Source organism: Bos javanicus, chromosome 9 (genome assembly GCF_032452875.1).
Source record: "Bos javanicus breed banteng chromosome 9, ARS-OSU_banteng_1.0, whole genome shotgun sequence".
NCBI classification, from domain to species: domain Eukaryota; kingdom Metazoa; phylum Chordata; class Mammalia; order Artiodactyla; family Bovidae; genus Bos; species Bos javanicus.
In genome coordinates, this window is record NC_083876.1 from 8629145 (window position 1) to 9585379 (window position 956235).

Here is a 956235-nt window from a genome sequence, read left to right on the forward strand (position 1 = left end):
TGAATGTTGGCAATTTGATCTCTGGTTCCTCTGTCCCTTCAAAACACAGCTTGTATTAAATACATCTGGAAGTTCTTGGTTCACGTACTGCTGAAGCCTAGCTTGAAGGATTTTGAGCATACACTTGCTAGCATGTGAAATGAGTGCAATTGTACAGTAGTTTGAACATTTTTTGGCATTGCCTTTCTTTGGAATAGGAATGAAAACTGACCTTTTCCAGTCCTGTGGCCACTGCTGAGTTTTCCAAATTAGCTGACATATTGAGTGCAGCACTTTGACAGCATCATCTTAAGGATTTGAAACAGCTCAGCTGAAACTCCATCACACTTTGCTTGTTATAAAGCTTCCTGAGGCCCACTTAACTTCACACTCCAGGATGTCTGGCTCTAGGTGAGTGACCACACTATCGTGGTTATCTGAGTCATTAAGACCTTTTTAATATAGTTATTATGTGTATTCTTGCCAACTCTTTTTAATCTCTTCTGCTTCTGTTATATGCTTACCATTTCTGTCCTTTATTGTGCCCATCCTTGCATGAAATATTCCCTTGATATTCTAATTTTCTTGAAGAGATCTCTAGTCTTTCTCATTCTATCATTTTCCTTTATTTCTTTGCATTGTTCATTTAAGAAGGCCTTCTTTTCTGTCCTTGCTCTTCTCTGGAACTCTGCATCCAGTTGGATATATCTTTTACTTTCTCCCTTGCCTTTTCCTTCTCTTCTTTCCTCAGCTATTTGTAGAGCCTCCCCAGACAACTACTTTGTCTTCTTTCATTTTTTTTTTTTTTTGAGAGGGGATAGTTTTGTTCACTGCCTCCTGTACAATGTTACAAACTTTTATTCATAGTTCTTCATGCACTCTGTCCACCAGGTAAAATCCCATGAATCCATTTGTCACCTCCACTGTGTAATCATTAGGGATTTGTATTATGTCAGACTTGAATGACCTAGCAGTTTTTCCTACTTTCTTCAGTTTAAGTATGAATTTTGCAATAAGAAGCTCATTATCTGAGCCCCAGTCAGTTCCAGGTTTTGTTTCTGCTGACTGTATAGAGCTTCTCCATTTTCAGCTGCAAAGAACATAGTCCATCTGATTTTCGTGCTGATCATCTGGTTATGGCCGTGTGTAGAGTCATTTCTTAGGTTGTTGGAAAAGGATATTTGCTATGAGTAGTGTGTTGTCTTGACAAAATCTGTTATCCTTTTCACTGCTTCATTTTGTTCTCCAAGGCCAAACTTGCCTTTTGTTCTGGATATCTCTTGACTTCCAAATTTTGCATTCCAATCCCTTATGATGAAAAGGATATTCTTTTTGGTGCTAGTTCTAGAAGTTGTTGTAGGTCTTCATAGAACCAGTCAGCTTAAGCTTCTTTGACTTCAGTGGTTTGGGCATAGACTTGGATTACTCTGATGTTTTTTACTACCCTTTAATAAAAAGAATCAGGGATTCTTGAAGAACAACTTATTCTAGAACTTGAACATAAAATATGTAAGATGAGACCAGAGGATATTTGTAGTGCTATGAAGTAAGGAAGTGTTACAAAATGAAAATAGCCCATAATATTGGGGGTACATCAACGGGACACAGGAATCATTTGATAGAATCTCTATGGCCAAAACCAAAACAGTTTGAGCAACAAAATTATAGTGGATTATAATCCACAATATAAAATAAATATCTTTTGAGTTTGTATTGATATAAATGAAAGAAGTTAATAAATGGAGAAGGGACAAATCTCCCATGAAGATTTCTGAATAATTTATGGAGTGACTGCCCTCAAGGATCAGAGCATGCTTATACGGTGGCTTCCTCCCAAAAGGAGAAAACACTTCACAGAGGAGAAGCCTGATGGACATAACCTCAGCCATCTAACCAAGTGATCAGCCAGCAATAAGTCAGGCTGATAATGTGCATTCTTGATGTGATGGGATGAAAATGCCACTCTGTTGTCATCCTCTGAAAAGCCTATGATGCCAGTTTAATCCGTTAATCCCAAACTCCTAATTTACCCCTCCCCACTTTCCCCTTTGGTAAGCATAAGATTGTTTTCCATGTCTGTGGGCCTTTCTTTGTTTTGTCAATTGACTGTATATTCTTTTATATATATATATATATATACACACACACCCTTGATAAGAAAATGCAAAAAAAGAAAAACATCAGACACATTCCAACAGAGGGTCATTTAAAAATATATCTCAGTAGTATTCTTCAGAATATTATATACAATTTACAATTATATACTATATACAGTCTAGTATATAGTATATATATAGTATATAATTTACAATTATATAATTTACAATTATATACTATATAAAAATATATACTATATACAATTATACAATTATAATACTATATACAGTCAAATATACAATTTGTCAATTGACTGTACATTATTTTTATATATATATATATATATATACACCCTTGATAAGAAAATGCAAAATAAGAAAAACATCAGACACATTCCAACAGAGGGTCATTTAAAAATATATGTCACCAGTGTTCTTCAGAACTCTCAAGATCATCAAAAACAATGAAAAATATAATAAACGGTCACAACCAAGAGGAACCTAAGAAGACATGACAACTAAATAATGTGATAACCTAGATGGAATCCTGGAACAGAGAAAGGACATTAGTTAAAACCTAAGTAAATCTGAATAAAATATGAACTTTAGTTAATATTAATGTATCAATATCAGTTCATTAATTTTAACAAATGAACTGCACTAATGTAGGATTTAATAATAGAGGGAACTGGGTATGAGATATACAGGAATTCTCTGTCAATCTAAAACTGTTCTAAAATAAAATTCATCTTTAAAATAATTTCTACCGTAGAATGAGGCAAATGTTTGTGGCACATATTCAGAAAAGAACTTATATATAGAAAATATAAAGAACAAACTTGTATACAGAATATATGAAGAAAAAGAAAAGCTGATGAGGAAAAACAAAAATGGTCAAGTGATTAAATACATCTTTTGCAAAGTAGAACATAGGACTGCCAATAATTATATAAAAATATGTTCAACATCATTAGTCATCAGGAGAAAGTAAATTAAAACTATAATAAGAAACCACCGCAGACACACCTGAATGGCTATAATTTTTAAAACTAATGGCACTAAATGTTGGTGGGATATGTACCAACCAGAAGTTGTAACCACTGCTGTCAGGAAGGCAAACCGGCACAACTGCTTTGGAAAATTGCTGCTGCTAAGTCGCTTCAGCCGTGTCCGACTCTGTGCGACCCCATGGATGGCATTCCTCCTCCAATGCATGAAAGCGAAAAGTGAAAGGGAAGTCGTTCAGTCGTGTCCGACTCTTAGCGACCCCATGGACTGCAGCCTACCAGGCTCCTCCATCCACGGGATTCTCCAGGCAAGAGTACTGGAGTGGGGTGCCATTGCCTTCTCCACTTTGGAAAATTAGTAATCAGCTATTAAAGCTGAATAGGAAATTCCCTGGTGGTTTAGTGGTTAAGACTGGGCCTTCAATACACAGGTTACCTGCTGGATCCCTGGTCAAGGAACTAAGATCCCACGTGGCTCATGGTCAAAACCCAAAACATAAAATGGAAGCAATACGGCGACAAATTCAATAAAGACTTTAAAAATGGTCCACATTAAAAAAAAAAAAAAATCTTTAAAACTAAAGCTGAACATACTTATCTTGTAGCACCAAACTAGAAATAACCCAAATATCATCAACATATAGACTGGGTACATAAATATTAGTATGTTCACCTAATGGGATATTATACAATGAAAGGGTGCATTGTTTTGCTATTTAAGCACATGGATGAATCTCACGGAAAAGAATAAAATGAGCTAGACACAGCAGAGTAATATATTATTTATATCACGTTCAAAAAAGAGGCTCGCACAATGGGGTGATAGAAGCCAGATGAGTGTCACCTTGGGAGAGAATAAGTGACTGAGGGGGGCTTGAGGCAGGCTTCCAGGACAAGGTCAATCTCCCATCTTGGTTTGGGCAGTGAATATACATGCATGTTCACTTTGGAGAAATTAATGGGGCCTTTAGATTTGTGTACTTTACTTCATACGTGTCATACTTCAACAAAAAATTTACAGAGACAACTACACTGAGATAGGCGTATCTCAGTGTTTGTCAGCAATTCCAAAGTTGGGCAGTGTACTCGGTTGGTGAGGCTGTGAAGAAAGGTGTTCTCCAGGCATTGCTGGCGGGATGCTACATGTCACGACCTCACGGAGTAGAATCTGATGCTGTTACAGCTTGAGTTGCATCCTCTCAGAATTCATATGTTGAAGCCCTAGTCTCCAGTACTGCAGAACTTACTGTTTCAGAAACAGAACCTTTAAATGGGCCATTAAGCTAACGTGCGGCCATTAGAGTGCATCCTAATCTAATCCGAGTGGTGTCCTTGAAAGAAGAGGAAGTAGGACACACACATGTGGATACACGGAGGAGAGCCCATGAGGACACAACTGGAGGCAGCCATCTGGAAGTTAAGGGGAGAGACCTCCGGAGATGCCGAACTTGTAGAAACTGTGATCCTGGACTTCCAGCCTCCAGACTGTGAGAAAATAAACTTCTATTGTTTAAACCAACCAACTTGTGGTAATTTGCTTTGGTAAGCCTAGCAAACTAATACACTATTTAGCAGCATTATATGTGTGTCCCAAAATTCTTAGAGCATTTTAAAGCTTTAACTTCAGAGCTATAAATGCTACAAGTTTTTGAAAAAATAATTTGCATGTTTATTTATATTCCTTATATATTCATTTAATATTGTGAATTTTAAATAATTTTATTTACTTTTTAGGTTTTTTATGCTCTCTGAATAAGCCAAACATTGACTGAAAAATTAAAATTAGAAAATAATTGAGCCATAAACTGATATGTTTTTGTAAGTTTCTAACATCTATATTTCTGACATTGTTAAACCTTAAAACACACTGAGCTTGTGGAACACTTTGTATATGCATCTACCCTTTAATCTAGGATTTCCACTTTTGTCTGTCCCCAGGCTAGATTGGCCAATATATGTAAAGATAAATCCACAGAACTTTGAATTTTAGTTCTGTTTGTTACAGATGAAACATGAATAGAAGCTAGATATCTTTGAATTTATCTTCTTTTACATATTTTATTTTGAAACCTTGTATTTTATATATTTAAGTGTTCAAATTAAATGTCAAAAGAGCAATTCCTAAAAACTGAAAGTAACATAAAATATGCTACATATTCAGTTGATGTAATCACCATACAAAGGGGATCTAATCCAAATGAATTTAAAGCATAGTAATTTGACTGTATAGTCTTTATTTCTTTTTAAATTGTAGTTGATTTACAATGTTATGTTAGTGTCACATGTACAGCAAAGTAATTCAAATATATATATGTATATTTATATATTTGAATATATATATATGTGTGCCTGCTCAGTCTCTTCATCCTGTCTGACTCTTTGTGCCCCAATGGACATGTAGTCTGCCAGACCCCTCTGTGGGATATTCCAGGCAAGAATAACAGAGTGAATTGCCATTTCCTGATCCAGGGATTGAACCCACTTCTCCTGAGTATCCTCCATTGACAGGCAATTCTTTTACCACTGAGACACCTTGGAAGCCATATAAATTAGAGATACCAAGGGAACATTTCTTGCAAAGATGGGCACAATAAAGGACAGAAGCAGGATGGACCTAAAGAAGCAGAAGAGATTAAGAAAAGGTGGTGAGAACGCACAGAAGAACTATAAAAAAGAGATCTTAATGACCCAGATAACACTGATGGTGTGATCACTCATCTAGGGCCTGACATCCAGGAGTATGAAGTCAAGTGAGCCTTAGGATATGTCATTATGGACAAAACCAGTGGAGGTGATGGAATTCCAGCTGAGCTATTTCAACTCCTAAAATATGATGCTGTTAAAGAGTTGCACTCAATATGCAGCAAATTTGGAAAACTCAGCAGTGGCCACGGGAATGGAAAAGGTCAGTTTTCATTCCAATCCCCAAGAAAGGCAATGCCAAAGATTGTTCAAACTACCACACAATTACACTCATTTTACACACTAGCAAAGCAATGCTCAAAATTCTCCAAGTGAGGCTTCAACAGGTCAGGAACTGAGAACTTCCAGATGTTCAAGCTGGACTTAGAAAAGGCAGAGGAATCAGAGATCAAACTGTCAACATCCATTGGATTATAGAAAAAGCAAGAGAATTCCAGAAAATCATCTACTTCTGCTTCATTCACCAGGGCTTCCCTGGTGGTTCAGAGGATAAAGCGTCTGCCTGCAATGCAGGAGACCTGGGTTCGATCCCTTGGTCATGAAGATCTCCTAGAGAAGGAAATGGCAACCCACTCCAGTATTCTTGCCTGGAAAATTCCGTGGATGGAGGAGTCTGTTGGGCTACAGTCCATGGGGTCACAAAGAGTCGGACATGACTGAGCAACTTCACTTCACTTCTTCTGCTTCATTCAGTACTCTAAACCCATTGATTGTGTGTATCACAACAAACTGCGAAAAATTCTCACAGGTGGGAATATCAGACCACCTTACTTGCCTCTTGAGAAACCAGTATGCAGGCCAAGGAACAGTTAGAACTGGACATGGAACAACAGACTGGATCCAAATTGGAAAACGAGTACATCAAGGCTGTATATTGTCACCCTGCTTATTTAACTTATATGCAGAGTACATTATGAGAAACACTGGGCTGGATGAAGCAAAAGCTGGAATCAAGATTGTCGGGAGAAATATCAATAACCTCTAATATTCAAGGAGATCCAACCAGTCCATCCTAAAGGAGATCAGTCCTGGGTGTTCATTGGAAGGACTGATGTTGAAGCTGAAACGCCCATATTTGGCCACCTGATGTGAAGAGCTGACTCATAGGAAAACAGCCTGATGCTGGGAAAGATTGAGGGCAGGAGGAGAGGGGATGACAGAGGATGAGATGATGGGATGGCATCATCAACTCGATGGACATGGGTTTGGGTGGACTCCGGGAGTTGGTGATGGACAGGGAGGCCTGGAGTCGGACACGACTGAGCGACTGAACTGAACTCAACTAATATGCAGATGACACCACCTTTTTGGCAGAAAGCAAAGAAGGACTAAAGAGCCTCTTGATGAAAGTGAAAGAGGAGAGTGAAAAAGTTGGCTTTAAACTCAACATTCAGAAAATTAAGATCATGGCATCTAGTCCCATCACTTCATGGAAAGTAGATGGGGAAACAATGGAAACAGTGACAGAATTTATTTTCTTGGGCTCCAAAATCACCACAGATGGTGACTTCAGCCATGAAATTAAAAGACACTTGCTCCTTGGAAGAAAAGCTATGGCAAATCTAGACAGCATAAAAAGGAGAGACACTACTTTGCCAACCAAAGTCCATATAGTCAAAGATAACGGCTTTTCCAGTAATCATGTATGGATGTGAGAGTTGGACCATAAAGAAAGCTGAGTACTGAAAAATTGATGCTTTTGAACTGTGGTGTTGGAGAAGACTCTTGAGAGTCCCTTGGACTGCAAGGAGATCCAACCAGTCCATCCTAAAGGAAATCAACCCTGAATATTCATTGGAAGGACTGATGTTGAAGCTGAAGATCCAATACTTTGGCCACCTTGATGCAAAGAACTGACTCATTTGAAAAAACCCTGATGCTGGGAAAGATTGAGGGGAGAAGGAGAAGGGGACGACAGAGGATGAGATGGCTGGATGGCATCACTGACTCAACGGACAGGAGTCGTGAGTTTATCCAGGAGTTTGGATAAACTCCGAGAGTTGGTGATAGACAGGGAGGCTTGGCATGCTTTGGTCCATGGGGTTGCAAAGAGTCAGACATGACTGAGTGACTGAACTGAATTGAATACATATATACATACGTTTGTGTGTGTGTATTATTTTTAAGATTATTTCCTGTTATAGGTTATTACAAGATATTAAATGTAACTTCCTGTGCTATACAGTAGGACCTTGTTGTTGATCTCTTTTATATTTAGGAGTATGCATCTGCTAATCCCAAACTCCTAATTTACCCCTCCCTCCTTTCCCCTTTTGGTAACCATAAGTTTTCTATGTCTGAGGCCATTTCTGTTTTATCAGTTGACTGTATATTCTTGCATGTAAAGCCTTAAGCACAAAAGGCAAAACAAGTTTACCTGTTATAGTAATATTATTATTTATGCTTTCAGTGCTAGTGTTGGTATCTTATTTTGAATATTATTTCTTGATTTAGACAATGAAAATGAATGATTACGTTGGAGTCCATGAGGTTGGGACATTGGTGTGCAGTAAAGAAAACACAAACGTACGCCAATAAATTAAGTAAAAATGTTATTGTCCTCAGTTTGAATTGGAAACGTCTGAATGGATTCATTGCTAGTTTTAATCATCCACTGAAAATGCCTGTTGTGATATAATATTCAATGGGTGTCTCAGTTTTGTGCATCTTGTGAGCAGAGGCACTGACTGTGCTTTGTTTCCAGCTCTCATTTTAGGGTGTTTATATAGATCAAAGAGGAGGGCATGGTAACCCACTCCAGTATTCTTTGCTGGAGAACCCCATGGACAGAGGAGCCTGGTGGGCTACAGTCCAGGGGTTGGAAAGAGTCTGAGCAACTAAGCATATATAGAGAAAAGCCTTGAAAGATGAAGACAGAGTTTTCCTCCAGAGCTCAGAGCAAGGATGCTTATCGCCCATTTGAAAATATTCATGTTCTCTAAGCTCAGCATCACACATGCAGCTCCTGTGCAGCATCATCTGGCCCACAGGGCAAGAAATGGGAAGGTGGGGATACTGATGCAGAAATGCTGACACTCTGGTTGCTTCTTCTGAGTTGAGTAATAAACTGTTCATCTTTAACCCAGGAATCTCATTTTTTCTACCAATATCCATGAAACTATGAAAAGGCAAATTCTGCAAATTACAATTCTGCAAATCTAAAAACTATGAAGTTTTGAGATTTTACTCAAAACTTCATAGTTCTTAAAGTGCCTAGAAGTAGGATCCTGCCTGGTAGCAAAGAATAGCATCTAGATTGCTATCTCTAAATAGCATTTCCCACTAAAATGATTCAAGGCTCCTTGGAAAAATGACTTATTCCAAGCGTGAGAAAGAAATGTGTTAGAAAGATCCTGGAGCATCTTGGTATACCAGAAAGGAAAACAAAACAAAATGAACTTACCAACGACTATTAGGATCATGTCAAAAAGACTCAGAAGACAATTTGAATAGGCTCCTACTAAAGCAACTTGAACACCAAAGAGGATACTAGGGTAATAGAGTAAAACATGAAATATGTTTAAGTCTGAGTATATAGTGACAAATTTTAAAAAATCTTATTGATCATCTTTGAAGTAGTATACTAAAAAACCTAAACATAATATTAAATATTAAAAACTTGTAAATAAAGTGAAAGAATATAGCATTTTTCTGCTTTCTGTATATGTACTGGGCTTCCCTGGTAGTTCAGACAATACAGAATCTGCCTACAATGCAGAAGACCCAGGTTTGATCCCTGGGTTGGGAAGATCCCCTGAAGAAGCGAGTGGCTACCCACTCCAGTATTCTTGCCTAGAGAATTATATTGGCAGAGGTACTTGGCAGGCTACAGTCCATGGGGTAGCAAAGAGTCAGACATGACTGAGTGAATAACAATTTCACTTATTACTTTTTCCATATGTACTAGGCCTCCCCATAAGCAAATAGTTAATGAGAGGAAGTATCTCCTCATACAATTATCCCATCTATTAAATGAATTTTCACAGCACTATTTTACAGATATCATGGCAGAAACATATATGTCTGACTCTTTGTGACCCTATTGACTGCAGCACACCAGGCCTCCCAGTCCATCGCCAACTCCTGGAGTTTACTCAAACTCATGTCCATTGAGTCAGAGATGCCATCCAACCATCTCATCCTCTGTCGTCCCCTTCCCCTCCTGCCTTCAATCTTTCCGAGCATCAGGGTCTTTTCCAGTGAGTCAGTTCTTCACATCGGTGGCCAAAGTTTTGGAGTTTCAGCTTCAAAATCAGTTCTTCCAATGAATGCCCAGGACTGATCTCCTTTAGGATGGACTGGTTGGATCTCCTTGCAATCCAAGGGACTCTCAAGAGTCTTCTTCAACACCAAGTTCAAAAGAATCAATTCTTCAGTGCTCAGCTTTCTTTATAGTTCAACTCTCATATCCATACATGACCACCGGGAAAACCATAGCCTTAACTAGACAGACCTTTGTTGGCAAAGTAATGTCTCTGCTTTTTAATATGTTGCCTAGGTTGGTCATAGCTTTTCTTCCAAGGAGCAAGCGTCTTTTAATTTCATGGCTACAGTCACCATCTGCAGTGATTAATAATGGCAATATATTGGCTATATTTTAAAAGCGAAATCCTTGCCTTTGAGGTGCATTCTGAAACACACGGGTGAGAGAAGATGTCTCAGATTTACTTTCAAGCCATCCCACGTGGAAGTGAGGAGACGGAGAGAAAGAGAAGACACTGTGCTGATGGCCCAGGGTACCTGGGAGTTTAATATTCTCTGCTTTTGTGGTTGTTTGATATTTTTCCACAATAAATGGTTGTTATAAACAGGAGTGATTTTTTTTTTCAATGAAAATTACAGTGTTGAAACAACCAACAGAAAAGAATTCATAAGGGGAAAATCTATCCTGAGGTATGGATTTCTCAATTGAGTGTTCAACTCTGCCATCTACCACAGACAAAACTTCCCCATCTTCAGATGATGGAAAATATGATATGCTGAAAAGAATTAGACTCTTTAACAGCTTGCTTGCAGCGTTTAATTTTATATTAAAAAAAAAAAAAACTGCTGATGCAAAACATTGCTCTGACATAATTCACTTTACAATTACCCAGGAGCACTTTATAGCCTAAGCTGGTCTAAATTCATAGGAATGAGTTACCCAAGGAATTAATTACCATCCAATTTACGAGTTCCTCATATCATCTAAGCTGCTGAAGAAACTGGTTACCTGGAAAATGATGAATTTTTGGAATACTTGTCAAATTCAATTTAGGTTGGGTTGTAAGGCAGAATTAGTTTTCCTATTTCTTGCACCTAAAGAGCCACAGGTGCTCTTGGACAGGGCGGTTGATTATAATGTTTTGGAGGACTCCTACTCTCCACAGCTGTGCAATCAAAGCTACCAGAATTTAACATCTCAAAGGACATTGCTGCAGACATCTCCACTGAACTTAGCAGCTCTCAACAGCTAATTGCCTGGTAACTACCTGGTTTTTTTTTACATCACAGCAATTGATTTGAGATTTGGACTGGTGCTTGATGTGTTACATCAAGGGTATACACATTCTTAAAAGTAATACCTGGATTAATGCAAAATCAAAGTCTCTTCCATTTGCTTTCTTCACCAGTTTGGTGGGAATAAATTTGGCTGTCCTGATACCAAGAAAGTGATCTCTGGAGGCTCAAAGGGTGCCTTTATGTTTTACGTTAAAATATAAATAATGACATTCAAGTACTATCTTCTGATTTCCCATTAATTTTCCTCTCTCAAGTTTTGCCTTCTCTATGGCTGCCAGACTTAGCAAATAAAAATATAAGACACTCAGTTAAGTTTGAACTTCAGATAAACAATGAATAATTTTTAGTATAATCATGTCCCATGAATATTTAATATAAGTATGTCTCATGCAATATTTGGGACACACTACTGTTGAAAAGGCATTTCTTATTCATCTGACTTTCATATTTAACTGGGTGTCCTGTATTTTATCTGCCAGCCCTAGCCCTCCCCATCATCTGCAACAAAGATGAAGATTCCGAAAGTTACAAAGGAGATAAGACTTCCTTCATCATTTCAGTCGGCCCTCTTCTTGCTGAATGGAAAACTGCAAAAGTCTGGTGCAATGTCTCAAGTGAATCATTGTTAAGTGATAGCCAACAGCATACATTCTTTCAAACTCAATCTCAAAAACAAATTTTCACATGAAAAGCAGAATCCTCAGATCAGCTTGGTTGGTTTCACAATAGATTCACTTGGAAAGAGTTAAATCCATTGTTGGTTAACTTGCCATCCTATGCAAAGTGTATTACTAATGTTCCTCTGCAACTTGGGACAATCACAGTCTTGCTAGGAAATTCCCTGGTGGTCCAATGGTTAGGACTCCATGCTCATCATATCAGGGCCCGGGATTCAGTCCCTGGTCAGGGAACTAAGATGTCACAAGCCAAGTGGCAAACAAAAAGAGAAAACAAACAAAGCAACAACAACACCCACAGCAACAAATCTTGCTAAAGAAATCAACCTTTCTTCAGAGAAAGAGAATTGCTTGTCAAACGTTAAGAGTGTACAAACCATGGGGGAATCTTGTTAAAATGCAGATTTAGTTCAATAGGAATGAATTCTGCTGTTCTAACTGATCCAGTGCTGCTGGTCCATATACCAGTGTTTAGGGGAAAAGTAAATTTACTAAAATAAATTAATCCATGTGAGAGAAGTCATGCACCAAGCGGAGCTGCTAAATGTCAGAGACCCAAGTCACAGAAGGAGCTTGAGAATCAGATTAAGTGAATCGTGCCTAATGCCGGGAATATAGCCAAAATTTGATTAAATAGTGATGGAGAATGTACTGAAGTCATCTCCAATTATATAATACCCTTCGAGTGAGATAAGTAACAGAAATAAGTAACAGAAACTTGGGTCAGAGAATGGATACTAATGGGAAACAAAATGAAGATCATGGCATCCAGTCCATCACATCACAGGAAATAGATGAGGAAAAAGCAGAAACAGCAATACATTTTATTTTCTGGGCTCCAAAAATCACTGCAGACAGTGAGTGCAGCTGTGAAGTTAAAAGATGCTTGCCCCTTGGAAGGAAAGCTATGACAAAACTAGACAGTATATTAAAAAGCAGAGACATCCCTTTGTGGACAAAGGTCCATGTAGTCGAAGCTGTGGTGTTTCCAGTAGTTATGTAAGGATGTGAGAGTTGGAGCATAAAGAAGGTTGAGTGCTGAAGAACTGGTACTTTAGAATCATGGTGCTGGAGAAGACTCTTGAGAGTCCCTTGGACTGCAAGGAGATGAAACCAGTCAATCCTCAAGGAAATCAACCCTGAATATTCACTGGAAGGACTGATGCTGAAGCTGGAGTTCCAATATTTGACCACCTGATGTGAAGAGCCAACTCATTGGAAGATACCATGATACTGGGAAAGACTGAGGGCAGGAGCAGAAGGGGGCAACAGTGGGTGAGATGGCTGGCTGCTATCACTGACAAGAGTTTGAGCAAACTTGGGAGACAATGAAGAACAAGGAAGCCTGGCATGCTGCAGTCCATGGGCTTGCAAAGAGTTGGATAAGACTCAGCAACTGAACAACAGCGGGGGTGTCACGTGGCTCTTTCTGCCACATTCTAGTAGCTAGAACTCAGTCATATGATATGCCTAAGGGAAAGAGGGTCTAAGGATTGTAGTCTGTGTTAGTGCCCAGGAAGAAAAAAAAAATGCATCGGGTGAACAGCTAGCCAATGTAACCCATTTCATTTTGTAAAAGGGAAACCCCGACTCTAAACCAAAAGTATAGGTCTATAGGTGTAGTCACCATATCCTGCAGTTAGAGAACTTCTTAGAGAAAGTAGACTGGAAATGGGGAGAGTGGAGACCCAGAATCCCATAGGCCCTGAGGGCTGCAGCTGTGGTACAAGCCCGCAGGCGGAGGCTTTTGCCAGACATCCAAGAAAGGGAACCCTTACCCCTGGGCTCAGGTGGGGGTGCCTTCTGCAGGCAAGTTGTTACAATAATCTGTGCAGGGGGGCTTATGACTGCAGCAATTCCCTCCTTTTCTTTCCGGGAACCACCTTGTTCACCTCCTATTGTGAACCTATGAAAAGAAAACTACAAAACAAACAAAAACCACTCCTCTCTGCTACAAGGGAACCTAGTCAAGCTTTAAATTAGAAAGCACAAGTTGCCTCTCACGGTTCTGTGTGAGCCTGGTTGCCTACTGATAGGAATGATTCGGGAACTCGGTGCTAAGAAAGAAGGGTCCGGAACAAAAGAAACCGCAGAGATGCAGAAAACACAGCAGGCTGTGAAAAGAAGCCAGGATGAAACAAGAGGAAAGATGTAGGCTGGCTTATGTCACCCATGGAGACGCAGGAGCGAAACTGGCTTTGAAACGACGTGACTGTTTTTAGTTGTTTGCACGTAGATGGCAAATGTCAGGTGAAATGCAGTTTTCCAGTAATAGTTTTGAGAAACAAAGGTGATGTGTTCTTTTCTAAAGCATAGCTTACACATAGTAGGTGCTTAATAAATTATAAATAAAAGAATATCAGAAAAAAAACAGAGGACTATTTAACAAACAAAAGATGGAAAATTGCTACTGCTCATATGACTTCAAGATATTCTTTAACCTCTTGGAAGGATGATGCCAATAATATCTTTTTATGTCAGGAAATCTCATTAACAATGTTTGATATGGGCAAATTTCTTTTAGTACCATTTAGTTCATAAATCAGAGGCTAGACTAGCTTAGATGGTGATTCAAAATTTATAATTAAAGCAGATTTGGCCAGTTATCAAGTAGACTGAATAATCTCCCTTTCTTCACAGAGCTAAAATGAAACCCTTTTGGTCTAGTTTCTATAAAATTTTTGGTGCTTTAATTGGAGCTTACTATTGTTTCTTCTGTTCGTTTTGCTTTGCTATAGTTTCTTACCTGGCCTCAACACTTTACATTGGAATATAAGCCAACCTCAATCTAAAAGAAGAAGAGATACAAAAATTTTGCTCAGCCAACAGGCAGAGGAGACTTACTTTAAGAAATAACACAGTGTTCCAGTCCACAGCTGGTATTATACTAGCACAGACACCCTGGTACCAGAGTAAGCATTGCAGACCAGGTACAGGCCTAGGAAATACCAAAGCTGGTGCCTTCTACCATATTCGCTCATCAAGAAGTACCATGAAAATATGAAGTATTAGGCTTGGATACTAATCCTAAACATAATAATTAACTAACTGCATGTCTCTGGATTGATTAGCTTGCAGCCTCTCAATTCCTCATCTATAAATGAGGTTTGCATGGTTTGAAGTCCCCTCGAGTGAAGGAGTTGACTTAACCCACTTTGTACCTTTGGAAGCTTTGCCTAAAACAGATATATTGCTTCAAGCTTTGACCCAGGAAGCATTTCATTTGTTTGCACAACATACTCACCACCAGATTTGTGGCCTCCAGAGAATAAGGGGTCATTAAAAAGAGATTTGTGAAAAACCATGTAATGAGAAAGGCAAAACACGTGCATTTTCTCTGCTTTGTGACTATAAATTGACAGCATTTGAAAGCTCATATTAAATACTTTCCTGTGAACATAATGTTAATATGTTGCATCATAGAGTGCTTATCTGCTTTCTGCTTTGCCTGTTCATTGTGCCTCCCTCCCTAATGTACATCATTATTGTGGCTATATTCTCCCTGTTATGCACTATGGAGGAGACCAAAAATGATTGGACAAAGGCTCACTTTTCAGATGCTTATAGCTGAGAAGATGTTGTGTGTGTATACATTATGTATTTAAATATATAAGTACAATTTTACTTGTTATGTAACAGTATATATATTTGATATATTTACATGATATGAATGTGTGTATCTGTGTGACACACAGAGATCTATATAAATGTTCTCAACTATAAGCATCTTGGCCTTTCCTGGAGGCTCAGTGGTAAAGAATCAATCCCCCTGCAAATTCAGGAGTCACAGGTTTGATCCCTGGGTTGGGAAGATCCCCTGGAGGAGGAAATGGCAACTCACTTCAGTATTCTTGCCTGGCAAATCCCATGGACAGAGTAGCCTGGTGGGCTATACTCCATGGGGTCACAAGTGTTAGACATGACTTAGCAACCACACACACACACACAGAGGCTTCCCAGGTTGAGTTAGTAGTAAAGAGCAGGCTTGCCAATGCAGGAGACATAAAAGAAGTGGGTTCAATCTCTGGATCAGGAAGATCCCCTGGAGGAGGGTGTGGCAACCCACCCTGGTATTCTTGCCTGGCAAATCCCACGGACAGAGGAGCCTGGTGGGCTAGAGTCCATGGGTCACAAAGAGCTGGACACAGCTGAAATGACTTAGCATGCATGAACACACATGCACATACACACATATGCATCTTATATAAGCAAATATATATATATGTGTGTGTGTATATATATATATACACACACATACATGTGCCTATACATATATATATGTGTGTGTGTGTGTATAAGACAGAGAGAGAAGGTAGGAAGTTATTTTCAGGTAAGGGATAAAAGTGAAAGAGTTAGTCGCTCAGTTGTGTCCGACTCTTTGTGACCCCCAAGGACTGTAGCCTCTGTTCACAGAATTCTCCAGCCAAGAATACTGGAATGGGTTATCATTCTCTTCTCCAGGGCATCTCCCAACCTCTGCATTGTAGGCAGGTTCTTTACTGTCTCCCTGATGGCTCAGATGGTAAAGGTGAGGGATGGAAAGGATCTTAACTTAGCCTAATGACTTATCAGTCGGGGTAGGTCAGCAGATATGAGGACAGACACTACAGCATTTGCTGCTGCTGCTGCTCAGTTGCATCAGTCGTGTCCGACTCTGTGCGACCCCATAGATGGAAGCCCACTAGGCTCCCCCGTCCCTGGGATTCTCCAGGCAAGAACACTGGAGTGGGTTGCCATTTCCTTCTCCAGTGCATGAAAGTAAAAAATGAAAGTGAAGTCGCTCAGTCGTGTCTGACTCTTAGCGACCCCATAGACTGTAGCCTACCAGCCTCCTCCATCCATGGGATTTCCCAGGCAAGAGTACTGGAGTGGGGTGCCATTGCCTTCTCCGCTACAGCATTTGACAACTGACTTAATCTCAAGGGCTTTCCGGTGGCTCAGATGGTAAAGAATCTGCCTCAAATGTGCGAGACCTGGGTTCGATCCTTTAATTGGAAGGATCACCTGGAGGAAGGCATAGCAGCCCACATCAGTATTCTTGCCTGGAGAATCCTATGGACAGAGGAGCCTGGCAGGCTACAGTCCATGGGGTCACAGAGAGACGCTTTCACTTTTCAGTTTAATCCCAAGGGCCAAGTGGGTAACTGATAGGGAAGGACGACTCTTGAGCCCCAGTGCTGGTGAGTGCATGATGGAGTGCCCACCAGCCCTACGGAGGAACATTCTGTTTAGTAGGGTGTGTGATGGTGAGGTCAGGACAGAAGCACAAACAGAGCCGCTTTTCCCTCTGCATCTTCTGGATTATGACAAGATGGAAAGGCATCAAAAGGCAGTGTATGGAAAATTTTACATATATAAATTAATCCTGTTAATAAATGTATTAAATCAGAATCACTATTTGTATAACCATGGGGACAATGTCAAAAAAGTCTACATTTGCAGTGGAAGAGGAAGCCCTTAGCAGCCAAGAATGAAACCCAGTGTGTAAAAGGGGTTGGGGCTGTGAGAAGCAAGAAGGAATCAGAAAGAAGGAACTTGTCTGGTGACTTGACAAAGCTTTACTAATGATTTAAGCGGTTGTTTTCTAAGGATTTAAAACAATTGAGAACTGGCTGAAGAGAGTTGATACTATTGACAAATCTGTTCTTACTTGTATTTTTTAATTAATTTGCTTTTATTTTATTTATGTGAAATTACCTTTTTAACTGAACTACAAATTTTGTCTTAGTTTTGAGTATACAACAAAGTGAGTCATATATATATATATATTCTTTTTCAGACTCTCTTCTATTACAGTTTATTATAAGATATTGAATATCTTGTGTTATACAGTAGGATGTTGTTGGTTATCTGTTTTATATAGTAGTGTGTATCTGTTAACCTCAAACTCCTAATTTGTACCCCCGTTTACACTGTGATAACCAAAGTTTATTTTCTATTGGCTGTGAGCCAGTTTCTGTTTTGTAAATGAAAGTGAAAGTCACTCAGTCTTGTGGAACTCTTTGGGACCCCATGAACTACACAGTCCATGGAATTCTCCAGGCCAGAATGTTGGAGTGGGCAGCCTTTCCCTTCTCCAGGGGATCTTCCCGACCCAAGGATCGAACACAATTTTTAGATTCCATTAAGAGATATGGGTCTTTTATAGCTGAGTAATATCCCACTGTGTGTATGTGTGTATCTGTGTATATATAATATGTATATATTATTTATACACACACAGTCCATTCGTCAGAGAAGGATATGGCAACGCACTCCAGTATTCTTGCCTGGAGAATCCCATGGACAGGGGAGCCTGATGGGCTGCTGTCCACAGGGTCACGCAGAGTCGGACATGACTGAAGTGACTTAGCATGCATGCATGCATTGGAGAAGGAAATGGCAACCCAGTCCAGTGTTCTTGCCTGGAGAATCCCAGGGACAGAGGAGCCTGGTGGGCTGCCATCTATGCGGTCACACAGAGTCGGACACGGCTGAAGCGACTTAGCAGTAGCAGCAGCAGTCCATTCGTATGTCAATAGGAATTTAAATTCCTTCCATGTCTTGGCTATTGTAAATAGTGCTGGTATCAAATTGGGGTATTTGTATCTTTTGATTTATCTTTCATATTTTCTGAATATATACACAATAAATATGTGGTTAATCATATGGTAACTCTATTTTTAGACTTTTGAGGACCCTACATGCTATTCTCCATAGTGGCTGCACTAATTTACATTCCCACCAATAGCATAGGAGAGTCTCCTTTTCTCTATACTCTCTCCATTATTTATTATTTGTAGTATCTTTTTCCATTCCTTCACTTTCAGTCCGTATATGTCTTTAGATATGAAGTGGGTTACTTGGAGGCAATATACATATAAGGGTTTTTATCTTTATATCCACTCAGTCACTCAATGTCTTTTGCTTGGAGCATTTAATCCATTTACATTTTAAATAATTATAAATGTGTATACTCTTATTGCCATTTTGTTCATTGTTTTGAGGTTGTTTTTGTCTTTTTCTCTCATTCTTTTGTTTTCTTCTCTTGTGATTTGATGACTATCTGTAGTGTTATGTTTGAATTCTTTTTACTTTTGTGTGTGTATATATACTATAGATTTTTGGATTGTGATTACCATGACATTTTTGTATAACTGTCTGTATATGTGTGTGTCTATGGCTCTATATATATGTACATCAAGGCTGTATGTAGTCACCCTGCTCATTTAACTTATATGCAGAGTACATCGTGAGAAATGTCAAGCTGGATGAAGCACAAGCTGGAATCAAGATTGCCAGGAAAAATATCATCAACCTCAGGTATGCAAATGACATCACCCTAATGGCAGAAAGTGGAGGATGAAAAAGCTGGCTTAAAACTCAACATTCAAAAACTGAAGATCATAGCATCTGGTCCCATCACTTCATGGCAAATAGATGGGGAAACAATGAAAGCAGTTACAGATTTTATTTTCTTTAGGCTCCAAAATCACTGTGGATGGTGACTGCAGCCATGAAGTTAAAAGACACGTGCTCCTTGGGAGAAAAGCACAAACCTAGACAGTATATTAAAAAGTAGACACATCACTTTGCCAGCAAACCTCCATAAGTCAAAGCTATGGTTTTTCCAATAGCTATGTATGAATGTGACACTTGGACCATAAAGAAAGCTGAGTGCTGAAGAATTGATGCTTTCAAACTATGGTGCTAAAAAAGACTCTTGAGAGTCCCTTGGACTGCAAGGAGATCCAACCAGTCAATCCTAAAGGAAATAGACCCTGAATATTCATTGGAAGGACTGATGCTGAAGCTGAAGTTGAAGCTCTAATACTTTGGCCACCCCAATGTGAAAAGCTGACTCATTTGAAAAGACCCTGATGCTGGGAAAGATTTAAGGCAGGAGAATAAGGCGATGACAGAGGATGAGATGGTTGGATGGCATCACTGACTCAATGGACATGAGTTTGAGCAAACTCTGGGGGATGGTGAAGGACAGGGAGGCCTGGTGTGCTGCGGTCCATGGGGTCACAAGAATTGAACACAACTGTGCAGCTGAACAACAACAGTATATGTGTCTAACTTGCTGATCTCTTAATTTTATATGCATTTTAAATACCTGGTATTTGTACCCTCCTCCCCTCATGATTACTGTTTGATGTCATATTTAACATATTTTTTGTTTATCCCTTAATTGCTTATTGTGGATACAGATGATTTTATGACTTTTGGCTTCTAACCTCTCTAACTAGCTTTGAGCGTGGATGATATCTTTCTGTATGTTTGCTTTTCCTGATGAAATTTTTCATTTCATAATTTTCTTGTTTCTAGTTATGGCCTTTTCTTTTTCACCTAGAACAACTCCTTTAGCTTGTGTTATAAATCTGCTGTAGTGCTATTCAATTTTTTATGCTTTTGTTTGTCTTTAAAGCTTTTGATCTCTCAATCAAATCTGAAAGAAAGCCTTGCTGGGTAGAGTACTCTTGGTTTTAGGTTTTCCCTTTGCATCATTTTAAATATATCATGCCACTCCCTTCTGACCTGCAGGGCTTCTGCTGAAAAAACCAGCTGATAGCCTTAATGGGTTTCCCTTAAATGTTACTTGTTGCTTTCCCTCTATTGCTTTTAATGTTCTCTATCTGTAAATTTGTCATTTTGATTATAATGTTTCTTGGTGTGTTGCTCTTGGGTAATCCTGTTTGGGATTCTCTGTGAATTTGTGTGGCTGCTTCCTTTCCCAGGTTTGGGAAATTGTCAGCTATTATCTAAGTACTTTCTCAGGCCCTTTCTCTATTCTCCTTCTGGGACACCAATAAGGGATTATCAATGTGCTTGATGTTGTCCCAGAGGTCTCCTCCTGCCTGGCTCAGTGTGGTTCCTTCTTTATGCCTTTAGTTGTGGTTATCTTTTGAGCAGTTATCTTTTCTGTGGGTTCTGGGTGTTTTCACTGATGGTTGTTCACAAATAGTTGTGATTTTGGTGAGCTCATGAGAGAGTCTGTCTATTCTGTCTTGGCTGCTCTCTCAAAATTATCTTTATATTATAATACCTACTAATATTCGTAACACTGTACATAAAACATTGTCCCTTGAGATGTGTCTTCTAAAGATGTTTCCTCAAAACAATAATCCCATGGATGCATAATGAGAACTAAGTGATGCTACAGACTTAGAGATCAGACTTATGCTTACCAGGAGGAGGTGGGGGAGGGGTACTTGGGGAGTTTCAGATGGAAATGTATACATTCCTATATCTATTTAAAAATAACCAGCAAGGACCCGGTGTATAGTGCAGGAAACTCTACTCAATATCATATGACGGCCTAAATGGCCAAGGAATTTGAAAAAGAATAGGTACATATATGTGCATAACAGACTCACTTTGTTGTTCACCTGAAACCCAAACAACACTGTTAATCAACTATACCCCAATACAAAAGGAAAAGTTACAAGTAAGTGATGCTGTTGTCCACTGCAGTCAAAAAATACTGAAAATTGTACCTCACACTAAACTGTAGACAACAGTGCACATGGGAATACAGAGGGTCCTGAAATGTCTGCTGCTGCTGCTAAGTCGCTTCAGTCGTGTCTGACTCTGTGCGACCCCATGGACTGCAGCCCACCAGGCTCCTCCATCCATGGGATTTTCCAGGCAAGAGTACTGGAGTGGGGTGCCATTGCCTTCTCCAATGCACGAAAGTGAAAACGGAAAGTGAAGTCGCTCCGTCATGTCCGACTCTTTGTGACCCCATGGACTATAGCCCACCAGGCTCCTCCATCCATGGGATTTTCCAGGCAAGAGTACTGGAGTGGGGTGCCATTGCCTTCTCCAGTCTACCACTTACCAATAACAAAGTGTGAGGCCCACGCTGAGCCCCTTAAACAATCTTACCTGATTGTCAGAACAATCCAGTGCCATGGGTGACGATTATCTCCAGTTACAGGTTACAGATCAGCAAATTGGGGCTTAGAAAAGTCAAGCAATTGTCCAGGTCCCACGGTCATTAAATTGATGTTGAAGTCATTTTCGCCTCTGAGCATCAATTAACTTAAAAACAAACACACTTTGGAAAATGTTGTCCAGGGCAGATTGGTTTCCTGTTTCCAAAGCTTCTCACTTCTACTTGTGTTTGCTGGTGTCCCACTCCGCATAGGTGGCAGTGCTAAACATTTGCTTCTTTGTTTTGGTGGCAGCATGACACAGGCATTCACCAACTACCAACTCAAATTCCAAGCCCCTAGCCCCTCAAAAAGGCAGTGGAAATGTCAACTTTTTTTCCCCCCTCTCTAGTAACAGGCTTTTTCTAGGTTCAGGCTTTTCTGACTACCTTCATAGAGCTCACCACTTTGGATTCACCCACGTTTAGCAATTAGAATGAAAGCTACGTTAAGAGGGTCCACACTTGCACTTAGCTAGCAAACTACAACACATAAAAACAATCGCCACTGCTGGAAATGACCAGACCCTGTGTTCAAAGAAGAGAATTAATGAATTCTCTCTTTATCGGCAAAGCATAGTAAGGCCAAGCAAGACTACCCAAATTCACACTTTCATTTGCAGCTGAGTAATTAGATAACAATAAACTCTGTCCTAAGTCACCACTCTAAAACCCAGCTGAAGCTATCAGCTGGCAAATGAGTCTAATTATTCTGGAGGAAAGGGTACATGTGCTAATACACAATAGAAAATAAAGCCCTGATGGGACCCGAAAAATGCTAACAACTCAGAAAAGCAGATAAGAGCCTTATGATGAAAAGAGGTATAAGGGAAAATGTAGTTTTCTCAAAATCGTCGTGAAAATCAGAGAGCAGCTGCTCGGCAAATGGTAAAACCTGGGTATAGAGGAAACGATGTGACATTAAGCTTTTAATCTCTATCCTCTTTTTTTGTTTGGAATATATCAAAATAAGATCTTGTTTTAGATTATAGGAGAGTAACTTCTTGAAGTTTTAGGAAAAATAATAAAACTCGGGTGTCGAGCAGCTCATTAAAGGGAAACTTTTACTTCCAGACAACAGAATAACTTTTAAAACTGGAACCTGATATTTTTATTGAGGACTCATTGTTTTGTATTTCAGATCTAAAGTAAAAATGTGTCCTATGTAATAAAAATGTATTTTATGTTTTTCTGGGAGTATTTTTTGCACTGTAATTATGTAGAATTAAATGTACTTACTATTTGCATAATCGTGAATTTTGCAAAGAAAATTGAGTCAAATTGTAGGCTGACATTTTAAAATATGTATTATATACAAATTGCAAGTGGGATAACATGTACTTTTGCATTTATTGGCTATGGTCTTTTGTATCTGGGGCAGGGAATGCATCTGTGTGTCGTTAAAATAAATACCATGCACATTGTCAGTTCTGTAGATATATCAAATACTAAGCATATTTTTACTGAAGTTTTACTTGTATTTCACATTTTTTGGTTTCCTAAAGTTTCTCAATTTATTCATGCTATATTTGATACCTTTACTAGATCAACATTTGGTCCTATTTTTGAATTTTAACGATTTTAAACATTGATAGAATTAATTCCATTTGTAAGTCATTAATTTATCTTGGCTTTTCTTCTCATTCTCTGACTTTGAGCCTGGTTTAATCCTGTTTCCTCTCCCACACCCCAGTCTGCTTCTTTGGCCCTGCGTCTCGTTGAGCACACATATTTCTTTGGCCTTGGTGATTACATTCCCCATTGACCCCACACACTATTGCCATTACTCTATGCAGGATGGTTTCTTGGGTTTATCAATAGCTCTAGTCCATGAATCTTTTGAACTGTGGTGTTGAGAAGACTTGAGAGTCCCTTGGACAGCAAGGAGATCCAACCAGTCCATCCTAAAGGAGGTCAGTCCTGGGCGTTCATTGGAAGGACTGATGTTGAAGCTGAAACTCCAATACTTTGGCCACCTGATGTGAAGAACTGACTCATTAGAAAAGACCCTGATGCTGGGAAAGATTGAGGGCAGGAGGAGAAGGGGATGGACAGAGGATGAGATGGTTGGATGGCATCACCGACTCAACGGACATGAGTTTGGATAAACTCCGGGAGTTGGTGATGGACAGGGAGGCCGGGCATGCTGCTGTTCATGGGGTCGCAAAGAGTTGGACACAACTGAGCAATTGAACTGACTGACTGAGTCCATGAATAGATTTCTGAAAAACTTGAACTTAGAGGATAGAGAAGTTTAGGACACTAGAGTTCAGGAGACAAGATGTAGGAAGTGAATTCAGGAAAGCCTCTAAATATTTATGTCAACTAAAAAGGCAAAACTGACACTTTATACAAATGAACAAAAGTTCTATACAATCAATGCTGAATTTGCTATCTATTGTTGGATCCTGATCTTCTGTTTTTTCAATGAAAGGTTAAGTGAAAAGGTATTTTAAGTGGCTGCTGCAGTGTGAACTTATACACATACCCACACATATCAGACTCTGTTGGCATGTTTTTTTTGTTTTTTTTTTTTTCAGTTGATATGCTTGTATGATTAAGAAAAAACTAGATAAACCCAGATCTATGTTCATCACTGGTCTCTGGAACAACATTCTACTGTGACCCACAGATTGCTAGTAAGTTAGTGGATTTGCATTTGCAAGTGTCTCAGGAGAAGGCAATGGCACCCCACTCCAGTACTCTTGCCTGGAAAATCCCATGGATGGAGGAGCCTGGAAGGCTGCAGTCCATGGGGTCACTGAGGGTCAGACACGACTGAGCGACTTCACTTTCACTTTTCTCTTTCATGCATTGGAGAAGGAAACAGCAACCCACTCTAGTGTTCTTGCCTGGAGATTCCCAGGGACAGGGGAGCCTGGTGGGCTGCCATCCATTGGGTCGCACAGAGTTGGATACGACTGAAGCGACTTAGCAGCAGCAGCAGCAGCAGCAGCAGTAGAGGAAACAGAGAAAAGACAGCTTTCATTTCCTTGTGGGGAATGTGGGAAAATGCTCCAGTGGGTCCTAGAGAGCCCTGCTCCTTCCAGGTGTGGATGGAAAAAGAGACCATGGACATGAGTTTCCTGGGAGTACTACTTAATTTAGACGGCATCATCCTCATTAGGATCTTGGAAGAGCCTGAAAATTCTCTCAAGGTGCTGGACTTCCTTGGATTTATCCCAAGACAAATGTTCATTCCATTGGGCCTCAAACAAAATCTTCAAGGTTTTAGAAAGTTACAAGAAATGAGCTTCGAATCTGAAAAGACAGAGCACAGTCCATTAATGATGGAAAATTAAAGGTGATCTTCCAGCCAGTGTTTTATTTGAGGACATTAATTTAAAAAAAAAGAAAAGAAAAGAAAGAGAAACCTCAAACCAGGACCTCAAAAAAAAAAAAAAAAACCTTAGGATATGTTTATCTTAAAGTCCTATACTATAGTCACTGACCTAGCCAACCAATATTTATATCATTTTAGGCTAGTTCTGAGAGCCTAGAGTCTATATCATACCAGGACACTGAAATAAGAGGAAGTTTATCATAAAAGCCAACACATAGTGAATGTCAGGCATTCTTCTAAGCATTTTACACATTAGCTTATTTAAGTTGTTTAATCCTCATGACAAATCTCTCTAATCCCATTTTACCTGTAAGGCAACTGACAAATTCAGTTAGACAACTAGTATGTGAAGGAACCAGCATTCAGACCTGGTTGTCAGCTCCAGGGCCCCAGCTTTTAATCAGGATATGTGGCTTCTCTGGTTCTTGCCAGATACTGGTCATCTCTTCAGAGTTCCTGGCTTTCACTGGTAACTTGGGCAATGGGCGCTGTGCAGGACCTGTCTCAGCTCCTCCAGATCCACTTCACCTTGCTTTATGCCTCCATAGGCTCACTTGCTCTCCTGCTCCAGCCTAGATTCACTACGGAGAGGCATCTCAGGCGACCCAGGAGCAGGGGGGAGACACAGGGAAGAACCTGCCCCACATCCATCCTCATTGCCAGGGCACTGCTCATTGGCTGTGTCCTTCTCAGTGTCTTCATCTCTAGCATGGTGATGCCTCGTGTAGTTATCAGTCTCCCACGGCAACACTCCACCTTTTGTTTCTTCTCTTCTGTGTTGCCCCCACTTTGTAAAGAGTCCCTCTATTATGCCTTTCTCATCAGTTTCCTGCAGAAACCTGGACAGATATGGGTGCTTTTCAATGGACAGGGTGCCAGCTGCAAGTTTTCCTGTTTATCATTTATGGGGCAGCATGTGGAGAGTGTGGCACCAAAGATTCAAATTTCTGTTCATCAAAGGATTGTTTGACCATCAAGGTCATTTGGGTCCCCCAAGGCTTAAGGCCTTGCCCTGGATAAGGTGTTTCTACTTATTAACTTATTTATTCATTCAAAAATATTTACCAAGGACTTACCATGAGCTGGACATGGTGCCAGGTAAACAGGTTAGATTAGGGTCCTGCTCTCATGAATCTTACAATTTAGTGGGCAGAAACAAAAAATAATGAAGCCAATCTAATAATCGTGATAACTGTTCTGAAGACAATAATCAGCAGAGTAGTATAGGAAACACCTGCTGGGTGAAAGGATGCTACTTTCAATAGGCTGGTCAGGGAAGCCTCCTTGAATCCAACTGACCTGATGGAAGGATCCAGTTGTGTGAAGAACTGGAGATGGAGCATTCTAAGCAAACGGGATCACAAGTACAAAGACCAGGAAGGAATGACTTTTTGGAGGAGAGGAAAGAATGAGGTGGAAGAAGTAGGGAGGAACAGAATCACCTAGGGCTTTCTAGTTCTAGAGTAGCTATTGAGTCTCTGTGGGCTTCCCTGGTGGCTTAGATGGTAAAGAATCTGCCTGTGATGTAAGAGACTCAGGTTCAATCCCTGGGTTGGGACGATCCCCTGGAGAAGAGAATTCCATGCACAAGGGAGCCTGGGGGGTTACAGTCCATGGGGTCACAAAGAGTCAGACATGACTGAGCCAATAACACATACATGTTAAGTCTCTATGAAAAACATGAGGTTCCCCTTCCCTCAATTTTAGACAGGAGATGAATGGAAGAGATCCCCCTAGGAAGCATCCAGCTACGGGGAGTGATCCGCAGGAGAGTCTGAGGACTCTGGGCAGAAAGAATCCACGATTTTTTCAAAGGCAGAAAAGATCTTGTTTCTAGATTCTTATAGATGTGACCAATGATGTGGATTTGGAGAACAAGAGCAATGATTTCCCCCATTACTTGCAATGAGTATTTTGAGTATTACTTCTTTGTCCTGAGAGTTTAACACAGGGTTTTGGGCATTTGGGAGGTAGATAAAACCTTACAACCCATATGTTTTTCATCTTTTTCAAACTTTTGGATCTAAGATAGGTAGGAATCCAAATTCGGTAAGATGCATCCTGAGGGATATTTTTCTGTGTCTGGTCCTACATTCAAATTGGCATCCTTTCTGATTAGATGTCTCAGTTGCTAATTCACTTCTTCTGCCCCTCAGCTCATTGTCCAAGATGCAGAAATGCAGTGACTTCTATACTGACCAGAAAGAGGGGAGATTTCGGGCTACAACTCTGGTTGAGAAGAGTAAATATGTTACAAAAACTGAAAATGGTTGACCAAATACTAATGAGCTCAGAAACTAGAAATGGTGATTTGAAACAAAAGCCAGTGGTAAAGGGCTAAAAGGACCTGTGAGATTTCTGCTACTGGCACTGATTTTTATTCGTTTACTGACATCCTTAAGGGGTGGAGAGGGCTTGTTCCAGCAGTCATATATATGGTACCTCTGGGCAATGCACAAGTGGTGGATGATTGGGGTAACATTTTAGATGTTTGGGATATTTGAAGAGTTATTTTTCAAGGATCCTGTCCAAAGCACAAAGGATGTATCTCAGGTTCTCCATGACGATGACCTTCCAATGCTGTTACATTTCAACTCAGTCCTAGGACCTCCAATTTCTCAGGTTCCTTCCTCTTGCCAAGACTGTGTTAAAGAAATCTTTTATCTTCTCTGTCCTTTGCTCCACTTTTATTTTCTATTTCCAAATTTTCATTCCTCTTTGTCAATTCATTCCCAAAGTGTGGTGAACAACAGCCAATACTGTTAAAGAAAGGACATAGTTTAAGAAAGCTACACATACTGGAATTTTGAATAAGAAAACTCATTGCTGTGGGGAAGATGATTTTTAGCTCCTTATGAGTTATAAGGTCAAACTTCCTCTGACAGAGCTTCTTTGTCATTAATTCCATACTTAAAGCCTCCTCAATTTTGTAGATGGGATGGGAAATTCCATCTAAGTTGCCCTTATCAGTATACTTAAGTGCCAGAGGTTTCTTAATGACTTGTGTCTGAGTCTTGATGTCTGAGATATTTCCACATCAGTTTGATGGGGCCTGTTTGCTTGGGCCTAACACAGTGACTCATGAGGTAAGCTCACCTGGGGGTGAGATAGGAGGGCCTGTCTAGGTGTTGTTTTTAATGAACACAATATAAACCACTTTGTTACCGTTCTGAGGCTTTCCACGCTTCTTTATTCGTTTCTTTAGACTTTTCCTGATATTTTTCCTTTGCTCTACATCACATCTTTTAGTAAATATCCTCAAGCTGCCTGTGATGCCTGTCCAACCAGGTGACCTGCTTTGTGTTCTTAGGAGGTAGTGTAACATAGGGGACCTTGTAAGCCTGTATTTCACTGCTTATATAATGTTTCTGGAAGCAAGGAGAGAAGAATCTAAACACCAAAATTGGATCTTGACTAAAAACTTACATAAATGAATTATCGGAATATTGTTTATAGGCACAAACATAACTTTAAAAGGCTTGCTTGCTAACCTTTGAATTACTGTGTTGAAAATTGCTCACTCTGAAGGTTTGACCCCTTTATTCAACAGTGAAGCATATCTAAGAAATTATAAATGCAAACAGCAAAGATGTAATTTTGAACTGTTCTGAACTATTTTTATCAGAATTATTTGACAGCAGAAGGTGGGGCCAAAATCTACCTTATTAACTAACTATGATTGGGAACAGGTAAATATTTTCCTTTATATATTTAGCCAAAGTGAATTTTCACATGTGGAGTTTATTTCCATAGCAAGAACCATCTGTATAACACAAGACCCGGTCATCAATTTCATTTCACATAAGTCACTGGATAGGAATATGCAGCTGTGATTAATTTAGCTTTTATTTTTGCTTCAAGCAAAACACTTCAAAACAGAGTAGTTTAAATGAGCAAATGGAATATTCCTCAAGTGTTATCAGACAAGCAGGAAATCTAATAAAGTAAACCCATGTCTATTTTGAAGAGATGTCAGGGAAGTGGATATTTTGCAGGTTCTGAGCAGTTTTTATTCACGGTACCTTGAGCATCTACTCAGAAAATATAGTTTCCAAAATAAGTTAATCCCCATATTTTGAAGAGGAGCTTTAGAATTAGAATTAAAGTAACAGTGATAATAATAGAACTTGTTGGAAATCATACAATGAACTTGAGATGTAGGGAAGTGGCCCTACCTTATGAAGAGCTGGGTCATTTGAAGGGTAGGCAACAAAAAGAATAGAGTATTGTTTCTTCAGGGGCAATCATCCTTTTCAGACACCTTGCACTATTAATATAAGCTCACAGATTTGCCATGTTATGCAGATATGTATTTCCCAACGGCCAATAGACAAGCAAGCAAGCAAGCAAAAACTATGTAGATAGCTACATCTTAATTCGTATGTATGTGTATGTATATTTGTGTATGTGTATGCATATGCATATGTGTGTGTGTGTATACATGTATGTGTACACATAACCTCTAACAAATAAACTGCCACGTATTTCTCCAGCAAAGATGAGTTTATTTGGAATCAGCAGAGAACTGCTATTCAGGGTCTGCAAACATGGTGAGCCACATACAAGTCTCCTGATGGCAAGGGGGAAAGACCACCTTTTATAAAGGGAAAAGGAAGCTGGGAGGGCTGTACTAAACAAACTGTCCATGGCTTTTCATTGCCTGAGTCTTTCCCAGGAAGGAGTCTTTCTCTTTCTGATGGACTCTGCCCTCATCACAGTGTGTGACAGCTCCCCCTGCTGGTCTCTTGACTCTATTAATTTGAGGTTTCTATTTATTTACTTACACATATATTTGTTTATTAATATAATATATGCATATATTTATACATATTTATTTCAATACATATATAAAATAGTTCACACAAAGGTCATTTTCTGCAGAAACACAAAGCCACATAGGTGAAGGTAGGGTGAGTAAACAGAACAAAAATAATCTGGATCACTGAAAAGCTTTTACAGCACTAAAGTAGAATAAAACTGTGAGAGCTCAGAGATAAACATAACCCCAAAATAGATTTGCTACAAGAAGCTTTTAGAAAAGGGATAAAATCTATTCTCAAAGAGATAAAAAGGGACAGGACATCTATTAAGGAAGAATAATCCAGAATAAAATAAAAAACAAAATGAAATCTGCAATAGACCAAATAAAATCACCGTTGGAAGCATCCAAGAGTTGGTTATTATGAGAGGCTGTTGGGTGATGGACTGGATAGAATGTGAGAGTCCGAGGATCTGGGATTCAAACTTGTTTGGTTATTTGTTCACCATGAGACCAGGAAAAAAATCCCTCACTGTCTCCGAACAGGTCTCTTCATATGTAAATTGAGGTTAATGGTACATCCTAGGCTAGTCAGAAACATCCCATTGTACAACCCAGGGGAATATAACATAAATGGTGCCCCTGGAGCTATATAACATCATGCTAAAGGTCTACTATAAAATAATGTTATTGCATCTATTTCTAGTTCATGGTAAGCAGTTCAAACATGTTAATTTTACTGAAAAGCATAACAAAGCAGGCCTCATGACAAAATGCTGAATCAAGAAAGTAGACGATGAAAGTGATAACCATATCCTGGTCACCAAAGGAATAAATGTAGATATTAAAAAATCAGCAAAAAATATGACAACCAGGGATAATAAATCTACAAATGACAGCATTTTCCAAAGAATAACACAGGATGAATGCATGTTGGCATTGGTAATTTGAAAATGTAAATTAAAAAATTGCAAATATAAATAAAATAGTAATTAAGCTTAGCAATAGGCATCACCCATGTCTCAGGTTTTAAAAAACAATTGGCTGCAAGTAAAAATAGTTTTGCAAACATACAATTTGAAAACATTGTTATATTAAGGAATAGAAAAAATAAAAAGTCAGAGAAACATTTTCCCCTATGGATGAACTGAGGCCAGAAAGTGAAGAAATCTCACTTATAAACAGATGAATGAATCAAGGTGTTGCTTATGTGGAAAATCACCAAAATGACATTCCCAGATATGCAAATATATTAACTTTTTTAGAGTCAGGTGAAGACCTATTCCAGAACCCTAGATACAAAGACAAAATTTTGAATGGAGGTGACCAGTTAAAAAAATGTAAAATTAGTGCTGATATACATTACATTTAATGGGAAAATGGGACATATGAAGAATATTCAAAAGGATTAAAAAATATCCAGGACCCTGGGGATTCCAGGAAGATGATGACCTCCTTTCCTAGCACCAGTTTCAATCATTCTGGCCCACTTGAGTCAAATGGCTACTGGTGGCAACAGGCAACCAGAGCCAAGGAAAGCTGTGGGCTCCTGAAAGACGTGAGGTGAGGCTCTGCCCAGGGCTGGGTCAGCACCCGGACACCAGCACTGGGAAGCCCAGGTGGACAATCACAGCCACAGTGCTATCAGCCTCAGGTGGAAAGGCGTGACCATGTGCCTGCCCCTGAGGAAATCAAGAAGGATCTGGAATAATGGGCGAGTGCTCCTTGGCCTGGGAGCGTGGGAGAGATGAAAGAGACCAGAACGCATGGAAGCTTCTTCCAGGTGTCCTGGTCAGGAGACTGACAGCCTGCCTGTTTCTGCATTTGGACCAGTGGAGGAGACACACATATGCCCCACTGCAGGAGTAATTCCCAATAAGCTGGCAAAGAAAAATAACCTCACGTCAGGCCCAGCACCTAGATAGAGAAAGCATCAGTCAAGGCAGAATGCGCAAAAGTAAAGGAGGCACATGACAAAACGAATAACACAATAATTGGACTGCAAGCAGATCCAAGCAGTCCATTCTGAAGGAGATCAGCCCTGGGATTTCCTTGGAAGGAATGAAGCTAAAGCTGAAACTCCAGTACTTTGGCCACCTCATGCGAAGAGTTGACTCATTGGAAAAGACCGTGATGCTGGGAGGGATTGGGGGCAGGAGGAGAAGGGGACGACAGAGGATGAGATGGCTGGAGGGCATCACTGACTCAATGGACGTGCGTCTGAGTGAACTCCGGGAGTTGGTGATGGACAGGGAGGCCTGGTGTGCTGTGATTCATGGGGTCGCAAAGAGTCGGACACGACTGAGTGACTGAACTGAACTGAACTGAGTCTCTCCCTTGAAGAGACTCAAGAGTGCACAGAAAAGTTGCTGAAGCTACCAAAACACGCTTTTTTTTTTTAACTAAATATTTTAGTAGAAGGACTGAAAGAGAGGCTAATACTTGTGATACTTGAATTAGAGGCATGGACAGTCAATACAAGAAATATCTCAAACCACAATTTAAAGTATAAGAAGATGGTGAATTGATTTCCTACCACTGCTGTTACAAAGTACCACATACCCAATCACTCAGAACAACACAGATTCATCATCTTGCAGTTCTAGAGGTCACAAGCCTAAAGTAGGTCACTGGGGTTGCTTTTCTTCAGGAGGCTCTGGGGGGATGTGTTTCCTCACCTTTCCAGCTTCTAGACTCACATGCACTCTTTGGCTCATGGTCCCTTCCTCTGCCTTCAAGGTCAGCAGCACAGCACCCTCTTTCCTCTCTGACATGCCTTCATGTAAAAAGGAAATCCCTATAAAAACACCTTTATGATTACCTTGGCCCACCAGGATCATCTAGGATAATTTCTGCATGTCAAGATCCTTAACTGTATCTGCAAGCTAACATTATTTATGGGTCCAGGGATTAGAACATGGACATCTCTGAAGGGAGGATTGTTTGGCCTACACCAGGCAGAATGATGAAAAAAGACGAGTTGGGTGATACAGGATAGGTAACATAAACGTACTACATATGAAATGTTACTACATACGCAATGTTACTACATACTACATATAATGTTACTACGTACATTAACATTGTAGTCATTTCCGGTAAGAGATAAAGGGACACGTGGAACAAAGGCAATTGTTTAAACCAGGAAATGAATTACCTAAACAGAAGAAATCTTGAACCTGCAGATGGAAATGACTTGATGAGTTCAGGCAGGGTTAATGCGAAAAGAGAAATCTAGGCATTTTCTAATCTAATTCTCAAGTTCTTAGGACAAAAGGATAAACCTTTAAACAGAAGAGCGAGTTATTTAGATAAAAGAAGACATGTCAATGTTGGGCTTCTCATATATAAACTGGTAGTGGAATAACACAGTGGAATAAATCTAGGCTCTGAGGGTCCACATCTTTCCCGCCACCAGTGTTGCTTATGAAAATCTGATAAGAAACTCAGACTTATTTTTCCCAAATAAAGTATAGAAGACAAGTGGGAGAAAAGTGTTGCAATCCAAGAATTCTATACCCAGCCCAAAATTATTCACCAGCAAGTCAAAAAGATGCAAGAATTAGAGAAATTCTCTAGAAAGGACTTTATTTAAACTAAAAAAAAGGCAGAAAAAATTTTTAAATGGAGCAAAACAGAGCCCTCAAAATGGGTGTCTATGAGGAAGAGAGAAATAATGGAGAACATGGATGAGTCTGAATGGATTTATCTTAGATTTTCTGAGAAAATGCTTTTACTATATGATGTTAGTATAATAGATAATATATATTGCATATATGACATTATATCATAGGATATTATTTTTAATGCTAATATTATTTAATTGTAAAATAAGCACCCTAAAGCAAAATCATTTCTAAAAAGGAAATGCAACGAACATTCTGATCTAGAACTAAAATATTAAATTAACTTAACAAAACCAAAGAATTGATATGGAGGAAAGGATACAGGAAAGTAAAAATTTTCCATATGTCTCATGTAGTTGAGAGTGAAGTAGACAAATAAGAGAGGAGGAAAGTTAAGATGCTGTAAAGGTCCCATCTAATAAGAGGTGGGAGCAGGGAGAGGTCAAAAAATGGGTGGAAAATAGAGCATTTAAAAAAAATTTTTTTATTAAAGTGTTTTTGATTTATAATGTTTCAATTGTTCAGCGAAGTGATTCATATATACATATAATGTATATTTATATATTCTTTTTCAGATTCTTTTACATTATAGATTATTACAAGATATTGATATAGTTCCCTGTGCTATACAGTAGATCTGTTCAGTTCAGTTCTGTTCAGTCACTCAGTCGTGTTCGACTCTTTGCGATCCCATGGACTGCAGCACGCCAGGCTGCCCTGTCCATCACCAACTCCCAGAGTCCACCCAAACCCATGCCCATTGAGTTGGTGATGCCATCCAACCATCTCATCCTCTGTCGTCCCCTTCTCCTCTTGCCTTCAATCTTTCCAAGCATCTGGGTGTTTTCAAATGAGTCAGTTCTTCACATCAGGTTGCCAAAGTATTGGAGTTTCAGCTTCAACATCAGTCCTTCCAATGAACACCAAAGACTGATCTCCTTTAGGATGGACTGGTTGGATCTCCTTGCAGTCCAAGGGACTCTCAAGAGTCTTCTCCAACACCACAGTTCAAAAGTGCTCAGCTTTCTTTATAGTCCAACTCTCACATCCATACATGACTACTGGAAATACCATAGCCTTGACTAGATGGACCTTCGTTGGCAAAGTAATGTCTCTGCTTTTGAATATGCTGTCTAGGTTGGTCATAACTTTCCTTCCAAAGAATAAGTGTCTTTTAATTTCATGGCTGCAGTCATCATCTGCAGTGATTTTGGAGTCCCAAAAAATAATCTGCCACTGTTTTCACTGATCCCCCATCTATGTGTCATGAAGTGATGGGACCAGATACCATGATCTTAGTTTTCTGAATACTGAGCTTTAAGCCAACTTTTTCACTCTCCTTTTTCACTTTCATCAAGAGGCTCTTTAGTTCTTCATTTTCTGCCATAAGGGTGGTGTCATCTGCATATCTGTGGTTATTGATATTTCTCCCGGCAATCTTGATTCCAGCTTGTGCTTCATCCAGCCCAGCATTTTTCATGATGTACTCTGCATATAAGTTAAATAAGCAGGGTGACAATATACAGCCTTGATGTACTCTTTTTCCTATTTGGAACCAGTCTGTTGTTCCATGTCCAGTTCTAACTGTTGCTTCCTGACCTGCATACAGATTTCTCAGGAGGGAGGTCAGGTGGTCTGGTATTGCCGTCTCTTGAAGAATTTTCCACAGTAATTGTGAGCCACAGTCAAAGGCTTTGGCATAGTCAATAAAGCAGAAATAGATGTTTTTCTGGAACTCTTTTGCTTTTTCCATGATCCAGCAGATGTTGGCAATTTGATCTCTGGTTTCTCTGCTTTTTCTAAAACCAGCTTGAACATCTGGAAGTTCACAGCTCACATATTGTTGAAGCCTGGCTTGGAGAATTTTGAGCATTACTTTACTAGCGTGTGAGATGAGTGCAATTGTGGGGTAGTTTGAGCATTCTTTGGCATTGTCTTTCTTTGGGATTGGAATAAAAACTGACCTTTTCCAGTCCTGTGGCCACTGCTGGGTTTTCCAAATTTGCTGGCATACTGAGTGCAGCACTTTCACAGCATCATCTTTCAGGATTTGAAAGAGCTCAACTGGAATTCCATCCACTAGTTTTGTTCGTAGTGATGCTTCATAAGGCCCACTTGACTTCACATTCCAGGATGTCTGGCTCTAGGTGAGTGATCACACCATCGTGAATATCTGGGTCATGAAAATCTTTCTTGTACAGTAGATGTATGCTGTTTATCTATTTTATATACAGTAATGTGTATCTGCTAATCCCAAAGTCCTAATTTAATCCCCCATCCTTCCCTCTTTGGTAACCATAAAGTTGCTTTCAATGTCTATGAGGCTCTTTTTCGCTTTGTAAATGTGTTCATTTGTATCTTTTTTTTTTAGATTCCACATTTAAGGAATAGCATATGATTTATTTATTTTTCTCTGTCTAAATTACTTCACTTAGTCTGATAACCTCTAGTTCCTACTTAGTCTGATAACCTCTAGTTCCAAACATGTTGCTGCAAATGGCATGATTTCATTCTTTTTATTTCATTCTTTTGTGTTTACTTCTTTAGTTGGCTGCAAAGGGTCTTAGTTGCAGTATGTGGCATCTAGCTCCCTGGCCAGAGACTAAATCAGGCCCCCTGCATTGGAAGCACAGAGACTTAGTCCCTGGACCACCAGGGGAGTTCCTCTTTTCTCTTTTCAAAGAACCAGCTTTTAGTTTCATTTGTCTTTTATTTGTCTCTATTTCATTTTTTTCTGTTCTGATCTACATGATTTCTTTCCTTCCACTAGCTTTGGGGTTTTTTTCTTCTTCTTCTTTGTCTAGTTGCTTTAGGTATAAGGTTCAGCTGTTTGAGACTTTTCTTGTTTCCTAAGGTAAGGTTGCGTCACTGTAAATTCCCCTCTTAGAACTGCTTTCACTGCATCCCATAGGTTTTCGGCTGTCGTGTTTGCATTCTTGCTAGTCTCTAGGTAGCTTTTGATCTTCTCTTGATCCATTGGTTGCTTAGTAGCATATTGTTTAGCTTCCACATGTTTATTTTTGCAGTTTTTTTTTTTTTTTTGTCAATTCTTAATCTTATAGCATTGTGGTCTGTCTTTTGCTTGGAGTATTTAGTCCAACTACATTGAAGGTAATTATCAACATGTGTGTTCTTTCTGCCATAATATTAATTGGCCTGGTCACACGGCAGCTGGTTGCAGAATCCTGCTGCTGCTGCTAAGTCACTTCAGTTGTGTCCGACTCTGTGCGACCCCATAGATGGCAGCCCACCAGGCTCCCCCGTCCCTGGGATTCTCCAGGCAAGAACACTGGAGTGGGTTGCCATTTCCTTCTCCAATGCAGGAAAGTGAAAAGTAAAAGTGAAGTCGCTCGGTCATGTCCAGTTCTTAGCGACCCCATGGACTGCAGCCTATCAGGCTCCTCCATCCATGGGATTTTCCAGGCAAGAGTACTGGAGTGGGGTGCCATTACTATACTTCAATTTAAAAAGGCTAAAATAAAGAATATCAAAGAAAAATGTGGGTAAAGAAAAATTATAAACATGGATAAATCTAAATACAAACTAGTATAAAACAATAAATAATTAATACATAATAATAATAATATAATGTTCACTTTGTATAATTTTTTTAAAAGGATACAGATATATGGCCTGGAAACATTTGAATGTAAGCTACAAACCGATGGGGTGACCAGAGATGAAGCATTCTACTTAGTACTTGAAGTATATGAAAGGTTTATGAGCTACATCCTTTGGCTGAACCTCATTTGCCTCATATATATATTTTAAGAGAAATTTATTCTCTCCATTTTGGAGGCTAGAAATCCAAAGTCAAGGAGTTTACAGGACCCCATTTATAGGGGAGAATTCTTTCTTGTTTCTTTTCAGATTCTGATAATTGCTGGCAGCTCTTGGGGCTCCTTGCTGTGCAGATGCATCACTCCAATTTTCGCCTCACTCTTCATGTGGTCATCTTCTGTCTGTGTACCAACTTGTGCCCTCTTGGCCTTCTCAGAAGGGCACTAACCATCAGATTTTAGGATCCATTCTAGTCCACTATGACTTCATCTTGATTATGTTTGCAAAGCCTTTATTTCCAAATAAAGTCATATTCACAGATACTGGGATTAGGACTTCATCATATCCTGTTGTGGGACAACGTTCAACTCACAGCAGTCTGTGGCTTGATATTCTACTCTCTCAGCCTGTGGAATTGGAGAAGGCCCCACACTCTGGACCCTTGGAGACAACTCAGCATCAATTTTTATAAATGCAGTTTTCTTGGAGGACTACTACATCTGTTTCTCTATGTAGTCACTATGGTTGCTTTCATGTTACAATGGCAGAGTGGCAGTTGCAAAAAAACCCAAAGGTTAAAATATTTACTCTCTGGTTTTTACTTTTTTTAAAGTTTACATATCCTTGGTTTAAGGGAAGCATAAGGATACTGACTATATTTAGAATTTAAATTTCCAGAATATGAACTAAAATAATAGAAGCAGAGATTTTTATTCCCAATGCAATACAGACTGGTTAAGTCAAAACAAGGAGAGAAAGAATGAAGGCATAGAGGAAGAAAAAAGAAATAACAACAACAAATCAGGATAAATAAAAAGCTCAATAAATATGCAGGAAAAATCCACATTATGAATAATAACATATATTTAAATGAGCCAAAATTTTAATTAAAAGAGACATATTGTCAGAAATGTTAAGAAATAAACTAAAAATACAGCTATATGCAGATTATATAGGATAGAGAAAGTATGAAATAAATGAATAAAAAATACTAAAACATTTTTTAAAATATAGCTTATAAATTCAAATTAATGTTAGATGAAATAAAAAGCAAAACATAAAGGTCTGTTTTAACAATGCTAATATATGCTATTTTCATGCAAATTAAACTTTATATGTCATAAGCTCATCTGCTAAAGCTGGATACCATTATAGATAAATATTAAAAAATCAGTAACTTTATAAAATTTCTAGACATAAGTACCTATAAATAGAAACAGTAAAAATTTAAATATATCAAACTATAAATCTACTGTAATATTGCAATATAAAATGAGAAGAGGTAGTCTAAAACTGGGTTCCAGAAATATATCTGAGTGTATAAGATAATTTTATATTATAACCTAGTGGGATAAGGATGAATTAGTTAATAAATGGCTATGATATTAATTGAGAATTCATTTGGGATAAAATTAAAATTTGATTTAAATTAAAATTTGGTTTCTCTTATACAATAATCCAAAACTAAATTTCAAATATATTAAAAATTTCAATGTCCAGAGAATTAAGTATTATCAGAAAATATAAAATATGTACAAACTAGTATTTAGGGAATACTTAAAAACCAAGGTCTAGAAGTTTTTAATGAAATTGTACATTAGTCAGAATCCTGTTACAAAATAAAGGAGTACACTAATTATTTCAGGAGAGGGAATTTAGTATAAAATTTTAGTATAAAAACTGGGTTGTTGGAGGGCTTAGCGGGCAAGAAGACACTGAGAAAACCCAGAGATATTAACTGCAGAAGCAGTTGTGAACACACACACACTCATACACACACACTCAAACACACTCACACACACACTCACACTCTTACACACACACACTCACACACACACACCCCTACTCCAGGGTGGGAAGAGCAGAGAGAAGAGGTTGGTGTTATCAAAGCCCAGGAGCTCAGGTTCAAAATTGGGAAAGAAGAGCATCAAGGCTGTATATACTCACCCTGCTTATTAAATTATATGCAGAGTAAATCATGCAAATTCTGGGTTGAATGGATCACAAGCTGGAATAAAGATTGCTGGGAGAAATCTCAACAATCTCAGATAAGCAGATGGTAGAAAGAGAAGAGGAACTAAAGCGGCTCTTGATGAGGGTAAAAGAGCAGAGTGAGAAAACTGGCTTAAAACTCAGCATTCAAAAAAGTAAGAGCGTGGCATCCAGTCCCATCACTTCACGGCAAATAGATGGGGAAAAATGAAAACAGTGCCAGAATTTATTTTCTTGGGCTCCATAATCACTGTGGATAGTGACTGCAGCCATAAAATTAAAAGACGCTTATGCCTTGGAAGAAAAGCTAGGACAAACCTAGACAGCGTAATAAAAAGCAGACACATCACTTCGCCGAAAAAGGTCCGTCTAGTCAAAGCTATGGTTTTTCCAGTAGTCATGTATGAATGTGAGAGTTGGACCATAAAGAAGGCTGACTGCCAAAGAATTGATGCTTTCAAACTGTGGTGTTGGATTTGAGAGTCCTTTGGACTGCAAGGAGATCAAACCAGTCCATCCTAAGGAAATCAACCCTGAATATTCACTGGAAGGACTGATGCTAAAGCTGGAGCTCCAGTACTTTGGTCACCTGATGCAAAGTGCCAACCCATTGGAAAAGACCCTGATGCTGGGAAAATTGAAGGCAGCAGGAGAAAGGGGCAACAGAGGATGAGATGATTGTATGGCATCACTGACTCTGGACATGAGTTTAAGCAAACTCCAAGAGACAGCAAAGGACAGGGAAGCCTGGCATACTGCAGTCCAAGGGGTCGCAAAGAGTCAGACACAACTGAGCCATTGAACAACAACAGGAGCACAGGACCCTGCAAGCTTGGGCCACAGACCCTACATGAGGCTGGCTTCAAGGAGAAAAGCGACCTAAAGATGTCTCAGCTCTGACATTTGGAATGATTTTGGACTTTGGGACTTAAAAACAAAATGTTTAATAACTGGCCCAGATAGATTTAATTGACTACATTAAGTGTTTTGTATGGCAAAGAGATTTTAAACATAGTCAATAGGCAAACAACAGAATCGGAATAGGACAAAGCCATAATATTCTTGGTGATCTATCCAACTTAAAAAAAATCATAACAAAATGGATTTTTTTACATGAGTGTATTTATTGTTATATTCATTATTTGTACTGCCAGAGGGAAAGAGAGAGAGAAAAAAAACATTCCCATCAGTTTGAGAATAATTGAATAAATATATTTACACACCATGGACTGTCATGCAGGGTTTACATATAAAGCTTGAAGATTCATGTTTTGTTAATAGTGGATTAACAGGTACAGAGTCTTCCCTGGTGGCTCAGTGGTAAAGAATCCACCTGCTAATGTAGGAGACAAAGGTTCGATCCTTGGGTTGGGATGAGCCCCTGGAGAAGGAAATGGCAACCCACTCCAGTATTCTTGCCTGGGAAATCTCATGGATAGAGGAGTCTGTTGGGCTAGACAGTCCATGGGGTCCCGAAGAGTCAGACACAACTTCGCAACTAAACAACAAACAGGTATATGAGTAGCCCTCTGTCAAGGGCTGAGGGCAGTCAGATTTTAACTCTCTTGAAGCGAGCAAGTTAAGTCTGTCACAGTTTTCGTAGATGCTGGCACAATAAACCAGACTGGCAGGTCAAAAATGAAGGACTTTTCTTCTCATGGCATAACAGCTCCTGTTTCTATATTCCAAGGTTTTTTCCTATTCAAAAATCAGTATAAAGATTACCTGGGAGAAAAGCTGCCATGAAATGTGTAGAAACATGCCCTTCAACACCCTCCTGCATACAAAATTATAAGTTCTGAACAAAATATAAATATTTTAAAAAACTATTTAAAAACCATGGAGAGTGACCAAAAGCAGGCAAACATTGGAAGGAAATCGATCCTTGGAAGAGTGGACGTGCATAGAGATCCATTTTCAGGCCGTTTTTCCCTGAGGCCCTCTTCAGCCCACATGAGCAGAGATACCAGATCTAAGGCAGAAAATGTCTTACTGACTTGAGGCGTCAAAGGATAGAATTTGGGGCCATCAGAATGGCTGGAGGTTGAGAGGGAAAACCCTGAAAAGGAGGGAGTCATTCATTGGAAGAAGCTCCAAAATCTATGAAAACAGAATAAAGCAAAACTTCTTTTAAATCATTGCCTGACCTCTAAATTGTATTTGCATACTGGAGATGCCAAAGGCAATAAAAAGACATTAAAGGCTTTCATATTGGAAGGGAAGAAATAAAACTGTCTTTGCAGATGGAAGCTACAAAAAATATCTTGGAACAATTAAGTCATTTAAATAAGGTTGAAGAATTGAAGGTCAATATAAAACATCAGTTGTTATAGCAATGAATGGCTAGAAACTGAAATTAAACAATACCATTTACAATTGCATTAAACTATGAAATACTTAGGGATAAGTGAGTCTGGAGATATATAAGACTTGTACTCTGAAACCTACAAAACATTACTGAGAAAAATTAAAGACTTATATAAATGGAAAGACAGTACTGTGTCTATGGATTAGAAGACCCAATATCGTTAAGATAGCAATTGACTTCAAATTAATCTGTAGATTATAGTAAAAGCTCATCAAAACCCCAGTAGATATTTTTGTGAAAATTGACAAGCCAGTTGTAAAATATTTATAAAACACAAAGGGCCAAAAAATTTTTAAAAGAGGATCAAAGTGGAGAGCTTACAATACCTTACTTCAAGACTATTATAAAGTAATGGAGATAGGGTGGTATTGGCAGAAAGATGAACAAATAATTCAGTAGAAATGAATAGAGATTATAGAAATACATCCAAGCATTGAAAGACAACTGATCCTTTGCAAAGGTGCAGAGTGTGCAGATCCTATATCTGGGTTGGGAAGATTCCCTGGAGAAGGAAACAGCACCCCACTCCAGTATTCTTGCCTGGGAAATTCCACACTCAGAGAAGCCTGGCGGGCTACAGTCCATGGGGTCTCAAAAGAGCTGGACACATCTTAACAACGAAACAACAACCACAGTAAAATATTTTAAATTTTATTTATGGCTTCAGAATTGGATCTAAATCTGCTAAATTATATCTTAAGCTTTTCTGACTCTTAACCTAAATATGATGCTTACCTAGAAATACAATGAAATGTCTCCATTTTCTTTCTAGTGTAACAACCAGGTTAAATTGGATCACAGCTTGAGTTTGAGATAGGTTGTATAGAACCAATAGCCACACTTGTTTTTTTTTAATTGAAATATGGTTGATTTACAATGTTGTGTTAATTACTGCTGTACAGCAAAGTGAATGTGTGTTTGTGTGTGTTTTTAAATATTCTTGTCCATTATAGTTTGTCACAGTATCTTGAATATAGTTCTCTGTGCTATACAATAAGACCTTGTTGATACATCCTATATATAAAAGGTTACATCTGCTAAATCCAAACTCCCACTCCGTCCCTCTCCAACCCCTTCTGCCTCAGCAGCCACCAGTCTGTTCTCTACGCCCATGATTCTGTTTCTGTCTCATTAATTTGTGTCATATTTTAGACTCCACATATAAACCCATAGTTGTTTTGGAAAAATAATAAAAGTAAAATCTCAGCCTTCGTTCATAAAAAAGGAATAAAGATATCACACGTATATTACTTCTGCATATATAGGAAATATAAAATAATCTATTAGAACTACTAGCATTAGTAAATATATACATAATGGTTTTAGATTCTTTTCCATTACAGTTGAAAGATATTGAGTATAGTTCCATGTGTGGTACTATAGGACCTTGATGTGTATCTATTTTATATACAGTTATTTGTACCTGCTAATTCCAGACTTCTAATTTATCTTTCTCTCCCTCTCCATTTGTTTTCTATGTCGGCGAGTCTGTTTCTGTTTTGTACTTAAATCCATTTTTGTCATTCATATTCCGCATGTAAATGATATCATACGGTATTTGTCTTTCTCTGACTTACTTCACATAGTATAATTTTTAGGTCCATCCATGTTTCTGCAAGTGACATTATTTCACCTTTTATGGCTGCATAATATTTCATTGTGTATATATACCATATCCTTTTATCCATTCATCTATCGATGGACATTTAGACTGCTTCCAAGTCTTGACTATTGTAAATAGTGCTGTACTGCGATAGTCCTGCACCCATAGGGATGCATGTATCTTTTTCAACTAAAGGTTGTCTCTTTTTCAGATATATGCCCAGGAACAGTATTACTGGATCATATAATAACTCTATTTGTAGTTTTTTAAGAAACCTCCTAGTGTTCTCCATAGCGACTACATCGATTAACATTCCCACCAACAGTGCAGCAGCGTTTCCTTTTCTCCACACCCTCTCCAGCATTTTCTGTTTGTAGACTTTTTGATGATGGCCAGGCAGACAGTGACTGCAGCCATGAAATTAAAATATTCTTTCTCCTTGGCAGAAAAATCATGACAAAACTAGACAGTATATTAAAAAGCAGACACATTACTTTGCCAACAAAGGTCCATATAGTCAAAGCTATGTTTTTTTCCAGTAGTCAAGTATGGATGTGAGAATTAGACAGTAAAGAAGGCTGAGAGCAGAAAAACTGGTGCTTTCGAACTGTGGTGCTGGAGAAGATTCATAAGAGTCTCTTGGAGCAAGGGTATAAAACTTCTCAATCCTAAAGGAAATCACCCCTGCATATTCGTTGGAAGGATTGATGCTGAAGCTGACGCTCTAATACTTAGGCCACCTGATGTGAAGAGCTGACTCATTGGAAAAGACCCTGATGCTGGGAAAGATTGAAGCCAGGGGGATAATAGGGCGACAGAGGATGAGATGGTTGGATGGCATCACCAACTCAATGGATATGAGTTTGGGTAAACTCCGGGAGTTGGTGAAGGACAGGGAAGCCTGGTGTGCTGAAGTCCATGGGGTCACAAAGTGTTGGACACAATTTAGCGACTGAACAACAACAAATTCTGATGGGAATGAGGTGATAACTCGTAGTTTTGATTCATGTTCTAATTCTAATAAGGAATTGTCATCTTGATGTCTAAGACATCTGATGTATCAGAGTTGGTTTCAGGCCTTGTCTCCCTGTTACAAAGTCAAAACTTGGGCTCCACTAGCTTGTATGCAGTAAAACCAGTCTACTGACACTGGGTGGTGGTGAAGGAAAGTGCAGCATTTCCTGCAGGATTGTGGGAACCAGACGAGGAGTCCAGGCAGCTTAATCCTCAAAAAGCCTGAACTCTGATGGGTTTCAGGGAAGCAGTTTTAAAGGCCAGGTGAGGGAGGGGCATCCCAGGGTGTGTGATCAGCTTGTGCACAATTCTCTGGCTGGTTGAGGTGAGGTCACAGGGTTGTGTCATAGGGGTTAAAATCATCAACCCTCAGATTCTAGGAGGTCTGGGGGCTAGATGCTCATGGTCACCAAGTAGTTAATTTCTATTGTTTAAAACTAACTGTGAAACAGCTGAGGAATGTGCATCAGACAATATTATTTAGGTACTTCGTGCGGGGCGGGGAGGGGAAGCAGTGGATGTGGGACAGGGGTCAGTCCAGAAGGCCCTGTAGGGTCCTGCTGGGTTCATTCCCCCAGGACTCAGGCGGTCGGAGTGCCTGTGGTTCTCAGGGCGAGTGTGGGGCTGAATCTGCTGGCTTGCCACCTCTGTCTTTATGAGGACTCGCTGTCTCCTAATCGCCCAGACACTCCCTGCCGACAAGGATGGAGCATCCAAAACAGGGAACGTACCATGAGCAAGCAAGCAAAGCAAAGTCGGAATACACTTAAGAGGATGTGAAACTCGAAAAAAAGTGGAACAAAACATTCCCTTTGAAGAAGTGAAGACACACAAAATTAAATATAAATCTTAAAGAGATGACATTATAGTGAAAAAATAGAGCTTCTGGAGAAAAGGGTGTACATTGTCCAATTAAATGATTGTATTTAATAATTTGCCATGTGACATTTAATTAAAATCATGTAATTATATAAACATACAATAATGTATATCATAGAGTTGTATATACTACTAATTCCATTAATTAATGTAATTATATAATATAATCATGGAATTATATAATAAGTAGTTAAAATGTTAATGGAGAAACTAAAAGAGAAGATGGTCACAGCTGAGAACAGGGTTACTAGTCTGGAAAATAAAAAATAATCCACAATATGAAGGAGAAGCACAGAGTGCTGGAGGGAACAAAGGGGAAGACGGCTCTGGGTGCCAGTGGATATGCCACTGCACCCGAGCTCCCTTCTCTGCCTCTTCTCCTGAGATGTTGCTTCTGTTCTGGGAGCTGAACCTGGAGGAGCACGAAGTTGGAGGGGTCATGTCCCAAACAGCTGCCACAAAGCTGCTCTTCTGCCTTGCAAACGTTAAATCCATTTTTAATAACAGAAACTCCACAAAAGGACCCATATGTAAACCTTTAAATATATTTAAATATATATTAAATTTAATATATATATATATTTTATATATATATTATATATATAATATATATATTTAAATATAAATTAAATATAAAAAAGTAAACCTTTAAATATATTTAAATCGAGTAAAATTATAGGAATAACTTATTTCTCCACGCCAACCAAACTTTACATTTTTCCAAAAGGAAGAGCAGGGTACAGGAAATTTGACCTAAAAGATTGTTATTTAAGCTGGCGAGATTCTTTCTGTCACTTGTTCAGTCAAACACACAATCTAATGCTGATGTGTCTACCAGGCATATCTCCCTAAACAGTTTAAATCCATCAGCAGATGAATGGATAATAAAGCTATGGCACATATACACAATGGAGTATTACTCAGCCATTAAAAAGAATACATTTGAATCAGTTCTAATGAAGTGGATGAAACTGGAGCCTATTATACAGAGTGAAGTAAGCCAGAAGGAAAAACACCAATACAGTATACTAACACATATATATGGAATTTAGAAAGATGGTAACAATAACCCAGTGTATGAGACAGCAAAAGAGACACTGATGTATAGAACAGTCTTATGGACTCTGTGGGAGAGGGAGAGGGTGGGAAGATTTGGGAGAATGGCATTGAAACACGTAAAATATCATATAAGAAACGAGTTGCCAGTCCAGGTTCGATGCACGATACTGGATGCTTGGGGCTAGTGCACTGGGATGACCCAGAGGGATGGTATGGGGAGGGAGGAGGGAGGAGGGTTCAGGATGGGGAACACATGTATACTTGTGGAGGATTCATTTTGATATTTGGCAAAACTAATACAATTATGTAAAGTTTAAAAATAAAATAAATTAAAATAAACATGCAGAGTAGTGTGTTTCTGAAAACTAAGGTATATTTTCCCCACTGACCTTTTTCACTTTTAAATGGAGATGCTTTCCTTTCAAAAATGTTTCCAAGTCTTAATAAGAATGAAAATATAATATTGAACACTTAGGCAAAAAGTATATTTTTGGAAAGTGGATCTGAGTAACACTTTGAGCATTGTTTACAATAAAGTACAAATCACCCTGAACCCAATTCACAAAGCCTTGGGGCTGGAGGAGCAAGAGAGAAAGAGAAACGGAGGTCCCAGCACCGTTTGCATTTTCTACAGGTAAAGGATGGGGCAGCTGCTCCTCTCTGGTATGAAACAATTCATTTGCTGTCTGTAAATATTTATTTTCAAAATCCTAACATCATAAGTCAAAGCCCAGTGTTAATATTTCTTAATCCTTCACTTTTGACATGGTGTTTACCTAGAGTTTTTGAACTTCAAGGGAGCCTCACATCTTCAATTTATTTGTAAAACTCCTGCCTTCTTCCCTGCTTCATTATCACTAAAGTGCAATAAACAGCTACAGTGGATATTTTGGCCAGAAAATAAACATGGTGAGGAGTGCCGACTGCCAGCTTGCTGAGCACAGTTAGGAGTGTAAACAGAGGTGTGCACGCGTGCTTCCCAAGGTGGGTTCTAGAGTGCCTGTTGATTGACAGAAAATGCCATCAAGTGATTCACAATCACATACAGAAATTTTGGCGAGCAAAGCTCATAAATTATTTACGGAGCAGATGCTGAGGAATGTTGGAGACGATGTACACAGCCACCAACCCGAGGCGGGCAGGAGCCTGGGCGATGAGGGCCGTGATGTTATTGGCCTCACATGCTCTGTCAGTGAGAATCGTGCAATCTGCTTTCCTGAAAGTTCTGGAGCAAGCCTGCTTATAACATGAGACTTCCTCAAGGTGTGAAAGGATTCTGTGTTGAAGGCTGTATTTGTCTTTGTAATCTCAGCATCTCCTGGAATCTGGCACACAGTAAACATTCACAATATGTTTCTGATTGAAAGTGCATTGCATTTGTTAAGTCACCATGACTCCTTATAGTAATGTGTGCACTTAGGCAAATAATGTCAAAGAATGCTGCTGTAAATGTGAAGAGAGATGTATCTTGAAATGCTTAAATAGCCACAGCTAGATTACTTCCTTGGTACACGTTAATTGCAGGTTGAACAAGACACTGCCTAAGTGAAGGCCTTATACTCTTAAAAACATAACTCTGAAGACAGTTGCAAACGTTTCTTTTCACAGAAGATACTGCTGTGCCATAATGCTTGGACCTTCCCAACAGTGATGATTTTTATCCAGGAAGGTGGGGGGACATGGATGGATGAAATCAAGTAGCCATTTCCAGCTACTAAGACAGAGAGATGGTTGGATAGACGGAGTTCTGTTGGCGGGAACGTCAGCGTATGAAGTAGTGGCAACTACCTTTCACGGAATGTCTACAAAAGCCAGGTGTCACCTTAGGAATGTTAGGGTTGTTGTGTAAATGGCCATGCAGACTGGAAAGCCCTTGTGTTAGGGAGATGTTCTGAGGCTACATCCAGGGCAAGCCCTCGACCCCAGCTCTTTCTTTTATGGGGTCTTCTGGAAATTTCTACAGACTCTAACTTATTTTTCTTTTCTTTAGTGTTAGTGTTAGTCGCTCAGTCGTGCCCGACTCTTTGCAACCCCATGAACTGCAGTCCACCAGGCTCCTCTGTCCATGAGATTTTCCAGGCAAGGATACTGGAGTGGGTTGCCATTTCCTTCTCCAGTTGCCATTTCTTTAATGATTCTAAAAGTGCTTAATCTTATAAGTATATGATATGTATATCTATTTCAAAAGGACAGTCAGGACAAGACTGTAACCTTGAAGTTCCCGTGATTTTTATGTAGTGAGAGTGAAACCTGGTTTTGTTTGGCTTTTGTTTACTTCATTTTAAAATGTATGATAGTAGGACACATTCACGTCTAGGTCCAAAATGCATTAAATTGTTGAAATGTGTGTTTCAACATTGTTTTAATATAGTTGGAGAGAAAGTCTGGTTCTTTTATATATGAACAACTTGGATCAGGGAAAAAAGCTGCAGTAGTTATAAAAAAAATTCAAGAGGAGAGGATTGACTGTAACTTGGAAAAAGTGAGAAATTGCTTTTACTGAGTAGAAAAGTGGAGTCATGCTGGGAAATGTGGAGCCTCCATGGTTGAAATTTCTTCTTTTTCTGTCAAACCAAAGGGAAGAGAAAGACAGTTTTGAAAGAGCAAAGCACACAATTCTGTGAGGAAATTACTTCCACCGCTAAACAGGGCGACACTGAGATAACACACCCCTGCCAGGTCCAGGAGTGGTCCTGGGGGTCGTTGCCTTTGAGAGTGTGAAACTGCATTCTGACACTGAAAACTGGTGCCTGAAGTAGCACAGATGAAGAATTAGAGCTTTCATTTTTGAAACTTTAGGAGAAAGAGATTAGAATTAAGGCTGAGAAGAGTTAAAGCTAAAACAGAAAATTAATTCTTTATATTCTGGTATTTGTGTGCATTTAAATCTTGCCACACATATTTGATCATAATATATTATGCAATTTTAATCCCAGCTGTTACACAGTCATTGAATGGAAAAGTTCCTTGGATAGGAGTGTCAGAAGGGGGGAATTTCCCCTCTACCTCTCTTGAGCTTTTGTGGCTAGAATAAGAATAAAATTGACACAAGACAGATTAAAAGGAGAAAAATCAATTTAATATTGTGTGCACAGGAGATTATAAAATGATGCTCAGAAACTGACCAAAAGCAGGTAGCTTTTTATAATCTTTAGAAAAAGAAACAATAAATTTATGATGAATTGATAGGACAAAGAAACTCAGGCTTTGTGGGCTTAATTGGTGAAGAACTGACACAGAGTGTGGGTTTGGTGAACAAAATTGAAGCAGCGCAGTTTGGTTGCTTTGCACAGGCTTCTCAGTCCAGATTCCCTGTCTAGGGGTGAGGGTCCCTCTCCCTCCAGATGCAGGTAGATTCCCTTTCACAGGCGAGATTTATTTCCTGCTTTCATGGAGACAAATTGGAGAGTCAGCGTCTGCTTTGCTTTGGCCGTTTCTTAGGTAACTTTAATTCAGAATTATCAACTGCCATTGAGGCACATGTTAGAGCAGGCTGCCCGAGAGGTGCATGCCTTATACGTCTTTGTAGGTCTCCACTTCTGCTCGTCAGCCCACAAGAGTGGTTGTAAAACGGATGGGGAGAGAAACCTGCGCTGTTGGTTTGCTCCTTTGGGAAGCTTGTCCATCTGAACTTGGGACAGAATCCACAGCGAAACTCAGAAGGCTTCTTGAAGCCTGCTTTTGCAAATGTGTGATGCTGTTGGGTTAGCAGTATGGCCGCGTGGAGAATAAACACCCCACCCAAAGCACTCACATCCGTTTCGGTTTGAAACCCTGTGCCTTCCTATGTCTTCCTAAGGCTTATAGATTGGTCTTTGGTGATCATTGGCTGAGTGCCTACTATGTTCAGTGCTTTGATAACAGCATAGGCAGTGCAAGCCCATTTTACAGATGAAGAAATAGGCTTATACAAGTAAAATAACTTGCCTAAATTCACCCAGATACTAAGCATCTCAGGTCAGATTTTGACCCAGGTCAGTCTTTCTACTCTTCTCACACTGTTGACAGAAGCAAGTCTGCCGGAGATGTGAGTATGAAGAAACAGAAGCTTAGGTAATAAACTGCAAGTCCTAGCCATTAAAGGGACGGATGTTTCATTTAATTTCACTTTGTTTTTGAACTCCACAGGGATGTGTACAATGTTTATTCACTCTGAAAGAGAAAAAGGCTCTACAAGTGTAATTTTTTGAATTCACAATGTTTCCAAGAGAAACTGAAGAGAAATTCTCCACTCCGTACACTTAGGCAAACAGAAACACAAAAATCTAGAAGACAAAGACTTCTTTTCATGGAGGTCTTTTCATGGAGACCCAGTGAGGGAGCTGGGCGGGGAAGGGAGCATACAATGCTGGGCTTGGTAATCAGTGCCCTGAGAGGGACTCACTGCTCCTGTGTCTGAAGGAACTGGGATGCTTTATTCTTGCGTTTCATTGTTTGGCATTTTGAAATACAGTTTGAGAAAATAAGATTTCTTAAACAGAAAGAAACAGGCCTCAATAGCGATCATTCATATGACAAAAGTTTAAGTCTCTAGGCTATTTCCTCTCTAGGGTTTCTCCCACTCTGGGCTTTCATAACACAATTAAATGTTTTTGAATCTACTAGGTACTTAAACTAGAGGTGAGGGTACAGGAATATTTCTTGAATATAAAATGGAGTCCTGATTATTAAAAAGCATTATTAAAAACAGGAAAGCATCTTAGAAATAACAGTAAAAGCTAATACATATTGAGAATTCATCACCTAACAGGCATTATACTAAGCATCTTATACTAACTGTGTGCCTGCAATAATCCCATGAAGAGAATAACATCCTTATCCCAATTTTACAAATGAGGAAACTGTGACACAGAGAGAAAAGTCACTAGTGGGGCTACCCTTTCCCATCGCAGGGTCTTACACCCACAGATTCAACCAACCAGGGGTCAAAAATGTTCAGAAAGAAAACATGCCAGAAAGTTCCAAAAAACCAAAACTTGAATTTCCTGTATGCTAGCAACTTTTTACATAGCATTTACATTGTGTTAGGTATTATAAGTAATCCAAAGATGACTTAAAGGATACGGGTGCATATGCAGTAGGTTATATGCAAACACTCTGCCATTTTACATGTGGGACTTGCAAATCCACCAACTTTGGTATCCACTGGAGGTGTCTGGGAAGCAATTCCTGCAGATACCAGAGGGCAACTGTACTCACAACTTTCAATCCTGGTGTCACGTTTATAATTCTCTTTGATCAAAAGAGAGACATAGGACACAAATATTGGAAGCAGAACATAGATCGGACATAATTCTGTCCATTATTTCTCCCATTGGGCTCCATATGAGAAGATTCAGGACAAACAAATACTTGATCAAGTAAGTTCAGAGATCGCTGTGTATTCTATTTATTATTATTTCTCTAGGTCAGTTATAACCTGTGAGTTGTCTGAATTCTTTTACAAGTTCATATCACCTTTAAACTCAAAGTTATGTTTAATCATGAAAAAAATATGAAACAGCATGCTACTAAGCATTTGAAGAAAATTATCTTTCACATAAGTTACCAGTGCCCCTTCTGTATTTTTATTATTATGTCATTAGCCAACTTTTTTGGTTTACTAAAAATGACTTTTTTTTATTGAAGTATAGTTGATTTAAAAAGTTGTGTTAGTTTCAGGTGTACTGCAAAGTAATTAAACATATATACATTTTTTTCAGATTCTTTTCCATTATAGGTTATTATAAGATATTGATACAGTAGGTCTTTGTTGTTTATCCATTTTATACATACGACTGTGTGTCTGTTAATCCCAAACTTCTAATTTATCCCTCCCTACCTCTCTCCCCTTTGATGACCCTAAGTTTGTTTTCTGTTGGTTTATTTCCAATTTGTAAATAAATTCATTTGTATCATTGCTTTAGATTCCACATAGAAGTGATAGCATATGATATTTGTCTTTGTATGAGTTACCTTACTTAATATGATAATCTCTAAATTCATCCGTATTGCTGGAATGGCGTGGCTTCCTTCTTTTTCTGTGGCTGATTAACGTTCTATTGCATATAGGTACCACATCTTCTTTGTTCACTCATCTGTCGACGGAGACTTAGGTAGCTTCCATGTCCTGGCTATTGCAAATAGTGCTGCTATGAACAGTGAAGTGCACGTATCTTTTCAAATTAGACTTTTCACCAGAATATGCCCATGTGTGGGAGTGCTGGATCATACGGTAGCTGTATTTTTAGTTTTCTAAGTAACTTCCATACTGTTCTCCATAGTGGCTGCGCCAGTTTACATTCCCACCAACAGTTCCTTTTTCTTCACATCCTCTCTGGCATTTGTTATTTCTATATTTTTTAATGATGGCCATTCTGACTAGGGTGAGGTGATACTGCATTGTAGTTTTGATTTATACTTCTCTAGTAATAAGTGATATTGAGCATCTTTTCACGTGCCTGTTGGCCATCAATAATCTTTCTTTGGATAAGTGTCTGTTTAGAACTTCTGCCCACTTTTTAATTGGCTTGTTTGCTTTTTGATATTAAGTTATATGAGCTATTTTTATATTTTGAAAATTAATCCCTTTTGGTAGTATCATTTGCAAACATTTTCTCCCATTGTATGAGTTCTCTTTTCATTTTGTTTATGGTTTCCTTTGCTGTGCAAAAAGCTTTTAAGTTAAGGTCCTGTTTCTTTATTTTTGCTTTTATTTTCATTACTCTAGAAGACAGATCCAAAACAAATATTGTTGTGATTTATGTCAAACAATGTTCTACAGTATTGTCTTACAAATGTAATGTCTTTAATCCATGTTGTGTTTATTTTTGTACACAGTGTTAGAGAACACTGTTAATTTCATGTTTTTACATGTAGCTGGCAGGCTTTCCCAGCACGACTTATTGAAGAGACAGTCTTTTCTCCAGTATATATTCTTGCCCCCTTTGTCATAGATTAATTGACCGTACGTGTGTTGCTTTGTTTCTGGGGTTTCTATCCTATTCCATTATCTATGTGTCTGTTGGGTGCTAATACCACACTGAATTTTGATGACTGCAGGTTTATACTGTAGTTTGAAGCCAGCAAGCTTCATTTATCCAGCTCTGTTCTTCTTTTTCAAGATTGTTTTGGTGACTTGGGTTCTTTTGTGCTTCCAAATGATAATTTGTTTTGTTCTAGTTCTGTGAAAAATGCCATTAGTAATTTGATAGGGATTGCATTAAATCTGTAGATTGTCTTAGGTATTATAGTCATTTTAACAATATTGATTCTTGCAGTTCAAGAACACAGTATATCATTCCATCTGCTTGTGTCATCTTCAGTTAGTTTCATCAGCACCTTATAGTTTTCAGAAACAGGTCTTTTGCCTCATTAAGTAGGTTTATTCCTATTTATTTTCTTCTTTTTCATGCAATGGTAAATGGGATTTTTCCCTTATTTTCTCTGACATTTCATTGGCAGTTTATACGGATGCCACAGATTTCTGTAATTTTCTATCCAATATCTTTAACAGGTTCATTGATGTGCTCTAGTATTTATCTGAGCTATTTAAAATTCTAAAAGATGATGCTATTAATGTGCTGCACTCAGCAAATTTGGAAAACTCAGCAGTGGTCACAGGAATGGAAAAGGTCAGTTTTCATTCCAATTCCAAATAAGGGCAATGCCAAAAAATGTTCAAACCACCGTACAATTGTGCTCATTTTGCATACTAGTAAGGCTATGCTCAAAATCTGTCAAGATAGGCTTCCGTAGTACATGAACCAAGAACTTCCAGATATACAAGCTGGATTTAGAAAAGATCAAATAATATTCATTGGATCATAGAGAAAGCAAAGGAATTCTAGGAATACTTCTGCTTCATTGACTACACTAAAGCCTTTGACTGTGTGGATCACAACAAACTGGAAAATTCTTAAGGAGAAGGAAATACCAGAATGCCTTACCTTTTTCTTGAGAAATCTGTATGTGGATAAGTAAGGAAGCAACAGTTAGAAACTTAAAGGGAAAAACTGACTGGTTCAGAATTGGAAAAGGAATAAGACAAAGCTATATATTGTGACTCTGTTTATTTAACTTATATGCAAAATGACTGAAAGTCAAAGTGTTAGTCATTCAACCATGTCCAACTCTTTGCAACCCCGTGGACTGTAGCCTGCTAGGCTCCTCTATCCATGGAATTCTCCTGGTAAGAATACTGGAGTGGGTTGCCTTCTCCAGGGGATCTACCTGACCCAGGGATCGAACCCAGGTCTCCTGAATCATGTGAAATGCTGGGCTGGATGAATCGCAAGCTGCATTCAAGATTGCCAGGAGGAATAGCAACAACCTCAGATATGCAGATGATACCACTCCAATGGTAGAAAGTGAAGATGAACAAAAGAGCCTCTTGAGGGAGACAAAAAAGAGTGAAAAAGCTGGCTTAAAACTCAACATTTAAAAAACTAAGATCATGGCATTCAGTCACATCACTTCATGGGAAATAAAAGGGGAAAAAATAGAAAAAGTGTTAGTCGTTCCAACTCTTTTGCAACCCCGTAACAGCAGCCTGTGAGGCTCCTCTGTCCATGGAATTCTCCAAGCAAGAATGTTGGAATGGGTAGCCATTTCTGGTTCCAGGGGAATCTTCCCAACCCAGGGATAAAACCCAGGTCTCCTGAACTGTAGGCAGATTCTTCACTGTCTGAGCCATGTGACAGATTTTATTTTCTTTGGATCTGAAAATCACTGCTGACTGTGACTGCAGTCATGAAATTAAAAGATACTTGCTCCTTGGAAGGCAGACTATGACAAACCAAGAGCGTGTATTAAAAAGCAGAGACATCACTTTGCCAACAAAGGTGTGTCTAGTCAAAGCTAAGGTTTTTCCTGTATTCATGTACGGACGTGAGAGTTGGACCATAAACAAGGCTGAGCGCCGAAGAATTGATGCCTTTGAACTGTGGTGTTGGAAACTCTTGAGAGTCCCTTGGTCAGCAAGGAGATGAAACTAGTTAATCCTAAAGGAAATCAATCCTGAATATTTACTGGAAGGACTGTTGCTGAAACTGAAGCTGTAATACTTTGGCTACCTGATGTGAAGAGCCAACTCATTGGAAAAGACCCTGATGCTGGGAAAGACTGAAGAAGGAGGAAAAGGAGGCGACAGAGGATGAGATGGTTGGATGGCATCATCAATACAACGGATGTGAGTCTGAGCAAACTCCGAGACAGTGAAGGACAGGGAAGCCTGGCGAACTGCAGTTCATGGGGTCGCAAACAGTCAGAAATGACTGAGCCACTGAACTGAACTGATGTGGTCAATTAGAGAATGTTCCATGTACACTTGAAAAGAATGTGTATACTGTTTCTGGGGGATGTAATGTGTGAAATTATCAGGCCCAGATTTTTATTAGATCATTTAGGATCTATGTTTCTTTACTGATTTTCTGTATAGAAGATCTGTCCATTGATGTGAGTGGAATGTTAAAGTCTCCTATTATTACTGTATTCATGTCAATTTCTCCCTTTATGTCTCTTAGTATTTGTTTTATGTATTTGGGTCCTTCTATCAGTCAGTTCAGTTCAGTCGCTCAGTCATGTCCGACTCTTTGCGACCCCATGAATTGCAGCACACCAGGCCTCCCTGTCCATTACCAACTCCCGGAGCTTACTCAAACTCATATCCATTGAGTCAGTGATGCCATCCAACCATCTCATCCTGTCGTCTCCTTCTCCTCCTGTCTTCAACCTTTCCCAGCATCAGGATCTTTTCTGAGTCAGCTCTTTGCATCAGGTGGCCAAAGTATTGGAGTTTCAGCTTCAACATCAGTCTCCAATGAACACCCAGGACTGATCTCCTTTAGGATGGACTGGTTGGATCTCCTTGCAGTCCAAGGGACTCTCAAGAGTCTTCTCCAACACCACAGTTCAAAAGCATCAATTCTTCGGCACTAAGCTTTCCTTATGGTCCAAATCTCACATATCTCACATCCATACATGACTACTGGAAAAACCATATCCTTGACTAGACAGACCTTTGTTGGCAAAGTAATGTCTTTGCTTTTGAATATGCTATCTAGGTTGGTCATAACTTTTTTTCCAAGGAGTAAGCATCTTTTAATTTCATGGCTGCAATCATCATCTGCAGTGATTTTGGAGCCCCCCAAAAATAAAGTCTGACACTGTTTCCACTGTTCCCCCATCTATTTGCCATGAAGTGATGGGACCCGATACCATGATCTTTGTTTTCTGAATGTTGAGTTTTAAGCCGACTTTTTCACTCTCCTCTTTCACTTTCATCAAGAGGCTCTTTAGTTCCTCTTCACTTTCTGCCATAAGGGTGGTGTCATCTGCATATCTGAGGTTATTGATATTTCTCCCGGCAATCTTGATTCCAGCTTGTGCTTCCTCCAGCCCAGCGTTTCTCATGATGTACTCTGCATAGAAGTCATATAAGCAGGGGGACAATATACAGCCTTGACGTACTCCTTTTCCTATTTGGAACCAATCTGTTGTCCCATGTCCAGTTCTAACTGTTGCTTCCTGACCTGCATACAGATTTCTTAAGAGGCAGGTCATGTGGTCTGGTATTCCCATCTCTTTCAGAATTTTCCAGTTTATTGTGATCCACATAGTCAAAGGCTTTGGCATAGACAATAAAGCAGAAATAGATGTTTTTCTGGAACTCTCCTGCTTTTTCGATGATCCAGTGGATGTTGGCAATTTGATCTCTGGTTCCTCTGCCTTTTCTAAAACCAGCTTGAACATCTTGAAGTTCATGGTTCACATATTGCTGAAGTCTGGTTTGGAGAATTAAGCACTGCTTTACTAGAATGTGAGATGAGTGCAATTGTGGGGTAGTTGAGCATTATTTGGCATTGCCTTTTTTTGGGACTGGAATGAAAACTGACCTTTTCCAGTCCTGTGGCTACTGCTGAGTTTTCAAAATTTGCTGGCATATTGAGTGCAGCACTTTCACAGCATCATCTTTTAGGATTTGAGAGAGCTCAACTGGAATTCCATCACCTCCACTAGCTTTGTTCATTGTGACGGCTAAGCGGTGCTGGAGTGGTGAGTGGCCAGGAGGAGATACCCCACGTCCAAGGTCAGAGAAACCCTAGTTAGACAGTAGGTGCTGAGAGAGGGCATCAGAGGGCAGACAGACTGAAACCACAATCACAGAAAACTAACCATTCTAATCACATGGACCACAGCCTTGTCTAACTCAATGGGTCCCCCTATATGGGTGCATATATATTAGCAAGTATAATATCCTCTTCTTCTATTGATCCTGTTATCATTATATAGTATCCTTTTTTAATCTTTATGGCCTTTGTTTCAAAGTCTGTTTTATCTGATGCGAGTATTGCAACTCTGCTTCCTTGATATCTCCATTGGCATGAAGTATCTTTTTCTATTCTGATACTTTCCATCTATTTGGGCCCTTTGCCCTAAAGTGGGTCACATGTAGGCAGCACATTGTAAGCTCTTGTTTTTTATATCCAATCTGCCACTGACTTTTGATTGTAACATTTAGGCCATTGACATTAAGGTAATTATTGATACATAACCTCTTTTATTTTTTGCCATTTTACATTGTTTGCCATTTGATTTGTATTTCTTCTTGGTTTTTGTTGTTTTTATTGTGATCTGATAATTTTCTTCTGTATTATGCTTCTGTTTTCTTCGTTTTGATTTTTGTGACTGTACTGTTTGATTTTGTAGTTACCCTGTTCTTCAAGTGTGTTAACCCCTTCCTATAGTTACTTGCTTTAGACTGTTAGTCATATAGGCTCAAACATATTTAAAAAAAAAAAAAATCAACATTTGCTTACTTTCCTCCCTGACATGTTTTGATTTAGATATCCTCTTACATCTTCGTGTTTATTCTTTTGCAGTTTATTGTGGTTATCATCACTTTCACAAAAAATACTTTGTTTAAAAAATCTGTTTACTGGCTTAAGTGATTTACTTTGCAATTGTGATTTTCTCTTTCCTATAGATTCCTCTTTTTTTATTTAGAGAAGGCCTTTCGAAAAAATTTTAAGGTTGGTTTAGAATTGCTATATTCTCTTAAGTTTTTGCTTGTCTGAGAAACTCTTTGTCTCTTCTTCTAAATGACAATCTTGCTGGGTAGAGTATCCTAGATTGCATATTTTTCCCGTTTAGGTCTCTGAATATATCATGCCACTCCTTTTTGGCCTGCAAAATTTCTGTAGAGAAATCAGCTCATAGCTTTATGAGGGTTCCTTTGTAATTAACTTTTTGCTTTTCTTTTGCTGCCTTTAGAATCCTGTCTTTCAGTTCAATTCAGTCGCTCAGTCGTGTCCAACTCTTTGCAACCCCATGAATCGCAGCATGCCAGGCCTCCCTGTCCATCACCAACTTCCAGAGTTCACTCAGACTCTCGTCCATCGGGTCAGTGATGCCATCCAGCCATCTCATCCTCTGTCGTCCCCTTCTCCTTCTGCCCCCAATCCCTCCCAGCATCAGAGTCTTTTCCAATTAATCAGCTCTTCGCATGAGGTGGCCAAAGTACTGGAGTTTCAGCTTCAGCATCATTCCCTCCAAAGAACACCCAGGGCTGATCTCCTTCAGAATGGACTGGTTGGATCTCCTTGCAGTCCAAGGGACTCTCAAGAGTCTTCTCCAACACCACAGTTCAAAAGCATTGTCTTAGTGTTTGGGTTCATCTTGTTTGGGACCCTTTGTGTGTTTTGTACGTGGATATGTTTCCTTCTTTAGGTCTGTGAAAATTTCAGCCATAATTTCTTCAAATACACTTTCAAACCCTTTTGTCTTTCTTCTAGGATTACTATTATGTGCATATGGTTCACTTTATTTTATCAGATAGGTCTCCTATATTGCTTTCATTTTTTTTCCATTTGTCTTTCTGCTGTTCTAATTGAGTGATTTCCATTATTCTATATTTCAGATCACTTATTTGTTCTTCTGCATTATTCAATCTACTTCTAAGGGCTTCCCTGTTAGCTCAGCTGGTAAAGAATCTGCCTGCCATGCAGGGGACCCTGGTTCAATTCCCAGGTTGGGAAGATCCCCTGGAGAAGGGAACAGCAACCCATTCCAGTACTCTGGCCTGGAGAATTCCATGAACTGTACAGTCCATGGGGTCACAAAGAGTTGGACACTACTAAGTGACTTTCACTTTCATTCACTGTCTTTTGCTCAGCTTTTGTCTCAGCAAATGAGTTTTATAATTTTTCTCAGCTTCTCTTTACAGTTTCTGGTTCCTGTTTACAGTAATCAGCATTTTCTTAAAGCTTTTTATTTTGTATCAGGGTATAGCTGATTAATGTTGTAATAATTTCAGGTGAACAGTGAAGGGACTCAGCCACACACGTATCCATTCTCCCCCAAGCTCCCCTCCCATCCACACTGGCATAAAAAGTTGCATTTCTATTGATAGCCTTTCTTCCTCTCCTCCCTTCCCCTGAAGTTCAGCATGTCCTGAATGGCTTGATGCCCAGCTCATCAGACAGCCTCTGCTTCCTCCCTCCCTCCCTCCCTTTTCTTTTCTGGCTTGCAGGATCTTATGGTCCATGGAGTCACAAAGAGTTGGACATGACTGAGCAACTTCACTTCACTCATGAGTTCAGAATAAACAGTTATCTCCTGTGTTCTTGAAGGGCTGATTAATGTGGGAGTGTCCCTGTGGAGATGGCACGGTGTTAGGATTTGGGGTTTGAGGGCTGACTGTGTGTGGATGCCATGTCTTTCCTCAGCGTGCTGGCTGTTTCCACCTTGACAGAGGGTACGACGAGTGTGGTGGTGACGAGAGCCTGCACTAGACAGGGAGCAAGCAGGGCCTCCCCTCTGCTCGGTGGCTGTCGGCACCCTGTTGTGGAGCGGCGTCTGCTTGCTAGTTGTTGAAGTACAATACCCCAAACCACTTCTGAGCTGTGGGGTGAATAAGTGAGTTTGGGGCTCTCCCACTGAGGCAGGAGCCCTGAGCATTCCTTTGCTGGAATATCCACTGGGGAGTGCTCTCTGTGGCTCACAAAGGACACTGTTTTGGGCACTGCCATCAGCCCTGCTCCAATCGTGGGAATGCGAGCAACCATCTTTGTCCTTCAGGGGCTTTGTTCACAAGGCCACCAGTGCAAAACCACTGAAGTCAGGTACCAGGACCACAGCAGTCGTATACGTGGGCCCACCAAGGGAATCACAGAGGCAGATCAGACCCCAGCCTGCTTTCATGAGCACGTGCCCAAGCTTCCAGGGCCAGACCTGTCCCAGCTGCGGTGCACCTACAGTCCACTTGGATGTCTCGTAGGTGCCAAGTTTACAAAACTGGTGACAGATTGCCCAGCTGTGTGTGTGGGGGGCTCAGATTCACCCCTACTTCCTAAGCCGCATGACCCCTGGGGGTCAGCTCTGATCTCAGCCCCACCTTGCATGTGGGCAACCTATAGTGCTTGTGCACTGGCAGAGCCTGTGGAGGTGGCACTAGGTCAGATGTAGACAATGGGGACTCAGGGGCAGACCACAACCGCTGTGAGCCCACAGGGTGAGGCCACCCTGGCCCCACCCGTCCCACTGAGCTCACGTCACATCTGTGCTCACCTCTATGGCAGACCTGGGCTTCTTCTGCATACACCCCTGGTTGCAGCCACAGTACACTCCATCCCCTTCAAGCTGTCTCTGTGCAGCCAACAACAGCCCTTTCCTGTCTGTCCCCTGAAATCTTAGTTATAGCACCCAACCGCTCCAATGCAACATGGCTGTAGATGGAAAGCGAGGGTATATGAAATCGTCCAGAAATAAAATGTGAAATAAGGACAGAAGGAAATAGAATCTTGGTGAAGAACATTAAGGGTCACCAAAGGAAGGGTGTGAAGGTTTATCCAGAAAGACAAAGTATCAGAGCAAGGTGGCACAAAAATTAATAGAGAGAAGAACTGAGTGAGAGATGGTTGCTAACTCCTACATCTTTTTCAGAAGCTTAATGGTATTTTGGACTGTGAAGAAAGCTGAGCGCCGAAAAATTAATGCTTTTGAACTGTGGTGTTGGAGAAGACTCTTGAGAGTCCCTTGGACTGCAAGGAGATCCAACCAGTCCATTCTGAAGGAGATCAGCCCTGGGTGTTCTTTGGAAGGAATGATGCTAAAGCTGAAACTCCAGTACTTTGGCCACCTCATGCAAAGAGTTGACTCATTGGAAAAGACTGATGCTGGGAGGGATTGGGGGCAGGAGGAGAAGGGGATGACAGAGGATGAGATGGCTGGAGGGCATCACTGACTCGATGGACGTGAGTCTGAGTGAACTCTGGAAGTTGGTGATGGACAGGGAGGCCTGGTGTGCTGGGATTCACGGGGTGGCAAAGAGTTGGACACGACTGAGCAACTGAACTGAACTGAGTGGTATTTTATTTCAAGAATCAAACTATGTGCCTTTTATGAGTTCTAATTTGCCTATGTTCGTAAACTAGAATATAACTTGTGATGAATTCTCACTATCCAGAATGTGTTCAAAATGCCCTATCAATACTATACAGCTTTCCCTATATCTTTTGCAAATTCTAAATCTTTAGAATGAAAAACTATCTTTAATGCCAAAATATTGTCATATGTTTTAAACTGATCAGTTCACTCATTTTTCAGGATTACTTATTCTTGACAATACTCCCATTTACGCTGGAATACAAATTTTGAGGTTACTTATTTACAACAATGTATGTGCCTTAAATATTGAGAGGTGACAATATACCTAATGGATTACTATATGAACAATATATCTGAGACACCAAGTAGCCTGAAATGTGCTCATGAAATCTATTTCAGTGGCACTAGTAATTTAATCTAGAGACTAGAAGACAAGCTGCATAAAGGAGTAATATTTAGTATTCAGCTATACTGTGAATATTATTTTTTGACAATCAGATATAGACACTTGAAAATTCCACAGTACTCTAGAGACCAAAAGGCACAGGTACAAGTGATTTATTATGTTTTTAAAAAATGATCAAGGGAATATTAACTCTGGAGGGTTTTTAATCAATTCAACACTATTATACACTAGAGGCAAAAAAATCTCCACAAACATTCCCTCACAAAGCCGGTAGTTTTGTGTTTACATAGTTATTATTATAGCAATTTTAAATGTTAATCTATGATACAATAATGTCACTTCAGAAAACATAAAAAATATAGTTTTTTAATAGCCATGCTCCCATTTTTGATGAAAGCTAGTCAGTTCATCCTAATGTTAGTTTGACACTTTGAAATGCACATGAGATGCAGTCCGCTCTGTAAACGCTGCAGGCCAGAGGCCCTCAAACGGAGTAGAGAGAGGGCTCGTCATCACTCAGGTCTGAGTCATCCTCATCTACCCTTTCAAGGACCGACTTCTTCCCTTTACAGCAGGACACGATGAACCCAACGATGAACACCTGCAGAGGTAAACAGGCCGTATGTTATTTCTCAAACTTGAAATCTCCCAGAAAGCACTGACTTTAAAATCCAAACCCATCCATAAATGGGCCACTAATGGTCATGGCATTCCTTGGATGCCTGTACTTACCCCAAGAAAGGCCCAGTTCCCAAAGTAGTAGGCAGCACTGAAGAACCAGAACTTGTGAAGGAACAGGTAGGTCCGGGTGACAGTACACTGATCTATAAAAGCAATAAAGGACCAAGGTGGAGTAGTTTCTCTCTTGAAATAGACTATTAATACTTTACCTAAAAGGTTGTATTAAACAAAACTAAATCAGCTTTAGAGACAGGATGGAAATCTAGATCTATCTCCAAAGCGCACTCTTTCAATCACCTTAATGTAACATGACATTTTTAAAAGCGAGCACAACCAATATTAATTCCTGCTGTTAGGTATAAAAAAGTTGTATTGGCTAGTTCAATGTATTTAAACTAGAAAAAGCATTTTGACCTGGAATGCCAGACATGTCCTAAAACAAAACAGTTTTCCTGATGAAGAATGAAAAAAAGAAATGAACAAAGTAAGCAGATGTGGTTAGCATTAGGCTGCGCTTTTCTAAGAATCCAATTAAGAGATTTTGGGGGGAACTTCCCCCGTGGTCCAGTGGTTAAGAATTTGCATGACAATGCAGGAGACACGGGTTTGATCTCTGGTCTCTGGTTGGGGAATTAAGATCCCACACACCGCAGAGCAACTAAACCCACAAGCCACACGACCGAAGCCCATGGGCTCCAGAGCCCAGGCTCCACCAGACAAGCCCATGCACTGCAGTGAAGGTCCAGCACAGCCACGATATATAGGTAAGCTTTAACTGAATAATTAAAACAATAAAGTGATGACACCTTTAAAAGGAGATCTTTTTGAGCTTAAGAATGCTATTGAAAAGATGGCTGACTTGCGTACTCCCTGAACTTTCAGTTCAGTTCAGTTGCTCAGTCGTGTCCGACTCTTTGTGACCCCATGAATTGCAGCACAGCAGGCCTCCCTGTCCATCACCATCTGCCGGAGTTCACTCAGACTCATGTCCATCGAGTCAGTGATGCCATCCAGCCATCTCATCCTCTGTCGTCCCCTTCTCCTCCTGCCCCTAATCCCTCCCAGCATCAGAGTCTTTTCCAATGAGTCAACTCTTCGCATGAGGTGGCCAAAGTACTGGAGTTTCAGCTTTAGCATCATTCCTTCCAAAGAACACCCAGGGCTGATCTCCTTCAGAATGGACTGGTTGGATCTCCTTGCAGTCCAAGGGACTCTCAAGAGTCTTCTCCAACACCGCAGTTCAAAAGCATCAATTCTTCGGCACTCAGCTTTCTTCACAATTCAACTCTCACATCCATACATGACCACTGGAAAAACTATAGCCTTGACTAGATGGACCTTTGTTGGCAAAATAATGTCTCTGCTTTAGATAATATTTATTATAACTTGAATCTAAAAACAATCATTTATTTTTTTCCTTCAAAAAAACCCAGAACGTAATTCTTAAGGAGAAAGCAGCAGACTGGTTATTTGATATCTTTTTGAGACTCCATATTATCTAAATTATCTGTTTCCATTAGCTTACAAAGTCCTTTAGGTATCTAATACATGACATCTAAGCAAATACTTGTTTATTAAAACCGTCTGTGGCATGGATCTCTGAAAAGCAGCATTTGGTCCTACTTTATCCCAGTCTCCTCCTCCCTTCCCATGAAGCTCAGCATGTCCTTCTGAATGGCTCAAGGCCCAGCTGGACAGACAGCCTCTGCTTCCTACAGGAAAACACGCAGTGTGGCAGGGACGTGCCTTCTCTTCACGGGCAGGGCAGCCAGTCTAATGCCAATCACTGAACCCCGAGGGCCCCCTGCACATTCCTCATTGTCTTTCTCAACAGAAAAGTCTAGAAGGAATAGCCGAAGCTTCCTAAGGAACACCAAGAAGGACTCAAGCAGCAGTGTGGAACCAATGTTTCTCTCCCCTCAGTTCTGCAGTCCCTGGCCCCCAAGGTGACATCTTCACACCAGGCCGTGCAGCTCAGGCAGCAGCAGAGCCTCCTGGGCGGGAAAGCCGCTGGTCAGTCACTCTGCCCACCCCCTGCCCCCACCCCAGGACGACAGAACGGGCTTCACAGGAAGGTAACTTAGGAAATTTGTCACTTTTCCCACTAGGTTGGCCTCCGTATTCCAGAGTATCCCTCGGAGTACCTGGCACTCATATTTAATATGACTGATGAAGTAAACTAAATTGTTCAAAAGGGAGGTATTTTACTTAAAAATCATACTGATAACTAATGCATTTTCTAATTTCTTTTGACTAAAATCTGAGAAGATTCCAAGGATGTCAAAACAAGATACTTGAATCCATGTTGAAAATGAAAGCATAACTGAAATGTCCAACACGGGAAAAGAGGTGCAGACCCTGGTTTCACAGATTTGGTGTCGGCTCTCGTTCGGCCACTTCTCTGCCACGTGAACAGGCACATCTGACTACTGACACTCGTGCGTGTCACCACCTTTCCTTACGGGCTCATCCTGAAGACCAGATGAAGTCTGCAGAGTGGCAGTTCATATTAATTTTCTTCTTTTTTCTTCTTTAAGATATAACCAAGCCCATGATAAAGAATATAGCTTTCAAGAGCTGTTCAAATGGTGCCAATAAAAACTGATCTTAAGATTTTAGAAGGTGACTAGTGTTCCTTAGCACTAAGGAAAATACTTGTTTAGCTATTAGCATCATGACAACTCTGGACATGTGCATTATTGTTCTGTCTCTACAGTCAGAACAGATACAGATGGATTTGGTTTAATTTCAGTTTAGTTCAGTTCAGTCGCTTAGTCATGTCTGACTCTTTGCAACTCCACGAACTGCAGGATGTCAGGCCTCCCTGTCCATCACCAACTCCCAGAGTCCACCCAAACCCATGCCCATTGAGTCGGTGATGCCATCCAACCATCTCAACCTCTGTCATCCCCTTCTCCTCCTGCCTTCAGTCTTTCCCAGAATCAGGGTCTTTTCAAATGAGTCAGCTCTTTGCATCAGGTGGCCAAAGTACTGGAGTTTCAGCTTCAAAATCAGTCCTACCAATGAGCACCCAGGACTGATCTCCTTTAGGATGGACTGGTTGGATCTCCTTGATGTCCAAGGGCTCCCAAGAGTCTTCTCCAACACCACAGTTCAAAAGCATCCATTCTGCGGTGCTCAGCTTTCTGAGCTCAGCGCTCAGTCCAACTCTCACATCCATACATGACCACTGGAAAAACCATAGCCTTGACTAGACGGACCTTTGTTGACAAAGTAATGTCTCTGCTTTTTAATATGCTATCTAGGTTTAATTTAAATGTGTATAATTCAGTAAAAGGATACTTGCTAAACAGTAACATACCTTTAAATAAAAACCAACTTGTAATGAAGAGACGAGCAGACTGTTTAAAAAAAAAATGCCTGTTCACAATTACTTTGAAAACATCAACGGTATCTTTCATGGGTTAAGTACTACGTAAGCTCTGCTGTTCAAGCACAAACCTGTTTTTAAAAAAGTTATTCAACCCTCTCAACACTGCTAATGCTCTAAATTTAAAAAATAAGAGTTCTGTTACTTATTCCCACAGCTAAGGGTATCTGGGGGGGTCAGAACTAAAGTGAACTGGAAGCTTCAGGGCCAGAACAGGAACAAGACAGTGGCTGAACTGGCAGAAGCAGGTGAAATCAAATGACTTTTCCCAGGGCTCTATAACCCACTCAATGACACTTTAAATTGGCTACACCCGCTGATACTTTCTCCTCCACAAAGAGTGTATCTTACTTTTCCTATCACATTATTTCACATGTTTACCACTTCCATTGTTTAAAGATTTGACACAAGCCTTCTAAAATAAGAGAGAGAGAAAAAAAAAGTATGACCATTGTATTCTGCTTTGTTGTTGAAAAGTATCTAACAGCTTTTATCTTTATATGTATTTATCAGTATATTTATATGCACATAAAGGGGCAGATGCCCACAGAGGAATTCTGGTTAATAATCCTCATGCAAATATTTTATGTTCAAGTTACAACTCCACACTGAGTAAATACATGGAGGGGCTTCTCTCCACTCCCCTATCTGCCCTCTCCTAGCTGATTGTCTGCGTCACAGGTATCTAGGAAATCTAGAGAAGTCTTTCTACTGTTATCTGAAACACTAGAATAAGTATTTTGAACTTGGTTTAACCTTCAAAATAAATGTGAATTGCTCAATTTAAGAACTGCATTCTAAAATCACAGGTGTTCAAGAGACTCTGGCTGTTATTCCTCAAAGGGATATATAAACTTCCAGCTAAACCAAAGAGTGGATGTTAACAATTAAAAACTAAAAGTAAGGGTTCAGACAATAGCTTTTTTTTTTTTTCAGACAAGGTGGCCATATGAAAAAGACCAAAATTAAAAGAGCCAAGAAAGGGCACGGAAGTTATCTGAAAAAAAACAATCAAGACTTGACTCCTGCTTCTTTCACTTTCCTCCATCTATTCTCACTTATCAAACTAGATGAATAACCAACAGAAAGTACAATTAAGCCTCTGTCTGTCATATAACAACAGCTTTTACAAATGTACCCCTAAGTTTTATATACTTATTTCCTTTTAGACTGCTGGTTATGTCACTGTTAGTGTGTGCTGACTGCCACCAAGATAACTTTGGTTATTAACTGTAATAAACAGCACCTTCTACTTTAAATATATTTTGAAAAACAACATTTAATGCTGACTTAAGCCAATATTAGGTCATCATCATGTTACACCTTCACTTGAAATCAGCTTAGAATTAAGTCTATATTTGTGCTTTATTTATAAAACGAATCCTTATGATACATATGTTGTAGAGGGAGGGTATCTGGGGAAATTTATGTGCCACAGAGAATTTTAAAGCAATTTCTTTAGTGACAAAAGAACTGGGAGAAGACTGGATTCCTTAGAACAACGCTTCCTTTCTCATGGTTGCGTGTGATTATGCTAACTTTAGGTCTTGCTACTGTTGGATATTTATAATAGACATACAAATCTTAAATGTAAACAGGCTAAGCACCTCGGGCTTTACCGTGATATGATTAGGAATCATTTATCAAATGGTTCTGAGAAAGGGGAAAGCATGCTATTGGGATAGAAGGAAGGCTAGACCTGGGAATCTGAGGAGTTAAAGCCCTAGTTATTCATCACTGTCAAATGGATTTATAGCATATGAAATACACACACAGAGAAAGATTTGAGAAACCAGCAACATATATCCAGTAAGAAGAGGGAGGGCAGAATAAATTTTTTTTAATTTAAATATTTGCATAAAAACCAAAATTGTAGGTTTATCTTGAAATTCAACAAATGGCATATAGTTAAATCATGTTTTGTTAAATCTCACTGCAGGAACTGGGTAAAAGGGAAAGAAAGAGTTGGTGAACATCAAAAGTCATAGAAATTCTAAAGGGAATAGATTATATTTTATGAATATATTAACTGTACCAGGTTAACAAAGCTAGTACTTGGCCACATGCTTTGCACTGAAAAATAAAGTCTCACAGAGACTGTGTTAAGAACCAGTATAATTTGTGTTGAGCTTTGATTACATTTAAGTTCAATGTACTTCAAAAGTGCTAAACTATGTATTGCTCCTTTAAGAAAGAATGTACCTAATTTCATTTGTCCTGACCATATAAAATATAATTGGCCATACATAGCTTATAAAAGATAGTGCCAAAGGTAAGCATTAGCATATAAATGTAGGAACAATCTCAAACTGTATTAGTGAACTCTAAATTAATGAGATTTTCTATTACTCTTAATTGTCCAAGATGGTAAAATATAAAGCAACTGCTTTCTATTACCTTAACTTTTTCATAAAATGACAACAATTTAAGAGGTATGTTAGAAAATATTAGAGACAGAAAATTGAGATTTGGTTCTTGAGTTCGCTGATTACATTTACTGTGAGATTATGGATGGAGTCATTTAACGTCTAAGTCAGTTTCTTTCTAAGTGTCATCGATATAATATCTGCTCATGATGGATTGTGATAAGATAAACTGACCTTCTGAGAATTAAATTTAGAGAGCATTCTAAATATGATTTTTTAAAAAGGTTGATGTTTATGAGTTAGAATCCTTAAACAAGGATCTGTAGAAAGTAGCTGAGAAGTTTCACAAGATCACCTGGGCTGCTTTAGCGTGGACTCCAGAAAACTGAGAAACCTTATACCTAGTTAACTTCACTGTACTGTCCCTGCTGAACTTCATCAACACAATCAAAATGTCACCTGGAAAAAGAACTTCGACAATAAAGAGACTTTCTGTATCTCAAGCAAAATCCAAGAGAAATATGCTTTGATCAATACTTAATTTTTTGGTCTACATGGCTTCCCCAGTGGTTCAGTGGTAAGACTCGTCTGCCAATGCAGGAGACACGAGAGACATGGGTTCAATCCCTGGGTCAGGAAGATCCCCTGGAGGAGGAAATGGCAACCCACTCCAGTACTCTTGCCTGGGAAATTCCCTGGACAGAGGAGCCTGGTGGGCTACAGTCCACAGGGTCGCAAAGAGTTGGACACGACTGAGTGCGCACACACACAGCAACCTCACCTGACTGCAGGCACACTACATCTGGCCCTCTCAGCTGGATGATACCAGCCAACATCAGTGAGACCCTCTCCTGACTCCAGGCCCACCCAGAAACTACGTGACTGTAAAATCAGCTTTCCATACAGATTCCTTCTCTCTGGTGAGAATTCACTAACCGTGAGCCTCTAGCTTCTTTAATGTAATACTTCCTATGGTAAATTAATAAATTGCCATCTGGCTAATACTTTAGTTTACTCTCTCTTTACTTATCTGGAGTCAAATACAGATGCTGGATATCAGGGTACGACAGGATTCTTAAATAATAATTCTGTCTTATCACTCTAACTTCAATACTGCTCTGCCCCTTTGATGGGGAGAATTAAATCAAATGAGACTATTGACACAAAGTTATTATTCAGTTCAGTTCAGTTGCTCAGTCATGTCCGACTCTTTGCGACCCCATGAATCGCAGCACACCAGGCCTCCCTGTCCATCACCATCTCCTGGAGTTCACTCAAACTCATGTCCATTGAGTCGGTGATGCCATCCAGCCATCTGATCCTCTGTTGTCACCTTCTCCTCCTGCCCCCGATCCCTCCCAGCATCAGAGTCTTTTCCAACAAGTCAACTTTTAAGCTTATAGCACTTAACCATGAAGAACTATTTTAATTTGTTGAACACAAGAGGTTTACGAGAACAGTCATTTGCTTCCTGTCCAGTTTCCCAGGACCTCATTAAAGTTACAGAACATGAATAAAGCCAGGAGCAACTGTTAACAGCAAACAGAAAGGGAGGAAGGCCACTCGGTGACAGGAGACCTCAGCAATATTCTGTAAGATGGAAAGCCACATTTAGAAGATCTCCAGTAAAACAGCTGGTTTCCCTTTCATTTATTTAAAAACACAACTTAAGGATCAAGAAACCCCAATCAGAGGCCCCCGTGATGAGGCTTCCTAGTTCCTGATACTTAAACACAAGTTAACATAAATATGAATAAATCATCAGCTATATACAGGAGACTATCAGCATGAAGAACGAGATCAACAGAACTCCAAGATGAACAGCACTGTAATTCTACTTAAATGCAATCATTAAGAAAAATGTTTAGTATCTTCATATACTGACAAGGATATTACATCATAAAACAAAGATACTTGGAAAAAAATCAGAAACATAAAGCACCCCAAGGAAAATACAAATGTGTTATATGAAATAAAAAATTCAGGGTATAGTTTGAAGATAAAACTGAGTACATACCCAAGAATCTAGAGCAAAATGGTAGGCAGAAAATATGAAATATGAGAGGAGACAGATGATCAATCAAAGACATCCAGGAACTAATGAACAAGAGCTCCCCAAAGGGAAAATGGAGAAAAGAGAAACGATCAAGTTAACTTCAAAAGAAGAAATAGATGCACTGGATTTCTCACCTGTCAGAAATGAAACATAGATGGTACTGTACTTTTAAAGTTCTAAAAAAAAATGGTTTTTTGCATAGCACAAACTGCCCATCATATCATCAACTGTGAGGATGTTGATATCCAAGGACTACTCAGATATATATTTTGTACAAAGCATTTCTTTTCTTTCTCTTTTTAAACCCTTGGAAAACTAGCTTTGGGAAGGAAATCCAGAAAGAAGATACGGTTTCTAATGCATCAGAAGTCCAATAAGCAGAAATTGTAACATTAGAGCTAAACAGCACAATTAGAAAGCAATTGATCCAAGTAAGAAAAGGGGTCAGTAGGTACCGAGCAGGAAGTGAATACAATGGATTTCATTCAATAGATAAAGTGGGCAAGAAGAGACAAGATACTAAGTGATGTTAATCTTATGTTACTACAAGAACATTTTTTAACAAGATAAAAAAGGAACAAATTGTAAAAAGTGATTCAATTCTACAAACGCTGGTTGAACAAGACAGAAAAATATACTTCATATATATATATTAATATGTTTTCTTAATTCAAGGAGCTGACATTCCTACAAAAGAGTAGGGTAGACATAAGATACATAAATGACTATAGATTAAGACAGAGTAAAGGTCACACCATAAGAAGTAAAACTGCTAGGGGAATTCAAGTGAAAAAAAAAAAAGAAAAACTGTACACATGTTTGGAGATTCAAAAAAGAGGGTCAGGTTGGAAAGAAACCTTGTAAGATGACCAGGAATCTGACTGATGAAGATGGGAGGAGTTGGGCAGAATCTGGCTGTGACATTTCCAGAACAAACAGTTGCAGAGCAATGATGGAAAAGGAGACCAAGTTCAGGAAAAAGACTAGAAACATGCAGGATGGGTTACAAAGTGGAATCCTTCAATCCCTGGTGGTACAGTGGTATAGGTGGTACAGGGGACGGTTAAGGTTCCCACTGGAGGAATGGCACTGGCAAATCACACTGGCTCTATCTCCAAAATCTACCCAGAATCTAACCACTTCCTGCAATTCTACCACCACAAGCTCTGCCTTGGATTCCTGCAAAAGCCCTATCAATTCGCCTTTGCCCTTGGTTTATTATAGTCTATCTCAGGGGCTAGTACACTATACCCCAGGAGGATTCACTCGGTCCATCACTCATTTTTTAAGTTATGCTGAAACATGACACGCTGTCCACAGCAATCTCTGTGTTTCAGGGGCACAGCTGAGCAGTGTGGACACTACTCCAGGCCCCACAGAGCCTAAAATATTTATTAACTGGTCTCTTACAGAAAAACAGTTCCCATACCCTGGTCTACATGCAATACAGTAGTCAGAGTAACCCCCTGAGGATGTAAGGCCCATCAGGTCATCTGCTCACAGCCTTCTAGACTTCCCGTCTGAGCTTAAAAGCTGAATGAAGTCCTTCTCTTTGATGACTGGCCCGCCCTTCCTCCTCCCTTCCTGGGCCCCCCTGCCCCAAAACCTCTGCACCTGCTGTCACCATGGCCTGCATGGCTTCTCTGCAGGTATCTGCCTTCCTTCCAGGTATCTGATCTCACTTCCCTCAGACCATTTTGCCCAGATGTCAGCTTCTCGGTAAGGATTTCCTTTCTGCCCTACTCAGCATTTCAAACCATCCCTCCTTCCAGGCACCATTACTCTCCTCTGGTACTTTTTCTCCATAATGATTACTGCCTGATATACTTATTTGTCTCCTTCTAAATAAGCCCTGTGGGGACAGCACATCTGAGCTTTGTTCACTAGCTGTGTATCAGTAGAATAGTGCCTACCACATAATAGATACCAATTTAAAAAGTTAACTGAAAAAGCAAGGAAATGAGATGAAAACAATAGATGAGAAAAACAGATGAGAAAATAGATGAGAACAATTAGTCATTTACTTTTCCTTCAACGACTACACCAAAGCCTTTGACTGGATCACAACAAACTGGAAAATTCTTAGAGAGATGGGAATATCAGACCACATTACCTGCCTCCTGAGAAACCTGTATGCAGGTCAAGAAGCAACAGTTAGAATACGGAACAATGCGCTGGTTCAAGATAGGAAAAGGAGTAGATCAAGGCTGTATATTATCACCCTGCTTATTTAACTTCTATGCAGAGTACACCACACAAAATGCTGGGCTGGATGAAGCTCAACTGGAATCAAGATTACAGGGAGAAATATCAATAACTTGAAGATATGCAGATGACACCACCCTAAAGGCAGAAAGTGAAGAGGAAATAAAGAGCCTCTTAATGAAGATGAAGGAGGAAAGTGAAAAAGTTGACTTAAAACTGAACATTCAAAACCACTAAGATTATGGCATCCAGCTACATCCCTTCACAGCAAATAGATGGGGAAAAAATGGAAACAGTTGACAGACTATTTTCTTGGGCTCCAACATCACTGCAGATGGTGACTGCAACCATGAAATTAAAGGACACTTGCTCCTTGGAAGAAAAGCTATGGCAAACTTAGACATCATATTAAAAAGCAGAGACATCACTTTGCTGACAAAGGCCTGTATAGTCAAAGCCATGGTTTTTCCAGTAGTCATGTATGGATGTGAAAGCGGGACCACAAAGAAGGCTGAGCACTGAAGAAATGCTGCTTTTAAACTGTGGTGCTGGAGAAGACTCTCTAGAGTCCCTTGGACAGCATGGAAATCAAACCAGTCAATTCTAAAGGAAATCAACCCTGAATATTCACTGGAAGCACTGATGCTGAAGCTCCAATACTTTGGCTGCTTGATGCAAAGAGGTGATTCATTGGAAAAGACCCTGATGCTGGGAAAGATGGAGGGCAGGAGGAGAAGGAGTCAAAAGAGGATGAGATGGTTGGATGGCATCACTGACTCAATGGACTTGAGTTTGAACAAACTCCGGGAGATAGTGAAGGACAGGGAAGCCTGGTATGCTGCAGTCCATGGGGTCGCAAAGAACTGGACACAACTGACCAACTGTACAACAACACCAAATAGAATCTTGGAAACTTAGACATTTATAAATCTTACATGAATTTTAAGACACACAGGACTGTGATTCTCACTATTATGAAAACTGATATATCAATATCTTCCAAATGTGTTTAAATTGCAAAGGCTGTTATTAATTTTGTATTCCTTAAATAAATAGGATAGCATTCTAAATAAGCCTATCAAAACTATTATAATTCTAGGTGACCTCATTTATCCTCATCTTTAGACTAAATCTAACTGTTCTAAACTATCTTGTTCCCTCCCTCCAAATGTGCAGAGTATAAGACAAAAAGACCACGTAGTATTTTTAAAGGCCACTGCTCCATGTACTTGAGTCAGAGGGAAAGAATGACTTAGATTCTCTCAAATTGGATCTTCTTGTTACAAATCTCCAGAGAGCTAAAATTAATTAGCTTCACTTAATATGAAGTAGGTAGGAGGTATTAAATCTGAAGTCCATATTCAAACCTGTCTTTTAAATCCACAAAGGAAGAGTTTGGTACCATTTTCATTTCAAACTATGTTTATAGATCACCCACTTGGGCACTCAGCACCACAAGAGACATTAACAAATACTGTCATCACAGAGCATCAGTGTCCATTCTTAACCTCAGGCCATATGGCTAAGGTTCTAATGAAACTCCTTGACCAGCTTCATTTCAGCCTGTCAAAACTAGCTTTCCTTAAAATGAACTTTTTATTTAAAACTATACATCAAACATCAAGTGTAAACTAGTATAGTAACTCCTCTAATGAAATTGGTTTTAAACAGAAATAAGTCTTTCCTGCAAAACACATTTTTCTCTTTTTTTGCTTAAAGTATAGATGGAAAAACAAAAAATCACCTGAATCCATTGTTAGTGATAATGTATATTGCTTAGTCACCTGGACTTCTAAACAAAATTTCCTGGAACCAAGTATAAGTAGAAAGAAACATTTCATATTCCAGGAAAAAAATGATACTAAGATTTTGAGAATTACATTTTTTTCAAGTCTCAGAAACTACCCTCTCCACTGCCACTTTTCAACAAACTGGAAGGAAAAAGGTCTTCTCTACAACCAATAGTTACTGGGCAGACAGATGCATGCCACTATCTGGACTGTCATTGTTTTCATTCTTAAAAAGGTTTATTGTTTTTTTTCTTTAATTATATAATAAAAGCCACTTATTAACAACAACAAAAAACAATGAATACTTATTTCTTGTCCTTATTCCACATTTTGTTCTCTGAGGTACAGCCTGACTTTTATATGCTGTTTGTGTGTACATATGTATATATGTATATATTTATGATGTAGAGCTGATTTACATTGCTAATTTCTGCTGTACAGTGAAGTGACTCAGTTATACATATATATATATATATATATATATACATTCTTTTTATATTCTTTTCCATTTTATCATAAGATATTGAATAGAGTTCCCTGTGCTATACAGAAGCTGAAGTTACACTACTTTGGCCACCTGACATGAAGTGCCAACTCAGTGGAAAAGACCCTGATGCTGGGAAAGACTGAGGGCAGGAAGAGGGCAACCAAGGATGAGATGTTTGGATGGCATCACCGACTCAACGAACATGAATCTGAGCAAACTCTAGGAGACAGTGAAGGACAGGGAAGCCTAGTATGCTACAGTCCATGGAGTTGCAAAGAGTAAGACAAAATTTAGCAACTGAACAATAACAAAATACAGCAGAACCTTGTTGTTTATTATTCTGTATATAATAGCTTACATCTGCTAATCCCAACCTCTCAATTCATCCCTCCCCAAACTTCCCCAGCCCGTGGTAACCATGTCCCTGAGTCTGTTTCCGTTTTGTAGACAGGTTCACCTGTGTTATATTTTATACACCAAATCTAAATGATATCATATAGTATTTGCCGTCTTCTTTCTTACTTCACTTAGTATGATAATCTCTAGTTTGCATCAATGTTGCTGCAAATGGCAGTATTTCATTATTTTTATGGCTAGCAGTATTCCATTGTACACGGGCACCACATCTTCTTTATCCATTCCTCTGCTGACGGACATTTAGGTTGTTCCCACGTCTTGGCTGTTGTGAATAGTGCTGCTATGAACGTAGAAGTCCATGTATCTTTTTGAATTATAGTTTCATCTGGATATATCCCCATGACTAGGATTGCTGGATCATATGCTAACTCTAATTTTAGTTTTCTGAGGAACTTACTTACTCTCCTCCATAGCATCTTTACCAACAGTGCAAGAGGGTTCTCTTTTATCCACACTCTCTCCAGCATTTGCTATTTGTAAAATTTTCAATGATGGACATTCTGATAGTTGTGAGGTGATACCTTATTTGTAGTTCTGATTTGCATTTCTCTAATAATTAGCGATGCTGAACATCTTTTCATGTGCATTGGCCATCTGCATGTCTTCTTTGGAGAGATGTGTATTCAGGTCTTCTGCTCACTTTTTAATTGGTTTGTTTAGTTGTTGTTGAACTGTATGAGCTGTTTGTGTATACTGGAAATTAATGCCTTATTGGTCACATTATTTGCAAATATTTTCTATTCTATAGGTTGTCTTTTCATTTTGTTTATGGTTTCCTTTGCTGTGCAAAAGCTTGGAAGTCTGACGAGGTCCCATTTGTCTATTTTTGTTCTTATTTTGATTGCTTGGGAGACTGACCTAAGAAGACACTGGTATGATTTATGTCAGAGAATGTTTTGCTGATGTTTTCTTTTAGGAGTTTTTTGTTGTTATGTCTTATGCTTAAGTCTTTAACTCATTTTGAGTTTATTTTTGTGTATGGTGTGAGGCTGTGTCTAACTTTATTGATTTATATGCAGCTAAACTTAGTGACTGAGCATACACGCACGCCCAACTTTCCCAGCACTGCTTGCTAAAGAGACCATCGTTTTCTCCATTGTAGATCCTTGTCTGTTCTGTCAAAGACTGACTGACTGTACGTGTGTGGGCTTATTTCTGGGCTCTCTGCTCTGATTCATTGATCCACATGCCTGCTTTTGTGCCAGTACCAAGCTATTTGGATTACTGTAGCTTTGTAGTATTTGAAGTCTGGACAGGTTATGCCTCCTGCTTTCTTCTTTTTCTTCTGGATTGCTCTGGCAATTCTGGGTCTTCTATGTTTCCATATAAATTTTAGGATTATTTGTTCTAGCTCTGTGAAAAAAATCCAGGGTAATTTGATAGGGATTGCATTAAATCTGTAGATTGCTCTGGGTAGTATGGTCATTTTAACAATATTAATTCTTCCAAGCCAAAAGCATGGGATATCTTTCCAAACTCTGAATCATCTTCAATTTCCTTTATTAACATTTTTATAGTTCTTGGCATATGTCTTTCACCTTCTTGGTCAGGTTTAACTCTAAGTATTTTATTTCTGAGGATGTGATATTAAAAGGTAATATTTTTCTACATTCCTTTTCTGTTATTTCATTATTAGTGTAAAGAAATGCAACCGACTTCTTTATATTAATCTTGTATCCTGCTACCTTGCTGAATTCATTTATCAGTTCAAGTAGTTTCTGTGTGGAGACTTGAGGGTTTTTTATACATAGTATCATGCCATATGCATATAATGACAATCTTGCCTCTTCCTTTGCAATCTGGATCCCTTTTTTCTTTCTTTCTCTTGTCTGACTGCTGTTAGGATTTCCTAGGATACTATGGATACTATTCAACATAGGATACTATGTTGAATAGAAGAGGTGAGAGTGACTATCCTTGTCTTGCACCAGATTTTAGCACAAAGGCTTTCAGCTTTACCACTGAGTATTGTGTTGGTTGTAAACAGCTTTCATTATGCTGAGATATGTTCCCTCTATGTCCGTTATGCTAAGAATTTTTATCATAAATGGATGCTGAACTTTGTCAAAGGCTTTTTCTGTGTCTACTGAGATGCTCGTGTGATTTCGGCCTTTCCCTAATGTGCTGTGTATCGTATTGATTGATCTGCATATATTGGACCATCCCTGTAAAGTTGCAGCTTGACTTTTACACTATTTATGCACAAAACATAAAATAATATATACACTCTTCCACTATCATCATGTGGTAAATATTTTTCTGTGAAACCATACAAAGCTGTATTATTACACTGTATGTAATGTATTTCAAGTATCCTCACTGATGGGTATAGTTTGCTGTTTCTCATCTAATCTTGGTGGAATGTAGAAAATGGTTAGTATTGGAAAAGTAACAAAATGCAAAAAAGATTTCAAGATTTCTGAGTAAATAAATAGTTGAGGGCACACAAAAGGCACAAGACAACTTTTCCTACCCTATGACATGAGGGTAACACGTGGAAAAGCTGAATGGAAGAGAGGAGGAGAGGAGCTCAGCCTTGGAACTGAGGTTTGACAGGTTGGCAGGACACGCATTTCGTTATATGTAAACCAGATGGTAGTTAGAAAGCAGAAACAGAAACCTAAGATTCTTAATTTACTGATTAAATTATTAAATCCCCCTTAAATTATCCAGCATCACTAGGCTTATTTATTGTCAACTGTCAACACTCCAAAACACGACTTAGAAAACCTCATCCATTTAGTAAAACTATATTTATTAGACTGAATACTGTGAGGGAGAACAAGAAGGGGAAAGGCAAAGAGTATCTACAAGGTTTAAGGGCCTGGGCTGGCCACTTTAATCGAGGTCGTAAAAGGTGGAGAATTACATTTGGGCTACGCTTATGACACAAGCTTTACGTTGGTGGATGCAATGAAATGACAAGTCTCAAAGCAAGCCTTCTGAGGCCACCTGTCTTGGTAAGGAGGCTACTGGAGCTGTTTCAGTCAGGACCGTCTGCCACTTGGTCTGTCCTCAGCGGTGTTTAACCCGAGGGCAGAGGCACGTGTCTGTGTGTCTGCTGAGCATTAGCAACGCGATATTGGTGTCAGTTCCTCACATTTTATGGGATTCAAAAGCTTTTAAAACTTATTAAGCAACATTTGGGAACCATTAAGACTTTAGATGGTCTACTACGAATTGTTACAATAGAATGCTCTGGAATAGATAAAATGTTGGAGTTAGAGTACATATGGAAAATATCCAGAAAGAAAGTGCTAGGTTTCTGACACTATCATAAGAAACAATTTTGATTAGAATATCCTGTTTTAGCTCATAGTTTTCAAAGCAAATGCTTCGCATAAGAAAGTGTGGAAGTTGCTCTATCTTTAAAAATAAGTGAGAGGGGGGGAGGAGCCAAGATGGCGGAGGAGTAGGACGGGGAGAACACTTTCTCCCCCACAAATTCATCAAAAGAGCATTTAAACGTCGAGTAAATTCCACAAAACAACTTCTGAATGCCGGCAGAGGACATCAGGCACCCAGAAAAGCAACCCAACTCTTCGAAAGGAGAGAGAAGAAATACAGCTCCACCCACCAGAACACCGACACAAGCTTCCCTAACCAGGAAACCTTGACAAGCCACCTGTACAAACCCACACACAGTGAGGAAACGCCATAATAAAGAGAACTCCACAAACTGCCAGAATACAGAAAGGACACCCCAAACTCAGCAATTTAAACAAGATGAAGAGACAGAGGAATACTCAGCAGATAAAGGAACAGGATAAATGCCCACCAAACCAAACAAAAGAGGAAGAGATAGGGAATCTACCTGATAAAGAATTCCGAATAATGATAGTGAAATTGATCCAAAATCTTGAAACTAAAATGGAATCACAGATAAATAGCCTGGAGACAAGGATTGAGAAGATGCAAGAAAGGTTTAACAAGGACCTAGAAGAAATAAAAAAGAGTCAATATATAATGAATAATGCAATAAGTGAAATTAAAAACACTCTGGAGGCAACAAATAGTAGAATAACAGAGGCAGAAGACAGGATTAGTGAATTAGAAGATAGAATGGTAGAAATAAATGAATCAGAGAGGATAAAAGAAAAACGAATTAAAAGAAATGAGGACAATCTCAGAGACCTCCAGGACAATATTAAACGCTACAACATTCGAATCATAGGGGTTCCAGAAGAAGAAGACAAAAAGAAAGACCATGAGAAAATACTTGAGGAGATAATAGTGGAAAACTTCCCTAAAATGGGGAAGGAAATAATCACCCAAGTCCAAGAAACCCAGAGAGTACCAAACAGGATAAACCCAAGGAGAAACACCCCAAGACACATATTAATCAAATTAACAAAGATCAAACACAAAGAACAAATATTAAAAGCAGCAAGGGAAAAACAACAAATAACACACAAGGGAATTCCCATAAGGATAACAGCTGATCTTTCAATAGAAACTCTTCAAGCCAGGAGGGAATGGCAAGACATACTTAAAATGATGAAAGAAAATAACCTACAGCCCAGATTATTGTACCCAGCAAGGATCTCATTCAAGTATGAAGGAGAAATCAAAAGCTTTTCAGACAAGCAAAAGCTGAGAGAATTCTGCACCACCAAACCAGCTCTCCAACAAATACTAAAGGATATTCTCTAGACAGGAAACACAAAAACGGTGTATAAACTCGAACCCAAAACAATAAAGTAAATGGCAACGGGAACATACTTATCAGTAATTACCTTAAATGTAAATGGGTTGAATGCCCCAACCAAAAGACAAAGACTGGCTGAATGGATACAAAAACAAGACCCCTACATATGTTGTCTACAAGAGACCCACCTCAAAACAGGGGACACATACAGACTGAAAGTGAAGGGCTGGAAAAAGATTTTCCATGCAAATAGGGACCAAAAGAAAGCAGGAGTAGCAATACTCATATCAGATAAAATAGACTTTAAAACAAAGGCGGTGAAAAGAGACAAAGAAGGTCACTACATAATGATCAAAGGATCAATCCAAGAAGAAGATATAACAATTATAAACATATATGCACCCAACACGGGAGCACCACAGTACGTAAGACAAATGCTAACAAGTATGAAAGGAGAAATTAACAATAACACAATAATAGTGGGAGACTTTAATACCCCACTTACACCTATGGATAGATCAACTAAACAGAAAATTAACAAGGAAACACAAACTTTAAACGATACAATAGACCAGTTAGACCTAATTGATATCTATAGGTCATTTCATCCCAAAACAATGAATTTCACCTTTTTCTCAAGCGCACATGGAACCTTCTCCAGGATAGATCACATCCTGGGCCATAAAGCTAGCCTTGGTAAATTCAAAAAAATAGAAATCATTCCAAGCATTTTTTCTGACCACAATGCAGTAAGATTAGATCTCAATTACAGGAGAAAAACTATTAAAAATTCCAACATATGGAGGCTGAACAACACGCTGCTGAATAACCAACAAATCACAGAAGAAATCAAAAAAGAAATCAAAATTTGCATAGAAACGAATGAAAATGAAAACACAACAACCCAAAACCTGTGGGACACGGTAAAAGCAGTCCTAAGGGGAAAGTTCATAGCAATACAGGCACACCTCAAGAAACAAGAAAAAAGTCAAATAAATAACCTAACTCTACACCTAAAGCAACTAGAAAAGGAAGAAATGAAGAACCCCAGGGTTAGTAGAAGGAAAGAAATCTTAAAAATTAGAGCAGAAATAAATGCAAAAGAAACAAAAGAGACCATAGCAAAAATCAACAAAACCAAAAGCTGGTTCTTTGAAAGGATAAATAAAATTGACAAACCATTAGCCAGACTCATCAAGAAACAAAGGGAGAAAAATCAAATCAACAAAATTAGAAACGAAAATGGAGAGATCACAACAGACAACACAGAAATACAAAGGATCATAAGAGACTACTATCAACAATTATATGCCAATAAAATGGACAACGTGCAAGAAATGGACAAATTCTTAGAAAAGTACAACTTTCCAAAACTGGACCAGGAAGAAATAGAAAATCTTAACAGACCCATCACAAGCATGGAAATTGAAACTGTAATCAAAAATCTTCCAGCAAACAAAAGCCCCGGTCCAGACGGCTTCACAGCTGAATTCTACCAAAAATTTAGAGAAGAGCTAACACCTATCCTGCTCAAACTCTTCCAGAAAATTGCAGGGGAAGGTAAACTTCCAAACTCATTCTATGAGGCCACCATCACCCTAATACCAAAACCTGACAAAGATCCCACAAAAAAAGAAAACTACAGGCCAATATCACTGATGAACATAGATGCAAAAATCCTTAACAAAATTCTAGCAATCAGAATCCAACAACACATTAAAAAGATCATACACCATGATCAAGTGGGCTTTATCCCAGGGATGCAAGGATTCTTCAATATCCGCAAATCAATCAATGTAATACACCACATTAACAAATTGAAAAATAAAAACCATATGATTATCTCAATAGATGCAGAGAAAGCCTTTGACAAAATTCAACATCCATTTATGATAAAAACTCTCCAGAAAGCAGGAATAGAAGGAACATACCTCAACATAATAAAAGCTATATATGACAAACCCACTGCAAACATTATCCTCAATGGTGAAAAATTGAAAGCATTTCCTCTAAAGTCAGGAACAAGACAAGGGTGCCCACTTTCACCATTACTATTCAACATAGTTTTGGAAGTTTTGGCCACAGCAATCAGAGCAGAAAAAGAAATAAAAGGAATCCAAATTGGAAAAGAAGAAGTAAAACTCTCACTATTTGCAGATGACATGATCCTCTACATAGAAAACCCTAAAGAGTCCACCAGAAAATTACTAGAAATAATCAATGACTACAGTAAAGTTGCAGGATATAAAATCAACACACAGAAATCCCTTGCATTCCTATACACTAATAATGAGAAAACAGAAAGAGAAATTAAGGAAACAATTCCATTCACCATTGCAACGGAAAGAATAAAATACTTAGGAATATATCTACCTAAAGAAACTAAAGACCTATATATAGAAAACTATAAAACACTGGTGAAAGAAATCAAAGAGGACACTAATAGATGGAGAAATATACCATGTTCATGGATTGGAAGAATCAATATAGTGAAAATGAGTATACTACCCAAAGCAATTTATAGATTCAACGCAATCCCTATCAAGCTACCAACAGTATTCTTCACAGAGCTAGAACAAATAATTTCACAATTTGTATGGAAATACAAAAAACCTCGAATAGCCAAAGAGATCTTGAGAAAGAAGAATGGAACTGGAGGAATCAACTTACCTGACTTCAGGCTCTACTACAAAGCCACAGTTATCAAGACAGTATGGTACTGGCACAAAGACAGAAATATTGATCAATGGAATAAAATAGAAAGCCCAGAGATAAATCCACGCACATATGGACACCTTATCTTTGACAAAGGAGGCAAGAATATACAATGGATTAAAGACAATCTCTTTAACAAGTGGTGCTGGGAAATCTGGTCAACCACTTGTAAAAGAATGAAACTGGACCACTTTCTAACACCATACACAAAAATAAACTCAAAATGGATTAAAGATCTAAACGTAAGACCAGAAACTATAAAACTCCTAGAGGAGAACATAGGCAAAACACTCTCCGACATACATCACAGCAGGATCCTCTATGACCCACCTCCCAGAATATTGGAAATAAAAGCAAAAATAAACAAATGGGACCTAATTAACCTTAAAAGCTTCTGCACATCAAAGGAAACTATTAGCAAGGTGAAAAGACAGCCTTCAGAATGGGAGAAAATAATAGCAAATGAAGCAACCGACAAACAACTAATCTCAAAAATATACAAGCAACTCCTACAGCTCAACTCCAGAAAAATAAACGACCCAATCAAAAAATGGGCCAAAGAACTAAATAGACATTTCTCCAAAAAAGACATACAGATGGCTAACAAACACATGAAAAGATGCTCAACATCACTCATTATCAGAGAAATGCAAATCAAAACCACTATGAGGTACCATTTCACACCAGTCAGAATGGCTGCGATCCAAAAGTCTACAAATAATAAATGCTGGAGAGGGTGTGGAGAAAAGGGAACCCTCTTACACTGTTGGTGGGAATGCAAACTAGTACAGCCACTATGGAGAACAGTGTGGAGATTCCTTAAAAAACTGGAAATAGAACTGCCTTATGATCCAGCAACCCCACTGCTGGGCATACACACTGAGGAAACCAGAAGGGAAAGAGACACGTGTACCCCAATGTTCATCGCAGCACTGTTTATAATAGCCAAGACGTGGAAGCAACCTAGATGTCCATCAGCAGATGAATGGATAAGAAAGCTGTGGTACATATACACAATGGAGTATTACTCAGCCATTAAAAAGAATACATTTGAATCAGTTCTAATGAGGTGGATGAAACTGGAGCCTATTATACAGAGTGAAGTAAGCCAGAAGGAAAAACATAAATACAGTATACTAATGCATATATATGGAATTTAGAAAGACGGTAACAATAACCCGGTGTACGAGACAGCAAAAGAGACACTGATGTATAGAGCAGTCTTATGGACTCTGTGGGAGAGGGAGAGGGTGGGAAGATGTGGGAGAATGGCAATGAAACATGTAAAATATCATGTAGGAAACGAGTTGCCAGTCCAGGTTCGATGCATGATGCTGGATGCTTGGGGCTGGTGCACTGGGACGGCCCAGAGGGATGGTATGGGGAGGGAGGAGGGAGGAGGGTTCGGGATGGGGAACACATGTATACCTGTGGCGGATTCATTTTGATATTTGGCAAAACTAATACAATTATGTAAAGTTTAAAAATAAAATAAAATTGGAAGAATAAAAAAAAAAAAATAAAATAAAAATAAGTGAGAACTTTATAAGAATATCTTGAATTGTTTAAGTTGAACTGTATCACCAAATACAGAATATCATCTTTATATTTAAATTGGTGGGTTATTTAAAATATGAAAAAATTCAACAAGCTTTAAAGTACTATGCACTTTTAGAGGTTTAATTTCTGAAGAGTTTTTAATATGTTCTTTGTGGATTTCAACTATCTTTTTACAGAACCTCAAACGGAATACATTCTATAAACCAAGTCAAAGAATGACTCATTTTCTACAACTGAATATGTCTATAATTAAATCAAGGTTTATTTGATGCTAACAATTTATATCAGAAATGACAGGAAAATGTGAGAGATGAATGATTTTTAGCAGATTCAAAATTGAAATTACACACAAAAGATCAACTTACTTTCACAAGAAGATATACCTTTTAGTCTAAATTGCTAGGAAGTTACCACATAGCATACATTATATTCACTAATTCTTATGTTCAAAATATGTTCCTGTCATTTTGTGGGACAAAATACATCATGCTGAAACACTCACTGTGCATATAAATTTAAATTTTTGGAATTTAAGAAAAATAACATATATTAATAGAAGTGTAAATTTTTAAAAGGATGTATGCATGAAGTCACTTCAGTCCTGTCTGACTCTATATGACCCTATGGACTGTAGCCAGACAGGCTCACCTGTTCAATGGATTTTCCAAACAAGAATACTGCAGAGGGTTGCCATTTCCTTTTCCATAAAAGGATGTAATTAACATATAATTATATAAATAATATAATTATAATTCTACTAAAAAGGTAATTAGAAGTGGTTATCTTCAGTAATTCCATATCCTGGCCTGCATTTGGTACTGTCAGCTTTTAGAATACTGAAAGGCAAAGGAGAAAACGAAAGCTATACCCCTCTGAAGGCAGAGTTCTAAAGAATATCAAGGAGAGATAAGAAAGCCTTCCTAAGTGAACAATGCAAAGACATAGAGGAAAACAAAAGAATGGGAAAGACTAGAGATCTCTTCAAGAAAATCAGATACCAAGGGAACATTTTATGTGAAATGAGCATAATTAAAGACAGAAACCATATGGACTTAACAGAAGAAGATATTAAGAAGAGGTGGCAAGAATACATAGAAAAACTATACAAAAAAGATCTTAATGACCCAGATAACCACAATGGTGTGATCACTCACCTAGAGCCAGACATCTTAGAGTGCAAACTCAAGTGGGCTTTAGGAAGCATCCTTATGAACAAAGCTAGTGGAGGTGATGGAATTCCAGTTGAGCTACTTCAAGTCCTAAAAGATGATGCTGTGAAAGTGCCACACTCAATAGGCCAGCAAATTTGGAAAACTCAGCAATGGCCACAGAATGGAAAAGGTCAGTTTTCATTCCAATCCCAAAGGAAATGCCAAAGAATGCTCAAACTACTGCATAATTGCACTCTTCTCACACGTTAGCAAAGCAATTCTCAATATTCTCTAAGCTAGGCTTCATTACATGAACCGTGAAGTTCCAGATGTTGAAGTTGGATTTAGAAAAGGCAGAGGAACTAGAGATCAAACTGCCAACATATGTTGGATCACAGAAAAAGCAACAGAGTTCCAGAAAAACATGTATTTCTACTTAATTGATTGACTACACCAAAGCCTTTGACTGTGTGGGTCACAAACACTGTGGAAAATTCTTAAAAAGATGGTAATACCAGACCACCTGACCTGCCTCCTGAGAAATCTGTATGCAGGTCAAGAAGCAACCATTAGAACCAGACATGGAAAAACAGACTGGTTCCAAATTGGGAAAGGAGTATGTCAAGGCTGTATATTATTACCTTGCTTATTAAACTTACATGCAGAGTACATTATGCAAAATGCTGGGCTGGATGAAGCACAAGCTGGAATCAAGATTGCCGGGAGAAATACCAATAACCTCAGACACGCAGATGATACCACCCTTACAGCACAAAGCAAAGAGTAACTAAAGAGCCTCTTGATGAAAGTGAAAGAGGAGAGTGAAAAAGCTGGCTTAAAACTCAACATTCAGAAAACAAAGATCATGGCATCTGGTCCCATCACGTCATGGCAAATAGACAGGGAAACAATGGAAACAGTGAGAGACTTTATCTTCTTGGGCTCCAAAAATCACTGCAGATGGTGACTGCAGCCATGAAATTAAAAGCATTAAATTCTGCTCGGGAAGAAAAGCTATTAAACCTAGACAGCATATTAAAAAGTAGAGACATTACTTTGGTGACACAGCTCTGTCTAGTCAAAGCTGTGCTTTTTCCAGTACTCATGTATGGATGTGAGAGTTGGACTATAAAGAGTGCCAAAGAATTAATGCTTTTGAACTGTGGCATTGGAGAAGACTCTTCAGAGTCCCTTGGACTGCAAGGAGATCAAACTAGTTAATTCCAAAGGAAATCAACCCTGAATATTCATTAGAAGGACTGATGCTGAAGCTGATGCTCCATTACTTTGGCCACCTGAGGGGCCATTAGAAAAGACCCTGATGCTGGGAAAGATTGAAGGCAGGAGGAGAAGGGGACAAAAGAGGATGAGATGGTTAGATGGCACCACCAACCCAATGGACATGAGTTTGAACAACCCCCCAGAGATGGTGAAGGACAGGGAAGCCTGGCATGATGCAGTCCTTGGGGTTGCAAGTAGCACATGACATAGCGACTGAGCAGTAGCAACAGCCATCTGATGGTATATAGTGGGCCTCATTTTTTTCCCCTCTCTTTTATCTTTTTCTCAACATATTTACTTCTGTTTTCTGAACCATACATTATTCAATTTAGCCACTTAACACAGCATTTTTTACAAGATGGACCTTCTCTTACCTAACCAGAGAAGAGCTATTAAATTTAAGACTTTTAATACTGATATTATATTTTTTAAAATTGGCCCTATGGTCCATACTGCAACATGTCATTTATCTGAGTGTATTCTTCCTAGAACATTCATCCCTTAAGGGCAGGACCAAATCCAGGACCACATATCACACTCACTTGAGATGTCTCTTTACTTCCCTGAACCTGTGAGCCCCTCAGCCTCTGGTCTCTGATGACACTGATGGATCTAAAGCACCGCTTTTACATCATGGCTGTCAGCCGTCAGGCTGGGTCTGGGTTCCGTTTCCTCATGATCTGAGCCCCGTTCTCTGATCGTCCCAGGCGGTCATGCCTGGAGGTACAGGCCGTGCTGGACGGTGTCCATCTATTTACCTGGCGGGGCTTGTGCCCATTTTCCTCTGAGATGAGCTACCTCAGCTACCCCTCCTCCTCCCATAGTTAATGAACAGTAAGTGGAGATGCCTTGTTGTGGTTTTACTCTTGTAGTTTGCTACACTGAGTTTAATTTCAATTACTGTATGTTCATTTTCAAACACTGCATTTCGTCCATTTATAAATTTGCTAGGGTTTCATTCATTCTTTCTTTAATACTTTGCTGTCATCTGCGGTATGTTGATCTGATCTTATTTCTTTCATCATAGTTAATTGTTCCATAATCTGTGTTGATAGTTCCAGGATCAGAGCTTGGCAGGTCTTTCTCTGCTGTCTGCTACTTCTGTTCGCTCTCTTATACGCGGTGCTTTGTCTTCTTGTGTGCTTGAATATTTGACTCTGACATCTTCACTTGTGCTCCTTTGTGGGAATTCTGTGAAGCCAAGAATTAAGGTATGTCCTCTCGTGAGGATTGTACTTACTTGCACCATTTACTGCACTGCCAGTCTGAAACTGCAGTGAAACAAATTCACTCTGCTGATGTGCATTTGGCCTGCATACCTGCAAAGTGCTAGTCTGCAACTACGATTTCTTAGGAATCTGGTTCTTTCTCCTTGTTCTTGACACTAAGGTCAACTTTGCTTTTCACTTTTTGCAAGTAATATATTTAACTTTACTTCACGTGATGATGCCATCTTCAGGAGAGGGAGGGGCTCCACTTTGCAAGAAGCTCTGTTTCCTATGAGATGCCAACCAACCATCCAGGCTCTAGACTGTGCTGTCCAACATAACACCCACTGGAAACATGCGACTTTTCAGCACTTGACATATGACTACTGAGACTAGGGAACGAATTTCTAATATTACATACTTTTAATTAGTTTAAACTAAAAACTGAAGCAGTACTTTAGTAGAACTGTATTTCACCTTTAACTTACTTAAATGGTCACATTAACTTACTTAATGAAAATTTAGTGGTTGAATTAAAATGTTCCTTAAGTATAAAATACACACCAGGTATCGAAGGCTTAGTATGAAGAAGGATACAACCTATGATATAGAGAAGGCTCTAGGACACCCCCTTGTTTACCTGCAAAAGAGCCAGACACAAGCCCCTAACATTCTCAGCCTTCGCTTCACGGAAGATTAGCTGAGCTATTTGTCCACACTGATCAATCAGAACAGGTGGCTTGCTGATCTGACTTAAGTAACCCTTAGCTAGATTACCCTCTTTCACCAGGTCTCCGAGGTCTGCCCTCTTCTGAGCCGGCCAGCAGACAGCCCTTCCTGATCCCTGGCTGACCTCAGGGAAAACATGCCATGATCATCCCGCTCTCACAGCTGGTTCTTTACAGCCACAAACTGACATAGTATCTTAGATGATGTAGTATCTCAGAGAAAAGTCTGCAGAAGGATAGGTACCTGAAATTCTGAGAAAACAGGTCTACTTGCTTTTATTAATGACAAAAGCAAAACAGCATGGTAAATACATTTTATTTATATAGAATGTATTTTTTTTTTTTTATAGAATGTATTTTGAGGCTCTCCCTGATAATGGGCTTGTTTACTCCAAAACTTAGCATTCAACTCCTCTCTAAAGTAAGTATTTAGAGTAAAAGTATGCACGTTTTACTTTATTATTTTTCCTCTAACATTATCTTTAGTTATTCAATATCATCTTACTTTTCCCTTTGTAGTTAGTATATGTAATTATAACTCTGTTTTAGCTCTTTCATTTTAAATCTGTTGAACTTTTTGTAATTCATGTAGTTTAGTTTAACACATCAGTTTTTATTTTAGCATCATCAGTTAACTTAAGTCATCTTAACCATTTGTCCTAGTGAAATTATATCCTAATGCTAAAATCTAAAACCACAGATTAATGATTTTTAAGGCTGGCTATATACATTAACAAATATACTTAACCAGAACATCCCACAAAAATCAAGCTTGATTTATACAGATCATCACATTTCTAGGTGTTTTACTGTCCAAATAAGACAAGTTCCCGTCAAGGAAAGGTAAAATAATTAAACAGGACAGCAGAAATTAAACTTGTGGTTCACAGATTTTTTTAAAATGGTCATTTGGAAAGATACAATCTTGCTTCATCCCTCTCTGTATTTCCCAAACATTCAATGCTCCTGCCACAACATACTTTTTCCATATCAGGCCAAATAAATTTGACTTTATGCTTTATTAACACAGGTTCCTTCTCCGCTTGGTACAGCCTCCACTGTTTTGTTTGTTCATTTAGATTCACTTGCGCTTTGAGGCCCAGTTAAAATGTTACACTGTAGGGAAAACCATTACCTCCTTTGCCTTCCCACAGCATTCTGCCTGTAATTTCATTACAGTATGCCATTTACTTTTCTATTACTATTATTTATTTTCATATCCAAATCCATTAGGCTGTTTGCTTTCCAAAGGCATGGGCTGTGTATATGTCTCTGATGCTGTCTCTCTCTCTGAGAACCTACCCAGTACTCTATTCTGCCAGACCACAAAGACACACTGATCATTCATCCTCCTATCCAGACTCAAATATTTCTGCATGTTTGTATTATTTTTCATAATTCTGTGTTTAACTATTTTACTCACATTAGCATGTAAATTGTGCATGTATTAATATATATTAGATTAAGTAGCAATTAACAAACATAAAACTAAGAATGTAAAAGTCCTTTCATCATAATTGCATATAAAATCTAAAAATGGATTTCTAATTTGCTCAGGTGGCTCACTTAGAATTTATAAACAATGCATTATGTGAAAGGATAAATTTGAAAAATTGTTGCTTTAAGAGAACTTTGTAAACATGGTATGATAGGCATTGTTTATAACTCTGCTAAATTATTCTTTCAGAGATCATTTTAAACACAAAAAACCTTAACTATTTTTAGATGACTCTTTTAATTCTCAAACATTATAACATTTGAAAAATGCCAGACAACCTCATATATGAATGCAATATTACTTAAGAAAAAAAGTCTCTAAAATGTACTCAGTATTAGTAAGAGATCAATATATGTGTGTTTTAGAAAAATCACTGCTTTAACATCTTGCTAGGAAGATTATCTTTCAGTTCAGTTTAGTAGCTCATTCGTGTCTGACTCTTTGCGACGCCATGAATCGCAGCACGCCAGGCCTTCCTGTCCATCACCAACTCCCGGAGTTCACTCAGACGCAAGTCCATCGAGTCAGTGATGCCATCCAGCCATCTCATCCTCTGTCGTCCCCTTCTCCTCCTGCCCCCAATCCCTCCCAGCATCAGAGTCTTTTCCAATGAGTCAACTCTTTGCATGAGGTGGCCAAAGTACTGGAGTTTCAGCTTTAGCATCATTCCTTCCAAAGAACACCCAGGACTGATCTCCTTTAGGATGGACTGGTTGGATCTCCTTGCAGTCCAAGAGAAATAATTTTAAGTACAACACAATAAATTATAACTTTTTTGTTTCTAAATTGAAAAACTGTTCTCCAAAACTATTACTTGCAACAGGTGCGTAACAAAGGTGCCACCAAGTGCCTTGTGGGGTATTTTTATTACAGTATCATCTACCTTAGTCAAAGTGCCCACCAAAATGTCACAAGTGACACAGTGCTGATTTTCTTCTTGCAAGCTGAGATTTCCTAGTCCACGGTGAATGGACACCGCGCGATCAGTCTTTCACCACAGACTTTACCCTAGCCCTACCCCACGTGTCAAATCTCATGTGAACTGCTCATTCTTCTCCATTATTACAATTTTTAATGTATAAAACAATGATTTTCATTTGCTTATATGTGAATTAGTAGGGTTAATATCTCCTTTATGAGTGGCAGTACCCAGAGCATGCTTAATTTTGAATCTGGCAGGGAGAGCTCTCCTAACAGTCCATCATTGTTTTTTCTTACTCTCTTAAGAAAACTACCCTGCATCCCAAATATAACAATTGTATTTCTGCCATCCTCTTCCCAGCATGCACAGGCAATTTGACATTTAGAGATTTGGTAGAGAACAAAGACAAAATATTGGGAGAGATAAATCCATAAATCTAAAGGGTATGTTTTATACTGCAAAGTAACATTTCAAAGCATAAATCAACTAAAATGTTTTAGAAAAATATTTAACAATTCAAAGGAGGTCACTTAAACCACTATAAACTAGACTGAAAAAGAAAAATACCAAATGGGATGCATATAAAAGTTATGGCCAAGTGTATCATTTAACTAAAGCTTACTGATCTATAACACACAAATTCATTCAGTTCAGCAATACAGGGGCATTTTAAAGCCCCTTTTACCAGTGCAACTTGATTTTGAAAGTTTGACCTGTTTTTCTGCTAAGGTTTCAATAACGTAAGAATCTAAGAAACAGAACTTATTTAGATCTTCAAGGTCAGAGCCCTCTCAAAAAATTACAAATCAACCCAACAGTAACTTTTCATTCTGTTCTCACTTAGCAAAAAATGACAACCCAAAGCATTTCATGTATCAACCCTACTTGTGATGTGTGTGTGGGGTGGGGGTGGGGCTGTGTGCATTTCAAAGTTAAAAACCTGGGACTAAAGTGTCTTTGTTGTTAGCTACCAAAGCAGACCTGGAAAATTAAGTCAATTAATTTATAACAGAAACATTTCACTATTACTTCTTCTTCACGTTTGCTTTCCCTTGATTTTGGTTTTGACTCATCTCTTGACCTTGTTCTTTCCTCCCAGTTTTGGTCTCTTCCCGTCTTTGCCCTGCACCCTGGACTCTGCGCTTGGTCTCTTCCATTTCTGACTCTCAGCCTGTTCTGTCTCTAACTCTCATCCTCCTCCAGTCCTTCAAATCATCTCCCCAGATAGCCTAGGCTCTGATGGAGAAAGGCACCAGCTGTGCAGACATATCCAGCAAAAATACAGAGAGAGAATTTCATCTCCACCCCTTGGCATATATTCATTTATCACTAACTTATCTCCAGTCAGACGTTCTGTTCACCTAGCAAAACTTGTGCCCCTTTCTTTAGTTTTGTGCCCAGTGGCCCACGTGATTCTCAGCAAATAACTGAAATTACACCTCAAAGCAAGATGAGACAATCACAGAGAACTTCCTGCTCACCCTCACTAAGAAATTACTATCTGAGTTCACACTGTTGACTCCTTCCTTGCAATCTAGAGCAAGAAGGATCCTTCCTTCCACCTAAAGCATTCTTCAATGTTCTAACTACTGTGTCCTCCAGAACAGGGTGACACTGGCTCATCATTCATTCTTTCTCATATTTTTCTTCAATTTTTCCTGCTCCATGAATTCATCCCATCATCCCTAAAGTCTCTCCTCATTCAAAAAGAAAAGAAAAAAAAAGATTCTCTGCTGATGCTGCATACCTTCTCTAGTTTCCATCCAATCCCTCTCAAGCTCCATGAAGAATTTCAGTGCTTTACATTCCCTTTTATTCACTGCACGTAGTTTTTGCCTCCAGCATCCACATCTCTCCTTCTTCTTTCCGCTCACTCCCCCATAGTTCTGTCATCCGCCTGCCTGGGTCTCCAGGCTCCTCACACTCTGCCTTCTGAGTTCATTCTGTAAATATCCAACTCCCCGTGAAATCTCCATCTCAAGTCAGCTAAGCAGTATCTATACTTTTTTCTTTAATCTTAGTATCTATTTTTACCTCACCTTGGTGATACCAAAATTTACCATATTACTCAGAAACTGGAGGCCATTCCAAAATATTCTGCCTCCCCTGCCACTCTTCAGATCCAAGCAAGGAGGTCTTCTCTCAATTCTGTGTTCATTTCACTCTTAAGACCACTGTTTGCTTCAGGCTTTCACCATCTCTCCTGGATTACTGTAAACTGTTCCTCCTGGCACCCTCTCCCAAATGGTTTCTATGCTCTGGTCTCAGTTTCTCAAATCCATTCTCTCTCTTCTGTAATTTAAGTTACTGAAAACAAGCCAGACCACAGTTTCCACTTTCTTGTGTAAAACCATCCATTGGCTCTTTTCCAGACCTTTCTGATTTGACTTCTAACTTGGCAACCCCATTTCCTCTTTCCTCCAACCCCTTACACCTCCACAATTAAAAACAAAACAACAATAATGGTTTTAAACTGTCTGAACACAAAACTGTACGGTCGAAGGGAACTTGATGTGTACGCTGTGTTCCTCCGCCTGGAGCAGCCTTCCCTGGATTCCCCTCTCACCTGGAGAGGCGGCCCTGCCATCCCCCGTCTGAAGCCCTTCTTTCTGACGAGCCCACAGTGACCTCCAGGTAGAGCTCACTGCTGCCTTACCGGGCCATCCAGCGTTCTGTACCTATTCCCGTTACTCCACAACAGTCTAGAGCTGACTCTGCTAAAGCACTCCAAATTTATCTTTTTCATAATGGAACCCCTCAATGACTTATCAAGAAATATATCTAACACATTACTTTACTTTGGAATAAAAGCATTTTGAAGGCAAAAGTAGAAAAAAGTTTTTGCATATCTTGAAAGAATAAATCTGGAATCCTTAATCAGGAAAGAATGCTATAATAGTAACAGGAAAAAAAATCATCTTAGCAAACAGAAGACAGAAAAAAAAAAAAAAAAAGACCCTCTCAAAATTCACAGAGATGAAGAGCACAGGATCTCAGAGCTTTTGTCAGAATACACAGGAAAAACTTATAATGTCTGGCTCACAATTACACATTCTTAAACATTAACTGCTGTCATCATTAACTTTATCATTATTTTATTAACTAAAGTGACCAGAGCTGGATGGGTTAAAAGCTGTTCTAGGTCATAGGCACTTTTGTTCTCAGTCCTAAAAGTGACAGATTCTACCAAAAGTCTCTTGAATTTTTTAAAACAACAACAAAAAAGGCATTTAAGAATGATTTCTTATTATACCAGTAAGTATGGTAAATAATAACCACATTTTGTTCTTCAAGGGTAACTAATTTATAATGATCCTCTCCCTAATGGAAATCATTATATCACCAAGAAGTTCTATTGAAGAGACCAATTTCTTCTTAACAAAGTTCCTTTTGTCACCACATATGAAAACAAAGGTATCAGATGCTTAAGACACCATAATTCAAAACAAATCTTTTCTTACACAGTTATAAATTCTAAGAAAGGTTGAAACAAGCTGCTTTACCTTCAGGGGCATCTGCATCACATCTCTTTGGCACAGAAAGGGATGAATTGCCTCTATGGTCATTGTAAGTCATATTGCTCTAAAAAATGAAGATACAGTTAAAATGTAAATAGTATATTAACATATATATTTTGATTAAAAAGTGACACATTATGAACTTTATACCCTGTTTCCTATTAAACCACATTTGGCTAATATTCTAAAATGTAAATTTTATGTAAAATTTCAATTAGAATAAAAAGATTCATGGTAAACTTGACATTAAGGCTTTCCTGCAACAATGTTTAGGCCCTGTGTTAATCAATGGAGCTTCTGCCCAGAGAAAACAGCCCTTGGTTTTCTACTGTGGAACAAGAAGAGAATACCATTTATCCATGCAAAAGCATGATCTTATTTCATCCATTCATAGAAGAATGTTTCATAACATGAGCCCAAGAACTAGGTGCAGGGGATAAGGCAAGAAGATAATAAAAGGTATAAGAAACGAGAAGAATGACTAAGGTGATCTTTTAGCAGTGTGTTTCCCAAACTTGGGTCACCTGTGTATCTGCTGTGATGTGTGTCCCATCTCTGGTCCACTGACACTACTGATATTTCTCAATGAACTAACTACTAATTACATGTTAAAAAAAGAATGAAGGATGAAAAAGGGATGATCTGGGCAGAATGGGTTAATAATGAAAGATGCCATTAAAGTAAGGCTTGAACTGGGCCCTAAAACACCGATTTGATTCGAACTATTAGAAAGCAGAGCAAGAGATATTTTAGGAAAAGGAAATTAAATAAAGGCCAAATTAGATATCATCAAAATATTTTAAACTTTCAAAATATTCAAACTATCTCTCCAGATACAACTAAGAATCACAGGTGGCTTTTGAAAGATAACACCAAGGAATCAGTGTAACAGGTAAGAGGATCCCCATCAGGATATGAGAAAGCGTAATTACCCACAAATAAAACATTTAAGTCTCTTCTGTGGGATTCATGGTACCAACGAGCAGACATTTTTTGCTCTTTGCTCACCAAAACGTTTTGGGGCGCCATCTTAATAAACTTACTTAAAATATTACTTTAAAGTAAATATTATGAGTTCTAGTAAAGTACTAAGATAAAGCTCAGCAGTTTGGCAGCATGGGATCCATTTAAGGAACAACTATTATGAAATTCAGTGTTATTTTTAAAAAGAATTTATATGAAACAAATGTAAATATGCCCAACAATGGAATGTAAAACTAGTTTTAGCAGTATTAAATTTAATTTGATGAGCTAATATTTTATGCTAGCTTTCACAAATTAGAATTTGGTTCTAGATATTACTATGTTTAAAATGTCAAAATAATGACTTTTTTTAATGTTTGTACTTACCTCTATTAAGTAGTTTTGGCTTCCATACATAACATACTGGGGAGCAAGACTATAAATCATGTAGCTAGTGTGAAGGACAATAAGCAGAAGTATCATGCAGAGAAATAAGAGCGCCTGGGGCCTGGTCCTACCTCTTCTGATTTTGTACAACTGGAAGGAGAAACACAGTGACGCTATTTCAGCAATACATTTTACGTGAAGGCACTGGGTCTTGCTCATTTGTTAGGGGCAATGCATGCAGTTCAACCCACCAATTCTTTTTCCAAAATAAATACTAAGATTTCTTAATCTTTCCAGATAACTATAAGAATAACAAAGACAATTCTTTCCCTGTAAAGCTTTTAGATTCAGATTCATGTTTATTTTAAAAACTCAAGACCTAGAGAAATAAATTAGTATTTTCATGGTTTGTTTCAAAGAATCTTCCAAACTTATTATGTAACAGCATCTGTTAGAAATTCATAGAGCTAAGAATGGTGAACTATGTCTAATTCTATCTACAGGTTAAAAGAGTGAGTTTAAACTCTAAGTATTAGTAATACATTTATAGTTTTCTATATATTATTGCACAAGGACAGACATGTCATGTTTTAAATACTCATTTCTACGAAATACTCATGATAGCCTCATATTGTGTGTGTGTGCACGCGTGTGCATGCGCACATGCACCCACGCGCCTGCTGAGTTGTGTCTGCCAGGCTCCTCTGTCCATGGGATGTCCCAGGCAAGAATACTGCAGTGGACTGCCATTTCCTCCTCCAGGGTACCTTCTTGACCCAGGGATCGAACCTGTGTCTCTTGTGTCTCCTGCATTGGTAGGCGGATTCTTTATCAACTGCACCATCTGGGAAACCCATCCTCATGTTATACTCAACTATAACACTGTCATCTAGTTTATGGTAATTTATGACCATCTGACTATAGCTATTTCCATGTGCATCCTGTATGCATGGATGGAAACTGAAACGTGGGAGCAGATATAAGAAGCTTGGTGACAGGCCTCTCATTTCAATGACAGAGCACACTTTAGCGACCGAGACAGCACCTCCCTGCTTTATTACTCGACTGAATATAATAGTACAATATAGAATAACAGGACTCTAATCCTGGATGGGACACGATCACCTAAAAATGCACACTTCCTGCTTCCCTATGCCCAGTAGTGGCTGGTAGTGATAAAACATTACGCATCAGAAAGAAAGCAGTCTGTGGGAAACTTCTGGGAAAGCCACATCTTCTGTCACCCCTTCTCCTAGCTGCCTCTTCCTCACAGAACACAGACGGGGTAAAGAGGGCTGAAGAAGCCATATCTCAACCATGAGGGAGAAGCCAAGAGGAATATTAGACTTGATGTTTTTGAGTTACTGAAGCAATGTTAGATTTAAAAAATTTTCCACAGCAGGAAGTCTTTCATTAGTTCAAGCCTCTAGTTAATTGCATTTTACACACAGCTGGAAGTATGAAGTGATATATCTCATTTTAATATCAAAATGAGAATAAGAAGAAAATAACCCTTTCTCCAAAGCACAGGAATCTTTCACTGCCAGTCACAGGGCCATATTTCGAACTATAGTGTATCCAGTTGTGCTGCAATGCGGTTGGGCTACAGCCAAACACTAAGGAAACTAACAGAACTTCTAAACCACGGCTTTCAGCCTCAGCACTGCTGACATTTTGGGCTGGATAAGCAAGTCTTTGTTGCGGGGCTGCCTGTGCAACACAGGACGCTGCCCCGATTCCCTGCTCTCCACCCACCAGATGCCAGTAGTGCTTCCTAGTTATAACAACTGAAAACATCTCCAGACTTTGCCAAGTATACCAGGAGGGCAAAACTGCCCCCGTTTAAGAACTGAAGCTTTAGACAAAGGGGCTTCCCAGGTGACCCAGCAGTAAAGAATTCATCTGCCAACGCAAGAGACGCAGGTTCGATCCTTGGGTCAGGAAGATCCCCTGAAAGAGGAAATGGCAACCCACTCCAGTATTCATGGTGGGATAATCCCATGGACCGAGAAGACTTGCAGGCTACAGTACATGAAGTTACAAAGAGCTGAACACAACTGAGCATGCACTCTCTGGACAAAGAGCACTTTTATGTTAACATAAAGTGAAAAGGCCAGCACTTCCACCATTTTGGTATTAAGATATTTATAACTCCTGTATTATAAATCTAAGATAATTTGCAATAATGGAGGATATATACAAAATGATGGAAAAAATAAAAAAATATTATAACATATACTCACTCTAATCCAAAAGAACCATATGCCAATATTTCGAATCCCCGCCATTGAAGTAAAAATAAAGTACATAATAATAATTGTTATAAGAATATAATCCAGAGGGAACACCTGAAAAAGAGAAAATTAAACTTAATACACAAACAATAAGGGCTCCAGGAGTCATGCATTGAATACAATTAAGTCAAACTTCATTATTCATATTTGGCAATGTTTAAAATATCAACCCTGACCAGGCTATTATGATAATACAAAAAAAAAAAAAAAACCAACTCCAAGAAGCAAACTACCAAATTATTACCAAATTGTTCAATATTATCATCCTAACAAAAATCCTACAATAAATTAAACTAAAAATTATATTTATATATGGAATAAAAGACGTCATTAAAAGGCAAAATCAGGAAATGCTTGGAAAAGTTCACCCTAAGTTTAAATATATATCCAATTCAAATAATACATAACTTAAAGAGTTCAGTAATATGTCAATACAATAATTTTTAGGATAACATATCAATGCAGAAATTATACGTAAATAAGAAGCCAAATTAACAGAGAGCACAAGCATATATTGCCAAGCATTAACAGGTTTGTCAACATAATAATTTGACAATGTTTGCTAAAGTATAAAATGACTGATTTTTTTTTTTTTTACTTACAGTTTGTAGTAAAGGCAAAAGCATATTCAGTGGGTTACTCAGGTTAGCTCCAAAAATTATGAAACCAGAATCTATTCCAGCTGAATGAAGAGCTTTATCCAAGCTATAACAAAGTATATAGTGAATTTACACATTATACCATCACATTTTCAGTTAGTTTAGAAAGAATAACATCATAACTTGAGCATGTACATTCAACTGAGTCCAAGAAAACCACGAATAACAAATCAAACATCATTTAAATATCTTACAGATATTGTTCAATTGATACAGACCAAAGAAATACTATTATTGGATCTTTTTAGTCATTCTTTGAGTTAATGCTGTAGAACACTTTAAGTAAAATAGCTACTTAAGATGAATAGGCTACATTAATGGAATTCAGCACGGAAAATGTATAATATCACAGGAGATTTGTCAGTGCTTTAGAAAATGTGTCTACTGTACTTACTTTGACAGGAAGAGAGAAATTACAAACAGCAATGCAACAAAGATGAAAAATATTCCCCAAATGATCTAAAAGCAAAAAAAAAAAAAAATCATTAAAATATACTTCTAAAAGTTGATATTAAAAGTACAAAACCATTATGCTCAATAAGAGTCGGTACCATGTGAAAATGATCTAAAAAACGACCTAAAAATACAATTTAACTTAATCTATAATCCTAGGCATATGTCACTAAATTTTCATTATGAGACTATCTGAGAAAAAAAACACAGAAGAGAAAAAACATTTAAAGTCTTCATTGGTAAGTAAACAAATGAGACTCTTTGCTAGGTCAAATAAAAGTTCATATTGACTTATATTCAAATACAAGAAGTTAACTGAAAACTATATTAAGACTAATACACATACACAGAAAATCAAAACCAAGAAACTCATCAGGTTATATTAACCTGTTGTTAAAATAGAGAACTTGTAACATTTTCTCACAGAAGTAATGAGATACACAGTTGACTCTTGGACAACCCTCTGGATAGTCAAAAATCTGTCTAGAGCTCACTGTCAGCCCTCTGCACACGCAGTTCCTCCATATCCACATAGTCCTCCAACTGTGGGTGCAGAGTGCTGTATCATGGGCTACAGAAAAGTATCCCTGTGTATGTGGACCTGAGCAATTCAAATCACATTGTTCATGGGTCAACAGCTTATATCTTATAAATAAATTATATCACATCTTTAGAAAAGTCTATATTGCTGGTATTATTTTTGAAATAGAGTACCAACAGCACTGAAGAAAATGTCACATAAAACTAACTCTGTGGAAAAATGTGCTAAGTACTGTAATCGATGGGATATACTTACTTATACTCTAAGTATGAACTTGACAGTGTGAAAGGATATGTATGAGACATGAAGGATATGTATGAGCTGTATTCAGGAAAACAATGATTGGAACTGTGTCCCTAAGGAATAAAATTTCAGAGTAAAAATGATGAAATCTATGTTTGGGACTCTCAAGAGTCCCTTGGACTGAAAGGAGATCCAACCAGTCCATCCTAAAGGAAATCAGTCCTGAATATTCATTGGAAAGACTGATACTGAAGCTGAAACTCCAATACTTTTGCCACGTGATGGGAAGAACTGACTCAACGGAAAAGACCCTGATGCTGGGAAAGATTGAGGGCAGGAGGAGAAGGGGATGACAGAGGATGAGATGGCTGGATGGCATCACCGACTCAATGGACATGAGTTTGAGTAATTCCGGCAGTTGGTGATGGACAGGGAGGCCTGGCATGCTGCAATCCATGGGGTCACAAAGAGTCGGACACGACTGAGCTACTGAACTTAACTATTTTGGTTTCTCCTTTGCCTGGAGTTAATAGAAATAGATGGAAAACATTATGAATGCGAGGGAGATTTTTCATCTTATTTCACATGATCATTGAATATTTTAGAATTCTGATATGATAAAAGAAAAGTAGACTAACAACACATTATCTGACCCAGCACGAAAGATAGATCTGGAAATAAATCTTAAAGTTGTGTTCTAGGGAATTCTTTGGTTCTGAAAGAGTACCTTTATTATATCACTCAAAATATACTGCATATATCCATTTTACACACTGGGATTTCACATGAGCATTTACTCTAAAATGTTTCATTGCTAAGTAAGTTGAAGTGACTACTTTATAGTAACAGAAGATTATTAGTAGCAGGTATAAAGGAGCATACACAGTCTTCTTCTACCAGGTTTGAGCACGGTATTTGATACCCAGGAGAACTGAAGCCAATATCCATACACTGAGGAAACATATTATTTCTCAGCAGCATGCTGACAGCAAATAGCTTGTAGCAGGAGACAGTGCCAGCACCAACTGCCAGCGAGCAGTAAAGGAGCATGGCACAGAGAGCGGAAGAAATCAGCACTGCCCTGCCTGGATGCCCGCTGGAGAAGGAAAGAAGAGAAAATCCTTAACTATACCCCAATCTGCTGAGATGAATGAACCAGAGTTATGACGGTTTAACCACAGCTACTTAACAAAACAAAGATTAAAAAGATAAATGTTTTATAAAGACCAAGAAAACTATATATATTTAAATATGAGAACTTAAGTTAGTAGTACTTACAGAATCAAGTCAGGGGTGACCACCTTGGATTGACCTAAATGTTACATATTCCACACCAGCTATTATATCCATTTGGAAAAAATAATTAAGCCAAAGAGATGACACCAGTAAAAGTAACAAAGTAGAAATCTCTGAAAATCCTTTCCCCTTAAAAGCAATTTAACAACCAGCATAAATTGTCAGAACAAATTTTTTCAACATTGAAAATGAACCAGAAGCATGCCACAATCCAGGAGCATTTAAGGAAAAGGGCTGGCTCTCAGTAACAGCACAGAACACTGTGGCATTCTGATTTGCTCTAGTACCAGCCCTTCCTCTCTGTAAGCTGGGCAGCCACCTGAGAAACAGAAGGGGCTGGGGCTCTTTCAGTCTTCTTCCCAGAGGACTGCCATTATCTGACCTGCCTGGACGGTACATGGAAGATCCCACTTGCAAGACTGTGTCTGGCTTGAAATGGAGCTCATACAGTGCAAAAATTCCTTTTTCCCAGGAACCAGTGAACTTCATGGCCATGAGAGCTAGTCAGTATCAGGCAAAAAATAAACTAACCAAAAAGATTAAAATGGAAACGCGAGGAATGCGATGCCCACAGGGGCTCTGAAAAGTTTCTATATATTCCCGGGAATGAAGAAGGCCCTGTGCATGCTCATGAATATAGGAGAGGCCTAACTGTGCATTCTGGTCGACCCTGAGGTTCTGTCTTGCACGAGCAGGATGTGTGGGCTAAGAGTGGTATAAATGCATCCTGAGTGCTGAAGTCACGTCTCCACTCACAGATGGCCCCTCAGCAAGACTGGGAGACTTACAGATTCTAGGTGTTTAAGAAAATCTGTGTCCAATAATTAACTAAACCAACCAAGCAGAAACTTCAGTGACTGCAACAACAAAGAAAACAGACTTCATAGCATGCACACAAGTCACTAAACAAACAACGAAAAGTAATAACAGAAAATCCAGGGGAGAATCTCATCTCCCGAGTTACTGCATTATGCTATTTAAAATTTCTCATGTTTTAACTTAGAAAAAAAAAAAAGAGAGAGAGACATGCAAAGCAGCAAGAAAGTACAGCTAATACAGAGAAAAAAAACAAAATCAATAGGCACTGTACTTGAGGAAGTCCTTGAGGACATTGAACTTATAAGACAAAAACGTTAAAGCTACTACTTTAAATATGTAGCTCAGAACATGAACGCCTTATTGCCAAATTCAGACTTAAATTGAAGAAAGTAGGGAAAACCACTAGACCATTCAGGTATGACCTAAATCAAATCCCTAATGATTATACAGTGAAAGTGACAAATAGATTTAAGGGACTAGATCTGATAGAGTGCCTGATGAACTATGGGCAGAGGTTCATGACATTGTACAGGAGACAGGGAGCAAGACCATCCCTAAGAAAAAGAAATGCAAAAAAGCAAAATGGCTGTCTGAAGAGGCCTTAAAAATAGCTGTGAAAAGAAGAGAAGCATAAAGCAAAGGAGAAAAGGAAAGATATACCCATTTGAATGCAGAGTTCCAAAGAATAACAGGAGAGATAAGAAAGCCTTCCTCAGCGATCAGTACAAAGAAATAGAGAAAAACAACAGAATGGGAAAGACTAGAGATTTCTTCAAGAAAATCAGAGATACCAAGGGAACATTTCATGCAAAAGTGGGCTCAATAAAGGACAGAAATGGTAGGGACCTAACAGAAGCAGAAGATATTAAGAAGGGGTGGCAAGAATACACAGAAGAACTGTACAAAAAAGATCTTCACAACCGAGATAATCGTGATGGTTTGATCACTCACCTAGAGCCAGACATCCTGCAATGTGAAGTCAAGTGAGACTTAGAAAACATCACTACGAACAAAGCTAGTGGAGGTGATGGAATTCCAGTGGAGCTATTTCAAATCCTAAAAGATGATGCTGTGAAAGTGCTGCACTCAATATGCCAGCAAATTTGGAAAACTCAGCAGTGGCCACAGGACTGGAAAAGGTCAGTTTTCATTCCAATCCCAAAGAAATGCAATGCCAAAGAATGCTCAAACTACCGCACAATTGCACTCATCTCACACGCTAGTAAAGCAATGCTCAAAATTCTCCAAGCCAGGCTTCAACAATACATGAACCGTGAACTTCCAGATGTTCCAGCTGGATTTAGAAAAGGCAGAGGAACCAGAGATCAAATTGCCAACATCCACTGGATTACTGAAAAAGCAAGAGAATTCCAGAAAAACCTCTATTTCTGCTTTATTGACTACGCCAAAGCCTTAGACTGTGTAAGTAACAATAAACTGTGGAAAATTCTGAAAAAGACGGGAATACTAGACCTGCCTCTTAAGAAGTCTCTTTGCAGGTCAGGAAGCAACAGTTAAAACTGGACATGGAACAACAGACAGGTTCCAAATAGGAAAAGGAGTATGTCAAGGCTGTATGTTGTCACCCTGCTTATTTAACTTATATGCAGAGTACATCATGAGAAATGCTGGGCTAGATGAAGCACAAGATGGAATCAAGATTCCCGGGAGAAATATCAATAACGTCAGATATGCAGATGACATCACCCTTATGGCAGAAAGTGAAGAAGAACTGAAGAGCCTCGTGATGAAAGTGAAAGAAGAGAGTGAAAAAGTTGGCTTAAAACTCAACATTCAGAAAACGAAGATCACGGCATCCAGTCCCATCACTTCATGGCAAACAGATGGGGAAACAATGGAAACAGTGGCAGATTTTATTTTGGGGGGCTCCAAAATCACTGCAGATGGTGACTGCAGCCATGAAATTAAAAGATACTTACTCCTTGGAGAAAAGTTATGACCAACCTAAACAGCATATTAAAAAGCAGAGACATTACTTTGCCAACAAAGGTCCATCTAGTCAAGGCTATGGTTTTTCCAGTAGTCATGTATGGATGTGAGAGTTGGACTATAAAGAAAGCTGAGCACCGGAGAATTGATGCTTTTGAACTGTAGTATTGGAGAATACTCTTTGAGAATCCCTTGGACTGCAAGGAGATCCAACCAGTCCATCCTAAAGGAAATCAGTCCTGAATATTCATTGGAAGGACTGATGTTGCAGATGAAACTGAAAAACTTTGGCCACCTGATAAGAAGATTGGACTTATTTGAAAAGACCCCGATGATGGGAAAGATCGAAGGTAGGAGAAGAGGACGACAGAGGATGAGATGGTTGAATGGCATCACCAACTTAATGGACATGAGTTTGAGTAAACTCTGGGAATTGGTGATAGACAAGGAGGCCTGGTGTGCGGCAGTCCATGGGGTCACAAAAAGTCGGACACAACTGAGTGACTGAACTGAACTGAAAGAACTAAAGAAAAACGTTTCTTAAGAACCAAAACAAATTGAAAACAATGTCTCCCTGAATACAGAATATCAACAAAGAGACAGAATTTCTCAAGATGGAAAATGCAGTAATTGAAACAAATAGCTCACTAGAAAACAAAATGAAAAGTTCAGCAGATTTAACCGGTCGGGAGATAAGAATCATTAAACTTGAAGATGAATCAACTGAGATGATCAAGTCTGAGGAACAGAATCAAGCTCCTTGAGGGTAAGGGCTGAGACCTTCACCTCTTTGCTGGCTATCGGCTGGGAGCCTCTCAGTCCCCGAGGCTGTGTGCATCCCTCTTCACATTCCCTCCATCGTCAAATTAGTAAGAGCAGCTCAGTTCTAAGTGCTTCTCTCACACTTGACCACGTCTTTCTGACTCTTGCCATGGAGGCTCTCTGTCTTTATTCATCTAGCTGTGCTGGGTCTTCGTTGCAGCACTCGGATCTTTGATCCTGGGTGCGGCATGTGAAGTCTTCAGCTGTGGTATGTGGGAGCTAGTTCCCTGACTAGTTATCAGACCTGTGCCGCCCGCACTGGGAGCACAATCTTAACCACTGGACCAGAGGGAAGTCCCATTCACATTTATTGATATGAGTAACACGAAATTAGAAGACGTTACTCCTTGGAAGGAAAGTTATGACCAACCTAGATAGCATATTCAAAAGCAGAGACATTACTTTGCCAACAAAGGTCCAGCTAGTCAAGGCTATGGTTTTTCCTGTGGTCATGTATGGATGTGAGAGCTGGACTGTGAAGAAGGCTGAGCACAGAAGAATTGATGCTTTTGAACTGTGGTGTTGGAGAAGACTCTTGAGAGTCCCTTGGACTGCAAGGAGATCCAACCAGTCCATTCTGAAGGAGATCAGCCCTGGAATTTCTTTGGAAGGAATGATACTAAAGCTGAAACTCCAGTACTTTGGCCACCTCATGCAAAGAGTTGACTCATTGGAAAAGACTCTGATGCTGGGAGGGACTGGGGGCAGGAGGAGAAGGGGACGACAGAGGATGAAATGGCTGGATGGCATCACCGACTCGATGGACATGAGTTTGAGTAAACTCCGGGAGTTGGTGATGGACAGGGAGGCCTGGCATGCGGTGATTCATGGGGTCGCAGAGAGTTGGACACGACTGAGCGACTGAACTGAACTGAACTGAACACATTTAGTTTAGAAAATATCTCGTTTGATAACTATGTATGTATTTCCTGTGTTTCTTTCTCCAGCTAATATGAATTCCTTGCTCCTGGATTTTTAGTCCTTTTGTGTTAAGAAAGTTTGTATTTTTGTTTGTGTACTTGAATTTTCCAGTGCTCCTAGCCCCCATGTTCTTATTCACTCCTTTACTAAACACTGTATTGGTTCTTATGTGTTCAATTCCTACCTACTGCCTACACAGTAATCTATGAGAAATTCTATTTTCTTTCTCTCTCTTCTTAATTATCTATTCCTCAGCACATATGTTTGTGCTTCACTCTCTGCCCCAGCCCACACTTTTTCTTCATACAATACTAAACGTTCACCATAGTCCTTTTGCTGATGTTCACCTTCACACCTATTAATAGGCCAGAACTTGGCAACCGGGGATTTCTCAGCAAGAGCTCATCAGTACAGAATCCCCTGAGTTCTTAAATGTTTAAAAACTGTTTTTCTAAAGGATATTTTGGCTAAATACAAATTCCTTGGTTCTGCCAACTAAAACTGGGCACTTGCCATCAGTCTCTGCAAGGACTAAGTCACAAACCGCTGCTGCTGCCTACCTTCGACACCCCCTGAGAAGGCTTCAGGGTGGAGACCAGGAGTGAGGCACTCTGTGATCCAGGAAAATGGGCAGAACAGGCCCTCAGGGAGTTAGGCATTTTCAGAAGACAACTGTATGAGCCTGATTCTTGGATCTCTTCAGATCTAGCACTAAAATCATTAATGCCGACTTCTGCTCCTCATGACTGGCCAATAACCTTCTGCCAACATGTGTGCCTGACTGCATGCACCCCTTCACTAAAATCATATACAATACTGACTTTCCCTCACCTCTTCCGAGCAGCTCCTCAGAGCTACCTGAGGAGCTGTCTCCCGGGCTAGTCTTCATTTTGCCCCCAGTAAAACAACTCACAACTCTCACATTGTGCATTGGTTTTTTTTTCAGTAGTTCATACCTTTTCATTGAGATTTTATTTTTTTAATGTTCTTCCATTCCTTCCTAGCTTTGTATGTTTCTTGAGAAGTCTAAGTCTAATAATGTTGCCCTTGTGAGCTGATCCTTTTGCTTGGAAATCTTGAGGATTTTCTTTAAATCTGAAGTCGGTTTTACCAGGAAACTGCACATAAATTTTCCCAGGTACAAAGTGGCTATTTCCTGTCTATTCATGATATAGAATATTCATGACATGTGGATTCATGTCTATTTACTTTAGGATTTTTTTTTTGGGGGGGTATTATACCTTTAAATATTCTGCTAATTTGTTTTGTTTTGCCACTGCATGGAAACCTACACATATGTAGTTTTTCTTTCTTTTCCATTTCAACACTCGTTTTTGGATTTTTTTTTTACTTCATCTTATTTTCCTTCTCTTGGTTATCCTTCTGCCTTTCTTCAAACGCCCCCTCTTACTAAATTTTATTTGATCCTTTTCTCTCTTGGACACACTGTAAATTTGTTTTCATTTCCAAAATTAAGTGTATTTTCCTCCCATTTTCCCCTGAGTTCAACTCTATTTCTATCTGATTTTTTGTCATTTTCTGTTTTCTTGCTTCTTAAATAGTGGTAAAATACAAATAACATAAAATTTACCATCTCAAACATTTTTGAATGTACAGTTTAGTTGTGTTAAATTAACTCACACTGTTCTGCAAACTAATCTCTTTTCATTTTGCAAAACTGGAACTCTGTACCCATTAAAGAACTCCCTAGACTTCCTGCCCCCCGACCCTTGGAGAATCACCAGGGTTCTCCAGGTACCTCTTAAAAGTTGAATTATACAGTATTTGTCTTTTGGTGATTGGCTTATTTCACCTAAGATTGGGGGTTTAAGATCAATCACAGGCTTATCTCCAAATTTCGTCTTCTCTCTACCAAAATTTTCCCAGATTGTCTTTGTTTAATACAAAGTTTTGTAGTAAGAGCTGGCAAGAAAACTTGCTGGATTTGTGAGGTCTTTTGTTGTTGTTTTTCTTATAAGTAGTTGATTCTCATTTGCAGATTCTGCATTTACAAACCTACTGCTCGCTAAAATTTATTTATGGCCTTAAAATCAACACACATGGCTCTTAGCAGTCTTTTGAAGATACACTGTGCATATATGTTCAGTCTCTCAGTTATGTCTGACTCTTTGTGACCCCACAGATTGTAGCCCAACAGACTACTTCTGTCCATTGAATTTTTCAGGCGAGAATGCTGGAGTGACTTGCCATTTCTTATTCCAGGGGATCTTCCTGACAGAGGGCTCGAACCTGCATCTTCTGCATTAGCAGGCAGATTCTTTACTACTCCACCGCCTGGGAAGTCCTCGCAGATACATGCAAAGAGGTAAAAATTCTAAGTTCCTGATGCTCACATTCCGAGCTAAGCATGAACTAGGCAATACTCTGCTTTCTTGTTTCAGCTCTCTTACCATAGACAAGTATCCTGTAAGTGCACTATTTACTGCTATATTCTTTGCATTTTGTACCTTCTGTCAGCAATTTTCTTGTTTAAAATAGCCCCCAAGCATACTGCTGAAGTGCTGTCTAGTTCCTAAGACTAAGAAGTCATTCAGTTCTCCTGGGTCTCTCCAGTGTATACATGTTATCAAATATTTGTTTGAAATTCCCCTGTTGACCTGTCTCATGTCAATTTAATTCTTAGACTAGAGAGAAGAATTGAGAAAGGTAGAAAAACATTTCTTTCTTCCCCACAACAAAACATTGCTGAGAGAAATTTAATGAGACATAAACAAATGTAAAGTCGGCCCATATTTATGGTGTAATATGACTTAATACATTAAAAATGACAATACTACTGAAAGTGTTCTACAGATACAATGCAATCCCTACCAAAATCATAATGACCTTTTTTTTTTTTTTGGCAGGAACAGAAAAAGCCATTCTAAAATTCATATGAATTTCAAGGAAGCCCAAACAGTAAAAACAATCTTGAAAAAGAACAACAAAGTTACAGGACTCACGCTTCTCTATTTCAAAATTTACTACAAAGCCACAGCAACCAAAACAGTATGGTACTGGCATAAAGACAGACACATAGCCAATGGAAAAGACTCCAGAAATGAATGCTCACACATACGCTCAAATGATCTTTGACAAGGGGGCCAAGGTCACTGAAAGGGGAAAGAACAGTCTTTTCAAAGCACGATGCTGGGAAGAAGAAATCTTCATGCAAAAAAATGAAATTAGACTGTTATCCTTCACCATATACAAATACCTCAAAATAGATCAAAGATCTAAACGTAAGAGCTAAAACTATTAAACTCTAAGGGAAAAAAACCTTCATGGCACTGGATCTGGTAATTATTTTTTGGATATGACACAAAACACAGGTAACAAAAGAAAAAAAAATGCATCAGACATCATTAAAATTAAAAATCTGTGTATCAAAAGACACTATCAACAGAGTGAAAACACAAGCCAAGAATAGGAGAATATTTACAAATCATGCATCTGATAAGGAGTAACATTCAGAATATTAAAAATGAAACTTGAATAAGCATTTCTCCAAAGTAAACATATAAAGCCAACAGTCTAATGAAAAGATGCTCAGTGTCACTAATCAAATGAAATGCAAGTGAAAACCATAATGAGATATCACTTCACAAGCATAACGTTGGTTATTATCAAAACAAAGGAAAATAAGTGTTGACAATGATATGGATAGATTAGAACCCTTGTGCATTGCTCGTGGGCATGTAAAATGGTGCAGTCACTGTGGAAAACAGTAGGTTCTTCAAAAGTTATACCAGAACTGATCAAGATCTAACAACTGCATTTCAAGATATATACTCAAAAGAACTGAAAGCAGGGACTCAAACAGGTACTTGTGCACCAATTACCTTGAAAGCACTATTCACAATAACCAGAAGTTGGAAAAAACTCAATGTCCACCAACTGATGGATGGATAAACAAAATGATGGATGGAAAAACAAAATTAATATTATTCAACCTTAAAAAGAAATGAAATTTCTATACATCAAAAACATGAATGAACTTTGAAGAAATTATGTGTCAAATAAACCAGACATAAAAGGATATATAATTCACTTACATAAGGTACCTACAATAGGAAATTCAGAGAGACAGAAAGCAGGATAGAGGTCATTAGGGGATGTGAGCTGGGCAGGTGAATCAGGAAGGAAGGAGTACAACCTTTAAAGGGTACCATCTTTAAAGGAAGTCAGTGTTGGATACGACATAACCTGGGCAGACCCAACTAGGTCTGAGAAGGCAGAAGATTCGACTTCCAGTGGACCTTAAGCCTCATTATATGCTCATTGTAATACATCAGCTAAACGACACCCCACAAGTGCCATGACAATTCCATAAAAGGTCAACAAGTGAACTCCTGGAAATCCCCGCACCTTCCAAGATGGTTAGAATAATCCTCCCACTCATTAACCTATGAAATTACTCAGCCCATAAAAACCACCCACTCCATATTTCAGGGCCTCTCACCTTCTGAGACACCCCACACTGTCTGAGGAGTATATTTCTCCCAGAACCGTTCTCAGCTTTTAAGACAGACCGAATTCTGTCTATGGAATGTTTATCTCTCTAAATAAATTCACTTCTTATCTATCACTTTGTCTCTCACTCAATTTTTTCTGCTATGAGACATCAAGAACCTGAATTTCATTAAGTCCTGAGACCAGGTGTGTGATCTCAGTTAAAAGACAGTGGGTTCAAGCCCCAATCTGAGCTGTATGGTTTCAGGGGGATGGGGGTGGGGTGGAGGTGAGGAATGGAGAATTAGTTACTGTTGAGTGTTCTGTTAGAGATGATGAAGGTTCTGGAAACGGGCAGTGGTGAGCATTGCACAACACTGTGAATGTATGTCATGCCATATCGACAAACAGTTTAAATGGTGTATTATATGCTATATATGTTTTACCATAAAAAAGTCTGAAAAGATAAGTGATATAACTATGGATATGAATTTATTACTTTCTATATGAATATAAGAGGTCTAAGTATAACAAGAGGCGCATCAGGAGCTTCAGGTTATCTAGGCCAATTAGTTGTATACACTAGAAAAATGTGCATCTGTCAGAGAGCAAGTTTAATCAAGTGAGTAATGTAGACTGCATGCTTAGAAATGTGCTCAGTATTGTATATAAACACTATTTTAAGGACCCATTAACTTATTCTAATTAAACGCTTATTTCTGTAAGACTCTTCAACTCAAAACTAATTTTCTTCCTTGAGTTCCATGGCTAATTTGTGTCTTTGTAGGCAGGAACAAACACAACATCGTAAAGCAATTTCCCCCAGGTAAAAATCGATTTTTAAAAAAACTGGAAAAAATGAGGTACAAACAAAAAGAAAAATAAGTCCCTTCGCTGTTGACCTGAAACCATCACAACACTGTTAATCTGCTAACCCCCAATATAAAATAAAAGATTCAAAAGAACAAAATGAAAAATGAAGGAATGTATAAATGTCTACATAAAGATTTGTACACAAATGTTCATATCAGCATATAATCATAACAGCCTCAAACTGGAAACAACTTGAATCCCCATTAGCAGGTGAATGGATAAACAAGCTGTGATACAGACACAGCAGAATGATACTCAGCAAGAAAACAGAATGAACTGCTGAAAAGAAATGCGGTAACACGGGTGAACCTCAAAAGCACTAAGCTGAGCCAAGGCCAGACAAAAGTCTGTACCTTCCACGATTCCATAGAACATGTGAAAGTTAACCTCAGTGACAGAAGGACGTCAGCGACTGTTTGGGGCCCGATGCAATGGGCCTGGGAGGACACCCAGCTTTATGCAGCGATGTGGATCTTCTCTAACCACAGCCTACATTTGGTGAAATCATTCTACACACTTTATAAAGCTGTGAAAGTCCCTCTAAACACAGGTACAGTGAAATGGCACAAAGCATTTAAAACAAGGCAGCTGTTAGTGACCAGATTATAAATATCTATAAAGAAGCTAATATATAAACAATTTAAAATTAAGTTAAGGGTGGGCACAGTTTCTTTATACCTTTGGTGGTATGAAAACAATCACCTTGGGAAAACAGACTAGGGTAAGTCTTTAAAAAGAAACTGATTCTAACCGACAGTTTTAAAATGATATACAGTAGATCTAACTGATTATGTTTTTGAAGAACTCTTTTAGAAAAGAAGCTTTTTAGGGTAAGCAGTCAGGTAATTTCCCCATTTCCTTTTGAATTATGAGAGGAAGACCCGAGTCTGAAGAATTTAAGGCTAGCAAATGATGGTTTAAAAAAAAGGGAAATTAATGGTTTTTCATCTTAATACCTTGTACATATTTTCAGAAACATGCCACCACACAATGAAGCAAATTCTGTTGAAATTTTTAATTTGAATACTGAAATCTATCTGATTGAAAAAGTTCTAATACAGGTCCCAGATCTCCTATAGAAAAGTACAAAGTTGTAAAACTAGAAGCATACTACATTACTTACCTATATTTTAAGTTTCTTCAAGCCTCTAGCACTTACATTACACATGAGTAAATAAAGCTCAGAGAGGTTATGCACCTTACCCAAACTGCCAGGCATCGGAGCTGCAATTTAAAACCAGATGATTTTAACTCTAAAACCCATGCTCCAGGCGCCACACTGCAATGCTTCCACAAGAATCCATCTCTCTGAGGGGTGCTACATAGAGAGACAGCGTAATTCTGTAAAACTCCATTTACCTTCAGGGGACGTAGAGCACCACAGAATTTTGTCCACCAGCTATTTTCAATGAATTCTAAGCGCCTCTCTCTTTTCCGAAGTGTTCGTAACCTTTCTTCAAATTGTTTTAAGGCGCGTCTATCCCTTGCCGGCAAAGGTCGACCATCTTTGCTCTGCAAATAACAGATCAAAATAAAACAGTTTTTTACCATTAAGGTCTTAATAGAGTACACATCAGATTTAGCAGATTCAGACAACAAAAACTTTTTAGGTTGGACTTGACTCCTGAGGCAAATTTACAATCTGAAGGAAAAAAGCAAAACCCAATAACTTCTATGTGAGAATACACATCTCGGAACCAAGGTCAGTGTCAAAATGTGATGAGAACATGTGCACATTTAATGCTAAACTTTTCTTGATCCCTATTTTCCAAATACTCAATATGGTGAAGTTATGTAGAGACATAGTATCTTTTTAAACACCCCTTTTATGAGGCACTTTATGTTCTCTGTTTGATCACTCTCCTTCACCTCCAAATTCCTCACCGCATCCCTTCACATACCCAGCCCTATGTTCCTCCTCCCCTTGGTCAGGAGATTGTGTTCCAGCGTTTACCTGGGCTGATGTTCCTCAGTCCCTGACTCAAACACCAGCAGGGGATGTAGGATTAGGATGTGCTGAGCATAAGATTTTTTTTTCTTTTTAAAAGGCTAATTACTTTACAATATTGTATTGGTTTTGCCATACATCAACATGAATCCGCCACGGGTGTACACGTGTTCCCAATCCTGAACCCCCTCCCACCTCCCTCCTCATACCATCCCTCTGGGTCATCCCAGTGCACCAGCCCCAAGCTTCCTGTATCCTGCATCGAACCTGGACTGGCAATTCGTTTCTCATATGATTTTATAACAATTGCTAAGAACTGGCACTTTCTTACCCTCCAAGTACATTTGCGAAGGAGTCAGGTATCCTTGGGCTGACCTCAGATAATTCTCCTGTACTTTCATATGATATTGACTGTAACCGTGAGCAGTACCCTTCTGTGGTGTCTCAGGGACACGTTCCCTCGTGAACTCCCCCTGCCCCAAAGTGCCTTCAACCAGGTACAGTAATAAACCACAATAATCAGACAACTGCTAAATACTAAGAAGGTGAAATATACATTTGCTTTTACTGGAAGGACCAAGAAAATGTTTACAAGGGACATTTTTATTACTTTTAAATTTGGGTTGGCACCATATGGCGTGTGGGGTCTTAGTTTCCTGACCAGGGATGGAACCCTTGTCCTCAGCAGTGAAAGTGCAGAGTCCTAACCACTGGACTACCAGGAAATTCTCAGCACCATTTTAAAATGTAAAAACATTAGATAATTAGAATGTTAAAGTCCTTTCAAGGTTCAAACAGGATGCTGGAAGAGACAGCACACGGTGGTCTATAACACAGCATGGAGTGCTGTCATGTGAAATAACAGACACATGCAGACAGTGCCCAGATAGCCCTTCATCAAGGGGTGTGCATGGTCACAGTGATCTCCACAGACGCACTGCCACGCTCTTCTGGAACCAGACGTCTCTTCCTTACTATGCTGTTCCCCAAACTTCAACACACCTAACAATCAACAGGACATTTCATTAAGCACAGGTTTCTAGACCCCACACCAAGAGAATATGACTCAGTCAGGCCTTGGGTGAGGCCTATACTTTGCTTTTCTACCAAATTCCCAGGAGGTCCTGATGCTACTGGTCCAGAAACCATACTCTGCATGGAAAGTGGAAAGTATTAGTCGCTCAGTCCTGTCTGGCTCTTTGCAACCCATGGACTGTAGCCCATCAGGCTCCTCTGTCCATGCGATTCTCCAGGCAAGAAGAGTGGAATGGGTTGTCATTCCCTCCTCCAGGGGAGCTTCCTGACCCAGGGATCACATCCAGGTTTCTTGCATTACAGGCAGATTCTTTACTGGCTAAGCCAACAGGGAATTACATGGAATTACAGGGAATTCCATGGGACTATATTTAACTATCTTTACTGCTTTAAGTCAAGTACACTGCTTACTATCAGAGTGCATCCTCAAAGGAACCTTACACAAGACTGTTTTATGAAGACTAGAGGAATGAAACACTTCCCTCCACAGACAGATCCAGACCACACTTCAGTCATGTGGTACTTCACAATTTTTCTCACAACTGTCATTCTAATATCAAAAGGACACCAACAAGGTAGATTTACTTCACTGCTGGCTTTTGCTGCTGCTGCTGCTAAATCGCTTCAGTCGTGTCCGACTCTGTGCAACCCCGTAGACGGCAGCCCACCAGGCTCCTGCGTCCATGGGATTCTCTAGGCAAGAGTACTGGAGTGGGTTGCCATTGGCTTTCGCTAGTTCAGGGAAAACATATTTTTTAGTAAACTAATGTAGAGATCCACTGAAAAACAAGCTCAACTTATCTGCCTATTTGAGTGAGGGATGGAGCCCGCTCTGTTGTGCCAACAGCAAAAACCACTGTGGGAAGAAATGTGCTCAAACACACACCAGGAAAGGCACCCAGCAGTCAACCAATTATTTCCTTTGGGGAAAAAATGTAGTTACATTGTATATAGGCAAAAAAGCTTCCCTTCCCATGGTCCACCAGTGACCACTCCCTCTTTTGAGGTTACCACTGTCACAGAAACTAACAGAGATCAACATCGGACACAAAATTCTGTGTATATACACGTCCCCCTATGCAAACATACTGATGTTTTACATAATAGCTAACATTTCCTATGCCTAAAGTGATCTGTTCTTTTATGGTTATTCTCCTCAAATCTTCAGAAAACTTTGGGCTGGTAATAGTAATTCTATTCATTTATTCAGTCAGTTTAGTCACTCAGTTATATCTGACCGACTCTTTATGACCCCGTGGACTGCAGCACTCCAGGCTTCCCTGTCCATCACCAACTCTCAGAGCTTGCTCAAACTCATGTCCATCAAGTCGGTGATGCCATCCAACCATCTCATCCTCTGTCGTCCCCTTCTACCCCTGCCTTTAATCTTTCCCAGCATCAAGGTCTTTTCTAAGGATTCAGTTCTTAGCATTAGGTGTCCAAAGTATTGGAGTTTCAGCTTTAGCATCAGTGCTTCCAATGAATATTCAGGACTGATTGTTCCTTTGTGCTCCACCATCTCCCAGGGTTTGCTCAAATTCATGTCCATTGAGTCAGTGATGCTCTCTAACCATCTATTCTCTGCTGCCCCCTTCTCCTGTTGCCTTCAATCTTTCCCAGCATCAGACTTTTTCCCCAATGAGTCAGATCTTTGCATCAGGTGGCCAAAGTATTGGAGCTTCAGCTTTAGCATCAGTCCTTCCAATGAATATTCAGGACTGATCTCCTTTAGGATTGACTGGTTCATCTCCTTGCAGTCCAAGGGGCTCTCAAAAGTCTTCTCCAGTACCACAGATTGAAAGCGTCAGTTCTTCAGCGTTCAGCCTTCTTATGGTCCAACTCTCAAATGCATACATAACTACTGGTAAATCATAGTTTTGACTATATGGACCTCTGTTGGCAAGGTGATGTCTCTGTTTCTTAAGTATGCTTTCTAGGTTTGTCATAGCTTTCCTTCCAAGGAGCAAGCCTCTTAATTTCATGGCTGTAGTCACCATCTGCAGTGATTTCAGAGCCTGAGAAAATAAAATCTATCACTGCTTCTACATTTTCCCTTCTATTTCCCATGAAGTGATGGGACCAGGTACCAGGATCTTAATTTTTTTAGTTTCAAGCCAACTTTTTCACTCTCCTCTTTCATCTTCATCAACAGGCTCTTTAGTTCCTCTTCACTTTCTGCCATGAGTGGTATTATCTATATATCTGAGGTTGTTCATATTTCTTCCAGCAATCTTGATTCTGGCTTGTGATTCATCCAGCCTGGTATCTTGCATAATGTACTCTGCATATAAGTTAAATAAGCAGGGTGACAATATACAGCCTTGATGGATTCCTTTTCCAATGTTGAACCAGTCAGTTCCATGTCCAGTTCTGTTTGTTTGTTTTTGTTTTTGAGCTACATACTAGCTTCTCAGAGAGCAGTTTGTAACACGGTCTGGTATTTCCATCTCTTTAAGAATTTTCCAGGTTTGTTGTGATCCACACAGTCAAAGGCTTTAGTGTAGACAATGAAGCAGAAGTAGATGTGTTTCTGGAATTCCTTTGCTTTCTCTGTGATCCAATTAATGTTGGCAATTAGATCTCTGGTTCCTCTGCCTTTTCTAAAACCAATAGTATATCTGGAAGTTATGGACTTCATGTACTGTGGAAACCTAGCTTAAAGGATTTTGAGCATTACTTTGCTAGCATGTGAAATGAGACCAACTGTGTGATAGTCTGAACATACTTTGGCTTTGGCCTTCTTTGGGACTGGAATGAAAATTGACCTTTTCCAGCTCTGTGGCCACTGCTGAGTCTTCCAAATTTGCTGGCATATTGAGTGCAGCACTTTCACAGCATCATCTTTTAGGATTTGAAATAGCTCAGTTGGGATTCCATCACCACCACTAGCTTTGTTCACAGTTATGCTCCCTAAGACCCACTTGACTTCACACTCCAGGATGTCTGATGTTAGGTGAGTGACCACACCACTGTGGTTATCTGGGTCATTAAGACCATTTTAGTACAATTCTGTGTATTCTTGCCACCACTTCTTAATCTCTTCTGCCTCTGTTAGGCCCTTACTGTTTATGTCCTTTATCATGCCCATCTTTGCATGAAGTGTTCCCTGACATCGTCAATTTTCCTGAAAGCATCTGCAGTCTTTCCCATTTTGTTGTTTTCCTCTCTCATTTTTCACTGTTCGTTTAAGAAGACCTCCTTACCTCTCCTTGCTGCTCTCTGGAACTCTGCATTCAGCTGGGTTTACCTTTCCCTTTCTCCTTTTGCTTCTCTTCTTTTCTCAGCTATTTGTAGGGCTTCCTCAGACAACCACTTTGTCTCCTTGAATTTCTTTTTCTTTGGGATAGTTTTGCTCCCTTCCTCCTGTGCAATGTTATGAATCTCTGTCCATAGTTCTTCAGGTACTCTGTCTACCACATCTAATCCCTTGAATACAATCATTTCCTCCACTGTTTAATCATAAGGGATTTGACTGAGGTCATATTTGAATGGCCTAGTGGTCTTCCCTAATTTCTTCAACTTAAGCCTGAATTTTGCATAAGGAGCTCATGATCTGAGCCACAGTTAGCTCCATGTCTTGTTTCTGCTGACTGTATAGAGCTTCTAGCCATCTTTGGCTTCAAAGAATATAATCAGTCTAATTTCAGTATTGACCTTCTGGTGAGGTTCATGCGTAGAGTCATCTCTTCAGTTGTTGGAAAACCATGTTTGCTATGACTGGCATGTTCTCTTGACAAAACTCTGTTGGCCTTTGCCCTGCTTCATTTTGTACTCCAAGGCCAGATTTGCCTGTTATTCCAGGTATCTCTTAATTTTCTACTTTTGCATTCCAGTTCCCAAAGATGAAAATGGTATCTTCCTTAGGTGTTAGTTCTAGAAGGTGTTGTAGGTCTTCATAGAAATCAGTCAACTTCAGCTTCTTTAGCTTCAAGGGGGTGGGGCATTGACTTGGATAACTGTGATATCGAATGGTTTGCCTTGGAAAAGAACTGAGATCATTCTGTTGCTTCTGAGATTTCACCCAAGTACTGCATTTTGGACTGTTTTGTTGACTATGAAGGCTACTCTATTTCTTCTAAGGGATTCTTGCCCACAGTAGTAGATACAATGGTCATATGACTTAAATTCACCCATTCTAGTCCATTTTAGTTCGCTGATTCCTAAGATGTCCATGTTCAATCTTGCCATCTTTTGCTTCACCACATCCAATTTACCTTGATTCACGGACCTAACATTCCAGGTTTCTATGCAATATTGTTCTTTACAGCATCAGACTTTACTTTCAACACCAGACACATCCACAACTAAGCATCATTTCCGCTTTGGCCCATCCACTTCATTCTTTCTGGAGCTATTCACAGTTGCTCTCCACTCTTCCCCAGTAACATACTGGACATCTTCCAATCTGAGGGGCTCATCTTCCAGGATCTTTTCACCTTTGTATACTGTGCATGGGATTCTCCAGGCAAGAATACAGGAATGGTTTGCCACGTCTTCCTTCAGTGGACCACACTTTGTCAGAACTCTACACTGTGACACGTCCATCTTGGGTGGCCCTACACATGCAAGTCCCTTCACTACAACAATGCTGTGATCCACAAACTGGTGCAAACTGTTATGTGAAACTTTAATTATTAAAAGGTACATGTTATGTGTTTGGGCACATGTGACAACATTCAATTTTCTTTAGAAATCTGTGTATTTTATATTCCCACAAACAGTATGCCTATCCCCATATTCTCACATGACAAAGGTAAACTTTTTAAGATTTTCAAAGGATTAAAAAAAAAATACTGAGTTACTTTAATTTCCAGCCATCCTGGACTTTCATTTTAGCACTGAAAGTTCCATGTTCTGGAAAACTCCTCACAACCCATGCAAAGGGGGATCTTAGTGAACTTCATTACTAATGAGCTGAAAGATCATTTCATATTTTCACTGAGCAGGTTAATTTCTCCTTCAGTATACTGTCTATTGATTTAGGTCTTTTATTCATTATTTCTATGTATTGCTTGTCCCTTCTTCTTCTTGACTTACAGATGCTCAGTATATATCACCTATATTGCAGATTATTTCCTCTCAAAATACTGTTAGTTCTTTAAATTCCTTTTGGTGCCACTTTTTTGGGTACATAAATTTAAAAACATAAAAATTTAATATTCAACAATTTCTTAATTTGCACTTGAGTTCTCAGTCTTGTTTAGAAAATTCCTCTGCACAACAAATTACAATTTTACTTTTATTTTCTCCTAATATTTTCTAAATGAATTCGATTTAAATTCTGAATCTGTTTTATTACGTAGTAGGAGGTTTATGACAGAGAAAGCAATGGCACCCCACTCCAGTACTCTTGCCTGGAAAATCCCATGGATGGAGGAGCCGGTAGGCTGCAGTCCATGAGGTCGCTAAGAGTCAGACATGACTGATCGACTTCACTTTCACTTTTCACTTTCGTGCATTGGAGAAGGAAATGGCAACCCACTCCAGTGTTCTTGCCTGGAGAATCCCAGGGATGGGGGAGCCTGGTAGGCTGCCGTCTATGGGGTCACACAGAGTCGGACATGATTGAAGTGACTTAGCAGTAACAGGAGGTTTATGAAAATTTCATTTTTTTATCTTTTATACAGGATACTGAATTTCCACCTAAACTTATGAGAAACTCTCATCTCTACATTACTGAATCTTCCCAATTAGGAACTGATGAAGTTCTTCATTTATTTCAGTCTTCTATTACATTATTTCAATAAATTTTATAATTTTCACTAAGAAGATTCTGACATTTCTTATTATTTTATAGTTCACAGTTACTGTGAATGAGATCATTTTCTATTACATCCTCCACCTGGTTAATGATTTGTACACATGAACGGGCACCTTGATGAACTTTTATTAGTTCTATTAGTTTGTCAGTTCATTCTTTTAGATTTTTTTGGTAGATAAGATCTTCAAATAACACAAGTTACTTCCCTTTTCTTCCCTCTTCCTCCTACATTTCTTATCTGACCAAGACCTCCAGGAACAGGACAGACACTACTGTCCTATATGTGCCTTTAACAAAAACATTCCTTTCCTCATTAGGCACCAAGCTCACGGAGGCTTCTGTTGCCAAATAGTTTCTTCTCTTCCAATTTGGTAAGACTCTTCTCTAAACGTAGTAACTACAAATTGACTCTAAATAAAGATTCATTGGCATCTATTAAGATGTTTATATTTCTCACTTATTCTCAATATATTAAACTACTTTTATTTTCTAACATATCATCTTTGCATTCCTGGGATAAACCTAGTCTGACAATTATGAAATATTTCCTTACTACAGCATCATTTTTGAATTGCTAATATTTTTACTTATATTGAATTATTTGCCTCTACTTTCATAAGAGAGACCAGTCATATAAACAGTTTTCTTTTTTTGTGTGTCATATTACCATCTGGTTTCTGTATCAGGATTATCATAGTTTAACACAATTATTTAGAAAACTTTCCATTTTTTCCTATGTTCTATAAATAAGATTTACATATTAGTTGAAGGTGATAGAGGAAGAAAAACTAGTACATAAAACCTGAACGTAAGTGATACAGTGCACTCTGATACTGCATATGGCATCAGCACACCTGGGAACTAGCAAAGTAATGGCCATATGTAAGTAGAACTTCTGTGTTTCAGTTGTTACACACAGATAAAAATTCTCAAACTGTCAGCGTCCTACATTTTATAGAAGGTAGTTTTTTAAAGATATGCTGCACAAAAATTCAAACAGTATCAAAATATAGGCTCACCAATGTCTAAGTCACAACAGAAAGCAGCTCAAAGACAAAGTACTTTTATGACCCTCAACGGCAATAAAATACCAATTCACCTTTGATTTAATTGTTTGGATGTGCTGCTCTACTTCTTCAATGTCTTCAGTGTTTTCCAGACGCTCATAAGCAGCATTTCGCGTGCCTTTAATCAGATTTAAAGGTAACGCCGACATGCCATAGGCCTGAAAGAAACAAAAGCAAGACTACTGTTAGCAATACTATTTTAAATATATTAATACACAATTTTCAGGTAAAATAAATGTCCTTTGAAGTAATAACAAAGAGTAAGCAGTTGTGAGGGGCACAGTCACTGAAGAATAGAGTAAATGGGAGTGAACCGTGACTATGTGGTCTCATGATTCTGTTTATTACATATTTAGTTACACAGAGTTATATTATGTATATTATACTGTAATACTAACTACCCCTAGAATAGATAATATCTACTTCTCAAAGGACAAGTTACCAAATTAATGTAAATATAATACTTTGTCAAAGTAATAAATCATGACTGCAGGCTAATCAGGGGTTAAGATAGTCTAAATCAGTAAAAACAATTTACAAAATTATTTTCTGTGGAAAAAAACAATTTTATCCAAGTAAATGTAGTAAACTCTTAGTAAAATATATTTTAATATACATTTTATTTGATTAGCATACAAATAATCTGTATGTAGTTTATTTGTAAGTTCTAAATATTTATAATCTTTTTGCTAAGTATTTTAATTCCTATAAGAAATTTTAAAATTTTAATCAGCATTAAGAATAAACATTATTTTATACTATCCAATTCTCTACTAGCCAGTCCCAAATGTGAAGTTTTATTGTAACTATTAGAAACACTTAATAGCAAATGCCATGTGACCATTATTCAAAATCGTTATTGACCTTAAATCCTTAGAAGAAAAACTGACAACCATCATCTCTTTGCTGCGACGATGATCATTCACTCATTGCAGCAACAGGCTCTAAAGTCAATACAAAATTATGTATTTAAATCTTTTACATTTTCTACCTGAGATACTACCAAACTACTTTAGCCAGCAGGGTCATGTTAGGCAGGGTCATGAGACTGAGTTTAAATAATAAATGTGGGCAGAAGTGATCAATGCTCTACTTCTTAGGCTTAACCCCAAACTCTAAAATGTTCTGAGTGACTCTGCAGATTTTCTCTCATGCTCTGCTACCTGGTTTTCAACTCCCAGGATGATCTCAAATATGTTTAGTGTCATTCTGAATCATTTTGATATTCTCACTGGGTCTCCTTTAGACATTGATTAAATATTGATTAAATCACAATTCATATATGAAACCATAAATTCTGACATTTCAGGGTTCTTTTTTAATTAAGAGAGAATGCAAACAAAGAATATGATTACAAGGAATTCAGAAATCACCAGTTCTATCAAGTAAGAGCAACTCTATAGCTTATTGTATTTAGATAAGTAACTAGCTGAAATTATTACCCAATACGCAAATCCTTGCATTTTCTAAAGGAGAAATACTTAAAACCTTGCATTTTAAATATTGTTAAAACATAAGTTAATGTTCTCATGATTTCCACATCAGCCAAAAACAAGAAAAACAAAAAGGAGAGGTTGGGGAAAGGTTCTCTTTGTATTTGAAAAAATACATAATTTGGACAGAGTAGAATAATTTTCTTCTAATTAAATTCTTGTCAAGTTTATACTCCTAATGACCTTGGTAAAATATAAAAAGGAAATACATAATAAGGTTTAAATTATTTTTAACAGTAAATTTTATATCCTCAAAACACTGAAAGTGTAAAGAAAAAAGTCTATGGAAAACAAGGTGCCCAGAGATTGCTGTTGTTGTTGTACAGTCACCCAGTCATGTCCGATTCTCTGTGACCCCATGGACTGCAGCATGCCAGGCCTCCCTGTCCTTCACCATCTCCCAGAGCTTGCTCAAACTCATGTCCATTGAGTCAGAGATGCCATCCAACCATCTCATCCTCTGTCATTCCCGTCTCCTCCTGCCTTCAAATCTTTCCCAGCACCAGGGTCTTTTCCAATGAGTCATCAGGTGGCCAAAGTATTGGAGCTTCAGCATCAGTCCTTCCAGTGAACATTCAGGATTGATTTCCTTTAGGATTGACTGGTTTGATCTCCTTGAGTGTAGTCCACAGAGATTGTTACCATTCCCCTACAGGACTGTCCTATTCCTGTTCTTCTAGTAGCTCCACATCTTTTAAACATTATTGAAAAAAGTAAATACTTTAAGACTTCAATGAGTATTACATGATAATCATTCAGTCATTCTCCAGTCTCACATATCATTTTATCACAAGTCCATATTGCTATTTATAACCAACTGCCAAGGCAAAAAAAACCCAGTTTATGCCCAAGTATATTTCTGTCTTGCCAATCAGTTTCAAACGAGGCTTATTTTATCCCAATGCTTGCTATTCTGTTTGATGGATCTGGATCTCTAAATATACTAACCTCAGAACTCAAGGAATCTGTACCCTACTCAGTATTAAAATGTGACCCCTACTTAGAGTTTACCGTCAAACACAAAGTAATCTAAATTTTCCTAACCAGTTTGCTGGGTCTCCCTTACTACAAATCCATCTTCCAGACTGTTTCTGAAGCAATCTCTCACACTCAAGTTAAATCGTGGCATTCCCCTAGCTAACATCTACTGAGACTCTCCAGGACCCATAAGGGTATTTGCGCCGGTGGGAGTCCCTGGGATTCTGGGTTGGGGCCATCAGAATCAACAGAGCAGGTCAGAGGGCAGGGAGACGAGGGGTAGGCTGCCACTCCAGCCAGAGTGATGCTACTCCGTCCACCTATTTTTATATGTATCAGAATTTCACGAGTGACTGTTTGACAAAGCAGTGTGAACTTCTTTCCAGTGCGAGAATGATCAGCGTCTAATCCTGGCCTGCAAAAGCTCTTCATGACCCAGCCCTCCCACCCCGTCCTCATGCCTCTTGCTCACAGCTCCTCCTCGCTGCAGCTTCCGCCTTCAGCTCTGCCCTGGGGCCACACGCAGAATCTGCAGTGCCTTAGCAAAACGCCTCCCTGCTCACCTCACTTCACTAGCCAAGTCCAATGCCCTTCAGGTCTCAGCTTAATCACACCACATCTGAGAAACGTTCCTTAAATTGTAAATGTGCCTTGCTTACAATTCAATTATAGTGCAGAACACTGGACATGAACATTATTGCTCTGCACATCTGTTTTACACTAAGTCTGCCAAACTTGTAACTTATCAGAATCACGCAGCAAGTTCATGACAAGACGGATTTCTCAGCCAAACGAGTAACAACTGCAGTAAACTGTTTGATATGTAAGGACTAGGTCTGTTTTTCTTTTTCCTACCTTTATTCCAAGAGTGAACATAAAATAACTTCTCTAACAAAATAATACTTAATCAAAAAAGTGTTTTAAAGAGTTCTTTATCCACATGAACTCTCTTCCTTACATGGAACTTACACATTTTTTAGAAGAGTTAAAATTGAATTCCTATAGCTTACATGGGAGAAGGCAATGGCAACCCACTCCAGTACTCTTGCCTGGAAAATCTCATGGATGGAGGAGCCTGGTAGGCTGCAGTCCATGGGGTCGCTAAGAGTCAGACACGACTGAGTGACTTCACTTTCACTTTCCACTTTCATGCATTGGAGTAATGCAAAAATTTGGGGGAAAAAATGTATATCCTTCACAACACCCTGTGGTAATATGAGGCCAGAATACAACATCTTTTTGGGAATTACTGTCTGAAGAGAACAAGTAAAAGAGAGCAATTGCTATTTTGGTTACCTAGCTTGTTTCTGGATTACATGCTTAAGTTTCAGTGACTATCAGGAAATTTAACTATAATATTTAGATTATGATAAATGACATAACACATTATACAAAGTATTTATTCATTACAACTTTAAGATCCTTAAACAACAATCTTTAGATTTTAACCTCAGATTTCTTTGAAAAACTTGTATGAAGACTATCATTTTTCAGAAGCACAAAACTTTCACTGCTTACTACTGCCCTCTAGTGAAATACCAGAAAATCAACAAGGCTAAAGAGATTATATCACCTAAAATGCTTCCAGGTCAGCCATACTTGCCTCTAATATCACTTGTTTCAATTTCCAAAAATAAACCACCATCTGCATTTTAAAACTCAAATGTTTTGAAAGAACATATACAAACTAAAACATTTCTAATATGCTCTTGCCCCATGAAAACACATTTTCCCTGCCATCTCTCTCTACCTTTTGTAGACAATGCTAAGCATTGCCTATAAACCGAACACACGTCCTGAATATACTTATAAAACCTATTACTCAAGGACACAGATGCCGAAACTAGTGAAACTCAACATTTATTCAGTAAATATTTCCAGTCTAAGTGTTCACTGATTCTAAAATACATGTATGTATGTGTGTGTGTGTGTGTGTGTATATGTAGTTGGTAGTTCAGTTGCTAAGTCGTGTCCAACTCCTGCGACCCCATGGACTGTAGTGCACCAGGCTCCTCTCCATGGGACTTCCCAGGTAAGCATACTGGAGTGGGTTGCCCCTGCCTTCTCCAGGGGACATTTCCAACCCAGGGACCAAAACAGGGGCTCCTGCACTGGCGGTGGTCTCTTGCATTACAGGCAGATTCTTTACCAACTGAGCCACCACGGAAGCTGTGTGTGTATTTTTTTTCTCTTATTTAACACCAGCAAAATTTGAATGCATCTTATGAACATAGGCAAGGCAGAAGTCATGGCACAGCGGTCATCATCCAGATATTCACAAATTTGGTCATAGCTGGTTAGATTACACTTACTTCTCTAGTAGAGTTACATGCATTTGTGGTACAACTAGTGAGTTAAACTGCCACTTACAACGTCTTATAAGATAGTACTCTGATTTGACATTAAAGGAAAAAGTTAATGTGTAAGGAAACACAGAGCAAAAGAGCAAGCAGTGAAGCAAAACTTTACTGGAACAATTATGATTCCACATTTCCTAGCAATGCAATAGTCAGAGGCTTTATAAGCTTAAGAAAGAAAGGTACCCAAAGCAGAAGACATTTTTGTATTTTGCTACTCAGGTTACAAGGGAAGAAACAATAACACAACAAAAACAAAAACAGCTTAAATTTACACAGTGGGTGTGTCGGCAGCTTCAAAGACATTCCAAGAGACAAGTTGAGCACTCAAGAAAAGCTGTCTCATCAATTCTTTTGACAGCATAAAAGACACTCTATAGTGAAACATGGACATGAACAGTCAATCCAAAAAAGTGACTGAGAAGAGATGTTCCAAATGTGAAGTTTTAGGAATACCTTTACAACTTATTTCACGTATATTTGCCTTATTTTGCATGAAGAAAATTGATCTGATTTTTTAAGCATGTAAGGCCAAAACACTTGTCACTGATATAAAACAAAGATTATAAATGATAAGACAGCATGGCAGGGACCCTTCCCTTACAGTGGTACCAACTGAGCCATCAGGGAGGCACACAAGGAGAGGCGCATCTTACAATCAGGTCAGAGACTCAGGCAAGCACGCTGCCTGCCACAGGCAAGGCTGAATGACTGAGCATGTAAAGCAGAGTTCTGTCTTCAAAGGTTATTCAGAACCACCGCTTTAGTTCTATGTTAAAATCCTTAATTTATCACTCTAATTTTCTCCAGTATTCTGGCCTGGAAAATCACATGGACAGAGGAGCCTGGAGGGCTAATAGTCCATGGTATCAGAAAAATAGTCAGACATGACTTAGCGACTAAACAACACAATTTTCTTTAATCCATTAGTTTCATTTATAGTAAATTTATACAGGTGGCGCTAGTGGTAAAGAACCCACCTGCCAACGCACGAGACACAAGAGACACAAGTTCAATCCCTGAATCAGGAAGATCCCCTGGAGGAGGAAATGGCAACTCACTCCAGTATTCTTGCCTAGAGAATCCCATGGACAGAGGAGCCTGGTAGATGACAGTCCACAGGGTCGCAAAAGAGTCGGACACGACTGAGCAACTAAGCATAGCACATTTAGCATAAATATATATATATATATACACATACACACACATATGTATATACATAATTCATAAACTCCTGGAAGACATGTTCATTTTTTTTTTTACTGGTAAGTGTACATAATTAAAAGCGCTTTCTAGGTGGCACAAGATTTCCCTGTAGCTCAAATAGTAAAGAGTCTGTCTGTAAGGCAGGAGACCAGGGTTCAATCCCTGGGTTGGGAAGTTTCTCTGGAGGAGGGAATGGCAGTCCACTCCAGTGTTCTTGCCTGGAGAATTCCATGGACAGAGAAGCCTCGCAGGCTACAGTCTGTGGGGTCACAAAGAGTCGGACACGACTGAGTGACTAACACACACACAGTCTAGGTGGCACAGTGGTAAAGAGCCTGCCTACCAGTGCAGGAGATGGAAGAGACGCAGGTTCGATCCCTGGGTCAGGAAGATCCCCTGGGGGTGGGGGGCATGGCAACTCACTCCAGTATTCTTTCCTGAAGAATCCCATGGACACAGGAGCCTATGGTGGGCTACATATTATAGGGTCACAAAGAGTCAGACACAACTTAAAGGACTTAGCATGCATGTACATAATAAAAAGTTCAGTAGTCTCTGTACTTATAGCCATTTCAGTGGTCCATATGATTCATTTTATATGAAAACAGCATTATTCAACATTTCCCCACTTGGTGGCACCAAAAAATTAAAACGTCTGCATAAGTAATTGTGCCTAGAAGTTCGGTTTTTTTTTTTTTTTAATTTAAAAAGTAGCGGATTCTCTTTCAATTTAAGTTGAAAACACTATGTAAGATAACGTGTCATTTGACATTCTTCTAAAATTCGGTGCCCAATTATTTGGCTATTCCTTTAGATGCGGTACAGTGGATATTATCGATAAAATTTAAATAATCAACTAGTTTCTGAACTAAACAACAGTGTGTACCTAAGAAATTCACACTCAACTGACATATAAACTACAAAAGCTTCTGTAGTTTCAATACGAATAACTACAGATTCTAGAACAGACATGATTTTACCTTTAATAATTAATTTCTTGTACTCAGAGTCAAGGGCTTCCCTAGAGGCTCAGCAGTCAAGAACTGCCCTGCAATGCAGGAGACACGAATCAATCTATGGGTCAAGAAGATCCCCTGGAGAAGGAAATGGTAACCCACTTCCAGTGTTGGAAAACCCCATGGACAGAGGAGCCTGGCACGCTATATAGTCCACGGGGTTGCAAGGAGTCGGATATGAATGAAATGACTCAGTACACACGCACAAGGGTATCTTAACCAAGCCAGTGTGATCATTATACTTGATTTGATGGCATACATAATTTTCAGTATCCATTTCAATATAAAATATATGAGTTTGAAATATTTACCTTAACAATAATATTGTTCCTGTAGGGAAGCTCTCTTTCAAAGAGTTCTAATCATTTCCCATATTTTCCCCATTCCCATTCATCAGCTCCACAGCTTAATTCAGACCCATGGAAGCAATACTGTTACAATGTTCAGTTCAGTTCAGTCACTCAGCACTCAGTCCTGTTAACTCTTTGCGACCCCATGAATCACAGCATGCCAGGCCTCCCTATCCATCACCAACTCCCGGAGTTTACTCAAACTCATGCCCATCGAGTCAGTGACACCATCCAGCCATCTCATTCTCTGTTGTCTCCTTCTCCTCCTGCCCCCAATCCCTCCCAGCATCAGGTCTTTTCCAATGAGTCAACTCTTCGAATGAGGTGGCCAAAGTATTGGAGTTTCAGCTTTAGTGTCAGTCCTTCCAATGACCATCCAGGACTGATCTCTTTAGAATGGAATGGTTGGCTCTCCTTGCAGTCCAAGGGACTCTCAAAAGTCTTCTCCAACACCACAGTTCAAAAGCATCAATTCTTTGGTGCTCAGCTTTCTTCACAGTCCAACTCTCACATCCATACATGACCACTGGAAAAACCATACCCGAGTAGATGGATCTTTGTTGGCAAAGTAACGTCTCTGCTTTTGAATATGCTATCTAGGTTGGTCATAACTTTCCTTCCAAGGAGTAAGCCTCTTTTATTTCATGGCTGCAATCACCATCTGCAGTGATTTTGGAGCCCAAAAAATAAAGTCTGACACTGTTTCCACTGTTTCCCCATCTATTTCCCATGAAGTGATGGGACCAGATACCATGATCTTAGTTTTCCAAATGTTGAGCTTTAGGCCAACTTTTTCACTCTCCTCTTTCACTTTCATAAAGAGGTTCTTTTGTTCCTCTTCACTTTCTGCCATAAGGTGGTGTCATCTGCATATCTGAGGTTATTGATATTTCTCCTGGCAATCTTGATTCCAGCTTGTGCTTTATCCAGCCCAGCGTTTCTCATGATGTACTCTGCATAGAAGTTAAATAAGCAGGGTGACAATATACAGCCTTGATGTACTCCTTTTCCTATTTGGAACCAGTCTGTTGTTCCATGTCCAGTTCTAAGTGTTGCTTCCTTACCTGCATATAGGTTTCTCAAGAGGCAGGTCAGGTGGTCTGGTATTCCCATCTCTTTCAGAATTTTCCACAATGTTAGTCAGAATGTATTACTTTTCATAACATTTAGAAACTTCCAGTGGCTTCTCATCTCAGTCGGAATAAAATCCAAAATCCTAGGCACAGCCCACAGGGCACGCAGAGCTGCCCTCTGGCCGTCTCTCTGGGCACTCACTGCCTCCCCCCGACTGCACCTGCTCGGCTGGCCACACCGCACCCCACCCCCCCCCACCCACCCCCGTCTGAGCACAGTGCGGTGCCCTCCCCAGGAGCCTGCATTGCCCTCCCTGCACGGCTCTGTGCGTCCACCTCAATCCAATCTCTGCTCAGATCAGAGAAGCTACTTCCGGCCCTCACTGCCGTCTGCGTGCTGTATCTTCACAGCATCCGCCTCTTGACTGTCGGAAGACAATTCTCCATGGGTCTCTCACTTCCGTACATCTTGCAAGCCAGGCACTCGCTGCCCTTTTTTTTCCTGCACAATCTTTTCAAGAATGTTTTTGCAGCAAAGAGCCTGGGAGACAAAGACAGTATCTTCCTCTGAAGCAAAGACAGGCACGTCTCCAGGACATTGGAAAGATTCAGCCGCCCTGTACCCTGAGGCCCCAGCTCTCTGACAGTCCCGCTGGGTGCTCTTCATGTTTCCCTGTGAGGGTCAGGACTCAGGAAACTGGCGCAGGACAATGTGGTCCCATGGCTGCGGCTCCTGATCGGAAACAAAAAGTTCTTCATCCCCGACAAGCAGTCCTGCCTCTCTGACCAGCACTCATGGAACTGGAGCAGTCAGGGAAAGTCGCAGAGCCTTCTTGGTTTCTGACGAAGATCCTGCTTGTTGGTTTCCTCTTTTTCTGATCATTTCTCTTGACTCATCTTTCACTGACTGCTGCATCATTTCCCTACAGTTTTCAAAGCATTTTACAAAAAAGTATCATTTGACGTAGACCTTCAAAAATCCTTAAGAGGTTATTTTTTATTCTCATCTAATGGCGAAGACATTGACCCACAAAGGGTAAAAGGCAAACCCATGATCAGCGTAACAGATCAGTCACAGATCAGCAAATAGAGTCCAAGTCTAACCCTATTATGTTATTAACTTGTGAATGTTTTCTAAAAGACAATTCTCCTGCTGTACATATATTGTGTCAGATAGGAGGTTAATTACCCACTGATATCTTCCTTGTATAGTAAACATGAAAAAAGCAAAAATGGCAATGAATAAGAAAACTGAGTACTCAAATAAGCACCTGAAAGATACTAAAATGCACGTATTTCAGACTTCTTTTATTACACATTATGACACTTGAATGATTATCTAACAAAACTAAATTCTGCTATCTAATAGCCCATTTATGTTTCAAGGAAGACACTGGAACAAGCCCCAAAATATTTTCTTTATAACCAGTATTTTCCATCTTTGCAACTTGATTAATCTGAAAAAGGTTCTATACAGTTTAAAGCTTCCTGAACAGCTTTCTTTTGGGAGGCAGGCAAGAAGCATTTTTACCAGATTTTCCTCTATAATTTGAGCAAAAAACCGAAAAAGCCGTCTGTACACAAGTTAGTCAGGCTATTATAATTCATGTCATACCATTTCCAGAGAGACTGGAAAAAAAAAAGTTTTTGACAGTATAAGTTTAGATTCTTTATACTAAAGAAATACCAAGTTATGAAAAATACCTGACTTTAAAAGCTCTATATCCCCAAATGGGCTTTCCCAGTGGCTCAGCAGTGAAAGAAACCTGCCTGCAATGCAGGAGACGTGGGTTAGATCCCAAAGTTGGGAAGATCCCCCGGAGGAGGAAACGACAACCCAGTCCAGTATTCTTTCCAGGAAAAACCAATGGACAAAGGAGCCTGGTGATCTACAGTCTGTCCATAGGGCTGCAAAGAGTCGGACACACTGAGCAAGTGAGCACACACACAAGTGACATGCATGCTAAGTCACTTCAGTTGAGTCTGACTCTGTGACCCCACACTCCTCTGTCCATGGGCTTCTCCAGGAAAAAATACTGCCATGTGGGTTGTGCCAGAGTGGGTTGCCATGCCCTCTTCCAGGGGTTCTTCCCTACCCAGGGATTGAACCCCCATCTCTTACGTCTCCTGCATTGGCAGGTGGGTTCTTTACTGCTAGCACCATCCCCAAATAAGATAAATCTACTCGATTCATAGCAGATACTGATCTATGGTTCACAGTTCTATTATGCTTATAAATCACTGAATCTATTATTACATTGTATATAACCACTTAAAGGTTCACAACTTATAAAATTTATTTCTGAACACTAAATTTCACAAATACAGGTAAGTAATTAAAAATGTATCCTCTTCTCAAGAAAAATGAAGAAAGTACTAAATATTAAAGAGGAAAACAGAGCTAAACTGAATATATTAATAAGGCAAAAATTGCTTCATAAAGTGATTCTTTAATTTTAACTCAATTATCACCATTACACTTACTGTGTAGATTATAGCTGCCAACATTCCAACCAAGGTCAGAGAACTAATGGAAAATGACAAGGCAGCTAAACCATCTGCAAAGGAAGAAAAACAATGTTAAAAATATATAGCTATTCAAATGTTTATATTCAACAAATCAATATAAATATAAAAATTGGGTTTCTCACACATTCCAAAGGAATAAACCCCATATGCATTATCCCATTCTTGAAGTGCTAACTTCAAATGGAAAAGTTTTAAAATAGCTCTTCATAAATGGAATTCTTAAAGATCTTTCAGAGTAAGACTTTTTTCCCCTCACACCTCTTAAAATTAAAGGAAATCACTGCCTAATTATTGAGACTAAAAAGAAATCAGCAGAATATCAGATGCTCAAAAGTTGGCCAAAAAATTCCCTGGCCTTTCTCAATGGCAGACCTTGAGAAATAACATGATAGGAATGTCACTGTCCTTGACCCTTTCTTCCCCTTCTGCTCAATCTCAAACTCCTAGTTTCTTTGTTCTTAACTTTCAAGTAAGTTTGAAAAATACAGCTTATACCTAAAATCGTAAAGAGTTTATTTCCCTCTTTAACTTGAAAGGAGCTAAAATTCTCCCTTAGGAAAAAAAAAACGCAAATAAATAGAAAATTGTTTCAAAGATAATACAAAAGCAGAAATACTATGCTGCTGCTGCTAAGTCGCTTCAGTCGTGTCCAACTCTGTGCAACCCCATGGACTGCAGCCCATCAGGCTCCCCCATCCCTGGGATTCTCCAGGCAAGAACACTGGAGTGGGTTGCCATTTCCTTCTCCAATGCATGAGAGTGAAAAGTGAAAGTGAAGTCACTCAGTCGTGTCCAACTCTTACCGACCCCATGGACTGCAGCCTACCAGGCTCCTCCATCCATGGGATTTTCCAGGCAAGAGTACTGGAGTGGGGTGCCATTGCCTTCTCTGGAAATACTATGCTACCAAGTTATATTTAAGAAACCTCTTAAAGGAAGAGGCTTCCCTGGTGGCTCAGACTGTGAAGAGTCTGCCCACAATGTAGGAGACCCTGGTTCAATCCCTGGGTCAGGAAGATCACCTGGAAAAGGAAATGGCAACCCACTCCAGTCTTCTTGCCTGGAAAATCCCATGAGTGGATAAGCCTGGTGGGCTACAGTCTATGGAGTCACACAGAATCAGAGACAACTGAGAACTAACACTTTCACTTTCACTTTAACGGAAGACCAAAGAGTGGGTTGTGAGAGTGACACTTTCAAATAAACATGCCAGATAAGGCAATGAAGTACTATGCAAATTTGAATATTCTTAAATATTAAGAATATTAATATGTATATATCCTTAAATATTCTAATATTAAATATTAGTCTAATATTCAAATTAGAATAATACTAATTGTTCTACTTTTAATACAGGTTTTACTAGACCAGTATTGACCTAGGTTAAATGCAGGTCCTGTGGAACCAAATATAATTATTAAATTAATTCATTTTATCAATATCAAATGATAATAAAAATTAGAATGATCTACCTTATTAAAACTAATATCTTAGTTTTAAAATATAATACTTAGGGAGAACATATTACTGACAAGCTCAGAAACTGCGAGGCAGATTTTTAAGCCTCAGTTTTTGAAACTGTAATACTACATTTTACCAAATCAAAGACACTGATGCTGTTACTTTTTTGATCTTACTAGAAGTATCAACAAGAGAAGGCAATGGCACCCCACTCCAGTCCTCTTGCCTGGAAAATCCCATGGATGGAGGAGCCTGGTGGGCTGCAGTCCATGAGGTTGCTAAGAGTCGGACACGACTGCACGACTAAGTGACTTCACTTTCACTTTTCACTTTCATGCATTGGAGAAGGAAATGGCAACCCACTCCAGTATTCTTGCCTGGAGAATCCCAGGGACGGAGGAGCCTGGTGGGCTGCCGTCTCTGGTGTTGCACAGAGTCGGACACGACTGAAGCGACTTAGCAGCAGCAGCAGCAGCAGAAGTATCAACAAAAAGTATTCATACAACTAGGAGAGGCCAGGCATTTGGCTAATAGCAACTTTAAGGTATTTTCACTTATAAAATGCATCACAAAATCAGAGATATGAAAACATGTAAAAATATGCATCTTAGAATTGATAAAGAGGAGTGTTCTGCTAAGATACCTGGCCAATCAAAAAAATTAATATTACTAACAGTGATAAACAAAATGTACTCTAAAATATAGTGTTTAAGATTTGAGGTTTTTTAAATGTTAATTAAGACTAAAGAGATTACAGCAAGTAATTATATAGGTAGCATACCTGTAGAACAATAATGCTACCTATACAACTACCGATTCAAGTTATGTGTGTGTTATGTAATGGTCACTCACTCGTGTCCGACTCTTTGCGACCCCATTGACTGTAGCCTGCTGGGCTTCTCTGTCCATGGAATTCTCTAGGCAAGAATATTGGGAAGGCCATTCCCTTCTCCAGGGGATCTTCCCAACCAGGGATCGAACCTGGGTCTCCTGCATCGCAGGCAGATTCTTTACTGTCTGAGCCACCAGGGATTCAAGTTATACTAGCACTCAAAGACCAGCAAAACTTAGAGAGAAAAGTGTTCAGGGCAAAAGGGTAGTTACTCAAGAGACCTGAAGGAGTTAACTGCAGGAAAAGAAGCAATTTCTTTCTCAGCAACAGGCTCAGATGCATAAACCCTGACATGCAGTATCATTAGATGCCAGGCCTGCTACCGTCTTCTTGCTGGTATCAGCAAGATGTTAATGGACCACAATTTACAAGACGAAATCTTAAGTGGAAAGCAAGAAAATTAAGAAGTTGTACAGCAAAGATTTTAAGACTTAGTTTAATCATCACTTAATACTGTATCTAGGTAAAGAGAAAGAAGTACTGATCAAAGAATGTGCAGTACCGTAAAAAGAATAAATATAAAAAGCAGTAAGAATTTTCCACGTTTATAAATTTTCTAGGTTTCTTTGAAAATAGAGTTACTATGTTCAAATGTACATGAAATTTTGAATAACAAAATGCCCATTCTTATTTGATAGCAGTTTCTAAAATACTAATTTTTTAATGATAAAAAACTTTCTTAAACTGACTTCCTAAACCTGCTTTCTTTCCCCCTCTAAAAATGTAGGCTATGCTGATTAAGGCAAGAAAAACTTTTGGAAAAGGAACTTCAAAATGTTTTGGTGAGGTAAATTTATAATAAAGTATCATTTCATCCACATAAAACCTCTGTAATTGGGGAATTCTCTGGTGGTCCAGCAGCTAGGACTGGGTGCTTCCATTGCAGGGGACACAGGTTTGATCCCTAGTTGGGAAACTAAGATCCTCAAGAGGCAAATGGCAAAAAGAGCACTAAAAAAAAAACAAAAAACTCTCCAATTTATATTCCACAAAAAATTACCTAATCAGGATCAAAGAGCAATATAAAGTTCTTTCAGTTTAAAGACAAAAAACCAGTATCTAGCATATTTAACATATTACTCTATATATCCTAAGTGAATTAAAGACCACACAGAAATTATAAAACCTTTACTGCTAAAATACTTTGAAGATCACCTTTTCTTTTCAACATGGTACTTTCATAAAGAAGTCAAGAGATTGGCTGTATAACAGCTAGATGGATTCCTCATCTACCTAGCATCCTTTAAACCATGAGTTAAAAGAATTATGAAGGTAAATTCTTAGCAGTGTAAAAACAGACACCTTTCAAAGAAAGTCACAAGTATCGTGAAATATGAATTACTATGGACTTTTTTTTAAAGAATACTTACGACTACTTCCAAGTTCTTCAAACAGGAACTTCACCTTTTCCCATTCTGTAGAATTTTTGTTATCAGGAAGATTCAATGGAACGAAAGCACTACAAAGGAGAAAGTAACTCTGCTTAATGGTTTTAAAGACAAAAGGTTGAATGAAAGGAAATGACCTGAAACTCCATTTCTAGTAGTTTTTTTAAGGCAAGGTCAACTTTCCCCCTCAAAGAATTAGCAAATCCAATCTGCACCATGTACAGAGGGGTGTGAGAAGTTTCTCATTCACGCGTTTAATATATCACACATTTGTTTTCATGATTTAGTTTCTATATTCAGTATAACTAGTTTCCTTTGTAATCCTATGTATTTTATTTTTTGCATTTAAAGCTATTTTGTCCACAGCACAAAAAGGTTAGGAATCTCTTGTTAAATCAGAATAGAAGTCATGCTTTCAGTATATTTAAATGCATAGAAAAGAATGGAAAATACACTAGAATTAACAGTAAATATCTCATTGTAGAACTAGAGGTGATTTTTATTTTTCTGGGTATTTCAAGATTCTATCTAGTATATATAATGAAGTAGTTTCATTTATTTTTCAATCTACAACTGAAAAAAAGAGACAAAGAAAGAAAAGCACTTCATTATCTAGCTCAGAAACAAAACGAGACTGAAAGGCTGAGCACCCCCTTTAGACTGTGCCTGTGAACTCCACCTCCTAATACTACCTCCTATCCAACATAATCTTAATTGTGAGCAAAGTGGTAAGATCTATCTTTTTGTAAAGGGGTAATACTGAATGAGTTCAACAATATATTAAGATGGATATTCTGATAATGTATGCAAGTAAAACAAGAAATCACTCTAATTAAAAAAAATTTTTAGACCGCTGCTTGCAGGCGGATTCTTTACCAGCTGAGCCACAAGGGAAGCCCAAGAATACTGGAGTGGGTAGCCTATCCCTTCTCCGGTGGATCTTCCTGACCCAGGAATCGAACTGGGGTCTCCTGCAGTGCAGGTGGATTCCTTACCAACTGAACTATCAGGGAAGCCCTTACTTGGTAAAACCGATACTTTTTATCCTTATAAAAAGATGAATCAGCAGACACAGCAGGAGGTTATCTAAATTTCTATCTGCACTAACATCAATTTACTATACTCATCTCAATCTTTGAGACTTATTTCTCACTACTTTTACAGAGAAAAGTGATTATCCACAAGGAAAGAGAAATACATGTAAAAAATTCATTGTTTGTTTCCCTGGTTATAAAACCAAAAACAATTAAATACAACCATTAAGATGGATTCAAAAAATAAAGAACAGCTCAAGCATAATATACTTCTATAATGACATTAACTTATGTATTTGCACTTGAATAAAAATATAAATCAAACCAGAAAATCTATGTAACATTCTTCTATTTTATTTGGATGCAGTTTTTTCAGAGATATATATATATATGGAAAAAATTGTACATGTATATTTTTGAAAAGTATGCTTTGAACTTGTTAGTTGGAATACAGGGAAAAATTCTATATTGCACAAAATATCATGTCCAGTACTATTAAGACAGAAATATGTATTACAAATATCTAAAAACAGCATTCCTACTTGGAATATTCAGTATCTATATCAGTTTGATGTAACCAAAGGTTCTGTCCAGTGGGAGAAGAAAGTAATTAACTCTTGCTCTTGACACTTTCATGTTAAAGCTGCTGAATAGGGCTCTTGGAGAAGGCAATGGCATCCCACTCCAGTACTCTTGCCTGGAAAATCCCATGGGCGGAGGAGCCTGGTAGGCTGCAGTCCATGGGGTCGCTAGGAGTCGGACACAACTGAGCGACTTCACTTTCACTTTTCACTTTCATGCACTGGAGAAGGAAATGGCAACCCACTCCAGCGTTCTTGCCTGGAAAATCCCAGGGACAGGGGAGCCTGGTGAGCTGCCGTCTCTGGGGTCGCACAGAGTCGGACATGACTGAAGCAACTTAGCAGCAGGGCTCCTAAACAATTCAAATATTTAGAGAAACTTGAAGTGCTCAAAAACAAAAATCTTAAATGGCCCAAACTATTGTCAGAATGACTTCAGGAAGACACTTACTCTGAGGCAACCAGCAGAGCACTAACATTCCAGCACTATTATCTTAGGTAGAACTAGAGCGAGCAGCTAAAGCATAAACCCTAAGCAGGTTCATCAGCCGCCTTGCCACCAGGACCATGTAATCCAAAAAGATGTAAAATATCTTCTCATAAACTAAGAGCAACATCCATAAGCAGAATCCAAGAGTTATAACTAAATATGTCTATATGTCATGAGCGATAATATTCAAAACATTTAACAATGATTCTCAAGCTTCCCTGGTGGCTCAGAAGGTAAAGAATCTGCCTGCAATGCAGGAGACCCAGGTTTGATCCCTGGGTTGGAAGGTCCCCTGGAGAAGCCTTTGGCTACCCACTCCAGAATTCCATAGACAGAGAAGCCTGGAGGGCTACAGTCTGTGGGATGGCAAAGAGTACGATATAACTAAGAGACTTTCACTCACTTCCCATGGCAAAGGTATTCACATGGCAACATATGCTGTCCTTGGTTCTGAAGACCTTGCTGAACTGGGATTTACCCTCTGACTGGGCCAAGGGTGGGGTAACTCAGGAGTAGCTGATGACCTACATGGAAGCATTTCAACCTTTTAACAACCAGAAGGGGTCAAGCAATGTTCACCAGTCAAATACCAGCCCCGCAGACAAAGACCTAGACAGAGACCTGCCGTGCAAGCGCCTCCTGACAGATGCAGAGGCCACTTCAGTAAGAAGAGCCCAAAACATAGACACGTTCACTCTGATGGGGAGGCACTTACTGACATAGTCATATGACTATCAGGCATTTACTGAATGGTGATGATACTAAAGAAACCAAAAGTGTAGTAAGATTTGTGTGGTTGAAAGCTACAGATATTTTCTTAACCTCAGTCTCTCTCACCAAAAAAAAAAAAAAAAAATGGATGCAGCAAAATGTTTATAGCTATTCTTTAATCAAGCTCTTTTCCCATTTAGGTTATTATGGAATGTTGAGCCAAGTTCGCTGTGCTTTACAGTAGGTCCTTGTTGGTTATCTATTTTAAATATAGTAGTGTATACACTAATTGAATCACTTTGCTGCAAACCTATAACTAACACATCATTGTTAATCAACTATACCCCAACATAAAGAAATGAATACAGAGAACCTCAACTTTCAAAGACACACAATACAACATCAAGGTAAGAACTGAAATCCTCATAAGATTATAAATTTCCTTTCTGCTCTTAACAACAGTAAAACTGCTTAGAAAAAACCGTCAACACCCAATCTGAGTGAATTAGCTTAATACAGATTATCTCTTCAGGAAGGGACAAAGGAAAGGCTAATGAATTTCAGTAGATATGAAATTGAAATCAGGAATTTAGCAAAATTGAAAATAAGATTTTTACCTCCTACACTCAATCACCAAGTCACATTTATCTTCCACATTGCCTACCTGTTTGTTCCTCTCCGCTCTCCATAACTACTCCAGTTCAGACTCTCACCTCCCACCTGAACGACGACAGTGGTAGCTAACTGACTGACTTTCCTACCCACCTTTTGTGTCTCACTGACCAACTCCCAAATGCCCCTTTCCATGCATCCTTCAGTGTTGCAAAAAATTCATATATATTTGCTTTCATGGGTGCAAACACCAGTATATCCACACCTGCACTGCCTTTCAATCGCTCAGCAGGATAAAACTCAATGTCTTCAACACTGTATGTAAGATCCGGAGCCCACCTATGTGGCTAAGCTCATGGTCTGTCACTTGCCAACACAAACACTTGAAATGCCATCTTACAATTTTTTTTTTTCTTTTGTACTGAAGGATCAAGAAGAGATGGAAGGAATACATGGAAGAACTGTACAAAAAAGATCTTAATGAACTGGATAACTATGATGGTGTGGTCAGTCAGCCAGAGCCAGACATTCTGGAAGCATGAAGTCAAGCGGGCCTTAGGAAACTCTGCTGTTAATAAACCTAGTGGATGCAATGTAATTCCAATAGAACTATTCAAAACCCTAAAGGATGAAATTGCTTTTGAAAAGTGCTGCACTCAGTAAGTCAGCAAATCTGGAAGACCCAGTGGTGGTCACAGGACTGAAAATGGTCAATCCTCATCCCAATTCCCAAGAAGGGTAGTACCAAAGAATGTTCTAACCATCGGACAATTGTACTCATCTCCCATGCTAGTAAGGTCATGCTTAAAATCTTGCATACCAGGCTTCAGCATTACATGAACCAAGAACTCCCAGACATCCAAGCTGGGTTTAGAAAAGGCAGAGGAACCAGAGATTAAAATTGCCAACATTTGCTGGATCATAAAGAAAGCAGGAGAATTCCAGAACAACGTCTACCTCTGTTTCATTGACTACGCTAAAGTCTTTAACTGTGTGGATCATAACAAAATGTGGATAGCTCTTACAGATGGGAATACCAAACCATCTTACCTGTCTCCTGAGAAATCTGTATGCAGGTCAAGAAGCATCAGTTTGAACCCTGAATGGAAAAACTGATTGGTCCAGGACTGAGAAAGGAGTACCACACGGCTGTCACCCTGTTTATTTAACCTAGATGCTGAGCACATCACAAGAGATGCCAGGCTGGATGAGTCATAAGTGGGAATCAAGATAGGCAGGAGAACATCAACAACCTCAGATATGTGGATGATACCACTCTAATGGCAGAAAGCAAAGAGGAACTAAAGAACATCTTGATGAGGGTGAAGGAGGAGAGTGAAAGAGCCAGCTTAAAAACTAAATATTAAAAAAAACTAAGATCATGGCATCTGGCCCCATTACTTCATGACAAATAGAAGGGGAAAAGGTTGAAGTAGTGACAGATTTCCTCTTCTTGGGCTTGAAAATCAGTGGATGGTGACTGCAGCCATGAAATCAGAAAATGATTGCTTCTTGGCAGGAAAGCTATGATAAACGTAGACAGTGTGTTGAAAAGCAGAGACATTATTTTGCCAACAAAGGTCCGTATAGTCAAGGCTATGGTCTTCCCAGTGGTCATGTATAGATGTGAGAGTTGGACCATAAAGAAGGCAGAACACCAAAGAATTGATGCCTTTGAACTGTGGAGCTGGAGAAGACTCCTGAGAGTACCTTGGACAGCAAGGAGATCAAACCAGTCAACCTCAAGGGAAACTAACCCTGAATACTCATTGGAAGGACTGATGCTGAAGCTGAAGCTCCAGTATTTTGGTCACCTTATGGAACAGCCAATTCATTGGAAAAGGCCCTGATGCTGAGAAAAATTTGAGGGCAGAAGGAGAAGAGGGCATCAGAGGATGAGATGGCTGGATGGCATCATGCAATGGACGTGAACTTGGGCAAACTTCAGGAAATGGTGAGGGATGGGGAGGCCTGGCGTGCTACGGGGTCGGAGTCAGACACGACTGGAGACTGGACAACAACAACGACAACTGGGGGAGGGAGGATTTAAATTCACATTCCACTTTTTATATCATTCTTTAACTATTCCATGCTAACTTCAGTTTCTCAGTCATCATATGGAATAGACTCAAGTGTGTCCCCTCCGCCTCAAATTACTATGTTGAGGTGCTAAGTCCCCATGTGAATGGTACCTGGATACAGGGTCCCAAGGGTGACTCTCTGACCTGATGGGACTGACGTCCGTTTAGGGAGAGGAACAGACACCAGAGCTCACTGGTGGCCAGCAGAGAGGAAAAGCCGTAGGAAGACACAGTGAGAAGGCGGCCATCTGCAAGCCAAGGAGAGAGCTCCCACCAGACACCAAACCTGCTGACACTTTAATTTTAGACTCTCAGCCTCCAGAACTGTAAGAAGTAAGTGTCCACTGTGGAAGCTAGCAAGCCTGTGGTATTCTGTTAAGACAGCTCAAGTAGGTGGCTAAGTGGTAAACAATCCACCTGCTAAAGCAGGAGATGTAGAAGACATGGGTTCAGACTCCGGGTCAGGAAAATCCCCTGGAGAAGGACATGGCAGCCCACTTCAGTATTCTTGGCTGGAAAATTCCATGGACAGAGGAGCCTGGTGGGCTATATAGTCCATGGGATTGAAAAGAGTTGGACACAACTGAGCACGTATTTACATTATTCCTAGCCCAAGTAGACTAATACAGATTTTGGCACTGTGAAGCAGGTTTCTACTTTGTAACAAATACCTGAACATGTACATGTGACTTTGGAGCTCAGTGACAGGGAAAGACCTAAAGACATGGGAGGTTGCATGCCAGAGAAAGTCCAAACTGCCTTGAACAGACTACTGATAAAAATGTGGATGTTAAAGGCAATTCTGGTGAGAACTCAGGAAGAAAAGAGTGTTTTAGAGAAAGCCTCTATCATCTTAGAGAAGACATACAAGCTGTGAGAATGCTGTTAGAAATATGGACACAAAAGGTCATTCTGAGGAAATCTCAGCTAGAAATGAAGAATATGTTAATGGAAACTGAAAGAAAGGAGATCACTATTAGAAAGTGACGAAGAGCTTGACTGAATAGTTTTATAGTGCTTTATGGAAGGCAGAACTACTCGTAAGAGATAAGACTGGATATTTAGCTGAGGAAAATTCTAAGCAAAGTGCTGGAAGGAGCAAGTTGGTTTCTCCATACCATTTATAGTAAAATGCAAGAGAGAGAGATAAGCAAAAAGGAACCAGCCTTTTGAAAACAGTGAGCACGCACGTTCTAAGAGCTTGGCTGAACAATCACTTGTCAAGGAGATTAGTATGGGTGGAAACCATCGATTTAATCAGCTGTGTCACAGAAGACAGGAAGAGACAGGGTGACACCAGCAGAGACACAGTCAACCTGAACTAAGGTAAGGGAGCACAGATGAGACACAATAAGGGAAGGCACTGAGACTCGAGATTTGTCAGGATGGGGTCACAGAGTTATTTAGCAGAGAATGTGCTTTCATCCTTCAAGAAAGACCCCAAAGGCACTTCAGTTATCATCAGGGCTGCCGCTCCTACTAGACAAGAGGGCAAAGCTGCTTCCTCCTCAATTTCAGAAGACAGGGTCCTCTGCTCAGTTTAGCTGCCAGGGAGCTGATGCAGAGTCAAGGGGGCAGGACCAACACCCAGAATCAGGGGGTGGTACAGGGCAGGGCTGCGGAGGGCCGGGGCAGTGACCCACCCCTCGGTGGGCCTGGAGGGCAAAGCCCCCATCAAAGAAGATGATTATTCCTGAGCCTTAAGATCTAAGGGACTCTGCCTTGCTCTGAACTGGTTTGGCACATTCACATTTCCTGTCTGATGTCTCTCTTTAGGATGGAAGTACCTGTCCTGTGCCTGTCCCACCACTGTGTCTGGAAGCACATAACCTGTCCTGTTGCACAGGTTCACTGCTGGGCAAGGGTTCCGACCAGGAGGAGTCTTCAGATCTCACCCACACCTGATCTAGATGACATTCAGATGAGACCCAAGACTCAGATTCCATGCTGGGTTAAGACTTTTGGGCCTTGCTGGGATGAGGTAAGTGCATTTTGCATATGAGAAGAACATGGATTTTGGGGGAGGCAAAGAACAGAGTGCTATAGACTGAGTTTGTCCCCACAAAATCGATGTTGAAGCCTCAGTCGCCAACAGGATGGTATGTGGATACAGGGCCTGTAGGGACGTTCGGTCAGTTCAGTTGAGAGGTTGTCCTGTCTGACTCTTTGCGACCCCAAGGACTGCAGCACACCATGCTTCGCTGTCTAGCTCCAACACCCAGAGCTTGCTCAAACTCAAGTCCATCGAGTCGGTGATGCCATCCAACCACCTCATCCACTGTCTCCACTGTCGTTCCCTCCTCCTCCTGCCCTCAATCTTTCCTAGCATCAGGGTCTTTTTCAATGAAGACAGTTCTTTGCAGCAGGTGGCCCAAGTACCGGAGATTCAGCTTCAGCATCAGTCCTTCCAATGAATATTCAGGGTTGACTTCCCTTAGGACTGACTGGTTTGATCTCCTTGCAGTCCAAGGGACTCTCAAGAGTCTTCTCCAACACCACAGTTCAAAAGCATCAGTTCTTTGGCTATCAGTTTTCTTTACGGTCCAACTCTTACATTCATACGTGACTACTGGAAAAACCACAGCTTTGACTAGATGGACCTTTGTTGGGAAAGCAATGTCTCTGGTTTTTAATATGCTGTCTAGGTTGGTCATAGCTTTTCTTTTAAGAAGCAAGAGTCTTTTAATGTCATGACTGTAGTCACCATCTTCAGTGATTGTGGAAAAACAAAGTCAGCCACTGTTTCCACTGTTTCCCCATCTATTTGCCATGAAGTGATGGGACCAGATGCCATGATCTTAGTTTTCTGAATGTTGAGTTTTAAGCCAGCTTTTTCACTCTCCTCTTTGACTTTCATCAAGAGGCTCTTCAGTTCCTCTTCACTTTCTGCCATAAGGATGGTGTCATCTGCACATCTGAGGTTACTGATACTTCTCCGTGCAATCTTAATTTCAGCTTGTGCTTCATCCAGTCTGGCATTTCACATGACATACTCTGCATATAAGTTAAATAACCATGGTGACAATATACAGCCTTGATGTACTCCTTTTCCTAATTGGAATCAGTTCCATGTCCGGTTCCAACTGTTGCTTCTTGACCTGAATACAGATTTCTCAAGAGTCAGGTAAGGTGGTCTGGTAGTCCCATCTCTTTCAGAATTTTCCATAGTTTGTTGTGATTCACACAGTCAAAGGCTTTAGCGTAGTCAATAAAGCAGTAGATGTTTTTCTGGAATTCTCTTGTGTTTTCAATGATCCAACAGATGTTGGCAATTTGATCTCGGTTCCTCTGCCTTTTCTAAATCTAAGCTTGAACATCTGGAAGTTCTTGGTTCACATACTGTTGAAGCCTTGCTTGGAGAATTTTGAGCATTACTTTACTAGCATGTGAGATGAGTGCAACTGTGTGGTAGTTTGAACATTCTTTGGCATTGCCTTTCTTTGGGACAGGAATGAAAACTGACCTTTTCCAGGCCTGTGGCCACTGCTGAGTTTTCCAAATTTGTTGGCATGTTGAGTGCAGCATTTTCACAGCATCATCGTTCAGGATTTGAAATAGCTCAACTGGAATTCCATCACCTCCACTAGCTTTGTTCCTAGTGATGCTTTCTAAGGCCCACTTGACTTCACATTCCAGGATGTCAGGCTCTAGGTGAGTGATCACACCATTATGATTATCTTGGTCATGAAGATCTTTTTTGTATAGTACTCTGTATTCCTGCCACCTCTTCTTAATATCTTCTGCTTCTGTTAGGTCCATACTGTTTCTGTCCTTTATTGAGCTCATCTTTGCATGAAATGTTCCCTTGATATCTCTAACTTTCTTGAAGAAATCTCTGGTCTTTCCCATTCTGTTGTTTTCCTCTATTTCTTTGCACTGATCGCTGAGGAAGGCTTTCTTATCTCTCTTTGCTATTCTTTGGAACTCTGCATTGAGATGTGTATATCTTTCCTTTTCTCCTTTGCTTTTTGCTTCTCCTCTTTTCACAGCTATTTGTAAGGCCTCCCCAGACCACCATTTTGCCTTTTTGCATTTCTTTTTCTTGGGGATGGTCTTGATCACCGTCTCCTGTACAGTGTCACGAACCTCCATCCATAGTTCTTCAGGAACTCTGTTTATCAGATCTAATCCCTTGAATCTATTTGTCACTTCCACTATATAATCATAAGGGATTTGATTCAGGTCATGCTTAAATGGTCTAGTAGATCTGCCTGTGGAGGACAGAGTCGCCCTTCCCGTGGAGTAAAGAACCTGGCCTTACCCAAGCGAAGTCTGAATTTTGCCCATGATTTTGGCATGTCATCCAGGTCATATCTGATTGGGCATCTGTTTTCAGGACAGGGGCTGGCCATACCCAGCCTCACGTGATAGGCCAGAAAGACCATCCTGCAATTCAGCATGGAGGTGAGATGGCCATGCAGGCAATTACAGGCCATCAGTCCTGCAGACGTGCTGCAACAGAAACACCACGTGAGCTTCCCTTGTGGGAAATACAAGTAGCCCCCCAGCATTTTGAAAGTTCACTTTATGCCATTTCATTTTTCTGAAAGAATTATATTAGTACCTATTTTCACTAGGTGAAAGAAATCTGAAAAGAAAACGGTCACTTTTATGAAGAAAGGCAAAAGGCAAAGACAATATCAGAGTTGGTTTTGGAGTCAGTTTACAGAGGCAGTGTGCACCCTGAGCAGAGCGTGACACCATCCAGTTCTTCCCCGGGAACCACACTCAGCGTCTCAGCATCCAGCCACCACCACCCTGACCTGGGTCTGTGCGCATCTGTGCTCTATCTGGTTTATTTTGTGCCTCTGTGAGCAAGGTGGGTCCTCAGGAAATTGTTCCTTCCCTTTAGGCCATTTCAGTTTAGGAAAGGTTTCCGGGCAACCCTCTAGTTTGGGATGGCAGGGAATCTGTACTCCACACGTGTTGTCACACATGGAAGCCAGAGGGTAATGTATCCAGAGGACAACAGTCACCTCACATCTGGAATCTTCCCAGACTCTGTCCTATGCATCTCTCAAGAGGCTGATTTTAATCTGTCTTCTTTACCTGTAATAAATGGTAAGTGAAGTGAAGTCACTCAGTCGTGTCTGACTCTTTGTAACCCCACGGACTGTAGCCTACCAGGCTCCTCCATACATGGGATTTCCCAGGTAAGATTACTGGAGTGGGGTGTCATTTCCTTCTCCAGGGGATCTTCCCAACCCACGGAGCGAATCTGGGTCTCCTGCATTGCAGGGAGTCACTTCACATTCTGAGCCACCAGGGGAGCCCTTGGTAGCCATGGATATAATTGCTTTCAGTGAGTTCTGTGAATCCTTCTAGAGAATTACCAAAGCTGAGGGTGGTTTTAGGAACCCTGAAACAGCTTGCGATTGATTTCAGAGGTGAGAGGAGTGCTCCTTGAAGTCTGCAGTTGGGCTAAGTCCAGGAGCATCTATCTTCCTTTCCTTCTCGTCTCATACCCTCTGCGCCTGCCTTGTGAGAAACCCCTGCCAGCTCTTTCTCCAAACCACAGGCAGGATCTCCTCACTGCTGTGACCATACTGTCTGGTCTGGGTGACTGCAAGAGCTCCTAACAGACCTCAAGTTTCTAGCCTGACCACCACAAAGTCAACTCTCAATACACCATCCAGGAATCTCTGTGAAATGTCAGATCACGTCACTCCATGAGCAAATGCCCTCAACAACTCCCCGCTCCCTGAGGATCAATGTCAGAATGCTGCCAATGCCCCAGGCCCTACTCAGGCAGCTCCAAGCACCCCCTCTTCCTGCACCGTGGCTGGGTCCAGCCCCTCCACTCCAGCCCCCGCCCACCCCCCCACCCCCGGTGCCCTCGCTTGGTCCTGAAGGCGCCAGAGGCACTCCCACCCCAGGCTCACCAACCTTTCCTCTGGGTGGAGAACACTGCACTGCCCTCCCCTCACACACGCACACAGCTGGGCTCCCTACCTCCTCCAAGGGTCTCCTCATCCTGCCTTCTCACAGGGTCACACCCCCAACACGGCCTAGTCTTTCCTTTCTTTCTCTGCTCTGCTCTCCTAACCCCCTGCAAAGAACCAATAAATTGCAGAAGAAACTTCAGAATCTGATTTGTGCAGGAAAGATATCCTGGCTACTATGAAGATTTGATTTCACTGACAGTTCTCAGTCATGTTCGAAATAAGGAGCTAGCCAACTACTGAGGGCTCATGTGTGTAAATACAGTTTCACTGGCACTCAGTCATGCCCTTTGGTTTATGCACTGTCTGTGACTTACTGTAGAGCTACAGGAGGAGAACTGAGTACTGCTACATGGACTACTTGGTCCACTAACCTGAAATACTATCTACTCTTTAAGAAAAGTTTGCTGATCTCTATTCTAGGTAATTTAGATTTACAGATAAGGGACCCCCCACACTGACAAAGCAAATTCACTTAACTAGATCTGGCTTGATTTAAAAAGCCAAAAACAACTTTAAAAATATATTTAAGAGCTAAAATAAATAACAATACCACCAGAACACATCCTCTCAACAACTGGAAAATACAGGGCCTCCCCCAGCTGACATGGAAAAGGTCACATCTCTTCCAACAGTGACAATAACTCAGGAACAAGTTGGTAAGGGCTCAGTGTCCAGTATGCAGAGAGGATTACACAGGTGACCAGGAAATCCAACAGTTGCCCGGAAACCACTACTTTGACAGCAGTTATATTGTGTTGTGGTTAGAACTGCATGATGCACGACCTGTATGTAGGAAGAGCTTAAATGGTGAGGACTCTACTCAGCAAATAGAGTTCTGGGGCTTCTGCAAACAACAGATTTAGCAGTGACAGACAGCTACATGACTTTCTGTAGACGGACTCTGTGAAACTAAAGACCACCTCTGAGCCAGAGCTATGGTAGACTTCTTATCACAGCTGTTAATTGTATCACAGCTGGATTTAAGAATCACTTAAGAAAGCCCAACCCATAATATTAATTCATTAAGTGTTTTTCTTCTCTAAATTTAAAGTTAGTATCTACAGATGGAATTGTATCTACAACCCAGTGCCTCTTATTCCTGAATTCAGAGTGATAATTTTGCAAGTGTGAAACTTGTTTTTGTGGGTTTCCCCTGCCAGAATAGAACTGGTTCCTTCAAGTCTACCTAGGGTCCTGCTACCTGTCATGTGACCCTGTGACGGACGTTTTCACCTCTTTCTCTGACCTCCACCCTGTCATCCGTGTAGCTTATAGTAAACACAGTGGAGCCAGAGCCCTAAAGTCCTACTGATATAAAGTCCTTCTGTTCTAATTGTACAAAAGCATCTACCTTGGCCACATCAGCCATGGAGTGAGGTCACATTAATTCAGGAATCTGAGACCAATGATTTTGATTTTTGTTAAATCTTTAGAGAGCAAACCAAAGCAAAATTACAGTGGGAAGGAGAATGTGGCTTCTCATGGTACTCTTTGGTTTTCTTTCATTTTTATTTTTAAAGACTACTTCACAAGATACAGCTTCTGCAGAAACCAACATGACAAATGACATGTCTTAGGAGTCTTAAGTTGGTAGGAATCTGAGTCTTGTTCCTTTTTGAGTATGAGTTGGGCAGCACACAGGCACAAAAAGACAGAAGTTTGAAATCTTCGGTTCTAAGGATTTTTAAATTGACTCCCAACTCACTGTTTATCCTGGGGATCTTAAAATAATTTCCCTCACAGAAATTATTTCATTACTGCTTCTACAGCAAATGCATGCTTTTTATAATTCATTGGTCTTCAGGAACTGAGGTCCTATGCTGTCTCACTTTAATTTTTAAAGCCCATTTATCATCTCTGAAACCTTTCTGTTTGCTTGGTTCTGGCTGTACTTGGAATCATGCTGATCATTGTGATCACGCCCACAACTTGACCTGGAGAGGTAGGCTTTCTTTTTTAGCCTAATAGTGTTCCATGTACATGCACATGCTCTTTGGCACACCTAGGTGTTTGTGTGTATGTGTTAGTCGCTCAGTCATGTCCAACTCTTTGCAACCCCATATACTGTAGCCCACCAGTCTCCTCTGTTCATGGGATTCTCCAGGCAAGGATACTGGAGTGGGTTGCCATTCCCTTCTCCACAGGATCTTCCCAACCCAGGATTCGAACCAGGGTCTCCCACATTGCAGGGAGATTCTTCACCGTCTGAGCCACCAGGAAAGACTGTTAAGTGTTTAAAGTTGAATAAATGAAGAAGCTTAAGAATGCTGCTGGGAAAAAAAAATCAGGATCTATTTTAACAATGATAAATGTCTTCTATTAACAGGGACAAATGTTTTCCAAAATGAAATTTTTTAATGTATTAATAAATACACAAAAACTTACTGTTATAAGTTTATAAAAACGTATGGAAAAAGAATTAAGAACAAATTCATTAGAAATTCCCCAGTGGTCCAATGACTAGTATTCCATGCTCTCACTGCTGAGGGCCTGGGTTCGATCCCTGATCAAGGTACTAAAATGCCACAAGCTGCCCAGCACAGCCAAAAAAGGGAGGGAAAGAGAGACTGAAGGAGGGAAGCAGGAAGAATAAAAGAAGAGAGACAGAGAAATAAAAAACTTGTTGACAAAGATTAATTCAAAGTTTTAAAGACTGATGCATCAAATCTGAAAAGAGGTACAGACAAGGATTTTTCATCAGTGTTGTTTACAAAAACGGAAAAACCACAAACATCATAAATGTCCAAGTAGCCATCACAAGACCAGCCAAATAAATTGTTACAACCTAAGAAGGGAATGCAATACACACAATGATGCATCTATCCTGAAGAGATGCCTGCAATGTATCAACCAGTGATTATCAAAAATCACATAAAAAGTAATCACATCTGTGTAAAATTACAACACGGAGGGTATATGGGAGAAGGGGCTTTCTGCATATATTTGAACACATTAAAAATATCTAGATAGAACAATGTAGTGGTTATTGATTGTTGGTAGTCTGTTCTTTTAAAATTTTCTTGATTTTCTCTCTTGGGTTTTTATTAATGAGCCCTTATTACTATTATCATTATCATTAAAATAATGCTGTTTCCATTTTCAGGAAAAGAAAAATCGAAACTTACCCAACTAAAAGAAGAAGTGCACAAATCACAACAAATCCCAAAGTATACTTGAGTGCCATTTTAACTTGCTAGATGTCAAAGGAGAAAAAACATTCCATTTAGTAAAACTTTTAAAATATAAAGTATTCTTGCTACAGTGTAACAGTACTTTCATGTTCGATATACCAACTGTGCAAAGTTCCTCTTTATTGAAAAACAATGTATATAACATATCTTAAGTATCTTTCACACTATACTAGATTTTTAAAATCTTTTCAATGATTAGATCTCATGAAAAGGCAGTACACCTAAAATACAATGAATTCTTTGTGGGAGACGTAACAGTAATTAGTTTACTTTAATAAATACCAGAATATTTTTATAATATTCCTCAAAATAGGGAGCAATCTAAATCTACAATGCCCATACCTCAATTTATCAAAATAGGTTAAGTAATAATTAAACAACAATTATAATATTTAAATTATATATGTTTGGATATATATAATATATAAAACATATACTTATAAAAATTTATTTTATAAATATGCATACACACATATAAAGCACATACCATGCCAGGACTGTTTCTAAGAACTTTACATATATTAAACTCATTTCAAACTTACAACACCCCTGAGATAGGCATTCCATCCCTGCTTCAGAGATAAGGAAACTGTGGCCCAGAGGTTAATTAATTTACCATATGTCATATAGGTGCCAGGGGATTAAACAAGGACTTGAAACCAAGAACTCAGTTCTTTAAAGCCTGTGCTTTCCTTGGTACGCATAATGTAAGACAAAGTTTAACAAAAACACAAACAAGACACTCTAAATACATGGAAAGAAAAGTTAATCTCAAAGGAAAAGCTACATCAGTGAGAAAACAAAACATGACTTGTCTCTCACCCTAATGAAATCTTTAAAATAATCACCTTTTAAAATATAACTTTATGTTTCATATGATAAATTCTTGTTCACAAAGGAGTTGAGACAGTCTTTAGGAAAACACCTAAGGTAAAGTAAAGTTAAGGAGGGTCAACCATAGGGGATGGGGAAGATGCACTTGAGAAGCAGTGAAGACAGGAAGCACCTGCTCATCCCATTTTCAACAGCAACTCTGTGACTAGCCATTCTACCTTACACACCCTGGGTTTTCAAATACAGAATCACACAGTATCTGCAGATAATAGTTCAACTTTCTTTATGTATATTTAAACACTTTTTCCTCTAACAAACTGCACTGACTACCACTCTGGAATCATTTAAAATATTGCTGATGTACTTTGCTAATGATCTTAATGCAGATGCTGTAAAGTTTTAATAAGCACAGCTATGCCTAATGCTGGCTTTTGAGTGAATATATGTATATATATATATATGTGCATATGTATTTAAATGTTACAAACCAAAAACATGTTATAAAACAAATTCCTGTAACTCAATAAAAAAACAAAATAAATTTATTCTTTTTATGCTGTTTTTCTCTTAAATTAGAAATAAAGTATTCAATTTTGGCAAATACCTTTCAACATACAGTTTCTTCTAGGACCTATTAAATTACCATATATTAATAGAAGTGCTGGTTCTAAACCACCAATGCATTCCAGAGACTGGCCCAACTCAGTTATATACTATATTAATGTGCTTCTAAGATACTCCTGAATTCTACCTGCTAATGTTTCAGTGAAGAGTTTTATACCAAGACTTCAGTGACCTTGGTCTGCAGGTCTGGACACACATATGTGCTCTACTGACCAGGTTTCTGTATCCGTATTACTACGGGAATTAGTAAGGACAACCTGAGAGTCCCCCTTTCCGTCCCAGAACAGGGGTCAGCAAACTGCATCCTGTGGGCCACAAACAGCCCCTCCTACCTCACATCATGCTCACTGTATACTGGCCTTACACAGAAATAAGTTTGCTGACCCAGCTGCCGAACTCGAGAACAACAGTCACAAGTACCCTGTGACTCCTGGGCGCTGGAATATAGTTAGTTTGAGCTGGGGTATGCTGCAGGTGTAAAATGCACTCTAACTTGCACAGAATGTGAAAAAAAGTAATGTCTCATTAATAACGTTTTTGACTATCTGAAATAATATTTCGAACATATAATATTAAATACAATGTGTCATGAAAAATAATTTTAATTGTTCTTTCTACTTATTTTATTATGACTACTAGAAAATTTTAAATTCACATGTGGATTACATTATATTTCTATTAAACAACACTGCTCAAGAATAAAATCAAAAGTCACATTATTTGAAAACAGGAAGAAATAATCCCTTCTCCCCTAAATTGAGACCTCTAAAATAAAGCTACTTACAGTGCATTTACCAGTATCATCATCATCCTTTTCTTCATAGTAGAAGTAGACAAAAGGGATCCAGAAGAACACACAGAATAATATAACAGAATATAAGGCTGCAGAAAGAATGAGATGAGAGATAATAAAAACACACCAACTTAACAAACGTTTAAAACATATAGGTACACACACCCCAAATTCACTCCCCTATCTGATTCCTAGACCTGCAACTTGATATGTATGTGTAATATCCAAATCAACCTTTTCTGAACCCTGTTTCAAGAAGTCAACACCATTATTATCACATAGCAAATCATAATTCAAGTTAACTTTGAGGCAATTTTTAGCAACAATTATGATACTAAATGTTTCAATAAACTGTGCCCTCTAACATCTTAGGTCTTACTATAGTACTAAAAACTTTCTGTGAACGATCTTATGTAAATAAACTTTAACTTTTATATTCTTTACAACTTAATACTGAGTACAGCTGACACATTTGCCAGTCACTCAAGTTAAAGAAACAGCTGTAACTGATACGATCCTTGTTACAAATAATTTCCCCAATCTATGTCTAAAAGGAGAATAGAGGGGCACAGGAGGAGATGGTTAGATGGTACCATCCACTCAATGAGCACGAATCTGAGCAAACTCCAGATGACAAAGAACAGGGAAGCCTGGCATGCTGCAGTCCATGGTGTCACGACGAGTCAGACACGACCCAGAGACTGAGCAACAGAGTTTAAAACATACAATGCTATGAAACTGATCTTATAAAAAAAAGTCAGGATACAGAAAATGTAAGAAACAGTAAAATCAGATTCAAAGTTAACTGATATGAATTTCTATTTATCTGCTTTAAAATAACATTAGATTTGAGATACTTTCAACCAGTAGTCAAAGTATTGTTTTTAATTCAACATAGAACTTGACATTTCAACAGCTATTTTTATTTAAAATAAAAATAACATAAACAATTTTTCAGACTCAAGAAACCTAAGAAATCTGTGTATTTACATTTATTTTCATACACTATATCAAGGGAAATAGTGACTATGCAATTATATAAAGGAACCACAAGATGAGAATCATTATACTCCTTTATCCAAAAAAGTATTATTAAAGGTTATTAATATATAATACTTAAATTACTAACAAATTAAAATAGCTACTTTTAATTACTAACAAATTAAAAGTATTGTTAATAATGTATAATAAAGCTAAATTACTCATTCTCTTGGGAAGAATGCATAAATTACAGAATTTTTAAACATGATCTAAATACTAGCTAGCACTGTTTCATTTTTCTGGAAGTCACTTATGAAACAGCCCCCACTAAATGCAACATAGTTAAAAAAAAAAAACTCAGAACAAACCAGACTCTAAATAACTGATAAAAAGGTCAGAGTTAATTTATACTGCCCAATCACAACATGACTGTCAGCATACTGAATTCTGGCACTACAGATACTTTGTAAAATCTATGCAGCCTATTAATATTGTAAGAAATTAAAAATAACAATAAATATTTAAGGGTAATGAATACTGATGTTTCTACTATAAACCAGAGAGTAGCCAGAATTTACATTTTTATTCCAAATCTAAGAGCCAGTGGAAATAAACAAGTATTCAAAAGAGTACCAAAATACTGGTTGGACCATAAAGAAGGCTGAGCTCTGAAGAACTGATACTTTTGAACTGTGGTGTTGGAGAAGACTCTTGAGAGTCCGGCGGACTGCAAGGAGATCAAAACAGTCAATCCTAAAGGAAATCAGTTCTGAATATTCACTGGAAGGACTGATGTTGAAGCTCCAATATTTGATCACCTGACGCAAAGAGCCAACTCACTGGAAAAGATCCTGATGCTAGGAAAAGACTGCAGGAGGAGAAGGGGACGACAGAGGATGAGACGGTTAGATGGCATCACCAACTCAATGGACATGAGTTTGAGTAAGCTCCTGGAGATGGTAAAGGACAGGGAAGCCTAGCGTGCTGCAGTCCACAGGGTGGCAAAGAGTCAGACAGAACTGACCAACTGAACAACAAAAAGCTTCAAAAAATTAAACATAAAAGGGAAAGTACTATAAATCACCCTAAGCACTATACCAGTATTAGGACTGAAATAATCAAATAATTTGTTAAGACTAGAAAAAAGCCTAAATTATAACAGCATTTATTGGGCTGAGAGCCATATGCCACGCTTGATAAACTGACAGATGCAGTAAGGTCTGGCTTCAGCCTCAGCATATCCATGTGTCTACTGCTTGGTGGCCTTGGCCTTGACAGCCACAGAGCCCAGTGACTATTTCATGAGCATTCCCAATAAGCATGATTATCAAGGTGCTCATCATTATTCCCTGGTGGCTCAGATGGTAAAGCTTCTGTCTACAATGCGGGAGACCTGGGTTCAATCCCTGGGTCAGGAAGATCTCCTGGAGAAGGCAATGGCAACCCACTCCAGTATTTTGCCTGGAAAATCCCATCGATGGAGGAGCCTAGTGGGCTACAGTCCATGGGGTCACAAAGAGTCAGACACGACTGAGCGACTTCACTTTCTTTACTTTCATAATTACTAGTCATTAGGAAGATGCAAACTAAGCCCATGAGAGGCTACAGACCCCAGAATGGCTAAAATTAAGCCAACAGTACCAAGTATTGACAGGAATGCAGAACAACATACTTTCCCATGCTTTTCAAGAGGGACTATAGACAGCACAACCCTGTGGAGAGCTGTCTAGCAGTCTCTCACCAAGTTCACACCTGCCTACCATATAACCAGAAGGTCCCACTCCACCAGCGACGAAGTGCAGTGACACATGCAAAGTCTTTCCGTCCAGACAAGCCTGCCTGAGGGGCAGAGTCCAGGGTTCTTATCGGTGATTTATAATGCAGGCCCAACTGCCTGAGTGACCAGTTAAGATTACCAAAAGTACAGACTCCAAGAAGGACAGCAGCTGTACCACAAGTCACATGCACAAACAATCTAAACAAGCTGGACTGCACGATTCTGTATTCAGTGGTACATATCCACTAATCAATTAGTACTATCAGGTGACAGCCAAGGGCCAGGTTTCCAGGTATTGGTCAAGGGTCTGCCACATAAGCAGGTCCCCCTGAAGATATGTGAGAGGGAAACTATCGAGTCTGATTCACAACGAGAAAGTTGACAGCAATATTATTAACAGTGATCAAAACCTGGAAATAACCTAAATGTCCATCTGCAGGTGAACAGATAAGCTGAGTGGTACAGTCATACAAATGGCAATAAAAAAGAAAAAACTATGAATACCTGTGAGAAGGATGGACCTCACAGACCTTAGGCTGAATAAAAGCACAGACACTGGAAGATGTACACCTTCTGAAAGCCACGCAGTTGCGTCCAACTCTGTGACCCCATGGATATAGTCCATGGAATTCTCCAGGCCAGAATACTGGAGTAGGTAGCCTTTCCCTTCTCCAGGGGATCTTCCCAACCCAGGGATTAAACCCAGGTCTCCCACATTGCAGGCGGATTCTTTACCAGCTGAGCCACAGGGAAGCCTACACCTTCTAATATCTTCTAGTATATCTTAAGGAGAAGGCAATGGCACCCCACTCCAGTACTTTTGCCTGGAGAATCCCATGGACGGAGGAGCCTGGAAGGCTGCAGTCCATGGGGTCGATAAGAGTCGGGCACAACTGAGCGACTTCACTTTCACTTTTCACTTTCATGCATTGGAGAAGGAAATGGCAACCCACTCCAGTGTTCTTGCCGGGGAATCCCAGGGACGGAGGTGCCTGGTGGGCTGCCGTCTATGGGGTCGCACAGAGTCGGACACGACTGAAGCGACTTAGCAGCAGCAGCAGCAGTACATCTTAAAGACGTTCCAGAACTAGCAAAACTGGCTTATTATGACCCAAGTCAAAAAAGTATTTGGGGGCAATTACTGACTATAAAGAGACATGAGGATGTACAGCAACCAAAAATCTCATATGTTGCTGGTAAGAATATCCAGAAAAAGTTTCTAGGAACTGACACCTGAGGAAGAAAGTAGGGAAGAAACACAGTTCTGAAGAGACTCTGGGATACTGGTCTGTGCAGGGCTGCCCTGACACCACATCCTTAGCCATTTGCTTGTAATCGGACTGCTCTTTTTCAGTGTCCTTCAAAAAGATTTCTTCCTTCAGCATGTAAATGTTAAACTGTAAAGAAGGAAACTAAAAATGCATTAACATTTTCATGTGTTTCAGATCAGTTCTAATGCCAAGTTGGTACTATATATCTATAAATGAAAAAAATGCTATCATGAAACAGAGTAACTGATTCTTTTAATTAAGTTATACTTCAAACTGATAGCTATTTTCAAAGGAAAATTATTCTTAACTCCAACAGGAATGACACTCTCAAATCCTAATATCTTTATAAAATACATTTTACCTGTAACAGTTTTTGTTAAAAGATTGCTACTAACAAGTAAAAGATAAACAGACTTTTTGGTTTAATAGTCCCACTAAAATTAAAAAAAAAAAACACACACTAAGAAAGAAATTTTAAACCTCACATCTACAGAAATTGGCAGAAATTAAACTCATAAAACAAGTTATTTTTTTAAAACAAAACTAGCAAGAACAAGTGAACAGAAAGCCATCAACTCTTAAAAAGCCAGACAAAAATTGTGGCAAAAAATACATGATAATTCTTATGATTTCTTAAATACACACAAAGCCAACAATGTATCTTTTGAAAACTGCATTTCTAAACTATAACTCGCATAAGAATTAACTTGGACAAATCAGGCTTCAGAACTTCTAGACATTCTTTATTCCTCCTAACTACCAATGAGAAATCTGAAACACAGAATAGCTCAGTCAATATTGTAATAGTATAATTGATCATTACAAAGCTTTTTATTTTAGAGGGTCAAAGTATTAAGATATTCTGGGAACTCTAAAAGCCTTCTAAAATTATCCCACTGGCCCAGCTGAAGCAATCTGGGGTCAAGACTGCCAGCTGCACACACAACACCCATTTTCCTTTCAGCTCACTCTCCTTTTTGTCTTTCTCTCTTCCTTCGACATTCTGCCTGAATTGTACACATGATAGCTTAGACTCCAGCCACATCTCTGGACTCTGTGGTAGCCTTAAGGTGGAAAACAGGTACTAAGGACGGAGAGCAGAGGGAAGTGAGCGGAGGCCTTGCATAATGCTGCTACACCAGCCCGGGTACCTGCCTCCAGTCTTATTTTAAGTGAGACTGAAAAACCATTCCAGCCATTTATTTCCAACCTGTTCACAGCAGCATAGAATGTTGCAGGAGAAATGGGGTAACCCAAACATTCACCCCTGAGCCGTCACGTCCGTGGTGGTCCTGAGAGTGGTCAGTAGATTAAGCTCAATTAGTCTGTGCCCCTGAACACGGCAGCATCGTGATGGGCAGCCTAGTCCAGGTTCTAAACATATTTCCCCTGATAGTCAGCAGTCCTCTAATAAACACCAGGCCCTCCAGCTAAAATGGGAGGTATTGTTGCCTGATCACTCAATGGAATAAAGAGACCAAAATCTGTTATTGTTGTTCAGTAACAGTGGTGTGCAAATCTTTGCAACCCCAAGGACTGCCGCACGCCAGGGCGCCTTGTCCTTCACCATTTCTTGGAGGTTCCTCAAACTCATGTCCATTGAGTCAGTGATGCCATCCAATCTCATCCTCTATCGTCCCCTTTTCCTCCTGCCTTCTGTCTTTCCCAGCATCAGGGTCTTTTCCAATGAATCAGTTCTTCACATCAGGTGACCAAAGTATTGGAGCTCCAGCTTCAGCATCAGTCCCTCCAATGAATTTTCAGGACTAATCTCCTTTAGGATTGACTGGTTTGATCCCCTTGCAGTCCAAGGGACTCTGAACACCACAATTGTTGGGAGTTTTCTCCAATACTACAGTTCAAAAGTGTCAATTCTTCAGCGCTCAGCCTTCTTTATGGTCCAGTTCTCACACTCATACATGACTACTGGAAAAACCATAGCTTTGACTAAATAGACCTTTGCTGGCAAAGTAATGTCTCTGCTTTTTAATATGCGATCTAGGTTGGTCATAGCTGTTCTTCCAAGGAGCAAGAGTTTTTTAATTTCATGGCTGCAGTCACCATCCACAGTGATTTGGAAGCCCAAGAAAATAAAGTCTCTCGCTGTTTCCATTGTTTCCCCATCTATTTGCCATGAAGTGATGGGACTGGATGCCATGATCTTAGTTTTCTGAACACTGAGTTTTAAGCCAGCTTTTTCACTCTCCTCTTTCACCTTCATCAAGAGGCTCTTTAATTCCTCTTTGCTTTCTGCCATAAGGGTGGTGTCATCTGCTTATCTAAGGCTATTGATATTTCTCCCAGCAATCTTAACTCCAGCTTGAGCTTCATTAAGCCTGGCATTTTGCATGATGTACTCTGCATAGAAGTTAAATATGCAGGGTGACAATACACAGCCTTAACGTACTCCTTTCCCAATTTTGAACCAATCTGTTGTTCCGTGTCCGGTTCTAACTGTTCCTTCTTGGTCTGCATGTAGATTTCTCATGAGGCAGGTCAGGTGGTCTAGTATTCCCATCTCTTGAAGAATTTTCCACACTTTATTGCGATCCACACAGTCAAAGGCTTTGGTATAGTCAATGTAGCAGAATTAGTTTTTCTGGAATTCTGTTGTTTTTTTCTATGATCCAACAGATGTTGGCAATTTAACTCTGGTTTCTCTGCCTTTTCTAAATCCAGCTTGAACATCTGGAAGTTCTCAGTTCACATAGTGCTGAAGCCTCGCTTGGAGAAGTTTGAGCATAACTTTGTTAGCATATAACATGAGTGCAATTGTGCGGTAGTTTGAACATTCTTTGGCACTGCCTTTCTTTGGGATTGGAATGAAAACTGACCTTTTCCAGTCCTAAGGTCACTGCTGAGTTTCTAAATTTGCTGACATATTGAGTGCAACACTTTAACAACATCATCTTTTAGGATCTGAAATAGCTCACCTGGAATTCCATCACTTCCACTAGCTTTGTTTGTAGTGATGCTTCCTAAGGCCCTCTTGACTTTGCTTTGTAGGATGTTTGGCCCTAGGTGAGTGATCACACCATAACAGTTATCTGGGTCACTGAGATCTCTTCTGTAAAGTTCTTCTGTGTATTCTTGCCACCTCTTCTTAATATCTTCTGCTTCTGTTAGGTCCATACCATTTGTGTCCTTTATTGTGCCCATATGTACATGAAATGTTCCCTTGGTATCTCTAATTTTCTTGAGGAGATCTCTAGCCTTGCCCATTCTACTGTTTTCGTGTATTTCTTTGCACTGTCCACTGAGGAAGGCTTTCTGATCTCTCCTCATTATTCTTTGGAACTCTGCATTCAGATGGATACATCTTTCCTTTTCTCCTTTGCCTTTCACTTCTCTTTTCTCAGCTATTTGTAAGGCCTCCTCAGACAACCATTTTGCCTTTTTTGCATCTCTTTTTTTGGGGATGGTCTTGATCCCTGCCTCCTGCACAATGTCACGAACCTCTGTCCATGGTCCTTCAGGCACTCTGTCTATCAGTTCTAATCCCTTGCATCTGTCATTTCCAATGTGTAACCGTTAGAGATTTGATTTAGGTCATACCTGAATGGCCTAGTGGTTTTCCCCAATTTCAGTCTGAATTTGGCAATAAGGAGTTCATGATCTGAGCCACAGTTAGCTCCTGGTCTTGTTTTTGCTGCCTATATAGAGCTTCTCCGTCTTCGGCTGCAGAGAATATAATCAATCTGATTTTGGTGTTGACCATCTAGTGATGTCCACATGTAGAGTCATGCCTTGTGTTATTGGAAGAGGGTGTTTGCTATGACGGTGTGTGCCACTGCATTCTCACCGCAAACTGTTGGCCTTAGCCCTGCTTCATTTTGTACTCCAAGGCCAAACTTGCCTGTTATTGTCAGATATAAATCACGCCTCCTAATTTGATGAAAGGGCTTCTATAGTAGCTCAGTGATAAACAACCTGTGTGCCAACGCAGAAGCAGCAGCTTCAATCCAAAGGTCAGGAAGATCCTCTGGAGAAAATGGCAAGCCGCTGGAGTATTCTTGCCTGGGAAATCCCATGGACAGAAAGAGTTTGGCAGGCTACGGTCCATGAGGTCTAGAAAGAGTTGGACACAACTTACCGGCTTAGTGATTAACAACATCAATTAACAACAATTCGATGAAACCACTGTTTTCATCCTTGCTGGAAGTATTCCCATATGGCTATAAAGAATTCTAAAAACAGCTGCGTTCAGCTGCAGGGTTTGAAGAGTAACAGTTTTGTGAAAGGGTCACAAGGAATACTAGTACAAACCGCCATGCTCACATCCATTCCCTGGTGACCAGTAACACGTAAACAGATCACCGCAGGAAAGAACCACATGGCAGTGCTAGGGGGTTCATGGCACTCTCTAAATATGGAGGGGCACCTCTCAATTCATTTTAGGAAACTAGCAGAGGCTTCATGTTTAAACCTGATGAGAAAACAATAAAGGAAAATCACAGGCCAGTTTCACCTCTAAATCAAGCTTTAAAAGAATCCTAAACAAGATGGCAGCAAATGAAATCTAGCAAAAAAATTAAAAACAAACCCAAAAAGCCACCACCATGACCAATCTAGATTATCCAAGGAATGCAAAGATGGTTTAAGAACAATCTATATTCATGTGACACATCACTTAGAAGAATGGAAATATGAAACAAACTTCACATGATTATCTCCCCCTAACAAATGCATTCAATTCAACAAACTACTACTGAGTATGTTCCAGGCATCATTCTGGGGTCATGGACCAGAGCTCACTTCTTCCCTCCTCTCACATGGCTTACTTCTAGTGGGGAAAAGAAAATATTTAGAATCATTGAATTAAACTACTCAGAGTACATTAACAAAAATCTTAAATCAGTAACAAAAACACATCCCAACTGCCAAAAGGCACTTGAATCAGAAAGCTAAAAAAGCCAATAAATGTTAAAAGATATGCAACTTCATTTCCAAATACGAGAAATGCAGATTAGTGAATGATCACCTCACATTTGCCAAACTGGAAAAACTACAAATACATGGAGATATCAAAGTTCTGGGTCCAGAACAACTAAAAAGAGTACAGCCTCCTAAAAGGACTTAAACTGGTACATTTAGAAAAATGATGGCGCACTATTTAGGGTGTTGAAGCTGCACATGACTTATGACCCATTGATTCCACTGTATGTATGTATTTTTACACACACACAACAGGAAACATGTACAAACACATTCACTGTTTGTCCAAATGTCCAGAATGATCACCATGTAGCACACAGTCACACACAATGATAATAAAGTGCACCTTATGCAGTAACATGTGTGAATCCTAGGGACACATGACTTGAACGAAAACAAGCAAATAATTCCATATACAGTTCAAAAAATGTATAACTAAGGATATAGCATGGTAATACTGTAAGGCAAGTAAGGAATTAACATAGACAGATCACAATAAACTGTAGAAAATTCTGAAAGAGATGGGAATACCAGACCACCTGACCTGCCTCTTGAGAAATCTGTATGCAGGTCAGGAAGCAACAGTTAGAACTGGACATGGAACAAAAGACTGGTTCCAAATAGGAAAAGGAGTACATCAAGGCTGTATATTGTCACCCTGCTTATTTAACTTCTATGCAGAGTACATCATGAGAAACACTGGGCTGGAAGAAGCACAAGCTGGAATCAAGATTGCCAGGAGAAATAGCAATAACCTCAGATATGCAGATGACACTACCCTTACGGCAGAAAGTGAAGAAGAACTAAAAAGCCTCTTGATGACAGTGAAAGAGGAGAGTGAAAAAGTTGGCTTAAAGCTCAACATTCAGAAAACTAAGATCCTGGCATCCGGTCCCATCACTTCATGGGAACTAGATGGGGAAACAGTGGAAACAGTGTCAGACTTTATTTTTTGGGCTCCAAAATCACTGCAGATGGTGACTGCAGCCATGAAATTAAAAGATGCATACTCCTTGGAAGGAAAGTTATGACCAACCTAGATAGCATATTCAAAAGCAGAGATATTACTTTGCCAACAAAGGTCCGTCTAGTCAAGGCTACGGTTTTTCCAGTGGTCATGTATGGATGTGAGAGTTGGACTGTGAAGAAAGCTGAGTGCCAAAGAATTGATGCTTTTGAACTGTGGTGTTGGAGAAGACTCTTGAGAGTCCCTTGGACTAAAAGGAGATCCAACCATTCCATCCTGAAGGAGATCAGCCCTGGGATTTCTTTGGAAAGGATGCTAAAGCTGAAATTCCAGTACTTTGGCCACCTCATGCAAAGAGTTGACTCATTGGAAAAGACTCTGATGCTGGGAGGGATTGGGGGCAGGAGGAGAAGGGAACGACAGAGGATGAGATGGCTGGATGGCATCACTGAGTCAATGGACGTGAGTCTGAGTGAACTCTGGGAGTTGGTGATGGACAGGAAGGCCTGGCATGCTGCGATTCATGGGGTCACAAAGAGTTGGACACGACTGAGCGGCTGAACTGAACTGAATTTAAACAGTGTTTATTTCTAAGGGGTTGGGGAGGAGATGGCATTGGGTAAAGGCACATAGGGGACTGCAAAACGCTGGCTTCAAACCTCATACCTTATCTGCTTAGTAAATACTCTGCAAGTATAAAAGTATTACATGTTGAGTAAATACCACAGCTGTCAATATTTGCAAAACAGCTGTGGCGGGCAGCCTCTAAAGTGGCTAACATCTCTGATACTCATGCCCTGCTTCTGGGTGTGGGCTGGACTAGACTCACTGCTGATAACAGAGTATGACCAAAGAAGGGGACGAGTGACTAAAAATCTCTGGCTCCCATCTTGCTTGCTCCCATGTTATGAGCTGCCCTATGGGAAGTGCATGCGGCAAAAGCTGACTTTGCTGAACACAGACAGCCCAGGCCTGAGGCCGCCTCTGCCCACACCCCGCGATACCACTGTCCCTGCTGACGGCTGCATCTGGACCCCTGACCCACAGGGACGTGAGATAACGTCTGTCTGCAGTGTTAAACTGAGAAGTTTGGGGGCAATTTGTTACACGACAAGAAATCATTTGCACCATTGCTGGTAACACAGCAAAGTGATTAAAACATTCCGATGCATGATCTGACAGTATAGAACTTTCCAAATAAAATCGTTTATAGATTCTGACTTAGAATACATCATCTGACGTAGCCTGAAGAACAATCGTTTCTCTTAAGGACTATTTTGGTTGGTTCTTTCCTCTCTCTTTCAAATTAATTCCAAGGTTTATGCTGCAATGCTATTTTTATAACAAGAAACTGTTAAAACGTTAAATTACAGAGTCAGGGAAAAGGCTAAGCAATTTACAATGTAACGCACGATCGTGTAGAAACTAATGATAACTAGACTGTTGACGCCAAAGCTACTTAGAAACATTAGCTGAAATACCAGCACATAAAATACACATAAACGGTACGTAAATAGACATAATGCAGATTAGCGTTACTAACTGACAATTCTTGGAAGCCATGTTGTGTGATACACAAAGAACCACATTCCAGTTTATAAACCTTGGTAATTCATAACTTTTCAGCCTCATTTTTCACATAAGATTCTAACTTTAGAAAATAGAAATCATAAAAATGCAAGTCCCCTCAAGTTTTAGGTCATAATAATAGCAGCTATCCTGGACTGACAGCCTGTCATATACCCAGCACTGTCCTATACTCTTCACTTATATCTGCTCATTAAATATTTCCCCAACAACTTTGAAATAAAACTGACATATCACAAAATGCACAAATTTTAAGTTCACAATCCAATGATTTTTAGTAAATGTATACACTTGAGTAACTAGCACGTGATCCATTTTTAGAGCATTTCCATTATCTCAAACAAACTGCTTTGTGCCATTCGCAATTAACCCCACTCCAACTCCTAGTTTGAGGCAAGGACTGATCTGCTTTCTGTCTCCAGAGACTTGCCTTTTCTGGACATTTCATACCGAAGTAATTAAACAAGATGTAGTCTTTTGCATCTGGCTTCTTTTACTAAGCATGGGGCTAAGAGAGTTTTTTTCTGTGAAGAGCCAGATATTATCTCAGAAAGTGGCCACAGAAAACAGGAATGCCAGTTTGCTGACCCCTGACTTAAGACTGCACAAACAGAACACATTTCACTTAAACACTCACTGGTTGCTGGACATGTGGATTCTTTCCAGTTCTGTGCTACTACGAAAAAAATTGCTGTGGAATTTGCATATATATCTTCGTGTGGACATTATATCCATTTCTCTCGAGCATAGTCCTTGAAGTGTAACTGCTGGATCACATAGTTTATAAACTAAAAAATTTAACATTTTCAGTTCAGTTCAATTCAGTTCTGTCTGACTATTTGCGACCTCATGGTCACAAAGCCTGCAGGACGCCAGGCCTCCCTGTCCATCACCAACTCCCGGAGCTGGCTCAAACTCATGTCCATCGAGTTGGGGATGCCATCCAACCATCTCATCCTCTGTCATCTGCTTCTCCTGCCTTCAATCTTTCCCAGCATCAGGGTCTTTTCCAATGAGTCAGCTCTTCTCATCTGGTGGCCAAAGTATTGGAGTTTCAGCTTCAACATCAGTCCTTCCAATGAATATTCAGGACTGGTTTCCTTTAGGATGGACTTGTTTGATCTCCCTGCAGTCCAAGGGACTCTCAAGAGTCTTCTCCAACACTGCAGTTCAAAAGCATCAATTCTTTAGCACTCAGCTTTCTTATGATCCAGCTCTCACATCCAAACGTAACCACTAGAAAAATCACAGTTTTCACTATATGGACCGTTGTCAGCAAAGTAATGTCTGCCTTTTAATATGCTGCCTAGGTTGGTCATAGCTTTTCTTCCAAGGAGCGTCTTTTAATTTCATGGCTGCAGTCACCATCTGCAATGATTTTGGAACCCAAGAAAATAAAGTCTGTGACTGTTTCCCCATCTATTTGCCTTGAAGTGATGGGACCTGATGCCATGATCTTACTTCTCTGAATGTTGAGTTTTAAGCCAGCTTTTTCACTCTCCTCTTTCACTTTCATCAAGAGGCTCTTTAGTTCCTCTTCATTTTCTGCCGTAAGGGTGGTGCTATCTGCATATCTGAGGTTATTGATATTTCTCCCTGCAATCTTGATTCCAGCTCAACTTTTTAGGAAAGTTGCAAACTGCTTTTCAACCCAACACACCATCTGACATTTCCAACAGCAGTGTTTGAACTTTCTAGTTTCTCTGGATCTGTCAATACTTGGATAGTATCTGGTTTTTATTACAGCCATTATGAACTGAATGTAGGTCTGCCCCAAAATGCACAGGTTGAAGCCCTAACCTCCAATGTGATGGTATCTGGAGGTGGGACCTTTGGCAAGCAATCAGAATTAGATCAAGTCCTGAGTAGGACTCCATTGCATGATCTGAGTGTTTAGGGTAAAAGGAAAAGAGGGCCGGTCTGTCTTACTCTTGTTCCCCTGGTCCCCACGTGAGGACACAGCAAGAAGGTAGCCCTCTGCAAGTCAAGAGAGGAACCAAATCTGTTGGCACCATGATCTTACGCTTCCCAGCCTCTACAACAGTGAGAAATACATGTTTAAGTCACCCAGTCTGCAGTATTTTGTTACAGAGCCTGAGCTGAGATAATCATTCTAGTGGGTGTGCAGCAGTATCTCACTGGAGATTTAATCTGCATTTCCATAATCATTAACAATGTTGAACATCCTTTTATGTGCTTACAAGCAATTTAGAAATCGTTATTAATGAAAGTATGCTCAAATACTTTGCTCATTTTTAACTGTCTAATTAGTGATTGGTAAAAATTGTTATTATATTCTGTATACAAGCCTTATACGACATACAGTTTGCAAATATTGTGTCTGTGACTTCATTTTTTTAAACTGTCTTTTGAAAGGTCACATTTTTAATTTTGATAAAGTAGAATTTATCAAGTTTTCTCTTACTTGCACCTCGTAAATTTTGATATGCAGTATTTTTATTCTCATTCAGTTCAAGCTGAGGAGGGAAGAAGTGGTTAGAAGGAAGGCAACAGACCTAGTCTAAAATATTATACACTAACCACTGTCCTTAGCAGTCTGCAAGCATAAACCAGTCCATCCTAAAGTAGATCAGTCCTGGGTGTTCACTGGAAGGACTGATGCTGAAGCTGAAACGCCAATACTCTGGCCACCTGATGCAAAGAGCTAACTCATTTGAAAAGACCCTGAGGCTGGAAAAGATTGAAGGCAGGAAGAAAAGGGGACAACAGAAGATGAGATGGCTGGATGGCATCACCAACTCAATGGACATGAGTCTGAGTAAACTCTGGGAGTTGGTGATGGACAGGGAGGCCTGGTGTGCTGCAGTCCATGGGGTCTCAGAGTCAGACATGACTGAGCAACTGAATTGATTGAACTCAGTTGCTATTCACTGACCACCAGGAAATTTATCAAATATTAACAGCTTGAGGATCAGGTGCTCTAGAAATGTTAATTTTGAGATGTGAACTTTTTGGTAGAAACTGTCAAGTGGACCACTGGACACAGATATGAAGTTCAAGAGAGGTCTGCAGGGCAGTGACACCTGCTCAGCACTCACACGTCTCATACTCCTAGCATGGTGCAAAGGCACCACTCCAGCCCCATCACACATGCAGAGAAGTCAGAAAGAAGTGAAGGGACCTCAAGGTACCATGGCATGATTCACACATTAGACAGCATGTTCAGAGTAACTGTATAAACTCCAGCTACAAGTGTTCAGCAACTAACCAACCGGGAGAGAGGTGAAATGTCCTAAAAACTCTCTTGTGTGGTGTGCTAAGTCACTTGAGTCATATCCAACTCTTTGCAATCCTGTGGACTGTAGCCTGCCAGGCTCCTCTGACCATGGGATTCTCCAGGCAAGAATACTGGAGTGGGTTGCCATGCCCTCCTGCAGGGGATCTTCCTGACCCAGGGATCGAACCCGTGTCTCTTACGTCTGCTGCATTGGCAGGCAGGGTCTTTACCACTAGTGCCACATGGCAAACTCTCTTAGGTGCTCCAGAATGCCTGCCACAAGAACAGTTTTGAAACAGGATGGAAGGGGGTAGGGTACAACCTTTAAAAGAATGGCATGGCCTGAGAATACAACATAAAATGATTAGAACTAAACAGGTCAAGATGACAGATGAGTCCACTTCCACTACACCTTGAGTCTCAGTGTATGCTCACTGTAACCCATCAGCAGACTAAGCGACACACCCACAGGCACCGTGACGGTTCTAAGGCTGACCATAGCACTAAAAAATTGGGTGGTGCCTCAATCCTGGAACTCTCTGGCCCTTCCCCAAATAGTTAGACTACCCGTCACACTACTCATTATCCTAGGAAGTTACCCACCCCTATAAAACACCATCCCATGCCCTGGGGCTGCCCTCACCGGCTGAGAGGGCACACACTGTCTGTGGAGTGTGTTTCTCTCGAAATAAATCCACTTCTTACCTGTCACTGTGGCTCTCACTGAGTTCTTTCCATGACGAGACACCAAGACCCTGAGTTTCGTTAAGCCCTGAGACCAGGAATATCATGATCTCAACTAGAAGATCATGGGTACAAGCCCCAGGCTCGGTCTTGGTTGGGTTCAAGCCTGGATGTGTGGGTTCAAGTTCAAATCTGAGGTGCACGGTTTCAGTTTGAAACCTTCTTGGTCAATCTTATTCGTCCCAGTTCTATAATTTAACTCACCTAAATACACATACACTTGGCAAACTCTATTTCCACTACAGAATTCCTTAACAGCAAAAAGTGAAAATTTATTATATAATCTATGTGGGGTTGTTTGAAAAAGAACATCCATAAAATGGAAAACAATGCAGTATACATACACCCACGCCCCACACATATATACACAAGAGCCTCCCAGCAGCACTGGGAATGGCCAAATGCTAAACAAGCCAGCTGATCACCAGTAGCAGCGTGGATAAAACTCGATACACGGTTACAGTGAAGCATTATACAGCAGTGGGAATCAACAAGGCACTGTTACCTGCAACAATGTGGATGATTTTCAAATGTAATGCTGAGCACTGAAGAGGCCAAATAGAAAACGACACACAGGATATGATTCAGTTTTTATGTACACAAAAGAGAGAGCCCGAAAATCATCGTCAAGAGGAGACAGCGTCACCAGAAGCAAGTGACAGGACAACCACAGACAAGCCAGCACAACAGCCCTGAACACCCCGGCTCTTGGTTTGGGCTTTCCCTGTGTCTAAACCGCCCTGCACTCACATCAAAATCAAAACACGCATAAAGACAAATGATTAAGTAAAAGGAAAATTCGCTTAGAAGAAGCTAAAGGGAAGTAGATGGTCAAAGAATTAAAACTAAAAATTTCAACAACAGTCAGAGAAGAGAGAAAAACATTTACAATAAATTATAATAAATAAAAAGAAAGAATTTAAAGATAAAAATTAATTTGATGCCAAACAGAACTCAGATAAAAGGCTAAACATATACAGAGGAGTTAATAAGAGGCTCAAATGTGAAACTAAAACAGAACCGAGAGCCAAAGACTCAGGCAAGAGAAGCTTTAAAAGAAAATATCAAAGAAATTTGAAGGCAAAGATGAATAAACAAAAATACTCAAAAGGAAAAGAAAAATGAGTCAATGTTTCTGGGGTGGGCACAACATCCTCTGACGAGACAGTCTTCTTCTGAGTACAGGGTCACCACGAGTACAGGTTAAAGGGGCAGAAGTAGGCAATTCACCAGCTTCCTGGGTGGCACTAGTGATAAATAACCTGCCTGACAATCAGGAGACATAAGAGACGCAGGATCTTCCCTGGGTCAGGAAGATCCCCTGGAGGAGGGCATGGCAACCCACTCCAGTATCCTTGCCTGGAGAATTCCATGGACAGGGGAGCCTGGCGGGCTACAGTCTACAGGGTTGCAAAGCGTCGGACATGACTCAAGTGACTAAGCATGCATGCATGCACACACACGCGTGCGTGCACACACACACATGCACACAAGCTATTCTACCCTCTCAGCCTTCTGTGAGCTCCAGGAAGCTATGTCTTTGTAGGCAGCTTCAGTTAACACAGCCTGGTAATAACCAATCAGCAGCTGAAGTATCTGCAGCAGGATTCACTTCCACAAAGTTTCCAGAAAAAAAACACCCAAAGTTCTATTAATACAACAGAAGTTTCTTTAAAAATGTGGTTTCAGAACCTCAAGATCAGCACAGATCAGCAGGGTATGTGCACATGAAATCATCTTCATGACAATGTAAGATGCTATTTCCCTTTCCCCTAGCAGTTACTACATTCTTCACCCACTAGCACTCACCAGCGTGGGGCACTTGTAATCAGGAAAGTACCCTTAAGCAGAAATACTTCTGAGATGTCCACCCATGAGTGCTCATCTGTTCCAAGTTCTGTTTAAGGAAGTACACTTTCAGCATTCTTGTGAGAACCACTAGTGCTATTTCAGCTGCGAGCTACACAAATAGCTCACAAATAGTATCATTTTCGCTTGAAAGAACAAAGGACAGAAAAGCAATAGTAATCCAGATTGGAGTATTAGGCGACTCTCTCAGAAATGAACAAAGTGAACCTGTACTTCAAAGAAAGTAAGTGACAGTATTTGTTACTAGTGATACTTGAGGTCTCAAGAGAGAATCAGAAATTCTGGGGAAACTTGAATCCAGCACCTCGAGTCTTCCATCCTTCCCATACATAAGTGCTTCTCTGATAAGAAGAGTGGTGATGTTAACAGAATGCCAACGTAAATCAGAGTCTCTCTGGATGTAATCTAGTATTCCGTATTATTTAAAAGGCCTCTAGGTGATGTTTGAAGCTGCCCCAGAGGTTCCATGCTAAGCTTTCCCATAGGTAACAAACATCCCCAGAAGAGTTTATTAAAAGACAGCTCACTTAACAGTAAGCAGCTCCAGCTTAGGAAACATTATAATAATACTATAATAATGCCCATTCTGGACTAATCATTCACTAACAAGGTGATCTGTAACATCCTGAGGTATCAATTTCTTCACCAGTAAAATGTAGAAAATACCTCCACAAAATGACATTCCTGAAGATCAACGAAAACGTTGAATGTGAAAGCCTTGCACAATACCTGGCAAGGTCAGGCAACGAGAATGTGTTGGTATGTTAGGAGAGATTAGATGAAATACAGAATCTCACAGCAGGGAACGGATAAAATAGCGCTTTGGATTCTCTGGAGTCTGTGTGGCACTCAGGGTGCAGGAGGAGAGAAGTAATGGGCAGTTAGGTACTAGCAAGCATTTATAGGAAACAGCTGGGCTTGAGGACAGTTACCATCTCAGAAGCTATGATTCTTAGTTATAGGTCATCATCCGAGTCAAAGACCTACCAATCATAGCTAAAATGAATTAAGTAACATAATGACAACAACCATTAATATTATTAAATTAAATCCTCTTGCTTCGATTCCACAGTCATCAGGAAATCTTTTTTCTTTCATAATTTGGCTTCTCATGCAAAATTCTTTCCTAGATCAGTGACTCTCCTATCCCAAAGTAGTCTCTCACTACAATCCAAATTATACAGAGAATCAAACCCTAAATCCCTAAGTCATCTTGTTTATAAAGATTAATTTTTCCCCATGCATTTAAAACAGCACTAGAGACACATTATCCTTAGGAGGATTAAGAAAAATTATCACAAATCATTTTCTGTAGACTTAATTCTCTCTATAAAACAAACTGGAAAGATTGCCGAATTAACACTCCAGTGTAGAAGTCTTTGTACCCTTGACTATGATGGATCAACACAGTAGCCTCTAGGTTCAATGATAAGATAGGGTTCATAAACCTGGACTACACCTAGATAAAATCGGGCTGATCTTGTCACATTTTGCAGCACAAATGCACTTTAGTGTTACAAAGAGACAGGCCCCACCCACAGAACTGTTTTGATGAGGGGATTTATATCCTGTCAAACTAGAATCAAGATTGCCAGGAGAAATCTCAACAACCTCTGATATTCAGATGACTGGCAACCCACTCCAGTATTCTTGCCTAGAGAATCCCAGGGATAGAGGAGTCCGGTGGGCTGCCGTCTATGAGGTCGCACAGAGTTGGACACGACTGAAGCGACTTAGCAGCAGCAGCACCCTTATGACAGAAAGCAAAGAGGAACTAAAAAGCCTCTTGATGAAGGTGAAAGAGGAGAGTGAAAAAAGCTGGCTTAAAACTCAATATTCAGAAAACTAAGATCATGTCATCCAGTCCCATTACTTCCTGGCAAACAGATGGGGAAACAATGGAAACAGTGGCTGACTTTATTTTCTTGGGCTCCAAAATCACTGCAGATGGTGACTGCAGCCATGAAATTAAAAGATGCTTGCTCCTTGAAAGAAAAGCCATGACAAACATAGACTATGTATTAAAAAACAGAGATATTACTTTGCTGACAAAGGTCCATATAGTCAAAGTTTTTCCAGTAGTCATGTATGGACATGAGAGTTGGACCATAAAGAAGACTGAAAGCCGAAAAATCGACGCTTTAGAATTTCGGTGCTAGAGAAGACTCTTGAGAGTCCCTTGGACTTAAAGGAGATCAAACCAGTCCATCCTAAAGGAAATCAACCCTGAATATTCACTAGAAGGACTGATGCTGGAGCTGAAACTCCAATAGTACTTTGGCCACCTGATGAGAAGAACTGACTCACTGAAAAAGACCCTGATGCTGGGAAAGACTGAAGGCAGGAGGAGAAGGGGACGAGAGGATGACATGGTTGGATGGCATCACCAACTCAATGGACATGAGTTTGAATAACTCTGGGAGATGGTGAAGGACAGGGAAACCTGGCGTGCTGCAGTCCATGGGGTCGCAAAGAGTCAGACACAACTGAATGACTGAACATGCATGCAGTAAATTTGTAAGGAAAAGCAATAGTCTGCTTAATATACCAGCATTTCAAAAGTGTTCACTTACTAGGTCAAATATGAATTTTATGATACACACTTAATGTATTCATAAGAAATAATGAATTCTTTATTAAAACACCACAAAAATATTTCTAAAATCTATACCAAAGAAATAGAATTTCATAGGTCCTGCAGATTTTAGATAGGTAAAGGACAAAGTTAGAGCCAAGGCAGCTAAATTAAGATCCAACGACATCCTTGAAAAACTCATCCTATCAACAGAAACTTCTACAGATGTTTTTTCAGTATTCTATAAAAATTTTTTTCAACCTCTTGACTCACTGCTGACCGAAAAAAAAAGACATCCCTTTTCTAATTCAGCACTTAAACATTTTTAAAAAGCACATTTATATGTTTTCAAAGAAAAAACTTGGGAAACATTTAAGTGGTTATTATAAATAGGTTCCCTAATCCAACACTACGGAAGGAAGAGAGGAAGCAAAGGAGGAAGGGCCCAGGTCACCATGCTGTGCTGTGCTTAGTCACTCAGTTGCATGGGACTCTTTGTGACCCCATGGACTGCAGCCTGCCAGGCTCCTCTATCCATGAGGATCCTCCAGTCAAGAATACTGGAGTGGGCAGCTGAAATCCCTTCTCCAGGGGATCTTCCTGACCAAGAAATCGGACTGGGGTCCCCTTCATCGCAGGTGGATTCTTAACCAGCTGAGCTACTAGGGAAGCCTCCAAGCCCCCATGACTCCCAGATTAATAGGCTCTGTAGAGTATAGAAAAGGTGATGCTGCAAACTCCCAGACAGTATACTCTACTACTGCAATACTTAGAAGAAATTTCTGGAACACAGATACTCAAAATCCACACTTCAAGTGGGAAAGTGTAAGGAAGGTGAGCAAACAATGGTATCAGAGGCAGAGAGCTGAGACTTAACATGACTAAACGTCTACAGAGAAGGGCAGCAGGTGAATCTTAATGAAGCAAAGTATCTTACAGAAGCTTCAAGATGACAAGGTGAATTCTATACTACTTATTTCTGGTGCTGAAACACTCATCTCAAGTGCAATCTCAAAATTTAAAGTTTATATGTAGCTTTATTCTACACTTTAGTGACCAGCCCAGACAGGAAATGAAATGGAAATTTACTCACTATAGTAACCATACAGTACAGTGTCCTCGATCTGTCTGCTGACGTTCGCGTTGGCCCAGTCCTAGGACAAAAAGGAAACAACAGAAACATTAATGAAACATCTAATTGCTTAACAGTTATACTTAAGTCTTAATATGATCGAGTATCACTTTAAAATGTATTATTGACACCGACAGGTATGGTCTGTGCCTTCAAGAAGTGAGCGACAGATGAGTAAAAAGACAACTGCATTAGCAGGTAAATGTGAGCAAGCGTGAGCAGGTGGTTCTGAGGAAGTTCATGGGATGGAAGTCGACTGACTGTCAGAGGTGGCTTCCCAGGGCAACTAAACAGGGTCTGAAAAACACAACGGTAAGGAGGGAAGACGGTGAAGGCACATACACGGAGAGTCTGAAAAGCCTGCAAAGAAGCAAAATACAGACTCACTAGAGCTTCTGGAAAGGGAAGGGAAAACAGGTGAGCGAGGGAGAGGAGGGGCAGGTGTGAGGGCTTCTGAGTCACTTTAAGTATGCTGGCCTCTGTCGGAGGGCAAGGGGAAGCAGAGGCACACTGCTATACAGAGTGACAGGTGCGAAGTGTAACTTAGAAACAAGATATTCAGCATAACATACATTTTTAAAAATACCTAAAAGAAGAGTAAACTAAACTCCTTTGCATTCAACCCAATTATTTTTTAATTAGTAATTTTAGAAAATTAATTCAAATTAATCTCAAATTTTTTAAAAACTACATTAATTAATTAGAACTGAGATAAATAGCAAGTCTTTTTGAATATCCTAATTTTATGCATATAAAAAATTAAACCTGGAGAGTCTATGTGACTTGCTATTAAGTAACAAGGTTCATTTTAGTATTCAGGTCAATTCTGTTCCATCAATACTTTAAGAATCCCACTTACAAGTCTTTTAAGGCAGAGTGGTAACATTCAATTATCCTAAAATAATTTAGGTTTTTCTTTTTTTTCCCTTTTTCACTTATAAACACCTACAACAAGGATCTATGAATTTCTAATTGAAAAATGGCTAAAAGAACGAAAGTGTGGAAAACTCAAATTTAGCACTACAGACACAAACCTTGGCATACAGTGCACAATAAAAATACTATTTCTCCAATAGCAATGAAGACTGTGAAAAACTTAAGAATAGGCTAAACTTTAAAATTATGTTACCTGAATAAAGAAACAAGTAACTACAGAATATGAAAAAGATCCAAATGAAAAGTCAGTGTTTCCACATGAAAAGGCTGTAAATACCAAATCCATGAAACCGTACACTGCCAATCAAAACCCCAACAGCAGGGACAGTGCTCTGACACGGCGGTTCTGAAAGTCATCTGAAAACAGTCAAAGAGCTAAGAAGATTTTTGTAAAAGACCAACAAGGAGGAATTTAGCCAATTACTAAACCTTATTAATAAACCATGAAAATCTATTATTAATATCATAGTGACCTTCCATTTACCTAAATGGCAAGATTTAAAACATTAAAAATATCCAGCAATGGCAAACGTGGAGGAAAAGCCATCTACACACAGTAATTAGTAAGAAACAGTCCATGATATAGATCATTTTTGCTGGAATCTGTCCTAAAAAGATTCACACAAATCAGGACAGATATGATGCACAGGGATGTTTTGAGACAAGTAGTCCTGCCCACTTAACAACCTCAAGACCTCCGGAGGGATGCCTGGCAGCTTGCAAGCCCAGGCCCCGCACCGCCCACCACCCCACCCCCCCACCCACAGCAGGTGGGCTGTCCTCCCCTCAGTCACTCAGGGGACCAAGGTGCCCAGGGGCATGGGGTGCCCAGCCCCTGCGGTGTCCCGGGCCCGCAGACAGCGGGTATTCCAGCTCATGTTGGGGGGACCCACATCCACGGTGTTGATCTACCTGAGGCTTATCTTCCGCCTGCCCCGCAGGCAGAGGTGCCTCTGCTGAAGCACCCACACTATGGGAAAGCTCACCACTTCACAGAATGGGAAGCACGTAAGAGCGTGTGGACCTGTTGACCTTATTCCCATAAATTACAGCCTCCACCAATCAATGGTGATTGATCTTTCTTCACCCAACAATATTCAGGGTGGTCCAATGGTTAAGAATCTGCTTTGCCATGCAGGGGACAAGGGTTCAATCCCTGATCAGGGAACTAAGATCCGACATGCCTCCACGCAAGTTAGGCCATGCGCCACAACTAGAAAGTCTGTGCACCCCAACAAAAAGATCAATAAACAATAGGATAATGTTGTTTAAAATGCTAAAACACAATAAGAAACCACAAAAAATGAGAGAATCTAATCACCTGAGGAGAAACAATAAAATGTATTATTGTACCTTTATAATGTGGAATACCATATGGACATTAAAATCTCTAAAATGTATATAAACTGGTATATATGGATATCCATGAACTATTTCTGAATGGGGCTAAACAGAACAAGTTGCAATCAATAAGACTCACAATCTTTGACTAAAAAATGTAATCAAAGAAACACCAAATATATACTACAGAAAAATAAAAATAAAGTTAAGCAGTGCTCACTGCACAAGACTGGAAAAAGCACTGTGGTAAATTCTAACCAATGACGAGAAATTTTTTCTTCAGGTATCCAAATGAATGCACACAACCAAAACTTCAGCTCCCCAAAGCTGTGTTTCTTAAGTGATTATTTATATATCAAAACAAATTTTTAAAGATTTTTGAAGCTTGACAATTTTTTGAAACAGAGGATAATTACAGCTATTCCTCTGCAAGATTCCAACCAAGTTAAACTTAAAAACTGAAGAAAACAATAACCTCAGAAGAAGACATAAGTAGAAAGACTGGAGGTAATTTAAAATCAATGGGCTTCCCTGGTAAAGAATCTGCCTGCTAATGCAGGAGATGCAGGTTGGATCCTTGGGTTGGGAAGATCCCCTGAAGAAGGAAATGGCAACTACTCCAGTATTGTTACCTGGGAAATCCCATGGATGGAGGGGCCTGGTGGGCTACAGTCCATGGGGTGGTAAGAGTCAGACACAACCTAGCACTAAACAACGATTTAAACTCAAAGGTTCACTGACATTTAGTGTCTTTTACCCTCAAGGGTTCTTTCCTTTAACCAAATCTTGCAGCAGTTAGAGAATATTACTGTTACTATTTTAAAGCAAAAATATGTGTAAAATATACAACATCACTCAAGTATTATTTGTATATTTGGCTTTTATATACAATCTTGCCTCCAAGGTATCCGATTCACTGTCAAAAGAGCTCCATTTATGAAACTTCTACATTTTGAAAATTGCTTAGTTATGCCCTTGACACATTTTACAAACTTCTGCCTCCCAAAGTAGAGACCAAAAAAAAAAAACTTCAGAAGACCCAAAGGAATGTGAGAGAAAACAAGAACTAATACTAAGTAGAGAATATACAAGAACATTTTAGAGAAAAAAGGAAAAGGAGATACAGTCCATGAAGCGGAAAGGTATTGATTTGTATACATAAAGCTCCTTTTCCATCCTTCCAGGAGACCTTTTAAAATGCTCAGTCCAACCCAAAGCTACACTTAAGTACCCTTAACTTTACCAGATAACCTCCCTTTAGACCTGTGGCTCTCACTCATGGATGACTCTCCCCAAGAGGACATCTGCCAGTGTCTTGGAGACAGTGGGGCTGGGGAGGGGGCTGGGAAGGGACAGCATGCTACTGGCATCTGAAGGTGGAGGTTAGGCTCTGCTAAACGGCTGCAACACACAGGACCACCCCTTACAGGAATGAAGCACTCAGCACAGAAGCCGATGCTTAAGAAACCCAGACTTGAAGTTCTCTAAAATAATCTGAGGACCAAAAACAAGAGCTACTCAGTTCAGTCCCAAATGGAGACCCCGTTCCACCTGTACTCAGATGCTAGCGCTTCCTTCTGCTGAGTGCCCATTCTATTTACAGCCAAGCCTTTCACGCTGAGGCCAACAACCCTCTGCTTCTGCAAGGACACAACACCGGGCCTGCAACGATACTCTCCCCTGACAAACACCTCTCCCACTCTACTGAATCCTACAGTGTATGCACTCCAGTAGTTTCCATCAAATACCACAGTCACCACAAATAAAAACACCCCTCCCTCAACCCACCTCCTACTCCCCTGGAGGACGGAGCTTCCTGAAAAGCTGCCAGCATCCCATCACTACTCCCCCACCTTCCTGCCCACACTTAGCTCACTCCCACCTGACCACCCACTGCTCTGCAGAGATTACTCTTCACCAAAAGCGAGGGGTCACTCCCCTGCCACTCTCCCTCCACTTCTCAGCATTGCTCTTGAAGCACATCTGCTGAGAAGCGCCCCTCTTCCATTTTCCTTCCCCCTACCAGGCTGCAGCCCCGCCCCGTAAGTGGCCTCCACATAATAATACAGCTCTGCCATCCCTGGCCCGGCCCTGGTGTCAAGCCTTCTCTGACCACTCACTCTCCCCAGCTACAGGTCTGTCCACAGCTCTAAATACCATCCACAGGCTGATGACTTCCAGACACCACGAAGGTTTCCCTGGAGCTTAACTCGCCACTTGACTGCACCACCTAAACATATATGACAGGCACTTGGAAGGTAACCTGTCCAGAATGCAGCTCTTTTTCTAACATCCCCTCAGCAGAGACATTACTTTGCCAACAAAGGTCCGTCTAGGCAAGGCTATGCTTTTTCCAGTAGTCATGTATGGATGTGAGAGTTGGACCATAAAGAAAGCTGGGCACCAAAGAATTGATGCTTTTGAACTGTGGTGTTGGAGAAGACTCTTGAGAATCGCTTGGACAGCAAGGAGATCCAACCAGCCCATCCCAAAGGAAATCAGTCCTGACTATTCATTGGAAGGACTGATGCTGAAGCTGAAACTCCAATACTTTGGCCACCTGATGCAAAGAACTGACTCATTAGAAAAGACCCTGATGCTGGGAAAGATTGAAGGCAGGAGGAGTAGGGGACGGCAGAGGATGAGATGGTTGGATGGCATCACTGACTCGATGGACAAGAGTTTGAGCAAGCTCCAGGATTTGTTGATGGACAGGAAGGCCTGGTATATTGCTGTCCTTGGTATTGCAAGGAGTTGGACACGACCGAGCAACTGAACTGAACTCACTTGCCCACGTGCACACACAGGACTTATTATTCCCCAGGCATCCCTATTGCTCTAAAGTGTCCTAGGCATCACTGCTTCAGTTTTCTTTTTCCTTCAACCCCATATCTAATCCATCAGCAAGGCCACACAGTCTACCTCCAAAATACATGCCGACTTTAATCACTTTTCTTCACCAACACCACTCTAATCCCAAGTCAACTTTATTTTTTAAAACCTTAACTTCCCACTGCACTGAGAAGAAAATCTAAACCCATAGACATGACCTAAAGGGAAAAACACTGGGTCCCCACCTTCCTCTTGACCTCAGCTGGTACCACAGCACAACCCAACGCCATCCTGCAGTCCAGCAGACCAGATGCATGTCTCCCCGAGGGCCGCTGTCCTGCTTCGGCGTCTCTGTGAAGGCTGCTTCACTCGGGTCTCACCTTAAGGACCCTCTGCAGCAGTCTGGCCTTCCCCCTCCCACCTCAACACCCACCGCTGAGCGGACGCTCACATTGGTCTGCTCTGCGTCCTCACAGAACTGAGCACTAGGAAGCGAGCTGGTCTGGCCTCAGAGAACGTAGGCGGCCTGAGAGCGGTGGACTCACTGGTTTTCAGCATCTGTCTCTAGCGCCTACAACTGTCAGGTCTGTATTACATACTTAGCAAATACTAAGTGCATGAATACATTTAAGGTGTAGTAAGAACACAAAGTTCTAAGGTCCAATTATCTGCATCTGAGAGGAGGAATGAGGCAATAGGACAGCGTTCAACCCAAACACCTGATAATCTCAGGCCATAAAGAGATTAATCACTGATGGACGGAAGGAAGAAATGAATATTTTAGCTACCAAAACAAGTATTTTTATATTAACTAATTAAAATTAGTTATTAACTAATTTTAATTAGTTAATATAATTAGTTAACACATCTTAACTAATTTTATACACTGTATAAAATAAAGAATAGTTGTTCATGTTAATGGCTATTTCTGATTTTTTTTTTTATTAGTACACTTTAGCTCAGTGGTAAAAAATCTGCCTGCAATGCAGGAAACACAGGAGATGTGGGTTTGATCCCTGGGTCAGGAAGGAAGAGGAGGAAATGGCAACCCACTCCAGTATTCTTGCCTGGAGAAGTCCATGCACAGAGGAACCTGGAGGGCCAAGTCCATGAGGTCACAGAGAGTCAGACGTGACTGAGCATGCACAATTTGTATGTTTCATGAGCCAAAGTTATTGGCCAACTACACAAGGCACTGACTGTAATAGAACACTTTCAGCCATTCTTTACAGTTTTTTTTTTTTTTTTAATCTGTGAAGTTAATTATTACACAGAAAAACTAGAAACAATGAAATTATCTGGCAAAAAACATTCATAGTGCCAGGAGCTGAAAAAGAGGTCAATGGAAATATTTCAGACCTTATCACAATATACCCTTGACCAAAGGAAGGCAGAAATAAGTAGGAAGGTAAAGTAGACAAAACAGAGAACGTATAGTTGACTGCCTGCCTGGTGTCCTCAGCTCCTAAGCCCAATGTCAGCAGGCCTTGAAATCTCGAGTTTCCAAACAACTGTACCTAATAAGCAGGTTCCTAATCAGTTTAGAGGCGTCAACATCCGAGGTGGAAACTGAGAAACTCAGATGACAGACATATTCATTTAGGAATAAGCAATGCACTTTGTAAAACTTAGGCCACAACATAATTCATCATGGAAAACAACAACCTGCACATTTTAATAAGGACGAAAGAGATTAAAAATGCCATGGCACACTTCTACCCTGAGACACCTAAATTCACAGCTCCGGCAGGAAGTCTGAAACTAGTTCTTAAATACTAATGTTTAAATACTCTTGTCTTTTACTAAGCATCTCAAGAGAATTCATTAATAATTTTCTGGAGAAAATACTCTTTACAGTTTACCAGACATAGTTCTTTGAAAGTCTCTTCAGTTCTCGTTTAACTATTAGCACAGGCCAGCTTCAAATGACAACTCTTAGGAAATTCACTAGTCCCCCAGCCAGTGCTCCAAAACAAAGAAAAGACAAAAAGGGAAACAAAGAATATTTTAAAACATCAATATATATACATCAAAGTATTGGGGAAAAACTGGTATTTTATCTAAGCTTTTGGCTGGCTAAAAATAAACATAACTAGACAGAGACAACTGCTGCTGCTGCTGCTGCTGCTAAGTCGCTTCAGTCGTGTCCGACTCTGTTCGACCCCATAGACCCCATAGACGGCAGCCCACCAGGCTCCCCCCGTCCCTGGGATTCTCCAGGCAAGAACACTGGAGTGAGTTGCCATTTCCTTCTCCAATGCATGAAAGTGAAAAGTGAAAGTGAAGTCGCTCAGTCCTGTCCGACCCTCAGCGACCCCATGGACTGCAGCCCACCAGGCTCCTCCATCCATGGGATTTTCCAGGCAAGAGTACTGGAGTGGGGTGCCATTGCCTTCTCCGGACAGAGACAACTATTAATAAGTAAATGAAAAGTAGAAACAAATGAGTCAATTCCTAGGCAGGCTGATAAGAAGTCTGGGGTCCCTGAGGAGGAGAAAGGGGTCTAGGGCTCTCAAAGTGGAAATAGGGGTCTGGAATTCTCAAGGAGGAAGAAAGGACAACTTTTTTTCCCTCTACGTTTCTTAGTCTTAGTCACATAAAACATTTTTTTTTCTTTAAGCCCAGAACTGATGATTACACAACAAACAACTCAGTTTAAACTCTGTACTAAGGATTATAGAACAACAATGTATCCTGCTTAAGGACAGTTTCTCCTTCCTAAAAACCTTCTGACTAATCCTGTTATCTTAAAATGTAAATTGTGGGAGTGGGTCTAGTAAGATCTTTACAACCTTGGACATTCTTTTGATTTACTGTAATAACCAATTAAAAACATATAGCTCCCTTGCTAACACTAGCGAGGGGGGCACTCTCATCCCCCTTCTGAGGTCTGTGTCAGAACCTTTCTCTGTCCCTTTTCATACCTTAATAAAACTCTGCTACACGAAAGCTCTTGAGTGATCAAGCCTGGTCCCTGGTCCCGAAGCTAATTCTTCTTCTTCGTAGATCATGAATCCTACACTGTTCACCATAAGCCATCACCTTGGGGGCTGGTCCAGTATCTTCAGGCCAAAGTAAGAACACTGAGAGCTGTCTCTCTGCTTTCTCAGTAAACAGGTTTTCTGCTTTACTAACTCTACGGTGTGCTTGTATGAATGGATGATACGCCCTGCATGAAGCAAGCATTGAGCCCTGCTCTGCAGTTTCACGACTGAAGGCAGCCCCCCAAAGGGGAATCTTATCAGGGGTTTATATTTATACTGACCTGCCAATGCCAAGAGACACCCAACGTCCTTGCAAGGGGAGCACCAGAAATGGGCAAAGCATGTGGACAGAACTTTCCCTTCAGAGTCACCTTTTCCTGGTGTCTTTGACCATTTCCTAAGTGTGTAGGGAATCGGAGCTACTAACAATCTGTCTGATCATAGACTTTCAAGGGACTTGTGATCCATGCTGCTACTATGTACTTTTACTTAGACCCCAAGTATGGAAGCGCCTAGCCTTGCTAGGAGCCAAAAGTTCCAAGAACACGTTTGGGAGCAAGGTGGAGCTGCAGCTCCAGAAACGTCTCGGTCTAGAGGGCACTCTCTTGGCTGCCGGCCTCAGGAGCCAGCGACCTGAAAGTGAGTCTCTGTCATGGCTGTGTCTCCTATCTACATGGAGAGAAGCCCTGCTGGTGGCCATGAGGCTTTCGAGGACACAGATGGGGAATTGCAAAATGTGGTTAGATTGGAATTACAATGGGCTTCTTTTGGTAGTGCCAGCTCTTAGCAGACCAGTGAAGGCTCTCTGATGACTTTTGTCTCAACTCCCTAGATACTCCTTTTGTGGAATCTGTGGACATGAACTGGAAGGATTAGCCCTAGTGGCTTGAGGACAAAAACCACTTTTTTCTCCCTGGCTGACCCTTTTGCTATCACATATGCTGGCGTGGTGACACTCAGGAGGGACATCTTGGTTGCTGTTTGTCCCTTTATGACTCACTGCTTCTACTGCGGTCAGCACTGTACTCAGGAATGTGCCCGGGCACACACAAGACGGAGGCTTCCCCTGGTAGTACTAGCTTGGGAAACATTCCGGGAACTACTCTGGCAAGTCAAACAAATGTCTTGGTGGTAAGAAACTGGAAATCAGTCTGGGATGCTATCAGGCCTACCTCTGGGGCACCTCCACCCCTCCTCGGTGGTACAACCGGGAGGGACAAGTAAGATGCCCGCGTTGGTAAGAGACGGACTTAAGTCCGACCAGGGAAGGAAAATTTTGGTGGAGAGTCTGTCTACACCCTCATCTAGAGCAGGAAGAGAGACTTCTGATGGGAAGAAGCCACAGCTGTGGATGCCACTTTTTTCTCTCTCACAGATGGGAGCTAACAGTTCCAGAACCACGCCTTTAACAATGTATTTTAAAAAACTGGGACAAGTTTGATACCCAGAGTTTAAAGAGACACGCCTGATCTGTGATACTGAATGGCCATAGTATCCTTTAGAAGATGGGGAAACGCTGGCCTGTTAAAAGGTCTCTCAATTACGATACTGTTTTACAACTAGACCAGTTCGGTAGAAAACAAGAGTAACAGGCAGCAGTGCCATACGTGTTGCTCTTTGTCTCTCTCGAGACATGCCAGACTTATGTCCTAACAGTGCAGACTTGGGTGTGAAACCTTCAGCTCCCTCCTGTCCTCTTATTTTGCCCCTGTATCTGGGGCTCCCGACTGAACTACACTCAAGTCTCAAGGCTGAGAATCAGGGCACCCTTCCAGGAGGGGCTGCCTCAGTCTAGGCAGAATTTCAAACAGCCCCAGTGCGGTTGAGACTATTTAGAGGGTATGTCTTAGGACTGACGCTGACTCCTGACCAGAGAGCTCAAGTTCTGGGGGAAGCTACTGCTTTTGGAGATAAATGGCTTGAACATGAGACAAGGGGGAAAAACGAACATGAAATAGCCGTCCTCCCTACTGGGAGTCAAGCAGTTCCCATAACTCTGCCAGACTGAGGCTATAACATGGATAAAGGAAGGTAGGATCAGAGTCCTTGCAAGAAGTAACCTTCAAGGACTCAAGCGAGCACACACTAAGGCTTTAAACTATGCAAAGTTGGCTGATATAGAACAGGGAAAGAAGGAAACTCCTAGTAATTCCTAGATAGAGTATGGGAGGCGCTCCACAAGTTTACTGACATTGATCCTGAAAGTGCAGAGGGAGGAATGATCTTAAAAGATTTATCACTCATTCAGCTCCAGATATCCACCATAAGTTACAAAAACAGGCATTTGGACCAAATCAGTCTTTAAAAATTTTAAACTGTTGCAGCTGGCTCAGACGGTATATTATGGTAGAGAATATGAGGAAAATACGAGCAAAAAAAAGACCAGGGAAAGACCAAAGCCCCAGCATGACTGTTAGACCTGCTCTCAAACAGCCTGAGAAGAATGCCCAGAGGGATCCAGGTGAAAAGGGATGGGCTTGCTATTACTAGGGAAAGGAGGGGCACCTCAAGCAGGACTGCCCTCAGGCCTCTAAGCCACCCCAGCTCCATGTCCGGTCTGTCTGCAAGGGACCACACTGGAGGAGAGACTGCCCCAGAGGCACAGGTTTCAGGGGTCAGACTCTCAAGATAATCCGGACTGAAGGTGCCCGGGGGTCCCCACACAAGCTCCCGTCCTAATTACACCTGAGGAACCCCAGGTATTAATAACTGTGGGGGCCAACCCATCGACCTCTTTTGGACACTGGGGCAACTTTCTGCTCACTGAAGCCCCTGGTCCACTTTCCTCCTGATCCACTACCATAATGGGGCTGTCTGGACGAGCCAAACGCTATTATTTCAGTCATCCTTTAAGCTGCAACTGGGGCTCTGCTATTTTCTCACACGTTTCTGACCGTGCCAGAGCTCCTCCCACCCCTTCTGGGGAGGGATATACTGAACAAGGTCCAGGCCTCTGTTTTCATGAATATGGAGCCTGCTCTTATAACTGAAGAAAATGTAAATGCTAAAGTGTGGGCTGATGTAAAAACTGTAGGTCAAGCACAAAATGCTATTCCTGTCGCTATCAAACTCAAAGACCCTCACCTACTTCCACATCATAAGCAGTATCCATTAAAACCTGAGGTTAAGGAAGGGTTAAAACCCATCACTGAAAATTTAGAGGAACAAGGACTATTAATCCCCTGTAACAGTCCATGCAGCACTCCTATTTTGGGTGTAAAAAGAAGTCAAACGATAACTGGAGACTTGTTCAAGATATACAAATAGTAAGTGCCTAATCCTGATACTTCACTGTCTGAAATTTCTGACTGAACCAAATATTTTTCAGTCATTGATTTGAAGTTTGCTTTCTAGAATTGAATCTATACTAAATCATCCTCTACCATGACTTTAAGATGATTGAGAGGATTCCTGGGCATTATAGGCTATTGCCTCATTTGGATTCTGGGTTATGGGGAACTTGCCCAGCCTTTATATACACTTACAACTGAGACTCAGCAGACCCAAACCAACAAGCTGGTTTGGTCCCCAGAGACTCAAAGGGCTTTTAAGGCTCTTCAAACTGCTCTCTCGCAGGCTCCCGCTTTGAGTTTGCCCACAGAATCTGAGTTTAGTTTGTTTGTTACTGAAAAAAGGCTATGGCCACATTGCTTAAGGGTAATTGCTACTACTGTTTTGCTAATGCCTAAAGCTCCTAAGTTTATTAATGGGCAAAATCTTAATGTACTGACTTCTCATGATGTAAGTGGGATCTTAGACTCTAAAGTTCAGAGCAACAATGGCTCCATCTTTAAAGCTGCTGTAACTCAAGGAGTGTCGAAAGCTCTAGGAATAGAGCATCACTTACACTGTTCCTGGAGACCCCAATCTTCAGGAAAGGTTGAAAAGACTAATGACGTTATTAAGAGGCATCTTGGTAAGCTAACTCAGGAAACACAAGATAGTTGGTTTAGTTTTACCCATACCTTTAATAATGAGGGTATGAACTGCCCCCCAAAAATGGGATTACCTCAATGACAGACTGGTTTTGCACACAGATATTGTCATAGATACTAAAGCCTTAGAACTAACTATGTGACTCAGCTTTCAGCCTTTTCAACAGACATTACTGGGAGGTTAACTCCTGACCCAGCCTTTGAGTCAAACAAGCCGGTGTTTGAGCCAAGAACGGACATGAGTCTGAGAATCAACGTGGGCTTGCTTCTGCTGACTCCAGAAGTCCTGAGTCTGCCATTTGACCCTTAAGACAACGCCTTCCTGTCCTGGGCTCGATCCTACACTGCATTCCATAATACTGGAATCAAAACTGCTGGGTCTGTGGAGCGTTCCCCCTTCTCATCAATTAAAGACTTCCCAGAGTAGGTTTCTTCACTTCAAGGAAAAGACTTTTTTCAACTCTGTGATGACATCCAGCAATCCTAAGATGGACTGGTGTAACATATTGTACCTTAACTATGGACATAATGTAACTTTTAATTTTGATTATGTTTTAACTTGGTTTAATGACTATTTTGCCTTACATCTGTAACTGTAAAATGTGGTTTGTTTCTAACCGCCTGAAAACTTTTAAGTTACAAATGGTTGACCAGGCTCCTATGAGTGCCACAGCCTCCTCCAACTATTACTTGAGGCCCGGTCATATGAGGGTTTAGCAGATCAGAGACCCTCCATATGAGGGTTTAGCAGAATATGTCATATGAGGGTTTAGCAGATCAGAGACCCTCCATATGAGGGTTTAGCAGAATACGTTGCTTCAACAATTTAGGGACTATGCCCCTCAACAGCAGGAAGTAGTTATGCAATGAAAACAACGCCCCTTTCCCTTGGCACCATAATTCTCCTAAAAGAAAAGGAGGGAATGAACGGACAGAATTCCTAGGCAGGCTGATAAGAAGTCTGGGATCCCCGAGGAGGAGAAAGGAGTCTAGAGATCTCAAAGTGGAAACAGGGGTCTGGAATTCTCAAGAAGGAGGAAAGGACAAACATCTTTTTTTGTCTACACTCCTCAGTCACATAAAACATTTTTTTCTTTAAGCCCAAAACTGATAATTACATAAGAAACAACTCACTTTAAACTCTGTACCAAGGATTATAAAACAACAACGTATCCTGCTTGAAGACAGTTTCTCTTCCTGAAAACCTGGCTAACCTGTTATCTTAAAATGTAAGTTATAGGAGTGGGTCTAGTAAGATCTTTACCACCTTTAAACATTCTTTTTATTGTAATAACCAATTAAAAAAGTATATAACTCCCTTGCTAACACTAGCGAGGGGAGCACTCTCATCCCCCTTCTGAGGTCTGTGTCAGAAGCTTTCTCTGTCCCTTTTTATACTTTAATAAAACTCTGCTACACAAAAGCTCTTGAGTGATCAAGCCTGGTTCCTGGTCCCGAAGCTAAATCTTTGGAGATCACGAATCTAACACCGTTCACCGTAAGCTATCACAAAGGCCATACAATTGCTGAATGAATCCCTCGATAATGAAAAAGTTTTTAAAGAAGAGAGGAAAAACCTTAACATGGAATTTTTCCCTTCTAAATATTGGTGCCACATTTAGATTTTTGTTGTCGTTTAGTCACTAAGTCCTGTCTGACTCTTTATGACTCCATGAACTGCAGCACTGGCTTCCCTGTTCTTCACTCTCTCCCAGAGTTTGCTCAAACTCATGCCCACTGAGGTCAGTGATGCTGTCTAACCGTCTCATCCTCTGTCACCCCCTTCTTTTGCCTTCAATCTTTTCCAGTATCAGGGTCTTTTCCAATGAGTCGACTCTTCACATCAAGTGGCCAAAGTACTGGAGCTTCAATATCAGCATCATCAGTCCTTCTGAATGAAGATTCAGGGTTGATTTTCTTTAGGATTGACTAGTTTGATCTTGCTGTCCAAAGGACTCTCAAGAGTCTTCTCCAGCACCACAATTTGAAACTATCACTTATTTAGTGCTCAGATTTCTTCATGGTCCAACTCTCACATCTGTACATAACTACTGGAAAACCATAGCTTTGACTACAGACCTTTGTCAATAGTGATATCTCTGCGTTTTAATATGCCGTCTAGCTTTGTCCTTCCAAGGAGCAAGTGTCTTTTAATTTTATGGCTGCATTCACTGTCCAAATTGATTTTGGAGCCCAAGAAAATAAAATCTGTCACTATTTTCACTTTTTCCCCATCTATTTGCCAAGAAGTGATGGGACTGGATGCCATGATCTTAGTTTTTTGAATGTTGAGTTTTAAGCCATTTTGTTCACTTTCTTCTTTCACCCTCATAAGAGGCTCTTTAGTTCCTCTTCACTTTCTGCCATTAGAGTGTTATCATCTGCATTATCTGAGGTTGTTGATATTTCTCCTGGCCATCTTTATTCCACCTTGTGGTTCATCCAGCCCAGCATTTCACATAATGTATTCTGCATAGACGTTAAATAAGCAGGGTGACAATATACGTACAGCCTTGTCATACTCCTTTCCCAATTCTGAACCAGTCCATTGTTCCATGTCTGTTCTTAACTGTTGTTTCTTGACCTGCATGCAGGTTTCTCAGGAGACAAGTCGATTTAACAAACATAAAATAAGCACACTAACTACAGCTATACATTTTCTTCTCTAATGAAGCATTTAATAGAATAAATGTCATAAGTCTTAATGGGAAATACTTTTGTTTCTGTAGGCAGGTGAATTCCTAAAGTCTTATTTAAACAAGTATAATGTAATCTCACAAATTAAAAATAAATAAAACAAAAAACTAGTATCCAAAAAGTGATTACTAAACTTAGTATGGTCCCAGAACAACTACATGATCTAAGGGAAAGCTCATAATTTCATTAAAATACTTTAGAAATTTCCAGATGAAAATGTAATTCCACAAAATCTAAACAAACCTAATATTCTAAATTTAAAAATTAAAAAAACTCTCTGCTCAAACAATAATTATACACTGCATATAGGAAATCCCAGTAACAGCATATTCAAACCCCAGACCTGAGATGGGTTATGTCACCTCTCTGAACCTTGGCTTCCTGCCCATCTCTATGAAAACAGAGATAACACTATCTACCTCATTGAGTTGTTGGGACATTAAGATATGTAAACCATTTAGGAGAGGGTCTGGCACACACTAAGTACTCTATGGACACTAGTTTCTATCTCTCTACAGCATTCAGCACATACTAAGACTTCAGTTAATACTTGCTAAATGAATGACTAACCTATAGAAAAGAAATGCAGTTTTCACAGCAACTGGAATCTAGCCAAACCTAACTCAAAAAAATTATGAAATTATTTAAGTCCAGTTGGCCCAATTCAGGAAGTTATTTTGGAACCATGCATTACTGAGATAACTAAAATAACATTTCATTCAAATATTTAAGTACCTACTATGTGTCAGACACTGACCACCTAGAAACAAACAAAATACACTTTCTATCTCAGAGTTTACACTAAATAAGAAATGTAAAAGTAATCTAAATAATTGAAAAGGAACTCAGAAGCCTTCAGTCTAACACCATGCATTTTAAATATAAGGACCATGAAGTCCAAAAAGTTCAGTTTGGCCAAAGACACAACCTAGGTAGTGAGGAGCCAAGACTAGAACTCAGGTCTGATTGTCTGCAGCCTGCATCACAGTGACTCAGGGTCTTCAACATGACATAGAATTGAAGACCATAATCTGCCACTAACAAAGGTCCTTCTAAATTATCTTAATTAGATAATAGAAATCCAGTCAGACTTCAAGGGAGCTACTACAGGCACAAAAATAAAACCTATTGTGATCAGTTGGCAAATTTTTTGATTAACAAAAGGACTTAGATGGTTGTAAAACAGTGAAAAGTCTCTTCCACATTAGTTGTCACATCTTCAGCCTCTGTGTGCATTTCCATTCTCACTTACTCCCAGAGACAACAATAAAACACAACACACACTGCACTGCTACACATTTAATTAAATACTTAATTGCCAAGAATATGAAAGAACAAAATAATTACCTTAAATGTACCATTTTGATTTTTCATGTAAGAAACCAAAAATATATCCACTGGAAGAAGTGCTGATGTGATCAGCGCAATGGCCAGAGAAAAAATGGCGGTTATGGTGGAGACAACTTCACTTTCCCGCTGACTCTGATATTTGCGAACATATATCCAGCAGAATGCCAAAATAGCCTGAAACAGACAGAAAGAAATGTTTTGTTACTGCCCAATCTATGCTCTAATACTGATTTTAGAATGTGTTTTAAAGTTCCTGGTGGGAAACTTTATGCCAAGTAAAGATGCTTTCGGATGTGCATGGAGAAGTCCCCTACCCCTTATAAACTTAGTCAGGATTTATCATTTTCAAAGCCAAGTTCATTAAAGCAGTACATCATCACTGGGGTGCCAAGACACCAAAAAAACAAGCAAAGGTTGTTGATAACAGTGCTCAGTTACATATTTGCTCGCAAACACAGTATGACCATTAACGGTTGATACATTACAGTTATAACTAGCTCTGAATACTTTTCCCTATACATTTTCCCAAGCTAAAGGAGATGTAACTGAAAGCTGTTTCCCATTGTTCATTGCAGCACTATTTACAATAGCCGGAACATGGAAGCAACCTAGATGTCCATCAATTGATGAATGGATAAAGAAGTTGTTGTCCATATACACAATGGAATATTACTCAGCCATAAAAAGGAACGCCTTTGAGTCAGTTCTAATGAAGTGGATGAACTTAGAACCTATTATACAGAGTGAAGTAAGTCAGAAAGAGAAAGATAAATATCATATTCTAACACATATACATGGAATCTAGAAAAATGGTACTGAAGAATTTACTTACAGGGCCACAATGGAGAAACAGACATACAGAATAGATTTGTGGACATAAGGAGAGGGGAGGAGAGGGTGAGATGTATGGAAAGAGTAACATGGAAACTTATATTACAATATAGATTGCCAATGGGAATTTTCTATATGGCTAAGAAACTCAAACAGGGGTTCTGTATCAACCTAGCAGGGTGGGATAGGGAGGGAGATGGGAGAGAGGTTCAAAAGGGAGAGGATATATGTATACCTATGGCTGATTCATGTTGAGGTTTGACAGAAAACAACAAAATCTGTAAAGCAAGTATCCTTCAATTAAAAAAAAAAATTGATTAAAAAAAAAGTTGTTCTATCCTGTTCTTACTACAGAAGCATCACAAAACACCACCCAAACTGAAATTAACTTCTGTCCCTTTGTGACAGTTCAAGAATATCATTCAGCTAAAGGTTAACTGTCAACAATCACCATGCAATCAACATATTATACTGTAATTCACATTTTAAAGGGTATTAAACAAAGAAGACAGAGAAGGCAATGGCATCTCACTCCAGTACTCTTGCCTGGAAAATCCCATGGACAGAGAAGCCTGGTGGGCTGCAGTCCATGGGGCTGCAAAGAGTTGGACACAACTGAGCGACTTCACTTTCTTTCTTTCTATAGTTCCTGCTGGAGAAGGAAATGGCAAGCCACTCCAGTGTTCTTGCCTGGAGAATCCCATGGACGCAGGGGCCTGGTGGGCTGCAGTCTATGGGGTTGCCAAGAGTCAGACACGACTAAGCAACTAACACACACAAACAAAGAAGAATGAACACTGAAAATGGATGCATGTGCATTTCAAGGAACTTTCCAGGGGAAAAAGTACACTCAGAGGTACTGAGGTTGACATCTGTAATCCATCAGGTCTTCTTAATGGACCAACATCTTTCTAGAAATTAACACAGAGTAAAGGACTTTAGCATCAGAATTCAAATTCTGGCATCAGAATTCTCTGAAGGGCCACTATAGCAGTTTCAAATTCAATAGGTCTGGAGAAGGTCCAGAAAACCTGTATTTGTAACAAGTTCCCAGAAAGGCTGATGCTGGTCCAGAGACTACACTTTGAGAATCTCTGCTTTACTCAATCATAGGGGGATGGCAGCCAGATCCTAAATGGGTGATTCTCAACCTTGGCTGTGTTAGAATCCCCCTGGTAAAAACTTAAAATTTCTTTATGCACCCCCTCTCCCCCAAATCACTTTCATCAGAGACTGAGGCTTCTCTAGGCATCGGCACTGAGGATCCCAATCTGAGGCAAACTTGAGAACCAAGGTTTTACGTAAGCTCTATAAAAGCTCTGGGACACAAGCTTTGTTCTGTCCTTTCACGATTTTCAAGATTTAACTTTTGGTGCAGACAAGGTACGGGTTCCCTAGAGAAAGAGATCCAGGCATGGCTTTCTTGACATATGAGAAGCCATTTTTGGCGTAAGCTACTTGGTGATCTAAGCCTGGCCACAATGCTTGCCCTTGTACAGATCTCAGTAATTAAAGATCTAGAGGGAACAAAATGATGCAGAAACAAACGACTCTATCAAGCAAGAGAAGTAACTACAGCAAAGATAGTACATCAGTTGTAAAAACTTCCAGGTCTGTTTTAAAGATTGTGCTGAAGTGTTCAACTACGAGATCAACTGGAACCTGAGGGATGATGCTGATCTCTTCTGACCCTCCTTGGATTCTGTCTACCACCCAAGCCCCATCATGAATATGTATGACCCTTAGCTTTAAACTTCCCCAATCCTGCTGATGAGGACTGGCTTAGCAAAGACCCCCAGTGTTCTCCCTTCTCCTGATCTTTGGTTTGGTTGTGTCTGCTGACTCAACACTCATCAATAGGCAAACCTAATTTTTCATGTAACATTATTTCCCTTTCGGGTATCATACTTCAGGAGCCAGAAATGAACTAAGAACACCACCTAACTAGTTATAGTTTCTAAATTCTCCTGACACAATCAACAGAAAAGAACAGTTCCATCACTTCAGAAAAACCTCCTTTGCCCCTCCATAATTAACCCCTCTCTCCACTTCCCTGGTGGCTCAGTTGGTAACGAATCTGCCTGCAAAACAGAAGACCTGGGTTCGATCCCTGGGTTGGGAAGATCCCCTGAAGGAGGTCATGGCAACCCACTCCAGTATTCTTGCTTGGAGAACCTCCTTGGACAGAGGAGCCTGGTAGGCTATAGTCCATGGGGTCACAAAGAGTCAGCCATGATGGAGTGACTAAGCGCACCACTCCTTAGCCCTTGAGAACCACTACCTATTATCTATGCCCACAGCTTCTGATTCTTCTAGAATGTCAGTGTACTTACATAGTATGTCTTTTGAGTCTGGCTTCTTTTACTTAACTTAATGAATTTGAAATCCATCCAAGTTGTTGCATGTAATTTCTTTACATTATTAACATTTCAGTTGGTGTCAGAACAGCAGGAAAAAATAAAGTGAAAAGAAAAATGTGCACTTCAGAACATGGATGTTGGAAAGAAAGAAATAAAAGAAAACGTAGGGAGGCAAGGAGGAAAAAAGGTCGGAAAAAGACCTTTATTCAAATTCTTAACAATTTACTAATTTCATTTTGTTTTGGAAAATATTCTTTTATAAAATGTTACTTACAATAATATTTCATGTGTTTGTTTCTAAATTGACAAATATAGCTTTCCCCAAATTATTTTGGAAGTCACTGGAAGATGAGCCTTTCTATCCTTAGCAACAGCTAAAACAAAATGCAGAATAAACTTTTTGCTGGACTTGAAGAAGATCTGCACTTATACAAAGTTTGAAGCAGCGGGTACTATTGCAGAGGAAGAAGCTTGCCAATAACAGGCAGTCGAGCACGAAAAGGGCAACCTGGGCAAACAGTTCAGCCAGAGGATCCCAAACTTTTAGGGGTTTGGGGAAACTTTATTAAAACAGACCCCAAAGAGCTTTTTGTTTTCAGGTTAAATCTATCAATAGTTATTACATTATAAAATAAACCAACTGTCCTCATCTGTAAGATAAGAATTTTTGTTTCATAGCAGGTTATAGGAACTGAATGTAAAGAGTTTAGCACCGTGCCTGGGCTAGTAATTGCTCAACAAAGAGCAGCAATTATTATTAAATGTCATATGAAATAACATTTTAGAGAATTTCATGAAAGAAACTAATATATAATTCTGCTAACAGTCATAAGGAAAGATTCAGAGCAGTCCCCAACCCCTCCCAAGTGATTCTGACTTAACTGGTTTGGGCATTAGGGCTTTTAATACTCCCCAGGTGTCTGTAATGAGCAGTCAAGGTGGAGAAGTACCTGGGCAGAGGCAGGAGTGAGAATCAAGGAACACATGCCACTTGAGATCTTGTCAAACTGCAGATTCTGATTCTGCAAGGCTGGGGCCCCATATTTGTATTTCTAACAAGTTCCCAGATGATCCCCTCACTTGGAGTAACAAAAGTAAACTTGCTTTAAAGAAACGGAGACTCAACCTTATACAGTTACAGGAAATGCAATTTGAGAGATGGTGTAAGCCAAATTATTGACAATCCTGTGGAGGTGGGGACTAGAGTAAAGGGCTCAGATTTGATATAGTAAATGTGGACAGTTAAATTATAGGCTTGGAGGAGCCAAGTCCAACCTTTCCTTATGTGACAGAAGAAAATGAAGCCCATCCTGTTTGCCCAAGATTATAAAAGCTGTCAATTTCAGTGTTCTGAATCTTTAACAGGTGATTAGCAGCAGTTCTCAAAGTGTTAAGTCCCCAGACCCCGGGCAGTCCCACAACTCTTTCTGGGGAACTGCAAATTGAAAACTGTTCTCACAATACTACTACACTGATATTTCCACATTGATATTTGCACTCGTGGTACATAAGTTATGGTGGTAAAAGTCACTCTGTCCTGTCAGACTCTTTGCCACCCCATGGACTGAATTCTCCAGGCCAGAATACTGGAGTGGGCAGCCGTTCCCTTCTCCAGGGGATTTTCCCAACAGGGATGGAACCGAGGTCTCCCACATTGCAGGTGGATTCTTTACCAGCAGAGCCACCAGGGAAACCCAATGGTGGGGAAAACTGCTGGCCAATAAAGCACAAATCAAAACAATGGAATCAAACATGCCAGTAGTGACTATTTTTTTAACCACCACACACTCACAGAAGGAAAAAAAGACTATTTAACTTAAAACTACAATCGACAAAGCAGTAAATGTCAACTTCATTAAACTTTAACCCACGCCTTTTTTAATAATCCATGGAGGAAAATGTGAATGTGCTCAAGTAGAGATGGCTGTCTCCAGGAAAAGTATCCTATGTTAAGAGCTGAAAGCCAAAGGAGGCACTATTTCCAAGAAACAGCATTTTCACTTGAAAGCGCAAATGACTATGTATCCAAGACTGTGAGCTTGGCAATTTCTCAATACTTATTTCTGAGACATTTCTTCTGACAAATACAGTGGTGGTACTGATGGATGTGATATCTGATTTATGTAATGAAATATATCCGTATTTCGAAGATCTGCTTAGCTCGGTGAACCAGTTATTTTCTAAATGACCAAATGCATCATGTTATAAAACCACCTATAGGGGAAAGAACAAAAGTTCACTGATAGGGTTTCAAAGCCCATATTTCATACTAAGAAGCTGCTACTTACTGAGTTTTGATGTAATATTATAAAGAACAACGTCACAATGACCTAAAAGATACTCTGCTTCCAACTACGTATCACTAAAATCTCATGGTAACCTCTCTAAAGGTTGGATGCAGAAGCACACAGGAGAATCCAGTTCTCATCTAATAATCCACAAATTAAAAGAGATTTGCAGAAAATTAAACAATGGCCCTCACTGCTAATTTAGTCCTATTCTAACATCTAATTTCAAACCGTTAATTCTATTTTCATTTTATTTTGTTCCTGCTGTAATATCCGGAGAAGGCAATGGCACCCCACTCCAGTACTCCTGCCTGGAAAATCCCATGGACAGAGGATCCTGGTAGGCTGCAGTCCATGGGGTCGCTAAGAGTCAGACACGACTGAGGGACTTCACTTTCACTTTTCATTTTCATGCATTGGAGAAGGAAATGGCAACCCACTCCAGTGTTCTTGCCTGGAGAATCCCAGGGACGGGGGAGCCTGGTGGGCTGCCGTCTATGGGGTCGCACAGAGTCGGACATGACTGAAGCGACTTAGCAGCAGCAGCAGCTGTAATTTCACCAACTTAAAAGCTTTCCCTTCCTTTTCTATCCAAACTTTGCCTCTATTCCACTTTCTCCCAAAATTGTTCTTTATTCTCTCAAGTCCTATTTAATTTATAAAATCATGCTTTGGTTTTCAGTACTTAATAGACCTGTTTCAAGAATTCTTATTTTCCCACCTATCTTCAGACCCTCTTAAAGGTCACATTTTATTTGCATCCTCCTACAATTTATAGCATAACTGCTGTATCTGAAATGTGTATTTGTTGCTAATTGCCAAGTTATTCTCCCTGAACTCTGATACAGGTTATGTGCTCCTTTGTTTTCCTCTAAACTGTCAGGAAGAAAGAAATTTCCTTTTCCTTTTTCTTTTGCCTGGTCTAACAATTAAATTGACATGAGCTAGATCAACAGGAGAAAATCAAATATTTAATAACATGTATCCCATACTCTTGCCTGGAAAATCCCATGGACGGAGGAACCTGGTAGGCTGCAGTCCATGGGGTCGCTAGGAGTCGGACACAACTGAGGGACTTCACTTTCACTTTTCACTTTCATGCATTGGAGAAGGAAATGGCAACCCACTCCAGTGTTCTTGCCTGGAGAATCCCAGGGACGGGGAGCCTGGTGGGCTACTGTCTATGGGGTCACACAGAGTCGGACACAACTGAAGCGACGTAGCACCAGCAGCAGCATACTGTACAGGCCAGGCTTCAGCAATACGTGAACCGTGAACTTCCTGATGTTCAAGCTGGTTTTAGGAAAGGCAGAGGAACCAGATATCAAATTGCCAACATCTGTTGGATCATGGAAAAAGCAAGAGAGTTCCAGAAAAACATTGACTTCTGCTTTATTAACTATGCCAAAGCCTTTGAAAGTGTGGATCATAATAAACTGTGGAAATTCTTCAAGAGATGGGAATACCAGACCACCTGACCTGCCTCTTGAGAAACCGATATGCAGGTCAGGAAGCAACAGTTAGAACTGGACATGGAACAACAGACTGGTTCCAAGTAAGAAAAGGAGTACGTCAAGGCTGTATATGGTCACCCTGTTTATTTAACTTATATGCAGAGTACATCATGAGAAACTCTGGGCTGTAAGAAGCACAAGCTGGAATCAAGACTGCCAGGAGAAATAATAACCACAGATATGCAGATGACACCACCCTTATGGCAGAAAGTGAAGAGGAACTAAAAAGCCTCTTGATGAAAGTGAAAGAGCAGAGTGAAAAAGTTGGCTTAAAGCTCAACATTCTTAAAACTAAGATCATGGCATCTGGTCCCATCACTTCATGGGAAATAGATAGGGAAACAGTGGAAACAGTGGCTGACTATTTTTGGGGGCTCGAAAATCACTGCAGATGATGATTGCAGCCATGAAATTAAAAGACGCTTACTCCTTGGAAGGAAAGTTATGACCAACCTAGATAGCATATTCAAAAGCAGAGATATTACTTTGCCAACAAAGGTCAGTCTAGTCAAGGCTACGGTTTTTCCAGTGGTCATATATGGATGTGAGAGTTGGGACTGTGAAGAAAGCTGAGCGCAGAAGAATTGATGCTTTTGAACTGTAGTGTTGGAGAAGACTCTTGAGAGTCCCTTGGACTGCAAGGAGATCCAACCAGTCCATCCTAAAGGACACCAGTCCTGAGTGTTCATTGGAAGGACTGATTCTGAGGCTGAAACTCCAATACTTTGGCCACCTCATGCAGAGAGTTGACTCATTGGAAAAGACCCTGATGCTGGGAGGGATTGGGGGCAGGAGGAGAAGGGGACAACAGAGTTTGACATGGCTGGATGGCATCACCGACTCAATGCACATGAGTTTGGTTGAACTCCGGGAGTTGGTGATGGACAGGGAGGCCTGGCGTGCTGCGATTCATAGGGTTGCAAAGAGTCGGACACGACTGACCGACTAGACTGAACTGAACTGAACTGATACTGTAAAGGGGAGATACCCAAGAAAACTTAACAAAATGGCCAAAGCCCTCACTCTAAATACCACCTTCAGCTATAGACAGAGGATGCTGGAAGTGATGGCTTGGGACCTGAACTGGGAAGACGGCACTTCACATGCAAGTAGAAAGCTAAAGTTTAGTAAACAAACTTTTTACTTTTGTTGGGCCAGGCAGGGACAAAAGGACACAGAGGTACTCTCTGAGCTCTAGGCCCACCAAACCCAGCCCACATTCTTTACAGGTATCTCTGGTGATAAATCTTATTTTGGAGACAGGGCCCTGATCCAAATTCTTCCAGTGGCTAAGGCAGATGTAAAAAGAAATATTTCTTGAGTCTTCCCTTTCTTACAAATCACCAGTCTAAACTAATCCCCATGCCAGAGAGACATTTTGGGGTGCCAAATTTTGTTCCCCTACAAAGTCAAGTGAATACAATAGTCAAAGCCCAAGTACAGGCTGTGGAAACCAAAGCCAAACTTCAGGTCTTTCCCTTTCTCCAAACAGAAAAAACCATGTTCCAAGGTAAGGGCATTATTACTTTCTGGGCATGTGGTAAAGGCTACAAAAGAAGCCTTTTCAAGATTTCACACACTGCAGGAAGGAGGCAGTTTCTGTTGCAACACCTACAAGAAAAAAACATACTATACAGATTGCAGACACGGTAACAGAATCTAGAAAGTAAAGTAAAATGAGGCAAAATTTGATTTCAACAAGTAAACTGGATTTTTTTGTTTGTTTGATTGATTTTGTTGTTTTCCTACTGCCAAGTGGCATTAATACTTCGGGACACTGAAGAAACAACAGGTTGGGCTGAAGACTACCAGGAAGAGTGAGACTGGGGAGGGGAACGAAGAGAAATAAACTGAACTCCCAATTAAAAGGGTTTTAACATGGGTTACGGAAATAAAAGCTAGGCCACCTGGCCCATGTTTTGCTGCCTGGATAAGCAGGAGTCAGGCGGCTGGGATGGAGGCACCCTGAGGTCAGACAGGTGGGCACACAGACCCTGACCCTGCAAGTAACCAGGGCCCCAACTCCGCAGCACAGGTGTCTCAGCCATCAAAAACCAGGAAGGAAGGCGAAAGCCACCGTCAGAACGCACGTCACCAAGGCAGTACCGTACAATGGGGGAGAGAAGGCTGCGGACCCCACGGCCCTAAAAGCGGGGACACTGTGGAGCCGCTCCGAGCGCAGAGCCGGCTCGTGGGCCGACGACGCGGCGCCCGCGGGACGCGCGCAGGCGGGAGCTGCCTGCCTCCGGGGCCTGTCCTCTAGGCGCCCCGCTCCCCCGTGCGCAGGGGCCTCTGTTCGGGCCCAGGTCTGGGGCACTGGCTGCGCCACGGGGACCACCCCGCGCCCGCAGTCGGCAGCCGGCGCGCCCCTCCCGCGGCCCGCCCCCACCCGGCGCCTCCGCGGCGGGCGCCGGAGCCGGAGGGGCGGGACGAGGAAGTCGGGGCCCCGGCGGCCAGCGGCGGGGCCGCCCCCGTCCCCCGGCCAGACCCCGGGTCATGCCAAGCGCCTCCCCTACCAGGAGGAGGAGGCCGAAGATGCACCAGCCGATCACCAGCTCGGCGGACGCCGCGCCCGCCGCCGCCGCCGCCATCTTCGCTTCCGGCCGGGACAGCCCCGGTGAAGGGGGGACAAGAGAGGGGAGGGAGGGAGGAACCGGCGCAGGACGCGGCGCGCGCGCACCCTAAAGGTTAAAGGGGCGGAGGGGCGGAGCGCTGGTTGCCTAGGAGACCCGCTGGGAGCAGCCCCTGGCGACAGCGGCCGGGGGCGGGGCGCGTCCGGGCGCCGTGACGTCACGCACGGCCGGCAGCAGGGCGGGGCTGGGTTCTGAAGGGCGTGGTCTTCCGGCGACGTCACGTAACTGGCTGCTGACCGGAAACGCCCAGGCGCCCATGGGCTTAGCAGCAGATGTGTCAACAGAGGCAAGTCGCCTCAGGGGCTTCCACTGCCATCGTAAGGGAAGCTCTCTAGTCTCCTTTGAGCCACCAGGGAAGTCCCTTCCTTGGCCAAAGAGCCGCTCAATTAGCAGAAGGCCTCCCCAGGTTGTAGGAATGGCGGACTTTCCCAGCTGCCCAAATGACTTTCTGATTTGCTGGCACCTGGGCCCAGCCTGAGTAGCTGCTGAGGTGGACGCTGCCTTATCATGGGATGTTATGGTCTTTGTATGGTGGCTCAGACGGTAAAGAATCTGTCTGCAATTTGGGAGACCTGGGTTCTATCCCTGGGTTGGGAAGATCCCCTGGAGGAGGGCATAGCAACACACTCCAGTGTTCTTACCTGGAGAATCCAATTCACAGAGAAACCTGGCAGGCTATACAGTCCATGGGGTCGCAAAGAGTCGGATGACTGAGTGACTAAGCACACTTAAATCTCTACATGCCTGTGAATTTCCGTGATAACTTCATACCCTAATGGAACTTGACTTTCTGAACATATTATATGAAATCACAGCTTCTAGTGATGCTTGTCAGAGAAAGCAATGGCACCCCACTCCAGTACTTTTGCCTGGAAAATCCCATGGACGGAGGAGCCTGGTAGGCTGCAGTCCATGGGGTCGCTAAGAGTCCAACACGACTGAGGGACTTCACTTTCACGCATTGGAGAAGGAAATAGCAACCCACTCCAGTGTTCTTGCCTTGAGAATCCCAGGAATGGGGAGCCTGGTGGGCTGGCGTCTATGGGGTTGGACAGAGTCGGACATGACTCAAGCGATTTAGCACAGTGATGTTTGTAAGTGAATGAGATAATCCACACAGACCCAAAGTGAAGCACGGGGAATGGTCCTGAGATGGCCTGCCTGGGTCCACTGGAGTGTAGGTACATTTTTAACCAGTGAAATGAGCAAAACATACTTGTAATTTAACCACAACTCTATGTATGAATCTCACATCTCTTTACAATGTATTATGTGATGATTTTATCCCCTACTCAAGATCTGTTTTGGGCTGGAATCCTGCTGAATGGAAGGAGTGCAGTGTCTCCCTTCCTGGATGATATGAGGGAAGAAGAAAACACAGAAGATAGTTTTACTGTGACATGTAACATCAAAGGTGGCTTCCTGCTCTCTGAACTTGCCCATGTTTGAATGCGACTCTCCTGCGGGCCATTCACTTTTCCAGAGATAGCCCTCGTGGTTTCCTAAAAGTGAATTGTAGAGACATCTCTACTCTAGGAGGCCACTTGGAAATCCCCCCACCAGCTGCAGGAAACACTATGGTCACTTAAAATCTGCCTCTCCCTGCTAAGCTCGCCTATTATTCTACTAAAGGCCCACTAGCTTGGAGGAGAGACTTAAGACAATGCCAGGCCAGATCTCGTCAAGAAATTAGAGATACCAAGGGAATATTTCATGCAAAGATGGGCACAATAAAGGACAGGAATAGTATGGACCTAACAAAAGCAGGAGCCTAGTAGGCTGCAGTCCATGGGGTCGCTAAGAGTCAGACACGACTGAGTGACTTCACTTTCACTTTTCATTTTCATGCATTGAAGAAGGAAATGGCAACCCACTCCAGTGTTCTTGCCTGGAGAATCCCAGGGACGGGGGAGCCTGGTGGGCTGCCGTCTATGGGGTCGCACAGAGTCGGACATGACTGAAGTGACTTAGCAGCAGCAGCAACAGAAGCAGAAGATATTAAGAAGAGGTGGCAAAAATACACAGAAGAACTATACAGAAAAAGATCTTCATGACCCAGATAACCACGATGGTGTGATCACTCACCTAGAACCAGACATCCTGGAGTGTGAAGTCAAGTGGACCTTAGGAAATATCATTACAAACAAAGCTATTGAAAGTGATGGAATTCCAGTTGAGCTCTTTCAAATCATAAAAGATGATGCTATAAAGTGCTGCATTCAATATGCTAGCAAATATGGAAAACTTAGCAGTGGCCACAGAACTGAAAAAGGTCAGTTTTCATTCCAATCCCAAAGAAAGACCAAAGAATGTTCAAACTACCACACAATTGCACTCATTTCACACACTAGCAAAATAATGCTCAAAATTTTCCAAGCCAGGTATCAACAGTATGTGAACTGTGAACTTCCAGATGTTCAAGCTGGATTTAGAAAAGGCAGAGATATCAGAGATCAAATTGCCAACATCAGTTGGATCATCAAAAAAGAAGAGTTTCAGAAAAACATCTACTTCTGCTTTAATTGACTATGCCAAAGCCTTTGTTCGGCTGTGTGGATCGTAATAAACTGTGGAAATTTCTTCAAGAGGTGAGAATACCAGACCACCTTACCTGCCTCCTGAGAAATCTGTATGCCGGTCAAGAAGCTATGGTTAGAACTGGACATGGAACAACAGACTGGTTCCAAATTGGGAAAGGAGTACATCAAGGCTGTATATTTTCACCCTGCTATTTAACTTATATGCGGAGTACATCATGAGAAATGCATTTAAAAATGAGTTTTTTATGGAAGTTCCACACTGTTCTCCACAGTGGCTGTGCAATTTACGTTCCCACCAACAGTTTAGGAAGGTTCCCTTCTCTCCATACCCTCTCCAACATTTAAAGTTTGTAAATTTTTTGATGATGGCTATTCTGACTGGTGGGAAGTGATAGCTCGTTATAGTTTTGATTTGCTACAATTATTTTTCTAATAATTAGTGATGTTGATCATCTTTTCATGTGTCCATTTCAGTATTATTTAAAATAGCCAAGGCATACCTAAATGTCCATTGACAGAGAAATGGATAAAGAAGATGTAGTACATATATACAATGGAATATTACTCAGCCATTAAAAACAATGAAACAATGCCCATTGCAGCAACATGGATGGACCTTGTCATACTGAATGAAGTAAGGCAGAGAAAGACAAATATCATTCTGGCATCGCTTACATGTGGAATCTTACATGTGACAAATTGAGAGAGTAGCATCGATGTATATACACTGTGTGTTCAGTCGTGTCCAACTCTTTTACCATGCATAAAATAGACAGCTGGTGGGAAGCTGCTGCATAGCACAGGGAGTTCAGCTCAATGCTCTATGATGACCTAGAGAGCTGGAATGGAAGGATGGGACATGGGATGGAGTTTCAAGAGGGAGATGTATGATATGTATAGCTGATTCCTAGGCGGTGCTAGTGGTAAAGAACCTGCCTTGCCAGTGCAGGAAGCATAAGAGATCAGAGTTCTGTCACTGGGTCAGGAAGATCCCCTGGAGGAGGGCATGGCAACCCACTCCAGTTTTCTTGCCTGGAGAATCCCATGGATAGAGGAGCCTGGTGGACTCTAGTCGATGGGGTCACAAAGAGTTGGACACGACTGAAGCATCTGAGCTCTGAACACTGTAAGTTATGGTTGCTCAAGAAAGTAGGTTTGCTTAGCAACAAAATCATGCAACAAAAGCCTGAGATAAGCCCCAAAACAAACAAACAAACAAAAAAATCAGTGGTAACATGAAACCTATATCTTGCTCAGTGAGTTAATGATCAGTAACTTAATGATCCTTAGGACATGCTAAAAAAAAAAAAAAAAAAAAAGGACATGCTGTCTGCACACATTAAAAAAATGTAGTTTGTGGACCTACCTTGACCATGTAGGGGCAAGAAAATTCCCCTGCCCAACTTGGAGGAGGAGCTGATGATGGAAGCATGACATCTACTGAAGAGAGACCAAAATATTCTTCTCCCCTCCCTACTTTTCCTTTGATTGTAACACTGTAGGCCAGTAAGTTTTGGGGGCATGTCATTTCTCACCCACCTGTGTGTAAGCCTCACAAGCATCCTGTTGAATCATTTCTTATCTATCAGTTTGCCTCTTACTGAATTCTTTTCTGCACTGAGACATAAAGCATTGTGGTACCAGAGCTCTTTTGGAGCCCTTGAGACTACACCAAATGGTTTCACCACAGAGCCCACATCCCCTCTACACATGACTTGCACCAATAGCCTTTGAGAACTCAAGCCATTCCCAGTGTAGCTGCATTGTCCTAGTTCTACTACTAAAACAATCAGCCCTTCTTGGATATCCTGGAGGGAGTCAGAGTACACTTGAGAGTCCACTGAAGTTTCCCCGTGCCTGAGTTAGGTACCAGTTCGCTTTTAGATGCAAGGACCATACTTCAGATTTTCCAAGTAGGTTTGCTGAGGCCTCCCCTACAAGGCTAGGGACTAGATGGCAACATCTCACTCTTAAATATTCATGCACACACACACGTCATTTCTTGGTGTTAGAGGTGGGAACTCATAGCACCAATTCTCACAGAAGAATTCTCTTCAATTTCTCTTCTCCTACTCAAGTCTATTTGTCAATATTTTATTTGGCTGAAAGGCCCAAGAATTTAGAATAAATTCTTATTATATCCCTTTTTAATTGTGCATGTAAAGCAGAATTTATGGTTGGGAGGGAATCAAAGAATTGAAGATCATAATCTCCCCAACACTTTATGTGAAATTGTTGATTTTTTTCAATTCTGGAATGAATCTTTTTTAATAGCTGATGTACCTTAAGATTGAATGAAGCTTATTTAATGAACTGGGTTCACTCTTTTGCTGACTCTGAACGTCTAGGTATTGGAGTTGTATTGGGAAGTTGTTTGATTTTCAAATTAGAAAAGCCTTATGGACTTGTGATGCTGATGAGAGAGTGATTCGGTACAAGGATAGTAGTGGTTTGAATCAGGAAGATTGGGAGAGAGGAAAAAGAGAAGGTGACACACGAGCAGGTAGAAATATGCACATCAACCCATCTCTACATTCATCCACCTGGTGGGGATGTACTATTAATTCATACGACTAGACCATTAAGGACTGAAAACAGTCTCCTGAATGATGTTCTTAAATCTAGGAAGCCTTTCATTACAAATCAGAGTTCTTTAAAAATAATAATCATCTTTATTGATTACTGAAAATTATAGAAGGAATAGGGCTTCCCAGGTAGCACTAGTGATAAAGAACCGGCCTGCAGATGCAGGAGATGTAAGAGACTTAGGTTGGATCCCTGGATCGGGAAGACCCCCTGGAGAAGGGCACAACAACCCACTCCAGTATTCTTGCCTGGAGAATCCCTTGGACAGAGGAGCCTGGCAGGCTACAGTCCACAGGGTCACAAAGAGCTGGACACGACTGAAGCGACTTAGCATGCAGGCACATAGAAGGAATACATGCTCATTAATAAATTTCCACACATGAACAACTTAGAAACTGAAAATCTCCTCATAAATGAACGCAATCTTCATCACCCCAAGATTCTTATCTTTAAGAGTTTAAAGGCTTTTTGTGTGCTCATTCTAACATATTCCATGAGGATGTAAAAACCCAATAGACAATCCTTTACTGAGGCTATAGAATGAGTATTTGATGTGTGTTCCCAATTCCATATATTAAATTCTAAAGCCCAAGGTGATGGCATTTGGAAGTAGGGCTTGTGAGAGGTGCTCCGGTGATAAGGGCTGAGACCTCAAGATGGTTAATGCCTGATGCCAGAGAGCTCTTAATCCCCGTCTGCTGCATGCAGTTCAATGAGAACATATCCGTGTCTACTCAGACGTTGGGTCTGTCAGCTCTTTGATCTTGGACTTTCCAGCCTCCGGTACTGTGAGAAAAAAATTCTGCTGTCTCTAAACCACCTGTTGTATGGTATTTTTGTTAAAGCAGGCCAAACAGACTAAGACACCTGGAGTTACCATAGAAGTCCTTGACTTACCTGCAAGTCATGAGAAGGAACCAGGATTTCAGTGGACTCTGTTCCATTTTGAGGTCAACAAAATGGCCATGTACAGACCACGCCCAGGGGGTCTGATAAGAGGAGTTGTTGCAGAAAGCTGTAGGCCTATCCAAACCTGGATCTTCTTGACTAAATGAAGAGAGGCAGAGGCCGTTGGAGGAAGGCAGTTTGTGTAAGGGAGCAACTCTCTTCCCCCCATTCCTCTGTCTCTCAGCTTTTGAGTAGTCTTACCCTAAAGCCAATGGGAGGAGGTTACACAAGAGAGTCACCCATCAGGTTGGATGGTGTGACCTAAACTTGGGGAAAGGCCCAGCACGGCTGCAGGTGTGGAGGATGGCTGATTCACAGAGGACCTGGTGCTGAGCTGGCAGAAAGGCTTGCCACGGACTATCTCAGTGCAGAAAGGGCATGGTTTAGTGCCTCCCTGCCGCCCCCGACCCCACACTAGTTCATTAAACTCACCCTGCAGGTTTTAGTGGATGCCCTTGAGATCTACCCTTTCCATGTGCTTATTCCTGTGAAAGGGTGAAGAGAGATGCAATAACATCCCTTGGAGGAAGCCTTCCAGAGGATTCTCTTGGCTGGACCAGGAACATGTGGACAGTGGGAATTTGGGGTGTGATCCAAGTGAGAAACCAGACTGGCAGTGATGACCTATAGAAAGGTTATCTTGACAGCAAAACCAAACAAAGACAGAAGGAAAGAAGAAAAGTACAGGGAATATAGATACCAAAACTCTCAGCAAAAGAGTTCAAGAAGCAAAGACTATCACTCCTCTCCGCCAATCCCAAGGGCACTCAAGAGGCTCCCCTCCAGGAGCTGGCAGTGGTGGGGGAGGGGAGGTTTCTGAAACGGGGGACATGAGAATGTTTTCTCATTCATTCCCCTTATGAAGTCCTTTCAGAAAACCAAAGGTAGGATTAGGGTCAGGTGACAAGTACTGTGAAGGTCCTACTGTACAGCACAGGAAATGATAGTCAATGTTGTATAGTAAACCATAACAAAAGAATCTGAATATAAATATATATATATATGTACGTACAAATGAGTCACTTTGCTTTACACCAGAAACTAAGCATTGTAAATCAACTATATTAAAATTAGAAAAAATTTTAATGGTAAAAACAAAACAAAAACAAGCCCTTCCAAATAAGGCACTTTATGCATGCTCAGTTGCTCAGTCGCGTCCTACTCTTTGTGACCCTTTGGACTGTAGTCCACCAGGCTGCTCTGTCCATGAAATTTTCCAGACAAGATTGGAGTGGGTTGCCATTTTCTTCCCCAGGGGATCCCCTCAGGGATCAAACCTACATCTCTGTGTCTTCTGCGTTAGCAGGCCGATTCTTTACCAGTAGAATCACCTGGGAAACCCATATTTCAAGTAAAAAAAATAATAATGGTAAAAAAACAAAAACAAGTACTGTGATGTAAAATTTACAAAAATAGTCTTACATAGGAACTGGTGGAAAGGAAAAAGAAAATTCAAAGTTTTGTTTAAAAGGAAACAACAAGCTAGAAGAAAATTTTATGTCAATGATACATAACAAAAGAAGTAGGATATAGAGGTTTAAGTGGACCTAGAACTGGAGAGCAGAAGGTGGATGAGTCAGAAACACGTGAGGGTCAGGGCCATGGAGGGGTCAGACATCTAAAAGAGCCCCATAGCAATAACTTCTGAAATGAGGCCCAGAAAACAGTCAATCGACCTGTAAAATGGTAACTGCACAGGTTGCTATGGCTTACACCCTGAAATTACATTTAGATAATAGCAAAATCTAATTATTGATCCAGATTAACTATGTATTATACCACTGGATTTTAGCATGTTATGTTTCAGAAATAGCTGACTTTTATACATCACTTAATTTTTTTTTTAACCTTGACAGAAATTTAAAATATCAGATTGCCCTTCCAAATAAGGCCCTTTCTATGTGTTCAGTTGTGTCCGACTCTTTGCGACCCTTTGGACTGTAGCCCTCCAGGCTGCTTTGTCCATGGAATTTTCCAGGCAAGAAAACCAGAGTGGATTAACCATTTCCTACTACAGGGGCTCTTCCCAACCCAGGTATCAAACCTGTGTCTCTTCCATCTCCTGTATTGGTAGGCAGATTCATTACCACTGGGCCACCTGGGAAGCCCCAAAATAAGACACTTGAAAAGCCTCAAAATTTGTCTTTCTGTCATTTTGTTTGTGCTTCCCTCACCAACTGATAACCCGCCTTCAGATTTACAAATGCTTCTTTAGCAATTTTTATACCTTTAGTCAGGTTACAGTTAAGCCTTGTTGGCCTCTGATCCTAGGGTCTGTCCTGCTCCATTATGTGTTGATTTAGAATTTCTGTCTGTTGTGCTCTGTGTTCTGCTTACACTTAATCTTCTGTCCAAAGGATGTAACAATGATCCGTGGTGAACATTACTGTGTGCCTGAGGAAGTTTGAGCAAGTCTTTTCTTCTGAAATCTACATCATCACCCCACACCCCACCCCCCACTTCCGCCCCAGACACATGCACCAATCCTTCCACTGTCAACCAACTTAATGGGTCTTCACAACCCTAAGAAGTTCTTCTTCTCTTTGTGGAAGAGCTTACAATGTGTTTATAAGGTAATTGGCACATGTGGTTGAGAGCCCATTTGGTTCTGCTAGCACGTTTGCTCATTTGTATGTAACTCAGTGGAGAGGCCAGAAGTTTTTACACAAGAGCCAATCCATGAAAAACTAAATGTCTGAGCACTCCATTTTTTCATTTAAAATCAAAATAGCTTTTATCTGAGTCCCAAAATAGAAGTTATATTAAAAAATGTAGTTCACCTATTTTGTTGTGTAGAAAACTGACAATAAAATGACACTGAAATGTTAATATCTGAGTGTTTTTGACTTGCAAACACAGAAGCAACTTTCCAATTTCTCATCCTAAAATTAAACTGCACACAGTATCATCATGTGAATTGTAAAATTTGCATTTCCATATTCTTGCAATTATCAACTCTTAATGGATACTGTTTATATAATTCTCCTAATGGAACAAATTTCCCACATGAGCTAGTGACACAAGTTAGTTTTCTTCTTAAGCTTTTTCTTCTGGCTATGCCAGAAATGATTTATTCATAGTCTAGACATGTTAAATTATCATTTAAAACCTTCAAGTGTTTTTCATTGTATCAGTTCTTAATCTGGTGTTTATGTACTTCAACATATAAAAAATAAATGTGATTATACAACTTAAACATAAAGTAATGTCGAAATCACTTTATGAGTAGAAATTACAATAAAAACTGATTTTTAAATGTATGATATTTAAAAATGATCCAGAACACTCTCAAGAAAGGAAGCTTTTTTTTTTTTTCATTTGTAACATATGTATTTCTCTTTTTGCTAACAATAGGGCTCCTTTCCTGACTCCAATAGCTATTCTTTTTCATCATTGGAGTCCGTTTGCTTCATTTCTGGGCAGAGGTTCTCAGATTATATTTGAAACCAAAGTATAACTGTTAGTGTTTAATTCCCACATATTAATGATTTATTGGTTATAAGATTTTGCAAGGCCAATTGGTCCTCGTAGTGTTTATGGGGCTAAAGTAGCCTGGATCTACCGTAGACCTAGATCATAAAGTAGATCTAGATCTAACCACACCTGAAGTCTGCATGTGTGCTCCGTTCCTTCCGCTGTGTGCAACTCTTTGTGACTTTATAGACTGTAACCCACTAGACTCCTCTATTCATGGAATTCTCCAGGCAAGAATACTGGAGTGGGTTGTAGTGCCCTCCTCCAGGGGATCTTTCTGGCAGGGATTGAACCCATATCTCCTGTATTTCAGGCAAATTATGAAATTTTTGAGCCCACATCTCCTACATTTCAGGCTCAGCTTATGGCTGAGCCATCTGGAAAGGTCAGTTGAAATATAATGTGAAACAATTTAAAATTGATCTTTAAGTTTTTAAACAATTAATAGACTAAAGAGATTTATCTTTATATTTTCATTTGTTTCCAGATATATATTATATTTTTTCTATTGTCTTTTTAATGATATAGAGAATTTCAACCCTTATAATAAAATTCTCCTTTTAAAAATATTGTGATTAAAATTAAGAAAGGGGAACAAGATGGTGGAGGAATAGGTGGAAGTGGAGTACATCTCTCTCCACAGATACATGAGGTATAAACTTTCAGGCACAGAAGTAGGAGTACCTGAAGACACAGAGTGGACAGGAGTACCTGACCACCAGAAAAAGAATATACAGAACCAGACAAAACTCTGTAGGACAAAGGAACTAGGGGGGAAACAGGAGTGTTAGTAGGAGTGGACCTGAGCTCGCTGGGTGGGGGAACTGAAGCGCAGGGGTCCGATTGCCACATTGGGACAATTGTCTGGGTCAGAGGAAACATTTGAGGCTGAAAGTGAAGCAGCTGATCTTTGACAGCCTAAATGGAATGAAAATCAGACAGTTCTTGCTGCAGCCATACATACCCTAGACAGGGATGCAGGTCCCCTAAAAGACACAGCAGCTGGGAGCTGGAGTGTAGGGTTTGCGGAGCAATCCCAGGATGAGGGCTGCTGTTGACAGAGTCTGAGGGCAGAGAGATGGACCGAGGGGACAGGAGGAGGAGATTGTGGTGGGAAATGCCTGTGGAAAATGCCAGGCAGCCATGGAAGCAAGACGATACTGCTGAGTCATGTGTAGGGGGTGGAGCCATCACCATAGCCTCTCTTTCCCCACAAGCCAGCATTGGCAGCTGAACAATAGAAAGGCTGGCCCATCGAAGCACCTGATGCTTAGAACAGCAGAGTAGGACCCTACCTAGGGTGCCCCTATAAGTACCTGACGCACTGAAAAACAGAGTAGGACCCCAGCCAGAGGAGCACCTTTATGTGCCTGATATGCCCGAAAAACAGAGAAGGCCCCTGGCCAAGGGAGCCCTCTGAATGCCTGACCAGGTGGAATAACAGAGAAAGACAAGCCAAAGAGGCCTTCTGATCACCAGCTGCCAGAGGCTCAAAAAAGACTCTGATAGGGCCATAACTCCTGTGGCAGAGGCAGTCCATGTCCCTGTGACCCAAGCAGCTGCACCACCTTCACTCTCAACCCTCAGTGGGGCAGAGCTGCCACAGGCAATAAAAAGGTCTTGTATCTATGCATGCAGGATTGCTTATTTGTGACCCTGCAGACTGTGGCCTGTCAGGCTTCTCTGTCAGTGGTGTTTTCCAGGCAAGAATTCTGGTAGTGGACTGCTATACCCTTCTAGAGCACCATATTTCCTGCTGCCCTAGCTGCCGACCCCCCTGAGTACCTGGTTCTGCCAGGGCCCCTGCAACCCAAGCAGCTGTACCACCTCTACACCTTCACTGGGGCAGACTCAAGTCCTCCAGGGCAGCCTCAGGAGCAAACCCCAGTGGATGATCCACATGCAGAGGTGGAGCTAAAACCACAATTGAAATCCAGGGGCAGTGTGGCTAAGGAAAAAGACCCAAAACCTTCCCACCAGTCATACAAGCTGCAGCTTAAATCCACATGATCAACTAGTCAGACTGTGTCTATGGAATATCTAAAAGGTCATTGAGAGCTTCCACAAAAGAAAACGCACTGGTTCTGACATCTGTGGACAATGGAGGCAAAAACACACAGGAATAGGACCGGATTAGAGTCTGAGCTGCCCCCACAGCAGGTCCAGAGACCCATACAGGGTTGGAGGGCATTCTACGGAGGCGAAGTGGACTGTGATTCCCAGTGAGGGAAAGGATACTGACAGCAGAGTCTCAAGAAAAAACATTTATTACTCTTATGTTTTGACTTGTTCTGCAGTTTCTTTTGGATATTTTTAGTTTTTCTTTTTCTCTTTTTTTCTCCCCTCTGTTGCAGTAATCTATTTTATTAGCACTACGAAATCTATTTAAACTTTTGAGTTTTTTTTCTCAAACACAAATTTTTATGGCTATTATAAACCTCTGCCTCTATATTGGCCTTTTGCAGGTCTGTAGAGTTTTCCTTTGTTTCTCCTTTCTTTTTTAATTTTAGTTTTTAAATTTTTTAAACTTACTATTACTTTTACTACATTTATTCCTTTGTTTCCTTTCCTACTTTTCTTTCCCCCTTGCAGTTAAATCTCTATTATATGTAAATCTTTGTCTACCTCTATTTAAGTTTGCAATTCCATTCTTTCTTTTCTTTCTTTCCTTCCTTTTTCTCACAATATTTGTTAGTTTTGTTTTCCTTGCTTTATTCCCCAGTTGGCACCTTGCTTTACTTTTTTTTTTTCCACTTTGTGCTTTTGTTATTTTTGTTCTTAACTGGTGGATATCGTTTTTTGTTTCCTTTGTTTGCCAGGTCAATCTATTGTACTTTATTTTTGTTGGACTATTTTGATTATGCTTATGGGTGTACATGTGTATATTCCATTATTTTAATTATTATTTGCCTGATTTTGTCTGCCATTTGTCTTGGCTTTGTCTTTGGTTTCTCATTTGTGGGTATTTGTTTTAACCCCATTTAATGCCATAACAAACCATCTGTGGAATCTCTTTCCTGGCCAGAGATCAAGCCCTGGGCCTTTGAAGTATGAGTGCTGACTCCAAGACCCTAGACTATCAGAGGACTCCTAACCCCTGTGAGTATCCAAATAGTGAGAACTCCCACAAAGGCAAACACTAGAACTCAAGACACAATATCACCCAACCACCAGTAGCACCCTGTGCAGGATGCCTCATCCAAACAACAAAAAGACAAAAGTACAAATTCAGTCATTACAAATTCAGTAAGAAAACAGGCTTACTACCTCACTCAGCCTTGCCCATCAGAGGGGAAAAAAAACTTCAACTCCTCCCACTAGAGCACAACCACAAATCTCACCCTACATGAAGATTACACAAAGCCCTAGACCAACATTACAAGGGCAGGAACCAAAAGGAACAGGGGTCCCAGAAGAAGAAGAGAAAAAGAAAGAGTATGAGAAAATTTTTGAAGAGATTATAGTTGAAAGTTTCCCCAATATGGAAAAGGAAATGATCAATCAAGTCCAAGAGGCACAAAGAGTTCCATACAGGATAAACCCAAGGAGAAACACACCAAGACACAGACTAATCAAACTAACAAAGATTAAACACAAAGACTATTAAAAGCAGCAAGGGAAAAGAAATAAGTAACATACAAGGGAAACCCCACACGTTTAATAGCTGATCTTTTAGCAGAAACTCTGTAGGCCAGAAGGGAATGGCAAGATATATTTAAAGTACTGAAAAGGAAAAATCTACAACCAAGATTACATTACACAGCAAGGATCTCATTCAAAATTGATGGAAAGATCGAAAGCTTTACAGACAAGCAAAAGCTAAGAGAATTCAGTACCACCAAACCAGCTTTACAACAAATGTTAAAGTGAATTATACAATCAGGAAATACAACAGAAGAAAAAGATCTATAAAAATAAACCCAAACAATTAAGAAAATGGAAATAATATGGAGATATATATATATATATATCAATAATTACTTTAAATGTAAATGGATTAATTGCTCCAACCAAAAGACACAGACTGGCTGAATGGATACAAAAACAAGACCCATATGTATGCTGTCTACAAGAAACCCACTTCGTACGTAAAGATACACATAGACCGAAAGTGAGAGGGTGGAAAAATATATTACATGCAAATGGAAAGCAAAAGAAAGCTGGAGTATCAATCCTCATATCAGACAAAATAGACCTTAAAATAAAGAACATTACAAGAGTTAAGGAAAGACACTACATAATGATCAAGGGATCAATCCAAGAGGAAGACAGAACAATTGTAAATATCTATGTACCCAACATGGGAGCACCTCAATACATAAGACAGACACTAACAGACATAAAAGGAGAGATTGACAGTAACACAATAATAGTAGGAGATATAATAATAGTAGGAGTTAAACACCCCACTCACACCAATGGACATATCATCAAAACAGAAATTTCATAAGGAAGCATGAGTCTTAAATGATACATTAGATGAGATGGACCTCATTGATGTCCAAGACATTCCATGAAATGCAGAAGAATACAGCTTCTTCTCAAGTGCACATGCAACATTCTCCAGGATAGGCCGCAGGTTGGGTCACAAATCAAACCTAAGTAAATTTAAGAAAATCAAAACCATATCAAGCATCTTTTCTGACCACAATGCTATGAGACTACATATCAATTACAAGGGAAAAAAAACTGTGAAGAACACAAACACATGGAGATTAAACACTACATTTCTAAATTACTAACAGGTTACTGAAGAAATAAAAAAATTCCTAGAAACAAATGACAATGAAAACACAACAACTCAAAACCTATGGAATGCAGCAAAAGCAGTTCTAAGAGAAACAGAAATATAAGAAGGTAGTTTATAGCAATACAATCCTACCTCGAGAGACAAGAAGAACATCAAATAGACAATGTAAATTTACACCTAAAACAAATGGAAAAAGAATAACAACAACAACAAAAAAACAAACCCTAAAATTAGCAGAAGGAAATAAATCATATACATTAGAGCAGAAATAAATGAAAAAGAAATGAAAGAAATAATAGTAAAGATAAATAAAACTAAAAGCTGGTTCTTTGAGAAGATAAACAAAATTGACAAGCCTTTAGCCAGACTCATCAAATTAAAAAAGGGGAGGGGGGATCAAGTCAACAAAATTAGAAATGAAAAAAATCCTCAACAAAATTCATAACAGAATTCAACAACACATTAAAAAGTTCATACACCGTGATCAACTTGGTTTATTCCAGGGATGCAAGGATTCTTCAATATATGCAAATCAATCAATGTGATACACCAGACTAACAAATTGAATGACAAAGCCATATGATAATCCCAATAGATGAAGAAAAAGTCTTTAACAAAATTCAGCACTCACTGATGATCAAAACTCTTCAAAAAACGGGCATAGAAAGAACCTAATTCAACATTTAAAAGGCCATATATAATAAGAACAAAACAAACATTATTCTCAATGGTAAAAACTGAAAGCATCCCCCCCCAAGATCAGGAACAAGTATATAATAAGAACAAAACAAACATTATTCTCAATGGTGAAAAACTGAAAGCATTCCCCCTAAGATCAGGAACAAGACAAGGGTGTCCACTCTCACTTCTATTATTCAACATAGTTTTGGAAGTACTAGCTATGGCAGTTGGAGAAGGCAATGGCAACCCACTCCAGTACTCTTGCCTGGAAGGTCCCATGGGTGGAGGAGCCTGGTGGGCTGCAGTCCACGGGGTCACAGAGTCAGACACAACTGAGCAACTTCACTTTCACTTTTCACTTTTCACTTTCATGCATTGGAGAAGGAAATGGCAACCCACTCCAGTGTTCTTGCCTGGAGAATCCTAGGGACGGGGGAGCCTGGTGGGCTGCCGTCTATGGGGTCACACAGAGTCGGACATGACTGAAGCGACTTAGCAGCAGCAGCAGCAGCTATGGCAATTAGAGAAGAAAAAGATATAAAAGGAATTCAGATGGGAAAAGAAGATGTAAAGCTCTCAATTTCTGCAGATGACATGTTACTATACATAGAAAACCCTAAAGATACTCTGAGAAGTCTACTAGTGCTAATAAGTGAATTTAGCAAAGTCACAGGATATAAAATCAACACACAGAAATCACTTGCATTCCTATATAATAACAATGAAAAATCAGAAAGAAATTAAGGAATCAATCCAATTCACCATTGCAGTAAAAAGAATAAAATATCTAGGAATAAACCTACCTAAGGAGACAAAAAAGAACTATATACAGAAAATTATAAGACACTGATGAAAGAAATCAAAGGTGATTTAAACAGATGGAGAAATATTCCATGTTCCTGGGTAGGAAGAATCAATATTGTGAAAATGACTGTACTACCAAATGAAATCTACAGATTCAATCCAATACCTTTCAAATTACCAATGGCATTTTTCACAGAATTAGAACAACAAATTTCACAATTTATATGGAAACAAAAAGACCCCGAATAGCCAAAGCAGTCTTGAGAAAGAAGAATGGAGCTGGAGGAATCAACCTTCTTGACTTCAGATTATACTACAAAGCTACAGTCCTCAAGACAGTATGGAACTGGCACATAAACAGAAATATAGACTAATGGAACAAAACAGACAACCTAGAGATAAATCCACACACCTTTGAGTACCTTATTTTTGACAAAGGAGGCAAGAACATACAGTGGGGCAAAGAAATCCTCTTTGATAAGTGGTGCTGGGAAAACTGGACAGTTACATGTAAAAGAATGAAATTAGAACACTTCCTAACAAAATACATGAAGATAAACTCCAAATGGATTAACGACCTAAATAAAAGTCCAGAAACTATAAAGCTCATAGAGGAAAACATAGGCAGAACACTTAGTGACATCAATCAAAGCAAGATCCTTTATGGCCCATCTCCTGGAGTAATGAAAATAAAAGCAAAAGTAAACAAGTGGGACCTTAAAAGCTTTTGCACAGCAATGGAAACTATAAGCAAGGTGAAAAGACAACCCTCAGAATGAGAGGAAATAATAGCAAAGGAAACAACTGACAAAAGATTAACTTCCAAAATATACAAGCAGTTCATACAACTCAACCACAAAAACAATAAACCAAATCAAAAAGTAGGAAAAAGACCTAAACAGACACATGAAAAGATGATCAAAATTACTCATTATTCAGTTCAGTTCAGTCACTCAGTCGTGTCCGACTCTTTGCAACCCCATGAATTGCAGCACGCCAGCCCTCCCTGTCCATCACCAGCTCCCGGAGTTCACTCAAACTCATGTCCATCGAGTCAGTGATGCCATCCAGCCATCTCATCCTCTCTTGTCCCCTTCTCCTCCTGCCCCTGCAAATAAAAATTACAATGAGATATCACCTCACACCAGTCAGAATGTGTTATATGTGTGTTAGTCTCTCAATTATGTCCGGCTCTTTGTGACCCCACAGACTGTAGCCCACCAGACTTCTCTGTCCATGAAATTCTCCAGGCAAGAATACTGGAGTGGATTGCCATTCCCTTCTCCAGAGGAACTTCCAAACCCAGGGCTTGAGCCCTGGTCTCCTACACTGCAGGCAGATTCTTTATCTTTTGAGCTACAGGGAAGTCTGTACTAGTCAGAATGGCCATCATCAAAATGTCTACAAAGAATAAATGCTGCAGAGGGTGTGGAGAAAAGGGAATGCTCTTGCACTGTTGTGGGAATGCAAATTGATACAGCCACTATGGAAGGTGGTACAGAGACTCCATATAAAACTAGGAATAAAACCACTGTTTTATTTATTTATTTTATTTATGACCTAGCAATCCCACTCCTAGGCATATGCCCTGAGCAAACAAAATTGAAAAAGACACATGTACTCCATTGTTCATTGCAGAAATATTTACAATAGCTAGAACATGGAAGCAACCCCGTGTCCACTGACAGATGAATGGATAAAGAAGCTGTGGTACATGTATACAGTGGAGTACTACTCAGCCATAAAAAGGAATGCATTTGAGTCTGTTCTAATGAGGTGGATGAACCTAGAGCCTATTATATAGAGTGAAGTAAGTCAGAAAGAGAAAGATAAATATCATATACTAATGCATAAATAAGGAATCTAGAAAAATGGTACTGAAGAATTTATTTGCAGGTCAGCAATGGAGAAACAGACATAGAGAAATGAATTATGGACATGAGGAGAGGGGAGGAGAGGGTGAACTGTATGGAGTGAGTAACACGGAAACTTACAGTACCGTATGTAAAATAGATAGCCAATGGGAATTTGCTATGTCTCATGGAACTCAAAGAGGTGCTCTGTATCAACCTAGAGGGGTGGGATTGGGAGAGAGATGGGAGGGAGTTTCAAGATGCAGGGGACATATGTATGTCTATGGCTGATTCACGTTTAGGTTTCACTGAAAACAACAGAATTCTATAAAGCAATTGTTCTTCAATTAAAAAATAAATAATTTTTTTAAAAAAGAAAAGTATTCATTTGAGGTTTGGTAAGGATTCCAGAAGGTGGTGATGTTGGGCTAGTATTTTTTTAATTAGTTAATTTTTTAATTGAAGGATAATTTTGCCCCATTGTATATTCTTGCCTCCTTTGTCAAAAATAAGGTGCCTATAGGTGCGTGGATTTATTTCTGGGCTTTCTATCTTGTTCCATTAATCTACATTTCTGTTTTTGTGCCAGCACCATACTGTCCTGAGGACTGTAGCTTTGTAGTATAATCTGAAGTCAAGAAGGTTGATTCCTCCAGTTCCATTCTTCTTTCTCAAGACTGCTTTGGCTATTCAGGGTCTTTTGTGTTTCCATATGAACTGTGAAATTTGTTGTTCTAGTTCCGTGAAAATTACCATTGGTAATTTAATAGGGATCACATTGAATCTGTAGATTTCATTTGGTAGTATAGTCATTTTCACAATATTGATTCTTCCTACCTTTATAAGTCCCTTCACATTTGTTGTAAAGCTGGTTTGATGGTACTGAATTCTCTTAACTTTTGCTTGTCTGTAAAGCTTTTGATCTCTCCATCAGTTTTGAATGAGATCCTTGTTGGGTAGAGTATCTCGGTTGTAGATTTTTCCCTTTTAGTACTTTAAATATATCCTGCCATTCCTTTCTGGCCTGCAGAGTTTCTGCTGAAAGATCAGCTATTAAATATATGGGGTTTCCCTTGTATGTTACTTGTTTCTTTTCCCTTGCTGCTTTTAATATTTTTTTCTCTGTGTTTAATCTTTGTTAGTTTGATTAGTCTATGTCTTGGTATGTTTTTCCTTGGGTTTATACTGTATGGAACTCTTTGTGCCTCTTGGACTTGATTGACCATTTCCTTTTCCATATTGGGGAAATTTTCAACTATAATCTCTTCAAAAATTTTCTCATATCCTTTCTTTTTCTCTTCTTCTGGGACCCCTATAATTCGAATGTTGTTGCGTTCAGTATTGTCCCAGAGGCCTCTGAGATTATCCTCAGTTCTTTTCATTCTTTTTAATTTATTCTGCTCTTCAGCAGTTATTTCCACCATTTTATCTTCCAGCTCACTGATTCATTCTTCTGCTTCAGATATTCTGCTATTGATTCCTTCTAGAGTATTTTTAATTTCAGTAATTGTGTTGTTCATCTCTGTATGTTTATTCTTTAATTTTTCTAGGTCTTTGTTAACTGATTCTTGCATTTTCCATTCTGTTTTCAAGATTTTTGGTCATCTTTACTATTATTTTTCTCAATTCTTTTTCAGGTAGTTTGTCTATTTTCTCTTCATTTATTCTGACTTCTGTGTTTCCAGTTTGTTCCTTCATTTGTGCAGTATTTCTCTGCTTTTCATTATTACTTTTTAACTTATTATGTTTTAAGATCTCCTTTTCCCAGGCTTCAAGGTTGTATTCTTTCTTCTTTTTGGTTTCTGCCCTCCTAAGTTTGGTGCAATGGTTTGTGTAAGCTTTGTATAGGGTGAGATTTATGCTGAGCTTTTTGTTTGTTTTTCCTCTAATGGGCAAGGCTGAGTTGGTAATCCTGTCTGCTGATAATTGGGTTTGTATTTTTGTTTTGTTTGATGTTTGGATGAGGCTTCCTGTACAGGGTGCTACTGGCGGTTGGGTAATGTCAGGTCTTGTATTCAAGTGGTTTCTTATGTGGGAGTTCTCACTATCAGATACTCCCTAGGGTTAGTTCTCTGGTAGTCTAGGGCCATGGAGTCAGTGCTCCCACTCCAAAGACTCGGAATTTGACCTCGAGTTTTGTGTGATTCTATATATTCTTTTCTGTTGTTCAGGTACTCCTGTCTGCTCTCAGCTGGTGTTCTTGAATGAGGAAACAGACAGAACAGGCTCCATCTTGAAAGCAGGACTCCATCTTGTGCCAGACTGTGAACTTTGAGCTATATGCCCAGTATCTATGGAAATGACATACCAACTGGAAAACCAGGCCCCCTGAATGGAAGAGCCCCAGGGCTCATACCTAGACTCTCTGTTGCCTAAAAGAATACCCTAATTATCTGTGCAACCGAATAGAATCATAAATTCTATTATGCTTATTGGGGTATGACCACAGGCCTATTGATAATTGTCCAGTGTTAACTACCTAGGCTTAAGGCATATGAATCATGGGTTAACTTTGATTGTATCTTTCTTTTCCTTTGTTCAGACTAGTTTCAGGGAATTTGGGGAGGTGGGTTTGGGCACATACACTTAGGGTATATAAGGTTTTCAGAAAAACTGGTCAGGGTCCTTGGCTAAGAGGAGACTCTGCCTTGGGCCCGCTGGTGTAATAAACTGCACTCCACTATCTGCATTGTCCTTTTGAGTGAGTTTTTCTCCCCAGAATGCGTGGCAATAACATTTGGTGCATTGGCCGGGAAACTCCTCACTTTGAGGAGACAAGTCCCATTTGGGACTACTCCGAGGCCTTGTGGCTCAAATCTTCTAGAGGGGTGAAGGCACCTTGCTTTTCTGGAAGGATTCTGCTTCTCAATGCCCAGACCTTTCATGTTAGCAGTTAGTGGACGGCAGCTGGGGAATTGAGCGCTCAGGTGAGGAGGAACCCACCCGGTAGGGTGGAAGAGGGGGCCTGATCACTCCCCTGGGAGGGATTAGAAGGAGCACAGACCCACAGGAGCCTGGAATAGGCAGGTGGCAACGATTGCTTGGTACACAGGTTGACAAGCGTGTTAGGGCTTAGGAAGGAAATTTGTGAAGGTCATTTAGGAGGTGGTGTCCATGCTGTCTTGGGGAAAATTATTACCAAGCAATTGCCAGGGGATTTTTAGGAGAAGAAACTTGGTTTCCCATCTGCTATGAAATTCTTGACCCCCTCGGAATTGTCAGGCTAGAAGGAGGGGGATACATAAGTGAGTATGAATTGGCTTTTCTGGAGATGGTCTGGGATGTGGGATTTTAACCCATCTGTATTTTCATCTGCAGCTGATCAAGCCCACCAAGGCAGAATGGACTTTGAAAGTTAAGGGAGAAACAGTCTTGGATCGCGTGGTGTTCTGGTTCAGCTGTGCTGACCAGCAAGTGAAGACATACCGATCCCCATTCTCCCTCTGGGATCTGGCAGGTAAGGCTCTTCTCACCCCAATTAGGAAGGAGACAAAATGGCAATTTAAGTGTCATTGAGTGGAAATATCAGAAGTACATAGGGTACTGAGAACTTCGTAGACAGAACAAAAAGGAAAAGTAGAAGGTCCAATAAGGTAAGCAGATGGGGGAAAGTGAATCTAAGGCAACTGTATTGGAGGGCATGATTAAAAATTTAAAGAAGAGATTTGGAGACAATGGCCTCTTGAGAAATCTGTATGCAGGTCAGGAAGCAACAGTTAGAACTGGACATGGAACAATAGACTGGTTCCAAATAGGAAAAGGAGTACATCAAGGCTGTATATTGTCACCCTGCTTATTTAACTTATATGCAGAGTACATCATGAGAAACGCTGGACTGGGAAGAAACACAAGCTGGAATCAAGATTTCCGGGAGAAATATCAATAACCTCAGATATGCAGATGACACCATCCTTATGGCAGAAAGTGAAGAGGAACTAAAAAGCCTCTTAATGAAAGTGAAAGTGGAGAGTGAAAAAGTTGGCTTAAAGCTCAACATTCAGAAAACAAAGATCCTGGCATCTGGTCCCATCACTTCATGAGAAATAGATGGGGAAACAGTGGAAACAGTGTCAGACTTTATTTTTTTGGGCTCCAAAATCACTACAGATGGTGACTGCAGCCATGAAATTAAAAGACACTTGCTCCTTGGAAGGAAAGTTATGACCAACCTAGATAGCATATTGAAAAGCAGAGACTTTACTTTGCCAACAAAGGTCCATCTAGTCAAGGCTATGGTTTTTCCAGTGGTCATGTATGGATGTGAGCATTGGACTGTGAAGAAGGCTGAGTGCTGAAGAATTGATGCTTTTGAACTGTGGTGTTGGAGAAGACTCTTGAGAGTCCCTTGGACTGCAAGGAGATCCAACTAGCCCTGGGATTTCTTTGGAAGGAATGATGCTAAAGCTGAAACTCCAGTACTTTGGCCACTTCATGCAAAGAGTTGACTCATTGGAAAAGACTCTGATGCTGGGAGGGATTGGGGGCAGGAGGAAAAGGGGACAACAGAGGATGAGATGGCTGGATGGCATCACTGACTCGATGGACGTGAGTCTGAGTGAACTCTGGGAGCTGGTGATGGACAGGGAGGCCTGGCATGCTGCGATTCATGGGGTCGCAAAGAGTCGGACACGACTGAGCAACTGAACTGAACTGAACTGAACTGATGGGGTGAAGATGAATCCAAATCGCCTCCACATACTCTGTGAGGTCCAATGGCCCCCTGTGGGAGTAGGATGGCCACCAGAGAACACCATGAACTTAAAAATAGTGGAAACAGCCTATACAGTAGTCACAGGAGAGCCAGGACACCTGGATCAATATCCATATATTGACTCATGGCTAGGAGAAGGCGATGGCACCCCACTCCAGTACTCTTGCCTGGAAAATCCCACAGACAGAGGAGCCTGGTAGGCTGCAGTCCATGGGGTCGTGAAGAGTCGGACACGACTGAGCAACGTCACTTTAGCTTTTCACTTTCATGCATTGGAGAAGGAAATGGCAACCCACTCCAGTGTTCTTGCCTGGAGAATCCCAGGGACGGGGGAGCCTGGTGGGCTGCCGTCTATGGGGTCGCACAGAGTCGGACACAACTGAAGCGACTTAGCAGCAGCAGCAGCAGCATCAGGGTTAGCTCAAGACCCTCCTACTTGGACAAAGTTCTGTATCCAGAAGGGAAAGGGGAAAATATTAGGAGCACAAAAATTGACAGATGATAAAAAAGGAAATACTACAGGATTTGGACGGGGATGACCTAACCCTTCCCCCATATTGGATAATGACGTGCCTGCCTCCTGGTGCTCCACCAGGACCGGAGGCCGCCTTAATGCCCAATACAAGGCCAGGTGAAGTTCCTGCAGCAGCTATTGCTCTTCCACCAACTCTCCCAGAATTCATAAAGCCGTGGTTTTGGCAGGCTCCAATCCCAGCAATGGAGACCTCTGGTCAATATCCCCAGAATCCCTCCTCAGCTGGACCTCCTAGATTGTATCCACGAGTACTGATGGGAAGGGTGAAGAAAACACAGCAATTAGACAGAGGCTGCACTCCGCCAAGGAACAAGTAGAAAGAACCCCACTACAGATGCCCCTCAGAGAGCTACAACAGCCTCCAGTTCAGGATGCATGGGACAATACCATCAGCCCCTTGTAGCCTGTTATTACCAGCCATTTTCCTCTACGGATATATTAAACTGGCAGAAACATGTTCCACCGTACTTGGCGGAGCCACAAGCCATGATTAGGCTAATGGAGACTATTTTTCAAACCCACCGCCCTACATAGGATGACATAATCCAACTTCTAGTCTCCCTCTTCAGCACTGAGGACAAACACAGGATCCTAACTGAGGCCAGAAAATGGTTAAGAGTAATGGCAACTGAGGGTACTGCAAACCCACAGCGGTGGGCAGAACTAGCCACCTCAGATGAGAGGCCCAATTGGGACTGTAACACAGAGGAAGGGAGGGGCCACCCGGAGAGATATTGGGCAGCTACTTTACAAGGTCTCAAAAGTGGGGCCGGAAAAAGCTATGAGTATCACAAAACCCTCAGAAGTGATTCAAAGGGAAAGTGAATCACCCTCTGAGTTCTGCAAAAGATTGTGTGAGGCCTATAGACTTTATACACCAATAGACCGAGCGAGAGGCTGCTGGGTCTTAGATGGCAATAAATGCAGCCTTTGTGTCTCTAGCCTACCCTGAAAATGTCAGATGGGGGGACACCAAGTGACTCATGAATTTTTATACATCCCTGAATGCCCAGTACCTTTGTTAGGAAGAGACTTGCTGTCTAAATTTGGGGCACAAGTGACCTTTCCCCCCACGAAAGACCCACTGTTCTAGTGGGCTCAACCACCTATTTACCCTTCCTCTCAGTAACCCCTCAAGATGAATGGAGGTTGCACAATCTCCCGGAAAGGAAACCAGACAGGCTAAACAGTCAAGAGAGAGAGTTAACTCAATTCCCTGAGGTCTGGGTGGAAGACACCCCCCACCCCCCCACCCCGCCGCCCAACCACCACCCTCAGGCTTGCAAAACAAGTCCCACTGGTAATAGAACTCAAACCGGGTACAATTACGTCAGCACCCGCCTTGGGCCTGCCAGACCTTGCTAAGCCGTTTACTCTTTACGTGACTGAAAAGGACAAGGTAGCTATGGGAGTGTTGTCCCAGATTATGGGGACATGGGACAGACCAGTGACTTATGTCTAATCAGCTGGACAATGTTGCCACTGGGTGGCTGGGATGCTTATGGGCAGTTGCTGCAGTTGCCTTACTGGTCTGGGAGGCAACCAAGCTGACTTTGGGCCAAGATTTGTTCGTAAAAGTCCCGCATGAGGTCAACACTCTCCTGCGAGGGGACCCCCATAAATGGCTGTCAACATCCCGGATTACTCAGTACCAGGGACTGTTATGTGAGAACCCCCACGTTACTACTGAGCCTTGTCAGGCCCTGAATCTGGCCACTCTCTTTCTTGTGGGAGAAGGTGGGCCCTCACATGATTGCAATATGCCAGCAGACCTGACTTGAGAGACCAGCCAATCCCGCACTCAGATTTGGTCCTGTATGCCAAAGGCACCAGACTGGTGAAACAAGGACAATGACTGTCAGGATATGCAGTCGTCATGGGAGAAAACATCGCTGAGGCTAGCTCTCTGCCATCACACTGGTCTGCTCAACAGGCTGAACTATATGCTCTAATCTAGGCCCTCCAGCTGTCAAAAGGTAAGAAGACAAACATTTGCACAGACTCCAGGTATGCTTTTGCTACACTACAGGGCTCTGTATAAGGAGAGAGGCCTTTGACAGCTAGTGAAAAAGATATTAAAAATAAGGAAGAAATTAAGACCCTATTAGATGCTGCCTGGGAACCAGAAAGAGTTGCAGTCATACACAGCTGAGGACGTCAAAAAGAGGATACCCCCCGGGCTCAGGGAACAGACTGGCAGATAAGATCGCTAAACAAACAGCCGAGGGCTTGGGGGTGACAAGTGAAGCCCCTATTAAAGCTCTCATATTGGCGGAGCTACCTGAGCTAATGCTGCTACTGCTAAGTCGCTTCAGTCATGTCCGACTCTGTGCGACCCCATAGACGGCAGCCCAACAGGCTCCCCCATCCCTGGGATTCTCCAGGCAAGAACACTGGAATGGGTTGCCATTTCCTTCTCCAGTGCATAAAAGTGAAAAGTGAAAGTGAAGTCGCTCAGTCGTGTCCGACTCTTCGCGACCCCGTGGACTGCAGCCTACCAGGCTTCTCAGTCCATGGGATTTTCCAGGCAAGAGTACTGGAGTGGGTTGCCATTGCCTTCTCCGGAGCTAATGCTAGACTCTCCAAAATACACTGAAGCCTAAAATCAACTAGCCAAAGCAGAAGGGGCCATCAAGACTGAAAAGGGATGGTGGAAATTGCCAAGTGGCAAATTATTGGTACCAGAGGAGCTGGCACCCACTCTGGTAAGCCAAACGCACCAAGCAACCCATCTAGGCCATGATAAACTGGAAAAGCTAATTTGAAAATATTTCTTGGTTCCCCGCTTCTCTTCCCTATGCAGGACAAAATCTCAGAACTGCACTGCCTGTTCACAGGTCAATGCTGCCTCTTGGCACAGACAGAAACCTTCAGGGATTCAGGTAAAAGGCACGCTGCCCTTTGAACACCTGGAAGTGGACTTCACTGAAATGAAACCTCACTGACACTACTGTTACCTGCTGGACATGGTATGTACGTTCTCGGAATGGGTAGAAGCTTTTCCTACCCAGACTGAAAGAGCATCAAAAGTAGCCCAGTGCCTGCTTAGGGAGATAGTTCCCAGATTTGGATTTCCTACCAGCATTGGATTGGACAATGGCCCGGCTTTTATAGCTGATTTAGTATAACAAGTAAGCAAAACTTTAACCATCGAGTGGAAATTACATACAGCATATTGGCCCCAGAGTTCTGGGATGGTGGAAGGAACCAACAGGACACTTAAAGAGACACTCTCCAAGTGGATCTTAGAGACTGACTGTTCCTGGGTGGACTTGTTTCTGACGGCTTTGCTCAGACTCAGGATGACCCCACAGTCCCATGGCTCTTCTTCGTAAAAATTGTGTACGGGAGGCCCCCTCCCATAATACAACAGGTGTCAACAAATTTTCCTCAGGTAAGGGGGGTAGGATTTCACAGCAGATGGAACAACTGGGTAAGGTAATAAATCAAGTAACAAAGTTTGTACAAGAAAGGGTGCCATTCCCCCTTGGGGAACAGATTCACGAATTTGTGCCCAGGGATCAGGTGTGGTCAAGGACTGGAAACATGACTCCTTGGACCCACATTGGAAGGGTCCATATACTGTTGTTCTAACCAGCCCTAGTGCAGTTAAAGCTGCAGGTATCACTCCGTGGATCCATCACATGAGGGTAAAGAGAGCATACCACGCAGACCTGGAGGACGCCAAGGGCACCACACAAAAGGACCCCACTGATCCCTGTGAAACCAAGATCATCTTAAAGAATAAAAAGAGGTGAAGCTCTACAATCCACTGCTGCTACAAGGACTTGCTGGTATCATCTTGAGACTAACCATAGTTTCACTACAAAGAGGGACCTGTGCTATAATTAAAGTTGAACCTTGTGTATATATTCCTGATTTATCTGGCTATATATCAGCCACCCTAGATGACATGAAAGGTCAGGTAAACGTTATATCTGGTGATAATCTTCCTTTTTGGACTTTGGTCCTATCTTGGGTGAAGGGTGATTGGTGGAAAACTATATTTACCATTGTTATAGTTGCCTTGTGTTGTTGGAAGAGGGTATTTGCTATGACCAGTGCGTTCTCTTGGCAAAACTCTATTAGTCTTTGCCCTGCTTCATTCCGTATTCCAAGGCCAAATTTGCCTGTTACTCCAGGTGTTTCTTGACTTCCTACTTTTGCATTCCAGTCCCCTATAATGAATAGGACATCTTTTTTGGGTGTTAGTTCTAAAAGGTCTTGTAGGTCTTCACAGAACCATTCAACTTCAGCTTCTTCAGTGTTACTGGTTGGGGCATAGGCTTGGATCACCGTAATACTGAATGGTTTGCCTTGGAAACGAACAGAGATCATTCTGTCATTTTTGAGATTGCATCCAAGTACTGCATTTCAGACTCTTGTAGACCATGATGGCTACTCCATTTCTTCTAAGGGATTCCTGCCCACAGTAGTAGATATAATGGTCATCTGAGTTAAATTCACCCATTCCAGTCCATTTTAGTTCACTGATTCCTAGAATGTCAATGTTTGCTCTTGCCATCTCCCATTTGACCACTTCCAATTTGCCTTGATTCATGGACATAACGTTCCAGGTTCCTATGCAATATTGCTCTTTACAGCAACAACACAAGAGAAGACTCTACACATGGACATCAGCAGATGGTCAACACCGAAATCAGATTGATTATATTATTTGCAGAATATAAAAAAAGGAGAAGCTCTATACAGTTAGCAAAAACAAGACTGGGAACTGACTGTGGTTCAGATCATGAACTCCTTATTGTCAAATTCAGACTTAAATTGAAGAAAGTAGGGAAAACCACTAGACCATTCAGGTATGACCTAAATCAAATCCCTTATGATTATACAGTGGAAGTGAGAAATATATTTAAGGGACTAGATCTGATAGAGTGCCTGATTAACTATGGACTGAGGTTAGTGACATTGTACAGGAGACAGGGATCAAGACCATCCCCATGGAAAAGAAATGCAAAAAAGCAAAATGGCTGTCTGGGGAGGCCTTACAAATAGCTGTGAAAAGAAGAGAAGTGAAAAGCAAAGGAGAAAATGAAAGATATACACACCTGAATGTAGAGTTCCAAAGAATAGCAAAGAGAGATAAGAAAGTCTTCCTCAGCAATCAATGCAAAGAAATAGAGGAAAACAAGAGAATGGGAAAGACTAGAGATCTCTTCAAGAAAATTAGAGATACCAAGGGAACATTTCATGCAAAGATGGGCTCGATAAAGGCCAGAAATGATATGGAAAATGATATGGACCTAACAGAAGCAGAAGATATTAAGAAGAGGTGGCAAGAATACACAGAAGAAATGTACAAAAAAGATCTTCACAACCCAGATAATCATGATGATGTGATCATTCACCTAAGCCAGACATCCTGGAATGTGAAGTCAAGTACGCCTTAGAAAGCATCACTATGAACAAAGCTAGTGGAGGTGATGGAATATCAGTTGAGCTATTTCAAATCCTAAAAGATGATGCTGTGAAAGTGATGCACTCAATATGCCAGCACATTTGGAAAACTCGGCAGTGGCCACAGGACTGGAAAAGGTCAGTTTTCATTCCAATCCCAAAGAAAGGTAATGCCAAAGAATGCTCATACTACTGTACAATTGCACTCATCTCACACACTAGTAAAGTAATGCTCAAAATTCTCCAAGCCAGGCTTCAGCAATACATGAACCATGAACTTCCAGATGTTCAAGCTGGTTTTAGAAAAGGCAGAGGAACCAGAGATCAAATGGCCAACATCCACTGGATCATCGAAAAAGCAAGAGAGTTCCAGAAAAACATCTGCTGCTGCTGCTGCTAAGTCAAGTCAGTCGTGTCCAACTCTGTGCGACCACATAGACGGAAGCCCAACAGGCTCCTCTGTCCCTGGGATTCTCCAGGCAAGAATACTGGAGTGGGGTGCCATTTCCTTCTCCAGTGCATGAAAGTAAAAAGTGAAAGTGAAGTCGCTCAGTCGCGTCCGACTCTTAGCGACCCCATGGACTGTAGCCTACCAGGCTTCTCCGTCCATGGGATTCTCCAGGCAAGAGTACTGGAGTGGGGTGCCATTGCCTTCTCCTGGAAAAACATCTACTTCTGCTTTATTGACTATGCCAAAGCCTTTGACTGTGTGGATCACAATAAACTGTGGAAAATTCTTCAAGAGATGGGAATACCAGAGCACCTGACCTGCCTCTTGAGAAATCTGTATGCAGGTCAGGAAGCAACAGTTAGAACTCGACACGGAACAACAGACTGGTTCCAAGTAGAAAAAGGAGTACATCAAGGCTGTATATTGTCACCCTGCTTATTTAACTTATATGCAGAGTACATCACGAGAAATGCTGGGCTGGAAGAAGCACAAGCTGGAATCAAGATTGCGGGGAGAAATATCTATAACCTCAGATATGCAGATGACACCACCCTTATGGCAGAAAGTGAAAAGGAACTAAAAAGCCTCTTGTTGAAAGTAAAGGAGGAGAGTGAAAAAGTTGGCTTAAAGCTCAACATTCAGAAAACTAAGATCATGGCATCTGGTCCCATCACTTCATGGGAAATAGATGGGGAAACAGTGGAAACAGTGTCAGACTTTATTTTTGGGGGGCTCCAAAATCACTGCAGATGGTGATTGCATCCATAAAATTAAAAGACACTTACTCCTTGGAAGGAAAGTTATGACCAACCTAGATAGCATATTGAAAAGCAGAGTCATTACTTTTCCAACAAAGGTCCATCTAGTCAAGGCTATGGTTTTTCCAGTGATCATGTATGGATGTGAGAGTTGGACTATGAAGAAAGCTGAGCACCGAAGAATTGATGCTTTTGAACTGTGGTGTTGGAGAAGATTCTTGAGAGTCCCTTGGACTGCAAGGAGATCCAACCAGTCCATTCTAAAGGAGATCAGTCCTGGATGTTCATTGGAATGACTGATGCTAAAGCTGAAACTCCAATACTTTGGCCACCTCATGCGAAGAGTTGACTCATTGGAAAAGACTCTGATGCTGGGAGGGATTGGGGGTAGAAGGAGAAGGAGATGACAGGGGATAAGATGGCTGGATGGCATCATCGACTTGATGGACATGAGTTTTAGTGAACTTCGGGAGTTGGTGATGAACAGGGAGGCCTGGTGTCCTGCGATTCATGGGGTCGCAAAGAGTCAGACACGACTGAGCAACTGAACTGAACTGATAGTTGCCTTGATAGTTCTGCTTTGAGGACCCATTATTTTACTATTATGAACTTTGTAACCCAAAGGTTGATGTCATTCTCCCAAATTGGAGGTCGGAGAGTCAAGGTGCAATATATCCCTATGAATGATGCTCATACTATGAGTTAAGAGCCCAGGGGGTTGGGTGGGGGGATGAAGGAGGAAACAGACAGAACAGGCTCCATTTTGAAAGCAAGACTCCATCTTGAGCCGGACTGTGGACTTTGAGCTATATGCCCAGTTTCTATGGAAATGACATAACAACTGGAAAACCAGGCCCCCTGAATGGAAGAGCCCCAGGGCTCGTACCTAGACTCTCTGTTGCCTAAAAGAATACCCTAATTATCTGTGCAACCGAATAGAATCATAAATTCTATTATGCTTATTGGGGTATGACCACAGGCCTATTGATAATTGTCCAGTGTTAACTACCTGAGCTTAAGGCATATGAATCACAGGTTAACTTTGATTGTATCTTTCTTTTCCTTTGTTCAGACTAGTTTCAGGGAATTTGGGGAGGTGGGTTTGGGCACATACACTTAGGGTATATAAGGTTTTCAGAAAAACTGGTCAGGGTCCTTGGCTAAGAGGAGACTCTGCCTTGGGCCCGCCGGTGTAATAAACTGCACTCCACTATCTGCATTGTCCTTCTGAGTGAGTTTGTTTCCCAGAACATGTGGCTACAACATTCTGGCTGGATTTCTGTGTCAGAAGGTGTATTCCTGATGTATCCGTGGAGAGAGGTGCACTTCACATCCACCTACTCCTCTGCCATCTTGTTTTCCAGGCTAGGATTTAAAGAATGAAAAAGAATTTTTTAAACAGCCTACAAGAAGAGTGAGCAAACATTCCATCAAGGGGACAAAATGCATAAAGGTGAGAGCATGAGATACCCTGTTCAGGTTGCTTAAGCAATGGGGAGGGGAGTGAGGAGAATTAGCTTATTTAGAGACTAGGTCTTGAATGGATATATGTTTCCTACTGGGAAGCTTGGGCTTCATCCTGTTCCTGGTGAGAACAGTGAAGTATTATAAGCAGAAAAGACATAGAATAAATCTTGCATTTTAAAAAGTTCCCTTTAGGACAATCTGAATGCTTGGGTTGGAGGGGGAAACCTTGAAGCAGGGATTTATTTCAGTTAAGATGCTATTGCTACACCTCAAAGCAAGAGATGATGAAAGCTAACTAAGGCTGTCAACTTGAAAGGAGGAATTAAATTTATGAGTAAAGATTCATTTTCAAATGTGGTGTCAAAGTGTAGAGTGAGCAGGAAAGGGGAAGACTTATTGCAAGACATTGGTTTATGCAATTGTGAGAGCTGGCCAGGCAAGTCTGAAATGCCATAAAGCAGGCTTCAGAAGGCAGATTGGAAACTCTCAGACAGGAACTGACATTGACAATCTACAGAGAGAATTTCTTCTTTCTCAGGGAAACCTCAATTCTGCTCTTAGTGTTACCCAAAAACTGGCTTCACCTGTTGTTGGGTTCTGAGCTAATAGACGCAATCAAGCCAATGATCAGGAGAGGGGAAGATTTATTACTTGGACCAAGTAAGGAGAACACTGAGGATCTTTCCCAAAGCAATGTCTCCCTGAACTGCAAAATTGGGGGTGTTTTAAGTGAAAGGTACATACATATTCATAAAGGGGTTTAAGTGAAAGGTACATACATATTCATAAAGGGGCTTAAGCAAAAAGAGAATTCAGCATAGGATTGTGGCAAAGATTGACAGAGTCCAAGCTTGACTTGACTGAGGTCAGGAGGGTCAATATCATCCTCCCATCCTCCACCTGGATAGGAGTCTTAGTTCCTGCAGAAGTCAAAGATATATTATTATGTACTATATTCCTTGAGGAGGAACTAGGACTCTGCTTTATGACTGTACTCTTGTTTGGCTTCCTTTTCTCTGTTCCTGTATTCCTCTGTCATTCCTATATTCCCGAAGGTCATTAAACGAATGAGACCTGTTCAAAGGGGAACATTGTCCCTGGCTTAGATCACAAAATGGTTTAGGCCAAAATGATTTCTCTTTGTCAAGAAAATCATTCCTGATTCTCCTTCTCCAGGGATCCCCCAATTTATCTGCTTACATTAGGGCCTTTCAGCTGACTAGATCAGACCTACCCAGATTATAGAAAATAATATCCTCTACTTAGTCAACTGATTTTAGATATTAATCACAAATACAAAATGCCTCCTCAGCAACATCTAGTTAGTATTTGATTGAATAATTAAGGACTCTAGCCTAGATAAGTTGACTCATAAAACTGACCATTATATATCTTTTTTTTTTTTTTTAATTCTGAGTTATAAGATGTGGAGGGTGGCTGTGACACTAATTGAGATACAGAACACATAAGGAAGAGCCCATTGGAAATAACAATGATAGGAAAATTGACAGTGTTTCATAGATTCTAAGATGCACTTTTTCTTCTTTTCATTTTAATGTTTCTGAAATTAGGATATGTTTCATAATGATGAAGTTTTACCACTATAATTGACTTTTTTCTTATAATTTATAATATGATGGTGTGTTCTATAGTTGATAGCTTACAGTTGATAGCTAGTTTTAGCAAGTGAGCTATATACTTTTTTAATTGGTTGTTACAATAAATCAAAAGAATGTTGAGGTGTGACAGAAAAAAAAAAAGCAATTATTCTTCAATAAAAATAGATTAATTAAAAAAAAAGAATGTCTCAAGGTTGTAAAGATCTTACTAGACTCACTCCCACAATTTACATTTTAAGATAACAGGATTAGAACTAACAATTGAAAAATCTTACCAGGCCCACTCCCATAATATACATTTTAAGATAGCTGGATTAGTCAGAAGGTTTTCCAGAAGGAGAAACTGTTCTCAAGCAGGATACATTATTGTTCTATAATCCTTCGTACAGAGTTTAAAGTCACCTATATTCAACTGAATGTTGAAGCAATGGAAATGGATAAAATCCTTAGGGAAAGCAGGTGGAGTGAGAATAGTCGGTGGAACAGTCAATCCTAAAGAACACCCAACCTTAAGGGAGGAACAAAGGGAAGGAAATTAGAGAAAAAGGAAAGAAAGTCACAGAAGCAGAGGGAGCAGACAACTTTAACTACAGGGCAAAGATGACCAATGTCAAATGTAATGAGAGGACCAGGAAGTACCCACTGAGTAACTAATGACTTCCAGTATGACTTCAGTGGGGTGGGAAGAAGGAAGTCAGGTGCACTGGATTGAGGAATCAGAGAGAAGTAGGATGGCAGGGGTCACAGAGGCTGCTGCTGATCAAGATGCTATAGCAACAGTTGCTAATCAGGAAATGGAGAGGATTCAGAGACAAGGAAGGAGCAGCCGAGAAACAGTAAAGCAGCACTGGGGATACAATAGTGCCTCAAGGGATGCACACAGCAATATCTTTGAGCTGTTTTATAGAAATAAAATCCCAAACAAATGGAAGGTGTTAGCATTCTTCATTTCAAAGAAGGTCACTTTGATAATGCCAAGAAACTCATCATTCTTTAAGGAAACTTAGCTAAGGAGGAATGGACTGATAAAAGAAGCTAAATGGAGGGGACAAGGTCAAAGGTGGTTTCCTTGGAAGTGACTCAGACTTTAACCTGTTTCTAGGATCAATAGTAAGGATGTGGCCCTTGGCTAACACATCAAGGTAAGTTTGGTTATCAGATCATTTGATTGACAGCTTGAACTCTAACAAAGTGTGCTCAGAGGTGAGAGGGAGGAAGCCAGTCAATTAGGCAGAGCTCACCCAAGAGAGGTGATTCAACACTTTAATGACTAGACTATTTACAAAGATGTGAGCAGAATACAGGGAAACTAAATATAAGGTTGGCAGAAGCAGTGACTCCTCAAAGAACAAGGACAAGAAGTTACTGGAATCTGGAAAGACTGGTAGACTTTGGAGAGAGATGCCACAGTTCCCTAGGGAGAGAGCTGTGGGTGTGAACTCTCTGACCTCCCCTCCTTCTGCCCTCTTACCTCTCACGGGGCCTCCTTTTGAATGAATTTAGCAGGAAGACAAGGGATGGTCTATTTGATGAAAAGCTTAGTAATCAGCCTCCTGGAGCACAGAGCAGAGTGAAGAAGGGTGATGAGTGGATTTCATGGAGGAAATGGAAGGTACTCAGCAGAAGAGAGCTGTTTCTGAATGGGAGACAACCTGGGTCAGTGTTACTCCCCATGAAGACAAAGAGATTCTGTGATGTATTCTAGCAGTAGTGACGAAAAAGTGCTATTCTAATTTTTGCCTAGTTAATGAGAAACTGATATTTGTATCAGCCCCAATATTCTTGTCTTAATTCAATTCTGTTGCTCATGTGGTATTGTACGTAATGAAAATAACCAATAGCATATGGTTTTGAAAAGATTCTAATTCTCTGCTGCAGAAATAAATTACTGACATAATGTTTTATTTTTATATTAAAATACAGCTTTCGATTGAGAGGATGCTTTTCCTTCCAAAAATCTGAACAAATTTTTGTTTTAAAAAAATTACTGAAACTGGTTAGATTTAGCCCTGAAAAAACAATTCAGTGTTAAAACTTCCTGTAGGTCTTGCAGACCAAGTGACTTCAATAATGTTGATTTCATACCTATTTCATTTTTATTATCATTATAGACAACTTTAGCTAGCAGACAATTTAAGGATTTTATCAGATCAGTTCAGTTCAGTTGCTCAGTTGTGTCCGACTCTTTGCAACCCCATGAACCACAGCATGCCAGGCCTCCCTGTCCATCACCAACTCCCGGAGTTTACCCAAACTGCTGTCCACTGAGTCGGTGACGCAATCCAACCATCTCATGCTCTGTCGTCCCCTTCTCCTCCTGCCTTCAATCTTTCTCAACATCAGGGTCTTTTCAAATGAGTCAGCTCTTTGCATCAGGTGGCCAAAATGTTGGAGTTTCAGCTTCAACATCAGTCCTTCCAGTGAATACCCAGGACTGATTTCATTAAGGATGGACTGGTTGGATCTCCTTGCAGTCCAAGGGGCTCTCAAGAGTCTTCTCCAACACCACAGTTCAAAAGCATCAATTCTTCTGTGCTCAGCTTTCTTTATAGTCCAACTCTCACATCCATACATAACTACTGGAAAAACAATAGCCTTGACTAGACAGACCTTTGTTGACAAAGTAATTTCTCTGCTTTTTAATATGATGTCTAGGTTGGTCATAACTTTCCTTCCAAGGAGTAAGCGTCTTTTAATTTCATGGCTGCAATCACCACCTGCAGTGATTTTGGAGTCCAAAAGAATAAAGTCTGACACTGTTTCCACTGTTTCCCCATCTATTGGCCATGAAGTGATGGAACCAGGTGCCATGATCTTAGTTTTCTGAATGTTGAGCTTTAAGCCAACTTTTTCACCCTCCTCATTCACTTTCATCAAGAGGCTCTTCAGTTCTTCTTCACTTTCTGCCATAAGGGTGGTGTCATTTGCATATTGATATTTCTCCCGGCAATCTTGATTCCAGCTTGTGCGTCTTCCAGCCCAGTGTTTCTCATGATGTACTCTGCATAGAAGTTACATAAGCAGGGTGACAATATACAGCCTTGATGTACTCCTTTTCCTATTTGGAACCAGTCTGTTGTTCCATGTCCAGTTCTAACTGTTGCTTCCTGACCTGTATATAGGTTTCTCAAGAGGCAGGTCAGGTGGTCTGGTATTCCCATCTCTTGAAGAATTTTCCACAGTTTATTGTGATCCACACAGTCAAAGGCTTTGGCATAGTCAATAAAGCAGATGTAGATGTTTTTCTGGAACTCTCTTGCTTTTTCGATGATCCAGCGGATGTTGGCAATTTGATCTCTAGTTCCTCTGCCTTTTCTAAAACCAGATTGAACATGGAAGTTCACAGTTCACATATTGCGGGAGCCTGGCTTGGAGAATTTTGAGCATTACTTTACTAGCGTGTGAGATGAGTGCAATTGTGGGGTAGTTTGAGCATTCTTTGGCATTGCCTTTCTTTGGGATTGGAATGAAAACTGACCTTTTCCAGCCCTGTGGCCACTGCTGAATTTTCCAAATGTGCTGGCATATTGAGTGCAGCACTTTCACAGCATCATCTTTCAGGATTTGAAATAGCTTATCTGGAATTCCACCACCTCCACTAGCTTTGTTCATAGTGATACTTCCGAAGGCCCACTTGACTTTGCATCCCAGGATGTCTGGCTCTAGCTGAGTGATCACATCATCATGATTATCTGGGTCGTGAAGATCTTTTTTGTATAGTTCTTCTGTGTAGTCTTGCCACTTCTTCTTAATATCTTCTGCTTCTGTTAGGTCCATACCATTTCTGTCCTTTATTGAGCCCATCTTTGCATGAAATACTCCCTTGGTATCTCTACTTTTCTTGAAGAGATCTCTAGTCTTTCCTATTTTATTTTATCAGATAAGCCAATGCAGTTTCTACAAATATGAGACCTTAGAGAAACAGTACTTAGAACTAACAGATTTCAAATTTGCATTTTTTAAATTACTTTCATCAACATACATGTCCACATGCACACTTTCTGGATCAATAACTCATTATTATTCAGAGATTTTTCTCATATTAGCATGGAAGGCAAAGTTGGTAATAAATTTGTAGATAATCCTCAGGAAATTTTCCTTTCATAACTTTCAAATGATATGTCAGGGGAGTGTGTAATTTCCTCAGTTCTGTCTCACCATTGCAAAGATTTGAAACGGTGGACTAGTGTTACAGCTGAGTTACAGCTCAGAGTTTTATCTCACAAGCAAAGCAAAGTACACCCTCAAGGCGTGAGGGCAGGCGACCCCAAAGGAAAGGCCTTGGCTTCCTCTTTTTATATATTTTGTCTCCTCCCCCCTGAGCCTGCCCCATGCAGATTGGGCTAGCCAAGAAAAAGGCGTGTTTGTTTCACCCGAAGTTCTCACTCCAGTCCATGGATTTTCTTTTGTTCCATGTTCCAAGGCTTTTCTCTTTCTTTGTCTTTTAGCCACCACCATTTTGGACTCCTTTGTCCTACTCTAACTACCTAACATTCTCCCCCTCAAGAGATGGGAAGCCCAATTCTTTGTGAATAAGGGTGTCGAGGTCTCTCTGGCTACTTCCTGCTGATCTGGGATTGCGAGGGGCATTGGGCCTCCCCTCTTGCTAGTCTCAAGCCTCAGAGTCCTTATAGTGGTGTCCATCTAAGGGCATGTGATATTTTTCATGGTCGGGTGTAGTTTTATATATCCTTGTTGAACTAGCACAGCATTTTGTAGCTTGTTGACTTGGGCAGAGACAAAATGGGTTAAATAATTGATAATACATGAAGCATCATAAGCAGCATCAATATGGTGATAACAGGGGTTAGTTGGGGCATTAGCCAACTATTCCCCTTTGCCAGGAGAAGGAACCCCCAAGGAGAGATTGTAGCCACCCTGAGGACTCTCCACCTCATTCTTTGAGATCCTGTAGAATATGAAAGTTTTTCTTGAGGATCGTGAGACTTTGTTTAACTTAGCTGGAAGTATTTACCCAGAAACAACACATCTCATTCAAGATGGCTCAAGTCCCTCCTTTTTCAGGGATCAGGAGATCTATCTCCTGTCTATTTTGGTATACAACCTCTGCCAAGCTGTGTTGGCTCTTTAGAGCTGTCCTGAGAAATCTTATCCCCAGAAACTTAATTTTGGGGGTGTTCATTAGAATGGCGCTCATTTGTAGTCCTGGCTAGGTATCTGAGATCTCTCAGGGGCTCACAATGTATTGAATGTCCTCTTCTGTTTTCTTCCAGGGCTTGACTCATGAGTAGTGAATCCAGGAATCATGCCCTGGTACCTTAACTGCTGTGGAGGTATAAAGTATTACAGGGTAGGGGCCCTTCCATGTGAGCTGGAGTTGAGCTTTTGGTGACCCATCTTTCCAGACTTTAATTAGGACTTGAGTCCCTGAGGCATATAGTGGTAGCTCTTTAGAATCTTTTGGGTCCTGGTTGACACCCCACAAGCATATTTCTTGTTGGAAATGCCCAACGGCCATGTATAAGACCAAAGGGTCTGAGCCTCTGGATCTAGGAAGAGGTTGTTGACATAAGCAAAGGTCTCGCATATAGCATCTCATAAAGACTAAGACCAACCTGTTCCTCAGGGGCAATATGGGTGTGGAGGAGAGCTATTGGTAAAGCCTCCTTCCATCCCAGGGAGGTCTCCTGGGTTATCTTTTTTTATTGCTGATTTTAAGAATTTGTTGACTGTTCCTAATTTCCTAAAGACTGAGGTCTCCAGGCTCAATGGAGGTAATAAGTAATACCCAGTGCCTGCAGTGCTGGATACCTGGGTTTGATCCCTAGGTTGGAAGGTCCCCTGGAGAAGGGAAATTCTACCCACTCCAGTATTCTGGTGAATTCCATGGACTGTATAGTCCATGGGGTTGCAAAGAATCAGACACAACTGAGCAAACTTCACTTTCACTTTCTTTCAATGCTTTAGAGACCCCTTGGGTGACCTTAGAAATAAATGATATCCCATTATCACTGGGTAATGACCTGGGCAGGCCAAATCTCAGAATGATTTCATGGAGCAGTTTTGTTTTTTGTTTTTTTTAAACCACCTCCTCGACTTTCTCAGTCTGGGTGGGAAAACCTTCAATCCATCCTGTGAATATATCTATCATGACTAGTAGGTGTTTATACCCTTGAGAAACTGGCATCCTGGTGAAGTCCATCTGCCAGTACTCTCCTTGGTAGCTCCCATACCGTTGGATAGACTGGGTGAGCTGGGGTCTTTGAGAGCCTTGGGGGCTGTTTAACTGATAAGTGGGACAAGAGGACACCACTTTCCTTATAGTTGTCTGGAGGCCTGTTCTTCTGAAGGACCTCTCTAGTAATCTTTGGAGGACCTTCTCCCCTAAATGAGTGGTAGCATATAAGGAGTTAACCAACTTTAACTGGAGGTTCCCAGGCAGAAAAAGGAGTCCCTCCTTTTGGAACCTACCCCATATGATCTTCTTGAAAGCCCTCAATCTTAGCTTTAAGAGTCTCACCTTCAGTATATGAAGGAGTTTCTGGCAAATTAGTCTGTGGAACTAAGATGGCAACCCCTATTAGGTCATTGTTCTGTAATGCTGCTCTATTAGCTGCCTGATCAGCTGCTTGGTTCCCTCATGCCACTTCCATGCTCCCTTTTTGGTGTCCTTTACAGTGGGAGACTGAAACCTCAGGGGGCAGATGGACAGCCTCCAAGAGCCTAAGGATTTGATCACCGTACATTATTGGGGACCCTCGGGTGGTCAAGTGGCCTCTTTTTTTCCAAATAGCAGCATGAACATGTAGCATCAGAAAGGCATACTTGGAGTCAGTGTAAATAACTACTCTTTTTCCTTTTCCCAGCTCTAAAGCTCAAGTCAGGGCTATGCGCTCAGCCAATTGGGCTGAAGTACCTGGTGACAAACGCCTAGCCTCAGTGGTCTTGAAATTGAAGACTACTGTACATCTGGCTCTTCTTTTTCCATCTAAGCCAAAGCTGTTTCCATCAGTGTACCAAATTTCCTCAGGATTGGTCAGAGGATCTTCTGACAACCCTCTCTGGATTTTATCCAATGATCCAAAGTTTCTAGGCAAGAATGAAAGGGGAGAGAGCCCTCAGGGGTAGGCAGGATGGTAGCTGGGTTAAGAAAGTCACAAGGGGATATAGTCACATCTGGATTTTCCATCAGCACTGCTTGATATCTGAGGATCCTTTGATCAGACATCCATAAATGGCATCTCACATTCAGGAGTTTTTTCACTTGGTGGCTGGTAAAAATAGTTAGTTTGCCCCCAAAAGAGAGTTTTAAAGCATCTTCTATCAGGACTGCAATAGCTGCAAGATTTCGAAGGCAGGGAAAGATCTCTTCCCAATAAAGGAATAGGGCACTCAGGGATCACCAGAAACTTGTGGGAAAATATTTGACCATCCCAGCAACAAAGAAGTGCTTGGGTGAATCTTTTTGTAATTGTTTTTCCTGTAGCACCCAAAACGTTACAGGTTTAGGAGGAGAAGGCTCTGGAGTAGGAGGTCAGGACAGAGTATGTAGTCCCTGTGTCAACCAAGAAATTCTCGGACCTACCTGCCACATCCAGTTGCACCCTTGGCTCCAGCCCCATGATGGTTATCTGTGACAGGTGGGCTGGATGAAGTGGGCCCCTTTAGTCCTGTTGAACCATCATGAGGGAAGGCTTGGAGCTTGACCTTGAGGCTCTCGGGTCCTGAGGACAGAGTGCTGACCAATGTCCCAAATGATGGCATTTGCAGCAAGCTGTTTTAGGAGACTTGCCAGTTTGGAAACTCTCTAGCCCAATATCCCACCTGTCTACAGGTTAGGCATTTGCCTCGTGCCTGTCCTTTAAGGACTCAGGGTTTGCCATAGGGCTTCCCTGGAGGGTGGCCATAATCTGGGTATGCCTTGTCTCTTTCCTTCTCACCCTTTCCTGGTCCTTGGCTTCCTTCTCCTTTTCTCTTTTATAAAAGATATTGGTGGCTGACTGGACCATGTCATCTAAAGAGGCAGCAGGGTCCTGCTACTGTAGCTGTTGTAACTTTATCCTGATGTCTGATGCACATTGGGACAGGAATTTGTCCTTTAAAGTCACCTGTCCCTCCTAAGAGTTTAAGTCCAGATTGGTTAACTTTTGGAGGGCCTCTTTTAGCCTTTCCAGAAGGGCAATGTGGTTCTCATTGGGCTCCCGGGTTATTGCTGAGACTGGGCACAGTCCCACAATAATAGGTTTCCTTCTATTTCCATGGGTGGACTTCCTTAGGGGTGAGTCTTTCTGAAGCTTATCCTACCCAGTACTGTTGCAACCTGAGAGCTCGGTGTCCCCGGGTCAGGGTGCAGATCACCAGGCAGGTGGAAGTGTCACGCAAGTGTATGTTCCTCGGTTCTTTGTCTTGTCACAACAAAGATTTGGAGCAACAGACATTAAAGCCCTCGGCGCATCACAGCTCTCGGGTCTTGGACAAACCGTGTTACAGCTCTTAGGCAAATCAGTGTTACAGCTCCATTTTATTTAGAAGATAGCAGGAGAATCCAAGAGAGAGAGAGACAGAGAGAAAGAAAAGAGCGCACGCACGCGGGAGAGAGAGTCCGAGAGGAAGCGCTTTGGCTCTTCCTTTTATATGTTTTTTCCTCCATCTGGGCCTGCCCTATGCAAATTGGGCTTAGCCAGGAGTGCTGTTTGTTCTGTTTGTTCTGCCTGAAGTCTTCACTCTGGTCCTCGGACCTTCCTTGTCTTTTAGCCACCGCCATTTAGGACTCCTTTTCCGTATTCTACCTACCTAACAGAAGCATGACAACCTCCTGGAGATCAAATCCCCGGGCAGGTCGAGGCATGTCGACCTCCTGGGACCACTGGACTGGCGGATCAGGTTGAGGAATGACAACCTCCTGAGAACCAGATCCCTAGGCAGGTCGACCTCCTGGGATCCCCAGGCTGGAGTTGGGCATCCCCAAGGTCTCCAGCAGGACTAGTCCTGGGTAGGATTAAGGGGTTTTAATCTTAACTCATTGCTGGTTTTTCCACCACAGATGGGAATAGATACCAGGTTGTAAAGCAATCCAAACCTGTGCCCTGATACTGGGAACCTGGCAAAAAGCCATAAGCCTTATCCTCTTGAGGTAATATAAGTCACTGAGTTCCTCCCCTAGTCCTCCATAAGAGAAGTTTAGGGTATTTCCAATGGTAAACATTTCATTGTCAAAGACCTGCTCTAAGTAATAACAGAAGTAATGACAAAAGAGTGGTCCTGTTAAGTGTCTTTTAATAATAAGCTGGGTGGAGTGATGTTGCCTATAAAGGGGGCAGGGTTGTAGGTTGTAGGAGTTAGTAAGTGGCTTAAGGGAAAAATGATGAGGCCACAGACCAGATGTTCCATAAAAGTGGAATGGAGATTTGATCCAGGGATATGTTTGTAGCTTTAGGATAAGGGTGGTAAGGGCTTTGGTCCAAACGGACTGCAGGGCCAGCTCTCAAAGTGGCAAACATTGTCTCTGGAAGCCCAATTGCCCTTGAAGGGATGCCACCAACAAATGGACTTCTAGCAGGCTTTGTGTGCCTGTCACCCACTCTAGCAGGTCCAATGAGAGGTTCTGTTGTCACACATGTTGTAGAAAACATGGAAGATGAAGGCCTGAATTTCTAGAGGGATTGGATATTATACAGTATTTACCTCCCAAAGGTCAGCTATTTTCTCTTTGTCCCTTCAGAAGATTGTAGATGCAACACTGTGGCCCTGGATGGGGCTCAGGAAAAGAGCATGAAATAGGAGGGAAGGGGGCAGGGCACAAGTTTTGAAAGAATGAGATAGCCCGAGGGCATAACATAAGCCAATTAAAATCAAATGGGTCCAAGATGGCAGACAAATCAGATTCAACAAAACCTTGATCCTCAATCTGCAAGCTAAATGGCACACCCAGAGGCGAGTCAGTGATTCCCCAACTGTTGGAATGATCTTCCCACTTATTAGCATATGAAATTGTCCAACCCATAAAAACTACCAACACCACATTTCATGGCTGCTGTACTCACACTGCTATGGCCTACACTCCTGGAGTATGCTTTTCTCTGAATCTAAACAAATCTACCTCTTACCTATCACTGTGTCTCTCACTGAATTCTTTCTTCAATGAAACATCAAGAACCTGAGCTTTATTAAGTCTTGAAACCAGGCACCATGGATTTTGGCTGGGTTTGAGTCCCTGCCAGACATGACTGAGTAACTAAGCATAGCACAGAGTCCCTGCCACATAGGTTTGAGTCCCAATCTTAGGTAAAGTGTTTCAAACACAACTTTTAGAAATGGAAAGATGATGACCTGCACAATACTTTGTAAACAGTGACAGAGATGGAGAGAGGAGCTGAAGGACGGGAGGAAAAAGCAGTGGGAAGTGTGTGTCAAGGAACCCCTTTCATAACTTGCCAGAAAATCTGCTAAATACCTGACCTGTGCCCATAATTTTCATTGGCCTGATCCTTGGCACAAAGGAGGTTAAGGACAGAACCCTCACCCACTTGGTCAACAGCTACTAAGGCCCAGAGGGTATTGGAGCCTTTGAGATACACTGGGGAGTGGCCCCTGCCAGAGTCCCCCAGTTGTGCCCACTGCCACTTGCCTGTTCGTGGGGGGTTCGAGGAAACGAGAAATGAGAGATTGTAAAGGAATTAAGATTTTGTTAGTCATATGTCCTTCCAGCCATTGGGGTGAGGACCTCCTACCTCAGCCAGAGGTCTTTTGGAATCTGTGACTGAGCCGTGTGAGCTTTCTGCCGAGTTTGTTTTTGCTATCCCAGTGTCAGCATGCTAGGCTTCTTGTCACTTCCACTGTGCTGGGTTTCCTTTGCATTCAGCTTCCACAGTGTGAGCTTTTGCAAAATTGGGCTTCTGTTGGGCTTGGTTTCTGCCTTGCTGGGGCTGAGCTGATGTTGCTTCATCCAGGTTACATCCAGGTCATGGCAGCAGATATGTTGGGGAAGTGTGTAATTTCCTCGGTTCTGTCTAGCCATAGCAAAGATTTGAAATGGTGTACCAGAGTTACAGCTCAGTTTTATTTGGCCAAGCAAAGGAAAGTACACCCTCGAGGCGTGAGGGCAGGCTGACCCCCAAAGGCAAGGCCTCAATCCATCTTGGCTTCCTCTTTTTATACATTTTGTCTCCTCCCCGCTGAGCCTGCCCTATGCAAATTGGGCTAGCCAAGAAGGTGGCATATTTTGTTTCACCCGAAGTTCTCACTCTGGTCCAAGGATTTTCTTTTGTTCCATTTTTGTGGACTTTTCCCTTTCTTTGTCTTTTAGCCACCATCATTTTGGACTCCTTTTTCCTATTCTAGCTACCTAACAAAACTTAAAAAAAAAAAAAAAATCCCACTATCTTTCTTTGCTAAGCCTTAAAAACCAATTAGCATCTGGCCAATTCAAGAATATGCTTAGTTTTAAAGGGAATATGGAGGACTGTAGAATATAAGGAATTGTCACGTTTCCCATTTACAACAAATTTGTTCCTCAAGTAAGATTGCGAATTCAAATTTTCACAACTTTTTTTTTGAGAATCATTGAGTCTTTACCTTTTTTTAATCTACCCATGTCTGTTTGCTGCTAAGTCACCTCAGTCGTGTCCAACTCTGTGCGACCCCATAGACGGCAGCCCACCAGGCTTCCCCGTCCCTGGGATTCTCCAGGCAAGAATACTGGAGTGGGTTGCCATTTCCTTCTCCAATGCATGAAAGTGAAAAGTGAAAGCGAAGTCGCTCAGTCGTGTCCAACTCTAGCAACCCCATGGACTGCAGCCCACCAGGTTCCTCCGTCCATGGGATTTTCCAGGCAAGAGTACTGGAGTGGGGTGCCATTGCCTTCTGTTTATTCTTATCTAATTATCTTGTAACTGAAACTGAACAGGACCCTGTGGGACTCCTAGGCATGGAAGCCTTTCTGTATTCCCTCCCTTATTTCTTTTTGTAGAGAACAGATTCCAGCCTCCATGAATTTCCCTGAGTTCTGAAGGGCAGATTTGAACAGTTGCTAACCAGGAAAGGGAGTGGATGTGGAGACAAAGGAAGAGGACAAAGAAACAACAGTGCAGCTTTGGGGCAGGGTTCTCAGAGGATATACATAATAAAATCTTTGAGTTCTTTTGCAGAGCTATACCCCCCAACAAACAGAAGGTGTCAGCATTCTTCATTCCAGAGAAGATCACAATTTGGTAACTTCAAGAGGCTTATCAGGAGACCACCTGAGGCCAGGTTATAGGATTGTAGGCCCTGCAGACATCCTGATCCTTACACCATTGCTGTAAAACTCCTCACCAAATTCTCCCTGGTTGGGACACACAGTTTTGAGGGGCATGAGCCCACTATGTCCCCCTTTGCCTGGCAAAACAATAAAGTTATTCTTTTCTGCTTCACCCAAAACTCTGTTTCCAAGATTCAATTCAGCACCGAGTTTTTGACATAACCTCTATGATTCCAGGGATACTCATAATCCAGTCTTATGGACTCACCTTTAAAGAATTACCAGTTGGGCATAAAAGTCTAATTAGAAGCAAGTGAAATCTTTACTCAGTCCTTTGACAAATCACCAAAGGATAATTAGGATAATCCTAATTCTTTAACGTCCTCTTTCGACCTTTCTCTCATTTTCAATCACATGTCAGCAGGGAGAGAGTGACAGCAATGCGAATGAAGCTTAAACTTCAATGACCCACTTGCACAGGCATGTCCCACAGTCCCTGAAAGAAGCCTTGGTAGTGGTTCATATGATCTTGGTTTTTCGGTAAAATTTTTGAAAAATGTGTTTTCATTGTCATCTTTTGACACCACTGTCTCTTTCCATCTAGTCTTTCTCGCCATCACACTCACCTTACATGGGTGCGGGTCAAAGGCATTCTGAGGATCCAGTTCCGGGTGAGTGGGGTTAGAGTTCCATTTAGCTTGGGTTTAACAGAATGTATTTGTGTGGTTCATAGTTATTCTTGCACATCATCAAATTATACTAGACATACAAGTGTAGCAATGACTTCCAGGAACCCTCTCATTGCACACAATTCCAAATGTGATGTGATAAGAAATACATTTTTTTTTTGGTCCCTGATTTCTGGCACAGTGCTCCTTTTAAAAACCATTGGAATTTTCTGAGTAATAGGGCTGTCTTTTGTTATTCATAAAGAGCTCCTTTTCATTACTCCTAAGTTGATACTTATGAAGTAACTTTGGGGAGGGTTTCTAGATAGCCCCAGAATGGGATTGGTCACAAAAAGACCCTGAGATTGGAGGGTTAGAACTTTCAGCGCCACTTATAGATTTCTGGAAGATCAGATGGGATTAGAAATTAAGTTCTGAAAAAAGTTCTTAAATCATATTTGTGAGCTTCCTGGTTGGTGAACACATCCAGGTGCTGGGAGGGTGCTGTGCCCAGAGAGGGTGTGGAAGCACTGCGGACTCACCTACCCCTCTTTCATTCAGCTGTTGCTGAGTAGTGTTCATTATTATCAACTGCAAACATAAGTCAAGTGCTAGTCTGAGTTCTATGAGCCATTCTAGAAAATTATGGAGCCTAGCAAATTATCAAGGGAGTTGTCGGAATCCAGACTTAGAGTCAGTCACTCAGAAGTACAGGTGGCCCACTGGCATTGAAGTGGGACTGAGCCCCTTAATTGATGAGATCTGATGCCAATTCTAGGTAGATGGTGTCAAAGTTGAACTGAATTGTTGGACACCTGGTTGAAGTCAGGAGGATTGGAGAGTTGGTTGCAGGTGTTATTAAGTACCACACAAGTTAATGACACAAACACAAAAAGCAAAGACCAGAGTTCTGTGTTGCGATAGGAAAAAACTTCTGCCTAGCACCAGAAGTTTCTGAGTGGTAGGGAAGACACAGTTTTGAAAGTATGAAGCCAGAATTAAGTCTGGGATGTGTTTATTTGTTTGTTTTGGGATTTATTGAACTGTGACATTTGTCAGCTATTAAATTTTCTTTTCCTTTTCCCCCTCATTTTAATGAAAATTAATATTTGGGTCTTTAGGGAGCAAAATTTGCCACCCCAAAATCTATCTCTTTGGCAAGCAGAGCTGAAAACAATCCAGGCTCAAAATATTCAGGAGGAATTTGTGACCTCCCCCAAGTGGCCTGAAGGAATTTGGATAGAGGGCCTGTTCTTAAGTAGAGCTGTCACCAGAGATCTCTGCAAAAACTATGGGCTGGACTCCAAGACCAGAGTCCACTCTGTTACCCACTGTCCATGGTGGCTCAGAAAAAGCACTCGTTTACTAAACATGTGCTTTCCCATCTGCATGTGAGAATTGCCTTCTTCTCCTTTGAAGTCCCAAAGTGGACTCCCATGCCCTGCAACATCCTCCTTTATCTTTAACTGAAGATGGTGTTTAAGAAAAGGGCTTCAGGAGCCTCACTGGTGGCTCAGTAAAGACTCCACCTGCCAATGCAGGAGACTCAGGTTCAACCCCTGGTCCAGGAGGATCCCACATTCTGGGGAGCAACTATGCCTGTGCGCCACAACTATTGAGCCTGTGCTCTGAAGCCTAAGAGTTTGAGCTATTTCCAATCCTAAAAGATGATGATGTGAAAGTGCTGCACTCAATATGCCAGCACATTTGGAAAACTCAGCAGTGGCCACAGGACTGGAAAAGGTCAGTTTTCATTCCAGTCCCTAAGAAAGGCAATGCCAAAAAATATTTAAACTACTGCATAATTGCACTCATCTCACACGCTAGCAAAGTAATGTTCAAAATTCTCCAAGCCAGGCTTCAACAGTACATGAACTGTGAACTTCCAGATGTTCAAGCTGGACTGAGGAAAGGCAGAGGAACCAGGGATCAAATTGCCAATATCCGTTGGATCATCGAAAAAGCAAGAGTTCCAGAAGAACATCAATTCTGCTTTATTGACTATGCCAAAGCTTTTGACTGTGTTGATGATAACAAACTGTGGAAAATTCTTCAAGAGATGGGAATACCAGACCAACTTACCTGCCTCCTCAGAAATCTGTATGCAGTTCAAGAAGCAGCAGTTAGAACTGAACATGGAACAAAAGACTAGTTCCAAATCGGGAAAGGAGTATGTCAAGGCTGAATATTGTCACCCTGCTTATTTAACTCATATGCAGAGTACATCATGAGAAATGCTGGGCTGGATAAAGCACAAGCTGTAATCAAGATTGCCGGGAGAAATATCAATAACCTCAGATATGCAGTTGATACCACCCTTATGGCAGAAAGTGAAGAAGAACTAAAGAGCCTCTTGATGAAAGTGAAAGAAGAGAGTGAAAAAGTTGGCTCAAACAACGTTCAGAAAACTAAGATTATGGCATCTGGTCTCATCACTTCATGGCAAATAGATGGGGAAACAATGGAAACAGTGAGAGACTTTATTTTGGGGGGCTCCAAAATCACTGCAGATGGTAACTGCAGCCATGAAATTAAAAGACGCTTACTCCTTGGAAGAAAAGCTATGACCAACGTAGACAGCACATTAAAAAGCAGAGACACTACTTTACCAACAGAGGTCCATCTAATCAAAGCTATGGTTTTTCCAGTAGCCATGTATGGATATGACTTGGACTAAAAATAAAGCTGAGTATTGAAGTATTGATGCTTTTGGACTGTGGTGTTGGAGAAGACTCTTGAGCGTCCCTTGGACAGCAAGGTGATCCAACCAGTCCATCCAAAAGGAAATCAGTCCTGACTATTCATTGGAAGGACTGATGCTGAAGCTGAAACTACAATACTTTGGCCAGCTGATGGGAAGAACTGACTCATTAGAAAAGACCCTGATGCTGAGGAAGATTGAAGATGAGAGGTGAAGGGGACAACAGAGGATGAGATGGTTGGATGGTTGGATGGCATCACCGACTCAATGCACATGAGTTTGAGTAAGCGCCAGGAGTTGGTGATGGACAGGGAGGCCTGGCGTGCTGCAATTCATGGGGTCACAAAGAGTCAGACACGACTGAGTGACTGAACTGAACTGAACTGAATCTCCATGCATTGTGTTTTTTTCAGTTCTTTTCCTGTAGGTGATATCTGGTCTTATAGCATTGTGGTCAGAGAAGATCCTTGATATGATTTCAGTTTTCTTAAACGTATTCAGTCTTGATTTGTGACGCAAGATGTGGTCTATCCTGAAGAGTGTTCCACATGCACTCGAGAAGAGAGTGCATTCTTCTGTATTTGGATGGAAGGTCCTGAAGATATCAATTGGGTCCGTTTGGTCTAATGTTTCATTTAATGTTTGTGTTTCCTTATTGATTCTCTGAGTTGATGATCTGTCTATTGGTGTAAGTGGAGTTAAAGTCCCCTACAGTTATTATGTTACTATAGATTTCCACTCTTATTCCTGTTAGTGTCTGTCTTATGTATCCTATGCTGGGTGCATAAATATTTACGATTGTTATATTTCCTTCTTAAATTGATCCCTTGATCATTATATAGTGTCCTTCTTTGTCTCTTTTAATATTCTTTATTTTCAAGTCTATGGTGTCTGAAATAAGGCTTGCCACTCTGGCTTTCTTTTGGTTTCCATTTGCATGGAATATCTTTTTCCATCCTTTTACTTTCAGTCTGTATGGGTCTCTAGGTCTGAAGTGGGTATCTTTTAGGCAGCATATATATGGGCCTTGTTTTTGTATCCATTCAGTCAGTCTGTGTCAGTCTGTATCTTTTGGTTGGTGCATTTAATTCTTTTACATTTAAGGTAATTATTAAGATATTTGTTTGTATTGGCATTTTCTTAATTGTTTTGGGTTTGTTTTTGCAGGTCTTTCATTTCTCTTGAGTTTATTGGTTATGTAAGTCCATTTACTGTTTGTTGTAAGGCTGGTTCAGTGGTTCTAAATTCCCTTAACTTTTTCTTGTCTGTAAAGTTTTTGATTTCTCCATCAATTTTGAATATAATCTTTTCAGAGTATAGTAATCTTAGTTGTAGATTTTTCTCTTTCAGTACTTTAAATATATCCTGCCATTCCCTTCTGACCTGCAGAGTTTCAGCTGAAAGATCTGCTGTTAATTGTATGGGTTTTTCCCTTATATGTTACTTGTTGCTTTTCCTTGCTGCTTTTAATATTCTTTCTTTGTGCTTAATCTCTGTTAACTTGCTTAATATACATCTTGATGTGATTCTCCTTGGGTTTATCCTGTAAGGGACTCTCTGTGCTTCTTGGACTTGATTGTTTCCTTTCACATGTTGGGGAAGCTTCCAACTGTATTTTCTTCAAAAATTTTGTCTGTGCCTTTCTTTTTTCCTTCTTCCTCTCAGACCCCTATAATGCAAATGTTGGTGCATTTAATATTGTCCCAAAGGTCTCTGAGGCTATCCTCAATTCTTTTCATTCATTTCCCTTTATTCTGCTCTTCAGCAGTTATTTCCACCATTCTTTCTTCCAGCTCACCTATCCATTCTTCTGCCTCCATTATTCTGCTATTGGTTCCTTCTGCTATTGGTTCCTTCTGCTATTGGTTCCATTATTCTGCTATTGGTTCCTTCCTTTATTTTATTAAAAATAAAAATTTTTAATTTTTAATTTCAGTAATTGTGTTATTCATGTCTGTTTAGTGTAGCAGTGTTAGTCACTCAGTTGTGTCCAACTCTTTGTGACCCCATGGACTGTAGCCTGCCAGGCTCCTCTGTCCATGAAATTCTCCAGGCAAGAATACTGGAGTGGGTTGCCATTTCCTGCTCCATCATCTCTGTTTACTTATTCTTTACTATGTCCTATGTCCTTGGTGATTGTATTAACTGTGTTAAATGTTTCTTGCATTTTCTCCGTTCTATTTTCAAGTCTTTGGAGCATCTTTACTATCATTATTCTGAATTCTCTTTCAGGTAGATTACTTATTTCCTCTTGGTTTATTTAGTCTTGTGAGTTTCAACCTTCTTCTTTCATTTGTGCTGTAGTTCTCTGTCTTTTCATTTGCTCCACTTGAGGTCTCCTTTTCCCAGATTTTAGGGTTGTATTCTTTCTTCATTTTGATTTTTGCCCTTGGAGGGAAAGGTTAGTTGAGTGGTCTGTGTTGACGTCCTGTTAAGGGTGACTTGTGCGTGTGTTCTAGTGGGAGGAGATCAAGCAGATAATTACAGAAATAATGGGAGATATGCACACACTTCCACACCCACCGTTATAACCAAAGTATTGTAAAGAAAAGAATACAAAAATTTATTTGGGAACAAGGGATATCGTAAGTGATAATGACCACTTAAAAGCAGATCTAGCTAATGCTCAGTCTGGAAAACTGAAAAAAAGGGAGAAGAAAAAAGACTAAAAAATAAAGAGGAGAAGGGAGGGAAAAGAGAAAAGGAAGGAGTGGAAAAGAGGATAAAAAAGTGAGAGAGAGAAAAGAAAAAATAGAAAAGCAAAGATAAATAGATTACATGAAAAAACATATCTATTCAGGAATAGATATAACTAGTCAAGAATTATAAGAAAAGCAGTTGAATATGCCAAAAAAAAATTAGAAAAATCATCCCCAAAAAGGATGAAACAAATGAAAAAAAATCTTAAAATGAATTTTTTTTTTTACAAGAAAAACAAAGAGGAAAACTGTATAGCACCACACAAGGCTAATGTGAAAGTAGAAATATGTAGGGGGAGTAAACAGGGGATTTATAAGAAGAAGAAGAAGAAAAGGTTCTCAAGGTCATAGTTCTTGGTTGTAGAGTCTGCCCCTGTGGATGGGGTTGGCTTGGCATCCTGTGATGTTTTCTTGGTTGAGGGAGCTTGTGCCTGTGTTCTGGTTGATGGAGCTGGAGCTCATCTGTCTGAAGGGCAGTGGCGTGTCCAGTAGTAGGTCTTGGGGTGTCTGTGGGTTTGGTGTGTCTTTGGGCAGTCCTTCTGGCTTTGGCAATGTTAGACACATCTATTTCTTCAGTCACTTCAAAGTGGACCTCTCAGCATATTTTCACTGCCACCAGCCCCCTACCTGTCCCTGGAATCATTGCTGGTGCTTCTGTTCCCCAGTCCCACCCTACATTGAAGGCCAAAGTGTGCTAGGTAGGGGCTTGCGTGGATCTTTTCTTGGCTCCCCATCCCTGCCTTCTGTGTCACGGAGACTTGTGTGGACTTCCCTTAGCCCGCTGAGTTCACCCTCTGCCTCACAGGGCTTGTGTGCACTTGCCTCGGCTCCCTGAACCCTCCTTCTGCGTCAAGGGGCTCATGTGTTCTTTTTCTGGCTCCCCAGCTCCTCTGTACCCAGTGTTTTGTGTGCTCTGGAGAGGCTTCTGTGCCCCCCTTCTCTTGGCTCCCCAGGCCTGATCTCTGTGCCACAGGGCTGTGTGCTCTGGAGAAGTTTGTGTGCCACCCCTCTCTTGACACTGCAGGCCCGCCCTCTGAGCTGCAGGGCTTCTTTGGGCTTCTTTCTGTTTCCCGAGCCCACTGTCTGGTCAGAGTCACAGACCATGGCTGAGAAGTGCAGCTTTGTCTGTTTTCTGCCCTCTGAGTCCCTGCTTTGCCCTGCTTTCTGAGATTCTGCAGCTCCTCTTTGGGCCCCACTGTGAGGGAACTTCTCTGTGCATGGGGAACTCCTGTTTCAGGACTCCCTCCCTCCCTTGGGGCATAAGCTCCTGTCCAGAAGTTCTACATCTTTTCCCTTTTTATGTTTCCATCCTCTCTCCTACCTCATTTCAAGGAGCTTAGCCTGTCCCCCTGGAGGCCTGGGGTCTTCTGTTGTTGCCTAGAGGTTTGCTTTGTAGCAGTTGTTCCGTATCTTGATGAGTTTTTGATGTGTTTGTGGGCAGGCTGGTGATCTTTCCATCTTACTCCTCCACCGTCTTCTTCTACTCCTCCTATCATCAAATTCTTATTCCAACCAATGAACCACGTTAATACATTCAGTTTCATGTGTCATTGGAGCTTCACTGGGTACAAATGGGGCAGTAAACATAAACTGCAAAGCAGCACTCAGTTATCAGGGGCTTCAAGTGGTTTGGATTGTTAGATACCTAGTCTGAAATGAGTGGGTACCACCCCATCCTGAATGGTTTGTCTTTCCTTCTCCTACTTCAGTGCAGGAGACCTGGGATCGATCCCTGGGAAGATCCCAGGGAAGATCCCCTGGAACAAAGAATGGCCACCCACTCCAATATTCTTGCCTGGAGAATTCCATGGACAGAGGAGCCTGGTGGGCTGCAGTCGATGGGGTCACAAAGAGTCCTGCACGACTGAGTGACTAACACTTTCAACAATGACACCTACCTGGATACTGGTGACCAAAACATGCCCGGAGAGCCTCCTTCTTGTGGTCAAGAACCACTACTAGGTTTCCAGCCACATTAGGACCAAACAAGATAAAACCGCCAAAACAGGTGGGCGTAGGTCCACCAAGACCTAAAAGGTGACTCAAAGCAAAGTTCACTCTGCTGCATTTGCAATAAATCAGCATTTGGATTTTTGGCCCCTAATGGTTTCGCTTGGGTGCTTGTGAGTAAGCACCTGCACACAAAGAGAAAAGTTTTGTAACCTAAAGCTGTCAGTCAACTTGTTAAATGATTCAGGCTGCAGGGGGGCACTTTCCACCAGTGTAAAAACCGAATCCTACCCCACTGTGGGGCTGTTTCTGGTTTCCATCCTTTTTCAGGAGTGAGCTTTTACTTTGCTAAATAAAACTCTGGCTACTTTAAGCTGCTCTATGCCTCTTGTCTGAATTCTTTCCCTTGAGAAGAGCAAGAACTGAGGAAATCGCCAATCTGCTGGTGACAGGATGGTCCAGCAGATACTCAAATTGCTTTTGTAAGATTTCATGAAAATATAAGCACAGAATGAAAATAATGGACCTACAGAGGTCTCAGTCTGTAGTTGTTATTTTGTTTTACTAATAAAATAATTATTAAAATATTTTAAAGGTTTATTACTAAAATTATGACTCAGTTTAGTCTGTTATGACAGCTACACTTAACTATCTTATAGGCTCCCAGACAATTATTTATATATTTATGAGCGTGTGATCTGTACATAAAACCATAAGGCAGATGAGAGTGCTGGATCAACCAAAAATTATAAGTCTGGAATCACACAGAAATCTGTGGCTTCAAGTCAAGATCTTGGAATCTGCAACATAGAAGTCTCAAAGCTTTTTTAGGCATTACTTTCTAAGGGTATCTTGACACCCTTGTAAAAATTATATTTCCACAGGATTTTGTGATTGGTAATTTGAATGTTGTATAAGTAGTTCATAAATTCTTATAAAAATTGAAATTGATCTGTTAGCATCTGTGCCATGTGCCGTGTGATTCTGGTTCTGTGGTCAGTTGATGATACTGGGGAAGAGGGAGGCAGCCATCTGTCTGTAAACTGGAGAGAAGAAAGGTGGGCTAGGTACATGCCCGACCAAGACAGTGGGATACAGTGAATGTAAACTTAGAAAGTTTTGAAATCAGAGAGCTGGCCAGTTAGCAGAAAGCAGGAGGAGAAAGGCACACGGAAAGAAGGCAGGAGCCTTTACCTGACAATGTAAGTTACAAGACAGAAGAAACGAATTACCAAAACTCAGGAGAAGGTAGAAACACAGCCTATATCTCAGAAAGGAGATAAGAGAAAATTTATTATCAGCAGTGACAAGTAAGGTAAAGGATCAAAAGCTTCCGTAGCAGGGGAACTAATGCTAGGAACTGGCTAGATACTGAATAATTATCTATACTCCTGAAGTCCATGAAATCCAGCCCCACCAAGGAAGATTTCAGTTCTTCCTGTGAGGCCTGGTTTGGAGCACTTCCTGGATTCCCAGGAGATCAGGACACGTGATGGAGATTTCTCTATTTCTTTTTTCCACATGGAGCCTTTTAATAAATTCCACATGACATAAGACATTCTGAGGAAACTTCTGTCTTTGCAACAACAAAGACGCCTAATGAATGCAACCTTTTTATAATTGCACAACACTGTACTCTTCAGTCACATATGCACTTACTTACTTAAAATGATCTATTTATTTATCAATTTCCCCTACTTGAGTCTCTAGGCCTGGGGCCTTTTTATCAACATGCTCAGTGTTGGCACATAGGAAGTCATCCACAAATTCTTACCAAATGAGTGAATGAAACAGCCACTCTCAATAATGACCAACACATAAATTCGTCTTTAATCACCTCTATGTATTGTCTATTTTATTTGTGCAAAATACGGTGGCTGGTATGGCAGCTACATGACACATGCATATAAACAGACACACATTTTAGTAAGAGGAGTCGTGCAGCTTCCGGCAACTTCAGAAAGTCAGGACAGAAAGCAGATGTTTGTCCCACGAGAGTCACTGAGGACAGAGTCACTGAGCCTCTCCCTCACGTATACAACGGGGATGACACACTCACTAGTGAAGGGCCATGGGAAAGGTGCCCCGGAAACGTATATCATTTCTTCAGTATTGCCCGTCTCTGAAGTCTTGGTTACTGGGGAAAAGAACCCAAAGCCTTCTAGAAGGCAAGCAAATCAGCCGCACACTTACCTGCTGAGACATGATGCTGGGAAACTCAACTGTGGTTCCCATTAGATCTGGGGGCTCCAGGAACAGCAAGAAACTTTTGAAGTAAAATCATTTTGGGAAAATTTGGCCCCTGAAATAACGTAACCTAAGTAGGTCCCCAAGCTATATGTGAGGATTTACGTTGACTAGATGGGAAAGGCATCTCCTGACTGCCACAGTGGGTGGCCTTTGGAGAATAAGGGCTGATCAAGGGAAAGTTAATGAAAAGAAGCAGCCACCGTGGTTCCCCATATGAGCATCATTGTTGCCCTATGCACAAACTTGGACCAGAAAAGCATCCTTGAGGCATCTGGCAGGACTCAGGAGCCAGTTCCCACTGCAGGACCCTACTTCAGTCACATGCCCATCTGCTCCGTTTTGCCTTTTCTGGGAATACTCCAGCTGCCAATTTTTTTTTTTTTTTTTAATTCTCTGAGACATATGCTTGGAGTCATAACTTTCAGGCACATTTTCCTGACTTCCATGTTTTTATCCAGTGGCCCTAAGGAACAGGTTGGGAGCATCCAGATGCCAAACTCCAAGGCATTCCAATCATTGCCTTTTATTTGGATATTTCATCAAATCATTCTACTTTTGAGCACAGCACAAGTGATGTGTGCTTCCAAACATGTCCACAAGCAACTGCTTCACATCAAATATTCAGGTTTTCCTTAATAATATGCAATAACAGTCTCCAGTGCTGTGTGATTTTTGCCACAGGAGAGATTTACTATTACCAAGTAACCTTAACATTGGATTTAACACTACATTTCAGAGATCAGTTAGATAGTAATTAAAAATATTATTTTGTAGTTCAATAGCATTTTTTATGAATTAAAGACACTTCCTGCTTCATGACAGCATGATCTCTTCAACAACTGTTTCCATCGAAATACCATTGACATACAGTATTACATGAGTTTCATGTGTATTACACGGTAATTTGATTTTTAAAACCTTTTTATTTTGTACTGGAGTAAAGTTGATGAACAATGTTGTGTTAGTTTCAAGTGTACAACAAAGTGATTCAGTTATACATATACATGTACCTACTTTTTTTTCAAATTCTTTCCCCATTTAGGTTGTTACATAATATTGAGCAGAGTTCCTATGGTATACCGTGGGTCTCTGTTGGTTATCCATCTTAAATACAGCAGTGTGAACAAGTCAATCCAAAACTCCCTAACTATTCCTCCTCCTAATCCTTCCCCCCTAGAAACAATAAGTTAGTCCTCTAAGTCTATGAGTCTATAAGTCTATGAGTAAATAAGCTCGTTTGTGTCATTAAAAATTTTTATTGGAATATAATTGTTTCTTACAGCTTTGTGTTAGTTTCTGCTGTGCCTGCCTGCATAGAGTGGCTCAGTTGTGTCGGACTCTGTGCAACCCTATGGACTGTAGCACCCCCACCCCCGCCAGGCTCCTCTGTCCATAGGATCTTCCAGACAAGAATACTGGAGTGGTTGCCATGCCCTCCAGGGGATCGACCCGACCCAGGGATCAAACCTCATCTCTTACATCTCCTGCATTGGTAGGTGGATTCCTTACCACTGGCACCACTTGGGAAGCCCCCCAAAGTGTCAGTTGCTCAGTCATGTTAGTTGCTTTGTCGTGTCCGATTCTTTGAGACCCCATGGAGTGTAGCCCACCAGGCCCCTCTCTCCATGGAATTCTCCAGCCAAGAATACTGGAGTGGGTAAGCATTCCCTTTTCCAAAACAAGCACATGCATGCATGCTAAGTCACTTCAGTCAAGTTGGACTCTTTGCAACCAGATGGACCATAGCCCACCAGGCCTCGCTCCATGGGATTCTCCAGGCAAGAAAACTGGAGTGGGTTGCCATGCCTTCCTCCAGGGGATCTTCCTGACCCAGTGATAGAACTCTCATCTCTTATGTTTCCTGCATTGTCAGGCAGGTTCTTTACCACTAGCGCTGCCTAGGAATCAGCTGTACATATCATACATCTCCCTCTTGAAACTCCATCCCGTGTCCCACCCTTCCATTCCAGCTCTCTAGGTCATTGTAGAGCACCAAGCTGAACTCCCTGTGCTAAGCAGCAGCTTCCCCCCAGCTGTCTATTTTATGCATGGTAAAAGAGTTGGACACGACTGAACACACACTGTATATACGTCGATGCTACTCTCTCAATTTGTCACACGTAAGATTCCACATGTAAGCGATGCCAGAATGATATTTGTTTTTCTCTAACTTACTTCACTCAGTATGACGGTCGCAAGGTCCATCCATGTTGCTGAAACATTGGCATTGTTTTATTGTTTTTAATGACTGAGTAATATTCCATTGAATATATGTACTACATCTTGTTTATCCATTTCTCTGTCAATGGGCATTTAGGTATGCCTTGGCTATTTTAAATAGTGCTGAAATGAACATTGGGGTGCATGAAAAGATGATCAACATCGATAATTATTAGAAAAACGCAAATCAAAACTACAATGAGCTATCACCTCACACCAGTCACAATGGCTATCATCAACAAATTCACGAACTGTAGCTGTTGGAGAGGGTATGGAGAGAAGGGAACCCTCCTAGACTGTTGGTGGAAATGTAAATTGGACAGCCACTGTGGAGAATGGTATGTAGCTTCCTTAAAAAACTAAAAAGGGAATTCCCAGGTGGCTCAGTGGTTAAGACTCCTCACTTCCAATGCAAGGACGCAGATTTGATCCCTGGTCAGGGAGTTAAAATCCTGACCAAAAAGTCATGGGGCCAAAAAGTTTAAAAAATAAAACTGGGTCTTTAAAAAACTTGTAAAAACAATTGAAAATAGAGTTATCATATGATCTTGCAATCCCACTCCTGGGCATATATCTAGAAAAAAGCATGGTCTGAAAGCATAGTAATCTGACTTTGATTTCATTTGCATATATTATTAAATTATCACGTCTAGTAACCACCTGCCCCATGTAAAGTAATTACAATATAATTGACCTATTCATTATGCTGTATGTTACATCCCCATGGCTTATTTATTTCAAAATCGGAAGTTGGTACCTCTTAATCTGCCCTCACACAATGCTCACTGCCTTACCCTCTGGAAAGCACCCACTTGTTTTGTGTGTTTATGAGTCTGTTTTTATTTTGTTTTGTTCATTTTGGTTTTTAGATTCCACATATAAGTGAGATATATGGTACTTGTCTTACTCTGTCAAACTAATGTCACTTAGAAAAATACCCTCTGGATTCATTCATGTTGTTGCAAATTACAAGATTTCATTTTTTATGACTGAGTAATGTTTTACATATCTGTATCTATCTATCTATCTATAGACCACATTTCTGTATCCATTCATCTTATAGTGGACACTTAGGATGTTACACATTTTGGCTATTCTAAATGATGCTGCTATGATTATATCTTCTCAAATTAGTATTTTTCTTTTCTTCAGGTATATATCCAGAAGTGGAATCATTGAATCATATAGCAGTTTTATTTTTCATTTCTTGAGGAACCTCCATATTGTATTACCTACTGGCTGCACCAAGTTATAGCACCAGGACTCACAGTGCACGTGGGCTCCCTTTTCTCCACATAATTGCCAACACCTGATTTTTCTTATCTTTTTTACAATAGTCATTCTGATGGATGTGAGGTAGTTTATCATTGTGGCTTTGTTTTGCATTTTCCTGATGATTAGTGATGTTGAGCATCTTTTGATGTGTCTGCTGACCATCTGTATGTCTACTTTGGGAAAATGTCTGTTTGGGTTCTTTGACCATTTTTTATTTTTATTTTTTATATATATATATTTTTTAATTTTATTTTTAAACTTTACAATATTGTATTGGTTTTGTCAAATATCGAAATGAATCCTCCACAGGTATACATGTGTTAATTGGGTTGTTTGGGGGTTTGGGGTAATATTTTAGAGATTAACTCCTTTTGGATATATTATTTGCAGATATTTTCTCCCATTCATTAGGTTGCCCTTTCATTTTGTTGTTAGTTTATTTCACTGTGCAAAAGATTTTTTACTTTAATGTAGTTTGTTTCCCTTGCCTGAGGAGACATATCCAAAAAAAATTTTGCTAGGACACATGTCAAATCACATTGCTGATCTTTTTTTCTAAGAGTTTTAGGTTTCAGGTTTCTAAACTTTTTACAAGTTTATTTTTGTAAATAGTGTATGAACGTAGTCCAGTTTGATTTTTTTCCATAATAACTGTGCAGTTTCCCCAGCGCCATTGTTTGAAGAGGCTCTCTTTTCTGCTTTGTACATTCTTGCTTCTTTTGTCATAGATTAATTGACCATGTAAAGGTGGGTTTAGTTCTGGGCTCTCTATTTTGTTTCACTGATTTATTTGTCTGTTTTTTTTGCCAGTATAATAATACTGTTTTGTTTACTATAATTTTGTAATACAGTTCGAAATCAGGGAGTATGATTCCTTCAGCTGTCTTCTTCTCTATCAAAATTGCTTTGGTTATTTAGGATCTTTTGTGTTTCCATATGAATTGTAGAATTATTTTTGCTAGCTCTTTGGAAAATGTCATAGGTATTTTGATAGGAATTGCATTGAATGGACATTGCCTTGGGTAGTATGATCAATTTAACGGTATTAATTCTTCCAATCCATGAGCACAGTATATCTTTCCATTTATTTGAAGTGAAAGTGGCTCAGTCATGACCAACACTTTGTGACACCATGGACTGTAGCCCACCAGGCTCTCTGTCCATGGAATTCTTCAGGCAAGAATACTGAAGTGGTAGCCATTTCCTTCTCCAGCAGATCTTCCTGACCCATGGATCAAACCCAGGTCTCCTGCATTGCAGGCATATTCTTTACTTTCTGAGCCACCAGGGAAACCCCCATTTATTTGGGTCATATTCAGTTTCTTTCATCAATGTCTTATAGTTTTCAGAGTACAAGTCTTTTACCTCCTTGGATAGATTTATTCTGAGGTATTTTAGTCTTTTTGATGAAATTATAAATGGGATTATTTCCTTAATTTCTCTTTCAGAGAGTTATTAGTGTATAGAAATGCAACAGATTTCAGTATACTAATTTACCATCCTACAACTTTACTGAATTCATTTACTAGTTCTAATAGTTTTTTGGTGGCATATTTAAGATTTTCTATGTATAGAGTCCTGTCATCTGTAAACACTAACAATTTTAGTTCTTTCTTTATGATTTGGATTCCTTTTATTTCTTTTTCTTCTCTGATCACTGTAGCTAGAACTTCCAAAATTATGTTGAATGAAAGTGATGAGAGTGGGCCTCCTTGTCTTGTTCCTGATCTTAGAGGAAATGTTCTCAGCTTTCACCATTGAATATGATGTGACTATGGGTTTATCATATATGGCTTTTATTATGTTGAGGTTTTTTTTATCACAGGCACTTTGATGAGAGTTTTTAAAATGTGAATGTTGAGTTTTTAATCACTTTTTCCTGTATCTGTTGAGATAATCATATGCTCTTCATTCTTTAATTTATTAATGTGGTATATTATACTGATTTGCAGATATTTAACAATCCCTGCATCCTTGGATAAATGCTACTTGATTATGGAGTATGGTTCTTTTAATGTATTGTAGAATTTGATTTGCTAATATTTTGCAGAAGATATTTGTATCTAAGGTCACCAGTGATATTGATCTATATATATTTTTTGTTTCTTTCTTCTTTTGCTTTCTTTGCTTGTAATTGAGTGACTATTTTTAATGATAGGTTTGGGTTCTTCTTTTTGTGTGTGTATCTATTATAGGTTTTTGGTTTGAAACTATCATGATATTCTTATATGACAACCTATCAACAGTTGACCCTTGAACAACATTGGTTTGAACTGCACAGGTCCACATATACATAGATTTTTTTTTTTTTAAACAATAAACATACAGTCAACATTCTGTATTTGCAGATGCAGAACCTGTGGATACTGAGGACCAATTGTAAATAACTTGATTATCTGTGAATCTTGGTAATACAGTGGGTCCTGGAACCTATACCCTCATGGTACCTAGGGACGGATATATGCATGTGATTATTTTAAGTTGATGATCTCTTAAGTTTGAAAGCATTCTAGCAATTCTTCACTTTAATCCTTCTTCAAAGTTTAATGTTTTGGCTATCACATTTTACACATTTTTGTTTTGTGTAGCCTTAATTCTTTATTGTGGTTATAGATGATTTAAGTATTTCTGTCTTTCAACCTTTTTATTAGCTTTATACATATTTCGTTAACCTTTACTGGATGTTTTCCCTTACCAGTGAGATTTTTTTTTTTTGTCTCATGATTTTTATGGCCTTTTCTTTTTTGCTTAGAGAAGTCCCTTTAACATTTTGTGTAAAACTTGTTTAGTGGTATTGAATTCTTTTAGCTTTTGCTTTTTTGTAAAACTCTCTTTGCTTAAAATATTTTAATAAATAAATATTCTTAGTTGTAGCTGTTTTCCTTTTATCACTTGGAATATATCACTCCCTTCTGTACTGAAAAATTTCTGCTGAAAATCATCCACTAGTTTTGTGGGAATTCCCTTATACATAACTAGATCCTTTTCTCTTCCTACTTTTAAGAGTTTCTTTAATTTTTTCCATTAGTTATGATGTGTCTTACTGTGGGCCTCTTTGAGTTCATCTTTTTTGAAACTCTCTGTGCTTCCTAGATGTAATCTTTTTCTCCTTTCCCAGGTTCAGTCAGTTCAGTTCAGTCACTCAGTCATGTCCGACTCTTTGTGATCCCATGGACTGCAGCACGCCAGGCTTCCCTGTCCATCACCAACTCCCAGAGCTTGCTCAAACTCATGTCCATCAAGTCAGTGATGCCATCCAGCTATCTCATCCTCTATCATCCCCTTCTCCTCCCGTCTTCAATCTTTCCCAGCATCAGGGTCTTTTCCAGTGAGTCGGTTCTTCACATCAGGTAGCCAAAGTATTGGAGCTTCAGCTTCAGCATCAATTTTTCCAATGAATATTCAGGACTGATTTCCTTTAGGATGGACTGGCTGGATCTCCTTGCTGTCCAAGGGACTCTAAGAGTGTTCTCCAACACTACACTTCAAAAGCATCAATTCCTCGGTGCTCAGCTTTCTTTATAGCCCAAATCTCACATCCATACATGACTACTGGAAAAACCACAGCTTTGACTAGATTGACCTTTGTTGTTAATGTCTCTGCTTTTTAATATGCTATCTAGGTTGGTCATAGCTTTTCTTCCAAGGAGTAAGCATCTTTTAATTTCATGGCTGCAGTCACCATCTGCAGTGATTTTTGACCCACCCCCCAAAAAAGAAAGTGATTTGTAAGTTATACTAATTTCCTTTTTTTTTTTCTTTTTTTCTGCTCAGGTTGGGTGCTTTCCACTACTCTGTCTTCTGGTTCATTGATCAGTTCCTCTGTTATTATCTAATCTACTCTCAGTTCCTCATTGTGCACTTTTTATTTTAGTTATCATGTTTTTCAGCTCTGTTTGGCTCTTAATATTTTCTCTTTGTTGAAATTCTCACTATGTTCATTCATTCTTCTCACATGTTTGCTGATCATTTTTAAGATCATGACTTTTTTTTGCCTATGCCACAAAGCTTGTGGGATCTTAGTTTCCTGACCAGGGTTTGAACCCAGAACCCTGGCAATTAACGTGCCAAGTCTTAACCACTGGACTGCGAGGGGACTCCCAGTGGTCATTACCTTGAACTCTGTATCAGGTAGATTGCTTATCTCTACTTTGTTTGTTTTCTGAGGTTTTTTCCTTGTTCCTTCATTTGGAACATATTCATCTGTCTTCTCATTTTGTCTAATTCTCTGTGTTTATTTTTATGTACTAGGTAAGATCTGCTACTTTTCCCATCTTGGAGAAATGGGCCTTATGTAGGAGAGGTCCCATGGGGCCCAGTCAGCACACTCCCTTCTGGTCACCATCTGTATAAGTTCTAGGGGTTCCCCACATGGGCTGTGTCTCCTCTTATGTTGTGGCAGTGCTGACTACTGTAGATGGCAGGTGGCAGGTGGGGCTGGCCTCTGGCTTGGTTACCTACAAGGATATGCCACATTCCATGACCTTGGGCTTGCTAGAGTGTGGGACTCAATCCCAGCATGGCTGGTTGCATGGGCTGTGGGTCCATAGGGCTCTTGCCTGCCTTTAAGTGGTTGGGACCGGGTCTCCATGTGGCTTCCTCAATGGACTGGTGCTGTCCCAGTAGTGGGGAGGGTAAGCCCTGGTGCTTTTAGTTTAGAGTGAGAATTCCAAAATAATGCTTGCCAGAGCTGCTATTATTGTGGTAGAATGAGCTCCCAACAGTGGTCACTGCCAGTGTCTCTGTCCCCAGAGGGAGTTCCAGCTGTCTCATGACTCTTCAGGAGGCTCTCTGAGCAAGTGGATCTGACCTAGGCTCGTTTCAAACTACTGGGTCTGCACTGGGATTGGAGCTTGTGAGATTTTGCATGCGCCCTATAAAAGCGGAATCTGTTTCCCACAGTCCTCTGACTCTCCTGAACACAAGCTCTGGTTTTCAAAGCCAGATGTTCAAGCGGTTCGTCTCCCAGTCAGGACCTTGGACTGAGGAGAGTGATATGGGGCTCGGACCTCTCCCTCCTTGAGGAGAACCTCTGCATTTGTGATATTCCTCCTATTTATGGTTCCCCAACCCAGGGGTGAGGCCTTACCAGGTGGCCCAGTGGTAAACAATCCACCTGCCAATGCAGGACATGCAAGAGATGTGGGTTTGATCCCTGGGTTGGGAAGATTCCCTGTAGGAAATGGCAACCCACTTCAGTATTCTTGCCTGGAAAATTCTGTGGGTAGAGGAGCCTGGCAGCTACAGTCCATGGGGTAGCAGAGTCGGTCAAGACTGAACACAGATGCACACTCAACTTGGAGTGTGGGTCCTGACTAGATCAAGTCATTGCTCCATTTCATCTTTTACATTTTTAGTTGTGAAAAGTGTTTTCTGCTCATCTTCAAATCATTCTCATAAAGAATTATTCTGTAGTAGCTGTAATTTCCATGTGCCTGTGGAGGGAGGTGAGCTCAGAATCTTCCTGCTCTACCATATTGACCACATCCCTTCAACTCCTAATTAATGATATCAGTTTTAACACATATATTAAGTGTATATTTCAATCATTTCGGAGGGAGTAAGTTCCTTATTACCATTATACTTTGGACTGGTTGCATAATTTTCACGACCCAGGGAAAAATGAAAAGAAAGGATTCCTTGTTCTAAAAGCAGGATAAAAAGTATAGTTAAAGATACCAAAATATGAAGATTTTTATATTTCTTCCACTTCTCTCCTCTCCTAATTCATATGCTTTCATTTCCCCATTGGATGTTACTTTAAAAATTCAAAAATACAATTTTTGAGTTGAACTTCAAACAAATTGAAAGTATTGTGAATAATTTCAAAATAATGACAATAGATCTTTAAACCAAGCATGAGTTCATCCATATGATTACATTCCCATGAATCTGACCCTGATTATATACTTTAGTAGGAGAAGGCAATGGCAACCCACTCCAGTACTCTCGCCTGGTAAATCCCATGGACAGAGGAGCCTGGTAGGCTGCAGTCCATGGGGTCGCTAGGAGTCAGACACGACTGAGTGACACTTTCACTTTTCACTTTCATGCATTGGAGAAGGAAATTGCAACCCACTCCAGTGTTCTTGCCCGGAGAATCCCAGGGACGGAGAAGCCTGATGGGCTGCCGTCTATGGGGTCACACAGAGTCAGACACGACTGAAGCGACTTAGCAGTAGCAGCAGCAGCAGCATTTTGCTTGCCCATTTATCTGCCTGGCAGAAATTACAAGTCTGTCTATATCAAAGATGATTAACAGATAAAATATATTGTAGTTCTCTGGGATCCTGTCCATCCAAACAGAAGTTCAAGGGCAAGTACTTGTCCATGATGGTTTCCCTGTGCCAGCAGTACTTGGGAATCATCCCACTTTCTGCCAGTTATGGTCTGAAGAGCTGTGTCTCTCCACTGTGCACATATTGAAATCTTAATGCCCGCTGTGATAGTGTTAGGAGGAGGCTGCCTTTGGGAGGTGATTAAGTCCTGATGATGGAGCCCTCAAGAATGGAATACGTGATCTTATGAGAGTGATCCCACAGAAAGAAGCCCAGTGCACTGTTGGTGGGATTATAAATTGGTGCAGCCACTAAGGGATATAGTGCAGAGGGTCCTCAGAAAATGATCCTCAGTACCGTATAACCCAGCAGTTCCACTTTTGGGAATATATTAAAAGGAAAGAATACCAGCTCAAAGAGTCATCTGCACCCTCATGTTCATAGCAGCCTTATTCACAGTAGCTAAGACATGGAAGGGAATTCCTGGTGGCTAAGATGGGAAAGAATCCACCTGCTAGTGCAGGAGACCTGTGTCCAGTCCTTCAGTCAGGAAGATTCCCTGGACAAGGGAATGGCAACCCACTCTAGTATTCTTGCCTGGAGAATTCCATAGACAGGTGGCTACAGTCCATGGGGTTTCCAAAAGTCAAACACGACTGAGCAACTAACACACACAAGACATGGAGACAATCTAAGTGTCCGTTGATAGACGAATGGATAAAGAAATTGTGAGATTATACACACACTGACACACACACACAAATGGAAAAATGGAATAGTATTCAGCCATAAAATGAGGAAATTCTATAATTTGTGACAACATGGATGGCCCTTGAAGGCATCATACAAAGTGAAAAAAGACAGAAAAAGACAAATATGGTTTTATTTCACTTATATGTGGAATCTTGAAGAAATAAACTAATAGAAGAAGAAATCAGACACATTACCAGAAGCAGAGGGTGAGAGAGGAAGAGCTGAAGGGAGGTTGTAAAAAGGCACAAATTTCCAGTTATAAGACAATTAAGAGCTAAGATTGTAATGTATAATATGATGACTGTAGTTAATGGTGCTGTATAATCTATAGGTAATTTAAGAGACTAAATCCTAGGAGTTCTCACCACAGGGAAAACATTTTTATTCTTTTTTCTTTTCTCCTTTCTTTTCTTCTTCTTGTATCTATATGAGATGATGGATATCAGCTGAACCTATTGCAATTATCATTTTGCAATATATATATAAGTCGAACCATCATGTTGTATGCCTTAAACTTATAGTGATGTATGTCAACTATTTCTATATAAAAGTAGAAAAATCAAAAGATTTAACTGAGCAACTAATGCTTTCCAGAAACAAAGAGCAGAGATGGCACAGGTGTCTTTCCTGTGTGAGCAACAAGCCGCTGGCTCTCCAGCAGCTTCACTGGTAACATTTTCAACCATATCTCATCTATTTTGCTGCGTAGCGACACAGAGAAGCAATGTGTGCATTCCTCCATGTGTGTGCATGAATGTACACAAAGAAACTGTCTCCATTTTCAGGGCTTCCCCCCCTACTGACGTATAGCAGTCCTGGGTAAAAATTTGAATATAACACAGCATAAACTACACCAGTTTTAGAATCAAATAGCATATAGCCCACTTACAGTGGGCCCTTGCCTATAAAACTAACATCTTCAGAGGCTCAGTTTATTATTTGTGGTCTTGTGTAGTGTTGCCTTTGTTAGGCAGGAATTACATCTTCTAGTATCAGCAACCCACTCCAGTATTCTTGCCTGGGAGAATCCCAAGGACAGAGGAGCTTGGTGGGTTGCCATTTATGGGGTCACACAGAGTCGGACACGACTGAAGCAACTTAGCAGCAGCAGCAGCAGCAGTATCCCATAACTTTCAGAGTTATGCATCAGGCACTTAAGACAGTTTGCATGAGATTTGGAGGGCAGAAGTGCAATAGCGACTATACTTGTCATACTCTAAAATTCAGTGCAGGGCACCAAGCTCTGTGGCAACTGGCACCAATCTTAGGAGATTACATGATGTTCCAGAAATATACTGTGGGTATTCTGTCTGGAGTATCTCCATCTCAAGATTGCATATTTGAATATGAATTCATAATTTTCTCTCAGAGTCTGCTGCTTAATCTATTGAGTTACTATTCATTCATTCACAAAAAAAATTCTATGGTGAATAACCTTGTGCATACTCTGGTATAATTTTGTAGGAGTTAATTTTGCAGTAAATTCTCCAAATAGGAATTTGGGGGTAAGAAAACCCATATTCCATTTTCCTTAAATAATACAAGTTTCTCTCCAGAGGGAATGTATCACCCATTAGCAATGAATGAGTGCTTTCTGAACAGAATGTGTTCAAGCTTTTTTGAATACAGATTGAGAAAAGAAAAGGTAAGAACTAATTCAACTACATAAAATTTTGTAAAATTTACTTGGCCTCAAGTTAAAACAATACAGAAAGAACGCATCCTGCTGACACCCTGAGTTTGGACTTCCAGCCTCCAGAACTGAGACAGTGCATTTCTATTTTGTGAGCCACCCGTTTTGTGCTACTTTTTTACAGCAGTTTTAGCAAACGAATTCAGCCCCCACTGCCCTCCTTCTGCAGGATTATTCTAGATATTCTTGAATATTTAACTTTCTGTATAAACTTAAAAATCAAGAACTTAAAATTGACTTCAGAAAATAAAACTTGTTGGTAATTATAGAGAAATATGATGCTTCTGTGTGTTTAAGTTTCAAATCTACTCGATATTCCAGGAATGTTTAAATTTTCTTATACAGAGTTTTGTCTATTTCTTGTTGAGTTTACTTCTAAGTATTTTTTATCCTTTTTGTCTTGATTGAAATTTGGGTTTTCTCATACCTTGTATATTCTGACTGACTACTGTGTGTGCATTTTAAGGCTACTTGTGAATATTATACCTGTTTCATATAAATAATTTGAATGTTTTCTCTATATTTTCTAAGTTCTATAATAAGTATCCATCAATTATTAATTTCAAAGATTTTATAAAATTTTCTTTTTGAAAAAAAAAACTATATTTTTTGTGGTAGACTTTTTTTTTTTTTTAACAAAAACTTGATTTCAAGGTACATGCATGTCTAGCTAGTAGACACTCCTAAAACAACCTTTCTAAGCCATGGAAAATAGCATGTTAAAGTTTTCTGTATAAACTACTTTCAATGCTGGTCATTTTCATTTCCTAGAAAATTAAATAAAATTAAGTGATTCATACTTCAAAAATTGTTTGGCTTCTGGTTCAAGATGGTAGAATAGAAGGACATGTGCTCATCTCCTGTGAGAGCACGAAAATTGCAACTAGCTGGTGAACAACTATCGACAGGAGGATGCCGGAACACAGCAAAAAGTGATACCCCACTTCAAAAGGCAAAATGAGACGGTAGGAAGGGTGCAATCATGATAAAATCAAATCCCACACCCACTGAGTGGATGACCCACAAACTGGAAAGCAATAACACCAAAGAAGTTCTCCCACTGTTGTGAAGGTTCTGGACCCCCATCAGGCCTCCCAGCCCAGGGACCTGACAAAGGGACTGGGGATCCCCAGGGAATCTGGCCTTGAAGGCCAGCAGGATTTGATTATAGGACTTCCACAGGACTGGGGGAAACAAAGACTCCAATCCTAGAGGCCACAAACAAAATCTTGCATGCACCAAGACCCAGGGGAAAGCAGTGGTGACCCCACAGGAGACTGAACCAAAACAACTAAATGAAGTGGACACAGGCAACCTTTCAGAAAAAGAATTCAGAATAATGATAATGAAGACACTCCATGATCTCGGGAAAAGAACAAAGAAGATGCAAGAAATGTTTGCCAAAAACCTAGAAGAACTGAAGAACAAACAGAGATGACTAATACACTGGAAGGAATCAGTAGCAAAAAACTGAAGCAGAAGAAAGGGTAAATGACCCAGAGGACAGAATAGTGGAAATCACTGCCGCAGAACAGAATGTAGAAAAAAGAATGAAAGAAATGAATACGGCCTAAGAGACCTCTGCGACAACATTAAATGCACCAATATTTGCATTATTGGGGTCCCAGAAGGAGAAGAGAGAGAGAAAGGACCTGAAAAATTATTTATATATATGGCAAAGCCAATACAATATTGTAAAGTTAAAAAATAAAATAAAATAAAGAGATAATAGCTGAAAACTTCCTGAACATGGGAAAGGAAATAGTCAACCAAGTGCAGGAAGCACAGAGCGTTCCAGGCAGGATAAACCCAAGGAGGAACGCACAGAGACACAAAATCAAGCTGACACATAATCAAACTGACTAAAAGTAAAGACAAAGGTAAAATATTAAAAACAACAAGGGGGAAATGACAAATAACACACAAGGAAACTCCCATCAGACTATCTCAGCTATTTCTCAACAGAAACTCTACAAGCCAAAAGGGAATGGCACTATATATTCAAAGTGATGAAAAGAAAGAACCTGCAACCAAGAATACTTTACCCAGCAAGACTGTCCTTCAGATTTGATGGAGAAATCAAAAGCTTTCCAGACAAGCAAAAATTGAGAGAATTCAGCAGCAACAAAGCAGCTTTACAACAAATGCTAAAGGAATTTCTCTAGGCAGGAAACGCAAGCGAAGGAAAAAATCTACAAAAAATAAACCCCAAACAATCAAGAAAATGGTAATAGGATCATACATATTACCTTAAATGTAAGTGGATTAAATGAACCAACCAAAAGACATAGTCTGTCTTTGACACATCATTCTACCACATCAAATTGTGTTTAATTACTTATATTGCTAAATTAATCATGCTCCCATTATGGCTTGCAATTGTAATTACCTTTTGCTTTTTGTCTGGCTATTGATTATGAGAACTGACATACATCTTTTACTTCTGTGAGAAAAAGTTGTTTGCCAAAATTTAGTGTAAATTAGTCTAATTTTAAAAAATAGCCTTTCTTTCAGTGGTTAATGTCTCCTGGTTATTTTTATTTTGTGTTCTTGATATTTGTGTATTTGTTCAGTTTTGAACCAATATTTTATTTGTTTTTCCATTTCATGAATTTCAGCTTTTGTATTTTGATTTTTCTATAATATGTATGAAGATTATAATTTTTGCCTCAAATTGCTGTTTCGATTATACCTTAAAATTATTTTATATAGTATTTTTTATTGTTGTTTTAGGAATTCTGTAATTATATGTACATTTCACCTTTCATTGGAGAGTTTTTTATTTTTATTGTTATCATCCATAATCAGACCAGATCAGTCACTCAGTCGTGTCTGACTCTTTGCGACCCCATGAATTGCAGCACGCCAGGCCTCCCTGTCCAACACCAACTCCCGGAGTTCACTGAGACTCACATCCATCGAGTCAGTGATGCCATCCAGCCATCTCATCCTCTGTCGTCCCCTTCTCCTCCTGCCCTCAATCCCTCCCAGCATCAGAGTCTTTTCCAATGAGTCAACTCTTCCCATGAGGTGGCCAAAGTACTGAAGTTTCAGCTGTAGCATCATTCCTTTCAAAGAAATCCCAGGGCTGATCTCCTTCAGAATGGACTGGTTGGATCTCCTTGCAGTCCAAGGGACTCTCAAGAGTCTTCTCCAACACCACAGTTCAAAAGCATCAATTCTTCTGTGCTCAGCCTTCTTTACAGTCCAACTCTCACATCCATACGTGACCACAGGAAAAACCATATCCTTGACTAGATGGACCTTTGTTGGCAAAGTAATGTCTCTGCTTTTGAATATGCTATCTAGGTTGGTCATAACTTTCTTTCCAAGGAGTAAACGTCTTTTAATTTCATGGCTGCAATCACCATCTGCAGTGATTTTGGAGCCCAGAAAAATAAAGTCTGACACTGTTTCCACTGTTTCCCCATCTAGTTCCCATGAAGTGATGGGACCAGATGCCATGATCTTAGTTTTCTGAATGTTGAGCTTTAAGGCAACTTTTTCACTCTCCACTTTCACTTTCATCAAGAGGCTTTATAGTTCCTCTTCACTTTCTGCCATAAGGGTGGTGTCATCTGCATGTCTGAGGTTATTGATATTTCTCCCGGCAATCTTGATTCCAGCTTGTGTTTCCTCCAGTCCAGCATTTCTCATGATGTACTCTGCATATAAGTTAAATAAGCAGGGTGACAATATACAGCCTTGACGTACTCCTTTTCCTATTTGGAACCAGTCTGTTGTTCCATTTCCAGTCCTAACTGTTGCTTCCTGACCTGCATACAAAGTTCTCAAAAGGCAGATCAGGTGGTCTGGTATTCCCATCTCTTGAAGAATTTTCCATAGTTTATTATGATCCACATAGTCAAAGGCTTTGGCATAGTCAGTAAAGCAGAAATAGATATTTTTCTGGGACTCTCTTGCTTTTTCCATGATCCAGAGGATGTTGGCAATTTGATCTCTGGTTCCTCTGCCTCTTCTAAAACCAGCTTGAACATCAGGAAGTTCACAGTTCACATACTGCTGAAGATTATAATTTTTGCCTCAAATTGCTGTTTCGATTAAACCTTAATAATTATTTTATATAGTATTTTTTATTGTTGTTTTAGGAATTCTGTAATTATATGTACATTTCACCTTTCATTGGAGAGTTTTTTATTTTTATTGCTATCATCTATAATACAGTGCCCAAACTTTAAGTTCTTATGTTGATAATTTTTCACTTGACTACTCCTTGTAACCATCACCCAAATTAGGCTGTAGAACATATATGTTACCTCAAAAAGCTTCCTACAGCCTCTGCCAATCAACAACCATTCATTTCCACATCACTATGGTAATTATTAATCTGGCTTCTGTCACCACAGATTAATCTTGATATTTTTGACCTTAATATATAAAGACCCACATAGTATATATGGCCAATAACATATGAAAGGATGCTCTCAATCTTTAGTAATGATGCAAATACAAATTAACCAATAATTGAGAAACAACTCACACCACCCAATGGGAAGACATTTTAAAGGTTGAAAAATTCAGTGCAACAAGAATGTGAGGCAACTGTTCTAGAGGTATCTTGGGAAACATGACCATTTTGGAAAATAATGCTATTATTATGTAAAGTTGCATGCTTACAAAGTCACTTCAGTCATGGCCCACTCTTTGGGACCCTATGGACTAGACTGCCAGGCTCCTCTGTCCATGGGATTTTCCAGGCAAGAATGCTGGAGTGAGTCGCCATGCCCTCCTCCAGGGGATCTTCCTAACCCAGGGCTTGACCCTGTGTCTCTTATGTCTCCTGCATTGGCAGGCAAGTTCTTGACCACTAGCACCCCCTGGGAAGCTCCATGTAAAGTTAAACCCACACATATCATACAACTGATATTTTAACTTTTAGTTTATACCTAAGAGAAATCCCTGCATGTGTTCACCAGAAGGCACATATCAGAATGTTGTAGCAGCACTATTTAATAATAAAAAAATGATGGAAACAACCCATATGTTTCTTCCCTCTAATAGATAAATAGTAGAGCACTTGAAATGATGAAATAATACAGTTGGTGATTAAAATAAACTACTGTTACACATTACTTTGATAAGATCTCAGAAATTAATGTTGAGCAAAAAAGCAATCAGAAAATACATACAGGTTAATTCTCTTAATATAATTTAAAATGAATAAAATTATGCAGTATATATATTTCAAGGTTACAAACATAGTAAAGCTACCAAGAAAGCTGAAGATTGGTAAATAAAGCTTTATTTACCAATTATTTATTTATTTACCAATTTATTTATTTATTTATTAGGTAAATGGTTTCCTCTGTTGTGGAAAAACAAAAGTGTTGTGGGTGGATAGCACAAGATTTTAAAGCTCTGTTTCATGGTCTCAGTGATGTATGAGTGCTCATTTTGTTATCACTCTTTAAAATGTACTCAGGCATTACACATACTCACCTATGTCTGATGTATTTCATAAATATAAGATAGTTAAAAAAATACACAGTGTCTATTGAAGTAATGCAAACAACAACCTGAACTGTAAGTGACATTACCAGTTATGTTAGAGGAAATGTCATTTGTCAGATAAATGTAATTAAAGTGTCATAAATCTTGGTACTATTTGTGAAGAGAATTAGAAATATTCTTGTAACACTTAGAGAAGTAATATATAATTGTAATATCTAGTAGAATCGTGAAAAGGCAAAAACAGTATACAATTTTCAAACTAGCAGTAAGAAAAAAAAGTAATGCTAAAAATAATTGAAAATAACAAGAGAAAAGAAACACAGAACAGAAAGCAAAAAAAAAAAGCAGAAAATAAGACGGAAGACTAAAGCCCAACTATTCTTTTTGGTGCATAGGCCAAATGCTTCAGTGAAAGATAAATATTGTAGGGTTGGATTTTTTTTTTTTTTTTTTTGCATGCTCCGTGTGATTTGAAGGTTTTTAGTTCCCTGACCATGGATTGATCCTAGGACCACACCAATGAAGGTGCTGCATCCTAACCACCAGGGAATTCCCAGATTGAATTTTAAAAATTCTAGTTAAATTCTCCTTACAACAGATATACATAAAAACTAAAATTACAGAAAGGTTTAAAGTGAAAAATGAAGGAAAAAATCCATCAACAGACACATTTTTAAAGGAAAGATAGGTTACATCTTTAATATGCAAAATATATATTTATATATAATATATTTAGTATAATTGATATTGTATATTAATATAAAATACTAATTCTAAATTATTTACTAAGGAAAGGAGACTAACTTCATAGTGATAAATGTTTACTTTATAAACATGACATCAAATATTAAATGTGTGAGTGTATGTGTGTGCTTAGTTGCTCAGTTATGTCCAATTCTTTGCAACCCTACGGACTGTAGTTTGTCAGGCTCCTCTGTTCATGGGATTCTCCAGGCAAGAATACTAGAGTGGGTTGCCATTCCCTTCTCTAGGGGATCTTCCTGACAGGGATTGAACCTGCGTCTCCTGCACTGCAGACAAATTCTTTACCATCTGATCCAATTAAATGGGTATCTACTTAGTAGAATTTAAAATTTATAAGAATTTGTAGATTCACAAGAAGCTATAAACTGTAAAATCATCAGATCTCTCTAAGCAATTGTTATAAAATGCAAACAAAAAAATTAACCAGGATACAGAATTTTCAAGAATATAGCAAACACAGTTGACCAAATGGACACAAACAGAACATGATGAACAACAAACACAAAATATGTGTTTTTCTAAACACATAGGAAACACATTCACAAAATTGTGTCTTCTGGAACTTCTAGCTTTCCATTCATCTCAAGATATATTCAGTTTTACCTCACTGAAGGGGGTTATAAATGCTACCGTAAAGTTTTGCATGATAATTCCAACATTTAGAGCATCTTGGAGTTTCCATCTGTCAACTGTCTTTTCCCTTGTGGCTCAGAGGGTAAAGAATCTGCCTGCAACGTGAAAGACCTGGGTTTGATCCCCAGGTCACGAAGATTCCCTGGAGAATGAAATGGCAACTCACTCCAGTATTTCTTGCCTGGAGAATTTCATGGACAGAGGAGCCTGATGGGCTACAGTCCATGGGTCACAAAGAGTCAGGTATGACTGAGTGAATACCACTTGGGGCACTAGGACTTTCCCTTGAAAAGGCATCATATTTTTGGTATGTCAAGTAATTTTGCACTTTATCCTGAACATTTTGAACATTATGTATGAAACTCTGGATCCTGTTACAAATCTCTGAAGAATGTTGATTTTGTTTGTTGTTTTCACAGGTGATCGGTTTTGGCTCATCTTCTGTGTTATTTCTGGAGGACATTGAAGGGTGTGATCTGTGGTTGACTCTTGAGTTGGGCCCAGGTGATCAGAGGCTCCTCACCTTTCCTGGGTCCTTAGACTGTGTGTTCCACTCACCATTCCATATTAGACGTCAGTTTAAGGATGCAGGCTTGGGATAGAAATGCGGTATTGAGACTCCCTGTGTGGTATAAATTAAGGACTCTATATAAACTTCTATAATGCTGGCAGGCAGGTGCAGAAATCTACTGGTCTTGCGGTGTCCAGGAGAAGCCTTGGAAGTAAGTTTCTTTGCTCAGTAAACCTACTACCTACCCATCTGGGTTGCTCTACCTGTTTCCTTTGGTCTCTCTTTGCCCTCTGTGTACAGGGGTCAGTTTCAGATGTCACCAGGAAGCTCCCAAGTTTGTGAACCAACACGAATGCGATGTTGGTCCAGTTGCAGAGTTCTGACCCCATGTCTGAGTCACTCAGAGGCTACTCTGGGACGTGAGTGGTGGCTTAGCTTCTAATTGAGCTCTCTAAGCTCTTGCTGCTCTGGCTGTGTTCTGTCATGCTCAGTTTGGGAGGGAGCCTGCAAATGACATCAGCTCCCTACTTTTTGGAATTTGTCCCTTGTTCTCTGGCTCACAGGGATACCTGTTTTTTCTGGCCAAAAAATTTGGATTCTCTCAGAGTTTTAGTCCCCCATGCTGTTGTGCAATCTGTGTGTAGCCTTGGTGCGAGGTTTCAAGAGAACAGAGACAAAAAAATAACCAAGATGTCCACCCTCTATTCTTTGTACAACAGGCACCCTTCCTGCCCTTCTCCCAGACCCTTTATCCAGATTCTCAGGATGTGGGTGCCCGCTGTCACCACAGGTGTGAACTGCACAGTGACAGGAAGTTCTTCATGGTCACAGATTCCTAGTAACGGCAATTCAGTTCTGCAACAAGGGTGGTCTCAGAAGGGCGGGAGGTAAAGAAGAGAGGGGGAAATAAATAGAGTTTTCCCCCATCCTCTGGGCTCACCAGTTTGCTGGCCCTGTGGGTGGAAGGACAGTTTCTCTTAAAGTTTTTGGTTTGGCTTCCACTTGATTCTGCCCATTCCTAGATCAAAAACAAGGAGATAAAAGCGGAAAGAAAGAAAGGGCAAAAGAAAGAAGGAAGGAAGGAAAAGAAGAAGGAAAGAAAGGAAGGAAGAGAGGAAAAAGAAAACAGAAAACTTGTCCACTGCTCCAGCCACTCTTCTCTTTTACCTGTCTTCTCCAAGCTGCTTGCTGTTCAGTAATCAGGTAGCTTCTTTAATTAATTTTGTCCAGCGTCTGGCTCTCATCCACGAGAGTGAGCGTAGTGGCTCCATCTAGGAGGCAGTCACCTGCCGCAGACTCTGCAATGACACCTGTCCTACAGACTGTGCTGAAGAACCCACACTCCCAAGGCCACTGTGCAACCACATCCAGCGTCTCTGGGAGCAGAGGTGGGGTGCAGATAAAATGACACCCAAGAGCCAGGGCAGTGGCTGAGGAGGAGCCACCCTGACTGGCCCTGGGGGCTGATCACCTCCCCCTTAAATGACTTATCAGCCAGCAAGGAGAATTAGTGCAGCTGATGCCAAGGCCTGGGTTCCAAGGTGACCTTGTTCTGCCAAGGCCACCCGCTCAGACAGGAGCCTCGGCTCTTACGTTCTCATGGAAAGGTCCCCTGCCCCCCTGCCCTACAGCTCTGTACAACAGCAGAGAGGAGAGTCTCCTCTGGACTGGTAGGCCTGGTGCCTGCAGGCTGCACTGCCACAATCCTGGGATAAGGAGCTCAGTGGTCTGGGCCCTCCACTATTTCTTGATCACATTTCCCCCTAACAAGCCCAGTTTTATGTCTGCACACATGGTTTGGGTGGTGTATGTTTGTGATCCCTTTTCATAAACCATATTGAAAAGACAGCAATTTTTCCATCTTCTGTGAGGAACCTATACACTTTCTTTTTCCAATTTTGGTGCTCAGACTTTATAAATTAGACTTCAGAATGCTCCAAGTTCCTCCTCACATCTGCCCATCGTTCTTTCTGCTGCAGTTTATTTAATTGTTTCCTGAATTACTCCAGTGGAAATCTTCACTCATTATCAGAGAATACATCTGCATCTTTCCAGAAATAGTCAAATCCCTTGATAGCTTTCTATCTGCAGGCTAAATTTCAGACTCATTTCCCAAAATACTTTAATATAAAATATGAATTTCTTTTGGCATCTTTGCACTTCAGAACTCAATGTAATTAACTTACATGTGTAAATTTCTTTCAAATAAAGCTTTTTCTTTTCTAACATTGCATTGCTGTTGATCATTATGTATATTAAGGAACCACTAGGATCATAAACACATTGAACTATCAAAACACTTCTGAAGAGAACTTAAAAATGTCGTTTCTTCTAATGGAATATTGATTTCCATGTCTCACACTTCACAGTCTTTTATGTTAGTACCACAATGAAGGCCATTAACACTGCAATGTTTAATAAATACTAAATAATTTCAGATTTATTTTTAATATAAATCAAGTATATATGCCCAAATTATTATAGTCAAGGCAGGAAAGCCCAGGATACAAAAGCAAAGCAAAAGTTTAAATATCTATTTACCTCCTTGAAATGCAATGCAATGAATTTGTGACTTTTTGAATGTCACCTATGTGGAAGGACATTGCAAAGCAGCGCAGGGTATAGATAGGAACAGATGTAGGTTTTATTCTTAAGACCCTTAGAGTATAAAGGTGAAAAGACGAGTATATAAATAATATTAGACACATTGCGACAAGCATCAATAGAAGTATAAAAATAAGAATCATCGTTTAGATGGTTAGCATTACTTTCGGGGTCATTTTCTTCTTGCCTTTGAAGAATTGTGACTTAGAGAAGTTGAGGAACTTGCCAAGAAAGAAAGTCATGTATTTGTTGACCTCTAGTAAGTGTATCCATCGATCTGCTCCCCTATCCTGAACCTGGCATGCGGTATGTGTGCTTCTCAAAGAATGGGTAGGATTAGCAGGAAGAGTTTGGAAGGAAGAGGGCATTCAGAGAGGGCGAGGAGCACAGAGAGAGGGGAAGAGGCACAGATGCTCTGTCAGTGTGAACAGTCCATTTAGTCTGAATTTTGGACAACAGTACTAAAACTTTAGAATATATAATAAGATTTTTAAACCTGAAGGCTCCAAGCCTGTAATCCTTGAGATTTACGTTCAGTAAATAGACTGGGCCCCAGAAATACAAATTTTGACAAAACATCCAGAGATTTGGTTGGGCACAAATACTGCAGGGACACCCTCATTCATCTTTGGACTGAATGGTGGAGGATGAGGTCAAGAGGCAAGAAGAGGGGGTCCCCAAAAAACAAAGCATTAATTTGAAAAGATATGTGCACCCCAGTGTTCACTGTAGCACTGTTTACAATAGCCAAGACATGGAAGCAACCTAAGTGTCCACTGAAAGGAACAGATAAAGAAAGCGTGGTGTATACACAATGGTATATTCCGCAGCCATAAAAAAATCATGAAATTTTGCTATTTGCAGCAACATGGATAGACTTGGAGGATATTATGTTAAGTGGAATAAGTCGGACAGAGAAATACAAATATTGTGTGATCTCACTTATATGTGGAATCGAAGAAAACTACAAAAACAAGTGATTGTAATAAAAAGAAACAGACTTACAGATATAGAGAACAAGCTAGTGTTTGTTCTTCCACCAGTGGGGATGGGTTAGGGGTGAAATAGGGACAGGGGATAAGAGGCACAAACTAGTCAGTGCTACAAGGATATATTGTACATGGGGAATGTAGCAAATATTTTATAAACACTGTAAATGGAAAGAACTTTTAAAACTTGTATAAAAAAATTAAAAAAAAATTTAAATGGTAGGCCAAACAGGGCTGTCAAGATGTCAGACAAGATTTTATACTGAATTTGTAAACTGAGAAGACATTCAGAGTTATCGGTAGGAAAGCGACTTGATTAACCCTATGATTTAAGAATCTGTGTTGTAACAATATGTACCATGCCTTCTAGGTGGGAACCTGGTGGAAAACTATTGTAACAGTCTAAGCAAAATGGGTCTGAACTACAGAGTAGCTTTAGAATGAGGAATACGTGTATGTGTGTGTGTGTGTGTGTGTGTGTGTGTGTGTATATATATATATATATATATATATGCTATGCTATGCTATGCTAAGTCACTTCAGTCGTGTCCGACTCTGTGTGACCCCATAGACGGCAGCCCACCAGGCTCCCCCGTCCCTAGGATTCTCCAGGCAAGAACACTGGAGTGGGCTGCCATTTCCTTCTCCAATGCATGAAAGTGAAAAGTGAAAGTGAAGTCGTTCAGTCGTGTCCAACCCTCAGCGACCCCATGGACTGCAGCCTACCAGGCTTCTCCGTCCATGGGATTTTCCAGGCAAGAGTACTGGAGTGGGGTGCCATTGCCTTCTCTGATATATATATATATATATAGATAGATAGATATAGATATAGATATTATATATATATAGATAGATATAGATAGGTATAGATATAGATATATACATACACATAATTTTTAAAGTAAAATGTATTATTGTAGGCAACATAGGAATAAGGAAGTAAAGAAAAAGAGCTGAGCTTTCATGATTAATGAATGGGAATATAGTATTAGTGATGGTACTTCTAACATTTCTTTTTTTAACTGTGAAAGCAAAATTTCTTTCCTTTTTATTTCTGAGAAGTGAGAGCATGGGAGTAAAGAATAATTTTTGGAAGTGTTAAGTTGGATGTTCTGTAAAGCTGACCAGGCAATTCAAACTGTCAATTTGGAGATTAGAAGAGGTCAGGGCTAGAAAAGGGAGATGAGATTCACTCTCACAGAGGAGATGGTGGGAGACATGAGATTAGACAAACTTATCAAAGCAAAGGATTGGCCAGTAGGAAAAATGAGAGTAAAGGGCAGTTTCCTGGGGCAGGCCCACCTTTCAGGAGATTGGAAAGCAAGAGTAACAAAAATTTAGGAAAGCCCCACGCACCAAATGTTCTGCATCCCAGATGTACCTCTCAAGATGAATGCCCAGACATCAAAGCAAGAGGAGAAGCTGGGTCACAAACCATCTGCAGACACAGAGAAGGTGCCATCAAAGTTCATTCTTATCAGAACCTGTAAAAAGAGAAAGCAGATGTCCCCAGGTGGTCCTGTTTTCAGAAGAGGAATTTCAGGGTCTTGGAAAAAGTGTTATCCATTATGTCACATCTAAGAAGAAGAACACGGGGTGCCATGAAATGCAGGCCAAGGCAAGATAAAAATCTCAACTGTATTTGATTCTCCCCCATCAAAGCCTATTGACAGAACTAACTGTGATGAAGAAGTAAAAATGATGAAATGGAAAAATATGAAGCTATTTGATGATCATATATACTTTAAAATTCAGAGCATTAACTCCATCTTAGGCCACCTGATCTAAGTTATATTTCCATTACAATTTTTAAAAATTAGTATCCTTAATATTTAAGGACACTTTATAAACAGAAAAAAGTTTCGTATTCAATGTGTAACCTCTTTCCAAACAAGTCATGCTGTTAATATCTACACTTTTATGTCAATTATCATTTCATTATTTTTTCTGAAGGGCCTATCAAGAAAGGCTTGAATCAAACACTTTGGCTCAATTCCACATTCACTATACATTTGGTTTTAAATCTATCTGCCACCAGCCTAGATACTATTTTTTTCCTGAAGAAAATGTATTATCTTGGCATGTCTTGTCTAACTGACTCACTAACTCATTTAGTATTTACTATACAACTTACCCAAAGTTCATAATTCCTCTATCTAATGAACATTTTTTCCCCTGGCAGCAAGGTCTACCTCTATTTTCTTCCAAGATTTACTTTAAATATCTTTCTTATTACAACTTGTTTTTTTGAGCAGTTCAACAGCAAAATTGAGGGGAAAGTGTAGAGATTTCTCATAAACTGTCCTTCCCAACATGGATAGCCTCTCCCATTATCAACATCAACATCAGGTGATTCATTTTTACAATTTTAGAGTGAAGAATATATATTGATACATTATTATCACTCAAAGTCCACAGTTCACATTTGAGTTCACGCTTGATGTTTTATATCCTATAGATTTGGACAAAGCTGCAATGGCATGTACCCATTACTATGGTATCATGCAGAGAATTTCCACTGCCCTAAAAGTCCTCTGTGTTTTCCTATTCTTCTCTCCCCCAACTCCCCAATTCATGATCTTTTTACTATCTCTATAGTTTTGTCTTTTCCAAAATACCAGATAATTGGAATCGTACAGCTTTTAGCTTTCTGAGATTGGTTTCTGTCACTTAGTCATATGTATTTAAGGTTCCTCCATGTCTGCTCATGACTTGATGCTCACGTCCTTTGAGCTGATACTATTCCATTATCTTGATGTACCACAGTTTACCCATTCACCTTCTGAGGGACATCTTGTTTGATAAAGCAGGTTTTTGTGTGGATAAAATTTTCAACTGCTTTGGGCAAATACAAGGAGGCATAATTTCTGGGTAGTGTATGGTAAGAGGATATTTGTAAGGTTTGTAAGACATTGCCAAAATGTCTTCCTAAGTGATTGTAACATTTGCATTCCTACCAGCAATGAGTAAGAGTTTCTGTTGCCCAACGTCCTTGTCAGCATTTGGTGTTGTTAATATTCTGAGATTTAGTATATTCTAAAGATTGGATGCAGGAGGAGAAGGGGACGACAGAGGGATGAGATGGTTGGATGGCATCACCGACTCAATGGACATGAGTTTGAGTAAACTCTGAGAGTTGGTGATGGATAAGGAGGCCTGGTGTGCTGCAGTCCATGGGGTTGCAGAGAGTCAGACACGACTGAGCGACTGAACTGAACTTATTCTGATCTATGTATAGTGGTATGCATGGTTATTAGAATTTTTATTTCTTTGATGACATATGATGTGAAGCATATTTCCATATGCTTATTTGCCTTCTGTATATCTTCTTTGGTGAGATATCTGTTGAGGACTTTAGCCATTTTAAATTGAGTTCTTTTTTTTTTTTTTCCTGTTGTTGAGCTTTAAGAGCTCTTTCTATATTTTGAATAACGATTCTTTATGAGATATGTCTTTTACAAATATTTTTCTCCCAGTATGTGGCCTGTCTTTCCATTCTCCTGATACCTCTGTTTTAAAATCTACTTTAAAAAATTTAAGTGACTTATCTATTTTTTTTTTTGGAAATTGAGACTATATTTACTCATCTCAGTTTCTTCTCTTCTCTAAAATATGATGATGAACTCTCCAAGCTTTATCTCTGAGGTAGTTTTTTCAAAGCATGTTCTGTTTTCTTTTCTGCAGTCATCTTAATACTACCCAGTTTTAAAAATCAGTATTGATCTATATCCTGAAGAATTAGTTTTTACCTCTGAGGCAGTGACTTTTGTCATTTGGGAGTGTGAAGAGAGCCTTGTTTTCTTTATTAAGTATCTGATTGCACTGCCGTAACTCCTGTGCTATTCCGTGACTGTGCCATCAGTTACCTGTGGTAATATTAAATCTTTATATTCCCTGCTCAGCTTCTGTACAGGTCTAGATTACCAGGCTGGGTCCCAGTCTTCTTTTCTTGTATATTAACCCTTAATTATTTTAGTTCTCTTGTTTTTTTTTAAATAATACAGTCTCTTGAGACATCAGCTTGAACACAGCTAATTACTGTTAAGTCCTCCTACCCTAAGTAACACCACGGGGTGGGATTCTGCTCACTTCTGAATTGGACAAATATGAATATTCAGACTCCTTGCTACTTAACCCTGCGTCTGAAGTTAAATTGTCTGGTGTCTTGCTGGCTGGAGTCTTGCTGGTGCCAATTCTGAACACTTATTCCTCTCACTGGCCTTATCTTGGTTGTTAGATTGGCTTCCTCCAGTGTTCAGATTCTGAATACTCAAATTCAGCTTTCTACTCGCTGCTTGCTCCTAACTGCTCTGTCCCTCCCTGCATTTTCAGGGACTGAAACCTGCCTAACAAATGACTTAATTCACCTGTCTGGGCCTGGATATATAAACACCATAAAGTTTACATGAACTCTTACTTCTTCACCTATGCTTAATTGAATTATCATTTAAAGGTATCATTTAACTTTTCAATGTAAGGAGAAAATAATGCAAAATTCAAGTTAAAGGTTTTGTGAAAGGAGTTGACTTAGATGAATATTAACTTTGTCCATTAACCTTTATCCCACATCCCACTGTGAATTTCCTTGAGAGAAATACATGTCCAGGGGACTAAGTCAGACAAACGCATAAACTTGCTCCATAAATGTGGAGCAGAGTTATCCTTGGCTATCTGCTTTGACCTTGTCATTCTCTTTATGTAAAAACTTTATGGTGCCGTTAGAAATAACTGTCCCTTCCCAGAGTCCTTTAATTCTTTAAGCCCTTCATTCCGCTCCAGAAGATTGACCACTTAATTTCCCAAAGCCTTGTCTTTGGTGGGTATTTTATCACAATAACCTAGTAAATAATTTGATGCTCTGAGTTCCTGAAATTCCATCAATTAATCTAAGCTAGATTTTCACTGCTCTCAACTCCCCCCTCCTAGATTGTGTTCTGCAAACATGCCTCCTCATTCACTCAGTCAATCATTCAGCAAAGGAAACTAACTCAGCTTGATGGAAGCAGAAAATTCCCTTATTAAATAGGTACTGGGTAACTCACCCAGCTTCCTCAAGGCTTTACAACAAGAAATAATGACTATATCACACCACAAAAATAGTCTGGTAAAAATACCCTTATTGTGCACTTAACTGGGAGAGACTAGCTCATATTTTCAGCTTTCACAGTGGGAAGAGGCTTTAGCCTCCTATCGTGGGAATTCCCCAAACATGGAAAAGGAATTCATGTGTTAGATGGCCAAAGAGAATAAAAATGTCCAGTACACTATCTTCAGCTTGTACTGTGGCAGATAAAAGAAACTGTAACTGGGCTAAATTCTTCAAAAGTATACATTCATGCACATATTAATTTTGAATGACATATCCGATTCAGTAATTAATGGGAAGCTCTATCTGTTGTATACATTTATAACAGAACAAAATGAGAAACTGTGGTCTCTAGTTTTTAAATGACAGAGGAATGGATCAAAAATACCATAGAGACAATGTGGAAATTAGCTTGATCTCTTTGCCATTGTTGTTGCTAAGTCGCTTCAGTCCTGTCCGACTCTGTGCAACCCCATAGACAGCAGCTCACCAGGCTCCCCCATCCCTGGGATTCTCCAGGCAAGAACACTGGAGTTGGTTGCCATTTCCTTCTCCAATGCATGAAAGTGAAAAGCGAAAGTGAAGTCGCTCAGTCGTGTCCGACTCTTCGAGACCCAATAGACTGCAGCCTACCAGGGTTTTTCCATGGGATTTTCCAGGCAAGAGTACTGGAGTGGGGTGCCACTGCCTTTGTTAGGTCAGCCTAAATTCTGGAACCACTGAGCATTCCAATAGTTGCAAGAGGAATATAAACCAACGAAGGATTATATTTCACTTGATAGATTTGACTTTGTCCATTAACCTCAGTGTTTTGGGATTATTTTTTATGCTTGATTGAACTGATTTTCATGACAAATATCATAGGGAAAATGTTTGATCGAATACTACAGCTCTATTCTTTCCCAGTGTCTCAGCGGTAAAGAATCCACCTGCAGTGCAGGAAATGCAGGTTCAATCCCTGGGTTGGGAAAATCCCCTGAGAAGAAAATGGCAACCTGCTGCAATATTTTTGCCTGGAAAATCCCATGAACAGAGGAGCCTGGCAGGCTACAGTCCATAGTGTTGCAAAAGAGTCGCACACAACTGAGTGACTAAACAACAATTCTAGGTAAAGAGAAAAAAATAAAGCCAGTAGGAAACTAATACTACAACTACCGGGTTGTTGTACTTCTCAGGAGAGGTGAGCCACATCCTGCCGAGCCAGCACTTTACCCATTCTGTCAGCTCTGTCCTGTTGCTCAGGTTGGCCACTGCATCACATACAATTCTATGTTAGCTATTTCTTTCTTCCCAATTTTACCTCTTCCTCTTCTCACTATCTGGTCACCTTCTGATATCAAATCAACACTAAATGACAAGATTCCATATAATTAAAGACTTGATTGGTGATATCATCATAAAATTCACACACTTATTATGGAACACCCTTAGTTTCATGGTATCATTAGCAATTAATTGAGGTTAAAGCGTCTACCTACAATGCGGAAGACCTGGGTTTGATCCCTGGGTTGGGTAGATCCCCTGGAGAAGGAAATGGCAACCCACTCCAGTATTCTTGCCTGGAGAATCCCATGGAAGGAGGAGCCTTGTGGGCTACAGTCTACAGGGTCGCAAAGAGTCGGACATGACTGAGCGACTTCACTTTCACTTTTCACTTTCACTAACAGATTATTGCTATCCCAGGAGAAATTTTGAATTAGAGAAAGACTCCTTACAGCAATAACCAGGGACATGATCCAACTTACAAAATACAAAGCAAAAGGAAGTTCCCAAAACATAAACCTTGGTTCAGGATTCTTTTTGGTCAGATGATATAAGCTTATGCATCATGGTCCAAGAGAAGCAGTCTTAGGAAACTAACCAAAATCTGTGCCTTTGTGCATTTGGTTCGATTGATGGATCATTACTGTCTTATTACCAACTGCTGTAGTCCTTCCATAAAGGTGAGAATTTTTTTCCAAATTTCTTATATAAGACTTTTTTAAAAAATCATATTTCTGCAGATTCTGAGAAACATACCCCTTTGGAGCACTCATTACGCAGATATACTATAGTGTAGTCCATGTATTATTTTTGAAATTTCTATCTATATGAATAAAATTTTTAATTAATAATTTTTAGGCAGCTAGATGTTCAATGACAGTTCCTGAACTGCAGAAAAACATAAGATGAGAGCAATTCTATTTTGGAGAAAAAATATTTGCAAATTAAATGTTATTTTCAAAAATTGGTTAATTCTTTGCAAAGTAAGCTATATGTCTGTGGTAGCATTAATAAGTGGTTAAAAATACTTTTCAGTTCAGTTCAGTCGCTCAGTCGTGTCCGACTCTTTGCGACCCCATGAATCACAGCACGCCAGGCCTCCCTGTCCATCACCAACTCCCGGAGTTCACCCAGACTCACGTCCATTGAGTCAGTGATGCCATCCAGCCATCTCATCCTCTGTCACCCCCTTCTCCTCCTGCCCCCAATCCCTCCCAGCATCAGAGTCTTTTCCAATGAGTCAACTCTTTGCATGAGGTGGCCAAAGTACTGGAGTTTCAGCTTTAGCATCATTCCTTCCAAAGAAATCCCAGGGCTGATCTCCTTCACAATGGACTGGTTGGATCTCCTTGCAGTCCAAGGGACTCTCAAGAGTCTTCTCCAACACCACAGTTCAAAAGCATCAATTCTTCGGCGCTCAGCCTTCTTCACAGTCCAACTCCTTTAGTCCTTGACATTTCAAATATTTGTGCTGAGTATCAAAAGCAAATTTGAAAATAAAAATGTAACTATCTGCAAACTTCATTCAGAGGTCCGAAACATTCTGGTTTTATTTTGACAAACTTGATGACTCCACATTTTGTCCCTTAATAAACGAGTTTTTGTCTTATTAAGAAAGCCAGTGATTTGGCCATTTTCTTCTTACTTCCCCCCATGACTTTACTGCCTGCTCATCTGATAAGTATAATTTTTTTTTACCCCAAACTGTCTCAGTAATATTTGCTTTGGAAGCCCAGCAATATTTGGGAGAAAATTGGAAATATTTTTTTCCATGGAAACTAAAAATATGATATGATCTTGAAGGGTTGACACTTAATTAAAGGTGATTATTTAAGAAAAACTGACCGAGTGTTGTATCCTCTTTAGAGCAAAGCACAGTTGGCTCAGGAGGCATGAATCCAATTCATTGATGCTGAGAAGCTACTTACCTCTCATCAGAACCAGTTTCAGCTTCTGAGAAGCTTCAAAATTGCATAGCTTGAATACTGGGGCTCCATTTCTCCCAATATCCACTGAATACTAGTGTCAGATAGCTATATACTTTCCTGGTGAAACAAACACGCTTTTAACTACAATAACAAAAACTGAGGTCTAGAGTTTTATTAATTATAGATAGAATAACTGAAGAATAGAAAAGATAAAGTTTAAAGTGGTCTCTCATGTAAAATAAATTGTTTTGTCAGAAAATCAATCCTTTTTCTTTGATGAGTGATTTATTAAACATTGCTTTAAGATACCACAATGCTATATGAATTCAAAATATTATGATTTTGAAGCACTGATTGCTACATTTTTCTTATGTCAATCTTTGTTTTTGAAAGATTTTTGTTAGATTGCAAATGATTATCCTCATTGTAGCTAATGAATAGTTTTAAAGCTTATGTAGAAGTATAGCATGGATATTATGGTGAGTTGTCAACACGAAGGGCATATTTTTATAAATGGAATTCATCTTCACCAAATCAATCTGTGTTCTCCTTTAAAAAAAGAGTCTTTCTTTATAAAAATGTCATTGCATTTCTTTAAATTATTTCCAACTATTTATATATGCACAATAAACCTAACTGGAGGAGCATTTAAGTTGACCTTAAAGGGTAGTATATATTATTAGCTGAAATGAATAATGTAATTTCTAAGCCACAGAAAAATGAAGACACAGCATTCTCTGTTTTAAAATATTTTCAGAGGGACTCAACTTAATTTTCCATTCAAGATTAAAACAAACTTTTGAAATCAAAACTGTTCAGTGAAATCTTTTTCTTTTAATAAAATGTTGATTTTATTAAAAACTTGATTTTTTTCTAAAATATGCTTGAGTTCATTATAAATTACACTCACTGTAAATTAAAGCAACTGACCCATTAGCTCTGGAAAAAAAGCAGTTCATACTGGAAGCGCTGGTGTTGTCTAAAACATATGTCAATCTTTAATATTATGATCTGTTTTGTATCATATTTACCTATGGATCATTTAGTTTTTTGTTAGAAATCATTTATTTTTTAATACATCAATGAAGAGCTACTGCAAGACATGTTTATTCTTCTGAGGCAATAGGGAATTGAAGGCTGTAATTTAGAATTTTAATAATTAAAAGTCAAAACACCAATATGTAAGTTTCTTTGTCCCCACCCCCCAGAGAGAAGACTGTTGAGAGTCCCTTGGACAGCAAGGAGACCAAATTAGTCAATCCTAAATAAAATCAACCCTGAATATTCATTGGAAGGACTGATGCTGAAGCTGAAACTCCAATACTTTGGCCACCTGATGCGAAGAGCCTACTCACTGGAAAAAACCCTGATGTTGGGAAAGATTGAGGATAGGAGGAGAAGCGGCTCAATGGACATGAAGTTGAGCAAACCCAGATGTAGTAAAGAACAGGGAAGCCTGCCATTCTGCAGTTCATGGGGTCGCAGTCAGGCATGACTGAGCCACTGCACAACAACCCACCAGAGAATTTATTTCACACAGCCTTAGGGAATTTGAAAATTCCGTTGCAGTTCTAGTAGCCAATACTAGATGGCGCTCTACAATTATCAGTGCTTCAGATCAATCTCCAGCTGTTTACTGTCATTGGAATCAAGAGTTTCAGGATGAGTTTCAGATTTGACTCTCTCCTTTCCTTCTTCTGGGATTTTTTAAACTTTAATTTTTTTAATCGAAGTGTTGCTGATTTATGATGTGTTAGTTTCGGGTGTTCAGCAAAGTGATTCAGTTATGCATATATATCTTTGTTTTCAGATTCTTTCCTCTTATTGGTTGTACAAAATATTGAGTATAGTTCCCTCTGTACTCAGTCTTACTTAGGGAATAAGAGGCATACTTTACTCCCAGTTATTGACTTAGTTATTCTTTGCCCCACTTCTGAGTCTTAACACCTGTAAAATTATCAGACGTATTAGTATTGATAAAGAAATTAAGCCCTGCAGTAATATTTCAGGGAAAAATTCACATTGCACAGCTAGCCAAACTCTTGGCTAGAATTAACGTTCTTGTCTTTGTCCTCTCAAGACTAGCCACTTCCCTGACAAGCACTGAATTCGTTTATGGGAAGAAGTTAGACAAGCCCAGATGAGATCCATGGTTGCTGTTCCTGCGTCATCATGGTGGTTTTGGCTCCTTTCTCTGAATAACGTCAGGGTCTCCTGTCCTCCTGAGGATCTGTTGGAGAAGGAGCGGAGGAAGAGCAGGAGGAAACGACTAGAAATAGCTCCCGTTTTCTGTGTGCCAGGCAAAAGCTGAGCACTTGACGTGTGTTTCCTTACTTATTTTTTGAAGTAATCAAAGGAGATATGGATGAGTGATCTCTCAGAAATCTGGCACTCGGGTAAACAACTCCCCAAGGTCAACAAATGGCTTGCCAAGGATTATCAATGGGATTTTCTACCACTGTAAATAAGGCATCGAGAAGACTGACCATTGTCTCTTTCCTAGAGTCTGTCTAAAGTCAGTATGCCATAATTCCAGGTCAATACTGTATACTGTACAATCCTATTAGATAATTCAATATAATAGTCAAGTCTATTGGGCTATGAATAGAAAGTGAAATGTCAAAGCTCAGATTGTCAGTCAGTGGTAATGCCAGGTAAGAATACAAGTCCCTTAAAAATTAATTTCTGTATTAAGATCAAATTAAAGCACATGAAAATGATCAACTCATATGTCTTTGCTGTTTGCCTTATTTATTATAATTGCTTCATAAACTATCTTGTTTCACAGTTTTACCAGTCAATGAGCAATCAGTAATCTTTTATGACCATAAAATAATTTCTTAGGCACACAAATAGAACTCTTCATTAATCTTTTTCTTTTTTTATTGAAGTATAGTTGATTTCACTTCAGTTCAGTTCAGTCACTCAGTCGTGTCTGACTCTTTGGGACCCCGTGGACTGCAGCACACCAAGCCTCCTTGTCCATCACCAACTCCCAGAGTTTACTGAAACTCATGTCCATTGCGTCAATGATGCCATCCAAGCACCTCATCCTCTGTCATCCCCTTCTCCTGCCTTCAATCTTTCCCAGCATCAGGGTATTTTCAAATGAGTCAGCTCTTCACATCAGGTGGCCAAAGTATTGGAGTTTATTTACAATTTTGTATTAATTTCAAGTGTATAGCACAGTGAGTCAGTTACACACATACACACATACATATATTCTTATTCAGATTCCTTTTCCTTATAAGTTATTACAAAAGTATTATATATTACTGATACATACTATCAGTAATATATTATATATGTCATCAGTAATGAGTATAGTTCCCTGTGCTATACAGTAGGTCCTTGTTGATCTTCAAACTTTAACAGTTTTTTACAATTATGTTTATTATGCCATATACACTATTGTTGTTCAGTCACTCAGTTTTGTCCCACTCTTTGCGACCCCATGGACTGTAGCACACCAGGCATTCCTGTCCTTCACTATCTCCCAGAGTTTGCTCAAACTCACATCCATTGAGTTCATGATGCCATCCAACCACCTCATCTTTTGTTGTCCCCTTCTCCTCCCACCTTCAATGTTTCCCAGCATCAGGGTCTTTTCAAATGAGTCAGTTCTTCGCATCAGGTGCCAAAGATTAGAGCTTCAGTTTTAGCATCAGTCCTTCCAATGAATAATCAGGGTTGATTTCCTTCAGGACTGACTGGTTATGCACTATAAAAGGTATAAAGAAATAGAAGACATGAATTCTTCCTGTATGTTCTTTAAATTACTGGGTAAAGCATATATAAAGATTTATTCATTACACATTTATTTACTGATGGCTACATCCAAGATGGTCAGAGTCCTTGACAATGAAGACTGTAGGACAGGACCCTTGGACAGGTACCACCACATCCAACCATGGAGGCATTTCTCTGAACACAGTCCTGGGGAAGTCACTTTCCAGGGGGGACAAATGCCACTGGCCTTGGGTAAGACTTTCACTTCCTGCCTGGTTTAGAAGAAACCCATATTTGGAAAGGGGCAATTTTAAGGGTCCCTTTAAATTGCCCCTTTCCAGATGTCAAGCTGTGTTTTCCTTCTTTCCTCAACCTATCAGCCATGTCTGCATGGCATGTCATGATTGCGATGTATTTGGAGACTTGAAGAAAGTGTTTATCATCTAAGTGTAGACTTTCGTTGTTTATGTTACATAATTGAAAGTCTTTACTTTCTCCAGTGATTTATGAATACTCTTCACTTTCTGATTACTCAGAAGTTTAGCAGCTAACCTCCATGTCACCTCAGCTATGCCCAGTGAGACCTTTCTCATGGTTAATTATTGGACGAACTTACTTCCAAGCAACTTTCCTTTCTTACTTGTCAAATTTGACTCACTAAAATTAATTTTACAGTTGACCTTTTGCAGTATTCCACTAGCTTTTCTCAACATTTGATTATCGTCTTATCACACAAGTGGGAATGATGCTCATACTGAAATGAAAAGCTATGGTTACTGTGTAAGACATGAAATGTTTACTGTTTTGATTGTGGGTTAACAAAGGTGCAGCTTTGTTAACCTGATGGATTTGGATCGGTTTTACATTCGTGTGTTACTGGGCTCATCTGGACTTTACTCCCAGAGTCACAGTGGGTGAGCAAGCTGTCTAGGTCGGTCAGCATCGCGTGTGGACATTTGATTTCTGACACCAAAACTCCTCAACTATCCCGGTCAGTTTTTACTCTTACAGATGATGCATTCTATCCCCCCCAAAACTTCAGGACGCCTCTGTGAGACTTTTTTTTTCAATCAAAATTCTGTAAAGCAATTATCCTTCTGTGAGATTTTATTTTATTTTTTTAACCTCCAAATAACACATGAGGAAACCAAAAATCAAATGGATGAATGGACTTTTCCCAGGGCACATGGCCAGTAGATCCCATGGAACTGGTATTCAGAATTATCCCTGACTCTAAATTGAGTACAAAGAGCTCATATTTCTTAGCACATACTATGCCAGGCAGGACTCTAAGTACTTTACATGTATTAACTAATTTGAACCTCACAACAACCCTTTGAGGTAGGTACTATCTTTTTCCCCATTTTACAGATCAATAAACTGAGGCACAGAGAGGGTAAGTGACTTCCCAAATTCCCACAGTCACTAAGTGGTGGGACCTGGCTGCAAACGTGTGCTGAGCTCTTCTCTGCTGACTGTCTGTGTAGAACACAGTAGGTTTGATGACCACTTTGACATCTCACAGAGGTGTTAGGATTGAATAGAATAAACTATCTCACGGCTGTTTGTAAGAAATCGGGGTCAGGAAGGAAGTGTGCTTCTGTTACATTGGTGAAGCACATTCCAGCCAGGTAAAGCTGCGTGTAATGTGGTTGTGTGTTCAAAAGAGTCAGAATATGTGTGTCAGTAGCTTTCCCTTGTTTTACCACCTTCATATTTGGAATTTCCTCTGAGTGGTTAAGAAATCAAGATCAAAAAGTTAAGGTCAGGAAACATAACCTGGTTGTAGATCATAAGTCTACTTCATATTATTATCAGTTTATTCTGCCCCTGGCTTTGTTTTTGAATTATCACCTTCTTATCAAGACTGGCTTTATAAATGGCCTACTTGGAAATTCGAGAGGCTTATAGTGAAACTTAAAAAAATTTTTCCACTCAGATTCCACAAAATTTTACCAAGAGATTCATTTTTCTCTTCGTGTTAAATGTTTTTGGCATCATCTCCACTTGGGTGTCACAACGACTTTTGACAGTACTTTTACATCAAGTTTTTTAAGATATTTAATTATGATTAACTCCATTCTCAGTTCCCAGGTGGGTCCCCCAATGGAAAACTCACTTTTCTTTGCCCTGGGTGAACAGCTTCTGTGCATTTATAACTCAAAGCTGCCTGGGTAACTGGGTGATTACCCAGTGAATCTGGTCAATATAAACAACCAAAGGAGATAAGAAAGGCTGAAGTAACTTTTAAAAATTAAAATTTTATTGCTCAGTCTTTCCAGATCCTTGTCTCTTCAGCCCTGTGGTTCTCTATTGATGGAGCTTCATGGCTTTTAATAAATGACCTCAGAGAAAGTGGGCTTCCCTGGTGGCTCAGCTGGTAAAGAATTGGCCTGCAATGCGGGAGACCTGGGTTCCATCCCTGGGTTGGGAAGGTCCCCTGGAGAAGGGAAAGGCTACCCACTCCAGTATTCTGGACTGGAGAATCCCATGGACTGTATAGTCCATGGGGTTGCAAAGAGTCAGACATGACTGAGCGACTTTCACTCTTTTCAGAGAAAGTGTCCCTCTTTCTCACTGTATTCTTGAAATACTGCTGTGCTGCCTACATATATAACCTGCCGACACAGATGTTGCTTGGCTATCGTGTTTAGGAACACTTCACAAACCCACCAAGTCTCACCAGGCTGGTGAAACCCTCCAGCCCCAAATCATAGCTGACCTCATTTTCTTGCACCCCCTGATGCTATTTGCCCTGAAATACTTAGGGCTGTATCTTGACAATAGGCTTTTAATAGGCTTTAGTTGTTACCGAGACACTGACCATGTATCATGCTTATATGGTGTATTTCCACCATAGAATTTATCCTCCAAATGCTGTAGGAAGGTTGGGCAAACTAGATACAAAGAGTAAAAAGAAAAGAGCCTTAGAAATCTAGGACTATTAAAAAGTATAAATCCTAAGTAGATTTTCTTCCTAATCCGAGGAGTGTACCCTAAAGGATAAAGATTTACAGTCTTTGTAACTTTATCTACAGTCCTTGTAACTGTAACTGCTATTTCTATTCTTAGCTATACAACTGTATTACCATTTTTTCAGTCTCACAAGACTATTTGCTCCAGTATCTTCTAGCTAATAAATTCCACATGTGTCTTGAGATGTAAAAGGCAGGAGAGTTTTTTAAAGTTGGTTTATTTTGCTGACTTTTAGAGTTTTTTCTCTATCAAGGTCATTTAATATTTCTTTTTGTTTATCTTCATTATGGATTTATTTTGAACATTTTCTTATCCCCAGCACAAATCTCAAGCTCCCTTTGGCACGCTAAGTAACTTAGCTGAGAACTTAAAAAGAACTTAGCTGAGAGCTGAAAAGAACTTAACTGAGAGCTTAAAAAGAACATACATGATCAAAAGTATATTCACATTTGAAAAAAATTGCCCTATCTCCCAGGGAAGGTGATATGTAAATATACTTGACACAACCCCCAGGTTGCAAGGTGTCTGTCTCCTCACTGGACAAAAGGTGGATTCTCAAATGGTTCTCAAATCATTAAGTTCTGCCTACTCCAATTATCGGAGAAGGCAATGGCACCTCACTCCAGTACTCTTGCCTCGAAAATCCCATGGACGGAGGAGCCTGGAAGGCTGCAGTCCATGGGGTCACTAAGAGTCGGACACGACTGAGCGACTTCACTTTCACTTTTCACTTTCCTGCATTGGAGAAGGAAATGGCAACCCACTCCAGTGTTCTTGCCTGGAGAATCCCAGGGACGGGGAAGCCTGGTGGGCTGCTGTCTATGGGGTCGCACAGAGTCGGACACAACTGAAGCGACTTAGCAGTAGCAGCAGCAACTCCAATTATGCTGGGTTACATAAACTTTTGCAGTGAAGGGGCAGGGATTCTCTCTCTGAGTACCTCTAGAGACTGCTTACAAGTTAGAGCAAAACCTTAGCTCTCAGTGGTTTTCAAATGCTAGTGTGTATCAGAGTCACCCAAAGAGTTTGTTAAACCACCTAGTGTTGAACCCACACCCCAGAGCATTTGACTCAGTAAGTTTGAGGTGGGACAAGAGAATTTGCATCTCTAATGAGGCCCAGATGGTATTATCACTGCTGCCTTGGGGAACACACTTCAAGAACCACTGCTTTCATACATGCAAAGAAGGCTATTTATTTACCTGTTTGCCCTTGATCAAAATATATATATATATATAAATCACATATATATATGAATTATAAATATATGTTATATATGTTCTTGATTTTTTGCTTTTCTTGATGAGAAATCATGTTAAAAATGATAAAAAACAATTAATAGTGATATCTCATTGTGGTTTTTATTTGCATTTTCCCAATGATTAGTGATACTAACCATCTTTTCATGTATTTGTTGGCCATTTAGACCTGCGGTCCTTTTTCTTTGGAAAGATGTGTGTACAGTTCCCCTCTCCATTTTTTAAAATGTTTGTTTGCTTGTTTGTCTTTGTTATTGAGTTGTATGAGTTCTTTATATATTTTAAATATTAATCATTTATTAAAAAGCAGAGCCATTACTTTGCCGACAGAGGTCTGTCTAGTCAAAGCTATGGTTTTTCCAGTAGTCATGTATGGATGTGAGAGTTGGGCTATAAAGAAAGCTGAGTGCCAAAGAATTGATGCTTTTGAACTGTGGTGTTAGAAGACTCTTGAGAATCCCTTGGACTACAAGGAGATCAAACAAGTCAATCTTAAAGGAAATCAGTCCTGAATACTCACTGGGAGGACTGATGCTGAAGCTGAAACTGCAGTACTTTAGCCACCTGATGCGAAGAACTGACTCCTTGGAAAAGACCTTGATGCTGGGAAAAATTGAAGGCAGGAGGAGAAGGGGATGACAGAGGATGAGATGGCTGGATGGCATCAGCAACTTGATGGACATGAGTTTGAACAAGCTTTAGGAGTTGGTGATTGACATGGAAGCCTGGCGTGCTGCAGTCCATGGGGTAGCAAAGAATCGGACACCACTGAGCGACTAAACTCATTGGGTATATGGTTTGCAAATATTTCCTCCCATTCTACTGGTTACCTTTTAATTTTGTTATTTCTTTTGCTATAGCTTTTCATTTTGATGTAGCCTAACTTATTGATTTCTGCTTTTGTTGCTTGTGTGTTTGGTTCCATATCTAAAAAATTATTGCCAGGACCAATATCAAGGAACTTCTTTAGATTTTCTTCTAGAAGTTTCGCAGTAACAGATCTTAAGTTTTTAGTTGATTTCAAGTTAATTTTTGTGAATGATACAAGACAGAGGTCCAATTTCATTTTTATGCATGTGGTTAACCAGTGTTGCCAATACCACTTGTTGGAGAGAACTTTTCCCCACTGAGTATCTTTGGCTTACTCGTCAAATGTTTGTTGACCATATATGTATGGGCCTTTATTTATTATTTATTAATAGAGTAAATTTATTTATAATAAATAAATTTATATATTATTTAATTATTATTCTTTCTTTCTTTCTTATTTATTATTTCTGGGCCTTTTATTCTGCTCCATGATCTAAATGTCTATTTTTATGCCAGTATTTTACTGCTTTAATTGCTATTATGCTGTACTTTGAAATCAGGAAATGTGACGCCTCTGACTTTATTCTTCTTTCTCAGAATTAGTTTGGCTAATCAAAGTCTTCTGTGATTCCATGTACATTTTAGGATTTTTCCTATTTCTGTGAAAAATACCATTTGGATTTTGACAGGAATTGCACTGAATCTAGAAATGGCTTTGGGTAGATGAACGTTTTAACAATATTATTTCTTCCAATTCACAAACGGGATATCTTTCCATTTGTATATGTCTTCTTTTATTCCTTTCACTAATGTCTTCTGGTTGTCATTGTACAAATCTTTCAGTTCCTTAGTTAAACTTGTCCCTAAGTATTTTATTATTTTTGAAGCTTTTGTGAATGAGATTTTTTAAAAAATTCATTTTATATTTCATTGTTGGTGTGTAGAAACACAACTTCTACGTTGATTTTAAATCATTCAACTTTACTGGATTTATTGATTAGTCCCAGTGAGTTTTTTCACTTGCACATGATCCTCATTATTGCTTTTCTCTTTCATAATCGTTGTGATGGTCACTGTCTTTTCTTTCATGCAGCCTATGGGTGTGGAATGATTGCCATGCACATGTATTTCATAGGTGAAGAAACTGAGGCACAGAAGGATTCAGTAACACACCCAATTCCTACAGCTAGTAAGTGACAGATGTGAGATGTGAACCCAAGTGTCTAACCCTGGTGTTTGTCCTTAAACAATGTATTCTATTACCATCCAATTTTCAAATGGCCTAACAATTAACAAATGGCCTTTGAAATAGCTAGAGATACACATTTAACTGTTGAAATCGCCAATTTTGAAAAATATTTCTGAGATTAATGGTTAGATAAGATTACAGATTATTTGCAAAAAATTTGTAGTTGCAATCAGTTGCCAAAAGAATAAAACATGACAGTTCTTGCAAGGCCCGACCTCTGACAACTTTCCAGACTCATCTGCACTACAATCCACACTCCAGTTGAAGTCAGTCTGCTCATGAGCCCATGGAAAAATTATGTACTTTGTTCCTTCTCAGCTTTTGCTTATGCTGTATTTTAAGGCAGTTTAATACATTTTTCCTAATGCTCTCCAATGGGATAATTAAGCATTTCTTTTTTTTTTTCTTTTTTTTTGAGCATTTCTTTTTTGAAGACTCACAGTGTGTTAGTCAACATATCTTTCTGTTCTGAACCAGAAAACCCTTGTCACATTTGTCTATTCCTCTAGAACCTGGCAACCCATTCCAGTATTTTTGCCTGGGAAATTCCATGGATAGAGGAGCCTGGCGGGCTACAGTCCACAGGGACGTAAGAGTCAGACATGACTTAGCAGCTAAACCACCACCGCTAGAAGCTGAGAGCAAAGTCAGAACTCACTCATACCATGCTCCTCCCCGTCTTGGTTGTGCCTGGCTCAGAACTGAATCAATGCAAGCTGAAGTGTATATCACTGAATGATCCTCAACAATAAATAACTTGCCCGTTGACTTAGCACTCATGCAAGCACATGGTCACTCAGCTATTTCAGTTTGCGGCTGAGACTTCAAAACCAGGCCCTCTGAATTCACATGAGACCTAAGATCTTTCCAACAAGGTCATTTTGGTGACACCGTGCTCTAAAACTCTCTATTGCGTTTCCACCTATTTTTACTAGGATGAATTCTTTCCTGTTTCTTCTGTTTGTTTGTTCTATTTCTGTAATATAAGCAGGCTGCCACATTCAATCTGTCGTCTTCTCTCTCTCTTCCTTTTGCACAAGCCAAGCTCTGAATTACTTACATTTCAACCTGCTATTCACAGAACTACCTCATCTCCAACCTCGGCTTTTAAATATGTTGAAAACATTCTTATCCTTGCACATCCCTGACTTTGAGGTCATGTACTTTGAACTTCTCCACATACCCTGAAAGTTCCTATTTCTCAGTCTTCTCACCACTCTTTTCTCAATTAGTCAATAGCTCCATTAACAGGACATCCTCATAAGTTTTTTTTCCCTCATTTTAATTAAGAACCAGTGTTTAGAGATATTTCAGAATCACTGGCTACTAGTTAACCCAAAATATTTTCACATCTTCTGATTTCTTTGATACATAAAAAAATATATTAAAAAATGAGATAAGGCAATTATTTCCAATAGAAATATTTGCTTAGATTTCTAAGGTTGGGCCTTAGAAATATTTTTTATATTCTTTCTCAGAGAGTCAATTTTTTTCTGTAGTATGTTTCTCTCTTTACTATATGTGTCTTTTTATGTCTTTCAATCTTAAAAGAAAATGAACAATGTTGTATTAATTCTCTCACTTGAATTTCTTCTCACTTTTTTTTCTTGATTTCCTCACTCATTTATAATCATTTTCTATATTGTCATCTGTGAGTAGCAGATGTGTGTAGGCTTAGCTATGCTAAAGCAAGAATTAGGTACCAAAATAGATTATTCATCCTATGTTGTTATATTTGATTTAGGCAAGTAGATAATGATTATTTTCAAGGCTCACGAGTCAGTATTTATCTGCATTTAAATTTAAAAATTTTGTATTACTGATAGATATATGGATTCAGTGTGTAGGATCTGTGAATAGTTGGAATTAGCAATATCAAAGGAAAAAGGAAAAATTAAAAAGGCTAAAAAATTATAAAATAAGCAAGAGAAAAGGTTAAAGTTGATCATTCTTTAATAACTTAGAAACAGGCGTTGAATCCATATCTCCCACAATCACTGTGCATGCATGCTAAGTCACTTCATTTTAGCTCTTAGGGACCTCATGGACTGTAGCCTGCCAGGCTCCTCTGTCCATGAGATTCTTCAGGCAAGAATTACTGGAGTGTCCTCCAGGGGATCTTCCCTACCCAGGAAGTGAACCCGAGTCTCTTACATCTCCTGCATTGGTAGGTGAGTTCTTTACCACTAGTGCAACCAGGGAAGCCCATCTGCAATCAGTAGGGAAGATATAAAAACCTGAATGAGATCTGCCTTCCTAGAGCTTGTTTTTGTTGTTTAATCACTAAGTCATGTCTGACTCTTTGTGACTCCATGGACTGTAGTCTGCCAGGCCCCTCTGCCCATGGAATTTTCCAGGCAAGAATACTGGAGATGCATACCATTTCCTTATCAAGGGGACCTTCCTGACCCAAGGATTGAACTCACATGTTTTGCCTTGCAGGCAGATTCTTTACCACTGAGACACCTGGGAAGCCCATTCCCAGAGCTCACATCATATTAAATTTATTTATTATTGGCATCAGATAGATTTGGAAAACAGATACAGATAAACAGGATAGAAAAGATATTACGTTCAGGAAGTTTTATCCTCATACAGCTATGAGACATTAGAATAGGGTATGCATTTAGGGTTGTTTGCCCCCAAAAATGTTTAGAATGTAGCTCTCTTGGGGAGTCATAGACCTTTAGGTCAGGAAAAGTTCAGATATTATCTAGTTCAACTCCCTATCACTTTACCGTTTAGGAAACTGAGACCCAGGGAGCTGAGATGCCTTATCCAATGTTGGTGATGTGTAAGTGACAGAGGCAAGAATGGAAACTGGGACTCTACATTTTTTGTTTACCTTTCTATGTACCTATTCATTCCTTTGACAAATATTAAAATAAACTTGAGAATATAAAATATTGGGAACACAAAGTAAATAAATTATTTTTGTTCTCAAATTAGTTCGTGTGCAATAAACTAAAAAGGATGGGATAGAGCTGAAGGTGGAACTAGCCAACTGAGAAATAAGTGGTGGAAGGCCGCTCAGAGGCAGTTGGCAAGGCTAAACTTGGTGCCTCTGAGGCTCACGGATCTGGACATTAACAGGCAAGTTCTGTCTCTAGTCTGTATCATGCGTCTGCACAGTCAGTTCAACTTGAAAGCATATATTGAATTATGAAATCAAGACAATCTGGAGAGGAGATAAGATGGCAGAGAAGAAGAACTTGAGCTCCCCTTCTTTCACGAAAACACCAAAATCACAACTGTGAATGCTGTTGTTCAGTCACTAAATCATGTCTGATTTCTTTGTGACTCATAGACTACAGAAAGCTAGGCTTCCCTGTCCTTCATTATCTCTTGGAGTTTTCTCAAAATAATGTCCATTGAGTCAGTGATGCCATGCCACCATCTCATCCTCTGTCGTCCCCTTCTCCTTCTGCCTTCAATCTTTCCCAACATCAGGGTCTTTTCCAATGAGTCAACTCTTCACATCAGGTGGCCGAAGTATTGGAACTTCAGCTTCAGCCTCAGTCCTTCCAAAGAATATTGAGGGTTGATCTTCTTTAGGATTGACTGGTTTGATCTCCTTGCTGTCCAAGGGACTCTCAAGAGTCTTCTCCAGCACCACAATTTGAAAGCATAAATTATTCAGTGCTCAGCCTTTTTTATGGTCCAACTCTCACATCTGTACTTTGTCTATACTGAATAGAAAAGCCATAGTTTTATCTATATTGAATAACCATCGACAAAAAAAAAAAAAAATACGAACCTACCAAAAGGATATTCTACATACATACTAAGAAGTCACAGTGAGCAGGTAGGGGGGAATGCATTTGTAATATAATCATATTTCATATCCCCTGGGTGGGAAATCCACTAATTATATTGCAAACATTCTCCCAGAGGAGTGAGAGTTCTGTGTTTCACATCAGGCTCCCCAATCTGGGGGTGCTGGCATGGGGAGAGGAGCTCCCAGAGAATTTGGCTTTGAAGACTAGTGGGTTTCATCACAGGAGCTCCACAATAGTTGGGAAACAAAGACTCCACTCTTGGATGGCACACACAGGGTTTCACATGCATTGGGCCACAGGGCAAAGCAGTGGTTCCATAGGAGTCTGGGCCATAGACACCTGCAGGTCTTGGAAAGTCTCCTGAGAAGATGGGGGTGAGTTTTGGCTTACTGTGGGAGCAAGGACACTGGTGGTGAAAATATCTGCATGAGCTCTCCTGAGTGTCCTCATTTTCACACCTAATTTTCACACATTGCCCCACCTAATAGCCGGCAGGCTCTAGTGCTGGAACACCTCAGGCTAAACCACCATGAACAGGGTGGGAACACAGCCCCACTTATTAGCACATATGCTGCATAAAGTCATGTTGAGTGTGCAGCTGCCTCTAAACACACCCTTGACATGGCCCTGCCTATCAGAGGGATGAGAACCATTCCCACACACAAGTGGGCAGGCATCAGTCCCCCCAAGCAGGAAGCCTGCACAAGCTTCTGGAACAACAACTTCATCTACCAGAGGGCAGACACCAGAAGCAAGAGAAACTACAAATCTGCAGCCTGAGAAACAGTGACCACACAGAAAGTTAGACAAAGTGAGATGACAGAGAAACATGTTCTAAATGAAGAAATAAGATAAAACTCCAGAACAACTAAGTGAGGTGGAGATAGGCAATCTGCCTGAAAAAATTCGGAGTAATGATCATAAAGATGATCCAAGAACTTGGAAAAAGAATGGAGACACAAACCGAGATGAAGCAAACATTGCTTATTGAAGAACTAGAAGATTTAAAGAACAAAGAGATGAACAATTAGCAGAAGAATGAATAAGTGAGCTGGAAGAGAGATTGCTGGAAATAACTGCTGCAGAACAGAATAAAGAATAATGATCTACCCAGAATGGCTCTCATTCAGCTTTGGTGGAAAAGTCAAAAGCTTTAGAGACAAGCAAATGCTAAAAGAACTCATCATCACCAAACTTTTTTTTAAATAATAAATGCTAAAGGAACTTCTCTAGACAGAAAAGAGAGGGTCACAACTAGAAACAAGAAAATTAAAAATAGGAAAGCTCAGTAGTCAATGCACACATACAGGAAAGGTGAGAAAAGGAGGGTACAAATGCAGAACACTGGAAATGCATTTGAAATTAAAAGACTAGCAATTTAAAACAATCTTATATATAAATATAGACTGCTAAGCCAAAGCTTCACGGTAACTGCAAGTCAAAAATCTATTAATGAAATAGATATATACACACACACAATGAAAAAGCAATCCAAACACTACTCTAAAGATAGTTATCAAATCACAAGAGAGCAAGAGGAAGGGAAGAAAAAAGACCTACAAAAACATATCATAAACAATTAAAAAATGTCAAGAAGAACATACATATTTATAATTACTTCAAATGTAAATGGATTAAATGCTACAACCAAAAGACACAGACTGACTGAATGGATACAAATACAAGACCTATATATATGCTGTCTGCATGAGTCTCACGTCAGACCTAGGGACATATACAGACTGAAAGAGAGGTGATGGGAAAAGGTACTCAATGAAAATGAAAATCAAAAGAAAGTTGAAGGAGCAATACTTATATCAGACGAAATAGACTTTAAATAAAGACTGTTATAAGAGACAAAAAAGGATATTACATAATAATCAAGGAGATCGATCCAAGGAAAGATATAACAATGATAATTACAAATATGTATATACCCAAAATAGGGGCAACCTCAATACATAAGACAAATGATAAGAGCAATAAAAAAGAAATAGACAGTAAAACAATAGTGGGAGACTTTAACACCACACTTACATTAATGGACAGACTATCCAGATAGAAAATCAATAAGGGAAGACAGGCCCTAGATGACACACTAAAGCAGATGTACTTAATTGACACTTGTAGCTCATATGGTAAAGAATCTGCCCACAATGCAGGAGGCCAAGGTTCGATCCTTGGGTCAGGAAGGTCCTCTGGAGACGAGAATGGCAACATACTTCAGTATTCTTGCCTGGAAAATCCCATGGTCAGAGGAGTCTGGTGGGCTACAGTTCATGGGATGACAAAGAGTCAGACGTGACTGAGCAACTAACACTGCTATAGAACATTCCATCTGAAAGCAGCAGAATACACATTCTTCTCAAGTGCATATGCAACATTCTTCAGGATAGATTACAAGCTTTGCTCCAAAGCAAATCTCAATAAATTTAAGAAAATTAAAATCATATCAAGCATCTTTTGACAACACTATGAAATTAGAAATCAAGTGAAATTAGAAATATAGGGGGAAAATCTATAAAAAAAACACAAACATGTGGAGGCTAAAAAATATGCTACAACCCAACCAATGGATCACTGAGGAAAGAAAAAAGAAAAAATATATATCTATAGACAAATGAAAATGAAAACACAATAATCCAAAAACCTTTGGGATGCAGCAAGCTATTCTCAGAAGGAAGTTTATAACAATACAATATTACCTCAAAAATAAGAGAAATATCAAATAAACAATCTAACCTTATACAAAAAGCAACTAAGAAATAACAGACAAAATCCGTAGTTGGTAAAGGGGAAAGAGCTCATACCAATGAAATTAGAAATGAAAAAGAAGAAATTATATGCCAATATGATTGACAACCTAGAAGAAATGGACAAATTCTTAGAAAGCTACTATCTTCTAAGAACCAGGAAGAAATAGAAAATATGAACTGACAAATCACACATACTGAAATTGAAACGTTAATTAACAAAATTCCAACAAACAAAAGCCCAGGACCAGATGGTTTCACAGGTGAATTTTATTGAACATTTAGAAAAGAGTTAACACCTATCCTCCTGCTGCTGCTGCTGCTAAGTTGCTTCAGTCGTGTCCGACCCGTGTGACTCCATAGACGGCAGCCCACCTGGCTCCTCTGTCCCTGAGATTCTCCAGGCAAGAACACTGAAGTGGGTTGCCATTTCCTTCTCCAATGCATGAGAATGAAAAGTGAAAGTGAAGTCTCTCAGTCATGTCCGACTCTTCGAGACCCCATGGACTGTAGCCTACCAGGCTCCTCTGTTCATGGGATTTTCCAGGTAAGAGTACTGCAGTGCATTGCCATTTCCTTCTCCAACTATCCTTCTGAACCTATACCAAAAAATTGCAGAGGAAGGAACACTCTCAAAACTCATCCTATGAAGCCACCATCACCTTGATACCTCACCCAGACAAAGATACATCAAAAAGACAACATTACAGGCCAATATCACTGATGAACATAGATGTAAAAATCCTCAAGAAAATATTAGAAAACCAAATCCAACAATACACTAAATTGATCATATACCATGATCAAATGGGATTTATCTCCGGGATGCAAGAATTTTTCAGTATCTGCAAATCAGTCAATGTGATATACCACATTAACAGATTGAAGTTAAAAACCATATGATCATCTCAATAGATGCATAAAAACCTTTTGACAAAATTCAACACTAATTTATGATAAAAACTCTCCAGGAAGTGGACACAGAGAGAATATACCTCAACGTAAGGCCATATGTGACAAACTCACAACTAATACCATAGTCAACTGTGAAAAACTGAAAGCATTTCCTCTAAGATTGGGAATAGGACAAGGATGACCACATAAATCAGAGAAGAAAAAGAAGTAGGGATGTAAATTGGATAAGGATGAGTAAAAATGTTATTGTTTGTGGATGATATAATACAAGTCATAGAAAACCCTGAAGATGCTACCTGAAAACTACTAGAGCTCACTGATGAATTTGATAAGGCTGCAGAATACAAAATAAATACACAGAAATCCATTGCATTTCTATATACTAACTGTGAAAGATCAGAAGAAAAAAATCTGGAAAACAATCCCATTTACCATTGCAACAAAAACAATAAAACACCTAGGATTAAACCTACTTACCTAAAGATGTAAAAGACCTGTACTCTGAAACCTGTAAGATGGTGATGAAAGAAAAATAATATTACAAAAAGATGGACAGATATACCATGTTCTTAGACTGGAAGAATCAATACTGTCAAAATGATTACACTGTCCAAGGCAATCAACAGATTAAATGAAACCCTTATCAAATTGCTAGTGGCATTCTTCACAGAACTAGAACAAAAAAAATTTTTTTTTTTTATTTTGAGACACAAAAGACCCTGAATTGCCAAAGCAATCTTGAGAAAGAAAAGTGGATCCTGAGGAAACAGGCTCCCTGTCTTCAAATTAAACTACAAAGCTACAATAAATAGAAAAACATGGTACTGGCACAAAAATGGAAATACAGATCAATAGAACAGTATAGAAACCTAAAGATAAACCCATCAACCTATGGTCAAATAATCTATGACAAAGGAGCCAAGAATACACAATGGAGAAAAGACACTCTCTTCAATACATGGCACTGAGAAAATTGGACAGCTACAGGAAAAGAAGGAGATTAGAACATTCTCTAACATGATACACAAAAATAAATTTAAAATGGATTAAAGATCTAAATTTAAGACTAGATACTCTAACACTCTAGAGAAAACATAGGCAGAACACTCTCAGACATAAATTGCAGCAATATCTTTTTGGATCCATCTCCTAGAGTAATGGAAATAAAAACAAAAACAAACCAATGGGACCTAATTAAACTTAGAATCTTTTGCACAGCAAAGTAAACCATAAATAAAATGAAAAGACAACACACAGAATGGGAGAAAATATTTGCAAACAAAGCAACTGACAAAGGATTAGTCTCCAAAATATACAAACTGCTCATGCAGCTTAATATTAAAAACAGAAACAACCCATTTTAAAAGTGGGCAGAAGATCTAAATTGACATATCTCCGAAGAAGATATATAGATGGCCAAGAAACACATGAAAATATGTTTAACATTGTTAATTATTAGTGAAATGCAAATCAAAACTATAAGATATTACCTCACACTGGTCAGGATGACCATAAAAAAAAAATCTACAAATAATAAATGCTGGAGAGGATGTGTATAAAATGGAACCTTCCTATACTGTTGATGGGAATATAAATTGCTACATCCATCATGGAGAACAGTATGGAGGTTCCTTTAAAAACTAAAAATAGGGCTAGCATCTGATCCAGCAATCGCAGTCTTGAGCCTATATCTGGAGAAAAACATGGTACAATAGGACACATGTGCCCCAATATTCATTGTAACACTGTGTACAATAGCTAAGACATGGAAGCAACCTAAATGTCCATCAACAGATGACTGGATAAAGATCTGGTATGTATATACAATCGAATATTACTCAACCATAAAAAAGAATGAAATAGTGTCATTTTCAGCAATATTGATGAACCTGGAGATTATCATACCAATTGAAGTAAGTCAGAGAGAGAAAGTTAAATATCTGATGATATAACCTGTAAGTAGAATCTAAAAAGATGATACAAATGGACTTGTTTATAAAGCAGAGAAGACTCACAGACTTTGAAAACAAACTGATGGTTCAGATCAGATCAGATCAGTCGCTCAGTTGTGTCAGACTCTTTGCGATCCCATGAATCGCAGCACGCCACCCTGTCCATCACCAGCTCCCGGAGTTCACTGAGACTCACATCCATCGAGTCAGTGATGCCATCCAGCCATCTCATCCTCCGTCGTCCCCTTCTCCTCTTGCCCCCAATCCCTCCCAGCATCAGAGTCTTTTCCAATGAGTCAACTCTTCACATGAGGTGGCCAAAGTACTGGAGTTTCAGCTTTAGCATCATTCCTTCTAAAGAAATCCCAGGGCTGATCTCCTTCACAATGGACTGGTTGGATCTCCTTGCAGTCCAAGGGACTCTCAAGAGTCTTCTCCAACACCACAGTTCAAAAGCATCAATTCTTCAGCACTCAGCCTTCTTCACAGTCCAACTCTCACATTCATATATGACCACTGGAAAAACCATAGCCTTGACTAGATGACCTTGTTGGCAAAGTAATGTCTCTGCTTTTGAATATGCTGTCTGTTGGTCATAACTTTCCTTCCAAGGAGTAAGATCTTTTAATTTCGTGGCTGCAATCACCATATTCAGTGAACTTGGAGCCCAGGAAAATAAAGTCTGACACTGTTTCCACTGTTTCCCATCTATTTGCCATGATGGGATGGGACCGGATGCCATGATCTTAGTTTTCTGAATGTTGAGCTTCAAGACAACTTTTTCCTTCTTCTTTCACTTTCATCAGAGGCTCTTTAGTTCTTCTTCACTTTCTGCCATAGGATGGTGTCGTCTGCATATCTGAGGTTATTGATATTTCTCCTGGCAATCTTGATTCCAGCTTGTGCTTCCTCCAGCCCAGCGTTTCTCATGATGTACTCTGCATATAAGTTAAATAAACAGGGTGACAACATACAGCCTTGACGTACTCCTTTTCCTATTTGGAACCAGTCTGATGTTCCATGTCCAGTTCTAACTGTTGCTTCCTGACCTGCATACAGATTTCTCAAGAGGCAGGTCAGGTGGTCTGTACTCCCATCTCTTTCAGAATTTTCCACAGTTGATTGTGATCCACACAGTCAAAGGCTTTGGCATAGAAAGGGTAAATGTGGGAAGGAGGGATAAGTTAGTAGTTTGGAGTTGAAATGTATACACTGCTATGCATTAAGTAGATATGCAATAAGAACATACCTATAACACAGGGAACTCTACTCAATATTCTGTAAAAAAATATTGTTGTTGTTCAGTCGCTAAGTCACATCCAACTCTTTGCAACCCCATGGACTGTAGCACCCAGGCTTCCCTTTCCTTCACTATCTCCCAGAATTTGCTCAAACTCATGTCCATTGAGTCAGTGATGCCATATAACCATCTCATCCTCTGTCCTTCCCCTCCTGTCCTCAATATTTCCCCAGAATCAGGGTCTTTTCCAATGAGTTGGATCTTTGCACCATGTGGCCAAAGTATTGGAGCTTCAGCATCAGTCCTTCTGGTGAGTATTGAGGGCTGATTTAGGATTAATTGGTTTGATCTTCTTGCTGTACAAGGGACCCTCAAGAGTCTTCTCTAGCACCACAGTTCGAAAGCATCAATTCTTCGGTGACTTGCCTTCCCTATGGTCCAATTCTCACATCCATACACGGCTACTGGAAAAATCATAACTTTGACAAAAGGACTTTCTGTCAACAAAGTGATATCTCTGCTTTTGAATATGCTGTCTACGTTTGTCAAAGTTTTTCTTCTAAGGAGTAAGAGTCTTTTCATGGCTACAGTCACTGTCCACAGTGATTTTGGAGCCCAGGAATATAAAATCTGCCACTGTTCCCACTTTTCCCCCATCTATTTCCCGTGAAGTAATGGGAATGAATGTCATGATCTTCATGTTTTCAATGATGAGTTTTAAGTCAGCTTTTTCACTCTCCTCTTTCACCTTCATCAAGAGGCTCTTTTAGTTCCTCTTCACTTTCTGTCATTAGAGTGGTGTCATCTGCATATCTGAGATTATTGATATTTTACCCAGCAATCTTGATTCCAGCTTGTGATTTATCCAGTCTGGCTTTTCGCATGCATATAAATTAAGTAAGCAGGGTGGGAATACACAACCCTGACATACTTTTTTTCCCCATTTTTGAACCAGTTTTCTCCACAGCCAGTCCCTCCCATTAGAAAGCTCTTGCACAAGCCTCTTATCCTTATCCGTCAGAGAGCAGACAGAATAAGCAATAACTAAAATCCCATAGCCTCCAGAATGAAAAACACAATCACAGAAAGCTAACCAAAATGATCACGTGGGTCATAGCATTGTGTAACTCAATGGAGCTATGAGCCATGTGCGGCAGGGTCACCCAAGATGGATGGATCATGGTGGAAAATTCTGACAAAACATGGTCCACTGGAGAAGGGAATGACAAATCATTTCATGTTCTTGCCATAAGAACCCTATGAACTGTATGAAAAGGCAAAAAGATATGACACTGGAAGATGAGCCCCACAGGTGTTCAATATGCTACTGAGGAAAAGCAGAGAAGTAGCTCCAGAAAAAATGAAGGGGCTGGGCCAAAGTGGAAAATTATGCTCAGGTGTGGATGTGTCTGGTGGTGAAAGTAAAGTCTGATGCTATAAAGAACAATATTGCATAAGAATCTGGAATGTTAAGTCCTTGAATCAAGGTAAATTGAACATGGTCAAGCAGGAGATGGCAAGAGTAAACATCAACATTTTAAGGCAATGAACTAAAATGAGTGGGAATGGGCTAGTCTAATTCAAATGACTATTATACTGTGGGCAAGAATCCCTTAGAAGAAATGGAGTAACCCTCATAGTCAAAAAAAGAGTCTGAAATGCAGTTGCTGCTGCTGCTAAGTTGCTTCAGTCGTGTCCGACTCTGTGCAACCCCATAGATGGAAGCCCAACAGGCTCCCCCGTCCCTGGGATTCTCCAGGCAAGAACACTGGAGTGGGTTGCCATTTCCTTCTCCAATGCATGAAAGTGAAAAGTGAAAGTGAAGTCGTTCAGTCGTGTCCGACTCTTCTCGACCCCATGGACTGCAGCCCACCAGGCTCCTCCATCCATGGGATTTTCCAGGCAAGAGTACTGGAGTGGGGTGCCATTGCCTTCTCCACTGAAATGCAGTACTTGGGTGCAATCTCAAAAATGACAGAATGATCTCTGTTTCCAAGACAAACCATTCAAATATCACAATAATCCAAGTCTATGCCCCAACCACTACTGCTGAAGAAGCTGAAGTTAAACTGTTCTATGAAGACCTACAGGACCTTCTAGAACTAAAACCAAAAAAAAAAAGATGTCATTTTCATCATAGGGGAATGGAATGCAAAAGTAGGAAGTCACGAGATACCTGGAGTAATAGGAGAGTTTGGTCTTGGAGTACCAAATGAAGCAGGGCAAATGTTAACAGAGTTTTGCCAAGAAAACGCACTGGTCACAGCAAACACCCTCTTCAAACAACACCAGAGATGACTACACATGGACATCACCAGATGGTCAATACTGAAATCAAATTGATTATATTCTTTGCAGCTGAAGATAGAGAAGCTCTATGCTGCTGCTGTTGCTGCTAAGTTGCTTCAGTCGTGTCCGACTCTGTGCGACCCCATAGACGGCAGCCCACCAGGCTCCTCTGTCCCTGGGCTTCTCCAGGCAAGAACATTGGAGTGGGTTGCCATTTCCTTCTCCAATGCATGAAAGTAAAAAGTGAAAAGGAAGTCGCTCAGTCGTGTCCGACTTTTATTGACCACATGGACTACAGCCTACCAGGCTCCTCCATCCATGGGATTTTCCAGGCAAGAGTACTGGAGTGGGGTGCCGTTGCCTTCTCCGAGAGAAGCTCTATACAGTCAGCAAAAACAAGAATGGAGTTGACTGTGGCTCAGATCATGCCTTATTGCAAAATTCAGGCTTAAATTGAGGAAGTAGAGAAAACAATTAGATCCTCTAGGATAACTTAGATCAAATTCCTTATTATTATACAGTGAAGGGGATGCATAGATTCAAGGGATTCGAGCTGGTAGACTGAGTGCCTGAAGAAGTATGGACAGAGGTTTGTAACATTATTCAGGAGGTAGTGACCAAAACCATCCCAAAGAAAAGTAAATGTAAGAAGGCAAAATGGTGGTGTGAGGAGTCTTTAAAAATAGCTGAGAAAAGAAAAGAAACAAAGGAGAAAGGGAAAGATATACCCAACTGATTGCAGAGTTCCAGAGAACAGCAAGGAGAAATAAGAAAGCCTTCTTTAGTGAACAATGCAAAGAAGTAGAGGAAAACAATAGAAGGGGAAAGACTAGAGATGTCTTCAATAAAATTGGAGATACCAAGGGAAAATTTCATACAAAGATGGTCATAATAAAGGACAGAAATGGTAAGGGACTAACAGAAGCAGAAGAGATTAAGAAGAGGTGTCGTGAATATACAGAACCATACCAAACGGGTCTTAATGACCTGGATAACCACGAAAGTGTGGCCACTCACCTAGAGCCAGATATCCTGGAGTGTGAAGTCGAGTGGGCATTAAGAAGCATTACTATGAACAAATCTAGCAGAGGTGATGGAATTCCAGCTGAACTATTTAAATTCCTATAAGGTGATGTTATTAAAGTGTTGCATTCAATATGTCAGGAAATTTGAAAAAACTCAGCAGTGGCTGCAGGACTGAAAAAGGTCAGTTTTCATTCCAGTCCCAAAGAAGGGCAAGGCCAAAGCATGTTCAGACTACCACGAATTGTGCTCATTTCCAGTATTCTTGCCTGGAAAATCCCATGGACAGAGGAGCCTGTCAGGCTACGGTCCACAGGGCCACAAAGAGTCGACACTGAGCACACGTGCACACGTGCTGGCAAGGTCGTAATCAAAATCCCTCAGGCCAGGCTTCAACATACTCGGACCAAGAACTTCCAGAGATACATGCTGGATTTAGAAAAGGCAGAGGGACCAGATCTCAAATTGCCAACATCCTCCGGATCATAGAAAAAGCATAGAAAGTCCAGAAAAGCATCTACTTCTGCTTCATTGACTATGCTAAAGCCTATGACTGTGTTGCTGCTGCTGCTAAGTCGCCTCAGTTGTGTCCGACTCTGTGCGACCCCATAGACGGCAGCCCTCTAGGCTCCTCTGTCCCTGGGATTCTCCAGGCAAGAACACTGGAGTGGGTTGCCATTTCCTTCTCCAATGCATGAAAGTGAAAAGTGAAAGTGAAGTCGCTCAGTTGTGCCTGACTCTTAGCGACCCCATGGACTGGAGCCTACCAGGCTCCTCCATCCGTGGGATTTTCCAGGCAAGAGTACTGGAGTGGGGTCTCATTGCCTTCTCCTATGACTGTGTGGATCACAACAAATCTATATGAAACAAGAACTTGAAAAAGAGTGAATTTATGTATATGTATAACTGAATCACTTTGTTATATATCTGAAACTAGGACAACCTTGTAAATTAACTATACCTCAAAATAAAATAAAAATAAAATTTGAAATAAATAAATAAATGATGTGATAACATTACAAAAGAAATTAAACATCACATGAAGAATATGAATATGGAAGGCCGTAGTGATATTGGTGAGGGGGGATTTCCAGCTCCCCACTCAATACATTGACAGAGAAAGTCTTGTAATTAAAAGATTACATCCCATTAGGAAAATTTCTGTATACAAAAATTCTGTCACCATCTTAGACAAATAGATAATATTTTCACTTTACATTTCTGCTATGAGTGCAGCCAAACAAACAAACATTGCTTGAACTGTTTAGTTTCATTTAACATTTTGGCTTGGATATAAACCAATTAGGTAGATTTCTTTTTATTAAAAGTTTCAAGATAGTGTTTAAAACACACAGAAAAGTCCAATAAAAACAAAATGCTATATTTTATTATATTTTCTTTTTTTTGTTAATTTCTTAACTTTTTTTTAAAATTTTATTTTATTTTTAAACTTTACAATATTGTATTGGTTTTGCCAAATATCGAAATGAATCTGCCACAGGTATACATGTGTTTTCTAAATTTTTCTTTTAAAGCTTAAAATTTGAGGTAGTAGTAATTTTGCTGCATCAATGGATTATAATTTGTTAATAACAAAGTGGTTTATATCAGTTCAGTTCAGTTCAGTCGCTCAGTTGTGTCAGACTCTTTGCGATCCCATGAATCGCAGCACGCCACCCTGTCCATCACCAGCTCCCGGAGTTCACTGAGACTCACATCCATCGAGTCAGTGATGCCATCCAGCCATCTCATCCTCCGTCGTCCCCTTCTCCTCTTGCCCCCAATCCCTCCCAGCATCAGAGTCTTTTCCAATGAGTCAACTCTTCACATGAGGTGGCCAAAGTACTGGAGTTTCAGCTTTAGCATCATTCCTTCTAAAGAAATCCCAGGGCTGAGTGTTCTCCTTCACAATGGACTGTTGGATCTCCTTGCAGTCCAAGGGACTCTCAAGAGTCTTCTCCAACACCACAGTTCAAAAGCATCAATTCTTCAGCACTCAGCCTTCTTCACAGTCCAACTCTCACATTCATATATGACCACTGGAAAAACCATAGCCTTGACTAGATGGACCTTTGTTGGCAAAGTAATGTCTCTGCTTTTGAATATGCTGTCTAAGTTGGTCATAACTTTCCTTCCAAGGAGTAAGTATCTTTTAATTTCGTGGCTGCAATCACCATATTCAGTGAACTTGGAGCCCAGGAAAATAAAGTCTGACACTGTTTCCACTGTTTTCCCATCTATTTGCCATGATGGGATGGGACCGGATGCCATGATCTTAGTTTTCTGAATGTTGAGCTTCAAGACAACTTTTTCACTCTCTTCTTTCACTTTCATCAAGAGGCTCTTTAGTTCTTCTTCACTTTCTGCCATAAGGATGGTGTCGTCTGCATATCTGAGGTTATTGATATTTCTCCTGGCAATCTTGATTCCAGCTTGTGCTTCCTCCAGCCCAGCGTTTCTCATGATTATTTATGAAAAGAAAATTTCACGTTTGACAGTTAATTTTTATTAAAGAAAGATATGAAGCTATTTATTGTTGATCACACTTTGCCGATTGAATTGCATGGAGTAAAAAGAAAGCAGTATCTTTCTTTCTTAATGAATTCTGACATTCAATGTTTAGTCCAGATTTTTTTTTCTCCTAATTTATTTATTTATTATTTTACTTGGAGGCTAATTACTTTACAATATTGTGGTGGTTTTTGCCATACATTCACATGAATCAGCCATGCGTGTACAGGTGTCCCCCATCCTGACCCTCCCTCCCACCTCCCTCCCCATCCCATCCCTCAGGGTCGTCCCAGTGCACCAACCCTGAGCACCCTGCCTCATGCCTCAAATATTTCTTGAAATAATAAAAGGCTGAGTTTCAAACTTGGTTTATTTTTATAATTTTACTAGGTTTCTCATATTTAAATTTTGATGATAGCATACTAGTCTCTATTTTATTAACATTTTGACTTATTTTGTTATCTTTTGAAAATATAAATAGCAATAAAGAGCTATGAAAATTTTTCTCTTTGTTCCTAATGAGACTACTCAGAACTGTTTTGCACAAAGCAGACTTTGTAAGGTCAAGCATATCTAATTTTCAAAACAGAGTGGACATGGTTTAATATATTATGTACCTTTTACAATTACATGGTGAATGTGAAAAAAATTTGTAATGATATACTATATCCCTACCCTACTCTCCACCCCCAAAAGCAATCCCCAAAGGTAGGGAACATGGTCTGTTTTTAAAATAGGTATAATTATTTCTGAACCCTAACATTTTGCTGGTAGTTACACCTATGATCTTGATGTCCCACATGTCTTTATGATGGCTTATTGAAATGAAAATCTTGACTTTTACAGAATTTATGGAAACTCTAATCTAGACAAAGGTCATTTTTAAAATAATGGTTAAATGTTGTTGCTTCTGTTAAAAGTTAATAAGCTGGCCCATAATATTCTAGGAATATATAAAAATTCTCTAGAATAATATTTAAAATAATTTGCAAGCAAATATTACTTGAAATAAGACTTTCAAGTCATCTGTCATATTTTAAACGTAACTTACATTTTACCATCATATTTGAAATATTGTAGTAAACTATTCCTGTTAATGTTGTAATTTCTATCCCTAGACTTTCATTTACATTTGAGGTAGCAAAAATATTGACTTTTGGCACTTGAAATGACATGACTGGCAGAGGTTAATTTGTAATTTCTGGTGAAATTGTTGTTGCTTGCTTTTTGTTTGTAATAGTTATACATGCACAATTTGCAAGGCACTATTTTCCACAAAATTACGAGAGTATTTCTTGAGAGATAGTAAACAGGGACTCTATTTTTCTTACATGGATCAATGCATATAAGGTATTTCCTCATAAGTATAAACCCCAAAGCTTTTAACCATTGGACATAAAAAGCATGAGGAAAGAAAAATGTATTTTTATAGGTAATTAAAAATCTACAAACCTAATTATATACATAAAGATAGACAGATAGATGAAGATATACATTAACATATATAAATCAGAATTATTCCTTGCTTCTGGAGGTTTTACTTTTTTCCTCTTTGGTACTTTTACTAACACTGTGAGAAAGTATTCAGTATCTTCCCCACCAGTCCATAACCCACCTGCCAATGAGTAATGAGTGTTTAAAGATTTTATGCAATTTGAAATGGGGCTAGGTTCTTCATGTACTATGAACAGATTTTAAAATACAATTGTACATATTACACATACACAGTTACACATACAGAAGACAGGCCAGAACATCTTTTATTTGTCTAGTAACTTAACATACGGTTTCCAGAATTGGGATAAATGTTCTTGCTTTATTTTTCATAAATTATTTTTTGAATGACAGTTCAGGGAGTGGATGTTGTATTTGCCTTAAAAAAAAAACCCCGCAGGAAAGCAAAGTTATTTCAGAAATCTCATTTTACAGCCATAGCCTGAAGCTGATATATTTTTATCGCAAGGATGAGAAAGGAAAAGCCCAGAAAGAATTTAATAGGATAAACAAACTAAAAGAGAGTCGCGCAGTCTCTTCTAAATTATCCGCTCTTCTTCAGATGAGTGACTTTTTATTGCCAGTGTATCTTTCCCACATGACCATATCCAGCAATTAAAGGCGGTCCAACTCTCAGCACTGTTCTCTCACCCCACTTCCCATCATCTGGACCATCATCAGCACTTGTGGTTTCCTTGAATACATTAAATATGTTCCAAACTCAAGACTTTTGCTCAAACTTTCCCTTCTGCCTCAATATCTCCAGTTTACCGATGCATCTCCACGATTCACTCCAGCCTTCTTTCAGGTTTCTGTTCAAATGTTACCTTTCCAGTGAGCCCTCTGACCCCTCTTTTTAAAATGTAACTCCTTCCTTGCCTTATTTTCCTCCATCACATATATCACCATTTGACTTTCCATTCATTAGTCATAAATTTCTGAAGTAACTATCCATCACTTCCTTAGGGATAGAAGTTGTATGAAAGAAGAAAAATCATTTTGTTCATTTTTGTGTCTCGATAGTGCCTAGGACATGGTAGCACTCTGTAAATATTTGTTGAATCGATGAATGTTGAATACACAATAAGGAAGCATATTCAAAGGCTTTCAGTTTTTTTAAACCATTAGGAGATAATAATTCTCAGACATTAAATTCAGTTTTCCAGTTGGAACATAGCATTGGCACATGAAAAACTGTTATGTGTTCATCTCACCTAGAAGAATCGTTAAACACATCTGCAGCTGTTAAACCAGGAGTACTGATGGAAATATTTGGAGCTGTCTCCATCTCAATTAACTTTCCCATCACAATTCATCTTACCTGCCCTGTTAGTGGTTGTTTCCCAAGAGGTAAAAACAGTGGGAGGAACTTAATAAATATTTACTGTATTAAAACATATATTTATTAGAATATATATGTGTGCCTGAATCCATACACATACATATTATGTATTACCCTACTGTATACAAAGCTTTTGGTCTTTAGAACCTCTTGATTCTTCATGAAGAAATACTCTTTCATCTTCAACTAAAACACAAAGCCAAATGCTCCAACCTTGTAAATTACCAAAGTATTAACCAAAGCCAGCTGCAATTTACAAACACCCCTTTTTGCACAAAGTCGGACAGGACTGAAGCAACTTAGCAGCAGCAGCAGCTTTTTATAAGAAGTCAGTTTGAGTATGTGTTCTCCATAAGTGTTGCATTGCACTTGATCTCTCTAGGTCATGCATCCATTTTTTATAGTTCACAATCTAACTTAATGAGGACTCCTATGGTTCAGTAATGCTTTCAACATTCTCTGAAGCTTGCACACACACACACACACACACACACGTATATTCATTTTAAAAATCCATTATGCTTACACAGCATGAGGTGACATAAAATAGGATTGAAGTTTTTTATTTTATTTATAAAAAAATTACCTGTGATACTAATTAATTCCTTTAAATGGGTGTCAGTATAAAACCGTGAAGAAATGGGACAACACAAACATGGTACGATAGGAGACTCTGATTTTTATTTTTTTTAATTGGGGTATGGTTGCTTTATAATGCTGTGTTAGCCTCTGCTATACAATGAAGGGCATCAGCTATACGTGTACCTATATTCCTCCCTCTTGGACCTTCCTCCCACCTACCCCCATCCCACCCATCTAAGTCATCAGAGAGCTGAGCTCCCTGTGCTCTATGGTAGGTTCCCACTAGCTATCTATTCTAAAGACTCAACTTTGCTTAGAACACAACACAAGTCACTCTCTGGTGAAAGGCGCTTAGAGAAGCACATTAACTTCTGCAAGCATCCCAAGAGTTATTTTAGAACAGGAATATACACAGCTCAGGCCCTGGATATAAGCTGGCCAATTAACGCGGCTCTTAGGAAAACTTACAGTGCTGGAGCAGCGATCAGGGGCCTTCACCGGGCCATAGTTACTTAGGTCCTGGTCTGATTCTTAGAAATCAACCCTAAATATAAATATCTATATATAAAGGCCTGTCCCTCTGTTGATATTTTGTTTTGTGTATTGAGCACATACCAAATCTGTGGCTGTCTCACAGGCATTTATACCCACTGTCCTGTTGTAATAGTCACAGAACCTCCTTTCACTCTTGAAAGTGTGCCTGCTTGGAAAGAAATGATCTGGTCCTCTTATTCAAACCCATCTGCGTCAAGTGAGAAGATTCCTTGTCTCTGGCAGTATCTATTCAGAGCCCCTTTGTAGACCACACCCTCAAGGAGATTCACTAAGAGGAAAGGCAGAGAAAGGCCTACAAACTGATTTATTTTTGATCACCTAAAGAGTACATCTTGCTGTTTGTAAACAATTTCAAAATTATGGTTTCATGTGTGTATATAAATGATTTTAAAATGTGAATAATTTTACCTTAAATTAGACCCTGCTTTATATGAACCAAATGTGACTTCAATACTAAAAAAAAAATAAAAAATTACATGAATACCAGTTTTTTAAACCAGGGTTATTTTTTCCTTCTCTTTTCCCAAAATAAACCCACAGCCTCCAAAATACTGAAGGATTATTAAACAAAGGAGGAAATATCAGGAAATCGAGACCTGCTGTTTTTTTCCCCACTGACCTCAGTGTGCCACAGGAGGGACCACGTCCTTCTAAGATCACTGAGGCTGCTGCTCTGAGCCGTGGCCCAGGCTCGTCCAGTCACACACACAACTTCTCTGCTTTATCAGGTTGCTGTCTGAGTGCATGTGGGCGTTTACACAGCTTAAAAAGAGAGGCCCAAGGCTTAAATCACTGGATTATTAAAATAATGTGTTGCCAAGTCTTGCATTAGGAAACCTAAACGCTAGCTCAACACAGAATTTTAAAGTTTGATTTATTTCACCATGCCCATAAAATGCATAAAATACAGTGTTTAATTTTCCCTTGCACTCTTTATATCTACAAGCATCTCTGCTGTGTGATGATAATTAGGGTCCATGAAATGAAAGCAGTCTGTTTCTGGGGCTATCTCTCTCTCCAGCACACCCTCCTCCTTCTCCCCTTATTCCCTCAGTTTCTCCAAAGAAATTGGACAGGAATCATCCAGGTCGATAGCAACTCCCATCCAGGTTCAAGGAACAAAATGGCTACGAACGTTGTACCTTCTGTGGGAGAAATCTGGTTTCAAGGGCAGAATCTGCTGCTCCCATCTGTTGAATCTTAGAGATGACCACGTGATTCTGGGTCATCCCTTCCCTCTCCTGATCCCCTCTCCCCTGTGACGTGAAGGGGGCTCACTTTGGAGGACTCGTATCTCTGGCACTCAAACACAAACTGCCATGCACGGGGCTCATCTGTCATTTACCAGGAAGTTCTCCCTTCCCTCCTTTTCCTTAAAGAAAACAAGCCAACTTTGTATTTAGTTTGTATTGACTAAAATGAATATCAAAACATGGTTGGCCCAAGCTATGTTTAAAGTCTCTTGTGTTCACCTCTAAAATGTGCCTTGAATTCCTTTAATTCTTTCCTTCTAAAACTAGCCCCATCATCACAGCCACCATCCTCCTTTGCCTGGATACAACAGCTTGAGAACTGGTCTCCTCATTTTTACTCTCACCTTGCTGCACTCCCATTCTCCATGGGTAAGCCAGATACCAACAATCAGGTGACGCTAGTGGTAAAGAATCTGCCTGCCAATGCAGGAGATGCAAGAGACTCAAGTTCAATTCCTGGGTCAGGAAGACCCCCTGGAGAAGGAAATGGCAATCTGCTCCAGTATTCTGGCATGGAAAAATTCCACGGACAGAGGAGCCTGGCCAGTTACAGTTCCTGAGGTCTCAGAGAGTCAGACATGACTGAGCACTTGTCATTGGTCACCAGGGCCTAAAAGGTCCTGCAGGACTTGACCCTAGACCCCGACATTTCTAACCACTCCCTCCTTAGCTCACCCCTTCCAGGCAAGATGCACTGCAGAAGGGATAGGCTACCCACTCCAGTATTCTTGGGCTTCCCTTGTGGCTCAGCTGGTAAAGAATCTGCCTGCAATGCAGGAGACCTGGGTTCGATCCCTGGGTTGGAAGATCCCCTGAAGAAGGAAAAGGCTATCCACTCCAATATTCTGGCCCGGAGAATTCCATGGACTGTATAGTCCGTTGGGTTGCAAAGAGGACTGAGCGAGTTTCACTTTCACTGTATAGTCCATGGGGTCACAAAGAGTCCAACACAACTGAGCGACTTTTCACTTTCTAGGCAAGGAGGCCTTTTTAAGTTCATGAACCAACCCCAGCTCAGCCTGCCCAGAGTCTCTGCAGCAGCTGCTCCTGCCGCTGATCTTTGCAGAGTTGACATTCAGGTCTCAGCTCTAATATCACCCTTTAGGGATGCTTCCAAAGACCATTGTACCTAGAGTTGTCCTTTGTACTCTCCCACAGTAACTTCTTTTTTTTTTTTTTTAATCACATTACCTCCATATTATTATCGAGAGAGTGGAAGTTTTAAAAATATGCCAAATTCCCAAGGCCAGGTACAAAAGGAGAAAGGCCATGGTCCTTAGCTTCCTGAGTCCTTCTCAGTTTGAAGAAGGCTCAGTTGACTTGACAGCTTGTCACCAGCAAAGTCGTGGGAGCTACAGAAGAAAGAGGGTTTCTTCTGGAAGAGGGGGAACAAAGGGCTGACAGACTGTCCTCCTCACTCTGTTGGGGGGCTTGGTCTGTCTCCCTGGAGGTGTAGTCAGATGTTCTGGAGATGATCCCAAGGGAGAGGCCCCTGGGTTGGACAGGGCCTCCTGCAGAGCTGCACGGGCAGCTGGTTAGGGGCACTTCTAGGGGAACAGGGACCCACGGGAGGATGAGGGATGTCTCACTGTGTGCTGAGTGAAGACGCTCTTTGTGCGTCCTCCTAACTATGAAAGATCACCAGTGGCCCCAGGGCTTTACCCTCTTATATTGGTGCTCCTGGAAATGTGACTTGGAAGCTTCTCCCATCAAGGGATGGAAGCTTGACCCTAACTCATTTGGGCCAATAGAATGTGGTTGAAGTGATAAAGGCCAATTCTGGGCTTAAGCTCAAGAGACCCTGTAGTTTCCACTTGGTCCTGAATTCCTGTGACCTCCTGGATCAGCTAGCTCATTGGGGGATGAGAAGGCATGTAGAGAAGAGATGACTTGTGCCAGCTGAATCACCAACTACCAGCAAATCTTCTTCAGATCTGCCTGATAATACCATTTGTGTCAGCTACCATGTGACTGTCATTTTAACAGAAACCACTTGTCATGGTCTTCGTAGACCAGAACCTGGGGACTGGAGTCGATGAGAAGAGGGACACAGGGGACCCAAGTCTTGAGTGAAACAAGGGTACTTTATTTGCATAAATGCATGCTTATATATCTTCAATAAAATGATGACTCAGCCATTAAAAAGAATGAAATTTCACCAGTTGCAACAAAATGGATAGTCCTTTAAGTACAAGGTACCTGAAGAGAGTCACTGAAGGGACTCACTGAAGGGAATCCAAACAGGTGCCCTTTCCCATGATCTCAGTCCTGAGAACTCGTGCAGCTCTGCTCGTTCCTGTTTTCCAGGATCTGATAAGGAACAGAGAGTCCTTGAGAAACAGCACACAAAGGAAGAAAACATATTGGATCCCTTAAAGTTGAACGTCCCCGGACAACCATTGACATGAAACTGACATTGATGGAGAAAACAGACCCTTCCTCTACTTCAGATGGCACCTGCCTCCTGGTGAACCAACATCTCCAGGGTTGGGGTCAAAATGCAGAACCAGCTGAGCCGTGACCTCAGCTAGGGACAAGATTAGAACAAGCACATCTATCTGGCAGCCCATGCAAGCAAGTCTTTAGATAAAAGAGAGTAGGTTTTAATATGGCTATCAAAACACTAAAATTTATTGTGAGGACTTTATAAAAATAAAGAATGGTTCTGCACAGGAAAAGAAAAAAATATTCTGTAGAGTTTAACACCTGAAGTTCTTAAAAATAAGTATGGATTTATGAACTATCATTATTTCCTTCACTAGCTATGTTTTATGACTTCTCATAATTACTTGAAAGGGACTTTATAAACATAGAAGTTTATATTTAAGATGGATAAAAGTGGGTTTATGGTAAAATAATTTGACAGCAAGAATGTTCTTGAGTATCAGAAAAGTAGGTAAATCTGTCACCTTTGATAGAGAACAGAGTCTAGTCAAATTTATCTTACCTTGCCTTAGTTCACTAGTACTTTGCCTAGTTCAGTATCTTGGAATTTCTTTTTCAAGTCAACAGAGATGAAAGTGTGTTGCAACACAGCATCTGAATGCATAAAATAATTTTAGGACCGACTGTTTCGTTCATGGTTTTATCTTAATTGCAATTGATTCCAGTCTTAAAACAGAGACATGTAGGTTTACTTCAAGTCATCTTGTAAGGGGATTATGTTGTCGCCATGTACCTTTGAGGCCCCTGCCTGGTCTTGCATTCCCTGTTAGCCATCTGTTAGGTAGCTCTTTAAGTTTTATAAACAGTTTGGAAAACTAAAATCATGGCATCCGGTCCCATCACTTCATGGCAGGTAGACAGGGAAACAATGGAAACAGTGAGACACTTAGTTTTTTTAGGCTCCAAAATCACTGCAGATGGTGACTGCAGCCATGAAATTAAAAGACACTTGCTCCTTGGAAGAAAAGTTATGACCAACCTAGACAGCATATTAAAAAGAAAAGACATTACTTTGCTGACAAAGGTCTGTCTGGTCAAGGCTATGGTTTTTCCAGTGGTCATGTAGGGATGTGAAAGTTGGACTGTGAAGAAAGCTGAGCACCGAATAATTGATGCTTTTGAACTGTGGTGTTGGAGAAGACTCCTGAGAGTCCCTTGGACTGCAAGGAGATCCAACCAATCCATCCTAAAGGAAATCAGTCCTAAATATTCATTGGAAGGACTGATGCTGAAGCTGAAACTCCAGTACTTTGGCCACCTGATGTGAAGAACTGACTCATTGGAAAGGACCCTGATGCTGGGAAAAATTGAAGGCAGGAGGAGAAGGGGATGACAGTGGATGAGATGGTTGGATGACATTACTGACTCAATGGACATGAGTTTGAGCAGGCTCTGGGAGTTGGTGATGGACAGGGAAACCTGGTGTGCTGCAGTCGATGAGGTCACAAAGAGTCAGGCATGACTGAGCAACCAAACTGGCTGAACTAAACAGGCATTTTCAGAAAAAAAGTTGCCAGAGCACAGAGGCTGAGAGCTTGGGCTGTGGATTGAGACAGACTTAGGTACAAATCCTGGCTCTGTCAGGGCTTGGTTCAGAGTCAGTCCTAAGCTGTAAAAACTGGGCAACAGGATTTTCAAAGGATTTAAAAAAAATAAAATATGTGAATCACTTCCTAGTACATGGTGATATTTTAAGTGATTCCATGCGAATCATAAAATGAGCTAAATAAATTGAGTTGAAAATAAATGTTCTAGAAAGAGGTTACAGTGAAAATAATCACAATTTTATAGATATTAACTTGACATAATGTTCTAGCTAACTAATAATTTTATGATGTACAAAGTTTGATTTTTTTTCAGATGTTGTATATAGGATTGGCTATTTTAAAGCATTCAGGAGTTAGAACAAAGTTTAATTAGAGGTCATTTGCATGTTTTAAGAATAATAATGAGTGTTCTCATTTTCAATAATGAAAATTTCCCTGAGGTGTCGAAAAGGAGCGAAGAGGACATAGGATGAAGACATTTTCAACTAATAAGAACCTGTTGGGTTGATATGTTGCTGTACTCAGAGTCTCTGTGCTTGGAGTCTTTACACATGAAAACAAGTTTTTCTGTAATTATTGCTATTTTTTAAGACATCCATTTTTTAAAAAAATTATTCATTTTTTTAGTTGTTCTGGGTCTTTGTTGCTGCACACGGGCTTTCACTCGTTGCGGGAAGTGGAGGATACTCTTTACTGAAGTTCGTGGGCTTCTTATTGTAGTGGCTTCTCTCGTGCGAAGCGTGGGCTCCAGGTGCACAGGCTCAGCAGTTGCTTCAGTGCACATGAAATCTTCCCAGACCAGGGATTGAACCCATGTTCCCTGCATTGGCAGGCAGCCTCCCAACCACTGTACCACCTGGGAAGTCCCTCCTACAATTATTTGTCAATGTGGTAATTTAATTCTCTTAGACATAAGTACCAAATGAATCACCATTTTCCCATACCAACTTGGAGAGTCAGCCTATATCAATTTTCATTAAAAAATTGTATGCAGATGACACCACCCTTATGGCAGAAAGTAAAGAGGAACTAATAAGCCTCTTGATGAAAGTGAAAGACAAGAGTGAAAAAGTTGCCTTAAAGATCAACATTCAGAAAACTAAGATCATGGCATCTGGTCCCATCACTTCATGGGAAATAGATGGGGAAACAGTGGAAACAGTGTCAGAATTTATTTTGGGGGGCTCCAAAATCACTGCAGATGGTTATTGCAGCCATGAAATTAAAAGACACTTACTCCTTGGAAGGAAAGTTATGACCAACCTAGATAGCATATTAAAAAGCAGAGACACTACTTTGCCAACAAAGGTCCATCTAGTCAAGGCTATGGTTTTTCCAGTGGTCATGTATGGATGTGAGAGTTGGACTGTGAAGAAAGCTGAGCACCGAAGAATTGATGCTTTTGAACTGTGGTGTTGGAGAAGACTCTTGAGAGTCCCTTGGACTGCAAGGAGATCCAACCAGTCCATCCTAAAGGAGATCAATCCTGGGTGTTCATTGGAAGGACTGATGCTAAAGCTGAAACTCCAATACTTTGGCCACCTCACGTGAAGAGTTGACTCAGTGGAAAAGACCCTGATGCTGGGAGGGATTAGGGGAAGGAGGAGAAGGGAATGACAGAGGATGAGATGGCTGGATGGCATCACCGACTCGATGGACATGAGTCTGAGTGAACTCCGGGAGTTGGTGATGGACAGGGAGGCCTGGCGTGCTGTGATTCAAGGGGTCGCAAAGAGTCGGATATGACTGAGCAACTGAACTGAACTGAGGCTTTCAGTTACTTAACCTCCACAGGCCCCATTTCAACAAATAATTGAAGATTATATGAAGGAAAAATAATTTATTGTATTAAATGCTGTAGGTATTAGTAAAAAGAAGACACAGTCCCAGCCCTCAAGGAATTTACAATTAAGTTGGGACCAAATACAGAAAAGTGTGTGAAACGAAGTGTCAAGTAGAGTGTAATTGTGTGTGTGTGTGTGTGTGTTGTTTTTCAGTTGTGTCTGACTCTTTGTGAACCTGTAGCCCACCAGGTTCCTCTGTTCATGGGATTTCTCAGGCAAGAATACCAGAGCAGGTTGCCATTTCCTCCTCCAGGAGATCTTTCTGACCCAGGGATTGATCCCACAGCTCTTCAGTCTCCTGTGTTGGCAGGCAGATTCTTCACCACTGTGCCACCTAGGAAGCCAGGGTGTCTTAAAAAGTGCAAATTGTACTCTGCTGTATAGGGGTAGGGGAGGGTCTGTTTGGTGGGAAGAGGTTAGGGAAGGAACTATATTATAGAACAGCCTCAAATAAGCAGGATTCCAACAGCCCCCTGACGTTTTGGTAGGCTGCCGCAACTAGAGACAATGAGAAAGCATTGGCTATTCATTCTGTGGTCACAGGTCATTGATCAGGTTGGGCATCATGTGCATTTAAGGGAACTGAGGTAAGAAGGTGGAGGTTACACTGTCGATGGCCTTGAATTTCAGGGAAAGTTCAGTAGGAAACAATTCACGTCCTTCATCTGAAAAGGAGAGAAATGAGCTTGTTCTCTGTTGATTCTTTCTACAAATCTTTATTACAGAAATAGTTACATCCTTTCACATATAATTATTTATTACATCCTTTCACATATAATTATTTACTGACAATGCCTCTTCCAGCACTGGGATGCTGGGATGACTTGCCAGTATATTTACTGCGAAGGACAAAAAATGGATGTACAGTTGCCCCTTGAACCACGTGTGTGGGGGTGGAGTGTGGGAGGGTTAGGGGTGCTGAACCTCCTTTCTGCAGAAAATCTGCATATAACTCTACAGTCAGTCCGCCAAATCTCTGGTTCTGTGACCACAAATTCAACCAACTATGGGATTCTGTAGTACTGTAGTATGTATTTGGTGAAAAAAATCCATGTGTAAGTAGACCCATGCAGTTAAAAAACCCCATTGTTCAAGGGTCAACTGTATTTTGTTCACTGAAATCTTTTGACTCTGATGCTTCCACATGTGACCACAGTTTCCCCTTCCTTTAAACTCCCCCACATTTTAGATCTACTTTGCTCATTACATGCTATATTTTTATTTCATATTGTCACTATGTACATATACATCTTCCCTTTCTTACCCAATGTTCAACCCCAGGAAGTGGGGCTCATATCCAACCTATCTTTGTATATTCTACAGTGCTTAGCTTAAGAGGGGTTCAAACATACATGTTGAATGGAGACATGGTTTAATTAATATTTGCTTCCTAGTCAAATCACTAGGCTAAGTGTAAGAAAATTTCTCAGTTCTCTTAACCCCATCACTTTGTTAATTTGTCGGCGATATATAAAACACCACTTTGTTTGTGTTTGTTGTATTTTTTATTACAACAGTAATACAGGTTCACTGTAGAAAATTACAGATAAGCAAAAGGAAGAAATCAGAATCTCCCATAATCCTAACCTAGAAGTAACCACAGCTACTATTTCAGAGGAGTTTGTGAGGCAGAGTTGATGTGCAATTTTTAAAGCATTTAATACAAGTGGCTAATTTGCCCTTTTGAAAGGGCAACTATATTGTGTCCCCACTTTTGGTGTTGAGAATACTAATCCTGTCAAAATGCTGCTGCTAAATCACTTCAGTTGTGTCCGACTCTGTGTGACCCCATAGACGGCAGCCCACCAGGCTCCCCTGTCCCTGGGATTCTCCAGGCAAGAACACTGGAGTGGGTTGCCATTTCCTTCTCCAATGCATGAAAGTGAAAAGTGAAAGTGAAGTGCTCAGTTGTGCCCAACTCTTAGCGACCTCATGTACTACAGCCTACCAGGCTCCTCCGTCTGTGGGATTTTCCAGGCAAGAGTACTGGAGTGGGGTGCCATTGCCTTCTCCGTGTCAAAATGAGGGGAGCAAAAATCACTCCTGTATTGATGTACATTTCTTTTGCATAGTAATTCAGTTGAATAATTTTTCATGTGTTCACTGACCATTTGTATTTCCTTTGTGAATTGTCTCTTCATAATTTTTTTTTTTGCCTATTTTTTTATTGGGATTCCCTCTCTCTCTCTAAAAAAATTTTATTTTGAGAGCCGGGTGTGTATTAATAAACATTTTCTCCAGTCAGGCGTTTGTCTTTTAACATATTTCCTTTCAGCGTCACCGATCCCTAGGAAGAGGGTCTAATAAACCAAGTGAAAGTCAGACCCGTGATCACCTCTTCCTCTCATTTCTAAGTTGAGTCAATGTCAGGAGCTAAACATCTTCCAGGAACGGAAGCAAACATAGCAACCACCAGTGGAATATTATTTTCTCTATGAGGACATTTTCTGAAACAATGATAAAAATAGCATTGAAAAAATTTTAAATGCCCTATATTTTGCTGTTTACTAAAAATTTTGAACTAATCCGACTACTTTCTTTTCACCCTTATTTGTATGATATGAATATCATATATAGTACTGGCTTTAAAAGGAATAGAAAGTACAGACTCTCGGTGACAAGTTAGAGTTGGTAATTACAGCTGACAGTGACGTCTGTCCCTCCTCTACGGACGCATTGAAGAATTCCATGGGGTCGGTAGAGGAGTCATGTATGGCTGGGGCACTCCATTCAATAGAAAATGAACACGCTTATGGTGTGGTAACTAAGAAGTTAGCTGGGGCAATACTGAAATTCTTCTTAGAAAATGGAAACCATAAAAGGGGAGAAAAGCGAAAGAAATTACAAAAGGGAAAAAGCAAAGCAACATGGCTGGGAGTATAGAAGTACACAGAAACGAAGAAAAGGAAAAAGAAATAGCCATGAGAAAACAGAAGTGATTGATAAGCAAGGCTTAGAAAACACATAATCTTTACATTTATTATGGGGCAATCATCAAAATGTAGTTCAGTGTTAAATTGTTTAATTTACGTAGGTGGGGAATTAAAAATATGGAGCTTTAAAAAATGCATTTCAAATGAATTTAGCTCTCTTAAGGCATAAAAATACTGGTTTAAACGTGTCTCCCATGGGCCATAAATGTTGAAAACAGTTTGTTTTTGAAATCTTTAAAAAAGTTTTTGTCACACATGCATACAGCTAAACTGGGGGTTAGAAATCCCGCAAGCTGTTTGCAGGAATTCAAAGTGCTGTCAGATTCTCCTATTAGTTTCAGACGTTCCTTCGCCAGCGGTAGCTTCAGAACCAAATGGGAAAACTCATAGTTTATAACTGTATTGGGGTTAGATAAATAAAAGGTGCCTGGTTAAGGGATCTTTTGACTTGAAGCCACTTTAAAATTCAGTGAAAAGAATTGGATAAAAGACCTAAACCTAGGGATATAATAGTGTGTGATCACAAAATACAGCCCAGAGTCAAACACTTGCCTGAAAAAAAAAAAAAACCTAGGAGGATTTATTGACCTGGGGATGCTGGCATATCTAGGGACAAAGAAAGCAACAGATAATCATTTTTAATTGTATTTATTTTTCACTTTTTTCAAAACTCTTACTTAGTTCAATACTTTGAGTAGGAAAATGAGAAATTTGAGATAGAAGCAAAAATGTAAGTTTGTCTGGCTAGTTTTAAAACCTCTTAAAGGTTATGAAATTATTAAAATATTTATGAAAATAATGCTAACATGAAGATGATTTACTTGTATTAAAGAACAACTTAGAGGCAAATTTTCAAGCTTCCTGTTAAGTAGACTTAAAGCCTTATTTAAAAAATAGTACTAATTAAATGTAAATGTAAAGTTAATAGTCTATGGGAGAAATAAAACCTGGATGCTTTTATTTCAATTAAAAAGTAAAGTACAATTGCTTTGGGAGAAAAAAATAGTCAAAGAGGGGTAATACTATTTAAAAACTTAAGAGACAGGTCACCACAAGTCCAAGGCAGGTCTGGGACTCCTGCGTTTTCGGGTGGCCATCTGAGTAGTGACTCATGCAGCAGCCTCCCTCCTTGGCCTCTTTCCACAGTGAACCAGAAGCCAGTGATGAAAATCACAGGAAAGCAAAACATCAGGAGCTGTCAAGTTCTGACATAGGAACATGGTTTGCATCATTAGGGATGCCAGACTAAAACTTGCAGCAGGGGTTTTGGTCAGGATGAGAGACAGGTTTAAAAACTACTAGCTGACTCTTCATAGTTGCACTTCAATGAAATGGAAAGGAGCTATCTTCTAAAATTTTTTTTAACATTTAATTTTTTTTTCCCCAGCCTGATTTAATTTCCTCACCTGTGGACCCAGACATTTACAAAACCTATTGCTATGGTTTTAAAATAACTTTTAACTTTAATGATTTTCACCATTATGGATCAATACTACAATTTATTCTATTTTGTCAACTGCGGCAATACTGAACATTAAACCAATTTATCTGTTTTCTAATGCCTGACTTTTCTGAATTCGATAGTGGTTTAACTTTTCTTTCAAATACACATATATGTACATACAATACATATGTATACCTACTATATATATATATATATATTCTCTCTCTCTATATATATATATACACACACTCTACATACATGCCCCTACACTGAATATGCTAAAAAGTGTCACCTTCACATGTTATAAGGGGCCCCAAAGAGTTCAGGATTTGTAGCGCCGATCTATAGAAAGATACAATATTTAAAATCACAAAATACTTCTGTGGAGTCTGAGACAAAACCACACAACTCTGTACATCCAAGCATGATTGGAACAGCCTCTCTTGATTAACTTTATCTAAACTGATATAACAGCACAAAATGAAACAGAAATGATGTCCCTTTACAGTCCATCTGTTAAAAAGCCAGTTATCTACCTTCGAATGTCCGCCGAATACCATACTTGGATGACACTTCACAAAGTGAGAAACTCGAAGCCTTTGCAACCAGCCTTCTCTATGTGATGGGAAACAGCGGATAAAGCGGAAACCTGCAAGGCTCTGGGGCGACGTAGCTGTAATTAAGGAAAACCCGGGCCCGAGTTGGCGGAGTCCCGTCTTGCGGAGTCCTCGTCCTCGACGAGTGGGAGGGTCACCCGGGGAGAGACTAATAAGGGCAGCGACGCGCGCCCCGGCCCCACTCGCAGGGCGCTCCGTGCCGCGGTGCTCAGCCTCGCGCTCGCCCGCCCACCGGCCGGCGAGCCCCGCACGCGGCCAAGGTAAGTGCGCGGCGCCGCGACCCCGCGCCCCCCCGCTCCCCGCGCGCACGCTCCCTCGCGGTTCTGCGTCTCCGCCGCACCCGTTTCCCCAGAAAATCTGAAAGCCGGGCTCCGCTCGTCGGTGGGTCAGGGTGCCTACGGAACGCACACCTGCCATTTCGCATTCCCGTAGGTAGCTGTAGCCCGGGAGGCCGCCCTGTGGGCACGACTGGGCCGCCTGAGCGAGCTGCGTAGATGCTGGTGGGTCGTGTTCGTGTGTGCCCACCCTGCAGGCTGCGGGCTTTATACTTTAGTTCTAGGTGCTTCTGCCGGATCTGTTTGTCTGTGGAGCAGAACTGAGAGCCCTGCTGATGCGGTCAAGACACCGAATACAGAAGGGGGAAAAAAAAAAAAATCTCCAGGGAGAAACGCAGAAAACAAATCCACTCAAAAGAAACCCGTGCCGTTAGAGCTTTTTTTGTTTGTTTGTTTGATCTCTGTCTAGAGACGTCCCCCGCCTAGAAAGCGAGGAGACAGTGAAGGGGCGTACACTGTGGGGCGCGGGGCTGCGGCGCCGGCTCCCCGCGCGGTTACCGGTTCTGCCCTGCGGCTGCTTCTCCGAGCGCGGCTCTCAAGGCTGCGGCGCGGCCGGGGGGAGTGGAGGGGGGGCGGTCCCGGGGCTGGGCTCCCCGGGCCCGCTCGTCCCGGAGCGCTGGCCCGGCGCCCCGATGGTCGCGCAGCCCGCGGCTCCGGCCGGCCGCCCGCGCGCTGCGGAGTCGGAGAGAAGTTTGTTGGCTCGGAACCCAGCCGGCCGCGGCCGCGAGCAGCCCAGCTCATCCGGAGCGCTCGGCTTGGAAGCGAAAGCTGCCCCGAGAGGGTTACGGCGAAGGCGACTCAGTGGGCCGACCGGCGCGGGGACGGGCCGGGATGCGGCAGCCCAGGAGGCACCGAGACGCGGGAGGATGCGAGGAGCCGGGTTCCGGAACCCAGCCGCAGGGGACGCGGGCTGCGGGAGACCCCGTATCCTGCAGATGCCTGGAGTGTTAAGGGCGCCATCCCGGGATTGCACCGGCGAGTCCTCTGGGACTGCGAACTGGAGCTTAAAGGAATACATTGCGGTGCCTCCATTCCCGCTCACACCCCCCCGCCTTCCCCCGCCACCCCCATCCCAAGACTACCTGATTCCCTCTTTGGCCTGAAGGAGAAGGCTGCGGAGCAACCAGATGTGAGGATGGTTCGTACGCGGAAAAGGATTTTAAATCTGCCCAATAATAGAGATAGACCCTCTTCATCAGCCCCCTTCCCACCCATCCTTACAAACGCACACACACACACACACACACACACAGGGACCGACCAAAGTTGCTTCTTCTGCCCAAAACGAGCGCCGCTGTTGTTCTTTAAGGGATTTAAATAACCTCTTAACTAAGTGAGTCTTTCAGCATCTCCTTCTGGTCCATAGAGAGACAACGGGACCCTCCCGAAGTAGAGATCTTTGATACGAGCATCCAGAGCTGGAAGGGAGATGTTTAGGTCCTCAGATGCTGTGAAACACCCCTAAAAGTCCCTTCCTCAGGAATATCTCTCTTTGAGTGGGAAAGAAGACAGTGATCCTCAGGGGTGGAAAGTTCATTCTCTCCCTGGGGAGATAGAAAATGGAGAAAGTTAACAGGTAGGTGCTTCTGTGAGAAGTGGCCAGGAATGTAAGTGGGGTTTCCTGAGAAAGGAGGGAGAAGGTGGACCATGGAGCAGGGGAGAGAGCCTGAACCTGGTAAGAAAAGGTCAGAGAAAGAGCAAAAAGGTAACAGAAAACCCAATGTGATTACTCTCACAGTTGGGACATTATCTCTGTGCCTGAATCATCATCATGGAAGGAAACCACCTAAGACAGATGGAAGCCCCTGCTAGTCTCTAGAAATGAAAAATTCCCATCTACTTTCAGGTCCTTCAGTTTAATTTTTTCCTGCTGCAATTTTAGTTCATTTATTTCCCCAGCAGACAGAAAGGCCTGAGGGGTACACAGAATGGACGTCTTAAAGGCAGGAGAAGATAAAGAGATAGAAACCATGGTTGTATGGCCAGTAGGGATCATAAGTACAAATTCAAGTGAAGAATGAAAAATTAGCAGGAGTAGAAACTAAATAGAGCTAGCAAGATGCTCATATAGAACCTGAAGAGGATGCTGGAAAAAAATATTTGGGGTGGGCCACCTTGAGGAGTATATGTTAAAGCAGCAGAGAATATGGAGGCTTAGCAGAATAGAGCAGAGGACATTCCAGTCAGAAGGAAAGGCATGCATGGAGGCTTAGAGGTGGGGGCCAGCCGTCATCTGCCTGGTAAGATGGAGAGTCCAAGCTGGAGCGAAACCTGAGATGAGGACAGCAGAGAGCCCCTGCCCAGGAGAGACTAAAGGGAGGCCGGAGAGGCCAGAGGCACACAGGGTGTGGCTCTGCAGGCCGTGAGTGAGACAACCAGGTGAGGAAGCCGCACACTGCATTTGGAAATGGTACAAAGACGGCAGATGCAACGGTGATACTGAAAAAAAGAACAGAGCGGAACCCCAGGCCTGTCTTATCCTCGCAGGCCTCGGGGCCCAGGCTCCTCTGATCTCTCTCTGGGAGAAATCAAAGATGATCTTGAGAGGCGAGAGTAGTTGATCAGAATGTTGGTAGAGGCTCCCAAATGGAAACATCAAGAAAAGTTGATGGATTAGGCAAAGTTGTGCTCAGCTGCTAGTCATGTCTGACTCTTTGCGACCTATGGATTGTAGTCCCCCAGGCTCTCGTTTCTGTGGAACTCTCCAGACAAGAATACTGGAGTGGGTTCCGGTTTCCTACTCCAGGGGATCTTCCTCAATCAGGGATCCAACCTGCATTTCTGGCATCTCCTGCATTGACAGGTGGATTCTTCACCACTGTACCACCTGGAAAGTCCCCCCCAAACATTAATATATTTATTTAAAATTTGAAGTGGCATTGAGTCACTGATATATAAATACCTGTTTCAGGCAGAGCTAGAGAATTAAAATCTGACAAAATCTAGATTGGTCATGACAGTCAAATTGAGAATAGTATCTAGAAAGTTGATGGCAACAACTGTCGTTCAGAGAAGTGAGTTAATAAAAGAAACAGTTATTGAGGGTGGAGAGAGTTGCTTAAACCTGCTGAAGGCTAACCTAGGCCTGGAGATCCCCTGGAAAGTTGGCACTAGTTTTGAAGTGACAGGAGAAATCACAGAACTTTGAAAAAATGTGATAGAGTTGATCAGCTTTAAGAAATATAAACATTAGGAACCAGGGGCTATGTTTTCAGTAAAGGAAGACAAGTTTAAAGTATTTTTTTTTGTTTCACTGAAATTGTAAAATATCACTGGTTAATAACTGAAATTATGTTCACTGAGCCTTCTTTTTAGTAGTTTTTTCTTTACTTCTCTGTAACTCTTCACTTTATCCATATATTGCTGTAATTGTTAAATCTCTATATGGATATATTTATTACTTGGTTTCAACCTTTCATTTGTTTAGTTTTAGCCCACATGTATTGCCTTAGACTATATTCATCCTACAAACTGATCAAATAAGGATCCATAAAATGCCAAGTTGAAACAAAATGCAGATATCAGATGCAGTCTACTTTCTTCAAGGTATTCAGTACAGAGAGGAGATAGAATGTCCACAAGTTACCACAAAGGAGTGTAGCCCAAGCTGAATCAGGGCTGGGTCCTGAGTTCTGGTTGATTGCAAGGTGATGAGCTCCAGGATGGGACTTGCAGACTTCAGAGAGGACGTAGAGTGTGAAATACATGTGGAAGGCAGAGTAGATGGAGAAAAACTTGGAAGAACATTCCAGCATGTTCAGAAGCCTGGAACGTTTTGGGAACTGGGAATAGTTTGATGGAATAGAGTGCGTTGGAAGGAAGCAGCAGGACATGAGCCTGGTCGGATGAGCTGAGGCCCAGCTGTAACACAGCCCTGGGCGCCTGCCTCCCTGAGAAGTAGGCGTGGAAAGGACTAGGAGACTTTCAGATGGCAGAGCACAAAAGCCAGGTCTTTGCTTTAGAAATAGAAGTCTTGAGCAGTAGGGTGATGGGGCTCCAGGGAAAAGGCCTGGAAGAGAAGAGATTACTGAAGCCTATCATACTTTTCCAGAATCAAAATGGTGAGGATGTGAACTAAAGCAGCTGTTGGGAGGATGGGGAAGTTTGGTATGCATTCAAAAAATGTCTTGAAAGTAGACTTTATAGACTTTGATAGAGATCTGATACAAGGGATGAAGAATTAATTCAAGATGATTTTGAAATTTCTTACTTGAATTCCTAGGTTAAAGATGATGCTTGTAATTAAAAATGTCAAGAGGTTTCCCTCAAATGTAAGAAGGGCAGAAATTTTACCAGGGCTGCAAAAGACCTCTGCAAACTCATTTCAACTTCATGACTACACTCTGCAAACTCACTTCAATTTCATGAGTACATTCTGCAAACTCACTTCAATTTCATGACTACAGTCGATGGCAAAATTATGAAATAAGCTAGAATGAGTCCTAAGCTCTTAAGGATTTTTTGTGTGTATGTATGTGTGCTATTGTGAAATTGGAACTTTAACTGTATTGGCATGACTTGTCAGCCAATTTTGTACAGTAGGTTATAGACTCTACTATAGCTTCACTAAAGATAGAGTCTAAAGATTGGTAAAAGAACAAATGTGTAACACCTGTTGCTTTTGCTTATTTACAAGATGTGTCTCTTCATAACAGTATGGCCAGATTTCCTTGGTGGAGTTATGTATAGGCACACTGGAGGATAGTCAGGAAGGTTTGATTTAAAAATCAACCCACTCCCCACTCACATGGCATTTCTTTTTGTAATGAATGCTTTGAAAACAGGGGTTCTCACAGTCATTTCACAAATCCAGCCATGGTTTCTTTTTCTTTTTTTTGGCTGCTCTACAAGTATGGGCAGAAGGCAGAAATTGAACTCAAGCCTCCTGCAGGAAGTTCCCTTAACCAGTGGACTGCCAGGCAAGTCCAAAGCCTGCTTTTTTATGTCAGAATATTGTGTTGCTCATTTAGCAGCCTATGTAAAATGAATTAGTGTTCCCTTTCTATTTTCTCCTCTGTTTTTTTTTGTTTGTTTCTTTTCTTTCACTTGTCTTTGCTGTATTATTTTCTATTTTGGTGTTAGATCTAATGCTTTAAACCTTTAGCAAAAGCCAAATTTCAGAGATGTAAAACAAGCATCGTTAACTGTTAGATGTAAAAGCATCTAAAATTGGAATTGTGGTGCTGTGGAAAACTCTTGAGAGTCCCTTGAGCTGCAAAGAGAACAAATCAATCAATCCTGAAGGAAATCAACCCTGAATATTCACTGGAAGGACTAATGCTGAAGCTCCAATACTTTGGCTGCCATGTGTGAAGGGCTGACTCATTGGAAAAGGCTCTGATGCTGGGAAAGACTAAAGGCAAAAGGAGAAGGGGGCAGCAGAGGATGAGATGGTTAAGATAGCATCACCAACTCAGTGGACATGAGTTTGAGCAAACTCTGGGAGATGGTGAAGGACAGGAGAGCCTGCTGTGCTGCAGTCCATGAGGTCACAAAGAGTCAGACACGTCTCAGGGACTGAAAAATGACAACAACAGTAAAATTTTCATGTTCCATTGTAGGAAGTTTGGCTTTGGTTTCATGTGGAGCGGTCCTTCACCATCTTATCCAGCAAGGTTCCTTCTGTCACTTTGTCTACTTATTCTGTGTTCCTTTGCTTCCTACTGTCTGTTTCTCAAAGAGGACTTAAGAGTTTGTTTACTTGCAATCTCCCTGATCAGAGTGACCCAGGGACTGTTTGGCTCACTGCTGTATCCCCACAGGCACATAGTATAGGGCCTCATCCTGTTGATGGGATGAAGGATTCAGATATCCCAGTGTTCCTCATATCTTCTTTGTGCTCTCTGTACACAAATATGGATTAATAAGGAAGTTAAAAAAAAATCTATGTCCTAGTTCAAATGTTCTTGGTTTCAATAGTTGCTTTCTAGGATTTCAAGACCTGGATTAAGGAAGTTTAAAGGATAGTGGCTTTTTAAAGTTCCCTAAACCCAACCAATCTCTGCAAATATTTCTGGTTGGCAAAGGAGAGTGAGAACAAGGGATGTGGGTGGAGGTCACAGTCCAGCCTTCAGGCAGCCACCATCTCTCTGCTGTTAAGGCAGTGAGAAATCCACTGCAGGCAGGGCTGTCTGGATGATGTGCGAGGGCTCCTGGTCTCCAAGAGTGTTGTCTGCCCAAGACGCCCTGTGCTAAGCACATGTACAGTGGTGACGTTGGTACTCTGCAGTGCTGGGAAGAAACTGAAGGGTCTGGCTAGAATCTTGATGGAGATGAGCTAAAATCTGAGAAGGAAGCATATAGGGATGTGATAGGTCTGCCTCATATCCTGATAGTAATCATCATGGTATATCAGCAGAGGGTTTCCAGTTAAGCAAACCTAGGCTTGGACTCAGGGAGCCTCACTATGACATTTAAAGTTTCATGTCTGTGCCAGGCAAGAAAATTCCTTCTCTGGACCCTACATTTTAGAAGGCTCTGACATGGCCTTGCTCTGTCTGTGCACCTGCTCTCAGGGGAAAGAGTCCACAGAGATCAGGGACCCCGCCCTTACCCAAAGCCAGAGCTTTTAGACCAGGCTCTAGGTGCCTAAGATCCTGGCATCCCCTGACCAACTGGCCTTCAGTCCTCTTGCAGAATCTTGCAACCTCCTCCTCGGGTTCCCCTTCCCAGAGACAGACTAAGCACTGGTATGAACACTTGTAGGCCAGAGGGGCAGTCAAGGAGAGGCGTCTGCAGGCGCCGTAGACAAAGCTCAGCTTTCTGGCGAGTTCTCACACGTGTGAGTGAAGCCCCTCGTGGTGCAGATGGAGCCAGGTTGTCATTAGTCACTAACTCTTTGTGACCCCATGGACTGCAGCACGCCCGGCTTTCCTCCTTCACTCTCTCCCAGAGCTTGCTCAAACTCATGTCCAATGAGTCAGTGATGCCATTGAACCATCTCATCCTCTGTCGTCCCCTTCTCCTCCTGCCCTTAATCTTTCCCAGCATTAGGGTCTCTTCCAGTGAGTCAGCTCTTCTCATCAGGTGGCCAAAGTATTGGAGCTTTAACTTCAGCACCAGTCCTTGCAATGAATATTCAGTATTGATTTCCTGTAGGATGGACTGGTTTGATCTCCTTGCAGTTCAAGGGGCTCTCAAGAGTCTTCTCCAGTACCAGAGCCCAGCTTTTCTTATAGACCAACCCTCAACATCCGTACACGACTACTGGAAAAACCATAGCTTTGACCATACAGACCTTTGTCGGCAAAGTGATGTCTCTCTTTTTTAATACACTGTGTAGTTTTCTCGTAGCTTTACTTCCAAGGAGCAAGCGTCTTTTACTTTCGTGGCTGCAGTCACCGTCTGCAGTGATTTTGGAGCCCAAGACAAGGAAATCTGACCCTGTTTCCTCATTTTCCCCATCTATTTGCCATGAAGTGAATGGCGTGGAGGCAGGAACAGGGAACAATGTAGCGGGAGCTTTGGTCCAGGCCAGAGGCCAGCGCATCCTTGCAGCATGCTTTGTTCAGTTCTAAACGTGGCCTTGACTTTTAGTCTTCATGAAATATGTGCTAAGAGGAAAGGAGGAAACACACATTTCTTATCAGTTTTATTAGCTTTAGTTTTGACTTTTAAACATTTAGACATATGGAATATAGATTTCTTGCCTTACACCTGCTAATGTTAAGAGCCAGCATGCCTGGCTCTCAACTAATTATGAGTATTAAATAAAATAACATATACAAAAGAAATTCTAAAAAAAAAAAAAAAAGAAATTCTGCTTCAGAAAACAAGACCATGTATCTGACCAGTAATCTCCATATCTTTCTTAAAATGCATCAAAAGCCATCTTTGTACAAGTTTGAAAAAAAGTGATTTGGGGAAATCACTCGATCACTAAAACATTATATTGAAAATTAAAGTTTAAATCTTACCTGGGAAGAGTAACACATTCAACTATGATAACATTGGCCTAAATGCATTTGTGAAACTGTCTTGATAGTCAGCAGGCTGGGGTCTGAGGGGACAGCAGAGAAAATAGGCAAGTTTCAATGAGGAAGGCGACCTTTGGATGGCGGCACAGCCCAGAATTGAGAGATCCAGGAAAGGCCCCACAGGTGGGTGGAGGACAGCAAAGAACAGTCTGAGGAGTGGGGAGGAACTGGGGGAGAGGGCCAGGAAAACCTCAGAGGGGGCTGTGCCCTTGAGAACTGTATTGGAGTCGACCTTGGAATTGCCTGCAGCAAAGGGTTAGGATCTAGGAAAGGTGTGTGTGTGTGTCTAAGTGTACAAGGATTCATTTTGAGACCTTGATAAAAAGTTTCTTCAAATCTTCCTGGCTGAGTGGAGTACATCTCTAATCAAGACTGGAATAACAGAAACCCCCAACAGCAAACACATTAAAAGCATACAAAAAGGAATGATGCACAGTATAATAACCCTTGAAATAGCGTAAGATTCTGAAATGCCTTAATAATTATAAAATATTCAGTTATTGTTAATAGAGATTAAAATGTTAAGTGTAATTCACTGTGTCTCAAGATTTGCAAGTTGGCAGTTTCCAGTACTTTTGAACTCAAGGAATATCTATTGAGGCTCTGCTTTTCCAGGTACTATGCTCGGCACCAAGATATAGTGATGGACAAGACACTTAGTCCCTGCCCTGAAGGAGTTTAGAGTAGAGTGAGGGCAATAAACTTGGGTACAGACAGAAGAGTCTGAGCTCGAGAATAGCAGGGCCAGAGCATCTATTGGTCAGGAAAGGGCTCTTCCGCATAGTAATATTTAAACTGAAAGATGCAGGATGAACAGGACCCAACACATTCCTGCATGAGGAAATAGCACGAGCAAAGGCCCTGAAGTTAGAAAAAGTCAAGGAATTTGAGGTACAGGACATCAGCTGGAGAGGTGGTTAATCAGGGCTTCCTTCTAGGCCATAGGAAGGCTTCTGGATTACATTCCAAGTTTGACCACTATTATTTACTTGCTAAGCCATGTCTGACTCTTTTGAGACCCCCTGAGCTGTCCATGGAATTCTCCAGGCAAGAATACTAGAGTGGGTTGCCATTTCCTTCTCCAGGGGATCTTCCCCATCCGTGGATCAAGCCCACAGCTCCTGCTACATCTCCTGCATTGCAAGTGGATTCTTCACTCCCGAGCCACCAGGGAAGCCCTCCAAATTTGATGGGAAACCATGAAAGAGCTTGAGATGGGCAGTGACGTGATCTGACTTTGATGTTGAGGAATGCTCTCCAGCGCTGTGTAGAGAGCAAACCTGGTCAGGAGCCTGTAGTGGAGGGGAATAGTGAGGAGGCTGGGGAGGAGTCTTCATCAGGGCAATCTGAGCCAGGCAAGCGGCAGAGGCGCAGACAGCAGTGTGTGGCTCTCAGAGGTGTTTGGAGTAGCACTGATGCCCCTTGTTGGATGGGGGTGCGTGAGACGGCAGTAGGGAAGGCAGAAGAATGCTTAGGATTCTCATTGGAGCGTCTTGATGAGGGTGAATTATGGAGGCGAGGAAGAGCATAGTCAAGAAGCAAGCATTTAGTTTCGTGTTAGATATATATAGATGCTTGTGTGATGTCTGAGAGAGACTACTGAGTGGGTGGCTGGATGCACAATCCAAAGTTCAGAGAAGAAGGCTAGACTGGAGCCGTGAATTTTAGATTCATTATCTGACAGATACTGCTTAAAGCAGAGAGAATCAGTAAGATGACCTAAGGAAACATTATAAAGAGAGAGGAGAGCAAGATACCACCATTCAGATACCCTCAGACTCCCACAGATACCATCATTAAGAAATCAGGTAGAAAAAAAAATCTGAGAAGGGGATTTAGATGGAATACCAGCAAAGGCGAGGGAGGGAGGCTGATGAGAAGGGAGGGTTTCAAGGAGGGAGGGGTCAGCTGGTGGAGTTAAGACACCGGGAGAAAAGGATTCTTCTTTCAAGTTTTTGGTGAACTTGGCCAGAAACATTTCAATAGAGTGGTGGAACGGCAATTCTTTAGTAACTACAACATTTAGCCAACTAAATATAACGTCTATTCTTCAAACATTTTGAATAAGTGAGATTGAAATTAAGTACTGTTATCCTCCAAGTGACTCGAATATTTTGGGAAACCCCAAGATTGAACTCATATGCTTACGCCTATAGCTCTCTGCTTCTTTGTTCCTGAAACAGGGACCAAAGCTTCAATGAACATAGATTTTTAGGATGCTTTGGCACTTCTCCATTCTTCAGTTATTGCTGTCAATCTCAGGCTGAATAGATAAATATAATCATAAATTTTCACTTGTTACTTATGCATATGTGGAGTAAAACAATTATAATAGCAGAAACTTTGTTGAACACTTACTGTGTTCAGTGCCCTGTGATATGCTTTCTCCATGTATTAAGTGATATAGTTGTAGAATTATTCTCAGTTTTCAGATGGATAAATGAAGTCTTGATGAAATTACATAGTGTCCATAACCAGGCAGAGCCTAGGCATGAAGTTTTAAACACTGTACTACACTGCTAACTTATCAACTCATAAAAATCACTTTGGTTAAAAATGCAAACAATCAAGCATATCTCTGAAGTTGAGATCAATATTTGTGAGCTCATTTATTTGAAATAAAACTGTTTTAACAGCTACCAACTGACTTGAAATAATAGCTGGGATAAGTTTGTAAAGTCATATGAGGATTATGACTGTAGATGGATGAAAGAGTTCAAAAGAAATAAGCATAAAACCAGCTGTTTGATTTTTAGAACCACACATGTGGTTTTCATATTGAAATTACTGCTTCTAGCTATTCATGCAGAAATATCTAAATCTTGAATTAATTTTAAAATGCTAATCTAGGTATTTGGCACAGGCAGAATATCAAAGATGGTGGCTTTAGTTTTTTTTTTTTTTCCTAGAGAGTGTCTATTGACAACATCTAGCCTTTAGTGTCATGCATTCTTTTCTATTTGACTTGAATAAACTTTGAATTTGGAGAAGGCAGTGGCACCCCACTCCAGTACTCTTGCCTGGAAAACCCACGGATGGAGGAGCCTGGTAGGCTGCAGTCCATGGGGTCAAAAGAGTCGGACACGCCTGAGCGACTTCACTTTCACTTTTCACTTTCCTGCATTGGAGAAGGAAATGGCAACCCACTCCAGTGTTCTTGCCTGGACGGCGGAGCCTGGTGGGCTGCCGTCTATGGGGTCACACAGAGTCGGACACGACTAAAGTGACTTAGCAGCAGCAGCAGCAAACTTTGAATTATGGCAAAAATGGTATAATATGATTTGTATACTTAAAACTCTTACGATAGCTATTCTAATAATACTGCAATTAAATATACTGAGAGGACCATTATATTTTTACTTGCAGTCTGTTTCCATGTTTTTGTTGTTGTTCAGTCACTCTGTCGAGTCTGACTCTTTGAGACCCCTTGGACTAAAGCATGCCAGGATTCCCTGTCCTTCACTATCTCCCAGAGTTTGCTTAAACCCAAGTCCATTGAGTCGGTGATGCCATCCAACCATCTCATCCTCTGTCGTCCCCTTCTCCTGCCTTCAATCTTTCCCAGCATCAGGATCTTTTCCAATGAGTTGGCTCTTCCATCAAGTGGCCAAAGCAGGAGCTTCAGCTTCAGCATCAGTCCTTCCAATGATATTCAGGGTTGATTTCCTTTAGGACTGACTGGTTTGATCTCCTTGCTGTCAAGAGTCTTCTCTAGCACCACAGTTTGAAGGCATCAGTTCTTCGGCGCTCAGCCTTTTTTATTGTCCAGCTCTCACATACCTACATGACTACTAGAAAAACCATAGCTTTGCTTATATGGACCTTTGTAAGCAAAGTAAGAAGAAGGCAATGGCAACCCACTCCAGTGTTCTTGCCTGGAGAATCCAATGGACAGAGGAGCCTGGTGGGCTACAGTCTATGGGGTTTCGAGAGTCAGACACAACTGGGTGACTAGACAATGATGACAAAGCAAAGTGATGTCTCTGCTTTTTAATACGCTGTCTAGGTTTGTCATTGCTTTTCTTCCAGGGAGCAAGTGTATTTTAATTTCATGGCTGCAGTCACCGTCTGCAGTGATTTTGGAGCACAAGAAAATAACATCTGTCACTGTTTCCATTGTTTCCCCTATGCATGAAGGGATGGGATGGGATGCTATGATCTTCATTTTTTGAATGATGAGTTTTAAGTCAGCTTTTTCACTCTCCTCTTTCACTTTCATCAAGAGGCTCTTTATTTCCTCTTCGCTTTCTGCCATGAGAGTGGTGTCATCTGCACATCTGAGGTTATTGATATTTCTCTCTGCAATCTTGATTGCAGCCCGGCATTTCACATGGTGTGCTCTGCATAGAAGTTAAAGAAGAGTGATAATAAGAGGCCCTGATGTATCCCTTTCCCAATTTTGAGCCAGTCTGTTGTTCCATGTCCGGTTCATGTTTCCATGTTAGTTACTTCAATATAAAAAAATAGCTTAAGTAACGTTTATGTTTTTCATTACAGGGATTTGTTTTATTAAAATTTTTATTGTGGTATGTACAAAGTAGTAACCTACATCAGAAAGACAAACAATTTTGAGAGGTAACAACTAAAGTTAAAAATGATGCCAAGTCAGGCTCAGATGAGATAGGCATTACATATATCCTTTGTTTTTCTTTAAATAGAAGGAAAGATTACTATTCAGAAGAGAAAAAAAATTGTGAAAAATATAATTCTACTTTTAAAATATAAATCATATGACCAAAAGGACAGGCCGAGTGAAAATCACTCAGTTATGTCCAACTCTTTGCAACCCCATCGACTGTAGAGTCCGTGGAATTCTCCAGGCCGGAATACTGGAGTGAGTGGCCTTTCCCTTCTCCGGGGGATCTTCCCATCCCAGGGATTGAACCCAGGTCTCCTGCATTGCAGGCAGATTCTTTTCCAGTTGAGCCACAAAGGAAGCCCTAAAGGACAGGCAAGAAAAGAAAAAGAAAAAAAAAAAACAAAACAGATAAATTAAACTACATGAAAAAAAAACCAAAACAACCTTCTCTGTAGCAAAGGACGCAATTAACAGAGTGAAAAGATAATCTACAACATGGAAGAAAATGTTTGAAAATCATTATGACTGATAAGGGGGCTTCTCTGGTGGCAATGCAGGAAATGTGAGTTCAATCCCTCTGTCAGGAAGATCCCCTAGAAAAGGGCATAGCAACCCACTCCAGTATTCTTGCTGGGAAAATCCCATGAGCTGAGGAGCCTGGCTGGCTACAGTCTATGGGGTCACAAAGAGTCGAACATGACTGAAGTGACTGAGCAAACACGCATGTCTGATAAGGGATTAATTTCCAAAATATACAAAGAATTTCTACAATGCAACAAAAACAAAAAAACAAGAAAAACATTAAAAAATGGGCAAAGGGTTTAGGTAGACATTTATCTAAAGAAGATATACAAATATCAGGTAAAAGATGTTCAAATCACTAATCCTTAGGAAAATGAAAATGAAAACCACAATGAGATACCATTTTACACCCATTAGGATGACTGCTATTTAAAGAAATAAAAAAAGAAAAGAAACAAAGCAAAAAACCGAAACTATTAATGTTAGCAAGGACTGGAGAAATTAGACCATGGTTCCCTGTTGGTGGAAATGTAAAATGTTGCAGCTGCTAAGGAAAACAGTATGGGAGTTCCTCAGAAAATTAGAATTATCATATGACCCTTTCTGAGTATGTACCCAAATCGAAAGCAGGGACCTGAACAGATTTTTGCACATTCATGTTCATTGCGGGATTATTCACAATAGCTAAAAGATGGGAGCACCCAGTGTCTCTCAGTGGAGGAATGGATAAACAAACTGTGGTATGTACATAGAGTGGAATGTTATTCAGCCTTAAAAAGGAAGAAAATACTGACACATGCTATGACATGATTGAAATTTGAGGACATTACTCCAGGTGAAATAAAGTCACAAAAAGATAAGTACAGCATGATTCCCCATATATGTGATTTAGGGCAGTCAGATTAGTAGAGACAGAAAACAGAATGGCGGTTGCCAGGGGCTGGGGGTGGGAGAAATGATGAGCTATTGTTTCATAGATACAGAGTTTCAGTTTTGCAAGATGAAAAGTTATAGATGGTGGCGGTGAATATACAATGTGAAGTACTTAATGGCATTGAACTATACTTTTAAAAATGGTTACAATGGTAAATTTCAATATTTGTGTTTTACTAGGATTAAAGGCTCCACTGTCCTGGAATTCTCCAGGCAAGAATATTGGCATGGGTAGCCGTTTCCTTCTCCAGGAGATCTTCCTGACCGAGGGATCAAACCCAGGTCTCCTGCACTGCAGTCAGATTCTTTATCATCTGAGCTGCCAGGGAAGCTCCCCTGCCACCACCCCCAATAAAGATATATATATATATATACACAAATCATTGTATATGTGGTGTGGTTTTAAAAAGATATCAAAAAAGAGAAATAAGAGGGTGTATGGACATTAATAAATAGGAACTAATCTGAAAATATTTTCAGAGCTTTCTCATGCATAATAAAGTCTACATTAATATATAGTGTCTAATTATAAGAAAAACTATGACAAATGTAGACAGCATATTAAAAAGCAGAGACATTACTTTTCCAACAAAGTTCTATCTAGTCAAAGCTAAGGCCTTTTCAGTATCATGTATGGATGTGAGAGCTGGACCTTAAAGAAGGCTGAGCACCGAAGAATTGATGCTTTTGAACCGTGGTGTCGGAGAAGCCTATTGAGAGTCCCTTGGACTGTAGGGAGATCAAACCAGTCAATCTTAAAGGAAATTAACCCTGAATATTCATTGGAAGGACTGATACTGAAGCTGAAGCTTCAATACTTTGGCCACCTGATGCGAAGGGCTGACTCATTAGAAAAGACCCTGATTCTGGGAAAGATTGAAGGCAGGAGGAGAAGGGGACCACAGAGGATGAGATGGTTGGATGGCATCACTGACTCAATGGACATGAGTTTGAACAAGTTCCAGGAGATGGTGGTGAACAGGGAAGCCTGGCATGCTGCAGTCCATGAGGTCTCAAAGAGTCTGACGTGCCTGAGTGACTGAACAGCAACAGCAAATTATATATAATCAGATATCCAATTACATAATTATATATAATGTGAAAATCTCTTGTGTTCTCCTTGGTGCTGAGGATTTTCTGGGGATGATAATGAAAGGAACTGCGTACACTAGCTCAGTTCAGACATTCTGTTCTGTTGCAGATCTGTGGCCACTGGTTCCCATGGTTCAGAGGCGCCATGAGGCTCGTTGGCTCTTGGAGGCTTTGGCTCTGGGCAGCAGCGTTCCTGCTTCCTGCTTCCGCTTCCGTGATGAGCAGAGACAAGCCAGGTATCCAGGTCACCTTTGTGTCCAGTCTTCAAATGTTATTTGTAGTCTTTATTTTTAAAAAATTATGAAAATAAATCTTACGGTTAAAGAGGACATAGATTAAATCTACAAGTAAAAAATAGATAAGAATATTGTTTTCCCCGTTGACCTTCAAGTCACACATTGAGAATGCCTAAATTTACATTTTTCAATGTATGTATTAGTCTAAATAGCTTTTGTTTATCTCATTGATATTTATAAATATAAGTATGCATTTTGCATCCATGTGTCTATTTCTCCCTTTCACCTTTAAATGATGTTACTTAAATTATTCATATTATAATATGGAAACTCATTCCCAGTTAGTATTAAGGGACGTATCTAATGTTAATTAGGGAAAAGTGAAAACAGACTAAAATAGAAAAAGAAATGTAGCTTAATTATATGTCAGTTTTGTAGTGTCTGAGATGAAGTGAACAGGAAAATAACAGTCTTGAAAGCACTTTTTGACCTAAATAGATAATTGTTGTTATTTAGTGGCTGCGTTGTGTCCGATTCTTTAGCAACCACATGGACTGTAGTCCGCCAGGCTCCGCTTCCATGGGATTTCCCAGGCAAAAATACTGGAATGGGTTGCCATTTCCTTCTCCAGGGGATCTTCCTAACCGAGGAATCGAACCCACTACTCCTGCCTTGACAGGTTAATTCTTTACCACTGAGCCATCAGGGAAGCCCTAATATTTACATGCAATTGTTAAATTATCAACCTCATAAATATTTCCAAAGGACTTGAAGGCAATTTGAAATATTTATTTCCATCTCTGATTTTTAAACATGATCAAGTGGCTAATTTGGAAACCTTTTCTTGAACATTGAGTATGTGTAAGTTACTGAACTACATGCATTCTATATTATAAAGTTTAACTAGACCCACTGAAAGGCCATTTGTTAAACAAAAAGAAGCTTTGACTTGCTTTCTGTGCAAATGACCACACATGATGAATTCTGACAATAGTCACATATGATGATATGTCCTGAGAGTGTGAGTTGCCTTGTGCTTATTCTTTTGAATATTTCTTTCAGAATTTTGGCTAACAAGGTATATACAGGTTTATAACACACCCCAGTAGAGACTTTTGAGACTTTTATAATAATCTCTTATAAAGATATAACACATCTGAGTCTCTTGAACATTTTGTAAGTCTTTATGATTTTTCACTAATTTGGCAGGAGGTACATTTCATAAAATAATCTACATGGGAGTTTGAATATGCTAACACCATACCAAAGATATCCTGTGGCTCTCATACGTTTTTGGGGTGGGGGAAACACTTTCTTTTATCAGAAAAATCAGGAATGACTCATGGCAAAAAATAGTACATAGGGCAGGGAGTTTATTCTGATACTGTTGCGACTTTCCTGAATTTTTTTAATGTCTCTTCATTTTAAGAGACATAGCAGGTAATGCAAGTAATTACTTAATCAGAGGGGATAGGACTTTTTTGGCTAGAAAGGAGAGTGCATCAGTTTCCAGGCACATGCTAGTGTGTAATAAGTGTTCCTGATGATGATCTGAAGGATCTACCCAAATGATTTTCCAGTTTTAGTGTGAATAAGGATCATCTGGAGTATTGATTCCCGGGTCCCACTCCAGAGACACCTATGATGCAAGGCAGCCTGGGGCGGAATTCAGTAATTGACATTTTTAACCAGCTTCCCAGGTGAATCTAATGCCCCCTGTTTTAGGGAAATAAAGAAACACTCGCCTTTTTGATAATTGTCTCTTTTTTCCTCAGCTGGTTATCTTGTACCAGGTTCCTTTTATTTTTTATTTGTTTACTTGTTAATTTACACTTCAATAACTCTTTTTGGAGGGGTAAGAACATTTAACTTGAGCTCTACCCTGATAAGACATTTCTTTATTTTTATAGCTGATCTGACCTTCCATTTATTTATTTTTAAAATGTATTATTACTTATTGATTTTTGACTCTGCTGGGTTTTCATTGCTACAAAGGGTTTTTCCTAGTTGTGGCTAGTGGGAACCGTGCCGCAGTTGCAGTGCACGAGCCCCTCATTGCAGAGGTTTCTCTTGCTGCGGAGCTCAGGCTCCAGGGCACACGGGCTTCAGTACTTGTGGCACGCGGGCTCAGTAGCTGCAGCTCATGGGCTCCAGAGCACAAGCTCAGTAGTTGTAGTGCACGGAGCTCTTGCTCGGCGGCATGTGGGATCTTCCTGGATCAGGGGTCGAACCCGTGTCTCCTGCATTGGCAGGCAGATTCTTTACCACTGAACCACCAGGGAGCCCCACACTTCTATGTGTATAATAGAGTACTGTTCGCTGTGGATCTCCAGAAGGTAATCATCTTGCAGAACTGAAGCTCCGCCACCTTGGGATTTCCCTGAATGTGATGCTCCTGTACTTTGCTATCCCAATTCTTTAATCAGGTTTATTGTATATGGGGAAATTGGAATGCATATGTTCTGGCTCAATTTACTCTACCACATTAATCTTTCTGAAAGAGTTTCCTGGATGTGAATTCCAAGTTAATCAAAAGTCTAGTAAGCTTTATGTAACTTGAAGCATGGAGGGAAATGACTAAAGATGAAGAGTTGATTTTATTAGATTGTCTGGTAGGAGGTGCTCGTGAAACAACTCACCCTAAACCTGCCGTCGAAGTTACTTGATTGAAAGTATCATTTGCATTAATTGAAAACGTCAGCACAGCCTGTCATGAGGATTACTGGAGAGGATGACATTCCGAGCCTGGCCTGACAGGGGCTCTTCTCGTGTCTTGTGTGTCTGATTCACACGCAAGATTCCCTTTTTAGTTTCCTCATGTGCAGACCTGTGTGTGTGGTCACTAACCATTTACCGGAGGGAAGTGATTACAGCTAAAAATAAAATATAACAAATCTGAGGGAGAGGCTAGGATTTCAACTCTGGAGTCTGTGAAGTTGTCAACAGTCTGCTGTTAAACTTAAATATACGAAGGATAATTCGAGTCTTTTAATTGCTTTACTGAACTCAGTGGAGTACTTAAAGATTACTTGCAATATTGGCCCAGTTGAGATAGAATCAAGAATAATACAGAGAGATTCAATAACACCTTGAAAATTAAAATCCTGAAGCTATTCAGAATTAGTGGTTTCATATACTTTGGTCAGTGTTACCATTATGTTGAGATTATAAGACATACTTGAGTGTTTTCACACAGCAGATAAACAATTTGAATGTGGCCATTTCAGCTCAGTTGTCAAAAAACGGTGGGGAAGAAACTTGTATTAACAAATATATATTGCATGCATTAGCTCCAGACTGCCTTTAATCACTTTCTTAAAAATTTCCTCTATGATAGAAGCTTATGTATCATATGGTTCCTCTTTATCTTCCACTCTCCTTAATCTAGGAGCTTCTCAGTTGGCTCTGTGATGTGCTGTGCTAAGTGGCTTCATCCGTGTCCAACTCCTTGCAACCTTATGGACTGTAGCCTGCCAGGCTCCTCTGCCCATGGAATTCTCCAGGCAAGGATACTGGAATGGGTAGCTTTTCCCTTCTCCAGGGGATCTTCCCAACCCCAGGATCAAACTTGGGTCTCCCACACTGCAGGCGGATTCTTTACCCTCTGAGCCACCAGGCGCTAGTAGTAAAGAACCCACCCGCCAGGACAGGAGAAGTAGCAGACACTGGTTCTGTCCCTGGGTCAGGAAGATCCCCTGGAGGAGGAAATAGCAACCCACTCCAGTCTTCTTGCCTGGAGAATCCCAGGGACAGAGGAGCCTAGTGGGCTGCTGTCTATGGGGTGACACAATTGGACACGAATGAAGCGACTTAGCAGCAGTAGCAGCAAAATATAGTGTACAGGGGTCCTAAGGACAACTAGTAACAATCAAAAGAAAGGCCTCTGTCAATAGGGAGTCTGTCAGCCTTAAAAAAAAAATGAAAAGCACCTGAAAGTTCTTATTTTGATACATTTTACCCACTTCAGTGTTCTTGCCTGGAGAATCCCAGGGACGGGGAGCCTGGTGGGCTGCCGTCTATGGGGTCACACAGAGTCGGACGCGACTGAAGCGACTTAGCAGCAGCAGGAGCAGGATGAAAAGAATACAAGCTAGTTCTATGTCTGTGGTAAACTGCTGTTCACCTTCTCAATTGTAATCCTGAGACAAATGTCGTGTTGTGAGTTCTGTCAGTAGAGGTAAAGAGAACAATGTTCCTCAACACATGTTAGAAAACAAGAGTAAGGCCTGTCAGAATGGCTGCCCCCAAAGAGACCACAGTTGACGAACACTGGCGAGGGTGTGGGGAAAAGGGACCCTTTGTACACTGTTGGTGGGAATGTAACTTGTTGCAGTTGTTGTGCAAAACTGTGTGGAGCTTCCTCAAAAAACTAAAAACAGAGCTACCGCATGACCCAACAATTCCACACCTGGGTATATATGTGAAAAAAACCTCACTAATTTGAAAAGATACATGCACCTCAATATTCATAGCAGCATTGTTTACAGTAGCCAAGATTTGGAAGTAGCCTAAGTGTCCATCAATGGATAAAGAATAAAGGATAAAGCAGGTACACACACACACAAGCACACACACAGTGGAACACTCAGCCATAAAAAGGAATGAAATTTTGCCATTTGCAGCAACATGGTGGACTTGGAGGGTATTATGCTAAATGATATGCCCCATGGACTGTAGCCTGCCAGGCTCCTCTGTCCATGGGATTCTCCAGGCAGTAATACTGGAGCCGGTTTCCATTTCCTTCTCTGGGGAATCTTCCTGACCCAGGGATCAAACCTGCATCTTCTGCATTGGCAGGCAGATTCTTTACCACTGCGCCACCTGGGAAGCCAGACAGAGAAAGACGGAATCTAGAAAGCAAAATGAACTACTGAATGTAACAAAAAAGAAACGGACCCACAGATGTGGAGAACCAGCTAGCAGTTACCAGTGGAAGAGAGAGGGGGTAATATAGGGGTAGGAGATTAAAAGGTACAAGCTATTATGTATAAAATATGCTACAAGTATAAGCATTGGCACTTGGAATATAGCCAATATTTTATAATAACTATAAATGGAGTATAAGCTTTTAAAATTATACAACTGTGTTGTACACTTGAAACATATAACGTACATCAACTATACCTCAATAAAAAAGAAGAGTGGTAAACAGAACGCCTGTGAAACTAGACAGACTTAACTGTGATTATAGAGGTAGTAATTCCATAATACTGGAGAAGGAAATGGCAACCCACTCCAGTTCTCTTGCCTGGAAAATTCCACGGATGGAGGAGCCTGATAGGCTACAATCCATGGGGTCACAAAGAGTCGGACACGCCTGAGCAACTTCACTTTCTTTCTTTCTATAGTTCCTTTTGAAGAAGGAGGTGGCAACCCACTCCAGTGTTCTTGCCTGGAGAATCCCATGGACAGAGGGGCCTGGTTGGGCTGCGGTCTATGGGGTTGCAAAGAGTCAGACACGACTAAGCAACTAACACACACAATTCCATAACACAGTATTTGTACTCCTGAGGATATGAAGAAATAGAAAAAATAAAGCAGTCAAAACAGACAGGAGAGAGACCTGTTGCAGTTTCTCAGGAGGCAGCTGATGCCCTCCTTCCCTTCTCTCGTCGCACACGTTGCTCCCATGTAATCCCTTCCTTCCCTGTGCTATTTGAGAGGAGAAAGAAGGAATACAAACTGCCTTTCATGAATACCAAACCGACGACTTTTACATATAAGTGGGCGTGGAAAGACCAGAGCAGTGATAGGAAAAATATGTTTCGAAAGGCATGTGATCTAGTTTCTGGACTAGAACGCTTACCAGTTGAATAGGAGGCCAAGTCAGCAGGTGAGAACAAGGAGAAGGATTTAGAGATTAAGGCAACAAGTGATTTTTTTCAAGCACATGTTTCAAACTGAGAGCAAGGACAAAATACATTTCTACTAAATAAAGAGAATATCATAGGTACTGTTTGTTTGGAATGTGATTTTGAGAAGCATGTACAATACAGGGGGAAAAGCAGGACTATGGGAAATGAGTTTTATTTCATCACTGCCGTCAAGTCACTGTGTAATCTGGGGGGAAGTCACATAACTTCTCTTAAATGACTTGTTCTCGGGCCCTCAGGTTTCTAATTTTTAGAGGAAGAGAAGGATAAAAATCTTTTTAAAATATATGTAATTTTTGTAGATAGTCTCGATGAAATCAGATAATCTTTCCCAAATCTGACCTAGCCTTCCTGTCTGGTGCTTTATCCCCTTTCGGTATCCTTCCAACCCTATGAACTGCCCAGGTCCTTCAAGCTAAGTCAGGCGGAAAGGGGGTCTGACAGTCACCGACAGCATCTTAAATCTGACAAGACTTCTGCGTTAATATTTGGAAAGGTCTGTTGATTAAGGGCCCCCAAGTAGTGCATCTTTGTGGTGAATTTTTAGTAATTACTTTTGAAAGGTTACCACGAGCCTTGGAAATGCTGCTGCTGCTGCTGCTGCTGCTGCTAAGTCGCTTCAGTCGTGTCTGACTCTGTGCGACCCCATAGACTGTAGCCCACCAGGTTCCCCCGTCCCTGGGATTCTCCAGGCAAGAACACTGGAGTGGGTTGCCATTTCTTTCTCCAATGCATAAAAGTGAAAAGTGAAAGTGAAGTCGCTCAGTCGTGTCAGACTCCTAGCGACCCCATGGACTGCAGCCTACCAGGTTCCTCTATCCATGGGATTTTCCAGGCAAGAGTACTGGAGTGGGTTGCCATTGCCTTCATTTGAAATGCTACCCCTGCCTAAATTCTCCTATCTGACAGGATGCTTGGATATGTGGGTCTTATAAGTAGTTCTTCAAGATACATGCACATTTACCCCAAAAGTATGATTTACTTTGTATTAAAATGTATCATTGCTTAAAGAAATTAACATATCCAATTTTTTATATCTACTTATATTGTATTGCCTTTTTTATGCAATGAACAATGAGACCCATGCATTCAGCTTATTGTACCTTGAGTCTTACACCCAAGGAATTAACATTTAGTTGTTTTATTTTCAACAGAAATATAGTTGACTTACAATATTATGTTAGTTTCAGGTGTACAGAAAATACATATATATATATATATATAAACATATATATATATATATTCTTTTTCAGATTCTTTTCCATTATAGGTTATTATAAGGTACCGAGTATAGTTCTCTGTGCTATATAGTAGGTCTTTGTTGTTTTTCCATTTTATATATAGTAGTGTGTGTATCCCCACTCCAGTACTCTTGCCTGGAAAATCCCATGGACGGAGGAGCCTGGTGGGCTGCAGTACATGGGGTCGCTAAGAGTCGGACACGACTGAACGACTTCACTTTCACTTTTCCCTTTCATGCATTGGAGAAGGAAATGGCAACCCACTCCAGTGTTTTTGCCTGGAGAATCCCAGGGACGGGGGAGCCTGGTGGGCTGCAGTCTATGGGGCTGCACAGAGTCGCACACGACTGAAGCGACTTAGCAGCAGCAGCAGTGTGTATATATGAATCTGAAACTTCTAATTTATCTCTCCCCAACTTTCCCTGTTGGTAACTGTAGAAGTTTGTTTTCTATGTTTGTGGGTCAATTCTGTTTTGTAAATATGCTCCTTTGTATCATATTTTTAGATTCCACATATGAAGTGATATCATGATATTTGTCTTTGTCTGACTTACTTCACTTAAATTAACATTTAGTTTTCATTTTTTTTGTTTAGCTTTTCATAACAGAGCACATATACTAGAGATATAAAGCTGTATTTGATTTTTATAAACTGAAGACTTTAGTGAAAAGCATTTTCATAAATATTATTGGAAATGTTCAATTTTATTTACTTCAAAGTGACAGGGGTATTATCTTGGCATCATCATATATTCATTAAGTCCGCAGAAGAATTTAAATAAGATATATACTGTTTCCAACTTGGCAATAAGCTGACATACCTTCCAGTCATTACCAATGCATCATAGTAGGAGGTTCCTTCCATAGTCTGGATGTGTGCTTGCCAATCATCTGTTGGAGTCTCCCTATATACATTGTGAAGAATTTAAAATTAACCTCATTTACAACAGTCATACAGTCATTCAAAGTCATTGTAAAAAATTTGATCACAATTTTGGTGTTTTGTTTTATAAAAATTATTTTAGCTTACAGTGCTTTCTCAAAGACAAGCTGTTTTCCTCACTCTGTTGAGGTATTACTCACACAAAGGTCCACAAATCTTAGGTGCACAGTGCAGTGAATTTTTGCATAATGTATTTACACACCTGTGAAACTGCCTCTCAGATCCTATTATAGAACTTTCCAGAACCCCAGAAGACTTTCCTGGATCCCATCCCAGCTGACACCCTACCAAGGTAACCAGTACTCTGATATAGATAAGTCATACAATCTCTTGAACTTCATATAAATGGAATTCTAAAGTTTATATGACCAACCTAGATAGCATACTCAAAAGCAGAGACATTACTTTGCCAACAAAGGTCCGTCTAGTCAAGGCTATGGTTTTTCCAGTGGTCATGTATGGATGTGAAAGTTGGACTGTGAAGAAAGCTGAGTGCCGAAGAATTGATGCTTTTGAACTGTGGTGTTGGAGAAGACTCTTGAGAGTGCCTTGGACTGCAAGGAGATCCAACCAGTCCATTCTAGAGGAGATCAGTCATGGGTGTTCTTTGGAAGGAATGATGCTAAAGCTGAAACTCCAGTACTTTGGCCACCTTATGAGAAGAGTTGACTCATTGGAAAAGACTCGGATACTGGGAGGGATTGGGGGCAGGAGGAGAAGGGGATGACAGAGAATGAGATGGCTGGATGGCATCACGGACTCAATGGATATGAGTTTGGGTGAACTCTGGGAGTTGGTGATGGACAGGGAGGCCTGGCGTGCTGCAATTCATGGGGTCACAAAGAGTTGGACACAACTGAGCAACTGAACTGAACTGAAAGTTTGTATTCTTTGGAGGACAGCATTTTTTTCCACTTATTATATCTATGAAATTCATCCAGGTCATTGCATAGAGCAGTGGTTCATTCCTTTTTATTGCTACACTTTTTCATTGTATATACCACAATTTGTTTATTTATTCTTGTCAATGAACATTTGGTTGTTTCCAGTTTTAGATGCTTATGAGTAATACTCCTTTTTCTTGGGTTATTGATGTTCCAGGTTTTGAGTTCATGATTATTTAGCTTTAAGAAATGCTATGAATTTTCTTAAGTGGTTGTACTGACTTCCACTCCCATGAGCAGCAACATAGGGAATCTCTCCTGCTCCACATCCTCATTAGCACCTGTGCCGTTCTTTAATTTTTAGGCGTTTAGTGGTCTCGCTGTGATTTTGCTTTGCATTTCCCTGATTACTAACGGCATTGAGCACCTTTTCATGGGCAGGTTGGCAATATGAATATTCTCTTTTGTGAACTGCTTAGTTTTCTTTTTTTTTTTTCACATTATCATGATAGGGTTTTCAAACTTTTCCCAGTCAAGTTGTGAAAATTCTTTTTATGTTCTGGATATGATCCTTTGTTGGATATACATATTGTAATAGTCCCTGGATAGCCTTTTCACTCTTTTAACATTGTCTTTTGATTATTAAGATTTCAATGAAGGCCAATTTGTCAACCTTTTGTGCTTTCTGTGTCCCTATCAATGAATATTTTCTACCCTCAGTTCATTAAGATTTTACATGTTTCTGTAGTCCTTTATTGCTTTACCTTTCACATTTATGTCTAAGAGAATCTCTAGTTAATTTCTGTGCATGGTGTGAGGTAAGGGTTCAGTTTTGTTCTACACTGATGTTCCATTGGTCCAGAATCACTGATTGAAAAGACCATCCCTTTCCCATTGGAACTGCACTGGCCCTTTTGTGGTAAATCAGGAGATCACGTGTGCACAGGTCTGTGTCTGGACTCTCTGTTCTACTGATTTGTTTATATGTGCACCAGCACTACATTATAAAAGTCGCTGGTGTACAATGTTGTAGATCCTCTGGCTTCTTCTTCAGTTTTGTCCTAGCTGTTCTAGTTTTTCTGCAGTTCCACTTAAATTTGAGAATCAGCTTGTCAGTTTTCACATACACACTCACATAGGAATACACACACAACCTGCTGGGATTTTAATTGGTACTGAACTACACCTAGAAATAAAATTGAGAATTGACATCTTAACAATATTTAGTCTTTCAGTCTAAATACTTGGCTAGTCCATTAGGTTATTTAGGACTTTAATTTCTCTCTGCAACACCGTCTAGTTTTCAGTCCAGAGATCTTGATGGGATATTTAGTTTTTATAAAAATGATGATGAACTCAGATAAAAATGGATATGACTTTAATTTTCTTTAAAAAAAAATGGGCAGTATTTACAAAATATCCAGTTTTGTTATCATGTTAAGATATCTGAGATAAGAGTTTCCAAAGTAGCTAAATATTCTTTAAAATTATTCAGTACTACATGTTTTAATTGTGTGTGTCACATCTTATACGTCTGATTAAGTGGTAGTACTATTTATAACTTGATTTACCCTTCTGGGTAGGTATATTAAGCTGAGGCCGTGTCACCACCCTTGAAGTCTACGATGCATTTGTTCAGTGAAGGATTGAGAGGCTGAGCAGTTGACCAGGAGAATCAGTAGTTTCCACTTTCCATGGAGCAGGACACAGTTTGATTTTCAGCAGTTCATCTCTGTGTCATAAAATCTTTGAGGTCATTAAACCCAAACCTGAATTTCAGAAAACATGAATTTTTGGAAAAATAAGGTTGTGATTGTAAGATGGCAAAATATTTCATCAATTTAGGTTAAGAATTGTCTAGTTGTACAGTTGGCATATTATAAAAACTGGCTGCAATTATGCCTGAAATGGCTATTAATTTCTTAGAATCTTGTTGTTCAGTTACTAAGTCATGTCTGATTAGAACTGCAGCACACCAAGCATTCCTGTCCTTCACTGTCTCCCAGAGTTTGCTCAGACTCATGTTCATTGTCTTGATGTTGCCGTCCAACCGTCTCATCCTCCGTCATCCCCTTCTCCTCCTGCCTTCAATCTTTCCCAGCATCAGGGTCTTTTCCAATGAGTCTGCTCTTCACATCATATGGACAAAGTACTGGAGCTTCAGCTTCAGCATCAGTCCTAATGAATATTCAGGGTTGATTTCCTTTAGAACTGACTGGTTTGATCTCCTTGCTGCCCAAGGGACTCTCGAGAGTCTTCTCTAGCACCACAGTTTGAAAGCATCAGTTCTTCGGTGCTCACCCTTCTTTACAGTCCAACTCTCACATCCATACATGACTACTGGAAAAACCATAGCTTTGACTATATAGACCTCTGTGGACAAAGTGATGTCTCTGCCTATTACTAAACTGTCTAGGTTTCTCATAACTTTTCTTCCAAGGAGCAAGCGTCTTTTAATATTGTGACTGCAGTCGCCGTCAGTCAGTTCAGTCACTCAGTTGTGTCCGACTCTTTGCGATCTCATGGACCATAGACTGCAGCAGGCCAGGCCTCCCTGCCCATCACCAACTCCCGGAGCTTACTCAAGCTCATGTCCACTGAGTCGGTGATGCCATCCAACCATCTCATCCTCTGTCGTCCCCGTCTCCTCCTGCCCTCAATCTTTCTCAGCATCAGGGTCTTTTCCAGTGAGTCAGTTCTTCACATCAGGTGGCCAAAGTACTGGATTTTCAGCTTCGGCATCAGTCCTTCCAGTGAATATTCAGGAATGATTTCCTTTGGGATTGACTAGTTTGATCAACTTGCAGTCCAAGAGTTTTCTCCAACACCATAGTTCAAAAGCATCAATTCTTCGGCAATCAGCTTTCTTTACAGTCACTTTTGCAGTCATCGTAGTCTGAATTAAATTTAAATATACCCCAGATAATAAGAAATTAGTGTATACATGTATAGTATTATATTAGTATATCGGGATGCAATGAATATGTAAATCCACTGTGAGTGTAAGCAAACTTGATCATTTCTTTGAACATCATTAACTGCCTCAACACATAATTAGTATTTTCTCAATGATTTTTTGGAGAAGGCAGTGGCAACCCACTCCAGTTCTCTTGCCTGGAAAATTCCATGGACAGAGGAGCTTGGTAGGCTGCAATCCATGGGGTGACGAAGAGCCGGACACGACTGAGTGACTTCACTTTCACTTTTCACTTTCATGCATTGGAGAAGGAAATGGCAACCCACTCCAGTGTTCTTGCCTGGAGAATCCCAGGGACAGAGGAGCCTGGTGAGCTGCTGTCTATGGGGCTGCACAGAGTCGGACACGACTGAAGTGACTTAGTGGCAGCAGCAGCAAGGATTTTTATCTCGTTTATTTTTCACTATAGACCACTTTAGTATAGCAGAAGTCTGCTTTTGCTATTTAGTTTTATTTTAATAACTTATTTCAGGCTGCTCTAACAAAAATACCATAGTGTTTGGAACTTAACCTACGGACATTTATTTATCACAGTTCTGGAGACTAAGTCTGAGATCAGTGTGACAACCTGGCTAAGTTCTTGTGAGAACCCTCTTCCTGAATTCCTCACAAGTGGAAAGAACTCCTATTTCTCCAGTTTTTGTAAAGGATATGAATCCCATCATGAGGGCTGCACCCCTATGACCTCATCCAAACTTAATCAAGTCCTAAAGGCCCCACTTCCAAATACCATCACACTGGGGATTAAGACCTCAGCAAAGGAATTTGGGGAGGGACGCATTTAGTCCATTGCAGTCTCCTTCTGCTCTAAAGTTTAATATCACTAATACCAAAACCTGAATACAAGTTATGTTAAAATAGTAGTAGTTCACTTGTTCTAATATTAGAATATACTTTGAATATGAAAATTTAACAATATTAAAGCTAGCTAATTTCCTACTGTCAAGTATATTGTAGCAATTAGAATATTAGAGCAATAAAATTCTAAAAATAGCTAAGACTAACAAGCATTGTCTGTATTCCAGACACTTCATGTATATAACCACATGTAATTCTCATGAACACACAATTAAGTGGGTAATACTCTTATCCTCATTTAAAAGAAATTTAATAAAAGGATTTAATTTCTTTCCATTTTATCTTACATTTCTGGTTGTGTTACATGATTCACATTTATTCAAAGAAAAATAATAGACCCTATACTGAAAATTCTCAATATATTTTTTTTTAATAGAAAACCAGTGTCCTATACTGAGAACAGAGGGACGCCGGTTTAGACAAGACAACAGAGATAAACTTGAAGTTTCAGGTAAGCATGATAAATCTTTCACAAGGAAGCATTTTTGTGTAAAATTATAACCAAACATGTTGTGTATTGTAGGTGACTCCTTGACATTGTAATTTAAGATGATAAGACCAATATCAATAAAATTAACAGCAAAGCAGGCAGATGATATACAAAAATTTCTGAGAGCAGAATTCTACATTGTTTAACCTGATGACCAACAATTCAACCTCTTGGAGAACAAAAGTTATTTGAAATTATATAAGTCGTATCTATTGTGGAAAATGTGAAATAAAGAAAATGTATGAGAAGGAAGATCTCAATACCCCAGTATGGTGACGGCGCTCATTTTGGAACATTCCTACCCTTCTTTCTCTTTCTTTTTACCTTTAATCCTCCGTTTTCTCTCTCCACCCTCCCTCCACTCTGACTCAGGCACGCATAATCATAATCCATACACTGCATTTGAAATCCACGCATTTCTCCACACCAACATATATTTTTCTAAAGCATGATATTTTTAAAAAGGCTGCTTAGATTTCAGTTGGATGGGTATGCTGCTGCTGCTGCTGCTAAGTCGCTTCAGTCGTGTCCGACTCTGTGCGACCGCATAGACGGCAGCCCACCAGGCCCCGTCTATGTGCTTTTTATTTAACTAGTTTTCTGTCTTTAGCTATCAGAGCTGGTACAATAAGCGACTCTGATTATTTATCTAGAATCATTCCTATATCAAAGAAAATTAATATTTGAATCTCTTGAAATATATTTTGTCCTCTTACAGATTCATGTTGATGTATGGCAAAACCAATACAATATTGTAAAGTAATTAACCTCCAATTAAAATAAATAAATTTATATTAAAAAAATAATTTTACAATTTAACCTGAAATAATGAATCTGCAGATAATGACTACAAAAAATCCTATTTAAAAATCAGTATCTCTGGGAGTTTACTATATTTAATAAAACTGCTGGATTAAATCATTTGTTACACTTCACAGGTTTTGACCTAGCAGAGCGATTTTCTCTGAAACATGTGTTTTGTGAAGGTGATAAAACCTGTTTCAAATTGGGAAGTTCACTTCTTATTAGAGACACCATGTAAGTAAAATAATAATTTTTCTTTATGTTTTTTAATACTATATAAACTACTTTCTAAAGAGATTCCAAATAACTTGTTTAAAAATAAAAAGTTATCTTGACAGTATCACAATCATTTGAATGCTGCAGTAAATGTGATGTTTTTATACTGTGGTTTTTAATAATCTGCAAACTGATCTTGTTCTGTGGTGTTATTTACATGTATAGATAGAGGCATGATTATTATAAAATAGTAATTAAATCTATTTTTGAAGAAATATTATTTATGTTTAAACAAACTAATCAAAATTAGATTTTAAAATGTGAATTTGAAACATAAGACCAATGTAGACTTAGAGACAAAAGACTGATATTTATTATATTTATTTCCACATGCTTCATGCATAGGGATAAGCTCTATGATAAATTAAAAGAATTTACCCCTTATTTATTGTATATATTGTATAGAGTAAACAGTAGGATAAAAAAACTTTTTCTTTTTTTTTTGATCTTGATATTTATTTCAAAATGGATTTACCTAAGGCTTTTTTATTGTTTGTTATCTTTATTATACTTCTGATAAATGAGACTAAAAAGAATCACTTTCCACTTGAATATTTCCAGTTGATCAGCAATTATACAAAGCAAGCATTCACTGTATGGCTGACTATAGGTAACTGGAGGATGGATCAACAGTAAATCAGAAAGCCTGAGTCATCAAGAAGGCAGATAGAACATATATGGTTCTGATATTCAGCCTTTGAGTCCAAGGTGAACATTCCAGTGTATGACTACACTGCAATGAATAAAGCATAAAATTCTGCTTGGTTTAATATGCAACACAGATGTTTTTGTGTGAAAACACGCATGGATGTTTCCACTTCCTGATGGGTATTCTAATATTTGAGTTACCAGGTAGAGTTGTTGAGAATCTCAGCTTTGAAATTCTCACAGAGAAATAGCATTAATTATCTCGTTGCCCATCCTCAGAGGTATCATGTAAACCAGGTTCCTAACTCCTTGAGAAAATTTTCTTTTAAATTTTCTATTTTGTGATCCTTTAGATACTTTTAGTTTAATGATATGGTTCCTTAAAAGTAAACTGCTCGTTAATTGGTAAGAAATCAGAGGGCTAAGGAAGAGGGTAATTTGATATCAGGGGATGTAACGGTGATTGTCTGCTGGAGAACTTCAGCAGATGTCACTGTACAGACCTGTGCTATCATGGGTGTCTTAAGCCTGAAAGTGGCTTCACATGCACACATTAACCCTCAGGGCTTGACAGCTCCCTGTTTGGGTATTCATATGCAGTAAAGAAGAGTCCATTTGTGTCTCATATATTTCATATATATTGCTTTAGATGTTTCTTAAACATAAATTTAATTAATGAATTTAAGAAAGGCAATAAATCCTTTTCCAAAAATTAAAATGCATGTTCTCTCTCACCTTCTCCTGATGATTTAAACCCCTCTAATTCTGGCCAGGTGGCCAAAGTATAGGAGTGACAATTTTAAGTAGCTACATTGGAAAACTTGTTGCCACATTTAGACAGTGCCATTCTCTTTTGAGTATGCGTGGTAATAAATACTGTGTATGACTTGAAATTTATTTTTTGATTTTGGGCTCTAAATCACTGTGCAACTGCTGGGCAATCGATGTAAGTTAATTTCCAGCTCTGCACAGGAGAACTCTGGTCCCTCCACTTCAGGAAACTGGAGGGGATCTGGTTAAGCTGACTAGTGAGTGTCAAGTAGCTTGGCTCATCTCCACTTACATTTTGCTCTGTGAGCCAAAGATGCTAGGATGCTTCTCTCACATGATGCCATCTTGATTTTTCAATGAGACTGGAGTAAAGTTGCAGCTATTTATATATTTGTAAATGAGCTGCCTTGCAGAATCAGCATGTGAAAAGGCAGATGCTAATTCACATGGAAATTGGGACTTTTTCTATGCCTGAGCTTTTTTTTTTTTTTTTTTTTTACTGTTGTGGCATCTTCCAGGTTTAGGAGGGGAGATATCTTATGAACTGTTGGTCTCTACCCAATGGACACTTTGTGCCTTTAGCCTAGCTTAACCTGGGGACCCAAAAGCAGCTCTTGCAAGGGTCCTTCAGGAAAACATTGTTGTCCCCAGAAAGGTCGCACGGGTACAGGAACATGTGATGAACTGTTTATGTTTGGTTTTCTTTTCAATTCATGTCCATCTTCAGTATTCCTTCAGATAGGAAATAATAAGTATTTGGGGCTTGCTACTTAGTTTTCTAGAATCATCTTTCTGGAGGAAATTCCCTTAGCATTTTTTTATCTACAAGTTACATATCTGGTTATGTAGAAGAAATAGTGATTTCTATACACATTGAGAGCAATATTCCAGATGATCATGCTCTGATTATCTTTAAATTGTGTTTCAGCAATTATCAGGGAAAGTGGTGAAGTTCTGAGAGAAAATTTCATAAAACATGCATATGGTATGAAGCACCTTATTTATTTGGTTTAATATAATTCTTTCATTAGTTGCTTGTATATAAGCATGTTTTTAAATAAAAATGTCTTAGTAGTTGAATAAGTAAATTTAAAATGTAACAGAAAAAGTGAATTTCCTGATTTATTATTGAATTCAAGGATGGTTAAGAGCCTTATCTCTCGGGTTTTGTGTCCACAGAATAATGTGTTGAAAAGGATTCTGAGGCCCTATTGAGTTCAGTTGGAGTGTTATGGCCCATTAGCAAAAAGAGGGGGGAAGGGAGGGTTCACATATGTCTCAAGTCTGTAGCTTCCCTAATTTAGGATGATACATGTGAGTCGGTGGCTTTTGCTACTGAAACAGTTCCCAAAAGTGGGGGAAAATGAGGCTATGTGTGAAAAAATAATCAGCACGGATTAGTAAGATTTTATGAACTTGGATAGTGTAGCTAGAAACAGTTGGAATAATTGACTGATATGGTCCTCTTTGCTTTTATTATAAACAAATACATCTCCAGTGAAGAGGAGTTGTCTCTCTGTCTCTTTCATTAAACTGGTGGTTACATTCTGGAAGCAAAGGTCTATTTAATTTCATAGCTTTACATGGAAAATATGAGCTGGAGGAAGGTCTTCAAATTTGTGTTTTGTAATACATAATAATCCTCAGCAACTAGGAAACCCCACACTATATACATAGAAAATGTACAGAGTTTTTAAGAAGATTTTCAGTTTTGTTTTTTTTTTTAATTGTTCTGGCATCTTAAGCCTTAGCAGTTCCCTTGGAAATATTCTTAAATATGGGAAAACTGTTATGTGTATTGCAGAGCATCATCAGCCCCCAGTCTTTGCTACTATTGAATGGTTTACACTATGAGCATATCTTTTCTACACAAACCTTCACATTATGCTCAGACTTTTATTACTGTATTATATTAAATAACACTACAATGTACCAGAAGGTTGCTTCCTCTGTTTTTCTAACTATAAGAGGCCAGTTAAGACACACCACTTACTCATCCATTGCCTCTTTGTTTATTCTTCACATATCCATTCATTCAGTAGATGTTTATTGAGCCAAAAAAATCCATAAGATTGATGTTTCGAGTAGAAATCCAAGCTTGTTTTTAGAGATCTTGCTCTATACTTATAATTATGTTCCATCATTTTTTACCCATCTGTTTGCATTTGATATGCAGATATCACCCAATTTCTTCAGTGGCATTAGATTTTTTTGTTATTAAGTTCTGTGTTTTAACTCAAAACTTGTAACAATTATAAATAAAAGTCATAGCTTACTGTAAAAAGTATTTTAGGGGTTCCTGAAATTTTCTTTTTTGCTAAGGGTTGAATAAGAGGGAGCATTCAATAAGTCACTGAAATGAATCCAGTCTAGTCCAGAGCTTATCCTTTCATTTAACATTTACTAGGCACCCCACTCCAGTAGTCTTGCCTGGAAAACCCCATGGACGGAGGAGCCTGGAAGGCTGCAGTCCATGAGGTCACTGACGGTCAGACATGACTGAGCAACTTCACTTTCACCTTTCACTTTCATGCATTGGAGAGGGAAATGGCAACCCACTCCAGTGTTCTTGCCTGGAGAATCCCAGGGACGGGGGAGCCTGGTGGGCTGCCGTCTATGGGGTCGCACAGAGTCAGACACGACTGAAGTGACTTAGCAGCAGCAGCTTCCAGTGGCCTGAGCACTTCCTTAGGCTCTGGGACTGCCCTGGGGAAGGATGCAGGAGTACTCTTGCCTTCCCAGAGCCTGCTGGAAAGACACACAATGCAAAGAAAAGCTGCACTCTGTTCTTGCCTCGACCTGAGAAGAAACTGAGCTGTGTTCTCTCATTTGAGCATAGGCTGCCGGACTCAAAGCCCACAACTCCTCTCGTAAAAGCTACACTTCCTTAAGCATCACACACAGGCTGATTTTCAGTATCTTCATTCCTTCCCTCATAAGAGCCAGTTTTCTAACCATGTTTAATTTTTATTACTCTTTGGGACCTCTCCAAGTTCTCAAAACCAGTTAAATTCTAAATCTCAAAATTACGTTCAAAACTCTGATACTGAAGCTTCTCATTGCTGAAAATTTTGGGAGGATTACTTCATCATTTCATTAAACTATAGAAAATGAATATTTATGCATTCCTTGGATTTCATTTGGGGCATTCTATATAGGAAGTTTCCCATGTAATGAAATGTGACTTAGTAAAAAGCTGTCCAGCTGTTTACATGAGATTGACTGACAGCTGCACGTAAGTCTGTTAACCAGTCCAAGCTCGTACTGCTTGCTGCACCGCAAGCCAATGAGGCGAGAGAAGATGGTGGACTAGTGTCCCAAAGAACCATCTTACCTGAGGTAGAATTCAAGCTTCTTTTCTACTGAAAGGGGAGGGAGTGTTGCTGGTTGTTGCAAACATCTTGGTGTTGGAATCCTTTGTTCTTGCAGCATCCATAGGTCTGGTTTCATAGTGTTCCTATAAACCCTCAACAAGACAAATGCTATTCTCTGTTCTGCAACTTTTTATCTCTGTATGAATGGAAAAACACTATTCCCTTAAAGGTTAGAGTCATGAAAATGGGCTATCGTGTATATTTCAGGCTATAGGTAACATTTTTTTAATAGATTCAGTTCAGTTCAGTTCAGTTCTGTCGCTCAGTTGTGTCCGACTCTTTGCGACCCCATGAATTGCAGCATGCCAGGCCTCACTGTCCATCACCAACTCCCAGAGTCCACCCAAACCCATGTCCATTGAGTCGGTGATGCCATCCAGCCACCTCATCCTCTGTCATCCCCTTCTCCTCCTGCCCCCAATCCCTCCCAGCATCAGAGTCTTTTCCAATGAGTCAACTCTTCGCATGAGGTAGCCAAAGCACTGGAGTTTCAGCTTTAGCATCAGTCCTTCCAAAGAACACCCAGGGCTTATCTCCTTTAGGATAGACTGGTCAGATCTCCTTGTAGTCCAAGGGACTCTCAAGAGTCTTCTCCAACACCACAGTTCAAAAGCATCAATTCTTCGGTGCTCAGCTTTCTTCACAGTCCAACTCTCACATCCATACATGACCACTGGAAAGACCATAGCCTTGACTAGACGGACCTTTTTGTTGGCAAAGTTATATCTCTGCTTTTGAATATGCTATCTAGGTTGGTCTTGACTTTCCTTCCAAGGAGTAGGCGTCTTTTAATTTCATGGCTGCAGTCACCATCTGCAGTGATTTTGGAGCCCAAAAAATAAAGTCTGACACTGTTTCCACTGTTTCCCCATCTATTTCCCATGAAGTGATGGGACCAGATGCCATGATCTTCGTTTTCTGAATGTTGAGCTTTAAGCCAACTTTTTCACTCTCCACTTTCACTTTCATCAAGAGGCTTTTTAGTTCCTCTTCACTTTCTGCCCTAAGGGTGATGTCATCTGCATATCTGAGGTTATTGATATTTCTCCCGGCAATCTTGATTCCAGCTTGTGCTTCTTCCAGTCCAGCGTTTCTCCTGATGTACTCTGCATAGAAGTTAAATAAGCAGGGTGACAATATACAGCCTTGAGGTACTCCTTTTCCTATTTGGAACCAGTCTGTTGTTCCATGTCCAGTTCTAACTGTTGCTTCCTGACCTGCATACAAATTTCTCAAGAGGCAGATTAGGTGGTCTAATATTCCCATCTCTTTCAGAATTTTCCACAGTTTATTGTGATCCACACAGTCAAAGGCTTTGGCATAGTCAATAAAGCAGAAATAGATGTTTTTCTGGAATTCTCTTGCTTTTTCCATGATCCAGCGGATGTTGGCAATTTGATCTCTGGTTCCTCTGCCTTTTCTAAAACCAGCTTGAACATCAGGAAGTTCACGGTTCACATATTGCTGAAGCCTGGCTTGGAGAATTTTGAGCATTACTTTACTAGGGTGTGAGATGACTGCAATTGTGCGGTAGTTTGAACATTCTTTGGCATTGTCTTTCTTTGGGATTGGAATGAAAACTGACCTTTTCCAGTCCTGTGGCCACTGCTGAGTTTTCCAAATTTGCTTACATATTGAGTGCAGCACTTTCACAGCATCATCTTTCAGGATTTGAAATAGCTCAACTGGAATTCCATCACCTCCACTAGCTTTGTTTGTAGTGATACTTTCTAAGGCCCACTTGACTTCACATTCCAGGATGTCTGGCTCTAGGTCAGTGATCACACCATCGTGATTATCTGGGTCATGAAGATCTTTTTTGTTCAGTTCTTCTGTGTATTCTTGCCATCTCTTCTTAATATCTTCTGCTTCTGTTAGGTCCATACCATTTCTGTCCTTTATCGAACCCATCTTTGCATGAAATGTTCCCTTGGTATCTCTAATTTTCTTGAAGAGATCTCTCGTCTTTTCCATTCTGTTGTTTTCCTCTATTTCTTTGCATTGATCACTGAAGAAGGCTTTCTTATCTCTTCTTGCTATTCTTTGGAACTCTGCATTCAGATGCTTATATCTTTCCTTTTCTCCTTTGCTTTTTGCTTCTCTTCCTTTCACAGCTATTTGTAAGGCCTCCCCAGACAGCCATTTTGCATTTCTTTTCCATGGCGATGATCTTGATCCCTGTCTCCTGTACAATGTCACGAACCTCATTCCATAGTTCATTAGGCACTCTATCTATCAGATCTAGTCCCTTAAATCTATTTCTCACTTCCACTGTATAATCATAAGGGATTTGATTTAGGTCATACCTGAATGGTCTAGTGGTTTTCCCTACTTTCTTCTATTTAAGTCTGAATAGATTAACTTATAGAAAAAGCATTAGAACCTTTAACAAAGGTTAAAATAAAAGAAACAGATCCAATATAGAGTCAGATTTGTTCTCTGTTATAATTTTTCTGTCACTGTATTTCCTAAACTATAGTTTGGCATACCAGAAATGTGCAGTGAGTCCTTAAATCATACATTCTTAAGACAAAGGAAAAAGCTGATCGGTTCACAATTAATAAATTTTTTAAAATCATACAACTTACCCAAATTTTATTTTATTTTTTATAATTTCTTTTATTGAACTATAGTTGATTTACAATATTGGGTTAGTTTGTGCTATAAAACAAAATGATTCAGTAATACATATATATTAATAAATTCTTTTTCACATTGTTTTCCTTTATGAGTTGTCACAGGATATTAAATGTAGTTTCCTGTGCTATCTAGCAGGACTTTACCGCTTATCCATTCAATATACTATAGTTTATATCTGTTAATCCCAAACGCCCAGTACATCCCTCCACTACTTCTTCTCCCCCTCTGCAACCACAAGTCTATTCTCTGTGTCTGTGAGCCTGTTTTTCTGTTCATAGATAAGTTCATTTGTGTCATCTTTTAGATTCTACATATAAGTGATATTGTATGGTATTTGTCTTTCTCTGACTTGCTTCATTGTAGTATGATAATCGCTAGGTCCATTCATGTTACTGTAAATGGCATTATTTCATTCTTTTTAATGCAATTTAGGCAAATTTTATATATTAGATAGAAAATAATTTTAAGAGTATTATACATATTTTAAGAATGCATGGAAATATTTACTTCTCTATCACAAAAGCCTCTTATCTTTTTCTAGAAAATTAAAGGGTAATCAGTTCAGTTCAGTTCAGTCGCTCAGTTGTGTCCGACTCTTTGCGACCCCATGAATTGCAGCATGCCAGGCCTCCCTGTCCATTACCAACTCCCAGAGTCCACCCAAACCCATGTCCATTTAGTCGGTGATGCCATCCAGCCACCTCATCCTCTGTCATCGTCTTCTCCTCCTGCCCCTAATCCCTCCCAGCATCAAAGTCTTTTCCAATGAGTCAACTCTTCGCATGAGGCCAAAGTATTGGAGTTTCAGCTTTAGCATCAGTCCTTCCAAAGAACACCCAGGGCTGATCTCCTTTAGAATGGACTGGTCAGATCTCCTTGCAATCCAAGGGACTCTCAAGAGTCTTCTCCAACACCACAGTTCAAAAGCATCAATTCTTCGGTGCTCAGCTTTCTTCACAGTCCAACTCTCACATCCATACATGACCACTGGAAAGACCATAGCCTTGACTAGATGGACCTTTGTTGGCAAAGTAATATCTCTGCTTTTCAATATGCTATCTAGGTTGGTAATAACTTTCCTACCAAGGAGTAAGCGTCTTTTAATTTCATGGCTGCAGTCACCATCTGCAGTGATTTTGGAGCCCCGAAAAATAAAGTCTGACACTGTTTCCACTGTTTCCCCATCTATTTCCCATGAAGTGATGGGACCAGATGCCATGATCTTCGTTTTCTAAATGTTGAGCTTTAAGCCAACTTTTTCACTCTCCACTTTCACTTTCATCAAGAGGCTTTTGAGTTCCTCTTCACTTTCTGCCATAAGGGTGGTGTCATCTGTAAGGGGTATTAGTACATTCCATTAACAGCTTATGTTGAGATGGTTCCTTATTGGTTCACAACCACAGAAATTCCCCAGATGAAATATGAAATTGGCCCCTGTACACAGGGGGCAAGGGGAAACTGCAGAAAAAGGCAGAGCAACCCAGATGGGTAGTTGGCAGGTTTACTGAGCAAGGCAACTTACATGTGAGGCTTTTCTTGCATGCCAGAAGAGCAGTAGATCTCTACAGCCACGGGCCAGAATCACAGTTTATATAGAGCCTTCATGGGGCTCAGTCATGTGCACTGTCCAGATGGTCTCAGCTATAGATTACTCTCTCAAGGCTGCACCCTTGAAAGAACTTCTACCACGGAAACGGCAGGCAGAAAAGTACATTCCAAGGTCAGGGGAGAGGGTTGCCTCTGGCAGTCCCTCTGGTTGCCCAGGACCAGCTCACAGGTCATCTGGTGGGCAAATCCTGTCAATGACCTCTTCCAACACTTCTAAAATATAATGTAATATGAAATATCAGCTTTGTATGTCCATTTAACAGAAACATTTAATATTATCATCAATTTAAGTAAGGATTTTCCTCCTTCAGATTTTATGTAATTATATAAATGAATTTTATATAATTTTATATAATTCAATATATGGGGGTAAAATGAAAAAGTGTCAGTAATTGATCATATCTATATAGATTCTACCTGGGTTGGGAAGGGCAACCTTTCCATGGAGGAGAGCATGGAAACCCACTCCAGTGTTCTTGCCTGGAGAATCCCAAGGACAGAGGAGTCTGGCAAGCACATATAGATTCTACAGCATTCATATCTCACTTATTTTGTTCTATTTTATTTTGGAAACATCATTTACCATATCTACCATCTTGAAAGAAGTGAAAGAAAGTGTTGTTAGTGACTCAGTCATGTCCAGCTCTTTACAACCCCATGGACTGTAGCCCACCAGGCTCCTCTGTGGAATTCTCCAGGCAAGAACGCTGGAGTGGGTAGCCATTCCCTTCTCCAGGGGGTCTTCTCTACCCAGGGACTGAACCCAGGTCTCCTGCATTGCAGGTGGATTCTTTACCATCTGGGCCACCAGGGACCCATCTACTGTATTAATGAATGTTTAAGTGGGACGACGGAGCCTGGTGGGCTGCCGTCTATGGGGTCGCACAGAGTCGGACACGACTGAAGCGACTTAGCATAGCATAGCATAGTATGTCATTGCTGACTAGAGGTGTAATGTTGTACAGCAGATCTCTAGAGTTTATCTTTTCAATTATAGTTAATTACATGTAAAGTATCTTAAATATCCTTATGCCACTTATCTTGAGAATAGTGAAGTACCAGTTAAATCTACTACTTAGGAGTCATAATAATGCAGATATTAGCATACAGTAATAAAATTAAGATGTCCTATTTTGGTAATTACGTGGGCCACTTTGACAGTCATTAATTAAATGTACTTGTATGGTTGGATTATATATTACATTTTTTACTTCACCTGTCTTTTTATCTTACGAATCAAATCTTATAAGGGACAACAGCAAAGAGACTTTGCTTGGGTGCAGGTTATATATATGTATCTGTGGAATGTGCACTGCAGGTTTCCAGAATACACAAAGGAAAGAAAGCATGGAGGCACATCCTTGAGTCATCTTTAATCTTATTTGCCCCATAAAAATGCTATGAAGATTAATCCGCTATTAATCTTTAGTGGTGGCAAATATACTGCTTTTACAATGGCAATAAACCCAAAATTAAGCATGACCTTAAATTTATGAGTTACCCAGAGCACTGATTGTAGTAATATATGATGTTTTGTTATACTAGTGCTTGAGAATAGCTTTAGATTTTTTTTATTGACAGGACTTCCTATTTCATGAAATAGCACTGGATAGTCTAATCCTCATTCTCAGACACAGAATCAGATAGGAAGATACAATTATGATTTCAGTGAGAAACTTTGAAATCTATGTCAATTCAAGAAAAATAATTTTGTCAACTAATGTCATTAATTTATTATCACTTCAGTTCTTTCAACTTAACCATAAAAGCTAATCAGAAAATAAGCATGGAAGTCATAAAGCTTCTCGTGTAATTTTATGTGACTCACACCAGTACGGTAATATCTTGTCTATGCCTTGGTTTAATTAGCACTTACATTTCCTAAAATATATTTTCCAGATTAGGTTAAAGTTTTTATCATTTTAAATGGAAAAGAAATATATTCAAATAATTGGCTAATAATTTCTCTCACACTGGCTCTGTAATTTAGAAGCAATCACAGGTTCAGTGAAATTTTAAACTTATGTGGACACGCGTGATCATGCCATGTAGAATTAACATCTGGTTGGTTGACTATGAGACTGAATTGACCAGATGTTGGGTCAACAATTATTTCTCTTAATTGAACCATCTCAATTTGGGCTTTCCACCTTGGAATTTCTATGCTTCAGCTGTCCTCTTCCAAGGGGAACCTCCGGTTTCCAAGGTTAACCCCCTTCAATTGTGCTCCTAATCTTCTCTTTGTCGACCTCCTTTGAGACCTTGATCCACACATGATCCCCTTTGCTCTTGTTTTTGATACGCTCTTCACAGGATCCTGTCCCCTTAATCTACAAATACATATTTAATTCTTCCTTGTTCTAGAAACATGTTCCCTTGACAGCCCCCTTTCCTCCCAAACTGCCCAAAGGAAGAATGTAACTGACCACTTTCACTTCCTCACACACCCTGTAACCCATTCAGATATGACTAGGACTCCTGAATACTGTGGAAATGTCTCTTTCCGAGTCAGTGGTGACCACTGTCCTGCACCCAATGCCAGTGACCTCAGTGTGGCTCAGACCTGCCTTTGTGGACTCATTTCTCTCTGTCACAGTTGTACACCATTTCTGCACAGTGGAATCCTGCACATTCTAGACAGTTGAGCTTCTACACTGCCCTCACTGATGTTCTCAAGCAAGTCTCCTTAATGCTGAGCTCTCACTCTGGCTCAGATAATCTAAATATTCCCAGGACTCATTACTGTGTGGGTTCAAATCATGTCAGAGTAAGATCAGTGCCTACATTGTTAAGAGTCCTACTTTTTACCCGCACAACTGCAGAACCTCAGCTCCCTCTTAAAGGCTGTGCTTATTATTTCTGAGAGCCTCTTGAGTGTTGCACATACGCTCATGTTCAGAAGGAAGTGTGTCTCTGTTCTTTGTGTATGTGTATGATTTATGGCTTTCTTATAACATCACAGTTAAAATTTTAACCATTTTTCAGTGTACGGTTCAGTGGCATTAAGTAACTTCATGTTGTTGTGTAGGCATCACCACCGCCACTCCCAGAATTTTTTCACCTTCCCAAACTGAAACCGTACCCATAAAACAATAACTCCTCATCATTCTTCCCCTAGCCCCTCACAACCATCATTCTACTTTCTGTCTCTTGACTCCTCTAGGGTTGCGGAATCCTACAGCACTGGTCCTTCGGGGTCTGGCTTATATCACTTAGTGTGCTTCTGTTCCTGTGTCCTAATCTCCTTCTAAGTGCTTGTCACCTCTGGCTTTGCTCTGGTCCCCTCCATGAGAAGGCTTCTCCCTAGGACCCAGTCAACCTCCACTCATGACTGCTTATTATCAGCCTTCAAAGCCAAAGCTGCTCTGCAGTCTGTGGCTAAATGGGGCTTCTGTGTGCTTTGGAGGACAGTGGCATGGGCTCTGTGACCCTTAGCTGTCCTGTGGATCCTAAGGCAGTGATGCTTGCATACAGAGCCTCACAGTGAAATTTTGTTCGGCTGGGTGGCGAGGCTTGTGGGATCTTAGTTCCTGGACTAGGGACTGAACTCAGGCCACAGCAGTGAAAGCGCTGATTTATAACCACTGGACCCCAGGGAACTCCCTCTCACAGTGTATTTAACAAATGTAATTCAACTAACTCTTGGCAACCAACTCTGTGGAGCTCAGAAGCCCATTGATACGGATACTAGGCAATCCTCTCTAATATTTTCATAGACAATAGCTCTCTTCCCATTTATCCATGATAAGAATATGAAATTCCCTTTGCTTAAGAGAGCTGTGTAGGCAAAAGTATTCCATGATATGGTCCCCATTATTTCCAAGTTCATATTTGATGCCAATGAAAGAAGAAATTCTAATGAAGTATTTCACTCAATTCCCAAATAATACTGAATACTCACTATATGCCAAGCACCAAGGATTTAAGAATAAAAGTCCTGGTTATTTCTGTCTGGGAATTACAGAATTGCAACAGTCTTTAGATATTAAGTATAGAGGATGCTGGAAGAACCAGAGAAGCCTTCGGGAAAGCTTCACAGGGGATATGAAAAGTAGAAGCTTGAGGATAAGCACAAATTTACCAAGTGGTAGTTGGAGGAGGTGTTGTGGTGGTTTTAAAGGTCAACATAATTTGCATACTGGTGAGAAATCCCACATGGTTAGTAAACACAGCGGGGGTGAAGGAGGCTGAAGGGCGCCTGAGATGCTGTTCTGAAAGGCCTTCTGGGTCAGGCTAAGGGATTTGAACTTTACTCATATGAAAAAAGGTAAGGAAAGGTGAAAGATGTCTGGACTCTGAAGAGAAATCAATTATACCTCAACAAAGACATTTTTTCAAAACAGTGAAAGGGAAATAATAGTGTTCTATTCTAGAGAAAGCTAAGTATACACCCCTGGGAAAATCACAGCCTCGGTAATGTCCTGGGGCTCCCAGGCTGATTCGAAAGCAGAACCCAAACCTCCAGACTCAGAAGGACACTTCACAATTCAGAGGATCTTTTGAGGGGGTTGTTGGGTTTGACACAGGATTTGTTCTCTATTTTGCGGGGTGGGAGACCCTTAAAAAACACTTTCTGAAAGGTAGGTTCTCTGGTCCATCCTCAGTTTTTGTTATCTGCTGCTGCTACTGCTAAGTCACTTCAGTCGTGTCTGACTCTGTGCAACCCCATAGACGGCAGCCCAGCAGGCTCCCCCGTCCCTGGGATTCTCCAGGCAAGAACACTGGAGTGGGTTGCCATTTCCTTCTCCAATGCATGAAAGTGAAAGGTGAAAGTGAAGTCGCTCAGTTGTGTCCGACCCTCAGCGACCCCATGGACTGCAGCCTTCCAGGCTCCTCCATCCATGGGATTTTCCAGGCAGGAGTACTGAAGTGGGGTGCCATTGCCTTCTCCGTTATCTTTGTTATCTGAATGTCATCTAAAAGGAGGGCTTGTTTTCAAGGGGAAGTCATTTACAATGTCACAGTGAACAAGTGCTAACTGTAACAGCCGTAATATTAGAGAGCCATCCAAGCTTTGTTTTCCCATTAACAACCTATCTGCCTGAATCCCCTCGGCAAACACAAAAAGGCTAAGATTTCAGAGTCTCTGTGGCTCTGGAACTCAAGCATCATCCCCCAGCTTGGAGAGAAGGCATTTCAGACAAACCCTCAGCCTCACAAGCCAAATTGCTTGTAACGTGACAGGTGATGGTGGATGTCAGCTGGACAAGAAATGACTTACTATAAACTCCAAGCATCTCTCACTTCACTCTCAGGAAATGTAACTTGTATCAGATTTCTCTTCCTGGAAGATATTCAGCAAGTCAAAGGCTCCACTGATACTTGTAAATACGGAAGTTCTTCATAAACCCTGCCTCACGCCTATTTAGAATGGAAGAATTAATTTGGAAGCCAGTTCTTGATATTTAAAAATAGACTTTTTTCCATTTAGCCATTTCATTTTTAAAGCAAAAAAAAAAAAAAAAAAGGTTGGTCCTACTAAATATGATCTGGAAAACTAACTTCAGCTCTACCAAAATAGACTTTTTAAAAAAGGGCTTTGCTTCGAGGCTTGTGCTGTGAGCTAGTGGAATTGCCCCTGGAATCATTGCCTAACACTCCTTGTTATTTAGTTAGGTGAAAGAGCAAAAAAGAAACTGGTAGTCATGGGTTTTTCTTTCTCATCTTCTCTTATTCTGTAGTTTGCTTTTGTCCTTTATTTTCCTATACATGAAATAGAGATATTACTTGCCACATGACAAACTGAGATTCATTTAGGAATACTGAACAAATATATCAAATTGAACTTGTACAATGAAATTGCCAGTTACTTAATATTCTAATACGTAAAGAAATTTGTAAGTTTCATTATGGTCTTTATTCTTCTTGACAGAAACCACCAGGGTATACTGAGAAAAAATAAGATCTACTCCCTAGTTCCATCTGTCTGTAAAACAACTTTATCAATAAATACTTACATGTACTTTACAATGGTGCATTATTTAGTATTTTTAAAGATTTTTTTGATGTGGACCATTTTTAAAGTCTTTATTGAATCTGTTACAATATTTCTTCCTCTTTTTTTTTTTTTGGCCATGAGGCATGTGGATCTTAGCTCCCTAACCAGGGATCAAACCCACACCCCCTGCACTGGAAGGTGACCTCTTACCCACTGGACCACCAGGGAACTCCCTAGAATGCATTATTTTTTTAATTTAATGATTTTACTTGGCTTTTGCATGCTTGCAGTGCTCTCCATCTGGAAGGGAGTATGGAAAAGCACTTTATCCTCATAAAACAGTGCTTATTGGTATCTCATGAACTGGACTTCCAGGACCACCCATTACTTGTTCAGTTGACATCCTCCTGTCCCTGAGAGACCAGATGCCTTTCCTTCCCTACAGTAACTTTATGTACAGCTCTGTTAGTCATGGATTCCACAGCTCAAGGGATGAATAGAACGGAAGCTTCCACTGACTCTTGGGCCAGGGAAGCATTAATGGAGGGTCAGTGCTCAGGGTTCTCTTTCTTTCCATAATCTCTTGAAATAGTCACATTAAGGATCATTAATTTTACATCTCAGGGAATTCCATGTCTTTTTAGTTTGGTAACCATTCCAGTGATCGTCTCCCTAAGGTATTAAAATCCCAACATATTGCTTCTCACCAGTAGGATAAACAATGGAGGCAGCTTTTATCAGAATACTTCATGCTTTTCTTCACATTACATGGTTTTTAATATATACACTGTTCTCACATTTTTCAGTCTTTCCCCCAAATTGTACTCATTTTAAAGAAAATGCTTGATGAAAAATCTTATATTTTTCTAATAAACGATCTCTAAGGAATACATTCTTGCCTGGAGAATCCCAGGGACGTTGGAGCCTGGTGGGCTGCCGTCTATGGGGTCCCACAGAGTTGGATACGACTGAAGCGACTTAGCAGCAGTAGCAGCAGCAGCAAGGAATACAGACAGAATATTCCTGATTGGTTATCGTCTTCTGTAACATGCATGTCTTGCTAAAACCCAACAGACACTATCCCTATTTTAAAGATATTACTGTGTGGTTTATGATACTTCCTGATATGTGCTCAAAATATCATTAGAAGAAGGAGCTGTAATAATCTACCCCTCAGGACTACTGGTCACCTAGGATCTGCAACTGTCATGATGAATCCTTGCTCAGAGCCCAAAATATGATTTATTGTTGTTATTTATATTATAGTATGATGGTAAACATTTTAATTACTTACTCATTTCTTGACATTAATATTTTACATTTATTTACACTGACCCTGCCCCCACCCGATATTCAGAAAAATAATTTTTTCTCCCTTATAGTCCTCAAACATTACTTTTAAGTCAGGTCAGTAGCGATGAGGGAAACTTTATCTTTAGCCTAGAGGATGCAAGCAACTTGATATACTGGAAAAATCCGACCTTGGAATTAGGAGTCCCGAGTTCAAGTCCCATCCTGACCTCTGTTATTTAACAGAGGTCGTTATTTCCCTTCTGTGGCTTTAATTTCTCATTTGTTGAGTGAGATGGTTGCTCTAAGTCACTGTTCAGGCCCCTTTCAGCTTGACAAGTGGAGGACTACAGGAAACTGTCATTGTGATTTCTTTTTTAAAAAAACAATTTAAAATAATCGTGTTTCCTTATTTTGGGCAGTGCTGGGTCTTGGTTGCTGCATGGGCTTTTCCCTCGGTGCAGCGAGGGAGTGGGGGCTACTCTCTAGTTGGTGCACAGGCTTCTCATCGTGGAGGCTTCGCTTGTGGGGCTTGGGCTCTGGGTGCGCAGGCTTCAGTAATTGCAGCATGGCAAATGGGCTCAGTAATTGCAGTTTCCAAGCTCTAAAGTGCAGGCACAATAGTTGTGGTGCGTGGGCTTAGTTTCTCTGTGGCCTGTGGGATCTTGCTGGATTAGGGATTGAACCCGTGTCTCCTGGATTAGGGATTGAGCCACCAGGGAAGCCCTCATGTGTGGTTTCTTATTGTGTTTTTTCCGGGAATTGTTTTGTGTCAAATGTTTTTATTAACCTGCTTTAGGATTGCTTAAGGTTTGTTTCTTCTTGCAGTCTTTTTCATGCTGAATGTGACACAGCCCAGTCTTATAAGGCCTTGACTTTTAAGGCATGGTGCAGAGTAACACAGACTTCATACTGAATAAAATGCTTGACACCTGCCAAGACTGGTCATAGGCATCACCATGGATTTTCCGTGATGATAAAAAAAAGCATTTTTATGAATGCTTCCTATATGCTAGGGGCTGGTCTAGATTCTTGATTTAGAGCAACAAGTCTGGCAGAGCCCCAGTTGTCATGAAAATCACATTCTAGTGGGTGGAGACAGGCAATACATATGTAAACTAATACTTAAAAAAAAAAGTTGGATTGTTATAAGCCTATGAAGAAAATAGAACAAAAGTAAGTCTTATATTATATAGACCTTTCAGAGAAGGGACATTAGAGCTGAGACCTGAATAGTGAGGAGAAGCATCTTTGGGATGACTCCTGGGAACAACCATCCTAGGAAGGAATCAGGAAGTACAAAGGCCCAAGACCTCGATGAAAATGATGCGTTCAGGAACAAAATTCAGATCGCTGTCACTGGAGTGCAGGTGCTACCCAGACACTGGACTAGGAGGCAATGTGTCAGAGGAAGGCTAGGGTCAGAGCATTAGGCTTTGTGAGCTATGATCAGTGATGTGCATTTTATTCTAGGAACCATGGGGCCCTGCAGGGAGGTGATAAGGAAGGAAGGGACCTGGTCTGATTTCACTTTAAAAGCTCATTCTAGCTACTCTGTGCTGGCTGTACATCACAGGAGGAAAAAGAGGGAGAGCAATCAAGACATGTAGCAGGAGTCCAGGGCGAGAGGTGGCAGCTTGCAGTGGGGAGTGAAGGTGGAGCTGGAGAGAAGTGGACAGAGTCAGGATCCACTATGTGGTGGAAGCACTTGCTAGTGACATGCATGGGGTGGGGGGCATAAGGGAAAGGCAAAAATCAGGTATTCTTAGGTGTTTGCCTAGAGCCCCTGGGTGCATGGTCATGTGTTTTACTGAGATGGGCAACCCTCATAAAGGGATGTGTTTGGTAGAAAGCAAAGAGTTCATTTCAGTTATTTAATTAGAGATTCTTTTAATATCCAAGTAGAGATGATGTGTAGGAGTTTGGGTGTGTGAGTTCACAGTACAGATAAGGGGAATAGTCAAGGTTTATCTTGGTCGCATCTACTCTTAGGCTTCACTCCTCTCTTTGGAACTTTCCTCCTAAACTCCTTTCACAGGACACTTTTGCTGCCCAGAGCATCTCATCTGGGTCTGGCTAACTTAGGGCATTTCCTGTTCTGGGATTTATTCCTCCTGCCTTGTGCCTGCCTTATTTAAACTTCTGTGCTTTATAACAATTCCTGTGGATCCTGGATCCATGCTTTCCAAGGAGAGAATTAATTATTAGATGGTTTGTTATTAATAGTAAAGTGTCTGGTTTCTGGGGACTGTTTTAATGATAACAGAGCTTCTGTTTATAAAATGCATTTTCCAGAGAGAAAGAAAGCTCCCTCATAGTAGAGTATTAAGTGTTTTGGCTTCTCAGTGAAAGAACTTCACAGTTAGGGAGAATGTCAGTGTCTCTGAGTTCATACCATGTATACAAAAGATAGGGTTTCCCAGGTGGTGCTAGTGGTAAAGAACCTGCCTTCCAATGCAAGAGACAAAAGAAATGAGCGTTTGATCCCTGTGTTGGGAAGATCCCCTGGAGGAGGGCATGGCAATCCACTCCAGTATTCTTACCTGGAGAATCCCCATGGACAGAGGAGCCTAGAAGGCAACAGTCCATAGGATTGCAAAGAATCTGACATGACTAAAGCTACTTATCACAGCACATACAAAAGACAGTGAGTGAAGAATTCCATTGCATATATAATAACAAATACACACACACAGGGACTTCCCAGATGACTCAGTGGTAAAGAATTTGCCTGCCAGTACAGGATGGTTGGATCCTTGTCCAGGGAGATCCCGTGAAGAAGGAAACGGCAACCCACTCCACCTTTCTTGCTTGGAGAACTTCATGGACAGAGGAGCTTGGTGAGCTGCAGTCCAGGGGTCACAAATAGTTGGACACAACTTAGTTACTAAACAACAATATACACACAGAGTAATTAAATGCTTCATCCTGTGCCAATATTGTTCCTGTAATACAAATGCCTTATATATCATCATTTGATTTGTATTTTCTAATGATTTTAAACAACAAACATAGACAGCATATTAAAAAGCAGAGACATTACTTTGCTGACAAAGGTCTGTCTAGTCAAAGCTGTGGTTCTTCCAGTAGTCATGTATGGACGTGAGAGTTGGACCTTATATTAAAAAACTGAGCACTGAAGAATTGATGCTTTTGAACTGTCGTGTTGGAGAAGACTCTTGAGAGTCTCTTGGACTGCAAGGAAATCAAACTGGTCAATCCTAAAGGAAATCATTCCTGAATATTCATTGGAAGGGGACTGATGCTGAAGCTGAAGCTCCAATTCTTTGACCACCTGATGCAAAGAGCTGACTCACTGGAAAAGACCCTGATGCTGGGAAAGATTGAAGGCAGGAGGAGAAGGGGCCGACAGAGGATGAGAAGGCTGGATGGCATCACTGACTTGATGGACATGAGTTTGAGTAAGCTCTGGGAGTTGGTGATGGACAAGGAAGCCTGGCGCGCTGTAGTCCGTGGGGTCATAAAGAGTCGGACATGACTGAGTGACTAAACTGAATGATTTTAAATAAATTCTGAGCAAGAGAGGATTTTTCATTAGTCAAGTGGGAAGGAAGATCTAGAGAATGTAGTGTATGTGTGCTCAGCTGCTCAGTCATGTCCAGTTCTTTGTGACCCTATGGACTGTAGCCTGCCAGGCTCCTCTGTCCATGGGATGTTCCAGGCAAGAAAACTGGAGTGGGAAGAAAACATTTCTTCCTCCAAGGGATCTTCCTGACCCAGGGACTGAAGCCCCATCTCCTCTGTCTCCTGCTTTGCAGGCAGATTCTTTACCACTAAACTTCCTGGGAAGCTCCCTAGAGAATGTAGCTATCATGCTATTTATTTTTTTTTTTTTAATTTTTTAAATTTTATTTTATTTTTAAACTTTACATAATTGTATTAGTTTTGCCAAATATCAAAATGAATCCACCACAGGTATACATGTGTTCCCCATCCTGAACCCTCCTCCCTCCTCCCTCCCCATACCATCCCTCTGTGTCGTCCCAGTGCTCTAGCCCCAAGCATCCAGTATCGTGCATCGAACCTGGACTGGCATCTCGTTTCATACATGATATTTTACATGTTTCAATGCCATTCTCCCAAATCTTTCCACCCTCTCCCTCTCCCACAGAGTCCATAAGACTGTTTTATACATCAGTGTCTCTTTTGCTGTCTCGTACACCGGGTTATTGTTACCATCTTTCTAAATTCCATATATATGCATTAGTATACTGTATTGGTGTTTTTCCTTCTGGCTTACTTCACTCTGTATAATAGGCTCCAGTTTCATCCACTTCATTAGAACTGATTCAAATGTATTCTTTTTAATGGCTGAGTAATACTCCATTGTGTACATGTACCATAGCTTTCTTATCCATTCATCTGCCTGATTAACCTTAAAAGCTTCTGCACATCAAAGGAAACTATTAGCAAAGTGAAAAGACAGCCTTCAGAATGGGAGAAAATAATAGCAAATGAAGCAACTGACAAACAACTAATTGCAAAAATATACAAGCAACACCTACAGCTCAATTCCAGAAAAATAAATGACCCAATCAAAAAATGGGCCAAAGAACTAAATAGACATTTCTCCAAAGAAGACATACAGATGGCTAACAAACACATGAAAAGATGCTCAACATCACTCATTATCAGAGAAATGCAAATCAAAACCACTATGAGGTACCATTTCACGCCAGTCAGAATGGCTGCGATCCAAAAGTCTACAAACAATAAATGCTGGAGAGGGTGTGGAGAAAAGGGAACCCTCTTACACTGTTGGTGGGAATGCAAACTAGTACAGCCACTCTGGAGAACAGTGTGGAGATTCCTTAAAAAACTGGAAATAGAACTGCCTTATGATCCAGCAATCCCACTGCTGGGCATACACACTGAGGAAACCAGAAGGGAAAGAGACATGTGTACCCCAATGTTTATCATGCTATTTAGACAAATATTATCCATTTTTAAAGTCCTATAAGTCCCTTATGATTAATAAGATGATAATTTTTTAATCTAACACCACAAATATGTTACTAGTTCTTTGTAATTAAATATAAAACATATGGAGAAAGTCTTGGAAAAGGTGTATTTTTATTTGCAGTTTCTCACCTTTTATGAATACCTCAGTGACTTACTTATCATGAAAGCTATGAATTAGGATTTGTAGATTTTATGACTCATATTTTACCTCCCATAGTAGCAAAAATAAGGTTTATTAGTGTTAATTCTTCCTCATCTCTATCTTTGAAGAATATAAGGTGAATTTATAGGTCATTTAAGGTTAGGATTATTTTTTCCTAAACTGAAAATAGTAGTATTTTGAAAAACAATGGTCACTCATATAATTCATGCTCATTGCAAAAATTGAGAAAGTAGAGAAGATACAAAGAAGAATAAAAATCTCTTAATTTCAATACCAAGGGAAGCATTTTAGTGTAAATATCTTCATGAAATCAATTTTGAGGTCAAAGTCTCAGATCTGGACATTGCCTTCTGCCATAGCTGGTCATTATAAGGAGTCCCACTTCTGATCTTCCACCACTTCCCCTACAGTTTTATAGCATTTCCTCCAACATTATGATTGAACTGAAGGCTGCTATGCATAGAGAATATCAGAAAGCAGATGAAAACTAAATTTTAGGGTTTTTTTGAACAATCTAATAAATTGTAAGTTCAAAAGAGTCTAAAATATGCAAAATACAAAGGGTTTCAGAGGCACTCCAGATTATATCTAGAACTCTCAGGAGCCGGTGTAAAAAGGACTTCAGAGGCAGTAAGTTTCTTGGGCATCTTTGGGTAATTTGAAATGCCTTTATTTTGGGTCTCTATGACTTTTACTTACTCATATTTTTTAAAAATTGATTTCAGATTGAACATTTCGTTAATTTGGTATACTTCTGCACCTGTCTATGAATATTTAAGTGACTTTCATTTTTGTGAATAAAAGTAGAAAAAAAAAGTAGAAAAGTAAAAATAAAAGATTAACTATATTTAAATTTCACTAGATTTTGGCTCTTTAAAAATAGACCAATATTAATTTCTGTGGATGAATTATTCATTTACAACTTTAAACTAGATCCAATGTGTATAAAATGGAGGGAAGGTAGAAAATATTCCATTGAGAATTTCTAGCCTAATATACTTATGAATGACTTTGGCAAGCAAGGCTCAACAATATTTTTCTTAATGGGCGTATCACTGAATAAGCAATGGATAGGATTTCTTATAGGAAATTACACTCCATTCAGAAATATTCAAGCATGGATATCTTAGACATTGCAAACTGTCATTATATCTCTTTGGTAACAGCCCAGTAATCCAATATGGCCTCATTTATAACAGAAACTTTGGCAAGATGCAGCAGAATTATTCTGTGTCACATTAAGTGTTTGTGCATGTGTGATATAAACAAAAAGCATTGCTTGTAGTCTTTAAGAGTTGTTACATTTTGTAACGTATTATTTTTTAAATGCAAAAATTTTTCTTCAAAAATTACAGTCTTGGCAAGCAAAATCATACTTGGCCTTGAAAGCCAGAAAGGTAAATATAGTAATTATAAAGATTTTCATCCATTATAAACTTAGGCTAAGAAAAAATAAATTTTTCTCTAAACATAACTAAATTTATTTCAATGTATTATTTTAAAACTATATTTACTATAAACACTATTGATACTGTTAATATTATTTTGTTTTATTATTTTTGTCAGAGAAGAAATCTTACATAAAATATAAAACATTTCTAATTTTTGAGTTATATTTTAATTTTTTGAAATAATTATATTTAGTTTTATTTATGAAGTATTAAAGAATCATATCAAAATAGCTGCTTCATTTGCTGGATTGCTCACACCACTTATTTAACAAATGGTTATAGAGTGCCCTGTTGGTATTGTACTTAAGCTTTGTGGGTGATATAAAGATAGATTAAATGCTGTGTTTGCCTTCAAAGAATTGTAATCTCATGATGAAATGTGACAGGTACCTCTGTGACTATAATCCTGAGTAGAAAATGAGGGAAAGGTGTTTTCATTATTTTTCCTTTGTCACAAGCCACTGCAAAACTAAGTGGCTTAAAAGAACAATTTATTATTTCTCGTGGTTTTGTGAGTTAGAAAAGGCCCGGGATTTATCTACGTGGTTCTGCCTCCTGAGCTGTTCACTCAGGTCACTGAGCACCATTAAGCTTGCTGTTGGTCTGCACTGGAAGTGCAAGAAGATTACTGATGATGTCAGCAGGAATGGTAAAGTAAGAAAAGCTTAGAAAATGTACTTATTCATAAAAACAATGAGGACATAGTATAAATGGTCAAAATCAATATTTCAGAACTCTGGAAATTAACCAAGGGCTTGCAACAATTAATGGGTTTTATTTAAGAAAGACACTGACTGTTAATAGAATAGCTTTGTGGCATTTTAAACTTGTCCTGTTCACATGGCTCTCCAACACAATAGTAGGCTTGAAAACCAACAGCTCTATAATCACGAGTGCAACCTAGCAGTTATTGAAGGGAGGAGAATGAGTTTAGAGGTCAATAAAACCCTATTTCTAGAGAGTTGTCATTATTTTACCTGACTAGTTGTTTCTTGGAAACCCTTACTCACAGTGTTTGTCTTTATTTGACCTTACTCAGCTTACACAGCAAGAACAGCCCTTTCCTCCTGACATTTGTTGAAAATAATCAATAGCAATTGTTTAACATTGCAGCTTCCCAAGACAGCAATTACAATTGGGGCAAATGAGAAGATGACCAAAACATTTAAAAGGAAAAGTTGGGGGAAGAGATATCCATAGAAAGCGTTAGAAAGCTTCAGTGTATTTTTTCAAATCTATACCTATGTGTGTGCAGAGGGATTTGTGGAAACCCAGAAAACATCTGAAAAGGCCCTATGTTCATTGCCCTGACCAAGTCTGAAACTCTGCACATGCAAATAAAGAAGGCTGAAGAGGCTTCCATATTAAGGTATGGAAGCAACCTAGGTGTCCATCAGTAGATGAATGGGTAAGCTGCCTGCCTGAGCATTGAAGGCATTCTTCAACATGCACACACAGCACCTCAACAGAGGCTTGAATGCTTATAGATCAAAGTCACTTAATTGTTTGATCATTAGCTCCACTAAACTAACTGAGCAGACTCCAGTGGTCACACATCACGAAGAATGCACAATTTACAAAATTAGTTCAGGAAAGTGACTAAGCAAACAAACAACCACAACCACCACTATGATAAAAATAACAAGTAGCAACAATAGCATAATATGGATGGATGGAGAATAATTTGATTCCCAGAGTTGCCACACTATATTATTTAATATTTCTACTATTCAATAAAAGATATGCAAAGAAAAAAATATGGTCTACACACAGAGAAAAGAGCAGTTAATAGAAACTGTTCCTAAGGAAACCTAGTAATTAGACTTATTAAGTAAAGACTTTAAATCAGCTATTTAAATATATTCAAATAACAAAAGGAAACTGTCTAATGAACTAAAGGAAATTATAAAAATGGAGTCTCATCAAAAGGAGCAAAGGACATACAATGGAGAAAGAATAATCTCTTCAATACTTAATGCTGGGAAAACTGGACAGCCACACGCAAAAGACACACAAAAATCAATTCAAAGTGATTTAAAGACTTGAATATAAGACCTGAAACCATAAAATTCCTGGAAGAAAACATAGGCAGTATGCTCTTTGGCATCAGTATTAGCAATAAGTTTCTGGATGCGTTTCCTCAGGCAAGGGGAACAAAAACAAAAATAAGCAAGTGGGATGGCATCAAACAAAACAAACAAAAAAAGACAAGCTACCAAATTGAAGAAAGTATTTGCAAATCATATATCCAATGAGGGGTTGATATTCAAAAAATATAAAGAATTCATATAATTCAAGAACAAAAAACACAATTTGATTTAAAAATTTGTCAGAGAAGATGAATAGACACATTTCCAATAGCATACAGATGGCCCACAGGCACATGAAAAGATGTTCAACATCACTAATTATTTGGAAAATGCAAATCAAAACCACAGTGAGATGTCACCTTATGCCTGTTAGAATGGCTATTATCAAAAAAGATAAAAAATAATAAGTATTGGTGAGGATGTGGAGAAAAGAGAACCCTTACACACTGTTGGTAGGGATGTAACTTAGCACAGCCACTGTGGAATACAGTAAGGAGATAGCTAAAAGAGTTGATTTATCATATGATCCAGCTATTCCACTTTTGAGTATTTATCTAAAGAAAAAAGAACACTAATTTGAAAAGCTATATGCACTCCTATGTTTATTTTGGAGCATTATTTATGGTAGCCAAGATATGGAAGTAACCTAAGTGCTCATCAATGGATAAAGATGTGGCACATACTTATATATACAATGGAATATTACTCAACCACAAAAAGATGAAATCTGCCATCTGCAACAACATGGATGGATCTAGAGGATATTATGTGAAGAAGTGAAATAAGTAAGATAAAGACAAATACTGTATGATTTCATTCATATGTGTACTATAAAAAACAAACAAAAATAAAATGAACATACCAAACAAACAAAAAAAAACATGTAAATACAGAAAACAGAATAGTGGTTACTAAAGGGGAAGGGGCAGGGGGTGAGTGAAGCAAGTGAGTGAAGGAGGGCAACTGTATGGTAATGGATGAAAACTAAATCTTCATGAATGAAGATGAAGCTAAGATTTTCTAGACGAAAACCTGAGAGAATTCATCATCTGAAAATCTGCCGTACAAGAAATAGTAAAGGAATTACTTCAGACTGAATGAAGGGAAACTAGACAGGAACTCAAATTCACACAAAAAAATAAAGTTAACTGCATCAGATCAGATCAGTCGCTCAGTCATGTCCGACTCTTTGCAACCCCATGAATCGCAGCACGCCAGGCCTCCCTGTCCAGCACCAACTCCCAGAGTTCACTCAGACTCACGTCCATCGAGTCATTGATGCCATCCAGCCATCTCATCCTCTGTCGTCCCCTTCTCCTCCTGCCCCCAGTCCCTCCCAGCATCAGAGTCTTTTCCAATGAGTCAACTCTTCGCATGAGGTGGCCAAAGTACTGGAGTTTCAGCCTTAGCATCATTCCTTCCAAAGAAATCCCAGGGCTGATCTCCTTCAGAATGGACTGGTTGGATCTCCTTGCAGTCCAAGGGACTCTCAAGAGTCTTCTCCAACACCACAGTTCAAAAGCATCAATTCTTCGGCGCTCAGCCTTCTTCACCGTCCAACTCTCACATCCATACATGACCACAGGAAAAAACCATAGCTTTGACTAGACGAACCTTTGTTGGCAAAGTAATGTCTCTGCTTTTGAATATGCTATCTAGGTTGGTCATAACTTTCCTTCCAAGGAGTAAGCGTCTTTTAATTTCATGGCTAGATAGACTTAAAAAACAGTATGCATTTTGTATACAAAACAAAATGTATTTTATTTGTTAACTTTTTCATTCCCAGCAGATTTAAAGTATAGTTGTATAAAAAACAAAAAATAAATAAAACAGTAATTATAAATCTAAGTTGATGGGCATATAAAGTCTAAAGATACAGTTTGTATGACAATAATAGCACAAAAGAAGGAAGAGGAAACCAAATATTAGGAGTAATATTTCTGTATACTATTGAAATTAAGTTAGTTTTCATCTGAACAAGATGGTTGTAAATTTAAAATGTCAGTTGTAATTCTCAGGGCAACCACTGGAGAAATAACTGAAAAAATATATATAGTAAACAATACAAAGGAATAAAAATGGCACACTGGAAAATAATCTACACAAAAGAAGGCAGTAGTAGAAAAACAAAGAAACTAAAAAAAGGCATTAAAGATGTAGAAAACAAATAGGAAAATAACAAACACAAATCCTAGTTTAGCAGCAATTATATTAAATCTAAGTATTAAACACAAAGGCAAAGATTTGCAGGATGGATTAAAACAGAAAACATAGTTTAACTATGTACTATCAAAAAAAGATACACATTAGATTCAAAGTGAAGCTAAAAAGGATTCATTAAAAGTAAATGGAAAAAATCATATATCATGAAAGCAGAAACTGAAAGATCTTTGAGTGGCTACAGTATTTGTTTTTGTCCACTTGGGTTGCCATAACAAAATACTATGGACTAGGTAATTTAAACAATAGAAATATAGTTTTCACAGTTATGGAGGCCAGAAATCCAAGAGTAGGGTACTAGATGGTTGTGTTCTGGTAAAGACTCACTTGATAGCTGCCTTCTCTCTGTGTCTTCACGTGTCACAGAAAGAGAGAGAGAGGCTGAGGGAGAGCTCTCTAGGTGAGGGCAGGAATCCCATCATTAGGACTCCACCTTCATGATCTCTATGAACCAATTACTTCCCCAAGGCCCCATCTCCAAATACAATTTCATCGAGGGTTAGGGCTTCAACATTGTAATTTAGGGGAGACATAATACACTCCATAGCACTAATATCAGACAAAATGAATTTAAGGAGAAAATATTAAAGAGACAAGGAAAGGTGTTTTAATAATGATGAGATGTCACCTCACACCTGTCAGAATGGCCAACCTCAAAAAAAAAAAAAAAAAAAACCCACAAATAAAAAATATTGGCAAGGACATGGAAAAAGTGAACTCCTGTACACTGTTGGTGGAAATGTAAATTGGTACAGCCCTGTGGGTCTGGAGGCTTCTCAAAAAACTATGATACAGCAATTCTACTCCTGGGTATATAGCCAAAGAAACCAAACCACTAATTCAAAAAGATATATGCACCCCAGTGTTCACAGTAACATTATTTACAGTTATTAAGGTATGGAAGCAACCTAGGCGTCCATCAATAGATGAATGGGTAAAGAATATGTGATGTATATATAAAAAGGAATACTACTTAGACATAAAAAGAATGAAATAATGCTATTTGCAACAAAATGGATGGACCTGGAGGGTATTCTGCTAGATTAAATAAGTCAGAGAAAGACAAGTACTGTGTGATATCACTCATGCATTGAATTTAAGTAATACAACAAACTAGTGAATAAAACAAAAAAAGAAGCAGACTCACTGATATAGAGAACAAACTAGCAGTTACCTGTGGAAGAGGGAAGGGGGAAGAGCAACTTTGGGGTGGGGGGTTAAGAGGTACAAACTACTATATATAAAATAAGTTAGCCCACAAAAAGGTTGAAAGCTGACACAACAGAACACACTCACCGCTCTAGCAGAGGTATACTCAGTGGCTCCTCTCATTGTGGGAGCACTCCAGTCATGCATACTCAGTACTGCAGATCAGAAATGCAGCTCAGAAACGCATCTGGGAGCTTCTAGTCCTACAACCAAGGAGCAGACCCTGCCCCTGACAGGGCAGTGATAACCACAGAGCAAAAAGGAGGTCCTGCTCAATATCCAGGGCAGGCTCTGCTCACCGTAACGTAAGTCACACTCCCTATCAAGGATATAATGGTCAGCATACACTGAGGAAAGAGGTGTCAGGCATCCATACTGAAAACAGCTCTCACATCAAAAAATATTAAACTCAGGCAGGCTACACAGAGGTGTTCCCATGTAAAAAAAGATTAAAAGATGAATCCCTCCAAGATTACAGTAGATAATTGTTTCTCCTAATAGATAAGAGAAATATAAGTTAAATGAACCACTCCCAATTAAAGATCAAGAACAATGAAACAGACCTCCTCAGTCTAATAATCACTGAGTTCAAAACGGAGATAATGAAAATGCTGAAAGAATTAAGAAAGGTTATCAATACAAGTGCAGATGACTGTAAAAAGGCAATAGAAAGTATAAGGAGAAGCCCAGAAAAATTAAAGAATTCATTTGAAGAGACAAAAACTGAACTAAAGACTACGAATAATATAACAAATAATACAGAAGGATGAATAAGTGATCTAGAATAATCTTCTAGATCAAGAAGACATAACAATGGAAATCAGCCAATTAGAACAGCAGACAGAAAACCAAACCCAAAAAATTGAGAGCAATATCAGAGACTTATGAGATAATACAGAGCATGCCAATCTATACATAATAAGGATCCCAGAAAGAGAATAAAGAAAAAAGGAACTTGAAAATGTATTTGAAAAAATTGTGGTTGAAAACTTCCCAGACCTAAAGAAGGAAACAGATATCCAGAAACAAGAAGCACAGTGGGTCTTGAACAACATAAATCCAAACAGACCTACATCAAGACATATTACAATAAAAATGCAAAAGTTAAAGAGAGGATTGTAAAGTCAGCAAGAGGAAAAACCAAGAGTCAATTATAAGGGACCCCCCCCCCAAATAAGGCTGTCAGCTGATTTCTCTACAGAAATGCTGCAGACCAGAAGGAAGTGACAAGATACAGTCAAAGTCCTGAAAGGGGAAAATGTGCAATCTAAGATACTCTACTGAGCAAGATTAACATTTAGAATAGAAGGAGAAAAAAAGAATTTCTCAGACAAGCAAAAACTAAAAGAATACAGCAATACTAAATCTACCCTAAAGGAAATATTGAAAAAAGTCTTCTATAAGTAGAAATGAAGTAAGAATACGTAGGGAAGAGAAAATCACAACTATGAACTAAATCACTTAAGGCAGTATACAGATTTAAAAAACAACAAACAGAAACCAAAATAATTCTGGGAAAGTGATGATAACAAGAGTAAACAGTAAAAAGATGAACATGAGGATGCAAAAGAGGACTTCAAAATTATAAAATGTGTGGGAGGAGAGTAAGAAAACATAGATATTTTTTCTAGAACATGTTTGGGCCTATATGACTACCAATCTAAAAGCAAGCAGATGTAAGAAGGGGTTAACATACTTGAAAAACAGGATAGCCGCAAAAAAACAAAACAAAACAATAGATTCACAAAAGACAAAAAGAAGAGAACAAAGCATAATACAAAAGGAAAATCATCAAATCACAAAAGGAAAAAGAGAATAGAAAATAAAGTCAATGGGAAAACAAGGTTTAAAATGGAAATAAATACACTGTTGTTGTTTAGTCACTAAGTCATGTCTGACTCTTTTGTGACCCCATGGATTGTAGTCCCCCAAGCACCTCTGTCCGCAGGATCCTCTCAGGCAAGAATACTAGAGTGGGTTGCCATTTCCTTCTCCAGGAGATTTTCCTGACCCAGGGAGCAGGCTTGCATTTCTTGCCTTGCAGGCAGTTGTTTACTGCTGAGGCACATCTATCAATAATTACCTTAAACGTCAATGGACTAAATGCTCCATTCAAAAGACATGGAGTGGCAAATCAAATTAAAAAAAAAAAAAAGGAAGAAAAAGAGCTTACAACATACTGCCTTACAAGAGACACACGTTATGGAAAAGGACACACATAGATTAAAAGTGAGGGGACGGAAAAAGATATTTCATGCAAACAGGAATAACAAGAAATAGGGGTCACCATACTCATATAGATAAAATATATTACATCTAAAAAATGCAGAATACACATGCTCTTTTCAAGTGCTCATGAAAGATTCTCTAGGATTGACCACATACTAGGGCACAAACAAGCCTGAACAGATTTAAGAGTATAGAAATTATTTCAAGTATCTTTTCTGACCACAATTATATGAAACTGGAAATCAATCATGGAAAAAGAAACAAACAAAAAAACCCAATTACATGTAGATTAAACCACATGCTATTAAAAAACCAATGAGTCAATGATAAAGATCAGAGAAGAAATTTAAAAATACCTTGAGGCAAATGACATTGAAAACACAACTATACAAATTCTATGGGATGCAGTAAAAGCAGTTCTAGAGGGAAGCTCATAAAGATACAGCTCTTCTTTAGGAAACAAGAAAAATCTCAAACAACCTAATCTACCACTTAAAAGAATGAGAAAAAGAAGAACAAGGAAAACATAACATTTGCAGAAAGAAGGAGATAATAAAGATCAGAGAGGAATTAAAGTAGAGATTTAAAAAATAGAAAGTCAATAAAACCAAGAACTGGTTCTTTGAAAGGGCAAATAACATTGACAAACCTCTGGCCATTATCACCAAGAAGAAAAGAGAGAAGACCCAAATAAGAAATGAAAGAGGATAAATCACAACTGATACCTCAGAAATACTAAAAATACCTTAAGAGAATACTATGAACAATTATATGCCAAAAGATTTGACAACCCAGAAGAAATGGGCAACTTTCTAAAAACACAGAGGCCACCAAAGCTGAATCAAAAAGAAATGGATAATTTGAACAAACAAACCAATCAATAGAAATGAAATAGTAACTGTAATAAGCATGGAAATATATACATTACCATATGTCAAATAGAAAGCCAGTAGGAATTTGCTGTATGACTCAGGGAACTCAAACTGGGGCTGTGTGACAACCTAGAGAGATGGGGTGGGTTGGGAGATGAGAAGAAGGTTTAAGAGGGAGGGGACATATGTATACTTATAGCTAAGTCATGCTGATGTATGGAAGAAACCAACCCAATGTTGTAAAGCAATTATTCTTCAATTAAAAATAAATTAAAGAAAAGCTCCTGACAAACAAAATTCCAGGACCAGATGACTTCACTGTGGAATTCTACTAAATATACAAACAATAGCTTATACTTATTATTCTCAAAATGCTCCAAAAAACTGAAGAGGAAGAACACTCCCAAAGACATTCTATGAAGTCACCATCACCCTGATACCAAAACCAGATAAAGACACTACTAAAAAAAAAAGAAAATTATAGACTAATATCTTTGATGAATATAGATGCAAAAATTATTAAGAAAATATTAGCAAACTGAATCTAACAAAAAAGGTCATATACTAAGGCCAAGTTGGATTCATCTGAGTCACAAGGATGGTTAAATATATGCAAATCAATCAATGTGATACACCAATCAACAAGAGAAAGGACAAAAACCACATGATCAAGATGCAGAAGAAGCATTCAATAAAATCCAACACCTATTCATGATAAAACACTTATTAAAGTGGTTATAGAAGTAATGTATTTCAACATAATAAAAGTTATTTATGACAAACCCATAGTCAATATATTACCCAATGGTGAGAATCTGAATGCCTCCCTGCTAAAATCTGAAAGAAGACCAGGATGCCTACTCTCATGACATCTCTTCAACATAGTATTGGAATTCTTAGCCACAGCAATTAGACAAGAAAAAGAAAAGGTATTGAAATTGGTAGGGAAGAGGTAAAATTGTCATTATATACAGTTGACATGATAATATATATAGAAAACCCTAAAGATTCCAAATAAAAGCTGTTAGAACTGATAAATGAATTTAGCAAGGTAGCAAGATACAAGATTAACAGGATTAACAGGATTTGGTTGCATTTCTTTACACTAACAATGAAATATCAGAAAGTGAATGTAAAAAAATAATGCCTTTTAAATCATATCCCTCCCCCAAAATAAAATACTTAGGAATAAACCTCACCAAGGAGGTGAAGAACTTATATGCTGAGAATTACAAAACATTAGTAAAGGAAATTAAAGATGATTTAAAGAAATGAAGACTTCCCTGGTGGCTCAAACGGTAAAGCATCTGTCTACAATGTGGGAGACCCGGGTTTGATCCCTGGGTTGGGAAGGTCCGCTGGAGAAGGAAAAGGCAATCCACTCCAGTACTATTGCCTGGAAAGTCCCATGGACAGAGGAGCCTGGTAGGCTACAGTCTATGGGGTCGCAAAGAGTCGGACATGACTGAGCAACTTCACTTAAAGAAATGAAAAGATATCCCATGCTTTTAGATTGGAAGAATTGATATTGTTTAAATGACCATATTACACAAAGCAATCTACAGATTTAATGTGATCTCTATTAAATTACACATGATATTTTCACAGAAATAGATCAAGTAATTCCAAAATTTACATAGAATCATAAAAGACCAGAATTACCAAAGGAATCCTGAGGAAAAAGAACAAAGCAAGATGCATAACTCTCACAGACTTCAGACTATACTATAAGGTGATGGTAATCAAATAGTATGGTACTGACACAGAAACCAATGTACCTATCAGTGGAACAGAATAGACAGCAAAGAAATAAACCCATACACTTAGAGTCAGTTGATCTTCAACAAAAGAGGCAAGAATATACAATGGTGAAAAGACAGTCTCTCCAGCAAGTGGTTTTGGGAAAGCTGGACAGCCACATGCAAATCAATAATGTTAGAACACCCCCTCACACCATTCACAAAAACTCAAATGGATTAAAGACCTACATATAAGACAAGACACCATAAAACTCATAAATTGTACCAGTGTTTTTTTTAGTTCAATCTCCCAAGGCAAAGGAAATAAAAGCAAAAATAAACAAATGAGATCTAATAAAATGTATAAGCTTTTACACAGCAAAGGAAAGCCCAAAAGGAAACCATAAGCAAAGTCAAAAAGACAACTTACAGACTGGCAGAAAATATTTGCTAATGATGTGACCAACCAGTGATTAATTTACAGTATATATAAACAACTCATACAACTCAACAACAAAAAACAGACCCAATCAAAAAATGAGCAGAAGACCTAAATAGATATTTCTCCAAAGACATACAGATGGCCAACAGACACAAGAAAAATGCTCAACATGCTAATTATTAGAGAAATGCAAATCAAACCTACAATGAAGTGTCACCCAACACTGGTCAGAATGGCCATCATGAAAAGTCTACAAACAACAAATTCTGGAGGGGATGTGGTGAGAATGTAAATTGGTGCAGTCACTATGGAAAACAGTATGGAGGTTCCTTAAAAAACTAAAATAGAGTTGCCATAGGATCCCACAATCCCACACCTGGACATACATCCATACAAATCTATAATTCAAAAGTACAGGCACTCCTATGTTCAAAGCATCGTTAATTACATTAGCCATGTAATTAGAAAGACAAGACATGGAAACATGGACAAGACAACCATGGAAAGACAAGACATGGAAACAACCTAAGTGTCCAAATACAGGTGAATGGATTTCTAAGATGTATCTTCTTTATCCATTCACACACACACACACACACACAATGGAATACTTCTCAGCCATCAGTCCAATTCAGTCGCTCCATCGTGTCCAACTCTTTGCAACCCCATGAACCACAGCACACCAGGCCTCCCTATCCATCACCAACTCCCAGAGTCCACCCAAATCCATGTCGAGTCGGTGATGCCATCCAATCACCTCATCCTCTGTCATCTCCTTCTCCTCCTGCCCTCAATCTTTACCAGCATCAGGGTCTTTTCCAATGAGTCATTTCTTTGCATCAGGTGGCCAAAGTACTGGAGCTTCAGCTTCAACAGCAGTCCTTCCAATGAACACCCAGGATTGATCTCCTTTAGGATGAACTGGTTAGATCTCCTTGCAGTCCAAGGGACTCTCAAGAGTCTTCTCCAACACCACAGTTCAAAAGCATCAATTCTTCGGCACTCAGCTTTCTTCACAGTCCAACTCTCACATCCGTACATGACCACTGGAAAAACCATAGCCTTGACTAGACGGACCTTTGTTGGCAAAGTAATGTCTCTGCTTTTTAATATGCTGTCTAAGTTGGTCATAACTTTCCTTCCAAGGAGTAAGCACCTTTTAATTTCATGACTGCAATCACCATCTGCAGTGATTTTGGAGCCCAGAAAAATAAAGTCAGCCACTGTTTCCACTGTTTCCCCATCTATTTGCCATGAAGTGATGGGACTAAATACCATGATCTTAGTTTTCTGAATGTTGTGCTTTAAGCCAACTTTTTCACTCTCCTCTTTCACTTTCATCAAGAGGCTCTTTAGTTCTTCTTCACTTTCTGCCATAAGGGTGATGTCATCTGCATATCTGAGGTTATTGATATTTCTCCCGGCAATCTTGATTCCAGCTTGTGCTTCCTCCAGCTCAGTGTTTCTCATAATGTACTCTGCATATAAGTTAAATAAACAGGGTGACAGTATACAGCCTTGACATATTCCTTTTCCTATTTGGAACCAGTCTCTTGTTCCATATCCAGTTCTAACTGTTGCTTCCTGACCTGCATACAGGTTTCTCAAGAGGCAGGTCAGGTGGTCTGGTATTCCCATCTCTTTCAGAACTTTCCACAGTTTATTGTGATCCACACAGTCAAAGCCTTTGGGATAGTCAATAAAGCAAAAATAGATGTTTTTCTGGAACTCTCTTTCTTTTTTGATGATCCAACAGATGTTGGCAATTTGATCTCTGATTCCTCAGCCTTTTCTAAAATCAGCTTGAACCAGCTTGAAGTTCATGGTTCATGTATTGCTGAAGCCTGGCTTGGAGAATTTTGAGCATTACTTTACTAGCGTGTGAGATAAGTGCAATTGTGCAGTAGTTTGAGCATTCTTTGGCATTGTCTTTCTTTGGGATTGAATTGAAAACTGACCTTTTCCAGTCCTGTGGCCACTGCTAAGTTTTCCAAATTTGCTTACATATTGAGTGCAGCACTTTCACAGCATTATCTTTCAGGATTTGAAATATTTCAACTGGAATTCCATCACCTCCACTAACTTTGTAGTGATGCTTCCTAAGGCCCACTTGACTTCACATTCCAGGATGTCTGGCTCTAGGTGAGTGTGAGTGATCACACCATCGTGATTATCTGGGTCATGAAGATCTTTTTTGTACAGTTCTTCTGTGTATTCTTGCCACCTGTTCTTAATATCTTCTGCTTCTATTAGGTCCATACCATTTCTGTCCTTTATCGAGCCCATCTTTGCATGAAATGCTCCCTTGGTATCTCGAATTTACTTGAAGAGATCTCTAGTCTTTCCCATTCTCTTGTTTTCCTCTATTTCTTTGCATTGATCGCTGAGGAAGGCTTTCTTATGTCTCCTTGCTATTCTTTGGAACTCTGCATTCAAATGGGTATATCTTCCCTTTCCTCCTTTGCTTTTTGCTTCCCTTCTTTTCACAGCTATTTGTAAGGCCTCCTCAGACAGCCATTTTGCTTTTTTGCATTTCTTTTTCTTGGGGATGGTCTTGATTCCTGTCTCCTGTACAATGTCATGAACCTCCGTCCATAGTTCATCAGGCACTCTGTCTATCAGATCTAATTCCTTAAATCTATTTCTCACTTCCAATGTATAGTCATAAGGGATTTGATTTAGACCTGACTGGTCTAGTGGTTTTCTCCATTTTCTTCAATTTAAGTCTGAATTTGGCAATAAAGAGTTCTGATCTGAGCCACAGTCTGCTCCCGGTCTTGTTTTTGCTGACTGTATAGAGCTTCTCCATCTTTGGCTGCAGAGAATATAATCAATCTGATTTTGGTGTTGACCATCTGGTGATGTCCATGTGTAGAGCTGTCTCTTGTGTTGTTGGAAGAGGGTGTTTGCTATGACCAGTGAGTTCTCTTGGCAGAACTCTATTAGCCTTTGCCCTGCTTCCTTCTGTACTCCAAGGCCAAATTTGCCTGTTACTCCAGGTGTTTCTTGACTTCCTACTTTTGCATTCCTGTCCCCTATAATGAAAAGAACATCTTTTTGGGATATTAGTTCTAGAAGGTCTTGTAGGTCTTCATAGAACTGTTCAACTTCAGCTTCTTTGGCATTACTGGTTGGGGCATAGACTTGGATTACCGTGATATTGAATGGTTTGCCTTGGAAACGAACTGAGATCATTCTGTCGTTTTTGAGATTGTATCCAAATACTGCGTCTCGGACTCTTTTGTTGACTATGATGGCAACTCCGTTTCTTCTAAGAGATTCCTGCCCACAGTAGTAGATATAATGGTCATCTGAGTTAAATTCACCCATTCCAGTCCATCTTAGTTCACTGATTCCTAGAATGTCTACATTCACTCTTGTCATCTCCTGTTTGACCACTTGCAATCTGCCTTGATTCATGGACCTAACATTCCAGGTTCCTATGCAATATTGCTCTTCACAGCATCGAACTCTGCTTCCCTCACCAGTCCCATTTACAACTGGGTGTTGTTTTTGCTTTGGCAGCAACATGGATGGACCTATATAGATTATCACACTAAGTGAAGTAAATCATACTAATTGAGCAAACTCATAAGGTGGGAAAGTAGAAGGACGTGTGCTAATTCTTCATGAAAACTCCAAAATGCAACCAACCACTGAACAACCATCAGCAGGAGAATGTTGGATTCCACCCAAAAAAGATACTCCACATCCTAGGGCAAAGGAGAACCCCCTAACAAGATGTTAGGGGCGGCAAAATCACATTTAGAATCAAACCCCATACCCGCCAGAGACTCTTGGAGGGTTCAAGCAGAACCTTGTGTGCACCAGGACCCAGGGACACCACAGGAGACTGACCCTGACCTGCCTTTGAGTGTTTGAGTGTCTCCTGCGGAGGAACAGGTCAGTAGTGGTCTGCTGCGGAAACAGGAGCTCTGGCTGAGGCAGACTTGAGAGGGGCGGTATGTGAGCCCCACCATAGAGCCACTGAGCAGACAACCCACAAACTAGAAAACAATTATATCAAAGAAGTTCTCGCACTGTTGCAAAAGTTCTAGGGCCCACAACAGAATTCACAACCTGGTGATCCTGCAAAGGGACAGAGAACCCCCAAGGAATTTGACTTTGAAGGCCAGTGCGATTTGATTACAGAACTTCTACAGGACTGGGGAAACAGACTCTTGGAGGGCACAAACAAAACCTTGTGCACACCAGGACCCAGAAGAAAGGAGCAGTGACCCCTCATGAGACTGAGCCAGACTTGCTTGTGACTGTCCAGGAGTCTCTGGCAGAGATGTGGGTCAACAGTGGTCTGCTGTGGGATCAGGGCACTTAATACAACAGTCCTGGCATAAATCCTTTGGAAGGAGTTATGACTCCAAACGTCCTTTTGACTCCATTACCCCCACCATAGTTTGGCCTCAGGCCAAACTACAGGGAGGAAACACAGCCCCACCCATCAATAGAAAATTGGATTAAAGATTTACTGAGCATGGACCCACCCATCAGAGCAAGACCCATATTCCCCCACAGCCAGTCCCTCCCATCAGGAAGCTTCCACAAGCCTTTTACTTTATCCATCAGAGAGTGGACAGAATGGAAACCACAGTTACAGAAAACTAACCAAGCTGATCACATGGACACAGTCTTGTCTAACTCAATGAAACTATGAGCCATGCCATATAGGGCCACCCAGGACGAATGAGTCATGGTGGAGAGTTCTGGCAAAACGTGGTCCACTGGAAAAGGGAATGGCAAACCACTTCGGTACTCTTGCTTGAGAACCCATGAACAGTATGAAAATGCAAAAAGATAGGACACAGAAAGATGAAATCCTCAGGTTGGTAGGTACCCAATAAGCTACAGTGGAGAAATACTTCCAGAAAGAATGAAAAGGCTGAGCCAAAATGAAAACAGCACCCAGTTGTGGATGTGACTGGTGAATGAAGTAAAGTCCAACGCTGTAAGAACAATACTGCATAGGACCCTGGAATGTTAGATTCATGAGTTAAGGTAAATTGGAAGTGGTCAACAGGAGATAGCAAGAGTGAACATCAACATTTTAGGAATCGGCGAACTAAAATGGATGAGAATGGGCAAATTTAATTCAGATGACCATTGTATCTACTACTGGGGGCAAGAACCCCTAACGAGAAATGGAGTAACCCTCAAAGTCAACAAAATAGTCCAAAATGCAGTACCTGGGTGCAGTCTCAAAAACAACAGAATGATCTCTGTTTGTTTTCAAGGCAAACCACTCAGTATCACGGTAATGCAAGTCTATGCCCCAACTACTAATGCTGAAGAAGCTGAAGTTGAACAGTTCTATGAAGACCTACAAGACCTTCTAGAACTAACACCAGAAAAGATGTCCTTCTCATCATCAGGGACTGGAATGCAAAAGTAGGAGGTCAAGAGGTACATGGATTAACAGGCAAGTTTGGTCTTGCCTTGCAAGTTTGGAGCACAAAATGAAGCAGGGCAAAGGCTAACAAAGTTTTGCCAAGAGAATGCACTGGTCATAGCAAACACCCTCTTCCAACAACACAAGAGACAACTCTACACATGGACATCACCAGATGGTCAACACCAAAATCAGATTGATTATATTCTCTGCAGCCAAAGATGGAGAAGCTCTATACAGTCAGCAAAAACAAGACCAGGAGCTGACTGTGGCTCAGATCATGAACTCCTTATTGCCAAATTCAGACTCAAATTGAAGAAAGTGGGGAAAACCACTAGATCATTCAGCTATGACCTAAATCAAATTCCTTATGATTATGTAGTGGAAGTGAGAAATAGATTCAAGGGATTAGAACTGATACACTGATAGACATAGTGCCTGAAGAACTATGGATGGAGGTTCATAACATTGTACAGAAGGCAGTGATCAAAATCATCCCCATGAAAAAGAAATGCGAAAAGGGAAATGGTTGTCTGAGGAGGGTTACAAAGTGTTGAGAAAAGAAGAGAAGCAAAAGGCAAAGGAGAAATGGAAAGATATGAATGCAGAGTTCTGAAGACTATTCAGGAGAGATTAAAAAAAAATTTTTTTAAGGCCTTCCTAAGTAATCAGTACAAGGAAATAGGGGAAAATGATAGAAAGAGAAAGACTAGGGATCTCTTCAAGAAAATTAGAGATACCAAGGGAATAGTTCATGCAAAGATGGGCACAATAATGGACAGAAATGGTATGGACCTAAAAGAAGCATAAGATATTAAGAAGAGTTGGCAAGAATACATAGAAGAACTATACAAAAAGATCTTTATGACCCAGATAATGACAATGGTGTGATTACTCACCTAGAGCCGGACATCCTAGAGTGTGAAGTCAAGTGGGCCTTAGGAAGCATTACTACAAACAAAACTAATGGAGGTGATGGAATTCCAGTTGAGCTCTTTCAAATCCTAAAAGATGATGCTGTGAAAGTGCTGCAGTCAATATGGCCGCAAATTTGGAAAACTCACCTGTGGCCACGAGATTGGAAAAGCTCAGTTTTCATTTCAATCCCAAAGAAAGGCAATGCCAAAGAATATTCTAACTACCACATAATTGCACTCATCTCACACGCTAGCAAAGTAGTGCTCAAAATTGTCCAAGCTAGGCTTCAGCGGTACATGAACTGAGAAGTTATAGATGGTCTAGCTAGATTTAGAAAAGGTAGAAGAACCAGAGATCAAATTGCCAATATCTGCTGGATCACAGAAAAAGCAAGAGCATTCCAGAAAAGCATCTACTTCTGCTTCATTGACTACGTTAAAATCCTTTGAGTTTGTGGATCACAACAAACTGTGGAACATTCTTAAAGAGAATTCTGTATGTAGGTAAAGAAGCTACAGTTTGAACCAGACATGGAACAAGACTGGTTCAAAATTGGGGAAGAAATACATCAAGGCTGTATATTGTCACCCTGCTTATTTAACTTATATGCAGAGTACATCATGAGAAATGCTGAGCTGGAGGAAGCACAAGCTGGAATCAAGATTGTCGGGAGAAATCAATAACCTCAGATATGCAGATGACACCACCCTTATGGCAGAAAGCTAAGAGGAACTAAAGAGCATACTGATGAAAATGAAAGAGGAGACTGAAAAAGCTGGCTTAAAACTCATTCAAAAACGAGGATCATGGCATCTGGTCCCATTACCTATGGCAAATAGATGGGGAACAATAGAAGCAGTGACAGACTTAATTTTTTGGGGCTTCAAAATTCACTGCAGATGGTGACTGCTGCCATGAAATTAAAATACACTTGCTCCTTGGAAGAAAAGCTATGACCAACCTAGACAGTATATTAAAAAGCAGAGTCATTACTTTACCAGCAAAGGTCCGTCTAGTCAAAGCTATGGTTTTTCCAGTAGTCATGTATGGATATGAGAGTTGGACTGTAAAGAAGGTTGACCATCGAAAATCTGATGCTTTTAAACTGTGGTGTTGGAGAAGACTCTTGAGAGTCCCTTTTCTGCAAGAAGATCAAACCAGTCAATCCTAAAGGAAATCAGTCCTGGGTGTTTATTGAAAGGACTGATGCTGAAGCTGAAGCTTCAACTCTTTGGCCACCTGATGTGAAGAACTGACTCATTGGAAAAGACCCTTATGCTGGAAAACATTGAAGGCAGGAGGAAAAGAGGATGATAGAGGATGAGGTGGTTGGATGGCATCATTGACTCGAGGGACATGAGTCTGAGCAAGCTCTGGAAGTTGGTGATGGACAGGGCAGTATGGCGTGCTGCAGTCCATGGTGTTGCAAAGAGTCAGACACGACTGAGTGACTGAACTAAACTGAACTGAAGGGTAGTAATTTAGAAAGAGAGCCACAAATACCTTATGATGTCACTTACATGTAGAATCTAAAATATGACACAAATCAGTATATCTATGAAATAAAAACATAGGCACAGATACAGAGAACAGACTTGTAGTGCCAAGGCAGATGAGTGGTAGGGGAGAGAAAGGTTGGGAGTTTTGGACTAGCAGATGCAACCTATTATATATAGGATGGATAAACAACAAGGTCCTAATGCATACCACAGGAAACTCTATTCAGTATCTCATGACAAACCATAACAGAAAAGAATGTGAAAAAGAATAAATATATGTATAATACACATACATATTGTATCACACACACACATACACACACACACATATATATGTAAGTGTGTCACTTTGCTGTACAGAAGATATTAACACCATATTGTAAATCAAGAATACTTCAATAAAATAAAAAATAAAGATGGCAATGGAAAAAGTAAGCTATTATATAAGAATAAGTATAACACAGAGAATATAACTAATGTTTTATAATAGTAACCATAATAAGATTATAACTTATAAAAATTGGAAATCCCCATATTGCACACCTGTAAGATATACTGTACATCAACTATATAACTTATACTGTACACCAAGTCAACTCACAGAACTGAAGGGAGAAATAAACAATTCAACAGTAATAGTTGGAGACTTTAATACCCCATTTTAAAAATCAATAGAACATTAGACAGGAGATTAGTAAGGAAATAGAAGCCTTGAGCAAATATACAAGCCAATTACACCTAACAGACTGTAGAACATTGCACTCAACAACAGAACAATACACATTTTTCTCAACTGCACATGGAACTTTCTCCAGAGTAGGCCATATATTATGTTATAAAAAGCAAGGCTCAATGATTTAAAAGGACTGAATCCTTCCCACTGTTATAGGATTTTAAAAGCAATCCCATTCCTAATAATACTTTTTCCATTCATAACCTTGAGTTCTAATTTTGTCCAGGCACTGTATTTACCTACTGTCTTCCAATTTATATCATTTCCTTTTATTTTCTGTGAATGTTTTTCCTCTACTGATTTTAAAAACCAATTTGGGCAGGAAATTCCCTTTTACCATCTTTATAAGCCTCCGTGGGTATTCAAGAAACATTTGTGCATATCCAAACTTTGCTAACTAGCAGTCTTGATTTGGTTTTGCACGATGTTGGTCTGGACAGTGTTTATTAAAAATCCGAAATAGTTGCCCAAATTAAAACTCTAAGCTTTTCAGAAAAAAATCTGGGTTTTGGCTTAAAAAAGTGGGCTGAACTGGTAACACTGGACCTGCTTCCCTATATGGTAAGAGCTGGGGAAGCTAATTAGCAGCTGTTCCTGTGACTGGGCTGGGCTCTACATTTCCCTTAGTCTACATGTGTGTCCTCTACATGAGGACAGCTACCAATGCTGTTAGCAACTCACTTGCTCTATTAGCTTTTCCTATAGAATTCTTATGAAAAAAGTGAAAATTTCTTATATGGACACTTTTATTCATGATAGAAAATCTAAAGCTAGACTTAGAAGGGGCCATGTGTTATTTTTCATTTTGTTTTTGTTTTCAGATATTTAAACCTGAATTACATTCATAAACTGATTCCTTTAATAATATTTATTGAGTGCCACCTTGCCTACTATTCTAGATGCTGGTGGATAGGATAAACAAAGAACCTCGGGAAGCTTACATTCTAGTTTCCTGGCTGGGCTCTAAAGCCATGTGGTCGTGACTCTTGGTTTATATCATTGAGGGAAAGGATGTCTTCAGTGTTAAAACCTTCAGAAGGATGGAGGGTAGTGAGGATTGAGAAGAGACCAGTGGGTTAGGTGATTTGGAATGATTTAGTTCATAGGTGGGGGGTGAGGGGGGGTGGTTGACTGATTTTATTAGTTTTACTCAAAGGACATTAAAGACAGATCAGCACAGAGACATCTGCCAACGTGCTGATCAGAAGCTAGTAACAGAAACAAACACTTTCGAAGTCAACATTTTGGGTTCTTAAACATGGTGCCAGGTCTCTCCTTCTGTCCTCCTCACTCTGGTGAGATTTTTCAGATGGGCAGCCATGCTGACCAGAGCTGACCCTATAGAGTGCCCCCTTTTATTCTTCCCACTGTCTTGCAGTCTCTTCAGCAATCTTACTGGCTTACTAACGACAGCCCTGCAGTCTGTGTTGGCATAGGTGATGTGCAGGGAGCTAAAGGTCCCAGCCGCCCTCGGACACCCGTCAGTCACTATGTGGCGAAGGTGACTGGCACCATTAGTTAGATGTGAACAAGGCTACCTGGGCAGCAGCAGCGCACCAGTGACCCACAGAACCACCAGCACATGGCCATGTACACAGAGATTGCATGCTCCTAATGACTTTCCATATCGGAAAGAACTCTGCATGAGAAGTTGCAGGAAATGGCCTGAGGCCCACTCCCTCGCCACTAGCCATCTGGGTGACATTGTCTCTGGGTGAAGAGTGAGGAGTGGAACTCCGGGTCGTCTGGACTCCAGCAGCGGGGGAGTACTCACCGTGGGTCTGCATGGAGGTGGGAGTGGCGGGGGCTGCAGTCCTGCCATGTGGCAGCTTGGGTGGGGAAGGAGGAGCTCAAGGACCATGCCCTGGGACACACTTCTCTGGGGCTGGACTCGGGACAGTGGCTCAGGACACTGTCCCCTGGGGCCGGACCCCACGTCCCAAGCATGCCGGGTCTGGAGTGTGGAAGAAGGAGACAAGCTCCAGGATTGGGTTGCAGGGGCATCCCGCAGAACCACCCTGTGCCCTGTCCCTTGGAACCACTGTGGGCCCTGCCCCTCGGACGGTATGTAGCTCCATTCTGGCCAGTCCTCCCCGAGTGTGGTCTCAGCCCCAGGCAGCTTGGGAAAGACACTGCTCTTCCACTCCCTCGATCAGTGCTCCCTCCTCGGTCTACATCGAGCGTAGAAGGGACTTCTCCGGATATGTCAGCCAGGCCTTCCACCTGGCCTTCAGCTGCCATGGCACCTCCAGCCTCTTCTGTGATGCCAGTGACATCTTCCTGCAGAATTCAGTTCACTGCAGCCACTGTGCTGGCTGGTGGGTCACTTGACTTCTCCTCCATCCAGATAATGGTGACCATGGCCTTGCCCACAGCATTTTCAACTCACCTTCTTCAAGAGTTACCCAAAGAACCCTTCCCAAGGCCAAGATTTGGCCTAAAATCTTTGTCAGATCCCACCTGAAAGCTTTTCCTCAAGTGGCTCAAAGGTGCTCAGGACTCGGGTGTGCAAACAGAGTGCCCAGGGTTGTCAGTTTTCTCATTGGAGGAGATTTAGGCACAGGAATGGTGGAAACTGAAAGAGAAGGAGGTCATCTTTTTAGTGCGATATGGAGTGACAGATGGTGCTTCAATATTCCACATGCTCCAAAATGACCAGCTTGCCAATGTCTGGGTGAGGAGGATTTAATAAAGTTTAAAAGGGGGTTATCGTCTCATTATTTCATTGTTTTCCAACATCCCAATTAAAAGCAGAGACAGAAAATAAAAACGAAACAAAACAAAAAAATCTGGCAAGCTTTCACAGCAGGGATATTCTAGAATTTCAAAGGAGACATTTCTGATGGGTTCTGTGAACAGTACAAATCCCAAAGTTATTCATTATGGATGGAAAATCCATTTAGAGATAAGTGCATCTGGTTCTTATATTAACTTCTTTTTAAAATTAGTTAATTTATTTTAATTGGAGGCTAATTACTTTACAAAATTGTGGTGGTTTCTGCCATACATTGACATGAATCAGCCATGGGTATACACGTGTCCCCCATCCTGAACCCCCCTCCCACCTCCCTCCCCATCCCGTCCCTCAGGGTCGTCCCAGAGCACTGGCCCTGAGCACTCTGTCTCATGCATTGAACCTGGACTGGCGATCTACTTCACATTTCAATGCTATTCTCCCAAATCATCCTACGCTTGCACTCTCCCACAGAGTCCGAAAGTCCGTTCTTTACATCTGTGTCTCTCTTGCTCTCTCGCATATAGGGTCATCATTACCATCTTTATGAATTCCATATATATGTGTTAATGTATTGGTGTTTTTCTTTCTGACTTTCACTCTGTATAATCGGCTCCAGTTTCATCCACCTCATTGGAACTGATTCAAATGCATTCTTTTTAATAGCTGAGTAATACTCCATTGTGTATATGTATCACAGCTTTCTTATCCATTCGTCTGCTGATGGACATCTAGGTTGCTTCCATGTCCTGGCTATTGTAAACAGTGCTATGATGAACACTGGAGTACATGTGTGTCTTTCAGTTCTGGTTTCCTCGGTGTGTATGCCCAGCAGTGGGATCGCTGGGTCGTATGGCAGTCGAATGAACAGGCTGCTCTATCTTTGCCATTGGTGGCTGCAGCAGCTCCCAGCTCGTCTGGAGCTCGCCTCAGGAGGTCGCTGCCACTCGCTGGTCCACTGAGGAGAGTTCTTTGATTTGGCTGGAAAAACAGCAACCTGCTGATTGGGTGAGGCTGTATCACATGATGGTCGTCACGGAAGGAGTGGGCCGAGCATCCTCGTGAGAGCAGAAAGCGATGCTTCCAGATTGCAGGACAGCTGACCACTGAGGCCTATGACAGTGTAGGTGTTCCCAGTACTCGTTTAAGAGGTTTGATGGATATATACAGGTAATATTAATATACTGTTATAGTGAGGATGGAGAGAGCTTTGTCTATTTTACAGCAGGAAGAGGATGAAGATATGTGTATATTTATAAACCAAGGTAAGAGGGGTATTGGTGAGTGAGAGGTGGGAGACATAAATGGAGTCTGAACATATGAAGTACAAAAATGGTTGTAGAATGGGAGATGAAGCAACAGAGAAAGAGATGATACATTCCTGGAAGACAGGAAGCAGTGGAGTCACAAGCACAGAGGAAACTGCTAGGTGGGCGCTGTTGGCACATGGGCCAGGATACTTCCCCAGGCACCAGGAGAGGCTCAACCCAGGAGGAATCAGAGAGTGTCTGTGGAGGCTGGAAAGGGTGTGTGTGTGTGTGTGTGTGTGTGTGCGCGCGCGCACATGTGCATGTGCGCATGCATGTGATGAAAATGAGATCCTGGGTTACTTCCTCATTCATCATCCAGCCAGACAAGAGAGCCAGATAGCCTCCGGGCTGGGGGTGAGCAGATTAGTGAAGAAGGTAAAACCAGAGTTTATATCTGTATCTGTGTATATACAGACCAACCTCCTTTTATTGTGTTTCACTTTCCTGCGCTTCACAGATATTGGTGATTTTTCTTTTTTTCCATATTGAAGGTTTGTGACATATGTGTGTTGTCAAATGATGGCTAGCATTTTTTCTTAGCAATAACATTTTATGTACATTTATAGATATAATAGAGTACAGTATTGTGTAAATACAACTTTTACATACACTAGGCAACCAGAAAACTTGTGTGACTCACTTTACTGCGATATTCACTTCATTCCAGTAATCTGGAACTAAGCCTGCAGTATTCCTGAGGTATGTTGTGTACATGTATGAACATATACATATATGCATAATATGTGTGTACATGTATTTAACCAAGTAAGAACTTTAGGCCAGCATAGCTTTTTCATATTTTTTCCTGATTTCCTTACTACATGTGACTTTGTCTCTAACACAAACTGTAAAACCAAAGTTCCAGAATTCTCCATGAGTTTGGTTGTCAGTTTCAGTGGAGCTTGGTGTGATATTCCCAGTGTCTGACTCTTTGCAACCCCATGGACCGTAGCCCGCCAGGATCGTCTGTCCATGGAATTCTTCAGGCAAGAATACTGGAGTGGGTTGACATTACCTTCTCCAGGGGATTTTCCTGACTCAGGGATCGAACCTAGGTCTCCTGCACTGAAGGCACATTCTTTACTGTCTGAGCCACCAGGGAAGTCCCAGTTAGTAGTTACTATCTCAATATATGATATTTTATCTATATAAACAACCTCTGGCCGTGTAAGCCTCAACAGAATTTGTGTCTGCTACTCATGATTTTTTAAAAGAAAAGCAAGATTCCTGCCTTGCAGAGTGTTTATATACAATGTGGTTAAGTTTATATTTTTGAGATTAGTTGTTTGTCAGTTGCTTCATTTGCTATTATTTTCTCCCATTCTGAAGGCTGTCTTTTCACCTTGCTTACAGTTTCTTTTGTTGTGCAGAAGCTTTTAATTTTAATTAGATCCCATTTGTTTATTTTTGCTTTTATGTCCAATATTCTGGGAGGTGGGTCATAGAGGATCCTGCTATGATTTGCAGCTCAATTCCAGAAAAATAAACGACCCAATCAAAAAATGGGCCAAAGAACTAAATAGACATTTCTCCAAAGAAGACATACAGATGGCTCACAAACACATGAAAAGATGTTCAACATCACTCATTATCAGAGAAATGCAAATCAAAACCACTATGAGGTACCATTTCATGCCAGTCAGAATGGCTGTGATCCAAAAGTCTACAAGCAATAAATGCTGGAGAAGATGTGGAGAAAAGGGAACCCTCTTACACTGTTGGTGGGAATGCAAACTAGTACAGCCACTATGGAGAACAGTGTGGAGATTCCTTAAAAAACTGGAAATAGAACTACCATACAACCCAGGAATCCCACTGCTGGGCATACACACTAAGGAAATCAGAATTGAAAGAGACACGTGTACCCCAATGTTCATTGCAGCACTGTTTATAATAGCCAGGACATGGAAGCAACCTAGATGTCCATCAGCAGATGAATGGATAAGAAAGCTGTGATACATATACACAATGGAGTATTACTCAGCCATTAAAAAGAATACATTTGAATCAGTTCTAATGAAGTGGATGAAACTGGAGCTGATTATACAGAGTGAAGTAAGCCAGAAAGAAAAACACCAATACAGTATACTAATGCATATATATGGAATTTAGAAAGATGATAATGATAACCCTGTATGCGAGACAGCAAGAGACACAGATGTAAAGAACAGTCTTTTGGACTCTGTGGGAGAGGGAGGAGGGGGATGATTTGGGAGAATGGCATTGAAATATGTATAATATCATATAAGAAACGAATCACCAGTCTAGGTTCGATACAGGATATAGGATGCTTGGGGCTGGTGCACTGGGATGACCCAGAGGGATGGTATGGGGAGGGAGGTGGGAGGGGAGTTCAGGATTTGGAACACGTGTACACCCATGGCGGATTCATGTTGATGAATGGCAAAACCAATACAATATTGTAAAGTAATTAGCCTCCAATTAAAAAAATAAAAATAAATAAAAAAATAAAATCCTGACTTTGTAGAGGAAAAAAAAAACAACAACAATGTGGTTAAGTTTAAAAGTCAACATGAAGGAATGTGTTTCTCCGTTTTCCAAGGAAAATCTAAATATAATGTGTGTTCACTGTGTATTTTTTCCCCAAAGTTTCTTCATGGATCCAGTGAGACCAGTATTTTGAAACAAATTGAGGCAAAAGTATACTTGGACTGTCTTTAGGTTTCTCTCTGCTACCTAGGAAGAATTTGAGTATTTTTATTTCCTGTAAGAATGAAAAAATCAGCTAAAATGCCTTTATGGTATTTAGTTTCAGTCTTAAATTGATACCTAGGAAATCAGAATTAGGAATTTATTTTGCAAGAGTTTAAGTGGTAAAACTTCTTTGGAATAATATACATGTAATTGTTAATAGTGCTCTTTAAAATCCCCTGTACGTCTCTCTACTAATAAAACCAGGAGATAGTATCTATTTTCTTTATAACTGTCTGCTGTTTGCAAGACTGCAGTGAATTCCGAGAGTCTGTGGGAATATCTTGTTGAGTAAAGGAATACCAGCCCACAGTACAATAGTCTGAAAGTTGCTCACTTTTACATACCTCAAGCTTTAGCAACACTTTATCAGGAAATTTATAAAAAGGGAAAGAACAGGATAAAAATTCCATAGGTAACTGTAGGTGTGACTGCTTCTGTATTCATTAGGTAGATAACTGTAATGAGTTATAAATTCATTGAGAAAATACAGCTGAGATACTGAGTTGTAGAAACCTTCATACTGAGATACTCTGTCCTTGCCTCCTTCAGTTTCCACACAATGGTTCTTTGTTTTCCTCCCACAGTAAGATATTTCCCAAAGGCCTTCCTGAGGAGTTCGCCATAGCTGCCATGTTTCGGGTGCGAAGGAGCGCAAAGAAGGAACGGTGGTTCCTGTGGCAGGTTTTAAACCAGCGCAACATGCCACAGGTAAGGACGGAACCAGAGAGGGATGCTGATGAGTGTTCTCTCTTGAAACTGTGGGCATAAATTTGGGAGCAGACCTCATATAGGAGTATTCTTTTAGAGGAATCATCCACAGGAAATGCAAGTATTCTTAGCGTTCGGGGTGCCGGGTGGTGTCTCACTGAGATACATAATTGGAGAGCCTGGTGGGTGAGACAAGATTAGAGTTTTGTTTTGTCTTGGTTTTTTTTTCTGGATTCCTGTTTTGTCTGAAGGCACTCAAACTGACTGCCCTTTCTGTACAACTGCTTCATTGACGCCAAGTGCATCTCACTAACAACTTCTTCATCTCCTATCATTTCTGATATCTCCTATTATATATTTAAAAGCTGTTAATTGTTTCATCTGACATCCCTAATGAATTAGGGAATGAGATATAAATATTGATTCCATCAATAGAAAATAATTGGACACATGCTAGATGCTAGTTAGTGACAAAATAAGACATTGGCAAAGCATGATTCCTGTTCTCAGGGAGCCTAAGGTCTGGGGATGCCACACTGGAGCACGATCGCAGGGTAGCGGTGGCCGAAGACAGTTTGGAGTTGGGTGAGAACTGTGGGAGTGTGGAAGAGACAACTCCCCAAGATGGCCCATGAAGGGAGCGGGGATCTAGGAACACTTGTGAGAGAGGTTGGTCAGAAAGGAAGGCAGCAGGTACTCCAGGGAGTGAAGGTAAACATCACGGTTACTGATGGGCATCATCTATCTGTGTTTATTTCTGTACATATCCATCAAAATGTTTTTATTACCATATGTGAAATAGATTGCCACTCCAGGTTCGATGCATGATAAAGGATGCTCACAGCTGGTGCACTGGGATGACCCAGAGGGATGGGATGGGGAGGGAGGAGGGAGGGGGTTCAGGATGGGGAACACATGTACACCCATGGCTGACTCGTGTCAATGTATGGCAAAACCCACTACAATATTGTAAAGTAATTAGTGTCCAATTAAAATTAATTAATTTTTAAAAAATTTTAAAAAATGTTTTTCATTTTACTGATCTTTTATATCTGTTATCATAGTCAGAATTTTATGATGGAAATATGACTTGAACAGGAAGAATATGCACTCTGTGAAAATGTATTTTCTCTGCACCATGCAAATCATCAAAGGTTAAAGAGATTGATCTCAGTTTCCATGCTAAGGGAAGTGATCATCTCTTATTTTTATTATTATTATTATTTTTTTTTACTTTACAATATTGTATTGGTTTTGCCATACATCAACATGCATCCACTATGGGTGTACAAGTGTTCCCCATCCTGAACCCCCTCCCACCTCCCTCCCCATACCATCCCTCTGGATCATCCCAGTGCACCAACCCCAAGCTTCCTGTATCCTGCATTGAACCTGGACTTGCGATTTGTATCTTATATGATATTATACATGTTTCAATGCCATTCTCCCAAATCATCCCCCCCTCCTTCTCCCACAGAGTCCAAAAGACTGTTCTATACATCTGAGTCTCTTTTGCTGTCTCGCATACTGGCTTGTCATTACCATCTCTCTAAATTCCATATATATGTGTTAGTATACTGTATTGGTGTTTTTCTTTCTGGCTTACTTCACTCTGTATAATAGGCTCCAGTTTCATCTACCTCATTAGAACTGATTCAAATGTATTCATCTCTTATTCTTTTTACATTAGTAACATTTAATTCTTGAATTACTTATACAGAGTTTTTTTATACACACACACACACATATACTCCTAGATGTCCTCTCACAAAAGGAGCATACTGCACTCACCAAATACCACATATTTAAATCATTTTTGTAGCTGGATGTTTACTGTTCTTTTATGTTAAGAAATCTAATGGACACAAATGTCATTTAGAACATTTTACTGAGTGCCCCAGATCTACTAACATGAAACTTGAGTTTTTATTTGTATCTTTAATAATTTTTAAAACTGAATTTCAAACATTTAAAGATAATTTGCATTTTTGCAGGTTTCTGTAATAGTTGATGGTGGAAGGAAGGTGGTGGAATTGATGTTCCAAGCTGCCGAGGGAGATGTGTTGAACTACATTTTTAAAAATCAAGAACTCCGTTCTTTGTTTGATCGTCAGTGGCATAAACTGGGCTTTGGTATACAATCCCAGGCCATTGCACTCTATGTGGACTGTAACTTAGTTGCAAGCCGACACACTGACAGAAACGGCACAGTGGACTTCCGTGGGAGGACTGTTATTGCTGCCCGAGCTTCAGATGGCAAACCTGTGGATGTGAGTTGTGGACTAGTAACTTTTATAACTTTAAAGAAAATGTCTTATTAAAACCTTTTTGCCTTTAATAGCTATATATTTCTTTCTCAACACTGCTTAATTTGCTATCGGATGTGTGAAGCATAGCTATGTATTTCCAGTCACATTTTCACATATATTATTTTCTATCTGTTTTCACTTATTTTTCTCTAGCCTGTGAATTTGAAAGAACTAGGTAATGCCTTAAAAATAAAGTTATTAAAGTTAAATTTTAGTAAAAATTGAAAATATTATACAAAACTAAGCTTGATCTAGGCTTCCCAGGTACTTCAGATGGTAAAGAATCTGCCTGCCATGCAGGAGACCTGGGCTCGATCCCTGGGTTGGGAAGATCCCCTGAAGAAGGGAATGGCAATACTCTCCAGTATTCTTGCCTGGAGAATTCCATGGACAGAGGAGCCTGGTAGGCTACAGTCCATGGGGTCGCAAAGAGTCAAACATGACTGAGCGCCTAACACATACATACACGTAAGTTTGATCTAAGTTCATATGCTTTGAATAGAAAGTCTGGAAAAAGATGAAGTTAAATGGTTCCAGATTATCTGAAGTTTACATTCAAGAACAATAGGCTCTTTATTCATCCTCAGATTCACAAGTGTTTGTATTGCAAACTATTTTTCATTAATTCATAACGGTTTTTCAGAGTTTTGTTGGATAAAAGGGGAGGGGAAGTATATCTAAATTTGATGACTTCATGTGTTCTTATGGGTGGAATGATGGAAAAACCCATACAAATAATCTGAGTGCAGACCACCAACAGGAATTGTTAACACAAAGCACTTCACAGTTAGGTTTTATTTCAAAAGTATGATTCTGTGCAAGTACATGTTTGGCTAGCATATTATTTTTAAAAGTTTCTGTGGAAGACATCCGAGATAGATGACAGATAGATATATAGACAGATATTACACAATAGAATGGGACAGACTAGAGATCTCTTCAAGAAAATTAGACATACCAAGGGAACATTTCATGCAAAGATAGGCTCAATAAAGGACAGAAATGGTATGGACCTAATAGAAGCAGAAGATATTAAGAAGAGGTGGCAAGAATACACAAAAGAACTGTACAAAAAGACCTTCATGACCCAGATAATCACAATGGTGTGATCACTGACCTAGAGCCAGACATCCTGGAATGTGAAGTCAAGTAGGCCTTAGGAAGCATCACTACAAACAAAGCTAGTGGAGGTGATGGAATTCCAGTTGAAATATTTCAAATCCTAAAAGATAATGCTGTGAAAGTGCTGCACTCAATATGTCAGCAAATTTGGAAAACTCAGCAGTGGCCACAGGACTGGAAAAGGTCAGTTTTCATTCCAATCCCAAAGAAAGGCAATGCCAAAGAATGCTCAAACTACCGCACAGTTGCACTCATCTCACACGCTAGTAAAGTCATGCTCAAAATTCTCCAAGCCAGGCTTCAGCAATACATGAACCATGAACTTCCAGATATTCAAGCTGGTTTTAGAAAAGGCATAGGAACCAGAGATCAAATTGCCAACATCTGCTGGATCATTGAAAAAGCAAGAGAGTCCTAGAAAAACATCTATTTCTGCTATATTGACTATGCCAAAGCCTTTGACTTGTGTATCACAATAAACTGTGCAAAATTTTAAAAGAGATGGGAATACCAGACCACCTGACCTGCCTCCTGAGAAATCTGTATGCAGGTCAGGAAGCAACAGTTAGAACTGGATATGGAACAAGAGACTGGTTCCAAATAGGAAAAGGAGTATGTCAAGGCTTTATATTGTCACCCTGCTTATTTAACTTATATGTAGAGTACATCATGAGAAATGCTGGGCTGGGGGAAGCGCAAGCTGGAATCAAGATTGCTGGGAGAAATATCAATAACCTCAGATATGCAGAGGACACCACCTTTATGGCAGAAAGTGAAGAAGAACTAAAGAGCTTCTTGATGAAAGTGAAAGAGGAAAGTGAAAAAGTTGGCTTAAAACTCAACATTCAGAAAACTAAGATCATGGTATTTAGTCCCATCACTTCATGGCAAATAGATGGGGAAACTGGCTGTTTATATTTTTATTTTATATTTTATATAGTGGCTGACTATATTTTTCTGGGCTCTAAAATCACTGCAGATGGTGATTGAAGCCATGAAATTAAAAGACACTTACTCCTTGGAAGGAAAGTTATGACTAACCTAGACAGCATATTAAAAAGCAGAGACATTACTTTGCCAACAAGGGTCCATCTAGTCAAGGCTATGATTTTTCCAGTGGTCATGTATGGATGTGAGAGTTGGACCATAAAGAAAGCTGAGCGCTGAAGAATTGATGCTTTTGAACTGTGGTGTTGGAGAAGACTCTTGAGAGTCCCTTGGACTACAAGGAGATCCAACCAGTCCATCCTAAAGGAGATCAGTCCTGGGTGTTCATTGGAAGGACTGATGTTGAAGCTGAAACTCCAACACTTTGGCCACCTGATGCGAAGAGCTGACTCATTTGAAAAGACCCTGATGCTGGGAAAGATTGAAGGCAGGAGGAGAAGGGGACAATAGAGGATGAGATGGTTGGATGGCATCACCGACTCAATAGACATGGGTTTGGGTAAACTCTGGGAGTTGGTGATGCACAGGGAGGCCTGGCATGCTGTGGGACTTGGGGTTTCAAAGAGTCTGACACAACTGAGCAACTGAACTGAACTGAACTGAACTGAATGACAACAGTCCTAGGCAAACCTTTCAGAAAGGTTTCTCCAAAGTCAGAGGAGGAATTGGGTCTTAGCAGCTAAACCTGAGATGTGACTTCCAGCAGTGGGAGCAATGTAGATACATAGGAAATGATCCTCAGGGAATTCTGAGGACAATAGTAGGGAGTGATGGTTGCTCTTGCTGGAAACACTGCTGTTGAGTGGAATCTGCATGGCTGCTGCTGCTGCTGCTAAGTCGCTTCAGTCGTGTCCAACTCTGTGCGACCTCATAGACGGCAGCCCACCAAGCTCCCCGTCCCTGGGATTCTCCAGGCAAGAGTACTGGAGTGGGTTGCCATTGCCTTCTCCGCCTGCATGGCTAGTGAGGGCAAAGTGGGGAACTGTGGGAACCAAAGAGCTTTAGGATTAGGAGGCTGCAATGAGAGAAGAACAAGTTATTGCAAGAGTGGGTTCTGGCTGAGACCTCTGCTCTGGAGATTGAGTATTGTGTCCTGTGTTTCATTAACTTATTACTCAAGGAAACAATCTGAGACTAAAGAATATCTGTGTGTCCTGATAAAAACACACAGTGTGAACATTGTCGCTTTACAATGGTTTTATGGTTTAATGTGGAATCTTAGTTCACTTAAGAATAATATTAAACCATTATCACATGATGGAGCTTTTAAAAGAGATATTCACTATTTAAGTTGGACAAGTAAAATACATTTTATTTTTCAAAGATTGTTAATCCTACTAAAACTCTAAGTAATTATTTTTATCATCTCCATAAAAACTCTGTGATTTATAAGATCTGTTGTAATGTGAAAGTGTTTTGTTTATTCAGAATGTAATTTATTGATAAAAAACTTCTAGTGATTGCATTTTATTGCACATGTACTACCCATGTGCTTTTGTGTAGAGAAATAGGTGACATAACTGATAAAAGTATGTTTTAAAATTCCTTGTGACAGTCAGTGTATTCGTATTCTAAAGCACTGCACTGTGTCAATGAAAGATTCTAATGTAACTAATGAATTAAAAAAGCATAATTAAACTAGTCTGATTGTAGTTTCAGTGTCATAGGTACTTTATTAGGTTCTAATCCATGAAAAATTGGTCATCTATCTTCAGTTAAGTAAAATAATTCATATGAAGGTCCTAAAACAGTGGATGATACATAATAGAATTTCAGTATTTATTGACTATTCAGGTAACAGTGTTGATGATAAATTAGTTTTAGTTAAGGAAAATATTAATAGGAGTCTCCTCATTCTTCATCCTATATAATGGGTATGTTGCTGCCTGATGTTTCATTAGACTGTGTAAGACAGTGTATTTAAACTTTATAAATAAAAGCTTACTTCAGTAACCTTGGGAAAAGTTATAGAGAAGAAATCATTACGTTTCATTTTTCATTTCATCTCAGAATTTTGCATTGACTGCAAATCTTAAGCTGCTCATGAATCCGAAAGGCGTCTGGCATTCTTAATGCTTTCTATGAGCTGAAATGATTCTGTTCATTTCAGTGTAGAGAATAATTACGGCTTTTTTCCTCCTTTCTTGCTTTTTTGGTGTTGGGGTAGAGATTCAGAGCTAACCACAGATATTTGCTTTCTGTTATCATAGAATTAACTGTTATGTTATTACAGTTGGGTCTCACTGTAGAAAATAATGATCTCAAAGAAATACATAATCTACCTCTGTTACATTAGGATACAGAGAAAGAGGGGGAAGAGAAGAGGAGAGAGAGAAAGAGAAAGATGGGGAGGAGGAAGAGAAGGCAAGGGGGAAGATGTTATTTATGGGCTATATTGTATGTCAAATCATCATATGATTAATTATTAATAAATTATTAAATTTGAAACCACAGACTAATTTAAAACAGTGCCTCTGCCCATCTATTATGTTGAAATTTTGTCAATAGTCTGTACCATTTGCTTTCTCTGATGTGGTTATTTGGCCTTGCCTTTACAGGAATGACTGTACTTCCTGAAACTACTTTTAATTTCATATCCAAATGCCAACAAATGTGAATTTGCTGAGCAAAGAGAAGAATCAATTATTTTTGTAAAAAGATTATGCGTCTTGGTCAGGTGTATGCCATATAACATAAAATCCATAGGTATTAAACAGAATCCATGAAAAATAGATAAAACTAAATACCATTTTTTTCCCCACTTTGGGAAGTGAGCATCTGTTTTAGTCTCTCAAGTTGGAGGCCTGGAACTACAGATAAAGGCTTTTCCATCATGAGCTCATACCTTTGACTTTACTTTTTCTCCAGAATTTTTTTACTTTGAAATATTCCTCATTTTGTGAGCATACTTTATTGTAGTGCATTATCTCTAATTAAATACTTCTTTTTTCATGGTTTGAAACAAGGAGCAAAGATTTGCAATTGCTCTTATTATGTGATTTTCTTTACATAGAGATCTGTCTCAAAAACTGGCTCCATTACTGTTTCTCAAATGGTCCATAAAATCATGAATCCTAAATGAAATAAAACCCCAAATATCTGCCAGTGCTTTATTTGTATTAACTTATTTTTTTCTTTCCAGTTAACATCATTCTCAAATGCCCGAATGTGATTTTCAAACAACATTAATGATATGTCTTATTACTAATTTTTTAATAGATTGAACTTCACCAACTTCAGATCTACTGTAACTGGAACTTCATAGCCCAAGAAACATGTTGTGAGATATCAGACATTAAGGTAAGTTCATTTTCTCGTGTGTGAAGACCACAGAAGGCCAGTTGCCTGGGCTGTAGAGTCATATGTAGAGCAGCCCAGAATGTGTGCTGTTGAAATCAGTTGAGCAAATAGTTCTGAGCCAGAGACCCCTCTCAAGGCCTTCCCACCATTTCTTGCCACCATTTTAATCCCAGTGTTTTATCCTGAACTTCAGGAATGATATGGCCTTACTTTGGACTCAACATGAGTAAAAGAGAATCCATCCATGCCTTTATTCCTAAACTATGTTCTGACATGTTCTGATGGAAGGATCATTGTTCTCCAGTTATAGGGATTTTACATCTGTGATCATGTTATTCTTATTCACTTCTCTCTTCTAGCCTGCCACCCATTCTGGGCAGTTTTCCTTTGTGAGAGACTTTTTCCCACTGCATCTTCCCCTGCTCCTGTTTCTGTCTTTACTTCGTGCCTAGACTGTTGCATTGTCATGCCATCAGCCTTTCCCATCCCCAGCACAACCAGAATAAGTCTCCAAATCACTGCTTTGTAGATTCATTTACATTCTTCCACTGAACATCTGTTATTCGAAAGCATTGATCTTTTGGGCATTGTGCTAAGGAACAAGGCTAGCTAACATGAATAAGGCGCATTCCCTGCCCTCTACTCATCCCTCTGTTCAAGCCTTTGGTCACTCTCTGTTCACAACAAGTAATACATTCAGTTTCTTAGCCTCTAATTCTTAATATCCTCCACCTAATTCTGCAACTATTGCTTTCTTGTGGTAACCTTTCATTCAAATAGTACTCAATTCAGTGCTTTAGGTATCTCTCATTGCAATGGCCATGTGGGCACCTTATATCATTAGATATAGTTGTATTTGTTTTTAATTTATTCAGCTACCTTTTAAATTCATTGATGGGATTATACTTTTGTAAGCTTCTTTTATGATTCCTAGTGCTTTGTTTGTAAAAGGGGTCAAAACATTGTTTCTTGACTCTAGTTTGAAAGGGATTAATTCTAAGAAGTCTTTAACAGAAAGAACATATAAAAAGTAAAAGCAAAATGTGAAAATATTATTCTTTGTGTCAGATTTCCCAGAAGTTCCACACTTAAACCATTGAAAATAAAATTTTATTAATAATTTCATAATTAAAAACATTTTAAACTTTTATCACTCACTTTGGGTAGTAGAATAATAATGTGACCAACTGACTCAAAGCATAGCTAAATCTCTAAAAATTGTATATTTTGCTTATGTAACTTGGTTTAATAAATCGTATCTCCAACATAGTTCATGGATCTCATTTCAATGAAAGCCAGCCAAATATCTTTCTATAAATATCTGAAAAGATAATTGAGAATGCCAATATACAGACTTGAAATACCTAGACTTCCTGGAGCCACACATTTAAATCTTAAAGATGTGAATTCTCCAAAAGTTTTTCTTTCATTAATTACGCTTCTTTTATGTGAGAGCTCTTTAAACTAATAATTTTCCTTGATTGAAAAGTAATATAATGATTTTTTAAATTATTGCTTCATTTTCTTTTTAAAAAAATTTTTAATTGAAGGATAATTGCTTTACAGAATTTTGTGGTTTTATGTCATACATCAACAAGAATCAGCCATAGGTATAGCCATGTCCCCTCCCTCCTGGACCGCCCTCCTATCTCCCTCACCATCCCACCCTTCAGCCTGTTGCATAGCCCCACTTGAGTTCCCTGAGTCACACAGCCAATTCCCACTGGCTATTCATTTTACATATGGTATTGTAAATTTCTATGTTACTGTCTCTATACATCTCCCCTTCCCACCATGTCCTTAGATCTGTTCTGTGCCTGTTTCTCCATTGCTGCCCTGAAAATAAATTCATCAGTGCCATCTCTTCAGATTCCATTTATACGTGTCAGTATCAGCTCAGTTCAGTCATTCAGTCCTGTCCGACTCTTTGCGACCCCATGAGCTGCAGCACACCAGGCCTCCCTGTCCATCACCAACTCCCAGAGTCCACCCAAACCCATGTCCATTGAGTCAGTGATGCCATCCAGCCATCTCATCCTCTGTCATCCCCTTCTCTTCCTGCCCCCAATCTTTCCCCGCTTCAGGGTCTTTTCAAATGAGTCATCTCTTTGCATCAGGTGGCCAGAGTATTGGAGTTTCAGCTTTAGCATCACTCCTTCCAATGAACACCCAGGACAGATCTCCTTTAGGATGGACTGGCTGGATCTCCTTGCAGTCCAAGGGACTCTCAAGAGTCTTCTCCAACACACAGTTCAAAAGCATCAGTATACAATATTTATATTTCTCTTTCTGACTTACTTCACTCTGTTTCGTCCACCTCATTAGAACAGGCTCTAGTTTCGTCCACCTCATTAGAACAGATTCAAATGTGCTCCGTTTTATGACTGAGTAGTATTCCATTGAATATATGTACCACAGTTTCTTTATCCATTCATCTGTCAATGAACATCTGGGTTGCTTCCATGTTCTAGCTATTGTAAATAGCACTGCAGTGAACACTGGGGTACATGTGTCTTTTTCAGTTTTTATTTCCTCAGGGTATATGCCTAGGAGTGGGATTGCTGGGTCATATGGTGGTTTTATTCCTAGTTTTGTAAGGAGTCTCTGTACAATCTTTCATAGTGGCTGTATCAATTTACATTCCCACCAGCAATGCAAGAGTGTTCCCTTTTCTCCACACCCTCTCCAGCATTTATTGTTTGTAGACTTTTTGATGATGGACATTCTGACTGGTGTGAAGTCTCATTGTACTTTTGATTTGCATTTCTCTGATAATGAGTGATGTTGAACATCTTTTCATATGTTTGTTAGCCATCTGTATGTCTTCTTTGGAGAAATGTCTCTTGAGGTCCCTTTCCCACTCTTTGATTGGGTTGTTTGCTTTTCTGGTATTGAGTTGTATGAGCTGCATGTATATTTTGGAAATTAATTCTTTATCAGTTGTTTCATTTGCTATTATTTTCTACCATTCTGTGGATTGTCTTTTCACTTTGCATGTAGTTTCCTTTGCTGTGCAAAAGATTTTAAGTTTAATTAGGTCCCACTTGTTTTTATTTTCATTACTCTAGGAGGTGGGTCATAGAAGATCTTGCTTTGATTTTATGTCATCGAGTGTTCTGCCTATGTTATCCTCTATGAGTTTAATAGTTTCTTTTCTTATATTTAGGTCTTCTAATCCATTTTGAGTTTATCTTTGTATATGGTGTTAAGTGGTGTTCTAATTTCATTCTTTTGTATGTAGCTGTCCAGTTTTCCCAGCACCGCTTATTAAAGAGGCTGTCTTTGCCCCATTGTATATTCCTGCCTCCTTTGTCAAAAATAAGGTACCCATAGGTGCATGGGTTTATCTCTGGGTTGTCTATCTTGTTTCATTGGTCTATATTTCTGTTTTTTGTGCCAGTACCATACTGTCTTGATGACTGTAGCTTTGTAGTATAACCTGAAGTCAGGAAGGTTGATTCCTCCAGCTCCATTCTTCTTTCTCAAGACTGCTTTGGCTATTTGGGGTCTTTTGTGTTTCCACATGAATTGTGAATTGTTTTGTTCTAGTTCTATGAAAAATACCAGTGGTAATATGATAGGTATTGCATTGAATCTGTATATTGCATTTGGTAGTATAATCGTTTTCACAATATTGAGTCTTCCTACCCAGGAACATGGAACATCTCTCCATTTGTTTATGTCGTATTTGATTTCTTTCATCAGAGTCTTATAGTTTTCTGTATACAAGTCTTTTGTTTCCTTCAGTAGGTTTATTCCTAGATATTTTATGCTTTTAGTTGCAATGGTGAATGGTATTGATTCCTTAATTTCTCTTTCTGATTTTTCATATAATGATGTTTTGATGTACCTAAATATTATATTCTTGACCAATAGTCACTCCAACTTGAATTATAAGAAAATTGTTTAAGGAAATAGGCAATACATTCAATGGTATGATTTGATAATTAAAAGTAGTGACATGACCCCACACATGAAAAAAATCATGTTTTAAAAAGATTTAGTTTTAAAGAGTAGAAAATAAGGTGGGAATTCATCTCCAAGCTTGGAAAAAATAATACAAGACCTCTTCTTTTCCTGCTCACAAGTATTTATGGGCAACATTACCATTATGTTCATGTTAAACAGGAAATAGAACATTCTACATTTACATTTAATGGAAATGTATGTTTTAGAAAGCTAATTCAGTACATCTGCTATAATTCTGGCATCAACTATATATTTTTTTTAATATTTGAACTTAGGAGATTTTAATGTACTTGCTTAAAAATCTAATTTTGTCCTGTAATTTCAACTCAGACATCCTTTCTGTTATTAATATTTTAAAGCATATTTCAAAAGTGAGATTTATTCAGGATAATCTATAAATATATTTCCTTGCTGCTATTAATTAGATTTTCTAAAGCAGTCAGGTTTCATGACTACAGACCTAGACAGAGAGAATGAAGAATAAATAAGGAGAGAAAGAGAAAATCAGCAACATTTGTTGAAAATAAATGAGAGAGATTAGTAAAATGTTGAGGGCTAATTAACTGAAATCAAAACCAGAGGTTTTATGAAGAAAGGGGACCTTACTTGTATGTCTTATGTTCTATGTTGGCACTTTTTGGAATGTGTGGGCAGCTTTATAGTGAAGCCTGAGACATGTTTTTAAAGTCATTTAAATCCCCAATGTAAAATAGTGAATCAGTTATCCACAGTAAAATTGTGAGCTTTGACTGCATCTCGATTACCTTAACTGAACCCATGGGACACAGGGCAGGACCTGGCTGGAAAACTGTATCAAATCATATAAGATAAATGGACTGTTTTAGTGATAATCCTGTGTATTTAATTCTAATGTAATTTTTAGACTATAGACTTGGAAATTTAATGTCAATAACTAAATAGATAATCATTAAATCTGCAGATAGTAAATTTGATAGAACTAGTGATAAAGACAGGAAACTATTTGTAGTTTTTCTGGGAGCTATTTTTCTTATAGTGTTTACTGTGTTCAAAAGCATTAGAATGCTACCCATTTTTCAAATTTTTTTTTGTTTGAAAAGCAATGTGTGTTTACTATATAAAATTTGGAAAATATAGCCACATTCAAGTAAGAAAGTAAATATCAACTGTGATCTCACAGCTATAAATAACCACGGACAATATTTTAACTTTGTATCCTGACAATACTTTCCCAGGCATATATAACTTGTAGTATATAAAGTAATGTGTGAAGCCTTCCCCATAAACTGCGAATTCAGAGATATGAAATTGTAAATTTATGAAATTGCAGATTCAGAGTTACAAACCATGGTAAGGACTCTTGTAAATGATGTTGAGGGGAAAGGAAACATTTATCTTCTTCAGATGCTCCGATAGAAAAAAAGTTCATTGCTTTGAAACCAAATTTTACTTCCTGTGGCCCCACATGTTATAAACCCAGTGGAGAAGTGATGAAAATCATCACTTTGTTACAGGGAAGATTTTAATAACTTTATAGAACAATGGAATGGAATAAGATATATGTATTTTGAGTAAATATATACCACCTTAGAGCGTAAAAGAGTTTATATTTTACTTTTACATGTCTTTATCATCATCCTGTTGAAGTAAATGTTTTAAAAGTTTGAATTACATTCTTTTTTCCTAAATTTGTTTCCAGAACACACATATCAATGTTATTTGTGTAAAGCATTTTACTGTAACAATTCAGTTCTTATAAATGTTTGATGTTGCTGTACTTGTCATAAATTCACATATAATAGCTTTAGAATTTCTCACCAAACCTGGCATTTTAATACACTTCTAGTGTGTTGTCATTGTAATAGATACTAGGAGGCTAGTGAAAGGGTAAAGTTGTTATGGACTTTCACATGCTGGGTGAGCCTTTGGTTGTTAGAAAGAAGTTCTTGCAGGTAAACCCAACCATGCCTAGTTTGGTGGGAGTCAGTGCTGGGAATGTCATGGTGTTTGGAATTGACTCTGTATCCTAAAGCCTCTTTTTGGATTTCAGTGCCCAGAGCAGCCTGGCTTTGGAGGTACTGCAGCATCACCAGCACCTGCTCATGCCAGCAGAATGTCTGCATTTTTGCCAGCAAAGCAGGAACTCACAGACCAGTGCCAGTGCATGCCACACAAGGTATGCTCGTCTTCACCTGTGCCCAGGGGAAAGGCACTCCACACTGTGAGCCAGGCCTATGTGTGGTCCTGGTGCACAGAACGCAGCTTGCTCTCTAGTGCAAGTTAAATCAGGCACCTGGGCCCCTCAGTCCCTGGGTGAGTTAAAGAGAAAGGCTTGGGTTAGGATTCCCTGGATTTCAATCTGGATAGTTTCGAGGCCATCTGACCTTCTTTCCCGAGTGGGAAGTAGAATGAAAGGAAAATAAAGGGTATGACAAGTACCCTGTATGACAAGTTATGTGTGAGGATGAAACACATGCGAGGAATAGGCTTAAGTCATGGCAATTCTGGAGAAGAAAATGGCAACCACTCCAGTACTCTTGCCTGGAAAATCCTATGGACGGAGGAGCCTGGTAGGCTACAGTCCACGGGGTCGCAAAGAGTCAGATACAACTGAGCAGTTCACTTTCACTTATGGGAATTCACAAGTTGAGGGAAACACAGAGCCTGCCCTTCAACACATACCCAAAGGTATTCCACATACTGTGTTTCTGTCGTGTGGAGACTGTATCTGTCTACTACTCCAAATACCCACTCAGATTTCCCCTCTGCTGTGAGTTGTATAGGGAATGCAGCAGGGCTGTTATTGCCCAAAGAATTTGTTTCACTTGCCCTTCCCTGGCCAGGAAGCCTGAGTCCATTGAGGGACATGAATGTCTTTTGTGGATGTTAATGGCATTGTGGGACCTGTCCTTGAAGTAGGCTGAGTGACCTCTGGACAGCTTCCCTCTATACCAGTACCCAAGGGTAGGAAAACTTGTCCTAACTCCTAGAGGTCCAAAGTGCTGTGACTTCTTGCATGCTCAGGCTCAGGGCTTCCTGTCCTGGCTGGAGGAGTGGGGAGGAGTGTAAGTTAGAAATTTAGAGGAACCTTGCATTTCCTCTACCAACCAGTACTACAGTGTGAGCTCTGTGAGAAAGGCTATACGAGGTACAGGGGGCATGGAGGAGAGCGCGTATCCCAGCCCATGACAGGTCTCCAGGGGGAGATGATGCTGGCAGGTGTTTGGAAGAGGTGGGTAGTGAGCCTTTGATGAGGGCAGAAGAGACTCCCTGCAGAGGGGTCTGCATCAACTCCCAGGAGAGCACAGCTTTGTCTTACTATTGTCAGCTGATTTATAAACTATATGTATTTAGTTCAGTGTGACCGAATATGTGTTAACACACAATTCATTTCTGCTCAGGGAGAAGCAGGCTCACCTGGACAGAAAGGAGAGCAGGTAAGACCCCACCGAATGCTGTCAGGATGAAAGAGAATATGCTCAAAGTTGACTTCAAACTTGTTTCCATCTGATTTTTTCTGTGTCCCACACAAATGTGCATTTCTGTAAAAAGCTATTGAATATATTTAAGTGCTGATTATTGAAATACGGAAGACTGTATCAGCATGTAAATCTGTTTTTGCGTTCCTAATTAGGCTGGTCTGTTCTCCTGCTATGCAGGAGATCTGGGTTTGATCTCTGGGTTGGGAAGATCCCCTGGAGAAGGAAATGGCAACCCACACCAGTACTCTTGCCTGGAAAATCCCATAGATGGAGGAGCCTGGTAGGCTACAGTCCATGTGGTCGCCAAGAGTTGGGGTGATTTCACTTTCAAAATGTACCTGTAAACTACAAGCAAAATTGTGAAGCAAGAAAGTCTGTTTCTTAGCTGGTATTTACCCTTGTTTAGCATTTTCTTCTTCAAATACTTGACAAACTCCTGTTTGCTGACAGGTCTCCACTGGAGATTTTTCATCACTTAATTCAAACAGCTTACCTTTGTTGAACACCTTCTCTGCATGAGGCCTAGTACTAGATGTTATAGGGAATAGAAAGAATAGGATATGTTCCCTGTTGGCGAGGATTTTTACATCTGCAAGGAGATAGAAGACCTTACAAGGCCACACATAATAGGTCCTGTAGAGGATTACAGGGACCCTAAGGGAACAGGCATTGGGAAGATCCCCTGGAGAAGTAAATGGCAGCCCACTCCAGTATTCTTGCCTGGAAAATCCCATGGATGGCGGAGCCTGGTCGTAAAGAGTCACACAAGACTGAGCAAAGGGAAGAAGAAGGGAACAGTCTGGGGACTGGAGAGAGAGTGTGCTGGAGGAGATGGTGACAGCCAGATGGGTGTGGATCTGATTCTAGCCAGGATTCATGCTTAGAGACTTACCTTCCCTTCTCCCCATCCTTCTCAGAATGCAACTGTCCTCTTCCCCACTCTCTGAGTCATGTCTTTTTTTAGCTAACTACTAGATAGTTTAATTCCTGCTAAGGTTAGATATTGATTATGTTCTTACTGTTTTCCAAGGTAAAACAGGTTTAAGTTCTTTTCATGTCTTAACTGGAAAGTCCATGGTTTTAAATTATTTACATAATCTACATGGACTTCTTATTTTAAAAGATAAGAGACTGAAGTCTGCTAAATGACTGATCCATCAAAGTTGCACAGGAAGCTTCAACCAAACTATCCTCACCAGCACCTGTTATATCTTGTCTTTTTGATAACAGCCTTTCTAGCAGTTGTGAGATGTTATCTCATTGTGGTTTTGATTTGCATTTTCCTGATGATTAGTGATGTTGGCCTTCTGTATATCTTCTTTGGAAAAATGTCTATACAGATTTTCTGCCCACTTTGCATAGGATTGTGCGCTTTTTTTCCTGTTAAGTTGTATGTCCTCTTTATGCATTTTGGGTATAAAATTATATATGCCTTACCAGATGTCTGATTTGCAAATAGTATTTCCATTCAGATTTCATGTATAAGCAATATCGTATCATATTTGTCTTTCACTGTCTGGCTTACTTCACTTAGCATGGACCTAATCTCTTGGTCCGTCCCTGTTGCTGCAAATGTCATTATTGCATTCTTTTTTATGACTGAGTAATATTCCATTGTGTACACATACCACATCTGTTTTTTTAACTTATTTTATATTGGAGTATAACTGATTAGCAATATTGTTGTAGTTTCAAGTGGACAGCAACGGGATTCAGCCATACATATACATTTATCCATTCTCCCCGAAACTTTCCATCCACCCAGACTGCTACATAACATTGAGCAGATTTCCCTGTGCTATACAGTAAGACTTTCTTCTTTATCCATTCTTCTGTCAATGGACAAATTAGGTTGTTTCCATGTCTTAGCTGTTGTAAGTAGCCAACACTATATATTTGAAGAGACTGTCCTTTCCTCAGTGTATATTCTTGACTTCTTTGTCATAAATTAATTAACCATACATGTGTGGGTTTGTTTTTGGGTTCGCTGTTCTGTTCCATGGGCTTCCCTGGTGGCTCAGTGGTGAAGAATCTGCCTGCTAATGCAGGACATACAGGTGTGATCCCCGGGTTTGAAAGATCCCTTGGAGAAGGAAATGGCAGCCACTCCAGTATTCTTGCTTGGGAAATCTCATGGACAGAGGAATCTGGCAGGCTGTAGTCCATGTGTTCCCAAAAGAGGTAGACATGACTTAGCAACTAAACAATAACAACATTCTGTTCCATTGATCTATATGTCTATTTTGTGCGAATACCATACTGTTTTAATTACTATAGCTTTATAATATGGTTTGAGAACAAGATCCATCTAAATACTACCTACAGTTCACTCACTTTAGATATAAATACACACACAAATGGAAAGTGAAGGGATGGAAAAAGGTATTCCATGCAAATAGAAATCAAAAGATAGCTGAGGTAGCTATGCTAATCCGACAAAATAGTCCTTAAAGAATGTCAAAAGAGACAAAGATGACTTTTATATAATGATAAAGTGATCATTCCAGCAAGAGGATGTAACATTTGTAAATATTTATGCACCTAATATATATAAAGCTAAATATATTAAGAAAATATTAACATATATAAAGGGAGAAATAATAAGTAATACAATAATAGTAGGGAATTTTAATGCCCCACTACATCAATGGATAGCTCATCCAGACAGAAAATCAATAAGGAAACATTAGCCTTAAATGATAGATGAGCCAGATGAATTTAAGAGATATATATAGAATATTCCCTCTTAAAGCAATAGAATATATTTTTCTCAAGTGTAAATGGAACATTTTCTAGAATAGATTGTATTTTAGGCCATGAAACAAGTCTTAATGAATTAAAAGGATTGAAATTATATCAAGCATATTTTTCTCACCACAGTGGTATGAAACTTGAAATTAATTACACAAAGAAAACTGGAAAATTCATAGATGTTGAGATTAAACAGTATGCTACTGAGTAATCAATGAATGAAAGAAAAAATAAAAAATAAATTAAAAAGTACCTTGAGACAAATAAAACTGGAACTATAACATACCAAAACTTGTGGGATGCAGCAAAAGCAGTTCCAGGAAGGGAGTTCATAGTGATAGATGCTTGCCTCAAGAAACAAAAAGAGGCTTAAATAAATAACCTGACTTTCTACCTTAATAAGCCAGAAAAAGAAAAATGAATGAAGTTGAAGTTAGTATAAGGGAGCAAATAAAAATTAGAACAGAAATAAATGAAATAGAGAATAAAAATACAATCGAGAAAATCAATGAAGCTAAGAGCTGATTTTCTGAAGAGATAAAAAATTGACCTGCCTATTAGCTAGATTCACAAAAGAAAAAGAGAGGACTCAAATAAAATAAAAAATGAAAGAGATCATGTCACAACTGATATCACAGAAATACAAATGATAATTATTAGCAGGTTTATTAAATGCCAAGCCTATAAAATATACAAAACTGTATGAGTTATAATGTATTAAATAATTGTCCATTTATGATACATTTAAAAAATACTAACATTTGTTTTAACTTCCAGACTGCCCAAAAGTCATAATGACAAGAGATTTTTGTGGCAAGGCAAAAACAGCTGGGATAAAATATATTGATAATCTAGAGAACAGGGCAAATAATTAAATGATATACTTACTTTATTGTTTCAGTACATGCACCAGCATTTAATTAAGCCAGCATAACCCTTGCTGTGCAAATATGAACTCAGATGACCATAGCATGAATGTTATCAGCTTTCTTTGCACTTGTAATAAACATAGGTGTATTGTTTTCTTTTGAGGGTTTGATTATGAGTAAATTTCTGTTCTTGTTGTACTTTCTGATTCTGCAGCTTTAATGTACAGTAAATAAAGATGGCTTTCCATCTGTGTTTGAGTCTTGTGTATAATTTTCATTATTAGAGTAGATGCTCAAATTAGTGCCTGCACAGTTTGAAGATCAGAAGTCATTTTTGCTCTTAGGCATTTTGAATAGTCAATTTTGTGAAATGATCAGAAGTAGAGTGTTACTGAGGCAACCAGATAGTATTCTCAAAGTTTTTCTTTTGGTCTGTTAAGACCAAGAAAGGATATTGAGGTTGGTGGGGCAGTGTATTAGCAGGAATACCACTTTGGAGCCTGAATCATTTGGGATTCAATCCTGTCTATCTCTTACTTGCTTTGAAACTGATGCTTTATAATGCTGAGTCAGCAGCTTATTATGAAGAGTAAATACTTAGTACTAGGAGAAGGCAATGGCAACCCACTCCAGTACTCTTACCTGGAAAATCCCATGGACGGAGAAGCCTGGTGGGCTGCAGTGCGTGGGGTCACGAAGAGTCTGACGCGACTGAGCGACTTCACTTTCACTTTTCACTTTCATGCATTGGAGAAGGAAATGGCAACCCACTCCAGCGTTCTTGCCTGGAGAATCCCAGGGATGGTGGAGCCTGGTGGGCTGCCGTCTATGGGGTCGTGCGACGGACACGACTGAAGCGACTTAGCAGCAGTAGCAGCAGCAGGAACTGGCACAGAGTAGATACTTAATAAATGTATGTTTTCTCTGCTTTCCTATCTACAGTGTAATTGCTTACATGTTGAAAGAGAGGTGGAGATAATTCTTTTACATTGAGTTTAGTTTCTTTTACGGCTTGATCCAGAGCAAACAAATCTTTGTGAAAGAGTCCCTTAGAATTTTCAGTTGATTAAATGTTTTAGGTTATAAAATTTTTGAGCTGTTATTATATGGCTACTTATAATAAATAGTAATAATTTAATGATAGTTATTTCTTCAAAAGATCAATGATTTAAGTCATTCATTCAAATCTGTGTTTATTTTGTTCCCAATATTATTTGACAAGACTTTTCTTAAATATAGTGTGCTAGTTTTTCAAGAGATTCCTTACATTGTTATGCTTAGATGATGCTGGTTAGGAACCATCCAGAGGTAACTGTAATTTAACTTTTTTCATTAACTATAAGGTATATATTACTAGTCTTTTGGTGCACTATACTTTTGGCCCAAGGAGATAAAATGGAACAGGTTTTGAGAACACGGTTTCCAAATCTCTTTTCAAATTATGTACTACTCATTACAATGTTCCTAAAGGTGTTAAGTTTTGAGAATCCTTACTGTAATCTGTGTCTGCTTCATAAAGAGCAAATTTTACTTTTATTTATGCCAGTTCACTATGAGTTAGACTGTTCTGAATAGTCCTGTAATTAAATCCTGTTTCACGTGGATCAAAACCCACCAGTGGCTTCCTGTTTCCCTCAAGGTAGTACTGAAGCTCTTTCCAGGGGCCACAGTGTTCCCCACAATGAGTCAAGCCCATCCTAACTGGACTAACCGTCTCTCCTGCACTCCCCCGGTTCATGTCTGTTTCAGGGTCAATGTACCAGGCTACCTATACCTGGAATTTTCTTCTGGATTTTCACTTGGCTCTTTCCATCACATCATTTAGGCTCTGTCTCATAAATCACTTTGAAATAGAAAGGTCTTTATGACATTGCTATGTAAACAGCATCCTTTCATTCTACCTCTATGTTCTTTATCTTCTTAGCACTTTTATTGTTACTTGCCATGTTATTATTATGCCTCTGTTTATTTCCCCACTAGAATATGAGTTCCGCAAGCACCATACACAGAACAGCACATAATAGGAGCTAAAAATATGCTGAATGAATGAATGAACGTTATACCACAAAGAAAGTCTAAGTCATCAACTCAGCTGTTTCTAGAACCTGTGAATTCTGTGTCCCGTTGCCCAGGGGGCCTTGCCAGGCAAGGCGAAGAGTCAGGTTGTAGAGAAAGAACTAGGCAAGCTAAATCATAAAGAACTGTTATATTATTCACTAATGTTCTATTATACTTTTTCCTTTAAAAACCAAAAGCTTTAGAAAAAACTTTTACATAGCCTTAGCTTGATATTGCCAACTAGATAGTGAAGAATCAGAAATATTTGGAAAAAATGCCCCAAGTTTTGGCTTGACTTAATGTTTATCTGTACTGCCTATTTTCTCCTCCACACTGTGAAGCTTCATTAGTCTGATTTACGGCTGCTTTTTTCTTCATAAAGCTGATGACCCGCTCTCATGGAGAAAGGTGATTTGAGATTCAACCACTGCTCATAAGACACGCAGCTGTGGTGAGCATTCTGTGTCAGGTCACCTAATCAAACCATTCTAACCATGCCCTCTCTCCAAGACTAAACTCTGGATGACATTACATGAAATAATAATTAATGGTTTTCTTTCATTTAGACTCAATTATTGTAATTTTATGAAATCTTTTAATTCCCTTTTCTTAGCAAGTATAGTTAGCAACCTAATTACTTAGCAACCGCTTTACTTTCTCAGTTTTTTAAGACCCTTGTTAATACCTTCACCCACTTCAGAGTTGATATGCCCTCCGTTTTATAAAAGAGCAGCTCACTTTCAATGTTCCTGAACCTAAGGGGAAGTATGATCTGAGGTCTATTTGGGGAATAATTTTCCAGTTTATTTTTGTATTATTATCTTCCCTATAAAGTTCATTTCACCCAAAGTATAGGGTTTTTGAAATAATTGCTTTGCTGGTATAGTTTCAGAGAAAATCAAAATAATTTAAGCTGAAATAAGTTAACTTACTTGACTCTATAATGAAAAACTTTAGTACTGATTTTTTTCTACTACCCCTACCCTCTAATCTCAGTCTATGAAAGTTTCCACTCTGACTTCTCTAGTCTGTTGACCCAGAGATTACTAGTGAATTTCCCTTTATTTCCGATCCAGCATTACTTATATGCCCCTTCCAAAGGACACACCACACCAATAATAAATAATTGAATCAAAATATGTTCATAACATTTAAAGAAGGAATATTTCCCCTTAGTAGTAACCTCAGAGAAGTAGAATTTAACATTTATGGTTTTGACTTTTGGTCTATGTCATTATGGAAGTAAAGAATATTTTTTCATCCTTTCTAATCCAATATTGAATGTATTAGATTAATTGACAAGTTCTTTTTTTTTTTTTTTTGGCAACTTTACTGCATCTGATATAATCTCATCTAATCTGTAGGAACTCGAAGGTGACATTTTTTTGTGTACCTTAAATAAACATGTAATATCAGTGTAATAATGGTATTATATACTCATAAAATTCTGATGTATTTATTAATCTCTACTAAGCATTAGTGATAGAGAAATTCAAAGAGTTTACATTAGTTTCCACTGTCTCAAGAATAAGTTTATTAGACTGAATTTGTGAAAGAGCCATCAAAGCAATTAAAGGTAGCTCATCAGCTTCACTGAGCAAATTTTTCCAGGCAGGTGGAAGGCCAGGAAGCAGACAAACAGAGTAACCCAGCTTCAGGGATTTTCCTGGAGGATGCCATGGAAGGTCAGGCACACTAAATATAAAAATATAGGTGACTTGGAGTCTGAAATTTCATAACTTACTTGATTTGAAAGCACCAGGTACTAGTTGAAGGAACAGGAAAGAGTCATTTCCTATCTTTGATAAATGTAAAAGAAATAACAAGCTAAATTGTTTATGTCTGTGTGGAGAATGTTTGAGTTTTGATTAGCACTTTGATAATTATTGCTAACTTTCTATTGGTTTATTGTCAGCAGTGTAATTTAATAATTTGTGAATAATATGAAGAAAGAACTTAAGGTATATTCTTTGGTGCAAGCAAAAGCAACTCATACTCTTTGGTGCACGCAAAAGCAGCTCATCTATGACAACCTGAGCAGTTAGTACACGTTTGAAAAACTCCGAATGACTATTCCTATATTTCAGTGTGCAGTTGGTCTTAAAGGTGAATTGGGTACTCCTAGAATTCCTGGGGAAAAGCTATGCTGATTTGCTACTTGGTTAAACTTTGTGGCTATTTTACTCAGTTGTATCACATAGGAAGGAAAAGTGCCCAGAAAAGTCTGGTATTTGGGAGGAGGTGGAAGTGAGTCAGCAAACTGTGGCCCTGCCAGAGGGCTGCCAAAAAATGCCTGCTGTGCAATTTTGTAAATCAGGTTCTACTGGAACATAGTCATGCTCATGTGTCTTCATAGAGGCTAAGGCTGCTTTTGTGGTACACAACAGCATTTGGTGATTGTAGCAGAGATTCTAAAATGTTTGCTGTCTGGTCCTTTGCAAATAAACAGTTGCTCCAGAACATTGGCCATTATTCTAAGAGACCCAAGGCTTCTTAACTTCACTATTTTATGTTTGGTATAATATCTTTTCTATGATTGTGGTTTTCATTCTGTTTGCCCTCTGATGGATGAGGATAAGAGGTTGATGGAAACTTCCTGATGGGAGAGACTGACTGAGAGGGAAACTGGGTCTTGTTCTGATGGGCGGGGCCAGGCTCAGTTGATTTTCTGTTGATGGGCGGGACTGTGTTCCCTCCCTGTTTTTTGACCCATGGTGAAGGTATTGAAGATAATGGCCACCTCCTTCAAAAGGTCCCATGCACGCACTGCTGCATGCAGTGGCCCAGGCCCTGCAGCAGGCCACCACTGACCCACACCTCTGCCGGAGACTCCTGGATACTCCTGGGCAAGTCTGAGTCAGTCTCCTGTGGGGTCACTGCTCCTTTTTCCTGGGTCCTGGTGTGCACAAGGTTCTGTTTGTGCCCTCCAAGACTCTGTTTCCCCAGTCCTGTGTAAGTTCTGGTGGCTCTATGGCTGGGTTAATGGCGACCTCCTCCAGGAGGGCTTCTGCCATACCTGGATCTGCTGCACCCAGATCCCCTGCCCCTGCAGCAGGCCACTGCTGACCCGGACCTCCACAGGAGACACTCAGACACTCAAAGGCAGGTCTGGCTCAGTGTCTGTGGAGTCTCCTGGTGCACAAAAGATTCTGTTGAGCACTCCGAGTGTCTCTGGCAGGTACGGGGTTTGATTCTAAATTCAATTTTGTCCCTCTTACCGTCTTGCTGTGGCTTTTCCTTTGCCCCTGTTTGTGGCGTATATTTTTTTGGTGGGATCCAACATTCTCCTGTAGATGGTTGTTCAGCAGCGAGGTGTAATTTTGGAGTTCTCGCAGGAGAAGAGCACATGTCCTTTTACTCCACAATGTGCATGGGGAGAGCTCTCTGATGAGATGTAAAACCCTCAGGCCAACTGTGAACTCAAGTGTGTTTCCCAGGTTCCCTGGTCCTGGTTTGGCATCAGCGGCTCCAAGCCCTCAGCCATCCCCGAGCCATGGCCTCTGGTTACACCCCGTCACAGCCACCTGTCAGTCTCTCTGGCCCCGCTGGGTACACGGGGAAGGAGAAGGAGAAGTAGGGAGGGAAGGGGGGAGAAGGAGAGAGGAAGAAAGTGGGGAAAACCTTTAGACCATTCAGCTATGACCTAAATCAAATCCCTTATGATTACACAGTGGAAGTGAGAATTAGATCCAAAGGACTAGATCTGATAGACAGAGTGCCTGATGAACTATGGACAGAGGTTCGTGACACTGTACAGGAGGCAGTGATCAAGACCATCCCAAAGAAAAAGAAATGCAAAAAGGCAAAATGGCTGCCTTGAGGAGGCCTTACAAATAGCTGAGAGAAGAGAAGCTAAAGGCAAAGGAGAAAAGGAAAGACATACCCGTTTGAATGCAGAGTTCCAAAGAATAACAAGGAGAGATAAGAAACCTTCTCCAGTGATCAATGAAAAGAAATAGAGGAAAACAGTATTATGAGAAAGATCTCTTCAAAAACGTCAGAGATACCAAGGGAACACTTCATGCAAAGATGGGCACAATAAAGGACAGAAATGGTATGGACCTAAAAGAAGCAGAAGATATTAAGAAGATGTGGCAAGAACACACAGAAGAACTGTACAAAAAAGATCTTCATGACCCAGATAACCATGATGTTGGGATCAGTCACCTAGAGCCAGACATCCTGGAAGACGAAGTCAAGTGGGCCTTAGGAAGCATCACTACAAACAAAGCTAGTGGAGGTGATGGAATTCCAGTTGAGCTATTTCAAATCCTAAAAGATGATGCTGTGAAAGTGATGCACTCAATATGCCAGCAAATTTGAAAAACTCAGCAGTGGTCACAGGACTGGAAAAGGTCAGTTTTCATTCCAATCCCAAAGAAAGGCAATGCCAAAGAATGCTCAAACTACCGCACAATTGCACTCATCTCACACTAGCAATGGCACCCCACTCTAGTACACTTGCCTGGAAAATCCCATGGACGGAGGAGCTTGGTAGGCTGCAGTCCATGGGGTCACTAAGAGTCGGACACAACTGAGCGACTTTGCTTTCACTTTTTACTTTCATGCGTGGAGAAGGAAATGGCAACCCACTCCAGTGTTCTTGCCTGGAGAATCCCAGGGATGGTGGAGCCTGGTGGGCTGCTGTCTATGGGCTCGCACAGAGTCGGACACGACTGAAGTGACTTAGCAGCAACACTAGCAAAGTTGCCGCAGTTCTGCTTATGGGGCAAGAAATTACAAATTTAAAGATTAAGTTGTCTTTAAGGTGCCATGCTGAATTTAAATGGATGTGCGTTACCCCTCTACAAGTGAATGAGTCCATGCGCTCTTGGGAACGCATTAGGAATCATATTTTAGGCGTCTGGAATCATTCAGATTTTAGTATTGATATTTCTAAGTTACATCAGGATATTCAGAATATGAAGCAGGTGGAGTCTGACTTTTTCTCTCAATGGCTTTCTAATTCCCTCTTTGAAAATCTGGAGGGGTATATTTCCCATGGATCCTTTTCTACAATAATGATTAATATGGCCATGTGCTTATACCTTTAGTTCTAATTTGTGTAATGGCCCCGTGCCTTTTCAGAATACTCAGCTGAAGTGTTTCTGCTCTGTCTACTGAGTTTCATACCTATGTTCTAAAAAATAAAAAAGGGGGAGATGTCAGGAGCCACGTTAGGCATTACTGACAAAATGGAGGCACGGCCCCAGCCCCCTCCCTTCATTCCGCAGGCACAGACATGGGATGAAGGAGTCAGGCCTTGTAATTCTGACTTGTTTTTTCCTGTCCTCAGCTGAGTTGACTGAAAAGGAATATTAAGGTGCTTATTGTTCTTGAGAGGAGCATGAGAAGGCACAAAGCCTTCTGCAGCTGTGCTCAGAATAATTCATAAAGTTAATCATTGACATTTGTTTAAGGACTTTTACAAAAGAGTGTTCAGGATGAGCACAGAGGCCGCAGCTTGAGGCCATGGGAGGGATTGCTATCTGAAGCCTATTTGTGAGGAAAATGTTTATGGCAAAGGAGTTTACTGAATTTAGGGCTTAGAAATAATTAAAATAGTTAGAAGTTAAGGATTTAAGGAATGTTGTAAAGTTAGCATATTTTACTACAGCTTATAGAGGTTAGGAATTTTAGAGATACTACAGCTGCTGCTGCTGCTGCTAAGTCCTTAGGGGCAAACAGGATTTAGAAAGATACGAAATAAACTGAGGAATGTAGCATGAGTTACAATGTAATCACAAGTTAACTATAGGACACATAAGAGAAAGTAGATAGTAAAGCTGATTCAGAGAGAATCGCTGAAGCAAGAACTCTGTTTGAAGAGCAACAGTGATTTATGGAGATAATAAATCTGGGTGAGGGGGAACTGAAAATGTCAAACCTCTGACCTAATGTTTTTGTAAAAGTATAAAAGAGAATCTTAAACTTGAAATAAACAGGCCGTCCAAAAAACTGAGAGGCTGTCTCGTTCACCGACACCGTTCATCTCTTCAGGTTAAATCCCTGGCTGCTGAACTGGACTCTGGCACAAAGTAATGCTCAAAATCTTCCAAGTCAGGCTTCAACAATATGTGAACTGTGAACTTCTAGATGTTCAAGCTGGATTTAAAAAAAGGCATAGGAACCAGAGATCAAATTGCCAACATCTGATGGATCATCAAAAAAAGCAAGAGAATTCCAGAAAAAAAACCCATCTACTTCTGTTTTACTGACTATGCCAAAGCCTTTGACTGTGTGGATCACAACAGACTGGAAAATTCTTAAAGAGATGGGAATACCAGACCATCTGACCTGCCTCCTAAGACATCTGTATGCAGGTCAAGAAGCAACAGTTAGAACTGGACATGGAACAACAGACTGGTTCCAAATTGGGAAAGGAATACGTCAAGGCTGTATATTGTCACCCTGCTTACTTAACTTACATGCAGAGTACATCATGCAAAATGCCAGGCTGGATGAAGCACAGGCTGGAATCAAGATTGCTGGGAGAAATATCAATAACCTCAGAAATGCAGATGACACCAGCCTATGGCAGAAAGCAAAGAACTAAAGAGCCTCTTGATGAAAGTGAAAGCGGAGAGTGAAAAAGCTGGCTTAAAACTCAACATTCAGAAAACTAAGATCATCGCATCTGGTCCCATCACTTCATGGCAAATGGATGGAGTAACCATGAAAACAGTGAGAGACTTTACTTTCTTGGGCTCCAAAATCACTGCTGATGGTGACTGCAGCCATGAAGTTAAAAGACGCTTGCTCCTTGGAAGAAAAGCTATGACCAACCTAGACAGCATATTAAAAAGGAGAGACAACTTTTGCCAACAGAGGTCCGTCTAGTCAAAGCTATGGTTTTTCAAGTGGTCATGTATGGATGTGAGAGTTGGACTATAAAGAAAGCTGAACACCAAAGAATTGATGTTTTTGAACTGTTGTGTTGGAGAAGACTCTCGAGAGTCCCTTGGACAGCAAGGATATCCAGCCAGTCAATCTTAAAGGAAATCAGTCCTGAATATTAATTGGAAGGACTGATGCTAAAGCTGAAACTCCAATACTTTGGCCACCTGATGCGAAGAATTGACTTATTGGAAAAGACCCTGATGCTGGGAAAGATTGAAGAAGGAGAAGGGGGCGACATGGAATGAAATGGTTGTATGGCCATCACCGACTCAATGGACATGAATTTGAGTAGGCTCCTGTGGTTGGTGATGGACAGGGGAGCCTGGCGTGCTGCAGCGCATGGGGTCACAAAGAGTCAGACATGACTAAGGGACTTCACTTTCTTTCTTTTTCTTTGATTTACAAGGTTTTGTTAGTTTCAGGTGTGTAGCAAAATGATTCTGTTACACTGATATGTATCTATATCTACATAGATATATCTGTTTATATAGATAGATACTAATAAAATAAATCTACACTTTTCCAGCTTCTTTTCTCCTACAGGTTATCACAAAATATTGAATATAGCTCCCTCTGCTATATGTGGGCCCTTGTTTATCTGTTTTATGTCTAGTAGTATGTATATGTTAATCCCCAACTTCTTATTTATCCCTCCCCTGCTTTCCTCTTTGGAAACCATAAGTCTGTTTTCTATATCTGTGACTCTATTTCTGTTTTGGAAATAAGTTAATTTATATCCATTTTTTTTTAGAATCCTCAAATAAGCAACCATATGATATAGTATCTTTTAATATGCATTTCACCACAGACATAAACTAAACATTTAAAAATATAGTACCATATGAGACATGATAAACAACAGTACAAGAAATCTATTTCAATCCATGAGTAAAATGGCTTTTACATTGTCTTCCCTGATACTGTAAAGATGATTCTAAATGATGAATCTACTCACAAGAAGTTAGCATGCTTATTCAGCAAACTTGAAAAAAAAATGCCATATTTGTAAATTAAACTTCAATTACCTTGTCTTGTTTTTCACTTAAGTTGTTAAATTATTAGAGTTCGCATGTTTGATGCTAAGAAAATTCTCTTCTTCAGTAAAATAAGTTTAACATAGATCTCCATAGCTGTTCTAGCTGCACTAATTACTGCTTCATTATCTAGATGGTTGTGACCCTGTGGTTATTAACCTAACATTGTCACTAGAGTGAAGCTGAAGTGCTAGGAGGTTCCAAAGGTACTTTCTGAGTCCTTCTTAAGCATGTTTCTGATGTCTGAATGCTTCTTTGTTGCTGCTTTGTTTTTCTTAGGAATTATTCAGTCTAATATCCAAATTATTTACTCTTGTAAATGTCAATATCTGTAAAACCGAACAAACTTTGTCAAACAGTGATATCTTGCTGCAAGGTATTTGGGCTTATTTGTGTTGCTGTCATTAAACGAAGGCTCTTCAATAAGTAAAAGTTCCTTCAGACACCTGTTTAAAGGTCTAATTCCTGCAAAATGCAGTATCCTCCAGAAAACACTATGAAATTTCCTAACTCTTAAAAGAGATTGCTCCATCCACATTTGCTTTGTACATTCATTTCACCAGTCTCTTCCTAAAATAACAATCAGATCGTTAAGATTTCAGATCATTGGGGTTTGAAAAATTACTTGAATATGCAAACTTTTTTTTTAAGCCAAGTAAAGAATCACTGGAGGACTTGGACTATGAAATAGACTATTAGACTTCTTTATTTTGGGGTGTAAAGTAAGATTTATATGTGTTTACATGATGAATGATGGGAAAGCAGATAAAATTTGCCTGTTGTACTCTAAAACATAATTTACTAAGATTGGTATTGAACACTGTTAATTGAATTCTGTGCACCAAGATGACATTTCTTGGATCCTATTTGCAGAAACTCCAAAACATATAAAACTAGGTATAAGGTTGTCTGTGAAGGAAGCTCTCAACTCCCGAGAAGTTGCTCTCAGCAGACAGGGCTCAGTACAAGAGCTTCAGAGGCTCAACCCTGGCAGAAGTTGATCAGATCCATCTTCATCAAGGGCCATGAGAGCAAGAAAGCAGCAGGCAAGGAAGTGAATAATGCAAGTTAAGAAACTCTCCAGAAAAATACAGGGTTTCTTAAAAAAGAGAGGGCATTTTAGGCTGAGTGAAGGAACTGGAGCAAAATGTGGTGTTACAGAGACAAACACGACTCAGAATTCAATATGCTGCTGCTTTTTTTAGAAGCCCAAATTTGTAGAGAACATTTCATGTGGTGATTCATCCTACACTCTACCTATAGTAAGAGTTCAATAGATACAAGAGAACATTCCAGCTGGAGATGATTCGTTTGGACTTGGTATTTCTGGGAACAGGAATATTCAGCCCCAGGGGCCCATTTGGTCAAAAAGATGACAGAAGTGAGTCTCACAAGATCTGAGTGAAGACACCATCTCCGGGAAACTTAAAAGCTAGCGTGGTAGAGGAGTCGTGGCCGTGCTGCAGTTGTCCTGGCAAACCCGGTTTCATGTTTCCCACAGCGGTTTGCTTCGCTCGAACTTACTTGAGTTGCTCTCAAAGAGCCTCACAGATAAGCAGAGAACCTGTGAAGCCTCCTGTGGGGCTAAACATGGTATCGGGCTGTGCTCAGCTCTTGGGTCCTGGTTTCCCGCATCTTCTGGGACCTTTGCAGTGTCTGTAGAATCATCAAGTTGTTGACCATAGCCTTTCTTCAAGGTCCCACTGATGGGGCTAGGTCTGCTTCTAACATGTCATTCATTTAGCTGTTAGAGGGCTATAACATTCATCAGTGAAGAAATGTCACCTCAAGAGTGTTTTTCTCATTTCTGTAATCCACAGGTTACCATTTATTTAAAATATCTCTAATAAATATATGCAAAATGAAAAGAGCAATAAAGCTGCTATGTTATCTGATAGCATGATTCGTAAGTTTTCAATATTTGACTCCAATGAAGATATATCAATTTTTTTTATTTTAGACTTGCAGAAATTTTAAATTATATTGTAAAGATGGGTACTTATGTCTGGGGTAAAATATTTCCATTGTTTTATAACGAAAATAACTTGATTCTAAGTTTCCATAGAAAAATCCTTCCTAAAGTATCATGTAGCCTCAAAGGTGTGCTCCCACAGTCTTAACCCATCACCTGAAGTGACCACACAGCATCTCCAAGCTTATCTTGGACTCTGCTTCTCCGCATTTATGACTCTCTGGGGTTCTTGTTTTAGAAGTGCTTAAGAGTTCTGTTACAAGGCAAAATAAAACAAGGTGAACTGGTTCACTCGGAACAAGAACACATGCAAAGTGCCATAGAACATATATCTCAGGTATCATATTCTCAAAATGAAGTTTCTTTTAAGGTTTAATATTTAAACTAGACTTCCCTGGTGGCTCAGACGGTAAAGCGTCTGTCTACAATGCGGGAGACCTGGGTTCGATCCCTGGGTCGGGAAGATCCCCTGGAGAAGGAAATGGCAATCCACTCCAGCTACTGTTGCCTGGAAAATCCCATGGACAGAGGAGCTTAGTAGGCTACAGTCCATGGGGTCGCAAAGAGTCAGACATGATTGAGCGACTTCACTTTCCTTTCACTTTAGTCATATTAATGAAGGGAAGCCTACCCTCAGCAGCACAGAGTAGAATTTGTATAATAACTGCACTTTACACTTATGTACAATGTGATACATGTATTAAATTCAATGATTTGCATGTAAATCCCATTATCCTAAAATAAACCTATACTTTGAAGTTTGATAGCAGTAAATATTTTTAAATCAAGGCCCTGAACAAAGTATTAGTTTCTTAAGGTGGCATTTTTCTTCTGGGGCCCAGGAGAAAAATAGTATAGTGAACACTATATTATGAAATCAGTTGATGGATTATGGAATCATGAGGACTTTAAAGATAAGAACTATAATATTGTAAAGTAAATAATAATAATTAAAATTTAAATTAAAAAAAATAACTATAATATTTAATTATGCTTTTTTGTAATTATAATATGTATCACCTTGCACAGATTTGCATAGATTTTCTAACCTGATAATATATGTGACCTTACTGCCAACACATGGCAAGAAAATAACTGTTCCCTTTACAATTATTCAGCTTAGCTAGGGTTTTTATAAGAGATTTGGTTAGCTTCCCATTCTGGGTTCATATAAGAAAATATACTCTATGTAGCAAATGTTCTTAGATGTTAGTCACTAAGGACTTCTGGTAAGCTTACTTGGACAGAAACCGCTGTGAGTCAAAACGAGGACTTTGGATGGTCCAGTTTCCAGGAACAGTGAGTGGTTTAATAAGATCACACAAGTGCGTACATACATATATACAGCATGCACACACACATACGTGTACTCACGACTCACATCCTCATGATGTGCAGTGGGAAAATGAGATGTGGACACTGGGAGCAAACCCTGCCCTCTGTGTTACCTCCAGACTTCTCACTCAGAGCGTGCTTGCCTTCATTACTTGCCTTCATTACTTCATTACTGCAGATAAAAAACTGCTTCACTCCCTATTTCATGTATCAGATATGCTTTTTAAGGATAGTTTTTTAAAATATGAATAATTATAATCTTCATCCTAATAATGTGATAGTAAAAAATTGAATAAATATAGAGCCTAATTTATGCTAAAACCAATTTTTTAATCTTCTGAATTATTTGGAATTTGTCTTAAAATGTTTATTTTCGAGGGAAAACTTTTAGAATGTTAATTTTACTTTTCATGGAGCAAGTGTGCAGTAAGTGATAGCCATCACTGGTCTACCATTCAGTTATTAAATACCCAGAGTTAGAAACATCTGGGATTTGAATCCCAGCTCAAAGCCTTGCTCTGTGTAATTTAGGGCACATCGCTTATTGTTTCTAAGTTCTCTTTTTATGAAATAAAAATTATATTGTATCAATTTCCAGTTTTGCCTTAAAGATGAGCTGAAATAATTCATGAGAGTCCCAGCTCAGGACCTGATATATAACTATTTGGTAAACAATAGAAGTAATTTTTAAAAAAAGCAGTTTGATTATTTTGTTATTCTAAACTCTAGCTTACTAAAAGACTAAATAAACTAGAACTCATTTGAGTGAATATATATTATTTATTCAAAATATATCAAGTGGAAAATTTAAAATAAAAGTTGCATATCTTAGATAACTTTGACTTCTTAAAACAAACTGGATATTAGGACTCTAATGAATTTTCAACCTAACTGAAAATTTCATGAGTACAAACTTTTACAATAATAATAGCAGCCATTTACTAAATGATTATTATGTGTTAAATGTTTATTATGTGTCAAGAGACTTCTTTACATTATTTCATTAATTCCCCACTATATCTCGATGAGGTATGATTTATTGTTATTGTTTCATAGATGGAGAAACTTCCCCCAATTTTCACCACTAACTCCGGGACTTGGTGATGGACAGGGAGGCCTGGCGTGCTGTAGTCCATGGGGTTGCAAAGAGTCAGACACGACTGAGTGACTGAACTGAACTGAATAAATAGTGGAATCAGAATCTGAATCTCTACCCACATGAATCCATGGTTTTTGCACCTTTACCATGTTTTCTTCTCTGAAGGGCCCCTGAGCTGCTCACATTTTTTTTTTTTTTTTTTGCAGACAGTTCCAAATTAGATCTTAAATTTGTTTGCCTGCAGCCTAGAGAGGGAACTGCACAGGGGGCTTTCCTCCTTCCTGTTCCAGGGAGAGCAGTGTCCCTTGTCTTGAAGTCTATGGGTTCCTTTTTTTAAAATTCTTTCTTTTTTAAATTATGAAAGTATGATAGCACATTTACAGGAGACTTGGAAAATACAGAACAAAGTTATGTATAGTTCAACTGTATATTGCAATTACTTTTTAAGTAGATAAATTAAGATTTTAATTGGACAATATCAAACTCTCAAAAATTTATAGAATGGACAGAAAAGTAGGAGGATATAGTAGACCTGAAATGCACTATGAACCAATTCAACATAATTAAGATTTATACAATTTTCATACAACAGTAAAATACAAATTCTGTCTAAGTTCCCATAGACTAAGAGACACTGGAATATATTCAGGGGGACAAAGCAAGGTGCAAAAACTTCATGGTCTAAAGGTATTGAAATCACATAGAGTCTGTTCTCTTATTACCGTGGAATTGTTATTATAGAAATTCAATATCAAAAGATATTTGAAAATAGCCCACATAATTTAAGGTGCAATGTGACATTTACCAAGAGAGATCTTTGACTTAGCCATTGAAAGCCTCAGTAAAGTTAAAAGACTGACGAAACACAGAGGGTGATTGCAGAGAAAAAAACATTTAAATGAAAAATTAACATCAAAATGAAAAATTAATATCAAGTATACTTTAGAAACCCCATGTATTTGGAAATTAAATGTGAAATCTATAGACCCTTATTTTAGGCTCAATATTTTGATTTAGTAGGAAAAAATGAAATTTAGTTTGCTTATTTAAAATACATTTGAACCAATAGTACATAAGTGTTCCTTTCTCTGCATCTTTGGCAACAGTTGTTATCTTTTGTCTTTTTTTAGAAAAGTCATTCTAACATGTTAAATGATATTTCCTTGTGGTTTTGATTTGCATTTCTTTAAGTTAATGATCCTGAACACCTTTTCATGTACATGTTGGTCATTTGTACGACTTCTTTTGAGAAATGTCAATAATCTGCCTGTCCTTAGAGATAACCCTCCCAACCTCAGAAAATTATGTCCACCTCTTGAAAATCATCAGCATGTTTTTCACCAAATGAAAAGATTTTGTGTAGCTTTACCTTCTGAAATAAGTACTATGAAAACAATACAGTTTATTTTGTTTGGTTTCCAAATTCAAAATTATATTTGAAATATTCTTTCGAGTTTGCCACACCTGACTCTCTGGAGATCTTGTCTGTCCTGCACATCCACCTCCAGGCAGGCCAGTCACGGGAACACTCTCCAGATTAACCTAATCTCAACATCTAACCAAAAAATTCTCTTTATGCTCTCCACCAAATATGCGTTTGATATCTAAATATGTATATTTTTTATTCACTTAACCAAAAAGATTTAGATATTCATTTGATCAAAAATACAAGTGCTTCACTTAGTGTCATGACTTTATTAAAAAAAAAAAAATCAAACTTCTAGAGGTAAAAAGTCACATGCACTAAGGCGCCAGAGTAGTGTATCTGATAACGTGGAGAGAGTTGCCAAGTTGCACTTAAAAATAGCCAGACTAACTATCCTCATTGTGATCTGTTTTGTGTGACAGGGCTTTTCACCATAAACTCTGAAGCCCCCAGTATTTGTAGCAGGATGAGACTAAACCAGGCAAATCCATTGTTCCCTAACTGTCTTTGTATTTCTTTTCTGTTGGAAAACGAAATGACTCTGATCTTTGCATCTCAATTTTCCCTCAAAAAGACATTTTATGAGAAGACTGCAGCTTCAGGAAAAAAAGGCAGATGCTGTTACAATGTATAAAAGCACAGACAAGGGTGGTAGCTGTTGTGAATTATAATGAACTCTGCAGCAGCCCTGGTCCAGATGTAGCATTAATGTCTGAGAAACTCTGAAACTTACAGGAGTGTTTTGAGAAAACTACAGAATTTTTGTCATTTGGCTTTCTCCCTGTATTATCTGGTTTCACCCAGCTTGCCAGTGAAATTAAGAATTAAGACTAATTTCAGAGTTCTTCCCAAGTTAAAAAAGTTAAAATATCTATTTATACGTGACAACTTATTGTCTGAATTGCAAACTAAATAAGGAGAAAAAAAAGTGCACCACAGCTTTATTCTAAAAATGGGATATTTCCGTTCTGTGAATTGTCAAGATTTATAAAACTGGTACGGGCTCTATGTTAGAGAAAATACCTCTTAACAGAAAATCACATGTATACTCTTGTATTTCAGAGAATTCTGCAGTAAATGAAGGGATAGTTAAATCTGGACATAGGATTGAACTTCTTACCATAAGCAATGTCTATTTATGGAAAAAAAATGACCACAAAAGAGTTTTGTCACACTACTTGTTGGCTTCACTTACTAAAGTTACAAGAATGATACTTGAATTATCAGTGAAAAACGACTGCCTTTACCTAGGGTGAGTCTCATTTAATTGTCTTATCTGCGGGCAGTCTATTGATACAGCTAGCACCAAAATAAACAGAAACCTGAGAAGGACAGAGGTAATAGAAGAACAGGAAAAAGAAAAAGAAACTTGCTCACTCTGCAGTTGATTTTATTTCTTAATGGTTTCTTATTCCCTCCTAATGCCTTCCACTCACACCCCAAGTGGAGCAGTTGGCAGAGAACACAACAGATGGATGACAGGCTCGACACATGCAGTCTCTCTGGCACCCAGGCACTCGACTTTTATTTGCTAAACAGTTAGCCAGATTTTAAGACGCTAGTCTGCTCATGTTCCTGTTTGGTTTAATGCACCGTGAGAATCTAGCACACAAATATTAAAACATTGCCATAAAAAAGATCACATAGTCTCTGTTTCTCTGCATAGTTTAGTGGCTAATTGTTTTATTTCTTTTTTAGAATTTATTTTATTGAAGTATAGTTGATTTGCAATGTTGGGCTAATTGCTGCAAATTGATTCAGTTATACATGTAATATACATATATATATACACATACATACATATATACATACATATACATCGTCTTTCATATTCTTCCACATTATGCTTTATCACAGGTACTGAATTCAGTTCCCTGTGCTGTACAGCAGGACCTGGTTGTGTGGCCCTCCTATATAACAGCTTGCATCTGCTGTCCCAGCCTCCCACCCCACCCCACCCCCTGCCCTCCTGCACCCACGTCTGTTCTCTACATCTGTGAGTCTGTTTCTGTTTTGTAGAGATATTCCCGTGTGTCATTCTTTTAGATCGCACATAAAAGTGACATCACATGATACTTGTCTTCCTCTGTCTGACTTATTTCAATAGTATGATCATCTCTATATTCACCTATGTTGCTGCAAATGACATTATTTCATATTTCAATTTATTTTATAACTGAGGCTTCCCTGGTGCCTCAGTGGTAAAGAATCTGCTTGCCAATTCTTTGAGACTACAAGAGATGTGGGTTCGATTCCTGGGTCAGACAGATCCCCTGGAGAAGGAAGTGGAAACCCACTTCAGTATTCTTGCCTGGGAAATCTCATGGACAGAGGAGCTTTGTGGGCTACAGTCCAAGGGGTTGCAGAAGAGTCGGATAAATCTTAGAGACTAAACAACAACAAACACCAAAATACTCGATTCTATATGGGCGCCACATCTTTATCCATTCACCTGTCAGTGGCCATTTAGCTTGTCTCCATGTCTTGGCTATTGTGGCTAGTGCTGCTTGAACACAGGGATGCATGTGTCTTTTCTAATTGCAGTTTATCCTCATTATTTATTCCTGGTGTAGATTACTGAGATATGCAGTAGTGGGTTTAGAGATGCACTTGGTATTTTCTATAGATGTCTACAAGCCCAGATATTAGGATTTTCTTAATGTGGATGGGTCTACATGAGATTTTAGCAGCTTGGTCAGGGATGTCATAGCGCATGGAAGGTCCTTCCTGAGCCTGCTGGGTAAGAGAAGAAAGTTCTAGAGGATAACCACAGACAGTCAGTATGTTTCTTTCCTCCCACCATCACTGCATTTTCACAGATTACTGAATTCAAAACACAAGAAAAATTGCATCTTTTCCATGACGGCTTCTTGGCCATGAGGCAGAATTAGCAGCCCTGGACTCTGCTCACTAGCACTTTATTTATATTACCCACATAGTCTGTGTTCCAGTCCCCTGTGTGAGCTCCTGGAGAACAAGGGCTAGGGGTGCCCCTCATGCCTGTCACCCCATCACCCGGCCAGCACGTGGCGTCTGCTTGGTTCTGCCTAATGCTTGCTGAGTTGTTCAGAACTCAGGGGGACTTAGCTCCAGAACAATAGATAAGAGAAACACAGGGTGATTGTCAGACAATCATTCTGAGGAGGATTGGAAAGGCCCTCAGATGCTGAAAGGCTTCAGTGAAAGTCTCTTTCACTGTCTGTGGAAGTGGGGTTTGGGGAAGCAGAAACAGAGGGGAGAGTGTGCAGCCCCAGAACTGGCTTCCCATCTCCCCAGGAACAAGCAGGCTGTCCCTTTTCTCTCAAGCAGAAGTCTCCAGGTGATCTTGCTGTCTTGTCCTCTGTGTTAGGTTTGGAAATCTCCTGACTTTCTTACAACATTGCAAAGGTGTGTTCTTCCTCCAGACTTTCACAACCGTTTCCCTCAGGACTAAAGATAAGTAGCTGGTGCCTTCAGCGCCTTCAGTGTGTTGAAGTAACTGATATGGAGTAGAACTATAAATTACCCAACCCGAGCACTATGGACTGCAAGTAGTTTGCAGTTCCGGGTGTCTCACTGTCCCCAACAGGAGCTTACTGATGACACTGTCCCCCTTGTTATGTCTTCAGTTGTCCTCCATGTGTTAGAGTACTTGATTCAGATGTCCGCTCCTCCTCTCCAGATACTTCAGTGGATGATTCGCTTTGGTTGTCTTCTGTTTCCTGGTACTTTTGTGATGCTTCAACATCACCTCAAGACTGCCTTCCAGCTGCTCTCACAAGAAAGTGAACTATCCGCACACTCATTGTTAACAGATCCACTGTAAGAAAGCCATTCCGATGACATAAATCTGGAGCCCAGATTTTGTAATGAGGTCAGCAACATTGGCCAAAACTCAAATCCCTAACTTGGCTATAAATGGAAAGAGATGTTTACTTCCCCAAACTATTTCAAAATTTTTTGTTTTTTATTTGAATAATGTGGCTTAGATGGTACAGAGTCCGGCTGCAGTGCAGGAGACTTGGGATCCCTTGGTCAGGAAGATTCCCTGGAGAAGGGAATAGCTGGCTACCCACTCCAGTATTCTTGCCAGGAGAGTGCCATGGACAGAGAAACCTGGCAGCCTACAGTTCATGGGGTCACAAACAGTTGAATATGACGGAGTGACTTTCACTTTCTTTCTTTCTTTTTTTCCAGTGTAATTTGCACTCCAGTAATTTGAAAAAGGATTGTAAAAATATCCTCTTTGAAAGGAGAACTTAGCAGTTTTAGTTGACCACACATTTACTGTATATACAAGCAATTTAACCTTGAAAAAGCAAGTTATAGTAATGCAAGTATTGTCTAATATCCAGAACAAGATTGTGTGTGTGTGTGTGTGTGAGTGAGTCCTAATCTCTACTCTGTGCACTTGAGATTATGTGTGGAATAAATAATGTGCTGAGTTCTCAGTGTCACATTTTAAAGGAGTGTGTGTGCCCAGGGGACAGTTACTATGACATTAAAGGACTCCAAACACTCATTTGAAAAATGATTGGCTTGCTGAATAAGCTTCATGCTGACAGAAAGGGATGTCGTGTGTAAGACCCATATGATATTTGTCCTGTGTGAAATAAGACCAGTGGGCAGAAATTTGGGGCTCAGAAGACACTGTTTCAGTATCCACACATCCAACTGTGTTGTTTTGTGCTCCACAATACGAATTAAAAGCAAACATGCCTGACTTTAAAGAGCTTTCAGTAGGGTCAGTACCTTAATATTCTTTGGTGAAACTGGTGGACACAAATGTATCAATTTACCCCTGACCCTGTGTTTAAGAATACTTCCCCTGCTTGTTTTCTCCTGTGTTCCTCTGCATATACTGTGCACACACATAGACTCAGGTTAAAAGTTTCTACTAACAGTAGATGTTGAGTTCACCTGTTACTAACTCCCCATGGTTATATTACTGTGATTAAGACATGTATTGACCATGTATTACCTTTGGTGGGCTGGCTTTCTCTTCTTTGAAAGATTCACAAAAATAAGTAATAATAGGATCTCATTCATTTTTTTATTAAGAATATTTTAAATTTGCCTTATTCTGAACATTCATGTGAATATATCCCCATGTGTTAGCTGCATAAAGGATCCAACAAATACAAGAATTAAAAAAGTTTGAAGTTTTCAATCCTATGCAGTATATAGCTTTTTTAATTTAACAATTTAGCTTTTGAAATGAAGTCTTCACACATAGGAGGAAAAAATACTCCTCCCTGAAATAAAAGGACTCTGATTGGATGAAATATCTGAAAAAAACATAGGAGGTGTATGTTTTATTTCCTAAAATATTTAGTTGAGTGGCAGGAATGTAAGAACCATATAAAAATTCAATCATGAAAGATTATGGTCTAAGTACAGCAGGACTGTTGTCAGAAAGGCAGAGGTCAGGCTGCTCCTGCTGCTGCTGCTAAGTCGCTTTAGTCGTGTCCAATTCTGTGAGACCCCATAATCGCCAACCCACCAGGCTCCCCCGTCCATGGGATTCTCCAGGCAAGAACACTGGAGTGGGTTGCCATTTCCTTCTCCAATGCATGAAAGTGAAAAATGAAAATGAAGAAGCTCAGTCGTGTCTGACCCTCAGCGACCCCATGGACTGCAGCCTACCAGGCTCCTCCGTCCATGGGATTCTCCAGGCAAGAGTACTGGAGTGGGTTGCCATTGCCTTCTCCGGAGGTCAGGTTAGTGATACATAAAATCAAAATCAGATTTACTTCTGGCTTCCTCTTTTATTGGTTTTCATGTTAGGATTCTGGCATTTCACTTCAGATATTTATTTCAGCTATTTCACTCAGCACTCAATTTAAGTAAATTTTCTATTAATGAATATCAATTAATTAGTGGGAAAAGGTGATGGGATTCCAGTTGAGCTATTTCAAATCCTAAAAGATGATGCTGTGAAAGTGCTGCACTCGATATGTCTAGTGCTGAAATTTGGAAAACTCAGCAGTGGCCACAGGACTGGAAAAGGTCAGTTTTCATTCCAGTCACAAATAAAGGTAATGCCAAAGAATGCTCAAGCTACCACACAATTGCACTCATCTCACACACTAGTAAAGTAATGCTCAAAATCATCCAAGACAGGCTTCAGCAATATGTGAACTGTGAACTTCCAGATATTCAAGCTGGTTTTAGAAAAGGCAGAGGAACAAGAGATCAAATTGCCAACATCCGCTAGATCATCAAAAAAGAGAGTTTCATAAAAACATCTATTTCTGCTTTATTGACTATGCCAAAGCCTTTGACTGTGTGGATCATAATAAACTGTGGAAAATTCTTCAAGAGATGGGAATACCAGACCATCTGACCTGCCTCTTGAGAAACCTGTATGCAGGTCAGGAAACAACAGTTAGAACTGGACATGGAACAACAGACTGGTTCCAAATAGGAAAAGGAGTACATCAAGGCTGTACATTGTCACCAAGCTTATTTAACTTATAGGCAGAGTACACCATGAGAAACACTGGGCTGGAAGAAGCACAAGCTGGAATCAAGATTGCTGGGAGAAATATCAATAACCTCAGATATGCAGATGACACCACCCTTATGGCAGAAAGCAAAGAAGAACTAAAGAGCCTCTTGATGAAAGTGAAAGAGGAGAGTGAAAAAGTTGGCTTAAAGCTCAACATTCAGAAAACGAAGATCACGGCATCCAGTCCCATCACTTCATGGCAAATAGATGGGGAAACAGTGGAAACAGTGGCTGACTTTATTTTTCTGGGCTCCAAAATCACTGCAGATGGTGATTCAGATCAGATCAGATCATTCGCTCAGTCGTGTCCGACTCTTTGCGACCCCATGAATCCCAGCACGCCAGGCCTCCTTGTCCAACACCAACTCCCGGAGTTCACCCAGACTCACGTCCATCGAGTCAGTGATGCCATCCAGCCATCTCATCCTCTGTCATCCCCTTCTCCTCCTGCCCCCAATCCCTCCCAGCATCAGAGTCTTTTCCAATGAGTCAACTCTTCGCATGAGGTGGCCAAAGTACTGAAGTTTCAGCTTTAGCATCATTCCTTCCAAAGAAATCCCAGGGCTGATCTCCTTCAGAATGGACTGGTTAGATCTCCTTGCAGCCCAAGGGAGTCTCAAGAGTCTTCTCCAACACCACAGTTCAAAAGCATCAATTCTTTGGTGCTCAGTCTTCTTCACAGTCTAACTCTCACATCCATACATGACCACAGGAAAAACCGTAGCCTTGACTAGACGGACCTTTGTTGGCAAAGTAATGTCTCTGCTTTTGAATATGCTATGTAGGTTGGTCATAACTTTCCTTCCAAGGAGTAAGCGTCTTTTAATTTCATGGCTGCAGTCACCATCTGCAGTGATTTTGGAGCCCAGAAAAATAAAGTCTGACACTGTTTCCACTGTTTCCCCATCTATTTCCCATGAAGTGATGGGACCAGATGCCACGATATTTGTTTTCTGAATGTTGAGCTTTAAGCCAACTTTTTCACTCTCCACTTTCACTTTCATCAAGAGGCTTTTCAGTTCCTCTTCACTTTCTGCTGTAAGAGTGGTGTCATCTGCATATCTGAGGTTATTGATATTTCTCCCGGCAATCTTGATTCCAGCTTGTGTTTCTTCCAGTCCAGCGTTTTTCATGATGTACTTTGCATAGAAGTTAAATAAACAGGGTGACAATATACAGCCTTGACATACTCCTTTTCCTATTTGGAACCAGTCTGTTGTTCCATGTCCAGTTCTAACTGTTTCTTCCTGACCTACATACAAATTTCTCAGAGGCAGGTCAGATGGTCTGGTATTCCCATCTCTTTCAGAATTTTCCACAGTTTATTATGATCCACACAGTCAAAGGCTTTGGCATAGTCAGTAAAGCAGAAATAGATGTTTTTCTGGAACTCTCTTGCTTTTTCCATGATCCAGCAGATGTTTGCAATTTGATATCTGGTTCCTCTGCCTTTTCTAAAACCAACTTGACGTCAGGAGGTTCATGGTTCACATATTGCTGAAGCCTGGCTTGGAGAATTTTGAGCATTACTTTACTAGCATGTGAGATGAGTGCAATTGTGCGGTAGTTTGAGCATTCTTTGGCATTGCTTTTCTTTGGGATTGGAATGAAAACTGACCTTTTCCAGTCCTGTGGCCACTGCTGAGTTTTCCAAATTTGCTGACATATTGAGTGCAGCACTTTCACAGCATCCTCTTTCAGAATTTGGAGTAGCTCAACTGGAATTCTATCACCTCCACTAGCTTTGTTCATAGTGATACTTTCTAAGGCCCACTTGACTTCGCATTCCAGGATGTCTGGCTCTAGATCAGTGATGATTGCAGATAGTGATTGCAGCCATGAAATTAAAAGGTGCTTACTCCTTGGAAGGAAAGTTATGACCAACCTAGACAGCATATTAAAAAGCAAAGACATTACTTTGCCAACAAAGGTTCGTCTAGTCAAGGCTATGGTTTTTCCAATAGTCATGTATGGATGTGAGAGTTGGACTATAAAGAAGGCTGAGCACTGAAGAATTGATACTTTTGAACTGTGGTGTTGGAGAAGACTGTTGAGAGTCCCTTGGACTGCAAGGAGATCCAACCAATCCATCCTAAAGGAGATCAGTCCTGAATATTCACTGAAAGGACTGATGTTGAAGCTGAAACTCCAATACTTTGGCCACCTGATGCAAAGAACTGACTCATTGGAAAAGACCCTGATGCTGGGAGGGATTCAAGGCGGGAGGAGAAGGGGACGACAGAGGATGAGATGGCTGGATGGCATCACCGACTCAATGGACATGAGTCTGGGTGAACTCTGAGAGTTGGTGATGGACAGGGAGGCCTGGCGTGCTGCAGTCCATGAGGTCACAAAGAGTCGGACATGACTGAGCGACTGAGCTGACCTGAGCTGTGAAGTTGAAGACTTGCTATGTATTGCAGCAATAACATAGTGACAAGGCTCTCAGCAGCAATGTTAGATTTTTTTTCCCTGCTTTTTATTACTCATATTCATCTGTGGCCCATTTGGACCTTGAATTCCTAATAAGAAAGGAGCACAGGCCCTTTGATGGATAAACCTGAGAGAAGCTACATGCCACAGAAACAAGCTTTGAACATTATAGTAGAGACAAGAAGCATTGATTGTAATTTTCTTTCAATAATGGGCTAAAATACTGATGGGAAGCCAAAGAAACTTCTTAATTCTTCCTGTACTGAGACTAGGAACACCGAGGGACAGCAAGAGTTTAGAAAAAACAGCTAATGTCAGCTCCACCAGTAATTTCAGGCAGGCATTTATTGAATAGAATTCAATTTGATCCCAAGCTGCATGGGCACAAGAGTTTTGAAACTGTGATTCAGAGTTGGGAAGGCTCATTCTATTGACACAACTTAGGTTTTAGATAAAACCTTGACAGGAGAAACATAGTCTGTTAATCTCTTAAACAAAATTTTGCTCTTTAAGACTATTATTTCCTTCAGCTGTTATGCTATGCTGTGCTTAGTCGCTCAGTTGTGGCTGACTCTTTGCGACCCCATGGACTGTAGCCCGCCAGGCACCTCTGTCCGTGGGGACTCTCCAGGCAGGAATACTGGAGTGGGTTCCCATGTGCCATGCAATCCTCCAGGAGATCTTCTCAACCCAGGGATCAAACCAAGGTCTCCCACATTACAGGCGGATTCTTTACTTTCTGAGCCATCAGGGAAGCCCAAGAACAGTGGAGCGGGCAGCTTATCCCTCCTCCAGGGAAATCTTCCTGACCCAGGAATCACATGAGGTCTCCTGCACTGCAGGTGGATTCTTTACCAGCTGGGCCACAAGGGAAGGCCAGTTGTTATGCTACTTAATAATATTTTGGGATAGAGTCGAAAACAGATATGCTAACTTGTCCCTCAGGGACTGGAAAAATGCCAAATGGTTTTAAATGATTATAAGTTTCTATGACAGACCTCTCTGGTAACTTTAAGAAAATCTGTGAGAAGAAAATAAATATGTTTCTGAATACCAGAGTTGCACAGTTTAAGCATCAAAAGTTTCCTGATATCTCAAAATCTTCCACATGTTATTGTGTCCTGTGAAGCCAACTCATTTCCTGGGAGAATGATCAGTGCTGTCAATTGGGGTATCATGGAGTTTTTTTTTTTTTTTTTTAATTTTTAAAGTAGTTTTATTTATATTACCACTTTAATTATTCTATAATTTGTTTTGTGTATAGTGTTCTAATTAACCTAAATTTAAAGGGCTAATCATACTTAAAAAAAATTTTTTTATTATTTTTATTTTTTAACTTTACAATATTGTATTGGTTTTGCCATATATCAACATGTATCTGCCACAGGTATACACGTGTTCCCCATCCTGAATCCACCTCCCTCCTCCCTCCCTGTACCATCCCTCTGGGTCGTCCCAGTGCACCAGCCCCAAGCATCCAGTATTGTGCATTGAACCTGGACTGGTGACTCATTTCATATATGATATTAAACATGTTTCAATGCCATTCTCCCAAATCATCCCACCCTCTCCCTCTCCCACAGAGTCCAAAAGACTGTTCTATACATCAGTGTCTCTTTTGCTGTATCGTATACAGGGTTATTGTTACCATTTTTCTAAATTCCATATATCATGGAGTTTAGAATTATGTTTACAAAACAAATTTTTGGTCAGGAAAGATCAGAGATCAGTTAACACTGGCCATAGGAAAACATTTTAATTATAACAGTCATAAGACCAACGTCCATCAAAAAGAGCTTTCTTCCTCTTAAGGACTTTTGGTACCCAGTTGCCAGATCATCCAGGTGTGACCCTAACCTGACATAACCCCAGAGGCGGGTCTTTAGGTGCCAGTTCTCACAGCACATGGTATAGAAGAGTGAGCCGTGAGCAAAGACAGCAGGGAGCTACTGGTACTCCTCTCCTTTTTCCAAAAAGTATTTTTGGCAATGTGCACTGTGTCAGCGTGCTTTACTGGATTACATACCATATCTTGTTATCATGTGTAACTTGTAAAATGATATAAAACGTTATATTGAACCAACCCATGAAAATAATTGTGTTCCTCATGGACAAATGGACATAGTTCTGTGATGAGTAACAGAAGCTGTTTCCACAGAATGCACCCTGGGGTCAAATCTGAATGTGCTTTGACTATCACTTTATTAAACAAAATGGGAAGTTTCTAATGTAATTGTGGGATGCCTGAGGTCTAAAACTATATACCTTTTTAAGTAATCTAAATATATTTATTACATAGATAAGAACATAGTATTTTATTGCTACTTCAATACTTCTTAAACTTAGCCACAAAGTTTTGCCTTTGGTGTCCAGTATATTCTGTGATAAAAGCAGTTTTACTGTGCAACACAGATAATTTAACTGAAGAAAAGCCTTCATCTTTAAAATTATGTGCACGTATATCGCAGTATGGGGCATCCCAAGTGGTTCAGTGAGGAAAGAATCTGCCTGCCAATGCAGGAGACGCAGGACATGTGAGTTTGGCCCCGAGTCAGGAAGAGCCCCTGGAGGAGGAAATGGCGACCCACTCCATTATTCTTGCCTGGAAAATCCCGTGGACAGAGGAGCCTGTCTGGCTACAGTCCATGGGGTCACAAGGTATTGGACACGAATTAGCAACTGAGCACACACATAGAGCAGTCCGCTGCGGCTAAAAATGATGGAACCTTTCCAGAAATGTACTAACTGATGAAATGATAAAGATCTTTCTAGGCTTAAACAGAATATATTATTGCTATTTTAAAATTTGAAGACATGATTTTTTTCTTCATATATTTGAATTTTATTTTAAAAATTCTAAGAAGTGATATCTAACTTCATTCTAGGTAATACTTTAAAAAAACTATTGTCTTAAAAATGTTTGCCGGAAATAAAGTGGTCAATAGAATTGCTAGTTTGTTTTGAGCTTTCTAAACCTGGAAACTCAGGAGCCCAAGTCACTTCCTTGGAGCAGCTGAATTCCTGAGGCTCCACTGGGAATGTGCACATCCTCCCTGGGTATCTCATTCTAGCTCATGTGCTGTTTGCAAAGCAGGCTTGTCAAAGAGATGGCCCGTGAATTCCAGTAATGGAAACTGATAGGCCTCTGCTGAAAACCTTCAGACCCAGCAAAGGAACCAGATGGACTGGGAAGAACTGAAAATTCTCCCAAGTAACTGTTTCAAGTAAAACAGCATCAGCATGTCTTTAAAACTGATTTAAAGACAATCGACAGGAATGAGCAAGAAAGTATATGCTCTTTATATGTGTGTGTGTGCGCACGTGTGTGTATACACATATGCATATATATGTATATATATATGTATACGTATATCAGTTCAGTTCAGTTCAGTCGCTTAGTCATGTCCGACTCTTTGCGACCCCATGAACTGCAGCACGCCAGGCCTCCCTGTCCATCACCAACTCCCGGAGTCCACCCAAACCCATGTCCATTGAGTCGGTGATGCCATCCAACCATCTCATACTATGTCGTCCCCTTCTCCTCCAACCTTCAATCTTTCCCAGCATCAGGGTCTTTTCAAATGAGTCACCTGTCTGCATCAGGTGGCCAAGTATTGGAGTTTCAGCTTCCACATCAGTCCTTCCAGTGAACACCCAGGACTGATCTCCTTTAGGATGGACTGGTTGGATTTCCTTGCAGTCCAAAGGACTCTCAACAGTCTTCTCCAACACCACAGTTCAAAAGCATCAATTCTTTGGTGCTCAGCTTTCTTTATAGTCCAACTCTCACATCCATACATGACCACTGGAAAAACTATAGCCTTGACTAGATGGACCTTTGTTGGCAAAGTAATGTCTCTGCTTTTTAATATGCTGTCTAGGTTGGTCATAACTTTCCTTCCAAGGAGCAAGCATCTTTTAATTTCATGGCTGCAGTCACCATCTGCAGTGATTTTGGAGCCCAGAAAAATAAAGTCAGCCACTGTTTCCCCATCTATTTGCCATGAAGTGATGGGACCAGATGCCATGATCTTAGTTTTCTGAATGTTGCACTTTAAGCCAACTTTTTCACTCTCCTCTTTCACTTTCACCAAGAGGCTCTTTAGTTCTTCTTCACTTTCTGCCATAAGGGTGGTGTCATCTGCATATCTGAGGTTATACACATACGTATGTGTGTGTGTGTGTATATATATATAGTTGTTGCTGTTGTTAAGTTACTAAGTTGTATCTGACTCTTTGTGACCCCATGGACTGTAGCACGCCAGGCTCCTCTGTCCTCTGCTATCTCTCTGAGTTTGCTCAAATTCATGTCCATTGAGTCGGTGGTGCTATATATATATATATATACACACACAAACATATATATACACACACACACACACACACACACACATAGATACACACACATAAGTTTTTAGATAAGAGGTCACCAGAACAAAATCTTTTCCATGAGACAATGAAGAGGGGCGGTTAGATGCACAGAAGTGAATTATGTGAACTCTAATTCCAGTTCTATCTCCTGATTGTATAATCATCTGTAAGAAGATGGTCATAACTGTGTTGTCAGAACAGTACTTGGCCCATAGAGAACCTGTGTCAGACTAGAACATTATGCCCAGAGATTCGAAAGAGAAAATAAAACGAAGGACACTAAGTAGCAAATGGGAATGCATGGGCTGTGGAATCAGAGAGACCTACGTTCAAATCTTAGGTGATGCTCCTAGTTAGGTGAAACCTGTCAGAGCCTTCGCGTTCTTATTTTCTGAATGAAAGCGCTAGTCCTGGCGCTGGCAGCTGAGGGGTGGATGCAAAGCCCCTGTACTCACTGAACATTCAGCATGAGGCTGCCTTGCCCCACAACTCTAGGACTGATGGTTAGCAATGCAGAATTTCTTCATTTGTTTGTGTTTTGTGACAATGAAATTTATTCTGTGTGTTTCTTTTAGGGTGAAAATGGTTTACATGGCACTCCAGGCTTACCTGGTCAAAAGGTAAACATTTTTTTTTTAATGTTTCATGTTAGTTAAGAACTTTTAACATCTCAAAAGTTGAAGTTGCACATGATATAGTGAAGATTCAGGAAATTTGGTGAGACTGAATTAGTCCCCTGACTTGACCGCCACTTGATCTTTCTTCTCAAAGAGAACCCATGGTAGCAATCCCTTCTCAGAGGAGCTGCTCTAGGGCAGAGCTTTATGAGAGGGGCTTGGCCACATGCTTCTCTGGAGAATGGGTAGTGGTGCTTTCTGGGGCCTGGGAGTGTGACAGCTGCTCTGGGAAGGTTTTCACCAAGAGTCTAAATTTTGGTGGTGTTTAGTCACTCAGTCGTGTCTGACTCTTTGGTGACCCCATGGACTGTAGCCTGCCAAGCTCCTTTGTTCATGGGATTTCCCAGGCAAGAATACTGGAGTGGGTTGCCATTTCCTTCTCCAGGGGATCTTCCTGAACCAGGGGTCAAACCCAGGTCTCCTGCATTGGCAGGTAGATTCTTAACTGCTGAGCCCCCAGGGAAGCTAAATGAAGTCTAGAACAGGATTGACTGCTTTTGACTATTTGTGGTTACTTTTTTTCCTTTTTTGTTATTTCCCAGATTGAGCTAAATGTAATAGTTACAATGGCATAAAATAGTAAATATTGCAAAGATGTTGCAACTGATCTCCTCAAAAAATGTTTCAGAATGATAAACTTGTACATAATAAGGATTTTTGCATTGGCCAGATTCTTTGAGCCTAGAATCTTTCTTTTCACCAAGCTGAACTTCATTTCATCCTTTACTGTCCAAAGGCTGATTTCTTCCCCTGAGGAGAAATATGATTGGATGTGACCAGCATTATTGGAAACACAGAGACTGGCTTATTCCAGTTTTCTGAAGAGATGAGGGGCCACTTTGGGTGGGGCCAGCTGTCATGATACCACCCAGATAACCCACCACAGGGGAGAGCATTATTGATGCAATATTAAATGCCCACCAGTCATGTCATTTCTATGCTCTGAAGATGTTTCACAGACTTTAGCAACCAGAAGTCAGAAGTTACTATAGCATCTAGGTTTTGCTCTGTAGCTAAAAAACTACCTTAAAAAGATAGGCAGTTATCTATAGTTATAACTTTTGAAGAAATCTTCCTTTACTTGCTTGATGAAAACACCAAGATTGATTTGGCAGAGAAGAAATAGCAAGCCTCTGCATTTCTTCCCAGCAGTTCTAGACAAAACCCAGTAATACAGCATGTGCCACATCTGTGAGTCGAGTTGCCAGCCAAGGGATGTGTAGATTTATCTGCTGGGAAACAGTTTTGGACTTTCCAAAAGTTGTTTGTGGTGGCTGCTTCATGCTGGCGTTGTGGCTGGGGTACTGGGCCATGTAGCAGCTTCATGTCAGCTTGAATCAACAGATCAAGTTAAAGTCTATATTTTAGGAAAAATGGAAGAAAAAGATAGACCACACATTCAGTGGCAAATGCACACAAATCTAACTTGCTTTCTTTCCTGGTACCTTTTTTGAGGATAGATGAAGCAGAAAGTGACAGTGTTAATGGCTAAGTCATGTCTGACACTTTGTGATCCCATGGACTGTAGCCCACCAGGCTCCTTTGTCCATGGGATTCTCCAGGCAGGAATACTGGAGTAGGTAGCCATTCCTTCTCCAGGGGACCTTCCCTACCCAGGGCTCGAACCTAGGTCTCCTGCATTGCAGGCAGATTCTTTACCATCTGGGACACCAGATGTAATTATTTAATCATGTATATATGTGTCCATATACACACATACATATGATTTTATATATATAGTATACACAGACTATATATACACATAGGAAAGAGCTGCATTTTGTTTCAACGTATAATGTAAATTGTATTGTGTCACTTTGAAGAATTGCAGAAAAAAACTGGAGATAAAAAGCCCTTCATCCCCTTGTCTTGGTGCACTCAGGAAATGTTTACTGAGCACTTCTTGTAAGTGAAGGGGTGTGTATGACCCTCCCCAACATTTCCTTGCTGGCTATATTGTCATGAGTGCCTGACATACATTTGGCATTCAATGAATAGTTACTGATTTTATGAATGAAACATCAGTGCTCTAAATATCTGTACAGAGTTAAGTGGGAAAATAAGCTTGTCAGATGAGAGAGGTTTAGTTGAAGAATAGGGGCTTCTACCTCTCAGAGTCAATATGGTGCATGAGAGCCCACCGTGTTCTGTGCTGGAGAGGCAGGCCATCTGGGTGGGAAGGAGCCTGGCGCTGGCCTCAGAGCTGGAGCCAGAACTCTCGGCTCGTTCATCACACACCTCTCCCTGGAACAGTCTTCATGGAAGTCAGCTTGAGAAGGACGTTCCTACTGCGTCTAGTGGCATCAACAATGAGAGTAGTAATAGCAATAGTGACTGACAGTCTTTGCCAGGCACACTGTTTGATGCATTCAGTTGTCAAAAAACCTATGAGAAAGGTCTTATGGATGGAGAAATTCAGGCTTGTGAGTATGAAATTGCATTGGAAGTAGTGAAACTAGAGCTTGTACCCTGGAAAATCATTCCTTCAGTGAGTAATTAAAATTTTGTGTAACTTTAATATTGGTTTTCAGCTTATATTTTAGAAACACTTTAATATATACAGTTATTGATTTTTCAAATTTAGAAACTATTACTTTTATTGTAATAATTACATGTGTTAAAAGTAGCGTACCTATTATTATACACGTCGTATTCCTCTTCTGCAGGGAGAGCAAGGTTTTGAAGGCAGCAAAGGAGAAACTGGCGAAAAGGTAAAGATCACTTTTCATACTTAACTGTGAGAACAAGCTGTGTTCTTGAAAATATTCTGGACTAGAATATCTAATTTGATTTTGTGCTTTCCATAAAATCAGTTCAGTGATTTTATAGAAATTCTATAAAATGTTTGTCTCACTCAGAGTAGACTTAGCAAATCAGTGACTGTCAGACATCTTTCTAAACTTGTTTAAGTGGTAGTTATTTCTACACATTTCTAGTGAAATCATTGCACTGATATAGAAATGATTCAAATATTTACGGTGTTTTTGTGCCACAACAGCACTGATGGATGATGACGTGTCCAAGTCTAAATAAATGCTTTATTTATATGCCATCAGCAGAATTTTCCCTGAGGAAATAAATAGGTAGAACTAAATAAATTGCAATAGACAGGATCCAACAGAAAATGGGTGGCACATTCAAAATAAAACAGTGTGAAAGAGTTGAATAAAGGGAATATTTAAAAGGCAGAGGCAATGTTTTGGAACATCAAGACTGTGTGATACCACAGATCGGACATAGGGAACTCCTGAAATCCCCTCAGACTGCTGGTTATCAGACTCAGAGGTAAAGAGAACTCACATGGAAAGGGCTGCAGATTAGAGCCGAGGCAAGTTGTTAACCCCTTTGTTCAAGCAATCATTCTGAATCAATTCAAGCTGAAATCATTTGAATTTCAGTTCAAAGCAATTGGCTTTGAATTGAAAGCACGGAAGATAGAAGTGTCTTATTGTTGTTTAGTTGCCAAGTAGTGTCTGACTCTTTTGTAACTCTATGGACCGTAGCCCACCAGGCTCCTCTGTCCATGGAATTTTCTTTTTTTTTTTTTAATATAAATTTATTTTAATTGGAGGCTAATTACTTTACAATATGGTTTTGGTTTTGCCATACATTGACATGAATCTGCCACGGGTGTACATGTGTTCCCCATCCTGAACCCCCCTCCCACCTCCCTCCCCATCCCATCCCTCTGGGTCATCCCAGTGCACCAGCCCCAAGCACCCTGTATCATGCATCAAACCTGGACTGGTGATCTGTTTCACATATGATAATATACATGTTTCAATGCCATTCTCCCAAATCATCCCACCCTCACCCTCTCCCACAGAGTCCAAAAGACTGTTCTATACATCTGTGTCTCTTTTGCTATCTCTCATACAGGGTTATCCTTACCATCTTTCTAAATTCCATATATATGCGTTAGTATACTGTATTGGTGTTTTTCTTTCTGGCTTACTTATATAATAGGCTCCAGTTTCACCCACCTCATTAGAACTGATTCAAATGGATTCTTTTTAATGGCTGAGTAATACTCCATTGTGTATATGTACCACAGCTTTCTTATCCGTTGGTCTGCTGATGGACATCTAGGTTGCTTCCATGTCCTGGCTATTATAAACAGTGCTGTGATGAACATTGGGGTACACGTGTCTCTTTCAATTCTGGTTTCCTTGGTGTGTATGCCCAGCAGTGGAATTGCTAGGTCATACGGCAGTTCTATTTCCAGTTTTTTAAGGAATCTCCACACTGTTCTGCACAGTGGCTGTACTAGTTAGCATTCCCACCAACAGTGTAAGAGGGGAATTTTCTAGGCAAGAACACTGGAGTGGGTTGTCATTTCCTACTCCAGGGGATCTTCCTGACGCAGGGATTGAAGCTGCATCTCTTGCATTGGCAGGTGGCTTCTTTACCACTGAGCCACTGTATAGGATAGAAGTGTCTTAGTTATCCAGAATTTCCCTTCACACAATCGTTTGCATTCTTCTGCATTTCATATGTCTAGCTTTATCTTCAAATAGAACAAAAACAGCACCATTCTTTTGTTTCATAAAATGCCATGTAATTGGACGGCCAGAACAGAGGCTAGAAGGGGAAAAAGATCATCTCAAATTAGACTGGATGGCCTGTGTTGAGTTTTCTGGGCAGTGGTCAGTAACTTGCTTCTTCATTAGGTATTTATAGAGAGAATGAGCATCTATTATAAGATAAATTATGCATGTTATAAGCTATTTGGTAATTACGTTTCCTCACAGAACAGTGAGAGGGAGTCAGGACAGCCATACAATAAACCTGTAACTGAGTCCATTGAGTGATGATTATTTTTTAAAAGAATCTTCCTTATTAGGAGTCTCTTGAATATTTTTGCTTTAGAATAATGGTCATTGCAAGACCATGGCATTAAATGAATGCTTTATTTACATACATTCCTATTAATGGGACCTTACCTGTAGGAATAAATGAGAATGAGCAAGAAAAACAGATATATTCTCTGTAATTTAAAGTCACCATCTCACTAAAATCTTGGTGGCTATTTTAATATTTTACATATAGAGTTGGTATTGCTCAGTAATAAATAGTTTCTCACAGGTTATGAGTTACAGAAAAACATTCAATACATTTGTCTTCAAAGATTTTCCTTCTAATTCTTTATGTCTGTTAACTGTTGCCTTCAGATAGTCCATCTCACCAAGAGTGAAAATACTTATGGAGAATATGGTTGAGATATCAGAAAGAAAGCAAGCACCAAAGAGAAAATACAATATCTTGAATGATAAGCACAATTCAAGTGGTTAATGGTCAAATGTAAGATTTACATAACAATCTTTACGTTAGAAAATGTGTTCTGTTTTGATTATTATTTACCATTTGTGGGATGTTTTAGTTTTTTCAGTGTTAATGCTGTTTGATTATGATACATGACCACACATATTTTTCCATAAGATAAATGATTGATATCAAGCCTTCATTTCTAGATTAGTAACTTTTTGTTTCTGGATTAAACAGGAAAATTATGTGAGGCACTCACTTCAGTGTGAAGCCAGAATGAGATTTTTGGACTGCTTATGTCCCAATTTGTTTTCTGAACAAAGACAATCTCATTTGAATTTCAGTTCTTTGTGGAAAACTGAGTATGCAGGGAAAATAAGACTCACCTTTATTCCTTAGTTACTTTAATGTGGCCTTTACTGTGTTTATTTTTTTTCTATTTTATTTTATTTTTTTATTTTTTAACTTTACAATACTGTATTGGTTTTGCCATATATCAACATGAATCCGCCACAGGTATACACGTGTTCCCCATCCTGAACCCTCCTCCCTCCTCCCTCCTCCCTCCCTGTACCATCCCTCTGGGTCATCCCAGTGCACCAGCCCTAAGCATCCAGTATTGTGCATCGAATCTAGACTGGTGAATCGTTTCATATATGATATTTAAAATTAGACTGTTATAAATGACATAATTTATTAGTTGCAAAGTGAAATAATTCAGGAAGTTATTGTTAGAGATATCGTATCTATCACAGCCACGTGGCTACTGACCAAAAAAGAAAAGTTTATCAACTAAAAGAAAATGCCACATAAAGGTTTTCAGGTGATATTTCTATAACCCAATATAATAAACCAAGTAGAGAAATCTGCTGCTTTTCTTTATGGCTAGAAAAGGAGCTTTCAGGGTGGCTTAATCCAAACCTGTCACATGGTTCCTCAACGTACTGAAGATGCTGCACTCAGTTCAGACACACACACACACGCGCGCACACACACACACACACACACACACACACACACACACAGTGAAACTTGAACAAGTGTAGAGGACCTCATTTGAAAGTATATTCCTGAGTCTATTGCAGTTTATAACATGAGAGAAACATAAATAATTCATTACCTGGACATGGACCAGACAAGTCAGTCCTGAAGTGAAAATTACTTGAGAGAATCATTCTTCCCCTCAAAGGTTAGTTTATGGTACTGGTAGGACTCTCCCAGAAGACAGCCCTCTTCAGATTCACCATGTTTTGGTTTATCTTAGGAGTGACCTTGACTCACCACCCTGTTCCTGGTTAGAGCATCATCCAGGGATCCCTGGATCTCTGACAGCATGGTCCAGGAGTCAGGAAGGGAGAGGTCTATATTCTGGCTGAGGAACTGACCCCCAGCTGAGGTCCATGTTGGAATTTCTCTGTTTCTGTCAGAGTGGTCATAACCATACCTTCTTTGAGAGATTTTCCTTAGGTTCCTTCAGTATTACCATAGATGTTATGTGGCTACTGCTAGCAATAAACAAAGAGAAGAGTTCACTCTTATTTTTTAAATTCATATTATTAAAGGATAGTTGATTCCCAATGTTGTGTTAATTTCTGCTGTACGGAAAAATGACTCAGATATATATATATATATATATATATATATATATATGTTCTGTTTCCTATGCTTTTCCATCATGGAAAATTCCACAGGACACTGTCGTTCCCTGTGCTATGTGGTAGGGTCTTACTGTTTATTCATCTGTATGTAAAAGCTTGCATCTGCTGATCCCAACTGTTAGTCCACCCCTCCCGCAGCCCCTCCCCTTAGTAGCAACAAGTCTGTTCTCTGTCGGTGACTGTGTCTATTTTGTAGATAGGCTCATTTCTGTCACATTTTACACTCCACGTGCCTTTCTCTTACTCTTATTTGGTTTCCTCTTAGATTTGCTTCACTCCGTATGATAATCTCCAGGTGCATCCATGCTGCTGCAAATGTCATTACTTCATTCTTTTTTATGGCTGAACAATATTCCATTGTATATACGAACCATATCTTCCTTATCCATTCCTCTGTTGATGGAAATTTAGGTTACTTCCAGGCTTCTTGGCTTTTGTAAATAGTGCTGTGGTGAACATAGGGGTGCATATATCTTTTTTGAATTATATGAATAGTCTTCTCTGGATACATGCCCAGGAGCAAGATTGCTTTGCACTTCCCTCATAGCTCAGTCAGTAAAGAATCTGCCTGCAATGCAGGAAACCTGGGTTCGATTCCTGGGTTGGGAAGATCCCCTGGAGAAGGAAATGGCAACCCACTCCAGTATTCTTGCCTGGAGAATCCCATGGACAGAGGAGCCTGGTGGGCTACAGTCCACGGGGTTGCAAAGAGTCAGACATGACTGAGAGACTAAACTACCACCATGGTGGTTCTAGTTGTAATTTTTCGAGGAACCTCTATTCTGTGGTCCCTAGTGGCTGACCAATGTACATTTCCACCAACAGTGCAGGAGGATTCACTTTTCTCCACACCCTCCCTAGCATTTATTGTTTGTAGGTTTTTTTAATGATGAGCTTTCTAACTGGTATGAGGTAGTGAAGAGTCTGCCAACTCATTTGATGTAGCCAAATCATTTCTTGTTATATGGCCAGAAATAAAGGCAATAATAGACTATGAATATTACTTTAGAAAAAGACCATTTGGCAGAGGTTCAGTGAGGTGATATTTATTCCTAAACTTCATCCCAGTGTTTACTTTAGATCTTTGTGAAAATAGGAATATTACTTGGCTGCATTTATGAAAAGAAAGAGTAAATAGAAAAGCAAATGTAAACATCTGCTTTAAAACAGAATTCAATATTTGTAAATAGTTGTTTCAGATCATGTAATTTAGTTTGCTTTTAAAATTATCATTTTTATATTGTCAATCAAGCCTTACTGCTGCTGCTGCTGCTAAGTCGCTTCAGTCGTGTCTGACTCTGTGCAACCCCATAGATGGCAGCCCACCAGGCTCCTCTGTCCATGGGATTCTCCAGGCAAGAACACTGGAGTGGGTTGCCATTTCCTCCTCCAATGCATGAAAGTGAAAAGTCAAAGTGAAGTTGCTCAGTCGTGTCCGACTCTTAGCGACCCCATGGACTGCAGCCTACCAGGCTCCTCCGTCCATGGGATTTTCCAGGCAAGAGTACTGGAGTGGGGTGCCATTGCCTTAAGTTTAAAAACTAATTTCTTCAGCATTAAACTTGATTCTGCTCTACGTTATTGTTAAATATCATTTAATCGTGAAAAACATGCAGTAGCAACTGTTACTCATGTCACAGTGTTTCTGATATTTTCTAGCTAAAATATTGCCCATTTTTGGTTTATTCAACAGTGACATTTAAGATAACATGGGTACATGTGTGCGTGCTAAATCACTTCAGTCATGTCCAACTCTTTGCAACCCTGTGGACTATATAGCCTTCTGGGCTCCTCGGTTCATGGGATTCTTTAGGCAAGATTACTGAAGTGGTTAGCCATGCTCTCCTCCAGAAAATCTTCCCGACCCAGGAGTCAAACCCACATCTCTTATGTCGCCTGCATTGGCAGGCGTGTTGCCGGGGTCCAGCCCCGGCTGATCCAGGGTATTCGAAGCGGGGACAGCGTCGGCGAGGGTCAGGATACAATAGCTTCAATTAGATATTAATTAAAGATATAAAGAGTAATAGAATAAGGATAGCTCAGTAGGAAAATTCAGTGGAGAAAAGAGGCTGAGTGGCTTGGTTTACACGGGAGACCAATAAAACTTCAAGACAAGAAGTTTGCACCACTTACGTAGGCCACAGGCGTCCTTCCGTTCTCCCGAAGGAGAGGAGACACTGAGGCCTCCCCGGTCGGATCTTAGAAGCCCAGGCATAATTAGTAAGCATGGTGGGTTCCGCGCTCCAGATGGAGACTCAGCCAGAGTGAAAGAGAGAGAGACATGGGGAGACCAGTATTTCAAGAAACTGATCCCAATTCTTTATTTTCCAGAGTCTGTTTTTATACACTGAGATGTTATGCAAAAATCATGCGGGGTCAGCAGTCCTGACTTTTATCAAAGTCAGGTGCTTCACACAAATGTATACAGAGGTCTTAGGGGTGTTACATCATCTTCTGGCCAGGGGGCCTGCTGACAATTTACGACACTCTCCTTGTGACAGTGGTCAGTCAACCAGAACACTTTTTTCTCCAAGGGTGATTATTCTTAAAACAGATGCCACCCAAATAAAGTTACATTCCTATAGGGTGAGGGTGTAGTGGGTTTTAGTTAAGGAAAGAATTTACTTAGCCTAAGGTCTAATGTGATTAATATCAAAGGTTAATACTTATTTCTTCTATATATTCATTAATGTGTGTAAGGGCAGGGGATGTGGAGACTTAGCAACAAACATTGGCTCAACAAATGAAAAACCCTTCACCAATACAATTTCTAATCAGCCCATTATCCTTATACTAATAGTTTTCTAACTTTTCTAAGGAACCTGTTTTTAGAAGGTGTAAAGCATCTCGTGCCTCTCACGGTTGGGAGGCTGTGAGCAATCACATGTGGCCGGACAAGCCTGTCAGGCAGGCTAGAGAACCTTCAGAGGAGTTTGTAGGTTAAAACACTCTTGTCACGCCCAGGAGTTTTTATTAACTGGAGCTCTAAGTTAACTCCTTCTCCGAAAGAGGTGGTGGGGGACAGCCCCCTGTAAAGTCAGAGGTGTAGGTGGGAGCACAAAGTAGTAAAGTAGGCAGACTCTGGTTATGGGGGTAGATGCTCGAGGATTTCCAGGGGGAGTCCTGAGGCTCAATCCCGCCTTTGCGTATGTCGAGCCTCCTTTCTCATGACCTTTGTCACGGACGGAGTGCCTCACGCTGGCCCCCAACAGCGTGTTCTTTAGCACTAGCAGCCCTGGGAAGCCCATCATGCGCACACATGGCAGCAGATTCTTACAAGGATCTCAGATGCTTCAGCAAGTGTGAGACTTTCCATTAGATATTAAACTTATTTGATCTCCTCAAGATCTTGTAAGTTTAGTGAAAAGGAAAAGAACCACCAAATTACTTTTGTCCACAGCTCCAGGAGATGTGACAGTGTACAACAGTTGACATATTCTGAAGCCCACATTGCTTGTGATTCAGCAGGTTCTAACTCATTTTAAAAATTACAGGCAGCATCTTGATCAATGATCTTTTCTCTTACTCTGAGTTAAACTAATAACAATAACTGCAAAACTAACAAAAGCATATGATTCCTGCTTTAATTCATCTCTTAAAACTTTGGAAAACAGGTTGCTGTAAATTTCCAGTGACTTACTTGTGATTTTCCTTTTCTTTTTTTTTTTATTTGACATGCAATTTATTTATGATAAATAAAACAAACACAATTTTAGGTTTGTAAAAGTGATACAGAAAATAGAATGTGACCTCTTTTCAGATTAAGACTTCATTGAAAACGTGGTGCTTCAGAACACAGTCTGTTTATCCTTAAAGTGAATATACATCAATTCCCTACAGAAAGCAATTTCATCCTTCTTATCCTGAGAAAGCATTGCTTTTCCTTTAGCAGTATTTTTAGTTCCATCATCACATCTCATTAAATATTAAAGGAGATTACTTCATAGAAGGCTACCTAAGTATCACAGAAAAATGGCCACAAAGCCAAACGTATTTCAAGTTCAAAGAAAGGTAAACAGTTTATACATCAGCACTTCAGTGTCACTCAGTCGTGGCCAACTCTTTGCAACCCCATGGACTACAGCACGCCAGGCTTTCTTGTCCATCACCAATTCCAGGAGCTTACTCAAACTCATGTCCATTGAGTCGGAGATTACAAGAATGTTGTCTAGGTCCTAAAGTACCTTAAAATATATTTGTTTAAACTAGAAAATCACATTTAAATATTTATTACTCTGGTTTTATAGCTGTTGCAAATATTTTATCTGACAGAAATTCACTGGAAAAAGTCTCACTGTTGCCTGTTTTTAGTGAATTTATTTAACACATATTGTTGTATTATATTACCATCATATAAGTAATATAATCTGTAATATTCTTTTGTAGAAAATGTGATATTCAAATAAATAAAATTATTAAAATACCTATTGTAATGTACAGTTAAGTATGCTTTATTAATCCAGAATTTTCTGCATCCAATCATTTGTATTTCTTAATTTTCAGATGACATAGCTCAAATTTTCGTAGGCCAGCCTAGAATAAAGTATGCATTTAGACATAGTATTGATTTTATGTATGATGTTCAGCCTTTTGCCTTTGATGGGTGCTTCTAAAGATGTGCTAGGAGAAATGGAAAATGCTTACTAGAAAATATCCTTCCTATCTATTTTATAACTCATGAACTCTTGGTTTCCACTCAAGTGAATATTGAAGAGCAACAGCACTGAGTCCATTTCCTGTTATTCTGATGCTTTTTATTTTTAATATCAAAAATATATCCATGACACATCATATATTGTCTCGATATATAAATGCTAGGCTAATGAGAAAGATCCAACCAGTCAATCCTAAAGGAAATCAGTCCTGAATATTCATTGGAAGGACTAATGCTGAAGCTGAAACTCCAATACTTTGGCCACCTGATGCGAAGAACTGACTCATTGGAAAAGACCCTGATTCTGGGAAAGATTGAAGGCAGGAGAAGGGGACAACAGAGGATGAGATGGTTGGATGGCATCACGGATGCAACTGACATGAATGTGAGCAAGCTCTGGGAGTTGGTGATGGACAGGGAGGCCTTGCATGCTGCAGTCCATGGGGTCGCAGAGTCGAATACGACTGAGCGACTGGACTGAACTGAATGAGAATGACTGAGGGAAGGAGGAGAAGGAAGAAACAGAGGATGAGATGGTTGGATGGCATCATTGATTCAATGGACATGAGTTTGAGCAAACTTCGGGAGATAGTGAAGGACAGGGAAGCCTAGCATGCTGCAGTGCATGGGGTCGCAAAGTGTCAGACGCAACTGAGTGATTGAACACCAACAATGAGAATGATGGGCATTTCTTTAGTAATATTTCATTGATTTGTTTCTCATAGATTGATTTAAATTTTTTATTTAACAGATAACAAAAGTTAGAAGTTAACTATTTTTATATTCAGTTCAGTTCAGTCACTCAGTCATGTCCAATTCTTTGTGACCCCATGAATTGCAGCACACCAGGCCTCCCTGTCCATCACCAACTCAAGGAGTCCACTCAAACTCATGTGCATTGAGTCAGTGATGCCATCCAGCCATCTCATCCTCTGTCGTCCCCTTCTCCCCCTGCCCCCAATCTCTCCCAGCATCAGGGTCTTTTCCAATGAGTCAACTCTGCGCATGAGGTGGCCAAAGTATTGGAGTTTCAACCTCAGCATCAGTCCTTCCAATGAACATCCAGGATTGATCTCCTTTAAGATGGACTGGTTGGATCTCCTTGCAGTCCAAGGGACTCTCAAGAGTCTTCTCAATAGCATCAATTCAAAAGCATCAATTCTTCGGCACTCAGCTTTCTTCACAGTCCAACTCTCATATCCATACATGACCACTGGAAAAACCATAGCCTTGACTAGACGGACCTTTGTTGGCAAAGTAATGTATCTGCTTTTGAATAATCTATCTAGGTTGGTCATAACTTTCCTTCCAAGGAGTAAATGTCTTTTAATTTTATGGCTGCAATCACCATCTGCAGTGATTTTGGAGCCCCCAAAAATACAGTCTGACACTGTTTCCCCCTCTATTTCCCATGAAGTGATGGGACCAAATTCCATGATCTTAGTTTTTTGAATGTTGCACTTTAAGCCAACTTTTTCACTCTCCTCTTTTACTTTCATCAAGAGGCTTTTTAGTTCCTCTTCACTTTCTGCCATAAGGGTGGTGTCATCTGCATATCTGAGGTTATTGATATATCTCCCTGTAATCTTGATTCCAGCTTGTGCTTCTTCTAGCCCAGCATTTCTCATGATGTACTCTGCATATAAGTTAAATAATCTGGGTGACAATATACAGCCTTGAGGTACTCCTTTTCCTATTTGGAACCAGTCTGTTGTTCCATGTCTTCTAACTGTGGCTTCCTGACCTGCATATAGGTTTCTCAGGAGGCAGGTCAGGTGGTCTGGTATTCCCATCTCTTTTAGAATTTTCCACAGTTTATTGTGATCCACACAGTCAAAGGCTTTGGCATACTCAATAAAGCAGAAATAGATGTTTTTCTGGAACTCTCTTGCTTTTTCCATGATCCAGCAGATGTTGGCAAGTTGATCTCTGGTTCCAATGCCTTTTCTAAAACCATCTTAAACATTTTTATATTAGTACCACAAATAATTGATTTTGCCTGCCTATCAATTCAGTTCAGTTCAGTCTCTCAGTCATGTCCAACTCTCTGTGACCCCATGGACTATAGCACGCCAGGCCTTCCTGTCCAACACCAACTCCCGGAGTTTACTCTAACTCATGACCATTGAGTCGGTGATGCCATCCAACCATCTCATCCTCTGTTGTCCCCTTCTTATCCTGCCTTCAATCTTTCCCAGCATCAGGGTCTTTTCCAATGAGTCAGTTCTTCACATCACGTGGACAAAGTACTGGAGTTTCAGCTTCAGCATCAGTCCTTCCAATGAATATTCAGCACTGATTTCCTTTAGGATGGACTGATTGGATCTCCTTGCAGTCCAAGGGACTCTCAACAGTCTTCTCCAACACCACAGTTCAAAAGCATCATTTTTTCAGTGTTCAGCTTTCTTTATAGTCCAACTCTTACATCCATACATGACTGCCTATAAATAACTAAAATATTGACTTCTGGCATTGAATATCATCCGGTTATAGTCAGTAAGTCAATCAATAGTAATCATTTACTACTAGAAACAACAATTATGTCTTAAACTAAGTCAAGATCTTTTATACTGGAAGATATTTTCACTTTACATTAGTCAATTTTCCATCCAGTTTTTGTTATCATAATTTCACATAGAACTTGAGAATATGAAGGCATAGCTGTAATATTTTTCCCATTTAAAAATTGAGTATGAAAAAGAGTGGAGTATGGAGTATGAAAAAAAAGCCTGAATGAGTAAGCCTATACAATATGCATAAATTAGTCTCCAGAACCTTCCAGGATAGCATCTAGGTCATTTGACAGGGAACAAGTATTTCTAGTGTTCATTGTGGAACTGAAAGTGAGCTGTGGTGGCATAAATGGATTCACATTCCTGTGTCCCATGTTCTAGCCCAGCTTTGCCCTGCCAGCTTTGTGAATATGGACATGTCCCTTGCTGTCTTTACCTTAGTCTCCCTTTCTAGAAAATACAGTTCCTATCTTACAAGATTATTGTGGGAGTAAAGTAAGTAAATAAAAGGTGTTCAAGAAATACTTATATCCCCAATAGCCAAAAATGTGAGAAAAATGTCAATATTGATATTTGAGAAAATAGATTTGATATAATTATGGTCTAATTTTTTATTTGCCTAGTACTATTTCCTATTCTAAGTAAGTAAACAAAAGACAAGAGGATATATTAGCTACCTAATATCCATGTGTAACAAATCACTGCAAACTTTAGTAGCTTAACATGACATTCATTTGTTTAGCTCATGCTCCTTTGGTTTAGCAGTTTAGACTGGCTTAGCTCAGTGAGTTTGTTCCCAGCTGGTCTTGTAGAGGTTTGCTCGTGAGCTCTGCTTGGCTGGCAGGTTGGCTGAGGATGGCTGGTGTAGGTTGGGCTTTGATGGACAACTTGAAACTCCAGATGGTCTCTCATCCTCCAGCAATTATCCTGGTCTTGTTCTCAAGGTTAAGGTGGACCAAAGAGAGCAGGCAGGAGCAGATAAGGCCTCCTGAGGCGCCTGGCTCAGAGACAGCATGCCGTCACCTTTGCCACACTGTGTGGGCCAAAGCAAGTCCCAAAGCCATCCCTGATTCAAGGGGTGGGAAACAGACGCCACCCCTTGAAAGCTGAAAAATCTCATGCAAAGGGTATGGATACTTAGAGTGACGAAAAATGGGGTCATTTTTGTAAGAAATTGAACACAAATAAAACAAAGGTTCTTTGTCTAAGGATAACAGTTGAACTCTACCTCAGTGCAAAATGGGTGAATAGATATTTCCTGACTTCATTCACCCTCTCATTCTCCCCTGACTTGCAGTAGAATTCTTAAGTTATGTTTAGACAGTGGGACTTGGAGACTGTGTCAAAAGATATTTCCGTATTTGAAATCGTACAGATGCTTTATGTATAATAGGAAAATATTATAGAAAATGAATTCGTAATTAGAATGGAAATAGAGAGTTACAATGTATCAGATAACTAAGTAAAGGGATAACTTAGTTCAGATCAGTTCAGTTCAGTCACTCACTCATGTCTGACTCTTGGCGACACCGTGGACTGTGGCACACCAGGCTTCCCTGTCCATTACCAACTCCCAGAGTTTACTCAAACTCATGTCCATTGAGTCGGTGATGCCATCCAGCCATCTCATCCTCTATCGTCCCATTGTCCTCCCACCTTCAATCTTTCCCAGCATCAGGGTCTTTTCCAATAAGTCTGTTGTTCCCATCAGGTGGCCAGAGTATTGGAGTTTCAGCTTCAGCATCAGTCCTTCCAATGAATATTCAGGAATGATTCCTTTAGGATGGACTGGTTGGATCTCCTTGCAGTCCAAGGGACTCTCAAGAGTTTTCTCCAACACCACAGTTCAAAAGCATCAATTCTTCAGTGCTCAGCTTTCTATATAGTCCAACTCTCACATCCATACATGACTGTTTGAAAAGCCGTAGCCTTGACTAGATGGATCTTTGTTGGCAAAGTAATGTCTCTGCTTTTTAATATGCTGTCTAGGTTGGTCATCACTTTTCTTTCAAGGAGAAAGCATCTTTCAATGCAGTCACCATCTGCAGTGATTTTGGAGCCCCCCAAAATAACGTTTGTCACTGTTTCCATTGTTTTGCCATCTATTTGCCATGAAGTGATGGGACCAGATGCCATGATCTTAATTTTCTGGATGTTGAGTTTTAAGCCAACTTTTTCACTCTCCTCTTTCATGTTCATCAGAGGCTCTTTAGTTCTTCTTCGCTTTCTGCCATATCTGAGGTTATTGATATTTCTCCCGGCAATCTTGATTCCAGCTTGTGCTTCATCCAATCCAGCATTTCTCATGATATGCTCTGCATATAAGTTAAATAAGCAGGGTGACAATATACAGCCTTGACGTACTCCTTTCCCAATTTGGAACCAGTCCATTGTTCCATAGCCAGTTCTAACTGTTGCTTCCTGACCTGCATGCAGGTTTCTCAGGAGGCAGGTCAGGTGGTCTGATATTCCCATCTCTTTAAGAATTTCATTCTCTCTAAAAATGACTTAGTACTTTTTTACATAGTCTCATGTGGTTATCAATTTTAGCTAAATACTGAAACCAGAACAACTGGAAAAAGCAGATCAGAGTTGAAATGTATTTGTAACATTTCACCATTAAAGCTTTCTTGGCAATTATGCCTAGTATTCAAACTAGTGCAATAATGTAAAATACTGTTATTAATAAGTATAGTACTTGCTTATCATCACTTTAAACAACTGTCAATGTGTCTTCTCATTTCCTATGAATTTTTTCTTGGTTCCCATTGTAGAATCTAATGAACATGTTGGATGTTGGACAATGGTTTCATTTACCTTGGTAACATGTAACATTTCTGCAACTTTTAGGAAGGGCTTACTTGTTTAATTTGACAGCTGACTTGAAAAATGAGCAGAACAGATGGAGCAGAGTAAAACTATGATTTCAAAATACACAGCAATTTATCTGTGGCCAATGCCAATTGGTATGAGAGCAACCATGCCAATTTTCAATTAGCCGTGGCAGCAGGCAGTGGGGAAGTGTAATGATAATCCCACAGCCAAGCTGGAGGCTTAACATTAGTCTCCACCGATCATGTATCATTTTCTTCATTCTTTACAGGGCCAGTGAATAACTCTAGATTATGTCAAATATGTTGCTGTATATTTTAATAGCAGTTATAGAAAAAGTATAATATCAAAAAAGCAAGATATGAAAAAGAGAAGAATAACCATCTGGGGCTTTCTATTTCATGGCTATTAGTCTTTCAAAACTTTATTTTTAATAACTGCTTAATATTTCACTGTTTGGATATATAATATTTTATTTGACCAATGCCTTGTTGGAAATATATTCTTCCTGTTTGTATTGTTTTAGATTGCTTCAGCTAGTACATGTAATGCAGAATCAGCATACTTTGACAGGCATCTTTAAGTACATCTCTTGTTCTTTCTTTAAATTGGATTTCTGGAATGGGAATTACTGAGTTGATGAATATGCAGAATTTTAAGATTCTTGGTACATGTACTCAAATAACTTTCGCCAGAGTTTTATTCAATCCATTTACAAACTAGCTTTAAGTATTACATTTTTCAATTTTTAATCAACAAACATTATTTCCCTTTAAATTTTTATTTCTTTAATGACATCAAATTAAGCATTTACACATACAATTCTACATCATATATATTATGAATATTGTTTTCATCGTAAGGTTTGCCTTTAGTATTTACTGTTAATTGATATACAGAAATTCTAATTTTTTTGGTTGATGGTGTTTCTTTTCTAATTCTTTAATTCCTTATATGTTTTGATATCCCATGCTTTCAAGAAATTGATTAAATACTCACTCACATTTCCTTCTAGTTTTCCTTTTACACACTGTAACTCTTTCTTCTACCTAAAATGCATTTTGGTGACTTTACTGAGATGAAGATGAAACAAATTTTCCTTCAAAACCTGTCTGATAGTAATTTCCTTACACATTTGTTCATGATGCCTTCTTTTCCATATACTAATTCTTATATACTAAGATCATGTTAGGGATATCTATCTGTTAACTGCTATATTTCTGCCACATTATTTTAACTTTTATGATGCATTTTAACACTGTAAACAAAGGAGCTTCCCATGTAGCCCAAGTGGTAAAGAATCTGCCTGCAGTGCAGGAGACGTGGGTTTGATCCCTGGGTCAGGAAGATCCCCTGGAATAGCGCATAGCAACCCAGTCCAGTATTCTTGCCTGGAGAATCCCCATGGACAGAGGAGCCTGGGCGGCTACAGTCCATGGAGTCATAGAGAGTCAGACACGACTGTGCAACTAACACACACACTGCAAACAGAGTTTCATTACTCTTCTTTTAAAATATTTTATTGTATATTTTCACCCATTTATAGTGCTACTTGCTACATGTTTAAATTTGGGTGGTTACCCACTCTTTGATTTCCTCATCCTTGAACACAGAATGATAATGATACTTATTTTATTGGTGTCAAACTTAAATGATGTTATCATCAAAGGGTCCTAATCAGTGCCTGGCATAGAGTAAGATGTTGAAAAACTGTTTACTTTTATTTTTGTCTTCTTTATGAATTTAATTTTGTTCTCCTAGTTCCAAAATATATCTATTGGTAACTTTATTGGTTTTATTGTAACTATACACATTGCTTTGGGATAGAGCAGAGTGTGCTGAGCCTCAGGGGATTTGGTTGGAGTCAGGAACTAAAGAGCCATTAAGAACCAGGACACTTCTGCTTCCTCCACTTTTTTCTCTGGCTCCACAATCTCTCCTTTTGTGTGAAATTGCTCTGTTCTCCTGCTTGTCTTACAGCCTGACTCTGCTTGCTCGTTGGTACACCTACTATTAGATGGGAGAGTGGCAGCCTTGTTCCCCAGCTTGCACGCCTACATTAGCCCATGCTAATCACGCACTGCCGTCACTGGGTCTCATGCCCATATTCTGAGTATGGAGACTCTAGGTGATGCACCTCTGGTTCCGTCACTTGAGTCTGGAAAGCCCTGCAGCCAACTTAGCCAACTTACAGAGAGCGCACAGAATTTTCAAGAATGAGTGTGAGGTGAGAAGAGGGTAATACGCAGTCATAGGACTGAGTATTGCTGACCTAGGGGAAAGCTCTTGATTTTTGTATCTTTATTTACTCTCTAGTCACTTTACTCAATTCTCTTATTGATTCTAGTTGATAATTTTATCAACTCTATTAATTTTTCCACTGAAAGCAATGGGCTGTATGTGACAGTGTCATAGAGAATATGTATTTTGGCCTCTTTATTCCAATTGTTTTAATTCCCTTCAAGTTTCATGTCTTTCCCTAGATTGGTGAAAAGGGCAGGATGCAAAGAGTACATGTAGGGTGAATACTTAAGAGATTCTGCAGTAGCCAAGCAAGAGTTAATTGCAGCTTGTAATTTTTCCAGAGGTGGAGAGAAGTAGACTGATTTCAAGTATAACTTGGAGAGAGCTCCAGCTGATTTTGGTGACATGGGAATGAGAGAGAAGGTGGTGGTGGTAAGAGATTATTGTCACATTCTGGCCATTGTATGTTGGAAAATGAACAGATTTGGGTGGTGGTTTGTACCATGAGTTTGAGGTGTGTGATGCATCTAATCAAATCTTAGCCTGGCGTTCAGAAAAAAAAAAAAATCTGTACTTCCGTTAAAAATGGGGGGTGATAGGCTGTAGAAATGGGATTGCATAAGGAAAGGAGTTAGAAGTAGAAATCCTATGCTTGTGAACCGAGAAGCTTAAACATCCAGAAGTTGAGTGGAGGGAGAAAAGCATAGGGAAGATTCATCTGGGGAAGTACACGGAAAATCAGTAAACTATGTTACCACATAGAAAAAAAGTGTTTAGATGTTCAAAATGTTGCCTAGCAGTCATATCAGATCACAATACAGCAAGTTCCCAACATACGAACCTTCAAGTTGTACACTTTCAAAGATGTGAACATGCATCCCTTCAGATGTGCGTGAAATTGCAGCTTACCCTCAGTCTCCCATTGCTGAGGGCCCCTCAGCTCTACCCTCATCACATTCTCTCCACCCTCCAGTCAGTATCTCTTCTTACCTGTCCACTCAGTGCCAGCCCTGTATGCCAGCCACTGGGCTGTACTACTATACTTTTCAAGGCACTGTACTGTAAGATTAAAGATGCTTTTTGTGTCTTTTGTTTTTTACATATTATTTGTGTGAAGAGTCTTATAAATCAACTACAGTACAGTACTATATAGCCAGTTGTGTTAGTTGGATACCTAGAATAACTTTGTTGGACTTACAAATGTATTGGACTTATGATCGTGCCCTCAGAATGGAACTCATTCATACATAGGGGACTGTACTGTATCTATAGCTAATATTTATTAAACACTTACTGTACATGGGCATTTTTCTTCCATGAGCTTCATAAGACTTATTGCCTCATTTAATCCTCCCAGCAGCTCTCTGCTGTTATTATCCCCATTCTGCAGATGAGAAAACAGGGGCAGAAAGTAGAGGAAACACCAGAGGTCTAACTCACTGCTACCCTAGATGAGTGTGTGAAATCGTCCCTATACGGCCCTGGTGACTTTGGGGGAAAAATAAGGACTGACTTCAAGCACAGTTTGTTGAAGAATAAGTCACAGGTGGAAAAGTGAAGAGAACATGCAGATAACCCTCTTGAGAATGGTCTGTGAAGGGGGCACAGCAGTAGCTGAGGGATGTGGATTATGGAAGAAGAAACTTTAATGCACCAGGATCGAAAGAAAGCATGAGAACTTGAGAGGAAAATATGCTTGATGAAGATGGAACGCAAAAGAATAGTACGGACCAAGCTCACTCATACTGACAGCTGTAAATGTCTTACATTTCATGAGGAATCGCAGACTTATGCCAATAATAATAAAATATCTAAGAAATTCCCGTAAAAATCAAGAAGAAAAAGGTAACACCACTATTATGTAACAGTGTTCTGAAATCTTCAGCAAATGTCAGTTTCCCTTCCAAATTATAGTTCTTCTCTGTCCATTTCTCTCCATAGCCCCCGATCCCAACAAGCCCTGATCATTTTTTATCAGCCCCTGACTAATCTTCTCTTTTCACTCTGGCTCTCCTCTCATCCATCCTCTGATTATAGAGTCAGATCTTACAAGGCTACTCATGGGCCCTTTGTGCTTGAAATATTTAGTTGCTTCTTATTAAGTTAAAAATCCCAAATTCCTGTGGTTGCCTCTCATCGCCCATTCACTCCTCTTTTCTCCTTCTGCTCCAGCCACTGACCTGGTTTCAGTTCTTTGAACTTGCCAACCTTCCTTCTGCCTCAGAACTGTCCAACACTCTTTTACTTACCACATGTTAAAGTCGTTTTTCTCAGGGGAGGCTGTCTTGATGTTCCAGTGAAAACCAGCTCCTCTTGTTTAATTTTTCATTATACCTTGGATATTACACTTCATCTTTATACCACATAAATTTACTCACGTGGGTTTTTTTTTTTTTTCCTTTCTATTTTCCCCAGTAGAACAGTAGCTTCATAAGAGAAAGACCATGTCTGGTTACATCTTTATCTCAGATAACCAACATAATGCTGAGTACATAGAAGAATTCAGCTGGTTAAGTCAGTGCTGGAGGAGATTAGCGTAGACAAGGCTTAGTGTTTCCTTTCAACCTTCTGAAGTATTTAATAATGGTTATTTTGATTTATTCAGCTCAGTATCAAACCTTACCTCTTCAGATTTCTATTGAATTTGTGAGGTGGATGTAAAAATTAGTTTCATATGTATGAAACTTAAAATTCTTTTTTTATGGTATTTGTCTTTCAAAGATGTCACATACGTGGAGTCTGAAGTATGACACAAATGAACATATTGATGACATTGAAACAGGCTCACAGATGTAGAGAACAGGCTTGTGCTGGCCAAAGCGGTGGGTAGGGGAAGGCTTAGCTAGGAGATGAGGATTAGGCAGCTGCAAACTGTTGTGTGTCAAATAGATAAACAACAAGGTCCTACTGTATAGGACAAATAACTATTTTCTGTGATGAACCATAATGGAAAAGAATATGAAAAAGGGTATGTGACATATATATATGACTGAATCAGTTTGCTATACCCCAGAAACTAACAAAACATTGTAAATCAACTATACTTCAATAAAATAAATTAAAAAAAGAAATTGTGTTTCAAAAAAGACAGTATATAAAACATGGCTATATTTCAGTTCAGTTCAGTTCAGTCGCTCAGTCATGTCCAACTCTTTGGGACCCCATGAATTGCAGCACGCCAGGCCTCCCTGTCCATCACCAACTCCCGGAGTTCACTCAGACTCACGTCCATCGAGTCAGTGATGCCATCCAGCCATCTCATCCTCTGTCGTCCCCTTCTCCTCCTGCTCCCAATCCATCCCAGCATCAGAGTCTTTTCCAATGAGTCAGCTCTTCGCATGAGGTGGCCAAAGTACTGGAGTTTCAGCTTCAGCATCAGTCCTTGCAAAGAAATCCCAGGGCTGATCTCCTTCAGAATGGACTGGTTGGATCTCCTTGCAGTCCAAGGGACTCGCAAGAGTCTTCTCCAACACCACAGTTCAAAAGCATCAATTCTTCAGTGCTCAGCCTTCTTCACAGTCCAACTCTCACATTCATACGTAACCACAGGAAAAACCATAGCCTTGACTAGATGGACCTTTGTTGGCAAAGTAATGTCTCTGCTTTTGAATATGCTATCTAGGTTGGTCATAACTTTCCTTCCAAGGAGTAGGCGTCTTTTAATTTCATGGCTGCAATCACCATCTACAGTGATTTTGGAGCCCAGAAAAATAAAGTCTGACACTGTTTCCACTGTTTCCCCATCTATTTCCCATGAAATGATGGGACCGGATGTCATGATCTTCATTTTCTGAATGTTGAGCTTTAAGCCAACTTTTTCACTCTCCACTTTCACTTTCCTCAAGAGGCTTTTTAGTTCCTCTTCACTTTCTGCCATAAGGGTGGTGTCATCTGCATATCTGAGGTTATTGATATTTCTCCCAGCAATCTTGATTCCAGCTTGTGCTTCTTCCAGCCCAGCGTTTCTCATGATGTACTCTGCATAGAAGTTAAATAAGCAGGGTGACAATATACAACGTTGACGCACTCCTTTTCCTATTTGGAACCAGTCTGTTGTTCCATGTCCACTTTTGCTGTTGCTTCCTGACCTGCATACAGATTTCTCAAGAGGCATATCAGGTGGTCTGGTATTCCCATCTATATTTAGTAGTATACTAAAATGTGCAGAGAAGGAATCAGTTAACATAGGTCCATTTTTCACTCCTTGCCTTTGGCAGCCACTGTTTAGCTCCTTATTCTAAAATGACAAAATAATACAGTTCTTTTAATACTAGTGTCTTTTTAACTTCATTGTGGTGTTAATGGTGGTCTGTTGAGTCTGGTGTCATAATTTTTATTTGCAATTACAGTGGAATTCTGGAACTGTTAATAACAGTGACCTTAGGTTGGTTTTGCAAGGGAATTTATTCAATAACTATTTTGTGTAATTTAAGGACAAAGATATATGGAAATTTGGGGCACATAATGAAAGATAAGTAGACAAGGCACAATCCTCATTTATATGATGATTAAGACAACTTGACTTTGGGTAGTTTTTCGCATTAGGAGGAGCTGAGTATTCTGAAGGGGTGGTTTACTGTTTGAAGTTTGCTTTTGTTTTGACCTTTATTCCAGTTATCCTGTTTCTTCACTCCCAGCTCCGGTGCTGGCTCAGGCGTCCATTCCTCTGCTGTAGCCTTCCCCCTCCCTTGCTCAGGGTCACCCTCTGCATAGATTCAGTCTCCTCCACTCTCCCGGGCTCCTTTTCCCACAACATCTCCATAATCTTGCTGACTCTCGGGCTTTCTTTCCCACCTCTTCTGCTTTCATTTCATCCAAGCCTGAGTCTCTTTTCCAATTCCTTTCTTTCCATTTTTATTTCAGGTAGCTCTGAGAAGGGAAGATAAATTTTATATAAACATATAAATTCATGAACTGGTGACTTGAGTATTTTGTGGATTCAGTAACAAGGAAAAGATCTGCCATGTAGCTCTCCTCTCATATGAGAGCATTCCTTAATCAAACTAGGCGTTAAATTAAGAGGAAGGTAAAGGTAACAGAGATTTTAGTATATAAGAAAGATGTGGTTTTTACAAATTAGAAAAATAAATGGACTTAAAAATTAATCTGGCAATTGCTTCTGCTTAATACAATCATCAAATATTCAAAATGTCTCACTGTTTGCACTGAATCTCAGTTAATAAATATACCTCATTAATTACATCTCTTTGTTGGAGGTGATTCCAGATGGTAGGGAAATAATTAATTCAATGTCACCAAATATTAGATGACAGGTGCATCATTTTTATTTAGAACCCAGTGGCATCTGAGCTTCTCTCACAGTCAATGTAAAAGCAATTTGCTGTATAGTCTTCACTGAACAAGTGTCCTGCCAGCCTGACGTAGCAGAATTCCACTGCGCAGAAAGCAGAGGTTACAAGCAGCTGCTGTCTTAGTAGACATTGTACAAACAACTGCCTATGTGACAAATTATTGCCTGGGCTTATGATCATCTATTGCTTCTGAGTTTAATATCTTAAAGAATTTAGTTTTGGTTTTTATTTTGCTTGCTAATCCTCACAGTCTTTTTGTAAGACATAAAAGTAACTCCCATCACCTGTTCTAATAACAATAGAGGATGAATGAGAGAAGCTACAGAAAGCAATCAATACTGGCTTTGTCTTTTCTGCCTTCTTCCTTGATGTTCTTCATGTTCTGCTGAAAATCATACCGTGAGATCAAAAATAATGACAAAACGGTATAAATTTTAAATAAAAAAAAATAAATAAAAGAATCATGACAAGAAAAAAAAAATAATGACAAAACGGTATAAAGCATGAATGCTTTGGGCAAGCATTTTGTGGAATGCTGTTTTAAGTCCCGCACTTGCCCCATCCTGGGGTGGACTCTGGCAATGCAGATGGCGTCACCCGCTGGCTGGGTTCCAGGGCTCACGGGCAGTGGTCCTTCCTCCTATTTAAGGTTTCCTTGTGTGTATTCATGGAGCTGGGTCCTGGTGAAAACTGAGGGCCAAGTCCCCAAATAGCACTCAGTGGACAGAGGTCAAACCAAGGTCTCTTCCTTCTAGGGGAAACTCAGTAGGTCATCTCCTCTGACCCTCATTCTTTGGATTTTGACAGCTTCCAGGCTCTGCTCACTAATGGTAATAACAGACAATTCTAAGTTCTTTAAGTCAAAGGTATTCCCTGTTATTTTAATCAGTTTGACCAATTTATGCCCTTAGCATTCTCAGATTGTTCTTCAAGAAACTGACAGGCATTTGAAGAGTTGACAGTGGTGTATGCCTTCTCCTGAACACTCTATGTCAAGATTTCAAGTTTTTCTTTCGTACCTCATGGTTCCATAAGCCCTCATAGCCTTCCCCTTGTGTTGCTGTGGCTTATCAGGGTACCGTTGCTGTGATGCTTACAAGTTGACAAGATCTTCCGATGTGTGTGTGGAGTGGGTAATACAGGCTGTAAAACAGAGTGAAGGAACTTGGGTTTAGTGTGGGTGAGTCCTAACCCTGGCTCCAGCTCTAGCTGATTGCATGGCTGTTCCAGAATCTCAACTGCTAAAGAAGAGGAGGAGGCAAGATTACCTCTAAGAACCACAAATGTATAGAGCTAGAATGAACCTCAAAATATAAAAGATCTGTACTATTGTCAGGCAATAGGAATTGTGATACTGTACTATTGCTTGTACCAAAGTGTAAGCATTTATATGTGCTTTTATTTGGGGGTTTCCCCCTGATTTTCCTACTTTTAAACTTTAACTCTTGATTCTGACGTCTATTTCAATAGTCACTTTTCAACTTTGTAATTTTGTAATTTCAGCCATTAATTTTGCATATATAAATTCTGAGTTTTTGAGTAACTGATATAAATATCGAATAAGACGAGGCCTCGTGCACAGCTTGGTACAACTCTCTTGGAGTACTCTTTCTATGACAACTAAACGTAAATGGATATAAAATTAGTTTATTTAAACACTTACCTCACTGCAGTTTAACCCACATTTATCTGACATCCCAAGAAATTTTGTTAAATGTCTTACTGAATGAAATAAACTAATCTTTTTTTTAATTTAAATTTATTTATTTTAATTTGAGGCTAATTATGAATCTGCCATGGGTGTACAAATGTTCCTCATCCTGAACCCGCCTCCCACCTCCCTCCCTGTACCATCCCTCTGGGTCTTCCCAGTGCACCAGCCCCAAGCATCCTGTATCCTGAATTGAACCTGGACTGGCGATTCATTTCACATATGATATTATACGTGTTTCAATGCCATTCTCCCAAATCATCCCACGTGCACCATGAGTGGGGGCAGGCCCAGTGTGGCTTAAGTCCAAATCCTGAAATAAACCAATCTTTTAACATTGAATAATTTTTGTTTCTCAGTTCAGTTCAATTGCTCAGTCATGTCTAACTCTTTGTGACTCCATGAACTGCTGCATGCCAATCTTCCCTATGCTAAGTCACTTCAGTCGTGTCCGACTCTGTGCGACCCCATAGATGGCAGCCCACCAGGCTCCCCCATCCCTGGGATTCTCCAGGCAAGAACACTGGAGTGGGTTGCCATTTCCTTCTCCAATGCATGAAAGTGAAAAGTGAAAGTGAAGTCGCTCAGTTGTGTCTGACTCTTAGCGACCCCATGGACTGCAGCCTACCAGGCTCCTCCGTCCATGGGATTTTCCAAGCAAGAGTACTGGAGTGGGGTGCCATTGCCTTCTCTGCCAGTCTTCCCTGTCCATCACCAACTCCTGGAGTTTATCCAAACTCACGTCCGTTGAGTTGGTGGTGCCATCCAGCCATCTCATCCTCTGTCATCCCCTTCTCCTCCTGCCCCCAATCCTTCCCAGCATCAGGGTCTTTTCCAATGAGTCAGCTCTTCCTATCAGGTGGCCAAAGTATTAGAATTTCAGCTTCAGCATCAGTTCTTCCAGTGAATGTTCAGAACTTTAGGATGGACTGGTTGGATCTCCTTGCAGTCCAAGGGACTCTCAAGAGTCTTCTCCAGCACCATAGTTCAAAAGCATCAATTTTTTGGTGCTCAGCTTTCTTTATAGTCCAACTCTCACATCCATACATGACTACCGGAAAGACCATAGCTTTGACTAGACAGACCTTTGTTGGCAAAGTAATGTCTCTGCTTTTTAATATGCTATCTAGGTTGGTCATAGCTTTTCTTCCAGGAAGCAAGCATCTTTTAATTTCATGGCTGCAGTAACCATCTGCAGTGATTTGGAGTACCCCCCACCCCCCCAAAAAAAAGTCTGTCACTGTTTCCATTGTTTCGCCATCTATTTGCCATGAAGTGATGGGACCAGATGCCATGATCTTAGTTTTCTGAATATTGAGTTTTAAGCCAACTTTTTCACTCTCCTCTTTCACTCTCATCAAGAGTCTCTTTAGTTCTTATTCACTTTCTGCCATAAGGGTGCATCATCTGCATATATGAGGTTATTGATATTTCTCCCAGCAGTCTTGATTCCAGCTTGTGCTTCATCCACCGGCATTTCACATGATGTGCTCTGCATAGAAGTTAAATAAGCAGGGTGACAATATACAACCTTGACATACTCCTTTCCCAATTTGGAACCGGTCTGTTGTTCCATGTCCAGTTCTAACTGTTGCTTCTTGACCCGCATGCAGATTTCTCAGGAGGCAGATCAGGTGGTCTGTTATTCCCATCTCTTGAAGAATTTTCCACAGTTTGTTGTGATCCACACAGTGAAAGGCTTTGGTGTAGTCAATAAAGCAGAAATAGATGTTTTTCTGGAACTCTCTTGCTTTTTTAGTGATTCAGCAGATGTTGGCAATTGATCTTTGGTTCCTCTGCCTTTTCTAAATCCAGCTTGAACATCTGGAAGTTCACGGTTCATGGTTTTTGTTTCTAGATACAATGTATCTTTGGATAATCATCTTATTCTTTACTAAGAGCATAAAACCAATTTTGTTAATAACTAATTCTAGAATTTTTCCAAGAATCAATATTCATCTTACTCATTATTCATGGATATTTTTAAAATGAGGAAATACTGTTAGATCTAGATTTATTCTTTCTTTTTCCCAGATTCTCAGAAATTCATGTCAGTGGCTAATTTCCATGAGCTGTTAATTCTCTGTCCTTAATCTGTCTTTTTGTTCCTTAATGTCTGTCTTGGTCTCAAGGGTAGTTGTCTAGAATCAATGAATTAAAAAGCCTTCAATTTATTTTCAAAGTAATTTGATGGCAACTGGAATCCAATTTGATACTGGTTTCCTTCAAAACACGTGCTAGATTTTAGAACACATTTGTTTGTTCAGTTGTCCATTTACTTGATTGTATATTATCTACTGTATTCTGGACACTGTGTTCAGCACTAGTACAGCAGATAAAAGAGAACACATATTCAGAGAGCATATGTGAAGTGTTGGATGGTCTGTATAGGACGCTGTGGAAGGAAGAGAAAGGAGAGAAAACTCTACCTGGCAGACGGATGTGAGCTGGGGAAGGCTCATTAATGAGTCTTGATGCATAGGTAGGCGTTCTCCAGAACAAGGGAAAGGAAAATGGACTAGTCCACTTATAAAGAATAAGAGTACATCATGAGAAATGCTGGGCTGGAGGAAGCACAAGCTGGAATCAAGATTGCCGGGAGAAATATCAATAACCTCAGATATGCAGATGACACCACCCTTATGGCAGAAAGTGAAGAGGAACTAAAAAGCCTCTTGATGAAAGTGAAAGAGGAGAGTGAAAAAGTTGGCTTAAAGCTCATAAAATGAAGATCATGGCATCTGGTTCCATCACTTCATGGGAAATAGATGGGGAAACAGTGTCAGACTTTATTTTTGAGGCTCCAAAATCACTGCAGATGGTGACTGCAGCCATGAAATTAAAAGATGCTTACTCCTTGGAAGGAAAGTTATGACCAACCTAGACAGCATATTCAAAAGCAGAGACATTACTTTGCCAACAAAGGTCTGTCTAGTCAAGGGGCTATGGTTTTTCCAGTGGTCATGTATGGATGTGAGAATTGGACTATATAGAAAGCTGAGTACTGAAGAATTGATGCTTTTGAACTGTGGTGTTGGAGAAGACTCTTGAGAGTCCCTTGGACTGCAAGGAGATCCAACCAGTCCATCCTAAAGGAGATCAGTTCTGGGTATTCATTGGAAGGACTGATGTTGAAGCTGAAACTCCAATACTTCGCCCACCTGATGCGAAGAGCTGACTCATTGGAAAAGACCTTGATACTGGAAAAGATTGAGGGCAGGAGGAGAATGGTACAACAGAGGATAAGATGACTGGATGGCATCACAGACTCGATGGACATGGGTTTGGGTAGACTCCGGGAGTTGGTAATGGACAGGGAGGCCTGGAGTGCTGCGGTTCATGGGGTTGCAAAGAGTTGGACACAACTGAGCAACTGAACTGAACTGAAGTGAACTGAAAGGGTAAGAGTGGGGCAAATAATATCAGTTGAATGGGGAACCAGACAAAGTGTATTGTTCCAAAAAAAAAAAAAAAAAAGAGAGAGAGAGAGAAGAAAAGCAAGAACCTCCAGTAGGAAAAATAAATAAATAAAAGAGAAGAACTTAAGAAAAAAGAAAAACTGACCAAAGCACAGCTTTAGGCAGAGCACTCAAGCAGGAGAATTGTCAGCAGAAACTAGCAAGAGACTCCCTCTGAGCGGCCAGTTCAGCTCGCTGTCACCTGGTGGGAGCACTGCCTGATCCCAACGCAGGCAGTCAGTACAGTGGGGAGCCTTGCTGTTATGAGAGAACCCTTGCTCCGGAACACCCGTCTGAAGGCCAGCGTCCCTATGAAAGACTCAGGCTGGATTTATTAAGACTAGTTCAGCCTTTTGCTTGGCATGTCCCAAGGATTTCTGAAGCTCTCTAATGTCTTTATTCTTGCCATTTATAGAAACTGGCAGTTTTAGCCTAAGAGGAACAATGGTTTTGACCTGTAGTCTAGGTTTATTCTGCTGTTTGTGGTTTTGAAGCTATTTAATCTAATTTAAGTTAGCTTATCCTTTATTCAATTAAAGAAAGAAAAGGTCATGAAATATAGCCACTTCTTTCATGAATCAAATGAGTTTTTAGCCTTTGAACATAAAGTCTAAGGGGTGAATTCCCATGCTAACAAATAGCCATGGTCATACTTATAGACAAACCCAATTACTGATCTAAATTTCAGTAATTACTAAGCAGATGTCGAGACTTTTCTTGTAATCTCCCTCCTAAAATTGTCACTAGACCCCTCAGGAATTCTCTGCGTGTCACCTCTGATCACTGTGTGAGTCAGCAGTAGGTCTCGCTGCTGCCTTTCCCTCTTTTGGTTCTTGAGAAGAAGAGGAAGAAATTTCAGGTCTAATGTGAGCTGGCTCCTGCAGGTTTCTCTGTGTTTCTGTTCCCTTAGACTGATTGCTGGGAGTGAGAGACAGCCAGAGAGACAAAGGGGGAGAATCAGTTATCCAATAGATGATCATTTTGTATGTTCATAGAATGTTTAGTAAAAATTATGATTCCTTGGGAGAAAAATAAGTTTAAAAGGCAGACATTTTGAAAGATACATTCCTGTATATAAACAATAATGAATTAGGAGATGAAGAAAAACACTCCTAAATATAACCCTTGAGCCAAAGAGTTAGTAAAAAAGATAATTCATAGAAATTAATGAACAAGAAAATACTTTATATCAAAATTATGGAGCATGAAAAAGCTATACTATGGGTGAAAATATACAATGCAAAACATGTTTAAGTATAAAGGAGAAAATATAAAAATAAAGAGAATAAACTTTTATACAATAATGAGAGCAACAAATCAAAATAAAAGAGCAGAAAAGATTAATAAGTATAATCATTAAAATTGATAAAACAGAATTTTCATTGACATATAGCTGATTTAAAATGTTATATTAGTTTCAGGTATACAATATAGTGGTTCAGTATTTTTATACATTATATACCAGTAAAAAAGTTATTAAAAGATAATAATTCCTTGTGCTATACAGTATATCACTGTTGCTTGTCTAATTTATACATAGTAATTTGTGTCTGTTGATCCCATACCCCTAACTTGTCCCTCCCCCTGCCCCTCTCCCTGCTGGTAACAGCCAGCTTGTTTTCTATATCTGTGAGTCTTGTGTTTTGCCATATATATTCATTTATATTATTATTTTTTTTAGATTCCATGTGTAAGTGATATAAAGTATAAGATGCAAATACTTATATCTCTGGCAACTTATTTCACTAAGTATAATGTCTTCTAGAACTGTCCACACTGCTGCAAATGGCAGGATTTAATCCCAACAGGATTTTTTTTTAAATTGCTAAAAGGAAAAATAAATCCAAAATCTGGTTTAATAAAATGACCAATAAAATAAATAAATAAAATTAAGTTAGGAAATAGAAAACTTAAAAAAAGAAATGAGACAAATTGGAAATAAGAAAGAAAATTCATAAATATAAATTTGACAGTAGATACCATGTGGACTAAAAAAATTCTGAGAGACTACTATATGTAATTCTAAAGAGGATTTTTATGACCTGGAAAAATGGATGATTTTCTCCCCAAAATACAAAAAATATATCAAAATAGTTGGAAATTATGACTTCACTAATTATGTAGAAGAAATTGAAGAGATGATTTAAGATCTACCATTGAAATAAGGACAAGGACTAATTTACTTCTTTAGCAGGGTTTATTTAGCTCATGTTATTTAAACTATTTTAAACCAAAGAAAAAGTGGACAGAACTTAAGAGGTCAGCACAATTTTAATAACCAGCCTAATAAAAAATATATAACTGGATATTATTTATGAATATACTATAGATACATATTTTAAAAATAAAATGCTAGAAAATAGAATTCAACAATTCAGTAAAAGAAAGTTCAATACTAGAAAGTCAAGGGTGATTCAATTTAAGGGATTTTATCAACATACTACATGATATCAACCACATAAAGTGTAAAAATTATGTGATCATATAGATAGATAAAGAATCTTTGGATAATACATAATGATGCAATAATCATTTATAATCAAATCTCCAAGTTAAATAGGAATTGATGGAATATTTTTACTAAACTCCAACAGCAAATATTATTCTTTAAAATGGGGAAAACTATATTAGAAATTAAACAAGCAAAGTTAAGATCAAAGGAGTTAAATTGTCATCACCATTGTATCACAAGAAAATAAAATAACTTGTATGCTTTGGAAGGACTCTCCTGGTGGCTCAGATAATAAAAAATCCGCCTGCAATGCAGGAGGCCTTGGTTTGATCCCTAGGTTGGAAAGATTCCCACTCCAGTATTCTTGCCTGGAGAATCCCCATGGACAGAGGAGCTTGGTGGGCTAGAGTCCATGGTGTCGAAAGAGTTGGACATAACTACTAAGCACAGCACAGCACACACGCTTTGGAAAAAAGAGATGAACCTCTACCTTTTTTGCTAAAGTCTGGATTGCATATGTAGAAAGCCCAAGAGACTTTCGTGGGAAAAAAATTTTCGATTTCTTAGAGATTTGGGTAATTGGTTAGATATCAGAGATATATTGAAAAAGCAATAGATTTTCTTTATCTTAGCCACAAACATTCACAAGGGTAAATAGGAAATATTCTATTAATAAAAGTTGTCAAAGCAGTAAGACTTGGGGAATTTTGATTAAGAAAGGAATATGGTGTATACAAAGAAAATCAAAGCATATGAAAAAGATCTAATTTCCTTAAAAGTTTAAATATTAAAAGTCCAGTAATTCAAAGTCAATATGTAAACTTGATGCAATACAAATAAAAATGCTGAGATGTTTTAAAGTTGGATTTGTTTTGAAATTGGATAAGATTGCTTAAAATTTATAGGGCCAAATAAATACCTAGAAATAGTAAAAAAGAAAAAAATATTAAGAACAATATTAAGGGTAGACTTGCTCTGCCAGACATAGTAACATTCTATAAAGTTACCATAATAAAATAAATGTGGTAGGTAACATGTAGTAAAATATAGGTGGAACAAAACTGAGCATTTGGAAATTAACCTCTGATTTTATGAGAATTTAATAAATACTGTATTTCAGTTCAGTAGAAATGGATGGGTTGTTCCACAGATGTGCTGGTACCACTGACTCTACACGTGAAAAATATCTTATACCCCATACAAAAATAAATTCCAAATGGACCAAATTCCAGATGGAACATTTTTATGGAAAAATCAAAACAAAAGAGTAAATATTTTGCATTTGTACAATCTAAGGACAAGGATATATTTACCATGATTTTGAAGCCAAAAACTGTAAAGTAAATGACAAATATATTAGATAAAAATTAATTCAATGGTGAAGGACTGTAGTCAAAATTAATTAGAAAATAATTGTTCTGGTAATATTACAATGTAATTAAAAGGCAACCTGTTAACACATGTAATTTTTCAGAAAGTTTTTAAAAATGGATGAGAATGGATGAACAATTTCATTTTCAAAAGTGAAGAAAATATATGAACAGGTTGTTGAGTAAAGAGAAAACTCAAAATATTAACAAACATATAAAAGGCTCAGATTCACTAGTAGTCAGTATGTAATTTAAAGCAATTTTGAGTTATGACTTTACACGACAGCCTGGCACCTGTTGCTGGATGTGATTCAAAGACAAAGGCATTCCCATACATTGCTAGTGGTATGTTTAGAGCTGCAGACTCTTTTGGAAAGCAATTTGGCAACATCTATTTTAAAAGACATTTAATGCTTAATCTTAAGACTCTGATCTAGGAAAAGTATACTGTATGTATTATGTTTATTGCAGTGTAATTCGTTGTGATAGAAAGGTGGAAACAGAGAATAATCATTAACAAGAAAACACTTGAACAAATTATGGTACATCTATATCAGAGAATATCATGGAACTATTGAAGAGAATATATTAGGACTATACTGGGTAATCTAAATTGATTTATAGAAAGCAATGTTGGGGGAAAAAATAAGATGCAGAAAATGTGTATATTATAACCAATTTTAAGGCAAAAAGAGATATGACATTCATAGTGGGTGTGTAATCCCGTGTGTGTGTGTGTGTGTGTGTGTGTGTGTGTACCCAGCAATGATTATATAAGTTTGGATGGAAAGTTTGGAAGGTTACCTACAAAGTTGATAGTAAAGATCTAGCATTCAGAGAAGGAATAAAAACAAAAAAGTGTGGGAAAAGGAATGTTATTTAGTGTTATACTTCATTATTTACATTATATATGTATACTTTATATTTTAAAATATTTTATATCTGAAACATTTTGTATTTATAAATTTAATATATCATACTTATAAATTTTATACTCATAAAATATATGTATAAATATTTACTTATTATATAAATATACAGATACATATATTTTTGAGAATATGTCAAATATTTTATACAACAACATTTTTAAATCTAAAATATATTTTATGCGATCATGTTTTGGAATTTATGTAAAATTTCCATATGTTTTAGGTTATTTTTAAATTTCTTAAATTTTATTTATTTTTTAATTGAAGATAATTGCTTTAGAGAATTTTGTTGTTTTCTGTCAAGCCTCAACATGAATCAACCATAGGTATACATATGACCCCTCCCTCTTGAACCTCCCTCCCATCTCCCTTCCCATCCCATACCCCTACGTTGATACAGAGCCCTTTTGAATTCCCTGAAACATACAGCAAATTCCCTATCTATTTTACATATGGTAATGTAAGTTTTCATGTTACTCTCTCCATACATGTCACCCTCTCCTCCCCTCTCCCTGTGTCCATAAGTCTGTTTTCTATGTCTGTTTCTCTATTGCTGCCCTGAAAATAAATTATTCAGTACCATCTTTCTAGATTCCATATATATGCATTAGCATATGATGTTTTTCTTTCTCTTTCTGACTTATTTCACTCTGTATGATAGGCTCTAGGTTCATTACCTCATTAGAACTGACTTGAATGTGTTTCTTTTTATGGCTGAGTAATACTCCATTGTGTATATGTACCACAACTTCTTTATCCATTCATCTGTCGATGGACATCTAAGTGGCTTCCATGTTCTAGCTATTGTAAATAGTGCTGCATGAACATTAGGGTACATGTATGTTTTTCCATTTTTATTTCCTCAGGGTATATGACTAGGAGTGAGTTTGCTGGGTCATATGGTGATTTTATTCCTAGTTTTTTAAGGAATCTCCATCAGTTCAATTCAGTTCAGTCACTCAGTCGTGTCCGACTGTTTGCAACCCCATGAATCGCAGCATGCCAGGCCTCCCTGTCCATCACCAACTCCCGGAGTTCACTCAGACTCACGTCCATCGAGTCAGTGATCCCATCCAGCCATCTCATCCTCTGTCATCCCCTTCTTCTCCTGCCCCCAATCCCTCCCAGCATCAAAGTCTTTTCCAATGAGTCAACTCTTCGCATGAGGTGGCCAAAGTACTGGAGTTTCAGCTTTAGCATCATTCCTTCCAAAGAAATCCCAGGGCTGATCTCCTTCAGAATGGACTGGTTGGATCTCCTTGCAGTCCAAGGGACTCTCAAGAGTCTTCTCCAACACCACAGTTCAAAAGTATCAATTCTTCGGCGCTCAGCCTTCTTCACAGTCCAACTCTCACATCCATACATGACCACAGGAAAAACCATAGCCTTGACTAGATGGATCTTTGTTGGCAAAGTAATGTCTCTGCTTTTGAATATGCTATCTAGGTTGGCCATAACTTTCCTTCCAAGGAGTAAGCGTCTTTTAATTTCATGGCTGCAGTCACCATCTACAGTGATTTTGGAGCCCAAAAAAATAAAGTCTGACACCATCTTCCATAGTGGCTGTATCAATTTACATTCCTACCAACAGTATAAGAGCATTCCCTTTTCTCCAAACCCTCTTCAGCATTTATTGTTTGTAGACTGTTTGATAATGGCCATTCTGACTAGGGTCTTCCCTGATAGCTCAGTTGGTAAAGAACCTGCCTGCAATGCAGGAGACCCCAGTTCAATTCCTATGTTGGGAAGATGCCCTGGAGAAGGGAAAGGCTACCCACTCCAGTATTCTGGCCTGGAGAGTTCCAGGAACTATACAGTCCATGGGGTTGCAAAGAGTCAGACATGATTGAGCCACTTTCACTTTGACTTTGACTTGATTCTGACTAGTGTGAAGTGATAATCTTATTGTAGTTTTGATTTGCATTTTTCTAATAATGAGTGATGTTGAGCATCTTTTCATGTGTCTGCTCACCATCTGTATGTCTTCCTCAGAGAAATGTCTGTTTAGGTGTTTTTCCCACTCTTTGATTGGGTTGTTTGTTCTTCTGGTATTGAGTTGTATGAGCTGCTTGTGTAGATTGGAAATTAATCCTTTGTCAATTGTTTCATTTGCTATTATTTTCTCCCATTCTGAGGGTTGTCTTTTCACCTTGCTTATAGTTTCCTGTGCTGTGCAAAAGCTTTTAAGTTTAATTAGGTCCCACTTGTTTACTTTTGTTTTTATTTCCGCTACTCTAGGAGGTGGGTCATAGAGGATCTTGCTTTGGTTTATGTCATTGAGTGTTCTGCCTATGTTTTCCTCTAAGAGTTTTATAGTTTCTGGTCCTACATTTAGGTCTTAATCCATTTTGTGTTTACCCTTGTGTATGGTGTTAGGAAGTGTTCTAATTTCATTCTTTTACATGTAGCTGTCCAGTTTTTCCAGCACCACTTATTGAAATGGATGTCTTTGCCCCACTGTATAGTCTTGCTTTCTTTGTCAAAATTAAAGTACCCATAGGTGTGTGGATTTATTTCTGGACTTCCTATCTTGTTCCACTGGTCTGTATTTCTGTTTTTGTGCCAGTACCATACTGTCTTGATGACCTTAGCTTTGTAGTATAATCTGAAGTCAGGAAGGTTGATTCCTCCAGCTCCATTCTTCTTTCTCAAGACTGCTTTGGCTATTTGGGGTCTTTTATGTTTCCATATGGAAAAGGCAATGGCACTCCACTCCAGTACTCTTGCCTGGAAAATCCCATGGACGGAGGAGCCTGGTAGGCTGCAGTCCATGGGGTCACTAAGAGTCAGACACGACTGAGCGACATCACTTTCACTTTTCACTTTCATGCATTGGAGGAGGAAATGGCAACCCACTCCAGTGTTCTTGCCTGGAGAATCCCAGGGATGGCGGGGCTTGGTGGGCTGCTGTCTATGGGGTTGCACAGAGTCAGACACGACTGAAGCGACTTAGCAGCAGCAGCAGCAGCAGCAGCATGTTTCCATATGAACTGTGAATTTTTTGTTTCACTTCTATGAAAAATGCCATTGGTAATTTGATAGGGATCGCATTGAATCTGTTGATTGCATTTGGTAGTATAATCATTTTCACAATATTGATTCTTCCTGCCCAGGAACATGGAACATCTCTCCATCTGTTTATGTCATCTCTGATGTCTTTCATCGATGTCTTATACTTTTCTGTATACAGTTCTTTTGTGTCCTTAGGTAGGTTTATTCCTAGATATTTTATTCTTTTTGTTGCAACGGTGAATGGGATTGATTCCTTTGTTTCTTTCTCTGATTTTTCATTGTTGGTATATAGGAATGCAAGTGATTTCTGTGTATTGATTTTATATTCTGAGACTTTGCTAAATTAACTGATTATCTCTAGTAATTTTCTGATACTATCTTTATGGTTTTCTGTGCATAGTGTCATGCCATCTGCAAACAGTGCAAAAATGCTGCTGCCATATTATGAGACCACCCTAAAACCTTTTCATAAGACATTGATAATTTTCTTCACTTTAGAGAAGGAGTTATTGCAAATACAATAACCAAATTAAGAGCTTCATTTAAGAGCTGGTTGCACTTGAGGGCAATTGATTGTTTTTTAGACTTAATTTGGACAAGTATCACTACAAAAAGTCTCTCTACCTGAGGAGCTGGGTCAAAATATAAAATATACATCAAACATGCCTTTTAGGGAAGAGATTTTTTCCCCTGGGCATTTTAATACTTGAAAAAGAGTTTATCACTATTGAAATTCTGACAGTACAAGGTTAAAACTTACATTTAACCTGAGTTTTATTGTACAGGATGGTCTTGGATTCTTTAGCTTACCGATTCCATTTGTAACAGGTTCTAACTTTCAGCAGAAGAGACTCCAGGTGAATCAGTGGAGAAGGACTAATGCCAAACATGGAGGCATTACAATCACTTCTTTACTGTTTCCACTGAGAAGAAACACCCATCTGGACATCCAGTTCCATGGTCCAGTGTGAGTTCAGCGCTGTTAGAAAAGATGAGGATGAGAGGAGACACAGAGACTTTGAAGTTAGGTCTGTTGGAGAGAGAGCTTAATCCAAAAAAGCCAGGACCACTGGAAAGTGAGTGAAGACAATGGGAAGTGGAAAGCCACAGGGACCCTGGGACCTGTGTTCCTTTACCATCACTGAGCGTATTCAAAAGTTCCTGAAACATTTCTTTGTCCTCAGAATTATAATAATTAACCTTATTTCAAAAATTTCACTTAAAAATATCTTCTGGGAGTCTTTGAAAGTTCAGGTCATTTAAAATGCATATTATTAATTTTACCGAGTTAATAGCCATTATGGTCTAGCAGTATGTATAGTATATATCAGAGGACATCTTAAATTTATGATACATTATCATAAAATGTATATTTAAGGGCTTTCCACCTACATAAATTGAATTTAATAAATTGTAACAACTACAGTGGGACTATTAGGATCTTTGTAAAAACACAGTTCAGGGTCTTGTTAAAACATATTTTCTCTTGGTGTCATATTCTACTTAGGAAATTTGTTCTAGTAACCAAGAGCTTGAATGTGTTTGTCTTGCTGAGTTAAAAAAAAAATTGAAAAGTAAGAGTTTTTTTTTCAGTGATACAGTCTAAGTCAAGAAGAAAGCAAATTTTGCAAGCAACTGTATTGTTTTTAGTTTCAAATCGTGTACAGAGAAAAGGGTCAATTGAAAATAATAGCTGTCAGTAAAAGTTTTATTATTAATGTATTAAAAAAGTCTTCCTTCTGTGTGTCAGAAATGTGAAGGTACCTGTGTTTCAGTTAATCTGAGATTATTAATTGTTACTTATCATTGGGTATATTTAATGAAATCACTGAGTGATTTTCAGAATGTGATCTTCAGACCACCTATATCAGGGCCTCCTGGGTACTTAACATGCCTGCTTCTGAGTCCCAAGCTAGTCTACTGGATCAAAAGTCTAGGCATATGCCTTGCAATTTACATTTTAATCAGTTCCCTCACAGATTCCTGCACATTAAGAAAAATTTAAGAGCAGCAGTTATTTTAATCTACAAACCTATAATGTAGTCCAATCCTGGAGTCTTATCTGGACTGAACCCTGCTACCTGCACATGCACTCGGACCTCAGAGTATATTCTATCACGCCTTAAACATTCTTCACAGGATACATATCATGTTGATTCTTAAAAATCAAAAGACACCACTCCAGAGGTACCCACTCAAGCCCTAAGGATGTTCAGCGATGGCACTGACTCTCACCTACAGCATACCACTGTAGGTGTCTGACCCACCAGCATCAGACACAACGAGCAAAACCTCTGCTGTGTTGTCTCACTCTGTCATCTGCCTCAGAAATCAAATTATATTAATAACAAATAACCCTATCTCTATATTTTTTCACTATTTTCTCTTATTTTAGAAGTACAAGCAATAGCCTCTCACCAGTGAAAATTGCATTTATCTGTGGCCCAGCTACAGGGCTACATTGAAGGAAAATTCCTCATTTGCTACTGAGATGCATCAACTCTGATGGTAGAAATAAATTCAAAACAAATTTCACACTAATGGTTAAAGTCCTTAAAAGGATGCCCTGGTTACTGGTTTCACTCACAGTAAAGTGGTTGTAACACAGAAAATCATCTAGAGGTACTTATGTGCTTGAGAAGCTTTCTAAAAGCTAGAGTCATAAGCACCACCATCGGTATCAAAGCTCTTCAGTTCATAGGCTTCTAGGACCAGGACCAAACAAAATGCCTCCCGACTGTGCTTAACTGCCTTGGAGGGGAGGTGATGGTTCTTGATTGTGGAGAAGGATTCCCACCTGTGCTTACTTAGGAGCCCTCTGAATAATACTCTTCCTTCCCCTGTGGAGAACCCCTGTCAGAGTTGTTAACACCATAAAATTGCCCCATAAAATCTCGTGAAGTCATGGGCTTTCATAACCCACGGTTGCAATAAATGGAAATGTGAAAAGTTTGAAGTTAAGTATGAACATCAAGTTCTGACATGGGAGGAATAAACCAACTTCAAAAAATATATTATTTGGATCCCTTAAAGCTTTAAGTATCTGACATATAAATTCTGGGAAACATTCAGAAGTGATTTGCTGTTGGCCTTGCTGTTAGAAACAGGCCTTTAATTTAGTTTTTAAAGATTTTAAACTTAAATTAGCCATTATTTAAATGTGCAAAAGCATAGAGTTCTTACAGTTTTCTCTCCTCATTCCTGTAGTTTCATTCTTAGCTAACTGCAGCCTTATTTGTCAGTGGTTTGTTGTGTTAGAGACAGGTGAAAACTTGTATTATTTCCTCTACTTTTCCTACTGGCTAGACTTGACCAGTGGAGAAGGCGATGGCACCCCACTCCAGTATTCTTGCCTGGAAAATCCCATGGACATAGGAGCCTGGTGGGCTGCAGTCCATGGGGTCGCCAAGAGTCGGACACGACTGGGTGACTTCACTTTCACTTTTCACTTTCATGCATTGGAGAAGGAAATGGCAACCCACTCCAGTGTTCTTGCCTGGAGAATCCCAGGGACGGGGGAGCCTGGTGGGCTGCCGTCTATGGGGTCGCACAGAGTCGGACACGACTGAAGCGACTTAGCAGCAGCAGCAGCAGCAGTCTTGATGAGTATTCTTGCCTGGAGAATCCCATAGACAGAGGAACCTGGCAGACCATGGGTCGCAAAGAATTGGACACGACTGAGCAACTACTTGATGATGTGTGAGACTTCACCAACAATTCAGTAGTGAATCCTGACATGATCACTTTTTGAGGAGTAAAGGCCAGAAGATAAAGATGACTCCGTATAGAGTTGTATATCTGAATGATCTGGAAAGGGTTCTTTGTCCTGCACTACAGGTTTGGTTTGGGGATTGGCCTTTTCCTATTAGTTGGTTCCCAGATGAAACAGTAAGGGAAAACAAACAAACAAACAAACACCCTCGCTATTGATAAATAAATGCTGTACTGGCATCATTTGGGAGATTAGAACTCTGCTTAGGAAAAGACTCCTAGCACCTCTCATATCTCCTTATGAATCAAACAAGAGAATTTGCTGAGTCCTATGCTAGATGATTCGGGAGAGTTTTAAAAAATATATGTTATGGAAACCATCTACGTGTCCATCAACAGATGAATGGATAAAGATGTAGTATATATATTACACATATATACCACACACACACACACAACGGAATACTCTTCAGCCATAAAAAACAATGAAGTTTTGCCATTTGCAGCAAGATGGATGGACTTGGAGAGTATTGTGCTTAGTGAAAAAGTCAGACAGAGGAAAGCACTATGTGATTTCACTTATATGTGGATTCTAAAAAAATCAACAAATTAGTGAATAAAAAGGAAGCAGGCACTGATATAGAGAGCAAACTAAGGGTTACCAGTAGGGAGAGGGGAAAGAACCAAAATTCAGGGGTAGGAAAAAATTGTTATGAAATTATATGAAATCATGTGTGTAAAACTTTTGAAAATTGTAAAACGGTGTCGAATTTAAACAGTCTTTCTTTCCATAAAAATTATTGAAGGAAAAACTCTGTGTGTTAGGAAACTCATAACAGTGTTGGAAATTCAAACCAAACTACTTCCCTGCTTCCCTTTGGTAGACCTCAGTTTGTCATATCAGTTCAGCCGTCACCCCTCAGAAGGATGATTCCCAAATCTATGCCCTGCACCTGAGTTCTCTCCTGGAGTTTGGTCCACTTTCCAAACAGACCTGTCCTCCTGGGTATCAGTGCCCCAGACAAAACCCTTCCACGTCCCTCACCATCTGCTTCTCTTCCTGCACTTGCTCTTCTGTGCTTGCAGTAATGACCTCACCATCCTCCTAAGCTTTGTGCAGGCCCAAACCTCTAGTTTTTGTTAACTCTTTTCTCTTTATTCAGTGGCATCTCATTTCTCACAGCTGCCCTGCTTTCCCATTCCTGCACCATTGCAGAAATGTGTCCTACAGGCCTCTCTCATTTCATCTCCATAAAATACAGTGTCCATCTTCTGCTCAGAAAGTCATTGCCTCCACCATGGCTACCCAAGGACATCCTCACTCCCTAACTTACCTTTGCAACTTAATCCTCCCTGTCTTCTGACTTCATTTCATAACACTGATCTTGTACAGAATCCTGTGCTTCACCCAAACCTAGGAACCTACTAGTCTTCAGATCTCTGCCTTACTCTTACTTTGGCCTTGTTTTGAAAGAGCCTTCCCTCTTTTATTGTGATCTGGACCATGCCTAAAACATGCAAACTTTCCCAGAGATTAAGTACAGAGTTGAATATAGACTAAAATTGAAGAGCCTTAGCCCTAGAATGGAATTGCTAGAGTTCAAACCCTAGTTCTCCAAGATATTTTATCTTACTCTACTTCAGTTTCCTTACCTAGAATATGGGGAAAACAATAGTACTTACTGCTCTGGTGAAGATTAGTTACTCGAAGTAAAATCTCTGAGAATAGTGTCTCATGCATATAAGATCTTCTATAAATTCTAGACACCATTTGTGAATGGGTAGCTGTTATCTTCATTTGTAGAACTTTACCTTCTAAGAAAATTCTCATACAGGTATCAGAAAGTTTAATTATGAATATGTATGAGTATATAACTTATCTCTATAGTTGTCCAGTCAGCAATTCGTGTCAAAGTCCCCATTATCCCATGGACTGCCACACGCCAGGCCTCCCTGTCCATCACCATCTCCCAGAGTTCGCCCAAACTCATGTCCACTGAGTCAGTGATGCCATCCAACCATCCCCTCCTCTGTCATCGCCTTCTCCTCCCACCTTCAATCTTTCCCAGCATCAGGGTCTTTTCCAGTGCGTCAGTTCTTCATATCAGGTGACCAAGTTTGGAGTTTCAGCTTCAGCATCAGTCCTTCCAATGAATATTCAGGGTTGATTTTCTTAGGATTGACTAGTTTGATCTCCTTGCTTCTCCAGCACCACAATTCAAAAGCATCAATTCTTTGGCACTCAGCCTTCATTAGGTCCCAACTCTCACATGTGTACATGACTGCTGGAGAAACCATAGCTTTGACTGTACAGATCTTTGTCGGCAAAGTGTTATCTCTTCTTTTTAATACACTGTCTAGGTTTGTCATAGCTTTTCTTCCAAGGGGCAAGCATCTTTTAATTTTGTGGCGGCAGTCACTGTTCGTAAGTGTGAAAAAATACACTTTACATATCTTTATGTAAAATATAGAACCAGTACTCAGGCATGTTAAAGACATTATTAAGGACCATTTCAAACAATCACAAAAGTCAATAGCAGAGGATTATGAATCCCTCTATGTACGTAGATGGCTTTGACTCCTGGCTGATCTTGTCTCAGCTCTTTGTTATTGTGGGACGATCCCTATGTTTCATCTATTAACAGTTCAGTAAGTGTCTTCAAATGAGAGCTTTTAAAAAACATAACCACTATACTACTTTCACACTTAAAAATTTTTTTTCAAAAGTTTTAAATTTTATTTTATTTTTAAACTTTACAATATTGTATTAGTTTTGCCAAATATCGAAATGAATCCGCCACAGGTATACCTGTGTTCCCCATCCTGAACCCTCCTCCCTCCTCCCTCCCCATACCCTCCCTCAATTTCTCAGCATCATTAGGTCATCATTTGTTGTTCAGATCTCCAAGGATGGAATAAAAGTCATAAGGTTTTTAAAAACAGTTTTCTTGCATCGAACCTGGACTGGCGATTCGTTTCTTATATGATATTATACATGGTTCAAAACCAATACAATATTGTAAAATAATTAGCCTCCAATTAAAATAAATAAACTTAAAGTTAAAAAAAATTAAAAATTAAAAAAAAATAAAAACAGTTTTCTTTAGTCAGGATCTAGTTGAAGACTCACACATTCCAGTTGGTTACCATGCTTTAAGGTGTCTATTAATCTGTCATTTCCTCTCTCTGTGTCATTTTGTTTTCATTATATTATTTGTTACAGAAGCAGAGCTGTTTGTACTGAAAAGTTTTCCAATGGGGATTTGGTTACATCTCCGTGGTGTAATTTAATATGTTCCTCTCTCCTGTGTGTCTCCTTTAAATGGAGACTTAGGTCAGCCTTAGGCATGCTGTTTGGGGCAAGACGAATTCAGAAGTGGTGTGGCATTCTCCTATCAGAAGGGACCTAATCTCTGGAAATCCCTCTTTTTGTGGGGATAGCAGCCACTGATCATCAATACCTATGCCATTAATTCATTTAGGGTTGCACGATGGTAATAGTTTAATTTCCTCATCCCCTCCACATTTATTGGCTGGAATATTTCTATAGGGAGGAACTTCCCCTCATCTGCTCTCTGACTTCTCAGGGGTGTGGCTCACACAGGAAAGTCCTGCTAAATGCTTGATTCTTTCCATTCCTATACCATTTTTCAAAATAATGAACTGATTCTCTAGTATCTTCCCATGTTTACCACTTATTTTTTGTTTTGCTTTTCAGTTTTGTGAGCCTGTTTTTCTCTATTGTAGTCATCATGGAATCAGTTTGATTGCTTCATTTTCTCTAGTTACATAGACTTAAAATACATAAGCCTTCGAGAATTTAATGGAAATAATCTTGCTTATTATAGAGTTTGAGAATCTTAAGGATTGGTAGTTTAAGACATCCTGATCTTGTGTGTACAATCTTTCTTCAGTCAAGATTCAATGAGTAAAATTAAATGACAGACTTTCTAAAAATAATATCAGCAAAAGTTATAAACAAAATATATTACAGAAAACACTGATATATTCTTTACCTCATATGGTAGATCATTTGTATTCTTCTTCTCTCTTAATGTCTCTCTCCCTCCCTCTTCATATCTATCAAATACACATATAATATATACATCTATAAAATGCATGTAACATATTTAATATAATATATTACATAATAATATACATAATATATTACATGCGAAATATATATAAGATTGTTTTATAATGTAAATATAATTCTAATATAAAATATTAATATATAAAACATGTTTGTGTATTATACATATTTATGTTATATAATCATGTTTACATATAGTTTTTTCCAAATGATTTGAAAATAAGTTATTTAAATCATGGCCTCTTAGCTCTGAATACTTGATTGTGTATTTTCTAAGAATAGACCTATTCTCTTGTATAACCACAGTACAATTATCAGCTTCATAAGTTTACATTAATTTATTACATGTTTTGATATTTAATGAAAAAGTAACATTTGTGGGCAGGTTGTAAGCACCTTTCACAGGCAGCAGCTCAAGATCAAGCCAAGAGATAGAAGGTATTAGACTAAGTCTGTTCTGATCCCTGATTCTCTTCATTCAATCTACTGCCATAACTATCTAACTTTCCTAATGTCAGGCACCCTCTTCCACTAGTCTCACTCAGTCTTTCATCTCCTTAGGTGTCCTAACACATCTTAGGCCTTCCCAGGTGGCGCTACTGGTAAAGAACCCGCCTGCCAGTGCAGGAGACACAATAGATGAGGGTTCGATCCCTGAGGCGGGAAGATCCCTTGGAGGAGGGCATGGCAACCCGCTCCAATATTCTTGTCTGGCGCATCCCCATGGACAGAGGAGCCTGGTGGGCTACAGTCCATGGGGTTGCACAGAGTCAGACATGACTGAAGTGGCTTAGCACATATGCGCATTTATAAGGAAACAAGCCTACAAAGGCTTGTTTGATTTTACTGAGGTTAAGTTCTTGGCTCTTTACATCTTGCTAACTCTAATTAAAGTGAGACTTCATAGAAAAGTTTATAGAAGGTTTATTTTCAAAACAAGCAAGGAAGAGTTTCATCCTAGTCAGGCCAAGAGCTGGCAGCCGTGGGAAGAGTGAGTCATCGGGCTGGTTGAGATTTGCCCTTGATGACTGTGGAGAGTTTCCTTGTAGATCTGTCATCCTCCCTGGGTTCTCAGGAAGCAGCTGCGGTGGACTGAGCTGTCTCTCCCATTTGAATATAAGGTTTCAGCTCTTTTCCTCATCAGCAAAATGAAATGAAATGGAGAATTTTGCACAGGCCTGAAATATTATTACAGACATTGCTGTGATGTGAACATTTTCACACGAATCCACAGATGATTTGGTAGTTTTGAGAATTCGTTCTACATGTACTCCAAATCAGCCTTCGAGACTGTCATTTAAAACGCCTTTATTTTACTCAGAATTCTTGCTGATGATACTTCATACAGGGGACATTTGGGAAGGCCTACTGTGTGCCTCTGCCTGCAGGCACCTGAGATGAGGCAGACAAACCCAAGCTGCTGAGAGATGAGCACATCTCACATCCTGCCCAACCTCATGCCCTGCCCAGGCTCGGTCAACCTGCTCACACATCACCTTAGGCCTGGTTTCCACAAAGACTCAGGATTATTACTGCTGTTGTGGCTCCCTCCTTTTTAAAGTCTGGTTCATTCATATTCTTTCTCCCTTTCTCTCCCCTCGGTCAGTATAAAAATAACCTGTGTCTTTTTATTTGTCATTCCTAATGTAGTCACCACAATTTTAGGCAAAGGAAGAGGGTGGGCTGTGACATGCCAGCTTGTCAGCCTGGTACACTGGGACCATCTCTGCAGATGCATCAGTTTACTGCCATATATTAGTTTCTGTAGAAGTTGCAGCATCAGTTCTTTGAATGTTTCCTTTGTCCCTGTACTGTAGAATCAGTTTCTAAAAAGCCTGGAAATTCAGAGGCTACATTAGCAAACATAAAACACCACTGCCTAATAGTAGATTTTCCAAAGGCTTAGCTTTCTAGAAGAGAATCTTGACCTCATGCAAATATCAGTTGGGTGTCTTTCTTTTCATAGCAATTAGCCAGCTAACTGGTCAGCCACAGCTAAGGAAGCTTGATAATGGTTGACTTAAGCTTATGTAAAACTATATGTTATGTTTGTTTAACCAGAATTATGCCACTGTTTAGTGAGTAAATCAAAGCATAGACCACTTCTTCCTAATTTGAACTCCAAGGACTATCTAAGTTCTTTAAGTATCCTTACATTTTATGTTTAAAGTTATTTGACAATCCAGTAATGGACTGCCAACTAGACCAGGGGAAATCATTAGTGATACATCAGTAAAAGTGTTTCTTGAAAGGATTTGCTCTTCTTATATGATATATGCAACAAATTAAGTTTACAATCTATAATTATCAATAGATCTGCATTTTTAGTTGTTAAAGGAATTTGATATAAAGTGATTTTTTAAAAGTTATTGTGTTACATTAAGTTCTTTATCCTTCTTGGAGAGATAACATAATTAAGTTTATGTGACAAATGCAATTAGGTGAGCAATCTTGGCTCCTATCCATTTAGATAAAAGAATTTCAAACAATTTGTGACATAACAAATAAGTTTATCAAGACAAACTGTCTTTGAGACTTCAAAGAGCAGGGGTATTTGTCTCTGAATACAAAGTTGTCTCAGGATTTATCTCTATTCATTCTTTGAGTCTTAGGAAGTCATTATTTTAAAAGAACCTTGGGAATGTAACTCATAATGTAGCACTTTACATATAAATTCTTTTGTAAGATCATTGCAAGAACACTGTTCAGGAAGATTGAGAAGTTATTTGCTTCTCTTAGTTAAAGTTGATGCTTTTGAACTGTGGTGTTGGAGAAGACTCTAGAGAGTCCCTTGAACTGCAAAGAGGACTGTCCAAAGAAGGGCAGTGCCAAAGGATGCTCAAACTACCATACAACTGAGTTCATTTCACATGCTAGAAAAGTTATGCTCAAAATCTTTGAAGCTAGGCTTCAGCAGTATGTGAACTGAGAACTTTCAGATGTATAAGCTAGATTTAGAAAAGGCCAAAGAACCAGAGGTCAAATTGCCAACATTCACTATATTGGAAAGCAAGGGGATTCCAGAAAAACATCTATTTTTACTTCATTGACTATGCTAAAGTCTTTGACTGTATGTATCACAACAAGCTGTGGAAAATTCTTAAAGAGATGAGAATACCAGACCACCTTACCTGTCTCTGAGAAACTTTTATGCAGGTCAAGAAACAACATTTAGAACTGAACATGGAACAACAGATTGGTTAAAAATTGGGAAAGGAGTATGTCAAGGCTGTATATTGTCACCCTGCTTATATAACTTGTATAAATATTACACCATACAAAATGCCAGGCTCGATGAATCACTAGCTGGAATCAAGATTGAGGGGAGAAATATGGAGGGAGAAAACAACCTCAGATATGCAGATGATACCACTCTCATGGCAGAAAGCAAAGAAGAACTAAAGAGCCTCTTGGTGAAGGTGAAAGAGGAGAATTCTGGCTTGAGGTCCCATCACTCCATGGCAAATAAAAGGGGAAAAAGTGAAAGCAGTGATAGATTTTATTTTCTTGGGCTCCAAAATCACTGCTGATGGTGACTGTAGCCATGAAATTAAAAGACGCTTGCTCCTTGGAAGGAAAGCTATGGCAAATCTAGAAAGAATATTAAAAAGCAGACGTCACTTTATTGACAAAGGTCTGTATAGTCAAAGCTATGGTTTTTCCAGCAGTATGTACATATGTGAGAGTTAGACCATAAAGAAGCCTCAGTGCTTAGGAATTGATGCTTTTGAATTGTGATGCTGGATAAGACTCTTGAGAGTCCCTTGGACAGCAAAGATATCAAACCAGTCAATCCTAAAGGAAATTCACCCAAATATTCATTGGAGGGGCTGATGTTGATGCTGAATCTCCAATACTTTGGCCACCTGATGCAAACAGCCAACTCGTTAGAAAAGACCCTGATGTTGGGAAAGGTTGAAGGCAAAAAGAGAAGTGGGGGGCAGAGGATGAGATGGTTAGATCACATCACTGACACACTGGACATGAATCTGAGCTGACTCCAGGAGATAGTGAAGGACAGGGAAGCCTAGAATGCTGCAGTTCATGGGGAGGCAAAGAGGAAGACACAACTCAGCGACTGAACGACAACAAGGAGACCCTCGTGATTCGATTCAGGCCTTTGACTTCCTAGCACCAAACTCACTTCACTAGATAACACCTGAAACTTTAAACTCTGGCTCAGCTGTTTTTGTGAATCTATCACGTTTCTAGCTGGAGACATAATTCAGTTCAGTCAGTTCAGTCGCTTAGTCATGTCCGACTCTTTGTGACCCCATGGACTGCAGCACGCCAGGCCTCCCTGTCCATCACCAACTCCCAGAGTTTACCCAAATGCAAGTCCACTGAGAGAGTGATGCCATCCAACCATCTCATCCTCTGTCATCCCCTTCTCCTGCCCTCAATCTTTCCCAGCATCAGGGTCTTTTCAAAGGAGTCAGCTCTTCAGGTGGCCAAAGTACTGGAGTTTCAACCTTAACATCAGTCCTTTCAGTGAACACCCAGGACTGATTTCCTTTAGGATGGACTGGTTGGCTCTCCTTGCATTCCAAGGGACTCTCAAGAGTCTTCTCCAACACCACAGTTCAAAAGCACCAATTCTTCAGCGCTCAGCTTTCTTTACAGTCCAACTGTCACATCCATACATGACCACTGGAAAAACCATAGCCTTGACTAGACGGACCTTTGTTGGCAAAGTAATGTCTCTGCTTTTTAATATGCTGTTGAGACATAATTAGTCACATCTTTATCATCATCATTATCCCTAATAACAAATGACAAAACTGGTACCAATTACAAGCTATATTAAGATGCTAAGTCACAGATATTTTAAGTTAGAAACAAAGTTCTTATTTGGAAAATTAAAGTTCTATTTTGTAACTGATTTTCATTAATCTATGCATATGTGGGTTAGTAACGCAGTTACCTTTAAATTGTGCAGGTTCACTTACATGAGTTTTTTCAACAGTAAATACTACAGTATTACACCATCTTTGGTTGGTTGAATCCATGGAGGTGGAAACTTGAATGTGGAGGATCAGCAGATATGGAGAGCCAACTATAAGTTATATGTGTATTTTCCATTGCTGAGAGGATCAGTGCCCCTGATTCCCTCACTGTTCAATAGTCAACTGTATACTACAGATGTATTCTTTTAGCTTTCAAATTTGAAACATTTAGGCAAAAGAGTTTTGCTTAAAATGGTATTTCTTAACTTACTGATTCTTAATGGTGAATGGAAAACAATATATTTTAATGGTTTAAATTACTTATGGAAAAATTAATTATGTTTCAAACTTATTTGAAAGCTTTAAACCTTAACAAGAAAGGTTGTTAAGGTTTCTTCACAAAAGAAATGTGTTTTAATTGTATTGTTTCTGATCTCCTATATTGAGTAGATTTATCTTCATTCCAATAGGCCAGATAATAATGAATCAGATAGCTCCCATATTAAGTTTATTTTGTTAAAGGTTTAGACTGATGCACACACAGAGTGACCTTTGAATGACTCTAGGTATTAGGGGTGCTGTCTGTGCAGCTGAAAATTCTGGTATAACTTTATAGTCAGTCTTCTGTATATGCAGTTCCTCGGTTACAGATTCAGCCAATCACAGATTTGTAGTACTATATATATTTACCATTGAAAAAAAATTGTCTTTAAGTGGACCCCTGCAGTTCAAACCTTTGCTGTTCAAGGTTATGTTATATGAAACATAAAATTCATATATAGGGTGGAAGGATGGTTGGTAAACTCTATGCATATGTAGGAGAAATCCAAATAAGCCCAATAAAATCCAAAGATGACTTGAAAAAGGACTGCAGCTTTGAATGCATTCTCCAAACCATCTATCAGAAAAGGATGAGAGCCTCATGGGCTTGAGGTGCTAGAATACAATTCTTTTCAGACCACTGAATGATGACTGAGCTATTTGGACAGTGGAGTGATCTCAGTGAGACAAGCCAGTTATGTAAGGAGAATCCCAGAAGGAAGAGAGATGGATAAACAAGCCAGAAGCAAGAGTCAAAAACTTCCCAAGTTTGATGGAAAATATGAAGGTACAGACCCAAGAAGCTCAGTAAATCCAAAGTAGGATAAATACAAAAAGAACCACATCTGGACACATCATAGTCAAACTTTTGAAAAACAAAGATAAGCAGTAAGTCTTGAAAGCACCAAGAAAGAACTCATGTATATGGAACCACAATAAAAACAATGGCTAATACCTCTTCAGAAAAAGTGTAGACCAGAAGGCAATAAAATGACATATTCAAAAATGAAATATCAACCAAGAATTCTATATCCAGTGAAACTATATTTTAAATATGAAAGCAAAAGTAAAGATAACAAATAGCAAAAATTACTTATTTGCTAGCAAACACGACTAGAAGAGTTGCTGAAAAAGTCTTTCAAGTTTAAAATAAATGGTATCAGGACTTCCCTGGTGGCACAGTGGATGAGAATCCACCTGCCAGTACAGGGGACGTGGGTTTGATCCCTGGTCCAGGAAGATTTCACATGCTTCAGAGCAACTAGGCCCACAAGCTGCGATGGCTGAGCCTGTGTGCCCCAGCTACTGCAGCCTGCATGCCCAGAGCCTGTGCTCTGCAACAAGAGAAGCCTCTGCGGTGAGAATCCTGCACATGACAACAAAGCCCACTTGCTGCAACTAGAGAAAGCCTGTGCAAAGCAACAAAGACCCAGCACAGCCGAAAATAAATGAATAAACATTTCTTGAAAAATAAAATAAGTGATACCAGATACCTGTGGACGTAAGTCCATAGAAGGAATGAAAAGGGTTAGAGTTTTAAAATAATTTTAGCAACTGTCTGAGATGCTTTACATCTAAGAAGGTGCATACTGAATCATACTATTCATTTGCTTTAAAGTTTCAGAAGATTTCAAACTTTCAGGAAAAATTGGAATGTCCCTTACCTTTTCTTTCTCAGGATGTTGGGTAAATTCTGCTTTTACAGTTCAGCAGTCTCCTGCAGGGCTTGCTTTCAGGTTCTTTAATAAGAAAGCTGGATTTTCATTCAGCTGCCATGTTGCTTCAACTGAAAATTATAAATATATGGGTAAATATAAAAGATTTTGTGTATAGCTATTTCTACCTATCTGTTTATATACTTTTCTATTAATTTTTAAAAGCATATTTTAAAGCAAAACTATAATACTGCACTGTTAGGTTTATAACATATGGATATAACATATATGACAATAATGGTACACAGAAAGGGGGAGGAAAACGAGCAAATGTGCTATAGTTCACTGAAATTAAGTCAAGATTAGCTAGAATAAATTGTGATAATTTAAATTTGCATATTGGAGAAGGCAATGGCAACCCACTCCAGTACTCTTGCCTGGAAAATCCCAGGGACAGAGGAGTCTGGTGGGCTGCAGTCCATGGGGTCGCAAAGAGTCAGACACGGCTGAGCAACTTCACTTTCACTTTTCACTTTCATGCATTGGAGGAGGAAATGGCAACCCACTCCAGTGTTCTTGCCTGGAGAATCCCAGGGACGGAGGAGCCTGGTAGGCTGCCACCTATGGGGTCACACAGAGTCGGACACGACTGAAGCGACTTAGCAGCAGCAGCAGCAGCAGCAAATTTGCATATTATGTGTTAGAACTTAATTGCTTTACAGAATTTTGCTGTTTTCTGTCAAACCTCAACATGAATCAGCCATAGGTATACATATATCCCCTCCCTTTTGGAACTCCCTCCCATCTCCCTCCCTGTGGTATGCATATAGAATGGAATATTACTCAGCCATAAAAAGGAACACATTTGAGTCAATTCTAATGAGGTGGATGAACCTAGAACCTATCATACGGAGTGAAGTGAGTCAGAAAGAGAAAGATAAACACAATATTCTAACACATATATATGGAATCTAGATAAATGGTACTGAAGACTTTATTTACAAGGCAGCAATGGAGAAACAGCCATAGAGAATAGACTTATGGACATGGGGAGAGGGGAGGAGAGGGTGAGATGTATGGAAAGAGTAACATGGAGACTCACATTACCATATGTAAAATAGAACAATGACTTTTTAAAAAAATCTCAAAAAAACTAAGTACTCATAAAACTAAAATATTATGTTAAAAATGCTTTTTGAGCAAGTTAAGGCAGTAAAGAAAGAACAAAGGAGTGAATAAATGAAATATTGAAGTCAAACACAAAACAGAGTCATTTTCCTAGCCCAGTATCACAAAAGATTTCTTCTGTATTTTATTCTAGAAATTTTATAGTTTTAGATCTTACATTTGAGTCTAAAATCCATTTGAGTTAATTCTCAGTAGGGCATAATATTATGGATTGAAGTTCATTTCTTGCACATGGGTATTCACCATACCAATAATTACATTAAACATGATGTAAAAGTCATACAGAAATACAAGTGACCTGGTATACAAACAACTTGGGGGGGGGGTAGGTGATACAAAACTAAGTGACTACAACTCCCTGGTTTCAACATTTATGATAAAGTAATCAAGAAAGGGTAATGTGAGTGTAATAGCAGGCAAACAGACAAATGCAAAAGTATAGAATCCAGAAATGACCCCAATATATACATACAACTTATTTTGTAACAGGAAAAACTCAGTCAATGGATAGTTTTTCAACAAGACTATTGGAACAATTAGACATTCATGTCAAAAAGGAAGAATTTTAATCCACATCTTCCACATTATCTATTACACTTATCCATTTATTTATAAATAAGTTTGTTTACAAATTCTTAGACAGGACACTAAAAGGACAATCCATTAGAGATAAAGTTGCTTGACCTTATCAAAATTAAAACTGTCTTTGATTAGACTTTGCCAAGAAAATGAAAACAAACCACACACTGGATAAAATCTTTGCAAAGCACAGATAAGGTGAAGAGCATTTATCCAAAATATGTGAATTATGCTAAACAATCCAGTTTTAAAATGAATAAATAATTTGAGTAGACCACTCAAAAAATGGAGATCACAAAAAACATGTGGAAAAATGCTCAACATAGTCACTATGGAAAATGCAAAAATAACAAATTTTAAAAGACCATACAAATGGGTGTTATTTTAATTGTTTTGATGGTTTCATTGTTCTGTACATATGTCAAAACATCAAATTGCATATATTTATTATGTGCAGTTTGTCAGTTTTATCTCAGTGAATATGTTAAATTTTTTTAAAGTTTAAAAAATGCCATTACAAAAATAAAAAACCAAACCACATTCTGGGAGCAAATATTGACTAATCATATCTGGTAAATGACATGCATATGTAATAGCATGTTATTCGCTCAGTTGTGTCCAACACTTTGAGACTCCATGTACTATAGCCCATCAAACTGTTCTGTCCATGGAATTCTCCAGGCAAGAATACTGGAGTGGGTAACCATTCCCTTCTCTAGGGGATCTTCCCAATCCAGAGATTGAACCTGGGTCTCCTGCAATGCAGGCAGATTCTTTACTATCTGAGCCAACAAAATGACCTGGATAACCAAGATGGTGTGGTCACTTTCCTAGAGTCAGACATCTTGGAGTATGAAGCCAAGTAAAGCTAGTGGAGGTGATGAAATTCCAGTTGGGCTATTTAAAATTATAAAACTTGATGCTGTTAAGGTGCTGCACTCAAAATGTTAGCAAATTTGGAAAACTCAGCAGTGGCCACAGGACTAGAAAAGGCCAGTTTTCATTCCAATCCCAAAGAAAGGAAATGCCAAAGAATGTTCAAACTACCATACAATTGCATTCATTTCACATGCTAGCAAAGTTATGTTCAAAATTTTTGAAGCTAGGCTTCAGCAGTATGCAAACTGAGAACTTTCAGATGTACAAGCTAGATTTCTTAGAAAAGGCCGAAGAACCAGAAGTCAAATTGTCAGCATTCATTATATCATAGAGAAAGCAAGGAAATTCCAGACAAACATCTATTTCGGCTTCATTGACTACACTAAAGCCTTTGACTGTGTGGATTACAACAAACTGTGGAAAACTCTTATAGAGATGGGAATACCAGACCAAGTAGCCTGTCTCCTGAGAAACCTTTATGCAGGTCAAGAAGCAGCAGCTAGAACCAGACATGAAACAATGGACTGGTTCAGAACTGGGAAAGGAGTAAGTCAAGGCTGTGTATTATCACCCTGCATATTTAACTTATATGAAGATTACAACATGCAAAATGCCAGGATAGATGAATCACAAGCTGGAATCAAGATTGAGGGGAAAAATATCAACAACCTCAGATATGCAGGTGATACAGCTCTCATGGCAGAAAGCCAAGAGGAATTAAAGAGGGTGAAATGGATAAGGGTGAAAAAGGAGATTGCAAAAAGCTGACTTAAAACTCAACATTAGATCATTGCATCTGATCCCATCACTTCATGACAAACGGATGGGGGAAAATGTGGAAGCAATGACAGATTTTATTTTCTTGGGCTCCAAAATCACTTCGGATGGTGACTGCAGCCACAAAAGTAAAAGATGCCTGCTCCTTGGAAGAAAAGCTATGACAAACCTAGACAGCATATTAAAAAGCAGAGACATCACTTTGCCAACAAAGGTGCATACAGTCGAAGCTGTGGTTTCCAATAGTCATGTACAGATGTGAGAGTTGGGCAATAAAGAAACCTGAGCATTGAAGAATTGATGCCTTTGAATTGTGATGCTGGAGTAGACCCTTGAGAGTCCCTTGGACTGCAAGGAGATAAAGCCAGTCAATCCTAAAGGGAATTCACCCTGAATGTTCATTGGAAAGACTGATGCTAAAGCTGAAGGTCCAATACTTCTGCCTCTTGATGCAAAGAGACAACTCATTGGAAAACACCCTGATGCTGGGAAAGATTGACAGCTGGAAGAAAAGGGGACAACAGAGGGTGAGATGGTTGGATGGCATCACCAATTCAATGGGCATGAGTCTGAGTAAACTCCAGGAGGTGGTGAAGGACAGGAAAGCCTGCATGCTGCAGTCCATGGGGTTGCAAAGAGTCGACAAAACTTAGCAACTGAACAACAGATGTAATATTCAAAAAACTTTTAAAGCTCAATAATAAGAGAAACATTAAAAGCAGGCAAAATATTTGAATGGACACTTCACTGAAAAAGATAATGTGAATGGGTAATAAGCACATGAAAAATCATTAATTATTGAGAAAATGCAATTGAAAACCAGTGAGATACCTCCATGCACTCACTAGAATGACTATAATTAAAAAGACTGAAAATACCAACTACTGGTGAGAAGCAGTAGTAATTTGACACCTTTACATTGATGAATGATACAGGCACTTTGGAAATTGGTTTGGAAATTCCCCAAAAGTTATACGTACACTTATAATGTGATCTGGCTATTACACACCTAGGCATTTTCCCAAGAGAAGTAAATCCATGTCCATACAAAGATTTTTATGCCATTGTACATAGGAGAATTTTTTTTTTAGAATTACTGAAAAATGGGAAACTAGTGAGTGGATAAACTAATGTGATATATGCATACAAAGAACACTACTCAGAAGTAAGAAATGAACTACTTACCCATGTAGCAACAGAATTATACTGCATCAAAGAAGCCAGACTGAAAAAAAAAGACTCCTTGGTGTGTTGTCTATTATATGAAATTTCTAGGAAGCAGGCAAAACTGTAGACTAAAATCAAATTGGTGGTTGCCTCAGCTGCAGCTGTTAGGGGCAACTGACTACAAATGGGGACAAGAGAATTTTTTTACATGAGGGCATTTTAATTCTGAATTGTGGTGAACTATATAAATTGCAGAAATATATAAATTTACAAAAACTCAACCAACTGTACCTATAAAGCATGTCAATATTGTGGTATATAAATTATACCTTAGTAAAACTATTAAAAAGATGTTTAGCCTGTAAGTAGAAATTTGAGGCTCATCAGCATCTAGATGACTCTAGCTATAAAAGTAGAGATGACACAGGAAAGTCTGCTGAAAAGGGAAGCCGAAGAAACTGTTTTCTACAGATCCCTGTAGAATAGCAGTATTTAGACGATGCAGCAAAAAAAGAAAATGTGGCTACAGACATAGAATAACAATGAAAGGAATGTAGTGTCTCACAAGCAAATAAGCTGGTTAAAAATATATCAAATGCTACTGATGGATCAAAGGAGGAAAAAGACTGAAAAGTATTCAGTGGTCAGACAAAACCTTAGCATGAGTGGTTTGTGAGCGGCAGGGAGGTTCCAAATCAGCTTGAGTAGCCTGCAAAGTGAGCGAGAGGTAACAGAATGAAGACAGGAAGTATGGGAGCCTGTTTCCAAGAGTTTATCTGGAAATGGAAGGAGCAGATGAAGCAGAAACTGACAGGAGAGAGGGAATTGAGAGATTTTTGTTTTAACAGAAGATTCAATAGCGTATTTCAATGGAACCAAGAGGATGGAACAGAGGGTGAAAGAATTCTTCCATGCTTTAGAATAGAGGAAAGGACAGTATAGATGTAAGTGAATTCATAGATTTCAAGGCATTAAGGGGACGCTTGTGTGGCAGCCTCTGTAGGAAGCATGGTCATGGAAGAGAAAAAGCAGGAGTCTTCATACCAAGAGTTTGAAGGAAGCAGTAGTTTAAGGACCTAGAATGAGGTTAGTGATCATGGCTTTATGGTGATACTTAACCTGCCCAGTTGTGTGACTCTCTCTAGGATTAGTCAGCAGCCAAAGAACAAGAGCGAAGGTGGATAGTTGGACTCACTGAGGATGGCTCTGGCAGAGGGACAAGAACAAGTGTGTTCAGAGTGGTGGTAACAGCAATTGAAGTGAGAGATCACGGATGTGGGCAAAAATGAAGACATTATGGGCTAATAGACATTTTTCTCACTTGACTTCTTAGAAGCAGGTAGTTTATTTAAGAGGGATCTCAAGAAACAGGAGTAAGGAGATGGGGAGAATAAGTCAGGAAACAAGAAATAGATAATAAAAAAGGCACAACTGGGGCTGAGTCTTGCTGAGGACCCCTGAGAAGTTGACACATTAATATACTGACTCCTATTATGCTTTGGTAGAGGATTACTTCAAAGGGATCTTAAATTCTCCCACCCCCTAAATGTTGACAGCATCTAGAAGTCCATAGGAACTGAAGTCAGCTTCAGCTGAGACCTGAGCCTAGGGCATGTGGTACAAGGTAAATTATAGCGAGTGAATGAAATCCCCATGAAGTTAAAGTAACTAAGCAAATAACTTGGAATGATAGGAGGAGCTCTTCGGCTGTGTGAAAGTTACATTTGTCCTGTTAGCTGTTGATTTGTCATTAGTAAAAGGTGATGAGAACGTGCAACTTGCAGAGTTACTTCTAGAATTAACATGAGCCCTTTCTATGTAAAGTGCTTGGCACAGAGCCTGGCAAATAGTAAAGCACATAGAATGGAAGCTCGTGTAATATTGCTACTATCTATTAAAATATCAGTAACATTAATAACTATCTGCATTGTGGATAATAATAGATTAATTCAAACTCTAAAAGAGCTTCACTACTTACCTGAATGCAATATTTTGGCATTGCACTGCAATTTTGTTTCAAAGTACATTAAGTTTTGGTATAGTTTTTTTAAATTTTTTAATTGAGTTATAATTAATTTACAATATTGTGTTAGTTTCAGATATATAGCAAAGTGATTCAGTTATGGGTGAGTGTGTGTGTGTGTGTGTGTGTGTGTGTGTGTGTATTGAAGTAAAAGTTGCTCAGTTGTGTCCGACTCTTTGCTACCCCCTGATCTATACAGTCCATGGAATTCTCCAGGCCAGAAGCCTTTCCCTTCTCCAGGGGATCTTGCCAACCCAGGGATCGAAACCAGGTCTCCCGCATTGCAGGAGGATTCTTTATCAGCTGAGCCACCAGGAAAGCCCAGTGTGTGTGTTTGTGTGTGTGTGTGTGTGTGTGTGTATGTGTGTGTGTGTGTATACACGTGTGTGTGTGTGGGCGGCGGGGGGGCGGGGGTGTATCTGGAAGCCCTTTGTGTGTGTGTGTATTTGGGTGCCGAAAATGTTCCTTCAGATTTTAAATGAAAATAAAAGACCCATTTTTCATTTTCACCAAGAACTTTATTGATCAGTGTAGTCACTGCTTTGCTCCACTGCCTTCTTCCATTTTTCAGGCAACTTCATAATTCCATCTTCCCAAAACGTTTTATCTTTTTGAGCAGAAATCTGTTATAGATGTTTTACAGAAGCCTTTCCAGGGAATTGAATATTTTCCATAAGAGAATTTTGTAAAGACTGAAATAAATGAACATTCAAAGGTGCAGTGTCTGTTGAATACAGTGGATGAGTCAGAACTTCCGCCAAGCTGTAACCATTTTTACTGCGCATCAAAGAGACATGAGGTCTTGCATAATCCAGATGGAAGATTATGCATTTTATGTTGACTAATTCTGGACGCTTTTTGTCAAGTGCTGCTTTTGGTTGGTTTAATTGGGAGCAGTAATTCTTGGAATTAAGCTTTTAGTTTTCTGGAGGGAACCCATAATAGAGAACTCCCTTCTAATCCCATCTTATACACAACATCACCTTTTTTGGATAAAGACCAGCCTTTAGTGTGGTTGGTAGTGATTTATTTCACTTGCCCCGTAATCTCTTCTGTTCCACGTTATTGTACAGTATCCAGTTTTCATTGCCCATCACAGTTTGTTTTAAAAGTGGAATATTTTCTTTATGTTTCAGCAGAGAACCAAATGGAGAAATATGATCAAGAATGTTTCTTTTCCCCCTTTACTTATGTGGAACCCAAAATGAACAACATAACCAAGCTGGTGTAAATTACTTTCAGCATTTTATTTGGATATCTTGAGTATGCCAACTGTCTCCCACATATGTGTGCATTGATTGTTCTCAAGTCTTGATATGTTCACTATCAGCTGCAATTGGTCTGCCTGACCATGGAGCATCGTCCAGTGGGAAATTGCCAACATGAAACTTCACAAACCACTTTTGACACATTTGTTCAGTCACAGCACCACCTCCATACTGCACAATTTTTTTTTTGCATTTCAGTTGCATTCTTACCTTTCTTGAAATAATAAAACACAGTATGCCAGAATGTTGCTTTTTTCCTTCCATCATCAGTATTAAAATGACTACACAAATATTCACCAATTTTGGTAAGTTATTAAGGCACACTTATATGACAACCGTCACAATACAATCTAACAAAATTGTTTTGAATTAAGTTAAAGACAATTAAGTGCTACTTAGTTCAGTTCCTCAAACGTGTCTGACTCTTTGCGACCCCATGGACTGTAGCATGCCAGGCTTCCCTGTCTTATCACCAACTCACAGAGCTTGCTCAAACTCATGTCCATTGAGTCGGTGATGCCATCCAACCATCTCATCCTCTGTTGTCCACTTCTCATGCCTTCAATCTTTCCCAGCACCAGAGTCTTTTCCAATGAATCAGTTCTTCCCATCAGGTGGCCAAAGTATTGGAGTTTCAGCTTCAGCATCAGTCCTTCCAATGAATATTCAGGACTGATTTCCTTTAGGATGTTGAATCTCCTTGCAGTCCAAGGGACTCTCAAGAGTCTTCTCCAGCACCACAGTTCAAAAGCATCAATTCTTCAACATTCAGCCTTCTTTATAGTCCAACTCTCACATCCATACATGACTACTGGAAAAACCACAGCTTTGACTAGACAGACCTTTGCTGGGAAAGTAATATCTCTGCTTTTTAATATGCTGTCTAGGCTCAGTTGATAAAGAATCCACCTGCAATTCAGGACACCCTGATTCGATTCCTGGGTTGGGAACATCTGCTGGAGAAGGGATAGGCTACCCACTCTAGTATTCTTGGGCTTCCCTTGTGGCTCAGCTGGTAAAGAATCCATCTGCAACGCGGGAGACCTGGGTTTGATCCCTGGGTTGGGAAGATCCCCTGGAGAAGGGAAAGGCTACCCACTCCAGTATTCTGGCCTGGACAATTCCATGGACTATACAGTCCATGGAGTCACAAAGAGTCAGACATGACTGAGCAACTTTCACTTCACTTCACTTTGCTTTCTTCCAAGGAGCAAGTATCTTTTAATTTCATGGCTGCAGTCACCATCTGCAGTGATTTTGGAGCCTAAGAAAATAAAATCTGTCACTGTTTCCATTGCTTCCCCATCTATTTGCAATGAAGTGATGAGACTAGATGCCATGATCTTAGTTTTCTGAATGTTGAGTTTTAAGCCAGCTTTTTCACTCTCCTCTTTCACTTTCATCAAGAGGCTCTTTACTTCCTCTTCACTTTCTGCCATAAGGGTTGTGTTATCTGCATATCTGAGGTTATTGATATTTCTCCTGGAAATCTTGATTCCAGCTTGTGCTTCATCCAGCCCAGCATTTCTTATGATGTACTCTGCATGTAAGTTAAATAAGCAGGGTGACAATATAAAGTCTTATCGTACTCCTTTCCCAATTTGGAGCCAGTCCGTTGTTCCATGTCTGGTTCTAACTGTTGCTTCTTGACCTGCATACAGATTTCTCAGGAGGCATGTCAGATGGTCTGGTATTTCCACCTTTTGAAGAATTTTCCACAGTTTGTTTTCATATACACAGTCAAAGGCTTTGGTGTAATCAATAAAGCAGTAGATTTTTTTTTCTGAAATTCTGTTGCTTTTCTGATGATCCAGCGGATGTTGGAAATTTGATCTCTGGTTCCTCTGCCTTTTCTAAATCCAGTTTGTACCTCTGCAAGTTCACGGTTCACATATTGTTGAAGCCTGGCTTGGAGAATTTTGAGTATTACTTTGCTAGCATGTGAGATGAGTGCAGTTGTGCAGTAGTTTGAACATTATTTGGCATTGCATCTTATGGAAAAACCAAATGAAATCTTTGGCCAACCCAATTTCATTTGGTTATATATATATATATATTACATATTATATATATATTGTATTAGGTGGGCAAAAAGATATATACATATATATGTGTGTGTGTGTTATATATATATATCCTTTTGCAGTCTTTTCCAAGTTTTTACAAGGTATTGAATATCGTTTTCTCTTCTATACAGTAGGTCCTTGCTGTTTGTCTTTTTATATGTAGTGAGTTTGTACATGTTAATCCCAAAGTCCTAATTCATCCCTCCCTGTCCTTTTCATACGTTTATTTTCTATAATAGTGAGTCTATTTCTGTTTTGTACATAAGTTCATTTGCATCATTTTTAAAGATTCCGCACGTAGGTGATATATGATATTTGTCTTTGACTTAATTCACTTAATATGATAATCTCTAGGTCCATCCATGTTGTTGCAAAAGGTATTAGTTCATAAATTTTGGTATAGTTTTGAAAATAGTTTCATCAAAGAGTGGGTATTGGAAAAATTTTCATGAAATCTAATTTTCACTTATCTTGTTTCCTTTGGTTAGGATCACATTTATGATTTGTCAGACTAGAATGATTTATTGTATTTTCAAAGAAATCTCCTGAAAAGTTCTATTGGTTTTGTTCTTTAATCTTTTCTGCTTTTGAACGTATCTAAGCACTGAGAAAAAACATAAATGGAACTACTGTCTAACAACCTCCGGTGTCAAATAAATTTTCTTTAATTCTAGCTTATTAAAGCCATAGTTTTGTTTTCACTCATTTTCTTCTCAATGGAGGAAAAAAGGAACAGCTGGTTACTATTGTCAACTTTCTTTTGTTTGGCATTTATTAAGTATGCAATTCTTGAGTATCTTTTTTTTTTTTCCTGTCTGGATGTAGAACTCCCACTGCTTTCAAAGAATGATAGAATTTACAATAAAGAGCTCTAAATTTACAATAGTGAGCTCTACAGCTCACTTAGTACCTGTTAAAATAGTCACAATTGTCATTTAGCATTTCTTTTGTATTCCTTGTGGGTAGTTGCCTGATGTGTCCTTTGCACAACTTCCGGTTGGTATATCATTGTTTTTCTTATGAATGATAAAACCTCTGTGTACTAATGATGTTAAAATTTAAACCATCATATGATGCTTTTCCCATTTTATCATTTACCCTTTAGTTTATAATATTTTTGCCTTACAAGGTTATAATGAATATTTTGTAAAATATATTATTTTTTATTATGAATGTCTTCTTTTGTCTCTACATTTAGACACCTTACTCACCATGAGCTCTGAGCTATGTTTCACTTATATTTCCTTCTGATCATTTAATATTTTTATTTTTAAGTGGGTTCTCTAACCCATGCAGAATTAACTTTAAAGCAAAATTGCACAGTTACTCCTAATCAAGTCCATGGTGCTTATGATAGCATATTGTTTCAGTCTGCTGTAACATTTCATATCATGAATCTGTATTATATATACATATATATTCATAATACATATCAATAGCTCTGAGGTGGAAACAGTTTCACCATCCATGTGAAATTTGGCAATATCTGGAGACATTTTGTTTGTCAAGACTGAGAACAGAGAGCGTGTAGAAGAGACTGGCTACTGGCTAATAGCGAATAGAGGCCAGAATGATGCTAAACATCCTGTCACGTACAGGACAGCCCTCACAAGGAAGAATTGTCAACAATGCCAAGATTAAGAGCTTGATACGAGAGAGGAGAGGAGAGAGACCTTTGCCAGTTACAAGCTCAGTAGTGATGTTACCTGGCTGATGCCTGTGGGAGGCATTGTCAGAGACTTTGCCTCCTGCTTTGCCGAAATCCCGATTTCTACACTGCATTTTCAGTTTTCCCTGGTCTATTTTAAAACTAATGGGCTTAATAGTTTTAAGAGCGCAGGCTGTGGAGCCTGGGCTAAATTGGCATCCTACCCCTTTTAAGTTATATGACCTTGGGCAAGTTACTTAACCTCTCTGCTTCCATATCTTGGCTACTATAAATAATAATGTGAACATTTGGGTGCATGATACATTCTCAAATTAGTGTTCTTGTTTTCTTTGGATATATGCCCAGTAGTGGAATTTCAGGGTCATATGGTAGTTTTATTTCTAGTTTTTTTAAGAACCTCTATACTGTTTTTCATAGTGACTACACAAATTTGCATTCTCCCCAACAATGTAAAAGGGCTCCTTTTTCTACAAATCCTCACCAACATTTATCATTCAGGGTCTGTTAGATGATAACAATTCTCACAGGTATGAGGTGATGTCTTATTGTATTTTTGACTGGCATTTTTCTGAAGATTACAGTATTAAGCATTTTTTTCCTTGATTGATGTATATCTGTTTGTCTTCTTTGGAAAAACGTTCAGTCTTCTGTCCATTTTCAATTGAATTTTTTTTTTTTTTTTGCTACTGAGTTATATGAACTGTTTATGTATTTTGGATATTAACCCATTATCAGTCATATCATTTGCTAAAATATTTTCCCCATTCATTATGGTGTCTTTTTGTTTTTGTTGCTGTGCAAAACTTTATGTTTAATGAGTACCAATTAGTTCTTTCTCTGCTTTTGTTTCCTTTGCCTTAGGAGACAGATCTGTGCAAACTTTGCTATTATTTATGTCAGTGTTCTATGTTTTCTTCTAGGTATTTCATGGTTTCCAGACTTACATTTAGGCTTTTAACCCATTTTTCTTTTCTTTTTTTTCCTCTTTATTTTATTTTTATTTTCTTTACTTTACAATATTGTATTGGTTTTGCCATACATCAACATGAATCCGCCGCAGGTGTACACGTGTTCCCCATCCGGAACCCCCCTCCCACCTCCCTCCCCATACCATCCCTCTGGGTCATCCCAGTGCACCAGCCCCAAACATCCTGTATCATGCATCAAACTTGGACTGGCGATTTGTTTCTTATATGATATTATACATGTTTCGATGCCATTCTCCCAAATCATCCCACCCTCTCCCTCTCCCACAGAGTCCAAAAGACTGTTCTATACATCTGTGTCTCTTTTGCTGTCTCACATACAGGGTTATCATTACAATCTTTCTAAATTCCATATATATGCATTAGTATACTGTATTGGTGTTTTTCTTTCTGGCTTACTTCACTCTGTATAATAGGCTCCAGTTTTATCCACCTCATTAGAACTAATTCAAATGTATTCTTTTTAATGGCTGAGTAAATACTCCATTGTGTATATGTACCACAGCTTTCTTATCCATTCATCTGCTGATGGACATCTAGGTTGCTTCCATATCCTGGCTATTATAAACAGTGCTGCGATGAACATTGAGGTACATGTGTCTCTTTCAGTTCTGGTTTCCTCGGTATGTATTAACCCATTTTTCTGATAGTTCATTAGTGTATAGAAATGAAGCAGATTTCTGAATATTAATTTTGTATCCTGCAATTTTACTGAATTTATTGTGAGCTCTAGTAGATTTTTGGTGGTGTTTTTAGGATTTTCTTTCTAGAGTATTTTTTTTTAATTTAAATTTATTTATTTTAATTAGAGGCTAATTACTTTACAATATTGTATTGATTTTGCCATACATCAGCATGAATCTGCCACGGGTGTACACGTGTTCCCCATCCTGAACCCCCCTCCCACCTCCCGCCCCATACCATCCCCCTGGGTCATCCCAGTGCACCAGCCCCAAACATCCTATAACCTGCATTGAACCTGGACTGGCGATTCGTTTCTTATATGATATTATACATGTTTCGATGCCATTTTCCCAAATCATCCCACCCTCTCCCTCTCCCACAGAGTCCAAAAGATTCTTCTATACATCTGTCTCTTTTGCTGTCTCGCATACAGGGTTATCATTACCATCTTTCTAAATTCCATATATATGCGTTAGTATACTGTATTGGTGTTTTTCTTTCTGGCTTACTTCACTGTGTATAATAAGCTCCAGTTTCATCCACCTCATTAGAACTGATTCAAATGTGTTCTTTTTAATGGCTGAGTAAATACTCCATTGTGTATATGTACCACAGCTTTCTTATCTATTCATCTGCTGATGGACATCTAGGTTGCTTCCATGTCCTGGCTATTATAAACAGTGCTGCGATGAACATTGGGGTATTTTACTTTGTATAGTGTAGTATTGTACTATACTATACAAAATACTTTGTATAGTATTTTGAGTTTATATAATATGAGAAAATGTCCTAACTTTATCGTTTTACATATCCAGTTTACTGAGCACCACTTATTGAAGATACTGTCTTTTCTCCATTATATATTCCTGCCTCCTTTATCAGAGATTAATTGAGCATAGGTTTATGGATTTATTTCTGGGCTTTTTTTCCTGTTTCATTTCTCTATATGTCTGTTTTTTGTGCCAGTGCCATGCTGTTTTGATTATTGTAGAATTGTAGAATAGTCTGAAGTCAGGGAATGTGATACCTATAACTTTGTTTTGTTTTCAAGATTTCTTTGGCAATTTGGGGTCATTTCAGATTCTATATAGATTTGAGGGTTAGGTCTTCTAGTCTGGAAAATTTGGTCTTCTAATCCTAGGGATTAGTGTATAGAAATGCAGCAGATTTCTGTATATTAATTGTGTATCCTTCGATTTTACTGAATTCATTGATGAGCTCTAATAGATTTTTGGTGGTGTCTTTAGGGTTTTCTATGTATAGTGTCATATCATGTGCAAAAGGGACAGTTTTACTTCTTACTAATTTGGATGATTTTATTTATTTTTCTGTCTGATTGCTATGGGTAGGACTTCTAATACTATTTGACCTTAAGTGTTGATAAAAGACATCCTTGGCATGTTTCTGATCTTGGAGGAAATGTTTTTGGCTTTTCCCTACTGATTATGATGTGAGCTATGGGCCTATTATATATGGCTTTCATTATGTTGAAGTATGTTCCCTCACTACCCACTTTGTGGAGAGTTTTTGTCATAAATGCATGTTGAATTTTGAAAAATCTTTTCTGTATCTATTGTGATGATTATACGACTTCTATTTTTCACTTTGTTAATGTGGTGTATCATACTGACTTACAAATATTGAACTATTCTTGTGTCCCTGGAGTAAATTCCACTTGATCATGATATATGATCCTTTTGATCTATTTTTGGATGCAGTTTGCTATTTTATTAATGATTTTAGCATCAGGGATATTAGTATATAGTTTTTTCTTTTTTGTGATATTTTTGTCTAGTGATGTTAGATTTGTAGAATGAGTTTGGAAGCTTTCCTTCCTCTAATTTTTTTGGAATAGTTTGAGAAGGATAGATATTAACTCTCCTCAAAATGGTTGGTAGAATTCACCTGTGAAGCTACTTGGTCCTAGAGTTGAGTTTTGTTACTGATTCAGTTTTATTACTGGCAGTTAGTCTGTTCATATTTAGTATTTCTTCCTGGTTGAGAGAGTATACATTTCTCAGAATTTGTCCATTTCTTCTAGCTTTTCCATCTTATTGGCATGTAGTTGTTCAGAGAAATCTTTTATTGTCCTTCGTATTTCAGTGGTGTTGATTGTAACCTCTCCTTTTCCATTTCTGATTTTATTGATTCAGACTCCCCTTCCCCGTTTTGTGATGAGTATGGCCAAAGGTTTATCAATTTTGTTTATCTTTTCAAAGAACCAGCTGTGATTTCATTGATATTTTCCATTATTTTGTATTGTTTGTCTTTATTTCATTTATTTGTCCTCTGATCTTTATGTTTGTTTTTTTTTTTTTTCTATTGATTTTGGATTCTGGTCGTTTTTCTTTCTCTAGTTCCTTTAGATATAAGGTTAGATTGGTTATTTGAGATTTTTCTGGTTTCCTGAGGTAGTCTTGCATATCACTATAAACTTCCCTCTTAGAACTGCTTTTGCTTCATCCCATAGGTTTTTGAATTATTGTGTTTTCATTTTTTTTTATTTATTTTTTCATTTATTCTCAGATTTATTCAGGGATTCATTGGTTGTTTAGTAGCATATTGTTTAGCCTCCATGTGTTTGTGGGGATTTTTTGAATTTTTTTCTTGTAGTTGATTTCTAATCTTAGACTACTCTGGTCAGAAAAGATGACTGATAGAATTTCAATCTTCTTAAAAATGAGACTTGTTTTGTGGCCTAGAATGTGATTTATCCTGGAGAATGTTCCATGTGCACTTGAAAATAATGTACATTCCTTTGTTTTTTACTGAAATGTTTATATATTTAACTCAACTGATCTAATATATCACTTAAAGCCTCATTGATTTTCTGTGTGAATGACCTGCCCATTGATGTATGTAGGATGGTAATATCCCCCTACTATTATTGTGTTGGTTACAATTCTTCATTGTCTGTTAACATTTGTTTTATGTATAGAAGTGTTACTGTGTTGAGTTCATATATATTTACAATTGTTATATCTTTTTAGATTGAGCCCTTGGTCATTCTTTGTCTCTTGTTTACAGTTTTAAAATCTATTGTGTCTGAAAAATTATTGCTACTCCATTCCTTTTTGTTAATTTAAGTGTAGTTGACTTACAATATTTTATTAGTTTCAGGTATATAATATAGGGATTCATTATTTTTACAGGTGATATTCTCTCTAAAGCTATCACAAAATAATGGCTGTATTTCCCCATACTGTACACTACATTCATGTTGCTTTTCCATTTTACCCATAGTGATTTGTATCTCTTGCAACTGGCTGGCAGGGCCAGGTCCTGGGGTCTCTAGTGCAGAGCCCAGGGGTTCCAGAGCTGCTTTGGGACCACTAGTAGAAGAGCCTGATTCCTGACATAGCTAGCTGCAAAGTCTGTGGTGTTCTGAAGCTTGTTTCAGCCTGGTGATGAGTGGTGTCAGGTCCCAGGGCAGCTGGCTGAGTGGCCCAAGGTGTCTCAAAGCTGATGTTGGCCATCTGGTGAGTGGAGCTGAATCCCAGGGTGTCCTGTAACTGGCACCTGCCTACTGGTAGGTGAGGCTGGCACTGAGTCTAGAGTAGGCTGGATGGTAGGCCCAGGCCATAGGTCTCTGGCTACAGGGCCCTGGACATCCCAGGTCGAGTGTGTGCACACTAGTGTGTGAACTGGATCCTCAGTCCACTGGTAGGCATGGATGTATCCAGGGGCATCTGTGGGCTCCGGTTAAGACTGGGGAGTCTTATTTTCCTTCTTCATAACCTGTCCCTCTCTACTCTGCCTTTTGACTTTAGTTCCTCACTGCTTCTCTCTTTGGTTCTATAAAAGAACCTGGCATTCAGACCCCAACAGATGGTTATTGTGTGACATTAGTCTGCTGTCTTCTCAGACATTTTTCTGAATCAGGTCTTATTCCTTGCCTTGACAACAACAACAAAATCTAGGGATTCTTAAGGCATCCTGCTTTCTGATGAGCTCTGTCCTCACCCAGTTAGTTCGTTGTTCTAAGACATCCAGCGCTGGCACCTACACATCGTTGAGTTAGTGCAGGTCTGGGCTCTAGGGCTAATAAGCTAGAGAAGATTCCAAAGTTGTACTTGCCAGCACCAGCGTCCACGTGGTAGAATGAGCTCCCCATAATTGCTGCTGCTGGTGTCTGTGTCGCCAGGATGAGGTCTACCTGCCTCCTTATTCTCTGAGAGACTCCCCAAGATCAGCATGTGGGTGTGCTCCAGGCTTCTTTCAAATTACTGCTTCTGTCCTGGGTACTAAATCATGTGAGTCTTTGTGTGTGCCTTTTAAGTGCAGAGCCTCTATTTTCCACAGCTCTCTGGCTCTCCTGAAGGTGATCCCCACTAGCCTTCAAAGCCAAATATTTTAGGGACTCATATTTCCAGGGCAGGATCCCAGAGCTGGGGACCTCAGTGTGAGGCTTGGATCCCTTGCTTCTTGGGGGAACTTCTGCAGTTGTAACTATTCTCCCCTTTGTGGGTTGCCCACCTTGGAGTATAAGATTTGACTGTACCTCGTCTCCATTCTCCATTCCACCTACCTGTCATTGTGGTTCCTTCTTTATATCTTTAGTTGTAGAAGAGCCCTTCTGTTAGTTTTCATTGGTAGATGTTGTATAAATAGTTGTGATTCTGGTGTATCTAGGAAAGCAGGTAAGTTCAGGGTCTTCCTACTTCACCATCTTGGCCCAGGAAGTGCTTGCTTTTCTTTTCTTGCAGATAAAAATAATAATGCTTATTGTCTTAAAAAGCAAAGAGCAAGAGAATATATAAAGAAGAGAATAAAAATCACCCTGGTGGCACAAAGCAGAGATAACTATTAATACTACTGCTGCTACTACTATTACTACTTTACACACAGAGAGTAATGTGCAATGCACTTAGGGCGGAATGAGTTCTTTATACACACAGCATATTCTCTTATTTTTAAACACTTTACAAATTATACACATAATACATGTTTATTTAAAAATTGAAAAACATTGAAGAATATGCTGAAGAAAATAAAATTTCCCATAGTCATAGAATGCATAGATTATTTACTTTTATTTTTCTGATTTGTTTGCTTTCATTAGTTCTTCTGAGACTCATAGGTAGATTTAGACACAGGTAGATAGGTGGATGGTTAAGTAGACAGACTTAAAAAAAATTTTTTTTAAATTATACCATAGATATGCAGCCTGCATACTCAAGTGCTCAGTTGCATCTGACTCTTTGTGGCCCTCTGGACTGTACCCTGCCAGGCTCCTCTGTCCATGGAATTTTCCAGGCAAAAACACTGGAGTGGGTTGCTATTTCCTCCAACAGGCAATTTCCCAACCCAGAGATTGAACCCACATTTCTTGCATCTGCTGCATTGGCAGGCGAGTCCTTAACCACTGTGCCACCTGGAAAGCCCACCATAGATATGCAGGGTATACCAATAAAAGCATATACCTTTCAGATAGTAATCAAACAAAAATACAGGCAACTATGAGATGTGTCATCAACAATGTTGTTAGTGGCCATTATGAACACTTGTAGCTTTACAGTAATAAAAGTGGCCATTATGAACACTTGTAGCTTTACAGTAATAAAAACAGGTATTCATTAACATTTATTCACTAAATTTGTTAAATAATTGTATCTTTTTATATCATAAGAACTTTCCTATAGTATAAACTAAAATTCATAAACATGATTGTAGTGGTTGGAGCACATACCATTATATCTCTATGCTGTAATTTACCCAGTTCCCTATTACTGGACATTGAGAATGTTTCTCTTCTTACTACTATGAATAGCACTGCGCTCTACATCTTAGTGCGTAAAACTTTTCATCTCTGTTTATTTTCTTGGGATTCATTCTTAGCAGTAAAATCACTGGTCCCAATGAAATGAACATATTTAAGACCCTTGTTATATATTAACAAATTGCCCTCCTGAAAGTTCTTTGTTGCTTATAGAAAAAAAAATAATCCTTGTTCTATTTATACATTTTAATCATTTTTATGCAGCTTTTCTTTGAACCTTTAAACTTCTTTTTGGTTTTAGGACTCAGAATTGTTTTTTAATAAATGTTTCTTTCAAGGGATTAGCAAAGTAATCATGTTGTTATAAATACCCAAACAATGTAACTCTTTTATTTTCTCTTAGTAAAGATCTTCAGATTTAACATTTTTCACTGTATAAATTGTTTCTTTCTAGGGTGAACCAGGAGAGAAAGGAGATCCAGGTTTGTCAGGCGTTAATGGACAAGATGTAAGCCTAACTTTCTTTTTTCTAACACAGTGTTTACATTTGGCCACTGAAATATGCTTATTGTCTAATGCTACTAAGACTTGACTATCCTTGGAAGAACTAGCTACAATTATTCAATTATTGCAAAGTAAGAATCAAGGTAGTTTGTGTGTGTGTGTGTGTGTGTGTGTGGCTCAGTAGAGGCCCAGTTTTTCTTGTTTTTTTTTGTTTTGAAGGCCACAGACTTTATTGATTTAAAAAGCTTTACAAGGACAGTGACTGTTCTGCCAAAAAGAGGGAAAATAGCATAAAACAGACCAGGGAATGGGGGGGAGGGCTGCGTGATCGTTGGTCAATTTCTGGTGCTAAAGAAAATTGAAGACCTTTTCCAGGAATGACTGAAGGACACATGCGGTGCCAATGCCAAGCAGGCCCAATATGTTTACTGTTGAAACTACCAGGTAGTTCCCTGGTTTTATATACCTCTTATTATACTCATTCTTCACGGTCCTTTCTTCCTTGATAGTCTGGCTTCCATTTCTTCTCTCTTCCTTTCTCGGTCTTTTTTCTTTTTACATATATGCTGCTGTGACCTGTGTTATGACCCAGGCTATACTTTGCATCTTACCCCCAGTCTTTGTCTGCTGAGGGGTCTATTGAGGTCATATCTCAGGGATGAAAAGAAAAAAAGAAGGGGACCCTCTGTATCCGTGTCACTCCCCCTCCATTGCACCTGTTCCCCAATCTCAGGGCTCCTGTCCTAGGTGTCAAGTCCTCCCACCTGCCCCCTCACCCCAAGGCAGTTGTCCCCCCAGAACTTCACTTGTATTCTCATGATGGAATTTAGAGGGTAGATAAAATCTTGATTTTCCTTTAAATGTAGACTACTCTCCTTTCAGACCATAAGATTCACCATTTACTGTAGATATACTCCTTATTAAGGCAAGTATCCACAATGAGAATTATTTCTTTTCCCATGGTTTCCCTTCTTCACTTCATAAAAATGTTTTAAGAAAGTTCTGAAGGGCCATACTACTTACTTTTTGGACAGAGGAATAGACAATAAGCTAGATAGGGTTCCCTAATGCCCAGATGTTGTAAAATCCATCTGGTCTGCAGCACAGAGGGAAGGGAGGCTGAACACTGTAATCCTGGGGCCTATGAACAAAATAAGACCTGGAGGGTTTGTTGTTGTTGTTCAGTTCCCACTTCGTGTCTGTTCTTTGTGACCCGATGGCCTGCAGCAGGCCAGGCTTCCCTGTCCTTCACTGTCTCCCAGAGTTCGCTCAAGTTCGTGTCTATTGAGTCAGTGATGCCATCCAACCATCTCATCCTCTGTTATCTCCTTCTCCTTTTGCCTTCAGTCTTTCCCAGCATCAGGGTCTTTTCCAATGAGTTGACTCTTCATATAAGATGACCCCAATTGGAACTTCAGCTTCAGCATCAGTCCTTCCAATGAATATTCAAGGTTGATTTCCTTTAAGATTGATTGGTTTAATCTCCCACTGTCCAAGGGACTCTCAAAGAGTCTTCTCCAGCACCACAATTCAAAAGCATCATTTCTTCAGTGTTCAATCTTCTTTATGGTCCAACTCTCACATCCATACATGACTCCTGGAAAAACCATACCTTTGACTAGACAGACCTTTGTCAGCAAAGTGAAGTCTCTGCTTTTTAATCTTCTGTCTAGACTTGTCATAGTTTTCCTTCCCCTGGATGGGGAGGGGTCCAAAGAGAACTATCCCAGAAGCTAACCCGACTAATTGACCCAAGCTTGAGGCTCTGGCCCCCACAGTTTTCTTCTCTTACTTCCTAAGAAGCCCTATTTGCACCTTTAATATGACATGCTTCTTGTTCCTATCTTCTTAAAAGGATTTTTCTCCACCAGGGAGAGGGAGTTAGCACCAGTGTCTTGGAGTTAGGGGAGTCTGCCTCTCTCTGCCTCGTTACAGCACACTAGGGTGCTGGATGGCCATTGGCCGTTGGCACCTGCAGGTAATAGAGCTACTAATTCCCCACTGCCCTGTCACTGGAGATACCTGGTGTAGTGGTCAGAGTTCTACGGTGGGAAGCAGAGCTGAATGTGTGTCCCAGTTCTGTCACCTGTGGAGAAAATCACTTCTCAGAGCCTGTTGGGTTCTGAAGCCCCCATCACTGCAATGTCCTCTCATCTAATACAAAGAGATCATTAAGACTGGTTAGGATTAGAGTCTTGAGAAGTACGATGGAATTTGAAGCCTTCATTCGGGCTTTTGGGACTCCAGTTGCATGTAGGGAAAACACAGTGAGAGTCCATCCAGCTGGAGCCGGGCATGGACTGTGCTCTGTGTGTGGAGGTTTGCCCTCCCTCCTCTGAAGGGGGGCATGTGGATCATGCTGTGTTCACATGAAGATTCCTTTTGCAGTGTGTTCTACAAAATGGACAGAACTGAAGCTTTTGCCTGTGGCTCTGTTCTTTCTATCATGTTCTTTATGAAAACAAAGACCATTTCTTGGAATTGCTCAGTTCAGTTCAGTCACTCAGTCTTATCCGACTCTTTGTGACCCCATGAATCGCAGCACACCAGGCCTCCCTGTCCATCACCAGCTCCCAGAGTTCACTCAGACTCACGTCCATCGAGTCAGTGATGCCATCCAGACATCTCATCCTCTGTCATCCCCTTCTCCTCCTGTTAGTACTTAGTAAATGTTTGGAGTGAAAAAGGAGTAGTTGTTTGCTAAATTTTCATACTAAAAATTAAGATATTATTATAATAGCCTAAAATACAAGTGATTAGAACCTAAACCAGGGAAACAGATGGAAGAGAGGGCACAGTGATATTGCAGAGGTTGAATATATGCAATTTGGTGCTTGGCTGCAGCAAAAAATAGCCCAAGGTTTCGACCATTCATTACGGAAGGATGTTATCTTCTCATAAACATAGGAGTGTTGAGAGAGATTAACTCCACTTGCAAAAGGTAACCAAGCTACATGTATGGCGGCTCCCTGGAATACAGGAGCAAAACAAAGATTTCTAGACGTTTGTTAAGATAGCATTAGAGTAGAAATAGAGAAAGAATTTATCCAAACACTCAAAGCTGAGAGGAGGTTTGAGCGAATGGAGCCTGAAATATATTCATGTTAACTTAAGAGATTTGGAAATTTTTTCTATGGGATCTGAAAGTAAAGTGATTTGACTTTTCAGAATTAATCAGTTGTACACACATATTTGCATGCTTTCTACTTGCTCAGATCTAAAACTGTCTTGCTGAGAGAGCTCCCAGCCTCATGGGCAGTGTGACCTTTCCTCTTTGACAATGATCTGGGAAGAGTCCTTCACATACCCCGACCCACAAGTGCGTTATTCCTTCAGCACTATCACTGCCTCTTATAGGTCATTAGGTACATTATAAAGCACAACAAAGCATATTTGCTCACTTGGTTACTTAATTAACACATAGTTGATATCATTTCCTTAATTTTGCAAAAGGTATTCAGGAGTCATGACTAAGGATGAATAAGAAAAAGTAATGACAGTTCTCTTTTTCCCTTCTATTACAAAAGCACTCTGCTGTTGTTCAATTACTCAGACATGTCCAGCTCTTTGCGATCCCATGGCAAAGAGATCCTATGGCAAAGCACCAGGCTTCCTGTCCTTCACTGTCTCCCAGAGTTTGCTTAAACTCATGTCCATGGAGTTGGTGATGCCATTCAACCATCTCATTCTCTGTAACCCCCTTCTCTTCCTGCCCTCAATCTTTCCCAGCATCAGGGTCTTTTCCAATGTATTGGCCCTTTGCATTAAGTGGCCAAAATATTGAAGCTTCAGCTTCAATACCAGTCTTTCCAATGAATACTCAGGGTTGATTTCCTTTAGGATTGACTGGTTTAATCTCTTTGATATCCAAGAGACACTCAAGAGCCTTTTCCAACTCCACAATTCAAAAGAACCAATTATTCAGTGCTCAGGTTTATAGTCCAACTCTCACATCCATACATGACTACTGGAAAAAGCATAGCTTTGACTATATAGACCTTTGTCAGCAAAGTGGTATCTCTGATATTTAATGTACTATCTAGCTGTGCCATAGCTTTTCTTCCAAGGAGCAAGTGTCCTTTAATTCCATAGCTGCAGTCACCATCCACAGTGATTTTGGAGCCAAAGAAAATAAATTCTGTCACTGTTTCCACTATTTGCCCACCTATTTGCCATGAAGTGGTGGAACTGGTTGCCATGTTTTTAGTTTTTTGAATGTTGAGTAGGGGTAAAGAATCATATGCTGTTATTTATTCCATTGGTGGTGGTGGTGGTTTTAAATATTAAAAAACCATACTTCAAAAACTGGTTTCATGAGGAATTTGAAATTCAATCCTTACCTCAATTTTATGGCTACAAAGTGCAGGAGGTAAGAGTATCCCTATTTTTAGAGTAAAGAAATAGAGCTTAGGAAAGTAAGAAATTTTCTTTTAGAAAATGGTAAAGTCAGTCTTTACCCCTGTTTGACCAAAAAGTCTATTTCCCCACTAAGTCACACCACATTTCTCATTGTCTATTTTTCAATGCTAAAATAAACTGACTCCACAAACCAAAATCACTCAGCATTTATGACAGTTCACTCTGCCTTTCAATAAGTGTAGGTACACATTCTTAGGGAATGAAAGGCAGTATAAGAGCCATCTCAGTCTGTACTGAAGTCAAGCCATGATGGAGATCATAATTTCAGGAATATCCTGTTGGAACACAGACTGAATAACCTCAATACGTCAGCTCACTGCAGCTACTTAATACCTCAGAGAAAATTAAAAGAATTTAACATTCCCATGAAATGAATTCAGAGCCTTTTTATGGTCTTTATTCTTATATATTAAACATATATTGATGTAAATGTACCTTTTGGTAATAATTTCTTCTGTGCCAGCTTTCCCACATAGTGGACAAGCTCACTTTGGAAAATGTAAACCTCCTTTAAAGGGAAGCATGCAGCAGTTCAGCTTGCTTAATGGGACACTCTTGCATGTTGGTCAAGATGGTACTCTGCCTCATGGGACTGTCTTGCAAAAGCAGAATGTATAGAATCCTTCATGCTCAGCAGTAACAACTCTTAGTCATTAGGGCAAAAAAATTGCTTTGATATCTTTCTCAGTGCATTCTTGACTGTGTGTGTGTGAGAGAGAGAGAAAATTTGATTGATCCTCATGGTACTGGGATATTGGGCTCATATTTACCTTATAGTTTAAATAATGCATATCGAACATATTGAAATTGTCAAAATTTTGAGTTGCTAGAATTTAGCCTTCAAAATATAAGACCTTAACTTTTCACACATTCTAGTTTATAATTAAATGATTTTGACTGTGACCTACCATGAGATATGTTCAACATTGGCATCTGAGAACGCACTTGAGGGAGCATCTCATAAAGTTAATGTGATCCTTCTGATGTATAGAACAGTCTTATGGACTCTGTGGGAGAGGGAGAGGGTGGGAAGATTTGGGAGAATGACATAGTAACATGTAAAATATCATGTAAGAAACGAGTTGCCAGTCCAGGTCCGATGCACGATACTGGATGCTTGGGGCTAGTGCACTGGGACGACCCAGAGGGATGGTATGGGGAGGGAGGAGGGAGGAGGGCTCAGGATGGGGAACACATGTATACCTGTGGTGGATTCATTTTGATATTTGGCAAAACTAATACAATTATGTAAAGTTTAAAAATAAAATAAAATTAAAAAAAAAAAAAAAGTTAATGTGATCCTTGAAACCAACGATCTGGGCTCGAATTCCAGCTCTGCCACTGCCCACCTGGTGTACTAATTAGCACATTCTTCATTCTCTATGTGCCTATGTCTTCATTTGCACAATGGAATAATAATATTAAGAGCACTTAACTCAGTCTTTTTTTTAGGATTAAAGGGGTCATCAAACATAAAGCATTTAAGTCAGAGTCTTGCATACAGAAGAGCTATATAAACATTTGCTATTATTAGAAACTGGGTTAGAAAACACATTTTATCTAATAGATATAGAGATAGATAGATCTTTTCATTTATTTTTTGTGGAGTTATATAATCTTGGAAAAGTGAATTTCAATCATTCAGTTTAGTCTCTTCCACTGCAACTTTATTATTGTCTTTCAAACAACTCTTATCAGAATTATAGCATCTGATGTTTCTAAAATTGTCATGTTAATCTCCTTACACCAATGCAATCTGTGTACTGAATACAAAAATGTTGGAATCACAAAGCTGCAATATTGGCTGCCGACAGCTGGTGCCATTGCTAGGGAAAAAGCAGCAGTCAGTAGAGGATGAGGAAAATGATGAATAGATGGGTAAATGTTTTTAACAAATACCATTACTTTGTATCAAATGATCTTTAAAGATGCTACATACTGTTAGTAAGCAGCTCTTGCAATGAAAATTAATTCATAGTCTACCTGCTTTTATAACTCTAGCTGTGATACTGTCCTTCAGCTTTCATTGTGCATTTAAAATTTTTATTGAAATATGGTTGATTTACAATGCTGTCTCAGTTTTAGGTATCCAGTAAAGTGATTCAGATATATATTATTTTTTAGATTCATTTCCACTATAGGTTATCACAAGATACTGAGTGGAGTTCCCCGTGCTATACAGTAGGCCCTTGTTGGTTATCTATTTCATATATTTTAATCCCAAACTTTTAATTCATCCCTCTACCCCTTCTCCTTTGGTAACAATGTTTGTTTTCTATGTCTGTGAGTCTCTGAATCTGTCTCTGTTTTGTAAGTAAGTTCATCTTGCATTTGGATAAGAGTACCTGCCTCTCATAACATATGGAGCCCACTACTGTGCTTTTGAGTATCTTTATTTACAAACATTTTATAGGTAACAGTGGTAATAGATGCCTGTCTTATTCATTATTAAATGTGGACTCTGTTTCATTTGATTCTGTATGCTTTATGGTGAGTGCTATGTCTTTTTTTCTCCAATATTGAATAGCCATTGATAGCAACTCTAGTGTCACATGAGGAGAAAAATTACACTTGAGGAAAGCATGACTGATCTGTTCTTAGAGCCTGTCATGATGCCATGACCTTAACAACATGCTGCGTGAGCTCCATGGACACACTTCAGTGGCCAACGACAAAAGTAGAGGCTTGATGAGGGCTGCTGCTGCTGCTGCTGAGTCACTGCAGTCGTGTCCGACTCTGTGACCCCATAGACGGCAGCCCACCAGGCTCCCCCATCCCTGGGATTCTCCAGGCAAGAACACTGGAGTGGGTTGCCATTTCCTTCTATGTGAGTTAAAGGACAGTTGTTACATGTCCATCAAACTGACTATAAAACTGGACAGAACAATTAAGTATCCCTTGGGATTCAGCTTGAAAAGCACAAGCAACATTTATCAAGTACCTTAGATGTGCCAAGTATTTTTAAACAAATGAGTGTCAGAACAACTTTTCAAGACAGATATTATCTTTTATTGAAGAATAGTTGATTCACAGTGTTCTGTTAATTACTGCTGTACAAAGTGATTCAGTTATATGCATACATACATTCTTTTATATATATATTCTTTTCCGTTATGGTTTATCATAGAAATATAGTTCTCTGTATATATAGTAAAACCTTGTTTTTTATCCATTCTCTATATAAAAAGCTTATATCTGCTAACCCCCCCTCTTCCAGCCGCCTCTCCATTGGCCACCACCAGTCTGTCCTCTATGTCTGTGATTCTGTTTCATGGGTAGGTTTATTTGTGTCATGTTTTAGGTTTCACATATCAGTGACATCATATGGTAGTGGGCTTTCTGTTTTGGACTTAACTACACTCAGTGTGACAATCTCTATGTCCATCCATATTGCTGCACATGGCCTTATTTCATTCTTTTTTATGACTGAGAACTCTTCTACTATATATATGTACCACATCTTATCCATTCATCTGTCGATGGACATTTAGATTGTTTCCATAAAGACAACTATTACTTATACCTATTTTATGGGGCTTCCGTGGTGGCTCAGACGGTAAACCGTCTCCCTGCAGTGCAGGAGACCCGGGTTTTATAGGGAAACTTAAATAACTTACTTGAGAAAAATGCATGAATCCTTTATTGACTCTTCGGAACTCCGCATGTCTGAAGTCATGAGCATCTCCAGGAGAGTTAGGCATCTCCAGGACCTGCCCCCTTCACGCGGGCTGGCACATGTATCGTAGCCCTCAGTGTTTATGTCTCCTGTGGCTGGTTGCTTTATTACCACACCTTGTCCCTGACCATAGACAGCATATTCAAAAGCAGAGACATTACTTTGCCAACAAAGGTCCGTCTAGTCAAGGCTATGGTTTTTCCAGTGGTCATGTATGGATGTGAGAGTTGGACTATAAAGAAAGCTGAGCACCGAAGAATTGATGCTTTTGAACTGTGGTGTTGGAGAAGACTCTTGAGAGTCCCTTGGACTGCAAGGAGATCCAACCAGTCCATTCTGAAGGAGATCAGTCCTGAATATTGATTGGAAGGACTGATGTTGAAGCTGAAGCTCCAATACTTTGGCCACCTGATGCAAAGAACTGACTCATTTGAAAAGACCCTGATGCTGGGAGGGATTGAGGGCAGGAGGAGAAGGGGACAACAGAGGATGAGATGGTTGGGCGGCATCACTGACTCAATGCACATGGGTTTGGGTGGACTCCGGGAGTTGGTGATGGATGGGGAGGCCTGACGTACTGTGGTTCATGGGGTCGTAACTGAACTGTCCCTGACCATAGACGATTGAACCAGAGATAGTTCAAGTACTTCTTGATGCATCGGCAAGTAAGTCCCTTCTCCAGAAATTGCAATTACAGTTGGTCTGTCAGGTAGGAATGTTGAAAATTTTTAATGTATTAGTTTATACTTCAAATAGTATTTTTGTAACGTGTAACATATATGATGATTATGAATTGTAGAATGTACTCAGAAATCAACATAATGCCATGCCCACTCCAGAGTTAATCATTTCCCTGAATATTGTGTTTCATATTCCTTCCCATTATTAAAAATAATTTCTTCCTACTCTGTTCATGGTAATACAGGGTTCTGTCTTGCATGTGTATAGATGTTCCATAATATTTGTTGCAGAAATGAATATTCACTGTCTTTCTCAGCTATTTCTTTCTTCATGTTCCCCCTCCCCCTCCCCGATGATGTTCTACCAGCAGGAAAAGACCCCTCTTTAGTACACTTCTCAGCTTAGTAAATAGCCCAGACTCCTAGCCAGTCCTGAAGCCAAGTACAAACCAGCCTTAGTCCCTCCTTTCCCAGGGCCCACCTCCAGCATTTCTGCAACTCCATTCCCACTTCTGGCCATCTTGTTCTCTTGCCTGCAAAGCTGTGAGAGCCCCTTTCTGCTTTTGCTCTTGCTGCCTGCAGTCTATTTTCATGTTGTAGCCAAAACTCTCTTTTTTGGGAAACACTATCAAACCCTAAATGGCTTCCCCTTGCTCCTAGATCAAAACCCTGCCTTCTCTCCACAGCCTACAGTTCTCTATGTGCCATGACCCCTGACTACCCTTGAGTTCACGTCGCACTCCTCGCCTCCTCACTTGCTCATGACACTCCTTCCATCCGGGGGCTGTTGTGCTTGCTGGTCCCTTACCCCTCCCCCAACACTGTTTCCCAGGATCGGTGCAAGGCTGGATCCTATACAACAACAAACACTCCCTCCACACAGAGCCCATTTCCAGCTGCTACCCTCACTGCCCTGCACTCAGCACATTCAGCCTGTGGACCTGGTCACTGCCAGTCACCCTCCTCGACACCATGAATTCTGCTGCAGCAGGAAATCTGACTTTGCTAAGGGAAAAATTATTCTGACACTTGCTAAAATGGTGAAAAAATAGTGAAAGTGTTAGTCGCTCACTTGTATCTGACTCTTTGCAACCTCATGGACTGTAGCCCGCCAGACTCCTCTGTCCATGGAATTCCCTAAGCAAGAATATTGGAGTAGGTTGCCATTTCCTTTTGCAGGGGATCTTCCCAACCCAAAGATCAAACCTGGGTCTCCTGCATTGCAGGTAGATTGTTTAGGGCTTCTCAGAGCCACCAGAGAAGCCCTAAAATGGTAAAGAAGAGTTTTTAGTCAAGGTTATCACAGTACGAGTATTACAATAGGGAAGAGAGATTGGCCTCAATTCTGAATACAGCAAGGATGAGTGGGAATTTATAGCCAAGGAATAGAGAGAGGTGGTCATTGAATGGAATATTGCCAAGAACAGACATCAAGGCTGGGGGATTTTCTTTAAACTAAGTTAACGAGATTCTTGCTAAAACTGGGCCAGACAGGCCATTGATGGACAGAGGCCAGGGTTGAGGCCTAGTCAAGGAGAGGACTCAGAGGAACCCGACTCAGATTTGCTTAATGAGAGTCTTTTTGAACTTTTTGTTCTTTTTTTTATGTCTCTAAATAACACTATCTAATTTAAATAAAATATATAGTATATAATATTATGTGTATACAATAGATTTTAAATATAATTTCAAGACAAATATAAGTATGCTATACTTTCTCATAGCCACATTTTAGAAAGTGAAAATAATTTTAATAAAATAACTTATTTAATCTCATATGCACATTATCTTTTCAATACATAAAAGTGAAAGTGAAATCACCCAGTCATGTCTGACTCTTTGCGACCCCATGGGCTGTAGCCTACCAGGCTACTCCATCCATGGGATTCTCCAGGCAAGAGTACTGGAGTGGGTTGCCATTTCCTTCTCCAGGGGATCTTCCCGACCCAGGGATCGAACCGAGGTCTCCTGCCTTGCAGGCAGACGCTTTACCCTCTGAGCCACCAGGGAAGCCTTTTCAATACATAACCAACATCAAAATTACTAATGAGCTACTGTACATTCATTTCTTTGTACCAAATGCTGAAAACCCAATGGTATTTTACACTCATGGCATATCTCCCTTCAGACCAGTCACATTTCAAGGATGAAAAGCTACATGTGGCCCGGGGCTACATATTGGGCGGTGGAGAGCTGATGATTGTAGTGGTGACTGTACAAAGAGTATCCAATAAATGTCCGCTGAATAAATGGATGACTGAACTTAGAATAAACTTGATTCACGGAAATGGCCATTTTCTTTCTGCAAGTGTTCAGAATATGTTGGTGCCAAGTTTTACTCGAGGCATGTATAAACAGAGTATGTGTTGCTTGATATGGGGAGGAATGGATATTTCAAATAATAAGAGAATATCACATTTCAATTATAATTTAATTCTTCACTCATCTTTGTTTTATAAATACCCAGAGGTAATAAAGGAAGAAAGCATAGCTATGAATTTTATCCATGAAGGAGTTTATGCAACCACAAAGGTGTTTTGATTTTTTCTTTTTTAACCAATTAGGTATTTTCATCTATTAAATTTTTTTCTTAAAGTATAAGATTGCAGTTTTCACAAGATAACAAATTTTAATAAGATTATTTTAAATATCTGGTTTTCTTTTGTTCCTTTAAATTCATCATCAGCTTCTATATTGGGTAGCTACAAGTGATAGCATTTGGCATTGTTTATTCACTGTAAAATGTCAGAGCAGTAAGAGCTGGATTCCTCAACTGGGAACAGTAAGATGCCTGGATTTACTGTGCATTGTGTGGCTTCAGAATATTTTTTCTGTTATTGTTCTTCCCTCATCCAGTGTGTTAAGAAAAAGAATTTTCCTGTTTACCACATAGGACATGTCTGTCTTTTCTTCCTGTTTACACTGAAAACATTCAGCTGTAGCACTGATCTCCAGTGAAATCTATTGTGGAGTTCCTGACAGCTGTCAAATTCTGAATCAGATCAACCATATACCCACTAAAACACCCAACAGTCCAGAAGACTCATGAATATGTTTATCAGATATGCTATGTCTTATATAGTTTTACTGCTGTCTTTATAAATCCAGGTTAAAAAATGAAATAAGAATTAGAGAAACAAACCAGGCTTTAATACAGGAGAGAGACTGCATTTTACCTCCAACTTTATGAGGGATGGGAAAACAATATATTCTTCATCCCTTTTCCCCTCCAATTAGATTTCTCCATAGAGACAAAAAAAAAAAAAAGTTTTTTATTTAAACCTTGAATTTTAGGGGCAAGCTTTAAAAAAGCCAAATCAATGCTAAATCAGAGGTATTTACAAGATCGACAAATTTAAGCCAAAGTGGATACTTAAAAGCTCATATAGATCTTTAGATGATGCTCTCCCAGATGGTGAATTAATGTAATTTTAGCAGGAAGCAAAGTTGCGCTAATATGCAGTACTGCGGCCTCGCACTGACTTAATGTATCTGTACCCACCACAGCACAGATGTTGTATATCATTTTACTGCCAGTTTTTCTATACCACACACTGAAGAATGGGATATGGGAGTACAGCAAATTATGATTTTAAATTTTGACTAGTGACTTGTTAGAAATTGAAGCTTTCTGTGAACTGTGTATAGAAATCACATCGGGTGTGTTCTTTGTACAGGGTGTGAAAGGCGACTCGGGTCCTCGTGGTCCACCTGGCCCAAAAGGAGACAAGGTACAGTATTTACCCAGTCTTTTCTCAAGAAAACCCCGAGAACCTATGCAGTGACTTTTCACTGATCTGTTTAACAGACAAAATGTAATTTTGTTAAAATTAACCAAAGGCTATTATGTTTAAAAAAAAAAAACTGAACAAGAAAAGCCTTTTGGTTCATTCAATTAGTTTGAAGAGACTAAATGCACAATTGCTAGTCAACAGTAATTTGTGATTATAAGGTTTCCCTTTTCTGTCCCTCGCTCAGCACCATTAGGTGTTCATTCCATCACACATTCGCAGCTATGTGCTGCGCTGGGGACTTTGCCAGTAGCGCTGAGATGCTACCGTGGTGAAGCAGGTGGTCTTTGTGGGGAAAGAGGGTAATTGTGCATCTCAGTCTTAATCTGAATGCCCCTCTTCCTGCCACAAGTTCTCATGTCATTTTATAGTGGCCTATCAGCAGGGACCTTGAAAAGAAACGTACGAGATAGTAAAAGCAAGAGTTGTTTTGAGAAGGTCATTGGGTGATCCTAGTTTGATGACAGTATATATAATACATATGGGCATTTTGCACTGTATTTTGTTCTTCATTCTCAACATATTTAGAAATCTGTATCTGTCTCCAGTATTTACCTTTGCAATAAAGTTGGCTGTAAATTGCTCCCTAATGACTGACTTAAACTTCATCAATGTTCTTTAACAACTATTGGTTATTTTTATTCAGTTGTTCCCAATATAATGATTACACAAGGCTAAGTCTTCACTTTTCAGGTGATTTTGTTAAATGAGAAAAGAGAATGTTGTAGAGATCCTCCCACATGAGAATACAGTATCCAGTGCCCCCTGCCATACAGTGTTGGTTCCATAATGTCCACTTGAAGAGGGGTTATGGCAGCGATACTTGATTTTTTTTTCTTTATGCAATAACTTTATTTAATTCACCATCAGCACTCTGGGGTTCAATATATTTATCTACAAAATGAGGGGATTTGATGAGATGGAGGGTCTCTAATTGTCAATATTAACATTTTAAGACTTACCTTTTAAAAATGTATTCACTTTTTATTGAAAAAGTGAAAATGTTAGTTGCTACCCCATGGACTGTAGCCCATGAGACTCCTCTGTCCATGGGATTCTCCAGGCAAGAATACTTAAGTGGGTTGCCATTGCCTTCTTCAGGGGATCTTCCCAACCCAGAGATTGAACCAGGGTTTCCTGCATTGCAGGAGGATCCTTTACCTTCTGAGCCACCAGGAAAGCCCCCCTTTTTTTATTGAAGTATAGTTTAATTTGCAATATTTTATTAGTTTCATATATACTAATCAGCATAGTGATTCATTTTGAATCACCATGGTAATTCAAAAATTTTATAGCTTATATTCCATTTAAAGCTATTATAAGATATTGGCTATCTTCCCTGTGTTGTACAATATATCCTTGTAGCTTATTTACTTTGTGCATAGTGGTTTGCACCTCTTAATTCCCTACCCCTGTCTTGCCTCTCTCTGTGATGCTTGATCTTAATGACCAAGAGTTCCCATGAAATAAACACATACGGTGACACAATAAAGCATATAGGTGACATATTTATAAATTGAAAAATAATAAACATTTAGATTAACCATATTCTTTAGATTTTGAATAGTTTTTCAATATATCTACCTGGTAATTTGTATTCATGTAATGGTCAGCAAAGCAACGTTAGTATTTAAAATTTCATGACTATAGGCAAAGCCTCTTACAAATGTTCACAAGTGCAAGGCCAGTTTAGCAAAGCTTTAAAAGAGGCAATGGGGCTACTGGAGGTGTGAAATGGGGAGACCCACTTATTATTTTTGCTGACCCACTTATTATTACTGTGCTAACTTTGTCAGAAATATAATCTGTCATTGTTACATTTCCCAGCTGCTCCATTGGCAAGTAACCATATTTGAAGAGATACTCTTTCTAATTTTGGATTAGTAGACAAAAGAATAGAAATTAGATTATTTTAGCTTTTCAAAACAAGTTCTGCTGCTGTAGAAAGCATGGGATGCACAAGGTGATTTTTATATCATGATAGCTAAAAGCATGTAATAAATTTTTCATTGTGAAGACACTTTCATCAAGATAAAATTCTAGTTTTCTTTCCATCCAGATTTATCTAGATATTGCTTTGATCCATTCTTAAAATTTGTAAATATGTGGGCAAGAAGGGACTATTGGTAATTGCAGCTTTTCTTTCATCCTTTAGGGAGATATGGGACCACCGGGACCACCAACCCTAACTGTAAGTATTTTTGAAGTCAAAATTCATAACTGAAATATGTTACCCTGTTTACTGCTCACAGTACATCATGACTATACCAGAATTTAAGCCATTGGATATTTTGAGAACTGAAAGTGACTTCAAAGTAGATCTAAGCAAACCTCCAGATTTTAAAGATGGAGCTTCTACCCACAGCAGTGAAGGGCTTAACCTGAGGTCATGCAGGTAGTCACTGGAAAAGTCTGGAAGCAGTACTTAACCTAAGCAATTTTCTCCACCCTCCATATGGTTCATAATTTTTCCCCTTCAGGGTTTGATTATACATTCTTAACATGACATTTAAAGTTAATGGAAGCAGAGACAGTTCTTCTTACTCTAAAAACTATAAAAGAATAAACTATAATCACCCAATGTGTAAAAATAGCTACCTGTTTAAACTGATTGTTACATTCTCCAAAACCCATTCAAGCCCATTGCTTTTTCCTATGTGAGTTGCTTCTAAGATTTGAAAATGATAAAATAGAGATATTTCAGCGACAGATTTATGAGAAAAGTTTATAATGTCCACATAATGGCATTGCTCTCAATTAAATGGTTCATCATTTATTAAACATTTAGTCATAAATACGTAATGCTTTCATATTTGGATACGATTTGCTGTTATAGATTTTCTTCATAGGCCATTAAGGTTTCTCATTTAAGTTAAAGATTTGGTCTGAGAATGACACTAAGCTTAATGGAAAAGAAGAAAGATGTTTAACTAAGATCATGTGTAGCCTGAGGCCTCTCAAATTTTATGTTGATATTAGCTAATAACATAAATTAAGAATTTAAATCATCAGTTTCCTGAGACCTATGCTGATCATAGAAGACCAAGTTTAAAGAAATCTTCTAGCATCTGGATGAGGATCCTCCCATTTGGGCAGCACAGGACTTGCAAAGGCTATGTGGCTTTGATAACATTTGTATTTATCTTTGTACTTGAAAATATCATTCTGAACACTATATTAATACTGTCTTACACAAATAATCTTTGCAGTGCTCACTTAGAATGCAAATATTTCTTCATAAATGGAAAATCTAAGGAAACAAACAAATGACTTTCTTAGGAATAGCCAAATTCAATTTAGTGTGGAATTCTGTGTTTGAAGCTTTGATTTTCAAGATAGGAATAAAAACTATTTGAAAGGAGGTTTTAACTGCATACTATTCAATTTTTTATAATTTATGGAGTTTATTTCTTAAATTATTTGGCAGCGATTTACTTCCCTTTCACTTTTTACTTTCATGCATTGGAGAAGGAAATGGCAACCCACTCCAGTGTTCTTGCCTGGAAAATCCCAGGGACGGGGGAGCCTGGTGGGCTTCCGTCTATGGGGTCGCACAGAGTCGGACACGACTGAAGCGACTTAGCAGCAGCAGCAGCAGCATTTTATTTAAGTCACATTTATTTTTCTTCAACTGAGTTATGTGCTCAATCATTCCATGTAGTTATCTGATTACACAGTCATTTGCAACTTGTGTTTGAAGACTAAAATGCAATCTGTCTGTATCATTTCGCCTGATAAGCAAATTTGGCCCCTCAGCCAGAATATTATATTGGAATATGTCAATGTCAAGTGACAACTGACATCTTTCTGCCAAGTAACACCCTTTAGATGTCTCTCTGCACTATTCAGCGGCCAGACACTAAAGGAGTACAAACTGATTTTCATACTTATCTAAAGATAGAGAGAGACTCTAAAGTGGGAGGTTAAGAGAGTGAATTAGAAGGATGTGGAGCTTACCATCTTCCAAAACACATCAAAAAGACATCTACATGTGGTCAAATTGTCATTGAAAACTAGCAGAAGACCTCTTAACGCAGCCAAAGCTGCAAGAAAGATCCCCACATAACTGGTAGGATAACAAAAAGACATTGGAACAGGACCAGTGCCCCTGGGAGGGAGCTGTGAAAGAAGAAAAGTCCATACAGATGACCCCTCTCCCTGGAAACCCCCTTCATTGGCTGGGAGGTCCATTTGGCCAGATAGAGGATCTGGAGGGGCGTGGACTCTGCCCATGAGGAGTCTGCATGTGCTGGCTGGTTAGCTGTTGGGACAGAGAGAGACTGGCTCTGATGGCTGCCACCTCAATGCACTTTCCAACCTTATATGTCCTTCAGGTGGAGCTGCTAGTACATTGAGTGGACAGCTGCTGAAACTTGGGCTTCTGTGGATGGACCCTGGGAATGGACTCAGTCTAGATGTGCAGAAGCAGCCCAGAGGGCAGGAGTGTAGTCCAGGCCTAACCTCCAGGCCAGGCTTACATTAGGTCAGGGACAAGCACAACAGAGAAAGGGATGTGACTTGAACTGCTTCTGAGCAGAACCGTGGATGCCTGCATAAATGGTGCATTGGTTCACAGTGACCACGTGGGTCTCTGTTGCTTCGGCACTCACCTCCTTGGGACAGAGCACAAACTTAAGGGCCTTCTCAAATGCAACCTTCAGGGCTTCTACTGCAACAGCTGGGGAGCAGAGCCTGTTGTTGGCACACACATGGCAGGGTGTGGATTTACCATTAGAAAGCCCACTGTTAGTCTGCTCGTGGCAGGGCACAGCTCCACTGGCAGGCTTTGTGAGTACACACACCATGGGGAAGAGGCTGATTTCTGAGCCCATAATCAGCGCTGTCAAAGCAGGGACATGTGGGGTCAGGGGGTCCTGCAGCAGCAGACTTTGTTGGCGTGCACATCAGGTGAGAGACATAATCCACAGAATCACATGTCTCCAGTGGACGGGCCCTAGGGAGAGGCTTGCAGTGGTTCCTTTCCCAGAAGAAGTGCTCCAGTTCCACCCAGCTCACACAAAGCCTGAAGCTAGAATCTAGGGGGACAGGCCCTGGGAAAGCCCTACCACAGAGGCAGCTCAGGTCTCAGGTGGCAGCTCAACCACTTCAATTTCTGCAGCCACAATGCCCTGATCCACAGGGCCAGCCTTACACTAGGTCAGGGACAAACACAACAGAGAAAAGAATGCAGCATGGGCTGCTTCTAAGCAGAACCTTGGATGCCTGCGAGGTGGTGTATACATCGCTGTGACCATATGAGCTTCTCTTGCTTCAGCACTCATCTCCTTGCTACAGAGCACAAACTCAAGAGCAGCAGAGCCTTCTCACACACAAACTTCAGGGCTTCTGCTGCAACAACTGGGAAGTAGACCCAATCCCCAACAAGGCTGTGACAGTCACAGAGAGAAGAGGAGGTGCTGCCCAGCATCCAGTGCAGGATCTCTACACAAAAGCAGTCATAACCTCTATCAAGGGGATAATGACCAGCACACTCTGGGTGAAGATGTGACAGGCGTCCCTAACAGAGACAGCTCTCAAGACAAAGATATTAGACTCACATAGTCTATATAGGGATGCTCCCACATAAAAACAGCCCTCAAGACCACAGTAGTAACTATTTCTTCTAAATTTGTAGAATCACAGAAGTGTAAGTAAAATGAAGAAGCAAAGGAACTACTTTCAACAAACAGAACAAGCAAAATCCCCTAAAAATAATCAATGAAACAGACCTCTTCAGTATACTAGATCCTGAGTTGAAAAAAGTAACAAAAATGTTAAAGAAATCAAGAAAGACTTTCAATAGAAATGCAGGTCACTGTAACGAGGAACTGGAAACTATAAAGAGGAAACAATCAAAATTAGACAACTCAATTGCTGAGAGAAAAACAGAACTGAAAGCAGACTAAATAATGCAGAAGAACAAATAAGTGATCTGGAAGATAGAATAATGGAAATAACACCATCAGAACAACAGACAGAAAGACAAAAGGAAGCAAAAAATGAAAGCAGCATATGAGATTCTGTGGAATCATTTCAAGCATGCCAACCTACACACAATAGGGATCCCAGAAGGGAAAAAAAGAAGAAGATCAAAAAGGTATTTGAAGACATTATGGCTGAACACTTTCCAAACCTAAAGAAGGAAACAGATACCCAGGTATAGGAAGTAGAGAGAGTCTTGAACAAGATGAACCCAGTAGATCCACACCAAAATATACCATAATTAAAATGACAAAAGTTAAAGAGGATTCAAAAGTAAGGAAAAGAAAAGCAAAGAGTCAGTTACAAGGGAACCCCCGCAGGTTGATTTCTCTACAGAAAATTTGCAAACCAGAATATACTTTTTGCAATATATATTCAGAGTTCTGAAAGGGGAAAACTTGCAACCTAGGATACTCCCCCCATTAAGACTATAACTTAGAATAGAATGAGAAAGAAAGAATTTCTCAGACAAGCAAAAACTACAAGAATACAGCATTAAGTCTATCCTAAAAAATAATGAAAGATCTTCTCTAAACAGAAAAGAAGCAAGAATACGTAAGAAAGGCTAAAACCACAATAGGATAGGCCAATTAAAAAAAAAAAGGATTAAACATCTTTTGAAGAAACTAGTACATAGATTTAAAACAATAAATATTTTATTAAAGCAACTAAGACTACAGTTAACAGCAAAAAGAAAAACATCATGCTGTAAAATAGGATATAAAAATCACAAAATGCAGAAGAAGGAAGTAAAGACTGTAGGTTTTTTTTTTTTTTTTTTTAAGAATATGCCTGAACTTATACAACTATCAGTCTAATGCAAGCAGATATAATTCTGGGTTAACGTACTTGAAAGCCAGACTGACCACAAATCAAAAACATTCAACAGATTCACAAAACTCCAAAAGGAAAGAAACTCAAGTTAATTCAAGAGAAAACCATCAAACCACAAAAGGAAAGAAACAAAGAGAACTGCAAAATCAACTAGAAAATAAGGTTTAAAATGACAATAAATACATCTTATAAGTAATTGCTTTAAATGTGAATGGACTAAATGCTCCAATCAAAAGACATTGACTCAAAGGTTATATTAAAAAAAAACGAGTATCTACAATATGTTGCTACAGGAGACTCACTTTAGGGTTAAAGATGCTATACTGATAAATGAGGGGGTGGGAAAAGATATCTCATGAAAATGAAAGCAACAAAAAGCCAAAGATAGCAATACTCATATCAGACAAAATAGACTTTAAATCAAAGTGAATAACAAGGACAAAGAATAACATTAGATACTGATAAAGGGATCCATACAAGAAGATATTAGACTCATTAACATATTTGCCAACAAAGGTCTGTCTAGTCAAAGCTATGGTTTTTCCAGTAGTCATGTATGGATGTGAGAGTTGGACTATAAAGAAAGCTGAGCACCAAAGAATTGGTGCTTTTGAACTGTAGTTTTGGAGAAGACTCTTGAGAGTCCCTTGGACTGCAAGGAGATCCAACCAGTCCATCCTAAAGAAGATCAGCCTTGAATATTCATTGGAAGGACAAATGCTGAAGCTGAAACTCCAATACTTCGGCCACCTGATGCAAAGAACTGAGTCTTTGGAAAAGGCACTGATGCTGGGAAAGATTGAAGGCAGGAGGACAAGGGAACAAAAGAGGATGAGATGGTTGGATGGCACCACCAACTCAATGGATTTGAGTTTGAGGAAGCCTGGGAGTTGGTGATGGACAGAGAGGCCTCGCGTGCTGCAGTCCATGGGGTCACAAAGAGTTGGGCACAACTGAGTGACTGAACTGAACATATATGCCAATGTAGGAGCACCTAAATGTAAATAATGTAATATAAAGCAAATAATGTAATGTAAAGCAAATAATAACAGACATAAAAGGAAAAGGTAACAGGAATGCAATGATAGTGGGATACTTAAACACTGCACTGACCTCAGAGACCTGTCTTCCAGACAGAAAATCAGCTAGGCAACAGAGCTCCTAAATGACACATAGAACAGCTGGACTTAATTGATATCTACAGGAAACGACATCCAAAAAACCCAGAATACACATTCTTTCCAAGTGTATGTGGGACATTCTCTAGAACAGACCACATACTAAGACATAAAGCAAGTTTCAACAAATTTAAAAGGGTAGAAGTTATTTCAAACATCTTTTCTGACCACAGTGGTAGGAAACTAGAAATGAACCACAGAAAGAAAAGAAGAAGAAGAAAAAAAAAAACAGTATGGAGATTAAAAAACACACAATGAAAAAACCAATGGATCAACGATAAAATGAAACAGGAAATCAGTCAAGACAAACAACAGTGAAACCATAGTCTTACAAAATCTAGCGGATGTAGCAAAGCCTGTACTAAAGGGGAAATTCGTAGTGATACAGGCTGTCTTCAAGAAACAAGAAAACCTCAAATAAACAACCTAAACTGTCACCTGAAAGAATTATAAACAGAAGAACAAAAAAAGTCAATAGTAGCAAGGAAATAATAAATATCAGAAGAATAAATAAATAAAATTGAGATAAAAATAATAGAAAACATCAATAAAACTAAGAGCTGGGTGTTTGTTTTAAACAAAATCAACAAATCTCTAGCCACGTTCACCATCAAGAAGAGAGATGGGACCCAAATAATCAAAAAAAGAAATGAAAGAGGAAAAATAACTACAAATACCACAGAAAAACAAACAGAAATAACATTATGCTGTGAACAGTTATATGCCAACAAATTGGACAACCTATAAGAAATAAACAAGTATCTAGAAATATACAACCTTCCAAAACTGTGTTGCTGCTGCTGCTAAGTCACTTCAGTCGTGTCCGACTCTGTGTGACCCCATAGACGGCAGCCCACCAGGCTCCCCCGTCCCTGGGATTCTCCAGGCAAGAACACTGGAGTGGGTTGCCATTTCCTTCTCCAATGCATGAAAGTGAAAAGTGAAAGTGAAGTCGCTCATTCGTGTCTGACTGTTCGCGACCCCATGGACTACAGCCTACCAGGCTTCTCCGTCCATGGGATTTTCCAGGCAAGAGTACTGGAGTGGGGTGCCATTGCCTTCTCCAAAACTGTGTTAAGAAGAAACAAATCTTTGAAAAAGATTGACCACTAGAAATGAAATAGAATTTGTAATGGAAAAAAAAAAGAACTTCCTACAAACAAAAGTCCAGGACCAGATGGGTCTCTGGGGAATTCCACCAAATATACAAATAATAATTTATACACATCCTTCTTAAACTATTGCAAAAAATTAAAGACGAGGGAACACTCTTGTAGTCATTCTATGAAGCCACCATTACTCTGATACCAAAATCAGAGAAAGACACTACAAAAAAAGAAAATTATAGGGGAATACCTTTGATGAAGATAGATGCAAAAATCCTCAACAAAATATTAACAAATTGAATCCAACAATACTTGAAAAGAATCATACACCATGATCAAGTTGGACAAATACCAGAGTCGTAAGAGTGTTTCAACATGCTCAAATCAACCAATGTGATACATCACATTAGAAAAGGAAGAGATGAAAACCACATGATCATCTCAATAGACACAGAAAAGCATCTGATAAAATTCAGCATTGACTTTTGATAAAATCCTCTCACCATAGTGGGTATAAAGGGAACATATCTCAACATAATAAGAGCCATTTATGACAAACCCACAGCCAACACTGTACTTACCAGTGAAAAGAGGAAACTCTTCCTGTTACATTCTAAAACAAGCAAGAGAGCCCCCTCTCACTACTTATATTCACCATTGTTTTGGATGACTCGGTCACAGCAATCAGACAAGAAAAAGAAATAAAGCGTATCCAAATTGGAAGGGAAGAGGTTAAATAGTCATTATGCAGATGACATGATACTCTATATGCTGCTGCTGCTTCTGCTACTAAGTCGCTTCAGTCGTGTCCGACTCTGCGACCCCATAGACGGCAGCCCACCAAAGAGTAGCAAGGACAGATAAGAAAGCCTTCCTCAGTGATCAGTGCAGGGAAATAGAGGAAAACAATAAAATGGGAAAGACTAGAGATCTCTTCAAGAAAATTAGAGATACCAAGGGAACATTTCATGCAAAGATGGGCACAATAAAGGATAGAAATGGTATGAAACTAACAGAAGCAGAAGACTTTAAGAAGAGGTGGCAATAATACACAGAACTATGTAAAAAATATCATAATGACCTAGATTATTATGATGGTGTAATCACTAACCTAGAGCCAGATATGTTCGAGTGCAAAGTCAAGTGGGTCTTAGGAAGCATCACTACAAACAAGCTAGTGGATGTGATGGAATTCCAGCTGAACTATTTCAAATCCTAAAAGATGATGCTGTGAAAGTGCTGCACTCAATATGCCAGCAAATTTGGTAAACTCAGCAGTGGCCACAGGACTGGAAAAGGTCAATTTTCTTTCCATTCCTAAAGAAACGCAATGCCAAATAATGTTCACACTACCACACAATTGCACTCATTTCAGCTGCTGGCAAAGTAATGCTGAAAATCCTCCAAGCCAGGCTTCAACAATACATGAACGGAGAAATTCCAGATGTTCAAGCTGGATTTAGAAAAGGCAGAGGAAGTAGAGATCAAATTGCCAACATCTGTTGGATCATAGAAAAACCAAGAGAATTCCAGAAGAATGTCTATTTCTGCTTCATTGACTAGACTACAGCCTTTGACTGTGTGGATCACAACAAGCTGTGGAAAATTCTTCAAGAGATGGGAATATCAGAGCACCCTACCTGCCTCTGAGAAACTTGTATGAAGGTCAAGAAGCAATAGTTAGAACTGGATATGGAACAAACTTCCAAACTGGGCAAGGAGTATGTCAAGGCTGTGTATTGTCACCCTGCTTATTTAACTTCTATGCGGAGTACATCATGAGAAATGCTGGATTGGATTAAGCACAAGCTGGAATCAAGATTTTCAGGAGAAATATCAATAAACTCAGATATGCAGATGACTCCACCCTTATGGCAGAAAGTGAAGAGGAACTAAAGAGCCTCTTGATCAAAACTAATGAGGAGAGTGAAAAAGCTGGCTTAAAACTCCAGATTCAAAAAACTAAGATCATGGCCTCCAGTCCCATTGCTTCTTGGCAAATAGATGGGGAAACAGTGGAACAGTAGACAGACTTTATTTTCCTGCAGATGGTGACTTCAGTCATGAAATTAAAAGATGCTTACTCCTTGGAAGAAAAGCTATGACCAACCTAGATAGCATATTAAAAAGCAGAGAAATTTCTTTATTGACAAAGGTCCATCTAGTCAAAGCTTTGGTTTTCCCAGTAGTCATGTATGGATGTGAGAGTTGGACCATAAAGATGGCTGAGTGCCAAAGAATTGATGCTTTTAAGCTATGGTGTTGGGAAAGACTCTTGAGATTCCCTTGGACTGCAAGCAGATCAATTCAGTCAATCCTAGAAGAAATCAATCCTGAATATTCATTAGACAGATTAATGCTGAAGCTGAAGCTGCAATACTTTGGCCACCTGATGTAAAGACCCAACTCATTAGAAAAGACCCTGATGCTAGGAAAGATTGAAGGCAGAAGGAGAAGTGGAGGACAGAGGATGAGATGGTTGAATGGCATCACTGACTTGAATGATATGAGTTTGAGCAAACTCCAGTAGTTGGTGAAGGACAGGTAAGTCTGGGGTTCTGCAGTCCATGCGTTCAGAAAGAGTCAGATTTGACTGAGTGACTGAACAACAGCAATAGGAATAAGAGCAATGTGCCTGCTCTTCCCATTTCTATTCAACACAGTACTGGAAGTCTTAGCATGAGAAATTAAGGAAGAAGAATAAATAAAATACATCTAAATTAGAAAGGAAAAATGTAAAACTTTATTTGCAGATTTTATGATCTTTTATATAGAAAATATAAAAAAAAAAAACAGAACTGGACATGGAACAACAGACTGGTTCCAAATAGGAAAAGGAGAATGTCAAGGCTGTATATTGTCACCCTGTTTATTTAACTTCTATGCGGAGTACATCATGAGAAATGCTGGACTGGATGAAACACAAGCTGGAATCAAGATTGCCGGGAGAAATATCAATAACCTCAGATATGCAGATGACACCACCCTTATGGCAGAAAGTAAAGAGGAACTCAAAAGCCTCTTGATGAAGGTGAAAGAGGAGAGTGAAAAAGTTGGCTTAAAGCTCAACATTCAGAAAACGAAGATCATGGCATCCAGTCCCATCACTTCATGCCAAATAGATGGGGGAACAGTGGAAACAGTGTCAGACTTTATTTTTCTGGGCTCCAAAATCACTACAGATGGTGACTGCAGCCATGAAATTAAAAGACGCTTACTCCTTGGAAAGAAAGTTATAACCAACCTAGATAGCATATTGAAAAACAGAGACATTACTTTGCCAACAAAGGTTCGTCTAGTCAAGGCTATGGTTTTTCCTGTGGTTGTGTATGGATGTGAGAGTTGGACTGTGAAGAAGGCTGAGCACCGAAGAATTGATGCTTTTGAACTGTGGTTTTGGAGAAGACTCTTGAGAATCCCTTGGACTGCAAGGAGATCCAACCAGTCCATTCTAAAGGAGATCAGCCCTGGGATTTCTTTGGAAGGAATGATGCTAAAGCTGAAACTCCAGTACTTTGGCCACCACATGTGAAGAGTTGACTCATTGGAAAAGACTCTGATGCTGGGAGGGATTGGGGGCAATAGGAGAAGGGGACAACAGAGGATGAGATGGCTGGATGGCATCACTGACTCAATGGATGTGAGTCTGAGTGAACTCCAGGAGTTGGTGATGGACAGGGAGGCCTGGCGTGCTGCGATTCATGGGGTCGCAAAGAGTCGGACACGACTGAGCGACTGATCTGATCTGATCTGATATAGAAAATTTCAAAGCCTCTAACAACAAACTCTTAGAACTAATAAACACATTCCGGAAAGCTGAAGGATATAACAGTTTCATTTTTGTACACTAACAAAATACTGAAAAAGAAATAAAGCAATCTTGTTAATAATAGCATCAATAACATTCTAGGAATAAATATAAACAAGGAAATAGTAAGATCTGTGTGTTGAAAACTACAGGACTTTGGTAAAAGACATTGAAGAAAACACAAATAAATAAATATATATGCTCTCTTCATGAATTGGAAGAAATAATATTGTTAAAATATTCATACTCCCCAAAGCTATCTATAGATCCAGTGCAATCCCTTTCCGAATTTTAATGGCATTTTTCACAGAAATAGAAAAAAAAACTCCTAGAACTCTTATGGAATCCTGAAATACCCTGAAGAGCCAAAGCAATCCTTATAAAGAAAAACAAGGCTGGAGGCATCACACTTCTTGACTTCTAACTGTATTACAAAGTTGTATTAATCAGAACAGTATGTTAACTGTTGTAAAAAGAGGCACATACACCACTGGAACTTAACTGGGAGCCCAGAAATAAATCCATGCATATACAGTCAACTCATACTTGATAAGGGAGCCAACAATACTCACTGGAGAAAACACAGTCTCTTTAACAGATGGTTTGGGGAAAAACTGGATAATCACATCCCAAAGATTGCATTGGTCCCTATCTTACACCACTCACAAAAATTAGCTTGAAATGATTTAAAGACTTACATATAAGAGCTGAAACTATGAAACTCCTAAAAGAAAACGTAAGGAAAATCTACTTGACATTGGTCTTAGCAATAAATTTTGGCTATGATTCCATAAGTACCAGTAGCAAAAGCAAAAGTAAAAATGTGGGACTACATCAAACTGAAAAGTTTCTGTACTGCAAAAGAAACAATCAACAAAATAAAAAGCCAGCTATGGACTGGCAGAAATATTTCAAACCGTATATCTGACAAAGGCTTAATATACAAAATATATAAGAAACTCAAATAGCAAAATCCCAGATAGTCACATTTTAAAATGAGCAAAGGACCTGAATAGATATTTTTTGCAAAGAAGACATTCAACTGACCAACAAGTACGTGAAAGACGTTTTAGCATCACCAGTCATCAGGGAAATGCAGATCTAAACCGCAATGAAGTATCCCCTCACACTTGTCAGAAGCACTGTTATCACAAAGGCTAGAGATAACAAGTGTTGGCAAGGACATGGAGAAAAGGAAACCCTCGTGCACTGCTGGTGGGAATGCACATCAGTGCAGACAGCATGAAAAACAGTAGGGAGGTTCTTTTAAAAAATTAAAAATAAGACTTATTATATGATTTAGCAGTCTGATTTCTGAGGATACATGCAAAAGAAAAGCAGTCAGTACAGTTGACCCTTGAACAACACAGATTTGAGTTGCACAGCCCCAGTTATATGCAGATTTACTACATGATCCATGGATCAATAATTACCTTGGGGGGGGGAGGAGCCAAGATGGCTGAGGAGTAGGACGGGGAGAACACTTTCTCCCCCACAAATTCATCAAAAGAGCATTTAAACGTCGAGTAAATTCCACAAAACAACTTCTGAATGCCAGCAGAGGACATCAGGCACCCAGAAAAGCAATCCAACTCTTCGAAAGGAGGTAAGAAAAAATATAAAAGACAAAAAAAGAGACAAAAGAGGGAGGGACGGGGTTCCGTCCCGGGAAGGGAGTCTTAAAAGAGAGAAGTTTCCAAACACCAGGAAACCTTCTCACTGCCGAATCTGTGCCGAGCTTTGGAAGCACAGAGGGCAACATAACAGGGAGAAAAAATAAATAAACAATTAAAACTCGCAGATTGCGAGCCCTACGGTAACTCCCCCAGCGGAGAAGCAGCGCAGACGCCTGCACGTGCCATTAGCAAGCGGGGGCTGGGCAGGGAGGCGCAGCGCAGGCTGCATCGCTTAGAGTAAGAATCTGGCCTGAATATCCTGAGCACTATCTGAGCGAAATAATTTGGGCTAGCAAACCAGACTGTGGGATATCTACCACACGAAAAGCCAGCCCTAACCTAAGACCGCCAGCCCCACGCACAGAACAAAGGACTGAACAGAGATAGCCGGCTGCAGACCTTCCCCCTCCAGTGACAGGCAGCCAGAGCCGGAAGGGGGCAATCGCAGCCCCAGAGAGACATTATCTATAAAACTGTAAGCAGGCTTCTTTGCTAACTAAAACTTCTTGGGGGTCTGGATGGTTAACATCTGCCTGAGAAGGTGCGCCGGTTTTATACCCAGATAACCGAGTGGCTGGGAGGCGATAAGTCGCAGCATTGGCGCTCGCCAAACACCTCATCACTTGAGCTGCTCGGACCTGGGAAGAGCACAAAACTCAGGCCCAACTGAGTCTGCGCCTCTGAGGACTATCCGAGTGCCTGAACCTGAGCGGCTTGGACCTGGGAGGTACATGCAACCCAGGGCCAGCCTCGGATTGTTCCCAGCGGAACAACCTAGAGCCCGAGCAGTGTGGGCAGGGAGGCTACACGCGCCGTGAGCGGGGGCAGACCCAGTGTGGCTGAGGCACTGCGAGCGCACGCCAGTGTTATTTGTTTGCAGCATCCCTCCCTCCCTCCCCATAGCGCGACTGATCAAAGAGAAGAAATACAGCTCCACCCATCAGAACACCGACACAAGCTTCCCTAACCAGGAAACCTTGACAAGCCACCTGTACAAACCCACACACAGCGAGGAAAAGCCACAATGAAGAGAATTCCACAAACTGCCAGAATACAGAAAGGACACCCCAAACTCAGCAATTTAAACAAGATGAAGAGACAGAGGAATAGCCAGCAGATAAAGGAACAGGATAAATGCCCACCAAACCAAACAAAAGAGGAAGAGATAGGGAATCTACCTGATAAAGAATTCTGAATAATGATAGTGAAATTGATCCAAAATCTTGAAATTAAAATAGAATCACAGATAAATAGTTTGGAGACAATGATTGAGAAGATGCAAGAAAGGTTTAACAAGGACGTAGAAGAAATAAAAAAGAGTCAATATATAATGAATAATGCAATAAATGAAATTAAAAACACTCTGGAGGCAACAAATAGTAGAATAACAGAGGCAGAAGATAGGATTAGTGAATTAGAAGATAGAATGGTAGAAATAAATGAATCAGAGAAAATAAAAGAAAAACGAATTAAAAGAAATGAGGACAATCTCAGAGACCTCCAGGACAATATTAAACGCTACAACATTCGAATCATAGGGGTTCCAGAAGAAGAAGACAAAAAGAAAGACCATGAGAAAATACTTGAGGAGATAATAGTTGAAAACTTCCCTAAACTGGGGAAGGAAATAATCACCCAAGTCCAAGAAACCCAGAGAATCCCAAACAGGATAAACCCAAGGCGAAACACCCCAAGACACATATTAATCAAATTAACAAAGATCAAACACAAAGAGCAAATATTAAAAGCAGCAAGGGAAAAACAACAAATAACACACAAGGGAATTCCCATAAGGATAACAGCTGATCTTTCAATAGAAACTCTTCAAGCCAGGAGGGAATGGCAAGACATACTTAAAATGATGAAAGAAAATAACCTACAGCCCAGATTATTGTACCCAGCAAGGATTTCATTCAAGTATGAAGGAGAAATCAAGAGCTTCTCAGACAAGCAAAAGCTGAGAGAATTCTGCACCACCAAACCAGCTCTCCAAAAAATACTAAAGGATATTCTCTAGACAGGAAACACAAAAATGGTGTATAAATTCAAACCCCAAACAATAAAGTAAATGGCAACGGGATCATACTTATCAGTAATTACCTTAAACGTAAATGGGTTGAATGCCCCAACCAAAAGACAAAGACTGGCTGAATGGATACAAAAACAAGACCCCTACATATGTTGTCTACAGGAGACCCACCTCAAAACAGGGGACACATACAGACTGAAAGTGAAGGGCTGGAAAAAGATTTTCCATGCAAATAGGGACCAAAAGAAAGCAGGAGTAGCAATACTCATATCAGATAAAATAGACTTTAAAACAAAGGCTGTGAAAAGAGACAAAGAAGGTCACTACATAATGATCAAAGGATCAATCCAAGAAGAAGATATAACAATTATAAATATATATGCACCCAACACGGGAGCACCGCAGTATGTAAGACAAATGCTAACAAGTATGAAAGGAGAAATTAACAATAACACAATAATAGTGGGAGACTTTAATACCCCACTCACACCTATGGATAGATCAACTAAACAGAAAATTAACACGGAAACACAAACTTTAAATGATACAATAGACCAGTTAGACCTAATTGATATCTATAGGACATTTCATCCCAAAACAATGAATTTCACCTTTTTCTCAAGCGCACATGGAACCTTCTCCAGGATAGATCACATCCTGGGCCATAAAGCTAGCCTTGGTAAATTCAAAAAAATAGAAATCATTCCAAGCATCTTTTCTGACCACAATGCAGTAAGATTAGATCTCAATTACAGGAGAAAAACTATTAAAAATTCCAACATATGGAGGATGAACAACACCCTGCTGAATAACCAACAAATCACAGAAGAAATCAAAAAAGAAATCAAAATTTGCATAGAAACGAATGAAAATGAAAACACAACAACCCAAAACCTGTGGGACACGGTAAAAGCAGTCCTAAGGGGAAAGTTCATAGCAATACAGGCACACCTCAAGAAACAAGAAAAAAGTCAAATAAATAACCTAACTCTACACCTAAAGCAACTAGAAAAGGAAGAAATGAAGAACCCCAGGGTTAGTAGAAGGAAAGAAATCTTAAAAATTAGAGCAGAAATAAATGCAAAAGAAACAAAAGAGACCATAGCAAAAATCAACAAAGCCAAAAGCTGGTTCTTTGAAAGGATAAATAAAATTGACAAACCATTAGCCAGACTCATCAAGAAACAAAGGGAGAAAAATCAAATCAATAAAATTAGAAACGAAAATGGAGAGATCACAACAGACAACATAGAAATACAAAGGATCATAAGAGACTATTATCAACAATTATATGCCAATAAAATGGACAACGAGGAAGAAATGGACAAATTCTTAGAAAAGTACAACTTTCCAAACCTCGACCAGGAAGAAATAGAAAACCTTAACAGACCCATCACAAGCACGGAAATTGAAACTGTAATCAAAAATCTTCCAGCAAACAAAAGCCCAGGTCCAGACGGCTTCACAGCTGAATTCTACCAAAAATTTAGAGAAGAGCTAACACCTATCCTGCTCAAACTCTTCCAGAAAATTGCAGAGGAAGGTAAACTTCCAAACTCATTCTATGAGGCCACCATCACCCTAATACCAAAACCTGACAAAGATCCCACAAAAAAAGAAAACTACAGGCCAATATCACTGATGAACATAGATGCAAAAATCCTAAACAAAATTCTAGCAATCAGAATCCAACAACACATTAAAAAGATCATACACCATGACCAAGTGGGCTTTATCCCAGGGATGCAAGGATTCTTCAATATCCGCAAATCAATCAATGTAATACACCACATTAACAAATTGAAAAACAAAAACCATATGATTATCTCAATAGATGCAGAGAAAGCCTTTGACAAAATTCAACACCCATTTATGATAAAAACTCTCCAGAAAGCAGGAATAGAAGGAACATACCTCAACATAATAAAAGCTATATATGACAAACCCACAGCAAACATTATCCTCAATGGTGAAAAATTGAAAGCATTTCCTCTAAAGTCAGGAACAAGACAAGGGTGCCCACTTTCACCATTACTATTCAACATAGTTTTGGAAGTTTTGGCACAGCAATCAGAGCAGAAAAAGAAATAAAAGGAATCCAAATTGGAAAAGAAGAAGTAAAACTCTCACTATTTGCAGATGACATGATCCTCTACATAGAAAACCCTAAAGACTCCACCAGAAAATTACTAGAACTAATCAATGACTATAGTAAAGTTGCAGGATATAAAATCAACACACAGAAATCCCTTGCATTCCTATACACTAATAATGAGAAAACAGAAAGAGAAATTAAGGAAACAATTCCATTCACCATTGCAATGAAAAGAATAAAATACTTAGGAATATATCTACCTAAAGAAACTAAAGACCTATATATAGAAAACTATAAAACACTGGTGAAAGAAATCAAAGAGGACACTAATAGATGGAGAAATATACCATGTTCATGGATTGGAAGAATCAATATAGTGAAAATGAGTATACTACCCAAAGCAATTTATAGATTCAATGCAATCCCTATCAAGCTACCAACAGTATTCTTCACAGAGCTAGAACAAATAATTTCACAATTTGTATGGAAATACAAAAAACCTCGAATAGCCAAAGCGATCTTGAGAAAGAAAAATGGAACTGGAGGGATCAACCTACCTGACTTCAGGCTCTACTACAAAGCCACAGTTATCAAGACAGTATGGTACTGGCACAAAGACAGAAATATAGATCAATGGAACAAACTAGAAAGCCCAGAGATAAATCCACGCACATATGGACACCTTATCTTTGACAAAGGAGGCAAGAATATACAATGGATTAAAGACAATCTCTTTAACAAGTGGTGCTGGGAAATCTGGTCAACCACTTGTAAAAGAATGAAACTAGAACACTTTCTAACACCATATACAAAAATAAACTCAAAATGGATTAAAGATCTCAACGTAAGACCAGAAACTATAAAACTCCTAGAGGAGAACATAGGCAAAACACTCTCTGACATACATCACAGCAGGATCCTCTATGATTCACCTCCCAGAATATTGGAAATAAAAGTAAAAATAAACAAATGGGACCTAATTAAACTTAAAAGCTTCTGCACATTCAAAGGAAACTATAAGCAAGGTGAAAAGACAGCCTTCAGAATGGGAGAAAATAATAGCAAATGAAGCAACGGACAAACAACTAATCTCAAAAATATACAAGCAACTCCTACAGCTCAACTCCAGAAAAATAAATGACCCAATCAAAAAATGGGCCAAAGATCTAAATAGACATTTCTTCAAAGAAGACATACAGATGGCTAACAAACACATGAAAAGATGCTCAACATCACTCATTATCAGAGAAATGCAAATCAAAACCACTATGAGGTACCATTTCACACCAGTCAGAATGGCTGCGATCCAAAAGTCTACAAATAATAAATGCTGGAGAGGGTGTGGAGAAAAGGGAACCCTCTTACACTGTTTGTGGGAATGCAAACTAGTACAGCCACTATGGAGAACAGTGTGGAGATTCCTTAAAAAACTGGAAATAGAACTGCCTTATGACCCAGCAATCCCACTGCTGGGCATACACACTGAGGAAACCAGAAGGGAAAGAGACACGTGTACCCCAGTGTTCATCGCAGCACTGTTTATAATAGCCAGGACATGGAAGCAACCTAGATGCCCATCAGCAGATGAATGGATAAGAAAGCTGTGGTACATATACACAATGGAGTATTACTCAGCCATTAAAAAGAATACATTTGAATCAGTTCTAATGAGGTGGATGAAACTGGAGCCTATTATACAGAGTGAAGTAAGCCAGAAGGAAAAACACCAATACAGTATACTAACGCATATATATGGAATTTAGAAAGATGGTAACGATAACCCTGTATGCGAGACAGCAAAAGAGACACTGATGTATAGAACAGTCTTATGGACTCTGTGGGAGAGGGAGAGGGTGGGAAGATTTGGGAGAATGGCATTGAAACATGTGAAACGTCATGTATGAAACGAGATGCCAGTCCAGGTTCAATGCACGATGCTGGATGCTTGGGGCTGGTGCACTTGGACGACCCAGAGGGATGGTGTGGGGAGGGAGGAGGGAAGAGGGTTCAGGATGGGGAACACATGTATACTAATTAAATAATTTTCTATTAAAGAAAAAAAAAAGAAAAAAAAAGAATTACCTTAAATGTAAATGGATTAAGTGCACCAACCAAAAAATACAGACTGGCTGCATGGGTACAGAAACAAGACCCATATATATGCTGCTTACAGGAGACCTACTTCAGACCTAGAGACACATACAGACTGAAAGTAAAAGGATGGGAAAAAATATTCCATGTGAATGGAAACCAAATAAAGCTGGAGTGGCCATCTTTATTTCAGGCAAAATAGAGTTTAAAATAAAGAATATCATAAGAGAGAAAGAAGGATACTACATAATGATCAAGGGATCAATCCAAGAAGAAGACATAACAATTGGAAATGTCTATGCACCCAACACAGGAGCACATCAATATATAAGACAAACACTAACAGTCATAAGAGGAGAAATTGACAGCAACACAATAATAGTAGTGGACTTTAACACCATACTGTCTTCAATGGACAGATCACCAAAACAGAGAATCAATAAGGAAATACAAACCTTAAATGAAACATTAGACCAAATGGACCTAATTGATATCTTCAGGACTTTCCATCCAAATGCAGAAGAATACACTTTCTTCTCAAGTGCACATGTAATATTTTCCAGGATAGACCACATCTTGGGCCACAAATCAAGGCTCAGTAAATTTAAGAAAACTGAAATTGTATCAATTATCATCTCTGACCACAATGCTGTGGGACTAGATATCAACTACAGGGGAAAAAAAAAAACGGCAAAAAACCACAAACTCATTGAGATTAAACAATACATTACTCAATAACAAAAAAAAGAAAAAAAAAAAATACATGATCCATGGTTGGTGAAATCCAAGGATGTGGAACCATGGATACTGAGGATTGGCTGTAAAGTTGTACGCAGGTTTTTTACTGTACTCCTAACCCATGTGTTGTTAAAGAGTCAACTGTACTTCAGGAGAATATCTACATATCCATACTTATTGCAGTGTTCTTGATAATAGCCAGGACATGGAAACAACCTAACAGTGACTAGTGGATAAAGAACAGGGAGATACACACACATTCCTACACACACACACACACACACACACACACACACACACACACACACCAATTTTTAGCCCTAAAAAGAAGGAAATCCTGCCACTTGTGACAGTATGGATGAGCCATTGGGCTGTTGTACTAAATGAAATAGGTCAGAAACACAAATGCTATACATGCCTACTGGTATGCAGAAGGTGAAAAAGCTGAATTCATAGAAACAGATAGTAGAAGAGTGGTTGGGAGGAATGGAGAGCAGGGGAAATAGGGAAATGGTCAAAATGCACAAACTTCTAATTTTATGATGAGTAAGTTCTGGAAATCCACTTTACAACATGGTGGCTCTAGTTAATAGTGCTGTGTTATATACCCAAAAGTCACTAAAAGACTGGGTCTAAACATTATCACCACACATATAAAAGAAAGGTATCTACGTGAGGTGATGGAGGTGTTAACTAACCTTATTGTGGTAATCATTTCACTATACATATATGTATCTCGAATCAAGTTGTTCACATTAAACTTACATAGTCTTATGTATCAATTATATCCCAATAAATCCAGGAAAAACATGAGTTACTGATAAATTTGCAGTGTCTCTTCTGTTGATATTTATAACTTACAAAGAAGATATTTATTTCTGTAAGCTAAAACTAAAATTCAATAAGGAAAACATTGATAATAACATCCAAATTTGTTTGATCAAAATACAGTTTATTCTGAGATCATAATTTGAATTTATATTTTAAAAGATTCTTAATAATTTTTTCTGGAATCATGAAGATTTTGACCTAATAATCTTTTATTAAAGGTAGATATTTTATGGTTTATTTACATTAGTTGAATTATGGTATTTTACACTAGCTTTTTATGTTTAAATATTAAATAGAAATCCTTTACATTTAAATATTCAGATATGATAAGTAAATTTTCTTTATTCTTTGTCATTTGTTGTTAAAGTCTTAACTTTGTGTAAATGTAGTGTATCTTCATATATATGACTTTTTAAAACTGTTGTGTATGTTTTATTTATTTTTTTTTGTGGTAAATCATCTCAGGTTTCTTTTCTTTTTTTTTTTTATCTTTACTATGAGATTCTCCTCAGCCAGATAATATACTACTCTTTTTCCTTAAAGCCTGGCTAAAATCCCCGACAGGAGCTTTAGAAGCAGGGCAGCGACTGTTCTGCAATAAGGCAGTCAGCTGACGCCCCTCACCCTCCTGCTTTCTTCCTTTGGCCTTTACATCTGTGTCAGGAGTGACAGGCGAAGGAAGGTGGGACAATGCCCTCTCATATACTATATCCACACATTTCAGTTCCCAGGAAAGTGCCTGTGTGGCTCCGGCCTTGTCCCTTTGGGGAGTTACTAAATTCTCACCCAGATGGCAACAAATGTTGACACAGAAGCCAGAGGTTAGGTTAATCAACAGCAGAAATGTCTCAGGCATGCACACTAAATGGCACTTTAAATGCAGTCCTGGAGTCAGATAAATCCAGCTTGTGTGAGTTTTGGTCACAGAGGGGACACAGACTTCACCCTATAACCACCTTAAATACCAAAAGTGACTGAGAGAGGATCTCAGCTGGTCTTTTGTAAATCAAATGACACAAATTAACAGATGGCCCTAGTGTACTAGAGATCATATCGTGTTCACCTAATGAGAGCCTTGAAATAACGCTTTTTTCTACACTAGTGTGCTGCGTTATTTTGCGTGTGTGCTCAGTCATGTCTGATTCTTTGCAACCCCATAGACTGTAGTCCACCAGACTCCTCTGTCCCTGGAACTTTCCAGGGAAAGATCCAGGAGTGGGTTGCCATTTCCTCCTCCATGGGATCTTCCCGACCCAGAGATCAAGCTTGCATCTCCTGTGTCTCCTGCATTGCAGGCAGATTTTTAACCACTGAGCCACCAGGGACCCCCAAAGTAGTGTGTACAAGATACAAATCAGTTTAGGAGGTGATACGGTCCCTTTTCCTCTCCTCCCTCCCTTTTACCTACTTCTACTTATTCGAATGCTAACTATGTAGCAGTTACTATGCTAAATCTTGGGGACACAGAGATAAACATTCACTGTCACTGCCTTCACAGGACCTGTATAGTTTAAGAAAAAGCTACCAGTTAGTTAAAGCTGATCATTTTATAAACTGGTCATTTGCAATTAGAATACAACTAGTGTACAAATATCAGTACAACTATTTTTTCAAAAGAAATTTTTACTAGAATTTTTGTGCTCTAATTTAAAAGTCTTTACTTTGAATACATTTAAATCACAGCCTCAACAACTAAATGATGCTTTCTTATTAACATTCCTAAAGAATTGTAGCTATCTCTTTTTAGGTAAATGAAGTAAAAGTTCTTGTTAAATGTCCATAAAGCATATTTTCTCTTTCTGCTTTTATGAGAATAAATATATGCTCTATACCATTTTACATATTTATATATACCTAAGAAATATGTCCTATAGCATAGTAATTGACAGGCAATTAAATTTCAGATTACTTTGAATTCTTTACATATCAAAATCCTTTATACAGTCTTTCTATGAATTGCCTGAATTTGAATTAACACTATTAGTCTAATAAAGTTGTATAACTCATATTTAATTCTTATTAACTAGCTGATATTGAGATTATTGAGACTTTTAGGGTACTGGTATGTCAGTAGAAAGAAGGCAGTTGAAATATATTTTAAAAATTAATCCTTTTTAAAATTTGTGGGCAAAAGACTTATGTAAATGAATTAGTTAATTAAAATAGAGGATGTTTCCGTATTATATAACTATTTTTATTGACTCTATACAGAAATATAGGGGAGTTGCTGCTTAAGGCCCTAGAAAGATTTATGCTTAGCCTCAGAGAAGATTTATGTTTTACAAAAACTTACCATCAGCTCATTTGATAAGGAGGTGATTTATGTATTTTTCATTAGGTGAATGATTTGAGAATAGCTCCTCTGCCCTTTGTTTATAGTTTGCTTCTACTTCAAGCAACATTTCAAATTGTTTCCATCAACATTCTAAATTATGCCTCTTAAGACTCAGTAGTAAAACTTTCTTTCCTAAAAGTGCTATTCATTGGCAACTTAAGACTTTTATGAAAAAAAGCAATTTTATTTCAGGTTGAGATACTCAGCAACCTAGAAAAATGCATTAAAATGTATATCAAATACCATTAGAAAATTATAAAATGGAGATATCTTTTGAAAAATTGTGTGCAGAAAACATGTACTTAAGTCACAAACCTGAACAGAAATTAGTTAAATTCCATTCTGTTTAAGCATTAGAAAAATTTTCAGTAGAAACTTTATATTGATCTATAAAGTAGAACCTTAAAATGGTCATTCTCTAAAAGGATTCTAATTATATTCATTCCAGTTACCCATTCCGTTGGTTTTGGCAAACCAAAAATTCAGGTGTTACAGCTTAGGAGTTACACAGACCCTTGATCCAGACTGACTGGTAGTGGCTTTGAACCTGGCCATGTTGCCTGACTTTTCTATGCCCACATTTGATCATATAAAAATGGGATTATATTTCTTAATGCATAGTGTTGTAGTGATGATTAAATTAATTAGTACATGTAAAATCTTTTGAATAATGACTGGCTCCTAGTGAGCATAAGTATTGTTCAACTTTTAGCAAGTGTTCTTACCATCATTACATTGCTATTCAGAGGCAAAAATATCAATAAGAATGAGGCCTTTATGAATGAATCACCAGGAAATGGTTTTTTTTGTTTTTGTTTTTGTTTTTATTTTTAAACTTTACAATATTGTATTAGTTTTGCCAAATATCGAAATGAATCCGCCACAGGTATACCTGCGTTCCCCATCCTGAACCCTCCTCCCTCCTCCCTCCCCTCCCCTCCCTTTGGGTCGTCCCAGTGCACCAGCCCCAAGCATCCAGTACCGTACCGTGCATCGAACCTGGACTGGCGACTCATTTCATACATGATATTATACATGTTTCAATGCTATTCTCCCAAATCTCCCCACCCTCTCCCTCTCCCACAGAGTCCATAAGACTGATCTATACATCGGTGTCTCTTTTGCTGTCTCGTACACAGGGTTATTGTTACCATCTTTCTAAATTCCATATATATGCATTAGTATACTGTATTGGTGTTTTTCTTTCTGGCTTACTTCACTCTGTATAATAGGTTCCAGTTTCATCCATCTCATTAGAACTGATTCAAATGTATTCTTTTTAATGGCTGAGTAATACGCCATTGTGTATATGTACCATAGCTTTCTTATCCATTCATCTGCTGATGGGCATCTAGGTTGCTTCCATGTCCTGGCTATTATAAACAGTGCTGCGATGAACATTGGGGTACACGTGTCTCTTTCCCTTCTGGTTTCCTCAGTGTGTATACAAGTGGTGCTGGGAAAACTGGTCAACCACTTGTAAAAGAATGAAACTAGAACACTTTCTAACACCTTACACAAAAATAAACTCAAAATGGATTAAAGATCTAAACGTAAGACCAGAAACTATAAAACTCCTAGAGGAGAAGGCAAAACACTCTCCGACATACACACAGCAGGATCCTCTATGACCCACCTCCCAGAATATTGGAAATCAAAGCAAAAATAAACAAATGGGACCTAATTAAACTTAAAAGCTTCTGCACAACAAAGGAAACTATTAGCAAGGTGAAAAGGCAGCCTTCAGAATGGGAGAAAATAATAGCAAATGAAGCAATGGACAAACAACTAATCTCAAAAATATACAAGCAACTCCTACAGCTCAACTCCAGAAAAATAAATGACCCAATCAAAAAATGGGCCAAAGAACTAAATAGACATTTCTCCAAAGAAGACATACAGATGGCTAACAAACACATGAAAAGATGCTCAACATCACTCATTATCAGAGAAATGCAAATCAAAACCACTGTGAGGTACCATTTCACGCCAGTCAGAATGGCTGCGATCCAAAAGTCTACAAGCAATAAATGCTGGAGAGGGTGTGGAGAAAAGGGAACCCTCTTACACTGTTTGTGGGAATGCAAACTAGTACAGCCACTATGGAGAACAGTGTGGAGATTCCTTAAAAAACTGGAAATAGAACTGCCTTATGATCCAGGAAACGTTTAAAGAGAACTTTGTATAATCGTCCGTGTGGTTAGCATTCTTTTATCTGAGAAAACTAATAAACTTAATTGAGCTATTGTAATTTTTACCTCTAGTATAATCTCCATGAGGGCAGAACCTTGTCTACTTTATATGCAACTATAGCCCCAGAGACCAAAAATACTTGGTGCAGTGTATGGATCCAATAAATATTTCTTATTCATAGGAAAAGGAAACATATTTTTCACTGATGAACATACTATGAAAACAGTTCAGTTCAGTTTAGACACTCAGTCATGTCCGACCCATTATGACCCCATGGACTGCAGCACGCCAGGCCTCCCTGTCCATCGCTAACTCCGGGAGTCCACCCAAACCCATGTCCATTGAGTCAGTGATGCCATCCAAACATCTCATCCTCCGTTGCCCCCTTCTCCTCTCACCTTCAATCTTCCCCAAAATCAGGGTCTTTCAAATGAGTCAGCTCTTCGCATTAGGTAGCCAAAGTATTGGAGTTTTAGCTTCAACATCAGTCCTTCTAACGGACACTCAGGAATGATCTCCTTTAGGATGGACTGGTTGGATCTCCTTAGGATCCAAGGGACTCTCAAAAGTCTTTTTCAACCCCACAGTTCAAAAGCATCAATTCTTCGGCGCTCAGGTTTCTTCACAGTCGAACTCTCACATCCATACATGACCACTGGAAAAACCATAGCCTTGACTAGACAGACCTTTGTTGGCAAAGTAATGTCTCTGCTTTTTAATATGCTATCTAGGTTGGTCATAACTTTACTTCCAAGAAATAACCGACTTTTTATTTCATGGCTGCAGTCAGCATCTGCAGTGATTTTGGAGGCCCCCAAAAATAAAGTCTGTCACTATTTCTACTGTTTCCCCATCTATTTGCCATGAAGTGATGGGACTGGATGCCATGATCTTTGTTTTCTGAATGTTGAGTTTTAAGCCAACTTTTTCACTCTCCTCTTTCACCTTCATCAAGAGGCTTTTTAGTTCTTCTTCACTCTCTGCCATAAGGGTGGTGTCATCTGCATATCTGAGGTTATTGATATTTCTCCCGGCAATCTTGATTCCAGCTTGTGCTTCATCCAGCCCAGCGTTTCTCATGATGTACTCTGCATAGAAGTTAACTAAGCAGGGTGACAATATACAGCCTTGATGTACTCCTTTTCCTGATTTGGAACTAGTCTGTTGTTCCATGTCCAGTTCTAACTGTTGCTTCCTGACGTGCATACAAATTTCTCAAGAGGCAGGTCAGGTGGTCTGGTATTCCCATCTCTTTCAGAATTTTCCACAGTATATTGTGATCCACACAGTCAAAGGCTTTGGCATAGTCAATAAAGCAGAAATAGAAGTTCTTCTGGAACGCTTGCTTTTTTGATGATCCAATGGATGTTGGCAATTTGATCTCTGGTTCCTCTGCCTTTTCTAAATCCAACTTGAACATCTGGAAGTTCATGGTTCATGTACTGTTGAAGCCTGGATTGGAGAATTTTGAGCATTATTTTGCTAGCGTGTGAGGTGAGTGCAATTGTGCAGTGGTTTGAGCATTCTTTGGCATTGCCTTTCTTAGGAATTGGAATGAAAACTGACCTTTTCCAGTCCTGTGGCCACTGCTGAGTTATCCAAATTTTCTGGCATATTGAGTGCATCATGTTCACAGCATCATCTTTCAGGATTTGAAATAGCTTAACTGGAATTCCATCACCTCCAATAACTTTGTTCGTAGTGATGCTTCCTAAGGCCCACTTGACTTCACACTCCAGCATGTCTGGCTCTAGGTGAGTGATCACCTCATCATGATTATCTGGGTCACGAAGACCTTTTTTGTACAGTGCTTCCGTGTTCTTGCCACCTCTTCTTAATATCTTCTGCTTCTGTTAGGTCCATACCATTTCTGTCCTTTATTGAACCCATCTTTACAAGAAATGTTCCCTTGGTATCTCTCATTTTCTTGATGAGATCTCTAGTCTTTCCCATTCTGTTGTTTTCCTCTATTTCTTTGCACTGGTCACTGGGGAAAGCTTTCTTTATCTCTCCTTGCTATTCTTTGGAACTCTGTATTCAAATGGATATATATTTCCTTTTCTCCTTTGTTTTTTTGCTTCTCTTCATTTCATAGCTATTTGTAGGGCCTCCTCAGACAGCCATTTTGCTTTTTGGCATTTCTTTTTTGGGGGGATGGTCTTGCTCCCTGTCTCCTGTATAATGTCAGGAACCCCCGTCCATTGTTCATCTGACACTCTATCAGATCTAGTCCCTTAAATCTATTTCCCACTTCCACTGTATAATAATAAGGGATTTGATTTAATTTTCTACCTGAATGGTCTAGTAGTTTTCCCTACTTTCTTCAATTTAAGTCTGAATTTGGCAATAAGGAGTTCATGATCTGAGCCACAGTTAGCTCCTGGTCTTGGTTTTGCTAACTGTAGAGAATTTCTCCATCTTTGGCTGCAAAGAATATAATCAATCTGATTTCAGCATTGACCATCTGTTGATGTCCATGTGTAGAGTCTTCTCTTGTGTTGTTGGAAGAGGGTGTTTGCTATGACCAGTGCATTCTCTTGGCAAAACTCTACTAGCCTTTGCCCTGCTTCATTTTGTATTCCAAGGCCAAATTTACCTGTTACTTCAGGTGTATCTTGGCTTCCTACTTTTGCATTCCGATCCCCTATAATGAAAAGGACATCTATTTTGGGTGTTAGTTCCAAAAGGTCTTGTAGGTCTTCATAGAACCGTTCAGCTTCTTCAGCATTACTGGTTGGGATATAGACTTGGATTACTATGATATTGAATGGTTTACCTTGGAAACGAACAGAGATCATTCTGTCATTTTTGAGATTGCATCCAAGTACTGCATTTCGGCCTCTTTTGTTGACTATAATGGCTACTCCATTTTTTCTAAGGGATTCTTGCCTACAGTAATAGATATAATGGTCATCTGAGTTAAATTCACCCATTCCAGTCCATTTTAGTTCACTGATTCCTAGAATGTAGATGTTCACTCTTGCCATCTCCTATTTGACCACTTGCAATTTGCCTTGATTCATGGACCTAACATTCCAGTGAAGTCATTCAGTCATGTCCAACTCTTTGAGACCCCATGGACTGTAGCCTACCAGGCTCCTCCCTCTATGGGATTCTCCAGGCAAGAGTACTGGAGTGGGTTGCCATTTCCTTCTCCAGGGGATCTTCCCAACCCAGGGATCAAATCCAGGTCTCCCACATTCCAGGCAGATGCTTTAACCTCTGAGCCACCAGGGAAGCTCAACATTCCAGGTTCCTTTGCAATATTGTTCTGTACAGCATCAGACCTTGCCTCCATCACCAGTCCCATCCACAGCTGGGTGTTGTTTTTGCTTTGGCTCCATCTCTTCACTATTTCTGGAGTTATTTCTCCACTGATCTCCAGTAGCATATTGGGCACCTACTGATCTGGGAAGTTCCTCTTTCAGTGTCCTATCTTTTTACCTTTTCACACTGTTCATGGGGTTCTCAAGGCAAGAAAACTGAAGTGGTTTGCCATTCCCTCTCCAGTGGACCACATTTTGCCACAACTCTCCACCATGATCCATGTGTCTTGGGTGGTCCCACAGGGCATGGCTCATAGTTTCTTTGTTTTAGGCGAGGCTGTGGTTTCTGTCTGTCTGCCCTCTGATGCCCTCTCTCAGTACCTTCTGTCTTACTGGGGTTTCTCTGATCTTGGATGTGGGGTATCTCCTCACAGCCCCCACTTCTGACCTTGGACGTGGGGTATCTCTTTTCAGCTGCTCGCCACTCCAGTGCTGTGCAGCTGAAATGTTATGAAAACAAAATATCACCAAATCCTACAGTTAAAATGTCAATGATGTGCTGTGCTTAGTCGCATCTGACACTTTGCAACCCCATGGACTGTAGCCCACCAGGCTCCTTTGTCCATGGGAATTCTCCAGGCAAGAATACTGGAGTGGGTTGCCATGCCGTCCTCCAGGGGATCTTCCCAACCCAGGGTTTGAACCCAGGTTTCACACATTGAAGGCAGATTCTTTACCATCTGAGCCACTAGAGAAGCCCAAGAATACAGGAGTGTGTAGCCTATTGAACTGGGATCTCCTGCATTGCAGGCAGATTCTTTACCAGCTGAGCTACCAGAGAAGTCCTAAAATGTCAATAGGAGAAATTAAAATCACTGAACTTGAGCATCATAATGAAAAGTAGATGCTCTCCAGCTGAAGCTAATTAACTTGGGGCAGGGATTCTCTTTCTCCCACTTTGAAATTTTTCAACAATGGCAGTCCTGATGTCACTTATTGTCCCTGATTTGTTAAAAATCAGTTTGAGAATCATGTTGTTTGTGGGAAACTGGGATTATCTTCTCAGTTGAAGAATCCTACCTTTTGTTTACTATATTGTAGTCATAAACAGAAGCTTTATATTTTCTAATCCATTATTAAAGGCAGCTTTTGAGAAATAAAGAAACACTGGATATGGAGACTAGAAACCTAATCTATCCTGAAAGGTGGAACTATTTTTATTTATTTGTTTGTTTGTTTATTTTACCTTGGACATGTCACCTACAATATTAGGGGTTTTAAATTTTCCCCACTCTAAAATTCTGTTATTTCCTCTTTTGCATTTCCTAAGGGATGCTAATTTGTCTAACTACACATGATCTAATATCTATCCCTTTGATAATGTTTTTTCTTTAAACTCTATTTTGTCACATTATGTTAAAAGTATAAAGACTAAATATAAATAATACAGTGAGGTATATCACAAGTGTGGAGAAAGGGTTTGACTTACCATTCTCAAGAACTGTGAAGGGTACGAAATTTTACAATTTAGCCAGCCATAGTTTCATGGGTCCTGGAAGAGCACATGAGACTCCTGGGTCAGAAACAAAGTTATTGTTCATAGACTCAGGCAGCACGAGCGTCACGTTTCTGTGGATTACCCTTGCCCAAGCCTCAGGAGTAGATGCTAAACATCCTTAAAGAGATAGTTCAGAACTAAAAGGCAATTTGTACTTCCCTCATGAGATACACAGAATATATACAAGAGCCATGGAAAGACCCACTATCTCCCAACAACACCCCCCTCTCCTATCTCTGCTGTCTGAACTTTAAAAGGGAAATTTTCCCACGAGTGTGCCACTCATTCAGCCTCTCGGATTAGCCTCACCAAAAGAGGCTGGAACCAAACTTTCAACTTGTCTCATCTAGCATTTAACAAGGGCCACTGTTAACGGGATGCCAAGCAACCTGAGGCGAACCATTAGTATTGACCTCACCATGTTCCCCAGAATCCCATACCCAAGCTGCTGAGCAAACCACCTGAAACATCCAACTCTGTTTTAGAAAACCAGATGATTTTATCAAGTTTCTGAATTGACCTTTCCCCTTGACTTGAAACATTAAACCAGGAACATCAGTAAGGACATACAAATTTTTAAGACAACTTACAGAGACCCATCCTGTCTCTCACTTTAGCCAGGTGGGCTGCTATAAGGGTGCTGAGTGAGCCATGTTATAAACCAAATGGCCATTGTCTTTTTGATCTAGGACCACATTCAGCCAACGAGAGCATCCAGGTGACTGAGCTAGAATTCAATCCGAATTCTCTAGGTCGCCTTCTGGTTAGGCTGCCACCTGCAGGGTAAAAAGATAGTTCAGAACATAGAGCAGTTAGTGCTTACTCACAACACAGGCGGAAATGCAAAAGGTTTGTGGAGAATTGTCTCTAAAACAAATCCTAGCAAACAGTTGCTTTTTTGTTTACCACACTACTGCTAACTGCACTGCTGCCTCATTCAGCTTCTAACCAGTTCTAATACTCAAATGTCAGCTTTGCTGTTCTTAACTTCCCTTGAGTCTATGCTATTGGCTTTTAGTTCCACTTTTTAAAATAGAATGTCATCCTGTTTCACAACCACTGTTAGTTTCCCAGTATAATATATTCTGGAAATTTTAATATCTTAATATATCAATAATGGGAAGAGGCAATGGCACCCCACTCCAGTACTGTTGCCCAGAAAATCCCATGGATGGAGGAGCCTGGTAGGCTGCAGTCCATGGGGTTGCTAAGAGTCAGACACGACTGAGCGACTTCACTTTCACTTTTCACTTTCATGCATTGGAGAAGGAAATGGCAACCCACTCCAGTGTTCTTCCCTGGAGAATCCCAGGGATGGAGAAGCCTGGTAGGCTGCAGTCTATGGGGTCGCACAGAGTCGGACACAACTGAAGCAACTTAGCAGCAGCAGCAGCATATCAATAATGTTGAGGATCTTAAATACAAGATTGACCTGAAATGCAATCCATGGTTTAAGACTATGCACATTGAAATAAATCATATGTTCCAAATAATTCTTTGGAAGTGGAAGTAGAATATTATCAAGGTAGAATAGGGCTTGGGGGTCAGACACACTTGAGTTTAGACGTCAGGTCCCTCACTTATTTTCGGTATTATCCTCAGGGAGTTTGTTTTCTCATCTATTAAAAGGGAAAATGATATTTCTTAAAGTTATTAGAATTAAATAAAATCATGTAAGGTGGTTAAGAGGGTTCCTGACATGATAGCAGGTACTCAATAGTGTCAGTTCCTATCTTGTTCCTATTTTGGATTGTGAGTGTGTGAACATCATCAAAGGGTTTGTTGAAATGATGATGAACTGTTGGATTAGAGCAGCAGTCCCCAAGTTTTTGGCACCAGGGACATTCCCTGGAAGACATTATTTTTCCCATGGACCAGGGTGAAGAGGATGGTTTCAGAATGATTCAAACCCATTACATATATTGTGTACTTTATTATTATTACATCCGCTCCACCTCAGGTCTTCGGGTATTAGATCCCAGAGGTTGAGGACCTTTGCACTAGATCATCTGCCTTTTGGTTCTGTGCTGATAGGAGAGTCTTTTTCTTCCCTGTTCACATTGGTTTTTACTCACTGTTGTTTGGTTGCTTGTCACAGCTTCTGTTAGTACACTGACTCAAATTATCCTGATTGGTTCACTTGATACACTAGTTATTGTTTTTCAGAAGCTTGAAAAGAACTTTCTGAATGCTCCATTTCATTGAAATATTAAGAAAACATCAATTATAATTTACTTTCATGCCAACTTTCTAGTGTTTTATTGGTAGCTTGAAAAGGTTTGTTCCTGGCTATCATAGATAACATTTACATAAATAACATTCTGGTTATTTGGAAGATACATCATTTTACCAACCCAGCAGATTGAAAAGTGACACAGGAACAGCATCCTGGAGGGTGTATGTGACACATTGAAACTAATCTTATGGATGTTATGTGCACTGAAGTGGAGGTACACAGACATGGCATTAATTCATTCACTCTATAAAATAAATGTGAGTATGTAGGGTAAGGTTTGACCCCATTTATAAAAGATTGTGTTTAAAACAATACTTACATATAGACTAATTTGTCCATTGAACTTCAATATAATTTCCACAGAAATGGAGTTAAGCTCTCAAATGTATTTAATGAAGTCTCAGGATTCTAATATTTATCCAAGGATTAGTCTTTTTGGTCAATATAAAAAACCATTAGCATGCATTTTCTCATTTAACATTCACAAAAAATCAATAAACAGATAAGGCAACTACTTTACCCATTAGTGCATAAAACACCAAAATGCACCATATAGTTCATTCTTAATTCACAGAGAGTTCTCACTGATTTTGTGAATTAAGAATTATCTGTTCAATATTTAAGCAGCCACCTTGGCATTCTTCAAGTGTTCTACAGAGTTAACTAGGCTTGTGTAATCTATAAAGGCCATTTCTTTTATTCTGCCATCAGTAAGTACAAGGTAATGGCAAACCACTTCAGTATTCTTGCCTTGAGAACCCCATGAACAGTATGAAAAACCAAAAAGATATGACCCTGAAAGACTCCTGAGATTGGTAGGTGCCCAATATGCCACCAGAGAAAAGTGGAGAAATTATTCCAGAGAGAATGAAGAGACAGAGCCAAAGCAAAAACACCCCCCAGTTGTGGAAGTGACTGGTGATGGAAGTAAAGTCTGATGCTGTAGAGAGCAATATTGCATAGGAACCTGGAATGTTAGGTCCACGAGTCAAGGTAAATTGGAAGTGATCAAACAGAAGATGGCAAGAGTGAACATTAACATTTTAGGGATCAGTGGACTAAAGTGGGCTGGAATGGGTGAATTTAATTCAGATGACCATTATATCTACTACTGTGGGCAAGAATCCCTTAGAAGAAATGGAGTAGCCATCATAGTCAACAAAAGAGTCCGAAATGCAGTACTTGGGCACAGTCTCAAAAATGACAGAATGATCTCTCTTCCTTTCCAAGGCAAACCATTCAGTATCACAGTAATCCAAGTTTATGCCCCAATCACTAATGCCAAAGAAGCTGACACTGAGTGGTTCTATGAGGACCTACAAGACCTTCTAGAACTAACCAAAAAAAGATGTCCTTTTCATCATAAGGGACTGGAATAAAAAACTAGCAAGTCAAGAGATACCTGGAGTAACGAGCAAGTTTGACCTTGAAATACAGAATGAAACATGGCAAAAGCTAACAGAGTTTTGCCAAGAGAACGCACTGGTCATAGCAAACACCCTCTTCCAGCAGCACAAAGGATGACTCTACACATGGAGACCACCAGATGGTCAACACCAAAATCAGATTGATTATATTCTTTGCAGTCAAAGATGGAGAAGCTCTCTATAGTCAGCAAAAACAAGATCGGGAGCTGACTGTGGCTCAGATCATGAACTCCCTGTTGCAAAATTCAGACTTAAATTTTAAAAAGTAGGGAAAACCACTAGACCATTCAGCTATTACCTAAATCAAATTGCTTTAGTGCAAGTGACAAATAGATTCAAGGGTTTAGACCTGATAGAGTGCCTGAAGAACTGTAAACAGAAGTTTGTGACACTGTAAAAGGAGGCAGTGATCAAGACCATTCCAAGAAAAAGAAATGCAAAAAGGCAAAATGGGTGTTTGAGGAGGCCTTACTGAGAAAAGAAGAGAAGCTAAAGGCAAAGGAGAAAATGGAAGATATACCCATCAGAATGCACAGTTCCAAAGAATAGGAAGGAGAGATAAGAAAGTCTTCCTCCGTGATCAATACAAAGAAATAGAGGAAAACAATAGAATGGGAAAGACTAGAGATTTATTCAAGAAAATAGAGATACCAAGGGAACATTTCATGCAAAAATGGGCACAATAAAGGACAGAAATTGTATGGCCCTAGAAGGAGCAGAAGATATCAAGAAAAGGTGGCAAAAATACACCAAGGAATTATACAAAAAAAGATCTTAATGACCCAGATAACAACGATGGTGTGATCACTCACCTAAGACAGACATCTTGGAACGCGAAGTTAAGTGGACTTTAGGAAGCATCACTTCGAACAAAGCTGGTAGAGATGGTGGAATTCCAGTTGAGCTCTTTCAAATCCTAAAAGATGATGCTATGAAAGTGCTGCACTCAGTATGCCAGCAAATGTGGAAAACTCAGAAGTGGCCACAGGACTGGAAAAGGTCCATTTTCATTCCAGTCCCAAAGAATGCTCAAAATACCACACAATTGCACTCATCTCACATGCTAGCAAAGTAATGCTCAAAATTCTACAAGCCAGGCTTCATCAGTACATAAACCGAGAATGTCCAGATGTTCAAGCTGGATTTAGAAATGGCAGAGAAATCAGAGATCAAATCGCCAACATCTGTTGGATCATCAAAAAAGCAAGAGAGTTCCAGAAAAATTTCTACTTCTGCTTTATTGACTATGCCAAAGCCTTTGACTGTGTGGATCACAACAAACAGTGAAAAACTCTGAAAGAGATGGGAATACCAGACGACCTGACTTGCCTCCTGAGAAATCTGTATGCAAGTCAGGAAGCAGCAGTTAGAACTGGACATGGAACAGCAAACTGGTTCCAATTTGGGAAAAGGAGTACATCAAGGCTATTTATCATCACCCTACTTATTTAACTTTTATACAGAGTAAATCATGTGAAACGCTGGGCTGGATGAAGCACAAGCTGAATAAAGATCGCCGAGAGAAATATCAATAAGCTCAGATATGTCAATGACACCACCCTTATGTCAGTGTGTGAAGAGGAACTGAAGAGCCTCTTGATGAAAGTGAAAGAGGAGAGTGGAAAAAGCAGGTTTAAAACTCAGTATTCAAAAAGCGAAGATTATAGCATCCTGTCTCATCACTTCATGGCAAATAGATGGGGAAACAACGGAAACAGTGACACACTTTATTTTCTTCGGCTCCAAAATCACTGCAGATGGTGACTTCAGTCATGAAATTAAAAGACACTTGCTCCTTGGAAGAAAAGCTAACAGCATATTAAAAAACAGAGACATTACTTTGCCAACAAAGGTCCATCTAGTCAAAGCTATGGTTTTTCCAGTAGTCATGTATGGATGTGAGAGTTGCACCATAAAGACAGCAGAGTGGTGAAGAATTAATGCTTTTGAAGTGCGGTGTTGGAGAATGACTGTTGATAGTTGGACTGCAAGGAGATCTAACCAGTCTATCCTAAAGAAAATCAGTCCTGAATATTCATTGGAAGGACTGATGTTGATGCTGAAACTCTAATACTTTGGCCACCTGATGCGAAAAACCGACTCATTGGAAAAGACCCTGATGATGGGAAAGATTGAAGGCAGGATGAGAAAGGGAAGACAGTGGATGAGATGGTGGGATGGCATCACTGTCTTGAAGGACATGCTGCTGCTGCTAAGTCTCTTCAGTCATGTCCGACTCTGTGTGACCCCATAGACAGCAGCTAACCAGGCTCCTCTGTCCCTGGGATTCTCCAGGCAACAATACTGGAGTGGGTTGCCATTTCCTTCTCCAATGTATGCCTGCATGCTAAGTCTCTTCAGTCATGTCTGACTCTGTGTGACCCCATAGACAGCAGCCCACCAGGCTCCTCTGTCCACGGGATTCTCTAGGCAAGAATACTGGAGTGGGTTGCCATTTCCTTCTCCGAACAAAGGACATGAGTTTGAGCAATCTCCAGGAGTTGTGATGGACAGGGAAGCCTGGCATGCTGCAGTCCATGGGGTCAAAAAGAGTCAGACATGACTGAGTGACTGAATTGAAGTGAATTGAAATACAAACCTGAATCCTAAGACAAAGTGATGATTTTTAAAAGTGTGTTAACAGATTTCCTAGAAAAGGAAGAATAAGGTCACTCTTCAACATATTAAAAAAACATCTTAATTCACTTATAATAGATCAATGTAAACTAAAAGACTCTGAAATACTAGTTTTCACCTGCAAATTTGGCACTTCTCTCAATTCCTTTGGATATATACTCAGAAGTAGGGTTTCTGATTATATAGTAATTCTATTTTTAGTTTTTCTAGTAACCTTTATACTGTTTTTCATAGCAGCTGTACCATTTTACCTTCCCACCAACAGTGTACAAGTGTTCCAATTTTCCACATTTTTGTTAACATTTTTTTTCAGCAGTAGTCATTCCAGCAGGTGTGAGATGGTATCTCACTGTGGTTTTGGCTTGCATTTCCCTAATGATTAGTAGTGTTGAAGATCTTTTTCTATGTCTGTGCCAAGATATGGAAATAACCTAAATGTCCATGGATGGATAAATGGATAAAAATGTGATGCATATGTGGTGCTGGTGGTTTTAGTCACTAACTCATGTCCAAGTATTTGTGACCATATGAACTGTAGCCTGCCAGGTTCCTCTGTCCATGGGATTTCCCAGGCAAGAATACTGGAGTGGGTTACCATTTCCTTCTCCAGGGGATCCTCCTTATCCGGGGATCAATCCCATGTCTCCTGCTTGGCAGGTGGCACTGAGCCACCTGGGAAGCCAGGTATATATATACAGTGGAATATTATTCAGCCTTAAAAAAGAAGGAAACCCTGCCCTATTCTAAAACATGAATGAACCTGAAAGACATTAACTGACATAAGCCACTCAACAGAAGGACAAAGACTGTCTGATTCCACTTGTATCTGAAATAGTCAAATTCATAGAAACAGAGAGTAAAATGATGCTTGCCAGGAGATGGGAGGAGAGGAGATTAGGGAGCTGCTATAAAAAACAGAAAGTGAACGTTCAGTTCAGTTCAGTTCAGTCACTCAGTTGTGTCCGACTCTTTGCGACCCCATGAATTGCAGCACGCCAGGCCTCCCTGTCCATCACCAACTCCCGGAGTTCACTCAGACTCACGTCCATCGAGTCAGTGACGCCATCCAGCCATCTCATCCTCTGTCGTCCCCTTCTCCTCCTGCCCCCAATCCCTCCCAGCATCAGAGTCTTTTCCAATGAGTCAACTCTTCGCATGAGGTGGCCAAAGTACTGGAGTTTCAGCTTTAGCATCATTCCTTCCAAAGAACACCCAGGGCTGATCTTCTTCAGAATGGACTGGTTGGATCTCCTTGTAGTCCAAGGGAGTCTCAAGAGTCTTCTCCAACACCACAGTTCAAAAACATCAATTCCTCGGCGCTCAGCTTTATTCACAGTCCAACTCTCACATCGATACATGACCACAGGGAAAACCATAGCCTTGACTAGACAGACCTTTGTTGGCAAAGACCATCCCCATGGAAAGGAAATGCAAAAAAGGCAAAATGGCTGTCTGAGGAGGCCTTACAAATAGCTGTGAAAAGAAGAGAAGTGAAAAGCAAAAGAGAAAAGGAAAGATATAAGCATCTGAATGCAGAGTTCCAAAGAATAGCAAGAAGAGATAAGAAAGCCTTCCTTAGCGATCAATGCAAAGAAATAGAGGAAAACAACAGAATGGGAAAGACTAGAGATCACTTCAAGAAAATTAGAGATACCAAGGGAACATTTCATGCAAAAATGGGCTCGATAAAGGACAGAAATGGTATGGACCTAACAGAAGCAAAGATATTAAGAAGATGTGGCAGGAATACACATGAGAACTGAACAGAAAAGATCTTCACGACCAAGATAATCATGATGGTGTGATCAATCACCTAGAGCCAGAAATCCTGGAATGTGAAGTCAAGTGGGCCTTAGAAAGCATCACTACAAACAAAGCTAGTGGAGGTGATGGAATTCCAGTTGAGCTATTTCAAATCCTGAAAGATGATGCTGTGAAAGTGCTGCACTCAATATGCCAGCAAATTTGGAAGACTCAGCAGTGGCCACAGGCCTGGGAAAAGGTCAGTTTTCATTCCAATCCCAAAGAAAGGCAATGCCAAAGTGCATGTTATATAGGATTAATAAGCTCTAGAGATCTGCTGTATGCCTTTGTGCTCAAAGTTAGCAATACTCTGTTGTGCACTTAGAATTTTATTAAGAGGGTAGATCTCATAATAAAAATTCTTACCATAATAAAAAAATTGATCAGTAAAAGTCTAAGAGTTTAATAGTACAGTATATGTACACAAATGTAAAGAAACACACTCATATATTCTGAGATAAGAATACCAGCAGGCAGTCTCTGTGGATGAAGATTTGATTCTGCCTACCATCATTTCAAATTTTCTCTGAACCAGAAAATATAGCTACAGATAGTCTCCCTCATTTATGAAATTAAGCACATACAAGGGTAAAATTTCAGCAGTGTTTGAAATAGTAAAAGAATGGAAACAATCTAGATGCCCACCACAGGAGAAGGGTTAAAGGAGTCATAGTATTATTCTTATTGTAAAAATATAAAATGTTCACATTTTTATGATTGCATGAGTATTTGCAGAGCCAAGTATGTACTTTCCTTTCTTGAATTGTTTTATTGTTGTTTTCTGGTGTTTCTAGTTATCTGTTTCCCCTGCATTTATCTTCCATACTTTGCAAATGCTCTCACCTGAGGGAGTCCCTTTCAGACCTCTTACTTATCCTTAGCTACAAGCTTTCTAGGCCAACTATGAAATTCTATTCTGTGATTCCCTTTATTTTTTTTCCTGAGTTGATTCCAATGTTTCTTTGCCTTGTCATCTCCTATCTTCATTTTATTCTTTCATTAATGTGAACACATCCTTGAGAAAATTATTAAGAAAATGTAAAAAGGAGGTAATTTTTCTGAGTTTTTACACGTCTAAAAATGTTTCTATTCTACTCACATTCTTGGTTGATAATTTGTCTTGGTATATAATTCAAGATTGAGAATTATTTCCATCAAAATTACAAAAGTTTTGCTCCATTGTCTTTTACCATCAGTGATGTTGCTGATAAATCTGATGTTTTATGAATTCTTTTTTCTTCCTAGTTTTCTAAGAAGAGAAAAAGCAAGAATTCTATTTTCTGATTATCTCACCATTCTTCTCCTGAAACTCTTCACTCAGGGAAACAGAGGGGAAACACACTTTTCCATCCCCTTTCCAAATGGATAGAAGTACCCTTGTATCTGCTCCTTCCTCTGTGCCATGTGACTTATGGTTAAACTTTATGATCTATGGGAACATCTCCCAATAGATGGTGATGACATTTAGAAACACTCTTCTGCTGATAGAGTCTAATTTTCAGCCCCCATTTATATCTATGTTGACTCTTCCATTGTTTTTACATTTATACTATTATTATCTTAGTCTTCCTGAGTAAAATTAATGCCTTTGGCAGAAAGGAGGGAGGTCAAAAGAAGCTAAAAAATGGAAAGTCTTCAATGTATATTTTAATATTTAGAATTTTTTCTTTGTTATAGTATAGAACATGTTCCCCATTGGAAGTTTCATTTCACCATCTTACTCAATTGCAGCTTACTTAACCTCATGTTGTATAAACCATCTTCAGTTATCTGATTAAACTCCTAGATCTTTTATATAGTGTATGGATATCTCTGTATACTTATTTCTGTTTTAATCCTAAATTTACTATCTTATTTCCTTCAGGCTAGTCATTTATGTATGCAATGCAGCCCAAATGCAATGCAGTGTATGCAATGCAGCCCAAATGCAATGCAATGTATGTAATGCAGCCCAAATGCAAACATTATTGATACTATTACATTTAGAATTGTATTTCTATTATGATATCTATTCTTCAGAAGACATTGGAAGATATATGAAAATAGCCTATGTACAGACTCTCCCTCTTTCTGCAGTAGAACTATGTCTTCCTGTGGTCACTGAGCTATGCAACGCCAGCCCAAGGTACAGATTGTTATGAGAATCAAACTAATCATTAAAACTAATCAATCACATTCTCCCTCACACAAATCATTAAAGCAGATAATACAAATGGATTTTGTACTTGTAATTTTTTACTTGTAAACAGAGCCTTGAGTTTAACTGAAATCAAGCTGTTTCATGTAAGATTTTCACAGCCAAGAATAATTACAAATATGAAATTACTAAAATATGAAATTGCTTATGACTAATCAATAAAAGTGAGTCAAGAATAATTGCCAAATAGGAAACTACATTATTTTAGATGATAATAAGCATTTAAAGTAACTCAATTGGATCTACTGCTTTGTAATTAATGGTTTATATGGATACTTTAATCTCTGCAGTTCCTGTTGTATTTTCAAAAAGTAAATACTTAATCCTCATCAGTGTGAGATAAATTAAAGAAAGAAGCTTATATTTCTTCTTCTGATGAAGGGCAAACTCCTCCAAATAGAAGTGTAGCATCTACTTTGCAGTACTACCACATAAGAATTTTAAATAACTTGGATTATTTTGGTACCAAGTGGGATTTGAGGATGAAGAATATAGGTTTCTAAATTGGAATTTCTGTAGCTATGGCAATTAATGTCCTCAGTAGAGCAGAAGTACCAGGAGAAGTGCAAAGAATCAGAATCTTAGCAGTCATTCATCCATTCAACACCTTCTAAATACAGTCCATATTGCTAGATAATATGCAGAAGGAAATGGAACTGAGGATATCTATATCTATATCTATCTCTCTCTATATATATAAAACACTTTTGAAATGGAGTGCTTCATCATAGAGGGAAAAGTCACTGTTAGAGAAAAATCTGTGGGACATACAGATTCCCCACAGCATTCCAGAGTCAGAGACTAGGTTCTATTATTTAATTTAGAATATTTCTAGTTTTTATTGATTGAAACAATAGTGACTGAAGAAATGCTATTTCAGAATCTATATAATAATAAGAAATGTGATTTCTGAGTTCAGAAAACATAGAAAAAGATTAGTGTTAAAATTTACCCTGCAATCACAAGGAACAATAATTCATTATAGTTCATGTCTAAACTGCTGCCAAAGCTTTCGAATGAAATAGTTAAGTTTTGAAAGCACAGCGAATGACCTCCATTTTTTAAATTGTTGAAGGTAAGATAAAATTGTCCATCCAATTATGGAACCTGTTTACTGTGACTGAGAATGATTGAAACATTCCTGTTCACACAAATCTGTCATAAAGTTTTCTTTCTGGTGACAGCTCTTATCCTTCTGTTGTCAGTGTTACTGAAAAGGTTTGCAAGGGCTTTTTCAGTATATAGAAAAGGTTCTACTGTTTTTCTTTCAAAAGCATCTGTTTCTTAGTGTGTGACAACTGCTTATGATAAAATGATAGGCTCTTTATGTGTAATATAGAATTCCCTTGCTGAATACTTACACATCCTAAGGGAAATTCTTTCTTGTGTTAGTCCTGATAATTCTGTAAAATAGTATAAAACTGGCTACTCCTTTCTCATCATAAACATTCTTAAATGCTGCTTCTCAGAACTTGTATGAAAATCGCTTCCCATGACTGTGGACTTTATTATACTTTTACTTACTTGTTTTTGTGTTTTGTTCTGATACCTCCAACTTATGAAATTTTTTCCCATTATTCTCATATTAAAGGCATGAAATTTTCTATAAAGACAGATAACTTTGTTTTCCATCTTAATTTTGTACACACTCTTAGAAAGAAAGAAAATGCCCTGGTGGTAGCCAAAGAATTTATATAGATTCTGCTTAATTTTGTGTCTCAAGCCTATGAAGCATATTCTAAAGTAATAATCATAACACTTAAAATACACCTACTGGCATAACATTTTTGTTGAAGTGGGTTTTAGGGATCCTATGTTCTGCAACATTTCTGGCAAGAGAGTACAAAGAATATTTTTAAATGAAACTTCCATTTTTTACTTTAGCTCCTTTTTTTTGATTGAGAAGTTATGAATATATTTTGCCCTCATTTCACAAATGAAAATGTGTTAAAATGCAATTAATCTACCACATTAACTCTAGGAAACATTGTCTGTATTTGTTAAACACTTCAAAATTCTGCTGTGAACCAGTTAATTCTAAGTAATTTCTCAGTTAAATATTTACATGGGCTTTCATGTTGATAAGCTCTCGCCTGTCTTAAATAATCAGCAGATTGTCCAGTGTAGCACACCGTAAAAGCAACTCACTAGGACTTAAAATGGTTTAGCTGGTTGGGACTATTTTTTGCATAGTTTTATCCTAGCTAAAAGAGGTAACAGCTTTAGGAATTCCTTTCCTTGTCTACATTTCTAATGTTCAGAATTCTGTTTTAAAATGAATGCTTGTATGGGGATGTTTACATCATGAATATCCTAAATACAGTCTTAAGTTTCTCTTTCAGAAAGGCAATAAATCTTTATGATTTTAAAATTTTAGGAATAACTAAGTTTAAAGTTATTTTCATAAAGCCTAAGTAGATGGAAAAAGTAAAACAAAAAAAAAGGATAGAAATTATTCTTCACCAAGTTAAACTGAAGAAGAAAATAATGCATAGATTATGCAAAGATTCTATATGCACAAAGATACTTAAGACATGATTCTCCAAATAGGAAAATGGTATAAACATGTAAAACATCAATAGTAGTCAAAGATTTAATAATCATAATAGAGATGATGTCACAAATAGTAGATGATTAATTCTTTTTTTTTAATTTGAGCTTTCACAGACTTCAGAGATTTTTTGTTTGTTTCTTGAAGTATAACATATATACAGAAGAGTATATATAACAAGTTGTAGTTCAAAATATTTTTTAATATATCCACAATTGAATATATCCACATTACCAACATACAGATCAAGAATAAGAGCAGTTGGACATACCCATGATACCAAAATCCATATCAAGAATCAGAGCAAACGCTAATGGTTTTTTGATTCTATTACAATAAGAGTGGATGATTAACTCTTAGATGAATTGTAAGGCAGTTTTACTCTTAGACATCAGAGAGTGGAATGATCACTTCAGATGAGAAATAGAGACAAGACTGAACGTCCTCCAATGTGGTATTTAAGTCCAAGGCAAAGTTTCGAAAATAAATATAATTATATGCAGACCAGGAATCTGTATCCTACCACTGATGCTCAGTATTATTCTATCTCTGTTTAGTTCCTTATGATCTAGTTTTGTAAGTACTTACTAATTCTCTTCTGTAAGTATGGTAAAAGATAGAAAAAAGTGATTTTTTGCCCTCCAAAACTCATAGTCAACTAAGATGATGAGTAAAACATACGTATAATGGCATTTACAATGTTAGAGTAAGAAGGAATTATTGAAGGGTTCTGAGGCAAATGCTGAGCTCTGCCCAAGTTTAATTTGAGGAGCTTCAGCCTTGGTATAAGTTTTGCTAAGTGATAGGTTAATCCATTGTTTGACTTTATGAAATACAAAGAATAGTTAGATGGAGAATTGCAAATAATGTTCAGTTCAGTTCAGTTCAGTTGCTCAGTCCTGTCTGACTCTTTGCGACCCTGTGAACCGCAGCATGCCAGGCCTCCCTGTCCATCAGCAAGTTCCGGAGTTCATCCAAACTCATGTCCATTGAGTCAGTGATGGCATCCAACCATCTCTTCCTCTGTCGTCCCCTTCTCCTCCTGCCCTTAATCTTTCCCAGCATCAGGGTCTTTTCCAATGAGTCAGCTCTTGGCATCAGGTGGCCAAAGTATTGGAGTTTCAGCTTCAGCATCAGTCCTTCCAATAAACACCCAGGACTTATCTCCTTTAAGATGGACTGGTTGGATCATCCTCAAATTTGAATTTCCTAATTCTGGAAAAAATATAATTTTTCCATACTTCGTTGACCTATGTTTTACTAATGATAATATTGATTTTCTTTGTAAATCAACTAATAATATTTAATAAAGTCAGATCAAAAATATTCTGAATATTAATGTAATAGAGCTAGGATTAAAATTTGGTCATGGATAATCCAAATAGAGAATTGGATTAAAAATAGCATTGGAGATGAAAAATAATTCCCCTTTTTCATCAAATTCCTTGCTGAGTCCTAGAGTTAGCAAAGGTCAGGAGTGGGGGAATACTTAGAATCATGACTGTCTGGGAGGCATGTTAGTGGGTTTATCTGTGAGTATACCATAAATTTTTTTAATCCGTTGAATACATTCCAAGTCAAGTTTAATATTTTCATCTTATTTAGGCTTTTGCTTTGTAATTTTTCTTAACTAGTAAAGGGAATGGAAATTTTATTACATGTGGCTCAGAATTAACTGTACTATCTTGATGAATGTTCAGTATGTGTATGTTTTAGCAGCTCACATTTAAAAACACTGAAAGACCTGTCAACATTTGGATGTATATCAAAAATGTTATGTGTAAGTTTGACTATTCATGAAATTATAATAGTTTCCAAGGGTAAAGGGGAAGAGTTTTATCTGAAGCCAAGATTGTGTCAATCTCAAAAAAATGACACAAGCCCTTGTGATTATCTTGTAATTAATCTTTGGTATATTTTGATTTGAAAATTTGGTTTTCTTATCATGTCAGAAATTTACCATCCTAAAGTTGACCTAATTAGGCAGTTTTCTTTCGTTATCTATCATTTGGCAGGTGTTTGTGGTTAAACAAACAAACAAAAAAAGAACTGATCACATTTTTCACTCCCTGATTTTTCAGTTCAGTTCAGTTCAGTCATTCAGTCGTGTCTGACTCTTTGCAACCCCATGAATTTCAGCACACCTCCCTGTCCATCAACAACTCCCAGAGTTCACCCAAACTCATGTCCATCGAGGCGGTGATGCCATCTAGCTATCTCATCCTCTGTCATCCCCTTTTCCTCCTGCCCTCAACCCCTCCCAGCATCAGAGTCTTTTCCAGTGAGTTAACTCTTCGCATGAGGTGGCCAAAGTATTGAAGTTTCAGCTTTAGCATCAGTTCTTCCAAAGAACACCCAGGACTGATCTCCTTTAGAATGGACTGGTTTTATCTCCTTGCAGTCCAAAGACACACTGGTTTTTATTCCTGCCTAAATCAATAAATACCAACCCCAGGTTGGTAGGTGCTCAGTATACTACTGGTGATCAGTGCAGAAATAACTCCAGAAAAAATGAAGGGATTCAGCCAAAGCTAAAACAACACCCAGTTGTGGATGCGAATGGTGATAGAAGCAAGGTTCAATGCTGTAAAGAGCAATATTACATAGGAACATGGAATGTTAGGTCCATGAATCAGGCAAATTGCAAGTGGTCAAACAGGAGATGGCAAGAATGAACATCGACATTCTAGGAATTTGTGAACTAAGATGGATTGGAATAGGTGAATTTAACTCAGATGATCATTATATCTACTACTGTGGGCAGAAATCCCTTAGAAGAAATGGAGTACCATCATAGTCAACAAAAGAGTCCGAAATGCAGGACAAGGATGCAATCTCAAAAATGACAGAATGATCTCTGTTCATTTCCAAGGCAAACCATTCAATATCATAGTAATCCAAGTCTATGCCCCAACCAATAACACTGAAGAAGCTGAAATTGAACACTTCTATGAAGATCTACAAGACCTTCTAGAACTAACACCCCAAAAAGTGTCCTTTTCATCATAGGGGACTGGAATGCAAAAGTAGGAAGTCAAAAAACACCTGGGGTAACAAGCAAATTTGGCCTTGGAGTACAGAATGAAGCAGGGCAAAGGCTAATAGAGTTCTGCCAAGAGAACACACTGGTCATAGCAAACACTCTCTTCCAACAACACAAGAGAAGACTCTACGCATGGATATCACCAGATGGTTGACACTGAAATCAGATTGATTATATTGTTTGCAGTCAAAGATAGAGAAGCTCTATACAGTCAGCATAAACAAGACTGGGAGCTGACTGTGGCTCAGATCATGAACTCCTTATTGCCAAATTCAGACTGAAATTGAAGAAAATGGAGAAAACCACTAGACCATTCAGGTCTGACCTAAATCAAATCCCTTATGACTATACAGTGGAAGTGAGAAATAGATTTAAGGGACTAGATCTGACAGACAGAGTGCCTAATGAACTATGGATGGAGGTTCGTGACATTGAACAGGAGACAGGAATCAAAACAATCCTCCCAAAAAAAATAAATGCAAAAAAGAAAAATGGCTGTCTGAGGAGGCCTTACAAATAGCTGTGAAAACAAGGGAAGTGACAAGCAAAGGAGAAAAGGAAAGATAGACCCATTTGAATACAGAGTTCCAAAGAATAGCAAGGAGAGATAAGAAAGCCTTCCTCAGTGATCAGTGCAAAGAAATAGAGGAAAACAACAGAACGGGAAAGACTAGAGATCTCTTCAAGAAAATTAGAGATGCCAAGGGAACATTTCATGCAAGGATGGGCTCGATAAAGACAGAAATGGTATGGACCTGACAAAAGCAGAAGATATTAAGAAGAGGTGGCAAGAATACACAGAAGAACTGTATAAAAAAGAGCTTCATGACCCAGATAATCATGATGGTGTGATCACTCACCTAGAGCCAGACACCCTGGAATGTGAAGTCAAGTGGACCTTAGGAAGCATCACTATGAACAAAGCTAGTGGAGGTGATGGAATTCCAGTTGAGCTATTCCAAAGCCTGAAAGATGATGCTGTGAAAGTGCTGCACTGAGTATGCCAGCAAATTTGGAAAACTCAGCAGTGGCCACAGGACTGGAAAAGGTCAGTTTTCATTCCAATCCCAAAGAAAGGCAATGCCAAAGAATGCTCAAACTACCGCACAATTGCACTCATCTCACACGCTAGTAAAGTCATGCTCAAAATTCTCCAAGCCAGGCTTCAGCAATACATGAACCGTGAACTTCCAGATGTTCAAGCTGGTTTTAGAAAAGGCAGAGGAACCAGAGATCAAATTGCCAACATCTGCTGGATCATAGAAAAAGCAAGAGAGTTCCAGGAAAACATCTATTTCTGCTTTATTGACTATGCCAAAGCCTTTGACTGTGTGGATCACAATAAACTGTGGAAAATTCTGAAAGAGATGGAAATACCAGACCACCTGACCTGCTTCTTGAGAAACCTATATGCAGGTCAGGAAGCAACAGTTAGAACTGGACATGGAACAACAGACTGGTTCCAAATAGGAAAAGGAGTACGTCAAGTCTGTGTATTGTCACCCTGCTTATTTAACTTCTATGCAGAGTACATCATGAGAAACGCTGGGCTGGAAGAAGCACAAGCTGGAATCAAGATTGCCGGGAGAAATATCAATAACCTCAGATATGCAGATGATACCACCCTTACGGCAGAAAGTGAAGAAGAACTAAAAAGCCTCTTGATGAAAGTGAAAGAGGAGAGTGAAAAAGTTGGCCTAAAGCTCAAAATTTAGAAAACTAAAATCATGGCATCTGGTCACTTCATGCCAAATAGATGGGGAAAGAGTGGAAACAGTGGCTAACTTTATTTTTCTGGGCTCCAAAATCACTGCAGATGGTGATTGCAGCCATGAAATTAAAAGACACTTACTCCTTGGATGGAAGGTTATGACCAACCTAGACAGCATATTAAAAAGCAGAGACATTACTTTGTCAACAAAGGTCCGTCTAACCAGTGGTCATGTATGGATGTGAGAGTTGGACTATAAAAAAAGCTGAGCACCAAAGAATTGATTCTTTTGAACTGTAGTGTTGGAGAAGACTCTTGAGAGTCCCTTGGACTGCAAGGACATCCAACCAGTCCGTCCTAAAGGAGATCAGCCCTGGGTGTTCATTGGAAGGACTGATGCTGAGGCTGAAACTCCAATACTTTGGCCACCTCATGCAAAGAGCTGACACATTGGAAAAGACCTTGATGCTGGGAAAGATTGAAGACAGGAGAAGAAGGGGACGACAGAGGATGAAATGGTTGGATGGCGTCATCGACTCAATAGACATGGGTTTGGGTGGACTCCGGGAGTTGGTGATGGACAAGGATGCCTGGCATGCTGTGGTTCATGGGGTCGCAAAGAGTTGGACACAACTGAGAGACTGAACTGAACTGAAATCAATAAAACATAGGCTCTACGTACCCCTGTAACATTAATTTTTCCAAAAATAGGTAAAAGAATAAATACGTACATTTTATGAATGCTTGCTCGGTTGTTCAGTCGCATCCAGCTCTTTGAGACCCCATGGATGGTAGCCTACCAGATTCCTTTGTCCATGGGAATTTTCCAGGCAAGAATACTGGAGTAGATTGCCATTTCCTTCTCCACATTTTATGAATACTGTGTGGAGGAAGACTCAGGAAGATTTGGGGAACACTGAGCATTGTTGATGGCTTGCCACGTGGATCAACAGTAAAGAATTCACCTGCAGTGCAGGAGGCACAGGAGACATGGATTTGAGCACTGAGTCAGGAAGATCCCATGGAGGAAGACAACAACCCATTCCAGTATTCTTGCCAGGAAAATCCCATGGACAGAGGAGTCTGGCGGGCTACAATCCATAGGGTCACAAAGAATAGAACTTGACTCAGTGATTGATCACACATGCACAAGCATTGGTGATACATGTAGAATTTTTTGTATAAATGCTTTTTCAAAATTAGTTACAGGAATTTATACTAAATTCTGACAGTTTTAATCAAAGAAAAGCTATGAGTGAAAAATTAAAATATATTTGTGATATTTTTATTCTAAATAAAATTGGATGGTATGAAGATTTAAATTCTATGAAAAACCAAAAAATGTATATATAATAATACATAATAAACACATCCTCACAAGCACACCTGATGTTTTACTTTAAATGTAGTTATGACTTTTAAAGAAAATGGTTACATTATAAAAATGAATCTTAATTTTTAAAAATTAGATAATAATGCTTCTCCTAAAGGGATGAAGATGAATTCTTATGTTCAAGTGTGTCTTTACTGGAGTTCTCATATTCCAAAGAGTTTAAGGCATTTAATATATAATAGATTAACCATTCAGTTCAGTTCAGTTCAGTTCAGTTCAATCACTCAGTCGTGTCTGACTCTTGCAACCCCATGAATCACAGCACGCCAGGCCTCCCTGTCCATCACCAACTCCCGGAGTTCACTCACACTCACGTCCATCGAGTTGGTGATGCCATCCAGCCATCTCATCCTCTGTCATCCCCTTCTCCTCCTGCCCCCAATCCCTCCCAGCATCAAAGTCTTTTCCAATGAGTCAACTCTTCGCATGAGGTGGCCAAAGTACTGGAGTTTCAGCTTTAGCATCATTCCTTCCAAAGAAATCCCAGGGCTGAGCTCCTTCAGAGTGGACTGGTTGGATCTCCTTGCAGTCCAAGGGACTCTCAAGAGTCTTCTCCAACACCACAGTTCAAAAGCATCAATTCTTTGGCACCCAGCCTTCTTCACAATTCAACTCTCACATCCATACATGACCACAGGAAAAACCATAGCCTTGACTAGACAGACCTTTGTTGGCAAAGTAATGTCTCTGCTTTTGAATATGCTATCTAGGTTGGTCATAACTTTCCTTCCAAGGAGTAAGCGTCTTTTAATTTCATGGCTGCAGTCACCATCTGCAGTGATTTTGGAGCCCAGAAAAATAAAGTCTGACACTGTTTCCACTGTTTCCCCATCTATTTCCCATGAAGTGATGGGACCAGATGCCATGATCTTTTTTTCTGAATGTTGAGCTTTAAGCCAATTTTTTCACTCTCCTCTTTCACTTTCATCAAGAGGCTTTTTAGTTCCTCTTCACTTTCTGCCATAAGGGTGGTGTCATCTGCATATCTGAGGTTATTGATATTTCTTCTGGCAATCCTGATTCCAGCTTGTGCTTCTTCCAGCCCAGTGTTTCTCATGATGTACTCTGCATAGAAGTTAAATAAGCAGGGTGACAATATACAGCCTTGACGTACTCCTTTTCCTATTTGGAACCAGTCTGTTGTTCCATGTCCAGTTCTAACTGTTGCTTCCTGACCTGCATACAGGTTTCTCAAGAGGCAGGTCAGGTGGTCTGGTATTCCCATCTCTTTCAGAATTTTCCACAGTTTATTGTGATCCACACAGTCAAAGGCTTTGGCATAGTCAATAAAGCAGAAATAGATGTTTTTCTGGAACTCTCTTGCTTTTTCCATGATCCAGCGGATGTTGGCAATTTGATCTCTGGTTCCTCTGCCTTTTCTAAAACTAGCTTGAACATCTGGAAGTTCATGATTCACTTACTGCTGAAAAGCCTGGCTTGGAGAATTTTGAGCATGACTTTACTAGCGTGTGAGATGAGTGCAATTGTGTGGTAGTTTGAGCATTCTTTGGCATTGCCTTTCTTTGGGATTGGAATGATGATTAATCATACATATTCTAAAAACCCTTTGAAAATGCTGGCTCTACCCAAAAGCTTTTTTTTTTTTTTTAAACAGTGGATTGATTTCTCATTATGATTTTTTTTTCAATCATTAACAGGTGCCTGGTATTGAATAAGACAGTGATTCTACCATTGTCCTTACAGCCTGGTGAATCATTTCCTAAATAATTACTTAAATGGAATTATGATAAATAATTTAAAGAACAAGTACAGGCACCTTAAGACTGGTGCAATAAGGCATTCATCTCTTTATGTGGACAATCCAGGGAGGTCAGGCTGGCTTTTCTTGAGGTCAGTTTGTGCTCTGGAGGATGGAGGGGTCTGTGTCTAGTATCACCTGGAAAGCTCTTACAGGTGAGCAAGCAAGCAGGTGGTGGAGCAGAAGGATGGAGGAGAGTAATAGATGGATCAAATCCACCTATTTGGAGCTACATCAGTTGGACTTGGGGACTGGATGTGAAAGAGAAGTGAGAGAGGCAAGTATGGAAGGCGAGTTCTAGGTTCTCAACAAGAGCTCTAGCAGGATGGTGCGTGGGTCTACAGAGTTGGGGTGCTGGAAAAGGCCCCAGTTTTGGTGGGAGGGCCCTAAATGTGCTGTTGCTGTGCTAAATTCACATGCTGGGGAGAGCAGAGTGGGTGTACCAGGCAGGCATTTGGATGTGTGGACCTACAAGCTCAAATATAAATTGAATAAAACTTTTGGCATCATTGGCCTGGAGAATCTAAAGTCCACGGTATAATATGAGATCATGGCAGGAGAACGGGGAGAAAATGGGCCTAAACCCTTGCATTGAAAGGCGTTATAGGGAAGGAGGAAGCAGCCAGAGAGACTGAGAAGCCTCCAGAGGGGTAACAACTAACCATCAATCCCAAAGACTTTAAACAGCAACGGTATCAACATTCTGGTTTTTGTGTTGAGAATTTCTGTGTAATAGTAATTATCTGTGAGAATCGGGAGATTCAGATTAGTGCATCTGGGACTTCCTGCACATTTTGTAGAAGTGAAAAAAAAAAAGGTTATTTTTTCTACCACTTGAAAGAATACTTTTCATGAGAAAGAATTAAATAATGTCTATGAGGCTAAAAATTAAGTGGTATGAATAGATAAATGTTGAAGCTGATGTCATAACCGGGTGTTTTTTCAGAGGAAAACTACAGAGCCACTCTCAACCAAAAATGCTGTTGCATTTATAGAGTTTAAATACATGAAGAGGCATTTTTTTTCTGCCTGTAAATATTGTTACCATTTATTGATGGCAGGTTGATTTAAAAAAAAAAAAAGACATGGTTCCAACCAAATGAGAGTCATCCCTGGGAGTGATCACTGTTTAAGAGTCTTTCTTTTCTTTTGTCTTGTTAACTCTGAAGATAAACCAGTCAAAGAAGGACAGTTCACCATTATTAATGTATTATATAGTCTAAGCTTGGAAGAGCTCAGGTCGCTTTAAAAGTTTTTGTATAATTAATAAAATTAGTATTAATTTTCACAACATTCTTTGTAAGGCAGGCATGCTTGAAGCAATCTACTAATATGTGTCCCCCTTTTTTTTTGTAGGGTTCCCTGGGGATACAAGGCCCCCAAGGTCCACCTGGAAAAGAGGGTCAGAGGGTAAGTAAACTCAGAACAGCTAGCAGGCATTCTAACTCAGAGGTTACTTATTTCTGAACACTTATAAAAATAAATTGGAATACATCAGGCAAATGGGCAGTGGGAGAATATCAACTATCTGAAAGCTGAAATTTGAGATTTTGACAGAGCTTTTACAATCCAGAAAATTCTATATATTTTCCAGATTGGCAGCACAAGTGTGGAGATACTGTTTGGGTGAAATGAATTAACTGTTATTCGATCTGGAACACGTGATCCTATTTTGGGGGTTTTGAGTTAAGCTCATCTTTGCTGATTTAAGTTTAATGACTTATCTTTGCAGAGTTTTAGCCTGTTCATGAATTCTGGAAAGACTGTGGATATTAAGTGCATTCTTTAGCCAAATTAAATTATTGACATTAGTGACTCTTTGTAGTTAACTTTTCCTACCTTTGAGATATGTATGTATCACATGAACACATTGTACTTGCCGAGGGAGTATAGCAGTCACCTTCCAGTTCAGTTAGGCTTACTGGCTCCCAGTAAAAGGAAGCCCTGCGGTGAGACTTGGTCAGTCCTCCATGAACACTCTCTGCAGTGGGGTAGCCCATTCCTGTGGCCAACTGTTATTAACTATTTTCAAATCATGCTAAAGATTCCAAACATTTTGTATGTGCTTTCTTATATGAGTAGTATTTTTAACTTTTGTTACCTTATGGATGAGAATTGTGTGACTCATGCAGTGTAGATGCCTTGCCTAAAGTTATAGAGCTAATGAAAAATCAAGCCAGGACTTGAATTTGGGCTTTCTGGCTTTGGATTTCATGTTCTCTTTTACTGTCTCAGCATGTTAACCCCAGAACTCTTTCTTAGTCATTTAAATTTATTATTCCCTGTTCTGCCCCCTGGCAAATAAGTCTGTTGCCTCAGATATATGAGTCCTTCAAATATTTGAAGACCTATGGTATTTTTACCAAGGTTTGCCTTTTGTCAGATTGATAATAAAATCCACATTCTCTAAGCTCTTCCTCTTGTCTTGATTACTGACTACCTAACATGCCAGTGGTCTTTCCCAGAAAACACTCATGAACCTTCTGAAGGTGTCAGTAATGGAACTGGATGTATATATGGTATTTAGGGCAGAGTTAAGTGTGGCAAATATGCCCTGTGCCTATGACCACAGGCTTCTATTGCAACCTAAGATGAGCCAATGCTCCTGTGAATGGCATCACACTTTGTTTTTCCTAACTCCTTCTACTACAGCAGCTCTCTTTTTTACAATTTGTTTTCCAGAGTTACAATTAAAAGTTTATTAGGAAAAAAAATGAACTAGATGACATTGAAGTTTGTTCAGTTAAAAAATTCTGTGTTCAGTTCTTTTTCCCAGTGGCTATTTCAGTGAACATAATAGGGCTTAATAAGTTTGGATGATGAAAAAAACAGAAGGAAAATTTTGTGAATAATAGCTAACATTTATGGGCTACCTATTTCTAATTTCATTTGTTTCTCACAATAGCTCTGTGAGATAGATTCTACTACAGTGCTCACAGGGAATCGGAGTTTGTTCAGGAGCCTGAATAGAACACATTGCTATTAAGTGGATTATATGGATATTTTAAAACTATTTACAAAGTAGTCACATTTGGGTTCTACTCTCAACACCTATGTGTATAATTATAGTTTCCTCTTTTTAGCTCTCCAGCTCACTATCCAAGAGTTCATTACTCTACCTGATCAAAGTTTTAAGTGGTCTAGAGAAAAAATTGAAGATTACTTCCCTAGATCTGTGCTTTTGAGGCTGTTTTAAGCATTTTACCCACTGGAGGCAGAGGACTAGATGAAATGACCTTGTATAGTTAATGCCTAAGCTTCTTATTTTCTCACAGTCGTGGCCAAGATGATTGTTCCATCTAGGAACATATTTCTTAATTAACTTCTGTCTTCAGCATCCAGGGTACATTTTGCTCATAGTAACTACCCCTTCATGGAAACTGAGTGATCAGTTATACCCCCTAGTTAATATATAAGGAACAAAATAATTGAGGAACACATAACAAAATATGTAAGGAACACATGCAACTCAGTAGCAAAACATGCAATAACCCAGTTTTCAACCGGACAAAGGACCTGAATAGACACTTCTCAGAAGATGACATACAAATGACCAATGAAAAAGTGCTCAATGTAGCTAATCATTAAGGAACACTAATCAAAACCACAGTGAATATCACCCCACATTTGCTAGAATGGCCAGTATCAGAAAGACAAGAGATAAGCATTGACAAAGTTATGAAGAAGAGGGAACCCAGGCTCCCTGCTGGTGGAATGTAAATTGGTGTAGCCACCATGGAGAACAGTATGAAGGTTCCTCCAGAAAGTAGAACTACTTTATGAGCCACCAGTCTCACTAGTGGGTACATGTCTAAAGGAATGAAACCAGTATTTTGAAGAAATATACATACTCCCATGATTTGGAAGCAACCTAAATATCTATTGACAGGTGAATGAATAAAGAAAATACAGTTAAACACACACATACAGTGGAATATTATTTCAGCCTCAATAAAGAAGGAAATCTTGCCATTTGTAACAAAATGGATGAACCTGGAGGACATTATGCTAAATGAAATAAGCCAGTTATGGAAAGACAGATGCTCACTTATATGTGGAATCTGAAAATGTAAAAATCCATAGAAACAGAGAGTAGAGTGGTGATTACTATAGGATGGGGGAGAGGGGAGATGTGGATCACAGGGTACAAAGTTTTAGATATACAAGATGAATAAGTTCTGGGGACCTAATGCACATCAATGAGAGTGTAATTAATACTGTGTTGTATACTTGAAATTTGATGAAAGAGTAGGTCTTAGGGGTTTCCACCACAAAGAGGTAACTATTTGTGAGCAGGTGGATCCGTTAATAAGCTTGATTATTGTAACTATTTCACGATGTGTTAAGTATATCAGATCAAATTGTATACCTTCAATATGCACAGTTTTAATTTTCAACAATGACTCAATAAAGTAGAATGATAATAAAACTAAGAAACAGAGTTTTAATTTCAACTCCAGAAAGTAGCTTATAGTCCCTGGGTGGTTTGAGATGGAAATTATGGAGCTAAGTGGGTGAAGGTAGGCAGAGTGTCTGACTTCCTCCCTCGGTAGCGGCAGTTGTTGTTTTTTTTTTAATTTGTGTGGTAAGAACATTTAACCATGAGGTCTACTGTCTTAACAAATTTCAATATACAATGAAATTGTACTTCTTTTTAAAAATAAAGTATAGTTGATTTGCAATGTCAGGTTAATTATTGCTGTACAGCAAAGTGACTCAGTTATATAGGCATTTCTTTTTAATATTCTTTTCCATTATGGCTTATCATAGAATATTAAATATAGTTCCCTGTGCTATAGCGTAGGAACTTGTGGTTTATCCATTCTATATATAAAAGCTTGCATCTGCTAATCCCAACCTACCTCTCTATAGCTCCCCCAACCCCCTCCCCCTTGCAACCACAAGCCTGTTCTCTATATCCCTGAGTGTGCTTCTGTCTACAGTGAAACTGCACTTCCAACTTGGGCTGACATGTGGTCATTTCAGGGCACGGCCTCCTTTATTTTAATGAAAACTTCTTCCCAGTCAGATCTTTGCCTGTCCTACAACTGTGCAGTGGCCTTTCTGAATCGCAGAGTAAGAACTGATCCTTGTCGTCATTAAATTTCACCTTCTGGGTTTTAGTTTCTAACACCATTCTGTTAGGTGTTTCTCAGTGAAATAGCTCTGCTGCTGCTGCTGCTAAGTCGCTTCAGTCGTGTCTGACTCTGTGTGACCCCATAGATGGCAGCCCACCAGGCTCCCCCGTCCCTGGGATTCTCCAGGCAAGAACACTGGAGTGGGTTGCCATTTCCTTCTCCAATGCATGAAAGTGAAAAGTGAGAGTGAAGTCGCTCAGTCGTGTCTGACTCTTAGCGACCCCATGGACTGCAGTCCACCAGGCTTCTCAGTCCATGGGATTTTCCAGGCAAGAGTACTGGAGTGGGGTGCCATTGCCTTCTCCAATAGCTCTACACCACCTTAAATTTTGATAAGCCTACCCTCTGAGTCTTCATTCACATCACTAATGAATCCTGAGCAGGACAGGCCTGACTCTGTGTAACACCTTGTCTACCATTGATGTTCGTGTGGCGTGATACAAATCATGTACAAATACATTTGACCTCTCCTTCCTTCCCACCCACATTTCTTAATCTGTCTTGTAAGATAATTATGAGAGTCTTTGTCAGACTAGCTGAAATGAAAAATATTCAAATGAGGTTCTTTAAAAATAATGATGCTTCAAATTGAAATTGTACCCTAGCAAAGCTTACATTTCAGAAGAAGGTGAGTTAACCAGTAATTCAAACTTATGTATTCTTCATGATAATTATGAAGGAACATATTCAAATTATAAAGTTCAACCACTATATTATGCAAATTTACTCCATTTATAAATATGTATAGTCCAGGTAATTTTATATTACTTTTTATTCTATCTTATCAAGAGTAACAGTGTCAGAAACTAAAGAATGTAGTAGAATTTTACAGATAATGTTAGGCAAGCTTTATTATTATTACTATTGCTTTTTTACAAATGCCGTATAGTTAAAGGAAGACATTTAGGTCAGGTATTACTGATGTTATTCACATTTACAAATGATTATTTCCAAATGTGCTCAATGATTCATTCTGCTTTTCAGTTACTTGAAGGGGACCCACATTAAAGAAATAAGTATTCTTAAATATTTTCATTTAGGCCCAACTTACTGCCACTATTTCTTCTCTGCTCAAGAGTTAAGCAGCACACAGCTCTTTTGGACACACAAATGTACATGTCTGTGTATGAGTATGTGTGTGTACATACGCACAAACAGATGCACACACTGAAAGCTAAGACCAATAATATTTCATTTCTCTGAAATTTGCAATAGAAAACAACAGAAAAATCTAGGAATTTAACATTCTTTTCTATTAACCTATTCTCAAGCAAATCCATATTTTTTACAGGTGTTTGAGCAGGAAGGAGTTGACTATCACTAAGTTTATTGAAATGAAATATATAATATGTGCAAGTTTATATGCCTTACTCCTAGGTATAATGTCTTTAAGGAAAGTAGAAGAAATCATTGATTTGTTAGTTTTTCTCAATGATTAAAAAGAGAGTATCTTCTATTCTACAATATCAAACATGAGTGTCAAATGTAAACATACCTTAAAAAAATTATGTTTCTATAAAGCATCATAGAAAAATGTTAGTAATACTACTGTTATTTCTATTAAGGCATAAGGACTCTGATTGATAAATTCCTTTTATTTTTCTGTTTAACCCTTTATGTAGTTTTCTATATGCACAGTAAGAACATTATTTTTTCACAAGTACCAGACCAAAAATTCTGTTTAAATTTTCATTCGTTGACTTTATCTTCTTCACTGTCTTAGAAGCTACTAAATTTCAGATTATGTGTTCATTTAATAAAACATAGTAGCAGTGTACTTCTCGTACTTAAAAGCTGCTGTTAACCTTAACAATGTTTGGTGGTGATGTATATCTGAGATTTGTGGTTTTATGTTTTTGTTTAACCTCCTTATTTCTTCTTTGAATCTTTTATAGGCCATTATTTTTTCCCTCTGTTATCTTTTTGAAGTCCTATAAGTAAAACATTTGACTGACACCTGTTTGGGTCTAACATCTTTTATAGATTAACACGGTTTTTAAAATTCAACTAATGTTGAATATTAACCCTAAGCCTCAGATGAGGGTTTATCAGGGAGTAGTAGAGAAGGGCATGCTGGGGACACTTGTCTGGAGACCAAGGAGATGTCCAGCCATGATGACAGAGAAAGCCTAGGAGGGCGACCAGGACACTGAAGGGCCAAGAAGTAAGCAGAAGAGAGTTTAGGGTGCCTAGAGGGTTCAGCAGCATTAAAATGTGGAGCAAAGTTGGGGGAGAGATACTGGTTAAAAGAAAAGGTGACTGGAAGTGGTGCCAACTGAGAGAGAAGGTTTGGTTGAAAACATGGGAGAGCATTGGAAACAAAACTTGCGAGAAAAGATATGAGGGAATTAGGAGGTAGACTGTGAGGAAGGAGAGGCAGCGATGGGGAATCTGGGGTGGCGGGGGGAGAAAAGGATGGGAACTGCATGGGAGCCCAAGGAGATGTCTTAGTGAAAAGGGGAATATTTCAGACGGCTGAGCACATCTGTGAAAGTTTACAGGAAACACCTCAAAAGAACTGGCATTTGTACAAATTCCCTCTATAGATTCCTTATGCTTCCCTGGTGGCTTAGCTGGTAAAGAATCCGCCTGCAATGCGGGAGCCCTGGGTTCGATCCCTGGTTGGGAAGATCCCCTGGAGAAGGGAATGGCTACCCACTCCAGTATTCTGGCCTGGAGAATTCCATGGACTGGATAGTCCAAGGGGTCACAAAGAGTGAGATGCGACTGAGAAACTTTCACTTTTATTTTTCTTAATAACATTTCCAAAAACATAAAAAATAATTATCATTTTATGTGTCCTTGGATTTCTCCTTACAGTCACATTAAGTGCATATCTGAACAACCTCTTGGTTTGAAACAGCCAGGGCCTGTTGTTAGTTAGTTGCTCTAGGTCTCTGAAAGAACATTTATTGGTGAATCAGTTAGGGACTGCCCCAAACACGAGATTGTTTGGAATCTGGATTGCTGGACCTAGGTGACACCACACCCTTACTTTCTCTGCTGCTGGATCCTAATTTCAATCCTGAATAGAGAATTTACATTTTAAATGCCATATAAGTCACCTTCTTGGAGAAGGAAATGCCAACCCACTCCAGTATTCTTGCCTGGAGAATCCCATGGACAGAGGAGCCTGGTGGGCTACAGTCCATGGGGTCACAAAGAGTTGGACACCACTAAGGAGTACGTCAAGGCTGTATCTTGTCACCCTATTATTTAACTTACACACAGAGTACATCATGAAAAACCCTTGGCTGGATGAAGCACAAGCTGGAATCAAGATTGCCGGGAGAAATATCAATAACCTCAGATATGCAGATGACACCACCCTTATGGCAGAAAGTGAAGAACTAAAGAGCCTCTTGATCAAAGTAAAAGAGGAGAGTGAAAAAGTTTGCTATGCTTCTTTCCCCTAAAAGCTTCTGTGAATGCGCAAACTAACATGAGGCACAGAGGGTGGAATCCATCAAATCTCCACACGTCCCAGCACTCCTGTTTGCAGGGCTCCATAGACGACTTTGGGGAACTGTTACTGTTGTTCCAGTACCTAATATTGCCAACTTTGCCTTTATTTGACTTTCTCTCCAGAAACTCACCTTCCTGGAGAAGGAAATAGCAACCCACTCCAGTGTTCTTGCCTACAGAATCCCAGGGACAGAGGAGTCTGGTCGGCTGCTGTCTATGGGGTTGCACAGAGTTGGACACAACTGAAGCACATTAGCAGCAGCAGCAGTTATCCACAGTTTACCTACAAGACTATCAAAATTAACGCTTATAAAAGGTCAACAAATTGAGAAAACATTTATTGAGTTAAATTAATATTGGTGAGAAAATATACTGTGATATGAATTCCACAATATAATAAATCATATGTTGGTTTATTTTGTCTTTTAATTGAAATGTAGTTGGTATTATATCAGTTCCAATTATACAGTGTGGTGATTTGACATTTTAATAGCTCATACTCCATTTAAGTTATTACAGAATAAAGGCTGTATTCCCCTATACTGTACAATATATCCTTATTGCTTATTATTTTATTCATTATAGCTTGTATCCCTTAATCCTATATCCCAGTCTTGTGATTCCTCCCATCCTCCTCCTCACTGGTAACCACTAGTTTTTTCTTTAGTGTGAGTCTGTTTCTGTTTTGTTATATTCATTTGTTTCTTTTATATTTTAGATTCTGCATATAAGTGATAACATACAATATTTGGCTTTCTCTGTACTATTTATTTCACTAGGCATAATACTCTTCATCTACATTGCTGCAAATGGCAGAATTAAATTCATTTTATGGTTATAAATTCCAATTTATGTGTGTAATATATATCACATCTTCTTTATCTATTCATCTGTTGAGGGACACTTAGGTTGCTTCCATATCTTAGCCATTGTAAATAATCCTGCTATGAACATCGCAGTGCACGTATCTTTTCAAATTAGCATTTTCATTTTCTTTAACTATATATCCAGGAGTGAAATTGTGAGATCATATGGTAGTTCTGTTTTTAGTATTTTGAGGAGCCTCAATACTGTTTTCCACAGTGACTGAACCAGTTTACCTACCCGCCATCAGTAGATAAGGCTTCCATTTTCTCTGCATTTTGCCAGCATTTGTTATTTTTTGGCTTTTTGATGATAGCTCTTCCAACAGGTGTGAGGTGATATCTCTTTGATTTTGCCTTTCTGTGATGATTACATCTTTGCATGTGCCTATTTGCCAACTCTATGTCTTCTTTAGAAAAATATCTATTCAGGTCTTCTGCCCATTTTTAAATTGGATTTTGCGGGGGGGTTTTTGACATTTAGTTGTATGAGCTGTATATTTATTTTGGATAGTAACCCGTTATCAGTCATATTATTTGCAAATATTTTCTCCATTCAGTAGGTTGCACTTTTGTTTTGTCAATGGTTTTCTCTGATGTGCAAAAGCTTCTAAGTTTAATTAGGTCACATTTATTTTAGTATTTGTTTCCTTTCCTTAGGAGACAGATCAAAAAATGTATATTGCTATATTATGTCAAAGAGTATTCTACTGTTCTCTTCTAGAAGTTTTATGGTCTTCAGGCCTGAAGACTTACAGTTAGATCTTTAATACATTTTGATTTTATTTTTGTGTACTGTATAAGAATATGTTCTGTGTCATTTTTTACATGTAGATGTTCAGTTTTCCCATCAACACTTACTGAAAAGACAATCTTTTCTCCATTGCATACTCTTGCCTCCTTTGTCATTGATTAATTGACCATGAGGGTGTGGGTTTATTTCTGGGCTGTCTATTCTGTTCTATTGATCTGTGTGTTTGTTTTTGTACCAATACCATGCTGTTTTGATGACTGAAGCTTTGCAGTATAGTGTGAAGTCAGGGAGCTTAGTAATTCGGGTTTGTACTTTTTTCTCAAAAGTGCTATAACAATTAAGGGTCTTTTGTGGGTCCATGTAAATTTTAGGGTTATCTGTTCTACTTCTGTGAAAAATATAATGGATATTTTGATAGGTATTATATTAAATCTGTAGATTTTATAATTTTAACAATATTAACTCTTTCAATTAAAGAACATGAAATATCTTTCCATTTCTTGGTATCATTTTCTGCATCTATTGAGAGGATCATGTGATTTTATTCTTCAGTTTGTTAATATAGTGTGTCACATTGACTGATTGGTGAGTATTGAGCTATCATTGACTCATTGGAATAAATCACACTTGAGCATAGTGTATGATTCTTTTTTATATTTTGTGGAATTGATTTGCCAATGTTTTATTGAGAATTTTTTACATTTATAGTCATCACAGATATTGGCATGTGGTTTTTTTGTAGTGTCTTTGTCTGGTTTTGATATCAGAGTAATGCTGGGCTCATAGAATGAATCTGGGAGTGTTCCCTCCTCTTCAGTTTTCACAATGGTGGAAGGAGATGGCTGTTGCCTCCTCTTTATATGTTTGGTAGAATGCCCCTGTGAAGCCATCCAGTCCTGGACTTTTGTTTGCTGGGAGTTTCTTTTTTATTACAAATTAAGCTTTACTACTAATAACCAGTCTGTGCAGGAGACCCGGGTTTGATCATTGAGTCGGGAAGATCCCCTGGAGGAGGGCATGGCAACTCACTCCAGTATTCTTGCCTAGAGAATCCCATGGACAGAGGAGCCTGGGGTCCATAGGGTCTCAAAGAGTCGGACATGACTGAAGTGACTTAGCACTCAGTGATCAGTCTATTCATATTGTCTATTTCTTTCTTATTCAGTCTTTGAAGGTTGTATTTTTCTAGAAATTTGTCCATTTCCTCTAAGTTGTCCAATTTGCTGGTACATAACTGTTTACAGTATTCTCAAGACTTTTTGTATCTCTATGATATCAGCTGTTTTTCTCTTCTTTTGTTTCATTTGAATCTTTTCTTTTTAATGAACCTGGTTAAAGTTTTATCAATTTTGCTTATCTTTAAAAAAAAAAAAAAACAGTTCTTGGCTTCATAGATCTTTTCTATTGACTGTTGGTCTCTATTTTATTTATTTCCTCTTTGATCTTTGTTCTTTCCAGCTTTCTTCTGACTATGGGTTTTGATTGTTCTTCTTCTAATTCCTTTAGATAGAGGATTAGATTATTTGAGACTTTTCCTATTTATCGAAGTAGGCCTGTATTGCATCCCATAGATTTTGGAGTCTTGTGTTTCCGTTTTCATTTCCCTTGAGGTATTTTCCTATTTTCTCTTTTATTTCTTCATTGACACTTTGGTTTTTTACTAGCATGTGGTTTGTTCTCTACTTGTTTGTATTCCTCCCTTTTTTCCTCCTGTAATTGATTTCTAGTTTCATACCATTGTGGTTGCAAAATTATGCTCGTTGTAATTTCTATGCTTTCAGTTTATTTAGATTTGTTTTGTAGCCTTGCATGTGATCCATCCTAGAGAAGTCTCATGTGCTCTTGAGAAGAATGTTTGCTCATCTGCTTTTGGATAAAATGTCCTCTAGATATCTATAAATCCATTTGGCCTATTGTGCACCAGGGCTGCCATGTTGATTTTCTGTCTGGATGAGCTGCCTATTGATGTAAGCAGGCTATTAAAGTCCTCCACTATTATTGTGTTTTTGTCAGTTTCTTCCTTTATGTCTGTTAATATTTGCTTTATATATTTAGTGCCCCTATTTTGGTTGCTTATATATTGACAAGTGATATCCTCTTTTTGTATTGATCCCTTTATCATTATACAATGTCCTTGTCTTTCATTATAGACTTTGCTCTAAAGTCTATTTTATCTGACATGAATATTGATATCCTTGCTTTCTTGTCATTTCTAATTGCATGAAATATCTTCTCCCATCTCCTCATTTTCAGTCTATATATTTTTAGCTCTGAAGTAAGTCTCTTGTAAGCACCATATAGATGGGTCTTGTTTCCAATCTAACCAGCCACCCTGTGTCTTTACTGGAGTATTTAGTGCATTGACATTTAAAGTGTCTATAATAGGTATGTACTTATTGCCATTCTGTTATTTGTTTTCTCATTTTTTTGTCATTTTCTCTGTTCTTCCTCTAGTTTCTTCTCTTCCGATTTGATAATTGCCTTTAGTGGTATGCCTGTGTTCCAAGTTTTTGTATGTCTATTGTATGTTCCTTTTGTTTGTCTATTTCATGGAGTTTCTAACCCTTGGTCTCACCCTAGAGGGAAAGGAAAGGTAGAGACGATCCTTCCCAAGCTTCACTTACTGTGGGCAGTGTCCTTCAGTGTTTTCCCCTGAGATTCCTCACCTTATGTCTCCCTGGGGCACTGGAGGGCAAGGAGGCCAGAGATGATGCTCCCTAAACTTAGCTAGCTGTGGACAGCTCCTTCCAGCTGGTTTCACAGAATGTCTCACCCAGGTTAGAGATGATGAAAAACACCTTAGTCCACACCTCTTGGGCTTCCCTTGCACCTTCCTTCCCATCCCAGTTCTCAGTAGGACCTGAGAGTGGGATGGCAGGCATGCCGGGGCACTGGGATTTGCCTCCCTGGAACTACAGCAGGTACAGACAGAGACAGTGGTGGAGGACTCAGGCCTGACGTGGATTGTGGGGTGCAGGCCATGGGGTTCAGGGTGCAGGTATATTATAGGTTCTTGATTTGTGGTCACTGTGAGGTTTACATATGTTGACCTATAACTGTATCTATGTATTTTTAACTGATAATCATTTAAGTTTAAACATATTCTAAAAGACATTTTTTAATTCTCCTTTCTCATTTTTTACTTCCCTTTCCCATGTTTGTGTTAGTTACAGTTGACTTTAAGTTTTTGTCTTTTAATGCTCATCAGATCAGATCAGATCAGTCACTCAGTCGTGTCTCATTCTTTGGGACCCCATGAATCCCAGCACGCCAGGCCTCCCTGTCCATCACCAACTCCCGGAGTTCACTCACACGCACGTCCATCGAGTCAGTGATGCCATCCAGCCATCTCATCCTCTGTCATCCCCTTCTCCTCCTGCCCCCAATCCCTCCCAGCATCAGAATCTTTTCCAATGAGTCAACTCTTCGCATGAGGTGGCCAAAGTACTGGAGTTTCAGCTTTAGCATCATTCCTTCCAAAGAAATCCCCAGGCTGATCTCCTTCAGAATGGACTGGCTGGATCTCCTTGCAGTCCAAGGGACTCTCAAGAGTCTTCTCCAGCACCACAGTTCAAAAGCATCAATTATTCGGTGCTCAGCCTTCTTCACAGTCCAACTCTCACATCCATACATGACCACAGGAAAAACCATAGCCTTGACTAGACGAACCTTTGTTGGCAAAGTAATGTCTCTGCTTTTGAATATGCTATCTAGGTTGGACATAACTTTCCTTCCAAGGAGTAAGCGTCTTTTAATTTCATGGCTACAGTCACCATCTACAGTGATTTTGGAGCCCAGAAAAATAAAGTCTGACACTGTTTCCACTGTTTCCCCATCTATTTCCCATGAAGTGGTGGGACCAGATGCCATGATCTTCGTTTTCTGAATGTTGAGCTTTAAGCCAACTTTTTCACTCTCCACTTTCACTTTCATCAAGAGGCTTTTTAGTTCCTCTTCACTTTCTGCCATAAGGGTGGTGTCATCTGCATATCTGGGGTTATTGATATTTCTCCCGGCAATCTTGATTCCAGCTTGTGTTTCATCCAGTCCAGCATTTCTCATGATGTACTCTGCATAGAAGTTAAATAAACAGGGTGACAATATACAGCCTTGACGAACTGCTTTTCTTATTTGGAACCAGTCTGTTGTTCCATGTCCAGTTCCAACTGTTGCTTCCTGACCTGCATACAGATTTCTCAAGAGGCAGATCAGGTGTTCTGATATTCCCATCTCTTTCAGAATTTTCCAGTTTATTGTGATCCACACAGTCAAAGGCTTTGGTATAGTCAATAAAGCAGAAATAGATGTTTTTCTGGAACTCTCTTGCTTTTTCCATGATCCAGCGGATATTGGCAATTTGATCTCTGGTTCCTCTGCCTTTTCTAAAACCAGCTTGATTGCCAGTCCAGGTTCGATGCATGATGCTGGATGCTTGGGGCTGGTGCACTGGGACGGCCCAGAGGGATGGTATGGGGAGGGAGGAGGGAGGAGGGTTCGGGATGGGGAACACATGTATACCTGTGGCGGATTCATTTTGATATTTGGCAAAACTAATACAATTATGTAAAGTTTAAAAATAAAATAAAATTAGAGAAAAAAAATAAATAAATAAAACCAGCTTGAACATCAGGAAGTTCACGGTTCACATATTGCTGAAGCCTGGCTTGGAGAATTTTGAGCATGACTTTACTAGCGTGTGAGATGAGTGCAATTGTGCGGTAGTTTGAGCATTCTTTGGTATTGCCTTTCTTTGGGATTGGAATGCAAACTGACCTTTTCCAGTCCTGTGGCCACTGCTGAGTTTTCCAAATTTGCTGGCATATTGAGTGCAGCACTTTCACAGCATCATCTTTCAGGCTTTGGAATAGCTCAACTGGAATTCCATCACCTCCACTAGCTTTGTTCATAGTGATGCTTTCTAAGGCCCATTTGACTTCACATTCCAGGATGTCTGGCTCTAGGTCAGTGATCACACCATTGTGATTATCTGGGTCGTGAAGATCTTTTTTGTACAGTTCTTCTGTGTATTCTTGCCATCTCTTCTTAATATCTTCTTCTCCTGTTAGGTCCATACCATTTCTGTCCTTTATCGAGCTCATCTTTGCATGAAATGTTCCTTTGGTATCTCTGATTTTCTTGAAGAGATCCCTAGTCTTTCCCATTCTCTTGTTTTCCTCTATTTCTTTGCATTGATCGCTGAAGAAGGCTTTCTTATCTCTTCTTGCTATTCTTTGGAACTGTGCATTCAAATGTTTATTTCTTTCCTTTTCTCCTTTGCTTTTCACTTCTCTTCTTTTCACAGCTATTTGTAAGGCCTCCCCAGACAGCCGTTTTCCTTTTTTGCATTTCTTTTCTATGGGAATGGTCTTGATCCCTGTCTCCTGTACAATGTCACGAACCTCATTCCATAGTTCATCAGGCACTCTATCTATCAGGTCTAGGCCCTTATATCTATTTCTCACTTCCAGTGGTCATACTTACCTACTTAAGTGCTGATCCATGTGTGCTCTGCTCCTTCAGTCATATCTGACCCTTTGTAACCCCATGGACTGTAGCCCACCAGGTTCCTTTGTCCATGGAATTCTCCAGGCAAGAGTGCTGGTATGGGTTGCCCTTTCCTTCTCTAGGGGACCTTCCTGACCCAGGGATCGAACCTGGGTCTCCCACATTGCAGGCAGATTGTTTACCATCTGAGCCACCAGGGAAGCCATAGCATTTACCATATATTTACTAGTGGGATTTTCCTCTCTTCTAAATTCTTACTTCTTGTTGTAGTCTTTTCCACTTAGAGAAGACCTTTTAATGTTTCTTGTACAGTCAGTTAAGTTTTGACGAATTTTTTTTAGTGTTTTGCTCATCTTAGAAGTTTCTCTCTCCTTTAATTCTGAATTTTCCTTTAATTCAGTCCATGGGGTTTCAAAGAGTCAGAAACGACTGAGCAATTGATCAAAAACAACAAAATTCTGAATGATAAACTTGCTGGGTAGGGTATTTTAGATTGTAGATTTTTCCCTTTCAAATCTTCAAATATATCATGCCACTCCCTTCTGGTTGGAAAGTTTCTGAAGAAAAATCAGCTGATAGTCTTAAGATTGCTCCCCATGACTCTTTGTCTCTTTCTTGTTGCCTTTAAAATTCTATTTCTCTGTAACTTTTGCCATTTTAATTGCATAGATTGGTGTGAGTCTCTGGCTTCATCTTGTTTGTGCCTCTCTGTGCTTCCCATATCTAAAAACTCTCTTTCCTTCTTCATCTTTGGGAAGTTTTTAGTCATCATGTCAGCAAATATATTTTTGACCCCTTTTTCTCTCCCTCCTTTCCTTCTGGGACCCCTATAATGTGAATGTTAGTGTGCTTGATGTTGTTACATAGATCTCTTAAACTGTGCTTTTTAAAACATATGTCTCTTTTTGCTCTTCTATTTGAGTGATCTTCATTATTCTGTCTTCCAGATAAGTTCTGTGATCTTCCTTATCACCTAATCTGTTATTCATTCCTTCTAGTGTGTTTTTCATTCAGTTATTGAATTATTTACTTCTGTCTGATTATTTATTGTATTTTCTAGTTCCTTGTTAGAATTCTTACTGTGTTCAATTATTATTTCCTTTAATTTAGTTAGCATTTTTATTGCTAATGCTTTGATTTCTTTATCTGGTAAGTTTTTATTTCTGTTTCATTACATATATGTACATATATGTGTGTGTATGTGTGTGTGTGTATATATGTATATAATATATATATTAGGGGTTTTATCTTCCTCTCTCAATTGAGACAAATCCCTGTAGTTTCTCATTTTGTCTCTCTCTATGAAATTAGGTGAAACAACTACCTATGATGGTCTTGGGGAGATGTCCTTATGTGGGAGTGTCCCTGTGTAGTCTGCAAGTACCCTGTGACTGGTGGGATTGCTGGATTGATGTGAACAAAAGCTGTGTCTTGCCTCAGGGTATGATGACAGTCATTAGCTTGATAGGCGGAGGGGCTTTGGATGGTGGGGCTGGAGTCAGAACCAGGTTTGAACCTGTGTGTCCCCTCTGCTCAGTGATCTTCATTACCCTATCAGGGGTGGAGTCAGGTCTCAAGCTGCTAGAGCAGGAGCCTTGAGGTTTAGGTCCCTTCCAGGGTGTGCTGTCTCCACTCCCAAGAACCAACAGCCTCACCCTAGAGGGAGCTGTGCTGGAAAAAGAGGAGGGGTGGGTACTCAGCATGGGTCAGGGTGGCCCCCCATGGTCAGAGACGCACTTGATTTCACCATCAACTGGTTCACATAATAAGATATGATTAAATATTTGTGAGATTTCTTAATAGTATTTTGGAGTTCTTGTCAGTTAGATGTCCTTCAAGATATAGAATAAGGATTTTAGAGAACTTTGAAAAAGACTGTAAGGAATGACATTGGTAAAATTTGTACTTCACAATTTTCTCCTAGTATCCTGTCACCCAGATGTTCCTGCTCACTATAGCTTGATTTCCCCCAAAACTGCCTCAAATATAGTTGCTGCAGCAATGGAGTAAGGCAGGAAGAAGAATAAGAGGCTAATATATGTTAATGTCAAACAAATGTCTCCAAGGGAATAGTTGTGTGACCAGGAAAAGAATCCTCCACTTTTGCTCATACTTGGACTAGAATGAAAGAGAAATTGAAGGAACAAAATGTTGCGAGACAATGTCTAGCTCAGTCTAATTAGAATCAGGTGGAAAAGAGAGACACAGTAGAGATGTAACCCTGACTTTGTGAGACCAGGCAACCCCTTAGATAAAGTTAAAGATCACATTTGTTAATGACGGTGAGCCTGTGGTCCATTGTGGTGAACTTCACTCTAATTAGGGAGTCTCTGCAGTGCCCTTGAAGCACAAGACCCAAAGTGCCCTAGAAAGGCTGCAACAAGAATGAGATTGTAATCAGTGGTTTTGTTCCAATGATTCTTGTATAGATCATTAAACAACCAGCTTAGGTTCTTATTTATTTAACTTAAGGGTCAGATGACGCTATTGATTGTAGCAGCATGGCTTTATAAGATGTCTCTGTTATTTGGATTGGTAAAGAGGAAAGGTTTCATGTATTCCCAATAGGATCTTGACCCAGAATGGCTTATTTATTTATGTGAGTGCGCCCAAGAGCTGGTCTCTACTGTGGAAGAAGACCACTATCTCAAGGGGACTCCTCCAAACTGGAGGCACTCAGACACTGAGGCATAGAAAAGCTAGGAGCCATTTCAGATAAACAGGTTGGGGGATGCACTTCAGGGACATTAAATTGTCACATTTTAGAGCTACGAGGCAAGTGGTTGTGTCATTCCAATCCACCAATAAGGGAAACTGAGGGTGGGAAATATTTGACAGTTTTGCAAGGCTACAGGACTATTAATCTCATTATTCTGTATGATAAGAAAGTACCCACTGTCTGTTTTGTGGCCTCATGCCAGAATCCAGATTTGCATGTTGAGAATTTAACGAAAGCCACATTATTTCTCTTGATGAAAGTGAAAGAGGAGAGTGAAAAAGTTGGCTTAAAGCTCAACATTCAGAAAACTAAGATCATGGCATCCAGTCCCATCACTTCATGGCAAATAGATGGGGAAACAGTGGAAACAGTGGCTAACTTTATTTTTCTGGGCTCCAAAATCACTGTGGATGGTGATGGCAGCCATAAAATTAAAAGACGCTTACTCCTTGGAAGAAAAGTTATGGCCAACCTAGACAGCATATTAAAAAGCAGAGACATTACTTTGCCAACAAAGGTCCAGCTAGTCAAGGCTATGGTTTTTCCAGTAGTCATGCATGGATGTGAGAGTTGGACTATAAAGAAAGATGAGCGTGGAAGAATGGATGCTTCTGAACTGTGGTGTTGGAGAAGACTCTTGAGAGTCCCTTGGACTGCAAGGAGATCCAACCAGTCCATCCTAAAGGAGATCAGTCCTGGGTGTTCATTGAAAGGACTGATGTTGAAGCTGAAACTCCAATACTTTGGCCACCTGATGCAGAGAGCTGACTCATTGGAAAAGACCCTGATGCTGGGAAAGATTGAGAACAGGAGAAGAAGGGGATGACAGAGGATGAGATGGTTGGATGGCATCACCAACACAATGGACATGGGTTTGAGTGAACTCCGGGAGTTGGTGATGGACAGGGAGGCCTGGCGTGCTGCGGTTCATGGGGTCGCAAAGAGTCGGAGACGACTGAACAACTGAACTGAGCTGAACTGAACATTATTTCTCTAATTAAGGCCACACATTAAAAGGGACAAATGTGAATAGGTACAATTGGTCCTTTTGTGGTCTCCATGCAAATGATGTAAAGCCTGCACTTTCAGATCCAAACCCTGCTTATCCTGCACCAAGAATTGGGACAGCACTGCCTGGCCAGCAAGGGGGTAGGGGTGGGGTGGGAAGATTAGGGTGGAATCAGAGCAGCTCTTTTTCCAGGTGTAGGATTGGATTAATTTGTGACTTCAGGCAAATCACTCAAGATTCTAATCTAGTTCATCATGGTCTAGCCCTCAGGTAGATTATAGGATTAAGCTGGAAGCACTGAGTGAATTCTGGTGACCTGTGTTCTATGACAGTGACTCTTTGCAACTCCATGGACTGTAGCCTACCAGGCTCTGCCATCCATGGAATTTTCCATGCACAAGTACTGGAGTGGGTTGCCATTTCCTTCACCAGGGGATCTTCCCAACCCAGGGATCAAACCCAGGTCTCCCACATTGCAGGCAGATGTTTTACCGTCTGAGCTACTAGGGAAGCCCTGTGTTCTATGAAAGAGTCTTATAAATGTTGCCTGCTCAGCTACAGAAACACTCAAAGAGAATGGAAAAGGAGGACCAGGGGTAGTGGTGACATGCCACCTTTCTGCCAGGGTGGTGACATGCTAGTGCTCGTGTGTACATCAGTGTCTTTATTCAGAGCATCACGCTGAACCCCTTAGCAGCTCTTTATCACTCTTTGTTGGCACAGTGGTAAAGAATCTGCCTGCCAGTGCAGGAAATGCAAGAAGCGTGGTTTCAGTCCTTGGGTTGAGAAGATCCTCTTGATAGGAATTGGGAAATGGCAACCAGCTCCAGTATTCTTGCCTGGAAAATTCTATGGTGAGCTACAGTACATAGGGTTGCAAAGAGTTGGGCATGACTGAGCAACTAAGCTCACACACATTAAAGTAATTTGGGAAATATAAACATGCATGTTTTCAAAAATGCAAAACATTTGGAACATGAAACATTTTTATGGCCTAATGACTTAAAACCCAGCAAATTATGTTTATTTCTAATAAGTGTTACGAGGCTTTGACTTTGTAAAATTCCATAGTATCTTGAGATACTTTAAGTGTTAGTACAGAATTCTCACTGAAAATTTAACTTTCTAGCACTTTAGTCTTTTGAGTATGTTATATTTCAATTCTCAGGGGAGAATAGAGCCATAGCAAAATAAATATAACAATTCTAAGAAAAGTTAGAAATTTCTCTTTTATGGATTGTAAATTTGAAATTACATTCAGAATAGCTCTTGAATTGCACAAAAATAGCTTAGAACCACTTTTCCTAATTTTCCTTTAAAAGTGGTAAACTTTTAATTGGATTTTTTCATGAATCATTGGAGAAGGCAACGGCAACCCACTCCAGTACTCTTGCCTGGAAAATCCCATGGACGGAGGAGCCTGGTAGGCTGCAGTCCATGAGGCTGCAAAGAGTCGGACACGACTGAGGAACTTCACTTTCACCCATTGGAGAAGGAAATGGCAACCCACTCCAGTGTTCTTGCCTGGAGAATCCCAGGGACGGGGGAGCCTGGTGGGCTGCCGTCTATGGGGTCACACAGAGTTGGATACGACTGAAGCAACTTAGCAGCAGCAGCAGCAGCATGAATCATTATAGATACATTTGACACACATTTGACACTTTTTAATATGTTCAGCAGAAGCACATGCTTACATGTATGTGTGTGTGAGTGTTATCTCTGTGCTTTTCAGATTCATAAGTGTATACATGTGCTCAGACCATTACACTATGTTCCTTGTCACTTGTGGTACTAAAGTCACTAAATAGTGGCATACATTGAATGCTAGCAAGAATTGTTACTTGTATTTGTATTGTCAGAGATGTTAGCAGTGTGTCCATGGGATAATGAAAGAGTATCTGAAAGTATATTTCATGTCTTGAATGCACATATAATTTATACACATTCAAGAGTAATAATAATACATTTTAATTCAATAATAATAATGTCTTATTAAAATTAACCCTAAAAATACAATGAAAAGACCTAAACACAAACATTCACACTCCTCTGCAGTACTGAAGTTTCTGCCATTTCAGCTCCCCACTGGCCTCCCTGATGGCTCAGGCAGTAAAGAATCCACCCACAATGCAGGAGGCCTGTGTTTGATCCCTGGGTTGGGAAGATACCCTGGAGGAAGGCATGGCAACCCACTCCAGTATTCTTGCCTGGAGAATTCCCATGGACAGAGGAGCCTGGTAGGCTACAGTTCGTGGGGTTGCAAAGAGTCAGACATGACTGAAGCAACTTAGCACAGCACATATTTAAGAGTGAGTGTGCAGGTGAACAAGAGAGTTAAAAGTATAGATAAATAGAAATAGAGGAAAGTTTTGAAGCGGGAGGAAGGTGGTCACCTGATGGGAAGTGCTTTTGAGGCATGAAGGCAGATGAGAGCTAAGGAAATGCCATTGGTGACCTTGAATGAGGCTGGTCTCTAAGAGTAACTGTGCTGTGCATGCGTAGGCATGACTTTTCATGCCTTGGGAAAAGGTCTTGGGAGTGTAGTGCGTATTGAAAAAGGGAGTATGGACTGAAAAAAAACACATACAACCTAAAAGTTGTGAGTTATGTTTTTTTGGGGTGGTCTTAAAACATAAGAACTCTATATGAGGACTATACCCTGGGAGACAGCTTCTCGGACAACTCTGAGGAACTGTTCCAAGAGATAAGGGAGGAACCAGGATACATAGGAGTCTGGGCTGAAAAAAATTAAAATGTAGTCAAATGTCAAAATATTACTGCTAATTACAAAGAACAGACATCTAAAGTTAATTGGTTTTACTGCTTTTCTATGTATGGGACAATGCAAGAATCTGGGCTCATTAAAATTACTAAGATATGCATCTTAACTGTCTAGGACCAGTATCCAGCACAGAATGTTTCCTATTTTTCTGCATCCTGAAATCCCCTCAGGACACACTGTTGGAAGGGGAAGGGAGTGGCTACAGTGGCTGATGGCTTGATGTCATGCAATGTTGATTGTTTATTGGAATAGAGGCAGCATTCTTTATCCACAGGATTGCTGTGCTTAGTTGCTCAGTCATGTCCAACTCTTTGCTGCTGCTGCTGCTAAGTCACTTCAATTGTGTCCGACTCTGTGTGACCCCATAGACGGCAGCCCACCAGGCTCCCCCAACCCTGGGATTCTCCAGGCAAGAACACTGGAGTGGGTTGCCATTTCCTTCTCCAATGCATGAACATGAAAAATGAAAGGGAAGTCGCTCAGTCATGTCCGACTCTTCACAACCCCATAGACTGCAGCCTACTAGGCTCCTCCATCCATGGGACTTTCCAGGCAAGAGCACTGGAGTGGGGTGCCATCGCCTTCTCCGACTCTTTGTGACTCCATGAACTGTATGTAGCCCAACAGGCTCCTCTGGCCATGGGGATTCTTCAGGCAAGAATACTGGAGTGGTGCTGGTGGATTCTTTACCGACTGAGCTACCAGGGAAGCCCATCCACAGGATTATGGACTATTCTTTTCAGAAGCTGGGCTATAAAGTGAGGTGGTGTAAGATCACATTTGGAGAGGTCAAGGAAAAGATTATTTTTTATTTGAGTCCATTTGCAAACTGAGGCAAGGAAGTCAATAAATAGGGGAAAACTGAAGTTCCAAGCAACGTAGGTTATTATTCATAATAATAAGCAATCTAGAAGTACCAGAGGAGGTTGAAAGATAAGACACAAGGTGAGAACATATGGGAAGAGAGGAGAGGCATGGACACTTTGGGGACAAAGCAGAAATCAAGGCAGTGTGTGTCTCTTACAGAAAGGATTTTCCAGTGTAGATATAATTTCATGAGACTTCTGCTGTAAATAAGAGGCAAGGGTCTCAAGACTGTGCACTGTTTTCAGACCACTAAAATTTACACCTACTACTTTCTTCTTTCATGAAAAGCAAGCCCAATTCAGTCAAGTAAAAGCAGAGAGAAATATAAAAGTTAGAGGAAGGTGAACTGAAAAATAGGATAGGAGGCATAGGGCATTGGGAGAAGGAAACGTCTATTGTAATTTCAGAGTTTTGCTGGATTCCTCAAGTGACTGGTAAAATGCGGGCACCTCATTTTACTCCTATCCCCATCTTTTTTCCTTTGTAAATTACCAGTGGTATCTTAGAAGAGCATTTCTGTTATCAGCCATTGATCTGAATTTATGCATTTTGTTTTATAACTAGAATACATTTGGCTAGAATGCAGTCCTAACTCCTTGGAAAATTTTGCTTTATTGATATAATATAAATGATGACAGTGTAAAACATTACCAAAATTAAATTGTTCTTATCTTTATTGCTTTTGAAAATTTTAGCTTTTTATATCTCTGTACACATTCTGGAGCCTGCCATTCATTTTTTTTTTTCTAAATGATATAAATTTCTGAAACATGCTAATTAAGTATAATTCCCAAGCTAGAATATTTCAAGGGAATGGTTTACCATCTAAGTATTTCTGCCTGTGTCTTTTTGTCAATAAATTCTTGTGGTTATAGTTATAAATTTTTGTATACTATACTGCTAAATTTCTATAGGCTTAAAATCTTTTTTCAGTGGGAGCTGATGGAAATAAACATGGTATATTTCTCTGCAGTCATTTCCATAGCGATAAAACTTTTCCAAAGTAAACCAAGGATGTCATAAAAATTACTAATTCAAAAGAAGTTATGCTTATAATTTAATATTGAAAATGGTGCCCTGCTCACTTTCTTTTTTATTTCATCAAAATTGCAAGGCTAAAATGTGTCCTGTATACTTCTATTAGATAACAGTCCATGGGGTCCCTACGAGTCGGACACGACTAAGTGACTTCACTTTCACTTTTCACTTTCATACATTGGAGAAGGAAATGGCAACCCACTCCAGTGTTCTTGCCTGGAGAATCCCAGTGACGGGGGAGCCTGGTGGGCTGCCGTCTCTGGGGTCCCACAGAGTCGGACACGACTGAAGCAACTTAGCAGCAGCAGCAGTATTAGACAAGCCAGGGCTTCCCAGGTGGCTCCGTGGTAAAGAATCCGTCTCCCAATACAGGAGCCACAGGAGATTCAGGTTTGATCCGTGGGTTGGGAAGATCCCCTGGAGGAGGAAATGACAACTCACTCCAGTGTTCTTGTCTGGAAAATACCATGGTCAGAGGAGCCTGGCAGTCCATGGCATCACAAAAGAGTTAAACATGACTGAGCACACACACATATGAAGAACTAAAAACAAACAAACAAAAAAGAAATAGATGAATTCCCCACAGCATTCAGATAGTTGAAACTTTCATTTTAAATATTTTCTTCTTAAAACTTACACATTCCTAATTATCTGCCTTATGCTGCACCTCCATATTCCTTCTTTATATCTTGCTATTCAATTTTAAATCTAATTACCTATAATGAGTTTTCTCAAAAACAATTGATTTGCTTTCTTTTTCTGCCACATCATTTCCAACAATTAGACATTTTCTAGCAATACCATAATTACAAAGTTGGACAAATCTATGAAACTTTCTCAGATCTTATTGCTATTCATGTTCAGATTTTGAAAGTCTTCCCTTGAAAAATCAAATTAGAACACTCTTGGAAAACATTCTGACTTAGAATTGTTTCACTCAATCATTTGATTCGTTACAAAAATGTCAACATCATCACTTTCTAGAGACATTGGGATGAGCTAAACCAACACTGAGATAGATGGTTAATTTGATGGGGAAGAGTCAATCAATGAAACAACACTCTCGTGGATCGTGTGCCCACAGCATCCCTAGGAGGACTGTGTGATGGAGAAAGAGGAGAGGAGACAAAGTCAGAGAAAATTGACCCTACTTTATCTGTGTGTTCTTCTAACCTGGCCCTGTGTTTGCTTTCTTTTAAAGCATAGACTACTGTCCACCTAGTTAAAAGGATCTAAAAGAAAGCAGAAGAATGGAAACAGTTGCTCTTACACAAGAGATAGGTGTTAATAAACCAGAGGTGCTGTGGAGCACAGCATTGCTCAAGTGTGGTAGCTGAGTGTGACTGGACCATGATAAACAGAGAAGTTGATAATATGTGTTAGAAAGTTTTACAGCAAGTTAACGATCATGTGGCTATTAGGTTTATCCAGTAGAGCAGGCTGTGGATGAGTGCTGTTGAACAAACACTGGGAGTTGTAAGAGTGCTGGCTGGCTGCAAGTCACAAACAGCAGGGCCACACTACCAACACGTGACTTTTTTTTTTTAATATATTTATTTTAATTGGAGGTTAATTACTTTAAATATTGTAACACGTGACATTTTAAAGTTAGCTTGTCAATTGTAATCAAATAAAAATTTGAGAAATTGTAATCATTTACTTTCTGAATTATATTTTTTATTATTTTAAATTTTAACTAAGTTATAGAAGTAGAATTTACATCATTTATTTTTAATCATTAATGAAGATTAATAGTAAAACAAGCTTCATAGGGTTTTTTGAACATATGTTTTCAGTATGGAAAAGAAATGCCTGATGTCCATGGAAGTGATTGCAAATAAATGAAGAGCAAAAGAATTGATACTGATTTTGCTAGGAAGTATGATCACTCATATACTGAATTCAGTTAATTGAAGGTGAAGTATTAAATCATAGCAAGTTATGTGCAGGAGTCAACTGGCTAATGAAACAGTAAGATCATTGAAAGGAAGCAACTTCTTACACAGGAAACATAAGTAAATTCAAAACTAAAACAATTTTGAAAGCATGAACACAGACTTAAAAGGCAATTGAAGCAAGGTTCAGTATTTCCTATTTAAACATTAGTGTTTTGGAGATGTCTTTTAAAGTCATACTTCAGATTTCTGAGGCTAGAAAATAGCATGCCGTTGTGGAGCCAGTAGTGAAAGATGACATCAGAGATATTTGCTTGGAAATATTGAACACACGCATGACACAATTGAGTGAATATGTGGCAAAGATTCCATTGCTTGACCTATTTCAAAAAACGAGCTAATACCAACTCAAAAAACAAACAGAACTAGCAAGGTATTTTTGCTGCATCTTGACAAATGCACTGGCAATGCCCGTGTTGCACTTCTTTTGGTAAATGTGCAATTGTAGATGATAGTAATATTAGGAAGAATTTTTTCTTCTGCTTTGCCAACAAATATAACTAACTCTGAGCTGGGGGAAAAAAAAAAAAAAAAAAAACCTATGAACATAGTCATTGAACTATGTAAAAACCTTGTCAGCAAACATGGTTTGGAGTTCAGTTTTTGTACAGGAACATGTTCTGATGGTGCAGCTGCAATGGTAGGAAACAGTCTAGAGCAGTTTCCCAATTAGGGAGTTTGTGCCAGAATGTGAACTAATACCCTGCTTCCTTCACTGAGAAGTCTTGCTCACAAAGGAATGTCAGCTGAACTAAACAAGAGGCTTAATGACATGGTAAAAATTGTGAATTTGTAAAGGTTAATATGCTAAACATAAGATTTGAAATTTTTGAGATAATATGGAAAATGGTCAAAATGATGATTATTGCATACTGAGGTACTTTGATGGTTATCAAGGAGAAAAACTTAGGAATGTTAACATTAGAGAATCAAATAATTGTTTCTGGCAGTTAAAAAATCAGTCACGAATTACCAAGGAAATGCCATTCATAACCACAACCAAAATGAGATGTCATATCACAGCTGTTAGGATGGCTGTCATCAACAGTTAAAAGCAAACAAGTGTTGGAGAAGATGTAGAGAAAAGGAAACCCTGATTCACTTACGGTGGGACTGTCAATTTGTACAGTCACAATGGAAAACAGAATGGAAGTACTTCAGAAAACTAAAAACAGAAGTACCTTTTGATCCAGAAATTCCACTTTTGGGTGTATATCCAAAGGAAATGAAAGCAGGATCTCAAAGAGATATATGCATGCATGTTCACTGCAGCATATTCACAATAGCCAAGATGTGGAAATAATCTGTGTGTCAATGAATTAAATGGATAAAGATACAGTGGAATATTATTCAGCCATGAGAAAGAAGAAACTTATGCTGTTGAGACCACACAGATGGACTTGAAGGTATTGTGCTAAGTCAAATAGGTCAGACAGAGAAAAACAAATACTGTGTATCAGTTATATGAGAAATCTATAACAGTCAAACTCATAGAAACAGACTAGAATGGTGATTACTGAGGACTGTGAGATGAGGAAAATTGAAAAAAAAAAAAGCAGAAACCAGTTGCTTTTCACCTTTTAAAAAAAATGTAATTAGGACAGTCTGATGGGTAGATGTGCTTGTCTCACATCTTTAGTATTTTTTAATAGTATCAGTGTTGTTTGGTCACTAAGTCATATCCGAATCTTCTGTGACCCCATGGACCATAACCTTCTAGTTTCCTTTCCTTCCAGTTTTCCTGGGACTTCCCAGGCAAGAATACTGGAGTGGGTTGCCATTTCCTTCTCCAGGGGATCTTCTTGATCCAGGGTTGAACCTCCGTCTCCTGCATTGGCAGGCAGATTCCTTACCACTGAGCCACTAGGAAAGCCCAGTAGTATCAGTACTTCCATGCAAAGTAAGAATGCAATGTGTTTTTCAATAACTGAAAAAATTGAAGAGCAAAAACTGAAGTTTCTACAGATTGTCACAATGTTTCCTTAGTTTCACAATAGGTATCAAAGAAATTATGATTTTTATATTCTTCTGGGTTTGTTGAAGCCAGTTTGAAAGGTCTTAGTCCGTTCCTTTCAACATACCTCTGTTAAAGTGATTTCTATACTGAATGTCATTCAAACAAAACAAACTGAACTATAGATAAAAGGTGTGCCCTACAAGTGTTACTGAGCCCAAACCCATACTGCTCACCTCACAACAGGTCAATAAAGTGAGAGATGAGTTGGGGTAAGGAATAACAGCTTTACTCAGAAAGCCAGCAGACCAATATCTTAAACTTAGTGTCCCAAAGAACCATTGTCCCCTACTAAGAATTCAGGCTTCTTTTATACTCAAATGGGAGGGGTATGGTGGGTGCTGTAAATGTCTTAGTGCAGAAATCCTTTGTTCCTGTAGCTGTCCATGTAGGTCTGGTCACCGTGTTCCTGTACACCTCCAAGGAGACAGATGTTATCCTCTGTTCTGCAGTTTTATATCTCTGTATGAATAGGAAAGTGTTATGCCCTTAAAGGTCAGGCCCTTGAGAATGCGCTGTCCTGCACATTTCAGGCAGTAGGCAACATTCTTCACTTGTAACAAAAACAATAGAATACAGAGGTTAAAGTAAAAGAAACAGACCTAATATGGAGTCAGATCTGTTCTTCCCTATTACAGTTCCTCACTATCAGTGATCCATACGACAATCCTGTAAGGAAAGGGGTGATTTATACAAGTAGTCTTGACATGTCAACAAACAAGAAGCAAGCTCATTTTCTTGTGTTAAAAAGTTTAAATCCAACATAATAGTGTTTGTTTGTTCAAACAGTATATATAGACATTTAATATGGGGAATCACTATTTTGCTCATAAATTTTCTTTCTATTGTATTTGCAAAACAACAGAAAGTTCCAAATATAACAGTGAATCTTTTTTATTAGCAAATACACACATTTTCAACAATGTGGACAATTTTGTACTTTGCTCCTTCCTCCATCTGTTGTTGGTTTGATTATATTTACTAAAGTATAATCTTATGTCTATTGAATCCAGTGATAAATGTTGGGACTTACACTCTGTATGTCCTTATTTCTTTTTTCCTAGTAATTTAGATTAACTGTAGTTTATAAAAGTACCAGTCTACAACAAAATGGAAATTTAAAATCCAGTTCTCCACCACAGAGTAGTGAGTTACATTGATTATAGGCTAAAACCATAATAACAAACACTTTATTACCAGCAGAGAGAATTTATTTTATTTAAGTAATGCTAATTAAGCTTTTTAAAATAGTTTAACCTTGTGATAATTAAGAGAAATGTGCACATAGCCTGGTAAACTCTAGGAATTAACTATTAAAATATCCAATGAGTTCTCAGCTATGCAGTATATGCTAGCAGCCGTATTCTATATAAAGTACGGAGGGGTGACATGTTTAACTGTCTGCTCTGCTTTATTCCTGCTGCCTAAGTTAATTCTCCTGGAATCTCTGTGCAGGTCAAGACAACTAGTAGGGCTAAAAGTGATTTAAACGAAGTCTTTTTGTAAATGGAGTCACTGAAAAAGTATTCTAAGAGTGCTTTCCTCTCTTGCTCTTTCTTTTCTGCCTGGGAAGAAGAAAAGGAAGTTGTGGATAAAATATAAACACTTATCTTCCTTAATATATATACATATATATATATATGTGAACATTTATATATTTTTATTTATTTGGCTGTGCCATGTCAGTTGTGGCATGTGAGATATAGTTCCCTAATCAGGAATCAAATCCAGGCCTCCAACATTAGGAGACAGGAGTCTTAGCCACTGGGCCACCAGGGAAGGCCCTGACTTACCTTTTTAATATCTGAGGATCATTTACACAATGTGATGGATATAGGTGTATAGATAGGCAAACAAGAAGATATAGTTGAAGGTATCCAAGTAAGAGTCTGTGAAGAGAACCAATTTTCATGCCCATCTTAGGCTCAGGCTGACCACCTTCTTTGCGTAAGACAGTGCCTAAGTTTGACAAGGCTAAAGATGGCTTGGTCCCCAAACTGCCAGATTTTGGACCATCTTATCAGCTGTGGGTACTATATTACAGTGATAACAATAATATATGCAGTATTGTAGCAGTAAAAATAATATGTATGGTAATTCTATATTACCCTGATTACTCACAACATCCTTCTGTGTTAAGGATTAATCTCTCCACTTCTCAGATGAAGACACTGAGGCTTCGCGAAGTTAAAGTGATTTGTTCAGGGCCACAGAGCAAAACGTTTTTAGAGTCGTTTCAACCAGAGTCTGATGCCAAACTCTGGTCCCACAATAGCTGTTTTTTCAGATTGTATTTTCAAATTGTATCCATTAACAGTTCGGAAATCAGCTTCATGGATCACATTCGGTCTTTTTGTTTGTTTTCCAGAATTAGACAGATGCTATAGAATATACAAAACAGTTTACTCACTCTCAGGGAAAATGGGTGATGTCTGAAGCTTGTCTGCCTGTTTCCTCTGCCCAGCACCAGCCCCCTCCATCTGGGCTGGCCTGATTCCCTCTCTCCCTACCCTGTCGCTGCTCCTGCTTTCCCCGACTCCCGCTTGTGCACATGAATACTAATTGGTGAGTGGAGACGCTTCTCCTGCTGTAGAGTGGCCTGGGTGATGGCAGCTAGCCAACGGAAGGACCATTCAACATTTGATTGGTTCATACTCCATATGGGGAAATAGTTCTCTGAACTTTTTATTAGTAAAATGTCAACCTCTGCATCAGTGAAAGCCCTCAGAGGTCACAGGTCCTGGAGTGATGCACATTTCTGGGTAAGCCCTGGCTCTGTGACCCAGGGAATGGTACCCAGCCTCTCTGAGCCCCTGTCTCTTCAGTTATTCAACCAAAATGATACTAATGACACCTATTCCAAAGTGATGATTAGAAAAATATATGATGATTAGAAAAATACTGCTGTCACACAGCAGGGGCTCGATGACTGTTATTTATGATGTCATACTTTCAACATTAATTTCCAAGTATTACAGCACAACAAAATCCACTAGCTCTGGAACCATGGGAACCATTTAGTGCTTCTTTGAGAATCCCAGAGAGGTTTGTGGATTTTTCACCTAGCACAGTCGCCCTGAAGCAGGGCAGCAAGTCAATGGGTATTTAGGGGCTGAAATCCACTAACCAGCTGTGTGCCCAGTGTGAGACTGCGTCCAGCAGGAGGAAGGTGCCTTTTCCTCCTTTTCACAAGAGCATGAATCAGCTCACTGATGGCCCATCTTCTGGGTCATCAAAGTCAGCACTCATGTGTGGGAGCTGGAAGTGCCCTTCAGTGGCCTTTTCCAATAATAAAGTGCTAAATGAATAGTTTCACTGTAATTGGTGCCCCCCCCCCAATATTTGTACTTCTCATGGTGTTCAGAACAGTTGTAAGAGGTTCTTTGTCATCACACAGACGCCACACCATCAAGCAGCACATCAGGGATAACTATTTATAGCATAGGTTGATAGAATATTTTTTGAAGTGTTTTATGGACTGCAGATGTTTCATAAGGATTCTTCATTCTTTCCCCTCCCATTCCTTGATGTTATGAAATATGACAGAGGCTTTTTAAAGGTCACCATTTATCTAGCTTATTGAAAACGGATACTCTGATTCAAAGCTCTAAAGAAACTGATCCTTGGGATCCGTAGAGCCAGATTTGATTTCAGCTTGCTCAGTTTACACTTTAAACCCCATTTAAAATATTTGCCATTATTGTGCTGTTACAGAGACCACTGTTTTGTGTAACTGGAAGTTTTTTTTATCCCCAACTAGGTGTTTTAAAATTTAGCTGCATAAATTGAAATATTAGAAGTGAGTTATGCTCTTGCCACACTGACTGTATGTTAGTACTGAATTGAGGCTTTACAGGATAAAATTTTTCCATCAGAGATAAGTAAAATGGTGCTGAATTCCCGGATTCCTTGGGCCGTTGATTCTTTTCTTAGGTGAAAGACTCAAGCAACACTAAACCTCAACACAGAAAACCTGAAAAAAAAAGTGGAGATTGCCTTATAATAAATAGTATTGTACTTTTTGTACTTCTGTATTTTGCTACTTTGAAAATATTTTTATTTGCAAATGTTATCTATATACACACACTCAAACATTTCCAGCAAGGATAAATCTTAGAAATATAATATTGAGTACAAAAAATTTTGTTAAAGGATACATACAAAAAATAATTTTTACAAATTTCAAAATATTGGACACTACTCATTCAAATACATAAGCATATGTGTGTATATATGTGTGTGTGTGTACCTATATGTGTGTGTGCTTATCAAGTACATGAACCAGAAGGGTAACAGCCAATTCCTGAGAGTTATTCCCATTAATCTGTAACATTTTATTTACTTTTAGAAAGACTTGAAGAAAATATTGCAAAATACTACCAGTTGTTAATTCGGTGCTGTGCAGAAATAATTATTTGTTACATTGCTCTTTTTATATATGTGCATTTTCAAAATTTCTCAGCAAAATAATTTCAAACTAATGGAGTTTTTGTCCTGTGTTCTCTACAACAACAATAATAAAAACACCACCAGATCCTAAAGAACTTTTGAGACATAATCCCACAGTTATGGTGTTGATCCTTGTCTAAATAATTAATGAATGAAATCATGCTGTTTTCCTCATTAGTGCAGAATCTTCATTTGTCTGGTATCTTTTCAAAGCATTATGTTTAATTCCATTTTAATTGTTAGCTCAGACCAAAATCAGAACAAACATTTTTTGAGCACCTACTATTTGCCAGGCATTAGTAGCCATAGAAGATAGCCAATGAAAAGAGTAGACTGAGATGCAATAAACTGTGGCCCTCAGGCCAAATCTGATCCACATGTTTCTGTAAATAAAGTTTTATTGGGACACATCCATGCTCATTTGCTTACATATTGTGTATGGCTGCTCTACAACAGAGTACTATGCTACAGTGAAGTATTTACCATCTTACCTTTCACAGGAAAACCTTGCCACCCCATGCGGTAGACAAAAACCTCTCCCTCCATGGAGCTCACAGTCTATTGCAGGCAGACAATAAGAAAATAAATATCTTGGAATGATTGGTGATGAAACATGCAGCTGAGAATAAGGAAGCAAAAGAAGGGGTTAGGGAGTGTTGCGGGGAGGTTGGAGAAAGCCAAGTCACAAAGATGATCTAGGAGCAAAGATCTAAGAGGAGGAGAGGGACAGACTGCAGCAATCTGGGGGAAGCAGCTGCTGCCGCGGCTTGAGGTAGAAATTTCAGGGAGCTGCAGGAAGCTGTGTCTGGCTGCGTGTGAGAGGAGAGGATGTGGAGCCAAGCCCTGCAGGCTGCTATGAGGAGCTGGGCTCTTACTTTGAGTAAGGGCCTTGGTTCATCCTTTGTAAAATCAAGAATATTAATTTCATTCAAAGACTGAGGACAAAACTATGGATCCCACATTTTTAGGCAACACGCTATTTACAATTGAAAATTTCAACTCTAAGTCTCTGAGCCGTCCTGTCAATTCTGACCAGTGTTTGGAGACGAGAACAGGCAAGCTGATTTGGCTGGATATTATTACATTTGAAATACATTCCTGCACACGTGGCTTATCCAATGAGTCAGCCACACTGACAAACTAGTGTCAGTGTGTTCTCTGTAAGGCTTTGATTTGAGCCAGGAGATGAACCTCAAAAGTACTAAATTTCAAAATGAGTATTTGGGATATATTTTTTCTTGTTATTTGCCAAGAATATAGTTGATCCACCAGCTGTATACCTGAATGTGCTTGACCACCTTCTCCTTGTTCTATGGAGTGTAGCCCCTCCCTCCGGACGAGCTCGGATCGTCCTGTTCATGAGGACGGATGGGCACCAGGGGAGAACTTGCTTGATGCCAGATACTGTCCCTGTGTTCAAGGTTACAGGCTGATTATGGGGAAAGATTACAGAACACTATTTTAAAACTTTGATATTTCTCTTAAAGTAAACATTTCTCAAGTATTCATATATTCCAGCCCATTGTTTTTAGGCAGGTATATTTTTAGTCCTTTTGAAAAAATGGTATAGATAATCTTATGGGAAAACAGAAGTAGAGACACAGATGAAAGAACATATGTGTGGACAACAAAGAGGAAGGGAGGGGTGGGATGAACTAGGAGACTGGGATTGACATATATGAACTATTGGTGCTGTGTATAAAATAGATAGCTAATGAGAGCATAACTCAGGGAACTCTGCTCAGGGCTCTGTGATGACCTAAATGAAAGGAAACCCAAAAGAGAAGGGATATATGTGTACATAGGGCTGATTCACTTTGCTGTATAGAAGAGAAATCCAGAGACTAGCACAGCATTGTAAAGCAACTAAACTCCAGCAAAAACTATATGTGTGTGTGTGTGTGTGTGTGTGTGTGTGTGTGTGTGTATATATATATATATACACACACATAGGCTACCCAGATGGCTCAGTGGTAAAGAATCTGCCTGCCAATGCATGAGGCACGAGTTCGATCCCTGGGTTGGGAAGATACCCTGGAAAAGAAAATGGCAACTCACTCCAGTATTCTTGCCTGGGAAATCCCATGGATAGAGGAGGCTGGTGGACTAAGTCCAGGGGGTTGCAAAAGAGTCAGACATGACTTAGTGACTAAACAACAATTATATACATATATATATTTCCCATATATATATGGGAAATGATGTGCTTGGCCCAGGTTTGCTTAGCTGATAAATACAAGAAAAGGTACTAATGGTGAAGTCTCGACCTTCTCAGTACATTGTACACTTTTCCATGCTGTTTTTGTTGTTTGTCAGTGATCAATTATTTTGTCATAAATATATAAGTTAAAATTTATATTCACTTCCACCTATGCATAGAGAAACATGACCACACCACAAAATTAAAGCATGCCAAAGGTAAGATCTGTATCAATTTTCTCTTCAATCTCCAATATTCAGCATATAGTAAGCAGTTACTGTGTGGATCACAATAAACTGTGGAAAATTCTTAAAGAGATGGGAATACCAGACCACCTGACTTGCCTCTTGAGAAACCTGTATGCAAGTCAGGAAGCAACAGTTAGAACTGGACATGGAACAACAGACTGGTTCCAAATAGGAAAAGGAGAATGTCAAGGCTGTATATTGTCACCCTGCTTATTTAACTTCTATGCAGAGTACATCTTGAGAAACGCTGGGCTGGAAGAAGCACAAGCTGGAATCAAGATTGCCGGGAGAAATATCAATAACCTCAGATATGCAGATGACACCACCCTTATGGCAGAAAGTGAAGAGGAACTAAAAAGCCTCTTGATGAAAGTGAAAGAGGAGAGTGAAAAAATTGGCTTAAAGCTCAACATTCAGAAAACTAAGGTCATGGCATCTGGCCCCATCACTTCATGGGAAATAGATGGGGAAACAATGGAAACAGTGTCAGACTTTATTTTTTGGGGCTCCAAAATCACTGCAAATGGTGATTGCAGCCATGAAATTAAAAGACACTTACTCTTTGGAAGGAAAGTTATAACCAACCTAGACAGCATATTAAAAAAGCAGAGATATTACTTTGCCAACAAAGGTCCATCTAGTCAAGGCTATGGTTTTTCCAGTGATCATGTATGGATGTGAGAGTTGGACTTCGAAGAAAGCTGAGCGCTGAAGAATTGAAGCTTTTGAACTGTGGTGCTGGAGAAGACTCTTGAGAGTCCCTTGGACTGCAGGGAGATCAAACCAGTCCATCCTAAAGGAGATCAGTCCTGGGTGTTCATTGGAAGGACTGATGCTGAGGCTGAAACTCCAGTACTTTGGCCACCTGATGTGCAAAGTTGACTCATTGGAAAAGACCCTGATGCTGGGAGGGATTGGGGGCAGGAGGAAAAGGGGACAACAGAGGATGAGATGGCTGGATGGCATCACCGACTCGATGCACATGAGTTTGGGTGAACTCTGGGAGTTGGTGATGGACAGAGAGACCTGGCGTGCTGCGATTCATGAGGTCGCAAAGAGTCGGACATGACTGAGCGACTGAACTGAACTGAACTGAACTGAAGCAGTTAAATGCAGCTGTGCTCATCGTTGATGAAGATTATCTGTTTACTGCATTTCTCCACTCATTGTGTTCTTCTGGCAGTTGATTTCTCATTATAGTTCCAAATAGATCTGTTATTTTGATCGCTTTCAACAGTGGCTGTTGTAGTTTTAGCTATCGGTGTTTCTGAAGGACTTAAATTAAGGTTCTGTCTTTAGAAACCCAGACATCCCAATGAACGTGCAAATATTACCAAATAGTTTATGTTTAGAATCACATAAACACATGTTCAGATTTTTCTCTTTGCCTTTGACTATCTTGACATCAAATAGACCCCACCTCACATGCTCTCTCCTTTAAATGGACTTAACTCTTGTATCTTAAATCTGATTTTCTCCAAATAATCATCTGGTGAAAGTACTGTATTATACGTAAGAAAAAGATAATGACATAACTGCATGCATGCTCAGTCGCTTCAGTCATGTCTGACTCTCTGTGACCACATGGACTGTGGCCCGCCAGGCTCCTCTGTCTATGGGATTTCTCCAGGCAGGAATACGGGAGTGGGTTGCTGTTTCCTTCTCCAAATGATATAAGTACTTCAGTGTAAACTTTTTCCCCTAGCTGTTGATTTTTCAGCTGTGATCTAACATTGAGACCTTTTTTTTTTTTTTTGCACATATATAAAAAGAGTAATGTAACAAATAAATATTGCTGCACAGCCTCCCTGAGTTCCCATTCATGAAGGCATTGGGACCTTTGGTCATCTGTTACTTTCAGACATCTTTGTAGCTTTGATTCTATATTTTAAAAGATGTACAAGCTATGGCATCCTTTCTCAATAGAGACTCTAAGTCATTAGTTAATCATAATATAAAAAAAGATTGTAAATTGCTTTTGCATATCTCCATGTATATTAATTTAAACATCCTTTTTTTTTCCCCCTGCAAGGTCTTTCACTTGAGTGAGGCCAACCAACTGATACACTGCTCATTAATCATACATATTAATGGGAGTAGTTAAAGCTTTAAAGTCTAACTCACCATTCTGTCCACGGAGACTAGTTCTTGTTTTCTAAATCTGATGACATAGTCTTCAGACACTGCTAATTAGGTCTTTCCCTTGAAAATTCATCCTGACGTGTTTCAAGAACATTTTTTCCCTCGAGTACAAGTTCATTAAATTATTAATATCTTTATGTAAGTCTTGCAACACTACTTAAATAATACAGCGTTCTCTATTTCAAACCATGGTTCCCAGTGAAGGATCAAGTATATCTCACTTCCTCATATCTTTTTTCAGTCAAACGCAATGGCCTTGGGAAATATCAGAGAACAATAGATATTATGGTCAGTAATGTTAAAGGAAGGTAAAAAATCCTTTGTACCCGTAAGTGGAAATGAGTGTTAGTCAGAGTTCTGTAGAAAAAAGAAACATAATCAGCAGGATGTGTATACAGAGAGATAGAGACAGAGACTGATTTTAAGGAATTGGCTCACACAATTGTCGAGTTCTGGTAAATCCAAAATGTGCGAGGCGGAGACCCAGTGAAGAGGTGCAGTTCAAGTCCAAGGCCGTCTGTGGGCAGAGTCCCTTCCTGCCTGGGGGAGGCCAGTCTTTGATGCATTCAGGCTTTGCACTGATGAGTGATGCTCACCCACCTTACTGAGTGCAGCCTGCTTTACTCAAAGACCAGCACCTAAATATTAATCTCATTTGAAAACCACCTTTACAAAAACATCTAGAAAAATGTTCAGCCAAATACCTAGGCACCCTGGCTTAGCCAATTTGAGTCGTAAACTTAACCATCACAAAGTGCTATATAGATAATCAACTCCTGATTATCTACACAAATGGAAGGAAATGTTGCCCTAAGCAATCTAAATCAGATAACCTATAAGCGGTTCTATTGAGCCTCTGAATTAAATGATGAGTTTGCAGCAGTTGTTCCTGTGTTATCTGCACAGCAAGTACTTAGGTCAGGCTCATTATGTGGCCCCAATTACAACAACTCCCAATGGTTTCCCACCACAATCATAGTGCTAATCTGCTCTGCCAACCACCCATCGAGTGGTTTGTTGTTCTCCAGCCACCCCTGTTTCTTGCTGACTCTTCAATCACTTGTGCTCAGGGCTGCGTTCTCAATGATGCCTCTGCTCCATGTCCCTTCTCAGCCCTTGCATGGCCCACAGACTGGTTCAGGTGTCTGCTGACCTCCCCTGATTTTTCTATCTGAAGCTGCACACATTCTAACTCTGTATCCCTTTGCCCTTGCTTTACTTTTTGTGATTCATATTGCTATTCAGGATTTATCTCTCTACTCATGTAGTTACCAGATTTGCACAGTACAGCACAGTTACCAGTACAGCACAGTGGTGATGACCAGATATGACACAGTCAAGTTTCCTGAATGCAATCCCAACTCTGCTGCTTACTGGACATATGACCTCAGGCAACTTGCTCTGTCACTCAGTTATCTCATCTGTATAACAGATACCTCAAAGATATTTCGAAGACTTTGAAGATTTAATGGATCAGTTTGGTTCAGTCACTCAGTCCTGTCCGACACTTTGCAACCCCATGGACTGTGGCACACCAGGCTTCCCTGTCTATCACCAACTCCCAGAGTTTGCTCATACTCATGTCCATTGAGTCCGTGATGCCATCCAGCCATCTCATCCTCTGTCGTCCCCTTCTCCTCCTGCCCTCAATCTTTCCCAGCATCAGGGTCTTTTCCAATGAGTCAGCTCTTTGCATCAGGTGGCCAAAGTATTGGAGTTTCAGCTTCAATACCAGTCCTTCCAATGAACACCCAGGCCTGATCTCCTTCAGAATGGACTGGTTGGATCTCCTTGCAGTCCAAGGAACTCTCAAGAGTCTTCTCCAACACCACAGTTCAAAAGCATCAATTATTCTGTGCTCAGCTTTCTTCACAGTCCAACTCACATCCCTACATAGTCTTGACTCGCTGGACCTTTGTTGGCAATGTCTCTGCTTTTTAATATGCCGTCGAGGTTGGTCATAGCTTTTCTTCCAAGGAGCAAATATCTTCTAATTTCATGGCTGCAGTCACCATCTGCAGTGATTTTGGAGCCCAAAAAAGCGAAGTCTGTCACTGTTTCCATTGCTTCCCATCTATTTGCCATGAGGTGATGGGACCAGATGCCATGATCTTAGTTTTTTGAATGTTAAGTATTAAGCCAGCTTTTCACTCTCCTCTTTCACTTTCATCAAGAGGCTCTTTAGTTCCTCTTCGCTTTCTGCCATAAGGGTGGTGTCATCTGCATATCTGAGGTTACTGATATTTCTCCTGGCAATCTTGATTCCAGCTTGTGCTTCATCCAGCCCAGCATTTCTCATGATGTACTCTGAATATAAATTAAATAAGCAGGGTGACAATATACAGCCTTGACGTACTCCTTGCCCAATTTGAAAGCAATCTGTTGTTCCATGTCCAGTTCTAACTGTTACTTCTTGACCTGCATACAGATTTCTCAAGAGTCAAGTAAGGTGGTCTGGTATTCCCATCTCTTAAAGAATTTTCCACAGTTTGTTGTGATCTACAGAGTCAAAGTCTTTGGTGTAATCACTAAAGCAGAAGTAGATATTTTTCTAGAATTCTTTTGCTTTATCTATGATCCAACGGATGTTGGAAATTTGATCTCTGGTTCCTCTGCCTTTTCGAAATCCAGCTTGGACGTATGGAAGTTAACAGTTCATGTACTGTTAAAGCCTGACTTGGAGAATTTTGAGCATTAGTTTGCTAGTGTGTGAGATGAGTGCAGTTGTGCGGTAGTTTGAGCATTCTTTGGCATTGCCCTTCTTTGGGATTGGAATGAAAACTGACCTTTTCCAGTCCTGTGGCTGGATTTAATGGGTATATGGATGTAAACTGTTTTGAACGATGTCTGGCAGAGAGAAAAAACCTTGTATTATGTATTACTATCAGTATTCCCACTAGAATAAAAGCTCCATGAGGACAGAATGGATTCGAGGTAATTCCAGAGCGCAGAGAAGGATCTGGCCCACAGTAAGAACTCATTAAATGTTTGTTGAATGAATTAATGATTGAATCTGGGCACATGCCAGCTGAGAATGGGAAATATACTCTATTACAAAAATGCAGTGAAGAGGTGGCAGGGTGGTGGACTGCACTCCACAGGCCTATAAGGCCTGCACTTGCCCAGCTTAAAGACCAAAGAAAGAGCCAGAGTCAGCAACAGAGGCATTGGTGGTTTAATGGATGGGGAGCTTACATGTCTGAAGCAAGGTCTTGGGGCCATTACCAGTTATGGGGGAATTGATGTCTGAGAGTCGGACACAACTGAGCGATTGAACTGAACTGAACTGCTGACAGGTGGCCTCGTTAGTTACCAGGGAAACAAACAAAGGGCTGTGAGACCCTTAACTGCCCTTTGATAAGAAAAATCACAGCTGGGACCTGGAGCAAGTCTGTAGGAAGGTCAGTCATGTCAGTTGATGTAGGTGAAGCAGGCACTGGTTGGGCAGGGGATGTACAGAGAGCAAGAGAACAGCCATCTTAAATGACCTGACTGCACACAGGTGAGCAAATGATGAGTTAAAAGTTATCGAGTGGTTGAAACAAAAGAGTTGATTAGGTTTTATGTGTGTATGTATTTATATGTATGTATGTATGTACACACTATGGAGCAGGATGCTTGGGATAAGATGTATCTGGGGTTTCTCCCTGAAGAATACTTCTCTAAAGGGGATGCAATAGTCAAAGGAGAACATAAAAATAATCCAGCAAGTGACCCACCGCTGTCTCTTGCAGGGCTAACTGAGGTACCAGCTTTGTCAGGGCACCCTAACATTATTCTGGGGAAAGGTTGGGTCTGAAGGAGAAACTGTGGGAAGGCTGATGGATGAGGTCAGATTCAGAGTTCCCTTTACCCAGTCACACTGGCAAGTGACCTTGGATGCTAGGTTTAAGGAAATGAAAAGAGTATTCAAGAAAAAGCATACCTAGTATTTACATAATGGCATTCAATGTTTGAAGGTCATCAACGTGTAGTCCCAATACTTAAGTCGATTATGAAAGAGCAAGTAGTAGTGGACTGGGAAATGCCTTCTGAGCATAGTTGCTTGAAAATTTGGCAGTAAGTATCAGAGGATACACATCTGAGTCAGGGTACAAGTGTCCGGGGAAACCATCTCTGTCGGAGGGACTCTAGCCCCTTCTCGTTGCCAAGGGTGTGCAGGTAGGTTTCTCCCCCAACATTTCTGTCCCATCCTGGTGACCCCCACCACACACACTTCCCCTGCCAAACTAAAAGCTGGAGAGAGTTATTGAAGGGTTTGGAAAGGAACTAAAGTCTCACCGTCCCTCCCAGGAACTCCTGAGTTTACCTGCAACAAATGAACAACACTCTCCAAACAGCTGTTGTGAATAACTGCCTCTCCTCTTCTACCTTGAAGGCAAGATCCAGGCCTTAATCATTAATATATTTCCCCTAGTGTTAGTCACCAGAGAAGGCAATGGCACCCCACTCCAGTACTCTTGCCTGGAAAATCCCATGGGTGGAGGAGCCTGGTAGGCTGCAGTCCATGGGGTCGCTAAGAGTCGGACATGACTGAGCGACTTCCCTTTCACTTTTCACTTTCCTGCATTGGAGAAGGAAATGGCGACCCACTCCAGTGTTCTTGCCTGGAGAATCCCAGAGATGGGGGAGCATGGTGGGCTTCCGTCTATGGGGTTGCACAGAGTCAGACACGACTGAAGCAACTTAGCAGCAGCAGCAGTGTTAGTCACTCAGATGTGTCTGACTCTTTGCGACCCTGCGGACTATAGCCCAGCGGCCTCCTCTGTCCATGGGATTCTCCAAGCAAAAATACTGGAGTGGGTTGCCATGCCCTCCTCCAGGGAATCTTCCTGACCCAAAGAAAAAACCCGGGTCTGCATTGCAGGCCGATTCTTTACTATCTGAACCACGAGGGAACCCCTATTTCCCCCTAGAACAGTATGTAAGACACAGTACATTTCTACTGAATAAATTTATTCATCTTTTTGATAGGGTTTGAAGTCAATTTAAATTTCTAAATGCAATTTAAGCCATTAAATTCAAATTGGCGTATTGAGAATTCTGCAGTGAAAATTCTTGTGTCTCAAAATGGGATGACCCTCATAGTTTCATCTTCTGAATCCTCAGAAGTTCTCTTTGCTCACAGCCAGTTGTTGAATAGCTACAAAATGTATTCCACGAATTTATTTGGTGCTGGTCAATGCAGTCCTTCTCATTGAAGTCCACCCCTTGAGGGTACATTTCATATGTTAAAGTGTGTCATCATGTCATAAATGATTTCTTTGTTCCAGTGCTGACTAACAGAGCTGAGTTCCTTCTTATTTAAGGGCTGTGGCTCTGGCCTGACTGAAGTGTGCTGAAGAACCGCATCTTGTTGCTTTCCTGTTAACATTTCTTTTAAATAAGACGCTATTGGTCTATATGCAATTGTTTGTCGCTCTACATGTTTATTTTACCTACAGTAAAATGGGACAGTTCCCTTAATAAAAGTGGAAGATGCTTGAGGCTCTGAGAGTCCTTAGAGATGAGTCTCTCAGAGCATAGCTCTGGGACAAGGAAGGCAGTGTCCAAGCCTGGTTCTTCCCCTCCAGTCTGTGAGCAGCCTGTGTGAACTTCCAGATTTGGGGGGAGGAATGCCTCCAGCACCCACCCTCTCACTGCCGCTCAAAGATGATAAAATGTGTCACAGATGGTCAGGAAGCAGTTAAGTCACACCCTACCACCACCCCACCTGTGAACTGAGATGAACCAAATGCCTTTGCAGAGATTGGCAATGGCGGGTGCAGAAAATAGAGCTCACGATTGGGACTGAAAGAGCTGGTGGTTTGGCAAAATGCTCAGGAGTCCAGACAAGTCTACGTGGAAGCTTGCGGTCGGCCTGCTGGCAGCAGGCGGGGGTGCACAGCCATCATGGGAGTGGGGGAAGACCAGGAAGACCTAAATTCCAAAAGGCAAAGTAACAAGATATGGGGACATCTGAAAGTCTGGCTTGGTGGTGAGAAAACAAGAGAACCTCAACAGTTAGAGCAGCAAAGTAACTGAAATTGTGAGTGACCAGGATACCACGCGCCCCTAAGGAAACCTTAATCCTGAGGATTATGGGTGTTAAGATCAGATGCACTAGGGTTTAAATTTTAGCCCCACCAATTAAAAGGAGAGTGATTTGGAGCTCAGTGTTTAACATGTCTCTCTGTGTAAAACGGGAACATTATCACCCACCCCCAGTCGTTTTGGATGGATTAAAGGAAATAATGTAAGGGGTTTCCCAGGTGACGCTAGTGGAAGAACCCACCTGCCAATGCAGGAGACACAAGAGATGCGGGTTCAATCCCTGAGTTGGGAAGATCACCAGAGAAGGGCATGGCAGTCCACTCCAGTATATTTGCCTGGAGAATCCCATGCACAGAGGAGCTTGGTGTGTTATGGTCCATAGGGTCGCAAAGAGTTGGACACGACTGAAGTGACTTAGCATGGACGCATGTGTAAGCACTCAGTGACCGGACCATGGCAAGCATTTGATCAATGGTAACCATTTGAAGACTCATTTGTCATAGACTTCTGTTTCTTCGTACATGGACAGCTTGGAGCACACAGGAAAAGTTGATTTGGGTTTCATCCAGTCAGAGGGTACTTAAGAGATCAGACTTTGACTAACTTATTTTCATGATCAAATTAGTAACACCATAAATACTAAACAGCGACTGTAGACAGCATTGACCACAGACCAGACCATTTGGCCCAGGCCAATGCTTCAGTGAAGTGTTGTTTACTCAGATTATCATTTATTCAATTGTAGCTGAGGGGGTTAGCTAATACTGTCACATTTCTATCTTGTATTTGAAAAGCCACATTAGTTACAGGTAGAGTCCATCCAAGGGGAAGAAAGGAAGGGAACAGAGAGATGGGGAAAATGTGATATGATTTAGACATTTTAAGATCCTAACTTAAACGAGAAAAGCAACGCTGGGAATAGCACCACGATATGGATTCATCTTTCCTTAGCTCTGAGCCTATATCAGATTCTTTGTTCATGCTGAATTACATCCTCTTTCCATGTCCTTACAAGAGCTACTTGTCTGATCCCTCAAATAATGAGACCTTTATGACTGGTCACGTTGCTGTCTTAGATGTATTTTTAAAGATGTTAAGACATAAAATTCACTTAGGCTATTATGCATTGCTCATACAAGTATTCTCCCATTTTTTCACATATCGTTGATTTCAAAACGTGCTAACTTTTTACATCAGTCATAAATCTTATTTCCGTTCACAATGTAGAAAAGGAAAACTAAACTGCCAAGATAGCCCGTGATGTTTTCCTGTGTAATTAACACCTCCTTCACAGTTGTGGGTGCCGCTCAAGGGCCTGTCTCCTCTTCCTTGACATTTCCTTGGTACCTTGTTCAGGCTGAGCTGATGCCTAAGAGTGTGCTACATACACAATGTGGGAATAGGGGAATTCTGGAGAGTAGCCAGCTGCATTAGCAAGACCTGGCAATTTAGAGAGATTACTTATACACGTCTCCTCTGTGGGCTTGAGGTCTGCATGTCGCCCTTTATTTCAGTCTGATTACTTCTGTAACTTATCCTTCTCATCATCATCCTTATCAACAACAAAAACCATCTGTCAGATAAGTACCAGTCATCTGTTATTTGCATTCTTGCCTTCTTAATGCTCTTGGATGTCCAAGTGTTTATAAATCAAGTAGCTAATTTAAGATCCATGTGCTCTCATACTGCAAGTCATCCTGGAAGCATCAGGTTATTTTTACTGTTGAAAATTTGTAGATGTCATTTATTTAAATAGACTTGGATTTTTCCCCCCCCTCTTCTGCCAATATTGACCCATGCAGCAAATGCAGATGGGTGAAGTCACTTGATAATTCAAGTAAAATCATTCCTTTGTAGAAATCTCCTGTTTAAAAATATATATATATATATATTGAAATAGAGTATACATTCAGAAAGATGCGTGTATCCTGATGATACAAGTTTGCTGAGTTTTCACAAAGCATGAATACCCTTGTGACCAGCACATGGTCCAAGAGACAGAACATCAGCATCACCAACCCTGTAAGCCCTCTAATGCTCCTAGTTCCTCCCAACTCCCGCATCAGTGACCTGTTGCAGCTTCTAACAATTTAGATTAGTATTGCCTGCTTTTATTCCTTATATAAATTGATGAACATTATGTTTACACAATTCAACCATATCGACGCATGCAATTGTATTCCATTAATTTCCATCACTATATTGTATTACATAGTATGAATAATCTACAATTTACTTTGTCTATTTTTAAATTAAAAAATGGATAATTGGCTAAAGGATGGTAGAAGGACAGGGCAAAAAAGAACTAACATTTATTATTACTATTTTATCAGACATTATAGTAGGACTTTTTGTTATTAATTGTGGAAAAAAGCAGGTAGCATAAAATTTACCATTTTAACCATTTTCAAGTGTATGGTCCAGTAGTGTTAAGTATATTTGCATCACTGTGAAAAGATTTCCAGAACTTTTCATCTTGTAAAACTACAACTCTGTTCCCATTAAATAAGTTTCTATATCTGCCAACCCCCCAGGTCCTGGACAACACCATTCTACCTTCTGTTTCTATAAATCTGACAACATATGAGTGAATCATACCGTATTTGTCTTTTAGTGACTTATTTCACTATGTCTGTTTCAGTTAGCATGATGTCATCCAGGTTTGGGCTTCCCTGGTGGCTCAGATGGTAAAGAATCTGCCTGCAGTGCAGGAGACCCAAGTTGAGTCCCTGGATTGGGAAGATCTCCTGAAGAAGGGACTAGCAAGCCACACAGTATTCTTGCCTAGAGAATTCCATGGACAGAGGAGCCTGGTGGGCTACAGTCCTTGGGGTCACAAAGAGTCAAACATGACTGAGTGACTGAACACACACACACATATCAAGGTTTACCCCTGTTGTAGCATGTAACTGAATTATCTTCCTTACTGAATAGTATCCCATTGTCTGCACCTCATTTTGTTTTATCTACTCAACCGTCCATGGACATTTGGATTGGTTCCACCTCTTGGCTATTCTGAATAGTGCTGCTTATGAACATGGGTGTGCAAATATCTCTTCAAGACCCTGATTTTCAGTCTGTTTGGATACAGACCCAGAAGTGGGATTTCTGGATCACATGGTAGTCTTAAGAATCTGCATAGTGTTTTCCATTGCAGTTGCTCCACTGTACAATTTCACCTGTAGTGATAAGCATTCTGGTGTCTCCAGATCCTTGCCAACACTTATTTTCTGTTTACCATTCCAACGTGTGTTGTGTGGTAAGAGTTTTCCATATGATCTCTTTTTTAATTAACAAATGGGCTACAAAGTATAAGCACCAATTTTACAGCGTGACATCTTGACACAATAAGCTTCCATAAGAGAAAAGACTGGGATTCCAATCCAAGTGGTCCTGAAATTGACAGTGAGGTTTTTATTCTTAAAGAGACATGTGATCATAGAACTAACACAGCACTTCTGTTCTAAGCTATTAGAATGAAGGGCTATATAAGATCACCTGAGTTTGAAATAGTAGATTGAGGCTTAGGACAGGAGTTCTCCAAGTGTAGTCTCCAGGCCATTAGCAGCAGCGTTGCTGGGAACTTGTTATAAATGTGAAGTCCCATCTACTAGGCCACCTGAGGATTCAAGTAGGCCCCTGAGGATGCTGATATGTGATTAGAGCACCACTGGGTTTAAATCATTGGACAAACACGGAAACCACTGTCTAATAGCCTTCACACTGTTGCCAAACAGGAAACTTACATGCTGAGCACTTTGAGGTGTCCTGGGCACCTGATATGGCAAATCTGCATTTTATGCTTCATACTCCAAATGGCAACCCACTCCAGTATTCTTACCTGGAAAATCGCCTGGATGGAGGAGCCTGGTAGGCTACAGTCCACGGGGCTGCAAAGAGTCGGACATGAATGAGCGACTTCACTTTCACTCCAATCTTAAGAAAAGTATTGGATTAGTCCAATTGTAGTTATGCTGAAACAGTATGTCTCCAACCATTTGGAGATTCAGCCAGACTCCAACTGGTCAGAGCTGCTCCTGAGCAAAAGGCCACCTGTTACCAGGTGTCCTGATCAGGATGGCCATGCCCAGCTCAGCATTTATCTGTTTTTTACCGGGATTTTCATCCCAATCCAATCCGAGTCTCCATTCTTGTCTCACTTTACAAGGGGTCTAGAGTGAGCCCTGTAATGAAGGGCCTGACATAAGACCAAAGTTGAAACAAATACATAAAAATGGTTCCTCCACCCTCATCAGGGCGGTACCCCTAGCCCCAGCCCCAGAATATGGAATCTAAAAAAGCAGAACTCACAGAAGCAGAGACAGGATTTTGGCCACCAGAGGCTGAGGGCGGGCAAAGTGCACAAACTTCCAGCTAGAAGATGAGCATGTTTGGGGAAATTATAATGTACAGCATGGTGACCATAGTTAACAATACTGTGTTTATATGTGAAAGTTGCTGAGAGAGTAGATTTTAAATATTCTCAACACACACACACACAAATGATAATTATGTAGTGCGATGGAAGTATTCACTGACTTTATTCATAATATAGAAGTGGATGAAGTCATCAGTTTGTACACATGAAACTTATACAATAGTACCTGTTAGGTGCTGCTGCTAAGTCGCTTCAGTCGTGTCCGACTCTGTGCGGTCAGGTATGTCGCAGTAAAGCTGGAAAAGAAAATTTCAAGTCTGCTTCGGAATGTTACTAGAAATTCAAACATTTAAACTGCATATACGTGCTGGCTGAAGTTGCTGTGTATAATATGTTCTGATAATTTGACAGTCCTCAAAAACCGGGGTCCTTGACCCCTGTTTGGGGAGCTGGGCGTCACAGCAGGCGATGAGTGGTGGGTAAGCCAGCGGAGCTTCATCAGCCACTTGCCATGGCTTCCCATTTCTCGCATCACTGCCTCAACTATCCTGCCCGCCATCCCCATCTGGGAAAAAATTGACTTCCATGACACTGGTCTTTGGTGCCAGAAAGATTGGGGACTCCTGCTCAAAAACATTTTGCCTGCTTGTCCACTCTTTGCAAGGAGATGTGAAGAGAATCAGCATTCCCCCGTGCTCCTCCAGAGACACACTGCACACTCCGGTAATTGCAAGGCTGACTCGAATGACGGTGTAAATCAGCAGTGATGAATTAGGATTCAAAAGCTTGCCCATACCATATGGAATCGTGAATGTTTTTTCCTTCTCTCCCTAAGCCATGCCGATGCTGTGTTACAGTATCTGAAAGTTGGTTTATCTTCAACATGAACGCTGGGGTAAAAGGTCATCAGTAGCTTCGTTTTCCCCACTTCCTGCCCCAAGCAACATATATACCTCCTTAAGGAAAAGAGACTGCACCAGAAGTTGGTCCTGTGGATTTAACTTACGTCAACTAAAAGAAAGAACTGATCACCTCCTTCCATGTCACTGATTTTGTTTCTTTGCGCTCTCGTGAATTAATCAACTACAGCGCTTCCACTTTCTAAGTCAACTTTTTATCATTGATTAATCCTCAGGGGCTGATCGACTTGCATATACTAAAAGATGCAATATATTGATTTTCAGAATGTGTAAACTGCAAGACTAGTAAAGTATGAACATATGTATAACTTTCATTCAGTATACAGAATATTATATATTTATTCCAATCTTGCAAACCCTAAAAAGAACTCCAGGGTTCAGAACTCTAAAACAGAAGGTACATGAAAATACTACTAATTATATTTCTGGTTTTAATAAAATTATTAAAAAATCTGTTCTGTAGATGTTAACCAGGATTTTTTTTTTTTTTTCTGAAAACAACTGCTATCGTTAGAGTCTTTGATAGTAGGAACTTAACTTGCCTTCAGCATTCCCCATGCAATCGCAGTGTCTTATGTGCTAACCTACCTTCTAAAGTTTGCTCTGTTGCTTCAGCTTATCTTGAATTTCTTACCCCACTCCAAGCCTAGTTGAAGACCAAAGAAATCAGGAAACTTTGCCTGACGCTTTCAGAGTAAGAAAGTTAATCAGTGAAATTGGGCCTTTCTCACAATTCTGTGAGAGCTTGTGCTCACAATTCTCCTCAAAAAGAGTTGAAAGATCACTAATACTTTTACCTTTGAAATGGCAAGCCTTTATATGTATTAACATACTACCAATGTGGTAATAAAATGAAGTTATTAATAACAATGAAAGAGAATGGTCATATTTAGAAACCATACATAGAAATGCTTCTCATTCAAAATGTATGCTTTCCATACCTAAGCTTGCTTCCTTCTATTAGAAAGGAAAAAAAAATAAGAAAATAAGTGTATAATAAATAAATGCTCTTCAAATGATATCAAAAATACAGATACTTAGAACTGTCATTCTGACTCTCGCTATTGTGATTTAGCTAGTCGTAAACTTGGCGAGTTAATGAAGATTAATAAGCAAGGAGTGAACATTTTAGTTCACTTATAAAACAGCTTAGCCATCCAAAGGGAAGAAAAGAGCTAGGTAATTTGCTTTGCATAATGCATATAATTATAATATACCTTTGTGAAGTGCTTTTCAAACTTTAGTGAACATGAGAATTACCTGAAGTGTCTTTTTGTTTTGTTTTTTTTATTAATTCAGATTCATGGATCCCTTCCCCAGAGATTCTAAACTGGTAATTCCAGGCTGGGGCTCAGAAAAAATATATTTTGAATACTTAATCTCACCCTTAGGAAATTCCTTTAAAATTGAAATTCAGATCACTCTCTGAAAATACCAATTTAAGGTGACAAATGCATTGATTATTGCACCTGAACCCATTGAATTATCAAATAAAATGCTAATCTTAGCCAACCTTTCAGATATTTTATATTACTTTGCTAGAGAGTCAAGGTAGACAGCCTTTAAAGGGCTGCTAATAAGAGTCACGATTTATTCATTCCCGGCACTACTGTTCTTATCTTCGTTGTTAAGAATTGTCCCATAGCTTTTAGACTTCACTGACCTTTAAAGGTCATGTGGACTTGGGATTGTTTTTTAACTTTGAGTTAATTTTTACAGTCTTTGAACTTTCATCTAATACTGTCTCATCTTAAAATGGAATCACAGTATTTATTATCTGTTTCTCTTTGGTTTCCAGGGAAGACGAGGAAAACCAGGGCCTCCAGGAAAACCAGGGCCTCCAGGACCACCTGTGAGTAGACAGCAGCATGTTTCATCAAAGCCTCTCTGTATGTCTGTGTGTTCATCTACAGGTCACTGTAATCCCCTGTAGATAATAATTTCCATCTCTCCACTGTTTAACATGGTCGTGTTCCCTATGCCTTTCACCATCACAAACAAGAGGTCAGGGAGGCTGGACGCTGGCTGTCCTGGCTCCCACCCACCTCATTCCTGGACGTGAGTAAGTACACCGCCTGCACGGGTGACCCAAGCCAAGACCCAGATCAGCGAATCCCGTGCTGAACCCACCTGAGCCCCATCTCCTCAGTGTCTTAACGTCCAGCCTGGTGGTCAGTTAGGTGTCTGTGGAAGTTTGCCCACCTTTCTTGATACAGCTGCGTTGCCAGTAAAATTTTATAGAACGTTCTTGCTAAAGATAGCCATAAAGATCTCATAGCCAGTTATCTGATCTTGTTCTTTATCCCAAGCTTCTACAAGAAATACTCCATCTCTTGTGCTCCTGCTCACTCTCCAACTCCCTAGAGTCTGGTTTGTGTCCAAACTACTGCATTGCCCTGCATCCTCTATGGTCACCAGTGTGTCTCAGTCACAGGATTCCCTGGGCACTTTTAAGGCTTCACTTTATTTCACTGCTGAATGGGCTTCCCTGATGCCTCAGCAGATTAAGAATCCACCTACAATGCAGGAGACACAGGGGATGCAGGTTCGATCCCTGAGTTGGGAAGATCCCCTGGAGGACGAAATGGAAATCCATTCCAGTATTCTTGCCTGAAAATTCCCATGGACAGAGGAGCCTGGCAGGCGACAGTCCCAAGAGTTGCAAAGAGTCGGACATAACTGAGCAACTAAACACACAACACAAAGCACACATAGGAATTGACACTGTTGACTTGTCATCCTTGAAACTCTCTATTCTCTTGGTTCATTGATGCGGATAATTTTCTATCTTTGGATCCATCCTTTTGGTCTCCTTTCTTAAAGCTGTTCCCTCTTCCCTTATTTCTGTGTTGTATGGTTTAAAGAATCCGTCTTCTCTTTCCACCCAGACATCCTCCTGAGTTCCAGACTCCTACACCCGACCACCTGCTCAGTATCTGTACTTGGAAGTCTCCTGCATGCTACAAACGTGGTCTGTCCAAAGCTAAACTCTAAAATGATCCTAGATATTTGCTGTCTCTCTCTATGTCCACATCCAAATAGTTCCTAAATCATGTGAATTCTATGTCCTAGTAGCTCTCATTCTTCATGCCACTGCCTTATTTAGGCGCTTGTCAATCTGTATCTGTTTCTGTAGCCTTCTCCCAGCTGGTCTCTTGGCCTCTACTTTCTACAAGTGGAGTCATATTTTAAATCATAACTCTGATTGTGTAGGTCTTTGGTTGAAAACTCTTTAATAATATCCCTTTCCTTCTAGATGGATTCCACACTTTCTACAGACCGTTCTAACCCCTTCAGAGTTTGCCCTTTGCCTCTCTTTGTCTATCCTTCTCTGTGCCCTTCCTAGGTTTGCAACTTGTAGTGTCATCTTTCTTTACGATCTCAAAAATGCCATAGGTTGTGAATGCTCTCCCTGAGGTCCAGGTGAGCTCCCCCACCTGTCAGGCTCCGCTCAGTCCCCAGATCTCCCATGTAGCCCTTTCAGGTGTTTTCAGCACATGAGGGTCATCTTCCATGATCCTATGAGCTTAAACCTCCTGCAGAGAGAGCACGTTGTTTTGTAACTCAACTCTTATTTTTCTTATCTTTCTGGCCACTGCCTGTGAATTTATTTTGAACCTCTCAGTTCAGTTCAGTTGCTCAGTCGTGTCCTACACTTTGCAACCCCATGAATCACAGCATGCCAGGCCTCCCTGTCCATCACCAACTCCCGGAGTTCACCCAAACTCATGTCCATCGAGTCAGTGATACCATCCAGCCATCTCTTCCTCTGTCGTCCCCTTCTCCTCCTGCACCCAATCCTTCCCAGCATCAGAGTCTTTTCCAATAAGTCAACTCTTTGCATGAGGTAGCCAAAATATTGGAGTTTCAGCTTTAGCATCAGTCCTTCCAATGAACACCCAGGACTGATCTCCTTTAGATTGGACTGCTTGGATCTCCTTGCAGTCCAAGGGACTGGCAAGAGTCTTCTCCAACACCACAGTTCAAAAGCATCAATTCTTCAGCCCTCAGCTTTCTTGACAGTCGAACTCTCACATCCATACATGACCACTGGAAAAACCATAGCCTTGACTAGACAGACCTTTGTTGGCAAAGTAATGTCTCTGCTTTTTAATATGCTGTCTAGGTTGGTCATAACTTTCCTTCCAAGGAGTAAGCGTCTTTTAATTTCATGGCTGCAGTCACCATCTGCAGTGATTTTGGAGCCCAAAAAATAAAGTCTGACACTGTTTCCACTATTTCCCCATCCATTTCCCATGAAGTGATGCGACCAGATGCCATCATCTTCGTTTTCTGAATGTTGAGCTTTAAGGCAACTTTTTCACTCTCCTCTTTCACTTTCATCAAGAGGCTTTTTAGTTCCTCTTCACTTTCTGCCATAAGGGTGTCATCTGCATATCTGAGGTTATTGATATTTCTCCTGGCAATCTTGATTCCAGCTTGTGCTTCTTCCAGCCCAGCATTTCTCATGATGTACTCTGCATATAAGTTAAATAAGCAGGGTGACAATATACAGCCTTGACGTACTCCTTTTCCTATTTGGAACCAGTCTGTTGTTCCATGTCCAGTTCTAACTGTTGCTTCCTGACCTGCATATAGGTTTCTCAAGAGGCAGGTCAGATGGTCTGGTATTCCCATCTCTTGAACAGTTTTCCACAGTGTATTGTGATCCACACAGTCAAAGGCTTTGGCATAGTCAATAGAGTAGAAGTAGATGTTTTTCTGGAACTCTCTTCCTGTTTCGATGATCCAGCGGATGTTGGCAATTTGATCTCTGATTCCTCTGCCTTTTCTAAAACCAGCTTGAACATCTGGAAGTTCAAGGTTCATGTATTGCTGAAGCCTGGCTTGGAGAATTTTGAGCATGACTTTACTAGCGTGTGAGATGAGTGCAATTGTGCAGTAGTTTGAGCATTCTTTGGCATTGCCTTTCTTAGGGATTGGAATGAAAACTGACTTTTTCCAGTCCTGTGCCCACTGCTGAGTTTTCCAAATTTGCTGGCATATTGAAGCATAATTGTGTAACACAGTTTCTGGCATGTAGCATGTGACTATTAATTATTCAATGAACGAGTCAACAAATGAATGTACTTTGTAGATGAGAAAATGAAGATGGTGAATTGAATGTCTTTTTAAAGACCAGAAGCACCTGTACCACCACTAGAGGGCTCTAGACTAGACCTCCCAGGAGTCACTTAGGGTGTGGTCACGTGCCAAAAATGAACAAGACTGCCACTCTATCCTGGTTTCCTTTCATCCATTTAGCCATTCAAGTAAATTGTTCTCTTAGCAATGTACTGGTGTCAGTTGATATTGTTATGAAACAAGTGTGGTGGGGTAAGGGGGGAGACATAAATTGGGCATCCTGGAACCCAGTCTTTAAAGGAATCAGCTTTGTTATTCCAAATTTTCTAGCAAAAGAGGACACATTGTAGGATTTTCCGTAATTGTCTCCTGCTATAAACAAGAAAAGCTGGTACAAGCTAACAGGCAAGAATAGACCATCACATAGTTTTCTAAATGTATGACACTGCTTTCAAGACAAGATAATTGTTGTCTCAAAGGAGGAATTTGAATGATGAAGGTCTTTATGACAAGCTTGCCAAATGTCTAGGACAGAAGAGGATTATACCAAATCCTGGAATGAGTTCTCAGCTATAGATCAAATGACTTTACTGGAGAATTTAGAAGATTAAGGAACATGCAGCCATATGAAAGTTTATAATATTCAATTCCACAGGTTTTATTTTATTGTCAGAGTGTTTGGGAGAGAGAGGTAGTTATTTTATTTCAAGTGTTAGATTTAGAATATAAACTCAGCTATGGGTCTGATACAAAGTGTTCATTAAATCCTGAGTACATGGTATTTGAAAGAAAAATGGTTTACTATAGTTTATAATATAAGAAAATATCAATTTGTTAAACTTCAAAATAAAGGAGAAGAATCTATGCCCCCCAAAAGGTTTTTATTCACAGTTAGCTTTTGTTTTAAAAGTATTAGACTATACCATCAGCTCATTTTTGTTTAAGAATTGTGGTTCATGAAAATTCTTTGTCTTGTGTCTTGTTTTGTTTTAATTGGAGGATAATCGGTTTATAATGTTGTGTTGGTTTCTGCCATACAATTCACAACATGAATTTAATTCTAGGATAACTCCTCTAGTTGATTAAAATATCTTTTCTCTAATACAAGTATTATCAAAACTCTATCTTGGGGTGCATTTTTTATCAGCTTTTGAATTTTTAAATAATTTAAATTATTTACATGGTTGGTTGAATTAATGTCACGCATGCCACCATACTATAAAAATTCCCATGAAGCACCTGGTCATTCTTGCAGGAATTAGTTAAGAGCAGCATTGAAAATAGAGGTGAAATATCTGGCTCCCCATATTTTTCTATGCTATCTTCATGTTTAATTTTTCTATGCCATCTTCATGTTTAATTTTTCTAAACATAATGTACTTTAGCAAGAGGACTTTTATTTCCCAACTGGTTAGAAATGATCAGAGTTTTCCCAAATCAGTCCTTTCATGATCATATTAACTAATATTTTCAGGAAATGAGCTTATAAAAAATTAACCTGTCCCTAATTCACATTGTTTAATAGTTTCACAAACTATTAAACATTTATTTAAGGCCTACTCTGTGCCTAACACCCTGTTAAGAGCTGGATTTGCAAAAATGGATATGATACGGTCCTTGCCCTTCACGTATTTAGGTTTAGCTCACAGAAAATTGGACTAGAGGAAGAAAACTTAGAAACGATAATTCAAGGTGGTTTCTTTCTGGAACTGACAACTGAGGCATAAAGGTTGAGCCTTACAAACATGGAGGAACTTCTGCTCATCACGGCAACATGGGTAAACTTGGAGGATGTTATGCTGGGTGAAATAAGCCAGTCACCAAAACAAGGACTACCTTATTCCACTTTATGAGATTTCTGAAATGGTCAGACTTGTAGAAGCAGAGAATACAGTAGTGGCTGCCAGGGCTGAGGAGTGGGGGTACTGGGGAGTTGTTATTCACTGAGTATAAAGTTTCAGTTTTGTGAGATGATTACTTACTTTCCAGAGATCCATTATACAGCATGGTGCCTATAGCTAGTGATACAGTAGTGTGCGTTTCAAAACTTGTTAAGAAGGCAGATTTCATATTAAGAGTTTTTACCACATACACACGCATGCCCACACACAAGGGCCACAAGGAAACCCTGCGAGGTGCTGAATATATCAGTTACCTTGGTTGTGGGGATTGGATCACAGGTGTTTGCATCTGTCCAAATTCAACTCATTGTACACATTAAATGCGTGCAAGTCTTTGTATATCAATTATGCTCCCCAGATGGTGTCAGTGGTAAAGAATCCGCCTGCCAGTGCAGGAGATGCAAAAGATGCAGGTTCAATCCTTGGACTGGAGAGTTCCCCTGGAGTGGGAGGTGGCAACCACTCCAGTATCCTTGTCTGGAAAATTCCATAGACAGAGGAGCCTGGCAGGCTACAGTCCATTGGGGCACTAAGAGTCGGACACAACTGAACACCTGAGCACACACACAGCAGATATCTCTACAAAGCTGTTTCTATTAATATTAAAATTGTGGAGATTCGTCCAGTAAGGCAAGTAGAAGGGAAGAGGAGAGTGAGCTGGGTGCAGCTGACAGAGGGAAGTAGCCTTAACAGAAGCACAGGTGCTGAGCCCCAGGGAGCCGGGCAGCTGTGGCCCCAACACTGACAGGTCGGGTCCAGCCTGGGAAGTGTCTTGGCAGATCTGCTGTGAGCGCCACAAGTCCCCGGAAGCCAGGAGGAGTCTGTGGGAGCTCTGAGTGGAGAGTCACAGGCACAGGTTTCTTGATAGGTGACTCCAGTGGGAAAGTGGTTGGATTGTTGAGAGAGTGAGATCCTTTGCAGCTCTCAAAGGACTTACTGTTTAAAAGGCCAGCAGAGTATTTTTTTATCTCTGTCAGTATGTCCCATACAGTCATTTGTATTTTATTACCACTTACATATAACTTCTTAAGGGGATGTTCCCAACCCAGGGATTGAACCCAGGTCTCCCGCATTGCAGGCAGATTCCTTACCAGCTGAGCCACAAGGGAAGCCCAAGAATACTGCAGTGGGTAGCCTATCTCTTCTCTGGGGGATCTTCCTGACCCAGGAAATGAACTGAGGTCTCCCACGTTGCAGGTGGATTCTTTACCAACTGAGCTATCAGGGAAGCCCTTGTGGCTCAGCTGCTAAAGAATCTGCCTGCAATGTGGGAGACCTGGGTTTGATCTCTGTGTTGGGAAGATCCCGTGGAGAAGGGAAGGGCTACCCACTCCAGTATTCTGGCCTGGAGAATTCCACGGACTGTATTCCATGGAGTCGCAAAGAGTCAGACACGACTGAGCGACTTTCACTTTCACATATAGCTTAAGAGATGTCCCCCTTTACCTGTGGGCACTTTTAGATCAAAATGTTTTTCATTTATTCGTCCTTTTTCCACATTATACTGTATGTGGTTTGAGCCCCACTTCACAGCAGGAAGAAAGGTAACATGAGAAAGAAGGGCAGGTTCACAGAGCCAAGAGCCTTCTGACTGAGACTGAGAGATGGCATCTGATTCACCCTGCTGGCTGCCATGAGATTCCTAAAGTGCGTGTTACAGGGTCTTACGACAGTGTGAAACAGAAAAACTAGTAACTCTCTCTCTTATTGAACAATAATCAAATAATATGCAGTGTCCCTCAAATGAGTGAATAGTGTAGTATACAATTTTAGCACATGTGTTTGAGCAATTAGCCTTCAGAAAAGTTAGGGGGAATTCTTTTATTGATTTATTCTGATCAGTGTGAATGTCTGAAAAGAACCAAGGAATAGGAGTTTTCAGGAGCCATGGACCCTTGGATAACAGTATACTTTGCTCAGTTTCTTCAAGAAAATGTCTTTCCCTCCAAGGATTTAAGAGATGTTCCCTAAGTCTTCCCTAAATCAGAGATAGTGTTGTTATTCAGGGGAGTGTCAAAGAAGATTTTAGAAAATTAAAGAAAGAAATCTTGAATGGCCTGAAGCATCTCATATAATTAAAACGTTTTAACCAACCATTCTATTTTTGATTCTTTGTTCTGAGGCCAAATTTGTGTTTTTTCACTTTCTTAAGAAACTTATCTTTTTACAAAAAATAATTTCCCACCACTTTGTGTGTGTGGAAGGACAACCTTTTACAGCATAAGAAAGTACATTTCCTAGGAGAAAAAAATCTAATAAAGGAATATTTACTAAAAGTAGATTTTTTGAACTAATGTTATTAGATTTTCTTTCATCAAAAAAAGATTGTTTCATCAAAGTCATGTGTATTACTCCAAGTTAGCTTTCCATACTTAATAGCAATTTTTTTTTTCTCTTTGAGGAAGCTTTAGTTGGAGTTTACATGCATGTAATCTGCATATAATAAAATTATTCTCAATTGGAATGCTGGTAATTGAGGAGCAAGTGACTCAATCTTAGAGTTGACAACAACCCTTTATGATGAACATACCTTTTATAAAATGTTGGTCCAGTTTCCTGATAGTAAGCAGAGCTGATCTTTCCTATACAAAGGAAAGCTCCCAAATTCCCCCAAGTGACTTCTCTCGTCTTAGTTTGAATGAATATTCTTCATTGGAGGGAAACCAGTATGCCGCGATGTCTTCAGTTGGGGTGTGTGTGTGTGTGTGTGTGTGTGTGTGTGTTAGTTGCTTAGTCGTGTCTGACTCTTTCCAACCCCATAGACTGTAGCCCACCAGGCCCCTCCGTCCATGGGATTCTCCAGGAAAGAACACTGGAGTGGGTTGCCATTTCCTTCTCCACTGATTCAAAGCAGGTTTTCAGAGAGGACGCACGAGACCCTTAAGCATCTGCCTGGGGAAGGAAGAGCAGAAACCGGAGGAAACAGTACTAAAGACAGAGCAAGATGAGTCGGGACAGACAGTCAGAGCACTAGCTCTGTGTTTGGTACTCCATTGCCAGTGCCTTATCCTCGGAACTCTTGTGAGAGCGTAAGCGATGCTCATTTTACAGTGGGGTAAAGGAGGCTCAGAGGCATCCAGTAACCTGACTGGGACGGCTCAAGTGTAAGTGCTGGTTTAGTCACTAAGTCATATCCAACTCTTTTGCGACCCCAGCCTGTAACCCACCTAGCATGTCTGTCCGTGGGATCTCCCAGGCAAAAATACTGGGGTGGGCTGCCATTTCCTTCTCCAGGAGATCTTCCCCAAGTATAAGTAGGTGTTGAAACCCAGGAATGGATCCCTAAACCTCCCTTTATTCTGCTAGATCCCAAGTGTGAAAGACAAGATTCTGCACTGCAGCTGGACTAGGGTCAGCCTTACTTAAGCAAACCCAGAACAGGACTTGATGTTCCCACGTGAAAGCCCAGCACTGCGGTGCCTTGGGATCGAGTAGATGTTCCGGGACATTTCATCGGACGTTTCCAGGTCTCCGCTTCCTTTTCCCTAAACTTGAAATGATAGCACTTTCTTCATCTGCCTCCATGTATGTGAAAGAACTTTTTGGAAATGTAAATCTCTAAGTATACCCTAAATACACTCATATTATTTTGAACTTTTCTGTTCAAAATCCAGTTAACCCAAACTGAAATGTCTGTCAGTGAATTGCTCAAGTGCAAGACTGCACGCTCTGTAAATGAGTATGTAATAGCCTGTCTGGGTGTATAAACCTGCTCCTGAAGACACACACAAGTTACTCCCATCAGGCGATGCTATCAGCACATCGACAGGGATGTCTTCTTCTCCCCTGGTTTATTTTGTGGGACTGACGTCCTCATGGACTTGCTCATCTCTGGTGAGCTGCTGAATTTTATTAGATGTCATGTTCTCTAAGTCCTGGCCATCTTCACTTACTCTCCCCAAAAAAAAAAAAAAACAATTCTTTGTCTTTCAAGCCTTCCAGTCGTCTGAGCGGCATAAAGAATGGAAAATAGTGGCTTTGTGTTAGGATGATGCTTGGAGAGTCTCAGGATGTAAAATGCCTTAGTTTATTTCCAAGTACCCTGGGTTTTTGTTCCTTCAGAAGCAAGAGCAGAGGAGCTGGCAGTGAGGCGGAGCAGAGCATTTAACTAATGAGCCATTAAAAGCCGTACATTTGAGCCCACCCTTCTGACATTTGCCTCACTTCTCATTCATCATCACTGTAAACATGTTTGTTAAAAACTGCAATAATTTGAAAATGTGTTATTATTCCTCTCGGTTGCAGGCAGAGCTCTTGATTTCTTTTCTTTTCTTTTTTTCTGGTATTGTCTTTGTGCATTGTTTCATTGTTGTGGTAAGAGAATTGAGCAGTGGGCTCACATGTGTCACATTTCAGCACAGCGATTTATTTGAAAAGAGAAATTCACGTAATTTGTAACATGGGGCAGCAGCTCCCTCTACTGTTTCCACTGGAAGAGTTCTAGGAAAAGAATGTTGAGCCAATGTCTGCAAACTGTTCAGTGTATGAGGCTTAATTATAAAGCTGCATGATTTTCAAACTTTATTTTCAGGGTTTTGTTACATCTTATGCTTATCCTATATTTTAAATACAAATACCAGTTCATCAGGGCTTCCCAGGTAGTGCTACTGGTAAAGAACCTGCCTGCCAATGCTGGAGACATAAGAGACCTAGGTTCAATCCCTGGGTTAGGAAGATCCCCTGGAGGAGGGCATGGCAACCCACTCCAGTATTCTTGCCTGGAGAATCCCCATGGACAGAGGAGCCTGGCGCACCACAGTTCATAGGGTCGCAAAGAGTTGGATATGGCTGAAGTCACTGAGCACGCATGCACCAGTTCATCAACAGTCATTTTCAATGTCAACTTGATGCCCTCTTGAAGTGAAAGCCCCTAGCTCATGGATCTCTAAAATGCTGACCTATTTTAGCATGCTTATAAAACTCCAGCATGAGTTTTGTGGGAGCTGACTCCAGTGGAATTTATGCTTTTTTACTAAAGCAACTGTATGATTTAAAACATACACAACCATGTTGTTTTTATTTTCATTTTAACTTCAGTGTAGAATTTCTTTCACCTTTAGGATATGAGTCCTAGCTCAGTCCTGAAGGTTAATGGTCACACAGCACTTGTTCAGTCGCTCAGTCGTGTCTGACTCTTTGCTACCATGGACTGCAGCAGTCCAGGCCTCCCTGTCCTTCACTATCTCCCGCAGTTCACCCAAACTCATGTCCATTTAGTTGGTGCTGCCAGCCAACCACCTCATCCTCTGTCGTCCCCTTCTGCTCCTGCCTTCAGTCTTTCCCAGCATCAGGGTCTTTTCCAGTGAGTCAGCTCTTCGCATCATGTGGCCACAGGATTGGAGCTTCAGATTCAGCATCAGTGCTTGTAATGAATATTCAGGATTGATTTCCTTTAGGATTGACTGGTTTGATATCCTTGCAGTCCAAGGAACTCTCAAGAGTATTGCCTAACACCACAGTTTGAAAACATCTATTCTTCGGCACTCAGCCTTCTTTATCGTCCAACTCTCACATCCATGTATGACTACTGGAAAAACCATAGCTTTAACCTTTGTTGATAATGTAATGTCTCTGTTTAATATGCTGTCTAGGTTAGTCATAGCTTTTCTTCCAAGGAGCAAGTGTCTTTTAGTTTCATGACTGCAGTCACCACATCCTGTACAATGTTCAAACCTCTGTCCAAGGCTATTCAGGCACTCTATCAGATCTAATCTTTTGAACATGCTTAAAGGAGTAAATTTAGAGTGCGAAATTGAATTCATTTATCCAACAAATATTTATTGATCATCTACCAATGTGTTAATCACTATTACAAACCTTGAGGACACACTGTTTTGAAAACAAAAATGTAGCAACAAACAAACCCAAGGCCTCTACCTTTTTAGTAACTTACCCTCTAGCACGTGGGTGGGATGGGGGATGATTAAGAGACAATTCCATGGGTAGACAAAACAATGTCAGCTTAATATGCGGTGCTGCGGGAAATAAAAAGGATAATGTGCAAGTGGTTTGGAAGGAAGAGGCGTTGCTCTAGTTAAGGTGGTCCAGGTGGCATCTCTGAGCATCTAGGTGACCTTACTTGAGAAGGAACCAGCCATCTGAGGCCCAGATCAAGAACCTTCCCACTGGGAAGACCTGGATGTGCAGAAGGCCTGAGGTGGCAAAGAGGCTGCCGGCTGCCATAAGCAGAAAGGAGCCGGGAGAAGAACAGCGTCAGAGGGTGCTTTGGAGTTGCATGGCTTGGCCTTATGAGGGGGGCGTTGAGGGGTGGGCAATCAGTTGATAAGGAAGATAATCAACCAGTCACATCTCCCTCTTCTAGGTCTTTGTATGTGGTTTTATCTTAGGGGATTAGATTTTTATTTTGATGTGATGAAATTGTCCCTACTGATAACACAAAAGGCATCATCATTGTAGCACATCATTCCCAGTCTTTGCACAGACAAGAAATAGATTTGTTTGCTGAGAAAACAAGGAAACAGACAAAGCTTTGAGAGTAGCCCACTTCATTTCTGCCCAGCCTAAATCCAGGGGACACCATGTTTTTCCTTCAATATGGAGACTCTCGCCACAGATAAGTCATTCTTCCCTCTTCCCCACACCTAGACCTAAGGCTTCCTACCTGTCCGGCTGCAGGTTCAGTGCGATGAGCACTATAACTATGAAAGTACGTGCTCTGTAAACACCATGAAACCAGTACCTTCCTGCATCTGTGCCCTGTTATTTATCAATCTCCCCACCTTATCTGTCTTCATGTCCAACCTTATTTCCTTACACCGGGGACTCAAGGTGCAAAGTTAATGTTTCAGCCAATAGCAAGGTCCCCTCTGTAAGAAGTCAGTGCCCCAAACATACTTTGGACCGCTGAATGAAGTAGATGACAAAAGTGTCCAATTAAAACATTTCACTTCTTATTAAAACACTCTGTGTGTGACTATGGGCATTTTGAGATCCACCATGTCTCAACAGGAATCCAGTTCATGATCTTAACATTCATCTCCAAACCTTGAACTAACCAGGGTTTTCCATTTTTCAGTTTTCCTTTCAGCAAAGACCCTTAGTCTCTCTGGCCTATTAAACAACTAAAGGCCATGTACTGTAATGATAGTATCTTCAGAGGAAATGAACCTAACCGTTTATCTATGTCATTGGGAATAGTAATTTTATTCTTAATAAAAAATAAGATGACTTCCTCGGATTTAAAAATAAAGACCTATAAAATGAAGACATGGTCATTTAATCATTTTTATTGCCACTTGTCCCCAGCAGGGTCATGGTCCCAGACAAGACAGCTGTTGCCAACATTGCTAAAATTCCGCTGTCACCTTGTACAGCCACAGAATCCATAGACATGCATGTGAGGCAGCTGGGGTCTCAGGTTGAGAATGCGAAAATTAGCATGTGGGTTCTGTACCCTAATTACTTCTCTCTTTTTCTCCCCATGAACAGCAGTAGTGAGACATTATTAGCCATTTCTGACTGCCTGATTTTTTTTTTTTTTTTTTTTTTTACTAATTATAAATACACTTAGGAAGAAAAGGGTTTTATGTTCTTATAGCCACTGACTCCTTTTTTTCATTCCACGTCATGTTGTTGAAACCAACTATTAAGACTTCTGAGTGACATGCATTGTGTATAGCAATGATGGGACAGAATGATTAAAATCCTTGCTGTATGGTTACCAAACTTGTTATTAGTTGGCTCAGTGCATGGATTAAATACTGTTTCTTTGCAGTAGGTAAACAGTACTGCTACAGCTAAGTCACTTCAGTTGTGTCTGACTCTGTGTGACCCCAGAGACGGCAGCCCACCAGGCTCCCCCATCCCTTGGACTCTCCAGGCAAGAACACTGGAGTGGGTTGCCATTTCCTTCTCAAATGCCTGAAAGTGAAAAGTGAAAGGGAAGTCACTCAGTCGTGTCCGACTCTTCGAGACCCCATGGACTGCAGCCTACCAGGCTCCTCCGCCCATGGGATTTTCCAGGCAAGAGTACTGGAGTGGGGTGCCATTGCCTTCTCCGAGGTAAAAAGTAAGGATTTAATAAATCTGATTGGCCTTTGAGAAATATTCAGAAAGGGAGGCTTGTTTCCTAAATATCTTATAATTTGTGTTTGATGATATGGTTTCCAAAAGTATCTCCATATAGTATTTAATTTCACTACTGTATAATTCTATACAGGCAAGAAAAGATTACCTCCATTTTAACAATAAGGAAAGTCTGTACTTTGGGAAGTAAGGGGCTTAGCTAAATCCATTTAGTTGGTTTTCTCTGCACAGCAACTACAACCTGCTAGGAAATTATTTCCATCAAAAGAGAGAAAAAAAGAAGTTACATGAGTAGAGAAGCAGCAAGTTTTCAGCATTCCCCGGGGAACCTGAAACATGGGAAGAAGTTCTGCAGAAAAGAAGACTCGAAGGGCCTTCGTTTATATCTGTAGTTGCATTAAAAAGTAAAAAGGTCTAAAGCAAATATGGCAGATGGTGTGAGGGAACAACATTGGATTGTGGATTCACGGGACTTATCATATTATACTCTGTACATGTTAGCATGCTTGAAATATTCCAGATTTCTTTGACAAAACAGGAAATGTATCCAGTGGGACAGACTGAGGTTAGTACCACTAATTTCCTCTTCAGTGGCCTAGAGTGTCAGCATCTTCTCTTTTGCCCGAAATCCCTTGTAGAATGGGGCCAAGTGTTTCAAAAATGAAATCTTTAAGTATTTTTTTCTAGAACTTCCCTTCATGTATTGTATGTAACCATGCAGATCAATTGAGCCAAGAAATGTCATTTGCAGATTTAGCATTGGTACAACCTACAGATCAGAAAGAAACCGTGATGTCACACATTTGAGCTGAAAGTGGAAGCTACAATCACCCCCAAAATAAAACCTCACTTTGCTTTGTCCAGGATGTCCACAACCATTTGAGTTTGGCACATACCCTTGGTCTCCAGCAGCTCGGTAGTACCCAAGCCAGTGTCATCTGCCTGGCTATGGTTAGGTCTCAGCAGTCTGCCTTGGAAATCACAGTTTGCTATGCATAGGAAGCATTGTCATCCCAGCAACACTTTTTTTAAAAAAAAGTTTTATTTTGTTTCGGAATATAGCTGATTAACAGTATTGTGTTAGTTTCATGTGGACAGCAAAATGATTCAGTTATGCGTATACATGTATCTGTTCTTTTCTTCCTATTCTTTTTCAAATTCTTTTCCCATTTAGGTTTTTGCATAACATTGAGCACAGACTTAGGGAACGAATTTAGGGTTATGGGGAGAAGAGTTGGGGGAGGGATAGTTAGGGAGTTTGGGATTGATGTGCACTAGCTCCAGTACTCTTGCCTAGAAAATCCCATGGACAGAGGAGCCTGGTGGGCTGCAGTCCATGGGGTCACTGAGGGTCGGACACGACTGAGCGACTTCCCTTTCACTTTTCACTTTCAGGCACTGGAGAAGGAAATGTCAACCCACTCCAGTGTTCTTGCCTGGAGAATCCCAGGGATGGGGGAGCCTGGTGGGCTGCCGTCTATGGGGTTGCACAGAGTCAGACACGACTGAAGTGACTTAGCGGCAGCAGCAGCAGCCTTTTTAAAGAGAGTGAATATTACCAGTTATAGCAAATGGAAACCCAAAGCTTTGATAGGTGCAGGCTGTAGAAGCCAAGCCCTCCTTGGAGCTGAGAGGCACACTGAGAGGCTCCTGAGGTCAGAGCAGGGAGTGGTGAAGGCGCCGCTGTCCCCCACGTATGGCTTCTGCTGATGGTGAACGCTGGGGGACGCATCACTGGATACAGATCATTTGTCCCACGACGTCCGTCCTTCCTAGTTCTCCTGCCCCTGTGGCTTTCATCACCTTGTGCGGGGTCAGTGATACTGCTTCTGTGAGGAGGCAAGCCACTCTCCAGACCCCTGCTGCTCCTTAGATTACAGGAAGCTGACAAATAATATTTTTGCTTTTGCAGAACACACTGAAGAGAGATGAGTAAGACACATTTTATGGATGGATAAGCAAAATCACAGCATTAGGGAAGGAATCATTTTTTTTTTTCTAACTATCACGGCATAGAAATCAGCCAACAATTTCCCAACAATGCACTCTATCAGGAATGCAGTGGGCTTTCTACCAGTTAGATGAATTTGTTTCATGGTATCAGGGAAAATAAACTCCTTTAAAAATGATCTTTTTTTTCTCCCTTGGAAAGTAAAGTGTTAAAACCTCCCGCGCTTCCCAGCATAATTAAGAAAATCTGCTTTTACGAAATGGGTTAATTACACCCATTGAATGCATTCACTGTCACAGCCTCATCCTCCCACTTCTGTTCCAGAATGACAAGTAAAACCAGGGACTGTGCAATTTTGGAAAACAATCAGGTCACATATTGAGTATTTTGCTTATTCATACAACCATAAACTGCCTCTGCTTGAGTTCCCTCAATTACACAGCTCAGTGTGCAGGCCAGAAGAGACGAGCCCAGCTCAAGTGAGCACTCCTGGAATACACAGAGGGATGAGTTTGAAAAATGTCCAAAGCGGCAGATGTGAAAAATTCTCATTCAAGATCCAGAAGCTGCCTTTACTGCAATCCCTCACCTGTTAATCCTGCTGCTTCTGAACTTCTGAACCAGGGCTGCTGGCAATAACTTAGACAGACACTTAGGAGCTGTTGATCTTTCTAAGTATAATGCAGGTATATGCTATTTGAGCAGGGGGTGGTGGGGTGGGGTGGGACGGCAGGGATATGGCTGAGACAAGAGAAGATCACTGCTTCTCAACATTCCACAGGTTCACCCAGAATAAGCATTGGCTGCTGGCTTCTAACAAAGCTGCTCTCACCTTCTTGTAGGGGGAGCCCCCAGAAGACGCCCTTGACAAATGCTTGAACCAGTGTGTTGCCGCATCACTTGAATCCTTTCCATTCCCACATGCTGATACACAAATCTCTCTTCCACAGAAACACAATAGCACGATTGTAGTCTTACTTGAAGGGTATTTCATCTTCTTACTAAATGTGACTTCTTTCCCATGACTGTTCTCTACTGCAATTTCATGCTCATAGGAACGGTCAGCCAATCAAAATGGTCCCTAAGTAGTCTTCTCTCTTGATTAGGTAGTCTTTTCCCACCAACTCTGAGCGTTTTCGGGTTTTTCTTCCACCATCTCATACATGCCAAGATTCCACTCTGCGTTTGGTGTCATTCGATGTTTAAGAGTTACTTAAGATGCTGACCAAGATTGCCAGCGTCTTTCCTTTTTCTTCTCAGAAATCTGCCTCTCCTTATCTAAGCTCTCCTCGATTTTAACATTCCTTGTATCTGCCTGTGGTTTCTCTCTCTTATCCCTCCCCGCCTCCCATTCTGCTCACTTTCCTCTCCATCTCTTCTTATCATTCACATCTTTGAAAATGTGCATCTGCACCACGCCCCACAGCTCCCTGTGCTTGGTGCTTGTACAGTCTGTCTCTCATGAACAGATCTGTGATCTCTTAGGCTTGAATGCCCTACTTGATATTTTTAACCAGCTTTAAGGAGATTGTTTTTTTTTTTTTTTCCCTGTCATCCCTCCTCTCACTGTGAGACCAATAGAGGAGTTAAAATATCAAAACCGACCCCCATAGGGTCAGGCCAACCTGGGTCGAAATCTAGCTCTTGTTTATTAGTTGTATGACCTTGGGTAAGCTAGTTAACTTTTTTATTATAAGAAAAATAAGGTTAATCTCTACTTCATTGGGTTGTTGTGAGAGTAAAATGCCATAGCATATATACCCGCCGCACGGTTATTACTTTATGAGGATATCTATTGTTATTTATGACTATTATTGTCATTATCCCATTGTCATTCTCTGCCATCTGCTCATTATTATTTACTTTCTTTCCCAGATTTAATCCAGGACCTCCCAATTCTAAAGCAAAAGTGTTGATGTTTTGCCAGGTTCTTTGATTATAGTTCTCATGTAGATTTTCCTCTGAGTCCCACCTCTGACAGTCCAAGTTTGTATTAAGACTTAACTCCGTTTCTCAGAACCTCATGCCAGAAGGTGAGCCCCAAGGCTGGGGGCTGAGAAGCCGCAGTCTTCAGGATCTGCACCCCTTTCTGTGCCCTCTCCTCCCGTGCACCGTACCCACCGTCCCACTGCCCCACCGTCTCCACCGTCCCACGTCCCCACCACCCCACCACCCCACCGTCCCCACTGTCCCCACCGTCCCACTGTCCCACCACCCCACCGCCCCACCATCTCCACCGTCCCACCGTCCACCGTCCCACTGTCCCACCTTCCCACCGTCCCACCGTCCCCACTGTCCCACTGCCCCACCGCCCACTGTCTCCACCGTCCCCACCGCCCCACCGTCCCACCGTCTCCACCGTCCCACTGTCCACCTTCCCACCGTCCCACCATCCCCACTGTCCCACCATCGCCACCGCCCCACCGCCCCACCGTCTCCACCGTCTCCACCATCCCCAAGTCCCAGCATACCCACTGTCCCCACCATCTCCATGTCTCCACCGTCCCCACCGTCCCACCTCTGCATACCAGCCCTTTACCCCTCCTTTTTTGTCCCATCCAGCTTGCTCTCAGGAAGTACTCCCTGAATGTCCATAAGAACATACTCAACAACAATAGGAGAACAACTCTTAGATTTGGTTCTACCACTTGTTTGTTGTGTGATTTGGGGGTAAAACTTTGGTTTTTCATATCAGATGGAAAATATCCATCTCACTTAGTTTTTATGAGACTCAAATAAGGTGACATGTTTTGCAGTCACATGACCCTACCATCTAAGAAAATGTAAGTGAAAACTTATTTAGACTCATCCTGAGCTGTGTGAATATGAAACATCTCCCAAGAACATTCATATTTGAGTCCATGAAGAAACTCAACACTGAATAAACCAATCTTTCCTTATGGAGTTTTAGGCATAAACCAGAAGTTGGGTGAGACATTTTCAGAATTAAGAGCCCCTTCCCAGGAACCTTAAATATCACCAAATATGTACTATCTGACTCACATTCCCATTTTAATCCTACGAAGGAGAACTTGAGGTCTCTGTGTTAAAATAGAACTATAGTATAAACACTTAATGAATCCCCTCCTTGCTTCAGAAATCATACTTTGCAGTTTGTTGGAGAAAGCGGCATGGGTGTTGGAGTGTTGTTATCTTTTTAGCCACTAAAAATTTGTTGCAGAAACATTCTCAGAAAAATAATCTACTCTAAAATTACCACTGTTTAACTTAATTAAATTCCAAGAGAATGAAAAAACTCATTTAGAGCAAATACTTAGGTAAATAAAAGGATCTGTGTTTAAAAGAAAAAGAAATTGATTTCCCAAAGATTTTCTAAAGAGTATTATTGATTTTTCTCTCAGAGTTAGGAGACAACTTTCCATGTTGTAATTCTGGTCAAAAATCCATCCATGGGCTCTTTTCTGCTTAAGTGGAGCTTGCTGAAACTTTGTTTTCAATAATTTAGCCGTATTCTTACATTAATCTGAATCTGTTGGCCTTGTCTTCTGCGAGTTTGAAAGCAGCAAGACCACCGCTCAGTTTGCTACCATTTCTAATTGAAATGAAAACCAACAAGTGGCTATACCTTCAAAACTTTTCTTTCAAAAGATTCTGTTAAATTCAGCAAATGTGGGTGGGTGGGGGGTACTATGTGTATGATAAGATTAAGAAAATGGAAACTCCTCATCTTCAAGGATTTTTCATTCCAGCTGAAAAGATCGACATGTACTCAAAACACCATAATCAGTGTAAAGGTGCTTCACCAAGTTATATATAAAGTTATAAATGGAAATATATTGATGTATATGAGAAAAACTCACTCTTAACATTAACTTTCCCCAAAATTATTGTATTATTGAAATATTGCCCCATCTTACCATTCCTGCGGATGAGGTTCAGCTTCCTAATCATTTTTTAATATCAGAAAAATAATTACCCATCTCTGCCTTTTCTACTAGCCATTGGAAAATTTAAAATATTTCTTGAAAATTAACCCAAATGAGTTTCAGTAACAAACTTTCTATTATATCTCTCCTTATAGCAAAGTTGCCTTTTGAGCATGTTTTGAAGAAAGTTGATTAGTACAACTTTTTTCATAGTTAGGGTTTTGATATTTCAAAGGTTGTTAGCGAAGTTAGTTGGAAACCCACAAGGCCAGAAAGCAGTTGAGCACAACCTGAAAATATGTGTTTGTGAATCCTGAAAGGAGCTCCTGATGAGAGATCCTGAAGAGCTCTGGTGTGCAGAGATGAGTAGTACCCAGATGGTGTGCGGAGGCCCCGTCAGCAGTTATGGGGAACTGAAGGATGCTTTCAGAGAAGAGGGAGGAAGGAAACAGTTCAGGAGAGGACCGGGGCGGGGGCAGAGTGACTGAAGAGCCACAGAGGCCTCAGTTCAGAGCACTGAGGGTGTGCTGAAGCTAACCCAAAGGCCCAGCCCTGGTGGGCACAGAGGGCTCACAGCAAAGGCCAGGGAGGGGAAAAAAGGCAAAAGTGGATTCTTCAAGTTCCGCGTGCTGCATTAACTGCTGAAAAGCGAAAGTGCAGCCAAGACCAGGACTGAAGAAGCCTTAACAGAGAACCCTTCCATGCTTCAAACACAGGGAATCTATAGCCCAGACTGAATTCTGAGGAAGTGAGAAGGCCAACAGTTCACCATTTTCCACACTAGCATCCCGTGATGCTGGTGGCCGACATCATGTTATTTCTGTCTTCCACCTCTAGCAAGGTGTTACCAAAAAAAAAAAAAATGCTTTAAACTACCACTAACAGTTTATGTTCCCAAGTTGAATGCAGCTTTCATTCACTTCTTCACGCCAGGTCCAATTCTTCACAGCACGAAACAGCATCTGGGTCTCTCCCCACATGAGGCTGATAAACAGCTCAGATAAGTAACACGTGAGCACAGTTGGGTTCTGAACAGGTGTGTCTCGCTGGAGTTCATGAGTGTTTTAAAACTGCTGTGTGGTTGTGTACTTATCACATTAGCCCACATATCCTGTGTATCCCAATTCAACACAAATAGAGTGAAGCAGAGTGGCACAGGAGACAGATATTATGTAGCCATGATGTCCATACAGCTGTGCTGTGGGTCATTGTCAGGGACAGGATATCGGGACACGTTTCTTCTGCATAAACCTTCAGCTGGTCTTCCTAGTAGAACCCCTGAGAATGTTAACCAAGGCTGACATGCCCTCCGTGGCTGGCCCCTCTTCTCCTGGGCCTGAGTCATCTAAGCATGTCTCCTTGCCATGCGTGTGTGCTGTTGCTTCAGTCGTGTCTGACTCTTTGAGACTCTGTGGACTGTAGCCCGCCAGGCTCCTCTGTCCGTGGGATTGTCCGGGCAAGAATACTGGAGTGGGTTGCCATGCCCTCCTGCAGGGGATCTTCCTCAGAGAAAGCCACCTCTTGAGCACCCAGGAGCATCTACTGACGCCATGTGATGCCTGAGGATTAGTCACTTATACACGTCTTTCATGTCTTCCTCCTCATGCTTTGTTGATGATCTACAGGGCTGACAGCTCTTAATAAACTTGGAAACAAATGAGTCTGGATCTCCTCTAGCCATGCTTTGTATCAGCACGGAAAACAAAAAAATAGCACATCTCTAGGGGATGTGGCTATAGGGCAACCACTGATTCCAAGACCCCGGGGTCTGTATTGTTTTTCTGACACTAATCAGAGAACTGCCTTTGGCGTTTACATGCACCCTGTTTCTCTGTGGTCACTATCCCCGACCTGATGGAGATTGATCAGCGCCTGGAGGCACCACAGCCCTGGCTGTAGTCCGGCAGGATGGAGGCCCCAGTCCCGGCTCTTCTGCCAGTCACCAGAGGGTTTTTCTGCCCCCTGGGAGAGTTTGTGAGAAGTGCTGCCTGCAGGCTAGACTGTTTGCTGTAAATCTCTGTTACATTATGTTTGGAATTTGTGGTACCCAATGTATCCCAGGGACTGAAAGAACAAGAAAGAAAAAAATCATCGTAAGTGCTCATCAGCAGATGAAGCCCCAGAGACTAAAATTTCTGGTTGGCCTCATTTGGAAGACAACTCTATGAGTCTGACATTTTATGGCAAGAACAGGACATGAGAGAGTGTTCAGTTCAGTTCAGTTCAGTCGCTCAGTCGTGTCCGACTCTTTGCGACCCCATGTGTGGAAGTAACTTTTATAAGTTTATCAATCTTGCGGGTATCTGAATAATGTTGTTCAGACTTTTCTGTTGACCAGTGACCCTGTTCAGCCGGCTCTGCTCTTGCTATTGTTTTTAGAGGGAAGAGTGGCCCTGGGCTCCCCTGCCTCGCCCTGGGAGGTGTGCTCACCCACAGGCTTCTGAGTGAAGAATGTGTTCTATATTCATGGAAAACAGGTGCATGTCGCAGACAGATAACCAGTCTGTGAAAGACCAGACCCAGTTCTCACCCAACTTTTTAAAAGATTAGCCCCATCCCATTATTTTTTCTGTCCTCATCCACCATGCCACCTGTCTGTGCTGGGCAGGCCCTACCATGCTGCTCCCTGCAAGACCCTTCCAGAGGCCCTCTGCGTGTGCCCTCTGACCACCTTCTCGGTCAAGCTCTGCAAAGGAAGATAAGATGCATTTTGAGTATAGTTGTGATAGGGAGGTATCTGGGGGCTAGCCAGGCAAAATCTCCCTCTCACGACTGGAGAGAATATATGAAGATAGATTCGGGCTGTAGAGAGAGGCCTGGCTCAGCCCTCCAGCAGCACTGCCTCCAGAGAAAGTGTGTCAGGCACACTGCTGGCTCATATGAAGTGCTAAGTCCAGTTTTGCTTATCTTATTTTCAATTTCAGTATTGTAAGTAAAACAGGAAAGAGCGATCAGACACTCTGTATCCTTCAGGTCATGGTCAGCATGACAAAAACATTACCCCCAAAGTTATTTTAGGCTGAGAATCTGCTTTACATTAAAAGAGTAGAGTAAATAAGAAGTGAGTTTGGACCCAGGCTGCCTCCGTTTAGTATCAGCCCTACCGATTACCAGTTGTGTGACCTTGGGCCAGCTAACCATTCCAAATGCTCATTTTCTGTACCTTTGAATTGAAAATAATGAGGGTAGGTACCTTGTGGTGTCATTGTAGAGATTAAATGAGTTAGTCTATTTAAAACCCTTGGTGTAATGCCTGGCACACAACACATACTATATAAATGTCTGCTATTATTATTTGATTGATTCTTATGCTCTAGTTGAGAGATGTTATTAATTGCTCTGCTATATTCGGCACCTTAATTGTTCAGCCTTTCACTTTTAGTTAAGATGAATGTGTCTGAAGCTAAATTTACCCACCACATCACTATTCTTTGACCTAATTGGGCTTATGATCAACACCCATTCACCATTCACCAAATGCCTACCATACATATACTCCTAAGCTACCTGTTGTGGCTACTACTAGATATATATATCTAAGATTTCTGCTTGCCCCATTAAAAATGGTTGCAGAAGGATCAATGGACTCTCCTGTCTGCTGAGTTTCAAGAATGAGTCCCTAACCCACACCTTCTTGGCCTGGACACTTTGTGAAATAACTCCAACTCAGTGATTGCCTTCCTCCTCACTTCAACGACCTGGCCTAGAATACATCACGCAAAGCTGGCTGATGGGAAGAGAATCTGAAAAATATATAATGCCTTGAGAATTCTTTTCTGACATTAGCTCTGTTTTGATTCCAGCAAGGTAACAGCATCATTTGTCTTTCCAACCACAGTAAGCTCCATTCCTCACAAGGCCTATTATTTTCTCACGAGTTATACCACCCTGATTCCATCATCCATCATTACATCTTCCTGTCCTCAACGTTTAATGACACAAAGCAAAGGCTTCATGTTAGAAGAGATGTCACAGGCTGTTCATAAGAAATACCTGTCATAAATGTTGACCAATGTTAATCATTTTCAATATACTTAAGGTGTTACCCATATCAGTGAGTGCCGACAGCAAATGTTTCTTAAAGTATTTCTTTTTTTTTAAGTTGTAGTTGATATACAATGTTGGGTTAGTTTCTGGTGTACAGCAAAGTGACTCATTTTTATAATTTTCATATTATTTTCCATTATGGTTTATCACAGGATATATTGAATATAGTTCCCTGTGCTGTACAGTAAGGCCTGTTATTTATCTATTCTGTATGTAATAGTTGACATCTTCTAATCCCAAACTCAGACTCTGATGCTGGGAGGGATTGAGGGCAGGAGGAGAAGGGGACGGCAGAGGATGAGATGGCTGGATGGCATCACTGACTCGATGGACGTGAGTCTGAGTGAACTCAGGGAGGCCTGGCGTGCTGCGATTCATGGGGTCTCAGAGAGTCGGACACAACTGAGTGACTGAACTGAACTGAATCCCAAACTCCCAATCCATCCCTCTCCCCATTTGCCAACCACAAGTCTGTTCTCTGTGAGTCTGTTTCTATTTTGTGGATAAGTCTATTTGTGTCATTGTTGAGAGTCCACATTTAAGGGATAGCATATGATATTTGTCCTTCTCTGACTTTACTCAGTATGACACTCTCTAGGTCCATCCATGTAGCTGCAAATGGCATTATTCCACTCCTTTCGATGGCTGAGTGATATTCTACTGTACATGTACCACATCCTTTTTATCCATTCACCCGTCAGTGGACACTTGGGTTGCCATTCCCTTCTCCAGAAGATCTTCCTGACCCAGGGATCAAACCTGGGTCTCCCACATTGCAGGCAGATTCTTTACCATTTGAGCCACCAGGGAAGCCCAGTGGACACTTAGGTTGCTTCCGTGCCTTGGCTATTATAAAAAATGCTGCTGTGAACATTGGGCGCCACGGATCTTTTTGAATTATATTTTTCTCCGGAAGTATGCCCAGGAGTGGGATTGCTGGATCACGAGGCAACTCTATTTTTAGTTCTTTAAGGAACCTCCATCGGAGAAGGCAATGGCACCCCACTCCAGTACTCTTGCCTGGAAAATCCCATGGGCGGAGGAGCCTGGTAGGCTGCAGTCCATGGGGTCGCTAAGAGTCGGACACCACTGAGCGACTTCACTTTCACTTTTCACTTTCCTGCATTGGAGAAGGAAATGGCAACCCACTCCAGTGTTCTTGCCTGGAGAATCCCAGGGATGGGGGAGCCTGGTGGCTGCCGTCTATGGGGTCACACAGAGTCGGACATGACTGAAGTGACTTAGCAGCAGCAGCAAGGAACCTCCATATTGTTCTCAATAATGCTTGCCTCTTAAAATGTTTCTTCGCTTTTCAAAGCTTGTTCCCTTTTTAAAATAATAATCTTTGTATAATAGTGACTTTGGTTTGCTCAGTCACAGTTTTTTGGCGTGTTACCTTGTGAGAACTTTGCTTCTCTAACATTTTCTCTCCTCCTAGAAGCTTTTGAAGTGTAGATGAAATTGCAGTCTCTTTTCTTAGATAGCTGAATATATCTTAGCCTGAACTACTTGAATTAAAATCATGCTAATCTTTGCATTTTCGTATACCCCTCTCCCCAAAATGCAATCCTTGAAAAACTCAGAAAGTTTTAGGGAGAGACAGGTTTCTTTACTTCCTTTTTATCTTCCTGCAGCTCACTATAATGCTTTGTGAATATCCCCATATCAACTGAAAACCACTTAAATGTCTCAAACCTGACATTACACAGCAAATATCTTTTTGTGGCCTGAAGGCTTATGGGCAGCCCATTTTTATCCAAGAAGAGTAAAGCAAAAGGAAAAAGGAAAACTGCTTTTCCTTTATCTTTTAAGTTAATAACACATGGACGGCACACATTTATTTCTGTAACACGTTGATCAAAGGCTTCTAAGAAGTGTCAACAATAAACTGGAGCCCTTGAGCTCTTCCCTTGAGGAGTTTCATGGGTACAATTCCTTTCAATAAAGAATATGCTGATGGCTGACTGTCTAGTAATATGTTACATGTTCCCAGTTAGGACCTTTCTTTGGATTCATGTAGGATTCAACTTGGAAATATATTTGGGAACCTGATAAGTTAATGTCCATGTAATTCTCTATTAATTAGAATACTTAACTTAAACAGACTCTTCCTTTTTCTTACCTGTAAGATTTCAAGAATTCTTAGGCATGTTATTTAAATATACATTGTTTTGATAAATGTTTACATATGCCTTTGATTTATTTCTAATACAGGGACCCCCTGGAGTACAAGGAATGCAACAGACTCTCGATGGATTTTATCACAAGGTATGGTTTCTTTCACTCACATCTTGTATACAGAGATTTTATGTGATGTTATATTTGAAAAATAATTGCTAACTGCTCAGACCTTGAAGCATAATCACATGTGCTTAACATCTTTCTATAATGAAAATTTACTTCCGAAAAACTATTTTGCTCAGCATCTTTTTACAAAACCAGGATTTTTAAATAATTCATTTCAAAGTTTGCAAAACTTCATGTAAAAAACTTAATGCAAAACCATGTTTCACCAGTGATAGTATCCTATATTTAGCTTCCCTGAGGGCAGAAAGAGATTATTTACTTTCTTAGAACTCTGGGTAGTGCAACAGATGTCTTACCAAACTACCAGGTGCTACACTGAAATCTCAAACAAAGGTTGATATACTCTAGGTCAAGACTGAAATCGCCCACCTTTTAGGAAGGAGCCAACTTCCCCAAGGTTTTAAATTACAGTTAGTCTGGATGGAATGTGACCTGGAAGGACCCAAGAGTTTTGCCCCCAATTCTACAAGGAAGCACAGCAGATGGAGAAAAATGGGTGTCAGCAACTGAGTGGGACTCAGAGACCCGAGTGAGACCATTGAGTGACTCATCATCCATCACATGTTTGGGATCCGATTGCTTTGTGTGGGGCATTCCAGCCACTGACTCAGATCCCTTGTAACATCACACTTTATCATTGATAAGCTGCAGATTTGGAGACACTCCCTTTATGTCTCGCCTGTGTTCCTGGCCTCCCTTCCTGCTGACTACTGTTGCTCCTTTGTTTAAAATCCCAAAGAAACACGATGCCCGTGACAGCAGGGCCTTCAAAAGTAGCAGGTGATCAGAAAAGTGCTTATTAAATGACAAGCTAATTAATTCAAAGCCCCAATTCTTATTTCATCAGATTAAGTTCACCATGAAGACATGGATTGTTTGTGGCTGATAAATTCAAAATCAAAAGCATGTAAAGTCTCTTCTGCTTCCTGAATAATCCTGTCTTAAATTTTCTCATCTACATGGATTTCCCAGGGAAAATGGAAAGGAATGTTTATTACATTCTAATGTATATTAGGAAGAATGTTTGAGGTATATTTTATGATTCTTTGGTAAACGTTTTCTGGATAGATCTATCTATACTAGCTTTTCAAAACTATAAGCCTTGGCCTCCATGAAAAAAAGGAAAAGAAGCATATCTAAAATTAATCAATTAGGATATGGTGTGCTTCTGTAATGACATCTATTGGTACAAAGCAGGGTTTAGTATTGGAGAAGGCAATGGCAACCCACTCCAGTACTCTTGCCTGGAAAATCCCTTGGACGGAGGGGCCTGGTGGGCTGCAGTCCATGGGGTCGCTAGGAGTCGGACATGACTGAATGACTTCACTTTATTTTTCACTTTCATGCATTGGAGAAGGAAATGGCAACACACTCCAATGTTCTTGCCTGGAGAATCCCAGGGACGGGGGAGCCTGGTGGACTGCCGTCTATGGGGTCGCACAGAGTCAGACACGACTGAAGCGACTTAGCAGCAGCAGCAGCGGCAGCAGCAGGGTTTAGTATAAATCCTTCAAAATAATGAGAATGAGTTAGCTCTGATGTCACAGTGTTGGCTAAAAAACTGGAAGACTATGAAATATCACTACCACCCTTAGTATAAAATTTACCAAGTTGCTACTTAGCTACTTGAATATTTGCTGTTTCTTGCACAACTTTTAATGCTCATATCTGTACACAAGTCTCAAACGCCACTTCTATATATAGTTTGTCTTGCCAATGAGTCAGTTTTCCCTTAAATGAAGATATATAGTACATTTATATTTTAGAGTTTAAAGTTGAGAACATAAATCTTTTAACTTTAAGATTTTATTTCCCCCAAAATAGGGCTGACCAGGGCAAGTGAGTGGAGAGTCTTTCTGACAGCAAACCGGTTCTTTGAATTTAGCTGTTGCCTCACCTTAAAAAGGGCTTTCCTGGTGGCCCTGCAGTAAAAAATCTGCCTGCAACACAGGAGACAACAGTTCGATCCCTGGGTCAGGAAGATCCCTTGGAGAAGGAAATAGCAGCCCACTCCAGCATTCTTGCCTGGAGAACCCATGGATAAAGGACCCTAGAGAGCTACAGTGGGGTCGCAAAATGTTGGACATGACTTAGCAACTAACCAGGAGCAACACCTAAAAGAACTCTGGCTGTTGTTACTAACATTACAAGACTGAGGCTCAAGGTATTTAGTCTACCTCTGCTCAGAAGATGACTTCAGAATCAGAGCATGACTGTGTAAACAGGGAGACCTTAGCTTCTCTTCCCCAGATGAAATGTTGTTAGCATTTAACATCAGAAGGCTTTAGACCCACCTGGAAATTAATGGGCCGTAACTTCCAAATGCTTGACTGTTTCCTTCTGAGAATAGTTAAGGGTCTTCCACTGAGATCAGGCTGTTCTACTGAGGTCAGCCTATAGGATGGATGGAGGAGGTGTAGCCCACCTTCCCAACACCTACACTGACTACCTTTCTGGGTTGTAACCACCGCCTCCTCACCCTCAGCTCCACAAAGTAAAGGGGCAAACATGCCACGGTGAGTGATCTGTGGTTTTTACCTGGTGTGTCCACACCCACCCCATGCCACCCCTATCTGTTGGGGATGCTGAGGTTGTTTCAATTTGCAGTTCATCGCATGCCTGATGGTCTGGCTGTCCGAATAAGCACAGAGTCAAAGGGGGCCCTGAGGGAAACTTTCCTGGAGATTAATGAACCATGTGTTGAAACACATAAAGTGACATCCCAAGGTTAAAATAATCTTCCTGGTTAAATTGGCATTGATTGATGTAACATCTGCATTTGAGTCCTGGGCCTCGGCACTTCAGTTTGCAGTATCTCCAAGCATCCTGCAGCCAGGATTCTGCTGAAACAGCTCCCCCGAGGGATGAGTGGCAGACCACTCAGACACCTCCCCTCTGTGTTCTCACCTAAAGAGTTCCTGGCTCATTCCCTTGTACCAGGAATCCTCAAAGGCAAAGGAATTGCCTTTGGCCCCTGTACGAGAGTTGATATTTTCCTCTACATTTTCCTTGTCATCAGAGGAAGAAATTCAGGCATAAGAAGCCATCTCCTCTCACAGCACAAATCAAAAATGGAATTAGGGAAGAAAAAAGGAAGTGAGGAACAGAGAGCCCAAAGAGGGAGATGGGGACAATTCTAAAAGTGTGTTTCTATGCATTTTTGCATGCTCTCTTGAGGATGCAATGAGTAAAAGGTAGACTTCCCTCTCCATCAGAAAAATAATTTGCAGAACAGCTAGCTGCTCCCATCCTGCAAGACTGTTTGCAAAGAAGCAGCAATGCTGAGCATGTTCTTCCCCGCAAGGAAAATCTGCTCACAGTCCAGCAAACTGCTCTGCATTGTCTCCAGCTCTGGGGATTGTAATAAAAATTTGATAGGCTCTGTCAACTGCTAAAGCCGTCGGAACCAGAGCTCCTTACAACAATCTAGATTGTAAAGGAAAAAAAGCGTGTTCTCTCTGGAGGCCACGTACAGCAGATTTTACGTTTGATATTGTTTTTTAAAGATCCACATGGAAAATGTGTACTTGGTTATCTTAACATCATCACACTCAGTGCAGTTTGCAGAGAATCAGTCTCATCTGTTGGAGATGGATGCTCTGCCTCCTGGCAACCGATTCCAGCCTTCACTCCTCCACATCATTGATCCAAAAAAACCAATTTGCCAGCAAAATAATCTATTTTTCCTTGTGAGTATCAAATCACAACTTCATTTTCACATGCACAGACTAGCAAGGACAGAAAACACTTCTCCAAAATAAAATATTCAAGATCTTTCCGAGCAGTGAGTTTAACCCAAAGATGGCACAGAGCATGAACGCTTCCTAGGAGGCACTGCAGGGAACCCTTCTGGGCCTAGAAGATTTACAGATATAATTTCAGTCCTAATTTTTTGCCTTCCCTTTCCCAGTGCCATAGGATCCACTAGCTTTGGAAAACATAGATTTGGGCACAGACATGGATTTTTGGATTTTTAGCATTATCGTGGAGAATCCTGACACTCACCTGGGTCCGCTCCTCCCCTCCAAGGACAACCACACTCAGACCTGGTGAAGTGTGTTTCTGTGAGGCCCTGAGTTGCTGGATGTAGAGCCAGCCTTGGGCTTTCTTTCCAAAGGAACACAACCCTCTTAGGCCACATGTTAATTTGCTAGAATTGTTCTAACAAAGCGTCACAATCTGAGTGGCTTCACCATCAGAAACATGTAACCTCAGAGCTCCGGAGGTACTGGCAGGGCCTCACCATCTCTGAAGCTGCCGGGAGATGTGCATCCCAAGCCTTGCTTTCAGCTCCTGCTGGCTCACTGGGCTTGGGACCCCATAACTCTCATCTTGACATGGTGTTCCCCCATGCGCATGTCTCTGTGTCCGAAGTTTATTTTTATAAGGACACCGTCACATTGAGTTAGGGGTCCACCCTCCTCCATGACCTCACCTGAAGTAACTACTTCTGAAAAAAAATAAAAATTACTTGTAAGTGAGGTCACATGCTGAAGTACTAAGGTTTAGGACTTTAACATGTGAATTGAGGCGATGGGGGTGAACACAATTCAGTGCATAATAGATAACCAGGTTTTTTTGAACCTTATGTCCCCTCATGCTTAGAATTAAATTCCTAAGGACTAATCTGTGGAATTTTTAATTACCTCATGTCCTGTGAGGGGTTTCGAGTCCTTGGTCTCTTTTATTAGATTGAGCCATAGGAAATTGCTGACATTTGACTCTTAGAAGCCTATAGGGATGGCTGTCTCCTGTTGTGCAGCCTGCAGATTTCTGGAAACTTCCATCTTTCCAGAGAATACCCTCCAGAGGGCAGTTGAAATACTTTGAGTCTTCCACCTGCCTGACTATAGATTACATTAGCCATTTCCCACAAGGAAACAAAGGACATGTCCTTACATCCAAGAATGCTTTTACAAAATTAAAAAAAAAATTTTTGACATATAGGTGATTAATGGGCTTCCCTGATAGCTCAGTTGGTAAAGAATCCACCTGCAATGCGGGGGACCCCAGTTCGATTCCTGGGTTGGGAAGATCCGCTGGAGAAGGAATAGACTACCCACTCCAGCATTCTTGGGCTTCCTTGGTGGCTCAGCTGGTAAAGAATCTGCCTGCAATGCGAGAGACCTGGGTGTGATCCCTGGGTTGAGAAGATCCCCTGGAGAAGGGAAAGGCTACCCACTCCAGTATTCTGGCCTGGAGAATTCCATGGACTTTATGGTCAGTGGGGTCACAAAGAGTCAGACACGACTGAGTGATTTTCACTTTCATAGGTGATTAATAATATTATACTGATTTTAGGTATACTATATAGCGTAGTGATTCTATATTTTTATAGATTATATTCATTTAAACTTATTATAAAGCATTAGCTATCTTCCCTGTGCTATACTTATACCTTTGTTGCTTATTTATTTTATACATAATAGCTTGTACTTCTTAATTCCATACCCCTATCTTGCCCCTCTTCTTCCCTCTTCCCACTGGTAACCACTAGTTTCTTCCCTATATCTGTGAGTCTGTTTCTCTTTTTTATATATACATCTACTTGTCTCATTTTTTAGAGTCCACATATAAGTGATAACATACAGTATTTGTTTTTCTCTGTCCAACTTATTTTACTAAGCCTAATACCTTATGAGTTCATCCATTTTGCTGCAAATGTCAGAATTTCATAATTTTTTATGATGGAGTATTCCATTATATATACTTCACACCTTCTTTATCCATTCATCTGTTGATGGACACTTAAGTTGCCTCCACATCCTGGCTGTTGTAAATAGTGCTGGTATGAACACTGGGGTGCATGTACCTTTTCCAAATCAGTGTGTTTTGTTTGGATATATACCCAGAAGTAGAATTTCTGGATCAATGATAGTTCCATTTTTAGCTTTTTGAAGAAACTCTGTACTGTTTTCCAGTGACTGCACCAATTTACATCCCACCGGCAGTGTACAAGTATTTCATTTTCTCTACATCTCTGCCAGTATTAGTTATTTGTAGAGTTTTGGAATTAGCCATCCTGATAAGTATAAGGTGATATCTTATTATGATTTTGATTTCCGTTTCTCTCATGATTACAATCTTGAGAATCTTTTCATGTGACTGTTGGTTCTCTGAACGTCTTCTTTGGAAAAATGTCTATTCATTTCTTCTGCCCATTTTTAATTAGGTGTTTGGTTTTTTTTTTTAATGTTGAGTTACATGAGCTGTTTATGTATGTTGGATATTACCACCTTATCATTCATATTACTTGCAAATATCTTCTCCAGTTCAGTAGTTTGCTTTTTGTTTTCTTGATGGTTTCCTTTGCTGTGCAAAAAAAATTTAGTTTAATTAGGTCCCATTTGTTTATTTTTGCTTTTGTTTCCTTTACTTTGGGAGACAGATCCAAAAAATTATTCTTATGATTTATGTTGAAGAGTATTCTGCCTATGTTTTTCTCTAGAAGTTTTAAAGTATTCAGTCTTATATTTAGTTTTTAATCCATTTTGAGTTTATTTTTGTAAATGGCGTTAGAGAATATTCTCCGTTCAGTTCAGTCACTCAGTCATGTCCAACTCTTTGTGACCCCATGGATTGCAGCACGCCAGGCTTCCCTGTCCATCCATCACCAACACCCAGAGTTGAGTTTAAGAGCTTGCTTAAACTCATATCCATTGAGTCAGTGATGCCATCCAACCGTCTCATCCTCTGTTGTCCCCATCTCTTCCTCCCTTCAGTCTTTCCCAGCACCAGGATCTTTTCCAGTGACTCAGTTCTTCATATCAGGTGGCCAATGTATTGGAGCTTCAGCTTTAGCATCAGTCCTTGCATTGAATATTCAGAACTGATTTCCTTTAGGATTGACTGGTTTGATCTCCTTGCTGTCTAAGGGACTCTCAAGAGTCTTCTCCAACACCACAGTTCAAAAGCATCAATTCTTCAACGCTCAGCTTTCTTTATGGTCCAACTCTCACATGGCTTTGACTAGATGGACCTTTGTAGGCAAAGTAATGTCTCTGCTTTTTAATATGCTGCCTAGGTTGGTCATAGCTTTTCGTCCAAGGAGCAAGGGTCTTTTAATTTCATGGCTGCAGTCACCATCTGCAGTGATTTGGGAGCCCCCCAAAATAAAGTCTATCACTGTTTCCATTGTTTCCCCATTTATTTGCCATGAGGGGATGGGACCAGATGCCATGGTCTTAGTTTTTTGAATGTTGAGTTTAAAACCAGCTTTATCATTCTCCTCTTTCATCAAGAGGCTCTTCAGTTCCTCTTCACTTTCTGCCATAAGGGTGGTGTCACGTGTACCCCAATGTTCATCACAGCACTGTTTACAATAGCCAGGACATGGAAGCAGCCTAGATGTCCATCAGCAGACGAATGGATAAGAAAGCTGTGGTACATATACACAATGGAATATTACTCAGCTATTAAAAAGAATGCATTTGAATCAGTTCTAATGAGGTGGATGAAACTGGAGCCTATTATAGAAAGCTAAGTAAGTCAGAAAGAAAAACACCAATACAGTTTATTAATGCATATATATGGAATTTAAAAAGATGGTAATGATGAGCCTATATGCAAGACAGCAAAAGAGACATAGATGTTAAGAACAGACTTTTGGACTTTGTGGGAGAAGGTGAGGGTGGGATGATTTGAGAGAATAGCATTGAAACATGTATATTATCATATGTGGATCACCAGTCCAGGTTTGATGCATGAGACACGGTGCTTGGGGCTGGTGCACTGGGATGACCCAGAGGGATGGGATGGGGAGGGAGGTGGGAGGGGGATTCAGGATGGGGGACACATGTACACCCATGGCTGATTCATGTCAATGTATGGCAAAACCCACCACAATATTAAGGCAATTAGCCTCCAATTAAAATAAATTTTTTAAAAAAGAGTGGTGTCATCTGCTTATCTGAGGCTATTGATATTTCTCCCGGCAATCTTGATTCCAGCTTGCGCTTCATCCAGCCCGGCATTTCGCATGATGTGCTCTGCATATAAGTTAAATAAGCAGGGTGACAATATGCAGCCTTGATGTTCTCCTTTCTGAATTTGGAACCAGTCCATTGTTCGATATCTGGTTCTTTTACATGCGGCTGTTCAGTTTTCCCAGCACTTCTTACTGAAGAGACTGTCTTTTCTCCTTTGTATATTTTGCCTCCTTTGTCATAGATTAATTGACCATAGGTGTGTGGGTTCATTTCTGGGCTCTCTATTCTGTCCTGTTGAGCTGTGTGTCTGTTTTTATGCCAGAACCATATTGTCTTGACTTTTTAATATAATCTGAAGCCAGAGAGTGTAATAACTCCAGCTTTATTCTTCTTTCTCAGAATGACTTTGGCTATTCAGAGTCTTTTACAGCTCCATATAAATTTTAGGATTATCTGCTCTGGTTCTGTGGGAAAAAATGTAATGGATATTTTGATAGAGATTACATTAAATATGTAGATTGCTTTGGGTAGTATAACATTTTAACAATATTAAGTCTTCTGATCCATGAATATGGATCTTTACATTTCTTTGAATCATCTTCAATTTCCTTAATTATTGTTTTAGAGTTTTCAGAGCATAAATCTTTCATTTTCTGAGTTAAGTTTCCTCCTAGGTGTTTTATTCTTCTTGATTTGATTTGAAACAGAGTTGCTTTCTTGCTTTCTCTTTCAGACAGTTCATTATTAGTGTATAGAAAAGCAACATTTCTGTATGCTAGTCTCATAGCCTGAAACTTTACTGAATTCATTTATTAGTTCTAATAGTTTTTTGGTGGAGACTTTGGGGTTTTCTGTATAGAGTATCAAGTCATCTGCAAAAAGTGACAGTTTTTCTGCTTTCCTTCCTATTTGGATGCCTTTTATTTCTTTTCCATGTCTGATTACTGTGGCTAGGACTTCTAGTACTACATTAAGTAGAGGTGGCAAGAGTGAGCATGTATGTTTTCTTCCTGATTTTAGAGGAAAGGTTTTCAGCTTTTTACTGCTGAGTAAGATGTTAGCTAAAGGTTTGTCATAAATGTCATTTATTATGTTGAGATATGTTTCCTCTACACCAGCTTTGATGAGCATTTTTAATCATGAATGGATGTTGAATTTTGTCAGATGCTTTTTCTGTGTCTATTGAGATTATCTGATTATTTTTATCTTGCCTTTGTTAATGTTTTGTATCATATTGATTGATTTATGTTTATTTAACCACCCTTACATCCCTGGAATAAATCCGACTTGATCATGACTTATTATCCCTTTTATATATTGTCAAAATCAGTTTGCTAATATTTTTTAAGGGTTTTTGCATCTATATCCATTAGAGATATTTTCTTTTTTTTCTGTAGTTTCTTGGTTTCAGCATCAAAGTAATGGTAGCCTCATAGAATGAATTTTGTAGTGTTCCTTTCTTTTCAATTTTTTTGGGATAGTTGGAGAAAGGTAGATTTTAACTCTATTTATTTGGTAGAATTCCCCTGTGAAGCTGTCTGGCCTTGATTTTTTTTTTTTTTTTTTTTTTGCAAATTCAATTTCACTGCTAGTGATTGATCTGTTCAGATAGTCTATTTCTTCTTTATTCAGTCTTGGAAGATTGTATGTTTCTAGAAATTTGCCCATTTCTTCCAGGTTGTTCAATTTGTTGGCCTAAAACTGTTTGTAGTATTATCTTATGATTTTTGTATCTCTAAGACATCAGTTCTTACTACTCCTCTTCCATTTATTATTTTATTTGGATCCTCTCTATTTCTTGATAAGCCTCATTAAAGGCTTATCAACTTTAGCTTTTCAAACAACCAGCTCTTAGTTTCACTGATCTTTTCTATTTTTTTTTTTTTTGCTTTTATTTTATGTATTTCCTCTCTGGTATTTATTATTTCCTTCTGCTGTTCTTCCCTTTTATCATCCCTTTATATGATAAGTTAGATTTTTCACTTGAGGTTTTTTGCTTGTTTCTTGAGATAGGTCTGTCTCACTATGAACTTCCCTCTTAGGACTGCTTTTACTAAATCCTACAGATTTTGGAAAGTTGTGTTTTTATTTTCATTTGTCTCAAGTAATTTTCTGATTTCCTCTGTGATTTCTACATTGACCCATTGTTTTTTTTTCGTAGCATGTTGTTTAGCCTCCACGTGTTTGTATTTTTCCCATTTTTCTTCTATAATTGATATTTAGTTTCATATTATTGTGCTTAGAAAAAAATGCTTGATATATTTTCTGTCCTGTTAAATTGTTCAGACTTGTTTTGCAGCCTAACATGTGATTCATCCCAAAGAACATTCCATGGGCTCTTGAAAAGAATGTTTCTTTTGCTGTTTTTGGATGGAATGTCCTGTTAAGACCAACAGGACTTACCTATTAAGTCCAACTAGTCTAGCGTGTCTTTTAAAACTACGGTTTCCTTATTGCTTTCTTTTCTGAATGATCTATGCACTGATGTAAGTGGAATATTAAAGTCCACTACCACTAAAGTATTGTCAGTTTCTTCCTTTATACCTGTTAATATTTATACATATCGGTGCTTCTGTATGGGATACATAGATATTAACAAGTATAATATCTCTTCTTGCATTGATCTTTGTATCGTTATATAATGCTTTGTCTTTTGTTGTAGACTTTGTTTTAAAGTCTATTTTGTCTGATATGAGTAATGCTGCCTTTGCTTTCTTGTTATTTCCATCTTTCTCCATCCCTCACCTTCAGTTTGTTTCTCTTTACCTCTGAAGTGAATCTCTTATAAGCATCATACAGATGGGTCTTGTATTAATACAGTCAACCACTCTGTTTCTTCTGACTGGAGCATTTAGTCTGTCGACATTTAAAGTGAATTAACAGGAATGTACTCGCTGCCATTTTCTTACTTGTTTTCTGGTTGTTTTTGTGATTCTTCTGTTATTTTCTTATTGTTGTAGTTTCTTCTCTTGTGGTTTGATCATTTTCTTCAGTGGTGTGCTTGTACTACTTTCTCTCTAGTTTTTTGTGTATTTATTTTAGGTTTTTGGTTTGTGGTTACATATATGTTGACCTGTAACTATTTCTTTTTGTTTTAAACTGGTAGTCATTTAAGTGCAATCACAGTCTAAAATATTTATATTTTTTATTTTCAGTCATATTTTGTGTTTTTAATGTCATATTTTACACCTTCTAGTTTATCCCTTCACTGTTTATTATAGTATATTTTATAATTTTATTTCCTTTTAATCTTTGTAACTAGCTTAAATAGTTGATTCACAGCCATTGCTATATTTTTCCCTTTTCTAGTGGGATTTTTTTTCCTTCCATAGATTCTTCCTTCTGACTGTAACCTTTTCTTTTCCATTTAGAGATGACTCTTTAACTTTTCTTATAGGGTAATTTTAGTATTGATAAACTTTTTGAGTTTCTTCTTGTCTGAGAAGTTATCTCTCCTTCAAGACTAAATGATAACTTTTCTGGGTAGATTAGTCTAGGTTGTAGGTTTTTCCTTTTCAGCACTTTCCCTTCTGGTCTACAGAGTTTCTATAAAATCAGTCGATAGCCTTATGGAGGTTCCCTTGTATATGATTCTTTGTTTCTCTCTTGCTACCTTTAGAATTCACTTTAATATTTGCCATTTTAATTACATGTCTTGGTGTGGGTCTGTTTGGGTTCATCCTATCCGGGACACTCTATGTTTCCTGAACTTGGACAATATTTCCTTCTTCAGGTTTGGGAAGTTTTCAGACATAATTTCACCAAATGCACTTTTTACTACTTTCTGTATCTCTTCTCCTTCCAAGTTCCCAATAACACAAAGATTGATATGCTTGATGTTGTCTCAGAGCCCCCTTAAAGTGTTCTCATTTTTTAAAATTTGTTTTTCTTTTTTATGCTCTGATTGGGTGATTTTCATTATTATATCTTCCAGATCATTTATGTGTTCTGTGTCACCTAGTCTGCTGTTCATTCTTTTGTGTGTGTATGTTGCTTATTTATTGTATTCTTCAGTTCTTCCTGGTTCTTTGTTATATTTTCTAGTTCCTTATTAAATTCTCAGTGTGTTCATCTATTCTTTTCTCTAAATCACTTAACATTGTTATTCCTAATGCCTTGAACTCTTTAACTGATGAATTATTTATTTCTGTTTTATTGCTTGTTTTCTTAAGAGTTTTCTTTTGTCTCATTTGAATCAAATTTGTCTTCTCATTTTGCTAACTTTCTCTGTCTCTGACATTAGGTGAAACAGTTACCTGTATGGTCTTGAAGGAGTGTCCTTTAGTGGGAGCATCCCTATATAGTCTGTATGTGCCCAGTGGGAGAGCTGAAGCTGACCTGAGCCTGAGTCACGTCTTCCCCTAGGATGTGCTGACTACTACCACCTTGGTAGAAAATGGAGCATGAGATGGCATTAGAGCTGGATTCAGGTGTGATTCAGGGCTTCTCCTCTGCTTCATGACCATCACCACCCCCTTGGGGTGGGGGCAGATTCCCAGTTGCTGGAGCAGAAGTCACGAAGGTCAGGCCTGAGATGCTTCCATTCCCTCTGTGTGCCTCTCCCACGACCAGCACCCTTGCCTTAAAGGGAAGCAGTGCTAGAGCAAGAGGTCCTGGAATGAGTGCTTGGTGTGGGTCAGCATTCAGACTGTGGTGGTCCTGAGACCATTGGAGTTCTGGACAGCTCCCAATCTGCTGCCTCCTGGAGTGACAGCAATGGCTGCTGCCCCCCATTCAGATGCTGTGCCAGGTCTTCATCCCCCTACTACTGTATACCTCCCTTGGCCTTGGCAGTCCTTACCCTAGTGTGGCGCTGTGCCACAGAGCAAGCGAGCTGGACCGGGCACTCAACTTGGGCCGGGCATACACTGAGGTAGCCACAGGAAACCATGCAGAGTTCATATAATTTTTATCTACTTCCTTCCTTCTTGGGCATAAGCCAGTGTGTATGCTCTCTTCACAAGCAGACCTTAGGTTTCTTACACGCTCACTGTCAGTGACACTGCTTTTCAAGCCAGCTAAGGAGACGTACGGAGAAGGCAATGGCACCCCACTCCAGTGCTCTTGCCTGGAAAATCCCATGGATGGCAGAGCCTGGTAGGCTGTAGTCCATGGGGTCGCTAAGAGTCGGACACGACTGAGCGACTTCCTTTTCACTTTTCACTTTCATGCATTGGAGAAGGAAATGGCAACCCACTCCAGTGTTCTTGCCTGGAGAATCCCAGGGGCGGGGGAGCCTAGTGGGCTGCCATCTATGGGGTCGCACAGAGTCGGACACGACTAAAGCGACTTAGCAGCAGCAAGGAGACGTATCCTCCTGACATCAGTCCCTAAGACTGGGGTGCCCAAAGTGCGGTTCAAACTGCTCACTCCCCAGGGAGAATCTCTGAGCCTGTGTAATCCCCCTTCTCATCTGTGTCCTTCACTACAGGCACAATCCCAACCTGACTGCTTCTTTTCCCTTCCTACCTGATTTGTGTGCACCTCTCTTACAGTCTTGATTGTGTAAGTGTCTCTCTGTCAGTCTCTGGTTTGTTTGTAGTGAGAGCTGCTCCACACATGGATGTGTTATTGTTGTGTTCGAAGGGCGAGGTGAACTCAGTGCTGCCTACTGTGCCATCCTGATTTCCCCAGAATTCCTGAAATGTGCAGGCATCACCCCACACAAAACAACTCTCATCACTGCACCACAGGGACTTTTCAACAATATATTCAAAATTGTACATCTATTAAAGCTACTCAAAAGGTTTTTGAGAACCATTCAAATAACATGGCAGAAAGGCACAAAGTGACCTGGTAAAATTAGAATAACATCTGAGGCAGAACTGTGGGCTCCAGAAACATAAGGACTAAGTCACCAAGAGTCAGACGTGACTGAGCAACTGAGCAATAACAAGTCTCTTATTATTTCTATGTGGTATGAAAGTCGCTTGGTCGTGCCCAATGCTTTGCAACCCCAAGGACTGTACAGTCCATGGAATTCTCCAGGCCAGAATACTGGAGTGGGTTGCCATGCCTCCATCCAGGGGATCTTCCCAACCCAGGGATCAATCCCAGGTCTCCCATATTGCAGGCGGATTCTTTACCAGCTGAGCCACAAGGGAAGCCCAAAAATACTGGAGTGGGTAGCCTATCCCTTCTCCAGGGAATCTTCCTGACCCAGGGATCAAACCCAGGTCTCCCACATTGCAGGCAGATTCTTTACCCACTGAGCCACAAGGGAAGCCATATTATTTCTATAGAGTCAAGAAATTGTCTGGTACAATTAGCTTGGAGAAAGCAGAGAGGAGAATCTCAGATGTCAACAAATCAATGCAAATGAAGTTCAAGTTTGCGTCTGCCTTGAGTGTTGTTAGCCAGAGAGTGGATAACACCTACAGAGGCCACTGAGGGTCCTTATTTAGATAGGTTTCCTGAAATAGCTATTGCATGAAGCAACCATATGATATTCTGCTTGGCAGTAAATACCATGTTGTTTTTCTGGATGTGAAAACCTCCAGAAAAGTCAAGATTTTAGAACAATCGAGTATATGGATAGAATAATATGACTTGGTGCTGCAGAGGCATATCTTCATCTCACAGCATCTGTGATGCCCTTTAGGTTGTTGGGGGATCAGCTAGGGAGGAGGACCTAAACCAAGGTGCTGTGAGATGCTCTCAGCAGATGTACTTTGAGTACTCTTCTGCTCTGAAAGTCAAAAGCATGGGGCATCCCAGTCCAAAACCATCCCTGGACAACCTATGTCTTAGACCTGGGGTCCTCAACCCCTGGACCACACAGCAGGAGGTGAGCAATGGGCAGGCAAATGAGCAAAGTTTCATCTATATTTATAGCCACTCCTCATCATTTACATTACTACCTGAGCTCCCCTCCAGTGGTGAGATCAGTGGTGGCATTAGATTCTCACAGGAGTGCAAACCCTACAGTTCACTGTGCATGCAAGGGATCTAGGTTGCACACTCCTTATGAGAATCATCCTGAAACCATCCCCCCCACCCTGTCTGTGGAAAAATTATCTTCTACACTATTGGTCCCTGGTGCCAAAAAGATTGGGAGGCCACTGTCTTAGACCAAGTATGTTCCACCTTCCCCACATATCTTAGCACAAGCACAGCCAGGCAGAGACTCTGATGGGCTGTGCATCAGAGCCCATTGGAGCCCATTGGCTCTAGGCCCAGATAGCAGTATTTTCAGGAAACTCCTAAAGTTTTATGTTTCTGTGGAGATTGCATTCAAACAGCTTACCATTTCATAACTGCTCGTTCTTTATATATCTGACTCAGAGTGTCATACCTCACTTTCATATATGTCCTTGCACAGAAGAAACTATACAAAAAAATCTTATGATCCAGATAACCACGATTGTGTGATCACTCACCTAGAGTCAGACATCCTGGAGTGCGAAGTTAAGTGGGTCTTAGGAAACATCACTAGGAGCCAAGCTAGTGGAAGTGATGGAATTCCAGCTGAACTATTTCAGATCCTAAAGATTGATGCTGTTAAAGTGTTGCACTCAATATGCCAGCAAATTTGGAAAATTCGGCAGTGGCCACAGGACTGGAAAAGGTCAGTTTCACTCCAATCCCAAAGAAAGGCAATGGCAAAGAATATTCAAACTACCGCACAATTGCATTCATCTCACACACTAGCAAAGTAATGCTCAAAATTCTCCATGCTAGACTTCAACAGTACATGAACTGAGAACTTCCAGATGTTCAAGCTGGATTTAGAAAAGGCAGAGGAACCAGATCAAATCGCCTATATCCGTTGTATTATAGAAAAAGCAAGAGAATTCCAGGAAAAAAAAATCTGTTTCTGCTTCATTGACTATGCCAAAGCCTTTGACTGTGTGAATCACAATGGGAAATTCTTCAAGAGACGGAACTACCAGACCATTTTACCTGCCTCCTGAGAAACTTGTATGCAGGTCAAGAAGCAACAGTTAGAACCGGAAAGGAGTACATCAAGGCTGTATATTGTCACCCTGCTTATTTAACTTACATGTTTCACATAATGCAAAATGCCAGGCTGGATGAAGCATAAGCTGGAATCAGTATTTCCAGGAGAAATATCAATAAACTCAGATATGCAGAGGACACCACCCTTATGGCAGAAAGAGAAGAGGAACTAGAGAGCTTCTTGATGAAAGTGAAAGAGGAGAGTGAAAAAGCTGTTTAAAGCTCAACATTCAAAAAACTAAGATCATGGCATCCAGTCCCATCACTTCATGGCAAATAGATGGGGAAACAATGCAAACAGTGAGAGACTTTATTTTGTGGGGCTCCAAAATCACTGCAGACAGTGACTACAGCCACAAAATTAAAAGATGCTTTCTCCTTGGAAGAAAAGCTATGGCAAACCTAGACAGCATATTTAAAATCAGAGACATTACTTTGCCAACAAAGGTTTATATAGTCAAAGCTGTGGTTTTCCCAGTAGTCATGTATGGATCTGAGAGTTGGACCATTAAGGCTGAGTACTGAAGAATTGATGCTTCTGAACTGTGGTGTTGGAGAAGACTCATGACAGTCCCTTGGACAGCAAGGAGATCAAACCAGTCAATCCTAAAGGAAATCAGTCCTGAATATTCATTGGAAGGACTGATACTGAAGCTAGCTCCAACACTTTGCCCACCTGATGTGAAGACCCGACTCATCAAAAAAGACCCTGATGCTGGGAAAGGTTGAAGGCAGGAGAAGGGGACAACAGAGGATGAGATGGTTGGATGGCATCACGGACTCAATGTACATGAGTTTGAGCAAACTCTGGGAGATGGTGAAGGACAGGGATGTCTGGCCTGCTGCAGTCCATGGGGTCGCAAAGAGTCAGACACGACTGAGAGACTGAACAACAACAGCAAATGATTTATAACTTAAGATTTGGGGACTACAATTTTTGTTTTCTATTTAGATATCTGAGATCAAAGGTAAGTAGGAAAAATGAGAGACTATCACAGGACCAGTAATATGTATAACAGCAGTTATTAACTACTTATTTTTTACAGAATTTTTAGTCTCTTTCTCCTCAAATTTTATTTTAATTTTTTCATTTTTAAAAATAATTTTATTTATTTATGTATTTTTGTCTGTGCTGGGTCTTCATTGCTATGTAGGCTCTTCTCTAGTTGCCATGGGCAGGCTTCTCATTGCAGTGACTTCTCATTGCAGAACAAGGGCTCCAGGCAGGCAAGCTTTAGCAATTGTGGTTTGTGGGCTGCAGAGTACAGGCTCAGTAGTTGTGCCTCATGAGCTTAGTGGCTCTGAAGCATGTGGGATCTTCCCAGATCAGGGATCAAACCCATGTCTCCTGTAATGGCAGGCAGATTCTTTACCACTGAGCCACCAGGGAATCCCCTAAACTACTTCTTTTTGACTAGAGTAGCATGAGTAATACGAAGGCACATTTAAAATGTTAAACTGTAACAACAGTGACTGGCTTATTTATTCAACAAATATTTATTGAGTGCTTCCTATATGTTAGATACTGCTATAGGCATGGGGTGGGCATTCAGTTCCAGGCCTCACAGGTCTTACATGCTAACATAAGAATTTTTGAAGAAATACAAAATTTTAAATGTTAGTTAGTATTAAGGAGAAACACAATGTCCAATGAGAAGGTGTGAGGGGAACCTGTCTGGAGACCCTCAGAATGCATTTTGTAATAGCTGAGATCTGAGTCACTGCTAACCAGATGAAGAGGTGAGGACAGAGTCGGGGACTACAGGGAGAGACAAGAAGGATCCTGGTCCATCTGAGAGGCTGAGAGAAGACCCTTTACATGACTTTGCTGAGGTTTTGAAGAAAGAAAGTCAGAACATCATTTAAAGATTGCATTCTGACCTTCTATAGAGAACATGTGTGTCAGAGGAGCAAGAGTAGGTTATAGAGGCCAGTGAGGGAGCCTTTGCAATGATCCTGCAAGAGTGCTGGTGGCCTTCCAGTGGAGGTAGCTGGAGTGAAGAGACTTGGGGCAGAGGCAACCGGACTGGATGATGTTATCCTTAAGGAGTAGAGTGTGTGTGAAGTCGCTCAGTCATATCCTGCTCTTTGCGACCCCATGGATTGTAGCCTACCAGGTTCTTCTGTCCATGGGATTCTCCAGGCAAGAATACTGGAGTGGGTTGCCATTTCCTTCTCCAGGAGATCTTCCCGACCCAGGGATTGAACCCAGGTCTCCCACATTGTAGGCAGACGCTTTACCATCTGAGCCACCAGGGAAGTAGAGGAGGCCAGTGTTAACGATGACACCTAGATGGAAGAAGAAAGAGTCTATGGACAGGAGAGGTTGGATGCAGATTTTCTTTCTTTATGTAATTTGTTTCAATTATAAAATGAAATTACCACTCATTTTCACAAGTCAAACTGCACAGATACGTTAGGAAGAAGTTAATTATCATCCTCCCACTTCTGGACTAACACCTGTTAACAATGAGTTATTCTCCTGTCTTTCTTACTCATATATGGCTGCGTTTTTATATTTTTAAATTCAGTTTTGAACTTGTTGACTATAACTCTCTTCTAGAATTTACAAGTGAACACATTAAGTAGAAAAGTAGATATAGGGGTCAAAACCCAGAAGGGAAACATGTGCTGGGTTTAGAGATTTGTCTGTCGTGTGGATAATGCCTCAGCCATGGAATGGGTAAGCGTACCTGGGACAAAAGGTTGAATCACAAGAAGAGAGCTGGAGGTAGTCCCGAGGAAGTCCAGGCTTGACCAGTGAGGAGCTGGTTGAAGAGGAGAGGTCAGAGAGACAGGAAGAAGAAGTAGAGTACATGTAACACAAGTCAAGAGCGTGCCAAGTGCAGCCGAAAGGTTGATAATGGAACATCCATTACACTGAGCAACAAAGATACCACTACTAGTCTTGAAAGTTGTATCAAAACCAAACCAGGCTGCCGGGCATTAGTTTAGAGTTTTGCTATTTCGCCCCTGGAGAGGTGCTGTTTCTCTAGCATCACCTCCTGACCAGATAGGGTGGAGGTCACAGCAAGGACAAATAGGGTCTCAAAAGTGAGAGTTTTTCAGGAATGTTTGACAGAGGCAAATATTTCAGGAATATTTGACAGAGTGTGAGAGAGGCAAATGAGATAAAAGCTGTTACAGTGCTATTGTCTATTTTTATGTTAAAGTAGGGTCTGTTTTAAAAATAAATGGATTTTTTTTTTAATTTTTGTTTCATGTTTACTTAGGGAAATGTTGGTGAACATGGAGCTGGTGGTCTAAAAGGAGAGAAGGTAAGCAAATTTGCAGAGTGAGTAGAGACATCTAGGTTTTTACACCAATTCACACATTCACACGTCAGGGCAGCCTCACTGCCCCGCAGGTTCCACGTCAGCCTGCAGGGGGCACTACTCTCCCCGCCTCCTGACCAAGCAGAGCTGAGCTCCGCCTCCCCTCGAAGCCCCGAGTAAGCTGACCACAGGAAGGGAACACTTCCACAGTGAAGGGAAATAGCTGTCACATAACTGTCACGGGTAAATGAAATTAGGACACATGTTTCAGTGTATAGTTAGATGTTTCTTGGATCCGCATCGGTGGCAAAAACAATCTGAAAGGCCCTGTGACAGGATGCCCGAGGCTTGCCATTTTTCTGTCCTCCTAAGTGTCCACACATAAGCTGTCATGGGAGCATTTTTGGGTGGGTTTTTATCATGTACAGTCACAGTTTAACCAAATAATTATTTCAAAACAGCTTTAAAATTAAAACGCTGGTGAATTTCCGTTGCCTTCTCATTGTCATCATTCATGAGTTTAATTAATTAGCTGTGAAGATGACAAATACACTTGCCTTCTCAAAAAGATGTCTCACTCCTGTTTGATCCTGCAATTGTGATGACCTTAGATTCAGTGAGAAATTGCCATTGTCAAGGAAAAAAAAATGAGGAAACCATATTCAATATTTTGTAATAACCTATAGGGAAAAGAATCTGAAAAAAATATATATATGTATGTAAAACTGAATAACTTTGCTGTACACCTTAAACTCACATGACATTGTAAATCAGCTATACTTCAATTTTAAAAAGAAAAAAAGACGAAAGAAACAACGCACATCAAATCCACAGACAGAGATGAGTAGGACTGAAAATACTCTGCAGGAACATGGCCTGTGAGTGCTCCTTTCCGTCATTCACCCAGTAAAAATTCTCATGATTGAGGGCAGGGTATTTCAACATGAATCCAAGAAAATATGACTTCCGTGCCTTATAAATCCGTGCAGCCCATCTATTCACAAGATCAAACCTCCTTCACCAGAAAGAAAAAAAAAAAAAAACTGCTAAGAGATAGTCTCCGCAAAATGGGGAGCTTCTTATAGATTGACCATTGCAAATGAAATTTCCTGCAAAAAATAAAAATAAAAACCTTGACATTCTTAAAAAGACATCCCTAAAAATTGATTATACAGCAGTAATGTCGTTTATGTGTCTTGGATTGCACTGCTAGTACATTAACATTATTTCCTGTAACCAAATAGCTTATGGAATTCCTACACCACCATAACGAACACATTATATTTTAAGCAATTACTGCAGGACACATGCAGACTAAGGGAAAAAAAAAAAAAAGAGCTTGTCACTTGGGACAGCTGAGCAAAGAGAGCTATGGCACTTTTAAAGTATTTAAATTATGATTCATTCCTTGAAACAAAGCAGCTGGCTCTCGTATTGCTCTGTTCATTAGGAAACACATGTTACTTAGGAATTCTGAAGACCTCAATGTTGAGAAATTTGATTCTGTAAAACAGGTGTATTTCTAACTCTAAGGACACTTTCTATGGCTCAAAATCTTTTCTAATTGCTTTAGAATCTTAAGTGGAATTAGAAAAAGCCAGGGGCATGATTGTTCCCTCTTCCCACCCAAAGAAATAACCCAGAGGAGTCTACAGAGAACTGGATACAGTACCTGATATAAATGCCCGTGTGAAGTGATTTGTAGGAATTTTAATTAACAGGAGAAAGGCTCTCTCAGTAAAAAATGCATAGGATGAATTCTCAAATGTAAGCACCACCCTTGCTGGAGGAGCAGAATCACCTCTAACTGTGCACACTCAGTACCTGGGCTGAGTCTATACTTCATTCTTGGTGATGCTGTTCAGAGGTCACTATAGTGAGAATTTAAGGCCCCTTCAACCTTCTCCCTCGGACCACACCCCTGGTGGACTCCGGTGATTCGGCTGCACACTGGAGTCCCCTGAGGGCTTTTGGAAATTACCAGTCTCGGGCCCCATCTCCAGGACTCTGATGTGGGGCAGAACTCATGTGTCTGGTTGATCTGGAGTGGGGTCCATGTTGCTTTATTTTAAAAGAGTTTCAGATGATTCCACCTGGCAGCCAGCGTTGAGAACCATTGAATGATGGAAGGAACCTGGGCTCTGGGATCAAAAGCTGATTGTGCCATTAACAACTCAGAAAAGACACTCCAACCCTCTGGTCATCAATTTACACATTTGTGAAATGGGCAAAATTATATCTACACAGAGTTGATGGCAGGATTAAAATCAAATGAGATGAGATGACCTTACCCAAAGCACAATGCATGACATATATTAAGCCCTCACCAACACTTTGTTCCTTACTGTTCATCCATTCTAAACTTTCTTTCTTCTCGTAGAGTATCATGTATGTCTTTTTGGTATTCATAGTTATCATACTTAACATCCAGTCTTGATCATCTTTGCTTCTCCCACCATAATTTTGGTGGAGAAGAGATTCAATTTATGTTGTAGAATGTAAGATTGAGCCAGAAGTACAATTTCAACATATACATGACTTTTGCTGTATCGTACTCCACTTCTCAATGCACCAGCTGGCAGAATAGAATCACAAAGCCAGCCTACCATTTGGAACCCAAAGTGGTAAAGAACCCGCCTGCCAATGCAGGAGACATAAAAGACGGGGGGTCCATCCCTGGGTCAGGGAGATCGTCTGGACGAGGGCATGGCAAACCACGCCAGTATTCTTCCCTGGAGAATCCTGTGGACAGAGGATCCTGGAAGGCTACAGTCCATAGTGTTACACAGAGTCAGACACAACTGAAGCGACTTAGCATGCACACACATTCCTAGTAAAACACCAGAGTCGATACAAACAGCAATAGAGTTGACACACAAATCACTCCGAGGTTAGCAGCCTCGTTCTGATTCAAGATACAGGAAGAAAGAACAACGAATACTATCAGCTTTTAATAGTAAATAGTGACAGAGACCCAGGCATCATGCAAGCCACCTGCCAGGACTGAAATGATGACCCCTGCTCTGTAGCCTCCTGAGAAAGACAGGCTGCAGTGATGGGATGGTGATGTATCTGCAAGTCGGTCGGGGATAGCTGCTTCTTTATAGAGACAGAAGAATCAGGAGGTGGAATATCTAAGGACCCCTGAGAAATTAGCAGTGTCTTTCAGAGCAGTTGTCAGAGGAAAAAGATGGAGGCTCAACACCACCAGACCTTTCAAATAACATCCAGAGTGTCAAATTAAATGACTGCCTTTCCCGAAGCTAAGTAAATCCATCACTGATCTTTCAACTCATAATTACAGTGATAAATTACTAAACATCCATTTTAAATATGAAGAACAACTCCATATGTGATTAAGATTCAGGAGGGAAATGCTTTTGTTTGTAGACTTTTGTATAAGGATCTGGTCTCTAAGACTTCCTCCAAGCCCAGCCACACTTCCATACCAGAGAGAGGTGGACCAAAGCCTCTGCCTGGTCTTTCCTCTGTATTTCAGTGGAGACTTGTATATGTTGGTTTAAATACTTAGCAGCTGTGAATATGGTTACTCTTCCTTCAGGCGTATTCCTCTCCCCTTACCGTTTGATATCAAGCACATGTGACTCTAATAGTAACTCCTAGACCCTTTCTTGATTTCTACCTTTACTTTATGCAGCTGGCTTGAATTACTGGGCATATTTTTTCCCCAGTGCACTGAGGCTTTTAACATCTATCAGATGGGTGATAGAAGGCCACACTCTATACAGTCTAACACTTGTACAAGGCCAATTGTTTAGTCTGTCAAACCAACAGCAATCAGTCCCTTAATGTCTCCACCAATTTCTTCCTCTTTTCATTATGGATAGAACTTACTATCTGTAGGAAAATGGATTCTCCTACAATATGGTAAGTGTAAAACTGATGTTACATTGTATGTTTAGATGGTACACTATAAGGGAAAATACTTGTATTAATAAATGAAGATTAAATTTACAAAATATATCCCACAAATCTAGAAGCCTCCCTAAAAAAAAAAAAAAAACACATGACATTGTCTATCCATTATGAATGACTGACTCCCTCTTCCTCTAAGCTAAATCACAAGATACTGATTAAGATAGAAATATAAAAGTAAACCAGTGTCTTTAGGGCTATTTGAGGCTTCAAAAGCAACAGATAAACATATCCACACCAGGGGACATGTGTAGAGATGTTCATTGCAACCCTGTTTATAAGACAACAAAATGCGCATTTGTGCTCAGTCTCTCAGTTGTGCCCAACTCTTTTGCAACCCCGTGAACTGTAGCCCACCAGGCTCCTCTGTCAATGGGATTTTCCAGGCAAAAACAATGGAGTGGGTTGCCATTCTCCAGGGGATCTTCCCAACCCAGGAACCAAACCCATGCCTCTTGCATCTCCTGCATTGGCAGGCGTATTCTTTACCACTAAACCCCATGGGAAGCCCCAAATACCCATGAGTGGGGCTTAGATGATCCCCGATCCATTAACACACTATAATACTATCCAAAGGTTCACTGAATAAACTAGATCTCTATGTATCAATAGAGGATGGATATTAAAAACAACATTGAGTTGGGGGAAAAGTCACAGAATGTCATATACAAGATTAACCAGTGGCTTTTATAAAATTTGTTTTAAATATCCAAAATAGCATACTATTTATGGTTCCACATATGCAGTAAAAGTACAAAAATACAGACTGAAAATGTAAGTACTAAATTCATAACAGTGACTCTCTCTGGCACAGAAATAGAGAGGGAATATGAAATTTCCTCTTTGACATAAGGTTTTTTTCCTTCCATCTTGGGTGCCTTGTCCATGGAGGTTTGACATATTCAACCATATCTTTTTTGTATTTTTTTCTGAAATAAAAAAGACACAAGGGGCAGAAAAGCTATATGCTTGGAAATGCAATGATGAACATTGTTTTGCAAAAATGCCCTTAGGGTTGGAAAACAACCCAGCATTATATAAGTTCTGGTTGTTGTTCAGTCACTCAGTTGTGTCCAACTCTGCAACCCCATGGTTGCAGCCTGCCAGGCTCCTCTGTCTGTGGGACTTCCCATGCAAGAATGCTGGCGTGGGTTGCCATTTCCTTCTCCAAGAAATCTTCCCGACCAATGGATCAAACCCATGTCTCCTGCATTGGCAAGAGCTCCCGGGAAAGCCCTACATTCATTCTAGCGGCTGCACTTAACAATTGTGGTATTCAGGGTTGTTGTGGAGAAGGCGATGGCACCCCACTCCAGTACTCTTGCCTGGAGAATCCCATGGACAGAGGAGCCTGATGGCCTGCAGTCCATAGGGTCACGAGGAGTTGGACACGACTGAGCGACTTCCCTTTCACTTTTCACTTTCATTCATTGGAGATGGAAATGGCAACCCACTCCAGTGTTCTTGCCTGGAGGATCCCAGGGATGGGGGAGCCTGGTGGGCTGCCGTCTATGGGGTCACACACAGTTGGACACGACTGAAGTGACTTAGCAGCAGCAGCAGCAGCAGGGTTATTGGCTAACAGTAAACAAAAGCACTGAGATATCTCTATCGTTTAATTAGTGGTACACTTCCTTGCCACCAATATTATTTCTATAATTTTATTTTCTCAAAATACTCTTTATTTGTCCTATACAAATCCCTCTTCTGGATTTTTCATCAGAAACTCTTAGACTTTTCTAAGCCACTGCTATCCCCACGTCATCAAGAAGGCCTTCTTTGCAACTGAACAGTGGTGAATGAATGCTGGAAACAGTGGAGAGACATCTTTTTCTTCCTGTATCTCCCCCTACTTGAAAAAAGAAAGAAATCCTTGAAATAACATGAATTTGGATTACTGTGTCAGTTAAATAATGTGATGTCTTTAAGGCCACAAAAATTCCTTTTTGTTCTTTTGGTGCAGCAGAGCATAATTATAATTATTTTCTGTAAATGTTCTTTGCTTGAAAAATAATTGACTTTGTCTCACATTAATTTTAAAGATCTTAATGAATACTGTGGATTTCTAAAAGACCTAAAGGCATTGTGGAGTGCTTATAAACACACTATTATGTGAATAACCTACTGGATTCAGAGCTTCCCACTGCCCCTTGGGGGTTAATAGATAAATTCCACTCTTAGAAGGGGGACAGGTTGTGCTATCACCCTGAGGGTCACAACAGGACTTACCTAGCCTCATGCAAAAACTGTCTTCTGCTTTTCTTGAAAGGGTGAGACCGGATCACCAGGATTTCCAGGATCTATTGGCCCTAAAGGTGAAAAGGGAGAATCTGTAAGTATTTTAGCTTTGAGAGCAGAGGGAGAATATCCAAAAAATAGAATTAAGATATTTTTCTTAATCAGCCCCAATTCCATGTACGTTGGTTGTCCCTGGCATAAGGAACAATAGATCAGATATTTGGTCATGTTCTTTAAATGAGGTACTAAGTTTTTACATGTATTACCTCACTTAGTTCATTAAAAAAAAAAAAAGAAAAAACATTCTTCAGATGAGGAAACCGAGGCACAGAAAGGTTAAGTAACTTCCCTAAGGTCCCTAGCTTAAGTTACTTAAGCTAGGAAGTACTGAAACCATGAATCACTCCTAGGTAGGCTGATTCCAGAACCCAGGGTTTAAAAATCACTAAGCTGCCCTGCTATAACTAAAGATAATAGCTAAAATGAATAATAAAATCAGTACATCAAAAGGGCTAATTTATCCAAAAGAAAAAAAACAGAGAAGTATATCTTTGCACAAACAACTACTCTCAGCGTAGTCTCTGAAGTTATTCTAGGTTTTTATAAGATCAAAATGACTTCTTAAATATTACTGAGGCCAGGTTCTTCCAAAATTTAGTTCTTTTGTTGGAAAAATTACCTTCAGTATCATTTATATTCAAATGGGACTACCTAAAGAGATGATATGAATCCTAATTACAAAAATAATTTTTGGAAATGGCAATCCACTCCAGTACTATTGCCTGGAAAAAGCCCATGGACAGAGGAGCCTGGTAGGCTACAGCCCATGGGGTCACAAAGAGTCGGACAGGACTGAGCGACTTTACTTTCACTTTAAAACAAAACAAAACCAAACCCCACAGCAGCCCTCAAGAATCACCAAGTATGACTTAACAAATGTTTCATCTTTGTTTAAAAAAAAAAGGTAAGACTTTAAGAAAATTTTACTTTTACCTCTTCCCTTGCTGGGATAAACAGAGAATATTGGTTGGCCAGAGATAAAAATGAAGAGCTCACTAAAATGCCTGCATGCCTGCCAAACGGGAACAATATAAAGGGTATTTAATATCACAAAGTCAAATTCTCCTTGTGCTTCAGCTTTAAAAACGAAGCATCTTTGGCGATGACGGTCACTCTCTGACAGCTTTCGAGTTCAGGCTGTCCCCCTTGTGCTCCGAAGTTCTCCTCCTTCAGGGGTCACGTTTGCCGTTAGTTTTCTGTCCAAACCAGTAACAGTCCTTACTGGGGTTCCACACCTGAGAATTTCCAAGGCTTTCTAGGAAATCTCTCTCTCACAAATCAGCCCAGGGTCTGCTGACTGACTGACTGACTCCATCTGCCAGCTGACTCCTACAACTCCACACTTATGGGCATCTCTTCTCAGCTCTTATCTGCCCTTTGCCCCCCACCCCGTCTCCCCTCCACACTGGAGCACTGACACCTTTTCTTAATTTCCACATGCTGCGTGGCAAACCAGGACCCAAGATTTACTAAAATTCTACTGGAATAGCCGGGACTTGTAGAGCAGAGAGAGAAATTTGAGTGGATTAGAGTAGTACCTGTCATACTAAATGTAAACTTGAATTGCTGAAGATCCTTTTGAAATGCTAATCCTAGTTCAGCAGGTCTGGGTAGTGGTTTATTACCAAATCCAAGTTCAGTTCAGCTGCTCACTGCTCATAAGTCAACAGTTGCAGAAGCAAGGGTCAGCAGAAAGGTGCTTTAATCAGAAAAAGTCGCAACCTGAGAAGAGGGACTCATGTCCTGAGACCAACTCCCAAGTTTCTTTTCAGCCAGGACAGTTTTTAAAGAGAAAAATGATGGAGGTGGAGGATGGGGGAATGGCAAGAATCTCAGTGAGTCGTTGAGGCAAGAGGTTGGAATCTGAATCTTTTTTCTTTCCTTTGAGTGCAGACTGGCTGACTCTCTCTTCAAATGTAATCTTGATGCATGATCTCTGGTAGGATTACTAAGGGGGCCATTAAGGGAGAGAGCTAGTCATTTTTTAATGGCTTAATTCTTCATTCTTTTTATCTAGGAAAAAATCAATAGCTTAGGCAAGGCATGGCATGCATTCAGGACAGCATAAGTCAGGAGTTAGTTTCAATTGCTTGGTGATCTCATTTTTATATTTAGGTTCTTTTGAGTTCAGAGGGGAATAGGAAAGGGGCAAAAGAGCCGCTTTCAGACTGAGCAGGTGTATTTCTCAACGTGCTCGGGCCATGCTCCTGCTGTGGATCCTGGGCCATGCTATGAGTAGCAACAACTGGAGGACTTCACAGTTCCTGAAGGTTTTCCTCTAGCTTTCTGTCCTGTTACCAAGGCCCACCCCCTGAAACCATATTTCTCCCCATCTACCTTACCCTCCCAGCTCTTCTCCTTGTCAGTTCCCTCTTAATCTGTGAATTATCACACCTTCCTTATATTAATACATCTTTGCCTACCTTTCTCCCAGCTTCCCACAGGAAAAAACACAAATTTCACATCATTAGTAAAGCAGTCTAGCTCTCTATGGTCTCAGCCTTTCTATTCTGGAACAGGATCTGAACTTAACATAATAACCAGAATGTCCAAACAGAAAAATAATCTTCATCCAAATCTGAACTCTGAGCCTGAGTAGTACTTTAAATGGCAGTTTGTCCCCTGTTACAGAACATTTACTACATGACTAGGTTAGATATTGGAGTGAAAATGTCATCTAGTTGAACCCCAGGATTTTATAGATAAGGAAAAAAAGGCTCCAAAATGTGAATGACCTGCCCCAGATAGTAGCCACCAGAATTAAAACAAAATATCAGCTCTCTAGACAACCAGGCTCCTGGTTTTGCTTTTTCTGCCCCAGCTAGAAGTTACTTTAGTCACTGTAGCTTGGCAGAGGTTCTAAATAACCAGTGACATAAGTAATGTAATATAATCAGAAACAAGCAGTTGCAAAAGCAATGCAGCCTGTTGCTCACATCTCATTAACTTCATCTCCTATCTTAAAAATCAAATTGATTTTTAGAATTAAGACTGAAATGCAAGAATATAAATAAAGATCTCTATATATCTAATATATAGAAATTATCCAGTAAGAGATTTAATTATGTTGGATAGATATGGGCCATATTAGTCAGAGTAGGTAGGTTATATTAAGCAACAAATTAACCCTGAAATTTCTGTGGTTTTACCCCCAAGAAAAGCTTTCTCTTGCTCATACTGCCCAGCCAGTGTGGTTGGGAGGAGTGAGTGTCCTGCTCCACACAACCCTCAGTAACCAGTCAGCAGGCTGGTAAGCACCAGGGAGCTATGCCCTCTGACTTCTCAGCCACCCCTGCCAGGACCGCAGGACTGGAGCGTGGTGAGTGGTCTCCACACGCCTCAGCCTTCACGTGCCCTGCAGCCCTGCCGAACACATTTCACAGTCAGAATCAGCAGCTTGCCCCCACGTAACTGCAGGGAGGTTGGAGACATGGGGGAGAAGACGGGGCCCCCAGAAGTCCCCGGATCATGAGGTATGACATTTTTCAGTAACCACTCACTGCCTTATAGTGATCTGAAGGTCAAATCCTTACCAGGACCTTTGAGAGCAGCATTGCCTAGCATAGCGGTCCTCAGCCTTTCCCTTGACTTTCAGATGCAAAATAAAATGTTTTAAAATGTATGGTTTCCATCTTATTATCCATTCACTCAATTCACATAATAAGGCAATTAAATTGTAAATAATATCAAACAGACTGAGTAAGTAAAGTCTAATTTTGAAGCCAGGCTGCCTCATTTTAGATCCTCAATGACTTCTTATTGGTTTTGTGACCTTGGGGAAATGAATTAACTTCCCTGTGCCTCAGTTCCCCCTCTGTAAATGAATGTACTAACAGTAACTACCCTGTTGACCCAAGAGGTTGATTGTATTAATGTATATAATGTGATTAGAACAGGGTTTAATACATTGTAAGAATTCAATAAAGGTCAGCAATTATTGTTTTATCTGTAAAACTTTAAATTCCCTAATTTAATAAATTTCGTTGGGAGAGCAGAAGTGTACCCCAGAGATGCTATGATAATCAAGGTGAATTATATCTCTTCATTCACAGATTTTGTAGGCAAGATAAATAAGGGAACAGGGAACATACAGTAGGTGAATGCTGCTTTAGGAGAAACATTAATAACTTAGGGTTACTCAGAACCTTTCTGAATCTCTTCTCATTCTGGTAGTGGGACAATATCTCCCTCACAGCAGTGAAGTGAAGGTTAAATGATATCACGATATGGACCTTCAAGAACAGAAGCTAATACAGGGAAGCCTCCCCATCTGTGTGTGTGTGTGTGTGTGTGTATGTGTGGAGGAAGGGTTGTGTTGTTAGTTAACACAGTGACCATGGGGAAAGTGTTGCGTCGTAAGAGGCATTCCTTCAAAGCTTTGACTCCCACCAGAACCTTCAAGCCTAAACCCAACAGCAAGAACCAGTATCAGTTCCACAGACTTGTACAGTTATTCACCCAGTAATTAACTCCTTCATGTCATTTTCGTTAAAAGGAAAGTGAAAATCAGTAAGTATTTTTACAGTAATGACTTATTTTAAACACTAATTTAGAACTCTGGCTGTATTTTTTAAGGACCAACTTAAGTAACTGGAAGAATTCAAATGAATGTCCTTCCACTGATCACTCCAGCATCTTCTCATTCATTCTGCCTCTGTTTGGATGCTTGTGTGTGTGTGTGTGTGTGTGTGTGTGTGTGACCATCTTCTCTTTGAACCACACCAGAGGAGGCTTTGGCCTTGGACCATATTCTAATTTGTCAACCACTCAGGATTCTCAAAATAACATTAAGATGATTAAGTTACTGTTCATTTGGGAATATTAAAGGGTTTTCTAATTCAGTTGCATACTGGTCTTCTAAGCTGCACAGGCAGACAATGTGACATTCTGGATCATTACATGTTTGCAGTGGAGGTCTGAGTTTGACCTGCAGGATTTGTTCACATCCAGGTTTGGAGAGATTATTTTTAAAAGGGTTTATAGATGATTCTTTTTTCTATGCATTTTCCTAGGGGGAACGCTTTACAAAAGGCGAAAAGGGAGATAGAGTAAGTAGATGTTTTATCACTATCTTGGGTTTTCTATTTCATTGATTTCCTCCTCTCCGATTTCTATCATGTTTACTTTAGAGCCTAATAGATTTGATAAGATAAGCTCCCTGAGGATTCTGCTTTTTCCTCTGTGAATTTTGACTCTTTTATTTTGATAAGTATGAAATTTTAAACCTTGTTACAAGTAGTGTTTATTTTCTGTAACACATTGCTATTTGTGATTGGACATGAATGTAATGAAAGATATACACCAAGGATATTTCAGGTACAAAATTATTATGTAAGATAGTTTTTCCAAAATTTGTGTTAATGATATAAATTGGATTTACCAAACAGGATGGTTTTATCAAAAGGATCAATGATAGGTCCTCTCTGGTGGTCCAATGGTTAAGACTCCAAGCTTCCAGTGCAGAGGGTACAAGTTTGAGCTCGACTCTGGGAACTAAGATCCTGCAGAACAGCCAAAAAAACATAAAAGGATCAGTGATTAAGTCATGGAAAATAATTTAATTAAAGTGAACTCTTTGTGGCCAACTTTGTACTCTTCTGTGTAACTTTAATTTTTGTGTGATTTTTGTTTCATTAAATACATGCATCTGATAGTAGAACCTCCATGACATATCAACTTAAATTCTATTCTTTCTTTTTTGCCCTTATCTGAAGTTTTATTTCTCTGAGCTGTAGGATTAGCTGATGACAAACCAGCTAATAACAATGTCAGTTGAGTAGAGGACACAGCGATTGCTAATGGACCATGATGACTACAGTGTCAAAAGTGACATTGGGGAAAAGCTGTTACAGAGAAGAAAGGAAAATAAGAAATGGTTTATTAGCAATTATTATTTTGAGTCATATGTTAGGATGAACCCTTCTTGACTTCGTCATGACTTTATTGCATGTCAGCTACTGAAAGTGTAAATGAATTGTAGCATTAGAGACTCTGTCCTCCATCTGAATATAAACACATGTATGGTAATGATTTCATTTACAGGGAGAACCTGGAATAACAGGATCACAAGGAATAAAGGTAATCCCCTGACGGCCTTCTCTTGCATCTCCAACATAATGAGATTGTGAAAATTAAAGTAACCATTTCTTTCCCACCCGTGTGTTTAGGGCGAGCCTGGAGATCCTGGTCCACCTGGTGTAATTGGAAGCCCAGGACTAAAGGTACATAAGAAATCACTCAGGGAAATGTGGAAGTTGTTTTGAAGGTATAGCCATTTCTGTGTAAAACAAGGAGCTCTGATGTACCACTCATTTTCATCACAAATGTTGTCAGGGATTTTATCATGTTTTCATAGCGATTCCCCCCACAGACACACTCCCGTATCGGCTGCATTTATTACACACATGGTGCCTCTGTCTTTTGGATCACAATAGGATATTTAAGTACTTTTCAGACCATATTTACGGTACCATCCCTGAAAGCTTTAAGAGTAAAAAATATGAGCCACATCTACGACCCTGTTTCCTTAAAGAGAACAGGATTTATTTCCCAAGCCCAAATTCTGCAGCCCACAGGCACTTGAGTTTCCCACACAGAATTCTATAGGACTGTCCCAAAGGAGACCCACTGCTAGGAGGCACTAGAAGGATCCATGTAATGTGCCCGACCCATGTGTATGGCAGGTTATCCAGACTCACCTGCTGGTAAGAACATGCATGTGTGCTCAGCCGCTAAGCCATGTCTGACTCTTTGAGACCCCATGGGCTGTAGCCCACCAGGCTCCTCTGTCCATGGGATTTTCCAGGCAAGAATACTGGAAAGGATTGCCATTTCCTCCTCCAGGGGAATCTTCCCAACCCAGGCATCAAACCTGCATGAGAGCAGACTCATTTGAATGAAAATATCTTGAAACTGTAAGCCCAAAGCACATTTCAGTGTTACACAGAGGAGCCTGGATACTTTTTCTATAGATAAAGGTCACAGCATGTTTTACATATATTCAGACTATATTTTTAGCACAAGTAAAGTATTATATTGCCTTCTATTTTAGGGTCAGCAAGGACCTGCAGGCTCTGTGGGACCCAGAGGACCACCAGGAGATATTGTATGTATAGTAGATGCATGTGTCATTTTAAAGACTGTCCGCATGTGTTCATGCAAATGAGTTATACTGCATTTTCCAAGGGCAGGGGTCATCTCTACAACTGAAACCGATCACACTAATGTCAGAGGCTGTTGAGAAGGCTCATATCTCCATTAGTTATGTGAGATCCTTTTGAATATTATTAACCTAACAAATCAGTCTTTGAAACCCAAGTTATTAACATTTCCATTATACATCATTATACATGGCTTTTGATTAAATTCTCCATTCAAGAAAGACATTTCCAAAGCTTCTGTTGTATTCTTGCAGAAGTCTCCAAAAAGGGGGCAAATCTTTTGGCTGAAAATACTTCTATAATGCAGTTGGTGAAAGGTCCTCAGGTTGCATTATAGCCTAGTTTTACTGGACTCACAATTCCCTCTCTCTCACACACACACACGTACATACGTATCCTCACACCCCTTAAATGCACTGTTTTTCTTTTTTTGGATTATACTTGATTTACAGTATTAGTTTCAGGTGTACATAATAATTCAATATGTTTATAGATTATACACCATTTAAAGTGATTACAAAATAATGGCTAAATTCCATGTATTGTACAATATACCCTTCTTGCTTATTTATTCTACACACAATAGTCTGTATTTCTTAATCCCTTTCATCTATCTCCCCCCTCTCCTTTCCCCCACTGGTAATTAGTTTGTTCTCTATTTGTATGAGTCTGTTACATTTGGTTATATTCATTCATTTTATTTTTTATATTCCACATATAAGTGATAACATGCAATATTTGTCTTTGTCTGACATTCCATAAAGAACAATACTCTCTAAGTCCATCAACACTATCGCAAATGGCAAAATTTCTTTCATTATTATGGTCAAATGGCATTCCATTAAATATATATGATATCTTCTTATCCACTTATCTGTTGATGGGCACTTAGGTTTCTCCCATATCTTGGCAGTTGTAAATAATGCTGCTAAGGACACTGAGGTGCGTGTATCTTTTTGAATTACTGTTTTCATTTCCTTTGAATATATAACCAGGAGTGGGGTTGCTAAATCATTAGGTGATTCTCTTTTAGATTTTGAAGAACCTCCATAATGATTTCTCTAGTGGCTATACCAATTTTCATTCCTACTAACAGTGTATTCAGGTTGCCTTTTTGCAACATCCTTTCAAACATTTGTTACTTGTGGAATTTTTGACGATAACAATTCTGATGGGTGTGAAGTGATACCTTACTGTGGTTTTGATATGCATTTCTCTAGATGATTAGCAATATTGAGCATCTTTTTATGTGCTTGTTGGCCATTTGTATGTCTTTTTGGAAAAATGTCTATTTGGGTCTTCTGCTCATTTTTTAAGCAGGTTGTTTGTTTTTCTTAATATTGAGTTGTATGATATATATATATATATGTATATATGTGTGTGTGTGTATATATATATATATATATATATATTGACCTCTTTTCAGCCATATCATTGGCAGATATTCTCTCCCATTCAGTAGGCTGTCTTTTCATTTTGTCCATAGTTTCCTTTGCCATGCAAAAACTTTTAAGTTTAATTAGGCCCTGTTTATTTTTGCTTTTTTTTTTCCATTGTCTTAGGAGACAGATTCAAATATATTGCTAAAATTTATGTCAAAGAGTGTTCTGCCTATGTTTTCTTTTAGGAGTTCTATGGTTTCAGGTCTTATCTTTGAGGCTTTAATTAAGTTTGAGTTTATTTTTGTATATAATGTGAGAAAATGTTCTAACTTATTCTTTTATATGTAACTGTTCAGTTTTCCCACTTATTGAAAATATTGTCTTTACTGTATATTCTTGCCTCCTTTGTCATAAATTAAGTGACCATTAATCGGTTTATTTCTGAGCTATCCATTCTGTCGCATTAAGCTATGTGTCTGTTTCTGTGCCAGTACCATACTGTTTTGATTACTGTAGCTTTGTAGTATAGTCTGAAGTCAGAGAGTATGATATTCCCAGCTTTGTTTTTCTTTCTCAAGATTGCTTTGGCAATTAGGGGTCTTTTGTGCTTTCATATAAATTTTAGGATTATTTATCCTAGTTCAGTGTAGGGATTGCATTAAATCTATAGATTACTTTGGGTTGTATGGACATTTTAACTGTATTAATTCTCCCAATCCATGAACACAGGGTATTTTTCCATTTCCTTATATCTTGTTTGGTTTTCTTCATCAGTTTTATAGTTTTTAGAATATAGTTTTTTCACTTCATTGGTAAAGTTTATTCCTAGGTATTTTATTCTTTTTCATTCAGTTTTAAATGGAATTGTTTTGCTTTCTCTTTTGGATGGTTTATTATTAATATATAGAAAAGCAACAAATTTCTGTATATTAACCTCATATCCTGCAACTTTACTGGATTCATTTATTAGTTCCAATAGTTTTTTTGGTGGAGACTTTAGGGTTTTCTATATATAATATGTCATCTGCAAATAGTGACACTTTTACTTATTTCTTTCCAATTTGGAGGCCCTTACAATGGAGAAAATGTTGTCGTTGTTCAGTTGCCCAGTCATGTCCAACTCTGCAAACCCATGGCCTGCAGCACAGCAGGCCTCTCTGTCCCTCACCATTTCCCAAAATTTGCCCAAGTTCATGTCCATTGCATCAATGATGCCATTCAGCCATCTCATCCTCTGATGCCCTCTTCTCCTCCTGCCCTCAGTCTTTCCTAGCATCAGGGACTTTTCCAATGAGTCAGCTGTTTGCATTAGATGACCAAAATACTGGAGTTTCTGCTTCAACATCAGTCCTTCTAATGAGTATTCAGGGTTGATTTCCCTTATGATTGACTGGTTTGGTCTCCTTGCTGTCCAACAGACTGTCAGGAGTACTCCAGCACCACAGCTCAAAGGTATCAATTCTTCAGCACTCCACCTTCTTGTAAGACCAGAAACTACAAAACTCTTAGAAGAGTCAGGCAGAACACTGATGTAAATCACAGCAATTTGGATGCCTTTTATTTCTTTTTCTTTGCTGAGTGCTATGTCTAGGACTTCCAATGCTGTGTTAAATAGAAGTGATGAGAGTGGGCGTACATGTTTTCTTCCTGATTTTAGAGGAAAAGTTTTCAGCTTTTCACCACTGAGTATGATGTTACCTTTGAATTTGTCATAAATGGTGTTTATGATATTGAGATATGTTCCCTCTATACCAGCTTGAATGAGCATTTGTCATGAGTGAATGTGTAATTTTGTGAAGTGCTTCTTCTGCACCTTTTGAGATTGTCATGATTTTTATCCTTTCTTTTATAAATGTGGTATATCACACTGATTGCTTCATGGATATTGAAACATCCTTGCATTCCTGGAATAAATCCCATTTGATCATGCTATGTGATTACTTTTATATATTGTTGAATTCAGTTTGGTACTAATATTTTGAGAAGGATTCTCACATCTGTATTCATCAGAGCTGTTGTTGTGTTATTTAGTCACTAAGTCACATCCAACTCTTTTGAGACCCTATAGACTATAGACTGACAGGCTCTTCTGTCCATGGGATTTCCCAGGCGGGAATACTGGTGTGCATTGTCATTTCCTTCTCCAGGGGATCTTCTCAACCCAAGGATCAAACTTGTGTCTTATGCTTGACAAGCAGATTCTCTACCACTGAGCCAGCAGAGAAGTCCTTCATCAGTGGCATTGGCCTGTAATTTTCTGTTTTGCTCTGGTTTTGGTATCAGAGTAATGGTGGCCTCATAGAATGAATTTGGGAGTGTTTCTTCCTCTTCAGTTTTTAGTAATCTTGAAGGGTAGGCGTTAGCTCTTCATTATATGTTTGGTAGAAATCACCTGTGAAGCTGTCCAGTTCCAGTTATTTACTTTCTGTAATTTTATCATTATTATTATTATAAATTCAATTTCACTACTAGTGACTAGCCTGTTCAGATTGTCTATTACTTCCTGATTCAGTGTTGGAAAATTTTATGTTTCCACAAATTTGTCTACTTCTTCTGCTAAGTCGCTTCAGTCGTGTTCGACTCTGTGTGACCCCATGGACTGCAGCCCACCAGGCTCCCCCATCCCTGGGATTCTCCAGGCAAGAACACTGGAGTGGGTTGCCATTTCCTTCTCCAGTGCATGAAAGTGGAAAGTGAAAGTGAAATCGCTCAGTCGTGCCCGACTCTTAGCGACCCCATGGACTGCAGCCTACCAGGCTCCTCTGTCCATGGGATTTTCCAGGCAAGAGTACCAGAGTGGGGTGCCATTGCCTTCTCCCCTACTTCTTCTAGGTTGTCCAATTTGTTCGCATATAACAGTAGTGTTCTTTTGTTATCTCCTTGTATCTTCATGGTAATGGTTGTTATTTCTCCTCTTTTGTTTCTTATTTTGTTTATGTGTTGTCCTCTCACATTTTTTCTTGATGGACTCTCATGAAAAGTTTACTGCTTTTGTTTATCTTTTAAAAAAACACAGATGTTTGTTTTGTTGATCTTTTATATTGTTTGTTTGTTTGTTTTGGTCTTTATTTCATTTATTTCCTCTCTGATCTTTGTTATTTCCTTCTGCAGACTTTTGGTTTCACTTGTTCTTCTTTTTCTAATTCCTTCAGTTGGTAGGTTCAGTTTTTTATCTGAGACATTTTTCTTGTTTCGCAAGTTAGGCTTGTATCACTACAAACTTTCCTCTTAGAACTGCTTTTGCTGTACCCCATACATTTGGGAAAGTAGTGTTTCCATTTTTATTTGTCTTGATGTGTTTTCTGATTTCCTTTTGATTTCTTCATTTTCATCCTGGTTTTGTATAGCATGTTGTTTAGTCTCCATGTTTTTGTGTTTATCCCATTTTTATTCCTGTAATTGATTTCTAATTTCATACCATTTGGGTTAGAAACAATGCTTGATACAATTTCTACTCTCATGTTTATTTGGACTTGTTTTGTGGCCTAGCATGTGATTGAGCTGGAGAACGTTCCTTCTGCACCTGAAAAGAATAAGAATGTGTACTCTGCTATTTTTTTGATTGAGTAAATTCACTTTTATATCCCATCTCTGATGTTTGTGTCCCTTGAACAAATTCCCTGGCCTTCTGACATCTAGGGAGTCAAAACCTCTCCATCGGTCCTCACTTGAGCAAAACAAGGAAAATGCTTCTTGGACACTGACCTCTATCTGGCAATTTGATTATGCTCTGTGAAACTGTTAGAATCTCTCCTTTTCCCATCATTTTAGGAGCAGCCCCTTGACATCTTGCTTTATTATCAATGCTCCCAGGCTGAGCCTCAAAGGTTTCATCTTTCAGCACATTTGGTCATTTGGTACATTGAACATTCAGTTCATGGAGCAAAACTTTTTGGTGCGCCCCCGAGCCATTTAGTGAACCATTGCAGGTGAGCCTAATGGAGAGATCTTACAAGAAAAGAACAAAATGCTGGTGGCACAGGTGGAACCACAGGGTATATAAGAAATGAGGTTATGTGATAGGGCCTAGGCTAAAAAAGAGAACAAAATAAAAAGAGAAAATGCCTCTGTTGCCAAGTCAAAGTAAAAGTATATTTTCTGTTTATCCTGTTTGGGGCAGTAATACGGATGGGCATTTGGTTCAGTTCTCCCTTATTTTTTTTTTTTTCCATTACATCCAGGTTTCCTCACTTGAAACAATAAGCCACATACTTTCATTAATGTTTTTCTCTCTCCAGGAGACCAAAATCAGCACATTCCCATATGTTAAAATTTAGTTCTCCTGACAAAGACTCAGAGACAGAAATGTATTTACAATAAGAAATGTTCTAATTGCTCTTGCCCTTTAATTCTGAATTTTCTAGGGGTTACCAGGAGAACACGGGATCCCAGGCAAACAAGGCAATAAAGGAGAAAAGGTATCGCTTCTGTTTCATTCACTCTGCATGTTAAGTAGCTGAGGATGAGGATGAGACGGGATCATAAGGACTTTGGAGGAGTGAAAGGACAGGACACGGCAGCTGATGTTGCACAGGGGATAGGAGTTCACGTGGACTCTGCAGGAATGGCTTCTCTGGGGTGGTTCACTGTGGCAGCCGGGTGCTGGCTCTGAAACACAATGTGACAAAAGGAACCGCTTTGGAGATGAAGATCTCAGAACTTGGAAAGTCTGCTTCATGCTCAGCTATAGTTATAGACAGCACAGGTATAGACCTAAGAAGTCTCAATCTCATGACATGTTGGAAATAGTATATTAATATGGAACCATTCCTTGAGAATAACTTAAAGAAAATGTAAAAATTACATGACGAATAGATTTTCCCTTCTGTGCATCTATCTATTCACTTACATACATTTCAGGAGACCATAAACATAGCTCTCCACAAGATCCAAGTGCACTTAAGACAACAGTGTCTGTGTGGATTGGGCACTCAGTACACATTGTGAAATGAGTGAATGAGAGAATGCAGTGTGACTGACTGTGATGACAATTTAAAGTATGGTTGCTGCCACACCGCCCACCGTGAACCTGAGCTGTGAAGTGAGCATCTTACCTTGTTTCCTCAGGGAGACCCAGGTGGGATTACAGGCCCTCCTGGACTTCCAGGTCCAAAAGGTGAGGCTGGTCCTCCAGGAAAAAGCCTGCCAGGGGAACCAGTAAGTAGTAACCTTTTTGCTGATATTTCCTTTGAAAGTTGATGAATCACTGTTTGTGTACTCCCTGTTTCTGATCACAGGTATAGCAATAAGTTTAGGTCTGCAGAAAAAAGAAGCAATCATCTTATTCTTTAGATCAGAGGTCTAATCTTTTTGGAAATTTGATACAAAGGCCTCTCTTCTGAAGACAATGCACATACACATACCATTTTACATACAATTTTGGAAGATTTATAGCCCTACCCCACCCCCTGAATCTTCTTTAGGGATCGAAGAAGCCTAATAAAGTATGCTAGTTTTAAAACATGAACCTTCCTTGGACAGTCTTAAACAAACTGCTTGAAATTTCCCTTCTAGAGGCTCTGCATATGTGGCACGTCATCTATTAAAAAAAAAAAAAGTCCTTGTGGCTTGGGCTAATCCCAGGACATTTTATGGAAAATCTAAACCATATGCTTATTTCATGTGCCTTTTTTTCCTCATCCCCTTTGACCTTTTATATAATAATAATAAAGTTCTCAATATCAGATGCCTCATTTTAAAGATGAAAACATCTTATATTTTAAAGTAACTATACAAAATTTATAACCTAGTAAAATGTGTATTCTTTTACAAAAAAAGGTTTATGCAAAAAGATGAGGAGCAATGAAATATTTTTGAGTTATAACTTCTTAAGTGTAAGTAAAGTTTTTAGAAAAAGAAAATATATTAACCTCATTTTCTTTTCTTTCTTTAGGGATTAGATGGAAGTCCTGGGGCACCTGGTCCACGAGGGCCAAAGGTAAAATATCAAAGATAATTTTTAAAGAATTAATAATTTGCAAAATGTGCCTAGAAAATTCCTGTCCCTTGAACCTCTCACTAATAGAAGCATCTCATTGCACAGGGCGAAAGAGGACTTCCAGGTGTCCAAGGCTCGCCAGGGGACATAGGCCCCCCAGGGATAGGGATTCCTGGCCGAACTGTAAGTGAAATTCAATCAAGTTCGTGAAACCTGGTTGACCCGCTATTGTGAAATAAGATCTTGTGACATATATGCATAATAGAAAAGAATGAAATGGTCAGAGGAAGAAATACAAAAAAGTGCTAGTCAGAGGGCAAGAATTAATGGGCCTTGTAGTTACATCCTAACACAGAAGGTAGCCACTGTTTATTGACTTACAGATGCTAATCACACATACACTGATTTTCTGAATTATAAAACGTGGACTTAACCCTTTAATCCTCCATTCTATATATTAAAAAGAACAAACTCATGTTTACAAGATTATGAGAATGCCCCAATATTAGGTTATTCTATATTACTGTCTGTTTTCAATTAGAATAAAATGAAAACTTAATTTTAATGGAGTGCATATAAATGAGATATCAAAAATCTCTATGTATTATTTTAGAGAAGAGGTAATAAAAATTGTTGGTGATAGTTAAGACAAATAATAGCCATAAGGGTAATAATGACCATTGTATGTATGCTTGTGGACTAAATAGCAGTAAGAGATAAAACTTTATATTTACTATGAAAAAACATAAAAGATTTTTACGCAAGAAAAGTGAGGTAAATGGTTATTCTAATGACATTAATTTGGGGATTGGCCTTGAAATGAAATTATCCTGAGAGGTAAAAGAAGATGTAAATAGTGAATGGTTGTACTGTGTTTGACTGCTGTTTGATTTTCCAAGGCAAGAAGGTAAAGACCACTGGAGATGGGAAGTTAAAGTAAAAAAGTAGTTTAAGAAATTATTAGGGGAGTGAAGGAGGTTGAAGCAAGAAAAAAATAATAAGCCAACAAACCAAAAATAACTTAAACACACAGAATAAATAGCAAGGAAGCAAAAAAGTAGCTTTGACAATATGAATATTTATTTCAAAGTAAGAAGAGAGAAGGCAGCAAGCAGGTAGTGAAGTCAGGTACTAGGACCCCAGCTCGTTGCTTACCCAGGTAGTCAGTCACTTCCTCAGCCAGAGGCCCACAGTCATGCAGTAGGGAAGGATCTGTCATCGTTAGGTTCACCGATTATCTTCTATCCCATTTTAGTTTCCCCCAAATTCCAGTTTTCTAACACAGAAAAGAATAATTGATTGAAGTTTTATTTCCTACTCCTATCACTGAAAACCGGTTCTGGCAATTTCTTCAGAGAAAGGACTCACAGTAAAAAGCAGGAAGGAAGGAAGCCTGAGCTGGTTACCCTGTGGGCGGTCAGTGTCTGACAGACAGAACTCAGGTGTGGTGTTTATACACTCATGAGTGTGCAGGAACCATGGCAGGGCCAAGACGAACGTCCTGGGCATCCAAGCGCAGTCATGGTGGTACCTCCAGCACTGCATTTGGTCAGAGGTCTATCTGCCACCCAGAACTCTTAGCCAACTTTGCAGAGAGTTTTCAGGGTGTGTGTGGTGGCGAGCCCCGATGCTCCACTAAGTACATGACAGTATCTGTTCCTTTTTCCCTTGTGGATAATTTATGGACATTCCCAGCAGAATTATGATCATTGAATCTCCTTCTACTCAGGGCTCCCAAGGACCAGCTGGAGAGCCAGGGATTCAGGTAAGCTACTTAACCAAGCTATTTGGCACCGCAAATCCACTTTGCTGACCTGGGGGGTAATTACTAAAGGACTGTCCTTATAAGTATCTATTTTTGCTCTTTTGCAGGGTCCTCGAGGTCTCCCTGGGTTGCCAGGAACTCCAGGGACCCCAGGGAATGATGTAAGAACAATGTTTACCCACTTCCCCTCTCCCCCAAACCTGTTTTAATCTGCTCTTATGCCAAGGTGCAAAGATTTGAACATGATGTTTCTGTTTTCAGGGAGCTCCAGGGAGGGATGGAAAGCCAGGTCTGCCAGGCCCCCCAGGTGACCCGGTATGTTGACAGACTGTGCCTGATTTATGTATCTTTAATGCACCCAGAAGCCAAACAGCCTACCAAGCAAGTTTTGCTGTCCAAACCAATTAGAATGCTCAGTGACTGCTTGGTGATTTTGTTTATCCCCATTATTTTCTAAAGGGGAAAAAAATTCAAGCTACATCAGCATTTTTGTGTGTGTGGTGAATACTTATTTCATGAGGGCATAATTCAGTTGTACAATTTTGCCCCAAATTGAACCTTGGCATATGTCTCAATCCCATGGAAAACTGAGTTAAAATACATAGCCACAGATTCTGTTCTTTCTAGTGCTAGTGACTAAATGAAATTCATTTTTCTAAATGAATGTTTGCGGATAAGTTTCCCACAATACGGTACATATCTATTGATTCTGTGGCTTTAAAAATGCTGAAATGATTAAATTACAAAACTGCCTTGAGTAGGCTCTTTCAAAATGGGTTTAGGCACTAAATGTGTGTTCAAAGTTTTATTTTAGGTTAAACTTTGCTTTGAGTGACAGTGAAATCCCTTTAAATAGCCTCAGAATCGGCAGTTATAATTTAAGAAGCCATATGGTACATGACATCGTATTAAGAATTTTGTATAATAAAATCCAGATCTAGCCTCTCAGTTCTAAGTCTCACAAATCCTTCTGCTTCTCACACTGTGCAGGGCTTACATGCCTTTATAAGCTATGTGCAGCGAGGTATTTTGGCCTTTAACTCCCCAATGTAGTGAATCATGTATGTATTGTCTGGGAGTCTAAAGCGTTATTGGGATTTATGGTGTCTCTCTGAAAGGACATTTTAAGACACGAGGGAGATTCTGCCTGAGTCTCCCAGTATCTTATTTTGCCTATCACCTAAGCCACCTATTGGCTCTTTTGAATTCAATGAGGAACAGCTTTAAGAGAAACATCCTGTACTTTCCATATTTCTCAACAGACTGATGATTTGCTTGGCAGAGGAATGGTTTCCTTTTAACAAATGATTTGTCTTTATGTATAATTTAAAACCAATAATATGTTAAGGTTGGCATGACGGTTGCCCGGCATGACTCAGAATTGAAACGATATGTGTTTCCGTGTTCATGGTAAAGAAATGGTATTTCTCTATTTCTCAAAAATGGTTATGAACTCTGTTAGTGTCCTGTATTTGTTTCTGAAGAGGAAGCCTCATGTTAGCCAACCATCGTGATGGCAATGGGAGGCTCTTAGAAGCTTTATGATGAGAAATCTCAGCAGCTCAGCATTTTGAGGGCATACATTTGTTGTATGTTTGTATTATAAGTGCCTGTATATGTCTAAATACCTGTATTTGGTTTTCTCTTCTTATCCACAGATTGCACTTCCTCTCTTGGGAGATATCGGGGCCTTATTCAAGGTATTCTGTTGCCGTGTAAGAAATTGTGTGCTAATTTCCAGAAAAAAAATCAGAAAGGAAATCTTTGCCAGAGGTTGAGTTAGCCTGAACTAAAATTCCATTTTTTTTTTTTTAACGGTAGAGCATCTTTCAGACAGAAAAAGGAACATGGATCCATCTGTATCTTGTGCCATTGGTACTAATCCCCTGACTCTCTTCTTTACTGGCCTCTCATATTGGGACTGGAGGGGTGGGGAGCCAGGGCGCAGGGAGGAGTGGGTAGTTCTGAGGTGAGCTGTGAGTTCTGAGGTGAGTGGGTAGTTCTGAGGTGAGCTGTGAGTTCTGAGGTGAGTGGATAGTTCTGAGGTGAGCTGTGAGTTCTGAGGTGAGTGGGTAGTTCTGAGGTGAGCTGTGAGTTCTGAGGTGAGCTGTGAGTTCTGAGGTGAGTGGGTAGTTCTGAGGTGAGCTGTGAGTTCTCAGGTGAGTGGGTAGTTCTGAGGTGAGCTGTGAATTCTGAGGTGAGTGGATAGTTCTGAGGTGAGCTGTGAGTTCTGAGGTGAGTGGGTAGTTCTGAGGTGAGCTGTGAGTTCTGAGGTGAGTGGATAGTTCTGAGGTGAGTGTGAGTTCTGAGGTGAGTGGGTAGTTCTGAGGTGAGCTGTGAGTTCTCAGGTGAGTGGGTAGTTCTGAGGTGAGCTGTGAGTTCTGAGGTGAGTGGGTAGTTCTGAAGTGACCTATGAGAGGAAAAGTGCCATTAACACCCTGAGCGGACTGTTTTCTCCCTGGAGTGAGCTCTCTCTTAATGGTGGTCACCACCCCCTGGGCTCTCCACTGTGAAACCCAGTCCTCCTCACAGTATCTGCCCTGGCCAGTCCAGAAGGAAAAGCTGCTCAAGAAACAGCCAGTTTGAAGGCTGAGTTTTATGTCATGGGATTTTACAAAGTGCCTTACAAAATTCCAAAGCTGACAATTACCCTAACACCTGTGACTCTACTAAATAAAAATAATCTCTACCTATTATCCACCTGCTAGGGAATTAATCTCACTGCCATTTTTTTCTGTAATACTTCCCTTTATTTTATTTGTAAAACAGATGGGGGAGGATGATAATGGAACATATGTAGGATATGTATTTGCCTGTTTCTTTGTGGAATGTTAAGACTGAACCCTTTACATTCCACTTAACTTCATGCACAGTATCTGTCAATGTATGAATGGACAGTATATTTATATACACACACATGGGCTACAGGGCTTCCCTGGTGGCTCAGCTGGTAAAGAATCCACCTGCAATGCAGGAGACCTGGGTTCAATCCCTGGGTTGGGAAGATCCCCTGGAGAAGGGAAAGGCTACCCACTCCACTGGAGAATTCCATGGACTGTATAGTCCATGGAGTTGCAAAGAGTTGGATACAACTGAGTGACTTTCACTTTCACATGGGCAACATGTATATATGTGTGATTTATTTTATATTCCTAGTATTTAGCCCTGGAGAAGGAAAAGGCAACCCACTCCAGTATTCTTGCCTGGAGAATCCTGTGGACTGCTGTCTGGTGGGCTGCTGTCCACCAGGTCACACAGAGTCGGACATGACTGAAGCGACTTAGCAGCAGCAATACAGTGGGAAAGAATCTGAAAAGATATATATCTATATATAACTGAATCACTTTGCTATGTACCTGAAATTAACACAGCATTGTAAGTCAACTATACTTCAGTTTTTAAAAAATCAATTGAATAATCCATTCTAAAATGTTACTATTTATTTCCAAAGTCTACAGATACAGTAATTCACCTTCTTTATACTTTTTGAAACAGGGAAAGCTTTTTGGTTCTCCTAAGTCCTTAAGCATCTTGCTACCTTCATAGTTTTTCAGATTTAATAGTTGTTGTCCTACAATTAGGTATGTGTTTCTTAACTCCTTACCAGCACATTAACTAAATGAAATGATCCTGGTGGTCAAATTGGTTTGGGAAACTTTGCACACTCCAACTCCTTCTAATGTTTTCCAGCACTAAGAAGGACCACCATAAAGAGAATTGTTCTAATCCAGCATTTTTTAGGCAAATTGCCTCAGAACCTTTTCAATACCATACAAAATTAGTCTTCCATGGAGCATATGTTTGGAAATCAAACTTGTCCTCATATGCACTGGGTCAAAATATTGGACTTGAATAATATGGGCTTTCTTGTCAATTTCTCATCAATGGCAAATTTTAGTTCCCACTTCATGTTTAAAGATTTTTCCACTTGGTTAAAAGGATGAAAGAATAGAGGCTTCTATTGTCCTACCTTTGGTCAATTGTTAAATTTAAACTATCTCCCCCACTCAGTGATCCCTATTTTATGCCTTTCCTGATCATATGTTTATAACAATGTATTTAAAAATAAGCCTCTGTAGAGCTTTACATGATAAGAACTTTATCTTGTGAGCTCAGACATCTAAATTCAAGCCTTTCCAGATCAGCTAAAGATTACAGAGAAGGGGACGGAAAGGTAATTCCACTTAGATTTCCTATCTGCACTTGGATTTGACTTAGAAGTCAAGTCCAAGTCACTCAAGTAATTATTTCCCACATGAGTGCTTCAACTAACAAAATGTTAGAAAGCTATGTATAGGTTTCCAACTGATTGGGCTCTCAGAAGGAAAAATCCTGTCTTCACAGCTTTCTCTTTCTTTCTTTTTTAAGGATTTATGCTCTTGGTTGTATGAGCTCTGTGATCTTGCTGATTATTCCAAACTTTATTGCCACCTCTTTTTTAACATGCTGCTAAGCATTTGGAACTCTACATCCTTGAATTATGAGTTTATCTTTTTTTTTTTTTGGCCACACCATGAGACATGTGGGATCTTAGTTCCCCGACCAGGTATCAGACCTGCGACCCCTGCATTGGCAGCATGGAGTCTTAACCACTGGACAATGAGGAGAGTGCACTGAGTTTATCTTTTAAGATAGTTTTTGCCCCCCCAAAAGTAGTCATTCTAACCGATTAAATTATAGAATGACATAGCAGTGGCCGTCATTCAGCTCTCACAAAGGTTCAGATAGAAGTTCAAATCCAATCAGAGCTCACTTTTATACATTACTGTGATGAATCTCTAAGTGATCTTATCTCTATCCTCATTAGAATTTCTGTGGCAACTGCCAAGCCAGTGTCCCTGGGCTGAAAAGCAACAAAGGAGAAGAATCAGGTGCTGGTGAGCCCGGAAAGTTTGATTCTGCAGCCCGGAAGGTAAGAAGGCGAGGCTTGAGTGTGGACCAGGGGACCCTGGAAGTCCCACATGGTGCCTTCACTTACCTGCGACTGCTCTGTCCTCTAGGGCGATCTAGGGCCACGGGGTCCTCCAGGAATCCCAGGCAGAGAAGGACCAAAGGTAGGGAAATCTCTCTTCTGTGCAGCCTTCAGTTTGGGGTTAAAAAAAAATAATCCATTTTAAAATACAGTACCTTTTCTAAAAATATCTTGGAAAAGCCGTTTGCATATGTCATGTATTTGTTTCCCAATTCTGTCCAAATGACAGGCCCCAAGTGTCCTTAGAAGGATATTTTCATTTTTCCAAAGATGACAAAATGACTGAGCATACTAACTAAATGTATTGTCTTTCTAGGGGAGCAAAGGCGAGCGGGGCTACCCTGGCGTGCCTGGGGAGAAAGGTGATGAGGTAACAGACTCCTCTGACCATGGAATCCTCCCACTGAGCCTTCATACACAGGACACAACAAAAGGACATCAGTTTCCCTACAGTTCATGTCTGATGCTAAACAAATAAAAACAAAAACAGTGTTTTTTCCCAAATGTTAGCACATTTTAAATAATATGTTGATGTTTGTTGTCAGTGGTCCAGTTTTTGGGACAAGGAAATTTAAGCACAAAGTTAACATATCAGTTAATTGATATGTTTTCATGCAGGAGGTAAAAATTCTAGGTCTCTCAAGACAAAAGCAAGAAGAAAGAGGAAACTTACTGAAAAGAATCCTAAAGGAGCTCATAGAATTGAAGGGCTAGTTAGCAACCAGCCTAGGGCTAAGGGCAGCTCCAGAACTCAGTAGAACTTCCTGGTCCTCTGCCTTAACGTGACTCAATTTCAATGACCTTGGTCTGTCTGTATCTCTGCTCAACTTTCAAACTCATGCGAGGAAAACACACACACACACACACACACACACATCAAAAGGGTCTGCCTGGACTGCTTTTAATCATCTGCTCACCCTCCCACTAAGGTTCAAAGTCAAATGTGCTTTTGAGATGGTGATATAATTTTCTGACTCTCAGCCATGCCGATCTCAGGATAGCATTCTTTCCTGCATAATTCACATTAACTCTTAGAAAAACCAATTAGGATGATGAATTGTTGTTAGTTTAAACAGTTTTGATACTAATAATTCTTAATGAAAGTGGGTAAGCCATCTGGCATATATTAACCTTGATGTTAGTGTAGAAAATCATGACAATATAAAGTAGATGTATTTTTGAGCTGGAGTTATATATTTCACATTATAAATTACCATGTTATTGTTTTTAATTAATGTTGATTCTATTCAAGAAGACAGTAAGGATTGGCTTGTTTTTTTCCAAGTTAAAAATTGAGGAGCAAAGAAATACATTTATTTTCATCCATAAATAAAAGAGTAAAGGCATTTTATTTTCGAAATAAGGAAGAGTTATTGAGCTTTTGCATCTTCATGCTCCACAGAAAGTTGCACTAAAGTACAAGCATAGTATCTGATTTTAATAGTCTAACAGCTTTTAACTGCCTAGGTTCAAGAAGTAGGCTTTAAAGGCAATTGAGAAAGTAATAGCAAAAAGATCAGGAAATAATTGGAATTCGGGTTTTTTTTATAAGTGACTCTAAATTAAATTTATTAGAAGTTAACTTTTATTGATTCTGCAGTGAACTGAACCCCTCCTTAATTCCTCCACTATTTTAGTGTGCTTTTCCTTAAGTACAACTTGTGGATTTCTTTAACACAGGGTACACAGATCTTGCACAAGACTCTTAGACATTCAATTCCAGCTAGTTCATAAGGAGATTGTTTTTCATTGTTTCTTCACATCACGTGAAAAGTATGAATACACCTGAGGTAATATACAACTCAGTTGGGCCTTTCGGAAGGTATGGGTCAATGCAGTTTGTTTCTCTCTGACAGATGGGAAATACTGAATATTATCTTGTCTTCTTGGACTCAGATACTCCCTGAAATTTTAATTTGTTGATTTGTTGATTTGTTTAAGTAAATGAAACTTTGCCCAAGAACATATATATTGCCAACTGGCCAAGAAATTATCCTATTTTAATACACACATAACAGTCCATGGGGGTCGCAAGAGTTGGACATGACTTAGCAACTAAACCACCACCACCAATATCTAATTACAAGACCTAAGATGTCTGTCCTACCCTTACTGGAAAAGATATAGAATGACATCACACTGTCTCTTTGAGGAATTCCCAATTACTATTTAATAATGATCATAGTCCATTTGGAAACTTAAAGAGAAGAGTTGCCTATTGTTCTTGCTTTTACAAAGGGGACATTGCCCTCTGTCCAGTCGTTACAGATGCTCTGTCACAGCTCAAGGTAACAAACTGGCAGACACTGATAGGGCACAGACTCACCTCTTACAGTCAGAGGGGATTCTTGCTTGGAATGCAGGTCTTTTTTACAGTATTTTAGAATAATAATCAATAAGTGGGACTTGCAGAATATCTTCAGCCATAAATTGCAGCAGTGGAAAAATAAATATTCTTGATAGCAACTGAGCTATGAATGGTAAAATCAAAATATTAGAACAGGGAAAGAACTTAGTTCTAATGATCCTTGACTATCTATGCAATAAATTTTAATTTGTATTTTAGTTTGGTACAATATGCTAAATTGACTGTCTTACTCTTTAATATGTATTTGTCTTCTTTAATGACGTTCTTGTCTTCTAAAATTATCTTCTTGCCCTTTATACATCCACAGTAACTTTTACCCTTAGTACAGAATTTCAGCTTGTTCAGAGAAAGACTGCTGAGAACGATTTTTTTATTTATGGACTGAGGTTTATTTTAAAGTTTAATGTGGTCATCAAAGGTTAATGAGTCCCAAGCTTATAAATTAGACTACCTAAAGACTCAGCATCTCTAGACTGATTCAGTCTTGAGACTAAAAGTAGCAAAAAGAAGAATACATAAGAACATACATATCTTATACATGTACATATAGAGAGAATTTTATGAAAATGTGGCTATTTTGAGATAAAGCAATTTGTGGCACACCATTTATAATCTCTAGATTCTTAGAGGTCCATTCCCAAAGGAATTTTTTTTTCGTTTTCACTTATAACCCCATAAACAAGTTAATAGTGGGGGAATAAAAAGAGTCTAAACAGCATGCTAATGTGCACCACCCGCAGATGCATACACGTGTGCGTGCACACACACACACACAGAGCATTGCCACTGAGGACGAACCCATCTTGAAGAAAGTTTAGATCCACATTCTTTAACACAAGTGTGCCTAAGGTTCTACCCAAGACTCTTATTACAGGAGGCATTTCAGCACTCCCAAGAAGTGCTGCTGCTTTTCTTCCAGCATTTCTTCCCCTCCTATCACATGAAAAACCTGAAGGAATATATGATCCCATTAGGCATTAGATGGACATATTCCGTAGAGCTTGATCCTTGATCCCAGTAATGCAGTGAACCCTGACCCTGTGCAACCCTGCTCTTCTAGGGCTCCCATAAACAGCTATGTAGCAATTAACCATGTAGCAATTCTACCATGGTCACTGTGTCTGATATTTACAATGTGTACCACATGTGTTGGAGAAGGCAATGGCACCCCACTCCAGTACTCTTGCCTGGAAAATCCCATGGACTGCGGAGCCTGGTAGGCTGCAGTCCATGGGGTCGCTAAGAGTCGGACACAACTGAGTGACTTCACTTTCACTTTTCCCTTTCACGCATTGGAGAAGAAAATGGCGGCCCACTCCAGTGTTCTTGCCTAGAGAATCCCAGGGACGGGGAGCCTGGTGGGCTTCCATCTATGGGGTCACAGAGTCGGACACGACTGAAGCGACAGCAGCAGCAGCAGCAACCACATGTGTATTTCATCACAGTAAAAAGAAAGGGAACGTACGATAGCAATGAATGATTTGGCACTATAAAAGGATTACTTAGTAAAGAAAATTGAATCCTGAAGAAGTGGAACCATTCAAAATAGAACTTGATACATCATATGGTTATCTGAGATAATAAATGGGTATTTTAAAGTATATTTTTCTCATCAAAGAAGTCATCTGAGTTTCTTATGGAAAATCTGAGAAATATACAAAAAGAGTAAAAGTTACTCCAATTTGTGCTTCTCAGACTGTTGGTAACATGTATACCTGTGGTGGATTCATTTTGATATTTGGCAAAACTAATACAATTATGTAAAGTTTAAAAATAAAATAAAAAAAAAAAAAAAGTCCTATTGTGGTCCACAATCTCGGATCCACAATTCCAAAGCTCAAATGCCTCTGAAAACCTGAGAAATTTTTCCCAAGTTTGGATTAAATTTCTTCGGCAGAAAAATGTGACCTGACGTCAAATGGAGCCAATCTATGTATCCCATTTGGTGAGAATATCATGTGTTTTGCAATAGAAATTATTGCGTGTTCATTAGTGGGTGCTGCCTTAAGTGCCACTGGGAGTATTATGTAATACCAGTATAAGCACATGTGTTTCCTTTAAAACAAATCTGAAAATTCAGTACTCTGAAACACATCTGATATAAAGTTTCCAGATAAGACATTATGAGCCTCCATCAGTCTCATCTCTCAGGAACTGCATTTCTAATTTTTTTAATAATTTGGACCTTACCCTATGTAACATTTTGTAACTTTCCCTTTTTCTATACTATTCAATAGCTTTTGAAATATTATTTTAATAGTGAAATAGTTCATATTTTGAGCTTATTTAAATATAATATTCTGTTGCTGACATATCTGATAAAGGAGCAAATCAATTACATAAATTATCAGTTAATCTTTGCAATTCTTCCTTGAATATATAAATGTATCCAGTGTAACTAGCATGATGCTACAAATCTAAGACAGAGCAAGAGAGGCTTTGTGTTCACTTTTATGCTTAAGCCACTAAAGGATTCCAAATTTAAATTCACTGATGAGCCAAATTTCTCAAAATGAACTGGCCAGCTAAACTAAATACGATATCATAACACAGATTCCATTGTTCCACTAGTTGAATGAAGTGTTCGTTTAATCATGTATTTCTTTGATGGCATTCTGCTCCTCTGAAATTTGTATTTTCATGCTTTAGCAGTGCCGGCTTCTCAAAGATGTTATTGATGATTCTGAGGATATGTGAAATGTGAGATCAAAAATATTCAATGAATCATCAAACACATTAAATTATGTTCATTACAGATGCCATGCATGCCACAGCATTTTAGCTCAACATCCTTATTCTTAGAAAGTGGGTCTTTGCACATGACAAACACCTTGTTTCTTGATTAGCCAACATAGATGTTTTGTTTTCAATAGTCAAAATATTTGCTGAGCTAAATGCTTTGTTTCCAATGAGATAACAGATTTTATGGCAGGAACTCTGTCTTCTAGGGTCTTCAAGGAATTCCAGGCCTTCCAGGTGCTCCTGGCCCTACAGGACCGCCTGTAAGTATTTGCTACAACTGTTTCACTCACAACTCGTGTCTGCTGAGATGATGCCATGAACTAATACTCCTCCTTGCTTTTTTGTTCTCCATTCCTCCACGTAAATTTTTCAAGCATTGCCTGGAAAAGTAGCATCTGATGTCTTGGATTTTTGTTAGTGTTACCTGAGGCTGCTAGGGATTGTGGAGACTTGTCTGTGATTAAGCAAGTCAATTTGAATAGAAGTTGGATATAGAAAAGAACATTATCTCTTTTAGTTATAATTTTTTGGCATTGACCTTTGGGATACTCAGATGGTTACACCTTACATGTTAAGCACCATAAACTAAGAATTCATTCTCTGGATGGAAAAGAAAAAAATGGGTCAGGGATTATCAGATTCAATTTCATTTTATTCAAATTTATGAATTAAAATATGCTCTGCTTTAGTTGGCACCTTTTTTCACTGTCCCTCAAACACAGTATCACATTCTTTGTGTCTTTAGGTATCCTGTTTTCTTAAAACAGAAATCTCTTTTCTTTTCCTGCCTGTTAAACCCAATCTCTCCATAAAGCAGAGCGCAAAACTAGGGTTGCTGGTTAAAATATTGGATCTAAGGTTAAATTTTAATTTCATATAAATAAATGGTTTCATAGCATGTTTGTCCCAAATATTGTATTTTTATTGGTTAAATCTAGCAATCCTATTCAAGCCTCAATTTTTGCAATCCTCCTCTCCTTAGAGTTCCTATGCAAATGGTATGTAGGAATGTAATCATGATCCTTAATGTTTTGAATCATGGATTTGCCATAATGAAAATTTTACCGTTCATGTTTTCACCGCAGTTATATTGAACAAAGCTGAGTCTAAATTGTAGGCTAAAATTAAAAGTTAAGAGCAAAAATTGTGAAAGGAATCATGGAAATTATAGCTAACTGTTCTCAAAAAAGATTTTAAATTAAATTTTGTTTTCCATTGGTAAAATGCAGATCGCATAACTCAATATGCACCTTGTTAATTCTGCTCTATGAAGTATTAAAATGTTGATCACTACCAAAATTATAGCTCATTTAGGAAGGCATAATGTTATGTAAATTGCCATTTAAACAGCAAGGCTAAATTTTTAAATGTATTAAAAGGTTCCAATTAAGGTCATTAAATGTGGTTAGCCAAGGTGAAAAAGCGACCACAAATACAAATTTTTTCCTTCCAAGGGCTTATCAGCAGGATACAGCTGCAGTATCAGCCTGAAGAAATATAAGCTTATAGGACTGATTTAATTATGATCAAATGACCTTCAAAATGTATCAGTTTGAGCAACCAACTTCCAACATGCTTGGCTTTTCTTGTTGTTTCGGTAACAAACTTAGTTTTGTGTTTTACAGGGCTTATTAGGAAGAACGGGACACCCTGGCCCCATGGGAACAAAGGGTGACAAGGTACAGAGGGAATATCTCACTTACTGTCCAAACTAGGGTTTGGGGTGGATGCAAGGTAAGACCACTTTTAGAGAAAGTCTGGAAAATCAAGCAAAGCTTCAAAGTAGGACAGGTGTCAGGGAAGGGGGCTTGGAAGGACATAGGTCCCGAAATTGGTCTGAATACAAGAGATATGCTCCCAGGGAAAAGGATGAATAGAATGTGGGTACCACATGCCAGCTCCAGGCTGTATACTAGGTCCTGGGCATCCACTGTGTGAAGGACAGGGCGAGAGCCACCTCTTGACGATAGCAGGAAGGTAGGTAGTATCGGGGCATCCAGCCACAGGTGCCAAGGCTCCCAACAGCTCACAGCTCTCAGCATCAGGATTCCAGTAACTGATGGGCTTGCTGAGGAAATCTGCAAGTTTCATCCTTTGAGAGTCATAGGGGAAGTCCTCTAAAGAACCATCACAGCTTGCTTCATGGGGAGTCCAGTCAATGAGTCAGCAGGGAAGGGCAGCAAAAGAGGGGTCTCAGCAGGAAGTTCACACGGTACCCGATTTAATATCTGAAGCCCCCCACCACCGCCCACCACAGTGTGATAGAGCCAGCACCTGAGTTACGTGGACTAACTATTCAGATTCGAGAAATTTAAGAATCAGGAATCCATGAGCCGCTTCAGTGGCTCATACCCCGAAATGCCCACAATGGGCATAATGGCATCAAAGAGCAGAGGAATCCCCCTCCCCCAAATTGAAAAGCGACCGTGTGCATATTCTAGACAGTCTCACACATTTTTCTCTGATAGCATCCTAGGGAGTTTGCCCAGCCCCACCAGCCTTTTCTCCATGTTCTTGATGGAAATTATTCTGTTGGAGATTTGCCTTTTGAGGTTAATGGGAATTCCACACAGAGATGAGCTTTGGGCCACAGTCGAGAATGAAAATATGACTTTTAATTGTGCCAGAAAAAAAAAAGTCCTTTCAGTAGGCACATGTTTTCCTTGTTTGTTGTCCTCTTGCAGTTCAGGAGAACCATGACATAATTCTCTGAAGGGCTCTGCCGGCAGCCTGCAGGACCTGATTTGTCTTAGAGAGAAACATGTAGTACACTCATTGTTACTCAGCCTCAGGGAGATACATGGCAAGAAAATCTTTACAGTTGGTCTTTATTGATAAAGACACAATCAGGAGGTTTATATGACTATTTGGTTTATAATGAAAAAAATGGGGAGATTGAAATGAAACCCATCAAATTTATGAAAATGGACTAAAATCCCTCAAAATTCTTGAGCATGATAAGTAAGAATTTACTCTCTGATTCTTCTTTAATTAACCATTTCTTGCCATTGCCCCTGATAATCAAGAGACTAGAAGATTGTTAGAGGCTATTCTTTTAAAAAAAAAAAAAAAAGCAGTTACAGGAAGAACTGGTTAAAGACACCAAAGGGAGTATCGTGCCTCTGCTTATCATGGACTAATAACCAGCCTATGTTTTATAAAAATACAAGTCAAATCCCAAGTTTCAAGTTTCAGCTTGAATTCATTTTTCAAAGATGTCGTTTTCAGTCTGCCTTGCCTGGAAGCAGAATGTCTGAGGCTGTTTATGTTGTATAGAATGTTTCCTTTAAATAGCACTGTCCCTCGGTCACCTCTGCTCAAGGGGACACGCCTGACATTAACTTAGGTAGTGAGAGAGGTTTCTCCCCCTGCAGACACAACTCAGATTGTTATTTTCCACTTTAGTTAAAGTATGTGGATGCCCCCTCTGGTTCCCCAAAGATGAAGGTGGTGGGGTGAGGATCTGCCCCAGAGAGCCGAGTCCCTGAGCCATCCCCACTTGCAGGAAGTCTGCTTTGCACCCGGAGGTGGGGAGAGTTCCCCCAGTTGCGCTCAAAGCCCAGGACCTCATCGCCTGGTTGCCTGGCTCCATCTGAAAATAAGCTTTGTCCCTGGGGGTCAAACGTTGAAGATCTGAATGCCTGTGGGAAAAGACATTTAACTTTCCTGTGGGCTAGTAATTCCCCAGGTGAAGAAAAAAGCCGAGCTGAATAAGACTTTGCAAGGCTGACAAAATGGCAAGTCATATCAGTTTCAGAATGTCTGGTTCATAAACCTGGGGTAGAAACGTCTGTCACTGATGTTGGTCTGTCTACCCTTCACAGGGCAGTGAGGGGCCCCCTGGGAGACCTGGACCGCCTGGACCACCTGTGAGTCGTTTCATGTTTAAAACATAAATGCATGCTTCTCCTTGAGGCTTTTTATAAGCAGTAAAGTCCTATTGTCTAGAACAAGGAACTATATTCAGTATCCTGCAATAAACATATCATAATGGAAAAAGTGGAGGGGGGAAGCCTTTTGTAAAGGTGTTGGACTTCAAGGATAAAAGTCGTCTGAGTTTTATGTATGAATTTGAATGGCAGCCAGTATGGCTTGGGGAGCTCTGACTCCCTGTGAGCTCAGCCCTGAGGCACAGCGCTCAGGTTTGCATACTGTGGGCCTCCCTGCTGTGGGCTCAGTTCACCTGGGGGTGCCTGACTCACCACTTCCTGCCGAGGGGATGCTCGAAAAGTCATTTAACCTCAATGAGCCTCATTCATGGAAAATAGAGGGGCCATAAAGAGATCCCTTCCAGCAATGTGAGATGATAGAAAAATTGTGTTGTGCTGTGTGTGTTTATTACTATCCATGATGCCTGAGATGCTAGGAAACTCTATTTATACAGCGCTTAGTGAATGAAATGTACAAGGGCCATCAGTGTTCTCCTCAGGGCTGAGACAGATGTTGTCAGGAGGCTGGGGAGAAGACAGGTGCCTCTCCCTGGAGCAAGTCTGCCCTCAAGTGGGGTCTCGCTTGAACAGCATCTCAGCTTCCATCTCGCCGAATGTTCCTTCCCATTGGCCTCAGAGGGAGAGTTTAAGAAGCCAAACTCACCCAAAGCGGGCAGAAGTCATCTGTGACTTTTTTTGGAGAAAAATAATCGAAAGTTTAATAACATGTGCACCTCTTATATACAAGGGAAACATCCAGGAAAACTGGGTAACTCCCTGAAATGGCCCAAGTCATCACCTGAAATACCGTCTTCACCAAAAAGCAAAAGAAAGGAAGTGTATGTTGTTGTGCCGATTTATGTCTTAGCTTTCTCCATTGGTAAGTTTCTTGAGATTCCGAAGACAACAAAGATAGGTTGCTTGTCTGTGTGCTTTGCACACTTCAGTGAAGACATCAGCATCTGTTTTCCTAAACCTGCTCTTCATTTTACTTACCTTCTCCCTTGACACGGAAGCAGGGCAGACAGCACCTGAGGCTCAAACACTAAAATGCACTCCCTCCCTAGTGGACAGCACAGCAAACTGCAACAGGAGCCCACAAAGGGGACCTGTATTTTACAATGGACTTAAGAAATCGCCCTTCCTCCTCCCACCTGGATTCTCCATAGCTATTTATTCTTCAAAACAAATTAAATGCTGTCTCTCCTGGGAACCCTCCCACCCTGGCCCTAGAAATCTCAGACAAAAGTATCCTTTGCCCTCCAGGACTATATACAGTAGACATTCAGCATTTGTCAAACTGCTGAATTGAATTGTCAAATGGATGAGTGAAGAACTAAAGGAATAAATGAACAAAGCTTTTTTCCTTCCTTCACAAGTGTTTGCAGGATGCACGCAGGTCACGTGCCCTGAGCACTGCTGGCTACCATGGTCCAAAAGCAGGGCAATGAAGGACCTTCAGTTTTGCAGCTAAAATGTGGAAATCACAGTAAAGGAAAATGCAAGTTATTGATTCTATGGGGATTTAAAAAAAAAAAAAAGGCTAAAAGATCTGAACTAAAATTTTCATGTGCAAATTTTTCCTGAATGCTAAAATATATGACTATGAAAGCCTCTCAAATGAGTTCTCTTTAAAGTGTTAGCCTGGGACTTGATTCACAGATCAATTTTATTAGGAAGTTTCTATTCCCTATTGTTTTAAAGTATATAATTTTGTAGTACATCCACACAGGGTTGTGTATAAAATCGTATCCCCTGTTTCTCTTAATTTTCTATTCAGTATGAAAAGACTGTGGGAAAAAATTACCTTTCAGTAGCCAAATTGTTCCCTATTCACATCTTCATCAGCACTCCTGTATTATGGCCTGCAGGTCAGCAGGCTGTAAACAGTTAGCATAAATAGGCAATTCAGAAACTGAATTTTAACGAGCAAATAATATTTTCCTCTGAATACATTAGTGTCTCATCTGTCAAATCAGTACATTCATCATAGTCCTGCAGAAAGTGTGTGTGTGTGCTCCAGGTGGAGCTCGCGTGCCTTTGGGATTTTTTCCTCTACATTTGCTTTAGAAAAACCAAAAATGGAAACACTGTTATTTTTACTGATAGCATTAAGCTCAGTTTCTAAAATAGAATAGGAAAAATATCATTTGGTAAAACAACAAAGTTAGAGACTCTCACTGTTAACGTAAAAGAATAATTCCGTATCTCATTTCTCCTCAAGGGTGTACCATTCAATGAAGGGAATGGAATGAGCAGTTTATATAAAATCCAGGTATTTACTTTTCTAATTATGTAAAGTCACTTTCTGGTTCCAGGTTACTACAAATTCGTCTCACCTTTTTCTTTCTCTTTTGAAGGGAGGTGTGAACGCTCCCAGTTACCCAGGGCCCCCCGGCCCCCCTGTGAGTATAGTTGTTTATCATGAAGCCTATTTTCACTGAACAGTCACATATACACAACAAAAAGACATCCTAAGGTCACTGAAAATTATGCATTAGAAATATAACCAAAATGTTCTGCAGGAGGAAATAAATGAAACCAATAATAATAAGATTGTACACAAAATAAAGAAAAATTGCATTATGTGTAGAGATCTCACATTTTGGAAATCTGAGAACTAAATCAACGTCCAGGCGATCGCCATCATGGGAGTTCTATCAAGTTAGATTTCATCATCTTATGCTTCAAATCCAAACGGTAGCAAAGCAAGGCTTGCACATATTTTTACATGTATTAAAGCAAATTGGACAAAAATTCTTCATAGTTTGTGATTTTGCTTCAGTCGTTATTTTCAAGGTGACTTCTCACATTTTTCTTACAGGGCCCCAAAGGCGATCCTGGCCCAGTGGTATGTATATTCCCGTGTTTTGTGTCATTTAGAAAATACATCTTTATTAGTGTTTAGAAGAGCTTCAGGAGCAATGCCTTCCTTCTGAGATGTGTGTCAGTGAGCATGAAGGCAGCAGGCCCGCTCCTCATCTCAGAAAGCCTCAGTCCTGATGTCACTGCCCTTGACATTCCCCCATCAGTGCATTTGGAGAAATCACCCTGGGCTGGAAAGAGATACATATAAAGCTCCTGAGAAATAGAGCACTTTCTTCCAATAGAACTATTCTGATGATCATGAAAGTGGATCATGAAAGAAAAATATTAGTGGATCATGAAAGAAAAATATTTATTGAAAAGAAATTCTTTAAGATGTCTGCCATAGCTCCCAACAACGACAACAGAGATAGGGGCTGTTTATTTACTTTCAGTCTGAGGCAGTTTTTCTGGAGGAGATTTGGTGAGCTGTGATAAACCCGTTTACTGCGAGTGATGTGTCGGGAGGTTAACCTTCCGCCTGGGGAGAGATCCTGTCCTCCAGCCCCCCAAGGATGATGACTGCGGTCAGGCATCCTCCTCAACCACGAGGTGTCCCTGGAAAAGTTCTGCCAAATGCAGTTAGATTACTTTTATTCCCTGGCTGACTTATCTGTCATGTCCTTTACAAGCAGATGCTCTGTCCTTCATATTTCATTTCTCTGTACTTTGACCTTTGGATATATGCTTGAAACTCAGATGTACCTGAAACCGATATAAATTTTCAAAGCACTTTCCATTGCCGTGAGAAGAGATTGAAGGCTCTTTCGTTACAGTGGAGTTTGGTAAAACTAGATGGATACATTTTAAACAAGCAGGACAGCCATAAAAAGCAATCTTTTCGCATCTAAATACATTTTCAAAGGAGATGTATGAAAGAGCTTTTTGTTGTGGTAATTGTTAGGCAGTTAAAAACTGATTTGTTTTCCCCTAAAATCATGAATTAACCCAGTTAGAAGCATTTTCCAAATATGTCATGTGGGAGTTTCCTTTGTTTTGTTACTCATGCTGTGCTTTCTTTATCTGTAACATTTTTTAATGCTTTAATCCACTATATCCTTCATTCCAATATCGGTCTTCTTTCATCTTATTGATAAAAATTTCTTCTTGGTATTTCCTTCTTTCTCACACACACACACACACACATCCCTTCTGGATCATTTAGGAGCACACAGGCTTCTCACTGCCTTCCCCAAAACACCAAAGTTTTTTCATTAGGTGAGAAAAACATATAATAATAAAGGATAAGTTATATTTATTTGGATTGGAAAGTGGTGGTAACAAAAATGTAGATAGATGTGAGTAGAATCTGAAGAGATGAGGCTTTGATTTTTCTTAGCTGCAACAAAGGATAAAGAATAAACACTAAGTGAAGGCTGTTCCTTGCTTTTAGAGGCGTGAATTAAGTGGGTGAAGCACAAAATTGGAATCATAAAATGTGAAATCATGAAATTAACCACTGTGTACTCCTTCAGGTTTATCTTAGATGAAACTTTAGATTATTCCTTTGGAATTCATGTTACCAGTTGCCCCTAGGTAGAGAAATACTACCTCATACCACAGAGATAAGCCAAGAATGGTGGAATCACAGGTCACTGAATAGGGTGAAGTGAAGTTCAGTTGTGTCCGACTCTTTGCGACCCCATGGACTATACAGTCCATGGAATTCTCCAGACCAGAATACTGGAGTGGGAAGCTGTTCCCTTCTCCAGAGGATCTTCCCAACCAACGGATCAAACCCAGGGCTCCCCCCTTGCAGGTGGATTCTTTACTAGATGAGCCACAAGGGAAACCCAAGAATACTGGAGTGGGTAGCCTATTGCTTCTCCAGCGGATCTTCCCAACCCAGAAATCAAATCAGGGTCTCCCGCATTGCAGGTGGATTCTTTACCAGCTGAGCTACCAGGTCACTGAATAGACAACGGAAACTCCCCTTGGGGCTTTGGGGGAAGATTTACTCTTCCAGCCTCCTTCAAACCCCAGGCTACCAGATCTGCATCACTGTCTCTAATCTTCTCAGTGAAACTTTGCAGATAAAAATCACCCCGATTGAATTTATTCTTTCCTGAAGTGATCCATTTCATTCCCTTGGTATTCAATTTATAATTGGTTTTCAATTAAATATTTATTATTAGCTACTTTCAAACAAATGTCAATTGATTGGCTGAGCACTGTTCAACCAATTCCTCTGTCTTAAGGATAACTGAGAATATAAACAAGGAGAATCAAAGAGCTTATTTCCTTTGTCAATGACCCAAGGCCTCTATTACAGAGCTTCATGCAGAATAGAATCTAAACATCTTTTTTTCTGATTGGCAGGTTACATATTGGTAGATGTCTAAAAAGATTTTTGGAGCAAAGAAAGTATCCAGATCATATGCTTCTCATTAAGCATCTCATAATAAGGACAATATCATAACTCATAATAGAAGTTAGTGTTGGTAGTATTTTTGAAGTAGATTAGCATTAGGCATGCAAAAATTTATAGAGAATGGACTTGGAAAGCTACATTTTCTATATGATTATGTTGAAAGTATCCAGTGTCCTGAGAATATATTTGTAGTTAACATTAATTTATGGTTCACAGCAAACTGTGGAAAATTCTTAAAGAGATGGGCATACCAGACCACTTAATCTGTCTCCCAAGAAACCTGTATGCAGATCAAGAAGCAATAGTTAGAACTGGACATGGAACAATGGACTGGTTCAAAATTGGGAAAGGAGTACATCAAGGCTGCTTATTCAACTTACATGCAGAGTACATCATGCGAAAAGCCAGCCTGGATGCATCACAAGCTGGAATCAAGATTTCCAGGAGAAATATCAACAACCTCAGATAAGCAGATGATACCACTCTAATGGCCAAAAGTGAAGAGGAACTAAAGAGCCTCTTGATGAGGGTGAAAGAATAGAGTGAAAAAGCTGGCCTGAAGTTCAGCATTCAAAAAACTAAGATCATGGCATCCGGTCCCATCACTTCATGGCAAATAGGAGGGAAAAACAGATTTTATTGTGGCAGATTTATTTTCTTGGTCTCCAAAATTTCTGCGGACAGTGGCTGCAGCCTTGACACTAAAAGAATCTTGCTCCTGGGAAGGAAAGCTATGACAAACATAAACAATATTAAAAAATGGAGACATCACCTTGCTGACAAAGATCCGTCTAGTCAAAGCTATGCTTTTTCCAGTAGTCATGTACAGATATGAGAGTTGGACCGTAAAGAAGGCTAGGCTTGAAAAACTGATTCTTTCAAATTGTGTTGCTGAAGAAAGACTCTTGAGAGTCCCTTGGACTGCAAAGAGATCAAACCAGTCAATCCTAAAGGAAATCAACCCTGAATATTCATTGGAAGGACTAATGCTGAAGCTCCAATACTTTGGCCACCTTATATGAAGAGTTGACTCACTGGAAAAGACCCTGATGCTGGGAAAGATTGAAAGCAAAAGGAGAAGGGGGCGACAGAGGATGAGATGGTTAGATAGCATCACTGACTCAATGGACATCAATTTGAGCCAACTGTGAAAGATAGTGAAGGACAGGGAAGCCTGGTATGCCACAGTCCACGAGGTTGCAAAATTGGACACGACTTAGTAACAGAACAACAACAATCAAACCACTTCAGTTCAGTTCAGTCATTCAGTCGTGTCCTACTCCTTGCGACCCCATGAATTACAGCACACCAGGCCTCCCTGTCCATCACCAAATCCCCGAGTTCACTCAGACTCATGTCCATCGAGTCAGTGATGCCATCCAACCATCTCATCCTCTGTCGTCCCCTTCTCCTCCTGCCCCCAATCCCTCCCAGCATCAGAGTCTTTCCCAATGAGTCAGCTCTTCGCATGAGGTGGCCAAAGTACTGCAATTTCAGCTTTAGCATCATTCCTTCCAAAGAAATCCCAGGGCTAATCTCCTTCAGAATGGACTGGTTGGATCTCCTTGCAGTCCAAGGCACTCTCAAGAGTCTTCTCCAACACCACAGTTCAAAAGCATCAATTCTTCAGCACTCAGCTTTCTTCACAGTCCAACTTCCCATCCATACATGACTGCTGGAAAAACCATAGCCTTGACTAGACAGACTTTCATTCGCAAAGTGATGTCTCTGCTTTTGAATATGCTATCTAGGTTGGTCATAACTTTCCTTCCAAGGAGTAAGCGTCTTTTAATTTCATGGCTGCAATCACCATCTGCAGTGATTTTGGAGCCCAGAAAAATAAAGTCTGACACTGTTCCCACTGTTTCCCCATCTATTTCCCATGAAGTGATGGGACCAGATGCCATGATCTTTGTTTTCTGAATGTTGAGCTTTAAGCCAACTTTTTCACTCTCCACTTTCACTTTCATCAAGAGGCTTTTAAGTTCCTCTTCACTTTCTGCCATAAGGGTGGTGTCATGGGCATATCTGAGGTTATTGATATTTCTCCCAGAAATCTTGATTCCAGCTTGTGCTTCTTCCAGCCCAGCATTTCTCATGATGTATTCTGCATATAAGTTAAATAAGCGGGGTGACAATATACAGCCTTGACGTATTCCTTTTCCTATTTGGAACCAGTCTGTTGTTCCATGTCAACCCACTTAGTCTCTCTTAATTTAAAACCCATAATGTTTATTGTTATAAGTTAGCAGCTTCCTTCACCCTAACCTTTCTAAATGGGTTCCTTGAGGACCTAAAGTTTACAGTAAGCTGTGACCATACAGCAGCATATGTAACAGATTTTTTTAATAGAAAGGCTTACTCATCTCCTCTCAGTGACCCATCAGCAGTAACTGCCCCTGGGGCTGTCCTCTGAAGCGCCAAAGTTCATGTCCAGCTCCAGGGAATATTGAGGGATGATAAACTTTGGTTTCAGAGCTCCATCTTTAGTCTTGTTTTCTGACAATCTGGAAGCCTTAGGTACCTCACAAATGCAAAGTTTATTAAAGCCCAGCCTTTTCTTCTATCTCTTATTGAAATTGGAGTTATCACTGACTAGAGGAATTCATTCAGAGCAGATTCTTAATCAGAATAAAAACAGTTAATTAGAAAAAATACTCATACTTCAGGGAATAGCTTTATTTTCTAACTATTTTCAAATACCAAATGCAAGAATACAGATGCTTGAAAATAGAGCATACTGTTTGCTTGCTAAATTACCAGTCAGTATTTGAGAGAGTACTTTCTAGGTAAAAAAATAAAAAATCCTTGCTTTTGAAATGAATGATTTAAAAACCTTTGATTGTTGCTTTTGTGTTCTTATGTTCATATTTAACAGGGAGAACCTGGTGCAATGGGGTTGCCAGGACTAGAAGGATTTCCTGGTATAAAGGTAAGTGCAGGGTTAAGCGTGTGCTCACCAGTTCAACATTCAGAAATGTTTACTGAGCGCCTACCATTGGGCCAGGAGCTGTTTTAGGTTTGGGGATACCTAAGAGAACAAAATAGACAGAAATCTCTGTCCTTGTGAAAATTATGTTCTAAGCGGGAAATACAGAAACTAAGAGAATAAATACAAATAATTAATAATATTGTTAGTAAGTGCTGTGGAAAGAAAGAAAAAGTAGAGGCGATTAAAGGGCATCAGGAGTGCAGAAGGGGAGGGTGTGATTTTAAATCAGGTGGTCTGAGAAATCAGGAACTAAGCAGACTTGGAAGGGGTGGGGGGATGGTGAGTTAGCTAAACCCCTGAAGCCAGAAGGAAGAAAGTTCCAGGCAAGATGAGTAAGTTCTTGAGATTTAATGTATAGCAGGGTGATGCTAGGTAACAATACTAAACTGTATGCTTGAAATTTGCTAAGTGTTCTCCACACACACACAGACACACACACAGTGACCTGTGAGAGGTGATGGAGATGTGAATTAGCTTGATTATGGTGATCATTTACCAATATATATGTATATCACATCATCAAACTGTATACCTTAAATATATACAACTAGAAAAAGAAGGTCTTAAATGCCCTGAGATGGGAACAATCCTGTACATTCAAGGAGACCCGCGAGTGAGCGAGGGAAGCATGCTAGGAGATCAGGTCAGAGAGGTGGGGTGGAGGTGAGGGGCAGCCCTGCCCAGCAGTGCTGCTTGCTGGCCCATGGAGGACCAGGGCCAGTCTGCAAGTTTTGTCATGGGTTTGGAGGCAGGGTAAGCACACAGATGGAGAGCAAGCATGTAAACAACTTGACTTTTGACATGGCCATAATATGCAAACATGTGACCCACGTTGGTTCATGATGCATTAGAAAATCAATAAGCAAGTAAATTGCTCCTTCACCACAGGTAGTTTGAGAAGCACTAATTAATAAAGAGGCTTATCAGCCATCATAAAGACTTTCTCTCTCACTCTGAGTGAAATGTGGAGCCAGTGGTGGCTTCTGAGTAGAAAAGTGACATACCTGCAGCTGGAGTGTAAGGAAAGCTCCTCTGTCCATGGGATTCTCCAGGCAAGAATACTGGAGTGGATTGCCATGCTCTCCTCCAGGGGATCTTCCTGACCCAGGGATCAAACCCATGTCTCTTACATCTGCTGCATTGGCAAGCGGGTTCTTTACCAGTAGCACTGCCTGGGAAGCCCAATGGGACAGGGAAGACACAGACTACACCCATATATGGGGCAGTGGTGTTGGCTCAGACAAGAGCAGAATCAGTGGAGCTCCTGAGGAGGCTGAGGCTCTGGACATGTTGTGAAGGAAGGGCAATAGGGCTGACAGGATCTGGGTCTAAGAGAAGGGTCAGGGATGGCTCCAAGGTGCTTGACCTGAGCACCTGAGATGATGGCATGTTATCAACAGAAATGAGGAAAGCTCTACACAGAGTCTGTTCAGAGAGGGTAGGATGAGAATGATCCATAGTATAATTTTGGACATGGGACCAATTATGGGAATTATTTACTAGACAGCATAGTGGGGGTACTGGAGTAGGTGGTACAATAGAAAAGTATAGAGTTTAAAAAGAGGTCCAAGTGCAGATATAGATTGATTGTGTAAGCCTATAGGTGCTATCTGAAAGTCAAGAGCCTGGAAAAGATCACCAAGAGAATGACAGTAGATTTTTTTTTAAAGAGAAGAGGATCACAGACTGAGCCTTGAAGCCCTCCAATATTAAGATCAGGAAGAAAGCAGGGGGTGAGCAAGGGAGACTGAGATGCAGGGACCAGAGGTCTCATCTGAGAGTGAGGTAGGGAGAAGAGTTTGGAAGTTTGAGGAAAAGGTCTTCTACGAGAGGGCAAGTCCAGGAACCACAGAGTGTGGTGGCTGAGCAGAAGCCCCTCGAGACTCATGGTCATGAACTGAAATGAGACCAGTCAGTGAGATTGTGTCCATGCGTACAGAGCAGGAGGGGAGCTGGGTTTAAACAAGTTCCCGTTTTGACAAATAAGTGAGAGACGTGCGGATGGAACTGTGAGCCAGCAGTATATATAGGGAGTGATTATAACCAGTGACCGTGGGATCTAAACTAGATACACAAGCAAGAGGGGCCATCTAGGGAGTGAAGGAGCATGAAAACTTTTCTACCAGGGATGGTAGAGAGGTCTTTGTGACATCAAAATTTTGGGGGGTTCAAGGTACTCAAGGGAGTGATTTACAATGATGGAAGATGGTGGTCCAAGCTTGGAATGCAGGCAGTGGAGGTTACAGAGAGATACTGTTTTTGATTAGGTCTCAGGTATAATTATGGAAATAAGAGTTCTGCCAGATAATTAAATTAGACTGATTCAAAGTACTGTGAGACCCAGTCGTTGGAAGGACCATATGATCAGACAGGAGCCCTCTTAACTTCATCTTTATCAGATATGCAAATATTTCCATTGAGTGAAAAGCCCCAGTACATTCATTTCCAGGGTAAAAATCCTGCAGTTTAAAAGAGCAAAGTGAACTGAGGACTATCTGTTTAGGTCCTTCACCCATTTTTATACTAGTTCTCTTTTTTTTTTAACTGTAGCTACAGTTTATATAATGAAGACACTACTTCTATATTATATGATGGAGTCTTTATCCTAATTGGTCCTTGCCTTTCAGTTTTATGTTTAATCTTACAGAATTTATATGGAGTATAATGCAAAGACAGGAATTAGACTTTTTCAAAGAAATTATTCAATTATTAGCACTATTTGTTGAATAATACAGCCCTTTCTTTACTAAAACCCTATTGTAAATGTTGGTCTGTTCCTGAACTTGCTGTTATATTGCATTGATATACTGCTTAATCTTGGGCCAATATTCCATATTTCAATTATTATAGCTTTATTGCATGCTGAAATATGGTATTGCTAATGTCTTTATTATTCTTCTTTTACTTTTTCTCTTATCCTCAAGTATATTTATTATCCCAAGTGAACTTTAATATCATTTGATCAAGCTGCAATTTGTAAAAATTGCATTAAATTTATAAATTAGTTTGGGCGCAATGACACCTTTACAGCGCTGTCTTGCCCTCCAAGAACAAAACATCTCTCTCCGTTTAATCAAATCTTCTTTTATGTCCCTCAGTGAACTTACGAAGTTTTTTAATGTCGATTCTGCCCAACAAAAATTGCCATTTTATTGCCCCATATATAACCATAAGTATTTTTAGCCTTGTCAGCTTTATCTAAAATACCACACTGCCTTTGGAAAAAAGGTTGAGTCATTCCACTGTTCAGAGAAATTCCAGAGGTCTTCTTATTGGCCTCATGAGGAGAAACTACAAAATCCTTAGTTCTAAACACATTCATTTTAACCCTACATCCAATGAGATGAATCTATTGAAAGCTTTTCAGAAGACATTCAAGGTCTTAGTCTTTTAATTATTGGTAATAAGTTACTTTTGAATATATGGAAGAAATGTATTGGCTAATTTTACCTGTAAGTATTATGGGGTTCTGTCTTAAAGAATAGGTTAACAGAAATGATACCATGAATGCTTATTTTCATTAGTATTATTATTTGCTTTGGTATTATGGGGAAAAAAGAGAGAGAGGAGTCTTTAGTAGGTTCCACTGACTGCAGTTCTTATTTTGTCCTTTCCCCATCTGGCCTCTAGCTTCACACCGGCTAATATCGACAACATTTATAAGTTCCGAAGAGAAGCTTTACCAAATCCAAATCATTATCTGAGCATCAGTTTTGGCAGTGGAGGTTGAGTGGGTTTGATTCTAAACAGTACATGTTTTTTTCAGGGAGATCGAGGGCCGGCAGGCCCCCCGGGAGCGGCAGGAATCTCGGTGAGTTCAGTTTATCTCACGTTGTTCTCACGGGTACCAACTGCCAAAAGGGCTGGGAGCACAGGGTGACTCCTGAAACTCGCAGTTTAAGAAGCAAAATCCCCCCAAAAAGTTTTTTTTAACCCATCTGTTCCTCTCCCACCTCAAGAATGCTCCTGTCTTTATTTTCATCTTTTAAACTTTTTCCTTTGTTTTTTTCTTCCCAACTCACTTTCACGTGGGGAGGGAAAGCCATTACCTGTGCTAATGTGTCAGTACCACATAGCTCTGAGAAGCTTGTTGGGTTTCTCTATTCTTGTAATAGTTCAAGGTTTCTTAATCTTCAGAAGGCAGAGCTCTCATCCTCAGGCAATGTGCTTCAGTATCTTCGTATTAAGCTGCCATCTGCCTGAGTTTTCCCTCAGCCTGGTGTTATTAGCGGAGCTTTATTGCTGCTAATGTTTCCTCATAAACTAGCCCTTTAAGCCTCTCAATCATTTTTGTTGCTCTCTGGTGTCAAATGTTTTAAATCTCATCAAGGTCTTTTCAAATGAATAGGAAGTGCTCCAGGAAAGGTTAAAATCATTTCTCGGAGCCCTAGGGATCATTTTGATCTTCATTCATGATGCTCTAATTAAAATTTTGTGGTCAGGCTTTATGAATAAGAGCCCATTTATCCTCACCAGGTGCCCTGCAGGGTGAGCCAGGGTAGGAAAGTCAGTGGAAGCCCTGTACTTCAATCGCAGGAACATGAGGAAGACAAGAAAGGGCCCTAACATCTCTGCACCACCCACTGACCTCTGCCAACACCCACTAGCACCCAGAGCCTCCCAACAATCCCCTCACTCCATCCCTCAAAAGGCCAGAAGCCACTCTGCTTCCCTCTGTTTCATTGTTGAACCTAACAACAAAAAATAAAGACCCGTCCACATGGCAAACCATTCAAGTATCCTTGCCTATAAAATCCCATGGGCAGAGGAGCCTGGTGGGCTGCAGTCCATAGGGTTGCAAAGAGTCGGGCACGACTGAGTGGCTAACACACTCCATAGAGAGGCATCCTGTATGGAGGATGACATCCCCTTCTTTAGCTGTTTTAGGTCAAGTCTAGTCTTAGTATGATTGTAAAAGTCACATGAAAATATTTTATTTAGCAAGCACTGCAGGGTTTTTATTGTTCAGTCAATAAGTCCTGTCTAACTCTGTGACCGCATGAACTGCAGCACACCAGGCTTCCCTGTCCTTCACTATCTCCTGGAGTTTGCTCAAGTTCATGTTCATTGAGTCAGTGATGCCATGCAAGAGTTTCTATACCAGAAAGCGTTCTTCTTGAAAACTGGCTCACACTTAATCCCATTCCTCCCCACTCTCCCCAGCTCCCTACTGTTCCTAGCAACATATTTGCACCTGCCTTTGGGATCACCTTGGGTCCCCTTACAACCTGCGTCTCTCATATTCACACCCTGTTTTTGTTTCCACATGGTATGGTGAAGTGTAATGCCCTACTGTATTCATCCAGGTGGGACTATAAATTATGTTCAACTAAGTCTGCCATAAAAGGAAAAATACTAGCAACCACTGAAGTATTTAAAAGATCAGTGACAGACTCAAAAGACAATCCAAATGAATAATTCCAAGAATATTTTTGAAGGATGCAGCATGATTGAAACTAGAGGCTGCCCTGCCACTTGTTTGGGTAGATCCAATATATTTACCTAAAATGCAGTTTTCATATCTTGTCTTTAAGAAGATTAACTGACAATTACAAAAATGGGGGAGGGTTAAAAAAAATTGCATGCTATATATATAAAACTGGCTATAAAAAAAGTTTTAAAACTGTTACTTTATTTTTTTATAACTGGACTTTACCGTGGCTCAGAAAATGAAATAGTTCAAAGATTCTGGAAATAGCTACACACCAGTGTGAGTATACTTAGCCACTGAATTGTACACATAAAATGGTTAAAATGGTGGAGTTCAAGTTATGTATGCTGCTGCTGCTAAGTCGATTCAGTCGTGTCCGACTCTGTGCGACCCCATGGACGGCAGCCCACGGGCTCCCCCATTCCTGGGATTCTCCAGGCAAGAACACTGGAGTGGGTTGCCATTTCCTTCTCCAATGCATGAAAGTGAAAAGTGAAAGTGAAGTCGCTCAGTCATGTCTGACTCCTAGTGACCCCATGGACTGCAGCCTACCAGGCTCCTCCGTCCATTGGATTTTCCAGGCAAGAGGACTGGAGTGGGGTGCCAGTGCCTTCTCCGCACGTTATGTATATTTCACAACAATTTAAAAAAACTTAAGGTGATGGTTCTGGTTGAAGCAAGGATGTTCACTTGCTTTGCACATACAGAACTCTGCTGAGAATCAAGGGCCCAGTCCCACTCTGCCTAGAAGTCTATCCCTTCCTAGTGTGTAAACAGGCCATCCAGGGCCTTCCCTTGGCTCTTCCTCTGCTCCCTCCCAGGATAGCAGGTGGGTCCCTGGGGCACCGTGCCCTCCCCAGGTCCTCTGAGATCCCTGTTGGCGCTGCCTGGCCTTTGGGATCTTCATCTGGAGCTCCAGGTGCGAGTTCCCTGTGCCCCTGAGCCCATGCCAAGGCCCTTTGGAACACTGGCTTTCTCAGCTCTAACACATGCCCCAACTCAGGTCCAGGAGATTCCAGGAGCTCCTGCTGCACTTGGGAAGTGGGGGGGCCAGGATGCCATCTCAGGCCTGTGTCTGCCTCGCCTCACCACTCAGCCATCGCTGACCTGCCAAGGGGCCTTCTTGACCTCCAAAGGACCTGCCAAGAGTTCTATACAGCAAGTAGAGACAAAGCCCAGGTTTCCCTCCCTGGAAACCTGCTGGGATTTCTGTGGTCTCAGCCCCACACCAACATCCCCATCCACATGAGGTTCAAGGGGCAGGATCCTCAGGCCTGGTCTGGATACTAGCCCACTGCTACCTGTGCTGGTCCATCTTCTACTCTGCTCTGTCTCAGAGGTCTCTCTGGTCCACAATGTCTCTGCCCTCAGTCCTCCAGGCCTTCTGTGCTGGGTCAGACCAGTTTTGTCCTCTCCTTTCCAACAAAAACATTTTGCAAATCAAACATGCTTCTTTTCAGGCTATCTTACTATGAATGCAAAAACCTTCTTGTGAAATTCAAAGTCTAGGACTTCTATCAGAGAAGGCAATGGCACCCCACTCCGGTACTCTTGCCTGGAAAATCCCATGGGCAGAGGAGCCTGGTAGCCTGCAGTCCATGGGGTCTCGAAGAGTCGGACACGACTGAGCGACTTCACTTTCACTTTTCACTTTCATGCATTGGAGGAAATGTCAACCCACTCCAGTGTTCTTGCCTGGAGAATCCCAGGGACAGGGGAGCCTGGTGGGCTGCTGTCTATGGGGTCGCACAGAGTCGGATACGAGTGACACGACTTTGCAGCAGCAGCAGCAGGACTTCTATGACCCTTTGTGCCCTCCTTTCCCTAAGGTAAAGAAGAGCTGCCTGTCAAACAAGAGGGGTTCCCAGAAATGAAGATACATTTGTTTAGTATTTTCAAATTTTTTTAAATTAATTTATTTTAATTGGAAGATAATTACTTTACAATATTGTGGTGGTTTTTGCCATACGTCGACATGAATCAGCCATGGGTGCACATGTGTCCCCCCATCCTGAACCCCTCATCCACCTCCCTCCCCACCTCATCCCTCTGGGTTGTCCTAGAGGCACCAGCTTTGAGTGTCCTGCCTATGCATTGAACTTGCACTGGCCATCTACATACCAAACATGTATGGTAACATATATATTTCAATGCTATTCTCCCACATCATCCCACCCTGGCCTCCTCCCACAGAGTCCAAAAGTCTGTTCTTTATGTCTGTGTCTCTTTTGCTGCCGTGCATATAGGATTGTCATTACCATCTTTCTAAATTCCATATATATGTGTTAATATATAGTATTGATGTTTCCCTTTCTGATTTACTTCACTGTGTATAATAGGCTCCAGTTTCACTCACCTCATTAGAACTGACTCAAATGCATTCCTTTGTATAGCTGAGTAATATTCCATTGTGTACCACATGTACCACAACTTCCTTATCCATTTGTCTGCCAATGGACATCTAGGTTGCTTCCATGTCCTAGCTATTTTAAACAGTGCTGCAATGAACATTGGAGTACATGTATCTCTTTCAATTCTGGTTTCCTCAGTGTGTATGCCCAGCAGTGGATTGCTGAGTTGTATGGCAGTTCTATTTCCAGTTTTTTAAGGAATCTCCACACTGTTCTCCATAGTGGCTGTACTAGTTTGCATTCCCACCAACAGTGTAAGAGAGTTCCCTTTTCTCCACACCCTCTCCAGCATTTATTGTTTGTAGACTTTTTGATGGTGGCCATTCTGACCCACGTGAGATGATACCTCATTGTGGTTTTGATTTGCATTTCTCTAATAATGAGTGATGTTGAGCATCTTTTTGTGTGTTTATTATCAATCTGTATGTCTTCCTTGGAGAAATGTCTGTTTAGTTCTTTGGCCCACTTTTTGTTTGGGTTTGTTTTTCTGGTATTGGGCTGCATGAACTGCTTGTATATTTTGGAGATTAATTATTTGTCAGTTGCTTCATTTGCTATTATTTTCTCCTATTCTGAAGGCTGTCTTTTCACCTTGCTTATAGTTTCCTTCATTGTGCAAAAACTTTTAATTCAGTCCCATTTGTTTATTTTTGTTTTTATACTCTGGGAGGTGGGTCATAGAGGATCTTGCTGTGATTTATGTCAGAGAGTGTTCTGCCTATGTTTTCCTCTAAGAGTTTTATAGTTTCTGGCCTTACATTTAGATTTTCAATCCATTTTGAGTTTATTTTTGTGTATGGTGTTAGAAAGTGTTCTAGTTTCATTCTTTTATATGTGGTTGACTGGTTGACCAGTTTTCCTAGCACAACACTTGTCTTTTCTCCATTGTATATTTTTGCCTCCTTTGTCAAAGATAAGGTGTCCATGGGTGCTTGGATTTATCTCTGGACTTTCTATTTTGTTCCATTGATCTATATTTCTGTCTTTGTGCCAGTACCATACTGTCTTGATGACTGTAGCTTTGTAGTATTGCCTGAAGTCAAGAAGATTGATTCCTCTTGTTCCATTCTTCTTTCTCAATATTGTTTTGGCTATTCAAGGTTTTTTTGTGTTTGCATACAAATTGTGAAATTATTTGTTTTAGTTCTGTGAAAAATACCATTGGTAGCTTAATATAGGGATTGTGCTGAATCTACAGATTGCTTTGGGTAGTATACTCATTTTCACTATATTGATTCTTCCAGTCCACGAACATGGTATATTTCTACATTTATGGTAATGGGATCATACTTATCAATAATTACCTTAAATGTAAATGGGTTTAATATTCCAACCAAAAGACAAAGACTGCCCGAATGGATACAAAAATGAAACAGGGGTTTTGTTTTGTATCCATTACAAGAGACAATATGCTGTCTACAAGAGACCCATCTCAAACCTGGGGACACATGCAGACTGAAAATGAGGGGCTGAAAACAGATATTTCATGAAAATGGAGACCAAAAGAAAGCTGGTGTAACAATACTCATATCATATAAAATAGACTTTGAAATATAGACCATGATAAGAGGCAAAGAAGGAAACTACATAATGATCAAGGGATCAATCCAAGAAGAAGATATAACAGTTATAAATATATTTGCACCCAACATAGAAGTACCTCAATACATAAGGCAAATGCTAAGAAGTATGAAAGGGGAAATTAACAGGAACACAAAAATAGTGGGGGACTTTAATACACCTCTCACACCTATGGATAGTTCAACCAAACAGAAAATTAGCAAGGAAACACAAACTTTAAATGATACAATGGACAAGTTAGACCTAATTAATATCTGCACTGCATTTCACCCAAAAACAATGGATTTCACCTTTTTCTCAAGTGTACACAGAACATTCTCTAGGAAAGACTACACAGAAATCCCTTACATTCCTATACACTAACAATGAAAAAACAGAAGGAGAAATTAAGGAAACAATCCCATTCACCATTGCAATGAAAAGAATAAAATACTTCAGTTCTTTTCAGTTGCTCAGTCATGTCCGACTCTTTGTGACCCCATGGACTACAGCACACCAGGCTTCCTTGTCCATCACCAACTCCTGGAGCTTACTCAAACTGGTGTCCATCGAGTTGGTGATGCCATCCAACCATGTCATCCTCTGTTGTTCCCTTTCTCCTGCTGCCTTCAATCTTTCCCAGCAGCAGGTCTTTTCCAGTGAGTCAGCTCTTCGCATTAGGTGGCCAAAGTATTGGAGTTTCAGCTTCAGCATCAGTCCTTCTAATGAATATTCAGGTCTGATTTCATTTAGGATGGACTGGTTGGATCTCCTTGCAATCCAAGGGACTCTCAAGAGTCTTATCCAACACCATTGTTCAAATGCATCAATTCTTCGGCGCTCAGCTTTCTTTATAGTCCAACTCTCACATCCATACATGACTACTGGAAAAACCATAGCTTTGACTAGACGGAATTTTGTTGGCAAAGCAATGTCTCTGCTTTTTAATATGCTGTCTAGGTTGGTCATAGCTTTTCTTCCAAGGAAAATTCATAAAATACTTAGGAATAAATTTACCTAAAGAAACAAAAGACCTATATATAGAAAACTATAAAACACTGATGAAAGCATTTTCATAATTCTTATCCTCCCTCCCCCCATCCCCCACCACACACCCACACATGCATTGAGGGACTGCCTTCCTATCTGCACAGTGGAGTGTGGTCCACAGACTCTGACCAGCGGGGATGGCGCATCAGTGTAGAGCCACACCTGCAGCACAGGTGCTACACACACGGGTGTGGAAGGAAAACACGTGGCCTTATTCAGTAATTTAGCTCCTAACATTTCCTGGTAATCTGATTCCTCAGGGGAAACCCGGAGCCCCAGGCCCCCCAGGAATTCCAGGAGAACCGGTGAGTTGCCTGTTTCTGACTTAGTGGTTGTCCTTGTGTTTACCACAAGCAGTTCTAAAGTTTTTATTGGCAACTAATGTTTGTCTGTGGACATGTCTACAGGGGGAGAGAGGCCCTGTTGGAGACATAGGTTTCCCTGGACCAGAAGGACCCTCAGGAAAGCCTGTAAGTTTTTTTCATTATTTAAAATTTGCCTCTTTAAGAAAAGTTCTCAGCACAGCCTCTTTACTTGTCACCTCAGAAAGTGAGATGTGAATACAGAGTTTCTGAGGAAGTGACAGCAGGTCTGCCAATGGCTTCTTGGGATGTGGTTCTCCCTGAGGGCCCAGCTCCCTGTGAGTATGTCTTAAATCACCATGGGAACAGTGAGGCCTTTTATTTTAAGTGTCAGGAAATTAGACTCATTATTTCTTAGGTCTAATGTTCTCAGCGGAGTGAAAAATGAAATGGCCTGTCATATCCTAAAATAAGCAGACTCGCAGATTTAACACCTGTGTGTGGAGCTACAGTAGAAAGAGGCTCTGTCTTCACGTTCCCTCCTTTATCTGTGGACTTGTTCTTACACCTTCGTTAATCACTGCCAAAAACATTACCCACTCATGTCCTAAAAGAGCTCTTGGCTACTGAGACATAATATTGATGTGACGTTGTAACAGTCATTCTGATTGATTCAGTTCAAGTCAACATATACTCAGCTCATCCCTGCTATGTGCTAAGGGTGTGCTGGGCCCTGAGGGAGGGGAGGCATAGAGGAATAAACAGGGTGCTCTTTATAGAAGTCCCTGCTCCCTCTGCTTTTTCTGTGTCATGGACTGGGTGGGAGTGGGCTACTGTTAGGAGAGGGGGGCTGAAGGTGACCAAACAGCACAGAATTCAGGGGGCTGATCAGTCTCTGTGAAACCTCAGGGTTGGGGCATCCCCTGGCCACCATCTCCCCAGAGAAGCAATGTGAAAAAAACAGGAAGTATATGCAGTTTAAAGTCAGGGAGATCTGGGTTTGGGATATGACGCCAAGGGTTTGTGAGTCACTGAGGTCACATGACATGGTGCGATGTCCAGTGCCTGCCATGGAAGATGGTCCATTAACATTAGTCTCAATCTCTACCTCCTCTCCCCTGCCTTTTACCAACTCCCCATCCCAGCCCCTGTAAGGCACTCTCATATGCCATCACATTCCCAGGGAGTTATGCAAAAAGCAATTTATTCAGTCAGTGAATGCTTCTTGAGCACCTAGGACATGCCAGGCACTGTTGTGGGTGCCTGCAGCTCCTTGGATTTGTACTCTAGTGTAGGGATACGAACCAGAAACAAACACACATGATTCAGGTAGAATACAGCCTAAGCAGGGTAAAGCCCTGGAGTAGCATTTCAATAGGGCAGTCAAACAGCATCCAGCATTGGAGCAAACCCTGTATGGTAGGAGAGCTCAAGCCATGGGGAAGTCAAGTAGACAGCAGAGGTGGGGACAGGGGACATTGTTTCAAGAAAAAGGAAAGGCTAGCAGAACCTTCTGTGTTGAAGGAAGGGCAGAAGGCACAAAGTCAAGAGTGAGGTGAGCTGAAGGAGAGCAGGAAAGACACAGAGGGAGAGGCAGGCAGTGGCCAGACTCTGAGGAACTTCTGAGTCAGGGATGGAGTTTGGGTTTCATTTGAAGTCTGACGGAGACCCATTGGAGCATTTGTAGTGGGTAGGGAAATGACTAGACTGCATTTTCAAGTACCACTCTAACTCCTGCCTAGAGAGCCGACCATAGGGAGCAGGGTGGAAGCAGACAGAACCTTGAAGAAGCATTGCCATGATGTGTCTTGAAGGCAGAGCCATCACTACTTGCTGATGGACCAGATGCAGTGTGTGAGAAAGAGACACAGCAAAGCTGTGGTTTGCAGTCTGAGCAACCTGGTCAGTGTGGTACATTTGGTGAGACAGGAAATACGGGAGATGGATGAATTTGGAAGGAAAAACCAGGAGTTCTCTGCTCTAAAATGTTCATCTTGAAGCACTAGTAGACTGCCAAGTGGAAATGTCAAGTAAGTGATGGATATATTCTTCTGGAATCAATGGAGAGGCCAGGACTGCAGAGACTGATTTGGGTCTTTCAGCCTGAGCCTGGATGAAATGAGGTCACTGTGAACTGGGAAGAGAACAGAGCCATTAGGAGAGGCTCTGGCCGAAGGACCAAGAAGGGGCAGCCAGTGAGAAGAGAAGAAGGCCAGGCAAAGGAGAGTTCCTATATGTCGAGGGAGCCAAGTGTTTAAGAGAATGGAGAGGAAACCATATGGAAGAGTATCAGGGGAGCTTAAAATTCTCCCCTGGGTTTGGAAATGCAGGCGTCACTGGGAGAGAGAGTACAGCATGGTGGTATCGTGATAAGAATGACCTGCTTGAGAACTTTCCTGGTGGTCTAGTGGTGAAGAATCTGCCTGCCAATGCAGGAGACATGGCTTCCATCCTTGATCTGGGAAGATTCCACATGCCACAGAGCAACTAAGCCCACGCACCACATCTACTGAGCCCACGCTGTGAGCCACAACTACCTCACCGGCATGCCTCGGTCCCGTGCTCTGCAGCAGTAGAAGCCACTGCAATGAGAAGCCTGTGCACTGCTACCAGTGAACATCCACACACAGCAGCAGAGATCCATTCATAAAAGAATGTAAAGTGAAAGCCTCCCAGTCGTGTCTGACCCTTTGCAACCCCGTGGACTATACAGTGCATGGACTTCTCCAGGCCAGAATACTGGAGTGGGTAGCCTTTCCCTTCTCCAGGGGATCTTCCCAACCCAGAGATCAAACCCAAGTCTCTTGCCTTGCAGGTGGACTCTTTACCAGCTAAGCCACCAGGGAAACCCAAGAATACTGGAGTGGGTAGCCTTTCCCTTCTCCAGGGGATCTTCCCAACCCAGCAATCGAACCCAGGTCTCCCGCATTGCAGGCAGCTTCTTTACCAGCTAAGCCACAAATATAAAAAAAAGAATGACTCTGTTGAAAGGGGACATTGGAAGATACAAGAGAGTGGGCTCTGAGTCAGGAGAGAAGACTCACAAGTAGAAACTGGTCTTCACAAGGAACAGGGCAGAACCTCCTTCTTAAGAGGAGCGAGGAGCAGAAGTCAGAGTTCTCATGAGCACAGGTAGGTGGGGCTGGAGGCAGAACAGTGAGTGGGTCCCTTACTACTGTTTTCTCCATGAAGGATGCAAGTCATCACTGACCATGAGGAACGGGCTGGCAATGCTGGTAACGCTGGAGGTCTCATGAGACAGGAAAATATGTGCAGGCACTTTTGAGAAGGAGGAGCCAAGTCGAGAAATACCGAGGGGTTGCTTGGGGGCTGCTGCCACAGGTACAGGTCAGAACACCTGAGCAAGGGCCCCCTTCCTCTTCAGCCTCAGGCCAGTGCTCAGAGGCAGGCATGTGGGAGATGGACACCTGAGTTAGAAAGAAGAGTAGGGGTCTTTCGGATAAGTGAAATGAAAGGGAGAAAGGTAAATCCATTGAGGTTTTTGTAAAAATTTCTGAAACTGGGACCTTCCCCGCCCCCCACTGGTGATAAAGAACAAGTTAATAACATCTTCACAGAGAAAAGAGATGGGCTTCACTGATGGCTCAGTGGTAAAGAATCTGCCTGCAATGCAGAAGACCCGGATTTGATACCTGGGTTGGGAAGATCCCCTGGAGGAGGGCATGACAACCCACTCCAGTGTTCTTGCCTGGAGAATCCCATGGACAGAGGAGCCTGGCGGGCTACAGTCCATAGGGTCACACACAGTTGGCCACGACTGAAGCAACGAAGCAGCAGTAGCAGAGAAAAGAGAACACATATGACAGTCACTAATGAATTATAAAAGACAAAAAATTATCTATAAGTTTGTTCATTTTCTTGTATTGTTACCAAAACATGAATTACACTTTTACAGCAGGTTTATCTTCTCTTATTCAAATGACATGGTTGTTTCTTTCACATCCTCTCCTTAACCAGCTTTATCTTTTGCTTGTGTTTCTGGATGGCATAATTCCTTAGAACTCGATGCTTCTGGCAACACGGTCCTAGTTAAAGTGCTCTTAAAGTGCTCTAGGTAATTCCCAGGATGTTCAGGGAGGTTGGGGGACTGGGCTGGGTTCCCAACCCAGTGTGATTACAGCAGTGAAAACACCTGTTGTCGGAAGAGCCATCCTTGTAGACTCCGTCCCAGCCCAGCGAAAGTCTCCCAGGCTTTGCAGAGGAGGGAGTCCATGTGCCTGCCTGCTGCCTAGAAATCACTTCCTCACCTTGGTCTCCCTCTTCAAATCAAATCTCAGAGACAAACCTGCTGTGGGGCTCTCAGCATCTGATGTGACCCTGAGTGCTTTCCCTCCTTATACCTACCAGCTGGGGCTTCTCCTGGGCTCACGAATCTTCAAGCAGGACGAGGCTTTATTATCAACTATGAAACTGCCTTGTAGAGTTTGAGAAGCTTCCAGTTTAATAAGAAGAAACCAGTACTTAATACTCTCAGAAAGCACAATTACATGTTTCTCACTGTCCTTTCCTATTTTCCAACTGAAAAATAGCAGTTGTCTCTGGCTGACAGTTTATTTCATAGCAGGATCAGGCTCTAGCCATGTTATGAAATTTCTCAAGCAGCAACAGAGGCCATTTACTGAGAATGACTGTCTTTGGTAGGAAAATTGTTGAAAGTGAACAATGAATATCATATACTGGCCACCCAGCACCATGGGAAGCCTTCTTATTTCTCAGAATGGACCTAATGGAATAAGTGAGGAGAACAACCCTGGTGACTGTTTATAGTGAGCTAGGCCTTTTCTGTTATTTCCCTAAATCCCTAGTTGTAAGGCCATTATTTATCCCTGCTTTGTGAGTGGATAAGCTGATGCTATTACGGTTAAGTAAATTGCCTGAAGTAAATGGAACTTGTAAGTTATAGAGTCAGAATTTAAACTTGGGGCTAATTCTGTTGATTTTGTTTTCTATTTCACCACACTGCCTCACCAAAATCTCAGTGGAGATATGATACAGTCCTTGAAACTTTACCCTTTTGTTGCATTTAATTATTCCTGTTAATGCAGAATCAGAAATACTGACCATTATTTGTCTTTACAGGGAATAAATGGGAAAGATGGATTACCAGGTGTTCAGGTATGGAACATGTCATTGGAAATAAATGTTCTAATACAAAACTACATCCAGATCACCTGCCAGAATTCCTGGTGGAGTAGATTGATGAGGAATCTTGGCATGCAGTGATTTTTAGTGCTGACATTTGTTTTTCAGGGCATCATGGGTAAGCCTGGAGAGAGAGGCCCCAAAGGAGAACGGGTATGTACGCTCCTACTATGACTGTTAAGTCTGTCTCCACAATTGCCCCATCATTCAAATTATATTTTTAGACCCACTAGAAATCTCTTGATATGAAAAGCCTTAGGGTGTACAGGAACCAAGATCTCTGCCAGGCATAAAACAGGGCCATTCAAGGAGCCAGCAGTAGGCAATACGGCAGATACACCTACCTGCTTGGCCTTTATTCCCAACTATGTCTGGTTTGTGATCCCAGTTTGGAAAGCTCCTATGAGCCTCCTGTGTCAGACACATGACCCACTGTAACCATCACCCGTGTGCTTTTCGCCTAGAGTAGGGTTTCTCCACCTCAGCATTGTTGATGTTTGGGAGCAATAATTCTTTGTCGTAGGTGCCCGTCCCGCGCTTTGTTAAGATGTTTAGCAGCATGCCTGGCCTCCACCCGCTAGACGCTGTACCATCAGCCTCACCGTGCATTTTCACATGCCTCCCAGGGAACAGAGGTGTCGTTGAGACCACCCCCTCCCCCAGTCTGGGGGAGTAATACTTGGTTGAGCAAGGGGCTGGGGTCGGAGGTAGAGAAAGACATATAGAGCCACTAGTAATGCCAGTTCTGGTGTGTGCGTTTAGTGTCGTTGTTTTAGTTGTTGATATCAGTATTGCAACTTCCCATTATTTTCTCTAAGAAACCTTAATGTTTTCTACTAGAATTGGATTTATTACTCAGCCACAGGTTCCTTGAGCATTGTTATTTAGGGGTTCTAGTGAGGGCTTGTGTGCATGTGTGTTGGGGGTGGGGCATGTTCTTACGTACTGGTGTCTGTTTTACTTATCATTACACAAATAATCTGGCTTCCCTGGTGGCTCAGTGGTAAATAATCTGCCTGCAATGTAGGAGACCTGGGTTTGATCCCTGGGTTGGGAAGACCCCTTGCAGAAGGAAATGGCAACTCACTCCAGTATTCTTGCCTGGGAAATCCCATGGACAGAGGAGCCTGGCAGGTCACATGGGGTCACAAGGGTTCCATGGGGTCACAAAGAGTCAGACATGACTTGATTGTTGAACCACCACCAGCACCACACAAATAATCCATGATAACTGAAGGAAATACTAAAATAGAGAAACCATAAAGAAAAAAGAAGAAAGTCTACCTTATGTCACTATACAGAGATAAGCACTGTTGATATTTTGGACCTGTTTCCATCTCACTGTTATACATAAGGTAGTATACACATTTGCTTAATGCATCGATGCAAGTGAGCATATACTTTTAAAAAAAATGGGTTCATACTGTTTGGTAAATGACTTTTTTCACCTAACATATGATGACCATCTTTCCATGTCAGTAAACCTAGATCCACATGGACCTTTTAGTGGCTCTATGTTATTCCAGTATTTGGATATACCTTTTCCAAGGTATTTAGACAATACCTGGCCCCTTTTCCTGGGATATTTAGGTTCTTTCTAGTTTTCATAATAAACTTACTATAATGTACCTAAAGTATAAATAATTTTAATTGTGTTTATTTTGCACATACTCAAGGTGTGCTAGTAGTTCTTCTGTTTCTTTTTTTTTTTTTTTTTGTCTTAATCATCTCAGATATTTTTCCAAATGTGACCCAGGTTGACATACTTGTAGGAGACATATTTTTATAACTAAGGCAGTAGAATTTAAATTAGGTCCAAATGATTTTCTTCTTTGTACATGGCTTCTTTCTATATCTCTTCATTTAGAATCAGATAGATCTCAGTAACTATTCATTCACTTCATTATTTTTTTAAATCAGGAAAAATAGAGTTTGGACTTTTGCAGAAGAATCACAAATAGAAGAATAACACAGTCAAATACGGGGCAGGTCAATGCACCGATCTCTCATATTCAGTGTGATCATCACCTCCTGGACCTGTGGAACTAATATTTGAAATATGGAAACTGAAATATCTGCCAACATACATACATATTCATTCATTTATATTCCATCTCTCTCTCTCTCTCCCTCTCCCTCTTTCATACTCTCATGCACAAACTTATATGGTAGTAAACGCCTTGCAAGAAAAAGTCAGCATTAAAGAAGCTTCTCAGATTCAAGCACATCTAATTTGTTATGGCATCTCATTCAATGAATTTTTTTATAGTTCATTTACATTATTGAATAAATGATCTCAGTAATGACCTTCCACCCCAGTCACCTGCTTTGAACATTCCCAAAGGCTGTTTTTTCTCACCTTCCTCAGTCATGTCCTTTTAGGACATAGAATGCACTCACACATGTACACACACACACACACACACGGGTAAAACATGAGTACAGAAACCAACCCACAGAAACTAACAAAGACCAAACATACAGGAGAAAGCATAAAAAGAATAAAGTACCTGATTTAGGAGAGATTTTGAGCATCCTGAAGCTTTTCCAAATGGACGCTTTCAGTGATGAAATCTTAGCCATCTTCCTCTGTTATCGCAAAGGAGACCCAGGCCTGAAGTGGCAGCGCCACTCTGGACTTCCAGAAATGTCATCACTCTGGACTGACGACCGGGTGCGAGTAAGCTCATCACTGACTTTGAACTAGTGCTTTCTGAGTGCCAGTGCCGCTCTAGGCACTCCAGGGAGTTAACTCACTTCTCAGCATCATCTATTCAGTGGACACTGCTAATAGCCCCCCTTTAGGGAGAGGAAGCAAGCAGGGTGCAAGGAGTTTAATCCACTTACCAAAGGCTCCACAGCTAACACATGCCAGTATGAATCCAGAGCCTTTGCTAACATGGTTCTAGAAGAGATCATTCTAATTCATTTTTTCCCTTAACAGGGTGATCAGGGAATCCCAGGAGACCGAGGCCCACAAGGTGAACAAGGAAAACCAGGCCTTCAAGGGATCAAGGGAGCCATCGGCCCTGTGGGGCCCCCAGGAAACAAGGGCTCCCCAGGATCCCCTGGGCACCAGGGCCCTCCAGGCCTCCCCGGCCTCCCTGGCTCCCCGGTAAGTGGGCCGAGAGTTCCTGGAGCTCCTGGCTGGGACTGCAAGTCATAAACCTTTCCAGATAAAGTGAACCTAAGCTGGCCTCTACAAGCGCAGCAATCATGTTATTTATTTCAAGTGATGTGCCGGGTCCCATGCTGAGTACTCACTGAACATTCCCTCCTTAGATCCTCACAACTAACCTGAGAGGACAGGTGACCTCTCCTTCCACGTTCACAAATGCAGAAGCCGAACTTTGACCTGTCCAGGGTCACAGTGATCTAGAGGTCAGACAGACCCAGCTCTGATGGACTCCAGGGCCTTGCCCTCAAATACAATCGATGATGTCCCCTTACACTACACAGAAAACACACATCTATTTATGTTAAAACTCCATTTTGTTGACTGTCAGAATCTGCCCTGAGTGGTGCTTTGAAGTGGAAACCCATTGGCCTAAGAGAGTATGTGGCTAAGGAGGCCCGTGTCTTTATAAGCATCCTCAGGAGGTGGTGGGCAGCCATCCTGCAGAGGAACTGAATCAGAATATGTCCTTTTCAGGAAGAAAGGGGGGCGGTCCTAGTGTGAGGCCAGAGAATGAAGGACATGCTGTCCCCTGATAAACAGCTAAGTCCAGAGATTGGGCTGAACTGGGCATTCCCACAATACTCTGGTTCACCCACTCTTGCTACGCTCTGCTTGAATCAAGCCTGTGCAATGAACTCTCAGTGCTGTGCCAATATGTGGTATTAGATGCATTCATTCAAACAGTGAAAATAAAATATTCTGAAATTAGAACTATTCTGTTCCACAGAAGCTATCACTCTGTGTGAACCCATCATATTGTCTTTAAAGCCACACATGTATCCCTGGATAGTAACCACCAAATACAAAGAAGAGTAACAACATACTTTGAACCCTTAACCACTGTGAAAAATGATAGCTCCCTTTTAAAACTATCAAGGTACTGAAATAAAACATTACTATTATAAATGTTAAATGCTATTATAAATGTTAGGTTCTTGGTCAGTCATGTAGATTTATTTGTAAAGGGGTTAAAAATCAAGTGGCATCATCTACCTACTTCCCTTTACCAGACTCCACAGCATTTTCTATCAAGAAAATTTCAGACTTCCCAGATATCCATCAGTTAAGGGTCCACCTGCCAAAGCAGGAAACACTGGTTTAATCCCTGGTCCGGGAAGATCCCACATGCCACGAAGCAACAGAACCCATGCCCCACAACTTGTGACCGTGTGCCACAGCTGCTGAAGCCTGTCTACCCTAGAGCTCGTGCTCTGCACCAAAAGAAGCTACCAGTGAGAAGCCCGAGCACCACAACTCGAGAGCAGTCCCCAGTTGACACAAATAGAGAAAGGCCACGCAAAGCCGTAAAGACCCAGTGTGGCCAAAAATAAATAAGTAAAAATGTTAAAAAGAAAAGAAAATTGCTTAATACAGGTTTGCCTGCAGTGTGTAAATTGCAAAATAAACTTGACCATGAAGTGGGTAAAACTTAGTAAGCTTTAGCTCATGAATGAAACATGTTAAAGAATCAGCCCAGTTAGAGTGCTCATCCTTTGAAGACACATAATAGAATTGGTTAGATATTGACTTTAGCAGTATCCAGGGATTATTACAAAGGACAAAACTATTTTGCTAGATCAATGGATCTCTATAGATGTTTCCAGCATGCATGCCAACCCACTACTTCTGTTCTTTATTCATTTGTGCTAGGTTCTGTATTAACAGACCTTTTCTTCCTCTTCTTTAGGCTGATGTGGTTTCATTTGAAGAAATAAAGAAGTATATTAATCAAGAAGTTCTGAGGATTTTTGAAGGTGAGATTTGCAGAGTACCCATTTCTGCATTGTCCCCGCTTCCTCCTCTCCCTCTGCTGTTGACAGTCTCTCCAGCAACGTTTGTCCAAAGATGCTGTGCACCATCCGCCTTAAGAGGTGGCCTGTCCTAGGATGGGGCAGCTCAGATAGGAGCTTCTTACTCACATGGGGCTAAGTTTGCCTCCCTGTAGGTTCTCTCCTTATTCCTGGTCTGTAGCCACCACAAGGACAGAACCTTCTCTTCACACGACAGCCCCCTGAGTGAGCACCCACAGCACCCCTCCTTAATCTTCTCCTCCATGGAGCAAACATGTCCAGTTCCCCCATGCCATCGCCCTGGAGGAACGGCCCTCATTCCCCAGGAGTATTGTGACCAGGCAGAGGACAGTGTATAGATCTAGACCAGGCTCAGTGAACCATAGCCACCAGCCCTGCTTACCTGCCTCTCGCTGCTGTTACAGCCACAAGCTAAGAAGCGCTTTTACCTTTTTGGCAGGTGGAAGGATGTGTTTGCTTTCGTGCTAAGTCGCTTCAGTCATGTCCGACTCTTTGCGACCCTATAGACTGTAGCCTGCCAGGCTCCTCTCTCCGTGGGATTTCCCAGGAGTGGGTTGCCATTATCTCCTGCAGCGATCTTCCCAACCCAGGGATCAAACCTTTGTCTCTTTTGTCTCCTGCGTTGGCAGGCGGGTTCTTTACCACTAGTGCCACCTGGGAAGCCCGTGGAAGGAGGATACATTTCTAAATGTTTTTTTAAATCAAAATAATATTTCATGACATGCGAAGTGATCAGAAATTCAAATCTGTGTCCATAAATAGTGTCATAGGAGTGCAGTCACACTCCTTTCTTTATGTATTTTCTCTGCTCGCTTTCATGCTGGACAGCAGGGTTAAGTATATGACAGGGACTGTGTAGCCTGCCAAGCCTCAAATATTTACTTTGTGACCCTTCTCCAAGAAAGCTTTCTGACCCCTGGTTTAGACACTTCAATAATGCAGCCTAAGATAGTGTTCCTTAAAAAAAAAAAAGTATCTGTATCACACTGTTGGTTCATTTTGACTTTTAAGTGAGCTAACAAGCCTCCATCCACCTTATAGAAACTTTAAAAAAATTGAATGTTTCTCATGCTTTGTGTTCATTTTTTAAATGTGTGTGATTTTTGTCTATTTTTACTCAACTTCAAGTGATTCTCGTGTATACGTTGTTCCAACCTGAAAATATCTTTTGGAATCTTGTCTCGTTGTAGGGCATTTGCCTGACTCTCATAACTTTGTGTCATCTCCAGATTTCATAGGCATGTCACAATTTTTGTTAGAAATGTTGAGTTAAAAGGATTAGGTCTGAACACCATTGAGTTCCTCCTGTCCATTCATAAAGCATCAATTTAATCTATTTTAGCAAGCTCTGAATCCAAATAGTTGTCTTAAAATCTAATCCATATTTCTTTATTTACAAAGATATTACATAATTTTGTCAAATGATTTGCAAAAATCAAGATCATTCCCCTCAACTATGAGCTTAATAAGGTGGGAATTGTCTTTAGAAAATAAATCCTCATCAGTTCATGATTCCTGCTTCTTTTGCACAGCATCCTTTCTTTGCTAAGCTAAACATGCATTGTTGACTTTTCCAGCGAGTAAGATTACAAGATACCACAAGTTCATCTTAAGGCTTTCACTGCCAGCATGGAGTTACTCTCTCCAGGAAGCCTGATTATTTTAAGCAGAAATTAGTAAGACAGAACAAAATGTCAGCACTTCAGTGAACATCATCGTATTTCACATGAGCACTAGAGAGAGAGCAGAGTAGCCCAGGGACTTAGGTCGCTTCAGTGACAAAATAGAAAAAAAAAAAAAACAGTTTTTTCAATGGTTATGAATTCATGCTGCTGATTACAACTTAGAGGGTTTCCTCAGTGCCAGTCATCCTTGGCCATCTGCTCATACAAAAGCATGGGTTCTAGAAAAAACTGGTGGACTATTAGGAGTGAATGATGGGATTGCCAACCATGAGCTTTATTGAAGGTAGTCTAGTTGGTGTTTTTTTTTTTTAATTGAAGGACCCTCAACTTCAGTGTCATGAAGTCTCGTTCTGATCAGATTCCCCAGAAGAAACACTTGCATTACCTGCCTGGCTGCTACCATCTGGGGAGCAGGGTAGGAGGCTCCTGCTGGGGCCTCAGCTCCAAGCATTGCAGCTTCCATCTCTTCTCCTTGTTCTCAGTCTGGAAGCCTGGGTCTCAACACAGTCTGTGGTCTTCCGTGCAGAGATGGTCTGTTTATGCTCTTCAGATAATAAACCTTCAGGCTGGAATTGGGAAGGGGCAGTGAGCCAGCTGCACAAGCAGAGAAAGGGATTTTAAGACCATTTCCTAAACAGGCTTCCAGCCAGTCTCCCTCATTTCAGTTCCCCTCCTTCACTCTCACTTCCACATGTAACTCATGCAGTCAAGTCTGAATATTTTAAAGATTTTATGGTTTGACACAGGCTGTCCCTCAGCTTCCAGTGTAAAGATTTGGTTTTTGTGAGTCTGCGAAGTTATCCACACTCCACCATCTGAGAGCTTCCAGAGTTTAACGTCATCTCCTTTCATAATATTTTTCTCCTATTCTCATGCTTTTATGCCTTTAAAAATAATTTACTATTGTTTTTGTAGGGATATAAGAAAGAGTTAAAGCAGACACATGTGTTCAATCTACCGTCTTTACTCATAATAACATTTCAAAGCAACAAAGGGAACAAAGGATTAGATGGAGCCAGAGTTAGATGTAGCAGTAGCAACCCTCGAGTCATCATGAGCCCCTGAGCGAACACGAAGCCACCAAATGACGCTGCTGAAGTAACAGTTAATATGAAACTGGAACATCATTCTTAGGATATGAAAGGAAATTGCTCTTCTGATATTTTTGTTCATTAGGAGATAACTGTATATAATTTTGGTTTCCACATTTAAGAGATATATGGAAAGCCCCAGAATAGTAGAACCAAAAAGTGATTTACGGAACAGATTGCCAAGCCTATGAGTAAAAGTTACTTAACCTGAAGGCCAAGACATAACAATATTATCAAATTGATGACTGATTTCCCAAGGGAAATCACTCAGTAACTAGTCTCTGTTTCCATAATGGAGTAACAAAAGAAAATAAGTTGAAGCTCTATCAAGAAAATGGGCAATTAAACATTTGAATGGGCTTTAGGAGAAAAAGATGAATCTCTCTTTGAAAATGTTTACAAATTCTATCTGTGAAATAGAAGGTAGACCATGGGTTAGATGATGTCTGAATGTCCCTTCCACCTCTGTCTGATGTACTTTATCACCACATTAATATTCATGTCTACTTGATTTTAACGAGTCCTTTCTCCAAGGAAGGCCCGCCCCAGTCTCATCTGTTAGAATGACTGCTGTGACTGCTGTGGGTTTGCCTTGGCAGATGGGCTCTGTGTGTCTGCATTATGCAAGCTCCTATCCAGACTCTTTAGTTTCCTGCCTCATTAGAAAGTATAGCCAAAAACAGTTTATTGACCAAAGATCCGTGAAAACAGAGGAAAAACAATTAAGATTACAGGTCTTTATAATTTATTTACTGGCTCAGAAATGTATTATTTAAAATTATAGAGCATTAGAGTATGGTTCAGAGGAAGTAATTACTCTTATGCTAAATGACTGTTACTGAGTGTATCTTAAAGCTAGATAATTTACAGCTAGAAGTAATTATTTTAAAAAATATTGTTGCCCTGTAAATAAATTATTATTCAGTACCATTTTTCTAGATTCCGTATATATGTGTTAGAACACAACAGTGGAGAAGCAGACATAGAGAATATACTTATGGACATGGGGAGAGGGGAGGAGAGAGTGAGATGTATGGAAAGAGTCAACATGGAAACTTATATTATCATATGTAAAATAGATAGCCAACAGGAGTTTGCTATATGGCTCAGGAAACTCAAACAGGGGCTCTGTATCAACCTAGCGGGGTGGGATGGAGCAGGAGAGGGGAGGGAGGTTCAAAAGGGAGGGAATATATGTATACCTATGGCTGATTCATGTTGAGGTTTGACAGAAAACAGCAAAATTCTGTAAAGCAATTATCCTTCAATAAAAAAAATTATAAATTAAAAAAAAATACATCAGGATGGGGTGGGGATGGAGTTGGGAGGGGTGTTCAGGATGGGGGGGGGACATATCACTCGTGGCTGATTCATGTCGATGTATGGCAAAAGCCACCACAATCTTGTAAAGTAATTAGCCTCCAATTAAAATCAATTAATTTAAAAAAATTTTTAAAAACTGTATTGCTGAAAATATTTAAAAGCACCAAAAACAAAGTACTTGCAAATTCAATTCATACGTTAAAGAGGAAAAAGTAGTGATAGGAATATTTTGTTTAGACACTGAAGGCATTCAAAAAGGTATGTCTCAAATTAAGAAAAATTGTACTGAAGTATATATCTATCTTTTAAGTGCAAAACAATAACTAATAAGCAAAGTTTCAAGCTGTAAACATTGAATTTCATATTTTTATAAAGTACTCAGTTTACAATTAATGTAAATATATTCTATCTATATTCAATGGGATGATTTGCAAAACTATATATATATTAATTGCATTTGTTTTATATACTGTTACTCAAACAGATGTATGCACACCAACCAAACATGCCCCAGATAGAAAGGTAATGAAAAGCGTTACTGGAAAGTCAGGGACTTAGTGTCACTTTTGGAGACGAGCTATCAGCCCTCATTGGTCCCCATCGTCACAGTCGGTAACTCTTCACTGGAGATTCTGGTCCCGTGGACACTGTCCTGTTTCCATTCTGGCTTCTTCTTGATTTCAGAATGGGAGTGTAGGGTAATTACTCTTTTGATAAGTATAGCTAATACTCCACGTTTCTTGGGGCTTTTTCTTTAATAATTCTATTTGAAAATAATTTTGCTTTATTTCCTAAACCGTGTATGGACCTACATTTTTCAAACAAAAGTTTTTATTGAAAGCCCATTGAAAAATAGGTTACTCTCAAGAGTAGCTTGCTCTTTATCAAAAATTTATAAAACAGACATATCTGTTTAAGTGAAAAGTATCTTTCAAGTTCAAATGAATCTACACTGAGTGAAAAGTCTGGAGAAAAGTCTGGAAAAGTCTAGAGAAAAGTCTGGAGGTACCTCTTTACAGGTCTCTATCATTTGGCCCTAGTTTTTCCCAGCTGGCAGCTATGGATTCTAATGTGTTACAGTCATTTTGTCCTTACTTGCAAAATCAACACTAATGTAATCAGTAAAACACTTTTCTGGAGTTTTTCACATGAAAGATTCATTTCTTAATACTTATTAGCTGTATCTTCAAAAAACTGTGGTTAGTTTCACAAATGAAATCATTTGAATTTGCTTTTTCAAGAAAATACATGAAGAGAATACTGTTTCTTTTTGCCATAGCAAGGACATGCCCTCCTCCAGTCTTCTGTTTTAAATCTAGTTGTGTACATATTAGATTTGTTAAATATGAGCTTTGTAAGTGTGTTAGTCACTCAGTCACGTCTGACTCTGAGACACTATGAACTATAAGCCTGGCAGGCTCCTCTGTCCATGGATTTCTCCTCGCAAGAATACTGGAGTGGGTAGCTGTTCCCTTCTCCAGGGGATCTTCCCAATGACATAGTGGTAAAATATTGAATATGCTTCTGAGGTGAAATTTAAACAATGGTCTATGTGATATTAATAACCAAGAATTCTCTAATAATAAGCATAACTGTGACTTGATTATTAGAAAAATAATTCTGAGAATAATTATATGACAGATTTCTAGTCATAAAATAAAGCTTATCAGCAGATAATCATTATAGTGCATGGGACTTATAAAAACATGGATAATAGTTGTTACTGAAATGATCATCTCTCTCAAGCTGTCTCCATTATCCCACAACAAGAGCACTGAATACAGAAAATGTTAGGCCCTGTTTATGGAGAATGTTTAATTTAGTTAATAATATGACTTGTTTAGGAATTTTAGAGTGAAAATTCTTATTTATATTTTCAAAGTTACCTTTTTTGAAGTTCCTCATTTTTCAAATTGTTTAAATGTTAAGAGTTATTAACATCCCAATAGTCTACATTGTATAACCACTTTTTTCTTGACATTTAGCTTTTTATTTTATATTGGAGTATATAGTTGATCAGGAGAAGGCAATGGCACCCCACTCCAGTACTCTTGCCTGGAAAATCCTTTGGACAAAGGAGGCTGGTGGGCTGCAATCAATGGGGTCGCTAAGAGTCAGACAGGACTTCACTTTCACTTTTCACTTTCATGCATTGGAGAAGGAAATGGCAACTCCAGTGTTCTTGCTTGGAGAATCCCAGGGATGGGGGAGCCTGATGGGCAGCTGTCTATGGGGTCGCACAGAGTCGGACATGACTGAAGCAACTTAGCAGCAGCAGCAGCAGTGTTTTGATGTTTGACTCCACCTGTGAGGATACTCTCGTGACCCACCAGCCAAGCTCTCTGGAGGCAGCACTCGGGCACAGTTCTCACTGCCCTCCCTTGCCTCTCTGTTTAGGCCCCTGGTGACAGGCAGTCTGGTAGATGAACGTAGGCAGGTGACAGTGCTATGTCCTTGAGAAGATTTAGGATGTATTCAGTGCATAAAGGTCACATCACTCAACACTGGCAAAAGATGTTTAAATGTTCTGAATAACTTGTCAGCTTCCTGCAACTCGTGTGTTCTCCTTTTCAGCATCTTCTTGAGGCTCACAGAAATGTACAGAGGCTTTTTGCTGTTTTCACTGTCTGCAGTTGACATTCCCTGGGCACGTGCTTCTCGGCACCAACGCTGTATTTGTTCCTTTGGCCAAATGAGATATCCTTCCTATTGAGACTTAGGCTGGATAATGGAACTAACTGGAAATCAAATCAGAAAAAAAAAAAAAAAGAAGAAGAATGAGGGTGTATCATAAGACATTTTATTTTAAAAGTATACATTAGTTTTTGACAAAGTAAAATATTAATTAGCCCAGCTTAGAAATTAAACCTGAGAAGGCAATGGCACCCCACTCCAGTACTCTTGCCTGGAAAATCCCATGGGCGGAGGAGCCTGGTAGGCTGCAGTCCATGGGGTCGCTGAGGTCGGACACAACTGAGCAACTTCACTTTCACTTTTCACTTTCATGCACTGGGGAAGGAAATGGCAACCCACTCCAGTGTTCTTGCCTGGAGAATCCCAGGGATTGGGGAGCCTGGTGGGCTGCCATCTATGGGGTCGCACAGAGTCAGACATGACTGAAGCAACTTAGCAGCAGCAGTAGCAGAAATTAAACAGTGCTATGAAATCACTATGATGGACATCCTTTCAATAAATAAACCTCTTGGTCAGTGATGCGGCTTTCTGACCTGTGCACACCGCTGTATTTGTTGATTTGTGGCTGCTCTGGGTCTTGGTTGCTGCCCGTGGGCTCTCCCTAGTTGCGGAGAGCAGGGGCTACTCTTCCTGCAGTGCTCGGGCTTCTCATTGCCAGGCTCTAGGTTCATGGGTTTCAGTAGCTGCGACACAGGGGCTCATTCGCTGTGGCTTGCGAGCCCAGTAGCTGCGGCTCGAGAGGCCTAGAGCCCAGGTTCAGCAGTTGTGGCGCTCAGGCTTAGTTGCTCCACAGCTTGTGAAATCTTCTCGGACCAGGGACTGAACCCCTGTCCCCTACATTGGCAGGTGGGCTCTTATCCACTGTGCCACCAGGGAAGTCCAATAGTGCAGTTTTGTTCAATGCTATAAAATGCCACCTACCACGTGAGTTATCTATTGCTGCGTAAGAAAGTTTCTCAAAACATCAGTGGCTTAAAACAACAGTGGTTATCATCACATATTTTTTCTGGGTCGGGGACTTCCAGAGTTGCTTAGTTGTGTGGTTCTGACTCAGTCTGTCATGAATTATGTTCAGAGTGCCAGCTGACGTCCCCTGAGGGCTTGGCTGGGGCTGGGAGAGCCACGTCCAGCCTCACTCACGTAGCTGTTGGCAGATGGCTTCAGTTCACCCCTATGTAGGTCTGTTCGTGTCCTCAGGATATGGCAGCTGGCTTCCCTCAGAATGAGAAGCTAAGAGAGAACGCAGCCAGGAAGTCACAAGCCTTTATGAAATAGTCTCCCAACTTGCATTCTTCCTATTCATTAAAAGTAAAAGGAAGTCCAGCCTACACTCCATAATAGAAGGATTAGGCTCCATCTAATTCCACTTGGAAGGGAGTGTCAAAGACCTTATCAGGATATTTTAAATTACCACAGGCACATTCATAGCATTGCTGGAAAGAGGCTTAAATTTATTATAACAATCATTTTTTTAATACGAACCTGAGTTCTCTCCACAAGTCATCACAGAGGTTAATCAGACTCTAGGTTGTTGCCTACTAGGTTAGCGACATCTGTGAATCACTGAAGGTCTTCAGAGCCTTTCATTGTCACAACTTATCTGTCTTCATGTTGAAGCAACCTTGTACAATTGTTTTACTTGAACAATCAAAAAATCTCTTAGCAATCAGACCAGTTGGTAAACTAGATGTACGTGAATTGAAAACCAAGTTAGTTTTTGTTGAATTTCATGAGAAAGAAATTTGAAAACTTTTGACATAAAAAGTGTTTCCCTAACATGATGTATTATTTTTCCTTTCATCAATGAAGAGAGGATGGCCGTGTTCCTATCCCAGCTCAAGCTCCCAGCAGCAATGCTGGCTGCTCAAGCTCATGGGAGGCCTGGGCCTCCAGGCAAGGATGGGTTACCTGGACCTCCAGGAGACCCTGGACCCCAAGGTAAGTCTTCAAGGACAATATCTGTTTACCACCTATTTCACTCTCAGTATTTATAACATGCTAATCACTGTTAAGTCGTAAGTTATGTATATTAATATACAATTTTTGTTGTTTATTCACTAAGTCATATCCAACTCCTTTGCAACCCCATTTCCTTCTCCAGAATACATATTAAAAACAAGTATTCATACATATAAAATATGTATATAGATTATATATAATATATTTGGTATATATTATATAAATTTGTACTATACATTTAGTATAGGATATCTTGTTAATATTTGACATGCCAGAAATAGATTTTTAACTATTATTCATTCAAATTTAAAGCTGATCATCTGCTAATCTAAATGTATTTAATAATCTTCCAATGATAATAACAGCAATAATATGTGCTTATTTATCATTATTAACTCAGGTGTCTACTCAAAATTTGCACAGTATCTAAGTTTCAGTTCAGTTCAATTCAGTTGCTCAGTCGTGTCTGACTCTGCAACCCCATGGACTGCAGCACACCAGGCTTCCTTGTCCATCACCAACTCCCAGAGCTTACTCAAACTCATGTCCATCAAGTCAGTGATGCCATCCAACCATCTCATCCTCCATTGTCCCCTTCTCCTCCTGCCGCCAATCTTTCCCAGAATCAGAGTCTTTTCAAATGAGTCATTTCTTCGCATCAGGTGGCCAAAGAATTGGAGTTTCAACTTCAGCATCAGTCCTTCCAGTGAACACCAGGACTGATCTCCTTTAGGATGGACTGGTTGGATCGCCTTGCTGTTCACGGGACTCTCAAGAGTCTTCTCCAACACCACAGTTCAAAAGCATCAATTCTTCTGTGCTCAGCTTTCTTTATATTCCAACTTTTACATCCATACATGACTACTGGAAAAACCATAGCCTTGACTAGATGGACCTTTGTTGACAAAGTAATGTCTCTGCTGTCTAGGTTGGTCATAACTTTCCTTCCAAGGAGTAACCAACTTTTAATTTCATGGCTGCAGTCACCATCTTCAGTGATTTTGGAGCCCCCAAAAATAAAGTCAGCCACTGTTTCCATTGTTTCCCCATCTATTTCCCATGAAGTGATGGGACCAGACGCTATGATCTTAGTTTTCTGAATGTTGAGCTTTAAGCCAACTTTTTCACTCTCCTCTTTCACTTTGATCAAGAGGCTCTTTAGTTCTTCTTCACTTTCTGCCATAAGGGTGGTGTCCTCTGTATATATGAGGTTATTGATATTTCTCCCAGCAATCTTGATTCCAGCTTGTGCTTCATCCAGTCTGTCTTTTCATATGATGTACTCTGCATATAAGTTAAATAAGCAGGGTGACAATATACAGCCTTGATGTACTCCTTTCCCAATTTGGAATGAGTCTGTTGTTCCATGTCTGGTTCTAACTGTTCCTTCTTGGCCTGCATAGATATTTCTCAGGAGGCAGGTAAGGTAGTCTGGTATTCCCATCTCTTTCAGAATTTTCCACAGTTTCTTGTTATCCACACAGTCAAAGGCTTTGGCCTAGTCAATAAAACAGAAGTAGATGTTTTTCTGGAACTCTCTTGTGAAGTAGATGTTTTTCTGGAACTCTCTTGCTTTTTTCATGATCCAACAGATGTTGGCAATTTGATCTCTGGTTCCTCTGCCTTTTCTAAATTCAGCTTCAACATCTGGAATTTCACAGTTCATGAACTGTTGAAGCCTGGCTTGGAGAATTTTTGGCATTACTTTGCTAGATGAGTGCAATTGTGTGGTAGTTTGAGCAGTCTTTGGCATTGCCTTTCTTTGGGATTGGAATGAAACTGACCTTTTCCAGTCCTGTGGCCACTGCTGAGTTTTCCAAATTTGCTGGCATATTGAGTGCAGCACTTTCACAGCATCATCTTTTAGGATTTGAAATAGCTCACCTGGAATTCCATCACCTCCACTAGCTTTGTTTGTAGTGGTGCTTCCTAAGGCCCACTTGACTTTGCATTGCAGGATGTCTGATTCTAGGTGAGTGATCACACCATCGTGGTTATCTGAGTCATGAAGATCTTTTTTATACAGTTCCTCTGTGTATTTTTGCCACTTTTTCTTAATATCTTCTGCTTCTGGTAGGTCCATACCATTTCTGTCCTTTATTTTGCTCATCTTTGCATGAAATATTCCCTTGGTATCTCTGATTTTCTTGAAGAGATCTCTAGTCTTTCCCATTCTATTTTTTTCCTTTATTTCTTTGCATTGATCACTGAGGAAGGCTTTCTTATCTCTCCCTGTTATTCTTTGGAACTCTGCATTCAAATGGGTATATCTTTCCTTTTCTCCTTGACTTTCACTTCTCTTCTTTTCACAACTATTTGTAAGGCCTCCTCAGACAACCATTTTGCCTTTTTGCATTTCTTATTTTTGGGGATGATCTTGATCACTGCCTACTGTACAATGTCATGAATCTCTGTCCATAGTTCTTCAGGCACTCTATCAGATCTAGTCCCTTGAATCTATTTGTCATTTCCACTATATAATCGTAAGGGATTTGATTTAGGTCATACCTGTGTGGTCTAGTGGTTTTCCCTACTTTCTTCAATTTAAGTCTGAATTTCACAATAAGGAGTTCATGATCTGAGCTACAGTCAGCTCCTGGTCTTGTTTATGCTGACTGTATAGAGCTTCTCCATCTTTGGCTGCAAAGAATATAATCAATCTGATTTCAGTATTGACCATCTGGTCTTCTCTTGTGTTGTTGGAAGAGGGTGTTTGCTATGACCAGTGCGTTCTCTTGGCAAAACTCTTTTAACCTTTGACCTGCTTCGTTTTATACTCCAAGGCCAAATTTGCCTGTTCCTCGAGGTATTTCTTGACTTCCTACTTTTGCATTCCAGAAATGCAGTCCAAAAAAACCTTTGCACTATAGGATTTGTTTTTAAGAAATATTTGCCTATAGTCATGCTGTATTGATAATCCTGTCAAAAGACACCAGGAAACCTTATTATAGTAAAGAGAAGGATTACTGGTCAATTCTTGTTGCCTCACCACAGCTGACTGGAACTGAAGGGTTTTTCTCTGGTAGATAAATAGATATGAAGTACTCAGAATATGCAGTTAGGAGTGTAACTTCAAAGTTTTGCTCTGCTCAATTTAAAAGTTTTCTCAAAAAGGAAAAAAATATGCATATAAAACTGTTACCCTCTGCATGATGGATGATTATAAAAACTACTGTTACCTTAGAGACCATGAAAGCTCAGAGACTGTCAGCTGATTAGTCCTCTTCTTGACACAGTGTGACTGAGTCTGAGGAAAAGCTGAAGTGAGAAACCCACACAGAAGAAATAGAAGGTGGGCCCGAGCGAGACACCAGGTGTTCTGCCCACACGCAAATTCTGTCTGATGATGGCTCTTCAGAAATTTCTAAAAGGGACATTTTTTTTTTCAGTGTTTTTCAGGAAAAAAAAAATTTTTTTTCATTTGAAATGACATAGTTTGGTTTGAGACATGCACTATAGAATGAGACTTTTATTGTCTCATTATCTTTCAGTTCAGTTCAGTTCAGTTGCTCAGTCGTGTCCGACTCTTTGCGACACCATGAATCGCAGCACGCCAGGCCTCCCTGTCCATCACCAACTCCCGGAGTTCACCCAGACTCACGTCCATTGAGTCCGTGATGCCCTCTAGCCATCTCATCCTCTGTCGTCCCCTTCTCCTCCTGCCCCCAGTCCCTCCCAGCATCAGAGTCTTTTCCAGTGAGTCAACTCTTCGCATGAGGTGGCCAAAGTACTGGAGTTTCAGCTTTAGCATCATTCCTTCCAAAGAAATCCCAGGGCTGATCTCCTTCAGAATGGACTGGTTGGATCTCCTTGCAGTCCAAGGGACTCTCAAGAGTCTTCTCCAACACCACAGTTCAAAAGCATCAATTCTTCGGCACTCAGCCTTCTTCACAGTCCAACTCTCACATCCATACATGACCACAGGAAAAACCATAGCCTTGACTAGATGGAACTTTGTTGGCAAAGTAATGTCTCTTGCTTTTGAATATGCTATCTTTAGGGAAGGACAGAAATTTAAAGGGGTTTTATAGAATTTTCTTGGCTTACCAGAGAAGCTGGAGCATGTGGAGAGCAATGAGAAATTGACATGAGACTTCAAGCATGCCCTGCAGATATTATGGGGTGGTTCCAGGCCATTACCAAGAAGTAGACCTGTCGGTGAATCAAGCCATGTGAATTTTCTGGTTTCTCAGTGCATATGAAAGTTCTGCTTGTACTATTCTGTAGCCTGTTGGGGATGCAATAGTATTATATCTAAAAAAAACAACACGTATACTTTAATTAGAAGTTACTTCATTACTGAAATCTGCTAACCATCCTCTGAGCCTTTAGTTCTTCGTAATCTTCCTCCTGGTGGACAATCTTGTGCCCATGTTGGTGGCTGCCAAGTGATCAGGGTCCTACCTCCTGTAGGACCCACTGTAGGTTGTGGAAGGTTGGGGTGGCTGTGGCAATTTCTTAAAATAAGCCAATGATGAACTTTGCTGCATCAACTGACTCTTCTTTTCGCAAACAATTTTTCTGTAACAGCAGCGCTGTTTGATAGCATTTTATCCACACTTGAAGTTGGAATCAGTCCTCTCAAAATTCTGTTGCTGTTTTATCAACTAGGTTTATGCACTATTCTAAATCCTTTGTTGTCATTTCAGCAAGCTTCACTGCATCTTTACCAGGAGTAAATCCTATCTCAAGAAATCACTTTCTTTGCTCATCCATAAGAAGCAACTCTTCTTCCATTCAAGTTTCATCATGAAATTGCAGCAATTCAATCCCATCTTCAGGCTCCACTTCTAATTCTAGTTCTCTTACTGTTTCCACTACACCTGTAGTTACTTCCTCCACTGAAGGCTTGACCACCTCCACATCATCCATGAGGGTTGAAATCAACTTCTTCCAAATTCCTGTTAATGTTGATACTTTGACCTCTTCCTGTGAATTGTGAATGTTCTTCTTTACATCTAGGATCATGAATCTTTTCTGGAAGTTTTTCTATTTTCCCCAAGATCCATCAGATAAATCACTGTCTATGGCAGCTATAGCCTTACAGAATGTATTTTCTAAAGAATGAGACTTGAAAGTCAAAATGACTCCTTGGTCTGTGGGCTGCATGAAAATAACAGGAATCTTGTTGTATGTTTCTGACAGGTCTCCTGGGTGACCAGGTACATTGTCAATGAGCAGTAATATTTTGGAATGAATCTTTTTTCTGAGCGATAGGTCTCAGCAGTGGGCTTAAAATGCTCAGTAAACCATGTTGTAAACAGATGTGCTGTCATTGAGACTTTGTTGTCCCATTTCTAGAGCCATAACAAATATAATAATCATGAAAAATTTAAAATACAACACCAATACTTTTTGACACAGAGTTGCTACAGACCTTCAATTTGTAAAAGATTCAGTATGTGCAAAGTGCAGTAAAACTAAATATGACTATTTTAGAAGTTCACAATCCAGTCTGAATGGGGAAGTACTGCTCCTACCGAGATTCTGATGATGAAACTAGTGCACCCTCTTTAACACCCTGATCCTCCTACAGAAAGTGTGATTCTGAGTTGGGTCACCTCACTTGCATTTTTCCTAAATTCCTAAAAGAGGTAATTGTTGACACCTTTTTAAATTCAACGGCATTTCCAGAGAGTTTTAGATTTTTACCTCCTGTGGGTTTCTGATCATTGCCTTCCCATTGTGCACTGAGCAGAGCACTCCCTGGTGTGCTTCATTCCCACCTGGGTCCTCACTGTAGGACCTAATTTGTTCCTGCTGCCAGGAGTGAATAAGAAGGTACCACATTAGGATCAAAGAAGTCCTGGGAAGCATGATCCAGCTGACGTCCCATATACCTCAGGTCTCCTGAGGTCCTCTCTTATTTAAGAGAGGCAAATTTTTCCAGATCTTTCCTCTTGGAAGAGTTTTATAAGAAAGCACTTACTTATTTTTATGTTTTTTTGGTTTTAATTTTTTAATTTTATTAAAGATTAGTTGACATACAATATTATATTTGTTTCAGGTGTACAGTATACTGATTCAATCTTTATACACATTATATATTAATCACCACAAGTCTAGTAACCACCTGTCACCATAAAAAGTTATCACAATGTTATTGACCATATTTCCTATGCTATATATTATACTCCCATGAGTTATTTATTATATTCCTGGAAATTTGACTCTCTTAATCCCTTTCATCTATTTCCCCCGAACTCCCACTCACCACTGGCAAACACCAATTTGACCCCAGTATCTGTGAGTCTTTTTCTGCATAGTTTTGTTTATTCATTTGTACTACATTGATTCTCCAAGCTAAAACCAAAATTCTCCAAGCTAGGCTTCAACAGTATGTGAACCGTGAAATTCCAGATGTTCAAGCTGGATTTAGAAAAGGCAGAGGGACCAGAGATCAAATTGCCAACATCCACTGGATCATAGAAAAAGCAAGAGAGTTCCAGAGAAACATCTACTTCTGCTTTATTGACTACACTAAAGCCTTTGACTATGTGGATCACAACAAACTGGAAAATTCTGAAAGAGATTGGAAGATCAGACCACCTGACCTGCCTCCTGAGAAATCTGTATGCAGGTTAAGAAGCAACAGTTAGAACTGGACATGAAACAATGGATTGGTTCCAAATTGGGAAAGGAATACATTAAGGATATATATTGATACCCTGCTTATTTAACTTATATGCAGAGTACATCATGTGAAATGCCAGGCTGGATGAAGCACAAGCTGGAATCAAGATTGCCAGGAGAAATATCAATAACCTCAGATATGCAGAGGACACCACCCTTATGGCAGAAAGTGAAGAGGAACTAAAGAGCATCTTGATGAAAGTGAAAGAGGAGAGTAAAAAGTTGGCTTAAAACTTAACATTCAGAAAACTAAGATCATAGCATCTTGTCCCATCACTTCATGGCAAATAGATGGGGAAGCAATAGAAACAGTGAGAGACTTTATTTTGGGGGGCTCCAGAATCTCTGCAGATGGTGACTGCAGCCATAAAATTAAAACACACTTGCTCCTTGAATGAAAAGCTGCGACCAGCCTAGACAGCATATTACAAAGCAGAGACATTACTTTGCCTACAAAGGTCCATCTAGTCAAAGCTATGGTTTTTCCAGTGGTCATGTATGGATGTGAGTTGGACCATAAAGAAAACTGAGTGCCGAAGAATTGATGCTTTTGAACTGTGGTGTTGGAGAAGACTCTTGAGAGTCCCTTGGACTGCAAGGAGATTCAATCAGTCCATCCTAAAGGAAATCAGTCCTGAATATTCATTGAAAGGACTGATGCTGAAGCTGAAGCTCCAATACTTTGGCCACCTGATACAAAGAGCTGACTCATTGGAAAAGACCCTGATGCTGGGAAAGATTGAAGGCAGGAAGAGAAAGGGATGACAGAGGGTGAGATTGTTGGATAGCATCACTGACTCAATGGACATCAGTTTGAGCAAGCTCCAGGAGTTGGTGATGGACAGGGAAGCCTGGCATGCTGCAGTCCATGGGGTCACAAAGAGTCAGACACAACTGAGCAACTAAACAGAACAGTAAAGATCACATTGATTGATTTGTGGATATTGAACCATCCTTGTATCCCTGGAATAAATCCCACTCAATCATGATGTACAAGCCTTTTAATATTTTGTTATATTCAGTTCACTAATATTTTGTTGCAGTTTTCACATCTATGTTTTTTGGGGGATATGGATCTGTAATTTTCTTTCCTTGTGGCTTCCTTGTCTCATTCTGGTACCAGAGTAATGCCTCATAGAATGAGTTTAGAAGTGTTTCTTCCTCTTCAGTTTTTTGGAATAGTTTGAGAAGGAAAATTGTTAACTCTTCATAAAATGTTTTGTAGAATTCACCTGTGTCATCCTGAACTTTGTGGCAGTTTTTTTTTTAATTACTGATTCAATTTCATTAATAGTGATTGGTCTATTCAAGTAACATTTCTTCTTGGTTCAGTCTTGAAAGAGTGTGTTTCTAGGAATTTATCCATTTCTTCTATCAACTGATATTTTTATGGGTGTTTCCTTGTACTTAAGTAGTTTTTTCCTTCCTTACTACTTTTGAGATTCTTTAACTCTAGATCTTTAATCATAACACGTCTTGGTATGGATCGCTTTGGGTTCATCTTCTTTAGGACCCTCTGTGGTTACTAGGGGCTTCCCAGGTGGCACTGGTGGTAAAGAAACTGCCTGCCAATGCATGAGACGTAAGAGACGTGGGTTCAGTCCCTGGGTCGGGAAGATCCTCTGGAGGAGGGCACGGCAACTGACTCCAGTATTCTTGCCTGGAGAATCCCATGGACAGAGGAGCCTAGTGGGCTACAGTGCATAGGGTCACAAAGAGCCAAGCACAATTGAAGTGATTTAGCTCACATGCACATGCTTCCTAGACTTTGAGGCCTGTCACCTTCACCAGCTTAGAGGAGTTTTCAGCTTTTATTTCTTTAAGTAGGCTTTCTGGCCCTTTCTCTCTCTTCTCCTTCTGGGGCCCTTAAATTGTAAGTATTAGTAAGCTTTGTGTTGTCCTCAGATTTTGACTCTTTTTTTTCCTGCTCTGACTGGGTGATTTTCACTACCCTGTCTTCTGAATCACTGATTCACTCTTCTGCATCCTCTAATCTGCTATGGATTCCCTCTACAGTATTTTTTATTTCAGTTATTGTATTCTTGAGTTGTAACTGGTTCTTCTTTATACTTTCTGTCTCTTCATTGAAGTTCTCCTTGGGTTCATCCATTCTTCTCCCAAGTTTGGTGAGCATCTTTATGACTATTACATTGACCTTTTTATCTGGTTAATTGCTTATCTCCATTTTTCTCAAGAAAAACTTCTTTTTCTGAAGTTTATCTTGTTCTTTCATGAGGAAGGTATTCCTTTATCTCCTCAGCTGGCCTAACTTCCTGTGTTCGTTTCTCTGTATCAGGTTTATCAGCTACATCTCCTGGTCTGAGAGAGTGCCTTACGTGGAAAGTGTCCTGTGGCGTCCAAGAGCACAATGCCCCCTGTTTTCTAGAGCAGTGCTCCCGGGGTATCCCCTGTGGGACTTATGCGTCCTCCTGCTGTAGTTGGGTCATGATTGCTGTTGGGGGCACTGATGCAGGATTTGCCCCTAGCTGGCTGGCTGCAAGACCCAGCCATGACTGTGACAGACACACTGACATACGGGGCCAGACTCTAAGAGTGGGAATTACTTTGGGGGGCACCCATGCCACCCGGGGCTGCCCACTGGGTGGAACAGGAGCTGCTTTGGAGTGACTGGCCGGGGCACACATGTTGGGCAGGGCAATTCCTCAAGGAATGCTGGGGGGAAGCACACAGTGTTGTAGCTAGGTGGATGGGGAGTGGCAGAACGCTGCCCACCAGCACTGGGCCAAGCAGATGGAAAGAGAGAGAACACAGTACTTACCAGCACATCTGTCCACAGAACGGCGGCCACTGCATCCTGCCCCTCTGTCACAGGCTCTAAAATCAGTCAGTGAACCACTTTCTCATATGACCCAGATACTCTTATTTTTCTACTATTTCAAGATCAAGGTTTATTATAGGAAGGCAAAATTGGTTTAACATTTAAAAATCAATTAATGTAATTTACCTCATAAGCAGATAAAAAAAAAGAAATTATGATCATATTAATAGATTCAGAAAAAAACTTAATTGATTATATTCAACACTGTTCATGATTTTAAAAAAGAAAAAGCAAAGTCTAGACAATTTCAGATTAGAAAGTGTTTTTTTTTTCTCTTTTTTATTTTTTAAATTATGAAAATATGATAAAAAACACTTATAGGAGACTTGGAAAATGTAGAACAAAGTTACATATAGTTCCACTATATATTACAATTATTTTTTAAATAGATAAAGATTTTTAGTTGGAGTTTCAATATCAAACTCTCAAAAATGAATGGAATGAATATACAGAAAAGTAGAAGGATGCAGTGCCCCTGCAAAGCAGACCCAGGTGCTTTTCAAGCTGCTGCTTGTGTGCTGGGACTCAGAGCAAGTGGGCTTGTGCAGGAGCCCTTAAGGACGGAGGCTTGGTTTCCCACAGCCCTCGGGCCCTCCTGGAGATAGGCCCTGCTGGCTTTCATAGACAGGTGTTACGGGAACTTGTCTTCCCAGGGCAGGTCTCCAAGGCTGGCGAGCCCCACAAGGGACGTGGACCCCTCACTCCTCAGGGTAACCTTCTCGTCAGTGGCGTCCCTCCCCTTGTGGTCAGCACGCCAGGGGAGTGGCCTCTGATTGGACCACGTCTCTGCGCCTCCTGCCCGTCTTGATCTGGCCTTGCCTTTGTATCCTCGGTTGTGGAACATCTGTTCTCCTATCTTCAGGCCATCCATCCTCACATATAGTGTTTCACATACAGTTGTAGATTTGGTGTGTCTATGGGAGGAGGTGAGCTCAGGGCTTTCCAGTTCACCATCTTGGTCAGGAATCCTGAAAGAACTTGACTTAAACTTTTCTCAAACACATGCTGAGTTCCCACCTCTGTGAAAATCCTCAAGAATGGATGCCACACTTCAAAGCCTTATCCATTTTAGAAAGAGCCTTGCACACTCAGCGGATGTGGAGTTAGCAGGAGAAAACAGATCCTGCCTTCTAGCTTCCATCAACCTTGGAGGGACAGTATTGGGAATGATTGTTCTTACTTTTGAACTTATAAAGTTCAGCTGTTATTGGTTCATAATGAGGGAAACCCTCTGTTATTTGTAATCCAGTGGCCCATAGAGTAGTTCCTGTGACTGATACAGATTTGACTTTTCAGATTTGTTAACAGTCGGGGCCTTAGGAAGTAGGAGGCGTATGTGTGTCAAAATGATGAAGGACACAGTGGTCAATTGGGGTCAGGACAAACAACGCATAAGGCCTTCAAACAGCTTGTAAGGCCCTGCATGAAGAATTATCCTTCCTAAATGCCAGTAACACTCTTTTTCTGACCTCATTTTTCTAGCATGCATATAAATGCACTGACTTACAACTTTAGAAATAAACCCCGAGAGTCGAAATGGAAATCTCCAAGGCTATTACCTGAAAAACTACAACAAACACAGTTCTTCAATGACAAGACCCTCTAGATACATTGGGTTAGAACACTGCTGCTGTTTTATTTCTGTTTTCCTACAGAGGCTACACTGATACCAAACTATCCTCCTGCACCTACAAGCCATACAGACACATGTCTCTTTGCAGACAGACCAGCCTTCAAGTCCTTTCCAAATTTCAGGAGAGGCCTGCCCTAAAGGGGTGAAAAACTTATTCTAGAAAAATGGGGAAGCTGTTACTGACCTTATTAGCATTCCTATATGAAATTTTGTTGTGAAACAATTATAAAATAAGACCCTATGGCTTTGGGGAAGGCTTCATAAGGAATGAGCTTGGGACCTTAATAGGAAATTGGAGTAAAAATGTTTCATGTGCTTTGTGCAGTTCAACACCTCTATCTATTAATAGCAGGTCGGTATTAACCTAATGATATGAGAGCTTTGTACAAATGCATTTTCACATTTGACAGGAGACATATAAATGTTACTGTGTTTTACAAACACATAAATTATTTTTCTTGTTTTATGACACCTCATATGCACTGAGATTCATGTGGAATAATGTATTTTGCATTATATTAAAATCTGAGAACCAAATTTAAATACATAGCTTTTAGCAGATATGTTCTTCTTTTGGAATTATGTTCCAGTGTTATTAATCCTTGTTAATCAAAGGTTCATATTTCTTCAGTTATTTTTCTTTCTTCCTAATTTTTTAGCCTGTGATATTAAGCACTCACTGAGATGACTGAGTGAGAGTCAGCTTAACAAGGTCTCTGTAATAGTGGGAACTGGGTGGAACTATTAAATACATCCCAGGTAGTAAATATTATTTTACTGCAGAAATGTTTAGAGATTTGGAAGGGTACTTTCAAATGACTTAACTACAAACACTTTTCCTTCTTGTTCACATATGTTAAATGAAAGTCAGCTATAGAAAAGAAATCCTGGTGACTTTTCACATTTGAATACGTATCAATTTAGGATACTGTTCAGGCCACTGTTGTCTTGGATCCAGTATTGTACTGAGTGTCTGTAGCATAGTCTTCAGATATAAATGTGTGGAGATATTCCACTGGGTGTATTTTCCACGTGCACCTCAAAGTATCTCCTGAATGTGTATCAGTCAGAGAACACGCTTACTTTTTTTCTCTCTCTTTTTGTTTATCTCCTCCTTAGGCTACCGAGGACAGAAGGGAGAAAGGGGGGAACCGGGAATTGGGCTTCCAGGGAGCCCGGGTCTTCCTGGGACTTCAGGTAATAGTGATATTATCTTCGCAGCATGAGCCAGCCTCCAAAAATTGGAGCCATGCCTGCCCCCTGTGGCCCTTTAGTGTCGCTCCAGTTGACACTGAATGACTCGTGTTGGTTGGAGAGAGGGAGGATGATCTGTATGTTGACCTGCATTCTGATGGGGTCTTTTATTTCATTAGCTCCGGGCTTGCCAGGCTCACCAGGTGCCCCAGGGCCCCAGGGCCCCCCAGGACCTAGTGGAAGATGTAACCCAGAGGATTGCCTGTATCCCGTCTCACACACCCGACAGCGAACAGGTGGGAAGTAACCACACCTGAGGAAGACTTGATGCCAGTCACCTCTCGTTGCTGTTGGAGCTTTCTTAATACTGTCAGACCCTCGTGATCGTGGGTGACTTTTTTTTTTTTTTGGTGTAGGCAAGACATTAAAAACAAAAATCGGAATCTTATTCCTATAGTAACTGCGATATCAGCCTTTTCAGAATTTTTTCCAAATTCATTCCATGTCTTGCTTCACCATTATTATGCTTTTTATTCAGGGTTTTCTATGAAATATGCAAGCACATCTTATCATTTGTTCTTCTTTAAGAGAAAGTGATATCTCATGATTTAGTAGACTGATGGTGATGTACGTTTTGTAGTCTTATCAACTTGTATTTGGCCTTTCGTTTCTGAATTTTAAAGTTTTGGACTTATCTGGATGTTTCCTTGGTATTTAAATTTACTATCATTGCTGACAATTTCGTTAACTTTTTTGAAATAGTGCATTGCTCCTGCTGAATGTTTTTGACTACTTTTATAGCTTAAGAATTCTTATACCATCCTTTATCCATTCTACTTATGTAGAGAAATAGATAGGCAATAAGACCTTCATAATTTAGATTCTGGAAGAAAACTCAGGAGGCTGTCTTATCAGGGAGCCCAAAATCCTACCAGAGCCAACTACTGAAATGATTTTGTTGCTCCTGTGTAATGAGCTCCAGTCAAAGCAGTCCCACCAGCATGAGTGTGTCCTGCGTAAGAAGGAAGGAGCGAAGTCAAGGCCCAGCACTGTGGTCCCTTTGCCGAGTTTCTCATTTGGTAAACAGAAAGCTGATTTTTCTGGGAGGTGTCTGGTGGTGAAGGCACCCAGCTGTCTTTGGTACTTTCAAAGTTTAAAGGGCCTTGCAGAGTCTTTGGGCCCGAGTACATTAGCCTTCTGACCTCGTGACTCTCAGATGTTAAGAACCAGCCATCAGAACAAAGGATGGGACTTCTAGCAACTGGAAAAGAAACCTCCTTGTGCTAGAAGATGAGCGTGTGGTATCCACAGATGCATATCAACAAGCTGAAGCCTGGAAGCTTGTAGGAAGAATGATGCTTCTCAGAAGCTGCAGCTAGAGGTTCAGGGCCGTGAAGGAAATCCATGAGACCGAGCAAGAGTCCACACACTTCAGGGGCACAGACACTGCCTGGACCACATCCTCTGACCAGGAACAAAAACGTGTGATTGCCAACCAAACAGCTGAATGGTAGTTTCATGGCCTGGCCATACATTATTTTGAGAAACTGTTGGTTGAAAACGATTTCCTGGAACCGTGGGCAGGAGGATGTTGTTGAAATCTGAGTGGCGGGTCCTAGGGATGCCGAGGGCGTGCACCACCCCCAGCCCAGCCCCGGCCCCGCCACAGACATCTGCCATGGGGCAGATTGTGAAAAGCTGTGAGCACGGTCTTGTGGGCAGCGTGCCTCCATGGAGGCAGCTTTGTTCAAATGCACCCAGGGTTTGAACTGGTTTTCATTGTAGTTGGATGAACTGATGGTCAGGTACTATCTACATGGCTGTGCAAATGTACAACCTTTTTATTATTTCATGTTGAAAGATGCTGTATATTTCACTTCCAAGTTTATTTATTTTCATTTCCAAGGTCATTTTATTTATTTCAAGTGTTGTTAATTTTAAATTTATTTTCTCCTTCATTTTCTTTCCTGTGCAATACCTACAATGGTGCTGTGTTTTAGACTGACACAATCAAAATATACATATACATTTTCTTAGTAAAATGATCATTTATCCCCACAAAATGTACAGAGGTCTAAAATCTGGTGCTATGTGTATATCTTGAGCTTTTAATTTGTGGAGCTTTAGTTTGTTGAATTTTCTGAAAGCTTACAACTCCTCTGCCATTCATTAATTTACTTGAATTTGTCATAAAGCTAAAAACATTTTATATGTTTTCAAAGATTATTTTTTCATATTAATTGTTTGCTTATTCTTTTGCTTCTTTGTTAATCCAGAAGTATTTATTTTAGCATTTTACTGCTTTCATGAATTTTTTTGTCACTGGTGATCAGTGCATTGTTTTCCTGGAGTCGATCCCTTCACAGACGCAAGAAGACTCAGTTCATTTTCTTGTTTTACAGATTCTCTCATTTTAATTCCAGAGAATATTTCATGTGTCCTTTCTACAAGTTAAGTATTTCAGAACCTTTCTTTTTCTAAATTCCATTAATGCTGGACTGGTTTATTCCTGTTGCAAGGGTCTGGATTTAGTCAGGTGGTTTGAGGAGTTGATGCCAATTATAAACTTGAGTTGTCACAGTGACTCAGGTCCTTTCTAAACAACTGACATGTGTGATTCAATCCTACTTGGGGATAACCAGAGGAAAGGGCTGCATCACACAGAATGAACTCTGCTTGGCTGCCTGTGCAGGAGAAGCAGCAAAGAGCAGCAAGAAGGGCTGCACCCGGCAAACACAGCACCAGTAAAGTGAAGACCTGGCAGTTGCCTGATTCTTTTAACGAAAAGAACGTGGATAATTTAAGGCCCCAGACAGGGTGTGAAGACTTCCCCTAACTGCCTTGGTGGTGGCCAGTTCTCTTGTCTCATTTTGTTCCATTCCAGAACCTTTGTTCACTTCCACGCAGAAGTCAGCAGTGTCCACAGCAGAGAAAAAGAATGACCACATTTCATGAGTTATCTCTTGTCTGGACTCCACACAACAAAGTATGTTTAAATACAAAGTAATTGCAGGCCACGATGGCAACAGACTTCCCATGTAGCACGAGTGATAAAGAACCTGCCTGCCAATGCAGGAGACACAAGAGATGCAGGTTCAATCTCTGGGTCGGGAAGGTCCCCTGGAGGAGGGCATGGAAACCCACTCCAGTATTCTTGTCTGGAGAATCGCGTGGACAGAGGAGCCTGGCAGGCTACAGTCCATGGGGTCGCAAAGAGTCAGACGTGACTGAAGCCGCTTAGCAGGCACACACATGATGGCAATTGAAAGTTGTGTGTTTGCCCCATAAAAGTATGTTTGAATTCCAGTCTAATATTTTGTGTCAAGATCAGGTAACACTGTCAGATAGAAATCCTTCTGTGCAAAGAACAAGATTTGACTTCAGTTAATATTTATGGCCTTTAGAAAAAGGAAGAATAATTCATGACTTTGTTATTCTTCTTTTCTGCTGAAGACATTAACCATTTTTTCGTAACTGTAACAGAAACACAGCCAGTCTTAACCTTTGAAATTTTTCACCTTGTTATCAAAGTAGTGTAATTAATGACTTTAAAGTATTGATAATCCCATATGCTTGTTTCTATGGTTCATAACATTGTTGAAACTTTAAAATTTTAGACACTTTTGTGATAGAGCATCAGTAATTATCTTAAGATATATTATCTGTAAAAGATGTCATTTGATGTTTGGATTATAAAATGATTTCTTATGAGTATGTTTTAAGAGTTAAATAAGATTGAGCTTTTCTGCAGTCTTTCTCCACTGTAGAGAACCTGTGATATATCACCTTTTGTCCACAAGATGGTGTCTTAAGCAATTTGTATCAGAAGAATTGAACAGACTTGCTGGAAAATCCCATGGACGGAGGAGCCTGAAAGGCTGCAGTCCATGGGGTCGCTGAGGGTCGACACGACTGACCGACTTCACTTTCACTTTTCACTTTCATGCATTGGAGAAGGAAATGGCAACCCACTCCAGTGTCCTTGCCTGGAGAATCCCAGGGACGGGGAGCCTGGTGGGCTGCTGTCTATACAACTGAAGTGACAGCAGCAGCAACAGCCACAGCAGAAACACAAAAGGCTAGAAACAGCTGAGTAGACGATTCCATCAAAACCTTTGCTTTTGTACTCTTTTTTACTTTTGTAAATAATTTCTTGTTAATTTATGTTTTGTAATTTTTTTTGTTAATTTATGTTTTCCTCACTTTAAGTATCTTTATGAAGCAGGCACAATAACGTCTCATTTGTTGACTGTTTCAGTTTTATTTCATAAGTATATTTATATGGCTAGCTAACTTGAAAATTTACTATTTGTAACTTTAGTTTGTATGCTACCCTCATATTTTAGTGATTAACATGAAAACACTTGAGTAATCATGTTACCTATTAAACAGGATAGAAAATCTCTTTTGGCAAATAAAAAGAATTTAGCTTATCACAAGAAGTAGACCATTGATAGAATTAGACAATGTCCAAATCTTCATACTGTTCAAAGTACTTAAAAGTTTATAATTAGATTTGTATAATTATATTTTTTTAGAAATGTATCACTATTTACAAAATTTACGATGAAAAACACTATTTTTCAAAATACCATTTAAACTTTCCTAACACTGGCAATAATATCCTGATATTGAGAATTTTCAGGTTAAGTTATATGCTTAAGGTTTTTCCAGTGAAGTCTCAGAATAGTTTTGCAGATGTATTCATTGCTCTTGTTGTTCAATTATTTTTCACATTTTTCTGTGTCCACCTTCTTCAGACACACAGTTTAATGTCATTGTTTCCATGTCCATTCTTAAATGCTAGTGTGGAGGCTTGGACCCCCGGTTATAGCCCTCTCTCTTACAGCTTACACAGCCTTCCAAGAGGGGAGAGGTATAGACTGAATTGAATTTTTGTCTTTTATGCCTATTATTTCAAACTGACTTAGCCCACTGAATTGTATTCACTCATTAGTTGACTGGTAAAGCGTTCATGACATGAAACGTGTTTAACTACTGGGAGTCTCAGGAAATAAGACAGATTAATGACCTCAGTCTTGTGTGCTGTGGCTGGAGCGGTACCCCAAACACTTCACTCAGCAAAATTGTGCTAGAGTAACTGCTCGAGTTAGTTAAATTGAATGGAAAACCAGGTGAACACAGAGAAAACTCTTCCAGAGGAGCAGACCCAGAATAGCAAAACTTTACCTCAAATTTCAGTTCAGTTCAGATCAGTCACTCAGTCGTGTCTGACTCTTTGCGACCCCATGAACCACAGCACGCCAGGCCTCCCTGTCCATCATCAACTCCCAGAGTTCACCCAAACTCATGTCCATTGAGTCGGTGATGCCATCCAACCATCTTATCCTCTGTCTTCCCCTTCTCCTCCTGCCTTCAATCTTTCCCAGCTTCAGGATCTTTTCAAATGAGTCAGTTCTTTGCATCAGGTGGCCAAAGTATTGGAGTTTCAGCTTCAGCATCATTCCTTCCAATGAATATTCAGGACTGATTTCCTTTCAGATGGATTGATTGGATCTCCTTGCGGTCCAAAGGACTCTCAAATTTAGGGCAGGCTTATAAAACCAAGCTATCTAAGAAAAATCTAAATGGAAAAAAATGCCATGTTCAGAGCCTATAGTCTTCCCTGATAGCTCAGTTGGTAAAGAATCTGCCTGCAATGCAGGAGACCCCGGTTTGATTGCTGGGTCAGGAAGATCCCCTGGAGAAGGGGTAGGCTGCCCACTCCAGTATTCTTGGGCTTCCCTGGTGGCTCAGCTGGTAAAGAATGTGCCTGCAATGAGGGAGACCTGGGTTTAATCCCTGGGTTAGGAAGATCCCCTGGAGAAGGGAAAGGCTACCCACTCCAGTATTCTGGCCTGGAGAATTCCGTGGACTGTATAGTCCATGGGGTTGCAAAGAGCTGGACATGACTGAGCAACTTTCATTTTCAGAGCCAATAGTGAGTGATATAGGTTACAGCTCCAGGAGTTAGCTACTTGCTTCATGAATGTGTCAAAAGAGAATACTAATAAAGTAAAAGATTTCACTAAATTTAGGGGGTAGTTAGTAAGATTTGAGTTTAACAGAAGGATGTGTGTCGCCTGACAAGGATAAGCATATGGGTGTAAAGATGCTAACTGCATCACAAATTTTTATTTTGCTCTTTTATTTAAAGTACATTTTAGGGATAAATATTTTTCAGTGTATTAATGTATTTAAATTCAGATTGTTTTATGACATATTTTTAAACTATTTATTTTTAAAATAAGACTTTGGGTGCATTTTTTGTCCATTCTCTGTGTTCTCTATCTTACCTCATCAAGCTATGTAAGGTTTAATTCAACATACTGCTGTTAAGTGGAATGGCGCGAGGTTTGTTCTAAATCCCACGTGGTTATACTGCTTTGACGAGTTGATTCCTGTGTGTTTGTGTTGCATAATGAGTTTGTCACTTATCTCAGCAATAAAGGATTTGACCCCGGATCAGGGAGTTCTGAGGTGCGGTTATTAGCAGCATCTCTTCTTTAGCTGAGGCTCCATATTTCAGCCCCGCTGACAGGGGTCAGCCACAGGGAGGCTGCAGGCACACTCACCTCCCAAGCTCTCACCTCCATGAGCCCACGGATGCCGAGGGGCGTGCAGACTGGCCTGTTGCAGGGCTCATGTCAATACCACGCTCATAATCATACTTTCGTTTGTCACATGAATCCACACTTAGCTTCTAAGAATTACATTCACAGCCCAGCTCAGTGGCAGCTCATAAAAAGCTTGGTCTGATGAATTTGGATGAGAATTAAAAGCAGAAACAAGAGAGTATCCAGGCCTTTGTGACTTTGGTCACACATGGTGATCTCCTCACTAAATTATGTGGGCTTGAGCAAGATGAAGGATGCCAGAGTTAACTTTTCTCAGAAACATAAGCTCTTCCATCCTGAGTGATGGGCCATTAGGTTAAATACACAGCATGTCTCTTTAACAGAAATGAATCCCATCAAAACCTGCAGATGGATTTAGATTCCTGCTTAGACTGGGAAATGATTTACAGAGTTCTTAACGATCCTCACCCTCAGGTCCGTCATGAAGAGTAAGGTAATCGTGTGCTCTCTGAGGGATAGTCTGAAGTCTCTTCACACGAAAATCTCCAACGTGGAGGCCAGAGACAAATTCAGACAAATCTTAAAAGAAAGTTCCCTGGAGCCAGTTCCCATCATTCACTTTCTCTGTAGGTATTCTTAGAAAATTTGGCCTCAAGAGCAAGATGTGAAGGGATTGTTAAGGGGAAAGTTAGCATGGATTCCCGTTTATTAAGATCAAAAATAGGATCCATCAGCATCCTCTTCCTGATAACCAGATACATTAAACTGTATGTATAATGTACCAACCAATGCATTATACTTCCTCTAGTTAGTTCTTTAAAGAGCCTTTGGGCATGTGTATCTATAGTCATATGTTCTTATGGTAAACCAATTCTGATTTAATATTTACTGAGCCATATGAATTAATGCTGCCATGTCCTGGATCAAAGCTCACTAACAAAGACTCAGTACATAGCTGAAAAGTATCAATTTTACTCTAGAAAAAAAAAAAGAGAGACTTGACCTATATTTATTGAAAACAAATGCTCTTTTTCTAAAAAAGGTATTTTAAATAATTTACATCCATTCCCTGTTTGTAAACAGCAGGATTACTTGTTGGCTAGTGCTTTTCTTAATATTGCTTTTTCACACCTTTTGCCAGGGCTCCCAGAAAATGTTTAAAAACCATTTTCTTGATATTTAGTGTGACTGTATGTATTTCTAGTGATCTTCCCCCTCTATTAGTTTCTTTTTAAACTCAGACATGTTAATTATCAGAGAAGCTTTAAGAGTCAAAAAAATAAAGAATACAGAGATTTCTCTTCTAAAGCAGGGATTTACAGTAAGCTTATTTCAGGTTGCAAGTAAATCAGATTTTATTTATGATGTTTAAGGATAGCAATATTCATGTAGTTAGCTTGAAGTAGTGTGTCCATAAATAATAAAATCAATCATGAAACTGATATGACTACTCATTCATCCCCTTCTGCTAGACAAAGCCAATGATCCCAAACTGTGCTGGGGAATTTATGTGCTCAGTCACTGGGAAGTGACTTCCACAGTTCTTACCCAACCTCTCAGATCTGTGGGACGGAAATCAGGTCACAGTGTCACAGACACACTGGCTTAGAATTAGATCATCAGCCCTTGAGTAAATAACGTGCATGTTTCTAACCACCTGTAATTACCCCACACTTTTCTCAGCAACTCGGACACCTTCCAACTTCCCCGAGGTCTGGAGGATTTCTGTTTTGCTAAAGAGAGAGATTTGGTCTAATTTAGGATTTATCAACATTCTTTCATGGAGAGGATCAGTGAGCTGTTTTCTTTGCAATTTCTCTGTCAAGTCTACACTGCTTCTGTAAGCTGTTTCTGAACTGGATTTACGATGGATTACTCCCACTATTGGGGATGTGCTCATTTCACACAATCGCTTTGTAATTGGTGGTTTCCAGTTTGCTGTGTCTATGGAGCTTGCTGTACAGCCTTTTGTATATCAAGTTTGTAGAACAGTTCATTCAACTTTTCCTTGAAATTTTATTTTTTTTAATTTTCTTATGAATCTGATAAACCTATTTATCAGAACTGAGAAACGTATTTATTTATCTAATTTTTCTTTTGTTGTATCTGACTGTGTCACTCCAGTTAAAATAAAACCACCTTGGTGAAAATAAAGGCGATTTCTTTGCATTTACTGGATTATATGTCACAGCACCTGAAAAGGTTTGCCATCCATGTGGAGACCATGCAAGCAGTTATGACCACTGTCTCGTCTGCAAAGATTACCTCTTCCACGAGGAGGAGGACCGTCCTCCCTGGCATGCAGATGGCACTGACCTACGCAGCCAAGCCGGAATTGTTCCCCTTACACACCAGGAGCACGGGACTCGAGGCTGTGAGCGGCTTTAAAGAAACCCAGATACACATTACATGTTGATTGATTTAACCAAATGAGTGGGGCTAAGATTTTAAAATGCTGAGAGTCCAACTGAGGGCAGAAAAGCTTCACCAGTGAGGTGAGGCATCACACCTATCAGGGCTCACTCCCCGTGACTTGAGAGAAGGGAGTTCCATAAACGGAGAAGATCCTGACTGGCGCACTGTGCTTTGCCTGGGACAGGTGATCATATGCCCTGTGACACAAACTGACTATGTTAAGGCTGGTCCATAGTTAATACAGTTGCTGACAAAACAGCAGGCCAGTGTGATTATGTAAATAGTAATGGAGTGCTTGAGGGGCCAGGCAATACCTATCTTATTGATAAGAATACAGTGCTTTAGCTGAGCTGCCTTTATACAGTTTATAAGAAAAAATTGAGTACAACATAAATCATTTGTGCAGTGAAGTTCTTAACAGGACAGCACTGAAATGAAGGCAGCAGCTTCTCCCCCAGAACCCGAGCCAGGCTAGACTTGGGGGGCCCATGCAATCTGCCATAGCATGCAAGCAGATTTGTGCAAGTGTATTTGTACATTTTTCGGGAGGATGGGTTCATAACTCTCATTTTATTTCTCAAAGGTCCATGAAACCTCCCCTACCACCTCCCCCAACCCGCCACGCTCTACCCCCACCATACACAAACACACAAAGAACTCTGTCACAAGGCCACACCCTCTGGGGAGCAGAAAGGGCTTTTTAATTTCTCTGTAGAACAAAGCACTAACATCATAAACACAGGCCTACAGAAATGCCAGTATTTAAAAAGCTTTACGTATCTGAACAACTGTAAGTGACTTCTTTTCATTGAACCCAGCTATAAAAAAAACATGCAAGAGAGTAAGAAACCATGTTTATTGCTTCTTTGGTACAACAAGAGACGTGACCTCAAACCTTGAAAATAAATAATCTCATCAATAAAACTACTGAATGGTAGGGTATTAAGACTCTTTCTTTGCTTTCACATGGACGAGCCCAAAATACGAATGGGTTTGGATACAGTACAGTTCAGCAGAAAGGCAAGCTGACGCTGAGAACCCCACGGGTGTAAGGAAAACACCCCAAGTGGCACAGCAACTGCAGAGTCCCCAGGAGCACAGTGATGGGGATCTTAAGCACCAATTCTCTTGACAGTAACGGGGCTGCTTCTTAACTAATCTGGTAAATCCTTGCAGAGCTGGAACGAGTGTCTGAGAACACACGCTCACTACAAAATGGAAGTAACTACTGCAACTGAGGTAAACCAAACAGCGTCTCTGTTTATTGGCACAGCGGCCCGTGACGTACCACACACGGATAGCACACGTGAGTTCAAGAGCCTGGGGATGGGACTGCCGATTCACTCAAAAGGAGGGGTGTTGTCTGTCTGATCCATTGCTCTGTGGCTCCCCTCAAAGAGAAAGGAGAGAGGATTTGCTGAATAGCACCATTGTCCTAAACCTGATGGTCAGATCGACTCCTAGGGTACCACTGAAGGGGCCGTTCTCCCCCAGGCGCCTTCTTCAGGTGTGGTTTCCACCGACAGCCGCGTGGCACCAAGCCCCTCACTGATTGGGACCTTTGCTGTTGAATGCCCGCTGACCGGCCTGCAGGGTGCAGGATGCTGGCTCGCAGAAACCAGGGGGACCCGGGGGGCCTGGGGGGCCGGGCACACCGGGGATGCCCGCCACCCCCGGGGGGCCTCGCTCGCCGTCCCGGCCGTTCCTCCCGTAGCTGGCGGGACCCGGGTCACCTGAAACACACAGAAGGCACGCTTGTGAGCAGGAGACCCACAGACGCAGACGCAGAAGGCACTGGGCCCCTCCCCGGCCCGGCAGCGTGTGCAGAGGGCCTGGAGAGACGCTTTTAGAAATGACGGGATGGCCAAACTAGATCTGGATGGTGGCACAGGATCGCTTCATGGCAGTTGAGTCACTGCAAAATGAAAAGTGTTAGGAGACCCGGGAATCTCTCATCCCCTCTCCCATCTGCCAGGTACAGCAGCCTCTCCACACAGACGTCTGCTGAGCCCGGGAACAGGCTGACTCAGATGCCAAACACACCTGGACCTCAATCTGTTAATAATTCATCGATACAGTTTGTACTTATTACATAATGAAATTATGTTGGACCCAGTGGGTTAAACAATTATTCCATCATCATATGTATATTAATCATTAAAATGAATTTCACCTGATTCTGACTTTTTTTAACTTGGCTACTAGCAGATTTAAAATCATACACGCCAACTCCTGTTTGCGCCTCACGCTGTATCTCTTCAGACCACGCTCCTGTAGCAGCCGCCCTTATTTCTAGCGGGTGATCAAGTTCCAGGCAGGGAGACGTGCCCCTGGGTGGTTGGAAGATGCAGACAGGTGGCTGGAAGGCCTAGCTCTGCCGTACGAGTCACTCATCTCCCTGTCTCCTCATCCACAAGATGGATGATGCCTGCCTGAGAACTATATTCTCTGCCTGAATGCACCTGATGAATGACTATTAGAAAATTAGTGCTTTGTGTTTCTTAGAAGACTGTGCAATGCACCCCACAAAGCTCCTTGAAATCCTTCTCATCAGAGCTTTACCCCAACAGGAACGACACACTGCCCTAAGCTCTTGGGAGGCGGGGGGGGCGGGGGGGGGGCAGGGGGGGGTGGGGGTGCGGGTTCTTTCTTTCATTAAGTCCAAAGATTGTTTGGTTCCTCCCTGAACCAGTGAGGCATGGAGTCACAGACCCCATAACAAAGAGACACGTTTCTGCAAACATTCTCTCCATTGCACTAGCATGCCGTCACATGATGCCTGCAACGGTGGTGATACCAGAGGCGTGTAAAAGGAATCCTGTGTGCCAGGATAACACAGTGTTTACAGAGATCCTCCTTTGGGTCCGGGCTTCGCTGGTGGTTCAAATGGTAAAGAATTTGCCTGCAACGCAGGAGACACAGGTTTGATCCCTGCGTCAGGAAGATCTCCTGGTGAAGGGCATGGCAACATGCTCCAGTATTCTTGGCTGGAGAATCCCAGGGACAGAGGAGCCTGGTGGGTCGCATGGGGTCACAAAGAGTCTGACACGACTGAGCGACTAACACTTTGATTTCTCCTCGTGTCCACGGTCTTAACTTGGCTATTAAGCCAAAAGGTGAAAACAAAATCTATACATTCAATTATATTCACTTAGATTTAGTTCCTTTCCCTGTTTCTTGGCAGTTTTTAGTTTTCTGTCCCTATTTTCAGTTCAGTTCAGTCGCTCAGTCATGTCCAACTCTTTGCAACTCCACGAACTGCAGCATGCCAGGCCTCCCTGTCCATCACCAACTCCCAGAGTCCATCCAAACCCATGTCCATCGAGTTGGTGATGCAATCCAACCATCTCATCCTCTGTCGTCCCCTTCTCTTCCTGCCCTCAATCTTTCCCAGCATCGGGGTCTTTTCCAATGAGTCAGTTCTTCACATCAGGTGGCCAAAGTATTGGAGTTTCAGCTTCAACATCAGTCCCTCCAATGAACACCCAGGACTGATCTCCTTTAGGATGGACTGGTTAGATTTCCTTGCAGTCCAAGGGACTCTCAAGAGTCTTCTCCAACACCACATTCAAAAGCATTGATTCTTCTGTGCTCAGCTTTCTTTACAGTCCAACTCCCATATCCATACATGACCACTGGAAAAACCATAGCCTTGACTAGATGGACCTTTGTTGGCAAAGTAATGTCTCTGCTTTTGAATATGCTGTCTAGGTTGGTTATGACTTTCCTTCCAAGGAGTAAGCGTCTTTTAATTTCATGGCTGCGGTCACCATCTGCAGTGATTTTGGAGCCCGGAAAAAGCTTATTTATCCCATTTGCCTTCTGTTGGTCTTGTTGCAGTGATCTGGTCTTTTTCAGCTGCCTTATTACACAGCCCACATACTTTAAGAAGGAAAACTACATTATAGACACTGCTTTACACATAACATTCTTCCCATTATACTTACTATTAGGTCCACAAAAAGCCACATTACAGGACAAAATGTAGCGAAGCTGTAAGGGAATAATTATCTCTGACTCTATACATCTCAAGGCTGTAGACAAGCAGATATAAGTAATTTCCCTTCATTTATCTCATAAGCCTTCATTTGACTACAACAAGTGATGAAGCAGGTAATTCTGTTTCCCTCTCAAGACAAGGTCTACCCCTAACCCACGGCGCCTGTTGACAAGGCTTTAGCAGAACCCTGCCTTTAAGCAGAGCCTATTCAGATTTCCTGGCACGGAGACAGTTAAAGGTTCAGTTGGTCTTTTAAGGCTTAAAAAGAGAGGCCAGATATAAACGCTTTTAAGTGGTCAGGCTGGACAAACGGCAGCCCATGAGCCAACGCCGGGGTTGTGAACAGTGTTATCAGGACACAGCGTGTCCGCTGTTTGCACACTGCCCTGGCAGCTCGGCACTACACAAGCAGAGGTCCGGGCTGCAGCAGAAGCCGTCTGGCCCTCGGGGCTCAAAAAGCACGGTCTTGCAGCAGGGGAAGGAGAGGGCGGGAAAGGAAGAGAGTGGCACTGACACATAAACATGACCGAGCTAAACATACAGCCAGCAGGAGCTGCTGTATAGCACAGGGAGCTCAGCTGGCTGCCCCGTGATGACCTGGAGGAGAACAGGAGGGGTGGGAGGGAGGTTCACGAGGGAGCGGGTGTATGTATACTTATGCACATATGCATATATATGCATACATATGCAACATGTGTGTGTTTGTGTATATATATATATATATATATATAGTTGTAGAAATATAGAAACCTCTTTTCAACTGCTGAAGAGAAAGCATGAATCGAAATTGCTCTTACTCTGCTTTGCCTGCTTCATGGGTGTCTGAGCTACACTGCTAAGTCACTTCAGTCGTGTCCGACTCTGTGCAACCCCATAGACAGCAGCCCACCAGGCTCCCCCGTCCCTGGGATTCTCCAGGCAAGAACAGTGGAGTGGGTTGCCATTTCCTTCTCCACTGAGCTACACTAACAGCCTAACAGTTAGGGTTTTCTGAAATTTCAAGGACCTATAAAATGTTACTGTCAAACCTTTCATGATTTTTAAAAAAATGAATGTCTGTATAATTCTCTGTACTAACACTAGAGGGCAGTCGTGTTACACACACAGAGGCCCAGCCTCTCAGCCCTAATAACACCTGCAATGCAATAAAAGGGACTAAGACACAGGCTTTAAAACAAAACAAAACATGGAAATCATTTCCAGCATTCAATAGGGAATTTCTCACCTTGTTCTGAGCGCTTGACAGAGCACACATGTTTCAGGCATTAGTGTATAAAGTGGGTTGTTTACGTAAGATCCCCACACCCCAATAAAAGAGTGGAGACAGGACAGCCGCAGAAAAGGGGTAAGTGACTATGCTAGACTCAAGCCCGGGCTTCCCAGGTGCCACTGGTGGTAAAGAACCCGCCTGCCAACGCAGGAGACGTAAAGGGCTTGGGTTCAATCACTGGGTCAGGAAGATCCCCTGGAGGAAGGCGTGGCAACCCACTCCAGTATTCTTGCCTGGAGAATCCCATGGACAGAGGAGCCTGGAGGGCTACAGTCTATGGGGTCGCATAGAGTCGGATATGACTGAAGTGACTTAGAAAGCACACACACAGACTTAAGCTTAAAGCGAGTGTGCCCTTTCTGTCTGGGGACTTCTTCACTCAGGATCCACAGGTAAAGCTCATCTATCTGCAAACCTTGAACAAGAAACCTGGTACAATAAGTGCGAGTCTGTCTAACGTCCGGGTCACGTTCACACACAATGATTATTTAAGGTCCTCGTTCTCCCAGCACGCTTAGATACACAAAGAAGTCAGGGCCCACTCTTAAATATCTTTTCTTCATATCCCCAGAGTGGGAAGCAACTGGTCCCCAGTGAACAAGTCCAGTGGCAACAGGCAAAGAGTTACTGGTGAAGAGACACTCACCAAAGGTCTCTGTTAAGAGACAGACATGGGAGAGGTGAAGGCAGGGGGCAGGGTCTAAGGTCCCAGAGGGCTTGCTCAGTGCGGTCCCCACAGCTCTGGGACAGGAGCAGAAAAGGAAATGTGCCAAAGTCAGGGGTCAGAATGGCAAGACAGACCCAGCACACACCTGGACCGCCCGCACGACACTCTGTCCACAGCAAGAACCTGGACACATGAATGTCGGCCTTGTCACTTACTACCCAAGAGATCTCTGTCGAGGCCCGTGACCTTTGTGAGTCTGTGTTTCCTCAAACATAAAAGAAGGAATAATAATAACTAAATTTGCAGAATGGTTGCCGGAAGCCAGGTGCTATGCTAAGTGCTTTCCAGGTATTAACACATCCACAGATCCTCCTAAATGAGGAGGGTCTTCCCATGCCCGGGAAGCCCAGCTCCACCTCCCTCCCCTCTTACACACCTGCACTGCCCACCTCTGGCTGTGAGACGCAAACTGGACGATCTGTGTCCATGTTTAGACGACAGGGTGCTACAGCCAAGATGACAGTCCCTGCAATTGTCATGATAAGAACCCAAGGTCTGTATCAGACGATGGACCATCACACCCTCAAGGGGCACACGAAACTTCACAGTGAACACGCTGAGAGAAGGAGGGCAGACAGAGGCCGAAAACAGTCCAGAAGGAGCAGAGCCATCCTGACAACTGGCAGATAATGAAGGTATTGCATTTCTTCCAATACATCAGCTTTGTTAGCACAAAGAAGAATGACCAAACGATCTTCTTTCCATTCAGAAGGACCCGAGTCCCAAATTCAACAAGAGGTCACAGAATATCCTATTCTGCCAGTTCCCTCCTTTACTTAAGATGTGTGTTATCTACAAGGCTCCAGACAAGTTGCTGAACACAGCCCTGGTGAAGGCTCCCCTGGGTCCCAAAGTCCTCCTTCTGTCAGGATTGTGAGAGACCAGAAATCACTTTCTTACCCACACTCCAAGGTCTCCCAAGGATATTTAAAGAGGCCCAGCTACTTGGTGACGTGATTTCCTGGGACCAACGCTTTGCACTTGCGGTCTGGAGTCACAGCAATTCAGCGGACGGATGGTCTGAGGTGTTAGGGGCAGTGCTGACTGACAGAAGGTCGAGAAAAAGCCACAAAGGCTGAGCCAGGGTCCAGCTCTGCACTTCAGCCACCTCTAAATGCAGCAGTGCGTTTGTCACATTAATAATAGTTCGAATAACTGGCATTTCTGGAGCATCCACTATAGCCAGAAACTGTCCTAGGCTCCTTTCATGGATTGATTGTTCTTTAAATTCTCAGAATTAGACTCTCTGGGAGATGGGATTGATTACTATCCCTGTTTTTTAAGTGGGGACACCAAGGCACGGAGCCAGTCAGGAACTAGCTCAACGCCATAAAGCTCGGAAGTGACGGTCAAGGTGTAAAGCCAGATATCTGAATCACAGAGCCCACACTCCCAAGGGCCCACTCTCAGAGGACTCGATTTAGAGGCAGAATGGCCCCAACACCTCTTGCTCAGGGACTGAATGGATTTGAGAAACTGTCCCCTGAGTACGTTTAGGCAGAGACACGGGGATATGAGCCAACCCGAAACCAACGATCCAGCTGGTGCCTCAAAGCGGATGTAGACACAGACCCGACTGCGTGCATCGGCCAGTGAGCCTCGATTCTTAAAAGACTAATCTGTAACTCTGAGTTCACCCTAAGTAATGTCAAATATCCCCTCAACGAAAATGTACCTAAAGCACAGAAAAACACAGATGGGTAGAACCAGGAAGGGAGGGGAGAGGGCTGGAAAAATGCAGCAAGGAAACAGAGGACAGGCTTCCGAGTCCTGGACAAACCTGACTTTAACAAACCAGATTTAAGCCGTAACTCCAAGACTAACATATAGTCATTTTCACAAGGAAGACCAGCTGAGGGTCACGGAGAGCTGCCGGGGATGACTTGCCCTACCTGACCACTCACCCACACACGGATGACTGGTGTCCTAGAAAGCAAACCCACGGAGCCCCTTCCAGGCCGAGCAAGGGTCCCGGGACACCATGCAAACCGCACAAATACAAGCTGGTCTCCACCTTCCTATTTTTAAACGCAAAATGGGATTTATCAACAGATTTTTTTGAAAGCAGAAGTCACCAGACACAATAATGTATTTTTGGTAAATTGTGCCAGTACTACAAGCTGCTGATCCAGGAACTGTAATTTGCCAACAAAATGGGAGAAGGAGAAATTGTCAGGATCTCTTTCAAATACACGGATAATTAGGTAAATCGTAATGATGTTGTTTTATTAGCCTTCAAACATTCTATTCCTACCACGAATAAGGGAGACGAGTCCTCAGAAAAGTCTGTTTTCCTTTTCTTTCTGCTAGACATCCGTCAATGAATCCAGACTTTCAGTTCAGTTCAGTCGCTAAGTCGTGTCCAACTCTTTGCGACCCCATGAACCGCAGCACGCCAGGCCTCCCTGTCCATCACCAACTCCTGGAGTTCACTCAGACTCACGTCCATCGAGTCAGTGATGCCATCCAGCCATCTCATCCTCTGTCATCCCCTTCTCCTCCTGCCCCCAATCCCTCCCAGCATCAGAGTCTTTTCCAATGAGTCAACTTCGCATGAGGTGGCCAAAGTACTGGAGTTTCAGCTTTAGCATCATTCCTTCCAAAGAAATGATGCTAAAGCTGAAACTCCAATACTTTGGCCACCTCAACTTTACTGTTTATTAAAATCTTCCCTGGGTCCCATTCAACTCCAGCCAGATTTTCTTTCCTTTTCTGATCACAAAGGCTTTCTTTTCCAATCACAAAAATTCATCAACTTGTGAAAACATCTTGACAGGCCCACCAATTACCATTTTAGAAAGGCAGCGTTTGAGCTATCTCCAAATGCATTCATATTTTTAAAAATTATTTTAAATGAGAAAGTGATCACCAGGAGTAATGAAATGGATAATTAGAAAGCAATGATGTTTGGGGGCTGCAATTATAGCCATGATTGACTACGTAAGCCTCCAGCAGAATTAGAAAATGATCATTTCTTTGCTAGATTTCCCTCAACCAAGTTTTGCAGATCCACGGCAGGAGTGTGGGCCACCCTCCTTCTGCATAAGCCCCCTCCCCTGACCAGTCTCCCCAGGGACTTCAGGGGGCCTTCCTGAGCCTTGGCCCTGAAGCGCTCACAACGTTTACTGGAGGCTCAGGCTATTCACGCTCTTCACCTGAACTGGATTTCAGGCCCCAGGAGGCCGCTTCTGCACTTGGACTTGGCGGATGCATCCCGCGGATTCACATGGGACAGCCTGGACCTCGGCCACAGAGTAGCCGGTGTGTAAGGAGAGCAGACATCCAGTGAGAGTGCCCGCTGTCACACAGACACGACTGTGTCACCTCAGTCTACCCAGCTGGGCTACATTCTTGGAGTGACTCCTGCGAGTAGGAATGCGCAGGTTTATTTATTTGGGGATATGGGTTTCTGGAGGGTCTGGGTGTTTGAAGGAAAAGCTTTCAGAATAAAATTTCAGTTATTCCCTGTGCAACATGAGTAGCTGAAAACTTGGATTCGTCTTCCTGTTGCTCTGACGTTTTAGTTAAAAAAAAAGAAGAGGAAACTACCACTGGGCTAGAAACGGACAGGGCCCCATTCATCCAGAATTTTAGTGCATTGTGGCTGGACCTCCACAGCAATTTTTAACGTATTTACTTAAGAAAGTAACATTTCAAGGCATGTATTCTTCTCTCAAAGAATACAGACATGATTTACAGACTATTTAACTCTTCATTAAAGGTGGTCTTCAAAAATCGATGCCGGTCATTATTATCACATGATAAGCAGAGGTAATCAAAGAGCCATACTTTACAGTGTGATCCAGTTCAGACCACCTGCTCCATACCACTTCCCACCTCACCCTGCCTTCATCCTTACCTGGGAGACCTGGAGCTCCTGGCAAACCTTTGGGACCTCTTCCTGGGGGGCCACGATCCCCTCTTTCTCCTGCATCACCTGTGTGTCATAAGAAATGTTACTTTTCTGTATGTCTATAAAAATGAACATAAAGCATAAACATAAATTCAACTTAAAGCAAAGCCTACGTTCAGAAACCAAAAAGTTATGAGGTTGCCACTAACTAGGTCTTACTAAGTACATAGCGAGGCATAAATCGAGTTAATTATATTAAGATATCTAAGGGGGAAAAAAATCAAATGATCGTATCGGTAGATGCTGACAAGCCACTGATACAACATTCAATAAAGTAAGTACCAAGCTACTTCCCTAACATGATAAAGTCCATCCATCTCAATCTTGAAGCTGGCACAAAGCTTAACAAGAAACACAATAGCAGTTTCACTGAAGTCAGAACATTATTAATACAAACACGCCCACTTTATCACTATTATTATTTGGTTTGAGCCATCCCTGCTTTCAGGAGATATGACTGTTTTCTTAAACCCTAGAAAATCAACTCAAAACCTACTATAGACAATAAGAGAATTCAGCGAGGTACAAAAGACATGGAAATCAATATTTGTTATATACATAAACAACAGCCAGTTATAAGATGCAGTGAACAAAAGTCTCATTTGTAATGATGACTAAATCATCAATAACTAGGAAAAGAAGTTTAATCAGAAATATGCAAATCCAATATGAGAGAAAATTGAGGGAACTTCCCTGGGGGTGCGGTGGCTAAGAACCCACCTTCCACTGCAGGAGACACGGGTTCCATCCCTAGTCCAGGAAGAGTCCACACGCGACAGAGCAACTGAGCCTGTGCGCCGCGGTTACCGAGCCCTCGCTCCAGAGCCCATGAACCGCAATGACTGAAGCCTGCCTGCCAAGCCCGTGTTCCACAACACGAGAAGCCCGTCCACCACAAGGAAGAGCGGCCCCCGCTCACCACTAAAGAAAAGCCTGTGCAAAGCGGCGAACACCCGCCGCAGACAAAGAAAGAAAGAAGTAGAGCGGCGCCCGCTCACCACTAGAGAAAAGCCTGTGCAAAGCGGCGAACACCTGCCGCAGACAAAGAAAGAAATAAGTAATTCTTTAAAAAGAAAGAAAGAAAACTGAACAGAAGCTTAAAACAATCTAAATATCCATTAAAAAGATATACACACTATGGAACTTGCACGGAGTGGAATATTATGCGTGGGTAAAGAAGAATCAGGAAGAAGGTTTGTGAAATGATGCCCAAGACATTGTTAAGTGTAAAAAGCAAGGCCCAGATGACTTACTAAAGGACAATGTGATTTGTTGCTAAAAGGACATAGGGAAAATATATATATATATTCATAGATCCTTTATAGAATCGCTGGTAAGGGTATATCGAAAACTAAGAACAGCGATTCCCTAATGGAAGGATAAAGGAAACCAGGCAGATAGGAGACAGGGATGGGACAGACACTCTTCACTGAGTGTTGTTTAATACATTTAAAAACTATTGAACCATGTAAATTTAGCATCACCAAAAATAAATTAATGAAGTTTCAAAATGTAAACTGCGCTGTCACAGTGCCTACGTTTCGTTTCTGTCTCATTATTTATAGGGAAGGTACTTTGGATTGCAGCCAACCATGTGTATTTGCAAGACCGCTGATTGAATTCAGGAATTCAGCAGCCACGCAACAAAACCTGCATTCATTATCCTGGCCCCTGCAGAGGCCAAACTTAGAAACCTGGCCTCATTAACAAAACACCCTAATACCTTAGTTAACAGGTGTTAAATGACATTGACTATGCCTAGTAGAAGACAACTTCTACTACCCATTAGCAAAGTAGTATGCTATTATTATACTATATCCTTAGAAGATGCAATGGCGTTTCACAATAAGTTCTGTACGTCATCTTTTTATCCAAATATTTGTATCAATCCAACCTCATTAAATATCGACAGGTTTGTTACAATTTAAAAAACAAAATCACGCACAGGAAGAATATCTGTACAACCATCTGTGCATTTGTCAAATAGTCAAAAATCTCTAATTAAGAAATGAATGTTTAGTAATCATACTTTGACTTTAGCTGTGAATGTCCTTGTGTGAACATTTATATGATGAATCAACATTTTGAAGATAATTTAAATTTTATAAATATTATGTAAGGATATACATAATATTCAAGCTCAGCTTGAACTCATATATAAACTAGCTATTTTTTACACTCATCATCAATATGATATTACTATAGTAGGAAGATATGACAATTAGCATTTTAAAAACTAACAGCTTATGCTCTCTTGTTAACTTGGCAATTTAAATGTCATTTCACTGTAATTCTCAAGGCTGGCAGTGAGAAAGTGCCACATTTTCTGAAAACACAAGATGAAGATTATAAATTAAAATGCAACTTTCACGGAGATAGTGACAGTTAAGCACATTCTAGCATGAAGCCACACCAACTTCAAAATGTTTGCAAGGAATAAGACCACTGCCTCTTTAAAACAACATATATATATATATATATATGTGTGTGTGTGTGTGTGTGTGTGTGTGTGTAAACCAAGTCATAGGAAAAAATGGATATAAGGGGTGAAATGATGTGAAATTTCTGGAGAGATATGAAAACCTTAACAAAAAATCATAATCCTAGAACTGAAAAATAGAAGATCTGAAAGAAAAAACTCATTGGATGGAATTGCCAGCATATTTGGACACTGCAGAATGAAGGGAACACAGCGTGGTAACATTAATTAACAGCACTGTATGATATGTAGAATAACATCTTTTACAAATCAAAGAAAAGACCCTTGTCTTAGCTTCGATGCTCTTTCTGGAGGTCAGTCATGGAAAAACACGTTCTCGACAGGCCCAGGACACAGCCACACCGCAGCCTGCGGCAGCTACGCTGTGCAGGCTCTGCTCCCCGCAGGGTTACTCTGCTTCAGCAAACACTGGCCACATCTTCCTCCAAGATGTAGAGAGCTGGCCTGGGAGCTAAAGCCCACCTCTGTTAGCCTGTTGTGTCAGAAAGGACATATAAACAGCTTATAAAAGATGCTTTGGATACAGTAGGAAGGGGATAGACACTTTGAGTAGAAAAATAGCTTTTTATGTTCAGAGTGGGGGAATCTAGAGAAATTCATATTGCTCCAAAACTGCTACTGAATCCATCTATTTGGAAGCTATAATCTTTGCTCCATCCTCAATCGAGGATGAACACCAGAAAAGGTGAGGCTCAGGTGTGCCGGTGTACTTTCCCTAGCTGTCACTGACACAGAGACATGTCTGCTTGAGGTCCACTAAAAGATTTTAAAATACAAACAGCCTGTCTCAAAGGGGCTTAAAATTAACAAACCACAAACATTTATAAAGAGTATTTATGACAAGAAAGACTTATTTAATTCTAAGAAAAGTGAACCCAGGGCCAGTCAGGGGTCACCTTTCATGAAATGAGCACACAGCCCTAACACGTTTGCGTAGAAGTGTGTAAGACATGTCGGCAAAAACAAACAAAATACTCAAACACAATGGAAGCTTTGAGTGCGGTCTGAGGCTTATTTCTACTAGCTCCTGTTAAAAATGTTCCGCTGTGTTTTTCCAAGTAACTTTTAAGGAAAAAAACAGTAATTTGATTAAGATACAGCCTGAACTGTTAAAAGCTTAGTAAAACTGGTTTATTAATAGTTAAACTTGTCTGCTTAGGAATTTCCCTGGAAAACACCCTCAAAGTGACTATGGCAAACCCAGACTCCCATCATCCCTTCTCTTATATTAAGGATGAAAAAAAAGGCAAAGAAACACATCTCTTCTCTGATCAGTAAAATGGTAAAGTTTCAAGTGGTGGAGTGTTTATTCTCAGGGAAAATTTGAGCTCTAAGCTTTGGGCGTTAGAACACCACGTGTTTTCTACTAAGTAGGACTATTAATGTCTGTGGAGGACAAGAAAGGTCAAGGCCAGCTACCTAGAACTGTACATCTTCAAACGTGTGTCAGCACTGAATGATATAGAAAATCTGATTGTTCCTTTCTGCCCACATCCCAATCTTAACAAGTAAAACTGAGAGAAGATGCTGCTTTAATGGAACCCAATGGCAAGAAAGGCATGAAGGAGGGCAGGGAGAGAACGTTCTTTAGAAAAAAGAAAAGAACAGCCTCACTTCTAGTTTATAAGTTATGTCATGAATCCTGCAGGAAACAGGAGGAAGTCCCAAATACGATCAAACTCTGCTTGATGGATGGACTCAGTGCCAGAGACACTTCTTGGGTTTCAAATATAGAAATATAGTTTTCTTTCCTCCAAAATAAGGTTTGCTTGCTGGGGCCCATCCAGCCCCACCCAGACACAACTCTGCACTGTGACTCCCAGCTTCCCAGGAAGTTTTCAGGTCATGTCACGCGTGTTAGGAGTGCTCCTCAGTCCTGCGTGCACATTCAGATCACCTGCAGAATGTTTTTAAAGTCTGACACCAAGTAACCAGGTGGATAGTGGTAAAGAACCCGCCTGCCAATGCAGGGGACGGAGGAAACGTGAGTTCAGTCTCTGGGTAAAGAAGATCCCCTGAAGGAGAGCATAACAACCCACTCCAGGATTCTTGCCTGGAGCATCCCATGGATGGAGGAGCCTGGTGGGCTTACAGTCTGTAGTGTCACACAGAGTCAGACAAGACTGAAGTGACTTAGCACCAAGTAACCAAGCCAAGTAGATCACAGTATCTGGGAAGGGGCTGCAGACACAGGCAGGGTTGAAGGCTCCTCGGGTAAGTTCCATGGGCAGCCCGGGCTGTCTCCCCTGGGCAGGCCGTCCTGACTCAGCAAGCACACAGATCTCTTCCTTCCTTAGACGGAAGATGGGACTTCAGGAGCCGGCTCCTACGAACTCAAGGTTAAGCTCAGCCCCCAAAATGGAGGCTTCCTTAGAGCCGAAGAAAACAGGGCTGTGATCCCCATCACCTTACAAGGCGGTCCTTCCCAGGGAAGACAGGCAACCGCCCTGCACGAGCCCATCTCCGCTGGGGGCCCAAAGTCTCTGCCTCAGGGAGCCTGGGTGGGCGGGAGGATCTGCCTTCCGAACAAGGTCTCTGGTGATGCTGAGGCCTCGGGAACCACTCTTGTGAATCACTGCTCCTTGGTTCCCTTTAGTGACCACATGCAGGCAGAGGAGTCACCGTGGACCGGGGCACAACAGAGACAGCTAAGCCAACAGTCCGACCACGGTATGGGCTTCCCTAGAACAGTTTACGTTTGCGGGTGAGTGCGGCGTGATCACAGGGAGTACCTCCGGTATGAATTCTGAACAGAAGCTCAGAGTGGGACCGAGATGAATGGCTAAGGGATCCTTTCAGAGAAGAGGTCCAGCTCTCTGTAAGCTGAACTCAGAGCTCTCTGCACAGATGACTCTCTCCAGCCTCCAAAAACATGGTAACTGTGCCAAATTCACAAGAGGCCCCAATTAGAGCTCTTTTTTTTTTTTTTTTTAACATGCAGCTCTTCACATGCCAAAAAAAAAAAAATAGTGAACAACGCTGTTCCAACTGAGGGTGTTGTGAGCTAAATGCATCTCCCATTCAATTATAGATCCAGAAAGACAGCTTGCTTGACCTCTGACCATTTGCACCATATTTATCCCTAATTGGAGCATCACTGTCTAAAAAACAGAAATCCCTCTCCTGGTTTTTTTTTTTTATTGAAGGATAATTGCTTTACAGAATTTTGGTGTTTTCTGTCAAATGGAAACTTACATTACCATATGTAAAATAGATAGCTAATGACAATTTGCTGTATGGCTCAGAAACCTCTCTTGTTTTTGACACCACGTCTTTCTGAAGTTCCCAGAAAGCTGTCAGTCACTCATCGTGATACAGAAACTCCACACTTTTCATCCTTTTGGTCAATTATCCGGGGTACACTGGCCCCAAGCTGACCTACTCACCTGAACTAGCAAGCACCATCTGAGGCAGCCCATTCTTCTGCAAATTCTGCAGAATACCTAACACACTCACAATCCTATTTTCCAAGAGCTTAACTTGCTTTAAATAAAAGGAGAAACAAACTCTCAAACCCTCTCAACATGTTAAATAAGGAATACAGTTGTACTTTAGAGCTGAAAAAAATAATCCATCAAAACAGATATACAATGTCACTCTTTAAAAGGAGAAGGGGGTTTCCCTGGTAGTCCAGTGGTTAAGACTCTGCGCTCCCAATGCAGGGGGCATGGGTGTGATCCCTGGTCAGGGAACTAAGACCCCATATGCATATTTTTGGCATGGCCAAAAACAAATAAATAAAAGAAGAGGGAGGCAGCTTTAACTTGTGATGAGATTTTTCTGACGTCCTGCTAACAAGCCTCATTAGTTGAAGTAATAGATACACTCCAGAGCCAGTCGCCATCTCAGAAGACCTCTACAATGATTTCAGGGTCTCAAAAAACAAACAAAAAGTCTGAACGATCCTGAAGTTTATCTTGAACTACGACCAAAGCAGCATGACTGGAAAAGATCGAGACCAAAAGTCAAGGAACCTGAATTCTGGTATTGGGTCTATTGCCATCACACACCAAGGTCAAGAAAATACCAAATGACAGCTTTTTAATCTTCACCAGCCCCACAGAACAGAATGATAATTTCACGTCACAGACACCTGGCACTTGCCAGGACAAGTGAATTCACCTAAAAAAAGAAAAAAAATGGCCAGTGTGTGTTCCTGGTTCCACATGAGTAAAAGGCCTTACCTTTAGGGCCCCTCACACCGAGAGCACCAGGGGGACCCTTCATGCCCGGGAGGCCGCGGAGTCCCATCTGGCCCGGAAAGCCATTCTCTCCAGGGGGACCCGGGGGGCCAGGGGGTCCAGGCAGTCCAGGGAGGCCCGAGGCTCCGGAGTCCGGACGCTTCAGACTCGCAGCCATCTGAGCAAAGTGCTCTACAAGGCAGTAAACAAAACCACCCAGGGAAGTCAGAAACATGAAGGCGATTCAAGGGAAACGCGAACTATTTCAGGTGCCTTTTTCTAAATGCTTCACCAGAGCTTCAGAACTGGGGGTGAGGGATGAATAAAGCTTGGTTGGTTTTCCCCCAGGGTTTCTGCCCCGAGGCATCGCTGATGCCGCTGTGTTCAGCCCTCTGCCGGGAGAGCTGGTCCTGCTGCCTTGAGGCAGGGGAGAGGATAGAGGGATAGAGAACCTTAACCTTCAGGACCCAGCGTGTCCAAAAGGATAAGTGTGTCACCTGAACCTGGCTGGTTATCTGAAAACCCAGGATGGGAAGGAAGTGAGCTGCTCAACACAGCTGGAAGCAGACATCTTAAAGCTGTGTCAAAGCCAAGGACATTGTCCAGAATTAGTACTAAGACACCGTTTGAGACCTGGGCTCATGTGCTTAGCTTGAACATATTACTTTATGTGAAATATCCTGAGGATCCATGACTTGCTAATAATTCTCCTTCTCAAGTTTTTTTCATGCCTGGAAGATACACCAGACGTTAATGAGAGCCTGCTTCTTGGGAATGGTCACAATCTGTCTTTAAAAATTTATAACTGTGTAGGTGTTTTCAGGAACCATTAAACAGATCAAGAATCATCTACTAAAAGCAGAGAATAAGAACATTTTCCCATTAAAATATTCTAAGGGAAATATTCTAGTGTAATGTTTTTTAAAGCTTTGGGCGTGAAGGAGAAAATGAATTCGAAACATATTTCTCACCAAAATTTCTAAATTGGTCATATGTGAATACCCTAGGTGGGCCTTATTTAAGTGAGGGTTAGCATAAAGTCATACTTTTCTCAACATGAAATGCTTAAAATGGAAATATCCTTTCAAAATAAGATGTCTTCAATATTGGTTTCCAAATATAGAGGTGACAATTTCATCCTGCAAAATTCTATGCATCTACTTGACAAGCTAGACTATCTCATGAACACATAAAAGGTAAGTGTTTCTTCATGACAGAATTAGTTCCAACTAGAATCAGACATCGAGAAGGCAATGGCACCCCACTCCAGTACTCTTGCCTGGAAAATCCCATGGATGGAGGAGCCTGGTAGGCTGCAGTCCATGGGGTCGCTAAGAGTCAGGCAGGACTGAGCGACTTCACTTTGACTTTTCACTTTCATGCATTGGAGAAGGAAATGGCAGCCCACTCCAGTGTTCTTGCCTGGAGAATCCCAGGGACGGCGGAGCCTGGTGGGCTGCCGTCTATGGGGTCGCACAGAGTCGGACACGACTGAAGCGACTTAGCAGCAGCAGCAGAATCAGACAATAAATAGGAACTGCCATAACTACAGATGAATTTAGATAAAGGTTAAGAAATGTGAAAATATATATCACCATTTTGGCAAAATTCCAGTTATAGATTTTCTACCTATGTGGTGCATGAATGGAAATAATGGCCTTAAGCTTCTTAAGGGCAGAAGTCTACTGATCATTTCTCATATAATCTGCAGAGAGAGCCTAGGTCAATGCCAGGGACACACCAAGGGGTAGGACATTTAGAAGGGAAAGAGCCTGAGAATTTGTTTTCCAAAGGAGGGGAAAAAATGTGTGTGTGTGTGTGTGTGTGTGTGCGCGCGCGCCTGTGTGTGTGTGTGTGTGTGTGTGCGTGCACGCCTGTGTGTAGGCTGACCCAGAAATGTACTACTTTTCCTTGAGGCTATAAGCAAATGGCAACAAACTGTACAGAACAGAAGTGAAATTAATACTATTGAAAATCCCCCACCTTTTAAAGCCTACAAAAAGTCAAGCCATGACGATTTATTTACCTTGTATGACTCTCATGCAAACCTGCTTGATGTGCTGATCAGTCGGTGCTCTGCCCTGGGACGGAAAAGACAAAAGCCAGTTTGTCCACTAGCGAAGCCTACAAAGGGGGCATTGTTGAATGGAAAACCAACAGGCTGGGCAAGGGACCAGTGGCTGGATTTACAGGAGAACTGGCCCCACGCTCGCTGCGGAGCTGAGGTCGGGTGCCTCCCACCCCCACCTCAGCCCTCCCCCAGCCCCCCTCCAGCCCCCCTCCAGCCCCTGGCTCCCAGCCCCGCCAAGCCGCGGCACCTCAAGGGGAAAACCGCGGAGCCGGCCCGCACTCACCGGGGGGCCCTGGATCCCGGGCAGGCCGGTGGCGCCCTGCTCCCCCTGCACGCCGCGCGGGCCGGGCGGGCCTCGGGGTCCTTCCTCTCCAGGAAGCCCCCGGCTGCCTTCGGGTCCCCTCACGCCAGGCTCCCCAGGGTTCCCCGCCTGGAACACAGGGACGCACGTTAAGTCCAGCTTGAACACAAGGAGGGCGCCTGCTTCAGATTGAAATAAGCACTGACATGAAACTGTAGGTTCACCGACACTGCCTCCCAAGTTAAAAATCTAAGCACCAGTAGGTGTTGCCTCAGAGGTTACAAAGCCTCAAGGTGAAAATCCGTCATGCCACACAATTAACTTTCCAGTCTCTCAGAATTCCAATTCAAGTAAACATTTTAAAGATCTTTCTTTGGGGCCTAGATATTATTTCTAAAGTTTAAAATCACGTTCTTCATACTTTAAGCCATTTCTAAGAGCAAGTTTGTTTTTAATTAAACGTGTTAACTCTTTGGGGCCACAGAAAGACTACTGAGTTCATAAGACATGTTACACTGTGTATCACCAATACGAAAGCATAAAATAAAGATATTTCCAAGAACATAAGTTATTTAGCCTTTATAACATTCTTTGGAGAATCTGAGGAAGCCAGATGTATCAAGGAATTATAAAACACTAACGTGAATTAAATCAACACATTTAAAATGCTGCATTTAAAATACCAGAACAAAAAGAGTGAGTCCATAATTTATCTAAGGATACAGGAAGTTAAAAATCTAAATATTAAAAGATGTTTAAACCACTACAATATTGTAAAATAATTAGCCTCCAATTAAAATGAAGAAATTTATTAAAAAAATAAAACTTATCAAAAAATAAAGATGCTTAAAAAAACAAATCAATTATTTCCTTAAAATGAAACCATATACCAGTTAAATTTTTCATCTGAAAGCAGACCACTAAAAGCATCTTTACAGTCCTCATCTACAAAAACTGTTTTAAAGAGAAACTAATTTTTTGTTAAGCTACCTCCAGTGGAATTTGTGGCATAGCAGTTACAGTGACTGCTATTTACAGAATAAAAATGAGAAGATAAAAGTGAAAGAGCGTGGGGGAATGCCACTGCTCTAGATCTGATATTCATAAAGCTGCTCCGTCCAGCTTCCTTTTCATACCAACGTTTCTCTAAGAAAAGTCAACTCATTCAAACGTTCAGATGTTTTAAACTGAAGGAAAAATGGTAATGAAGCGATGCTTCCACCAGACACATCTTAAGAAAGCTCAGGGAGTATGCTTTTTCCAATCTCTTTGTACAAAAAAAAAAAAAAATGGTATTCATCTAAGCCAACTTGTCAAAATTGCTTCTTGAAGAAATTATGGCTTAAAAAGATTTCCTGAGAGTCAGGTTCAAGGGAGACAGCTAAGGATGTGCTGTGGAACTAAAGCTGGGTATTGTCAGGTCACTAGAATGCAAGGTATAGCAACTTCTAAAAAAGTCCAGTGTGTGTGTGCTCAGTCGTGTCCAACTTTTTGTGACCCTTTGGACTATAGCTTGCCAGATCCCTGTCTATGGAATTTTCCAGGCAAGAATACTGGAGTGGGTTGCCATCCCCACTCCAGGGGCTCTTCCCAACCCAGGGATTGGACCCGCTTCTCTTACATTCCTGCATTGCAGGCGGGTTCTTTACTAGTGCCACCTGGGAAGCCCAGACTGCTGCTGCTGCTAAGTCACTTCAGTCGTGTCCGACTCTGTGCGACCCCATAGACGGCAGCCCGCCAGGTTCCCCCGCCCCTGGGATTCTCCAGGCAAGAACACTGGAGTGGGCTGCCATTTCCTTCTCCAGTGCATGAAAGTGAAAAGTGAAAGTGAAGCCACTCAGTCATGTCTGACTCTAAGTGACCCCATGGACTGCAGCCTACCAGGCTCCTCCCATGGGATTTTCCAGGCAAGAGTACTGGAGTGGGTTGCCATTGCCTTCTCCAGGGAATCCCAGACGCTACATTTTAATTTCATCAGTATTCCTTGGGTAGTGACAGAAAAGATGGGGTGGGAAGGGAGGTGATCAATCAAGAGCTAATTCCTAGTATTGCATCCAAATTTATGATTTGGAAGAATGGCACTGAAACATGTATAATATCATATATGAAACAAATCGCCAGTCCAGGTTCAGTGCATGATACTGGATGCTTGGGGCTGGTGCACTGAGACGACCCAGAGGGATGGTACAGGGAGGGAGGCGGGAGGGGGGTTCAGGATAGGGAATACGTGTATACCCGTGGCAGATTCATGCTGATGTATGGCAAAACCAATACAATAGTGTAAAGCAATTAGCCTCCAATTAAAATAAATAAATTTATATTAAAAAAGAAAAATAAAAGAAAAATAAATAAATAAATGAAATTAACTCACTTTGACACCTGCACTGTTCATCCACCTTTCTCTTTTATAACTTGAATTCTTACCTTTGAACATTACTGATTATTTCTAGACAGTGAGGTAGGATTTCCATTATCAGATTCCATCCAGGCTTACCCTTTACAGTATTTCTCAATCCTAAACCATTTCTGTCGAAGATTCTAAGGCATAGAGGTCGTATGTACACAGGTGTGTGCATTTGTGTGTGTGTGTTAGTCATTCAGTCATGTCCAACTCTTTGAAACCCCATGAACTATAGCCCACCAGGCTCCTCTGTCCATGGAATTCTCCAGGCAAGAATACTGGAGTGGGTAGCCATTCCCTTCTCCAGGGGATCTTCCTGATTCAGGGATCGAAGCCAGGTCTCTTGTATTGCAGGAGGATTCTTTACCATCTGAACCACCAGGGAAGTCCAGTATGCACACAGGAAAGATAATATAAAACTTTCCATATCAAGGCTGTGTGAAGAGCTCTGGGCGGGACACTGTAACAAAGGCTGGGTGTGTCCTCCCAGAGAAGGCTGGGAGAGGATTGGGCTAAATGCTTAGGTAGGAGGTGCTGATCTACGGAAAGAGAAAGAGTGCCCCAAAATAGGAGAATAGCACATGTCGTTAAACAGCATATGCCAAGTAAAAAGAACCACAAACAGATGACATCCAGAGAGGTCAGAGATGAGGCTGGTGAGGCTGCAACTGCTTCATTGAAGGCTTTGTATTCTTTTCCAAGAGTCTGATTTTATTCTACAAATGCTATTCTTGAAGGGTTTTAAGCACAAGAGGGACAGATATGTAAGCTTTATCTTTTAATCTAGATGTCACTTGACATCTGTTGGACAGAGAGGAGTGGCAGGGAGTCCAGACAAAGGAAGGTCTTGGGGATTAATGGAAGTTCCTGATAGATGCCCTTGACACTGAAGTCTGAGCTTCATCCTTTCTCCTTGTAATATCTTAAATTTGGTATTGTATTAGGGTGTATATTCCTTTCAAAGTAGCAAGAGATTCTAGGTTTGCTACTAATTGATTATATAATTCTGAATACATCTAATCTCTTTGCACATCAGATTAGTTTCTGAAAAGTGATAAACTGAAGGAGATGATCATTTTCTAGCCCTAATAATTATCCATATTTTCTTGTGTACCATGCCTATATCTTACTTCTCCAACTAGAACACACAGGATATTATGAAAATTACTGAAATATTTGCAATGATACGACTGACAATGAAATTCAGTTATGTTCTTGTCACTGCAAAGCACAGGTCAGTTCTTGTAAAATAATTCATTTGTGGAAGAAATTACAATATATACTCAGTGAGCCATTTATAATATGAAAAAAAAAAAAACTTCCTTTAGAGTGGTTAGGTCGAAAGGCAGATCCATTTACACTGTTATGAGTTTTTTCTCCTTTGAACTAATTCACTACTTAAAGCATAAATTCAGACATTAACTTCCTTAAAGGTGAGTCCTTTTAGAATTGAATTTTACAGAATGATTTCATAAAGCAAAGCATTCTGTTTTATGGCTTTATTGATATTTTATTTTTATACCATTACTATTCATTATACTTACAGATCCCTTTGGGCCAGGTAATCCTATATCTCCCTAAATCAATAAAATGAAATCATATTAGAACAATGTATTCACATTTGATAGTTTACTAAAAAACACTGAAAAGTTTATCATACTGCCAAAGTCAATAGAAAGCCATGAACAGAAGAACCCTGACACTGCAGGAAAAAAATATGAGTCAAAATTTGGATTCTGGTCCCAGTTCTGCCATTTAACTTTATGACCCTGTGTAAACTCTGTAAACCCCCAACCTTTGGCTAACTCGTCTGTTAAATAGTAGGGTTGAATCAGGGCTCTCTAAGGTTCCATCCAGATCTAAAATGCTAAATGTCGAGAATTAAAACATGTAAGTCAAAAGATATTAAATTAGCATGCTGTTATAAAACATAATAGACATCTAAATCAGATGACTTCATTTTTGAAATTCTAGCAGTGTTCTTAAAAATCCCTCAAATCAAATATGCATGCTTTAAAAAAAAAAAAAAAAAACTTGCATATCTCCTACCACTAGCTCTAGGTATGAATTCAGCTCATGTTAGCACATTGGTGCATGTTCATTACAAAACAGGATAATTTTTAAACATTCTCTTAGCTTATAAAATGAACAGTTTCAACAGAATATAAAATTGAAATCATCCTTTTCTAGTTTATCTAATTAGGAAGCTAATTAGATAATTAGATAAACTAGTTATCTAAAGCTTCCAGTTAGGAAGCTTTGTCTAATTCAGATGTTACATTTATATTAACTCTAAATCCTAAAAAACCTGAATAAAGTATTATTCAGCATTTTCCCCTGAACTAAAAACCCTCTGAAACTATTTTCTGAGAACGCTGTCAGTCCCACAGCAAAGGACTAAGTGTAAGTTTCCACACTAGGTAGGTCCTGTTTGATTACATTGTAACCGGAAGGAAGAGCAGGCAGGTAGAAGTGCTGTAGGCAGTGATGACTTGTTCTCCTTCTCCCGGCCTTCCTAGAGGTTCAGCAGAAGCCTCCTCTGGAGTTGGTTTTAGACTCCAAAAGACCGTGGAAAACACCCACAGTCAAGCTTGTGACCACAGCTTTCTATCTACAATAAACTATTAATATAAACCACAATAAAGCTTTAGTTTTGTTTCCATGATAGGCACTATTCATAGACTTTCTGCAGTCATATAAGAATCACCTGGAGTTTCTAGATGGAAAAAAATGAGCAAACGTGCCCTCTAAAGGGAACTCTTGGTCCTCCCAGTGCTTTAGGCCAGGTCTACCCACGCCAGGGTATTTCCCCTGCATTTTACTTGACCTTGGCTCAGTTCTGGGGGGTGGTTTGCAAGTTTATGTAAGAAACATCTTAGCCCTGAAAGAAGTCAGCAAGGATAGCAGGGCCGGAGAAAAGAAGGAGGAAATATATCTGATTCAGTTCAAAATCAATGAGGCTCCACCAATATCCAGGAAAAATGTCTTACGAGTTCACCCCTTTCTCCAGCTTCACCCTCTTCACCAGAGGTGCCCTAAAAATTAAAAGTCACATTTTAAAAGTTCTTAGTCCCTTGGTTCAAATTTACCCAGTCAACACTAATAATAAGTCAGAAGTTCCCACAGTGCTCCCAAGGTCACACAGAAATATGACATGTCCTTAATGGTTTTCCAATCTAGCTGTCAGGGGCTAGTCCAACCCAGGACACAGATCAGAGAAAAGCCAGAAGGTGAAGTTGAGTTTCAGCTAAAGGTAAGGATGAATGACTGTGTCAGCAATTGGATAATTAGGAAAGACTTAAAAAGGGCTCTTATAAGTGGGGGGGAAAAAAAAACCTCAGGACAAAAACTAACTCTAATTCATATGCATTGTATTTGCTAAGTTCTTAGTGAAGAAAAACCAAAACACTGTGATGAGGCTATGGAGGCTCCATCAGACTGGAGTAAACCCATCTGGTGAACTAGAGAGAGGGCCACTCTTTTCAAAGGAAGGACAGGGTGTATTCTGGAAGGCAGAGCCACCGTTAGCTTGGATTTTTAAAACAGTAGATAAGGTTACAAACCTAATTAGACCCTGGGTCTCACCCACTATACAGGGTGCTCAAGGCTGGTGCACTGGGACCACCCTGAGGGATGGGATGAGGAGGGAGGTAGGGGGGGGTTTCAGGATGGGGGACACATGTACACCCATGGCTGATTCATGTCAGTGTATGGCAAAGACCACTACAGTATTGTAATCAGCCTCCAATTAAATAAATAAATTTAAATAAATAAATAAATAAAGCCCTTGGAGCCTCCACATTCTACCCACACCAGCCGATCAGCCCGTGCCCCCTGCTGGTGAAACACATTAGCACACGTTAAAAACACATTTCACAGGATTCCAATGCCCGGACCTACCTGTTCACCCTTTGGACCAGGTTCACCAACTACACCCTGCAATGAATAAAACATGCTTTTTCAGTATTTTGAGGTTTTTAACTATACAATCTCAAGTGAACCAACTCCCCTACTGGGCTGGTGAACAGGAACAAGGATGAATAATCTCCATCTCCTCACTCTCTAGCCAGAGTCGCATCAGACCTGGAGAAACTGACAACTGTGCAAAATCACTGGCGACCTGAAGTGCCCTCTGACCACATCCACGTTAATGTGACGAGTAAGAGCAGAAATAGAGAACTGAATAGGAAGTGTGATTACAGCTGAAATTTTTCCTTTACTCGGCTTTTATTTTTCTTCCATCTGATAAATGATTAATAGGTTGTTTTGCTTCTTAATCTCAGCTCTCTGTAATTTTAGAAATCTTTCTTGATAGTTCTCTATGGCAATGTCTAGAAAAATTCTCCATTGGGCCAAAAGCAAGCTTGGTTTCTCAACATAGTAGAAATTACCCTTCCAAATAAGGAACTTTCCAGAGGGCTGGGTATCTTACCCTGTCACCTTTCATCCCAGGAAGTCCAGGGGGGCCAGGCAAGCCAGGGAGGCCGGGGCTGCCAAGAGAACCCTGAAATAAAACACATCCCCCAGACCCGCTGTTACTGCGACACTGAAAGTACACACACCAGACGTAACTCATGCCTAGAAGTGCTGCGGTTGGTTTAACATTGCTGCTCAGACTTCCCACTCTCCCAGATCTCAGGAGAAGACAGTCAGGCCCTCCTTCATCCCACTTCTGAGCTCCCCGATTCCCGGGTTTGTACCCCTTCCCAACAGTGGGCTCTTTGAGCTGAGTCCCTGCCTCCCCAGCTGTGTAAACATCACCGCTGGAGAAGTGAAAGGCAGCTTTCACACACGGTTCTCTCCCAGTCCAAGAACAACCATGGCCAAATGGAGCACTTCGTATCTCCCCCAGTTTTAAAATAAATGCTACAAACCACACTGATTAAAATACCCTCTGAGGGTCTCCTAGATTTAATTTGAAATTCCCCATTTACATTTCACACATTCACATAGGAACAGAAACCAAACAAGGATGATTCGATTACCCGTTGCAAATTGCTTTTCTCTCTTTGCTCCCTTGTAAAATTTTATTATGTTTTGCATAAAGCAAATCCACTGCTGAGGACTAGAAATGCTACTTACCAGTTTACCCGGTGGCCCTGGGGGTCCCACTGGTCCTACTTCACCTCTGCTGCCCTAGAAACACACAAGCAGGACAGTCAACCAGGCGGTCTGCCGAAATGCAAATGCATGTTTACTACATCAACAAAGCAATCAAGCTACCTAGGTTTCTGTCTACACATATATACAGGTCACCAAAGTATTCTCCCCGTCTTCGACTGAAGGCAGAGACCTTTGTATAAACTGTCTGCAGCCTCCTCAGTGTTCGTCCTGAGCTCTGAAAGGCCTAACGCTGCTCATTGTGAATAGAGACTGTTCGACAGACATCACTCCTGTAACATCTACAGGAAGTAGCGATTAGGAATTTTCAGCACGTACATCACCATCCAACTTAGATTATGGTTATTTGTGTACACGCTTTATGCTCTCATTTAGACTATGTGTTCTAGAGGTATACGCATAGTAAAATTTTGAATTCCACATAATTGTCTAAAACCCAGAGTAAATCTCAGGTCTACAGTACATTTTAAAGCAGTCGCTGGCAAATGACCTTGAACCTCAGAAGAGTGAAAAGACTCAGGACAGAGATGTTTGCCTTTAAATTACCTCTGCGACTTCAAAAGGACACATGTAGAAGAAATTCATAAAGTTTCCGAAATAATTCGTTGCGCCACTCATTCTACATATGTCTTAAAAGATTAAAGACTTTGGAAAGTACAGTTTATAATGTAGTTGCACCAGAAGAACACTCTAATTTCATTCTGTGAACTAATTTCATTTTTTTATTGGAAACACTAAGCCCTTTGAGAAAAGGAATCATATGAACTCTTCCATTTCTTTCCCTGAGAATTTCATACACTTTTATGAAATCTGCTAAAAGCTTGTTTCATTTCTAATGAAAGTTCAACTAAGTTGAACGCTGAGGTTGCTGGATAAATAATTACATTTCCTGGATGATGTACATGAAAATGAAAGTAGTCTTTTGAGTTTGTTTGTGTTTCAAATGATATGACAACTTCATATTAATGCTTGATATTTATAAGTGCTTCTGATAAGATTATCCTGATCTGACCCATACACTATTCATTCATCTATAAAAAGAACAAAATGTCAAGAGCCATAAACTTTCTGCATTTTCAATTGCTCTAAAGGATCAAGAAATGTCAGCCAAATTACAAGCCTCTATGAGCTATAATTTCATGACAGCCGTTTCTTATGACTTATAGGTGATTTAAACAAAATGTTCTTAAGTGCTTTAAGCTAAAGCTGAAGCTCCAATACTTAGGCCACCTGATGCGAAGAGCAGCCAACTCATTGGAAAAGACCCTGAGTCTGGGAAGGATTGAGAAGGGGAGAAGGGAGTGACAGAGGATGGTTGGATGGCATCACCGGCTCAACAGACATGAGTTTGAGCAAACTCCAAAAGATAGTGAAGGACAGTTAAGTGTTTTACAAAAACTTTCATATGAATGTTCTGTCTAATGTATGAGTCTGAATGACACATTGGTCCTTAACCCTTATGAGCAGCCTGGAAGCCCAAAGCAGTGCCTCATGAGTACAGATGCTGGAAAGAGGCAAGTCAGGTGAAAGCCAGCCACTATGATAGATTGTTCTTTGTGTCTCTACACAGAAAGGTTGGGTTTTACCCCAGTACTTTGCTCCAGAACTTTGAAGTTCAAGGTAGATTTTCTTCAGTATATCTGCTCTGCTGGCATTTTCTAATTATTTCTGAATTGCATCCTGATTAAGATCCTAAATATCATTGGGATAAAATTACCTTAATTCACAGAACAACTAATAGTCACTGGTGGAAAAGATAATTAATCGTGTCAGAAAGGGAAAGCAAAGTTCTTGACACAACCTCAAGTATTCATTTCTAAGTAAATGAACCATTATGTCATCCTATCCCAGACAAAGATGATTGATATACCTTTTTTTGTCTTCCACAAACCAAAGGGCTAAACGAAAATAAAGGATTATGTAACCTTTCACTTACTTTTTGGAGAGATTAATCATCTTTTCAGGCAAATACAAAGATTCTCTGCTGGAATCTTATTTTCTCTGTCTTTCACGAGCTGGTATTATCCAGTTCCTAGTCTTTTCCAAGCCCCAGCAGCCCTTGGTAAAACCAATAAAGAGCTCAGAACCCAACCTAGGTAGCCCACGCTGCTGACCTACAGCCACAACAGGGCCACACACAGGTCCGAGGGAGGGGTGGGTGACATGGTGAGCAGTCACTCTCCCGCCCCTGCACAAATACACGGCATGTGGGGCTTTGTTTTTATTTTACTTCTGTCCTATAAATCCTTTGCCATTCTGAACTTAGGCATTTCTATAGAAATTATTTCACTGTGAAAAAAAAAATTAATGTCTATTTTCACAATGACCAAACAGCTATAAATGTTAGGGCAAGATATTCTCATGGCCATTCTGAAGATTTCTATGTGTTCTAAAAACATGCATATTCTTCCCCTTAGTTCTTTAATTTCACGTGTAACTAAGATGAGCATGAGCAATCAAGACAGAAACAGTAATCTTTAAAAACACAGGTTAAACTAAATACATCCTGCAGGGAGCCATTCACCCTAACCTGGTAACCACATGTGTGCTAAATAAATGATAAATCTCTAATGTTTCAACAGCTGTAGTGAAGCCATATTTTCAGATGTGGCCAGGGAGGTTGGTAGGGAAATAGTTATTCTGCCACATGGCTGATACTGCAAACCTCATGACAAAAGTCACGGCTTTTAACAAGAGAATTGGAAGGAACCAGAACAAAAGGCAAAATCCTACCACTGAAAATGTGAAGACCATTAAGAAAATGCTCTATTTTTTCTCTTGAGTGCTCTGAGCCACCATATGTATCTCCAACATGTTAAGATACATCTGCCAATTCATCTCTATTTAAGAAGTCAATCAAAGCTTTAAAAAAGATGCAGATTTCTACCAGTAATTGCCAACTCTGCCCAAGCATCAGAATCCCCTAAGCAGATGTTAGAAATATATTTCACTGGTGTCTTCACCACCCCACCTTTCCATTCCCCTCCACCGCCCACCCCTCAGCCCCAAGTCCTGATTCTGAAGGTCTGGGTAAGACCCAGGAATCTGTTGGGGGTCGTGTTCTGTTTCAATGTCTTCACCAGCTTTGCTTAGACTTTTGTTGAATGCTCACTGCAGAAGTTCCATAAACACTAAACTCTTAAATTTGCTAAATATGTTTTGTATTATTAGAATTTGCCAAGCTAACTTCAAACAAACGATATCCAGCAGAGCCTTGACTTTGGAGGCACTGGAGCGTGGAGGTGAGGATCTGGACACTCAGCCCCAGGACCGGGTCTGAAGTCCAGCTCCGCTGTGCACCAGCTCAGTCCAGGCAGGCACCTCAACCCTTCTGTGCTAGTAACAATAGTGTTAGCCGCTCAGTCGTGTCCAACTCTTGGCGACCCCATGGACTGTAGCCGCCAGGCTCCTCTGTCCATGGGGTTTTCCAGGCAAGAACACTGGAGTAGGTTGCCAATCCCTTTCTCCGGGAGATCTTTTTGACCCAGGGATCGAACCTGGGACTCCTGCATTGTGGGCAGATTCTTTACCATCTAAGCTACAGGGAAGCTCTTCATCTGTTTCCTCATCTGTTAAGAGGGTTTTGAGAGGATTAAATAGATATATGAAGCACTTAGTACAATATCCAGCTCATGTAAACACCACAGATATGCTAGTTACTATGCTTATCCAAGGTTTTATCCAAGGAATAAAGACATCAGTCAAAACTATGGTTTTCAATCAAATGATTCATTACATGTTCTTTGCCTTTCAAACCTCCCAGATTTCTTTTTTTTTTTTAATTTTATTTTTAAACTTTACATATTGTATTAGTTTTGCCAAATATCAAAATGAATCCATCACAGGTATACATGTGCTCCCCATCCTGAAGCCCCAAGCATCCAGTATTGTGCATTGAACCTGGACTGGCATCTCGTTTCATACATGATATTTTACATGTTTCAATGCCATTCTCCCAAATCTTCCCACCCTCTCCCTGCTTGGGGAAAAATGTCTCTAGTCCTCATTTTTTGAGTTTCTGTCAAGACCATTGATCACCAAGAAGGCACTCGTTTTATAAGCAAACACTAGCAGCTACTTTGCAAAGCTCATTTCAATAAATACAAATGGATACTTCAATACGGAAGTCTCCCTTTCAAAATAGAACTATCAGACTTCTAAAATATCACAGAAAAGAATCAATTTTATTACACTTGGGCTGTCATAATTATCTTACCAAAAGAGTGGGCTTTACTCTGCTGTGCTCTAGAGTGTGTTGGCTGATACATCTGCTCGATTACCCTAAATGCTAACTAGCTGAAGAATGAACATTATTCTCAGTACCTTTGCAGTTTCAGAAGAGGGAAACTATCACTATGCATAGTCTGCATTATACCCTAAGTGCTGATTTCTGGCAAAAATATGTTTAACCTAGAAGATCAGTTATGATTCCTAAAGACTGTTGCTTTTACAAATCATTTTCATAGTAACACTTGCAGATCATATTAATCCTACTACAAGGATAATTTTGCCATAAAAATATTTTTTTAATCTATGCAGTTTTACCACATTGGATAGTTTATACTTCTCTCTAATGTAGGTTTAAATATCTCCTCACACAGAGAGGCAGACCACAATCTGCTCACACTGTAACCATCACAGCTGGTCCATAAAGCACTGACAGGAGTGTTCTGGAGTGTTCCAGAGCCTGGTGGGGCAGGAAGGTGGCGCAGATCACTCAGCAGCATACCAAGTGGGACCTCTGTGTTGAAGCTACTGTTGATGGGGTTGGGGTAGGGGACTTCAAGAGAAAGGAGACAGGCTTCTACACACACTCCAAGAGTGCATCAGCTTCAGAAAACCTGGGCTAGATCAGCATGGCACTCATCCCAGTCAAAATCACAAGAGCAGAGCAAACCTAACCCACTAGACAAATGCTCTGGCAAGTTCTGAGGAGCCTGGAAGAGAAAAATGGACCAGGAGCCACTACTCAGTAACACCAAAGCAGAGGTCCCAGCCACCTGCTGGCTCTAAACTAGGAGTCCCCCAGATGCAGGTGTAGACCCTGCAGAGCAGTGTAACGGAAAAAGCCAGAAACACAAGCCAAGTGGGAAAGACATGTGCTCATGTGTACTCACTAGAGAGGCCAAAACGCCAATATTTTTTGCTGTGGTATTAGAAGTATTTGGTGGAACAATGGTAAGGAAAGTGGGGAACACAACTTCAAAGACATATTTCAGTTAGCCTTGATTCTTTCATAGGACACATCAGAAGTGGGTTTCATTTCTTCTACTCAGCTTCCCACCTTGAGATTTGCAGGAAAAACTGATCAAATTTTTGAAAAACAGTTGACATGGCATGAACTTACCTATGAAAATGAATTTAATGATGTAAAATGAAAGAACAAATGCCTCTTTCAGTAAGTAGATTTGGTGCTAAAATTCTGCTCCAGAACTATAATATTTATAACCTCCCATAATACTCTTCTGAAAAATTTATAGTAGGTGAGAAGTCAGTTATCATAAACAGAAGCAGCATGCCAAGAGTTATCATCCCTCCCACCCAATGCATCTCAAGGAATCTTTATCGAGCACAACCTTAGAGTGGGCCCTGAATAAAAAGACATAGGGACACAAACATGGATCAGACACGTCCCTGCCTCTCTGCAGTGTCCACACCATGGGGGCAACAAGAGACCAAGGGTCACAGGGTCAGAATAAGGAGAGATCATGTCTCTCAGAGGAGTAGGGCATCATAAGAGATGACTGCATTGCAGAACACTTCAGTCATATCTAGGAGGACACACGGGATGCCGAGTTAGAGAAATAGGGGAAAAACCCGTCCCAGTTGCAGGGTATCACAAAGTATAAACAGGCCGACTAAGAAGCGTAGAGAGTGTTTGGGAATTAGCAAAGTCAAGCTTAGCTGGAACACGGGATCTGAGCAAGGGAGAAAGGGGAAATAAAACTGGGGGACAAACAGATGCTGTAGGATTTCAGACTCTTTCACTGTCCATGGAAACCCACTGAAGGTTTTTAAACGAAGGAGAGAAGTGATGACGGAAACTGTGCTTTGCAAAGATCATCCTGGAGGTGTGTGCAGATGTGGAGTCCTACACTTCTCCAGGCTTTTGTGTTTGCTCTCAGGACTGTGGGGACACAGTGGAGTTCTGGTGATGCAGGACACTCCCCACTGTGCCAGAGTCCTGGAGCAGGAACAACTATCCTGGCCTAAAGACCAACAGCATCCTGCTGGGAGATGCGGGCAGAGAAGGAAAGATGTGAGCAGGGAAGGCAAGTCAGCAAATGATGCGGTAAGCAATCATCAGGCAACCACCTCAGCTGGCGCAGGAGGGCCAGGAGTGGGGAGAGGTGGGAAACGGGCTTCAGAAGAAGAGGCAGATGGGAGGCCATAAAGATGCGGTGGTCAGATGAGTAGGTCCCCCTGCAGGTAGGAACGTGAAAGAGGAGGAATACTGTGGCTTCAAGCCTCAGTGAGGAGACAGGGCTTCCCAGGTGACGCAAACAGTAAAGAACCTGCCTGCCAGTGAAGGAGACGTTAAGAGACGCGGGTTCAATCCCTGGACTGGGAAGATCCCCTGGAGGAGGGCATGGAAACCCACTCCAGTAGTCTTGCCTGGAGAACCCCACGCACAGAGGGGCCTGGCGGGCTACAGCCCAGATGGCAAAGAGTCCAACATGACTGAAGTGTCTAAGTATGCACACACAAGGGCAATGGTGGGAAGAATACAGATGCTTACAGAAACTGAACAATCAAAATTGCAGTGAAGCTTGAAAACTTACACAGCCATCACTCCCTCTGAGTTTCCTCCCCACCATGAGAGGATGAAACACCGTCCCCAGCCCATCTCCTTCTGCAGCCCAGCTCAAGTCCATCCGTTTCTACACCCCATGGCCCAGAGCTGGGGATGGGCCAAGCCCGCTCCACCCACGAGGCTTGTGTTTAGTGTGTGATCCCGCCATCAGCAGGGGCCCCGCCATCTGCAGGGGGTCCTGCCATCAGCAGTACGGTACTCAATTTTCTGCTCTATAACACGAATATGACACATGCAGTCCACTTTTCTAAAGCTCCAGAGCCCCTCCCCAACAGTGTTCAATCTTCTTGTGATTTTAGAAATGCGATCGAGCTCTGACCTCATTTCTTTGACAGTCAACTTAGGGAAAGTATTTTAATTAGAAATTCATAGACTTCCAGCAACAGAGGAGAAAAGGGTAACTGAGGCGTGAGGGGCAGGAGCTAGCTTCTTTGGCTGCAGAGAAACGTCTGGAAACCGCCTGATAGAAGCCAGTGGACAGATATATGATAGAAGCTCCACTCTCAACTGGGATATTTCACTTTTCTGAAGCATGAAAAGCCTCATTCACATGCTCAAGAAATGCTCTTTAAAATGTAATGGTGGTGTACCTATGGCTGATTCTTGTTGGTGTATGACAGAAAACCACAAAATTCTGCAAAGCAATTATCCTTCAATCAAAATAAATAAATAAAGTGGGGAAAAAAGCAACGATGATGCCTGGAAACATTTCTGTGTCCTCACTTGGAGTTGTTTTTGTTACCCAGCAGGCTTTGAGAAACAAGAACTTAAAATGAAGACAAGGAAGAATCTTTTAAAGTTAAAATTGAGTGCATCAGTTCCTCTCTAAGGATTAAGGTCACTCTCTAAGATCACTAGGAATGTATCTAGTGAGAAAATGTACATAGCTATATTTGCTGCAAAATAAATGCACAAACTCACACTGAAAGAAGCATGGTAGGTTCTCAAAAGATTAACATAGAGTTACTACATGACCCAGAAACTCCTCTCCTACACAGGTACTCAGAAGAAGTAAAACAAGTCTGCACAAAAAAGTCTACATTTTCTACCTGTAGAAAAATGTTCACAGCAGCATTATTCATAAGGACCAAAAGTGGAAATAATCCAAATGCCCATCGATGGCTGAATGGATGAATAAAATAAGATATGTCTATAGAAGTGAACGGACATGAGTTTGAGTAAGCTCCGGGAATTGGTGATGGACAGGGAGGCCTGGTGTGCTGCAGTCCATAGGGTTGCAGAGAGTCAGACACGACTGAGTGACTGAACTGACCTGAACTGATAGAATTGAATGTTATTTGACAATCAGTATATCATGAGAAACGCTGGGCTGGAAGAAGCACAAGCTGGAATCAAGATTGCCGGGAGAAATATCAATAACCTCAGAAATGCAGATGACATCACCCTTATGGCAGAAAGTGAAAAGGAACTCAAAAGCCTCTTGATGAAAGTGAAAGTGGAGAGTGAAAAAGTTGGCTTAAAGCTCAACATTCAGAAAACGAAGATCATGGCATCTGGTCCCATCACTTCATGGGAAATAGATGGGGAAACAGTGGAAACAGTGTCAGACTTTATTTTTCTGGGCTCCAAAATCACTGCAGATGGTGACTGCAGCCATGAAATTAAAAGACGCTTACTCCTTGGAAGGAAAGTTATGACCAACCTAGATAGCATATTCAAAAGCAGAGACATTACTTTGCCAACAAAGGTTCGTCTAGTCAAGGCTATGGGTTTTCCTGTGGTCATGTATGGATGTGAGAGTTGGACTGTTAAAAGGCTGAGCACCAAAGAATTGATGCTTTTGAACTGTGGTGTTGGAGAAGACTCTTGAGAGTCCCTTGGACTGCAAGGAGATCCAACCAGTCCATTCTGAAGGAGATCAGCCCTGGGATTTCTTTGGAAGGAATGATGCTAAAGCTGAAACTCCAGTACTTTGGCCACCTCATGCAAAGAGTTGACTCATTGGAAAAGACTCTGATGCTGGGAGGGATTGGGGGCAGGAGAAGAAGGGGACGACAGAGGATGAGATGGCTGGATGGCATCACTGACTCAATGGATGTGAGTCTGAGTGAACTCCGGGAGTTGGTGATGGACAGGGAGGCCTGGAGTGCTGCGATTCATGGGGTCACAAAGAGTCGGACTCAACTGAGCTGATCTGATCTGATCTGACAATAAAAAGGCATGAAGTACTGATACATGGTGCAGCATAGAAGAACCGTGAAGCATTATGCTGAGAGAAGCCAGTCATTAAAAAATCCACATATTGCATGATTTTATTTATATGAAATTTCCAGAACAGGCAAATCCATAGAAAGTGGATGAGTGGTTTTCTAGTGTTAAAAGGGAAAGAGGGGAAATGTTGAATCTGCAAGTGGATCTGAAGTTTCCTTCTGAGGTGATGAAAACATTTTAAAACAGACTGTGGTGATGGCTGCACAGTCCTGCAAATGTACTAACCTCAATGGATCGTACACTTTAAATGGGTGACTTACATAGTATATGAATAATATCTCAATAGAGCTGTTTTAGAGGGAGCTGGGAGCACGGTGGGACCCGGGAGCCCGAGGGAGGCACGGGAGCCTCGGGAGCCGCCGCCAGAAAAAAAAAAAAAATAGAGCTGTTTTATATTATGGTAAAATACTTCCTTCAACACAGGAAGAATAGTAAGGGTCATCATGTTTCTTTTTTTAAATATTTCATCTTTATTTCCACTTTCTGGAGAAAAAAGCATATTGTATATCTAAATAGCATTCCTGTTTCATTGGTTAATCGGGATTAGCAAATGTCAGAAGGCATTTGTGGATGAGTGACTGGAGGAATGAATAAAGGAAGAAAGGAGGGAGGGAGGGAGGGAGGGGAGAGCAGAGGAGGCAGTCTGGTAGGGGTCTGCAGAGAAGGAATACTCACAGAAAGGCCCCGGGGTCCTCTGGGTCCCACTTCTCCGGGCGGCCCCTGGCGGCCCTGTTATGAAGAAGGCAGGCAGAGAAAGAGTTAAACTCCCCAACCCTTTGTTTCGCCAAGACAACAGGTTACAAGGCCTGAAAAGGGAACTTAGGATCTTACCGGTTTGCCAGAATTCCCCAATTGACCAGGCTTCCCTGGAGCACCTGTGTTACCCTGAAGGTAGAACACAGGAATTCAGACTAATTCAGAAAGTAAATAAGCAGAACGATCAACCTGACTTGCGCAGACCGGGTCTTTCCTACACTTACACAGCATTAACTTCCTGATTTTACCCTGAGAACGTGGGAGGATTTGGACTCTCTTTCTTGGTGTATACATCAAAGTTCTTTAGATTTAGGATACTGTTTTGTCATTCCTGGAAGTATGATAAGGTGTCAAAAATGTTAAAAAAGTGAAGGTCAAATGTCAAAAAAGGAAGGCCTTTAGCCAGACAAGAATAAGAGAAGCTTTTTCTTTTTTTACAGTATTAGTTATATATGCCTTTCTTTATCATTTCCACCTCCAATACACTTGTTTGAGCCATTTTAACCTAACAGTGACACCACTAAAATTGTAAAGGATCGTGCCAGCATGAGGAAACAAGGGATGTGCCAGCGAGCTCCAGGGAAAGCAGGTATCTGGGATGCCATCTCCACCGTCAATTGCTCATGGTCTGCTACTGGGGGGCACCTCAGCTCAAGACTGTCTGGGCCACTATGACCGAAAGGCTGGAGCCACGTAATCCAATCATGACCAATTTCTACATTAGTCACAGTGTATCTGTTTTATTTAAAGTAAAGCTATATTTTGCAAACTTTTCTTTCAACTATTGTTTTTAAGTGCTTGCATATAAGCACCTAACATTGATTATTCTGTGAAAAGTATTTTTAATATCTTTAAGTTTCAGCTAAATCATCTTAATATTCATTGACAAAACCTCTGTGGTTTAATAATACCTTCCCTATTTTAAGTGGTAAAGAGCAATGAAACCTCTGTTTTACAGTGGCAAAGGATGACTCTTTCAAGAAGGAAGTCTGATCAGTAACACTTTGTCAAAGTACTCTTTCTGCAGCTGCTCTTTGATTTCTCCTTAAGGTCAAATATAAATTCAAAGGCAGGTTGGAACTATTTTAAATGATAAAATAGATCAGTAAAAGAATAAAAATAGAGAAAAATATTAATTGCAAAGTTTTCATCTTTTACCTTTTCACCAGCAACACCTTTTGCACCAGGAAGTCCAGGTATACCCTGAAAGAACGCACATGGAACCTGTGTTCAATCACCTCATCTGACAGCCCGTGAGATGCCAAGCCCACTGCACACTGCCAAGGGCTGAGGGCATCAGGACAACCTCAGAGCTGCAGTGCCGGGGAGGGCCTCCCAAGTTTCCCAATTCTGAACTTACAGACCTATCCACAGTATCCACAAGCCACAGACTACAGACCTATCCACAAAACACAGACCTATCCACAAGCCACGAGACTTTGGCTTGTTGTGTCTGAACACCCTGGAAGCAAATTCTAGCTCTAAACTAAAGTTACTTTTTAAGGATGAACTTCCAAATTAGAATCTGGTACTATTTTCAGGTCAACAGGAACTCTTCCTGGCATGATTTCATGTACAGAATACAAAACAGGAACCTGTCAGTAAAGCTCAGCTGCAAGTAGAAAAACAGAATGGCAGGAACATCCTGGGTCTAACTGAGATTTGGTGCTATCTGGAGGCCTGATATTCTCTGATTATTTTTAAAGTGTCAGATATCATAATAAACCAGAGGGCAGTCCTCAATACTACCAAGTAGCCCCTTTAACTTGAAATATGTGCCTCCAAAGAGCCAAGAAAACACATAGGATAATCCACATGAACTTCCTGCCACAGTAATGCAGGAAAACACCAATTTGAATAATTCAAAATAGCACACAATCTAAAGAAAAATTTTATGTTTCACATGGGTCCCCGAACATACTCTCAACCTTATGGCTCAACCCCGGTCCTAGGGCTTCAGAACCAGTTAAAGTAGGAGGAAGTATGAAGCCCAGATCACAGCTCATGGTTGGTGAAATGATATAAAGAAAACTGAGTGAACTAAACAGAGGAATGGATGCAAAATATAAAGTTAAATCTTAGTGTGGTTATTGGAGAAATAACTAGTTATTCGGAGAAAAAGCACAAAAATGTACAAATGTAAAAACACAAAATTAAAGCATCTTTTCTTCCTCAGAACTTATCAAAACATACATGTTTTCTCCCCCAAATGCGCCTGTTCAAAATATGTATATAAAACAATCAACATTTAAATACTCAAATACTTACAGGTAACCCCTGCAAACCTGCTTCACCAGGAGGCCCGGGTTTCCCTGGTTCCCCCTGAAAAAAAAAAAGTTTTTGTTGAACCTGTATGAACTATTGTCTTTCTTTTAAGAAAAGGAAAGACAAAAACCTTCTAAGCAAAAGGGTTATCTGCATAGCTGACCTTACGTGCAGTTTTATAATGTGACCTTGTTCAGGATGGGAAGGTGGGATAGGACATAGGATGGAAATGCCATCAAAATATGTGATTTCCTCCTGCCTACGTTCATCAACAAGGCAGTTTTACTGAGCTTCTGAAAATAAGCAAACATTCTTTTTGTTGTGTTTTTTTTTAATTGAAGTATCATTGATTTACAATGCTGTATTAATTTCTGCTGTACAACAAAGTGACTAATATACACATATGTAGATTCTTTTTAATATTCTTTTCCATTATGGCTTATCCCAGGAGACTGGATATAGTTCCCTGTGCTATACAGTCAGATCTTATTGTTTATCCATTCTATATATAATAGTTTGCATTACCAACCCCAAACTGCTAGTCCTTCCCTCCCGCACGGCAACCACAAGTCTGCTCTCCACGTCTGTGGGTCTGTTTCCGGCTGGTAGATAAGTTCATTTGTGCCATATTTTAGATCCCACATGTAAGTGATATTATATGGTGTTTGCCTCTCTCTTTCTGACTTCGAAGAAGTATTTTGAATTGACCCTTGATGTAAAAAACTAGAAGGAGGGAAAAAAGCCAAAGTCAGCTCAATACATGTCCCAGTGACATAGTGATGGAAGCTCCTTGGCGGGCCAGGGCGGAGACCACCCCATCGCCCTGAGACTAAATTGCACGGCTACCTTTGTTCCCGGCATTCCAGGTATCCCGTCACGGCCATCCACACCTGGCAGGCCCTAAAGATGCACAAAGAAACACAGTGTCCCTTAGAAACACATCCCTCTTCCTTTCATTCTTTTCTAGATATTCTTTTCCTTATTACAATAACCACTTTGAAGAATGCGCTTGATGACTACAGCTCAGGACTTACCGTGTCCCCTTTGGGCCCAGGGAGACCAGGAATTCCTGGAGAACCTTGCGGCCCCTGCAGGGCAGAGGGAGGAGACAGAACAGAGACAGTTACCGCGTGTACTCAGGTCACGTCAAGGAGATCCGCATGACCTCCATGCTGGTGGTGATTAACGCGGATTCGACTCACCCTGTCTCCCTTGGGACCTATTTCTCCTGGAGGTCCTCGCTGTCCTTGGTCACCCTACACAAAAATAAAATTGTGTTCATGTGAGCAGAAGTAACTTATTGATAGGCTTTTGAAATGATAAAATTCTATCCAAATTATCTTACATTGCTCTTTCATCTCAATGGCTTTGATTTATCATGGATGCCTCAAGAAACCTTTTTATAAAAACTATATTGTCCTAAAAATTGATGTTACCGTAAAGATCACCAAGACAATTGATTTCACTGTGAATGCATAATGCTTCTGCACTCTTCGGATAAATAGGTATAATAAAATCAAGGTCTACAATGCAGGTAGCCTTGACATCAGGAACTTTGTCCACACATCCTCTAGCCTCACTGACTATCGTGGTGGGTTGAGGTTTGGATGAGTTGCCAACCTTTTCTTTGTATTTTACTTACTTCCCAAGTCAATAATAATGATTTCTGTCAGAACTATCCAGCTGATGCTGATACATGGTCAAGCGGTAACAGATGAGAGGACATGTCTTCCTAAAATATGGCTTTGGTTGAATTGCTGAGCTGCTATGAAACCTCAAACAGCTTCCGATTGCTACCAGATCACTTACAATTGCCCGGATTGGCATAAAACATTCTATAACGAGCTTCTGCCTTGTCTATTCCAGGTCATCTTCTAACAGGAGCTCAGGCAGTGGCAGCCCTACAGCAGCACACCCCCATCACCCCAACAGGGCTGCTCCCTGCCTGTCCTTGCTGCTCTATCCCACCTCACACATGTTTGCAGGTCCACCTTCCTCTAAGGTCTGCTTGGCGCACCATGTCTGCAGCTTGATCTTATGATGTTATCCCCCAATTACATTCCTTCTTTCCCACTGGACCTTGACAGTTGGAAATTCTATTTCACTTACACCTTTTCTACTTTTTAATGTGGTATGAGTGAGTATCAACAAACCATTTTTGGTTTATTTACTTCCAGAAAAGGTGTGAGGCAGTCCACAATAAGGACACATCTACACATGGCCATCAAAATATCAAATAATGAGATCAGAAATCATATGAGAGGAAAAGCATAGAACTACCCAAGAAATTAAAATGAGAGAGTTACTGTGACTCCTGGCATCCTGGTAACCAGAGTGAAAGGGAAAAACACAACAAGCAAAAGAAAAAAAAAAACCAATTTGACTAAACTTATGAGAAAAACAAGACCCACGTCAAGTCAGAAGAACATTTCTCTTTACAAAAGAAAAAAAGAAAGATGCTTGACTTAAGTTTTAAAAATTTAGTAAATACAAAAACTATTGCCCATTTTCCCACTTGATTCATATATAATGATACCTGCACACATACATACATACATATATTAATAGCAAAAAAATCTACCACTGGTGATTGCTAAAAAATCTATCAGTGGATCCATGAAAAGTACTCACAGGTGCACCAGGGAGCCCTTGAGGCCCAGGTTCTCCATCTAAGCCCCGAGCACCCTGCAAATAAACAAGACAACAAAAATGAACTCGAGATCAGTGATGCGTGCTAAGGGTATTTCAGTCTTTCTAAAGAATTTCAACAGCCAGATAAGAAAGAGGCTTTGTGTCTTGTGTTGCAGTATATACTGATATTCATCAGTGAACCCAAGGAGTATTTAATCAGAAATCTCAGTGGTGAAAACACTAGTTTACATCATCTCATTCCATCAAAAGTACTACACCCAATCTTTGATACCACCTTGGATATCTTAAATGAACAAACACAATACCCACTCCTGATTGCTGATGTGAGCTACTTACTGAGAGAACCTGGAAACCCTATTGGCAAGGTTTGATCATCATGCTCTGGGGTTCCCAGGACCCCAGTGGGAATTCATTGATGATGAAGACCAAGGCGCCACCTAAATAGCAGTTGCCCTGGACCCTGCAGCTGCCACACCCAGGAGAGAGATTTCCGTGACTCTGAATTCCCACCCAGATTTAGAATCAGGACTCCAGGCTTGTGATTTGGAGGAATAAAGTGCAAAAAAGATGTGAGCATCCCCTCTTCCACCCTGAATAGACAGTAGGTTCAGTTTGCGTAAAGTGAATTGATCTGTTTTCTCCACAATAGCTTCACCCTACCAAGTGATGATGGCTAAAAACTACAGAGCTTTATAAATATAATTATCCTTAAATTATCTCTGACTTCCTTATCTGTGGTACACATCCCCTCCTTATTTTCATTATAAGGATCAAAACATGATTTCAAAACAAAAATATGGGGATTTTAGTGCTCTCCATCTATGCTACATGGCAAAATACAGCCCCCTCCCCTTGTTGAAATCTTTTTCTCATTTACCACTTGTATGAGAAGGCAGATGGGCACTTGAAGAGAACAATCCCTCTCCTAATGAACAGGCTTGGGAGAAGGAGATGATGAAAGAAATTAAAAAAAAAAAAAAAAGTCAGAAAGGTATTGGGTAGATGTTAAGCCAAGAAAACCAGGTGGATGGTGTCTGCAATAAGAATTAAAAATTAGCAAACCTTTGATAGAAGGTTCAGGCATGGGTAGAATCAAAGAAGCAGCAGAGATACCTACAGAGCCTTGAAAGTCTTTCATCCCTAAAACCTGGAATAGAGCAGAAGGTATTCTCCATCCACCAGGAAGGAAGAGGTTTGGGAGACCTGTAAAAGCCTTTGAATTCATAGCTTGTGTTGCTGGGAGGTAGCAGAGCCAACCCTCATATTACAGAAAGGCTTTGATGCCTCTCTCTCTCTTTCTCTCTCTCTCTCATTGCTGTTCAGCACCAGCTCAGACCCAAACTGCTGTTACTAGGTAACCACTGCATGGGTCTGAGTTCACCAGAAGAGCTTTTTTCTTTTTACTGAAAGCAATCTGACCACAGTCAGAGGCAATGAGAAAATTTTGAAAACTACCAAGTAGCAAAATACCTCAAATAAAGAGCATATCAACAACGGTAACTGGTTCCAAAATAAGGGTCACATATTTTAGGAGATGATTTAAACCCAGAAAACAAGCAAAAGCTTGGGTATCGGCAACTTCAAAATAAATGGGATTTGTTACTTAGTAACAGAAGAGCACCGACAAAATGTGACCTAAGGTAACATGAATACAGAAATATAGAAGTATGTTTTTAAAAACACAATGCTTTTAGAAAAGAAATGTTCCACAGGAGATGAAAGAGGGAGCCAAGTACAATGAGAAAACCCAAAGAGACAGAGAAAAAGTTGAAAAAAAATGACACTGAAGGAATTATTCACTGCTTATTCACAAAGCAATTCCTTCAATCCACAAAACTGTGCATCTATTTTCTTAGAAGGTTGGAGTTCTTTTACTGAGTGCCTGCAGTGTGCACGTTATCCTTTTCTGGTTGTGAATGACAGGCTGTGTGTTTCTGTCTAGAGCAAGAAGGATTAGTTTCAGCGGTTCTGTGAATAAGGTGAGGGTCAGACGGGGTGATGGGCAAAGTGCCTTCTTCTTAATTTTCTGCTGCTGCTGCTACGCTAAGTCACTTCAGTCGTGTCCGACTCTGTGCGACCCCATAGACGGCAGCCCACCAGGCTCCTCCGTCCCTGGGATTCTCCAGGCAAGAATACTGGAGTGGGTTGCCATTTCCTTCTCCAATGCATGAAAGTGAAGTCGCTCAGTCGTGTCTGACTCCTAGGGACCCCATGGACTGCAGCCTACCAGGCTCCTCCGTCCATGGGATTTTCCAAGCAATAGTACTGAAGTGGGTTGCCAGTGCCTTCTCTCTTAATTTTTTGGAGCCCTACAAATGGGTTTTCTTAGTAGACTTTCTAAAAAAGTGCAAACCGTTTTTTTAAAATCCGAGAGGTGAGACACACCCCCTCACTCATGTAAACACACACACACACATAGCAAGAAACATTTCTGAGCTCATCATGAAGGTTCAAGTTTGAGCTGTTTTCACGTTTGTTATCCACTCAGCCAAGCAATCCCTGCCCTGCCCTCTCCACCAATGACCACGCCTCCTCCGTCTGGCCAGGCATTCTGCCTTCCCCCCTTCTCCACCCTCCTCCGCCTCTGCCCTGCACCCCAGGTACTGTGTCAGTGTCAACTACTGACAATGACAAGATATGACATATAACAGCCTGCTTACTCCTGCCTGCCCTCAATAACTTAAGATACACAGTACATAACAAGTATCCCGTGGATGACTCATTTCTATCATCTATGTTTATAATCGAAATGTAAGAACCTAACCAAACTTCTACAAAGCACCCAATAAGAGATAAAAAAGTGATGCTGTTGAAGATAAGAAGATATTCTGAAATGGCCCAAAACGTAAACATTTATGTGTATTTATTTTGCTGATCAGCATCATCATCTTACCTTTTCCCCTTTCTCACCAGCTACGCCGGTGATGCCTCTCAAACCTTGAGCTCCCTTGAAAAGTAAACAAAAAGAGAGAGAAGTACATTCTTTGAGCTGAAGCACATATGCTTTGATGTCATCACAAAAGCTGATCCAAAAGAAGGACGCTATCATAACCAAAAGTAACAATGAGAAGAGAGACACGCTTTCCTAAGTTAGAAGAAAAATCCAAAAGGAATTCTGCTGGTGGTAAAACTCTTTTTTTAAAAATTCTGGAGATTTATACAAATCTGTAATTGGAATAATGACTGAACACAAAAAGAAAATACCATTAGCATAAAAGAATTATGATAAAGTATTTTTGACTTTTAACTCACACACAGAATTCACTGCCACCTTTGCCTCCTCTGTGGTTTGTAACTTGGTACATGTCACAGGGTAGTGATTTTAAACCTTGGAGTAACTTTTCCCCACCAATGTATGCCATCCAAGGCAATTAGGCTCCCAAGGTAGCCCAGGAAAGCTTCTTCCTATAGATATAGCTGGGGTCTCCATCAACCATTTGCCATCACTCTTTGTTACACTGTTTCTACAATAAAAGATACTCTGAATTTCAGTTTGGGACAGTAGGAACCCATCTTATCCCTTCTCCCGCACAGCAGTGGGTAATCCTCAAACTGAGGATGCAGGGTGTTATTTCTAGAATCCGCTTCAATCCTGAATGTTACCATTCTAGACTTCTGGCCCCACAGCTGCAGGGATCCAGAAACAGATGCTGTAGACATGCTGCCTGGGGAACAACAGGGACAGACACACCATCAGGAAAGCAGGCTGGCCACTTCCAGACAACTTGCTAACTGTCCACACTGGCTTAAGACAAATGGGCTCTAGGCCAGGCATTTCCCTGTGTTCTCACTGCCCCTACACCAGCTCTGTTTTACATCCAGGTCAGTCCCAGTCTACAGTCTCTGTAGAGCAGTTAGGAACGGCCTGAAATATACATTTCAAGATAATCCAGCTCAGGACACAAAATGAGATGTGGCCAAATCAGATTAAAGAGGCTCCCTTACTGACTGTGGCTCATTTACTGACTCTGAACATAAATCAAAAAGAATTCCAGAAATATTTGGGTCAATAGCAGAGACATGGGAATGACATGTATTATCTCTCAAGGAGAGCTTTTGCATAAATATTCCAAAAAGCATATTTTTTACAAATCTGTGTGTTCCTTGACAGATGCTGTATTTTATATAAAAAGTGAAAAAACTGTGAATTTTACAGAAATATTTTTGCGTGTCCTCTCCCAAACTGCAGAAGTAATGATATCCTCCAGTGACCACTGGGATCATGCAGCGTAAGACTGAAAAATACTTAACCGGAGGTCCTTGAGCTCCAACTTCTCCCAGTCCACCCTGGTCCCCTTCTTCACCCTGAAAAGCAACACAGAGTAGGGCATCAAGCTATTCCAGGAATTGACCTGAAGTGGGCTCAGTCTAACTCTGCACCCCCTGAATTAGTCTATTATACTTTCTTAAACTATTTTATAAGAGTAATCCATATTAACTGAAGACTATTCAGAAAATACAAACAAGTATAGCAATAAAGTCACCCAATCCCACTTTTCAACTATAAACACCAGTAACATTTTAGATGCTATCCTTTCCAAAATTTTCCTAAAGAGGGAGAGAGGAGGAGAGGGAGGGAGGAAGAGACAGACACGGAGACACAGAGGAAGGGTGTGTATGCATTCAGGTACTGTGTGTGTGTGTGGGGGGGGGTGTGGGTGTGGGTGTGTGTGTTGTGGGTGTATTATTAGGGAAGTGTGACCACACTACACAAACTTTTCCATAAACTATATTTCTATTATGATTTTCATTTTAATCCTTTTATTACAGTTTTCATACCATGCACAATTTTTTAATTTATTTAAATCAGTCTTTTCTTCCATGACTTCTACTTTTGGTGTCACCCTTAGAAAAGCCTTATCTGCCTCCCAAAAATAAATAAATATTCATCTATATTTTTCTTCTAGTAATTTTATACATATCATTTAATTTCTTACGTAGAAATCTTCAATTATCAGTAATTTATTTTTATGTAAACACAAAGTAGAAATCTCTTTTTTCCTTCTTCTTGTTGTTGTTCAGTCGCTAAGTCGTGTCTGACTCTTTGTGACTCCACGGACTGTGGCACGCCAGGCTTCCCTGTCCCTTGCTGCCTCCCGGAGTTTGCTCAAGTTCATGTCCTTTCAATCAGTGATGTCATCCAACCGTCTCATCCTCCGCTGCCCTCTTCTTTTGCCTTCAATCTCTCCCAGCATCAGAGTCTTTTCTAATGAGTCGGCTCTTCGCATCAGGTAGCCACAGTGTTGGAGCTTCAGCTTCAGCAGCAATCCTGCCAATGAATATTCAGGGTTGATTTCCTGTAGGATGGACTGGTTTGATCTCCTCACTGTCCAAGAGACTCTCAAAGTCTTTTCCAGCATCACAGTCTGAAAGCATCAGTTCTTTGGCGCTCAGTCTTCTTGATGATCCAACACTCACATCCGTACACGACTACTGAAAAGACCGCAGCTTTCACTAGATGGACCTCTGTCGGCAAAGCGATGACTGTTTTTTAATACACTGTCTAGGTTTGTCATAGCTTTCCTTCCAAGAAGCAAGCATCTTCTATTTTCAGGGCTGCAGTACCATCTGCAGTCATTTTAGAGCCCAAGAAGAGAAAATCTGTCTTTGCTTCCCCTTTTTCCCCTTCTGTTCTCCTTCTTACTGGCACTCTATTCAATAGCATTTACTGAATAATAAATTCTCCCCACATAGGTTGGAAAATTCATCTTTAACATATATTAAATTGATAAATATACTTGTTTGTGGACTTCCTATTAAGCTCTACTGGTTTACTATATGATGTTGTCAACACCACAACATTTTAATTATTGAGATTCTATAATACATTTTAATCTTTGGTTGGGAGAATTCATTTACTCTTATTTTTCATTTACAGTTACTCTTTTTCAGGTTTTCCTAAATGTATACCCTTAGACATGAACTTTAGAATTGTCGGGCAGATCTTCACCAAAAAAGGCTACTTGCTTTGTATTAGAACTTCATTAAATTAACAGAATATATAGAGAAATAATCTTTACAATACTGAATCTTTCCATTGTGGAACTCAGTATATCTTCTGATTTGGTCAAAATGTTTCCTGTTTCTTTCCATCAATAAAGTTTCGTTCTTTTTTTCAGACTGAATACTTAAGTGTGTTCTAAGGTATTTTGACTATCTGGTGGCTACTACCGATGGACTCCTCTTTCATCATGTTTTCTAGTTATTCCTTTGACTTTTTATATCAGTTATATGATCTCTGATACATGTGTTTTTACTTTATTTATTTATTTGGCTGTACCAGATTTTAGCTTCAGCATGTGAGATCTAGCTCCTTGACGAGGGATCAAACTCAGGCTCCCTGAATTGCACTGGGTCCCAGGGACTGGACCACCAGGGAAGTCCCTCTGATGTATTTTTAAATGTTAGGATATTCTAAACAGAAATCCAAGTACTACTATTTCTTACAGAAAGATTACTTTATGGACTCTGAGAATGTCATTTTCTCTATGACTAGGATTTTGCTTTTTATAATAGATACACTACCCTACATTTCCTATGGTAACAAATAACTTAAATTGTGAAGTTAGTTATTAGAAAAATATCTTAATGTTTAATATATGTACATAATAGTAGATTAAAATCCAATTCTATTGTTTATTACATGCTTCAGTTCACTTATTTTCTTATTCCACAGGCTGCAACTTTGTATTTGGAGATTTTTTTTTCACACATACACAAAGAAATACCAAAAAAAATTAGTAGCAGTATTAATATAGAACATTTGGCCACACAAAGCAAAGAACTAGGCTATACCTAAATCATTTACACTTGATTTCTGAATAAACTCTGAGAGTCTTTTATTGTGGATTTTTGTTAGTTCATGGAGTGGATAATCAAAACATGTATAATTAAATACTACTTGTATTTCCCCACCTAAGTATAAAAACAACAGTGATTATAATTTTTCATTAGTAGAGCTTGGGGTATTTTCCTAATGATTCTTGTTAAAACTTAGAGTAACATAGTCGATTTAAATATTTTACCAACAGGCGAATAGCACACAGTAACTAATCAATAACCATAAAGCTAAATGACAAATTTAGGAATAGCAATTTATTATCATTCTACTGAAAGTTTTTTTGATGGTTCATTCTTAGATTCATAACCAATTTTTTAAAATATTCATTAACTAATTTGTGGAGTAAATTCAACACAAAATTGTGAATCTGAAAGCAAACTTCAAGACCCTAGTCTTAATTCTTCATCTTTCTGCTTTCAGTTCACAACTAAATGCATCCATTAGCCCTTTCAGGTTTCATTTTTCAAGGAGTTATATTATCTTCATAGATCAATTGTCAAAGACAGCCACTGAAACTTTTAGGGACATAGGCATGTGAAATAAATTAAAGGAACAGTCAACAATTTTTAACTATGAAAAGTTTTTTCATGAAAATTTTGGCCAGTTACCTACCACACCAAGAATTTTGCAGGTTCCCCACTTAAGAAGTTCAGATAACTGGTTTGCATAGGTCTCAAAAATACTAGTTTCATGGGTGAGTAGAGAGACCTCTGATTGACTATTTCATTCCCAAACCCCATGGGATGGGGAAGTGGAAGTTTCCCAAAGAGAAGGGGTCCACCAAAAAGAGAGGAAAGGATACAGGGCATCAAAATAGCAGAAGCCCACTAAATCTGCTTTACTATACTTATTATCTCGAGGTGTCTTTCAGTGTGGGTTAATATTCTGTTTCTGTGGTTAGATGATATTCTATTATATGGATATGTCATACTTAAATTAGCGACATCAGACATATTTATTCATTTCTGTGCCCATAGCCCGTAGAATAAACCCTGGCACATAACAGGGATTAATAAATATTTGTTGATTTTTTTGTTACAAATTTAAAAATTCAATGGAGGAACGGGCACACAGAAAAACATCCAAAGTACTTGATGTTTTTATAATTTTCTCCAGTTTGTCATCAAGAATCCACCTGTGATATGCCAGATGAATAAAATGGCTCAACTATTCAGAGCCTAAGTAATAAAAGTAAGTTACTTAAAATGTAAGTTCACACTGTAATAAGGTACAGGAAATTGGTTTATTTATCTTCATTATCTGAGATTGTTCAATAGTTTTTCTGAAGGAATTCAAGAATATTAGTGCCTGAAGATATTAATAAATTTCTTCTCAAGGTCTTAACCTCGAAAGACAGACTTCTGCCACCCTGTAAAGGGTGTAAATGGACATATTCAACAAAGTCTAGATGACCCACATTAATAAGAACAGTTTGACTTTGTAAAAATATTATGGAATTTACAGGGACAAGTATTCTACCATATAAGAAGTCAAATTCTTAGTTACTCTAAGGCGATTTCATCCTAGTGGACAAAAAAAGACAAATAGGTCACCTTACTTTAAATTTCAGCCTTGCAGGACATGCTAGCTCCACTATAAGTTGTGCTGTGGATTCCAAGTTTCTACCCAAAATCAATATAAGTGCTATTGCTAACTTCCAGAGGACTCAAAGCCTAAGTTATATTGAAATGAAGTCAGAAACAAAAATTATTTCAGAACTTGAGAAGCTATAAGCCAATTATCAAATTCCCTGTTTGCTTGTCTCAGCAACACTTGTCATAAAATTTTACGCTTGTCATAAAATTTTGTCTAGTGGAGCGGAACAACCAGCTTGAATAACATTTGACTATCAAAAGCATCAAGGAAAAGAGCTGAGTGTTATTGATTAGAAAAGGAAAGTGAGGGGTAGCAACACAGGAAGGAATGAAAGTGTATGGTGCTTTCTTTGTTCTTTTTTTGTAACTGAACAACCTTAGGATATGATGCTTAGTCAGAATATTGATGCATCTACTGAGAACTTGTCAGTCAGCATTGGAAAAGGAAGGGGCAAACATCATGCTTTGTTATTCCTTATAAGCCCTTACAATGAAGGTCATTACAACCTCTTAATCACAATGTACCCACTAAATATTCCTGTCCTTACCTTGTGACCTTGTCTTCCAGGTTCACCAATCTCTCCTTTAGCTCCTTTATGACCCTAACAAATGCAAAAATACATAATTATTTATTTCTCATAAAATACATGAGAAATAAATAAATGTGTTGGATTTGACACAGAAAGTGGTCAGATGGCTCATAAAGTGACTTTGCTCCCCTAAATGTAAGTCACCGTGCTGCTAAGAGAAAGGTTATGTCATAAAGAAATGACAGCCTTAGAAGAATTTTAAAACACCATGTGTACTACACGACTGTATATAATAGGTATCAGTTTCAGTTAACTCTGTCCTGGAATAATAAATTCTCCATTACCTAGGTCAGTAACTAGATAATGACACTGCCCACCAGTGTCTAGATCTCTTCTTCCACAACTTCCTCTCACAGCTGGGTCTCCTCCAACATCAGTAACTCATTCTCCAGAGGTGGACCGCTGACCCACCAGACCAGCTGCCCCCTGCTCTCCAGAGCCTCCTCTGAAAACCCTTTTCCTCCTCTGCACCCACGGCCTTACTTGAGGCAGAAGAAGGGCTTCCCCCGATGTACAACTTTCTGCCCCTTCTTGTGCACAGTTTAAGTACAAATTCAGTTCAGTTCAGTTACTCAGTCATGTCTGACTCTTTATGGCCCCATGGACTGCAGCACACCAGGCCTCCCTGTCCATCACCAACACCAGGAGTTCACTCAAACTCATGTCCATTGAGTCAGTGATCCCATCCAACCATCTCATCCTCTGTCATCCCCTTCTCCTCCCACCCCCAATCCCTCCCAGTATCAGGGTCTTTTCCAATGAGTCAACTCTTAGCATGAGGTGGCCAAAGTATTGGAGTTTCAGCTTCAACATCAGTCCTACCAATGAAAACCCAGGACTGATTTCCTTTAGAATGGACTGGTTTGATCTCCTTGCAGTCCAAGGGACTCTCAAGAGTCTTCTCCAACACCACAGTTCAAAAGCATCAATTCTTCAGCACTCAGCTTTCTTTATGGTCCGACTCTCACATTCATACACGACTACTGGAAAAACCATAGCCTTGACTAGATGGACCTTTGTTGGCAAAGTAATGTCTCTGCTTTTTAAGTGCAAATAGACAGCTATAAACAGCAGTCAGCAAAGGCTGCAAAGCACAAGAAACTCCCATCTTTCACTGTCAGGACACCTGTCCTAACCCTTTGGATCAGTAACATGAAATAAATGTGAAATAAACATTCCAAATATTGTCTATTAGAGTTTTGTCCTGAAAACCTTTCTTGTTCCAAGATTCAAGTTTCCATGAAAAATAAGACACCCAACCAGGCCCCCATCTTCTGCATTATGGGCGCACACCCAAGCTAACCTTAGAGAAAACTGCAATGGGAAACCCATTGCCTCGGAGTCTTTTGGATCTTGGCACAACTCCCCTGATTCGGAATTTTTCAAAATAATTTCAGACTCATAGACTAGAGAGAGAAAGCCGATTAACCCCAGCATTTGGTATTTATTTTTTTATTCCAATGGGTAATTTTGAAGCAATTATGATGGCAGTGTGAAAGAAAAACACATTTGGAAAGTGTCTTTTTTTTTCCTCTGTTTTGCACAGTTTTTCCAATTTATTTTGACTAAAACAGTTTGAAATACAGTCCCTGGCCCCCGTCTCTCACTATTGGAGTAAACTTCTGAACCTTCATCTGGCGTTCTAGACTCTCTCAATCCAGTGCATTTCATTGATATATCTTCCCTGAGAAACAGAAGCACTGAATAGCCAAGTATCTGTGTCTTGTTAGGGATAGCTGTCATGTACCAGTGGGAACTTCCAGGACTGAAAAAGGACCACAGACAAAGCCGCCGAATAAGCGACACAGACTTGCCTAACCCATCAGAGTGGGGTCTGTGCGCGAGCAAGGCCAATGCTTCAGGGAAAGCCTCTGTTTTTCGTATGGATCATACTCTTGAAGACAGAATACAGCACGGACATTATTGTCTTACCCTCATGCCTGGCAGACCTGGGTATCCCGAACGACCCGGTGGGCAGGAATTGGGACACTGCCAGAGAAACAGAAAGAGAGTAACTGAGAGCCTCTGCTTCGTGATAAAATGATACATCTTTTAGGGTTTCCAGCTGCAAAATCCCAATGCAAGTCTATTCATTAAATAACTCTGGCTACTCTTTCCTTTTTTATTTACTTATAAACTCAGAAATATTCCTAGCTTAGAGAAACATACAAAGAACATAACAAACCCTTTCCCCATGTATCCACCATCCAGATTTAATGAATACTACTATTTTTCCATATTATTTCAGATTCAATTTGTTCAAGAAATAAAACATTTGCAGACCAACCTCTCCCCCTCCAATCCAACAGCTCTGTCCTGAAGGTCACGTCCCCCCCAACAAATTGACCAAAACTGCATTTAGTGCACTTTTCCTACTGTTTGAGTATCAGTCTATTAATAAAACAAGTCTTAGAGAGTATTATTGGACTTAGATCTTCTAAAATTGGAGTGCTCTGGTGAAAAGCAGGTCTCCTCCATAAAGTAAAAAAGATTATGGAAAAAGAAAGATAATTCTATAATGAAAAAGTTAGTGTGAGTATGTATAAATGACCAGTCCACCAGTCCAACAAATTGCTCTGCCATCTGAGTAAAATAAAACATGAAAATACAACATATTCTAGCAAGATCATCTTAAAGAGAATTCATCTTCTAAAGAGAATTCCTGGTCTTTGACAAAAGTGTATTTTATTCAAAGGAAAATGTCTTACCAATGGATCTCCATCATGAAAGCCAATTGTTCCCTAAAGAAAATGTTAAAGTTAACAATATAGTGAAATATTTAATTCACTACTAATAATAAAATGTTCATTTGACAAATACAGTAAATGTATTTTTTTCAATAAGCTATAAGGAATAAATAGTCTAAGATATGCTAATATTCTAGAAACTTCACTCATGGGTCTATTCTGTTTGGAGAAATCTAAATTTTAGTACATTATTTATTTCACAGGATTGAAGAGAAGTAAAATGACAGAATAGAAAATATGGAGAATTCTGAATCATAAGTTAAAAGTATGGATTATCTCCCAATTAACCTCATTTTTTAAATTGTTCATTGTATAAATCCTTCATAAAAACTAGTTCATTTGAAAATGTTCCTTTTATATGTCCAAGTTTTGAGCATTTGAGAAGTCAAAAGCCTCAAAGCACTTCAAATATAATGCATAAACCATTCCCTTGAAAATCACCTTTCAAATTATTGTGATTTCTCAACTATACTGGCCTTAAAAGATCATGCTCTGAATGAGTGAAAATATCATAGCCATTTTGAAATTTTAGGACAATGATTCAATTTAAAAGCCCTTTCATTTTTGGCTCTTAGGGTTCTATAATCCCAACATTCAGACACAGAGAAATTCAAACTGCAAATAACTTACACTGGGTCCCGGAGGGCCAGGGGGGCCCGGTGGTCCTCTTTTCCCAGGGTCGCCCTAAGTTATTTGAAAATTGTGACACAGCGGTTATACACACATCAAGACACAGTGCACAAAACAGGTGAGGTATGAGAAACTGACATTCCTACACACCCTGCAGAGCTCAGCCTGCATAGGCCTGCCACCAAAATCGATGGGTGACCCACAATCCAATTAGTCCCACAAAGCTAGAAGAATAAAGGAGTTCCAGCCTCATCAAAGTAAGAGAAGGCGGAGGGAGACTTGGGGAAAAGAGCCAGTTCTTCTCTATACACTGATCACTGATCACTATGGAAACACTATGCATTTTTCTAGTTGATATTCAGGGGAACCAGAATAGTCGCTACTGCCAGCGCCACCCAGCTAAGGGCAGCTCACGCCTGCCTGAGACTGTGAACAGGAAGGCAACCTCTCAGGGCCAGTCAGCGCTGGACTCTTCACCCGGAAGCTGACCCTCAGTCTGTCACCGCAGGCAACTGCAAATGCTACAGAAGAGCAAAGATGGCTAAATATGCCATTCAGATGAAAGTGGATTCCAGCTAGACTTAATCACCAGCGCTTCCTCCCCGCACACCTTGTCCTTCTAATATTCTATCATAAACCAAAGCATCTTACACTCCACTTTATAATCATTTTATATGCATTCTTGCATTCAGTAAATAAATTTATTAAACAGCAGCACCTACAGAGAAGCTAGATAGGTATACATGTGGCTCCTGCTTTCAATGGATTTACTATTGTCGATTCTTCAGATAACATCACTACTTCAAGATTTTTGGAATATTTATTGAATATTAACATCAATTTCTCCCATGCAGTTCAGCTCTCTATTGACTAAAGTTCTGTCGGTTCGATTATGATTTTACGATGCTAACATAAACATACCTGGGAATGATTTTAGACTATTCACTCATTTCATACAGAGAAACTCATACAAAAGACACCGGACCCCAATCCCAACTGAGTCTGTAAAATGAAGGTGACACTTCTTGGCTTAATCACTAATTCTAGAAGTTGGGAAGAAAAGTTCAGCTGAGAACTTTGGGGAAAAATATTATGTAAAGTTTAAAAATTAAATTAAATTAAAAAAATTAAACCATTACAGAAGAAAATGTGAAATGGAAATACGTAGTTGAATAAATAAGGATTGTAGAGGACTAACAGGAGAAAAAAATAAATAAATAAAATCACTCTACAAAAATGAGATAGCATTATTACCCTGGTCCTCATCCATATTATAAACTGGAATTAAACTTATTGCCGTGTCTTGGATTTGCAGGGGAAACACACATAGGGCAGTTGGCCATCCCCGGTAACACCTCCTATTAAGTCAGCAAACATCTGTCAACTCGCTGTGTTTGTATGTCTGGTACTCACAATCGGTCCCACACGGCCAAGCTCTCCAGGGAGTCCTGCTCCCCCAGGAGGACCCTGAAATCAACAAATTAGAGGGACATGGTGATTTATGACGTTTTCACAATTTATGACAAGTGATATCAAATACGATAAACAACTGACTCAGAATGATGGATCTGTGCTAGCTTTGGCTTCCAATGAGACAACAACTCATCTGACCGAAGAGTAATTACTTAAAATGGAAATTTCTTAAATTAACAGAAATTTCTTAAGTTAATAAAATATTTTTAGTAGAATAGGCGTGCTGTCACAGTAGCCACCTAAGATCCCTAAGGGAGGACACTGTCAGCACCACGGGTAGAGTGCTGACTGGAGACTAAGGTTGGGATCTGAGAAACAGGCCGTTCTTAGAGACTACGTAAAACAAACCAAGGGATGATACTTACAGGGGGTCCTGGAATACCACGGCCCTAAAAGGTTAAAATAAAAGTTGTTATGATACAGGAGCCATACTTCATGTAAATACAGTAGTTACAGAAGTAGCTACAGAAGTTATTTCTGTAAATACAGAACTAACTCAGTTCAGAAATAAACTACAAAGTCTATCCCTAAATCAACGTAAAATGCTCATTCGTAAAGAAAGGACTGGGTAAAGAAAGCAACCTCGGCCCCACTTCTAAATGAAGAAGCTTGCTTCAGCTCCTCAAATGTTCTTTTGATGTCTATCCTGTAGCTAGCCTGTAGTATTTTTTTCAAACTTTTTTTTTTTTAAAGAAAAGCAAAGTAAAGAAAACCTACTCCAGTATTCTTGCCTGAAGAATCCCATGGACAGAGGAGCCTAACAGATTATAATAGTCCATAGCACTGCACAGAGTCAGACACGACTGAAGCGACTTAGCACAGCAAGTAAAGAGGTCATCCATGCTTGCTGTCAGGAGAATTTACCATTCCTCACAAAGAGGCATATCACAACTGGATTTTTTCACATTCCTTCCCACTTTAGTTTATTACAAAATAGTGAACATGTGCTATACCGTAGGTCCTTGCTGCTTATCTATTTTATATGCAGTAGTTTCTATTTGTTGGAGAAGGCAATGGCACCCCACTCCAGTACTTTTACTTGGAAAATCCCATGGACGGAGGAGCCTGGTGGGCTCCTATCTATGGAGTCACACAGAGTCGGACACGACTGAAGCGACTTCACTTTCGCTTTTCACTTTCCTGCATTGGAGAAGGAAATGGCAACCCACTCCAGTGTTCTTGCCTGGAGAATCCCAGGGACAGGGGAGCCTGGTGGGCTGCCATCTATGGGGTCACACAGAGTCGGACATGACTGAAGCGACTTAGCAGCAGCAGCAGCAGCAGCAGTTTCTATTTGTTAATCCCAAATTCCTAATGTATCCCTCCCTTCCTTTCCTCTTTTGTAACCACAAGCTTGTTTGCTATGCCTGTGAGTCTATTTCTGTTTTGTAAAGAAGTTCACTTGTAGCATATTTTAGCTTCCACATATAAATGATATCATTTGTCATGTTTTATAAGAAACCGACATTAAAAGTAAGACAACATTGCTTTAAAATTTATAATATGATATTTGGAAATTGCCCAAACATTTAGCACAGAGAGGAAGGGGAGAACCAAAGTGTTTAGGAACACACCCCTTGACAGGTAAGGCTATGTGTCCAGACACCAAATCCAGTAGAAATGGAAAACAAAATGGTGTCACTCCTGAAATGACCTCCAGTGGGATCCTCATTTATGCTGAATTTTATTTTAAAACCAGTCATTCTGTCTCCCACTCCCTTACATTTACTATCTCTTGAGCAACATCAAACTGAGTGTAACCAGGGATTGAAACCACGCCTTATGCAGCCTCCAAGCCTCAATTCCAAGCACAGGGCCCAGCACACAAAGAGCTCTGACTCTGCTGGTTGAATTTAATAAAACTGAGCACTGCTGACTTCAGGGCTCAGTCTCCCAGCCTTGGACCGCCTCGCCATTCTCTCCCCTCTGCGGTCTTGAATCCCTCATATGCACAGCTGTCTCTGACACCATATTCCTGACAGCTTGTACTTCCAGACTTCGTATTTTCTAGACAGAAATATCTAAGATAGACTTAGATATTTTCTAAAATATCCATCCATATAAGAAGCATCCAGGGGAATCACATCCTCTGATAATGATGCTATTATTTCTAATTATTTAGGCAGCCACAACAAGCATGAATTTCACATGAGTAATATGTTTCAATGGTAAATGGGGAGTTTTCAAGGCACTCTTTGAAAAATTACTTCTATTTGAACATTATAATATGTGGATCAATGTGGGAAATAAATGTTATGCTTGAAGATACCAAAGTAATCAAAAAGTTATTTCATTATCAAGAGACCTAGAGATTTGATGAATTTTTTTAAAGGCATCTCTATAAGATGTTGAGCTCTGAGCTAAAAATGTGGGGGGAAAGCCAGCAAACTCTTCACCTCTGAAAATAGACTTATAATGGAAAAGATGAAATATGGCAAAGGAGGCAGTGCAAATAGAAAACAAAGAGGAAAAACACAGATTAATAGCAAGAACAAAAAAGGAATGAAGAACAAATAGGAAAAAAAAAAAAAAAACCCAGCAGCCTGAGAATCCAGTTCTCCTCTGGCTAGAAATAACACAAGTCTGGTGGACTGTGCAACGTGGAAAAAGCCTCACCAGGGAAGCAGGTGGGTGATAATATGGCTCGTATTTCATTAGACATAAAACCAGTTGTGAAGAAAGTGGCGTGATGCCGAGGTCTAAACACCAAATACTTAGATTTGCTGCTGTTACGTGAGATACAGTTTCCATCAATGGGAACAGAGAGGGGGTTATTTCCATTGGTAAATGCCACCTGCAAACAGATGTATGTATTTTACACCATACATTCAAATTGCTCTGAAATTTTCTACTCATAGTCGGAATTCTTATCATAGAAGATAAGCCATAATCTCTTTGTGATGTATATTATGTGGGCCTCTTTGTGTGCTTCTATTTGTTAATTGAAATATTAACAAATAGAAACTAAATTGAAAAATTTCACAATGGCAGAATTTTACCTAAAGACAGACTATAAATCACTTCACATTTACTTACTGGAAATCCACGAGGTCCTGGCACACCAGGTTCTCCCTAAAAATAAAAATAGCTCCATTGTACTTAGCTTTTTTAGCATGAGTATGTAAGTATGCAAACTGCATAAATATTAAAATCATTAAAACACTCCATCTTACTGTTTGAACGCAATTTAATTCAACTGTTATAAAACATGATTTTGGTTGAACAAGTTTATTTCAGCCACTTCACAACTCACCTGTTAACTGATTTGGAAACACTACAATAAAATTATGCTTCAGCATTTAATTGATACCAGCAATTAATACCAGGAGGCTAACTTACTTTTTGTCCTCTTGGTCCAACAGAGCCAGGGGATCCATCAGGACCTGTTAATCCCTAACAAAGCAAGATGATATTAGAACGAATACAACATCCTTAGGCAAGCCACTAAGTGGATAATTCCATTTTATTTAGTAATTACACGCAGGATAGTTTACCTACATATGGTGCAAGTCTTTATAAAGAAAAACCTTTCTATATTCCTATTCAAAGGTAATGTCTGACATGACATCTGACTGTTACAGTTACTTTCTGTTAATAGTATCCTGTTCATAACTTCCCACTAAATGCACTGTTTATCACAGGATTCAATAATTTAGTATATTTGTCTCTACTTTGAAAAAATGGGAAATAATAATTACAATGTTCTAATAGGTAAGGTTAATGGACAACTCCAATACTTTGGCCCCCAATGCGAAAAGCTGACTCATTTGAAAAGACCCTGGTGCTGGGAAAGATTGAAGGCAGGAGGAGAAGGGGACGGCAGAGGATGAGGTGGTTGGATGGCATCACTGACACAATGGACGTGAGTTTGAGTAAACTCTGGGAGTTGGTGATGGACAGGGAAGCCTGACGTGCTGCACAGTCCATGGGGTCGCAAAGAGTCAGCCACGACTGAGTGACAGAACTGAACTGAACTGAATGGGACAACAGGACTTGGCTTTGCCATTAGCCATGTTATGCATCTCTTGATTTCATTTATAAAGCAAAATGCTTTATATATGTATGTCTCTGTAGCTCTCAATAACATCTTAAGAGTTAAAATGTTCCTTCAATAGTGATTAAAACTAATCAATCTCATTGTTGCCTTTTAGCCACCTAAAGCCCCTCAGTTATCTCCTAGCAATGACAACTGCTTATGGAAAACATTAACTTTTAAAGTTGAATCGTTTGAGAGCATGTTTCTAGGTTATCTCTTTTAGTGAAATAGCTACAATTAAATATACATTTTCATGTGTGCCACTCAGTAGGTAGACTCTAAGTACATTACTGTAAAACACATTTATAACATCACATGTAATGTTAAAGTAGTTATTCAAGCATCACTTCCAACCATTGTTGCTTTCCCTACCAGTACTTATTTTATCATCATCCTAATATAAAATACATATCAAACCATGATAATACTACATGTATATCTTAATTTCCACATTGGATGAAGACACATTTTTATCTTTTTAGTTTTTCCTTTATTTTAGATGTTGTCATTTATAATACAATATTGAACTTATACCCTACAAAATACAATTATATGTACCTATATATGTAAATATATACATACATTATGCACATACACATATACACATGTATATAGAAATAACTTGTAAAATCTATTAGCAAGATTTTGAAAAAAATTAAAATGATATTGAGGAATTCCTTGAAAATATGAAAGTCTGACTTAAAAATGAATCACGAAAGTGCATATTTAATCTGTCAGTCTGCATAAATATCAATAAAATGCATTCATGTAACTTATATAGAAAACTATTTCACCAGCCACCATTTTTACATTTCTCTGCATCAATTAATTTCCTTCATAACTCCAGAGACTGAATCAAAGGAAATAGAAAAGAGTGAGTTGACAAAATTAATTATTGGAAATTTACCAAAGAAGAAAGCTATTAAACACACGTGGAAGGATTTTTGACAGACTTTGATTTTCAGTCTCTCTAGTACAATTACAATGCTCTAACTTGGGAACAGGCCTTAACATCTTAGTTGCTGAGCACTTGTGGTACTGGAACACTGGCTTCTGTATGTGAGCAAATAAACCATACCCCAGGAGCTCTCTGTAAACACATATGGCACAAGGGCTTTATAAACCTCAGGGCAGGTCTGACTAAAGGGACTTCCAATGCCCACTTCACGCATATACCCTCCAAGACCCGTCCTGGTCAGTTCCCACACACACTGCCAACTAACCACCTTTAATCAGGGGCTAAAACCACTGGCAAAGTTGGAGGGCAGTAGCTACTACATACCCACTCCAGTATTCTTGCCTGGAGAACCCCAGGGACAGAGGAGCCTACTGGGCTGCCCTCTCTGGGGTCGCACAGAGTCAGACACGACTGAGGCGACTTAGCAGCAGCAGCAGCAGCTACTACATAAGGCAGAACTTCAGCTACATAATAAAGAAGCAGAGTGGCTGGATAACCTGGAGGCTGCTTCCAGATACTCCTTGTCTCAACTGTCTTCCGTAAGACATGGTAGATCAGATCAGATCAGATCAGTCGCTCAGTCGTGTCCGACTCTTTGCGACCCCATGAATCGCAGCACGCCAGACATGGTAAACCACATCTAATCACAAGGAGGCTGTGAGTTAATGAAAATGTATTCTGGCGTCCAATCTAGTGAACTCTGTTGTGGCACAGCCATGCATTAAAGCATAGGCTCTGTGAGGACAGGACTCCATGTCCATTACAATCTGAGCACACTGCCCGAACATCTAACACATGCAGTACAGAAGATTACAGAAGGCTACTGAACAGGAGATGTGGCCTAGCCTACTGGGTGGAGGGATTTCACACCTGTCGCTCCACATCACCTTTATTTTTAGTTCAAATCCCAGCTCTGCCACTTAGTACAAGGCCACTGTAGGCAAGTTACTCAACTGCATAGAGCCTCAGTTTCCTAATCTGTAAAACGGGTATAATGTTAATATCTACCTCACATGGCAACTTTGAAGATTCACTGGGATAGTGTACACAGAGTGTTTACAACCATGCCTGGAACAGCAGATGCTAAGTAAATGTTAGCTTTTCTTATTATTATCATTATTATGTAGTCAGATTATCCTAGAAGCTAATGAAGTAACATTTCCTGCTCTCTGGGAGCTTAAAATTTCATTCAGAAGAGATTCTGCAAAAAACAAAAAAAAACAAGCAAAAAATCTGGGTATTAACCACAGGCACTGTGCTTCACAGCCCCCTCACATTTCTCTGATGCCTAACTATTTCCCCTTACACTGCCTTTCAGAATAACTTCTTTATTACTCACTATCCTAATCATATAACATCACAGATAATAGTTGTATACATTCAGAGGATGTTCTAATCTCTCTCCTATAAAACAGCATAACTTAACTATAATTCATGTACTTAATTCTAATTCCTCTTTTCTGTATCTTAGACAGATGCTATAAGAATGGAAAAGAAATACTCTTTTAGAGCTCTTAGAGCTCACTATGCATGCCACATCATAAGTGCCTGTAAGAGTATAAGTTATTAATGATAACAGCACAGTTGTCCTTTGAGTACAGAGCTTGCAACCAAGCTTGGATTTCTTTAATGTTATGTGTCTATAAGGGAAAAGAATCAACTTAAACTAAAGAAAAGAAGAGTTTTATATATATATGTATGTAAGTCTCTCACAACTTCCATTTACAAACATATGCATAAAACTCCAATTTGCAGTCATTCTTATCTGTCAAAGAAATGACAGAGGAATATATTGCCAGTGGCAGAAAAAATTGCTTTCATATGAATGTTTGTGAAGATAAGGTTTTATACAGGATAAAATTAAAGCCCAGTGTATTCTGAAATTTCCCACTGCTGCTTGGCAAAGCAAGCAACCCTCACTATTAATTTCCTTCCAGCATTCCACCACTCAGTTCAGGAGACCCAAGCCATAATCCTACAAGACTAGCTGCCATGACTCATTTACCTTTTCTGTCAAAAATCCACTTAATTCAGGATAATAACCTTTAAGCTGTATTCTTTTCAGATTCTTCCAAACAAACCATCTGATTAACCATTTGTTAACATTACCAAAAAATGCAGCATGTTTGTGACTGCACTTTAAAAAAAGTTCTACACAAATGCAAATTAGTATAGTTAATTTTTTGCTTAGTTCTAAAAAATGTCTAAAATACTGGCACATGCATGAACTTCTTACTTTTTTTCACTCCTTCCTTTTTCTTTTTCTTTTTCTGTTGCTTTTCTCTGCCATCCCAGAAAATTGATTAAATGCCCTTATCAGTTTCTCCCTGAGGATCTTACAGAGCCAAAGTTCTATGATGTAAGAAACCTTACTATTTTACACCTTTTAACTTTGGAAATCTTATTTGGAAATGGAAATCTATGCTATGATACTGCAGTTATAAACAAAAAAAAAAGTACTTGCAATTATTAGTTACATTGTACTTCTAAAGATTTTGAAGAATTTTCTTTTTTATCCTATTTCTGTTTAAGGGTGGAAACTATAAAGTAAAACCAGACATTGTCTTTATGATTTTATGGTACTAGAGGAAGAAGAATTTGTTGAGCCTGCTACAAAAGCACCATGAAACCCAGACACAGACAAGTCTAGTCCTTTGTCTGAAATTATTCAACTCAATCGTAAGACAAGACTTCAGGTCATTCATTTATGTTTCAACCATGCCAAAAATTAATAATAATAATAATAAAGTCATTTAATCATCCATTTTCTTTTCACATAAAACAAGGTCCAAGGTTGAAAGGAATGCAGAAATAAACCTAACCTACTGGTTTATTTGTATTCATCAGACTTTTTTATTTGGATGCGACAGTTCCAACTAATTCACGGTGTTTCAAAGAGATGTTTGATAGCAAACAAGTTATATAATTTCCGTTCATATTTTGCAAATATTAGGCTGATATTCAGTTTGCGTTATCCAAACATTAGTCCCTAGCGACCTCAGGCACTGTCACTTTGCCTACATAGGAAGTTCAAACTAGGATCTTTTAAGTATACAACAAAGTCAGTCTCCTAAAGCAATGAATTGTTGCTGCTGTTGCTGTTTAGTCCCTAGCATAGACAAATATCCCCATTATACTAATCTTGATAAAGAAAGCACATCTTAATAACCACTAACATCTAGCTATTTTTCTTTTTCTCAAAATGAAGACTCTGTCTTAAACTCTAGCCAGAAGTTCTCAGAATCTATAATCATAGGTTTTCAAGGGCTTTGATTTAGAAAAGTCTTCAGTTTGGGGAAATCATATAAGTTGGTAACTTGAAGAACCCAGCACTGTCTGTTTTCTGAGAGCAGAGGTCCGGGTATCACTTTACTTTGTATCCCAGCTGGAAAGTCAAGGAGTGGCCCTCAGTAAACTCTCAACAGTCCAGTGTAGGGAGAGAGGAGATGAGAGCCCTGAAGTCCTTTTCCCTGAAGAAATGTTAACTAGTATGGGGTTTACCACACAGCTCAGCATCTGAGCTTGTCTCCCATGGCGGGAGGCAGGTGTGTGACTGGGTATGTTGGGTGGGGGGCGGCTGCTGGTTCCCAGGCTTCAAGCAACCCTAGTCAGCTTGTTTCTGTCAGTGACTGTGAACCAAGGAAAGGCAGGAGGAAAGACAGAGAGCTAGGTTTGGTTTTTTGTTTTTTTACTTACATTCTAGAAACCATCAAGTCCGAGTCTTCTGAGCTGGATTTCTCTAGATTTTTTTTTTTTTTTAATTGGAGGCTAATTACAATACTGCAGCTTTTTTTGCCATCCAGTGACATGAATCAACCGTGGGTGCACATGTGTCTGCGTGCCCCGTGTCCAGTGTAGGACCAGCCCCGCCCCACACTCCCGCCCCGGGCAGGCTCTCCCCCAGTCTGTCTTTCTCTGGTCTCTTCCTCGGGGTTTAGGGGGACTCTGTCCCTCCCCTGCCTGCAGGCCCTTTCCCTAAACTCACTTAGTGGGTGCCGGGGAAAGGACAAGAGCGAAGACCCAGCACCCCCCAATGGGGTGAGTGGGGAGTGGCCTCTGAGAGGCAGAAACGGGTACCCACCGCTGCTCCCAGAGCAGAGAGGAGGACAGGCCAGTGCCGCCGGTCCTCGGGGCCCCTCCACGCTCCGCAGACCCTCGCGCAGAAACCGCGTCTCAGCGCCGAGCCCGTGGGCACCGCCAGGATCAGAGCCAGTCTCGCCTTAGCTTGGACCACACCCGCCTGCACGCTGCACTCTCTCTCTCTCTCTCTCTCACTCTCTCTCTCTCACACACACACACACACTGGGCCTGGCTTCACGCCCCCAGCACCCACTACTCACGTCGGCACCCGGTGTGCCAGGCTTGCCTGGAGCTCCTGGTTTCCCCGGCTCTCCAGGGGGACCCTGGCAGGGAGGTGGAGAGGAGGGGGGAGAAAAGGAAGAGAAAATGGGGCAAAGTTGAGCCTCATCGGGTGCAGTGTGGTCTGCAGACCACATTGGAAGGAAAGAAGTGGAGAGCCAAAGCGCTGATGTACTTACCGGGGGGCCCGGGGGACCCTTCGGACCGCGATCACCCTGGAAGGCAAGAGGGAAAGCAGGGCAGTGTGTGAGTGGAGGGTGCTGGGGCCCCTCCGGGACAGGGACAGGACAGGTAGTACGGAGCTGTGATCAACCGCCCGGGGCCACGGGACGCAGGACCGCCTCCCTCCGCAGTCCTCAGGCGTCTAGGCCCCAGTCCCAGCCCTCATCCACGTCCCATCCCGCCTCTGGGTAGGGGGCTTCGGGCCCTCTCGAAAAACCCACCCGGGCCGCTGGGAGAGGAGCAGGGGCCGGAGGTGGACACTTACGTCGATGCCGTCGATGCCCGGGACTCCAGGGGGACCCGGCGGCCCCGGAGGACCCTGCTCACCTGGGGGGCCCCTCTGACAAAAGAGCACACGCGGGTTAGGGGGTCACCGGGAGCAAGCACAAGAAGGTGGGCCCGAGCCCGCCGCCTCCCCGCAAAGACAGTGCTTCGTGGAGGCCGGGTTCAAGCCCAGCGTAACACACGGAGACCAGATTTCCAAGGAACCGCGGTTGCTTCCCCTCCTCGAGGTTCTGAACGAGGCTGACAGTGAGGTGAGAGCAGAATCTGGGCCCCCAGAGTGGGGTCCTCCCGTCTTTAACCCACGGAGCTTTAACCCAACGGGTTTTGTGGGGAAGAGGGGGCCTCTTACTCATGGGGTTGGATCATGAAGATGGTGATCACTGAATTACTGAGTTTAATCAGGAAATGCAGGTCAGCCTTTTGGATAAAGTGAGGCAGCTCAGAACCGAGGCGCGCCACCCCAGATCAACTCCAGGATGGTTTTGTAGATCTGTCTGCGTTCAGAAGAAAACTGGGGGGCCCTCTTAGGGAGAGACAGGCGAGGCCGAGAAACCCGGCGAGGGCCCGGCCTCTCTTCAGATCCTCCTCTTGAAAGAGGTCTATGCACCTCGCTTCAGAAAGACGCCAAATTTCAGGCCGACCCCCGGTTGTGACCCCTTTTATCGGTTGCAAATAGCTCCGCTTTGATGGCGCTCGACGGAAGGCTGGCCTCTAAAAGTTTGGACGCGTTTTAGGAAACGTGGGAATTTTAGTTTTTTTCTCTTCTGAATTGGGGAAAAAAAAAAAAAAAAGGCTTCTTTCATCTGGAAATCTTGGTTTTTCTAAACTCCCGGTGACCAGACAGGTTACAATGGGGTCTTTGTAAGTGAAACCTCAAACGGCTCCGCCCCCCTCCGCCCCCTGCCCGAGTGCAGCCGAAATTCCGAGGTGAGCCCGGGCCGCCGAGTCCACGCAGGCGGGATGCGGGGTTGCCTGGGATTGCGCCTTCCCCGGGCCGGGCCGCCCGGGACCAGGGGCGGGGAGGGGAGGGAGGGAGGAGGGAAGCACGGCTGAAAATTAAAGCCCCGGCCTCCATCCTCCTCGGGCCTCTAGGGCCCGAGCCTGCAGTGTGGGGCCCGGTCGGTGAGGGGGCGCCCGTTCTCGGACCTTCGGGGTGTCCCCTCGGGCTCCTGCCTCCCACCTTGCTCGCTGCAGGTGCGTGGCCCGAGGATGCACGGAGCCGCGCGGCCCGCGGGATGCTCCGCATCTCCGCGCGCTTCCCCCGACGGAGGCACCCCCGCCTCGCCCTGCGAGCGCTTGGAAAACGCCAGGGCTTCTTGCCCCGGGCTTACCTGGTCGATGGTCTGGAGGAAAGAAGAGAAGACGGGGGAGACAGTGAGAATGCGGCCCCCCTAAACCCGCGCACAACTTACTTGAGCCGCGCACAAGCAGAGCCCGGACAGCAGCAGTCGCAGCCCGAGGGCCCCATGGCGCGACGCCGCCCAAGCCATGCCCGCCGAGCGCGCAGTGGCGCTTGTCCCCGCCAAGAGCGCCCCCGGGAGCCGGGGATGCGAGGGGGCGCCGGCCCAGGAGGCGTGAGTTCCTCCTGTTTATGAACGGCCCCGGAGAGGGTCCCGGGGATTGGAGGAGAGCTGGCAGGCCAAAGGACGGATAGAATGACAACAGTCCCCCTTAACCCTTTCCCCGCCTCCGCCCCACCCGTCCCTGGGGACCTCTCGAGGTTCCCAGAGTCTTCTCAGGTGGCCTGTGTGCCACCGAGGGCTTGAGTAGTCGACCGGCATTTTCCTGGAGAGAGGCTGGGGGGTGAGGGGTCCGGGGGCTGGGGAGGGTCGTAAGCCACCCAAGGGGGATCCATACCCCTTCCGCCGCCCTCCTCCCCGGCGCAAGTGGTTTCTACCCGCCAGACTGTGGGTGGGACCCGCGCTTCTTCAATATCTGGCCTGTGCAGCAAAAGCCTGAACTCTTAGACAAACAGTGAAGACGGGGAGAGTTTGCGGCGGTGTAGAGAGGTAAGCTGGCTGCAAGTGGTCTTTGCAGGTAGTCTAGGGACTCACCGTGATCCTGGCTGGCAGCTCATTGCAAGTTTCTCTCCTGGGTCGCAGGGGGTCACAGTGGATTAGCATCCATTGAAGTTCAAACTGGAGGAAGACAGCAGCCAGTCAGTTAGGTCTCTTTGGAGAACAAAAGTGGGTCATTTAAAAGGGAGATGCGATGGTAAATGTGGTCCAACTGTTGAGTCAGGTCATCAATTCATCTCAGCGGACTAGGACTCTTGTTCCTTTTCTTTCTTTTTTTTTTTTCTTGTTCCTTGAATACAGTTTTTCCAGGAGGAATGGGCTGGAAATCCTTCCCACGTTTCTCCCATCATTGGATGTAGATGACTTAGCTCTGCATTGCTCCAGCAGAGCCCTAGGCAGGAAACCCACCAGGGATATTTACTTCCTATTTCTGTTCCCACCACAACCATCAAGAGGTAGATTCTATTAAAATAAGTCTCAGAGAGAAGCGGTAACTGTTCTAGGCACAAGCCAATAAATGTCAGAGTCTGGATGGGAACCGAGGCCTACTGAACTTCACAGAGGACATGTTCAATAAGATTTCTCTCAGGAAAAGATTAGAAACAGACAGCAAAGAGGTGGCACCAGGAATGAAATAGAAAAAGGGAACTTGGTCCCTGGGAGAATATACATGATAGATATTGGCCATGGGGTGTCTCTGCCTAAAATGCAAATAAGATCTAGAAGTGGGAGGAATGAGAGAAATCTAAGACTCAGAGAAAAAACAAGAAAATAAAAAATACTTGAACTTTGCATAATACTTACATTTTCATTGGTTGAAGAGAGATAAATTTCCTAGACAACTAAAAGTCAGGTGTCCTGAGAGCTTCTTACATTTTAGCAGGTGCTAAGGAAGAGAGAAAAGTAGGATAGGAAAGAAATAGAAAAAAGGAAGAATGGCCAGGTCTGAATCTGAAAGCCTCAAGCCAGAAGGTATAAAAAGATTGGTGTACCCAAGGGAAGTTTGAAAAGAATGAAAGATGAACTCCCTTCCCTTCTACCCACAGAGGAAGGGAAAGTTAAACAAAAGGAGGCTTTTCATTTTATAAAGGGGTGAAAATAAGACATGAAGCTTTGACGTTCCCACGCTTATGCCCCTTCTCACATGATTCTAATTGCCCTGGAGTTCTCCTCTTCCTGTTTTTCTTGTTTCCCTCAACCCTCCCATGCCTTTTCTCCAGAAAATGTGGACAACTAGGAAAATGAATTAATTGGGATGAAAAGAAAGCTAAATCAAGACATATTTTGAGATGGAAAGGTATCTAAAAATTGTATGAAAACGATGACAGATCAGCATACACAGTTGTGTATTCTTGATGTGAATTATTTTACAATAGCATATTGACATCCTACAAAGGAACTGTGTTCCAAACCACACAGTATCCTGCAGCTAAGGAATCACTTTAATTAAACACTTTATTTTTAATCAGAATAGTCTTGTTTGCTTGGGAGGGATTTTATTTTGGTTCTGTTCTAAACTGCAGTGGAAGCTTTAAAAGGAAGATAAAAGAAAGAATGGACCAGCCTTTCCCTTAATGATTGCTAAACATGAGGCACCACCTCCAACAGCTCTTGGAGGCCAGCCATATATGGGTAAAGGGGCTCAGAGAGGTTAAATCATTTGCCACAGGTCACATAGCTAGTAAATGTCAGAACTGGAATTCCAAATGTGCCTGACTTGAAAATAAAGTCAGCCTCCCGGGAGAACACATCCTATCTCCAGAATGAAGTATGATTTTTCAAGCAGGTAACCCCAGCACTTAGTGATTGAACATTTGCATTAAAGATGAATAGAAAAGACAGATCTAGAAATAAAAACTGCATGAATTTGTTTTCAACAGGTACTAGAAAACTTCAGAACTAGACTAAGAAATTTCCATAAGACAAAAAAATTCCCTATTTGCATGCTTCTTATAGAAATATATCCAGAAACAAAATTTCTGCTGTTGCTCCTCAAATTAGCGGCTGCTTCTATAGGCAGTTACATATTCACGTGTATGACAAAATATGACATATAAGAAACATGATTTTTCTTCCTTAATGACCAGATAAGTATTTTACCAAAATAAGAAAAGGTGTCTCCCCATCCCTAACTCTCAAAATAGAAGAGACCACTCATACTATGTTATTCACTAAGTCCTTCGGAAATTGATACCAAACCGGCATTCACTGTATGCATGTGATATTTTGATTCTCAAAAATAATTCATACCTTACACACCTTGAGAAAGTTTAATTATATGACTAACCAGGAAATCTATATCCTTTATACAGATAGTTCATTTAAGTTACTTCTTGCAAATGCAAAATAATTCATTAAGCTATTTTCTCAGAAGTGTAATCCTCTCTGGATAAATGGGTACAGCTGTGTAAGTATGCCCGGGGCAGTTGTGATGCAGGATAAAAGGGAATGAAATGGAATTCATCTGTGAATACAGGCAGGTTGTGACAGAGTGCCAGCCAGGTCAGAGGTTTCTGAACACATCTCTGCTTCCACATAACCACCACCTACGCACTATACAATAACTGTTTGGGGGCATGCAATATTAATTCCAATTTCCATGTTAATTATTTTGAAGGCAGATTGGCAGAGTGTCCTGGTAAAAGTCACTTTCATTATACATCTAAAATGTTGATTTCCACACATCTCATTTTCAAACCTGCAATCATTCTTCTCTTTGAATACCCATGGACGAGACAGCAAAAGAGACACTGATGTATAGAACAGTCTTACGGACTCTGTGGGAGAGGGAGAGGGTGGGAAGATTTGGGAGAATGGCAATGAAACATGTAAAATATCATGTAGGAAACGAGTTGCCAGTCCAGGTTCGCTGGGACGGCCCAGAGGGATGGTATGGGGAGGGAGGAGGGAGGACGGTTCGGGATGGGGAACACATGTATACCTGTGGCGGATTCATTTTGATATTTGGCAAAACTAATACAAGTATGTAAAGTTTAAAAATAAAATAAAATTAGAAAATAAAAATAAAAATAAAGAAATATGTGTGATAAATATTTTAATTTAGTCTTTTACTTTTGAAGTCCCAGTAGAAGCCAAGCACTAAAGAAACATTCTAGAGAAACCACAGATATGTTCCTTTCCACAATGGAATTACAGTATGTGACACTTGAGAAAAAATTCTAGAAGAGAAATAAAAAGTAAAATGTTTTTTATAAATCTGTTAAGCAGAACATAAAGTGCCCTAGGCCAACCTATCTTTCTCAACATAAAATTTTTCTGCATTGTTTCAAGAAAAATAATTGTGTGAGTGTAAGCTACCTTACACCAGCCCAAATTCATCATTACCCAATTCTTTTCCATAAAAGGTGTAATTCGATCCCCTAAGCTAGAGTAGGGTCCAGAGGACAACACATTAAAACATGGAATTTTGGCCCCAACTCTTAACTCATTAGGGCTAGAGATTTTTACTTATTTTTCTAGGCTATCAATAAATATTAATAAAGTACTTAGGCCTTTCATAAAAATTAAATAAAAACTAATAGCAGACAACTATCTTTTCCTCCTGAAAGAGAATTCTAATGACAAACTATGGGACTTAGCTCAATATTAAGGAGAATGGAACAAGGCTTAATTTTTTTTGCAAACTGAATTATTGAATTTTATATACAATGCCTAAAACCTAGCTCTTCAAAGATAAATTCTTAAACATGAGATATGTTTCATTTGTCTGCTGCTGCTGCTGCTAAGTTGCTTCAGTCGTGTCTGACTCTGTGCGACCCCATAGACGGCAGCCCACCAGGCTCCCCTGTCCCTGGGATTCTCCAGGCAAGAACACTGGAGTGGGTTGCCATTTCCTTCTCCAATGCATGAAAGTGAAACGTGAAAGTGAAGTCGCTCAGTCGTGTCCGACTCTTCTCGACCCCATGGACTGCAGCCTACCAGGCTCCTCTGTCTACAGGATTTTCCAGGCAAGAGTACTGGAGTGGGTTGCCATTTCCTTCTAGACAGTACAAAAAAGGTTTGGAAAAATTACTTGAATTCACAGATTTCATGCTTCTTTTTAGTTAATGAAGAAATGTTGGTTTCTGCCATCATGAGGGAACTCCTCTAGGTGAAGCTTCCTGGCAACTGAGCAGGAGGCTCTGAGTTGCCACGAAATTGAAAAATCCCCCTAAGTCTATGTAGACTAGGCCGTGCAGTTCCAGACATAGTGCTGGAACGTGGTTAAATATGTTTTACATTTGCTCATTTTTAACTCAACATATCTTCATATAACACATTCATATGCTTCACATTCTTCATTATGGAAGACACAAAAACATTTAGTCTATAGGACACTAACTAAGCTGAAAAACGCTTTGACAATAAATACAAAGATGAGAAAGACATATTTCTGGCTAAAGCCATCAACAAGGGGGGGTCATATAATCTGGAATACTTGAGTAGGGACCTAAAGAGCATGTAAGGTTTTCCTAAGCAGAGATCAGGAAGGTGAAGGAGGTGACAATAATTAGGCACAAGGAAAGTTACGCAGAGAGAAGGGACAGACTCGCTGTAGCAAAGAATTTTCCCCCTTGAATTCTAAGGAAAATAATTTGAATATTATTGAGTAGATAATTACAGGATTGTCATCAAAGATTTTTTGCTATAGGGATGAGATGAGGGAAGTGAAGTCGCTCAGTCATGTCCGACTCTTTTCGACCCCATGGACTGTAGCCTGCAAGGCTCCTCTGTCCTTGGGATTTTTCAGGCAATAGTACTGGAGTGGATTGCCATAGAAGGGCATTTGAGGGAGATGATGTGGTAATAAATGCTGGTCCTTTGAGGCATAAGGCAGTTACCGTAGCAGAATAACAAGAAGAGTTACACTCTGAGTTCTGGCGAGGATCCTGCATATCCTCCTCTCGTGCCACATGCCCCTTCAGCTACCATCTTGTTTCCTTCTCCCCTTCATACAGAGCTCGAAAGAGTGGTCTATGTTCATTGCTTCCAATTCCTCTCCCTTCCATTCTCTCTTTAACCCTTTCTGACTGGGCTTTCACTCCCAATACTCCAGTGGATCTTTTCTCAAGATCAGCTCCATTGGTTTCTAAATCCAGTGGTTAACTCTAAGTCCTCATCTTATTTGACCCATCTACAGCATTTGAGTGAGCTGACCTTTCCATTCTCCCTGGAATACTATTTTCCACCAACTTTCCAAGTAGCACAATATCCTGGCTCTCTCCTCCACCACGGGCTGCTCGTATTGGTCTCTTTGACAGAATCATCCTCACCTCAGTAAATTCTAAATGTTGGTCGTTTGGGGCCTCAACTTTAGAGTCTCTCTATTACACTCAACTCTCATTTGGTCCATGGCTTTAAAAACATATAAACTTACAGCTCCCATAATTCTATTCCCAGCTGGACCTATCTCTTGAATTCCAGAACATATCTAACTACCTGCTCAGCATCTTCACTAAGGTATCAATCTCCTTATCAAACTTAGATATTCCAAATCAACACCTGATATTCTCACTAATACCTGCTCTTTCCCCACGGTTTTTTATGTCTCTATAAATGGAGACTCTATGCTTCCAATTACACCAAAAATATTGGAATTGTGCATGATTCTTTCTCTCTTACACATAAAATTTCATTTGCTTTACTCCAAAAATATTATATCAGGATCTGATCACTTTGCACCACCTCCCTCACTACAGGCTTGTTCTAACCCCAGACCATCCCTGCCAGAACTATTGTAGTAGTCTCTTTAACAGCTCCTCTTAATAAACAAAATTGACAAATCTCTAACCAGGCTCACAAAGAAGAAAAGAGAGAAGACATAATTAAACAAAAAAGAAATGAAAAAGGAGACATAACAACCAATAACACAGAAATTCTAAAAGTTGTAAGAGTATTCTATGAACAGTTATTACCAACAAATAGAATCTAGAAGAAATGGACAAGTTCTAAAAACATAAGGCCTGACAAGATTAGGTCAAGAAGAAACAGATCATTTGAACAGATCTATCACTAGAAGTGAAATAGACTCTATAATAATAAAATACTCCAAGCAAACAAAAATCCAAGACCAGATGGCTTCACTGGGGAACGCTACCAAACATACAAAGAAGAACTTATACCTTCTCAAACTGTTCCAAGAAGTTAAAGAGGAGAGAACACTCCCAATCTCATTCTATGAGGCCACCATCACCCTGATGCAAAACCAGACAAAGATGCTACCAAAAAAGGAAATTACAGGCCATTTTTTGATGAATATATTTACAAAAACAAAATATTTTGTTTTCCTCAACAAAATATTAAAAAATCAAGTCCAACAATACATAAAAAAAATCATACGCCATGATCAAGTTGGATTTGTTCTAGGGTCACAAGGATGAGTCAACATACACAAATCAATCAGTGCAATGCACTACATTAACAAAACAAAGGATTAAAATAACACAATCATCTCAATAGAAGCAGAAAAGGCATTTGACAAAATTAAGCATCCATTCATGAAAAAAAATGTGTTTCAAATTTGGTACAGAGGGAACATATCTCAACATAATAAAGGCCATTTATGACAAGCTCACAGCCAACATAATACTCAAAAGCACAAAGTTGAAAGCCTTCCTATTGAATTCAGGAGCAAGTCAAGGATGACCACTCTCATGACTTCTATTCAACATATATTACTGGAAGCCCTAGCCACAGCAATCAGACTAGAAAAAGAAATAAAAGGTATCTGAGTAGGAAAGGAAGAAGCAAAACTGTCACTAGCTGCAGAGGACATGATACTCTGTATGCTGCTGCTGCTGCTGCTGCTACTACTGCTAAGTCACTTCAGTCCTGTCCGACTCTGTGCGACCCCAGAGACGGCAGCCCACCAGGCTCCCCCATCCCTGGGATTCTCCAGGCGAGAACACTGGAGTGGGTTGCCATTTCCTTCTCCAATGCATGAAGTGAAAAGTGAAAGTGAAGTCTCTCAGTCATGTCCGACTCTTAGCGACCTCATGGACTGCAGTCTACCAGGCTCCTCCATCCATGGGATTTTCCAGGCAAGAGTACTGGAGTGGGATGCCATTGCCTTCTCCGGATACTCTGTATAGAGAACCCTAAAGTCTCTACACAAAATCTATTAGAGTTAAGAAATGAATTCAGCAAGATAACAGGATATAAATTAATATACAGAAATCTTTTGTTTTTTACATTAATAATAAAATGTCTGAAAGAGGAAGTAAAAAAAAATCCTGTTTAAAATTGCATCAAAAGGAAAAATACCCAAGAATAAACTTAAACCAAGAAGGTGAAAGAGCTATACTCTTAAAATTATAAAACACTGATAAGGAAATTGAAGGTCATACAAAGAAATGGAAAGATATCCCAAGCTCTTGGATTGGAAGAATTAATATTGTTAAAATAGCCATACTACCCAAAGCAATCCACAGGTTTAATGCAATCCCTATCAAAATACCCATGACATTGTTCATGGAACTAAAACAAATAATCCTAAAATTTATACAGAACCATAAAAGACACAGAATTGCTAAGTCAGTCTTGAGAAAATAGAACAAAGTTGGAGATATAACCCATCCAGACTTCAGACTATATTACAAAGCTACAGTAATCAAAACGGCGTTGTATTGGCACAAAGACAAACACATAGCTCAGTGTAACAGAATAGTGAGCCTGGAAATAAACCAGTCAATAAGCTGTTAATCTACAACAAAGAATGTAAGAATGCGGTGGAGAAAGCACAGTATTTTCAACAAGCAGTGCTGGGAAAGTTGGACAGCCACATAAGCATCAATGAAATTATAATATTCCCTCATACCATATACCAAAAATCTTAAGATAGTTTAAAGACCTAAATATAATACCTGAAACCATAACATGGTTTCTCTAGAAGAGAAAATAAGCAAAATATTCTTTGACAAAAAATCATAACAATATTTGCTTAGATCAGCCTCCCAAGGCAAAAGAAAACAAGTGGGACCTAATCAAACTTACAAGCTTTTGCACAGAAAGGAAACCACCAACATAAAATGAAAAGACAACCTAGAAATTGGGAAAGAACATTGGCAAAGACTGCAACTTACAAGAGATTAATATCCAAAATATACAAACAGTTCATGTAACTCAATATGGAAAAAACAAGCAATCCAATCAAAAAATGAGTTGGTCTACTCAGGTCTTCTAACATTTTTCCAAAGAAAACACACAGATGGCCAACAGGCACAGGAAAAGATGCTCAATGCCACTAATTATTCCGATCAGATTAGATCAGATCACGCCAGGCCTCCCTGTCCATCACCAACTCCCAGAGTTCACCCAGACTCATGTCCATCGAGCCAATGATGCCATCCAGCCATCTCATCCTCTGTCGTCCCCTTCTCCACTTGCCCCCAATCCCTCCCAGCATCAGAGTCTTTTCCAATGAGTCAACTCTTCACATGAGATGGCCAAAGTACTGGAGTTTCAGCTTCAGCATCATTCCTTCCAAAGAAATCCCAGGGCTGATCTCCTTCAGAATGGACTGGTTGGATCTCCTTGCAGTCCAAGGGACTCTCAAGAGTCTTCTCCAACACCACAGTTCAAAAGCATCAATTCTTTGGCACTCAGCCTTCTTCACAGTCCAACTCTCACATCCATACATGACCACAGGAAGAACCATAGCCTTGACTAGATGAACCTTTGTTGGCAAAGTAATGTCTCTGCTTTTGAATATGCTATCTAGGTTGGTCATAACTTTCCTTCCAAGGAGTAAGCATCTTTTAATTTCATGGCTGCAGTCACGATCTGCAGTGATTTTGGAGCCCAGAAAAATAAAGTCTGACACTAATTATTAGGGAAATGCAAATCAAAACTGCAATTAGATATCACTTCACACTGGTCAGAATGACCATCACCAACCAAAAAGTCTACAAGTAATATATGCTGGGTAAGGTGTGCAGAAAAGAGAATTCTTCTACATTGTTAGTAGGAATGTAAAGTGGCTCAGTCACTGAGGAAAACAGTATGGAGTTTCCTTTGAAAAAGCAAAAATAGACCTACCATATGATCCAGCAATCCCACTCCTGGGTATATACCCAGAAAAAAAATGTAAAGCCAATGTTCCTAGCAGCACTATTTACAATAGCCAAGATGTGGAAACAATTCAAACGCCCATCAACAGACAATTGGCTTAAGAAGATGTGGTACACACACACACACAATAGAATTTTAGCCACAAAAAAAGAATAAAATTTTGCATTTGCATCAACATGAATGGGCCTACAGAATGTTATGCTTTAGAAGTAAGTCAGACAGAGAAAGACAAATATAGCTTTTATGTGGAATCTAAAAAATAATACAAGTGAAAGTGAAAGTTGCTCAGTTGTGTCCAACTCTTTGCAGCCCCATGGACTATATAGTCCATGGAGTTCTCCAGGCCAGAATACTGGAGCGGGTAGCCTGTCCCTTCTCCAGCGAATCTCCCCAACCCAGGAATCAAACTGGGGTCTCTTGCATTGCAGGTGGATTCTTTACCAACTGAGGTATCAGGAAAGCCCACAAACTACTATACATAGAGTAGATAAGCAACAAGGATTTACGATACAGCACAGGGAATTACATTCAACATCTCATAATAACCTATAGAGGAAAAAAAACTATCTCAAAAAAGACCGACTCATTATACTGCAGCCTTGAAACTAATGCAAATCAACTATACTTCAAAAAAAGGGTCTCCTCCTAAGAAGCCCCTAAATGCCCTGTCCTTTTCTCCCCCTACAATACGTTGTCAAAATTCAGCCAAAGAGATGTTTTAAAAAGAAGAAAACATGTCGTTTATCTATTTGAAATCATCTGCCAGCTCTCCATCTCACACGTGGCCAGAAAGCCGGCATGTTGACCTGCTCCCCACTCTCGTGTCTGGTCCCTCTCCAGCCTCAGGGCCGGCTTCTCTCCATCTCATCCCAGACACGCTGGTGTCCAGGCTTGCTTCAGACACAGAGGACAAAGCCAACACCAGCCAACACATTCCCTCTTCTTGAAATCCTCCTCCCCTAGACCACATATATATGCTCACTCCCCCAGCTTCTTCAGGTTTCTACTAAATGGTTTTTTTTTTCCCCCTCAAGGAGGTCCTCTCTCCAAGCACTCCAATTTTCTTCTTTTTTCTCCATAGCATTTATGACCACCTGGTGATAATATAAATCTACTCATTTACTCACCTGTCTCTGTCTCCTCTCCCTAGGATGAGTGCAAGCACCACTGTAGCTTCAATTTCTGCCTATAACTTAGCAGATGTTTAATAAGTAGTTGTTGAATATTAAATGTACACATAGATATTGATAAAAAATGAAGAAAGAATTGATAGTATTTGCCTTCTGGTTTGATTACAGCTTAGGGAAAGCCTCTTCCCCTGCCTGGGTTTCAAGTCTTTCAAGTATAAACTGAGAGGTTTGAACTACATAGACTTAGTTTTGTATATCTTTGAAAGACCAGGATTCTATGGAAACCAGGTTGTAACCTAAGAAACTAACCACACAGAGACTGACATGAAGGGAAGTAAAAATGCCATTGAATTAATCTCTTGCCTTCGAGCCACCCGGAAGACATGACAAAGATTTCTGTATGTTCTTAGCCTGTGTACATTTTAAGAAAAATAGAAATACTAATAACACTGATTGTTCTCAGTTGCAACAGTCTGGGCATAGCTGAGGCCAATAAAAATTTTCATATTTTCAATTTTCCATTGAAAGCAAGTTTGGCCATCATTTAGGTTTTACTCTAGTTATCCTTAGCACCTGCGCCCATCATGGCTTCTCCTCTGCAAGCAGCTGTTTTTTCTGTGTGTTCCTCTTGTTTCATTGCCACCTAGTGGAAAATCTAGCTGATGTTGTTAATGTGGTCTACAGTGTAGCAGGCTTCATCTCGAAAAACTTGACAGCATTCAAAAATATTCTCATCAAATCACAACACCAAAGAGTTATAAAAAGTATTTTGATGTTGAAGCTGAAACTCCAATACTTTGGCCACCTGACGTGAAGAGCTGACTCGTTTGAAAAGACCCTGATGTTTGAAAAGATTGAAGGCGGGAGGAGAAGGGAACGACAGAGAATGAGGTGGCTGGATGGCATCACTGACTCAATGGACATGAGTTTGGGTGGACTCTGGGAGTTGCTGATGGACAGGGAGGCCTGGCGTGCTGCAGTCCATGGGGTCGCAAAGAGTCGGACACGACCGAGTGACTCGACTGAACTGAACTGATGGACATGTACAGGTAACAGTATCATTTCTCTTGCATTTAATACTTTCAATTGAAAGAGGATTTTTAAAAAGTACCTGTCAAAAGCAACATAATAAGAAAACTTAATAGCTTAGATATTTTGTACAGTAGATATCATGCATTTCTTAAATCACTAAAAACATAACTTTCCGATAATATTTTCAAACACCAGAAATGATATTAATCACAACCTCATAGTTTATCTTTCCCATGTTATCATTCATGAAGCTCTGTTTGTTTTTACAGTTGGGAAGTTAGTATGATTTAATTCTGTGGGGTAGAGAGAAGGATGTGGCTTCTGCATCACGAGTTTTGCTAATCATATTTTCTCTGAATTTAACAAAAGTAACGTAGTGCAACCCATTTGAAATATACTTTTAAAAGCATTGTACCTGTCTGATTAATCATGTTTTCTGCACTGGTTTATTCAAAACATGCATAAGATAAAGGATTTGAATCATGTATTTATAAAGCCATATATACTTTCATCCTTTGGGCTTTCATCATTTGGGCTTTCAAATAAGCCCAAACCCCTAGTGCACATCCTGAAAAGGTAGAAAGGCTAACTTTGTTTTCTAATAGAGCTGTGCCAAATAACTCTCCTGGGCAATCTTGCTGACAAGAAACAATAAAGAACCTGCCATAAAATCACATGCTTTTATGGTATGATGCCAGGAAACTGAGCTTTGCAGCGAAATAAATGGCACCAACCTAAAATATGGGCACAAAGGCAAATAGAAAATATGGAATTTATTGCTATGAAATCAAACTAACCATGTATTATAGCAGTACATTGGGAAAAATATAAATGCTCTGAGCCCACTAAATAACCATGAATGATGTGAAGGCGTTTGAGTTGTTGTGCATGTGAACAGCTGTCTTGAAACCTCCTGAAATTGGTTCCCTTTTCCAATTTAGAAAAGAGAAAGAGACAAAAGTTGGGCTAGATTGGGAGAAATCACAAACAAGAGCAATATAAATGAGTCTCTTAGCTTCAGCGCTCCGTCAAATGTCATTTTCCACTGCATTTTCATTATGCAGTTCTGAGGGCTACCTTTTGACATCAATTAATACCTTTAGAAGGAATGTTTGCTTTTCTAAAGAAAATCAAGTGCTGATCCTGAAAAAAGTATTCAATTCATGTAGAGTGTCAAAGATTAGAAGGAATCCAATTTCATGAAGAAAAATGCAAAAATACTCTGCAACTTGTCGCTTTCATGCTATTAGCACATTTCATTTTAATTTAAAATTTCTCACAAGTAATACTGAATATTTGCTGTCTCCAATCAAGAGGGAAGTGCCCCAGCAGTTCATGTCTCCTACCCCTCCGAATACTCAGATAGCACCATTCAGGGTCTTCCAAGGGACCAGTAATTGCCAGCAACTTCAGATTACAGCCAAAGGGGGCAGATCACAGACCACAAACTAAAATAAAAACAAGAGTATAGGGACAACTCATGGGCGTTTGGGTTTGTCTGGAGACTCGCATGAGTATTTGACTATTAGTCTAGAAGAGTGAGGAGGAGTGAGGGGAAATCAATGAAGCTAGAAAAGAGGAGAGTTCATAAACACAGAAATTCCCATATGAGAGTCCCTTTCCCTAGAACACTGGATTTATCTCATCCTGGATAAGTCTGTTCACCCCCGAATTCCTCTCACAGGCCCCTCCCCTAGGAAACAGCCGTGGACTTGACTCCTGTGCCTGCCTGCCCTGATGTGAGTGAGGAGACTGTCCCTTCGTCCACTTTCCTGGTCCTAGTCGGGTTCCATTATCATTGCTCACCCGTCTCAGCCACTCACCCCTCAGGACCTGGGAGAAGGAGACCTGTGGCTTGCAGCCCGTGCGCCAGGATAGAGGCACACAGAGAGAGCTCACTAAGTGAGCACGAGTGCCACCGATGTCTGAGGACATGTTTCCACTGTGTGAACTTCCTTCTTTTAGAAAAGAGTCTTATCTGTCCTGCAAAGAAGATTCTAAAAAACTTACGCAAATCACAAATACCTTCCAAAATGAAAATGATGATATCCTTTATAAAGAACGATATGTGGTTACACATATTTCTATTTTTCTCAAAAGGGAAATTAGTTGGCACAGAGAAAATAGGAAAGACTAGGAATTTTATGCCCAACACTGTTTCTCACAGGCCAAGAAATCTACGTGAGATTGTGTCTTCAACTGAAAAAATGGAGCTAATCCTATCTGTGCTTGCTGTCTTATGAAATTGTTGAAAGGATAAAGTTAAGTTAATGAGAGAAAAAAAAGCACTTCTAAAACTTTAAATTGGTATATTAGGGGTATTAAGATGCTAAAAAGGCATAAATAGGATTTACTTATGCAGAATCTTCTACTTCTTTGTCTTATACAGGGTAAAAATTGAGGAATACATTTTGGTGACAACTTTGGGCTTCCCAAGTGGCTCAGATAGTAAACTGTCTGCCTGCAACGCAGGAGACCCAGGTTTGATCCCTGGGTCGGGAAGATCCCCTGGAGAAGGAAATGGCAACCCACTCCAGTATTCTGGCCTGGAAAATTCCATGGACGGAGGAGCTGGTAGGCTACAGTCCATGGGGTCACAAAGAGTCGGACACGACTGAGTGACTTCACTTTCACTTTTGAAGTTGAGATTGTCACTGCCTATCCTTGGGTGTAAGTAGGGTTTGGAGGGCCTATAACCTTGATCTATTTTAGTCACAACACCACATCATCAAATACGGGACTTAAATGCGACTTTAGGCTCAAGTCTCTTTTGTGGTTCCTTGTGATGGAGTCAGAATTCAGTATGAAAGGAAAAAATTGTTCATGCCTGTTGCAAACACTTTTAACATGGACAGAGTGCTGATTCTGAAAAGCTCCTTGGTGGACCAAAAGCAAACGTAACTCCAGCTGCCAGGTATTTTGTTGCATTCCTGCACATGGCAGAATGAAATCACAGACAGCTGGTCCTAACTGTTCTCCACCATGATGTGAGACTATACTTGGCGGATAACCCACAGTTAGCTGTGACTGGCTAGACTATAACATAATTAATAAATACTACGACTTTACTGCTGTGGCCATTAGACAGCTTAATAGCTTCCTAGCATGTAGAGTTCAGAATTATAATGATGACATATTTTTTCAAGAACGGTGAATTAAATCAATTATACAAGTGCTTGATTGACATTCATCACAGTGAGGATGCATTCTAAAGTCTCCTTCCCCTCACTCATGGTCCAGAGTGACACAAACATGGCAGAGGCTGTGTTGTCTGAAGGCCACCCCAGTGCCATTGCAAAGATCTTGCTGCACAAAATTTCAAGAGGGCGCACCGGTGGTCCCATTGGCTTTCTAACCCAGCCACTTGAGGTGTGATAACTCATTAGCTGGAGAAATACGTGCTCGAGTGTCTACAAGCCAGAGCGGTAATGTGGCAGTTATAAATTGCTTCCTGTCCATCACAGAATATAGAAATTTCACACTACCCTTCACACTAATCACAATTCTTCCCTTGAAAATAGGTTACTTGAACAATTCCATTACTGAGATGCCCGCTAACCTTTCCTTCTTTGGAAAAGCATGCAGGAACCATTCAGAATCATTGTGTCACCCCCTACTACACTCCACGATATGAGTTCTGTGACTAGAATTTAACAACTCTGTACCAGAGAGAGAGCAGAGAGTGTAGAGGATCAAGCACTTATTTATTGAGCTCTAAATTCTTTAGTTTTTTCCAGAAGATCACTTGCCCTGTAAGATTTAGTTTTTAAATTTCTGTAATATTATATAATATCCTTTTAAAGGATAACTCAGTGCAAGTTTAACAATTCAAAATGATAGAACTATATGGTACTAGTTGGCACAAGTTTACATGTCTTTATGTAATCCCTTATCTTTATGTCCATAGGTCTCTACGGCAAAATCACAAACAGAGCTCTAAAATCCTTTGCTTTCATAATATGTCAAGCAAGACTTGACCACTTCTAAATAAAGAAATATTGTGCCATCTACTGGAGAAGGAAATGGCAACCCACTCCAGTGTTCTTGCCTGGAGAATCCCAGTGACGGGGGAGCCTGGTGGGCTGCCGTCTATGTGGTCGCAGAGTCGGACACGACTGAAGCAACTTAGCAGTACCATCTACATCATTTCTACATCTTCTGGGTCAGATATCATATGACTTCCTAACCTCACCTCTCACATGCTGCAATTACTATCTCTGCCCCCTCTATGCCCCCTCACACACATACTCACATTTTTACATGTACACTTCATCCAAACCATCCAGGCTCCTGATCTGTGAACATGGTTTATTTCCTTTCTATCTCTTTTTCCTTTCATTCTTTCACTCTCAGCTAGAATGCACTTTCTCCTCTTCTTTTACCAATTCAAATCTTTCCATGTCAAGCTCCATTGCTTCTGAGAAGAATGGGATTCTTGATTAACTAAATTTACCATTCATATTAACCTTACTTTGAATATGGCCATTGGTTATTTATACATAATATGTATCACACCAGTGTGGATTTTTGCAGGTTGCCTCAGAGGATTCTGGGTGCTCCAGGTGATCATGTAGCATCTTCCAAGTAGGCTTTCAGCTACTCGGGACCAGGAGCTGTCTACTCAACTGGCTCTGCTTCCCCATTCCATGCTACGCTCAAAAGAGGCATTAAAGACGTTTTAAAAAACTGATTGAAAAACCTTTTAAAAGTGAATAACTGCCCATCCAGGTGATTTTTAAAGATGCTGAGGTCTTAATTTTCACCATTCTGGATTCATCTTAATGTCCCTTAGTGTATGGCTGTATACTTACCGGAACAGAAACTTGAGGATTATCCACAAGTTTTCCCAGCACAGCAAAGCCATCAACATCGATTTGACCTCTTGGCTTTATAGGTAAGGACTCAATCCTGTTGCAGTCAACAAAAAGAGTCGCACTGCTCCTTTCCACGCCAATCATGATCTTATGCCACTGGGAATCGAACAAGGAGGGCAAATTCGAAAAGGCTGCAGTTTGGAGACTTCCATCCAGCCCCTTGTATGAAAATGAAACAGATTTTGTTTGGCCATTAATCTTCACGCCAACTTGCTCCTTCCCTGAGGAATCCTGAATCTGCCAAATGCTCCAGTGCTTTTCAAGTGTGCTTCCAGTCATCCGAAAAGTGGTTAGAAAGGAGTATTCTTCAGGCAGCCCATTGGGATATAAATGCCTGAGTAAAATTGTAAGACAGTAAATATAACTCTTGTTTTTTGTATTCAGGTGTATTACCATATTTCCTAATTATGCTATTTTAGATTCCAGACCTACGGAAACACCACAGTGTGAAATCCATGTGCTAGCTGTTCTTTCATGACTGTTCATAAAGACCTTTACTGAAGTCCATTCATGTGCATTAAAGTTCCATCTTAAAATACACAGTAAATACAAAACTCCCTCATAGCTAAGAAAGGTCCCCAAATGCCACATAATTTCAACAGTGTTACTATTTATGCTACCTAAAGAGCTACTGTTCAGCAATCCCACCTCAAAAACACATTCTGCCAAAAAACACATTCTTGCAAAGTTCTTGGCCACATTCTTCCACAAATGACAGAAGAGAACATTTGAAATCCAAATCAGCTGTACCAATTTACATGTTTAATTAAAGCAGGTTCTTAAAATTGTATTTTGATGTAACATGTTAAGATTATTTGTTATTTTCATAATTGGATCTTCTCCTCCCCAAATATAACCTAGACTCACATAAGCATTTTGAGTATCGGTCACTTGCAGATGTGAGATCAGTCCCTGCACACTGAGCATGTTTGTCTTTTCCAGGATCTTCAAAGTATGAAGTTAAAGTGACAGCTGGTTGCTTGTCAGTGGACATGGGACAAGGGAAATGTGACCAGTTCTTACTTCTCTATTGCAACCCAGTTGTTCCCCAATCTGCCAGTTAAAACGGTGGCCCCTTCCTAATTTACTGCGTTAAGTGGCAGCAATAAGACGTCACTGTCCCTCCTGCACCCTCCTCATCTTTGGAGGCAGCCGTCTGGAGCAGCATCAGCTACTTGGGTGGTCTTCTCTTGAAACCAAGCGGCTCAAAGCAGAAGACCACACTTTTAAAAATCAGGACCTAGTAAATGTAAATATCACCTTCACATCTCTATCTTCAAGATTGTATCATTCTACTTTCCTCCTCATAAGCATAGAGAAATTATTAAGCGAAGGATAAATCTTAGGAAAAGTGAAGTCGCTCAGTCATGTCCGACTCTTTGCAACCCCATGGACTGTAGCCTACCACGCTCCTCCGTCCATGGGATTTTCCAGGCAAGAGTACTGGAGTGGGTTGTCATTTCCTTCTCCAGAGGATCTTCCCAACCCAGGGACTGAACCCAGGTCTCCTGCATTGTAGGCAGACGCCTTATCATCTGAGCCACCAGGGAAGTTTAGGTAAACTAGATGCCAATTAATTTTGTTTGACATTGCTTAAAACAGTTATGGACCAGGACCCAAAGCCTCAGATAACCTTTCTTCAGATCATACTCCAGTTTATAGTCCTCGTCTGTGTAAAGAAGCCTTCCAAGTGGCTCAGACGGTAAAGCGTCTGTCTACAATGTGGGAGACTGGGGTTCGATCCCTGTGTTGGGAAGATCCCCTGGAGAAGGAAATGGCAATCCACTCCAGTACTATTTTCCAGTACTGGAAAATCCCACAGACAGAGGAGCCTGGTAGGCTACAGTCCATGGGGTCGCAAAGAGTTGGACATCACTAAGCAACTTCATTTTCACTTTTCACTTTCTGTGTAAAGAAGAAAAGATAAGAAGAAATATCTAAGTGGATAGTGGTTTATTTATTACAAACGAATATGGTGGTGGTCATGGTCATTTAGTCGCTAAATCATGTCTGACTCCTGCGACCCCATGGACGGTAGCCTGCCAGGCTCTTTTGTCCATGGGATTTTCCAGGCAAGAATACTGGAGTGGGTTGCCAATTCCTTCTCTGGGGGAATCTTTCCAACTCAGGGATCGAACCCAGGTCTCCTGCATTGCAGGCAGATTGTTTTCCCATTGAGCCACCTGGAAAGCCCCAACACATATAAATGTATTGTGTTGCCATATGTGCAATGCCAGTTACATTAAGATATATTGTTGGGGTCAGAAATTCCTAAACCAAAACATACCTCAGTTCCAAGAATATTTAGCTATAAGTGAAAATATTCAACTTGCTATGATTTTTTGTCTTTAGCTATAAAATTTTATCATCTTTATTATAGCATAAGCAAACATATAACTTCTTTCACTTCAAATATTTTTGCAAATCTTCAATAAAGTGGGTCAACTAAGTCAACAAATGTCATTGTTTTGTTAGTTTTACAAAACTAACAAAAACTGGAAAATTTCCTTTTGAGTACTCTTATCATCCAAGTACTTCTTTTAGCCATTGTTTTCTAACATGACTGGCTTTTATTCATAAGACTGGGTGGATTTCCTTTGCAGCTTTTATTTTTAACTGGTCACTGGTAATGCTTATTATTCTCTTTGAAAATCTTTCAATTCTCTACATATATTTTATATCTGTCATGTGCATGGGAGGTTTAAACATGTACACTTAAAAAGATTCACTTTGGAGCTAAAGAGGAAAAAACATATACAGCAACTATTTACTATCCTATGTTCCCCAGATGGGGATGTTTAACATACATATTTCAATATTTTTTAATATAAGTTATTTCCCTTAAGATTTTTCAGACTGTACCTATTCCAGAGAGCCCTCTAAACTAAGAGGTTCACTAATGACAGTTTAAGATACTGCTTACTGTGTAATTATAAAATCTTACAGAACATTATACATCTCATTTAACCAACTAAATTAGTTTAGAACTAGGAGATACATTTTTAAAGTTTTATTCAATGATGAAATTTGGCATTTTTGCAATTTAAATTACAGATATAGTCTTTTGAGTATTCTTTTCAATAATTGATGTGAATTTAACTGGATACTTAAAGAATTGGTGCAGGTAGTTAAAAATAGTTATTGTTGAGGTGTGAGGTTTTCCAAGAAAAAGGATAAACCCTAGTGTTTTGTCTCCTCTTACTTAAACCATTAATTTCCTAGGCTTTTAAAAAACTATATGTGTCACCTATTATTTGTTTAAAGATGTACTGGGGAAGGCTGTAGAGTTTCATCAGAGAAAACAACTCTATTTGTTTTGATTCTAGAAGTCACAGTAACTTCTTCACATGACTCCTTTGCAAAGACATTAGGAGGTTAACTGAGGGATGTCTCCCAATTTGTGCTTCATCAAATTTTTCCTGCTAAATAAGCAAAGAGATTATGTTGAAGGTAGGATATGATAAAATGTCTTCCTTTACTTCTGACTTGGTCAAGTTGTTTTCTTTTTTTTTTAATGGGAGGTTGTTGGGGTCACTAGAAAACCATTTATGGACATTAAATCAAGAGTATCCAACTCTCTCTCTCTCCATATATGTGAATATAATATGTGTGTATACAATATAATCAAGATTGTCATGTTATTAATCTTTCAAACTAAGTTAATGCATTAAAAGGAAAGAGGAGAAACATGATGAGAAGAGAAAACTCCTTTTAGTGTTCAGATTGGTTATATACGTACATGTACTTGTATGTACCTAAGACCATTTAAAAGTTCTCACAAGTCTAATTCATAGAACAGTTAGTCCCATTGTCTTTTTTGGATACTTAAGATTCTGTTCTTGAAAATATGCTATGCATGTCGATAAGCAAACTTGACAGCATACATAATTTAAAAGAGGCTGAATCTATAAATGATTAATTTCATTATGTTACAATCTGCACAGAATATCTTAAGAGGAGAATCATACAGTTTGAATAAAAGATAAGAAGTCCTTGGACCATGGAACATTTGTTTATGACTTTAACCCATGAAAAGCTAAAAATTGTATTTGTTGCTGCAAACAAACACAACATATCTGAAGCACGAGATGAGAATGTAAAACTCTTATGCCTAAAATAAAGAATTAAAAGCATCAAAATTATGTGGTTATGAATATTTTTAAAAATTGAAAAGATAAATAACCACAAATTATGATTCTATCATGTTAGCTCCATGCGCTATAATCTTCCTCCCACGAAGATCAGCCTATATTCTCCAGCACAGAAATCCCCTTAAAAGTCAAGATGGTCTACTGCATGCATGGTTTGAGAACAATTCCAGTTTCTGCCTTTTTAAAGCAGGACTGCTTGGACTTTCCTGGTGGCTCAGATGGTAAAGCATCTGCCTACAATTCAGGAGACCTGGGTTTGATCCCTGGGTTGGAAAGATCCCCTGGAGAAGGAAATGGCACCCCACTCCAGTACGATTGCCTGGAAAATCCCATGGACAGAGGAGCCTGGTAGGCTAAGTCCATGGGGTCGCAAAGAGTCGGACACAACTGAGCGACTTCATTTGGTTGGTGCAGGGCAACTTAAGAAGAAAGAGTCCACTAAGGAAAAGGCCGCATCAGCACCTCTGCCCTCTAGTGCTCTCCACTATTACAGCAACACTTCACCAATGCCCCTGTGCACCTGGCTCTCCTGGAGCCCTCTCAGTTTAGCAATATTTACTCTTCATGGCAACCAGTGGCATTGCTAGTGTTATTCCTAATTCTAACCTGCGGGAACTGGGTCAAAGACAGTTTAAGAAACTTGCCCAAGGGGATCCATCCATCTCAGCCCTGGTTCTCCTCCTTCCCTTTTTTTTTTCTCCTACTCTCTTCTTCTACTTCCTTCCTCCTTCTTCCTTAATACGTAAAACAAGAGCCTTTAGTCTTTGTGGGGACAGGGAGTCAGAATGATAGAGACTATGGGACATTAGTTGTAGCCTATGAAAAATATTTTGTGACCACTTTAGGTGCTTAAATAAAAACAAGAAAGACAAGCGGGAGGAAGGAAGGCTGCGTGGCCTCCACCTCTGAACTTAGAGTTAATGACAGTCCAGACACTACCTTAAATTTAGAGAAGAAAGGTCAGCATTAGGGTCTGGTGTCATGTTCAATTATTTTATTAAAGAAATAAAAACCAGAGTATTCTAAACTTATTTAAGAATACATCCAGCTCTTCTGTACGTGAAAAGAAAATATATGAAAAATCCAAATGTTAATCTTTCCAAAGGCAACTGGTTTCCAGGGTCACTATGGGGGGTAGTGGTTAAAGGCACAGCCCCTGAATCAACTCTGCCTGGATTTCAATCCTCTCAGCACCGCCTCACCCTGCGACGTTATGCAAGCAACTTCAACTCTCTGGCCTCAGTTTGCTCTTCCATGAAATATGGATAAAAATGTCCCCACCACAAAACTGTAATAAGGATGCTATTTAGTGTTGATTAGTAAATCTAGAAAAAGAGCTTATACAGTGTACTATTATTGTTTTATAAAATATAATATGTTCAAAACACGAATTTCTATATGCAATCTGGAACTATATCAGAATATTCTAATTTTACCAAAATTTTCATTATTATTAACACTTAGCATTTCTATGATATTCTTTTGCTGTTCTAATTAGTCATTATTTACCTTTACATCTTAGTTTCTATCGATGTCTTAATTTTCTTGTTCATATACTAAAGAAATCTTAACCACATTTTTTACCTAAAACATTCATTCAGCATCAACATCACATTTAAGGTATTTAGGTAATATAAAGCTGAAAACCCTGAAGCTCATTCATAACAATGTCATGACTCAATACCTACACATGCATTAAAACATCTTGGTTATAAATGATTTAAAGAAGAAAAAGCTTAGCTCCAGAGAAGGAGATACAGGATTTTTTAAAGTATTATCACTGCCATTGTTTCTCTTATCATTATTCTAGTTTTAGTTTTGTCTGGGTCCTGCCAGGAGCCAAGCATTGGATGTGTGGATCTATTTCAGCACCAGGATACTTGAACAGCTCCATTGTGAGCCTTCTAACCACTGGGTGGTTTCTAGTTAAATTTATGCTTAACCCCTGGCACTTTTCACAGAGGGTCCTTTCAGGCAAAAACCAGACAAATTATAGAAAAACAGAGAGCAAAGTAATAAGAACATGTCCTGAATCAATGTATAATAGTCTCAGTGATTTTTTTTCCTGGAATGGAAAGTAAATTACACACTGAAAACATGAAAAGCATTCACATATTTGGGCACTAAAGATAGGTAGGTAAATAAATTCCTTCATCTTTAAATAAAATCATGATCCAAGAAACATTGAGCTGGGAAAGACTCTCTAACATTGGATAGATTTTCATTTTTTAAACTGTGTTTGAAGCTAGTAACTAAATCAAGTATTTTTTTATATTACCTGGTTGGAATCCTGAAGTCTACATTATTTCCCAACTTGTAAGCCACCTGTAAGGCAGTTGATCCAACTACCCTCTGGATAGCCCTTCTGGATGCTGCTTTATCTATCTGGAACTGAGAAATCAAGTCAAATCCTACAGAAAGGGGACATAAGATAAAAGTAAAATGAGACTAGTTTCATTCCTCTCCAGAGCCTTTCCCAGTAAAAGATGTATCAGGTAGATTTGTAGAAAGCCTGCATTGTCAATATGATACACTGCTACTCACCTGGTAAATCATCTTGTCCAATCCTGACCTTTGGACAGAGTTCATTTTCACCATTGGAATTTGAATTAACAGGGAACCCTGCAAAGGAGATAGCATGTCATCTTCCCTCAACCCCTACAGAGATCACAGGAATATACCAATAATAATAAGAGCTGAGCAACGACTTAAAGTGCAATATTATACTAAACAGCTTCATGTCCAGTAGTATATTTGGCTTTAACTCTACAACTCTGTGATTATAATTTATTCATATTCAACCCATCCTGGGTTGAAGACACAAAGTTGCTTTAATAACGTGTGTTGGGGAAATGTTCCCTTTGGGGAAGTTTGGAATTTGTTCTTTTTGGAACCACATCTGCATGATGTTCTGAATGGCACAGTGTCAGAACCCTATTTGGTTTGGGCTAGAATATATTGCTTTAAGCACCACAAATTTTAGAGATCCCGAGAGAATCCAGAGCCAATTCAATGGTACTTCTGAAGAGTGGAGTTCTTAAGAATCTTTGTCAAGTAGAGGAAGGAGCTGAGGATTTCTCAGGATTCCCTAAGCCTACATAAACAGAGAGAATGTACTTGATTTCACTTGAGATCAAATAAGTGTTCCAACTAAAATAATACCAGCATCTTAGAATGGGGAAGAGTAGTGAGGAGAAGAAAAGAAATCATGTGAATTAAACCCTCAATCACAAGGAGGATGAAAAATCCTAGAATGAAATTTGGTGCTTCTTAGCAAGTAAAAGATTGTAGGGAGGGCCACTTTTTTCAACAACACAAAAGCCTTCTTGTAACTGTCCAAACCCAGTGTCCTTCTGAGACTCACCTGGTGACAGACACTTCCTAGATTTCAGAAAAAGCATTTTCCGGTTACATAGCTTTGGCCTGCAATTTCAGTCCATCAAACATACTCTTTACAGCTCATCTGACCTCAGATTATTGGCTTCTATCTATTCATCCATCCACCCATCCATCTAACATTACCAACCACCATCTGAACCAGGTAGGTGCTGGGCTAGACACAGGTTAGGCTTCCTGCCCAACTGTGGTCACAGCCAAGACTTCTCCATATGCAGCACTGAACACGGCCATAAAATACACCGACAGCCAAAGCAGGATTGAAGGAGGGTGTGAAGGACCCTGGCTGTCTCACTCAACCACAGACCTGCCTAGTCCTTTCAGGGAACAAGTAGTATTTTGAAATCGAGAAACTGGGACCTCTTACTTGGGCGACGCTTGACAGTCACTGATGCCCAGGTCCCCAGGAAACTGCATACAAAGAAGAGAACTGGAATTTTCCTAAAGAGGAGAGAAGAAAAATGTCTCAAACAGGAGTCCTTTCAGGTGGGGACTATGTCACGATTTTAAAAGTGGCACACCTGATGAATGCAGGTGACTGGTCCTCAGCCTAGTTTATTTTTTTTTTCCATTTTCTTTACTAAATTCAATTGAGAGAGTTCATGAATTCTCAGTTTCCCAACTCCTATTCTAAAATGATCACGAGACGACTGGCTTTCCCTGTCTCGCTTTCTCCATACCTACCCGTCTTGCTGTTTCTACCCTTCTATCTCTGTCTCTGCTTTCTTTTATCTTCCTTCTCTGCCTCTCCATTTTGGCGGCTGTCTCTCTTCTCTCTCGTTTTCACTCTTTTCTCCCTCTCTCGTCTCTCTCCATCTCCCTCCTCTCCCCTCCCTTCCCTCTCTCCTCCCCTGCTACCACTACTGTAAAAACACAGACTCCTGACTCTGAGCGCCCCCAGTCCAGTCTCCCCACCACTGCTTTCCATCTCAAAGTCTTACCATAAGCTCTTCATTTTCCCAACTGGCTTTCCTTCGTTGCCAACAGTCCCAATGAAGATGGGACTGTAGGGGAGTCAATACTCCCCAAGGCCCCTTCAGTGCCACCCCAGGGCTGAGTTCTGGGCCAGCCTTGGTCCCTCCTGCCCTTGTGAGGGCTAAAAGCAAAGGGAGTGGACCAGAGGCAACTGGTGCTACTTTAAGCCAAAGCAGAGGGAAGGGGTGGGGAGATGCCGCCCAGTAAGGCCAGGCCTAGTCAGGGGTGTGTCCCCAAAGCTAACGAGGTTATACTGAAGGAGGGACTTAGCAAGGGAACATTTGCTGAAAAGAAAAAAAAAAATCAGGATGTGGAGAAGTTCACAGGCAAGCTGCTATAAGGACACAGTGGAAACTTTGAGAACTGCTATAGGAATACAGTGGAAGCTTTTAGAGCAAAGTAGGGATGTGGGGGTTCACGGGGGCCCCGGTGCCCAGTCAACCTTGTTCTGAATCTCCGTTTGTTCTGACATGCTTCAGTTGTATGTCCTCCAGCAAATTAGTTAATACGTCTGTCACTCTGCTGCCTTAACTGCAAAACAAGTTGAAAATAGTTACCCCCAAATAGTTGTTTAGAGAATTAAACTGGATAGCAAGCAGAGTCTTGCACCTGGTTCAGGAGAACCATCATTATTCCCATCATCGTTATCATTGATGTTAATATTGAGTCATTGTTATTGAGTTAATATTTCACCACGTGTTCCCCTCTACTGAAAGTACTTGAAGCCTGATAACATTTAGTGTTCGTGACATTATAAGGTAAGACTAACATTATTCCCACTTTAGAGGTGAGACAACTGAGGCACAGAAAATGAAGTAACTTATAACTTCAAAGTTGCATGGCTAATTTACTCAACACTTGTGAGCTCTCTGCACTTGTTGGCTAGAGAGCCTGATAAAATCTCAAGCCTCAGGTCTTATTTCTTCCTAAACTCTATGGTAACAATACGAGTTGAGCAGAATATTCTTGAAAATCAGTGACATCTTATGCTCTAAAAACAAGTTGAGTGCAAGTTACCAGGAACACAGATCTGGAGAGAGAGATTTCTATCAGTCCCGTGTCAGACATACCCACCTTCTCCCAGAACCTGAGCAGGTCAAGAGTGAGTCCCCACCCCATCCACTCAGGACGGTCCAGCCCAAACTCAAGGACTGTTAGGGACAGGGGATCTAAAAGTCCTAATGAGCCATGGTATCTAGCATGAAGTAGTTTTGCTTCCTCAACATTTCTTTAAGTTTCAAATAAACTAACTTTTTGTTTCACTGCAAAATAAGCAGTGTTTCTTCTTATGTTTTGTTTGTTCCCCTTGCCCCACCTCAAAAAAAAAAAAAAAAAATCCTTTCCTCTTCTGCCTCCCTCAGCTCACTGAAGGGTTTGGCTGAGGAAATGGGAGGTAGGCAAACTCCACCACCCATTTGCTTTCATTGCTTTTCTACTCGTGACCTACCTGTTGGAGTCCTGTCTCCCCACAGCGCTGGGACATCCATTTCCTCATGTTGTTTGGAGTTTTCCATGCATCCCTGTCATTCTCCTTCCATCTATCCAAGACGATTTCCCTGGGCAGCCATTTTGGTTGAGTCACAGAATTACAGGTGGTCCTGCCTTAGCCTACTCTTAAAAGTCAACCAGGGCGTATCTTATCTAAATGGAGCAGTTTACTAGCCCAGAGAACTGACTCTCTAGATAAACCTCACTTAGTCTTTAGAGACATCAACAATGACTCACTCTTAAGTAAGAGTGTGTTCAGACTGAGGACAGAAAAACTCTGCTGCGTAAGCTGGAGCCCTTGGCCTAGAAGAGCCCACATTTCCGTGAATAAATAAGGAGTGACATCAAGATGCAACCCAGTAAGTGCTGTTCCACAAATATGACAAACTGAGTCAGAGCGATCAAAGTGGGGGTTGCATTGTCACAGCCGTTCTTAGAACAATGTAAAAAGCTTTTGAATGAGCCAAATGACGTGATGAAATTCTGCACTGGTTTCTAGTTATAAAAAGAACTTTCTATTGCACAGCATCTCAGTTAGAAAGCACAGAAATCCTCATCTCCGTTACCTTCTGACTTCTGCTTCTAAAGGGCCATATGGGTCCCAATTCTCCTGTTAGTAACCTAATTATGCTCTGTGTAATTCAGGGGGCATATGCGTCCTATACAAAATCAGTGTTAGGTCTCCTTTATATGGCAGAAACCAACACAGACCAGGTTGTAATATCAGCTTTTATCTGCTGCCAATAAACTTTAAAATTGCTTTAATAAAATTCAGAGAAAATTATGATTAAAAAAGAATTGACCCTCTACTGGTAGGACATCAAAGGAGACATCTTGACATCCCAAAATCACACAAGGTAAGCCAACCTTAGATCCATAGGGAAACGGGCTTTCTCCAAAAGCACCCTCTCCACTGAAGTTATCTATTTGCTAAACAAGTCCTCTAATATATTACTCCAGGAAAGAACTGGCAGGTTTCCCCATGGAATTATGGTTTTTGAGAAATTCTTTTGTTAAGTGTTTTAGAAATCTCACCTCTGCTTTTGCTCCTGCCCCATCTCACTTTGAAGAATCTTCTATAGCTGGGATCTGAAGGTAAACTTTTAATAAAAAGATAAAAGAATAGAGAAGAAAATGGGTTTGCTTATAAGTGGTTTGGTGTATTTCCAGCTTGGCAGTTTTATTTAAGATGGTGAAGAGCAAGCAACTACTCTATTAAGAAAAAAATGTAAATCCAGAGAAAAAATATATTTTAAAATATATGTATAAATGTAAAATATTTTTTAAAGATAAAAAGATATTTTTATCTAACATGCATATTTAAGGACACTTTTCCCTTCCTCCTCCCATCCCCATTTTCTATTAGTCATATTTCCTAATATGACATTAACCATTATCATTGTGGCTCAGACTGTAAAGAGTCTGCCTACAATGCCGGAGACCCAGGGTCCATCCCTGGGTCGGGAAAATCCCCTGGAGAAGGAAATGGAAACCCACCCCAGTATTCTTGCCTGGAGAATCCCACGGACAGAGAGGAGCCTGGCAGACTACAGTCCATGAAATCACAAACAGTTGGACACGACTGAATGACTCATATGCCATTAGGGTCTCAAAGGGAGCAGTAGAAACCCTGCAGTATTCCCCTCTGGTCATGCTACAGCCTAAAGTCACAGGTACACAAGTTTTTTCATCATTAACTCTATTGCCTCACTATACCTAATAGTTCTAATCCTGAAAAACCATATGGAAGTGAAATCTGGTTATTTATGTCAGGCTATAAATGCACCAAGACAGCTTGATATTTTAAATGATCCATTTTATAAACAAAAGTATTTGATACAGAATAATTGTGCTTTAACCTCTCTTAACCCCCCTCAAAACCCTGTGCTCTACATAACAGATATACACACTGATATTTTCCTTTCTATCCCCCCAGACTTTCATTTACTTACAGTTTAAATTAGGGAACATCATTACAAATAATCATCTTCCTTGATCATCTACTTTCTTCATGTTTACTCAGTCATTCGACAAACACTTCTTGAATCAAGAAGTGTACCCCAAGTATATGTCACGGCTACCAAGTGTCAGGAGTTGAAGAGAGAAGAAGTACGAATAAACACAACCTTGCCCTGAGGAAGATCATGGCTCAGTGTGGAATCAAATGTAAGAATGACTGTGAAATAACACGTGGAAGAGGCTGCACCATCACTGAAAACAAGTATGAACTCAGTCCAGGAGCACTGAGAAATTTTTCAGTTAAAAAAAAAAAACCATAATTCACCCTTCACCCATTTTGCTGACCCTCCAATCCTCTGCCTCTTTGGTAACCACCAATTTGTTCTCTGCATTTATGATTTTTTTTTCATTTGTTTGTTTGAGGTTTTTTTCAGATTCCATATATGAGTGAAACCATATAGTATTTGTCTTTCTTCTTCTTTGTTTCACTTAGAATAGTACTTCCCATGTCCATCCATGTTATCACAAATGCCAAGATTTCATTCTTTTTATAGCTGAGTATACAATATTCCATTGTATATATGTAACACACCTTCTTTATCCATTCATCCATTGATAGATATGGATTATTCTCATATCTTGACTATTGTAAATAGTACTGCAACAAACATGGGGGTAAGTATGTGTTTTTAATTAGTGGCTGCAACCAATTTATAGTCCAATCATCAATTTAAGAGGGGTGCTTTTTTTTCCACATCCTTGCCAACATTTGTTATTCCTTATCTTTTTGAGAATAGCCTTTCTAATAGGTGTGAGGTGATATTTCATTGTGGTTTTGATATGCATCTCTCTAATAATTAGTGATATTGAATATATTTTCATGTATCTGTTTCCCATCTGTATGACTTCTTTGGAAAATGTCTATTCAGATCCTCTGCCTATTTTTTAATCAGGTTGTCTGTTTTTGTTGTTGTTGAGTTGTATGAGTTCTTTACATATTTTGGACATTAAGCCCTTACCAGATATTTTATTTATAAATACCCTCTTCCATTCAGTAGGTTACCTTTTCATTTGATGAAGGATTCCTGTGCAGAAGCGTTTTTGTTTGATACAGCCCGTATGTTTACTTTTGCTCTTGTATCTCTTGCCTTTGGAGTCAGATCCACAAAAGCATTGCTAAGAACAATGTCAAGGAGTTTTACTGTATATGTCTTCTCCTAGGAGTGTTGTGATTTCAGGTCTTATATTCAACTCTTTAACCCATTTTGAGGTAATTTTTGTGTGTGGTGGAAGACAGGTGTCTAGCCTCATTCTTTGCATGTGGTTGTCCAGTTTTCTTAACACCCTTTATTGAAGAGACTCTCATTTCTCCTTGGATCCCCTGTCATAAATTAATTGTCCATATATGTGTCTATATCAGTTCAGTCCAGTTCTGTCGCTCAGTCGTATCCGACTCTTTGTGACCCCATGGACTGCAGCATGCCAGGCTTCCCTGTCCATTACCAACTCCTGGAGCTTGCTCAAACTCATGTCCATTGAGTCAGTGATGCCATCCAACCATCTCATCCTCTGTCGTCCCCTTCTCCTCCTGCCCCCAATCCCTCCCAGCATCAGAGTCTTTTCCAATGAGTCAACTCTTCACATGAGGTGGCCAAAGTATTGGAGTTTCAGTTTCAGCATCAGTCCTTCCAATGAACACCCAGGACTGATCTCCTTTAGGATGGACTGATTGGATCTCCTTGCAGTTCAAGGGACTCTCAAGAGTCTTCTCCAGCGCCACAGTTTAAAAGCATCAATTCTTCAGCATCTAGAATATTGGCCTGTAATTTTCTTTTCTGTGTTGTCCTTTTCTGGTTTTGGTATCAAGGTTATGCTGGCCTCATAAAATGAGTTTGGAAGCATTTTCTACTCTTCAATTCTTTGGAAGAATTTTAGATATATAGGTATTAAGTCTTCTTTGAATGCTTGGTAGAATTCATCAGTGAAGAGATCTGGTCCTACTTTTGTTTACTGGAAGATTTTTGATCATTGATTTCTATGTCATTACTAGTAACCAGTTTATTCCAATTTCTTTTCATCATGATGCAGTTTTGGCAGATTGTACATTTCTAGAAATTTATCCTTTTCTTCCAAGTTATTCAATTTGTTGGCTTATAAAATCTCTTGTGGTCTTTGTATATCTGTGGTATCAGTTATAACTTCTCTTTCATTTCTAATTTTATTTGAATAGTCACTCTTTTTTATTGGTTTGTCTAGCTAAAGGCTTGCCAATTTTGTTTATCGTCTCAAAGAATCAACTTTTATTAGTAGTTTTATTGATCTTTTCTGCTGTCTTTTTAGTCTCTATTTCATTTACTTCTGCTGTGATCTTTATTATTTCCTTCTTTCTACTAACTTAAGGCTTCATCTGTTCTTTTTCTAGATATTTTATTAATAGATAAAAAGTTAGATTGTTTATTTGAGATCTTTTCTTGTCTTCTGAGATAGGCCTATATTACTACGAACTTCTCTCTTAGAACCTCTTTTGCTGTATCCCATAGATTTTGGTATGTCATATTTCTCTTTTCACTACTCTCTAGGTATTTTTTAATTTCTCTTTTGATTTCTTGAATGAGCCTTTGGTAATTCAGTAGCATATTGTTTAATCACCACATTTTTTTTCAGTTTTATTCTTGTAATTAATTTTTAATTTTATACCATAGTGACCAGAAGAGATGTTTGATATGATTTCAATTTTCTTAAATTTACTGAGACGTTTTTTGTGACCTAATGTGATCTATCTTGGAGAACAGTCCATATGCAATTGAGAATATGTATTCTGCTAGAGCATGCCATCTAACAGCATCAGAATATACATTAATCAGTTCTTGTACTTCTTCCTCTGTTCCTCATTTACATATATTTAGTCTATCTGATTAATGTGCTGCTGCTGCTGCTGCTGCTGCTAAGTCACTTCAGTCGTGTCCAACTCTGTGTGACCCCATAGATGGCAGCCCATTGGGCTCCGCCATCCCTGGGATTCTCCAGGCAAGAACACTGGAGTGGGTTGCCATTTCCTTCTCCAGATTAATGTGCTACTTAAAGCAAAAGCTTCCTTACTGATTTTTTGTCATGATGATCACTATTCATTGATATAAATGGGGGGCTAAAGTCCTCTACTATTTTTGTAGTGCTGTCAATTTCTTCCTATAAGTTCACTAACTTTTATCTATTTTGGTGTTCCTATATTAGGTTCATATATATGTATAAGTGTTATACCTTCTTTCTGGATTGACTCATCATCATTATGCAATGCCCTCCTTTGACTTTTATTACAGTCTTTGTTGTAAAGGTCTATTTTGTCTGATATGAATATATCTCTGCCAGTTTTTTTCCCCTTCCCATCGTCATGGAATCTCTTTGTCCATTTCTTCACTTTCAGTTGAGTGTGTCTTTCCTTCTGAAGTGAGTCTCCCATGGGCAACATATAGATGGGTTTTATTTTCTTATTCATTTAGCTACTTTATGTCTTAATTGGAGAATTTATTGCATTTACATTTAAAGTAATTATTGACAGACATGTGCTTACTGCCATTTTGTTAATCTTTTCTGGCCATTTTTATATTTCTTCTCTGTTCCCTTCTTCTTCTCTTTCTTTCTTCCTTTGGGGTTTGAGTGCTTTCTTTAATATAATGTTTAGTTTGTGTTCTCATTTTTTGTGTGTTTTTACTATATATTTTTGATTTGTGGTCACTGTGGGGTTCACCTATAATATTTTATGTATATCATGATCTGTTGTAAGTTTATAACTTAAATTTGAACATGTACCATAACTTTACATTTTTACTTCCCCCACCAGGTTTTATATTTTTGACATCACCTTTTATATGTTTTCATTTAATGCATCACTTAATTATTGTAGTTTCAGTTCGCTTTAGAACTTTTGTCTCTTAACCTTCATACTTCCCTTATAAGTTATTAATCCATTAAATTTACTATATAATTACCTTTTTTGGTAAGATTTTTTAATTTACTATGTATTTTGTTATTTATTAGTACTGTTTCTTTTTAGTTTGGGAAAGGAGTATGTCAAAGCTGTATATTGTCACCCTGCTTATTTAACTTATATGCAGAGTACATCATGTGAAATGCCAGGCTGGATAAAGCACAAGCTGGAATCAAGATTGCCAGGAGAAATATCAATAAACTCAGATATGCAGATGACACCACCCTTATGGCAGAAAGCAAAGAGGAACTAAAGAGCCTCTTGATGAAAGTGAAAGAGGAGAGTGAAAAACCTGGCTTAAAATTCAACATTATGCATCTTGTCCCATCACTTCATGGCAAATAGATGGGGAAACAATGGAAATAGTGACAGACTTTATTTTCTTGGGCTACAAAATCGCTGAGGACCATGACTGTAGCCATGAAATTAAAAGACGCTTGCTCCTTGGAAGAAAAACTATGGCAAATCTAGACAGCATATTAAAAAGCAGAGACATTACTTTGCCAACAAAGGTCCATCTAGTCAAAGCTTTGGTTTTTTCAGTAAGCATGTATGGTTGTGAGAGTTGTATTATAAAGAAAGCTGAACGCCAGAAAATTGATGCTTTTGAACTGTGATATTGGAGAAGACTCTTGAGAAATGCTTGGACTGCAAGAAGATCCAACCAGTCAATCCTAAAGGAAATCAATCCTGAATATTCACTGTAAGGACTGATGCTGAAGCTGAAAGTTCAATACATTGGCCACATGATGCAAGGAGCCAACTCATTAGGAAAGTCCCTGATACTAGGAAAGATCGAAGACAGGAGGAGAAAGGGACAGCAGAGCACAAGATGGTTGGATGGCATCACAACTCAACGGACATGAGTTTGAGCAAGCTCCAGGAGATGGTGAAGGACAGGGAGGCCTGGTGTGCTGTAGTCCGTGGGCTCGCAAATAGTCAGATATGACTTTTTAGTTAAAAGAAGTCCCTTTAACATTTCTTGTTTAGTGGTGATGAACTTCTTTAGGTTTTCCTTATCTGGAAAATTCTTAATCTCTCCTTTAATTCTTAAAGATAACTTGCCAGATAGAGAATTCTTGGTTAAGGCCCTCCACCTTTGACCACTTTAAATATTTCATGCCACTCCCTTTTGGCCTATGAAGTTTCCGCTAAAAAATATGGTGATAGTCTTATGGAGTTTCCCTTGTTCATAACAAAGTATTTTTCTTTTGCTGCTTTTAAGATTCTCTCATTATCTTTAATTCTTTTCATTTTCATTATAATATGTCTTTGTCTCTGTAGGTTCAAGTTATTTGGAACTCTCTGGGGTCCCTAGACCTGGATGTCTATTTCCTTCCCATTATGGTGGGGGTACTCGACTGCCGGAAGCCAGCGTGAGGAACTCCACCCATGGCAAAGGTCATGAGGAAGGAGACTCAGCATACGCAAAGGCGGGATCGAGCCTCAGGAGTCCCCCTGGATATTCTTGAGCATCTACCCCCAAAACGAGAGTCTGCCTACTTCACTGCTTTGTGCTCTCACCTCTGACTTTATGGGGGGGGGCTGTCCCCCACCACCATCTTGCTCTCTCTGAAAAGGAGTTAACTTACAGCTCCAGTTAATAAAGTTCCTGGGCATAATAGGAGTGTTTAAATCCAAACCCCTCAGATGGCTCTCTAACTTGCCTGACAAGTTTACCCGGACTCTTACAGCTATGCATACGATTGTTTACAGTCTCCCAACCGTGAGAGGCACAGGAAGCTTAAGATATTCAAATAGCTTAGAGCCTCTCGGAGAGTTAGAAACTGTCAGAATAAAACTAGTAGAAGATTTCGTTGATGAGCCAATGCTTGCTGCCAAGTTTCCACATCCCCTGTATTGCATCCTCGGAAGTGTATTAATTAATATAGTTGGTATGTAGAAAAAATAAGTATGGCCTTTGTGTTAGCAACTTTAGACCCTTAAAGTAATAAATTCTTTCCTTTGGTGTAAACCCACTGCACCTCTGCCCTATAGGAATGCAACTTTATCTAACACCTTCGGAGGATGGCGCCAAACTTTAAAATAAGTACTCTTAGAGAAAATAAGTCTTATGGTTGACAACCCTTTGTCAGAGTTATAAAATGTTAATAGGCCTCCTGGCCAGAAGATGATGTAAATCACCTAAACCATTTGTATACGATAAATTTGCAGAAAAGAAACCCTGGTTTCAATAAGGATCAAAGACTGCTGACTTTGCATGATTTCACACCCCCTATTATCCTCTATGTGCAACTTATGGTATAAAAGCCCCTGTTGAAAATAAAGCTACGGGCCTTGCTCACCGAAGCTTGGTCTCCCCATGTCATTCTTTCTCTCAACCTCTGGCTGAGTTTCCATCTGGAGCGCAGAGGCCCGCCAAGCTTACTAAGTTTGCCAGGGCTTCTAAGATCCGACTGGGGAGGCCTCAGTGTCTCCTCTCCCACAGGAGAACAGAAGGACGTCTGTGGCCTACGTAAGTGGTGCAAACTTCTTGGCTTGAAGTTTTATTGGTTTTCCGCGTAAACCAAGCTACTCAGCCTCTTTTCTCCACTGAATTTTCCTGCTGAGCTATCCTCATTCTATTACTCTTTATATCTCTAATTAATATTTAAATAAAGCTATTGTATCCAGTTCGCCGAAGCTGTCTCCCCTTCGAACTCCCTGGATCAGCCGGGGCTGGTCCCCAGCACTCGACCATTTTTTTATTCAAATAAGTTTTATGGCCCTCTCTCTTCTTTGCTATTTTGGACCACTATAAGGTAAAAGCTAGTCTGCTTGATGTTGTCCCAAAGGTCCCTTAGAGTACCTTTACTTTTTTAAATTCTTTTTTTCTTTTCTGCTCTAAGTTCCATTACTTTGTCTTCCAGTTCAGTGATCTATTCTTCTGCTTTGTCCAGTCTGCTGTTGAATCCTTCTGCTGTATTTTTCAGTTCAGTAATTGTATTCTTCCACTCTGTAACTTCTATTTGGTATTTTCTTATATTTTCTATCTCTATTGAAATTCTCACTGTGATCCATCCATTCTTCCATTCCAAGTTCAGTGGACATCCCTATGACCAATATTTTGAATCCTTTATCAGCAAAATTGCTGATCTCCATGTTATAAAGATTTTCTTTCTGAAGTTTTGCTTTGTTCTTTTATTCAAGACTTATTGCTGTATTTCTTCATTTTGCCTGACTCTCTGTGCTTGTTTCTATGTATTAGGCAAATCAGCTACTTCTGCCAATCTTGAAGGAGTGGCCTTGGGTTAAAGTCCCATGGGGCCCAGAAGTACAACCTACCCTAGCCACCAGAGCTGGGTGCTCTAGGGGCATCCCCAGTGTGGTCTGGGCATGCCTACTTTCTGTGGCATGGGTGTGGGCATGGAGGGTGCTCTCAGCTAGCTCAGCTATGACACAACTGTGGCATTGGCATGCTTGGGGGTACTCAGCAGGTACACTTCCCAGCACTAGCACATTAAAAGGAGAGTTACAAAGTGGCTCCTATCAGCACTTGCATTAGTAGGTAGAACAATTCACAAATGGTACTCACCTGCATCTCTGTCCTGGAGAGAGTCACGACAGGTCCCTGTCTGTACAGCTGATGCTTTAGGATTAGTAAGTGGGGCTCCTTCATGTACGGTTCAGACACTTTTCAAACCGGTTTTCTTACTCTGGATCCCAGGGTGACTGAATCTGTGCATGAGTCCTTTAAGAATGGATTCTTCTTTCCCTACAGAACTATGGTCTTCTTGACATAATTCCCATTGTTTTTCAATCCCAGGCATTTGAAGACTTCTTCTCTCCTATTGCAGGACTTAAGATTTGGGGGTTCCTAATGTGGAACATGAACCCCTCACTCCTTAGGGGGAAATTCTGTTGTTTTTGTTTTTTAGATACCTCTCCATTTTGGATCACTGCTCCTAGAGCGAGGGGTGGGTGTGTGTGTGTGTGTGTGTGTGTGTGTGACTGTGTCTCTGCTTCTTCTATCCATCTCAATGCTTCCCTTTTATCCCTTCTTGTAGAGGCTCTGTTCAACCAACTTGCAGGTCCATTTCAGAGAAAACTACTCCAAGTGTAGTTGCAGATTCAGTGTGTCTGACAGAGCAGGTGAGCTCAAGATCTTCCTACACTGCTATCTTGAGCCAGGAACTCTCAAGGAAATGAAATCTTAAAGGATGAATAGATGCCTACTAAGAGAACAAACAGGTACCGTACATTTGGGGCAGAAGAAACAATAGAAATCATGACAGAAAGGTCAAATAGAATACTTCAGGAACAGCAAGTTTAGTTCTGGAACTCTTTTACTTGGTAAATATATATATATTCCTATTTACTTATTTGGCTGCCCTAGGTCTTGGTTGTAGCATGCGGGATCTTTGATCTTCATCGCAGCATGCAGGATCTTTAGTTGCAGCATGCAAGCTCTTAGTTGTGGCATATGGGATGTAGTTACCTGGTCAGGGATTGAACCTATGCCCCTGCATTTCAAGCACAAGAGTCTTAGCCACTGAAACACCAGAGAAGTTCCTCACTTGGTAAATATTTGTTTCCAACTTTTCTACCATGAGCCCTGAACTGACCTCAGCACATAAATAGGACAGAGCAAGACCAGATCCCTTCCCTGGGTATCTTACATGCTGGTGGGGATGTATGTATGTGAAACTCACTCAGTCGTGTGTGACTCTTTGCGACTGCAGGGACTATATAGTCCACGGAATTCTCCAGGTGAGAATACTGGAGTGGGTAGCCTATCCCTTCTCCAGGGGATCTTCCTAACCCAGGGATCAAACCCAGGTCTCCTGCATTGCAGGTGGATTCTTTACCAACTGAGCTTGTGGGGAGACAGATACTAAAGATGTTTACAAGAATAAACAAGATAATTCCAGCTTGAACTGTCATTTTCAAAAATTAAAAAAGATGGCAAAGTGTGCTAGAGGAAGGGAGGGGTTGGTTTGGAGGCTGGTCGAGACTGAGGAGTGAGAAAAGTCTTATCTGAGAGGGTAAATTTTGACTCAGCCAAGGCGAGAGTGAAGAGGTAAGACTGACAAGGGGTACATTAGAAAAGGACTGGATGGGGGAGTGGAAGTTTGAGTAACTGAGTAGATGGTGATACTTTCTAAAATGCAATTAGGAGGACCATAGGGGAGGAGATGAGCAGGGGATCTTGAAAATCTTGGAGTCTGGACTTTAATTCTGGCTGCTAAGCAAATGAGTGACATGGAGAAGCAAATAGCAACCCACTCCAGTACTCTTGCCTGGAAAATTCCATGGATGGAGGAGCCTCGTAGGCTACAGTCCATGGGGTTGCAAAGAGTCAGACATGACTGAGTGACTTCACTTTCTTTCTTTCTATAGTTTCTTTTGGAGAAGAAAATGGCAACCCACTCCAGTATTCTTGTCTGGAGAATCCCATGGACAGAGGGGCCTGGTGGGCTGCGGTCTATGGGGTTGCAAAGAGTCGGACACGACTAAGCAACTAACACACACACAAGCAAAGGAGTGACGAGGTTATGGACAAAAACAACTTTTTTAAGTGTGTCTTCAGAAAGATGGTTCTGGCATTTCTTGAAAGATAGATTAAATGGATTTGATAAATATGCATAAATATGCACAGCTGAAACAGAAGTTTCAGAAGACAGTACTTACATACGTAATTGTGGTATGTTCTATTTTCTGCTTTATCCTATTACATTTTTTAGTAATGAAGATCAACTCAATAAACTGATTTCAGGACCATCTAATGGGTTGCACCCCATGGTTTAAAAAACACTGGATTAAGGTATAGTAGGCAGTAGAAATGCCAAGAGGTATCTTTCCTCTTATTTCCTGGTATGGGGCACAATAGTTGAGATGCCCAATAAGACTCTTGAATAGCAGGACAAGTTCCTTGTTTTTTACATGAACGTCTTTTTTAAAAGTATCCATTTGAAGTGACATTGCCATTAACGTATAACTTTAAAGATGCCATGAGTCCCACATTTAATTACGTTATAGTTTAAAACAAAGAAGAGGCACTTTAAAAACTGGCTTCCAAATAGTATCTAGGTTTAAGTTTTCTTCCATCTCTCTTATCTTTAAAAATAAAAGGCCCAAAATGCCTAAAGGCACATACCAGTTGTGTGAGGTCGCCACAGATTAGCCACAGTGAGAGCCTGAAATTTATCACAGAAATCTGTCTGAGAGGTGATTAATAATCAGAGAGTTGCTAAAACTAGGACCTCCGCAGTTTTGTGTTGGGTTATTTTTACTATAAAGAAATCTGTCCACAATCAAAGCGCTATTTTTAATCCACTTATTTTGATTCTATACTTGTAATCATAGCCTAATAATATGTAGCAAGCAAATAGAGCCCCATGATGAAAGCCATTCTCTCTGAAATCCCTCACAAATAAATGTGTTCTTGTCATGGACAATTAATACAAGAATGTGTTATTTAACACAAACCCTATCCCCACCCCAAGTCTTTAAGCATGCTACTTTTGCTTCCTCTGAAATACTAATATGGGCATTTCCATGTCCCCAAGAAAGAGAAAAATCAACTCCCCTCCACCGTGTATGTGCCTCCAATACATATTGATACATCTGCTACCCTGTGGGTCTTCAGTTTGTGGAAGCTAATACACCTCCTGAGCCTCTTCTTCTACTTCCAAATAACTTCACATTCTGGTCCCTCAGCATATTTTTCTACATACTATAATTTCCTTTTCTAACAGTTGTTCCCAAAGGCATACCAGAACCACCTGAATGGCTTGTTAAAACCGCATCCTGGGGTTTTAACCCCCAGAGTTTCTGATTCAGGAGATTTTAGATGGGCATGAGAATCTACATTTCTAACAAGCTCCTGGGTACCACTGGTGCTCCTGGCCAAGAAAGGCTGCTCATAAAAGAAACGTTTCCAGCTCCATTAAGCTACTTTTCCTTTTCGCAGCTAACATGGGCTGTAGCATTTAATAAGTATTTGCAGAATAAATTTTTAAAATAATTATCAGTTGAACTCATAAGACTTACAGGTACTTTCAAGCTCATGGAAGAAAAAAAAAAAAACTGCACTAATTTCTTTATTGGGTATATGTTAAAGAAATTTACTTGAAATTAAATGAAGTAAAGGAACTCAAGCCTTCCCTTCTATACTATTATCGCCTATTAAATAGGAAGTGTGTTCCTGAATTCCATGTTATCCTTTATCAGTATACACAGAAAGATCCTTGATTATGAAATCATTCTTTCTCTTTTGTGAAAGAACCCTTAAATAAACATCGTTTAATGTTGCATCCCATGAAATTTTATGTATATTCACCAGCTTCCACACTCTGGGAAAATGTTTTGTCCGCACTAGATGGCAGTGTGATCCTGAAATTCGAAACCTGAACTAAGGCATCAGACTAGGATCTAATTTCCAGGCTTAAAGGAGACAACTTTTGATTTTAAGCAAGCATCCCATTCTTGGTTATTTTCTAAATGTACGCAGTGGAGTATTATAATTGATTCCATTTTGGAGTTGCTCTCAGAGTAAATGTACAAATACAATGCACGCTGATTGTTCGGAAAGTCTATTGAAGGACAAAGACGCCAAGTAAACACTAAGTAAACTAAATTTAATTCTGCCCCGGGAGGCGAGTCATCCGCTCTCTCCACCTCTCACCACCACCAAACTGAGCCTTATCACTAAGCAGGTCATCCCCAAGGTTAACAGGGTGGGTTATAGAGCAAACTGCTGCTGCTAAGTCGCTTCAGTCGTGTCCGACTCTGTGCGACCCCATAGACGGCAGCCCACCAGGCTCCACCATCCCTGGGATTCTCCAGGCAAGAACACTGGAGTGGGTTGCCATTTCCTTCTCCAATGCGTGAAAGTGAAAAGTAAAAGTGAAGTCGCCGTCATGTCTGACTCAGCGACCCCATGGACTGCAGTCCACCAAGGCTCCTCCATCCATGGGATTTTCCAGGCAAGAGTACTGGAGTGGGGTGCCATTGCCTTCTCCGATAGAGCAAACTAGTTAGGTTCAAATCTCAGCACTAACCTCTTTAATCTGGGAAACCCTGAAGATGTCATTAATCTCCCTGTAACTCAGCTTTCCCTTGTGTAAACATGAATAATAAAAGCATCTACCTAATAGGTATGTTATAAGAGTTAAACTAGAGTTTAACACAGTGACTGGAACACAATAAATTTCAGCCATAAATGTTTTTGTTGCTGTAATTCACTCTCCTCGACTTAATTCTCTCACTCAGTCCCACTCTGCTGGGACAAGTGATGGCTCATTGAGATCACCGTAGAAAAGCTTTCCTTGTGTGGGTTGTGTGGTTGTGCTAGAAGCTAAAGACTTCTAGATGATATTCCACTGGTGGAAAATCCACCCACAATGATCAAAGTAAACCAATCGAAAGCCCCCTCTTCCCTTCCATATGCACATCTTTGACTGCTTGCTACGCTTTTATGATTCTTCCTCCTACAAAACTGCTCTTAATGAGCTCCATAAGGTCACTTGAGCACCAATAAAACCATCTCTTTCATAAAGCATTGTGGTTTTTCAAGAACATTTATCATCCTAATATCCTTTGCATCTCAAAGCAATCCAACAAGACAGATGTGACTGTCCTGTTTTCCTGCTGAATAAATTGGTGAAGGTGGAAGGGAGCTGCCCAAGTTCATGGTGACAACAGAGGTACCCCAGTCTATTGATTGAATCTTTAGCAGATACAAATAAAAGGCAAGGCCATCCATCACCATAAAACAGTGAAACTGCTGCTTACTCTCTCTCTCCTTACTCTCTCTGTGTATATTTGGTTTCTTTATTTTAGAAGTAATATGTGATCACTATAGAAAAGGGCTTCCCTGATGGCTCAGATGGTAAAGAATCTGCGTGCAATGCAGGAGACTTGGGTTCAATCCCTGGGTTGGGAAGATCCCCTGGAGGAGGGCATGGCGACCACTCCAGTATTCTTGCCTGGAGAACCCCCATGGACAGAGGAGCCTGGCAGGCAACAGTCCATGGGATTGCAAAGAGTTGGACATGACTGTGCGACTAAGCATAACACACACAGAAAAGTAGAAAATAGAGATAGAGAACGAAAAAAGGCGGGGTGGGGGGGGGGTGCGGAATCACTCACTGAGACAACTCACTGTTACCATTTAGAATGTTTTTTCCAGTTCCTCTCCTACGTGCAAGTTGTGATCATATTCTACACAGCTTCATGATTTCCATAAATGCACATCGCAAAGAACTTACACACTTTCTTTCCCAAAATTTAAATGCAAAGATGTGTCGTGTACAGAATAGAAAGCAAAGTCCAGTGTAAGAACTCAGCCCTGAAGTCAAGATTACAGCTTTTAATTCTAACTGCAGTAACCTCGAAAGAGAAAATAACTGCAGAGAATGGAACCTTTGAGTAACTGGGGCAGATTCTTCCAGCAGTCCACGGTTTTTTGAAAGACATTCCTTTTCTCACTCAAAGCCACATGGGACCTTAAACTCACAACCAACTGACTAACCGCAAAGCAGCAGAGGCGTGGCAGACATTCCGGAGGCAGCAAGGGCCACCACGGGGGAGCCCTGCCTCTTGCCTTCCGGGCAATTCAAATACCCTTGGAGCCACCACTGATGCCAGGAATAGCAATGGCGACTGATGACTGGGCAGGTGATAAAGAGTCTTTGTCCTCAAGCGCTGACCTTAGAGCCCCCACAAGCTGAAAGGGCTCTAGTAATAGAGCACTCAAGGATTCCAGGCAGAGGTCCATCCAGGATGGACCAGCAGGACTTCTGGGCAGGGAGCACAGGATGCTGACAGAGGCTAAGAGGGGGACCGCTGGTGTCACCCCAGTCTGTCTCCACGAAGGGCTCCTCCCAGGCTTCCAGGGCTTTTTCTAAAAGTGCAATATAAGGAGGGAGTAGGAGAAGAAATCCCTCTGCTATGCCAGGAACTGCCTCATGCTTGAAAATGTGTTATCCTCTCAGTCTATGCAGCTCACCGTTATCGCCATTTTATAAGTGAGGTGAGGCTGAAAGACGTTAGAAAACTTGCTAAAGGACACTCCAGATGAGATGCCAAAACTAAGCTTGGGTTTATCTGTCACCAGAGCCAATGTCCATCCTATAATTTGTTGTTTCTGAGTCCACACACACACACACACACACACACTCACACACATGAGCAATGATCTTAAGCACATTTTCTACCTTACTGTGCATCTAATCCTACACAATTATTTTCCTTTCTTCACAAACCCCAAGCTTCCACGGTAGTGTAATTACTTCCCAGGTTCGCTCATTTGTCCACATTTTAAAAGTATAAAAATATGGTCTATATTGGAAATATTAAAAAATGAATAAATAAACCCCCAAGCTAAAAACCCCAAGAGCTGATAAAATTTGTCCTTATATAGACCACAAACTTGGCCCCCTCACTGTGTCCAAAGATTTGTTTCATGGGTGATTTTGCTGAAACTACAAAAAGTGGTAGTAAAGATCTTTTCTATATTTTCAAGTGGTTCTATTCATATCAAAATTTGTCTAGAATTTTAAACTCTCACAGATTAGGGACCTTGATTATTTATAATCTCTCTTTCTTTATGACCTCCTGCAGCCAACCTTGTGTATTCATCAGCAGTCAACACTTCAGCCAACAGCGTGTTTAAATCACAGTGCTGAGTACTAAAGAAACTTTCAGAGCCAAATAATGCCTTATCTGTCCTCAAAGAAGAAGGACACACACACCCTAAAACTGAAGCACACTTTAGCCGTAAAGGACCCCTCAATGAAAATAAGCAGAACCACAAAGTGCTCTAGAGACAGAAAGGCAAAAGTACTGATACTTTCCAGAAAGATTCTAGAACATTTCACAGACAAAGTGACACTTTAACTTGACCTTGAGGAATGAATCAGATTTTACAGGCAGACAAGGCTATAAGGAGTGACAAGGCAATTGGAATAAGGAGGACAGAACCTCAGAGGCATCGTGATGAGAAGCACATATTGAATTATGTCAAAGGCGTGCCTTCACCTTTTTTAACTTTTATGTTATAGTATAGTCAATTAGCTCCAGTACTCTTGCCTGGAAAATCTCATGGACAGAGGAGCCTGATGGGCTGCAGTCCATGGGGTCGCAAAGAGTCGGACACGACTGGGCGACTTCACTTTCACTTTTCACTTTTATGCATTGGAGAAGGAAATGGCAACCCACTCCAGTGTTCTTGCCTGGAGAATCCCAGGGACGGGGGAGCCTGGTGGGCTGCTGTCTATGGGGTCACACAGAGTCAGACACGACTAAAGCGACTTAGTAGCAGCAGCAGCAGCATAGTCAATTAGGGCGTCCCTGGTAGCTCAACTGGTAAAGAATCCACCTGCAATGCAGCAGACCCCAGTCTCCTGGGTCAATTCCTGGGTCAGGAAGTTCCGCTAGAGAAGAGATAAGCTACTCACTTCAGTATTCTTGGGCTTCCCTGGTGCTTCATATGGTAAAGAATCCGCCTGCAATGCTGGAGACCTGGGTTCGATCCCTGGGTTGGGAAGATCCCCTGGAGGAGGGCATGGAAATCCACTCCAGAATTCTTGCCTGGAGAATCCCCAGGGGCAGAGGAGCCTGGCAAGCTACTATCTGTAGGGTTGCAAAGAGTTGGATACAACAGAGCAACTAAGCACAGCACACAGTTGATTAACAATGTAGTGACAGTTTCAGGTATACAGATATATATATATATATATATATATATATATAATGACTTCACTTTTTGAAATATGATTTGCATGTCATTATGGACTTAGGGGTTAAGAAAACTAATTTACACATTTAGTAAATAAAAAAATGAGGGCTCTAACAGTGTTTATGACTCTCTTTTATTAGGCTGCTGACCACATTCATATTTTGTCACTGGAAAACAAATCAGCAATCCATTTGCTGCCAGGGAGAAGGTAGAAGTAAGAACTTTGATCCTAGGCTGGCACAGGTCCAGGAGAAACTTAACTGTTGTCTGCAAAGCCTTCTCAGTTTGAGAATTCCATCAAGAAATGGGGACCACCAGGTGCCTGATGCCAGGAGCCAGGGCAAAGGAAGCATGATGCCTTCCCTAGGACATACAAGGTATTTGCTGCCACTTCAATCGCAAGTTATTTTTTCCCTTTAGTATCAGTATTAGACTACAAAGCCTGCCTGTAGTCAGGCAGTCTGCCTGAAGTCAGAGGCTAGGAAGGGTCAATGGCATAACCAGTTAGCAATGCTTTCATCTCCTTGGGGGAAAGCTGATCAGTAAATAAAGATCTACATGACTTTAAAAGGGCTTCCCTGATACTCAGTTGGGAAAGAATCCACCTGCAATGCAGGACACCCCAGTTCAATTTCTGGGTCAGGAAGATCCCCTGGAGAACGGATAGGCTACCCACTCCAGTATTCTTGGGCTTCCCTGGTGGCTCAGCTGGGAAAGAATCCGCCTGCAATGCGGGAGACCTGGGTTCGATCCCTAGGTCAGAAAGATCCCGTGGAGAAGGGAAAGGCTACCCACTCCAGTATTCTAGCCTGGAGAATTCCATGGACTGTATAGTCCATGGGGTCACAGAGTCGGACACAAAGAGACGTTCGCTTTCACTTACTTTTAAAAAAATAACAGCCTAAAAGAATCCTGTTACATGCTAAGCGATGGCTTCAGGCTGCAAGAGTGAAGGCACACGGCCAAGAACAGCAGACGTGTTGTGTGCAGGAAGGAGATTTGAAACTGGAGTTTCTATGAACAGTGAAATGAGCTCTGGAGTGTAGCTCAAAAGAGAGGCCGGGAAAATGCAGTGTAGCTGGAGCAACCCAAGTGGAAATCAGCATGCCCATGGCGGATTTCCTAAAACCTATTCTGTCAAGTAGAACGAAATAGCGAAGAAGCAATAAAAGAATAAATGACCTAGAAATATTGGCCTCTTCAAGCGGAACTTGCTACAGAGGGCTGGTTTCGGAAGCACAAGTGGAGAAATTGCAGCCCCACAAGGCTTTCATCACCATAGATATTCTTATAAGCTTTGTTATCTGACAGGACGCTCTTGAAAGTCAGGATGTGTAAAACATTATTACAAGAATCACAGGAGTAACCACTAGAAATCTGTCTCGTGGTACAGTACTGGGAAATGTCATTTGGCTACAGATTTGTACCATAATAAAGTTGTCCATAAATACACACTATAAACACAGAAAGCAAGAAATAAATAACTCTGATGTCATATCCAGAGGCTCAGTGACAGCTCCTTGGTGTGTTACTGAGAGCAGTTATTTTACAAGGAAAATAAAATCCACCAAGTAAGGTTACCCTCACTGGGCTATAAATAATCATAAAATTTAAAAAAAAAAAGAAATTGAAAGATTATAAAAAGCTTCAGGGTTTTGTTGTGTTGCCTACAAAGCCCTATCACTCTGAAACTCCTGTGTCCAGAGTCATTGGCAACAAATTCAACCGTAATTTGTATACCAGCCATTCATGTATCACCTTTAAAAATGAATTTTATTTAAAAATAAATAAAATAAGTACCACTGTTTTATCAAGTGAAAAATAGTGAAAGCAATTGTAATACCAGACTTTCCCCTGCATGGATATATCTTCCCTCTGAGCACACTTCAGAGTCCCTATCAAGCAAGCCCACCCGCCTGCATGAAGCTCCTTCCACCCTAACTTCTAGCCATGTGTTCTTCTCTCTCTCTCTTTTTTTTTTTTTTTTGATCGTTTTTTAAATTGAAGTACAGTTGATTTACAATGTTGTGTTAATTTCTGATGTACAACAAAGTGATTCCATTATATGTGTGTGTACACATATATATACAAATATATATACTTTTTAAAATATTCTTTTCCATTATAGTTTATCACAGGATATTGAATATAGTTCCCTGTGCTGTACAGTAGGATCTTGGTGCTTATCCATTCTATATGTAAGAGTCTGCATCTGCTAATCCCCAACCCCCAATTCATCCCTCTCCCACATCCCTCCTCTGTAACCAAAGTCTGTTCTCTACCTCTGTGAGCCCGGTTCTGTTTCATAGGTAGGTTAATTTGTGTCGTATTTTAGATTCCACACATGAGTAACATCATATGGCGTTTGTCTTTCTCTTTCTGGATTACTTCACTTAGCATGATGATCTCTAGTTGCATCCATGGCATTACTGCAGTCTTCACCGTGGCTGAGTAATAGTCCATTGTGTTTATGCACCGCATCTTCTTTATCCATTCATCTGTCACTGGACATTTAGGTTGTTTCTGTGTTCTGCATTCTGACTGCTCATGGGAAAAGCTATTTGCAATGAATAATGTCACATTCCATTCCCCAGCAGGAGCGTGTAGTGGAAAAGGCGGAGGCACCTAAAATCAGGAGACTTGGACTTGCTACCCCCTTGTTCCACCAGTAATGCCCTTCACTGGTCTGGAAACCACAGAGGTGGCTTCGTTTTCTGCCCAGTAAGGACCCCCTCAGGGGTTCACTGTGAGACCCAAGCTCATCCAGGCAGGAGAGTGTCAAGTACCCTACAAAGGTAAACCGATTATCATTTCAGAAGTATTTAGGAAGCACCTATTATGCGGAGGACCACAGTTTTAAACACTGCATAGTAATCACGACTGAAGAAGGCAAACTCCCAACTCTCAAAATAAGAACCTTAAAATGGCGCAGAGAAGTGAAGACAGTATACCTGACCCAGTAGCAAATATTAATAGTAAGTTCCCTAAGCAATACCCCATGGCTTTAACTCAGTTTGACCAACATCCATGATATAAGCTCTTGAGATACAAAAGTAAGCACTGTGGGTCTCTGCCATCTGTTTGGCAGGACAGGCAGCCACACAGTGACGCTGACAGTACAAGCAGATGTTGATAAAGTTCATAAAGAAAGAGCTTACTGGGCATGGATTAGGTCTGGGCAGACAGGCAGACTGAAAGGCTTAAGCCTAGATGCCCATGGGTAAAGTCTGACAGGAGATGGCAGAGCACTGCTGCTAAAGATTGGGGGTTTTTTTGTTTTTGTTTTTTTGTTTTTTTTAATTTCCAGAAAAGGTGAAAAGGCTCAGATGTGGACTTGGACTGACCAGGGTAGCAAGGCAGGTGGATGCTGGCAGAGAGTGAAGGTGACTGTGGAGGCTCAGCTGCCCTAGGAAAGCGTGAGAGAGGGTTTGCATTGCCTGACCACTGAGGGGAGGGAAGAGAATGGTGTCAAGACAGGGAATCAGGGATAGAGAAGCTAAGATGGTGGTTCCAGGATGATAGGACCTACTCAACAGATTTCTTTTTTCTTCTTTTATAAATAATAACTTTAGGACTTCCCGGTGGTCCAGTGGTTAAGAATCCTCCTGCCAAAGCAGGCGACATGGGTTCCATCCCTGGTCTTGGAAGATCCCACATGCTGTGGGGCAACGAAGCCCTTGCACCACAACTACTGAAGCCCCCCTTGCTCTGCAACAAGAGAAGCCCCCACTAACCGCAATTAGAGAAAGCTGGTACCCAGCAACCAAAACCCAGGGCAGCCAAAAATAAATAAACTTTTAAAAATGATGATAACCTTAAAATAGCAAGTGTATGGTGTCTGGTACATGCTAAGCACTCCTCTTTTTATCTATATTAACATATTTAATCACACAGTAACTGAGAGAGGAGGACACAGTTGTCCCCTCTGTAGAGACAAGGAAAGTCTGACCACATTTGTGGGCTGAGAAGAAGTCAGAATCCAGAGGGAGAGCAGAGATGCTATCTGAACTCAAAAGAGGGGTTGCTCAGGGATTAGGGGTGATCAGTATTTTCCTCTCCACAGTTTTCAACTCCTGGCTTCTCTACCATAGGCATTATGATCTTTGAAATTAGAAAACTAAACAGTACAAAAATAGGCAATCATGTTACTGATTTGTATTATCTTTAAATTAGTCTTTATGTCTTCTACGTATAAATAACCTTTCCAATAAGAAAGTTAAAATCCTGAGAGTAGGAATGCTGTCTTATTTCTCCTTTTCCCCCATCGTCTACACCTGGTGTGTGTGTGTGTGTGTGTGTGTGTGTGTGTATGTGTTTTAAAGGAAACAAAATTAAACCCAACCAAACTCGGACCATTGTTAACATTGCCTCAGATTTAGCTCTCTGAAGGCTAACTACCCTATGTCTTTTTGGATGAGCGCCTTAGGACACGCTTTAATCCTTTTTCCTTCCCTTTTTCATTACCCCATCTCCCACCGCCACCACTTAAGGACTTAGGACACAGGCATATCCCTCTGGGACCACCAGGTAGCATGTGTCTCCTGCAGTTGGCTCTCACAGCAGGGAAGCTCTCCTGAGTTAGGCATTCACAGCTTTGCCCTGTAATATCACCTGGATATCTAAGGAATAATCTGATTATGCCATCATATTGGTTTACTTGTCATTTTCATAAACTAAGTTATAAATTAAAGTCTTTTACATTCACTCTTAATGTAACTTTCCTTCAAATTATTGATTTTTAAAATTTTGTTGTTATTGATGATCTTGTTTATTTAGGGAAGAGAAAGCAAAAATGCCTTTTTTCCTGTATTTTGGTATTCTTTCCTTTATTCTCCTTCCCTCTTAGCAAGCCCATCCCTGAAGTTCATATTTCTCTCTCTTCCTATGAAAACTGTTCCTCTTGGTTTCCTCAGGGGTATACATTAAATCTTCAAGGAAGAAAGCCTGAACTCCTAGGTCCATTCATAAGAAGCACTTACTCCCAAGTTCCATACAGATCCAGCAGGGCTTTGTCAGGAAGACCAGTCGCGGAAGAAAGCAGTCATGGGCGAGGAAGAAAGGTAAGTATCGGCCTCTGTGGACCCGTGTTGAGTCCGTTCACGAAAGATGGAGGCGTTGTGTGAACAGATTCCCACTTCTTCCAGGAGTGCAGGTGGGAGGGGTCCCAGGAAGGGGGTGAATACCTACAGAATAGGGTAGATCGATCCACCAGTCGCCTCCCCAACACCCCCCCTCACCCCTACCGTGGAAGCTGCCACCATGCTCTGTATGTATCATCTGGAATCCTTCCAGTGGTTTGCACAATAACTGTCCTCATTTCAATATTATAAAGAAATCAAGGCTCTGATAAATCAAATGACCTAAGACCACACTGGTGTTTCCTGTGGGCTGAAGCCCATCATGCATAATGTATCTGAAGAATTACATATAGACGATTTTATAAGAGTTAAGCGAAACTTAAGTAATAAAAGTAAAAAAACATGGAGGAAGAGCGGAAATAACAAAGTGTCAGACTCTACATGAATTCAATCGAATGTGAGGCATAAACAAAACAACCTGCAGTAACTGATGTATTACAGATCGCCCCAAGTCAAATTAATAAACTGTATAATATCCTTGGAAGTATTCAGATAAATACTGTGACCTTAGGCAAAAAGGATGTTCTATTCATATGTATAAAATATTTTGTTCCTAATTATTTCTCCTTAGAGCGAATAATAATGTCTGATATAAATATGATTTGTTGCTTAAGTTTTGGTATTTCAATTTGTCCTATATATTTCCAAAGAAAACTAGAATCATAAAGTTGCTATGAAGAACTTAAGGGTAAAAACTGTTGATTTATAATTTACATTTTAGCTGTGTGTATTTGTTCTCAGCATGACTCTCTAGGCAAGAACACTGGAGTGGGTTGCCATTTCCTTCTCCAATGCATGAAAGTGAAAAGAGAAAGTGAAGTCGCTCAATCGTGTCCAACTCGTAGTGACCCCATGGACTGCAGCCTACCAGGCTCCTCCAACCGTAGAATTTTCCAGGCAAGAGTACTGGAGTGGGTTGCCATTGCCTTCTCCGAAATCTGAGTTTTATCACCACATATTTTGGGGCCAGCATAATTGCAAGGATGTTCCTGAAGCAATTCATGTCTGCTGCCTTTTTCTTAACATTGTTTTATACTCCTAATTTCTCCCTATATGTCAGTCTTATCATCTGCTTCCTAACAGTTGACCATTGGTAAAGCATAAACCAAAGGAGATTTCCTCTACTAGCCACACATGGAGAAAAGGAACTGGCATCAGTCAGCGGTAATGAAAGTGAGTCTTGACCACTGACAACCAATGGTAGAGTCCCTGTGTGACTCTCTCAGTAGACTGGCAGAAAGGCAGAGTTTTTGGTGCTAACCCTTAATTCATTTTTTAGTGTGTACTCCTAAGCTACATCATTTCAAGGTAAAGAATCCAACTGACAAGCAGGACATATGGATTTGATCCCTGAGTCAGAAAGATCTCCTGGAGAAGGACATGGCAACTCCCTCCAGTATTCTTACTTAGGAAAATCCTTGGACAGAGGAGCTTGGAGGGCCACAGTCTACAGGGTCACAAAAAATTGGACATGACTTAGCGACTAAACAACAAGGTTGTTCAGCAACTTTAAAAAATTAAAATACTCTTAAAAGTAGTTAGACAACCAGAGTTACACGTGGTAGAATCAACAACCAGACCTAAAATTGTCAGGGTCTCAATTATTTCCAAATTCTCCAATACTGTGTGTTACGAAACACTGCCGACATCTGGAAAAGTTTAATAAAATGTCTTTACAATACTGTTCCCATCCATCTTTAGGATATCTTTTTCTCAGAGAAATCCTGGACATAGCACATTTCCATGCTTTCCATAAAGATTTTTTTTTTTTGAGGTATAGTTAATCTACAATGTTGTGTTAGTTTCAAGTGTATAGCAAAGTGATTCAGTTATTTTTTTATATGTGTGTTTTCTTTTTCATATTCTTTTCCATTACAATTCTTACAAGCTATTGAATATAGTTCCCTGTGCTCAGTTGTAAATCCTTGTTGTTTATCAATTTTATATATATGTATATGTTAATTCCAGATTCTTGATTTATATCTCCCATCACCTCTATCTCAAATTGTAACCATGAATTGATTTTCTGTGTCTGTGAGTCTATTTCTCTTTTGCAAATAAGTTCATTTATATCATTTTTTTAACAGATCTTTTACTGAGGAAAGCCTGTAGAGGCTTTGTGTTTGAGGGCACATTGAAATGTTATACTCTATAAAAAATGAGACATCCTTGGTAGCTCAATAGTAAAGAATCCACCTGCAATGCAGGGATACAAGAGATGGAGTTTGATCCCTGGGTCAGGAATATCCCCTGGAATAGGAAATGGAAACCCACTCCAGTATTCTTGCCTGGAAAATCCCATGGACAGTGGAGCCTGGTGGGCTACAGTCCATGGGATCACAAAGAGTTGGACACCACTGAGTGACTAACACTTTTGCTTTCAGAGACATTAGCTTGTCAAGCAAAGTGTCACCTCCAGGCAAGCCTTAAACATGCATGACATGTTTCACGGCAACCAAATCTAAGCACAGAAAAACTCAAACCCAGTTCAAAGCAGGTGTCAGTATCCACGTGAGATGGTAGTAGCCACTGATGACAAAAATTGCGCAATCTAAACCAAATGATTATCAGAGGTTTTCTGACCAGCTCAGTCATGTCTGGAAGAGGAAAAGGCGGCAAAGGCTTAGGCAAGGGTGGTGCGAAGCGCCACCGCAAAGTCTTGAGAGATAACATCCAAGGCATCACCAAGCCCGCCATTCGGCGCCTTGCTCGGCGTGGGGGAGTCAAACGCATTTCCGGCCTCATTTACGAGGAGACCCGAGGCGTGTTGAAGGTGTTTCTGGAGAATGTTATTCGGGACGCGGTCACCTACACAGAGCACGCCAAGCGGAAGACGGTCACTGCCATGGACGTGGTCTACGCGCTAAAGCGGCAGGGACGCACCCTCTACGGCTTCGGAGGTTGAGCTGCTGCCCCTGTGCTGTGTGTGACGACAATCTCAAAGGCCCTTTTTAGGGCCAAGAAAAAAAAATAAAAATAAAAAAATAAACCAAATGATCATACAATGATCCTGCACAGATGTGACAAAAAAGGTTAAAACTAGGCATCATTATCAAATCCAAAATCTGATTACATACGTACAACTAGAAATTAAACCTCTCCATCCCTTATGCTAGAGACCCTGGGGAACAGGGCAGCAAGGGATGCCAGAGACCTACTCACAAAAGCCAAGGCTCTTCGCACCGAATGCTCGCTACAGTGAAGAGAGGGCTCAGAGGCTGAGGCCACGTTTGCTGGTGCCTTGAGTGACTGCAGTCTCTTTTAAACTATTTCGGGTCTAAACTATTGCAGTCTCTTTTAAACTATTTCAAGCTAAGGAAGGTGAAGGGCACTTCCAAACCCTACTGACCGTTGAGACCTGTCAAGGGTCTAAAACTCTCACCCCTGGCAAGCTAACAGGACAAGCGACCATACGTTCACAGATGCTGGCAGAGACGGGAGACTGCGGGCTCAGAGACACGGGACAGCTTTACTCTCCGTGGCTGGAGCCAGAGAACCAGCACTTGTGTCGGGCCCTGAGCTCCAGTTCCCACAGGGGGCGTGAGGATGGCCAGGCAAGGCCTGCATGTGGGATGGAGCGTGCTGCAGGAGAGCTTAGGAAACCCCAGTTAAAATGTGCAGTCAGCCTGGCAGACCTGACCCTGGAGGGAGACACACCTATTACACAGCAGGGTAAACAGACTTCCCTCATAGCTCAGTCAGTAAAGAATCTGACTGCAAGGCAGGAGACCCCTGTTTGATTCCTGGGTTGGGAAGATCCACTGAAGAAGGGATAGGCTACCCACTCCAGTATTCCTGGGCTTCCCTGGTGGCTCAGCTGGTAAAGAATCTGCCTGCAATGTGGGAGACCTGGGTTTGATCCCTGGGTCGGGACGATCCCCTGGAGAAGGGAAAGGCTACCCACTCCAGTATTTTAGCCTGGAGAATTCCATGGACATGGGGTCACAAGGAGCAACGGAGCAACTTTCACTTTCATTTCACTTTTACAAACAGACTTGACTTCCCTTCAGAGACAGTATCTCTACCTTCCAAGGCCACTCAGCACAGCACCATCCTCCTCACCACCCCAGTCCCAGATGGCCGCGTGTTTTTCCTCTTGTTTCCCAGCGGTTTCTCTGCACTGAATCCAGTCCTTAATTTTGTTCTGGTGCCTGGACTCCTCCTTCTCAGCCCCAGCTCTGCCTCTGAGTCACCTGCCTGAGGCATGAAGACAGGGTGGGGACCAAGGACAGCCTCCTCACCTACAGGCACTAAGGGAAGGAAGAGCACTTAATGAGGCCATGACGCACAGAATGGCATCTAAAACAGAAACTTTGTGGCATCTGAGCAAGAAACTCTGACCTTGGAAACAGTGGACCATGCACAAATGAAAAGGTATAGGTTGCTGATAACAGGGTTAAAAGACAAAGCAGCTCACCACGGCCCCCCCATTTCTGGGCTAAAGCAGACTGCCCAGCCTGACACATGCACTGAGGGGGTCTCAAGCCATCCTCTAGTAACCTTGGTCACATTGCAATGTCATTATAATATCATTTGAATTGTAGTTTTGCCCCACCCACACCCCACACCTCCCCAACAGAGGTTAGGTGCTCACAGGAAAGATTCAAAATGATGGCTGGTGGAAGCCCAAATGAGGAACCACTGATGATGCAATCCTAGGGAAAGGAAAGGAGAGTCACCCTCACCCAAACCCTGGAAGATTAACCCCATATTAACAACCTAAGGTACCACTATTCACGAGGATGCTCACACTCTTATTTGAGTGTATGATTTTCTGTTAGTTCAGTTCAGTCACTCAGTCTTGTCCAACTCTTTGCGACCCCATGAACCATAGCATGCCAGGCCTCCCTGTCCATCACCAATTCCCAAAGTTCACCCAAACTCTTGTCCATTGAGTCAGTGATGCCATCCAACCATCTCATCCTCTGTCTTCCCCTTCTCCTCCTGCCCTCAATCTTTCCCAGCATCAAGGTCTTTTCCAATGAGTCAGTTCTTTGCATCAGGTGGCAAAGTTTTGGAGTTTCACCTTCAACATCAGTCCTTCCAATGAACACTCAGGACTGATCTCCTTTAGGATGGACTGGTTGGCTTTTCACTCCTTCCTTAAATAAACTGCTTCTCTGTGCACTCTCCCACATGTACTGTGCTTCTAACAAACTCTGTGCTTATTTTACAATCATGGTCTCTTTCTTTCTTCAAAGACAAGGACCACCCATCCCACCCTTCAAGGTTGTCACAGAGCATTGCATTTGAGCTTCACACATCATACAGCAAATTCTTGCTGGCTGGCTCTTTTACATATGGTAATGTATATGTTTCACTGCTAGTCTCTCAATTGCGAGGTGGAAGGGAGGTTCAAGAAGAAGGGGACACATGTATACCTGGGGCTGATTCATGCTGCTGTATGGCAGAAACCAACACAAGATTATAACGTAATTATCCTCCAGTTAAAAATAAATAATTTTTTTTGAAAAAATAAGACAAGGCCCTAGGCTCCATCACCTGCTGAAATGATGCCTAGCTCATGCCCCCAGCAAGATGCTCCCACAAGTAATCAGTGGCAGCTTCCTTAACCTCACTAGTGATGGCACCCAAGCTGCCCTAGTAAGAAACTCCCTCCCCTCAGCACATACGTGCCACAAAATTGCTTGTTTCTAGGCTGGGTAGGATGGACAACCTATAGGCAACTAGATAAATGGGTTCAGCCTGCTCTAGCTTTTTATTCCTTTTAATGAGCTTTCTAGGGAAGGAGGGGACTTGTGTCGTGCACATGCAATTTTCATTAACGCTATTTGGAATAGTCTTTCAGTCTGTAAATCCAGTATGTTGCCATAGAAACAGATTTCCATCTGAAATGCATCCAGTCAATTCTGAAATTATCATTCAGAGCACCATTATAAACTGGAACAAATCCAGCAGGTACCCAGAACATCAGCACTTAGGCAGCAAGCTGCGTTTTCTCATTTTCAAGTCAAAAAATGAAGAGAGAAGAACCCAACTTAGATATCCATAAAAATGCCAAAAATAGTCAAAGTAAGAACATTTCTTCTTGATTATTTTATTCTTGAAATAACATTAAAATAAAGCTATACACACCATCCAGAGAAGACAAGGTGTATTTTAAGTAACTAAGCAGAATGCAATGTGGGGGAGATGGTTCATTTAAACAGCATTATCCTCAGCAAAGAATTCTGTATATTTATTTATTGGGAGAACTCCAATCTTTGGAGTGAATTTTTCAAGATTGATTGATTTATCTTGGTTGTGGTGGGTCTTCACTGGCCCACAGGGGCTTTTCTCCAGTTGCTGCAAGCAGGAGCTACTCTAGCTAGAGGGCGCACGCTTCTCATTGTGGTGGTTTCTTCTGTTGAGGAGCACCAGCTTTAGGGCACACGGGCTTCAGGAGTTGCTGCACGTGGGCTTAGTAGCTGCACTTGTGGCTCTAGAGCTCTGGCTCAATGCTGTGGTGCACGGGCTTAGCTGTTCCCCAACATGTGTGATCTTCCCAAACCAGAGGTCAAACCCATGTGCCCTGCATTGCAAGGCGAATTCTTAACCCCTGAACCACCATGGAAGCCCAGAGTGAATTCTTAATACTCCCTTGCACCTCTCTTCCCCTTGAAAATAGTTTAACCACTTAATGTTCTGAAATGGAAAGTCATTAGGAGTTACATAGCCTGGAAGGAGAAGGCAATGGCACCCCACTCCAGTACTCTTGCCTGGAAAATCACATGGATGGAGGAGCCTGGTAGGCCGCAGTCCATGGGGTCGCGAAGAGTCAGACACGACTGAGCGACTTCACTTTCACGTTTCACTTTCCTGCATTGGAGAAGGAAATGGCAACCCACTCCAGTGTTCTTGCCTGGAGAATCCCAGGGACAGTGGAGCCTGGTGGGCTGCCATCCATGGGGTCAGACAGAGTCAGACATGACTGAAGTGACTTAGCAGCAGCAGCAGCAGCCCCTGGAACGGGAGTCACAGACTTGAAATAAGGACACAAAATTTCCAGAATTTAGGGACACAACCAGAAATTTCTCCCACATGGAATTTATGATAAAAATAATAAAAATAAAGTTAATTAAACAATCCATCAGTTAAATCAATCCACCTCAAGTGATGATAAGCTCATGTGTTGGCAATAAAACTTAGAAAGAAAGAGAAGTCGCTGAGTCGTATCCGACTCTTTGCGGCCCCACGGACTGTAGCCTATCAGGCTCTGCTATGCATGGGATTTTCCAGGCAAGAGTACTGGAGTGGGTTGCCATTTCCTTCTCCAGGAGATCTTCCCGACCCAGGGATCGAACCTGGGTCTCCCGCATTGCAGGCAGACGCTTTACCATCCGAGTCTCTTTCTAGAGTTCACACTATTTTACTAAAATTTCCTCGGGAAAACATTGTGTAGAGTATAGATCAGCACTCTTCTAGGGAACTTTGTGTGATGATGGAAATAAACTAAGCAGGGCTGTCCAGGATGAGGCCACATATGGCTGTTGGGCACTTGTTTGATGCTGTTGCTCTTGTTTAATTCCGGATTTTATATGCATCTCAAATCAGTTAGGAGGGCAAGCACAAGCAGTGACAGTGAAACTCGCAAACAGTGGTTTAAACAAGTATGGAGCATGTTTCTCACTCAATAAGAATTCCCAAAGCAGACCGCTCAGAGCTGAAGAGGTTGTCACGAGATTCGCCAGTAGTCTACTATTTTCCCGCTGTATTGTCAGTTGCTTGTGGACACTGTCCTCAAAATGGCTGTTGCACTCTAAGCATCATATCCACATTCCCAGAAGAAAAAAAGAAAGGGTAGTGTAAATAACAAGACTCTTCTCTTCTTATTTTCTTTTTGGGAAAGAAGAAGACAGGCCCTCCTCCTGAAGATCAACCTTCAACCTGTTGATCCGAATAAATAACATGACCATACCCAGCAGCAAGAGAAATTGCTTTTCACTTTCCAGGCTCCACAGTAGAGAAAAGTAGGGAAGAAGGTGATTTGAATAGGTTTCACTGGGCGGGTAGCATCTGCCATGAGCAACTGAATGGAGCCAGTGCCACTACACAGCGGAACTTTTTAAAATTGTTAATTTAAATCTGAATTGTGGTGTGAATCTAGTGGCAACCATGTGGACACCTTTATATCTTAATAGTAACAAACAGTAAACACTCAGAGTTGAAGTCAAACCAACAAGGCTTAAACAGCTGCCTTCAGGATTTATTCTTGTTACTTTTTTCTCCCCCACTGTTGGGTTGATGTGAAGATTCTATGCGTTGCCTAAATTCTATATAAATCTTAGCAATTGTGGTTTTTTAGTTTATTTTTATTGAAGTACAGTTGATTTACAATGTTGTGTTAGTTTCAGGTGTACAGCAAAGTGATTGTTACACACACATTTTTTTTAGATTGTTTTCCCTTATAAGTTATTGTAAGATATTGTGAATAGCTCCCTGTGCTATACAATAGGTCCTTGTTGATTATCTATTTTATATATGGGTGTGTGCTGAGCCTTTTCAGTCATATCCGACTCTTTCCAACCCTATGGACTATAGCCCACCAGCCTCCTCTGTCCATGGGATTCTCCAGGCAAGAATACTCGAGGGTTTTGCCACGCCCTTCTCCAGGGGATCTTCCTGACCCAGGGATCAAACCCACGTCTCTTTAGGTCTCCTGCATTGGCATGAGGTTTCTTTACTACCAGCACCACAGGGGAAGCCCTTTTATTTATAGTAGAGTGTATTTATTAATCCCAAAATCATTCTAAAAAATGATACAAAAGACCTTATTTACAAACAAAAATAGACTCACAGACATAGAAAACAAACTATGGTTACCAAAGGGGAAGGTGGGGGAGATAAATTTGGAGTTTGAGATTAACATTTGTTACTACTGTATCCTAGTTCAACAATTTGCTAGCCTTATGGGAAAGACTAGGGATCTATTCAAGAAAATCAGAGATACCAAAGGAACATTTCATGCAAAGATGAGCTCGATAAAGGACAGAAATGGTATGGACCTAACAGAAGCAGAAGATATTAAGAAGAGATGGCAAGAATACACAGAAGAACTGTACAAAAAAGATCTTCACGACCCAGATAATCACGATGGTGTGATCACTGACCTAGAGCCAGATATCCTGGAATGTGAAGTCCAGTGGGCCTTAGAAAGCATCACTACAAACAAAGCTAGTGGACATGATGGAATTCCAGTTGAGCTATTTCAAATCCTGAAAGATGATGCTGTAAAATTGCTGCACTCAATATGCCAGCAAATTTGGAAAACTCAGCAGTGGCCACAGGACTGGAAAAGGTCAGTTTTCATTCCAGTCCCAAAGAAAGGCAATGCCAAAGAATGCTCAAACTACCGCACAATTGCACTCATCTCACATGCTAGTAAAGTAATGCTCAAAATTCTCCAAGCCAGGCTTCAGAAATATGTGAACCGTGAACTTCCTGATGTTCAAGCTGGTTTTAGAAAAGGCAGAGGAACCAGAGATCAAATTGCCAACATCTGCTGGATCATAGAAAAAGCAAGAGAGTTCCAGAAAAGCATCTATTTCTGCTTTATTGACTATGCCAAGGCCTTTGACTGTGTGGATCACAATAAACTGTGGAAAATTCTGAAAGAGATGGGAATACCAGACCACCTGATCTGCCTCTTAAGAAATTCGTATGCAGGTCAGGAAGCAACAGTTAGAATGGGACATGGAACAACAGACTGGTTCCAAATAGGAAAAGGAGTTCGTCAAGGCTGTATATTGTCACCCTGTTTATTTAACTTCTATGCGGAGTACATCATGAGAAACACTGGACTGGAAGAAACACAAGCTGGAATCAAGATTGCCAGGAGAAATATCAATAACCTCAGATATGCAGATGAGACCACCCTTATGGAAGAAAGTGAAGAGGAACTAAAAAGCCTCTTGATGAAAGTCAAAGTGGAGAGTGAAAAAGTTGGCTTAAAGCTCACCATTCAGAAAATGAAGATCATGGCATCCGGTCCCACCACGTCATGGGAAATAGATGGGGAAACAGTGGAAACAGTGTCAGACTTTATTTTTCTGGGCTCCAAAATCACTGCACATGGTGACTGCAGCCATGAAATTAAAAGACGCTTGCTTCTTGGAAGGAAGGTTATGACCAACCTAGATAGCATATTCAAAAGCAGAGACATTACTTTGCCAACAAAGTTTCGTCTAGTCAAGGCTATGGTTTTTCCTGTATGGATGTGAGAGTTGGACTGTGAAGAAGGCTGAATGCCGAAGAATTGATGCTTTTGAACTGTGGTGTTGGAGAAGACTCTTGAGAGTCCCTTGGACTGCAAGGAGATCCAACCAGTCCATTCTGAAGGAGATCAGCCCTGGGATTTCTTTGGAAGGAATGATGCTAAAGCTGAAACTCCAGTACTTTGGCCACCTCATGCGAAGAGTTGACTCATTGGAAAAGACTCTGATGCTGGGAGGGATTGGGGGCAGGAGGAGAAGGAGAAGTCAGTGATGCCATCCAGCCGTCTCATTCTCTGCCATCCCCTTCTCTTCCTGCCCCCAATCCCTTCCAGCATCAGAGTCTTTTCCAATGAGTCAACTCTTCATATGAAGTGGCCAAAGTACTGGAGTTTCAGCTTTAGCATCATTCTTTCCAAAGAACACCCAGGGTTAATCTCCTTTAGAATGGACTGATTGGATCTCCTTGCAGTCCAAGGGACTCTCAAGAGTCTTCTCCAACACCACAGTTCAAAAGCATCAATTCTTCGGCGCTCAGCTTTCTTCACAGTCCAACTCTCACATCCATACATGACCACAGGAAAAACCATAGCCTTGACTAGACGGACCTTTGTTGGCAAAGTAAGGTCTCTGCTTTTCAATATGCTATCTAGGTTAGTCATAACTTTCCTTCCAAGGACTCTTTCCTTATTTTCAGTACCTGACAGTACAGGAAAGTTAGGTAGAACAAATATATCTCTGCAAAAATCTCATTTCAAGTAACTTCAAGATGTGTAGCACCCATCAATGACATCCCCAGCTCTAAAAACAACATATTTATAGCCATGACTTTACACATCTCAAAAGGATTTCTTAATATGGTGTTCAAATAAACCAGTAACTCCCACACATATGTTAACTCTCTATTTATATCTTAGCTACAGAACCAAATGATAAAACAGCTAAAATTTAGAGAAATTTTTAACATAGTTTAAAAAATGTTTCTTCAAATGTTGCAGAAGTATGTGAAGTCTGGAAAAGCCAAATAGGAATTCTACGAGTTGTGGCTTAAGACAGTTTTATTTTATGAAAGGACCTGGTGTGCCCTTCTCATCATTTTTCTGGCATCTCTACAGCAGACAAGGACAGTTCTTGTCTGTCCTGCAGTCTCCTTGGTAAAGCCTAAGTAGGTCAGAGCAAGAAGCAAAAAGCTGTTCTTTCACTGAGAAATCAACAACTCAGAGCCCGCTTTATATTTAAAACGACTTTGACCATACAGTTGCCTGAAAGCAAACACGTGGCCACCCCTTCCTCCCAGATGTGTGCTCACAGATCCTGAAGACACAACACACCTTCAGTGTTGAGGCTGCAGATTTCCTGGCATATTTAGGACTCTGCTGATCACAGTTTGTGAAATCGCCAGCTCAATGCCAAAGGCATAGCAGCGTGTGGTTATGCTTGGCCGTGGCTGCTCCCCTGGATGAGCAGTTAGTTGTAAATCAGACTCCACCTCTGGCAGACAAGGTCATCTTATTCTGTGTAATATTCAAGTACACATCGGAGTGAGAGGACGAACGTATGAGGGTTGGAATTCGATTTGGACGCAGCAGGAAGATGCTGTGAGTTCGATTTTCCAAGTCTCGCCAGATTGTTCTCCAGTGTCTGGAGCTGACTGTCAGGAAGGCGAGGATCACCTCTGTGCTGAGTCCTTTCTCAGGGGTGAAAGTGAAGGCAAAAGTGTTGGTCTCTCAGTCATGTTTGACTCTTTGTCCAACTCTTTGCGACCCCATGGACTGTAGCCCAAGTTTCTCTGTCCGTGGGATATCCCAGACAAGAATACTGGAGTGGGTTACCATTTCCTCCTCCAGGGGATCTTCCCAACTCAGGGACTGAACCTGGGTCTCTTCCATTGCAGGTAGATTCTTTACTATCTGAGCTACCAGGGAAGCCTTCTCAGGGATGGTTCTGTTGAGCTGAACTTTTAACTGACACCAGTGTCTGATGACAATGGTTCTGACAGTGACCTTTAAGTGCTTTATTGAGCTAACATGTGTCATGCAGATGGTAATTGGGGTCTCTCCACTCCCTGAGTTCTTGATGAAAGTGCTCTGTTCTGCTCAGGCCTTCCCCAGGATGTTGCTGATTTTCAGGTGACTATTTAACTTATATGTAGAGTACATCATGAGAAATGCCAGGCTGGATGAAACACAAGCTGGAATCAAGATTGCTGGCAGAAATATCAATAACCTCAGATATACAGATGACACCACCCTTATGGCAGAAAGCAAAGAGGAACTAAAGAGCCTCTTGATGAAAGTGAAAGAGGAGAGTGAAAAAGTTGACTTAAAACTCAACGTTCAAAAAACCAGAGATCATGGCATCCAGTCCCATCACTTCATGGCAAATAGATAGGGAAACAGTGGAAACAGGGACAGGCTTTATTTTCTTGGGCTCCAAAATCAGTGCACATGGTGACCGCAATCACAAAATTAAAAGACGCTTGCTCCTTGGAAGAAAAGCTATGACCAACCTAGACAGCATAAAAAACAGAGACATAACTTTGCCAACAAAGGTCCATCTAGTCAAAGCTATGGTTTTTCCAGTAGTCATGTATGGATGTGAGAGTTGCATCATAAAGAAAGCTGAGCACCAAAAAACTGATGCCTTTGAACTGTGGTGTTGGAGAAGACTCTTGAGAGTCTCTTGGACTGCAAGGAGATCAAACCAGTCAGTCCTAAAGGAAATTAGTTCTGAATATTCATTGGAAGGACTGATGCTAAAGCTGAAGCTCCAATACTTAGGCCACCTGATGTGAAGATTCAACTCATTGGAAAAGACCCTGATGCTAGGAAAGATTGAGGACGGGAGGAGAAGGGGACAGCAGAGGATGAGATGGTTGGATGGCACCAGTGACTCAATGGACATGAGTTTGAGTAAGCTCCAAAGGAGTTGGTGATGGACAGGCATGCTGCAGTCCATGGGGTCACAAAGAGTGACTCAGTCACACACGACTGAGTGACTGAACTGAACTGAATATTCCCAAGACCTCTTCTGCCTTGGCTTCTTGCATCCACAGATGTGTCTCTATTTCACTAGGCATCAATTTGTACAGAAAATACAAACCTTTCATCAGTTTCCATCCCCCGCCCCCAAAAAAAGTACATTCACATGATCAGTAGAAATACTGAAGGTTTCCATGGCAGGGGTGGGGGCAGGGTGGGCACATTTGAGGAAAGGTCACCTGAAAATTAAACAGCTGGTCACCTAAAATTAAATTTAGGTAAGCAAAAAGACAGACTCTCTCCCACTGTCCAGCCCCACTCCACAGTGTCCTAGGGGATCATGGCACAATGAAGAAAAGTTACTTCCACATAAGACTAAATGATGTTCTAGAATGGGGTTCAAATACAATAAGTGTATACCAGTATTATGAAAGACATAAATGAAAAAAATACACACATGCATGAGACTCTATTACCAGACCACAGTCTTTATTTCACCACCAAAAACCAAAAAATAAAAGAAACCTTTCAGTTATTACTGTGGCCCAAGTCTACATTCATGATAACTGGAAATTCTTTACATTTAACATTTAGCTTCCTGATTAAATATGTTGTGTGAACTACTAGATATTGGCGTGTTTCAATTTATAGGTTGCTTTGAGTTCCCCCTATGTAAGGGATTTGGAAAGAATCTCACTTAGAAAGCAAGCTGTCGGGGCAAGGAAGGGTGTATTAACTCACTAAAATCACTATCTATACGTAAGAGAGCCTGTAGCCTTGATTTAAGTGCTGGGCTAACAGTGGAATCTCATCATACTTCTGTGTTTGCCAGCCAATGCCACTGAGAAGCAAACTGACACAAATGAGGTTCTTGGATTAATTTTCTAGTACAAGACAGTTTGACTGTCACACTGGTGATGTAATTTAAATTAAGCAGAAGGAAATGGCAGAGTCCTTAAATAGATTCCTGCACACTCTTCCAGGATTCAGAAGTGTCTTGTTTGAGTACCAGTGCCTATCTTAATGTAAGTTACTTGTGGATATCAGCTACAGCTATTGAACTGCCAGGTCAGAGGGTGAGTAAATCGTGTGACCCAGATGAATGAGCGTACTGCAGAAAAAAATATCCAGCTACCATATTGCTACTCTGATAAGGGATGGTAGCTGTTATGGCTCTATGTTCTAACCAGGTAAAATTCTGACACCCTAACAGAAATTCTGTGCGTGTGCCCAGTTACTTCAGTCATGTCCAATTCTTTGCAATCCTATGGATTGTAGCCCTCCAGGCTCCTCTGTCCATAGGATTCTCCAAGAAAGAACACTGGAATGGGTTGCCATTTCCTCTTCCAGGGGATCTTCCCAACCCAGGGATGGGAAGGGATCTTCCCAACTCTGTGACTCCTGCATTGCAAGCAGATTCTTTACTGCTGAGCCACTGCTATATAGAGTTCTCCTAGCAAATGGTTTCAGAGAATTTGATGCTATTGGTTTATGACTCATCCATACTCTTACATTCACAAGAATGTCTGCAAGATGAAACAAGCTTATTTGGACTCAGAACTAAATTAAAACACTTAGTTACCATAACATAACAGAGTTTGGTGTTGGCCTGTGAAGCCAACCTATCTCTCTCCTTTCACAGTCAGACTCCTGATCAGACTTGTTCATGATGACTAAAGATATAATCTTTTTTTTCTACTTGAGCTCCCTTGCTGCCTAAGTTTGCCTTCCTGGTTCAAACCAGAAGGGTTTGTCTGGGTTTGTCAGGGTGTTGAGCAGGTGCTTAGGACACTCAGCTTCCAGCCTTCCACAGTTGCTCTGACACCTGTGGTCCAAATGATGCTGGACACTTTCCCACACCCTTTGGTTTCCAGGAGTTGTTTCCTCTTCAGTTGCCATCTCCCCTCTTTTATTCCTACCTGTGACACAATAGATAGTGTGGGGAGGAGGCAAAATAATGGTCCTCCAAAGATTTCCACCTGTCAGCTCCCAGAACCTATGACTGTTACGCTGCATAGCAAAAGATGTTGAAAATGTAAATAATGGTATGGATCCTGAATTAAGGAGATTCTCTTGGATTAGGAAAGTGTGCCCATTCTAATCACTTGAGCACTTCAATGTAGAGAGATTTCTCTGGCTGGAGTCAGACAGAGAGATGAGGCAGAACAGGCCTGAGACAGAAGGGGAGGTAAGAGGTAATCAAAACCTGAGGAGGGCTTGACCCATCACTGCTGGCTTTGAAGAAATCCTCTTTTCAAGAAGACATATACAGAGGAAAAGCCCAGCTGTGTCTGTAAAGCCTTTTTGCTAATACGTTAGAAATCTCCAAAGTTCAGAATGTTGCACAAAGGGCTGTTTGAAGAGACTAAAAGTCTCTATATTCATTGATCCTTTCAGCCAGACCAGCAGAAACCATATAGAGATGAGATTATCCAGGAAAGATCTGTGTATAAGCAAATCCCCATGACATACATGGAAGACACACGAAGTCCTTAAGGGTGTTACGGCAGCAGAAACACCCACGCCTAGGACTGCCAGGGGCTGGCAAACCCCCACAACTTTACCTGTGGAAACAGACTGATAAAACCACTCAGGTGCAAACAAGGGCTGCCTTTTGTGAAAAAGAAAGCACGAAGCAAGAGCCCAGAGGGTGTAACCCAGAGCCAAGTTTCCCTCAATGAAATCTAATGGAGTTTGCACGAAAGGATTTCAAAATTATGGGTCACCGGTGACTATCCTCTCCCTGTCAACCAGAAAGTCTGAAACTGTCGCCTGATGCCCATGACATCACTGCACGTTTGGAGGAAACAGCTTGTTTGTTTAGTTCCACAGGGATATAGATGGAGAGGAATTGTGCTCCAAGAAAGTTTCACTCATAGCTGATTTAGATGAATCAGGTGATTAGATTTAAGACTCTAGAGGAGATGAGATTTTAAATTTGCTGCAATGAGAAGAGATCGTTGGGGATCTTGGTATGCAATGAGTGTATTTTGTTATGTGGGGTGGACGTGAATCTTTGAGTGCCGGAAGGTAGGCTGAGTAAGCAGAAGAGTAAGTGAAGTGAAGTGAAGTCGCTCAGTCCTGTCCGACTCTTTGCCAGCCCGTGGACCGTAACCTACCAGGCTCCTCCGTCCATGGGATTCACCAGGCAAGAATATTGGCGTGGGTTGCCATTTCCTTCTCCAGGGGATCTTCCCAACCCAGGGACTGAAACTGGGTCTCCCACATTGCAGGCAGATGCTTTAACCTCTGAGCCACCAGGGAAGCAGAAGAGTAAGCTCCCCAAATTTCCATAATTCCCAGAACAATGTTATTCTGTGTGGCAAAATGGACGCATAATCACTTTGTAATGTGATTATGGTTATGGACGTTAAAATAGCCATATTATACTGGACCTAATATATCCTTAAGCAAGATGCTTAAACATAGAAGAGGAAAATGGAAGAGTTAATAAGAGAGATGCAGCAGAAAAGAAGGCAGGAAAGATAAGCCAAAAGGAGAAGTCACAAGAGATAAGTATGAGGAAAAACTAAACTACCATTGCTGCTTTAAGGCTGGGGAAAGAGGCCACAGGTCACAAATGCATACTGGGTCACCAAGGCTGCTTTAAGGATGGAGAAAGAGGCCACAAGCCAGAGATGCAGGCAGCCTCCAGAAGCAGGAACAACCTTAGCCAACAACTGGTTCAGAAATGAGGGACTCAGTGCTGTACCACGCGGAACTGAAATCTGCCAAATGATCAAGGAAGTGGATTCTCCCTCAGGTAAGACTTGAGGCCAACTGGCACCTTGATTTCAGCCTGTGGTACCCTTTGTAGGGAAACCAGCTGAGCCTGGCAGGCTTCTGACCTACATAACTGCAAAATAATAAATCTGTGCTATTTTAAGCTGCTGAGTTTGTGATAATATGCTGATAACAACAGGCAACTAATATACATTCACTTACACTGTCAGATTTAACTTGTTACAAAAATATGATCCACTCTGCTTTTCTAATGGCTTCCCTGGTGGCTCAGACAGTAAAGCATCTGCCTGCAATGCAGGAGACCTGGGTTCAACCCCTGGGTTGGGAAGATCCCCTGGAGAAGGAAATACCAGCCCACGCCAGTATTCTCACCTGGAAAATCCCATGGACAGAGGAGCCTGATAGGTTACGGTCCACAGGCGGCAAAGAGTCAGACACAATAATAGTATGGTCCCTCTGTACCTTCATAGAACCTGAAATCAAAAAATCATTTTAAACGACCCCATCTTTCACATAAAGTAATTTCAAACATTTGTTTTGTGTCTTGTGCCCCAAACTAAAATGGTCTCTATTATTTTGCTGCTGTGTTTAGGAAGAGTTTAAAGACTCAAGATCTAAAATATACTTCTCCAAAATTAGCCAAATCACAAGACAAATCCTATGAATTTCTCCCCTGAATCTTAGGTGGGGAGTTTGAGTTTCAGAAAATCTAGACAGCCTCCTGGAAATCCATTTGCCTCTCTACATCTCATTTTTTTCCCTCTAGAAAAAAAGGGGTGGGGGCTCTGGGGCTTCCTTGACGAAGAGCTGCTTGGGTGCAACCTACAGGCCCGGTAAGCCTCAGTGAGGTATGAGGGGGGCAGACGCCGGGAGGAGAGCAGTCCAGCAGGCTCAGCAGTCGTGCTCCATATGCCCCATGCCACAGCATCACTCTCCTGATGAACCCGATCACCAAACACAGAGCCCAGGACGGTCCACAAGTGGGCTTAGAAGAATTCACACCACTCGCTGGTCACGTCACCTCTGACGAGGCTTATCTGGAAAGGGTGAGGGCTGAGAGGGGACTAAAGTAGAGTGTTTGGGGCTTCCCAGGAAGCACAGCAGTAAAAAAAATTCGCCTGCCAATGCAGGAAACTCAAGAGACGCAGGTTCAATCCCAGGGTTGGGAAGATCCCCTGAAGTAGGAAATGGCAACCCACTCTAGTATTCTTGCCTGGGAAATCCCATGGACAGAGGAGCCTGGAGAGCTACAGCTCATGGGGTCACAGAGCCGGACACGACTGAGCAACTGAGTGTGCGTGCACACACACGAATGTTCACCAGCTTTACTGCTATGGACTGAGTGTGTCTCCCCTCCCAAGTTCACACACTGAGGCCCGAACCCCTGTTGTGACGTAATTTGGAAAGGAAGCCTTGGAAGGTAGTCGGCTTCAGATGAGGTCATAACGGCAGGCCCTCTCGATGGGATGAGTGTCCTTTAAGAAGAGACACCAGAGAGCTTCCTCCCATGTCCACCCTGTGAGCACAAAGCAAGAAAGCGGCCATCTGCAAACCCAGAAGAAAGCCCTCACTAGAACCCGCTGTGCTGGCACCCAGGCCTCAGACCTCCAGCTTCCAGAGCTGTGAGAAAATAAACACCTGTTCTCAAGTCTGCAGCATTTTGTAATGGCAACCTGAGCAGACTAAGACAGTTGTAAGGAAGAACTTCAGTTTTTGCTCTGCAACTGCTATTTTATTTAACTTTCCTATGAGAATATATTAGTGTGTTTTTTATTATTTAAAATAACTAAAAATAAATCCAGGGAAAGAGCCCTATAGCTCACTTACAGTGATAGTTTCAGTTTTCTATTAGACTCAGGAGCAGACCAGCTGCAGGTCAAACCAGCCATCAATGAAAGACATCAATTGTCAGTTCCATCAATGCATGAGTGCATGCTCAGTCATCTCTGTCATGTCTCACTCTTTGCACCCTATGGATTGTAGCCGACCAGGCTCCTCAGTCCATGGGATTCTCCAGGCAAGAGTACCGGAGTGGGTTGCCATGCCCTCCTCCAGGGGATCTTCCAGCCCAGGGATCAAACCCCGGGTCTCCTGCATTGCAGGCAGATTCGTTACTGCTGAGCCCCCAGGGAAGCCCAGTTTCATCAGTATTCACTCTCAATTTGGAAGACGTCTCATTGATTCACTTCTCTACGTTAAAGTGACATAATTAACAAGTATCACAGTGAAAAGATCCTTTAAAACAATGTCAAAAATTCAAGAAAGTACTGAAATGTAGCCTTTCTGATGACATTTAGAAACATATATAAAGTTCAGCAATTAATTTAAAGGATGACTTTATGAAAAAGAAACATACATAAAATTCACAAAATTCAGACCTTGAAAATTATCTGTAGAACAGTTCATATAATATTAGAGAAAATGTTTAAAGAGGAATTATAAGTTGTCAAATTAAATATCTCTTTTTAAAAGGACAATTATATGCCTGTTATCAAAATTTTAAATTAAAATATAATTTAAGAATATAGTATACTAACGCATATATATGGAATTTAGAAAGGTGGTAATGATAACCCTGTATGCAAGACAGCAAAAGAGACACAGATGTATAGAACAGTCTGTTGGACTCTGTGGGAGAGGGAGAGTGTGGGATGATTTGGGAGAATGACATTGAAACATGTATAATATCATATATGAAATGAATCGCCAGTCCAGGTTCGATGCAGGATACAGGATGCTCAGGGCTGGTTCACTGGGATGACCCAGAGGGATGGTACAGGGAGGGAGGAGGGAGAGGGGTTCAGGATTGGGAACACATGTACACCCGTGGTGGATTCATGTTGATGTATGGCAAAACCAATACAATATTGTAAAGTAATTAGCCTCCAATTAAAATAAATAAATTTATATTAAAATAAAATGTAATTGTTGCTCTCTTGGCACTTATAATTTAGTGGATCAAACAGATATTCAGTTTAGTTCAGTTCAGTCGCTCAGTCGTGTCTGACACCTTGCAACCCCATGGACTGCAGCACACCAGGCCTCCCTATCACCAACTCCCAGAGCTTACTCAAACTCATGTCCATTGAGTCAGTGATGCCATCCAACAATCTCATCCTCTGTTGTCCCCTTCTCCTCCTGCCTTCAATCTTTCCCAACATCAGGGTCTTTTCCAATGAGACAGTTCCTTGCATCAGGTGGCCAAAGTATTGGAGCATCAGCTTCAGCAAGAGTCCCTCCAATGAATAACAAAATAAATTAGTATGCAACTATGAACAGTAATCTGGATTTTATTTTGTCTATATTCTCTAAGCAATTTGTCCATAGTACTCTTTAGCTATTGCTATTACTCTTGCTTGCTTAAACCCTAAATCAGCTTTACCATCCCCTCTATGTATGTAAAGAGCTATACACAATGGAAAAATTATTTTATCAGGCACAAAGCACCAGCCCAAAAATTAGTTGAGTTCTAGTTCTGCCACTAAGTGAACTCGCAGACTCTGTAAAATTTAGATTCTGTAAAATTAGGTGGCACCATAGATGTTCCCTGATAGCTCAGTTGGCAAAGAATCCGCCTGCAATTCAGGATACCCCAGTTCGATTCCCGGGTCAGAAAGATCCCCTGGAGAACGGATAGGCTACCCACTCTAGTATTCTTGGGTTTCCCTTGTGGCTCAGCTAGTAAAGAATCCACCTGCAATGCAGGAGACCTGGATTTGATCCCTGGGTTGGGAAGATCACCTGGAGCAGGGAAAGGCTACCCAGTCCAGTATTCTGGCCTGGAGAATCCCATGGATTGTATAGTCCATGGGGTTGCAAAGAGTCGGACACGACTGACTTTCACTTTCATAGATGTTCCTGTAGGGTCTTCCCAATTTTAAAATCATGCGATAAATGTCTTTCCAATCCGAACATTATTTTATATTCCAGCCATGTGTTGTTTCATAATAAATAAAGGCTGTGTCTTTTAAAAGAGGAAGGCACTTGAAAATATTCAAATAAAGGATTCACACAAATAAGTAATAAGAAAATTTGTAAGAACATAATAGGCTTGGCTTTAAGAAATATATAATAAAGAATGTTCAGTGTGATCCACAATGTACCGGTTTGGTGGAGGCCAGAAGAATGCTTGACCTGTGTGACATTAGCATCTTTCTCTGGAGGTCTTTAAAGACAGAGCAGTTGCAGCGGGGCAGCTTAGAAAGCAAGAGAACGGGATGACATGGCAGGCACATCCCAGCTCTCTGAACATCATCTGAGACATTTTCTTCAAAACTCAAGCATCTTTTTTTCTATAAAGGAAGACCTCTTTTAATTATCCATGGACATGCATTATTAATCAAACTCTATCTTTGAATCATAATTCATGCCAAAGTCCCTAGAAGCTAAGATCGTGTATGAGAATTTATGAGAACTGGAAAACTCCACCCAGAGGTCATTGCAAGGACATTAAAGGGCATTTACTTTGTTTGAATGGGATGTACTTTATGAATAGGGCTGATTGCACCTGCGGCAATACTCCAGGGGAATTAAACATGCTAATTTAGTTATGAGAGTTTCAGAGCACTCTTGGCAGAAAGACATGCGCCAAACTTAAATTATTTTTAGATCTATCTTTGAATTTAATTTAAAATGTGATTAAATTCGTTTTCCTTTTATCTGAGCTGATGTAAAGTCATTGTTTAAGCTCATTCAAAAACAAAAGAATATTAATCTTTGGTTTCTTCATGTAGCTTACATTGAACAGTAAATCATTGCATAGTCTTATTTATATTTGATGATATTATTCTCCAAACTAAACACAGGTTTTGTATTAGACCGTCTCGGACACAGTGTGGAACAAATATTAACTGGTTCATTTTCTCCCAGTCAGTGTTTTCAAATATACTTTGTCAATTCTTTCCTGACCCTTAATAACATCTCAGGCAGACCCCATAGGTTTGTCCTCTTTGGATAGTTAAATATCTGGTCCAAATTAGTTCAGTTTAAAAATCTGATCAACAAATCTTATAGCATAGGGAGCTATATTCAATACCCCGTGATAAACCATGATGGAAAATCATACAAAAAAGAATGTGTGTGTGTGTATATAACTGAATCACTTTGCTGTACAGAAGAAATTAACACAAAGTTATAAATCAACTATCAGTTCAGTTCAGTTCAGTTGCTCATTCCTGTCCGACTCTTTGCGACCCCGTGAATTGCAGCACGCCAGGCCTCCCTGTCCATCACCAACTTCCGGAGTTCCCTCAGACTCATGTCCATTGAGTCGGTAATGCCATCCAGCCATCTCATCCTCTGTCATCCCGTTCTCTTCCTGCCCTCAATCCCTCCCAACATCAGAGTCTTTTCCAATGAGTTAACTCTTCGCATGAGGTGGCCAAAGTACTGGAGTTTCAGCTTCAGCATCATTCCTTCCAAAGAACACCCAGGACTGATCTCCTTTAGAATGGACTGGTTGGATCTCCTTGCAGTCCAGTGGATTCTCAAGAGTCCTCTCCAACACCACAGTTCAAAAGCATCAACTTTTCAGCACTCAACTTTCCTCACAGTCCAACTCTCACATCCATACATGACTACTGGAAAAACCATAGCCTTGACTAGACGAACCTTTGTTGGCAAAGTAATGTCTCTGCTTTTGAATATGCCATCTAGGTTGGTCATAACTTTCCTTCCAAGGAGTAAGCATCTTTTAATTTCATGGCTGAAATCACCATCTGCAGTGATTTTGGAACCCAGAAAAGTAAAGTCTGACACTGTTTCCACTGTTTCCCCATCTATTTCCCATGAAGTGATGGGACCAGATGCCAGGATCTTCGTTTTCCGAATGCTGAGCTTTAAGCCAACTTTTTCACTCTCCTCTTTCACTTTCATCAAGAGGCTTTGAGTTCCTCTTCACTTTCTGCCATAAGGGTGGTGTCATCTGCATATCTGGGGTTATTGATATTTCTCCCGGCAGTCTTGATTCCAGCTTGTGCTTCATCCAGCCCAGTGTTTCTCATGATGTACTCTGCATATAAGTTAAATAAGTAGGGTGACAATATACAGCCTTGATGTACTCCATTTTCTTTTTGGAACCAGTCTGTTGTTCCATGTCCAGTTCTAACTGTTGCTTCCTGACCTGCATACAGGTTTCTCAAGAGGCAGGTCAGGTGGTCTGGTATTCCCATCTCTTTCAGAATTTTCCACAGTTTATTGTGATCCATACAGTCAAAGGCTTTGGCATAGTCAATAAAGCAGAAATAGATGTTTTTCTGGAACTCTCTTGCTTTTTCGATGATCCAGCGGATGTTGGCAATTTGATCTCTGGTTCCTCTGCCTTTTCTGAAACCAGCTTGAACATCAGGAAGTTCACGGTTCACATATTGCTGAAGCCTGGCTTGGAGAAATCAACTATACTTCAACTTAAAGCGCTTTTCCAATCTTATTAATATATTCAGTTTAGTATCCATGACCTCATCTTTCCAAGCACTGACAGGTGCAGCCTGAAGGCCATGATGTGTACCCAGATCACAATCTGCTTTTCTCTCCTTCAAAGACGTGGAACAGAAACACTGCCTTGAGAAACTGGGGCTACGCCACGTCCATCAGTACTCGCGCTCAAGGTTTCCCAGACCCATGCATCCGAGTTGGGGCGGGACTAGCGCTTGCCTAAGGCAGAGCCTAAGGGGAACTGAGGCCAGACTCTGGCAGGGCAGCGAGGGGCTGGATGTAGCCGTGGTCTCTGGGTCAGGCTCAGGAGAGACGTGCGCAGCACAGCCCGGGTCAGACCGTGCGGTGGGCAGACGCCTGTCTCTGTTTGCTAAGCCCTGCAGAGATCATGCGCAGCTGCTATCACAGCATCACCTGTCCCGCATCCTGATGAATGCCAAGACAGACTGCAAGATGGAGCAAAACGCATAGGTTACACTGGGTCTGGAGCTCCCCCAGGGGACTCAGACAGTAAAGAATCCACCTGCAATGCTGGAGACCTGGGTCCAATCCCTGGGTTAGGAAGATCTCCTGGAGGACGGCATGGCAATTTTCCAGCATTCTTGCCTGGAAAATCCTGTGGACAGAGGCACCTGGAGGGCTACAGTAAATGGGGTCGCAAAGAGTCAGACACGACTGAGCGACTAAGCACAGCACACTGAATTTGACCACCCCCCCGAAAAAGAGAGAGAAAGACAGGGTGATTGCATGAGAAGACAGTAAGCCCATTGGAGTCCACTGGAGTTTGTATCCAGGTGAGAAGGAGACAAGAAAGAGAGACACTGGCAATGCAATAAAAGACAGGAGGAAACGAGAGGTCCATCTTCAAAGAAATGAAAGACTGAGATCGAAGACACCAGTGAAGAGAGAAGTCTTGGAAGCAATGTTTGCTCAAAGACAAGAGCAAAGGAAAGTAAACTGGGAGAAGAAACAAAGAAATTAGAAAAGGAATGATGAAAAGTGGAAGAAAACCTAACAATAGCAAAACGGACCACTTTCTCCCATCTTCTGATGGAGACATAATCAAGGGAATTTCCAGATGGCTGAGCTTGTGTTCATCTTGTCTCGCATATTTAGATGCATTCAGCTTCATCCCCATGGACTACTCTTAATACCTTGTCTTAATTTACTCTAAGCCTGATGTCTTCTAAATCTTCCATGTTTTATTTTAATTTTTTTAATCTAAATTTATTTATTCTAATTGGAGGCTAATTACTTTACAATATTGTATTGGTTTTGCCATACATCAACATGAATCCTCCACGGGTGTACACGTGTTCCCCATCCTGAACCCCCTCCCTCCTCCCTCCCCGTACCATCCCTCTGGGTCATCCCAGTGCACCAGCCCCAAGCATCCTGTATCATGCATCGAAACTGGACTGGTGATTCGTTTCTTATATGATATTATACATGTTTCAATGCCATTCTCCCAAATCTGAGTGGTCACTCCTATGCTTACTCCATGCACACTAACAACTTCATACATTTAGATAGGGAACTGTGGGGTAGGAGAGCGTTTACCAGCCTGACAATGGAAGCACAAGGTCACTTTCCACAGCTATTGCAGGCAGGGGTCTTAGAACACCAAACATGAGGGAAAGACATGCTTAATTTGAAAAAAAAAAAAAAGGTTGGAAAAATGTAAGCTACAGAAAAGTGTGTTCTGCTTTATATTAAAGAGACAGGAAGAAAGGAAGGGAAAGAAGGAGGGGGTAGGAGGAGAGAGGGAGGGCAGGAGAGTTTCCAGTTCTAAAATCTCTGGAATGCTAAGACACCCCTCTCTCTGATTTTCCTCTCTCCCACTAAGTTCCTAAGCCAGTAATGCCCAAGGCAGTGGATAATGGAGTGTGCAAACCCACTGTTCCCGACACATGAGTCAGCAGATTTAGAAATAATAATTCATGTGTGCCTGTATCACTCTTTAAAAGCAAGGTATGGTTGAGGGATGTATTGAGAGTTTGGGATCAGCAGACACAAACTGTTATACATAGGATGGATAAGCAGCAAGATCCTACTGGGTAGTACAGAGAACTGCATTCAATATATCCTGTGATAAACCATGATGGAAAAGAGTAGGAAAAAGAATATGTATGTGTATAACTGAATCACTTGGCTGTACAACGGAAATTAACACAACATTTTAAATTAACTATCTGCCAATAAAATAATTTTTTTAAACACAATGATTATTGTGTCATCTTGTCAGTAAATGAGACTTCAGGGATCTTTCTTCAGGAGCACAGAGTCACTGGTAGGTGGCCCCTCCACACGAGTCACACTCAAGCCCCGCTGTCCTTCCCTTCCTGTGTCTCTTTCCTCACCCACTGTACCACACTTTGTCCCAGGCCTTCCCCACCTTATATTCAGATACTGTCTTCAGCTCCCTGCCTCCAGTCTACCCTGAATACCTGCTTGAATCATCATCTTTACCATGTCTTTCCCAGACCTAAAATCTTTCCACGTTTCCCCATTGTGTGTTACAGGGGCTATTTCATGGCATTAACGGATAGGCTTTGACAGGAGCTTTGAAGACATTGAAATTCTCGGCCAACTTTTTTATGCTGTGTATTGTTTTGCTGGTAAGAATATCCAGTTTTTTTCACATCCTCCTTGAGGCCCTAAAAAAGGCTGAGAACCACCAATCTGGGGGCAAAATCCAAACTCAACCTGCAAGAAGTGAGATCAAATCTGCATCCTAAGTGCATCTTCCGCTGGGTCAGCTCTCCTCCTGGTCATTCATGTGTTCACTCAATAAATACTCACTGCGTACTTCTCTGTTTCAGACATGACGATAGACACCAAGGGCCAAGTGACTGTACAATTTCTCCCCTAGTGAATTTCCAAACTCAGCACAACACCCTGCTCAGGTGGCTAGGGAATTAGGTCTGTGGCCACACTTGGCATTTCAGGAATTGTCAAGGTATGGATGTGGAATAATAGAAATGGCCCTTGGGGTTAGGAACAAAAGGGGAAGGAAAGCCATATCCAAAGGGATCCCGTCAAATCAAAGGGCAGTGCTGGGCAGAGAGGTGAAAATGAAGCAGTAGCTGAATCCAAAGCTCAGCCAAGCTAAACGGAGCAAATGCACTCAAGGAGGCAACACAGGATGGAGCTGATTGAGAATCTGGGGGACCCACACCTGCAGCCAGGTTTCTTCCCCACCCTCCCTCTGTGCCAGGATGAATGGTGTCAGGACTCTGGGAAACAGCAAAATGGGGCACTGAAGTCCTGGAGGGCCTTACAGCAGTGGTCACATACTCGCTGACCCTTCAAAGAAGAGCAGGATTGTGTCAAATGGACAGACAGGAAGGCAGGACATTCCTTAAAAGGGAACATTAAGTGCAAAGCCCAGAGACTTGATGCAGAATGTTTAGGGGAGCTAAAAGAGCTTCAGTACAAGTTTTGGGGCAGCTGATAACCCTAAGTATACTGATGCTTGGTATTCCAAAAGAAAATGAGATTTGTAATTCAGAGCACAAGAGCAGGGATAATTAGAGCCTGCTAGACCAAGTTCCTTTATTTTACTGAGCAACAAACTCAAGTTTAGGCAGGGTGGGGGCTTGTATCTGTTTCACCCAGGTTCAGTTCAGTCTCTCAGTCGTGTCCAACTCTTTGCAACCCCATGGACTGCAGCACGCCAGGCCTCCCTGTCCATCACCAACTCCTGGAGTTTAGTCAAACTCATGTCCATCGAGTCAGTGATGCCATCCAACCATCTCATCCTCTGTCATCCCCTTCCCTCCCACCTTCAATTTTTCCCAGCATCTGGGTCTTTTCCAATGAGTCAGTTCTTTGCATCAGGTAGCCAAAGTATTGGAGCTTCAGCTTCAGCATCAGTCCTTCCAATGAATATTCAGGACTGATTTCCTTTAGAGTGGACTGCTTGGATCTCCTTGCTGTTCAAGGGACTCTCAAGAGTCTTCTCCAACACCACAGTTCAAAAGCATCAATTCTTTGGCACTCAGCTTTCTTTCACCCAAGTTAACTAATGACAAAGTAAACAATGCATCTTTGTCTGTTGGTCCCAGCTTTGATGATGCTTCTACACCACACAGCCAGCCCTGGAGCTGATCCAAATGATTTCTCCTCACACCCAAACTATTCAGAAAAAAAAACAAAACAAAAATCCATGTCTACAAGGTCAGAGGGTAGGTAGGAAAATGATGATCTTTCACTTTTGTGGGTTATAATACTGAGCAGCTTTGAAGATTAGGGTAGACCTGTCAAGGTCACCCCTGTCCGGACAGCATGAGGACCAGCCTTGAGTCTGGCACCTGGGCAGTGGTGTTCTGGCAAATGCTGAACCACCACCATTCATTCGGGGTGAGAATAGAGGAGGAGGCGCATTCAGGAGGCTCACCTGCAAAGTGTTCCAACTTCTGTGCAGCAAGTATTTCACGGCCAGTTGCCGCCGTGATGTATCTGAGATGCTGACAGTTACATCACTCTGGTGATGGACAGTCAGGTCTCAGAAGCTGGACATGCTGGTTCACACACAGCACCAAAGGCAGGCCTCAGTAAGCCCCTTGTGAATCCACCTACAATCAGCCCACCAGCGAGGTCTTCAGCCTCCCCACCTTCAGTCTTGGTTGAGCCAGGGCTCCCCATCCATGGCAAACACAGTAAGATAGTTCATCTATTTTGCTAGCCAGTGCTGGCTTCCTAGAAGAATAGAAAGAGACTAAATCCCACCTTCCAGGGTCAAGAGCACTAGCCAGCTCCTTCTGACCTTGGCTCACGACCTTGAACTTGACCTTGGTCCCCACAGCGGGGTGCTCATCACACTCCAGGGAGGAGAGTGACCAAAACACCGGCCCAAAGAGAGCTGGGACATCATCCCCTTACAAACTGTCTTAACAGCCTCAATGGAAGTCCCAGGTTTCCACTGCTTCAGGAGTTCTTCCATTGTCCTGAAATTAATAGCACTGAGATCAAGTGCCCAGACGGAGTTCAGTGGCCATTAGGCAGAAATTGAGGTCAAGGGTGGCTCCTGGGGACAGTCTCGAGCCAGGAGGGGCCATAGGGAGGGTCACCGGCCACAGCCGATTTCACGCGCTGGTGAAATCACAGCTGGCTTCACACAGCTGAGTGTGACCGACAGGCTCCAGGCAAAGCACCCCCATACAGCCGGGAGCCTCTTAGGACCTGGGCCACGCCTTTGCAGCCCCGCTAAGGTGGGTGTTTGAAGGTCCTTTAAGGGAAAGCCTTCCAGGGCTGGGGGTCGTGCAGGAGCGTCCCCTGCAGGCCTTCACCCCTTAACCAGCCCGGCTGGAGCTCCTGTAACCATCACGGGGAAGTGTTCTAGCCCCGCTTCTGTCTTCTGCATCCTTGGCCCCTCGAAGTTGACGTTGAGTCACCTAGCCACTCTGCGGCTCTCTGCTGCCCCCTCCTGTTACCAAGTGGTAATGACTCCACAGGCCCCATCCTTTGGACCAGTTCCCAAGGTCCCGGAAATCTGGCTTCTGCATATTCCTCTGCAATGTGGGCAGGTCTTCCTTCTTTGTACTCTGGCTCCACGGACAACTCTCTCTCCTGGATCCCTTCCTAACATGTATGTGGACATTTGTGAGTCCTTTCCTGACTTTCCTCTTCTTCCTTAATAAAGAGCGTCTTCAAAGAGACAGTTCAAGGACTCTTCTCTGTTCATATATTCACTCGTGGGGAAACCATCCCCTTACAGATTTTCAAGCAACAGCCTCAGCAGAAGTGGTAGGTTTCCATTCCAAGACCTGTGTTGCATTTTTCTCTCCACCCCTGCATTGTTCCTTCTCTCTCTTTTCACAATTCTTATTTATAGATTTTTGGGCTGGAGTTAAACATGCAGTGGGCTGTCTGGCCCCGCCCTAGAATGACAAAAATATAAGATCCAGGCTTTAAGAGACAAACTGTGTAGATCTTTCTGAGAAGATTAGATTATTTCTCCCCATGTGTACATCAGCAAACTTCTGCTGGAAATTCATCAGCACTGGAAAAATTATGGTTGATCAGACTCAAAGAATAGGCAAACGTATACACAAACCAAAACAATAGGGTTTTGGTCCATGTAGGTTTTGGTCCATGTACCTATGACAAACCACTCAACAGCTTTCAGGCAGAAAAAAGCACTAGCCATGTGGTTTTCACTAGCCTCTGCACCCCTCCCCGTACAACCCCATCAAAAGATGAACAGCTTTATAATTACAAATACACACACGTATGCTAATTCTATTTTCTAAAGAGATGGACAGATTCACAGCATGCCAGTGTCAGCTCTAAACCCGATAATCTGTGGAGGATTAAGTTCTAAGCTTATCCTCTCTGAATTCATCCATAATAATGAGATTTTGGTTCATTTGAATATAAATGCTATAACTGAGTATCTGGAAGCAGAATTTATTAAAATCCTCACCCAAGTTATTACTGAATGTGTTGCTTACGTGTCTGACCAGATTTTCTTTAAAAAACATTAACATTTACTCAGAAGTGAGGTAAAATGAGTCCATAATGTAAACAAATCACCTCTTTTCTATTTTATATAATCATACTTTATTTTACTTTTAAAATTAACCTTGGGCATTTTCCACTTTTAATAAAGAAGTATTTTTCTGTCATTGAATAAAATTAGCTGATCTAAATCAAACTTTATGCCGCCAGTTTTATAAAAGCAGTCCACTCTCAAGTAAGCAAAACTTATCATTAGCAATGTAATATACTTATTATAAAATGGCTTTTTAAAAGCTTTGTTAAATATTGCCAATAAACACATTAGCAGCAATGGATTTTACATATCCTAAGGAATGAGGCATCATTTTTGAGCTTTAACATGACAAATGTAAGATTATTCAACCTAATAGATAACCATATTATAGACATCCATCACTATTACTTGGAGAGAAGTATATTAAATTAAGGCAGTTTAAAATGGTGAACATAACCGATGTTTAATATGGAAAATTTCAGAACTTAAGAACTAAACATGAATGTAGGTATTACAAAAACTGACAAGAAATAACAAATTCTTCAATTGTGTGCAAACAGAAATGACTATGTAAAATCCAATCTGCCTCAATTATAAGTGATTAGAAACTAGTAATAAACTAGCATGCCCAACCAGTCCATTCTGAAGGAGATCAGCCCTGGGATTTCTTTGGAAGGAATGATGCTAAAGCTGAAACTCCAGTACTTTGGCCACCTCATTGGAAGAGTTGACTCATTGGAAAAGACTCTGATGCTGGGAGGGATTGGGGGTAGGAGGAGAAGGGGATGACAGAGGATGAGATGGCTGGATGGCATCACTGACTTGATGGATGTGAGTCTGGGTGAACTCCGGGAGTTGGTGATGGACAGGGAGGCCTGGCGGGCTGCGATTCATGGGGTCGCCAAGAGTCGGACACGACTGAGTGACTGAACTGAACTGAACTGAAGTCCCAGGTTTTTGTATTTCAGGCAGCTAACATCAAAAAAATAAATGACTGATAAAGTCATAAAAACTTTGTGTAAACCTATAGCTCTGTACTTTGAACTAAAGAGTAAACACAAAGATCAGTCATTAATTTACTGATGGTTCATAACGGTCTCTTGGACATCTACCAACTTTTGTGCACTCAGAGCTCTGTAGGAAATCAGGAGTAGCTCCTCAATACTGCCACTAGATGGCAGAGACCAGGAGACTCAGGCTTAGTCTAAACGTAGTGAAGACTCGGACTGGTTCAGTTCAGTTCAGTTCAGTTGCTCAGTCATGTCCGACCCCTTGTGATGCCATGGGCTGCAGCACGCAAGGCCTCCCTGTCCGTCACTAACTCCTGGAGTTTATTCAAACTCATGTCCATCGAGTCAGTGATGCCATCCAACCATCTCATCCTCTGTCATCCCCTTCTCCTCCTGCCTTCAATCTTTCCCAGCATCTAGGTCTTTCCCAATGAGTAGATTCTTCACATCAGGTGGCCAAAGTATTGGAGTTCAGTTTCAAATTCAGTCCTTCAAATTAATATTCAGGACTAGTCTCCTTTAGGATGGACTGGTTGGATCTCCTTGCGGTCCAAGGGACTCTCAAGAGTCTTCTCCAACACCACAGTTCAAAAGTATCAATTCTTCAGTGCTCAGCTTTCTTTACAGTCCAACTCTCACATCCATACATGACTACTGGAAAAAACCATAGCTTGGACTAGATGGAACTTGGTTGGCCAAGTAATGTCTGCTTTTTAATATGCTGTCTAGGTTGATCGTAGCTTTTCTTCCAAGGAGCAAGTGTCTTTTAATTTCATGGCTGCAGTCACCATCTGCAGTGATTTTGGAGCCCCAAAAAATAAAGTCTCACTGATCCCACTATTCCCCCATCTATTTGCCATGAAGTGATGGGACGGGATGCGATGATCTTAGTTTTCTGAATGTTGAGTTTTAAGCCAACTTTTTCACTCTCCTCTTTCACTTTCTTCAGGAGGCTCTTTAGTTCTTTGCTTTCTGCCATAAGGGTGGTGTCATCTACATATCTGAGGTTACTGATATTTCTCCCAGAAATCTTGATTCCAGCCTGTGCTTCATCCAGCCCGGCATTTTGCATGATGTACTCTACATATAAGTTAATAAGCAGGGTGACAATATACAGCCTTGATGAACTCCTTTCCCGATTTGGAACCAACCTGTTGTTCCATGTCCAGTTCTAACTGCTGCTTCTTGACCTACATACAAATTTCTCACGAGGCAGGTCAGGTGGTTTGGTATTCCCATCTCTTTCAGAATTTTCCACATTTAGTTGTGATCCACACAGTCAAAGGCTTTGGCTTAGTCAATAAAGCAAAAGTATATGTTTTTCTGTAACTCTCTTGCTTTTTCGATGATCCAGTGGATGCTGGCAATGTGATCTCTGGTTCCTCTGCCTTTTCTAAACCCAGCTTGAACATCTGCAAGTTCTCTGTTCATGTACTGTTGAAGCCTGGCTTGGAGAATTTTGAGCATTACTTTGTCAGTGTGTGAGATGAGTGCAATTGTGCGGTAGTTTGAACATTCTTTGGCATTGCCTTTCTTTGGGCTTCTCTTGTGGCTCAGTAGGTGAAGAATCCACCTGCAATGCAGGAGACCTGGGTTCGATCCCTGGGTTGGGAAGATCCCCTGGAGAAGGGAAAGGCTACCCACTCCAGTATTCTGGCCTGGAGAATTCCATGAGATCACAAAGAGTTGGACACGACTGGGAATAGTAGGCACACAAAAAGGTTTTTATAATCAGATCAGATGAGATCAGCCGCTCAGTCGTGTCCAACTCTTTGCAACCTCATGAATCGCAGCACGCCAGGCCTCCCTGTCCATCACCAACTCCCGGAGCTCACCCAGACTCACGTCCATCGAGTCAGTGATGCCATCCAGCCATCTCATCCTCTGTTGTCCCCTTCTCCTCCTGCCCCCAATCCCTCCCAGCATCAGAGTCTTTTCCAATGAGTCAACTCTTCGCATGAGGTGGCCAAAGTACTGGAGTTTCAGCTTTAGCATCATTCCATCCAAAGAAATCCCAGGGCTGATCTCCTTCAGAATGGACTGGTTGGATCTCCTTGCAGTCCAAGGGACTCTCAAGAGTCTTCTCCAACACCACAGTTCAAAAGCATCAATTCTTTGGCGCTCAGCCTTCTTCACAGTCCAACTCTCACATCCATACATGACCACTGGAAAAACCATAGCCTTGACTAGACGAACCTTTGTTGGCAAAGTAATGTCTCTGCTTTTGAATATGCCATCTAGGTTGGTCATAACTTTCCTTCCAAGGAGTAAGAGTCTTTTAATTTCATGGCTACAGTCACCATCTGTAGTGATTTTGGAGCCCAGAAAAATAAAGTTTGACACTGTTTCCACTGTTTCCCCATCTATTTCCCATGAAGTGGTGGGACCGGATGCCATGATCTTCGTTTCCTCAATGTTGAGCTTTAAGCCAATTTTTTCACTCTCCACTTTCACTTTCATCAAGAGGCTTTTGAGTTCCTCTTCACTTTCTGCCATAAGGGTGGTCTCATCTGCATATCTGGGGTTATTGATATTTCTCCTGGCAATCTTGATTCCAGCTTGTGTTTCTTCCAGTCCAGCGTTTCTCATGATGTACTCTGCATGTAAGTTAAAAAAACAGGGTGACAATATACAGCCTTGACAAACTCCTTTTCCTATTTGGAACCAGTCTGTTGTTCCATGTCCAGTTCTAACTGTTGCTTCCTGACCTGCATACAAATTTCTCAAGGGGCAGATCAGGTGGTCTGGTATTCCCATCTCTTTCAGAATTTTCCACAGAAAAGTTTTTATGATACTTTGGGTCAAATAACTAATGTCTTTCTTTATGCCAGATTCATATTTCCCATATGAAAATTTAGGATATTAGAATTTAACAAGTTGGCACACACTGGAAAAGGAAAGAAAATGGTGGAGGAAAAGAAAGATATTTTCCCTAAAAATTGCTTATTTTTAGCTATGATAAATATTATAACAGAATAGCATAAGGGAGAAATACAGAGGTTAAAACCATGATTCTCCCCTCCACCCACTTTGGAATGAACACAGAATATATATCTGCAACTATTAGAAACATACACTTAGAGATTAACAACTTGGTTGAATTTAAATTGAAACCATCTGGTGGTATATTGAACGACTTAAATGTCTTTAAATATAATGGTAGTTTTCACTCCAAACAACATTTTTTAACAACTTACTGGAAAAAAATTCACATAGCATATAATTCAACCATTTATTGCATACAATTCAATATTTTCCAATAAAACCACAAAATTATACAACCATCACCACAATCTAACTTTAGAATATTTTGTTTCCTTTACAGGAAACCATTTACCCACTGACTGTCAATACACATTCCCTCTACAACCCCCCACTCAGCAAACCCTAATCTACTCTGTGTTTCTATAGATTTTCCTATTCTGAATATTTCATATAAACGGAATCAAACAATATGTGGTCTTTTGAGATTGGCTTCATAAAGTTAGAATAATGTTTTCAAGATTCATCTATGATGTAGCATGCATCAGAATTTTACTCCTTTCTATTTATTACTGAAAATATAAAATATTTTATATTTCACATGGATAATATTATATAATGATAAGATAGAGCACATTTTCTTTATCCATTCATCAGTTGATGAACATCTGAGTCATTTCTACTTTTTGTCTATTCTGGATAATGCTCCTGTGAACACTGGCATACAAGTATATGTGTTTTCAAATTCTGGGGGCTATACCTAGGAGTGGAATTCCTGGATCATCTAATTCCATGTTTAACCTTTTGTGGAAATGCCAAACTGCTTTCCATAGGGGCTGCACCGTTTTATACTCCCACTCGTGCTCATGCCTGGTAGCTTCAGTAGTGTCCGACTCTTTGTGACCCCACGGACTGTAGCCCGCCAGGCTCCTCTGTCCACGGGATTCTCCAGGCAGGAATACTGGAGTGGGTTGCCATGCCTTCCTCCAGGGGATCTTCCTGACCAAGGGATTGAACCCAGGTCTCTTATGTTTCCTGCATGGGCAGATGCATTCTTTACAACTAGCCCATTTATATACTTTCTTTAGAGATGTACCTATTGAAACTTATTGCCTGTTTGTAACTGGGTTGTCATTTTAATTATTGAGTTCTGTGTGTTGTTTGTATATTCTGGATATAAGTCCCTTATCTGATATATGATTTGCAAATATTTTTTCCAATGCTGAGAGTTGCCTTTTCACTTTCTAATGGCACCCTTTGCAGCACAAAAGTTTTTTCCCATGGTTTAATCTTCCATTTTTTTCTCTTGTGACTTTTGCTTTTGGTGTCATATCTAAGTAGCCATTCTCTGACTTAGGGTCACAGATTTACTCCTGCTTTTCTGTACGACTTTGCTTGTGTAGCTCTTCCATTAGGTTGATGCTTGAACGAATTTGTGTGTGTGTGAAGTTTGAGTCCAGCTTCATGCTTTTGCGTGTGAATATCCAGCACCATTGTCTCAGCACCATTTGTTGAAGAGACTGTAATTGCCCAATTGTTGAATTGTCTTGGTCCAAGCAACGTATTATAATGTAAATAACTTGTATGTATTTGGAAGCAAAATCAAGGATATTGCTCCAGATGCTTTTCTGAAGCTCAAACAAAAACTACTACTCATTTATACATTTCAACTGAGTTTGTGATTTCAACATATCACCATGCCTAGCCTCAATAGACACTCAAATTAATGAATAAACATACAAATCTCTTTGCCATTTCCTATTTTCAAAAGCCAATTTATGTATCTCTTCATTTTGATTTTGTACATTTTACTTGCAAATTATAAAATCCTCAAATTGTCTAAGACGTGACACTGTTAAATTCACTAAATTCTTATTTGCATCTGTTTATTTTGCCTCTTGATAAAGGTGTTAGTATAAACTTTTTTCGAAGACTACCTGTGTTGAAATAACATCTGACTTTGAGTTTGCTTGAAATTTTATTTCTCAAGAGTGCTGTTTCTCAAACTTGACCTCAATCTGCTAGTAGCACCTGCAGATGACTCACAAAATGCCTTATGAACTTACTCAATAAAAACTGATGTACAATGTGATGAGGACAGTTACCATCCGTTACTGAACATTGGACCAGGCATTTTACATATGTTAAGCCACGGTGGCCAAGTCAGTAAGCTACTAAACTTGGATTCAAATCCAGATCTGTCTGACTCCAAGGACAACATGCTTGGCCTCTCCATGGTGTCCTTTGGAGATAGCAATGAACATTTAATAAATGTGTCTCTAGACTCTCTTGCAACCCCATGGACTATAGGGTACCTTTATATTTGTGCATAAAACCAAAATTACAATAGGAAAGTTTCTTTAATTTGTATATGAAAATACATCAAAATCACTGAAACAATATTACTTCCAAATAGCATGGAGCACCTCATGAATAATCTTATTGGCAATTGTTATGTAGTTTTTAAGTGGAATTAAGCAAAGGGCAATGTTTTTGGTTTTTCAATATGCTGTGCTTAGTTGCTCAGTTGTGTCCGACTCTTTGTGACCTCATGGACTGTAGCCCGCCAGGTTCCTCTGTCCATGGGGATTCTCCAGTCAAGAAAACTGAAGTGGGTTGCCATGCCCCCATCCAGGGGATCTTCCCAACCCAGGGATCGAACCCAGGTCTTTTGCTTTGCAGGCAGATTCTTCACTGTCTGAGCCACCAGGAAAGCCCCTTTTAATATTCTACTTTTGGGTTAAACAAACATCTCTCCCAGATAGTGCTAGTGGTAAAGAACCTGCCTTCCAGTACAGGAATCATAAGAGATGCTGGTTTGATCCCTGGGTCAGAATGAGTCCCTGGAGGACAGCATGGCAACCCACTCCAGTATTCTTGGCTGGAGAATCTCATGAACAGAAAAGCCTGGTAGGCTACCATCCATGGGGTCGCAAAGAATCAGACACGACTGAATCAACCTAGCATGCAGACATATAGATGAGATTCAGATTTATAATCTGAATGGTAACACCGAGGAGACCCAGGGACACATAACACTTTTTAGTTCAAAACATGTGCCCGCCCAATATCATCAGATGAATGTAACTGTAAGAAACAGAACACCATGTGAAACATGACAAAACTTATTCATTTATTTTTCTCTTTATTCCTTCGTTCAGCAAATATTTAGAGTGTGGTGATTAAACTCTAGACATTATCCTAGGCATCGAAGACACATCTATTACCAACACAAGATTCCTGCACCTGGGGCCTTTACTTGCAACGAATAGACAGATAAGAGCACCTTAAAAAAAAAAAAAAAAAGAGCTCATTTTTGATGGTGAAAAGGGCTATAAAGAAAATTTGAAAGGATGATGAAGAGTTATGAGACGGAAGGGTAATTTGGTTCAGAGAGTCAGAAAAGGTCTCTATGTGAAGGTGACGTTTGTACTTATGCCAAAAAAAGTTGATAAGGTGGCAACTATGCCAAGATCTGCAAAGAGGGAGTTTCAGGTCAAAGGAACAAACAGAGCAAGTGAAGACGCACAGAGATGAGAATAAGCGGCTGGAGGAAGAGGCCGATGCTCAGGGGATGGGACACAAGACGGGAAGGAAGGAGGTGTACGAGGGGAAGTCTGGAGAACAGGCTGCCGTGGGGTCGTGCAGTCTCTTGTCAGCTGTGGCAAGTTGCGTCTAACAGCAGGGAGGGGACGTTAGAGGATTATAAGCAAAGAAACAACACGGCCAGTGGATACGGCCAAGGTGGTCAGATTCAGGGCGTATTTTAGAGATAGAACCAAAAGGTCTTGCAGAAGTTTCACCTGTACAGATAGCAGAAAGAAAAGAGTTAAATGCATGAGATAAGGTCTTAAATTGCACAGTATAATTCAGACTTGTATTTTTGTACAACAGAAGAGAAAATGTAAATCTCCTAACAGAATTGAAATTAAAATAAAAGAAAAATTCCCTCTTTGATTTCCCTCTTGCATCCTCTGGAGTGTGTTGCCATCATCACATTAGACTATGTGTTCCAACAATTGTAATCACACCAGGTGATTCTAGGTACAGAAAATTGTTCCACAAAAAAGAAAAAAATGGCCTATTTTGCCAGATTCACCAAAGGACCTTTCCTTTAAATAGCTGTGTATGCTCCTAGTGGCCACCATGTCTAGGGGTACCGACTCCATCCTCAGCCTTTGTCTCTGCAAACTACTCTTACCTTAATCCCACCCAAGTAACCAGCCCAGCCATCCATGTTTGAACTACATCTTTTCATACTCTACCCCCAAGACAGGCTTCCCAGCTAGCTCAGCTGGTAAAGAATCTGCCTGCTATGCAGGAGAGCCCAGTTCAATTCCTGGCTCGGAAGTTCCCTTGGAGAAAGGATAGGCTACCCACTCAATACTCCTGGGCTTCCCTGGTGGCTCAGATGGTAAAGAAACCACCAGCAATGCGGGAGACCTGGGTTCAATCCCTGGGTTGGGAAGACCCTCTGGAGGAGGACATGGCAACCCACTCCAGTACTCTTGCCTGGAGAGTCCCATGGACGGAGGACCCTGGCGGGCTACAGTTCATGGGGTCGAAAAGAGTCGGATGTGTCTGAGCAACTAAGCATAGCACAGTACCCCCAAGACACAGGTGATTGGGCCAAGACTGCACAGGGCTGGCTAATTTATTGACAGGTCAAAGAGTTGACAGAACGAAGACAGAGCCCACTTGTTCTTGGTTCTGGGACTGAGAGGCTGTGGAGAGAGAGCTCGAATCCATACAGAGCAAGACAAAGCCTCGTGTTTCTAGTTCTAGGGGAGTGGAAACTGGGGGTTTCAGGCTGGTGTGGGGAAGAGGGGAAGCAAGGCCAGCATGAAGGCAGGAGAAAGCATAGACCAAAAAGAAGGAGCAAGAGACCATGGAGACTCAGAATTAGAGAAATCCAATCCTTTGGGTGTCTTGCAACCACAATTCCTGGTGAGATACTCCTCTACTCCATTTAAAGATGAGGGCATTTACAAATACTGGGCTTTACCTACCTTTTATTAAGAACAAATATGGGGCTTCCCCAGTGGCCCAAAGGTAAAGAATCTGCTGCAATGCAGGAGACTCAGGACGTATAGGTTTGATCCCTGGGTTGGGAAGATCCCCTGAAGGAGGGCATGGCAACCTGCTCCAGAATTCTTGCCTGGAGCATCCCATAGAGAGGAGGCTGGCAGCCACAGTCCATACTGTTGCAGAGTCAGACATGATTGAAGCATCTGAGCATGTATGCACACACAAGAACAAATCTACTACAAGGCCTGGCTGGAGGGTATTGTTGACAACTGACGTGTCTTTTCCATTTGAATGAAACAATGATTCTGCCTCAGGAAGAGGTTTTCAAGACATTTGCTGACTGCCAGCATCCTCAAATCCTCTATGACTCTAGGAAAGAAAAGAAGGGTAGAAACTAAAACTCCTTTTTTCCAAAAACCCTAACAGACATTCCAGGCCACTTAAAACTTCTGTGATGGCCACCAAACTAACAGTGGAAACTGCAAGAGAAGGCGTTTTTCCTGGCCAATTTGATTTGACCCAGCCCTCATCTGCTAGCTGAGATTAGACTACGTTTGGTGATAAGATATGGTATATGAGAATTACAAGTGTGTTATCACATTGTGCTATATCATGGGGCCAAAAATAAAAAGAAAACGTGAAAGGTTATCACTAGAAATGTGTGGGAAGCTGATAAGTAAGGAAAAGGAAGTCTGCAGTATGACAAAGTCCACAGATAAATCTCACCACATGCAGCAAAACTCAATATGCTGGGCACCAAAAAATCTAAAATAGAAACAAGGGCAATACAATATATTTTCAGCTGTAGATGCCCACACAGACTATATTCCCAAATATGTTTATTCTACACGCATAGGAAAATATGAAGAAAGGCTTGAAAGGGAAAACATACATCATAAGAAACTGTGGTACTGTGAAAACTATTGGGAAGACAAGGGAAGATACTGCCCAGTTACCAACTTGTGAATCTATGGAAATCGTGGCTAAAGGATAATTTATGCATGCTACAAAATTCTGATGCAAAACATCTGCAGTCGCAGTCGTCCATTGTTTTACCGAAGTGGGAAGGGATAGTTCAGTTCAGTTCAGTCGCTCAGTCGTGTCTGACTCTTTTCGACCCCATGAATTGCAGTACGCCAGGCCTCCCCGTCCATCACCAACTCCTGGAGTTCACTCAGACTCATGTCCATCGAGTCAGCCAACTCATCCTCTGTCGTCCCCTTCTTCTCCTGCCCCCAATCCCTCCCAGCATCAGAGTCTTTTCCAATGAGTCAACTCTTCGCATGAGGTGGCCAAAGTACTGGAGTTTCAGCTTTAGCATCATTCCTCCCAAAGAAATCCCAGGGCTGATCTCCTTCAGAATGGACTGGTTGGATCTCCTTGCAGTCCAAGGGACTCTCAAGAGTCTTCTTCAACACCACACTTCAAAAGCATCGATTCTTCAGCGCTCAGCCTTCTTCACAGTCCAACTCTCACATCCATACATGACCACAGGAAAAACCATAGCCTTGACTAGACAGACCTTTGTTGGCAAAGTAATGTCTCTGCTTTCGAATATGCTATCTAGGTTGGTCACAACTTTTCTTCCAAGGAGTAAGTGTCTTTTAATCTCATAAGATGTATCTAAACCCACTACATGGGCAAGCTGCATCAACGGAGAATGCTAGGTTCCAGCAGAGTTTCCGTTCTCAACAAAAGATGGACTGTTCTCAGCTCTTTCTCAGCAACCTTGATAAAATCTGAAAAGATGTGCCTGTCAGAAAATTGATAAGAGCTTAGCTTCAGTGGAAGTACTGATAGGGAACCCTCACTTCAAGCCCGTAAAGTCTAATAAGAACAATAAGTCAGCAGTGGTTATCGCTGTGCAGTTACTAAGTCGTGTCCTACTCTTTGAGATCCCATGGACTACTGCATGACAGTAGTCTTCCACTATCTCCTGGAGTTTGCTCAAACACATGTCCATTGAGTCTATGCTGTTACCCAGCTATCTCATCCTCTGCCACCCCCTTCTCCTTTTGTCTTTAATCTTTCCCAGCATCGGGGTCTTCTCCAACAAGAACTCCATGAAAAGGTGAAAAGTTAGCAGTGGACAAACAGGAAAATCGCTGGTATCAAATATCAAATCATCCTCTACCTTGCCATTTCTTCATCATGTTTCAAACGACCTGAAGCTACTCAATACATAACTGAAATTTCTAACCTCACACCAAAATTTCTGCAATCACTTATCAGAATACAGATCACAATTTCAAAACATTCTTTTTTAAAAAAGAAAAGATAAGAAAAAAGAATAGTGAGAAATGTACTTATTTGTATGTCAGATATCTCAAAGTTTTCCAAAAGCATAACCTAATCTAAAAATGTTCTGGAAGCATAAGATGAAGTCATATTTTTCCCATGTACCTTATAGACTTCTTGCCAACCTTATGGGAGGTATTCAGAAGGAAAATCTGAGAGATTATGATATTCATTTGAAAATCACAGGTCTCTCTCAAAAAGGACAGTGGGTTGGCCCAAAAGTTCATTTGGGTTTTTCCATAACATGTTATCAAAAACCCGAATGAATTTTTGGGCCAACCCCCTATATGATGTGTTAGAGAAATCTTCAGAATGTCTAGAAGGAGGAACATAAAAGGAAATTTCCTTTAATTCTTTTCTTCTGTTTTGAGGGGAAAAAACACAAATAAATAATTTGAAAATATCAATTTTTTTAAAAGCACTCTTTTTGCAATGTGCATTTGTATACCCCACTGCACCACTGTAAACAGGGTGATGGATTTCCACCTGATTTTCCATTATTAACTACAATGTTGCACCCTGTACTCTTTTAGGTAGTGCCCAGTGGGCTCCAAACCAAGCATTTGCATGACAGTAGAGACGCCTGGAAGATGCTGCAGCTCCCAGAGCAAGTGGGGCTAGATGGAGCATGTCTGCACTGAACTCATGACTCTGAAGTCCTTGAGGCTATAGTCAGCAGATTATAATGGCTAAGATGAAAGCCATTTTCAAGAATAATGATGAGATGAACAGTATTTCGGGAAAATAAAAGTATATTATTGAAGACTCAGATAGCAAATAGCAGAGTATAAAATCAAGTTTTGCTTACATATCATGTCCAAAATGCTTTTTAAGTTGCTGTTTTTAAACCTATAGTTTTACTTATGTGGATTTAAAAGTTCAAGCTTTCAAAAAGTAATCTATATCAAAATAGGTTTTTCCTACTCTCTGAGTTAAGAATTCATTGCTGTGAGATCTTAAATAAGCTATTGATCAAAAAAGATTGGGAAGATAAGGTAGGAACAAGTTGTGTGCATGCGTGCTCAGTCACTTCAATCATGTCTGACTCTTTGTGACCCTATAGACTCAGTTCACCAGGGTCTTCTGTCCATGGGATTCTCCAGGCAAGAATACTGGAGTGGATTGCCATGCCATAATCCTCCAGGGGATCTTCCAGACCCAGGGATCTAACCCATGTCTCCTGCATCTCTGACATTCCAAGTGGACTCTTCACCGCTGAGCCACTAGGGAAGCCCAGGAACTAGTAAGCTGGTAAATGAATAACTTTTCTACTGATACAGAAAAATAAGGCAACCACAAAGTTCAACACAAACTACCAGCAACATCTGGTTGTATACATAATGGTTCTCTCCCTCAGCAGATCCCTGTCAACACAGGAGCCTGAAAACCCAGGACTGAGGAACTGTGATGGTTAATTTTATGTGCTATTTTGATGAGGCCAAAGCACCCAAATATTTGACCCAGTGCCAGTCTTGATATTGCCGAGAAGGTATTTTTATTTTAATGATGTGCTTATGTGTGTGTTCAGTTGCTCAGTTGTATCTGACTCTGCAATCCTATAAACTATAGTCAGCCAGGCTCCTCTGTCCATGGAATTTTCCAGGCAAGAATACTGCAGTGGGTTGCCATTTCCTCCTCCAGGGTGATGATATTCACATTTAAATCGGTAGACTTAGAGTAAAGCCATTTATCCTCTGGTTGTAGGTGGGCCTCGTCTGATCGGTTGAAAGCCTCCAGAGACCAGACTGAAGTTCCCCAGAACAGGTAATTCTCTCTGCAGTCTGCCTTTAGAGTCAAGCTGCAGCTTGAAACCTACCTGGTTTCCTAAGTAGGAAACCCTACCTGGGTTTCCAGCCCATCCTGCAGCTTTGAACTTGCCAGCCCCTACAATCACAGGAGTCAATTCCTCCAAATCTCTCTCTTTCTATTTAGGTCAGTCTGTAAAGAACCTGCCTGCAGTAGCAGGAGACAAGGGTTTGATCCCTGGGTCAGGAAGATCCCCTGGAGAAGGAAATGGCAAACCACTCCAGTTTCCTTGCCTGGAAAATCCCATGGACAGAGGAGTGTGGTGGGTTGTGGTCCACTGGGTCTCAAAGAGTTGGGCACAACTGAGCAACTAACATTTTCCCTTTCATGCTTTATATATTATACAACCACCAAAGAGAAACACTATCTCTCCTGCCTTAGCAGGGTTTTTTCCTCCTAAAAAAAAAAAAAGAGAGAGACATGAAGACTAATACCTGCCTTACAATTGAAGGCAAAGCTTTTGGATTTATTTACTCAAGCGCTTACAGAGCACCTTTGACATAGCAGAACCCGCACTGTCCCAGCCCCATGGGGGTCCAGCAGAGAACCAAAGAGACTCAGTCTCAGCCCTCGCGGAGTTTATCATCTGGTGGCAAGATACACATGATAGACAAATAAACTACTGTATCATGGATTCAATGGTGCAAGTGTGATGAAGAACAACAGAGCAGGGAAGGGAGATAGAGAGGGTTGGTGCTTTAAATACAGGGATGGGGAGGGCCGGGAGGGTAGCAGGGGAGGAGAAATACCAGGAGAGGGAACAGCAGCTATAAATGTCTGAGGTGAGGGTGTGCCTGTTGTGTCCAGAGAGCAAGGAGGCCAGGGGTTAGAGCAGAGTCATCCAGGCAGAGAAGGACAGAGGTCTTTCTCTGAGCAAGGTAAGAAGCCAGTGGAAGGTTTTGAGGGAAGGAGTGACAGGTTTGGACGTGACTTTGAACAGTTACTCTGGTGGCTCCATGGAGAGTCGAGTCTGGGAGGACACGCCTGGACTAAGGGAGAACTTAAAGACGTTATACTTCAGGCAGGAAGGATGGTGGTTAGAGTTGCCAGGTAGGAGAGGTACGATCCATCAGTGCCGGAGCGGCAGGATTCCAAAGCAGACCTGCTCCCCTTTGGAAGCATCAAGGTCTGAAGGCCACAGATGACTCTGGCACACAGGGATGTCCAAGGCTTGTGTATGAACCCAAGGAAGCACTCCTGGAAGTTCCTGGGGCTGGAGGGTGGGGCGGGGGGTAAGGCAGGAAGATCTATGACAATGCAACCATGATGACTCTATCATGCTGCTGTTGCTGCTAAGTCGCTTCAGTTGTGTCCGACTCTGTGCAACCCCATAGACGGCAGCCCACTAGGCTTCCCCGTCCCTGGGATTCTCCAGGCAAGAACACTGGAGTGGATTGCCATTTCCTTCTCCAATGCATGAAAGTGAAAAGTGAAAGTGAAGTCGCTCAGTCGTGCCCGACTCCTAGCGACCCCATGGACTGCAGCCTACCAGGCTCCTCCGTCCATGGGATTTTCCAGGCAAGAGTACTGGAGTGGGGTGCCACTGCCCTCTCTGGACTCTATCATAATCACACCTAAAATGTCCAATATTCCTGGACGTGGAGAAAGGATGAGGGGAAAAGGGGACATAGTGTCTGTGCAGTCTAGAAAAGGGGACAAGGTTCTTCTGGTCTGTCTCCAGAATTAGCCCAGATAGGCAGCATGTTGGCAGTTTTCACGTTCAGTCTGTTGCAGGGCACAAATATCCTTATAACACAGAAGGATGCATCAAGTCCTCTTGGTTTGGTGGCAGCTGCCACTGGGATCATCACGTTAATCTTCTTATCCTGGTTCTGTGTCCAACTAACAAAATGATAGCCACGTAGCCTCCTGGGAGTAGTGTGTTCCCACGCTAGTTACATGAACATTACGTGTTAGTTCCCATGCTACATCATGAACATTACAATTCACTTGATAGCTATGCTTTTCATAGTAAATTAATAAATTGGTTCAAAGCAAGGGACATATTATACCTATGTCTGATTCATGTTGATGCATGGCAGAAACAAAACACAATATTTTAAAGTGAGTATCCTTCAATTAAATATAAATTTTTAAAAAGTCATATTTGCATGAATGCCATGAGTCTAACTGATGTGAATCAATCCTCTTGAATCTGAATGATTAGAAAATGTCAATATGTCTTGCTAAACTGAGGAGGAGACTCTAAATCCCTGGCAATGCCACCCTGAAATGTTGGCAAAGGTGGTGGGGTGATTTGAGCTGGACTTTGATGAGAGAATAGGAGTTTGTTAGCTGAAGAATTCAGGAGGAATGCTGTAGGAATGAAATATGCAAAACCACACGGGCAGGAAAGGAAGGTTTTTGTTCACATGTTGTCCGGCATCCATGAAGCAGAGACTGATCGTTGGAGCATTGTTGAGATACGTTTGAAAAGTTGTTTGTGGTCAGATTATTCCCTGAATGCCATAACGAGAAGCTTGGATTCTCTGCTAAGACAAGGAGGGTGGCCACTATATGTAAGCAGACTTGGAATACAATGGAATATAGATTTGTTTTAGACAATGTCTCCAACGTAATGATGTGAAGGATGGACTGGACTGGAGAGAAACTGGATGTACTGGGATGTGCGAGGAAGAGTCTCCCCGGGAAACAACATGGACCTGAACAAAGGCAGAGGGAAGGTCCAGAGGGAAGTAGGATCAACAAGATGACTCAAAATGCACCATGCGTGAATATTAATGGAGAAGCTCGGATAGATTTAGCTTAGCCAAATAGTTAGACAGCAAGATCATTAACTCAGACACGGAAGGGAAATGGGCAAGCAGGAGTTGGAGGAGGATATATTGAGTTCAGGTTTGAACATGTTGATTTTGAAATGTTTATGAGTCATCCCAGTGGAGACATTTAGAAAATGGAAACATAGCTCTGTGGTTCAGGAGAGCCATGTGGGCAAAGCTGCAGCTTTGGGACTTGCTGTGGAAGACAAACAAAATCATAAAAGTTGATAAATTAGAATAGATTAGAATTTGGTAGTGTGGGGAGACAGTTCAATGAATAGAATGCCAGATTAATCTTCTAGAATGCCAGTTACCTCATGGGATTGTTGATTTGAAAGCTCCAGTGGAAGAGGAGACCTTAAAAGCTCTCATCTCTGTCTCCCTCTCACCCACCCACCCCCCACCACACACACACATAAATTTGTAACTATGTGAGTTGATGATGTTAACGTGACTTATTGCATGATCGTTTCACCGTATATACAAGTATCAAATCATGATGTCATACAGCTGAAACTAATATAATGTTACATGTCACTTGTATCTCAGTAAAAATACATCTCTGCACACACACACAAGCTCAGTGAGTTCTCACTCATTCTTATCCCCTCTTCAGCCTGCCATCTGACACTTGACAGGCTAGATCATCCTCATCCTTTCATCCTATAACCACCTCCCACCTGCTTCAGCCGAGAGGGAGCTCTCACTGTGCTCACAATCCATTAAGCTGACTGGGATACCACCTGCCCATCTGCCTCCTCTCAGGTAATCAACCCCACCTGTCCTTCTAAGCCAAGTTAATTTTCAGGTCTTCTATGAGAAAGGAGGAAGAAGAGAAAGTGAGAATAATTACTAAAAAATTTTGTCTATTTTATCTTACAGGTGGGCTAGGAAGAAGAGAAGGGTAGGGACTTTGCTGGTGGTCTAGCGGTTAAGACTCCATGCTTCCACTGCAGGGGTCATGGGTTCAATCCCTGGTTGGGGAACTTAGATCCCACAAGCTACGTGGGCAAAAAGTAAAAAATAAATAAATAAAAATTTTAAAAGAGGAGAAGGGTAAAATGATTAAGTAAATAACTAACAATGTCTCTAGGAATATAGTGATCAGTAACTATACACTTTTGAAAGCAATCATTCACTACTGATATTGAAGTTTCCCATTTACTTCAAATAGTAATGTCTTGTTTTTTAGTAAAATAGCAACTCCTGGATTCAAGGTTTCCAGCTTTATGCTGAATATGTGAACACTTGCTAGTTGGCAAGTTTTGATCTGAGTGCTGCAATTCAAGCACTAGAGGAAAATACCTGGGGAGCTTTTTGAAATTACCCAAGCTCCTGAAGATTCTGTTATCACTTCCCTTGGGGGCTAGCCTGCTGCTTGAGAAGCTCTAGCTTGTGAGTCTTCTCATGGATGGATGCACCACTTGCCTCCTGTATGGGTTTGAGAATCACTGCAGAGCATGCTGTGCTGTGCTTAATCCCTCAGTCATGTCTGACTCTTTGCCACCCCATGGACTATAACCTGCTGGGCCTCCCTGTCCATGGGGATTCTCCAGGCAAGAATACTGGAGTGGGTTGCCATGCCCTCCTCCAGCGGATCTTCCCAACCCAGGGATCGAACCCAGGTCTCCTGCACTGCAGGCAGATTCTTTACCATCTGAGCCGCCAGGGAAGCCCACTACAGAGCACAGGGGGTGGGAAATGGCAGACCTCTCACAAAACCTCAGGTTGGTTATTCCCAGTGATAAAGAGAATCCCTCCCCCCGAAAATTGAAAGCAATTAATTGGGTGACTCCAGTTCCACAGAATATAAGGAACAACCCCCAGAAAATACTTAAAAGTATAAGGAAATTTTCCCCTTAAACTGTCATGCAAAATTTTAAAAATATGTAAGAAATGCAATATCCAAGTGAAAAATAAGTCAACAGCCTGTCTCCAATCTGCCGGGTGATATACTTAGCGTATTTATAATTAAATAAGCTGACTTTAAAGTTGTTTTGAGCGTCTAAACTATTTGTTTCCTCCTATGACTTCATGGCACTCTGTCTCCCTCCTTGTCAATCATACTGGGGCCACCGTGTCCTCCAGAAAGGCCGGCTGCATTTCCTGCTATGCTGTGTTAATAGTTCTTAATTATATGGGCACAGTTTCACTGGAGCAGTCATTTTTTGTTCAGTTTATGAATACCAAACAGTCCCAAGCTGTTTTGATGACTAATACCTGCATGTATTATTGTCATTCACTCAGAGCCAGGATTTATTTAGCATCTTAAATTTTAATGGCCCTGTGTTTATTTTTATTAACAAAGGCAAACAGAGCTCTTTGAAATAAGTAGGCACTTGGCTCTAATGAAAGATAATAAGGGACCAAAACTTATTCTAGAAAGTTCTATCCCAGAACTTTAAAATCAGAGAAGAATCAGGTGATCCCTTACTTTGTTGGCTCCGGCTCAAGGTGAGCTGCAGAATCACATGGAGATTCCCAAGCTGGAAGGTTCTCATGAGATCCCCAGATCTGCATTTAACACAAGAACTCAGGGTGATCCTTGAGCTCAGGGTGAAATTTCCTGGCTCACCTCTTCACATACTCACGATGAACCTGAGCCCCAGGGAGGTTAAAGGACTTTCCCAAGGTCGTACAGCTGGATCACGACTAATGATGGTTAAGCAGAAGTGACGGAGCCTCACTCAGCTCTGGGCTCCTCATCCCGACACCTTGCCGGTCTGGACTGCTCCCCTGCCAGGTCCCTAAGGCAGGAGTGGTTGCCTCTCTAGTGCTTCCTCGAAGGGACACTCCCAGTTCTCTGCAGGTGCCACAGACAAGAAGGAAGCTACCTCTGTGCCAAAAACAGCAGAAAAGCTGTCACCTTCAGGGGAGGACAAAGAAGGCCAGCACTGAACAACATTAAAGCCAAGTGCCAGGAGCTTGGAGAGACAGACAGAGATCACTCTGAAATGGCAAGTTCACTCATGATTCACTTAACATGAGCACAATTGTAAAAAATAAAAGTCAAAACTCCATTTTTAGTTAACTTTTGTGTATGATGTTACAGAATGCTCTCATTTCATTCTTTGACATGGATCAGTATTACCCAGCCGTTAAAAAAGGAATGAAATAATGTCATTTGCAGGCACATGGATGGATCCATAGATAATTATACTGTCAGACAGAGAAAGACAGATACCATACGATATCACTCTTATGTGGAATCTAAACAAGGACACTAATGCACTTATTTACAAATCAGAAACAAAATAACAGACATAGAAAACAAAACTATGGTGACCAGACAGGAAGGGAGAGAGGGATATATCAGGAGTTGGGGATTAACATATACACACCACTATATAAAACAGATAAACAAGGACCTACTGTATACCACAGGGAACTCTACTCAGTATCTTTAATAACCTATATAGTAAAGAACCTTTAGTCTTGATTTTTTTTTTAATTTTTAAATTTTAAATAAATAAAATAAAATTTTATTTATAAAAAATAAAAACAAAATTTGTGTTCCTGATGACTAAATCTTGGAAAGACCTGAACTTACTTATCTTTCTGAGTTTCACTTTCTTATCTGTAAAAACAATATGCTAAACCTACAGCCTGTGAAGAATTATCAAGAATATACTAATACTATTTGAACTCTGTTTCATGAAGTCCTGGCACACTGTAGATACTCAAAAAATGTTATAATTTTAAAAAATATTATTATGTGGTAGGTCAGGGAGATTCTAATTACAAACACATCAAAGTAAAATTATTGATCCCTCCCATCACTAGAGTGCTGTACAGATTAAAAACCAGGGCAGATAGAGGATGTTAGAAAGATTTAGAAGTTTTAAGAGAGCACCTAAAGAACCATGCGGAGAAGGCAATGGCACCCCACTCCAGTACTCTTGTCTGGAAAATCCCATGGATGGAGGAGCCTGGTAGGCTGTAGTCCATGGGATTGCTAAGAGTCCGACATGACTGAGTGACTTCCATTTCACTTTTCACTTTTATTCATTGGAGAAGGAAATGGCAACCCACTCCAGTGTTCTTGCCTGGAGAATCCCAGGGACAGGGGAGCCTGGTGGGCTGCCATCTATGGGTTCGCACAGAGTTGGACACGACTGAAGCAACTTAGCAGCAGCAGCAGCAAAGAAGCCTAAGCGCCGAAGAATTGATGCTTTTGAACTGTGGTGTTGGAGAAGACTCTTGAGAGTCCCTTGGACTGCACAGAGACCCAACCAGTCCATCTTAAAGGAAATCAACTGAATTTCATTGGAAGGACTGATGCTCAAGCTAAAGCTCCAATACTTTGGCCACTTGATGAGAAGAGCCGACGACTCATTGGAAAGACCCTAATGCTGGGAAAGATTGAAGGCAGGAGGAGGGGATGACCTAGGATGAAATGGTTGGATGGCATCACCGACTCCAAAGACAAGAGTTTGAGCAAACTCTTGGAGATGGTGATGGGCAGGGAAGCCTGGCCTACTGCAGTCCATGGGGTCACAAAGAGTTGGACATGATTGATCTACAAAACAGTATAAAATAACACAAATGCAGCTCATGTAATATAATGTCAAGTAAAAAAGTAATGCTAAACAAAGACAGCCACAATTAAACTATATTATTTGGTGATGCATAGTCAGGGAGGCAGAGCTAGAAAGCAAAGCAAGGAATTAGCAAAAAAAAAAAAAAAATTAGCGGGATATTGGTTCCGGCTAAAAAGTATGGGGTGGGGGGCTGCCATAAGGAAAGACACGTGGGGGACTTCTGGGATTCTGGCTGTGTTCTACTTCTTGACCTGGGAGGTGGTTACATCTGTGTCCCCTTTAAAACACTTGTCTCTTCTTGTGTTGCATGCTTTTCTATGAATATATGTTATACTAATATTTTGCAATAAAAATTCGTAAAGGATTTCAAAAGCCTGAGGGAGTTAACACAGGTTCCCAGCATAGATGGTGGGTTGCATCTCTGCATGAATTGCTAAAATTAGAGTCCAGCTGTGCCTCCGGTTAGTGTAAATATTTGTCTGTGTACCAGCCCAGAGGACTCACACGGCACAGGTCTTATGATGTTTAATTGGAAGGCATTTGATCGGAGGTTGCCAGGATTCATTCAACACTAAATATAGTGCCCATCTAATTCCATATGACTTACACGTTTAGTGCTGACTATATTAAAAATCATCTTAAAAACAGTCATGTTTGCTTGATCCACCAATGTTTTCAGCTGTAGTTTCTATGATTCCCAAACAAACATGGAGAAATAATATATGTCCTAAAGGGGAAGGTGAGCAATTTTCTGAGCTTTACAAGGGAAAAGGCTGTCATTTTGCAACTTAAAAAAATCTTGAATTTATTTTGATTTAGGTGTGATTCAGATCAGATCAGATCAGTTGCTCAGCCGTGTCCGACTCTTTGCAACCCCATGAATCGAAGCACGCCAGGCCTCCCTGTCCATCACCAACTCCCGGAGTTCACTGAGACTCACATCCATCGAGTCAGTGATGCCATCCAGCCATCTCATTTAGCCAGGAACTAAACTAAAACTTGAAGATGTCAGAAGATGAAGTTATAGTCAATGGCTTGTAATTTCATTGTTTGAACTGACTCACACTATTTATACATTTAGATAAGACAGCTTTGGATGGTGTGCCCATGTGTGCTGTTTTAAGTTATAGAATATTTAAAAACTTAGAAACAATTTGGTATCAGAGTTGATGACAACTGCTTCCACAAAACTGAATTCTTAACATGTTTTCTAATTTCCTGTGATTTACTATCTGAAAATGGACCTAACTTATTAACATCAGTTCAGTTCAGTCACTCAGTCATGTCCAACTCTTTGTGACCCCATGAATTGCAGCACACCAGGCCTCCCTGTCCATCACCAACTCCCGGAGTTTACTCAAACTCATGTCCATTGAGTCAGTGATGCCATCCAGCCATCTCATCCTCTGTCGTCCCCTTCTCCTCCTGCCCCCAATCCCTCCCAGCATCAGAGTCTTTTCCAATGAGTCAACTCTTCACACGAGGTGGCCAAAGTATTGGAGTTTCAGCTTTAGCATCAGTCCTTCCAATGAACACACAGGACTGATTTCCTTTAGGATGGACTGGTTGGACCTCCTTGCAGTCCAAGGGACTCTCAAGAGTCTTCTCCAACACCACAGATCAAAAGCATCAATTCTTTGGCACTCAGCTTTCTTCACAGTCCAACTCTCACATCCATACATGACCACAGGAAAAACCATAGCCTTGACTAGAGGGACCTTTGTAGACAAAGTAATGTCTCTGCTTTTTAATATGCTATCTAGGTTGGTCATAACTTTCCTTCCAAGGAGTAAGCGTCTTTTAATTTTATGGCTGCAGTCACCATCTGCAGTGGTTTTGGAGCCCAAAAAATAAAGTCTGACACTGTTTCCACTGTTTCCCCATCTATTTCCCATGAAGTGATGGGACCAGATGCCATGATCTTCGTTTTCTGAATGTTGAGCTTTAAGCCAATTTTTCACTCTCCTCTTTCACTTTCATCAAGAGGCTTTTTAGTTCCTCTTCGCTTTCTGCCATAAAGATGGTGTCATCTGCATATCTGAGGTTATTGATATTTCTCCCAGCAATCTTGATTCCAGGTTGTGCTTCCTCCAGCCCGTGCTTCCTCCAGCCCAGCATTTCTCATGATGTACTCTGCTGCTGCTGCTAAGTCACTTCAGTCATGTCCGACTCTGTGTGACCCCATAGACATCAGTCCACCAGGCTCCCCCATCCCTGGGATTCTCCAGGTAAGATGTACTCTGCATATAAGTTAAATAAGCAGGGTGACAATATACAGCCTTGACATACTCCGTTTCCTGTTTGGAACCAGTCTGTTGTTCCATGTCCAGTTCTAACTGTTGCTTCCTCACCTGCATATAGGTTTCTCAAGAGGCAGGTCAGGTGGTCTGGTATTCCCATCTCTTTCAGGATTTTCCACAGTTTATTGTGATCCACACAGTCAAAGGCTTTGGCATAGTCAATAAAGCAGAAATAGATGTTTTTCTGGAACTCTCTTGCTTTTTCCATGATCCAGCGGATGTTGGCAATTTGATCTCTGATTCCTCTTCCTTTCTAAAACCAGCTTGAACATCTGGAAGTTCACAGTTCACATATTGCTAAAGCCTGGCTTGGAGAATTTTGAGCATTACTTTACTAGCGTGTGAGATGAGTGCAATTGTGTGGTATTTTGAGCATTCTTTGGCATTGCCTTTCTTTAGGATTGGAATGAAAACTGACCTTTTCCAGTTCTGTGGCCACTGCTGGGTTTTCCAAATTTGCTGGCATATTGAGTGCAGCACTTTCACATATTAACAATTTATTAACATAGTACTTCATGGAGAAGGCAATGGCATCCCACTCCAGTACTCTTGCCTGGAAAATCCTATGGGCAGAGGAGCCTGGTAGGCTGCAGTCCATGGGGTTGCTAAGAGTCAGACATGACTGAACGACTTCACTTTCACTTTTCACTTTCATGCATTGGAGAAGGAAATGGCAACCCACTCCTGTGTTCTTACCTGGAGAATCCCAGGGACGGGGGAGCCTGGTGGGCTGCTGTCTATGGGGTCGCACAGAGTCAGACACGACTGAAGTGACTTAGCAGCAGCAGCAGCAGCAACATAGTACTTCAAAATTAATTATTTGGATTTACTTTAATGAAGTGTATCATTATGAACAAGAGAGTACAATTTATATGTGCACTTTAAAAACTAATAACAAAACACACACCCATGTACCTACCACCCAATTTAAGAAATAGATCAAAATCTCTGTTCCTTTTCTCCTCCATAAGAGGCAAACACTATTTTAAATTTCCTGACTATCACTCCATGCTTTTCTCTGCAATTTTACCAAGTGTGTGTGGTACATATAATTATACATATTGCTTAGCTTGACATGTTTCAAGCATTGTGTGTGTTAGTCACTCAGTCGTGTCTGACTCTTTGCGACCCCATGGACTGTAGCTTGCCAGGCTCCTCTGTCCATGAAATTCTCCAGGCAAGAATACTGGAGTGGGTTGCCAGTTCCTGCTCCAGAGGTTTTAAGCATTAAATAAATGAAATCATGTAGCAGCATGTTCAATAAATTTTATTTATTCAGCATTCCTTTTTTTAAATATATTTACCATGTCAACAAGTGCATCTGTACTTCATTCATTTTCAGTGTTCTATATTCAATTTTCTGAATATATATCATAAAGCACTGATTCTTACTTTCATGTAAAAGGTATTTGGGTTGTTTCCAGTTTGAGGATTTATTATGTTATCAGAAATGATTCTATTAACATTCTTAGACATGCCTTTTGCCCATGTGCAAGTTTCTCATGATCGAATCTTTAGCAGTGGAATTCCTAGATCATTGGCACACATATCTTTGACTTGAGCAGATAATGTCAAATTGTTTTTCCCAAGTGGTTGTAATACAGTTACGTTATTAAATGTCTAAATTTGCTTTTCACTCCCACTTACTCAATTATGAGTTACACAGCGGTAGTTAAGTTTCCCTTGCAGATTCTCTTGCTTATAAGTATTAGAAGCAAACTCTGAAGTGACTTGTCAGGCTCACATAATCAAGTTACAGAAAGGCCAAAAGTTGGCTTTAGGTGTGACCAGAAGTGGGAATTTTAATTCCATCAAGACTGTCCCTCTCGCTCTCATTTCTGCCTCCCAGTGATGCCTGCCTCATTCTCTCCAAGCAGCTTCTCCACCAAGGAAGGGACACCGTCGTCTGTAATTCCAGATTCACTTCCTTCCAACGTATCAGCTCCAGGTTGAACAATCCTAACGAGAGCTGGACTGGGCCAGCCTGGGGTCCAAGCTCATTCCTTAGATTGATAATCCCTGTGACCAGTGGGTGAGGCCCTCTGATGGGGTCACAGGACCACTTATGTGGTGGACAGTTAGGAGCTTGGTTATCAAGGAAGCGGGGTGACACGGTGAGCTGATGAGTAGCGTAAAATGTAAACAATGACTCTAAAACTGGGATGACGGCTAAGTAAAATAAACCTTAGCCAAACCGTACATGACGTGTGAAGTATGACGCAGAGGATGTCACACCTGAGGACACTCCTGTCACGCCCTGACTCCTCCACCACGAGAAGCCAAGGAAGGCCCACCCCTCTCTCCAGGTGCCTGGTGTCAGTTGTGAAGGTGTCGCAAGTGGCAGACATGGGAAGAGAAGGGACCTGGCAGCTTGAGCGTATCTCAGTGGATTGAACTTCACCTGAACACACTGTTTAGCTTCTAGGGCCAGAGTAGGTTTTTTAATGTAATAGGCTTAACATGGGACTGTTTTTCCTACCAATCAGAACCTAGAGGCTTCAGATAAGACTTGTTACAGACAGAAATAAAGAGGCCACGTCTGTCTCCACATAACTGCACTGCAGTGTGAGCCCACACGGCCTTGAAATTCCTGCCTCTGTTTTCTGGTTCAGGCGGCCTCCCTCTGGCCCTCCTGGCTGAGGGTCCCCCAGTCTCTGCCTGGACCCTGTCTGCCTCAGCCTAGGTGTCACAGAGCCTTACCATCGGGACGCCACATGGAGTCAGCATCCTTACATGTGGGAGTGAGAGACCAGTTGTATGAGATACAGTCAGTGTCCAGACAATGCTTGCCATTCCCATGGATGCCAGCCTGACTTCATTGGCCAACTTGGTTTTGGGGCTGAAGACTTTCTCTGGACACTAGTGGCTATTCACAGGCACACAACAGGCTGGAAACACCGAGCAATTAGGGTCCTTTGGGAGCAGCACCAATGACTGTCTGGGAGATAAAGACCCCAGCCCCTTTGCCGAGGTGTGGGTCATCTGAGATACGTGTTCTAATGTACTCCCCCACCTCCCCAGCAAGGTTAGATGCCAGTTGCCCACGTGGTCACTTGTTTGACAGCACATCTGTGAGATAATAGAAAATCTGTATATTGGTCTCTGCCTCTGGTTCCTGGCACAGAGATCCTGAGGACCTTGTAATTTCCTAAAAGTGATAAGAGCACAGGGAACATCCCTTGCTCGAATATTTGGTCCTTGACTCTGGTTCCTGATGTAGGACTCCTGAGTACCCTTGTAATTTCTTGGTGATGGAAGGGTCTTTTGTTCCAATGAGGCAAATCTGAGTGAGCCTCTAGGTGGTTCGTGGGTGGAGCTCGTCACAAGAAAGCTAGGAATTAGAAAGTTAGAAGCTTGGAATTTTAGCTCTACCCCCACATTATCTTGAGAAGGGAGAAGGACTGAAAATGGAGTTAATGATGGGTCAGGCCTACATGATGAAGCCTCCATAAAAATCCCAATATTGGTGGGTTTAGAGGCTTGCAGGTTGGTAAACACATCCACCCTGGAGGTGTGGGGGGTGTCAGTGTAAGGCAGCCCACCTCCACCAGGACAGCAGCTCCTGTGCTCAGGATCCTCCCAGGTATCTCTTCATCTGGCTGCTCACCTGTATCCTTTAAAACATCCTTCAAATTGGTAAATGTACGTGGTTCCCTCCACTCA

General features: G+C 40.3%; 4 protein-coding genes and 2 long non-coding RNA genes across 6 annotated transcripts; 3 read left to right on the plus strand and 3 right to left on the minus strand.

The window, feature by feature from the left end:
* Positions 1-62211: 62211 nt before the first annotated feature.
* Positions 62212-199761, minus strand: LMBRD1 (LMBR1 domain containing 1). The gene is made up of 16 exons (XM_061427129.1): positions 199481-199761; positions 189969-190145; positions 173858-173918; positions 152812-152909; positions 150504-150571; positions 135907-135995; positions 132139-132212; positions 121214-121339; positions 112730-112882; positions 99395-99459; positions 98944-99046; positions 98291-98395; positions 96048-96197; positions 94683-94761; positions 62808-62899; positions 62212-62676 (listed from the first exon to the last, which is right to left on the minus strand). Exons 1-16 carry the CDS (start codon positions 199553-199555, stop codon positions 62560-62562), a joined length of 1632 nt encoding a protein of 543 aa, XP_061283113.1. The 5' UTR covers positions 199556-199761; the 3' UTR covers positions 62212-62559.
* On the minus strand, positions 89059-94676 carry LOC133253664 (uncharacterized). Its single transcript, XR_009738369.1, has 2 exons — positions 94137-94676; positions 89059-93960 (listed from the first exon to the last, which is right to left on the minus strand). It is a non-coding gene; the product is annotated as an uncharacterized LOC133253664 (long non-coding RNA).
* LOC133253663 (uncharacterized) lies at positions 142137-146680 on the plus strand. The gene is made up of 3 exons (XR_009738368.1): positions 142137-142759; positions 143210-143414; positions 146011-146680. It is a non-coding gene; the product is annotated as an uncharacterized LOC133253663 (long non-coding RNA).
* Positions 199762-344164: 144403 nt separating the features above from the next.
* On the plus strand, positions 344165-781597 carry COL19A1 (collagen type XIX alpha 1 chain). The gene is made up of 50 exons (XM_061427130.1): positions 344165-344343; positions 357496-357570; positions 358548-358647; positions 408254-408377; positions 410372-410647; positions 415976-416056; positions 422055-422180; positions 423406-423441; positions 456800-456844; positions 459568-459612; positions 528500-528553; positions 541002-541055; positions 543271-543306; positions 594949-595002; positions 643870-643923; positions 669203-669256; positions 688416-688460; positions 694663-694725; positions 699704-699739; positions 700734-700769; positions 700859-700912; positions 701743-701796; positions 707598-707651; positions 708301-708390; positions 709127-709171; positions 709277-709354; positions 710901-710936; positions 711044-711097; positions 711198-711251; positions 712595-712636; positions 715744-715848; positions 715937-715990; positions 716225-716278; positions 721225-721278; positions 722644-722697; positions 724843-724887; positions 727172-727222; positions 727308-727352; positions 727772-727798; positions 733062-733115; positions 736942-736986; positions 743888-743932; positions 744035-744097; positions 749030-749065; positions 749201-749245; positions 752037-752207; positions 753958-754024; positions 762684-762812; positions 775058-775135; positions 775312-781597. The coding sequence occupies exons 1-50, from the start codon at positions 344253-344255 to the stop codon at positions 775437-775439; spliced, it is 3396 nt and encodes a 1131-aa protein (XP_061283114.1). The 5' UTR covers positions 344165-344252; the 3' UTR covers positions 775440-781597.
* Positions 781598-784803: 3206 nt separating this feature from the next.
* COL9A1 (collagen type IX alpha 1 chain) lies at positions 784804-875690 on the minus strand. Its single transcript, XM_061428707.1, has 39 exons — positions 875677-875690; positions 875103-875176; positions 873884-873961; positions 873618-873750; positions 867126-867522; positions 851116-851203; positions 850923-851027; positions 850478-850656; positions 849046-849120; positions 848738-848773; positions 848540-848602; positions 842545-842598; positions 842242-842277; positions 839571-839594; positions 839146-839199; positions 837733-837786; positions 837064-837096; positions 836288-836344; positions 834314-834367; positions 829581-829634; positions 828223-828276; positions 825309-825362; positions 823880-823933; positions 823712-823765; positions 823524-823577; positions 822681-822734; positions 821571-821615; positions 820488-820541; positions 820332-820385; positions 810572-810625; positions 809922-809993; positions 809390-809425; positions 808480-808524; positions 807034-807066; positions 803071-803217; positions 802743-802797; positions 800720-800908; positions 793982-794059; positions 784804-785858 (listed from the first exon to the last, which is right to left on the minus strand). Exons 1-39 carry the CDS (start codon positions 875688-875690, stop codon positions 785671-785673), a joined length of 3036 nt encoding a protein of 1011 aa, XP_061284691.1. The 3' UTR covers positions 784804-785670.
* A 26857-nt stretch (positions 875691-902547) lies between these two features.
* On the plus strand, positions 902548-902958 carry LOC133254406 (histone H4). Its single transcript, XM_061428677.1, has one exon. The coding sequence runs from the start codon at positions 902557-902559 to the stop codon at positions 902866-902868; it is 312 nt and encodes a 103-aa protein (XP_061284661.1). The 5' UTR covers positions 902548-902556; the 3' UTR covers positions 902869-902958.
* Positions 902959-956235: the final 53277 nt, after the last annotated feature.

Coding starts and splice junctions, on each gene's coding strand:
- LOC133254406 (XM_061428677.1), top strand. CDS start 902,557: ATGTCTGGAAGAGGAAAAGGCGGCAAAGGCTTAGGCAAGGGTGGTGCG.
- COL9A1 (XM_061428707.1), bottom strand. Junction 851,204..867,125: donor ATCCTCAAGTTTCTGTTCCG/GTAAGTATACAG, acceptor GTCTTCCTCCAG/TTTGAACTTCAATGGATGCT. Junction 836,345..837,063: donor TTCATGATGGAGATCCATTG/GTAAGACATTTT, acceptor TTTCTCTGGCAG/TGTCCCAATTCCTGCCCACC.
- LMBRD1 (XM_061427129.1), bottom strand. CDS start 199,555: ATGGCGGCGGCGGCGGCGGGCGCGGCGTCCGCCGAGCTGGTGATCGGC. Junction 121,340..132,138: donor TGGCAGCTATAATCTACACA/GTAAGTGTAATG, acceptor TGTTTCTTTCAG/GCCTATGGCATGTCGGCGTT. Junction 99,460..112,729: donor GTGCTCTACGTCCCCTGAAG/GTAAATGGAGTT, acceptor TTTTGCTTTTAG/ATCATTTGGGGAATATTTTT.
- COL19A1 (XM_061427130.1), top strand. CDS start 344,253: ATGAGGCTCGTTGGCTCTTGGAGGCTTTGGCTCTGGGCAGCAGCGTTC. Junction 410,648..415,975: donor CAGATGGCAAACCTGTGGAT/GTGAGTTGTGGA, acceptor ATTTTTTAATAG/ATTGAACTTCACCAACTTCA. Junction 727,353..727,771: donor CAGGGCCCCCCGGCCCCCCT/GTGAGTATAGTT, acceptor TTTTTCTTACAG/GGCCCCAAAGGCGATCCTGG.